The 982,159-nt window shown below is 42.4% G+C and overlaps 1 protein-coding gene across 1 annotated transcript; it reads right to left on the bottom strand.

Annotated features, from left to right (window-relative positions):
• Positions 1-8,002: 8,002 nt before the first annotated feature.
• On the bottom strand, positions 8,003-855,001 carry FSTL4 (follistatin like 4). The gene is made up of 15 exons (XM_066591052.1): positions 854,945-855,001; positions 704,784-704,817; positions 520,547-520,795; positions 325,458-325,648; positions 289,379-289,499; positions 130,770-130,936; positions 81,033-81,153; positions 58,554-58,715; positions 56,655-56,789; positions 55,455-55,481; positions 53,763-53,881; positions 27,046-27,195; positions 25,606-25,713; positions 10,208-10,317; positions 8,003-8,731 (listed from the first exon to the last, which is right to left on the bottom strand). The coding sequence occupies exons 1-15, from the start codon at positions 854,999-855,001 to the stop codon at positions 8,029-8,031; spliced, it is 2,454 nt and encodes an 817-aa protein (XP_066447149.1). The 3' UTR covers positions 8,003-8,028.
• Positions 855,002-982,159: the final 127,158 nt, after the last annotated feature.

The raw sequence follows: 982,159 nt of genomic DNA, 5'->3' as shown, positions 1-982,159 counted from the left end.
ACCAGGCGATGGTAACAAGTCCTCTAATTGAGAAAGAGCACTCCAAGTTTGCAGGCTTTAGGGCACAATTACATGAGTGCAAGCGGATGCTGTTATCCCTCGCATTTTACAACTAACTACCAGGATGAATCTGCAAGTTCAGATGCATCCCGGCAATTAGCACTATTGCACAAGCATTAGTAGTGCAAGCAATAACTTCTCATTATTCCGAACTTATGTGCACCATTACAAGCTGGTAATAGTCCAAAACATTGTCATTTACATGTAATGGCGCTCTTAAGACTGACAAAAAAATATATACTAAAGCATGCAAACTTCCAGTGCTGTCTTTTAATTAATAGGAAATCTATTATAGCAGGGATATACTGTGATAGATACTGCAGGGGGTAGAAGCGCAGAATAATTCATTCAGTCATACTTCTTCTGTAAATGTCCATTGCCTTTACTTTTCGGTTTCAGTGCAGAAAGTTTTATTGTCTGTGTGAAATATTTAGCATTTTCAGGTATGCAGAGTAAAAACACAGGTAAATACTGTACACTTTCCAATTTATATTTCTGGCTTCCTGTAAAAAAAATTCTTAACACACATTGCTCACCTTTGAACAAAAAATTAAAATTTACAGTTTCATACAGAATTAATCTTCATAAGAAGCTGAGTAAATTTGCAAATACATTGCTTTATTTGTACTTGATCTTCTTCTGATCCTGAGTTATAGCATGTATTACAGAGCTGAATTCATAATTCTGCAGCTGAGCTGAAATCTTCCAGCATTCTTTGCTGACTTGGTATTGGCATAGAGCATAGTCTGGTGATTTCTGTTCTAGGTTTGTTGTCTTTAAGCTAGCCATTCAGTTGTTCGTCCTACAGCTATGTCATCCAACTTCACCATAGACATGCATGCTCAGACAAGAGTACATGTTAATTTTAATAGGGATTGGGGTCTGACAGGGGCTTATCTCCTCTGGGAATAAAAGATCAGGCATATTGAAAGCCAACATGTCTGGTCCTTCTTTCCACCAACATCAGCCACTATGAAGAGAGGGGAGGGGGAATGAACTAGTCATTTGTGCCAACTTATTCTGCAGTGCTAATTTTTGTTTATTACCCTCTGGTTACTCATTTTACCGACCTCAGATAGCTGAGTCAACCTTGAGCCAGCTACCTGAACCAATGAGATTGAACTTGCAACCTTCAGGTTGTAAGTGAGAGCTTAGGACTGCATTCTGCTGCCTTAACACTCTGCGCCACACGAGGCCCATTATGAGATCTCGTTATACATTAGATTGGCAGGTTCGGCAGATGTTATGTAATTCTTATAAGCTTTATGGCAGGCACTATACAGTAATGAGATGCGGAAAAAAATAACTGTTCCATTGCCTTATGGGAGCACAGCTAAGATGTTTAGATGCTGACAAGCCTGTGGACTATGGCCTTTTATAATGTATTTACAAAGTAACTCAAATGTGTATATCTGTATATAAACTGTAAAACTCTGGATTATCTTTAAAAAGGCAATATATTGTATTTTGCAATGTTAACTTGTATCACACAATGTAAATTAAAATAGACACCAAACAGTATTATGTAACAAAGCCATTACAGGAAGTGAGTTATTTTACAGATGCATATCTTCCCAACAAAACACATGGAAACATTACATTGTTGAATATTGAAATGAAATTGAAGTGAAGCTCCACCTTTGAAGCCATTTTGAGATATATATATATATATATATATATCAAATAAATAGTGATAAACTTACAGCTGGAATCACTACTTTGAGCTGTTTGAGTAATACAAATTCAGGGCTATACAGGTACCTTCAAAACCCTTTCCTCCCTTGTAGGTCTGACATGGCTGTTTATGGCAATCTTTATTTACAGTCTTTTCTCAGATTGCTGCCTACCATAAACTTTATTTTTTGTGCTGTTGGCTAATCTGCAAGGCAGTTGTGATGGGAAGTTGAAATTTACTGCTGCCTTAACCTATATTATATGAACATGTCTGAAGGGAGCAATTTCTAGATTATAAAACTATATAAGGGAATTTATTTTTATGTAGTTTCATATACAGTGCTGAAAAGAATTAAGGGAACACTTAAATCACACTTTGGAACTTGATGAAAAATTGTGTAATTAGTTGAGAATGAAATTGCATATCAATGCTTGATGTAAACTAAAATCATCAACCAACTGAGTGCTGGATTCCAAATGACCTATAAAATCAATGTGTGTACATTTCCTTACAACAACTCATAATGTGATTTAGTAGAGTGTTTGGCCTCCACGTGCCTGTATGCACGTCCGACAATGTCTGGCTATGCTCCTGATGAGATGGTGGGTGGTGTCCTGGGGATCGCCTCCTAGACCTGGATCAAGGCATCAATGAGTTCCTGGACAGTTTGTAATGCTACTTGGCAGCGTTGCAGGCATAGGCACTGATGCAAAATATCGCAGAGGTTCTCTATTGGATTCAGATCTGGAGAACGCAAGGACTATTACTAGTTAATGGCATCAATGCCTTCTTCATAAAGAATTTGCTTACCAACCTTAACAACATGAGACTGGGCATTGTCCTTCACAGGAGGAACCCAGAGCCCATTGCACAAGCATAAGGTATGACAATGGCTCTGAGTATTTCACGTTGGTGCTTAACATCAGTATGGGTAATATTGGCTATCACATAGTGGTTTGTATGACCTATCAAGGTTATGCCTCCTCAGACCATTACTGACTCACCGCCAAACTGGTTATGCTGGATGATGTTGCAGGCATCATAACACTCACCACTGTATCCTCAAACTCTTTCATTTCTGTTACTTGTGCTTAGTGTGACCCTGCTCTCTTCTGTGAACAGAAAAGGGCGCCAATGACAGACCTGCCAATTCTTGTGTTCTATGGCGAATGCCAATCAAGCTGCACAGTGCTGGGCTGTGATCACAGGTCCCACTACAGAATGTCATGACCTCATGCCACTCCCATAGAGTCTGTTTCTTGACAGTTTGGTTAGAAACATACAGATCACTAACCCTCTGGAGGTCATTTTGTAGGGCTCTGGCAGTGTGCCTCCTGGTCATCCTAAAACAAAGGAGCACTAACTGGTTCATATTCTGCATTGATACCCTTCTACAGCCCTATCTAGTTCTCCTTGTGTAACAGCCCATGTCCTACTATCTTCTGAATGCTCTTGTTACAGTGCTGGGAGACACAGCAAACTTTCTTGTGATGGCACATATGGATGCACCCTCCTGGAGAAGCAGGGCTGCCTTTGCAATCTGATTGGGCCAATGCCACCTCATGTTATCAGTAGGAACAAATACAGTAGTAAAAAGCAAAACTAGAGAGGAATCAATCAGGAAGGATAAGGAGAGAGTAATTTTCTGTGGCCACCACCTGCAAAACCATTTTATTTTGGGGGGAAATTAATTCACAATCGCTTCTGCTTCCTAGCTAGATAGATTTCTATTCATGAAGGTTAAGTAACTTGGGGTTATGCTTTGATGTTTAAGTGTTCCCTTCATTTTTGAGCAGTGTATGTTCTGTAGGTCTCATATGTAAAAAAAAAAAGCTTAAAAACATCCTTTAAGGAGAAAAAATGCAAACCAGTTTAAAGTAGTTGCAAAACATGAAAAACCATACTCACCTTTCCTGATCTCTGGTGCTCTCATTCTGCGGTCCCTGATCCCTTGCTGATCCTCAATTCCTGCTACAGTGAGCCAGCAATGTTATCACCTACACCAGGGTCATGTGACCCTTGCAGCCAATAAATGGCTCACTTCAGCTGGTGATTTATTGTAGCAGTCACATGTCCTGTTGTTGGGATGTCATCTTGTATTGCAGCGGGAAGTGAAGACCAGCAGGAAACCAAACAGCAGCAGAAGGGAGAGACCAGAGCTCAAGTGAGGTGAGAAAAGGTTTTTATGTTTTGCCACTACTCTGAGCCAGTTTGACTTTTTTGTTTAAATCAGCAGATAACCTCTTTCTTCTTTCTTTTAGATCTTATCCCAGTTTTGACCCAGTTTTTCACATGCACAACTGCTGATAGCGCTAGTTAGAGCAAGGGAAGAAGGGTGTAAATGTAACCTCTATGGATGGTTACAGAGTTTGTAACACTCATAAAATAATGTTTGATGTAAGTTCTCTGGTGGCAGGACTTCACGTTCAAGTGCTTTCTTCTCCATCCAATGAGCTTCTCAACTGTTCTGATAGAAAGTCATAGTGTCCAACCAGGAGACCACTACAGCTACCAGCTGTGGAGCAGCTCGCTAGACAACGAGGAGAGTATTTGAATGAGGAATCCCACCTTCAGAGAATTTGCAACACCATCAAAATTCACGTTCTTAGTGCGGGGGACCCGGAAATCATCCATAAACTTACATTTACACCCGTCTTCCCTGGCCCTAACTAGTGCTCTCAGAAATAGTGCATCTACAAAAGTGGTGGCAGAATCCCTTTAAGAATATGCTTTCTGCTCTCAAAGCTTTACTCTTCTGAATGACAACAGATACTGAAAAAGCCTGTATACAATGGTTGTCAGTCATTGGTGAAGGGAATGGAAAGAAATATGTACTACTCCTCTAATGAATACTGAGAAATTCATCTTATGAATTTGCTTAATTGACGAGCAGAATAGTATCCCCTTTACTCTGCCCCTCTCTTACCAGTCATGGCAGACACTGTGTAATCCTGTATAAAAGGATCATCAGTCCTTGGTGAGGGGGATTCAGAGTAGAAGTCCGCTATAGTGATGAGGAGAACAGTTTTCCCCATCACTGACCTCTTCCGCTTCTCCCTTGCTGAATGATGGCAGCTATTGTATAAACTTGTGAGCAATGGCAGCAATCAGCTATTGATGATGGGGCGCGATGAAGCACGGAGAAGCTTGGATAAATATTTTTTCACATGAGCCTCCTGTATTCCTTTTTTGAGCTATTACGCAATATTTGTTTTTGTGCTGATTGGCATAATAGCTCAATGGATCTGTAAACCCAACCCTAAGGCGGTTCTAAAGGTGGAGGTTCACTTTAAAGAATACTGTCAATAAATAAAAAAAGCAGTGCTTACTATCATGTGTAACACTTGATTGAACTTTGGCGCTCTACATCTTTAATACATTGCACCATTTATTTGTTGCTGACTGTTGTAAGTGGAAATGTCCTATACTGTCTCCTGATTGTCTCTCTCCATATTCAGAATATTTGTAGCTTGGCTTTTACACCTATTAAAGGGCCACTCTGGCGAAAACACGTTTATCCATTCCTGGACTCCTTACCTGATTGCCTATCACACTCTGGAGTTCTGCTTTGTGTATTCCAGTCACTTTGTTGCAATGCAGTCTCCTATCTTATCAGGCACCATCTTAAAAGTGAGATTTTTTTCCTTTCAGTTTCACATCAATCGAATGATGCATTAGCACATAATTGTCTAAGGTTATACTATTCTACTTGCTGGTGGAGAAGAGTTTAATTATCATTACCTTCTGTATTTAGCTATATAAGCTACAGACCATAATTTTACAGTCAGGATTATGAGCTGTGATCTCCTCTATTACAGCTGTATGACAGGAGCTGTTTGATCATCATCAGTAACTGTGATAGGAGTATCTATGTCCCTTTCTAGGCAGTTTATATAGTAAATAAATGTAACAACATCCCACAAACTGAGAATCTGACTAGAAAATGAATCCATAACCCCAAGAAGATCTGAACTGGTCAGAATTGAGATCACATGACTGTCTGAGGAGGAAGAGGCTGGGAGTTTCAGATGGAAATAAATAACTAACCAAGGTAACACTAGCCCACTTATACTATATATACTGGGGTAATAGCTGCATAGGGAATGAATAAAAAAAATCCCCAGAGTGGCCCTTTTACTGAAATAGTAGCTATGAAATAGTGTGTATTCCATAGGAAAACAGATTACAGCAGACATAGGGGAGGCAGAGTGTAACACTTGCACTTAGTAGTTACAGCATGATTTTCATTGTGTGCCCTTATTAAACTTTTTACTATTCCAAGTGACACTGTGGCTTACATATCGTCATCCTATTTCATAATAATGTAACATGAGTGAATACAGATATTTGCAATGCATTAAATGTGCCTAAATAATGTGATGTGATAGTTACAGCCCTTTCTACCTTGAACCATACGGCCACACTACTACATATAATGTTTGCTTTTACTCTAGCAAGTAACACCCTTCCAAGTATGATAATGTGATACAGTTACACAATCCTGTCCAAAAGTTGCAGTAGGATAAATACTAGACTTCATGTATAAAAGCTATTGAAGACAAAAAGTGGGGCAGTTACCCATGGCAGGTTTAGTCTTTGATTTTTCTCTTGAAGAACGCTGAGCTCTTATTGCTAAGGGCAACATCTCCACTTTTTCTACACTAATACTAACATGAGGTCTATTCTGTTCATATAATATTGTTTTAGGACAAAAGTTTCCTTGTCATATTACAACAATTGTTTGACTACAGGGAAATAACTGTAAGCCTTGCCTAATAATGAATTGATATACAGTACAGTAATAGATAATCAATGGCAAGTAATGTGTAGACAAATATAACTGCAATTTCTTCTAATAGCAATCTATTTGTGTAAAAAACAGTACATACAAAAAATAGAGGAATAGTCCAAATAAACCAATCAGATTTAAGCTTTCATTTAATTAAAGGGGTTGTTTGGTTACTGGACAACATCCATTTAATAAGGGCCTCTGTTGTTAAATAATAAATTAAGCAAAATTTACCTCTCTGCCGCCAGGATCCCGACATTTGTTGTGACAGCTACATCACAGGAAGTCACGGTACACGATAGAGAGGCCAGAAGCACTCCATATGTAGCCACCACCGTGCGGAAGATAATAAAGCAGCTGGTGCCAGCAATCCAAAATGACCGTCGACTCACCAGTCACCAACATGCAATCCAATGAATATAACCAGGTGCTGCACTCAGGAACTCGAAACCATTCAATGTCTCATAGAAAGAAAGTCCATCAGGTTTATTGTAATTCCATAATAAAATGAGACGTTTCGACACAAATTGTCTTTGTCAAGCATATGTCAAGATATGCTGGACAAAGACAATTTGTGTTGAAATGTCGCATTTTATTATGGAGTTACAATAAACCTGATGGAATTTCTTTCTATAAGACATTGAACGGTTTTTAGTTTCTGAGTGCCGCACCTGGTTATATTCATTGGGTCACAGGAAGTCACGTGACTACTGCAGCCTATCAGATGCTGCGGCACCATCGCTCTTTCTTCTAACATTATTATGCTGCAACCTTTGATTGGCTGAATTGGTCACCTGACTTCCTGTGACGTTAGCGGTCACAACAAATGCCAGGACCAGAATGGGTCTGCAGTACTGGATCCTGGTAGCAGCAGAGAGGTAACTACTGCTTAGTTTATTACTTTACTACAGGGGGCCCTATCAAAGAGATGTTGCCCAGTAACCAGACAACCCCTTTAAATTCTGGTTAAAAAATGGAAGGTGAACTTTGATTGGTTGGTGGGGAAAATTACTCTACTTTTTTTTAATTACAGTAGTTTTCATACATGAGGCTCAACCACATTTCTCCTTCTAGGAAAATCCATGTAGTTGTCATTGTGTACAACAGTTTTAATATTGAAAGGAACATTAGTTCTTTGCATAAGTTGATGTATTTCAGTTTAGTTCTAGCTATAGGCTAACCTAAAATAATCCAAAGAAAAATGCAACTAATACATGAATCAGTTCTACAATAAGTGTCAACCCATTATTCAAAATAGTTGTGTATGTGATATAGTTTATTATTTTTTTAAACAACCAAAGGCAAAAGAAATACTTAAAAATAATACTAAAAAAATCCTCCTATTAGAAGTTACTATAAAACTTGCAAGCTGTACACCAGTGTTGCACCATGAAGCTCATACAGGATTTTTCTTCAGTGTAAAAATATACAAGTTTGCTGCTCCCATAGACAGCAGAAAGTTCCAATTGCTAGTCATTTCGTGGAGACTTGATGTCTTGTTATTTCATACTTCTCCTACCCATACCACTGTGTTTCCCCGTCTGATTCCTGAGACCTCACAATGTAGAATACTTTGCCTCCCATTGATTAGAAACAGAGAATCCTTTGCTGGTGTTAAAATATACTGTCCAAATAGGCCACTGCCTTTTATTATTCTATTTTTCTCATTCCAGGGCCAGTCATTTTGTGCTACTGGGTCTTTTAGATTCTTCAGCATGTCCACCCTTCCTGAGGACAGTTCTAAAAAGAGAACATCAGTTTGTAGATGTGATGTAGCATAGATATAATATTGATTGCTCTCTGTGAAAGATGATTCAAAAGTCACATCAGATATTTGTAAGTTTGTTTGTAGATCATAAATCAATTTAATTTCACCTTGGAAAGTAATTGTTTGGACTCTGATTCGACCATTTACTTCATCTGTGCTGACCAAATAATGTCCATCTGAGGAAATGTAGGGTGTCCCGGTGACATCACCATTTGGGCCAATGACTGTGTCTGTAACACTATCAATTATTATTTGAGGTAACACAGTTAATGAATTATTTGTTTTGCATTGTACAAAATAGTAGCCACCAAGATGGGAATAAACCATGTTTTTTGGGATACAGCTGGAATTTTTGAAGCCGATGATCTTTATTTGAGTCACAGTTTCAAGGTCAATTTTATGAATTGAAGATCCAGATTTATTGAAGATGAAACCAAATCTGAAAAAAGGAATAATAGATGTTAATAGATAATAGATGTTAATGATAAGGGTTTTGTGCAATTTATTTTAATTAATAGATTTTTTTGTAGACCATCCCCATGAGTGCTCATGCACATGGCTGTGCTATAATAGGGCTCCATAGGCTTTGAGAGCAGAACATCTCTCCAACGTACAGGCTCAGTGCAGTGCTGTCCGTCTAGGATCTATACCAGTGTACATGAGCTCTTATCCCTTCATCATGTATGGATTAGGTCAAAAGCAGAAACATGGCTTGCCCTTTCAGTTTCAACCTGGCCAATGTGACCAGGAAGATGCAGTTGTCTGGGGCTGTGTGCAAAACGAAAGGTCTCTGGGTCCAACTTTTCAGTAAAACTGCACAGTGCAGGTGATATTTCTTGTGTATAGAACAAAACAAAAATAAGGAGAGTTCACATAAAATGCTAATGAAACTTCAAATATGTAAAAATTAGTTGCTGCTCACAAGGCAGAAGGTAGACTAACTAGTTCTTCCAGGCACTGGCTTAATTATATGGGATGCAGGGGATGTGGTTGCACCTGGGCCCAGTAGCCTTAGGGGGCCCATAAGGCCTCTCCTCTCCATATAGGGAGCCCAGTACTATGAATAAAGCATTATAGTTACAGGTATTGCATTAGGGCCCAGGAGCTTCAAGTTACGCCTCTGCGTTCAGGGGTTAAGAGAAGTTGGGGGTCCCCAAGATAAACTTTTGCACCAGGCCCATTAACCTTTAGCTATGCCCCTGTTCTTGGATATGTCCAGAAGTAGTTCCCTTCACATGCGTGGGTATAGTTCATTGATATAGAAAAATAGCAATGAGTAGATACGCTAAAATCTTTAAAATTTAAAATACTGAAATGTTTTTGTGTGTGTGTACATACCTGATTTAGCCTATGATTATTGGCTCAATACAGACTCAAAGCATCAAATGCATGGTGAAAAAAAGTTGGAATTTACACACTAGAGCCTCGTAGTATTTATATAATGCTTGCTGTGTATAATGGGACTTTGTACAGAGTTTGTAATGTGGGCACAATTTCTCACAACGTGTAACATTTATTACTGTGTTGCTGGAAAGAAGAAATAGGCTGAAGCACACAATGTATTACCCCACCTAAGGCTTCAATACGTCTGCACGCTCTGTAACAGATCCTGACCCTGGATCCACAAACCGATCAGCCAAAACTAGAAAGTTGAGCAGCAGACGGGTGCAAGTAACATCATCTTCTTTATTATCTCCACATAGTGACAACGTGCTGGACAACGTTTCGTTTCAGCAAGATGGCGCCATGTTGCTGAAACGAAACGTTGTCACTATGTGGAGATAATAAAGAAGATGATGTTACTTGGACCCGTCTGCTGCTCAACTTTCTAGTTATTACTGTGTTGCTGATTTACTGGATAGCTACCTGCTATAGGTATGAATTAAGTCATGATTTAGATTAAACCACTCCTTACCGAATGTGGTTAATAATAAGATTGGTTGGAGGAATAAACAAATCATCTACATCTTCAAAGTCTGTGCGGATAATGTTATGACTTTCTCCTGTACTTGCTTCAGACATAACCTGAAATAGAAAATATTGGGGCGTATATATAAAAAAAGCAGAATAAAAGTGGTAAAATAATATTTTTCAAAACAATTTGTTATAATATAGAAACAAGTGCACGCTTAATAGCAAAGCATATTCCAGTTACAACTTTTCTAGTGCAGGTTGGACATGGAAAAAGTGACCTTACACCTTTCTATCACTTCTGTACAAGATTTCATAAATAATTCTTGATCTTTTTTGGTGCACTCTCTTTACTGTTAGGCATTAACATAGGTTAAATAGTCACTGACTTTTCAACAAATGTGTGCTTATGCGATAGCCAATGAGATACCTAGCAAATTCTCCTATTGCCGTGGCAAAATTAAAATATTTGGGGCTAAACCTAACTATAACTGGATGAATTGGAATTTTTTGTTATCGAAATGCTAAAAAAAGAAATCACAAAACACCTGTGCAGTCAAAAAGCTCTCTACACTCCTTAATGAATTCCCTGAGGGGGTCTAATTCCGAAAATGGGGTCAGTTCTTGGAGGTTTTAAATGTAATGGTAGCTTAGGGGCACTGAAGATATATGACATCTGAAAATTATTCCAGGTAAATCTGCAGTCCCAAAGCTAAATAGCTCTCCTTCCTTTCTGAGCCTGGCCATGTGCCCAAACAGCAGTTTACATCCATATATTGGGCATTTCTAAAAACTGCAGAATCCAGGTAATAAATTCAGATTTTTATTTCTCTGCTTACTCATGCTGTCTCATTGATAATATTGTTTTAAATTAAAAATCTGCAAAAAATTGAACTTTTCTAATTTATGATGCACTTTTCTTTAATTCCTGTGAAACATCTAAAGGTTTAATAAACTTCTTAAATGCCATTTTGAGTATTTCAAGTGTGCAATTAAGGGGTTTTCTGATACACAGGCTCTTAAAATCCATGCCAGAACTGAGTTGGTTCTTTAAAAAAATTAGCTTTTGAAATTTGCTAGTAAATGTGAAAACTTACTGCTGAACTTATACAAAATGACACTTAACCCTTTCCAATCCACTGTCGGGGCTGTCCCGACATCATTATTTTCCTCTATAGCTCCGATGTCGGGACAGACCCGACATGCTATTTCTGCACTGCCTCCTCCCCCGCTCTGCTCCCGGAGGCCACCCGACACACTTACATGAATAGGTGAGCTGGAAACAGCACTGAACAGCGCTCCAGTCTTCATTTACTTAAAGCCAGATGTTCCTTCTCCTCTGCCCTGCTGCCCTGTATTCTCCAACAATACAGGAGGGGAGAAAGAACATGAGTGCAGTCAGTAAATGAAGAGCCCAGTGGTAATCAGTGCTGATAGTGAATGGCCGAATGTGCTTCCCTCCCCCGCTCTGCTGCGGAGGACACCCAACACACTTTTATGTCAGTAAGTGAGCTGGACAGCGCTCCATTCTTCATTTACTGAATGCCCCCCCTGTTTATAGCTCACTTACTGACATAAAAGTGTGTCGGGTGTCCTCCGGCAGCAGAGAGGGGGAGGGAAGCACATTCGGCCATTCACTATCAGCACTGATTACCACTGGGCTCTTCATTTACTGACTGCACTCATGTTCTTTCTCCCCTCCTGTATTGTCGGAGAATACAGGGCAGCAGGGCAGAGGAGAAGGAACATCTGGCTTTAAGTAAATGAAGACTGGAGCGCTGTTCAGTGCTGTTTCCAGCTCACTTACTCACATAATAGTGAGCAAAAGAAATGAGAAAGGGGGAAGGACAGGAACCACCTTTTACTGTGAAACAAGTCCCAAGTCAAAATAAATAAAAACATTTTAATTTATATAAAAGTGCTAATAAAATCATTAGGTTAATTTATTTGTGTGGTTTTCTATGTTATTGTTCCAAGTAATCCACCAACCTCTTTCCCGCACAAAATAAATTGGAGCTGGGGAAAATGCACGTGGCAAAAAAATTGGATTGGAAAGGGTTAAAACATGATTGTAATATTAAGTAGGTTTATGGTACATGTTAATTATTAACTATTTTGTGGTGTGGTGTCTTGCAAGGAGAAAAACTCAAAGTGGGAAAATTGCTAATTTTCCAAATTTTCAGTAAATTTAGATTTTTTTAAATTAATAAAGACAAAATGTATTCGATAAAATTTACCACTAACATAAACTACAATGTGCAACAAAAAAATCTCAGAATCTCAGTGATAAGTAAAAGCATTAAAAAGTTATTACCACATAAAGTGACAGATGTCAGATTTGAAAAAAAAGCCTTGATCCTTAAGGCCAAAATAGGTCATGTCCTTAAGGGGTTAATAAAAGTTTGATTTGCTGCACTAAACTGCGTCTGTCCCCGTCTGTCTCTGCTGTGCCATCATCCACCATTCCACCTGCACTTTACAAATACTCTTAGCTCAGAGTATTTATATGTACTGCAGGGGGCACACATTCCTCTGGGCTGCCAATAGGCACTAGCCTTCTGTAGCTATTGGTAAATTGAGCTCTAGGCATATGGTGAAATCAACATTGTGTTTTGCAAGATGGGGGGGGGGGGATTCAGTCTTTTGTGGAGAATATAGGAAAGTATGCGGAGAAAAACTAGGACTGTTGCATGAGCTATAGACAGAGAAAATGAAAGTGGAAGTGATGAACGATGATAATAACTGCAGGCAAATACATAGCAGCCATGTTCCAGCTATGACAGCTATCTTCCGCTGACGGCCGCTATGTTTTTGCCCGTGAGCCACCATTGATATTGCTGATTGCATTTCATGACCTTTTCTGATCTGCATCTTGAAATCCACTGCTCAGCTCTTCGAAAAAGAAACCTCGCCTCAATACGAGTCACTTGCTGATGTAAATAATAAAGTTATAATCATTGTTTATCACTTCCATTCCCAATTCTTCAGTTTGTGGTTTGCGCCAGAGTCCTAGTTTTTTTCCACATACTCTTCTATGTCTAATGTGCACAAGTGTCACTAGGCTGGCAGCATCCTTCTGCATCATCTTTGTATGATACCGTGTATCTGTGCCATTCCTGTTTTCAGGAAGTGTATCATTTTTCCTTAAGGAGAGCAACTAGAAGGTGTGTGAAGAGTCTTATAAGGCCATCCATGCTCCTCTGGGAAATATGCAAATGAATAGATAGAACAAAACCTCTGCAGCACCACCTATTAGAAGGCAATATTCCTGTAAACCAATGTTAGACTTTTTAGACAAGCCTTATAATAATGACTAGGGATTGTAAGCCAAGCCAGAATCCATATGCAGACAACTGTGTCAGGCTTTTTTACCCTCATCAGTATGCAGTAGGTTTCTGGCTTGGCTAGTGAGAGGCCTGAGATGTGGGTCAGGAAGGGTATCGTTTCTTCTTAAGGAGAGCACCTAGAAGGTGTGTGGGGAGACTTATAAGGCCATCCATGCTCCTTTGTGAAATCTACAAATGGGAAGATGGAACACTACCTCTGCCCACCTACGTTTTTATTATATAGTTCTGTGGAGTATGTAGGTGTTATCATATATGATTTTTCATCTGGCATACATTCACTAGTAAGTAATTGAGTGGGTACAAATGTTGAATACTTAAGCGGTGCAGATGCAGTAGCTAAGGGGACTTGATTGGTTAGAAGACACAAAGATACATTCAGGGCTATACTATCAATATCTCTCAGGTAGGAGTTCTCTGGGGAGTGGTAACATCTAACAGCATGGTGCCTCTTGCACCAAAAAGAGGATGAGCACCTCTGATCTTAATGTTCCTTGATGTCTCTGTTCATGTTTTTTCTGTACAAACCGAACACCTTTTCTTTTTTTTTTACTCTAAATAATCAATTTGCAGTAGCTTAACAAACTGTGTGAAGTAGCCTTAACAATTTTCAAAGGGAATGTCTCTTTCATTTTCAGTAATAAAAGAAAAACTGTTTCTGCATATTTTAAAGTAACATAAATTAACTATATTTAATAACAAATATATCTCCTGTGTAATAACAGCAGAGTAGCTGTGTAAATGATAGCAAATGACTTACATGGAAAGGCTTTCTGCATATAATCCCCTTAGATAGGAATACAAATTATTTAATGCTCAGTTTCTACTTTGTAATAACTTGTTCATTTGTTTGTATGTTCAGTAAATTAGGAAGATCCACTTTTATTGTTATTCATATATATGCTGAAATTAGAGTCATTTGCTTAGATAAAGAATATGAATTTATCAATTTCTGAAAAGCCAGCATGAATCTTGTATTTTAAATTAAGTGTTATGTTTTAGCAAGTGAAATAGAAAGCAATATGCATAAGGCAATCTCTGTGGTGTCTGCTGCACCAGCTTTCTTAAATACAAATTCCTTATTGCATTGCACTCATTCATCTAATAGCTCCCCCTTCGTGGAGGAAGATATATTGCTAGTAAAGAAAGTTTCAAGCTACTAGAAATATTTGTGAAAGCTGCTATAGCATACTCATATATGGAGAAAGCTATATTTTAGCAGTGTATATGATGAGTAGATGCACACAAATTACTATTACAATAATAGCAAAATTACATATTTTTTAGTTTTTCCACTTTTGCACAAAAACCCGTCACTTTTGTTTAACTTTTATATTTTTCCACTGATGGAGCTCAGTGAGGTTTTGTTTTTTCTATGATGAGCTGTAGCTTGTATTGGTACCATATTGGGGTATACAGCTTTTTGGATCAATTTTATTGTGTTTTTTTGAGAGGCAAAATGAAGAAAATAAGTATTTTGGCTCCGTTTTTTTAGGTTTGTCTGTTTTCCAGCTTTTGCTGTGTAGGATAAATAGTGTGTTCAATTTACTGTGTAAGTGCAATTATACCAAATATATATATTTTTTTATACAATGAAGGGAAATGGAACGCAAAAAGGGGATCTTTTTATTACTATTCTTTACTTTTGTTTTTATTATTCTTATATTTTTTAATTACAAGTTTATGCCCCTGTTGGGGACTTGAAACATAAATGCTCTGATCGCTCTAAGTGCATTGCAGTACTGCTTACAGAAGCGATCACAGGCCATGGCAGGCCTGGATGCTATTGTCTGGCATCCAGTTGCTATGGCAACCTGTTGTCCCTCTGCAATTACATGATGGAGGGCTAATGACACCACAGAGGGAGAGAGCTCCCTATGTGAACCCTTTACATGATGCAATCTACATTGATCAGAGCATGTAAGGGGATAACGGAGGGGATCCACATTCTCACTGAACTTCGCTCTTACAGCGGGAGGTAAGCTGTCAGTCAAAGCTGGCTTCCGCTATATATATATATATATATATCACCTCTCCGCCGCTGTGCAGCTCCGGCGCATCTTCTCCCTGGCTGCTGCCACTGCTCTGAAGAACTTTTGGCTGGCCAGGGATTTAAAAATCCCTGCCTCCTGAAAGGGCTGTGTCTGCCTCTGATTGGCTAAGCGCTGTGGCCAATCATGTAGTGGTCAGCTGTCAATGAATGGCTGAGCCCTGCCTGTGATTGGCTGAGCACTCAGCCAATCAGAAACAGCCCTTTTAGAAGGCGAGGATGTCCTATCTTTTGCAGGTGTGACTATTTTGTGCCTGTAAAAGACGGAGATGTGAACACACCATAGAGAACCAATGGTTCTATCAGATGAGGTATTTTTGCGCACATTGGCGTGCAAAGAAACCTTGGCTGACTTCGCCTTTAATCTGAAGGCACCTGTACAGCATAAACTTACAAGGCTTAGCTACAATAAATAGCGAACAAATGAAGCATGCTCATATTTGTCTTAGTTTATTCCGCATACAGACATAACATGTACGGGTTCTTGCGTTGTATTATTTTGCCACACATAATGTCTGCATGATGGCGTTACACCACAGTTGCTATCTACTCCATTAACATTACTTCTGCTACATTTGTAAAACATTTAACTAGGAATTCTAGCATTAGCGGCATAGTACTTTAACCTTCACTGGAAGCATTACTCGTGGTTCATTACAGCTAGATTAGATTGCTTTAATTAGTAGCTGACAACCTTGTATAGCATAAATGCTTTTGCCAATTGAGAACATTTTGTGTAATATCTATAAAGACAGTATATTAAATGTTACATATTTTCTGTTGATTAGTTCTTCACTGGTTGCTCTTGGTTCATTAGATACCATGGGTGGCCCAGAAAGGCTCAGTCCATCTGTTTGTGAAAGCAAGTATGACCCAACAGCTTATCTCTATGATGGAGGTCAGGCAAAAATAACTACTGTACTGCTCCTTAATAGTAGTCAGATGCTGCACTTATGAATTCGCAGATCATATTTTCTCACTTCACTTGTTAGGATTAACACTAGCCGCACCATGGGGGCATCCTAGATTAGAAAGTACAGCACATAGCTGTTGCCAAGGGCTAAGTCAACGTTTTAAGTGCATTTAAGTTGAGAGCTCAGCTTTTAATATCAGTAAAAAGAACATAAACAGAACAACAATAATGGATGTTAGAGGGTCACTGTATAAGGAAGTCAGAAAATGTACTTGCTATTGTTGGGGATTGTCAGTAAGGTTGTATTATATAGTATTTAGAACTGTTACTTTCTGATAGGATCATGCAAATGACTAATGTTAGAATTTGATTGGTGAAAACAGTCAAAGGTTCAGACATTAATTATACGGTTGAAAAGCAAAGCCTTTATACATGAACGGCAGATAAACAAAGACGGGCATTGATGACAAAATAGCTTGCATGAACAGCACTTACACACTATGGGTGGAATTTATTAAGATTGGTGTTTCATACCCTTAATATGATCTCTGCTGGGGTAAGATGTGCCTAATGTACAAAGAGGTGCTCTTCACTTCATACATTATTCACAACTCTGGCTATCTTTGCGCCTAAATAGAAATTGGTGCATCTTGTCTCCACCAGTAGAGAGGAGGGAGTAATGCTTGAGCTATACGGTACGCCCACATCTTGCGATTGGCTACCTTCAGCGTGTAACACCCAACAGTGGACAGGGACACAGACAGCGGTGCCGGCTTCAGGTCTGCTGGCGGACGGTACAGGAAATACCAGCAGTGATGGGTGGGCGGCCGCAGAGAGTGACAGCGGGGGACTGCAGCGGAGCTTATAACCGAAATGCAGGTGACTTTGGTGCCTGCTTCAGCGGTGGAGGTTCCATCCATCCTGCCATTTAACTGTGGCCACGACTTCAGCAGTGGAGGACTATGGAAGCTTGCAGCTAAGATGGGAGGGGGGAAATGACAATGCCAGACCTGGGACGGGAGAAGGTATAGTGGCAGCGCAGTGACAGTAGTAATGAGAGGACATGCTGCTAGACTAGGGGGGAAAGTTAAATCAGGGTCGGAATCGCATATGGCAGCCTGTCGGTGGGAGTATGACAGTGGGGCTAGGGCCGAGGATTTTAATCTGGCTGCCGGGGGAACAATTATAGTGTCTCCAAGAGCACAAATGGCAGGCCGCCATGCCTACAGTGACAGCACCCCTAGGATATCAGCAACCAATCGCAATCTGTGGGCATTCCGTATAGATGAAGCAGGACAAACCAATTACTCCACCCGCACTTTTAGTGGAGACAAGATGCACCAGTACCATAGAAATATATGTCAGACATGATGTAGAGTAGAATCCTGATATAATTTATATCAGTATCCGGCATAAATTATACTTAAATCTGTCTTCTCATGAGAGTGGGACGAGCTGGCATAAATTTAAAAAGCTGCAATTGTTTAGCACAAGTTTTTTTTACACCAGTTTTGGCATAATCATTTCCCTCCTTTGACTGCAGTGTCTGTGTATTTGTTATCAAGGAAATAATTACAGTGGGCACAGAGGTTACAGTCACACACAAGCCCTGTTTGCTTTACCCCATATTTTGTACAGAGGCTGCTACTATGAATGACACAAAATAACTGATGGCCCTGTTACAGATTTTGCTTTAGAGCCGGAAGCTTGAAGTTACCCCTCTGAATGGTATACTATTTTACAGTGTTAATCACATTTTTGATAAAGGCATCAACAATACACTTTCAATATCTGTTGGCTGACAGCTACTCCTCCTTTTCGGTCCCCCTCTCCTGGCTTATCTCCTTTGAAAGCAAGGCATCCTGATTCTCCCTTCCTCCCAATATATGTTGGACAAATCTTAAGTCCTATTTACACACAATGATGATGGCTCACAATTCGCTCAAAAGACAGTTTGAGTGACAGTTTTGAGCGATCCTTTTGCATAGCTACTAATGGGCACTAACGCTCATTAGTAGCTTATTAGCTTAATTTGCCTGTAAATGAAGCTACTGTCGCCGTATGCAGATAGCAGCAAGTGGTCTGTTATCTGCATACAGCTCCATTGTTCTCCCACAGGACAGCAGCTGAAAACAGTGTTATCAGCGCTCCAGCGAAGAATCAGCTGGCGGGCCGATTTTTATGCTGAATGTTGAACTATTGAATCCCTGTGGGTCAGAGATACAACCAAGAGGGTGCGCTGGCCTGTATGAACACTATCTTAGTAAGGTCTACCACAGCTGCCCATCGTGACACACTTACATATCATTGATAAGTGTGCCATTGAAAACGGCCTGCGCCCTAGAGAGTCCAACTAAGTAAAGATCCAATGCAGTAATACAGATCTAACTGCTGGGCAATCATATGGTGTAATCAAGCAAAAAGCAACTGAGAATACACTGAATAAAATCCAGTGATCCCACAGTAGCATCCCTGTGTGCAGTAAACTATACACCTACAATAATCATTATTTATTCACACACACCTTTGTTGAGTACGAATTCCTCAGCTGTGAGTCATTGTCTACCAGCAGCAGCCATTGCTTTTAGAAATCAATGAATTAAAGGGGTTGTACCAGGATCATATGTTTTCCCCTATAGAAGATAACTGACTGTTGGGGATCTTACCAACTGAGACCCCTACGATCCTGAGAACGGAGGATCCGTGTCCTTCGTTCTCCTCGCTGCAGGCTTACTGCACCCCCTGCAATAAAGAGGACACTGAATGGAGCACTGGTCATGCAAGCTCGCTGATGCTCCATTCACTTTCAATGGGACTGTAGAGATGCTCAAGTGGCAAGCGCTCGAGTATTTCCATGAGTTCCATTGAAATGAATGTAATACCGAATGCACATGCTCGACTAGTGCTCCATTCAGTCTAATGCCACTGCTGGAGGAAAAATGACTCCGCAGTGACAGCTAAAGTTCTCAAGATTGACAGGGGTCTTAGCGGTAAAGCAACAACTGATCAGTAAGTTATCCCCTATAACCTGTGTATCTCATACTACCCCTTTAACTAGCCTATCTTCTTTTGCTCCTCCCAGTGCTTTCAGTTGCATGCTACTAGTTCTACTGCTTCTGAAGACCTTCACTTGCACACCTCTGATCCTTCATTAGAGGTAAGGGCTCACCCTGTGTCTCTGAAAATGCATATGCAGGTCTATGGTATACACATTTGTCCTCATTCACTTTTGGCTAGACTATTGAAACTCGCTGCTGATCGCCCTCCCCGGCACCAAACTCTCCCCTCTCCAATCCAACCTGAATGTGGTAGCCAGGCTTATCTTCCTGTCCAGCCGCTACTTGGATGCCTCTGCCCTGTGCCAGTCACTGCACTGGCTACCCATCAATTATAGAATTCAATTGAAACTCAATACCTTTATCCACAAACCACTCCACAGCACCGCGTCACCCTACAATGCCTCCCTCATCTTAATCCACCACACAGTCCGCACCCTCTGCTCCCCTAAGAAAATCAGATTAAGTGCCCTTTTAATTTGAACCTCTCATTCCCGCCTCCAAGACTTCTTCAGAGCAGCACCAGTCCTCTGAAATGCGCTACCCCAAACTATTCGAGGATTCCCCCACACACAAAATTTCAGGCGTGCTCTAAAAACACACCTCGTCAGGGAGGCATACCATATCTCCTAAACCAAACCCCTCTGTACTCTGCCTGATAACATGCTCCCTGTCCTACTGACTGCAATCTCTGTTAGCCACAATCAACCGGCACCTGCAGTCATACCGATTCAGCCACTATACGGCCCAATTTGACCATTGTCCATTTGTATAGCACCCCACACTCTCTACCTCGCCATACCCTGCCCATCTCCAGCCCCTTTACCTTCTATACCACCCCACTATCTGTAGTATGTAAGCTCGTTGGAGCGGGACCCTCACCCCTACTGTTTCCATCAACTGATTACTACATGTAACAGTGGTTTTTGTATCTTTATTTTTGTATCGGTTCTCCCCCTGTTTTATAAGCAGTGCGCAATAGGTTAGCGCTATATAAATAAAGATTTTTCTTCTTCTTCTTATCTTTGCATAGCATTTTTTTCAGAGGAGGAAAGTCATGACATTTTTGCAGTTGGCCCACCAACATTTCAAAAGACCCTGCTGCAACTACTATACTATATGGTCTACATGAATTGCAAGAATAACTTGTTGGGTAAAAAAAAAATCTCAAAAAAGTGTGTGTGAAGGAATCATATTAATCGGGTTGTCGAGGATTAGAAAAGGGGATTTGCTTTTATCAAGAAAAAGCATCACATCTGCCCGTGGGTTTGTCTGGTATTGCAGATTTATTTGAATGGGAATGAGCTGCAATAGCAGTTACAGCCCAAGAACAGCCAACCACCATTTCTGGAATAAAGGCAAATATTATTTTCTAATCCTTGACAACTCTTTTTAGAATACATTTCTATAACATGTCTATTTTTTCTTAAGATCTGGGATTTCTAGGCTTATTAGAAAACATGTGGAGACAGTTGTCAAGAAAAATTATCAGATTGGAGAGGCCCTTTAAATTTTGTAATCAAACAGCTATTGTTTTAAAGTGCAATCCCTGTGGATATGGAGTTTTATGCCTACATTCAACAATTTGAAATTGTGTGTTAGAAGTCAGGAGCACAGCATGTAAATTCTATTATACTTCTATTAAGGGATATCAAGAAATGTTTTGTAGAATGAATTATTTTTCCTTTGTCTTTCAGTCCTATACTCTAAGCTCCAACTCTGCAGCAAATTTGTTTTCTATTTGCAGCTAACTTCAATATGGTGTATTTTATGTGATTTTCAGAACAAATTAAGTGCATCTACAAAATAACACGTTTTAAGGCCATAAAATAAAATGTTTGCAGTTCGCATGGAAAATCACAGTCTGGCATCTCACTTCTCCGTTTAGAAACGGAGTTTATGTTGTTCAAGGCAAAGATGAAGAATGTGTGAAGTGAACAGATTTCAATGTTCAGTTTATGGCTTACAATGATTAGAAAATATAATTATTATTATTACAATTAATATTTTAAATATTTAGCATTAGAAGACATTAACAGGGCCAATATAAATATCATCAGCATACTGAAAGATTTTCACTTGTTTGTGTTCTTGATAATACAGTTATATAAACATGGCAAACGTATAAAGCAGATACGAGGCTCGGCTCATCTTGCCACTGTTTGTTTTTACACAATGCAAAGAAGAATATGGTGTTATCCATTTTTTATTATATTTTAACAGATTCAGTGTTATTAGTTTAAGACCCAGAAATCCCAGCCAAATTCCATTCCTGAGATCCATTGTCATTCTACGATACCCATTTACAAAGATGCCCTTTCAGAGAGATCCCTGTCATCTCATTGGCCTATACAACAGGACAGAAAAAGCCCATGACACGTGTATGGCCCATATAACAAAAACTGATGAACATCTGATGCAAACTATTATTGTAGCCACACAAATACCAATAAATACTGATAAAGTGGATACATAGAAAAGTTCAATGGATATATAGTTTGAGTAAACCGTGTAAGTCTGAAGGATGTTCAAATGTTCTCCATTCATATAAAAAAAGTCAGACTGCAGTTTGTATTACTTTTAAGAGACTCCTACTTTTATCTAAGCTTATAGGCTAAAAGTAGGTGACCTATAGAGTCTGAGGATATAAGTGTTATGCTTACCTTCCCTGCTGTTCCTCTGGTCTTAGCACTGGAACACGCCACTCAGTGCATTGAGTAGCACTGGTAAGTAGTCCGTCTGTCCTAATTTCATAATGGGCAGCCGTTGGTCTTCAATGCATTGAGCGGCTTCCAGCGCTGAGACCGGAGGAACAAGAGGGAAGTTAAGTATAAAATTTACATCACTAGACTCAGTGGGTCACCTACATTTAGCCCATAAGCTTAACTTATATGGATAAAAGGAGGAGACAGAGTGTCTTTAACACAATTGAAAGTTTTGAGTTAAAGAGACTTCCAACTATTGTAAATCATTGTGATTGGCCGGGTGATAAAATTGTCTGCAAATTGTTAGCATTATTACCTTTCAGCCCTGGGCTTGTAGGTTCAAATCCCATCAAGGATAACATCTGCATGGACTTTGAAAAACTTGATCCAGATGTTGCCCTTTATCAGATTTGAACCTACACCTCCTGCACTCCAGAGGAGAAGGACAACAACAATAATAAACGCAAAGAGAACATAAAAAACCCATCCAGATATTGCCCTTGGACAGATTTCAACCCACAACCCAGGACTGCAAGGCAGCAGTGCTAAAAACTGAGCTACCACACTTCTTTCTTCTTCCTTCTCCCTTCTACAGATGAGGAGAACATATATAAGAATAATAAACACAAAGAGAGCATACAAAAGTTCATGCAGATGTTTATCCATAATCAGCTATGAACCTAGAACCCCAGCACTACAAAGCAACAGTACTAGCCAATGAGCCATCAAGCCTCTTCCTTCTTCTTCTCTTGACAAGGAGGAAAATAAGATCTTATTCTCCTTTATCTCCTTCTTCCCCTCCTCCTCCTGCTACTTCTTCTTATATTTCACTTTCTTCTTCTTCTCCTCTGGTGGAGGAGAAGGAGGAATAGGAAGAAGGAGAAGGAAGAATGATCAGTAGTAAGAATGAACAAGGGGAAGAACAAGCAGGTTGGCTCAGTCATTAGCACTCTTGCCTTGCAGTGCTCAGGCCCTAGGTTCAAATCTGTCCAAAGAAAACATCTGCATGGACTTCTCTCTTTATTTCTCAGTCTCCTCCTCCTCCTCCTCCTCCTCCTCCTCCTCCTCCTCCTCCAGAAAAGGAATACCAAGCATAGTGGCTCAGTTAGTGCTGCTGCCTTGCATTACTTGAATTCCATGCTCAAATTTGTCCAAGGACAACATCTGGATGGGGTTTTAATGTTCTCTTTGTGTTTATTCTTGCTGCTGTTCTTCTACTTCTCTGGAACAGAAGGAACGCATGTGGTGCCTCAGTTGTTGCACAGACTACTCACTTTGTATTTCTCAGTTTCCTCCTTCAGAAGAGGAAGACCAAGCATGGTGGCTCAGTTGTTAGTGCTGCTGCCTAGCAGTGCTGAAGTTCAGGATCCTAATGTGTCCAAGGGCAACATCTGGATCAGGTTTTTATGTTTTCTTTGTGTTTATTCTTGTTGCTACCCTTCTTCTCTAGAGAAGAATAGACATGTATGGTGGCTATTCTCCTCCTCCTCTGAAGCGGAGATGATGCTTGCGGTGGCTCAGTTGTTAGCACTGTTGCCTTGCAGAGCTAGAGCTCAAGGTTAAAATCTGTCCAAGGATAACATCTGGGTGCAGTTTTAATGTTCGCTTTGTGTTTAGTGTAGTCCCATAGCTACACAGATAGGCTGGTTTCAGATGAGCATATGGTCATACATCTGTAATATGGATCCTTATTATTGACGTGTTACAGATTTCATTACCATATACCATCACTATTTCATCACTATTTGCCTTCCTATATTTTATTTTCTAATGGGCAAATACTGATTAGTTTTTTTACCCAATAGAAAAAAATTGCAATATGGAGGCAAATATGCAAACTATAGGTTTGAAAACAATGTTAAGTTAGATAGGTGTTTAATCGCGTGTAAAAAAGATCGCACTGTGCGTGTAAAAAAAACTGTGTGACCATGTTCATTGCCACCCATATGTTCTAACTTTTGTAGGTGCGAATTTTATGCGCGTGTAAATTTCGGACATGTGACCGCTGCCATTGAAAAACATTGCTTCGATATAGATGTGGATGGCAAACGCAAGTAACACGCGCACATAAAAACGCACATCTGACTGATTAATAAAATAAGTTATTTTCTGATAACACATTCCACTTAAAGGGGTTGTCCCGCGGCAGCAAGTGGGTCTATACACTTCTGTATGGCCATATTAATGCACTTTGTAATGTACATTGTGCATTAATTATGAGCCATACAGAAGTTATTCACTAACCTGTTCCGTTGCTAGCGTCCTCGTCTCCATGGTGCCGTCTAATTTTCAGCGTCTAATCGCTAGATTAGACGCGCTTGCACAGTCAGGTCTTCTCCTTTTGTGAATGGGGCCGCTCGTGCCGGAGAGCGGCTCCTCGTAGCTCCGCCCCGTCACGTGCCGATTCCAGCCAATCAGGAGGCTGGAATCGGCAATGGACCGCACAGAAGCCCTGCGGTCCACCGAGGGAGAAGATCCCGGCGGCCATCTTCAGCAGGTAAGTAAGAAGTCACCGGAGCGCGGGGATTAAGGGAAGCACTGTGCGGTTTTCTTGTTTAACCCCTGCATCGGGTTTGTCTCGCGCCGAACGGGGGGGCAATTGAAAAAAAAAAAAACCCGTTTCGGCGCGGGACAACCCCTTTAAGCTTTATTTAATTTAGGCTGTTCCTACATGCGTTTTTTTCGCGCTTAGTCTGGGGTTCCAGAGCCTTGAATAAAACCGGAAGGACATCATTATAATTCAAAGGAATCCATCAGGATTTACTTTGATTAATTCAAAAACAGATCCATGATAGTTCTATGATGAATGGAAACATGGTGCTAATGGGAACACATCTGAAGAAAAGAGTTGGTATTAGTACAGATTAAGACAACTACAAAAGAGAAAAAAGGCCAGTGCTCAATTCATATACAAACAGGAAGAAAGATGTTTAATGGTTTTAGACACTGACATAACTATAGGGGATGCGGTTGGACCTGGGCCCAGGAGCCTTAGGGTTCCCAAAAGGCCTATCTTCTCCATATAGGGAGCCCAGTACTATGAATAAAGCATTATAGTTGGGGACCCTGTTACAGGTTTTACATTGGGGCCCAGGAGCTTCAAGTTACACTTCTGCGTTTAGGGGTTAAGAGAAGTTGGGAGGCCCCAAGATAAACTTTTGCACCCAGGCCCATGAGCCCTTAGCTACGCCCCTGGTTTTAGATACTTTGTGGCATAGTTGTGATGCTTACTGAACATCTGAAAAAAGAAGTATTCATTAACAACATATAACAATTTACAGCAATTAATAATGATGAAATATTTGCCATTTTATGTTCCTATAAATCTACATACCTGTAATGATGGATGTGATTTATTTATATCTCCCCAGCTAAGAATCCAAACTTGGTCATGGGATTTGTCATAAAGTAATTTTGCTGGATATGGATCAACCTGTATTGTCTTAAAAAAGGGCAGAAATCATAATTACAAGAATATAGTTAAATGTATTACCTTCAAGAATTTCTTAAATGTGACTGGGGCATATCCTACAAAAGCACCAATGTACAATGAAAAAAAAGGGAATGAGGCAATAAATCCTGACCCCAAACATGAATCTTTCCAGCATAACAAGACTGCTCTTAAGTATAGGGAATCCCAAGGGAGCAATTAAAGTACAGGGGGCGGACAAAAATATGGAAGCACCATACAAAATGTGTGGGATTTTAATAATTAGCACTGAGCTGCCCTTTTGACCCCTGCTTCGCTGAGAGCCTCACTGCCAAATTTGTGTTTACTAAACCTCTTGCCCTGCTCTGGGGGGTTTTGGGAGCCAGCTGGTAACAGCAGCTGAGTGGCTCAAACCCCTGACCAATAGAATCTTATTGCTCGGGTGGATGTTCACTTCTGCCCGGCAGCATCTGTATTATATTACCTCCTCTTAAAATCAGTCTCTACATGTCTTACTAAAATATGATTCAGAATTCCATATAATTTAAGGCCTGCATAAGGCTCCCATATTTTTGTCCAGCCCCTGTAAATATCAGTAAGGAAAATTCCCTGTGATAATAATGCAGCAATATAAGAAAATACAGTAATAATCCGCATTCATTATTCAGTTAACACTTGTTTTTGTCTGAAACAGTACAGGTTAAAAAGTCCCATCTAAAATTGTGCCAAATTTATAACATTATATAAAAGAAAAGAGTTAAGAAAAGTCAGCATAGTGAAACTGTATATGTACTTCTAGGTTTATGTATATAAGGGAAATGATAAAAAAGATGCAAATTAGTTAAGCAAATGTGCATTTGCTCCTCAAAGTCATAAAAAGAAATGTAGACAATTTAAAATGCCCTGGTTTTATCTAGACATGTTAGTCTTTTAATTAGGTGCAATTCTTAACAACTCAGTGCGACAATTTAATTGTTGCAAAATACATCATTATTATTAATAAATATGGGGCAATGTTCTTTACAACAGAATTGGACAATTCAAAATACATACATTGGACCTATGGTCAGACCAGTCTACAGAAAGTTTGGCCTTGTTGCCTATAATTACCAATTACAACTCAGTTTCATAAACACTGTGGAAAAATGAAAGCTGCCATCTTGCTTGGATGCTATTGGCAACAAGGCCAGTGTTTAGGTATGACACTTTTGATAAATAAGGCCATATGTTCTACTAAAACCTCCTAAGATTATCCTGTCTAGTCTCAGAAATTTACTCATGCTGTCATCATGGATGCTGCTCTGCAGTCAAACTTAAAATATTCATCATATTATGTACTAGTACCTGCTTAACCTTCTGCATCTGGATGTCAATTATTAAAACTCTGTTCTGGTTTGGCTGGGAGATATATATGTATTTGTCCCTCACATTGATGGCTGAAGACCATAAACACAATTGATTGGGATCTTCTTCACTTTCTTGACACATCTCTTCCTAAGTAAAAAAAATAGAGTGAGAAATGTTATAAAAAGTTTCACTGTGGTCTTCTTTTGACGACTGACACAATAAAAAATGTATTGTACATAAGAGCTTAGTCTATATCATAGTGACATGGCAGAGAAGGTCATTTGTGAACATTAAGCTGCTTTTAGAGTTGGAGATTAGGTCTCACTAATGATACTTTCCCTAAGTATTGTAAAACAGCTAGTGTCTGTTGACTGGACTGCAGAGTTAAGTCCCATTTGCACACAACGATTATCGCTTAAAATTTGTTCAAACGATGGCATATGAGCGATAATCATTGTGTGTAAATTCTACTATCGTTTACTCTTTGGCTGAACGATGATTTTAAGATGAGCTTAAAATCCATCTTTCAGCCGGAGAGTAGATGACACAGACCGCATGCTGTGTTCTCCACAGGCTGTCAGAGATTCCATTGTATTCCATTGTATTCAATTGTGGCCACCTTGTCACTTTAATCACTTTACTACAGACATCCGTCCTTTCATGATTGAAGCTTATATGGAAATTGGACAGGATACCCTGAAGAGCAGCGCAAATTGAAGTGAGCAAGTTTTCCATAGATCAGTTTCATTGTTAATCTACATTAGAATAGGAAAACTGAGAAATCTGAATGGTTTTGATAATTATTCACGGGGGTGATTGTCATAAGGGCCAGTTACATGGGACAATTATCCTGCAAAATGCAAAAATGAGTGATAATCGCTGCGTCTAAATACAAAGCCTTCATGTACTATTTGTTCACTTTTCATTTGTCACTTACTTTCAACCTGCATAAAAATCATTGCTGTTTGGCTCACTTCTCGCTGCATCTAAATAGAAGTGAACACCTGCCTGAGCAACAAGATTCCATTAGTTAGGGGTTTCCATATTTTTGTCCACCCCCTGTAGAATGTGAAGCACTGAGCAAGAATTTACAGAGAAGTGAGCAATTTTCAGCCTGAGCAATGTTCTGCATGAGTGCGAACAACTAGGGCTGACGTCACCAGCTCGTGCAGAACATCAAGCTGACAGTCGTCCAATACAAATGGGGCATTATTTATGCTAGATAAGCTGAGGTAGAATGTCAAGAATCATTCTGATGACAAGGTGGTATACAGTCATGCAAATTGCAGCCAAATACCACACTGATTCCAACTAATGTGTCTGAATGCACAATTTGTCATCCTTTAGCATGCATGGATTATAACAGCAGACAAGCCTTTGAGTGCCATTGTTGTCTATGGCAAAGAGAAAAGCAAGACTTCAGTGGGTAAAAGAGTGCAAAAATTAAGATCCTGCTTTGGCTGGTCTAGCATGACTATGATGATCACCATCACTGATGATTATTCGTAATCATGGACTGCTAGCTGTCTGACTGGCCTTACTTCAAACCAGTTTACAGTGGGAACACTGACCCCCAGAGCACCATAAATCTCATCCTGACAGAGCTGTCACCTCGGCAGGCCAGAATGGGAGAACAAGAAGGTGATAATCAGTTCCAAACAATCTGAAAGCCTTTCTCCCTGCATCACAAAGAATCTAGATGGCGACACTTCCTCACCTCCTATGCCAGAACACAAAGCCAAACAGTCTGAGAAAACGTAATTAATATTTCCTTATCTGCAACCTGATAACCCTGCCCGGCTCTTTGAACATCTCTAAATTATTGAAAGGATGAGAGGATCACAACAGGGAACATCTTCTTATGCTACTGGAGACCAGGTACACTCTCTAAACAATACTGAAACTAAGGACCCTTTTATATGGCATGTCCTGTCCTGTGCAGATGCCCGAAAAGTTGTCCCAGCAATGATCATTGCTGTGCTTTTACACAGGAACAATCATTGCTCAGTGAATGGAGGCAAAGTGGACTAGGGATCATTGTGGCCCGCCACTCACCATTCACAGTAAGAAGACAAACATTCATAGATGTTTACTCAGGTCATTCAGTTTTTATGAATACTTCAGAGTAAATAACACCCCTGATACTACAATCAGTAACCTATGGTGCAACGGTAAAGCTTCTATAAGAGGTTGTTCTGCACAATTAGCAGCCTAAGATAAAAAAAGCTAAACTTTTAAAAACTAAGTCTATTATTGATAAAATAACCTCCTTAGAACACATTTATAAAAATAATTAATCACAATACATTTGTAGCAAACTCAAAAAACTTATGTTATGACCTATATCACTTATACCAGCATAAACATGATTATCACCTAAGGTAAGCTAAAGCCAAGGCAAAAAAGCAGTAGTTATTCTAGCAAGTAAGCTGAAAGACAAAACCTGGAAACGAAAAATTCTGAATATAATTTTTCAAAAAGTAATATACTTTACAACTCTCCAAAGATTGCAAACATGTTTGCAGAATACTAGGCCCTTTAAATAATTTAAACAAGGCTATTAACACCGATCAGCCCACTATGGAATTAATTAACACATTTTAACTAGAGATGAGCGAACGCGTTCGTCCGAGCTTGATATTCGTGCAAATATTAGGGTGTTCGGGATGTTCGTTATTCGTAACGAACACCATGCGGTGTTCTGGTTAATTTAACTTTCTTCCCTGAGACGTTAGCGCTTTTTTTTGGCCAATATAAAGACAGGGAAGGCATTACAACTTCCCCCTGCAACGTTTAAGCCCTATACCACCCCCCTGCTGTGAGTGGCTGGGGAGATAAGGTGTCACCCGAGTATTGAAATCTGCCCCTCCCGCGGCTCGCTATGGATGCATTCTGACATGAGTTTAGGGAAAGCGCTATCGTGTTGGAGCTGCTATAGGGAGAGTGTTAGGAGTATTTTAGGTGTCAACGGTCCTTCTTAGGGCCATAAATCTTCTCTATATGCGCTCAATGGGGCCGGCGGCAGCAGCGCTGACCCCATTGAGAACATATAGAAGAGAAATCCTTCTTCTCTGGCACAGCTGTAACAGCTGTAGCAGAGAAGAACGATGTTTGCCCATTGAATTCAATGGAGCCAGCAATACAGCATGTTCCACTGAATGCAATGGGCTGCCGGCGATCGCAGGATGAATGGTCGGAAAGGGGTTAAATATATAACCCCTTTCCTGCAATTCATCCAGAAATGTGTTACACTAAAAATATATACCGGCGTATAAGGCGACCGGGCGTATAAGACGACCCCCCAACTGTCACCTTATACGCCGGCAATACAGTGGAGCAAAGAATAAAAAGCATTACTCGCTTTTTCAGATGATCTGCGGCGCTCCTGCAGGCTGTCGCTCCTTCCTGGTTCCCGGCAGACTATTCCTTTCTGCACGAAAGGCTTGAAATCCCCGCCTCCAGAAACACAGCCAATCACAGCCAATGACAATGATGTCATTGAATGGCTGTGATTGGCTGTGTTTCTGGAGGCGGGGATTTCAAGCCAATCGCAGCCATTCAATGACATCATTGTCATTGGCTGTGATTGGCTGTGTTTCTGGAGGCGGGGATTTCAAGCCTTTCGTGCAGAAAGGAATACTCTGCCGTGGATTAGGAGGGAGCGACAGCCTGCAGGAGCGCCGCAGATCATCTGAAAAAGTGAGTAATGCTTTTTATTCTTTGCTCCACTGTATTACCGGCGTATAAGGTGACAGTTGGGGGGGCGTCTTATACGCCCGGTCGCCTTATACGCCGGTATATATTTTTAGTGTAACACATTTCTGGATGAATTGCAGGAAAGGGGTTATATATTTAACCCCTTTCCGACCATTCATCCTGCGATCGCGGGCAGCCCATTGCATTCAGTGGAACCTGTTGTTTTGCTGGCTCCATTGAATTCAATGGGCAAACATCGTTCTTCTCTGCTACAGCTGTTACAGCTGTGGCAGAGGAGAACGATCTTTATGCTGACAGTGGGGGGGGGGGCACTCTTGCCGCTATTGTGGCTTAATAGTGGGACCTGTGAACTTGAGATGCAGCCCACCATGTAGCCCCTCGCCTGCCCTATCCGTCACTGTGTCATTCCCATCACTTTCCTGAATTGCCCAGATTTTCACACATGAAAACCTTAGCGAGCATCGGCGAAATACAAAAATGTTCTGGTCGCCCATTGACTTCAATGGGGTTCGTTGTTCGAAACGAACCCTCGAGCATCACGGGAAGTTCGTTCCGAATAACGAACACCCGAACATTTTGGTGTTCGCTCATCTCTAATTTTAACCTGTATTGTCTTGCCCAAATTATCCAACAATCATATTTCTAAGTAATCCCATTACACCCATTGAAAATTCAAAGATCATTGGTTCTTTAAAACATAATCTATCACCTGGCTCTGGTGGACTCATTAATGAATATTACAAAATCTTTGTTAGCATCCTGATGGCAGCATTTGTCTCCATTATGGATTCAGAGGCCATTCACCAAGACATGCATTAATAATTACACCCCCTAAATCAGGAAAACCACAGGACAAGTCTAGTAATCTCTTGCCCATATATTAAAAACAAATTGAAAATTATTTTCTAAATTACTGCCCAACAAAATAGCAATTATTATCCTGAACCTAGTTGGACTTGACCGGAGAAGGACCAAAAAGAGTTATCGACTTTATCTACAGAGCTATGGCGAATTGAATGCCTTCTCTGGTTCTATCCTCTGATGTGGAGAAGGCATTTGACCAGGTACATTGGGAATATCTACATGCTGTTTTAACAAAATTTGATTTCTCTGGGAATATCTCCAGATCTGTAATCATTCGATATACCTCACCATCCGTGAAAGTATATGCATCTGGGCTTCTTTCCAATTTCTTTTTCATTAATAATGCCACAAGCCAGGGGTGTCTGTTATCACTTGTGCTTTCTATAGAACCCCTATTAAAATTTATTAGGACTAGAGATGAGCGAGCGTACTCGCTAAGGCAAACTACTCGAGCGAGTAGTGCCTTAAGCGAGTACCTGCCCGCTCGTCTCAAAAGATTCGGGTGCCGGAGGGGGGGGGGGAGTGTCGGAGGAGAGCGGGGAGGAATGGGGGGGAGATCTCTTTCTCAATTTCTCCCCCCCCGTGCCTCCCTGCTCACTCCCGCAACTCACCGCTCTCCCCCACCGGCACCCGAATCTTTAGAGACGAGCGGGCAGGTATTTGCATAAGGCACTACTCGCTCGAGTAGTTTGCCTTAGCGAGTATGCTCGCTCATCTCTAATTAGGACACATTTTTCCATATCAGGTATCAAAATTAAAAATGCAGAACATAAAATTGGTCTTTTCAATGATTATATAATCCTGGCTCTTAGTAACCCCTTACAATCTTTACTGCAGGTTATGAATGCATTAGAGTTATTCAGTAAAGTTTTTTTATTACAAACCTAACATGACAAAGTGTCAAGTGTTAAACATGGGCCCCCTCTACGACATCTATGATATCTTACCTTCCAAATACTCCTTTATTTGGAACAATAATTCCATAGTTTACTTAGGCATAAATCTAACAAACCTTACTTCCAACCTACTGCCAATGAAAGTATATCTTGAGAAAATTAAAAAGGACTTAGAACTCATGAAACAACATGAAAATTTCTGGTTAGGTCGAATTGCATCAGTTAAGATAATGATTGTCCTAAAAATCCTGTATTTGTTTTGCAACCCGCCTATCCCTTTTCCCATTAAATATCTGAAAAAATTTCTAACCACCATACGAAAATTTATTTGGGGAGATAAGCAACCCGTCTTCAGGCTGATATATTATCTCAAAGGGTAGATTGTGCTGCCCCTTTATAGTAGAATATTTTACAGTCAGAATCTTGGATGAAATGCGTTTCTTGTGGTTTAACGATAAATCAAAACTTTGGGTCTCGATAGAAAGAAAAACACCTACTTAAATCTTCCATTTCATCCTTCTTATTTGTTACATCTTTCTCAGGGAAACCAGCAGAGAATATCTTCCCTACAACTAGAGCATGCTTAGATGCCTGGCAACTTCTCACTGTACAAAAAGCCTGTGCTAAATTTCTTTTTATCCCATGTCCCCCTGGAAACTCTGGAATTATGCATTTCTGAAAAAACATAGTTCTTGGTTGGTTTTAGGACTGACCCATATAAGAGATTTATGTGATAATGATGGCTTATCTCAATTCAATTAGATAGGCAAAAATATATCACATTCTTATAAATGAATTCTTTAAGTATCTTCAAATAAGACATGTCATGTCAAAATGGATTGTGCCTGTGTTATGCTTTTTATCAAAACTCTGTAATCTGTTATATAATCCATCTTTACAGATAAAGGGTTTATTCACAAGTTATCACATTCTGCTTTAATTGAATTCCAATTCTTTACCTCCGTTACTACAGAAATGGGAAAATAATTAGGAAATATCAATATCTTTTAATCAGTGACTAGAATCCTTTTTTTCTAATCCCCAAATTATCTAAGTGTTCAAATCATTTAGAGGTTTTTAGGAAAATTCTATAGAGATGGTATTTTACCCCCATAGAATTGTAAGAATGTACCCAAACATATTATATACATGTTGGCTGTGTCATGAATGCAGACATGAAACATATCTGGTGGGACTGCAAAGTGATTTCAACCAATTGGGTAGCAATTGGACATTTTTTTATCCCAATTATTTGGCTACACAATCATATCTGGAAATATTCTTCTAAGAGCATAAAAGTATAATTACTAGAGATGAGCGAGCACCAAAATGCTCGGGTGCTCGTTACTCGGGACGAAATTATCGCGATGCTCGAGGGTTCGTTTCGAGTAACGAACCCCATTGAAGTCAATGGGCGACCAGAGCATTTTTGTATTTCGCCGATGCTCGCTAAGGTTTTCATGTGTGAAAATCTGGGCAATTCAAGAAAGTGATGGGAACGACACAGCAACGGATAGGGCAGGCGAGGGGCTACATGTTGGGCTGCATCTCAAGTTCACAGGTCCCACTATTAAGCCACAATAGCGGCAAGAGTGGGTGCCCCCCCCTCCCAACAACTTTTACTTCTGAAAAGCCCTCATTAGCATGGCATACCTTTGCTAAGCACCACACTACCTCCAACAAAGCACAATCACTGCCTGCATGACACTCCACTGCCACTTCTCCTGGCTTACATGCTGCCCAACCGCCCCCCCCTCCCCCCCACAGCGCACACCAAAGTGTCCCTGCGCAGCCTTCAGCTGCCCTCATGCCACGCCACACTCATGTCTATTTAGAAGTGCGTCTGCCATGAGGAGGAACCGCAGGCACACACTGCAGAGGGTTGGCATGGCTAGGCAGCGACCCTCTTTAAAAGGGGCGGGGCGATAGCCCACAATGCTGTACAGAAGCAATGAGAAATATAATCCTGTGCCACCGCCATCAGGAGCTGCACACTTGGGCATAGCAATGGGGAACCTATGTGCCACACACTATTCATTCTGTCAAGGTGTCTGCATGCCCCAGTCAGACCGCGGTTTTTAATTCATAGACACAGGCAGGTACAACTCCCTATTGTGAAGTCCCTGTGGACCGACAGCATGGGTGGCTCCCTGGAACCCACCGGCGGTACATAAAAATATCCCATTGCAGTGCCCATCACAGCTGAGGTAGTAATGTCATGTTTAATGCAGGTGGGCTTCGGCCCACACTGCATGCCCCAGTCAGACTGGGGTTCTTTACAAGTGGAAACAGATGCATTTATAATTCCCTGTGGACCCACAGCAGGGGTGGGTGCCAGGAAGCCACCAGCGGTACATAGAAATATCCCATTGCATTGCCCAACACAGCTGAGGTAGTAATGTCGTGCTTAATGCAGGTGGGCTTCGGCCCACACTGCATGCCCCAGTCTGACTGGGGTTCTTTACAAGTGGAAACAGATGCATTTATAATTCCCTGTGGACCCACAGCAGGGGTGGGTGCCAGGAAGCCACCGGCGGTACATAGAAATATCCCATTGCATTGCCCAACACAGCTGAGGTAGTAATGTCGTGCTTAATGCAGGTGGGCTTCGGCCCACACTGCATGCCCCAGTCTGACTGGGGTTCTTTACAAGTGGAAACAGATGCATTTATAATTCCCTGTGGACCCACAGCAGGGGTGGGTGCCAGGAAGCCACCGGCGGTACATAGAAATATCCCATTGCATTGCCCAACACAGCTGAGGTAGTAATGTTGTGCTTAATACAGGTGGGCTTCGGCCCACACTGCATGCCCCAGTCAGACTGGGGTTCTTTACAAGTGGACAGATGTAGGTTAAACTCCGTGTGCACCTACAGCATGGGTGGCTCCCTGGAACCCACCGGCGATACACAAAAATATCCCATTGCATTGCCCAACACAGCTGAGGTAGTAATGTCGTGCTTAATGCAGGTGGGCTTCGGCCCACACTGCATGCCCCAGTCTGACTGGGGTTCTTTACAAGTGGAAACAGATGCATTTATAATTCCCTGTGGACCCACAGCAGGGGTGGGTGCCAGGAAGCCACCGGCGGTACATAGAAATATCCCATTGCATTGCCCAACACAGCTGAGGTAGTAATGTCGTGCTTAATGCAGGTGGGCTTCGGCCCACACTGCATGCCCCAGTCTGACTGGGGTTCTTTACAAGTGGAAACAGATGCATTTATAATTCCCTGTGGACCCACAGCAGGGGTGGGTGCCAGGAAGCCACCGGCGGTACATAGAAATATCCCATTGCATTGCCCAACACAGCTGAGGTAGTAATGTTGTGCTTAATACAGGTGGGCTTCGGCCCACACTGCATGCCCCAGTCAGACTGGGGTTCTTTACAAGTGGATAGATGTAGGATAAACTCCGTGTGCACCTACAGCATGGGTGGCTCCCTGGAACCCACCGTCGGTACATAAAAATATTCCATTGCATTGCCCAACACAGCTGAGGTAGTAATGTCGTGCTTAATGCAGGTGGGCTAAAAATTCATTTGATTACACTGTAGGCGAGGGCCCACAAAAATTGCTGTATCAACAGTACTAATGTACATCCCAAAAATTGGCCATGGCCAACCAAGAGGGCAGGTGAAACCCATTAATCGCTTTGGTTAATGTGGCTTAAGTGGTAACTAGGCCTGGAGGCAGCCCAGTTTAACGAAAAATTTGTTCAAGTTAAAGTTTCAACGCTTTTAAGAGCATTGAAACATATAAAAATTGTTTAGAAAAATTATATGAGTGAGCCTTGTGGCCCTAAGAAAAATTGCCCGTTCAGCGTGATTACGTGAGGTTTCAGGAGGAGGAGCAGGAGGAGGAGGAGGAATATTAGACACAGATTGATGAAGCAGAAATGTCCCCGTTTTGGATGGTGAGAGAGAACATAGCTTCCATCCGCGGGTGCAGCCTACGTATTGCTTACGTATCGCTGCTGTCCGCTGGTGGAAAAGAGAAGTCTGGGGAAATCCAGGCTTTGTTCATCTTGATGAGTGTAAGCCTGTCGGCACTGTCGGTTGACAGGTGGGTACGCTTATCTGTGATGATTCCCCCAGCCACACTAAACACACTCTCTGACAAGACGCTAGCCGCAGGACAAGCAAGCACCTCCAGGGCATACAGTGCGAGTTCAGGCCACGTGTCCAGCTTCGACACCCAGTAGTTGTAGGTGGCAGAGGCGTCACGGAGGACGGTCGTGCGATCGGCTACGTACTCCCTCACCATCCTTTTACAGTGCTCCCGCCGACTCAGCCTTGACTGGGGAGCGGTGACACAGTCTTGCTGGGGAGCCATAAAGCTGGCAAAGGCCTTGGAGAATGTTCCCCTGCCTGCGCTGTACATGCTGCCTGATCTCTGCGCCTCCCCTGCTACCTGGCCCTCGGAACTGCGCCTTCTGCCACTAGCGCTGTCGGATGGGAAGTTTACCATCAGCTTGTCCACCAGCGCCCTGTGGTATAGCATCATTCTCGAACCCCTTTCCTCTTCGGGAATGAGCATGCAAAGGCTCTCCTTATACCGTGGATCGAGCAGTGTGTACACCAAGTAATCTGTAGTGGCCAGAATGCGTGTAACGCGAGGGTCACGAGAAAGGCATCCTAACATGAAGTCAGCCATGTGTGCCAGGGTACCTGTAGGCAACACATGGCTGTCTTCACTAGGAAGATCACTTTCAGGATCCTCCTCCTCCTCCTCTTCCTCCTCCTCAGGCCATACACGCTGAAAGGATGACAGCCCAGCAGCATGTGTACCCTCACCAGTGGGCCAAGCTGTCTCTTCCCCCTCCTCCTCATCCTCCTCAAGCTCCTCCTCCTCCTCCTCAACGCGCTGAGATATAGACAGGCGGGTGCTCTGACTATCCAGCGACATACTGTCTTCCCCCGGCTCTGTTTCCGAGCGCAAAGCGTCTGCCTTTATGCTTTGCAGGGAACTTCTCAAGATGCATAGCAGAGGAATGGTGACGCTAATGATTGCAGCATCGCCGCTCACCACCTGGGTAGACTCCTCAAATTTTCCATGGACCTGGCAGATGGCTTCCAACCAGGGCCACTCTTCTGTAAATAATTGAGGAGGCTGACATCCACTGCGCCGCGCAAGTTGGAGTTGGTATTCCACTATAGCTCTACGCTGCTCATAGAGTCTGGCCAACATGTGGAGCGTAGAGTTCCACTGTGTGGGCACGTCGCACAGCAGTCGGTGCACTGGCAGATTAAACCTATGTTGCAGTGTCCGCAGGGTGGCAGCGTGCGTGTGGGATTTGCGGAAATGTGCGCAGAGCTGGCGCACCTTTCCGAGCAGGTATGACAAGTGGGGGTAGCTTTTCAGAAAGCGCTGAACCACCAAATTAAAGACATGGGCCAGGCATGGCACGTGCGTGAGGCTGCCGAGCTGCAGAGCCGCCACCAGCTTACGGCCGTTGTCACACACGACCATGCCCGGTTGGAGGCTCAGCGGCGCAAGCCAGTGGTCGGTCTGCTCTGTCAGACCCTGCAGCAGTTCGTGGGCCGTGTGCCTCTTCTCTCCTAAGCTGAGTAGTTTCAGCACGGCCTGCTGACGCTTGCCCACCGCTGTGCTGCCACGCCGCGTGACACCGACTGCTGCCGACGTGCTGCTGACACATCTTGATTGCGAAACAGAGGTTGCGTTGGAGGAGGAGGAGGAGGAAGGTGCTTTAGTGGAGGAAGCATACACCGCCGCAGATACCACCACCGAGCTGTGGCCTGCAATTCTGGGGGTGGGTAGGACGTGAGCGGTCCCAGGCTCTGACTCTGTCCCAGCCTCCACTAAATTCACCCAATGTGCCGTCAGGGAGATATAGTGGCCCTGCCCGCCTGTGCTTGTCCACGTGTCCGTTGTTAAGTGGACCTTGGCAGTAACCGCGTTGGTGAGGGCGCGTACAATGTTGCGGGAGACGTGGTCGTGCAGGGCTGGGACGGCACATCGGGAAAAGTAGTGGCGACTGGGAACCGAGTAGCGCGGGGCCGCCGCCGCCATCATGCGTTTGAAAGCCTCCGTTTCCACAAGCCTATACGGCAGCATCTCTAGGCTGATCAATTTTGCAATGTGCACGTTTAACGCTTGAGCGTGTGGGTGCGTGGCGGCGTACTTGCGCTTGCGCTCAAACTGTGGCACTAGCGACGTCTGGACGCTGCGCTGAGAGACATTGCTGGATGGGGCCGAGGACAGCGGAGGTGAGGGTGTGGGTGCAGGCCAGGAGACGGTAGTGCCTGTGTCCTCAGAGGGGGGTTGGATCTCAGTGGCAGGTTGGGGCACAGGGGGAGAGGCAGTGGTGCAAACCGGAGGCGGTGAACGGGCATCGTCCCACCTTGTGGGGCGCTTGGCCATCATATGCCTGCGCATGCTGTTGGTGGTGCCTCCCCAGCTGATCTTGGCGCGACAAAGGTTGCACACCACTGTTCGTCGGTCGTCAGGCGTCTCTGTGAAAAACTGCCAGACCTTAGAGCACCTTGACCTGTGCAGGGTGGCATGGCGCGAGGGGGCGCTTTGGGAAACAGTTGGTGGATTATTCGGTCTGGCCCTGCCTCTACCCCTGGCCACCGCACTGGCTCGGCCTGTGCCCACACCCTCACTTGGCCCTCTGCGTCCTCGGCCGCGTCCACATCCTCTAGGCCTACCCCTACCCCTCAGCATGCTGTATTAGCAGTGATTTGATTTCCCAGGCAGGAAAGAAATTGGCGCAAGGCTGCACTCAACCGTAGCTGGTTGCGTCTGATTTTTTTACGTTCTCCACGCAGCACACACGTACCCAGAGCCCTTAGGACTGACAGAGGCAGGGCAAATATACTTTCTTCCCTTTTGTTTAAAAGGATAGGCCCACTGCGTCTATTCACTGAATAATAAGTTTAATAACTGTGTTGCGGCCCTGCAAAAGTGTCACAGAACTTTACTGTTGCAGAGTTACTAACTGTGGCAGAGCAGGTATTTCCCAGGCAGGAAAGAAATTGGCGCAAGGCTGCACTCAACCGTAGCTGGTTGCGTCTGATTTTTTTACATTCTCCACGCAGCACACACGTACCCAGAGCCCTTAGGACTGACACAGGCAGGGCAAATATACTTTCTTCCCTTTTGTTTAAAAGGATAGGCCCACTGCGTCTATTCACTGAATAATAAGTTTAATAACTGTGTTGCGGCCCTGCAAAACTGTCACAGAACTTTACTGTTGCAGAGTTACTAACTGTGGCAGAGCAGGTATTTCCCAGGCAGGAAAGAAATTGGCGCAAGGCTGCACTCAACCGTAGCTGGTTGCGTCTGATTTTTTTACGTTCTCCACGCAGCACGCACGTACCCAGAGCCCTTAGGACTGACAGAGGCAGGGCAAATATACTTTCTTCCCTTTTGTTTAAAAGGATAGGCCCACTGCGTCTATTCACTGAATAATAAGTTTAATAACTGTGTTGCGGCCCTGCAAAACTGTCACAGAACTTTACTGTTGCAGAGTTACTAACTGTGGCAGAGCAGGTATTTCCCAGGCAGGAAAGAAATTGGCGCAAGGCTGCACTCAACCGTAGCTGGTTGCGTCTGATTTTTTTACGTTCTCCACGCAGCACGCACGTACCCAGAGCCCTTAGGACTGACAGAGGCAGGGCAAATATACTTTCTTCCCTTTTGTTTAAAAGGATAGGCCCACTGCGTCTATTCACTGAATAATAAGTTTAATAACTGTGTTGCGGCCCTGCAAAACTGTCACAGAACTTTACTGTTGCAGAGTTACTAACTGTGGCAGAGCAGGTATTTCCCAGGCAGGAAAGAAATTGGCGCAAGGCTGCACTCAACCGTAGCTGGTTGCGTCTGATTTTTTTACGTTCTCCACGCAGCACACACGTACCCAGAGCCCTTAGGACTGACAGAGGCAGGGCAAATATACTTTCTTCCCTTTTGTTTAAAAGGATAGGCCCACTGCGTCTATTCACTGAATAATAAGTTTAATAACTGTGTTGCGGCCCTGCAAAAGTGTCACAGAACTTTACTGTTGCAGAGTTACTAACTGTGGCAGAGCAGGTATTTCCCAGGCAGGAAAGAAATTGGCGCAAGGCTGCACTCAACCGTAGCTGGTTGCGTCTGATTTTTTTACGTTCTCCACGCAGCACACACGTACCCAGAGCCCTTAGGACTGACACAGGCAGGCCAAATAGAATTTTTTCCCTGCTTTTTACAAGGAACACCCACACTGCGTCTATTCAATGAATAATGTATGTCTTCTGGCCCTGCCTACACAATTCTATCCCTGTAGTATTAATGCCGGGTGCAATGCTCTGCACAGCCGGTTTTGAGAAAAAAAAGAAATATGCAACACTGCTAACAGCAGCCTGGACAGTACTGCACACGGATAGATGTGGCCCTAGAAAGGACCGTTGGGGTTCTTGAAGCCTACACTAACTCCTAACACTCTCCCTGCCTAATCCCCACTTCTGTCCCTATTGCAGGGCGCAATGCTCTGCAGATCCAATTTTGGAAAAAAAAAAAAAATACAGTGCTAACACAGTACTGCACACTAGTAGATGTGGCCCTAAGAAGGGCCGTTGGGGTTCTTGAAGCCTACACTAACTCCTAACGCTCTCCCTACAGCAGCTCCAGCACGATAGTACTTTCCCTCAGCTAACTCACAAGGCATGTGTGGCGAGCCGCGGGAGGGGCCGATTTTTATACTCGGGTGACATCTGATCTTTCCAGCCACTCACAGCAGGGGGGTGGTATAGGGCTTGAACGTCACAGGGGGAAGTTGTAATGCCTTCCCTGTCTTTCAATTCGCCAGAAAAGCGCGCTAACGTCTCAGAGAGGAAACTGAAAGTAACCGGAACACCGCGTGGTACTCGTTATGAGTAACGAGCATCCCGAACACCCTAATATTCGCATGAATATCAAGCTCGGACGAGTACGTTCGCTCATCTCTAATAATTACCGATGCAATTATTGCCACCAGATCTAAAATAAAAAAATGTTGAAAAGATCCTGATCCCGGCTCTATCAGGAATTATAAGCAGTATTAATGATAATCGCTTATTGGAAAAAACTATTGTTTCTAGTCTTAATAAGCTTCTACAAAAATTCTACAATTCGTGGAATATATAGTTAATTTCTCTTTATTAGAAAATTCTTTGCTTTTAAACATGAGAGATTATTTTCTAAGTTTGCCTTTTCAACATTTTTGTCATCCTTTACAGTTGTTTTTTTTTCTTATGGGATATTTTTTTTTACATTTATGGAAATTATTTTAACCCCTTCAGGACATGTCCCTTTTTCAGTTTTGTTTTTATTCCCACTTTTAAAAAATCATAACTCTTTTATTTCTCCATCAACATAAATGTCTGAGGGCTTGTTTCTTGCAGGATTAGTTGCATCTTCAATGGTATTATTTAATGTACTATATAATGTACTGAAAAAATGTTTATAAAATTCTAGTGTGGAGTGAAATGAAAAAAAAGGAATTTCATCATGTTGGGGGAGGGAAGGGTAGGTGTCTTTTTTGTATGGTTTATACACTGCAGCAAAAATGACATAATACCTTTATTCTGTGTGTTAGAACGATTACAAATTTATATAGTTTTTTTGCTGTACAAGTAAATATCTTAAGTATCTTTGGAAAATAATAACATTACTTTCTGCCACCATCATGTGACAGCCATAACTTTTTAATTTTTCCATCAATGTGCAAGGGCTCATTTTTTGCAGGATGTCCTGTAGTTTCAATTTGAACCATTTTGGGGTACATAGGACTTTTTGATCGCTTTTTATTAAATTATTCTTGGAAATGTTCACACTGCAAGGTAAATAATGCATTACTTTGATAGGCCTCCTGCACACGGGCGGAAATTCCGTGGCGGGATTTCCCGCAGAATTTCCGCCCGTGCCCGCTGCCATAGGATTGCATTAGATAATGCAATCCTATGCAGACAGCTGCGATTTGACCATGTGAAAACTCGCGAGGTAAACAAATGGCGGCATGTCCTATTTCTGTGTGAGCCTTGCAGAGGCCTGCGCAGAAATGTCACTGGTGACGCGCCGGCTTTGCAATGCGCATGTGTGGCTGTGCGCCAGCCGGCACATTGCAGTGCAGAGAGAGTAGACGCCGGACGGTTGAGTATAAGATGAATACCGGGGCACGGGTCGCATCCCGCTGCGAGAATTCTCGCACTGGGATCTGACCTGGCTGTCTGCAGGCGGCCATAAATTGGACTTTTATGGGCACAGCAATACAAATTATGTTTTTGTGTTTTGTTATTTAGATTTTTTTATTATGACTATGGCAAAAAGATTTTTAAACTTTTATTACCTTTTATTTAATTAATAAAACTTTTTAAAACTGAATTTTACATTTTTTTTGTCTCCACGGGGACAAAAACGTCTGATAGTTTGATTGCTTTTGCAGTATGATGTAATACCATAGTATTACATTATACCGTGATCTGACAGGCAGTCTATCAAGCCATGCCATTGCAGATTGATAGGCAATCTGCAATGCAGCCCTGGGGGCTTGCAGAAAGCCCACAGCTGCGATGGACCCAGCTGGCACCCCACAATTTCATCACCGGGGACTTTTCTGCACTCCCAAACATCAATTGTGGCATTTGAATCAGTGGCACTGCTGATCGGAGTTGTTGTAGGCAGTAGTCAGCTGTAAGAAAAAGGCAACACCCGCATTTTATGGAGTGGGATCAACCTCTGATCACCCTCCATCCAAAACCCAAACCTCCATGACGTAAATGTATGTCTTGGAGCGTTAAGTGTGATATACATTGTAACTTTGTCTGCACCTATACACATTCTCTTTTTAAATACTTTGAATCTGCTCTCAAAAATGTTCTAAAAACTTAATGTTCAAAATAAAAGTGCAGATATTGGATCACTGGACAGTGGAGAAACATCACCTAATTAGCTGAATGCAGATTTCTATTACACCATGGTAATGGGACGGTCAAAATTTAGCACAAGCAGCATTAATCATTGAAGCCTTCCTGTCAGATGTCGACACTTAAGGCTGGTGGAGGTGGAGGAATGGTGTGCGGAATGTAGCAGTGCACCCGCATTGTAATCAGCTGCAGTTTGCTTGACTGCACACCACCTTTTAGACAGAATGATTCTTGACATTCCTCTCTTACCCCTTTTATCAATGAGTTGTTTGAGTTTACACGATCCACTTTCGCTGGATGTTTTTCCTTAATAACGCCATTCTTAGTGTGCTCTTGACACTATTGCACAAGAAAACCCATGGTTGGCAGTTTCTAAAATACTGGCCTTGTCTAGTCTAGCATTGGTTACCATGTCTTGTTTGAAGTCACTCAGATTGCTTCATTCTCCCATTCTAATGTGAAGTCACAATGAAACTGATCCACAAAAAACATGTTCACTTTATGCTGCACTTCACAGTCACGAGGGCACTTCAACTATAAAACAGCACATTACTATAATAAAAATGCCATAATATATATATACACACATATATATTGTAGCAGGGTGAGAGGAGAAGTCAGGGATGGGAGGAACCAGGTGGAGCTCAGGCACCTGCTAGATGTAAAAGGAGTCAGTCTGCAGAGCAGGAGTTGGTGTGTGTGTGTGTCTGAGAGCTTCAGACATGTGCACTGTGTGGAAGACTAAAACAGGAGTTTGTCTTCCCAGGAGGCTGATGAGATCCCTGTCCCTGCTACTACTGACTAGAGGAACTACTCACAAGTCTACTAAGTGGTTGCTACCAAAGAGGCTCCACTTCAAGTTGGTAAAAGCTGTCTGAAACAGAAGTACCACTATTATGTTGCTTAGTGCTATGGATAAAAAGGACATTCAGATGTTCATACTACTTACTGCATTGAACTTGATGGACTTTTGATTTCTTCCACTTTTACTGGGATACCAGCTGTTTATGTTATAACCTCTCGTGTGAATTAACCAACACAAACAGACTTTGATGTTTGCTTGGTGCTTAAACCCCCTGGAGCGTCACTATATATATATATACTAGCTGATATACCCGGCTTCGCCCGAGTTAATTTGGTACTGGTGTTTATCTGGTGTTCACACGGAAAAGCTTATGAAGTCGTGGTTACTTTAGAGATACTGAGGAAAAAAAATATGTTCACCATTTTGCATAGTTCTCTGCGTTACCCAGGAAATACCACGGGGAGGCAACCATGTGACGTTTCCTTTATATAAAATGACATCAGGAAGTGAGAGAATTAGATTACATACATAACATTTGGACACTAATTCTTTTGCGCTTAGAATTGAATAATCGAGTTGGGACTCATTAGCGTTTCCTATTTATGACATAATCAATGCTTGTGCCAAATTTCACGTTTCTATCACACCGGAAAGTGAAAAAAATTACGTTCCGCACGTAAAAGTTTGACGCCAATTCTTTTGCGCTAGAATTGAATAATCGAGTTGGGACCCATTAGCGTTTCCTATTTATGGCATAATCAATGCTCGTGCCAAATTTCCCGTTTCTATGACACCGGAAAGTGAAAAAATTACATTCCGCACGTAAAATTTTGACGCCAATTCTTTTGCGCATAGAATTGAATAATGGAGTTGGGACCCATTAGCTTTTCTTATTTATGACATAATCAATGCTCGTGCCAAATTTCATGTTTCTATGACACCGGAAAGGTAAGAAATTACATTCCGTACGTAAAATTTGGATGCTAATTCTTTTGCGCATAGAATTGAATAATCGAGTTGGGACCCATTAGCTTTTCCTATTTATGACATAATCAATGCTCATGCCAAATTTCCTGTTTCTATGACACTGGAAAGTGAGAAAATTAGATTCCGTACGTAAAATTTGGACGCTAATTCTTTTGCGCATAGAATTGAATAATGGAGTTGGGACCCATTAACTTTTCCTATTTGTGACATAATCAATGCTCCTGCCAAATTTCGAGTTTCTATAACACCGGGAAGTGATGGAATTAGATTCCGTACGTAAAATTTGGACGCTAATTCTTTTGTGCATAGAATTGAATAATCAAGTTGGGACCCATTAGCTTTTCCTATTTATGACATAATCAATGCTCATGCCAAATTTCCTGTTTCTATGACACCGGAAAGTGAGAAAATTAGATTCCGTACGTAAAATTTGGACGCTAATTCTTTTGCGCATAGAATTGAATAATCGAGTTGGGACCTATGAACTTTTCCTATTTATGACATAATCAATGCTCGTGCCAAATTTCCTGTTTCTATGACACCGCAAAGTGAGAAAATTAGATTCCGTACGTAAAATTTGGATGCTAATTCTTTTGCGCATAGATTTGAATAATCGAGTTGGGACCCATTAGCTTTTCCTATTTATGTCATAATTAGAGATGAGCGAACACCAAAATGTTCGGGTGTTCGTTATTCGGAACGAACTTCCCGCGATGTTCGAGGGTTCGTTTCGAACAACGAACCCCATTGAAGTCAATGGGCGACCAGAGCATTTTTGTATTTCGCCGATGCTCGCTAAGGTTTTCATGTGTGAAAATCTGGGCAATTCAAGAAAGTGATGGGAATGACACAGAAACGGATAGGGCAGGCGAGGGGCTACATGTTGGGCTGCATCTCAAGTTCACAGGTCCCACTATTAAGCCACAATACCGGCAAGAGTGGGCCCCCCCACCCTCCCAACAACTTTTACTTCTGAAAAGCCCTCATTAGCATGGCATACCTTTGCTAAGCACCACACTAGCTACAACAAAGCACAATCACTGCCTGGATGACACTCCGCTGCCACTTCTCCTGGGTTACATGCTGACCAACCGCCTCCCCTCCCCCCCACAGCGCACACCAAAGTGTCCCTGCGCAGCCTTCAGCTGCCCTCATGCCACGCCACACTCATGTCTATTTAGAAGTGCGTCTGCCATGAGGAGGAACCGCAGGCACACACTGCAGAGGGTTGGCACGGCTAGGCAGCGACCCTCTTTAAAAGGGGCGGGGCGATAGCCCACAATGCTGTACAGAAGCAATGAGAAATATAATCCTGTGCCACTGCCATCAGGAGCTGCACACGTGGGCATAGCAATGGGGAACCTATGTGCCACACACTATGCATTCTGTCAAGGTGTCTGCATGCCCCAGTCAGACCACGGTTTTTTATAAATAGTCACAGGCAGGTACAACTCCGCAATGGGAATTCCGTGTGCACCCACAGCATGGATGGCTCCCTGGAACCCACCGGCTGTACATAAATGTATCCCATTGCAGTGCCCATCACAGCTGAGGTAACGTCCGATTAAATGCAGGTGGGCTTCGGCCCACACTGCATGCCCCAGTCAGACTGGGGTTCTTTAGAAGTGGACACATGCAGTTACAACTCCGTGCGGACCGACAGCATGGGTGGGTGCCAGGAAGCCACCGGGGGTACATAAATATATCCCATTGCATTGCCCATCACAGCTGAGGTAATGTCATGTTTAATGCAGGTGGGCTTCGGCCCACACTACATGCCCCAGTCAGACTGGGGTTCTTTAGAAGTGGACACATGCAGTTACAACTCCCTGTGGACCCACAGCATGGGTGGCTCCCTGGAACCCACCGGCTGTACATAAATGTATCCCATTGCAGTGCGCATCACAGCTGAGGTAACGTCCGATTAAATGCAGGTGGGCTTCGGCCCACACTGCATGCCCCAGTCAGACTGGGGTTCTTTAGAAGTGGACACATGTAGGTTAAACTCCCTGTGGACCCACTGCCTGGGTGGGTGCCAGGAAGTCACCGGCGGTACATAGAAATATCCCATTGCATTGCCCAACACAGCTGAGGTAGTAATGTCGTGCGTAATACAGGTGGGCTTCGGCCCACACTGCATGCCCCAGTCAGGGGTTCTTTAGAAGTGTACAGATGTATTAAAAACTCCGTGTGCACCTACAGCATGGGTGGCTCCCTGGAACCCACCGGCGGTACACAAAAATATCCCATTGCATTGCCCAACACAGCTGAGGTAACGTCAGCTGTAATGCAGGTGGGCTAAAAATTAATTTGATTACACTGTAGGCGAGGGCCCACAAAAATTGCTGTATCAACAGTACTAATGTACATCCCAAAAATTGGCCATGGCCAGCCAAGAGGGCAGGTGAAACCCATTAATCGCTTTGGTTAATGTGGCTTAAGTGGTAACTAGGCCTGGAGGCAGCCCAGTGTAACGAAAAATTGGTTCAAGTTAAAGTTCCAACGCTTTTAAGCGCATTGAAACTTATAAAAATTGTTCAGAAAAATTATTTGAGTGAGCCTTGTGGCCCTAAGAAAAATTGCCCGTTCAGCGTGATTACGTGAGGTTTCAGGAGGAGGAGCAGGAGGAGGAGGAGGAATATTAGACACAGATTGATGAAGCAGAAATGTCCCCGTTTTGGATGGTGAGAGAGAACATAGCTTCCATCCGCGGGTGCAGCCTACGTATTGCTTACGTATCGCTGCTGTCCGCTGGTGGAGAACAGAAGTCTGGGGAAATCCAGCCTTTGTTCATCTTGATGAGAGTTAGCCTGTCGGCACTGTCGGTTGACAAGCGGCTACGCTTATCTGTGATGATTCCCCCAGCCGCACTAAACACCCTCTCCGACAAGACGCTAGCCGCAGGACAAGCAAGCACCTCCAGGGCATACAGCGCTAGTTCAGGCCACGTGTCCAGCTTCGACACCCAGTAGTTGTAGGGGGCAGAGGCGTCACCAAGGATGGTCGTGCGATCCGCTACGTACTCCCTCACCATCCTTTTACAGTGCTCCCGCCGACTCAGCCGTGACTGGGGAGCGGTGACACAGTCTTGGTGGGGAGCCATAAAGCTGGCCAGGCCCTTAAAGACTGTTGCACTGCCTGGGATGTACATGCTGCTCGATCTACGCACATCCCCTGCTACCTTGCCCTCGGTACTGCGCCTTCTGCCACTAGCGCTGTCGGCTGGGAATTTTACCATCAGCTTGTTCGCAAGGGTCCTGTGGTATAGCAACACTCTCGAACCCCTTTCCTCTTCGGGAATCAGAGTGGGCAGGTTCTCCTTATACCGTGGATCGAGCAGTGTGTACACCCAGTAATCCGTCGTGGCCAGAATGCGTGCAACGCGAGGGTCACGAGAAAGGCATCCTAACATGTAGTCAGCCATGTGTGCCAGGGTACCTGTACGCAACACATGGCTGTCCTCACTAGGAAGATCACTTTCAGGATCCTCCTCCTCCTCCTCCTCCTCCTCCTCAGGCCATACACGCTGAAAGGATGACAGGCAATCAGCCGGTGTACCGTCAGCAGCGGCCCAAGCTGTCTCTTCCCCCTCCTCCTCATGCTCCTCCTCCTCCTCCTGTACGCGCTGAGAAATAGACAGGAGGGTGCCCTGACTATCCAGCGGCATACTGTCTTCCCCCGCCCCCGTTTCCGAGCGCAAAGCAGCTGCCTTTATGGTTTGCAGGGAATTTCTCAAGATGCATAGCAGAGGAATGGTGACGCTAATGATTGTAGCATCGCCGCTCACCACCTGGGTAGACTCCTCAAAATTACCAAGGACATGGCAGATGTCTGCCAACCAGGCCCACTCTTCTGAAAGGAATTGAGGAGGCTGACTCCCACTGCGCCGCCCATGTTGGAGTTGGTATTCGACTATAGCTCTACGTTGTTCATAGAGCCTGGCCAACATGTGGAGCGTAGAGTTCCACCGTGTGGGCACGTCGCACAGCAGTCGGTGCACTGGCAGCTTAAAGTGATGTTGCAGGGTGCGCAGGGTGGCAGCGTCCGTGTGGGACTTGCGGAAATGTGCGCAGAGCCGGCGCGCCTTTACGAGCAGGTCTGACAAGCGTGGGTAGCTTTTCAGAAAGCGCTGAACCACCAAATTAAAGACGTGGGCCAGGCATGGCACGTGCGTGAGGCTGCCGAGCTGCAGAGCCGCCACCAGGTTACGGCCGTTGTCACACACGACCATGCCCGGTTGGAGGCTCAGCGGCGCAAGCCAGCGGTCGGTCTGCTGTGTCAGACCCTGCAGCAGTTCGTGGGTCGTGTGCCTCTTATCGCCTAAGCTGAGTAGTTTCAGCACGGCCTGCTGACGCTTGCCCACCGCTGTGCTGCCACACCGCGCGACACCGACTGCTGGCGACATGCTGCTGCTAACACATCTTGATTGCGAGACAGAGGAGGAGGAGGAGGAGGAGGAGGAGGGTGCTTTAGTGGAGGAAGCATACACCTCCGCAGATACCACCACCGAGCTGGGGCCCGCAATTCTGGGGGTGGGTAGGACATGAGCGGTCCCAGGCTCTGACTCTGTCCCAGCCTCCACTAAATTCACCCAATGTGCCGTCAGGGAGATGTAGTGGCCCTGCCCGCCTGTGCTTGTCCACGTGTCGGTAGTTAAGTGGACCGTGGCAGTAACCGCGTTGGTGAGGGCTCGTACAATGTTGCGGGAGACGTGGTCGTGCAGGGCTGGGACGGCACATCGGGAAAAGTAGTGGCGACTGGGAACTGAGTAGCGCGGGGCCGCCGCCTCCATGATACTTTTGAAGGACTCCGTTTCCACAACCCTATACGGCAGCATCTCAAGGCTGATGAATTTTGCGATGCGGACGGTTAACGTTTGAGCGTGCGGGTGCGTGGCGGCGTACTTGCGCTTGCGCTCCAACAGTTGCGCAAGCGACGGCTGGACGGTGCGCTGAACTACACTGCTGGATGGGGCCGAGGACAGCGGAGGTGAGGGTGTGGGTGCAGGCCAGGAGATGGTAGTGCCTGTGTCCTGAGAGGGGGGTTGCATCTCAGTGGCAGGTTGGGGCACAGGGGGAGAGGCAGGGGTGCAAACCGGAGGCGCTGAACGGCCTTCGTCCCACCTTGCGGGGTGCTTGGCAATCATATGTCTGCGCATGGTGGTGGTGGTGAGGCTGTTGGTGTTGGCTCCCCGGCTGAGCTTTGCGCGACAAAGGTTGCACACCACTGTTTGTCGGTCGTCAGGCGTCTCTGTGAAAAACTGCCAGACCTTAGAGCACCTCGGCCTCTGCAGGGTGGCATGGCGCGAGGGGGCGCTTTGGGAAACACTTGGTGGATTATTCGGTCTGGCCCTGCCTCTACCCCTGGCCACCGCACTGCCTCTTGCAACCTGCCCTGCTGATGCCCTTGACTCCCCCTCTGAAGACCTGTCCTCCTGAGTAAGCGTTGCACACCAGGTGGGGTCATCGTCCTGCTGCTCTTCCTCCGAATCCTCTGTGCGCTGCTCCCTCGGACGTACTGCCCTTACTACTACCTCACTGCAAGACAACTGTGTCTGATCGTCATCGTCCTCCTCACCCACAGAAAGTTGTTGAGACAGTTGGCGGAAGTCCCCAGCCTCTTCCCCCGGACCCCGGGAACTTTCGAATGGTTGGGCATCAGTGACGATAAACTCCTCTGGTGGGAGAGGAACCGCTGCTGCCCAATCTAAGCAGGGGCCCGAGAACAGTTCCTGGGAGTGTTCCCGCTCCTGAGCAGGTGTCATTGTAGTGGAGTGAGGAGGCTGGGAGGAAGGAGGAGCAGCAGACAGAGAATTCGGATTTGCAGCAGTGGACGGCGCAGAACTGCGGGTAGACGATAGGTTGCTCGAAGCACTTTCTGCCATCCAGGACAGGACCTGCTCACACTGCTCATTTTCTAATAACCGTCTCCCGCGTGGACCCATTAATTGGGCGATGAATGTGGGGACACCAGAAACGTGCCTCTCTCCTAATCGCGCAGCAGTCGGCTGCGACACACCTGGATCAGGAGCTCGGCCTGTGCCCACACCCTGACTTGGCCCTCCGCGTCCTCGGCCGCGTCCACGTCCTCTAGGTCTACCCCTACCCCTCAGCATGCTGTATTACCAGTGATTTGATTTCACAGGCAGCTAATAAATTGGCGCAAGACTGCAGGCCAAATATAATTTTTTCCCTTTTTTGAAAACGAAAGGCCCCACTGCCTCTAGTGAATGTATAATCTAAGTTTAATAACTGTGCTGTTTTCCTGCTAATGTGTCACAGAACGTGAGGGTAGCAGAGTTATTAACTGTGGCAGAGCAGGTATTTTTTTTCCCAATTAAGGAAAGCAAATGGCAAAGCCAGGAGTAAAACGTAGCTGGGTGCGTCTGATTTTTACAGGTTGCACACGCAGCCGACACGTGTCCACCGGCGTTAGGACGGACAGAGGCAGGACAAATAGAATTGTTTTCCGTTTTTTTGCACCAAAAGGCAGCACTGCGTATATTCAATGAATAATAACTGTGTTGTGGCCCTGCCTATACAATTCTTTCCCTGCAGTATCAATGGAGGGTGCAATGCTCTGCAGAGGCGATTTTGAGAAGCAAAAAAAAATGCAGCACAGCTAACAGCAGCCTGGACAGTACTGCACACGGTTAAATATGGCCCTAGAAAGGACCGTTGAGGTTCTTGAAGGCTACACTCACTCCTAACACTCTCCCTGCCTATGCAGCACTTCTGTCCCTAATGCCGGGTGCAACGCTCTGCAGAGCCGATTTTGAGAAAAAAAAATTTGCCACTGCTAACAGCAGCCAACACACAGCTATCAGTGGCCCTAATAAGGACCTTTGGGGGGTCTTGAAGCCTACACTAACTACCAATTCTTTCCCTACAGCAGCTCCGGTACAAACAGCACTGTCCCTCATCTAACTCACACGGCATCTGAGGCGAACCGCGGGAGGGGCCGACTTTTATGTTCGGGTGACACCTGATCTTCCCAGCCACTCACAGCAGGGGGGTGGTATAGGGCTTGAACGTCACAGGGGGAAGTTGTAATGCCTTCCCTGTCTTTCAATTGGCCAGAAAAGCGCGCTAACGTCTCAGGGAAGGAAGTGAAAGTAACCAGAACACCGCATGGTGTTCGTTACGAATAACGAACATCCCGAACACCCTAATATTCGCACGAATATCAAGCTCGGAAGAACACGTTCGCTCATCTCTAGTCATAATCAATGCTTGTGCCAAATTTTAAGTTTCTGAGGCATTAGGAAGTGACAGATTTAGATTATGTACGTAAAATTTCGACGCCAATTCTTTTGCACTAGAATTGAATAATCGAGTTGGGATCCAATTACTTTTCCTATTTTGGAGATAATCTATGCTCGTGCCAAAATTCATGTTTCTACGTTATCGGGAAGTTGGAGAACTTTTGGCGAGTCAGTCAGTCAGTGAGTCAGTGAGGGCTTTCAGCTTTATATATATATAGATATATATAATGTGTAAAATGGCCACCTTATGTATTACATACACACATGGACATTGCACACACCTTGGCTCTCTGCAGACTTTCTCCACCTCCCTCTTTTGTATGTCCTGACAGAGCTGCTGCCTGTATTACATTGCAGCACCAAAGAAGCTCTGGCAGTGATGACTTAAGATAGCATAGACAGGAGATGTGGCAGGAAGCAGGATTTCCACTTATCCTCATCCTGCATTCTCTCCACATCCACCATACTGTACCTAACTGCACCCTGGGTGAATGCCCTTACCACATCCTTTAGGTAGTACCTTACTTAGGGAGACAAACAGGACATACTGGGACATGCAAACATCATCAATACTATTTAGGGCCCATTTACACTTAACGATTATCACTCAAAATTCGTTCAAACAACTGAAAATGAGCAATAATCGTTACATGTAAACGCTACCATTGTGCACTTTTCTCTGAGCGAAGGTGAACTTAAAATTCATCATTCAGCCACAAAGAGATGAATTATCTCGCAATACACCGCATGCTGTGTTCTCCACGGAAGGCGGGAGATTACATTGTATTCTGCCAGGGGCTGCGTGAAGAACAATACAGCTGTTTGCACAGCAGGGCATGTAATTAGTCACATGCTGAGCTCCTGGATGCCCATTTACATGCAAATGAAGATGATAACGTGTTAATGGACATAATTGTCCATTAACACTTTATGCAAAAAGATGGCGAAAACTTTCAATCTTTCAGTCTATTGAAAGATTATCTTTGCCTGTAAATGGGCCTTAAGTCATGACCAATGAAGACCCTATGAATGGTTGTGGCTGAATAAATCGTATAGTACAGGATGTCATAAACCTTCCATTCTCAATCCTTCATGAAAATAATAAAGAATATAGCACCAGCAAAAGAACACAAGAGGTCAAGTCATCCAGTCAACCCTGATGAATAATTGACAGACCTGGGGATATTTAATGTATTAGAATATTGATAACATTGTATACAAGTTTAACTCTTATGTAAGACTTTAACAAAGCTTTTAAAAAATTAATTGAAACATACATAGTTTGTAAGTATCCTCTCGCTGGGTTTGATCTGTCTTCGAATCTCACATTCTCGTGGTTGAATTATTGTGATTCCATCATCAGAAAAGACATAAAACATGTTCCCCACACTCAAACCTATAGGGAAATCAAAAGAAAACAGAAGCAGAATTATAAATCTAAGTCTTTTTTCTCCATCCAATGGAGCTCAATAACACACCAGGAAAGTGCAACATTATTTATTAGTTTGAAATCAGAGGAACATTAATCCAGCAAAAAGCTTGTGTATGACATGCAAGAACACAATGCAGTGTGATAGCGGAAACGTTTCAATTGACACAGATTAAATAATGGTTGGCTTTGTCACTTCATTCAGTAAGAGTAATATTACTTGATATTATATTTATTGTTCTCTATTATTCTGTTATTTCTTTTTCCTAAATTGCCAGTAGGTGACCTTACCAATATGTTGTGTTGAATTCTGAGCTTTAAAATAGAATATTTTATAAGCTTTTCCACACAATACAGCTATGTAAATTTTGAGCTGATGGCATTTTCCCTTACACAACATATACTATATGAGATTGAGTCACTGTTAGTAGTAGTAGGATATTATAGGTGATCAGTATTGGACACAGTTCATTTTAAAATATTTATTAATGAGCTTGTAGATGAATTGTACAGTAAAATAACATTTTTTGCAAGTGATGTTAAATTGTTCAAAGGAGTAAAAACAAAATATTACTTTATACTTTTACAAAGGTATCTATATGAGTTGGAGACTTGAGCAGAAAAGTGAAGGATGAGGTTTAACATTAATACATGTAAGGTTATGCACATAGGAAGGAAAATATATGTCATCATTACATACTAAATGGAAAACCACTGGGTAAAATGGACCTGGAGATTTTTAGTTAACTATAAACTTAATTGGAGCAACCAGTGTCAGGCAGCTGCTTCCAAGACAAATAGGATGCAAAAAAGAGGATTAGGGGCTACATGACGAGAACATTCTATGCCACCTATTGGAAGGCAGCATTCCTGCAAGTCAATGTTACACTAGTCTAGCTGCTGTCCTTAAGATGAAACCATACCCTTCCCGACCTATATCATAGTCCTCTCACTAGCCAAGCTAGAAATCTACTGCAAACCAATGAAGGACAATCACCCCAAAACAGGTGCATGTTTATGTTTTCTGGCTTTGGCTTACAATTCCTAGTCATTGTTACAAGGCTTGTTTAAAAAGGTCTAACATTGACTTGCAGGAATGCTGTCTTCCAATAGGTGGCACTGCAGAGTCATTGTTCCATCTTCTCATTTGCATACTTCCTAGAGGAGCATGGATGGCTTTACAAGTTTCCTCACACACCTTCTAGGTGATTCCCTTAAGGAGAAACGATACCCTTCTTATCCTCCAGCCCATAATAATAATGAATTGAGATGACTCTGTCCCAGTCTAGCCTACTAAGTTGGAAAGTGATAAGTAGAAAACAGGAAATATCAAGCTATTGTGTATGCTCCATTAGCTGTTGTAAATCGTTTTTACCTACTTCTTTTTTTTTTTTTACAAATTCCTTTCCGGATATGGAACTTAAAAAAAAAAAATATGTAGAATAAAACTCAGATTTGAATAATATGTGATTTTCTGATGATGTATTGCTTTAATTGAAACAGATTTACAAAGTATAAAACTGTGCTGCTGGTACATTACCTTCTTCTCTCCACAGAATGTTTGCCACTGTCATGATGATCATAAATGAATCCAGGTACGAAAGAAAGAAACGATAAAAAGGAGTTAAAATGTACAGTCCCCCCATAGAACAATTAGTGAATGGTTTAAAATTTACTAACAAATACCAAACATTAAAATGTGTGTCTTTGATATTCTAAATATTTAGCAGTAATTTATTCAGCATTCAAAAGGATAAAAAAGACAAAAAAGTAACTTAAAAGCATGAATCGGAAAGCAAAAAAGTGAACGGAAAGGTGAAATAGTCAAGAGATTACTGTTCTTGTTTTATCTGCCAGGCTAATGATTTAAAGTCTATGTTTGACAAGCTAATGAAGACATAAAATTGTCATGTCTTTATCGTTCTCACTGCTTTAAAATAATTGAATTGGTGATTTTCTGCTATTTAAGTCGAAGGTGACACCCTCCTGTCATCCTGCGTGATCATTAACATCTGATCAACTGAGCATCATCTCTCATTGCTGTCATTTGTTTTGTAAGACAAACCTCGTATCACCGCTCATCAAAGTTGGAGGCAGTAACGGATAACATTAGGAAAGTTAAAATTGCATCTGTTGATGGATTTCCATTACAGGCTAACATCGGGTCAAATTGGCTAATGAACTTGACAAATTGAGTACATTAGACAACTCTGATTTAAGCAAGCTCTCAAAAACATTAACAGACAAGACGACTTGATTAAATATTCCAGAGTCTATCACAACTTGCCTACGAAGACCTACACTATTCAGGCAGCAATTATGCTTCATCAATCTAGTTCAGGTATGACAATAAAGGTCACTTAAAACCACAAGCTATGCTGGTGAGCAATTCTTTCTGCTAGTGACAATACATCACATACACATAGCCAAGGACATCGCTGTAGAATTCTTTCCCTGTTCCTATACAAAGTTTTTTAAGGTAAGACTAGGGGCAGAGAGGTCCCCCACGAGTGCAAAAAGTTGTTCAAGGATAATAAGAATGGGAATAACTGTTTTATTGCATTGAATTCTGTTCACAACGACTGTAGGCCAAATTCACTTTTCTACCACATCTCAGTATGAGAAACTAGTTTATATTGTAGGAGAAATTCTCTGAATTGCTTTCTAAAGGAATTTACTGTGTGCTATGAAGTTTAAGAAGTATATATGAGATTGTGATTTGGAAATGTACAATGCTTACGGGTTTTTCTGGCTGAATCTTCAATGAAAAGCGAGGATATGTCTTCATCCACACCAACTTCATTCTTTGCAATGCATGTATAGGCCCCAGTGTCTTCATAACGGACACTAGAAATATGAAGTTCACTTCCGTTGGCTGTAATAAAGACAGTTGAGCTGTTTGTTCTATGGTCTGCTGAGTTAGTAGTCATTCTAATATGGAATAACCATCTTTTAGCAGTAGGCATGATTAATTACAGTGCTGAATTATGTACCGTTAGTAACAATGGCAAATTGGATACAGGAATTTAAACCATACTGAATATACCCAACATATGCAATCCATGTAGTATGTTTCTGTGTATCACTATGATACACTCAATAACTCAATGTGCAAATAAAACTGCAGAGCCTTGGCCTGAATCCTGCTTGCACTAACGCTAGCCCTTACGTTTTGCAAAACGGAGTTTCAGTAGGGCTCATATAAAGAAGTTTGCCAGCACCACTTGAAAGAGTCACATCAAACATATGCGCCAAATATTAGTAACTGTATGTCTCACAATTACCGGTATATGCTTTTTGACTCCCATTTAAAAAGTTTGCTGCTACTTATCTGTATTGAAAACTTTGTCAACAACACTTTACTATACAGTTGAGACTATGGGATGCCAGTGTATGCTTGACATATGTTTGGCTATTAAAATCTTTGGCTACATCAGCATATATGTCCTGAGAATGTCTCAGTGGATATGCCAACTGTTGGCCACAAACATCTTGTAAACTTGGCTTTATATGGGCATATTTGTGCGCGTAAATTGATTTCAAGGGATTTGCTCACATGCACATATTTTTCCTGTGCATTTTTGTGTCTCAAGAAAACCCTAGCATGCTCTATTGTCATGTACATTTGTGCACCAAAGGTCACCAAAAAAGCCAATGACTAATTAGCCATTGCAATTGGTGCATGTTTTTTTGCCGAGTGCAAATGCATATGCCTTGTGCATGAAAAAATACAGTTGAATACGCCAATGCAGGCGCAAAAAAAAGTAACATTTGTTCTGGAAAAATGCTGCAGTCATGTGAATCTAGCCTTAGAAATGTTGATTTCCTGAAAAAAAGGACATTGAGCAGTATATCATGACATTAAAGCCAGATTTACACAAGCCTATTTACGCACGCATGAGCTGAGTATTTTTGGGGAACGAACTATGTTTTTTGCATGTGCATCTGCGTATTTTACAGTACTTTTAGGGCTTAGGCACACGGGCGCCCGTGTTACTGCAGGAAGGAGGCGGCCGCACTTCAGGAGGGACGTCTCTCTGCAGCGCCGGAAGAAAGAACATGTGACCGGCTTCATTGCGGGGAGTCATCAGTCCTGAAGTATGGCCGTCTTCTTCCTGCAGTAATGGCTCAGTCACATGGGCGCACCGGCGCCCGTGTGGCTACGCCCATACTGTGTGCAAGGTATGTGTTTTTGCACGTAGCAAAAAAATATGCATTGATTGAAATAGCCAATTAGTCTAATGAGTTCTAAATGTGTTCTTTTTCCTGCGCAATTACGCAGTGTTTCACGCATCGCAGAGCGTATTGTGCACTTTTATTGACTTCTATGGGGACTTTTGTTAAGCAAATGTGCAGGTAAGTAGAGCATGATGCACGTGTGAATTTGGTCTAACCACTTACATGACGGAATGTTTGATTTAGCAGTAGCAGAATATAGGCATCTGGCATACAACATGAGGAATGTACTGTGGATCCCAATGACTAAAATCTTTATGGACATTCTTCAGATGCCCTTATTTAAGTGCCCAACTGGTGAGAGATATTTAATTTAAATCACTGGATACATTTTGTAGATTATTGTTTAAAGATCATGTCCCCCTTGGATTTCTAACACTAATTAGTCAGCAAAAACACTTACCAATTAATGTGAGTTGCTTGGATAATTTTGGCATTATATCAATGCCATTTTTCAGCCACGTTATTTTTGGGTTAGGAATACCCTCGGCATGACACTTCAAGCTGGCAGACACGCCAGGTTCCTGAGCCTGGGTCTCTGGATACACTCTTATTACAGGAGGAACTAAAGAGGAAAGAAAAAGGTTGTCAAAAGTGTATCACAGAGTAAAATGTTGGTTAATGTATTTCACTTATATCTAAAAAACCAAACAAGCACAGTAGTAATATTGGACGGTAGATGCAGTAAAATCAAATTGCAATATTTGCAATAGAATAATATAAAGAAATAGAAAATTAATAAACAAACTACTCATTTCCATGTTGTCCAGTTATTGACTCATAAAACTGTAACATGCGTAAGTAACCAAGGCTCTGTTCACATTTCCGTCATGACGTCAACGGCCTGGGTTCCGTTAGAAGTGCTGCAAGAAAATTGCACAGTATGCTGCACTATTTTTTCTAGTAAAATGCCGCTGGTGTTCTATGCACTCACATTATCTCCAATCTCTAGTGGTGCCTGCTGCTTGATCCTTTGCATGGCTTCCATCAAATGCCGTTGGTTTCTGTCATTTGATGGATCCAGCATGCCATTTTTTTCCCCATTCTTCTGTTCTAACCCTTTTACACAGATGATTGTTGGGTGAAGAGGCACCTGGCGGTTGTCCCAGTATGATAATCGCTCCTGTGCTTTTAGTGCTCCTGTGCCTCTGGCCTCCATTCAAAGTAACAGGTCACTGTTCATAGATGAACAACTGCCTGTTTACACCGGCTGATTGTTGTTCAGTTGTTATGCCTGCAGAAACCGAGGAACGAACAGTAGGCGAATGACTTATTGTTCATCATTCAGTCCCATGAGAACCTGAATGATTATTATCCCATGTACAAGGACTCCAACAGTACAGAACAGAAATGTGAAATTTGCAAAGGCATGAAAATTTTAAAAGACACAACATGTGATTCCTATCATTTAGTCCCAGCGGTCCCAGCACCTCAGTTTTGATATGCCACAGAGCCTCACAATGTGGCAACTTCTTATACCTATCTTTACCAACAGATGGTATAAATATGGGACTCAAATCTGCAATATACGTCAAAGAGTCAATTTCATAATTTACCTTCTTGATATGAGCAATCCATTATGATGCCCCTTTACCTGTTGTCAAGGAAATTATGAAATATTCACAAACTTGTTTAAATAAGGGACATAAAATCTTCCCTATATAGAAGCATTTACATGGACAAAAGATTGCATACACAAGCTCAGAACAACATGTGAGGAGTTCTTTCACCACATGGCCGAATGAACAACACAATTCTGGGATGTATTAACAGAAGCATAGAGTCTAGATTATATGAGGTAAGTATCCCCCTCTACCAGAGGTGCAACTTGAAGCTTCTGGGCCCCAATGCAAAATCTTTAATAGGGCCCCCAACTAATGATTTAGTCATAGTACTAGGCTCCCTATATGGAAAAAAGAAACCTTATGGGCCCTCTAAAGATTGTGGGCCTAGGTGCAACTGCGTGCCCTGCATCCCCTATAGTTACGCTCCTGCCCTCTATTCTTCCTTGGTCAGACATGTTCTGGAATACTGTGTCCACTTCTGGGCACCCTAATTTAAAAAAGACATAGAAAAAATGGAACAAGTTCAGAGAAGAGTTACCAAGATGGTGAGCGGTCTGCAAAACTTGTCCTATGAGGAACGGTTAAAGGATCTGGGAATGTTTAGCTTGCAAAAAAGAAGGCTGAGAGGAGACTTAATAGCTGTCTACAAATATCTGAAGGGTTGTCACAGTGCAGAGGGATCAGCCCTATTCTCATTTGTACAAGGAAAGACTAGAAGCAATGGGATGAAACTGAAAAGGAGGAGACACAGATTAGATATTAGACAGTGAGGGTGATCAATGAATGGAACAGGTTGCCACAGAAGGTGATGAGTTCTCCTTCAATAGAAGTGGTCAAACAGAGGCTGGACAAATATCTGTCTGGGATGATTTATTGAATCCCGTATTGAGCAGGGGACCTGCGATGACCCTGGAGGTCCCTTCCAACTCTACCATTCTATGAATCCACCTGAAGTATACAATCGGTAAGCATCTAATTACAGATTGAACACTGTTTACATTTGCAATTACCCACTGGGATCCATTCAGACAGCAAGTTCCTACGTTTTCTTCTTTATACCTTCCCCTCACTTCTGAAAACATATGTGAAAAACTTCTAAGGAAAACCATGAGCATATAGATTGTACTCTCTTTAAGATCCTGATCCACCTTAAAGGGGTTGTCTCGAGGAAGCAGTGAAATTTTTTTTTTGCCCAGTCCCCCTTATTAAGTTACTAATCACCCATGTAAATGACTTTTCTAGCCAGTTTCTACTTACAGTTCCAGTGTTTCAGCAACTTATAAAAAGTTTCCCCAAGATGGCCGCCGGCTCTTTTCCCGTCGCTTGCTGTAGCCCGACGTGCGCGCTCCCGAGACGCTACCAGCTGTGTCTCCCTGACAACCAGACGCCCCGCAGCCGCCGACCGGACCCACCGCGGCCGCCAACCGGCCCCCGGGATTGAATGCGGCCGACCAGTCACCTACCGCCAGGCAGCAGGTAACCGGCGCTAGGCCCCGGCTCCCCCGCGCTAGCCCCTGGCTCCCCAGCGCTACGCCCCGGCTCCCCAGCGCTACGCCCCCACAGCGGTAGGCCCCGGGGCCACAGCGGCAGTCCGTCACACGTCACCCCCGTCAGTCCGTCACCCATCACTTACCTGGGCGGCTGGGCTGGGCGGCTCTGCTGGGCGGCTGGGCGGCTCTGCTGGGTGGCTGGGCGGCTCTGCACCTTCCTCTAAGAGAGGATGGTAGCAGAATGGCCGCTCCAGCGCACTCCCGAGAAGATACAGCTCGTCTGCGCATGCGCAGAAGAGCTGTAGCGGCGAGCACACTGAAGCGGCTCGTGCTCAGAGCAGAAGACCGGACTGCGCAAGCGCGTCTAAAAAAGCAAGCCGCCAGCGAATTTAGACGGAACCATGGAGACGAGGACGCTAGCAACGGAGCAGGTAAGTGAATAACTTCTGTATGGCTCATATTTAATGCACGATGTATATTACAAAGTGCATTAATATGGCCATACAGAAGTGTATAACCCCACTTGATTTCGCGAGACAACCCCTTTAACTATATGCCAAATGTTTCTTATGGCATTTCTCATGTCTTCTACAATGGGACTATATTGAGATGAGAATACAAACCTTCTATTATCTCTTTTCCTATAACTCTCAAACAAAATTATTTTTCTACAGTTGTTTAAGAATAGGCTGCCCGAATGGACCCCAGGGAATAATTATGTCATGTTTTTTATGATTTTCATGTTTTTGCACCTTCTAACTTTTTAATTTTATGCTTATAATATATTAAATTGTATGTTAATTGGAGTTGCAGGCGGATTTAAGCATCATCACACTGTCTCCCATTAGACTTTAGGAAAGTATTAGTGGATTCAGAATGGGCCATCAGCAGGTCATGTAGTTTTGCCTGCCATCATTATGTCTGCTGTTTGAACACTGACGATACGGAATAAAGGAGTGTGTTTTATCCCTGATCTGGTGAAGTGCTGTAGGCTTTTTTTTATACATTGCTGGGACTTTGGGTGATTATCCCTGACAGAGCAGTGCCTAAGGAGGGATTCTGGATGTAGCATCCAGCTTATCACCCCATACGTAGTGGTTTTTAAGCAGTGCCAGTTTCTTCCCTTTTTTTGCTGGTTGTTTCTTGTATTTTTTAATGTGCAACTTTTTATATTCCCAGTGTAAAACTGGATTGTTAGTCTCTTCAGTTGTGGTGATTTTTTTTAGATAAGTACAGCTAGACATAGGTATAAGTGATGTGTATGTCTAGACGCTTTGTTGTGCACCCCTGCTTGGGCCAGACTTTTAGGTATAAATGTATATTTTATGCATTTTTGAATTGGAAAAAAAAATATCACACTTTGATGCAAAATTGCATGAAGGTGCCTAATATAAAATGCTGAGTTGCATTTTAACAACGTGTTTTTTGGTAATACATGTGGTTATGAGGGGTTTGGTATGAATTTTTATGTTATGATTTAGGTTTTATTTGATCCTGTCAAAACATGTAGAATACTTTTAGTATAAGGTATTTTAATACAGTACATACATTTTGCTTAGTGTAGCAGAAACACAGTAATAATTATCTAGCAGCCTGAAATTAACAAATTGATTTATAGTCATGTTCTAGTCCTGAAAGTAAAACAGTTATTTTTTCAAGGAATGATTAAAAGTCTGGGAAATACATGGTCTGCATGCTACTGCGTATAGTATATATTCAGCACATTTCTACTAATTAATGAATGGGTTCTGTTAACTCAAAAAAAAGAATATGGCAATATCCTTTTCATTATAATATATGTACCAAATGGAATTAAAATGCTAAAGTAATTATATATCGAAGGAATAATAGTAAACATGACTGGCATCGTGATAACACAAATTACAGCATTGTAGTATATTGTGATTGAATGCTCACTAACTTTTCAAACAACTTCTGCTTATATGATAGCAAATGTGATAACTAGCAAAATGGACATTTTACCTTATTTACCTAGAATGATGTTTTGGTGCTGCAAAAAAAAATCACTCTAAATTACTGGCCACAAGGGGTCTCTCTTCCTCATAACTTGATGTCTATAACCTATTGTCAAGTGATGTTATTTCTTGTTACTATAGTTATTTCTTGTTACTATAATTGGCAGGGGAGAGAACTAGAAGTGCAAGAAAAGTGTCACTAATTTAATTGAAACCTATGAGAGCAGAGGGGAGGGTTAGAAGGAGGAAGAGGAAGAGACATGCACAGGCATGCTGTTAGAGCTAATAGTGATTGATTTACTACTATTTCACATCTACACTGCTCAGTACTGCTGTACTCTGTCCTGCATGATAATGTATGACTGCGGGTGTTACAGAAGCTCGCAGAGCAGAATCTTCAGCTCTCTGTGCACAGTGTATAGAAGATATCAGGCTCCTCCCAACACTTTTGAGAGAACTGAGAATCAGATATACAGCCTCCAGGGTGGAAAATGTGGAAAAATGCAGGACACAAGTCATATAATGACCAGAAACAGTGTTGCTCCTCATGTACACATTTAGCAGCTTATTCCGAAAAGTTATGTTTTAGGTTGTCAGAAAGTGCTAAATGTCAAGTTCACAGTTGCTGGAAGCATTGCATGGCCCATGTAAGACTTGCTGCTCTCCTTAATGTAACTATGTTGCTGGAAAATGATTTTTGAGTGGAGGTGGAAAAATGAAAAGAGAAAAGGGCTGCTGGTTAAAGAAAAGCATAGGACAACATGTTTGGAGCTTGCTAAACAGCATGTGTCAGATTCCCCCAACACATGGAAGAAGGTTCTCCGGTCAGATGAAACTAAGATTGAACTTTCTGGCCATTATGGGGAACACTGTGTGATGTAAAGCCAACACTTCTCACCATCTCCAGAACACCCTTCCCACAGTGAAGTATGGTGGTGGCAGCATCATGCCTTGGGATGCTTTTCATCGGCAGGCACTGGAAAACTGGTCAGGATTAAGGGATGGAGCTTCACCCTGCAGCAGGACAATGACCCTAGGCATACTGCTATCACTCCACTGGACTGGTTTAAGAGGAATCATTTCAATGGCTTAGAACAGTCTAGTCAAAATCCAGACCTCAGTGCAATTGAGAATCTGTGGCAGCATTTGAAGACTGCTGGGCACCAAACTTGAAAGAATTGGAACAGTTTTGCCTGGAAGCATGGGCAAAAATCCTATCCTCTAGATGTGCTAAACTCATATAGACATATCTCAAGAGGCTTGCATCTGCAATTGCCGAAAAAGGTGGGTCCACAAGGCATTGACTTTCAGAAGGTGAATACTTAGACACATTACAATTTCGTTATTCGTCTTAATTATTATTTGTGTCACAGTAAAAAAAATATTCTGCACCTTCGAGTGTTCTGTAAATCAAATAGTACAACCCCTCCACCCATATCCATTGTCATTCCAGGTTATAACATAACAAAACCAGGGCTCAGAGCTCTCTTTTTCCGTTAGGCGTTCCAAATTTGCTGCTTCTCTTCATATAGTAGGGTGTTAGATGAGAGAACTCTGCCTGCAGCTGCTGTTAAGGGGTTTTTACAAGCTTATGGAATTTGGATTTATTATTCAGTTCAATGGAAGCTAAATAAATTTGTCTTTGGTAAGCTCCCCCTAGTGAAGTCAGAATTTTATCATGTGATTTTATCATTTTTGCTCTGTATTATGATATGCAGCTCAAGACTATTGAGATATATTATGGAATTAATCAGCACTGGACTGGAAACTGAGACAGTTGGAGGAAATCTCTTCACGTGGCTCCAAGTTAGGATTTTCTTTGATGATACATCTGCACATAAATACCAAAATCCTAAAACCAAGTACAATAAACTTTATTCACATCCGATAGTTCAGAAATTCTAATAATTTGGAACTTGTTTCCCGAACAAAATTGCAAGAAGATATGGACCATCACAATATGGAGAGCAGAAAACTAAGCAGAAATACCAATAATGATGAGACTCCCTTGACTAAAAGACACAATAACAATAGTATATTTTATGTTAACATATTATTTTGGCTTTTAGACTTTATGCAGTTTTCTATGATGCTCAATGAACTAGAACATTAGATACTCTAGAAGCTGCATCTGCCTACAGTCCAGATTTCCATAAGTCTGTCCTGTTTACCAGACATCAATTTGGGCTTTTATATTCTGGTATAAAGGGGTATTTCCATGTAGGGAGTTTAGTATAGCTGTGAAAATTATTTTTATGGCAACAAAAACAATTTCTATTAACAAATAGTAGCTCTGTTCCCCAGAGGCAGAAAATAATACATATGCTACTTAGTGTTGATAAAAACATCATATATACAAGTCCTAATATACACTCATCGTCAAAAAAAATCTCCTATAAGGAGTTGTTGGAATGGAATTAAATTGTCTCTGTGTGATTGTAACACTGATATAAGTAAGTGATTACAATATCAGAGCAAAAGGAGAATTTATATGGAAAATTGAGCACTTGAAGGGGGGCTCAAATACTCTTTTGGGCCTCCTCTAGCTTGGATAAAAGATATGATACAGGTGGGCTTGGAGACATACAGGTTCTGTATGGTATCCTGCGGCATATCACTCCACATTGGCTGTAACTGAGCCTCTAGATTGTGCAAACCCTTAGGCTGTTGAAGTTGGCATCCCAGACCGTCCCATGCATGTTCTATTGGAGATAAATCTGGCTACCTGGCAGGACTTGGAAGTGTGGCAATGTTGTGGAGGCATTCCTTTGACAACCTTATGTGTGCATCTGAGCATTATCCTGCTGCCTCTTGGAAGCCGCCATGAGAGGAACACATGTGGCTGCGATTGTCCTGAACATATCACTGAGCTGTCATTGTCCGTAGTACCACTACTAGGGGTGACCGACTGTTGTATGCGATAGCCCCCCAGACCATCACACCAGCAATAAGGGCAGTGTGTAACTCCACAACAAAGACAGGATTCAGGCGCTCATCCCTAAGTCTCCAGACATGAACATGTCCATTGTCATTGCCCAAAGTAAATCTGGATTCATCACTGAAGACCACCTGGTTCCACTCCATAGCACTCCAGTTTCATCAATGATGAAACCACTGCAAACAGAGACAATAGTGGATATCAAAAGCACTGCACATAATAGGTTTCCTGAGACCAAATGTCCTTCGGCCAAGCACCTGGATATGGTTCAGACAGACACAGGAGCCTGTTCCGATGGTGCCACCTGTCTCTGAATGGCAGACAATGAAATAGTTGGAACTGCTCATGCATATCAGACAATCAGATGATCCTTTCTACTGGTGGTCTGTTGAGGGTGTCCTGAGCCGGGTCACCTTGTGTGCCCCCATCCACTGGTCCCAACACCTCCTAACAGTCTGGTCAGAACACCGCAGGTGGTGGGCAGTTCGTCGATATGACCAACGAGCTTCTCGCATTCCAGTAATGACCCCTCTCAAACTCTGTTAACTGTGTAAAAGCTCTTCAATCGTATTGTAGAGGTGTCTCGTGGTCTACAAGCTCTGCACAAGTGGAAAAATAGGTCACTGCTCACAAGCCTTTTTATAGGCCAAGGTTGGAACCACTTTTAGGACCCCAGGTGCCAAAACCATTCATCTATATCATGCCACAACTCTAATCATTTGCATATTTGCCGGAAATGTAACCGCATACCGAGTTTGGCAGCAAAATGACAACTGCTAGCTGTGTCCTGCGCCGCTGTGAAGATCCCTGGTAATAAAGAAAGTACAATAAAATGTGCAAAACTGCACATGATAGCATGACCTTCACAGTGCAAAACGTTGCACTATCACAAGCATTTTTGCGCATACGCCCATCTGAAGCTGCCCTTAGGTTAGAATATGCAGAGAATAAAATCCATTGATTTCAATAGGTTTATTAACACGCGTGTATTTTTCCTGTGCATTTCAGTTGTGCGAAAATAAACGCAGCATGCTCTATTTTCCTGTGCAATTACGCACCAGAGGTCCCCATAGAAGTCAATGTGCAGTGTGTAAATTTGCTCGCAATGCTCAAGGGGATGCGTGATACGCTGCGTAATTCAACTGGAAAAATACCACATCTGGAACTCACAAGACTACTTAGCCATCTCAATCAGTGCATCTTTGTTTGCCATACTCAAATCAACGAGCCTTATGGGGGCAAAATGTACAGTAAAATGCGCGCGTAAAAAAGCAATGCTCAGTGAGCAACAAAGTTGCACTGAGGCGCGCGCAAATGCTTGTGTGAAGAAGGCCTTAGTATGTAAAATAAAGTATTAAGCTGTCTTGATTCTTGTGTAGGAAATCTCCGCATACATCCATATGTTATCCCATGATTGGTTTCTGGGAAATCGTCTTATTTTGATGCGAAAAAAATAATTTCTCTCAGCAGGAAATGATTTCACAGCTTATTGAACATGGTATGTTTCATATATTAACTACTCAGCATATGTCTACCATTGCAGTATGACTTTTATATGGCATTCAATTTAATATGCCGGCAATTAGCTACTAGTTGGACATTTGTTAGACTTTCTACAACATATTGAAGCATGTTATATGGCTATAAAATTACCTTTATATTTAGATTGTATAGTGAGACCATCTGTAGAGTTAATTCAGGAATTCCAAAGGCGTTTGATTCTTTATGCGTTTTTATTTGCACAATAGAAATCTAATTCAGATGCTGAGAAGCGTGACATTGGGGGCAAAAACTATGGTGCTTGGGTATCTACTGCAGCCTAAAGAAGAACATCAGGGTGATTGATAAAATGGGGGCAGTGTTTGTAATGAGATGTAAATTAGATGTGTATACAGTACCTCCATAGCAGCCAGTGATCCGGGTTCATATAATAATGAGTTATTTCACAAGGTATTTACATTGTGTATTTACACGATGGGCATTGCATTTGCGCACGCTTGCATGTGTTTTACTGTATTTTTTTAACACAAGTCAGGTGCATTTGTATGCTCAAAAAAACACACAAGCATGTGATTGCAATGGGCAATTAGGGCCGCTTTCACATCTGCGCTAGAATCTCCGTTTGGAGGTCCCGTCACAGATACGGCACAAAATACCAGAAGAGAAAACGCTGCAGGACTTTTTTGTCTGGCAAAATGCTGGACAGCTGTGCAGAAATCAAATGGGTCCATTCAAATTGGGTTCATTCGGTGCTATTTGATTCTATCATAGGATGGATCCATTTGGCCAAGGGATTCCCCTTTTTTGCTCCCCAAACAAAGAAGGAAAATGGAAATACCCCCCACCGCCCCCCACAGATGTGAAAGCAGCCTTAGTTAATTAGTTAAATATGTGTAATTTTCGTGCACAAATGCACAGGAGAGTAGAGCATAAGGGCTTATTCCGACGTGTGCATATTGGTTGGGTTTTCATGCCCAGCCGATGTACCCTGTCTCTCTCTGCAGGGGGAGGAGGCTGGACGGGCTGGGAGCAGTGCACTGAGCTCCCCCCCTCTCTGCCCCCTCTCTGCCCCTCACCACTATTTGCAATGGGAGGGGTCGGGACGGGAGTGGAACTTAGCTCCACCCCCGTCCCGACCCTTCCATTGCAAACAGTGGTGAGAGTCGGAGAGGCGATGGGAGCTCAGTGCACTGCTCCCGCCCTCCTCCCCCTGCAGAGAGGGACAGCGTATATCAGCCAGGCGTGAAAACCCAACCTATATACGCACGTTGGACTAAGCTCTGAGGAGTAGTCATTTTGCAAACGAAATGCTCATGCAAAATACACTCATGTGAACTCATTGAAATCAATGGGTTCTATTCACTGTGTATTGCGTGCGCAAATTTTGTGCGTGTAAAATGCTGTGCAAAACTGCCTGCGTGTCACAGGCCAAAGGAACCTTCCACACGGGATGGAATTAGCCTGTGCAGACATTTCTGCATCACAATGTTAGGGTGCTTTCAGATGGCCGTATGCACAACTACCCTCGCCTGTACGGAGTGTAGTCGCACATGAACAATGTTTATTATTGCCTTGCCAGCCGTTCAAACTGTGCGTCATAGCGCAGCAGTTTGAAAATAATTGTGGGAAGATAGGTTCTGCCCGATCTTTCCGGCATGTAGTTAATACTTCGTGTGGGAAAGACAGGGCAAGTCCTATGTTTCCTTGCCCGTACAATTAATGAGCGAGAATCCCGAAAATGAAAATGAAATCACTGAAATCCATTAAAATCAGTTGTTTCATTTTGTTCCGTTATGCGGCCGTGATTATCATGGCCGCACAATAGGATAAAAACACGCTCACGTGTTTAAGCCTTTATTCACCTGCTAACATTTTCAAATCTTTACTTCAAAATCGCAGGATAAAATTCCGCAGCAGAAAAGGTTTCTGCTGCATAATTAAGGACATATTGCATAACTGTTTTTGTGGATTTATAACAGAGAAAATGTAATTCTGCAATTAAAGTCTGCAAAAAAAAAAAAAAAACGCAAGACATTCCACAAGATGTTCAATAGGGCGCATTCTGAAGTTAAAAACGCAATAAAATCTGCACTAATTGACAAAATCAACATCTGCGCTGCGTCATGCGGACAATTCCTTCCCCTGTGATAAGTCGCTAAGACTATACAGGAATAGTAAATCACTATCAAGTCATCTCAGACCTTATGCATTAGGCACAGCCGCTTGCACAAAACCTGAAGGTGGCGCACAGGGTCCTGGGAGACTACAGAACTGCAGAAAGTGAGCCCAATAAGCTGCACACTATGGAAAAGAAAGAGTTAAAATAGCATACTAATAAAGGTCAACAAGTCTGATTACTGTCTGCAGGGTGGGGTATTTTTTAAACTCAATCATTGGCAGAGAATATAGATTAGAGGGAACATTGGCTGTAGGCGCTCTGTAACATATTGCGAATCTGGCACCATGTTATTGACATCTCCTGTCCTCAGAGCATACCTCCATAGTGCAGCATCTGATGGGATATCTAATTATTTTTCTATCATTTATACAAACTCCAAAAGAAAAATAACTACTGGATTAAATTTTAGACAACGTTTGTTTTACCTGTGGCTGTGAGGTGTTTTTCATGTAAAAACTCCCTGCATCACTTCTGGAGAAATTGCGATTCTCGGGTGCTTGTTTCACACGCGTCACAGTATAGGCAATTGTTTTTCATTAATTTCAATGTGAAACAACACATCGCACGGCATGCAATGTGTTTGACTGTCCCATTAAACACAACGGGCGATGTGTTCTGAGGAACGTGAAAAAACAGGACATGCAGCATCATTGTGATGAAAAAAAAACACTCGTGTATAACTCCATTCAAAAGAATGGTGTTCATATACTTGCACGTTTTGCGCTGTAAATGTAGCCTTAAACATATGTTTTTTTTACATTTTTAGTATTTTGGGGCTTTTCATGCTAGATTTCACTAGCAAAGTAATTTAATCATGTAGAATTAGTAAACATACTGTTCCTAAAATACATGTTATATATTTTACAGAATATACACCCAATATACAAATTACTTGTAGCTTAAGAATTGGAACAATTTGGGGCAGTGAAGCAGACATCTGCATTCGGTAGATCACAGCCGGCGCTCGATAAACTAATCACAGCCTTTCAGTGATGTCATTCATTGAATGGCTGTGAATGATCGAGCGCCGGCTGTGATTGGCTGGCGCTCAATCCAATCACAGCGCTTACTTACACAGTGCTGATGGCGGGGGAATTCAAAGCTGAGCAGGAAGATTGCAAGCAGCTTGCCGCACTGCCAGGGAGACCATCACAGCGGGGACACAGACGCCGGCTGGGAGGTGAGTATTGCAGGGTTTTCTTTTTGTTTTTTTTTAACCTCATTTGAGTATAAGCCGAGGGGGGCTTTTTCAGCATAATAAAATAAGCTGAAAAACTCGGCTTATACTCGAGTATATATGGTAAGTCCATTCAGTTCAGCCTATTACCTCCCAATAGTGATCCAGAGGAAGGCCAAAAAAAACCCCCAATGAGGCAGAAGCCAATTTTCCCCATTTAGGGAAATTCCTCTCTTTTTCTCCAGGATGGACTGAGGAAAAGCATCACTCAGGAATATTTGGAGGCTGAGCCTCACTTTATGTACAATTTCACAAGTAGTTGAAATTATGAATATTTTTTAAAGACCCTGAAATCATGCAGTTCTACAGAGATCACTTTTCTGCAGTCATCTTACTACCATCAGAGGTGGACTAAAAGTTGATAGCCAGGGGTTTAGTGGAGCAAAGAGCAGTAGAGTTCCGACCCGTCATTTTTTTGGGGCACTTTTTGTGTAAGTTGTGCTGCTTTTGGCCCATTTAGAATTGGAAAATAAAATTCTATTTTGCATCCAATGGATTATAATAACTAAATGAATAATGAGAATGCCTAGTACTGACCAGATAACATTATTAACACACTATTTTCAAAGTTTGAAATAAATATGCTGAGATGTCTGAAGTTGTGGCAAACGTAAATAAGCATGCCAATAAAATATGTGTGACAATGCTACTTCTGCAGATAATGAGAGTGTGACACGTGTTTTGGAATCAACATCAGATCCAGAAACAGAAAATTCAAGTACGTGTACAACAGACCATAATAATATTACAGTACTCACTAAGATGGACAATAGCTCAGAGTTCAGCATATATTGGCCAAGACAGTCTAAGATTCAGAATACTGATTCTCCACAGGTTTGTTCTGCAAATGAGTGATGGAATAATGCCTTCAAAGCACCACCTATTGGAAGGTAGCTACAGTATGAGTTAAATATCTGACCTTTCAACAAGCCTTTTAACATCACTAGCGATGTAACAAACCAGAATATCATGTACATATAGCTATTTCTGAGTTCTTTCTCCTTATTAATGCACAATAGTAACAAGCTCTTCATAATCCTATTGTACACTGACGAGGGGTAAGAGCCCTGAAAAAGCTGTTTGTACATCTCTAGTCATATTGCACGATCTGCTAGAAAGTCGGATCTTGACTAGTAAGGAGTGGCCCACAAAGAACTGATAGGGATCCATAGTAAAAACTTAAATGACCCCCAATTATGGTATCTGACTTTGCCCCCGAGCACGGGAGGGCCTGGTGTTTGTTTCCTGTTCCATAACCTCTAAAATGACTCTGCTGGACCAATTCTCCAGCCCCTTGGAGGAATATCCTCTTTGGAGGAAGGATCCACATATGTTCCTATTACCTAGTAGAAAAAGTATAGGTACAATCGGAGCTGGGGCTCTGATTGTTCCAGTCCTCACCTGCATAGTTTTTGCAAGGGATGACCTACTGTATAAGACTCTTACATCCTCATGGTGTGCAGGGTGCTCTCCAAAAGAAGAAACATTGCACCCTCTTCCCCCTGGACTCACAATTTAGCTTATAAGAACAATGGCTAAAGCATAAAGAAAATCACAACTAGCTAATTTGTACAAGTAAGGATGTTTACTTAGGTTGTAAAGAAGGTAGCGCAAGTTTTTATAAAAGGTAGGTCTTCATAAATTCCAGGGGCTGTCTTTCAGCAACAAGTGGATTAAAATCAAAGATAAGATCCAACAACTAAAATCTTTATGAACCAAAATTAGTGTATCAATCGTTATCTGCACACATTAAAGAAATCTTAAAAGAGGAACAGGAGGAAACCTTAGAAAACCCTAACATCAAGACATCAAGACAAACTTCAGCACATATAGAGAAGACTAATAACACGTTTAATTCTGTCTATTACGTGGCCACAAATATTCGTCCTTTCTTGGCTATTTAGTTCAATTGCAAATGATAAATGGTGTTGGTACGGGCTTAACTTAAACTCACATCACAGCGTTAAAGAACTAATTAAACATATTGCAAGGGATTTTTAAAAAGAGACTCAATGCTTTTGAAGACTATCAATGTTGATGATAATTTGTTACATTTCATAAACAAAACATTTTACATTTTATGCGGTCCAAAATTATTGTCCTTTTTTGGATTTGCTTTTTGAAAAAATAAAAACAATTACTGATTGACTTCTACATAGTTACATAAATAGAGGACGTGTCTGAGAACAAACCTTGTTCCTCCTATGCTTAAGCTATATGAAACCAATATGCTTACAGTGACACTGGAATACTTAACTGGTGCTCCAGCACCACAGCATATGACAGGTGACGTTCCATAAACCAGTCATATGGACTTCTAATGTAGAAGTCCCCGGCAGGTTTATGGGATGATGTCTCCGTCGAGCAGAGGTTATATGGGTAAACAACCAGGTGACTACTGCAGCTCAAAGTAAATAGACTGGAGGACTGGAGAGCGCGGCCGGGGAGCAGCTGAGAAGTAAGTAGTATGTTTTTCTCTTTATTGCCCATTTTGTCTCCCCACTGCCACAAATGATTGCTAGCTTGGGAAACCCCTTTATAAAGGTTGTAAAAACATTTAGGTCCTTTAAATTTAACCTTTTTAGATTAGTTATAACCCTCAATATTATTAGTTATTAGATAAGCATCTGATACGCTTCAATTCCTATGGGCTATGAAAAGATGAGCTGGAAAAAGTGTGGATTTTCAGAATTCTTGTGAGAAAAGCTAAAACAAATCATATTGTTTAAATCAACAATAGGAAGCTGGTAGTTCATTACATAAAGTGAGGAAATTAACCCAATAAACCATTTAATGCTTTATTGACTGCCTACAATTGATCTCCTAAAAGTGCAAAAAAGTTAAAATTAAAAAATAATTTCTGATTCTCTGAGTGTTTAATGGCAAGAGTGGCCTCAAATAGTTGTGCCTTTTACTAACGAGGAAAACTGACCTGATCAAATATATACATATATAAGCACTTTTACTTCTATTTTCACCTGTATTTTCTTTTAGGGTTGTTTTACATGAGCGTATATCGGCCCGCCATTTTTACAGTCAGCCGATATACGCTGTGATCTGATGCATTGGATTCCAATGCATCAGATCACATGGCAATATCCCCTTGACGTAAAAGCGCCCGGTCGCCCAAAATAGCGCTGGGCGTTTTTATGTCAGGCCCAAAAGATAGTCCTGGAACTACCTTTTGGCCAGAATACGTTGGCCGCTGCATGGAAGCTCATGTCAGCGGACGGAGCAGGGAGGGAGTTTAGCAGCGTGGCTGCTAAACTCCCTTCCTCTGCTCTCCTCCCCACTTGCTCTTTGCAATGGGAGGGGGTGGGACAGGGGCAGAGCTAAGCACTGCCCCGTCCCACCTCCTCCCATTGCTGGCTGTGGACAAGGGTGGACATTGTGGACATTGCTGGCTGGCTCCGCCCCTCCCCAACCTTTATTCCCAGCCAGCAATTGGAGGAGGCGGGACAGGGCAGTGCTTAGCTCTGCCACTCCCACCCCCTCCCATTGCAAAGAGAGAGCGGGGAGGAGAGCAACGGTAAGCCTGCGAGGGGGAGGGAGGGGAAAGGGGCGATGGCATGGCAGCCTCGGCGTATATGCACTGGGGCCCATGCCATGTTAACGGGTGCACAAACGTTAGATTTAATAATAAGCCCTACCCTGTTTTTTATGCGTGGAAGGGGGGGGTTGAAATATAAGTCCTACTCTGAAAATAAGCCACAGCTACACTACATGAAAAATAAAAGCAGTACTCACCTAGCAGGCACCATCAAGGTCCCTCCTGCTGGTCTCTGACGCTCTGGCAGACTTCCATGCAGATCCAGCACTGACAGAACATCCCTAGCTAGTAACAGGGTTTTTAAACTCTGCCTCCAGTAAGCAATTGCTCTGATTGGTTTTCGAGTGCCGGCTCTGATTGGCTGAGCCTCGGTGCTCGAGAACCAATTAGAGCAAACGCTTGCTGGAGACGGGATTTTCAAATACAGTTACCAGCAAGCGATGCTCTTTCAGCACTGAGGACTGCACGGAAGCCTGCCAGAGCGCCGGAGTCCAGCGGGGGGGGGGGGGGGCTCGAACAGCGCCTGCTAAGTCAGTATAAGACACCCCCTGAAAATAAGACCCTGTGCCTCTTTTGGGGCAAAAATTTATATAAGACAGGGTCTTATATTAATCACACAGGAGAAAAAGAGAGCCAAGAGACGAAAGTATTCAACATGAGGGAAGGAAATACAGCAATAGGGTATAATGTACACTTCATATGCCCCCTATACTGCATTTTGTATACGGGGCATATGGCTGCATTTCAGGGACGCATGGGACCTTCTTTATATGGGAGCCATAGGGCTGCACTGGGGGGGTGGGTAATGTATGTAAGCAACATGTGAAAGGCTTTTATATTAGGTCAGCTAACTATAGCTGTATAAGGACGTATGGTTGTGGCCTTATCTGCACTCTGTAGCTGCTACTCTTAGGCCGCATGCACACGGGCGGGTCGGATACCGCATGCGAGAGCCAGCAGCAGAATCTGGCCCTGTGCCCAGCCACCATCCCCGCATACAAGTATTTTCTTCTTCTTTTCTGTACTGCGGATGGTCTGCAGGGCTTGCCGTCAGACATGTGCAGTACAGTTTTCTTTTGTTAAATGATTCTTGCTTTTTCCGCGGTATCCGGATTGGCCGCGGGTCAGACAGCTTCCATTGACTTCAATTGAAGCCACCCGTGCGAAATCCGCAGGAAAATGGAGCATGCTGCGATTTTTCATCCAGGAGCTGGCTTCACACGAGCATAAGTATAATTGTGCACACCTTAACTCAACTTTTTAGCGTTACAAATGAGGCCTTTTTGAGTGAATATCAGCGTATTTCACTCTATTTTATATGCCCACAAGGCATGTGCAGTTGCACATGGCAAACAAACGCACTGAAAGAAAGACCTAATTAATTCCAGATGTGTTCTTTTTCCAGCGTAATTACGCAGTGTTTCACGCATCTCCTTGCGTCTTCCATGAACCCATTGACCTCTATGGGGACCTTTGGTGCACAAATATGCAGAAAGGTAAAGCATGCTCTATCTTTTTGCACAGCCGAAAATGCGCACACTAAATATGCACCTGTGAAGAAAGCCACTGAAATCAATGGGTTCTATTCACCACATATTGCGCGCATAAATACTTCGTGTGAAGGAACCGTAAAACTAAGTACCAATCTACTTATATCTTTTTGGTTTGTATTGTGTTGTCTGCAGATAGGCCAGCATGTTCTCTTGATCAGGTTAACTTTAAATATATTTCATTATTATTTTATTTCTTCCCTTAATGAGGATTACTAATTCTCATGACATTTATAGTAGGAAACACAATAGCCTTGAATATGCACTATTTCATATATACTGTAAGAAAAGGGCATAGCTAAAGGAGAATTGCCTTATCATCACAGCAGACATGTGATAAAGACCTGGCTTCCATGATATAAATTTATGGTGATGTGTTTATAGTCGTTCATTAAATAAGCCACTTTCTCATTTATAAGTGCTTAATTAGCTGGAAGGGACATGCATATTTGATTCTTGATTAGAGTTTGTGTGTAAATACCATTTAGAAATTCAATGATTATCATAACAAGGCTATCAGATTTTATTATTGTAAACCCAGGTCTATGTCTTCTAAGACATATTACTGCTTTTCTCCCTGATTATATTCTACACAATCACATGAGTAAAGTCAAATTTCATATGGTTGATTGCTCTTGAATAACCAGCAAACACTAATGCCTAACAGCACAGTCATGCAAAGAATTTGACAGTGAATAAATGCTTTCATTAATATAGCACCTTCATATTACACAGCACTTAACATCACATGATATTGGGTTCCATCCCCATTGGGGCTCACAATCTATAGTCACCAATGTGTATGGAAGGAAACCTACACAAACATGGGGAGAACATACAAACTCCATGCAGATGTTGTCTTTGGTTGAGTGTGAACCCAGCACCCGAAGGCAACAGTGCTAACCACTAAGCCACCATTCTGCCATGTAGTCCCTCAACATACAATATTAATTTGTTCCAGGACTGTCATTGTATGTAGAAAATATTGTAAGTTAAAACCATAACTCCATGGAAAACTAGTAATTGTCCCCAAACCCTCCAAAATGTCAGCCAAAAGTAATGCAAAATGTAGTTGATAGAAAATTAAACCAATAACTAATATAAATAAAGCAAGTCCTTATATCTAAAAGTCAGAAAATACTGCTGGAAGCTGCAAATAACTTTCTATGTTCAGGACAGGAGCTTCTTAATGGTCCTATATAGTATGCAGCGCACCAGAACAATAAAAGGGGGCCGCCATCACCTGGTGTCCAAAGTAGCTACTTATCTTAGCTACTTAAGAGCTGAACAGGACATGTAGTGCTGTACTGTAGAGAGGCGCTACTAGGAAGCCAATTAGTGCATGCTCTTGAGTAATATGAGGGTTTAATCAGTGAAATTCCCATGCTGATTGGCTAGATTTTCCAGCAGTTCACACGTCATGGATCTGGCTGGTCTGTGGCATTGCATATTGAGCCTGGCTTCAAGTTAAGATGGCCCAGAGAAAAGCATTGTATTTCAAAAATATTCTATTGGGAGACCATTGTTACGTGAGAGATCTCTGTATATGTATACTTACCAATATTTGCATCCCAATTAGTAGAGACCCTTAAAACTTTCCACAATCATCACTTTAATGCAAATTTGTACACATCCCATAATTTTTTAAATCTAGTTTGCAGGACACAATATTTTGAAAAGTATGTAGCAATTTGTAAATGATTTCCATTACAAATAGAAAACCCCAGGGGTAGCTGTTTGGATCTTGAAGAGTTAGGGCCCAGTTCTAATTGTCTCACTGTAATGAAACATTGGCAAACAAGGAAGAGAATATACAACCAGAAAGTCATACTACCGCTTTTTGTTTTACAAGGGGTAGGAGTGGTGAAAAAGTAGTGCCTGGCTCTTCTGATAAGTTCACATATACAACGACCAAGAGGTATACAGGCATTGATATTGATACACATTCGATAAAAATGGCTACTTTAAACATAATTATTATAAGAAAAGCACACACCCAGGATAGTAGCTAAAAGCTCCATGGCCCAGGAGTAATAGTTTGGCTTGGGGCTCATTGATTTGATGGCTGTTGGCTCTGGTCAACTCAAAGCTTTCCGCAGCATCATTGGGTCTCTGTTGCTAAAGTATGAAAAGATTAGGAGCTCCAAAACTCATCCAACACTCCCTACTGCACCAGTAAAAAATTAAAATAAGACCTCTATCTATCTATCTATCTATCTATCTATCTATCTATCTATCTATCTATCTATCTATCTATCTATCTATTTCACAGGGTCCATATCTCCAAGACAACTTTTAAAACACAGTGGGCTTAGTTAGATCCAGCAGTTTAACTCTAGGATACCTCAAAATATACAGTCAGACACCAGCTCTACACAGTGACAGTGATTCCATTGCATTACAGATTACTTTTCACAGCTTGTCTGTTAGGAGCACAAGCACATGACAGCTATCCCAATGACTATTGTTCCTGTGCTTTCACGCAGCAGTGGTAGTCATTCAGTGAATGGAGGCAGGGCATGCTGGAAACCTCTTCTGGCCTCTTGCCTCCATTCACTGTGAAGAGGCAGTAGTTTAAAGATGAGAGCGAGTCACTCACTAGTCATTTAGTTTCAGTGAGCCAAAACAAAGCGACTAGCAACTACTGAGCAATTTCTTGCTCTATACGTTGTGGGGCTGATAGCTATCCCATATAAAGCTGCCCTTACCTCTAGTGATCACAGTAAAATAATATTTATAGGGTCACACAATGTACCCAAACAAAACAGGTCTTGTGTTTCCTTGATGTTAAAGAGGGTAACAAAAAGAACTTACTTCACTGGAAGGGTTTGGATGGAACTTCAACTCCCCTGCAAAATCCAGGTCAGCAAAAGGTAGTACTTCATTTGAATTATTTCTAGGCAGTTATAGAACTTCTTATACTCATGTTTTTCACATCAAGTCTCTTTTTAAATATATTTTTAATTGTGATTACATATTTCATCAGATATTTACGTATTGGTGGATATAATATTATCTATAATAATTTCTATGTGATTTTTAACAGCTTTTTATTATTTATAAACTCAGCTCCTAGGTAAACACTTCTTCCTAATGACGGAGCTGACGCCACGACGTGAGGTACCTGACCGCCTCGTCATGCAAGCATCAGTTGGAGCGCGAGTGAGATGCGATGACGCGAGATGCCTGCCCACGTCATCACGCAAGCACAAGTGGGACGCATGACATCTCGCAGCGTCTACTTACTCTGCAGATCGAGTGCAGCACTACAATGAAGTATGTACTGGTAAGGATATATACGTTTTTGTCGTTTTTATATTAGGCTTGAGAAAGGGGTCCTGGGTACCCCGAAATGCATTGCCTGCTATTGTCTGTCACATCTTCTGATCGCTAAATAAATAATTGAAGTGAAGATTGGCTTTACCTACCTGTGACTACCTTTTTACCTACCTGTGAAGTAAGTCCTTTTTATTATCCTCCTTCATCAAGCAAGCGCAAGACCTGTTTTGTTTGGGTATATTGTGTGATTCTATATATATTATTTTACTGCTGAGGCATTTCATCCACGCACTGGTCCTTTGCTGCTCTCCTGGTTGTTTCCACCTTCACAGGATTCATCTAAGAGGATATAAATCTTGCCTGAACTGAAGGTGTGGATCCCTGTCATCCGACAGGCTCCACACCAGGTGAGTCCTTACATTTTTTTTCCTTTGATGCATATCTCCTCCTAGGTGCACTATTTTCCAGATCAGTATCCAACTCAATGTTATCCCTCAAGACCCAAAACATACAGCCTGCAGTCAGCTTTACCTATAGCCATACCTAAAGTATGCAGCCTGCAGTCATCTGCACCTGTAAGCCTGCAGTCATCTTCACCTGTTCCCATACCTAAACCATACAGCCTGCAGTCATCTGCACCTGTCCCCATACCTAAGCCATACAGCCTGCAATCATCTGTACCTGTGACGATTATCCATTCAGTTGCATCCGACCTTTGGCCACTTTATGGATCAATGTTCTCCACGCAATCCTGTCTTTCACCGATTCTTTCAGTTTCATGATTGACATCTTCGTGGTGGCCTTGATTGTACCTAGCTATCTCATTCTTTGCTGTCCTGATCTCCTTTTTCCACTGACTTTGCCAAGCATCAATACATCTGTACCTGTTCCCGATACCTGAACCATATAGCCTGTAGTCAGCGGCACCTGTTACCATACCGAAACCATACAGCCTGTAGTCATCTGCACCTGTTCCCATACCTAAACCATACAGCCTGCAGTCATCTGCACCTGTCCCCATACCTAAACCATACAGCCTGTAGTCATCTGCACCTGTTCCCATACCTAAACCATACAGCCTGCAGTCATATGCACCTGTCCCCATACCTAAACCATACAGCCTTTAGTCATCTACACCTGTACCCATACCTAAACCATACAGTTGTACATATATAATTATACACAGGAGATACCCAGGTTACAACAGTATGGCCCATATCACCCCTGTGCACCACAACTCTGGGCTGTTATCTGCACTATTGTTTTCACATCTTCCGGTTTTGGCCTCACGACTCCTCCACCAGCTCATTCTGCACTGAGAACATGGTGTTAGTGGAGGAGTCGGGTGCTTAGCAGCATCGTGAGATGACAGCTCAGAGTTGTGGTGCATGGGGATGTGCACTGGGAGGGCTTTCTCCTAAGTGCTGTGCTACAGTGGCAAGGGAGGTCTCTGGACCCCCTGGCTTAGGGGCCAGGTCACAACTGTGATCCCTTCGACCCTATTGCTATGCTACTGCGTGCGTGTACACACACACACAAATTGCTTATCACTTTTATCTAACATTTGCATTATTTTAACAGCAGTATTTGTGAATTGTCATACGTGCCATTTACTAACCATTCACCTGGAGGATGTGTGTCTGGTAGATATCATCGTAGCCATAAGCGTGGCATGTATAATTGCCCATATGTATGGTTGTTACCTTGGTGATGTACAGTGAATTATCTTCTCCAAAATCCTGAAAAAAACAAAGTAGTAAAATGTGAAAGGCGACAAAATTTGTTCCAAAAAGTGATAATTAACATGTGATACATATACATAGTAATAACACAGTACAAAGTCCTTAGTCTATGTTTCCACTTGGCACAAGTAGAGCATTTCTGTGGTGTGTTTGCAGCATTTTTAATATACTCAAAAACATTGCCTAAAAACTACATGCATTTTACCACAAAATGCTGCAGTTTTGCGATCGGGTTTTCAGCCAAGTGACTTCTACAAGTGAGGACTTATTCACATGGGCGATTTCAGTTGCGCTTGAGATTCTCGTGAGCGACCCACATTGCATATCACATGGACACCCCATCCGTGTGCTGTCTCATGTGAGATGACCAAAAAAAATTGGTTTGGTACCGTGTTAGCCAGTAGAGCACTGTGTGATTGTTCTCAGAGCGAGAAACCAAGTAATCTTGTAGATATGATACCTTTTAATGGCTAACAAAAATGCATGATGTTACAGCAAGCAAGCTTTCGAGGATATCTCACCCCCTTCAATAGCCTGACGAAGGGGGCGAGATATCCCCGAAAGCTTGCTTGCTGTAACATCATGCATTTTTGTTAGCCATTAAAAGGTATCATATCTACAAGATTACTTGGTTTCTCGCTCGGAGAACAATCACACAGTCTCATGTGAGACTCGCACAAAAGTAGGACATGCAATGATTTTTCAAACTTGAACTGTCAGCCCAAGTGAAAAATTGCTCATGTACATGAACCCAATAAAATGGGATTTGTAGGACTGGTGAAAGCATGGAGCCATTGATTGTAATTAGAGTTGAGAGAACATACTCTGCCGAGCTTGATGCTTGTTCGAGTATTAGCATACTCGATGGTGCTCGTTACTCAAAAGAGTAACTCGTTCGACCCCGCCCCAGTTTTTGGCTCCTCCCCACTGTGACATGCCTGTTTTGGCCCCGCCCCGCCACGGCAACGCAGCGCGCATCAATGGCAAATTTTTTGTCTGGCAGGCAGGGGGGAGAGAGAGAGAGAGAGAAATGAACCTAGGGAAAAAAAAAGCTTGGCACCTGGGTCCCACATACAAAAATGCTCGAGTCTCCCATTGTAGTCAATGGGGTTCGTTACTCGAGTAGAGCTCTCGAATTTTACGAGAAGCTCGACTCGAATAACGCGGACCCGAGCATTTGGGTGCTCGCTCATCTCTAATTATAATTAATAAGTCTGGTGGGACTATTGATTAATATGGTGGAAAGATGATGAGTTCAGTTTTCTCCATGTTGAGCTTTAGAAACCATGAAGAGAAGAAGGAAGATAGACAGTCTGAAATTCTGGATAGCAGAAAGGCAACATCTGGGCAAGATAAGTAGGTTTGGGTGTTATCGGCATAAAGATGGTTTTGAAAGCCAGATTTAATCTAAAAAAGACCCTCTGATGTTAAATAAAATATGTGAAATGTATTTGTCAATAGCTAACTTCACTGCTGATTTATCTGTACTTGAAGAGATAGGCTGGATTCTGCACTGTACTACTGCTTAATGTTCAAGACAATATCCCATTCCCTAGCCGCATTAAAAAGAATCTGTCACCTGAATATGTTGTATTATGTAAGGGCAACACAATTCCTTTACAGGTCTGTATCCCTAGCAGCCAAAACAGCCCAAAACGTTTGTACTAATTGTCTTATAGGAGTGTTGAATGAATACAGTATTGTCAAAGATATGGATCTGCTATATTCTCAAGGGCAGCACTCCAACCTGTGCTATTCTGTATTGACTGATATCCATTGGCCGAAGGGTGAGATGAAGGTGGGGGAAGCTCTTTGCATTCACACACTGAGACATAAGAAACTGACAGTAATGTAGTCTCAGATAGTCATTTGAAGCACTAATAAAACATATAATACAAATAAGGGATAAAATTATTTTTAAGTGTACTTTAAGTTAAGTGACACAAAGCTAGGAGGGATAGCTAACAGTAGAGAAGAAAGAGGATTCAAAAAGATCTAGACAAGCTTGAACAGTGGGCAGCAACTAACAGAATGGTATTTAACAGGAAGAAATGCAAAGTCCTACCTCTTGGCAAGAGAAATGAAAAAAGCACATACAGAATGGAAGGAATTGAGCTAAGCAGCAGCACATTTGAAAAAGACTCGGGTATACTAATAGATCACATACTGAACATGGGTCAACAGTGTGATGCAGCAGCAAATAAAGCAAACACAATTATGGGATGTATTAAGAGAAGCATATAGTCTAAAACATGTGAGGTAATTATCCCCCTCTACTTTTCCTTAGTCAGGCCTCATCTGAAATACTGTGTCCAGTTCTGGGCACCTCACTTTAAAAAAGGCATAGACAAGCTGGAACAAATTCACAGAAGAGCTACCAGGATGCCGAGCGGTCTGCAAACCATGTCCTATGAGGAATGGTTAAAGAATCTGGGAATGTTTAGCTTGCAAAAAAGAAGGATGAGAGGAGACTTAATAGCTGTCTACAAATATCTGAAGGGCTGTCACAGTGCAGAGGGATCAGCCCTATTCCCATTTGCACAAAGAAAGACTAGAAGTAATGGGATGAAACTGAAAGGGAAAAGACATAAATTAGATATTTAAAAAAACTTTCTGACAGTGAGGGTGATCAATGAGTGGAACAAGTTACCATGGGAGTAGGTGAGTTCTCCATCAATGGAAGTGTTCAAACAGAGGTTGGACAGATATCTGTCTGGGTTGATGTAGTGAATCCTGCATTGAGCAGTAGGTTGGACCCGATGACCCTGGAGGTCCTTTCGAACTCTACCATTCTATGATTCATACAATGATTTTTCTTGCTGCATTTCTCACTAAATTGTGAAAAACTGTGGTGTTGAGTCCATTATAATTTACATTAGATACACTATAAAGGATAATGTCAGACATCTATTTGGCTTTGGGCCACTTTCACAGGGCAGTATTTTTGTTAGTACCTTGCATTAGTAGTCAGTAGTTGTAAGCCAAATCTAGGAATATGACCTACAAAAGTGAAAACTTTAGTAGAAATATTTGCGTCTCTCATCAAAAAACTGGGAGGCCTTAGGCTGGGTTTATAAAACACATGCAAATTTTGGGGACACTGAGGGATCGTTCATATATATATATATATATATATATATATATATATATATATATATATATATATATATATATATATTTCATGGAACAGATAGCAAAACAGAAGTCAAAGGAAAGAAATTGAAACCATAGCTTTTGGTTTTAAAACTAGATGGACATTGTCTTCATTCAGCAAAATATACTATGTTACTATGTTACAACATGTTGTTAGTGCAAAAAAATAATGTTTGCTATGATATGCTTTTGGGGTCCAATTCTTAGTTAGAGGATAGGCCGAGCTGGGGAGAATAACTCTCACCACAACAACACTTAGGATTAAAATTATTTGTTTATTAATTGACAGGTAGCAGTTTATATTGGGGCACATGCTTCAATTACAATAATTCTAATCTATTATAATTCATTTATTACTATTGGTCAAAAGAAACAAACAATATGAGTATGCAAGATAAGGAATTTAACATCTAAAATGCCAGGCAAACGCACACAAGCACATAAATAATCATACATGATTAACTTCTTGGAACAGTATATCTAAACAATAAGACTTCCATTGTGGATCCATTGAAAAAATTGTTTTTTTTTTATTAGTTTGTTTCTGTTTCCTTCCATTTCAGACGTTTCTAATGGATATGTTTTGCATTCTTCTGTTTTGCTAGCCTTCTGTACATTCTTATTTAAAAACGCATCTGTTAAACATACATCAAAAACAGAACCAAACTGAAACTTTTGTTTCATCCCTCACTGACTAAAGTATAAAAATAATCCCAGAAACCTCCTTTCCATTTGATTTTAATTTTGAGATGTTAGTTTCAGTTGATTATTATGCAAATGGTTATTTTTTGTATGAGAATAATTCCTACAGGATAATGTATGCTAGTAAAGGTACCTTTACATAGTGCGACTATTAGACACATAAGCACCTGACAGCTGTTCCAGTGACAATCGCTCCTGTGCTCTTCACAGGAGCAAAAGTCTGTCAGATAATGGAGGCGAGCAGACATAGATCACTTCTGGATGTCCGCATGCATTCAAAGTAAAGAGGAAGAGAATAGGACTAAAATCTGGCAATGCAGGAGGCGCAACACTCCAGGTTAAAGCATGTAGGAAGTGACCAAAGGTGTGGAAAACTTCTCCTTTTATTTAATAAAATATGTGATTAGCATATAAAGACGCGTTTCGGGGATAACCCCTTCATCAGTTCAGCTGGTATTTAAAACATTCAAGCAATTTGAGGGTCAGCCAGACAGAAGAATGTCTCCTGTCCAGGCTGACCCTCACCACACAGGCAAAGAGGATCTCATTATTAACCTTTTTGGGACCCACAAATTGCTTGTATGTTTTAAACACTTGCTGAACTGATGAAGGGGCTATCCCCGAAACGCATCTTCATATGCTGATCACATATTTTATTAAATAGAAGGAGACCTTTGGTCAGTTCCTACATGTTTTAATCTGGAGTGTTGCGCCTTCTCCACTACCAGCTTTTAGTCCTATTAACTTGCTCTATTATGCCTACCCAGGTGGTGCGTCACCTGGTCAGGCATCACCTCCACCATTAAAGATATCATTCTACTCTTTCCCCCTTATATGTAGATTCATTCTTAACAATTAACACTACTGTATGGGTTTTGCTCCATCCCTCTCTCTTTTTTCCTCCTTGTCCGCAAAGTCTATCAAGGTATTTAAAGATTGAGAGACTCCTGTCTACAGTGAGCAAGAAGCCGCTTAGCAGTCACTCCATTTCAATGAGCTGAAACAGAATAAATAGCAACTAGTGAGCCTGTAAGGTGCTTTTACATGGGCCTGTAATTGCTCATTTGAGTATTTGTTCAGCTGACTACCTGCCCATGTAAAGGCACCTTAAGGATGGATTTACTATATGTAAAAAATTAATCACATAACCTGTCACCGGCACTGGCCCCCGAATCTTTAGAGACGGGGAATACTCGGCTAAGGCACTACTCGCTCGAGTAATGTGCCTTAGCGAGTATACTCACTCATCTCTAATTATAATAGATTAGACTTATTGTAATTGAAGCATGTGCCCCTATATAAACTGCTGCCTGTCAATCAATAAACAGATAACTTTGATCACGCTAAGTGTTGTTGTGGTGAGAGTTATTCTCCCGAGTTCAGTCTATCCTCTAACTAAGAATTGGACCCCAAAAGCATATCACAGCCAATATTATTTTTTTGCACTAACATTGTGGTGTAAAATACAATGTTAATGATAAATGGTTATGATAATAAGATTTTGTAATATGGCTGCTGTTTAACCCATTCATTCACTCTGAAGTATATGTACATTACAGAGGCTGCTGCACCTACCCAGTGAATGCTGGCTGTTTGAAGCAACTGACACCCACTGCAAACAACTATGACAAGAGCCAGTTAGTCATTAGCCAAGGGGTTCCCCTCTCTAGCTCCTCATCACCCTCTTCTCTAATGCAATTGCAGGGTGCTGATGGTTGCTATGGCAGCCCAGAGTCCATCCTCATTAAAGTCAATAGACACTGATGCAGACTGTAATATTCAAGTTGGCCTCTTAAGGACCTACAGTACAGTCAGAGACTATTGCCAATAGAAGAGAACAGGAGCCATTATATTCAATGAATTTACTGAGCTCAATAGGAATGTGCTGAAAACTGCTGGGAGGGTAGTAATCAGGGCGAGCACACATCTCTACAAAGCTCATGAGGAAGACATGCTTGAACTATATATCACCTGGGGCACTGCTGTCAGAAACATAAGAGACTGGTTTCTGACCAGCTAGTGTGCACACACTAATAGGGACAATAGCTTTATGGACTGTACAATCTCAAGGGCCTGATTACTCTGGACTCAGACAAGTTAAAGGAGTATCTCCTCAAAAAAACTGTTTCATACCATTTGGAGTTTTGGATAGTGCAACTCGTGGCCAATAAGTTGTGGACTTCCTCGGCAGTTTATAAGTTATTATAGTGAAATCTTTGATTTCCATGTCAACCTTTTTATGTGGGACATTTGCTTGCAAGAACCCAGTGTTAACGTGAAATGATTCCTGCATTTGGAATTAGACAGAGGTACCCGTAGCTGGTAGTCAGTATGCAGTTATCATTAGTTGTACTATTCGTTTGGTTTGCTGGTGTGAGCTCTGCCATTCTATCTGTCCTCAAGCAACTACTTTTTTATTTTTTTATCCCAAGTCTCTTTATTCAGTATCATAACCTAAAATAACCCAGGCATCTTAACTTCGACCCATTATAAAAGCACCTTAATTAATAAAATATATTGTTGACTGTATTTATATTTGTATTCTGTATGAATTACAGTATATTGTAAAATTGGTCAAGGGATTGCAAGTTCAAGTCTTATAGTGGGACTAAAAAAAGAATGTAAAATGAAGTTAAATAATATTTTTAAAAATTGTAAATATATTAATAGTTCAAAACACCTAATTTACTATTTTTTCTACAAAAAATCTAAGCAAATGAATAAACATAATTGCATAATAGCCCGAACTATTTAAGTATCACATTATTCATGCCGCATGGTGATTGTCGTCATAAAAACCCACACTAAATGTCAGAATTACGATTTTGTCACCTCGTCTTCCAAAAAAACTGAACAGAAAAGAGATAACATCATTTTTATCCCACCATGAATGCCATAAAAGCAAAACCCTTCAAAAAATGGTGCAATCGCATTATTTCACATTAAATTAGAAAATCACAGTTTTGCTCAGGCGATTTTTGAGCATCAGTGATGCTTTTTCCTGAGAAAAATCATGCATCACATTACTACTACTTGCAATTTTCTCACGCGATAGACAATAGGAGTTTCTAATGTAAAAAAACGCATTGCATGGCACGCACATTGCAAGTTTGTGTGTTGCGATAAAAAGGAGGCTCCATAGGGAGACATGGATGAATAAAAAAAAATTAAAAATAGCAAAAATGCTGAAAGATAGGGTATGCAGCGATTTCTCGCAACATGGCATGAGTGAAAACATTGCAGATGTGAATTAAACCATTGAAAAGCATGGGTTTCATAATTCTGAGTCTTCCCGCATTCTCGCATTGCTCGAAAATTGCGTGATTTTATCGCCAGTATGAAGGCAACCTAGTATAGCAAATAAAATGGTACAATTTTAATACAACAAGCCTACTTACAGCAGAATTAAAAAGTTATGGCTCATGAAATGCAAGAATGAAAAAAATGAAATAAAAAAACTGAAAATAGGCTGGAAGTTAAAGAGTTAAATGTTATGATAATAACAATGACAGTGATTTGATTGAAATAAATAGCAAGTCAGAGAATGATTGACTCCAATATTTTGCCCAATTTCACATAGTGATTATTCCTACAATCATGATCATTGTCTGTAAACTAAAGCTGACTATGGACATTAGATGAAATTAGATTTTGACGGCTGATTATCTGACATTAACTGGTCACATTCTTTCTGTAGAAACTGATTAACAACAGATAATCTGCTGAAATTTTGTCCTGCAGCTTTTTTGGTTTTTCATCCATTGATGAGCCATTGCCGGTCATTCACGATACAGAGTTTTTAAAAATTGTAGTTAAAATATTATCTTCTGCATCTGCGGTAATGTTGGTGTTAATATCATTCAGTAGTAGTGAAGATGACGGATTTGTTGTGCAGCTGAATGTAGATTAATATCTAATGTCAGTTTAAGATTTTATCTGATATAATGGGGCAGATTTACTAATATTGTCTAATTAGACTGTGCAAATTAATTAGACATCCTTAGGGCTCCCTCACATGGGCTGCAGAGCAGCTGAAAATCACTTAAACGAGAGGCAGCCATGACCAAGTCACAGCTGCTTCTCCCATTTGTACGCCCGTTCAGACTGTCTCCCGCTCTGCCAAACTGCCTCCCCCTCTCTGCCCCCTCACCTGCTGTCAGCAAGGGGACGGAGTGGGAACTAGTGTCGTGGCAGCTGGCAAGAGGCAGAGAGAGGGAGGGAGCCTATGCTAAACTCCTTCCTACCTCCCTTTTCCGGCAGCTCCCATAGGAGCCTATTGGACCGGGTAACATATTCTGGCCGGAAGATAGTTCCAGAACTTTCTTTTCTGGCCGTGTAAAAACAGACGACTGGAATGCGCACCGTAGATGCTATCTTTTTCAGTCAGCCATTTTTTATGCATCAGAAAATTGGCCATCTGAACTGATGCATTGGAATCCAGTGGTCGCATCAGGTTAGCGGCTGATATATGTTTGTGTGAATAAGCTCTTAGGGCTCTTTCACACAAGTGCATGCACTGAGGCTGAAAATCACATAAATGAAGAAAAGCCGCAATCAAATCCTAAGCTTAATTAGCATTTTATCGTACATCCCTCGGTCGGCATAAATCGTTGGAATGACTTCCAATGCCTAAATAGAGGCACCTGCAAACTTTTCCCTGTGTTGGATGCAGCTAAACTCCCTCCCCCTCCTTTTTTTAGCAGCTCCCATAGGAGTCTATGTGATCCACCAGCGTATATCAGTCGAAAGATAGGGCAAGACCCATCTTTTCCAGCAGCGTATACATTCTGTTGCCGATTTCGGATTCGTATGTGCTATTTTTTCTGGTGCAACGTTTTTATGCGACTAAAAATCGGTCATCTGAATGAATACATTGGAAGGCAATGCTTCAGATGGTGACGATTTTTAGCTGACATAAAAACTCTTGTGTGAATGGAGCCTTAAAATGCCACACATTTACCGCAGTGAATCTGCAAGATCATAAATCAGGTGCTTCTTTAGACTGTCCAGTCTATAGCCTTTTGTACATGGGTGATTTTGCATGCATTTTCATGCACACAAAATTGCTTGAGCAATCTGCTGACAATAGAACTCATTGATTTAATTTGGTTCCTTCACATTCAGTGTTTTTGCGTGCGCATTTCCATTGGGAGAAAAAATGCGACATATTCTATATTGTGTGCATCTGTGCACCCAAAGCACCGTTTGTGTACCCCATCTGCATGAAATAGTGCACATAACTGCGTAATTTTGCAGTGTTAATTGATAACACTAGTCACTACCTAGCCGGTTCAAAAACAGCATGGGAGTATCTGGGGCTGAGATGAACAAGCCCGGTGGCGCATAAAAGTAGAGTAAGCTGCGTGTATTAGCTTGTGAGAACACGTGATAGTGCTTTATTCAGTGCAATCCCGTCATGGTCTTGCGGGCGTATATACGCATACACTTGTGTGCAGGAGCTCCAAGGGCCCTTTTATGCGGAATGATATTATTCAGATTCTTGCTGAATTACAGTTACCTGAATGATACTGTTCAGTGTAGATGCTACAAATGACTGAACAACAAACAAATTAGTTCACTTATCATTCAGTTTCAGTAGGTACAAAACTCAAATGATGATCGGCCTCTGCAAACAGACAGTCGTTCATCTATGAAAGACTGTCTGTTTACTGTGAATGGAGGAGGGTGGGTGAAAGCAATTTCCAGCACGCTCCATCTCCATTCGCTCAGCAATCATCACACCTGTGGGAAGGCACAAGAGTGATTATCACTTGGACGACTGTTAAGGCCCATTTACACCAGCCGATGATTGCTAAAAAATTGTTAATGGCGATCGTTTTAATGATAATCGGTGTGTGTAAATGTGTGCCCATGATGCGCTTTTCGGTCACTGCTAGCTGATTGTTAAATTTAGTCTAACCTAAAAATCGTCCTTCACTCCTCTCAGCAGTGCTCCACGGGGATTGCTGATAGTATTGTTTCCCGTGGAGAACAAAGGATCTGAGCACAGAAAATAGCCCCCAGGCTATTAACTGCATTCAGCTAAGACTCCTTTTGCACACTTAATTGCTCTTAAGTAGCTACTTAATAGTTTATCCAAAATGATCGTTCAAAGCTGTCACTCAAACCGTCCTTTGAGCGATCTTTGAGCGATCATCTGCTGGTGTAAATGGGCCTTTAGGCACTCAAGTGCCTGACAATTTACCCATGTACAAGGACCCTAGCTTTATACCACCTATTAGTTAGCTTAGCTTATGGCAGATTTAGCGTCAAAATTTTGGTACAAATTTGAAGCAATTTTTTTGTGTATTTTTAGACCATGCTGACTTTTCTCAAAGCCATGCTCCTTTTCATGGACATTTTGAAAAAGTGTCCGAAAGTAGGTAAAACATATCATAAAGCTTCTTTCACATGAACGGATATCGTCTGTCCGTTTTCATGGCTGGCCGATATATGCTATGTTGGGGGTGAAAAAACTGGTGAACGGACGCACAAATCAAACATTTGTTCACCTGTTTATATGGCCTGATTAGGCCGGCGCAAATGCGCCGACCTCTTCAGGTCATCTTTCATTTCCCCTCCCCTTCCCCGTGGAGGCTCACCTCTCTTCCTCCCCGGTCGTTCTGTGCAATGGAAGGGGCGGGATGGGAGCTAAGCGGGCGCGGTATTGGCTTGGCCGGGCGTTTTTATGTCTCACAAATACGCCCATGTGATCTGATGCATTGGAATCCAATGCATGAAAACGTTCGGCCGATATGCATTAATGTGAAAAAAGCCTAAATGTGCAAGGCATGTAGGACGGTTTTCTACCTCAATTTGTGCAAGAAAACTGGTAAATTTTCAATAGTAATAGTATTGTGTGTCGGATTTGCGATGGAACCTCCAAATGAAGGTTTCAGCTCTGATGTGAACCTAGCCTTAGGGTGGCTTCACACCAGCGTGTTTTTGTGCGTGCATTAGCACGCACAAAAACATGCTTCTATTTGCAACAATGCATTCCCTATGGTATGTGCACATGTCCGTGCTTTACAGACATGTGCCTGCAAAGATAGGACATGCATACACCATAGGGAATTCACGCATTGTTTGCAATAGAAACGCGGCTGCTGCTGGCGGCTCCATTGAAAACAATGGTCTGCCAGCACCCCTGCATACTTTTTCAGGGAAGGTCTTTACATAAAAGCCTTTCCCTGAAAAAGAAAGATTTTAGTGTAAAAAAAATACTTACCCGTCCGCCGCTGCCGTGACCCCCGCGGAGAGGAAGAACACATCTGCCGCATGCTGCAGATCTTTCCTTCATCCCTGCTAGTAAAAAAGATTCCCTGCTGCTACATCTGTGACATATGCAGCAGAGGAATTCTTCAATTCCCTACCTCAGCTGTCACACACTTATGTACGCACAAAAACAGGCTCGTGTGAAGCCACCCTTATTCTATGTTTGCAAACATATACACTATTTTGAGCACAGTGAGGAATTTAAATACTATACACTGATTACCCATAATTTACATTGCAGTAAGTAAGACTAATATTGAGTGCTATGCTATGAATTTAAAGTTAAAGATGGCAATACATCAAAATACAAAGGAAAGCATTAAAAGAAAACTATAGATTTTTCTACTGTTATACAAAAAACTTTAAAAAATATACTTCAATTTATCATGACAATATGAAAATGCGGAGAAAAGTCCATGAGATAGAATCAGCAAGACAGACGAATATTCATTATTTATGATTAATTGTTGGCTTTGTAAGCCTAGCTCTCCTGTAATGACTATTAATTGGATGAGGGATGCTGACATGCATGTAGGGATATGGAGGAAACTTTTTAGAGAAGTGGAAAGATGCTCAATAAATCAAATACTATTTGCTGCATATATTGTCAATGCCCTTTCCTGTTCTGAAGTTTATCTGCTTAACAAATATACTTAAAACCTGTACCATAATACATCTATTAATATACAGGGTGGTCCAAAGCTATGGAGACACCTGTAAAAATGGAAAATGGTGGTTAGAAACACCATCCTATGTGTGGCATATTTGCTAGCAGGGAGGTGACAAATCTGTGAGGGGCGGTGTCCAACATAGTGGCTATTTTAAAAGCCATCATCTTGGAACCAAGTTGATATTTCCAAATGGGAAGGGATGACTGTGCCATATGTATCTGAAAGAAATCCAAACGTGTTTAAATGTAATGTGCGATATTTCCTGTCTGAGTTATTAACAATTTTCTCATTGTTACAGACACAGATATGGTGAGATTAACAAGCGAGGACAGGACAGAAATTGTGCTGATCTCTGGGGAGCACAGTACCCGAGTCATTGCAGCGGATTTCAATGGTCAGCACGCTAACAGACCGCACATCCGCCATGGCACAGCTAGAGAATTGCATGCTAAATTTCACCAAACAGGTTCTGTGTTGGACATGCCAAAAAGTGGACATATCAAAACTGCCATGGACAAAGCAACAATGGCCATCCTGGCGTCCTTCTGCAAGAGCCCACATTGTAGCACATGGCATTTGTCACAAGAGAGTGGGGTGAGTCAAACCATTGGGCTGATACTGACTGCCCATACAAGATCCAGTTGCTGCATCATCTCAATGAGGACGATCCTGATTGCCATGTTGAATTTGCAGAGTGGGTGCAACAGAATCCACATTTCACAGAGACAGTACTTTTTAGGGATGAAGTAAATGTAAATGGGAGGTGAAAAAACAAAGCCTTTGTTACTGGTCTGACACAAATCCATACTGGACTGATCCCTCCAAGATCGTTGGCAGAAAGTTGCATTGTAGTATAGTGGGTACGAAGATAGTGGGCCCATTCTTCACTGATTACCTTACTACTGCCAGGTATTTGCAATTGTTACATGATGAGGTGTTACTGCCCTGTGCAATGAAGATGGCACATTCCCAGTATTTTTCCAGCAGGATGATTCCCCCCACCACATTATGGATGCGATCTCCACGAGTTTTTAAATCAGCGGTTTTCAAGGAAATGGCCCAATGGAGTGACCCCTGTGATTTCGCCTCCTTGGAATTCTACCTGTGGGGGGATGTCAAGTCCAGAGTTTATAAAGTGAAAATCCAATGGTTGGCGTACATGCAACAGCGGATCCTGGACAACTGTGCTAGCCTTACTGCTGAAGTGTTGCTGTTAGTGAATTGTGAATGAAACAACGAGGAGCACAACAAACATATCCTGTAGTGGATCGTCATTGTGTTCCATGTTACTGAAAAATTGATAAGAACTTTGGCTGGAATAAAGCTACATGATATTTAAGCATTCCTGATCAATTTCCCTATCAGATACATATGTCACATGAACACCTTCCCGTTTGAAAATATTGACTTGGTTCCAAGATTACAGATTTCAAAATGGCCACCATGTTGGACACCACCCCTCACAGATTTGCTCTCTTCCCGTTAGCAGCATGCCACACACAGGATGGCATTTCCAACCACTGTTTTCTATTTATTCAGGTATCTCCATACCTTTATATTCAATATATAGAGATTTTCCTGTTGTTTTCATAGTTAGGACTATGTTGCTATCTAGCTACTGTTTCCTAGTATAGACTTGCTTAAATTTTAAGTGGATATTTGGGGTAGATTTAGGGTATATTCACATTTTTGGGATTTGTTACAGACATTTCTGGCACTGTCCCACACATTTGATTGCAAATGCTATAGGAAGAACTTTGTTGACATGTGTCGAACAGACTTTTAGTCACCAAAACTCCTGCAACAGATTTGTCTGGTGGATACACAGGGTGATTTGGCAAAAAATGCTGTGGCCAGTTAGCTAGACATTAATAGGGAAATATTAAATACACTGCAAATAGTTTTTTTTTCTACTTGTGCATAATATTGAGCTAATGTAAACCTATGTAACTGTTTAAATGGTTGTATTATTTCATGTTTGTGTTTTAAAAATGCAGTATGCCTTACTTTCGTCCGTTTTTTCCTCTGTATTCATTGGCATTATTTTCTATTTGGTGAATACGGATCTGCATTTACTGATTAGAAAATAAAACCAATGACAGCAAATATGGAGGCAAATACAGATAAAAGTATGATAAAATACTGATGATACACGGTTGTAAAGTCACCTCTAACACAACCATATTATGGATCTGTATTATGGATGTGTTACAATACGCTTGTGTAAAAATGCCCTAATAGTAAATAACCCAGTGTACTTCATATTAGACCAGTGTTTCCCAGCTCCAGCCCTCGAGGCACCTCAAACAGGTCATGTTTTCAGGATAGCCTACAGTAAGAACACCTGTGGCAATGTCTCATGCATTGACATTAATTACATCACTTGTGTAATATTAAGGAAATTCAAAAAACGTGACCTGTTGGGATTCCTTGAGGACTAGAGTCGGGAAACACTGCATTAGACCTAGCGGCACACGTTGAGGCATACTTTTCTCTGTAAATATGGGCAGGGCTGGGCAAGCTCGTGCAAGGCTGTGAGAAAAGAATGTTGTGAATACGGGCGTGGGTGGCGGTGTCGTACCTGTTGCTCCAGTTCATCCCACAAGTGCTCGATCGGATGAATGAATAGTTATTACAAAATGAGCAGCCTTTTTTATTTTACCCATTCCCTTCCCAGCATACCGTTCGGCAAACTCAGTATTTGCTGATTTACTGATTTTCTGCAGTGCCCAGACACTTTTGTCCATATACTAAAGAATGTTACCAACCATCAAGCATATGCATTTAAATATAGAAGAAGCATTAAAGCATATTCCTTGACAAAGTTGTGATCTTGCACTATGTTCATTTTATTTTTTATTGCTGATTGGATATTTTATTGGCTTTATGGTTCCACCACCTACTAGACTCTGAGTAGGATAGGTTGTGAAAAGACTGAAGCCCCATTTACACGCAAAGATGATCACTCAAAATTCGTTCAAAAGATAGGATGATTGACAGTTTGAGTGATCGTTTTACATAAGCTGCTAATGGGCACTAATGCCCATTAGTAGCTTATTAGCTTCATTTGCATGTAAATGAGCCCCCCTAAGCTGTATGCAGAGAACAGCACATGGTCTGTTTTCTGCATACAGCCCCTTTGTTCTGCTGTGGGACTGCAGTTGAAAACAATGCTATCAGTGCTCCCATGGAGAATCACAGCATTCGGTCCCTGCTATAAGCTGCCCGGCCAAGCAATGGATTTTAAACTAAACATAAAATCATTGTTCGGCGGAAAAGCAAACAATGATAGCATTCACATGCAATGATTATCACTCAAAAGACATCATTTGAGCGAATTTTGAGACATAATCATCCTATGTAAATGGGGCTTAAGCACATGTAGCTGGGGATGTTAGGTGGAGTGAGTGAGTCATCTTGGAAGAAGCGAGGATCTAAGGCCAGATCTTGGGCCCATGGGGAAAGCTGATGGACAAAGCTTGGTAAAGGACCTGTAATGAGGCCTTCTGATATCTTAAATGGAGATGAAATATGGAGGAGGTGTGATGGACACTTGGTCAGGGAGCTCCGTTGGGGAATTTCTCATGTTATTCCCATAATTTTGTATTGCAAATAAAATTGTTGAACTCCATCTGGATTGTCTGGGTGTGGTACAAAGGACCCTTGAATTGTACCCCATCACAGTATTTGCTGATTATAATTTAAAAATGTGACGGTCTGTGGTCCACGATAGGTTGTGGCATGGGAGTCTGTACACATAGATGGGCTGGCTGCACTATTCCTGTCTGTTGTACAGGTTAAAGTTTGTGTTTCTGTTGTCTGTCATTTCTTTAGGTGTTATTTTGGTTCGTTTGTCTTTATTCCCTCAATGGTTCCCCTGTAATTGATTTTGTTCTCTTGTGTCATACCTTGATTTTACCCTGGTGTTTGTGGAACTTTGTCTATCCTATTGCTTTACCTGATTTGTTATATAAGGCTGCTTTTGCGTGTGGTTGTTGCTGAATATTCTCTTAATCTTGTTGGAGTGAGGTCGTGTTTATTGGAGTTCTGCTGCTAACCCCTTAGTGACGGAGCTTTTTTGTTTTTTTCCATATTCGTTTTTTCCTCCCCCATTTTAAAAAATTGTAGCTCCTTTATTTATCCATTGACGTTGCTGTATGAGGGCTTGTTTTCTGTGGGACGAGTTGTATTTTTCAATGGTGCTATTTACTGTACCATATAATATACTGAAAAGCGTTAAAAAAATTCTAAGTGGAGAGAAATAGAAAAAAAACCCGACATTCCACTGTCTTTTAATGCATCCTGTTTCCACAGCGCACAAACTGCAACAAAAATGGCCTGATAACTTTATTCTAAGGTTCAGTACGATTATTACGATACCAAACTTATATAGTTTTTTGTTTTGCTGTACTACTTGTATTTTTTTTTTAAGATATTTAATATTTTAAAATTATTCTGTCTCCATTTACTGCACACAATAGCTATTTTATTTTTCTGTCAACATAGTTGAGTTAGGGCTCATTTTGTGCAGTACGTTCTTTCGTTTCAGTTGGTACCATTTTTGTGTAAAATTGACTTTTTGATCGCTTTTTATTACATTTTTTCTCGGAGATAAGGGGACCAAAAAAGTGCATTTCTGGCGTTCTTTTTTTTTTCGGACCACATTTACCGTGCAGGGTAAATAATGCATAACTTTGATATATCAGACTTTTACAGAAACTGCAATACCAAACACGTATTTTTGGTTTATTATTTTGATTTTTTTTATTGCAAATGAGGCAAAAGTTGTTTTTTTTTTTTAACTTTTATTACTTTTTTTGTAATAATTAGTAAAACTTTTTTGTTCTTAATTTTACACTTTCTTTCAGTACTCATAGAGGACTACAACCATCGATGCTTTGATCACTCCTGCAGTATGACGTAATGCTATAGCATTACGTCATACTGCTTTTTGACAGGCAGTCTATCAAGCCTCCTCACGGGGATGGCTTGATAGGCTGTCTGCTAAGGCAGCCCTGCGGCCTTTCAGAAGGCCCCTGGCTGCCTTGACACCTGCACGGCTCCCCTGATCTCACCACGGGGGTGGGGGGGTGGGGGGGTGGTACAGGACCCCCGAACATCGTTTGGGGGATTTAAATGCCGCTGTCAGAATTGACAGCAGCATTTAAAGGGTTAATAGCCATGATCGGCCATACGGCCGATCGCGGCTGTTGCCCATGGGTGTCAGCTGTAATAAACAGCTGCCGCCCGCACTGTATGAAGGGAGATAGCGGCGCTGTCTCCCTCCATACACGTCCTGCAATGGCAGGACATAAAAACATTATTGGGCCGTCACTAAGGGGCGAAACTAAGTGGTGTTTTTGTTATTTCATTCTGCTGTAATACAAAGTTGTGCTTTTGTTGTCCATTTGTGTTTTTTTCTTTTATGTACTAGAGTCAGTGGCCGAGGCACCAGACGTGGGGCTGCATTTATCGAGGTGATAACTTTAATTTTAAGCAGGGCTATTTTCTCCTAGAAGTCAGGTTGAGATTACCGCTTTTTTCTTTTGTTTTGATTAGATTGTACTTCACTCCATTTCACAGTCTGCCCCCTGTGTGAACACAACCGTACGTTCGTTCTGGACATGGTGCGTCTTACGTTTAGGGCAAACATGACAAAAGGAGTTTAAAAGTGCATACTTTGACTACATTTGACCTCCCTTACATTTGTGTATGTTATTTTTGTGGGATTTGAAAGTAAAGCATGCCATGCATTTTTATCCCTCAAAGAAAAAAGTACAGAAACATACATTTTTTTCTTACATTGCAATCAATGGAAAAGGCATGGAAATATGGAAACACAAGGCTGTATGTTTTCTACATTTAACTATGTATTTTTTGTTATCAAAGGGGAAAAAAAAGTATTTTGACTACAAAACTTTATTAAGAAAAAAGAGTTTACAGTGAAAAACGTACATATTTTTTAATTTAAGAATGGACACAAGTGTTCAGAAACATGACTGAAAATGAGCGATAATAGTTAAATGTAAACGCGCCATCATGCACTTTTCGTCTGATCGATTATTTTAAGGTGAACATAAAATCCATTGTTCAGACGCAGAGAGGTAAAGTGTCTCTCAATAGATCACATGCTGTGTTCTCCATGGGAGCCAGGAGATTACATTGTAACCTGCAAGCAACCCCAAGGAGAACAATGCAGCTGTGTGCACAGCTGGGCACGTGACTAATCACACACTGGGCTCTGTAAACAGCTCCTGATGGCCCTTTTATGTGCAAATGAAGATGATAAAGTGTTAATGGCAATTAGTAGCCATAAACACTTTATGCAAAAAGATCACTAAAACTTTAAATCTTTCAATCTTTGAAAGATTATCTTTACATGTGAATGGTCCTTAAGGCTCCAGGGCCTGATAGCAACTGCTACCTCTGCACCCCCTACTGTTATGCCCTTGGCTGTGCCTGAGCCTCTCTTTCTCTTCCCTTCCTGAAGTTGTGATTGGTTGCAGTGGCCAGTGAAGGAGGAGACTCCGTTTTCAGCTCTTTTCTCCTGCAAGTTGTAATTGTCCTTTGTCTACTTTGTGCTGCTGCAGCAGACAGATCAAGAGACACATTCCAGCTGTCAACCCAACTGTGCAGCTAAAGGGGAGCATTACACGTTAGGCCTCATGCATATGGCAGAGCCAAGGGGACTTTGTCTGCTGTTGTGCCAAACACCTCAATGGGGTCCCTATTACAAAACAGAGCCATAATAAGGCCATGTGTATAAGGCCTGAGTCTGATGTTCTTGTGAATCAATCTAGCCAAATCTTTTCATGAATGAGGGACCGGATGATGCATTTCTTGTGTTTTGTGGATATGCTTCTGATACTTTAATGATTAAAAAGGTTAATGATGAATATGATGACAAATGAATCTGTACAAACACATTCCTCACATAGTAGAATTATTCAGGTGAAGGCTTCAAAGACATTGTTTTCTGCTGCTGTAACACATGATTTGTCTGTTCTTATCTAATCATTTGGATCTACTTACAATTCTTCCAGGAGTGATTCATTTAAGAACAATAAAAATTAAATGAGTCACGAGCTTTTAAATCACATCTTATAACTGTTTTAATAATTAATTTTCAAAAGACAAGAACGATGTCATCTTCATTAGCATTTCACCATAATAATTCATGGCTGAACTTAAGCCCTGGAGAAAAGAATCGTTTCTCTAAATAAAAAATAATGCAGCACCATATTTCCAATATAATTAATGTCATAAAAAATCTTTTATTAAATCAAATGCATGTAATTATGCAGACTATTTTACTGTGGAAATATCAAAGTTTAATAAATAATTAATTATTATATTCTCTACAAAGTGCAAGGCGTCTCCATGTAAACTATTAATGATTCTCTCTTGGTTAAGCAAATTAAATCTGAATTGTTACATGTTTAATTTTCATTGTCTATTGTCATCTTAGGTAAAATTGAGTTAATCATCTGTCACTCAGCCTTATACCAGCCATCCAACATGTTTAGTAACTAATGTTTTATTGCCACATTGTGCATTGGAAACTGCTGGTATGAACCATTGATTTCTCTTTTCTCATAGAGTACACATTACAGTAGGTATACAGTAGGTGTAGCAATGCAAAATCAATAAGAGGGCCCACCAAATGTCTTTTGTATAACTGACCTTCTTTTGAGCTACCTCTGGCTCCAGGTTTAAAGAATGACTGCAGCCTCTGCACTACCTATAGTAATGCCTGGTTTTCCTGGTCATTTCTACTGAGCACGGTCATTGTATCTTGTTGAGTTATTCTGCGCACTAAGTCCCTGAACAAAGTCAGTCTATCCAGTCTATTGGTATTGCACCTTAAATCCCTGAACATGCTCAGTTAATCTAGCTGATCATGACTGAGCACGCTCAGTGCATCTTGTTGGGTCATTCACAGCTGGCTTTCACATTTTGTCATTACAGGATTAGCACTGCTACAGCACGACATGGCCTCTGACAGCCAGGGGGATGTCTGCTCTGGTAAGAAGGTGAATAGGAGCGCAGAGCAGACTAGACAGGTCCTGGTAGTGGGGGACAGACAAGGCAATCTGCCACAAAGACCGGGATCGTCGAACAATGTGTTGTCTTCCCGGCGCTTAAGTTCGACACATCGCAGTTCGAGTTGACAAGTTACTAGGAGGAAGTGGTGAGGATCCAGCAGTTATGGTACACATTGGCACCAATGATAAAGTTAGAGGTAGGTGGAAAATCTTTAAAAGCGATTTCAGGGAACTAGGATGTAAGCTCAGGACAAGGACCTCTAAAGTAGTATTTTCTAAAATACTACCTGTACGCTGTAACACACCATAAAGGCAGTGTGAGATTAGGGAGGTAAACAAGGGGCTCAAGAGTTGGTGTAGCAAAGAGAGGTTTGGGTTCCTGGAAAACTGGGGCAACTTTACTGTTGGCTACAGGTTCTACCTTAGGAATGGGCTGAATCTCAATGGGGAGGGTGCAGCAGTGCTGGGAGAAAAGATGGCTAGAAGGTTGGAAGAGTGTTTGAACTAGGGACTGGGGGAGAGGGCAATCACAGAGATAAAATTGAAGACAGTGACTTTGGACTAAGTAATGGAAATGGGGGTGGAGCAGTGGGAGGGGTTAGACAAGTTAGAACTGGCAGAATAGCTAATAGGGATACACTTAAAATAAAAATAACCCAAACCTTCTAAATTGCATGGGGACTAATCCTAGAAGTCTGACCAGTAAAGGTAATGAACTGGAAGAAATAATGTCTGAGGAAAATTACCACATAGTGGGAATAACAGAGACCTGATTGGATGAAAGCTGTGACTTGGCAGTGAACTTACAGGGTTACAGTCTGTTCCCAAGGGAACATAAAAAACAGAAAGGGGAAGGGTTTTGTCTTTATGTATAATCCTGTTTAACCCCTTAATGACGCGGACCCTTTTTCTTGTTCCATTTTCGTTTTTTCCTCCCCTCTTCAAAAAATCGTAACTCCTTTATTTATCCATTGACGTTGCTACATGAGGGCTTGTTTTTTGCGGGACGAGTTGTAGTTTTCAATGGTGCTATTTAAAGTAGCATATAATGTACTGAAAAACTTTTAAAAAATTCTAAGTGGAGTAAAATGAAAAGAAAAAACGACGTTCCGTCATCTTTCAGCGCGTCTTGTTTCTACGACGCACAAACTGCAACAAAAACAACATGATAACTTTATTTTATGGGTCACTATGATTGCTATGATATCAAATTTGTATAGGTTTTTTTACTGCACTACTTTTTTTTTATCATAGACATTTAATTTTTTCAATTATTTTCTGCGGTCATTTTTTGTGCGCAATAACTTTTTTATTTTACCGTAAACATGGTTGAGTGACAGCTCATTTTTTGCGGGATGTCCTGTAGTTTTCGATGGTACTAATGTGGAGTACATACAACTTTTTATTTATGGCTTTTTATTGCGTTTTTTCTTGAAGACAGGGTACGAAAAAAGTGCATTTCTGGCGTTCTTTATTTTTTTTTTTGGACGACGTTCACCGCGCAGGAAAAATAATGTGCTATTTTGATAGATTGAACTTTTACATATTATTACATATTTTTATTTTATGATTTATATTTTTTAATAATAGATATGGCAAAAGGGGCGGGTGATTTAAACTTTTATAACCTTTTCTTTTTTACAATTAATAAAACTTTATTGATATATTTTTTTTTTGCTTTACTTTAAAGTTCCCCTGGGGGACTATAACCAGCGATGCTTTGATTGCTCCTGCTATAGCATTAAGTCATACTGCTATTTGACAGGCAATCTATCAAGCCACCCCACAGGGATGGCTTGATAGGCAGTCTGCTAAGGCAGCCCTGGGGCCTTTCAGAAGGCCACCAGCTGCCATGACACCTGCACGGCTCCCCCGATCTCACCGTGGGGGGGCTGTATGGGATCCCTGAACATCTTTCGGGGGCTTTAAATGCCGCTGTCAGAAGTGACAGCGGCATTTAAAGGTTTAATAGCCGCGATCGGCCGAACAGCCAATTGCAGCTATTGACTGCGGGTGTCAGCTGTAAAAAACAGCCGACGCCCGTACTGCATGAAGAGAGGTTGCCCTGTGACCTCTCTTCATACATACCCCAACGCTCCATGACGTACCCTTATGTCCTGGAGCGGGAAGGGGTTAAAGCCCACGCAACGGGAGGATATAAGTGAGGGAGATGAAAGTGTGGAGTCTTTGCGAATAGAGATGCATGGAGGGAAAAACAATAATAAAATCCTCATAGGTGTTCTCTACAGGCCACCAAATACAACAGAAACCACTGAAAATCTATTACTGAGACAAATAGATGAATCAGCAAATTACAATAAGGTAATTAATATGGGAGACTTTAACTAATTGGATATAAACTGGGTAGCTAAAACCTGCAGATCTCATAAGGGCAGCAAGTTTCTGTGAATAACTAAAGATAATTACTAGAGATGAGCGAACGTGTTCGTCCGAGCTTGATATTCGTGCGAATATTAGGGTGTTCGGGATGTTCGTTATTCGTAACGAACACCATGCGGTGTTCTGGTTACTTTCACTTCCTTCCCTGAGACGTTTGCGCGCTTTTCTGGCCAATTGAAAGACAGGGAAGGCATTACAACTTCCCCCTGCGTCGTTCAAGCCCTATACCACCCCCCTGCTGTGAGTGGCTGGGGAGATCAGGTGTCCGCCTAATATAAAAGTCGGCCCCTCCCGCGGCTCGCCTCAGATGCCTGGTGAGTTAGATGAGGGACAGTGCTGTTTGTACCGGAGCTGCTGTAGGGAAAGAATTGGTAGTTAGTGTAGGCTTCAAGACCCCCAAAGGTCCTTATTAGGGCCACTGATAGCTGTGTGTTGGCTGCTGTTAGCAGTGGCAATTATTTTTTTTCTCAAAATCGCCTCTGCAGAGCGTTGCACCCGGCATTAGGGACAGAAGTGTTGGATAGGCAGGGAGAGTGTTAGGAGTGAGTGTAGCCTTCAAGAACCTCAACGGTCCTTTCTAGGGCCATATTTAACCGTGTGCAGTTCTGTGCTGGCTGCTGTTAGCTGTGCTGCATATTTTTTTTCTTCTCAAAATCGCCTCTGCAGAGCATTGCACCCTCCATTGATACTGCAGGGAAAGAATTGTATAGGCAGGGCCACAACACAGTTATTATTCATTGAATATACGCAGTGCGGCCTTTTGCTTGTAAAACAACTGAAAAAAATTGTATTTGTCCAGCCTCTGTCCGTCCTAAGGGCTGTGGACACGTGTGAGCTGCGTGTACAACGTTAAAAAATCAGACGCACCCAGCTACGCTTTACTGCTGGCTTCGCCATTTGCTTTCCTTAATTGGGAAAAAAATACCTGCTCTGCCAGAGTTATAATAACACTGCTACCCTCACGTTCTGTGACACATTAGCAGGGACACAGCACAGTTATTAAACTTCTCATGTTCATTGAATATACGCAGTGCTGCCTTTTGGTGGAAAAAAACTGAAAACAAATCTATTTGTCCAGCCTCTGTCCGTCCTAAGGGCTGTGGACACGTGTGAGCTGCGTGAACAACGTTGAAAAATCAGACGCACCCAGCTACGCTTTACTGCTGGCTTCGCCATTTGCTTTCCTTAATTGGGAAAAAAATACCTGCTCTGCCAGAGTTATAATAACTCTGCTACCCTCACGTTCTGTGACACATTAGCAGGGACACAGCACAGTTATTAAACTTAGATTATTCATTCACTAGAGGCAGTGGGGCCTTTCGTTTTCCAAAAAGGGAAAAAATTATATTTGGCCTGCAGTCTTGCGCCAATTTATTTCCTGCCTGTGAAATCAAATCACAGGTAATACAGCATGCTGAGGGGTAGGGGTAGGCCTAGAGGACGTGGACGCGGCCGAGGACGCGGAGGGCCAAGTCAGGGTGTGGGCACAGGCCGAGCTCCTGATCCCGGTGTGTCGCAGCCGACTGCTGCGCGATTAGGAGAGAGGCACGTTTCTGGCGTCCCCACATTCATCGCCCAATTAATGGGTCCACGCGGGAGACGGTTATTAGAAAATGAGCAGTGTGAGCAGGTCCTGTCCTGGATGGCAGAAAGTGCTTCGAGCAACCTATCGTCAACACGCAGTTCTGCGCCATCCACTGCTGCAAATCCGAATCCTCTGTCTGCTGCTCCTCCTTCCTCCCAGCCTCCTCACTCCACTACAATGACACCTGCTCAGGAGCGGGAACACTCCCAGGAACTGTTCTCGGGCCCCTGCTCAGATTGGGCAGCAGCGGTTCCTCTCCCACCAGAGGAGTTTATCATCACTGATGCCCAACCATTCGAAAGTTCCCGGGGTCCGGGGGAAGAGGCTGGGGACTTCCGCCAACTGTCTCAACAACTTTCTGTGGGTGAGGAGGACGATGACGATCAGACACAGTTGTCTTGCAGTGAGGTAGTAGTAAGGGCAGTAAGTCCGAGGGAGCAGCGCACAGAGGATTCGGAGGAAGAGCAGCAGGACGATGAGGTGACTGACCCCACCTGGTGTGCAACGCCTACACAGGACAGGTCTTCAGAGGGGGAGGCACGGGCAGCAGCAGGGCAGGTTGCAAGAGGCAGTGCGGTGGCCAGGGGTAGAGGCAGGGCCAGACCGAATAATCCACCAAGTGTTTCCCAAAGCGCCCCCTCGCGCCATGCCACCCTGCAGAGGCCGAGGTGCTCTAAGGTCTGGCAGTTTTTCACAGAGACGCCTGACGACCGACGAACAGTGGTGTGCAACCTTTGTTGCGCAAAGCTCAGCCGGGGAGCCAACACCAACAGCCTCACCACCACCACCATGCGCAGACATATGATGGCCAAGCACCCCACAAGGTGGGACGAAGGCCGTTCAGTGCCTCCGGTTTGCACCCCTGCCTCTCCCCCTGTGCCCCAACCTGCCACTGAGATGCAACCCCCCTCTCAGGACACAGGCACTACCGCCTCATGGCCTGCACCCACACCCTCATCTCCGCTGTCCTCGGCCCCATCCAGCAGTGTAGTTCAGCGCACCGTCCAGCCGTCGCTTGCGCAAGTGTTCGAGCGCAAGCGCAAGTACGCCGCCACGCACCCGCACGCTCAAACGTTTACCGTCCGCATAGCAAAATTCATCAGCCTTGAGATGCTGCCGTATAGGGTTGTGGAAACTGAGTCCTTCAAAAGTATCATGGAGGCGGCGGCCCCGCGCTACTCAGTTCCCAGTCGCCACTACTTTTCCCGATGTGCCGTCCCAGCCCTGCACGACCACGTCTCCCGCAACATTGTACGCGCCCTCACCAACGCGGTTACTGCCACGGTCCACTTAACTACGGACACGTGGACAAGCACAGGCGGGCAGGGCCACTACATCTCCCTGACGGCACATTGGGTGAATTTAGTGGAGGCTGGGACAGAGTCAGAGCCTGAGACCGCTCACGTCCTACCCACCCCCAGAATTGCGGGCCCCAGCTCGGTGCTGGTATCTGCGGAGGTGTATGCTTCCTCCACTAAAGCACCCTCCTCCTCCTCCTCCTCCTCTGTCTCGCAATCAAGATGTGTTAGCAGCAGCATGTCGCCAGCAGTCGGTGTCGCGCGGTGTGGCAGCACAGCGGTGGGCAAGCGTCAGCAGGCCGTGCTGAAACTACTCAGCTTAGGCGATAAGAGGCACACGGCCCACGAACTGCTGCAGGGTCTGACACAGCAGACCGACCGCTGGCTTGCACCGCTGAGCCTCCAACCGGGCATGGTCGTGTGTGACAACGGCCGTAACCTGGTGGCGGCTCTGCAGCTCGGCAGCCTCACGCACGTGCCATGCCTGGCCCACGTCTTTAATTTGGTGGTTCAGCGCTTTCTGAAAAGCTACCCACGCTTGTCAGACCTGCTCGTAAAGGCGCGCTGGCTCTGCGCACATTTCCGCAAGTCCCACACGGACGCTGCCACCCTGCGCACCCTGCAACATCACTTTAAGCTGCCAGTGCACCGACTGCTGTGCGACGTGCCCACACGGTGGAACTCTACGCTCCACATGTTGGCCAGGCTCTATGAACAACGTAGAGCTATAGTCGAATACCAACTCCAACATGGGCGGCGCAGTGGGAGTCAGCCTCCTCAATTCCTTTCAGAAGAGTGGGCCTGGTTGGCAGACATCTGCCATGTCCTTGGTAATTTTGAGGAGTCTACCCAGGTGGTGAGCGGCGATGCTACAATCATTAGCGTCACCATTCCTCTGCTATGCATCTTGAGAAATTCCCTGCAAACCATAAAGGCAGCTGCTTTGCGCTCGGAAACGGGGGCGGGGGAAGACAGTATGCCGCTGGATAGTCAGGGCACCCTCCTGTCTATTTCTCAGCGCGTACAGGAGGAGGAGGAGGAGCATGAGGAGGATGAAGAGGAGGGGGAAGAGACAGCTTGGCCCGCTGCTGACGGTACACCGGCTGATTGCCTGTCATCCTTTCAGCGTGTATGGCCTGAGGAGGAGGAGGATCCTGAAAGTGATCTTCCTAGTGAAGACAGCCATGTGTTGCGTACTGGTACCCTGGCACACATGGCTGACTTCATGTTAGGATGCCTTTCTCGTGACCCTCGCGTTGCACGCATTCTGGCCACAACGGATTACTGGGTGTACACACTGCTCGACCCACGCTATAAGGAGAACCTTCCCACTCTCATTCCCGAAGAGGAAAGGGGTTCGAGAGTGTTGCTATACCACAGGACCCTTGCGGACAAGCTGATGGTAAAATTCCCATCCGACAGCGCTAGTGGCAGAAGGCGCAGTACCGAGGGCAAGGTAGCAGGGGAGGTGCGGAGATCGAGCAGCATGTACATCCCAGGCAGTGCAACAGTCTTTAAGGGCCTGGCCAGCTTTATGGCTCCCCACCAAGACTGTGTCACCGCTCCCCAGTCAAGGCTGAGTCGGCGGGAGCACTGTAAAAGGATGGTGAGGGAGTACGTAGCCGATCGCACGACCATCCTCGGTGACGCCTCTGCCCCCTACAACTACTGGGTGTCGAAGCTGGACACGTGGCCTGAACTAGCGCTGTATGCCCTGGAGGTGCTTGCTTGTCCTGCGGCTAGCGTCTTGTCGGAGAGGGTGTTTAGTGCGGCTGGGGGAATCATCACAGATAAGCGTAGCCGCTTGTCAACCGACAGTGCCGACAGGCTAACACTCATCAAGATGAACAAAGGCTGGATTTCCCCAGACTTCTGTTCTCCACCAGCGGACAGCAGCGATACGTAAGCAATACGTAGGCTGCACCCGCGGATGGAAGCTACGTTCTCTCTCACCATCCAAAACGGGGACATTTCTGCTTCATCAATCTGTGTCTAATATTCCTCCTCCTCCTCCTCCTGCTACTCCTCCTGAAACCTCACGTAATCACGCTGAACGGGCAATTTTTCTTAGGGCCACAAGGCTCACTCAAATAATTTTTCTAAACAATTTTTAAAAGTTTCAATGCTCTTAAAAGCGTTGGAACTGTAACTTGAACCAATTTTTCATTACACTGGGCTGCCTCCAGGCCTAGTTACCACTTAAGCCACATTAACCAAAGCGATTAATGGGTTTCACCTGCCCTCTTGGCTGGCCATGGCCAATTTTTGGGATGTACATTAGTACTGTTGATACAGCAATTTTTGTGGGCCCTCGCCTACAGTGTAATCAAATAAATTTTTAGCCCACCTGCATTAAGCACGACATTACTACCTCAGCTGTGTTGGGCAATGCAATGGGATATTTTTGTGTACCGCCGGTGGGTTCCAGGGAGCCACCCATGCTGTAGGTGCACACGGAGTGTAACCTACATGTGTCCACTTGTAAAGAACCCCAGTCTTACTGGGGCATGCAGTGTGGGCCGAAGCCCACCTGTATTACGCACGACATTACTACCTCAGCTGTGTTGGGCAATGCAATGGGATATTTCTATGTACCGCCGGTGGCTTCCTGGCACCCACCCAGGCAGTGGGTCCACAGGGAGTGTAACCTACATGTGTCCACTTCTAAAGAACCCCAGTCAGACTGGGGCATGCAGTGTGGGCCGAAGCCCACCTGTATTACGCACGACATTACTACCTCAGCTGTGTTGGGCAATGCAATGGGATATTTCTATGTACCACCGGTGGCTTCCTGGCACCCACCCAGGCAGTGGGTCCACAGGGAGTGTAACCTACATGTGTCCACTTCTAAAGAACCCCAGTCAGACTGGGGCATGCAGTGTGGACCGAAGCCCACCTGTATTACGCACGACATTACTACCTCAGCTGTGTTGGGCAATGCAATGGGATATTTTTGTGTACCGCCGGTGGGTTCCAGGGAGCCACCCATGCTGTAGGTGCACACGGAGTGTAACCTACATGTGTCCACTTGTAAAGAACCCCAGTCTTACTGGGGCATGCAGTGTGGGCCGAAGCCCACCTGTATTACGCACGACATTACTACCTCAGCTGTGTTGGGCAATGCAATGGGATATTTCTATGTACCGCCGGTGGCTTCCTGGCACCCACCCAGGCAGTGGGTCCACAGGGAGTGTAACCTACATGTGTCCACTTCTAAAGAACCCCAGTCAGACTGGGGCATGCAGTGTGGGCCGAAGCCCACCTCTATTACGCACGACATTACTACCTCAGCTGTGTTGGGCAATGCAATGGGATATTTTTGTGTACCGCCGGTGGGTTCCAGGGAGCCACCCATGCTGTCGGTCGACAGGGAATTCACAATAGGGAGTTGTACCTGCCTGTGTCTATGAATTAAAAAGCCCGGTCTAACTGGGGCATGCAGACACCTTGACAGAATGAATAGTGTGTGGCACATAGGTTCCCCATTGCTATGCCCACGTGTGCAGCTCCTGATGGCGGTGGCACAGGATTCTATTTCTCATTGCTTCTGTACAGCATTGTGGGCTATCGCCCCGCCCCTTTTAAAGAGGGTCGCTGCCTAGCCGTGCCAACCCTCTGCAGTGTGTGCCTGCGGTTCCTCCTCATGGCAGACGCACTTCTAAATAGACATGAGGGTGGTGTGGCATGAGGGCAGCTGAAGGCTGCGCAGGGACACTTTGGTGTGCGCTGTGGTGGTGGTGGTGGGGTTGGGCAGCATGTAACCCAGGAGAAGTGGCAGTGGAGTGTCATGCAGGCAGTGATTGTGCTTTGTTGGAGGTAGTGTGGTGCTTAGCTAAGGTATGCATTGCTAATGAGGGCTTTTCAGAAGTAAAAGTTGTTAGGAGGGGGGGGGGGGGCACTCTTGCCGCTATTGTGGCTTAATAGTGGGACCTGTGAACTTGAGATGCAGCCCAACATGTAGCCCCTCGCCTGCCCTATCCGTTGCTGTGTCGTTCCCATCACTTTCTTGAATTGCCCAGATTTTCACACATGAAAACCTTAGCGAGCATCGGCGAAATACAAAAATGTTCTGGTCGCCCATTGACTTCAATGGGGTTCGTTGTTCGAAACGAACCCTCGAACATCGTGGGAAGTTCGTTCCGAATAACGAACACCCGAACATTTTGGTGTTCGCTCATCTCTAATAATTACCTTACCCAATTTGTTCAAGACCCAATTAGAGGAACAGCAATTTTTGGAGTTAATATTAACCAACAGACCTGGCAGAATAACAGGAGTGCAGCTGGGGGAACACCTGGGAAATAGTTACCACAAAATAATAAATTTTAACTTGTCTTTCAAGAGAGAGTTTTATAAAGGAGCTACAAAAATATTAAACTTTAGGAAAGCAAAATTCGGCCAGCTCAGAGATGTCCTTAACCTTATTGATTGAGACAATGTTCTCAGTAATAACAGTACAGACAATAAATGGGAAATGTTTAAAAACATCTTAAAAACCTACTGTGAGAGGTTCATACCTTACAGAAATAAAATGGTTAAGAGTAGGAGAAAACCAGTGTGGATCAACAGGGATATAAAGGGGGCAATAACCAGCAAAAAGAAAGCATTTAGACTACTAAAACAAGAAGGCTGTCTGTCCACGACCGCGACAGAATATCGCTAACGATATTCTGCCTCAGTGGAGAAGGGGAGAGCACAGTAAGGTCTCCGCAATGAACCTATCTAATTGATAGGCTCAGCGCGGAGAATCATGGCAAATTGCGGCATGCTGCGATTTTAATCAAGAAAGCAGAGAATCGCTATGATTCTCCACTCATGGATGACGGGCTGTGCTTTCCATAGTTATCCAATGGTAAGCGTGTCATGCGAGCTCCATGGGGGATTTATCGTTGTGGATCTCGCTATGACATCTTGCCTGTGGACAGGCCGCTGAAGGCAGCAGAGAAGCACTAAAAATCTATAAGGTAAAAAAATAAATTATGTCAAAAGCAGGTAAAAGCAGCAAAGGTGGAGACAGAGACTTACTGCCAAATAAAGTAAAACTAACCCTAAACTATTCTTCAATTATATAAATAGTAAAAAGATAAATATTGAAAGTATTAGCCCCTTAAAAAATAATGTAAGAAAAATTGCAGAGGCTGATGAGGAGAAAGTAAATCTATTAAATAATTTTTTCTCCAATGCATTTACAGAGGAAAATGAAATGTCAGATGGGATGCAGAGTGATAAAGTAAACTCTCCACTATATGTCACCAGTTTAAACAAGTTGCCATGCGCCAATGGCATACTCCCTTAGGTTCTAAGCGAATTAAGTAATGTGATAGACAGACTATTGTTTCTAATATTTAAGAACTCTATAGTGACGGGGTCTATTCCACTTAATTGGCGCATAGCCAATGTAGTGACTATATTCAAAAAGGGCTCAAAAAGTGAACCTGCAACCTACAGGCTGGTAACTCTTACTTTTATTGCAGGTATAACGTTTAAAGCATTTCTAAAATACTCTATCCTGTAGTAAATCAAGGAAAATAGCTGTTTAACTCAATATTAGCGTGGGTTTATGAAGGATCGCTCTTGTTAAACCAATCTGATCAACTTCTATGAGGAGATAAGTTTTAGACTGGACCTGTGAGAGTCACTGGATCTTGTGTATCTGGAGTTTTCCAAAGTGTTTGATACTGTGCTGCATAAAAGGTTGGTATTCAAATGAGAATGCTTGGTCTGGGTGAGAATGTGTGTAGGTGGGTAAGTAATTGGCTCAGTGATAGAAAGCAGAGGGGGGTTATAAATGGTATATACTATGATTGGGTCACTTTTACTAGTGGGGTACCACAGGGGACACTACTGGCCCCAATTTTTTTAAATATATTTATTGATGACTTGGTAGAAGAAGAATTGCACAGTAAAATACCAATATTTGCAGATGATACAAAACTATGTTAAGTAATTAACACAAGAGAGGACAGAATGCGGTTGCAAATATGGATAAGTTGGGGGCTTGGGCAGAAAAGTGTCAATTGAGGATGAACACTGATAAATGTAAGGTTTTGCACATGGGTAGGGGAAATTCATGTCACCATTACACACTAAATAGGAAATCACTGGGCAAAACTGCCAAGGAAGAGGACTTGGGGAGTTTAGTTAACTGTAAGGTTAACTGGAGCAACCAGTGTCAGGCAGCTACTGCCAAGGCAAATAGGATCATGGGATGCATCCAAAGAGCTATAGGGGCACATGACAAGAACATTATTCTTCCTCTTCACAAGTCACTGGTCAGACCACACATGGAATATTGTGTACAGTTTTGGGCACCAGTACTCAAGAAGAACACAGAGTTTGAACGGGTTCAAAGGCGGGCAACTAAAGTAATAAATGGAATGGGTGGACTACAATACCGAGAGAGGCTATCAAAATTGCGGTTATTGACTTTAGAAAAAAGACAGCTGAGGGGCGATCTAATAACTATGTATAATATATCAGGGGACAATACAGGGATCTCTCCCATCATCTATTTATACCCATGACTGTGACTGAAACAAAGGGGCATCCTCTACATCTAGAGGAAAGAAGGTTTCTACACCAATATAGAAAGGGGTTATTTACTGTAAGAGCAGTAAGACTATGGAACTCTCTGCCTGAGGACGTGGTGATGGCGAACTCGATAAAAGAGTTTAAGAGGGGAGTAGATGCCTTTCTTGAGCATTACAATATTATATGTTAGGGTCAATAATTGCTTCAGAGTGATCAATGATCCAGGGAATGTTTTGATTGGCCAATTTAAATGGGGAAAATTGACTTCCACCACATTGTATCTTTTTTTTTGCCTTCCTCTGGATCAACATTGGGGAGGGAGAGGGTTATAGGCTGAACTGGATGGACATATGTCTTTTTTCAGCCTAACATACAATGTTACTATATCTAAGTATGTACTGCTTATGGCTCTTCATTGTAGTCTTAATCTGCCAGCCACCTTTTTAATAGGCATTTTTTTTTTTAAATTCTAATATCTAATATATTAATAAAGAATAAAGTTTTATCAGTGAATGGAGCTCCTGGAATCAGATTAGTATTTCTGGCACATTGTTAGTAAGATATGTAATTAAGGCTCTGTTTCAGCCAATTGAAATGTGTTTGACCTCCTAACTGTCATATTTCTGTATATCTCATCATAGAAGGGCAGCACATTGACTCTATGGTGAGCAATATTGACTTGCTGTGCAGAGGCCCTGGATTCAAGTCTGACTAAGGGCAAAATCTGCAGGGAGTTTATATGTTCTCCCCATGTTTGCATGGGTTTCCAACAGGAAAGGTTAAGTTGTATCAGTAAGTAGAGCTTCTAGAATCAGATTATTGTTTCTGGCAATTTGTTAGTAAATTATGCAACAGGCAGGCTCACCAGGGTCCATTATTTTTGCTATATATGTTATTCACATCTGACACCTGATTTCCGTCTACGCTTGGTTTGCAGTTTCCCCAAACCAATTCATTTTTCAGTATACAGCTCTCACTATTTATGAAATCATGAGGCAATTCAATGACTTGGACCCTAGGTTGAACTTTCCTTTCATTTCTTATTCAGCCTGCAAAATGTGGAGGATGCAATGATGTTTAGGTGTCTGTGTAATATCATGAAAGCCTGCAAATCATATTCAGTTGAAATTATCAGCCTGCTTATATGTCAACTATTTCATCTTCATTTTACCGGGAACACTAGGTCACTTGCTTACTCTACACATTAGCATGCATTTCCATTAAAATTATATTAGAACCAGGAGCACTTAACATTGGCGGCTTTGTCTTTGAAAATTCAACATCAGCAGCATCACCGTGAATAAACCTACGATTCCTAGCTTTACTTTTCCACAAAAAATATTTTTTTACAGTAAAAGACAGATAATGCTGAATTACTGCATATGAATATATCACTCTTGTAGCTTTTTACATATTTTCTTGTGAAATCCTGACTCTGAGAAAAATGTGTCCTGAAATGTCAATTTTTGAGTACACCTAAATGAAATCCTGTTCCTCATGATTTAAAAAGCTTGTTCCATAAAAAATAAATTCAACAGACAAAATAGCATTGAATTGATGAAAATCTAAATATTAGAGATGAGCGAACGTACTCGTCCGAGCTTGATACTCGTTCGAGTATTAGCGTGTTCGAGATGCTCGTTATTCGTAATGAGTACCACGCGATGTTCGGGTTACTTTCACTTTCCTCTCTGAGACGTTAGCGCGCTTTTCTGGCCAATAGAAAGACAGGGAAGGCATTACAACTTCCCCCTGCGACGTTCAAGCCCTATACCACCCCCCTGCAGTGAGTGGCTGGGGAGATCAGGTGTCACCCGAGTATAAAAATCGGCCCCTCCCGCGGCTCGCCTCAGATGCGTTGTGAGATAGCTGAGGGACAGTGTAGGCTTCAAGAACCCCAACGGTCCTTCTTAGGGCCACATCTAACCGTGTGCAGTAGTGTGGAGGCTGCTTTTAGCAGTGTTGCATATTTTTTTTTTTTTTGGTATATCGGCCGTGCAGAGCATTGCGCCCTGCAGTAATACTCCAGGGAGAGAATTGTGTAGGCAGGGCCAGAAGACATATATTATAGATTGAATATACGCAGTGGTCCTTTGGAAAAAAATCTTGAAAAAAAATCTATTTGGGCTGCCTGTTACTGTGCTCAGTGTTCTGGGTCCGTGTCTGCTGGGGGTAGTAGTTCTCCAGATAAATACGCAGCCAGCTAAGTGTTACAGCAGGCTTGCGCCAAATTATTTCCTGGCTGTGAAATCACCGGTCTGTTGCAGTTAATAACAGTGCAACACTGCAGTTCCGTGACACACACATCAGGGACAGAAGACATATATTATAGATTGAATATACGCAGTGGTCCTTTGGAAAAAAATCTTGAAAAAAAATCTATTTGGCCTGCCTGTCACTGTGCTCAGTGTTCTGGGTCCGTGTGTGCTGGGGGTAGTAGTTCTCCAAATAAATACACAGCCAGCTAAGTGTTACAGCAGGCTTGCGCCAAATTATTTCCTGGGGTTCCGTAAACGAAGTCAGCCTCCAACCACAGGCCAATAAGCGGCACATTTAATTACAGCGTTCTGTTTCTGCACTACTGCTAATACACCATGCTGAGGGGTAGGGGTAGGCCTATAGGACGTGGACGCGGGCGAGGACGCGGAGGTCCGAGTCAGGGTGTGGGCACAGGCCGAGCCACTGCGGTGGCCAGGGGTAGAGGCAGGGCCAGACCGAATAATCCTCTGGCAGACGCATTTATAAATAGACATGAGTGTGGCGTGGCATGAGGGCAGCTGAAGGCTGCACAGGGACAGTTTGGTGTGCGCTGTGGACACTGGGTCGTGCAGGGGGGGTTGGTCAGCATGTAACCCAGGAGAAGTGGCAGCGGAGTGTCATGCAGGCAGTGATTGTGCTTTGTTGGAGGTAGTGTGGTGCTTAGCTAAGGTATGCATTGCTAATGAGGGCTTTTCAGAAGTAAAAGTTGTTGGGGGGGGGGCCCACTCTTGCCGCTATTGTGGCTTAATAGTGGGACCTGTGAACTTGAGATGCAGCCCAACATGTAGCCCCTCGCCTGCCCTATCCGTTGCTGTGTCGTTCCCATCACTTTCTTGAATTGCCCCGATTTTCACAAATGAAAACCTTAGCGAGCATCGGCGATATACAAAAATGCTCGGGTCGCCCATTGACTTCAATGGGGTTCGTTATTCGAAACGAACCCTCGAGCATCGCGAAAAATTCGTCTCGAGTAACGAGCACCCGAGCATTTTGGTGCTCGCTCATCTCTACTAAATATGTAACTTTTGTATTAAATGCACTCCGTTAATAGCCATATGAGTGTTTAGGCTATTGTGAATAGAACAAAAGCTGAACAAACACCAATGGTGATGTACAATATTCAGACAATCTAGCTTGATAGGGAAGCTTGTTTAAGGCTAGGGTTCAGATTCATGGCTTCACCCATGAATTACATTGTGGGATTACCATTTCCTCTGACACATTCTTTAATCTATTCTCAACTTTGATGTTTTTATTTGTATCATTGCTTTATATATACATTATGATTATTTTTTACCCTTGTCTCACTTTCTGAATTATCATTTATTATATTTCTTGTGTTGCGTGAAGCCATATTATAAAATTATCAAGGCAGTCTTCATCCCCAAACTTTATTAATGAGTGCTTTTAACAGTAGTTGAGTTAACTCATACATGAATTAATGGTAAATAGATTATTCATTATTTTCTGTATTATTGCAACTTTTCTTTGGGCTTTTGTAATTTTGAGATAGTTTTAATTATGCTATGCTACAAATGGGACAAATTTTACCTTGATTTTGATAGCAGCATGCAGAAAGTTATCTTATCTTAACCAATTAAAAAGCCATTGTACTCTTATCCTAACACAACAAAACCCATTGTAAAGTTATTCAAAGTGTAAATTAACTACCCTGATAGCACAGGACACTGTTATATCAGATTGTGTTAGGAATCAGGCTAAAGAGTTAAGGCTCATTTACACGAAAGGACAATCTTTCAAAGAATTGAAAGATTGACAGTTCTAGCGATCAATTTGCATGAAGTACTAATGGGCACTAGCGATGAGCGAACGTACTCGTGCGAGCTTGATATTCGTGCGAATATCAGGGTGTTCGGGATGCTCGTTACTCGTAACGAGTACCACGCGGTGTTCCTGTTACTTTCAGTTTCCTCTCTGAGACGTTAGCGCGCTTTTCTGGCCAATTGAAAGACAGGGAAGGCATTACAACTTCCCCCTCTGACGTTCAAGCCCTATACCACCCCCCTGCTGTGAGTGGCTGGAAAGATCAGATGTCACCCGAGTATAAAAATCGGCCCCTCCCGCGGCTCGGCTCAGATGCCTTGTGAGTTAGCTGAGGGACAGTGGTATCGTGCTGGAGCTGCTGTAGGGAGAGCGTTAGGAGTTACTGTAGGCTTCAAGAACCCCAACGGTCCTTCTCAGGGCCACATCTAATAGTGTGCAGTACTGTGTTAGCACTGTAATTTTTTTTTCTCAAAATTGGATCTGCAGAGCATTGCGCCCTGCAATAGGGACAGAAGTGGTGGTTAGGCAGGGAGAGTGTTAGCAGTGAGTGTAGGCTTCAAGAACCCCAACGGTGCTTTCTAGGGCCACATCTATCCGTGTGCAGTACTGTCCAGGCTGCTGTTAGCAGTGTTGCATTTTTTTTTTTTAATCTCAAAACCGGCTGTGCAGACCATTGCACCCGGCATTAATACTACAGGGATAGAATTGTGTAGGCAGGGCCAGAAGACATACATTATTCATTGAATAGACGCAGTGTGGCTTGTCCTTTGAAAAACAAGGGAAAAAATTCTATTTCGCCTGCCTCTGACAGTCCTCAGGGCTCTGGGTACGTGTGTGCTGCGTGCAGAACGTTAAAAATAATCAGACGCAGCCAGCTACGTTTTACTGCAGGCTTGCGCCAATTTTTTTCCTGCATGGGAAATCCCTGATCTACTGTAGCGAATAACTTTGCATCACTGCAGTTCTCTGACACATTTGCAGGGCCACAACACAGTTATTAAACATAGTAGTATTCATTGAATACACGCAGTGTGGCTTGTCCTTTTGAAAAACAAGGGAAAAAATTCTATTTTGGCTGCAGGCTTGCGCCAATTTTTTTGCTGCATGGGAAATCCCTGATCTACTGTAGCGAATAACTTTGCATCACTGCAGTTCTCTGACACATTTGCAGGGCCACAACACAGTTATTAAACGTAGTAGTATTCATTGAATACACGCAGTGTGGCTTGTCCTTTTGAAAAACAAGGGAAAAAATTCTATTTTGGCTGCAGGCTTGCACCAATTTTTTTCCTGGCTTGGAAATCACTGGTAATACAGCATGCTGAGGGGTAGGGGTAGGCCTAGAGGACGTGGACGCGGCCGAGGACGCATAGGCCCAAGTGAGGGTGTGGGCACAGGCTGAGCTCCTGATCCAGGTGTGTCGCAGCCGACTGCTGCGCGATTAGGAGAGAAGCTCGTTTCTGGCGTCCCCACATTCATCGCCCAATTAATGGGTCCATGCGGGAGACCTTTATTAGAAAATGAGCAGTGTGAGCAGGTCCTGTCGTGGATGGCAGAAAGTGCTTCGAGCAAGCTATCATCCACCCAGAGTTCTGCGCCGTCCAGTGCTGCAAATCCGAATCCTCTGTCTGCTGCTCCTCCTTCCTCCCAGCCTCCTCACTCCACTACAATGACACATGCTCAGGAGCGGGAAGACTCCCAGGAACTATTCTCGGGCCCCTGCTCAGATTGGGCAGCAGTGGTTCCTCTCCCACCAGAGGAGTTTATCGTCACTGATGCACAACCATTGGAAAGTTCCCGGGGTCCGGGGGATGAGGCTGGGGACTTCCGGCAACTGTCTCAAGACCTTTCAGTGGGTGAGGAGGACGATGACGATGAGACACAGTTGTCTTGCAGTGAGGTAGTAGTAAGGGCAGTAAGTGCGAGGGAGGAGCGCACAGAGGATTCGGAGGAAGAGCAGCAGGACGATGAGGTGACTGACCCCACCTGGTGTGCAACGCCTACTTAGGACAGGTCTTCAGAGGGGGAGGCAAGGGCAGCAGCAGGGCAGGTTGCAAGAGGCAGTGCGGTGTCCAGGGGTAGAGGCAGGGCCAGACCGAATAATCCACCAACTGTTTCCCAAAGCGCACCCTCGCGCCATGCCACCCTGCAGAGGCCGAGGTGCTCTAAGGTCTGGCAGTTTTTCACAGAGACGCCTGACGACCGACGAACAGTGGTGTGCAACCTTTGTCGCGCCAAGATCAGCCGGGGAGCCACCACCAACAGCCTCACCACCACCAGCATGCGCAGACATATGATGGCCAAGCACCCCACAAGGTGGGACGAAGGCCGTTCACCGCCTCCGGTTTGCACCGCTGCCTCTCCCCCTGTGCCCCAACCTGCCACTGAGATCCAACCTCCCTCTCAGGACACAGGCACAACCGTCTCATGGCCTGCACCCACACCCTCACCTCCGCTGTCCTCGGCCCCATCCAGCAATGTCTCGCACCGCACAGTCCAGCCGTCGCTAGCGCAAGTGTTGGAGCGCAAGCGCAAGTACGCCACCACGCACCCGCACGCTCAATCGTTAACCGTCCACATAGCCAAATTTATCAGCCTTGAGATGCTGCCGTATAGGGTTGTGGAAACGGAGTCCTTCAAAGCTATGATGGCGGCGGCGGCCCCGCGCTACTCAGTTCCCAGTCGCCACTACTTTTCCCGATGTGCCGTCCCAGCCCTGCACGACCACGTCTCCCGCAACATTGTACGCGCCCTCACCAATGCGGTTAGTGGCAAGGTCCACTTAACTACGGACACGTGGACAAGCACAGGCGGGCAGGGCCACTACATCTCCCTGATGGCACATTGGGTGAATTTAGTGGAGGCTGGGACAGAGTCAGAGCCTGGGACCGCTCACGTCCTACCCTCCCCCAGAATTGCGGGCCCCAGCTCGGTGGTGGTATCTGCGGCGGTGTATGCTTCCTCCACTAAAGCACCCTCCTCCTCCTCCTCAACCTCTGTCTCGCAATCTAGATGTGTCAGCAGCAGCAGGACGTCGCCAGCAGTCGGTGTCGCGCGGCGTGGCAGCACAGCGGTGGGCAAGCGTCAGCAGGCCGTGCTGAAACTACTCAGCTTAGGAGATAGGAGGCACACGGCCCACGAACTGCTGCAGGGTCTGACAGAGCAGACCGACCGTTGGCTTGCGCCGCTGAGCCTCCAACCGGGCATGGTCGTGTGTGACAACGGCCGTAACCTGGTGGCGGCTCTGCAGCTCGGCAGCCTCACGCACGTGCCATGCCTGGTCTGACAAACGTGGGTAGCTTTTCAGAAAGTGCTGAACCACCAAATTAAAGACGTGGGTCTTTAATTTGGTGGTTCAGCGCTTTCTGAAAAGCTACCCACGTTTGTCAGACCTGCTCGTAAAGGTGCGCCGGCTCTGCGCACATTTCCGCAAGTCCCACACGGACGCTGCCACCCTGCGCACCCTGCAACATCGGTTTAATCTGCCAGTGCACCGACTGCTGTGCGACATGCCCACACGGTGGAACTCTACGCTCCACATGTTGGCTAGGCTCTATGAGCAGCGTAGAGCTATAGTGGAATACCAACTCCAACATGGGCGGCGCAGTGGGAGTCAGCCTCCTCAATTATTTTCAGAAGAGTGGGCCTGGTTGGCAGACATCTGCCAGGTCCTTCGAAACTTTGAGCAGTCTACCCAGGTGGTGAGCGGCGATGCTGCAATCATTAGCGTCACCATTCCTCTGCTATGCATCATGAGAAGTTCCCTGCAAACCATAAAGGCAGCCGCTTTGCGCTCGGAAACAGAGCCGGGGGAAGACAGTATGTCGCTGGATAGTCAGAGCACCCTCCTGTCTATAGCTCAGCGCGTTCAGGAGGAGGAGGAGGAGCATGAGGAGGATGAGGAGGAGGGGGAAGAGACAGCTTGGCCCACTACGGACGGTACCCATGCTGCTTGCCTGTCATCATTTCAGCGTTTATGGCCTGAGGAGGAGGAGGAGGAGGATCCTGAAAGTGATCTTCCTAGTGAAGACAGCCATGTGTTGCGTACAGGTACCCTGGCACACATGGCTGACTTCATGTTAGGATGCCTTTCTCGTGACCCTCGCGTTACACGCATTCTGGCCACTACGGATTACTGGGTGTACACACTGCTCGACCCACGCTATAAGGAGAACCTTCCCACTCTCATTCCCGAAGAGGAAAGGGGTTCGAGAGTGTTGCTATACCACAGGACCCTGGCGGACAAGCTGATGGTAAAATTCCCATCCAACAGCGCTAGTGGCAGAAGGCGCAGTTTCGAGGGCCAGGTAGCAGGGGAGGTGCGGAGATCGAGCAGCATGTACAGCCCAGGCAGTGCAACAGTCTTTAAGGGCCTGGACAGCTTTATGGCTCCCCAGCAAGACTGTGTCACCGCTCCCCAGTCAAGGCTGAGTCGGCGGGAGCACTGTAAAAGGATGGTGAGGGAGTACGTAGCCGATCGCACGACCATCCTCCGTGACGCCTCTGCCCCCTACAACTACTGGGTGTCGAAGCTGGACACGTGGCCTGAACTCGCGCTGTATGCCCTGGAGGTGCTTGCTTGTCCTGCGGCTAGCGTCTTGTCGGAGAGGGTGTTTAGTGCGGCTGGGGGAATCATCACAGATAAGCGTACCCGCCTGTCAACCGACAGTGCCGACAGGCTAACACTCATCAAGATGAACAAAGCCTGGATTTCCCCAGACTTCTCTTCTCCACCAGCGGACAGCAGCGATACGTAAGCAATACGTAGGCTGCACCCGCGGATGGAAGCTACGTTCTCTCTCACCATCCAAAACGGGGACATTTCTGCTTCATCAATATGTGTCTAATATTCCTCCTCCTCCTCCTGCTCCTCCTCCTGAAACCTCACGTAATCACGCTGAACGGGCAATTTTTCTTAGGGCCACAAGGCTCACTCATCTAATTTGTCTAAACAATTTTTATATGTTTCAATGCTCTTAAAAGCGTTGAAACTTTAACTTGAACCAATTTTTAGTTAAACTGGGCTGCCTCCAGGCCTAGTTACCACTTAAGCCACATTAACCAAAGCGATTAATGGGTTTCACCTGCCATCTTGGTTGGGCATGGTCAATTTTTACTGAGGTACATTAGTACTGTTGGTACACCAATGTTTTGGGGCCCTCACCTACAGTGTAATCATAGCAATTTGTATGTTCTTCACCTGCACTCATGGTACAGAAATGTGTGCGGGGTTGGCCTACACTTTAGCTACATAAATGTAACTTGGGCCTTGGCTATACTGCAGCTACTGAAATGGAACTAAGACTGCGCTCCCACTATACTGCTGCTTCGGAATTGTTCCTGGGGCCTGTGTAGGCTGCTACAATGACTTAAATGGAACTAAGACTATGCTCCTCCTATACTGCTGCTTCGGAATTGTTCCTGGGGCCTGTGTAGGCTGCTACAATGACTTAAATGGAACTAAGACTGTGCTCCCCCTATAATGCTGCTAGTGATATGTTAGTGGGGCCTGTCGCTAATGCTACGGCTGAAATGTTACTAATTCTGGGCTCTGCCTATACCGCTGCTAATGGTATGTCTCTGGGGTGTGGAAACAGAGGCTTCCCAAAGACATGATGGCGGCAAGGCCATTTCCCACCAACGCTGTTACTGTTAAGGTGCATATAACCACGGACACGTGGAGAGGACACGTAGTGCCTCCAAAACATCCCCCGCCACGGCCCACTTAATCCTGGCCACATTCCGAAAACAAACAAAATAAAACCGCGCTACTAGGTCCGCAGTCACCACCACATTACCACCAACGCGGTTACTGTTAAGGTACATATTACCAGTCTGACTGGGGCATGCAGTGTTGGCCGGAGCCCACCTGCATTAAGCATGACATTACTACCTCAGCTGTGTTGGGCAATGCAATGGGATATTTCTATGTACCGCCGGTGGGTTCCAGGGAGCCACCCATGCTGTGGGTCCACAGGGAATTATAAATGCATCTGTTTCCACTTGTAAAGAACCCCAGTCTGACTGGGGCATGCAGTGTGGGTCGAAGCCCACCTGCATTAAGCACGACATTACTACCTCAGCTGTGTTGGGCAATGCAATGGGATATTTCTATGTACCGCCGGTGGCTTCCTGGCACCCACCCATGCTGTGGGTCCACAGGGAATTATAAATGCATCTGTTTCCACTTGTAAAGAACCACAGTCAGACTGGGGCATGCAGTGTGGGCCAAAGCCCACCTGCATTAAGCACGACATTACTACCTCAGCTGTGTTGGGCAATGCAATGGGATATTTTTGTGTACCGCTGGTGGGTTCCAGGGAGCCACCCATGCTGTAGGTGCACACGGAGTTTAACCTACATGTGTCCACTTGTAAAGAACCCCAGTCTGACTGGGGCATGCAGTGTGGGCCGAAGCCCACCTGCATTAAGCACGACATTACTACCTCAGCTGTGTTGGGCAATGCAATGGGATATTTTTATGTACCGCCGGTGGGTTCCAGGGAGCCACCCATGCTGTGGGTCCACAGGGAATTATAAATGCATCTGTTTCCACTTCTAAAGAACCCCAGTCTGACTGGGGCATGCAGTGTGGGCTGAAGCCCACCTGCATTAAGCACGACATTACTACCTCAGCTGTGTTGGGCAATGCAATGGGATATTTTTATGTACCGCCGGTAGGTTCCAGGGAGCCACCCATGCTGTGGGTCCACAGGGAATTATAAATGCATCTGTTTCCACTTGTAAAGAACCCCAGTCTGACTGGGGCATGCAGTGTGGGCCGAAGCCCACCTGCATTAAGCACGACATTACTACCTCAGCTGTGTTGGGCAATGCAATGGGATATTTCTATGTACCGCCGGTGGCTTCCTGGCACCCACCCATGCTGTGGGTCCACAGGGAATTATAAATGCATCTGTTTCCACTTGTAAAGAACAACAGTCAGACTGGGGCATGCAGTGTGGGCCGAAGCCCACCTGCATTAAGCACGACATTACTACCTCAGCTGTGTTGGGCAATGCAATGGGATATTTTTGTGTATCGCCGGTGGGTTCCAGGGAGCCACCCATGCTGTCGGTCGACAGGGACTTCACAATAGGGAGTTGTACCTGCCTGTGTCTATGAATTAAAAAGCCCGGTCTGACTGGGGCATGCAGAGACACCTTGACAGAATGAATAGTGTGTGGCACATAGGTTCCCCATTGCTATGCCCACATGTGCAGCTCCTGATGGCGGTGGCACAGGATTCTATTTCTCATTGCTTCTGTACAGCATTGTGGGCTATCGCCCCGCCCCTTTTAAAGAGGGTCGCTGCCTAGCCGTGCCAACCCTCTGCAGTGTGTGCCTGCGGTTCCTCGTCATGGCAGACGCACTTCTAAATAGACATGAGGGTGGTGTGGCATGAGGGCAGCTGAAGGCTGCGCAGGGACACTTTGGTGTGCGCTGTGGGGGGCGGGGGGGGGGGGGCGGTTGGGCAGCATGTAACCCAGGAGAAGTGGCAGTGGAGTGTCATGCAGGCAGTGATTGTGCTTTGTTGGAGGTAGTGTGGTGCTTAGCAAAGGTATGCCATGCTAATGAGGCCTTTTCAGAAGTAAAAGTTTTTGGGAGGGGGGGGGCCCACTCTTGCCGCTATTGTGGCTTAATAGTGGGACCTGTGAACTTGAGATGCAGCCCAACATGTAGCCCCTCGCCTGCCCTATCCGTTGCTGTGTCGTTCCCATCACTTTCTTGAATTGCCCAGATTTTCACACAAGGAAACCTTAGCGAGCATCGGCGAAATACAAAAATGCTCGGGTCGCCCATTGACTTCAATGGGGTTCGTTACTCGAAACGAACCCTCGAGCATCGCGAAAAGTTCGTCCCGAGTAACGAGCACCCGAGCATTTTGGTGCTCGCTCATCTCTAATGGGCACTAATGCCCATTAGCACTTTCTCGGCTTTATTTGCATGCAAATGAGCCTCCAGCAGCTGTATGCAAAACTCAGCATGTGGTCTGGACTTTGCACTCAGCTGCATTGTCTTTGCAAGGGCTGGCATGGGCTGTCAGCTTAATACAATGTAATCAGAACACAGCGTGCGGTCTCTGCTATCTCTCTTCAGCTGAACAATGGATTTTATGCTCACCAAAATTTGTTTGAATAAATTTTGAGTGATAACCGTTGAGTGTAAATGGGGCTTAACCTATCTGTAACTTTTACTCCAGGGAGTGTAGTTATTGTAGTCATGCCAAATTTGTATAATTGTCTTATGTTTGTTCATTTGCATTAAAGAAACCTGAGTTTTAGTGGGAAAAAAGTGTTTTCAATTTTATTATTGAATTATAAAGGGACAACAATGGAAACTGTTGATCATATTTATTTATTTGTCCCACTAGTGATTTTTGTAATTTTAACATTTTCAGTTCATTTAACACCACTATAGATCAAATCATTGTCACCTATTAGTGAAAAACTTGGTGCTCACTCCATTACTGTTGGCCTTTGTTAGGCCTCCAGTTGTCATAACATCTCATGACCACCCCGCAAAGTTGTTGTGGGTACCATTGATGAGTTGCCAAAGATAATGCCTTCCTTTATTTAACAACCTTGGGAGATATGGTTTTAGAGGCTACAGCTGATCCCTACATGTACCTCACTATGTGGAAAGAGGTTAAAAGAATAAAAAACTAATGATGATAGCCAACATTATACTGGAAGATGAAATAATATAATGAGTTTTCTGGAGAATGTGTAGATTCATAGGCTTTACCACTGAGATGGTGACTATGAGATCTGAGTTGCTGTTACATTGCCATACAAATGTGTTAATGTGTTACAAATGAAAATATTCTGCTACCATTTTCTCAGATAAAATGCTTTTGAACTTCATATTTCACTTTCCTTTTTTTCTCATTTATTCCAAGCTAATTAATTGCAAATAAAACATCACTTAGCAGTCTGAAATGATGAAATGGAATCTGAAATGTTGATTTCTTCTCTCTTGTTCCCAGAGGAGGTGTAACACAGACATTTTGTGTGCAGGGACAGCTGTGGCAATGTGCAACATCATTTCCTTGAAGTTAAATTCTGCAATTAATTTCTTCTTGTATTTCCAATTAACTAAATTGCTAACCTTGTTGTGCAAAGTAGAAATGCAATTGTGTAACCGCTTCAGGCGACCTCAGGACGAAAATTGAGATAATTAAATTAACGGGCTGCAAAAGCCAATGCTTTTTAGTGGGCTGATCAGTGTTGTCAGTTTTTATATACCACAGAGAGCAAAAAAAATCCTCCTAATCAGAAGTGAATGCTCTAAGTCAGGTGGCCAATGGCAATGGGATTGAGTGATATAATGAATGAAAATGGATGAAAATCTAAATATTTAACTTTTATATTAAACACACTTTGTAAGTAGCCGTACAAGTGCTTAAGCTACTGTGAAGAAAATAGTAGCTAGACAAACACCCATAGCAATATACAATGCACAGAGAATCTGGCATTACAGGGAAGTTCATTAGAGGCTAGGGTTGCATAGTAAAGTGGCGCCACCCATGAGTTACATTGCAGGATTAACATTCAGCTACTTCAATTTTTTCCAATGTGGAAAAGAGTTGTAAGTAACCTTAAAATGATAGCAAAAATCAAACTATTTTGGAGTAGTTACAATTTTTGCATAGTTGAGAATCTGACTTGGTAGGGAAGTTCATTGAAGGCTAGGGTTGCATAGAAAAGTGTCACTACCCATGAGTTAGGGCTCCCACCCACTGGCGTTTTTTTTCTCCACTGCGCTGCGTGAGTAAGTGAAAACTCTTGCAGAGCAGTGCGAGAAAATCGCTGGGATATCGCTGCGACAGTCTTTTCAATGGGGCCAGCGGCAGCAGCGCTAGCCCCATTGAAAAGATATGGAGAATGCTGCGGACTTCTGCCACAGCTGTGACAGCAATAGCAATATCTTAGCTATTCATGAATGAATAGCTAAGAGCTATCTGTCATTGGCTGAGCGCTCAGCCAATAGCTAAGCAGTAGCTGCTATTGGCTGAGCCCTCAGCCAATCTGCACAGCCCTTTCAGGAGGCGGGGATTTTTAAATCCCCATCTGCTGAAAGAGCTCAGTAGCAGTGCCGGGGAGCCAGCCAGAGGACGCAACTGACAGCAGGAGAGGTGAGTAACATTTTTATTACTTTTTAACCACTTTTTTATGATTATCGGGGAAGGGCTTATATTTCAAGCCCTTCTTCGATAATCATTCTGCGGGGCTTGTCAGAAACCACTGCTTTCAATGGGATCGGCAGCAGTGCCGATCCCATTGAAAGCAATGGGATAGCATGCCGCTGACTTCTGCCAAAGCTGTGACAGCTGTCACAGCTGTGACAGAGGATTTCTTCATCCCAGCGGTCCCCACGGGGATGAAGGAAACTCCTGCCACAGCTGTGACAGCTGTCACAGCTGTGGCAGAAATCCGCGGCATTCTCCATATCTTTTCAATGGGGCTAACGCTGCTGCCGCTGGCCCCATTGAAAAGACTGGCGATGTTGCAGTGATATCCCAGCGATTTTGGGATATTTGCCTGTGTTTTTCTCGCACTGCGATGCGAGACTTTAACTTTAGAATCGCATTGCAGTGAATGGGAGCACTTACATTGCAGGATTACCATTCAGCTACTTCATTTTTTTCCAGTGTGCCAAAGAGTCATATGTAACCTTAAAATCATAGCAAAAATTGCATGGTTGGGAAACATTGATGTCCACTTGCAGTCATGCAATTTCACCCAAATTTCCCAATAATGCCATGTTCTGGTAGAGCCCTAGCCTAATTATGAACATCTTGACTCACTGGTTCCTGTTCTTGCAAATATGATTTTACTAAATTTGGATCTTCTCCATAACTCTATTTCAAATTAAACAGTGCAGCATTCAGACAGCATTGTATGTATGCTAAAGCCCCATTTACATGTAAATAGAGATGAGCGAGCATACTCGTCCGAGCTTGATGCTCGTTCGAGTATTAGGGTGCTCGAGATGCTCGTTACTCGAGACGAGCACCACGCGGTACTGATCTCGATTAAACGAGCACTGACCTTTGAATTCAATGGAGCCGACAATACAGCCGGCTCCATTGAAAGCAATGGGCTGCTGAAGAGCGCGGGATGAATTTTCGGGAAGGGCTTAAAAATATAAGCCCTTACCTGAAAATCATTCTAAAATGTGTAAAAAAAAAAAAAAAAATTATACTCACCTTTCCGCTGCAGCCGGAGTTCAGCCCCGTCTGGCCGGCAGTTCTCCTGAACTGCTGTGAGTAGTATTCAGCAGCCGGGGATTTAAAATCCCCGCCTGCTGAATGAGCTGCCTCTGATTGGTCACAGCCTCACCAATCAGAGGCAGCTCTCACTCACCCATTCATGAATTCATAAATGGGTGAGTGAGTGCTGCCTCTGATTGGCTCAGCACAGGGACCAATCAGGGGCAGCTCTCAGCTGAATGACAGCTGAGAGCTGCCCCTGATTGGTCCCTGCTGCTGAATACTACTCACAGCAGTTCAGGAGAACTGCCGGCCAGACGCGGCTGAACTCCGTCTGCAGTGGAAAGGTGAGTATAAATTTTCTTTTTTATTTTTACACATTTTAGGATGATTTTCAGGTAAAGGCTTATATTTTTAAGCCCTTCCCGAAAATTTATCCTGCACTCGCCGGCAGCCCATTGCTTCAATGGGCTAACATCGTTCTTCTCTGCTACAGCTGTTACAGCTGTGGCAGAGGAGAACGATCTTTATGCTGACAGTGCCGGGGGGGGGGGGGGGGGGTCTCACTCTTGCCACTATTGTGGCTTAATAGTGAGACTTCAGAGCCCGAAATGCAGCCCTCCATGTTGCTCCTTGCCTGCCCTATCCATTTTTGTGTTTTTTACATGACTTTGGTGATTTGCTAAGATTTTCACAAATGAAAACCTTAGCGGAGCACCAGTCATATACAAAAATGCTCGAGTCGCCCATTGACTTCAACAGGGTTCGTTACTCGAAACGAACTCTCAAGCATCACTGAAAGTTCGACTCAAGTAACGATCACTCAAACATTTTGGTGCTCGCTCATCTCTACATGTAAACACAATCTTTTGAACAATGGAAAGATTGACAGTTTTAGCGATCATTTTGAATAAAGTTTTAATAGACACTAGTGTCCAGTAACACTTTATTAGCTTCAATTGCATGTAAAAGGGCCAACGGGAGCTGTTTGCAGAGCACAGCATAAGGTCTGAGCTCTGCACACAGCTCCATTGTTCTTGCAGAATACAATGTAATTTCCAACTCCCGTGCAGAACACAGCGTGCGGTCCATGTTATCTTCTCTCCAGCTGAAGGATGGATTTTAAGTTCACCTTAAAATCATTAATCAGCTGAAAAGTAAACAATGGCAGCATTTACATGCAACAATGATTGCTCATATGCCATCGTTTAAATGAATTTTGAGCGATAATCATTGCATGTAAATGGACCCTTAACTCCATGTATGTTACTTTGATTGCGGAGATAATTATGTTTATTTAATTCTAATTCAGTGGTTATAGAAATATTGTAGCATGCTCACCTGAGCAATATAATTTTAGTACAATAGATACAATCATTTAGTGATAAAAGAAAATGATTTTGTATCAAGAAAGCTTTTCATTTTAGTATAAAAATATGACCAATATCCTGTAAACCATTTGCTGGAACATTGATGAGATCTAGCTTTGAATGAATGCATACCACTGCACATTGATCTGAAAGTTCAGTAGTTATGCTTAAACATTTTTGTCTTTTCCTAGCCATATATAGACCTACATATGCTCATTATTAGGGCTAAATGGCGATTTGCGTCATGCATTTGTTGTGAGGCTCAAGGGTTGTACTGCAGACAGAACATCAAAACATCTCAAACACCACACTATTATTACTTTGGAGATGGCTAAAACTCACATTGTTGCACTGATTCACTCTAATCTTGATTTTTGCAACTAATTGATCATGCCTGTGATTTCCCACAGGAGCGAGGATTGCTCAATGGAGGTAGGCAGAGCAGGCTGGAGATCCCTCGCGGCTGCTGCCTCCATTCACAGTAAACATAAATGAACAACAGTCTGTCTACATTGGCTGACTGTTGTTTGATTTGTATGCCTGCAGAAAATTATTGTTCATTGTTTAGTCGCTGCCAGCTTTTACACTGAACAATTATTGTTCAGAATCCAGCGATCCGGTAAGAATCTGAACTTGTTCAGTGAAAAAAGCCCCCAAGTCCTTGCAGAAAAAGAATGAGCAACTTTTTTTTTTTGCATTGAGTTTCCTTCTCATGCATTTAGAAAGCCTCCTACTTGGTTTGCAGTCTTTCCTACATTCAAGTTTCTGACTCATGGGCATTCTCAGCAGCAATCAGCTGGTCTTTCATGAAAAATGCACAAGGTCAGCTCTGCCTCCCCTCTCCTATTTCAGATGCTGTTTAGCATAACCACACACACTCAATGCTATACAGCTCTCTCCATCCTCTCTTTGAGTAGCTGCTAGTTCCCCCTCACTGCTGATAAGAGTAGAAAATTTACCCAGAGTGAATTACAGCCCCCTGTAATAGTAGTTCTCTCTGCCCTCTGTCCTCCTGATCTCCCCCATCATCCCTCAGCATTGTCATAAAGCCCTATGTAACTAGCTCAGTGGCAGTGAATGCATATTCACAACAGAAGAGAAAACTTGGGGAGGAGCTGTCAGTTTACTCTGATGGACAGAATTTGGTAAGATTTCAGTCTTTCAGTCTGTAGTGCCTTGGAAAACAATACAAGCATAGAATCAAAAAATCAGAAATTTTACTAAAAACCAATTGCAAAAAGTTCTCATTTCCAAAAACACATTGATTTAAAAAAAAAAAAGAGTACAAATGTGTACATAGCGTTTAAAGAATATTGTGACTTACATTAATATCTTCCAAATCTAAGAAGTTTAATATTACTCCATTTCGTCTCCAGATGATGGGAGGACGTAGTGTTCCATGAATTCCACAGGTTAGCACAGTACTTAATCCAACAGTTACAGTTGTCACACTGACCTCTTTATCCGGGTCAAGTGTGAGCTGGACAACCTCTGAAAAGAGAAAAGAGGGAACAAACATTTTAATATGAAGTTAAAGAATGAGCCATCATTTTTGGTGGAATAAGGAGAAAATAGAGTTATTTGAGATTGAGATAATAATTGTAAACATGTAGTATATGGACAACATTATGTGGACACATGGACTCCTCATATCATTGTGTCATATGAGTTGAACATCTCTTGGCAAAACCATTAACATCAAAATTTAGTTTGTCTTCTTCTTTTACTGCTACTATAGCATGGGCACTTCAAACCCAAATGTATATGCTAGACTACCATATGGTGATGTGGATTCAAGAAACTCAAATGTCATTGTTCTTAACTACACTCCAACTAACACTTGGCATTATGCATGGTGATCTCAGATTTTTGATCCATTCCTTGGCTATGGAGACACAATCTGTGAAAGTCCTGCCAGGATGCTCTGGTGTTGAGCTATTTTGAGTTTCAGATACATATTGGAACTCAACAGTGAATGCTGCAGCTGAGAACAGGCATTATATTACATTGCATGCATTATGACAGTGCTACACTGAACTTTCTAGAATGGTTGTATGCTTGTTTTTATGTGTCTATCAGCAATTGACTCATAGGATCGTAAACTTGGAAGGGAACTACCGTGTCATCTGGTCCAACTCCCTCCACAATGCAGGATTCACTAAATCATCCCAGATAGAGGTCTGTCTGGCCAGTGTTTGAAGACTTCCATTGAAGGAGGACTCATCCCGTGGTAACCTGTTCCACTCATTCATCACCCTCATTGTCAGAAAGATTTTTCTAATATGTAATTTGTGTCTCCTCCTTTTCAGTTTCATCCCATTGCTTCTAGTCTTTCCTTGTACCAATGAGAATAGGACTGATCCCTGTGCACTGTGACAACCCTTCAGATATTTGTAGACCGCTATTAAGTCTCCTCTCAGCCTTCTTTTTGCAAGCTAAACATTCTCAGATCCTTTAACCATTCCTCATAGGACATGGTTTGCAGACCACTCACCATCCTGGTAACTCTTCTCTGAACTTGTTTTAGTTTGTCAATTTTTTAAATCGGAGTTCCCAGAACTGAACACAGTATTCCAGATGGGGTCTGACCAAGAAAGAGTAGAGGGGAATAATTACCTCACATGATCTATACTATGCTTCTTGTAATACATCTCAGAATTGTGTTTTCCTTTTTTGCTGCTGTTTCACACTATTGACTCATGTTCAGTCTGTGATCTATTAGTATAACCTACTCTTTTTCACATATGCTGCTTAGCCTTATTCCTCCCATTCTGCATGTGCTTTTTCATTTTTGCCCAGATGTAGGACCTTGCATTTCTCCTTGCTAAATACCATTCTGTTACTGGCCCCCACTGGTCAAGCTTTTCTAGTTCTTTTTTGAATCCTTTCTTTCTCCTCTCTTGTGTTATTATTAGGGATGAGCAAGTATACTCGGTAAAGCACTACTCGCTCGAGTAATGTGCTTTAGCCGAGTATCTCCCTGCTCGTCCCTGAAGATTCGGGGGCCGACGCGGGGCGGGGAGCAGCGGGGGAGAGAGTGGAGGAACGGAGGGGAGATCTCTCTCTCCCTCTCTCCCGCCCGCTCTCCCCCGCTCCCCGCCGCGACTCACCTGTCAGCTGCGGCGGCTCCCGAATCTTCAGGGACGAGCGGGGAGATACTCGTCTAAGGCACATTACTCGAGCGAGTAGTGCTTTAGTGAGTATACTCGCTCATCCCTAGTTATTATCCTTCCTAGCTTTGTGTCATCTGAAAATTTGATGAGTTTCCGCTCATCTAGATAATTTATAAAAATGTTAAATATTCTTTCACTTGGATGTGCAGCCATTTATGACCACTCTTTGAGAACAATCGCTCAGCCAGTTGTGAATTCATCTAACATTTGCCTTGTTGATCCCATATTTGGTCATTTTTTCAATAGGAATGGAATTAGATACTTTGTCAAATACTTTACTAAAGTCATGATATACTATACCTACCTCATTTCCCTGATCATCCCAGTCTGTGATTCTGTCATAGAAGGAAATTAGATTAATCTTGCATAACCAATTTGTTACAAATCTCTTCTGCCTCTGGATAATTATCATGCAAGTACTTGCATATATGCTGTTTAATAATTTGTTCAAAGATCCTGGTATAGAAGTCAGGGTTCTTTCACACGAGTGTATATCGGCCGCCATTTTCACGGACAGCCAATATATGCTACGATGTGAGGATAAAAAACTTGTGAATGGGCGCACAAATCTAATGTCTGTGCACCCGTTCAGATGGCATAGGCCCCGGTGCATATACGCCGAGGCTGCCATGCCGTCGAGCCTTCCCCTTCCCTCCCTCTTGCCGGCTCACCTCCTCTCTCCTCCCCATTGGCTGATTGCAATGGGAGGGGGTGAGGTGGAGCTATGCACCACCCTGTCCCGCCTCCTCCAACTGCTGGCTGTGGACAGGGGGTGGGGAGGGGGTGGCACTTAGCTCTGCCCCCATCCCATCCCTTGTCCGCAGCCAGCAATAGGAGGAGGTGGGACAGGGTGGTGCTTAGCTCCACCCTATCCCGCCCCCTTCCATTGGAATTAGCCAGAGGGGAGAAGAGAAGAGGGAGGGAGTTTAGCAGTCACGCTGCTAAACTCCCTCCCACCTTTGTTCTCCAGCCACTGTCAATGGCTCCCATATGAGTCCATGCAGTGGCCGATGTATTCCGGCCCAAAAGATAGTTCCAGGATAGTCCCAACGTAAAAACGCTTTGCGCTATATTGGCCGGCCGGGTGCTTTTACGTTGCGGGAATACGGCCATGTGATCTGATGCATTCGAATCCAATGCATTGGCCATATATTGGCCGACTGGAGAACTGGCAAGCTGATATATGCTCATGTGCTCATTATTCCCCTTTTTAAGTTAGGGACAACATTTGCCCTTCTCCAATCTTCTGGGACTTCTTTTGTTCTCTCTGAGTTTTCAGACATTACAGTTAGTGGTTCAGCAATTACCACTCCTGCTTCCTTCAATATCCTAAGTTGTAATTCATCTGGATCTGAAGACTTGCATTCAATTAAGTTAGCTAAGTGTTCCCTCCCCATCTTTTTGTTCATACATACAATTAGTCTGACACTTGCCCTGCAATTTTTGTTAACTGCATTATATTCTACTTTATATGCCCCCTTCTTTCCATTTGATAAACATTTTTCCTTCCTTTTTAGCATGTGTTTAAGTTCTGTGTTCATCCATCCTGGTCTTTTTAAATGCTTCCCATTCTTCCCACAGTTGTTAACTATCCCTTCATTTAGGGATAGTGAACAACTGTGCATTGAGAATCTCATTTCGTTAAATTTCCCAGCCATCTTGGGCTTTTGCATTCTTAGGCCGCCTGCAGACGAGCGGAAATTCCGCGTCGGGATTTCCGCTGCTGGAAGCCTGCATAGGATTGCGTTAACAAACGCAGAGCCCCGCACAGAAACGTCACTCGCCCTCCGCCGGCTCCGGTCTGCGCATGCGTCGGCTGCCCGGCAGCCGGCACATGAAAGATCCGAAGCTGCGGGGCGCAGGTGAGTACGCGCTGCTCTCTGCAGGTGCTCAGGTTGGGTCCTGTGGCGAGAATTCTCGCAGCCGGATCCGACCCGGCCGTCTGCAGGCGGCCTTAATAACATCCAACCATTGGATCTTTACTACTCTCTTTCTGAGTCCATTCAAAATTTTCCTTTCTGAAATCTAACCTTGAAGTCTTGAGTCCTTTTAGGTCCTCCTCGTCTTGTTATCCATAATTCAAGAATAACATGATTACTGCCTCCACCATTTTCTCCCTGTTAGTAAAAATTAGGTCCGAAATAGCAGATCCCTTGTTTTCCATTCTAACTTTTAAAATAAAAAGTTGGCAGCAAGAGCGGATAAGAATTTGTTGGATCCATTACTTTTACCTGAGTGAGATTCCCAACAAATGTCTTGATAGCTAAAATCTCCCATGATCACTATGTTGTACTTTTTTGAGTACTTGGCCATCTGATGTAGAAAGACTTAATTCATATCTTCTGCTTGTCTAGATGGCCTATAGTAAATGCCTACAATAGTGTACTTTCTGTTGTTCTCCCCTTGTATTGTTACCTAAACAGTTTCTACAGAACTACCATTCTCTGAAGCTTGACTCTCTTTGGAGATGTAGCTTTCCTAACATACAATGCAGCACCTCCTCATCTTTTATTGGGTCTATTTCTTTTAAATAAGTTGTATCCTTCAAGCCTTGTATTCCAATCATGTTTATCATTCCACTATGTTTCCGTGATGCCTATGACATCTAATTTCTCTTCCTATGAAAGGAGCTCTGATTCTCTTTGTTTCCCATGCTCTGTGCATTTGTATAGAAAAATTTTAGTTTGTGATCGGTGTCTCTTACTCCTCTACTTTCCTTCTGATTTTTTTGTCTTTGTTCTTTCTTTTCACTGATTGCATATGTCTGAACATTTGAATCCCAAATGGAGGGAAATTCTGATCTTAATTTCCACCTCTTGTGTCCAGGAACATCCACTGAACTGCATAGAAATATCACTTTTATGAAAATACATACATTCCACCTCTATGTAATCCTATCTGGAGGAAAGTCCTGCTGAAACTGCACTGTAGGAAGGCATACAATGGCAATTAGCAGTGTAAATAGCAGAAGCTTTTGTGGAGGAAGGGGTATACTGCTTCATCTTGTAGTGTAGAAAGTCTTAGGCTACATCCACACCGAGCAGAATTTGCTATGGATTGTCTGCAACAAACCCCTAGTTCAAAATGGTTTGAATTTTGATGTTGAAGTTGGTTCAGATTTCAACCCCTCATTTGGAGAGGTGGAATCTTCATCATGTGAGAAAATTGATGTCATGTGAGACATCAAGTTAACAGTTTTTTTCTTAAGGAAAATAAAGCATACATGTTTGATATCAAGGACAAGTGAATATGGGTTATGGCATGCAATGGGTTACAGGTTCTTGCCGATTTATTTAAAACAGAATAGATTTTGCTGTAATAGCAGAGACAGGACTGTACTGCTTCAATGACATGTAAATTCACACTTTTACATCTGCTTAACATATTTCTTTTTCATCTTTAATCCTGTCTAGGGGTTTATTTTCTGCTAAATGAATGTTCAGCTGCCTCCTCAACGTTTCTTCTAATCACATCTTGCAAGGTGTTACATGTGGTGTTGATTTATCACAGGAATCTTCTTCCTAGTGTCATCTGCAGACTGCCAATGGCAATCATAATTTAACAATAAGACGTCTATAATTGAGGTCATTGGAGAGAGCAGGTATAAATGAGTACATACAGATCTAACCACATGGATTTTGAATGCTCTAGAAATACTTCTCTCTGCAGAGACACTTTTATACTGTAATTCTCAAGCCTGTCATTTTCTTGTCATTTCTGTTATGTTAGCTATAAGCATTTCTACGAATACTATTCAATAATTATCAATATGTCAAACTGACACTACCCTATAATTATATTCTTGAAGAATCCTGATAATGAAATATCATCCACATGCCTGCTGCTGTAATATCACCGAGCTTCCGTGTGTTAATGAGTTTTATGTTTAAGACAGATCCACATGCAGGATTTGGTTTTAGAAAGTTCAATACTTCTTGCAATAACCGGATGTACATTTAAAGGAAAGATGTGCAGGGTTCAAACAGTTCAGAAAAAAACAACACCCTCTTGATGTCTCGTTTATCCACATTCAGAAGACTTGATCTCTTGCAAGATTTTCAGCAACAAGTAACATAACTGATTGTCTTAGGCCCTTTAAGATTAGACGATTTATGGTTTGAACGAGCGAATGATGTCATTGTTAGCTCCTTCGCTCATGCACTCTGTTTATACAGGTAGATACATTGTTCAGAATCGTTCAGTCTTTCACATTGGCTGTATAAGTGAGTTGGAAGGACTGAACGAGCGCTGGTTAAATCAAATGATAAGTGAACGAGCCAACGATGATTTTTATGCCTGCATAAAATGAATCATAAGTGAAAAGAGAATGATTTTATCGTTCGTCATTCAGTCGTTGCTTCACAATTAGATGGCATCATTATCGTTCATTTTCACTCTTTTGAACAATTTTTTGAAAGATTATAATCATTCTGTCTAAAAGCACCCTCAGTCATCTCTTCTTTAGACAGAAAGATATGTTATGATGAATATTAACAAAAGGCTGATTATAAATGAAATGCTATATATGTATTCATATGAATACTGTATTATACCAGAATAGAGAGGACTGTAATTAAAGGACATTCATTATGTTGAAAATGGAGTCTCATGATGTAGAACCATGAATGGGTTCATGAATAGGTGAATGCTGCCTCTGATTGGCTGAGCACAGGGACCAATCAGAGGCAGCTCCCATGTGTCATTCAATAGCTGAGAGCTTCTTCTGATTGGTCACAGTGCTCAGCCAATCAGAGCCAGCCCTTTTAGCAAGTGGGGTTTTTAAATCCCCACCTGCAGAAAGCTCTTCATAGCAGGGCAGGAGAAGAGCCGGCTGGACGCGCCTAGGCCCCGGCAGCTGCAAAGAGGTGAGTATAGATTTTTTTTTTTTTTTTTACACATTTTTGGGATGCTTTTCATGGAAGGGCTTATATTTGAAGCCCTTCCCCAAAAATCACTGCAGGGCTTGCCGGCATCACATTGCTTTCAATGGAGCTGGCTATGTTGCCGGCTCCATTGAATTCAATGGGAGAATATCGCAATCCTCTGCCACAGCTGTGACAGCTGTGGCAGAGGATTTCTTCATCTGTGCAGGGAGTCATATTGTCACTGGACACTGTGACAATACTGTCACAATGTTCAGTGACAAAGGGACACCCTGCGGAGATGAAAAAATCCTCTGTCACAGCTGTAGCAGAGGATTGCGATGTTCTCTGTATGTTTATGGGGCTGCCGCTGCTGCCGCCAGCACCACTGACCACAGCTTAATGCTGTCACATCCAGGGGTTTCACATCCAAGGAATCCTCTGCTGCAGCTGTCACAGCAGCAGCAGGGGATAGCAGGCAGCGCTCTTTTTAAACAGAAAAACGCTGCTAGGTGCTTTTTTTCCTGCGTGCCGCCCACTTTGGTCACGCAAATTTTTGAACGCATCAATTATGCGCACAAAAATTTGCACGTCAAAACGCCCATGTGACTGAGCCCTGATGAATGTCATAAATGAAGAGATAAAAAACTGTGACGGAATCTCCATTTTTTAAAAATTCCCCTTCCCCCTCAAAATGTATAAAATATTAACAATACATTATATGTGCCCCAAAGTGGTAGCTTTAAAAGATACAACTCATCCTGGAAAAAGAAAGGCCTCATATGGCTTTGTTGATGAAAAACTAAAAATGTTATGGCTCCTGAAACGTAACAATGTACAAACAAAAAAAAATTGCCTGGTCTATAAAGGAGTCTACTGATATAATTATATATTGGTGTCAGTGAAGGGGGTGACACATATAAAATAATTAAATAAACACCTTCTTGCCCAGTGATGTCACCTGTGAAATGCCATCCAGCACCATGATCAATATGTTGTTTATATATAGCTTGGGGCATGGGGGCCCAAAACTATGAAAAAAAATAACTTCAAAAACTCTTCAAGGTGTAAAATAGGCCGGTCACTAATGGGTTAAAACGTGCCTGCCATTGGAAACAGAACAGTATCAGAGCATAGTTTGCATATTCAATACTCTATTAACCTTTTTGCTGGTATTTAATGTATTGCTAATCTGATAGACTGTTCTAGAAGTGGCAAGTGAATCTTCATTTACACACTAGAGTGATATTCCACTGAGATATGTCTCACTGTCCTTCATTAGCATGTTTAAGTACGCATTATATTTTTCATTTTTCAGATTATACTCCTTCACAAAGCATCGCTTGTTAATTCAACAGATCATAAAATAGTCTATACATAATGTATATTCCACAAACCCTTAGACCATAACACATCAGTAATAGAATGAGTGAGTGGTGCCTAAATGCTTCATCAAAGACTAAGGGTGGATTCACATAAGCTCGAGAATAAAACGCATTCACACTATCACTTTCACACGCACAAAAAAAGAACATGACACGCTCTATTTTGTACGTATTTGCGCATCTAATGCACCATAGGAGTCTACGGGGTGCGCAGATGAAATTACGCAGTTTCACGGGGAAATCAATAACACCGGGGGCTAATTAGGCTGCACAGCCTTTTCAATCATCGCATGGCAGACTTGTTCTTAGGCCTCCTTCCTACAAGCATAGACGCAGATATGCTCACGATAGCGCAACTTTTGAGCTGTGAAGGTCGTGCTATTGCACACATATGGGTGCTGCTAACTATAATTCCTGTGCTGCCAGGGACCGTTCACATCGTTGTAACATTTTTCTTAGCTAGTAGTGTTGCGCCCTCAGCCCACTTATTTTACCTCTCCTCGAAGTTAACAGTGGAGCCTGTGATATGTCTTCAATTCAATGTGTAGTCACAAAAACGTTATTACTTTGAGGGCTTAAACAGATGGGTGTGATTTTGTCCCATTATGCAACCTTGAGAATCAAGACTGCATAATGAGATGAAACGAAATCATTGATTTCAATGGTTTTATTTTCACCATCGGGATTTCCACGTGTTAATACTATGAGAGAGAAAGATAGAGCAGGACCTATCTTCCCACTTTTTTTTCAAACTAGCGCGGAGTTAGAATAGTTAAAAAAAAATGGTTCATGCACTTATAGGCTCTGTAGCGGCAAGGCCTCATTCACCCGAGCATTTTTACGTGGCTATTAATAAAACGTTGGCCAAAAATGCCGGCCATGTGAAGCATTGGATTCCAATGCATTTATTCACCTGTTTGATTTTTGGGCAAGTGAAAAAATTGCATGGTTAAAACGGCAAATCGGCGACCGATCTTTTGAGGAAAAATAAAGGAGGCTTTCTTACACTCCTATGAGAGCTGAAAAAAGGGAGGGGGAGAGAGTTTACCTGTGTCTGGCACTTGAAAAAGAAAACAACTAGCTCTATTTATTCATTAGAAGTAATTCAGAGGATTTCTGCCAACCAACGTCCATGTGAATGGACGAGAAAACGCAAATTAATCTCACGACCCGATCGTGGCTATTATTAATTGATGTGGTTATTTGGCCACAATGCGTGTGAATGAGGCCTTAGGGCTCCCACCCACTGGTGATATTTTCTTTCTTGCTCTGCGAGAGCACGAGAAAAATCTCGCATCACAGCGCAAGAAAGAGGCCGGTATAGAACCGGCATATTGCAAGTGGTTTCAATGGGGCTAGCGACAGCAGCGCTAGCCCCATTAAAAGCATAGGGAGAATAGCACGGACTTCTGCCACAGCTGTCACAGCTGTGGCAGAAGTCTGCAGCATTTTATTCTATTGCTTTCAATGGGATCAGCACTGCTGCCGATCCAATTAAAATCAATGGTTTTAGCCAAGCCCCGTAGAATCATTATCAAGGAAGGGCTTGAAATATAAGCCCTTCCCCGATAATCATCAATAAGTGTGTAAAAAAATAAAAAAATTTATTATTCACCTCTCCTGCGCTCAGCCGCGTCCTCCTGCTGGCTCCTCGGCACTGCTGTGAAGCTCTTTCAGCAGTCGGGGATTTAAAAGATATAGCTATTCAGGAATGAATAGCTAAGGGCTATGTGTGATTGGCTGAGCATTCAGCCAATAGCTAAGCAGTAGCTGCTATTGGCTAAGCCCTCAGCCAATCTGCACAGCTCTTTCAGGAGGCGGGGATTTTTAAATCCCTGACTGCTGAAAGAGCTTCATAGCAGTGCCGGAAAGCCAGCAGGAGGACGCGGCTAAGCGCAGGATAGGTGAGTAATAATTTTTTTTATTTTTTAACACACTTTTGGCAGATTATCAGGGAAGGGCTTATATTTCAAGCCCTTGCCCGACAATCATTCTGCGGGGCTTGTCAGAAAGCAGTGCTTTCAATGCTGATCCCATTGAAAGCAATGGGCTAGAATGCCGGGGACTTCTGCCACAGCTGTGACAGCTGTGGCAGAGGATTCCTTCATCCCCACGGTCCCCGTGGGGATGAAGGAAACTCCTGCCACAGCTGTCACAGCTGTGGCAGAAGTCCCCGGCCTTCTCCATATCTTTTTAATGGGGCTAGCGCTGCTGCCGCTGGCCCCATTGAAAAGACTGTCGATATGTCGGTGTGATGCCGATATCCTGGCCTCATGCCGATTTTTTTCTCGCACTGCGATGCGAGACTTTAACTTTAGAATCGCATCGCAGTGGAGAAAATATCACCAGTGGGTGGGAGCCCTTAAAGAACATTTTGAACTTTCCTACTTCCTGTGTTTCCATTGGATTCCAGACTGCTGTTGTTAATATATACTTTTTGTGCATGTTGCATCTAATTTATATTGAATCATCTATATCATTAGGGCAATAGCTACTTTTTATCATCTTAATATAACAAACAAACAAAAAACCTCCTATCGAGAGGCATTGTTCTTATTGGGGGACTAAGCCCCCTCATCCCCAGGAAATGTACTGCATCATAGTAATGTGATACATTAGTAGAGCCAGGAATGGCTAGATCTGATGTCCATGAAAAGGTATAAGACAGGTTAAGTCGTTAACAAGCTAACGAGCAGAGAGCTTGAAAGGAAGTGGCACAGACATCAAATAAATATGTCATAATTCTATTTTATCAAACCACCAATGCTACAAATCAATATGAAAGATTATATTGTAGACTGCGTTTTGTTGTGTTTTTTAATAAAATTCTTGAGTCTTTGAGGCTGGAATCACACATGTAGCTTTGTGGTTTCAAAAGGAATGGGAAATATAAAGAAAGGCCTTTTTACTGCTGGCATCAGCTAAAAAAACTGCATCAAACCTCTGTATGTGCTTCAGACTCTCTTTTTATTCAATGAGATGTTTTTCACTGTGAACCTGCCTGAGTATAAATTAACCTACTAGGCTTCCTTCACATTCACATTCTTGTAAAGCCTTTTACAATGTTTTTAAGAAATTCCAAGCTTTTTATGTTTTTCTTTTTTTTTTGCAAGCACTCTTAGGCCGTCTGCACATGACTGGATTTGCATTGCGGAATCCGGAGCGGGTGTCCGATCCTAGGTTCTGCAGCAAATCCCGCCCATAGAATGCTATGGAAAAGTGATTCTTCATGCACACAAGCGGAAATCAAATGTGATTTCTGCTCGGGGAGGAAAAATCGCAATATGCTCTATTTTTTAAGTCAATGGAAGCCATCCGACCCACTAGTGTGGAACTCTTGCTACCACCTGGGAGAACTGGGATTCTGACATGCGTGGACAGCCCTTAGACTGGCACCCTGGATGGACATGAGGTGATGGACTCTATGGGACTGGAATATGTTCATGCACACTGTGAAGATTGTGTTATGATTTCTGTTGATTGACCAAAATAAAGGACAGATTCACTAAGTTTGTACAAAACTTCTGACCTGGATATGGTTTACTGGCATGCGGCCATTCATCTGGTGGAGGAAAGATGGCGATCCGATGAGCTAAAAAGCCCTAAGTTTTCACAATACATATAATACATACATGTACACCATCATATGTACATATTATAAACACATCTATATATATAAAGGTAAAAGCCCTCACTCACTGATTGACTGACTCACTGACTGACTCACCACTAATTCTCTGTACAAACATGAAATTTGGCACGAATATTCTTTAGGTCCTAAATAGGAAAAGTAAAAGGGGTAACAACTTAATTATTTAATGCTAAGTGCAAAAGTAAGTGCTCCCTATGTAATGTACCTAATCTAATTCTCTAACTTCCCAATGTTGTACAAACTTGAAACTTGGCATGACCATTCTATATGTCCTAAATAGGAAAAGTAAAAGGGGTAACAACTCGATTATTCAATGCTATGTGCAAAAGTAAGTGCACCCCTATGTAATGAGCCTCCCCGCTGTTGTACAAACTTGAAAATTGGTAAACCATTCTAAATAGGAAAAGTAAAGGGGCCACAACTCGATTATCTGATGCTAAGTGCAAAAGTAAGTGCCCCCCTATGTAATGTACCAAATCTACTTCTCTAAATTCCCACTGTTGTAAAAACATGAAATTTGGTATGACCATTCTTTAGGTACTAAATAGGAAAAGTAAAGGGGTCACAACTTGATTATTCAATGTTAAGTGCAAAAGTAAGTGCACCCCTATGTAATGTAACTTCCCAGTGTCGTACAAGCGTGAAATTTGACACAAGCATTTTTTAGGTCTTACATAGGAAAAGTAAAGGGGTTGCAACATCAATATTCAATTCTAAGCGTGAAAAATATATATGAAAATTCCAGATACATGACAAAGTTCTTTTTCTCAGAAACCATAAAGCCTAGGGAAATGATTTGTATTCTGAGGAAAATATACCTTACCTCTATATGTATATTCTAAGGAGAATATAACTGACCTCTATGTGCATATACTGAGCATAATATAACTGACCTCTGTGTGTATATACTGAAAGGCTGTAAAGTACATAAGGAAGCATCCATGGACTGCAGGGATGGAGCATGCCTTTAAGGCTAAGAAGGGGCTGTAAGCTTCAGAAGTTCTTTTGGTGATATTGTAGAACTACTTGATGAAGTAAGAAGTATCATTTTGAAACTTTTCTTTGTTTTCTTTTCACATTTAAAATGAGTTATGTTTTTTTCCCTGCACTGAAAGGAATTATAAATTGTCCAGAAGTTAAATTTGAATAAAAATAGGCGTTACTTGTTATTAATGGTAAAAGGCTAGGAAAGTGGGAGGGGTGGCACATTCTGCAGAGGGACATCAGTACATGCAGTCTGGGGAGAATCTAATGCTTCTCTATGTGTATACATTTTTTATTCTTTGGTTCCTCTGAAGTAACCCCTACTTCATAAAATTTTCCGTGCGAACAACAGGTAAACAGGTAATCAGCTAGTACATTATATACTCATATACATATTATGTACACATATTACAAATAGTGATGAACAATTGGTGGAATAATCGGCTGTGTTGATATCAGGCCAAATTCATGAAAATCATTGTGAGTCAGGATGGCCGATTCCGACTCCCATTAAAATCAATGATGGTAAAAATCTGGTTCACTATTTTGCCCTCCAGAAGGTCCCCAATGCAACCAAAGCTCCCCAAATTGCATTAGAATACAGCCATACATCACTGCACTTCTCTCAAAAATTTGTAAAATATGTTACAGTGGTGTATTGGTCAGTCATAGCACAAGAGTGATAGTGAAAACAAAAGACAACCCACACAGGGTCTCTTAGATCAAAAATTGCACTAAAGAAGACAGCAGGTATGCTTTAAAAGTAATATACATTTTTCAAGGTGATATTCTGCAAGATGAAACACAACACTCGAGCATGGGCCTGCTTCACGAAACATCTGTAGAGCTATCACAAATTTGGCTATGTAAGAAATCAGGTGTGCTGCTTGTTTTAAAAGCAATATCATAAATTTTGCAAGGTGAACACAACACTCAAGCATGAGCCATCTCCAAGGAACAGCTGTATGGCTAATAAAAATGTTGCTATGCAAGATAGCAGGTGTGTTGCTTGTTTTAAAATCAATGTCAAAAAGTTTGCAGTTGAACAGAACAGCCAAGCACGGGCCTTCTCCCAATAAAAGCTGTATAGCTACAGCTGTTTTTTGTGCTTTTTTAAATTTTAATTTTGGAAGGAGGAAGAAGCATGATAGAAGCAGGAGAAGGATAACAGCACTATGCTCCACCTCTTCTAGACTTCCCCCTTCCTTCCCCCTTCTAGACTTGGTGCTGTTTTGGCAGCTTCATGCTTGTCCACCATGAGCTGCAGAGCTGCAATCCATTGCAGATGCATCCCTGTGGTCATGGGAAATGCTGTACTCAAGCTGCTTTACAATCTGTCCTTATAGTGTTGCATTTTGAGGTCCCTCTCCACTGCCAGAAAAAGATTTGTCATTTTGGATTTGGAGTGGGGATAAAGGAGGATGGACACCCAGTAATGATCTGATATTTTGATGTGGGCTATACAATGGCCCTTCTGCAAGCACTCTAGCATAAAAACACTCATATGCTTCAAAATGCCTAAGGGTGATGGCCCACATTCCTCAGGGTCAGGCCAAAGAGTGTTCTCCAATAGCTGGTCCTGTATTACCCCCCTCCTCTTCTTCCTCCTCTATACTTCTGCCATGGGTGGAGAAATGTGTTGGAGAAAATGCCCCATTTCTCGCTCTTTGGTGGCACTGCACTTTTGTATTTCTGTGATACCCTACTCCCTTCCTTGGCAGTGTGCTGTTACGCAACATCCACCTCTCCCCTCCTTACAAGATGCTATCATGACTCTCCCTATTTTTCCATGTTGGGTCAAGCACCTCATTATCTTACACCTCCTATTCCTTTTCATTTTCCTTCTCCTTCTGAGTGGCCTCTATGTCACAGTAAGCATTGGGACCTGGCACCTCTGTTTCAACATCTCCCTGAGTAAACAATACCTATAGAGGCCTGACCACACACAGACACTCTTTGGAGGAAAAAAATGGTTGAATATCAGTGCATTCAATGTCTTCATCTTCTTCCTTTGGTTGGTTTTTACTGTCCGGTTGACATCCCTGACACTGAATGATCAAACAGCAACTCAGACTGATCCATGAGGACTGCTTCAGAGGGTCTGGGGAATTTGACATGGGCTGATAAAGAGGGGGAATGCTAATGGCTGAATGATGCAGACTGACTGCTGTGTGCCTGTGAGGAAAAGGAGGTGGTGGTACTTGAGGCATGCTGTGTCATTCACTCTATGATCCGTTCTACATTCTGCAGATATAACACATGGGCAGAACCACTTCTAAGGAATGGCAATGGGCTCGCCTCGCCTCCTGCAAAATGTGGATCTGTTGCTTCAGTGGGAACCACTTGAAGTGCTAACATAGCCTGTCCTCTACCACCTCCACCACCACTACTGACGTATGTCCCCCTACCCCTTGCTTTCTTTGTTTCCTCTTTATTTATTGTATTTTTTATTGTTGTTTACTTCTTTGTGTAGTTTTATGAAACTTTTCGGGTAAATGATGTAGTTTGCAAAAAAAACACTGTTGGCTGTGTTAGGCCTGAAAATAATTCATAGTGGCTGGTCAACTTTGAATGATGCTTGATGCCACTGACACGCATTGTGTGTATTTGCTGTTTCCCTGTGTTTTTTTTTTATTGCTAAAAAAGCATTTCCAACTAAATAAGCCACAATCCCTGGGAGGCACGATATAATTGTGAGCTATCGCTGTTTGGTGCAGCATAATTGAATTCTCCAAACCCCACTGCTAGCTGCGTAAGGTCTGCAAATAACACAGGTCTGCAAAAAAAACTTTTTAAAAAAATGTTTTGATTTTGTTAAATCATCTTTATGTAGTTTTTTGCACAGATTTCAAAAATGACATGGGTTTTTTTCTATCACGTAAGGCTTGCCTACAAAATAAAGTTGAAGTATTTGGAAAAAACACAAAAAACAGAAAATTTTTAATTTGTTTTTATTATTTTAACATGAAGTAAAAGCAAAAAAAACACAACAATACCTAGCTAAAATAAGCATAATAGTGATACACATGTGTTGCGAAGTTATTATAAGTCTTTGTAAAAATGTTTTCTTTTTCCATCAGAGCTTCTTTTGGTGCTTTTTCGGCTGTGTTCTTGTGAATTTTCCCTTTTTAACATCCAACAGTAGTCTGCCATCATGTTGACATTCCATCGACCTTGGTATCTGCGCTCCATTTCTTTTAGATCTTGATGGAAACGTTCTCCTTGTTCCTCACTTACAGCCCCAAGATTTTCTGGAAAGTAGTCCAGATGTGAGTGAAGGAAATGGACTTTGACACTTATGTTGCAGCCCAAGATTTTGTAGTTTTGTAACAATTCAGCAACCATAGTTTTGTAGTTTGGGTCTTTTTTATTTCCAAGAAAGCCTGTTACAACAAGTTTAAATGAATTCCAGGCATTTTTTTCTTCCATTTCCATTTTAGTGACAAAGATTTCATCTTTTAAAAGTTTTCTTATGTCAGGCCCAACAAAGACTCCCTCTTTCAGTTTAGCATCTGATAGACCAGGAAACTGTTCACAAAGATACTTGAAACACTCTCCTTCTTTGTGTAATGCTTTCACAAACTGTTTCATTAGTCCCAATTTGATATGAAGTGGTGGAAGTAAGATCTTTTTAGGATCCACTAAACTTTGTCTTTCAACATTTTTAACTCCAGGAATAAGAGCCTTTCTGATTGGCCAGGTCTGCTTGCCATAGTGTTGCTTCCTGTCACAGTTATCCCATTCACAGAGGAAACATGGAAACTTTGTGTAACCACTTTGTTGACCTAGTAACATGAAAATAACTTTCAAACCCCCACAAATGGTCCATTTATGGTCAGAGTAGCTGAGCTTATTAAGAACAAACCCAAGATTTCCGTAGCATTCTTTCAAATGGACTGAGTGTCCAATAGGCACAGAAGCATATTGGTTACCATTGTGAAGAAGTACGGCTTTCAAACTCCTTTTTGACGAATCTATGAAAAGTCTCCATTCCTCTGGGTCATACGTTATGTTGAACATTTCCATGATTCCAGGTACATTGTTGCAGAAAACTAGTTCACCCTCTTGTGTAAAAAAAGGGACAAATTCCTTTTCTCTAAGTCGGTACCATGAAAATGAAACACCGGAGGCTAACATATGTCTTTCTTTAAGTCTAGACCCTAACACTTCCGCTGAATCCTTTGGTAGGCCTGGATCTCATACTAAATCGTTCAAGTCTGATTGAGAGAAAAGTTCAGGGTCATTGGTACCTGGATCATAGCTGTCATCATTATCGCTGCTACTATGTGACATTTGGTCTAAATCGTCTAAAATATTGTCCAGGGTATCCGGAGGTGAAGGAATAGGCAAGTCAGGTCCATGAGGAACAGGGCGAATAGCCGAACGTATGTTGGTTGGGTATGAAATGTCCTTCCTGTTTTTTAAATTGAAACCTTGCACTGAACAAGAACAAAAATAACAGTCATCACTGTGATTTTTAGGCTCTCTCCAAACCATGGGTACTCCAAAGCGAAATGATTTCTTCTTACCTTGAAACCATTGTCTCAGTTCTTCAACACACACAGAACACACTATATGGGGAGTCCAAGATTTATCTTGGTCCCCTAATTTCATACCAAAGTATGCAAAATACACCTTCTGAACAAAATTTGAAATGTTCCTTTGTTGCTTCTTGACGGTATAAGACCCACAAATATAACAGAAACAGTTAGGAGAGTTGACACATCTTCTAGTAGCCATTTCTTCTAAATACTGTATCACAAAACTGTTTGATGCGTACACCACAGTGGCTGGCTCCACAGTGAATCACTGACTGCAGTCAAGGTCACGCCTAGCAGACAGTTTAGATTCGTTGTCGTACACGTACCGAACCTGAAAAAACCCTGAAAATAAGAAAATTTCAGGTGAAATTTGTGACTTATCTAGGGGTGATGGAATGTTTTCCCTATTTTTACCGTAATCAGCACAAAAAATACTGTTAAACCCACTAATTAAATATGCTACAATTTTTTCATCGCAGACCAGTGTAATTCATAGTGGCCAAACTGGCAACTTTGAACTATGTCTGAGGTCACAAACTTTGAACTGTAATATTCCCCAGTTTTGCTGCTATATATATTGACAGCAGCAGAAATAATCCCCTTTCCCAATGTACAGACCACATTTCGTATAGGCATATAATTACGATGTAGCAACTTTTTCTGCTTCCTCCAATATAACCCCATTTAAGTTGTGCTTATGTTATGTAGGACTAGGTAAGTAGTAGGATACAAAGCAAAAATTTAAGAGAAACAGAGAATCACATAAAGTGGAAAATCAAAAATTAAAATCCAAATATGATGTATACAATTAACATAAACATGAAACACAGAATGCAATCACAAATTCATGCATCATAAAGGTAAACAGATTTCATAATAATAATAATACAGTCAATGGCGAATTCGCCCGGTTCATGTGCTTTTCTTGAGCTTTCATTTTGTATATGTTAAAAGGATGCCCTAGTAGCCTATGGGTAATGGAGGTCACTGTATAGCATTTGTCATAGGCATCCATCACCCATGGGCTGTGATAGCATCTATTAAATGTGGATGTCATAAAAAGTCCATTACATATACCTTTAGCCGATGCCTGTGAGGAATGCCATACATTGGCATTCATCACCCATAAGCTTCAATGTTAAAAAATGCATACTGTATGCTTTATGGTTTTTTTTAACCTCTTAATAGGTATGGCCTATTTTGGCCCAAAGGAAGCAATTGTTTTTGGAGGACTTTTATCTCAACTTTTCAGAAGCCTTAGCTTTTTTATTTTTCTGTCGATGTGGCCATATGAGAGCTTGTTTTTTTTTTGTATGGCGAACTGTGGTACCATTTTTGGGTGTATATAATGTATTGTAAAACTTTTTGAAATTTTTTTTAAAGAGCAGGGAGAGAAAACATCAGTTCTTTCATTGTGCTCTTTTTTTTTTTTACAGCATTAATTATGCAGCATCAGTGACATAGGGCATTTATGCAGGTCAGTATGATTACCGCTATACCAAAATTATTGTAATTTTTTTTACGTTTATTCACTTTTGCACAACAAAAATCCTTTATTTGGAAAATTGTTTTTATACATTGCTGCATTCAAAGTACCATAACTTTTTTATGTTTTCATGAACGGATCTGTGAAACTGTTTAGCATTAGAGATGAGCGAGCGTACTCGGAAAAGCACTACTCGCTCGAGTAATTTGCTTTATCCGAGTATCGCTGTGCTCGTCCCTGAAGATTCGGGTGCCGGCACGGAGCGGGGAGCTGCAGGGGAGGGCGGGGAGGAACGGAGGGGAGATCTTTCTCTCCCTCTCTCCCACCCGCTCTCCCCTGCTCCCCGCTGCGACTCACCTGTCAGCCGCAGCGGCACCTGAATCTTCAGGGACGAGCACAGCGATACTCGGATAAAGCAAATTACTCGAGCGAGTAGTGCTTTTCCGAGTACGCTCGCTCATCTCTATTTAGCATGTATGTCAGGAGCTTTCCTGGTATACACACTAAATGTTTAGTAAAAACAGGATGTGAATGGGGTCTGCAAGAGTGCAGTTTCTTCTTGGGGAGAGCACCTAGAAGAAATTTGAATATGCAAATGCGAGATTATACAATGCCCCAGCAGCACCACCTATTGGAAGGTAGCAAACAGGGACACCATAATGCCTCTGTAGCATCACCTGTTAGAGGATGGCTTAAAGGGGTTGTCTCGCGGCAGCAAGTGGGGTCATACACTTCTGTATGGCCATATTAATGCACTTTGTAATATACATCGTGCATTAATTATGAGCCATACAGAAGTTATTCACTTACCTGCTCTGTTGCTAGCGTCCCCGACGCCTTGGATCCGTCTAAATTCGCTGTCTTCTGGCATTTTTAGACGCGCTTGCGCAGTCCGGTCTTCTGCCTGGTGAATAGGGCCGCTCGTGCCGGAGAGCTGGTCCCGCGTCGTCATCGTAGCTCCGCCCCGTCACGTGTGCCGATTCCAGCCAATCAGGAGGCTGGAATCGGCAATGGACCGCACAGAGCCCACGGTGCACCATGGGAGAAGACCCGCGGTGCATCGTGGGTGAAGATCCCTGCAGCCATCTTGGAGAAGGAAGAAAGAAGTCATCGCAGAGCGGGGATTCGGGTAAGTAATATATATATATATTTTTTAACCCATCCCTTGGGTTTGTCTCGCGCCGAACGGGGGGCCTATTGAAAAAAAAAAAACCCGTTTCGGAGCGAGACAACCCCTTTAACTATAAGTCAGTGATGAACTTTTTAACAGGTCTTGCAACATGACTAAAAATAAAAGCCAAATAAGTCTTTTCCATAAAGAAAAGACACCCAGCTATGGACAGCTGTTTTTATGTGTAGAACATGGTTATGGTTGGCTGGGTGAGAGGCCTTTGATGCGGCTCTAAAGGTGTACTATTTCTCCTTGTGGAGAAAGTCGAGTTAGTGTGAGCAGACTTATAGGCCATGCAATGCTCCTCTTGGAAATAAGCTATGCAAATGGGATTTAGTACAATGTCTCTATAGCGCCACCTGTTGGATTCACTATAAGACAACGTCTGGCCTTTTAAGATAGTCCTCTACTAGGTGTCATCATTGTTAGTTTAAAAGTTGTGTAGTCCATTTACTTTTCTAAAAGTCTTATTAGGGAAGAAGCAGTTTTACACAATTCAGAAAGCAAACACAGTTGTTTAATAAAAATAAACATTTTTTAAGTTTGGAAAACAAGACAAAACGCTCTGCCTTCTCTTTTCCATAAATATTGAAATGTAGACATTCATACATTTTTTACTACATTTTAAATGAGAAAATAAGATAAAACGCTGCGAGTATCTGACAATGCAGAACTGCTTTCTGTCAAGCCAAAATATTGTACTAAGGTATTTCCGGAAAGCTTAATGACATACTACTAACAATCAATTGTATGATTAGCTGAAAACATATAACCGTCTGAAATATTGAACTAAGCTCGTTTCTTAGAAAGAGCAATGTTAACAATAAAATGATTTTGGAGGGAATGTTAATCACAGCTGTGTGTTTTCTTTTAATAAATAATTCAGGATATTTACATGTGTTATGATTTCCAACTTCCCAAAGCATGCTACTTAATTTAAAGCACATAATTAATTAATTCAAGGGTGTTAGTCCAGAATTTGTATTACGCCTACATCCTCATTTCGACAGCTTTTTAACTATTCCGTTTTATTGCATAGAGTTACAGAGAACATACAAACTCTGCAGATTTCATAAATCATGGTGCTATATGCTATATTTTAGAGAGGATTCTTTTAGAAAATGTTAGGCAATCATTTAAATAGCAAGTTTGTAATATGTTATTCCTGGATATTGGAGAGATAGCAATCTACATCTGAGTTAATATTCCCTGTGGCTTTCCAACCAGCCTATGATCAGTAGTAATTAAAGGAAATCTTGCTGTATAATATAGTATTAATTGATTGCCTTTTAGTTGGTGAGCACCAAAAGAAGAGGTGTGTCAGGAAAACACAATGTTTCCCTCTGACTCTCTCAGTTTAATGTAACACTTTAAAAAAATATTAAATATTAATTCTATACATACCATTCCCATACTAATTGCAACTCTATACAGTACGATGTGTTACAAATCGCTGAAATGCACTAAAATAGAACAGTTTTCAAAAAGTATGGTCTTTTTCAAACGCTCGTCTGTGAAGCCCTATTGAAATCAATGGAGGCTTAGTATAACGTTTCTAGTAGTCGCCATCTTACTTGGCTAGTTGCACACGAAAAAACAGCATCCAGGCGAGAAGTTTCATAGAACTCAGTAAATCAGTCCTTTTATTGTGGTAAATCAGCAACAATAATACAGTCTTCACTCTTTTGTTAATCATTACAATGTACACCACTGATATAACCTCTGTTTACCAAGCCACTAAATAACATAGACTTTAACCCACTGGCGTACATATAGGGGTGCTGGGGTCACGACTGCGACCCGGCCCCTAAGCCCCTGGAGGCACAGGGGGCTTACTTTCCACGACACTGACTGACCACAGTTACTTTCACTAAGGTCTCTGCGCAGGCAGGCAGCTTCTCCTGCACATCGGTGCTTCCTCCCGGACCTCCGCTCAGACTCCTCCCCCATCTGGTTCTCCAGCACTGAGATCATCAGAGGGGAGGAGTCTGAGCAGAGGTCCGGGAGGAAGCGCCGATGTGCAGGAGAAGCTGCCTGCCTGCAGAGAGACCATAGTGAAAGTAAGTGCAGTCTGTGAGGGGGAACGTCCTCCTGTGTGATGGGGGAGGAGAACGAGCAGTGTTCGGTATGATTAAGAGGGGGGGAGGGGGATCCTGTGTGATGGGGAGTGGGGTGAGCGAGGGGTGTTCTGTGTGATGGGAGTGGGGGGGAAACAAGAGGTGTTCTGTGTGATGGGGAGTGTGGGGTGGGGCGGGGGGGGGTCTGTGTGATGGGCGTGGGGGGAAACAAGAGGTGTTCTGTGTGATGGGGAGGGTGGGGTGGTACAGGGAGGGGTTCTGTGTGATGGGAGTAGGGGGGGAAACAAGAGGTGTTCTGTGTGATGGGGAGTGTGGGGTGGGACAGGGGGGAGGTTCTGTGTGATGGGAGTGGAGGGGAAACAAGGTGTTATGTGTGATGGGAGTGGGGGGGGGGGGGGAACAAGAGGTGATCTGTGTAATGGGGAGTGTGGGGGGAACAAGGGGTGTTCTGTGTGATGGGGAGTGTGGGGGTGGGGAACAAGAGGTGTTCTATGTGATTGGGAAACAAGGGGTGTTCTGTGTGATGTGGAGTGTGGGGGGAACAAGAGGTGTTCTGTGTGATTGGGACAGGGGGGGGTTCTGTGTGATGGGGAGTGTGGGGGGGAACAGGGGGTGTTCTGTGTGATGGGAGTGGGGGGGGGGGAAACAAGAGGTGATCTGTGTAATGGGGAGTGTGGGGGGAACAAGGGGTGTTCTGTGTGATGGGGAGTGTGGGGGTGGGGAACAAGAGGTGTTCTATGTGATTGGGAAACAAGGGGTGTTCTGTGTGATGTGGAGTGTGGGGGGAACAAGAGGTGTTCGGTGTGATTGGGAAATGAGGGGTGTTCTGTGTGATGGGGAGTGTGGAGGGGAACAAGGGGTGTTCTGTGTGATGGGGAGTGGGGGGGAACAAGAGGTGTTCTATGTGATTGGGAAACAAGGGGTGTAATGGGGAGTGTGGGGGGGAAGAAGGGGTGTTCTGTGTGATGGGGTGTCGGGGGGGAGAACAAGGGGCGTCCTGTGGAGTGGTTGAGAACGAGGAGTGATCTGTATGATGGGGAGTTGTGGGAGGAGAACGAGGAGCGTTCTGTGAGATAGTATCATTGTAATCATGCCGACCCACAGAAAAATGTATAATGCCATTTATGCTGCATGATTAGTGCCGTAACAAAATGGCAGAATTGATGTGTTTTCTCTCCTAGCCATCAAAAAAAGGGAATAAAAGTTTTACAATACATTTTATGTACACACAAAATATACCAATAAAAACTACCGTTTGCCACGCAGAAAACAAGCCCTCATACCGCCAAGTTGGTGGAAAAATATAAAAGTTATGGCTTTTGAAAAGTGGAGAAGTGAAACCTTAAAAAATCATTGCATCCTTATAGCCAAAATAAGCCGTGTCCTTAATGGGTTAAAGAGCAGAAGGAGGGAATTGTTAGCAGTGTTAGGAAACCATGTACTGTAGCTAAACATTTCTGTTTGGATTCTGCAGAGACTAATGGTAGCTGGAAAAAGCCCTAATGGTGGTCTGGGCCGGCTAGAGATGAAAACTGAAAGTGAACGTCACCAGCGATCATTGGAGGTAACTGCACGCTAATCACTATCAGTGAACCGGCAGCTAACTTCACTATTAGAGGTATGCTATAACTGAGCCACTGTATTGGTGACTAAGGGCTCAATGCCACAGCTGTAAGCCTACAACGTTGTGGGAGACCACCAGCATTTCACACATTTCCCAGCCATGCACGCTGCCGGCAGGGACTGCATATGGCTTTGTGTGTCACTGCGCCTGCACAGTGGGATTCTTTTTTTAATTCCTGACTCTGTTTAGAGTGACAATGCATATGGAAACAATGTATTGCATATGGGCAGCGTATCATACAAGTGTACAGGGCTCACGTTGCGTGGTACGCAGAGAAAGAGAGCATGCTGGGATTTATTTATTTTGCATATCTACACGCAGTCCATTGGCTTTCACTGACTCCGTTCACTGCGCAGCACGTGTGTGTGTGCAATGCATGCATAATACGTGGTGTAAACCCGGCCGTGGACATGAGCCCTAACATGTTATAAAAGTTAGCTTATGCTTTCTCTATTGTATATATTGTTATTATGCTATTATATATTGCTTATTATTATAAATTATTTTTTTCTTTCTTGGGGAAGCAAAGCATGCCTTGAGGCTTGTGTTCTGGATGTTTTAAGAATCTGCTAAAACCCCTGATTACTAATAATCCATTGATTAGTCATTAAAAAAAAAACCAGTAATGTAGCTAAAAGTGATATACAAGGAGTAGCCGTGAAAAGGAGTGGTGGTTGGACGGGTCTGGAAGGGGGCCCCAAGCTAAACTTTTGCACCTGGGCCCATGAGCCTCTAGCTACGCCCCTATTTTAACCCATCACATTTTTTGCCTGCATAAACTGAAGAATTATTGTTCGTCACTCAGTCGTTGGCTGTGTTTACACTGAACGATTATCATTCAGTTTTACATGGTCCAGCAAGTAACTGAACAATAATCGTTCCATGTAAAAGGCCCTAAGTTTACTTTAATTTTAATAGACAATTATATAAGCCAAAGAGATTCTAGGTAGCAAATAATGACAGGATAATATTAGCAGGACAGAGAAATGCGTGACATTGCGAAGGCATGGCACTTTTCCAGGACCCTGCTATCTTTCTTTTATTTTCTACTTGTTCTGGTTAAGCATACAAATTTAATGTGATTAATGCACTAAACAGCTAAAAGAAGTGCATTGTAATTCAGAGGATTTGTAATACCAAAAAGGAGAAAAGAAGACTTGTCTAAGGTTTTCTTGGAGTACATCGATGGTTTCGTATCCTTTGGGTAGACTATAAATGTTTCATGGGTAGAGGTCTGACCCATACTCATCTGCAGAATGAAGACCCTGTATCCAAGTTATTATTCACATAGACCAAAGGCTGGTTGATACATGCAGCTATGTCTGGTATGGCAGCTCATTCCTCTTTGTATTATTTTCCCAGAAAACACCTTTAACATTCATATTCAAAATTACTTCTAAACAGTAGCAGCCTACAGTATTTGCCATCAATTCCATCTTGGAGGAGATGACAAACAAAAATGTGGGTCAGAAGCGGTGTCATATCTCCTTAAGGAGTCCACCCAAAAAGTGTGTGGAGACATCCAGGGGGTGAGTGAGTCAGGGGATTGTATAGTTTCTCCCTAAGGAGAACACTCAGAAGGGATGTGGGGACACCTAAAAGATGAGTATGGAGACTTATAAGGCGATGCTAGCTCCTCTGCGAAATCTACTCACCCACTCACCCCCTAGGTGTCTCCACACACTTTTTAGGTGCTCGCCTTAAGGAGACACAACACCGCTTCTGACCCAGATCATGGACCCCTCACAGACTAAGCCAGAAGCCTGCTGCACACTGAGGAGGGGCAATCATCCCGAAACGGTCTGTCTGTGCATTGTCTTCTGGCTTGGTTTCATATTCTCAATCATTGTTAAGACTTGCTATAAGTCAGTTTGTATTGAAGGAATGCTACCATCCAAAAGATGGCGCTGTAGAGGTATTTTTCCATCTTATTTGAAAACAAAAATGTGTCATTCTATTTATTTTAATGATTGGAAAAACATCAGTTTTTTTATCATTCAAGTTAACCAACATTTTTCCGTCCGTCTTTTTGATAAGTTAAATCGATTAGAGTAAAATATGGTTAGCTATTTATATGACCCTTTTCATCTACTGTATAGACTATAAAAGTACAAAGCCTGGTCTCCTGGTTTCATGATGAGATTTGTGTGTTCTGGACAAGGAAACATTGTATAAATTATTTACTTGTCGGTTGTAAAAGATGTCCATCACCGTGATAGAAAATGACTAAATTCACATGGACATGACTGGTGCAGCAAAGCATGAAGCCATGAGTAAGCATGGAGCAGCTCATACAATTATCATAGCTTTACTATAAAGGTAGGATATTCAAACACATCTTCAATAACTAAATCACTGACTGCATAATCAATTAATGCTGTATATGGCATATTGTATTGATACCATAAATTAAAGTGACCTCCTGGTCTCTGGACAAAATTTGCCCAGGGACTGGAGAGGAGGGGCATAGTTATATTACCCAGGTGAAGCATTTTCAAGTTCTACTGCTAATCTTCCTATTCCTGGGGCTACTCTTCATACGTCCAAGGTGGTTGCATGATTATTAGACTACATGATGTACACTGAGCACTGGTGGTACATAGGTAGTCCAAGACACGCTCCTCTGATTGGCCAGAGTTGCTCATATGAGCAGCAGCAGTATCCAATCAGAAGGCAATATGTACTGTTGGACTAACAATACACAGCATGGATTGACTAGTGATAGGAGTACTGTGGCCATGTTAAGCATAGAAAAATGGGCCGCAGAAACAGTTGGGTTGATAGCAAAAGAGAGAAAAAGATCAGGTAATGCCTCTGGGCAAATTTGATGCCAGGGCTGGGAAGCCACTTTAACTGAATTGTTGAGGTTAATAATTGTATGAAATGCATAGAACTAGACGTTAGGCTCACGCACTGTGAAAGCTTGCAATAATGATTAGATAGCACATGCTCCAGATTTTAATTTCTGGAACAACAGCTAAGCCAAACATATCAATTTTTTTCTATTAGAGAATGGCTCTGTTAAATTACCTCTGATGGACTAAGGTACAATTTTCGTTGCTGGACTCATATTGAACATGACAGAAAAGAACTTACCATAAAAGTGGTAAAATACAGGGATGCAGTACATTACGGCCTCATTTGGGTGATTTATTCACCTACAAGTTGGAGGTCATACTGAGCCATAATATGGTAGTAAGTCTTCTGCCGATTGCACATAAATGGGTCGGATTTCACATGCGGGAACCCACAGCGGAATCCGACCCTATGGCCTGGCGGCATCCGCACGTGCCTGTAAAAATCTGTATTGCTAATGGACCCGCAGGCTCTCTGTCAGACATGCGCAGTACAGATTTTTTTTTTGCAAATCACTGGTTTCCCCGCACTGTTGCTAGGTGATGATGTGGGTACCCAAGCCAATCCAGAATTTACATTTCGGAGTGGTTGGGGGTCGGACAGCTTTCATTGACTTCCATAGAAGCCGTCCGTGCTGAATCCGGGCAAAAATAGAACTTGCTGCAATTAAATTTCCTCAAGAGGAAATCGCAATCGCTGTCCGCTCATTTGACAATTGTAGATTTCACAATTCAAATCCGGTCGTGTGCAGCCGGCCTTACAGATACTATAAGAAGAATGCAGCCCAGATGTCCACATAAAGCTTTTCAGAACACTGGGATCCCATTTTTGTGACCCACAACTGTTTCTTAAGCTTTGAAAACTCATATAAATGCACTTAGGTGATATAATGCAGCTATTTTTACAATTAGGAGCTGTAAACCCAAACCTGATTATAAAGACCTGATTATTGTTTTTTGATTATTATCTTTACACACCCTTTAATTGTGTATTAATTTTGCATTACAATTTGGCCTAACACTTTAATTAAAAGAAAAATGCTTTGCAGTGTAAGTAAGATTTTGCTGATAGATTGCATTTTTGAAAGCGACTTGTTAAGATTTGACGGCAGTTTTTAATGAATATATAATTTTAATTAATTTGAGTTCTGCTTTACTATCACCAAAACATGTTCAAACTATTGATTGCTCTCAGCTTGCTTTATAATTAGATTAACACTTTTTACAGATAAAATGTGGATGAAAACCTGCAAGGTTAAAGTATAATAACTGGTTCAGTTCAAGATGCATGCTGTCACCTAGAACTGGGGTAAGTTTTTCTGTATTAAAAATTGCTTATTCTTATGCACATGGACAAAAACTAAGAGTTTCAAGGGTTGTTATGACTAGATATAAGATAGCTTTTACAGATACTTAGGAATATTACTACTATTGCAGAATCACGGACAAACACGTCTTAGGCTGGATTCGCACGGGCAAGTTTTGCACTTGGTAACGTGTGTTTTTCACACAAATGCAAGATGTTTTTCATTCCATAATGCCTCGCATCACTTCTGCAAAATTGTGATTCTCAGGTGTGTGTTTCACGAGCATCAGAGGATCGCAAATGTTTTCCATTGATTTCAATGGGAAACATCAGATTGCACTTGCTTCCAAATCAAATGCCATACAATGTCTTTAAAGGTCCCATTGAAAACAATGCTGTTATGTTAAGTATAAGATAAGTTAACAAAAAGGATATGGGTTATTCTATGTGAACGTCCTTAAAGATGAGGATACATAAAGACTTGTAGTGCAACTTTCCAATTTTAACTATTGAGGTATGGTTGCAGTCTGCTAGAATGTGTGCTATGCAAAATATTCCTTTGCCACCATAGCATAATAGTTAAAATTGGAAATTTGCATACCATGCAGCCCAAGCCTTAGGCCTTGTTCACACGAGCGCTATTTGCGCGCATTAGAGGTGTGCACAGAATACATTTCTATAAAAATCAATGGTTTCCTTTAGAACCATTCAAATGAATACATTTTAGATGCGCAAAATCCTTTCACCTATGAAAGATAGGACATGCGACTGCAAGGTTGCATCTAAAGGTCCGTTGTGAGTGCACAGATAGGACCTGACCTCTCTTTGATACGTGCTTTCCATAGACTCCTATGGGAGCTGGAAAGCACGCACCTCGGATTGTGTGAACGGGCTCATTCAAATACCTGGAATTTAACACAATCTTTTTACACGCCTATAGTGTGCGCCCACAGCGCTTATGCGAATAAGCCCTGAAAAGGGAATTTCTGTAACTAAAATAGTTATGATCAATCTTCAGGACAGGTCATCAGTATCAGGTAGATAGGGAGAGTGTCTGCTCTAAACACCCCCATAAATCAATTGTTTGAGAGAACAGCAGCCTCTTTTCTGGGCTATGCTAAGACACATGGCCTCTGTCCAGCTCAGTTCCAATTAAGTGAATGGCAATTCAGCTGCAATACTAGGTACCACCACTAGAAGATGTATGGTGCTCTGCCTGGTATATAGTGAAGAGGCCGCATCACTCACCTAACTACCACAGCCTGTTCAAACAGCTAATCGGACGGGTGCCGGGACTCAGAGCCCATTGATGTGATATTAATGATCTATCCCAAGGGTAGGTTATTAATATTTCAGTCCTGGAAAACCACTTTAAAGTGATTATTTGCTATCAGACAGCACTTGTCAAAAAGAGTGTTAGAATATTTTCAAGTAAATAAGGAGGGCCTTGTGTCTAGGATTCTTCCTAAGCTATAATTGTTCTTGGTAGTGGTCATTTAGAAACTGGGCAACTTAGAAATTTCATAAACAAAAATGGTAATTTTAAAGGGTATAAATAATAATATGATTTTTATAAACATACATTAGTATTATTACAACAAGCACTGTGTAAATTACAAATAACCTGTGGCAGCGTGCTAGTCACAATTAGGGAGTGGAGCCAGGATGATGTCATGATGTTAACCCCATCCCACGTGATGAACAGACATTTGTGCTGCCTTATTTCTGTCACTATGGAAGGCTCTAGAGCTGTCGACTGTTGGGAATCCTTCAGTGGCCTCAGTGTACAATGTGCCCATCTTCCCAGTCCTGCTACAGCATCTACTCTGGTGTATGAACTAATTGGCCAACAGGGAGGTGCTTCCCTTAGCTGGCGATTGAATCATAATAGAATTGTTTTTTTCCCAGGTCCGCCTCTACATGGGTACCGGTCACTGTCCTGCCTGAGCTGTCGGTTGAGACAGTGGATGACTGTCAGCTAAGTACTTGTGGATATTTATTATGTATGGGGCTTATTCACTTTTACCTTATACTGTGTTATATACATTTTTCTTTCCTTTTGCATTAAGCATGTTCCCTATCCTTCATCTAGGGACAGACAAGGCCCCCTGGGGTCCTTATGTAGGGACACCTTTATCAGGTGATCACCCTGCTTTTAGGCAGGTCCTGTTACACCAAAGTTAGTTAGGGTTTAACAGTTACTTGGTCTTGTTTGTGTTTCCCATGTTTTTGTAATATAATACATGTCTACATCAAATCCATTGTGGACATTAATTACGCCTTGCTCTGACGTGTTGGTGGTCTCCATGGAGGGTGCCCTACATGCGCTCTGCATGAATGTAACATAAGCATGCCAATTTTATCTATAAATGTTAATATAAAAATTAATTCAACATTATTTAAAGGAAACATATCACCTATATGTTTTACTATTTAAAACCAGTTAGTGAGACATTTCCCATTTTTCTTATTGATCAATGTGAAAAAATAATACATTGTGATATTAAAAAAAATGTAAAAAATGTCACCCAAAAATTGTTTAAAAAATTTACATAAAAACTTGATACAATCGGTCATTTTCTGATCATACATTCCCTTTACATTTAATATCAATCTAATATTTAGTATTGGTTTCTAAATAAAATAATGTATAATTCTGCACATCTGCCCAATTTGGTGAATTTTGCTGACGGTTTTTCACAAAGAATGTCAGTAATTTTACGCATGGAATCTATTTCACTAAACAGTTTAGCAAAATATAATAATGAACTCAGATTCTCGTGCTGACTCTTTACTTTATATTTCCAATATAATCTTTAGAGCAATCTGTTTGTTGACTGTAGACTCAGACTTTGAAATGCTCAGCAGTTCAAACAGATCATGAAAGGTTAAATGAATCATAGGCTGGATGAATTGGAAGATTGTTTATGCTTAGTAAGACAAATATTGTTCCTTTTATCCAGAGCCTGTATTTTCTGCACACGTTGGGAACTGCACGCTATAAGTAAACCTTATTAGAAGAGCTCTTGGTGCTGGAGAGTGTTATGCTCTTTTAAAATGACCTATTAGTGCTATATAACCACATTCACCTCTCACTGAACCCTTCATTTAAAAATACCTAGCAGTTTCTCAATACCTTCAGGTGCTTGTCTTAGCTTTACTAAATAATCCATGGATACAAGTCCAGAAGATAATAGCTTTATCATGTAACTTATACCACGGAGCCTAGTTTGCAGTATATTACTCTTAGAACTATAATGCATGGGTTGGAAGCATGTGACCTTTTATTTTGCCTTCAATTCTTAGGAATGTAATGACTTTCATGACCTGTATAAAATGTGCTTGAGGCAACTAACATTCTTTGGAGCTATTCATTGACTTCTACTGCTTATATTTTACAGCTAAGTAGCAAATTACAGCAGATGATTATCGACGAACATCTGTCTATAGAATGCTGTTTTGTAAATGTTTTGGACTAATCATGTTTGAGTTGTATCGATTTAGCACAATGTTTTCGCAATTATAAAGTTTTTCTAAACTTATGTAACTTTTTGATTCAGTGCAGTCATGTCATGTGCCTTTATTATAATACTGTGTTTCCATTAGTCTGTGTTTTTATGCTATGTTTAAGAACAAAGTCTGTTTGAAATGCATAAGTGTTTATAGTAGATAACCTGTAACACACTTAAACAAACTAATAAAGAATCTTTGGATTTTATTTCTGAATTCTCAATCTGTGTGCTACAATATATTACTTTGGAGCCAGCAAGGTGTATCACATCCCAGGTAATCAGTAAAGGACTTGCAGAGATGATTATAGCCCCTCACCCTTCTTTCTATTACTTTAGTGGCCCACTCTTGAACTCACTCAAGCTCCGATATGACTTTTTTGAGCATCGGTGCCCAGAACTGTACACAACATTCAATGAGTGATCTGACCAGTGATTTGCAAAGAGAAAGAACAATGCTCTCATCCTGTGCCTCTAGACCTCTTTTGATGCACACAATTATACTATTTGCCTTATCAGCAGCTGCCTGACACTGGTTTCCCCAGTTAAGCCTACAGTTTACTAAAATACCAGTCATTTTCCATGTCAGTTTTACCTAGTGATTTCCTATTTAGTATTTCCCTTCCTAGAGTATATCACTAACCATACAATCATCAGAGTTAAACCTCATTTGCCATTTTTCTGCCCAAGGCTGTTACTTACTGAAATCCATTTCTAACAATATACTGTCCGTCCTCTTTTGTGTTATAGACACAGTTTTCTATCATCTGGAAACCATATTTTATTGTGCAATCCCTGTATGAGGTTGTTAATAAATATATGAAAGAGAATATGGACCAATAGCGACCCCTGTGGTACCCCACTAGCAATGGTGCCCTAGTTGGAGTATGTAGCATTAATAACCACCCTCTGCTTTCTGTCACTGAGATTGTTACTTAGCTACTTACACATATTTTCTCCTAGACAAAGCATTCTCACTTTATCTACTGTGGCACAATATCAAATGCTTTAGAAAAAACAAGATACACAGATATAGAAAAGTTTATCTTCACACTTAAACTGTGAAACAGAATGTTTTCTTGACTTCTGAATAATTTCTGTTGTGGTAAAGTGAGTTGTTGCAGCAAGCTATTAGGCTTAATTTTGCTACATCTGTACAACATCCAATGAATGTCCCGGTCTATTCTAAAACTTACTTCCTCATACAAGTTAATCATATTTGTTTTGCAGGATCAATCCTTCATGAAACTCCTGCTGATATGCAGTTATATGGTTTTTCATTGACATACTTCAGGATAGAATCTCTTAGAAACTCTTCAAACATTTTATCTACAATAAACGTTATAATAGTTTAGTTACAATAAAAACTTATGGTCTATTGTTTCTGGGTTTCCATAGAACAGACCCATCACCCTAGACTTTAAACCCTTATTACAGCCAACACCTGGTGGCAATAGCTGCAATCAGCCGCGCGGCTGATCAGCGCTACTAACCCTTTAAATGCGGCTGTCAATTCTGACAGTCGCATTAAAATCCATACGCCCCCCACCCCCCACCCCCACAATGAGATTTCTGGGAGCCTTGCAAGTGCCCTCTGGAAGGCCCCAGGGCTGCCTTAGCAGACTGCCAATCAAGCCAAGCCATGGGGCGGCTTGATAGACTGCCTGCCCGATCGTAGTATGATGTAATGCTATGACATTACATCATACTGCAGAAGCAATCAAAGCTGGTTGTTGTGCCCTGTGGGACAATAAAGTTTTACCAAATATTTAAAAAAAAGTAATAGAAGTTAAAAAAAAAAACCTTTTGCCATATTTATAATAAAAGAATCTAAATAATAAGGTCCCAGGACTGTCTTGGCAGTATGCCTATCAAGCCATCCCCATGGGGTGGCTTGATAGACTGTCTGTTGAATTGGAATATGATGTAATGCTATAGCATTATATTATGTTGCAGGAGCAATCAAAGCATCGCGAGTTGTGGTCCCCTAGGGGGCTAAAAGAAAATGTAAAAATATCCCACGAAAAATGAATCCTCGCATAACTATGTCGACATAAAAATAAAAAAGTTATTGCACGCAGAAGATGGTGCCAGAAAATTATATTAAAAAAATGAAATGTGTTTGAAAAAAAACAAAAGTAGTACAGCAAAAAGTATATATATATATATATATATATATATATATGAGTTTGGTATCATAGTAATTGTACTGACCCGAAGAATAAAATTATAATTTCATTTTTGTTGCAGTTCGTGCACCGAAGAAACAAGATGCACTGAAAAATGGTGGAATGTCATTTTTTTTTCATTTTACTCCACTTAGAATTTTATAAAAGTTTTTTAGTACATTAAATGGTAAAATTAAATGGTTCCATTGAAAAATACATCTTGTCCTGCAAAAAACAAGCCCTCATACAGCTACATTGATGGATAAATAAAGGAGTTACTTTTTTTTAAATAAGGGGGGGGGAGAAAAAACAAAAATGAAAAAAAAGGGCCGCATCATTAAAGGTTTAATATTAGAAATAATGGTTTATCTATCCCATTACCTATTTTACTTTTTTCAGTTTTCCTGGGTTATACTAGCAATATTTAATGGGGAGTTTACTTTATCACTCTGCATTTCACCTGACATTTCCTTTTCCTTTGTGAATACAGTAGCAAAAAAATATTTAAATTATTGATATGTGTTTAAAAATATGATGTGCACATCTCAAGAGCACTTATGTGTTTTAAATCCATCTAAATGTATTCACACAAAAAAATCTAAATGGTAAAATAAAATAAGATCAACTGACTCTCAAAGTACCCATTCAATGCTCTTAATATTGCATTCACAATATTTATTGGTGTCCACTGCCATACTTGACAAGGGTGCTGTAATATGGCCAAGAATATTGTTTGTGTTTTACAGGTATTTGCTGGGCTACCCAGCAATTACAGGTAGATTGTGATAGTTATACAGATCTGCTAATGCCTGTGTAATAGCACCCTCATAAATCCCAAAGATTGCTCATGAGGTAAACCCATTATCCATAAAATTCATCATCTGAAATTCATCGCATGTGATATACCCAACAATTTACAGCTAGTGATATGTCAGCAAATAATGAATGATGACAAATGTGTTTTTGAATTTCTATTTTTATACCCCATTCCTATTTATTACTGTATTTTTTCTTTTTGTTTTGCTAAATGCCAGTGAGCAATAATTGATATCAGAAAGATGTAATAAAACTTAAAAGAATGGGATATAAAAGTAGAAATAAAATGTAAATTAAAAACAAAATTCACCAATAAAGCAATTGTTAAGACATATACCCACTAAATAGTTAAGCAAAAACTCCTCAGTATAATTGATAAATGGGCCGTCACAATGTAATACTGTAAACACACCACTTAATCTTCTCAATTACATGAACCTGGCAATAAATGTCAATCAATAGGCAGCCAGAGACCATTCATGAAGCATAATTCATGGAATATGCTTCTTTTAAGGGCAGTATGGAGTTAATGTGCCAATGATTATACCATTCCCATATTTATAAAGCAATTTATAGCCATTTCTATTTCATAGAATAAGTAAATGTTAACATAAAATTCATCTTGTAGAGTCATCTAGGGAATAAGATGTTATGCTTAATGTTTTTAATCATGATCATTCATTTCACTTTCGAGCAGTGTGCCTCCATGACACTACTAGCAGAGTTTGCTGGCTTCTGAAAACTACGTCTTGATCTTGCACATAAACTTGCACACGCACCGTGGATAGCTGCTGGGACCTTTTGCGTAGGGCTCACTTACACGAATATATTTAGCATGTTATATACATATTTGTGAGTATTACTTGCATTAAAAATAAGTGAGCATGGGCTTCTTCACACGACCATGTCCAGTATCTGCATGGGTATTTGCACATGCAAAACTCAAAGAATAGAACCCATTGTTTTAATTGGTTCGCTCTCTGGAGTGTGTTTTGCATGCGCATTTTTTTTGTTTTGTGCAGCAAAGGCCCTTTAAAAGTCTATAGGAGGGAAAGCGTGAAACACTGTGCAAAATGTGAGAAAATAACACACCTGGATCTCATTAGGCTAAGCAGCCTTCAAATCCCCAGAAAGGGTGTATCACAAGTGTGTCTGAATTAGCCCTGTGTGCACAAAAAGTGCTACGATGAATTTTGGATAAATTGTTGCTTTATATATGCCCCGCTCATGTACTTCCATTATTGTATTTTATGGAGGAATCAGGTTTGGGGGTAAAAGGACCCTGATGCATTTATTTATAGCGTTATGATACACAAAGGTTTACAAATGCCTACATTTGTACTGACATACAGGTGAATCTACCTTTTTTAATTTTAATTTTATTAAATATTAAGGGTTGTTTTTAGTACATCTTTAGACTCGATTTCCTCATTTTTATAACCAAATACAAGAATGTACCCTTTCATCCTTTCATTTTATGTTTACAAGCTTATCCTGATTACATACAACCAAATATAGCCTACAATAAGTTATTAATATATCGATATAACATTTTTAATATAGAAGCTGGCCGCGTGGTGCAGAGTGCTAAGGCAACAGTTTCTGTTATGTATTCTGTTGTACTGCTGTACTTCTCGCCTACCTTTGTTTCCTCTTTCTGCATGTATTCTCTTTTTTATGCAGAACACTTATGAATTGAACATATTTGTGTCACTGTTACTTTTATATATTACTGTACCCTCCTAGCACAACTAGGAAGGGGTTTCTTTACTCAAAAGCATCTTTTATCACTGGCTCAAGATCCAAATAAAGAGAAGCCAGATTTACATATTCATGCCTTTGAAGTCTTGCTTCAACTGGGAAGTTTGCGCTGTCATCAGAGTTTTTATCACTTGTATCTGCCACTTGGAAATTGTCTCAATCTCTCTTTTTGCATGCTTATATATTCCTGTTTAAACTGTTAATAGAGGATTTACTGCAGCAGGCAGTTTGAATATTGATATGGAGATTCTGGTTATTGGTTCGATGAATTTTGAAGTGTTGCCCACTCCATAGTCAGAATTTGCAACTTTAAAGATTGTCATCAACTGCTGCTGGGACCTGTTGTTCTACAGATTTCCAGGAGCACATCTTCACAGGTGTGGGATAACTGAGCTGGGTGGGTGTGGATTTCTCCAGCCAGCCAATTCCTATTGGTCTGCTGCACATAAATACCAGCCCCTCTGGCTAGAGGATACTGGTATCCCAACACCCTAGTATGTGCTTTAATGCATGTTGTGTGTGTGAATAGTGATGCATTCTGTGGGTCTGTGCAGGTGGTCAGACTTGAGGTATGAACCATCCTCTTCTGTGTTGCATGCAATTCTTGGTGTGTTAGTAGGAACCTACCTGACAACAAGGACCCTTGCGGCAGGCTCGTGGGCTAAAATATGAACCAATACCTTGTACCATATCTATTCCATCTGTGTATGCATGCAGGTATGCCAGGTGAGTGTTTTGGGCATTTTTCAGTCATCCGCTGACTGTGGAGGAAGTCAGAGCCTGGAGCTGGTTCCCCTGTTTACCTGTCACTACATAAAGCTAAGTAAAGCAGTTTATATCTGTTTTATCTTGTTTTCTGTGTTACCTCTAGCCCACATAGAGTCAACTAGGGGCCAAGGTCAGATTCATCCTTGTCAGGACAGGTTACCAGTGTGTAGACAGGTTCCTTTCCTGGCTAAAGTTCATTAGGGAAAGTTTGATTCCTTGTGGTGGTTGTCTTTATTATTTTGTACTGTTTAGTGTGCAGTAGCATAGTGCTCAGGTTACGCCCTTCAAGGTGTGGTGGATTTCCTTTGCGGAATCCCGCCTTACTCAATTAGGAATGATCACACCCTTCCAGATTGATTGATCAAAGGTATCGGACAGTGCACTGTCTCCTAGAAATCACTTAGTCTGACCCAAGTTCAAAGAAAAAGTAACTTCCTGTTTATTCTTGGCGCGTAACAAGGCTTTATAAGGCACATCAAACACAGCCCTTTTGGGGCAGGCAAGAATTACATAAACACAATGTGTTGATTGATTATTGGATAAGCGTCTTCCTTCATCCGGTCATCTGGTATTGCCTGTCACGTGGTAGCACTCTGGAGAGTAGAATGGGCTGTCTCGCCCCACGTGTGTCAAAACCGATATGATTGGAGGCTATATCATGAATTAGTAATTGCATAGACCGCCCATGTTATTTGCGTCTGTTTCCAGTAAAATCGCTGGGGGATTTTTGTGGTAAACGAAAGCAGTAGTCCCTTCTCAGGTGCGGTTAGTCGTCTACTTTTTACTTCCATATTAATGCATGCAGCTGGACGGTCCGATATATTTATACATGTTGGTTACGTGCTAAATTCCATCTTTGTCAGCAGAGTTATGAAAAACAGATATTTCATATAAGCATTGCCTAATACTATTGTGTAATTGTGTAATTGTACGTACACTTCTATAGTTGAATCAAAACAGAGTTAAAGCATTTGAATTAACAATTTCCCCGTAAGGCCCCAAATCCCAATACACAAAGATTTATATATTGGGATTGCCACCACAAAGGTTACGCCCTTCACAGTATAGACTTAATAAAATTTAACGTTTAATAATAACTGTTTAAAAAACAAAAAACAACATAGGGCGCACCTAACATACAGAACATAGAACAAACAATCGACGTGTATGAAAGAAACTGAGAGATAATGTGCAATTCGTGTCCTAAAGAGGTTATCTCTCCGAACGAGCCGTGTAAGTTATATGAATGGCGCAATGGGGGTAAATACCATGCGAGTAAGATGCCTAATGTCCATACGAACGTGATGAACTGATATGTTAGTACTGTACAGGCGGCATAGGTTGCTACATTTCTAGGCGCTTACTGACATTCAGACAGAAATATGCGGCAGTAAATACGGCTTGTTCAATAATATAGGATAGTCAGGACTTCGGCCACTGTATGTGGAACAAAGTCGGATAAACTAAATTGTAACAATGTTCTCTACTAATCAAGAAGTTAAAGGGGTTGTCCCGCGAAACAAAGTTGGGGTATACACTTCTGTATGGCCATATTAATGCACTTTGTAATGTACATTGTGCATTAATTATGAGCCATACAGAAGTTATTCACTTACCTGTTCCGTTGCTGGCGTCCCCGTCTCCATGGTGCCGTCTAATTTTCAGCGTCTAATCGCCCGATTAGACGCGCTTGCGCAGTCCGGTCTTCTCCCTTCTGAATGGGGCCGCTCGTGCTGGAGAGCTGCTCCTCGTAGCTCCGCCCCGTCACGTGTGCCGATTCCAGCCAATCAGGAGGCTGGAATCGGCAATGGACCGCACAGAAGACCTGCGGTCCACCGAGGGTGAAGATCCCGGCGGCCATCTTCGCAAGGTAAGTAAGAAGTCACCGGAGCGCAGGGATTCGGGTAAGTACTATCCGGTTTTTTTTTTAAACCCCTGCATCGGGTTTGTCTCGCGCCGAACGGGGGGGCTATTGAAAAAAAAAAAAACGTTTCGGCGCGGGACAACTGCTTTAATATAGGTCTTCGACACGTTTCCCCGTATGATAAACGGTTCATCAGGAAGATTAGTATCAGTGAGAAGATGGATACAATGTCAATACGGCAGTTGGGGGTCAGTATTAATTACAAACTGGCCCCTTAGAGTGTACTCCTAGATATATAGAGGGAGTAGGTAAGATAGATAGAGTGTGGTGAGGAATCTTATCCTAGTGTTTCACATAGAACAGGTCTAAATGGTAGCGTGACCGTTTTGATTGCGAAACACTAGACAGTTGCTTCACCATCAGGTAGAGATGCAACTGAGTGAGGAAACTGGAGGGGACTGTAGAACAAGTAGTTCAAGTCGCCTCCAAAAGGGCTATAGAAAAATGAGCCCCAAAAGGGAAAGGGGTATATTTTTTGTCGCCTTTCCCCTAATGTTCCTCGCAAAGGGTAATTCCAAAAACCAGTAATATTTCAGATAGAATCGCGGCTTGCCAATTACTGCATTTTAATTGCTCTCTTACTTGTGCATAAGCTGTGACTATAAATAAAATGAGCCCCAATAGGGAGAAAGGGGGGTTATATTTTTGTCTCCCTTCCCCTACTATTCCTCACGGGGCATCATTACATATACTGGTAATGATTACGATGGACCAGCGGCTCGCCAAATTGCATCATAGATGCTGTGTGGCTTGTGCATAAACTATGGCTATAAGGTTACAGCGTAGTGAATGCTATAACGATTGCAGCTGCGCCTAGGCTTCTATATTGCATTCACTCCTTATGCTCTGGAGAAAGCAGCTGCTATACTGGCTAATAGCAATAGACCACTCCGTGCTCTAACTCCTCACAACAGAGTTTAACACTCATTCCTCAATTTCAAATGTCTCCCATGCACACAAAATAAAAAAAAAAGGTGCTCATAGTCCTGATGGTGCAGTGCTCAGGTTACGGATTCAGAACGTCCCATTCAGATGTGTCACTATAATAAAGTCAGTATTAGACTGATGTTAAATGAGTTTTCCTTAAAAAAAACACATTTGTCCATGGAAGTATGTAAATTAAATAAAAAATGGCTCTCCATCCTGGTCTTTACTACTTTGAACCTGGATAAAGCTGGCTGAAGTCCTGTGCCATTCATTTTAAACTTGTCTGCTCAGCCAATCATGAGCAGTGACTGCATCTGGATTTTTCGCAATGAGGATGGTCTGGACACCAGTATTCCCCATCTGAATGTTATGTGGACCCCCTCTCCCTTCCCCTTTGACAGGCAAGGCCTCCAGACATCTGATGTCATGTGTGTTGTCAGGTGAGTGATGACTGACATGGTTCCCTTAACGTCAGTTTGGTGTTTGATGCTCTTTTCCCTTGCTGTGAGGACACTTGCTCTAGCTTCTGTTTAATATCAGTAAGCATGGGTTTTCTAAGGTTTTCTAAGTGGGGTTTCAGTCTGTTTGTTGGTGTGAACAGCAATGTGTTCTGTGTCTATGTAGGTGACCAGGCATGAGGTGTGAACAGTTACTTGTTCAGAGTGAATATACCTTGTCTGTTGGTGCATGTAAATGGTGTCTTGTCTCTTACAATCTAAGGCGAGCCAGGCCCCTAGGCTCCGGCATGGGACCGTCACCGTACTCTAACAAGACAACTTAAAGCCAGGAGTCCTGCCTACAAGCAGGGTGATCGTCTCAATAGGGATGGCCCCATGATGGAACCTGGGGGCCTTGCTTGCTCTAGATGGCAAGAGACAGGACACCATTTTGTAAGCACCAACAGACAAAGAACATCCACCCTGAATAGGTAACTGTTCACACCTCATATCTGGACACCTACACAGACACTGAACACATCGCTGTTCACACCAAAAGAAATTCATTCATAGCGCAAATATATTGCATTGAGTTGCGCGCAATTGCATATATACATCAGCATGAAGGAGCCCTAGAAAGACTCAATAGACAGAAACGTGCAAGGCAATAGCATATTATGGTCTATGAAAATGCTGCATATTCACGGACTGAAATACGCATACGCCTATGTGACTGCACCCTTACACGAAGCAACATGCACTTTTTTGACCTTTAGGGTTTCTGCAGATGGGCGATTTTGCGCGTGTAAAATCACTTGCCAAAGCATAAAGAATAGAACCCATTAATTTTAATCGCTTGCCTCACACTCTGCCTTTTTGCGCTCAAATATATGCGAAAATTTATTTGACATGCCATCTTTTGTGAACACTTGCGCGCTCAAGGTATCATAGTAGTGTACTGTAGTGGGCAATTGCTCAACCTTTCTGCACAAAATTGTGCACTGACCGGGGACTAATTGGGCTGCCCAGCCAGTACAATCACAGCAGGGGTGTGAATAGGCCCCGCAGCATAGAATGTGCGGATATGTGCACAATAGCCCGTCAGAGCGTTCCCTTTACAGTGCTAATATGTCACGCTATCACGAGCCTATGTATGCCGACACTCGTCTGCAGGAGCCCTTATAGGAAGATAAGCTGCAAAAAAATACTTTCTTCCTGCTGCCTAAGTAACATGGAATCGTCTATACATATATATGATAACAAACATAGAAACAGACTTGATTTATGTTGAAAATGTACATACTATATTCCTATATACCATGAATCATAAGGAAATGTATTTGGAAGTCATCAGTTTTTGTGACAATCCCCAATCCCAGTGTAATGCAGAAAAGTTATCACCTTGCAGAACTCTCCGGGATGGCACAATGAGGTTTTATGATGTTACATTAGTGGTGCCTCAGAAGTGAAACCAGAAAACAATAAAATATTCTCATGCAATAGAGGATTTTATGTGCAGTTACAGTTCATTATCCATGCAATTTAACATGGCTGCACAGCATAGCAATGTGAGCATTTTCCAAATGATTTAGCAAGATGCATTAATGATATACTGAAGATGAGTGTTGACCCTATGTAATGGATGGTAAATTGACAATACTGAAGCACTCCATCTGCCTCATTCAGACTGACCAATCTCTTTAAATCACAGGGATTGTCATTTTTATGACGCAGAAAATTCTATTGAGGCCAGAGGACTGTGAAATGTCATATAAAAAGTATTAATGGAAAATAAAATAAAGCTGTAGTTGCATAAATTAACATTTTTGAAGAGGTCTTTCAGGCGGTGATACTATTTTGAATAAGACATAAACCAGATCTTGCTCAGGATGTTGATGATGACACCAATCATGATGATGGTGATGGTAGTAGTACCTTGATGAAAACCATTACAAATACTGATTTGAGGTTTATTTTTCGCAGATCAAAACAAGGTGATAAAATATATTTGGGCTGTAAATAGTGAACGATATTAATCCCTGCAGTGCTGGACAAAAGCAAGACTTGCTCTATTCTAAACCTTTACATTTCTATTCTCTCTTAAACCCTTTTTTTTTATGATGGAGGACACTTAGGCCTCATTCACACAAGCGTGAAATTCACGGTGAACTTACCCGCGCTGGAAAAAAAATTGCAGCTAAGTGCGTGAAAAATAGCATGAAATAGCCACAAGCTTAATTAGCGGTGAAATTGCCTAACCACACGATCCGGAGCTGCGTGTAGCTAAAAACGAGTGCTGCAACTCCAAGCGGAGAGAGGGAGATGAAGGAAAGCCCCAGGGGAACCCTCTTCTCTGCGGGGCTTCCCTTTATCTCAGCCGGGCTGGAGGGATATCCCCACTGCATGCTACTGGGGATTTCCTTATTCTCCCCTGCAGGGGAACCACTGCTGGGATGATGGGAAGCCCTGCAGGCTTTCCTTCACCTCTATTTCTCTCCACTGCGGGGAGAGAAAGGTTCCCCTGCAAAGGAACTCCTTCTCTCCCTGCTATGGGACAGCTGAGCAGCACATTTTAAATGTCGCTCTGTAAACTCCTGTTAGTCCCCTCATCTCCTTATGATGCTCCAATCCCCCAGAGAGGCTGTGTTGCTCACGGAACTAATCAGATTGTAACCATATATTAGTATGTTTAAAAAATGAAAAAAAATATCATTGCTTGCTATAGGCAAAACTTCCTATTCTGTAAAGTTCGCTCTAGGGTAGTTTTTCTAAATGATCTCTCGATACATTTAATGATTCTAGACTGTTCAAATACAAAGTCCACTTATAAGAAGCACTTTTTTATATATAATATAGAATATTATAGTTTCCATAAAAAAAGAGTATGGTTAAAATGAATTTCAAAATTGAATCATTTTTCTAGTGTACTGTATAGCTATTTCCTCCCAGGCTGTACCTTACTTTGAAATGAAAGGAAACTCTGTCTTTGGTCTCCCATGTGGAGCAGGTGTTTTTAGGATTTGTGAAGAAAGTCATGCAAATACCTTATGTTTTAAAGTGGCTATTCCACCAAAATCATTTATAACTTATCCACAAGATCATGAAGGATTAATTGCTGGGGATCTGGCTGAGGGGAACATCGTCAAGAGAATGGTGTACCTCAGAGGTGTAACTTGAAGCTCCTGGGCCCCAATGCAAAACCTGCAACAGGGTTCCCAACTATAATGCTTTATTCATAGTACTGGGCTCACTATATAGAGAATAGAGGCCTTTTGGGCGAGGATGCTACCGCATTCTCCGAATTCCCTATAGTTACGCCCATGCCCTGAGTGCTCTGCACATTGGTTAGCACGGCTCCATTCACTATCCATGGAGATAATCGAGTGCAGTGTTCAGTTATCTCTGTTGACCCCTTAGATGTAGATGGGGCAGTGGTCATGTATACATGCAACTGCTACATTTACTAAGCGGAACTTGGAGTTCACTATTGTCATGATCCTTGGGGGTTCTCAGTGAACGGCAGTGATCAATAATGTGCAATGGAATCACCCTAAAGGGCTTAAAGGTTACTATGGAAAAAAATTGAATATTGCACTGAAAATTGTGCAGAAAATACCATATGTGCAGACTTTTGGCCCAAATTTAGGTGCAATAGAACTAAGTATGCCCAATGGATGCTTACTGATTGGGCGAGGCTCCCAGATAATGGAGCTATTTTTTTGCTGTGCAACAGGAAAGCACAGGGAATACGTTTGCTGCTTGCGGAATGGACTGGCGCATCACAGAAAGAGGCAGCTGAAGTTCAGAGATAGCGAGGAATGGAGCTGCTTGGAGGGGGACAGCCACTGCTGTCTTGGAGGAACGAGAGGTTGCCCATTGCTGGAAGCACAAGAGGGAGCATCCATGCTACCACCCCAGCTTGGTGGGACCTGCTGGACTGTGACAACGAGCAAGGGGAGTTGTGGTAGAGTCAGGCTCCTCACCTCAAACCAGCATGGGTCAGTAGTAGCTGTGACTCCCACATCTGAAGCAGAGTAGGGAATTAAAAAAAAAAGTCACACTGCGGATGTCCGTGATGCGTTTCATATGCTGGCATACGTAGTGCCATACACAGTCTCTGACTGCTCTCTGTCGACAGAGTGTATGTCTGCGAAATGGGCACTTAGTGTGTAATAGCGACATGCATTTTCCCTGCCCATGTGCATAACCTAATATTTATCAGTTTTAAACAACATTTAACATTTTTTTTCCCGAGCCCCAACTTATCCTGATCCTCTTGCAACATTATGCTATCCTCTATTGCGTTAATTACTTTACATAGTTTGTATCATCTGCAAATATTGATATTTTATTGTGCAATCCTTCTACCAGGTAATTAATATATTAAATATATTAAAGAGAATAGGGCCCCTAACCAACCCAGTGGTACCCTATTAGTAACTGTGACCCAATCAGAGTATCGACCATTAATAACCACCCTTTGCTTTCTATCTTTAAGCCAGGGGATGTATGCTATCGGGAGTCCTGGTAATTTGTCCATTTTAATCTTTAAGGCGGCTCTGCACTTCTTCCTATGTTAAACTGCTGAACATATAGTGGAGAGTTTACTTTATCATTCTGCATTTCATCTGACATTTCATTTTCCTCTGTGAATACACTGGAGAAAAAGCTATTTAATAGATTTGCTTTCTTCTTATCACCCTCTACATTTTTTCCTACATTGTTTATATATTATTATATAAGGGTCAGCACGTGCAGTATTAAGCTTTTTGCTATTTAAATAATTGAAAAACAGTTTAGGGTTAGTTTTACTCTCCTTGGCAATAAGTCTCTCTGTCTTTGCTGCTTTTATCTGATTTTTACATAATTTCTTTTTGCCTTAGAGGTTTTTAGTGCTTCTTCGCTACTTTCTTCTTTAGTAGTTTAAACGCTTTCTTTTTGCTGTTTATTGCCCCCTTTACATTTTTATTAAGCTATTATTGAGGGGCTTCTCTGAGCTGTTTAGTATTTTTGTAGCTGGCCCATAAAACTCCCTATTGAAATACAAGTTGAAATGTTTTATATTGTGGTCGGTATTTTCCAGGTGCCCCCCAGTCTTCATCCCTGTTATTCTGTCAGGTCTGTCTGTTAATATTAAGTCCAATATGGCTGTCCCTCTAGTTCGGTTTTGTACAAGTTGGGTAAGGTAATTATCTTTAGTAATTGACAGAAACTTGTTACCTTTACGAGATCCGCAGGTTTCAGCTTCCCGTTTTTTTTCCGGCTAGTTAAGGTCCCCCATAATAATTATCTCATTGGGATTTGCTGATTCATCCTTTTGCTTCAGTAATAGATTTTCAGTAGCTTCTGTTATATTTGGCGGTCTATAGAAAAGTCCTATGAGGATTTTACAGTTATTTTTCCTTCCATGTATTTTTACCCACACAGATTCCACATGTTCATCTCCCTCACATATAACATCCTGTGATGTTGGCTTTAAACAGGATTTTACATTAATACAAACCTCTCCCCTTTCTGTTTTTTATGATCCCTTCTGAACAGACTGTAACCCTGTAGGCTTTCATCCAACCGGGTCTTCGTTATTCCCACTATGTTGTAGGTTTCTTCAGGCAATATTACTTCCAGTTTGTCTACTTTATTGGTCAGACTTCTAGCATCAGTTATTATTTTAAGAGTATCCCTATTAATTATTCAGCGAGTTCTAACTGTACTAACCCTTCCTGCTGATCCACCCCCATTTCCATTACTTAGTCCCAGGTCACTGTCTACACTATTTTCTCCTCTGTCTCTCTGATTGCCCTCCCCCAGTGCCTAGTTTAAAAACTCCTGTAACCTTCTATCCATCTTCTCTCCCAGCACAACTGCACCCTCCCCATTGACATGCAGCCCATCCATATGGTAGAATCTGTAGCCAACAACAAAGTCAGCCCAGTTCTCCAAGAACCCTAATCTCTCCTTCTCACACCAACTCTTAAGCTGCTTGTTTAACTCCCTAATATTCTGCTGCTTTTTTGGTGTGGCACGTGGTACAAGTAGTATTTCAGAACATACTACTTTGGAGGTCCTTGCCCTAAGCTTACATCCTAGTTCCCTGAAAAGGAGTTAATTTGGGGCTAATATGTAGTGTTTTACAGTGTATGCTCCTATCTCTCTTCTGATCGCACACTGACAGGGAAGCAAAGGCGAAAGGAGAGACATGCTGATACAGCGATGACATGTTGGGAAAGCTTGTTGCTTTCCCAGACAGTGCTGTGATTAGCTAGCACTAGTGACATCATCAGGACCTGAATCAAACAGGTCTTGATGATGGCTACCGAACCACATCTGTTAGCAACTGCCTGTTTGGGTGTTTTATTTGCTGTGGGTGTTCACAATTGCCAACTAACAACAGAACTTAAATTTACATTGCTACTGCACAGAGCCCTGGCAGCAGCGACATAAATTTACTGTAGGTGGTCGTGAAGTGGTTAAATATATAATGCATATTTTTGTTACTCCTTGTGCTGCCTCCGATTCTGAGTCATGCATTACAACATCATCACCCATAACAAATGTATCACCTATCTTGCGGAAAAGTGATAAATTTCTATGTTGGAATAACCACTTTAAGGCCTCAGTCACACAGGCGCATCGGCACCCGTACACCAGCGCCGATGCGCCCGTGTGACTGACACGAGCAGACGTACGTACCTGCAGACGGTCGTCTCTCTGCAGCGCTGGAGGAAAGAACATGTGACCGGCTCCATTGCCGGTCATGTGTTCTTTCCTCCAGCGCTGCAGTGAGATGTCCGTCTTTAGGTACGGCCGTCTCCTTCCTGCAGTCACACGGGCGCACCAGCGCCGCTGTACGGGTGCCGATGCGCCCGTGTGACTGAGGCCTAAGGGTCTATTTATTCTTCGCAAGTAGATTAATTGCAGATTCTTATGCAAAAATCCAGATGGGATTATTTCTGCAGAATGTGCACACATTTTTTACAAATTTCATTGAGATATATAAAATTCATTTCTTCTTCAAAAATGTTGTGCAGCAGCAATCTACCATGCTCTCAGAAAATCTATAGTTAACCAATAAAAGCTAAACTGCAGATTTTCTAATTAGCAGCATGCTTTTTATCTCTTGGATTTGCTGTGAAATTTTTTTGCGGATTTTACCCTTAGGCCTCTTTTACGTGACCGTATGCGTTTTTATGCTCAGCTGATCACGGCTCAAAATTGCATGAATGAAGAATAGCTGCGATCAAATCTTGATCTTAATTAGAATTTTCTTGTCAATTCACAGGGATGGCTGTGGTGTATCAGTGAAGAAATACGCTGCAGTGCGGAATTCCTCTGAGTGACCGCTAATGCTTAAATAGAGCCAGCTGTAATCTTTTCCCTCCATTGGACGCTACTAAACTCCCTCCCTCTACCTTTTTTTCTGTTCCCATGGCAGTCTATGGGAGCTTCCAGCGTATCTCATTAAAAGAAAGAGCAAGACCTATCTTTTGACGCTGCGTATCAAATCGCCGTTTTTAGTCGCAATGTGCTTTTTTTGTTGGCGCAATTTTTTGATGCGCCTGAAAATCACTCGTCTGAACACATTAATTCAATACTTCAGATGGTTGCAATTTTTGAAAGCCGCTACCATAGCTGCTTTTACAGGGTCATGTGAATAAGGCCTTAGCAATACAAATGTATCACATAACAATTTTGCTTCAGAGTTTGTAAGCCAGTCAGTCTGTCTGTTTCCCTTCCATTATTGTTACTTCCAGTATTTAGCAGCAGTAGCATGTAATAAAATTAATTAATTCATGAAGTGTACATCCACAAAGGGCAAATGCCACTGAAAAAAATCAATGCTACATGTAGATTTTGTCACAGATTTTGCTGTATATTTAGGCTGCCTGTCCACAGGCAATAGTCATAGTGTGATCCGCGTCGATAAATCGCCCGAGGATCATACAATGAAAAGCTTTCCATAGGCTAACTATGGAAAGCGCAGCCCGACATCCACGAGCGGAGAATCATAGCGATTCTACACTCGCAGGATTAAAATCGCGGCATGCACATGCACTCAGCCATCCACATGATGTAAAAGAAAATGTGATTCATCAGACCAGACTACCTTCTCCTATTGCTCTGTGGTCCGCATGTGATGCTTATGTGCCCACATAGGATCTTTCTTATAATCTTTAGAAAGCCAAATGTCCATTTATTTACTTGCATTTCAACTATAGACCTTTTTTTTCTAAAAAAAAACCTAGGGCTATATTCACTTCTGCACAAGAAGTTTCATTTGGAGCCTCTAGCGTAAATGTGATGTAGAATGGTGGGCAAAATAGCACAGCAAAATATTGGTGTGGAAGCTGGATGGACCCCATTACATTCAATGGAGCTTATCTGGTGCTGTTCAAGATTGGTATTTCTCAAGTCTGGCCCTTCCTGTTTTTTAGGTGTTCAGGACAGAGCCGAGCAGCAGATTGCATGCGTGCTGGTGTGAACCCAGCCGAAGCGTGTCAATAATAATGAAGCACAATAGAATATTCTGGTAGAAATATAATATATAACATCTTAAAAGTTGTGGATTTCTTTATTCTCTAACTTTCTCTGTTGGACAAATTTTCAACAAATCTAAGAATGGGAATAAATTCTAAGACTGTGAAAAGTATGAAAATAAACTACGCAGTTGAATTCAATCAGCTCTTAACTTGGACACTGTTAATGTTCTGAGGCCCAAATAAAGAATTGTTCATGTACAACATAAAGTCATCATAAATCTCAGAGTATTTATGGTCTCAATTTTGAATGTGCTACAAGATCTCATCTGTTCTGCACTAGTGCTTCAATCTAAGTATCAGAAAAGTTGTCAAAGCCCAGTGGCTTTCATGTCCCTCAACTCACTATATAGAATTGTTATTAATTCTTAAATAGCTTTCACTAACACAAAAGTTGGGGTTTCTTCCCAGAGAAAGCATTAACTTATACAAAAACATTTTGTGATTTACATAAATATCATTGTTCTTTCTGAACTGATAAATGACAGCATGTGCTAATATCTCTATATTGACCTATCAAACGGCAATTAAATCATCAATTAAAATTGGTTGCAAGGAGATTTTTTTATACATCTGAAGTAGCCAGTTTATCTTTTACATTAGTGGGGAAAAATCTCTTGTGACTCAATAAGCAACAATTAGATAAGATCCTTTTGAGAATGTCATTGCTGAAAAAATCTAATTGTGGCATCTAGAATAGTGATGAGTGATTACTGAAATAATTGGGTCAGGAGTAACGCGATCCCAATTCCCCTTAATGTCAATGTGAGTAAAAATCGCATTCACTAATTTTTGCTCTAGAAGGTCACTAATTATTAGTGCTGGTGGTGGATCTTCAATGAATGTGTTACAGTAAATAGCAGTTTTGCCCTGCGGTGCTAGGGTGAAATCTCATCAAGGACAACATCTGCATGGACTTTGAAAAACATCATGCAGATGTTGTTCTTGATCAGATTTGAACCTAGAACTCCAGCACGAGGAGTAGGAGTAGGAGGAGACAAAGATAACAAAACTTCTTTCAGATGTTGCCCTTAGTCAGATTTAAACCTAGAATTCCAGCATTTCTCCTCTGAAGAAGCAATAGCAAGTGTGGTGGCTGGTTGTTAGCACTGCGGTCAACTAACAAAGATAGGACATACGAGTGCAAACACCCGTTGGCTCCGTGGTGTGCGCAAAGATAGTGAGAAGGAAATATATATATATCCTTGTAGGTAGAAAAGAAAACACTGGAATATATACATTTATATAGATATAGTTATGTGCCTTTCTTTTTATATGTATACTAACTTTATTCTCATATGTACTAACTCTATGAAAAACTTAATACTTCGCCTTATATCAGATATGCCAAGATGCTTTGCAAGGCAAACAGAGAAAGAATGTCCAAAGAAACTGGATGAAGGTTAAAGTGAAGGAGAGAAGAGATATGGAGAATGCATGCTTAGCCGCTTTCTTAGAATTGAGTGGGTGATTCTTTGCACTGGAGTTAATTAAATACGTGATTTTCTGTACATAAGTCAGAGGCGCCATATCAAGATAACGACTGTTCAACTATGCATCTGAACTTTCACTGTCTCAGGCCGGAAATCCGGACTTCCCATATATGGTTATGCTGTGAATTTGAGCCAATGAGACTATTACTCATTTCTAGTTATGAGACCAAAGGGTATAAGATCCCATGTAATCTGTAATAAAGTGCGCAGCGCAGTCATGTCCCCGTGTGAGGAACTATACCAGACCTCCGTGTGGTGTTTTCTTCTTTACCGCCGGCAGTGGGGCAAGTGGGGTGGGCCTGATTGGTGTTGTACTTAGAAATTTCTCTGGCAAATGGTGCCGAAACCCGGGACGACAAAACCGGAGCCGTGTAGCCCTGTCCACCCGGATCCACGCCACGAAGAAGCCGTCCTGCTGCAAACCGAGCCTGATCAACTCACAGAACTCCAGGTAAGACCAGCATATATTTATGTTGTGTTTTACACTGCGAGTCTTGCAGCAGGAGGGACTATCTGTGTTTTGTGACCGGACGTGTTGGGTTAAGAGTTCTACACAGTAACTCGTGTGGGCTTCGGGTTTGCCGTCATAGACCACTGACCGTGATATGCGCACCAATCGCTCATCCAGAAACTAGTCTGTAGTCTATTTGTTGTTGAAGTCCGTAGTGTTTTAACGATAGTGAAGGTTGTTTGTTGTATCTGCAGAATTTTTTTCTCTTTCTTTTCATTTGGTCTCACAGAAGAAGGGACCCTCCGTTCTGGTTTATTTAGTTGTTGACGGTTTAGCTGAGAGGGATGCACTCTGTGAGATAGTTCTCACAGACGAAGGAACCCTCCGTTTGAGTTTATTTAGTTATTAATGGTTTAGCAGAGAGGGATACACTCTGTGAGATAGGTTCCACAGAAGAAGAGACCCTCGGTTTTAGTTTAGTTAAGTTGTTGATGGTTTAGCTGGGGAGAGGGATGCACTCTATGGGACTGGTTCTATAGAAGAAGATGCCTTCGGTTGTTTTGCCATATATAAGGGGCTGACAATTCGGGTCAGAAGGATGCACTCTATGGAGCGTGTTATTATTATTATTGTTGTTGTTGTTCTAAAATGCGTAAGATCTTATTAAAGAAGACAGAGCCCCTCAAGGGCTGCCGCCGTGCGGATCAATTGATGTAGGAGAGAAAAGGGTCACAATCTGTAAAATGTAAGAAAACTTATGAAAATGTGTAACAAGGACCCGCACGGTAGATTACAGCATGGTGTCTGGGAGGAGGTCTTTAGGACCAAGAAGCGTGCCTTGAAAGACCAAGGTTTGCTAGAAAGTGCTGGAGTGAGAAAGAGAGAGACAGTCAGAGAAAGTTAAGTATGTACACATTATTTGTTTAAAGGTGTATAATACTAGGTAGATATAGATGTATATATGTGTATATATATGTATATATATGTGTGCAAATGGTTAACTGAGCTTGCTTTTAGATGAGAAAGATTGTTTACATGAAGCTGCAGAGCTTGTGTTTAGTTTTCAAGGTCAAGCGATAACAAAGCAGAGAGAATGAAATAATGACCCTGGAAAATATCTTTGCTTGCTTAAATGGAATGAAAGCTTATAATGAATTTAATTAATTATACTGTCTTAGTAGGCAGGAAATATAGCAATTTCTAAGATATATTCTTACTTATACAGGGGTTGAAAATGAAAAACATGTTGCAAGGTCCCAGCATATGTGTTAATTATGAGTTCAAATGCAGGGAATAGTTAAACTAAAACAACTCTGTTCAGTTGGTTTTACAAAGGTGGGGGCTTTCAGACTTGACTCAAACTCAGGGTCACAGAAACTAAAATACTTCAGCGTTTAATACAGCATATAATAGCTTCGGTAGATAAGAAAGATAGAATGTCTCAGTCACTCAGCAAACTTTTTCACATAGTTTGTCAAAAATGGCGCTCATTCACAATCTCATCTCAATAGAATCATGTACTTTATAATATTATAGCACTCACCTCAATGTTTTTCAACTGGTGTATGTTTGTTTGTCAGACTTTTTTTGTCTGTGCGTCTGTGTGTGCTGGTGCACCTTCGGTGGGGGTGACGGAGCGGACTTGAGAGCATGGATGGATGAGAGTTAATGCCCAGTGCTCGGGCTGTGGTGAGTGTGGAATGTGTGATGCAGATATTGACTAGGGATGGAGGTCCCCCCCATGCATGGGACTTTGCTTGGTTGTGGTGTGGATGCTTAGACTGTACAGATGAAATGAAGTTCTGAAAAAAGACTCAAGCGACCAGTATCGAGGGGGTGGAGCTAGATGATGTAAAAGGATGTAATGTTTCATCCCTCTTGTCCACAAGGGAGGGGGTGAGAATCTTGAGCAGCTAGTAAAAGTTTTTTTTTGTTTTTTTTTTCTCTCTCAAATTTGAAAAGACATTGCAGGCAGGATCAGACTAATAATGAATTTGCTTAAAAGATATCACATTTCCAATATTAATAGATGTTTGTAGATTATTCTGCCCTGATGTAACTCATGTCTCTGTTATTGGTGCTAACATCTTACAGGCCTTATCTGCATCCATCAAATCTTTTTATAATGTTGTACTACTTAAACCCGGCTACTCTTCTTACAATTGAGTACCCTGGTTCAAAGGGGGGGAGGAGAAGGCATAGGTGATCTAGGTATTGCAAATCAGCCATTTTTAAAAAATTTTTTTTTTTTTTTTTGCAACAAGATTCTGATCTTTTTGAAATAAAATACCAGCATGATTGTCTAGCATTGATGCAACAAGAAAATTTAAGTTTTAAAAAATTACTGAAAGCCCTTGTTAACAATGCATATTTTGAGTTGTTTTTTATAGATGGTACCAGGGTGATTGACGACTCCACACTGGATATGCAGTGGTCACACAACAAGATGTCCTAAAAGCAGAATGCCTCCGCATGTTGCAGTACAAGAAGCGGAACTAAAAAGGCCATCACTGAGGCGTGTGGAGTGGCGAAAGGTAAGATGGCAACCCTTTACACTGACTCTCGGTATGCATTTGGCATAGCTCATGATTACGGCCCAACAGGGAAGGCCAGACAGTTTTTTACCTCAGCAGGACAGCCAATTAAGAATGATGCAACGGTGCAGATTCTCATGGAGGCCCTACTTCTACCTGACAAAGTAGAGAGCTCACACCAATTCCTACACCGGAGAAACAAGAGGCAATGCCATCACAGACCACACAGCAAAGGCAGCGGCCCTCAAGCCGTGGAAGAAAGAAGAAAAGAAGAATTTGATAAAAACTTTGGACTTTCATAAAAACTTGGACTTTGATAAAAACTTTGGACTTTGATAAAAACTTTGGACTTTGATAAAAACTTTGGACTTTGATATGCTAAAGACTTTACAGTTACAAGACAGCAAGGAAGACAAGGAAGAATGGACTAAAAAGGGACGGCATATGGTGAACAGTCAACAGCACTTGCCTACCACGATCCCTGTGCCCCATGATGGCCCAGCTGATGCACGGAAAGACGCACCTCTCAAAGCAGCAATGATGTCGACGCTTGAACGAGGACGGGTGGCTCCTGGGGTTTTCTGTAGCTGCTGCATCATTTGTCCAATTTTGCATGATCTTTGCCGTAAGCAACAGGGCAGAAGTAAATTTGCCACATAACACTTGCCTAGACCACTCTACCCATTTCAGGGATTGCAAATTGGCTACACTCAGCTCCTACTTGTTGGGAAGCATGAATATGTGCTTGTTGTTGTTGATTTCTTTTCAGGTCGGAGACCTACCCTGTTACCAAAGTAAATAAGCAGGTAACCGCACAGAAGCTCATGAATGAGGTAATCCGCAGATACGGGGCACCGGAAGTGATTGAGTCAAACAAAGCTACACACTTCACAGGTGAAATAATGCAATACATCATGTCTGCTTTGGGTGTATTTCAGGCTTTTCACACACCCTACCATCCACAGAGTAGTGGGAAAGTAGATACAAAAGGCAATGAAGAAAACGGGCAAATCTTGAATTGAGTGTCTTCCATTAGTTTTTCTTTTTCTCCGGAGGGTACATGCCACAGTGGCCGAGTTTGGGGAATGATTTTCTTGTTAATTTTGTCATAGGCCTCTCCAAGGAATTGTCAATAATGCATTCTGCAGTCTCTGCTTTTCTCCCAGGTCCTACAGATGAGTGTCACAATCTGAAACCAGGTGACAGGGTCGATGTGAAAGAGTTTGAGAGAGAAACCCTGTTTGAATGTCCCTACCAGATGTTGCTCACCACCCCAACTGCAGTCAAGCTCGAAAGAAAGTCCACTTGGATCCACACTTCGCACTGAAAAAACTAATGATCCTGTATATACTTTACATGCTATAATGTGGTACAATTCCTCTAACATACACCTTTGACTACTGTACACTAGCCCCCTGTTTCAGAACAAATTAATACAATCAAATGTGCAATATGAAGACTACACTGAGGGTGAGAATCCAACACCTCATCGTGCTAAGAGAGACGTTGACGCTCCAGGTGGTAACTTTGATCCACATGTATACATAGATGCAATAGGAGTGCCAAGGGGGGTGCCAGATGAATTTAATTCTAGAAAGCAGGTTTTGAGTCCTTATTTTCTATTGTCACTGTTAATAATAATGTAGATTGGATGAATTATATCTATTACAATCAGCAGAGGTTTGTAAACTACACCAGGGATGCTTTGAAAGGGTTAGCTGACCAGTTAGGGCCCACTGCATCCATGGCGTTCTAAAATAGAGTGGCCCTGGATATGATTTTAGCAGAATGAGGTGGGGTATGTAACTTCCTGTACGTGTATTATCCCTTTGATCAAAAAGAGTATGAGTAAGGGACTGGACAATGTGACACCAACATTTCCCTTGTTTGAAAAAGATGAAGAGCCAGTTCCGATAATGACAACCAGATACGTTACCAGAAGAATGGAGAGATGTACTAGTACTGCGCCGCCCCGATCTCCTAAGATGGACTGTCAGTGGAATTCCCATTTGCCTAGGGATAGTGCAGAAGACCTTAGGTTCCAGCGAGGGCGCACCCTGTGGGGTGTTAACTTGTACAGATAGAGGGTATGGATGCCCGGAAATAAGCCCAGGGAATCCATGGCCTCTTTCTGAGGTGAGGTAGGGATCCCCCCCTCTTAGGAGTAGGGACTTACGGGCAGTGGAGAAACCCTGACGCAAGGGAGAGGCGACCGAGGAAGAGTGCGAGGCCTGGTGCTTGATCTCCGTATTAAGCTTTTAGGGGGGGTTGAGAAGGAAATATATATATCCTTGTAGGTAGAAAAGAAAACACTGGAATATATACATTTATATAGATATAGTTATGTGCCTTTCTTTTTATATGTATACTAACTTTATTCTCATATGTACTAACTCTATGAAAAACTTAATACTTCGCCTTATATCAGATATGCCAAGATGCTTTGCAAGGCAAACAGAGAAAGAATGTCCAAAGAAACTGGATGAAGGTTAAAGTGAAGGAGAGAAGAGATATGGAGAATGCATGCTTAGCCGCTTTCTTAGAATTGAGTGGGTGATTCTTTGCACTGGAGTTAATTAAATACGTGATTTTCTGTACATAAGCCAGAGGCGCCATATCAAGATAACGACTGTTCAACTATGCATCTGAACTTTCACTGTCTCAGGCCGGAAATCCGGACTTCCCATATATGGTTATGCTGTGAATTTGAGCCAATGAGACTATTACTCATTTCTAGTTATGAGACCAAAGGGTATAAGATCCCATGTAATCTGTAATAAAGTGCGCAGCGCAGTCATGTCCCCGTGTGAGGAACTATACCAGACCTCCGTGTGGTGTTTTCTTCTTTACCGCCGGCAGCGGGGCAAGTGGGGTGGGCCTGATTGGTGTTGTACTTAGAATTACCCTGACAATAGGACATGTCCTATCTTTGCTGAGTGCTTTCTATAGGCTCCTATGGATTCCTTGAAAGCACGCATCACGCACCTCAGAGCATGTGAATGGGCTACTTCTAGTAGCATGAAGAAGCCCGTTCACGCGATCTCTTCAGCACTATAGCAGCAATCTCTTTGTGCAGCTAATAAAAATTACAAGTTGTCCCACAAAAAACACTCTTGCACAGCTGTGTTGACTGAAAAATAAAAATGCTTTGGTCTTGAAATGTGGCACCACACAAAAAATATTTTTTGTAAAAAAAAAGTGTTTATATTGTACAAAAGTATTAAAACATAGTAAAGCTTTCATAAATTTGGTGGTGTCATAATCGTAATGATTTGTATAATAAAGAAAGCCTAATATTTATACCGCACAGTGAATGCCATAGAAAGAATTCACAAAAAACAGTTGTGAAATAGCTTTTTTTCCATTGCCCACAGCAATAAAAAAAATAAAGTTTCTCAATATATGTGCCGGAAATTAGTTCCTATAGAACTCGCCCTGTACTAGATGGACATTGTCTTTATTCAGCCTAACATACTATGTAACGATGTTAAAATAAAAGGTGCCGTACAGCTACATTGATGAAAAATAAGAACATTATGGCCACTGAAACACAAAAGTGGTTACAATCTACTGTCTCATAAGGCAAAAATTAGTTGTCACTTATGGGTTAAAAATGCACTTAAAGGGGTTCTGTCAGAAAAAAAAATTCATACTCACCTGTGCCTAACGGGGCCGGTCTCCGGTAGGCTGCTGCTCCTCTTCTTTCCCTCCGGCAGCCGTCTGATCGCAGGGCATAAGCTGGCAAACTTCCAGCTTTCGCCCCTGCTCCAACCATACTGAGTGGCAATTCCTGCCACATGGGTCAGTGGTCGACGTGTCCTAAGTGACACGTCACCCACTGATTGGCCTGGCCGCACCTAACCTCTGCCGTCCTCGGAGAGTCAACAGCGATTGTGCATGCGTCCCTCTTCCCGGCGTGTTTACGCACTCGCCCTGCACTCTCCGACGACAGCAGAGGATAGACACGGCCAGGTCGACAAGAGCATGCATGCTCGTGCAGGAGCCACTGGAGCTGACCCCTAACACGCCAGGTAAACAGCAGAGGGAAGAACAACAACAGGATTAGGTGAGTTAGCTTTATTTTTTTCACTCTTTTCTTTTTACAGGTTACACTCTACAGGGATGCAGGGCAGGATGCAGGTTAGTATACATTTTTTTATTTTACTGACAGAACCCCTTTAGAGCAGCTGAGCTTCACATTGTTACGTCCACTTGATGAAGTAAAATGCCACACCTCCAAACGGATGCAAGTGTGTCCATTTTTAAAACTGCAAACACACTATAGTGTTGCATAACACCAATTGCACCTCCCCAGGCTATAATGAAAGAACCCCTGTCCCTTACTAACCCAGGAAAGTGGGGAACCCCTGCCTAAATGCGTGGTAATTGTCCTGATAAGGTTGGCCCCACTGTCTTCATCTGGGACCTAGCTATCCCTGATCAGGAACCTGGAGAGATGTACTAGACACGCATAGGACATGACACTGTTCACACACACTGAATACAAAACAGGACTACTCATAGAGCACATGTCTGTCCACCTGCACAGACATACCACACGTTACTGTTCACAGCAATATACCAGGTTACACATACCACATAGAACACAAAACAGGACTGCAGATAAAGCACATGTCTGGCCACCTGTACAGACATATCAAACACATCACTGTTCACACCAATACGCATGGTTGTGCATACAACATTTAACAGGAACCCCACCCAGAGCTCACATGTATACAGATGGTAAACCATAGTCAGTCAAAGTGTCCTCACACCAGGGGAATAGAATGTCAGCCACTATTCTGACATAGAGAACAGTGACAGGCATCACCCATCTGACACACACATAGGACATTAGATGTCTGGGGTCCACACCTGCCCAGGAGTAGGGAGAATCCTGCGGGCCACCTGCAGCTGTGTTGTCACCATACCACACACTACACAATGCACGAACTGCAGAATGCAAGGAGGGGAGGGACAGCAGGTGCCCAGACCGTCTTCAGGGGAGGAGAGAGGGACACTACAGACAAGCATGCAAACACCAGCTCAGAGTGGGATTAACAGTGAAGAACCAAAGCACTAAAATGACCAGCAATCTCTCCCAAGAGTTTGCTGGTATTTATCTGCAGCAGACAATGAGCATTGGCTGGTGGAAAATACTACACCCAGCCAGCTCAATTAACCCCTACCTGTGAAGGTGTGCACAAGGAAACCTGTAGAACCACAGGTCCAGATGCACAACCTTAACAAACATGAGACAAATTCAAAATCTATAGCAAAAAAGTGAAATTTTGAGGGTTTCCAATTTTAATGTGACTGTTGGGAGGTTAAGATGCTGAAGAAAGAATTCACTGTTGTATTGCTATAAAAATCGGTAGCATGTAGAGTGACCTTTGGGTTAAATCTGTTTCTCCATGTTTATCTTAATATATATCTATATTTATATTGCATATTCCAGAACAATATTAGGGGTTGTCATTTCCTTTTGTCACATCAGCCTTTGTCTACAATGGGACTTACAATCTAATTTACCCTCACCCACATACTCACAAGGTACACATAAGGTTTTAAAATGTGTCAAGAAACTCATATGGAGCATGCACAATCCATGACAATGTTGTTGAATTTGAACCCTGGAGCCCAATGTGTAAGGCAACAGTGCTAACCAATCGCTTACTGTGCTGATTCACTAAGACAAGTCACCTAACTAGCCCATGGAGGTGTTGGTAACTTAAAGGATCCCAATTATCTAAGCAGAAAGAAGGTTATGAAAAGTGACAGATCACCACCTAAAATCACCTAAACAAAATCACAAGCGAATGTAAAATGTCATATTGTAAAGACAAATATATTCAGTTGTTTATGAGTTCTAACAGTTTTTTCCCCTATCTTCCCTGTTTTCCAAAAATGACAACAGGCAATGGCTACCATTACACCTTGAACAGGTGTTTTAAAATGCATTTTCATGCAGTGATAAAGCCACAGTCCCTAAATTGCTGCATAAGCAGGCTGATTTGCATTTAGGGATCTCAAAAGCTTGGTAATAACTCCTATAAGAACTGTAATGGCAGCAATTTCAGATGTCACATCAAAAAGTGAAAAAAGCAGCACTCACCAGCTATCTTATAATTGGTTTCCTTTAATCCATGAATGCAAAAAACAATGGGGAGATACAGATACGTGCAACTGCTGCATGTGTCTGTCTCTCCTTGTTGTTTTTTGCATTCTTGGCTGGTGTTTGCACATATCTGTCTTTTCCCATATTTTTTGCATTCATGGCTATAGCACATGTTTGTCTCTCCCCATTGTTTTTTGCATTCATGGAAGATAACTAGTGCTGCTTTTTGCATTGACCCGATAAAATAACATAAAATGACAACATAAATGTTGTATCACCGAAATTAAACCTTGTTCCACCTTTTTCAGCCCATCAGAAAGCAAACCTCCATATTTACTCATGTCCCCCTATCCCCTCCTATACACCCCATCGTTACACTGTTTCACCGTCTTTTTCCCACCATCAGGTTCCCTTCAACCTGGTTTTCATCTTCCATCCCAAGTCAAAATAAACCCCAATCCTCCACCCCAGGTGGAGGATTACTCTTTTTCTGCTGTTATACATCAGCGCTATATGCTGGCTAAAGCCAGTACTGCATGAGGTGACACATTGGATAGGCTGCGACAGCAGAGAGGCTGGCTATATACAGTAAGAGTACCCGTATTGCCATCTTCCAACATCGGAGTTGTACAGCCTTATATTCTAATGTCTTTAGTAGAGATGAGCGAGCACCAAAATGCTCGGATGCTCGTTACTCAGGACGAAATTATCGCGATGCTCGAGGGTTCGTTTCGAATAACGAACCCCATTGAAGTCAATGGGCGACCCGAGCATTTTTGTATTTCGCCGATGCTCGCTAAGGTTTTCATGTGTGAAAATCTGAGCAATTCAAGAAAGTGATGGGAACGACACAGCAACGGATAGGGCAGGCGAGGGGCTACATGTTGGGCTGCATCTCAAGTTCACAGGTCCCACTATTAAGCCACAATAGCGGCAAGAGTGCCCCCCCCCTCCCAACAACTTTTACTTCTGAAAAGCCCTCATTAGCAATGCATACCTTAGCTAAGCACCACACTACCTCCAACAAAGCACAATCCCTGCCTGCATGACACTCCGCTGCCACTACTCCTGGGTTACATGCTGCCCAACCCCCCCCCCCCACAGCGCACACCAAAGTGTCCCTGCGCAGCGTTCAGCTGCCCTCATGCCACACCACCCTCATGTCTATTTATAAGTGCGTCTGCCATGAGGAGGAACGGCAGGCACACACTGCAGAGGGTTGGCACGGCTAGGCAGCGACCCTCTTTAAAAGGGGCGGGGCGATAGCCCACAATGCGGTACAGAAGCAATGAGAAATATAATCCTGTGCCACCGCCATCAGGAGCTGCACACGTGGGCATAGCAATCGGGAACCTATGTGCCACACACTATTCATTCTGTCAAGGTGTCTGCATGCCCCAGTCAGACCGTGGTTTTTAATTCATAGACACAGGCAGGTACAACTCCCTATTGTGAAGTCCCTGTGGACCGACAGCATGGGTGGCTCCCTGGAACCCACCGGCGGTACATAAAAATATCCCCTTGCATTGCCCAACACAGCTGAGGTAGTAATGTCGTGCTTAATACAGGTGGGCTTCGCCCCACACTGCATGCCCCAGTCAGACTGGGGTTCTTTAGAAGTGGAAACAGATGCATTTATAATTCCTTGTGGACCCATAGCATGGGTGGCTCCCTGGAACCCACCGGCGGTACATAAAAATATCCCATTGCATTGCCCAACACAGCTGAGGTAGTAATGTCGTGCTTAATACAGGTGGGCTTCGGCCCACACTGCATGCCCCAGTCTGACTGGGGTTCTTTAGAAGTGCAAACAGATGCATTTATAATTCTCTGTGGACCCACAGCATGGGTGGGTGCCAGGAAGCCACCGGCGGTACATAAAAATATCCCATTGCATTGCCCAACACAGCGGATGTAACGTCAGCTGTAATGCAGGTGGGCTAAAAATTCATTTGATTACACTGTAGGCGAGGGCCCACAAAAATTGCTGTATCAACAGTACTAATGTACATCAGAAAAATTGGCCATGGCCAACCAAGAGGGCAGGTGAAACCCATTAATCGCTTTGGTTAATGTGGCTTAAGTGGTAACTAGGCCTGGAGGCAGCCCAGTTTAACGAAAAATTGGTTCAAGTTAAAGTTTCAACGCTTTTAAGAGCATTGAAACATATAAAAAATTTAAAGAAAAATTATATGACTGAGCCTTGTGGCCCTAAGAAAAATTGCCCGTTCGGCGTCATTACGTGAGGTTTCAGGAGGAGGAGCAGGAGGAGGAGGAATATTATACACAGATTGATGAAGCAGAAATGTCCCCGTTTTGGATGGTGAGAGAGAACGATGCTTCCATCCGCGGGTGCAGCCTACGTATTGCTTAGGTATCGCTGCTGTCCGCTGGTGCAGAAGAGAAGTCTGGGGAAATCCAGGCTTTGTTCATCTTGATGAGTGTAAGCCTGTCGGCACTGTCGGTTGACAGGTGGGTACGCTTATCCGTGATGATTCCCCCAGCCACACTAAACACACTCTCTGACAAGACGCTAGCCGCAGGACAAGCAAGCACCTCCAGGGCATACAGCGCGAGTTCAGGCCACGTGTCCAGCTTCGACACCCAGTAGTTGTAGGTGGCAGAGGCGTCAGGGAGGACGGTCGTGCGATCGGCTACGTACTCCCTCACCATCCTTTTACAGTGCTCCCGCCGACTCAGCCTTGACTGGGGAGCGGTGACACAGTCTTGCTGGGGAGCCATAAAGCTGTCCAGGGCCTTAAAGACTGTTGTATTGCCTGTGCTGTACATGCTGCAAGATCTCCGCACCTCCCCTGCTACCTGGCCCTCGGAACTGCGCCTTCTGCCACTAGCGCTGTCGGATGGGAATTTTACCATCAGCTTGTCCGCCAGGGTCCTGTGGTATAGCAACACTCTCGAACCCCTTTCCTCTTCGGGAATGAGAGTGGAAAGGTTCTCCTTATACCGTGTGTTGAGCAGTGTGTACACCCAGTAATCCGTAGTGGCCAGAATGCGTGTAACGCGAGGGTCACGAGAAAGGCATCCTAACATGAAGTCAGCCATGTGTGCCAGGGTACCTGTATGCAACACATGGCTGTCTTCACTAGGAAGATCACTTTCAGGATCCTCCTCCTCCTCCTCAGGCCATACACGCTGAAAGGATGACAGGCAAGCAGCATGGGTACCGTCAGCAGTGGGCCAAGCTGTCTCTTCCCCCTCCTCCTCATCCTCCTCATGCTCCTCCTCCTCCTCCTGAACGCGCTGAGATATAGACAGGAGGGTGCTCTGACTATCCAGCGACATACTGTCTTCCCCCGACTCTGTTTCCGAGCGCAAAGCGTCTGCCTTTATGCTTTGCAGGGAACTTCTCAAGATGCATAGCAGAGGAATGGTGACGCTAATGATTGCAGCATCGCCGCTCACCACCTGGGTAGACTGCTCAAAGTTTCGAAGGACCTGGCAGATGTCTGCCAACCAGGCCCACTCTTCTGAAAATAATTGAGGAGGCTGACTCCCACTGCGCCGCCCATGTTGGAGTTGGTATTCCACTATAGCTCTACGCTGCTCATAGAGCCTGGCCAACATGTGGAGCGTAGAGTTCCACCGTGTGGGCATGTTGCACAGCAGTCGGTGCACTGGCAGATTAAACCGATGTTGCAGGGTCCGCAGGGTGGCAGCGTCCGTGTGGGACTTGCGGAAAAATGTGCGCAGAGCCGGCGCACCTTTACGAGCAGGTCTGACAAGCGTGGGTAGCTTTTCAGAAAGCGCTGAACCACCAAATTAAAGACGTGGGCCAGGCATGGCACGTGCGTGAGGCTGCCGAGCTGCAGAGCTGCCACCAGGTTACGGCCGTTGTCACACACGACCATGCCCGGTTGGAGGCTCAGCGGCGCAAGCCAGCGGTCGGTCTGCTCTGTCAGACCCTGCAGCAGTTCGTGGGCCGTGTGCCTCTTATCTTCTAAGCTGAGTAGTTTCAGCACGGCCTGCTGACGCTTGCCCACCGCTGTGCTGCCACGACGTGCGACACCGACTGCTGGCGACGCGCTGCTGCTGTTGACACATCTTGATTGCGAGACAGAGGTTGCGTTGGAGGAGGAGGAGGAGGGTGCTTTAGTGGAGGAAGCATACACCGCCGCAGATACCACCACCGAGCTGGGGCCCGCAATTCTGGGGGTGGATAGGACGTGAGCGGTCCCTGGCTCTGACTCTGTCCCAGCATCCACTAAATTCACCCAATGTGCCGTCAGGGAGATGTAGTGGCCCTGCCCGCCTGTGCTTGTCCACGTGTCCGTTGTTAAGTGGACCTTGGCAATAACCGCGTTGGTGAGGGCGCGTACAATGTTGCGGGAGACGTGGTCGTGCAGGGCTGGGACGGCACATCGGGAAAAGTAGTGGCGACTGGGAACTGAGTAGCGCGGGGCCGCCGCCGCCATCATACTTTTGAATGACTCCGTTTCCACAACCCTGTACGGCAGCATCTCAAGGCTGATAAATTTGGCTATGTGGACGGTTAACGCTTGAGCGTGCGGGTGCGTGGCGTCGTACTTGCGCTTGCGCTCATACACTTGCGCTAGCGACGGCTGGACGGTGGGGTGCGAGACATTGCTGGATTGGGCCGAGGACAGCGGAGGTGAGGGTGTGGGTGCAGGCCAGGAGACGGTAGTGCCTGTGTCCTCAGAGCGGGGTTGGATCTCAGTGGCAGGTTGGGGCACAGGGGGAGAGGCAGCGGTGCAAACCGGAGGCGGTGAACGGCCTTCGTCCCACCTTGTGGGGTGCTTGGCCATCATATGTCTGCGCATGCTGGTGGTGGTGAGGCTGTTGGTGGTGGCTCCCCGGCTGATCTTGGCGCCACAAAGGTTGCACACCACTGTTCGTCGGTCGTCAGGCGTCTCTGTGAAAAACTGCCAGACCTTAGAGCACCTTGGCCTCTGCAGGGTGGCATGGCGCGAGGGTGCGCTTTGGGAAACAATTGGTGGATTATTCGGTCTGGCCCTGCCTCTACCCCTGGCCACCGCACTGCCTCTTGCAACCTGCCCTGCTGCTGCCCTTGCCTCCCCCTCTGAAGACCTGTCCTGAGTAGGCGTTGCAAACCAGGTGGGGTCAGTCACCTCATCGTCCTGCTGCTCTTCCTCAGAATCCTCTGTGCGTTCCTCCCTCGGACTTACTGCCCTTACTACTACCTCAGTGATAGACAACTGTGTCTCATCGTCATCGTCCTCCTCACCCACTGAAAGGTCTTGAGACAGTTGCCGGAAGTCCCCAGCCTCATCCCCCGGGAACTTTCCAATGGTTGGGCATCAGTGACGATAAACTCCTCTGGTGGGAGAGGAACCACTGCTGCCCAATCTGAGCAGGGGCCCGAGAACAGTTCCTGGGAGTCTTCCCGCTCCTGAGCATGTGTCATTGTAGTGGAGTGAGGAGGCTGGGAGGAAGGAGGAGCAGCAGACAGAGGATTCGGATTTGCAGCACTGGACGGCGCAGAACTGTGGGTGGACGATAGGTTGCTCGAAGCACTTTCTGCCATCCACGACAGGACCTGCTCACACTGCTCATTTTCTAATAAAGGTCTCCCGCGTGGACCCATTAATTGTGCGATGAATGTGGGGACGCCAGAAACGTGCCTCTCTCCTAATCGCGCAGCAGTCGGCTGCGATACACCTGGATCAGGAGTTCGGCCTGTGCCCACACCCTCACTTGGCCCTCCGCGTCCTCGGCCGCGTCCACGTCCTCTAGGCCTACCCCTACCCCTCAGCATGCTGTATTACCAGTGATTTGATTTCCCAGGCAGGAAATAAATTGGCGCAAGCCTGCTGTTAAACGTAGCTGGCTGCGTATGATTTCTGTTTACGTTCTGCACCCACCACACACGTACCCAGAACGCTGAGGACTGTCAGAGGCAGGCCAAATAGAATGTTTCCCTTTTTTGGTTAAAGAAAAGGCCCACTGCGTATATTCAATCAATAATATATGTCTTCTGGCCCTGCAAATGTGTCACAGAACTGCAGGGTTGCAGAGTTATTAACTACAGCAGAGCGGTGATTTTTCCCAGGCAGGAAAGAAATTGGCGCAAGCCTGCTGTTAAACGTAGCTGGCTGCGTATGATTTCTGTTTACGTTCTGCACCCACCACACATGTACCCAGAACGCTGAGGACTGTCAGAGGCAGGCCAAATAGAATGTTTCCCTTTTTTGGTAAAGAAAAGGCCCACTGACTATATTCAATCAATAATATATGTCTTCTGGCCCTGCAAATGTGTCACAGAACTGCAGGGTTGCAGAGTTATTAACTACAGCAGAGCGGTGATTTTTTCCCAGGCAGGAAAGAAATTGGCGCAAGCCTGCTGTTAAACGTAGCTGGCTGCGTATGATTTCTGTTTACGTTCTGCACCCACCACACACGTACCCAGAACGCTGAGGACTGTCAGAGGCAGGCCAAATAGAATGTTTCCCTTTTTTGGTAAAGAAAAGGCCCACTGACTATATTCAATCAATAATATATGTCTTCTGGCCCTGCCTACACAATTCTGTCCCTGTAGTATTACTGCAGGGCGCAATGCTCTGCACAGCCGATTTAAAAAAAAATAAAAATGCAACACTGCTAACAGCAGCCTGCACAGTTCTGCACACGGTTAAATGTGGCCCTAAGAAGGACCGTTGGGGTTCTTGAAGCCTACACTCACTCCTAACACTCTCCCTGCCTACACAATTCTGTCCCTGTAGTATTACTGCAGGGCGCAATGCTCTGCACAGCCGATTTTGAAAAAAAAAAAAAGGGCAACACTGCTAACAGCAGCCTCCACACGGATAGATGTGGCCCTAAGAAGGACCGTTGGGGTTCTTGAAGCCTACACTCACTACTAACACTCTCCCTACAGCAGCTCCGGCACCAGCAGCACTGTCCCTCAGCTAACTCACAAGGCATCTGAGGCGAGCCGCGGGAGGGGCCGACTTTTATACTCGGGTGACATCTGATCTCCCCAGCCACTCACAGCAGGGGGGTGGTATAGGGCTTGAACGTCACAGGGGGAAGTTGTAATGCCTTCCCTGTCTTTCAATTGGCCAGAAAAGCGCGCTAACGTCTCAGAGAGGAAACTGAAAGTAACCCGAACATCGCGTGGTACTCGTTAAGAGTAACGAGCATCCCGAACACGCTAATATTCGCCCGAGCATCAAGCTCGGACGAGTACGTTCGCTCATATCTAGTCTTTAGATGTCAGACAGTGGATTGGAAAGGGTTAACTTTTTTCTTTGTTGGATTCAATTCTAAATGTTAAATATAAAAAACAAATATAATTACAAAATTGATTAACAGAGTGCATTATACAACTTGATACAAAAATTATATTTCAAAGATATATTTATTGCGGTGCTTATTTTTATCTAGTGCAGCTTTTAGCCTAAATTCCATTTTCAGACTACAAACTGTTATAAGTGGAAACTACAGCTAATTACGTTTTTACATAGGTGGGAAAAATGCATATCCATTATAAGAAGTAGAAGTCCTACATTCATCATAGCAGGAAACGATTTTGCTGGCAAAATCCACCTTCAGAGATTTGTCTATCACACCTGAAGCTTGCTTTGCATGGGGAAATAGAGTTGAATGACTCAAATATTGAATTTTTTGGAGAACTACAGTTATTCCATAATAATGTTATCTTTTTTTCAAGGTAATAAATTATATTCCAAATAATCAGCAATATAGGAAAATCATTTTAAAATAGATGTACTTGCCACTAAGCTTTCCAAGAAAATGATTTTACCCCAAGAAGAATTATCCCTTCTTAAGGGCCTGCTTGACAGAAAAAGCTGAATTAATGAGGAGGTGGTTATTCTAATTCAGAAACCATTTGTAAAGTGAATTTCACTGCTATTCTGAAAAGGAAAAAGTTTGTTACTGTGTAAGCCAGTAGAACAAAATGTGATTTTTCAAGAGAAGCAAAGTAATCTGGTAGATATAATTCCTTCTATTGGCTAGCAAAAAGAGCTAATAATACAGAAAGCTTTCAAATCTACTTAGAATACTTCATCAGCCAATAATATCTGAAGAAGCATATATACACATCAATATAAATTGGCACAGACATGGTGTGATTAATTTACACTCATATCAATAGCAGAACAGGAGGAGCAGAGGAGTAAATATTTAATTACTCCATTGATAGCAATGTAAAAGTTTTATGGTTTTTAAAATTGATTTTAGAGGGGAAACCAAACACCATATTTGTCAGACAGCCCACCCTGCCATAAAACCCTAAGAGTTACTCATGTCTGTGTTGAGAGTATCAAAGATGGTCAGGAATTTGTATCTGCATCCATGGTGGCTAGGATGGCACTATTGGGGTGTATTTCTCACCAGTGGTTTGAGGACACCCTCTACCCATTCTGAGATGAGGATTCCAACACCTAAGATGACTGGCCTTCCTGGATTGTCAGGTTTGTGCATTTTGGGATTGCTTATACTATATACTGCAATTACTGCATTCCAAAAATGACTGCAATACTTCATTATTGCAGTATATAGTGATTTTTGTGTTGCCTATGAAGCCCTGATAGGCTTGATAGGCACCTATACATGCCAGCCCTAGAAGTCTTCAGCAGGCTCTTGGCTCCCATGTTAGCCCATCTGCACCCTACAATCACTTTATGGGCAGTGCTGATGGGGTTCAGGAAAGGATCCTGGCCTCTCCAGATGACTTTTTAGATGCAAAGTCAGCTTTGACCGCAGCATCTAAACAGTTAACTTCCATGACTAAAGCCTACTTTGATAGCAGCAGTTGCTGGCATCTGTCAGAAACAGCTGATAGCCACCATTTATGAAGTGGACTCAGCTCCCAAACCCACTTCATACACCCATCATGACAGCATGATATAAATTTACATGATGTGGTGGTGAAGTGGTCAAAAGATATGCCAAACATTATTTTGCATTCTTCCTTTGAATTTTTCCACAACTACACTCAGTACTTCTGTATAATGTCCTCCATGCTGCTGCTTCTATGTATGTGTGAGAAAGATGCAGGACAGCAGGATCTCCTCTTCTCTCTGTGTGCTTTGTATGAGAGACAGCATAGCAATTAGCTGGAACTCTATCTCCTTACCTCATGTGTATGGATTTTATCAATGAATTCAAAGTGAGTTATCAGTATGGGAAGGGGAAGTAATGATTTTTCTGTAGTAAGTTTATATTGCAAAGTTTTTATCAATGCCTGTACTATTGATTTATACAAAGTAGTATATGGAGATAACAATGTATCAAATTTAAACTTGACTTTTAACACATAATGATGACTTTCTGTGCCACAGTTTGTTTATACTTTCAATTGCTTTACGATGGATTTTATTGTGTTAAGCTAAGAGAACAATAGTTTTTTTAATGGGTTAAGATAAAACAGCTTGTTGCAGGTTTCATTTATAACATTTTAGACAATATCCCTGTAATTATCTATAAAGTTTAATTCACATATAAATTGTGCATCACACTGCATTGTTTCATTTTAATTGTTTGGAATCAAGTGACAATCATAAATTACCTTGGTCATAAACTTCACAAATGACACAAATGTTGTTAGGGTTAGCGGGATATAAGTGTCAGTGAGGAAGTAGTGACCGCGATGGTCCTTCATTTTATGATTAAAACAATGATTGTCAACTTGAACACAATGACCAAGGCCACCAGCAAATCTGGCTGAACTGCCAAACTGATCTTTCTACATGAATTCTTCACTTGTTCAATCAGGGGGAGATAAGTGTCAGTGAGGAAGCAGTAGGGGTACATAATCTTCATTTTTTCAATCAGGGGGGAGATAATATTAGCTTGATCAAATAGTTCTCTTAATGTCATTACAAATGTGGTCCTCCTGAAATTTCCTTCAATTACTACATTCCAAAAATGACAGCTATGTGCCTACTCAGGTAATTCATTTAGATAAAGCTATAATTAATATGGAAAATGTATTAAAAATACTAATATATTAGCAGAAATGTGTATCAATTAGGTTATTCAGACACAGGGTGACCATTTGTATAGAATCTCTTGTGGGCTTTCTACATTCCTCCATCAAACAATAAGCCGGACCTGGATGTAATCTACTTACTTTGTCATCCCACTCTTTCCAGTAAGAAACTATTCTAAAATGTCCATTTTAAGACATCATTCTTTGCCATACCCCAGAATATGGCTTGGCATTATCATTAGTCACGGAATGCAAATGTTTGTAGAGAGTGAGTTTAAAGAATAGTTGATGAGAGATGACAGATGAGTAAAATGAAGGTTAGAGATGAAGGATGAGAGACACAATAATTAGAGGTGAAAGTCTGGTGATAGGTAGCAAATGATAAGTGACATTAGCAGACACAAGCGGTATGTGATAAAAGAAGTGTCATGAGAAGAAGGTGCTCAGATGCAAGGTTAAAGTAGTAGATACGTTTAAGACATGACAACAGTTGAAGATGATGTGTAATAGACGTGTACCACATCAAGCTTCAATTTTGAGCTGTATTTTTAAAAACTAACTCTACCATATTCTGGTATGTATTCTTGAAAAGTCAGCGTTGAACAACTTCTACTCCAGGGAAAACCTACAAGCCATTTTGTGTCTTCTCAAGACAGAAAGCTATGTAGAAATTTTGTCTTAATGTTAACATGTCAAGTTATGTGATATTATTCTCTCTGACTCTTATCTCATCTCTTCTATTTGATCCTTCAATTCCCTTCACTTTCCAGAGTCTCATCATCAAATCACAGAAGTTTGTGTCAGATGAAAAGTTTCTGTCTAACTAAAATGCTTATGACTATGTTACAGTTTTTGAAACAGTTGGGCCAATGAACACACTTAAACCTTTCCTAACAGCCATTTTTGGCAGTGACTTTTTATTTTTATCATCCCATCATCTGAACTATTTTATTTTTTCCATTGTTATAGCTATGTAAAGGCTAGTTTATTTTGCGGGGCAAGCTGTCATTTTTGAAGGAACTGTTTTGGGGTATATACCACTTATTGATTACTTTTAGAGATGAGCGAACGTACTCGGTTTGGGTGTTTTTGGACCTGAGCACCGCTTTTTCCGAGTAACTGACTACTCGGACGAAAAGATTCGGGGGCCGGGGGTGCGCAGGGGGTTGCAGAGGGGAGTGGGGGGGGGGGGGGAGAGAGAGAGCTCCCCCCTGTTCCCCACTGCTACCCCCCGCTTTTTGCCCGAGTAGTCAGTTACTCAGAAAAAGCGGTGCTCGGGTCCAAAAACACCCAAACCGAGTACGTTCGCTCATCTCTAATTACTTTTTATTCCAAAAGCAATGGGGCGAAAAACCACAATTCTATTATTGTGTTTTTAAAAATTTTGTTCTGCACTGCAACACTTACAAATTGAAATACAAAAATGATGATAGATGTACAGTTATCTGAGATGTTTTCGGATGTATGGGGTTCATCAGAGTCCAAATTTGTCAATCTGTCTACACATTCACTTACACACCAATATGAGGTTTATAGCATGGTGACCCAATTGTTAGTATAAATAAAGAATTAAATAAGTCAGCTCACCATCGTTTATACAGGAGGATACACACACACTTCAAGTCAAGAAATTGATGTGATGAGTAAATGCAAGGTCGGTTCTCAGGTAATGATATGCCATAAAAATGGTAGACTCCAGCATGGTTATGTCTGTGCAACACCTCTGTTATGATTAAGAACTCGAACTGAGTTAGAAACGTGTCAACTTGGTGTTTTTATGACTTGCATACCATGAGTATTTAATCGTGTTCATTAATATTGTTAAAAGAGTGGTACCAGAATATCCAATTATCCCCTACCCACTGAAACCCTTGTCAATCTAGAGGACAGGACTCTCGTGTCCTACTTTCTTGTCACTATGGGGTTCACTTTTCGTCCCGCAGCGACATTACTTTGAAGAGACATCCACTGATCAGCATGTTATTCCCTATCCCCTGGTGATGGGGTCAACCATTGTTATGACCTATCCAGTTGTAACTACTGTTGCCTTACAGGACTGAGGTCTTGGGTTCAAACCTCACTAACCACAACATGTGTACAACGTTTGTATGCTGTGCCCATTTTTGCAAGGGTTTTTCCAGGTACTCTTTTTTTCTCTAATGCTCCAGAAACAAACTATGAGGTTAACTGACTTCCTGTGAAATTGGCCTCGGTGTGTTTGTGCATATACCTAGGACACACAAATTAAATTGTGAGCCCCATTTGGAACAGGAATTTTATGTGAATATATGTACTACAATGATAATTATAATTAATGTGCATACATGTACTATAATAATAGTGTGAATCTATGTACAGCACTAAATATTATGTTGGCATTATATAAGCAATGGGAAATAAATTGATTAGCTTTAGAAAGAGGTTTGACTAAGGATTACAGAAGGCACTTTCATGTAATTTTCTATTTCCTTCTTTAGTTGATTGTAAGAATGAAAAGTGATTGTTACTGTCTTCATTTTATGTATGTCTTTTATGCTTTTCAATATTATATGACTTGATTGACACCGCACTAAGAAAATAAGATGTACTGGTAGATGGAACAATATACCACATTAAGTGAATGGATATGAAACCTACAATTTCAAGTTCAATTAAAAGCATATAATAAATTGCCAAATCATATCTTCCCATTGCTATAATTATAATTTTTAGATATTTATATCAAATACATAAAAGAAAATCATATCAGTTAAAGTTGAAAATTACAGAGATGCTATAGCCCCCAGGCGGAACCAACAATGTTCACTCCATCCTCTTTTTTGTAGTATACAGTTTATGTAATTCTGTTGGATGTGACTGCAAACCACTGCTTGTGAAATTGCAAATAGGCAAATTAGCATAAGCTCTAGACTAATTGTTTTTTCATGACTTGTTATGTCAATTGAAAATCCATTTAATGGATATAGACTATGTAATCATTATCAACAAAGTTGGCAAAGTCTACTGCATTTTAAAATATGCACTTTTAAAATATAAATTAGAATATTAACTGCAAGACTTTATGTGTTTCCTCAGGCTTAACAGTGCTCCATATGCTGTTTCAATAATTATGCCACTCCTTTTAACATTGACTGTGCCAAGCTTCACATTGGCAGAACAACAACAGTTATTTAGAACAACGTTGCTGTTATAAGATAACTTGTTTCAGATCAATTACAGATACAGTATTGTAAGTGAACCACTGTTATATGCCACCTGTGACAGGGACAGGTTTTAATCACATTATTTTGGCTAGCAATCAGGGCAATATGAAGAAATATATTCAAAAAGGTTGTGAAGGATTAGAGAAAAGTGTTTGGTTTTTTTCTAGAGACAATAGCATTCTTTTCTAGAATGAGCAGTGATTCCAAATGTAGCCCATTGACGAGAGTGCCACATTTTCCAGATGAAAACAGACCCTTCCTTCTAATCCTGGACAATGCCATTTAACAATACTTTGCACATGTTGATCTATACATGCATGAGCTATAAGCAGGGAGAATTTAGAATTGTATCAGTCATGGGTACTGCTGAAGAATACTGTGTGCTCTACTGAAAGATTCCGCAATGAAAATTTCTCATGAACGCCTATACACACACACATGGATAGCACATTGTGTGCTGTCCATGCCAGTATTAGCTTTGACAGTATCAAGCCATTGTGTCCTTTGACGGCCAGGTCTTCTTTTGCCACTTCTCTGTCCAAGCATTATAGATTTTTTTAGCGTCTCTGCTCGTATAACATGGCCAAAATACCTGTGTCTGAGTCTGGTCGCCTTGCCCTCCAGTGATGTATCGGGTCTTATACAAATCAGGACATCTCTGTTTGTTACTTATTAGAGATAACCGAGCACCAAAATGCTCGAGTGCTCGTTACTCGAGTCGAACTTTCAGTGATGCTCGAGAGTTCGTTTCGAGTAACGAACCCCATTGAAGTCAATGGGCGACTCGAGCATTTTTGTATATGACTGGTGCTCCGCTAAGGTTTTCATTTGTGAAAATCTTAGCAAATCACCAAAGTCATGTAAAAAACACAGAAATGGATAGGGCAGGCGAGGAGCAACATGCAGGGCTGCATATCGGGCTCCGAGGTCTCACTATTAAGCCACAATAGTGGCAAGAGTGAGACCCCCCCCTCCGCACTGTCAGCATAAAGATCATTCTCCTCTGCCACAGCTGTAACAGCTGTGGCAGAGAAGAACGATGTTAGCCCATTGAATTCAATGGAGCCGGCAATACAGCCGGCTCCATTGAAAGCAATGGGCTGCCGGCGAGCGCGGGATAAATTTTCGAGAAGGGCTTAAAAATATAAGCCCTTACCTGAAAATCCTCCTAAAATGTGTAAAAAAAAAAATGTATACTCACCTTGTCCCAGCAGCCGGAGTTCAGCCGCGTCTGGCCGGCAGTTCTCCTGAACTGCTTTCTGTAGTATTCAGCAGGTGGGGATTTAAAATCCCGCCTGCTGAATGGGCTGCCTCTGATTGGTCACAGCTCTCACCAATCAGAGGCAGCTCTAACTCACCCATTCATGAATTCATGAATGGGTGAGTGAGTGCTGCCTCTGATTGGCTCAGCGCAGGGACCAATCAGGGGCAGCTCTCAGCTGAATGACAGTGGTGAGGCTGTGACCAATCAGAGGCAGCTCATTCAGCAGGCGGAGATTTTAAATCCCCGGCTGCTGAATACTACTCACAGCAGTTCAGGAGAACTGCCGGCCGGCAGCGGCTGAACTCCGTCTGCTGGGACAAGGTGAGTATATATTTTTTTTTTACTTTTTACACATTTCTGGATGAATTTCAGGGAAGGGCTTATATTTTTAAGCCCTTCTCGAAAATTCATCCTGCGCTCGCCGGCAGCCCATTGCTTTCAATGGAGCCGGCTGTATTGCCTGCTCCATTGAATTCAATGGTCAGTGCTCGTTTAATTGAGACGAGTACCGCGTGGTGCTCGTCTCGAGTAACGAGCATCTCGAGCACCCTAATACTCGAACGAGCATCAAGCTCGGACGAGTATGCTCGCTCATCTCTATTACTTATGTATACAGTATACAAACGGTTAGGTTTTAGAACCACAATTCAAGTCCGGCAAACAATGTGAAATAGTCCAAAATATTAAAATGAAGTTAAAAACATAAAAAGTTTTGACCAGAAACACAATACCAGTCTGAATTTATAATTTTTTTTTAGGAAACACATCAAAGACAGCTGATTCTATATGACCAGTGGTGAAACAGACTGCATTTACAACATCCTTTAGGGAGGGTTTTGGATAGTTTTGCTTTTCAGGACAGAGCACATTGCTATCATAATTGCAAGAAAAAGGCAACTGATCAAAGAAGACAGACAGACAATTATAACCCATAGAAGTGTAGGTCTGTTCTACATAGAAATTGCTGAGAAAGCCAAGGTGGCAGTCTGTACAGTTTCCTATACCAGCAAAAGGCACTTGGAAATTGGAGGAAACTCTGACAAGAAGAGGTCTGGCAGACCAAAGGCCACTGCAAAGTCAGATTACAAGTTTTTGAGAGTCAACAGTTTGCCTGATTGGCACCTCACAGCACAACGCCTTCGAGAACAGCTTAATGTAGCAAAAAATAAACAAGTTTCCATTTCAACTGCAAAGAGAAGACTTCTATCTGCAGTTTTGAGAGGTAGAGTATCAGTAAGAAAGTCACTGTTAAGATTGCAAAGTAAAAAAAAGACTTGACTGGGCCAAGCAGTACCTTCAGTTGACTACTGAAGAGTGGAAGAAGGTCTTATGGACTAATTAATTAAAATTTGACACCTTTGGTACAGCGCACAGGGTTTTTGCATGCTGTTGAGTCGATGAAAGGTTGGACATCAATTTTCAAACATAGAGGAAGAAGCATAATTGTCTTGGGTTCTTTTGCTGAATCCAGAGTTGGCAACTTGCACAGGATTACTGGCACGCTACACAAATAGAGCTACCAGAGTATTCTGATGTGCCATGTAATATTCTCTGGTGTACGCCTACTCGGCTAGAGGTTCCTATTACAGCAAGACAATGATCTAAAACCCTACTTCTAGGTTAAGTCAGAATTACTTAAGAAGACAAGAGAAGCTGGTAGGCTTCAAAGAATGGAATGACCTGCACAGTGTCCAGACTTAAGCCACATTGAAACTGTTTGGGATAAACCTGATAGAATGGTGAAAACAAAGCAATCTACAAGTACAGCACATTTGTGGGATCTTCTGCAACAATTTTAGGGTGGCTTCAAATGTCTCTATGCACAACTACGATGATCACTACAGAGTGTAGTTGCACATGATCATGTTGTTCTTTTTTCTTGCCATTCAAACTCCATGCCGCAGCACAGCAGTTTGAAAAAAAAACGTGGGAAGATAGGTCTTGCTCTATCTTTCCCACACTTAGCATTAACTACATGCAGGAAAGATAGGGCAATTTCTATCTTTTCTCGGGCATAATATTCATGCCCGAGAAAAGAGCCAGTGAAAACGAAAGCATTGAAATCAATGGATTTGTTTCATGCCATTATGATTTTCACGGCTGCATAACGAAGCTAAAACACATTCGTCTGTTTAAGCCCTTAGGAAGAAATTTCTAAACAATATCTGAATGAGCTTGCAGAAAGAATGCCTCAATTGTGTAAAGCGGTCATATCAGCTAGAGATGGCTAATTCAAAGAGTCAAACATCTACATCTAATTTGGGGAAAAAAAGTTAAGGCTCACTTCCAATGGAAGAATGTCGGGCAAACGATGCCTGATTCTCGTCCCCGCATATACTCTGTTCCGTGCTGTTACACAAGAGCGAGTATCGCTGGCTCGCTCACAGAGAAGCCAGAAGGCAGCTGGGGCAGCTGGAGAAGATTTCACTCCTCGCTGCTGTTAACACTGAACGATCATCGTTCAGGATTTTAAGCTGCATAAAATCCTGAACGATGATCTTTCAGTGTAAACAGTAGCTGTTCAGTACTGAATGGCCGCTGTGTTAAGTGAATAAAGAGGGGCGGGTGAAAGCGAGGAGTGAAATCTTCTCCAGCCACCCGCCCCCCTGCTGAGTAAACCATGTAACAGCATGGGAGCGAGTATGTGCGGGGACACGTGATGGGCATCCTTTGCCTGACAGTCGTCCAGTGTAAATAGGCCTTTAATCCATTCTTATTCAATTTATCTTGTTTATTTGTTGAGTGGTTTATTTTCAAAGCATGTTTGCATAAACTACCAGTCAAAATTTTTAGAACACCTACATTTTTCCAGTTTTTATTGATGTTTACACAGTTTAATGTATCAAATATACTTTGAAATGAAAGCATAGCAGATGAAAGCATAAACAAGATAAATTCAATAGGAATGGATTAACTTTCACCAAATTAAATCTAGAATTCTGACTCTCCAAATTAGCCACCTTTAGCTGATATAATAGCTTTACACGATCAAGACATTCTTTCTACAACTGTATTAAGATATTGTCCAGACATACAATATACATTTATTTAACAACATTGTGTAAATTATGTATATTTTGTCTTTTATTAAATCTTGAGTATTAATAAGTACAGACTTCCCCTGTATTCAGCTTATAGAGCAGGGCATAGTTTCCTTTCACTGTGGCAGCTAATCTGTCTCCCTTCCTCACCACAGGTGCCCTCTCATCACCATCAGAGACTGGCATCTTTTTTTGTATTAACAAACAATATAAGAACTGCACCCACATCCTATAATGAGGCATACGTCACATGCCCAATATACAACAGGACTACAAAATCACTGACGTGTACTCATGTACGTCCTCCAGTGTGGTGTACATAATATGGTATACAAGGTGCCTTTTTAATGTGTAAATGAAACAGTGACTCTAGTCCAGGATTCAGACAGGCACTCAATGACAAAAAAGCTTGATACACCTGTGGCAAATCATTTCTCTGAATCAGACCACAGCATGACACATTTAAAGGTCTTAATACTCAAAGATCATTTTAAAAATGACAGGGTAAAGTCTATGAATTGAAACTGATGAGAACTTCGCAGTTATCGGTACAAGAACTAAATCTAACACCTGGTTTTATGATCCAGAACCATTACATAGACACTTGACACCACATCAGTGACTCCAGATCTGTGACCTCCTAAGTCATCACATTTTACCCCGCCATAGATACACAATCCTACCTTTTATTAATCCAGTTTATCTCAATGATGTTAAATCCTCAAGAATTAGGACAAATGAAATACAGTGAAAAGAGACACAGAAGATGGCTACTTGTTCACAAAATGGCTACGCTTAGGATAGAACATGGATTCATATTTATTTCACCAACAGTCTCCCCTTTTGTGGCTGTTTCATCATGTTACACAGCTCCTCCCCCATACCATCAATGACATGAGCTTTTCCCTCATGCCAAAAACTTGAGCCAACCACTAGGGAATGTGTTGCCTTACCTAACCAGGAAGATGGAGGTTCCTAGCAGCCATCCATAGTCCTCTGATTACACCCATTTTGGGTGGTCCTAACTCGCCCCTAAGGCCTCTATTCTAACCCTGGGTCTGAGAGCAGAGGATTCATATATGCCGCATACTGAGATAGATGATGAAGCATGATGCAACTTTTTAGCCGTATCTGATTTGGATTTCACCTAAATAATATAACCATAATTTTTCTTTTTAACAAAACATGAACTACACATTTGTGGCTTACCGGATCCGTGAACCAATTATTGTGTAAATACTAGATCAGGTATGCCCTGAATGTAACAGCTAAGAAATATACAATTTACCACTACACTACAAAGTATGCAGAAAAATACGCAAAACCCCAAAATACACTGAATCAGGAACCGGGAAATCAATCAAACTATCAATTAGGTTGAATTAACAAATACTGCAAAATTTCTTACATCTAACAGGTACTGTGTTGCTTCGAGTCAAATCTCAATGACCATGCATTGAAGGTCAAGTTTAAAGAAGCACTCACAGATTTTTTTTTTCTTTTCCTTGATTTGTAATGGACATCTGGTTTGTTATGGATGTTATCATAGCCTTCATTATGTTCCTATTGTTGTATTACATGACCACATGCAGCCTCTTTATGGTGGACCAGATGTTGGTTTCTCTATACATGCCTACGAGAAGCATGGAATAGAAAGACTGACATCAGTTCTGCTGTGAAGAAGCTCTTTGAGTCAGAAAGTGGGAAAACTAAAAGAACAAAACAGAGGCTGATAATTCAGGAGTAAAACAATTGCTTAGACTTTTAACTATATTCCTGATGTCCAGAACAAATAGAAGAAGAGATAAAAACAATTTCTGGGAGTCTTTAAGGATGAAACATTAACTAAATCAATAAGCAGCAAAGTTATTCAAGGGAGTTTGCATTTCCCACTGATTCATCTGAAGGGTCCAAGAACAACAATAAATTCACAGACAAAAAACCCTTGTATAATTTAAAAATATAACCTTCAGGGCTCTTACCCACTGGCAATAGGTTTTCTAGCAATGTAAGAGTGAGTAAAAATGCATGATTATGAAACCAAAGATTTTCAATGGTTTCATTCTAATTTGTGATATGCTCACTCAAGCCTCGCTGCAATACAAACAAGCTGCGATAATACCCATTGTTTTCAATCTGCCCACTAGCTCTGCCCCTCACTGCGATAGAAAAAAACTGTGATATCGCCCATTGTTTTCCTGGTAGCCTGCTAGCTCTGCCCCCTCTCTTTGCTAGAGAAGAACCACTATAAGAATCCATCCAGCTCCGCCCCTCTCTAGCCCCGCTCCCTCACCCCTATCATTTGGGAAACCCTGGGAAAGCCCTTTAGCCACGTCCCTATCTTACCAAATATGTAACTCCACCCCCCCTCTCTCTTTGCTATGGGATTCCAAGGCTATTGCGCGATCTTCTCCCATTGATTTCAAAATAAAGAAAAAGTGGCTTCTACCTCATGGGGTTTTTGTTTTCCTCTGGATTAACATTGCTGGATAATAGGGCAAACTGGATGGACATACGTCTTTTTTCAGCCTTACATACTATTATACTATATTATGGTGCTATTACACAGGGCGACTGTCTCAATGACTATCGCTCCTGTGCTTTCACAGTGGAGCAATCATTTAGTGAATGTAGGCAGAGTGGATGGAGATCTCTTCCAGCTGCTCATCTCCATTCACTGCAAACACGCAATCATTTATAGATAAACCACTGTCTGTTTACATGGGCTGATAGTCTCTTGGTTTTTAGGTGAACTAAAAACCAAAAGACTCTGACAAATGAACGATTTCTCGCTCATTGCCATATTGGTAGCCACATGCACATAGATCAACTATTGCCTAAATTCACTGTTTCCAGCAAATATTTATGTTATAATCTCCCCATGCAAAGGAACCTTTACTATAACAAATATCTAGGACAAATAATCTAAACATATCCAGAAGATAAAAGCCATAGTGCACAGAAGCAATACTGGTAGTGATGTAAAAGGTTTAATGCACTCAATGTTGTACCACGTTGACCGAAGGTAGAGACACAAGTTGTAGTTCTGTGACACATTTTTTATTGGCTGCGTAGATAGTGTGAATCAAGATCTCGAGACAGTCATGTCTCCTCCTCAGGCATTGTGTGTCACAGAGCTCCAATATACAGGCATTATCAACCTTGTATATCAGCTGTATGTAATCATATAATGTGATCTCACCATCCAACTGTTGCCACAGTATAGATGGAAGGTTTTAGTAACAGATCTTTAATGACTGCTGCACTCATGTGCTGTAACATCACATGGATGTCACATCATCATAGCTGATAAACAAAGATTACTGGCAGGGATTGGTGGCATGGGAATGAGACAGAATCACAAAGGTAAGTGCCGTATATTTCTGATTATAAGACATAGTTTTCAGCAAAATAAGATCTCACTAAAAAGCATCTGTGCTTTATCATTCAGACAGGGGGGTCTGGCAGATCCAGAGACCCCTGACGTCTGGCTTAAATATCTGGCAGTGCACTGCCTGATTGCTTTGAGAACTCTGCAGGCATACATACAGCGGCTGCACGGTCCTACCTTTCCCTGCTCAATCAGTGCTGAACAGAAGCAGTCTCTTCCAGCAGATAATGCTAAATGTCAGGGCTATAAATTACTATCATTCATATATCATCCCCGGGATGCAGGTCCTCCTCTGTACACACACAGACAGCAATAGCAAAGGTTAAAGGTCCTTCAGTAGCACCAGGACTATAGATGATGTCATAATGATCTGACCAGGAGCAGCTAGAAAGGGTCTACACTTGTTACCTGTGGCGATTTAGTGTTAATAAGATCAGTGTTTAATATGCAAGCTGCAGATGTGTGTGTGCAGGTAGCAAAGCTATATGAGCTATGTGTATGCATGCAGCAATGCAGTGTGTGTGCGTGCATATATGTAGCAGAGCAGTATGTGTGTACGCACATGTAGCAGAGCTGTATGTGTGTATGTAAATGCTGCAGATCTGTGTGTATGTAGCAGAGTTGCATATGTTGTAGAGAATTGTGCATTGTACGCCTGTGCAATGTATGTGCAGCAGTGCTGTGTATGTGTATAATGTGAACTTATGTGCTTGTACCATGGTTTTTATGGACACACTAGGTTTAATAGGAACTAATTGTCCACTGTTTTCTATACTGGAATATCAAAGTTAATGACGTTAGCCCCTCCACTTTGTTAGACCCCGGTGATGTTTACGTTAGTATGAAATATTTTTTCCTGTAGTTTAACTTTGGGGTGTGTCTTATAGTATTATACTTTGCTAAGAAGGCATTTATAAATTCTGGAAAACTTATTCAATAATCACTTTTAACTAAAACCCTATTTTTCAAGCAGTGATGTACTACATAAATAGTTATTGTGCTAACTGGCTTATCTCTGTTCTTTTATCAACAATAGTTGACTTTCAATTTCAATTATTTCATGCCTTGTTCCCTTTGCTTCACATCTTTCCTGATTTACTTTAATAGTATCCATGAATTTCTCTTAACATCTGTTTAATTAAAGTTTTAGTTTAATTTGAATCCCCTGCTGAGTCTTCCTGCCATGAGTGCTTCAAATCACTTTCAATGCATTCAAAGAACTTATTGCACAAAGAAAAGTGAATCATTAGATTGTTAGTTTTGACCTGAGAACAGAGAAGCTTTGTTATTAGAATTTGTAAATTTCCTGTGTTCTGCTCATAATTGAAATTCTATTTTATTTAGCCTTATCCACCTCTAGCAACACCAATTTATTCATGCATGGTGAAATACAATAACAGACTGTTTAGCGTTGAAAATCCCATGCATCTTACCACCACTGTCCAAATGATTAGTTTGATTATAAGTGACAGACAGAATAGCATTTGATTTTCACATTGAAGCTGGAGGAGTGTAAATATGTAGAATTGTCAGCTTTTTGATTACGGTAAGTAGTTTTGAAGTGACCTGCAGTGCAAGTCTTTAGTAGTTAACCTGGGGTCTAAAATGTTACAAATATTATGGATGCTGTACTTTTTTGTAATGTTTATAGAAATTGTATCCATAGGCATAACATAAAGGGTTTTCCCATTAATAACATTTATCCCCTATCCACAGATAGAGGATAAATGTTTGATCGTTGGGGACCCCGACTGATGATCAAAACTGGGGTCTGGAGTGACTTCGAATGAATGGAGAAGTGACAATTGCTCCATTCTCTTCTATAGGCCAGAGGGACATAAATACACTCTGCAACCTTCCTTCATCCCACTGAAGTAAATAGAGTGGTGGTCGCACATGGGCACCACTGCTCCATTCATATGGGCATTCGATGATAGGGAATATATATTATTATTTAGAAAACCCTTTAAAGCTCCTGGGTCTCAATGCGAAAATGAAAAGAGGATTCTATCATATCACTGATGTGGCCAAGTGGCCATTAAGTTCTCTCGAAATACCAGGGCTTAAATGTGGCCGGAACCCCTGAGATCCTATAGTTAGGTTCCTAGATGTATCTCCAATTCCCCAAGATAATTGTGAATATAAAATCTGAGCTTTGTAGTTAAGTGGAAGACCCATCCATGTTAGAAATGTTTAAATTTAGCACCTAACTGAAATGAAACATGAAAGGGGCACTATGTAGAAAATTCTTTGTCAGTGATTTTGCATTTCTGTAATTTTTTATTATTAGAATATAGATGAAATGATCAAATAAAGCAAAACACTTTCTCCTTATCTAATTTTACAAAATTATCATAACTGCATCATTATATCATTACTAGAGATGAGCGAGTACCAAAATGCTCGGGTGGTCGTTACTCGGGACGAAATTATCGCGATGCTCGAGGGTTCGTTTCGAATAACGAACCCCATTGAAGTCAATGGGTGACCCGAGCATTTTTGTATATCGCCGATGCTCGCTAAGGTTTTCATGTGTGAAAATCTGGGCAATTCAAGAAAGTGATGGGAACGACACAGCAACGGATAGGGCAGGCGAGGGGCTACATGTTGGGCTGCATCTCAAGTTCACAGGTCCCACTATTAAGCCACAATAGCGGCAAGAGTGGGCCCCCCCCCTCCCAACAATTTTTACTTCTGAAAAGCCCTCATTAGCAAAGCATACCTTAGCTAAGCACCACACTACCTCCAACAAAGCACAATCACTGCCTGCATGACACTCCGCTGCCACTTCTCCTGGGTTACATGCTGCCCAACCCCCCCTGCACGACCCAGTGTCCACAGCGCACACCAAACTGTCCCTGCCCAGCCTTCAGCTGCCCTCATGCCACACCACACTCATGTCTATTTATAAGTGCGTCTGCCACAGGAAAAGCAGGCACACACTGCAGAGGGTTGGCATGGCTAGGCAGCGACCCCCCCATAAAAGGGGCGGGCCGATAGTCCACAATGCTGTACAGAAGCAATGAGAAATCCAATCCTGTGCCACCTCCATCTGGAGCTGCACACGTGGGCATAGCAATGGGGAACCTATGTGCCACACACTATTCATTCTGTCAAGGTGTCTGCATGCCCCAGTCAGACCGGGCATTTTAATTCATAGACACAGGCAGGTACAACTCCCTATTGTGAAGTCCCTGTGGACCGACAGCATGGGTGGCTCCCTGGAACCCACCGGCGGTACATAAAAATATCCCATTGCATTGCCCAACACAGCTGAGGTAGTAATGTCGTGCTTAATGCAGGTGGGCTTCGGCCCACACTGCATGCCCCAGTCTGACTAGGGTTCTTTAGAAGTGGAAACAGATGCATTTATAATTCCCTGTGGACCCACAGCATGAGTGGGTGCCAGGAAGCCACCGGCGGTACATAAAAATATCCCATTGCATTGCCCAACACAGCTGAGGTAGTAATGTCGTGCTTAATACAGGTGGGCTTCGGCCCACACTGCATGCCCCAGTCAGACTGGGGTTCTTTAGAAGTGGAAACAGATGCATTTATAATTCCCTGTGGACCCACAGCATGGGTGGGTGCCAGGAAGCCACCGGCGGTACATAAAAATATCCCATTGCATTGCCCAACACAGCTGAGGTAGTAATGTCGTGCTTAATGCAGGTGGGCTTCGGCCCACACTGCATGCCCCAGTCTGACTGGGGTTCTTTAGAAGTGGAAACAGATGCATTTATAATTCCCTGTGGACCCACAGCATGGGTGGGTGCCAGGAAGCCACCGGCGGTACATAAAAATATCCCATTGCATTGCCCAACACAGCTGAGGTAGTAATGTCGTGCTTAATACAGGTGGGCTTCGGCCCACACTGCATGCCCTAGTCTGACTGGTAATATGTACCTTAACAGTAACATCGTTGGTGGTAATGCGGTGGTGACTGCGGACCTGGTAGCGCGGTTTAATGTAGTTGGTTTTCGGAATGTGGCCAGGATTAAGTGGGCCGTGGCGGGGGGATGGTGGTGGTGCTCTCTTGTTGTGTCGTTAAAGGTGAAATTCTTGGACTGCCACCAGACGGACCAATGCAAAGGTATTTGCCAAGAATGTTTTCATTGTTGGAGGAGGAGGGGGATGTTTTGGAGGCACTATGTGTCCTCTACACGTGTCCGTGGTTATATGCACCTTAACATTAACAGCGTTGGTGGGAAATGGCCTCGCCGCTATCATGTCTTTGTGAAGCCTCTGTTTCCACACCCCAGTGACATACCATTAGCAGCGGTATAGGCAAAGCCCAGAATTATTAACATTTCAGCGGTAGTATTAGGGACAGGCCCCACTAACATATCACTAGCAGCAGTATAGGGGGAGTGCAGTCTTAGTTCCATTTCAGTAATAGTAGCACTCAAGACAGGTCCCAGTAACATTCCCATTGCAGCAGTTTAGGGAGATAACAGTCTCTTTCACATTTCAGTAGCTGCAGTATAGACAAGGCCCCAGTTACATTTATGTAGCTAAAGTGTACGCCAACCCCACACACCTTTCTGTACCATGAGTGCAGGCGAAGAACATAGAAATTACTATGATTACACTGTAGGTGAGGGCCCAAAAAAATTGGTGTACCAACAGTACTAATGTACCTCAGAAAAAATTGGCCATGCCCAACCAAGATGGCAGGTGAAACCCATTAATCGCTTTGGTTAATGTGGCTTAAGTGGTAACTAGGCCTGGAGGCAGCCCAGTTGAACGAAAAATTGGTTCAAGTTAAAGTTTCAACGCTTTTAAGAGCATTGAAACGTATAAAAAATTTTAAGAAAAATTATATGAGTGAGCCTTGTGACCCTAAGAAAAATTGCCCGTTCGGCGTGATTACGTGAGGTTTCAGGAGGAGGAGCAGCAGGAGGAGGAGGAATATTATACAAAGATTGATGAAGCAGAAATGTCCCCGTTTTGGATGGTGAGAGAGAACGATGCTTCCATCCGCGGGTGCAGCCTACGTATTGTTTAGGTATGTCTGCTGGTGGAGAAGAAAAGTCTGGGGAAATCCAGGCTTTGTTCATCTTTATGAGTGTAAGCCTGTCGGCACTGTCGGTTGACAGGCGGGTACGCTTATCTGTGATGATTCCCCCAGCCGCACTAAACACCCTCTCTGACAAGACGCTAGCCGCAGGACAAGCAAGCACCTCCAGGGCATACAGCGCGAGTTCAGGCCACGTGTCCAGCTTCGACACCCAGTAGTTGTAGGGGGCAGAGGCGTCAGGGAGGACGGTCGTGCGATCGGCTACGTACTCCCTCACCATCCTTTTACAGTGCTCCCGCCGACTCAGCCTTGACTGGGGAGCGGTGACACAGTCTTGCTGGGGAGCCATAAAGCTGTCCAGGGCCTTAAAGACTGTTATACTGCCTGTGCTGTACATGCTGCTCGATCTCCGCACCTCCCCTGCTACCTGGCCCTCGGAACTGCGCCTTCTGCCACTAGCGCTGTCGGATGGGAATTTTACCATCAGCTTGTCCGCCAGGGTCCTGTGGTATAGCAACACTCTCAAACCCCTTTCCTCTTCGGGAATCAGAGTGGAAAGGTTCTCCTTATACCGTGGGTCGAGCAGTGTGTACACCCAGTAATCCGTAGTGGCCAGAATGCATGTAACGCGAGGGTCACGAGAAAGGCATCCTAACATGAAGTCAGCCATGTGTGCCAGGGTACCAGTACGCAACACATGGCTGTCTTCACTAGGAAGATCACTTTCAGGATCCTCCTCCTCCTCCTCCTCCTCAGGCCATACACGCTGAAAGGATGACAGGCAAGCAGCATGGGTACCGTCAGCAGTGGGCCAAGCTGTCTCTTCCCCCTCCTCCTCATCCTCCTCATGCTCCTCCTCCTCCTCCTGAACGCGCTGAGATATAGACAGGAGGGTGCTCTGACTATCCAGCGACATACTGTCTTTCCCCGGCTCTGTTTCCGAGCGCAAAGCGTCTGCCTTTATGCTTTGCAGGGAACTTCTCAAGATGCATAGCAGAGGAATGGTGACGCTAATGATTGCAGCATCGCCGCTCACCACCTGGGTAGACTGCCCAAAGTTTCGAAGGACCTGGCAGATGTCTGCCAACCAGGCCCACTCTTCTGAAAATAATTGAGGAGGCTGACTCCCACTGCGCCGCCCATGTTGGAGTTGGTATTCCACTATAGCTCTACGCTGCTCATAGAGCCTGGCCAACATGTGGAGCGTAGAGTTACACCGTGTGGGCACGTCGCACAGCAGTCGGTGCACTGGCAGATTAAACCGATGTTGCAGGGTCTGCAGGGTGGCAGCGTCCGTGTGGGACTTAGGGAAATGTGCGCAGAGCCGGCGCACCTTTACGAGCAGGTCTGACAAGCGTGGGTAGCTTTTCAGAAAGCGCTGAACCACCAAATTAAAGACGTGGGCCAGGCATGGCACGTGCGTGAGGCTGCCGAGCTGCAGAGCCGCCACCAGGTTACGGCCGTTGTCACACACGACCATGCCCGGTTGGAGGCTCAGCAGCGCAAGCCAGCGGTCGGTCTGCTCTGTCAGACCCTGCAGCAGTTCGTGGGCCATGTGCCTCTTATCTCCTAAGCTGAGTAGTTTCAGCACGGCCTGCTGACGCTTGCCCACCGCTGTGCTGCCACGACGCGCGACACCGACTGCTGGCGACGCGCTGCTGCTGACACATCTTGATTGCCAGACAGAGGTTGCGTTGGAGGAGGAGGAGGGTGCTTTAGTGGAGGAAGCATACACCGCCGCAGATACCACCACCGAGCTGGGGCCCGCAATTCTGGGGGTGGGTAGGACGTGAGCGGTCCCAGGCTCTGACTCTGTCCCAGCCTCCACTAAATTCACCCAATGTGCCGTCAGGGAGATGTAGTGTCCCTGCCCGCCTGTGCTTGTCCACGTGTCCGTTGTTAAGTGGACCTTGGCAGTAACCGCGTTGGTGAGGGCGCGTACAATGTTGCGGGAGACGTGGTCATGCAGGGCTGGGACGGCACATCGGGAAAAGTAGTGGCGACTGGGAACTGAGTAGCGCGGGGCCGCCGCCGCCATCATACTTTTGAAGGACTCCGTTTCCACAACCCTATACGGCAGCATCTCAAGGCTGATAAATTTGGCTATGTGGACGGTTAACGCTTGAGTGTGCGGGTGCGTGGCGGCGTACTTGCGCTTGCGCTCAAACACTTGCGCTAGCGACGGCTGGACGGTGCGGTATGAGACATTGCTGGATTGGGCCGAGGACAGCGGAGGTGAGGGTGTAGGTGCAGGCCAGGAGACGGTAGTGCCTGTGTCCTCAGAGCGGGGTTGCATCTCAGTGGCAGGTTGGGGCACAGGGGGAGAGGCAGCGGTGCAAACCGGAGGCGGTGAACGGCCTTCGTCCCACCTTGTGGGGTGCTTGGCCATCATATGTCTGCGCATGCTGGTGGTGGTGAGGCTGTTGGTGGTGGCTCCCCGGCTGATCTTGGCGCGACAAAGGTTGCACACCACTGTTCGTCGGTCGTCAGGCGTCTCTGTGAAAAACTGCCAGACCTTAGATCACCTTGGCCTCTGCAGGGTGGCATGGCGCGAGGGTGCGCTTTGGGAAACAGTTGGTGGATTATTCGGTCTGGCCCTGCCTCCAACCCTGGCCACCGCACTGCCTCTTGCAACCTGCCCTGCTGCTGCCCTTGCCTCCCCCTCTGAAGACCTGTCCTGATTGGCGTTGCAAACTAGGTGGGGTCAGTCACCTCATCGTCCTGCTGCTCTTCCTCAGAATCCTCTGTGCGCTCCTCCCTCGGACTTACTGCCCTTACTACTACCTCACCGATAGACAACTGTGTCTCATCGTCATCGTCCTCCTCACCCACTGAAAGGTCTTGAGACAGTTGCCTGAAGTCCCCAGCCTCATCCCCCGGACCCCGGGAACTTTCCAATGGTTGGGCATCAGTGACGATAAACTCCTCTGGTGGGAGAGGAACCACTGCTGCCCAATCTGAGCAGGGGCCCGAGAACAGTTCCTGGGAGTGTTCCCGCTCCTGAGCATGTGTCATTGTAGTGGAGTGAGGAGGCTGGGAGGAAGGAGGAGCAGCCGACAGAGGATTCGGATTTGCAGCAGTGGACGGCGCAGAACTGTGGGTGGACGATAGGTTGCTCGAAGCACTTTCTGCCATCCACGACAGGACCTGCTCACACTGCTCATTTTCTAATAAAGGTCTCCCGCGTGGACCCATTAATTGTGCGATGAATGTGGGGACGCCAGAAACGTGCCTCTCTCGTAATCGCGCAGCAGTCGGCTGCGATACACCTGGATCAGGAGTTCGGCCTGTGCCCACACCCTCACTTGGCCCTCCGCGTCCTCGGCCGCATCCACGTCCTCTAGGTCTACCCCTACCCCTCAGCATGCTGTATTACCAGTGATTTGATTTCCAAGGCAGGAAATAAATTGGCGCAAGCCTGCTGTTAAATGTAGCTGGCTGCGTATGATTTATTTACGTTCTGCACCCACCACACACGTACCCAGAACGCTGAGGACTGTCAGAGGCAGGCCAAATAGAATGTTTCCCTTTTTTTTTTTAAAGGGAAGGCCCACTGACTATATTCAATCAGATAAGAAATGTGTTCCACAGAACTGCAGTGTTATATAAAGTGCAGCAGAGCGGTGATTTTTCCCAGGCAGGAAAGAAATTGGCGCAAGCCTGCTGTTAAATGTAGCTGGCTGCGTATGATTTATTTACGTTCTGCACCCACCACACACGTACCCAGAACGCTGAGGACTGTCAGAGGCAGGCCAAATAGAATGTTTCCCTTTTTTTTTTAAAGGGAAGGCCCACTGACTATATTCAATCAGATAAGAAATGTGTTCCACAGAACTGCAGTGTTATATAAAGTGCAGCAGAGCGGTGATTTTTCCCAGGCAGGAAAGAAATTGGCGCAAGCCTGCTGTTAAACGTAGCTGGCTGCGTATGATTTATTTACGTTCTGCACCCACCACACACGTACCCAGAACGCTGAGGACTGTCAGAGGCAGGCCAAATAGAATGTTTCCCTTTTTTTTTTAAAGGGAAGGCCCACTGACTATATTCAATCAGATAAGAAATGTGTTCCACAGAACTGCAGTGTTATATAAAGTGCAGCAGAGCGGTGATTTTTCCCAGGCAGGAAAGAAATTGGCGCAAGCCTACTGTTAAACGTAGCTGGCTGCGTATGATTTATTTACGTTCTGCACCCACCACACACGTACCCAGAACGCTGAGGACTGTCAGAGGCAGGCCAAATAGAATGTTTCCCTTTTTTTTTAAAGAAAAGGCCCACTGACTATATTCAATCAATAATATATGTCTTCTGGCCCTGCCTACACAATTCTGTCCCTGTAGTATTACTGCAGGGCGCAATGCTCTGCACAGCCGATTTTGAAAATAAAAAAATATGCAACACTGCTAACAGCAGCCTGCACAGTACTGCACACGGTTAAATGTGGCCCTAAGAAGGACCGTTGGGGTTCTTGAAGCCTACACTCACTCCTAACACTCTCCCTGCCTAACCACCACTTCTGTCCCTGTATAATTACTGCAGGGCGCAATGCTCTGCACGGCCGATATACAAAAAAAAAAAAAATGTGCACCACTGCAAAAGGCAGCCTCCACAGTACTGCACACTGTTAGATGTGGCCCTAAGAAGGACCGTTGGGGTTCTTGAAGCCTACACTAACTCCTAACGCTCTCCCTACAGCAGCTCCGGCACCAGCAGCACTGTCCCTCAGCTATCTCACAAGGCATCTTTGGCGAGCCGCGGGAGGGGCCGACTTTTATACTCGGGTGACATCTGATCTCCCCAGCCACTCACAGCAGGGGGGTGGTATAGGGCTGGAACATCACAGGGGGAAGTTGTAATGCCTTCCCTGTCTTTCAATTGGCCAGAAAAGCGCGCTAACGTCTCAGACAGGAAACTGAAAGTAACCCGAACATCGCGTGGTACTCGTTAAGAGTAACGAGCATCCCGAACACGCTAATATTCGCCCGAGCATCAAGCTCGGACGAGTACGTTCGCTCATCTCTAATCATTACTAATCTTCACAACACTTATTGTACATTTTTGTCTGCAATGGTAAAAGTACAAACATAATCTTAATGTCCGTGCATATAATGACATAAAAGAGACATTGTGTCATTAAGGCCAGTTTTACACAGGCATATTTGCGGGTGTATTTGCACATATCAAATTTGTGCATGCAATATGCAGTGAGTAGAACACATTGATTTCAATGGGTTCTTTCATGTGTACGTCTGTTTTTCGTTGTGTGCAACTGCACTGACATCATGCAGTTTTTGCTAAGCCGTTGCTCATCGCTGTCTTTCAGCGTGCTGAAAGACAATGATGAGCCTTATCAGGGATTCACAGCGGGATACTGCTGATACTATTGTTTCAGCTGTATCCTGCTCCCTGATGACAGGCTGGGTATGAAGAACAGAGAGGTCCACCTTTGTTCTCCATACCCCGCACAGAGCGCTTGGCTGTATAACAGCTGGGCGCTCCGTGCTTTCTTCTTCACCCCGCTTGTCTTCTGCATCCTCCATTCGGAGCACCCGGCTGTATAACAGCCTGGTGCTGTGAGTGGAGAACAGCTGGATGCAGAAGACAAGCAGGGACACCCCACTTGTCTTCTGCACCCACCCTCCAAGCGCTTGGCTGTACAACAGCCGAGCGCTCGGAGCGGGGAACAGCTGGATGCAGAAGACAAGCGGGGACACCCCACTTGCCTTTTGCATTCTCTGCTCCGAGCGCTCGGCTGTATAGCAACCGGACACTCGGAGCGGGGAACAGCTGGATGCAGAAGACAAGTGGGGACAGCCTGCTTGTCTTCTGCATCCTTCGCTCCCAGTGCAAGGTGATCGCTCATCTTGAGCGATCATCTTGCGCTGTAAATGATACAACGATTATCACTCAAAAGACATCTCTTGAGCTATAATCGTTGTGTCTAAATGGACCTCAAAACAAAAGATTTAAGCATAAATCTTATCCATACAGACTTAAAGAATTTGTATAGCCTGGAGAAGAGGAGGAAAGAAAGAAAAGAGGAGACATGATCAAACTTTTAAATATGTTAAAGGTTTAAAAGCATAGTTTAGGAGGGAAAACTAAACACAAGAGGCATAGTTTTGTAAGGTTATAGTAAGATTTATGTTTAACCAATTATACTAAACAGGTGATAACGATCAGCATTTTCATATGTAGGTTCAAACAGTCATTAAATTAAACACAAACAGCTGTGTAGGAGGCTGGCTGAGGAACAGCCCAACACTGCTACAAAGGTGAAGCTGTGGAAGACAGTTTCATGTCACACATCTAACTCCATATCAAGACTGAGTACAACAAAGAGACAACAACAAGACACAAAGTAGTTAAACTACATCAGCAAGATCTCTCCCAGGCAAAGATTTCAAAGCAGACAGGGGTTTCAAAATGTGCTGTTCAAGCTGTTTTGAAGAAGCAAAAATAATTGGGCACCATTGAGGACCATAGACACATCATGCTTACTTCCCTTCTAAATTGGAAAATGTCCCCCTGTGTCATCAGCATAGAACTAGTAGAAACCAGTGAGACCAACCTATACTCATCTACTCTATGGAGAAGTCTAGGCAGAAGTGGTCTTCATAGAAGAATTGCTGCCAAAAAGCCATACCTTCAACTAGAAACAAGGCCAAGGGATTCAACTATGCATGAAAAAATAGGAACAGGGGGTTCAGAAAAATAGCAGCAGGTGCTTTGGACTAATGAGCCAAAATTGCAATTATCTGACTGTAGCAGAAGGCATTTTTTCACTAAAAATCTGGAGAGCAGTACAATAATGAGTGTACGCAGCCAACGATGAAGCTTGGCGGGGGTTCCATGCTAGTCTGGGGCAGCATTTTAGAAAACTGAGTTGGAGATTTGGTTAAGATTAAAAGAATGGAATGGCCCATACAGTCTCCAGATTTAAACCCCACTGACATTGTTTGGGATAAACTGGAGAATAAGGGCTCCCACCCACTTGCGATTGTGTTTTTTGTTAACGCGATTGTCAATGAGACTTTCTATTGTAAAAAACGCAACTGCGTTTTTGGTCCATTGCGTTGCGCTTTTAACATTAGAAAGTCCCATTGACAATCGCGTTAACAAAAAACGCAATCGCAAGTGGGTGGGAACCCTAACTCAAAGTGATTGTAGAAAGAATGGCTCGATTGTGTAAAGCTGTTATATCAGGAAGAGGCAGCTACTTTGAAGAGTCGAAAATCTAGATGTTATTTGGTGAAACAAACCTAATCCATTATTTTAATTCATCCTAGCTTGTTTATTTGTTCTATGCTTTCATTTCAAAGTATATTTGAGAAATTAAACTGTGTAAATATAATAAAAGTGAGAAAATTGAGGTGTCCTAAAAACTTTGACTGGTAGTGTGTATATATATATATATATATATATATATACTGTATATTGTAATTGTACTGACCCACATAATTAAATTGGCATGTTATTTAGAGATATTTCACATAGGCAACAGCGATATCGCTGCAAGAAAAAAGGCTGGGATTTTTTGGGGGGGACTTGCAATATAAGCCCTACCCTGGAAATAAGCCCTGGTTGCATTAGAAAAAAAACAAAGCAATACATTACCTAACAGGTGCTGTCTGCTCCTTCACACTTCTCCAGCAGTTCTGGCAAATTTGTCTGTAATCTTTAGCCAGCACTTCCTGGTCAGGGGGTTTAAAAAGCGATGGCTCTGATTGGTTCTCAAGCGTCCCAGGTCAACCAATCACTGCAGCGCTCAATGAACCAATCACAACCATCGCATTGAATGGCTGTGATTGGTTCGTTGAGTGCTGCAGTGATTGGCCTAGCCAAGGTGCTTGAGAACCAGTCACAGCCAGCAATTCCTAGAGGTGGGAATTTTGAACCCCCTCATCAGGAAGCACTGGCTGAAGACTACAAACAAGTGCTGCCAAACTGCCAGAGGAGAAGTGCTGCGAAGTGGACAGTACTTGTTAGATAATCTATTGTTTTTTTAATGTAGCAAGGGCTTATTTTAGGGAAAACAGTAAGAGTTACTACTGTGAAAGTTGCATTGTACAAAAAACATGATTTTGTGCGATGCGATACAACACAAAGGAAGGCTTTATAAGTAAACATGGGCTACAAAACATAGCAAATGGTGGCAATATTTAGCATGTCACAATTTTTTTTCTTGCAATGTAGCAGCCTACAAAACATTGCTGATGTGAAGGAACCCATTGGAAGGCATGGGCATCACATAAATGCAATTTGTAGGACTGTTGCATCATGAGAAAATTGCGATGCTGTATGGTGAACATTAGAGATGAGCGAGCACCCAAATGCTCGGGTCCGCGTTATTCAAGTCAAGCTTTTTGTAAAATTCGAGAGCTCTACTCGAGTAACGAACCCCATTGACTACAATGGGAGACTTGAGCATTTTTGTATGTGGGACGCTGGGTCCCGAGTTTTTTTTCTTTCTTGGTTCGTGTGTTCTCATCAAGCTCGGCAGAGTACGTTCGCTCAACTCTAGTGAACACGTCAAAAAATAGAATAAAAAGTGACAACAACAACATATTTATCCAAAAATGGTATCAATGAAAACTAAAGCTCATCCAACAAGAACCAAGCCCTAAAACAGCAATTTTGTCTGCACCTCCCAGAAAAAGTTCTACAATAGATTTTATGTACTAAAAATTGATGGTAATCAAAATACAACCTGTCCTGCTGAAGTAAGCCCTTACATGACCATAATGAAAAGGAAGACTAGATAGACTATGAATAGAGATGAGCGAACGCGTTCGTCCGAGCTTGATATTCGTGCGAATATTAGGGTGTTCGGGATGTTCGTTATTCGTAACGAACACCATGCGGTGTTCTGGTTAATTTAACTTTCTTCCCTGAGACGTTAGCGCTTTTTTTTGGCCAATATAAAGACAGGGAAGGCATTACAACTTCCCCCTGCAACGTTTAAGCCCTATACCACCCCCCTGCTGTGAGTGGCTGGGGAGATAAGGTGTCACCCGAGTACTGAAATCTGCCCCTCCCGCGGCTCGCTATGGATGCATTCTATATGCGCTCAATGGGGCCAGCGGCAGCAGCGCTGACCCCATTGAGAACATATAGAAGACAAATCCTTCTTCTCTGGCACAGCTGTAACAGCTGTAGCAGAGAAGAACGATGTTTGCCCATTGAATTCAATGGAGCGGCAATACAGCATGTTCCACTGAATGCAATGGGCTGCCGGCGATCGCAGGATGAATGGTCGGAAAGGGGTTAAATATATAACCCCTTTCCTGCAATTCATCCAGAAATGTGTTACACTAAAAATATATACCGGCGTATAAGGCGACGGGGCGTATAAGACGACCCCCCAACTGTCACCTTATACGCCGGTAATACAGTGGAGCAAAGAATAAAAATCATTACTTACGTTTTTAGATGATCTGCGGCGCTCCTGCAGGCTGTCACTCCCTCCTGGTCCACGGCAGAGTATTGCTTTCTCCATGAAAGACTTTAAATCCCTGCCTCCAGAAGCACACGTGCCTTCAGCCAATCACAGCCAATGACAATGATGTCATTGAATGGCTGTGATTGGCTGTGTTTCTGGAGGCGGGGATTTCAAGGCTTGAAATCCCCGCCTCCAGAAACACAGCCAATCACAGCCATTCAATGACATCATTGTCATTGGCTGTGATTGGCTGAAGGCACGTGTCTTTCTGGAGGCAGGGATTTAAAGCCTTTCATAGAGAAAGCTTGTCTGCCGTGGATTAGGAGGGAGTGACAGCCTGCAGGAGCGCCGCAGATCATCTAAAAACGTAAGTAATGATTTTTATTCTTTGCTCCACTGTATTACCGGCGTATAAGGTGACAGTTGGGGGGTCGTCTTATACGCCCCGTCGCCTTATACGCCGGTATATATTTTTAGTGTAACACATTTCTGGATGAATTGCAGGAAAGGGGTTATATATTTAACCCCTTTCCGACCATTCATCCTGCGATCGCCGGCAGCCCATTGCATTCAGTGGAACATGCTGTATTGCCGCTCCATTGAATTCAATGGGCAAACATCGTTCTTCTCTGCTACAGCTGTTACAGCTGTGCCAGAGGAGGACGATCTTTATGCTGACAGTGGGGGGGGGGGGGGCACTCTTGCCGCTATTGTGGCTTAATAGTGGGACCTGTGAACTTGAGATGCAGCCCACCATGTAGCCCCTCGCCTGCCCTATCCGTCACTGTGTCATTCCCATCACTTTCCTGAATTGCCCAGATTTTCACACATGAAAACCTTAGCGAGCATCGGCGAAATACAAAAATGTTCTGGTCGCCCATTGACTTCAATGGGGTTCGTTGTTCGAAACGAACCCTCGAGCATCACGGGAAGTTCGTTCCGAATAACGAACACCCGAACATTTTGGTGTTCGCTCATCTCTAACTATGAATCTTCTATGCTTCTGTGAAAGAGTAAAGAGGAACATAAAGAAAGAGAAGAAAAGAGATGAGAAGTGATGCAAAGAAAAGTGTGAAAGTAATAAAGAAGTTCTTTTTTGTCAATGCTGGATTTACCTTGTCTGATAGATTTATAACTATGAAGAGTTACTGCATTGGAAGAATGTTGACATAAATACTGGTTAGTACTGAATGATTCCCATTCAGCATAGTGGTTCACATCCTGTAGTGAATGGTATCTCTAACAAAATCATGTTCCTGTAAATGAGCATAAAAGGAGCCAAGACCAAAATAAAGATTCACAAAGTTCACTCCATCAGTTGCAACAAAAGTGTCTAATTCTGTACACAATAACTTTATATCATAAACGACCAACCTGACAATGTAAGATCAATAAAATTGTGCTGAGAGACAAGGTTACACTATTAAATTGTATTACAGTATAATGCTATATAGCGGAATACACTATCATATGTTAAAAAACAATAAAAAATAAAAGTTTAAAAGTCTAAATATTGAGCATTAAAGCAGGTGTTATGCAATTCATGTAAAGGTATTGTTAATATTACAATCTTTCTTTTTATTCTGCAGCTTTAGTTTAACTAAAAATCTATATGAAAAACGCCATTGTTTTACACTTTCATAAAGACTTTAGAGACACTTTGTGCTTTGTACCCAAATCCTTTAAGACCACCTTGGTTTAAAATAATTTGTATTGATTGTTGCAGTAAAAAACATTAGCGATTTCCCTGTAGAGTCAGTAATTTGTTTTTATAAAAGATAAAGGCAGAATTATATGTAGCATCTCTCTCAATTCCCATTTTTCAAAGCAGGCAGCTGTTGACACTCATTGAATAGTGTGATATAAATGTGCTACCAATAGGCTTGGGAGCTATTGTAGTTATATTCTCTGCCTTACTTCACCCTCACAGGTTTTGTAATGCACCTGCTTTCTGAACAGAAGTGAGAGAAGAAAGTGTTTTGTGATGTAATACCTTACAGATAGCTAAGGAAACTGTTTTTTAAATGCCATTGATTAAAGTATGTACAGTATTTCAAGAGAAAAGCATTGAGGGACAGTACAACTATTATTGAAGTCCAGCTGCATGGGTCATTGTTATCACTGCTGTGCTGAGTAGGGGCTGCTTTTAATATACTTTTCAGTATTAGTTCAATAAAATATTCTTCTATGAAATAATTCATTCACTATGCTATTATATGCTTCAGGGAAACTATGTCGTTTTTTTCCTTTTTAGACATTTTCACCTTGATTTCAATCAAATTAAAAGCTCCATAGCTTTAAAGTTTCTTTTGAGTGTTATTGGTTTTCATTTATTTAGCTTTGGCTTCTCTATTCATATTTTCTCCATTTAACAAAATTCTGGATTTTTTCACTGTGTCTCAACAACCATATAATTAAAAAACTGGTGAAAAAATAAGTGAAGCAAGGAATTTGCAATGGTTTGCAATGTGGACTATGGAATATTGTAAAATAGTTTTCCTTTGGATGGGCTGCCTCATGTAGACCTATGTACATCTTATGTGCTATTCTTGTTCATGAATACAGATAAGAATAGGACATTCAGTCATGCTCTTATGGTTAATGTCAAAGATTGGACAAGTGAATAACCTCATATGATATTATTGGGCCGTATGCTGCCTGTAGAATACACATTTTGTAGAGGGCATGCCTGGTATTGTAGTTCCATTTAATTAGATACAACTAAAGGTATCCTTATGTGGGGCAATCATCATAATAATTGCTGTAAATAGCTAATTTGGGTGAAAGTCATCCCATGTTTTAGCTGAACTGAAAACGAAAGTGACTATCAGCCTATTTAAACAGGCAGTCATTGATCTATGAATGACTGCCTATTTGCATTAAATGGAGACAAGCGTACGGAAGTGATCTCAGGACAACTCCTCTTCATTCACATAACAACTATCACTCATGTGATGGCTGCCGGGTGCTTTCCGCGCTTGACAGTCACGCGTTGTAAACCCAGTTTGAGCTGCAAAGAACTGTGGTAGCATACATGTTACTACAAAATGTACAAAGCTACACCAGATAAACAATGAATGGGATTTGTGGCTTAGTAGAGCACTACACCTCTCTCAGCTCATCAATGGGGGAACTTGAAGTTGAACTCCACAGATCTGATATTGATGGCCTATCCTAATGAAGACCCCATTAATAAACAACTCTAAAAATCAACAGAATCAGAGTTTCTGCAATATTTTAAAAGTTATTTTATCCCACACCCCCCAGCGTACCACTTAAAAATGCAGTTTTTTTCAATAGATTTTTTTTTAGAAATGTAACCTGCGTACTTGAATATTCTAACTCTGCTTCTAGCCATTACATTTTTCTCATGGTTGTGCACAGTGGGTCAGTCACAATTTCTTTAGGAGGAGTTGCTCTACTGTGAAGGAATTAGATTGCTGTATTGTAATGCTGTACATCTTGTACAAGGGACAGGAGGAGAGGCAGCCTGCAGGATCTCTCAGTGATATGCTATATGGCATGCTACTGATCATATGCTATCATCATATGATGTATGCATGGATTGCTGCTATGCAATGTCCCAGCCACAAGAAGTAGTAATGGCTTAAGCCATTATGATTCCGGTTAATAATCTGAAAGAAAAATGCGTTTTTTCAATGGAGTTTCTTTTTAAAACACTAAAACACATCTTCTGTATGACTGCTTGCAAACTTGAATCTCTGCTGAGCAACAGTAAATATTCCACAAATAAGGAATATAAGTGACAATAAAAAGAAAAAGTGAATGACCGTAACATTTTAAATCTTTTCATCTTCATAGAATCTTATTTCATTTTATAAACTTAGCATTGAGTGACTTCTGAAAAATATTGGGATAAAAGACGTGCATGTCATATGTGAATAGTTGAATAATATAATGTTATTTACTATCTCCTGGGGAAATTGCCACACCATGAAGATTTTGTCACAGCATTATGCAATTTCCAAGTTATGTTCAAAGAAACAAACTATGCAAATTGATACAGTTTCGAGTCAATCACATGATCTGGGAGCATGATAAAAGGGGAAAAATAGTCTATGAAGTTAACTTTGGAGATGTCGTCACACCCGTGGAAACTGCTTTGTATCGTTGATTAAGGAGCGAAGATACCATCAAGAGTCACTTCATCAAATGGGCAAGTTTATTCAAGGTTTCATCATAGGGCTACGTAATGACATATGGTCTTTGCATCATAAAGTGGCAGAAACTCAACAGGATGCCACTGTAGGTTGAATTTGTAGAGGGTGATCAGCAGAACGAACAGTCCATTGAGCATTGAGATAAATGTAACAATGCACATATCGAGTCATGCAGTAGCAGCTCCACAACCATAGCGTGCAGCATTCAGCACAGTATATGGACAGATCTCGATGCTCCAATATCGACGATGATAGTTTCTCAAATACTGTCTGAGGCAGGTTTGCGTCAAGTCATCTATTGCTAAGACTGCCCCTCACACAACACCATTGTTGTCAACGCTTGCAGTGGTGTCACTCCACAGCTTCTTGATGTGATGGATGGCACAGTGTGATATTCAGCAATGAATTGAGATTTTGTCTCAGCAATGATAATCATCAAGCTGATCAGTCTGCCATTTTGAAACACTACCTCGCTCATCAATATGTAGTCATTGTTTGGGGTGCTATCAGCATCAACAGCCGATCACCTCTAGTGTGCATCACGGCATATTGATAGAATACCGTTATGTTGATGAAATGCTGCAGCCTATCTTTAGGGTATACCAAACACTATTCTTCAGCAGAATAACACATAACCCCATGCAGCCGACATCTGAAGGCATGTTTGCAAGGTATTCAGGTTATTCCTTGGACAGAACAATCCCCTGATCTATTTCCAATCAAGATTCTATGGGACACGATTGAACATTGAGTTAATACTCTTACGCAGCCTTGTAATTAAGATAAACTGCAGACTATAGCCAATACCAAATGGTCAACACTATCCCATGACAGTGTTCAAGCACATTGCATTAATGACTATATCATCCACCACTTTGTCCCCAATAATGCATCAGGAAAAATGTGAGTGTATTTATTGGGTTGTTTCCATGCCTTTCATGAGCACTTGAAGTGAAGTGCTAGAACAATTATCTACCAAATTTACCAAATAAAGAACCACTTGTCTCATATATTTTAGTACATGAATATCTTTCCCAAAGGGTTGCTCCATCCTGCCAGACATTTTTGATCTCTCTCCTTTTACATTATTACCTGTCAATCATCATAGGTTGTATAATCACTTACTTGGCAGCACCCAAAATTTGATGCACTTCTTGTTTCTCACCACACGGAACTGCTCATCTAAAAAAAACTTTGCCACTGAATCACTGGATCCTTATTGTGATAGCTCCACTTCCCTCCTCCTTTTTTACCTTCACCGCTGTTCTAATTGACATTTGAAGAAATGAAAAACCAGGATCTATAAGGCAAAGATAGACCAAGTACTGCATAAGGGTGGCTTCGCATGAGCATGTTTTTGTGCATGCATACGCGCGCACAAAAACACGTGTCTATTAGTACCTACGCATTCCCTATGGTGTGTTCACATGTCCGTGCTTTACAGGCATGCGTCTGCAAAGATAGGACATGTGTGCACCATAGGGAATGCACGCATTGTCTTTAATGGAGCCGCAGCTGCTGCCAGCGCCCCATAATTGTTTTTCAGGGAAGAGCTTTAAATATAAGTTCTTCCCTGAAAAACAACAATTTTAGTGTAAAAAACAATATATATATATATATATATATATATATATATATATATACTGACCTGTCCACCGCTGCCATGTCCCACGCTGGGATGAAAAACACATCTGCCGCATGCGGCAGATGTGTTCTTTATCCCTGTGGGGAAAAAGAATTCCCTGCTGCACATGCCACATCTGTGACAGATGCAAAAAAGGAATTCTTCATCCCTGCAGGGAATAAAGAATTCCCTACCACAGCTGTCACAGATGACAGCTGTGGTAGAGGACCCAACTGCCAGCATCCTGTAATTGTTTTTCAGGGAAGGGCTTTAAATATAAGCCCTTCCCTGAAAAACAAGGAAAAGTGATGTTGAAAAAAAAATCATACTCACCTTCCTTCAGCTGCCAGGGCTCAGCAGAGTCCTCTCTGCACTGTTCCCGGCTCTGTAATGCAGTTCTTTCAGCAGCAGGGATTTAAAATCCCCACCTGCTGAAAGAGCTGCTTCTGATTGGCTGAGGCGCTCAGCTAATTACAGGCAGCTCTCACCTGTAAGTCATTCAGCGAGAGCTGCCTGTGTTTGGCTGAGGTGCTCAGCCAATCAGAAGCAGCTGTCAGTGATTTGCTGAGTACCTCAACCAATCACAGGCAGCTCACGCTAAATGAATGACAGGCCAGAGCTGCCTGTGATTGGCAGAAGCAGCTCTTTCAGCAGGTGGGGATTTTAAATACCCGCCTGCACAAAGAACAGCATTGCAGAGCTGAGAACAACACAGAGAGGACGTGGCTGAGCCCCGGCAGCTGAAGGAAGGTGAGTATATGTTTTTTGTTTAATTTTTAACACCACTTTGCTTCATTTTTTAGGAAAGGGCCTACATTTAAAGTCCTTCCCTGAAAAACAATTACAGGATGCCGACAGCTGGATACCCTCCATGTGACAGCTGTGGTAGGAAATTCTTTATTCCCTGCAGGGATGAATAATTCCTTTGCTGCATCTGTCACAGATGTGGCAGGTGCAGCAGGGAATTCTTTTTCCCCACGGGGATGCAAAAAACATCTGCCACATGTGGCAGATGTGTTCTTCATCCCAGCGGGGGACACAGCAGCAGCAGACAGGTAAGTATGTTTTGTTTTTTTTTACACTAAAATTGTTGTTTTTCAGGGAAGAGCTTATATTTAAAGCTCTTCCCTGAAAAACAATTACGGTGTGCTGGCAGACCGTTGTCTTCAATGGCTCCATTGAAGGTAATGTGTACCTGCATTCACGTGTGTTTTTGTGCGTACAGGGGGGCACACATATGAATGCACCTATGTACGCACACACACATGCTCGTGTGAAGCCACCCTAAAGCTTGGTCAGTCATATAGCTTCCATAATAGTGATAACTAGTGATTAGAGATGAGCGAGCGTACTCGGCCACGCCCCTTTTTCGCCCGAGCGCCGCGATTTTCGAGTACTTCCGTACTCGGGCGAAAAGATTCGGGGGGCGCCGTGGGTGAGTGGGGGGTTGCAGCGGGAAGTGGGGGGGAGAGGGAGAGAGAGAGGGCTCCCCCTTGTTCCCCGCTGCTACCCGCCGCGGCGCCACACCTCCCCCCGCCCCCCGGCGCCCCCCGAATCTTTTCACCCGAGTACTGAAGTACTCGAAAATAGCGGTACTCGATCGAGTAATTACTTGAAATGAGTACGTTCGCTCATCTCTACTAGTGATTAATATTTTCGAATAATATACAAAATATTGTCAGGGTAAAATATCGATTATGACGTTTTCTCAATTGTTAAAGAAGACAACAATTAAACGATATTTGCTGAGTGAAGCTAATTACAATAATTCATTAGGCAAATAAAAGTAAATACGTAATTTTTTATGTACTGGGAAAATTGAAATAATACATAAAAAACACAAAAATAAAAGCAAACAAATCACAAAGTATACTACTATATAAATACATATGTCAAATAGTTTCCTGAACCCCAAGTGTATGATGTAATAACATAACTACAACATATACACTGCTGACACAATGGAAACAAATTGTTCACTTGCATTGGAATTCCATTTATGTGAAGGATAAGCCGAGGTCTCTTCCCAAGAGAAGTAAGTAGGAAAAGGTCTTGAAGGTTCCCACATCTAAAATCTAGAATAATTACACCTATGCTAAAAATAAAGTTACTTATATAGTACAGTCCAGACTCATAGCAGAACTAAGGATCCATCCAGATAACTGCTGTAATGGCACAAGCTATTTTAGTGGCACATAGTGCTGAATTGAACTATCAGTTATGCCTGCCATCATTCATAATGGGTAATGTAAAAATACCAGAACTATTAGCATAAACTATTTTAATAGGGAACAATATCATAGCACACTTTCTATTGAAATGCCACAAACTATTAACCTTCTCTCATTCTCCATCAGGCACCCTAGCATCTCTCCTGACCCTCCTATCAATCGCACCTCTAGGAACCTCCAGTCTGTCCGCTGGCTCACATCCCAAACGCGCTTCATCCGGCAGTGCTCTAGGTGCGCCGAGCGGCTGTGGAGAAAGTCAAAGCTGCCAGCAGACTTCCTCCACTTCAAATTCATGCTTAAAACGTATAACCTAGCCCTTCACCATGCCAAACAAGTTTATTTCACCTCCCTTATCTCCCCACTATCCCACAACCCCAAACAACTCTTTGAGACCTTTCACTCCCTCCTCAGCCCCAAGGAACAGGCCCCTGCGACAGACCTGACTGCTGGAGAACTAGCTGCCTATTTCAAAGAAAAAATCGACCACATTCGAAAAGAAATCTCTGAAAGCTGCATGGTTAGCCCTGATCCCAGTTTCATCAGCACTGCACCCAGCACCTAGTCACTATCTACGCTAGAACCAACGACAGAGGAAGAAGTCTCCAGGCTCCTTTCCGCTGCCCGCCCCACCACCTGCGCTAGCGACCCTCTACCCTCTCACCTCCTCCGCTCCCTTTCCCCAGCTCTCATTACTCACCTTACCACAATCTGCAACCTCTCCCTAACCTCTGGCACTTTTCCCTCCTCATTCAAACACTCCATTATATCCCCTCTGCTTAAAAAACCAACCCTGGACCCGACTAATGCTGCCAACTACTGACCCGTCTCAAACCTCCCCTTTATCTCCAAATTACTGGAACGCCTGGTCTACTCCCGCCTTACTCGCTTTCTCTCTGACAACTCGCTCCTCGACCCCCTCCAGTCTGGTTTCCGCTCTCTACACTCGACCGAAACTGCCCTTACAAAAGTAACAAATGACCTGATGACTGCAAAGTCAAGAGGTGATTACTCCCTACTAATCCTCCTTGACCTGTCTGCTGCATTTGACACTGTCGACCATAATCTCCTTCTCACTATGCTCCGCTCTATTGGTCTAAAGGATACTGCTCTCTCCTGGTTCTCTTCCTACCTCTCTGACCGCTCTTTCAGTGTTTCCTTTGCTGGTTCTATCTCTGCTCCACTTCCTCTCGCTGTCGGGGAACCCCAGGGCTCGGTCCTTGGTCCCCTTCTTTTCTCTATCTATACTGCCCCAATTGGACAAACCATCCACAGATTTGGCCTCCAATACCATCTCTACGCTGATGACACCCAACTATACACCTCCTCTCGTGAGATCTCTGGACCATTCCTCCAAAATAGCACCGACTGTCTGTCCGCTGTCTCTAACACTATGTCCTCCCTTTTTCTCAAACTAAACCTCTCTAAAACTGACCTCCTTGTCTTTCCACCTTCTAACCGACCTCCCATCAACATCTCCATTCCAGTGTCTGGCACCATCATAACCCCCAGACGGCATGCCCGATGCCTTGGGGTCACACTGGACTCTGACCTCTCCTTTGCCCCCCATATCCAATCTCTGGCCCAAACATGCCACATGCACCTCAGAAATATTGCTAAAATACGTCCGTTCCTAACCACGGACACGCTAAAGACGCTCGTGGTTGCGCTCATCCACTCCCGGCTTGACTACTGCAACTCGCTACTCATTGGCCTCCCCCGCACTAGACTCGCTCCACTCCAATCCATACTAAATGCAGCAGCTAGACTCATTTTTCTATCCAGTCGTTATTCAGACGCCTCTGCATTATGCCAGTCGCTGCATTGACTGCCCATCCACTCCAGAACTAAATTTAAACTCCTCTACCTCACTCACAAAGCTCTGCATGGCGCTGCGCCACCATACATCGCCTCCCTACTGTCAGTATACCACCCAGCGCGCTCACTCCGATCGGCTAACACCCTCAGACTAAACACCCCTGTAATACGAACCTCTCATGCTCGCCTACAGGACTTCACCAGAGCAGCACCCATCCTCTGGAATGCTCTACCCCAAGGCATCCGGACAATTCCCGATGCACGAAATTTCAGACGTGCCTTAAAAACGCACCTCTTCAGGGAAGCATACCAAATCTCCTGACCTAATCCCTCGCCCCTCCCTATGGTGCTTCACCTTGTTTTGCCTTCTGATAAATGATCTGTACATAAAATTTCCTATTGCCTGTGTTCCCCAACCCCTGCACCTCCTGTACCACCCTCAACCCATTTGTGTCTAACCCAATGTATCTCACATTGTAATTGTTGCAATTGTTGTATTGTTTTGCATTTATCTATGCCTGAAAGCGCTGCGGAATAAGTTGGCGCTATACAAATAAAGATTATTATTATTAATTGCAGTATTTTACCATTAGTGGCTATGAGGGACAGAGTATATAAGGTTCTTAATAGAATTGTTCATCTTTGAACATCAAGTCATTTTAAAATGCTCACTGTACTTGCATAAAAATTGCATAAATCAATAGTACAGGCAATTATAAAAAACTTTGTAGTGTATCTTACCAGAGAAAAAAAAAGCTCCTTTCCTCCTTCCTTCTAAACTGTACAATCACTCTGAAATACTGCTGGAATCTGTCCTGAGTGATGAGCTGAACTATCAGTTCAATGAGCAGTCAGATTACATGCCACCCACAGAGCTCTATATGGATAGGAGAGGGGGAAGGGAGCAGGTGCGGAGTGAGAGAGAAGCATAGTGACACATAGAGTGAAGCTGTTGCAGCTAACAATAAGTGCTTGATTGTCTCAAAGCTACTAGAATCATATCTACACTGCTCAGGACTTCTACTATAATGTCTGCTTATCTGTATATGAGAAATAGTCGACTCGCCTGTCAGCGCTGTGGTGCTCGCTGTCCAGGGTGCTTACCATAGGCTCCTATGGGAGCTGTGGAAGCAGGCTGCCTGCACCATGGACGTGTGAACAGGCTGCTCAGTGGAGCTAAGGGCAGCTCGTTCACGTGCAGAATTTCCTGCATGTCAGCAGCGTGGTTTACACATTGCTTAGCAGCGTGTAAACCATGCTCATCTGACCATGGCGTTATGGGGAAAAAATGTTTTATTATTTTACTATGAGCTTTTTAAAAATAAACTGTATTAAACTTTAATAAAAGAGGTTGTCCGAGTTAAGGAAATCCCTGCTACCGGGTCCCCATGTGGTAAAATAAATCAGTGGTTCCGCATATCTCTCTGCTCCCCTGCTCATCCCCTGGCACTAGCTTTGGTCTCCCTGTGAAATTACTTTATAGACTACAGTGAGCTTGAGACCATCTACAGACAAGCTGCAGTAGCCAATGACAGTGCTCAGCAATCATGACTGAACACTGTCTTTGGTTGCTATGGCAGGTTTACAGGAGATGGGAGTCAGTGACAATGGATGAGCGTGGAGTGGAGAGAGCTGAGAAATCACTGATTTGTTATTTTAACACATGAGCTACTCAGTGACATGGGTTTTCTTAACTTGTACAACCCCTTTAATGTTTTTTTAGTCCCAATAGGGAACTTCACAATGTGATCTGCTCATTGCTTCCATAATACTTTTGTATAGCTAAGCATCATTGCCTGTCAGTGAAAGTAATGGACCCCCTATGAGGCGTATAGCCATAGCAGGCCTGTTAGACTTCCGGCTGCCATAACAACCATCACCACCCAGCCGATGGATAATAGTTGGAGCCCCCTCCCTCTGTCTAAACACCTAGATGCCACATATGCTGTTGACTGAGGAATCTTAAGGGTTAGTGGAGCCATGGCAAACTTTGGGGTATTTCATTGTGAACACTGCTGTACAGTAAGGCAGCTTCCATAGAACTCAGCAGCACTACCAGGCTGTGGCATACCGAAGCTTCAGCTGCCTTTTATAAACAGCGCTTCAGAGTTAAGCGAAGAACTCTCTGATGTTTAAAGTTGTTGAGCGATCCTCAAGAGGTCAATGCAGTACTTTAAAAGACTGAAAAATTAAATTAGTATAATATAAAAATAAATATATTGTACTGAATAAAAATAATTAAGAAGTAAAAAGCCTTCTATTTAGCAGCAAAAAATCCAAGTATTAGAATATTGTGTTCATTGCTGACAATAGAGTTAACTATAATTAGTAACTATGAAAAAATACAATTTCATTTGGGACCTCTCCTTGTACAAAACCATATTTTATTGTAATGAGTTGATCTCTTGAAGGTCTGTGAGCACATAGAGGAATATAAATAAGATTTCTCAGAGCCCTGCTAATCAGTATTCTAGAGCTGAGTTACTGTATATAGGGCTTTCCTTTGTGTATTCGCTTATAAGCACTGATACGTAGGAATACTTAACACTTCTAGTCTGATAGGAAATGGGATTTTTAAAATATATTTACTATGGTTGTACCTGATTCCAGCTGAATCTAAATGTTGAACTGGAAGTCATTTTAGGAGGAAGTTTAACCCCTTAAGGACAAAATAAATATTCTCAACATCCAATTAGATCTGCTTTTCGGAGTGCAATGTATTGATTATTGGTTTCAAAGGATGCAACAATTGATTTGGGATTTTCATCTCCCCTTTTCAAAAGCCATATTTTTTTAGATTTCTGTTACCATGGCCATATGAGGGCTTGTTTATTTGCGGGGCAAACTGTAGTTCTTATGGCTACCATTTTTTCAGGGCATGTAATGTATTGTAAAAGTTTTATACATTTTTTTAGAGGTCAGGGAGAGAAAATACACCAATGTGCCATTGTTTTTTTTTCCAATGTTAATCATGCAGCATAATACAATTATGACGACACCAAAAATATTATTGTTTTAGGTTTTTTCACAATTTTTTTTTCTTACAACGTTGCATTCAAAGTCCCATAACGTTTTCATTTTTCAATGGAAATATAATTTCAGACTGACAGCTACTGGGATTCCACATCCAGCTTTCTTCTGCCTTAGTTGTGTGGGAGCTTATTAGCTACAGACGCCGTACGTACAACATACAAGTGCTTTATGTCAGAACCAGCAACTCTAGGGGCCGCTGTGCCCACACCACCGGTCCTGCCATCCGGGTTACAGGAGTGCGGCGTAGGGGAGCCCCGGTTCTAGTGATCTCCTCGGGCCGCTGTAAAACTGGTCGCCGCCGGGTTGCCAGGGAGGCAGCAGGTGCTTCCCTATTTACTTGACTACCAAGCATGCTTCCCTGGTAACTGTCTGTTCAGCAAGGCTGGGGGCGTGTCCCCAGCACCTCCTTGATGGGCCCTGCTGCTATCAGGCTCCCCGTCCCAATCAGCTGCTGGGGCGGGAGCTCTGACAGCATTTAAATGTGTGTGTTTTCCTTCCAGCCCTTGCCAGTGTTAGTTTGGTTCTCCAGCTGCACCCGCGTTTATTTGACTGCTCTTGTGACCCCGGCTTTTCTGACTTCTGCTCTTGGACTTTGACTACGTTTTTGCCTTCCCCTCTGTACTGCGTACCCTCCTGTTGCCGACCTGGATTGTCTGACCACTCTACCGTTTGTTTGTCTTCCCGTGTCCCGCTTCCCTAGTGAGGGTAGGGACTGCCGCCCAGTTGTCACCCTGGGGGTTAGCCCAGGGGGGCAAGTAGGCAGGGACAGGGGTTGCGGGATTTCTCAGGGACCCCCATATCCCGGACACCGTCCTGACAGTAACACTGGCCGAAGGAAGGTCAGACCCTTGTATCCGCCCGGCAACTTTGAACCCCTTGAAGGAGGCCGTGGCGGCTTTAGCGAACCAGGTCCAAGTCCTTACGAACCTTGTCCAGGACCTAACCGCCCGCTTGCAGCTACAGGAACAAGTGGCGGCTGCTGGTCCCATGCAGCCCCCTTCCGCTCCAGGAACGATGTCAGAACCTCGAGCCACGCTTCCGGATTGCTTCTCTGGAGAAAGAGGTCAGTTTTTTGCATTTAGAGAGAGCTGCAAGCTCTACTTTGATCTCTGACCCCACTCCTCTGGTACTGAATACCAGAAAGTGTGAATTGTAATTACCCGCCTGAGGGGAGAGCCCCAAAATTGGGCCTTCTCATTACCAGCTGGCTCTCCCGCCCGACTATCCCTTGACGCCTTTTTTTCCGCCTTGGGTCAAATTTATGACGAACCCGACCGGGCCGACTACGCAGTCTCCAAGCTTCTGGCCCTGCGCCAGGGTTGCAAAATGGCGGACAACTACTGTTCCCAATTCCGCCAACATTGTACGGAATCCGGGTGGAATGATGCCGCCCTAAAAGACTTATTTTTGGCCGGCCTGTCTGAGGGTCTTAAGGACCTGCTCGTGGCCAGCCCAGAGCCAAGAACCCTGGAGCAAGCCATGTCGCTGGCTATTCGGGCCGACCGACGTTTCAGGGCCAGACATGCCAATCGGACCACTCTACTCCCCACGCCCACTTCTTCTACTGACCCAATTTTTTCACCTCCCACCACCGAGCCCATGGAGCTGGGAGCCATGAACCCCAAGCAACGACGGGAATATCGCATGAAGAAGAATCTCTGCTTCTACTGTGGGGAGCCAGGTCACCGCATTGCAACCTGCGCTAAGAAACCACGGCAGGAAAACTTCCGCTCCTAGGCAGTTGTCGGGAGGACTGTCTAGGAGCCAAGGTACTCCCTGTGTTGTCCAAAATGTTATTGCCCTGCACCCTAGAATTCCATTCTTTCCACCGTACTGGGCAAGCCATCGTTGATTCTGGGGCTGCTGCTAATTTCGTTAACTTTAATTTCGTTGCTCAACTGTCTGGGGTTTTGTTACGCTTAGAGACTCCGATTTTTGTTTCAGGAGTGGACTCCACTCCATTGCAGGCAGGGGTAGTTAATCTGGTTACCCCAGAGGTAAGGTTTACTATAGGAGCCCTACATGTTGAAACCTGCACATTTCTGTTGATGAGAGATTTGTCTGTGGACGTCGTCCTAGGTCTCCCCTGGCTCCGGGAGTACAATCCAGTAGTAAATTGGGACACGTTGGAACTGGTAGAGTGGGGTCCCCGCTGTGCCAACCACCTATGTCCGGTGGAGGTGGGGATCTCCACCTGCGAGGAGATTCCCCTACCAGATTACCTCTCCGAGTTCTTGGACGTTTTCTCCAGGCAATTATCTGAAGCCCTGCCCCCTCATAGGGAATGGGACTGTAAAATCAATTTGATTCCTGGGGCCAAACTTCCAAAGGGCCACATTTATAATGTTACGGTTCCAGAGAGAGAATCCATGAGGGACTATATCCAGGACAGCTTGGCCAAGGGGCACACCCGGCCCTCAGAATCCCTGGTGGGTGCCGGGTTTTTCTTTGTCGAGAAAAAGGATGGGGGTCTCCGGCCCTGTATTGACTATAGAGAGCTAAATAAAATCACAGTCAGAAACCGGTATGCTCTTCCGCTCATTCCTGACCTCCTCAACCAGGTCGCTGGTGCCCAATGGTTTTCTAAACTTGACCTCAGGGGAGCATACAACCTCATTCGCATTCGGGAGGGGGATGAGTGGAAAACCGCCTTCAATACGCCTCTCGGTCATTTTGAATACCTAGTAATGCCTTTTAGATTGTGTAACGCCCCCGCCATTTTTCAGGGGTACATGAATTCTGTGTTTCAGGATTTCATTCGGGTGTTTGTTGTTGTATATCTAGACGGCATTCTGATTTTTTCCTCCGACTTGCCGAGTCACCGTACTCGTGTTCAGACCGTGCTAGCTCGACTCAGACGTAACAAGCTGTTTGCTAAGCTCGAGAAATGTGTTTTCGGGGTACAAAAGATATCATTCTTAGGGTATATCACACGCCATGCGACTTCCAGATGGATCCTGGGAAGGTGAAAGCCATCACGGAGTGGGCCCGGCCAGGTACCTTGAAAGCTCTTTAACGCTTCCTCGGCTTCGCCAATTACTATCGCAAGTTCATTAAAGACTTTTCCGTGGTGGCTAAACCTCTAACGGACCTCACCAGAAAGGGAGCAGACAAGTACCTAGTCTTCTGATGCCCTTAGGGCCTTCGATACCCTAAAGGCGGCGTTCTCTTCAGCGCCTGTCCTAGTACAACCAGATTTGTCCTGCCCGTTTGTGGTGGAGGTAGATGCCTCAGAGTTTGGTGTGGGAGCAGTACTGTCCCAAGGTCCCTCCACACTCACTAACCTTAGACCGTGTGCCTATTTTTCTAGAAAGTTCTCTTCTACTGAACGGAACTACGACATAGGCAACCGGGAATTGCTGGCTATTAAGTGGGCTTTCGAGGAGTGGAGGCATTTTTTGGAAGGAGCTCGTCACCAGATCACGGTACTCACAGACCATAAAAACCTCACCTATTTAGATTCCGCTAAGAGGTTAAATGCTCGGCAAGCCCGCTGGGCCTTGTTTTACTCTCGGTTCAATTTTGTTGTTACCTATAGACCTGGCTCAAAGAATGTCAAGGCAGATGCCCTTCTCTAGGAGCTTTGGTTCCCCGGAACCTTCCGAGTCTGAGCCTGAGAGTATTCTCTCCCCTGGGGTGGTCCTCGCTGCTGTCTCCTCCGACGTTTCACCTCTCATACACGCCGCTCAACAATCCGCCCCTTAAGCCCTTCCAGAAGGCAAATTTTTTGTTCCGTTGTCACTGAGATTGAAAGTGTTAGAGGAGGCACATGCTTCAGTCCTAGCTGTTCACCCCGGTATCAGGGGTACTCTAGAGCTAGTATCCAGAGTCTATTGGTGGCCGCATATGGCCAGGGATGTACGGTTATTTGTGTCCGCGTGCCCAGTTTGCGCAAGGGGGAGGAATCTCAGGAGACGTCCTGAGGGTCCTCTTCTTCCCTTGCCCATTCCGTCCAGGCCATGGTCCCATTTGTCCATGGATTTTATTAATGATCTGCCATCCTCGCTGGAGAATACAGTCATTTGGGTCATAGTTGACCGTTTCTCTAAAATGTCACACTTCGTTCTGCTTTGCAAGTTGCCTAACGCCAAACTTCTGTCTGAAATGTTCATCAAGGAGATTGTTCGGCTACATGGGATCCCCGAGGATATTGTGTCAGATAGAGGGGTACAGTTCATCGCTCGCTTCTGGCGAGCTTTCTGTAAAAATTTTAATGTTAATTTGTCTTTTTCCTCCGCCTTCCATCCCGAGAGTAACGGACAAACGGAACGGATGAATCAAGAACTTATCCAGCACCTGCGACTTTTTGTCTCCGATAACCAGTTTCAGTGGGCCAACTACTTACTTCTCGCCGAGTTTGCTATTAACAACCATGTTAACTCATCGTCCCAATTGTCACCCTTTTTTTGTAACTATGGGTTCCATCCCTGGTTCTCACTTTCTACTCCTTTTGTCTTGAACAATACGGCCGCTGACATATCCTCTGAGGAACTGTGCACAGTTTGGGCCCAGGTTCATAAGAACCTTTAGGGTTCCCAAGAGAAACTGCGTAAATACTCTAAAAAAAGATGTACTATCTTGGCACCTTTTGTGGTCGGGGAGCAAGTTTTATTGTCGTCCAAGAAACTGGGACTTAAGGTTCCCTCCCTGAAACTTGCTCCTCAGTTCATTGGCCCATTTACTGTTTCGCAGGTTATCAACCCGGGGTCGTATAAGTTGTCACTTCCTGACTCCTGGAAGGTCCACAAGGTTTTTCATAAAAGCTTGCTTAAAAAGTACGTGACTCCAGTTCTACCCACCCTGAACCAGCCCCCTCCTTCTCTGGTACAGGGGGAACTGGAGTATGAAGTGGAAAGGCTTGTTGATGCCCGACGGGTTAGAGGTGTGTTACAATACCTGGTCCACTGGAGAGGGTTTGGCCCTGAGGATAGGACGTGGGTCCCTGCCAGGGATGTTCATGCGCCACGCCTAGTCCGATCGTTCCACAGGGCTTTCCCACTCAAGCCCGCTCCTGGCCATGGGAGTCCGGTGTCCCCCCGTAGAAGGGGGGGGGGTACTGTCAGAACCAGCAACTCTCGGGGCCGCCGTGCCCACACCACCGGTCCTGCCACCCGGGTTACAGGAGTGCGGCGTAGGGGAGCCCCGGTTCTAGTGATCTCCCCGGGCCGCTGTAAAACTGGTCGCCGCCGGGTTGCTAGGGGGACAGCAGGTGCTTCCCTATTTACTTGACTACCAAGCATGCTTCCCTGGTAACTGTCTGTTCAGTAAGGCTGGGGGCGTGTCCCCAGCACCTGCTTGATGGGCCCTGCTGCTGTCAGGCTCCCCGCCCCAATCAGCTGCTGGGGCGGGAGCCCTGACAGCATTTAAATGTGTGTGTTTTCCTTCCAGCCCTTGCCAGTGTTAGTTTGGTTCTCCAGCTGCACCCGCGTTTATATGACTGCTCTTGTGACCCCGGCTTTTCTGACTTCTGCTCTTGGACTTTGACTACGTTTTTGCCTTCCCCTCTGTACTGCGTACCCTCCTGTTGCCGACCCGGATTGTCTGACCACTCTATTGTTTGTTTGTCTTCAGTGTCTGTTTGTCTTCCCGTGTCCCGCTTCCCTAGTGAGAGTAGGAACCGCCGCCCAGTTGTCGCCCTGGGGGTTAGCCCAGGGGGACAAGTAGGCAGGGACAGAGGTTGCGGGATTTCTCAGGGACCCCCATATCCCGGACACCGTCCTGACACTTTACATATCCCTGACAACATTTCAGCACATAATACATGCATGAAAGTGTTTGCTAAAATCTATGCTTCTCGTGACTAATTGTTGAACCATTTGTCTACACTACAGTAAACCAAGCATCAGAACTCCTCTGTAGTATATGGAAGCCCTATCTGGAATATTGCCCTCTGAAACTTTATCTCCATATCACACATGATTTAAAATTTTACCAACTATAGGTCTTACATCAGTCCCTTGTAGCACCATAAAAATTGTAATAAACATAACACATTACACCATAGACATAAAAGATGATATCATCCTATTAACTGACTATGCAAGGCCTTGTACGAACTAAGACGCCATAACTAACACTGCCCAGTAGCAATAACTCTTTTGAGTAGTCCCATGTGGTTCAAGATGCCCCACCATGGCCAAGGCTTTTGTACCGAATCTGGGGGACAGTGTTCATGTATGATCCCTTGGGAATACTTTCAGCAGTCCTCTTTCAGTTCTCAGCATTGGCCCCTGGATGCCCTTCACTTCTACTTTAGAGCGGCTGCACACGAGTGGGTCAGATTCTGCGTGTGGAATTCGACCCTGTGCCCAGCTGACCCCGGCATGTACCTGTCTTCTTCTATCTTCTCTGTACTGCTGATGGTTCGCATGGTAAGCCGTCGGAGATGCACTATATAGATTTTTTTTTAAAATCTCTGCTTTTCCCGTGTCATCGCTTAGCGATGAAGCAGAGTCCGTGACGTTTCTGCAATGTCATTCCGCGGATTGGATGGCTTCAATTGGCTTCAATGTTCGGACAAAAATAGAACATGCAATTTTTCCACCGCAAGCAGAAAATCACCATTGATTTTCGCTCATGTAGAGGAAAAAGTAATTTTCAATTGCATTTTATGGGCAGTATTTGCTGCAGAATCAGAAGGCAGACGCCTGCTTCAGATTCCGCAATGCAAATCTGCCCGTATACAGGCGGCCTTAATTTGCGCAGCATCTGCTGCGTCGACCTTTACAGCATCTTCTATGCCTGTGCCTGCAGGTAATGACAGGAAAGAAGACTCTCTCTCCTTCTATGCGCCAAGGGGTTCTTGGTCCCAATGGTCTGGACGCTTCTGTACTTTCAGTGGACGCTCTTTTCTACGCCTGTACACTGGTTGCACCTCAATGCCTCTTTCTCCGGGCCGCTGGCAACTACCCAGCATGTGAGAACTGCCACTGAGCTCTTCAGTTTAACCCATTCCTCTTCTAAGATTTGTGTATGGAGATTGCTCAGCTGTGTGCTTTAGGCTATGTTACTATATCATGTTTATGTTGTATTTTTTTTATAGTAAATGTGGTTTAAATGGCTGACCCCAATAATTACTGTACTTGGCCATGTAGTGTATTCACTTTGATGAAAATATGTCTGAGCGTATTACCTTCTTGTTTTGCTGCGTGAAAACTGCTAATGTATTCTCAAATGCTAAATCCCATCTATGAACTTTAAAAACATTAAAATTGTCAAATGCGATATGTTCAGACAGCAAATCTGTTCTTGACCACAGAATTCACCTCTATCATGCTCAGTGCAAATTTCTCCTCTGGCTTTTCATAAAGTAGTTTTGATCTTATTGGATGGCTGTAGAATGCAAGAAATATTGATTTAAGCGATCTTTTTCATCTTTTTAGCTTGGAAGAATACAAAATATTTCGAAATTATGTTCTTTCAAGGGTGATGTCTGGAAGAGCAGCTGTAGCCAATGTTATCTCAGAGGTAGAGTTCAAATAATTGCACATAATGCATAATATGCTAAAACCGTTCACCAAAATAGAATTGTGGGTGACATCAGGATATGATAGCTGGTCTCATTAGCTGAATCCGTAAAGGTTACCGTAAAGATGAAAATAATTCCACTAATTTTGCTCTGCTATATTCATTGTCTGAATTGTCCTCCAGTGTTTTTGGTATAGAACACAAAAAAGAAAAAAAAAAAACACATGAAAACTGATGGAAGGAATAAAGCTCTGTTTATATGCATTGTAGCTTCTGTTTATAACAATGCAAACTGGATCTGTCACTCTGTGTCTATCCTTACATAGTAACATAGTAACTTACAACATATGTAAGGCCGAAAAGAGACATATGTCCATCCAGTTCAGCCTATTAACTCCCAATGTTGCCTTCCTCTTGACCCAACAAATAAATCCTGAGACATGTGGTGTGAGATGACCAATTTTTCAAAAAGCATGATTTCACGATACTCTGTCATGAGATGTGTCTATGTGTGGCCCCACAGTGGTTGGGATGTGCGTTACAGCCTGTCAACGGCTTAGCTAGCATGTTGCAATATTATATTGAATTTATTGCATAAGAAAATGGAGTTCTTCACCAAATGATATTGAAGTTAATGGTGGACACATCTATATAATGCAATTTGTCAAGTTCTGATGAGGTGTCCAGCCTTAATGATAAGGAAAATAGCACTGCATGCAGACCTATTTTTCCTATTAAATGTCAAATATCATGTCAGAGAGATGTACAATGATACCTCCAAAGCTGATGGAAACAGAGACTTAATTTTTACAAATCAAATGTATTCTGGGCAAAACTAATACCCATGGTATGCCTAGTAAAGGACCATATGAGGCTTTGTATGACTAAGGGCTGGTTGCAACAAACTTGCCATTGATTCAGGTTTAGTTAAACTGTGATCAGCTGTTGAACCTGGTTTAGGATTTGCAAGACCAAGTTCACTTGATCTGCAATGAAAGGTTGAACCTAGAAGAAATATATCACGCATGGTGATTGGTGACTCTGGTCAGGTGATCTTCCCAGCATTCATGATAATTATCCATTCAGTCGCATCTGACCCTCGGTCACTCCATGGATCAATGTTTTCCACACATTCCTGTCTTTCACCGCTTCTTTCAGTTCAGCGATTGACATGTTTGTGGTGGCCTTGATTGTATCACGCCATCTTGTACTTTGTGGTCCTGATCTTCTCTTTCCACAAAACTTGCCAAGCCTCAATACTGCTTCCAGTGAGTTAGCGCACATCACATGGCCAAAAAAAGAGAGACGTTGTTTCATGATTTTGCCCTCTAGTGATATTCTCGGTTTGATGCGATCTAATACTACCTTGTTCATTGTCCTGGCAGTCCAAGGTATCCATAGCATTCTCCTCCAGCACCATAGTTCAAATGCATCAATTTTCCTTCTGTCTGTTTTTCTGAGCGTCTAACTTTTGCAACCATATGTTGTTATGGGAAAGACGATTGCATTGACCAGTCTGGTTTTTGTTGCCATTCTAATATCCTTACTTTTCCAGATCTTTCCCATTCCTTGCATTGCATTCCTACCATGTTTAATCCGTCTCTTGATCTCAGGTCCAGATTGCCTGTTGCAATCGATTTTGGATCCGAGTAAGATGAAATCTTGGACCATCTCGACTTCGTTGTTAAATTTTATGTTTACTGTACTGTTGCCTACCATTGTCATGACTCTAATTTTCTTGCTTTTGAGATACAGTCTCATGCGTTCGCTTTCTTTTTGCACTCATTGGATAAGGTATTCCAGATCCCTTTCACTTTCCACAAGCAGGCTGGTGTCATCTGCATATTGAAGGTTGCTGACATTTCTGCCACCGATTTTGACTCCGATTTCTAATTCGTTTAAATTGCATCGCTTCATGATCGTTTCTGCGTACAGATTGAAAAGGACTGGTGATAGAATGCAGCCTTGCCGTACGCCTTTCTCTATTCTGAACCAATCCTTGTTTCCATAAGCTGTCCTGACTGTTGCTTCTTGGTTGTTGTAAAGCGACCCAGCATTCATAGCAATAGTAAAAACATAGCCGCTACCAGCAGCAAACTTGGGTGCGATCACCGCTTCAGAAAAGCATGTCAGGCCTTTGGCCTAGTCCAACATCTTGAAGTTCAACTAGTTTGATTCACCAAAATCTGGGGATCAAATTGAACCTCGATTTGAAGCAAGATCACAGGCTTGTTGGTGCAATGTCTTTCTACTTGATCTTACTATTGTTGATCACAGATCAAGACTTTGGTGCACCTAGCCGTAAGGGAGTCAAAAAACATGCGAGCCATGTTAATATGGAAATATGAAATGCCCTACAAACATTGTGCTGTTTGGTGGCATTTATTCTCACTTCTGGTGTGTTTTTAGGTCCATGACTTTTTCTTTTAAAACATGGAAATGGGAAGGTGGAACAATACCTTTTTTTAGTGCCACATATTACAAATCAATATCAGACTTTCTAATAAGTCTTGTAACAATGACTGGGAATTGTGAGCCAAAGCCAGAATGTTCTCTAGAAATAGAAGACATCCATACACAGGCAGCTGTTTTGGGGGTGATTGCCTCTCGTCAATGTGCAGCAAATTTCTGGCTTGGCTGGTGAGAGACCTATAGATGTGGGTTAGAAAGGATATCATTTATCCTTAGGGGGAGCAACTAGAAGGTGTAAGGAAGCTTATAAGACTCTACTGCACAACCTACTGGAAAACAGCATTCCTGCAAGTCAATGTCAGACTTTTTAACAAGCCTTGCAACAGTGACTGTGAATTGTTAGCTGCAAATGGGGAGATAATACCTCTACAGCTCCACCTATTACAAGGCAGCATTTAGCTTTGGCTCCCAATTACTATTTCTGTATTTCCCACAGGACCATGGATGGCCTTTCAAAACACAGCATGCTCTTTGTGTGGAATTCTTTTTAAGCAGTTTCACATAGGCTTCACTGCAGGGGGGAAATCAGCTGAAAAATGCTAAAAAATATCAATAATGTGTAGCTAAATAAAATAAGCAATTCCAAAACTGCTAGTAAAAATTGCATGAAAGTCATGTCATTTCTTTACATGTGCATGAAAGCCACCATGAAAAAGTGTATGTGAAGGACTCTTCTAATGTTATTACATATATGTAGATAGGATATAGAATAGCTTTACAACTGATAGATGTCTGACCTATAGAACGAAGGTAACTAGCACTCTTTTGTTCTGGGACCCATAAACAGGGTAAGGGGTAGTTGCCTAGGTCCCAATTGGTAGGTAAAGGTAAAGCTCCCTGGTGCAAGCACCGGGTCATGACTGATGCCTAGGGTGAAGTCACATCGTGACATTTTCTTGACAGACTATTTTTGCTAGGTAGTTTGCCATTGCCTTTCCCAGTCATTCTTTACCCCCTGGCAAGTTGGGTACTCATTTTAATGACCTCTGAAGGATTGGTCAACCTTGAGCAAGCTACCTGAACCATGTGAGGATTGAACCTACAACCTTCAGGTCATGAGCGAGAGCTTAGGACTGCATTTCTGCTGTCTTAACTCTCTGCCCCACACAAGGCTCTTAGGTAACAATTGAGGGGGCACAATTTATGGATTTTCTTTTTAAGTTCTTTCTTTCTGCCTTTACATTTTTTGCTAATCAGTGTTACTCTGTATTTATCCTTTAGGATACATTTTTCTAACTTATGCTTCAAACAATTTTCGGCACACAGTATTATGATACAGTGACTTTACATTGCTGTGTTTTGAAAGAATTTATACAGTTTCCTAAGTTTATTAATATTGACAATAGTTAAGCTAATTAAGCGCAGTGTGAAGCCTGCAGAGTATTTATTCATTTTGATTCAAAGGCAACATCACCATCTGAAGTCTGAATCTAAAATACATTATTGCTTGTTAAAATGTTTTATCCCTGCTAGAGAAAACCAGTCACAATGAAAAATGAGTGCTGTAAACTCCAGACCAGAACAGTTCATTTGAGAGGTAACTTTGTGAATTCCTAGTGCTGCAAGCTACACAGAAATTCCATTAGGATTAGTAAACATGCACACAACACTTGCATATTGATTCATTACTGCATATTAGAGGATATGAATGAGAAAATGGGAAATCTATATAAAAAAGCTCACATTCATCTGCTGATATAGTATCTCCTTGGTTGTTTGTCAAACTGAATGAATAGAAAGTCTAAAATCAGTAAACAGACACACAGGGATATTGGAGTTACTCTGTGCTTGAAGCCCTAAAGGCTCCATTACTTTTCAGATAATACAAAAAAGAAAACTTTAGACTTTCCTATTACACAAAGTAAAGGATTATTATTTATTCACAGTCTTCATCTCTGAGTTTAAAATACAATGCATTATATAGCTTTACAAACAATACAGTACTGGATATTGGCTTTTATGCTGTATGTAACTATGCAGTAAAACCTTTTAAAATGGTTATTTTATTAGGACAACTTTTGTCCATATGTCCTATTAAGGCTGATTTCACACGGGTGAGAAAATTGCGTGATTTTCCCGCAATGGGATAGTGAGTGAAAACACAGAATTATCAAACCAATGATTTTCAATGGTTTCATTCTCATTTACGCTGTTTTCACTCACACAATGTTGCTTAGAAAAAATCACAGCATGATCTATTTTCTTTTGATATCACCCATTGTTTTCAATGGGGCTGGCGGCACAAGTGCCGACCCTATTAAAAAAATGGGAAAGCTGGAAAGCTCCATAATCCTTTGCCATGACTGTGACAGCCGCGGCAGGGAAATCCCTTCAGCCGCGACTGGGAGAATCCCTTGAGCTGTGGTTGGGGAAATCCTTTTATCAGTAGCTGGGGGAATCTCTTCATTTCTGCATGAATGAAGGGAGTCCCCATCATGATGTGATGCTGTTTTTACATGAAAATGCCTTACGCCTTCGGGACTTCCACATGGTGGAAAGTGCAATATTGGGCCGTGAATCACAGCCTAATATCGCCACCGCCCATGTGAAACTAGCCTAAGGCGAATGGGGAATTTTCCATCTAAGGAAAGAGTTAAAACATATTAACGAGTCTTAATGAGTCTTAATAACAGCTGTAGCTGATGCAGAATTTGGAATTTTTTACTTTTTTTTATTCCAGAGTGATCAATTTAGGGACTTTCACATAGGATGGAATATTCCACAACAGTGTTGCAAAATATGCCGCCCCTGAATTCCGCACGAAAATACACACCGCTAACTGCAGATTTTGATTCTGTATTGCTGGTACTATTCTGCTATTTTCAATTCTGCATCAAAATCTGCACATTAGTGTTGCGGATATTGGTGCTGAATATTCCGCAAGAAGGCATATTCCACAACATCAGATTATGCTTGTTTGAAAGATCTTTTAGGGGGAACAGTGGGGGATGGATGAGCCTTGGAGTTCTACTGTGGATTTGCATACAGATCTGCACTCAGATTTAGCCCCAGTCAATTAGGCACATTTTTGCGCAGTCACCTGATGCAGTTATGCATGGAAACTACATCAACAATTGGCATGTCATTTCTTTTTATCCTCGTGGAAAAATATATAGCATTTCCATTGAATTCAACAGAAATTCAAATTGGTGCTGATTCGGATTTGGATTTCGGCACAGAATCTGCACTGGAATCCATGGTGAAAAAACTGCATTTGAATGGGACCATGAACTTCAGTATTTTTCTTAATCACTTTTGTGCAAATTTACTGATCACATAAACTTTGTACCTTATTGTTTTTGTCAATTTTCAAAGGTCATGAGATATTTATATACTGAAACATACAGTTTTTTTCTTGGTCTGTTTTTAATGTTTTTATTCTATCTTGTGTACAAGATTCTGGGACAACAGGAGATCAAGAGATTTATTTCTCAGCAGGCACCTGGATTTTAGAAACTTCAGTTAGAAAACAGCCTACACAACATCATTTGATAAAAGACTTGTGTCCATCTAGTTTAGCCTGTTATCCTGCAATTTTGATCCAGAGGCAAGCAAAGCCCCCACGAGACAACCCATTGAGTTCCATAGTAGAGTGTTGTGGTCATGCTCTCTGAACTGTAAAGAGGTCACTGCACAGGAAGGAAAAGATAAGAAGGAGATGGAAGATATGAACAACTGATCATTTTACACATGATGCATGCCCTTTAATAGTAAAATTGATCTTCTAGATCTTCTAAGCTGATAGCATACACATATTTCAAATAAATGTTTTTCCAGCACTATTATTATTAATATTGTTATAAGGCCTTGATTATGTATAATGAGCTAAGGGTGGGTTAACATCTGTGTTAGAACCCCTGGTCGGAAGTTCCATTGCAGATCCGGCAACAAAATGCCGGGCAACTGGCCGGAAAACAAATGGACCACATTATAGTCAATGGGGTCCATTTGGTGCTGTTTGGTTCCATCAACAGACGCGGGATTCCCCCTTCCTGCTTCCCGAATGGAACAGGAAAACTGAATCCCCGCTGCAAATGTGACACTGTGACACCATCCTAATAATCACTAAAAGGAGGACTATAGGAAACTATTTGCACCAATTTAATGGCATCTGAGTTCCTCATTTTGGAGCACACTATATTTGCATCAAAATTTGTGACATTTACCTTTTCTCCTCACTTTGAAAAGGGGGCAACACTTGGTGTGTGTGTGTGTGGGGGGGGGGGGGGGGGGGGGAGCGTGACCTTCTACAATCCATAATTTACACCAGAAATTGGCATAAATGTATGCTCATAGTGGGTGTAGTTTTCAGTTTGAAGTGCAAGTGCCTCTTAATATATTACATGTATCTTACTCCAGCGCACTGTTTATTAAGACTAGTGTATGAAATCTCTGTCTTAATTAATGTGCTGCCATATGCCTTGCTACACTTCGTCTGTACCATATTGGTTGAGATAAGCTCCACACAGTGTCCTGAAATGTCACACTGTTACATGCATGGGTGAATAAAGAACCATTTCTTGGACTGCATTAAGTGACATTTAGCTTTAAGAATTATTAGGGATGCTGTTTAGTGCAAAATGAATTTTGGTCTAACACTGAAAAACTCATCTTTAAAACCACTAGTGGAACCAATAGGGCAATAAAATAGAAGAAATTGGAAGTTTTATGCCTTCCTCTAGAACCACTGGTATAACTCTTACACTGTGGGTGAACCTACTTAAAAAAGGAATGCACAAATGATTGTGAAGCAAATTAGCCAAGTGACATCAATGTTCTTCTTGCTTTCTTGTTTAATAAAAACTTATGTATGTGGTAAATTAGCAACACGAAGCTCCACTGAAAAATAGATGACCTTGAACTCTACACTGTCCTAAACAGTCATTTCCTGGCAATGCTCGTTTATATATAAACTACCTCTTTATTTCTCATTTAATTTCATGGTGTGTACCCACTTTAAAGAGGGCTATATAAGCTTAAGACTAAAATTTATTGCAAAAGTTAAGACAATTTTAACAGGGACATAACTTCCCTGACTGTTGTGGCTTTGACATCCCTGCGAAGGGGATTTTGTTAGCTATGTGTTCAACACAAAACATGACTTATTTGGAAAGATAAATCAGCTTTTAGAACAATAGGCTGCAGTGGTCATAAACTGAAAGCTGAAAGTCATTGTCAACAATGTTAAAAAGTTCAGCCCGCTTTCTTATTTGTTGAGGTTCAATATATATAAAGATATCATTATTTTAAACTGCTCCGAATATTGCTATCATTGTTTGGCTCTTTTGATAAGGGTTTATTTTTCTAGTTTCCCTAATGTCCATGGGCTGTGTTTACTACTGCCATCCAGCCCTATTTAAAGGCCCCTTTACACGCAAAGATAATCTTTCAAATAATTGAAATATTGAAAGTTTTAGCAATTTTTTTGCATAAAGTGTTAATGGCTAGTAATGCCCATTAACAATTTATCATCTTAATTTGCATGTACAAGGGCCTCCAGGAGCTGTTTTCAGACCTCAGTGTGTGACTAATCACATGTCCAGCTGTGTGGACAGCTACATTGTTCTTCCTGCGGCTTCGGGCAGAATACAACATAATCTCCCAACTCCCGTGAAGAACACAGCATGTGGTCTGTTGAGAGATTCTTTCTCTCTCTGCAGCTGAATGATGGATTTTAAGTTCACCTTAAACTCATTGTTTAGACGAAATGTGCACGGTGGCAGTGTTTACACGTAACGATTATTGCTCATTTTCTGTCGTTTTAATGAATTTTGAGTGATAATTGTTACTTGTAAGTGGGGCTTAAGTGAATCGGGCTGAACTACAATACACAGCCTATGGAAAACAGAGGCACTACTAAAAGCATAACATAGTGTGTAAGGCTGAAGAAAAGACACATGTCCATCCAGTTCAGCGTATTACCTCCCCCCCATTGTTCATCTAGACCAAGGCAAAAATTCCTTCCTGACTCCAACCTGGCAATCAGAATAATCCCTGGATCAACAACCCTTCTGAAATAATCAGTGACTATAACATGTAAATTGTTACACTCAAGAAAGGCATCCAGGACCCTCTTGAACTCTTCTCATGAGTTCGCTATCACCACATCCTCAGGCAGAAACTATAGTTATGGCCTATGACAGTCACATGGTACCCTACTTGAGGATGGCACACATACAGTTTACAAAGCATCTCCAGCAGGTGGTCACCAACAGTCTCTATAACTCTATAGGCAGTTACTAGTAACAGGACAGTCTCTATCCTAGGTATGCAGTGCAGCTCACAGCGGGTGGTTGCAGGGCTTAGCAGACTGGCTTGGTCACAGTCTCGGGTCATCAAATTAGTCCAGGATATCTGGCTTTGCCCTACCCATAAACACTCTCTAGGCTTAAAAAAAGCATATACTTTTAGAATGAGCCATTACCCCTATAGGTCCAATCAGTACAGCAGTAAAGAGAAGGTTCACAGCAAAGATAGCTAAGTCAAAAACTTCTGCGCTGCATCTTAGTGTCACTACTCCCCTCAGCAGGCTCAGTTCCAACCACAGATTCTACCCATTACAGGCTTGCTCACACCATATGTGCCTTAGCTCAGCAGCACTCTACCCTTGCATTATCTAACTGGCTGATCATTGTGTGCTCAGATTGGTGGTTGCAATCTCAAATTGGCACATAGTTTACTGGTTACAGTCTCTGTGAAACTCACAGGGCAATTCACAACACTTAGTTGTGGCTTGGCACTAACTCTGTCTCTAGTCCCACTTACAGGTAGGAAAATAAGTCTTCCTTCTACTTTCAGTACAGGAACATGCTGGAAGTTGTTCAAGACCACTTTCGAGACACTTCTCTGGTAAAACAACTCTCATTCCCCAGCACCCCCAACAATGCAGCAGATATCTTAGGGGTCAAGATGCTGTAAGTGTTCCATAACTGCTCAGCAGGATCCACAGGGTTACTAGTATGTCTGTGATGAATGCTTGTAGGGCTCTTCTTTTCTCGCAGACTCTCCATGGTTCTTGGCTACACTGTTAGTCCTGTGCACTATTCACCTGCTTGGCTCACTGTCATTTTATTCTACCATATACACTCAGGTACACACTATAAAACTTTAGCTTTACATTCCATACAGCTGTCTTTACTCAGTTACACATGCCCTGGCTTCTGAAACACACCCCACTGGGGTAAGATGTGTGCAAGCATCATTCGGGCATAGACCTGAACTCCCTTATAGCACCAAAACACTCATAAATTATATAATCAGCTGCTTCCAGAATGCAACCCATGAGACACAGCACTATAGTAAATGCATGTTCTGCAGATATCACCCTTGACCTTAGCCAACTTGCGTGCCCACCACTACACCTTATCGACTTCAAGATACAGAAATTCAATTTATAGTACAATGCTTACAATAAATTACATATTAGTCATCACAAACATTTCTTTATGTAGTGCAACATCATATGACAATACATAGCACAACATAATATAATTCAACATGGCACAGCATAATGTGACTAATGTCACCAGTTAATTCACTGGAGGTTTCACGTCAAAGATACAGCTTGTTGGAAGGCGAGCAGTTATGTGCTTCAACAATACTTGTCAAGGCTCCCCTTAACACAATGTGACTTTTGAAAGTCTTGTACAGCCTCTCTGATGTCTACGTCCAGCAACATATGATAAAGGCTTGGGTGGAGATCTAAACTATTGCACTCCCCAGTCTATTTACAGGGTTTTCCCATTTATGAAGGTTAAATAGACCATGCTTAATGGGGTTATCCGGGGACTAAGCTGATCATTTCAGACTGATACAAGTCGCAGGGGGAAAATATAAAGACAAGCTTAGGGGTGTATGGCCATCTAGCCAAAAGTGATGCTATGTATGATGCTTTGTAACCTGTACTCCTGTTAGGTTATACTAATATCCGTATTAGTGACGTTACTTAGAAGGTATTGCTATGTTATAGCTAATAATATAGAGCATTTAGGTAATAGAAAGTGAAAAATCCAATTTCTGGCTCTTTAAGATTAAATTTTTATCTCTGTGTTTTTCATGAACTCCTTACGCTCTATTTACTCCATCTGCTCCATTGCATTTTGGTACTTGCTTCGACACCCATCAGTCCATGTCACCATAACCACATCTTCTGCAGTTACATTTAAATAATAAAGTTTTTGGGTGCATATGCTTTCATATGCATTAGAAAGATCTGACCTCCCTCCTTATTCGTCCCCAAATTCAAATGGATTACAGAAGGTGGAACAAGGTAAAAAAATTACTGAACTTTTAATTAGGAAAATAATGTTATCTGTTCCTGTATAGTGACAATATGCAGAAAGAAGAACAAATCTAAGGAGAGTTTAGCATTTCTTACCTAATGATACAAGTACTGTGTTTCCCCCAAAATAAGACCTACTCCAAAAATAAGACCTGGACTGTTTTTAAGGATTTTTGGGGAGGCTTGAAATATAAGCCCTAACTTGAAAATAAGCCCTAGTTACGTTTCATAAAAAGAGGCAGTAGGAATACATTACCAAGCAGGCTCAATCCAGATCCTTTCTTTTTGCTCTCCAGAGCATCGACGCGGTTCGCGCAGTCCTTGGCCATCCGCAAAGTATCACTTCCTGGTTATTTATACATAAATCCTGCTTCCACAAAGTGATGGCTGTCATTGGTTCTTCAATCGTTGCATTGATTGGCTGAGCAGCGTTCGAAGAACCAATCACAGGAATTGCTTCAAGGAAGGGGGATTTATGAATTGGCTGAGCCACCGCTTAGTCAATTCAAAAAACCTGCCTCCATGAAGCGATGGGTATGATTGGCTAAGCAGTGCTTGGAGGATCAATCACTGCTATCACTTTGTGGAGGCGGGATTAGTAATGTGGCTCAGCCAATTCATAAATCCCACCTCCACAATGCGATGGTTGTGATTGGTTCTTCGGGCACCACAGCTCAGCCAATTAATGCAGCGCTTCAAGAACCAATCGCAGCCATCGCTTAATGGAGGCAAAAATTATGAATCCTGTAACCAGAAAGGGATCCTGTGTGGATGGCTAAGGACTGCCGGAATTGCATCTGGTCTCTAGAGAGCAGCAGGGAGGACCTGGACTGAGCCTGCTTGGTAAATAAATTAAGACATTTCCCAAAAATAAGCCTAGCATCTCTTTTGCAGCAAGAATTAATAAAATACCATGTCTTATTTTTGGGGAAACATAATATGTTATTAAACATAGGATGAGTATATAGTAGGCATAAGCTGGCAATATATGGATGATTTTGAGCAGTTAAAACCCTCAATCGTAAGCTGTTATTTAGAACAAAAAGTAACATATTTTTAAAGTCTTCTCTGAGCTTTGGCACTGACCATTCCAGAATTTCCGACAAGTCTGTGTTACTAGGGTGCAGTGATGTGCTGTACTGGACTCATGACTTTAGCTTTAAAGTTAATGTATGTGTGGCACAGATGGCTTATCCCAGACATGAGTCAAGTATTAGACATCATCATTGCATCCTAGTAAGCAAAACAAAACAGGCAAAACACTATTTATGTTTCTAACTCACCTTGGTACATACTTCTTATTACAGAAACTTTCATTTTCTGAACTTTGTGGGTGAAGTATTAACTAATATATTTAAATGACTAATTTATCCAAGTTAAAGAAGAGAGTGTTCATGCATGAAACAAAAGTCTGCTGAGATTTATGATCCCCATTTATAGAAAGGTCTGCAGTGAGTTCACAGATAGGACAGATCCATAATTGCACTCATTACTTCAACTTAATTTGAGCATAAATTGTCAGAACCGCCATCATTTGGTATTGTTATTATAGCAGCATAATTTTTGATGCTTTGGTCTTCAGTATTTTCAAGAAACATGTAAATTCACATTTATATGCAGATAAAATGTGTTTGAGTGTTTTTGTTTAATTACCAGTAATCTCTATGGGGATTTTATATGCATTTCTAACACAGTACAACATTGCATTAGTGTGTAAGAGGTGATCAAAAAGTGAGGAAGGTGTTTTAAAACCATCCTAAGGCAATATCTATTAAGTTTTAGATTTACCTTAATCAGTTGTAAAATTCAAGATTGCACAATTATGTTATACACGTAGGGCTAAATTAAACGCAGAAGAAATCAACTATAATTTGTCTGTCTGTCTGTCTTAAATTTATTTCTGTCTTTAGTCCCATTTTTCATGTAAATGTTCTGTGAACAGGACCTCAGAATAAGCATAGTCTAGGAAATTTGCATAAAAAGGCCTTATTTGACTGCTATGGGGCATTTGTTGGGGGGGCAAGGGTGAAACTTATGTACTGCGATACAAGTCAACTTCCTCACTATGTGTTTTTTAGTAAAGCAGAATATTCTGTGAGTGAAAGGAACATCTCTCAACCATAATTCAGCGATCATAGGCATCTATTTACAGCATCTATATTATACCCATGGTGCCATGAAACAGGAGCTTGCATTTATAATATCTTTTACCTTTCTTGAATCATTCCTACTTGTAAAGGGAAATATTTAATATATATTATAATAATTTGGTGGCATTGAGCTCCTAGGACTGCTATCTTTCCTCTACCAGATGGAAGGCAGCACAGGACAGAGGAACATCCAGACCAGAATTTTATTAAAAACGTGTGTTTCTCAAATAACCATGTTTTATTCAGAGTAGAACATAGAATACATATCAGAATGTGAAAGGGAGTCATTTTTAAATTTCAGTTAAAAAAAATTAACTAATTTAGAAATTGATGGCAGCAACACATTTCAAAACAGTTGGGACAGAGCCATGTTTACCATTGTGTAGCTGTCCCTCTTCTTTTTACAACAGTCTGTAAACATCTGGGAAGTGAGGAGACCAATTACTAGACTTTTGGGAGAGGGATATTGTCCCATACTTGTCTGATGTAGGATTCTAGCTGCTCAACAGTCCTGGGTGTTTTCCAGATTTTTTGTTTTATAATGCACCAAATGTTTTCTGTTGGTGAAAGGTCTGGGCTGCAGGCAGGTCAGTTCAGCACCCGGACTCTTCTTCTGAAGCCATGCTGTTGTCATGGATGCAGTATGTGGTTTAGCATTGTCTTGCTGAAATATGCAAATTCTTCTCCGAAAGAGACGTTGTCTGGATGGGAGCATATGTTGTTCTAAAACCACTATATATTTTTGAGCATTGATGGTGCCTTTCAAGATATGTTAGCTGCCCATGCCTTAGATCATAATGCAAACACATACCATCACAGATGCAGGTTTTTGAACTGTGCTCTGATAATAAGCTGGATGAGCCCTCTTGTTTTATGTCCACAGGACACGGCCTCCATGGTTTCCAAAAAGAATTTCAAATTTTGATTCATTTGGCCGCAGAACATTTTTCCATTTTACCTCAATCCATTTTTAGGCCTTAGTCACACGGGCGTTTTTTCGCGTGATTTGCGGATCGCATGACGGATGCGCATCCACAAATCGCGTGACCGGGGCCAAAAAAATCGCCCGAAAAATCTGCTCCTAGCCGCGTTTCATTAGAGCCAATCAGGGGCAAGTCTGACTCACACCCCCTTCACACCCACTGCAGGCCGGCTGCTCTGAACTCCGTCTGCCGGGACCAGGTGAGTATATATATATTTTTTATTTTTACACTTTTCTGGATGAATTGCAGGGAAGGGCTTATATATTTAAGCCCTTCCCAACAATTCATCTTGCGCTCGCCGGCAGCCCATTGCTTTCAATGGAGCTGGCTGTATTGCCGGCTCCATTGAATTCAATGGGCAAACATCGTTCTTCTCTGCCACAGCTGTTACAGCTGTGGCAGAGAAGAATGCTTTGTCTTCTATATGTTCTCAATGGGGTCGGCGCTGCTGCTGCCGGCCCCATTGAGCGCATATAGAGAAGAGAACAGGAATCGCAGATCGCAGATAGGTGCGATCTGCGATTTCTGTTCTATAATGTATCGGACGAGCGCATAAAAAGCGCTCATGTGTCCGATACCATTGCAAAGCCGGACGCATGCACAAATTGCGCGAAAAAACGCCCATCTGACTAAGGCCTCAGAGAAGACGCCGACATTTTCAGATTGTGTTGATACATGGCTTCTTCTTTTTCATGATACAAAATTTACATTTGTGGATTGCATGGAGAACTGTGTTCACAGATAATGATTTCTGGAAGTATTCTGGAGACCATGCAGTTATTTTTATTACAGAATAATGCCTGTTTTTAATGCAGTTAAACACCTATATCTTGGACACAGGGGGACATCTAACTGTCAGTTCTTATGCTGAGCTTACAGGGCTGAAGTAGGTCTCTTTTAATAGGCCAAATGTTTTATAAAAATTATTATCATGGGAAGAATTCTAAATTTCCTTCAAGATAATTTAGAATAAAGCAAAAACAGCACTGGGTAATATGAATTAAAACACAGGGTACTTGCAACAAGGATCTTTACTAGAGATGAGCGAGTATACTCGGTAAAGGCAATTGCTCGAGTGAGCATTGCCTTTATCGAGTACCTGCCCGCTCGAGACGAAAGGTTCGGGTGCCGGCGCGGGGGAGTGGTGAGTAGCGGCTGTCAGCCGGAGGGAGCAGGGGGAAGAGAGGGAGAGAGAGATCTCCCCTCCGTTCCGCTCCGCTCTCCCCCGCAGCTCCCTGCCCTCCGCCGGCACCTGAACCTTTCATCTCGAGCGGGCAGGTACTCGCTAAAGGCAATGCTCGCTCGAGCAATTGCCTTTAGCGAGTATACTCGCTCATCTCTAATCTTTACCACACAGTTCCACCAAATATTCAAAGAATTGAATATTCTTTGAACTCCAAATATTTTTCAAGATAATAGTGATTTAATCAGATACAACTTTTAGAGAGATTTCTATGTTACATTACATCTTCTACATGTTAAACTATATTATTAGTAAATGCAGTCAATATCTAAATAATAGAACTATTATTAATAAAAAATGTTTAAGAGCAGTTTAAAGCATTTAAATATTATAAAAGGAAATGAAATGGTTATTTCTGTTTTTGACATTGCAAGAAATAAAATAAAATCTCTTCCTTTCACCAATAAATTCCATTTGGTTGCTACGCTAAACAGTAAAAGATTAGAAAGCTGAATCTGTGATAACAGTATTAGTTCTGGGTAGGCCACTCTGTGTTGTCTAGTGGAGGTCTCCACATACAGTTCTCAAATTATTATGGCACAAGTAATCTTTTTCATCCAGCATTCTTCTTCTAAAATCAATATCCTAAGGAATGTGAAGTTGTGAACTGTGAAGAATATAAAGAAGGCTCCACAGCTAAATTCTGCAGGGTGATAAAATGATTGCTCCATACATTAAAACCCAATTGAAAATGATGCCATTCTTTAAATTACCAGTCATTTCTGTCAGCATACAGTTAGTGTACTTGTATAGCTCCTTTATGAATGTTTTAGATATTAAGAATTAATTTCTTATTTTTTTCCCTATAAAAATAATTAAATAAAAGTTAAGGGGCATTTTTCTAATTTTCGAATTATGCCCCCTATTTCTCTGTTTTCGAATTGTAGTCACATGGAAATACTCTTTAAAGCGGACCAGTCAGCTCTTATGACGTTCCTATTTTAATAAATACTCCTATTCCTCATAAAATAACAATTTTGGAACATCTTTTCTTAGTGCTCTATGTTGCGATATTCCTTTGTTAATCCTTCAAGAAATTCATGAATAAATTGACAACTGGGTGCTACTGTTCCCTGTGACAAAAGGGTGTGCCCCAACACAGTCTGACTCTGTGAGTACTGATTGGACATTCTGTGCAGAGACACTCCCCCCCCCCCTCTTGTTAACATGCAGTTAGCATTTTATTAATAAAGTTCTAGGAGGAATAATAGAGGAACTGCACAATGGGGAATTGTAAAATAAACTTTCTTCCAGAATTCCAAATTTTTATAGGGGAGCTATGAAAATGCTAAACTTTAGGAAGGCAAAGTTTGATCGGCTCAGAGATGCCCTTAAGCTTATTGACTGGGACAATGTCCTCAAAAGTAAGAGTACAGACAATAAATGGGAAATGTTTAAAAGCATATTAAATACTTACTGTGAGCATTTCATACCTTATAGGAATAAAGAATAGCTGTTATCACATCATGGCCAAAATTTACGTTTTCTCACTCATTCGCAGGAGCTGCTGCGGCAGCGTGGTAAACCCTTCGTCGGCATAAATCCTCAGCTTGGCTTCTAAGGGTTAGTTAGAGCCAGACGTAATTTTTTCGTAGAGTTACACACTGCTAAACTACCTCCCCCTTCCTTTTTTTGCAGCTCTCATGGGAGTCTTTGGGAGCTGCCAGCGTATATCGGCCAAAACTTAGGTCAAGACCTATCTTTTCCGGCTGTGTCCAAAAATTGGTCACCGATGTCCTATAATTCCCAGTGCAACATTTTTACATGGCTAAAAATTGCTCATCTGAATGAATACATCGGAAACCAATGCTTCAGATGGTCACAATTTTTTTATCGCGGCTAAATTAGCCATATAAAAATACTTGTGTGAATAAGGCCTATGGCTTATATTAAGTAACTGTATAATTTGGCAAAAAGAGTGCCCATAACACTAGTGTGTAGCCCTAATATGAAATACTCAGCTTCAATTTGATATTTTACATGTTTACTTCTCCTACTAGCATTATATATCGCTGGAAACAGGTAGTTATAAATTAATGTGACTTCATAAAGAATTCTTGTAATTTCCTGTAAAGGAGTTCTGTGAGCTTTAGGGTATTTAGAAAGAAAACAGTCATACCTAAAAATGACAACCAAATTCTATCACTGTTTCTTGCTTATAGCCATTGGTCTGGTGAGATGACTAAGTCACAGTGACATTTTGTCGGTAGTTATAATATGTCCTGATGGAACCATTATATGATGTAGTCATATGACACAAATGAACAAAAATGTAATTGTGGCCTAATTGTTAATCTTTTCTGGTGGTTACTAGTGAAGAGTAATGCAAGAATTTCTATAGTTAGTATATTCAAAACTTTTATTTTGAAAGATATCCACATTTTTCAAACTCCTTTGGCAGTGGTAGACCTACAAATCAACTACTGCCCATCAGCAAAATAAAAATGCCATTGTAAGAAGCCTTTATTCTCTATGATGACGAGCAGCGACTGACATAATATGCTGCTACTAAGAGAGATCAAGACAGCTAATAAAACTTACTAATAACACTGGTTTACAGTAAAAAATCTTTCCGACTTGAAAATAGGTATTTCTGAATCATTTCATCATGGAAAAAATGAAAATGACATTGAAAACTTTGAGTTAGGCCTTGGCTCTGAGATGGGGCCCATTTAAATTATTCAGATCCACAAAGTTAGATGAGTGAAATCATTAAATATACAAAAGTATATATAGTAAAACAGTTGAATAACTAAAGTGTAAATCAGATACAGTAATGCTTAAATCTTAGAATGGATATGTATATATTACAATAAAAAAATGCAATAAAGTGATCTCTAACTTAATTTCGTAACTTTAGGTTAGAATCCAGGATGCCACATAATTATAAATCTCTTTTGAAAATTTTTGTTTCGTGTGTGGTGAGGTACTATTTTCTGCCCAGAAACATTGGATTCCTCCAATCATAAAGACTGCATATTACCAATATTTTGGTATCCAGTTAGGAGATCAAGAAAAGCACTTTGTTTAAAGTTAGGGTATCTATAAAATCATAGTTGGGCCTACTAAACAAAATATAATGTCACATTCATTTTCCTCAACCCAAAATTAGGGTAGTTTAGTTATTTTGAGAAAAGAACAAACTTTAAAGTGTATTTTTAGTATTTTGATTTGAGATTAGTATATCTTAACAAACAGAGCTAATAAACAAAATCTAATGTCATATTCATATTTCTCGACCCCAAATTAGGGTAATTTAACCATTAAAGGGGTTGTCCCGTGCCGAAACGTTTTTTTTTTTCTTTCAATAGCCCCCCCGTTCGGCGCGAGACAAACCCGATGCAGGGATTAAAAAAAAAAAGGGTAGTACTTACCCGAATCCCCGCGCTCCGGTGACTTCATACTTACCTTGCGAAGATGGCCGCCGGGATCTTCACCCTCGGTGGACCGCAGGGCTTCTGTGCGTTCCATTGCCGATTCCAGCCTCCTGATTGGCTGGAATCGGCACGTGACGGGGCGGAGCTACGAGGAGCCGCTCTCCGGCACGAGCGGCCCCATTCAGAAAAGAAGAAGACCGGACTGCGCAAGCGCGTCTAATCGGGCGATTAGACGCTGAAAATTAGACGGCACCATGGAGACGGGGACGCCAGCAACGGAACAGGTAAGTGAATAACTTCTGTATGGCTCATAATTAATGCACGATGTACATTACAAAGTGCATTAATATGGCCATACAGAAGTGTATAACCCCACTTTGTTTCGCGGGACAACCCCTTTAAGAGAATACAGACAACGTAAAATGGTGCGTTTAGTCTGCTGATGGCGCCTGTATTAAGCCAGCATAGTACTGAATTTCTCAAAGGCTCTATTGCCTAAATTCCTCCTGCTTGTAAAGCAAGATAATATGATAGTTGCAAATTACTGATGACAAAACTACAAAGGTTTAAGTGACTCCATTAAACAGTAACTCATACAGTGCTGCTGATGCACTTCTTGCACATGACAATAACCATGTTAAAAGGAATGAAGAGCGCCTGCGGAAAATGTAATGAGAATGGTCGATCCCATCTATCAATGTGTAAATATACTTAAGACTAAATATTGATCTGCTCCCTTTGTGTGTTTTATGTTTCCATATTTTTCCAGATCGTTGATGTGGTGGCATTAGTTAGGTGGAATCTGTTCCACGTATAATGTATTGTGACATGCCAGAGATACATCTATTGCCATGATTTAGAAAGTAGTTTATCTTAAAGATGCCATTTTCCCAGCTCTGCAATCACAGCAGCAAAGTTTCACTGCATGGTTTGCTGAGCAGCAATCATCCACAACTCACATTGAACTTCTGCTGAAACTGACATTTTATTTACACTGTGCTTACAGTATATAACAACAAAATGAGCAAACATTGTTTTTTCCCTGAGCAGAAGAGGGTCTATATGTCTTTTTAAGCAGTGCCCTTGGCTGCAATTCCAAAGTATTTTGATTTAGTTGGAATTTTTCCACCAGACTTTGAACTCCAGAGGACTATAAAATGCTGTGTTAAGTGTGCTGCGTTTACATGTTTCGTTCTTATTCAAACATAGACAAAATGAGCACATTCATTATCATTCATCAGTAACAAGGAAATTCCATTCCCTAAAATGCCATAAAAGATGTACGTCTGAATGAATTAGGTAAAAAGATACTTATTAGCATTTTAAATAACCTGATGTAAGTTGAGCATTCTGAGGTAAAGTACCATATGATTGCTCTTGTGTAAATAGTAATGGCATACCTCTATCTACCTACCAATCTGTCCCATGTCTAGCTACAGGGGCGTAACTATAGTGGGTGCAGAGGATGTGGATGTGCGGTACAAGGACTTATAATTTATTTCTTCTCTGTTATCAGCCCAGTTTTTTCTACTGTATACTAATTTGAGCCTTATTAGCTTCCTTCCCCTTGAAACATAGTTGTCTGCACAGGCAGTTTGCTTTGCTATGTATCTAATCTTTTCCTGTGTAATACTAGTTGTAGCTAAGATACACTGTGTAACCAGATGCCAGTAGCAGCAGTTGTAATTCACCCACTAATATCCTCTTCCTTTAGGGTGGCTTCTGACGATTGTGTATTTTGTACGTACATACACACGCACAAAAACACGCGTCTATTAGCCCCAATGCATTCCCTATGGTGTGTGCAAATGTATATGCTTTACAGGCGTGTGCCTGCAAAGATAGGACATGCGGGCACAATAGGGAATGCACGTGTTGCGTCCTAAGAACGTGCAACCTCAATAACATAAATCAAAGGCACAACTGTGCAAAAGGAAACAAAAACTAAAGGGGAATGCTCTCCCTATCGTTCCCTAACCCGGGAGGGGGCCCTGCCTCCTCGGCAGACCGACCGCGCTGACAAGTGCGAGCCTGCACTCGAACCTGGGCCACTGACCAGTCCCTCACTGGGGGCCCTAGCACAAAACAAAAGGAGAAACAAAACCAAACCAAACAGTAAAGAACTTAGCTTCAAATGAAGAGCTTCCACCACTCTGTGTTGCTCCGACGCTGTCCAACATAGGACTAAAGTGAATTGACCAGCACAGGAGTAACAGTTAGCACTGCTTAAATAGCAGCAGAGCTACTTAGCACCAGGTGGTGACTGACATTAATCTTGCAACCACCACACCTCTCAGCTCTAGGAGAGGTAGGAATGCTGCTAAACCCTGGTCTGGCCTGGAAGCAAGGTGGGAACCTCAGAATGGCTGCAACAGCACGCATTGTTTTCAATAGAGCCGTGCCTGCTGCTGGCGGCTCTGTTGAAAACAGTGGTCTACCTGCACCCCTGCATTCTTTTTCAGGGAAGGGCTTTATATATAAGCTCTTCCCTGTAAAAGAAAAATTTTAGTGTAAAAAAATAAGTAAATAAACTTACCCTCCGCTGCTGCCGTGTCCCCCGCAGGGATGAAGAACACATCTGCTGCATGCAGCAGATGTTTCCTTCATCCCCGCTAGAAAAGAGAATTCCCTGCTGCTACATCTGCCACATCTGTGACAGATGCAGCAGAGGATTCTTCAATGAAGTACACAGCAGTACATTGAGAGTTTATATATTGTGTTCTATTAACCTAATTTGTCACTTTATTGCATTTTCGGGGTCAGTCACATTACCCAACAGCCGTGCAACTGTGCCTCTTCCGCTGACATATGGTCCATAATATCGCTTCCTCCCCTTTTCGTGTCCTTTTACTTCCGGCTCAGAGCAGTGCAGTGTGGGCATTAATACACTTCACAATATTTTGAGGATGCACAGTAGTATGCTTCCAAAAGTCCCGTCGTCACTCCTTCTGTAGCACCAGTATTGCAGCAAGGGTAACATTTTCACTTTGAGCCGGAAAATCCTTTTAAAAAGTACAACAGTGCTGCAGCACAATACAGTGACAATAACAAAAATGATATTGCTAGGCTGGGGCTGATATAGGAAAATTAGATTGTCACTCCACTGGTGACAGGGACTGAGTGGTGTCAACCTCTATGCAGCGCTACAGATTATGTTGCCGATATACGAACAACTGGGAAAAAATTGAAGCATTAGTTCTCATAAAGTAGGCTCTTCTCTGATGTTCTCAACTATCTCCATATCATTAAGTGCCTCGAAGTAGTTAATTCTAAATACATTTTGGAAGGATTAATCTAAGCCTACAGACAAACGCATTCCGATTTCACTTACCTTGAAATATTTTCTAAGCAGATTTATTGTATAACATCCCAATTTCACTTAATGAGTTTTCTCAGCAATTTGTTCAAAACATGGATTTTCAATAGTACGTAGTAATTAGTTTGTTTTATCTCTTTTAAACCTAATATGTAAAAACATTAACATTTCTAGGCCTATATGTTTTGGAATCAATGTTGCTTGAAAAATCTCTATTACCTCTCCATTGACACTTATTGCATATCATTAAAATCTGTTTACATCCTATCAGTAGACATTTGTCATCTTGTCAGCAATAACATAATTGCATCCACATTTGTGATATCTCTCCACTCCAATAAGAAAGTGTGCTTAATAGACTTAGATCTAATTACAGTAAAGCTCAGTTTACATGCTCCAGTGTTGTGAAGATCTCACTGTACGGAGTACCGACATGCAAGGATTTTCAATGAGAAGCAAATGTTTATTATGAGTTATGAAAGCAGCAATTATTATTAGCCAAAAAAGTCAATATGGTTCATTTACATATATTGATTATAACCTTGATGCTCGTTCGAGTATTAGGGTGCTCGAGATGCTCGTTACTCGAGATGAGCACCACGCGGTACTCGTCTCAATTAAACGAGCACTGACCATTGAATTCAATGGAGCCAGCAATACAGCCGGCTCCATTGAAAGCAATGGGCTGCCAGCGATCGCGGGATGAATCGTCGGGAAGGGCTTAAATATATAAGCCCTTCCCTGCAATTCATCCAGAAATGTGTAAAAATAAAAAATAAATATACTCTCCTTGTCCCAGCAGAACGATGTTAGCCCATTGAATTCAATGCAGTCGGCAATACAGCCGGCTCCATTGAAAGCAATGGGCTGCTGGCGATCGCGGGATGAATTGTCGGGAAGGGCTTAAATATATAAGCCCTTCCCTGCAATTCATCCAGAAATGTGTAAAAATAAAAAATATATATATACTCACCTTGTCCCGGCAGATGGAGTTCAGCGCGGTTGGCCTGCAGTGGGTGTGAAGGGGGTGTGAGTCAGACCTGCCCCCTGATTGGATCAGCGCTGAGCCAATCAGAGGCAGATCTCACTCACACCCATTCCTGAATTCATGAATGGGTGAGTGAGTGTTGCCTCTGATTGGCTCAGCGCAGCTCTCAGCTGAATGACAGCAGTTCAGCACCACAGTGCAGGGGACAGCAGGAGAACACGCGGCTGTGCCCCAGCAGCTGAAGGGAGGTGAGTATCTATTTTTTTTGTTTTTTAAATCACTTTTAATTCATTTCCAGGGAATGGCTTATATGTAAAGTCCTTCCCTGAAAAAGAATTCAGGTGTGCCAGCGGACCATTGTCTTCAATGGAGTCGCTGGCAGCAACAGCGGCTCAATTGAAGAGAATGCCTGCATTTTTATTCTTTTTTACACTAAAATCTTTCTTTTTCAGGTAAGGGCTTATATTTTTAAGCCCTTCCCGAAAATTCATCCCGCGCTCACTGGCAGACCATTGCTTTCAATGGAGCCGGCTGTATTGCCGGCTCCATTGAATTCAATGGGCTAACATCGTTCTTCTCTTCCACAGCTGTTACAGCTGTGACAGAGGAGAATGATTGTTATGCTGACAGTGCGGGGGGGGGGGGGGAGGGGGTCTCACTCTTGCCACTAATGTGGCTTAATAGTGAGACCTCAGAGCCTGAAATGCAGCCCTGCATGTTGCTCCTCACCTGCCCTATCCATTTCTGTGTTTTTTACATGACTTTGGTGATTTGCTAAGATTTTCACAAATGAAAACCTTAGCGGAGCACCAGTCATATACAAAGATGCTCGAGTCGCCCATTGACTTCAATGGGGTTCGTTACTCGAAGCAAACTCTCGAGCATCACTGAAAGTTCGACTCGAGTAACGAGCACCCGAGCATGTTGGTGCTCGCTCATCTCTAGTCATCAACAGTTGATTGGTAGTGTTCCACCGCTCAGGTTCCCCGGCAATTAGCTATTTGCCACCCCGGCTATGAGTGTGGATAGCACTGGAAACAGAACATCGCAGCGGTCTAAATTGGCACTGCAAGCATAGCTCTTATTGAGCTCTGCCTGCAGTACCAACCTAGACTTCTAAAATATGTACATTAGTATCTACTACAAGCACTTTCCATAATGATCGCAGCCTGGCAAAGAGCTGATCATCAAAGTTCCCAAAAGACAGACCTCCGACGCTCAAATTTTGATGACCTATCCAGAGGATGTGTCCTCAATATTAGAAGTCCTAGACAACCCCTTTAAATACATTTCTGACAGTAAACCTCTCCTTGGGTTTTAAGGGAGTGTTTCAGTTGCAGTAAAACACTAATTCCATATATAATAATAAAAAATAAATGAAACGTTCTGCCATTTGTAATATAGTTTTAGTTTAGTGACAAGCTTTAATATTTACATCTAGAAGATGAAAATTTGTTCTTATTATGCGATGGACACACACGTGCACAGCTTGTTGCATTTACAGTACACTGCATTACAGCTTTGATATAAGAAGATGTGCATCTATGTAATCATCACACAAGATTTTCATTCCCTGGATGCAAAACAATAAAGCTCACCATTCTCTCTCAGCAAGCTATTGACTATAATGAGGTCTTCCTAGATTCCATTATGTCTTCCGGCTCCAGATTTTTTTTCATTCTTTATTTATAATTTTGTATAAAGGTATACATAAAACAAAAAAAAAGAAACTAGAAACAATCTCTCCATCAAAAATATTCAAAAGGTTACAAATACTACTTATAAAATAGGAATGAGGTTAACCTAGAAAGGAAAAAGAAACCAGACTATTCCTTCAGTAAAGACTGATCTATAAATAAAGGTTTACTCTAGATGTTTTCTGAAAGTCGGTTCATTTTTCTCATATTTCAGTGTATTGATCTGGCTTTCCATCTATCCTCCATCTCAATTTTTCAAAAGAGGCAAGCAAATTGACGTCTGCGAGCCATCCTTTAATAGTGAGAGTCTTCGGGTTTTTCCAGTATTTAGCAATAAAACCCCTTTCCCTGATAATTAGATGTAGTATTACTGACTGGTGAGGGTGGAATTAATGTGAAGAAGAAAAATTAAGGAGGACCAGCACAGTGGACAAGCAAAAGTCTAGTTGAAAGCAATCTCTTATAATGCCATTTATCTAATTCCAAAAGGGTTTTAGCTCTCCGCAATTAAAGAAGATATGTGATATATTTCCTAGTTCAGTGCCACACTTCAAGCAAACTGTTTATTCTGTGTAAAAGATCTGGAGTTTTATACCATCTTGATACTATTTTATAACTCATTTCCTGAGATCTATTTGATATAGACCAGGAATGAGTGTTTCTCAGTATTTCTTTAATTTGCAAAACGTCAAAACTCTTATCCAGTTCATTCTCTCATTTGGAGATGAAGGATGGACTGTCACCCTTATTTGTTAGGAAATTCTAGATAGCTGAAATCGTATGATGTAAAGTAGTGTATTTATTGATGGCTTGGGAAGTCACTGTTTGTGAAGATAGTATTCGGGTGAAGATAATTCCACTTGTCTCCAGGGGTAACTTTCTCATCTTTAAGAAAAGTTTCCACAAAAAGTTTGAAGTGGTGTTCAATCACTGAAATATATTCTTTGAGAAGTCTAACATCTTTTTGGGATTATGGGGAATGCAGGAGTTTGTTTTCCCATTTTTTGGGAGTATTTTACATCTTTTATATAGACCGAGTCAGATTCTTTTAGTGTATGCCAAGAAGGGATTTAAAATGAGTTTGAAGTTAATTCTATTATAGTTTGTAGCCCACAAATAAGATGTTAAACTAAGTTTCAAGTAAGCCTTCTTTAATTTAACCCATAATTTCCTAGGAGGTCTTGCATTTTAATCTATAATGTGGATTATATGTACTGCAACTCTGTAGTTTTCAAAATCTGGCAACTCAATACCACCACTTCTTTGTTGTCTGATTAAAGCCCAGTGCTTAATATGGCACCTTTTCCATTTACATGGGGAAAAACCAATAATCTTTCAAAGTTTTATGAAAAAGGAAAACAGAAGTTCTGTAGACAGAGTTTGAAATATGTAAAGTATTTTTGTCATATTGTTCCTACCAAGCCAAGAGATATTTAGCTCCTTTCTTTCTCTGACATCTGATTCTTTTTTGCTTGGTAAAGGCATAAAATTTAGTTTAAAGAGGTCTGAGTATTTCACCTATATTTTGACCTCTAGATACATAGTGTTCATGCTTACACAGGGAAAAGCGACCATCTAATATGTCTAAATTTAGTTGCAAAGGGACATTAATGTCACCTCATATTATTAGGAAAGCCTCCTTGGATTGATCTATTTTTTTCTAATGTCTTTCTATGTATTGAGCTGCCCAATGTTTGGAGTATAGCAGTTAGCGCTAGTGCATAGCTGACTATACATTTCTATCTATCTTTATTCATTTAGTCTGATTAAATTGTAAATTTGAAGGACAGCATAACATATCTCTGTTTTTTATTAAAGGATCTTGGTCCAAAGACTTGATGGACCCTTTCAATTCCTAGATCTGTGAGTACATTGAATGTTTGTGTCAGTGCTTGCACTCTCTGATAGCCCCCTCTTACGAATATTGTTTCTTCTTGACCTTTTTTCTAGGTCATCTAATTGTATTTTAACCATGAATGATTATTTTTGTTTTATATTATGGATCTTTGTCACTTTTTCTGAGTGTTAGACTATTTGGGTGCATGAATCTTCTAGTGGAGATTCCCTTGATAGCCACTGCTGCCGTGACACCAGATTTTAGCAGAAATCTACAATGGAGGCTCCGAATGGAAACTCCAAAGCAGACATAAGGAAGCACCAAATACTGTAAACCATGTACATGCCGCAGTTACTGGTTTAGAAAAGCTATTACTTGCATTTATGGCATAAGAAATGCTTTTAGGAAATATGTGATAGAATTTTGAATTCACATAACTGTAACAACCCTAATGATTGCAATTGCTAAGAATCCAGCATTATCATATACATGTAATTATGTGTAATTATTGTGAAAGATGGAAACATATAATTTGGTTTATTAATTGTAACTTTGCTTTAGTATGTTATTAAATGCAATGAATAAGAGTAAAATACAATCTCTGGGAATGTAATTAGCTGTGTTCTACATGCATTTTAATCAATATTGTGTCAGCTAAATATGTATGTATGCATATGACTGCCTGAGGTTTAACTAGAATAATATTATATACATATAGTAAATCCTACATGATTAGTACACCTGCAGGAATACAATCCTTTATGTCATTATGGCTTGGTTCACATTACATTTCTGCAGCCTATTGATCTTGTTTAAAAGACACCTTTTCTTCTAATCTTGGAAAAAAACAACAACTTTCATTAGGATGCAAAAACCTGTGAATAGCATCTTATATGGAGGAAAATTCCAATAATTCAGTACTCTTGGAAGTACAAGATGCCAGACCATTGAAAATGTACAATTAATCCCTTTCTGTCACAGTCTATGACTTTTTCGATTTGTTTACCTCTGCCTTCCAAGAGACATAATTTTTCTATTTTCCTGTTAACATAGCCACATGAGGCCTGTTTTTTTGTGGGATAACCATATACAGCAACATACAGTATAATGTATCAATAAGTCTTTTAAAAAAAGTCAGGAACAAGGGGAGCAAAATAGCAGTTCTATTTTTTGAGATTATTTTTTAGGTTTCATTTTTTACAGAGTTCACTGTAGGATAACAATGACATGTTATCTTTATATCTTTTTTCCAGCAACTTAGCTATATGCAGTCTTGTTTTATGTGGGAAGATTTGTAGTTTTTTTTGGTACCAGTTTGAGGTACATGTGACTTGGATTGCTTTTTATTGCTATTTTAGGGAGTCAATTAAAAGAAAAATAGCAATTCTGGCGTTAGTTTTTCAAATTATTTTTACGGTGTTCATCCTGTGCGATAAATAACAAAATATTTCCATTGTCTGATCATAACGAATGCAGTAATTTCTATTATGTGTGGGTTTTTTAAAATTTTCTTCGATAGTTTAGTCATTTGAAAAGAGTTTTGGTGTGAAACAATGCATATTTTTTTCAACTATTTTTTTTAAACTAATTCTTTTTTATGCTATTTTTTAGTCTCTCAAGGAGACTTGATAAGCGATACTAGGACAGTACATTGCATTATCTATGTAGTACATTCTACTAAGCCTACGACAGCAGCCTGTTAGACACCGCCGTAGGCGGGGTGTAATAGGTTGAGGTATATGGAAGACATGGAGGCCTTTGTCAGGCACCCTGTGATTGTGCAACGTGGTGCCAATGGCTGACAGAAAGGGCCCCCTCCCCTGTCATCTGCTTACATGCTGCAGTTATTATTGATTGTGGCATGTAAGATGTTAAGCTGACAGAATCTGGTGTTTCTATGCTACTGGCCATTATAGCAGGAGCCTGGCTGTCAGTGGTCAGCTAAGCCACTGCCTTAAAAATATGTATGTGCAAATTATAAGCCCATTAGTGAGGTCAGTAAAAAGGCATACTGGGGTTAAGGTCATAGTAAAGGATTGCTCTAAATCTATTCTTATGTCAACCCAGAAATATTAGGGGTCATTGAAACACAAATTCTCTTCCACCATAACCCCAGACACCAGATTCCCATTTGTAAATACGAACTCTAGACTATTATCTCCTCCAGTTGATGAACTAACAAGTTGTTTTAGTAATCTTTCTTCTTTAGTGATGCCTCTGTCAAACTTCCACTCCTATTTGTAAGTGTACTTGGGTCAGAAGGGGTAAAGCTTCTCCATATGGAGACCGCCTAGTAGGTATGAGGAGACTTTTAAAGTCATGCATGCTCTTTTGGGAAGTGTAGTATGGAAAGGAGAGATAAAACATGCCTGTAGGGCACCACCTATTAGAAGCTAGCACTCCTGAAAATCAATGTCTGACCTTTTAACATGGCTATGAATATAATCCAAAGCTTCTCCAAGAAAAATATAAGCTACTAAAGACAGCTATTTTAGGAAGGCTGTGCCTCATCAGTTTACAATAGCCCTACTGGATTACTGGGTGAGAGGAATATGACGTGGTTTGGAAGGGGTATAGTTTCTCCACTTCTGGGAAACATAAAATGCAAATGGAGGATTTGCAAGTGTGCAACCTTCTAGCTGGTGGCACTCTAGAGGCATTGTACCATCTTAATTTGCATACTAAGTTTCCCAGAGGAGCATACATGACCTTATAACTCTCTAACAAGCTTACAAATGATTTTTTATTAAATGTCTCCTCACATCTACTAGATGCTGTTCACAAGGTGAAAACTATCCACCTCTCAACTCACATTATAGGCCTGTCACGCAACACCCCATTTTGCACTTATAATAGGAAAAGAACCCTGAAACAGCTGCCTGCACATGATTATTTTTTTCCTTTTGGATATGTCTTTGGCTTAGATTTTTATTTTACAAGGCCTATTAAAAATTTGACTTACATGAGTGCTACCATCTATTATAATAGAAGGTAGCACTCATGAAGGTCAACTTTTTAACAGACCTAATTAGTGGTGGCTTAGACGCATTGCACCTTCTCCCTTTTGCATACTAAATTTAGTAGAGGAACATACATGGTCTGAGAAGTCCCTAACACAGTACCAAAGTTTTTCTTTTTTATGAGTCTCCTCTCACTTTCTATGTGTTCTCTACAAAGAAAAATCATTCCTCTCCTGACCCACATCATAGTCTTCTCATCCACTAAGCCAGTCGAAAATCTACTGTACACTGTTGTAAGGCAAAAACCCTAAAACAGTTGCCTCTACAAGATTACATTTTCCTTCTAGAGAAGACTCTGGCTTTGACTCTGGCATCTCCCAGAAATGTTACAAGGCTTTTTAAAAGGTCAGAAACTAAATTGTAGGAGTATTACCCTATACTAGGTAGCAACTTAGAGGCATTGTACCATCTCCCATTTATAAGCTAAGTGCTCTAACAATATTCCAAACAGCATCAGGCATGTTGAAGTAATCTATTAATAAAATATCTCTCTTTGTTGCCATTTGAGTAATTTTTGAAAACCAATATGTTATCATAATCCTTAGTTTGCAACAGAGGCCTATATATGACACTAATTCCCTCTTTCCTGTGCATTCAAACCCAGAGACTTTCTAGCTCCTTTTGTGTACTTTGAATCTACGTTGATTTAAACTATCCTTACTTTAAGTAGCTTCTCCACTGTTTCTTCTTTCTACCCGCATGCTGCGGGTGTTTTCCCGCACGCGTGATCCGCGCCCCATAGGGATGTATTGGACACCCGCGAGTAATTAAATACCTGCAGATGTCATTTTCCCTTGAGGCGCAGATTACGTGTGCGGGAAAACACCTGCAGCATGCTCCATTTTAGTGCGGGTCTCCCGCGGGGACGGTTATTGCAGCCTATGGAAGCTGTCTGGATCCTTGGCACACCTGCAGCTGAATTGCTGCTCTCTGGCGTGGGAGTGCGGGAGAGCAGGAGTTAAAAAAAGAAATAGAAGAGTGCACGGCGCATGCACGCGGCACGCTGCCGGCGTGCAGAGCACATCCGCCGGGCCGAAGAAAGAAGATCCAGCCGCGATGGAGGGCAGATCCGCAGCGTCCGGACAGGTAAGTAAATTCTTATTTTTAGGCCTCATGTCCGCGGGAAAGGAGGGACGCGCTGTGGGATTCTGCATGAAGAATCTGCAGTGGGCCTGATTTTTCCCATGGACATGAGGCCTTAAGCTCTGTCAATGGTAAAATAATACATTGTTTTAGTGTTTAATTGCATAAAAGTAGAAAACATAAAAAATATAAATTTAGTATTTTTGTAATCATACTGACCTACATAATGGAGTCAACATGTCACTTACGATATACTGCACAGTGAATGCCATAAAAACAACACCCAAAATACAAACCGAAAAGCAATGGAATAGCTGTTTTTTTTTCATTTACTACCCCCTAAAAAAAATCAATTTTTTACGCATTAAATATACCCCACCATGCTGCCATTAAAAATACTAATCATCGCACGAAACATAAACCCTCATATGACTACATCAACAGAAAACTAAAAAGCTATGGCCCTCTGAAGGCGGAGAAAAAAAAAATTGTCATGAATCCGAAGGTCAAAGTAGGCCATATTTTTAGGGTGCTCTATTATTTTGGCTTTCTTCTGAGATCCAATGCAATGTAAATAAGAAGTTGCAGTTGAGAGATAAAATATGCTCCAATTTTTGGCTCACAATACATGGATTACAAGTAATAAAATGCAATCTTTTCAAATTTTGAAAACAAAAGACACAGAATTCTGCAGAGATTTTAATAAAATGCCAATGGGAAAAAAACTCACAAGGAAATAACAATAAAAGAGAAGAGGAAAGAAACAAATTGCACAACACTTGCAGTGTCATAATAATTATCCCCCCAAAATGCCTTATGCTGCAGGGATACTTGTTGCCCCTTTTTCTGAGAATGTATTTTCATTTTGAAGTCTAAAGACAGAATTGCTCAAAGGAGATAGAAATCAATGGCAGTAAGCTAATAAATTATTTCCTGCTTTGTTCTGATAGCAGAAACTACATGAAAGACGACCACATGCCGAGATATAAAATGGCCAAGGGCATGCCATGGCACGTATAATGTCAATAGTTAATACTTATATATTTATATCTATACGTTCTGTTCTAAATGATCTCCTTGTGTCAGGGATACTAAAGATCTTCCTATAGTCAGTGTAGAATGCCTCTAGTTAAAATCTTTGATTATTACATTTAGGTGACTTTGCCCAAATGAAAATCAAGTTGTGCATTTGTTCAAAGTACATAATATCCATTAAGCAGAAGCCCTAGACGAAAACAGTGATCGGTTTCTACCTTAGCAGATGTTCTTCACTTTGAATACAACACAATAATTCCCACCGAAGATTTTCAGCCTGGAGGAAAGATACTGTTCACTTGAATTATTTCTACGCTATGATTCTTGCAAGACACATGTAATATATTTTGCAAGGTAATTAAATTTGTGTCCTGTTTTTATACCTAAGCAGATTGTTTGACTTCATATAAGGAAATTTTGCAGATGTCTGACAATATTAATACTAAGGACAGTAAAAAAATAATGTGTGCTTTTTGGGCATCTTTTATTAAACTATTTAATTATTTCTAAATCCAATATTTTTGATTCTTTTACCAAAAAGAGTTTAGAACACATAAATAATGTCAAGGAAAGGCACCTGCCCTAAGAGACAGCCAAAAAAGGAATTTGGGGCATGTCTCATAAGACTTACATTGAAATATGTACAATGAATAATCAATGAATTAGGAACACCTACTTACTCAATGGATCAGTCCACCTTAGTGGCGATCATGGCTTTAAGATATTATAGTCCTTAAAGTCCTGAACATCCTCCATTTTCAACTCAACCCTCACCAAAATGTGGATTTGTGTAATCCACGAGCACAAAATAGAATGCATGTTCTATTCTGCCAAGTATATACGCGAGATAAAGCCCATTGTTATCTGTTGTCGCGTATATACCCTCAGCCTGTACACAATTACATTGTGAATGGGTTGCAGATATATGCATCATTGCTAAACGATGGTTCAGGTAATATAAACAACACAAACAACAGGTGTAATGTGTGTATAGGGTATAGTGTTGCTATCTTTGCTTATGTAGGCCTCCAACAGTTCAACAAATCTGTCATTAAAACAACCTATGGTGGTGGTTCTACTCACTTTGCCTCCACTCATACAGCAAAGCTAGCATGTGAGTTACAGAAAACAGGAACTGTCAGCCTATTGTAATTATTTCAGTATCCAGTGTGAAAACTGAAATATTTCAAGATTTATTTTTATCAGCTACATGAATAGACACATAAAAATATACATAATATCTAATTTTCCCTTTAACAATATGTGATGTTAAATACTTTTAGATAAAAAAGAAAAAAATATTATAGAGGTGATAACTTTATTGGCTAGCCTGAAAAATTACCTTTACGAACTTTTGGAGCACAGAGACCCCTTTATCAGGCAATTTAACAAATGAAGAAATGAGAAAAATGCACAACATTTAAATGTCATATCAAGAGCTAAACATCATTAAGGTAAGCTAGAACAATGAAAGTGAGATTTCTTTATGTATGGAAGGGTAAAAAGTGCTGAGTTAGCAATTCAGAGATCAGTCTGAGGGCTTAGTCAGGCGGGCGTTTTTTCACGTGATTTGCGCATGCGCATGCGTCCGGCGATTTTATGAAACCATTGCTTTGCAATGGTATCGGACACATGAGCGCTTTTTATGCGCTCGTCCGATAAATTATAGAACAGAAATCGCAGATCGCACCTATCTGCGATCTGCGATTCCTGTTCTCTTCTCTATATGCAGCGCCGACCCCATTAAGAACATATAGTAGACAAATCATTCTCCTCTGCCACAGCTGTAACAGCTGTGGCAGAGAAGAATGATGTTTGCCATTGAATTCAATGGAGCCGGCAATACAGCCGACTCCATTGAAAGCAATGGGCTGCCGGCGAGCGTGGGATGAATTGTCGGGAAGGGCTTAAATATATGTGTGAAAATAAAAAAAATATATATACTTACCTTGTCCCGGCAGACGGAGTTCAGCGCGGCCGGCCGGCAGTTCTCCTGAACTGCTCTCTGTAGTATTCAGCATCCGGGGATTTAAAATCCCCACCTGCTGAATGAACTGCCTCTGATTGGTCACAGCCTGACCAATCAGAGGCAGCTCTCACTCACACCCATTCATGAATTCATGAATGGGTGAGTGCTGCCTCTGATTGGCTCAGCGCAGGGACCAATCAGGGGCAGCTCTCACTCACACCCATTCATGAATTTATGAATGGGTGTGAGTGAGAGCTGCCTCTGATTGGTCAGGCTGTATTGCCGGCTCCATTGAATTCAATGCGCTGGACAGCTCCGGCCCATTTCCATTGAAACGCGGCTAGGAGCAGTTTTTTCGGGCGATTTTTCGGCCCCGGTCACGCGATTTGCGGATGCGCATCCGTCATGCGATCCGCAAATCGCAGCAAAAAACGCCCGTTTGACTAAGGCCTGATAGTGTTAAAGTGTCCATATAATGAGTCATAGATCCAGGTGTTAAGGTCCTTTTACACGCAAAGATAATCTTTCAAAAGTCCAAAAGATTTAAAGATTTAGCGCTCTATTTGCATAAAGTGTTAATGGCGATTAACACTTTATCATCTTCATTTGCATGTAAAAGGACCTCCACAAGTTGTTTGCAGAGCCTAGGTTGTGTTTAAACTCACTCCTAGCTGTGCAAACAGCTGCCGACACATTCCATTGTTGATTGGCCATTTGGATGAAAATGAAGCGATAATCGTTGTGTGTAAAAGGGCCTTTAGATTCAATCCATGTGTCAGTGACTGGAAAGTTCTTAGTTTGAATTTTACATTTTTCACTATGTGTCATTTTTAAAATGACCTTTCAGTATTAAGTTCTTTACATCAGTTGGGCCTCATTCTACAGAGTAGAATGATTTAGACATGGATTCCACAGCAAAATCTGCATCGAAAGCTACATCATTTTAGCAATCTACTCATGCTATGAAAATCCATACTATAGTTTATATGAAGCAGATTATTCCGCACATGGATTCCGAAATCTGTGTTGCAGAAAAAAGAATTAATGTGTTACTTTTTGTCACAAAATCCATGTCAGGATGCCGCAAGTGGATTTGACCCATTGACAGGATCTATGGGGATCTACATCAAAATCCATGGCAAAACTTCAGGGCTCAAAGGGTTAAAGATTTACTTTCATTGTTTATCATTAAATGCATGTACTTGAAATAGATGGGTAGTGCTATAGGTAACAAAATCTCACCGCAATATGCTAACCTTTTCATGTGCAAACTAAAGGAGGAATATTTATTAACCTACATGATTAAATCGCTAAAATAACTCCATTATTTTGACTGGCAGACTTACTCTCAACCACTAACGCACTCTAATCCACTTCCTGGACATGACCATAGACATTAAAAAGAATATCGTACAACATCAATCTACCATAACCCTACAGGCCATGCAGTATGGCTATGTTGGAGCAGAATTCATCCACATCCAGTATATCTAAGATGAACAACATTAATCCACAACACATAGAGAAGTTCATAGTCTACAGTCAATTTCTGTGTTACATCCTGATTAGAGATGAACGAGTATACTCGCTAAGGGCAATTGCTCGACCGAGCATTGCCCTTAGCGAGTACCTGCCCGCTCAGGAGCAAAGATTCGTCTGCCGTCGGCGGGCAGGGAGTTGTGGGGTAGAGCGGGGAGGAACGGAGGGAAGATCTCTCTCTCCCTCTCTCCCCCCTGCTGACTGCCGCAACTCACCTGTCACCCGCGCCGGCTGTCGAACCTTTTCTCCTGAGCGGAGAGATACTCGCTAAGGACAATGCTCGATCGAGCAATTGTCCTTAGCGAGTATGCTCGCTCATCTCTAATCCTGATCAATTTAGGCAGTGAAGACTGAGAACAACATCTGTTATCTCTGAAGAATATATTCCTTCAACAGGGATGTCATCCACTGTTTATAGATGAACAGATCCACTGAGCTACAAGGATACCAAGGCCTTGGATTACAAGCAGAAGGAAGAGAGTAGCGGGGTGCCTCTAGTGGTCATATATAACCCCCAGGTGAACATTCTGAGGAAAATCACTGTTGATCTCCAACCCATACTCTACAAAAATAATAAAAAAGATTTCCAGATTTACCTCTCATCTCATACAAACAACTACCTAAGGAATCTCCTCATAAGAAGTGCCCTTTAATTATCACCAGAGACAGGCACTTTTCCTTGTAATAGCAAAAAATTTAGGACCTGTACCCATATCCAACCAACAGAAACAGTCCACATACTCAACACACAAGAGAACTATCAAGTCACTGACACGTTCTCATATATATCCTCCAATATTTTTTACATGACATTGCATAGCAAATTTTGTGGTGACCCTCATGAAAATAACACAATTGAGCCTAAACCTATGTGTTTTTGGAAAAAAAATTTAAGTTTTCATTTTCATGGCCCAATGTTAACAACAACCACCAAACACTTGTGGCGTCAAAACACTCACTACACCTCTTGATAAATTATTTGAAGGCTTTTGTTTCCGAAATAGGAGTTCCTCTTAGGGTAGTTCACTGTTTTAGGTATTTCAGGGGGTTACAAGAGTGACATAGCATCCAAAAATTATTCAACCGAGATCTGCTCTCCAAAAGCCAAATAGTGCTTCTTCCCTTCTGAGTCCACACATGTGCCCAAACAGCAGTTTACACCCACATATGGGAATTTACATACTCAGGAGAAATTAGGAAACAAATTGTGGGGTGATTTTTAACCTATTGCCCATTGTGAAAGTGAAAAATTTAGGGCCCAAACCACTTTTTTTTGAGAAATTGTAATTTTTCATTTTTGAAGCTCAAGTTTAAAACATCTGTAGGGTCAAAGCATTCAATATATGCCTTAATTAATTCTTCAATGAGTGTAGTTTCCAAAATAGGGTCCTTTGAGGAGTTTTTCTTCTCTCGATACCACGAGGCATTTGCAAACCTGAAAGCTGCCTGGAAAATGGCCCAATGAAGGCGAAGCCCGAAAATCCACAAGGTGCACCTTCTTAGGCTTGTGTTTGAGCCTTGTTACATACCAGGGCCATGTGTGGGATATTTCCTAAAACTGATTCAGGGTAATAAATATTGGGTTTTGTTTATCTGTTAACTCCTGCTGTGTTACAAAAAATAAAAAATAAATTGAAAATCTGCAAGAAAAATTAAAATTCCAAAGGTAATTTGCTTTAATTCATATGAAACGCCTAAAGAGTTAACTGAATTTGTAAATGCTATTTTGAAAACTTTGAGGGGTGCATGTTTTAAAATAGGGTGAATTATAGGGGTTTCGAATACATAGGTCTCTGAAAGTCATTTTAGAACTAAAAAGGACTCATAAGTCATGAGGTCATGAGGAATGTCGTATAGACTGAAATGCATAGGCCAAGGGTTTCATCTTCTGCTAGTCTAATTACCTGTATCCATGTGAATGTTTTATGTTATGGAGTTTTTATTCTGCATACAATAAAGAATGGACTTTTAATTTAACTGTTCTACTGAATCCTTCTTTTTTCTATGGACTACTTGGAGCTTTCTGAATCCTAAGCACAGTTGAGGTGAACAGACTCTGATTTTTTTCTGTCTTTAAATGTGTATTTTGACTTAGACTGACTCCTCGATTGACAGTTCATATCAACTGTTCCCATCTTCTCCATTGCTGATCTCGACTAGTATCTGGACCACACTATATCTGCCTGCTGTCTGCCTTGACCTTTGTCTAGTAGTCATATAATTTTTTCAAGTACTCTGCCTATCCTGACCTTGACTTTGTTTCATGTCCACATCTGTGCCTCCTTCTCCAGTTCCACATTATGGTTACCCTGACCACTTTGCGGCAGTTGTCACCAAACATTTAGACTACCACTGGGGTTATGGCCTTGGGGTCTCTGCATTGAATACCAGATCCAGATGGGGTTAAAGGGTGTAAATCAGGGGACCCCAGATGTTGCCCTCAGGAGCAGCACCAAGCTAAGTCTGTTTTTGCCTGGTTGGTCTGATACTAAATGTATCATATAAAGTGAGCCACTGTTATATTTGACATATCTGCAGATTGTTTGGTTTAAGTTTACACTGTTCAAATATGAGACAGGATTAGTATATCTGCTCCATTGTATTTATATCTACAAAGAAAAATGCATGAAAGAAATTCATAGGCTATTTTTTATTCTGTAAAAAACAAATATTCCTGTAAAATTGCTACTATGTGCCTACTCATGTTTTATACTGCAGGTCAGCTTTTTCAGATTGGATGCTTTATATATGCACGAACCCATTAGAAGCTCAACAGGAAGCCAATGTATGTAGTGATGATGTTCACTACATCAAGGAGAAAATGATTAAAACTACAATCAATCAAGTGAACCAATGTGTATTTGGTCAGACCTCCCATCAATCTGCAAGTGATGGCATATTGTAGTTTATTGTAGCGATATGCCATCACTTTATTTGGTGAAAACACCTTTAATGTTAAAATTTCTCAGTTACAAAACACAATTTTTTTTTATTGGAAAAATTGCATAACATATTTGTTGTAGTCAATGAAGCACATGTAGATATTCTTTTGGTATTCTCAAGCTTTTTCCTTGGTGCATCACAGGTTTGCAATATGGTCACGGGTGCCGTGTCTTCGCTGGAATCCTGCCCATGCATCAGGGAGTGCCGCTTCGACTACTGATCTTAGTCTTCCCTGTATAATTTTGAGAAGGATCTTGCTTGCATGCAGAAAGAGGGCTATTGTTTGGTAGTTGGAGCAATTTTGGAGAGTCGCCTTTCTTTGGTAGAGGCATTAAGACAGATCTTTTCCAGTCTTGTGGCCATTGTGTGGATGCCCATACTGCCTGGCACAGTGCTGTGATAGTTTTTACTGGTACTGACAGCAATAGCTCTGCTGGTATGTTATCTATGCCTGGCACTTTATTTTTGGCTAGCTGTTTCATCGGCATAATACTTCTGATTCCATAATGGAGGGTTTCAAGTCCACAAGCTACACCTCATGCAATGGCCCAGGTATGCGATTGTAGGCATCAATGCCTTTGACTGTGTCAACCATGACAAGCTATAGCACACCCTACAAGAGCTGGGCATATCAGCACATCTAGTCAAGCTGATAAAATCACGTTATACCAATCAAGAAGCCACTGTGAGATTACTGTATGGGGACACAGATTGGTTTGGGATTGGCAAAGGTGTCCGACAGGGCTGCATTTTATCACCATTCTTGTTTTACTTATCTGCAGAAGTGATCATGTGGAAAATGGACCTGGACAAATTGGAAATTGGGGTGAAAATAGGTGGCAGAAACATCAACAATCTTCGCTTTGCAGATGACACAACTCATCTTGCAGAAACAGAAGCAGGTCTGAAAAAGCTGATGTGTGAGATTTAAACTGAAAGTGAAAAAATGGGCCTCTATCGGAATTTAAAGAAGACTAAAATTATGCCACATTCAAATCAAAATTAATGAGGCCGTATAATGTGTGCGACACTTCATCTTCCTTGATTCAAAAATTGACCATGATGGAAAATCTATGCCAAAGATAAAATGTAGAATGGCATTGGGGCTAGGCACAATGCTAAAGACAGACAAAATCTCGAAAAGTAGGGATATCGGTATAGCCACTAAATGCAGGATAGTGCAAACCATAGTTTTCCCCATAGCCATGTATGAATGTGAAAGCTGGAATGCGAAAAAAGCTGAAGGAGGATTGATGCATTTGAGCTGTGGTGCTGGCAAAAGCTGCAGCGTTTACCCTGGATGGCAAGAGTAACAAACAGACAAGTCCTGAATCGTATACGATCTGATATATCACTGAAGGGCAAGATGACAAGGCCCATGTATTTTGGCCATGTAATGCAAGCAGAGTTGCTAGAAAAATTTATAATGCTTAGACAGATCAGTGGCAAAAGAAGACCTGGCCGCCAAAGGACACGATGGCCGATACTGTCAGAGCTGATACTGGCATGGATATCACACAACTGAAAGAAGCAGTGCAAAACCAAAAAACATGGAGGGAGCTCGCCTTTAGGGTCGCTGAGGGTTGTGAACGACTAAACTGCTAGCAACAACAACATCTTGTTGTTGCTCTCTTAGTGTTCTTGTGATTTCCTCATCCACCATTAGCTAGTGTCCAAGCTTACATATACTAAGTAGCTTGGTCCCACTGCCTTTTGTAGACAGGTGGTAGAGTAAGGGGGGAGGTTCACACGCAGTGGAAATTCCATGGTATTTACAGTATCAGCAAAGTGGACGAGATTTTGAAAATTGGATCCGCAACCTGGACAATCCTATGTGGAAATTGACTTGCGGTGCAGAATTCAATTCCACGGCATTTCAATTTTATCGCTATCTCCACTGTGGAATTCCCTATTAAACCTGCTTCAAAAGGCAAGTTTTTTCCACGGCTGATCTGCAGTAGAATGCCTGACTTCTGCTATTTTCTAAACCAGTCAATAAGAAATGCATCATTAGAAGCAACTAGTTCCCACTACTAATGGTTACATCACGTGGACATTTTGAGAGGGAATCAAAAGAACACCAGGGGGTGTGATAACAAGTATATATAATAGCAAAATCAAGGCATAAGAGCATTTCATTAAAAATGATTGCAACTGATAAATGTTTGCATGATCCAATAGAGAAATGCCATGTGCATCATTGGACAACCCTTTAAATGTTTACTAACTTTTGAAATATAAAAATTGGAATTTTTTAATAAGCATAATTAAAGTTCTGTATCAAAGAAATGGCTGAATAGCAGGCGTACTACATATCTAGTGGGCTACGGCATGTAGACTCTTGATTTTTGAATGATATATAAGTGTTTTACTGAAAACATCAGAGAATAAGGAATGCAATAATAGAGCAAGAGTGACTCAGGAAAACTGTTACATTCATAGGTATGAGGTACTGAACAAGAAACTACAGCTACTGCAATCAATGTTGGCTGAGCAAAGTGAAGTCTTCAATTTCTCAGTGACGTACAAATGAAATGTTAAGTGCATAATTAAACATAAAAATATAGTTTGGCATAAGGAACTAGGAGGTCAAAATAAGTCCAAATATCTGGTATCTTTCCCTGCCTAGTAATACATTGATTTTGCTTTTAGAAAAACAACTATAAGGCCTCAGTCAGGCGGGCGTTTTTTCGCCCGATTTGCGCATGCGCATGCGTCCGGCAATTTTTTAAAACCATTGCTTTGCAATGGTATCGGACACATGAGCGCTTTTTATGCGCTCGTCCGATAAATTATAGAACAGAAATCGCAGATCGCACCTATCTGCGATTCCTGTTCTCTTCTCTATATGCGCTCAATGGGGCCGGCGGCAGCAGCGCCGACCCCATGGAGAACATATAGAAGACAAATCATTCTTCTCTGCCACATCTGTAACAGCTGTGGCAGAGAAGAACGGTGTTTGCCCATTGAATCCAATGGAGCCGGCAATACAGCCGGCTCCATTGAAAGCAATGGGCTGCCGGCATGCGCGGGATGAATTGTCGGGAAGGGCTTAAATATATAAGCCCTTCCCTGCAATTCATCCAGAAATTTCTGGATGAATTGCAGGGAAGGGCTTATATATTTAAGCCCTTCCCGACAATTCATCCCACACTCGCCCGCAGCGCATTGCTTTCAATGGAGCCGGCTGTATTGCCGGCTCCATTGAATGCAATGCGCTGGACAGCTCCGGCCCGTTTCTAATGAAACGCGGCTAGGAGCAGATTTTCGGGCCCCGGTCACGCGATTTGCGGATGCGCATCCGTCATGCGATCCGCAAATCGCGCGAAAAAACGCCCGTCTGACTAAGGCCTAAGAGTGCATTTATTGTAAATGTGTATTTGCCATGTAATAACTTTTTAAGGCAAGAAGGGGTAGAGGTGGAGCTCATTTCTTTATAGGGTTAATATTCCTTATAAGAAATGGAATGATCTGCTACCTGTCCACTAAGGGCAACCATATGCATGGAGCCTAGTGTGTAGACTGGAAGGAAAAAGAAAAACTGTGGACTTGATTGAAAAGGAATGGAAGCTCAGTCTAGAGAATTCTCTGGCACACTTTATGAACCTTACAGTCATTTTTGAAGGGGAAGTATATCTGTGCATACACTTTTCTGAATCTGCTCTTAAACCTATTGGGTCCATTCAAGCAATGGCACAAGCACATAAATTCACATTATACACATCGACAGAACTGCTGCATGCACATTGTACATGTGAACAACACACAGAGCTCTGCAGCATACAAATACACACATACTGCTCTGCTACCTGCCCACACACACATGCAGCTGGCATGTTAAACACTGATCTTATTAACACTAAATGCCCACATACAAGTGTAGTAATACATGACCCCCTCTAGCTGCTCCTGCTCACTTGGTTATGACATCTAGGGTGTTGGAGCTACTGTCTCTCCTGTGTGTACAGAGGAGGGCTTACACCCCGAGGGGATATGTGAGTGATCTCCCGAGTTATCTGCTAGAGGGGTTCGGGCAGGGACAGGGAGGAGCGTGCAGCCATGGTCTAAATCATTGCAGAGTTCTTACAATGATCAGGCAGCACACTGCCGGTTCATTAAGGCAGAGGTCAGGGGTCTGTGGAACTATCAGACCCCCCTGCCTCTGGACGATAGGGCACAGACACTTTTCAGAAAGATTTTTTCTTGCTGAAAACTGTGCTTTCTAGTCAGAAAAATACAGTAGATTTTTGATCTAAAGAGCATCTTCTCTTTTTAACACATATATGTCCAGTGAGTATTTCATGTGCCAGGTAGTGTTGTGGTGGCAGCTTTTATGTAAAATTCTGTTGACAAAATCCCTAGAAGCAGACAATTAATACAAGTACAGCAAGTTCGTACCTACAGTACAAAAGTCAGAAAGAGCAACTTGAAACAATAAATCACTTTCTATGATGAACCAATTCCATACAAATCCATGAAAGTTACATTGCCGAGTTATGTGGCATGCAATCTTTGGCGGGTGACAGCACAGGAACGAAGGAGCGGGTGAGTATTAAAAAATACATCACTCGGCTCCCTTTAAATATTCATAATCTGGGCGTCTAAGAGTAAAGGCCAACACCATTTTTGAACCATGACCTATAAATATACTGGCCAATGGAATAGATTTCTATTGATAAAATCTTCTAAGCTATAATGATTATGTATGATTATAATTAAGGGCCAATTCACATGGGCAATTATAGCCAAGTAGACTATACACATGGGCATGTTTTCACATAAACTGTGAAAGAATCACAGCATGTTTTATTCTCGTTGGTATCACGGACCACAATCACACATACAATGTCCACTGCTTGCAGCTATCGGGCAGCAGATGGACGTGTGTCCGTGTGCTGCCCAATAGGAGGTGCACCTGAGAATCTCAGAGTGCAACTCACATGCACCCATACTAATGAGCCCTTACAACGAAGTGGTTATTTATGTGCCATCCTCAGCCAATAGATAAAACACAGATTCTCAGATACCACCATGCAAACAGAGCTGTGAATGTTCTCTTTCTGGGTATAAACAGTGCAAATAAACCCATGAAGCCTTTTATAGGACAATGGCTGGAAATGCAAAACCCCCAACACTACTGCTGAGCATTCAACCTTCTTGAGATATCCAAAAATTCTGTGCACATGTACTTGTATTCTACATTAACCAAGCCATATAAGCTGCTTGCCTTTATATTGCTTTCAGGAAACAGGGCAGTTTTTCTGTAGGCCATATTCACTGTGATATGCCAACTGATCATTGTTTGCCACGGAAGCTGGGCTGGCTAAAATACATTACTTAATATATACCCCAAGGTTGGTCATAGAATCTGCAGCACATGTTATCCCACAATTAAATAGTTTTTCTCAAAAGCCCAGGACCTTTGTAAATGGTGAAAACCGATTTCCCCATGCTTAATGAACTTGCTTAGCGCTTTCCATATATTTGGACACCTTTTCTCATGTTGGTGCAATGGACTTCCAACAACAAGCAGGGTGGTCCCGCTGCTTAGTCAACACAACCTCGGGAATGGAAGCACATTTTGAAAACTTTCAAAAAATTATTTTATTGGTCATTCTGCTTGTCATATAGCTGAGCAGCATGGCGTGAATACGATACGAAATTGAAAATTAAGTATATTTGCAAATATCAATGATTTCAGAGCCGTGAGCCGTGATTGAGATCTTGAGAATAATACATTTACATAAGTGCTTCATTATTATCCAAAGAACTTACGGAATGCAGTGTAAAGTTCTGGAAGAGTCAGATAGCCATCCATATTGTAGTCATCAAATCGAAGTAAATCTCCCACGCTGCAATCCAAAAAATGCTCATCCAGCTCTTCATTCCTTGTGTACTAGAGGGTATAGAAAATAAATTAAGTAAAATACTGTATGCAAATAGAATAAAAGTTGAAGCACTGTGTAACACTTATGATTATTCTGTAGACGAAAGGCAATGGAAATGAACAGAAAAAGTGGACAATGTCATTTAAAGGCCTATGACTTTTTAGTTTACTGTTAGGGTGTTACATTTTGCATTAGACTTCATAGAGGAATTTCAGCTTCTGTTAACATTAGTCAGTAAGCATTATGGTTCAATGGATTCTCTTTGCTTTAATTAGCATATATTTTTCTGTTCTTATTTGGTAAGCCTGCTAAGTACTTTTGTATTAAGAGAAGAGGGAAGTGTTGTGGTTAATGACAACTGGCTTTAAAAAATGATCTATTTTAAATCCCATTTCACTACAAAGAGGACAATTCAGATTAAATATTAAAATTATAATAAAATGTTGCTCAAGGCCCCATTGTATCCTTTGTCTAGGAAATGTAAGTAGGACTTTTAAAATTCAGCTATGCTGTGGTTTTTGCAGCCTTTTTCTTGCTGTAGTCTTGAATGGAAGTTTATAATATCCTATTTACACAGTGCAGTTTAAAACTGTTTGGTTTACAAGGGCAAATTGTGCTTTTTTTTAATTTATAGATTGACGCTATGTTCTCTACGTGAAAATAAAATGGGTTCATTCACACTTGTGATGTTTCCCTGCATGACCTAGCGTTGCGATGCCATGCATGAAAAAAAATCCTATTGTTTTTAATGGGGCCATCGGCAGCAGTAGCTTCGGTCCCATTGAAAACAATGGGAGAACACTGCGATCCCCTGCCGTAGCTGTGACAGTCGTGTCAGGGGATTCCTTCAGCTCCACAGAGATGCAACACTGTTTCCATGTGAAAATGCCTCACATCCACGGGTATTCACATGGCTTGCGAGGGTGATTTCGGGCTGTGATTCACAGCCTGATATCACCCTCACCAGTGTGAAGGAGCCATGACTCTCCCTAGTGGCACTTTTGGCTGAAGCACAACAGCGCCGCTAGACTTAATATAGGAACTTTGACCTGGCCTGACAGGTCACTCAATTTATCAAACTCAAATTTTATGATTTTACAGCGGCAGTGAGGATTTACCAAATCTAATGCCACCAAAATAATCCACCAAAGGTCAAGCAAAGGGGTCAAAGTATGGTGCAAGATGAAGCCTGTAGCCTTTTTATATTAGATCATTATTTGTTTTTAAAACACCACTAATTTCAAGGCACTGTACTAGAGATGAGCGAGCACCAAAATGCTCGGGTGCTCGTTACTCGGGACGAAATTACCGCGATGCTCGAGGGTTCGTTTCGAGTAACGAACCCCATTGAAGTCAATGGGCGACCCGAGCATTTTTGTATTTCGCCGATGCTCGCTAAGGTTTTCATGTGTGAAAATCTGGGCAATTCAAGAAAGTGATGGGAACGACACAGCAATGGACAGGGCAGGCGAGGGCCTACATGTTGGGCTGCATCTCAAGTTCACAGGTCCCACTATTAAGCCACAATAGCGGCAAGAGTGGGGCCCCCCCCCTAACAAAAACTTTTACTTCTGAAAAGCCCTCATTAGCAATGCATACCTTAGCTAAGCACCACACTACCTCCAACAAAGCACAATCACTGCCTGCATGACACTCCACTGCCACTTCTCCTGGCTTACATGCTGCCCAACCGCCCACCCCTCCCCCCCACAGCGCACACCAAAGTGTCCCTGCGCAGCCTTCAGCTGCCCTCATGCCACGCCACACTCATGTCTATTTAGAAGTGCGTCTGCCATGAGGAGGAACCGCAGGCACACACTGCAGAGGGTTGGCACGGCTAGGCAGCGACCCTCTTTAAAAGGGGCGGGGCGATAGCCCACAATGCTGTACAGAAGCAATGAGAAATATAATCCTGTGCCACCACCATCAGGAGCTGCACACGTGGGCATAGCAATGGGGAACCTATGTGCCACACACTATTCATTCTGTCAAGGTGTCTGCATGCCCCAGTCAGACCGCGGTTTTTAATTCATAGACACAGGCAGGTACAACTCCCTATTGTGAAGTCCCTGTGGACCGACAGCATGGGTGGCTCCCTGGAACCCACCGGCGGTACATAAAAATATCCCATTGCAGTGCCCATCACAGCTGAGGTAGTAATGTCATGTTTAATGCAGGTGGGCTTCGGCCCACACTGCATGCCCCAGTCAGACTGGGGTTCTTTATAAGTGGAAACAGATGCATTTATAATTCCCTGTGGACCCACAGCATGGGTGGGTGCCAGGAAGCCACCGGCGGTACATAGAAATATCCCATTGCATTGCCCAACACAGCTGAGGTAGTAATGTCGTGCTTAATACAGGTGGGCTTCGGCCCACACTGCATGCCCCAGTCAGACTGGGGTTCTTTACAAGTGGACAGATGTAGGTTAAACTCCGTGTGCACCTACAGCATGGGTGGCTCCCTGGAACCCACCGGCGATACACAAAAATATCCCATTGCATTGCCCAACACAGCGGATGTAACATCAGCTGTAATGCAGGTGGGCTAAAAATTCATTTGATTACACTGTAGGCGAGGGCCCACAAAAATTGCTGTATCAACAGTACTAATGTACATCAAAAAAATTGGCCATGGCCAACCAAGAGGGCAGGTGAAACCCATTAATCGCTTTGGTTAATGTGGCTTAAGTGGTAACTAGGCCTGGAGGCAGCCCAGTTTAACTTATTGCTTATTTATCGCTGCTGTCCGCTGGTGGAGAAGAGAAGTCTGGGGAAATCCAGGCTTTGTTCATCTTGATGAGTGTAAGCCTGTCGGCACTGTCGGTTGACAGGTGGGTACGCTTATCCGTGATGATTCCCCCAGCCACACTAAACACACTCTCTGACAAGACGCTAGCCGCAGGACAAGCAAGCACCTCCAGGGCATACAGCGCGAGTTCAGGCCACGTGTCCAGCTTCGACACCCAGTAGTTGTAGGGGGCAGAGGCGTCACGGAGGACGGTCGTGCGATCGGCTACGTACTCCCTCACCATCCTTTTACAGTGCTCCCGCCAACTCAGCCTTGACTGGGGAGCGGTGACACAGTCTTGCTGGGGAGCCATAATGCTGGCAAAGGCCTTGGATAATGTTCCCCTGCCTGCACTGTACATGCTGCCTGATCTCTGCGCCTCCCCTGCTACCTGGCCCTCGGAACTGCGCCTTCTGCCACTAGCGCTGTCGGATGGGAAGTTTACCATCAGTTTGTCCACCAGCGCCCTGTGGTATAGCATCATTCTCAAACCCCTTTCCTCTTCGGGAATGGGAGTGCAAAGACTCTCCTTATACCGTGGATCGAGCAGTGTGTACACCCAGTAATCCGTAGTGGCCAGAATGCGTGCAACGCGAGGGTCACGCGAAAGGCATCCTAACATGAAGTCAGCCATGTGTGCCAGGGTACCTGTACGCAACACATGGCTGTCTTCACTAGGAAGATCACTTTCAGGATCCTCCTCCTCCTCCTCTTCCTCCTCCTCAGGCCATACACGCTGAAAGGATGACAGCCCAGCAGCATCTGTACCCTCAGCAGTGGGCCAAGCTGTCTCTTCCCCCTCCTCCTCATCCTCCTCATGCTCCTCCTCCTCAACGCGCTGAGATATAGACAGGCGGGTGCTCTGACTATCCAGCGACATACTGTCTTCCCCCGGCTCTGTTTTCGAGCGCAAAGCGTCTGCCTTTATGCTTTGCAGGGAACTCCTCAAGATGCATAGCAGAGGAATGGTGACGCTAATGATTGCAGCATCGCCGCTCACCACCTGGGTAGACTCCTCAAATGTTCCAAGGGCCTGGCAGATGGCTGCCAACCAGGGCCACTCTTCTGTAAATAATTGAGGAGGCTGACTCCCACTGCGCCGCGCAAGTTGGAGTTGGTATTCCACTATAGCTCTACGCTGCTCATAGAGTCTGGCCAACATGTGGAGCGTAGAGTTCCACTGTGTGGGCACGTCGCACAGCAGTCGGTGCACTGGCAGATTAAACCTATGTTGCAGTGTCCGCAGGGTGGCAGCGTGCGTGTGGGATTTGCGGAAATGTGCGCAGAGCTGGCGCACCTTTCCGAGCAGGTATGACAAGTGGGGGTAGCTTTTCAGAAAGCGCTGAACCACCAAATTAAAGACATGGGCCAGGCATGGCACGTGCGTGAGGCTGCCGAGCTGCAGAGCCGCCACCAGCTTACGGCCGTTGTCACACACGACCATGCCCGGTTGGAGGCTCAGCGGCGCAAGCCAGCGGTCGGTCTGCTCTGTCAGACCCTGCAGCAGTTCGTGGGCCGTGTGCCTCTTCTCTCCTAAGCTGAGTAGTTTCAGTACGGCCTGCTGACGCTTGCCCACCGCTGTGCTGCCACGCCGCGTGACACCGACTGCTGGCGACGTGCTGCTGACACATCTTGATTGCGAGACAGAGGTTGCATTGGAGGAGGAGGAGGAGGAAGGTGCTTTAGTGGAGGAAGCATACACCGCCGCAGATACCACCACCGAGCTGTGGCCCGCAATTCTGGGGGTGGGTAGGACGTGAGCGGTCCCAGGCTCTGACTCTGTCCCAGCATCCACTAAATTCACCCAATGTGCCGTCAGGGAGATATAGTGGCACTGCCCGCCTGTGCTTGTCCACGTGTCCGTTGTTAAGTGGACCTTGGCAGTAACCGCGTTGGTGAGGGCGCGTACAATGTTGCGGGAGACGTGGTCGTGCAGGGCTGGGACGGCACATCGGGAAAAGTAGTGGTGACTGGGAACCGAGTAGCGCGGGGCAGCCGCCGCCATCATGCTTTTGAAAGCCTCCGTTTCCACAAGCCTATACGGCAGCATCTGTAGGCTGATCAATTTTGCAATGTGCACGTTTAACGCTTGAGCGTGCGGGTGCGTGGCGTCGTACTTGCGCTTGCGCTCAAACTGTGGCACTAGCGACGTCTGGACGCTGCGCTGAGAGCCATTGCTGGATGGGGCCGAGGACAGCGGAGGTGATGGTGTGGGTGCAGGCCAGGAGACGGTAGTGCCTGTGTCCTCAGAGGGGGGTTGGATCTCAGTGGCAGGTTGGGGCACAGGGGGAGAGGCAGTGGTGCAAACCGGAGGCGGTGAACGGGCATCGTCCCACCTTGTGGGGTGCTTGGCCATCATATGCCTGCGCATGCTGGTGGTGGTGCCTCCCCAGCTGATCTTGGCACGACAAAGGTTGCACACCACTGTTCGTCGGTCGTCAGGCGTCTCTGTGAAAAACTGCCACACCGTAGAGCACCTTGACCTGTGCAGGGTGGCATGGCGCGAGGGGGCGCTTTGGGAAACAGTTGATGGATTATTCGGTCTGGCCTTGCCTCTACCCCTGGCCACCGCACTGGCTCGGCCTGTGCCCACACCCTCACTTGGCCCTCCGCGTCCTCGGCCGCGTCCACATCCTCTAGGCCTACCCCTACCCCTCAGCATGCTGTATTACCAGTGATTTGATTTCCCAGGCAGGAAAGAAATTGGCGCAAGGCTGCACTCAACCGTAGCTGGTTGCGTCTGATTTTTTTACGTTCTCCACGCAGCACACACGTACCCAGAGCCCTTAGGACTGACACAGGCAGGCCAAATATAATTAATTCGCTTTTTTGCAAAGGGAGGGCCCCACTGCGGATATTCAATGAACAATACGTTTAATAACTGTGGTGTGGCCCTGAAAAAGTGTCACACAACTTTAGTGTAGCAGAGTTATTAACTCTGGCAGAGCAGGTATTTGCCAGTCAGGAAAGACAATGGCGCAAGCCTGCAGTAAACCGTAGCTGGTTGCGTTTGATTTTTGTACGTTCTCCACGCAGCACACACGTACACGGAGACCTTAGGACTGACACAGGCAGGCCAAATATAATTAATTCGCTTTTTTGCAAAGGGAGGGCCCCACTGCGGATATTCAATGAACAATACGTTTAATAACTGTGGTGTGGCCCTGAAAAAGTGTCACACAACTTTAGTGTAGCAGAGTTATTAACTCTGGCAGAGCAGGTATTTGCCAGTCAGGAAAGACAATGGCGCAAGCCTGCAGTAAACCGTAGCTGGTTGCGTTTGATTTTTGTACGTTCTCCACGCAGCACACACGTACACGGAGACCTTAGGACTGACACAGGCAGGCCAAATATAATTAATTCGCTTTTTTGCAAAGGGAGGGCCCCACTGCGGATATTCAATGAACAATACGTTTAATAACTGTGGTGTGGCCCTGAAAAAGTGTCACACAACTTTAGTGTAGCAGAGTTATTAACTCTGGCAAAGCAGGTATTTGCCAGTCAGGAAAGACAATGGCGCAAGCCTGCAGTAAACCGTAGCTGGTTGCGTTTGATTTTTGTACGTTCTCCACGCAGCACACACGTACACGGAGACCTTAGGACTGACACAGGCAGGCCAAATATAATTAATTCGCTTTTTTGCAAAGGGAGGGCCCCACTGCGGATATTCAATGAACAATACGTTTAATAACTGTGGTGTGGCCCTGAAAAAGTGTCACACAACTTTAGTGTAGCAGAGTTATTAACTCTGGCAGAGCAGGTATTTGCCAGTCAGGAAAGACAATGGCGCAAGCCTGCAGTAGCTGGTTGCGTTTGATTTTTGTACGTTCTCCACGCAGCACACACGTACACGGAGACCTTAGGACTGACACAGGCAGGCCAAATATAATTTTTTCGCAAATTTGCAAAGGGAGGGCCCCACTGCGGATATTCAATGAACAATAACTGTGTTTTGGCCCTGCCTACACAATTCTGTCCCTGTAGTATCAATGGAGGGTGCAATGCTCTGCACAGACGATTTTTTGAAAAAAAAAAATATGCAACACTGCTAACAGCAGCCAGCACAGTACTGCACACGGTTAAATTTGGCCCTAGAAAGGACTGTTGAGGTTCTTGAAGGCTACACTCACTCCTAACACTCTCCCTGCCTAAGCACCACTTCTGTCCCTAATACCGGGTGCAATGCTCTGCACTGCCGATTTTGAGAAAAAAAAAAAAAATTTCCACTGCTAACAGCAGCCTGCACACACGTAGATGTGGCCCTAAGAAGGACCGTTGGGGTTCTTGAAGGCTACACTCACTCCTAACACTCTCCCTGCCTAAGCACCACTTCTGTCCCTAATACCGGGTGCAATGCTCTGCACTGCCGATTTTGAGAAAAAAAAAAAAAATTTCCACTGCTAACAGCAGCCTGCACACACGTAGATGTGGCCCTAAGAAGGACCGTTGGGGTTCTTGAAGCCTACACTAACTCCTAACGCTCTCCCTACAGCAGCTCAGGCACCAGCAGCACTGTCCCTCACTAACTCACAAGACATCTGAGGCGAGCCGTGGGAGGGGCTGACTTTTATACTCGGGTGACATCTGATCGCCCCAGCCACTCACAGCAGGGGGGTGGTATAGGGCTTGAACGTCACAGGGGGAAGTTGTAATGCCTTCCCTGTCTTTCAATTGGCCAGAAAAGCGCGCTAACGTCTCAGAGAGGAAACTGAAAGTAACCGGAACACCGCGTGGTACTCGTTACGAGTAACGAGCATCCTGAACACCGTAATATTCGCACGAATATCAAGCTCGGACGAGTACGTTCACTCATCTCTACACTGTACAAATGAAGAGGAATTAAACTACATTGCAATACAACTAAGCTGCAAATACTATTACATTTATAACTACATTACATATATAAAACAAAAACAGTAAACAATCAACATCCACTAAATTACTAACAAAAGGATACAGAGGGAGAAAGTACCCTACCCTGAGAGCTTACATTGTATAAGCGACAGAAAGAGGGGCAGTAGGTGAGGTAGAAGCTGGTCCTGTTGTGGTGACAGCAGGGTTACTGTAGGTTGTAGGCTTGTCGAAGAGGTAGGTTTTTATGTTCCTTTTGAAGCTTTCCCAAGTGGTGTAGAGTCTAATGGGTTGAGGTAGCGAGTTCTAAAGTATAAGTGACACATGGGAGAAATCCTGGAGATGATTATGTGGGGAGCTCACTAGGGAAGAGCAGAGGAGGAGGTCTTGTGAAGCCTGCAGGTTATGTATGGGAAAGTATTGGGAGATTAGGTCAAAGATGTATGGAGCTGACATGTCGTGGATAGCTCTGTAAGTCATTGATAATAATTTAAACTGGATTCTATGGGTAATAGGCAGCCAGTGAAGGAATTGGCGGAGGGGAGAGGTAGGAGATTAATGGGGGGAAAGTTGGATAAGCGGGGCAGCAGAGTTGAGGATGGATTGGAGGGGCACAAGGACATTGGAAATTAAACCATAGAGGAGATGCAGTAGTCTAGACATGAGATAATGAATACAAGCACTACTGTTTTCATTAGTTTAGGAAAGTTCATATCCAAGAGATGTTTTTGAGCTGGATGTGGTAGAAGATGGCGAGGGCTTGTATGTGTGGTTTAAAGGAGAGGCAGAATCAATTGCAATACTGAGAGAGCGGACTTTATAAAACCAAAGAATGCCCTACAGGCTGTGGTTAGACCATAGGCTTATACCACAGCCCACTGAGTACAGAATATTCTTTTTTTTAACTAATCTTTCACTCCTGGCTTAGTTTATAATATTTTATATCAGTACAAATACTGATATAAAATATTAATCAAAATACTGCTGTGTGAATGTGTCTTAAGCAGAATTAATTATGTTGTGTTCCAAAAAAATCTTTTACATTTTTTTGTGGACAAAATTTTTGTGTTTCTTACTTTTGAGTTTTAGGTGCTGATTCCAAAGTTGTGCTGAGATATGGACTGTCGGGAACAGATATACAGACAATAACCTTAGCAACAGAATAAGGAAGTGCAGATACAGCTGCAATTAAATATACTTTAGAAATGTACTTATAAACATTAAATCCTGAATAGGGTAACATACAGTTATAAGCAGGACATAAGATCACTAGGAGGCAGATGTATAAGAACAGAGAACTCCCATAAGTGGCAGGAAAATATGGGAAGTTGTTGTTCTCCCTTGGAATATTCCGCAGTAATCAGCTGACATCGCAAGCTTCCAATTTCCTGCATAGCATTTTTCAATTGCCCATATGTCTTGGTAAAATCTTTCACCATGCTCATCTGATAAGTCACTGCATCTCTGCAGCAAAGAGTCATGGTGGAAGTGTATGAAATGTACACTTATTGTCAAAAAAAATCAAGCACCTAGAAGGAGTTGTCGTTTTGCTGCAAAACTCGGCATGCAGTTACATCTTAGGCAGATATGCAAATGAGTTGATGGAGTGATTACATTACATTAAAGCACTGCAGAATAAGTTGGTGCTATAGAAATAAAGATTATTATTAGAGATGAGCGAGCATACTCGTCCGAGCTTGATACTCGTTCGAGTATTAGGGTGTTCGAGATGCTCGTTACTCGTAACGAGTACCACACGGTGTTCGAGTTACTTTCACTTTCTTCCCTGAGAAATTTGCGCGCTTTTCTGGCCAATAGAAAGACAGGGAAGGCATTACAACTTCCCCCTGCAACGTTCAAGCCCTATACCACCCCCCTGCAGTGAGTGGCTGGCGAGATTAGGTGTCACCCGAGTATTGAAATCTGCCCCTCCCGCGGCTCGCCACAGATGCATTCTGAGATTAGTTCAGGGAAAGTGCTATCGTGTTGGAGCTGCTATAGGGAGAGTGTTAGGAGTATTTTAGGTTTCAAGAACCCCAACGGTCCTTCTTAAGGCCATAAATCTTCTCTATATGCGCTCAATGGGGCCGGCGGCAGCAGCGCCGACCCCATTGAGAACATATAGAAGACAAATCCTTCTTCTCTGCCACAGCTGTAACAGCTGTGGCAGAGAAGAACGATGTTTGCCCATTGAATTCAATGGAGCCAGCAATACAGCAGGTTCCACGGAAAGCAATGGGCTGCCGACGTGCACGGGGATGAATTGTCGGGAAGGGGTTAAATATATAAGCTGTTCCCTGCAATTCTTCCAGAAATGTGTTACAATAAAAATATATACCGGCGTATAAGGCGACGGGGCGTATAAGACGACCCCCCAACTGTCACCTTATACGCCGGGAATACAGTGGAGCAAAGAATAAAAATCATTACTTACTTCTTCTGACGTTCTGTGGCGCTCCTGCAGGCTGTTGCTCCCTCCTGGTTCCCGGCAGAGCATTGATTTCTCTACGAAGAGCTTTAAATCCCCGCCTCCAGAAACACACGTGCCTTCAGCCAATCACAGCCAATGACAATGATGTCATTGAATGGCTGTGATTGGCTGTGTTTCTGGAGGCGGGGATTTCAAGCCCTGCGTCCAGAAAGCAATACTCTGCCGTGGACCAGGAGGGAGCAACAGCCTGCAGGAGCGCCGCAGAACGTCAAAAGAAGTAAGTAATGATTTTTATTCTTTGCTCCACTGTATTGCCGGCATATAAGGTGACAGTTGGGGGGTCGTCTTATACGCCCCGTTGCCTTATACGCCGGTATATATTTTTATTGTAACACATTTCTGGATGAATTGCAGGGAACGGCTTATATATTTAACCCCTTCCCGACAATTCATCCCCGCGCTCTCCGGCAGCCCATTGCTTTCAGTGGAACCTGCTGTATTGCTGGCTCCATTGAATTCAATGGGCAAACATCGTTCTTCTCTGCCACAGCTGTTACAGCTATGGCAGAGGAGAACGATCTTTACGCTGACAGTGCGGGGGGGGGGGGCACTCTTGCCGCTATTGTGGCTTAATAGTGGGACAAGGGAACTTGAGATGCAGCCCACCATGTAGCCCCTCGCCTGCCCTATCTGTTGCTGTGTCGTTCCCATCACTTTCTTGAATTGCCCAGATTTTCACAAACGAAAACCTTAGCGAGCATCGGCGATATACAAAAATGCTCGGGTCGCCCATTGACTTCAATGGGGTTCGTTACTCGAAACGAACCCTCGAGCATTGCGAAAATTTCATCCCGAATAACGAGCACCCGAGCATTTTGGTGCTCGCTCATCTCTAATTATTATTATATTATTATTACACGAACAGTCTTGCCAATGTTCTCAGGGGCTACTTGCCTCTCATGGTAGGGCTTACAAGATGAATTTCCAGAAGGAGAATACTCAGCCGTACACAGTAAGGGTGTCACAAGAATGCCTCCACAATAGGACCATCTGGAATGCCAAGTTTGACACTCTACAAGTTTGCATGATCCAGATGCTCAGTTGCAGCAAATATCATATAGAACCTTCATGCCTGCTCCTATAACATCTTGCATCCAAGCTACAGTTTCTCCAATAGTGTACTACAGCCTCTTTTCAAGTGTTCAGTTTTCCGCAATAAATTCTCCTTTTGTTCTCATATTGTAATCACTTATATCAATGTTACAATCACACAGAGAAAGTTTCATTCCATTCTGACAACTCCTTCTAGATGTTTGATTTTGTTTAAGTGTACTTTGAGGAACATGTTGCATCCCAAATATTTGTATGATTTCAACATGTCGTTTACAATTAGAGATGAGCGAACGCGTTCGTCCGAGCTTGATATTCGTGCGAATATTAGGGTGTTCGGGATGTTCGTTATTCGTAACGAACACCATGCGGTGTTCTGGTTACTTTCACTTCCTTCCCTGAGACGTTTGCGCGCTTTTCTGGCCAATTGAAAGACAGGGAAGGCATTACAACTTCCCCCTGCAACGTTTAAGCCCTATACCACCCCCCTGCTGTGAGTGGCTGGGGAGATCAGGTGTTCGCCTAATATAAAAGTCGGCCCCTCCCGCGGCTCGCCTCAGATGCGGTGTGAGTTAGATGAGGGACAGTGCTGTTTATACCGGAGCTGCTGTAGGGAAAGAATTGGTAGTTAGTGTAGGCTTCAAGACCCCCCAAAGGTCCTTATTAGGGCCACTGATAGCTGTGTGTTGGCTGCTGTTAGCAGTGGCATTTTTTTTTTTCTCAAAATCGCCTCTGCAGACCGTTGCACCTGGCATTAGGGACAGAAGTGCTGCATAGGCAGGGAGAGTGTTAGGAGTGAGTGTAGCCTTCAAGAACCTCAACGGTCCTTTCTAGGGCCATATTTATCCGTGTGCAGTACTGTCCAGGCTGCTGTTGGCTGTGCTGCATTTTTTTTGGGCTTCTCAAAATCGCCTCTGCAGAGCATTCCACCCTCCATTGATACTGCAGGGAAAGAATTGTATAGGCAGGGCCACAACACAGTTATTATTCATAGAATATACGCAGTGCTGCCTTTTGGTGGGAAAAAACTGAAAACAAATCAATTTGTCCAGCCTCTGTCCGTCCTAACGCCTGTGGACACGTGTGAGCTGCGTGAAAAACATTGCTAAATCATACGCACCCAGCTACGCTTTACTGCTGGCTTCGCCATTTGCTTTCCTTAATTGGGAAAAAAAATACCTGCTCTGCCAGAGTTATAATAACTCTGCTACCCTCACGTTCTGTGACACATAAGCAGGGACACAGCACAGTTATTAAACTTCTCATGTTCATTGAATATACGCAGTGCTGCCTTTTGGTGGGAAAAAACTGAAAACAAATCTATTTGTCCAGCCTCTGTCCGTCCTTACGGGCAGTGGAGACGTGTGAGCTGCGTGAAGAACAGTGCTAAATCATACGCACCCAGCTACGCTTTACTGCTGGCTTCGCCATTTGCTTTCCTTAATTGGGAAAAAAAATACCTGCTCTGCCAGAGTTATAATAACTCTGCTACCCTCACGTTCTGTGACACATAAGCAGGGACACAGCACAGTTATTAAACTTCTCATGTTCATTGAATATACGCAGTGCTGCCTTTTGGTGGGAAAAAACTGAAAACAAATCTATTTGTCCAGCCTCTGTCCGTCCTTACGGGCGGTGGAGACGTGTGAGCTGCGTGAAGAACAGTGCTAAATCATACGCACCCAGCTACGCTTTACTGCTGGCTTCGCCATTTGCTTTCCTTAATTGGGAAAAAAAATACCTGCTCTGCCAGAGTTATAATAACTCTGCTACCCTCACGTTCTGTGACACATAAGCAGGGACACAGCACAGTTATTAAACTTCTCATGTTCATTGAATATACGCAGTGCTGCCTTTTGGTGGGAAAAAACTGAAAACAAATCTATTTGTCCAGCCTCTGTCCGTCCTTACGGGCGGTGGAGACGTGTGAGCTGCGTGAAGAACAGTGCTAAATCATACGCACCCAGCTACGCTTTACTGCTGGCTTCGCCATTTGCTTTCCTTAATTGGGAAAAAAAATACCTGCTCTGCCAGAGTTATAATAACTCTGCTACCCTCACGTTCTGTGACACATAAGCAGGGACACAGCACAGTTATTAAACTTCTCATGTTCATTGAATATACGCAGTGCTGCCTTTTGGTGGGAAAAAACTGAAAACAAATCTATTTGTCCAGCCTCTGTCCGTCCTTACGGGCGGTGGAGACGTGTGAGCTGCGTGAAGAACAGTGCTAAATCATACGCACCCAGCTACGCTTTACTGCTGGCTTCGCCATTTGCTTTCCTTAATTGGGAAAAAAAATACCTGCTCTGCCAGAGTTATAATAACTCTGCTACCCTCACGTTCAGTGACACATTAGCAGGGACACAGCACAGTTATTAAACTTAGATTATTCATTCACTAAAGGCAGTGGGGCCGTTCGTTTTCCAAAAAGTGCAAAAATAATATTTGGCCTGCAGTCTTGCGCCAATTTATTTCCTGCCTGTGAAATCAAATCACTGGTAATACAGCATGCTGAGGGGTAGGGGTAGGCCTAGAGGACGTGGACGCGGCCGAGGACGCGGAGGGCCAAGTCAGGGTGTGGGCACAGGCCGAGCTCCGGATCCCGGTGTGTCGCAGCCGACTGCTGCGCGATTAGGAGAGAGGCACGTTTCTGGCGTCCCCACATTCATCGCCCAATTAATGGGTCCACGCGGGAGACGGTTATTAGAAAATGAGCAGTGTGAGCAGGTCCTGTCCTGGATGGCAGAAAGTGCTTCGAGCAACCTATCGTCAACACGCAGTTCTGCGCCGTCCACTGCTGCAAATCCGAATCCTCTGTCTGCTGCTCCTCCTTCCTCCCAGCCTCCTCACTCCACTACAATGACACCTGTTCAGGAGCGGGAACACTCCCAGGAACTGTTCTCGGGCCCCTGCTCAGATTGGGCAGCAGCGGTTCCTCTCCCACCAGAGGAGTTTATAGTCACTGATGCCCAACCATTCGAAAGTTCCCGGGGTCCGGGGGATGAGGCTGGGGACTTCCGCCAACTGTCTCAACAACTTTCTGTGGGTGAGGAGGACGATGACGATCAGACACAGTTGTCTTGCAGTGAGGTAGTAGTAAGGGCAGTAAGTCCGAGGGAGCAGCGCACAGAGGATTCGGAGGAAGAGCAGCAGGACGATGAGGTGACTGACCCCACCTGGTGTGCAACGCTTACTCAGGAGGACAGGTCTTCAGAGGGGGAGTCAAGGGCATCAGCAGGGCAGGTTGCAAGAGGCAGTGCGGTGGCCAGGGGTAGAGGCAGGGCCAGACCGAATAATCCACCAAGTGTTTCCCAAAGCGCCCCCTCGCGCCATGCCACCCTGCAGAGGCCGAGGTGCTCTAAGGTCTGGCAGTTTTTCACAGAGACGCCTGACGACCGACGAACTGTGGTGTGCAACCTTTGTCGCGCAAAGCTCAGCCGGGGAGCCAACACCAACAGCCTCACCACCACCACCATTGCGCAGGCATATGATGGCCAAGCACCCCACAAGGTGGGACGAAGGCCGTTCACCGCCTCCGGTTTGCACCCCTGCCTCTCCCCCTGTGCCCCAACCTGCCACTGAGATGCAACCCCCCTCTCAGGACACAGGCACGACCGTCTCATGGCCTGCACCCACACCCTCACCTCCGCTGTCCTCGGCCCCATCCTCCAATGTCTCGCACCGCACAGTCCAGCCGTCGCTAGCGCAACTGTTGGAGCGCAAGCGCAAGTACGCCGCCACGCACCCGCACGCTCAAACGTTAACCGTCCGCATCGCAAAATTCATCAGCCTTGAGATGCTGCCGTATAGGGTTGTGGAAACGGAGTCCTTCAAAAGTATCATGGAGGCGGCGGCCCCGCGCTACTCAGTTCCCAGTCGCCACTACTTTTCCCGATGTGCCGTCCCAGCCCTGCACGACCACGTCTCCCGCAACATTGTACGCGCCCTCACCAACGCGGTTACTGCCACGGTCCACTTAACTACGGACACGTGGACAAGCACAGGCGGGCAGGGCCACTACATCTCCCTGACGGCACATTGGGTGAATTTAGTGGAGGCTGGGACAGAGTCAGAGCCTGGGACCGCTCACGTCCTACCCACCCCCAGAATTGCGGGCCCCAGCTCGGTGCTGGTATCTGCGGAGGTGTATGCTTCCTCCACTAAAGCACCCTCCTCCTCCTCCTCCTCCTCCTCCTCTGTCTCGCAATCAAGATGTGTTAGCAGCAGCATGTCGCCAGCAGTCGGTGTCGCGCGGTGTGGCAGCACAGCGGTGGGCAAGCGTCAGCAGGCCGTGCTGAAACTACTCAGCTTAGGCGATAAGAGGCACACGGCCCACGAACTGCTGCAGGGTCTGACACAGCAGACCGACCGCTGGCTTGCGCCGCTGAGCCTCCAACCGGGCATGGTCGTGTGTGACAACGGCCGTAACCTGGTGGCGGCTCTGCAGCTCGGCAGCCTCACGCACGTGCCATGCCTGGCCCACGTCTTTAATTTGGTGGTTCAGCGCTTTCTGAAAAGCTACCCACGCTTGTCAGACCTGCTCGTAAAGGCGCGCCGGCTCTGCGCACATTTCCGCAAGTCCCACACGGACGCTGCCACCCTGCGCACCCTGCAACATCACTTTAAGCTGCCAGTGCACCGACTGCTGTGCGACGTGCCCACACGGTGGAACTCTACGCTCCACATGTTGGCCAGGCTCTATGAACAACGTAGAGCTATAGTCGAATACCAACTCCAACATGGGCGGCGCAGTGGGAGTCAGCCTCCTCAATTCCTTTCAGAAGAGTGGGCCTGGTTGGCAGACATCTGCCATGTCCTTGGTAATTTTGAGGAGTCTACCCAGGTGGTGAGCGGCGATGCTACAATCATTAGCGTCACCATTCCTCTGCTATGCATCTTGAGAAATTCCCTGCAAACAATAAAGGCAGCTGCTTTGCGCTCGGAAACGGGGGCGGGGGAAGACAGTATGCCGCTGGATAGTCAGGGCACCCTCCTGTCTATTTCTCAGCGCGTACAGGAGGAGGAGGAGGAGCATGAGGAGGATGAGGAGGAGGGGGAAGAGACAGCTTGGGCCGCTGCTGACGGTACAACGGCTGATTGCCTGTCATCCTTTCAGCGTGTATGGCCTGAGGAGGAGGAGGAGGAGGAGGAGGATCCTGAAAGTGATCTTCCTAGTGAGGACAGCCATGTGTTGCGTACTGGTACCCTGGCACACATGGCTGACTTCATGTTAGGATGCCTTTCTCGTGACCCTCGCGTTGCACGCATTCTGGCCACGACGGATTACTGGGTGTACACACTGCTCGATCCACGGTATAAGGAGAACCTGCCCACTCTGATTCCCGAAGAGGAAAGGGGTTCGAGAGTGTTGCTATACCACAGGACCCTTGCGGACAAGCTGATGGTAAAATTCCCTGCCGACAGCGCTAGTGGCAGAAGGCGCAGTACCGAGGGCAAGGTAGCAGGGGATGTGCGTAGATCGAGCAGCATGTACATCCCAGGCAGTGCAACAGTCTTTAAGGGCCTGGCCAGCTTTATGGCTCCCCACCAAGACTGTGTCACCGCTCCCCAGTCACGGCTGAGTCAGCGGGAGCACTGTAAAAGGATGGTGAGGGAGTACGTAGCGGATCGCACGACCATCCTTGGTGACGCCTCTGCCCCCTACAACTACTGGGTGTCGAAGCTGGACACGTGGCCTGAACTCGCGCTGTATGCCCTGGAGGTGCTTGCTTGTCCTGCGGCTAGCGTCTTGTCGGAAAGGGTGTTTAGTGCGGCTGGGGGAATCATCACAGATAAGCGTAGCCGCTTGTCAACCGACAGTGCCGACAGGCTAACACTCATCAAGATGAACAAAGGCTGGATTTCCCCAGACTTCTGTTCTCCACCAGCGGACAGCAGCGATACGTAAGCAATACGTAGGCTGCACCCGCGGATGGAAGCTACGTTCTCTCTCACCATCCAAAACGGGGACATTTCTGCTTCATCAATCTGTGTCTAATATTCCTCCTCCTCCTCCTCCTGCTCCTCCTCCTGAAACCTCACGTAATCACGCTGAACGGGCAATTTTTCTTAGGGCCACAAGGCTCAGTCAAATAATTTTTCAGAACAATTTTTAAAAGTTTCAATGCGCTTAAAAGCATTGGAACTTTAACTTGAACCAATTTTTCGTTACACTGGGCTGCCTCCAGGCCTAGTTACCACTTAAGCCACATTAACCAAAGCGATTAATGTGTTTCACCTGCCCTCTTGGCTGGCCATGGCCAATTTTTGGGATGTACATTAGTACTGTTGATACAGCAATTTTTGTGGGCCCTCGCCTACAGTGTAATCAAATTAATTTTTAGCCCACCTGCATTACAGCTGACGTAACCTCAGCTGTGTTGGGCAATGCAATGGGATATTTTTATGTACCGCCGGTGGGTTCCAGGGAGCCACCCATGCTGTAGGTGCACACGGAGTTTTTAATACATCTGTACACTTCTAAAGAACCCCAGTCTGACTGGGGCATGCAGTGTGGGCCGAAGCCCACCTGTATTACGCACAACATTACTACCTCAGCTGTGTTGGGCAATGCAATGGGATATTTCTATGTACCGCCGGTGGCTTCCTGGCACCCACCCAGGCAGTGGGTCCACAGGGAATTATAAATGCATCTGTTTCCACTTATAAAGAAACCCAGTCTGACTGGGGCATGCAGTGTGGGCCGAAACCCACCTGCATTAACCCTTTCCAGTCCACTGTGTGACCTGTGAAGACATTAGGGTTTAAGGCTGTACAGCTCCGTTGTTGGTAGACGTCCGTCGGGGTTCTCTTACTGTATATTGCCAGCCTCTCTGCTGTCGGAGCCTATCCTACGTGTCAGCTCATGCAGTACTGGCTTTAGCCAGCATATAGCGCCGTTGTATAACGGCAGAAAAAGAGTAAGCCCCCTAGGAAAACCATATACAAATTGGATTGGAAAGGGTTAAGCACAACATTACTACCTCAGCTGTGTTGGGCAATGCAATGGGATATTTCTATGTACCGCCGGTGGCTTCCTGGCACCCACCCATGCTGTAGGTGCACACGGAGTTTTTACTACATCTGTACACTTATAAAGAACCCCAGTCAGACTGGGGCATGCAGTGTGGGCCGAAGCCCACCTGCATTAAGCACGACATTACTACCTCAGCTGTGTTGGGCAATGCAATGGGATATTTCTGTGTACCACCGGTGGGTTCCAGGGAGCCACCCATGCTGTGGGTCGACAGGGACTTCACAATAGGGAGTTGTACCTGCCTGTGTCTATGAATTAAAAAGCCCGGTCTGACTGGGGCATGCAGACACCTTGACAGAATGAATAGTGTGCGGCACATAGGTTCCCCATTGCTATGCCCACGTGTGCAGCTCCTGATGGCGGTGGCACAGGATTCTATTTCTCATTGCTTCTGTACAGCATTGTGGGCTATCGCTCCGCCACTTTTAAAGAGGGTCGCTGCCTAGCCGTGCCAACCTCTGCAGTGTGTGCCTGCGGTCCCTCGTCATGGCAGACGCAATTCTAAATAGACATGAGCGTGGTGTGGCATGAGGGCAGCTGAAGGCTGCCCAGGGACACTTTGGTGTGCGCTGTGGGGGGGAGGGGGGGCGGTTGGTCAGCATGTAACCCAGGAGAAGTGTCAGTGGAGTGTCATGCAGGCAGTGATTGTGCTTTGTTGGAGGTAGTGTGGTGCTTAGCAAAGGTATGCCATGCTAATGAGGGCTTTTCAGAAGTAAAAGTTGTTGGGAGGGGGGGGCCCACTCTTGCCGGTATTGTGGCTTAATAGTGGGACCTGTGAACTTGAGATGCAGCCCAACATGTAGCCCCTCGCCTGCCCTATCCGTCACTGTGTCATTCCCATCACTTTCTTGAATTGCCCAGATTTTCACACATGAAAACCTTAGCGAGCATCGGCAAAATACAAAAATGTTCTGGTCGCCCATTGACTTCAATGGGGTTCGTTGTTCGAAACGAACCCTCGAGCATCACGGGAAGTTCGTTCCGAATAACGAACACCCGAACATTTTGGTGTTCGCTCATCTCTATTTACAATCTGTTCAAAGTCGTTTGATCTTGTTTTTTCTAGAAATTTGTCTGTCACATTCTTGAATGCCAACCAGGCATATTTTTCTTTGGTCGTTAAGCATTCATTGAATCTATTGTAACGGTTCATTTCCCTGATCTGTGTACCAGTGAAAACACCCTGTCTTCACAGTGCCATTGTGAAGCAAGACTACTGTCAAACTGGTTTTTCAGGCAAAAGCCTCAACCTTGGACATCATAAGAGTGACCCAGAGCTGTCATGAAATCACTTACCGTATATTCCGGCGTATAAGACGACCCCCCAACTGTCACCTTATACGCCGGGAATACAGCGGAGCAAAAAAAAAAAAATCAGTACTCACCTCCCCCGGCGTTCTGCGGCGCTGCTGCAGGCTGTCGCTCCCTCCTGGTCCCCGGCAGAGCATTGCTTTCTGGACGCAGGGCCGTCAGCCAATCACAGCCATTCAATTACATCATTGAATGGCTGTGATTGGCTAAAACACACGTGCCTTCAGCCAATCAGTCATTCAATGATGTCATTGAATGGCTGTGATTGGCTGACAGCGTGTGTAAGCCAATCACAGTATTAGCTTTCTGGAGGCGGGGATTTCAAGCCCTGCATCCAGAAAGCAATGCTCTGTCGGAGACCAAGAGGGAGCGACAGCCTGCAGCAGCGCCGCAGAACGCCGGGGGAGGTGAGTAACGATTTTTTTTTTTGACAGTTTCTTTTTTTTTGTATTAGCGGTGTATAAGACGACCCCCGACTTCAGAGCAGATTTTTCGGGGTTCAAAAGTCGTCTTATACGCCGGTATATACGGTATTTTGTTACAAAAGTTAGGGTTAAAAAAGGTTAGGCCTATGGTTTTAATGGTCAAAATACTATAACAAAATGGTACAATTTTGAATACCCTACTTTTTATGATGTCTATAACTTTATTATCTTGCCTGACTGATAATTTTGGATGCCATATTTGGATTCAGCACTCTGTATATAGGTAAGAACACTGATTTTTACATAGGAAAATATACCAGTGTAAGGCCCAATGTCCACTGACGTTTATGATTTGCGGAAGATCCGCAAACCAAGCTACCCATTGGGAAACATGGGCATCTCAAAATGAAATAAAGCATGCAGATTTGATTTGCGGACCTTTTGATCCAGAAAAAAAATCACAGCATGCACCATTTCAGTGCGGATCCCACACGGACGGCTTCCATTGAAGTCAATGGAAGTCGTCTGATCCATGGCCCATCTGCAATTGAATTGTGGATGGGCCATGGATTTCACGGGAAAGCAGGAGTTTAAAAAAAATCCTTCACTAGGCATGCGCTGCGGCGTGCCGGTCAGTGCTTCCGCACACAGCCACAGGGAAGGAAATAGATGACCCAGACGGGTAAGTAGAAGACCCACAGTGTCCTTGGTCGCGGGCAGGGTCAGATTCCACTGTGGGCTCTCGCATGCAGAATCCGATCCACCAGTGGGCATGAGGCCTAACACAGTGTTATTGATCATTTATCCATGTAATTAATCATTCCATCAATTTGATGTTTTACAGGATAGACTATTTTTTTGTGTTTATTTTCATGCATCATGTTTTACTTATTTCACATACCTTTACACACTGTGTTGTACAATACATACATGTGACTTTATATTTGTCTTTTTTTATCCACCCCTAGTGCTTATTTATATTGTAATGTTGTTCAAATCTATGTATCCTTAAAATGTATTTATATTTGGGCAGTTGTTAATTTGGGAATATTCCCCATAGGAAATACCTGAATCATTGTTGACCCTTTCATTTGACGAGTACTATATTTTTTATATTCTTAATTGAATGTAATTATTTTCTAATAAAGGCTATTCATGTCTTATCTGCTTGTTATTTTGTAAAGGTTTACCCTTTAAGGAGAATGTTTATTGTTGTTATTTATTGAATAAAATCCCTAAATATATTCTTTCCAAAAGAATCTTTTTAGCTCATGTTTAAATAGTTTTGTAAATAAGAAACATTCAAACTGCACTTCATAAGCTGGTAAAATATTTTCAGAGGTATGAGAGATAAGCATTGACATTTCTTAAGAAATGAAGACATTGTGTTCTGTGTGCAAGTAGAGACTGAGTTAAAGGTCTAAACTACTCTGTAATCCATAGGGCTATCAGAATGTATCCAGAGTCACTGGGGCTGTAAAACATTGTTTTGTAAAAGTCTCACTGGAATAAAATGCTATTCAGTTGAAAGTGTTTCTCAGCAGAAACAGATAGGTGCGTGTAATGAAGCCTTTATCAAGATACAAAGCTAGAAACTGCATGTTAAACACAAGACTGGATGTAGAAAAGCGGGAATTATCCCTCCATTCACTGCGATGTTGCATTCCTACATTTTAAACACCCTGCAAGGGTTAGAATACCATTGAGTATTTGACTTTAGAGGTAAACATATTTGCTGAAAGTTGGCAAATGCATATATATATATATATATATATATATATATATATATTGACTTTTCTAAAATTCTTTGAGTTGTGTACATGGAGTCTATATAGAGGGCCAAGGGGATTTGGAGTCTCCATACTATGGAGCTACTGGTCTACATCAATTTTGACCACTACAAGATAGCATGAGAGTTTTATGTATTTTGATGTGCTGAATCCAAAAATCACATCCATTTCCTTCAGTCATGTCTGTTTTTTCTGCAAAATGCTGCTTACTAATAAACTGTTACAGTAAACACATAATGTGAGCGAAATTATAATTTATTGTTGTATTGGTATGTATGAGGTCTCTGGAATGTATATGGGATATCCTTCAAGAGCAAATGTTACACAGTGACTAAAATGTGTTGGCTAGAAAGATGTTCCAACCCCTTTTCTTCAACACACTAAGAAACTGGCTGAATTGATATAAACGCTCTTTTTGTGACTGCACATGCTGTTGTGGATTTTATCAGCATTCATTATTCAAATAATCTGGTCAACAGTATACATTGTAAAAGCCCAGCTTTAGCACTATCAGTAACATTATATATATATGTTTTTGTTGAATATGTCATCCAACACTCTAACAGTTCGTAGACGGTGCAGGAATGATTCTGATATATTCTCTTACATTTGTATTTGTTTTACAACACCAAAATAAAGGACAAATATATATGACTTTGTGCGTAAAGCTTATCACGCATATTTCGGGTTAAGCTGAGTGACCAGGAAAAACCTTTGGCACCACATAAAGTGTGCAGGACATGTGTTGAAAATCTTAGACAGTGGACTAAGCGTCAGAGAAAAAGTCTAAGCTTTGGAGTTCCAATGGTGTGGCGAAAACATCAAAACCATATTGATGACTGCTACTTCTGCATGGTAATTATTACAGGCATGAACACAAGGACAAAATCTTCCATCCGGTATCTGAATCTCTCTTCAGCTCTAAGATTGGCTGCTCACTGGTACGAAGTTCCTGTTCCTATCTACACTACTTTGGAAATTTCTGATGGCGATGAATGTTGTCATTCTAATTTTTCTAAAGTCATTGATGATGAAGATTTCATGGCATCAGAATTTGATGGCAGAATGTGGCAGCCATTCACTCAAGTTGAGTTGAATGATCTGGTTAGAGATCTTGATCTGCCAAAGACATCAGCAGAGTTACTTGGTTTGAGGCTAAGGGAAAAGAACCTGTTGGCTCCTGGTACCACATTAATGTATCGTAGAGAGAAAGATCTTCTGAAATATTTCCATTTGGATGAGGAGCTTGTATACTGCATTGACGTCAAAGGACTTATTGAGTCAATGGAATGTGATAGTTATTACCTGCAGAAGTGAGGCTTTTTATTGACAGTTCAAAGAGAATTCTAAAGTGTGTGTTGCTTCGCAATGACAATATATTAGCTTCCATTTCTATTGCTCACTCAGTTAATATGAGAGAAACATATGAATCCATGAGAACCATTCTTCCAAAAAATCAAATATAATCGTTTGTATGTGGCGACCTGAAAGTTATATCGATTCTTCTTAAGACAGCAAAATGGATACACAAAATTTACTTGCTTCTTGTGCTTTTGGGATAGCCGAGCAAAGGCAGAATATTATACAAGGACCTAATGATCAGCTAGAGAGAATTTTATGATTGGTGAAAACATATCAAGAATGAACCACTTGTTGATCCTCATAAAGTCTTGCTACCCCCCCCCCCCCCCACTGCTTATAAAATTGGGACTTATGAAACAGTTCGTTAGGGCTTTGGATTGAAATGGGAGTGCTTCAAGTACATCTGTACCAAATTTCATGCTCTTTCACATGAGAAGTTAAAAACTGGCATATTTAATGGCCTGCAAATAAGGCTTCTAATCAAAGACAGAGAAATCCTTAATACCATGAAAACCATAAAAACGGATGCCTGATCTGCTTTTGCTGATGTTGATAGAGATTTCCTTGGCAACATTAGGCCTGAAAATTATAACCGCATAGTTCAACATTTGTTTATTGCTTATCAAAGACTGGGAGTAAACATGAGTGTCAAATTGCATTTAATTCATAGCCACCTAAACTACTTCCCCTCAAACTTTCGATCTACCAAGTTTCCCTGAAAAGAAGACAGGGTTTTATATTAATTTCTGCTCCAAAATATTTCTTTTTTACATGTATAGCTGCCTGAACACTATTTAAACACCACACTAGGGCTTATTTTCAGAGTGGGTCTTGTTTTCAGGAAAACAGGGTATGAGTGAGGAACAAGGAGAACGCTTTCACCAAGGCATCAAAACCATGAAACATAGATATCAAGGTAGATAGAACACAAACATGATGGCAGACTACTGCTGGTGTTTACAGCATGACAATCCTGGACATAACTATTCCACAGCATCCAAAATGAGAAAATTTCTCCCAAACAATTAAAATTTACACAATTGTTGTTCTCTTGGTTAGACGAGAGACTCGTTTTTTGCTTGAAACAAATATATTACATGCTATTGCTTCTGCAGAACTCCTTATTATCCCTGATATTCGATTTTATAACCTCTAATCAGAAAGTTATTATTTGTGAAAAAAGTTGACGTATCGCATATTTTTGGAATACGTGGAATCAGCACCTTTCATTGGTTAGAATCAGCAAAAATACTTCAAATGCAGACCTGATAGCACACCTTTCTTGACAGACAATAACTAGGTATATGTCCCTCTAAAAAGTATGGCAGAAAATGTATGATGAAAATTGTTAAAAAAGGAAGATTGGCGGTTGACAACCCTCCACCCCCACTACACTGAATTACTGTCAACATGTGTGCCGTATGCAGATGAGAAGCTGGAGATAATAGTGCTAATAAATTGCAAATGTTACTATAGTACATAGCTGTTTAAAATTCCAATTATTAATCTGTTTGTTGTAACAAAGCCCATGTTTTGTAACAACATGGCTAATGAGCATCTGGTTAGACAAAGTTTGTTCAGCGCAAACTTATGTTTCTTAAACCTTTCATTTGGTAAACTACACATTTGTCAATAATTTGGCGTCTCCTCATGTTTACATCAGTTTTTATTAATTCCATTTCAGGTTTTCTCTGTCATACGGTAATTCATATTGATGTTTTCTTATTTTAACGAGTGTTTGAACACCATAGTTGTATATTGTGTATGGAGACGCCTGATTGTCTCTAGCTGTGCATTGGCATAATGTGAAAATATAATTCCAGGAAGACTCTGAAGCACAGCTGGGAACTTTGCACTATGTCACATTTTGTGAATTAAGTCTGTTTCGTTGGTGCCAGAATAGGAATTTTCACTGAAAGATCCGACATATATGCTACCATTCTCTATAACACATTTTCTAACACAAACATTTTATGCAGAATCAATTATATTGCTTAAAGTAAGCAACATAATTAAAAATAAAAGTCCCACCTTCCTAAACAATGTGCAGAAATATTGAATGTTATCCGACAAAAAGTACATCTAACAATGAGGCATTCTGAAAGCAAGGAGTAAATATGGTAAGACATTCATGAATAATATTAACAATGATGATGATGTCAATGATGATCATCCACCACTATCATCATCTTTATTACTTAGTTGCATGAAGTCTTATCCACTTACAGCAATAGAAACTTACAAAGAGACTACAGAATGTACTACATGTTCACACATTTCCCTTGATTGGTGGCAAGAACCATTTTGCCCACATTACATCTTTTCAGGTTCCTACATCTCAAGCCAGTAGTCGGCAAACTACAGAGCCGTAAAAAAGCTAACACAGCTTAACAAGAAAGACATACAGAATCAGTGAAGACAGAATTTAATGAAGGTGGTAGCAACAGATACAGTCCCTCATGACTCTGTGGAAAAATTTCAAGTTCTAGAAAACTGGGGAGGATTTTTTGACCATTGTGATCTATTAAGTCAAAACTCTTTAAAGAGCTACTCCAGCGAAAACACATTTTTCTATCCCTGCACCCCTCACCTGATTGCTTGTCACACTTTGGAGGTGTCCTCTGTGTATTGTAGACACTTCAATTCAGTGTAACCCCCTGTCTGATGCTTATTAAACACTATCTTGATGGTGAGATTTATTACATTCATTTTCAAGTCAATCCCATGATCCATCAGCACAGCACTAGCTAGAGGCTATAACATTTCTGCTGCTGAATGAACAGTAAACCTAACATAAAATAAAATAAATAAATCTTGTTATTTGTATAGTGCCAACTTATTCTGGAGCGCCTTTGAGTAATTTATGTATTACTCCCCACCAAGCTGGGTACACATTTTAGCTACTTGAACCATGTGGGGACTGAACCTGCAACCCTTCAGGTCATGAGTGAGAGCTTTCAACTGCATTCTAGCTGCCTTAGTACTATGCAGCGCACAAGGTTCTAACATTACCTTCTATATTCTTAAAACTACAGTATAAAGTCAGGAGGATGAGCTGTGATTTCCTCTATTATGAGGCCGCCTGCAGACGAGCGGGTCGGATCCGGCAGCGAGAATTCTCGCCGCGTGACCCGACCCGAGAGCCTGCAGGGATGAGCGCGTACTCACCCGCGCCTTGCGGCCCCGGCTCTTTCATGTGCCGGCTGCCGCGCAGCCGGCGCATGCGCAGACCGGAGCCGGCGGCCGGGTGAGTGCGAGCCCCGCACAAAAATAGGACATGCCGCGGTTTGTTTGCCACGCGAGATTTCGCGCGGCCAAACCGCGGCTGTCTGCATAGGAGTGCGTATTGTAATGCACTCCTATGCAAACTTTCAGTGGCGGAAATCCCGCGGGAAATACCGCCGCGGGATTTCCGCCCGTGTGCAGGCGGCCTAACTGTGTGACCTGTAATAGAAATATGTGTGACCCACTCTAGGCAGTTTCTGTTGTAGGTTCATGTAACAACATCACATAAACTGAGAATCTGATTAAAAACTGAGCACATAACACCCAGTAAATCTGAGCTGGTCAGAACTGAGATCACATGACCACCTAATGAGAAGGAGGCCAAGAGTTTCAGATGGAAAGGAATATTTAACCAAGGTACCACTAGCTTAGTTATATATACTAGGGGGATCTTGCTACATAGTGAATAAAAAAAAAATCACAAATGGCCCTTTGATTGGTGATCCCAACTCTCAGTCTGGGATTTCAAGTTGCCCAAATCTTTGTTCCAGTGGAATATAATCCTTATTAACATCTTAACACTGCAATAAATATGAATGCTTGCCCTAGCTCAGCTTGCGTGTTTATGATGGAGTCTGCTGAAATAGCTGATGGTCAAAAACTCTCTTACGTGCATGGATAATTAAATATTATACTTCCTATATTAACAAATTGTTATAAAAGCAGCAATTGCATGGTGTGCCTAGCTTCTATTCAGTGAGCAATATCTAGATTTATTCAGCTGGTTGCATTAACAGAGGAAACCTTTAAACTCCCACAGAGAATAATGTGACATAGTAATACATCATCTAACCCTCTCTCCCACCCTTTGACTTCTCTGTTCCTTAACCCTTCTTCTTCATCAAATACCTTTCCCTGCTCAGCAACTGAAATGTTTCTTATTGTGGAGTCAGTCATCTCATGTGTATAGCCAGCTTTAAATAGTAAAATCTCAGATACTTGCTGTTGCATATTATATTAGTAGACAATAGCATTGTCATTTGGGTTTAAATCCATGTGAGGAGTCACAGCTTGTTCTGAATTACAGAGTTTATTGGCTCTTGAAAACTCTATAGATATTGAAATGAACCAAAGATTTATATCTCGTTGTGTTTTTAGGACCTCATTTATGATACTATTTACAATTGTCTGTGCCAATTCAGGATTTACAGCATTCATGAGAGTTGTCAGTGAACTTTTCAACAGTAACTATGTCATCATCAGGAAGAACTCACTTGTCAACATGCTGATTGGTAAGTCTACTTTTAAAGTTTGCCTTTGGGACATCTGAAAGAATTACTGCAGTGTTGCCCAAGGAACATCTTGGAATGTTGTGAACACTTCAAATTCTTTGTGTAAGGAATCATAAAAAAAATATGAAAAGTCATACCTCTCTCTGCAACATATTCTTCCATGCCAAAGTAGAAGCGGCTTGAAAGAAACCTTCAAGTTGCAGATACTGCTGTCAGAATTCTGAACGAAAAAATAAAATGCTGTATGTGCCTTGTGCCGTTGGCTAAAATTAAGATGTCACATCTCACAACCTATGTAGCTCTACACTTTTTCAATAACAATAGTCAATATGTCTTTTGTAAACCATGAAGTAATTTCAGTTCAGCAGTCACGCATGAATGTTGAAAAGTATCTAACATTCTGTAGAGGCAGCTGTCTAAGTAATTAACATGCAAATTATATAGTAATCTTATATCTGCTAGTCCATTATCACCCTGATCCCGTACACACCATATTATCTGCACTTTATGTTGGCACTTTTCATTCCCTCCTCAACCCTAAAATATAGCACCCTATGATCTCAGTGCTGAAGATTATGTCAGCTTATTTTAAAGCAAAAATTACCAACATCTGGCAAAAAAATAACTTCCCAGTCCCCTGTTAGATTTGATTTCCTTTTCTCTAGCACCTCTTCTAATTCATTTTCATCATTCGACCCAACAACAGTAGAAGTCTCTAGGCTCCTCTCTTATTCTCACGCTGCTACCTACATTAGTGACCCTATTCCCTCTCACCTCTTCAGGTCTCTCTCGTCAGCTGTCAACGTTCATCTCACAACAAAATTCAACCTATCTCTTTCTTCTGGTATCTTTCTCTACTCTTTTATACATGCTGTCATATAGCCATTACTAAAGAAACTTTCTTGTCTCATCTTATGCTGCCTACTACTTACCCATCCCTGATCTACCCTCCTTCTCCAAACTCTTGGAACGTGTTGGTCTACTTGGTCTACTCTCACCTAATAAGCTATTTCTCCGATAACTTTCTTTTTGACTCCTTACAATCAGCTCTTACTAAACTGTGATATGATCACCTCATGGCTAAATTGAAAGGCAACTACTCTCTACTGATTCTTCTGGATTTCTCTAAGGCATTCAACACTGTAGATCATCAAATTCTCCTCAATATAGCTCCACCCTATTGGCCTTAAGGATACTGTGCTCTCCCGGTTTTCCTCCTACCTCTCCGACCACTTGTACAGTGTATCATTTGCCTGACTCTACTTTTTCTTCTCCTCCCCTTGCTTTTTGGGGTTTCTCAGGGTTCGGTCTTTGATTCTCTACTCTTTTTCATCTACATGCTGCCTATTGGACAAACTATCAGAAGTTTTGAGTTTCAATATTATCTCTACACTGACGACACCCAATTATATACTTCAACTCTCAACTTTTTTTTAAACCCCTTTGAAATCAATGGGGAAAAACTGTTCAGTTTGTTCCATTTTATTTCAGTTTCTTTCCCACAAAAACAGAGCAGAGAGATGGAAACCATAAACTGAGCCCTAACAAAGGTGTGAAAGGAACCTTAGAGCACCATAACTCAAGTTCTGATGGACTATGGAAAGTTCTAGTTTGATGTATTGGTAAAACAAGTGCAAACAAAATCCTTATTACAATATTTGAAATCAGACAAAACCCTTTTTTGCGGAGCTAGTTGAATATAATTGTTTGGGGTAGGGTACTTTTTGTAAAGGTCCATCTACCTGAGTCTAGCAAATCCAAGTCATGAGGTTTAATACATGGCATATAAGTATTTTAATTATATATAAATTATATGGTACAGTATTGGCAAAACAAGTTATGCATTTTCTTATAACACTACCTTTGGCATGGTCTGAGAACCATAACTTTTTAATTTTCCCATCAATAGAGCTCGGTGTGGTTTGTTTTTTGCAAAATGAGTTTTCATTTATACCATTTTGGGATACATAAGACTTTTTGAACGCTTATGAGCCATGATTAACAAAAATAACAATTTTTTACAGCATTCGTTGTGCCGGTTAACCCCTACATTACATGCACCATACATGTACAATGTACACCAAATGGCTGTGAAGGGAGCAGGTTCTAGAGCCAAGCCCATTCCATACACAGTGGGCGTTGGCTGCCTTTGACAGTCAAAACCAGCCAGCAACAGCTGTGATCAGTGTTCACGCTGATTGTGACTGTTAATACTTCAAATATCTGTCAATTTTGTCAGAGGCATTTAAATACCCCTGAACAGGGATCCTAATGATGACATCATGAAGTGCTGTTTGGTTGTCATGGAAGCCTGTGGTCTTCTGAAGGCCCCCAGGGGTGCGATGAATGATAATCAGAATACAGAATATTGCATTAGGGCTCAGTCACACGGGCGCATGGGCGCCCGTGTTACTGCAGCCAGCAGACGGCCGTACCTGAAGACGAACGTCTCTCTGCAGCGCCGGGAGGAAGAACATGTGACCGGCTTCATTGCCGGTCATGTGTTCTTTCATCAGCGCTGGAGAGAGACGGCCGTCTTCAGGTACGGCCGTCTTCTGTCAGTCACATAGGCGCATCGGCGCTGGTGTACGGGTGCAGATGCGCCCGTGTGACTGAGCCCTTATACTGCAATGCAGTATATCAACATAAGGTTTGATAGAATAGGCAAAAAGACATTGGGAGTGGATTAATAAAATCAGGAAGAGGAAAGGTTTTTGAATTTACAATTTGGGCATTTTTAGCCCGGTTGGGTTGAATATAGATTGGGAAGAAAATATATATTTTTACATGTGGTTTGTATTTTTATAGATGGAAAACCATTTTTATGATGCAAGTAGAATGGTTAGTTTCTTTCTGCTATGCGGAATATCCAGAGATTATATCATAGACTGATTTTTTATCAACAGAATTGATGCGTGAATGTTGATCGAACATTTTGTACCACATGACCATATATTTTATGAATGGGATGAATGTGTAATTTTTAATTGGCTAAATAGGACCATGTGATTAGGTTTCGGCTGCCTGTCCACGGGCGATAGTCATAGCGTGATCACGCTATTAAAAGCTTTCCATAGGCTAACTATGGAAAGTGCAGACCGACATCCACGAGTGGAGAATCATAGTGATTCTCTGCTCGCGGGATTAAAATCACAGCATGCTGCGTTTTGCCGTGATTCTCCCTGGTGAATCTATCTATTAGATAGGTTCATCGTGGAGACCTGTCAGTGCTCCCCCCTCCTCCCCCACGGTGGAATATTGCTAGCGATATTCCGTCACTGTCGGGGACAGGCAGCCTTAAACTTTTGAGCAGGCTATTTATTTTTTCTGTATTATATGTTGATAGATTTACATGGAATTTAAGTGAAATGTAGAAGTTTTAAATGGGTGAGATAATGTGTTGATTATTTTTATGTATTTTTAAATATTATATATAACTATTTAGGAATAATGTTGTGTAACCATCACTATGCCCTGGAAGAAGCCTGACGGCAATGCTAGTGGCATGATGATTGCTGCAAATTGCTATACATGCTTTTAAACTTGTGTATCTTTGCTAACGTATAATTGCTAGATTTATATTAACCCCTTAGTGACCAAGCCTGTTTGCGCCTTAATGACCAGGCCAAATTTTGTAAATCTGACATGTGTCACTTTAACATGGAATAACACCGTGAAGGTTTTGCATATCCAAGTGATTCTGACATTGTTTTTTCGCCACATGTTGTACTTCATATAGGCGGAAAAAATAGACCGATAGAATTTGTGTGTATTTATTAAAAGTGCCAAAATTGGGAAAAGTTTGAAAAAAATCGTAATTTCCAACTGCAATATCTCAAATATGTGCAAACAAAATATAGAAATTTTTGATAAGATATATATTTCCATCTGTTTACTTTATTCTGGGCGGACATTGGAAAAATGTTCATTTTTTTAACGATTTAGGAGACGTACAAATTTACCATTAATTATTAACATTTTGAGGAACACTTTATTTTCCCGCACCAAGCGAAGATTACAAAGGTTTATAGGTGTCAGAATGATAGATACCCCCACAAATGACCCCATTTTAAAAACGACACCCCTTAATGTATTCACTGAGGGGTGTCATGAGTATTTTGACCCCACAGTTTCTTTTCAGGAATTAATGCAATTTAGACAAGAAAAATAAAATTTCATATTTTTGCAAATACATAATTTTAAACACAGGATTTTTTTCTATAGTGCACATGAAAATGAGGATTTGCACCCCAAAATGGATACCCTCATTTGTCCTGTGTTCGGAAATATACTCATTGTGGCCCTAATCTTCTGTCCGCATACACAACGGGGCCCAAATCAAAAGGAGCAATCGGTGGCTTTTTGATCAGACATTTTGCTTGAAGGCATTTTAGTCCCCATTGCCCACTTGTAGACCCCTTGAGGGGCCAAAATGAAAGAAGACCCCACAAATGATGTCATTTTGGAAACTAGACCTCCTAACGAATTCATCTAGAGGTGTATTGCGTATTTTGACCACACAGTTTTTGAATGAATCGAAGCAAAGCAGAAGGAAAAAAATTACGATTTTTATTTTTTTAGCAATTATGTCATTTTAAAAATAGTTTTTTTTGTACAGCATATATATGAAAGAAGACTTTCACCCCCAAATGGATACCACTGTTTGTTCAGAAACATACCCATTGTGGCCCTAATCTTTCGTCCGTATACACAACGGGGCCCAAACCGAAAGGAGCAGCGGGAGGTTTTCAGAACAGACATTTTGCTTGAAGGTGTCTTAGGCCCCATTGCACACTTGTAGAGCCCTTAAGTGGTCAAAATGACAGAGAACCCCCACAAATGACCCCTTTTTAAAAAGTAGACCCCTTAACGAATTCATCTAGCAGTGCACTGCGTATTTTGACCCCACCATTTTTGAATGAGTCGAAGAAAAGCAGAAGGAAAAAATTATGATTTTTGCTTTTTTGGCAATCGTGTCATTTTAAAAATAGTTTTTTTGTACAGCATACATAGGAATGAAGACTTTCACCCCAAAATGGATACCCCCATTTGTCCCGTGTTCAGATATATACCCATTGTAGCCCTAATCTTCTGTCTGGATGCACAATGGGGCCCAAACTGAACACAGCATTAAACTTTAACTGTCTTTTAACTTTTACGTGATCGCCATTACTCATTGGATAATGGCAATCATGTGACCGAGGAACACTCACTGCAGCCCCCCTGTGACATCTCCAAGCTCTCAGCTACCTTTAGTAGCCAGGAGCAAGGAGATTTTAAATTTCCTCTTGCCGTCCCCAGTTCCTGCTCTTGTGTCCGCCATTTTGGCAACAGGCGCATGCGCCAAAGCCGGGGGAAAGTCCACAGATAAAGATCCGATCAGGGACATCGCCAGTGGCCTTGGTTAAGTAATTTCACCTCCTCTAAGGGATCGCATCACTGACGGGAGATGAAAATTTAGCTTTTTTTAACTTTTACGTGATCACCGTTATCCTTTGGATAACAGCGATCAAGTGACTGGGAACCACGTACCATGGCACCCTGTGAAATCTCCAGGCTCTTGGCTACATTAATTACTCCGCCAATCTGCGGCTTTTGCGCCTGTGTCGACGGACGTGTGCACAGAAGCCAGGGTAAAGTCTGCGGATAATTCCAGGGGCCTTAGGTACCTAATTTCATCCCCCCTCATGGATGTGATCCATGAGGGGAGATGAAACAAACTTTTTTCCTTTTTTTTTACACTTTTTAAAACTTTTTTAAACTTTTACATGATCGCTGTTATCCATTGGGTGGCAGCGATCATGTGACCAGGAACCACATACAGGGGCTCCCACTGACAGCTCCCTGCTCTCGGCTACTCATAATAGCTGGGAGCAGGGAGTTTTTAAATTTCCCAGACCTCCCAGCTCTCTGCGCATGCGCGTGACGTAATGCGCCTGGCGCGCATGGACAGATGCCAGCGGCAGGTCAGGGGAGAAAGAAGAAAACGCCAGACATCGTGGATGACAGGGGGTGAGTATTCTCAGCTTCCCTTATGGATCGGATCCATAAGGAGAGCTGAAACTTTAACTTTTTAAAACTTTTCATAGACTTTAACGCAATCGCTAGTATCCGGTGGATACCGGCAATTGCGTGACCAGGAGTGGGTTCCCGCAGCCCAGGATGACAGCTCCATGCTGTCAGCTACCTCCGGTAACTGGCAGCATGGAGCTGTCACGTCCAGAGCCTGCAGGGCATTCATTCCCAGAGGAAGCATGTTTTTACATCCTCTGGGAATTAAGCCCAGCATGCCAGGACGTAAAAAGGCAATGGGCTGGTCACAAAGGGGTCAAATGTTTCCAAAGATTACTGCACTAGATGTTTTTTCTTTTCGTGTAGTGTGGATACCATTTGAGGATTGGTGGTTATGAAACAAGGTCAACCACACCACTGATTGGAAACAAGTGTGGAAACATTGGTGAAGTGTTTTTGATGTGTTTTCTGCTGGTGGCTGTAAGAGAAGATTCTTTTGGATTTACTATCTCTTCAAATCTTGTTTAGAAAGGTGAGGCACATAGATTTGGTAATTACAATAAAATAAATGACAATAAGGGGAGTAATACCCTGTAGGTTTTAGTAAATGACCATTAACAAGATCGTACAAACTCAATTCCAAAAAAGTTGGGACATTGTGGAAAATGTATTTCATTTAAAACAACTCATTTGGAAATTAATGGCAGCAACACATCTCACAAAAGTTGGGACATGGATAACAAAAGGCAGGAAAAGTAAGTGCTTCCAGAAATCATTGGCTGCAATCCACAAATGCAAGTTAAGGCTGTATCATGCAAAGAAGAAGCCATATATCAACACAATCCAGAAACCCCATATCTTCTCTGGGACAAAGCTCATTTAAAATGGACTGAGGCAAAATGGAAAACTGTTTTGTGGTCAGATGAATCAACATTTGAAAGTCTTTCTGGAAATCACGAATGCTGCGGACCCAAGCGGAGAAAGGCCATACAGCTTGTTATCACCGTATAGTTCAGAAGCCTGCATCTCTGATGGTATGGGGTTGCATTAGTGCTTATGGCATGGGCAACTTACACATCTTGAAAGGCACTATCAGTGCTGAGCAGTATATAGAGGTTTTAGAACAACATATGCTTCCATTCAAACGTCTCTTTCAAGGAAGGCCTTGCATATTTCAGAAAGACAATGCTAACCCACATACTGCATCCATCATGACAACATGGCTTTGTAGAAGAAGAGTCCGGGTGCTGAACTAGCTGCCTGCAGTCCAGTCCTTTCACCAATAGAAAACATCTGCTGCATTATAAAACAAAAAATCTGGCAAAAAAGACCCAGGACTGTTTAGCAGCTAGAATCCTACATCAGACTGGAACAATATTCATCTCCTAAAACTCCAACAATTGGTCTCATCACTTCCCATATATTTACAGATTGTTATAATAAGAAGAGGGGATGCTAAAGAATGGTAGACATGGTCCTGTCCTAACTTTTGTGAGATGTGTTGCTGCCATCAAATTCTAATTGAGTTGTTTTTAATAAAATGAAAACATGCCTTACTTTCCCCTTCTGATATGTGTTCTATCATGAATAAAATATGGTTAAATGATATTTTCCAAATCATTGCATTCTTTATTTTCTTTACATTCCTTTACATTTTACATAGTGTGACAACTTTTTTGGAATTGGAATTGTATATAAAATGTATCTTGTTTGTTAGAATTTAGAGCACAATATTTAAGTGAAGCCTTTCAAGATGTCAAAACTGTTCTAGGCCAAAAATGCATGTTTTGCATATTTATAAATTAATTTAATAGAAACAGCAGGTACATAATCAAAATAGGCCTGTTCTCCTATGATTACAACATTTTCAGAAATCTCTAGCTTGAATCGCTGAGTTGGGAATTGAAGAACAAAAACAAGATAAAACAGAAAGCTTCTTTAGCTGTAGCCTGAATATTAAAATAATTTGTTGGGATACTGGTCATATTGTCTTGTATAATTTTAATGCAAAGTATGTTAGCAAAATATGTATATTCAGAGAGCATGGAGACTTTGAGACATATTAATCAATATACTTGGGGAAAAAAGGATGCACTTTTGATTGCAGAGCAGTTTAACATGTTCTTAGATACAATATTTCCACTCCCTTAGCATTTCAAAAAGTAGTATTCTCAATTTGAGGCATAAAGCTTCCTTTGTTTCTTTTGTTAGCAAGGTAATTGGAACCTGCTTTACTCACAAAAATTCTACTGTGTTATATTCAATTTACACATTGACTGAAAAAATTAATTAATTTCAGAATTTAATTTGTAACCAACTTTCTACCCACCTGATCCAGTTCATAGCTGTCTAGATGACCATCAATGTTTATATCCAAATAGTTAAACATATCTTCTACCAGTGCTCGTTTTTCAGAAATTTTATCCCCCGGAGGCCTACTTTTTGGCTTCTTCCGATTAGCCTGAAGATCAAGAAGTATGTTCTTGAGCCGGTTGTAGTCAGCCATAGTGCAGGTGTCCCCTAAAAGAGATAGGGACTTATTGAGTACTGAAATTAAACATTTTCATGCATTGCAATTCTAATATCAAATGGACCTGGTAGATTACAATAGTAAAATGCTTCTACTTCTGTGATGCTCCAGCTTTGATCTGTGTGAAGTATAGTTATGGCAAGCACTGAACTTTCGACACAGCACAGCTTTATAACACCATACTAGGTTAAGTTGCTCACTCAGGACAGTTATAGAGAAAATGAATATAAACAATAATGATGCAGAGGGAAGAAGACCCAAGTATGATCAGTAGACCCCACAATTTTGGCTATACTACACTTCTACACCTATTTAAAGTCTCTGGCCACAGGCACAATGGATTTAAAAGCTTAGTACACTTTTGCACTCTTTTTTAATCAATGTGTTTTTGTAAATGACATTTTGTAATTGGCTTTTATTTTTTTTAAAGTCTGATTTCTATGCCTGTATTGTTTTCCAGATCACTTTAGTGTAGAGGACGGAAATCCCTCCTCTAGCATGCTTGCCTTTTGTGAACATGCATTCACTGCCTTTCCACTGAGCTATTACAGATGGCAGTATGGCAGTGTCATGAAATGGTGGAGAAGATCAGGGGAACAGAAAGCAGAGCAGAGAAAGCTACTATTACAGAGGGCTGTAATTTACTCTGGGTGAATTTTGTGCTCTTATTAGCAGTGAGGGGAAACAAACCAGCAGACACTCAGAGAAAGGATGGATAGATAGCTCTATGGTATTGAGTGGGTGTGGTTATGCTACATAGCCTCTGAAAGACACAAGGGGAGAGGGAGCTGAACTTGTGTACTTTCATGAGCTCATCAGTGCTAGAAGCACCCACCCAGACAGAAAATTGAATGTAAGAGAGCCTACAAACCAACCATGAGGCTTTCTAAATCCATGAGAAGAAAAACTCAATTAAAAAAACAGATATGTGCATCATTTTTTCTGCCTGGACTTAGTAAGACATGTGTGTATTTATTTTTCATACACAGAGGTTTGCAAAGCCTTAAAACAAAACATTCATATATAGTGCATTACTCAGACAAATACATATAGTATTATGTAGGGTAAGTGAAACTACAGAGATTTGTCAGTTGTGATGTAATTGCTGTTATTTGTACCTAGTTATTTAAAAGCTTAGGCCCTATTGTGGATTAAACACCTAATATCCTATTATAATTGAGTGTCATTAAGGAGTATTGTTTAATCAATAATTAGTATGCATCACCACATTTCTGCAGAGGCATGACCAGGAACCCATGTTTTAACTAAGAATTAAATGCAATTCCCTAAATGAAATCACATTTTCAGGTATCAAAGCCTGATTAATATGTTTTTTTTTGCTTTGCTGTGAATAATTATCAGTAAACATAAGCTTTTTGAGTCAATCATTAGGCATTTTTATTATGTTTTTCAGACAGTAGCTATTGAATTTAATTTAAATAATATTGTGAAAATGAAAATATTTGCTCTGTCAATTTAGCACAATATATAGAGTTCAAAAGATGGGCTGATGTTGATATACAGGGTGAGAATAATTAAACTAGAGGTGTTTAGAGTCCTATGAAAAAACTATGGAGCAGAACCCAGTTAGAGTTGGTGTGTGTACTCCATGGCATACGAGGCTTAGATTTAAGAAAAAAAAAATAGTTTCAAATGTGGCCACCAGAGCAACATGTGGTGCTGTTAAAGTGTAAGATATAGGAGTATGCCACAATTAATGATTAGAACCATACATTGTGGTTTGGGACAGGATTATATTTTACTGAGTCTCCTGTGGTGCAGAGTGTTAGACCTGAAGGTTGCGAGTTGAATCCCCACTTGGTTCAGGTAGCTTAAGGTTGACTCAGCATTCCATCCTTCCACGGTTGGTAAAATGAGTACCCAGCTTTCTAAGGGGGGGGGGGGATGACTGGGGAAGGCAATGACAAACCACCCTGCAAAAATAGTCTGCCAAGAAAACATCACATTGTCAGTCATGACTCGGTGTTTGCATCAGGGGACTTTACCTTTACCTATATTTTCTGTATTTCCGTTCCATGATATGTCATGTTGAAAAAAGCAATAGATATGGTTCAATGGGGAACATTTACTAGTACTGTCTAAAAGTTAGGACAGTGCAAACTAAGACAGGCAGTCTTAAACTGCGCCAGAGTTATCACAGTTGAATGGTAAATATGTCAAATTTTAAAGCTACCTAGTCTTTTTATAGCACCTATTAGCTGTCTTAGTTTGGCACAATTTACCGCAATTTGGAACAATTTTGTTGCTATTTAGGTTGCAATTCATCCTTTCAGATGAGTATGAAAAAGTGTCTGGATGTGTAAAAAAAAAACATGTAGCGTATGTGGCGCAAAGCATGTAAGATAGCTTTGTTGCTGCATAACATCTTCACTATGCATGTTATATTTAAGAGCCCTTTAAAAGGCTGACCGTTTTTACCATCCTTTATCATTGGAAGGGTCATATAAAAATAAGATATGCTGTATTCTGCTGAGAATTCTAATAGTAAGTGTTCAGTGCTTCTGCAGTGTCACCACAACTTCCATGGTGCCCATTAAAATTAATGAACTGTTTGTGTAATATACAGATTGGTTGGGTTGTCCTGAGAAGCCGAATGACTTTGGGTCTGAGTACAACTGCTACCTTAGCACCTTCTTTAGCCATGTCCTTGAATTAGTTGCTAAAAATTGTACTTACCCAAGAAATTGTATTAAGACTGCTTATCTGTCCTTATTATATAGCCATTGTGAGTCTTAGGTAAGTGCTATATATCAGCTCATTTACAGTTCTGCATAGTGTTATTGTAAATGAGGTTAAAAATATATCATTTCTAGATGACATAAAATCACCATAACTCATAAAATAGAACATTTCTATTTAAACAGTAAAAAGAGATAAAACAAAGGACAATGGAGCTATAAAAGTGTGGCTTCAGCAGTACTTTGCTGCATAGGAACTTATTTAAAAATAATGTATTCCCCTTTTATACTGATATGGATAGGTTTATTAAAATCTAGTCATATATTCTCTATTTACTATTACAAAATGATCACAGAACTAAAGCCACCGATATTTGTTTTGTCTCTGGAACTATTATTATTCTTGATAAAAGAAAATCTTGCTTTCCGTCTCTGCAGTCTTCTCTGCAGATTACATTTAAGTCAATAGTGTTTTACTAAATGAGCCATGACATAGACAGTGACAGTAAGTATTTCATCTCAGTTGCAGTACTGTACACCTTAAATGACGTGTAAATGGATATATTGGTCACGGTACTATAAAAGTACAAAGACATGAATATCGTAGAAGTTGTAGCAGACTATCAACCTAGATAAAGTCTGATATCGGTATAGGAACTATATGGGCAATTTAAGACAGGTCGAAATACCACTATGTGCTGAAACAAAAACACAGAAATATTGACAGTTGCTTGCAGTAATCTGAGTATTAATATTGTTATGCCGCATTTTTATATAACCCAAAAATGTCAAGATACACAGAGCAATTATAAATAGGGGTCATGATGAGGATTAAGGACTTAATCCATGGAGGACTGAGAATCATCTGAATCCCTGGGCACTGCAAGTGGTGCTCTAGAAAAATTTATTTTTCCATCCCTGACCCCTCACCTGATTGCCTATTACTCTCTGGAGGTCTCCTCTGTGTATTCCAGCCACTTCCACACAGTAAAGCCTCTTTCCTGATACTTATCACGCACTAATCTGATGGTGAGATTTTTTTTTACTTTCACTTTCAAAGTAATCCCATGATGCATCAGCACAGCATTAGCCAGAGGCCATATCATTTCTGCCTACTGAGGGAACAGCCTAATTGTCATTACAAAAATATTTACCTAAGTTAGCTACAGTCAGGAAGATGAGCTGTGATCTCCTCTATTATAAATAAGTGACAGGAGCTGTGTGATCATTATGAGTAACTGTTACAAGAGTATCTATGTCCCATGTAATTGCATCACACAGACTGAGAAATTGACTAGAAGCTGTACACATAACCCCAAGTAAATCTGAGCTGCTCAGAATTGAGATCACATGACCATCGGAGGAGAAGCAAGTCAGGAGTATCTGATAGAAAGGAATAACCAATCAGGGTAACACTAGCTGTTTTATATATACTGTGGGGAATAGCTACATAATAAATGAAAAAAAAATCACCAGAAGGGCCCTGTAATAGACATAGGTCAGAATATTACATATGTGGAGTCTGTTATCTTGAAACATCAAAACTTCAGTGCAATAAACCCATTCAGAACTGAAATCTCAGAATGATCCATAGTTATTCAGCCACCCTGCAGCACTTTGCAGCCCCAATATTTTGGAATTTACTGATAGGGCTGAACTTTGGTGGGATCAGTTGACTATGTTATGTGTATGAGAGCCTCCTGGCTTTCATGTGGAAGTATTCGACATGTTGAATTTTACTCTTCTCTCCACAATGAAAATACATGCATGCTCTGACAATCATACAAGAACAGTTTCTGGGTCAGGCAGGAAGGATTGAAATTCCATATGCAAATAGGCATCTTTAAGGTGCATTTACACGGCAAGATGATCGCTCAAAATTTTCTCAAGCAGCAGTTTGAGTGACAGTTTTGAGCGATCACTTTGCATAAACTCTTAAATAGCTAGTTAGCTACTTAAGAGCTTATTATTGTGTAAATGAAGGCTCCCGCTGTATGCAGCAGACAGCGGGAGTGCTGTAATCTGCATACAGCTGCTTCGTTCTCAGGCAGCTGCTGTATGCAGAAGACAGCGGGAGTGCTGTCATCTGCATACAGCTGCTTTGCTCTCGGGCAGCTGCTGTATGCAGAAGAGAGCTGGAGCGCTGTCTTCTGCATACAGCTACTTTGTTCTCGGAGCTTTCAGCTGGTATCCAGCTGAGCGTTTACACTCAGCGAAAAGTCAACATGATTTTCATGCTGGTTAAAAGTAAGCGACTAGCAACCTGTAAACGAATAGTGTATGATGGCTGTACATTTAGATGAGATGATTATCGCACAAATTTGTTCATTTGAACAGATTTTGTACAATTATCGTCCTGTGTAAATGGCCCTTTACTCATCACCAGTCAGTGGGCAATGTCATCTTCTCCATTGTTTATGTCACTGTGTGCGGGCATTGAGAGACAAGCAGTTAGAAAGAACTGTGGGAATCTGTGCAGTTAGTAAATGATATAGAAGCAGGGTTCATAGTAAAATATAGATTTTATTTGTTGCCCGTATCCCCATTCTTCTTTATTTAGATTTTAAATGTTTAGTTATTCTTTTTTTCCCCCTTAGTTTATAGATTTTGGTCTCCATTTATATTTTGGTTAGTTTATTCAAAAGACCACATAAATAATGATCAATATGACACCCTAATGCTCTACATTCACACTGTAGTATAGGAGTACTATCTCATGCAGTAGATTTTGGTGCGGATTAACACAAAACTCTGCAGAATATTTTGCGCTGCTGGTCTTGGTGCTGGTCTGCACTAAATCTGTGTCAAAACCCAAAAAATACAAATTTTGACAAGGCTTTTGATGCAGATCTGCAGCAGACTTTTTTTTACATTTATTGTTGTTTTTTTAATTAGTATATGTATGCTAAAATAAAGTATGGAAATGAGTTCCTCATTTTGATTCAGACATTTTGATATATAATATGTACAGTTTTGGATTACAGGGCTCATACGGTGACAGTTTTGGTTGGCGTCGGCAGTGGGTCATTTTCTTTTTTATGTATATATTTTTATTTTATTCTGTAATTTTTTAAACTTATTTTTGTCACTATTATTTTTTAACATCTATGTACCCCATAATGTCATATAAGACCTCTGGGGTCATTCACATTGTCTTTTTTTTAAATTCATTTGACACTTTTCCACTGTAGCTGGGGCATCCATAAGAGCTCTTGTTGCAGGGGAAAAATCCCCCCGTAGTGACATCAGTCACTGGCAGAGCAGATCAGGGTGGCACCCGGGAGGTCACATGATCGCCGGGTTGCATAGTGGAAGAAACATTTCCACTTTCACTCCTTACCTGGGAAAGGGTAAGGAGTAAAAGTGGAAGTGTTTATTTTCCGGGAAAATGTGCGCATCACCCTTGGAAGCACCGAGAATCAGTGCTGCAGGTTTCTTCACACCACCTTCTGAACTGACTGAGTGTGACTGGATTGATGGTACAATATTTCATTTTGCCCAGGGTCAGATTTTATCTAAAGCCGGCAATGTTTAGAAGCAAAGCCCTTCATAAGAGCTGTGCACCTCTCAACTGCTCTGGTCTTTGCACTCATGCACTGCATTCATTCAGGTTCTAAACTATATATATATATTACACTACTTAGAAAGTCTTCTGCTCTGAATTATTTATTCCGCCTCTATTAATGTTTCATGTGCATTCAATGTTTCAGGTAAATAATATCGTGTAAATTGCTGGCTACGGAACAGATTCCTAAAACTGCCAAAAGTTAACTGGAAAATACAGTTTTGCAAATATATACAGACTATGTAGAGTCCACAGATAACTGTGATTGATATATATAATCTGTAAAACATATCCTGTACACACAAGTTGTGCCTATATTTATTTCTGTGTTAATGGTAGAAGCAAAATATTTTCAATAATCTAATTCTCTTTTGCTAATAAATGGAGATGCTCTGTCTTTTTTTGGATAGTCTTGTGTCTAGTTGTCATTGCTATTTTTATTTTCGCGTACATGCGTGTTCCAGTAATGTTTCTAGGCCTGGGCACTAAGGGCATGTGTCCTGGATATTTTTCTTGTTGCTTCTTTTGTCCTTACCTGGCACTAGCCATTTTTAATAATATGGGATACAATTCAAACTTAGCTAGCAATTAAGCAGCTATAGCTATTAGGTCAGGCTCGTTCCATTGCACTGTAAAATATCTGATGTCGGAGGCTCAGTGCTGAGGTCATTTACCTTGCTCGATGTACAGATACTGCTGTAGCCACACGCAAACGCTTTGCATGGAGACAGTGGGGAACAAGTGGCCCCGCTATCCCTACCCGGAGGGTCACGACACAAGCTGTCCCGGCTCGCGCAGTGGTATAAGTTCTAACACCAACTAGGAATGCGGTAATTTGAATGTTCATGTGACGCCAGTACCTCTTAGTGAAATGTTCTGGTGACAGCAAAATAAAAGAGTCCAGACCAGATCAGATAAATTAAGCCAAAGGTACACAATTTATTCAATTCTTGCAACAAACTTCCATAAACAGTTCCTGTTTTTTAAATCTTGAGGCACATGTACTTAACAGTTCTCTTAATCAATTCAGAATCATTTCTACTTGCTTCTACTCTCTTCCACATTGAACACGATACACCTGCCAGTCCCAGTTATCTGGGGAAGGGGAAGGTTGCTTCGGATGGTCATTACGAAAGGAAGATGGATCTGATGCAGGATTGCCTGACTCTGGTTTACACAGAGGCAAGTTACACTCGCGTTTAGAAAGTCTATCTTGTGTGACTCAGCATCCACGGGCCTGCCCTGACTATGACTTCTGTGTACAGGGTGGAAAAAGGCTTCACTTCTATTTCTGCTGCTGCTGACACACTTCTCTCACATTGACTTGCATCCCAAACTGTCCTTCCCCTCCTGAGCTCCGGTAACCTTCTTTATGTGGTGGCAGCTCTCTCTCTCTTTCTTTCTCTGCGTTCCCCCAAGGAGTCACCTCCCATGATCAAGTGGGGGAGGAATTGACCTTAACCTGGACGGCCTCATTGGAGCCTAAGTCCACTCCACATGTCTTTCTCTGCTGACTACATCTCTCCAATCTTCTCTCTCCAACAACTAACTTCACCCTCCTTGAGCCATGGCCACCTTAAACACATGTAAACACGTAACACTGAACAAGTTAGGGTGACAAAGGCATGGGCACACTAAAGTTTGGTAAAGCAAACACCAGATTTACGCACATAAACACATACAAGCAGTTCGACTGGGAAGACAAACAAGCAACGTGAAGGTTCTAACTCCTGGCTACTACAACACAAACCTCAGACTAAGTTGAAGCCCAGGTCATTAGGCAAGCATGGGATGAGCTAATAGCATATATATATATATATATATATATATATATATATATATATATATATATATATATATAAAAGGGAGAGTGTGAAGTGTACTAACCGCCTGAAGTGCCAGACCTTCCTGATGTAGACTTAAGCATGTTATTATGATGAGCTCCCTCACCATAAAACAAGCTTGTTATACTGTGGTGAGGTAAGAGATTATGGTAAACTGAAGGTTGGGAGCTATAACAGAAATCCTGTGCTGATCTCTCCAGGAGGTGGTCCATAGAAAGTGAACATATGCTGAGAAGAAGGTAGGGCAGTTGCCTTGCTTAGCAGAGACCTTGAGGTTAAGCGGATAGTGAACAAGCAGGTGATCATTAGCAGTCTGGTAGCTGATGGAAGCGTGCTGTGTGGGGAGTAGGCATACCAGCACTCGGAATGTGCAGTGTGCTGTATAGTAACAGCTTCAGCATAATGTCAGCCAATGTGGTGAGCTTTGGAGAATACACTGGAACTTTTGGAGTAGACAGCTCAGTTCTGTGCTCAAAACTAGGGTTGGGGTTTATTACTATAGGTCCTGGAAGGGATTAAAGAAGATCTCTGTACCATACTGGTAAGATAGTTTTGAAGGGGACTGGATTTTCTGCAGGCTTGAGGGTGCAATCCTGGTTTAGGTTAGACTGTATGGACCTGACAGTAGAAGGGATAGTGTTAGAGGAGTCCTGAGATATGAGGAGTACTACTGCAGAAACTGCACTATTGTCTGTCAGTGGGTGTTAGGATTCATGGTAATAAAATAGTAGCCTCTGAGAAGCAGGTGACTTGGAGGGGCTACTGACTAACTGTCTATGTGTAAGTAGGGGGCTTGACAGAAATGACTGATAAACCAATAGCCTTTGAAAATCAGTAGGCCTAGTATGACTGTTGCTTGACTATGTGTTAAAACAAGAATGGGGTGAAGACCTGTGATGTGTCCGTTCATGTGCCCTGTGGTGTGTTAGATTGATGGATGTGATTTGTGAACATGTGGAGAATGGTGTCCTTGAAATACATCATTGAAGGAACTGTTACTTGGAGATTAAACCCTTCATATCAGGGCTTGAATTTATGAGGGATTGATGCTTTTCATGTGGCAGGTGTGGTGATTTTGAAATGAAACAGTATGAGGTAATATAATCTTATTGCCCGGTTATGTCACCTGTCAGATGTCATGGAGCATGATGTGTATATTGATTTTAGATAGTTTAGTGCACAGGGGACCCAAATGTATATTTAAAAAAACTTGAAAAAAAACCTTTAAGTTTCAGCATGGAGTTGGTTAATGTGCAGGATTTGAATTATGTGCTACAAAGATTGGAAGTCAAAGATATATGGGTATAACACTCTGTATGGAAGAGTCATAACTGAAAAAGGCTTCATGTTGGCACGGGAAAGACGCGAATAACCTGCGATGTTAGCCATTGGATTTAAAGAAGTACTCTATGTTTTTCCATTTTGGGAAATCCATCACAACACCACTGACCTCTGCTGTGAACAATCCAGATCTGTAGCTCGTCCCCTCCAGACCATACATTCTGAACTTTTCTTCCAGCCTCCGGCAGATTTATGACAGCTGTCATAAAGCAAAACTGTCTTTCTTGCCCATAGCAATCAATTATAGTGCAGCTTTCATGACACAAAATGAAAACTGCTCTGGATTCCACACAGAGATATGGTGATGACTAGAGATGAGCGAGCGTACTCGGAAAAGCACTACTCGCTCGAGTAATTTGCTTTATCCGAGTATCGCTGTGCTTGTCCCTGAAGATTCGGGTGCTGCTGCGGCTGACAGGTGAGTCGCAGCGGGGAGCAGGGGAGAGCGGGTGGGAGAGAGGGAGAGAAAGATCTCCCCTCCGTTCCTCCCCGCTCTCCCCTGCAGCTCCCCGCTCCGTGCCGGCACCCGAATCTTCAGGGACGAGCACAGCGATACTCGGATAAAGCAAATTACTCGAGCGAGTAGTGCTTTTCCGAGTACGCTCGCTCATCTCTAGTGATGACCCTTCCCCCATAAAAAACTATGCTGATTCTGATTGCACCTGATCAGTACTATATTTTAGCTTAACTTGTCTGGCATAGCGATATTTTTCAGTTATGGTATCGTGGTTATATCCCGTCTTTGTATGGCATTATAATCTGTTGTATTGACAAATATATGTGCCTTTAATCAATCATTATATGGCAGCAATATTTGGTCATTATGCAGGAGTATTCGGCCGGGTTCACATCTTCGTTGGACCACCTCTTCAGAGGTTTTGTTGCAGATCCAGAATAAAATACCAAAAGAAAAAGCACTGCATGCAGTGCTTTTTCTTCTGTAAAATAGCGGGCAGTTGAGCGGAATTTGAACAAACTCAATTATAGTCAATGGGGTTTATTTGGCACAGTTCGGTCTCGTCATAATACGGACCACTCAGCCAAGGGATTCCCCTTTCCTTCTCCTCTGAACATAGAAGGAAAACAGAACTCCTGATGCAGATGTGAGAGCCGCCTTATTTAGTCGTTGGTGCATTATTTTGTCATAAAACATTGGTATTATATGGTTACTATATGACTATAATTTATGGTTGTGTTATACATATTTGCTTAGGATGAAGACCTGGACACATGCCCAACTTATGCACAACCTTCCTATTCCCCAGTTAACTGGCCCTTCAACATCGTCCAGATGACTTCAGAGTCCCTGGAGTGTGTGTATGACTGAGATAAGGAAATTTGGCCGTGAGCCCAATGGAGGACATGTAATCCTATGGAGCACTCTCAATATAGTTTCATACTACCAAATAAATATATAGATAGTAATTATAAGGATTATTATTATTCATACACTAAAACCCTCTGTTTGAAGCTCCAGAGTGTTATCGTAAGGAATTGCTGCTTTATTTCCCATCTTTGTGAAATCATCTCTACAGCGTGATGAACAGCTTTAGTGAAGTCCAGACCTTCGTGATTGAGCATATCCCTCATTGCGGATGTGAGACGCTAATGTGAGATGTTAAATCTAAATATATATAGCAAGCCACAGGAAGCAACACAAACTGCAGGAAAAGCTGCCAGGGTGATTTTTAACATTTACACACTTCAGCAACTTTAGAAATAGCTAAAATCCAATATCCATTACGAAGAATACAATAGGTAACAAAAATGAAGAGGTTTTCTCCATTCAGCAATCTAGAACAACATTGAATTCTTGCGTGAGCTGCAGTAGTGCAAACTTTCTGACTTAAAAATGCATTATGGGAGCTTTGAGCCCTCTCATGTTACTCATAAAACAAGGTGGATGGCAAAGCAAAAAAACACAATCTGAATGTTTCTGTAGCATAGATCTTTGGCTTCGATTTTACAGACTCAATGACTTCAATCATTGTAGATCACCCTTAAATGCAGCGATAGTATGGAAGGGATTTTAGAGGGATAAAAATACCATTTCATTTACTCCAAAGTGCTGGAATAAGCTTCTGATATGCTTATATTTAGAATGCTACTCTGTTTCTTCTCTGCCACTCCTCAAGTACCATACCACATCTGTGAACATGATGATGTATTGTCCATTGGGACTAGACGTCACATGAGCAGGATGGCCAGTCACAGCCAGCTATGTACTACAGGTCCGTGTGAAAGATTGCTTACCTGAATAGCCTCATAGGCTATAATTATAGATGAGCGAGTATACTCGCTAAAGGCAATTGCTCGAGCGAGCATTGCCTTTAGCGAGTATCTCCCCTGCTCGAGACTGCAGGTTTAGGTGCCGGCAGCGGGCACGGAGCTGCGGGGGAGAGCGGGGCGGAACGGAGGGGAGATCTCTCTCTCCCTCTCTCCCACCCCCCCCCCGCTCCCTCCTGCTGACAGCTGCTACTCACCGCTCCCCCGCACCGCCACCTGAACCTGCAGTCTCGAGCGGGGGAGATACTCGCTAAAGGCAATGCTCGCTCGAGCAATTGCCTTTAGCGAGTATACTCGCTCATCTCTAGCTATAATGCATCCATATACTGTCCGTGAAATCCACAGACAGCACACAGACTTATTATACGCTTGTATGAAGGCCCTACACTGACTTGTTCATAGTGCAAATGTGTTGCACAGAGTAGCGTGCAATTGCGCATATGGTCATGCAAGGTACCCTTAGTGCACACGCAAAAGACTGACTGTTATCAGAGGCATACAGGCATTTGTCTCTATATTGTTTACACAATATACAGAGTATAGCATACTATATAATGCTCAGTACCTGTTTTATGGAAGTTAGAAATATTCTACAATAAGGGGGCCTTCACACTGGCAAGAACATCGTACGATCTTCTCACGATGCAAGAGTGAGAATTCAAAATTTTAAACCAAGGATTTTCAATGGTTTCATTCTCATTTGCAATGTTTTCACTCCTGCCGTACTGCGTAATTGCAGTATGTCCTTCGTTTTTGCGATATCACCCAGTGTTTTCAATGGGGTCCACAGAAACAGCACCGGCTGCATTGAAAACAATGAGAGAGCATTGCGATCTCCTGCTGTGGCTGTGACAGCGACGCCAGGGGATTGCTTCATCCCGGTAAGGAATCCCTTCAGCCCTGCAGGAAATTCCTTTGGAAGCTGCGGGGAAATCCTTTCAGCAGCTGTGGGGGTAAAGGGATTCCCCACAGAGATGAAGGGATTCCCCTTAGTGATGTGAGGCTTTTTTCACATAAAAACGCCTCGCATCCAGGGGTTTCACATGGATTGGAGGGCGATATTGGGTCTTAACCAGGTTTAAGATTAAAAGACATTATGGGAGTTATTTCAGGATGAATTTTCACATTGTGTTTCTTAGGCCCCGCTCACATCTGCATGACAGGCTCTATTCCAAGCTTCTGTTAGAGATTTCAAGTACATTTGTGGAGATGTGTGATTACTGCTGAAATGATTGGACATAGGACTCCTGTTCTTGTGATTGGTGGGGGTCTGACTGCTGGGACACCTACTGATTAAATACTGCAGTTATCCTTCATCCTGTGAATTGGGGAAAACTTATTTTCATAGGACAACCCCTTTAAAAGTTCTGTTAAATTGTACACTACTGGTGCCTAAGCTTAGGATAAGCCATCTATAATAGATCAACAGGGGTCTGCACTCATAACACCTGATAATCTGCTGTTCACGAGGCCGATGTGTTTCTGCAAAGTCCCCATTGACGTGAATGAGACCTTGGCCTGTAATACCAAGCCTGGCCACTGTAGTGAGAATGGAGTTGTCAGCTTCCTGCAGAAATCAGCTCATTGCATGTGCACATGTGAACCCCAGTGATGGACCGCTTTCAATTAAGAATTCCTTGCCTAGCATAAGGATAGGTCATCAACTGGACAACCCCTTTATTTTAAAGCAACTGTGGATAGGCCCATGGATTTCTATGGTTGAAGTATCAGCTGCATGAGCTCTAAATGTAAAATCCATTCCTTGCTGAGCACTAAGGAGTATAATATATACGATTTTTATAGTTATTATATTACTTTTTAAAGAGGATCTGTAATTTCTACCTGACATTTATACTTAAGAAATCACTTTTATTTTCCATAAAATAGCACTTATTTACTTTTCATATAATTCTCGTTGTGTCGTTCCTTTGTTATTCCTCCTAAAAAATTTAAGATTGACAACTGATTGTTAACATTCCTCTGGTCTAAGAGACATTTCCCTACACACTCTGAAACTGGCAGCACTTAATGTAGGGACATCCCCACCTGATAGCTTCACACCTACCCTTTCTACTCCAGAGGAGAAGAGGAAGAGGAAAATCAAAGAGAACCCAAAAACACTACCCATATGTTGGCTTCTCCAGAGGAGGAGAAAATGGAGAGAAAAAAAGAATAATAAACACAAAGAGAAAATAAAAACTCCATACAGATGTGCATAATCAGTTGTGAATCTAAAACCCTGGTGCTACAAGGCAACATTGCTAGCCACTGAGCTACCAAGTTTCTTCCTTCCTCCTACTGCTTATTCTTCTCTGGAGGAGGCGAAGAAGGATAAGGAAAAGTAGAAGAAGATCTTCGTATTCTCCTTTATCTATTTCTTCCTTTTCTCCTCCTCCTTTTAACTCTACTCATTCTTCTACTTCACTTTCTTCTTCTCCTCCTTCCATGATAATGAAGACCGAGAAAAGGGAATAATGAGAAAAAAAGAACAAACATAGAGGCTTAGTCAAGAGCAGGGTTGCTTTGCAATGCTACGGTCCTAGGTTCAAATTCTTTCTGCATGGACTTCAATCGTTGTGCTTCTCCTCCTCCAGCAAAGTACCTTGTAGCACTGCAGTTCTATGTTCAAATCCGACCAAGGGCAACATTTGGATGGGCTTTTCATATCATCTGTGTGTTTATGTTTGGTATTACTATCCTTCTCCTCCTCTGGAACTCACCAGACAAGTGTGGTGGCTCATTTGTTAGTGCTGCTGCTTTGCAGTGTTGTGGTTGTAGGTTTAAATCTGACCAAGAGCAACATCTGGATTGAGTTTTTAAAAATCCTTGCAGATGTAATCCTCACAGAAAATTGAACCTAAGACCCCAACACTGAAAGGCAAGAGTGCTAACTACTGAGGCACATTCATGAAAGAAAACACACTACTGAAGTTAATTTTTCTTCTCTTTGATTTCAATGGGAGTTGGAATCGGCGGTCACGATTATTTTTTGAAAAGCAGGGTGGGTATTCCTGATTCAAATATTTCAAAAATCGCTCAACATATTGATAATGCTCAGTTGTCAATTTATTCATAAATTTCTAGAAAGAATAACTGAGGAACAGCACAACATAGTTATAAGAAAAGAGCTCTCGAATGGCTATTTAATGAGAAATACAACCATTTTCTAAAATATTCATATCAGGAGAAGTGATAGGTCCTGCTTAAGGGCGCCTACCCACTGGCGATTTTTTTTCCTGCAATGTTTTGCGTTTTTTCTCAAGAGCAATTAGTATAGAATGTGTTCTTGTCCATCTGGGTTTTTTTTCCGTTTCGTGGGGTTTTTTTCACATAGGAACTGTCAGTTGCATATGTGTCCTTATTTTTCTCTTAATGCACCTATGATTGTCAATGGAGGGCTGCAAAAAACGCGCAAAAATGCGCGAAAACGCCGCATTTTTCACGCGCGAAAATCGGCAGCGCAAGTGGGTAGGCGCCCTAAGTCTGGTTAATGACAGATTCACACCAACCACAGGTCTTGTTTCATGTTTATTTGTTGTTCTTTTCTAGTGAACTACTGTCTCACTGGAGTAACTTGATCGTCAGCATTGTAATAGCATTCTGAACAACTAAATAATAAACTAAACTGCCTGATGCATGGTATTACTGGTCATGTATTAATTTGTACCACTTGAAAACAAATGTATCTGTCAATCTCCAATCCAACCTATCTCCAGAGATAAGTAGCAAGTTATTAAAAGTGTTTTTTTTTGGTCTTTGACAGCAACGTCACAGTCTATGGGCCCAGGCCTACTGACTTTGGTGTATGATGGCTCTTTATTTCTTTATATGCCAACTGCGGTGTGTACAACAATATTCTTTTATTCCATAAAGGAAATTAATATTTCATCTGTACAAAGATTTACTTTCCTGCAGGGAATCAATACTTCTTATTGTTGTAATAATGCTCTTAGGCAAGCATTCTCAAGAAATGTGTTTTGTATGCTTTCTCTCACTTAAACACATATCCACCAGATTCAATATTACATCTCATGAGAGGCAAAACTTAAGCAACATTTTTTTTAAAAGCTAAACTTTATAAGGATGCATCATAAATTCAGTACTATAGTATTACAAAGTTAGGTTTATTTTACCATACTAATTGGAAATAATGTATGTATAATAAGGTTCCATGTGTAAATACACAATGCATAGACAGACAGATAGATAAACAAACAAATAGATAAAAGGCGTGCAGTGCATTAACCCATATAAAGCTCAATTCTGGTCTCGTGGTGGAAGTAGAGCCAGGATAACATCACAATGTCAGTCCCAGTCCATGTGACCATGACTTCAATGAAAGTGCCCTGTCATTTGGTTGCTGGATGCCAATTAGTACCGTCTTCCTTTCACCGCAAAAGGCACCTGGGGTGACGTCTCTCTGCAATCTCTCAGTGAGTTCAGAGTATAATGTGCACTTCTTCACAACCCTGTTACAACATCTTCTGTGGTGTAACATAGCATTAAAGGCTGAAAAAAGACATATGTCCATTTAGTGCAGCCTGTTAACCCCTACCCCCAGTGTTGATCCGGAGGAAGGCAAAAAAAACCCCAATGAGGTAGAAACCAATTTCCCTAATTTAAGGGAAAAAAAATTCTTCTCCACTCCAATTCTGGCAATTGGAATAATGCCTGGATCAACAACCCTTCTGAAGTATTCAGTGACTATAACATGTATTATTGTAACACTCAAGAAAAGTGTCCATGCCCTCTTTAACTCTTTTATCAAATTTGCCATCACCATATCCTTAGGCAGAGAATTCTATAGTCCCACTGCTCTTACAGTAAAGTACCCCCTTCTATGCTGGTGTAGTAACCTTCTTTCTTCTAGACATAGGTATTTAGTCTGCCCATTCCGTTTATTACTTTAGTTGCCCATGTTTGAGCCCGCTCAATCTCTGATATGTCCTTCTTGAGTACCGGTGCCCAAAACTGCACACAATTTTCCATGTGTGGTCTGACCAGTGATTTGTAAAGAGGAAGAATAATGTTCTTATCATGTGCTCCTATACTTCTTTTAATGTACCCCATGATCCTATTTGCCTTAGCAGCAGCTGCCTGACACTGGTTTCATCAGGTAAGTTTACAGTTAACTAAAATCCCCAAGTCCTTATCCATGTCAGTTTTGCCCTATGGCTTTCCATTTAGGCCTTAGTCAGACGGGCGTTTCTTCGCGCGATTTGCGCATGCGCATGCGTCAGGCGACTTTTTAAAACCATTGCTTTGCAATGGTATCGGACACATGAGTGCTTTTTATGCGCTCGTCCGATAAATTATAGAACAGAAATCGCAGATCGCACCTATCTGCGATCTGCGATTCCTGTTCTCTTCTCTATATGCACTCAATGGGGTCGGCGGCAGCAGCGCCGACCCCATTGAGAACATATAGAAGACAAATCATTCTTCTCTGCCACAGCTGTAACAGAACTTTGTTTGCCCATTGAATTTAATGGAGCCGGCAATACAGCAGGTTCCACTGAAAGCAATGGGCTGCCGGCGAGCGCAGGATGAATTGTCGGGAAGGGCTTAAATATATAAGCCCTTCCCTGCAATTCATCCAGAAATATGTAAAAATAAAAAAAAAATGTATACTCACCTTTCCGCTGCAGCCAGAGTTCAGCGGCGGTCACCGGCAGTTCTCCTGAACTGCTTCTCTATAGTATTCAGCAGCTGGGGCTTTAAAATCCCTGCCTGCTGAATGAGCTGCCTCTAATTGGTCACAGCCTGACCAATCAGAGGCAGATCTCACTCATACACCCATTCATGAATTCATGAATGGGTGAGTGACTGCTGCCTCTCATTGGCTCAGCGCAGGGACCAATCCAGTGGAACCAAACCCATCACTATAGAGTCGTCAATAGAGATGAGCGAATATACTCGTTTCGAGTAATTACTCGATCGAGCACCGAGATTTTTGAGTACTTCCGTACTCGGATGAAAAGATTCGGGGGGCGCCGGGGGGCAGCGTGGCGGAGCGGGGGGTAGCAGCGGGGAACAGGGGGCAGCTCTCTCTCTCTCCCTCTCCCCCCCACTCCCCGCTGCAACCCCCACTCACCCACGGCAACCCCCGAATCTTTTCACCCAAGTACGGAAGTACTCGAAAATCGCGGCGCTCGGGCGAAAAAGGGGCATGTCCGAGTAGGTTCGCTCATCTCTAGTCGTCAAGTATAAGAAACAATGGTCTGTCTTTCGCATTACTTTATTACTTTAGAACCTGGGGTGTATGCCATTGGGATCTAGTGATTTGTCTATTTTAATCTTTAAGGTGGCTCTGCACTTCTTCCTGGGTTAAACTGGTGACATTTAGTGGAGAGTTTACTTTACCACTCTGCATCTCATCTGACATTTCATTTTCTTCTGTGAATATATTGGAGAAAAAGCTGTTTAATAGATTTGCTTTCTCCGCATCACTCTCTACAATCTTTACTACATTATTTATTATGGGACAGAACTTTCAGCATTAATCTTTTAACTATTTATATAATTAAAGAACAGTTAAGGGTTAGTTTTACTCTCTTTGGTACTAAGTATCTCTGTCTCCACCTTTGCTGCTTTTATCTGCTTTTTACATAATTTATTTGTTTCCTCACAGGTCTTTAGTACTTATTTGTTGTCTTCTTGTTTTAGTAGTTTAAACTCTTTCTTCTTGTTGTTTATTGCCCCCTTTACATCTTTATTGAGCCCCATTGGTTTTCTCCTATTTCTAACCCTTTTATTTCTGTAAGGTATGAATGTTTCACAATAAGTATTTAAGATGTTTCAAACATTTCCAATTTTTTTGTCTGTACTGTTATTTTTGAGAACAAAGTCCCAGTAAATAAGTTTAAGGGCATCTCTGAGCTCATCGAACTTTGCCTTCCTAAGGTTTAGTATTTTTGTATCTCCCCTATAAAACTCTCTCTTGAAAGACAAGTGGAATTCTATTATATTATGTATGACAGAATACACTTCTGTTATTATGTCAGGTATGTTGGTTAATATTAAGTCCAAAATGGCCATCTCTTTAGTTGGGTGCTGAACAAATTGGGTAAGGTAATTATCTTTAGCTATTTACAAAAATGTGTTACCTTTAAGAGATCCACAGTTTCAGCTTCCCAGTTTATAACCATATAATTAAAGTTCCCCATGATAATTACTGACTTATGATTTGCGGCTTCATCTATTTGCCTCAGTAATAAATTTTTGGTGGCTTGTGTTATATTTGGTGGCCTATAGAAAACTCTGAGGTTTTTATTATTGTTTTTCCCTTCATGTATCTGTACCCATAGAGATTCCACCTGTTCATCTCTATTTATATCTTCCCATAGCATGAGCTTTAAACAGGATTTTACGTAAAGACAAACCCATCCCCTTTTATGGTTTTTACAACCCCTTCTGAACAAACTTGTTTCCCTCCCTAATCTTATGTTGCCTTTCTCTTGCACATGGTACAGGTAGAATTTCAGAAAATACTACTGTGGAGGCACTTGCCCAAAGCTTATATCATAATTCCCTTGAATTGTTTTTAAGCACCCTTCATCTACCTCTAACTTTGTCAATGGTGCCAATGTGTGCTATGAATGCTGGATACTCACTAGCCCCTCCCAGTAATCTGTCAACCCAATTCGCGATGTGTAGACACTGTTTGATGATCCCGGACTTTGTGGCAGATTGCCCTGTCTGTCCTCAGGTGCTTTGTTTTTTTAGCATAAACATATCACCTACTGATTATTTTGCAATGTCAATTCAGAGAACTTCTATACTAGCCCTTGTTTTTTTTCAAGTGTTAACAAACCAGACACCTAGAGATTTACAAAACGGCTTTTTATTTTGCACTGAAATTATGCACACCCACTTAATTAGACCTACTTTCAAAGGCCAATCCACATTTGCAGATTTTTTTTCCTTCACTAATGCACTCACCCTCCTATCAAACTATTGTCCACTTATCTTCACATGTAAATGCTACCAAACAGCACAATGAACAACTGAAATGCCCAGGTGCCACGTCCACTCCTAGCGATAATTGTTCGATTTAAGCACTTATCTTTAAAAGCAAAACCCTCGCTCACTTACGATCATTTGAACAAATTTTAAACAATAATCATTGCGTGTAAAAGGGCCTTAAGAATACAGCCACACAAGCTCACTTAATTTAGCTTTATGTAGCACTTATGCGTAACACTTCTGGTGGTCCTCTGTTTGCAAAGGACACAGGTAATTCCACAGATGTGATTTATCACAATGTATAAACTAAGAGATTACCATAAATTGATATAAACACAAATAGACAGATGCAAATAAAATAGGGAAAGATTCACTCATCAATTTCACTAATTCCAAATCATGCACTTAAGACACAGCACACTTTGGAATACAGCCACACACTCTCATTCAGCTTGCATACTCACTTATATTTGCTTTATATAGCACTTATTTGTAACACTTCTTCTCCTCCTCTGTTTAGACTGGCTGTCACAGAAGTGCTTTCCTTAGCCGGCTAATCAGCCATAAAGTTCATCTATTCCGAATCTGCCTCTACATGGGCGCTGGTTACTGTCCTGCCTATCTTTGGTGAGGCAGTGGATTACTGTCAGCTAAGTACCTGTGGGGTTTTTATTCTGTGTAGAGCTTATTAACTTCTATCAAATATTGTGTTATATACACTAAAAATGTTTCTAATCTTCCATCTGATGAGTAAAGATTATAACCATGTGACAGGAGCCTCTAATCATTAGCAGTAACTGTGGAAAGAGTATGGTTGAGACCAGAGGTAGTTGAAAGTAGGCAACCACCTAGACTTCCATCTTGCAACAGCAGGAAGGAGCACATTTTTATTGTAAATTCTTGCAGTGCTATCTAACAAGGTTCTCCCTCTTTAGACTGATGGAAGTACTCTTAAATCAACCACAGCTTCGATCAGTCTCATACTTGCCACCCCGTTTGGTGGCTTCTCTTTGATACAGGCAATTGAGATGATGTAATTACACCACTTGTATGATTCCACAGGTTCCTGGCTAGAAGAGGCCAAGGCAGTGAATAGGGAATGCCTTGGGAGTATGAGGGTTGTTAGTTAGATTAATTTATAATCAAGGTCCTATGGCTGCACAGTGGCACTTATTAATCACTGAGCGGGGCACAGTGGCACTTATTACTTTGGGTCACAGTTGCTTAATAATAACTGAGAGGTACATTCGTCCATGGTAATTATTCACCCTGCTTGTGGAAAGTGAAAGGGACCTGAAATACCCTATACAATGAGTGCAAAAGGAAAGAGAACGCATGGGACTGTATCTCAACAGCAAGAAAACGAAAGTCCTGACCACAGTAGGCAACATACAGTGAACATAAAAGTTAACAAATAAAAAGTCGAGACGGTCCAAGATTTCATCTTCCTTGGATAAAAATAGATTGCAATCGGCAATCTTGACCTGAGATCAAGAGACGGATCACACTTGGTAGGAATGCAATGCAAGGAATGGAAAAGATCTGGAAAGCAAAGATATTAGCATTGCAGCAAAAGCCAGACTGGTCAATGCAATCGTCTTTACCATAACGACGTATGGTTGTGAAAGTTGGGTGCTCAGGAAAACAGGCAGAAGAAAAATTGATGCGTTTGAACTATGGTGCTGGAGGGGAATTCTACAGATATTTCGAACTGAGATAACATCTAACAAGGTAGTGTTAGAGCGTGTCATACCAAAAATATCACTAGAGAGAAAAATCATCAAACAGCAGCTCTCTTTTCTTGGCCACGTGATGCATGCTAACTCACTGGAAACAGTACTGATGCTTGGCAAGGTCACTGGAAAGAGAAGGACGACAAAGAACAAGATGGCTAGATACAATCAAGGCCACCACGAACATGTCAATCATGAAATTTAAGGAAGCGGTGAAGACAGGAATGTGTGGAGATCATTGATCCATGGAGTGACCGAGGGTCGGATGTGACTAAATTGATAATCATCATCATCATCAAATATTCAGAGGAAATGTATACCACTATTAGGGCTCCCACCCACTGGCGATATTTTCTCCACTGCGATACGATTCTAAAGTTAAAGTCTCGCATCACAGTGTGAGAAAAAAATCGGCATGACGCCGACATATTGCCAGTCCTTTCAATGGGGCCAGCGGCAGCAGCGCTAGCCCCATTGAAAAGAGATGGAGACTGCCGGGACTTCTTCCACAGCTGTTACAGCTGTGACAGCTGTGGCAGGAGTTTCTTTCATCCCTGCGGGGACCGCGGGGATGAAGGAATCCTCTGCCACAGCTGTTACAGCTGTCACAACTGTGGCAGAAGTCCCCGGCATTCAATTCCATTGCTTTCAATGGGATCAGCACAGCTGCCGATCCCATTGAAAACACTGCTTTGGCAAGCCCCGTGGAATGATTATCGGAGAAGGGCTTGAAATATAAGCCCTTCCCCGATAATCTGCCAAAATAGCTAAGAGCTATGTGTGATTGGCTGAGCGCTCAGCCAATAGCTAAGCAGTAGCTGCTATTGGCTGAGCCCTCAGCCAATCTGCACAGCCCTTTCAGGAGGCGGGGATTTTTAAATCCCCGACTGCTGAAAGAGCTCAATAGCAGTGCTGGGGAGCCAGCAGGAGGACACGGCTGAGAGCAGGAGAGGTGAGTATAATTTAAAAAAAAAAAATTTCACACTTATTGATGATTATCGGGGAAGGGCTTATATTTCAAGCCCTTCCCCGATAATCATTCTGCGGGGCTTGGCTGAAACCATTGATTTCAATGGGATCGGCAGCAGTGCCGATCCCATTGAAAGCAATAGAATAGAATGCCAGGATGAAGGAAACTCCTGCCACAGCTGTCACAGCTGTGGCAGAAGTCTGCGGCATTCTCCCTATGCTTTTAATGGGACTAGCACTGCTGTCGCTAGCCCCATTGAAACCATTTGCGATATGCCAGTTCTATACCGGCCTCTTTCTTGCGCTGCGATGCGAGATTTTTCTCGTGCTCTCGCAGCGCAAGAAAGAAAATATCGCCAGTGAGTGGGAGCCCTTATTATATTGTCTTAATATTGGGGATAGGAATATGAGAAAGCAAAGAGCCATCAAAATCTGTATAGCAACCTCCAGGAGATGTCATTATGGCATCTGGGCCAGATAGAGAATGGAAGGAGAATGATCCCAATTAGAGATTACATCACTTGTGAGTCACTGAATGTTACTGCTTAGTCCGCCACGAAGGGCATCTGATGAGAGCTGCGTTCTCTTGTATAATCTGTAATGCAACAATCCTCTTGTATCAGTTAGTTTTAAATTGATTCAGGAAGGATGGGGTGCAATTTGCCTCTACTTATGGCACCAAAATACCTTGTTACAGCCCTGGATAGCAGTTTCTGTATCTCACTCTAAAGAGCTTGTGTGATAGGATCCATAACATAGGCATTATGCTGTCTGATAAAGCCAAGCAACTCCGAGAAGAAGAATTCCAGGAGTTTCAGAAAGAAAGTAAAAACTAAACAAGGTAATATTAGCTGACTTTTCTATATAGAGAGGCTAGCTACATAATGAATAAAAAAAAATCACCAGAGTGATTTTTTGAGATAGATGAGAGGTAAGAAAGCCACTTATCCTCAAAATAGACTAAATCTTTTCTCCAAATTACTTAGATTACATGACCAGTAATGAGATTATTTTTTCATCCTTATTCAGAAGAGCAGACTCTAATACTGAATAGAAACTAAAATAACTGTGATGAGTTTCTGCTTGCAGAACAGTGTGCCTCAAAATATCATTCTCCCACCCAATTATTTGTATTTGTGATACATAATGATAATACTTAAAGTTAGAAAGTGCTAAACTTCCTCGGTCAGTTGAAAATTTCAGTGGATCTAGCTTTATTCTTGTTTTTTTCCTCACCATAAAATATATCTTCTAATAGAATCAAAAGTGGAGAATAATTATAGGTAAAATTTAAAGATAGTAAAGAATTAAAAATATTCCATAATTAGGGTGGCTCTTGTCACTAAAGATTGGGAAACTCCAAGATCTTGCCTTGTCCTTAAGTTTTTAAACCTCTAGCAACCTCTTATTAATTTTATTTTTGTTTTTTTGTGCACTGGCCTGAGACTCCTCATTTTAAATTATTTAGAAATAGAAGTTATTTAAGAAAAAAAGAATCTATTCTTTTAGGAATCAGACCAGTGACTTTGCCTAGTATACCACTGATTCCCCTGCCCCAGTGAATAAATCTAGCAACCTCTTCTGATGCATGCACCATTTTACGGAGCTGCATTGGAAGCTTGGCACAAGGTTCTCATGCCAGTTACAGCCAACTGGTGACCTATAGATCATTATTTACAAGAAAAGCAGATAACTTTTTAAGATTTATTTTGATACTAGAGCGTTTGCTGTAGTTTTATAAATATCATCACCCTACCAAAAGAATAAACGGTTCTACTTAAAAGCAACAAAGTGTCATCAGTAGAGATGAGCGAGCACCAAAATGCTTGGGTGCTCGTTACTTGAGCCGAGCTTTTTTGTAATGCTCGGGAGCTCGTTTCGAGTAACAAACCCCATTAAAGTCAATGGGTGACACGATGCTCGGTAGCTTCCTGACTTGTTTTCAACGGAGCCGCCGGCACTGTCGTCCCTGGCTCTGTAGATCTCAGCTATCAGCAAAGTCTGGCTGAGCGCTTCAGCAAATCACAATCAGAGCTACCAGTAGGCTGGGATTTTAAATCCCCGCTTGCTGATAGCTGAGATCTACAGAGCCGGGGGCAGCCAGGAGAAGACGCAGCTGAGCCCGGCAGCCGAAGGGAGGTATGTAATTTTTTTTTTTTACATTTTGCTTTGTTTTTCAGGGAAAGGCTTATATTTAAAGCCCTTCCCTGAAAAACATTTTAGGGGTGCCAGCAGCAGGATCCTCCACCGCAGCTGTCATGTGTGACAAGTGCGGTAGGGAATCCTTTATTCCTCGCAGGGATTTATAATTCCTCTGCTGCATCTGTCACAGATGTGGCAGGTGCAGCAGGGAATTCGTTTTCCTTACGGGGATGCAGGAAACATCTGCCATACGTGGCAGATGTGTTCTGCATCCCCGCGGGGCAGGGCAGCGGCAGAGAAGTAAGGTTTTTTTATTATTATTTTTTTTTACACTAAAATCTTTCTTTTTCAGGGAAGAGCTTATATATAAAACCCTTCCCTGAAAAAGAATGCAGGGGGCTAGCAGAGCATTGTTTTCAATGGAGCCGCTGGCAGCAGCCGCGGCTCCATTGAAAACATGTGGGGAAATTTTTATCGAGCACCCTGTGGTACTTGTCTAGAGTAACGAGTATCTCGAGTAGGCTAATGCTCGAACGAGCTTCAAGCTCGGATGAGCATGCTCGCTCATCTCTAGTCATCAGCATATAGAATAAGTTTACATTATATAATAATTATTTAATTATCTGTAAACCTGTAGAAATTTATCTTGTCATGCAAGTATCTAGCTTCTTTTGAGAAGAACTTTACCTCTGACATTCTGTATACAAATATGAATAAAATAATAGCATTTCATTATAGCGATTTTGTTACCAGATTCATGAAGTATGACGGAGCTAAGCTCAGAGACATGGAGTTGGGTCTTGCCAGCTTTTCCCTGACCGCATCATGAAGACTGACAGCTATCTCCCCTTCTGTGTATAATGAGAGAAATGTCAATGCATGATGTGGGCGGGGAAGAGCTGGCAAGGCCTGACTCCATGACTCTCAGCTTAGCTCCAAGTCATACTTTATGAACCTGTTGATAGAATCTCTTTAAGGATCTTGGGTATCCTTCAGAATCTCTCCACGTGAATTTTTAATTGAAATGATGAAAGAGCTGCTATACAGTAGCATCTGTAATGAGTTTAGCCAGCGATTTTTTATTTTTTTTTACCCTTCTAGTAAGACCTCAGAATCGTGAAACTGTAGGAAATTGTGAGATTGCTCAAATAGCACTAAATTGCATTTGTCTTGGGTTTCAGAATATCATTTTTTATTTGTAGTGGAGGAATCCAATAAAAACGTATCCTCAGCTGACTGAACCTTGATGGCCAAAAACTCATAGCTAGATTTAGATTGCTTCTTCAGCACATTGATTTCTTTGAATAATAACCCTCTGCAAAATGTCTTAAAAGTGTTCCACACAAGGTCTGGTTCACCACAATCAATTAAAGAAAAAACTTTAATATCACTTATCCTTCCTTTAAATTGATAGCCTGTAGGGATGTATTTTTAATAAGCGAAGACCCCAAGACTAACAATATAAAATGATGATCAAAGAAGCTCCTGGGATTAAAAAAATACTTTTTAAACAAATGGCATAACCATTTCATTAGACAATATGAAGTCAATTCTAGATATGGTATTATTAGTTGAGGAGAAATATGAGATTGTTCTACCATCTCTATCATGCATCCAATTACCCCATTTCACAAATAAATTTGACCAAATTTGAACTACACAACTGAAACGCAGTGTTGCCAGAGGGCCATTTGTCTAAAGTCGCATTTATGATTCCGTTGAAATCTTCAACATTAAGAACTAGTCAAACCGGTTTATTGATTCCAAACTTTGGAATTTTTATATACAGTTGAAGATCAGAGCAGGGGGGCAAGTTAACTATGGATATAATGTACCTCATTCCTTCCAAAACGCTGTGCAGAGAATTGTACCTTCTCAACCTGCCAGCTAGATTGTCAAGGACTTAAGCCTTTATAAACTAGTATCAAAATTCCTCTCACATAATATGTTGAGTATCTTGAATGATAAAATAATCTAATCCAATTTTGTTAAAGAGTTTGAGAGCATCCTCAGTTAGATGACATTCTAGTAGACAAACACTTGCAGGAAGGTGCATGTTATTCACCCTAGAGAGCCCTCTTATATTCCAAGAAAGAATTATTATCGTAGCTTCAGAAAAAAACTCACAAAAGCATCTCTAAGCCAGCAAACCAACCTCCTTAACAACACATCATACACTGCCACTGCACAATAGAACCAATAGGTTTTTTTTCGATACAGTCCTTCCCACCTCACTAAACAATAGAAAGAAGAATTAATGTTCATTATAGCTTGATGATATATACTATAGAACCTAAAACATGATATATAAGGGAAAAAAAGGTTGAGCTTTTATAATTTTAACTTAGTTATCAAGAGCATGATGGCAATATGGACAATGCTTAGTTTTAGCATAGGTCTAACTAGTTTATAGCTTTTTAGAAAAAAGTAGTATATTCCAAATTAATGGATACAGATGTACCATCGCCATCCTTGAAGGATGATGCGCTACATTTGCACTGCAGACTGCCAGGCGCAACTATGCTAATTGCGTAGCATGGACACTGCCATTTAGGTTGAATAGCAGCCGTGCTGCGCAAATAGTGTAGCCGTGCTGAGCCATGACTCATTAGTGCAGTAACCCACTGGCGTGAGATGCGTTAGCGGTGTTACGTTGGTACATTGGCTTCAGGCTTAGAGTTTCAGTTGAATTATGTTTCGTTTGCTAAACATCATGTCATTCCATGTCTGGAATTTTCTTTATTTTTTTTAGCAGATGACTTTTCAAGAGCCTTAATCAATGCTTCTTAATCTAACACACTTTATTTTTTCTTGATAACTTTAAAACTTTTCTAAGTGAAATAACATCTGTTCTTCGCATATATACTGAAATAGAGAGCAGGCTAAGGACAAATTTATTTTTAATTACATGTAAAGGAAAGAATGTGTGACTGCATAAATCCACAAACAGGCAAAATGTTTGGTGACAAATGCAGCAGAATACAGATGTAGGCTCCAGTTTATTAAGCTTTTAACTCCTTAAGGACCAGGCTGTTTTGTACGTTAAGGACCGGACACTTTTTAGGGATTTTACCCATGTGATAGTTTTACTGCCCTATTTTTTTTTCCTTCAGCTACCAAACTTATTTTTGCTGCATTTTTACCATGACATATAGGGCTATTTTTTAATATCTTTTTCACTGACTTTTTTTCCCATTTTTCAAATTTACTGGGGGTAAAAAGCTAAAAAAATGATTTTTTTTAACATTGATAATTAGTGCTCATTGAGCACTGTGTACTCGGGGAAATAGAAGGCAGAAAGGGTTAAAAAAAACCCTCCTGCCTTCTCCTCCGGGTTATCAGCTGACAACCTGTCCTGGCTCTGATTGATTGCAAAGTCAGGAGGCTTAAATCCCCACTGTAATTTTACATACGGCTGGGCTTTAACCCCGGGACCAGGTGCCATAAATTTACTATGCCTGGTCCTACACGGGTTAATTTAAGATATGCAGATTTTCTTATATTTTCTTAAAAACAAATAATCATTGTAAAACACAATTTGAAACTGATAGCAAAATGCACAATAGCTAGAGAAAGAAAGAGTTTCTCAGTGGTGTGACCTATAGGTGACTAATATGTTATACACTAACTTATAGGAAATTTACAGTGTCACAGTGTTCAGTAATGATGGCACTCCCTGTGGGGAGTAAAGAATCCCCTGCCACAGCTGTTGCAAGTAGGAAAACAATTTTTTCCCTTCTTGCCTCCATGCGATCACAACTGTTTCTATACTGTATACATATATATATATATGTCTTGTATATACATTAAATAAATCTAGGGTATTGTAAGAAATAAATCCACCAATTGTAGAACAGCCGATAGTCTGTCACTAACATAGATTTTTCCATATATTAGTGACACGTCATGTTTACCAAGATTATGATGACTATAAATGTAGGTGAAGTTCTTATACGCTAAAGAGTTCATAATATTTATCTGCAAGCTGTATGGGAAAATGTTACCTTAAAATGCATGGATTCCTCAATTGCTTTGTACTGTACTATATAGAATCTTGCAGTTGAGATGTGATTTAATAGCTGTAGCCCAACTCCTACCAATTTCCTTTGCTTCACATCAAATCTTCCCATTCCCTAGCAAACAGACAGTGCAAGATAATAGTGACCTTAAGAAAATAATAAGAAAGTGCTGACTATTGGAAACTTGCTGATCCATTTTGGCCAAGCAAATGAGAAACGATGCACCTAACAATATACTGTAATTTTGCAATTTCTTTATCTGCACAGATAGCTGTATCTGGTGAGCTCAAATAGATGAAATTGCGCAAGTGATTTGTTTCATTGAGCTGTGTTTTGATTGTACTTTTCCGTTTACAGCCTAATTTGTGGAAGCAGATCTCATCAGCAGTTTAACCAAAGCATCATGTACTGTCATTTAAATTAACAGAACTGGAGGAGACCTTTTGTTAGAGAAATGCTATGTTTGTTCTGCAACCCTGATTCTATTGCTGTTAGTATACGGACCTTTCTATGACATTTGCAATCCTCTATTTTATACCTATTAGATGAAGGAAAATTGGTTAGATTCCTATGAGAGGTATCCAGTGCACAGTTTTTTTTTCTGGTTGACTGGCAATATATATCATACACTGCTGGGTAGCAGATATAATATTTGAAAACTTTAATAAATGTTAAAGCCCTCTGGCATTGGAGTTTCAATGATATTGATGTGTCCTTTGAAAATTTCGAACTACACTAACCATTTAGCTGGATGAAAAGTCAACAATTACTTTGTTTCTAATAGCACCAAGAGATATGTATAAAGTACTGACAATCAGGCTTAGTCTTCATTCACACTAGCATTTTTTCAACTGATCCCCTTTTATTAAAAATTTGAAATCAGAAGATGGAAGTGAAGTGGAAAGCATTCTGCTTATATCTGTTTTTCAGCATTTAAGTGGTGGTTCTTCAATGAATGTGGCTCAGTGATTAGATCTTTTGCCTTGCCATGATGGGGTCCTAGGCTCAAATCTTATCAAGGGCAAAAGAAACTTTGAAAATTCCATACAGCCAGCATCTTTGGTCAGATTTGAACCTACAACTTCAGCACAGCAAGGCAACAGTGCTAAGGACTGAGGAACCATGCACGTTCTTTCTTCTTTCTTCTCTGAAGGAGGAACAGGGCAAGAAACACAAAAAGAACATACAAAGTCCATGCAGATGTTGTATTAATTCAAATTTGAACCTAAGACCCCAAATTGGCAAAGCACCAGTTGTAAAGACTAAGCCACCATGCTTTTTCCTTCTTCCTTTTCCTTCTTCTTTCTCCTTCTTCACTATCCTCTTCCTATGTTTCTTTTTCTCCTCCAGAGTAGGAAGGAGCAAGAGGAGGAAGAAGGAAGAAGCTTGGTGGCTCAGTGGTTATCACTTTTGCCTTATAGCATTGCGGTTTCAGGTTCATATCTAACTATGAACAACATCCACATGGTGTTTATATGTTCTCATTGTGTTTATTCTTCTCAAGCATGATAGCTCAGTCATTAGCATTACTGCCTTGCAGCGTTGGAGTTGTAGGCTTAAATTTGACCAAGGGTTATGGTTGTATTGGCTTTTTATGTTCTCTTTGTGTTTATTCTTCCTCTTTCATTTCTCTGGCAATGACAGAATAAGTGTACTGGCTCGGGTATTAGCACAACTGCCTTGCAGTGCTGGAGTTGTAGGTTAAAATCTGACTAAGGGCGATGTCTCTATGGAGGTTTTCAAAGTTGATTTTGCCTTTGATTGGATTTGAACCTAGGACCCCAGCATTACAAGGTAACATTGCTAATTACAGAGTCTCAGTCACTGAAGAGGCATCACAATGCAGGAAACAGATAAAACCGGAAATGAAAAACCGATTGTCTTCAAGTTCCGTCTGCCTCAATTTACTACAATGCATGACGGAACAGCAAAATTGAAATGAAAATGGTACTAGGAAAAGTCACTACTTTCCTACATAGGCCACCTGCAGACGAGCGGGTCGGATCCGGTGGCGAGAATTCTTGCCGCGAGACCCGACCCGAGCGCCTGCAGAGACGAGCACGTACTCCCCCGCGCCCGGCGGTCCCGGCTCTTTCATGTGCCGGCTGCCGGGCAGCCAGCGCATGCGCAGACCGGAGCTGGCGGCCAGGTGAGTGACGTTTCTGTGCGAGGCTCTGCGAGCCCCGCACAAAAATAGGACGTGCCGCGGTTTGTTTGCCGCGTGAGATTTCGCGCGGCCAAACCGCGGCCATCTGCATAGGAGTGCGTATTGTAATGCACTCCTATGCAGGCTTTGAGTGGCGGAAATCCCGCGGGAAATCCCGCTGCGGGATTTCCGCCCGTGTGCAGGCGGCCTTATTATAGTTTTCAAATAAACTCAAAATATCTTAGGGAAGATAAATATTGCAAATTGCCCATGTGCAGTCATAAAGATTTGAGTATAAAAGGCTACACAGTTCTATTGGCTGACTACTATACATGTAATTTAGGAGCATCTTCAATTCAATCTGAAATTTGCATCAGAGTCATAATTTCATGCACAGTCTTTGTGCAACTTGGAGCCTGAGACTATGTTTGCTAGTCAGGGGTACACTAACAAAAGTCTATCTCTTATAATGATCCGTATTTGGTGCCTTCACGTTAACAAAAATGTAATAAAATGTATCACACAACATTGAAAAGTAACACTATAGATCTTTAAGATTGATTATAAAGGAAGGTGTAGCATGTATTGCAGTGGGAAAGAAATGGTTCTATGGAGTGCACAATGAATTTCAATACTTCAAGTTGGCAAACTTGAAGCTTTAAATGGCTACTCCAGCTAAAACACATTTTTCCACCCCTGCACCCCTCAACTGAATGTCTCTTATGTATAAAGCAGTCAATTCTATGGAGTGCAGCCTTCTGTCTGATACTTATTTGGTCTCGTTCAGATGAGCATGATTAACACGCTGTTACAACAACGTGTAAACCACGCTTCTATAACATCCAATAGGCTGCTACGGAAGTGCTCACACAGAGCTTTTTTTACCAGTGCAGAATCTGCACTGGTTAAAACTATAGAACCACAAGTGTCAACAAACCTGTCAGCTCCGTTCTGTGCTGCTGTCCATGGTGCTGACCATCACTCCTACGGGAGCCCGGGCAGCACACTGCCCGCAGCACAGATATATGAACGGGCAGCTCCGCGGGGCACAGAGCAGCTCGTTCACCGCAGATTTCCTGCATGCCAGCAGCGTGGTTTACACGCTGTTGTAACGGCGTGTAAACCACGCTCATCTGAACGAGGTCTCAGGCACCATCTCAATACTCAGATATATCCCTGCTCTCACTTTACCTTTTTCCTGCTATCAATCCCATGATGCCGTAACACAACATCACATGAGCAGCTAGAATCTGTACTGTCTCAGCCTACTGGGAGGACATTGTAATTATCACAACTCTGTATATTCCCCTGAATAAGCTATAAACCATAAGTATATAGTCAGAAAGCTAAATTATCATCTACTTAGGAACCTCTAATTATAAGCAGAAACTACGATAGGAGTTTCTCTGTCTCCCTTTAAAAAGCTTGTGTGATAGGGTATTATCGAATTATGCTAACTGAAAAACTCACATTTTGAGACAACATAAACCCCAGTATATCTCAGGTGATCAAATAGAGATCATATGACCCATGTGAGGAGATCTACTGGGTGTGTGTTCCAAATGGCAAAGGTTAGAGTATTTCTGTAGAGAGGCTAAAAAGGTGCTGCTAGTCCAGTTGTCTCCACTGTGTATAGCACCATAGGCACAACCCTTAATACAGAATGCTCATTGAGACCAGGAAATTGACCTGATTTCTCTTTTTTTGATTAGTAACCAGCACATTTGATGTGTTTTGGAGATGCAGCCCCTTCCTCAGAAATGGCTGGATGGAGGCTTATATCTTGGAAGAGTTCTTTAACACTGATAGCATTATTTGCACCAGTTTCAACAATTGCTTCAATTGACTCATATGCATATTCCTTGGCATCTTTCATTGATACCTTCCTTGTATGACTGCAGATCTCATGAGAGCCATGTTCTTTTGAGATTCTGCTCAAAGACAAATGTCATTACATTTTTCCTTTAGAATCTACTGGTATAATTCAGAATTCTTTGTTTCATTAATGATGACAAGCCGTCCTGGCCAAGATGTAGCAAAACAGGTCCAAATCATGATACTACTACCACCATGTTTCTTCAAATGGTATGAGGTTTTTATACTCTTCTTTCTCCAAACACATTGCTTCTCATGTAAGCCAAAAAGCTCCATGTTGGTGTCATCTTTCCACAAAACATTGTTCCAAAAGCCTTCAAGCTTGTCTAGGTGATCTTTAGCAAGCTACAGAGAGGCAGCTATGTGGGTATTGGATAGCAGTGCCTTTCTCCTTGCAATCCTACCATGCACAACATTGTTGTTCAGTGTCCTTCTGATGGTGGACTCACGAATATTAACATTACCCAATGTGAGAAACGCGTTTAGTTGCTTAGAGGTTAATTTGTTTTTTTTTGCGACTGTCACTGTGTGTCACTGTCAGAAAGTTTTTTTTAATATCTAATCTATGTCTCCTCCCTTTCAGTTTCATTCCATTGCTTCTGGTCTTTCCTTGTGCAAATGAGAATAGGGCTGATCCCTCTGCACTGTGACAGCCCTTCAGATATTTATAGACAACTATTAAAGGAGATGTCTCGAGGAAGCAGTTAATTTTTTTTTTTGCCCAGTCCCCCCCATTAAACACACATTACTAAGCCCCCCTGTAAATGACATTTCTAGCTGGTTCGTACTTACCGTTCCAGCGTTTCAGCAAGTTATAAAAGTTTCCTCAAGATGGCCGCCGGCTCTTTCCCAGTCGCTCGCTGCAGCCCGACGTGCGCGCTCCCGAGACGCCGCCAGCTGTGTCTCCATGGCAACCGGACGCATCGCAGCCGCCGACCAGACGCCCCGCAGCCGCCGACCAGACAGCAGGTAACCGGCGCTAGCCCCCGGCTCCCCAGCGCTAGTTCCCCCGGCGCAGCGACAGCCCCCCCGGCCTAGCGACAGCCCCCCCCATCGCAGCGACAGCCCCCCCGGCCTAGCGCTAGCTCCCCCGGCGCAGCGACAGCCCCCCCGGCCTAGCGACAGCCCCCCCCCATCGCAGCGACAGCCCCCCCGGCCTAGCGCTAGCTCCCCCGGCCTAGCGACAGCCCCCCCGGCCTAGCGACAGCCCCCCCCATCGCAGCGACAGCCCCCCCCGGCCTAGCGCTAGCTCCCCCGGCCTAGCGCTAGCTCCCCCGGCCTAGCGACAGCCCCCCCCATCGCAGCGACAGCCCCCCCGGCCTAGCGCTAGCTCCCCCGGCGCAGCGACAGCCCCCCCCGGCCTAGCGCTAGTTCCCCCGGCGCAGCGACAGCCCCCCCGGCGCAGCCCGGCGCAGCGGCAGCCCCCCCCCGGCCTAGCGACAGCCCCCCCGGCGCAGCCCGGCGCAGCGGCAGCCCCCCCCGGCGCAGCCCGGCGCAGCGGCAGCGCAGCCCGGCGCAGCGGCAGCCCCCCCCGACCCATCACTTACCTGGGAGGCTTCTCGGGGCTGCTGGGCTGGGCTGGTCTTCTCCGCTGGGCAGCTCCAGTTTCTGCACCTTCCTCTAACAGAGGATGGTGCAGAATGGCCGCTTCAGCGCGCTCCCGAGCAGTGACAGCTCGTCTGCGCATGCGCAGAAGAGCTGTAGCGGGGAGCACACTGAAGCGGCTCGTGCTGAATGGAGAAGACCGGACTGCGCAAGCGCGTCTAAAAAAGCAAGCTGCCGGCGAATTTAGACGGAACCATGGAGACGAGGACGCTAGCAACGGAGCAGGTAAGTGGAATAACTTCTGTATGGCTCATATTTAATGCACAATGTACATTACAAAGTGCATTAATATGGCCATACGGAAGTGTATAACCCCACTTGGTTTCGCGAGACCACCCCTTTAAGTCTCATCTCAGCCCTCTTTTTTGCAAGCTAAACATTCCCAGAGCCTTTAACCGTTCCTCATAGGACATGATTTGCAGACCACTCACCTTCTTGGTAACTTTTCTCCAAAGTTGCTCCAGTTTGTCTATGTCTTTTTTTAAAGTGGGGTGCCCAGAACTGGACACAGTATTCCAGATGAGGTCTGACTAAGGAAGAGTAGAGGGGGATAATTACCTCATGTGATCTAGACTCCATGCTTCTCTTAATACATCCCAGAATTGTGATTACTTTTTTGGCTGCTGAATCACATTGTTGACTCATGTTCAGTCTATGATGTATTAGTATACCCAAGTCTTTTTCACATGTGCTGCTGTTTAGCCCAATTTCTCCCATTCTGTATGTGCGTTTTTTCATTTTTCTTGCCCAGATGTAGGACTTTGCATTTCTGTTTGTTAAATACCATTCTTTTAATTGCCGCCCACTGTTCAAGCTTTTCTAGATCTTTTTGAATACTCTCTCTCTCTTTTCTAGTGTTAGCTATCCCTCCTAGCTTTGTGTCATCGGCAAATTCGATCAATTTACAATCAATTCCCTCCTCCAGATCATTTATAAAAATGTTGAACAACACTGGACCTAAAACAGAGCCTTGTGGTACCCCACTTGATACAGTCTTCCACTTGGATGTGCAGCCATTTATGACCACTCTTTGAGTATGATCACTCAGCCAGTTGTGAATCCACCTAACAGTTGCCTTGTCAATCTCATATTTGGTAATTGTTTCAATAAGTATGGTATGAAATACATTGTCAAATTCTTTACTAAAGTCAAGATATACTATATCCACTGCATTTACCTGACCAACCCAGTCAGTGATTCTGTCATAGAAGGAAATTAGATTTGTCTGGCATGACTTGTTTGTTACAAATTCATGCTGGCTCTGGTTAATTACTCCCTTTTTAATCAAGTACTTGCATACATGCTGTTTAATAATTTGTTCAAAGATCTTTCCCAGTATAGAAGTCAGGCTCACAGGTCTGTAGTTTTCTGGATCCACCTTCTTCCCTTTTCGAAGATAAGGACCACATTTGCCTTTTTCCAATCTTCTGGGACTTCTCCTGTTCTCCGGGTATTTTCAAAGATTATGGCAAGTGGTTCAGCAATTACCTCCGCTGCTTCCTTTAGTATGGGCTATGAAGCTTAGACTTTGATAGATCCCTGTTCTTTAAATAAAACAGGTTGCCCACTCATTCCTGATTGTCATCCTATTGATTGAAAACACGTGATTCTAATTTCACCTTCAAATTACCTGCTAATCCTAAAGGTTCATGTACTTTTGCCACTCACAGATATGTGATATTGGATAATTTTCTTCAATAAAACTCATTTGTTTGATTTGGTTCTCTTTATCCATCTTTAGGACTTGTGTGAAAATGTGATGTAGTTTTAGATAAAATATAAGCAGAAACATGGATAATTTTGAAAGGTTCACAAACTTTCAAGCACCACGGTATTCATTATTTAGAAACACTTTTTAATGTATATGTTTTAAGCAATTGTCAGCAGTAAAAAAAAAAAGTGCAGCACTTTCAAGTAATTTACTCATTACCCCCCACCAAGCCAGGTACTAATTATATCGAAGGATGGAAGGCTGAGTCAACCTTGAGCCGGCTACCTGAACCATGCAGGGATTGAACTCGCAACCTTCAGTTCATGAGCAAGAGCTTTGGACTGCATTTCTGCTGCCTTAGCACTCTGCGCCTCATGAGGGTCAAGCAATATTATTGTTGTCACGGAAAAACTGTTTGGTTGACAGATCAATGTATTACATTTCTGATCTTTTATTTAAAGTTGTTGTTCAAAGATCACAACACTTATATGCTTTATTAGCACCCACAAGCATCACATAATGGTCTCCTCCACTCAGTGATCAGCTGTTTTCTGCAGCGCTTCATTCTGAAAGGGGTTGTGCGTGGTGGTTGTGTCTCACCAAGATGGTGGGCTGTCTACAAACCATCTCCTATGAGGAACGGTTAAAGGATCTTGGAATGTTTAGCCTGCAAAAAAGAGGGCTGAGAGGAGACTTAATAGCTGTCTACGAATATCTGAAGGGCTGTCACAGTGTATTCTCGTTTGTACAAGGAAAGACTAGAAGCAATGGGATGAAACTGAAAGAGAGGAGACACAGATTACATATTAGAAAAACATTCTGACAGTGAGTGTGATCAATGAGTGGAACAGGTTGCCATGGGAGGTGGTGAGTTCTCCTTCAATGGAAGTTTTCAAACAGAGGCTGGACAGACATAATTTTCGGATGATTTAGTGAATCCTGCATTGAGCAGGGGGTCAGACCTGATGACCCTGGGGGATTCTTCCAACTCAACCATTGCATGATGGCACGACCTCTTTAAGTTAAGTCACATATTGCATAATTTGTAAGATTCCTACCCAGGTTTGAGCTTGACATGTTAAGGCAAAGGTAATTCACATAAGGCTGACATATTTCCAGACACTGAAAAAATGTGTCATGCAGTCTTCAGCCACTAGTAACCATAGTGTAAAAACCTTACCATAACAGCAAAGAGATGAAGCAAAAATGCTTTCCCCATAGACATGAGTAAGTATGTGCAGCCACTATGAAAGTAGTTAGTTTTCATTACTTACTTGAGTGTTCCTAAAGTGTATCCAGTAAGATAGGAGATACAAACAAATTCTAATGAAAGATATTACAAAATGCCATTACTGAAGCAGGCCTACATTTGTGCACTTATAAAAATGAATTTCATGTTCGGATTGTTTTTATGCAATGCAAAAGTCCACTCTATTAACAGCAGAAGGTATAAAGAGGCTACAATTTATATCATTTCACTTAGATACAGTGGCAACAAATCTGGATACTACTGGAATTACTTAACAATGCCAACAAATTGTACATGCTTTAGAAACGTTCTTTAAGACAGCATGGGCTTGCCTTGATGTTTTCCCTACAGCAACAGATCAATGTTACTTCTGAGATTCAACTGCATAATGAAAGCTGAAACATATTAGATTACCCAGTGTCAAGAAATGAGACTGCTGCCATTATACTAGTAAAATATTCTTTGATTTTAAGGTTGCTTAAGCAAGTAACAATATTTTCTGTGCGATAACTGGCACCCACAGGGCTGCCACTCACAATCTGCAGTCAAATTCTCTTATCTTTCATACAATTATGCCAAGTATTGACTGGATAAACATGACATGGAAGCTTTTAAAACTACTTAAAGCTGCCCACCTGCTTGGCCCATCCTAAAATAAAAAAAGAGGGCATACTCGCCTGTCTTGGAGGTCCGGGATGCAGCTTGGAGCCGCTGCCAGTATTGGCGGCGACTTCTGGGTTGATGGCCCTGCGGAAGTCAGGTGTCGTCTGCTGCCAATCAAGGGCCACAGCGTCACCGTACATGTTTACCAGGAGCATGTGCGGTGACGTATGTACAGTGAAGCTGTTACCTCTGTTCGGCCAAAACGGACACATGACTTCCACCGGGCTGTCAACCTGGAAGTCACCGCCGATACCGATGGTGGCTCTCAGCTGTGTCCCAGGGCCCCGCACAGGTGAGTATGCCCTCTTTTTTTATTTAAGGCATGCCTGAGCAGGTGGATGGGGTGTTGTTTTAATGACAAACCCCCTTTAAGTTTCTTTATAAGGGGTTCCTCTATTAAAATGGAATTCACATCTGGGTGGTTAACACCGCAGGCTTACATTCATTGCAGCTATGCATCAAATAAACGATCAATTATTTAACCCTTTCCAATCCACTGTCTGACGTCTAAAGACATTCTGATTGAAGGCTGTACAGCTTCCGATGTCGGAAGACATCCGGCAGGGTATTCTTACTGTAGACTACTTGCCGCTCTGTTGTCAGGGGCCTCTCCAGCATCTCCAATACCATAGTACTGGCTCTAGCCAGCAGGTGGCACCATTGTATAAGGGCAGAAAGAGAAAACCCCCTAGGAAACCCTGAATCCAAAATTGGATTGCAAAGGGTTAATGACATAGAAAAACAAAAGTTCATCCAGCTTCATAGCAAGCAAAATTATGGGAGACGATTAAAATCACATCTATAGACAAGCGCAACTAGTGTGTCTTGATCTATAGGACTTTAAAAACGACAGAAAAAAGTTAATAAGATTACAAAACAAAAATGACAAAAACACTTGCAACAAATGCCATAAAAACATACTTGCAATTCATGGAGTTATTATTTACAAACATTTAAAAATGTTGATAAAAATCGTGTATGTGACGGAGACCTGATAGTTTTCTTTAATTCGTACATTGCTTGCAGTTTTAAGCTCACTATGTCTGACTTGCATTAATCCATCCCAAATAATAGAAGGCTTACACCGGGCTGTTCATGTTCAGTTGAATTGAATTTCACGTAATGTTAGTATGCTTAGCCTGCAGGTGGTGCACTTTCGATAGAAAGCAATTTGCTGAAAAGAGCCTTATCAGTGCAGTGTGACATGTTTTACTAATTAAATTACACCACAGCATTGCACGCTAAATGTGCTGTGCCGAAAAGCAGACATTATTAAACACTGAGACTGGCAATGGCACGTATCAATATTTTCTATGCACATTGAAAAAAAATGTACTCCAGCTTGGTGAATCCTCCTTATGATAGACATATGTTTTATAATGAGTGGTATTAGTGTCTTCAGTCAGGGGAGGACACAGACTGCAGAGGGCCCCTGTGCAGTGTCAATTCTGTATGAATTTCTTTTTCTGGACCATGTGAATGACATTTGTTAAGATCTCATCGACATGACTTGCTGTGGATTTTCTGTGCAGAAATTGTGCAGCATTTAACGTACATGTGAATATAGCCTTAGGCCTGCTTCACACGAACGTCATTTTATCGCTCCGATAGCCACACTAAAAAATCCGGGCTATCGAAGCTTAAAATTGTGTGAATCAAGAATTTCACGATATTACATGACTGGCTGCAGCGTCCTAAAGTGCAGTAACACCGTAGCCCCGAAATCCATCGACAGCCAGAACAATGAAGGGAATATCGTATGGAGATTAAGGGATCCCCATGGTGATTCCCTTCTTTCCCGCAGTGATGCCCTTCCTCTCCGCAGGGATTCCCTTCATCCCCGCAGTAATGCAAGGCTGTTTTCACATGAAAACGCCTCACATCCACAGGGCTTTCATATGGTGGCAAGTACAATATTGGGCCGTGAATCATGGCCAGATATCACCCTCATTAGTTTGAAGAAGCCCTAAATGACATTAAATGCCTCACCTGTCATTGTTTAGCAGCGCTCGCCACTGCTAAACTCCCTTCCCCACCCTGTGCTGGCTGGTTCTATAGGAGTCTATGGAGTCTCCGACGCTTTGCTATCAAAAGATAGGAAGGTCCTATTTTTGGACGGTGTGAAATATTGGTGTAAACAAAGGAGCATATAAAAATAGGCGCAAAAAACCCCATTCATCTAAAATAACCCGTAGAAAACCATTGGTTCTTTTAGATGCCGTTTTTTTACTTGCTTATGTGAGTCAAAATGATGCTCATGTAAAAGAGGCCTTAGGCTGCAACGACTTTTCGTTCTACACCCTGTCTGTAGAATCTATACGGTCTTGCAGTCCGAAACATTGGAAACTATATCCAGGCATAAGCAGTCATTCCTAAAATGTTACTTTCCAGCATTTTAGCCATACAGTAAAGCATAGTTAGATATGCTATTCTGTCTTGCTAAAATTGCTGAAATGAGTAGAAAGCTACTAAAGGGGATACCAAAGCTTGTAGCTTTCACATCCATTTAAGTAATATCAGCTTATAGAGTCAACCAGGATTCCAGGAAACGAATTGAGAGCTGGTTTAAGAATTAATTTGTATTTATCAAGTACCTTCTTTCTCAATTTCTCATTCGGTATTGATTCTGTTTACGGTAATTTAGGCCTGTGTACTTTTTGTTGGCAAATGTATGACTTGGATATAGTTCAGTTCTCCTGTCATATTTATTTATATCATGTTTATCAACGATTTTACTATTTTTCCTCTCCTTATTGGATTATTTTACTATTTATAAACCTGTCCACTGTACTGAGTGCGCTATAGGGAGAGGCTACAGAAAGAGGGGTTGTACTAATCAGGGCAGTGGCTCCACTCAGGCCACAGCATAATAGGTGTATAATAGGGCCCTCCCTTTTTTTGCTTATTTTTTTAATGGCAATAATAAAAGTTGTTTGATCTTATAAAGGGTGTTCACCTTTGCTGGATTATATATTATTGCAGACCTAATGCCTACGTGAAGTATGAAAACTGAATGAAGAAATGGGTCAGATGCACAGATTGAGCAGCGGCCTCCTAGGTGGACAACAAAAGAATGCAGAGCCAGCTGAGTGTAAAAAACACAACCCTGGACTCAGCAGCACCTGTCCAATGAGCCTATAAATGCTGTTAATGGTGCTCATAAGACTTAACAGGTTCCCTTTAATACAGAATGCAAGAATGCCATACTTACTGCATTGGGGACAGTCAGAGTAATATCTGTATGGTATGAATGCTAAATGCAGCATGCACATGAAGCCTTGCTAACATTTTGGTTTTATTTGATAGGCTGCTAGTGGACATTTAAGCCATGGCCTATTTTAAAAAAATGTTATTTGGATAGAAATTATATTGAGAACAAACCGTTTACCATATATCCATAATACAGATTTGTCCATCCTTAGCGTTCAGCAAATTTTCTGGAGGACCCCAATTTTTCATTATACAAATTCAACACAATATTACTGTAAACTACAAACCTCAATAAACTGCAATTCACAGCACAACCACTGGGTGGCCGTGCATAGAAAAAAATATAACATATACATCTCCCAACAGAGTATCGTAAATCATGGTTTTTTTTTCAAAGCTGGTTAACTTAGGATATGTCGAGCTAAGAGAAAAGGTAGGGAAAGACACATCTGTATGTTGAGTTAGCAAATCATTTTATGTTGGCAGTCTAATAAAAAAAAGATAAGTCAAAACAGCACTATTAAAATTTCTAGCAGGGCTATCTGTTTTGATCTACCCCTGTGTTTTAGATTATCGTTGGGTTCCATGATCCAGCCTCTTTAAAGTTTTACATCATAGACAGACAACCTGACATTCATTTTACTGTTGAGTTTTCTGATGTTCCTGAGCCAACACGTATAAACAAGAAACTTATGACACTGTCTCTTTAGACCTTGAAAAACTGCAAATAGCATCCTGTCTGGTCTGCTAAATGCAATTATGTTTTTCTACCTTGTACATTCTCCAGTCTAATCATGAATAGATGTATGTGTGAAGTTGGGTAAATGTTTCTGAAGGAGAACATTGAGTAAAAGAGAAAGGTTAGAGTAACTGTAAGTCAGGGTAAAGCAAGGGGTAATGTCAATGACAATTTTTAAACACTTGATGGCCTTGAGGACACAGTGATATTTTTTGTGCTATTCTGGGGTACATATAATGTATTTAAATACTTTCAGTAATTTATTTTTTGGAGGATGGGAGGAAACAGCAATTTTTTTAGTTTATATATTTCTTTAGTTATAACTATGTTTTGCTGCTTTTTCACAATAAATTGCTTTTTATTCATGCGGCCGAGCGTGACGCTTTAACGCTCGTGAGAGGATTATGTATTTGTACGCTGAATGGAGCACTATCACGTCCTCTTGCAAGCGGATTCATGCTCCTCACTGTAATTTTTTCCACTGCCAGGCTCGTTCACATTGGTCCAGGACCCACCCGCACCATGTTTGAACAGGCAGGGCAGCCTAATTAGTAGGCTGGCCAACCTACTTAGTCCGGGGTGGAATCAATCTTCTCAGCAAAATCGGGCCATTCAGTGCACAATTTTGTGCATTCCCATGGACTCCTATTGAGCCTCAGCTCTGCAAATGCACACAGAAGTAGAGCATTTTGCATATTTTTTTGCCCAAAGGAAATAAAGGAACGCATTGAAACCAATGGATTCTTTTGGATGCAGTTTGGATGTGCAAAATTGCCCATGTGAAGGAGCCCTTAAGGTGCATCCACATGAGACATAGAAATCCCAAAAATAAAACTATAAAACAATGCTGTGCACGCAAGTATGCAATGCCCAATGCGCAAAAACATGGTGCTAATGCACGCGCAAATTCACAAACGCTTGTGTGACATAGGCCTAAGGTGCAAACAGGCTTTGATACTTAGGGGTTAAATAACCGTGGTTGAAGTTATCTCAAATATTAGCCATTGCAGTAAAGTGTCAGCTGTAATATAGCCCACACCCGCTGCGGTTGGTGTGGTTGCAGTTCCTATGCCAGCACCATCTCTGCCCAGCAGACTTGCAGCAGTGGGCCCTAACTACATAGAGCCAGAGTAGTAAATGCACTGCCTGTAGCACCAAATGGATAAAGATCTACGAACTGTCTGTGAGATTACACACTGTTAACACAGATGGAGACAATATTGATTTCAAGAAATACCATTTTCCAGGAAACAAAATATTTTCACTAGGCATCACATAGCCAGAACCCCGGGCATGACTAAATTCTGACTGATCCAATTTGTATTCACCTTAATAAATAGCAAACTGGTAATACAAGAGTCACATACAGTCTGGCTTGTTCATGCACTATAGGATGGCCATTCTCTTACTACACATTACTATATTTATCCTACAAGAACTGCTTAAGGAGAAATGTATTGCCAGCTGGAGCTTCCCGATATGATGACAACTGATTGCCTGGGATTGATGAAAATGGACCCGCAGGACTACTTCAGTCTTTAAACCCATACTTCAGTCTTTAAACAAAAACCTGTTCATTGCAACCCAAAAAACATAATTTATTTATTTTTTATTACACACGATTATTATTGGTTATCATTACAATTTAATTATTCATTTTCCTTTTCGGGAATGGGTTCTCTTAAGTATCAAAAATATATTTATAAAATATTCTATTTATTACTATGATAATTTATTGGTTTAAGTATTTATTAATCAGTTGTCAAGAGGGTCTATTTAATTACTTATACATTACTTGTTTTTATTAATGATGAATCATTGTTCTCGGTAATTCTTTGTATTCTAAATTAATAGTTACGTATACTGCAGAAGGGAATAGCTAGATGTATTAAACGATTGGTATAGCACATATGTTCCTGGCCCCTGGTTCGCAAGTCTACAAAAAACTGAACACTGTCTTATTGACAGAGTGTAATAAAGTTTATTCAGAACGTGGAACACTACGTGCGTTCAATGAAAGGAACACGCAAGGTACGCTCCTCACATGGGAGATTCCCCTCCCGCAGATGACGTCAGGCAGAGATACACGGCATCTTCTGCTAGTAAGTACATGTATATGTTAGTATATATATATATTTGTGTTGTGCGCTGTGTTTTGTTTTTTAAAACTTGAAAATGGCATTATGTGTTTTGCCGAAACGCGTTCCTTAAGAATTTACTTTTATTAGTAAAATGGTTATAGATAGAACCATACGTTCAGTCCTATTTCTGAACAGCACCGATACTTGTATCCACAAGAGCATGGAGTTCTCTTCCTTCTTAGCAGCTTCAGTCTATAAAGGGGTTATCATTAGAGATGAGCGAGCGTACTCGTCCGAGCTTGATACTCGTTCGAGTATTAGGGTGTTCGAGATGCTCGTTACTCGAGACGAGTACCACGAGGTGTTCGAGTCACTTTCATTTTCTTCCCTGAGAAATTTGCGCGCTTTTCTGGACAATAGAAAGACATGGAAGGCATTACAACTTCCTCCTGTGATGTTCCAGCCCTATACCACCCCCCTGCAGTGAGTGGCTGGCGAGATCAGGTGTCACCCGAGTATTAAAATCTGCCCGCCCGTGGCTCGCCACAGATGCATTCTGACAGAGATCAGGGACAGTGCTGCTGATGCCGGAGCTGCTATAGGGAGAGCGTTAGGAGTTATTTTAGGCTTCAAGAACCCCAACGGTCCTTCTTAGGCCATAGTCAGAAATCGTAGATCGCACCTATCTGCGATCTGCGATTCCTGTTCTTTTCTTTATATGCGCTCAATGGGGCCGGCAGCAGCAGCGCCGACCCCATTGAGAACATATAGAAGACAAATCATTCTTCTCTGCCACAGCTGTAACAGCTGTGGCAGAGAAGAATGATGTTTGCCCATTCAATTCAATGGAGCCGGCAATACAGCAGGTTCCACTGAAAGCAATCGGCTGCTGGCGTGCGCGGGATGAATTGTCGGGAAGGGCTTAAATATAGAAGCCCTTCCCTGCAATTCATCCAGAAATGTGTTAAAAAAAATATATATATATATACTTACCTTGTCCCGGCAGACGGAGTTCAGCCGCAGCGGCCTGCAGTGGGTGTGAAGGGGGTGTGAGTCAGACCTGCCTCTGATTGGCTCAGGCTGAGCCAATCAGGGGGCAGGTCTGACTCACACCCCCTTCACACCCACTGTAGGCCGCGCTGAACTCCTTCTGCCGGGACAAGGTAAGTATATATATTTTTTTTATTTTTACACATTTCTGGATGAATTGCAGGGAAGGGCTTCTATATTTAAGCCCTTCCCGACAATTCATCCCGCGCACGCCGGCAACCCATTGCTTTCAGTGGAACCGGCTATAAGCATGTAACCCAGGAGAAGTGGCAGCGGAGTGTCATGCAGGCAGTGATTGTGCTTTGTTGGAGGTAGTGTGGTGCTTAGCTAAGGTATGCATTGCTAATGAGGGTTTTTCAGAAGTAAAAATTATTGGGAGGGGGGGGGGCACTCTTGCCGCTATTGTGGCTTAATAGTGGGACCTGGGAACTTGAGATGCAGCCCAACATGTAGCCCCTCGCCTGCCCTATCCATTGCTGTGTCGTTCCCATCACTTTCTTGAATTGCCCAGATTTTCACAAATGAAAACCTTAGCGAGCATCGGCGATATACAAAAATGCTCGGGTCGCCCATTGACTTCAATGGGGTTCGTTACTCGAAACGAACCCTCGAGCATCGCGATAATTTCATCCCGAGTAACGAGCACCCGAGCATTTTGGTGCTCGCTCATCTCTAGTTATCATTATAAAACAACCCCTTTAATATGAATTCACCAATATAGTAATATTATAAGCATTGCTTCCCTTAATACAAGCAGCTTCTAGCTATCATCGGCCAGTGTAAATGGGCCTTAAGAGAAACCAAGTAATCTTGTAGATATCATAACTTTTAATGGCTAACAAAAATACATAAAGTTCATAAAGTTCATTGTTTAGTCCATTGCCTAGATCCAGACACAAAAATCTCATTTACAAGTTGTGTCATAGTTTCTACAGTCAAACTATTAGAGCTCTTAAAGGGGTTGTCTCGCGCCGAAACGGGTTTTTTTTTTTTCAATAGGCCCCCCGTTCGGCGCAAGACAAACCCAAAGGATGGGTTAAAAAAAAAAAAAAAAAAAAAAAAATATATATATATATATATATATATTACTTACCCGAATCCCCGCTCTGCGGCGACTTCTTTCTTCCTTCTCCAAGATGGCCGCCGGGATCTTCACCCACGATGCACTGCGGGTCTTCTCCCATGGTGCACCGTGGGCTCTGTGCGATCCATTGCCAATTCCAGCCTTCTGATTGGCTGGAATCGGCACACGTGTTGGGGCGGAGCTACGATGACGACGCGGGACCAGCTCTCCGGCACGAGGGGCCCCATTCACAAGGCAGAAGACCGGACTGCGCAAGCGCGTCTAAAAACGCCAGAAGACAGCGAATTTAGACGGATCCATGGCGACGGGGACGCTAGCAACGGAGCAGGTAAGTGAATAACTTCTGTATGGCTCATATTTAAAGGGGTTGTCCCGCGAAAGCAAGTGGGTCTATACACTTCTGTATGGCCATATTAATGCACTTTGTAATGTACATTGTGCATTAATTATGAGCCATACAGAAGTTATAAGAAGTTATTCACTTACCTGTTCCGTTGCTGGCGTCCTCGTCTCCATGGTGCCGTCTAATTTTCGGCGTCTAATCTCCAGATTAGACGCGCTTGCGCAGTCCAGGTCTTCTGCTTTTCTCAATGGGGCCGCTCGTGCAGGAGAGCGGCTCCGTGTAGCTCCGCCCCGTCACGTGCCGATTCCAGCCAATCAGGAGGCTGGAATCGGCAATGGACCGCACAGAAGCCCTGCGGTCCACCGAGGGAGAAGATCCCGGCGGCCATCTTCACCGGGTAAGTAAGAAGTCACCGGAGCGCGGGGATTCAGGTAAGCGCTGTGCGGTTTTTTTTTAAAGTCCCTGCATCGGGTTTGTCTCGCGCCGAACGGGGGGGCTGTTGAAAAAAAAAAAAAACGTTTTGGCGCGGGACAACCCCTTTAATGCACAATGTACATTACAAAGTGCATTAATATGGCCATACAGAAGTGTATAACCCCACTTACTGCCGTGAGACAACCCCTTTAAACATATTCCTTGGCTTACACTGATCCATATACACTAATCTGTACATAAGGGGCAAACTCTGCTGATTATTTTCAAAGTAGGAATCTAAGGCTTACATGCAGTTACATCCTCCCTCGATGAAGTGACCACTGAACTAAATTGCCTAGCTACAAGCCAATTTAATCGAGAAGCATTGGGGACTACCCATATAGTTTTCGAACTTTGAATTTTTCTCTTTGTAAGACAGAATCTCACCATGAAAATAGCTAATAAGTAAAATGCGTGCCCTGTATGTTGGTTATATTTTGAAAGCATTCTTTTATTCACTTTGGATGTTAGAAAGCTTGTTAAGTATAGGGTAGTTTTTTTCTAATTTTGATGGAAGTCAGTTAATTACTCACACTGATCATCTAGCTTGAGGAGATCTGATTTCCATTTAGCGAGTTTTTACAAGGGGTTTGCAGATACAGGTGAAAGGTTTAGCAAGGTCAACAATTCTAAGGAGTCCTTCAATTTTGTAATCTTCCAGTGACCAAGGAGGAGAATCAAGCTGTGCGTTGAAAGCATAACTTAAATAAGCTGTGCAAGATGCAAAAGTAGGAAAAACTGCTAAGGCTATGCAAACTTGTCCCAGGTACTTCAGGCTCTTGTCTGCCCAAAACTTACCCGCAGAGAGGTCAACTAAAAGTGGTGTGCCAAAGTGGCATATGTGGGAAATAGGGGTAGCCCACCTCAGTAAGAAGTGAGCCGCTATCCACACTTGAGTTACCACCTTCACATGGAGCAAACACTGTTTAGCTAAAGGTCGATAACGGTATAGAAAATTTGCCAAATTTTCATAAGAGCCCAGAAGTGCACCATAGAGAGCTGTCGCTGCATTGCAAAGCTCACAATACAGCCTTCGATTAACATAAACCAATTACCTGCTAGAAAATAACACCTCATATTAGATGCAGTAAATACTCTAAACTCTTTTGCACCTGCAGGGTTAACAAGCTATAGCAAGGTGATTCCCCTGCCAATAAAAAGAGCGAAGAATACTGTTAAGTGAGGCAGCATCTAGAAAAATTTGCTTAGTCCACTAGGAGAGCTTATCCTGCCCCTTGATGAAGAGCCAAAGTTTGCAGACCACTAATATGAATGTAGAAAGCATATGTGCTCCTCTTTACTATATCTTGCACTGGCACATACTTTTGTTGCTAGGTGATAACACTAAAAAAGTTAAACTATGAAAGATTTTACCATGACATTGACTAGCAGGAACTACATTTCCTATGTACATAAATGTGTACCCTTCTCTTTGCTATAATTTGGTTAAGAACTTCACATTCTCGTGAAACAAGTCCAATACAATATATGACATGCTAGCAAAATCTTTGAACCTTGCAACTCACATCACAACCAATGGTTGACCACAATAGGCAGATATCATACAGACCTTTTGTGACACTGTATAGAGAAATTACATTGTTTAGAAAAGCTGGTTATCTCCTAACACTCATATGATATTTGTACATATCCACCAAAGAGAAAAAGTAAGGAAGGAATTCCCCTATATTCAACCAGGCAATTCTCTGCACTGGTAGATCAAGCTTACATCCAGAAACAGCCATGCAAACCTTCTGTGAAGGGTGATCACAATAGTAGTCTCATGAGTGCTGCTGTAATATGCTGTAAGGCCGACAGAAGGAAGGCCTTTCTTTTCCCATGCACATAAAATATGATTAGCAAGATGTACAGTATGTGTCTCCTTTCACATTTGTTTGGTCAGGATATGTTGATATACCTTTCCCTCAACTGTATAAAATAAAGTATGCTGTACGGTATTATTTTCTTCTTCAATACTAGCTATTGGTAGCTACATGCATCTCTGTAGGCATACAGTTGCCTGGCACATGTGTTTGGTTAAACCTTTCATTTGGTCTCACAGAGCATAATATCCACTACATCTATTGCATTCAGGGTGCAGCACGTCTTTGTCTTTTTCTTTCGATGTGCCTCTATACTGTTCCACTCCATTGATTTTGTCACAGATATAATAAGCTTGTCATCTGGTGAACTTATTCTATTTATAGGTTTTTTTGCACAGGATTTATGGCATTTTATGGACATTTTCTACTTACTGTAGGAGTCACGTTTGCAAGCTTTGTTCACACTAATAGAATATAGGTATGATAGCTGCTTTCACTTCTTCTCTTTGCAGAATGAACAAATTTCAGAAGCTTAATTATTATGCTATCCAAGATGCCTTCTTACTGACCTCACTAATGGGCTTAAAACCTACACATACATGTAGATCTGTTTAAGGGGGTAGCTTGGCTGACTGCTGACAGCCAGGCTCCTGCTATAACCACCAGGAGAGGAGAAACATCAGATCCTGGCAGTTCAATACCTCACATGCCATGATCAATAGTAACTGCGGCATGTAAACAGATGTCACCCATCAGCTCCCCAATGTGCAATCGCAAGGTAACTCAGCCCATTGGACTCCACCTCCAGCAGAGACTAATAAGCTGCAGTCATAGGCTTAGCTGAATGCACTAAATAAGTAATGCAGTGTACTATCTTAGCGGTCAAACAATCACATCTTCAAATTCCCTTGAGGGACTAAAAAATACATATTTTAAAAAGTTGTGTGCAGTCTAAATAAAAAAATACACATTTTCTCCACAAAAATACCATTTTAAAAGGAAAAAAACTAAAATGTTTTTTTAATGCAACACATAATAGGTACTATCACATTTGTAATGACCCAGAAAGTGTAGTGATCTCACAAAGTGTAGCTGTAAAAATAAGTTTAAAAAATAAGGCCATTTTTCTTTTGCCCCCCAAAAAACATAATAAAAGGCAATCCAAAAATTATATATATATCCCAAAATAGCACCAAACTAAAACTAAACTCTTTCTACAAAAAACAAGACCTCGGAAGATCTGTTGCCGGAAGAATACAAATGCTATGCACATGGGCAGAGGAAACACATGTCACCATTACACACTAAGGCCTCCTGCACACGGGCAGAAATTCTGCGGCGGGATTTCCCGCAGAATTTCCGCCCGTGGAAGCTGCCATAGGATTGCGTTAGCAAACGCAATCCTAGGCAGTCGGCCGCTATTTGTCTGTGCGAAATCTTGCGCGGCAAACAAATTGCAGCATGCTCTATTTCTGTGCACAGAAATCTCACTCGCCGGCCACCGACTCTGGTCTGCGCATGCGCCGGCTACCCGGCAGCCGGCACATCAAACAGCCGGAGCCGTGGAAGCAGGTGAGTTTGGGGTTGGTCCCTGCAGGGGCGCGGGACGGGTCCCGCTGCGAGAATTCTCGCAGCCGGACCCGACCCAGCCATCTCAGGTGGGCTAAATGGGAAAGCACTGGGTAATACTGACATGGAAATGGATTTTAGTTAACTGTAAACTTAACTGGAGCAACCAGTGTCAGGCAGCTGCTGCCAAGGCAAGTAGGATCATGGGATGTATCAAAAGAGGTCTTGGGGCGCATGACAAAAACATTGTTTTTCCTCTTTACAAGTCATTGGTCTGACCACACATGGAATATTGTGTATAGTTTGGGGCACTGGTACTCAAGAAGGACATATCAGAGTTTGAGTGGGTACAAAGGCAGGCAACTGAAGTAAAAAATGGAATGGCTGAACTACAATACCCAGAGAGGTTATCAAAATTGGGAATATTTAGTCTAGAGAAAAAATGGCTGAGGGGCAACCTAATAACTACGTATAAATATATCAGGGGACAATACAGAGATCTCTTCCATAATCTTTTTATACCAGGACTGTGACTGTAACAAGGGGCACTCCTACATCTGGAGGAAAGAAGGTTTCCTCACCAACATAGAAGGAGGTTCTTTATTGTAAGAGCAGTGAGACTATTTCTCTGTCATGTGATCAGGGGTGGAGCTCAGAGCCCTGGTGACATATCACATGACGGTGACATCATCGCAGGTCCTGTACGCACACGGCTGCTGTCCAGCTCTGCTGGTTTAGGACCTGTGACCAACTCCAATCCCTTTCACTATATTATATTAGTAATTGTCGCATTGCACCACCAGAAACGTTGGTACTAGGCCTATAAAGGTTCAAAAGGGGCCTGGGCGTCTTTCTGAAGTGATACAATATTATATATTATAATTATTAATAACTCTAAAGGGGTTTGTAATCCAGGGATTATTGCGACTGCCAAATTGGAGTCAGGAAGAATTTTTTTCCCACAAATGGGGAAAATTGGCTTCTACCTCCTTGTTTTTTTTCCCTTTCTTTGGAACATAATAGGTTGAACTGGATGGACACGTCTTTTTTCGGCCTTATATACTATGTTAAAATGTTACTTGTAGTAAATAAATGTCAGGAAAATAATGAACCTATTTGAATAACCAAATTAAAAGACCCAGGCCGAAATCAAGGTATGTATAAGTACAAGAAAAAGGGCGAAACTACGCATTCTGATATTCTTTTATTGCAAAAGACTCATTTGAAAATGATGGAATAATTTGTTTCACAAATGAACTTGATTCTTCTGGCAGAGGAAGTATGAAGAAAGTGCAAAGAAATAGATTGTGGAGGAAAATGTGATAATATTGTATTTTGTGGGAAATGACTTTCTAAACATTTGCAATAAATCAAACCATCTTGTTTGGATTTCTTAACATGATAAAATAGCACTTGTTTGGTTTTGGAATTAAAGAAAATGGCAAAATAAATTCAGAGGCTGTTATATGGGCAGCGTGGAGGACATTGTAAGCTGGGTGACATTAAATCATCCTATGATACATTCCTAAAACAGAACATATCAAAGGGCCATTAAACTTAAATCAACCAAATAGGAGTAGAACTGTCCCACTGGTCGTAAATTTCTATGAATTGCTTAGATTTAGAAACAAATAATTAAAAGGTAACTTCGGTAATATTATGCAATGGAGAATGAAGTGTTTCTGCTTACATTCATATAACAGAATGTATCAAAGGACCAATGGACTTAAAATTACCACTAGTAATGAAATAAAACAGGTGTTGTATCTATTGAAGAAGTATCTCCTTTAAACATAGCTCATGCCATGATGCAATATAAGAGATTAAAAGCAATACAGATCAAATGCTGGTGTTGCAAAGCCTGATTAATGACAGATCTGCCAAATTCTATCAGGACTTGTATACCACTTCCGTTTCAAGTAAGGTGTTAGATAACTACTTATCAAAGATCCAATTTCAGACGTTCTTTGAGAGTGATAAAATACAACAGAAAAGTGATATCTCTTCTGAAGTGACAGAAATGGCAATTTTTTTTCCTTTCCAGAAAGACATCCCCAGGATTGGATGAGCTTCCCATAAAGGAACATAAGATATTACGATATATCTTCTTTCTTTTCCTGTAAGAGGCTCATTGTTATTGTAGAAACCACAATGACAAGACGTCGGCAAAGATTTTTTCAACATTATTCTACTTTTAACAACTTTCAGATTGTTTAGGTAGGGTTAACATATGTATATGTACACTATACACTGCACTGACACATGACAGCCTACCTGATAGTACAGTACATATCCTGCAGTTTTATTATACAGCATAGAGAGATAGGTATAACATCACTGAACATATGCGACCAATAGCTAGAACCCCTAATGACAAAGTCACATGTAGCAAGTAGAAATGTAGCAAATGAATGGATGTCTATGAAATGCATGAATATGCCAGGTTCACCAAAAGGCACTATAATAGATCATATTTCTGTTCTGGTGCATTGAGGGGGTCTCAAGCGGATGATCCCAATCTACCATGTTCATGGGACCTAACAGAGCATGTGGACAGGTGCTGTCATGGTGAGACAATACTTGTAATACAATATTAGAACTATGAAAAATATATAACCTGCTACCAGTACCTCTGACAAAACTCTAGCCAAATCACTGTGAGGCCTCGTTCACATGGGCGTGAAAATTGCGCAGAAGATAGCCGCACAAAAAAATAGTATGAGTTAACGAATTTCCGCAATCAAGTCCGGAGCCTCATTAGCATGAAAATTGTCGATTTACATAATCGGGGGCGGCGTGTTGCAGAAAAAATGCGCCGTTGAAGGAGAGATTTTTATTTCATCCGGGCAGCACAAAGCCTTCAACTCACTACATACACCCTTCTGACATTCTTTATCAGCTCTCCGCTACTAATCTGACTCCCCCCTCCCTCTGGCATGGTTTTACAAACTCCCTCTCCCTGCCAATGCCATTGTTTAGCAGAGTTAGCTAAACAATGGCATTGGATAATCTCCCTTCCCCTCCCCCCTTTTTTTCCCCCACCTGCCATAGGTCACTCCTGCACTTTGCGCACCAAAGATAGGTCAAGACCCATCTTTTTGCGTAGCAGGGAATTTCAGTTACTAATGTCCTATCTTTTGAGGTGCGCTTTTTTTGTGTCGCTAAAAATTGGTCTTTTGAACGTTTTTATAGGAAGCCATTGGTTCCATTAGTCGTGGTTTTTTTGTGTGCTTAGCTGCGCAAAATTTTCCATGTGAATGAGCCCTTACCGCGCCGATAATACACCAGTTTAGTAAATCAATAGAGATGAGCAAGCAAGCTTGGATAAGCCAGTTACTTAAGTGAGCCTCACTCTTCTCGGGTGACTGCATTCTTGTTCGAGCGTGCCCAGGGGGGAGCGGCAGGGGTGAGCGGAGGGCGATGAGGGGTAGTGGGGGGGAAGAGAGAGGGAGATTTCTCTCGCTCTCTCCCCCCCCCCCCCGCTACCCTCCGTTGTGTTCTAGGTTTCTTGGGATTTATCTTTGTACCTTCAGCTTTTAATTGGCAGTCATTACATGTATAATAACATATGTGTGCGTGCATACATTTATATGAACATATGTCATATAAGCAGACCTGATGGGGAAAAACTAATGTTATTTTCAGAATCTATGACCCCAAAATACATCCAAAGAGTTCTAACATCTCAGTCACCAAAAATTGTGTTTCCCAGTGTAATCGTTCAGATTCTCGCTGGATCATGGGGATCCGAATGATAACATTCCATATAAAAGCACCTTCAGGCCCCCTTCACAAAATGTCATTAGTTGTGTCCACATCATGCATAAACAACTTACCGGACACAACTGATATATGTGAGTTCAACCTTAGGGGTAACCCCCTGCCACTATGTACAGTACACTATATCAACTGTAGTTTAACTCTGTAATTTGTTTATTCCATAAGACTGTACATTGATGGTTAAAATGGGATTATGAGAAGAATATGTCAACCTGATTTTCTGAGCTTTCTTCAGCACTACTGTAACAGGCTGCAGTTCTGAAAAAGGTTCACACTCTAACCTTAATTTCTCCCAATTGCATAGGGGCTTTTTATCTTATGACATAAATATTTTGCGATGCAGTCAATCAAGTTGAACATGTATATCTGGCTGTCAGATAAATTAATTTAGAGCTGGGAAATACGTTACCACTACTAGCCAGCTTAATGTATCATCCTGTCATCGTGGCGACACTGGCTTTCCTTTATTAGCTTAATCCATTTTTCATTAGACTCCAGGATGACCCACGAACGCCGCACACAAAGTTTCACAAATTTAAGGTGATATAAGTGTAACAACCATCTGCATTTTATTATAATAAGTGATGTAGCACAAACTTTTCTCAAGGATTCCTCTTTTTATGGCAGTCTAAAACATCAAATATATAGTGGGTATTTGGTGGTGGACAAATTTGAGGTAGAGATTGGATGGTTGGTGCCCCCCTTGGCATCTAGCTCTCAGGGCACATCTCCTGCCAGCCCCCTATAGCTACTTTTGAGTAAAAGAAAATATAAAGGTTTCGTCTGTACAAGTAGTTAATTGTTATAATAAATCATTATCTGCAATTTGTAAATGTGTACAAGATTCCCACAGGTCATTTGAATGTATTCATTACAATGTGCTTACTTACAATAATAACTCTATAGTGGGTTATAGCAGTAAAGGAAATCTCTCACCACCATTATGCTGCCAGGCAGGTTAATGGCAGCCATATGTCTGGTTTATGTATCGGTGCAGTTGTTTGGAAGCAATATGCATTTTGTTATCAAAAGTCACAGATAGAGGACTACAGGAACTAGCCCTCGATGCTAATGAGCTGTAGCTAGCCCTGCCTGTCCTCCAGCCACTGATTGACAGCTGTCTCCCTATGCACAGCAATAGGGAGATAGCTGTCGATCAACAGTTAGTGGACAGGGTTTCCATGGATAACCACAGCTTATGAGCATTGCTGAATAGTGCTCTACGTGTGGCTGCCCTAATAAAATGTATGTTTCTACCTAAGTACTGCCCATATACATACAACAGGCATATTGCTGTAACCACAGTCTTTGATTTCGACAAGATACAGCTCAGAACACGCTTCTATAGGAACCAATAGGTTCCTATAGAAGCATTTACATGGACAATTGTTTAACATGCTGAATCAGCGCATCTTACAAGGATAGGACATGCAAATGCAAACTGGGCATGTGGGCTCTAAGGTGCGGGAAAGATAGGACATGTCCTATCTTTGCTATGAGCTTTCCATAGGTTCCTATAGGAGCCTTGAAAGCACGCACCTTGAACCTCGGATTGTGTGAACGGGCTACTTCCCATTGCTTGAAGTAGCCCATTCATGCAATCTTTTCAGGACTATAACAGCGCTGTTTTCTAGCTGCTTTGCATGAGCCCTAAATGTCATAATTATATAGGGTGAGACAAAAGTCTGAACACACCCTTTAACTGATGTGATAATGAGAAAATTCACTTCCAATTTGAGAAAGTATTAATTTTTTTTTTTTGGTGGTGGAGATGTCTTGGACAGCCATTTTGAACTCCTCCATATTGAATTTAGCTCAGGTTTTTCAAATGGGAAGAGGGTCATGCAATATCAGAAACAAACTGCAAGCGTCATATTTTGTCATATATTTTACTTGGTTGGGAGTTAAGCAAGGGCAAAGTTGGTAAATTGTGTCTGACAACTAGGTCCTTTTTCCATGGATGGATCACTTATCGGTGAGAAGCACCTCCAGATGTTACAGGTTACTGATACTCAACGAGAACAGTGAGTTCCCATGTTACTTTTAACAGGATGGATCACCTCCATGCTTCGCTGTGGCTGTATGCAGATGGCTGGATGTGCAACTCCCTGGCACTGGATTGGGTGTAGAGGATTGATTGAATTGCTGCTATGGTTGCCGGATTTATTGCCTTTGGACTTTCATCTCTGTAGCCATTTAAAGTCCTTTTTGTATGTAGAAAAAATATGCAATATAGTTCACCTGAAATGGCAAATCTTACAGTGCTGTGAAGAGATTTCACCAAATTAGAGATTAGTTAAGAGTAGACATATCTGTAGTTACCCACCGCATGGTGATATTATTCAGTCATGGTACAATATGATGGTATTATGTAACCATGGTATGGTGGTATTATTCAGTTACTATATGGTTTTTGTATAGGAAATGTGGAATTAAATTTACCCTTTCTTTCAATATCTAGATATAATGACTGTCTTATACTACTATATAAACATCTAATTGTCTGGGATGGTGTAGATTAATTAGGGCTAGTGATTCCTTGCAAAAATGTTGCACAATATAGATTGCCAACCCTCCAGTGGTGCACTGGTTAAACTGAGATTCTAATGATCCCATCATTTACCCTTCTCAGTAGATTAGAATTGCAGAAAGCAATGCATTAAAAGAATATTACTGCATAATAGTAAATTTATTCCAAATATTTCATACAAAGCTCTTATAAAGCATCACTAAAAGCAGATTGCGCGCTGTAGATGTGGGTGTTAGATAGCTATTTTTGTAATCATTAACTTCCATTTTCCTTATTAAGATGCTGTTCTGCCTCTTGCTTATCCCATCAGATCTATATTGAGAAATATTTTAAACGATATAGAGAACATAAAAAATAGACACTTCATTAATGGATTGTCATAACACCAGTCTGGGGCTGTCATTCATTAGTTTCAAGTGATAGGAAAATTGTGTCACACAAAGTGAAATTTGCTGAATGCTTCCTACTGGGAACAGATACTGCGTTTAGCGACATTTCTTCGCTAACAGTGGGGAAGATATGCACTAAATAACCTTAGGCCTGTTTAGAAAATAAGACTTATTGCATAGTTAGTTGTTCTTTCACAATCCATGTACATTTATCACATGCACTGGGAAAGTTCCTGGTACATACTGTAAAAGGAACGGTAGATCCCCATTTTAGTAGTTTTAGTAGATTCTGTCATGGGTCTGATTTTTTTACTGCATTTAATAGCGCAGGGTTCAGTCCTTTTCTGTGCAGGGGAATCCATTAAAATACATTTACTGAGCTATATACATTTTTTTTACAGTGGCAGACTATGGCCTCTTTCACATGAGTGTTGCGATCTTCAGCTGGCTGCACTGCGGCCAAAAATCGCACGAGTGGGGAAAAGATAAGGTAAGACCTATCTTTTCTGGCCACATCAAAACATCATTCTGCGTATATGGCCGTCAATGTCTTATCTTCGCCGGGTATTTTTATGCGGCTAGTATTCGACCATGTGAACGAATGCATTGGAATCCAAAACGTCACATGGGCATTATTTTTTTTATCGTGGCTAAAATTAGCCAGGTAAAAATGCTAGTGTGCATAAGGCCTAAGGCGTTTCTAGTAAATGTATACATCCAAGGTTACTATTATACCTCCTCCCAACAGAAACCTCAGATATGAAGAAGAGACCCAGTTTGAAAGAATCCTTATTATTGTGTACATGTAAGCATCATCAGTTTTATGTAGACTTTCTAATTTACTATAAATTTGGCTAAACTGTTGTACAGAACGAGCACTTTTACCTGTTTTGTAACCCTCATTAACGCATAGATTGTAAGCTCTTGTAATCAGGGTTCATACTCCTTTTGTTTAAATTATTTAACCCATTACTTAAGGACACAGTCTTTTTTGGCTTAACCCCTTAGTGACGAAGCCTGTTTGCGCCTTAGTGATGAAGCCAGATTTTGGAAATCTGACATGTGTCACTTTAACATATCATAACTCCGTAAAGGTTTTGCATATCCAAGTGATTCTGATATTGTTTTTTCGACACATATTTACTTCATTTAGGTGGTAAAAATAGATCAATAGCATTTATGTATATCTATTAAAAGTGCTAAAATTGGGAAAATCTTGAAAAAATATATATTTTTTCACATTTTCAACTATAATATCTCAAATATGTGCAAACATACTGTACACATTTTTGCTAAGATATATATTTCCATCTGTTTACTTTATTCTGGGTGCACATTTGAATTTTTTTTTTAACAATTTAGGAGACGCACAAATTTAACATTACTTATCAACATTTTGAGGAACACTTTGTTTTCCTAGACCAAGCCAAGATGGCAAAGGCTCATAGGAGCATTCCAGTTCAACTGTTTTTAACTTATGTTGGATAATGGCAATCACGTGACCAGGGACCGCTCACTGCGGCCCTCTGTCACAGATTTAAAATTTGTGATGGGAGATGAAGTTGTAACTTTTTTGATTTAGTAAATCGCCGTTATCCATTGAATAGCGGCAATCGCGTGACTGAGGACCACGTACCACGTCACCCCGTGAAATCTCCAGGCTCTCGTTTACATTTGGTAGACAGGAGCAGGGAGATTTTAAATTATCCAGGCAATGCTCGGCTTTTGCACAATCGTCCACCATTTTGGCGACGGTCGCGTGTGCAGAAGCCGGGGTAAAGTCTGCTGATAAATCCAGGGCCTTAGGTACATAATTTCATGCTCTCTCACGAATAAAATGTCTGCTGAAAATCGCAACCATCTGAAGCATTGGATTCCAATGGATTCATTCAGATGGCCACTTTTTAGCCACGTAAAAATATAACGGCTACAACATTATGGGACATTGCGGCCAATGTTTGATGCAACTGGAAAAGATAGCTTTTGCCCTATCTTTCAGCCACGATCAGCTGGCGGGAGTTATAGGCTTCTATGGGAGCTGCCGACAAAAGGGGGGAAGGGAATTTAGCAGCAGCTAGCACTGCTAAACCATGTCAGCTGGCTCTATTGAGCCATGCTGAAGATTTTTTGTAAGCCAAAGGAATTCCGGGTTGTGGGACCTATATGCCATACCCAGCCATTTGCCTGGGTGAAAAAATGCGAGATTTAGCCGTGACCTTTTCTGGCGCATGTGTTTTTCGCCGCGATGCGGCCGGCTGAAAAATACATCGCCTATGTGAAAGAGGCCTAAGATAGATGGCTATCCAGGGCTATATTACTGATTTAATACACAACTTGTTCAATTTAATACCAAAAAACTTCTGATATTTGTAGACAATGCAGTTCCAAAACTACATCTAGCCCTCAAATCTCCCCGGCTGACTCCTTAAATATTGGCATCTGGGAGATAGGTGAAGTACTGAATTGCCTACAGTGCCATTGATGAGGTAAATGGGAAAACATGTTGTGCCTTTAATATTTCTTTTTACCAATCATTGTTTCCCTGTATATAATATCAAGGGCAATAAAAATTGGTAGGAAAAGTTGCAACGAAGATCAATAAAGTTATTGACTGTCTATCGAACAGCTGTAAAACTAAACCAGGCATGTTCTGAATCCACCCCTCTTGGGCACCAACAGAGTTCATCCCACCCCTAATTGTTATTGTGTATCATTGACATAAGGTATCTCATTACATTGCACTGACCATTAGTATGGAACTAAATCACTGGCTGCTAACTGCAGGTTAAGAACCTAAGGGAAGGTCCTTGACTTTTGAGTCTGTTTGTTTGTTTTTATTCTTATTAGTAAATATTGTTTTTACTTATTAATAAACTGTCATGTAATTGGTAATTCAACAATGTTTTAACAACATCTTCAAGTGACTTTTCTATATAACACTATTATTCAATACTATTGTCTTTGAAGGTAGAAACCTAGATGAACAGCACACAATATGAATACTATTGATAATAGTATGATATCCAGTATATATTGGTAATAGCGGTTGTATCAAATAAATGATTTTAAGAAGCTTGCATCCAACTCTCTGCTTTCTTCTGTTCACCTGATTACTTCAGAGTCTGTTTTTCAACACTTGTACAATGTTTGCGGTTATTATTAGATGAGATGTCTGCACCTTTTACTGTTTGTCAGAACATATTTATCTCACTGTTAACAGTTATTGAAAGAATCCAGCTAGAGACACAATCCAGAATGTCTACCAAAAGTACATTTAAAGGCATAACAACACAGTTTATTTTGAGTAATTTAAATGTCATTAGGACTTGTCAGACCCAGAAGAGGTGATCTTGCCAAGAGGTCTGTTTTTTGTGACCTACATGTTTTCCCTGATGACATTTTAGCTTGAGGCACTAATTGATATGAACTTCAAGGAAACTCTGTTTCCAGTTTCACAGTGCATAGTTTCTCAATGTCAAATGCTGAGACTGTCTGGAGAAATAGGAAGGTGTTGCAACTAATCAATAACATTTTTACACCTGAACACATTTTTGAATGACGATAACCATTACACACTACAGACATTGTAATTCACTGTAGCAATTTAACACATCCTTAAATTGCCTAGACATATATGAAAGGTCATATGCATAATAGCAGAACATAATCTGTTTAACATATTCTATGTTTAGCTTATGCCCTAAGAGTTACCTAATGCATGATCAAAAGTTCTTTGACACTAGGAATCCTAATATACAGAAAATATGTGTAAATTCTCAAAACTTTGGGGTAGTCTTACTAATAATATGTAATAGCACGTGTATATTTAGCTTAGACAATCCAAATGTATCACAGTGGATCATGCTGGATGATAAACTTGGCACACCTTTAGACATTTTTGTCTACCACCTATTGGTTGGGTAGTTTGCACTAAAGCCTTCTGGGTACGGTGTCACAGTAAAGCCATGCACCCTTGTGAGTGAAACCACTTCCATTTTTTTGTTAAGTCACAGAGAGCAGCAGAAAGCATCTACATAAGAAATGTACTGCAAGGAATGAAAAACTGATGTTATTGTATGTATACTCAACTGGGGATAATTTACTATTTGATATGTGAGTGGATTATTTTTGTGATTGGTGTTTTCCTATTTGTCAATTCTATTTAGGCCAATTTAGTGGTGGTACTTCAGGCTTGAGAAAGAGCTAAGGGTCGAAACGTTGCCTGTTTTATTGGAACATAAAACAATAAAGATTTCTTTACTTTTTCTACACCGCTGATGCTGCCACTTCATTATTTTGTGTTGGACTTTGTTTGGAACTAAGGGTTCATGGTTCCTATCCTGTGGCTCTGCATTTGATCACCTCACCCAGTGTCTGAAGGATAAAAGCAACCGAGTTCTGCTGGACAGGATTACATTTTTTCAGCAATGTGTTTTAACTATGGACCATCTGAATCACTGGGTCTCAATGTATTCATTCAGATGAGTGACTTTGGCCCCGTGAAAAATGTGTGCAGCCAAAAATAGCACATTGGCAACTGTTTTCGGTTGTAGATTTTATATGCTGTGTCCAAAGATAGGTCTGGCTCTATCTTTGAACAAGATATGCTGGAAGCTCCCATCAACTCCTATTTGAGCTAAAAAAGGGAGGGGGGGAGTTTAGCTGCGTCCAACGCTGGCAAATAAGACAGCTGACTCTATTTAAGCATTAACAATCATGCCGAAGATTTCTGCTGAACGAGGGATTTCTGCGTTGCAACATATTTTTTCGCTGATACGTTGTGGCTTTTGTGTTAATGGCACAAAGATCGGGACTTTATCATGGCTATTCTTCATATATGCGATTTTACGGGGGGCACGAATGACCATAAGAACACATGAAAAATCCCTAAGGGAAACATTGATCATACTGAGAATGCCTAAAGTCATGGCGAAAGCATCGAAGTTGACAATTTATCTCTTTAAGGACACAGAAAAGTTTGAATTCTTGTTTTTTCATGCTTGTCTTTAAAAACATTTTTTTTTCTGTCAAAATAACCATATGAAGTCTTGTCTTTAGAGGGATGAGTTGCATTTTTAATGGCACTATTTAATGTACCATACAATATATTGAGAATAGAGATGAGCGAGCACCAAAATGCTCGGGTGCTCGTTATTCGAGTCGAACTTTCAGTGATGCTCGAGAGTTCGTTTCGAGTAACGAACCCCATTGAAGTCAATGGGTGACTCGAGCATTTTTGTATATCGCCGATGCTCGCTAAGGTTTTCATTTGTAAAAACCTGGGAAATTCAAGAAAGTGATGGGAATGACACAGAAACGGATAGGGCAGGCGAGGGGCTACATGTTGGGCTGCATCTCAAGTTCCCAGGTCCCACTATTAAGCCACAATAGTGGCAAGAGTGAGAACCCTCCCCCCCACACACACTGTCAGCATAAAGATCGTTCTCCTCTGCCACAGCTGTAACAGCTGTGGCAGGAAGAACGATGTTAGCCCATTGAATTCAATGGAGCCGGCAATACAGCTGGCTCCATTGAAAGCAATGGGCTGCCGGCGATCGCGGGATGAATTGTCGGGAAGGGGTTAAATATATAAGCCCTTCCCTGCAATTCATCCAGAAATGTGTAAAAATAAAAAATATATATATACTCACCTGGTCCCGGCAGACGGAGTTCAGCGCGGCCAGCGGCAGTCCTCCTGAACTGCTCTGAACAGCTGTGAGTAGTATTCAGCAGCCGGGGATTTAAAATCCCCGCCTGCTGAATGAGCTGCCTCTAATTGGTCACAGCCTGACCAATCAGAAGCAGATTCCACTTACACACCCATTCATGAATTTATGAATGGGTGAGTGACTGCAGCCTCTCATCTGATTGGTCCCGCTGAGCCAATCAGAGGGACCAATCAGATGAGAGGCAGCATACTGAATACTACTCACATACTGAATACTACTCACAGCTGTTCAGAGCAGTTCAGGAGGACTGCCGCTGGCCGCGCTGAACTCCGTCTGCCGGGACCAGGTGAGTATATATATATTTTTTATTTTTACACATTTCTGGATGAATTGCAGGGAAGGGCTTATATATTTAACCCCTTCCCGACAATTCATCCCGCGATCGCCGGCAGCCCATTGCTTTCAATGGAGCCAGCTGTATTGCCGGCTCCATTGAATTCAATGGGCTAACATCGTTCTGCCGGGACAAGGTGAGTATATATATATTTTTTTTTTTACACATTTCTGGATGACCCGCGATCGCCGGCAGCCATTGCTTTCAATGGAGCCGGCTGTATTGCCGGCTCCATTGAATTCAATGGTCAGTGCTCGTTTAATGGAGACGAGTACCGCGTGGTGCTCGTCTCGAGTAACGAGCATCTCGAGCACCCTAATACTCGAACGAGCATCAAGCTCGGATGAGTATGCTCGCTCATCTCTAATTGAGAAATGTCTAAAAAATATTTCTGGGTACAGTGGTAAAAAAAATACAGTTCTGCCATTGCTGTACTCAATTTTGGTGCACTATTATTTTTGCCAAGGCCAAAAAGCATTCAGTAAATATTTTTACAATATTTCTTTCTTTTGGATGCAATTCTATGAAAAGCCAGACAGCGTACAGAGAGCTTTCATTCTTAATTCTAACATTTCTGATAATTTGATCCTAGTTCCATCAAGATATCATTTTTTTAGTATTTTTTTAATTTGAAAAAATGTCCTTTAGATCCATTTCTATTCATGACTTCCGAATGATACAGCTATTACCAGAGTAAAAGCTAAACAACTGAGTATGTAAGTATGTATGAATACAAAATGCACGGACTGGAGTTTATATCGTTTTTTTATTGCCGTTCAAAAAGATGCAGTTTTACCTCTAATTTTCCAGCATTGTGCGTCTCTCAATGAAATTCTAAGGTGTCACAAAACCCATGCTCAGTGATTGAAGACTGCAAGGACTTTATGTTAGGTTCCATTAAAATGATGGGTGTATGTTACTCTGAGACAGTATTACATTGATTAATGGTATAATTATTTTAACCTGCCAGAGATTCTTGACAATATGTATTCTATCTTTTTCAATGGATGTTTTTAGTTACTTAGTTATCAGAATACAAATTTATTGCCCCAATATTTCTTACAATTGGCACATCGCTTCATTATGTCTGAAGCAAGAAAATATTACAGCTATCAAACGTTATGAGCATCTTTAAAATTGATATTCTGTACGAAAGTCAGTAGCATGAATATAAACCCTTACACATTTAGAATGCAATATAAAGGACAAGATATATTGTACTGTACATGCTTTTCCTAAACCTTTCAAAAATACTGTAAATTGTAGCACCGCTCGCAGCAATATGCAGTCTACATTTCCATTCAATATTACCCTAAAATAGTTTGATCATTCCACAAATTAAAGAGGTGAATGTTTATTATTGACATATGTCAGGGTGACTTATACTCCTGCTGCCATTGCTGATGGGAGTCGATCTATCTATACACTCATTCACATTCTCTCGTCTCAATATACACCAAAAACCAAAACAGTGCAAATTACAGCGTCTATAGTAAAAAAAGAATATAATGCATGCCATTTAACTAGAGAGAATCAACATGCTATTCAGGAAAAATCAGTCTAGTACACAGGGGAGAACAAAATTATCCCTGGCATTTTCAATACTTTAAAAAAATTTTTATTTATTTTTGAATACCAATATGGAATATTCTCTTCAGAAATTAAATGAATCAGCTCATTTATGTTTTTTTTGCCCTTGAGAGAAGGCTCAAACCCCTTTTGTATTAATATGTTTAAACTCATCTGGACCGAAGGGAGCCGTTTCTTCTATTTATAAAGTGCTTTCACCAGCGATGGATAAGTTACCTTATATCTAAAAACGGGAGATGGATGTGGGGGAAGACATTGGATTTAGGCCATGGGCATGTATGGCCCAACACATGGCTAAATTATGTATCAATACGTTGTCAATGGAAAGTCCTGCTTAAATGGTATATGGTGCCTGCTAGACTGTAGTGCATGTACCCTTGGGCTTTGCCTCTATGCTTTAGTGAAGATGCCCAATTGCTTATAGATTTTGAATTCATATTTATTACATGAGTTATTCGGTCCCTAGTCTTAATATTAAGAAAGATCAAGCACAAGCGCTATTAGATGCTTCTATCCCTGATGTCCCAGAAACCACGGAGAGGTTTACTTTATTTTTCTGGCTGCTAGATAGGCCCTTGTCAGGAGTTGGAAAATGTGTTCCTTTCCAGTAGAGGTTGTTAAGAATAAACTTGGATGGAAAAAGGCTAATGGTCAACTCACTAGCATGGCTGATGATACGTTACATAGGTTTGAGGTTGTTTGACACCGCTGAATATCATTAATGGGAATTTCCCAACTTAAGCCCTAATTCTCTTCCTTTCCATATCCTTGCATGTCTTGCCACTTTCTTTTGTGTCTTATATCATTCCAATGAAGTTGTTTACTTGTGCAGCACCTTTTCCCAAGGTTACTCCCTAATATCACATTGTTAATGCAACAGTTTAAGGGGTTTTCCATGGAAAATATTATTGATGTCCTATTCTCAGGATAGGTCATCAATAGTTGATCGTCTGGCGTCTGTTGCTTGGGACCCCGACCGATCAGCGGAGTGGTCACATGCTGTCTGCACCACAAATACACAGAGGTTGTAGCGGAAGCAGCGGAAGTGTCTACGCCAACCTCTGTGTTGTGGCCGGCGCTTGTGACTGCAGGCACAGCTCTCATTAAAGTCAATGCAAGCCATGCATGCAGTTACAAATGCCAGCCTCCACAAAGAGATCAGTGCGGAGACTTCCGCTGCTTCAGCCCCGACCTCTGCATATTTGCGGCGCAGACAGAATTCACCTACTGAACCTCGGTCAGGGTCCTAAGCAAAGGACCTTAGCCGATCGACTATTTATGGATCCTGAGGATAGGTCATCAATAATATTTTCCAAGGAAGACCCCTTCAATGAACTTGATGAAACTTTTTGAATGTTGCATCAAACAATTTCTAAAAGATGTACTATGAAATAATTTTATCCATGTTAGGAATCCCCCTTTAATAGTCATAGGTCACAATAGGAGGAAACAATTCAATGAAAGTCTAACCAATTCATGCATTATCTATCAGAAAATTGTTCTAAGGACCCATCAAGTACTGTACATCTGCGGTTTAAATTACAAGTCATAACATCAGTATAAGTTAATAGGTTATATATGAAACAATCACAAAATTTAAACCTTAAATATTATACAGTGGTTCCTTTTGTGACTGAATTGAGTTATCATGTAAGAATATAGGCCCACCAGACAAGGCTTTGTTTCTCTGGTGGGCCAGTAGGACCTTATAAATTATCCAATATACTTTAAAGGCTAATTTAGACACAACGGGAATCGTTTAAAATTCACTCAAAAGAAGCTTTTGAGTGATTCTCGTTCTGTCTAAATGCAGGGACTTCATGCAGTTTTTGTGCACGAGTCGTTGATCGCTGAATTCTTACTTGCTAGAATTGAGCGATCAGCTATTATTAGCGGAGCAGGCTGTTATTAGCCGGCTGCACTGGTAATATTCTCTGTGCCTGTGTCCTGCTGTGAATTCACAGCAGGGCACAAGCTATAATCACAGTGGATACTATGGCGAGAGATAGTGGCGGTGTCCTGCTGTGCCTGCATAGCTCTATTGTAGCTAATTAGCTACTATAAAGTATGCGAACATGATCGCTCAAAGCTGTCACTCAAACTATTGTTTGAGCGACTTTTGAGCGATCATCTGTCAGTGTAAATGACATACAGCAACACTAATATACTGTACATTGACTAAAATGTTCTATTGTTGGCCTTTTTCTTTTCACATAACTGTTAAGAATTGTTATTTTATCATCCACTGTGATAAAGGCTTTGAGCAGAATTCCCTGATCTAAGCAGCTACACAAAATAAAATATTGGCATGCCTTTGCCTTCTATTGTGTTCAGTTAACATTACTCTGTATACTAAAGCTTGTCCAGAGGCTGATCACCGAATGTTTATCCTTGTCATCGGTAGTTAATTATTCAAGATAAGCTGCCGGCTCCTCATCTTTACATCTCTCAGTGATAACACCTATACTCCAAATAATGAGCTAAAATTGCTGCTTCACTTAAGCTGCAAGCTATCCTAATAGACAAACCTGGCAATTATTTGCAATTGTAATTGATCTTAGAATATATTAATTTATGTCAAAAGCCATTAATAATTGAGACTTAAGATATTAAACTCAACTGCAAAAATGTAGTAGATTCAGTATTAGCATGGATTCTCCGTATTAGCTATGGATACAAACTGTTTGGTTCATTATTTAGCAATTACCACTGGGGCCTTTTTCAATGCATGTGAAAAATTACATGGTGCCAAAATTGTCAATAGCCCCAGGTGTTCCATTCAGAAGCTTTAATCAGGGATGAAAGTAATAAGGATCAACATCAACATGTGACGGTCATAGGAGACAACTTTAGAATTGATTCAACATTGAATGCTTCATGTGGCTCTTTATTGTATTTCATTGTTACACATTTTTGCTTAAATACACCAATTTACATTTTTTCTGATCACAATAATGTCAGGATATATCATACAGTACATGCAGATTACTGTCCTCCGAATCAGTGATATTAAGAAACTTGTGCACAGTGCAAGAAGGAAATATGCATAAAATTAAAGTACAGCATTAAAGTGCACAAATAGCTATTCCCTAATACAACGGAAGTAGCAGAAGTACTTTCTGTAACTATCGTATTCTTGTAGTAGCCTACAGGGTTGCAGAGAATTTCAGATTTCATAAACTTGCCTTGCAGACCCTTTAGCCAGCCTTAGGCTGTTTATAAGTAGTCTGCAGGCAGACTATCATCTGAATACAACTCTCTCTTCAGGGCATGCTTCAGGTAGTCATACTATCATTTATGTATTCAATTAGCATTAACATAACTCCAAGGAGGAGCTTCATTTTAATATATACAATCTGTGCTTAGGCACACAATACAGTTGTTCATTTATACATTCCCTTTCTTCAGGATCCTGTCCTGACTTTGCATAAAACAAAAGGTCTTATGCACAGGCCCCTGTAGGCATTACATGACTGTCCTAGTGTATTGTTTCAATTACCCATTATTTTTGCATAGTATATGCATTTGAAAGTGGTTTTCTCACCATTATAATCCCTTCTGAAATTAATCAAAGTTCTGGCTTGTGAAACTCTTGGTGTTCAGCTGGTTCATTTATGAAGTGGAAATGTATGAAATCAATGGCTGTCTGTGTAAAATATAGGCAGGCTAGGTCTACCAGGTGCATCTGATATTCAGCTGCTCCCAGCTCTGGCTCATAGAAGTTGTTCTGAGCAGGGGATCCCCTCCACTAATATGTTAAAGCGACCCTACGGGCCAGGTAAAACAAAGATGACAGCACTGCTTCTTTGACTGCCCGATGCACACTGTGCACAAGTAGGCCCCATTAGTCTAAGACACTACACTTGCTTTGCTTAACTAGTTCTGCCCACATAAGCAGTAATAGCCAGTCAGTTCAGCATTAGTGTCTTAGACTACCTATGTGCAGTAGTCAGAGAAGCAGTGTGCCCATCTTTGTTTCTCCAAGCTCGGAGGGTCGCTTTAATATATACTAATAGCATATCTCTAGTACTAGACATAGAAGAGGCTGCTTCAGTTTTACAAGTCCATGCTGCTAGCATTTCTTTGCCAGTACTTTACAAAGGAGCATAGGTTGTTTTGACAGACCATAAAATGCATTTACTCAGTTAACCAATATAATGTTTGACTTTAATGTTACATTTGCCTGCTTCCATTAGTCGTTAACATGGTACAGCAATATTCTATTTAGTGTCTGTGAAATGCCATCAAAATCTGTAGCCATTCTTCCTGATATATGTTGCATTACATTAACTGCTGTAGGAAAATTACAAGAAATGAAAAAAAAAGCCCTTTGTTAAGAAGAATGTAAGGTTTTTTTTCTTTATAAACTCTGAAGGCTTTTCTAAGTATGCTAGTTCCTGTATAGTACCAGTTGATATTCTTCATCTGGAACTGAAATAGCTTACTGGGATATAATGAACTTTGGTCCTTACATGAGATGTAAGGAGTCCAATATGCTCCCTAATGACAGCTAGACACTGGAAGTCAAAGAGTACTGCAGGGAATGTGACTTAAAATTGACTCTCTTTTATGATAGTACAGATCCTGTGGATATAACATAATAAAGAGCACTACACTCTCATCAGAAGTTGACTCCTCACTGAATTGCAGGGCAATTTACTCCAGAAAAAAGAAATAATTGCAAGGTCATCTTTAATAGCTGTAAAAGCAATTGATAAGCCAAAGTGCCATCCATAAAGATAGCAATGCACTTGTCATTTGAACACAAATTGAGTTAAAATATGTCATATATAATATCCCGATATTGATACAATAATATGCACTTTAAAAATGTAGTCTAGCCAAAGAGATTGCTAAGTAGTCAACAGAGTTCAAATATACAGGACTTTTATCTACTGTAGTTCAAAAGCAAGTTCTCCATCATAAAAATGAGCTGTAGTCCTCTGAGTAATTCAGTATATATTAGGGATTCTTTACTGGTTAAATAGGAACCGATACAAAGTTATTCAGTCATTGCCCTTACTTTGATATTGCATTACAGCATGTCAAATTTGTCGTCTTATAAATGACTGTTCTATTGCTGTGAAAATCAGCAGGCTTTTCATAAAGACTGGCATACACTGGATGACTCACAAACAGAATTGAGAACTATGAAGTACTTTTATTATTAATGTAGCGCACAGATTTAGTTTGACTTAATAAAATATACATTTAATACTGGACGTAGGTGAGCCGCTCAAATTATGTCAATGCTAGAGTTATTAATTCTCTCTTCCTAGCTTTTGCTAGATTCTCAGTATGGTAAGAAATTGGGAGGCTGGGATAGTTTGCATTGAGCAGGGCAGTTGGACCCGATGACCTTGGAGGTCCCTTCCAACTTTACCATTCTATGATTCTATATGGGAGGTGGTGAGTTCTCTTTCAATGAAAGTCTTCAAACAGAGGCTGGACAGACATCTGTCTGGGATGATTTAGTAGCCTGGACTGAGCAGGGGGTTGGACCCGATGACCCTGGAGGTTTCTTCCAACTCTACCATTCTATGGTTCTATATGGGAGGTGGTGAGTTTTCTTTCAATGGAAGTCTTCAAACAGAGGCTGGACAGACATCTGTCTGGGATGCTTTAGTAAATCCTGCATTGAGCAGGGGGTCGGACCTGATGACCCTGGAGGTCCCTTCCAACTCTACCATTCTATGATTCTATGAATAACAAAACCCACAGTTTGCATAATAGCTGTAACTACACAGCAGTTGAAAATATTTAATCAAAACCTATTGCAAAGCTGCTTCACTTTTAATTGTGCATGCATTGAGAAAATTCAAAAACCTGTGTAAGAAGATAGACGGAGTTGGCCAGACTATGTTCTGATCTGGACAGGTAACACAGGTGGTGTCTTTGGATATTATATAAGCATCTGCTGACTGTGACAAGTTTTCTTTAACTAGAAGTCACAATGATTCATGCATCGTTATTTGGTATCACAAAGAATAATTACTGTATGTCCAATATTACTTTGCATCTATCTGACAGCTTAGGGGGATTCTTAATGATATAAGATGACAGAAAGAAGATATATTGCAATGAGATATTGGTACGGGCAATCATTTATCAACTATATAAACAAATGATATGTAGCCTGGGAAAAACGCAATTTATCACATCATATTTTATTTTGCAAATAAAATTTTCTTTCCTCTTCTATTACAGCCTGAAAACATAAGCAAGTTAAATGTCGTGATATTGCTGCTGATATGGGCCTTTGTTCATGCTTTGCAGGTATACAGTACTGGCTTTCCTGAGTATTTTAGGTTTCACATCACATACTCTTATAATGATTTGGCAAGCACCAATGTTCACTGCCTCCCAGGGACATAAACATTTATCTAAATAATATTTTTTCAGATTCATACAAAGCAGAGAGAGGAACTATGGTATTTAGTCATCTGCTGTCTTGGTGTTAATAAATGATGGCATAGCCAGGCTCATTACATAAAATCTCCAAGAGTCCAGCCATCTATTTGACAAAGCACTAAATTTAAAATCTGTAATCCATCATCAAAGCACCTAGCGGTTTGTAAGCAGTATACTGGATCTTTTATGCTGTTCTATCTATCTATCTATCTATCTATCTATCTATCTATCTATCTATCTATCTATCTATCTATCTATCCATCTATCTATCCAATTATCTATCTATCTATCTATCTATCTATCTATCTATCTATCTATCTATCTATCTATCTATCTGTATCTTAGCTTTTGAATTCTGCATCTAATACATGTAAAAGTTTTACATATTTGGAATATTGAGCTCCACAATTAACCGTTATTGCATAAAGAACCACAGTTTAAATGCTCATTTTCCTTGTAGAAAAGGTTGCAGAATTACTGAGAGCCAATTAACCCCTTAAGGACCAGGCTGTTATGTACCTTAAGGACCAGACACATTTTAGCCATTTTACCCATGTGGTGGTTTAACTGCCCTTTTTTTTCCCTTCAGCTACCAAAATTATTTTTGCTGTATTTTCTTTTTCCGTGACATACATGGCTATTTTTTTACATCTTTTTCACTGACTTTTTTCTGGTTTTTAGTCTTTTTTGGTGGTAAAAAGCTAAAAAAAAATGATTTTTTGAACATTTATAGATGTTTTTTTAAATTAGTATATTTACGCTAAAATAAAGTATGGGAATGGGTTCCTCATTTTGTTTTTGATGTTTGATATATAATATGTATGGTTTTGAATTACAGGGTGCATACGGCGACGGTTTTGGTTGGCTTCAGCTTTTGGTATTTTTCTTTTTTATGTATAGATTTTTTTTATTCTGTAATTTTGCTTTACTTATTTATGTAATTTCTTTTTACTATCGTTGCCCCCTTGAAATCATATAAGACCTCTGGGGGACATTCACATGTTTTTGTTTTTTTTATTACACACTTTTCTACTGTAGCTGGAGCATCCTATAGGATCCGCAGTTACAGGAAAAAACATCCCCTGTAGTGACATTAGTCACTGGCAGAGCTGATCAGGACCTTCTAGAACCCTGCAGGGAATCCCAGCAGTCACGTGACTGCCGGCTCTCGTAGTGGCCTATACAATAGTTTGGCCTATTATCCTGTAACGTGACACAGCATACTGCCACTGCTCACCCTCTTTATCAGCTCTATCGTCTTGTCCTTCACTACACACCAAATCTCCTCCTCAGCTTGCTTCCAGTTTTCTGCCAATAGGACTCGTGTGTGCTCCTGCCCCATTCTTAAAAGGCCAGCACACTCCCCAATCTAGTTCCCCATTAATTACCAGCCACCCCTCCACTCATGAAGAATGCCTAAGCAATCAGTGTCATCAGCCATTGTAATAATGTCCCTATTAGTTGCGTATTCTAGTTCTGACCTCTGCTTGATTCCTGTCAAGACCATTCGGACTTCTGTGTTCCCTGACCTTGGCTCTGTTTATTAGACTTCATTATTGCTTGCTACCCTGACCATCTGCCTGGACCTTGTTAGTGCTAGTCTGCTAAGAGTCTTGACCTCTTGTAGAACACCAGTTGTGCAACTGTTCACACAATCAGACACTGCACCTTGGCTCAGTACAGCATCAGCGGACACGCAACCAGGACTATCTGCGTGAGTAGTGGCTTGGGGGGCCTGCAGCAAGAACTGTATCTCACTTGAAGGGGTCAGGAGTGAACACTGGGGTTGCCTCCTCAGATAGCACAAAGTCAAACTGGTGTGTGGCAAGATGGATCTATATCCATCTGCTTGACATAATGTTGATTCAAAGGAAGAAAAAACACCCCATGAGGTACAATATAAGCTTATTTTTCTCATTTTAGGGAAAAAAACGTCCTTCGCAACTCCATATCTTGCAGCCAGAATAAATTCCTGCATCAACAATACTTCTGATGTAAGCTGGTGACTATGATGTGTAATATTGTTGTACTCAGAAAAGGCATCTAGGCCCTTCTTGAACTCTTTACCCCATTTACCCCATTATCATATCCTCAGGAAGAGAGTTCCATAGTCTCACTGCTTTTACACTAAAGATCCTCTTTCTATATTGGTATAAACCCTTTGTTCTTGATGAAGAGGATGCCCTGTTATTACAGTCAAAGTCCTAAGAACTAAATAGATCATGGGATCTCTCTATTGACCCCTGATATATTTCTAGAGAGTTATTAGGTTGCCCCTTAGACATTTTTGTAAACTACATATCCATAATTTAGATAATCTCTCTGGCTATTGTACTCCACCCATTCAATTTATTACTTTAGTTGGCTGCCTTTAAACCCGCTCAAGCTGTGATATGTTCTTCTTGAATAAAACACCAATCATTCACTGCACACCTCAGGATTTCCAACCGGATGTTAGAGACTCAAAAGTCTATTGAATGTGCGCCAAAGTTTAGGAGTCAGAGCCACAGACCCCAAAGAAGTAGTCCAATAGAAACAGAAGAGATGGCAGCATTCCAGGCGTGTCCCATTACTGGCAATTTATTCCTCCATAAAACCGCAACGTTTTGACCCTCTCGGGGTCTTTGTCAAGCACAACTGTACACAATATTTCATGTGTGATCTGGCCAGTGATGTGTAAAGAGAAAGAGTAATGTTTTTGTCTTGTGCAACCATAACTTCTTTTGATGACCCGATTATTTTATTTGCCTTGGCAGCAGCTGCCTGACTCTGGTTGCCTCAGTTAAGTTTGAAATCACTATTATTATGATGACTGCAAAAAATGGTCAAATTCAAATCAAAATTGGCAACGAGGCCATAGAAAGTGTCCAAAACATTATCTTCTTTGGTTCAAAAATTGACCAGGATGGAGAATCTGTGTCAGAGATAAAACGTAGGATAGCATTGGAGCGAACAAAATCAGGAAAAGTGGGAATATCAGCATAGCAACTAAATTCAGGATAGTGCAAACCATTGTGTTCCCCATAGCCATGTATGGTTGTGAAAACTATACTGCAAAAAAAGCTGGTAGAAGGAGGATTGATGCGTTTAAGCTGTAGTGCTGGCAAAAACTGCTGCGTATACCCTGGACGGCGAGAGTAACAAACAGAGAAGTCCTGAATCCTATAAGACCCCTTATATTACTGGAGGGCAAGATGACCAGACTCACATATTTTAGCCATGTAATCTGAACAGACTTACTAGAAAAATCTATAATGCTTGGACAGATCAGTGGCAAAAAAAGACCTGGCCATCAAAGGACATGATGGCTGATAATGTCAAAGCTGATACTGGCATGGATATCACACAACTGAAAGAAGCAGTGCAAAACCGAAAAGGGTGGAGCAAGGGAGCCTTTAGGGTTACCGAGGGTTGTGAATGACTAAATGGCTAACAACAAGAACAACACAATCCCTCTACAAGATTATTAATAAATCTATGTTAAAAAGTCCCAATTATGACTCCTGTGGTACCCCACTAGTAACCGTGCCCCAATCAGAGTATATACCTTAATAATCACCCCCTGCTTTCTATCCCTGAGTCAGTTACTTACCCAATTACACACATTTACCCTGAGTCATATTGCGTCATTAGTAGAGATGAGCGAGCATACTCGTCCGAGCATGATGCTCGTTCGAGTATTAGGGTGCTCGAGATGCTCGTTACTCGAGACGAGCACCACGCGGTACTCATCTCGATTAAACAAGCACTGACCATTGAATTCAATGGAGCCGGCAATACAGCCGTCTCCATTGAAAGCAATGGGCTGCCGGCGAGTGCGGGATGAATTTTCGGGAAGGGCTTAAAAATATAAGCCCTTACCTGAAAATCATCCTAAAATGTGTAAAAAAAAAAAAAAATTTATACTCACCTTTCCGCTGCAGCCGGAGTTCAGCCGCATCTTGCCAGCAGTTCTCCTGAACTGCTGTGAGTAGTATTCAGCAGCCGGGGATTTAATATCCCCGCCTGCTGAATGAGCTGCCTCTGATTGGTCACAGCCTCACCAATCAGAGGCAGCTCTCACTCACACCCATTTATGAATTCATGAATGGGTGAGTGAGTGCTGCCTCTGATTGGCTCAGCGCTGAGCCAATCAGAGGCAGCAGTCACTCACCCATTCATGAATGGGTGTGAGTGAGAGCTGGCTCCATTGAATTCAATGGGCTAACATCGTTCTTCTCTGCCACAGCTGTTACAGTTGTGGCAGAGGAGAACGATCTTTATGCTGACAGTGCAGGGGGGGGGGGGGTCTCACTCTTGCCACTATTGTGTCTTAATAGTGAGACCTCGGAGCCCGAAATGCAGCCCTGCATGTTGCTCCTCGCCTGCCCTATCCATTTCTATGTTTTTTACATGACTTTGGTGATTTGCTAAGATTTTCAGAAATGAAAACCTTAGCGGAGCACCAGTCATATACAAAAATGCTCGAGTCGCCCATTGATTTCAATGGGGTTCGTTACTCGAAACGAACTCTCGAGCATCACTGAAAGTTCGACTCGAGTAACGAGCACTCGAGCATTTTGGTGCTCGCTCATCTCTAGTCATTAGCAATAAAATTACCACCATGTAATACAGCACCCTTTTACGGAGTAGAAGCCATTATTCTAGAGCAAAATACATGCACCTTACAACCTGGCATCCAGTTATGCCCTATAAACTTTATATGGGTCATATTACGCCTCCGTACAGCCTTGAGTAAGAAGGTTGAAGAGAGGTTGCACAGAACACTAGGATGGCCTTAATTAAAGCCCAAATTATCTTAAATCTTTTTCTTTCCTATTGAAACACATAATGCATTTATAGTATGTAAGATAAAGTATTCCAATGCAGTAAAAGCGCAATATCTCTTTCCTTGTAATGTTTGCATTTAACACTACTGTTATAATTGAGCCATATTAGATTTTAAATACAACATTTACATCTCACATAAAACACCAGTAAGGAAACTTATCTAGTCACCTTATCAGTTTCCTTTCACTATACAGAGAGCATATTGTGTAGCTAAAAGATTGCTATCTTGTCTCAATTTCTGACTTCTAAAAATGGGATAGGGAGGGGGGACTGAAAATAAACCAAGTAAATCACTATGATAACATGCTTTCTGATGGACTAGGCTTTCTATGTAATGCTTAGGAAAAGTTTTCTACTGTGGATAAAACACAAAGCACTTTAATACCTTCTGGATTGACCTAAGATGATGTTTAACTTAATGTTTGGTGCATTGGATTGCAAAGACAGAAGCTATTCGATTTGACCAGACATTTTGTAACTTTTATGTCTTTTTTCCTTTTATTTTCTCTTACTTTTCTTTGAAAGTCATTTGACTTAGCAATGTTTTTACAAATGATAATGGAATTTCTTCAAAATGTTCAAGGTCTTCCTTTCTCTAGTGTACTGTGTAAAATGTAAACCATAAAACATAAATTCCTTTCCTAGTAAATCTTTCTAAAAAAAATTTACTTGTCCCCACAAAATAATTGAATCTTCTAGTAGATCAGCAAGACAAACATTATATGTGTTTCCAACAATAAATGAAAGGGGAACCAGCCTTACAGTTGTTTTTTTTTCTTTTTCCTATTTCAGTAGTCAGTAAAAGGAAATATAACTTTAGTGACTGTAGGCCATTAGACAGTTTCATATTGACAAACATACTGTAGCAAATGATGTTATCGAGATAAAAACTGCTCAAGTAGTGACTCTGAATACTTTTTTATTCTGTGGTAGAAATGTCACTTAAAATTGTAGTCTGCTTCAAACAAATCCTCCATGTTAGAAGGGTCCATTGACCACTAGCGGTTCCCAATTGTCCCCTTGTTGGTATCCCCAGAGATATAATCTTTCAGAAAACCTGTCATAAGGTGATACCTTTCATCCTTCCGAGGTTGATAAAATGAGTAGCCAACTTGCTGAGGGGTAAAAGATGCCTGGGGAAGGCAATCGCAAACCACCCCACAGAAACAGTCTGCCAAGAGAATGTCAGGATGTGACATCACCCTAGGAGTCAGTAGAAAGGAATGAAATGGGGAACAGCACTACCAATATATATCCAGTTGCACTCACAGGCTTGAAGGGTGCACGATCCACAGCAAAGGTCTGGACCCCAAGACCGGAAGAAGCAGGAAATCCTTACAAGATGTGTTGAATCAGCACTCCAGGGGTTAATTATAAATAAAATAGCACTTTATTCCTTAATGGTAAAACATAGCTGCAACTTTTCGATCCTACACACACACGATCTTTGTCAAGAATAAAGCAGCATACCAACCCCCATAGTTAAATACCTCCACATAAAACACACAAAGCCAATCAAAAGTCTTAGGGTAGGTTCACACCCATCCCACAGAGGTAGTTATAGGGCCAGGAGTATGCAGTACAGCTGAAGAGTATACATCAAGAAATGGAAGCAGTAAGATGGCACCTTATAAAGTCTCAATTAACCAATAACCAATTAAATTTCACGTTAAGCCTATTGGAAGATGTGCTTTGTAAAAATGTGTTTACATATGACGGCAGTCTCTATAGGCAACAACGTGGGACGGCCATGGGGTCCAATATGGCCCCCAATTATGCCAATTTGTTTCTTGCACATGTGGAAGAATTGTTCATCTATACCTCCCCAGCCTGGACCTTTGTCCAGGCTTGGTGGAGGTATATCGATGACATATTTTTCATCTGGAGGGGCTCGGAGGATGATTTGAAAGCTTTCCACACTGAACTAAATACACTGTTGCCCTCGCTTAAATTCACCGTGACATACTCGCGTGAGGAGATACAATTTTTGGATGTCAGAGTACTTAAGCAGAATAATAAACTAATTACTGACATCTACCGTAAACCGACAGACAAAAACAACGTCTTGAAATACTCTAGTTTTCACCCTCCAGGCACTCTAAGGTCCCTTCCATGGAGCCAAATGCTCCGTGTGAGGAGAATCACTAATGATGAATTTTTTGAAACCAGACTGGAGGAGATGGCGGCTAGATTTTTGAATCGAGGATATCCATGCGAGTTGGTACAAGAGTACAAAGAAAGGGTAAGAGACAAATCGAGAGGAGACCTACTTTCTATTAAGAAACCTAAGAGGGGCTGTAGTCACATCCCTTTTGTAACTACCTTCTCGATGGTGAGTCCATCTGTCTCAAACATCTTGAGAAGACACTGGCATCTCCTGAAGATCAGTCACCCTGATATTCAGGAATTCCAAGAGCCTCCACTCATGTCATACTGAAGGGGACCTAACATACGAGACAAAGTAGTCTGCACCAATAGAGTGATTTCCCATAGTGTATCTGGTGCTCAGAATGCCCGTAGTCGGGGGTGTTTCTCCTGTATGGGTTGTGCATCTTGTGGGAATATGATTAAAGGAGAATTCTTTACACATCCTAGAACGGGACGAAAATACCGTATTAGGGGCCCAGTCTCGTGTCGCTCAACGTATGTCATTTACATGATCGTATGCCCGTGTGGGCTGATATACGTTGGGGAGACAACGATGGAGATGCGTCAGCGCATCTCCAAGCATAAAAGCACGGTCCGCACAAAAAACAAGGATGCTCCGGTATAGAAACATTTTGAAGAAGCTGGTCATACCGTGAGTCAGCTTCGTTACCGGATCATAGATGAGGTTCGTGACTCTCCTAGAGGGGGTGATCGAGAGGGGAGGTTAAAACTCCTCGAACTAAAATGGATCTATGAACTGAATTCTCTGGCACCTGAGGGCCTAAATTTAGAATTTAACTTGACACGGTATATATAAATTGGTCATGGACATCCTGTTTACTTTGGCTGATCTTTACTCATCCGTTACTCTTGAGAACGTTTGTTATAATCTTTGTACATTTCTCTAATGATCCTAACTATTCCCGTATGTATATATATGCTTCATGTTGCGCGTATGATACAGTATATAGGATGTTGTTAAATCTATTATGATGCTCATTTGAGCACTATGAAATCTCGGTATTTTGAATTGAATTTTATTAATTGTTTGTTTGCTTATCCATAGGTGGTGATGGGCAACCAGTACTATGCAACAGGCTGATCAAATTCCTTCTATATTTGATGATCTCTATGCCAAATTTGGTTATGCTGTTGAATAATATAAAAAATTTTTTTTGAGTAAACATATTAATAAATATACTTTGAGCAGCAATTATGGTGTAGCACATTAGTCTCTTTTGATAACAAATTTTATTTTTTTGTTGGGGGGATTATAAAGGACCATTTAATATGCAACGGGTTATGCTCCCTGGGATTGTTAGTTGATGCTTGTAGAAGATTATGCAATGTACATACATATATATGTACATAGCCTTATGGGTATATGTGTATGCATGTATATGTGCAGGCTTGCATGTCTCTTTCCTAGTATCATAGCTTAGTGCTTTGCATTTCAGCCCTGTATTGGGCTGATTTACCACAGGATGCAATGGGCTGTATTTCTGGTACTAGGTTGGAGTTTGAGTTATAGTGAATCCGCATAATGCTAGGGACGCATGCGTAATAGTGTCCTATTGCCGATATATGTGCATGTCTTATGCCCCACACTAACAAAGGGTTGCGCTACGTCACTGATGGTGACGTCAGCGGCGCATGCGCAGTAGCTCGTATGAGTTCACATGGGTAGATGTAAACTCCTCACAGTATGGCCGCTGCGCTACGTCATCAGCGCATGCGCAGTAGCTCCTTTGAGTCCTTATGGGCAAACGTCAGACTTCTCATAGTATGGCGACCACGCTGCGCCATTAGCGCATGCGCAGTTGACCTCATAGGCTCAGTGAGGGTATGGGCACCCCACTGATTGGCCAACGATGTGCGGCTGCGCTCTGCGGCAGAACGAACGCTAATACAAGCTCAGGTATGTATACCTATGTGTGCTTACACCTGTTTTTACTTTTGCCGCTCATTTCTTGATGTATACTCTTCAGCTGTACTGCATACTCCTGGCCCTATAACTACCTCTGTGGGATGGGTGTGAACCTACCCTAAGACTTTTGATTGGCTTTGTGTGTTTTATGTGGGGGTATTTAACTATGGGGGTTGGTATGCTGCTTTATGCTTGACAAAGATCCAGTGTGTGTAGGATCGAAAAGTTGCAGCTATGTTTTACCATTGAGGAATAAAGTGCTATTTTATTTATAATTAGCCCCTGGAGTGCTGATTCAACACATCTTGTAAGGATCACCCTAGGAGTCAGTCATGACTTGATGCTTGAACCAGGGGACTTTACCTTTACTCATTTACTAAAACTTTTATCAACTTTTTTTAGTACAAGTATGGAACTTGAGCATGCAATCCTCTGATTGATCATGTAGTACATTTCAGGGCTTTGTACTGCAGTGTATTATTCCTGTCAGTGTAATAGTGCACCTATTAATGGTAATAGTGTGCCTTTTAGTGGTTAATACATGTACAAAGATGGCCAGTCTAGGGCTTTTTTTAAGGCCCCACACAACCATGACAACCCATTGGTACCTAACGATTATAAAGCAATGGGGTAACAGAACTTCTTTCTTCCTTATAGCCATTTAGATGCCAGAGTAGATATTGAACAAGCATGTAAGAGGATTAAAGAGTTTTAAAGAGTCTGAATTGCCACAGGAAATCAGCTGTATGCTACAATTGATACTGATTGCTGATGGGATAGGCTCAGCTCCAGAACCTTTGTTAATATTGCCTCATACATGTATTGTGGGTTGCAGGATGCACTTCATCATAAATATGATAAATGTCAGAAATGGGCCAATGAAAAGTTACAGAAACGCTCCAATTATTTTGACTGCATTAGTTCTTATAAGTGAGTCTGTATGGCATTTGATGGTAATCCCATAGTGAACCAGCCATGCTATACTGAATTATCTCACTGACCTAGTATGCTCAAAGTAGTATAGACCTTATAAAACTTATTTGAACATATGGTAAAAAGCATGGCCTCAATGATTCCTGTAAAGTCAATCAAACAGCAATATTAATAAAGATACTGTGCTACTGCAAATACCAAGGTAACTATCTGCTATGAATGAAAAGTGAAAGTACATACCGGAAAAAAAGCTCCAACCTGAAAGATACAGGAGCTCAATAGGTTAGTGAAAAGCCACATACACTTACCAATCACAGTGCATGCTGTCAGATGCAGAGAAAGAAGCTACACAGTAGTGCAACAGAAGGAGGGCAGTCTGAGCCACTTGAGGGACACTGAATCCAAATTCCCACAGACAGACAGAAAGTAAGGTCTAGGATACACAGAGAAGTTTTGTAGTGCTGCTGATTGATTTTAACTATTGAGTGATAGCTGCATTCCACAAGATTGTATGCAACTACATGTATTCCTTGGGTCAGGTAGCCGGCTCAAGGTTGACTCAGCCTTCCATCCTTCCAAGGTCGGTCAAATGAGTACTGAGCCTTCTGGGGGTAAAGATGACTGGGGACGGCAATGGCAAACCACCCCGCAAAAACAGTCTGTCAAGAAAACGTCACAATGTGATGTCACCCTAGGAGTCAGTCATGACTCAGTGCTTGCACCAGAGACTTTATCTTTACCTTACATGTATTTCTGAAACCTACGTTCAATAGGCAAAATCAATCAGTAGCACCAGAAAAAGTCACAATGTAAACCAATCCTGAAGAGTACATGTATTGCTTATAGAGAAGACTACCCATGTGAGGTACAGACAAGAGACAACAGTTCAGAGATTAAAAGTCTCCTTCATCAGGGATGAAAACTTCGATGCCTTTCAAATACAATTTTGTTCTTAAATTGAGTATAGGTATATAGTATGCTTTGCATTAAAATACACTCCCTGACCTCAACCAACAATGGTTCAGGTTTGGTGATATCAATTTTATCCTTACATGTGATCTATATTAGAGATGAGCGAGCACCAAAATGCTCGGGTGCTCGTTACTCGGAACGAAATTCCCGCGATGCTCGAGGGTTCGTTTCGAGTAACGAACCCCATTGAAGTCAATGGGCGACCGGAGCATTTTTGTATTTCGCCGATGCTCGCTAAGGTTTTCATGTGTGAAAATCTGGGCAATTCAAGAAAGTGATGGGAACGACACAGTGATGGATAGGGCAGGCGAGGGGCTACATGGTGGGCTGCATCTCAAGTTCCCAGGTCCCACTATTAAGCCACAATAGCGGCAAGAGTGCCCCCCCACGCACTGTCAGCGTAAAGATCGTTCTCCTCTGCCATAGCTGTAACAGCTGTAGCAGAGAAGAACGATGTTTGCCCATTGAATTCAATGGAGCGGCAATACAGCCGCTCCATTGAAAGCAATGGGCTGTCGGCGTGCGCGGGGTGAATTGTCGGGAAGGGGTTAAATATATAACCCCTTCCCTGCAATTCATCCAGAAATGTGTAAAAATAAAAATATATACCGGCGTATAAGGCAACGGGGCGTATAAGACGACCCCCCAACTGTCACCTTATACGCCGGTAATATAGCGGAGCAAAGAATAAAAAGCATTACTTACTTCTTCAGACGATCTGCGGCGCTGCTGCAGGATGTCGCTCCCTCCTGGTCCACGGCAGACTATTGCTTTCTCTACGAAAGGCTTGAAATCCCCGCCTCCAGAACCACAGCCAATCACAGCCATTCAATGACATCATTGTCATTGGCTGTGATTGGCTGAAGGCACATGTCTTTCTGGAGGCAGGGATTTCAAGCCTTTCGTAGAGAAAGCAATAGTCTGCCGTGGACCAGGAGGGAGCGACATCCTGCAGCAGCGCCGCAGATCGTCTGAAGAAGTAAGTAATGCTTTTTATTCTTTGCTCCGCTATATTACCGGCGTATAAGGTGACAGTTGGGGGGTCGTCTTATACGCCCCGTCGCCTTATACGCCGGTATATATTTTTATTTTTACACATTTCTGGATGAATTGCAGGGAAGGGGTTATATATTTAACCCCTTCCCGACAATTCACCCCGCGCACGCCGGCAGCCCATTGCTTTCAATGGAGCGGCTGTATTGCCGCTCCATTGAATTCAATGGGCAAACATCGTTCTTCTCTGCCACAGCTGTTACAGCTGTGGCAGAAAAGAAGGATTTGTCTTCTATATGTTCTCAATGGGGTAGGCGCTGCTGCCGCCGGCCCCATTGAGCGCATATACAGAAGATTTATGGCCTTTAGAAGGACCGTTGGGGTTCTTGAAGCCTATAATAACTCCTAACACTCTCCCTATAGCAGCTCCAACACGATAGCACTTTCCCTGAACTAATGTCAGAATGCATCCGTAGCGAGCCGCGGGAGGGGCAGATTTCAATACTCGGGTGACACCTAATCTCGCCAGCCACTCACAGCAGGGGGGTGGTATAGGGCTTGAACGTTGCAGGGGGAAGTTGTAATGCCTTCCCTGTCTTTCTATTGGCCAGAAAAGCGCGCTAACGTCTCAGAGATACAAGTGAAAGTAACCCGAACACCGCGTGGTACTCGTTAAGAGTAACGAGCATCCCGAACACCCTAATATTCGCCCGAGCATCAAGCTCGGACGAGTACGTTCGCTCATCTCTAATCTATATGTGATAGTTGATGGGTGAAAATGTAGAATATATACACCTAGAACCAAATGAACATTTTAACACTGCACCCTGTCTGGAGAAATCACAAGTAAATACAGCCAAACAATTTGGTAACATAAACCATAGGATGAGTCAATGGTCTACTATGATGGAAATGAATCTTTTGTGTTTTTAATTTTAGTTTTGTTATTTAGATTTCAATCTGTATAAGCAAAATAATAGGTGTATTTGTTTGTTTTTAAGTATTGTAGTTTTTTTATTTGTAAAAAAGCGTCACTTGGGGCTCCCATATAGTAGCCATAAACTTCCTTACTACATTATAAGTATAGACAGGAGGATAGCAGGGGTTTTATATGTCAGCTGCAAGAAATGAGATTTAAATAACAGAAAATTTTCAGTCTCCAGGAAATAATGGAATATAACTTTTCCCATAGAGTGTCAGGGGAGATTATACATTTGTATCACAAATAATGTTACTATCCTGCTTTGTCTAGACCTTCAGTAACACAATAGAGCTGTCTGTCATTCACTCTGCCACTCTCTAATGAGAATGAGAAGGCTCTGCACACCACGTCACAGTCTATACTGCAATGCTGACCAGTTGAAGAAAATTTTTAGTTGAATAGAAAGTTAAAAAATATACAAAGCATCACTAATAAAGATGAGCGAACACCAAAATGTTCGGGTTCTCGTTATTCGAAACGAACTTCCCGCGATGTTCGGGTGTTCGTTTCGAATAACAAACCCCATTGAAGTCAATGGGCGACCGGAACATTTTTGTATTTCGCCGATGCTCGCTAAGGTTTTCATGTGTGAAAATCTTGGCAATTCAAGAAAATGATGGGAACGACACAGCAACGGATAGGGACGATGTTAGCCCATTGAATTCAGTGGAGCCGTCAATACAGCCGACTCCACTGAATGCAATGGGCTGCCGGCGATCGCGGGATGAATTGTCGGAAAGGGGTTAAATATATAAGCCCTTCCCTGCAATTCATCCAGAAATGTGTAAAAATAAAAAATATATATATACTCACCTGGTGCCCGCAGACGGAGTTCAGCGCGGCAGGCTGCAGTTCTCCTGAACTGCTCTGAACAGCTGTGAGTAGTATTCAGCAGCCGGGGATTTAAAATCCCCGCCTGCTGAATAAGATGCCTCTGATTGGTCACAGCCTGACCAATCAGAGGCCAGCCCTCACTCACACCCATTCATGAATTCATGAATGGGTGAGTGAGGGCTGCCTCTGATTGGCTCAGGGGCAGGAGAGCCTGTAGGGTGTAAAACAAATATAATATCAGTGACTAAATGTGTGTTTATTCCTCAGGAATAGTCAGACAGATTGAAAAAGTCTGTCATTCACCTGTCCCCTCCCACAAAATCCTAAACCTCAGTTGGGACTAAAGAGTAAAGCTTAAATATACATTTTTTTACTTAAAGGGGTTGTCCCGCGCCGAAACGTTTTTTTTTTTTTTTCAATAGCCCCCCCGTTTGGTGCGAGACAAACCCGATGCAGGGGTTAAAAAAAAAAAACCGGATAGCGCTTACCTGAATCCCCGCGCTCCGGTGACTTCTTACTTACCTTGTGAAGATGGCCGCCGGGATCTTCACCCTCGGTGGACCGCAGGTCTTCTGTGCGGTCCATTGCCGATTCCAGCCTCCTGATTGGCTGGAATCGGCACGTGACGGGGCGGAGCTACGAGGAGCCGCTCTCCGGCACGAGCGGCCCCATTCAGAAAAGAAGAAGACCGGACTGCGCAAGCGCGTCTAATCCGGCGATTAGACGCTGAAAATAAGACGGCACCATGGAGACGGGGACGCTAGCAACGGAACAGGTAAGTGAATAACTTCTGTATGGCTCATAATTAATGCACAATGTACATTACAAAGTGCATTAATATGGCCATACAGAAGTGTATAGACCCACTTGCTTTCGCGGGACAACCCCTTTAATAGTGCAGCTATGGCAAATAAATTGTCCTTTTTATGATGCATACACTCTATGCAGATTACAGTATTTTCAAATTGTCTGTGTATTACTTTCACAGACTGGTCCATGCCTCTTTCTTAGTACTAAATGTCACCCCTAATGATTAACATATACAGCCCCCTTCACGCTAGGAATGCTGTGCATTATATGTACTGCGAATGCACTACACATTATGGATTAGGAACTTGTGTGTAACATCAGAAAGGCCAGTGCTCACAGTAAGGAAGACACTGCCACTCTACATAATCCAAGATGTGCAATGCACTTGCTGTATATGGAACACATGATGTCTCCAGCGCAAGGGAGCTGGAGACAAGAATCATTAGCTATGGAGTGGGGTTTGGTAGGATGAAAGAGCTTGGACCAGTCTGTGAAAACAGAATGCCCTCTAGAAGGTTGTTGGTGAATTCAATAAAATGTACCCCTCTAATGAAGTTATTGTGTACTTTTATATATTTCTTATACAAATACTTTACATACACTTTTGTCATCAACTCTTATCTATAATTGTGATTGAAGTCATGTATTATGTACCTATATGACATACCTGCGTGCACTGTAACATTTCTTCAGAAAGGCTCATAGATCATGGAACTGGAGTGCTGCCTCTCTTCTCTTTAGTAGTACACTAGTCATTAGTATTATTTATAGTACCAGTGTTTCTGGTGGCATTATAATACAATATAGTGAATTACATCATCACATGTAAATCACTGAAGGACCTGTGATGATGGTTGGTGTTGGTAAAAATATTGAAGGACCTGTGATGATGTCACCGTCATGTGATCAGGGGTGGAGCATGTAACTCACTCAGTCACTCACGGACAAGTGGTCATTAGTACTTTGATTAAATGACTTTGGATCAATTTTTTTAAAATTTTAAACCAGTGATGCTATACATGTCCTTTCTTTCTATTGATCAGGCTGATTAGAGGCCTACAATAATCAAATCCATTGAGAGAAATTTCTGACAATCATACGTTACAATTCTTGAATAAAAAGTCACACATTTTTGTGCAAGTTGTTCTGCAGAGTTTGTGATATTTTAGCCATTCCACACCACCCTCATAACTTCCCAAGAGTGGGTGGAGTTTAGTGGGACAGGATGTGATGGATTGCAGTCTGAAATATTCACAATAATTTATCAAAGAAACTAGTGTAAATTATAGGAAAAATCTGCTCCAGTCCATTTCTAGTGTAAATTTCTTTAGGTTTACTAGTGTAAATCAGATAGCCCAAGATTAATTTGTCTCTTAACCTTTTAATACCACAGGAAATATGTTTACATCTTGGCAGCATGGTAGTTAATACAACAGGACATAAATGTACGCTCTTAACCCCTTACAAGCCGCAATAAATGTTCACAGAGAGATCATGTTCCCTCTGCGACATCATCAACCCTCTACGATGTAATTGCGGAGAGCCAATAGCCACAGCAAGCGGACACGATACACTGTTGTGCGGGCCTGCCATGACCTGTGATCGCTATTGTGAGCAGTAGTGCATTGCAGTTCAGAGGTACTAAAATGCAGTATCATAGGAATCAGAGCTTTTATGGTTCAAGTCCCCTACAGGAACACAAAAAGTGAAAAGAAATAATAAAAATAGTGTAAAAAATAACAAAAAAACCCTTATTGCCTAAAAAACAATTTTAGAACCCACATATTTGGTATTATCATATCCATATCAACCTGTACAATAAATTGAAAACGGTATTTATCCTGTAAAAAACATCTAAAAAACAAACACAAAGTGCTATTTTTTTCATTTTGCCTCCAAAAAAAACACAATAAACGTGATCAAAAGAGTTATATGTACCCCAGTATTGTACCAATAAAAACTACAGCTCATCATGCAAAAAACAAGCCCTCCTACAGCTCCATAAATTAAAAAATTATGGGACTTTGATAGCAGTGATGTAGAAAAAAAATTAATTCTAAAAAATAAATGCTGGTATCGTCATGATCCTACCAGCCCACAGAAAAAAATTATCATGTAATTTATGCCGCATAATTAGCCCCTTAACGATCATGGATGTAAGATTACGTCCTGCAGTGTCAGGGTATGTATAAAGGGAGATCGCACTGCCACCTCTCTCCATACAATGCCGGTGCCAGCTGTTTCTTACAGCTGACAAACTGCGGCAATAGCTCCGATAAGCTACGCAGCTCATCGGAGCTGGTAACCCCTTAAATTCTGACAGGGGCATTTAAATTTCCTGATCAATATTCAAGGGTCCTGTATGAGATTGCCGGGAGCTGTGTGGGTGTCATGGCAGCCGGGGGCCCGCTGAAAGGCCCCAGAGCTGTCTTGGCAAAATGCCTATGAAGCCATGCCTGATGTACTCCAGAATACCAACGGAAACTACAGGACGTCCGACACAAGATGAGATGTTGCACAACTTTGTCAACAAAAAAATAAAAAAGTTATAGTTGTCAAATGATGGCAGCAGAAAAGAATTTTAAAAAAATGTAATATCTTTCAAAAAAAATAAAGGTACTACAGCAAAAAAAAAAACCCTATATAAATTTGGGGACGTAGTATTCGTACTGACCCATAGAATAAAGTTATTTTGTTGTAGTGTGTATGCTGTAGAAACAAGACACACCCAAAGATGGCGTAATTTCATTTTTTTCCATTTCACTCCACTAAGGATTTTTAAAAAGTTATTTAGTACATTGTATGATACATTGTATAGCACCATTGAAAAAATGCAACTCATCTCACAAAAAACAAGCCTTGAGACAGCTATGATGAATAAGCAAAAGAGTTATGATTTTTTTAAAAGGGGGAGAAAAAAGCAAAAATTGAAAAAAAAGCACAGTCCTTAAGGGGTTAATATTGTGAAAAAAATTGAACAATTGATGTGTCTTCTCTCCATGCCGTCCAAAAAAATGGTACCAATAAAAACCCATATGGCCATGTCAACGGAAAAATAAAAAAAGTGATTGATTTTGAAAAGTGGAGATCAAAATTCGGCCCAAAAGTCCATATGGCCAAAATACGCTGTGTCCTTCAGGGTTTGATGTATTGCAGATTAATTCTTAACTCTTAAGATTAGGTTTTATTAAATTCCCCTATTTAAGTTTACCCTTTTTTTTACCATGTTAAAAAACAAGAAGATTGTGGTGAACGAGTCAAAGCAGTGAGGAGGAAAGCAACCAGTTTCTCCTACTTGAATGGCAACAGAAAATTATGTTGCTGGTAGTATGGGACATAGTTTCATAAGCAGAAGGGAAAGGCCTCAATCAGAGGAGAGTTTTTTCCGTGCGCAAATAGGCAAACAAAAAGATCGCACCTCGCGTGTGGAAAAAATCGTGTGACCAGAGGAATTCCAACTATTTAAATTAGCCCGTTCACATGATCACAGATGCGTGGTGCGTGTTTTCCAGCTCCCACAGAAGTCTATGGAAAGCACGCTCCAAAGATAGGACAGGTCCTATCTTTGCACGCACCACGGACCTTTAGATGCGAGTTGCACTAGAATGTCCTATCCTTGGCAGATGCAAGTATTTTGCACCTCTAAAAAACGTACATGTGAGCACTTTCATAGGAAAGCATTTGCTCTAATAGACACGATTGTTTTGCGCTCCTATTCATGCGTGAAAAACGCTTGTCAGACAGAGGCCTGAAAAAGAGTTTTTATATACCCTAAAAGTCACACCTTCATCAGCTTCAAGCCAAATTTCTGCAAATTAAGAAGATTTTTTTTTCTCTTTTTCATTTTTAGACAGTGTTCGAAGAAACACCAATTCAGAAAAAATAATGATAAAAATTACCAGTAGATACATCTTCCCAGAGAGTTTGTCAGACCACTGGATTTTTATGTTCCTGCAAGAAAGTTCTTGTAGAAATACAGCAGAGAACTTCTGAAATCTTTAATGTATGCAAGCACACAGCTGAGATATAGGGCTTATTCAAGACAGAGCAGTAAGGAAAGGATCCTTCTGAAGCCAGTTGTCTTACAGCCAAGCAGAGAATTATGAAGACGAAGAGTAGGAGGTGCATGGCTAATCTCCTGGGACACATGGACAAGATTTTTTTATATATAGTTTTATGTTAATTGCTATATTAGAGAAAAAGCAAAGGGAAGAAGCTTATGTGAAAATTTATTTTTTTAACCCTTTCCAATCGAATTTGTATCCTGGTTTTCCTAGGAGGCTTACTCTTTTTCTGCCGTTATACAACGGCGCTATATGCTGGCTAAAGCCAGTACTGCATGAGGTGACACGTTGGATAGGCTGCGACAGCAGAGTGGCTGGCAATATACAGTAAGAGAACCCCGACGGATGTCTTCCAACATCGGAGCTGTACAGCCTTAACTCATAATGTCTTCAGAGGTCAGACAGTGGATTGGAAAGGGTTAAACCTGTATTTTTTTTCTATCATTAGTGTTTTTCCTTAACCGTGTATGTAATTAAATGTTACTATAGGCATATTGGTTGGTAAAATGAGTTTAGTTGGTGTAATTATTACAGAAGATATACTGTGATGAACAAAGTTTTGACAAATAGTAAGGAATTTAACATTATTAAATGTAGAATCACTTTGGATCCACATTGTGAAGAATATTTTAGGATGTCAAGCTCCACTAGTTCTACAACTAGTGGACAAAATTTGGAGCTTTGATAAATTATATTGGCTCTCTATCACGAGAAGAAGTTAGATATCTAATATTAAACACTCTTTGTCATAAAAAATCCATAAAAAATGAGTAAGTGGCAGCATACAAAGGTGCAAAAATTGACTTTTATTCCACCATGCCAAAAACAGACGCTACGTTTCGACCGTAATGGTCTTTGTCAAGCTTGAACGATTGCAACAGCCACTTGGACTTGAAAAGATGCAACTGTCACTAGGGGACATGAACCACTGATCCCCAAGTCAATCCAAGGCATCAAATGAGTAAGTGGCAGCATACAAAGGTGCAAAAATTGGAAAAGTGACTTTTATTTCACTGTGCCAAAAACAGACGTTATGTTTCGACCGTAATGGTCTTTCTCAAGCTTGACAAAGACCATTATGGTCAAAACGTATCGTCTGTTTTTGGCATGGTGGAATGAAAGTCACTTTTCCAACTTTCGCATCTTTGTATGCTGCCACTTACTCATTTGATGCCTTGGATTGACTTGGGGATCAGCGGTTCATGTCCCCTAGTGGCTGTTGCATCTGCATCCAGAGAAACATTATACTGACATGAATGCATAAAGTAATGTCAATTATTTATGCACTTTCTCTCTCATTGGTCATTACTTACTAAAGAATCATTTCCACCAATCACTCCATGTTACGGACGAATTCCACCAAACCAGAGTGGGTTGCAGGCGAACATTTCTCACAAAAATGATGCAGTACTAAATGGTCACAGGCAGAAAGCCCAATTACTCACTTCTTTACTGAAGGCAATGTGCTTGACAGTTACAAACTGTACAGACTCTTCACGGTCAAACGATGCCTCACACAGGTGCACCTCTCTTGTGCGGTATCAGACCTTTCTGTAGTTGTGTCCGCAGTTTTATTATCTCACACATTGCTACCTGTGACCAGGTTTTTATTGTCTAAGAGTAAACAATGGCAGTTCTCATCTAACACCTTAAGGATTTGGTCTTTTTGGCATTAAGGACGCAGCAATTGTTTTCCTTTTTGCATTGACAGCTTTCAAAAGTCACAATTAAAAAAAAAAGGGAACAAAGCCATACGAGGCTCTATTTTTGCAGAATTCAAGTCACTTTACATAGGATGCCGTCATCCCACAGACTACCACTTCTGTGCTTTCAATAGTCATTAACAAAATTGAGGCAGAGGGCCCAGAGTTCTCGTCTGCCCAACCACTTCCATTCATTGCAATTATTCACAGTTTAATCAACTAAAAACCAAGAGACTCCGACAAGTGAGCGATTTCTCTCTCAGTGCCCTATTAGTGGCTGTGTGTACAATCAGATTGGTCCCTGCGCTGAGCCAATGAGAGGCAGCAGTCACTCACCCATTCATGAATTCATGAATGGGTGCGTGAGTGAGATCTGCCTCTGATTGGTCAGGCTGTGACCAATTAGAGGCAGCTCATTCAGCAGGTGGGGATTTTAAAGCCCCGGCTGCTCAATACTATAGAGAAGCAGTTCAGGAGAACTGCCAGCGGCCACCGCTGAACTCCGGCTGCAGCGGAAAGGTGAGTATACATTTTTTTTACATTTTTACACATTTCTGGATGAATTGCAGGGAAGGGCTTATATATTTAAGCCCTTCCCGACAATTCATCCTGCGCTCGCCGGCAGCCCATTGCTTTCAATGGAGCCAACTGTATTGCCGGCTCCATTGAATTCAATGGGCAAACATCGTTCTTCTCTGCCACAGCTGTTACAGCTGTGGCAGAGAAGAATGATTTGTCTTCTATATGTTCTCAATGGGGTCGGCGCTGCTGCCGCCGGCCCCATTGAGCGCATATAGAGAAGAGAACAGGAATCGCAGATCGCAGACAGGTGCGATCTGTGATTTCTGTTCTATAATTTATCGTACGAGCGCATAAAAAGCGCTCATGTGTCCGATACCATTGCAAAGCAATGGTTTTAAAAAATCGCCGGACGCATGCGCATGCGCAAATCGCGCGAAAAAACGCCCGTCTGACTAAGCCCTAAAAGAAAAATCGTATACAGAAATACAAAGGCAAGTGAAAACCTTACTTAAATCCAACTCTAGAAGGGAACTAAAAGTAAAACTTGGGGAGAGGAGCAACCACCTTTTCTAGACATTAGGTAGGGCAATAAAAAGGTCGGAGGAGCCAATCCCCTTTTTATTCATTTTGAATAAACTCATCTGTTACTTGTCTAAAGCATATGTATGTGTTGCTGTGCAAGAAATAATGCTTTAATTTATAATAAGGGTTATTGTGAATGCAGTGCTACCAATATTGTATCTTTTTATTGCTTCATTTATTTTTACATAGTAAAGTGTAAAGAGAAAATGGTAATTTTTTTGTGTATTTTTCCATATTTTTTTTTACATTTTATTACACTTTTTTCCTAGTAGAGGATATAGCCATGTGATTTCCCTCTGGTGGGGTCTAATAGGCTTCTGTAGATGGCAGAACCGAAAACCATTGTAAAGCCACCAACTGTTTAGAAAATATCAAGACCTAGTGATTACATAATGGGGGAGTGGCAGTGGGGTGACAAAGGAGTACCCCCCCTTTTGTTAACCACTTAGGTGTTGTGGTCAGCATTGACTGTGGCATCTAAGTTCTTATCCTGGGAGTTGCAGCATGAGCCCGACTATGTGTGGCAGCTGGACTCCAGCCATTGATGTCCAGAAAACAGTGGCAGAAGAAGGGAAATCACCATCATGTATATATCCATCAAAGAGAAAAATGTAACATGTTAGAGGTATATGTCAAAAACTGTGAAGGGATTAATTACTGTAAGCATCTTGAAAACTTTGAGGAATTCAAGCAAGAAAGTTGGATCACTTTTCACTGTCAAAAATTCGAATGCTTAAATGCCTGTGTTTGCTGGTAGGACCTGAAGCTTAAATTTCATCCCTCCAATCACATCACTCCACACACTTCCAAACTTGATTCTTTGCCATTTTAAGGTGATCCTCTTTAGGCTCACTTCTGGGTCCTACTAGCCTCTTTTAACAACTTTACAGGAGGACCTGTCACCATTCCTGACATATCTTTTAATAAATACTTGTATTCTTAAAGGGGTATTCCAGGCAGAGACTGACATTTTAAAATCTAAGGTACATCCTCACAATAAGTCATATGACCCTCCACCTGAAAAATATCTCCACTTCCTCTGAAGTCTTTTCTGCATTTGCTATTTCTTCCCCTGTCTATAACCTCCAACTTCCGGCTGCGAGCAATGCAGGATGGGAGGACAGGGAGGAAGCACTGCATTGCATATGCAGTTAAGAGTGCCATCTTCAGCAGGTTCTCTGGTACTCTCAGTGAGAGGCAGGTTGGTGCTGGTAAGTTGTAGGACCTGTGAGCTGTGGGCAAAGCTACAGTGCCGGCGGAGACACTAGCTTTTTGAATGCTGGAAGTTGTAGGCAATAGTCTACTGCTGTGTTTACTGTTGAAGCAATTCATGTATACACAATAGAAGATCAAAAACTGCATAGAACAAAAAAGCTGGTCCAAAGCAGCAGATAGAAAGTACAGGTTGCCGCTACTTAGCTGTACCTCCTACATTTTAGCATTTCAGAATTTCCATTCGGATCCTGGACAACCCCTTCAACCGCTTAGCACCACTGAATATACATCTATGACCAGGGTGTGTGGGGTTTATATGAAAAGTGATCGTGAGTGCTGGCTGTTTGTAATAGCAGACACCTGCCCTCAACAGCCGCGATTAGGATTAACAACTGTCGCTAATCAAAGCTGTTAACCCTCTAAATGCTCCAATCAATGTTCGGGGGTCCCGAATAGCCCCCCAAGATGGGATAGCAGGGTGCTGTTCAGTTTCCATGGCAGTCGAGGCCCTTCTGAAGGCCTCCATGGCTTCCATGAATAAATGCCTATCATAGCATACCTGTGGCATGCCTTCATAGACTGCCTATCAAATACGGTATAATGTAACATTGTGCTATTACATTATACTGTATGAGCGATCAAACGATTGAAAGTTCAAGTTTCCTATTGGGACACAAAAAGGTAAATAAATATAAGTAAAAAGAAAAAGTTTTATTACTTATTGGAAAAAATAAATAAACGTAAAAGTTAAAAAAAACTTTTCTTATATAAATACTAATAAATAAAAAAGCATATTTAGTACCACTAGATCCATAAAGTCCAATTTTTCAAAATAACATATTATTTATCGCGCACGGTAAACATTGTCAGAAAAAAAAACTGTACACAAGGCCAGATTTGTGCTTGTTTAAAGGGGTTCTGACACAAATAATGTTTTTATGCTTTAGCAGCCATTGTTCCCTGGTCTGCCTAATGGACCCAGGGAACCCATGGTTTAATGGCTGCTAAAGCATAAAAAGATAATACTTACCTTGTCTTCTGTTGTTGTTGACATCGGGGGGGTCATCTCCCGGCAGGCGCTGCTCCTCCTCTTCTGTCTGCACGAGCCGCGCCGCTCCGGGATCACGCGCATGCGCAGTGGAGAGGTGCCCTCCGACAGGAGTCAGGACGGGCTGCGTCTCCATTGCGCATGCGCAGCACTCCGGAGTTCAGCAGGACGGACGGGCCGCCCACAGCAAGCACTGCTTGTGACGTGCTTGCTGTGAGCGGCCCGTCCGTTCACCTCGGAAGTGCCTGATGGACAGACCAGAGCAGGAAGCGGTCTTTTTGACCGCTCATGCCCTGCTTTAAAGGCACAGAAGAAGATGCCGGCTGGATGGGACATGCCTGGCGATCGGGCCAGGCCAGGCAAGGTGAGTACAATTTTTTTTTTCATGTCAGAACCCCTTTAATCACCCTGTTTCCAATGAAAAATTTTATAAAAAGTTATCAAAAAGTTTCATGAACTCCAAAATGGTACCAATAGAAATTAAAGGACAGGAAAAGCAAAAAATGAGCACTAACATAACTATCTTGATGGAAAAATAAAAAAGTTAAAGCTGTCAGAAGATGGTGGCAGAACACTTTTCAAATATTTTCCAAAGATATCATGTTTTTTAAAAGCAGTGCAGGAAAAGTAAAGTTATATAAATTTAGTATCATTGTAATTGTACTGACCCCTGGAAGAAAGTTATCATGCAATTTTTGATGCAATATGTACGCTATGGAAACAAGACCCCTCCCCCCCAAAGATGGCAGAATTGCATTTTTTTCCCATTTCACTTCCATTTCTAAAAGTGTCTCAGTACATTACATGGTACATTAAATAGTGCCATTGAAAAATTAATCTGCTCCTGCTAAAAACAATCCCTCAGACAGCTATGTCAATATAAAAATAGTTATGATTTTTTGATAGTGAGGAGGAAGGCCAGTTTCAAACAAGTGTATTATCCCTATTGTGTTTTTTTTCTCAATAAAAATGATAATAAATATATTCAAAATGAGTAGAGGGTAACAAAACCTGCATTATACGATTGTATAGGCATTGTACAATACAACTGCATTTGTGATATTGAACTTTGCAAAACTTTACAGTAACAGGTGGGATAGGGGGGGGGGGGGGAGGGAGAGGGGGAGGGGGGAGTATCTGTAGATAATATGTCATCTAAGTATCTTATGCCTCTACTTGACCAGGAAGCTGTCTTTAAGCCAGAAATGAAATATTCTAGGACCTCTATAGAATTTTCTTATATGAGCAGCTGTTGAGTCATTCTCTCCCATGCTATCAAGGAAGACTGCATGAGAAGTAAAAGGCAGGGAGTGTAGATGGGATCTTAAGACTGGAGAAGCTGTTGTTAGAATTTTTGCGTACAGTAGGGAGGACAGGGATCAGGTTTCATTTATTTCCAGGAGAGGTCAGCTCTTTTTTGGTATCCCTATTGTGTTTTGAGTTTGAGTCACATGTCTCATGGTCAGGCCAGAATACCTATCCATATTACAGACTTATAAATATGGATGTAATTTGCTTTTCTGAATCTGACTTAGAATTGTATGAATATACTGACAACTGGGTGTTACCATTTCTTTTGTCAAAGGTATGTGTCCGTACACAGTCTAATACTATCAGCTTTGATTTGACAGAGTGTGTAAGGACATCCCCCAACTGGTAACACCCACTTGTCAATTGTGCATAACTTTCTAGGACTAATAACAAAGGAATGGCATAATGTAGAGTTCTAAGAAAACATCCTCCAGTTTTGAATCCATCTGTGGCAATACAAGCTTAAAGTCACATACATAGTATGCTACTGGTAACCTCCTTGACATTGAGTCTAAAACTAGATATCGAAATATTTATATTGAAGAAACCAAAAGCACTGGATGTGAAGCAATTTTGTTGATATAAGTTTAATGGATTGTCATTATGAGAAAACTGAAGAGAAAATGAGGCTCAGTTGATTTTAAGCATTGTTCAATGTACCTGTCTCACATAAGACAGTTAATTTCCACAGCCTAGAACATCATGTACAGTATTTCAATACTTGCTAATAATAGCTGCATGTTATTAAAGTGAAAGTTTTTTCATTCTGTTTGAATCATATTATTTCTACTGAACATCCCTCGGGGCTTTAGCTGTCAAAATAAAGGTGATTTAATATGGAGATGGAATGTAACAATTTGACAGAGTTGCTATTACTATATATTTTCATTTTCCCCTCCTTAATCTCTATTGTATTCATCATTTGCTGAAATTTTCAACCACTAATGGTTAAAAAGTTTTTACTAATGCAGAGCTATACTTCTCAAATATAATTCATAAAGGAGACGTGCCACAACTCAACAAGTTACGTTACTTTAAAGTGAAAGTCCACCCTTGACTAATCTTTTCCATCTAAATGGTCCAAATACTTTTTATAGAGCTTGAAGCTCTATTTTTCTGACACACAATTCCAAATATTCTGCGTAAGATCTATGATAAGACATTTTGTTCATAGAATCATAGAATGGTAGAGTTGGAAGCAACCTCCAGGGTCATCGGGTCCAACCCCCTGCTCAGTGCAGGATTCACTAAATCATCCCAGACAGTTGCCTTCAGCTCTCGCAAGGTAATCTTATCTTATTGGACAATAACTAAAGTTTAAAATATACAACTTATGAAAAATGTCACTTAGGGTGGGTTCACACGAGCGTGTTTTTGTGCGTACTTAGCTGCGTACATAACAGGTGTGAATACAGCTGCGTGCTTGTTGTCAATAGAGCCGCACCTGCTGCCATCGGTTCCATTGAAAACAATGCTCTGCTGGCACCCCTGCATTCTTTTTCAGGGAAGGGCTTTACATATAAGCCCTTCCCTGAAAAAGAAACATTTTAGTGTAAAAAAAAAAAAAGGAAAAAGAAACTTACCTCTCCGCCGCTACCATGTCCCACGAGGATGCAGAACACTTCACTGCATCCCTGCAAGGAAAAATAATTCCCTGCTGCACCTGCCACATCTGTGACAAATGCAGCGGAGGAATTCTAAATCCCTGCGGGGAATGAAGGATTCCCTACTGCAGCTGTCACACATGACAGCTGCAGTGGAGAATCCTGCTGCTGGCACCCCTGAAATTTTTTCAGGGAGGGGCTTTAAATGCAAGCCCTTTCCTGAAAAACAAAAAAAAGTGTTAAAAAAATACATACTCACCTCCCTTTGGCTGCCGGGCTCAGCCGCATCTCCTCCTGGCTGTCCCCGACTCTGTAGTTCTGAGCTATCAGCAACCGGGGATTTAAAATCCCCGCCTGCTGGTAGCTCTGATTGTGATTGGCTGAAGCACTTCAGCCAATCACAATCAGAGCTACCAGCAGGTGGGGATTTTAAATCCCCAGCTGCTGATAGCTTAAAACAGTAGTGCAGAGCCAGAGACAGCGGCAGAAGTCACCGCTGAGCCCCGGCAGGCATGAATGGCTTTTCAGGGAAGGGCTTGTGAATCCCTTCCCTGAAAAGCCAATTAAAAGTAGTGTAAAAAAAAAATTACTTACCTGTCCGCAGCTGCTGTGTCCCCCGCTGGGATGAAAAACACATCTGCATGCGACAGATGTTTCCTTCATCCCTGCTAGTTAAAAGAATTCCCTGCTGCTACATCTGCCATTGAATTCTTCAATTCTCTACCGCAGCTGTCACACATGTCAGCTGCGGTAGAGGATTCTGCTGCCGGCAATTGATTTCAGGGAAGGGCTTTGAATATAAGCCCTTCCCTGAAAATCAAGTAAAAGTGGTTTAAAAAACAAAAAAAATAGATACTCACCTCCCTTCAGCTGTGGGGGCACAGCTGTGTCTTCTCCTACTGTCCCCTGCACTAAAGTGCTGATCTATCAGAAGTCAGGGATTTAAAATCCCCGCCTGCTGAAAGAGCTGAATGTGATTGGCTGAGGTGCTCAGCCAATAACAGGCAGCTCTCCCCGAATGAATGACCTTAGCCAATCACATTCAGCTCTTTCAGCAGGCGGGGATTTTGAATCCCCGCCTGCTGATAGATCAGCACCACAGTGCAGGGGACAGCAGGAGAAGATGCTGCTGTGCTCTGGCAGCTGAAGGGAGGCAGATGTGTTCTTCATCCCCGCGGGGGACACAGCAGTGGCGGACAGGTAAGTAATTTTTTTTCTTTACACTAAGCTGAGCCCCGGCAGGTGAGTATTCAAATTTTTTTTTACACTACTTTTAATTGGCTTTTCAGAAAAGCTGTTGCCGGCTGCCGGGGCTCAGCGGCGACTTCTGCCGCTGTCCCCAACTCTGTAGCACTGCTGAGCTATCAGCAGCTGGGGATTTAAAATCCCCGCCTGCTGGTAGCACTGATTGTGATTGGCTGAACTGCTCAGCCAATCACAATCAGAGCTAACAGCAGGTGGGGATTTTAAATTCCCAGCTACTGATAGCTCAGTACTACAGAGCCCGGGACAGCGCCAGAAGTTGCGGCTGAGCCCCGACAGGTAAGTATAGATTTTTTTTTCACTCTATATTAAAAGGCTTTTCAGAGAAGGGCTTATGAAGCCCTTCCCTGAAAAGCCATTCACGGCTGCCGGGGCTCAGCGGTGACTTTTGCCGCTGTCCCCGGCTCTATAGTCCTCAGCTAGCAGCATGCAGGGATTTAAAATCCCCGCCTCCTGGTAGCTCTTATTGTGATTGGCTGAAGCCATTGACGGGGATGCTGGCAGCAGGATTCTCTACCTGACAGCTGCAGTTGAAAATTAAAGAATTGCCTTGCTGCATCTGCCACAGATGTGGCAGATGTAGCAGCAGGGAATTCTTTTAACTAGCGGGGGTGAAGGAAATATCTGGCGGAGAGGTAAATTTTTTTTTTTTGCATTAAAATGTTTCTTTTTCAGGTAAGAGCTTATATGTAAAGCCCTTCCCTGAAAAAGAATGCAGGGGGCCGGCAGAGCATTGTTTTTAGCACCTCAGCCAATCACATTCAGCTCTTTCAGCAGGCGGGGATTTTAAATCCCTAACTTCTGATAGATCAGCACTACAGTGCAGGGGACAGCAGGAGAAGACGCGGCTGTGCCCCAACAGCTGAAGGGAGGTGAGTATCTATTTTTTTTGTTATTTAAACCACTTTTACTTGATTTTCAGGGAAGGGCTTATATTCAAAGCCCTTCCCTGAAATTAATTGCCGGCAGCAGAATCCTCTACCGCAGCTGACATGTGTGACAGCTGCGGTAGAGAATTGAAGAATTCAATGGCAGATGTAGCAGCAGGGAATTCTTTTAACTAGCGGGGGTGAAGGAAATATCTGGCGGAGAGGTACATTTTTTTTTTTTTGCATTAAAATGTTTCTTTTTCAGGTAAGAGCTTATATGTAAAGCCCTTCCCTGAAAAAGAATGCAGGGGGCCGGCAGAGCATTGTTTTTAGCACCTCAGCCAATCACATTCAGCTCTTTCAGCAGGCGGGGATTTTAAATCCCTGACTTCTGATAGATCAGCACTACAGTGCAGGGGACAGCAGGAGAAGACGCGGCTGTGCCCCAACAGCTGAAGGGAGGTGAGTATCTATTTTTTTTGTTATTTAAACCACTTTTACTTGATTTTCAGGGAAGGGCTTATATTCAAAGCCCTTCCCTGAAATTAATTGCCGGCAGCAGAATCCTCTACCGCAGCTGACATGTGTGACAGCTGCGGTAGAGAATTGAAGAATTCAATGGCAGATGTAGCAGCAGGGAATTCTTTTAACTAGCGAGGGTGAAGGAAATATCTGGCGGAGAGGTACATTTTTTTTTTTTTTGCATTAAAATGTTTCTTTTTCAGGTAAGAGCTTATATGTAAAGCCCTTCCCTGAAAAAGAATGCAGGGGGCCGGCAGAGCATTGTTTTTAATGGAGCCGCCGTCCGCAGCCGCGGCTCCATTGACAAGCACGCAGCTGTGTTCACGTATGTTTTTGCTCGTATCTAGGTGCGGACATATGTAAGCACCTAAGTACGCACAAAAACACGCTCGTGTGAACGCACTCTAAAAAAAGAAAGTAAGAAAAGTTTAAATATAATATATAATTAAAAAAAATTAAATCATAAAAGAAAAATACATATTTGGTATCGCCTTGTCCGTAAAAGTCCAATCTATCAAAGTAGTGCATTATTTACTCAACACGGTGAACGTAGTCCGAAAAAAAAATAAAGAATGCCAGATATGCACTTTTTCAGTCAGCCTGTCTCCCAGAAAAAAAAAGTCATGTGTATTCCAAATTAGCACTAATGTAAAGTACAGGACATTCCAAAAAAATGAGCCCTTGCTTAACTATGTCGACGCAAAAATAAAAAAAGTGATTGCGAGTAGAAAATGCAGCAGAAAATAATTGAAAAAATTAAATGTCTTTGAAAAAAAGTACGACAGCAAAAAAAAAAGCTATACAAGTTTGGTATCGTAGTAATCGTACTGACTGAAGATGAGCGAACATACTCGGTAAGGGCGATTTCGCAATCGAGCACCGCGATTTTCGAGTACTTCACTACTCGGGTGAAAAGTACTCGGGTGCGCTGTGGGTGAGCGGGGGGTTGCAGCGGGGAGTGGGGGGTAGCAGCGGGGAACAGGGGGGAGCCCTCTCTCTCTCCCTCTCCCCCCAGCGCGGTCAGCGTGCGCCGCTCCGGCTTTGGCTCCGACGTCCCGGAGCTGTGACATCAGGGCTCTCCCGGCAATGTGGGGCGGCCAGTGTGCGGCAGCATGGGCGGGTCCGCCCATAGGGCACCGCCCGCACCCCTGCCTCCCTCTTGTATTGTGAGTGAGGGAGTTGGCTCCTCCCACTCTCTACCCATGGGCGGAGTTTTGCAATAATAAGACTGGCAGTGACCTGAGCTCACTGCCAGTTATTGGTTCGGTCTGCTTCTAGTTAGTCTGTCTGCAGCTAGTCTCAGCCAGCTCCTAATTAGTTAGTCAGACTCCTCCAGCTTGCCTGTAGCTCAGTCTTTGTCTGTAGGTCATTCCATCTGCCTTTCCTGTCGGCACTCTGTCCCCCGTCAGTTAGTTCCATCTAGGTAGTCGCCAAGTCCCTAGCCAGTGTAGGGACCGCCGCCCGGTTGTCCGCCTGGGGTTAGCCAGGTTGAGGCAAGTAGGGACCGTGGGGTGCGGTAAGTTCAGGGCACCCCATCTGGCGCTTGGGGGGCAGAGTGCCGTAACACTATATCGCTATGGGCAGTGAAGCTTGTCCCAGAAAATTTCCGAGCGTGCCACTCAAGGGATTAAACCTTTATATATATGCAAGATGTTCCAAATAATGTATACCTACTCCAATAGTGGTTATTTATGCCCTTTTTTAAAATTTTAATTCAATTATAGCAGCAACATATAGCAATATGCTATAACTAAAGATGTCAGTAGTTGTAGATCTCAGACATCCTTTGATGTCTGTATAAATTTAGTAAAGGTTTTATCTAGTAAAGCAGGCATTTTTCATATTGAAGTGTGTATACATTTTTTAGGTCAATATATATATATATATATATATATATATATATATATATATATATATATATATAATAAATAATACAATTAAGAAACACATAAAACTGTTCTTGAAATTTAATTGGTATCCAAAGTTGGAGGTAAACAATTTGATTGGTTCAATACTGTAGCGAAAAGTCCATAACAATTCTGTTCAGCTGTAGGTGAATAAACAAAACTATGATCCATGTATGCCAAAAAATGCATTCAATTCAAGGTTTTAGTTGTAGTTTTTTAAAATTACAATTTCTCTTTTTTTGTATATTTCTCATTATTTTACAAATTTGGCAAAACATTCTTGTTGTTGAAATCTTGTCCCTAAACTAGATGACATGTAAATGTTTCTACCTATTTAAACATCTACTGTCACTTGCATTCTTCTTATTGACAGTATCAAGTGTATGATTTCCACTAAGCCTTATGATAACACTAGCTGATATACCCGGCTTCGCCCGAGTTAATGTGGTTCTGGTGTTTATCTGGTGTTCACACGGAAAATCTTCTGAAGTCGTGGTTACTTTAGAGATACCGGAAAAACATATGTTCACCATTTTGCATAGTTCTCTGCGTTACCCAGGAAACACCACGGGGAGGTAACCATGCGACGTTTCCTTTATATAAAATGAAATCAGGAAGTGAGAGAATTAGATTACATACGTAAAATTTGGACACTAATTCTTTTGCGCTTAGAATTGAATAATCGAGTTGGGACCTATTAGCTTTTCCTATTCATGACATAATCAATGCTCGTGCCAAATTTCCCGTTTCTATGACACCGGAAAGTGAGAAAATTACATTCCGCACGTAAAATTTAGACGCTAATTCTTTTGCGCATAGAATTAAATAATGGAGTTGGGACCCATTAGCTTTTCCTATTTATGACATAATCAATGCTCGTGCCAAATTTCATGTTTCTATGACACCGGAAAGTGAGAAAATTAGATTCCGTATGTAAAATTTGGACGCTAATTCTTTTGCGCATAGAATTGAATAATCGAGTTGGGACCCATTAACGTTTCCTATTTATGACATATTCAATGCCCGTGCCAAATTTTAAGTTTCTATGACATTGGGAAGTGAGAGATTTAGATTATGTACGTTAAATTTTGACGCTAATTCTTTTGCGCTAGAATTGAATAATTGAGTTGGGACCCAATTACTTTTCCTATTTTGGAGATAATCTATGCTTGCTCCAAAATTCATGTTTCTACGACATCGGGAGGTTGGAGAACTTTTGGCGAGTCAGTCAGTCAGTCAGTCAGTCAGTCAGTGAGTCAGTCAGTCAGTGAGGGCTTTCGTCTTTATATATATAGATGTACCTATCAAAATATTAACCTGAAGATTGGTTCAATGTTATAGATTTGCCTGGCAGGCAGGATCATAAAAACATATATGCACCAAGAATCATTTACAGATACAGTTTCTTGTATCATAAGTAACTGGATAAAACTATACATTATCTAGAAAAGTCTTTATCAACAAAAGCATATCATAGCTTCAAAGATATACAAATATACATGAATCAAAGCCAATTTTTTGGTTTGAACTTAGAAGTATGAGGGTGGTTCTACACCTACATAGTAACATAGTATGATAGGCTGAATAAAGACAATGTCCATCTAGTTCAGCCTGCTTCAACCTCCCCCCCCCCCCCCATCCCCATCCAAAAAAAAGTAATCCCTGGATCGACATTTAAGATCATCAACCCCACTGGTTACTTAATGTCTATATCCGGTAATATCATAGCGTTCTAGAAAGACATGTAGTCCCTTCTTAAATTCCTCAATGGATTTTGCCATCACTACATCCTCAGGCAGAGAGTTGAACAGTTTCACCGCTCTTACAGTAAAGAACCCTCTTCTGTGCTAGTGATGAAACCTGCTTTCTTCTAGACGTAGAGGATGCCCTCTTGTTATCGTCACAGTCCTGGGTATAAACAGATCATGGGAGAGATCCTCCATTGGGGGAGCAGTAAGGGGGAATTCTTATGGCCGAACGTTTCCTTCTCTGGACGGAACCAAACAGCGCTAGACGGACCCATAATGAGGATCCACCCACTTTCCGCCCAGCTGTCCGACTTTTGAATGGCATTTTCAGCCGAAACTGTAATGGAACGTCCGGCCGGAGGTTCCGATGCAGATGTGAAACCAGCCTTACCTTTCCAAAGACCTCTACATGTGGAGGTAGAATGTCAACCCTTTTTGACACCATTTCACATTAGAAGTTATTTGTATGTTTGCCATATGTGCTGGGAAAGGTACCATTGTATATAGGGAAATTGAACCATAGACCCTAGTTTGCCCCCCTCTGAGTGGTTTCCATTTTTTTCTACATCGAATAGTGCAGAAGACTATGGCATTGCATGCAGAGACATCCAGTAAAAAAAATTACTGTGCAATATACTTTTTTTTTTACAATGGCAGCTGATTGGTTATAGATGTCACTATGTATATGTCGGAGGACTGTGTCATAAGCCCTTCTATTGGAAACCTCAGATTTACATAGAAAGCGCAAAGTGAATAGAGGCTAATATTGCATTGGCCATATTTATTGATCGGTGTATTAACTGGATTTTGGCAACATCAAGACTTAAAATTTCAATTAGTCAAATAAATGTCATGACAGACATAGGGTATGAACACAAGTCCTATAATGTTATCATAAGAAAATGAAGCCCACAGCAACACTTCAGGGTTGTAACATTCCAGGTAAATTGATACATTGTGTTCTATTAGGGGCAGGGTCTGCGTGGGAGGTGCATGATTCAGATTTAACGATTATGCACCTAAAAAGTTTTACCTGGATTGTTTTGCAAGTAAATGCTCTCGACTTAGTATTTCATATTTTCATCTAACTCATTAATTACAGTCAAAACCTAAAATCTGAATTCAAAATGTTGCTGTTGCTGCTTCTCTTCTTCTTTATGCATTCCATCCCATATTTTTCAGTTGTGTATTCACGATCAGCTTCAGGCTTGAATGCACCACTGGAAATTATTATTTGTAAAAATATAGTTTTATTATTCTTTGAGGATTTTATTCCTTGAATAATGGAGTACATGAATAGAATTTATTAGCCTGTTCAATTTCAGATGCTTAAGAGGTGGAGTGTTTATAGAAGGAAATAATCCTAGTGTGCCGCCAGATTACATGCTCATGTGTAAATGGGATAACACAGGAATCATGTCCTTTAAATGGACAGTCAAGTAAATTTATACATGTAATAGGTTGTATTTTAATGCTTGCATAGAAGTATTTATATATTCCAAATCTAAAAGAAATTGTCAGAGTTGTCTTGAAGTTTGTCTACAGGTCGGAGGGTCTGAATTAAAATGCTAAAACCACCAGTTAAAGTCAATGTGTCTCTTATTTTGGTCAGTTTCACACAAGCATATTTATGGAATTGCAGCCGTATTGTATCAGTATTTACAAAGACACTCCTGTGAATTTTTTTTCTGTAAGCAGCCCCCCTCCGGATATTTATATATGTTTATATGCCTCGTGTGGTGCAGAGTGTTAGGGCAGCAGAATGTAGTCCTAAGCTCTTGCTCACGACCTGAAGGTTCCGGATCGTGGTTCAGGTAGCCGGCTCAAGGTTGACTCAGCCTTCAATCCTTCCAAGGTTGGTAAAATGAGTACCCAGCTTGCTGGGGGGTAAGGATGACTGGGGAAGGCAATGGCAAATCACCCTACAAAAACAGTATGCCAAGAAAACATCATGATGTGATGTCATCCTAGGAGTTGGTCACGACTCGGTGCTTGCACCAGGGGACTTTACCTTTACATATATTTCTATATATATAATAAGCTAGTGTTACCTTGTTTAGTTATCCCTTTCTATCTGATAAATTCCCCGGCAGCGCTCAGGAAAAAGTACCTATCTCTAATTTGAGAAAGAGAGGATGACTCTACTTACTTGATGTAGAGTGGGAGGGGGATAGCCAATCAAGGTAGGAAGGAATTTTCTCATTTTCTCAATTGGTATCCATCTCTGGATCAACACTGTGCGATTGTAGTTTGAATTTGATGGACCTGGCTTTTTCAACCCCATGAACTATGTAACTACTTAAATATAGATTTGGAGCATTTTCTGATGAATATCTCCAATGAAAAGCTGCAATATATGCATAATGGCATATATTGCCAACATTCTAAATATTTTTTTAAAAAGTATACCACATGGGATCTTTTGGGATATGCAGGATGAATAGAATCCTTTTGATACATTCGGCACATGAGGTAGAAACTAATTTTCCTCATTTTACGGAAAAAAATTCCTTTCCAACTTCAAATCTGGCAGAATAAGGGCCCATTCATACAAGCATATTTTCTGTCCATATTACGTCCAGATTTTTGATTTGCATTGGTGTATTCAGACATTGCAGTACGTCCTATTTTGGTCCTTATTACGGACCTAAATCGTCCATGCAAGTCTATGGGAGTGTAAAAAAACACAGTAAAAATGGATGCAACATGTGTATTCACTGTGTTTTTTACACATGTTGCCAAAAGACAGTGGAAAAAAAAGGTAACAACGATTGTGTTTTCTTGCTTTTTTTTCGTTACATGTAAATGTAGTGAATATAGATGCAACAGGGATGCATACACACCAAAAATGCTCCAAAAAAACCACATAAACAGAGTGAAATTGGTTTCACATAGATCGAAACTGTGTATGCCCATGTGGAAGACCCCTAACTCAATGGATCAACAAACCTTCTGAAGTAATCTAGTGACCATAACTTGTAAAACCAATTACACATGAGTGTTACTTGTGTGAAACTGGCCTAATATTGCTCAAGAAAGGCATCCATGCCCATATTAATCTCTTCTAATGAATTCACTATAACCACTTCTTCAGGTAGAGACTTCTATCACTAGACCACATTTCGTTAGTAATCAATGTAGAAATCTAAGTAATTACATAAGGTTCATTTACTTTTTCTTGTAACTGCACATACATAGCAAACTCTGGCTACTCTAAAATGTACTTTTAATCTCAAGTAAGTGATTTATTTAGTTTAGCTTTTTTTAGAATCTCCATATAGTATTGATTGAGATGACAGCTTGCCAGTGAGATGTAACTTTGTGTTACAGGATACCAGCTTTGCATGAGAAGCAGGTGCTATGAATTGTCAATAGGCACTAAGGATACATAATGAGTTCAGAGACTTCAACACAATCACATATAATGTAATTTCTACTCCAGATGTTCTACATCTGTACACCTGTAGTAAGGCTACCACAGTTAAATATATATATTTCTACATTAGATGACTTTACAAAATTTCATTTGGTACTAAAGTGGTACAAGTGATATATACAGTTTGGCTGTGTCACCGGACACTTAAAGGGGTTGTCCCGCGCCGAAACGGGTTTTTTTTTTTTCAATAGCCCCCCCCGTTCGGCGCGAGACAAACCCGATGCAGGGGTTAAAAAAGAAAACCAGACAGTGCTTACCTGAATCCCCGCGCTCCGGTGACTTCTTACTTACCTGGTGAAGATGGCCGCCGGGATCTTCACCCTCGGTGGACCGCAGGTCTTCTGTGCGGTCCATTGCCGATTCCAGCCTCCTGATTGGCTGGAATCGGCACGTGACGGGGCGGAGCTACGAGGGGCCGCTCTCCGGCACGAGCGGCCCCATTCAGAAAAGAAGAAGACCGGACTGCGCAAGCGCGTCTAATCCGGCGATTAGACGCTGAAGATTAGACGGCACCATGGAGACGAGGACGCTAGCAACAGAACAGGTAAGTGAATAACTTCTGTATGGCTCATAATTAATGCACAATGTACATTACAAAGTGCATTAATATGGCCATACAGAAGTGTATAACCCCACTTGCTTTCGCGGGACAACCCCTTTAACAAGGCTTTCCGTAATCAATGCAAATTCAAACAATTCTTGTTTTTCTCTTTATGTTTCAAGTTCGGCTAATGCGATACAGGGCATTTTAAGTAGAAGCCTCTATGAAGTAGATTAGGAGTTAATACACAGTTCAGGGGTACTTTTTGCTGCAAGTCTATGGTCAGCTGTTGAAGCAACCATCTGGGCCTGGAGAATCAAAGAGGGCCAAACCACTTCTCTGACTACCTGATGGACAATCTACATAGCATTCAATGCTAGTCTAAGACTTTACATACTGATCTGACTGGCCAGAACTGCTTACATGGGTAGGATGGGTTAACCAAAGCAAGTGTAATGTCGTCGACAAATGATGCATACTAATGCACAGTATTCATCAGGTAGTCAGAGAAGATAGTGTGTCCGTCTTTGTTCTCTCCCTACTTCCCTTATGATATATAATCCGTATCTTCCTGGTTGAAAGTGACAGTTATACTTCCTGTATACTGGTTAGGTAGGTATGCTGTGACTGTTCTCTGGTGGTCTACTTAGGTTTTTTTTATCTTTCTATGCCTAGTAGTTCCAAGTCTGTCTGTTATCTTTTCTCTGTGTACTGCTGTTTATGTTGTGCTATGTGTTTGCACTTTTATTGTGGTCAAGATGGCAACTTTATTCGCAACTGTCAGGTACGGCCCAAAGACAAACAGTTGAGTAATCAACATGTCGCTTGGCTGGCTAAGTCCAAGTTAACCATCACAGCTGAGCTAATTACAGATTGTAACAACATATCTGCCGATGTTTATTTGGAGAGTGGGTCAGACATTAGTCCAATTATTTTGCAGTGCACACCGAAATCTGGCTTGAAGATGGATACACTCAGTAATCCAATTTCTGTTTCCACTATAGATTCGTCCCCATTATGCCTTAAGTTCATTGTTCTAGGAGTTAAGCAGTTTCATAAGAAAACTATTTCTTTGAATGTATGTAAGGATCTGCCTACTGATGTTATTCTAGGAATGACCTGGTTGAAAACTCATTACCCAATAGTCAACTGGGCTTCTGGTAATATTTCTGGTTGAGAAACTCAATGTTTAGTTAAATGTATCCCAATGTATACCTGTCTGAAAAAAGGGTCTATAAGGTTGCCATCACCTAGACCTAAGGATAAGGTGTCGTAGGGTTATGTGAGTTTATATATTTTTTTCTCCCAAAAGGAATTATTTTTTATTGACAGTGGGTGATACTGTAAACTCTGTTAAGTCTTTTCAGAGTAAAACTCCATTAAAACTTGGCTCTACGAGTCCAGAGGAACCTCTTCAGAGGAGCGTAATGTCACGTTGCCGCTGGTGTCATTTTCATCTGTGCCTCAGGATTAGGTCTAGGGTGACATTACTACATCAGCTTCAGACGGTCATGGCCAGCAAGCATGAACATCTCTCTATTGCTGTTTAGCTGAAGTATAAGCTGGTGATTGACAGCTCAGTCAACTAAACAGTAACCTTATTAATGATGATAGCAGCTGGCCAGTCAGCCAATCAGCTACTTCCCTCATGATGTATAACCAGTCTCTTTCTGGCTGAAAATGGCATTTATGTTTGCTGTATACTGACTGGTCAGGTCTGGTGTGCAGTGACTTTGACCTGTGCTAGTCTAGTTAGGTTTTTGTGTCCTTCTGTGCCTTGTAGTTCCATGCCTGTCTATTACCTTTTTCTCTATATAATGTTATTTACATTGTGTTTTGTATCCTGCCCTTTTGTTGTCCCTGGCCTGGTCCTCTGTTTTGATCACTTGGTTCCTCTCAGATCTTGGACCTTGCCATGTGTAAGAGAGCGCAGTCGACCTTTTCAGGGTGGGTGCTCTGCTTCATGGCAGGTCCAGTGAAAGGGGTTCAGTCCCTTATTTCATCTGCTCTCTCCCATCACCTGTCTGGTTCTCTATCTAGCAACCCTCAGTTCCTTGCATACAGGCCGTCCTGCTCTGGGTTACTTGCTTGCCCACGTTTTCTCTGCAATCTCAGACAGACATGACATTTCTGTAGCATAAAATCTGCTGTCGTATTTGACGTTGGTCCGCGTCATTTGAAAAGTTGAAATCTGTAATGAAAGTTTGCAGCATAAAATGACATGCTGCAGATTTAACATCCCATTCAATTTACATTGTGGTTAATTTACACTGTCTTTCTTCCATGGCACGTAGTGTCTTAGACTACTGATGCATACTAATGCACAGTGTGTATCAGGTAGTCAAAGAAGAGGTTCAGCCATCTTTGTTTGTCCAGACCCAGAGGGATATGTCTTTCACATTTTTTACTGGTCTCCACAGAATAGAAAATCATAGTCTACCATGCTATTAGATACTTTTTTTGCAGTCTATCGGCCAGACAGACGTTGACTATGCTTAGCGTGTAGGATAGGAACTTTCCCACCATATATGCTAAAGATAAACAAAAAATGGGATGTGAATGGGCCCTTATATGCAATAAATAGATTTAACTGTAATAAGGTATTAAAAGGTACCAATTCTCTATGCAGAACTCCAGATGGCTTGGAATATTCAAAATATTTGAGCTCTTCTCCAGAAGGAAGGAAGCCCTCTCACTAGTGTCACTTATAGATGACCACTAGAGATGAGCGAGCGTACTCGGAAAATCACTACTCGCTCGAGTAATTTGCTTTATCCGAGTATCGCTGTGCTCGTCCCTGAAGATTCGGGTGCCGGCACGGAGCGGGGAGCTGCAGGGGAGAGTGGGGAGGAACGGAGGTAAGATCTTTCTCTCCCTCTCTCCCGCCCGCTCTCCCCCGCTCCCCGCTGCGACTCACCTGTCAGCCGCAGCGGCACCCGAATCTTCAGGGACGAGCACAGGCGATACTCGGATAAAGCAAATTACTCGAGCAAGTAGTGCTTTTCCGAGTACGCTCGCTCATCTCTAATGACCACTGTATGTTTTAAGTCAATGGCTAAATTTTTGAAAATTCTATTACTTTGCCCAGGAACCATTAACTTAAATACTCCCAAATAGCTGGATTTTTGCAGGGAGAAGCAGTACCTTTTACTAGACTTTAAATATTTAATCTGCTAGATAATTCTAATATTTGTTTTGAATTTACTACTGTTACATGTCTTGAGGTATTGATATTTCCCTGCCCTTTAGGTCTAGACCTGTGTTTGTCAGAACACTTTCAATCAAATTGCAGTTGAAGTGGGATGCAAACTATGGCAATTTTTCTCTTGCCTAATTTAAATGTCATTGTTTTAAAAGTTACCTAATTTTTGATGAAGCTTTTAAGTGACCCGCCGGGCATGGACAAACAAAGATGGCTGCACCGCTTTTCTGACTACCTGATGCACACTGTGTATTAGTATGCATCAGTAGTCTAAGACATCACATGTTGCTCTGATGTCTGGGCAGCACGGGTTAATTAAAGCAGGTCTAGTGTCTTAGACTTCCAATGCATACTAATACACAGTGTACATCAGGTAGCCAGAAGACCTGGTGCAGCCATCTTTGTCCGCCAAGGCCTTGAGTGTTGCTTTAAACTAAGGTGCCCTAATTGACTGATATAATTGGACTCTGACTGTCTATGAGTATATGAAACATTGTACAGGGAATATATAATTCCACTGCTTACTACTGCCCTATATAACCTACTAATATAAATATTTTAGCACATATTATGTATATCTATAAATCATCTGACAACAATGTATTTTGCATTCTATACCAGTCAATGGTTTACAAGTTATAGAAAAATATAGTATATCAGATTTTTCTTATACAGCTCTCAGGCTTCCTATAGGGAAAATAGAATTACTGGAGTTTGAGATTAAACTATGAATCTGCTGGATGAAAGCACATTTTGTGCTGTTGAAAAGTAATCAGTAGTGTTTTCATGAGGATCACACAGAACATTATTACGTCAGTGCCTGATCGCAGTAGGATCTGCCCTAGGTGTCAGTACAAGTCTTTTGGTGCAAGCTAGAGTAAGACAGAAACAGAAAAAATGCAATGAAATAAACACACATTATGTCTACAAAGCAGAAGACGTTTTTTTTCACATTCTGGATCCTAAAAACAGTATAAGCAAAGTGATGCCTCTGTATAGTGAGGCCGGAGAGCCATTAAGTACCGTACGTTTAAAAAAACGGAATACATTACCTAGCAGGCTCGGTCCAGGTCCAGATCTCTCCCACTCCTCTTCATAGCTCTGGTGCATGCTTCACTGCAGTCTTTGGCACTCGTACAACATCACTTCCAATGACAGGATTCATAAATCCCGCCTCCAGGAAGCAATGGCTATGATTGGTTTATCGACCGCTGCTCAGCTGATCAATCCAGCGATGAATGAACCAATGCAATAGCTGTGATTCGTTCATCCAGCGCTGCATTGATTGCGGGAAAGTAGGGACCTGGACCGAGCCTGGAAATGGACTGAACCTGCTAGGTAAGTATAATAAAGCATCACCGGAAATAAGACCTAGTGCTACTTTTTGGGCAAAAATTTATATGAGACAGGGTCTTATTTTTTAGGGAAATTGGCTGTGATTGGTCAAAGCGCTCAGCCGATCAAAGGCAATAATTCCAGGAGGCGGGGATTTTTCAATGCCCGGACAGAAAAAAATGAAGAAGACTGCTGGGGGCCCTGTAAATATACACGCCAGAGCTGGACAGCACTACTAGGTGATGTATTTTTATTTTTTCCTGCAGCTAGGGCTTATTTTTGGGATAGGGCTTATATTTCAAGCCCCCCCCCCCCCTGAAAATCCCTGAGCGCTCAGCTAATCAGATGCAGCCCTCTCAGCAGGCAGGGATTTTAAATCTCTGCCTGCTGAAAGAACTTCATTACAGTGACGGGACCCAAGCTGCTAGACACGCCTGAGCCCCGGCTGTGGCGGAGAGGTGAGTATTTTAAAAAAAAATCTTTTACACCAAAAAGGAATTATTTTCAGAGAAGGACTTATATTTAAAGGCCTTCCCTGAAAATCACTGCAGGGGTTGCCGGCAGCCCATTCCTTTCAATGGGGCCCCATTAAAAGCAATGCTACATGGAACTGCATTCACGTGTATATGTGCACGTACATTGGTGCGTGGTTTCGTTCGCACCTATGTACGGTCATGCACATGCTCATGTGAATGCACCCTAATTTAGCAAGCTTCAGCACCTGAATAGAATTAGAGTGTAAATTGAGTTGAGATTTCTATCTGTATAGTTTACTTTTACATTTTAAGCTGTTTATAGTTTTATCCTGGTTATTACAATTTAGTGTATCTTCATAACAGCATAGGATGCATAGTTTAATTAGGCGTGACTAGCTTTCCTAACAGCATTTGGTCAAAAACAAAATCATGTTTTGCTAACTAAACATTATTTTCAGACTTTAACACTTTGATTCAGCAATCCCTGGGGGGAATATCATTGGTGTTTTCCTTAGGGCTCATGCACACAGGAATACCTTGTACACGGATCCTGTACAGTGGTGCACAAAGTACTTATGGGTTTGTACATGGCATGATTACTGCATCCCTAACGTTACTTGCGGTCCTTGAAGTGTGATAACATGGTGTCCATACTGATGACATGTCATGATAGCTAGCTAGTTAACTAGATAGATAGATAGATAGATAGATTGATTATAGTCTGCTCTCAGAAAATGTGCTGACCTCTCCTCTGTGCAGCAGAAGGCAACATTAAGCCATCATGGGTAAATGTGGTGAATTGAGTGGCTTTGACTGTGAACAGATTGTTGGTGCCCAAAGGTGTCCATCCAGTACTTCTGAAATAGTCAAACTTGTTGGTTGTTCAACAACCATAGTGTCAAGAGTGTACCAAGAGTAGACAGACATCTGACAGAAGATCACACATTGACAGGCCACATGTGCTTGATCCTACATCTGGTATCTCAGTAATGACCTGCCACAATTGACCAACTGACCCAGCAGTACAACGGTGGGGAAGTTAGACAAATTTCCACAATGAACATGCGGTGTACATTGTGCTGATTGGTGTTTAATAGATGAAGATCCAGGAAAGACATCAATGGACCTTGGATACATGGCAGAGGGTCATCTGAAGTCATGAGTCCCATTTCCTGCTAAATCATACAGATGGTTGGGTCCACATCTAGTCTATACAACATGAAGCCATATCCCATGGGTGCACCTTTAGGGTTCAACAGACCAGTAGCCGCATACCATGGTCTGGTGAGCATTTTACTGGCATAACCTAGGATCATTGGACATCATACCCCAATGCTTGAATGGTGAATACTACAGGTACCTGTTAGCTGACCATATGCACTACCACAGTGCTATCTTTCAACAGGACAACGCTCTATATTATTGAGCTTGGATCACTAGGGAGTGTTAGGGAGTAGGATTAGGACAATGAATTGCCCACACTGCCTTGGCCCCCAAACTCACCGGATTGTAACTCCATTGAACATGTTTGTGATATGCTGGAAAGAGTTGTGAGGTCTACTCCCACAGAGGACAGTGTTCACTGAGGGCAGCTTTGCTAAATTAGGCCCAAATTGTAGTTGTTGTTAAGGATATGTGAGACAAAATGGCTACCAATAAAGTCAGGAGAGCATTTTGTGTCCAGGATTTTTACATCTACCAGTCTGTGAATAGTGTGCAACATCATTTTTAAATGTTTGGAGAAGTTGAGCACACAATTTATAAGTGAAACTCCAATTGTAAAAGAAAAGGTTACATCTGTAAGCGATCATTCAGCCATCCACCAGTAATTGTGGAAACAGTGGAGCTTGTCTGTGCAAGTTTCACATGAAATCCTTAGAAATCCACCGTCAGAGCGAGCAGAGAATTGGATATCCCACAGCCAACTATGTGAAAGATTCTGTGCAAACATTGCGATTTTAGCCCTACTGATTACAATTGTTACAAAGCGAGGCAATGTTCTTTCTGTGAGAGTATTTAAACTCTAATGAACCTGCCTTCCACTATTCACACACAGTTAACAAATGTAATGTCAGAATCTGGGGAAGGGAGAGCCCAAATGTCTAAGTGGAGCATATGTGCGACTCCCCCAAAGTGAATGTGTTTTGTGCTATAGCCTTTAGAAAAGTGTACCGCCTCTTCTTTTTCCATGAGGAAACAATTACGGGGATTTCGTACCTGGACACGATGACAGTGACCTTCTACCTTGGCCTCCATATTGCCTTCTCTGAGGGAGGGTTAAAGAGTCTAATTGCACACCTTTACCACCCACTATGCATGATCTCCGAGTACGCATCCCAAAGGTCATTGCATCCGTCAATCAGGATACTCTAGAAGGCTCCATGTGTGTCGAGTGACAAAGTATGTGTGTTGAGTGTCACATTGGAAAACATTTTTGATGATGTACAACAAAACTTTTTGAGGTTTCTTTTTTGATTGATATCAAATTTATATATCTGAGTGTCATTAAACATGAGTTATGAGTATCTCAAATCGGAAAGATAATTTGTATTTGTACAGTATATATCAATAGAGATAAAGATATACAATTTTACCTTAAGTCCACGGATTTTAAATGCTAGAGGATTCACATGGTTGAAGTGTGCTGAAGGAGCTCATTGACCTAACAGCTGCAGCTTCTCAGGTTTGAATGGCAGTTTTACCCTCTCAGCTTTTCTTTATATGATCTCTGCTCTTTTTTTTTTTTTTTTTGCTTTGTTAAGCTAGTATATTTATCATCATCTATTTGTTGTTAAAATTGTATTAACCATATATCAGAAATGTGTTTTGAGACAAGGATAATTGTGTATGTATATATGTATGTGTATGCAGTGGGGCTTAGGGTTAAGAGTTTAATTCCTTCCGTGATGGAGCTCTTAACCCACAACACTCGTAACTCAAATCAATTTTCTCCTTTGAAATCAATGGAAAAGCCATTAATCCATTCCGGATCATGAAGCTCTCCCACTGATTCCAATCTGGATGGTGTTGCCCCATTGAAATCAATAGGATGCCAACACCCCCGCAGTGATTTTTGGGGAAGAGCTTTAAATATAAGCCCTTCCCTGAAAATCATCCCTAGCTGTAGTAAAAAAATTAAAAAATATATACTCACCTGTCTGTCGGGGCTCAGGCGCGTCTAGCCGCCTCTTGTTTTTCCCTGCACTGCTCTGAAGCTTTTAAGCAGGCTGGGATTAAAAATGCAGGGAGAACAAGCTGCGGCTATACGCTCCTAAGCTTCGGCAGCGGCAGACAGGTGAGTATATATATTTTTTACTACAGCTAGGGATGATTTTCAGGGAAGGGCTTATATTTAAAGTCCTTCCCCGAAAATCACTGCAGGGGTTGCTGGCAGGCCATTGCTTTCAATGGGCCCACCGACAGCAGCAGTGGCCCCATTGAGAGCAGGGCTCTTAACCCAAGTTTTTGCTCTTAAATCAGAGCAAAAATTCGGGAGAGAGCCTGCTCTCAAGTCAAAAAGCTTGTAAGCTGAGACACTCTTAACCCAAGGTATCACTGTATGTATATATATATATATATATATATATATATATATATATATATATATATACACAGTATATATCCCTGGATGAATCCTGCTATTTTCCATAATTATTTTTTATCTGCAAATGTGGATTTGTTCATAATTTTAATCTGATGGCCATCCCCAATGTAAATCCTTCTTACTACAGTCTTTCCCTTGTCAGCTAAATCTGCGGGCATGCACACTGCTTCTGGTCAAACTCGTCTTGCAACAATAATAATTGTACACTGACTGGCTTTCAGACTATGGATGTTTATAGGCTATTAAGCCATGAATCGTAATTAGAAGGGAGGTATATTCCTAGGTGCAAATGAATTAGCCAGTGGGACGGACGCACTTTTGTGATGCAACAAAAAGCCTCGAAAAGCCCTTGTTTTATTAAAAGCTATGAACACCATCACAGCTATTTTAAATTGTTTCAGTGCATCTGAAAAGAAAAAAAATTTACAAACCATTTTCAGGAAAATGTCCTATAATCTTGGGGCTGCAGCTCTGATACAGATTTATGAGTTTGTATGATAACGGGAAAACAAACAAGCATTGTATAATCTGATCCTGCGGTTATTCCAGCAGTCACTTAGATAGTTCTGTCTCATGTTTCTTGCTACCAATCATATTATATACTAGCATGAAAAGAAGAATAGATGGAAGGAAATAGAGGCATTGTTAGGGTCTTAAAAGGTCCGGGGCACATGACCCAGGGCATATACACTCCCTACTCATAGAAAAAAAAATACATATATAGCTATCTTTTAACAGTTTCTTAAAACATTGTTGCCACTAAACCAGGAGAAAACATTGTCAGCAAACAGTAATCACATGTTATCATTGAACGAAATACACTATAAGAGTCCAACATTACCAATACTACTATAAAAGGCCCTAATAGTACCGTCACACTATTAACGCTTCATAGTTACTTAAAAGGGTTCTGTCATTAAATAAAAATGGAAACTTACCTATTCCTTCTCTATCTTTCTGTTTACCAGATTTTCACCTCACCTATCTTGTCCTGGCTCCTGTAGTCTGGCCAAGGTAGGTTGGGTGGGGGGGGGGGGGGGGGGGTTATTCACCTCCAGCTGGCTGATTCCTCTTCCTCCTGTGAGGTTGCATACATTGCCAGCAGTCTTTTTCCTGCCCGCCAACGCGCGTTACATCGCAGTTCACAGGCCAGCAGAGGGAGTGATGATCTACTTCAGAGACTGGTCATGTGAGCTGTCTCGGCAATAGATTAGAATTCGTTCCTAGTCAATGAAGGCTACAGAATAGGGATGTGATCTTCACTGATCTGGCCAGAAGAAATATATGACCAATTCCAGTTTCATAACAAGCCAACCAGCATGCAGTGAGCTGACCCGGGGCACTGGAGAAGCTCAGAGATGAGAAGATGTGGTAAGAAGTCTGATGGGGGAGGTACAGGTGAGTAAAGAATTTTTTTTAATGACAAAACCCCTTTAAGTTTTCCACCATAGCATTACTGAACAAAAACTACTGGATAAGGGCTCAGTCACACGGGCACATCGTCGCCCGTGTTACTGCAGGAAGGAGACAGCCGTAACCTCACGATGGACGTCTCTCTTCAGCGCCAGGAGAAAAAAACATGTGACCGGCTTCATTGCCGGTTATGTATTCTTTCTTCAGCACTGCAGAGAGACGTCCGTCGTGAGGTACGGCCATCTTCCTCCTGCAGTGAGGGCTTAGTCACACGGGCGCATCAGCGCCTGTGTACGGGTGCCGATGCGCCCGTGTGACTGAGCCCTAAGGGCTCGGTCAGACAAGCATTTTTTTCACACATTTAAGTGTGTGAAAAAAACATAAGTAAAAAAAAGTTGCATGACTGAAGCGGCACACCTGTTTTTAAATTTGCACTTGTTGTGCGGTCACACGATGGCAAAATTAACACATTGTCACGGTGTTCAGTGACAAAGGGACTCCCCGCAGGGATGAAGAATTCGCCTGCCACAGCTGTCACAACTGTGGGATAGGAGCGCAATGTTCTCCCAATGCTTTTAATGGGGCCGCACTATACGTGCGAATTTTAGGTGTGTTTGCGAATCAATGTCTTTTTTTTACAGCTGCAAATTTTTTCATTTTTTGTAAAAAATGGACATGTGACTGCTTTCATTGGAAAGCATTGGTTCTAATAGATGCGAATCGCACACGTACATAACATGTGCACAAAAAAACGCTTGACCGAGCCCTATGGAACAATATTACTTACGATTAAGATTTCTTGTAGCCACGACTCATGTATCTTCACACAAACTTGCTGTCCCTGTTGCTCATTGGAATGCACCTCTCAGTGGCCCGCAATAGCAGTAGTGCCCCTTTTTGTTTCCCTAAAGTAATAAGTTCCCTTTCTGCACAGACAATAATGCTTCCTTTATGCCACCAAAGCTATAAGCATAATTTACATCCCACAATAATGCCCCTTTTATGCCTCTAAGGTAATAAACACCCATTTAAGGCCCATTTACACACAACAGTTATCCCTCAAAATTCGTTCAAGCAAATAAATTTGAGTAATAATTAATTTATTTGTTCATTTGTTAAAACAAATGTTGCGTTTAACTAAAATGGGCCCGAAGCCCAAACAATAATGCTTTCTTTTTGCCCCCAGAGGAATGAATTTCTTTTATGCACCCATAATAATGCCTACTTTTTGTTCCTACAACAATATGCCCTTTATGCCTCAACAATAATTGCTCCCTTTGAGCCCGTAAGCAATAAGCCTCCGGGTAAGTTTACACATTGCGGAACTGGTGTGGATTTTCTTCAGTGGATAATCTGCACCAAGATCTGTGTCAAAATATGCACCATTGCTGCAAATTCTAACACGGATTTTGGTGCAGATCTGCAGTAGACTCCACCCCTGCAATTGAAAGGGTAAAATTAATTACAAATCTGCATTAAAAACCATGTGAAAATCCACACTAAATGGAGTGGATTTTGACGCAGATTTTGGTGTGGACCCACACTAAAATCTGCAGCATAAAATATGCTGTGGATTTTGGTGCAGATCTGCACCAAAATACACTATGTATGAAAGTACCCTCATGCCAGCACTATAATGCCCCCTTTGTCCCTCTAAAGTAGTGAACCACCTCTATGCCCCCGCAGTACTGATGCCCCCATTATAGTTTCCTTTTTGTGCCCACAAAGCAGTTTGTAGTCAGCTATGCCTCCACATTGTTTCTCTGAGTCTCCATTTGTTGCTTTGTGCCCACTAACAGCACTGTTCACAGTTCATTAATGCCCGCTCTGACTCCTTAAAGATTGCCCAGTGCACAGCAGCATGTACATCTTCTATCTTCTTCCCTGCTTCCAGCACTCTGCTGACTTAGAATAGAAGGAACCAGAAAGTGGGAAACAGGGAAGAAACACACACCGTCATGCACTGTGCAATCTTTAATGGTGGTTTCACACGAGTGAGAGAAACGCGTGATTTTCGCGTTGTGCAAGAGTCAGTAAAAAAGTCAGATTACGAAACTAATGATTTACAAGGGTTTCCTTCCCATCTGCGATGTTTTCACTGATGTGATGTTGAGAAAACAAAAAATCAAAGCATGCTTTATCTTTCTGTGTTGTGCGATTTATTTTATCTCCCATGTTTCCCTATGGAGCCTCCGTTTTATTGCATCACAAAGCAACAAACTTGCTATTCGATATTAGAAAGTCCTATTGACTTTTTTGATTAAAAATATTGCATTTTTATCACACAATTTTATCGCGGGCAGCAGCAATGTAATGTGAGATTATCCTGAAAACAAAGCATTGCTGTCGCCCAAAAATCGCAGGCATAAAGATGCGATTTTGCCGCGATTTACTCACGCTCGCCCATGTGAAACTAGCCTAAGAAGTCAGAGTGAGCATTAATCAAATATGAAGAGTGGGTGGGATTCACTTACTGCACTTTGTGTACCAGTGACTGCAGGACCTTCTAATTACAGTGCAGTATGATGAAGCCACAGCTCAGAAGTTCAGGACAATGGGCTTTTGATCTGGGGCAGAAGCCCCAGTTGTAATACTTTAGCAACAGCCGTGGAAGGGAATATATACCAACAGCATTAGACTACCTGGATCTAACCTGGAGATGCATGGGTCAGCATAGGAGCTGTAGACAACTGCAATTCCAATTGAAAACTTTGCATATTTTTAAAAATTCTTAGATTCATTGGGGCAATGACAATCTGAAGGACTGTATATATTTTTTTTAGGCTTTGAAAAAACTTGCTCAAATATCACAAAAAAAAATTTGATGTCCACCATGGGACCCTTGCGATGAATAACTTGACCACATGTAAGCATCAAACCACCATAAAGTCGCCTGATACTGAGAAAAGAGCTTAGGCAGTACCAAAATTCATTTGTGTTTTAATATTTCTACCCCATCACATATATGTCCAATGAAAAATAAGCAGACAGGTCAATCAATGCAAAAAAATATTAGGGCTGACCAGCTCTTATACAACAGCTCAATGAAGACTAGGCCTCCCACTGCCTAACAAAAAGCCAGTCAATGAGAGATTCAGCCTCCCGAATCTCCAGGTGAACATTCGGGCTAAGAAATAACAATGGAAGGAGAAGACCAAGTTAGTCTGGCTAGGATCACAACATCATATAAAAGCAAGTTTCTAGGAGTAGTGATAAACTCTACCAGTTGTATATGGTGATATTTGACTGCATCTGGATATATTGCATTGTTCGCACCTTACTGGAAAATATATTGGAGTACAGTATGACATTATGAATATTTAATATAGATGAGCGACTATACTCGCTAAAGGCAATTGCTCGAGCGAGCACTGCCTTTAGCGAGTATCTCCCCCACTTGAGACTGCAGGTTCAGGTTCCAGCAGCGGGCACGGAGCTGCGGGGGAGAGCAGGGCGGAACGGAGGGGAGATCTCTTTCTCCCCCCCCCCCGCTCCCTCCTGCTGACAGCCGCTACTCACCGCTCCCCCGCTCCGGCACCCGAACCTGCAGTCTCGAGCGGGGGAGATACTCGCTAAAGGCAATGCTCGCTTGAGCAATTGCCTTTAGCGAGTATACTCACTCATCTCTAATATTTAATCAATTATCCAGCATATCTTGGTGGTTTGATACTACGAATTTGAATAAACCACGAGGACTCCGCTGTGGACTGTCATGTCTGTCCGAGTCTGTGTACAAAACGTGGGTAAGCAGGATGCGTAGAGAAGTCTGGACAATGCGCATGCAGGAAACTCAGGGTTGCTAGATGCAGGACCAGACAGGTGACGGAAGAGAACAGACAAGATGCAGGGCACAACGGAACCTGCTGAACCTCCCCGGCTGGACCGGCCACAAAACTGAGCATCCATCCTGAAAAGGATGACCCCATTGTCTTGCATGTGGCAAGGTCCAAAGTTAGAGAGGAATCAGGGGACTAGAACACTGGACCAGATTAGGGGCAATGAAAGGACTGGATGCAGAGCACAGGGCATAGACAAACAGAAAATTGAAAAGTAGATAACAGACGAGCATGTAAAGAGTTCGAGATTGCTGAGAGTCCTTACAGGGCCAGAATACTAGCAGTATAACCTGCACTTTCAGCTAAGAAAGTAGCTGATTGGCTTAATGGGCTGTCAATCCACACAGCCACCTCAGCTGCTAGCAACATTAATAAAGCTATTGATTAGCTGGCTGAGCTGTCAATCACTAACCAATACGTCAACTAAGGCTCTCTTTTAGCACAGTATAGGCACATGAAAAGATTGCAGCTATACTGCACTAAAGATCGCATGAATGGGTGATTTCCAGCTATTTTAGTTAGCTGTGAAATTACCCGTTCACACGATCGGAGGTGCGTGGTGCGTGATATCCAGCTCCCATAGGTCAGGCCCTATATTTTCTCGCAACACAGACCTTAGATGCGAGCTTTGCATTACATGTTTTTTTTTTTTGATTGGTGTGAGGATTTAACTCGTGTAAAATTCCTTCATGCACTGGCCTATAGGGGATGCAGGGGATGCAGTTGCAATCGGGCCCAGGAGCCTTAGGGGGCCCATAAGCCTCTCTTCTCCATATAGGGAGCCCAGTACTATGAATAAAGCATTATAGTTGGGGGCCCTGTTACAGGGTTTGCCTTGGGGTGCAGGAGCTTCAGGTTATGCCTCTGCCTTCATGTGAACGCTTCTATAGGAAACCATTGCTTCTAACAGACTCAATCTTTTCACGCACCTACAATGCACTAAAGCAGCGCTTGCGTGAACAGGGCCTAAACAGCAGAAGGCAGATGTTTATCCCTTGAGGAACAGGTCTGAGAGAAATATGTGTTCCAGGAGGAGCACCACGTGATCCATATTTGATGTTGTAGAGACATCATTTTGGACCCGATTCCATGACACAGCAGAAACCAGCGCCATTGTCACTGTGACGTGGACTTTTTTTTTTTTAACAATCTGTTTTTAATAACATATATGTAGAAGACAGATGAAAGGAACTGGAGCATAATAAAATAATATAAATAATTGAATTAAATATATACCTTAAAACCACCTTTAGTCATATTGTGGGTTCAGGAATGTTATGTTTTATTTAGATTGACAATTGATTCCTGAGGGTATAGGAAAAAACAGCACACTTGATATCACAGTCAGAAAGCATATAATGACGAAGCAAAACTAGGATCAAGTAACTGAGAATTCAGAATTAGAAAAAGAAAAATTAATAAATAATGAAGAAGTCCATTATGAGAAATACTAATGAGCAAAGAATTTAATTAATGCACATATTAAAATGTCAAGGTTAAGTCAACAGGACAAAAGGACAGGTTCTTGGAAATAATTCTAACAGAAATGGATCTAACAGCATAAAGAAAAATCAACACTTAGTAGAGAAAGGATGAAATTATAGAGAACCCCCTCAAATGTAATAATAGCTCTCGAAAGACAAAGTGTGAAATTGTTTAGGTTATAGACTTGCTTAGGGATTTTTATTTACCGTATATACCGGCGTATAAGGCGACGGGGCGTATAAGACGACCCCCCAACTGTCACCTTATACGCCGGTATTCAGTGGAGAAAAAAAAAAAAATTCATTACTCACCTCCCCCGGCGTTCTGTCGCGCTCCGGCAGGATGTCGCTCGCTCCGGCAGGCTGTCGCTCGCTCCTCGTCCCCAGCGCAGCATAGCTTTCTGAATGCGGGGCTTGAAATCCCCGCTTCCAGAAAGCTAATACACACGCCGGCAGCCATGACAGCATTGAATGGCTGTGATTGGCTGAAGGCGCACGTGTTAGCAATCACACTATTCAATGATGTCATTGAATAGTGTGATTGGCTGAAGCCACGTGCGCTTTAGCCAATCACAGCCATTCAATGATGTCATGGCTGCCGGCGTGTGTATTAGCTTTCTGGAAGCGGGGATTTCAAGCCCCGCATTCAGAAAGCTATGCTGCGCCGGGGACGAGGAGCGAGCGACAGCCTGCCGGAGCGAGCGACATCCTGCCGGAGCGCGACAGAACGCCGGGGCAGGTGAGTAATGAATTTTTTTTTTTTACACTTTTTTTTTTTTTGAATTACCGGCGTATAAGACGACCCCCGACTGCAGAGCAGATTTTTCGGGGTTCAAAAGTCGTCTTATACGCCGGTATATACGGTATTTCATAATATTCCGCAGCGCTGTACACAGATTGTTATCACTTGCATTGGCCCTTGTTTGCATGGAGGCTTACATTCTAAATTCACCAATATGTTTTTGGAGTGTCGGAAAGAACTCGGACTACCCAGAGGAAACCCACACAAACACAAGGATGCAGCTCACTGACTATTGTTCAAAATAGTTAACATGCATAAAACAGAAGCCATGAATAAGAATGATTACGAGTCAGAAAACAGAATATTTTAGAACATAATTAAGCTGTCCATACATTTTAGACAGACAGCTATCTCTCCCGTCACCCTATACACAAGCACACTCAATTTGGCTGAGCATGTATATGTACTGATACAAAGAGGGGAAAAAGCTGTGCCAGACACCCCTGCCTCTCTCACCCTCTGGAAGTGGCTTATCTCCAGGGAACAAAAGGATTGACCAGTTGAAATCCAACAGCCTGATTCTTCCCTCCTGTCATCTACTGTTGAGGGAGAGTCAGGAGGCTACCGTACACATTAGGTTATTAGCCTATCGCCTTGAAATTGGCCACTATAACTCACAAGACATTACTAATGCCGATAATGTCAGAATGACACCATAAATATCAGATGATCAGCTGATTCCACGGAAAGCCTAATTCACAAAGAGTTGAAACAACTGATAGTTGTCCTGTGTAATTCCACCCTTAGGGCTCGGTCACACGAGCATGTTTTACGTGCTGCTACAGCAGCATGTAAAACCATGATTCTATAGCAACCAATAGGTTGCTATGGAACCATCCACATGGAACCTTTTTAGAAGCGCAGAATCTGTGCATCTAAAAAAGAACAGACAGCGACTGCCTGTAAGATCGCAGGTAGGGTGTGACAAGGGCTCAGATACAGCGCGGCAAATGGAGGCAAAGCACACAGGTTGTAATAAATCTGGGATTTTTATAGACTGCAAGAAATTCAGTTTAGAAGAAGGTAACAAAGGCAATGTAACTACAAATATAACACATAGCCCATACACAGTGCAGATATAACACACAACCCATATGCAAATATAACACATAACCCATACACAGTGCAAATAACCCCCCTCTTGGCAAAGGCACTATTATGATCTGGCAGTAGCACCCTCTCCCCTTACTGTTCAGTTAGATGCAGCAGTCTTGTATTGAATACTGCTAGTAGTGTGATGCTTGTATAGGAAGAAAGTTCTGGAAAGCCACCACGTGTGTCCACCGATGATCAGAATGCTAGCACGTTGTACTTACAGTTGGGGGTACCCCTTTCTCATTGTCACAAGTGTAATGTCCTCACCAGAAGTTCCCAAAATGATCAGGCAGTGAATTCTGACGTTAGCACTTGCTCCAACACCAAGGTTAATGCAGGTAGGTGCCTCTGTTGATCCACAGTGAATGAAGGGTTAAGCTATTTTTCCTTTGCAGATCTTAGCACAGTCCAGCACTCTGTATCAGCAAACTTTAGTCTTTATATCTCTTGTCAGGCTTGTCTAGCTTTCTGAGTGTGCTGAAGATCTGGTCACTTGTTCCTCATGGGAAGTGTCTATCTCCAGCAGCCCAAGCTCAGCACAGCCCTGCAGAACACCACTCCCAAACTTCTTAGAACAGCACAAAAATAAAATGTTCCCCGAGCATGCTCAGTGTACTCTCTCTAGCAATGCTGGGAATTGTAGTTTACAGTACATCAGGGAACTATGCATACAGTTCAGGTTTTCTTGCATCTGTAGCCACTACTAAGGTGAGTCCCTTACATGCCGACTCACCTGTCAGCTCCGTGGTGCTGGCTGTCCAGGGTGCTTACCATAGGCTCCTATGGGAGCCATGGAAGCAGGCTACCTGCACCACAGACGTGTGAACAGGCTGCTTCGCGCAGCTAGGGGCAGCCAATTCATGCGCAGAATTCCCTGCATGTCAGCAGCATGGTTTACATGTCGCTTTGTAGTGTGTAAACCACACTCGTCTGACCGAGGCCTCAATGGGTAATGATGTCAATAATAACAATAACAAGAATAATATTCATAGAATCATGTGTAATATTTATCACTGGACACTTATGGAGAAAATGGATTTTATAATATATTCTCAAAAAGGTATGTTGTAAACAATTCTGTATATATGGGCTTAATAGTTTTTTGCATCAAGATCAGCTTACTAAATATGATACAACTAAACAGGCTGGCAAGCCAAATTACGTCAAAGGGGCTAAATTATGCTTCACCTTTTTTGGTAATGAGGTCACTCATTTACTTTCTAAGTCAGTATTACTTTGCTGACTTCTTTTAAGCCCTTAATGCCACAGGACATAAGTTTATCTCCTGGCACAGTCGTGATTAACACAACAGGTCATAAGCCCTCATATGACCGTGTTGGTGAAAAAATAAAAATAGTTATGGCTTTCAAAAAGTGGAGATGAAAATCGCACCAAAAATCATTGCATCTTCATATTAAAAATGTCCTTAAAGGGGTTGGGTCATAAAAAAAAAATCTATACTCACCTGTTCCTCCCCAGGCAGACTCCTTACCACATCTTTTCCTCGCTGATCTTCTCCAGTCTCCTGGGTTATCTCACCTCCAGCGATCCAGATCCTCTTCTTGTTATGAAGCGTGCATTCCTCGCATTCTTCCTCCTGTCGGTCAGTGAAGGTCACATCCCAGTGACTTAGCGTTCACTGGCTAGGAAAGAATGCTGATCTATTGCAGAGACAGTGGGCATGCGCAGTCTCTGCAATTGCTTCGCCCTTCTTTGCAGGCTGTGAACTAGTGACATAGCGTACATTGCAGGAAGGAGACTGTCTGTGAATGTACGTAACATCACAGGAAGCAGTAGAATCTAACAGCTTGAGGTAAGGTGAACCGAGGGAGTGCAGGAGACAGGAGGAGAACGGCAGGGAGAAAATGCAGTAAGTAGACTACCTGGGGAGGAATAGATGAGTAATTTTTTTTTTTTTTTAATGACAGAACCCCTTTAAGGCGTTTAAAAATACTGATGAGTTTATTCACCGTAGGAGCATAGACAAATCCTAAAATGTAACCTTTATTCAAAAAGATATCACAATCACATCGAGCTGATAATTAATCCAAGAACACTGTAATGCATTAAACATGTGACAGGCTAATTTAATTCCTGTCTCACGTGAAGAATCACAAATGTGGAAAAGGCGTGCCCTGTAGCACTCCTATTGTCACTCAAACCTTCAGTCAGACAGATAATCCCTGACTGTTTTATCCCTTAAACAGGACTCTCCTTCCCTGTATCTCCCATAGACAAGACCCTAGATACTCCTATTCATGCAGAAGCCTTTGTATATACCGTACGTAGGTCTTGAAATATCAATATCAAAGTAACTGTCTGATAAATGATACCCAACTGTCACTGTTCTGGCTCTTTTACTGGCTCTACAGCTTTAGCAGTATAACCTATGAGTTTAGACACAGCATGCCTTGCATGAATTTAGGAAAAGCAACTTAGATTTTTCAAAATATATATAATTCAGCAAACGTAGTATATAATTATGGTTGCGAGGACACTCCAGTAGCAGCAATGTCCTGCTCAGCTTTTAGATATAAGAAAATGTTTACAAATGTCAGAGATGAAAATTATTCTTCTGCCTAGTCTTTAACTAAAATGACATTAGTAAAAACAATTTTGACAGTAGATAGTCTTGTTTCAGGCATCGATCAAACCAACATATAATCCTCACCCACTCTCAAGTAAGAAAACATGGATTTATCTCTTGTTTTTGAAGAAATAGTTCTAAATTATTTAAAGTCTTTATTTTTTCACAACATTGTTGTAGATTTTTATTGATTTATATGTTTCTAACCATTTTAGCGGACCAATTTACAGCCTGCAGCCATTCAAGTACTCATAGATCACTTCAAGCTTCTAATCTTTTCAAACGAGAGGCAGAGATAAAGTCAAAAATCTAAAAAAACAAAACCTTCAATGTAATCAAGCAGCGTATGACATAAAGTTAGAGGATTCTGGCAGAACAGGCACTAATTCAGATAATTGGTCACAATAATGACAACTCTTACGAGCAGTTGTGTTTTCATAGGGTGGATTGATTAAGCTAGTGTTGGTAGATGTCTGTGCATGCTTGTACCTGCATATGTAATCGGTCATTAATTAGTAGTTCTACTATACTGTTTTGTTGACCAATCATTAGAAACAAATATAATTAATAAAAGAAAAACAGAAATACCACCTAATTACTGTACATGGTAATAACATATTTAGCTAAGGCTAAAAAAAGACATATTTCCATATATTATGATGCAATGTTGTTCCAGATGACAAAAAAAACATGAAGTAGGAGCTAATTTTCCTAATTTTGGGGAAAAATATCTTTCCTGACTCCAAATCTGGAATCAGAATAGTTCCTCAATCAACAACCCTTCAGAAGTAATCTAGTGACTATAACTCAAGAAAGTCATCCAGGTCTCTCTTCAACTCTTTTATTGAATTTGCCATAATAACATCCTCAGGCAGGGAGTTCCATAGTCTCACTGCTTTTACAGTAAAGAACTCCCTTCTATGTTGGTGTAGAAACCTTCTTTCCTCTAGATGTAGAGAGCGCCCCCTTGTTACAGTTACAGTCCTGGGTATAAATAGATGATGGGAGAGATCTTTGTATTGTCCCCTTAAATATTGATACATAGTTATTAGCTTGCTGCTAAGCCATCTTTTCTTAAATGAAATAACCCCAATTTTGATAACCTCTCTGGGTATTGTAGTCCGCCCATTCCCTTTATTACATAGTTCCCCTTGAACCCGCTAAGCGTCAGCCAATCAGAGGCAGCGCTTCTTGAAGGCAGGGATTTTTCAATCCCTGGCCAGAAGAGATGAAGAAGAATAGTGCTGGAGACCGGGGAGAAGATGTGGCAGGGCTGACAGCACTTCTAGGGTGATGTATACTGTTTTTTTTTTATTTTTTCCTGCAGCCAGTGCTCAGATTAGGGCTTTGACAGTAGGATTTCCTGCTGTCAAAGTTGCATCACACCATACGAAAATTGCATTTTTGTGCAATGCAATGAAACAGAGAGGAAGGCTCCATAGGGAAACATGGGCTACAAAACTTCACAAGTCGTGGGCATATCGCAGGACCCGCGGGGTTTGTGTCAGGATGTCACATGCTACAAAACATTGCATGTGTGAATTAACCCATAGGAACGCATGGGCTTCACATACATGCGATTTGTAGCATTGTAGCAACGCAACAAAATTGCACAACTTTGTCGCCCGTGTGAAGGAGGCCTTAATCCCAAACAGAGCCCCCAATGCAGATGTGAACATGCCCTAAGAATGCCACATACTAAAATGCCAACTTTAATAACTAAAAGTAAACATGTTGATCAGAATTACTAAAGTAGGACTATAAGGGTACAGAAAAACTGTTCCATGTAAAATCTACTTAAAAGACAAGGTGGCACTCACTCCAACTAGAGAAAAAATGTCCAGAGGTGTCAAGGCTTCTTCACTATAAGAACCATGGATTTGAAAAATAGCTTACCTCTGGAGCAGTTACAGTTAATGGCTTCCAAAAAGGCTTAGGAATTTACTTAAAACAAAATAATATTACCACTTCTGAAAATATATATACAGTATAGTTGAGAGTTAGAATCACAAGGGAAGTTTTTTCCCCTTTTGAGGCAGATGGGCTCATGTTTAGTGGAGGGAAACACAATTCTTGATTTGCCCACACCACTGCCTTCCATCCACATTCCCTTCCGTTGATTGAATTTGTGGACATTTCCTTTTTGAACCATATTAACTTTGTAGCAATGTAAAAAGCATGTTATCTTCACAGAAAAGAAAACATTAAAACATGTTATGAGCTGTGAAGCGGCAATGTAAACTATGTTATTATTTTTAAATAGCTTTTAAAGATATTTGAATGAAATCCGTGTAGTCACTGTTGGCTTAGCATATTCCAGACTTCATCTGGTTACTATCCAAGGCATTCTGCAGTGCGCTGTACTTATGAAAGGGTTTTACGTGTTGAGATCATTTCTCTGTGATTCTTGACTGCTGCTATCTATGTCTATATAGTCTATTTATCTCTGTGGGCAGGGGAAATATAGTTCTTTTTAAATGCTTTCATTAAAACGGTTTCCCCACATTACACCTTTATGCCATATCAACCTGTCTCAGTTATAGCTGTACTACCTCAGCCACTATTCAGCTTTGTGATTGGGAGACACAGGAACAGTTGAAGGAACACGCCTGGCTGTTTCCGTATGTCTTCATTCATTGCAATATACTGTATTATATAAGTCATAACTAGTTGTAGCCCTATAAACTAATCTTATGAGCTTAAGGTAGGTGACCTTTGTCCTGTGTAAATGGACCTTTAGTCCACGGTCTAAGTGTTGTACTTACCTTCCACATTGTTCCCCAGGTGTCAGCACTGAAAGTAGTCCGCCCATTGTAATTGTATAACGGGTGGACTACTTAGCAGCGGCGCTCAATGTACGGCAGCAGTGGCTTTCAGCACCCACATCAGTAAAAAAGCTGGGGAAGGTAAGCATAATACATCCTCAACTCAGCGGTTTACCTACTTTAGCCTATAAGCATAGCCTACAGGGCTAAAAGTAGGTGACAGAGTCTCTTTAAATGGTTGTACTGCCCAATGCATATAATTAATTATTCTTACTATCTCAACTATTATTTATGACACTTTCTATGCATTTAACAATCTATTTAAAAAACCTACTATGCCAACAAGAAGAAGAAACAAGAACGATGTTTCCTGTTTATGATATACAAACCATATAGTAAAGAAATCCAATGAGATTACTCACAACCTGGGCCACTGGATGTAATTGTGCTCCAATTACTTATGTTAAATGCAGAATGTGTGTGTGCAGCTGGTATTAATATTGGTGTATAATTTCTAGTTAGTAAAAGTGGTAATGAAAATGAGATAATGGTTGCCTAAAATAGCCATTTTTGGCCATAATAGACTATGAATACTTAAAAAAGTAACTCAAATGATCTTTCATGATGAATGATGGCAGACCATATACTGCCAAAAATCGGATCCATCCTATCCCACCCCTGCCTTGCCTTGGTTCCCCGGTGATGTTACAGACAGCTTCTCCTCTTCACAATGCCAGGCCACATGCACTGTCAGGGTGTCATTTCGATCTGGGTTGTGACATAGTGTACATACTATGACATAATGTATGTCACAACCCGATACATTGATCCCCTGACAATGCATGGGGTCCGGCAGGGAACAGCCACGCTGTGAAGAGGAGAAGCTGTCTGTATACAAGATGGCTTCTTCTTTTCACAGCACTGGTGGATGGAAGTAGGAGCAGTATATACAATAGATGTCAGCATAGGACATTTATTTTAAGCTGCTTAAAATCCTGAACGATGATCATTCAACATAAACAGCAGCCGTTCAGTACTGAAGGGTCGCTGCTTAAAGTGAATGGAGAGGGGCGGTGGAGAGCGAGGAATGAAATCTCCTCCAGTCGCGCCGCCTCCCCGCTGGCTGCTCTGTGAGCGATCCAGCGATACTCGTTCCTATGTAACAGCACGGGAACTAGTACATGCGGGGACGAGTGTCGGGCATCGTTTGTCCGACATTCGTCCAGTGTAAATGGGCCTTAAGACGGCATTACTACAATTGGTCATCATCTCCTCTGACCACACTATGGAAAGATGAGCATGTGGGACTATCTTGAAAAAATTGCTGAGGTGGACACAGAATAGAGATAGCAGGTGACTTTACTCAAACATCAGTCCTGGAATATCTGGGGATATATACATTTTGTATAGGGCGACTCTCACATGGGTGTTTGTAAAAACACTGCATTTTTTTAACACTGCATCTTACAGCATTGAGAATGTTTTACATTGTTTTTGTGAGTGTTTTCCTGCATTCTTACTGCATATTTTGTGCAGTAACAACACAAGCAAGGTAAGCTGATGACGTCACCATTTTCTTCCCTCATGGTGGCATGGTGCACAGCATTTTACAGCATTTTTAACAGTGCTTTTAATGCACCCCATTAATTTCAAAATTACCCGAAAATAGAACACACAGTGTTGGTTTTAGCGTGCGTTATAAACGCTGTGCTAAAACGCTTGTCTGAGAAGCCCCATTGAGAAGAATGTAGGCATAGTGCAACGTTTTTATCGGTTGTTAAAAATACCTGCTAGATTCTGTAAAAAAAGACCTGTGTAAGAGTGGCCTAAGTGTAAATATAAAAATATTTAATATGATGTACTGCATATAATTATCCTGTTTCCCCCAAAAATAAGCCATACCCCTAAAATAACTCCTACTCCTAAAATAAGCCATGCCCTGTTTTTTGTATTATAATACAAATCAAAACACATTCTTAATATATTCATAGCATCTAAATATCTCTGTAGTTATAAGAATTGTTACATTTCTCTATAATTTTACTGTGACATTTTGCTGAGTGTTATATTTACTCAATATAATTAATAAATGGACCCGCATGTAGCCTTACATTGATATGTGAAATTAGACCATGATAAAATAAACGTTTAGAACTTTAACTACATTTAGACTAAAATGGGTCAAGAAGACAAAAAATATGGAATCCGTTTCATGGAAAATACTGAGCACGTTTTTTTATTGTGTTAAAATGTGAAAAACTGGGTACACATTAACTTGAGTCATCTTTCCATCACTCAAAAGTGCGTAGAGGATTAAACTAATATAATAGGACATTTTCCATTTAAAAAAATGAAAGAGCAGCAAGAGTAAAAGTCAACTTACAAATTTATGACACAGTGAAAATCTGGCAAAAGACTGTCAAGTTTTAAAGGACATTTATAAGGTGTGCATATGTAAGCATATCTCTCTCCATCTCTGGTGGTTTCAACAAAAATGAAGTACGGCTGTGTAGTTTTATGGAAGGAAATGTGGTTCCAGAGGGTAAATTAAAATTCATAGAACTGTGAAAAAGTTGCCATTTGGCTCTAATTGTTCCCAGAAGACATGCTGTTTGATAGTATAGAATAGGCTTCCTCTACTTATTGTCCTTGTATCAACATTTTAGTTTCAAAACAATAGCTTTTTTTTGCCTTAGGTCTTTAGATGTTAAAAAATATAAATAAATTAAATCTGTGCCATGGACAATATGAAGTTTGTTGTGTATGAATATTTACTATACACTTTTGCATATTTTTAACACATTTGTGTTTTTCTGTTGCATTTTGCAATGTTTATGTAACATGAAATTACTTTATATAAAACATAGCTCATCAAAACACAAAAAAAGTATATTATTTATTTTTTTCTTTTTGGCCAGTTGTACACAGCTGTATTATGAATGCACTGACCAAAACTTGGAGCATCGCAGATGTGTGTGATGCTCTGGCCAGTAGACACACGTCCAGGCTGGGAAACTCCTCTATGGTATGGGCGCATGAATAATAAAATAATACATCTATAGACAGTAATGTTTGGAATCACAATCTGACTTTAGGCAATTCCCCATTAATATTCACCCCGTTATTCACTATTATAAGACATAAGGTTTATTACAATAATTGTAACACAACAAGTTATTAAAAGAAAGAGAACCAATCTGAACTCCGCCTTTGCCTTAGGGCCATAGTAAGTCATTTTAAATCATATACAGTGAACTGTAAGTGTGTGTGTTTGTGTGTGTATGAGTCTAATAATGTGTGAGAATAATTGTAATATGGTATCTAATCATCTTTAACTAATTGCTTCACAGTAAAAGGGAGACTGTAAAAAAAATCAGGGGAGTGTGGCTTTGGCATGGCGGTGTGACCAGGTGAGATCCTTGTGCTAAGTCAATTAACTTACCTTAATCTCCTGAAATAAATGTGACCATAGGGAAGTAGTATAAGAGATCTTTGGAGACATCAGATAATACTTCTATCTGACGATTTATTTAGCTCACAACCTGAGAAAACCAGTGGGAGCTTAGACTCAAACATGAATGACTCAGCATCTCTGTTCATCCCCCAGACAGGGACATGTTCACAGACAAGATCCCCTGTAGACTCCTGAACAAACATGCCTCTCTCTTTCTCTCATAGGCAGGAAGCAGTCACTTCAGGAATAGTTAAGTCTGGACCAGTTATTGCAGTGTCACAGAGCAAACTGCTATTCAAGGTGTTCCTACATCGCACCTCAGTATGCCCTCCTTTGCGAGTGATATAGTGTTCCAATATAGACACCACAAGGTACATTCAGCACATCTTCACTCCCTCTAGATTATACTGATACTAATGTTTCCATGGAGACGCCACAGGGCACACTCCGCTCATTTTTACTCCCTTTGGATCATACTCTTACGGCACTGTGGGAGATGGTACAGAAATTACCAATAAGATGAGATCTAGAAAATCAGCTCTCCCGTAAAGAAGAGAACCATACAAAAGCTCTGGAAGAAATAAACTTATTTCTGCAATCTACGACTAAAAGACTTGAACACAAAAGTGACTTTACTTCCTCAGAAATTACTGCTATCAGTAGAAGGATTAACATGCAGGCAACACAATTGCATGAATTTACTCTGCACTTAGATGATGTGGAAATCAGGGGAAGTAGACATGATATAAAACTGAGGGGCCTATTTGAAAATATTTCTGCAATGTGTTGTGTTTCTCTCTGGCATTTGCTGATGAGTGTCCAGGAGAGACAACACATAACAATACTTAGGTAGGAGCTCTTTGCTTCACTTGGTTTTCCTTCAGGTCTATCTATAGTTTATTTAGGGGACCATTAGTGTTTGTTTTCTTTTTTTATTCCTCTCTCTATTATGGGGTCCCCCCTTCTTACTTCTTCCCCCCCCCCTTCCTTCCTAATTTAATGAGAATGTACACTGTAACCATTGTATCACTCAACACACAAGGCTTCAACATACCAGAAGAGAGATATTCCCTCCTCCATCTCCTTTGGAAGAAATGTGTGCATGTAACCTTTCTTCAAGAGACTTATTTTCACACAGATAGCATACCTAAGTTTGCCCAATTCCCTGATGCCTATCATAATACATCTCCTGTTTCCAAATCTAAAGTAGTTTCAATCTTAGTGTCAAATGCTATACCATCAGAACATTTACAGACTGGGGTGGATTTCTTTTTGTTAAAGGGAAGTTGGCTAACTTCCTGTCCACCCTAACAGCAGTCTATCCACCGAACTTAGGTCAGGCTTCCTTCTTGGAAAAATCCCTGGTGGAGTTTAAAGAGGGCAACCTAATATTGGAGGGGGACTTTACTTTTCCTGCTGAGCTTCAGACAGATTCATCTCAAGGTCATGCTAGACTTCCTAGATCTACACACTATAGATTTTGTCAAATTTTACATGAATATCAATTAACAGACATTTATAGGATACTTAATCCCACAGTTAGAGATTACACATTTTACACAATACCGCATAACCTGTATTCCGGGATATATTACTTATTTTTATATCACTCACAGCTATCCCAGCTTCCGAATGCTTCAATAGATAATATCTTATTGTCCGACCATGCCCTTATCTCTTTAGACGTTAAATTGCTGATGGCTCGTCCTTTCAGAGGCCATTGGTGTCTAAATGAATCATTTTTACAACCTAACTGACCTCTACAGCCCTTACAGAATATTTTGAGTTCAATGTAATGTTAGATGTTACCCCTTTTCTACTTTTGAAACACATAAATGTTCCATCTGTGGGGTCTGTATTCAAATTGGCTCTAGAGTGAAGGAAGAATGGGTGACCACCATAACAGCATTATTGTATTGTATTCATGCTCTAGAGCAAAAACATATCATTGGATAGGAATAGAAGGCCTGAGCTAATTCAATTAAGAGAACAGGTTTGTTCTCTTTGTCTCACAAAAGCTAAAGTCTCTTTGATGAAATGTAAGATGAACTTTTTTGAATTTGGAAAACAAACCTGGTAAGCTTCTGGCTCATATGATCTGGAAGCAATAGGCATGTGCATTCATTCCGTATACCCTCTCTAACTGTGGTACTTAACTTCATCTCCCAAACCACACTGTAGAAGCATTTGGAGACTATTATAACTCTTTATACAATCTTCAGAAGCCCCTAACAGATTCTGAGAGAACAATCACTTGAGAAGCATTTATAATTATCTGATAACATCTGGAATGGGCCATTTTTCGGGAGAGTCTTTATCGGTACATGAATTACCCATTACTATGGAGTAGAGATGAACAAAAGAAAATCTCTCCGCTAGTAAAGATTCTATTTCTGGGTGTATATGAAATAGAACACTTCGGCAAAAGAATGTTCCAATGAAGATATATATTTTTTTACTATTACAAAAAGAATATAAAATAAAATAAAAAGTCTGACCAATAAGTCAGGTGTACAAATACTAGTGCAATGCGTTTCGGGGCTAGAACATGCCCCTTTATCAAGTACAGATCTTCTAGACAGAACGTTCTGATGTGTGGGACATTAGACTTTGAGGGAAGCCCATTATAACGTTACCAGACCCATCAACTTAATTTACCAAGCCACCAAAACTGAGGTCCCCGATAAAGCGTTCAATCAGGTTAATTTGGACTTTATATTTGAAACCCTAAAATATCTGGATCTAGGTAATAATATGCTAAGCTGGATACCAAGTCTCTATTCAAATCTGTCCACTTTGGTTAAAGTAAATGGTCATTTCTCTTTTGCTATTTTTAATTTCCAATGGAACATGTCAGAAATGTCCTTTATCACTTCCTATTTTTATTTTTTGCCTAGAACCATTTCTGTGCAGAATTCGTTCCCACCCGGACATTAGGGGTATATCAGTAGGTAGGGTTATGCATAGAATGGCAGCTTACACAGATGACCTTCTCTTACATCCTCATGGATCTCCCTCCCTAACCTTATGTTGGAGCTATTTCATTATGTCATGTGGTGCAGCGTGTTAAGGCAGCAGTATGCAATACTAAACTCTAGCAACAAAGGTTGCAGGTTCAATCCCTGCATGGTTTATGTAGCTGGCTTAAGGTTTACTCAGCCTTCCATCCTTCTGAGGTTGGTAAAATGATTACCAAGATTGCTGGGGGGTAAGAACTAAAATCACCCAAAAATGCTGCAAAATGAGTTCAAATAACAAGTCCCTCCCCCTTTCCAATTTAAAAATGTAACTATCCAAAATCTGAGGCACTGAATATTACATTACTAGTATCTGACTTGACCAGTGCTTCTTAATTTCATTGGTTTTGAAAAGCCATGAAATATTTAGGAACATTTCTGACCAATCAACTCTCACAACTGTATGTAGCAAACTTTATTCCTTTATTACAACTCCTCAAAAAGGACTTAGATTCCTGGACATGGGGTGTTGTTTTCGTAGCAGGGTAGATGTGGCATAGTTAAAATGAGCACACTTACCCGAATCTTATACTTTTTTCAAGCACTTCTAATCAACATTTCAAACTACTTTTTTCAGGTCTATTCATTCCATGATAAATAAGTTTATGTGGAAGAGTCAACTGCATGTATCGCTCATCGCATACTATTACACAAGAAGACAGGGGAGGAATAGGCTTACCAACCATAACTGATTATTGTTAAGCCTCCCATCTTCTAAGGATTGTTGATTGGTGCAGACATGGCGAAAATAATAAATTGATTATGGACATATAATCATTTGTTTTCATTCCTTTAAAAACACTACAGTGTGTTTTGTACTATACGACCTCAGAGGCAAAACTTCATCTGGCCATAGGCCCAACATTGAAGGTAGCATCTAGAATATTTTCTAGAGCAGATATCCCACAAACACCATCATCATTATATCATTAGGCAACCCAGTTTTTCACGCAGGGTTGGATGGCAACAATGGCCCATTCCATTCTTGGATTTTAGAAAATAAGTTTAGAGCTCTGAATTTTATTCAAGATGGGAGATGTGTATCTGAGTTATCCAAGTTTGTAATTTTATACTTCATTGCCTCCTCTGGCTGAGAATTTTGATCAAAAAAAGCCTGAGCTCAAATGTATGTGCTAAACTTCAGCTGTTATTCGACATGCTCTCTTTGAAATATGTAGATAACTAGTCTCACCAACAAATATGCGATCCAGCTTGGAGAGGGATTAAGGACTGGTCTTTTCTGAAGATCAGAAGGTTAGACTATATATAGTGACTCAAATCATCTATGCTAGTAATATACGGGAGGCAGGTTACAAGGTTTAATCTTGTTAGTATAGAGTACCTTCAATAATACATTATTTCATTCTATCCCATCTGTGTTGGGGATGCGGGTGAGAGGAGGACATGCTACTACAAATATTCTGAGACTATTCTTTGTTGGCCAACTTTTGGTCAGAGGAATGGCGCATAAATTCACAGTGCTTTCTATACCGGCCTTTTTCCTACTTCACCTTTGCGATACACCCCTATCTACATACAAATGCTCTATGGTTTGTCATTTAGTTAATGCTGTTAGAGTTTGTATACCAGTTTTTTTAGAAACAACTAATCCACCTACAGTACACCATTGACTTAAAAGGGTTTAGGAGATAATGATGATGGAAGATCACACTTCTATTAAAGATAACCATGAGGACACAGCCTCATTGGATATGTGTCTTCTGAATATAACTCTCTTTTGTTATAATAATATCTGTGAAGAGTCTAACAATAGCTGTAGTTGTTAAATAAATGTACTATTTTTTTACTTCTCTTTTCAATTTGCACCTGGGGAGCATTCTCTCTGCTTTCAATAGATCAGTTTAGATAACAGTATACAAGTGCTGCCAAATAAGATGGGGCTAAACATATAAAGATTATTCTTATTCTTATACAGTGCAGAATGTATTTTGGGGTTTCTTTACACTTGGCCACGATGCTGTGGATTTTCCACAAAGGTGGGGGGTCCACGGTAATCCTTAGTGGGAATGGGGTCAGTATATGCAGCATCAATATGGATTTTGGCTTAGGGTCAGCTGCATGTTCATGGCTAGTTTGGCAGGTGCAGCACTCCCCTCAGCTTTCGTTTCTTTGCGCTGTCAGCGTGACCTTTCTTTCAGTGTCCGGTGGCGTCTTGCGGGTGCCTCTGGCGAGGTGATGCCATTTCCTCACTACCTGGCCAGCGACACAGCGCTAACTGGAGGCTGCTTGGAAGGCTGTGCTGGTGCCATGGGGGGGGTTGATGAGTTGGGGAGCGCTGTGACTGCCGGGGTTGGTTGCAGGTTTTGGGCTGTGGCTCGTGTAAGTTTTGGCTCTTTTTCTTTCGCAATGGTGCTGCAGATTTTGCCATTTTCCAATGCATGTGAGAGTGCCCTTAATAATATATATCTTATAGGCATTTGCTTTGTAGAAAAAATAATGTAATGTTTTTCAACAAAATATCTATATGATTGTAAAATCCTTTATGAAAATTAAAAAAAAGATAGACTAAAAAAAAGCAACTCTGAAAATAGTCTTGAATAAAAATATTCTACTGTTTTGTGTGTACAGCTCCTATGGAGTTCTGTAGTTATGGACTAAGAACAAACTATCTGCAGCCTGACTATGTGGTCATGCTCAGTTCTATCCATCTCCAACTTTTTGCATACTGTAGGTTAACAAGAATTCGTAGACAGATGGAAGGAAGTATGACTGTGGCATCAAACTAGAGTTATCTTGTGATCTGTAACTATAAAAACATATAGGTATGCATCCACACACAATGGTAGGAAACTAATAGTCACTGTTCTTACTTTTTATTTTAGATGCATTGTAGCAATAGTAAATTAACTTTAGGGTAGAGATATAATACCCTTTAGAGCAAATCTGGCAGGTGAGCAGCTGCCATATATGAAATTAACCAGTATCTTTGAGGTACAGTTTGTATTAAAACTACTACAATCGCTCGAAACAAACTTAAACATCTTAGTTTGGTGCTCTGTCTATATAAGAAAAATTGTATGTTAAAAATTGATATTTAGTAAAGTTGCAAGAGCTTTCTCATTCCCTTAGTACTGAGTAGCAGAAAATAATCTAGAAGAGTATTTAGGACACCATTGGTAAATTTGAGTTCTATTTGTCTTTTCCTTCCCCCAGGTATTTATATGTAGGACAAATGCCTCAAGCACCTGCCCCCAGAGATAAAATTAACCTCAATAAGTGCCACCTGACTTAATATAACCTTGCACATCGAGAAGCCAAGGCATAAGTGGCCTTTAATTTAAGTTCTGTACAAATAGGGAGTGGCACATTTGCCAAGTGTCCTTGATAGTTTCAAATAGTTTTCTGGCAGGAGTCTGGGATACAGCATGTTACTGACACAGTTCTTATTACGTGCTAGTTACCAGCTATTATTTTTAGATATTTATAAGATTTGAGTATATCTGGTATCATTTGATGAATATTGTCAATATACAGTAATAAAACTAACATGACAAATCTCACATCTTTGTACACGTATTATTACATGTATTACTTCTATTGCTGTATAGAGACAAACCTGCTGCTACCTAGAAACTATCTGAAAACAGGTTGGCTGTTCCCAGTATGCCTTATTATTGCTTTATTTTATAATTACTACTATTTATGTGCTAGTTTTGTTTTTGTCCTATGTATTTCTTAAAGCACAATTCATTTCAGCTCAATATGTAAAAAAAATTAGATATAATATTTAATATATAGTATAAGTAATTACTAGAGATGAGCGAGCACCAAAATGCTCGGGTGCTCGTTACTTGAGTCGAACTTTCAGTGATGCTCGAGAGTTCGTTTCGAGTAACGAACCCCATTGAAGTCAATGGGCGACTCGAGCATTTTTGTATATCGCCGATTGCTCACTAAGGTTTTCATTTGTGAAAACCTGGGAAATTCAAGAAAGTGATGGGAACAACACAGAAACGGATAGGGCAGGCGAGGGGCTACATGTTGGGCTGCATCTCAAGTTCCCAGGTCCCACTATTAAGTCACAATAGTGGCAAGAGTGAGACCCCCCCCCCCGCACTGTCAGCATAAAGATCGTTCTCCTCTGCCACAGCTGTAACAGCTGTGGCAGAGAAGAACAATGTTAGCCCATTGAATTCAATGGAGCCGGCAATACAGCCGGCTCCCTTGAAAGCAATGGGCTGCCGGCGATCGTAGGATGAATTGTCGGGAAGGGCTTAAATATATAAGCCCTTCCCTGCAATTTATCCAGAAATGTGTAAAAATAAAAAAAAAATATATACTCACCTTGTCCCGGCAGACGGAGTTCAGCGCAGCCGGCGGCAGTCCTCCTGAACTGCTCTGAACAGCTGTGAGTAGTATTCAGCAGCCGGGGATTTAAAATCCCCGCCTGCTGAATGAGCTGCCTCTGATTGGTCACAGCCTGACCAATCAGAGGCAGATCTCACTCACACACCCATTCATGAATTTATGAATGGGTGAGTGACTGCTGCCTCTCATTGGCTCAGCGGGACCAATCAGATTGGTCCCTGTGCTGAGCCAATGATATATATCTGCCTCTGATATATATTTAAGCCCTTCCCGACAATTCATCCTGCGCTCGCCGGCAGCCCATTGCTTTCAATGGAGCCGGCTGTATTGCCAGCTCCATTGAATTCAATGGTCAGTGCTCGTTTAATCGAGACGAGTACCACGTGGTGCTCGTCTCGAGTAACGAGCATCTGGAGCACTCTAATACTCGAACGAGCATCAAGCTCGGACGAGTATGCTTGCTCATCTCTAGTCATTACTTTTAATATTTTCATGTCCATATGTTGTCTGTTTCCAACAGACTGCACATGGACAGTACATGGACCTATTACAGTCAATGAGCTATGTTTTTTTTTTACATGTCCTCTTCTGGTCCGATTTCTTGGACATCAGTAACCCATTCAAGTCAATGGGTGCGCTCAAAGGAAAAATGGAGTGCACGAGGATAATATCCACGTGTGCCCAGTTTTTCACGTATCATTATGTACCAGAAAAAAATTGTGCCTCTTTCTGGATGAGACATGGAATTAAAAATGAACACATAATTTGAATAAATTATCATTTGACAGTATCATACTAGTAGATAATTGCGCTACTTAAAAGGAAATTTATGGACACCCCAGATACCACCAAATATATCCTCTTGTGGGAAAAAGAACTACATTTTCAACTGTCTGTCCCTCCCCAGAATATGTGATATTATTAGAGATGAGCGAACGTGTTCGTCCGAACTTGATATCCGTGCGGATATTAGGGTGTTCGGGATGTTCGTTATTCGTAACGAACACCATGCGGTGTTCGGGTTACTTTCACTTCCTTCCCTGAGACGTTAGCGCGCTTTTCTGGCCAATTGAAAGACAGGGAAGGCATTACAACTTCCCCCTGCAACGTTTAAGCCCTATACCACCCCCCTGCTGTGAGTGGCTGGCGAGATCAGGTGTCCGCCTAATATAAAAGTCGGCCCCTCCCGCGGCTCGCCTCAGATGCCTTGTGAGTTAGATGAGGGACAGTGCTGTTTGTACCGGAGCTGCTGTAGGGAAAGAATTGGTAGTTAGTGTAGGCTTCAAGACCCCCAAAGGTCCTTATTAGGGCCAATGATAGCTGTGTGTTGGCTGCTGTTAGCAGTGGCAATTTTTTTTTTTCTCAAAATCGCCTCTGCAGAGCGTTGCACCCGGCATTAGGGACAGAAGTGTTGCATAGGCAGGGAGAGTGTTAGGAGTGAGTGTAGCCTTCAACGGTCCTTTCTAGGGCCATATTTAACCGTGTGCAGTACTGTGCTGGCTGCTGTTAGCTGTGCTGCATATTTTTTTTCCTTCTCAAAATCGCCTCTGCAGAGCATTGCACCCTCCATTGATACTGCAGGGAAAGAATTGTGTAGGCAGGGCCACAACACAGTTATTATTCATTGAATATATGCAGTGCGGCCTTTTGCTTGTAAAACAAGTGAAAAAAATTCTATTTGACCTGCCTCTGTCCGTCCTAAGGGCTGTGGACACGTGTCGGCTGCGTGTGCAACGTTTAAAAATCAGACGCACCCAGCTACGTTTTACTGCTGGCTTCGCCATTTGCTTTCCTTAATTTGGAAAAAAAATACCTGCTCTGCCAGAGTTATAATAACTCTGCTACCCTCAAGTTCTGTGCCACATTAGCAGGGCCACAGCACAGTTATTAAACTTCTCATGTTCATTGAATATACGCAGTGCTGCCTTTTGGTGGAAAAAAACTGAAAAAAATTGTATTTGTCCTGCCTCTGTCCGTCCTAAGGGCGGTGGACACGTGTCGGCTGCGTGTGCAACGTTTAAAAATCAGACGCACCCAGCTACGTTTTACTCCTGGCTTCGCCATTTGCTTTCCTTAATTGGGAAAAAAATACCTGCTCTGCCAGAGTTATAATAACTCTGCTACCCTCAAGTTCTGTGCCACATTAGCAGGGCCACAGCACAGTTATTAAACTTCTCATGTTCATTGAATATACGCAGTGCTGCCTTTTGGTGGAAAAAAACTGAAAAAAATTGTATTTGTCCTGCCTCTGTCCGTCCTAAGGGCGGTGGACACGTGTCGGCTGCGTGTGCAACGTTTAAAAATCAGACGCACCCAGCTACGTTTTACTCCTGGCTTCGCCATTTGCTTTCCTTAATTGGGAAAAAAATACCTGCTCTGCCAGAGTTATAATAACTCTGCTACCCTCAAGTTCTGTGCCACATTAGCAGGGCCACAGCACAGTTATTAAACTTAGATTATTCATTCACTAGAGGCAGTGGGGCCTTTCGTTTTCAAAAAAGGGAAAAAATTATATTTGGCCTGCAGTCTTGCGCCAATTTATTTCCTGCCTGTGAAATCAAATCACTAGTAATACAGCATGCTGAGGGGTAGGGGTAGGCCTAGAGGACGTGGACGCGGCCGAGGATGCGGAGGGCCAAGTCAGGGTGTGGGCACAGGCCAAACTCCTGATCCAGGTGTATCGCAGCCGACTGCGGCGCGATTAGTAGAGAGGCACGTTTCTGGCGTCCCGACAGTCATCGCACAATTCATGGGTCCACGCGGGAGACGGTTATTAGAAAATGAGCAGTGTGAGCAGGTCCTGTCCTGGATGGCAGAAAGTGCTTCGAGCAACCTATCGTCCAACCGCAGTTCTGCGCCGTCCACTGCTGCAAATCAGAATCCTCTGTCTGCTGCTCCTCCTTCCTCCCAGCCTCCTCACTCCACTCCAATGACACCTGCTCAGCTGCGTGAAGACTCCCAGGAACTGTTCTCTGGCCCCTGCTCAGATTGGGCAGCAGTGGTTCCTCTCCCAGCAGAGGAGTTTATCGTCACTGATGCCCAACCATTGCAAAGTTCCCGGGGTCCGGGGGATGAGGCTGGGGACTTCCGCAAACTGTCTCAAGAACTTTCTGTGGGTGAGCAGGACGATGACGATGAGACACAGTTGTCTTGCAGTCAGGTAGTAGTGAGGGCAGTAAGTGCGAGGGAGGAGCGCACAGAGGATTCGGAGGAAGAGCAGCAGGACGATGAGGTGACTGACCCCACCTGGTTTGCAACGCCTACTCAGGACAGGCCTTCAGAGGGGGAGGCAGGGGCAGCAGCAGGGCAGGTTGCAAGAGGCAGTGCGGTGTCCAGGGGTAGAGGCAGGGCCAGACCGAATAATCCACCAACTGTTTCCCAAAGCGCACCCTCGCGCCATGCCACCCTGCAGAGGCCGAGGTGCTCTAAGGTCTGGGAGTTTTTCACAGAGACGCCTGACGACCGACGAGCAGTGGTGTGCAACCTTTGTCGCGCAAAGCTCAGCCGGGGAGCCAACACCAACAGCCTCAGCACCACCAGCATGCGCAGACATATGATGGCCAAGCACCCCACAAGGTGGGACGAAGGCCGTTCACCACCTCCGGTTTGCACCGCTGCCTCTCCCCCTGTGCCCCAACCTGACACTGCTATCCAACCCCCCTCTCAGGACACAGGCACTACCGCCTCATGGCCTGCACCCACACCCTCACCTCCGCTGTCCTCGGCCCCATCCACCAGTGTAGTTCAGCGCACCGTCCAGCCGTCGCTTGCGCAAGTGTTTGAGCGCAAGCGCAAGTACGCCGCCACGCACCCGCACGCTCAAGCGTTAACCGTCCGCATAGCAAAATTCATCAGCCTTGAGATGCTGCCGTATAGGGTTGTGGAAACGGAGTCCTTCAAAAGTATCATGGAGGCGGCGGCCCCACGCTACTCAGTTCCCAGTCGCCACTACTTTTCCCGATGTGCCGTCCCAGCCCTGCACGACCACATCTCCCGCAACATTGTACGCGCCCTCACCAACGCGGTTACTGCCACGGTCCACTTAACAACGGACACGTGGACAAGCACAGGCGGGCAGGGCCACTACATCTCCCTGACGGCACATTGGGTGAATTTAGTGGAGGCTGGGACAGAGTCAGAGCCTGGGACCGCTCACGTCCTACCCACCCCCAGAATTGCGGGCACCAGCTCGGTGGTTGTATCTGCGGAGGTGTATGCTTCCTCCACTAAAGCACCCTCCTCCTCCTCCTCTGTCTCGCAATCAAGATGTGTTAGCAGCAGCATGTCGCCAGCAGTCGGTGTCGCGCGGTGTGGCAGCACAGCGGTGGGCAAGCGTCAGCAGGCCGTGCTGAAACTACTCAGCTTAGGCGATAAGAGGCACACAGCCCACGAATTGCTGCAGGGTCTGACAGAGCAGACCGACCGCTGGCTTGCGCCGCTGAGCCTCCAACCGGGCATGGTCGTGTGTGACAACGGCCGTAACCTGGTGGCGGCTCTGCAGCTCGGCAGCCTCACGCACGTGCCATGCCTGGCCCATGTCTTTAATTTGGTGGTTCAGCGCTTTCTGAAAAGCTACCCACGCTTGTCAGACCTGCTCGTAAAGGCGCGCCGGCTCTGCGCACATTTCCGCAAGTCCCACACGGACGCTGCCACCCTGCAACATCACTTTAAGCTGCCAGTGCACCGACTGCTGTGCGACGTGCCCACACAGTGGAACTCTACGCTCCACATGTTGGCCAGGCTCTATGAACAGCGTAGAGCAATAGTCGAACACCAACTCCAACATGGGCGGGGCAGTGGGAGTCAGCCTCCTCAATTCCTTTCAGAAGAGTGGGCCTGGTTGGCAGACATCTGCCATGTCCTTGGTAATTTTGAGCAGTCTACCCAGGTGGTGAGCGGCGATGCTGCAATCATTAGCGTCACCATTCCTCTGCTATGCATCTTGAGAAATTCCCTGCAAAGCATAAAGGCAGCTGCTTTGCGCTCGGAAACGGGGGCGGTGGAAGACAGTATGCCGCTGGATAGTCAGGGCACCCTCCTGTCTATTTCTCAGCGCGTACAGGAGGAGGAGGAGGAGCATGAGGAGGATGAGGAGGAGGGGGAAGAGACAGCTTGGCCCGCTGCTGACGGTACACCGGCTGATTGCCTGTCATCCTTTCAGCGTGTATGGCCTGAGGAGGAGGAGGAGGAGGAGGATCCTGAAAGTGATCTTCCTAGTGAAGACAGCCATGTGTTGCGTACTGGTACCCTGGCACACATGGCTGACTTCATGTTAGGATGCCTTTCTCATGACCCTCGCGTTGCACGCATTCTGGCCACAACGGATTACTGGGTGTACACACTGCTCGACCCACGCTATAAGGAGAACCTGCCCACTCTCATTCCCGAAGAGGAAAGGGGTTCGAGAGTGTTGCTATACCACAGGACCCTTGCGGACAAGCTGATGGTAAAATTCCCAGCCGACAGCGCTAGTGGCAGAAGGCGCAGTACCGAGGGCAAGGTAGCAGGGGAGGTGCGGAGATCGAGCAGCATGTACATCCCAGGCAGTGCAACAGTCTTTAAGGGCCTGGACAGCTTTATGGCTCCCCACCAAGACTGTGTCACCGCTCCCCAGTCAAGGCTGAGTCGGCGGGAGCACTGTAAAAGGATGGTGAGGGAGTACGTAGCCGATCGCACGACCGTCCTCCGTGACGCCTCTGCCACCTACAACTACTGGGTGTCGAAGCTGGACACATGGCCTGAACTAGCGCTGTATGCCCTGGAGGTGCTTGCTTGTCCTGCGGCTAGCGTCTTGTCGGAGAGGGTGTTTAGTGCGGCTGGGGGAATCATCACAGATAAGCGTACCCGCCTGTCAACCGACAGTGCCGACAGGCTAACACTCATCAAGATGAACAAAGGCTAGATTTCGCCAGACTTCTCTTCTCCACCAGCGGACAGCAGCGATACGTAAGCAATACGTAGGCTGCACCCGCGGATGGAAGCTTCGTTCTCTCTCACCATCCAAAACGGGGACATTTCTGCTTCATCAATCTGTGTCTAATATTCCTCCTCCTCCTCCTCCTCCTGCTACTCCTCCTGAAACCTCACGTAATCACGCTGAACGGGCAATTTTTCTTAGGGCCACAAGGCTCACTCAAATAATTTTTCTAAACAATTTTTAAAAGTTTCAATGCGCTTAAAAGCGTTGGAACTGTAACTTGAACCAATTTTTCGTTACACTGGGCTGCCTCCAGGCCTAGTTACCACTTAAGCCACATTAACCAAAGCGATTAATGGGTTTCACCTGCCCTCTTGGCTGGCCATGGCCAATTTTTGGGATGTACATTAGTACTGTTGATACAGCAATTTTTGTGGGCCCTCGCCTACAGTGTAATCAAATAAATTTTTAGCCCACCTGCATTAAGCATGACATTACTACCTCAGCTGTGTTGGGCAATGCAATGGGATATTTCTGTGTACCGCCGGTAGGTTCCAGGGAGCCACCCATGCTGTAGGTGCACACGGAGTGTAACCTACATGTGTCCACTTGTAAAGAACCCCAGTCTGACTGGGGCATGCAGTGTGGGCCGAAGCCCACCTGTATTACGCACGACATTACTACCTCAGCTGTGTTGGGCAATGCAATGGGATATTTTTGTGTACCGCCGGTGGGTTCCAGGGAGCCACCCATGCTGTCGGTCGACAGGGACTTCACAATAGGGAGTTGTACCTGCCTGTGTCTATGAATTAAAAAGCCCGGTCTAACTGGGGCATGCAGACACCTTGACAGAATGAATAGTGTGTGGCACATAGGTTCCCCATTGCTATGCCCACGTGTGCAGATCCTGATGGCGGTGGCACAGGATTCTATTTCTCATTGCTTCTGTACAGCATTGTGGGCTATCGCCCCGCCCCTTTTAAAGAGGGTCGCTGCCTAGCCGTGCCAACCCTGTGCAGTGTGTGCCTGCGGTCCCTCGTCATGGCAGACGCACTTATAAATAGACATGAGGGTGGTGTGGCATGAGGGCAGCTGAAGGCTGCGCAGGGACACTTTGGTGTGCGCTGTGGGGGGGAGGGGGAGCGGTTGGGCAGCATGTAACCCAGTAGAAGTGGCAGTGGAGTGTCATGCAGGCGGTGATTGTGCTTTGTTGGAGGTAGTGTGGTGCTTAGCAAAGGTATGCCATGCTAATGATGGCTTTTCAGAAGTAAAAGTTGTTGGGAGGGGGGGGGGGGCACTCTTGCCGGTATTCTGGCTTAATAGTGGGACCTGTGAACTTGAGATGCAGCCCAACATGTAGCCCCTCGCCTGCCCTATCCGTTGCTGTGTCGTTCCCATCACTTTCTTGAATTGCCCAGATTTTCACACATGAAAACCTTAGCGAGCATCGGCGAAATACAAAAATGTTCTGGTCGCCCATTGACTTCAATGGGGTTCGTTATTCGAAAAGAACCCTCGAACATCGCGGGAAGTTCGTTTCGAATAACGAACACCCGAACATTTTGGTGTTCGCTCATCTCTAGATATTATTTAATACCTCTTTAGATTATAGACCCTCAAAGTGTAACCTCGTAACCCACTTAATCTCTGCTGCAAAATCTTTGCTCCATACCATGTGGAAGCAGACAGAAGTACCTACCTATAACAAATGGGTGGCTAAGGTAAATAAAATTAGGAGACTTGAGGAACTAACAAGTTAGGCTAATAGAAGCCACGGAAAATTCTGAGTTACGTGTGACCCATGTCTAAACTGATCTAATCCTGTATAATCTTTTAGAAGTAATGGAAAAATGTTTTCTTGGACTTTGTTAAACGATCTCTAAAGGCCCATTTACACCAGCAGATGATAGCTCAAAGAACGCTCAAACGATAGTTTGAGTGACAACTTTGAGCAATCATTTTGCATAAAGTATTAAGGAGCTACTCAGCTACTTAAGTATCAATTAGGTGTGCAAATGAAGCCTTTACTGAATGCAGTTAATAGCCCGAGGGCTCTTATCTGCACTCAGATGTGTTGTTCTCCATGGGGAAACAATGCTATCAGCACTCCCCATGGAGAACTTCTGATGAGAGTGAAGGATGATTTTTAGGTTGACTTGAATTTAAGGATCAGCTAGCAGTGCTGATCGTTAAAAGTAGATGATGGACGCACATTTACACGCACCGATTATCGCTAAAACGATCGCTGATTAGCGATTTTTTAGTGATCATTGTCTGGTGTAAATGTGCCATATACGTGCAGTCATATGTAAATTATGCATATTGATTTATCAAGGTGTAGCCCGTTGTAGGATCTCCTTTCTAAAAAATTGAATCCTTTTTGTTCACACCATTGAGCCCTTCCTACGCCCTCCCCTACCCCTACTTCCCACTAAGAGCATTCTAGCATTTATTTTATAATATGCAAAAGGTTATGGTTAATGTATTGAGCATGCATTGATCTATGTTATATTACTGTAAATTTATTAAAAACAGAATTTATGATAAAAATGAAGTCATGCAACACAGATGAATGCAACATGAGCATACAGTATGTAAGGTTGCAAAAAACATATGCCAATCCATTTCATCCTATTATACTACAATGTTCTGATCCTGAGGAATGCAAAGAACCCCATGAGCTGGAGGCAAAGTTTTCTTATTTTGGGGGAAAAAATTCTGTCCATTCTGCTAACCCCATTCAGATGAATTGGATGTTCCTAGAAATTCCTGCATGTGAATATGACCTTAAATTGTTAATACACCATTCAAGATCCATAGCCTATTTAGTACAGCTACTGGCATGAAATTGTAACAAACTTTGTAACAAAGTTGAATATCATAAAAGTCTTTAAATATTAACTAGAGATGAGCGAACACGTTCGGCCCCGCCCCTTTTTCGCCCGAACACCGAACTTTGCGAACACTTCAGTGTTCGGGCGAAAAAGTTCGGGGGCCGCCGTGGCAGCGCGGGGGGGTGCGGCGGGGAGTGGGGGGGAGAGGGAGAGAGAGAGGGCTCCCCCCTGTTCCCCGCTACTGCCGCCCGCGCCGCCGCGCATCTCCCCGCCCCCCGGCGGCACCCGGACACTTACGCGCGAACACTGCAGTGTTCGGCAAAGCCGGTGTCCGGGTGCGGATGTGTCCGTAACGGACACGTTCGCTCATCACTAATATTAACCAATGAGCAAGCCACACCCACTTTTCTCAAAACTTTTGAAAAGTGGAGTGAGAAGTGTAACATCTTTTTGGCTCAAATCAATAGCCAATCTGTCTAAACTGATTTGTGCATTATAAAAAGGTGCAACTTATACCAGAATTCTGGCAGAACACCACTAATAAACATCCCATTTATGTCCTCACATGTACATGTACTGTACAACTGCCTATATGCCATATAGAAAGGTTGCCATGTCAACACTGCACCTGATATCATCAAAATGTCTCAGTAGAGATTTGGCATTTTAACTTGATGGGTTCAAAACATTGTAAGTACAGAATTAAAATATTATATCCTATTTTATGATTTTACTAAACACTAGGGAGGCAAACGTTGGGATTCTTTACTGTTGGACATTTCTCACTCAACTTTTCCAAAATATCTGGAAAAGTAATTTGAGTGGAGTAAGGTTTTTAGACAAATTTCAGGAATGCAAATTTATTTGTTACATTCGTTGCAATCTCACTTCAGTAGCTGGGTGGCATTACCAGTAACTCCACATATCTGGTCCAATTTATATTAGGGCTAATTTAACATAAGCATTTAATAATAATAACAATAATAATAATAATCTTTATTTGTATAGCACCAACTTATTCCGCAGCGCTTAATAAACTATGATAACTTTGATAAACTTGTTGCAAATAATGGCAACATGACCTCCAGAAAAACTGACTTTAAAAAATAATGCACATGGCAGAATTCTCCCTAAAGAGCTATTTTTAATTTTCTTCTGGCCTCTATTAACCCCTTAACGACCAGCCCATAGTGTTTTTACGTCCTCCCGAAGTGGGCTTTATTCTCTGAGGACATAAAAACGTGTCCTGCAGAGAATAAAGCCCCTCGGGCTGTGGACGTGACAGCTCCATGCTGTCAGTGTCCGCAGGTAGCCGACAGCATGGAGCTGTCATTCCGGGCTGTTCGGACCCCCCCCCCCCCCGGCATTGCGATCGGTGCTATCCAATGGATAGCGCCGATCGCAAAAAAGTAAATAAAACTGCAAAAAAAGTTAAAGATTCAGCTGCCCTGATGGATCGGATCCATCTGAGCAGCTGAAATTATTCACCGAGGTCCGCCGCAGGACTCCCCGCTGTCCCGATGCTCCGGGCGCTGTAGCCGTCCTTCTGCGCATGCACGCCAGGCGGCATTACGTCAGCCGCATGCGCAGAAGGCCCGGCGGCGCGGGAGACTTAAAATCTCCTGGCTCCCGGCTCCTGTAGGTAGCCGGGAGGCAGGAGATGTCAGCGGGGACCGCGGTGAGCGTTCCCTGGTACCGCGATCGTCATTATCCAATGGATAACGACGATCGCGGAAAAGTGAAAAAAAGTGTAAAAAAAGAAAAGTTTCACCTCCCCTCATGGATCGGATCCATGAGGGGAGGTGAAAATACTCACCTCAGGTCCGCCGATGTCCTCCGGCCGGTGTCGGGATCCCCGCTGGCTTCTGCGCATGCGTCGGCAAATTCAAAATCTCCCTGCACCCGGCTGTCACAGATAGCCGAGTGCAGGGAGATATGACTGGGGACCGCTGTATGCGGTTTCCAGTCACATGATCACCGTTATCCATCGGATAACGGTGATCATATAAAGTTAAAAAGTAAAAAAAAAAAAAAAAAAGTTAAAAGTTAAAAAAAAGTTTAAAAAGTTAAAGTTTCATCTCCCCTTACAGATCGTATCCATAAGGGGGGATGAAATTACGTACCCAAGGTCCCGGATTTGTTCCCTGATGGGATGTTGATCCGCGGACCTTACCCCAGCTTCGGCGCATGTGCCCGTCAGCATGATGGCGGACGCATGCGCAAAAGTGAAATATTGCCCAAGAAATGTAAAATCCCCCTGCTGCTGGCTACCAAAGGTAGCCAAGAGCCTGGAGATGTCACGGGGAGCCGCGGTATGCGGTTACTGGTCACGTGATCGCCCATATCCAATGCATAATGGCGATCACGTAAAAGTTCTTTAAAAAGTGGCAGTTTCATTTCCCCTCACCGATGCGATCGGTGAGGGGAGATGAAACATCTTCTCGGGGCTTCTGCATTTGAATCCAGATGCGATTATTCTTCATGGACCCTTCCGGCTGCTGCGCATGCGCCCGCCGGCAAAATGCCGGACACATTCGCAGGAGCCGGGGAGCCCAGGAAATTTTAAATCTCCTTGCTCTCCTTGCTCCCTTGCTGAGCGGTCCCTGGTCACGTGATAAAGTAGCGATCTAACATTAGGCCGGTCACACATGACCGGAGAGGAATTACAGGTTCTGCATGCGCTTGATCAGTGGTAATCCACGGATCAATCGCATGCATTGGATTACACAATCCCCCCCAATTAGCGGGTCGGAATTACGGAATCCACTCGCAGAAACAGAACACGGCATGCTATATTTTACCGCGGATATCCACGACCCAGAGCCCATTGTGCTCTATGACCGCGGATATACTCGCAGCCCATATGCAAATACATTGTGTACGGGCTGCGGGTACTCGGGTCATCTCTAAGCGACGGCGTGGGAAATGCAAACAAAAAAAAAGTACTCTGCATGACCGCCTGTGTGAGTAGGCTGTTATGCGCACTACATTACGCGGCCGTACGCAGGGTCACAGCCGGGCTCACAGATAAGACCCGCTGTGGGCCTCCGCAAGCGGATTCTGCATACGGCCGTGTGAGACAGCGTTATTCAGACCGCTACCTGTAATACGTAATTTACAAGAAGCCCTGGGAACGCTCGCCTTCATGCAGTTCCAGAAGCAGCTTGTTGAGCGCCTTCTCTGTGAGACCGCTGCACCGCAGCAAAATTACAAAGCCTCACAGAGCGCCACTTTTTACACCACATACCTGCCGCTGAGGTTACGAAATACCCCCCAAAATACATGGAGGAGGGGGGATACCAGGTTTTCTTGCCCCATGTGCCCATCCCAAGCAGCCTCCGTAATTACCCCTGTCTTCGGACATAAAACGCAGTTTATATTATTACCTTTATCTAATATTTAGGGAATGCCAAAAAATGGGGATGGTGGGGGGGATTATTTTTAGGAAGTCAATTTTTTTTCCGTATAAGTGGGCAATGGGGCCTGGAATTTATTCAGTTCTGCCCTGAAATCCAGCGAGCATTCCCTCCATTATGGGCCTAGCCATGTGTCCTGTAAGTAGATTAGGGCCACAAGGGGTATGTTTCTGAACACGGGACAAACGGGAGGATCCATTTTGGGGTGAACGTCTTCATTCCTATGTACACTGTACAAAAAAAGCCTGTTTTTAAATTGACACAATTGCCAAAAAAATGAAAATCATAATTTTTTCCTTCTGCTTGGCTTAGATTCATCCAAAAACTGTGAAGTCAAAAAAGTCATCGTACCCCTAGATAAATTCGTTAAGGGGTCTACTTTTCAAAATAGGGTCACTTGTGGGTGTTCTCCATCATTTTGGTCACTCAATGGCTCTACAAGTGGGCAGTGGGGACTAAATCTCCATCAAGCAAAATTTCTGTTCCGAAAGCCACCAGTTGCTCTTTTCATTTTGGGCCACATTGTGCATACAGACGTAATACTAGGGCCACAATGGGTATGTTTCTGAGCACGGGGCAAACAGGGGTATCCATTTTGGGGTGCAAGTCTTCATTCATATATGTGCGGTACAAAAAAAACTGCTTTTGAAATGACAGAATTACCGAAAAAATGAAAATCGTAATTTTTTTCCTTCGGCTTGGCTTAGATTCATTCAAAAACTGTGAAGTCAAAAAAGTCATCGTACCCCTAGATAAATTCGTTAAGGGGTCTACTTTTCAAAATGGGGTCACTTGTGGGAGTTCTACGTCGTTTTGGTCCCTCAATGGCTCTACAAGTGTGCAATAGGGCCTAAATCTCCTTCAAGCTAAATTTCTGTTCCGAAAGCCACCAGTTGCTCCTTTCATTTTGGGCCCCATTGTGCATCCAGACGTAAGACTAGGGCCACAATGGGTATGTTTCTGAGCACGGGACAAACAGGGGTATCCATTTTGGGGTGCAAGTCTTCATTCATATATGTGCGGTACAAAAAAAACTGCTTTTGAAATGACAGAATTACCGAAAAAATGAAAATCGTAATTTTTTTCCTTCGGCTTGGCTTAGATTCATTCAAAAACTGTGAAGTCAAAAAAGTCATCGTACCCCTAGATAAATTCGTTAAGGGGTCTACTTTTCAAAATTTGGTCACTTGTGGGCGTTCTCCATCGTTTTGGTCACTCAATGGGTCTACAAGTGTGGAATACGGCCTAAATCTTCTTCAAGCAAAATTTCTGTTCCGAAAGCCACCGGTTGCTCCTTTCATTTTGGGCCCCATTGTGCATCCAGACGTAAGATTAGGGCCACAATGGGTATGTTTCTGAGCACGGGACAAACAGGGGTATCCATTCTGGGGTGCAAATCCTAATTTTCATGTGTACTATAGAAAAAAGTCCTGTCTTTAAAATGACATATTTGCAAAAATATGAAATTTTAGTTTTTCTCTTCTAAATTGCATTGACTCCTAAAAAAAAACTGTGGGGTTAAAATACTCATGACACCCCTCATTGAATACCTTAAAGGGTGTAGTTTTTAAAATGGGGTCACTTGTGGGGGTATCTATCATTTTGATTCCTATGAGCCTTTCCAATCTTGGTTTGGTGTAAGAAAACAGTGTTCCTCAAAATGCTGAAAAGTAATGTTAAATTTGTACGTCTCCTAAATGGTTAAAAAAAAACGAAAGTTTTTCCAATGTGCGCCCAAAATAAAGTAAACGGGTGGAAATATAAATCTTAGCAAAAATGTCTATATTATGTTTGCACATATTTGAGATATTGCAGTTGGAAATGTGAAAAAATGTCAATTTTTTTAAAATTTTCCCAATTTTGGCGCTTTTAATAAATAAACACAAATTCTATTGGTCTTTTTTTTCTGCCTAGATGAAGTACAACATGTGGCGAAAAAACAATGTCAGAATCGCTTGGATATGCAAAACCTTTCTGGTGTTTTTCCATGCTAAAGTGACACGTGTCAGATTTGCAAAATTTGGCCTGGTCATTAAGGCGCAAACAGGCTTGGTCACTAAGGGGTTAAGGTATCATTTAAGTGTGAAAATATCATCTATAGCATAGAAACAGGAAAAGGCTAGCAATTAATTTTAAAATTGTTGATCATATCAGCATTTCATTTTATTGCTGTTCTTTGCAGCTAATGTTAATCCATAACTGGGAAGTTATTAATTACATATTAATGAGTTACAATTTACATATTTTAATTAAAAAGAACAAGAATATGTCTCAGCAAAAATGTTTATTTGCAAAACGGTTTCTTTTATCAGCCATTAAAACTTTTTAACAGCATCACATAGCAAAAGAAGCAAAAAAAAACCCACAAAATTTGGAAGATTAGTATCTGTTATATCACTTGCTTATTCTGCAAAATTATGTAAGAAAGATACAGGAATTCATTTCCAGCTTGACAATGATGACTCCCTCCAACTGTATATAATATAGTAATATGTGGTGAGGTAGTCACGTAATTAATGTATGCACTAGACCTTCATAGCCTTGTGGTGTAGGGTTTTCATGGGGCTGATGGGCTGCAATGCTCTGCTACGCTACCAGACTCCACTGTATTGACTGACAGTGGATATCATTTATCACTCATCTGTTAGCATGTTGTAAATGTTTGCTGTTAATAGCATGGGACCAAAAAGTACCTTGTACTAGTGGGGGAACTACTTATTGTGGCACTTGTATGCCACAACACAATGCCCTGAGGAGGTGATGGGAGAGTGGATATAAAGGTCAGTTCTTGATGTCACTGGATGGGCATGGTTTACCCCATGTGTACCCCATACCCCATATCTATCCTGCAAGTAACTAAGAAGAGTTTTACTGGAGAAGCTATGATGTAGATTATCTGGATTTTGTTGGAGGCCCAATATCAAGAGGTTTACCTCGAGGGGTCACCTAGCTAGGCCAGAAGAGTTTTACTGGAGAGGACAATAGACTGACCTGCTGTTTGGGCCACTTATTCTTTAGGACCTAAGCCGTGGAGGTGGATAGATTGTAGAATATAATATGGACTGTCTCTAAGGTGCTAGAGACTGAGTTTATTACTACTCTGTGTGTCAGTTTGGAGATGTAAGTCCAAAGGGTGTAATGTTGACAGCTAGGTCCAAACCTGATAGGAAGGGTTACTAGTAGCTACATAGGTGATGGTGGCTTTCTAGTCATGTACAGTAGGTAGGTATTTTCAGGCCTAATTATACCTGGTGGGTTGACCTGTATAAGTGTGGCCAACACCATTTAGCCAATCAGTATGGACTTGGCTTAAAAAAAATGTTGTTTTAAATATAAGATTCATTAATTTTTTTAAGTGCATATTGATCTTGGATTCTTTTTTTAAAGACATTTTTCCCATGTTAGCATGCGTAAAACCAAGTTATTGTAAGTGGATGTTATGGAAGAGAGTGGACCTATGTTGGGTATTGGTCGTTTTGCTGTTTAGTTCAATTGGATTAGAGAGACAGTTGCACCCAATTCAGTTGATGAAAATGAGTACCCAGCTTGCTTGGGGGGGGGGGGGGGGTGGGTAAAAGATGACTGGAGAAGGCAATGCCAACAGTCTGCCAAGAAAACGTCATGATTTGACGTCACCTTAAGAGTGTAATGTTGCAGAGGACTTTACCTACCATTAACTCTAAAGTACTGTTGGACAATTGTCAATTGTTGTTATAGGCAGTTTCATAGATCAACCCCATTAGGATGTTGGAGCATCTCAGTCTTGTTTTAATTATATATTGTGTACAAAAAGACTTCTCTTATTTGTGATGAATCCTAGCATTAGGGAAGACATAATGGGTTACGCAAATTCATTAGTTTTTTTTACAAATTGATGACAAATTATTTTAACTTTTATTGCTTCACCACAAAATGTAACCATTATACAAAGAAAACTCTCAGATAACAGATAAACTATATAGTAGATACTGTATAAGAACAAAATGAATATTTGCATCAGAAAAAATACAATTATTTAGAATGGCCTATGAAATAATGCTCATTACATGACATCGCTCGGATAATGAGGAGACTAGGATAGTAATTTGTCTACAGTTAGTAGACTTTCTTTGCTTCACACACAATCCAAAATGATGGCTTACACATTGCCCTGCTTTCCCCAGCAAACACAGATATATTAATTTAGTCAATTCTAAATGTATCAGCTGATACAATGTACAATATGAAATCAATCTAATTGTTCTACCAGTCGTTTGTCACACTTGGTTCTATAATATGCCTTACTTATATAATAAAGCATGCGAGAGTTCCTACTCCATTTGACAAATGCCCACTATGGGTATTGCTTCCATTATATGTGGAATGCCTATGAAAAATAATGAACACAGTATAATGGTTCTATTAAGGCGCTATGAAATTTATACCACACTCAGTCTAAACATATATTTAGCCTGGAAGCCATCACACTGCTGGGAATTTGTCTTTTCAGTTAAGATAAATCACATAGTTTAATCACATTTGAGCGCATCCAGTATTTTTTCATGAGCTTCACAGACATATCTCTTTAAAATGTGCAGTTTCCCTATTACAAAACAATGTTCAGTTTTCAAAATGCAGAAGCTTATTTATCAAACAAATCTAGGAATTATCAGTGTTTTGCATATCTCAAGTTTTACATATCAAATATTAATAACATTTTAGATTTTGTGAGATGCCATAATAATGATATTCTACAATTAATGCTGCAGACTTTATATATTTTAACAATAGTCTACAATACAGACTTACAAAGGATTTAAAGAGATTTTCTTCAATATGACAGTGATGTCCTTCTCTAGAGGTTGGGGCCTCACTAATTAGTAAAGTTCTAGGATCCCTGCAGTAGTGTTTTTGGCCATGCAGTTGTGTCTGGCGCTACAGTTCAGTTTTATACTCAGGACTATAGCACAGCTGTACCTGGGGATGGGGATAGATGGATGGTAATGCACATAAATGGTGGTCACGTATTATGTAGATCTCTGGTCGGATGTCCATTGTTTACATGGTTTAAGAAACCCTTTAAAATATTGCTGTTATGTTCATATATGGCTTATTTATGCAAAGCTACACAAGCATAAATGAGATGTTCTAAAAGGAGCACCTATTACGACCATGTAGGACTTCACTGCATTCAACCTGCATGGGGGCATACCTTATGTCCGATAAGGACGGCAAAGCACCAACCATGGAAACATGATACACACAGGTATATCAATACATGTAGACTTTATTAGAACAAATGAAGATAACAATACTTGGCATAATATAAACATCAAAGAGATATCTGACTCAGGTCTAATAGGAAAGGAGAGACCTGCCTACAAGTAGAGTAATCGTCGTCCCTGACGTGGGGCCATCCTGATAAGGACAGCCCCACGTCTGGAACATAGGGCGAACTTGTCTCTCATTTAGTTGGCATCAGGGGGCAGTTGCACAAATGTTACATATTATAAAACTAGAGAACAGAGATCAAGTTGTTACAATGGTCGAGCTTATAATAAGCAAGTCAGGATCAGGTAGTGCAGACAAGCCCCACACACCATAATAGGTAAGCCTGCAGGAAACAGGACACCAGAGAACAGACCAGAAGTCTGATAGGACACAGTTTAGACAGCATAGGGTTCAGGATTCTGACATAACCCATTGGATGGAATTAATACAGGATAGGGTTGAAATACCAATAGTCAGACATCACCCATCTAACGGGTTACAAACTTAAAGGGGTTGTCCCGCGCCGAAACGGGTTTTTTTTTTTTCAACCCCCCCCCCCCCCGTTCGGCGCGAGACAACCCCGATGCAGGGACTTAAAAAAAAAACCGCTCAGCGCTTACCTGAATCCCCGCGCTCCGGTGACTTCTATACTTACCGGTTGAAGATGGCCGCCGGGATCTTCTTCCTCCGTGGACCGCAGCTCTTCTGTGCGGTCCATTGCCGATTCCAGCCTCCTGATTGGCTGGAATCGGCACGTGACGGGGCGGAGCTACACGGAGCTACACGGAGCCCCATTGAGAAGATAAGAAGACCCGGACTGCGCAAGCGCGTCTAATTTGGCCATTCGACCATTTTAGACGGCGAGAATTAGACGGCAACCATGGAGACGAGGACGCCAGCAGCGGAGCAGGTAAGTGAAAAACTTTTTATAACTTCTGTATGGCTCATAATTAATGCACAATGTACATTACAAAGTGCATTAATATGGCCATACAGAAGTGTATAGACCCACTTGCTGCCGCGGGACAACCCCTTTAAACCTCTAACTGAATAGCTATGCAAGCAGTCAGGCATCACTCTCATGACTGTACTCAGAGACTAGACTCAAACACTATCAGTCAGACATCACCCTTCTGACTGTGTAGAGACACAAGCAGTAAGGCATCTCATCTATGACAGTATTCAGATATGGCTCAAACATAAGATAGCAGACAGAGATCTGACCAGCATGCAGACTAACACCAGAATGTAGTAAGAATGACCAGTGCTTTCTGGTAATAGGGGCTGGAATATATGTTCACAGACCCCTGTTAATTGGCTGGCCGGGCTAATCCACCCAATGGCCAGTCATATTAACACCTGCAGATTTGTACTCCTGCAACTGCATAGTACCACAATAACCAGGAGCACAAGCACACACACTGTCACAGCTGTTCTGTTTTAGAACTTATTTCTGTTTTTGCAGTTTACTTCCCTATAGGGATACTCCCATCTTGGTTATATATGGCATAGCTACAGGATATGCCATAAATGTCTGACAGATGTGTGTATTCCCTTTGAAACTTACACCTATTACCAGAATGGTGGTCTCCAGGTGGGCACAAGTATTGAAACAGCTGAAGTCAATGGGAGTTACAAGAACTGCATTGCCGCTGATTCCACAACCCAGGAGCTACCCCATAAACTCCTTCCAGCACTTGCTAATGAACTGCACAGCACCATACATATAAAATACTATGCTTGAGTAGTGCAATGATATTGTGATTACAGAGAGAGGGACAACTCTGATTGACAGGTATACTAACTGGAAAAGGAGAAACCCTAACCTCTTAACAGAATCCAACATATATGTACTTTGTCTGTGCACAGGGTTTATATGTGCGCGGGCTCCATACATTTTAGATGACAGCTTTCTTTGTTCTGGATTTTTGCCTATGAAGCCCTGTATGTGGCAGAGCTTAATAGGATGTCTGCAAAAATGCAATATGCTGCAATAGTGAAGAATTGCAAAGTATTGCAGTATATTGCAAAAGGGATCAAATGATTGCAAGTTGAAGTCCTCCTCTATGGCGACTAAAAAAATAGCAAAACTAAGTTTAAGATTTCAGTAATCGTTGCAGAAAAATAAAAATCTTAAATGTTTGAATCCCCCTTTTCCCATTTTGAATGTAAAGAAATGATAGCAAACAAAAAAAAGACTTATTTGGTATCACCACGTCGATAACAGCCTGAGCTATTAAATAATTTATTATTTATTGTGCAAGGTGAACACTGCCAGAAAAAAAGCTGTAACAGTGTCTTCCACTTACCATGTATCATTTGTTCTTGGCTATTTTTGCACCCTATACACATATACCCCTATCAGTATACTGTTAGTTAAAAGCAAGAGCAAAAGTGTTCATTTTATGGACAATTTTTTTAAAGGGGCTGGTCGCTTTATGTCTAATATTAACACGTGTGTAAAAGATGAGTATAAGCGATTTACTTACTGAGTATATGCAAATATACGTCTTAAAAGTTCTGTACCATTTTTATCCTGTGAAATCACCGCACTTCCTTGTCAACTAAGCTATTTGTCCAAACCACATGCCCTTCTTATTCCAAAAATGACTGCAAATAAACAGCCTTTTGATGAGACATATCCATCAGTCTCCTCCATTGAAACATACTGTGCTGCGGGCGATATCCCCACCTGCTGAATGAACTGCCTCTGATTGGTCAAAGCCTGACCAATCAGAGGCAGCTCTCACTCACACCCATTTAGGAATTCATGAATGGGTGTGAGTGAGAGCTGCCCCTGATTGATCCCTGCGCTGAGCCAATCAGAGGCAGCTCTCACTCACCCATTCATGAATTCATGAATGGGTGTGAGTGAGAGCTGCCTCTGATTGGTCAGGCTGTGACTAATCAGAGGCAGTTCATTCAGCAGGTGGGGATTTTTAATCCCCGGCTGCTGTATACTACAGAGAGCAGTTCAGGAAAACTGCCGGCCGGCCGCGCTGAACTCCGTCTGCCGGGACAAAGTGAGTATATATATATTTTTTTTTTTTACACATTTCTGGATGAATTGCAGGGAAGGGCTCATATATTTAAGCCCTTACCGACAATTCATCCCGCGCTCGCCGGCAGCCCATTGCTTTCAATGCAGCCGGCTGTATTGCCGGCTCCATTGAATTCAATGGGCAAACATCATTCTTCTCTGCCACAGCTGTAACAGCTGTGGCAGAGGAGAATGATTTGTCTACTATATGTTCTCAATGGGGTCAGCGCTGCTGCCGCCGGCCCCATTGAGCGCATATAGAGTAGAGAACAGGAATCACAGATCGCAGATAGGTGCGATCTGCGATTTCTGTTCTATAATTTATCGGACGAGCGCATAAAAAGCGCTCATGTGTCCGATACCATTGCAAAGCAATGGTTTTATAAAATCGCCGGACGCATGCGCATGTGCAAAACGCGCGAAAAAACGCCCGTCTGACTAAGCCCTTAGGTATTTACCTTAAAATAAATTGAGATGAATAATTATACAGTATGTATGCCAAAATGGTGGCTAAAAACACTTCTACTTTCACAAAAATAAAAGACTTCATAGAACTACACAAATGACACATTTAAAAGTCATGGCTGTCAAAATGCAGAAAAGCTAAAACAAAAAAGACTTTGCTTACTGAAGGTCAAATTGGCTGTGTTCTTCCATTCATGTGTTTGAGAAAATGTGCAGGAATATAACATTTAACATTCTGACAATCAGCACTGAGATAACAGCTGGTGAAGATCGCAATGATGGATCTATTTGGTAGAAGTCGATTCTGTTAGATTAGACATGTTTCATGGATTGCCCAACAGACTACTTCCAAGATATCACCATCGCTTCACACAGTTGGCGCTGTTTTTAAGAACCCCCTTACAAATGCCGGTTTTCTTTGATCTAACATTTAATATAACTATAATATCAGTTTTTCTATCTTGACCTAACAATGTTCATCATCACTCTAATGTCAAAACTCTTCTAGAAAATACTGTTAACGATCAAAATGTTTTAAGTAAATGTGATAAACTTACACTTATTTTTCAGGCTTTAAAACTAACCTTGACAGAAAGAACAAAATGCTGTCATTTATCATGAAGACAGCCGTTCATATTGTGGAAAATATGTATTTACACTGGTGCTTGAAAGTTTGGCAATTCTTAAGAATTTTCCATACTGCTGCTAAAATTTGACCTAAAACTATATCAGATTTTCATACAAGTCATAACAGTAGATAAACAGAAAAAAAAATGTAATTAATGAGTCAAAAAGATTAGTCATTTATTTATTGGGGAAAATGATCTAACATCACATGTCTGTGAGTGACAAAAGTATTTGAACATTTGCTTTCAACATCTAGTGTGACCCCCTGTTGCAGCAATAACTGTTGATTAGTCCTGCACATCTGCTTGGAGGAATATTAGCTCATTCCCCATACAAAACTACTTCACCTCTGATATATTAGTGGGTTTACTCCCATGAACTGCTCACTTCAGGTCCTTCGACAACATTTTTATAGAATCAAGGTCTAGACTTTACTTGGCCATTCTAAAACTGTAACTTTATCCTTCATTGGCCTATCTTTTGTAGAACGACTTGTGTGCTTTGGGTCGTTATCTTGCTGCATTCCCTATGTTCTCTTGAGATTCAGCTCATGGACAAATGTCCTGACAGTTTCCTTTAAAATTTGCTGGTATAATCCAGAATTCATTGTCCCATCAGTGATGGCAGGCCATCCTGGCCCAGATACAGCAGAACAGGCCAAACCATGAAACTACCATCACCATGATTCACAGATAGTAGGATGTTTTTATGCTTCCTTCAAACATAACGCTTCTCATTCAAGCCAAAAGTTTAAACTCTATTTTGGTCTCATTCATCTACAAAACCTTGCTCCAATAGCATTCTGGCTTGTCCAGGTGATATTTAGCAAACTGCAGAGAGGCAGAACTGTTCCTTTTGGAGAACAGAGCCTTTCTCATTGCAATCCTGCTATGCACACCATTGTTTCTCCTGATTATGGACTCATGAACATTAACATTAGCTAATGTGAGATAGGCCTTTAATTGCTTAGAGGTTACCTTGCATTGCTTTATGACTATTATATGCCTTGCTCTTGGTGTGATCTTTGTTGATCAATCACTCCTGAGGGCAGTAATAAAGGTCTTGAATTTCCTCTATTTCTACACAATCTGGGCTCATGGCCGGGGCTCATATGCTCTGCTGGCAAAAACCACATAGGGGCTGAGTATGGAACTGCACATACCCGGGAATCTGACATCACGAACATGCACAATGAGATTTTTTTGTTCTTAATTACCTGCTCTGTTCAGAGCTGGGATGAGTATCGAAATGCTGCCCATACGCAATGTATTGCACATGGGCTGTGTATCATACACACCCTGTAGAAGGGCTGTATATTATATGAAGAGAAATAGAGCATGTTGCAAATTATTTCTCTTGCTTATGGATACGCTGTGTCCACACACTGGTGTGCATTAAAAATGCAACACATGCATAATAGGTGGTGAAAAAACGTCCGTGGACTTGAACCCTCTGTTTGAGGCCTCAGTCAGACGACAGTTTTTTTGCCGCGATTTGCGGATGCGCATGCGATCTGCACATATATAGAACCATTGCTTTGCAATGGGATCGGTCACATGGCCGCTTTTTATGCGGATGTCCAATAAATTATAGGACACGAGGAATCGCAGATCGTGCCTATCTGCGTTCTGTGATTCCTTGTTTTCTATATATGCGCTCAATGGGGCCGGCGGCAGCAGCGCCGACCCCATTGAGAACATATACTATAAAGATCATTCTCCTCTACTACAGCTGTAACAGCTGTGGCAGAGAAGAATGATGTTTGCCCATTGAATTCAATGGAGCCGGCAATACAGCCGGCTCCACTAAAAGCAATGGGCTGCCGGCGAGCGCAGGATGAATTTTCGGGAAGGGCTTTAAAATATAAGCCGTTGCCTGAAAACCATCCAAAAATGTGTAAAAAAAAATTATACTCACCTTGTCCCTGCAGCTGGAGTTCAGCCGCGGCCGGCTGGCAGTTCTCCTGAACTGCTCTGTGTAGTATTCAGCAGGTGGGGATTTAAAATCTCGTCCTGCTGAATGGGCTGCCTCTGATTGGTCACAGCACTCATAAATCAGAGGCAGCTCTCACTCACTCATTCATGAATTCATGAATGGGTGAGTGAGTGAGTGCTGCCTCTGATTGGCTGAGCGCAAGGACCAATCAGGGGCAGCTCTCAGCTATTGAACACTGCTAGCTGCAGATTTTTCGGCGAATTGTCGGCGCGGTCACGCGATGGGCGGATGCCCATCCGTCATGCTATCCGCAAATCGTGGCAAAAAACGGTCGTCTGACCGAGGCCTGACTGTGGATTGGTGGAATCCAAAGTTTTTAAGACATGTATTTGTAAGCTTTCCCAACCTTTTGAAGTCCTCAGATATCTCTTGTGTTTGTGCCATGATATACACCTACACACATGTGTCGTGAAGATCAGACTTTAATAAATCGGTGTTCGTTAAATAAATTAGGTGGCCCACTTACACCTGATTGTCACAACATTGATTGAAAACAACAAAGGAGAAAAGCCACTTCCTTAAAAACACTTATTTTATTCTTCTTTAATTACAAAAATCTATAAAATTATAAATGATGGGTACCATGTGATACTATGTCAACACACTGAGCCTGAGCCCCTTCAAGCCACACTGGGGTAAATATTATCTACTAACAAGATGAATATAACGTTGTATTATATATTTTGGAATCTATTGATTGAAAACACCTGACTCTAATTTCACTTTTAAATTATCTGCTAATACTAAAGGTTCACATACTTTTGCCACTCACAGACATGATATTGGACCATTTTCCTCAATAAAGAAATTACCTAGTATAATATTTTTTGACGAGGTTTAATTTAGCTCTCTTTTTTCAAATTTTAGGACTTATGTCAAAATCCAATGTAGTTATAAATCAAATGTAAGTAGAAATACGGAAAATTCAAAAAAGTTTACAAACTGTTAAGCACCAGTGTATGATCATTACTGTATAATAAAAAAGAGAGAGGGCTCATTGGACTAATGGCTCAATGGACTAGTGGAATCTCATATGAATTCTCACCAGTAAAGGCTTAATATCATAATGTATGATGAAGTTCTTTCTTTTAGATGATGTAAGAATTATGCCAACAGTAATCTCTGTCTCTTCTTTCAATGCATTGAAGTTTTCGCACTGCCCATGTCAGGAGTGCTCCTACCCTATGAGCACCATAACTTAGTTTATGTTCCTCATAAACAATGACAGGCTTCTTTTAAGAGGAGTTGTGTTTGATTTGATGTGACTGCTATTGTTTCCCATTAAAGCAGGATTATATTTTTCTTATATGATTAGGCTTTTATCCCAAATGTGGCCATTAGTGGTGTAAAGATTGCAGCTCTGACTCAACATAGTCATGACCCTCTCTTTTCCCCTAATTTTTAAGGAGCACATCTCTTCACAGCAGCTTTGTGACCCGTTTAACTATATATTTTGTTCCCTATTGTACTTTTTGCAGACAAAATGGGCTTCAAGATTCTACTACTCAAAAGAAACCACTAAAATACTTTGGTACTCACAATTTTTATAGTAAATAGAATGCACAAAGGTCAAATGTAAAAGCTGCATCCATCCGTCTATACAGAAAGTACACTTCCAAATGTATTTTGTAGCATACTAGTTTTTGGCCATACCAAGTTTTCTTGAGTTAATGAAAAATATAAGAACAATAAGAGAGATTTTTGAAAAAAGTAGCAACGCAAGCAGCCTTGTAAACTACAGTAACCAAGTGTGTTGGACGATGCAGTCGGGAGTTGGAATTGAACCATATTTTGTTTGTATCATGAATGATTCCTTCATTTGGTTTAAAGTGTTATTTGTATACTTCTACTAAGTTCTGCCATTTTTAATGAAGTTTAAAATCTATGTTTATGGAAACCTGCAAGCTTGAATATGTTGTTCAAACTGCTGGCATCATGTTAGGAAGCAGGAGGAGCTGAGTAGGCTGATATATAGTTTTATGGGAAAAGATTCAGCAAAACTTGTAATTTATTCATTTATATATTCATTTATATGTCTGCACATTCTGAGCTGAACAGTTCAATGAGCAGAGCTATCAGTGATCAGAGCTATCTATATAAGTCTGTGCATAGAGAAATCACTGATAGGACCACCCACTGGACTTCTAATTCCAGAATGACCCTAGGATAATGTGAATAAAATACAAGTTATACTGAATCTTTTCCCACACAATTATTTATCAATCCTCTCAGCTACTCCTGCTTTATAACATGCTGGCTGCATTATAAACTGCATTTTCAATGTGACAGGTTCCCTTTAAATTGATATGCTATGATTTATGTCATTTTGCCTACATTATTATTCCTGCATTATCAGTATGTGATAGAGAATGGGTGATGAATAGAAGATGCATGATACATGTCATATTACCATATAAGTATAAGTTAGAAATAATAGTAATGGATATTCAACAGCAGCCTTTCTAACATATCTAAAACTGTTGCAGTCAAAGCCACTGTATACCGTAAAAATTATTTATATTAATATATAAGGTGAAAACCCAGTATCTCTGATTTATATGGCTTTCTAACATCCCTAGAGCCAGAATGTGTAGTGTTAGTTTTTGGCAGTGTATAACTTCTAAAGGTTTACAGTTATGTAATTTTTCGTAATTGACTATTTTGGAGTAAAAAAAACTTCACAATGGGTTGGGGGGGGGGGGGGGGGGGTTGTGTCTCCTTAAGGAGATCACCCCCAAAAATTGTGGAGACACCTAGGGGGTGAGTGGGTCGGGGGATGGTATAGTCTCTCCCCAAGGAGAGACTATACCATCTAAAAGGTGAGTAAGGAGACTTATAAGGCTATGCTATCCCCTCTGGGTAATATTCTTGTTTAATGGGAGGAGAAGCAGTATTTTATATAAAACAAAGATCATGAAAGACGTGTTTACATTTGCATGCTTGCTGATGATAATCAAATTAAATAAGTAACTACTGGCAATCTAAATTCACCTATTAGTATGTTTTTGGAGTGTGGAAGGAAACTCCAGCAAACACAGCTAGAACATACAAACTCTATGCAGATGCTGCCTGCCCTACTCTTCTATTGGAGAGTTTCATAGACAGGGTATTGAGGAGATAGACTATGCACATAACCTATTATCGATAGTGAGATGTTGTGTTATCAGGCTTCAGTTTTATTACTTTCAAACTTTATTACTTTGAAAAGCAGCCTAAAAAATGCTGTGATTTTGCAATAAACCCACTATATTTGAAAATGAAATCCAGGATACACAAAAATAATAGCAAAACACCATGAAAAAAGCTGTGTATAATAAAGATCATAACTTCCTGCTCACTGACAACTAACATCTGGAGACGGCATTTTCTCTCATAAAAATACCTAAAAAAGTTCAGAAGAAAGCTGTTGTCAAATTTAACAATCTTTCCCTCCAGATAATGAATGAATATAACATAATGTTTAAGAAAATCTAGAAGAAGAGAAGGATGAACCAACGATTTGGCTGAAATAAAAAGACAGTAAAAAAGAACCAGAGAGTTGAAATCCAATAAATAATGCCTAGTTTTGTGTTAACTCTGCTCAGCTGTATTATAACTATGGTAATTGGTAAGGGAACTGCCCTTATTGGTCATTATGGCCCAGAGGCCCAGACCTCTCTCCGGCTGTCCCTGGACAACTCAGAAATGTATTTATTCTGGAAACACTAGAATTATTATGTATTCTTGTGTATTTGTTCTAAGGTGACATTCTAGTTTAAATTAGTCTAATTATATGTAATACAGAAGATGAGCATTCAAATTTCATTATTAAATGCTACATAAAATAGATTTAAAAAAAAGCTGCAAAAGCAGCAGTGATGCCGCAGATGACATAACATTGTGCCTGCCTACTGTAAAAATTAAGTAACACATATCTGTACATTTATACAGTGGATAACGAGAGCTCTTAGCTTCAGATACAAAAACTATAGTCTATGGATAGAGAACTAACTAATTGAAAATGGGGAAAAATGTAAAAATCAGAAAGTAAAATAAAACTTTCTTCCTTCAAACATCTATAAGAATATTCGGTACATATTGTACTAGCTGTTCAGCTTTGCAAACTACACTTTCAGGTTTGACAGCTGCATAGCAAGGTCAGAAATTATCTGCAATTTGCAGTCTGATGGTTTAAAGTTGAGGAAGGATTTACAACATTTGTTAGTTGTTATGTGAGAAAAGTGTCAGCAGAAGCATGTAACTGACTCATAATGTAAAGCTATTATAGGCAGTCTGCTGTCTGTAGGTTGACTTTCCAACAGATCATGCTGTGCGTTCAAAAGTATTCTTCTGTCTGATACGTGTGTAAAGCTAAAGCATTACCTTGCTGCACACCGCTCACATACCATAACTACATACATTATACTGCAGGGGCAGGCACATTTTTAGAGACTTTTACGGCCAGTACAACTACTCCAAGAGACATTTTGGTTCTCTCTGTTTTAGTATTTTCTTATAGCCAGGTATAATATTTCGATAGACATCCCCAAACGTTATACAGTATATTAAGAGCAAATTTCTAGGTGCGCTATATTTGAAATAGTCCACTCCTTAGCTCCTCAGCTCCTTAAGCCCAACTGATGTAAACCCAATGATATTTCTGACTGACATGCAATTAATAGGTCTTATGCACTGTAAGCAAAGCTTAATTATTGAATTATATACAATTACTACTTGATATACCTGGCATCAACCGAGTTAATCTGGTACAGGTGTTCACCTGTTCACACAGAAAATTTTATGAAGTTGTTGTTACTTCAGAGGAACCAAGGAATAAAATATGTATACACATAGCAGAGCGTTAGATTCTTCTCAGATTGCATGTACTGATGTCCCTCTGCAGAATGTGCCACCATTCCCACTCTCTTCACTTTTTACCCTTAAAGGGAATGCCCCTTTTTATTCAAATTTAACCTCAGACTGGAGGTTGCAGCTCCTTCATAGCCGTAAAGGCATGCTTCAACCTTGCAGTCCATGGCTGCTTCCTTATGTACTTTACAGCCTTTCAGTATATGCACACAGAGGTCATTTAGGTTCTCCTCAGTATATACACACAGAGGTCAGTTAGATTCTACTCAGTATATACACATCGAGGTGAGGTAGATTCTCCTCTGTATATACACGTAGAGGTGAGGTAGATTCTCCTCAGTATATACAAGTAGAGGTGAAATAGATTCTCCTTAGTTTATACATGTAGAGTTGAGTTCGATTCTCCTCAGTATATACACATAGAGGTGAGGTAGATTCTTCTCTTTTTATACACATAGAGGTGAGGTAGATTCTCCTCAGTATATATACATAAAGGTAAGGTAGATTCTCCTTAGTATATACACATAGAAGTGAGGTAGATTCTCCTGAATATATACACATAGAGGTGAGGTAGATTCTCCTCAGACTGCTTGTACTGATGTTCCTCTGTAGAATGTGCCACCTCTCCCACTCTCCTCACGTTCTACCCTTAAAGGTAAGGCCACTTTTTATTCAAATTTATCCCCAGACTAGAGGTTACAGCCCCTTCTTAGCCTTAAAGGCATGTTCCATCCCCGCAGTCCATGTCCGCTTCCTTATGTACTTTACAGCCTTTAAAGTATATGCACAAAGAGGAGCATTATATTCTCCTCAGTATATGCAGACAGAAGTCAGTTAGATTCTCCTCAGCATATGCACACAGAAGTCAGTTATATTCTCCTCAGTATATACACACAGAGGTGAGGTAGATTCTCCTGAGTATATACACATAGAGGAGCATTAGATTCTGCTCAGTATATACACATAGAGTCAACATGGATTCTCCTTAGTATACAAATCATTTCCCTAGGCTTTATGGTTTCTGTGAAAATAACTATCTCATGTATCACAGATTTTCACACATTTTTTCACGCAAAGAATAGAAAATTGCTGTTGCAACCCCTTTACTTTTCCTATTTTGGACATAAAGAATGGTCATGGCAAATTTCACGTTTGTGCAGTACAGATGTGTGTTACTAGCTACATTACATAGGTGGACACTTACTTTGGTGCTTAGAATTGCATAATCAAGTTGTCACCCCTTTAATTTTCCTATTTAGGACCTAAAGGATGGTTTTGCCAAATTTCAAGTTTATACAACAACGGGAAGTTAGAGAATTAAATTGGGTACATTAAATAGGGGGTCACTTACTCTCGTGCTTAGAATTGAATAATCAAGTTCTGAGCCCTTTCTTTTTCTTATCTATGACCCAAAGAATGGTCATGCCAAATTTCAAGTTTGTAAGACACCGAGAAGTTAGAGAATTAGTGGCGAGTCAGTGAGTGAGTGAGTCAGTCAGTGAGGGCTTTTGCCTTTATACATATAGATGATTCATGAGATTATGTGATTCAGAAACAAATCTAAAAAAGAGAAGGTAGCATGTAGCACATAACTTACTTAAAGATGTTCTCCATTCAAGTATATTTGTTTGGACAATAATTGAAAAAAAAGACATTGCAGTGTGCAATTATGATCATTGCAGCCCCTTTTGCAGCTGTTTTAAAGTGATCCCCTGGTTCAAGGACAAAATGTTTCCTGGGATCAGAGGGGGCAATATTTTCCATGTTCCATTTTGCTGTAGATCCACTAGTTACTAGACCTTTCTTTGGTCATGCATTCGTAGTCTAAAACTGGAGAGCAACAGGTAATATTATTCCCTCTTCAATCACAGGACTAATTAAAACAACATTTAAGATGGCTAAAAATAGTTGGCAAAACTATAGCCCGAAGTAAACCTGCAGTATTTCTGTGTGGCAGTGTGAATATAAGCCCTATACGCGTTTATAAGTTGTATCTTCTGTCAAGTTACATCCAGTCATTGATATTTGTTTCCTCCTTGTTAAATTGACATCAGCAAAGGACCAATACAACATATTCCATGGAAGTTTGAGTTCTCCTGCAGAAGTACAGGAAAAAGTGTAGTAGCAGCCTTGAGAATTATGATTCATCAATAGAAAGATGACTCTGAAACCACTAATCAGCAAAATAATAGTATTTAACAGCAGATCAAATGACAATACCTAACAATAAGTTTGTAACAAGAGATACCTATGAACCTAAATATGCAAGAAACTGGATAATGAAATTAAATTTTAACCTTACAGGGTCCAAAGCAATTACACTAAACCAACAAGACCTTGGCCTACTTTTTCTATTTAGATTACAATCAGTCATTTCTGTATGGAATACTACACAGGCTATGGCATGTATCAATATATACCTGTAAGTAGAAGCTCAACAGTCTACCCTGGCTTGGGATTCGTTTCAACACTCCACTGAAATTGTGCGTAGGCTGCAGAGTTTTCTCTGGAATAATCCACTGAGTATCAAGGGTCTGTGCTTTTGGGGGTCTCTGAGGTGAATATTTAGTGAGATGTAATCCTGTTAAAGAGACTCGGTCACCTACTTTCAGCCCTATAAACTAAGATTTTGAGTTGAAAGTAGGTGACCCACTGAGTCTGGTGATGTAAGTGTTATACTTACCTCCCCTGTAGTTCTCCCGGGGTGAGCACTAAAAGCCGTGGCTCAATGCATTGAGGAGCGCTGCTAAGTAGTCCACCCATTATAAGATTAGAAGAGGATTGACTATTTAGTGCTCTGCTCAATGCGTTGAGCAGTGGCTTTCAGTGGTGACACCAGGGGAACAACAGGGGAGGTAAGTATAACATGTATATTAAGCCTATAAGCTTAGTTTATAGAGAGAAAAGTAGGTGACAGATTCCCTTTAAGGTACTGGGAATAGTTTCAAGCATGACCTATCAGTCACAATGTCTCTTAATACTTGGGGACTTGCTATTTAACCCTTTCCAATCCAATTTTGGATTCAGGGTTTCCTAAAAGGCTTTCTCTTTTTGCTGTTATACAACTGTGCCATCTGCTGGCTAAAGCCAGTGTGTGTGCACCAGAGAGGCTCCGACAGCACAGTGGCTGGCAATAGATCGTAAGAATACCCTGTCAGGCGTCTTCTAACATTGGAGCTGTACAAGCTTTAATCAGAATGTAGGAAGACATCAGACAGTCGATTGGAAAGGGTTAAAGGGGTTGTCCCGCGAAAGCAAGTGGGGGTATACACTTCTGTATGGCCATATTAATGCACTTTGTAATATACATTGTGCATTAATTATGAGCCATACAGAAGTTATTCACTTACCTGTTCCGTTGCTGGCGTCCTCGTCTCCATGGTGCCGTCTAATTTCAGCGTCTAATCTCCCGATTAGACGCGCTTGCGCAGTCCGGTCTTCTCCCTTCTGAATGGGGCCGCTCGTGCCGGAGAGCTGCTCCTCGTAGCTCCGCCCCGTCACGTGTGCCGATTCCAGCCAATCAGGAGGCTGGAATCGGCAATGGAACGCACAGAGCCCACGGTGCACCATGGGAGAAGACCTGCGGTCCACCGTGGGTGAAGATCCCGGCGGCCATCTTCGCAAGGTAAGTAAGAAGTCACCGGAGCGCGGGGATTCGGGTAAGTACTATCCGTTTTTTTTTTTTAAAGCCCTGCATCGGGTTTGTCTCGCGCCGAACGGGGGGGCTATTGAAAAAAAAAAAAAACCCGTTTCGGCGCGGGACAACCCCTTTAAGATTAGTGATGAGTACCTGCCCGCTCGAGACAAAAGGTTCGGGTGCCGGCGGCGGGCAGGGAGCTGCAGGGGAGAGCGGGGAGGGATGGAGGGGAGATCTCTCTCTCCCTCTCTACCCCCCGCTCCCCCCTGCTGACTGCCGCTACTCACCGCTTCCCCGCACCGGCACCCGAACCTTTTGTCTCGAACGGGCAGGTACTCGCTAAGGACAATGCTGGCTCGAGCAATTGCCCTTAGTAAGCATGCTTGCTCATCTCTAGTTAGGATCACAACTCATAAGCTGCCAAAAAGCTAAACTGCAGTCTCAGTAAACGGGTGGGTGAAATATAACTTTGTAGTGGTTATTTTCATTCAGGGTAATGGTGGTGGTATACAGACATTAAAGCCAGTCTGTGGCAATTAAATTTGGAGATCTTTGGCATGGCCACACATACAGGGTACCTCACTGTGACAAGGCTCCTGCTTCAGCTATCAGATCCTGCTCCTGTTCTTTCTTTGCGTCACACCGATGATTCTCCTACTGGTCAATCGGTCCTCTCCTCAAGGAAAAATCTATTTTTGAGACCTTCAGACTAAAGCCACAGGACCAGTCTTTAATCCAAAAAGCACAATCCCCACAGTAACAGTTAAGATCGCAGCTCGTCACTGTGGCCACAGCTGTGCTGTCTCAATCTCCAGGTAGCACTACCCTACAATCATTGCAGGTGGTAAAAGCAGAAGACGTTACTCTACTTGAGCATTGGTTCCGTCTCCTACATATACTCATGTGAGCCCAAGTTCTCATAGTGTCTAGGAAGCACTGAGAGGAATTGGTAGCTGAATGGTGGCTGTAAGATGTCATGGCATTCAGAAAGAATTGATTGCAAAGAAGATGCCACCTGTGATTCCTGGAGGTACCTGCACTATAATCACTATCACTTTATAGAGCTGGTATCTGACTATTATATGGTGCAGCAATATGTTGCTTGCCCTTATAGCACTGCCTGCAGAACTAGGCAGATTTATCATTCAAGGGTCTGACAAAGAAGGGCGGTACCTTGTTATGGTGGTCATTAAGTATTGCCACTTCTTTAAAAAGGAGAGGGAATAAATAAATATGAAAGGCTGCTACTTCTAATAATGTGCAGGAGGGCATATTGTACACCAGCATATATACTGATGTATCTTTTTTTTAAATTATTATGGGAATTTAATTTTCCCATAATATTTATTGCCCCAGAAAGGAATGCTATAGTTATTAGTATCTGTATACTAGTTCCGTATATTTACCATGTGTACACGTAAGGGAATATTTTGTTTACTTGGTAGTATATGAACAAAATACAAGACAAGTATTATTTGGCTACATGTACAATAAAAAGAAAATCATTGAAAATGGCCACAGTACAGAGTGAATGAGGTGATCTCTTTTAATATTATGTCATGGTTTGTTCAAAAACTTATTGAAGTATGACATTGTATCATTAGGTATGATACAGCTATTGCATGGCTGCTGATTCCTGAAACTAGAACTCATTTTCAATAGCAATTTGCGACATAAGATGAATACAAAACCAACTAACACACACAAGGTTAGAAAAAACAGTACACAGAAACAGAAGCAACATATTAATCAATAGTCTGGCATGGGAACTAACAGAATATTGCATATTTTACACTGTGGAAATGCATAAATGAATAAATATATCATTAAAACTGAAATGTTCATGCTTAGAGAATTCTATTAGCTGGATGATTGTCTTGTAACACACAGAGATGTTACTGCAACATCTGGATCAGAAGCACCTGCATTGGGTACCAAAGGCAGCCAAAGAAGAAGAATTTCAGACTGAATAGGGGAGAGGAAGTGTGGTGAAGTAGCAGAGTGTCCAGATGTTTGAATTACAGTTGCTGAAAGAGTTAAAATAATTCATCCACCACATACTATACTTATAGGCAATTTCAAATCTCAGCGTCACAGAAGAATTTGCGGCTTTTTGCATCATTGGAGAGTATAAGAAATCTGGAGCAGGGATAACACGGTGGCCTGGTGACCCCCTAACACCAATTTAGAGACCATAAAACTCTCACTCCCCTTATCAGTGGACTAATTAAGTATTTACTCCTCTACTCATCCTGTTCTGGTATTTTTTTAAGCCCAAATTAATCACATCATGTCTGTACCTTTTCATATGTATATATATATATATATAAATGCCTCTTCGGATCTATTTCATTTAGCCTGAGGAAGGACCCTTAATAGGTTTGAAAGCTCGCTACAACATCATGTATTTTTTTAGCCATTGAAAGGTATCATATCTACAGGATTACTTGGTTTCTTGAGAACAATCACATTCATCCACCAATAATTGCCTGCGGTATTCAGGGAGTAATATGAGAGTTGTGTCAAGAATAGGATGCCAGTCACTTACCGGTGTGGTGATACAGAGGCCGGGCCAGCAGGGAAACAAAGTAGCAACCCAAAAGTAATTCTGGCATTATAATGGAAGCTTTTGTCAAAGATAAAATACAGCAAAGGCACCTGGTGTAAGAAGTGATTGATACTGAGTAGAGATGAGCGAACGTGCTCGGCCACGCCCCTTTTTCGCCCGAATACCGCGAATTCCGAGTACTTCCGTACTCGGGTGAAAAAATTCGGGGGGCGCCGCGGCGGCACGGGGGGTAGCAGTGGGGAGTGGGGGGGAGAGGGAGAGAGAGAGGGCTCCCCCCTGTTCCCCGCAGCTCCCCCCCGCACCGCCACGCCTCTCCCCGCCCCCCGGCGCCCCCCGAATCCTTTCACCCGAGTACTGAAGTACTCGAAAATGGCGGTACTCGGGTGCGTAAGTACTCGAAACGAGTACGTTCGCTCATCTCTAATACTGAGTTTACTGTTAAATAGCCAAGCTGGAGCATATTAGAGTTGCAGCACATGGACTATTAATATCTATTTGCATTCCATATAAATAGTACCACATTATTGTGCATGCTGCACTGTCATACTTGCTACTGCATAATCTATAGTAAAGCAACAGTTGATTGCAACAACTTCTTCAATGATTTTGTAACACATTATGCTACATGCATCAAAGCCTAATGGGAAATAATTAGAGATGAGCGAACTTACTCGTCCGAGCTTGATATTCGTGCGAATATTACGGTGTTCGGGATGCTCGTTACTCGTAACCAGTACCACGCGGTGTTCTGGTTACTTTCACTTTCCTCTCTGAGACGTTAGCACGCTTTTCTGGCCAATTGAAAGACAGGGAAGGCATTACAACTTCCCCCTGTGACGTTCAAGCCCTATACCACCCCCCTGCTGTGAGTGGCTGGGGCGATCAGATGTCACCCGAGTATAAAAGTCGGCCCCTCCCGCGGCTCGCCACACATGCCTTGTGAGTTAGCTGAGGGAAAGTACTATCGTGCTGGTGCTGCTGTAGGGAGAGCGTTAGGAGTCAGTGTAGGCTTCAAGAACCCCAAAGGTCCTTCTTAGGGCCACATCTACCTGTGTGCAGACTGCTGCTAGCAGAGTTTTTTTTTTTTTTTTTCCCTCAAAATCGGCAGTGCAGAGCATTGCACCCGGTATTAGGGACAGAAGTGGTGCATAGGCAGGGAGAGTGTTAGGAGTGAGTGTAGCCTTCAAGAACCTCAACAGTCCTTTCTAGGGCCACATTTAACCGTGTGGAGTACTGTGCTGGCTGCTGTTAGCAGTGTTGCATTTTTTTTTTTTCTAAAAATCGTCTGTGCAGAGCATTGCACCCTCCATTGATACTACAGGGACAGAATTGTGTAGGCAGGGCCACAACACAGTTATTGTTCATTGAATATACGCAGTGGGTCCTTCCCTTTGCAAAAAAGCGAAAAGAAATTATATTTGGCCTGCCTGTGTCAGTCCTAAGGTCTCCGTGTACGTGTGTGCTGCGTGGAGAACGTACAAAAATCAAACGCAACCAGCTACGGTTTACTGCAGGCTTGCGCCATTGTCTTTCCTGACTGGCAAATACCTGCTCTGCTAGAGTTAATAACTCTGCTACACTATAGTTGTGTGACACTTTTTGAGGGCCACACCACAGATATTAAACTTCTTGTTCATTGAATATACACAGTGGGGCCCTCCCTTTGCAAAAAAGCGAATTCAATTAATTATATTTGGCCTGCCTGTGTCAGTCCTAAGGTCTCCCTGTACGTGTGTGCTGCGTGGAGAATGTACAAAAATCAAACGCAACCAGCTACGGTTTACTGCAGGCTTGCGCCATTGTCTTTCCTGACTGGCAAATACCTGCTCTGCTAGAGTTAATAACTCTGCTACACTATAGTTGTGTGACACTTTTTGAGGGCCACACCACAGATATTAAACTTCTTGTTCATTGAATATACGCAGTGGGGCCCTCCCTTTGCAAAAAAGCGAATTCAATTAATTATATTTGGCCTGCCTGTGTCAGTCCTAAGGTCTCCGTGTACATGTGTGCTGCGTGGAGAACGTACAAAAATCAAACGCAACCAGCTACGGTTTACTGCAGGCTTGCGCCATTGTCTTTCCTGACTGGCAAATACCTGCTCTGCTAGAGTTAATAACTCTGCTACACTATAGTTGTGTGACACTTTTTGAGGGCCACACCACAGATATTAAACTTCTTGTTCATTGAATATACGCAGTGGGGCCCTCCCTTTGCAAAAAAGCGAATTCAATTAATTATATTTGGCCTGCCTGTGTCAGTCCTAAGGTCTCCGTGTACGTGTGTGCTGCGTGGACAACGTACAAAAATCAGACGCAACCAGCTACGGTTGAGTGTAGCCTTGCGCCAATTTCTTTCCTGCCTGGGAAATCAAATCACTGGTAATACAGCATGCTGAGGGGTAGGGGTAGGCCTAGAGGATGTGGACGCGGCCGAGGACGCGGAGGGCCAAGTGAGGGTGTGGGCACAGGCCGAGCCAGTGCGGTGGCCAGGGGTAGAGGCAGGGCCAGACCGAATAATCCACCAACTGTTTCCCAAAGCGCCCCCTCGCGCCATGCCACCCTGCACAGGTCAAGGTGCTCTACGGTGTGGCAGTTTTTCACAGAGACGCCTGACGACCGACGAACAGTGGTGTGCAACCTTTGTCGTGCCAAGATCAGCTGGGGAGGCACCACCAACAGCATGCGCAGGCATATGATGGCCAAGCACCCCACAAGGTGGGACGATGCCCGTTCACCGCCTCCGGTTTGCACCACTGCCTCTCCCCCTGTGCCCCAACCTGCCACTGAGATCCAACACCCCTCTGAGGACACAGGCACTACCGTCTCCTGGCCTGCACCCACACCCTCACCTCCGCTGTCCTCGGCCCCATCCAGCAATGTCTCTCAGCGCAGCGTCCAGACGTCGCTAGTGCCACAGTTTGAGCGCAAGCGCAACTACGACGCCACGCACCCGCACGCTCAAGCGTTAAACGTGCACATTGCAAAATTGATCAGCCTAGAGATGCTGCCGTATAGGCTTGTGGAAACGGAGGCTTTCAAAAGCATGATGGCGGCGGCTGCCCCGCGCTACTCGGTTCCCAGTCGCCACTACTTTTCCCGATGTGCCGTCCCAGCCCTGCACGACCACGTCTCCCGCAACATTGTACGCGCCCTCACCAACGCGGTTACTGCCAAGGTCCACTTAACAACGGACACGTGGACAAGCACAGGCGGGCAGGGCCACTATATCTCCCTGACGGCACATTGGGTGAATTTAGTGGAGGCTGGGACCGAGTCAGAGCCTGGGACCGCTCACGTCCTACCCACCCCCAGAATTGCGGGCCACAGCTCGGTGGTGGTATCTGCGGCGGTGTATGCTTCCTCCACTAAAGCACCTTCCTCCTCCTCCTCCTCCAACGCAACCTCTGTCTCGCAATCAAGATGTGTCAGCAGCACGTCGCCAGCAGTCGGTGTCACGCGGCGTGGCAGCACAGCGGTGGGCAAGCGTCAGCAGGCCGTGCTGAAACTACTCAGCTTAGGAGAGAAGAGGCACACGGCCCACGAACTGCTGCAGGGTCTGACAGAGCAGACCGACCACTGGCTTGCGCCGCTGAGCCTCCAACCGGGCATGGTCGTGTGTGACAACGGCCGTAAGCTGGTGGCGGCTCTGCAGCTCGGCAGCCTCACGCACGTGCCATGCCTGGCCCATGTCTTTAATTTGGTGGTTCAGCGCTTTCTGAAAAGCTACCCCCACTTGTCATACCTGCTCGGAAAGGTGCGCCAGCTCTGCGCACATTTCCGCAAATTCCACACGCACGCTGCCACCCTGCGGACACTGCAACATAGGTTTAATCTGCCAGTGCACCGACTGCTGTGCGACGTGCCCACACAGTGGAACTCTACGCTCCACATGTTGGCCAGACTCTATGAGCAGCGTAGAGCTATAGTGGAATACCAACTCCAACTTGCGCGGCGCAGTGGGAGTCAGCCTCCTCAATTATTTACAGAAGAGTGGCCCTGGTTGGCAGCCATCTGCCAGGTCCTTGGAAAATTTGAGGAGTCTACCCAGGTGGTGAGCGGCGATGCTGCAATCATTAGCGTCACCATTCCTCTGCTATGCATCTTGAGAAGTTCTCTGCAAAGCATAAAGGCAGACGCTTTGCGCTCGGAAACAGAGCCGGGGGAAGACAGTATGTCGCTGGATAGTCAGAGCACCCGCCTGTCTATATCTCAGCGCGTTGAGGAGGAGGAGGAGGAGCATGAGGAGGATGAGGAGGAGGGGGAAGAGACAGCTTGGCCCACTGGTGAGGGTACACATGCTGCTGGGCTGTCATCCTTTCAGCGTGAATGGCCTGCGGAGGAGGAAGAGGAGGAGGAGGAGGATCCTGAAAGTGATCTTCCTAGTGAAGACAGCCATGTGTTGCGTACAGGTACCCTGGCACACATGGCTGACTTCATGTTAGGATGCCTTTCTCGTGACCCTCGCGTTACACGCATTCTGGCCACTACGGATTACTGGGTGTACACACTGCTCGACCCACGCTTTAAGGAGAACCTTCCCACTCTCATTCCTGAAGAGGAAAGGGGTTCGAGAGTGTTGCTATACCACAGGGCGCTGGTGGACAAACTGATGGTAAACTTCCCATCCGACAGCGCTAGTGGCAGAAGGCGCAGTTCCGAGGGCCAGGTAGCAGGGGAGGCGCAGAGATCAGGCAGCATGTACAGCGCAGGCAGGGGAACATTCTCCAAGGCCTTTGCCAGCTTTATGGCTCCCCAGCAAGACTGTGTCACCGCTCCCCAGTCAAGGCTGAGTCGGCGGGAGCACTGTAAAAGGATGGTGAGGGAGTACGTAGCCGATCGCACGACCGTCCTCCGTGACGCCTCTGCCCCCTACAACTACTGGGTGTCGAAGCTTGACACATGGCCTGAACTTGCGCTGTATGCCCTGGAGGTGCTTGCTTGTCCTGCGGCTAGCGTCTTGTCAGAGGGGGTGTTTAGTGTGGCTGGGGGAATCATCACGGATAAGCATACCCACCTGTCAAACGACAGTGCCGACAGGCTTACACTCATCAAGATGAACAAAGCCTGGATTTCCCCAGACTTCTCTTCTCCACCAGCGGACAGCAGCGATACCTAAGCAATACGTAGGCTGCACCCGCGGATGGAAGCTACGTTCTCTCTCACCATCCAAAACGGGGACATTTCTGCTTCATAAATCTGTGTCTAATATTCCTCCTCCTCCTCCTGCTCCTCCTCCTGAAACCTCACGTAATCACGCTGAACGGGCAATTTTTCTTAGGGCCACAAGGCTCACTAATAATTTTTCTAAACAATTTTTATATGTTTCAATGCTCTTAAAAGCGTTGAAACTTTAACTTGAACCAATTTTTCGTTAAACTGGGCTGCCTCCAGGCCTAGTTACCACTTAAGCCACATTAACCAAAGCGATTAATGGGTTTCACCTGCCATCTTGGTTGGGCATGGCCAATTTTTTGGATGTACATTAGTACTGTTGATACAGCAATTTTTGTGGGCCCTCGCCTACAGTGTAATCAAATGAATTTTTAGCCCACCTGCATTACAGCTGACGTTACATCCGCTGTGTTGGGCAATGCAATGGGATATTTTTGTGTATCGCCGGTGGGTTCCAGGGAGCCACCCATGCTGTAGGTGCACACAGAGTTTAACCTACATCTGTCCACTTGTAAAGAACCCCAGTCTGACTGGGGCATGCAGTGTGGGCCGAAGCCCACCTGCATTAAGCACGACATTACTACCTCAGCTGTGTTGGGCAATGCAATGGGATATTTCTATGTACCGCCGGTGGCTTTCTGGCACCCACCCATGCTGTGGGTCCACAGGGAATTATAAAAGCATCTGTGTCCACTTGTAAAGAACCCCAGTCTGACTGGGGCATGCAGTGTGGGCCGAAGCCCACCTGCATTAAGCACGACATTACTACCTCAGCTGTGTTGGGCAATGCAATGGGATATATTTATGTACCGCCGGTGGGTTCCAGGGAGCCACCCATGCTGTGGGTCCACAGGGACTTCACAATAGGGAGTTGTACCTGCCTGTGTCTATGAATTAAAAACCGCGGTCTGACTGGGGCATGCAGACACCTTGACAGAATGAATAGTGTGTGGCACATAGGTTCCCCATTGCTATGCCCACGTGTGCAGCTCCTGATGGCGGTGGCACAGGATTCTATTTCTCATTGCTTCTGTACAGCATTGTGGGCTATCGCCCCGCCACTTTTAAAGAGGGTCGCTGCCTAGCCGTGCCAACCTCTGCAGTGTGTGCCTGCGGTTCCTCCTCATGGCAGACGCACTTCTAAATAGACATGAGGGTGGTGAGGCATTACGGCAGCTGAAGGCTGCGCAGGGACAGTTTGGTGTGCGCTGTGGGGGGGAGGGGGGGCGGTTGGGCAGCATGTAAGCCAGGAGAAGTGGCAGTGGAGTGTCATGCAGGCAGTGATTGTGCTTTGTTGGAGGTAGTGTGGTGCTTAGCTAAGGTATGCCATGCTAATGAGGGCTTTTCAGAAGTAAAAGTTTTTGGGAGGGGGGGGGCCCACTCTTGCCGCTATTGTGGCTTAATAGTGGGACCTGTGAACTTGAGATGCAGCCCAACATGTAGCCCCTCGCCTGCCCTGTCCATTGCTGTGTCGTTCCCATCACTTTCTTGAATTGCCCAGATTTTCACACAAGGAAACCTTAGCGAGCATCGGCGAAATACAAAAATGCTCGGGTCGCCCATTGACTTCAATGGGGTTCGTTATTCGAAACGAACCCTCGAGCATCGCGAAAAGTTCGTTCCGAGTAACGAGCACCCGAGCATTTTGGTGCTTGCTCATCTCTAGAAATAATGCTTCCCACACATCAAAAAGTATCATCCATACTGATGCTCCCAAACCAGGTCAAATAATTATTTCTGTTTTAGAAGCAGAACCCATGTTTTTCAATTGGATGAGTTAAAAGGGTGGAAGATGTAGCAAAGAAAATCCAGACACCATTAGTTTACAGTTGTGTCACCTCAAATAATATCCAGCGATGTAACCTACATCCTTCTCTACTATGGGGGACACCTTACCCCGGCCCTGCAATCTAAAGCAGCCATTGGTAAATCAGGGGCCTTTCTATGTCTTGTTTTTTCTTAATAAAATAAGGGGTTTTCGAAGATATATTAAAAAGTGGCTACAGTTAGGGACTCTGATAAAATAACAAAAAAGTTATAGCCATTAGAGGCATAACTTGAAGCAGCTGGGCCCCAAATCTATAACAAGGCCCACCAAATATAATGCTACATACATAGTATTGGTAAGCTTGTATTGAGGAGAAAGACATTATGGGTCCTCTAAGGCCTTCATGGTTCAGGTGGAACTTTAGGTGCATTTTGTGCACCCATTATACTTATGCCCCTCTGATCCTCACCCATTTAAGGCCCCACCATTTCAGCAGCACTACTCTGTTTCCTCTTACTGAACTTTGTTTACTTAGCTGCAATGATTGTGTTCTTATACCCACATGTCCGCTGCAGCCAATAACTGGCCTGAGTGGTCTTGTGCCACACCAATGAGGCCAATGATTTATTTTAGCATTTATGTGAGTTTAGGGGCATGTTACTGCTATAGTCAAGTCATAAAGGACTGGGAGGAAATATGAGAGCCACAGTACTAGAGTGCTGGAAACTTAAATAGGCGAGCATTGTTATCAGAGTTCCTTCCTTTGGCAACTTTTTTGCATACCTCTGGACACCTCTTTTTTAACATAATAACAAGATAGCAAGGTGAACATACAACATTAATACACACTGGTAAAATAATGTATTTGCAAATTAGAACATGAAGTATTTTATGCTGCTCTCGTAAAAGAGTTTCTTACTAACACAGAAGAGCTATTGATGTCACCAACTAAGCATTCTCAGCATGGTATGTGGGCATGATTGCAAGGGGCTGATCCACTTCCACGCCCCCAATCTTGCACTCGTTACAAGATGGAGGATATATCACACCCTTAACACAGGCCTACATGCTGGCAACACTGACCATTTTATTATAAAGCAGGTCAGATGTCTAAGTTTTGGCAAAGTACCAGGGTGTGGACACTCACTGTGCTCCAGCAGTCAAGGTTAACACTCCTATCAGGAACTATACATACTTACAAAGCAAAAAGGACTGAACTTATTAAAGTTTAAAGCTTTAATTAGAAAAAGTGCAATGTTTATATAAAATTACAAGATAATATAAAAAGGACATACAGACAAGCAAAAATTATTACAAGAAATAAAAGGTAATACCTGAAGAAAATCAGACCTTTACTTATCATACTGGTTAAAATCCGGAAACAAGGAGACACTAAGAAGATATGCAGTCCTGTAGGTGAATGCAAACTCCTGGAGTCTCACAGGGTCTCTTGGCTTAGACTATACTTTTACCATGTTCCAGGCACACCCTCATAACCCTCCTCCTAACCATTGAATAGTGGTGGACTGTGTGCATGCAAGGTCACACACCTTGGCAAACATAATTCTTATGCTGACCATATTTCCCTGTATGAAGCTTTTAGGGTGAAAATATGACCAGCATGTTACAGTATATATTTTAACAACCTATGGATACCAAACAAGGGGGTCATATTTTACTAGGTCAAGCAGATATTGAGTTTTAGAGGTTCTTGGTGTCCTCTGATTTTGGCATTCAGAAAACAAGCAGTGCCTGAATTTCCCAGAGGAGAACCATATTTCTGGTTTTGTGCAGAAAATGAATTATGCAAGGAAATTTTAAATTATTATAATTTGAATGTACTATAAATACGTCTGTGCCAGCCTTCTGAGACTGGGGGCATTGTGGCTGCCTCATGAATATGTTGGTGCATCTTGACTCAAAAATTCTTTTCAGCATCATGGTTGGCATTTACATAACCATTGAGAGCATTTAAGCAGAGCTGGCCTACTATTTACAAAAACTGGTTTTAGGCAGAGGTTACTTTATCTGAAGTCAACCAGCTCACACAGGATTTGCACATCAAACTAGTAACGACAACCTGTCCGTCCGTGCGTAAGTGAGTGGGTTTGTGAGTGACTTACATGTTCTACCCCTGACCACTTGACAGTGATGTCATCAAAGGTCCTTCATCCCCAGTGAGGGAGTTACATGCTCTGCCCCTGATCACATGACGGTGACATCATCACAGATCCTGTACACACAGGGCTGCTGTCCGGCTAGGTGTTCGTTAGTATTCCATAGCAACTGAGGCTGCAGGGGGTTTGTAGTCCACCCGTAATCTGCACAAGAATGCAGAACCTTTAATGGTGTCACCATCATGTGATAGGGGGTGGAGCATGTAAGTCATTCACTCAGGATGAGCGTCACCATTATGTGATCAGGGGCGGAGTATGAGGGTGAAATGATCACAGGTCCTTCGTCTCCAGTGCTGTGCTACTTCTGATCCCTGTTGTATGGGATGAACAATGTATAGTGCAGAGCTGTGTGTATGATGTGCGTGTAGTACATCTGTGTAAACACTGGTACTATAATTTCCTAATAATTTTTTATTCTCATTATATGGTCAAAATGGAAAAATTAGACATCTTATAGCATAAATAATACTGATATTGTAGACATTCATAACAATCATTGTCTCTTTTCAGTCACTCTTTTAAATTCTCAGTCATTATTTACTCTTTCCTTTTCATCTCAGATTTCTAATGATAAGACATTGTTTAAGAGCCAGTATTATAGGATTAAGAGAGCTTGATCAGTAACAACTCAATGTAGAAAATAATCTGCAGACATTCTTGCTGCATTATCTATGGTTTCTATTGTTCTCACTAACTTTATGTCTCAGTGCTGCTGTACTGTAGTAGACCGTGTGATGCTGTGTTGATAGGCATTCATTACATTGGACCAGCTTGTGTAAAAGGACCTGGTTAGTTTTTTGAAGTTAAATGCAATTACTGTCGTTTTAGAAAAGCTTCTTTAATGATAATTCATAGCCATGAAAACTATTCAAACAGAAATCGGTGTTGTACTGACTTTTTTTTAAAGCGTAGCTTTGGGCAAAAGCAGGAAATTCAACTTTTTGACAGGGATATGGCGCTCTACATGCCCCTAAAATTTCATTAATCTGAACTACGCCATTCCAGACATCCCCAGGTCTTTTTATATGCTACATCTGTTGGCAGTTGAAGTGTTTAATATGCTGTGACTGATTCCAGAGCAAACCACAGTTTTTCCCATGTAACACTGGCCAAAGTCACTAGGTATAACAGTAACTGCCACAATGCAATATAAAGTTCCTCTCTTAACAGTGAAATCCATAGGGACTCTCCGCACTGGGTCAGCAACAATGACCATCCAAATATTGCCTTCTACATAAGGCTCCAAATAATGCCTGCTACAGGGACCCTCTTCAAACAGCGCATGCTACAGTGCCCTTGTTACAATCCACAGGAATACTAATTTTGTGTTCTGAGATCCTTTTCCTGCTTACCTCTGCACTCCAGAATTGTGCACTGTGCCAGGGATTGCAAACACTGCGCGGAGTTCTGCTTTCTAAAGGGCCTGGAATAATAATTGCATAGACCATCATTTTATATTAATGGCCTACACAATAGTGTTTAATAGGTGCTAGTGTTCTGCTAGGGTGTTATATTCTTGTTATCATTGCTACTCACTAGACTTGTATTTTTTACTGTGTTCTCTTGTCTAATACCTGCGCTGACATCTCTCTATCGACTGCTCCTGACTGTAAGCTGCCTGTTATGACCCTTACTCCATCTGATTATGCTGTCTGCCTGCTGTCCTTGTACCGCCACTTGGTGACATCAGTTCATCTACACATCAACTGTTGCTAATGGAGACTGCCCTAAGATCCCAGCATAGGGTTACCCTGTAGAAAGTGGGGCCTCATGTAGGCTTTATTGCAGCACATCACACATGTTCAGCACAGTGCCCTCCATGGTAAACCCCCAAATACCAAAACGTTATTCTAGTATTGCAGCTCAGCCACATTAAAACATTAGAGGGTTTTCTCATGACAATTATTTATCACCTTTTCATAAGATGGGTGATAAATGAATGATAGTGCAAGAGAGAGGTGATCATTTTCATTGGATAACCCTCGTAAGTGTATGTAAAAGTTTGCAAGAGTGATTCTGTTTCTGGAGAAAAGAAGGCAATTTTCTGTGATCTCATACAACATCTTTAAGTCAGATAACTCCCTGAGCGAAAGACTTGATTTGCTTATGAGAGTTATGGGTGAAGAACTCATGATCCCTTAGAATCCACTCTCAGCTTTAGCCCAAAGCCAAATCCGTTGGTGAATCAGTGGATCCACGCATCAAGTATGCCTCCTTACAGCACTTCATAAAAGTTCAATACAATGCTTTCCATAGTAATTCCTCCAATAGTTCCTGCAACAAAAAGACCTTTCCAGTGCTACAATAACCTCAGCAAAACATTACCTAGTATCGTGGCTTAACCATATTTAAGTATAATGAAGGGTTATACCACAAAAATCATTTATCATCTATCTATAGGATAGGTGATGATAAGTGATCAATAGAGATGAGCGAGCATACTCGTGCGAGCTTGATGCTCGTTTGAGTATTAGGGTGCTCGAGATGCTCGTTACTTGAGACAAGCACCACGCGGTACTCGTCTCGATTAAACGAGCACTGACCATTGAATTCAATGGAGCCGGCAATACAGCCGGCTCCATTGAAAGCAATGGGCTGCCGGCGAGCGCGGGATGAATTTTCGGGAAGGGCTTAAAAATATAAGCCCTTACCTGAAAATCATCCTAAAATGTGTAAAAAGTAAAAAAAAAATATACTCACCTTGTCCTGGCAGAACGATGTTAGCCCATTGAATTCAATGGAGCCGGCAATACAGCCGGCTCCATTGAAAGCAATGGGCTGCCGGCAAGTGCGGGATGAATTTTTGGGAAGGGCTTAAAAATATAAGCCCTTACCTGAAAATCATCCTAAAATGTGTAAAAAGTAAAAAAAAATATATACTCACTATTATTGTGGCTTAATAGTAAGACCTTGGAGCCCGAAATGCAGCCCTGCATGTTGCTCCTCGCCTGCCCTATCCATTTCTGTGTTTTTTACATGACTTTGGTGATTTGCTAAGATTTTCACAAATGAAAACCTTAGCGGAGCACCAGTCATATACAAAAATGCTCGAGTCGCCCATTGACTTCAATGGGGTTCGTTACTCGAAACGAACTCTCGAGCATCACTGAAAGTTCGACTTGAGTAACGAGCACTCGAGCATTTTGGTGCTCGCTCATCTCTAGTGATCAATCATGGTGGAAGGGATAATCTGACCACTAGGATGAGGTTATAAACGATCTTCATGCATTTACACATTTTACTGTATATAGAAGTGGCTAAGAGTGATGCTGTTTCTGGAAAAAAAGAAGACAATTTTTCCCGATCACATGCAAAATCTTTCAGTAAAATCATAAGTAAAAGGGTTGTCCAAGCACAAGGATTTTTTTTAAAAGCTGCTTCAAAAATGTTATAAAATAACAGCAAACTAATATTTACCTTGCCAATCCCTTGCCACTCTCATGCCGATGCATCCTTGGCCCCCTCCCCCTGTCTCTGTTCTTCCTGCTCTAGCAATGACATATTAATAAAATATGTGATCATTACAGCCAATCACTGGCAGCAGTGATGTCAAGACCTTACTATTGCAGCCATTCATTGTCATATGCCATGCTGACATGCTATGTCTACCAATATGACTACCATTACAGCTACTAAATCAAATTTACCAGTGCTGTATTACATAGATCCCCTACTTAGGGGTTTAGAAGACAGAATGATAACAAAAGTCAGATTGAGATTGGTCTGGGCTCCTGGGAAATTAATGCAATGGGCCACTAATCAATTCCAATTGATTAGTAGCCCATTTCTTTAATTATCATAGTAAAACACTTATGGTGAATCAACACACATAAAAAAATTGTTATCATAGTAAAACACTTAGGATGAATCAACGTAAGACTCTTAATTGGTATTTATGTAAATTTTTGCAGCCCATGGTTTTAACCTTTAATATATTAGATTCTGGGGCTGTGGGCTCTCAGTGGCCATGGACCTTGTGTTGGAATGGTCAACCCACCTCTAGTGATATCTTAAGTTTTAATAGTTTTAACTAGATGTTGTCACTTTTGAAAAATGAGCAAGACAGAAAAAGCTTAACAATGTGTTTTGCCATCTTGACAGATGACAGTTCAAGGGCTTTTTATATATGAGCATATGATAAATTCTATTTAACCCTTTTTGTTTTATGTATTAATTTGATTCTTGGTATTATTTGGCATCTCTATGGGTCTTTATTTTCCTATTAAATTTTGGAACTACTGCACATCTAATTTCCTGCACTAAGATATATATTTTTGGGGCAGCTTCAAAATACATTTTGCTCAATTACTGCTTGATTTTCAAATATATTTGAAAGTGATTTCAGATGCCAAGTAAGCAATTCTTCAGTTGAGATGCCAAGAAGCAAGAACAGAGTTTTAGAAAGGAACCAGAGGGCACTGCTCTCTAAAATCTCCTGAGGAAGAAAATTTGTTTGACAAGACTCTATTGATGCCAACACTTTTCTAAAGCTCCTAATTCTTCCAAAATCCAGATTTCAGTTAGCTATCAATATTTAAGCTTGCGGTTTGCTATGTTCACCAAAGTCAGCAATTACTATGGTTTTGCTATGTGAAGCATTACTTGAAATCAGTCACCACTTTGTATTTATATTCTAACATTAACTTAAAAGTGACAAACAAATGGTAGAAACACTATTTTACTGTATCATGAGAAAGTACTCGAAGGGTCTACATTGGCAATCTATGTGAATTGAGGAGCTCAGTGTAATAATGGCACATCCCAATTTTTGAGAAATAGTTTTTGAAATCAGTGTTCATGTAGTGCATGTATCTGAATTAACTTTTTTATTCTTAAAATAGAATGTACTCCTTTCTTCATAGAGAGCAGAATAGTACATTACCGATGATATCTCACTTTTGGCTGAGGAAGGGGAGGGGGGTTGAATCTACCATTGTTGCACTGAGCCCCTGAATTGACAAAGCAAGAAGGGATTATAGCTCTAATGAACTCGGCTTTCCTACTATTAGGTGACTTTTACCTTAAACCACATTGCAAGAAAGATACAAGAAAATTAGAGTTCTTAAATTTTAATTGTACAGCAATAAGGTCTTGGCTATTGATGACTTATCCTTAGAGTAGACTATAAATAGTTGATCAGTGGGAGTTTGCCTCTTGGTACCCCCAGTGATCAGCTGTTCTTTGGGTGGCTGTCAGTGTGTACAGAGCAGGGAGTACACAGCGCCATTAACATTGCAGTGGTCTAGGTTGTTAGTACTGGTACGGCTCCCACTGAAGTCAACGTGGACAGGTCGTCAATATTTAAGGCTGCATTCAGACGAATGTATATCGGCTCGGTTTTCACGCCGAGCCGATATACGTTGTCCTCGTGTGCAGGGGGGGGGGAGGCTGGAAGAGCCCAGGAGCAGGAACTGTGCTCCCGCCCCCTCTCTGCCTCCTCTCCGCCCCTCTGCACTATTTGCAATGGGGAGAGGCAGGCTGGGGGTGGGGCTAATTCGCGGGACGTAGCCCCACCCCCGACCCGCCTCTCCCCATTGCAAATAGTGCAGAGGGGCGAAGAGGAGGCAGAGAGGGAGCGGGAGCTCAGTTCCTGCTCCTGGCTCTTCCATCCTCCCCCCCCCCCCCACACATGAGGACAACGTATATCGGCTCGGCGTGAAAACCGAGCCGATATACGTTCGTCTGAATGCAGCCTTAAAGGTAGATCCTTTCATGTGCTATAAAAACTTGCTTCCTGTTAATAGGTATAAGTATTATTGAACTTTTCAAAGTTTAATAGAACTAAAGGCTCTAGAAATCAATGCTTCTCTAGATGTGTGCTGTTGCTTGCTGTTTGTTCCAGAGGAAAATCAAAGGCTCTCAATTAATAAGGTGGCATAATTTCAACACATGATCAATTAAGAGAACAATGTTACGTCTTTCAGCCCTGGACCAGCACCTTAATCATGTCAACATTATGGCACAACTCAGCCAGGTGAAAGATATTCCTATCTATGACTCTCATCCGGAACATGGATCTACTGCTCTGCATCTATTGATAGTGGCTTGATAAAGACCGGAAAGGTCGAAACGTGGCCTATATATCTATCTATGGAATAATAAAGGCTTCTTTATGCAGACAGCTGTCTGCATCATTTATGCTGCCATGCTTTATATTTTATACATCCTATCTATGACTCTGAGGGCTCTTTCACATGGGCGCTGCGCTTATTGGCCGCCTGAATCACAGTTGAAAATCGCATAAATGAGAGGCAGCAGCAACCAAGTTGTGGCTGCATCTCCTATTTTCTCGCCCATTCAGATGGCCAGGTGCAGTGTATATACGCTGCAGCCCGAAATACCGTTGACTGGGGGAAGAGAGTTCAGCTCTCATAAACTCCCACCCCCTCTCTGCCCCCTGACGGCTGATGGCAAGGGCAGGGGGCAGGACGGGGCAGGATCTTAGCTTAGCTAGTCATGCTAGACTCCCTACCCTCCCTCCCCAGCCTATGAGAGCCGCTGCTAAACTCCCTCCCCCTTCCCTTTCCTGACAGTTCCCATAGGCTGCTACAGGAGTCTAAAGGAGCGGTTGGTTTATTTCAGAAAAAGATAGGACAAGACCTATTTTTTCCATCTGGCGTAAAAGTGGCCAGCCGGAAAGTGCACCGTATGCGCTATCTTTTCCTGACGGACGATTTTATGCACCAGAAAATTGCCCATCTGAATAAATGCATTGGAATCCAATGCTTCAGATGGTTGTGATTTTCAGCTGGCATTTTATCATGGCAAAATCGCCGCGAAAAAATGCTTGTGTGAAACTAGCCTGAATGTTTCACTGGTTTACTAAGATATTTTTTCCTTAAAGGTACAGCTTTCTCCCTTTTTCCCCTTCACTTCTGCATGCAGCATGAAAGGTATAAGCTACACCATTTAGCATGCTTTTCAATCAATTTCTTTAGAATAGCATAGGGAAAACAGTGTATGCATGAAATTAATAAAACTATATTGCCTTCATATTAAATATATTCAGTTAGCATTTAAGTCACGTGAAAACAATGCAACAACCAACATTAGGGTCAAGTCTCTGTATTATTAATGGCAGGGCTGAGTCCTATACCTGCAATAATAATTTACTCAACATCTGTACCTTTTGTATCATATTATATATCATATTTAAGTATCAGTGAACAACAAATGTATCCAAAAAAGCATCTGATATCAATCTTCATTAAAGCAACTAATGACTTTCAAAAGTGGATGCCTGAAATGAACATAGCAGCGAGCATTGGAACTGATCTAAGCTCATTGTGGGTGGGTTGGGCTCATCAAACATGCATTTTGGTTTGATGTGACATCCAAAACAGGTTTTTGCTTAACTGCCAAATCAATTTTGTCAGAATTATTCAAGCAGTAGAATTATTATTCAAGCCATGTAATTAGTGTTCTAAAGAGTAATGATCAACAAGAGGGAGAAATATATTGTCTGCCCTTACTTTAAAGGTTTTTAGCCATAGAATATGCCATAAATGTCTCAAAGGTATGCTTACTCTGATCCCCATTCTGCAAGCCAAAGACAACTAGTGATTGCTATATCCAGAATGTGGCTAATTGTAGAGAAAGCAGCACATACAGTATGAGCTGTTTCTATAATTCCCATATCCCATATCCTTCCACTGATATAGTCCTATACACGCACAGCCACTTCTGCATTCACCCTTCTCTTGGATATGGCCATTGTTGGCTAGGAATCACCATTATTCTAATAAATGGGTCTCAGGGGTGAGATACCAATCTACCTCACATGTATGGCATATTTTGTAGATATCCTATAAATGTTTAAATAAGAAAACCCCTTAAACTTTGTCGCTAGTACTATACGTGCCAATATCTGTAATGTATAATATTAATATAAAAGGATATAATAGTATAATATATATGTGATATATAATATGCATACTATATACAGCATTAAATATATAACATTAATAAGACGTCTCCTTATAAAATATTTTAGTTAAATAAGAATCCCTTGCATCAGCTAATTTGGTTTCATTTTATCATTATGAATCTTTTATTGTCTTATATTATTACATTTCAGCTTATAATACTTTGAAATGTTAAAGAAAAACTTAAAGATAACCTACCATCAGTTTTTACATTGTAAACCACCTACATTAGTTAAAACAATGATGGCATGTGCATTCACAAAGTTACTTTGTTGGAAATTATATTGAAAGCATTCCTGTAAAATGCAGGTTTTATTTTTCCAGTGACATAAGCAAATTAAGGAGGATTGGGGCGGTGGGCAAGCCGGACCAACTCTGATGCCTTGTGTACCTACCCAAACACATTCATCTCTGTGCCAGTGACGTGGAGGCCACGCGGCCACAGTCTATACCTCATACATGCTCCATGACCTCCAGGACCAGGACATGCGCAGTTCGTTGTCCCTATTGTATATAGATTCCACAAATCCAACTATGCATGACCCAGAGTTCATAAGTGCTTACACAAGATTGAGACCATGTGCCGCTGATGCAGAGAATGTCTTCACATCACTGGCACAAAGAGGGCATATTTGGGGAGGTACACAAGGCATCAGAGTTGGTCCATCAGCCCCCCAAGTAGGGTCAGGCCCACCCACTGGACCAATTGCCTTTAATTTGCATGCAGCAAGAGAAAAATAAATCCCTGGACTTTACAAGTATGCTTTCCAACAAAGTAACTTTGCGTATACATGTGACATCATTTTTTAAATAGTGTGCCATCTTGTACTCCTGGGAATTGTAGTTTTATGGGTTCCAGGAACACATTTCTACAGGTGTGGGATGATTGAGCTGGCTTGGGGTGCATTGCTCCAGGCAGCCAATCACCATAAGCCTTCTACACATAAATACCAGCTGGTCATTTATTCATTATCTCATTCTCTCTCAGAACGCTGGTGCTTGGAGTCATGCATATTCTGCTTTGCTGTAAGCTGCATGCATGAGGTTCTGAGTAGGATTCCCTTGTTTGTTTGTTGGTGTGAACAGTGGCATATTCAGTGTCTATTTGTAGATGTTCAGGCATTTAGTGTGAACTACCCTATTCAGTGTGTGTGTTGTTTTTATCTCGTCTTGTGTACTGGTCTCTTACCATCTAGGGCGAGCCAGGCCCCTAGATTCCAGTATGAAGCCGTCCTTATTTGGATGATCGCCCAGCTTATAGACTCTCTTTTTGGGATTTAGTTGTCTTGTCAGAGTAGGGACTCAAAAGACAACAAGGACCCTTGACATGGGCTTGTGAGCTTGTGTATTTTGGCCAAAATATTAACCAATACCTCAAACATACTAATTCATTAGTTATTTCCATTTGTCTGGGTGTTGTGGTACATTAGTAAGTATTTTGGCATTTGTTGCCCATTGTTGTTGTTTGTATGCATGCTCCAGTTTATGTTTGATGTTAGTGTCTAGCATGTATGAAGGTTCCTTACTCACCTTTCTTCTCTCCAGCCCTTATTTGGGTTGTGTTTGTGTAGATTGTTGTTCACGTGGCCTGCACGGACGTAATGCAGTGTAGGTGATTTACCATGTAAAAAAACTGATGAAGGGTTCCCTTTAAGTTTTCAATATTTGAAACTTTAAATCTTACCTCATACAGTACATGATATGGTTGTTAAGACTTTGTTTTAGGTCAGTTCACTGACATGGTTGTAATGGCGCTAATTCCATGAAGACACCCTTAGTGCTTTAGCTCATGTTTCAGCATAAATCTTGGTAGATGCAGACTAGTGGGCAGAAATTATTATAGTACTCTCTGTTACCCATTCCTCAACTACTAGAAAGATCACTTCAAGTATAATTTTCTAACAGCATCCAGAATTTGTTCTCTGGAGATTCTGCTTATAAGGATCCATTGGTCCAGAAGATGACTTAATTTGTTGGTAAATGCGACACAACAGAGTAAAGTTTTACTTAAACTTTAAAATCACAAATCTATGGAATAAAACAAGTCCCACGTCTACTGAAGCTTGTAAAGCAGTGGAACATGTGCATTTTAGTTAGCAAATATCTATCAAACATCAATATGCATGTTGACCTACCTTTGAAAAAACAGTCTTTACTGTGCACAATGTATATTTTCTTTCCATGTAGGCAGGAAGTCCGATGAAGTTCACAATGGCTTTCATAAAATTTGCCATCAGATCCACAAACTGGCATATACCTAGGTTTGCATTTCTCCATACACACACACTCTGGAAGTCCAGACTCTAGATTAACAATGCATCTTTTCCCCTGTCCACAGTACTTCATTTCACACGGGGAAGAAATCTTTTCTTCTTTATCATTAACTGCAAAAAAAGAGGAGGAAACTGTCAAGACAATGTAGTGCGATAACCATAATGATCTGCTTCTCTTGTAAGATATGAGTTTATATATTGATTCAGAATTACTGTAATGACTTCTTCTTTTATATCAAATATAAATAAGCAATAATGTACTATATATTTAATTAAAAAATATTATGACTGCAGAATACATTATTGTCCAAAATACTAAAAGGTTCTAGTATAACAATACTGAGATATTATATTTTTTACACATTTTCACAGTAATCTAGAAAAAAATATGCTGCACTACCAATCCATGTAAGAATTGGTGAACATACTTGAAAAACATATATGGGGCCATGAAGGGGATTGGGAAAAATGTTATCTAAGGCAGGTACAGACATGACACTGTCACCCAAATTCTTGTAGAGTGAATGGCTACCACACTCAGATAGTATACAGACATATACTGGTGAAATTATGCCATAAGGACACTCTTTTGGCACATACTTGGCTAATGATAGCTATGATGTGCATGGTGCCTAACTGCAGCATGAAACTATTCAACTTTTCTCTTCCCTTATGCCCTCTGATCTCCAATGTTTCTTATTAGAACAGGATTATGCATTTAAAGATTGTTGCTGAATATGTCATTCAATATGCTTAGTTGTAGCGTGAATGTCTCCAACAGTTGGTTATACACAACAAAATTATTGAGCAAATACTTGGATAGCCAGATTAGATGAAATTTCCTAAAACGCCCCTCTAGCTACTGCTTTCAGATTATTACACTCCTTTGAAGCCAGTTTGTCTGGCACTAAGGTAACAACATACACAGAGCAATAAGAACTGCTGGAGGCATCACATTTTCCAGTTAAGTAACACAGCCGAACAATGATTTTGTTTCGGGCTCAAAATTAGTGTATTATTATATATTTCCATCTGCTGAATTCAAAAATCACAATAAAAATGATGACCAATTAACTCTTGCTTTGGAGATACAGTGAGTGACATGTTACTTTTTAGAGTTTATCTAATTTTTTGTGGGAATTTTTTTTTTTTGGGAGGGGGGGAGTTGTCACACCTCTCAACTGACATAACACAACGTTCTTCTTATGTTTGTAGGTTATAAACATAATAGATGTTACTATGACTGAGTTTCATATTGTTTCTGGTTTTCTTTTTTCAGAATTTCTGGTTTTGGAGTGCTTTTGAAGTGTAAAATTTGCTATACCAAAATGCCCCGCAAATGTGTAAATTTAGTGAATAATGTTTGTTACATTTCTGGTGAAATAACATTTTTGTCACAGAAATGCAGTCTGATGCCTCTTGTGAAGACTGCCTATCATCATTATTTTAGTATGAAGGTAGGGGACCAGGATAAGTCATGGGCTCCACATATATGTTGCAACTCTTGTTCAGTTAAACTACGAGAATGGCTGAACAATAAAAAACAATCTGTGGCTTTTGCTGTGCCTATGGTTTGGCAGGAGCCTACAAACCATACAGATGACTGCTATTTCTGCTTGACTCCGCCTATAAAGCCAGGATTGTCAATGAAGGAAACAGGAACAGTTCAATACCCTAATCTTCCATCTGCTATTTGACTTATTCCACATTCAGATAGTTTAGCAGTTCCTACTCCACCCCAAAAATATGAGCTTGAAGTAGAAAATGAAGAAAGTGTGGAAAAAGAAGAACCCAACAAGCCTTCCACATCCCATGACCCTGACTTTGAGGTAAAAGATGATACACCACACAGACTGATTCAAGCGGAATTGAGTGATCTCATTCGAGACCTTGACTTGTTAAAGAAGAAGGCGGAACTTCTAGGGTCAAGACTACAGCGATGGAATCTTCTCCAACGTGATGTCAAGGTCTCACAGTACAGAGGTTTTCAGAGGGATCTGCTTCTTTTTTTGAGAAGAAAAAGAATCTGGAAAGATTCCACCAGGATGTTTCTGTACTGGAACAAAGATATCAGGGCAGTTGGAATGAATCAATGCTTGCGGATTACTGCTGGTCTGTGTGTTGGGATGCTAATAATCAAATACTCTGCTATGTAATGCCTTAATAAATATTGTTAATTCAGAAACAAGCAGGAAATATGAATTCTCTTAAAGGGGATGTCATTTTTGATAAATTCCCTGAAATGCCATTATATTTAAAATGAGCAATTACACAGTTCTCTCTGAAAGCAATGGGCTGTCTGTGAATTGTATGAACTTGACTGAGAGATGCTCTTTAGTAGCTGTTCTGTCACTCTGACTAATAGAGGATGTCACACTGGGGACCTCCATCTATTAAAGGGGTTTTCCAAGAAAATACTATTGATGACATATATATCACCTTATTTATGTTACCTTTATTTGCATTCTCAGATAGGTCATCAATAGCTGATTGGCTGGGGTCCACCACTGGGGACCCCAGCCAATTAGCTGATCGGGTGCCTGCTGTCAGCACTGCTACACATAGGAGTATAGAGTGGAAGCTGCTGCTCTGACCCCTGTGTAGTGGCCAACACTTGTAACTGCACTCTGTGGTCTCATTAAAATCATTGGGAGCTGAACCTGCAGTTATAAGCGCTGGCCACTACACGGGGATTGGAAATGTAGTTTCCACTCCTGTGTGTACCAGTGCTAACTGCGGGCACCCGATCAGCTGTTCAGCCAGGGTCCTTAGCGGCAAATCCTAGCAAATCATCTACTGATAACCTATCCTGATGATAGATTATCGATAGCTTTTCCATGGAAAACCCCCTAACTTATGATTAATTAGAGTTAATGAAAACTGGTTTTTGAAAGCAATTTAAGAAGTATTTGTAATTCGTGGTGAAAAAAAATATTAGGGCTCTTTCACATGAGCATAGTTTTAACGCTCAAATAGCCAGGCTAAAACAGCACAGCTGTCTGAGCGTTAAATCGGAGGAATGAATAGCGGCCACCAGCTTGTCGCGGTTGCTATTAGCGAGAATGCCACTCTCCCTCCTTTTCCCCCCACCCCCTCCCTTTGCTTGCTGGCTCCCAAAGATGTCTATGGGAGTTGCCGGCGCTGTGCCATTAGCAGATAGGACATATCCTATCTTTTGGTATCAAAAAAAATCTTTTGGCGCACAGTTTTTTCGCTGCATCAAAAAATCGTTCATCTGAAAGAACCGATAGGAAACCATGGGTTCTTTAGATGCATCAAAACGACGTCCGTAATTCTTGCTTACTCATGACAGTCAAAGGCCTTATGTCACCAAACTGCCATGTGAACATGATGACTGGGGCAATTTTACCATAGCAATTTGTTTTCTATATCTGTTGTGTTAACACATGTTTCCATTCCAAAGTGGGTGTGATACATATGAATACTGTAAATTCTATATATGGCCCTAAAATATCATTCTGATTATTATTGCTAATAATAATGGACAATGCATCTATTATAGGGGAGCAGGCAGGTGATATACTGTAATACCTTCCGGTACCACAATCACTCTGTATAGTACCATTCTGCAATAAATAACCTGCTTTTTCATTCAATTCAGGTATCCTTCAAAAAACATCTGTTCATCGATAAAATTAAATACGCTCAATCTGGGCTCTTATGAGTTGCCGTTTATTTAATATCTATATTTACGGTTCACGCTAAATTGCTGTCGCACTTCAAACAAATAAACAAAGCTTTTCAAATTGGAAACATATGTGGTGGAAATATCTGAAAGGCTTCCAAAGACACTGTTGTGTTATAAAAGAAAATGACTGAATTGGACAGAAAACAGCTTGAAGAGATTCGGAGCGAAAATGATGATATTTTAAGCATTTGATATTTTGTAATGCTAAGCATATGCCAATTAAACTGAAAATGGTTTTTGAAGAAGCCGTGTCGGCTCTCCTGACAAACTGCACTGATGTAACTATTCTTTTCTGACAACTCTGCATTAGGCGCTTCCTCTATTATTCCTCCGAAACATTTATGACTAAATTGACAACTGGGAGTTACCATTCCTGTTGTTGATAGGGTGTGTTACTCTACAGTCGACAATGCCCAATATTTCATAGATTCCAAGAGGATTAACAAAGGGAATATACAACAGACATAACAGCAGACATAAAGGTCCTCTTTAACCCCTTTGCGTCACAGGATGTAAGTTTATGTCCTGGCTGGGGGGTACTTAACACAACAGGTTGCAAACAATAGGCACACTATTTATCCTTCACGGAAAAAAACGTTAAAAAACATAACTAAAAAATGGATGCAAATGCTTATTTTGTTCATTTTGCTTCCCCCCCAAAAACAATAAGGCTACCTGCACACGAATGGGTCAGATTCTGCATGTGGCAACCCGCAGCGTAATCTGACCCTGGTTTTTGATGTGAAAATGCTGCAAATTTTTCCTTTGCATGTATGAATGTTCGCTGTAAGGCCTTAGTCAGACGGGCGTTTTTTCGCACGATTTGTGGATCGCATGACGGATGCGCATCCGCAAATCGCGTGACCGGTGCGCGCAAGTCGCCCGCAAATCGCCCGAAAATCTGCTCCTAGCTGCGTTTCATTAGAAACGGGCCGGAGCTCTCCAGCGCATTGCATTCAATGGAGACGGCAATAGAGCCGGCTCCATTTAAAGCAATGCGCTGCGGGCGAGCCCGGGATGAATTGTCGGGAAGGGCTTAAATATATAAGCCCTTCCCTGCAATTCATCCTAAAATGTGTAAAAATAAAAAATATATATATATTCACCTTCTCCCGGCAGCCGGAGCTCCGCGCGGCCGTCCTGCAGTGGGTGTGAAGGGGGTGTGAGTCAGACCTGCCCCCTGATTGGCTCAGCGCTGAGCAAATCAGAGGCATGTCTCACTCACACCCATTCATGAATTCATGAATGGATGTGAGTCAGACCTGCCCCTGATTGGCTCAGCGCTGAGAGGCAGCAGTCACTCACCCATTCATGAATTCATGAATGGGTGTGTGAGTGAAACCTGCCTCTGATTGGTCAGGGCTGTGACCAATCAGAGGCAGATCATTCAGCAGGCGGGGATTTTAAAGCCCCGCCGGCTGAATAGTGCCGAGAAGCAGTTCAGGAGAACTGACAGCAGCCGCGGCTGGACTCCGGCTGCAGCGGAAAGGTGAGTATACAATTTTTTTTTATTTTAACACATTTCAGGATGAATTGCAGGGAAGGACTTATATATTTAAGCCCTTCCTGACAATTCACCCCGCGCACGCCGGCAGCCCATTGCTTTCAAAGGAGCGGCTGTATTGCCGGCTCCATTGAATTCAATGGGCAAACATCGTTCTTCTCTGCCACAGCTGTTACAGCTGTGGCAGAGAAGAATGATTTGTCTTCTATATGTTCTCAATGGGGTCGGCGCTGCTGCCGCCGGCCCCATTGAGCGCATATAGAGAAGAGAACAGGAATCGCAGATCGCAGATAGGTGCGATCTGCGATTTCTGTTCCATAATTTATCGGACGAGCGCATAAAAAGCGCTCATGTGTCCGATACCATTGCAAAGCAATGGTTTTATAAAATCGCCGGACGCATGCGCATGCGCAAATCGCGTCTAAAAACGCCCGTCTGACTAAGGCCTAAGAGTTTTTTGTGGTTATTAAAATACAACTTATCCAATGTGTTTCTGTTCCTCAACATTTTTTCATTATTTGAAACTTTAGAGTTTTACAATCTAAGAGCCAGCCATGTCCATACATAACGCTACAATATGCCTTTTATGAAAAAAATAATAAGATGAAAGTAAAAGGGAAAAAAGTCAAATATAAGTCGGCACTTATATATAGTACACCGAGAAGGGCTCACAAACTTCAAACAGCTGCGTGCAAGGTTAGATATATGGCTTTGCAATTTTATGTTTTGCACATGCTATGCACCAGTAGCTCCAAATGCATACTTGTAGTCATGCAGTGATGAAAAAGAATGAGTTCCATCATTCAATCCACTATGCTAAAATGAGGAATAAAATACATGTATATAGTAAGTAATATTGTGCTGTACTTCACAGTCCTCTAGTGCAGGAATATGTAGCTTTTTTCTTTGCACCACATCAATACCTTAGTGATTTGCTTCCAAGGTCAAAAACAAAAAATGAAGTTTATGTGCAGAGTTGGACTGAACTTATGGTGACCACATTGTGTCAGCTGACGTCATGGGCACATCTCCTGTGTTCGCATGTAGCACTGTGGCTTTATATTGGTGATCGAGAGTAGGGGGTGACAGATGAGGGGTGGATCTAACAGGCTACTTGTCACAGTGCTACATGTAATTCCCCTCACAGTGGCTGATTTTAGTGAGTCACTCCACTATCCAGACAGTCACACAAGATATAAACACTAGTGGGCAAAATTGTGAAACCTTTTTTTAAAAGTGCATTTTTAATGTTTGATGGCTCGTAATTTTTTGGTAATAATACCATAAAATTATATGTTGTTGGAAAGATAATTTACTTTATAATGTAATGAAACAAAGTTGGAATTCAAATCAAAGTTATAGCTAAATAACCAGAAAAAGCAAGCACAACATCCTCAGGTGGATATGAACGGTCTTTCATTGGCTGGAATGTAACCAATGAGCACAACTATTTGGAGAGCGAAGGAGGTCACAGTAGCATTCAGTTCTCATGGTCATGTATTGGAGATGACAGTAGAACATTGTATTTGTGTTGTGTGATTGCTATCAAGTTAGTCAAGAGGTTATTAAAATGAAGAAAAAAACAACTGAAAAAAGTCAACTGGTCACCCAGAAAGCAATGTAAAATAGTAATTTTGAATGAACAAAGCTACACTTATGACTTCACAATTAAAAAATGGTGGAAATGTCACCAAGGGAAGTATTTTGAAACGTTTGAAGAGGTATAAGAAGACTCAGTGACTGCAAAACCAGACTGAGGGCTCCTTCACACAAGCATATGCATTTTATGGTCACCCTCACACGCCGTTAAATCATGTGCATGAAGAAAAGCATGAGCTTAATTTGTGTTTTCTCATCCATTCACATGGCAAGGTGCGACATATTAGCAAAAAAATACACCACAGCCTGGAATTCCCTTGATTGGCATAAATCCTGGGATGACTTCTAATGCCTAAATAGAGGCACCTGTAAGCTCTCTCCTGCATTGGACGCTGCTACACTCTCTCCTCCACCCTTTTTTCCAGCTCCAATAGGAATCTATGGGAGTCACCAGCGTATATTGGTCGACAGATAGAGCAAGACCTATCTTTTCCGGTGTCGTAGAATTTTGGTCAAGTATGTGCTATTTTATTTTGGTGCAACTTTTTACATGGCTAAAAATCGGTCATTTGAAATACATTTGGAAGCCAATGCTTTAGATGGTCGCGATTTTTGGCAGACTTAAAAATGTGGCTGAATAGTTTGAAGAAGGTAAAAAAAAAGGTGCACAACAGCAGGTGGCGATAGAAGAACTAAAAGATTGTGACTGGCTAACAGAAGAAAATTATCTGAGTCTATAGAAAGTGAACTCTCAATGTGGTATGCAGTTGAGTGCAAGGACTGTTCGATGCAGAGTGAAAGAATTTGGTCTAAATGCTAAAATTCCATGAAAAAGTCATTTATATCCCTGCCCTTCCTTTCTGCTATCAGTAAGAGAAGCGAGCGGTATGCAGCTGGGTATATGATAGAAGCAACAGGATAGGCAGCTAGGTAAAGGAGTAACACTGACTCTGTACAGCAAAATGTTTTAATGAAGACTTTTTAGAAAGTTGCTTAATTTTGCAGTTAGGAAACAAATGAACAATAAAAAAAAAATCACTGCCGAGGTTTCCATAACCCTTGGAGTACATAGAAAAACAGAAAAAACTACTATTTCATATCATATCCGTTAATAATTCCAGTGAATGTCACAGACTGGCAAGTGATAGAAGATCTAGGTTTCTGAATGCCTGGTGTCAAGCAAATGTGAGCCAAATAAAGGGCGCTGCCAAAACAGGTGCAAGGTAGACTAATCTCAGAGATAGAGGTGAGGAATGAATCTGGCAAGAAAAATACCTTAAATAGGATGGCCTCCAAATCTGTAGCAGGAAACCTGCAAGTGTAAAATGGTTTCACTTGGGGCAAGGAGAGAGTGAAATCAAAGCTCAGTACAGCAGGGCTATTGGCTCAGGGATTGGAACAATGTGTATGGCTCATTGGTCTGCACTGCGTCTAAATCCATTAACATATTTTAGGCCTATTTGTTTTGGCTTTGCGAAATATAAAATAACTCAAGGGAAGCCTTTTGCAGCTTACCTTCTGCCTAGATCACAGGTGTTCTGGTGACTTTGAGCTTTGACTTAGGATAAAGATGCCATGTGTTCCACACTCACACTACCTACTTTTTTGCTTCTTCAAATTAGTATACAAATAATAAGTTTTAGATTTCACTGTTCCAAATGTATAATAGATAATTTTCCTTCAATCCATGTTTTAATGTATTGTTAATCAAAATTTTCACATAGCTCAAATAATTTTAAGTATTAATGTTATTGTCTTGACATTACATTTATGGAGTACTTCCAAATCTATCTATCTCCTATCTATCTATCTATCTATCTATCTATCTATCTATCTATCTATCTATATTCTATCTATCTATCTCCTATCTATCTATCTATCTCCTATCTATCTATCTCATATCTATCTATCTATCTATCTATCTATCTTCTATCTATCTATCTATCTATCTATCTATCTATCTATCTATCTATCACCAAACCTTTGAAGATCTTTATAATTCCAACAGTACCATTTTGGAAGATTTTTTTTCTAAATGTAAATTCCCACTAGGGGTCTTAAAGCTAAGATCAGTTGATCTATTGCATAATGCTCTGGAATACATAATACCATCGACAGGCACCAATTGCAGGCAATCTATTATACAGGCACCAATTGCAGGCGTGTGGGCTTTTTTTTTAGACCCCTAGCTTCTGTAGAAACTCATTGGCACCCCACAATCACATTTCGAGGTGCCATTGGGCCGAGAGAGGGAGTATTCTCTCTATCAATTCTCCTTTGAATGAGATTTCTCCAATTCTGACCCTTGCAGAAGGAACTTGACTGTTATTTACTTCAAGGCTTCACGAAGCTGTGTCGTGCGATCCTCCTCTTGTAAGTGTATGTCATGGGGCCTTTAGGCAAAGCAATCCATGAAGTTTATTCCTGAAGAGCAAGGTTATTAATGCTGCTGGGTTAATACTTTGTTAAATGCTGTTTGTTTCTGTTGGATTCCATACAGACCGTGGCATACGTATAGGGGTTGCAAAGATCACAATTGAGACTGGGGCATATAGTCCAGGAAAGCCATAAGACCCATGGAGCATAAGGACCTTCAGTGCCCAGAACATAAAGTCCTGATGCTATCCAGTTTTATGACATTGTGTAATGTGGTGCACACCATGTCTTTTGATGCTAAGCAGGGCTATGTGAACTGAGTATTGCATACTTGGGCTGTAAGTACACAGGCGATTTCAATGCATCAGTTCTGTGCATTGTGAGAAGGACTGAACTCTCACATGAATAGAGCCCATTATTTAACATGAGCTAAGTGTGATTGTTCTCAATAAAAGAAACCATGTAATCTTGTAGATATGATAACTTTCTCAGGCAGAACGGAACAGATCTAGAGATGTATTTATAAAAACATATACACATCATCACATGGGAGGGCACAAACATGGTGTGCTTAATTTGCACGTAGATAAATACCAGAGACAGAATAAGAGACAAGTTGTGATTAATAGCACTTAGATAAATATCAGAAAGGGATGAGCATAACAGTAAATAATTAGTCCAGTAACAAGGAATATGATAAGTTTTATGGTCTCTAAATTGATGTTAGGAGGTGAACAGAGCAGCATGTTAACTCCGCTCTGGGTTTCTCATATCTCATAATCTCCACTGATGTAAAAACCCTCCTCCGAGATTCATTCTATTTCTGATAGTATCAAAGGTGGTTAAAAATTTATATTCCAAAATTCTTCTGTGACGTTGGGACTTAAAATTGCCTTTAAGTATAATTACTTTCATATGTTGTATGTTATGTCCGTAATTGTGTCTTTCTCTCTTTAATCATGTGGCAATGCAATCTCATCCTGGCTTTCAGTTTTTGTCCTGTTTCCCCAACATAAAGACCCCAATGGGACGTTTACTACACATGATTAGGTACACAACATTAGCTGTGGAACATGTGAATGTTCCAGGGATCCTTTAGTTTGACTGTGTGTTGGGATTTTGTATTCTGTCCACGGTCAGTACATGTGAGCAGGTCTTGCAGCTCCTTACATTGCAAGGATGACATCTAACATATGAAAGTTATTATGCTTAAAGGCATTCTTAAGTCCCAATGTCACAGAAGAATTTGTGTTGACTACAACACAACCTTTCACATTCCTTGTCACTGGACTAATTAAGTATTTACTGTTATGCTCATCCCTTTCTAGCATTTAACTAAGAGCTAACAATCACAACCTGTCTGCGCCCTCTTATCCTGCTCTGGAATTTACTTTTAGTGTTACTTAATCACACTATGTTTGTGCCCTCCGATGTGATCATGTGTATATTTCTTTATATAAGATCTGTTCCATTATGCCTGAGAAAGAACCCTGAAAGCTCGCTATAACATCATGCATTTTTATCAGCCATTAAAAGGTATCATATCTTCAAGATTACGTGGTTTCTGTTACTGAGAACAAACTCACTGCTCTACTGGCTAACACGGTACTAAACTTTTTTCATTTTACATGAGCTGATACAAGCGATTTTTCTCTAGAAGCTACCAGTATAGTGCAAGAAATCAAAATCGCTGCATCTCCTATTTTGGGGGGATTCTGCTGTAAGAATCGCCCATTATTTCCTATGCGAGCCAAAAAAAACAGCATCGTATTTGTATGCGAATGCGAGTTCCATGTAAATATGTTGCGTTTTTTCTATTTTAACTATTGAAGGTACATGCACATTTTTCATCTGCGTGAAAAATTAATGCAATGCAAAGTACACATTTCTAATGCAGAATCACATTGCATAAGGGCTCTTACCCACAGCAATATCGCTGCATTTTTTTAACACAATTGTCAATGGGACTTTCTAATGTTAAAAACGCATCATGCAAAAATCGCAAAGCACAAACTTCTGATGCGTTTTAACATTAGAAAGTCCCATTGACAATTGATTTTAAAAAAACATAGCAATAAAAAAAAGCAAGTGGGTGGGAGCCCTTAGCCTCAAAATCAGTCTGATTTTCTCGAAACTGATATCACACTCACCCGTGTAAAAAGAGGCTTAGAGATTCATTCCCCCTAAACCAATGAACACTTATGGAGGTCCTGCTGACATTGCACTGCAGTACACATGGACAGCTGTTCTATAATGCAGCTATAGCACAGCTCTGTGGGCAGCAAGAATGAGGTCATCATAAGATACTTCTACCTTACCCACTTTCGTATATGTTGATACCCCACTCCTGTATTAGTCTATCGTTGTATTCACTTGATCAGCAATGTTTGTATCTATTTACAACAAAATAGCAAACCTAACTTTAGAGCACCCATGCGAGGCTATGGTACAACATTTTTAGTTAATACTATATAGAGATATAATGAGACCTGCTTATTGAAGATGCCACTACTACGTTTACAGAACTTATAAAATAGTTGCATGGGTACCCAAGACCATGTTGTTTTTCAGGTAAGCAGGTACTTTACATACACCCTGCAGTCTTCAGAGAGATGAAATAGTATTATATTATATATGTAGTATTATATTATATATGTAGGCTATCAAAATTGGGATTTTTCACCCTAGAGAAAAAACAGCGAAGGGGAGACCAAATAACTATGTATCAATACATTAGGTGACAATACAAAGATTTAAACCCAGGATTGGGGATGGTAACAAGAGGGATTGTCTGTGTCTAGAGAAAAGATGGTTACATCACCAACACAGAGGGGGGTTCTTTACAGTAAGAATGTGAAACTCTCTGCCTGAGGATGTAGTGATGGCAAAATCGATAGAGGAGTTTAAGAGGGGACTAGTCGTCTTCATACAGCACTATGACATTACAGGATATAGACATTAAACTGTCAGAATGTGTTGCTGATAGGGGGACCTTTCAACTGCTGGAATTGGGTCTGGAAGGAACCTTCTCTGAAGAGTGTTGATGCAGGGATTACTCTGACTGCCATTATAGAGTCAGGAAGGAATTTTTTTACCTTCCTCTGGATCAACACTGGGGTGAGGAAATAGTCTGAACTGGATGGACGTTTGTCTTTTTTTGGCTTGACATACTATGCTATTTAGTGCATGGCAGAGGTGATTCTAGCCTGTTTACAGCCCAAGTTTTTAAGTAAACTAGTGTCCCTTTTTCAAAGTGAAAATATGACTCAATTAAGGGTGTTTGCTGCCCTAGTCCTCTTAATAAATGCCTATTCAAAATGGCTTGATAGTGCCTCCCCACCATCTTAGAAGGGCTTTAAAATTAATGGTTCATGTGTACAAAGTCTGTTCTGTGGCACATAAAATTCCTAGGGCATTGTATTATTTCCAGAAGCGTAGCACTCCCCTATTCCTGTAATTCCCATATTCAGTGAGTAAAGCAGCAGTGCACATCAATGACACCACTGTCTGGGCTTACTGAAGCCATAGGAGTAAGGTAATGGCAAGATACATGGAAAGTCAGAATTCAAAGGTTTGGTATGAGGCCACAATTGTCTAGTCATACCCCTGCATATAGATTCAAAAGGAAAAAAATCTCCATACTCTGTATGAAAATAGAGGCCAACAGAGGTGCAATATTGGACCATAAACTTAGATTTGGCAGTGTGAATGAGATCTAACTCAAAATTAATCTCTGAATAACATTGTTATAGTCATTCGAAATTTCTGTTTGAACTTCGCTACTGCTAGTTGCTGGACAATATATTTTCTACACTAGCACTATATCATTAATGGCAATCAGCCATTCACTTTGCCACATCTCAGTAATTGTGATGTTTGTAACTAATATATGCTTATTATAGAATCCATTTTATGCAAGGAATATATAAAGGCTACGCATCGTTATTGGAAACAAATATGAAATGATTCATCTTTGTCTGATTTTTTAACATGACAAAAAATGGCATTTTAATAGGTGCATAGACTTTATATATCCACTGTATGCTCATATAATTCCAGAGCTGTGCCGTTATTCTAGGTGTATTGCCAATAGGGAGTTGGTGCTAGTCGAATTTGGGTAACTGGTGGGAAGTAGGCTGCTTTCTGTTGGGAACTAACTTAGAAAACAAGATATATGTAGTTTTGATCATGAGGAGACTAGATGTTTGAGTCTGCGTAGTTGTTTGTTATGGAGTGTATAACCTAAAATATTGGTTGCCTCATTGTCAAGGTAAATATATCGACAATAGTAATCAGACACATGACGATATACCATATACCACAACTTTGGTTGGGTTAGTGTGTCGACAAAGTTGTAAAATTTATGAAACCTGCCTGCTGCAACATACTGTTAGTTTTTGTGATTGGACTATTTTTGTGGTGATTGGATCTCAATATATTTGTATAATAGCAAATCACATGGAGACGTTGAGGCTATAACTATTAGGCTTTACAGCTATTTTCAGGCTGTTTGCAAAACGTTTCCTTCTTGCAAAGGTCCAATCAAGCATATACCTTTCTACGCGATGCAGAGAGATGTGTACAGTTATATGGGCATCCAGATATTCTACCTATGGATAAAGTACTGTTGTTATTTAATGGATTTCGACAAATAATGAAAAACACTGAACACTTACAAGAGCATCTAAGAACTACAAAAAGAACATTGACAGAAATAGGAGTACAAACTGTAATAGTGGGGAATGAAATGTATCTATAGCCAATAAATTAAAGCATGAGGTAGAATATCATTGGCGGGATATCTTTTCCGAATGGTCACCTTTTTTGAAACAGACCACAAATTTGTTGATCCATCCTATATTAATAATTATTGTTGTGTTATGCTTAATGACCTTAAGGAATTGTTATATTTTAGTTGAATTCCTAAAGTGCAACGGAAATCAATTCCAATTTGTTTACAAAATGTATTGTAAATAATCAAGAGTAGATTGTGATGTTTGTACGTAATATATGCTTATTATACAATGTATTTTGTATGTTCATATAATTTGCTATCACATTTTAGAGTTGTGCAAGTCTTGGTTGATTCCCTGATGGGGAGTAGGCCACTTCCTGTTGGGAACTAACTTAGAAAACAAGATATATGAAGTTTCAGTTGCCAGGAAATTACATGATTCAGTCTATATAAGTTGTTAGTTATGGAGTATAAAAACGAAGACCTCCTCTTTCATTGTCAGAATCTCATCTATGAGACCCCTTGAATAAGAAAAATCAATATTTTCCCATTTGAGACTCTGGCAATTGCTGAAGGGGCTTCCCAGCTGATGTTTAATTGCTGAATGCAGCTTACACAACTCAATCAGGGATGCATTTTTTGTATTATCCTTTGTATAATTTAAATTGCATATAAAGCAACAAAAAAAATCACTCCTATTGTATTAGGGTTGTTGATTCATGGTTTTATTTTGAATGGCAGATTTGAGGTCCGGAAAGATTTTTTTTCCCTAAAATGAAAAACATTAGCTTAGACCTAATGGGTCTTTTTACATTTCTTTTGATCAACATTGCAGGATAATAGGCAGAACTGGATTTTCTCAGCCTTACATACTGTATTTCTATGTAGCATATTAACAAGAAGCCATGTTTGGGCTTTAGCAACTTCAGCTTACACAAACAGGGTTTTATAAGTCCCTTAGAGATCTGGATGATTCTTCATGTCCCCAAATCTCTGGAGTTAAGGGGGTTAACTTACAACAGGTTTAACTAAGCAGAGTTGACACAGGTGGTCCCATTGAAGTGAATCAAGCAGTGGTGTGCATGTGCGGCCACCTGCTGTCATTCACATCAAGACTAAGTAGTGGCAGAGGTGTCTACATGATAGGGAAGACCTGTAATAAGACAACCCCTTTAAAGGAGTATTCCCAAATTAAACACATATCCTGAAACCCAGCCTTGTTCTATGTTTCCTTGGTTCTTCTAAATCCACTTCTTGTCTCCCTATTCTGGCTCTGCTCTGCTACTAATTAGGACTTCCTATATAAGCCTAGCCCTGCCACTCCTTTAGTTCATGATTATTATGTCCCACCATCTTGATCAAGCTCCTCTTCCTCCAGCTCCTCTACAAACATACCAATATCTACTGTGCTGACCTTTGGCTTCCATTGACTACGCTTCAGTCTCATCCGTTTGTACCGCATACTATGACTTCCTGATAATGACTTCCGGCTATTCTGGCTACTTTTCAGTGACTGGCTCAGTTAGTACACCTGTGGCTCCAATCCAGCATTGGTAAGACACGACAATCAGACAATTAAAACATACCCTGTGGATATGCCATCTCAAGATATCACCCAAGAAATTGTCCACATTCCATATGTTCTGTCTGTTGGGCGGTCCACCTCTGCCAGCGGTCTGGACTCTCTTTCCGCCTAGTTAACTAAAAAAATGCCTTGCTGAGTGATGTCTCCAGAATAGATTCCACCTTCAAAGCGCATGCTCTCTGACTCCCTCTCAGACCAGAATGTAATCACATGCATGTGCCGTCATCAGTGTGGCAAAGTTCTTTGAAGGTGGAATGCATAATGTCTACAGCGGGCAGAGCTGGAAACGTAACTCAGCTAGGAAGGAGTCATATTTCATTTGAATAGGCAGGGCGAGAGCCCGGTCCGCTGGCAGAAGTGGACCGCCCATCAGACAGTCCACAGCTTATTAGCATACAACGCACAAACAATTTAGTTGGCGATATTTCAAGATGGGAGCCAGATTTCAACAAAATAAAGGATGTGCCACACGTAAAAGTGTATTGCGTTACTAAGCGAAATGTTTTTAAGCATTTTGCTAAAAAATATTCAAATTTTAGAACAACGAAAACTTTTCTTTTAAAAGTTTGTCAAAGGTCCCACTAATATGTGTCAAATATAAATATGACTTGATGAGGGACACAACATCCTTGGAGGAGCTTCTACAATAAAGTCACTGGGTCATTTTTAGCTCCCAATATTAAATATAGAACTGGGATATATCTCACTAATTAAACGATCCCCTTGTCAACATTTGCTTCATGTTATTAAAGCTAAATGAATTCTCCACTCCTACAAGGATTATAAAAAAAACGGTAATGGAAGAGGTAATCAAGTGTAACAAGCGGCTAAGCGTTTGCAGTATTTATGAGGCCAACTACACTACAAGAAAAAGATATAATGCATTTAATTTAATAGTCATAAAGGAAGTCATTTCGCCAGGTTAGAAACTGATCATCAAGGCATTTTTCGGTACTAATGAATATTACAGAACAAGGCCATGACCTGTTATTTTTCTGTAATGACTTTGACAATCAGGGTTGGGATCTATTTGTCTTATTGCAAAAAGGTCTTTTAGCAAGTAAAAATTTTGAAAAATGTAAACACAAAAGTTTGTGTATTAAAGGGATTCTGTCACCAGGTTCAATCTGCCCAGACTACAGCAAAACGGAAAAATGAGAATGTATCCATTGAAATCAATGGGTTCTATTCTCTGCATATTGCATTCTCATTTATTATTAGAGCAGAAATGTAAGATACTGTAAAGTCTATAAATAAAGCATGTATCGAAGGGTTAATTGGTTTTCACATTCACTAAATTGAACATTATTTAGAATCCTCAAAGGACTACTCCGTGGATTTCTTTTTTTCATCCATTTCATGGCTATGCCCCAGTATACATAAGTGAGCTAGTATTACCTTGGTTAGTTATTTCTTTCTATCTGAAACTCCCAGCCTCATTTTCCTCAGATGGTCATGTGATCTTAAGGTCTCTTTCATATGGGATACAAAATCGTGTGATTTTCCGGCGATGTGATAGCGCTTCAAAATGCATGTTTGTGAAACCCATGCTTTCCAGTGGGTTCCTCTACAATAGCAATGTTTTAACTGATGCAATGTTGCAATAAAAACAAATCACGGCGTGCTCTATCTTTCTGTGATGTGCTACTTTCTGTAGCCCATGTTTCACTATGGAGGCTACTTGTTTTTTGCATCACATAGCACGAACTTGCGATTTTGGTGCATTGCAATTTTAACATTAGAAACTCCTATTGACTTTCGCAGGCAACAGCAATGCAATGCAAGATTGTTCTCAAGAAAAAGCACCGCTGACGCTATATAATTGCGGGAGCAAAGCTGTGATATCGCTGCAATTTTGTAGCGGTGATATCGCTGTCACCTATGTGTAAGAGGCCTTATTCTGGCTAACTCAGATTTGCTTAGGGTTATGTATTAATTTTCTATTAAAATTCTCAATCTGTGTGATGTTGTGACATTAACCTACCAGAGAAATTCCTATTACAGTTACTGATGATGATTAGATGCTCCTGTCACACAGTTATAATAGAGGAGATCACAGCTCATCCCCCTGAGTGTATACTTATAAATTTTGGAGTATGTGATGTGTGAAAGCTAACATCATTCCCAGCAGTGACTGAAATATGAGCTTCCATGGCTAAACCTAGTACATTTACTTTGCCTCAAAGGCAGCCACATTGATCCTCTGTGTATAAACCCTCCACTGTGTAGAATAAACAACAAGGAACTGTCTTTGATAGCTGATACCCACCCACAACAGCCACCATCAGCACTCTTCGCAGTTGTTAGCCCTTTAAATGCAAATGCTGTCGTTAATCTTGACTGCATTATTTCTAATACCCCAGTTGGAGTTAGGGGGTCTGGAGAGACCCCATGCGATGATATTACAGCGTGCTGTTCAATCGCAATGGCAGCTTGGGGTCTTTTGAAGGCCCTTAGGCCAGCCAGATTGCTTGATGGACTACCTGTCAGATCATGGTATTACATTATACTGCAGGAGCAAGCTATCGCAAGTTTAAGTCCCCTATGTAGACAAAAAATGTACAACTGATTTGTAAAAAGTGTTATTAAAAATGAAATGATAATAAAAGTTTTAAAACCAACCTTTTCCCATATTTAAATTAAAAAAAAAAAAAGCATATTTGGTATCATTGCATCCATAAGTCTAATCTATCAAAGTAACAGAGTATTTATCCCACATGGTGAATGTAGGCTGAAAAAGAAAATAGTGTCAGAATTGCATATCCAAGAAAAAATGTAGGCGATCAAAAAGATATATGTACTCCAACATGGTACCAATAGAAAGTACAGCATGCCCTGCAATAAGCAAGCCCTGACTCAACTATGTCAACAGGAAATTAAAAAGTTATGGCTGTCAGCAGATGGTGGTAGAAAGTAACTGTTATTTTTTTCCAAAGATCTCTTATTTTTTAAAAGTAGTACAGCAAAAAAAAAACGACATATCGTTTCGTCGCAATTGCGTTGACCCCCAGCATAAGGTTATTGAGTCATTTTTGCTACGATATATATGTATATCAAGTAGAAACAAGATCTACCCCCCCCCCACCACCCTTTCCCACCAAAAGGAGGTAGAATGTTTTTTTTCCATTTACCCCCAGTTGGATTTTTTTTTAAAGTTTTTCAGTACAGTATATGGTACATTAAAAAGTATGATAGAAAAATACAACTCAATACAACTCATCTGGAACAAACTAGCCCTCAGACAGCTAAGTTAATAGATAAATAATAGTTATGTTTTTTTTTTTTTTTTTTAAGTGGGATGGAAAAACCAAAAATGGAAAAAATGGCATGTTCCTAAGAAAAAATGCAGAATATCCTATTTTTTTAGCAAGATTGCAGAAAACCTGCCAATTGTTTGCTATGGGTGAGTTAAAAATCACATCACACTCATACGTACATGCGATTTTCATGCAAATGCAATTTTTACATTTTCCTTTTGCAAAAGAGAAGGAAGAACAAGCATGGTAGCTCAGTTATTAGCCCTGCTGCCTTACAGGTTCAAATCTGATTAATTTTGATGTATTTTATTGGCTTTTATGTTATGTTGTGTTTATTCTTCTTGCTCTTCTGTCTTGCTGGCACTGAAAGAACAAGTGTGGTGGCTCAGTCATTTGCACTGTTGCCTTGCAGCACTGGGGTACTAGGATCAACTCTGACCCAGGGTGATAGCTGTGTGAACCTCTTCAAAGTTTATGTTGCCCTTGATGAGCCACATTTATTGAAGAGGTACCACTGTGAAGTTTTAAATGCTGAAAAATAGAAATCTTACACATGCTTTCCGTTTCCTGATTTCCGTTTTAAATAAAACTGGATCATCAGTTGAAAAAATGTTAGAGTGAACATAGCCTAATAGATGCTGCTTACTTTTAGTACTACACCTTATTGTTTACTGCCTCTTCATTAAGAATTCATTTTCTAACAAATACTTATCAGTAAGTTTACTTATGAGCTGGCAAAGACTCTATAATTACCTGATTTGCATGTTGTGTCTTTGTTTAGCTCTACAATAAAATATGTTGCAGCTAGTTTAAACATTTGCCAAGATAACATGAAAGAGCTAGCTTCAAAGCATGAAGACAAATGTTCCTGTCCGGAGGAACGTGACAGTTAAGAATGGCTATACTTTCACTGGGAGGTTTTATTGTTTACTAATATGATTACCTTGTTTCAGGATTGCTCATTTTTAAATGTTGCAATTTCTATGTAATTTTTTTTTGTATTGATGAATGTATATGAAACGTAAAAGTCTTTATTTTTTATAGTGTGTTGTCAGAAAGTATTATTACAGTCAGACACAACAAGTGGTTATGAGTAGCAGCCAGGCTATTATTACAGTTTACCAACAAAAGGACTGTTGTGGTGGCTCACCTAAATCTCCCCCAAAATGTTTGTGCAGTCATGTGGGTGAGTTTCACATCTGCATTCAGAGGTTCCATCACAGATGCAGCTGCAAATCCTGGAAGAAAAAATGCTGCCTACAGCGCTTTTTCTTCCGTCCCAAAACCGGGTGACCCCATAGTCAATGGGGTTTGCCTGGCGCTGTTCAGTTCTAGACAAAGATGGAACTGTTCGGCCATGGGGATTCCCCTTTTCTGCTCCCCGAATGGAGAAGCAAAGCAGAATCCCCAACGCAAGCATGAAAGCACCCATAGTTTGAATTATCAGATCTGAAGTATATCTGAGAAGCTCTAAATACACCTGTGTGATTACACGGCCTGCTTAGATTGTCATATTCTGGTAGCAAGCAACATATTTGCCAACAGCACCAACGTTCCTAGGACTAGTAATTAAGGAAGATGTGATAAAACCTCCACAGTGCCACCTATTGGAAGCAGTATTCCTTCAAGCCAAAGTTAGACTTTTTATACACGCCTTGTAACAATTACTGGGAATTAATTCCCAGTTATTGTTATAAGGCTTGTATAAAGATTCTGACTTTGGCTCGAAAGAATGCTGCCTTCCAATAGGTGACACTGTGGAGGTTTTATCACATCTCCCTTATTTGCATATTACCCAGAGGAGCGTGCATGGCCATTTGAGTCTCCTCAGTCACCACCCAGGTGCTCTCCCTAGGGAGAAAAGAAAGCGTTTCTGACATAACAAATGCTTGACAAAGACCTTATCAAAGGTCGAAATGTTGCAGCTTTTTATGTTACAGGGAAATAAAGCTAAAGTTTTTATTGCATCAATCAAGACTTCATTTTCTCTACTATTGCTATGATAAGGCATTGCAGGACTTCTGTACTGCAATGCCTTATCTCTTGTAACAGCGATCATAGGCAATGGCAACCAGGACAGCCAGTATCTGGTGTTCTGTTGCCATGGCAACCTCTTGGCCATTTACGATTACATCGTGGGGATCCGATAATGTCACAGAGAGAGCTTCTTCCCTCCTTGAATCCTTTACATGCATACAATGTAGGGGGTTAACAGTGAGGATTGCTGTCCTTATGCACCCTCACAGTTGCAGTGGGAGGCTGGCTATGGGTAACAGCCAGCACCAGCTGTGGGAAGGCGCAGGCTCTAAGTTTACGTCCTGTAGTGTTAAGTAACCCACAGCCAGGATGTAAACTGATGCCATGTGGCGTTTAGAGGTTAAAGGGGTTGTGTGAGAAAAAAAAATAACTTCAGGGGTTCTGTGCTCCCTGTCCCCTCACTGCGGGTGAGGACTGGAGAGACTGGAGACTGAATGGATTTCTCTGGATCAATTTTGGGTTGAACTAAGCTGAAGTGGATAGACATATGCCTTTTTTCATCCCTACGTATTACATTACACTATATTTTTTCATAAACCTGTACATTTGCATTTCTGTTGTGTACAGATGTTTCCTTCCTATCTTTGCTCAGCATATGCTAATTAGAAACGTGAGAGGTCCAGATTTCATGATACTCTATCAGGAGATGTACAGTATATGTTATATTTGTTTGCAATGTGATCTGCAGCCTTTCAAGGGTTTTACTAGCATGTCACCATAATCCATTGAATTTGTACTAGAAATTTCAGTCCAAATATAAGTACAAGTTACACTGAATATTTCCCCATAAAACTATATATCAACCCGCTCAGCTCCTCCTGCTCTATAACACGATGCCTGCAGTTTGGACAGCGACTTCAACCTGACTGATTCCTTTTAAGAGGTTTTGTGAACTAACTAGAAATACAAACCAGAATATCCATGTACATGTAGGATTATTTCCCCTCATCAGTGTACAATAAAATATTGGTTTGCCATGAACGTGAGGCTGGGATCAGAAAAGGGATAATGTTTCTCCTTCCCAAGAGCACTGCTACAGTTGAGAGCACCGCAATCCTTTATTCCAAGGCCTATTAAAAGGTTGGATGCCGACTCACAGTGTAGCATCATTCCAATAGGTGGCCCTATGGAGGATTATTCCAAAAACACATTTGCATGACTTTTTACCAGGAAGTATTGCATGGGCTCTATAAGACTCCCTACATCTTTGTGATTCCATCTCTTGTGTTGCTCTCCACATGGAGAAACATTACCCCCAAAGGTTCATGCAAATTACCTCCCATCTAGATAACCAAAATCCTACTGTACACTGATGAGGGGAAATTAAACTGAAACAGCTGTATGTACATAGATATTCTGGTTTGGCTTATATACCTAGTCATGTTAGATGGCCTATTAAAAGGTCAGATATTGACTCATAAGGTATACACCATTCCAATAGGTGGCACTGTAGAGGATAATTCCATCACTCATTTGCATGGTCAATGGAGTTGCTACACCCTAGTCCTGGTAGTGGGCTATACAAGAAGGAATATTTCCCCCCACACACAAACACACATACACTGAAAAAAGTGTTGCAAAGAATTATAAAAGTTTATACTGCAACTTCTAAACACACTAGCTATAAATATTGTACTGAGCAAGCTATATAGAAGTTGCCTTTCTGTCAGCCAATTAACTCTTAATAAACTGAATATAAATGATTATACTGGGGCATATATATTCGAGTAACTGGCATTCTGTTCAATAAATCATCAGCATTGTGCTGGAGTTTACCTGTGCCTGTGCTATTCCATATATTTATATGCTGTTTCTTCCCAAAGATTGTAAGCATCGGAGATACCCCGAGAATAAGCTCCTTATGAAGTTAGACAAGTATCATGGAGTCTGCATGACTAAGCCTATTTTGAGGCTGCTTAATAAAGCATTAAATAAGCCCCATTGTTGCCTATTATTTTTATAACTCGCAGAATATACACCGACCATAACATTGCTCGAATGTCTTTTAGAGCTATGCATCAACAAAATTTGTGTTGCAGTCGGCAATAAATTGTTTTGGGGAGTGACTGTTGAATTTAATAGCCTAATTAGACTTGAAATGTTCATGTGTGCAGCCGCCTCAAATGAATTGTTCTGCTCATGTTTTACTTTCAACTATGATTATTTATTAAATGAGACAAATTATGTTTTTTGTACTTTCCTGAAAGTATATTAGCCTGAAAGTACTTTAAAAGAATGGGGTCAATTTGTTACAATGTGAGAATGGTAGAAATTTACAAAGAATCATAGGGATTTCTTGAAATTAGAACAAAAAGTGTGTAAGGGCTCATTCACACCGACATTAACCATTTCCGTTTCTCTGTTCCGTTTTTGGAGGGAAAAATAATTAAAATGGAATTAAGCATTTCCTTTTTTCTCCTCATTGATTTAAATGGATTTAAATGAATTGAAATCTTTTTCTTTGCTTCCGTTCGGCTTCATTTACATTTTTAAAACAGAACAAATAATGCAGTCTTTTCTGCTTTAAAAATTGAAATGAAAATTAAGTACAGCCCATGAGCTTGTAGAACCACCTTTCACAGCAATAATTCCAAGTAATTTTTTTTCTGTCTGACTTAGGGCTAATTCACAGGAGCATATATCGGCCACCATTTTCACGGCCAGATGATATACAGTACCATCTCAGCTGTCTTCCCTCTGCACTCCCCCTCACTGGCTCTCTGCTTCTCTTCTCCCCTCCGGCTGTTTGCAATGGGATGGGGCGGGATGGGGTGGAGCTAAGCTCTGCCCCCTCCTTGCCCCTTGTCCGCAGACAGCAACTGGAGGGAGCAGGGTGGAGCTTATCTTCCCGCCCCCTCCCATTGCAAACAGCCGGAGGGAAGGAGAGAGGCAGAGAACCCGTCAGGGGCAGGGAAAGGGGAATGCAGCCCAAATGGTAGTGTATATCAGGCTGCCGTGAAAACAGCGGCCGATATACGCTCCTGTGAATAAGCTCTTACAGAAAATGATGTTTTTTACAATATTCTGGAGGAATTTTGGCCCAGTCCTCTTAACAGCATTGCTTCAGTTCATTGAGGTTTCTTGGCAATGATTTATGCACAACTCTCTTAAGGTCCCACAACAGTATTTTAATTGAGTTTAGGTCTGAACTAGAGATGAGCAAGCATGCTCGTTTAAGGCTGATGCTCAAGCGACCATCGATCTTCTCGAGTAACCGATTACTTGTCCGAGCAAATGCGTGCGCGCGCGGGGGGGGGGGGGGGGGGCGGCAGTGGGGGTGAGCTGGGGGGAGCGGAGGGAAGAGAGAGATCTCTCTCACTCCCCCCCCCTCACTCCTCCCCCACGTACCTTGTATTTGCTCGGACGAGTAATCAGCCTTAAATGAGAGTGCTCACTCATCTTTAGTCTGGACTTTGACTAGGCCATTGCAACACCTTATTTTTTTCAGTTATTTTGATATAGATTTGTTGGTGTACTTGGGATCATTGTTCTTTTGTATGACCCAGTTTTGACTAAGCTGTAGCTTTTGGATAGATGGCCTCACATTTGACTATAGAATATTTTGCTATCAATGACTACAAGCTGCCCAGGTCCTATAGGTGCAAAACAAGCGCAAATCATCACCCCTCCCCACCGTGCTCGACAATTGGTATGAGGTGTTTGTACTAATATGCTGTGTTTGGTTTTCCCTAGACATGACACTGGGCAATATGGCCAAACATTTCCATTTGGTTTTCGTCTATCCAAAGGACATTGTTTCAGAAGTCATAGTGGTTTGTTCAAATGCAACTATGCAAACTTTCGCTATGTTTTTCTTTTTAGAAAGAAGTTTTCTTCTGACAACCCTTCCAAACAAGCCATAATTGTTAAGCCTTTTTCTAATTGTACTGCGATGAACTCAAATATTTAACATATTAACTGAGGCCTTTAGAGTCTGAAATGTAGCTCTTTTTTGCAATTTTTTGCAATTTTTCTGAGCACTGTAAAATGAGAGACTCCAAATTGTTTGGAAATTGCCTTAAAACCCTTCCCAGATTGATGGGCAACAACAATTGCTTCTCTAAGGTCATTGCTGATGTATTTCCTCATTATTGTTGTACAAACACATGCCTGAATGCTCCAGACCAGTAAATGGCGAAAGCTTCTGCAATACTTATGCTCTTAATTTCTATGGAAGCAGTAAGTGTATGCTTAATTTTTTTCACACACTGCTCTACTTTATGGCCTAGGTTCTGTTAAATAAACAATGACATAGCGTAATTTGTCACGTGCGGTTGCTCATTTGGGATCATATTAGCCTGATTTTAAAGGCCCTTTTACCTGGGATAACTGTGTAATAGCACCCAACAGCTGTTCTGCGTGATAATTGCTCCTGTGCTTTTACATAATGAATAGGGAGGGTGCCTGCAGGGTATTGTTCCACCCAACATGCCTCTATTCCCAGTAAGCAGGCAGTCGCTCATAGATGAACGATTGCCTGTTTAGGCCAAACGATGCAGTGGCAGGCCAACAACAATTTTTGGATCTGCATGATATATATACGATCGTTCTTTCACTGCACACATTTACACCAAACTATTATTGTTCAAACTGCTTGTTAGGTTAGGCCGTGTAAAAGAGAGTGTCTAATGATCAGATATTTTTTTATTATGTTCTGATACATAAAACTATGGAATTTAAAGAGGGTGTACTTTGCTTTTCTCATGACTGTATAACCAACATATATCATTCTCCTTTTCATTTTTAAAGCAAATTCCACCAAGGACTAAAGGAAGTAACCATTATTATGTACCCCCTATTTTGGCCATTTTCGTTTTTTCCTCCCCCCTTTTAAAAAATCCTAACCCCCTTATTTATCTATCAACATCGTTTTACAAGGGCTTGTTGTATTTTTCAATGGTGCTATTTAATGTACCATGTAATGCACTGAAAAACTTTAAAAAAATTCTAAGTAGAGTAAAATGAAATAAAAAATGACATTCTGCCATCTATCAGTGCATCTTGTTTCTATGGCACAAACTGCTACAAAAATGACTTTATTCTACGGGTCAGTATGATTACTACGATACCAAAGTTGTATGTTTTTTTTTTTGCTGTACTACTTTTAATTTTTTTTAATTATTTTCTGCCGCATCTTCTGTGTGCAATGGCTTTTTAATTCTTCTATTAATGTAGTAGTTTGAGGACTCATTTTTTGCAAGATATCCTGTAGTTGACGTTGGTACCATTTCAGAACACATGTTTTTGATCGCTTTTTATTGCATTTTTTCTGGGAGACAGGGTGACTGAAAAAATGCATTTCTATAATTCTTTTTTTTTACAGACAATGTTCACCGTGTGGGGTAAATATTGCACGACTTTGATAGATCGGACTTTTATGGACGTGGAAATAACAAATATGTATTTTTGTTTTATTATTTAGATTTTTTATTATAGATATGGCAAAAGGTAAGTGAGTTAAACTTTCATTACTTTATTTTTACAATTAGTAAAACTTTATTGATCTGATTTTTACTTTCTTTTTTAGCCCCCCTAGGGGACCACAACTAGCGATGCTTTGATCGCTCCTGCATTATGACGGAATGCCATAGCATTCGATCATACTGCAATCTGACGGGCGGTCTATCAAGCCACCCCACGGGAATGGCTTGATAGGCAGTCTGCTGAGACAGCCTTGGGACCTTTCAGGAGGACCTTGGCTGCCATGACACCCACACAGCTTTCTGCAATCTCATTGCAGGGAGGCCGTACGGGACCCACAAACATCGTACGGGGGATTTAAATGCCACTGTTAGAATTGACAGTGGCATTTAAGGCTTAATAGCCACGATCGGCCGCAGAGCTAATTGTAGCTATTGCCCACGGGTGTCAGCTGTAATAATCAGCTGACGCCAGCACTGTATGAAGAGAAGTTGCCTGACAATCTCTTTTCATATATACCCCGATGTTGCATGACGTAAATGTACGTCATATAGCAGGAAGGGGTTAATGTCATTTTGCTAAATTTTTTTACACTAAGTTTCAATACACATTTTCTTTACTTACAAATGAATATCTGAGCTTTGTGGTGACCATCAGATCAATACGTTGAACGATCTAATAATATGTTAAGTTGCCATGTGAACTAAAGGATTTAGTTTTTACACTGTTGCATAGCATTAAACTAATGCCCAAGCACTCAGTCTCACTACTAATGAGAATTGAGCTGTTCACATTCCCTCAGTGATGAAGGGTTATTACTGTATAATAGTGTATGCTATTATTTTTGGTTACAACTAAATACCATTGATTTCTTTATTATATCCTCCTGCCTTGTATCACCTTAAAATGAGCTCAGTTTCAATTTAGGATATTACCTTCACAACAAGAGATGAGCGATTCACCAGCCATCAAAATGTATTGTTAAATCAATGGAAATACTCATTTGTGTCATTGAGAAATTAATAACTACGGTAATTTTCTCAGCTCATATTTACTGCATTTGTATACTATTCACTAATGAACATCTAATATTTTAATCCTTATGAGCCAGGTTGATTAGTACAGCTATTATACTTTATGTATTCATCTTATTTCAAGCCTTTGCATGTATGTATTTCTATATGTATATAGCTACAGTTTAACCAGGGTAAAATATTGATTTCAGATGAGGGTAATATGTGTACTTTTTGCACACTTATTGCAGGTGAGTGTCTCATCCCAACCACAGGTCAACCAAACTGAATTAACAGTGATCTATGATGCTGTGACTTTTGGTGAGTAGACCCGCAGTCCGGCCAGGATACTCGTCCATAATACAAATGGCAAAATGCACCCATATTATACTCACTTGATGGCTTTACTTCTCATATTCTCATATTAGCAGCATCCACTGTAGGAGTATTGTCCCGGCTTTCAGCACAATGACAATAAAGCTCATCGGTGGGCAACACAGTGGATCATTTGCAACACGGTTGCCTTGCAGCACTGGGCAGGATTGCCAAACATCCAGAATTTCCTGAACAGTCCGTAAAAATAAGGCACTTTTCTCCAGAGTCCTTTAAAAAAAAATAGGTGTCATTTTTCTCTTAAGCCGCTTGCACACGACCTGATTTGCATTGGGGAATCCGTAGCAGGCATCCGCCTCCAGATTCCACAGCAAATACCTTCTATAGCATGCCATGGAAAAGCACTTTTTCCTGCACATGAGTGGAAATCAATTGCGATTTTCCGCTAATGGAGAACAAAATCGCAGCATGCTCTGTTTTAGCGCGGATTCCGTGCGGACGGCTTCCATTGCTAGGTGGTGACGCAGGGGAAAAATAGGGGTTTAAAAAAACAAAGACCTGTACTGTACATGTCCAACGGCTCACTGTGCAAAAGAGAAGATACAATGACAGGTACATGTGGATGCTGGCGGATTCCGCTGTGAGCTCCAGCATGTGGAATCCAACCCAGTTGTGTGCAGGCAGCCGTAGGCTGTTGGGACTGTAGAAGGTTATTATGACTGTAATTATCACCATTTTCTAGCTCATAGTAAATGCTGGTAATGAGTTCATATCAGCTTCTGACCTATAAACATGTATTGCTTATAATCTGTATCATGTGGTTTTCCAATTTATCCGTAAAAAATATTGTCTGTCCATGACTCTTGAATAAGTTGTCCAGAAAATACTAAAATTCAGGTTGACTGAGGTCCTAGATCCTAGATTCAAATCCATTTGAGGGCAACATCTGCATGGAGTTTGTATTTTCTCCCCATGTTTGCTTAGGTTGTTTCCTTCCACACTCTAAAAGCATACTAATAGGTGAATTTACATTGTGAGCCTCCATGGGGACAGGGCCAAATGTGAATGATGAGAAAATGACACCCAACCACGATTGGAAACAACTTTTATCGCAGCCTTTAACCATTTAGATGCTGTTGTCATTTCTTATAGTGATATTTAAATGGTCCAACAGAGGGAGAGGACTTCCCCTGTCTTCCAAACAGTCCTTTTCCCCTGCAACAAGATCACGGAGTGTTGTTTGGGTGCCTTGTGAAGGCCCCAGGGCTGCCATGTATTTCTGTCTATTACGAATGCCTGCAGAAATATCGTCCATTGTATAAGCAATCAAATGATCACTAGTTCCAGACTCTTATGGGGACTAAAAACGATAAAAATAAGTGAAATACAGTTTTGGTAATTAGTTACTACAAAAAATAACAAAAGTTAAAAAAAAATCATTTTCCCATTTTTATATAAAAATACATATTGGTGTTGCTGCATCTGTGAAACTCTGTTCAAATAAAATAATGCATTGTTTATCCAGCATGGTGTATTCCATAAGGAAAAGAAATGTCACTTTTTTGCTCACCCCATCTCCAAGAAAAAATGTACCGAAATGCAATCAAAAAATTGTATGTATGTATCTCAACATGGTACCAATAGAAATTACAAGTCATCCCACAAAAAAGTAGTTTTCACACAACACCAATCATGGGGGGAAAAAACTATGGTGGTCAGAAGATGGCAGCACAAAGTGGGATTTTTTAAAGATATTTAATTTTTTGCACAAGAAATACAGCATCAAATATACATTTTGCATTGCTGTGATTATACCGACCCACAGAATAAAGTTAACATGTGATTTTTGCCGCACAGCGTATGCCGTGAAAACATAAAGGTAAGTCCCCTGGTCCTCAGGTGACATCACATCGTGACGTTTTCCTGGAAGACTGTTTTTGTGGGGTGGTGTGCCATTGCCTTCCCCAGTCTGTGAAAACATAGCCTCACAGAAAATAGCACAATTATGTTTATTTTTAATTTCACTACACTTCGAAATTTTTCAAAGTTTTTCAGTATACTATATAGTATATATAGCCTTTGTAATCCAATTTGTATCCTGGTTTTCCTAGGGGGCTTACTCTTTTTCAACCGTTATACAAGGCACTATCTGCTGGCTAAGACCAGTACTGCATGAGGTGACACATTGGATAGGCTCCGGAAGCAGAGAGGCTGGCAATATACAGTAAGAGAACCCCGACGGACGTCTTCCAACATCAGAGCTGTACAGCCTTAAATCATAATGTCTTAAGACGTCAGACAGTAGATTGTGAAGGGTGAAAGGCACCATTAAAAAATACAACTTGTCCCATGGAAAACAAGCTATGTTAATGGAAAAACAAGCTATGATTCTTAAAAGCAGTAAGAAAAAAAATGAGAAGTAGCTCAGGATCTGTAACATTTTTGTACTTAATGCATTTTATTTATAAATCTATGGAACTATGAAAAAAATCTGAAATCTTTGGTCAGCTTTTTGAAGTTCTACATTCTTCTAAAGTTACTTAGCCAGACAGCAATATTTTAGGACGCCTCTGCTGTCCTTATCTAGAGCTGTAAAGTACCACTCTCTGTAATGGCCCAGTTCAGGCAAGTGACCTCTAAGTCTGGCCAAACATAAAGTTTTCACTTTCTGCCTAGAATTGTGGCAAACATTAATGACATGTTTCACAGCAAAATGAAATGTCATTAGTGCTGTCGTTAGAAGGCCAGTAGTGTCTGTAAGTACCATTTTTCTGTCACTCTGTGTAATACTGCCATTCATAAAAGTGACTTCTAATAAAATGGGAGTTATTTCTGGAATTATGGAATTACATTTTAGGCAGCTTAAATATTTTTCATATGTGAGATTTAAAAATACAAGCAAAAAAAAAAAAGTAATTGGTGGATTCTGTCACCTCATCTATGAATGTAAGAAAAACTGTGTTTGCTATTGTTAAACTCTAGTTGAATCATTGTTTGGCATACAATGACTTGTTTTGTACTTCTTGTATAGGATATTTGCTATGTGTGTAAATTTCCTATAATATGTTTAATATACTTTGTTTATATCAGTCTTACAAATTACACTTGCATGTGCCCGCTCCAGATGGCACTTCACATTGAATCAGGGAGATGTTTCATTTTCCTATTTATTTTCTCAGTTTCAACAACAGAATTGAAATCTCCTGAGAAATGAAACGTATGTACATCAGCAGTTTTATGCTGGAGACTTGGAGATCTTTCTTATGTTTTACTCTTGAAACAATAAAAGAACGTGACTGTGTTAAATTAAATGTCAACTATAAAACAAACACAACAGATTTTAAACTCAATTTCATGCATCAAATGCAAATATTCCACTTTTTTGGACTTTTTAGTCAAAAAACAGGCAGCAAATTTTTTGCAGAAATTTCTGCAACTGAAAGTCAGTCTTCCTGATCTGAATGCAATTGCTTCTGTACCGGGCATATGGTTTACTGCAAGCCCTAATGGGACAATTGCAAATATTTCTGCAACTCATCTGAAGAGTGTAAATTCACACCTACGCCACTTGTAGAATTTTAGCAGATTGTAGTATTTTGGTCAAAATCTTGCATCATTATTTGTAAGCCAAAACTAAAAAGGGGGTCCAAAACACAGAGGAGATGCAAATCTTTTCATTAGGGCTTATTCATAAGAACACATTTGCCAGGGTATTGTGTGTGCAAAATTTGCGTACGCAATATGCAGTGAATATAACCCATTGATTACAATAGGCTTGGTCACATGTGCATTTTTTGCGCACAGATTTCAGTCATGAAAAAAAAAAAGCAGCATGTTCTACTTTTGTGCATATCGTGCATAGAAATAGCACATATTAACCCTTTTACACTACATAATGTACATTTATGTCCTGGAGGTTAGGGGTTTGTATGTAGAGGAATTGGGGATTAGTCCTGCTCCATAAAATTCAGGTGCCAGCTGTTTCTAACAGCAGACACCCACCTGCATTAGCTCTGATATGCAGCGCCGCTCATCAGAGCTGTTAACCCTTTAAATGCTGGCAGTGGCCTTTAAATGCTGGTAGCAGCATTTAATTGCCCCGATTGATGTTCTGAGGTCCTGCACCGACCCCCTGCGATGAGATCTCGGATTGCCATGGCCTCAAGGCAGCTATTGTAGACTGCCTTTCAGGCAATGCCTGTGGCATGGCTTGATAGTTTGCCTACCAGATGGCAGTATAATGTAATGTTATGGCATTACATCATACTGTAGATGCGATCAAACCATCGCCATTTCCTGTTCCCTCTGGGGACTAGAAAAAAGTATAAAGCTTAAAGTTTGATTAATTATGAAAAAAATAAAAGGTAATAAACGTTAAAAAAAATCCCTCTTTTGCCATTTTTATAATGTATAATAAGTAATATAGATACCCAAGAACATATTTGGTATCGCTGCATTCATAATAGTCTGATCTATCAAAGTAAAGTATTAGTTAACCCACACGGTGAATGTTGTCAAAAAAAAAGATGAACAACGGCAGAATTATGCCTTTTTTGGTTACCCCGTCTCCAAGAAAAATTGTACTAAAAAGCAATTAAAAAGTCGTATGTACCAATAGAAACCAAAAAATGAGCTTTCACACAAATATGTTGATGGAAAAGTAAAAAGGCTATGGCTGTCAGAAGATGGCAGCAGAAAATAATTTTTAAAAATGTAATATTTTAGAAAAAACTAAAAGTAGTAAGCAGGAAGAAAATATCAATTTGGTATCGTAGTAGTCATACCAACCCATAAAATAAAGTTATCATGTCTTTTTGTTGCAGTGCTAAGGCCATAGAAACAAGACCCTGCCAAAGATTGCAGAATTTTGTTTTCTTTCCATTTCACGCCACTTGGATTTTTTTTTAAGTTTTTCAGTACAGTATATGCTACATCAGTGTTTCTCAACTCTAGACCTCAGAAACATCTAAGAACACATGTGGCAATGTCTGAGGCACCGACAATTACATCTACTGTGCAATACTGAGGAAATTCTGAAAACATGACCTGTTGGGGGTCCTTGAGGACCGGAGTTGGGAAACACTGTGTAACATTAAATAGTACCATTGAAAAATGCAACTTGTCCCGCCAAAAAAGCCTTCAGACATATACGTCAATGGATAAATAAAAAAGTTATGATTTTTCAAAAGGGGAGAGGAAAAAACAAAAATGGTTAAAAAAAAGGGCAGCGTCTTTAAGGGATTAAACTAATTAAACTTAAAAACACAACATCTTTCATGCTAGTATGCAGCGCGAATGCACACATAAACACACTTACTTCCATGCAAAGCCAGCCTCAGACTGGGGTCACATGCAGTTTTTTTCCCTATGTAAAGACTTCTGCACTTGGCTTATTTAATTTACATTTTTTGTCTTTCAAACGCAAAAAAAAACCTGTTGACCATATTTTATAACTCTTTTCATGCATTTTTATAATTATTAAATGTATTATATTTTTACCACTCTCTGTTTCTCTTTCTTTCACAAAACATTATGTAATTTTAGAGGGACATTTTGTTTCTTCCCAGCTGTAGTTTAGCTATTTTTATTAACACACACAAAGTACATGAAAACTGGGAAAAATGTTAAGGCCCTTTTACACTCAACTATTATTGCTCAAAATTCGCTCAAAAGCAAGTGATAATCATTGCGTGTAAATGTGCCATCTTTCACTTTTCTGCCAAACAATGATTTTATGTTCTGCATAAAATCCATTGTTCGTCAGAAGAGCTGATAGCAGGGACTTCACGCTGTGTTCTCCATGGGGAGTGCTGATAACATTTTGTCAGCTGTCAGCCTGCAGAACAAAGGGAATGTATTCAGAGAACAGGCTCACACGCATTAATAGGCTGCTAATTGGCATTAGTACCAATTAGTAATTTATGCAAAATGATTGCTCAAAAGCCATCTTTTGAGCCATCATCTTTGTGTGTAAAAAGGCCTAAAAATTCTTAAAATATCTTTAACTCCAGACAGAGTGAAATTACTACCGTAATAACACTTTAAGCAGCATTATATGCCCCCTTTCTTTTTGTTGTCTACATGTTATTGCCACTGTCACGCAATGCTAATGTTAAGAGAAGATATGGAACTGGACAAATTTATTAAGGGTCCTTTTATTTGAGCTGATTCTCATTGAATGTGCAAACAAGGGAGTGACATCACCGCTAACTAGTTCATAGAATCATAGAATGGTAGAGTTGGAAGAGACCTCCAGGGTCATCTGGTCCAACCCCATTATCAGTGCAGGATTCACTGATTTATCCCAGACAGATATTTAGATTTTCTGAACTTGCCCTACAGTTTCTGCAGACTGCATAATATTCATCTTTGGATATTTCCCCCTCTTTCCATTTGCTAAACATATTTTTATTCCTTAAACTTGTGTACAAGTACTGTGTTTATCCATCCTGGTCTCTTTAAATGCGTTTCATTCTTCCTTCTTTTAGAGATTGTTAACGATTGTGCTTTGAGAATCTCATTTCACAATATTTCCCAACTTTCTTAGACATTTCTGTCCTTAAGAACATCCAGACATTGGATTCTTCCTATCCTCTTTCTGAGTTCATTAAAATCTGCCTTTCTGAAATCCAAGCTTGAGGTCTGAGTCTTCTCAGGTCTTCCTCCTATTTTTTATCCAAAATTCAAGGATAACATGACCACTGCCCCCTAACATCCCAGCCACTCTTACTTCCTCAACAATTTCCTCCCTGTTTGTAAGAATTAGGTCCAAGATAGCAGATCCTCTTGTTTTCTCTTCGACCTTTTGGATGATAAAGTTGTCAGCAAGAGTGGATAAGAATGTGTTGGATCCATTACTTTTACTGAGAGAGATTCCCAACAAATCTCTGGATAGTTAAAATCTCCCATAATCACTATGTCATGTTTTTTTGGCCATCTGATGTAGAAAGAGTTCATCAATATCTTCTGCTTGTCCAGGCGACCTATAGTAAATGCCTACAATGGTGTCCTTTCTGTTGTTCTGTCCTTGTATTCTTACCCACACAGTTTCTACAGAACTACAATGCTCTGAAGCTTGTATCTCTGTGGAGATGAATGTTTTCCTACCATACAACGCAATACCTCCTCCCTTTTTTTAGGTCTGTTTCTTATAAATAAGTTGTTCACACTTGTGCAGCTTGTTTAGGCATGCAGGCACATCTTTGGCTCATTCAAACGAGAATTGTTCAGTTCCTGTATAGGCAAAACCAGGAACTGAACAATAGCTGATTAGACCAAACAATAAGCGGAGAAGCTAATGATGTTTTTTTGCCTGCATAAAATGCACCACGAATGAAAAGTGAATTTTTTTCACGCATTATAGCTTGCGTTTTTTTTCATGCGATCGTCAATGGGACTTTCTAATGTTAAAAACGCACCAACTTGCAAAGCGTTTTTAACATTCGAAAATCCCATTGACAATCGCGTGAAAAAAAGCAACAATATCGCGTGAAAAAAAGGCAGCTATAACGCATGAAAAAACCGCAAGTGTGCAGGAGCCCTAAGACTTTGTTCACACAAGCGTGGTTTTAGCACAGTATAGGAGTGTGAAAAAATTGCGGCTATATTACACTAAACATAGTGTGGACGGGTGATTTCCAGCTATTATGTCTCGAGCTTAATTAGCAGTGTAATTGCCCTTTTACACGACCGAGAGCTGTGTGTTGCATGTTATTCAGCTCCCATAAGAGTCTATGGAAACTCCAGCGCAGCATGCACCAAAAATAGGTCAGGAGGACCTATCTTTTCTCGCACCAAGGACCTTAGAGCATTTGCTGGCGGCTCCATTGAAAACAATGCTCTGCCGGCCCCCTGCATTCTTTTTCAGGGAAGGGCTTTACATATAAGCCCTTCCCTGAAAAAGAAACATTTTAGTGCAAAAAACCCCCAAAAACTTACCTCTCCGCCGCTGCCGTGTCCCCCACGGGCAAGAAGAACCCCCCGCCCACTAGTTAAAAGAATTCCCTGCTGCTACATCTGCCACATCTGTGGCAGATGCAGCAGAGGAATTCTTTAATTATCAACCGCAGCTGTCATGTATGACTGCTGCGGTAGAGAATCCTGCTGCTGGCATCCCCATTTATGACTTTTCAGGGAAGGGCTTCATAAGCCCTTCCCTGAAAAGCCATTTAAAAAAGTGTATAAAAAAATCAATACTCACCTCCGTTCAGCTGCCGGGGCTCAGCCGTGACTTCTGGCGCTGTCCCCGACTCTCATAAGCCCTTCCCTAAAATGCCAATTAAAAGTAGTGTAAAAAATAAATTACTTACCTGTCAGACACTGCTGTCTCCCCCACGGAGATAAAGAACACATCTGCATGCGGCAGATGTTCCCTTCATCCCCGCTAGTTAAAAGAATTCCCTGCTGCTACATCTGCCACATCTGTGGCAGATGCAGCGGAGGAATTCTTTAATTCTCTATGGCAGCTGTCACACATCTCAGCTGTGGTAGAGGATTCTGCTACCAACAATTGATTTCAGGGAAGGGCTTTGAATATAAGCCCTTCCCTGAAAATCAAGTAAGGCCTTAGTCACACGGGCGCATCGGCACCCGTACACCGGCGCCGATGCGCCCGTCTGACTGTCAGTGAGAAGACGGACGTACCTGCAGACGGCCGTCTCTCTGAAGCGCTGCTGAAAGAACACATGACCGGCAAAGGAGCCGGTCACATGTTCTTTCCTCCAGCAGGTACGTCCGTCTTCTCACTGACAGTCAGACGGGCGCATCGGCGCCGGTGTACGGGTGCCGATGCGCCCGTGTGACTAAGGCCTAACAGTGGTTTAAAAGACAAAAAAAAATAGATACTCACCTCCCTTCAGCTGCCGGGGCTCAGCCATGTCTTCTCCTGCTGTCCCCTGCACTGTGGTGCTGATTTATCAGCAGGTGGGGATTTAAAATCCCCACCTGCAGAAAGAGCTGAATGTGATTGGCTGCAGGGGACACAGCAGGGGCGGACAGGTAAGTAATTTTTTTTTTACACTAAAATTTCTCTTTTTCCGGGAAGAGCTTATATGTAAAGCCCTTCCCTGAAAAAGAATGCAGGGAGCCGGCAGAGCATTGTTTTCAATGGAGCTGCAGGCAGCAGCCATGGCTCCATTGAAAACAATGCATGCATTCCCTATGGTGCACGCATGTCCTATCTTTGCAGACACACACAAGTACGGACATGTGCACACACCATAGGGAATGCATTGTTGCAATAGAAGCGTGTTTTTATTCGTGCGTACGTACGCACAAAAACACGCTTGTGTGACCCCACCCTTAATCACAGAGCATTATATTTATTCAAGTACAGCACTATTGCTTTCAAGCCTCTTCAGCAACTGTGATGAACAATACTATAAGGCCAGAAATTTCCAGTCTTTTGAACTATTATTTTCTAGCTACGCTGTAGTATTTTTCCATGCTTGCAAATTACAGTGATAAAATGGATTCAAAACATTTTCAGTTTCCATAAATTTTATGTTGCACTTGTTAAAAGAATATTAATTTATTCTCTCAACAGTTTCAATAAAGACATAAAATAAAATAAACTGGTGCAGTCAATAAATGGACATGAAGTGTTTTGTGCCATTAAGAATTTCTGAAACTAGTAATAAATTGGAAACACTTCAATCAATTTTCTTCTCATTATTCGGAGTTCTTATAATCTTCGCTGAGTCTTTTTTAAGGTTTCTGTATTTTACAGGGTAGAAGGAAAATAACTTATTGTGAGCATTGTGGCCTTTGTAAATATTTAAACAGAAAGGAATGACGAGATGAAAATACTCTATCTATCTATCTCATATCTATCTATCTCATATCTATCTATCTATCTATCTATCTATCTATCTATCTATCTATCCAATATTTATCTATCTATCTCATATCTATCTATCTCATATCTATCTATCTATCTATCCAATATTTATCTATCTATCTCATATCTATCTATCTATCTATCTATCCCTTATCTATCTATCTCATATCTATCTATCCCTTATCTATCTATCTATCTATCTATCTATCTATCCAATATTTATAAAGAATTCTAAACCTTTGAGGTTAAACAGAGGATTTCACAACCCACAACTGCAGACAGATATATATTCAACTTCTATTTAGTACTGGGAAATGCTACACCAGGCTGGGATAAAAAATTAATAATCTCATACAAGACTCTAGGTGAAAACTAGGTGTTTCTGGATATACCAGTCAAAACGTCACATTCCATTGAGGCAGTAATGTAGAGTGATATAATTTGACATGACTGCTGCAACCTGCTGTGCTTTAGATCAACACACACGAAAACAATGTGAAGGGTAAAAAATGTGCCTTAAAATGTAAATAGAAAACAGGAACAAACCCCTGAGGGAATGACCAGTGCATCGCCAGGCCTTGGAGACAGCAGACTTTGAGGTTAAGAACAATCTCCCTCGCATTCTTCTATAGTGTCTTTACTTACATAGTCAGTGTAGCACTTGCTGGATGATCTTATCTGTCGGAATAGCTTTTTACTGCCGCATATCCCAAGAGATCCGAGTATAGTAAAAAAATTTATATCTTCGCCTTAGTAAATCTGTACTCAGCCGCTGCTCATTATTATGTATCATAATAAATGCTCAAATTAGAAAAGGGTAAAAGGGTTTAGCAACATTCTGGAATGAAAAAGTCAAAGTAATCCCTTGTCTGCTTTTAAGAACAAAGCTGTATATGTTACACAGTATAGTAGAAAATATGTAGATAACAATAGTATAGTGTACGATGTATGCACAACACAAGGGAACTCACTAAGTGTTCTAAATATGTAGATAACAATAGTATAGTGTACGATGTATGCACAACACAAGGGAACTCACTAAGTGTTCTAAATATGTTGAGATTCACTATTATAATTAGATTGAGGAAAATGTCTTTTGAATGGTTTTGTATATGCAAAAATATATTTCCATTCGCTGCTACTATGTAATAATATTTGCTGCAGTAAAAAACATAATTGTAAAATTTTATTTTACTAACCTTAATAAACCATTTTCCGATTATTCCAAGGGCAAATTACTTTACCGGAACGAACAGGGAAAATTGATGCCGTGTTATGCCTAGTTAACCTCTTGAAAACATAGCCATTTTTTGTGCTTTTGCCATTTCTGCTTTCTTCTCCCCACTTTCACAAAATCATAACTTTTTTTTTTTCCATTGATGTAGCTGTCTAAGGCCTTGTTTTTTGCAGTATGAGTTATCTGTACTAAAAACTTTTAACTCTTTCCAAGTAGAGTGAAATGAAAAAAAAGTATTCACACCATTTTTCTTTTGGGGGGGGGAGGAGGGTAACGGCCTACAAACTGTGGTAGAAGTGACATAATAACTTTATTCTGTATGTGAGTATTGAAAAATGAAATATCTTTTGTGCCACCTTTTTCTGACCACCATAACATTTTTATTTTTCCATTGATTGAGGCTGTGGTGAAGGCTTATTTTTTGTGGGTTCACTTATGGGTTCTGCTGGTACTATGTTGGGGTGCACATGACTTTTTGATTTCTTTTATTACATCTCTCGGAGATAGGGCTCAGTCACACGGGCGCATTGGCGCCCGTGATACTGCAGGTAGCAGACGGCCGTACCTGAAGACGGACGTCTCTCTGCAGCGCCGGAGGAAAGAACATGTGACCGGCTTCATTGCCCATGTCACCCATGTGACTGAGCCCATAGGATGACAAAAAATACAATTTGGACATTGTTTTTTTTTGTTATTTACAGTTATTTTACTTTTTTTTTTACCTATATTACTTATTTTTACTTATTTTTAGTCCCCAAATGGGGCTTGAACTTGTGTTTATTTGATCATTTATACAATTTACTGTAATACTTTATGCAGGCAATCTACTAAGACATGACATAGGCATGTCTTACTAGGTATAAATATAAGGTCCCCAGCTGCTATGACCCTCGAATGGCATCCTGCAATCTCATCACAGGAGAGTTATTTGAGACACTTAAATGTCTATCAGGTCTATTACGCAGCGTTTTGTCAGTTTGTGAGTTTGAATGACGTAACAGAATGTACACATTTCAGGTGGGTGTCATTTGGGCCCCTCCTCTGTATATGCGGTACGTCTGTCCATGAGTTTATTTGTCTAGTTGGCAGTTTCTGTATTCTGTCTGAGTTTCTGAGATCTTGTGTGAACTGGACATAACATTGCATAAAAGGCATAACAAGAAGCAGCAGAGAGGAGATGGTACAGCAAGCATAACAGGAAACAGCAGAGAGGAGATGGCATAGCAAGCATTACAAGAAGAGCAAGTATAGCAGGCGTAAGAGGAAGAAATAGATGGTATAACAGATATAAAAAGAAGAGGAAAAAAGGAGATGGTATAGCAGACATAACAGGAATATGAAAAAAGTAAAGGACTAAGAGACAATTTCTACTGTGGACTAGAATGTGGTTACCAGGACTGACCACATTCTAAAATATCTGGTGGTGATAATATATTTTAAAATATCACTTGTCTCTTGAGATGTAGTTAGTTTTTTGTTAAGCAATGGCCAATTTGTTGACCAATTCCAGTTTGCAGACAGGTCATTGAGTGCATATGAATTTCAAAGCCCTCCAACCTCTTGTCTTCTTATTGAGGAGGAAAAGCATTCTAGATTTTTTGCAAGGAAAATGTTTTTTCCTAATAATTCGAAAATCATACCCCAGGTCTGTCATTGGCCTACATTATCAGGACAAGAAAGCCGTCTGCTTAGAAATAGGTTTAGTATAATGGACATGGCTGGTTTTAGTGTTTATATCAGTATTGCTGGGACCTATTCAAAGAATAGAAATCAATTAGTAACAAAAAAGGATTAGAAGGAGATTTTCTACATAGTCCAACCAGTGTTGTTTGACAATATTTTAGACATTCTGGCCACTGACGCATTATTCTTTTCGCCAATATACTTCATCAACATACTTCACGCAAAATCATTTACCATATTTAGAAACTATGGATAAGCGAGTATACTCGCTAAGGGACTACTCGCTCGAGTAATGTGCCTTAGCCGAGTATCTCCCGGCTCGTCCCTAAAGATTCAGGGGCTGGCGCGGGGCGGGGAGCTGCGGGGGAGAGCAGGAAGGAATGGAGGGGAGATCTCTCTCTCGCTCTCTCCCGCCCGCTCTCCCCTGCTCCCCGCCGCAACTCACCTGTCAGCTGCGGCGGCCCCCGAATCTTTAGAGACGAGCAGGGAGATACTCGGCTAAGGCACATTACACGAGCGAGTAGTGCCTTAGCGAGTATACTCGCTCATCCCTATTAGAAACCGTCAAAATGGAAAGTGCCACTACTCCATATAGTAACATTCCTTAACTTGAGAGAAGTCTGATGTGCTTATTGAAAAAGCCATTTACCTGCATTAAACACCAAAAGGGACTTTATGTGCTGTTCATGGCTTAATGGCACTTTCCACCTCTAAAGGCTCATCATGTTCTGCTTCAGTAAAACTAGAGCTTAATGCATCTGGACATAAGCACAGTCGTTAGTCATTAACTATTTTTCCAAATAGCCCAGAGTAGCAGTACTGAGTATTTGGTACAAGTACTTGGTGTAATCCATGTTTAAAACTTCTTGCAAGTTATGATTAATTTAGCTTTTCTTATCCCCAAACAACTAAAATACTCGAATATAACCATAACATTTATTCTTGAATCAATGGCATGTATTAACTGCTTGTGCACAATCCTTATAATGCATGTATACTAGAGATGAGCGAGCACCAAAATGCTCGGGTGCTCGTTATTCGGGACGAACTTTTCGCGATGCTCGAGGGTTCGTTTCGAGTAACGAACCCCATTGAAGTCAATGGGCGACCCGAGCATTTTTGTATTTCGCCGATGCTCGCTAAGGTTTCCTTGTGTGAAAATCTGGGCAATTCAAGAAAGTGATGGGAACGACACAGCAACGGATAGGGCAGGCGAGGGGCTACATGTTGGGCTGCATCTCAAGTTCACAGGTCCCACTATTCAGCCACAATAGCGGCAAGAGTGGGCCCCCCCCCCCTCCCAAAAACTTTTACTTCTGAAAAGCCCTCATTAGCATGGCATACCTTAGCTAAGCACCACACTACCTCCAACAAAGCACAATTACTGCCTGCATGACACTCCACTGACACTTCTCCTAGGTTACATGCTGCCCAACCGCCCCCCCTCCCCCCCACAGCGCACACCAAAGTGTCCCTGCGCAGCCTTCAGCTGCCCTAATGCCTCACCACCCTCATGTCTATTTAGAAGTACGTCTGCCATGAGGAGGAACCGCAGGCACACACTGCAGAGGTTGGCACGGCTAGGCAGCGACCCTCTTTAAAAGTGGCGGGGCGATAGCCCACAATGCTGTACAGAAGCAATGAGAAATAGAATCCTGTGCCACCGCCATCAGGAGCTGCACACGTGGGCATAGCAATGGGGAACCTATGTGCCACACACTATTCATTCTGTCAAGGTGTCTGTATGCCCCAGTCAGACCGCGGTTTTTAATTCATAGACACAGGCAGGTACAACTCCCTATTGTGAAGTCCCTGTGGACCCACAGCATGGGTGGCTCCCTGGAACCCACCGGCGGTACATAAAAATATCCCATTGCATTGCCCAACACAGCTGAGGTAGTAATGTCGTGCTTAATGCAGGTGGGCTTCAGCCCACACTGCATGCCCCAGTCAGACTGGGGTTCTTTACAAGTGGAAACAGATGCATTTATAATTCCCTGTGGACCCACAGCATGGGTGGGTGCCAGGAAGCCACCGGCGGTACATAGAAATATCCCATTGCATTGCCCAACACAGCTGAGGTAGTAATGTCGTGCTTAATACAGGTGGGCTTCGGCCCACACTGCATGCCCCAGTCAGACTGGGGTTCTTTACAAGTGGACAGATGTAGGTTAAACTCCGTGTGCACCTACAGCATGGGTGGCTCCCTGGAACCCACCGGCGATACACAAAAATATCCCATTGCATTGCCCAACACAGCGGATGTAACATCAGCTGTAATGCAGGTGGGCTAAAAATTCATTTGATTACACTGTAGGCGAGGGCCCACAAAAATTGCTGTATCAACAGTACTAATGTACATCCAAAAAATTGGCCATGCCCAACCAAGATGGCAGGTGAAACCCATTAATCGCTTTGGTTAATGTGGCTTAAGTGGTAACTAGGCCTGGAAGCAGCCCAGTTTAACGAAAAATTGGTTCAAGTTAAAGTTTCAACGCTTTTAAGAGCATTGAAACATATAAAAATTGTTTAGAAAAATTATTAGTGAGCCTTGTGGCCCTAAGAAAAATTGCCCGTTCAGCGTGATTACGTGAGGTTTCAGGAGGAGGAGCAGGAGGAGGAGGAGGAATATTAGACACAGATTGATGAAGCAGAAATGTCCCCGTTTTGGATGGTGAGAGAGAACGTAGCTTCCATCCGCGGGTGCAGCCTACGTATTGCTTACGTATCGCTGCTGTCCGCTGGTGGAGAAGAGAAGTCTGGGGAAATCCAGGCTTTGTTCATCTTGATGAGTGTAAGCCTGTCGGCACTGTCGTTTGACAGGTGGGTATGCTTATCCGTGATGATTCCCCCAGCCACACTAAACACACTCTCTGACAAGACGCTAGCCGCAGGACAAGCAAGCACCTCCAGGGCATACAGCGCGAGTTCAGGCCACGTGTCCAGCTTCGACACCCAGTAGTTGTAGGGGGCAGAGGCGTCACGGAGGATGGTCGTGCGATCGGCTACGTACTTCCTCACCATCCTTTTACAGTGCTCCCGCCGACTCAGCCTTGACTGGGGAGCGGTGACACAGTCTTGCTGGGGAGCCATAAAGCTGGCAAAGGCCTTGGAGAATGTTCCCCTGCCTGCGCTGTACATGCTGCCTGATCTCTGCGCCTCCCCTGCTACCTGGCCCTCGGAACTGCGCCTTCTGCCACTAGCGCTGTCGGATGGGAAGTTTACCATCAGTTTGTCCACCAGCGCCCTGTGGTATAGCAACACTCTCAAACCCCTTTCCTCTTCGGGAATGAGAGTGGGAAGGTTCTCCTTATAGCGTGGGTCGAGCAGTGTGTACACCCAGTAATCCGTAGTGGCCAGAATGCGTGTAACGCGAGGGTCACGAGAAAGGCATCCTAACATGAAGTCAGCCATGTGTGCCAGGGTACCTGTACGCAACACATGGCTGTCTTCACTAGGAAGATCACTTTCAGGATCCTCCTCCTCCTCCTCTTCCTCCTCCTCAGGCCATACACGCTGAAAGGATGACAGCCCAGCAGCATGTGTACCCTCACCAGTGGACCAAGCTGTCTCTTCCCCCTCCTCCTCATCCTCCTCATGCTCCTCCTCCTCCTCCTCAACGCGCTGAGATATAGACAGGCGGGTGCTCTGACTATCCAGCGGCATACTGTCTTCCCCCGGCTCTGTTTCCGAGCGCAAAGCGTCTGCCTTTATGCTTTGCAGGGAAGTTCTCAAGATGCATAGCAGAGGAATGGTGACGCTAATGATTGCAGCATCGCCGCTCACCACTTGGGTAGACTCCTCAAATTTTCCAAGGACCTGGCAGATGGCTGCCAACCAGGGCCACTCTTCTGTAAATAATTGAGGAGGCTGACTCCCACTGCGCCGCGCAAGTTGGAGTTGGTATTCCACTATAGCTCTACGCTGCTCATAGAGTCTGGCCAACATGTGGAGCGTAGAGTTCCACTGTGTGGGCACGTCGCACAGCAGTCGGTGCACTGGCAGATTAAACCTATGTTGCAGTGTCCGCAGGGTGGCAGCGTGCGTGTGGGATTTGCGGAAATGTGCGCAGAGCTGGCGCACCTTTCCGAGCAGGTATGACAAGTGGGGGTAGCTTTTCAGAAAGCGCTGATCCACCAAATTAAAGACATGGGCCAGGCATGGCACGTGCGCGAGGCTGCCGAGCTGCAGAGACGCCACCAGCTTACGGCCGTTGTCACACACGACCATGCCCGGTTGGAGGCTCAGCGGCGCAAGCCAGTGGTCGGTCTGCTCTGTCAGACCCTGCAGCAGTTCGTGGGCCGTGTGCCTCTTCTCTCCTAAGCTGAGTAGTTTCAGCACGGCCTGCTGACGCTTGCCCACCGCTGTGCTGCCACGCCGCGTGACACCGACTGCTGGCGACGTGCTGCTGACACATCTTGATTGCGAGACAGAGGTTGCTTAGGGAAGACCCCACTGCGTATATTCAATGAACAAGAAGTTTAATATCTGTGGTGTGGCCCTCAAAAAGTGTCACACAAGTATAGTGTAGCAGAGTTATTAACTCTAGCAGAGCAGGTATTTGCCAGTCAGGAAAGACAATGGCGCTAGGCTGCAGTAAAGCGTAGCTGGTTGCGTCTGATTTTTGTACGTTGTACACGCAGCACACACGTACACGCAGACCTTAGGACTGACACAGGCAGGCCAAATATAATTTCTTTTCCTTTTTAGCTTAGGGAAGACCCCACTGCGTATATTCAATGAACAAGAAGTATAATATCTGTGGTGTGGCCCTCAAAAAGTGTCACACAAGTATAGTGTAGCAGAGTTATTAACTCTAGCAGAGCAGGTATTTGCCAGTCAGGAAAGACAATGGCGCTAGGCTTCAGTAAAGCGTAGCTGGTTGCGTCTGATTTTTGTACGTTGTACACGCAGCACACACGTACACGGAGACCTTAGGACTGACACAGGCAGGCCAAATATAATTTTTTTCCTTTTTAGCAAAGGGAAGACCCCACTGCGTGTATTCAATGAATAATAAATGTCTTCTGGCCCTGCCTACACAATTCTATCCCTGTAGTATTAATGCCGGGTGCAATGCTCTGCACAGCCGGTTTTGAGAAAAAAAAAAAAAATGCAACACTGCTAACAGCAGCCTGGACAGTACTGCACACGGATAGAAGTGGCCCTAGAAAGGACCGTTGGGGTTCTTGAAGCCTACACTAACTCCTAACACTCTCCCTGCCTAACCCCCACTTCTGTCCCTATTGCTGGGCGCAATGCTCTGCAGATCCAATTTTGGACAAAAAAAAAAAAAATACTGTGCTAACACAGTACTGCACACTAGTAGATGTGGCCCTGAGAAGGGCCGTTGGGGTTCTTGAAGCCTACACTGACTCCTAACGCTCTCCCTACAGCAGCACCAGCAGCAGCACTTTCCCTCAGCTAAGTCACAAGGCATGTGTGGCGAGCCGCGGGAGGGACCGATTTTTATACTCGGGTGACATCTGATCGCCCCAGCCACTCACAGCAGGGGGGTGGTATAGGGCTTGAACGTCACAGGGGGAAGTTGTAATGCCTTCCCTGTCTTTCAATTGGCCAGAAAAGCGCGCTAACGTCTCAGAGAGGAAACTGAAAGTAACCGGAACACCGCGTGGTACTCGTTACGAGTAACGAGCATCCCGAACACCCTAATATTCGCACGAATATCAAGCTCGGACGAGTACGTTCGCTCATCTCTAATGTATACACTTTTTTAATCCGAGGTAGATCCATCATCCTCTTAGCACTCGTACATTTAAAGTTTGGAGCCAAGGCTTAGTGAAATTCTCATTTTACTTGATGTTCGGCACAAAACATACACAAATCCTTCTGAAGCAAGGCAGCATTAGATACATCTATTTTATTTTTAAATTAGGGTGCAGAGCAAAATACCGCTCAATCTGCTTTAAATCACTGGCAGCAACACAGACTTGCTTTTATGTAATAATTGAAGCAGGGAGTGTAGGCACATATCTTAACCAGATAAAGTGAAAATGCATAAAGGAACATAGCTGAAGACATGATGTATGAGGTAATCTATTGGGACTAGACCTGAGGTTGGGCAGTCACCGATTGGAAATGATTTAACAATGTTATATTAATGTTATAAATAATGCAGCAAAGCCATAACTTTTTCCTACCATATTTAGCAGATATCGTAGATGAGGTTAGTTACAGGAGTCAGGTGATTTCGAAAAACAAAAATAGCAACAAACAAATATATGAAATCATCTAACAACTGTGCACATTTAAAAGGATCACTGCACAAGATGGATCAATAAAATGATAAAACTCAAAAAGTTTCCTCTAAACTTTTATCTTTGCTTTTATTTATGGGGCAATGTATTAAGACATCTAAAGCAGCAACTTCTCTGGCATAATGCATAATCCACAATCCTCCATCCTGCAAACTCCATTAGCGTTAGTGATGTACATCCGGTTTCTATGAAGGCTCAAGTATTTTTGACTGCAAGAATAGCACTGCAAACAGGACTCCTGAGTGTTGACCAAGGATTATAAAACATATGAACCTGTGTTAAACCTTTACCACACAGGTATCTATCATATTTTAGAAAAAAGTTTTGTATTTTTTGAGACTAATAGCTTGGCAACAGTAATTAGGATCTTCTAAGGATCTAGAAGTAATTACATTTTAAAAGGATTATTTTCTTTCTTTCTTATTGGAATTGAACACTACTGTGCTTGCTGGTATTGGGACTGCAAAATAATGACCACTGAAGTAACCAGTTTATATAGAAGAAAACTACAAATTACCATACACACTCGAGTATAAGACGAGTTTTTCAGCACATTTTTGTATGCTGAAAAAGCCCCCCTCGGCTTATACTCAAGTGAGGTAAAAAAAAACAAAAACAAAAAAACACAATACTCACCTCCCAGCCGGCGTCTGTGTCCTCGGTGTGATGGTCACCCCGGTGGTGCGGTAAGCTGCTTTGAATTCCCCCACCGTCAGCGCTGTGTAAGTAAGGACTGTGATTGGATCGAGTGCTGGTCAATCACAGCTGGCGCTCGATCATTCACAGCCATTCAGTGAATGACATCAATAACTGGCTGTGATTGGTTTATGGAGTACCAGCTGTGATTGGCTGGCGCTTGATCCAATCACAGTGCTTACTTGCTGACAGCGGGGAGAATTCTCAGGCAGCTAGCCACACCGCCGGGGAGACCTTCGCACCAGGGACACAGACGCCGCCTGGGAGGTGAGTATTGCGTTTTTTTTTTACCTAGTATATACTCGAGTATAGCTTTATGGTAAAACCTAAATACTAAATACTTTTATGTTAAAACCTAAATGCTGTATATACTCGGCTAATACTCGAGTATATACAGTTTATAGTTCTGTCATGTGAGAAAAAACAAAGAAGTAAAACTGAAAAAAATATATATTAATAAAAGAAATTCAGAAAATTATAAGCAAACATTAATATTTTTAAAAGCATATACACTCATTCTTAAAAAAATCCATTTCCCTAGAAGGAGTTGTCTAAATGGAATGAAACTTCCAAAACAGAAGAATAAGTTATTGCGGAAAACTGAGCACTCTGTTAGTCCACCTATAGCTGAGATGCAAGATACAGGTTCCATATGGTGTCCTGTAGCATATTGGTTCACATTTGCTGTAAATGAGCCTCTAGATCATGCAACCTTGATGCTAATAAAATTGGCATTCCAGAAGGTCCCATACATGTTCTATTGGTGATAAATCTGGGACCAGACAGAAGTGTGGCAATGTTGTGCAGGCATTCCTGTGACACCCTTGCTCTGTGCGGCTGACCATTCTCCTATTGGAAAATGCCTCTTGGAAGCCCTGTCATGAGAGACAACACATGTGACTGTCATATGCGATGGCCCCCAGACCATCACACCAGCCTGCGGGGCAGTGTGTTGCTCCAAAATAAATGCAGGAATTGAGGCACTCACCCCTAGGTCTCCAGACATGAACACAGCCATTGTCAGTGCCCAAACTAAACCTGGATTTATCACTAAAGACAACCCAGTTCTACTCTGTAGCAGTCTATTTTTGTCATTCATGATACCACTGCAAACGGAGGCGATGATGGTTTCAAAGACAATACATGTAATGGGTGCCATGAGACTAAATGTCCTTCAGACAAGCACCTAGAAATGGTACCGACAGACACATAATCCTATGATGATGGTACTACCTGTCTCTAGATGTCGAATAATGAAACAGTTGGAGCTGCTTTTGCTTGTTGGACAATCAGATGATTCTCTCTACTATTGATTTGTTGAGGGCATCTTGAGCCTGGTTGCCTTGTATGCATAACATAATGCCCTTTACCCAAGCTAAAGATGGCCCAACAGGGTACAAGAGTCTCCTTTCAAGTGCTCACTTTTCCACCATAAATTCTCCTTTTGCTCCGATATTGTAATCACTTAGGGTGGCTTCAGATGAGCGTGTATTTTGTGCGTGCATACACACGCACAAAAACACGTATCTATTAGCCCCAATGCATTCCCTATGATGTGTGCACATGTCCGTGCTTTACAGGCGTGTGCCTGCAAAGATAGGACATGCGTGCACCATAGTGAATGCACGCATTGTTTTCAATGAAGCCGCCTGCTGAAAGAGCTAAATGTGATTGGCTGAGGTGCTCAGCCAATCACTGGCAGCTCTCGTCTGTCATTCATTCGTCGGGAGCTGCCTGTGGTTGGCTGAGGTGCTCGGCCAATCACATTCAGCTCTTTCAGCAGGCGGGGATTTTAAATTGCCGCCTGCTGATAGATCAGCACTACAGAGCAGGGGACAGCAGGAGAAGATGCGGCTAAGCCCCAGCAGCTGAAGCAAGGTGAGCATCTATTTTTTTTGTTTTATACAGCATTTTTACAGCATTTTCAGGGAAGGGCTTATATTTAAAGCCCTTCCCTGAAATCAATTGACGGGGTGCCAGCAGCAGAATCCTCTACCATAGCTGTCACACATGACAGCTGCGGTAGAGAATTCAAGAATTCATCTGCTGCATCTGTCACAGATGTGGCAGATGTAGCAGCAGGGAATTCTTTTTACTAGTGGGGATGAAGGAAACATCTGCCGCATGCGGCAGATGTGTTTTTCATCTCCACGGGGGACATGGCAGCGGCGGACAGGTAAGTTTATATTTTATTTTTTTTTACACTAAAATTTTTGTTTTTCAAGGAAGGGCTTATATGTAAAGCCCTTCCCTGAAAAACAATGCAGGGGTGCCAGCAGACCATTGTTTTCAATGGAGCTTCTGGCAGCAGCCACGACTCCATTGAAAACAATGCATGGACCTGCATTCACGCGTGTTTTTGCACGTACATGGGTGCGCACTTATATACGCACCTATGTATGTACAAAAACACGCTACTGTGAAGCCACCCTTACTTATATCAACATTACAATCATACACGTCAACGCTACAATCACATAATCCAGGTACTTGATTTTTTTTACGATGATTGTATCTTGGATTATTTATTAACTGACCTCCTGTGGAAGGCAATAGAGATAATATATTCCCACTCCATGACCTATTGACTGATAAATTTAAAATTTGGAGTATCTTCCCTTGTTAGTAGCAGAGACGATCAATGTAATGAAAATGGTCATTCTTCCTAAATGTTTATATATGTTTGAACACTCTCCAGTACCAGCACTTAAGTCGTTCTTTTATCAATTCTATTCAGAGATGGCAGGGTTCATATGAGGGAATACCAGACCTATATTAAGTCTTAAAAAACTGCAAAGTTCCTATTTACCTATTACTTAGCAGGTCAAGTTAAGTATCTGATGATGTAGATACCAATTGGGTGCATTCCAAATTCCAAGGCATATTTGTTGCATTATCTCAACCCGAAGAATGCGTGACCAAAGCTAAAAATCGCACATAAATAGTACGTTGAAAGCAATGAGAGAGAACCACTATCCCCTGCTGTGGCTGTGACAGCTGCAGCAGGGGATTCCTTGGATGTGAAACCACTGTATGCTGTCACATCCAGGGGTTTCACCTCATTGTCAATGGGTGCAGCACGGCCCCATTAAAAACATAGGGAGAAGATGGTGCTACCCTGCCACTACTATGATAGCTGTGGCAGGGGATTCCTTCATCCCCATGGGGAGTCCCCTCATCACTGAACACTGTGAAAGCACTGTCACAGTGTTCAGTGATGTGGGGACTTCCCACAGGGATGAAGGAATCCCCTGCCACAGCTGTCACAGCAGTGATCTTCTCCCACTGCTGCTGTTGTCCCATTGAAAGCAATGGGATGAATACAACCCAGACATTGAATTTCAGGGGCAGAGGTGCTTGAAATATAAGCCCTACTCCGAAAATAAGCGATAGCTGCAGTAAAAAAAACACATCACCTAGAACCGCTGTCCGGCTCCGACGCCTCTTCTCCCCAGGTCCCCAACACTGTTTTTCTGGCCAGGGATTGAAAAATCCCAGCCTCCTAGAAGTGCCGCTTCTGATTGGCTCAGTGCTGTAACCAATCACAGCCATTCAATTTGCAGTTGCAGAAATAAATTTGAATCCTGTTGTACTACCCCCCTCCCTCATCCCTTTGTTCACCTCCCCTCCCCTCCTCCTTTCCTTCCCTTCCCATCCCCTCATCATTTTCTCCACCATCTAACTTTTCGTTTTTGTAGTTTTTATTGAAGCCAAGCATATTATTTATCACCTGGCACTGAGTATGACATTACAGATTTCCTATGGCACTAGAAATGTATTATGCTAATTTGATATGGAAATGTTTATTTCTTTGCTGCATAACAAGTTTGGGATTTTTTTTCACTAAAAAATATTGAACACTAAGTTTGAAGGGACTGAGTTTCATGAATGTATTATGGACCTTCAGATATGAGAAAACCCAGAGTTTATCCACCTATACCATTTGCCGGGTCTCGAATTTTGGCAGTGGCAAGGAGTATTCACCTTTTGCACTTGTTTGACAGTGATGTGTTCCTTTGCTTTGAGCAGACGCAGACAAGATATAAGTTGCTTTGTATATAGCTTTTTATAGTTATCTTCAATTGAGGCATGAAGTGGCTTGCTGGTTTCCACTCCTTAGACAGGAAATGTCTCAATACCGCCTTATTAGTATTGTTAGAACCCTGGGCCCACATAGTTAAATATCTGTGCTCTACATGTTTCTTCTTAATGCCAGGATTTCCCTGCCATCATTGCCAGTTAAAGTCAAATGGCAGGCTTTTATTCCATCTTGTATTGATGAGCAATGGAAATATGCTATTGAGTCGCATCAACATGTTTCAATGGCAGCCAATAATAAATTGATTCAAATGTATATCATACATCAAAGGTACTTGACCCCAGTGAGTTTATTTAAAATGGGTCAACTGTCTCATGAGTGCTGTTACAGATGTTAGAATTCTTATGCAGATTTTTGGCCTCTTTTTTGGGATTGTAATATCATGAGACAATTTTAGTTTTGAGGTTGTGGGAATCTTGTTGAAGAGTTTGGCATCTTCTATAGATTTGAACCCTGGAATATACCTCTTTGGCTAACTAGGCGAGGAGTTGTGGGGACATCATGACAGGGCTTTCTCAGAGAAGCTTTATTCCTAGCTAGAAAAACTATAGAACTATGGTTATCCTCTTTCAGAGCATAGTGTTTAAAAGCAGGAGGTGTCTCCAAAAGTTTTCCAAAGTATGACAAACATGGTAGGATTCGCCATTAACTCAAAACTCCGGCTTTGCACTCTCCATGGCTTTTTTTCTGATTCACTTCTCAATTTTTATATATTGGCTTGCAATGTTAATTTGCAGTGTTTGTATATTGGTTTGCAATGTTTGTTTTATTGCAATACCCTCTCAATATGATCTACTAGTCCGTTTATGACATATCTCAGTTCAATTTCTTTCCTATCAGTATGATTGTCACTGCTGTACCTTGGATGTGCAATATCTTACAGTTCATAACTCACATTAGGAGGGCACTTTTTTTGTTACTTTTATTGCTGAATATCCTTCAATAAAACAAGTTAAAAAAAAACCAAAACTATAGGTTTCAAAAAATTAAAATCAATGATTGTTGATTTTTAGTATATTTCAGTTTTTGAACTTATGCAAAAGCAAATAACAGTGCCTACCCACAAAACCTAGCCACATGTTTATGCACATGTTCCTTGGCCTGGCTTTTTCAGGGATTTACATAGGAAAGTTCATCGCATCTTTATATAAGTTTCATTGTGTTAGGTAAAATGGCTGGTACTTCTAATCAAAAGCAATATCAATGGTGCTAGGCTGTGAATTACTTATATCATTTTAATATGACAAAAAGTTATCATATGCTGATCATACTTAAAGCGGTATCTGCTAAGTTTTTTTTTTGTTCTCTAGAAGCCGAATATGTCAAAGAGAAAAGACGGTGCTGAACTTGTGCAGAACAGAGTCCATTGGGAACACACATAAAGGTTCATTGAAGGGACAAAACAGAATGCATTAAACCTCAATTAGATCACAGTACATAACAAAGTAGAACAGTTGCATTTTGCAGCCAAGTAGCACATTCATAAAGAGCAATGCATTCTTGCTACTGTATGTCTACATGACTAAAGAAACAAAGTATCATGATTTTCATTTTTACTTCAACCTTAAGATAATCTATAACATATTAATTTAATAAAATAAATGTAAACATCTTAGAACAAGTCTGGACACATAGCAAGAGCCTAGTAGACAAGCCACCTAAAGCACATTTTAGCAGAATTATGATACCTCAGTTTAAAGGAAAACTCTGCTGGTGAAAAGTTTGTCTTACAGACTTTTTGGTGCACTTTTGCTCTCCCCTTTGACAATTTTTTTTTTGGTACTGTTATACACAAACTGGCAAGAAAAGAGGGACCTAAAATAAATACACAAGGACAATGATAATTATCCATTCAATCACATCCGACCTTTGGTCACTTTATGAATCAATGTTCTCCACGCATTCCTGTCTTTCACCGTTTCTTTCAGTTCCACGATTGACATGTTTGTAGTGGCCTGAATTGTATCACGCCATCTTGTTCTTTGTGGTCCTGATCTTCTCTTTCCACTGACCCTACCAAGCATCAGTACTATTTCCAGTGCGTTAGCCCGCATCACATGTCCAAAAAAAGAGATTTTGCCCTCTAGTGATATTTTCAGCTTGACGCGATCTAACACTACCTTGTTCGTTGTCATGGCAGTCCAAGGTATCCGCAGCATTCTCTCCAGCACTATGGTTCGAACGCGTCAATTTTTATTCTGTCCATTTTCCTGAGCATCCAACTATCATAACCCTACGTCATTATGGGAAAGACGATTGCATTGACCAGTCTGGTGTTTTTTGCAATGCTAATATCCTTACTTTTCCAGATCTTTTCCATTCCTTACATTGCAATCCCACCAAGTGTAATCCGTCTCTTGGTCTCAGGTCCAGATTGCCAGTTGCAATCGATTTTGGATCCAAGGAAGATGAAATCTTGGACCGACATGACTTCTTTGTTATTCATTTTTATGTTCACTGTGCCATTGCCTACCATGGTCATGACTTTTGTTTTCTTGCTGTTGAGATACAGTCTCATGCATTCGCTTTCCTTTTGCACTCAATGGATAAGGCATCCCTGGTCCCTTTTACTTTCCACAAGCAGGGTGGAGTCATCTGCATATCGAAGGTTGTTGACATTTCTGCCACCGATTTTGACTTTGATTTCTAATTCGTTCAAATTGCATCGCCACGAGGACAATATCTGCATATAATTAATTAGGACTACGGTACAGTCATATAGTTCTCTAATTTTTAGTGCAATAAAAAAAATTGTGTCATACAGTGAATTCCTGCTGCTGCTATAGTCCAATGGCAAGGTAGACCATACTTCCGATTAGCCCCATATCAATGTCCCATTTGAGCAATATGAACCTGCACAGGGCTCCCTGTTTAGAAAGCAAAATAAAGGCGTTTATGGTGGTTTGAAGCAGAAGGAAACTTTTTTAAATCTGAATTTTTATTGGGTTCCTACTACATAATACTGATATTGTAAGAAAATGTAACAAAATATCTGCCCCCTAAAATCTGCATTTTTCTTTTCCTCGAAAGTCTATTCTAAGCCATTTTTAGCCAAAGATCTAGCCATTCTACCCTTTATGTGGAACAGGTTACTCTTCTTGTTTGTATAGCGAAGCCATACTATATTATTCATTTTTAATATGCCATCCTTAAGATTGAATGTGGGTGCCTTTTACTCTGGGAAGATCTTCACATATATCAGATTCTTTATTCCTTACACCAAAAGAGTACTATTGCAGAATCAGCTCTGCCTTATCTATAAATACATTCCTACTGCATGTGAGGTATTAGAGAAGCAGATGCAGGATCTTGGAACAGATTCACAGAGAATATCCATAAATATAAATCTTTCAAAATATGTAGAAATGAGATAATAGACTGTGTATAAAATCATATGACTATGGCTGAAAACACTGTAATAAGATCATTTTCTGTGTAGCAAAATAATCCCATAAGAGCAGAAGACCAACAAATAGGCACCAAGTGAAAATTTTCAAAATTTTTCCTTATTTCCCTTGTTATAAGCAAGTACTTAAAACAACGGTAAAACTTGCAATGTCAATTGTGTTAGCTGAAAGACGGTAATAACAGCCGCAATAAAATAGTCATAGCTATCTATACACCTCAGAAAGAATACAAAATAAAATGCAAATGTGAACATTGTCCTCAAATGTTCTCTCTGTGGGGATGTAAAAGTCAGGGTTATTTCATTGCTTTACTGGTCAGTGCAAAGAACAGTCCTGTGCATAAATACAAAACATGAGCTAAATAGAAATCACTCTTTACTGGATGTTGTTTATTCGGATATATCCGATTGGCTGTCAGTAAATTCCTCAAAAAAATACTAATTTGCATGCTTAGTACAACTTAGTTTGTATTTAAATCATCCGGGCCACATTGTTTCTAGCTCAAGATAGCTCGTCGCGGGGATATATTGTAGATAGTGCCATCAAAAGTCCTATTACCGATTAGAACTAATGCCTACGGACGTGTAAATGGGCCCTATCTAATATGCAAAACATTTTAGGGGTTTGGGTGGAAATCCACACAAACTTTTTTCAGTTTATGTAAATCTATACAAAAATACAAGTTGTGACTAAAAACATTTTCTTATGACTAGTAATAGTCAAACAAATATTAATGAATAGCATTAGGATGAAGTGAATTAGTGTTAATATCATGCCTAAGTTAGCTATGTAATAAAATCGCAACCATCTCTGCCCAAAATTGCGTGAATGGATGACTTTCCGCAAACAATGACATTCTAATGTTGAACGCAGCTAAACTCCCTCCCTCTTTTGGCAGCTCCAGATGAGTCTATAGAGGCTCCAGCATTTTTCGCTCCAAAGATAGGGCAATGCCTATATTTTTTGACAGCAGGAAATTTTGGTCGCTAATTCAGTCACTTATGTGCTATTTTTTTCAGTCCGCTTTTGTGCGCGGCTAAAAATCGTTTGTCTGAAGGAATACGTTGGAAACCATTGGTACTGATGGTCGTGATTTTATTGTGCGGCTATCTTAGCAATGCAAAAACTTGTGAATGAAGTGAAAGTTTTGAAAATGAACTACTGTGTGTGTTTGTGTGTGTGTGTGTGTGGTGGGGGTGGATCCCTTATATAAACTGATCTCTCCCTTAGGAAAAGGGTCTATCAATTCTTTATTCATAGTTTAAAAAACTCAAGATGAAAAGGTAACATAAAACACACAAGTTATAGTAAGAGGAAACTCACAAGCAATACTTCCAAAAAGCCAAATAAGAAGACATAATGTCTTCACTTTAGTCTGTGATGGAGGAATATAAAACACCACTAAGGCAATGACATGTACTCAATAACTTCAAACTATGCCTTATTGTTTAAAAACTCATTTTACATTCAACTCCAGAGATGAAGATATATAGCCTTGTGTTGTGGCTATGATGACTTGACATTAGATGTCACCAGGGATAGAGATGGCTATCACAATGAAGAAGAGAAATTGTCATGTCATGCCCAAGGAAAGAAATTTTATTTAAAATGTTTTGCTTGTTTAAATATTATTGTACGTATTATTCTTGATATGACTTATCTCCATCTAGACCTTTCAGAGTTTATTTACAACTAGAATTGAAATGATAGGGTTACAGATCAAGGGAGCATTATCTCTCCCTTTTTGTTTAATATGCCCTCATATTTTTGTCTTCCCTACTATAAATGACTGATTATCAGGTCTGTTACAAACTTATGCAATAAGGTGGACAACAATGTCCATCTATGGAGACATTGCTATTATATACAACACTACTTAGTAGGGTCAATCGAATAGTTTGCCATCCTTTTCTGTTAACACTAGAGCCATCGTGGGGACAGATCTGTCCCTTTTCAAATTTGTTCATCTCGCCATTTGTTTAATTTTTGATGCAGCTGCTTAGTTTTTTGTAACTTTTCATCATTTAGAGTCTACATCAATTTTCCAAAATATTTGGGTCAGTGGGTCAACCACCCCTAAAAAAATCCACTTTTACCTAGAATTATTTTGACAACACATTTGTGTCAGTGGTTGGAGATTGATGATGTCTGAAAAGATCCTGAAACATATTGTGACATGTACTGAATTAGAAGCACACCGTGTTTTAGAATGTAGCAAGTGGTCAATCATGATTGTGGAACTAGAAGAATTTCTAGGAATAATGTACATTAGGGGAACTATTGGTGCAAAGGGCCTGGAGTTAGATTCTCTGTGGTCTGACAAATGGGGAACTCCATTTGTCAAAGAGACTATGAGCCACAATAGATTTAGAGAAATTATGAAATTTTTGCGATTTGATGTTCAATCAACCAGATCTCAGTAAGTGACTGATGATAAGTTTGCCTTGATATCTGAAGTTTGGTATGATTTTATTTCCAATGCTCAATGTTGCTACATACCAGGTCCTTATATTACCATTGATGAGCAACTTTTTCCATCTAAATGTTGGTGTAGATTTACACAATTCATGGCATCCCAGTCAGATAAGTATGGCCAGAAATTTTGGATGGCTGTAGACAAAGATTCCAATTATCTAGTAAATGCATTCCCTTATCTTGGGAAGGACAAAACTAGGGTTGACCATGAGCGTCTTGGCGAGTTCGTTGTAAAGAAGTTGATGGGCCCTTACTTTGTAAAGGTAGGGATGCAACCTGATAATTTCTTCACATCTGTCACTATTGCTGAGTACTTAAAGCAGAAATCTACAAGTATGGTTGGCACTATGAATAGAGCTCGTAGGGAAGTACATGTAGTCATAAAGAAGGCAAAGGAAGCATTGTATAGTACAGTACTGCTAAAAAAGATGACATATAACTCACTGTATACCAAGGTAAACAAAATAAGAATGTCTTACTGCAAAGTACCATGCACCCGTACATCCAAATTGATGCAGGGGGGAAAAAAAGACCTGACGCTGTCAGTTATTATACCAGCAGTAAATATGGTGTAAAAACATAAAACACAAAAAAGTTCTTGTAAAACTGCAGTAATGTAAAAAATAGTGATGGGGACAGATGTGTCCCCTTGGTGGTTCTAGGGGGGTTGCGCCAAAAACTGGCGGTTCTGGTGTCAACCAGCTGGAAAAGTAAACATTTTTAAAATGTACATATATACAAAGATTCTCAGTTTATTTCCAACATCCTCATCCACCTTTTTGAGTCAATCTTTCAAATGACTTATTTAATTTCACAAGGGCAACATTAGAATACAAATGTCCAAAGGATCTCAGTTTATTTCCAATATCAAATATTCAACATCCATATCCTTGTGTTACCGTATTTAGTTTCCTATTTTTCATCATTTCCTCATTATATTATTAAAAAGTAACACAATTTTCCCCCTATTAGGCTATGTTCAGACGAGCGTATTTTCGCGCGAACATACGCGCGAAGAAAACTGCGTGCCTATTAAAACCATGGAGTTCCTATGAAGTGTTCACATGGCTGTGTTTTTACTGCGTGTGAAAACGCGCGCAACGAATAAAGGACATGCGTCTGTACTGCGCTGCTCTTAACATTGGCTCCTATGGGGCACGCTGCACGCGTGTCCGCTTGTGTGAACGACCCAATAGACAGCAATGTAATTTTTTTTTTTTTTTTATTGTAAAGCTAAATGCTTTTGTGTCTTTCCCTTGGCATAAAGCACTCCATGTTGTGTTCCGGATGTGTTTTGTTGTAAATACCAATAGACGATGTGCAGTCTGTTATATAAAGGAAGAAACTTAGTAATCAAAAGTTCACTGGGGCGCCAAAGAAATTGTGTGGCTCACAACTATCAATACTTAAAATACTGTCGCCGTGTATATTGGCTGGGATGTTGATACAGCTCAAGGTATGAAGCGCATCTACATGCGCTCCACACAGCCAAAATCACATTTGCTAACACGCATAAGTAAAGCACGGACCTTCGTTCACGCGCATTTTTGCACGCACTTTCAAACGCGCACTTGTACGCACGGATTAGCGCATACGCTCGTCTGAACGCACCCTTATTCTGTTTTATCTTTCAACAAAGAGCAACAAAGCAGTAGTGATTTCAGCTTACTGTAAATATACTGGTCTGTATTTTCTCCTTTATTTTTACCTGTTTATAAGACATTTTGATATTTATGGGAAAACAATACAAACTGGTGTTGAAATGGATATAGTCAAATATGTGCAGCAGAATATGTACAGGAGGGCTTGCTAACACAAACACATGAAAACTACATTTTCTCTTCCATTTTAAATGTAATTTGAAACGAGAATAGTTTCCAAGTGTTCCAAGGATTTTGTTTTTCTATCTGCTTGAATAAATCACAGTTTTTGGTTGAAAAGGTAAGGGAAAATGCAGCTGTCAGAAGAGAGCATGATTGATCCTAAATCCATCCATAACTTGCAGTTTTCACTACCCATTCCAAACCCTAGCACCTTGTTTGTTAATGCTGCATAGGCTCTTTTCACATAGTATGACCAATTCCCTTCTACTTAAGGACCACTTATCTCTATGATATAGTACAAATGCCATAGTAACAGGATGTAAGGCCAAAATAAGACATCTGTCAATTTACCTTCCAATGTTGATCCAGAGGAAGGGAGAAAAAAACTATTTTCCCCATTAAAGGAAAAAAATTCCTCCCTGACTCCAATCTGGCAATCGAAATAATCCCTGGATCAACAACCCTTCTAAAATTATTAATGACTATAACATATAATATTGTATCACCCTTGTGATAGATTAAGCATGAGATGCCATAACTTTACTGTATATTGCACATTAAACCTAATCAATCTAATAAAAAAGAGATTCTTGAACATGTATGCATTGCCTTTAGGTTAAGGTGTTTTCCATATATATCAATAAATTCATCCCAATAACCAATACATATGGTCATTTGTATATTAGAAGTAAGGTTTCTGTCTCAATTAAAATAATTTTAATGCTATTTCCCTTAAGGATGTCTTAGACTCTCTTTACACTACCATAACCATTCAAAGTGGATGTCAATGAATCTTGACAGATCCCATTTGCATATAAAATAATCCATCAGGTTTCTACTTGGGTTCCAGTATTTTGAAAAGCAAAAACAGAGGTACAGACTATGTTATTCTTGGTATCAAAAAGCTAATGAACATAGCATGAAAAACACCAATGTGAGCAGAGATATAATATGATGTCAGCTCTTACTATAAAGGCTTCGATAGACGAACGTATGCGCAAAAACACTCGCCATAACACAGTGTGTTTGCCCAGGAACAAGGTTTGAAGAGGGCAATGAATAGGCTTTTGCATGAGTGTCTTCGAATAGTATAGTAATTTTTGCCCTTGCAAGGCCAGTTCACACGTGCACATGATACTCCCTTTCTGTGGAATTGAATGCCTATTAAAAGCCTAATAAGAGCCAGATGTCTTATTTTTCCTGTGGGAGAGACACGCTCATGAGAAATCAATGGGTTCTTTTTGTCACATTTTGTGGACGTGATTTTCATGTGCGCAAAAACGTGTGCAAACACATTCATGTGTTTAAGTTTAATATTGGAGCCATTAAAAAAAATATTACTGCTTCAAGCTAAGTATATTTGGCAAAGTATCAATATGTAACCCAATTACTGGGGAGATACATTATATTCTTTTCATAATTATAATCCTTAATAGCTGGGCTTCTATGGCTATACAGTATGTGTAGTTTTGTTTTTTGTGTATTTCTTAAAAGCGTTTTACTCTGCAAATAATTTCACTATTAGATCGAATTTTTTAACAATTTTTCATTATCGTTTCGCTTTTTGAGTGACTGATTTCAACCTAACCCTGTTATTCATAAGAAATACATTACAGAAGATAACCTTTTATTTGCTCCTGTCATGACTCGGCATTATATCATTGTAAATATCGGCCTTGAAGTTAGTTGAGCACATCTAGCGTGAACTTGTCAGTCCTACATCCAATGGAGCAGCCAAGCTGAACAAAAAATAGCCTGGAGTCTTTGAAGCACAAGCTCCTTAATGGTTCAGATACAAGTTATATGGTCATAGTCTACATTATATTATGCATCCCTTGACTGCACACACTGAGATTATGACTCTTCACTGCACTCAGTGCACAGATGGGCACAAGGGAACACTAAAAGCAAATCCTGTCCCTGTGTATCATTCATAATTCAATAGAAATCAGGGTTAAAAAAAGTGCATGAGCAATTGACATAATTTATATGCCGCTTTTGGGAGAGTTGGCAGTCTCTTGCATCATAAAGTTTAAATAACGGTAGTTTAACACCAGATGTACCCGCAGCTGTCCTGAATGTAATACCATTAGCTCCATTACTGCACAAAGTAATACTTTTCCTACTCCAGTGTCTTCAGGAAAACATCACACCTGTCAGAGTCACTTCACTAACAGCTGACTTAATGTAAGATTTTACCAATGGCTTTTCAAAACCAATCAGTCAAATAGCCGGAAAAGGCTGGGAAAGCGGGGAAAGTTTTATGAAACAATTGACCAGAAAGATGTTGCATGTAAAATTAAATAGTTATCAAGGAGATGTGGTAGGGAATGGAATGGAGATAATAGACATTTAATTCAATGGTTGTGCTGGCTCCCTTAGAAATAGATTGGAAAGTATGAAAGGCTTCCGATCATTGTGATATAACTGTTCATTCTAGTGTTCTGATCCGATGGTTCAGGTGTTCAAATTTATTTCAAACTCTATACAATATAATTTAAAAACTGTAAATTTCATAAGCATTACAATTTGCAAAACATAATCTATCTATCTCATCCAATCAATCACATGAATATATAAAGGTATTAAATAAGAGACATCCCCACACTATGACGTGTATATACCGCACAGCGGGAAATAGTTAACAGAGTGGTGCACCCATGCTGGAACAGGGTTACCAAATCTATCTGGATAATTCTTATACTTGCATCTTACTATTTAAGTGCCTCTCTTCGAGAAGTCCTGTGACATGTGGCACTGTTGGGAAAAAAAATCTGAGACGTCTTCCTTAGGTCACTCCTTGGGCAAATACTCAAAAAGGACAAGAGTAGGGTATTATACAGTGGCAATGTGTGTATTAAGTTGAAGAGCAACAGAGAAGTCCTTATAATGAGAACAATGCATGACCATACCATCAACCCTATCCTGGTGTAGAAGCCCCAGACTTAAACTAAATCCTGTACTGGAAGGGATTTATAAAGTGCTAAAGTCATATAGCATGATGTAGAAATGAAGCATGGGTACAAGAAAGTGGCTGTGCACTTCATATTGATAGGGAAGAGTATTGTCTCTCCTTGTGAAGAGCTCCATGTAGATGTGAGGAAGCTTATAGGCCAAGCAATACTCCTCTTGGAAATTTGGTATGCAAATGGAAGATGCCTTTGTAACACCACCTATTGGAAGATAGTTTCCTTATAAGTCAATGTTCCAGGGAAGCATTGCATGGTTATAAATCTCCTCATGTCTACTTGAAGCTCTCCACAAAGGAGAAACAGTACCCTTCCCAACCCAGATCACAGAACTCTCACCCACCCAGCCAAAATCCTACTGTACACTGATGGGGAGCAAAAACCCAGAAACAGCATGTCTATACACAGTTATTTTTTCTTTCTGGAGAAGACTCTGGTTTTGCTTATACCCTTAGACTTGTTATAAGACCTGTTAGATTGTCAGGCATTGAAGCTAATGTCCATCTGGTGGATCTTATTTGCATACAGTATTACTGTGTGAACAAGGTTGAAATCATCTTAATCTAAGGCAGAACTACAGAGGAAGAATCCTGAGAGGTTTGAAAGCTAACTATAACATCACATATTTTTGTAAGTGATTAAAAAGTATCATATCCACAAGATTACTTGGTTTCTCTTACTGAGAACAATCATATAAAATTTGAGCATGGAATACAAATAAACTGGAACTACTTGTAAGCATTCTGATGAGTTGAGTCACCATTATTTTGTGTTCTCTTATCTAAGACTGCAAATCGAAGGTATGGTAATGCTAACTATACAGATTTTTGATGGGTTACAACTGTTGTAGTAGGCCTTGCTTTTTTGGATAATCTTTTTCTGTTAAAAGTATCACTTTATGATAAACTGCTAAGATTAGGTTAAACTGAGACAGAACCCAGCATCTATTCCAAGGGAAAGTAAGTATTACACAGTTCCTATTGAAAAGAATAGGTCATTTTGTGTAATGCATTGACCAATTCAGTACTCTATAGCCAGTATAGAAATTAGGGATCCTTAAATCCACCAGAGGAAAAGATTCTGAGAGTCCATTGTCCATTTATACTGGACAATTTTAAACGCGCCATAAATATAGCTGTTTTTAATGCACATATAGGACATATCCCTACTAAGGTCACAAATTATTTGTGAATTCATATGAAAAAACTCTTAATGGTAAGTATTTATCTCTGAGTCATTTCCAATTAGGGTATCTTTTGCTCGGTCTTTCATTTCTTATTGTTTCAGAGCCTTGGTCCAGACGGATGCAGTCAACAACATGAGATAATCTCTGTAGCTGCCTGTCCTGAACAGAGGAACGCGTCATCACCACTATTAACTCAATATTCGTAACAAGATATTTAAAAGAGACAAATTGGCCAATAACAAAAAAAACTGTTATTGAAAGAGAAGAGGGCCTTTTTCTTTTATGTTATTCATTTACTACCTATTATTCATGTGCAGTGTTATTAATGTTAAGCATGCAGGCAGATATGAAGAAATCTTCTACTCATTACAGCAAAATGTTATTATATTTATATATGAAATTGTCTATTTTATATTACAAAAGATATTTAATCCAATAATTTTCCCATTTCGTTTCTTGAGCTACGTAATATCATCCATATAATAAAACAGTTAAAACATTGGATCTTATAACAATAGGCAATAACATTTACTGTCCTGCAAGTGTGTCACCTTCCACAGAAAGGACTATTCTACAGATCATCCTTTTGATGGCCATTAATTTATTCTGGAGGTCATTCTGTGATCAGCGGAAATAATTAAACTTCTACTTGATCTATAAAATTGCTGGGTCAATCATTATGGCTATCTAAAAGATACTCACTTCTTTATCTTAATTTCTAACGAAGATCTTGCAGCTTAAATCAACTACTTTGTTGGTGACTTTCTTAGCATTGTGGACATGGCAAATATTACTAAACAAAGATAATTACAGAATGATTTCCTATGTAGCAAAATGTAATCTTTATATTTTTCTATTACTTTTGGTTCTGTATTGTCATACAGCCAGATTACTACATACTGTATTGTATGCTACTGCCAAACAGCTGTGGAAATGTTGCCAGACAGCTATAATAGCCATTTTGTAATTATACAGTTAAACCCAATACACAGTAATAATAATAATCATAATAATAGTAGCAATAATCTTTTTTTATATAGTAACATATTTCAGACCATTTTACAAATCTGAGGGTACATGTACAGAAAAAATTACAAGTACCAAATTAAAAATTCAAACTATTGGAGTAAGGGCCCAGCTCAGAAGAGTTTACAATTTATAAGGAAATAGGGGTGGTATAAAAGATGATTGTTTTTTATAATGGTCCAGCCATATTTTATACCATAAAGGGCAGTACACATAAAGCTGCATTAGACAGTCACCAGCGAGCACATGTATATACACAGATATGAAATGCATCTGGGTCCACAGAGCATGGAGATTACTGTTGGATAAATGGATCAAGTTCTGAGGAATAATGTAAGGGGTGGGTTAACTGAGAATTGCTAGTGCATGCTTAAAACTCTGGAAACTGGAAAGTAACCTGATTGTCTGGGGTAATGCATTCCAAAGAACTGGTGCAGTTCAAGAAAAGTTTTGAAAATACAAGTGAGTCGTTTGGATTATACAGAATATTAGTTTTAGATCATTGCAGAACGAAGAACATGGGTAGGATGATAGATAGAGTTATGGGGCAGTGCAGCACTGTGGAGAATTTTGTGGGTACTCTGCCTTGTCTATATGTCCTTTTTGTATTATTATTTTGTACTTTTTATAAGCATTGCAACTTTTTTTCATAAAGTATTAATCTTTACTATGTTCGGTCCTTGTTGCTCTATAAATACATCCATAGCCCAAATAAGAATGTAACTTTGACTGCTGGAGCACAAGGAGCGCTCATACACTGGTGCATTACCAAAGTTATTGGGGGGGAAACCAATCTTACATCAAAATAGTCAGTAATCGCAGAAAGTAATTTTGTGGTGTGTAGGACTGTGTTGGGTTTGAATTATGTTCTATCTTGAGTGCAGAATTGAGGGGATGGACATAAGTCAATTGCTGTGTTTGCATCCCCATCATGAGCTGTGATGGCATGGTTCATGACAAATTAGTGGCAGAGTCTTAGTGCTTGGTTTAAGTAATTCTTCTCTGTTCAAAAGGCCTGTGAATCTCCTTGTGAGGAGTACTTAAGCTTTGCCAGGACTAATTCAGTAATTTTTTTAGTAAGATATACTGTACTTTCAAACAGTTCTCTCCTCTTGTTTTTCTTTTCTATCCTTTATCTGGTAAGTCATTGAATAGATGGTGGCTACTTATCAGCACGTGCTGCTGTAAGGAGAACAGCCTCGATGTAACACAGCAATATAGTATGTAATTCTGAAAAAAGACATATGTCTATCCTATTGTATTGCAATGTTGATCCAGAGAAGACAACAAAACAACCAAGAGGAGGAAACCAATTTTCTCATTTTAGAGAAAGAAATTTATTTTAGACTCCAAATCTGGCAATCAGAATAATTCCCTTACTCAACAACCCTTCTGAAGTCATATAATGAGTATAACATGCAATATTGTTACACTCAAGAAAGGCATTCAGGCCCAACTTGAACTCTTTCACTGTGTTTACCATCACCAGTTCCATAGTCTCCTTGCTCTTACAGTACGGTGCGGCTGGACCGCTTCAAAGCCGTCACGGCTTAAACCGCGGCGGTTCTCCCGGCGGAAATCTCGCGGTTTTTGCTGCGGCCAAACCGCGAGATTTCCGACGAAAATACGCCCCGTGTGAACCCAGCCTTACAGTTACAGTTCTTGGTAAAAACAGATTTATTGGAGTGATCTTTGTATTTATACATAAATTAAATAACCCAAATTTTAATAAACTTTCTGCATATTGTAGTCTGCCCATTCCACTTATTAATTTAGTTGCCCACCTTTGAACTCACTCAAGCTCTAATCCTTATAGTCTAACCACAGAGTTTAAAATCATGATATGTAACTTTCCCCCATTAAAGGGGTTGTCCCGCGCCGAAACGGTTTTTTTTTTTTCAATAGCCCCCCCGTTCGGCGCGAGACAAACCCGATGCATGTTATAAAAAAAAAAAACGTCCAGTACTTACCCGAATCCCCGCGCTCCAGCGACTTCTTACTTACCTTAGTAAGATGGCCGCCGGGATCTTCACCCACGATGCACCGCGGGTCTTCTCCCATGGTGCACCGTGGGCTCTGTGCGCTCCATTGCCGATTCCAGCCTCCTGATTGGCTGGAATCGGCACATGTGACGGGGCGGAGCTACAAGGAGCAGCTCTCCGGCACGAGCGGCCCCATTCGGAAGGGAGAAGACCGGACTGCGCAAGCGCGTCTAATCGGGCGATTAGACGCTGAAATTAGACGGCACCATGGAGACGGGGACGCTAGCAACGGAACAGGTAAGTGAATAACTTCTGTATGGCTCATAATTAATGCACAATGTACATTACAAAGTGCATTAATATGGCCATACAGAAGTGTATAGACCCACTTGCTTTCGCGGGACAACCCCTTTAACACTATAGAAAATATCCAAACTTAATCCAATGTCAAAATATTCTGTTAGTATTTATATGGATAAATAGAACCAGCCAACACTTTTTTCCTTATGAAATAAGTACTGGAGGACATACATGTCCTTGAAACAATACCTGTATTTCAAGTGTGACACTTTCTTTTTTAAAAAATGTTATACTCATCCCATCAATGTCATATTTAACAACCTTTCAGAAATTATTAGGGCTGCAGTCGTCACAATACAAACACTTCAACAAGGACTTAACTTCTTGTTGACAAACCACCTGGTTGGAAGAGAGACAGTTTTCTTCCTTTTTGAAGAAGAGCTATTCTAGGGGCATTCTTTGCAAGTTCCCATTCACAGCTGTATCTCTTGAATGAGGACTAGTACACCACAAAGCTCCATCAAAGGCATCTCGGCTAGTACAGTAGCCTATGCTGATGAGGGGCAAAAGTCCTAAAAAAGTGGTCTACAAATAGGACTCTTTCTTTTGGAGAAAACTCTGGTTTCATTTACTATCCTTATTTACGATTCAAGTTTTATAAATGGATTGGACATTGACTTATCGGGTTGCTACCTCCAATAGGTGCCAGTAAAGAAACAATTTTATTCCTTAAGCCCTTAATCACACAGCCCTTTTTTCCATTTTCGTTTCTTCCTCCCCTGTTTTAAAAAGCCACCCCATGGGGATGGCTTGATAGATAGTCTGCTAAAGCAGCCCTTGGGCCTTGCAGCCGATTGCAGCTATTGCCCGCAGGTGTCAACTGTAATAAACAGCTGATGCCCGCGCTGTATGAAGAAAGGTTGCCCCGCGATCTCTCTTCATACATAGGTTGCTGATACAGGCCATCAAAAGGTGTATCGGTGGTCGTTAAGGGGTTAAAGAGGTTTACCCATTACTTCAAGTTGCTCCACATCCACTCTGTACTTTGTGGTTGTTGTTGACCAGGCCATGTGACTGCTGATGGCAATCACTGGCTATAGAAGGACACTACTGTGGTCAGTTGATTGGCTGCAGCAGCCATGTGCCCTGGTCAGCAGCAATCAGGAGCAATTGAAAATGAAATATAGACACACTCCTGAAATTGTGCTGAAAGCTAAATGTATTTAAGACTGAACAGTTTTATCATAATATATCTAAAAGTAGATACTGTATTATAAGAATGATGTGATGTAATTGCAGACACTCCCTTAAGTTAAAGAGGTCCTTAAGATTACAGAACAGAATTAGTTATTTCTGGTATTACAGCTCAACCCCATTTATTTAAACAGTGATGAGCTGCAATACCAGATACAACCCATGGACAACAATAGAACTGTTTCTGGAAACACAAAGCTTTTTCTTTTTTTAAATTCTGGACAACCCCTTTAAGTTTGTAAAAAGAAACATAGGAGGAAATAGTGAAAAGACTCCTAATTCTTTGGAGGAGGAAATAGTGAAAAGACTCCTAATTCTTTGGTGTCCTCAAACTGTTGGGTCTGTTTTAATATCATAGCAGTATTCAGCAATACACCTAAGGCTGAACAATAAAACGGTATTGTGGGTGAACAAATATCTTCCTGCAGCTATGAAAAGGTAAGGTAGTAAATCTAAGCATTTGCTATAAGAGATCAAAAATACTGCTTGACTTTGGTTCTCTCCTTTATAGCCTGAACAGGCAATTACATATCAAGATGGATTTATAGTAATGGAAAGGCTGTAATCATTGAGACCATTTTCCTTCTTCTGTTTTACTCATAAAAGCATATAGTGAAAGCAAGGCACTATTGTTGTATTGTTGACTAATTTAGACTCTATGTGTAAAGAACCTCTATATGATTGCAGTAAAGGCAAATTGTTGTTGGTTACCATTCCTGACTCTCTATAGTTGTTCATTGTTGTAATATATTGTACTGCATATAAAAGGAATCGTGCTGCTTGAAATGCCTTGAGATCTTGACAATATAGTGTGCCGTCCTATAACAGTGTCAAAAAGATATCAAATAACCATCACCCAATATATACTAATGATAGGTGTACAGTGCATAATGATCTATCTATCTATCTATCTATCTATCTATCTATCTATCTATCTATCTATCTCATATCTATCTATCTATCTATCTATCTACCTATCTATCTATCTATCTATATTCATATACATATAGCTTTAGGCAGGTGTTAAAAAAATCCTGCAAAGTAGGAATGCTTTTCAAAGTAGGTGTTAATAGTTCTCTGTCAAATAACAAAGTGAATGAACAAAAGAAAGATCTAAATCAAATAAATATTTGGTGTTACCACTAGAGATGAGCGAACACGTTCGGCCCCGCCCCTTTTTCGCCCGAACACCGAACTTTGCGAACACTTCAGTGTTCGGGCGAAAAAGTTCGGGGGCCGCCGTGGCAGCGCGGGGGGGTGCGGCGGGGAGTGGGGGGGAGAGGGAGAGAGAGAGGGCTCCCCCCTGTTCCCCGCTACTGCCGCCCGCGCCGCCGCGCATCTCCCCGCCCCCCGGCGGCACCCGGACACTTACGCGCGAACACTGCAGTGTTCGGCAAAGCCGGTGTCCGGGTGCGGATGTGTCCGTAACGGACACGTTCGCTCATCACTAGTTACCACCCTTTGCCTTCAAAACAGCATTAGTTCTTCTAGGTACACTTGCACACAGTTTTTGAAGGAACTAAGGTGGTGTTGTCAAACATCTTTGAGAGCTAACCACAGATTTTCTGTGGATGTCGGCTTACTCAGACCCTTCAGTCTCTTCATATAATCCCAAACAGACTTAATGATGTAGAGATCAGGGATCTGTGGGGGTCATAGCATGACTTCCAGGACTCATTGTTCTTCTTTACACTGAAAATAGTTGTTAATAATAATCTTTAGTTATATAGCGCTAACATATTCCGCAGCACTTACAAGACATAGGGAACAGAAACAAAAGCATGGTTATATGTAGTAGTCAATTAATGGAAACAGTAGGGGTGAGGGTCCTGCTCCAATGAGCTTACATACTACAAATAATGGGGTGATACAGAAGGTGAAGGGGCTGGAGAAGGTGAAGATAAAGAGTGTGGGATGCTATATGCACAGACAATGGTTAAATTGAGCCGTATAGTGGCTGAATCAGTATGACTGCAGGAGGCGGTTAATTGCAGCTTGCAGAGATTGCAGTCAGTAGGACAGTGGCGCTTAATCTGATTTTGTTAGTGGAGCAGAGGACACAAGCTGGGTGATGGATTGCGATGAGGGAAGCAATGTATGGTGGTGTAGTGCTGTGGAGAGCTTTGTGGATGAGGGTAACATAGCTTGTAACATAGTTTGTAAGGCTAAATGAAGACAATGTCCATCTAGTCCAGCCTATTTATCCTACTGTGTTGTTGATCCAGAGGAAGGCAAAAAACCCCAAGAGCAGAAGCCAATTAGCCCTTTTTGGGGAAAAAAAATTCCTTCCCGACTCCCTAATGGCAATCAGACTATTCCCTGGATCAACCGCTAATATTTCCTACCTGCCTGTATACCCAGATTAACAATTAACCTAAGATTTATATCCTGTAATATCCTTCCGCTGCAGAAAGACATCAAGTCCCCTTTTAAACTCCTCTATGGATTTTGCCATCACCACATCCTCAGGCAGAGAGTTCCACAGTCTAACTGCTCTTACAGTAAAGAACCCCTTTCTATGTTGGTGATGAAACCTGCTTTCCTCTAAACGTAGCAGATGCCCTCTCGCTACCGTCGCAGTCCTGGGTATAAATAGATCATGGGAGAGATCCTTGTATTGTCCCCTCATGTATTTATACATAGTTATTTGATCACCCCTTAGCCGTCTTTTTTCCAGAGTAAATAATTCCAATTTTGATAGCCTCTCTGGGTATTCCAGTCCCGTCATTCCATGTATTAGTTTAGTTGCCCGTCTTTGAACCCCCTCCAGTACTGTAATATCTTCGCTGAGCACCGGTGACCAGAACTGTGCGCAGTATTCCATATGGGGCCTGAGAAGTGCCTTATAAAGTGGAAGGATAATGTTCTCGTCCTTCGCCCCTATACCTCTTTTAATGCACCCCAAGACTTTATTAGCTTTTGCAGCAGCTGACTGGCATTGGTTACTCCAGTTTAGTCTACAGTCCACTAGTACCCCCAGGTCTTTTTCCATCTCACTTTTCCCTAGCAGTGCCCCATTTAGTGTATATTGGTGACATCCGTTTCTCCTGCCCACGTGCATAACCTTACATTTTTCAACATTAAACTTCATTTGTCATTTTCCTGCCCAAGACCCCAGCTTATCTAGGTCCGTTTGTAGCCGCACATTGTCCTCCGTTGCATTGATTATATATTGTATAATTTTGTGTCATCTGCAAATATTGATATTTTACTGTGCAGTTCTTCTATCAGGTCGTTGATAAATATATTAAACAGAATGGGGCCTAATACTGAACCTTGTGGCACACTGCTAGCGACTGTGGCCCAATCCGAATATGAACCATTTATTACCACCCTTTGCTTTCTGTCATTGAGCCAATTCTTTACCCAATTACACACATTTTCACCCAATCCGAGCTGCCTCATTTTGTATATTAGCCTATTATGCGGCACGGTGTCAAATGTTTTAGAGAAGTCCAGATGTACGAGACCAATAGACTCTCCCAGGTCCAGCCTAGTACTTACTTCATTATAGAAGCTGATCAGATTTGTCTGACATGATCGACCCTTCCTGAATCCATGCTGGTGAGGAGTTATTCCATTGTTTTTCTTGAGGTACTCTTCAATGGCGTCTCTCAGAAACCCCTCGAATATTTTTCCCGTTACTGAAGTGAGACTTACCGGCCTGTAGTTACCAGGCTCACTTTTGGTCCCATTTTTGTAAATTGGAACCACGTTGGCAATGCGCCTATCCAATGGTACAACCCCGGTCTTGATAGTATCCAGAAATATTAGATATAGCGGCCTAGCTATCTCATCACTTAGTTCCCTTAGTACCCTTGGGTGTATTCCATCTGAGCCTGGCGATTTATCGATTTTAATCTTCTTTAACCGATTTCGCACTTCCTCCTGCGTTAGGTATGAGATATTTTGTGAGGGGTTCATTTTATTCCCCTGCATCTCGTGTGGCATTTCCTTTTCGTTTGTGAATACGCTTGAAAAGAAACAATTCAATAGATTTGCCTTCCCTCCATCATCGTCAATGATTTCTCCTGCATTATTTGTTAAATGGCCAGTGCTCTCAGTGCAAATCCTTATGCTGTTAATATAGTTGAAGAATAGTTTCGGGTTGTTTTTGCTCTCTTTGGTGATCAGTCTTTCTGCCTCCTTTTTAGCAATTTTAATCTTATCTTTGCATATTTTGTTTTTTTCCCTGTACGATTTTAGTGCTTCTTCGCTGCCTTCTTGCTTTAGTAGTTTAAAAGCTTTCTTTTTTTCGTTTATTGCCCCTCTTACTGTCTTGTTGAGCCACATTGGTTTCCTTTTAATTAAGGTTCTTTTATTTTTAAAGGGAATGAACTGCTCACATGAGGTGATTAGGATCCTTTTAAACTTTTCCCATTTGTCCTCTATACTGATATTTTTGAGGATGTTGTCCCAATTAATGTTACCGATAGTAGTTCTAAGCTGATCAAATTTTGCTTTACTAAAATTTAGTTTATTTGTCGCTCCTTGATAAGGCTTCTTATTGAATGACAGCTGAAAGTTGATTATATTGTGGTCACTGTTCCCCAAGTGCCCCTCAACCTGTACCCCCATTATTCGGTCCGGTTTGTTAGTTAGTACTAGGTCCAGAGTGGCTTTCCCTCTCGTTGGTTCCTGCACAAGTTGGATAAGGTAGTTGTCTTTAATTGCTCTCAAGAACTTATCACCCCTGTGAGATTTGCAGGTTTCGTTTTCCCATATTATATCTGGATAATTAAAGTCCCCCATGATAATTACTTCATTGCAGTTTGACACTTCTTCTATCTGCCTTAATAGTAAGGTTTCAGTTTCTTCTGTTGCTTTTGGTGGTCTATAAAAAACCCCTATCAGGATTTTGTTATTTTTTTCTCCCTGTATTTCTACCCACAGAGATTCCACATGTTCATCTCCTACTCCCATATCTTCCTGTAGTCTCAGCATTAAGTACGATTTAATGTACAGACATACCCCTCCCCTTTTCTGGTTCCCACGGTCTCTTCTGAAGAGATTATAACCCTGTAAATTCGCTGTCCAATCGCACTTTTCATCAAGCCATCGGTGGTGAGTTTAAATTGAATTCTGTATTTGACAGGCAGCTAGTGTAGTGACTGGCACGGGGCAGAGGGATCCATGTAGCAGCCGGACAGAAAGATCAGCCTGGCTGCACATTCTGGATGGATTGGAGAGGGGAGAGTCTGATGCAGGGGAGGCAGATCAGCAGCGAGTTACAATAATCGGGCCGAGAGTAGATGAGGGCAACAGTGAGAAAAGAGTGCATTCTTGCAATGTTCTTGAGGTGCAGGTGACATCTTCAGGCATAAGATTGGATATAGGGGGTAAAGGACAGATCAGAGTCTACTATAACCCTAAGACAGCGGGTGTGCTGTCTAGGAGTTATGGTAGTGCCATGGAGATGTAAGGATGAGGTCAGTTAGCAGAGGGCAGAAAAACGAGTAGCTCAGTTTTTGAGAGGTCCAGTTGTAGGTAGAGAGAGGACATAGTGTTAGAGACAGCGGACAGACAGTTGGTGACATTCTGAAGGACTGGTGCTGTGATGTCACAGGAACAGATGTATAACTTGGTGTCGTCAGCATAGAGATGATACTGAAAGCCAAATCTCCTGATGGTTTGTCCAATAGGGGCTGTGTAGATAAGGAATAGGAGGGGACCAGGGACCAAGCGCTGGGGGACCCCAACAGCAATGGGAAGAGGAGAGGATGTAGAGCCTGCAAGGGATACACTGAATGAGTAGTCAGATAGGTAGGAGGAGAACCAGGAAAGAGCAGTGTCCTTTTGGTCGATGGAGCAATGCATATTAAGGAGGAATTTGTGGTCAACAGTGTCAGCACTGCAGAAAGGTTGAGGAGGATCAGTAGGGAGTAGTCACCTCTCAACTTGGCCATCAGGGGGTCAATTGACACTTTAGTCAGGGCAGTTTCTGTGGGGTGCGAGGGCAGAAGCCAGACTGTAGAGGGTCAAGAAGAGGGTTTTCTGAGAGATATCTTGTAAGGCCATTAACTTTATCTTTAGAGTTCTTATCCTGCTGTAGAATAAATTTGGAAGAAATCAGACGCCGTCTACTTTGCAGCATTTTTCCACATTTGCCTAAAACTTTACACAGTACTGTATGTGTGAATGTATTTACAATATGTACATATTGATGTATGTAATAATATCCCTTTAAATGTATAGCAAAAAAAAAACATAAAAAGCAAACTTTATTGTCAACACACTAATTAGAAACAGTAAAAAAATAATGATAGCATGTTATATAAGTCCTTTACCTATAGAGTTCCCTTAGACATGTCATTTTGTATATAACCTAAATGGCAAATATTGTACAAATATACATTTTTTGACCCTTGAACGTTTAAGATACATTTGTTTTCATTAATCAGATTTATATTTGACAACCTCAGAATATAATATCTACACTATATTATGCAACTAAATGGAGTCTTTTTATGACAAGAATTAGCAAATTTTGTTTTATGGAAACCAAACTGTTGGACCTACTAAATGCTTTCCAGCATTAAATTCTGAATCAAACAATTTGCTTAGCCATTCATAAAAAATTATAACTATGAAATGAAGTACCCATTTTAAAATTATACAGTTTCACAATTTCCCTCACGTATTTATAAATTAGCATATATAATTAATACATGCAGTGAAACTATTTTTTACATACAACTTACAACACTGGAATTTTCTAATGAGATTTTGCATTGCAAAATAAACCATTATAATACTTAAAATAACACTACAACTTACAATAAGAGAAGCGACAATGGTCTATAATTATAATTATACAGGGAAAAACTGACCTGATTTAATGGAGTGATGTAGATAAAGATTTGAAACTAAAGCAAAGGTATTCATTAGAGACGTGAAATTATTAATGGCTTTAATTGAATTCAGAAAGTGTACTGTATTTATTTCATTAAAAGAGAAAAAATACTTTGGGCTGGGAATACCAGTCTTGCATATGCTGAGTAATATTTTATTAAATTAACAAATTAATGAAAAATTATTCTGGGAATATTATACTACTTCAGTAAATTACATATAGCAAAAGGAACGTTTGAATTAGTTCTTTGCGGTGAACATTGCTGCCCTAGAAATGTTAGATTTTCAAATTTAAAAATTCATGTCCATCGTAGACTATATGATAGGCTAGTTTTATTATGCGGCAAGACATTTCTAAATTACACCATTATTATTATTAATATTATTATTATTTAATATGTATAGAAATCTGACTACAGTGTGTATATGATTCTACTGAGCAGGCAGCATTGAAAGATAGCTTGACAACATTTTTTATTGGCATGTCCTTTGTAGTAAGTAAGGATAGAGCCCTGCGTGGTGCAGAGTGTTAAGGCAGCAGAAATTCAGTCCTAAGCTCTCGCTCATGACCTGAAGGTTGCAAGTTTAATCACTGTGCAAGTAGCTAGCTCAAGGTTGACTCAGCCTTCCATCCTTCCAAGGCCGGTAAAATGAGCACCCAGCTTGCTGGTGGGTAAAAGATGATTGAGGAAGGCAATGGAAAACCACCCTGCAAAAACAGTCTGCCAAAACCTATTAGGATTGCCAGAGTTTTAGTAGGCCAGACCAAGTCTTTACCATTACTGTTAAATCTAAATCTTCTTCTATATTGAACATTAGCATGAGAATTAGTCACTGCATTTACTCATAAAATTCTCTATATTAAGATCAATTTGAAATGAGGTTTAAAAACAAGTGATTTATTTAGTTTTCTCATTTATAGAGCGCATGCAAACATAATTTCATAGTGATATACATTGGGGCATATTTGCTAACACTAAAGCACCGCCAAGTTATATTAATTTTCTAAGCAACACATGCTGTATTCATCAACACAGCACGCTACTGAAAAGTGGCAGTATTTTCTTGTAAATAAAGCACACTGTAATGTGACTATAAAACACTTGGCACAGTAATTGTTGTAAAAAACTATTCAGGGCATACTCAATTTGACATACAAACTGATTCTTCTCTATTCAATTGTGCCAGTAAACTCTTCACAGTAGTTGATGACTATTCTAAATTTTTCGAATGTTGCAGTTTACTCTTAAACATTCACTGAGGAAGTCCCAAAAATCTCAGAAGGAGATTTAAATAACTGCAGGCCTCTCTACGCTTAGATAAAGTCAGAGTTCACGGCTTTGCAATAAGAAAAAGGCTGGGTAAAAATATGATTCATGAAAAGTAACACAGATGAAAAAAACTGCTTTCCAGAGTAAAATCAATATTTGTTGCATAGTGGCAGATATCAGCTGCCTAAATCTATGCCATTGATAGTCAACAGATTCGAGTGAAAAGTAGAAGTCTTTAGTCAATACAGATCTCAATGTGTTTGGCATAAACAAGTGCAGCATTCAATTCTAAGAACATGCTACCATCTAGCAAACATCGTGTTGGTAGTATAAAGGCCCTTTTGCACTGGCCAATAATTTGGACGAATGTTGGTTTCCCTGATCACTACCTATGTAAAAAACCCAACTATCAGCTGATGAATGAGCAAACACTAGTTCATTATCCGATCACTTATTTTGTATAAACATAAAAAATGCTCAGTCATTGACGATACATCAAAGGGTACTTTTAGATGGGACAATTACCATTTAAAAAATCTTTGGATTGCTTCAATTTGAATGATAATCATTTAGTATAAACCCAGCCAATGACTGAACGATGAACAATAATTCATTTGCTTATCATTCTTCATTAATTTTATGCAAGCATGAAAATCATCGTTGGCTTGTTCGCTAATCATTCGGTTTAAACATCAGTCCTTCAGCCATTCTCATTCACTGGTACTGCGAACTGAATGACTGAATGACCCTGTTGGCGCCAATATATGTTGGCGTGTATGTGTCTCACACTGTTGGCACTTTATGTATAGGTATACTTTAAGAAATACTTAAGTATGTATCTTAAGTATACTTTAAATAAGTATTTTTTCTTGGCATAGCTGATCTATTCTGCATACTGCAGTCTCCTAGATATTTCTCCAAGCTGACTTTTCTGCAGTGTGCCAGTTTCTCTCCGTAGCTAATCACTTGGGTGGGCCAGCGATACTGTGCACTCCAGACGTAAAGGACACAGGGGTTTCTTCTGTAAGTTACATTGTCTAATATTAACTGCACTAGGTGTGTGACTGCCCTTTATAACCTCTGACCCCTCTCTATTGGTCAAACTCTAGCAGGGGGGCGGGAGGGCGGCTGTGTATAGATTTGTGCTTAGTCACTTTAAAACTATTAATCCTTAGGCCAAATTCACATGAGCATAAGCATATTTGCATACAATTTATGGCACATTTTTGCAGAAGGTGCAGTGCATTTTGCGCGTTCATTGACATATTTTACTGCACGCAACTTATTAAAAAGAGCAATTGGTGTAATTAGTTCAATATGTGTTCCTTCCCTGAGCAACTACACAGGAAAATAGAGCATGCTGTGCATTTTTTGCACAAACAAAATGCATGCGCAAAATACGCTTATGAGAATGAACACATTGCAATCAATGGCTTCTATTCACTGCATATTGCATGCACATGCTTTTTGTGTGCAAACATGCTCATGTGAAAAAGCCCTTAATGGTACTTTTGTAGTAGCTAAATAAGCAGCAACCACCCCCTGTAACACAAAACAGTGAACATACAGCATAAAACTTTATAAAACACCACCAGCAAAACATTACGAAGAATTAAATACAAGTGATGCACAATTGGTGGAACTAGATGCCTATTCAGGGTACCATAATAATTGTAAGGAGATGAACGATTGTAGTAACCGACATGCTGACTGTCATTGAGCACTTCTTATCACTGGCAGATTATCTGCCACTTAAAATCACCATAGCACTGCAAGGATTGTTTGCTGCCTCAGGACCTTCACAGTACTTGAACATTCAGAAGGAGAATATCTGGTCCCTTTACCATAAAATGAAATGTAATTGGGTTATTCAACAAGAAAATAATCCAAAGCACAAAAGCAAGGGACAATTACACAGGAGTAATAAAATTAATAATTTGCCTTGTAATTAACTCTTGCTTTTGTGCTTTGGATTATGGTGGCAAAATAAGCAAATTCATAGTGAATTCATTTTGATGCAACAATTTTACTAATATTTATAATTTAGAACCAAAATATAATTACAACAGAAAATGTCACTGATGATGTCATACATCACAGTGTGCTCATAACCATATTCCTGTATTATAGAGCGATATACATCAATAAAGAGAAAGGACTCAGAAAAATGTTTGACATTATACTAAATTCTACTTTGTATTCTCCTGTGATTAAATGTAAATGGGTAAGTAGGTTTCATAGGTGTGAACAAAATTCTGTAGCAACCTAATTAGATTTATTTCCTTGCTTATAATTTTAATATTATGAGTCTCTGAAACATTAAACTAGTTTTGTAGCACAGAACTGTATTCTATTCAAAGCAAATGGATTACATCTCCCATTAGCACAAAAAAGGGATTATACAACACAAGAGATGAAAAAGGAGAGAATCTGATTAGTACTGTGTATCTTAAACCTTATTTGACTGTTAGGCAGCATTACTTTGATTTCATTTTCATGAAATATCATTTATTATAAGATTGTTTCTAGTCAAAGGAATACAAACGTTTTGCCGTCATACTAAATTATTAACATGAGAAAGGAATCACATGTTACTAGAATCTTTAGAATTTGCATACATTAAGAAGAAGGGTCATATTAGTCCAGCAGAGTACCAGCAAGTCCAGCAAAAGACAACCGCATTTGAAGTTGGCTTTGTAGTCAATCACCAGCAACTATTACCTACTGTATTTCTTATGGGGGGATTCACAAATAAAAGCTTGTTAATGATACAATACAGTGGGGATAGATTGGAAACTTAAAATGGACCTGGGAAAAAAATTAAAAGGGGCCTCATATTGTAGGTGGGTTTGAATTGCTAGCAGAGGGGGCCAACAGAAGTACTACCTAATTCTTGTTTCTCTAGACCTAGATGAGCTGAGTGCAGTACACAATTGCATTAGCTCAGCTCTTAAAGGAAGCAAAAGGAGATGCTTTAATTAGAAGAGACACTGCAGCCACTTGGTGTTGACATAGTAGCTGGGTGACATAGTAGCTTGATGACATAGTAGCTTGGTGATGACATAGCAGCATTACCTCCATACTGCCTTCTGTAATAAAAGGTCCCCCACCAAAGCAGAGGAAGAGTGGGGTCTGTAGCAAGTACTCCATATTGCATCAACCCTAATTTAGCTGCAGTGAGGCCCCCGGGTCTGGGCATCTACCCAGGTGCAGTCACTAGCCCAAATTGTCTAGACAAGCTTATGACCTGATAGGCTTATTGGGATTTCCCCCTGTAGAGCCTAGGGCCACTCTGCCTCTGCAGTACAGTGTGACCTGACTGTCATGAAAACAACAAAGTATGCAATGCAATTAAATATGGATATGTATATAGAAGGAGGGTGAACCATCAGAATCATTCTATCTGGTGGATTAAAAAAAAACATTCCAGTACTATTTATGATGCTGTAATTGCTATTTGGCTTCGGGACAATTATATTTCTATTTTCAATATCTATAAGGTGTTTTATTCTCGAGCAAATGTAAAAACCTGAAGAAGGGCCACAATGTTCTACTGAATGTTTTTTTTTCTAGAATTTCTGGATCTCCAAACTATGTCAATAACACTTCAATCACATGAATTCTATTGATTAGTGGGGTCTATAGTAAGGTTAGACCTACCGGTACTATTTTATGACATGTATCACAGAAAGGGAAATATAAAAACAAACAAACACTGAAAACGGCCATATACTCACTGACCCAGGAGGGCAAACAAGTGCACCACCTCAACATGCAGGCAGCCAAAACGACCAAATGAGAAAGCCAATTACACCTGTGGAGGACACTGATGAGACAGCCACTCACACAACCTCCTATATGGAGGAGGGTGGCTGCTTTGTGTATACTCCTGCACAGAGTAGATACAAAGTGTCAGACCATCCTGATACATGTAGTCCACTATGCAGAATAGCAACCTATTAATGATGCCATAATAGTTCATCGGGCTTCCCTGCACCTTAAAAAGTTAACTACATTGGTACTGTCACCCTGGGCTCCCCCGGCGTTTAAAAGCTACACTGCGTGTGAATAATACATAATAAATGCGAGGTATTAGTTAGATTTTGGCCAAAATACTGGAGCTCACAAGACAATCGTCAAGGCTCCTCATGTTCTGTGAGTCCCAATGTGGTTCACTCGACTGTGCTGAGTATTAATGATGTTTCCAGAGAACTGGCTCATAATAGGTAATACTAAATATAATAAAAACAGAAGGAATTGTCCAACAAATGCTTAAAATAAGTGTACTTATTGTTTATAGTATCCAGTTTGTGTGGAACTAAAATAGAAGATAGGCTAGAAGAAACAAGGTTGCTTTTTGATAACATTTAAGATGCCACTAGTAACCATCTAAGAGAATACCCACAACTATATTAATTTTCACCTTTGTAAAGTACTCTCAAGAAATGCTCTTTTTTGTATGAAAACTTTTTGTCTACTATGCCTATTATTGTATGTAGAACAAGAAGCAAATTCTCGTTCATCATTCAGTAGGGGTTATGGATTTACAGTAAACAACAATCCTTCAGATTCCCTCCGGATGCGGGAATCTAAATAATTTATAGGCCCATGTAAAAGAGTCCTTACTCAAGAGTTAAAAATAATTGCTAGGCTTCTATTATACTCAGGGTTAAATCACTTTCCCTGCTTACGTTTCATTGTTTTTGTTTTAGTGTGCTTTCTTTGAGAATGTGGCCTTGAGTTCTAACCATGGCATGAAGCCCAGTGCAACATAGAGCACATCAGTATAACTACCTGTATAACCCCATGCCTGCATCCTTTCTTCCTTTTTACAGTATTTTATAACAATGTATGCATGTTTTTCTCTTTCACGTTATTTTATATTCTGATTGGTAGTCAACACCTGAGAGTCATTTGATTGGATCCATGTAAAACTACACTTTTCATTATCTTTATTATAAAATAAGGGTGGCTGGCTGTAGCTGATCTGGTTAGACTCCGTTTTATGCAGGCATGAATGTAGGGTTGCTCAAATCCTTATGCTTCTTCATGCAATCCCAGACTTGATGATGCTGAGATCAGGGTTCTGTGGGTGTCATATTATCACTTCCTAGATCTCTTGTTCTTCTCTACGCTGAAGGTAGTTCTTAATAATATTCCATATGTTAGCAGATAAGTGGCAGCGCATAGAGCACTGAGTATGGGGAATCGAAGAGACCCATGACCTAACTGGCTCTGTCAGTGGTGATGACTGCAGAACTGTAGGATGACGGTTGGATTACAGGATATTGGAAGATGACAATGAGATTGGATTGTGGGTACATTGGAAGAAGATGATGTGGGTTCATGGTGCAAAGGTTGGAAATATATATTTTGGCATAGGAAAAAAAGGGGCCGCCTATGGGAGGGGAGACACAGTCTAGTGCTGGAGGGAATGTTTTAGACTTTGCTGATTCAACTTTTAGCATTCCAGTGAATGTCTAGGAAATGTGTATAATAATTATTTCATACTTTGAAGTCTCATTTTGGGCATTCTATAGATTTCCTACGCATTCTATACAATGACTCATTTCACACATTACTTGTAACTACCCTCTAAATTTCAGTTATATCTGTTTGTTTAGTTACTTTATTTTAAAAGCAATGCAATTCAAACCAAATGAAGCTCTGCAAATAAAGAAAACGTTTATTTATGTATAAGAAAATATACATCTGCTAAAAACTAAGAGATTTCTTATATTAAAGCACAGCCTGTACTTTCATAATAGTCCAATTATCAGTGGACATATATCAAAACAGTCCAACTCGTCCAGCAAAAGTTTATTTAAAACTTTGCTGCATTCCCTTTTAGTAGAATGACTTCTAGTCCCGAAGGCATTGAGTTTACTAGTGCACTCTTTAGGGGTGGATGAATCCCAAATTTGCTAAATCTTCACCTTTATTACTTCCTTGATGCAGCATGGATTTTTAGGTAGCTCTCACGTCATCTTTCCCAACAAGGACTCAATTTGTGACAAATCAGGGCTGCTTGCACGCCAGGGAGATGTGGGAATCCCATTTTGAGCCAACCAGGCTTTATCTGACTTAAGTGTATGACAGGACACTACATCTTGTTGGAAAATGAATTCATCATTAGTTTGAAGCTTCAGAATAGAAAGCAAAAGATGTTCAACCAAACGTTTTTGGTACATAGGAGTATTGATAAGAGTAACTTGTAATAGTGTTTTACACATTATTTTATTTCAGGTTTATTATGGTTTATAACTGACTTGTAAAAGCAGTCAAAAACAGTAGCTACCAGTTCAGTGGGGGAGGCTTTAGCAAACGTATGTGTTGTGAAAGCTTGAGATAAGATAACTGCCAGCTTTAGCAAAAGTATTTGGTCACATGTGTAGCTTGAGATAATGTAACTGCCACGTCAATTGTAACTTTTTGAAGAATTTGATGATTATTGCTGATTTGGGGGAACCTAACCCCTCTGCCATATGATATATGCTAAAAGTAATGGGATAGCAGCATGTAAATTGATAACCTGTCTAAGTTATGAGGTGTTATTCTGTGAGTGAGGTGGAACACTGACCAGTGTGTTCATGGAAAGGTGACATGAATCATTGGAGTTCTAACAAGGCATGATAATGGGTGCCAGACAGATGGGACATTCCATTTCCAAAGTTGTGCAGGCAACATTCCTCAATTCTCAGTGTCATGTGAATATATCATTGAAGGTATTGCTGCCCACAGTGGACAGTGCAGTGGCTGCACATGGATGCTTAATGATTGCAACCAGTGCTATCTAGCTAGAATTGTCCGTGTAAACAGACCAGCAACTCTAGCAGAAATCACATTGACACTCAATGCAGAATGCCCCACACACATATCCTGCAGATCAGTGCAGCATTCTTTAGCTTCCATGGAATTTGGGAGCAGAAGACCCATCAGAGTGTCTCTGTTTACACCATGACACTGGACACAGCGCTGCATCTGGGGGCCTTAGGTTGCTTACTGGACACTAGAGAACTGGTAATGGGGTGTGGTCTAATGTGCCATAGTACCAATTGTATCAGGATTATGGTAGGGTTTGTGCGCGGTGTAGACCCATAAAGCCATGTATGCCAGTTGTCAATAAGGCAATGCGCGTGCAGACTAGGGTGATTCCATACTGGGGTGGGGTGCATTCTCCTGGCATGGGTTTGGTCCACTAGTCTGCCTATACATGTTATTGACTGATATTCACTATGTTTCACTGTTTAGTGACTATTTGCATGCCTTCATAAATTCCATGTTTCACCACTATGATGGGATATTCTCCCAGGATAAATCGCCATCAGGCTCAAGTTGTCGAGAATTGTTTCAAGGAGCATTCTAGAGTTATTACAAATAGCGTGGCTTGTATGTTTGCTGGTGGTGGGGAGTTACATGCACACCCGAGATATTGCACCTACAATGGTAGCTATCCAGGTAGCATGGCTCAACATCCCTCCAGAGGTCTTCCATCTACTTGTGTAATCGATAGCGTGTTGTTGCACCTTACCGGGCTAGAGGGGCTCCTACACACCATTAGTTTCTGTCCCATGACTTTTGGCATAGCAATATATATATATATATATATATATATATATATATATATATATATATACACATACACATATACATACACTGACATGCCAATATTATATATGTCACTGTGAGTGTGTGTGTATATATACATATATATATATATATATATATATATATATATATATATACTCCCAATGATATGTAATATTGCTCTATTTGTGATTAGCCTGCAAATGAGAAGCTGTTTTAGCGTAAAAGAGTCACACTTAGGTTCCATAGAATTCTACTATATTTCACAAAAAAAGTGATTTTGTGACAGTTTTATGATATTCTGCAGTGTATGTCTCCAATTTGCATAGTTATGTAAATGCCATCAGTTGCTATCAATTGAGGCAATGACCTGCATCAAAAATCATTGATATTTCCAAAACCACAATATGAAGGTGCTAATAAAAAGAACATAATGAGGATTAATACCTCCAAATTGTAAAAGTTCATTGTGAACTGTTGAACCTCACAAATTCTTGAACTTGCGCCAAGGTTAAACTTATTTAGCATTCACTACAGTATTTCACGCTTTTTTCCTAGTTAACACAGCATCGCAGAACTCTTCTCATTTCAGACAAAAGTACAACATTTTCCAGAGCTTCGGTTAATAAAGGGAAAGAACACATAAACATTTGCTAATTGGAGAGAGACAGCATGCCGGACACAGTGAAATAGTGGATGTACTTGCAGGCTGAGTCTTGCTTGTACAGAAGGAATCCTCCCCAGACTGTTGCTATAGGGGTTGGGAAGATGCAATCGAGTAAAATGGCTTTGTATGCTGCTACCTTAATATTATCCTTTATTGGAAATCAGGGACCTAGCTCAAACCTGAAACCCTGACATACAGCCTGAGGGTGCGTTCAGACGAGCGTGTTTTGGTGCGTACTTAGGTGCGTACATAAGTCCGCACCTAGGTACGAGCAAAAGCACGCGCAAACACAGCTGCGTGCTTGTTGTCAATGGAGCCGCGGCTGCTGCCGGCGGCTCCATTGAAAACAATGCTCTGCCGGTCCCCTGCATTCTTTTCCAGGGAAGGGCTTTACATATAAGCCCTTCCCTGAAAAGAAACATTTTAGTGCAAAACAAAAAAAGAATTTAAAAAAACTTACCTCTCCGCCGCTGCTGTGACCCCTGCGGGCATGAAGAACACATCTGCCGCATGCGGCAGATGTATCCTTCACCCCCGCTAGTTAAAAGAATTCCCTGCTGCTACATCTGCCACATCTGTGGCAGATGCAGCAAAAGGAATTCTTCAATTCTCAACCGCAGCTCTCACACATGACAGCTGCGGTAGAGAATCCTGCTGCCGGCATCCTGTCAATTGGTTTTCAGGGAAGGGCTTCATAAGCCCTTCCCTGAAAAGCCATTTAAAATAGTGCAAAAAAACCCCCAAAAAAACAATTCTCACCTCCCTTCAGCTGCCGGGGCTCAGCTGCGACTTCTGGCGCTGTCCCAGGCTCTGTAGTTCTGAGCTATCAGCAGCCGGGGATTTAAAATCCCCGCCTGCTGGTAGCTCTGATTGTGGTTGGCTGCATTGCTTCAGCCAATCACAATCAGAGCTACCAGCAGGAGGGGATTTTAAATCCCCAGCTGCTGATAGGTCAGCAGCGCTACAGAGTCGGGGACAGCGGCAGAAGTCCCCGCTGAGCCCTGGCAGCTGTTAGTGGCTTTGCAGGGAAGGGCTTCATAAGCCCTTCCCTGAAAAGCCTTTTAAAATAGTAAAAAAAAATAAAAAAAATAGATACCTCTCTTCAGCTGCCGGGGCACAGCCGCGTCTTCTCCTGCTGTTCCCTGCACTGTGTTGCTGAACTGCTGATCTATCAGCAGCCGGGGATTTAAAATCCCCGCCTGCTGAAAGAGCTGAATGTAATTGGCTGAGGTGCTCAGCCAATCACAGGCAGCTCTCACCTGTCATTCATTCGGGGAGAGCTGCCTGTGATTGGCTGAGCACCTCAGCCAATCACATTCAGCTCTTTCAGCAGGCGGGGATTTTAAATCCCCGCCTGCTGATAGATCAGCAGTTCAGCACCACAGTGCAGGGGACAGCAGGAGAAGACGCTTCTGTGCCCAGCAGCTGAAGGGAGGTGAGTATCTATTTTTTTTTTTTTTAAATCACTTTTAATTGATTTCCAGGGAAGGGCTTATATGTAAACCCCTTCTCTGAAAAACAATTCAGGTGTGCCATAGACCATTGTCTTCAATGGAGCTGCCGCCAGCAGCAGCGGCTCCATTGAAGTGAATGGCTGCATTTTTTTTTTTCACCAAAATTTTTCCTTTTCAGTTAAGAGCCTATATGTTAAGCGCTTCCCTGAAAAAGAATTCAGGTGTGCCAGCAGACCATTGTCTTCAATGGAGCCGCCGCCAGCAGCAGCGGCTCCATTGAAGTGAATGGCTGCATTTTTTTTTTTCACCAAAATTTTTCCTTTTCAGTTAAGAGCCTATATGTTAAGCTCTTCCCTGAAAAAGAATTTGGTGGTGCCAGCAGACCATTGTCTTCAATGGAGTCGCCGGCAGCAGAAGCGGCTCCATTGAGGAGAATGCCTGCATTTTTATTTTTTTTTACACTAAAATCTTTCTTTTTCAGGGAAGGGCTTATATGTAAAGTCCTTCCCTGAAAAGGAATGCAGGGAGCCAGCAGGTCATTGCTTTTTTAATGGAGCCGCCGGCCTCAGCCACGGCTCCATTGAAAACAATGCGTGCATTCCCTATGGTGCATGCATGTCCTATCTTTGCAGGCACGCACCTGCAAAGTACGGACATGTGCACACACCATAGGGAATGCAGTGTTGTAAATACAAGCGTGTTTTTGTGCGTGCGCACGCACCAAAACACGCTCGTCTGAACGCACCCTTAGGGCTACTACCCACTTGCATATTTTTAGCGCTGCGCTATTGCTGCATTTTTTAATGGGATTTTCTAATGTTAAAATCGCATCGCACAAAAATCGCAAGTTTGTGCTTTTGCAATTTTTGTGCGATATGATTTTAACATTAGAAAGTCCCATTGAAAAAAACGCAGCGATATCGCAGCATTAAAAAAAAACACTAGTCGTTAGAAGCCATTATCCCTGCTCCACCAAATTTTACAGCAGACACTATACATTCTGTAAGAAAGATTTTTTCAGGCATTTGCCAAACCCAAATTCATCCATCAGGCTCTCATATTGTGCAAATAAGAGAGATGGAACAATACCTCTGCAGTGCCATCTATTGGATGGCAGTATTTCTTCATATCAATGTCAGACCCTTTATACAGGTCTTTATAACAATGATTTGGAATAGGAAACCAAGCCAGAAAACCATACACAGACAGCTGTTTTGGAGTGTCGTGTTCAGGGTCTGTTTGCTCCTCCTCAGTGTGCAGTAGGTTTCTGGCTTAGTTGGTCAGAGGTCTGTAATGTGGGTCAATCTCTCCTTAAGTAGAGCACACCTTCACAGGTGTCGAATAATTGTGTTGGCTGGGTGTGGATTTCTCCAGCCAGACAATCTTCACTGGTCTGCTGCATATATATACCAGTCCCTCTGCAAGAAGAAGCTGGTATCCCTTCACTCTAGGGTTTGGGTTTCTTGCATGTCTGTCATGTATTGTGTGTGTGTATAGGTGTGAACAGTGTCGTGTTCAGTGTCTGTTTGCTCCTCCGCAGTGTGCATTAGGTTTCTGGCTTAGCTGGTCAGAGGCTTGTAATGTGGGTCAATCTCTGCTTAAGGAGGGCACCCAAAAAGGGTGTGGAGACACCTGTGGGGTGAGTGGGTTGGGAAAATGGCATCATCTCTCCCCAAGGAAAGCACCCAGAAGGGGTCTGAAAAGACACCTGAAAAGTGAGTGAGCAGACGTATATGACCATGCACGCTCCTCTGGGTAATTTATGCAAATAAGAAAGATGGAATAATACCTCTGCAGCACCACAGTTGACAGGGCAGATCTAGGGGATCAAAAAATTCACAAACTCATCTATCTATCTCATATTTATCTACCTACTTATCTCATATCTCTTCTACCTACCTATCTCATATCTATCTACCTACCTATCTCATATCTATCTATCTATCTATCTATCTATCTCATATCTACCTATCTCATATCTATCTATATATGTGTCTATCTCATATCTATCTATCTATCTATCTATCTCATATCTATCTATCTAATATCTATCTATCTATCTATCTAATATCTATCTATCTCATATCTATCTATCTATCTAATATCTCTCTCTCTTTTTTTATTTCATATCTATCTATCTCTAACTTATAAACAAGCAGACAAACAGATCGACATGTATTTTATAATAGTTACAGATAAAGCATTCTGCTACAGTTCTTTTTTCATAGAGTAGATCATATTGATGATCTCTTCTTGCGATGAGGAAAAAAAGCATTTTTTTCTAGTGCAGTAGTAGTGTTTGAAGTGGAATAACTCATGTTACATTATAAAGAAGTGCTTAATGGAATGCAAAATGTGTTCAAGCGATCATCCTGATGTAAGTGTACATCATGGAGCCTTAAGGCAAAGCTTTCTATAACATACATTTACATTGTGGTCCACCAAGAATTTAATATTAACATATTGTTTTTGTACATTTTATATATAAACCTGAATAAAAGTGGAAAATGTCCTTTACTTTACATTTATTTAGTGAGTTATCACATCTTATATGATACAGCCAACAATGGAATATGAAACTATGTATAGTAGTGATGTAAGTGGAACTCTTTTACATCCAGAAGGAAAATGGACAGGACACGGTTGAAAAAGAGAAAGCTCTTGCAGCTTATTTTGGAGCATTGTGGTTTGTACAGTATTAACACAATGTTGGAGAGAAATGAGATTTGCAATTTTACAGTGCTAATTGCCTATGCTAAACAACCTCAGAATCTGCCATTTTAGTCAAAGTACTGCATACAGTCTAATGGAAAAGATCTCTTTTATCAGGCTGTATGTGCATATGACTTTACAGTAACCACGTGGACAGATCACTGACAGCACTGGCTTCAAGCTTGGAGTTCCTATATCTTGATTCGAGCAATCAACAAGTGCAGTCACCCAAGTGAGAACACACCTGTTAGATTGTGCTGTTGGGACCTGTTGTTCTGCGGGTTTCCAGGAGCACACCTTCACAGGTGTGAAATAATTGTGCTGGCTGGGTGTGGATATCTCCAGCCAGCCAATCTTCATTGGTCTGCTGCATATATATACCAGCCCGTCTGCAGAGGAAGCTGGTATCCCTTTACTCTAGGGTTTGGGTTTCTTGCATGCCTGTTATGTGTTGTGTGTGTATAGGTGTGAACAGTGGCATGTTCAGTGTCTGTGCAGATGGATGAACATCAGGTGTGAACAGGCAAGTTCAGGGTATATGCGTGTAAACAGTGATGTGTTCTGTGGGTCTGCGCAGGTGTCCAGACATTTGGAATGAATAGTCGTTTTCTGTGTTGCATCCTATCCCTATGTTGGTGCGAACTGCGTCTTATGCTGCTTTGGTTCGTTTTCCACCCTGGGCAGTTGGGTTTACAGGTTCCAGTGGCTGGGCCATCCTTATCTGGACAATCACCCTGCTTGCAGGCAGGTTTCTTGTGGATGTTGTTTCGTTAGAGTAGGGACCCGCGAGACAATGAGGACCCATGCCATGGGCTTGCAGGCTTAAGTGTCTTTGCCAAGACATGAACTAAAACCTTGTACAGTTCCCAGTCATTATTATAAGCTTTGTATAAAGAGTCTAGTATTGGTTTGCAAGAATGCTGCCTTCCAGTAGAAGGCGCTGCAGAGATATTGCTCCATATTCCTTATTTGCAGAACATCGATATACAGTAGCCTGATAACTCTTAACTACTAACTATTTTTAAGGTGTTCATTGTCTTCATTGTCTTCATCCCCGTAGATAACTTTTTTTTCCCTGTCAAAATAGCCACATATGTGCTTCTTTTTGTGCAATTAGTCTTATTTTTCAATGTTACTATGAAATGCACCATATAATGTAATAACAAACTATTAAAATACAAATTTCAAGTGGGATATAATATAGCAAAAAAAAAAAAAAAAACAACAAATGTGTATTCTTGGAGAGGTTTTGCTTTTGCGGCATTCATGGCACAGTAGAAATTACATTTTAACCTCATTCTCTGAGTCAGAGTCAATGCCACTATGAGGATACTATGTTTAATGATTTATTTTAGGTTTTACTATAAAATATATTAAAAGCCCTTCCATTAAAAAAAAGCATTTTCTTATCATGTTCAGAGCTCCACGACTTTTTAAGTTTTCTGCTGATAAAGGTATGCAAAGGCACTTTTTTGTGAGGCGAATTGCAGTTTTTATTGCTACTATTTTTGCATGCATATGAGGTATTGATCATTTTTTAATTCAATTTTTATTCTAACATGGTGTAACCAAAAAATCCAATTCTGGCATTATGTTTTTGTTTTTTTTACAGTGTTTACAGTGTTTGGGATAAATAATGTGATTCCTTGATTGTTTGCATTTTTTTCATATGCAAATTGACAATTAAGTTTTGTTTTTTTATTGCTTAGATCACTTTGTAGGAAAAAGTGGGAAAGGTGTGAAATTGTAATATTTTTCAATTTTTATTCTTCTAAATTTTATTTCACTTACATTGTGCATTATTTTTTCTTCCCCTTAAGGAACTTGAACTTACAAATGTTTGATCACTTATACAGAATACTGGAATACTTCAGTATTGCAGTATATTGTAATTTTAACCATGACATATTAAGCTCTACCATAGGCAGCACTTAATATGGTTAAGTACACGGCAGTTCTGAGGATGTTCACTAGGCCCAGGGCTACCATGGCAACCATCGGCACTCCGCAATTGCATTACAGGGTGACTAATGATGAGTGAGGCCCCTTCTACAGGTGATAGTTTACATGCTGTGGCCAAGATTAACTATGCATGTGAGCTGTCAAACAACAATGAGCTAGTTCTGACCACAACTGTTTGTGGCAGGTTTCAGTTGTCAGAAACAGCGGCACTTGCCAGGCATACAGAGGGCTTGGCTCCTAAGCCTTTTTAATACCCAACCCACATCTTTTGTGATGTACATGTACGTCCTAGAGATGAAAGAAATTAATATAGCTTGTACCATTTTGCGTAAAAGGAGAACTGACTTGTCTATGTGAAATGCTGCTCTGTAAAGTAGTTCTTGATGTTTAGCTGTCAGATAAATAGTTACGCTTATAGTGTTTCACTTTTTACTTCAATCTAAACACTTAAAAATATTGGAAAATCACAGAATTTGGCATTCATCTCATTTCCGATCTTGGCTGAGATGTTTATCTATTAGACTTGGCAATATCAAACCACTTGTAGTTCTTTAGGAAGTAATGCAGAATGTAATCTCATCTATCATATCTTAATAGTGAGTTAGCTTTAATTTCGACTGCCTGATTCAAACAAATGTCCCTCATATTTATTATTCAATAATCAGAATTTTTTTTTTTGCCTTGAAATAGGCTTGTTAATGATGTAATTTGTAGCCACTCTATACTTTGAATCTGAAGGGACGAGCACAATTGTTTCTACATCCTTTTCATTTCTGAATTTATTCAATTGAACACAGTGTTTGAGTGGATGATGATGCCATATCATACTGTATATATCATAATGCACAAACAGAAAAAGCGTGCTCAGTAGAGTCACATGTGCATATTTATTGGATAAGTCAGGGTTGATAGCAGGGCTGCTAAATGAATGTCCATCTGTTAGTTTAATTAAAGGATTTAGGTGGTTCTGAAACCCCTAACTTGGTTGCTAGTAGAGATTTCTCTTCCCTATTACACATTTTAAATAGAATAACAGCATAAAGTAGATGTGTAAATCTCTCTATATAAAATAGGATGGATGTATGTGTGTATGTGCCACAATAACTCATGAAATCCTGAAGCAATTTCAACCAAACTCATCCCATGGGGACAAATTTGGTGGTGATAAGACAGCCCCACTACCCCTGGAGGTGGGGGGGATGCTGGAATTGCACTTGAGCACTTTATCTAACACAGACAACCTCCTTCTCATCATACTCTAATCTATTACACAGACGTCTCCCTCCTCAGATACTAATATATTACACAGACCTCCTGCTCTTCAGATATTATCTTACACAGAGTACCTCCTCCTTTGCTCCAACTACCACACAGCTTCCCACCAGCATTAAACGGGTTCTGACACGAATCAGATTTTTATGCTTTAGGAGCCATTGTTCCCTGGTCTGCCTAATAGACACAGGGAACCCACGATTAATGGCTGCTATAGCATAAAAATCTTACACTTACCTTTTTTCCTGTTGTTGTTGTCCTCCGGAGGTCATCTACTAGCAGGCTCTTCTTCTTCCTCCGACGAGCCTCCCCCCTCCGGGAATCCACGCATGCGCAGACGAGGGGTGCCCTCTGACAGGAGTCAGGATGGGCCGCCTCTACACTGCGCATGCGCAGCACTCGGGAGTTCAGCCAGGACAGACGGGCCGCCCACAGCAAGCACTGTTTGTGACGTGCTTGCTGTGGGCGGCCCATTCGTTCACCTCGGAAGTGGCTGACAAATCGAGCAGAGCAGGAAGCGGTCATTTTGACCAACCCTGCTCTGCTTCAAGAAGCCACAGAAGAGGATAGCGGATGGAGGGGACATGCCTGGCTATTGGTCCAGGCCAGGCAAGGTAAGTAAAAAATTTTTTTTTCATGTCACAACCCCTTTAAGCCACTATGTACCACACAGAAATGAGCCCAGCACCCACTGATATGAAAGCCGTCCAAAAGGAAATCTGTATTGCCCATAGTAACCAATCACAGTGCAGCTTTCATTTTACAACAGCAGTATAACAAGTGAAAGCTGAGCTGTGATTGGTTGCTATTGGAAACAAAAATTACAGGAGAAGTCGGTGAGTTTTTGATTTTTAATTACACCAGTATTACACAGACCTCCTGCTCCTCAGATAATAATATCTTACACAGACAACTTCCTTCTCCTCAAATACTAATATTACACAGACGACCTCCTCCTTATGCAGTAAAATATTACACAGACGACCTCCTCCTCATATACTAATATATTACATAGACGACCTCCTCCTCATATATTAATGTATTACACAGGTGACCTCTTCCTCCTCATATACTAATATTTTAAATTAGTACACACATATATATATACACTACCGTTCAAAAGTTTGTGGTCACATTGAAATGTCCTTATTTTTGAAGGAAAAGCACTGTACTTTTCAATGAAGATAACTTTAAACTAGTCCTAACTTTAAACAAATGCACTCTATACATTGCTAATGTGGTAAATGACTATTCTAGCTGCAAATGTCTGTTTTTTTGTGCAATATCTACAAAGGTGTATAGAGGCCCATTTCCAGCAACTATCACTCCAGTGTTCTAATGGTACAATGTGTTTGCTCATTGGCTCAGAAGGCTAATTGATGATTAGAAAACCCTTGTGCAATCATGTTCACACATCTGAAAACAGTCTAGCTCGTTACAGAAGCTACAAAACTGACCTTCCTGTGAGCAGATTGAGTTTCTGGAGCATCACATTTGTGGGGTCAATTAAACGCTCAAAATGGCCAGAAAAAGAGAACTTTCATCTGAAACTCGACAGTCTATTCTTGTTCTTAGAAATGAAGGCTATTCCATGCGAGAAATTGCTAAGAAATTGAAGATTTCCTACAACGGTGTGTACTACTCCCTTCAGAGGACAGCACAAACAGGCTCTAACCAGAGTAGAAAAAGAAGTGGGAGGCCGCGTTGCACAACTAAGCAAGAAGATAAGCACATTAGAGTCTCTAGTTTGAGAAACAGACGCCTCACAGGTACCCAACTGGCATCTTCATTAAATAGTACCCGCAAAACACCAGTGTCAACATCTACAGTGAAGAGGCGGCTGCGGGATTTTGGGCTTCAGGGCAGAGTGGCAAAGAAAAAGCCATATCTGAGACTGGCCAATAAAAGAAAAAGATTAAGATGGGCAAAAGAACACAGACATTGGACAGAGGAAGACTGGAAAAAAGTGTTGTGGACGAATGAATCCAAGTTTGAGGTGTTTGGATCACAAAGAAGAAGGTTTGTGAGACGCAGAACAAATGAAAAGATGCTGGAAGAATGCCTGACGCCATCTGTTAAGCATGGTGGAGGTAATGTGATGGTCTGGGGTTGCTTTGGTGCTGGTAAGGTGGGAGATTTGTACAGGGTAAAAGGGATTCTGAATAAGGAAGGCTATCACTCCATTTTGCAACGCCATGCCATACCCAGTGGACAGCGCTTGATTGGAACCAATTTCATCCTACAACAGGACAATGACCCTAAACACACCTCCAAATTGTGCAAGAACTATTTACAGCAGAAGCAGGCAGCTGGTATTCTATCGGTAATGGAGTGGCCAGCGCAGTCACCAGATCTGAACCCCATTGAGCTGTTGTGGGAGCAGCTTGACCGTATGGTACGCCAGAAGTGCCCATCCAACCAATCCAACTTGTGGGAGATGCTTCTAGAAGCGTGGGGTGCAATTTCACAAGCTTACCTCAACAAATTAACAGCTAGAATGTCAAAGGTGTGCAATGCTGTAATTGCTGCAAAAGGAGGATTCTTTGACGAAAGCAAAGTTTGATGTAAAAACAATGTTATTTCAAATACAAATCATTATTTCTAACCTTGTCAATGTCTTGACTCTATTTTCTATTCATTTCACAACGCATGGTGGTGAATAAGTGTGACTTTTCATGGAAAACACAAAATTGTTTGGGTGACCCCAAACTTTTGAACGGTAGTGTATATATATATACACACACATATACATATTTAAATTCTTTTTGTGTCTAAAAATAAAATACATGGGCAATGCCGGGTTATCAGCTAGTCTATATATATAAAATTGAATGTATGCGTGTCTGTGTGTGTGTTTGTCCTTTATGCGCTACTACACCATTCATCCGATCGCCATGAAACTTTGGGAAGTTGTTGAGTACACTCCTGGGAAGATTATAGGCATAGTACAAATATTCTATGATAAATGGCGCGCATGCGAGCGTCGCCGACAGTTACGCCCCCCCACGTAGATCGTTCAATTTCCATCGTTGCCACTAATTCTCTCACTTTCCGATGTCGCAGAAACAGGAAATTTGGCACGAGCATTGATTATGTCATAAATAGGAAAATCTAATGGGTCCCTACTCGATTATTCAATTGTAAGCGCCAAAGAATTAGCGTCCAAATTTTACGTACGGAATGTAATTTTCTCACATAGAAACTTGAAATTTGGCACGGGCATTGAATATGTCATAAATAGAAAACGCTAATGGGTCCCAACTCCATTATTCAATTCTATGCGCCAAAGAATTAGCGTCCAAATTTTACGTACGAATGTAATTTTCTCACATAGAAACATGAAATTTGGCAAGAGCATTGAATATGTCATAAATAGGAAAAGCTAATGGGTCCCAACTCGATTATTCGATTCTATGCGCAAAAGAATTAGCGTCCAAATTTTACGTACGGAATGTAATTTTCTCACATAGAAACTTGAAATTTGGCACGGGCATTGATTATGTCATAAATAGGAAAAGCTAATGGGTCCCAAGTCGATTATTCAATTCTATGCGCAAAAGAATTAGCGTCCAAATTTTACGTACGGAATGTCATTTTCTCACATAGAAACTTAAAAATTGGCACGGGCATTGATTATGCCATAAATAGGAAAAGTTAATGGGTCCCAAGTCGATTATTCAATTCTAAGCGCAAAACAATTAGCGTCCAAATTTTACGTACGGAATCTAATTCTCTCACTTCCTGATATATATAAATGAATGTATGTCTGTCTGTCTGTCCTTTATGCATTACTACACCATTCATCCAATTGCCATGAGACTTTGGGAAGTTGTTGAGTACACTCCTGGGAAGGTTTCTGGCATAGTACAACTATCCTATGATAGGTGCCACGCATACGAGCATCGTCGACAGTTATGCCCCCCAGACAAAGATCGTTTGATTTCCATCTCAAGCACGAAAGCAAAAGGCATTAGGAGCAACGGGATGAGTGTTCAACCAGAAAATGATGCATCCGCCGAACGTTTCGCAAGACAATTGCTGGATATTGAGAATGCTGAGGTAAAATGAAAGCTGTGCTGTGATTGGTTGCTATTTCTTATACTGCTGAGGTAACATGAAAGCTGTGCTGTGATTGGTGGCTACTTCTTATACTACTGAGGTTGCATGAAAGCTGTGCTGCGATTCGTTGTTATATATTATACCACTGAGGTAAAATGAAAGCTGCGCTGTGATTGGTTGCTATATATAATACCGCAGAGGAACATGAAAGCTGCGCTGTGATTGGTTGCTATTTTTTATATTGCTGAGGCAGAATAAAAGTTGTGCTGTGATTGGTTGTTATTTCTCTTACTGCTGAGGTAACATGAAAGCTGCGCTGTGATTGGTTGTTATATTTTATACTGCTAAGGTAACATGAAAGCTGCGCTGTGATTGGTTGTTATATATTATACCACTGAGGTAACATGAAAGCTGCTGTGATTGATTGTTATCTAGATATATAAAAACGAATGAATGTATGTCTGTCTGTCTTCGCAGCAACGCGCGACGGGTAAGCTAGTATGGAATAAAAGATAAACCAATGAAAACTTATATTTAGTAACTTATGTACTTAACTACAAATGATTTATTCGTTGTTGTTTTTTTTCCTCAACCAGATATAGCATACTCTGTATTACTGAATGACCTATGCTGTGTAAATACACATTTTATAATTTATTTAAGGCAATGGTAGTTGGTAGGGATGAGTTAGTTAGAGCGTATATTGGGTTAGTTAAAAGCTACGTATAATAACAAATGAGTAGTGGTGATTACAACATATAAAACACCAAAATATTAGACATTATATCTACAGTATGGCCTAACTCACGTTTGACTACAGTGAGTTCTAATCTCCTACTCCCATCATAACTAACACAACATGGCAAAGCTGTATCATTACAAAGTAGGGATGTTTTAACTGTTTCTTTATGATAGGATAGAGTTATGAATTTTATATTTTTTTTTAATCTATAGGACCATTGTTCGAGAAGAAAAACATTGCCAGTAATCTCCACTGTGACTTCCTCAGTATCAGTTTTGATAGCCCAGTTCATCTAAGTAAATAGAATGACGCAGAGTGAGATATTGTTATCATTATTTTTGTTACTGGCATTTAAGGTGTTATTTGCTATTAAACTTTAAGAGGCTGTCCCAAAATTTCCATCTTACAGCAGCAGGTCTATTAAATGAAACCCCCAATAATTAGCAGAAATGGAAATGCTGTATTACACATCTGCCACCCATTATAAAACATGGTCGTACAGTCGAACTCCTCTGAAGTATCAGCCACTCTCGTTTATGGCTAACATTCAAATGTCCTGATAGTGAGGACCACCCTTTTAAGCATGAGACTATCTCTACGTATTTCCGTATTTCTAGTGTGCAAAATGTAAATCCTGCTAATAAACCATCTACATTATTTAACCAAGGCTGAAATGTACTTTTCCACAGTGATTTCCATAGACATCCTAGGCAAAGCATATGAAGGTTTTTATTTATCCTGTGTCACATGCAAATTACCAGGGAGAGGTCCGATGGCCAGGCTGAACCATCTTTGGTGCCTATGTATCCCCCAGAAAGTGCCCCTCCATGCTGCATTGATGTACAGATATCCTTCATGTTATATCGCAGCGATAGAACTCTCATGTGAGCTGCGGGAACTTTGGAATCAGTGCATGCGCTGTACTGTCTGATGGATCTGCCCACAACAGAGACAGATGTACTGGACTTACGCCAGTCATGGAGCTTATGCAAGAGTTCCATCATCACTATGGTGATGGGAAGGGTATCTACATGTCCCTGCAGGATAGAGGGATGGTATTTTGTAAGAGCCAACAAAGGTGGTACAGCACGCCCACACTCAGGTAATTTGCATGCGATGTGGTAAGAAAAAACACCTTCATTGTACAAGTATGCTTTGCCTAGGATGTCTTAGGAAAAAATTGTCCCATTAACATTCCCGTTAAAAAAACCCAGCAATATCGCGTGAAAAAAGTGCAAGAAAAACGCAAGAGTGCAGGAGCCCTTAGAATGTAAATTGATTTCTAAATAAATCTTCCCTTCTAGTTGAATTAGGAACTCTGAGACATTTTTAATTATTATTTTTAGCCATCTCTGCAGTAGGAATGTTGATCTAGTTCTGTGTGATATTACATCTATCTTTAGTCATATTCCATAAGGGGTCATCTGTAACTGTTTTAATAACTCCCCAGGGCTGTAGTCTTCAGACATATAATTGGTTTCTATTTATGACAAAATCTATATTACACTGTAACCTATTTCATCATTGCAAGTCAGAATAAGGCAATTATCTCTGTTGCAGAGGAGATAAGTTGATTGTGTCAACTGAAATCTTTACTGGAGAGCAGTGATTTTAGGTGATAAATAAAGTACATTCCTGCATCGTGTACAGTATATACAATGTGGAATGCTAACTGACTTGGAGAACACAAGTTCTATTTGTAATGAATTATTTATGTTCAATTCCCTAAGAGAGATCTACTAGACTAAAATGATTGTAATTGCTTTGCAAATTAGCTTAGTACAGGACTTATTGATACATTTTACAAAGTATCAGTAAACCTACTTTGACATAAATGAGTATTTTCAGCACATAAATATAGACCTAAGCAATATTATGCATTCAGATTGGTTAACAGCAAAATTGAAAATCTAAAATCTTGAAATAGAATGAAAATAAAATCTGTAACCAGAGTCCACTGTTATATTAGAAGCTTGCTTACATACAATATGTATAGTATTGAAAAGGAAGAAAAAAACAGCTGCTAGAGGTTATAATCATATTTCAGTCTGTAAAAATGGACTATCAGTTATTTGTTCAACATTTCTTGCAATGATATTTGCATTGCGGAATCTGTAGCAGACGTCTGCCTCCGGATTCCGTAGCAAATATTGCCCATAGACATGCTATGGAAAATCGCTTTTCCATGTCCACGAGCAGAAATTAATTGCGATTTTCTGATTGCAGAGGGAAAATTGCAGCATGTCCTATTCTGGTGTGGATTCCACATGGACGGCTTCCATTGAAGTCAATGGAAGTCGTCCGATCTGTTGCCCTTCAGCAATGATATTGCGGAAGGGTCGTGAATTCCGCGTCATCGTCTAGCAATGGCATTTTCTGTACTGCGCATATGCATCGGTGCCCCAGCCGGCACATCTGCAAGACCAAAAAGAACCATCCAGACAGGTACGCAGCGGTCACTGGCCAGGCACAGGGTCGGATTCCGCTGCGGGATCCCACATGCGGAATCCGACCCGGTTGTGTGCATTAGGCCTCAGTCTAGCAGTTTATGGTTACATTGCTATATTTGTCAACAATTGATAGTTAACTAGATCTTTGTAGCTTTTTTTATCAACAATTTCTAATCTTACTATTATACTATAACTTATTGCTTAGTTGCTTCAATAAAAAATAATGGAAATATGCACAAAAGGTACAAAGTGAACTTGTTATGTAGCTAAAGTTGTAGTTCTCAACAAAGTCACTTCCAAAATTTACTTCATTAAGTCTCTGAGGATAATTTTTTGTCTGATAGTTTAATGGGCTGCCAACAGTGATTATAAATCCTGGGAGTAATATTGATCTCCCTCACAAAAGAAGTAGAAACAAGGAAACGTCAGGAACTTAGTCAGGAACAGTTAGTGCCATGTACTGAACAGAAGTAGACCCATAGAATTGTAGTGCTGGGTTTTACCACCTACGGCTTACATATGCAAAAGCCCATGGGAAGCTCTATTGAATAAATATATTGCGAATATTTCCCCAGACTCAAAGAAATAGCTCTTTTTTTACTTCCCAGCTACTAAACAAAACATCGATAATCAATATAGTAACATAGTAAGCTATGCTTAAAAAAAACATATGACCATCTAATTCAGCCTATTTCCCCCCCTTCCCGCCATGTGGATTCAGAGGAAGGCAAAAAACCTCATTGAGGTAGAAGCCAATTGTTCTCATTTAAGGAGAAAAGATTCCTTCCTCACTCCAAGTCTGGCAATCGAAATAATCTGTGGATCAACAACCCTTCTGAAGTACTTAGTGACTATAACATATAATGCTCAAGAAAAGGCATCCAGGCCACTCTTAAATTCTTTTATCTAATTTTCCATCACCACATCCTCAGGCAGAGAGTTCTATAGTTTCACTGCTCTTATAGTAGAGAACCCCTTCTATGTTGGTGTACTAACCTTTTTTTCCTCTAGACATAGAGAGCACCCCTTTGTTAGAGTCACATTCCTGGGTATAAATAGGTCATGGGGCAGATCTCTGTAGTGACCCTCAGCTGTCTTTTTTTCTAAACTTGATAACCACAATTTTGATAAATTTTCCGGGTATTGTAGTCTACGCATTCCATTTATTACTTTAGTTGCCCGCCTTTGAACCCCTTCAAGCTCTGATATGTACTTCTTGAGTACAGGTGCCCAAACTGTATACATTATTCCATGTGTTGTCTAACCAGTGGCATGTAAAGAGGAAGAACAATGTTCTGGTCATGTGCCCTTAGACCTCTTTGCCTTGGCAGCAGCTGTTTGACACTGGTTGATCCAGTTAAGTTTACAGTGAACTAAAATTCCCAAGTCCTTTTTCATGTCAGTTTGGAACATTAGTTTCCCATTTGCTTTGTAATGGTAACAGGTTTTTCCCTTATCCATGTGCATAACTTTACATTTATCAGTGTTAATCCTCATTTTCCACTTTTCTGCCCAAGCCCCTAATTTATCAAGATCCATTTGCAACTGTATACTGTCCTCTCTCGTGTAAATTACTTTACAGAGTTCTGCATCATCTGCAAATCTTGATATTTTACTGTGCAATCTTTCTACCAGGTTATTAATAAATACATTAAAAAGAATAGGACCCAATACTGCCCCCTGTGGTACCCTACTAATAATGGTGACTCAATCAGCATATGTACTATTAATAACCACCCTCTGATTTCTATCACTAAGCCAATTACTTACACACTTACATTCATTCCCACCAAGACCAAGCATCCTCATTTTATAAACCAACTTTTTATGTAACATAGAATGAAATGCTTTGGAGAAGTCCAGATGCACAACATCCAATAGCGCTCCTTGGTCCAGTCTAGAACTAACCTTCTCATAGAAGCTAATCATAGAAATTAACCTTAATAGTTCAAGATCAACATGAAGAATTTCTGAGAGTCTGGATCTCATTGGTGGACTATGTCTTACCTTCCCAAAATAACAGATCTTTAGTCTGCTTGTAAGCCACTTGAGGTAAAACTATAATGCCTTGTATTCTATGTCATTGTTTTTGACTCAACAAGAAAAGGTACCCCTCAACCCCCTCCTTACTTCCTCTCCTTCCCTTTTCCTACCTATTACAGAAGAACCAATCACAGCCATCGCCTTGGTTCATTGAGAACTGCACTGATTGGCTCAAACACAGTGCTCGAGAACCAATCAGGGCCATCACTTGCTAGAGGCGGGGTATACCAATCCTGCTACCAGCAAGCGATCTTCTATCGGTGACTGAGGATTGCAAGCAAGTGTGCTAGAGCTCTGGAGACCAGCAGGAGGCACCCGGATGGCATCTGCTAGGTAATGTATAGCATTTTTTTAATGTAGTGTAGCTAGGGCTTATTTTGGGGATGGGTTTAAATTTAAAGCTTCCCCTGCGTAAGTCTTATTTTCAGGGACACACAGTAGTTGTTTGCTTTATTGCTTTGCACATTGTTTTGATATACAGTATATTTACAATCTATTTAATTTATTGTTCTTGCTTCTCATTGTAACTCTCAAAATTTAAATAAAAACAAATGTAAAGAAGGCTGAAAAAAGACATTCATCCATCCAGTTCAGCCTATTATCTTTTAATGTTCATCTGAAAGAATGTGTTAGAAGCCAAATATCTTCATTTTAGGGGCAAAAAAAGTCTTCCCGACTCTGGCAATCATAACAATTCCCTGGATCAAAAACCCTTTTGAAGTACATAGTGACTATAACATGTAATATTGTTACACTCAAGAAAGGCATTTAGGCCGCTCTTTTACTCTTTTAGTGAGTTCATCATCTGTTGGGGATTGAACCTGGGACCTGCACTCTAGTCAGTGTCTCTCCCTATTGAGTCATCCAGCCTTCGATAATTCCCCCAACATGACTTTAGCCTTATTCTATGTTTCCTGTTAGTCTAGTTCCTGCCTCCCTGTCTTTGCCTGGCCCTGTCACTAATTGGGACTTCCTATTAAAGCCTGACCCTGCCTCAGATTCAAGTCTTGATCAATCTCTACTTCTGCCTGTTCCTCTGCTATTTAACTGAGACCTCCCGTTGCTGACCCCTGGCTTATCTTCTGACTATGCTACCTGCCTCCTACATCTGTACTGCAAACTAAGACCTCCCATTGCTGACTCCTGGCTCTTCCTTGACTACTCTCCAGACCAGCAGCTTCTACACCTGAGGATCCACCCTAGTGCCTGAAACCGCTACACCATCCCCACATCTTCAGGCAGAGCATTCCATAGTCTCACAGCTCTTACAGTAAAGAACCATCTTCTATATAGGTGTACTAACCTTCTTTTCTCAAAACTTGGAGGGCCCCCCCTTGCTACTGTCACAGTCCTGGGTATAAATAAATCATGGAAGAGATCACTGTATTGTCTCCTGATATACAGTGATGGATATATGGTACAATGGTGTAGCCGTTAGTGTTGCAGACCAGCCAAGAGTCATGTAACAGAAATTAAAACAGTAATGTAGAGAAGACATTAATGCAGTCAAGATAAACCAGAAGTCAGGTATTGGAGGGCGAGCAGGATTATTGGTGCAGTGAACAATTCAAGAAATTAGCCAGGGAAACAGGACATGAAAGTACAATTTCAAGTACCAGACCAAAACAAGGTAGAATCTTTTTACCGTTTCTGCACCTTTCTAGGTCATGCTTCTGTGCATGCTGTATCAGCCCCCTAGCACCAACCCTGACTGTTTCTAATTAGTTTGTCACATTTGTCATAATTGCACTCTTGAATCAACCTACAAATTCATTAGTCTGCTAGTACACAACGCGTTCCTTCCCAGCACAGTGTAGATGGAGAAACACTGATTGTGGCAGCTGTGCTCCTCAGTTCAAACAGAATAACGAGTACAGGTGCTGGCTGCAATCAGCAGAGCTCCACCTGCTTTTAGAGGCGGAGAAATGTTTTATTGTAATAGCAGCCTTATAGTTCTTAATTCCTATACTCTCCTTATGTAATATTCCAATAAACACAGATTATGCCAAATACGATTTCTTATTTATATGTACTTGCTGCTGCTTTTTGCAACACTGGACAACAATTTACAAAAAGAACACTGTGTGAATGGATACTGTGTTGATACATTGCTTGTATAATGTTAATAAGTGTTTAACAAGCTCTGGGTAATATAATGTTGCAGAGCTTTTGCAATATTTTGTTTCGGTCTCTGGGGAATGCAGAATATCAGTACACCCTGTTGGAAACTGGCACTATACAGTACAGAAAACAGCAAGATAAGATTTAGAACTTGTGATAAGGTTGTGATCTTGCAGAACCTTATTCTCTACACAGTGGAGATGACTCCAGGTACTTCAAATTTCCCTTCTGCCTTTCATTCTGTCCCCTATATGTAAGCATGACGAGAAGTTCTGGAGGGGAATTGAACTCGGCAGGACAATCACTACTTCTCAGCCATGGAAAGCAAACAGTACAAATCAATTTGACAGTGGCAAGCATTAAAAACAAGATGTCACTACATGTTTCCCTCTGCTCTTTTCTTTTCTGTGTACATTGCTTTTATTTACAGGATACACATCTAATAGTAATACATAATTTAGTCTGAAGACTCATTCTGAAGCAAATAATATGCACTGTACGTAGTACTGCATTGAGTGTTCTGTAAGGTGAAGGTGACTATGAGGTTGTAATTACAAGATGCGGAATTCACAAAGTAACTACATGTGGATTACCAACTAGAGCATGACAAGACACACAATTTACAATTTTCATGCTTCAATGCATTACTGTGACCTGTAAGTATATAGCTTACATGGGGATGTCTCGTCTTGCATAGAAAATAAGAAAGTAATTCTATGGTAAATTGTAGATTCAATCAATATAAGAAAATAGTCATCACTTTATGTAACACTAGTTTGGGAGCATCCCAATACTAACGTGCAAAGCTACCCTGGGAATTCAAAGTCCCTTCAGTCTTCCTGTGACCTATAATAGGGCTGCCACTTACTTTGCATTAGTTTTGAGTTAATTGACAAACTACAGGTTACTGAAAACAGCACTCTGTAGTTTACTAATGCACTGCTAATAAAAACACATGGAACTTGGGTTTTCAGGACTGCCTAGGAAAGAAAGGAGATTTAAAAAAATCATACCTTGTCCTGGGAAAGTTTTTTTTTATGCAACCTTTACATATTGAATTCTAAGTTTGATGTGATATGACAAGGAGGAGCCATGAGGGCAAGACGCCTTCTAAGGAAGAGAAGGAGACACCAAGAGACAAGCTTCTTATTAACTTTACTGGAATTTATAACACAGCATAAATCAGCCACACTAGGAAAGCCCTTAGACCTAATTCAGCCAATCTATTTCAACTTTCTGCAACTCTTGGCTTCATAGGGTGCAGTTAAAGGAAAACACGTAAGCTGTAAAACAACATTTTTTACCTGAAGGATAGGCATTTTACCTATCACAGGCACACAAGCAATGGTTCTCAGGGTTAGGGCTTAAGACACAACTCACTTCCACTTTATTAAAGGGGTTGTCCCGCGGCAGCAAGTGGGTCTATACACTTCTGTATGGCCATAATAATGCACTTTGTAATATACATTGTGCATTAATTATGAGCCATACAGAAGTTATAAAAAGTTTTTTACTTACCTGCTCCGTTGCTGGCGTCCTCGTCTCCATGGTGCCGACTAATTTTCGGCCTCCGATGGCCAAATTAGCCGCGCTTGCGCAGTCCGGGTCTTCTGCAGTCTTCTATGGAGCCGCTCGTGCCAGAGAGCGGCTCCGTGTAGCTCCGCCCCGTCACGTGCCGATTCCAGCCAATCAGGAGGCTGGAATCGGCAATGGACCGCACAGAAGAGCTGCGGTTCACGGAGACAGAGGATCCCGGCGGCCATCTTCAGCGGTAAGTATTGAAGTCACCGGAGCGCGGGGATTAAGGTAAGCGCTCCGGTAAACTTTCTTTACTTCCCTGCATCGGGGTTGTCTCTCGCCGAACGGGGGGGGGGGTTGAAAAAAAAAAAAACCCGTTTCGGCGCGGGACAACCCCTTTAAGCTCAGTGGTCTGGCAGAAGCTTACTGTACTTCATCGCCACTGTCTCACACCCTATGTAGTAACAGAACCAGTGTTTTTCTACTCTCCCACCATCTCAAATACCCTGATGGGCACATCATTAGTCTGACTGCTGTTCCTATATGTCTCTGGAAATCAAATAAAACTTGTGTGTATTCTAACATTATGATAGGAGTAGATACAATTACAGATGATACAATTACAAAATTAGACTACTCTCAGATTTGTTTGTAGTCTGTAGCCAAGAAGAGACATACTTACTCTTAGATCACAAGTGCAACAGCCTGATTTACAATGCAACTTCAACACATTTCTCCAGCCAGTCAATCCTCTTGGTCTGCTATTCATATATACCAGCTACTCTGCTAGAGGCTGCTGGGATTTCCTCTGTTTGTTCAGTGTAAAGAGTGTTATGTTCCTGCATGTCTATGCAGGGTACAGAACATGAGATGCAGACAGTCCTGTTAAGGGTTCATGATGTGCTGTGTTGTATGCAAATCCCTGTTGGTGTAAGCTGTGTTCAGTCCTGCTGTGTTTTGTTTGCCATCTAGGTCTAAGTAGGTCCTTAGGTTGCAACGTGTGGCTGTCCTTGTTGGGACAGTTGCCCCACATGCAGGCAGGTTTCAAGTAGAACTTGTTTTATTAGAGTAGGGACCCGCAAGACAACAAGGACCCTTGAAGTGGGCTCACCGGCTTAAGTATCTGGGCCAAAATTCGAACCAATACCTTGCATTGTATTTATTCACATCTGCTTATGCGTGCGGGTATGCTTGGTTGTGTTCTGGGTGTTTGTCAGTAGTGTGTTATGTCTGTCCTTGAGTCCAGTTTGTAGTTTCCGTCTGAGTTTCTGTGTTTTTGTGTGAACTGGATTTAGCACACTAAGTGAGAAGTTGCTTAGTTGTAGACAGTCGTTATGCGACTTCCACGAGTGGATTTAAAATCGCAGCATGTTCTATTTTTGTGTGGAATCTGCAGTCATTGAAGTCAATAGAAGCCATCCGACCCACAGCCCATCTGCAATTGACATCGTGGATAGGCCATGGGTACCCTCGTCATCACGTAATGATGGCATGGGAAAAACAAACATTTTTAAAAAAAATCGGTATTGTGCATGACCGACGGTATTCCACAATACAGAAAAGAGAAGGTACACGGGGTCGCCGGCCAGGGTCAGAGCTGGGTTCCACTGCGGGCTCCCGCATGCTGAACGTGGCTCGACTATGTGCAGCCAGCCTAAGTTAGGCTTGATAGATCTCTGCCATTTTTCAACATTATCACTGCATAACTATGTAACATTTATCCCAATAAAGATACAATTTTCAACCAGAGCCATGGAAAAGTGGTAATGGCAGGATTTGTTCACATCAGTGTTGGAGGCTCCGCTTGGAGCCTCTATTGCGAATTTCTATGAAAATCCCAAATGAAATAGTGCTATTTCTTCTGGGAAAATGCTGGACTGCATAACGACAACTGAATGAAACTCATTATAGTCAACAGGATCCATCTGGCCCCATTTGAGTCCGGCATGTGCCAGATCTGGCATTTCCATTTTTGCTGTTGTTCAGCTACTAGGACAGAGCAGAAAAATGGAATAAGAAAGCAATGTGAACAAGCCTTACTCATAGCAATAAATCAGGTTATCTTCTAAACTACCTTGTAGAATGAGATCTGTGGGACTCTCCTGTGAACCAAGTCTCTGAACTAATAATGTAACTTAACATTACAAAAGGCTTTTCACTTTTTGGTGTTATTGCACAAATAACCTTTTAGCCATAATTACTGATAAAAGTAGACATGTACTTGTTCTGTAAAGCTGGGCAGTAGACTCTCAGAATCATTTCCTCTGCTGGTCCCTAGGCATTTCTTTCTTCTTTTTCAGCTCTCACGGACAATGACTTTAGGGGCAAGCAAGAGAAATGTTTGTTTACATATTACATCTTTGTCGGTTGAAGTTGCTACTATGTACCTAGAGAACAGACTGCATTTCCCAGGAGGGCTTTATGGAAATTTGGGGATCACTTAGAACCTGGATAGTGGTTTCTGTAGAGCAACAGCAATAATTGTTACTTTTACAGGAGGTACATGGTAGCTGTATGAATTACCTTCGAGTGAATATTTTTCCAGTTTTTCCAATTATTAAAAATATTTGGAATTTACGAACTATACAGATATGCAGTATTAACCCCTTAAGGACATGGCCTATTTTGGGCATAAGGACGTAATGATTTGGGGGGGGGGGGATTTTCATCTCCACTTTTCAAACGCCACAACTTTTTTATTTTTCCGTCAACACATCCGTATGAGAGCTTGTTTTTTGCGTGACGAACTGTAGTTTTTATTGGTACCATCTTTGGGTACATAGACTAAATTGTAAAACTTTTAATCATTTTTTTATGATAGCAAGGAGAGAAAATACATCAATTATGCCATTCTTTTTTTCTTTTTACAACATTAATCTTGCAGCATAAATGACACAATACATTTTTTCTGCGGGTCGGTACGGTTACAATGATAGCAAAATTCTTTTTTTAGGCTTTTCCACTTTTACGCAAGAAAAGCCCTTTTTTGGAAATTATTTTTTCTAAATTGCTGCATTCAAAGTCCTATAACTTTTTTATTTTTCAGTGGATGAAGCTCTGTGAGGGCTTGGTTTTTTGTGATGTGCTGTAGTTTTTGAATCACACAGAAAAAAAAGGTCTCAGCAGCACAACCTGAAGTCCAATATATTGGGGAAGCCATGGAGGTGCACGTTCGGCTCAAGATCTGGATCACTTCAAATCCCTTAACATGAGACAGGTAAACTCTTCAAAGTAGCAGCACACAGATGGAGATCTTGAAAGCTTCTTTTAAATCACGTAGACATCTTTATTGAGACAGTTCCACCGGTTCCAGATAAATGCCAGGCGACATTTCAACTCTCAACACTGTCTTTGTCAACTACAGCACGGTCTTTGTGCTGTAGTTTTTAGCAGTACCAATTTGGGGTACATATGGCTTTTTTTATCACTTTTTATTGCCTTTTTTGGGAGGTAATGAGAAAAATAAGCATTTTGCCTCCGTTTTTTAGATTTTTCTTTAACACTTTTGGCTAAGCAGGATAAAAAGTATGTTGTTTGTTATATGAATTGTTGCAGATATGACCAAACCAAATATATGGGATTTTCATTTTTTTATACTAACAGTGGCAAAAGCACAAAAAAGTGTTTTTTTTTACATTTTTCTTGTTTTTACACTATTTTTCTCTTTTTTTTTACAATGCTTATGTCCATATAGGGGACTTGTATCATAACACCTATGATCATTATGATAAAGCATTACAAGACTTCTATACTGCAATGCCTTATCGCTATTAATAGCGATCACAGGTAATGACAATGCAAGATGCCAGTAGCTAGCGTCCTGTTGCCTTGGCAACCCCTTGGCCCTCTGTGATGATGTCACAGAGTGAGCGCCCCCCCTCTGCACACTCTCTACATGCCGCGATCTACATAGATTGTGGTATATAAGGAGTTAACTGTGGGGGTCACTGTCCTGATGCACCCCCACTGTTGCAGCGGGAGGCCAGCTATTGGTGACTGCTGGCTCCCACTGCCGGATAGCGTGGGATATCTTCTGATCTTACAATATCTCCAGGGTGTAAGTGTACGTCTTATTGTGTTAAGTATCCCTCTGCCAGGACGTAAACTTATGCCCTGTGGCAGGAAGGTGTTAAGAGACAAACCTCCACCTGCTGTCAAAGTCAGTAACATTAGCACATTAGCAAATGTTAACATTATGTGTTAATTATTGACCACATACTAACCAACAAAAAGGCTTTACAAATTCTGAGACATTTTTTCCCAGTAAATGAAATATATACAGCACTGTGTAAAAGTTTTAGGCAGATGCAGAAAAATTGTTGCAAATTAAGAGGTTTTTCCAAAATAGAAGATGTCTGATTGGCTCCAAATTTATTCTGCAGCAGGACAACAACCCCGAACATCTAGCTAAGGTCATGAAGAACCATCTGATGTTAAAGAAGAACAAGGAGTCCTGGAAGTGATGATATGGCCCCCACAGAACCCCGATCACAACATCATCCAGTCTGTCTGGGATTGCATGAAGAGACAGAAGGATTTGAGCAAGCAGACATCCACAGAAGATCTGTGCTTAGTTCTCCAAGATGTTTGAAAAACCTCCCTGCCAAGTTCCTTCAAAAACTTTGCACAAGTGTCCCTAGAAGAATTGATGCTGTTTTCAAGGCAAAGAGCGGTCACATCAAATAGTGACTCAATTTAGATTTCTCTTTAGTTCATTCACTTTGCATTTTAATAGACAAAAACTACTAACACTTCTCTTTTTGAAAGCATTCTTACTTTGCAGCATTTTTTTCAATAGTTACCTAAAACTTTTACACAGAACTATATTTATTTCAGTTTCTTCTTATCTCCAAAAATGAATTTACTCATGTACAATTATTTCATCCCACAGCCACAGGAAGGATTTTCTATGTATTCTAATGAGCCATTGTTTAAAATGCCAGAAAGCTATTGAAAAATATGTTGTATTTAATTTTAAAGCAAATATGACTGTAATATATTCATGTAAATCAGAAAATGTATTATTAAGTTGCTCACTTAGGAAATACTCCTGCGATGAGGTCCTTGGCCTGCTGTGTAATTTCTATGTACATTAGCCACAGTATCTTCTTTATTTATATTGAAGGCTCACATCACAGCTGTAGGTCCCACATGCTATGATTCTTACATAGCTCTTTAACAATTTGATTTTCTAGAAGCTGATTTTTTCCACACACTAGTTATTTCAAAGAATAATCCCCTGATGCTCATGCAAGCATATCATTTTCTGAAAAAGGTGGCTCTGTTAGGATTATGTAAGGTTTTATCATAGTTGTACTTCTGGTTTTTGATACAATAGATATTTGCTTTGAATTTAGAAGAAAAATGGATTTGAGAAAATATCATTCCACCAAAGAAATAAAACAATGTAAAAAAATCAATACTAAAGTTCTTATAAAATGTATTTATAATACTGGATGTACGCTGTTAGCGCTGTGAATAATGAGCAAGTAAATAATGCTTCTGTGAAAGAGGGTTGTATGAGTTCACACAATAATCCCTTTTCTCTTTTAGGCATCATGCACACAACAGAGTAATGCAGAGATACATGGTGTCCTGGAGAGGTAGGTACTTCATGTACTCAAGGGATGTTCCCGTTTAGAAGTAATACTCCTAGGGTAGTGGTATCAATGGAACAAACTACAATTTGTTTTCTCTGTGGGATTTCACATTGATCTGGAAGTGTACAAAGTTACAGTAGGGACCCATCAACGGTATAAGGGTAATGCACACATTGGGTATTAAAGGAGTTTTGTCATTAAAACAACATCCCCAGCTGGGTCCTGCCTAAAATAACAGACAAGGGTATGTTCACATCTCCTGGGGCCCCATGACCCAGCTGACATCTGACACTGGCATCAGAGGTGACTTCTAGATAGATGGGCTGCGCTGAAGCACATGACCACTTCGAGTAATCAGCATCATGTCCCCAAACTCCTGGCATCATGGCGGCCAGGATATGAGCGCTGATGCCATTAGCACCAATAGTGACACTTCAACCCACTGGCATAACTATAGAAAATGCAGGGGATGCAGTTGCACCCAAGCCCAGGAGCCTTATGGGGCCCATAAGGCCTCTCTTCTCCATATAGGGAGCCCAGTACTATGAATAAAGCATTATAGTTGGAGGCCCTGTTACAGGTTTTGCATTGGGACCCAGGAGCTTCAAGTTATGCCTCTGCTGAAACTTCTTATTGGTCACATGCTTCCTCCCAGCCGTCTATCCAGGATTCAATGCCAGAGCTGGCTGTGTCTCGAGGGGAGTATACGCATGTTTGTTATTTTAGGCAGGACCAGCTGGAAGGTGGGGTTTTGTGTTAATGAAAAATCTCCTATAAGAGGAAGTTTTTCCACATGGATTTGCATGTGGAAAACACAGCGTAATACAGTACTAAATCTCAACTGCACGCTGTACATAAATTGACCTACCATGCAGATTCTGAAATACACCAAATGTCAATTCTTTCTGCAGTGTTTCACCCTTTGCAAAGCTTATGCAAATCCACATTCGCTGCAAAGCTGCTGCAGACAATCAGCAGCAAAACCACCCTGAGTGCAGATACTCTATGATTCTGTACCACTCTAAGGGCAAAATCACATGGGAGCATGTGCTAATATGCTCACCGCTATGGAGCGTATTAGCGTATGAACTGGATTTTTTTTGACTATGCAAATTCGCGCTATTGCATGCGCGTTTTAAAAAAAAAGCATAGTTTTCCTATATGATAAAAAGGTAGAGTAAGTCCTATCTTTTCTCGCACGTAGTGTTATGTGCAAGAATCCTAATAATAAAAATTAAACCATTGAAACTAATGGTTTTGTTTCATCCCGTTATGCGAGCATGATTTTCACGACTGCATGATGAAACTTAAATATGCCCATCTGTTTTAGCCATGGAGTTATACTAGATGTGTGTGCAATTGATGGGCTGGAATCTCATTGTTAATATCTGTTCTGAGTATATTAATTAGGCTTGCCCAAGGTAGTAAACCTATTTAGGGTCACTTCACATGCAGGTTTTCGTTTTTCAGTTAAGGCTAGAAGTGTGTCCAGTATGAAGGAGAAGTGTAAACTATTTCTTAATATTTTCCATATCTTGAATCCACTTCTGTCTTTGGCTAAACAAAGCTGTTTGTGAAACCATCTAAATAGTGAAAGGTCATTTTCCTTGGAATGTATACATTTGACAGTTATTTGGAAACTTCAAGGTCGAACCCAACTGAAAGTAATTTTCTGGCATGTCATTTAAACATGTTAAAATATTACAATGTGGATCAAGGAGAATAAAGTTTCCCCTTGTGAAGAACAACAAGTTGATGTAGGGAGTCTTCTATACACCATGCATTGCTCCCTGGGAAAAAAGTATGTTCACCACAAGGACAAACTTTATTCCCCTAGACCCACATCAAAGGCTTCTCATCGAGCCAACCAGTACCCTACTTGCAGATAGGTGTATATTGTTCTGAAGTAGACTCTACTTTGGCTATGATCCGCAGTCATGTTGCAAGGCCTGTTGAAAAGATTGACCTTGACCTTCCAATAGATGGTGTCGTGGAAGTACTTTTTTATCTCCTATTTGCACACTTCTTGAAAGAAAGCTTTTTATTTCTACTCTCCTTGGCATCCTTCCCCACTAAATTTCCTACAAGCATTTTTATATTTCATGCAGAATAAGAGCAAACTGAAAACACATTTAAAGGTTAAAAGATTAATGATGTTGTTGTTGCATTATAAGGATGAGCAAGATTTCATATTGCAGAACATGTAGCTAATGGTAGGTAAAAATTTACTTACTAAGAGAAAATAATAAAGCATTCTATATAGTAGATGTATTTATCACAATTTGGGTCCATACAAATCTATATGGGTCTATACAAATATCAGTCATTCCTTTGCTATCACAGTAGCCATGACAATACAGCATTTATGAGGTTATTCCTATACAACACTAATAATCTATAATACAATAGCATACCAGAAAAACAGATGAATTATACACTGTCCTAAGAAATAACCCGATGACCATTTCATATGCACCTATTTTTCATGTGATTCTACTGTCCAACATCCACATACAGTGTGATAACAAGCAGAGAGTACAACATGTAAGCCAATGTCTGCACTATACAGTAGATGTTCCTTATGTTGCAATGGGGCCTATAGCTTCTATTCTTAGAAATGGTCTTGTGATGGCATCTTCTACAACCCATATAGTTACTCCATTGCATAACTCGTTGGTAATATTAATTCATATTGGTTTGTATCAATAGAATTTGTATCAACCTGTTTACATTAATGCTTAAAATGTATAAAACATACAATAATGTTAATAACTTATTGTTCCATTTTCAGAGCACATCACAAAGTGCATTAAATGTTCCTTTATAAAGAATTCAAATTAAAGGGAATTAATCAGGTGCTTTAAGCTGCCTGGGCTACAGGCAGCAGGGCATAGTGACAGACACTCTGATTTCAGTTGTCTGTCACTTATACTCATCGGTTCAGAGGTTTTGTAAATTTTACTTTTGAAACTTTGCAGTGCCAGGCTGAAGACGAAATCAATGAAGCTCATCCATATTCATACATGCATGCTCCCCTGTCCTTCTCCTCCCTCCACACAGATTGACAGGTTTCTCCCTGTTACTGCGCACAAAATCAGGAATGGGGAGGAGGGCACGAGAGAGTGCATTTATGAATATGCAAAAGCTTTATTGGATTCATTTCCAGTTTAGTGCTGAAAAGTTGTAAAAGTACATTTTGCAAAACCAGTAAACTGATCGGTATAAGTGACAGACCACTTAGATCAGCATGTTTATCATTATACAGTACTGCCTAGGCAGCTTTGGGACCTAACAGGTTCCCTTTAGGGTAAAGGCCCTTTTATGTGCAATAATTATTGTTCAATATTCGTTCAAATGACTGAAAGTGAGAGATAATCGCTACATATAAACGTGGGCAGTCATGCACTATTTGTTCACTTGTCATTAGCGGCTGGTTTTTAGCTGACATAAAAACCCCATGAAGCCTCTCAGAATTCATTCCATTTGAATGCAGTTCCTTCTGTCTTTTGAGTGATGGTTTTGTTCACCTTGCATGCATAATGAGTACATTGTTTACTCATGCTGGTTGAAGACAATGTACACATTGTGTATGCAAGGGAGAAGACAATCGAGACAATGGAATCTGCCAGCCAGATAATCTCTTGCCCAAAAACATGCCCAGCTGAGCCAGCAGCAGCTACTGAGTTTACTTTAGCCAGTGAGGGAAAATACAGATGATTAAGTGCAAGTAATTTTCTGCAAAAATGTTGCCAATTCATTCAGTCGTTAGGCCGTTTAAGCAATTATCTTTGCATATAAAAGGGCCTTTACAGCCATAGTGGGATGACAACCAAATGTCTAATCTACTCCAACTACATAGAACTTTATTTAGCATACAGTATAAAGTTAAACAATTGACATAAACTATAAATGTACCATCACTGCTCAAGGAATTTTAAATTAAATGAAGCTATATAAACACTTCTCGATTCTACGAGTTAGCAAGTAATCCCACATTTTGAGTTTGCTGTATGGAGCAGGATATGTCTCTTTTAATTTCTTTTGTGACTACTGAAACATTCCATTCACCTGGCTAGACAATCGTTACATCAAGAGGGAAATAGCAATAGTACATAGACGCCAGTAATAAACCTCCATTTTATGAGGCCCTTTGGAGACTTTACTTGTATTACAGTGCGCAGATCTGTTATCTCCAGTACACCAGGAACATTGGAGACGTCGAAAACGTACAGAAAAGAGTAACCACTATCACATAAACAGATGAAGGTGTCAAGTTGATGTGATGTAGAAGGATCAGAGGTTCTTGATAATGTTGTCTTAGTATAGATAGAACAAAGAAACGCCAAGCCAAAACGTATTTATTGCTCCATCATTTTCAAAGTCACTTGGCTGGCAAGCAAAACATATTCTGTGTATAATACTATATCTCCTAGTTGATTGGTGGTATTGAGAGTTATGCTCACAAATTAGATATAGTTTGAGATGCATTTCAAACATTTGAGCTTTTAATTCAATTGTACATTTGTAAGAATTGAAGCAGTACATGGGGGAGCAAATTTTAAAGTGAGCAGATAGTCTTGTTACTTTTCCTTACCTAGTGGTTTGCAGTATTGTTCCTTTGGAGATTCATTGATTTAAATAGCCATACTGCATAAACAGCACCAACAGGGGAATTATAAAGAATAGATAAAGACACTGTCAATAAGGGATGCCCAGCCAATAATATCACTAGTGGTGGCCTTTTCTAAGCTACCCAGCTGTTTTCTGTTATAAGCCACGGGATAGCAGTACATAAGGGAGCAATTTCTACAGTGGGGGAGTAGTTTTGTTACTTATTCCGAAACGCCCCCACATTTTCCCTTCACTCCCCTTTTAGTGTGATCAAACTGACATGACGCTGAACACAGCTTAAACTTGCTCCTCCCCTGATTCTGGACCATCAGTGATCTTGAGATAGTCAGACCCAAGGTTCAAGCACAGGGCTACCCTTATCAGGGTGATCGCCTTGCTAGTAGGTAGAGGTTTACCATTCCCTCTGTAGTCAAGGATTAGTCTCCCTTTCCCTGGCAACAGTCTCTCTGTTCAATGAGTCAGCTGCCAACCACTTCAGGACTGGTCTAGGCTTGGTTACTTGGTCCAGTGGATCCACAATCTGTAATCCATAACACTAAGTTGTAGGCTTTTTCAGGAGAGATCAAACAAATGTTGTCTTTGTCAGTCAACCTGTCGTTTTTCTAACCTTTTCATTGAAAAAATGCATTTTTTTCTCCTAAAAAAATAAAACTGACATATAATAATAAAATGACACTCATAGAAGTCCTTATCATAGATAGAATAAACAACCAGAATCAACAGCGCTAGTACTATTTCATAATACCAGTAGGAAAACGTATTTTGAAAGCACTCTTAGCTCGCAGCATTTTTTTCACACCTGCCTAAAAGTTTTGTACAATACTGTATCTGTATGACACCTTATATATAAGTCATAATCTAGTCTGATGTGATTAGGGATTTCTGTACAGTTGGCACTATATAAGCAAGGGAAATGAACACTGATAATACCTTCGAAGTTATACAACAACACAGATTTCTGTCTTTTTCTATAATTGTGTTTGGGTCATTGTATCACATTTGGAAATGTAGGTTGAGCTAATTTATGGATAAAGACGTTAGTGTAATAATGTATATGTGTTAATAGAAATCAGTTTACCTAGGTTGTTTAGAACTGTAGAAGTAGTCCTTCTGATAAATCCTGTTTATGTTTGTTAACTAACTACATCACTGTAATTTATAGATATTTGTTGCCTTGACCATAGAGCTAAATATATATCAAGACACTCTTCTACAGTCAAGGCCTCTTTCTTGGACGTTTCTTTTGCAGTAATTAATTAAATAGGTTCTATTAATTTTTTTCTTCACAGCAGAAATTAATTTTATACATTTCAAGACCATACAGAAAGTAGGGGAGCTCACTCTCCAAATTGGTCAATAGCCACAAGCTGAGTGCACTAGGGCGATCCTATAGCATCCAGCATAAGAAAAGTCAATCAAGGAAACAAAAAGACCAGGTCTCAAAGTTTATTTTAGTAAAATACTATTAAACATTTATTTGTACATGTATGTTGGCATATATCTGCATACATGGGGAATTATTTGTTAATATTATCTTTAAAGGCTTCACTTTGGGCCCCCTAGCAGACCATCTTGGCTGATCTTTTATCCACTCCATTTTATCTAATTACACTATTTTATTTCATTTGTATTGCTTTTACTTTTATTGTTCCTGTTTTATGATATTTAAAGGGGTTACCTGAGTTGTAATATCTCAGTTTAACCCCTTCCCCATGAAGTAACATAAGTACTACTGATATACTTACCTCTCCCTGCTCCTGCTGTGTCCCATGCCGATGCTAGATCTACCAACCAATCTTCGAGCTCTGTTATTGGCTGTAGTCTCTGTTAAGTTCCAAAAACTGCATAATTGCAGTATGGTGGCTCAGTAGTTAGCATTGTTGCCTTGCAGTGCTGGGGTCCTATGTTTAAAATCTCTACCAAGGAAAACATCTGCATGGATTTTGTATACTCTCCACATTTTTGTGTGGGTTTTCTTAGGGTCCTCTGGCTTCCCTCCACACTCCAAAAACATTAATAGGGAACTTAGACTGTGAGCCTCAATGGGAACATCAAGTGATGCACAGTTCTGCAAAATAAGTACGCGCTGTAAAAATGTGCAAAAGAAATACATGCAGATGTAGAATTGCCACTTTGGAGCTACTCATGAAGACAAAAGTCACAAGTTTTGACAAAGACCCTGTTTGTGCAAAAACATTGCAACTTTTTGATTTTCCTTAACATATGCCACCTTTTAAAAATGGATGTGGCTTGTTGGGAGGGGGTATAGTTGCCTTTGCACTACAGTTTTAAGTATACTTTATGCCACAAACTGCTGTAAATTATCCCAAAAATCTCCAGCTCTTAGCTGGTGTAGATTTTGTTTTAGGATACATATGGCCCAAAAGGCGCCTGTTGTATCAAAAGTTATGTGCATTCTTCATACAACAGGCTAATTTTGAGCCTGCAGGAATTATGTTAAAATGCCAGTCTTAATAAATTCCCCCTTAATAAATTCTCAGCAGTGATCCTAAGTTATAATACAGTATATATCCAGAGTCTTAACAAATAAACTATTTGGAGTATATGTCTCAGGATCTTCAATATTACCTGCTACATTTATTTTTGATGATTCCTAGGCTTAACCTTCTTTACATGCAGTTAAGGTTTAGGGTGTCAGCAATATTGATTTCCACTGAAAGCCAAATAAGAGGAAAAGTTTCTGACTTTAGCATGTTCAGTTTTATATCTTCATAGCAGTAAAGTTTAAAACCAGTTCTTAATCTTTTTTAAGACACGAGACATTATTAGTAAGAAGTAGAAACAAAATCTCTGAGAATGATTAGATGTAACATTCTTCTAAAAGATCTACCACACTGATGCTTAATTTATTTAGTGTGGCTAGTAATAATAATGAATTTCATGCTATAAGCACTGCTCTTGCTTCTTAACAGAATGAATGCTTAATTTGCATAAACGCAAAGCATGTGATTTTAATGTCACAATAAGTGGTCTAACTTTTGGTGTTAAATATATTCTAGAGATGAGCGAGCACCCAAATGCTCGGGTCCTAGTTACTCGAGTCGAGCATTTCGTAAAATTCGAGACCTCTACTCGAGTAATGAACCCCATTGACTACAATGGGAAACTCGAGCATTTTTGTATGTGGGCCGGCGGGTTCAGAGCTTTTTTTTTTGCTCGTGTTCTCTCTCTCTCTCCCAGCCAGCCAGCCAAAGAATTTGCCATTGACATGCGGTGCAGGGATGGGCAAAAACTTACAAGTCACAGCGGGGAGGGGCCAAAACCTGGGCAGGGTCGAACACGGCGGGATGCTCACTCGAGTAGTGAGCACTATCGAGTATGCTAATACTCGAATGAGCATCAAGCTCGGAAAAGTACATTCGCTCAACTCTAATATATTCCCATTTCTACTCCTTTAAATCCATAAATCCCACATGAAGATCAGACTGGCAGACTTCTGCTACAGACGGCGAGTTTAGAGGATTTTCTAAATGTTCTAATACATAATATTAAAGGGGTATTCCAAGACCAAAATCAAATTTCAAAATAGTCATAAATGATCTCACAGTGCTATAGTAAATCCATTAATTACCTTTCCTCTGCCTTTTCTGCTCTACTCTTTATTCTGTAGCATCTACTGTGGTTTGCTGTTGTTTATATCGGTACTTCCTGTTCACTGTCTTCCTGTGCTTCTCCACTACATCTCCCAGAAACCCCTGGGCTGCATCTCTGCCTGTTCACTCTGTATGTTTCCCCCTCACAGCTCATGAATACTAAATCCCACATACTAAACCAATGATGATCATTTAGCTGCTCTCATTGTTGTACAAAGCTGTATTAGAAGAGGTAGAGCCCGTTTCACTGTTACCAGCTATAGAAGAGGTAGAGGGTCTATCACTGTCACCAACTATAGAAGAAGTAGAGGCTCTATCACTGTCACTAGCTATAGAAGAGGTGGAGCCTGTATCACTGCCACCAGCTGTAGAAGAGATAGAGGCTGTATCACTGTCACTAGCTATAAAAGAGGTAGAGCCTGTAACACTGTCACCAGCTGTAGCAGAGGCAGAGCCTGCATCACTGTCACCAGCTATAGAAGAAGTAGAGCCTGTGTCACTGCCACCAGCTGTAGAAGAGGTAGAGCCTGTATCACTGTCATCAGCTATAGAAGAGGTAGAGCCTGTATCACTGTCACCAGCCATAGAAGTGGTAGAGCCTGTATCATTGTCACTAGCTATAGAAGGGGTACAGCCTGTATCACTGTCACCAGCTATAGAAGAGTTAGAGAGCCTGTATCACTGTCACCAGCTATAGAAGACATACAGCCTGTATCACTGTCACCAGCTCTAAAAGAAGCTGAGCCTGTACACTGCCTTAGCTATAGAAGAGGTAGAGCCTATATCACTTTTACCAGCTATAAAAGACGTAGAGCCTGTATCACTGTCACCAGCTATAGAAGAATTAGAGAGCCTGTATCACTGTCACCAGCTATAGAAGACGTACAGCCTGTATCACTCTCACCATCTATAGAAGAAGCAGAGCCTGTATCACTGTCATTAGCTATAGAAGAGGTAGAGCCTGTATCATTGCCTTGATAAAGACTCACCTAGTCGAAACATCGCCATTTTTATGGAGCAATAAACCTCTTTTTTGCTTATTACACCACTGATGCTGCCACTTTATTGCTGCTAACAGAACATACCTGGGGCTGAAGGTCCACAGCCCCACAGGTGGCTTTGCATTTTTCCTCACTGGAACCTCTGCACGTGCTGTGCATTACTAAGGAGTGCTACGGGACTTTCTCTATACGATATTGATGTCACCAGCTATAGAAGAAGTAGAGCCTGTATCATCACTATCACCAGCTATAGCAGAGGTAGAGCCTGTAATTACTGTCACCAGCTATAGCTGCAACCGTGATCTACTTTCCTACAAGAGAACAATCTTAGTGTGCAGTGCAGCATCATCCTACGAAATGTTGAGCCCTCTGCACTTTGATATTTATAACAGTTGCAGTCTTTTTGGCAGTTTCTTCTCCTTCTACAACTAACTTTATCTGTTAGTGCATTTTCCTTTTAAGAGAGACTGAAAAAACGTCTTTCTCTTTTATCTTCTTATCAAACCATCAGAATTTCTCATTTTCATCAATGTAACCAACTGCCTGCTGCTCCTGTGTGCTCCACATTTGCTGCTCTCATACAAAATGCTAAAAGATTGTTTCATTTGTCCCCTTTTGTCCCCAGGACAAGTCATCAATAGATGACCATCAGGGAATGCCACTCTGTATCCCTACCATATATATGTTTGTGTACACAGTGTAAAAACAAAAATAAATTTAAATATATATTCAAAAAGCTGTTTTGGGGCCAAATAAATACATACACAGTGTCAGCTGTAAATCACCCATACAGTGTGATACACAATATTAGTACAGTAGGTTTCACCCAGGATTTGATATACATGTCGAAAGCTGCATTCTCAGCTTCTACATTATCCATCCAACCCATATTACATAGACACACATGCACAATGTCAGTTGCAATTCACCCTGACTGTGCAATACACATCTTTACCTTCCAGAAACTTGACAAGTGAATACCAATGCTGTGGAATAAGATGTATACTATACATACACACGATCCAGACATGTAACCTTCATTGCTCATGTACCCATCGTTATTCATTTTGTCCATGAATAAAAAATGAGCTCCTATAAATAGGTAACATTCTACTGCTCTGATAAGGCTATCCAAAGCATGACAGCCATCAGAGCAGTAACAGCTCGAGGGAGAAGGCTGCGGTGCCGGACTGTGTTAGTGAGCATGCAGTACCCTCCTCTGAGGTTACAACTGTGCCTGCTCATAACTCAGGGTGATCTGCTCCTGACTGCCTGCTCATAAATATTCATATGGCTTAGACAGAATGAACAAGACAGGAAGCTAGGAGCCTTGGACCATGGTCAGCACATCAGAGAAAGTCTCCAAATCGGGACAGCAGGGGTCATATGACATACTAATTGAAGCACAAGGAATCATCTAAGGTAAACAAAAGGCATTGTTGAATGCTTTACTGAAGCAAGCTGTGGTAAAAGGTTAGAAGTTTGTAAAGTTTATCTATCTATCTTCTGTCCAGTGCTGTGTAGCAAAGCAACAAACAGATTCAGAAACTGGGAATAGAGACAGACTGAATGATGTGTAGAACAAATGAGGTTTCTGGGTCCCCAGATGTCCAAGACACGACAGTTTATGGTGGTGGAAATGGAGGTGAAACATTGGATCTTTCTCTGATCTGCCTCGACAGGACCTGCCAATGAAGTTGAGCACCCATCCCGAAAAGGGCAACACCACATTTTCAATCTAAATTGATTCCCTATATGTCCCTATGTGTAGTATAGAGGAGAGGGAATATATGAGGAAAGGGTGGGACAAAATAGACAAGTAAGCCGAAGATAGAGTTCGGGAGTGACAAAAATGAATACCTGGGAGGAAAGCAGACAGAAGTAGTCTAAAGTCCAGAAAAGAAAGGGATTGTAACACTCAGAAGCACATAGACAAAACACACTTAACCACAGAGCAGGACTAGTATACTAATGTATTACCAGCATCCTCTGCAATGGCAGGTCATCATCCTCTGCAAAGGCAGGCCGGAATAAATTCCCTAAGCAAGTCACTGATAGGCTGACTTGCTTAGGGAATGATAGACAGCTTAGCCAGCCTATCAGCCATACAAGCAAAAGGAGATGTTGCTCCCTTGGCATCCATTGCCAAATGAAGTGTTGTCTTGGAAGTGAGGTTGAACACTGGCCAATGTGGCATCATCAGAGTTCAAACTAGGCATGACAGTGGGAGCCACACATTCCATTTCTGAAGTTGTGCATTCATTTAACATTCCTCAGTCCACCTTATCACATGTGTACCAGGAATACGTCATAGAAAGCATGATTGCGACTAGTGGTGTCTGGCTAAAATTGTCTGTGGGAACAGACAAGCGACTTACACACATATCCCATAGGTCAGTGCCGCATTCTTTAGCTTCTATAGGATATAGGAGCAGAACACCCACCAGAGTGCCTCTATTAACACCATGACACCAGACACAGCACCTCACTTGGGCTCATAAGGTTGCTAACTGGATCCTCTAGGACTAACAACCTGTGGTGTGGTCCAATGAGTCATGTTACCAATTGTTTTGGGCTGATGGTAGAGTTTATGTGTGGCACAGACCCCATGAAGCTATGGGCCATAGTTATCAACAAGGCACTGTGCAAGCTGATTGTGGGTCCCTACTGATGTGTAGTATTTTGTTATGGCATGCGTTGGGTCCACTGGCCTGCCTAAACATGACATTGATTGGTACCCGCTATATTTCACTGAATGGTGACCATTTGCAGCCCTTCATGTACCCACACAATGATGAGATATTCCATTAGGATAACACACTGTGCCATTGCTCGCAAGTTGTCTAAAATTTGTTCAAGGAGCATTCTGGAGAGTTCCTAAGGATAGTGTGGCCTGCACATTCGCCTGGCATAAGCCCGAGTGAGTATTTATGTAATGTAGTGGAGAGGTCCATTCACACCCGAGATCCTGCATCTACAAATAGCTGTGGGTGGCTTTCCAGGCAACATGGCTCAACATCCATACACTTGTGGAATTGATGCCACGTGGAGTTGCTGCAATATTTCTGACTAGAGGGTTCCCATAATATGAATTCCTATCCCATAACTTTTAGCACATCAGTATATATCACAGTGTATATGACTTTTAGCATATGTGCTAAGAGTCATATATATTTATTTATCGATATGCTAAAATCACAAAGTACTCTGCCATAGGTAGATTCAGGTGACAAAGTATGTGTTATGTTAGGTACTGTTAGGGTTAGGCACTGCTTTACATTTCGTTTTTTCTTCCGTCAGAGGTGTACATCAGGAGTATTCTCTCACGTCCAGATCAATCTCTAGCTTAATTAGCTGAGAAATTACCCGTTCACACAATCGGTAGGTGCGTGGTGCGTGTTATCCAGCTCCCATAGGAGTCTATGGAAACTCCTGCGCAGGTCCTATCTTTTCTCGCATCATGGACCTTAAATGCGAGCTTCGCAGTCGCATGTCCTATCTTTGTTAGATGCGATTATTTTGCGCGTCTAAAATTCCTTCATGCGAACGTTTCCATTGGAAACCATTGTTTCTATTAGAAGTGATCTTTTCACGCACCAATAATGCGCTAAGACTACGCTCATGTGAACAAGCCCTTATACAGAAAATGTGAACAACGCAACAATTTCTCACTCGACAAGCCAGCAATGAATCTGCCTATATAAATAGAGTGCCTGAGTGAACCTGTTTACTTATTTAATTAAGAAATCGGAGGGTCTACACAGACACTTAGTAGTCCTCCCATTCGTTGCATTCCCCTATGTAGTCAATGCATTCAGCAGCGGGTTGACCAAGGGCATGGCAGGTCAGCTACTTTGTGCATATAAACTTAGCTTATAGAGCTCAAAGTAGCTCACAGGTTCCCTTTTTGCAAATATTAATATAAAAGTACAGAAAAATATAGTTATTAATGTATAAGCACTGAAAATATATAGTTTATGTTATGCTGCATATATCTAGATGATGCCAGAAATATGAGGAATTTTTGCTGGTTGCTTCATGATCTTAGATGAATCCCGCAGCATTACATAATGTAACATAAAATATTCTAGCAACAGAATTTTTAAAACTGACATCTGGAGATAAAAATTCCAAACTAATTCCTTTGCATGCATTACCTTTTATGACCGTCATCCTTTTCAGTTTTCTAAAGAAGATATCAGTTTCGAGGCTGCTATGTCTAAAATTAGATTGTGCTTCGAAAAGTAGCATAAAAATAACTGCTCCCTCTCCAGCAATAAGATTATTAAACATTTCCATTATTGATTGTGATATGGACAGAAGTGGACAGGCGATAGCTCATGAGAAATATTCACGTTAAGGGCTTATTCACATGAGCGATTTTCAAATCTAGGTGCTATCTGTATTTACAATGGACTGCAAACAATCATCGCACTCCGCCATTACATTCAATGGGGCTATGCAGAATTATTTCTTTTTTTACACAGACTGCAATAAAAATGTTAGCATTTTCTTATATTCTGAACCAACCTCTCGGAAAACAGCCATCCAATCAAGTCAATGGGTGCGCAAAATATGGAGCACACACAGAGAACACCCTTGTGTACTCTGTTTTTCACTAATCATAAACTGCCATTTAGATACAACGATTATCGCTCAGAATTCGCTCAAAAGCCATCTTTTGAGTGTTAATCGTTGTGTCTAACAGCGCGGCCATCATGCAGTTTTTGTTAACGATGAGCCTTATCAGGACCATGTGCTGCGTTCTCAGCGGGATACCGCTGATACTATTATTTCAACTGGTAATCCACTCAGAGAACATAGCAGGAGTATGCAGAAGACAGCGCTCCTGCTGTCTTCTGTATACCCTGCTCGGAGCGCTCAGCTGTATACCAGCTGAACACTCCGGAACACCGCAGCTGTAGACAGAAGACTGTGCTCCAGCTGTCTTCTGCATACAGCAGGAACCTTTATTAACGCACTAAAAAGCTCTTAAGTAACTAATTAGCTACTAAAGAGCTTATGCAAAGTGAACGCTCAAAACTGTCACTCAAACTGCCATTTGATCAAATTCGAGCGATCATCTTGCCGTGTAAATGCACACAATGATTATCGCTCAAAAGATTGCTTTTGAGCGAATTTCGAGTGATATTCTTGTGTCTAAATGGGCCTTAGGCAATTCTAGAAAGATATCAGACCAACTACAGTTTATTTATGTGAAAAATAAAAGGATGACACACATCACACATGGATTTAAAAAATGGACACACGCAATTCATATCCGGACATACCACGCATCAAAATTGGACATGTTTGTGTTAGTATGGCCTAACAGGAGGAGAAAAGATGCCAAAACCCATGGGTAAGGCTTATTTATTTTAATACTAGATTACATGGAAATGACCGATGGATTTGTTGCCTTTGAAAGTTTTTCAGAGTTCATTCGGTAAGTGCAATGGCACATTCCTAACTGAGTTAAGCATGAGCAGAGCTTGGCATTATGCATGCATATTGTCTTTCTTCAATTATCTCCTTCCTTAACAAACTTATTTATAGCTCTCACTAAAAGGGAAATGTTAATCTTGTATAGTGATGATGGGAATCTGTGTATTCTGCTCATTCTGTATTCATCTCACAGTCTAGAAGATACTCGGTCACCATCTCTTTGTACCCCTATCTGGGGGCAGCACAAGGTAGAGACAGTCACACTGATTACAGTGATAAGTCTGCTGTGTGGATCTGTGCAGTAGTTTGAGAAACTTGCCTTTTATCAGTAGCAGCACATGTACAGAAGACTACTTGAAGTAGTCCTGGATATTGATGAGCTGCAGCTAGCCACACCCACCTCACCCTTCAGCCACTGATTGACTGCTGTCTGCCTATTACTGGCCATAAAGAGAGCTGCCAATCAGTGACTGGAGGTGGGTGGGTGTGGCCTGCCTGCAGCTCATGAATATGCAGGAGTAGTTCTGTGTCTGGCTGCTAGTAATAAAATGTGAACTTCTCAAATTACTGCACAGATCTATACAGCAGATATATCACTAGCCAGTATGACAGGCGCTACCTTAGGCCTTGTTCACACAAGTGCTGCTTTCATGCACTAGAGGCGCATGAAAAGAGCATTTCTATAAGAACCAATAGTTTCCTATAGAAGCATACATATAAAGGAATTTTAGACACGCAAAATGCTTACACCAATCAAAGATAGGACATGCGTGTGCAATGCTCACATCTAAGGTCCGTGGTGCTGGAAAAGATAGGACCTGACCTATGTTTTGTGCGAGTTTCCATAGACTCCTATGGGAGCAGGAGTTTACATCAGCAACAGGAGGCAGTAGGGACTCCCTCCACCTCTCTTCTCAAGGGACTTCCCTATAGTGGCGAGAGAAAGGGGGCAGGATTACAGGGCTTCCCCTGGGAGCATGGGAGGGGAGGGCGGGGCTAGAGGGATCCACCCTATGTTCCATTTTTGTGCGTATTGCACAGAAACATAGCACATAGTAAACTAATTTAACTCGAATGCCCATTAAAATTAATGGAAGCATGTTTGCTTCCTTGTTTATTTGTGTGTGCAAATTTGCATGACATCTATGCAAAAAAATAAAGTGCTACTTCACACAACCGTGTTTGTGCAAGTATTTCCACGTGCAAAATCTGCGCGCGCTAAACACAGAGAATAGAACCAATTGAATTTAATGGGTTAGTTTCCAGAAGCATGTTTTGCGCATGCATTTTGCTCGTGTGGAAAAAAGTATGACCTGGTCTATTTTCCTGCACTCTGTGCAGCAAAGGTCCCACAGAAGTTTATGTAAGGTGCACCAATATGCAAGGTGAAGAGTAAAACACTGTGCAAAACACGTGGAAAAGAACACATCTGGACCTCACTAGGCTAATTAGTATTTGAATCCATGGAAAGGATGTGTCACGGACATGAACTGACCTTGCATGCGCAAAAAGTACAGTAATTTGTGCAGACAGGTGCGCAAATGTACCTCATCCAGCCTTGTTCATGCGCAAAGAAGCTGCACTGCGGCGAGCCTTTTTGTACTTAAAGGGGTTGTCCCGCGCCGAAACGTTTTTGTTTTTTTTCAATAGCCCCCCCGTTCGGCGCGAGACAAACCCGATGCAGGCATAAAAAAAACAAACCGTCCAGTACTTACCCGAATCCCCGCGCTCCGGCGACTTCTGACTTACCTTGTGAATATGGCCGCCGGAATCTTCACCCTCAGTGGACCGCAGGTCTTCTGTGCGGTCCATTGCCGATTCCAGCCTCCTGATTGGCTGGAATCGGCACGTGACGGGGCGGAGCTACGAGGAGCCGCTCTCCGGCACGAGCGGCCCCATTCAGAAAAGAAGAAGACCGGACTGCGCAAGCGCGTCTAATCCGGCGATTAGACGCTGAAAATTAGATGGCACCATGGAGACGAGGACGCTAGCAACAGAACAGGTAAGTGGAATAACTTCTGTATGGCTCATAATTAATGCACAATGTACATTACAAAGTGCATTAATATGGCCATACAGAAGTGTATACCCCCACTTTGTTTCGTGGGATAACCCCTTTAAGCTCTAAAACATGAACTGCCATGCGTAATAGTGCAATGACAATTGCGCAAATATGTAGAACAAATTTCTGCATAAATGTACTCTTGTCCATGTGAAGCCAACCTTAGGGCGGCCCACATGCATTTGCGTGAGCAATTTTTGTCCCCATGGGAGCAAAACACTGCGCATACCTGCAAACACTGGCACTTCATAAGGCTAATTAGTAGAGATGAGCGAGCGTACTCGGAAAAGCGCTACTCGCTCGAGTAATTTGCTTTATCCGAGTATCGCTGTGCTCGTCCCTGAAGATTCGGGTGCCGCTGCGGCTGACAGGTGAGGCCTTAGTCAGACGGGCGTTTTTTCGCGCGATTTGCGCATCGCATGACAGATGCGCATCCGCAAATCGCATGACCGGTGCACGCAAGTCGCCCGCAAATCGCCCGAAAATCTGCTCCTAGCCGCGTTTCATTAGAAACGGGCCGGAGCTGTCCAGCGCATTGCATTCAATGGAGACGGCAATAGAGCCGGCTCCATTTAAAGCAATGCGCTGCGGGCGAGCCCGGGATGAATTGTCGGGAAGGGCTTAAATATATAAGCCCTTCCCTGCAATTCATCCTAAAATGTGTAAAAATAAAAAATATATATATATTCACCTTCTCCCGGCAGCCGGAGCTCTGCGCGGCCGTCCTGCAGTGGGTGTGAAGGGGGTGTGAGTCAGACCTGCCCCCTGATTGGCTCAGCGCTGAGCCAATCAGAGGCATGTCTCACTCACACCCATTCATGAATTCATGAATGGATGTGAGTCAGACCTGCCCCTGATTGGCTCAGCGCTGAGAGGCAGCAGTCACACACCCATTCATGAATTCATGAATGGGTGTGTGAGTGAAACCTGCCTCTGATTGGTCAGGGCTGTGACCAATCAGAGGCAGATCATTCAGCAGGCGGGGATTTTAAAGCCCCGCCGGCTGAATAGTTCTGAGAAGCAGTTCAGGAGAACTGACAGCGGCCGCGGCTGGACTCCGGCTGCAGCGGAAAGGTGAGTATACAATTTTTTTTTATTTTAACACATTTTAGGATGAATTGCAGGGAAGGGCTTATATATTTAAGCCCTTCCCGACAATTCACCCCGCGCACGCCGGCAGCCCATTGCTTTCAATGGAGCGGCTGTATTGCCGGCTCCATTGAATTCAATGGGCAAACATCGTTCTTCTCTGTCACAGCTGTTACAGCTGTGGCAGAGAAGAATGATTTGTCTTCTATATGTTCTCAATGGGGTCGGCGCTGCTGCCGCCGGCCCCATTGAGCGCATATAGAGAAGAGAACAGGAATCGCAGATCGCAGATAGGTGCGATCTGCGATTTCTGTTCTATAATTTATCGGACGAGTGCATAAAAAGCGCTCATGTGTCCGATACCATTGCAAAGCAATGGTTTTATAAAATCGCCGGACGCATGCGCAAATTGCGGCTAAAAACGCCGTCTGACTAAGGCCTCAGTCGCAGCGAGGAGCAGGGGAGAGCGGGCGGGAGAGAGGGAGAGAAAGATCTCCCCTCCGTTCCTCCCCGCTCTCCCCTGCAGCTCCCCGCTCCGTGCCGGCACCCGAATCTTCAGGGACGAGCACAGCGATACTCGGATAAAGCAAATTACTCGAGCGAGTAGTGCTTTTCCGAGTACGCTCGCTCATCTCTACTAATTAGCTTTTTAAATCATGGCGGAGGTGATTCCGCCGCCCTTGTGAATGAGTGGTGTTCAGATAAGTAGTTGTGCAGGCACAAGTGTAAAAAACACTTCAATGCCCAAATACGTTGTGCAGGAGCGATCATTTTTGCGCTTACGACCGTGTGCAGCTTCCTTAGCCACTACAAATATTGCATGATAGTTGGAAGATACATTGTGAGGAAGTTTATAAACATCATGAGAAAACAAAACTTTTTTCCTTTATTTTTACTTTTTTTTAGAAAATTGCAAAAAAGTTAGTTTTTTGATATTAGTATTTTTCCTTCTCAGCTGTGATACTTTTTCATAAATACGATACCATTGTGCAGTTAAATCAAGGAAGATTCAGAGTGTTTATACATTAAAAATTCCGTGGGGCCTCAATTTAAACAAATGACTAAATTGAGTTGTTACAATGTGTAGTAACAGCAATAGTATCTGTTTATTGTGAGAAGGTCATAATAACAGGAAATTGGTTTTAGTCATTTCTCTGCATATATATATGAAAGTAAACTGCCTCTAGCAAACGTTATCAAATTGGATTTTGTGGGTGAATGGTACAAGCCCAATAATGCGGTGAGCAAACAATTTACTTAAATGGTAATGGACTTGTAATTAGATTATAATTACGTTGGTCAACATTTGTGTAAATATTTCTATGTAATTTTGCTAGTATTTTGGCTTCAAATCAAATTGTGAAGCAATAGTTTAAGATAAGAGCAACAGTTTATATTTATTACACACAAATGCAGAGTTTGCAAATACCGGATCAGCATTTAAAATGGCTTAATTATAGTTTTACCTTTTTCCTCCATACAAAACATTTTAGCAGTTTTTTTTATTCACTGAATTGTCTTTAGTTGCAAAGTAGATACAGAATTTAATGTAAGAGATGTGGATGAAGCATTTAAAATGAATGTGACAATTTAATTAAAGTGAATATCCTTCTCTTAAGGGTTCTTGCACACAAGCGGATATATGTCGACAGTGTTTTTACGCCTGCTCCGTATAAGCGCCTGAATGGATGTTTTTCCGCGATCACGGCTAGCATTTTCTCGTCCATTTACACGACCGCAAGCATCGTTTTTTGCCAAAAAATACACCGCACCCCGGAAATCCCTCAGTATGCCAAAATCCTCAGGATGCCTTCCAGTATCTATATAGAGGCACATGTAAGCTTTTTGCAGAGTTGGATACTGCAAAAATGCCTCCCCCTCCATTCTCTTTCCCTGCTCCCATAGGAGTCTGTAGGACCCGCTGGTGTATATTGGCCAAAAAAATAGTTCCAGAACTATCTTTGGGCTGCGCGCATATGCGCTGACCGTGTATATGTTTCATGCTGCCAGCGTATTCATGCGCCGTAAATACGCCCGTGTAAACGGCTGCATTGGAAACTAATGCTTCACATGGGTACCGTATATGCACCTGGGCGTGAAAACGCGGCGTCTGTGCGCTCGTAGGAATGAAGCCTAAGGCTGGTTTCAGACAAGTGTACTGTAACATTTCCGTAATATGGACCCATATTATAGACAAATAACATTTTAGCCGTATGTCATCAGTATTTCATCACTATTTGACCAGTATTTGGTTTTGTATATTTTATTACTGGGCAAATACTGATCAAATAGAAAATAATAACACTACAGAGGCAAATAAGGGAGATGGAACAATACCTCTGCAGCGCCACCTATTGGATGGTAGCATTCCTTCAAATCAATGCTTGACCCTTTATACAGGTCCTTGTAACAATCATTGGGACTTATTTGCATATATTTCCTAGAGGAGCAAGCATAGCTTTATAAGTCTCCTCACTCACCTTCTTGGTGCTCTCCTTAAGGAGTGATGTTACCCCTCCCAACCCATGTCATAGCCCTCTCACTAGCCAAGCCAGGATTCTACTGCACACTGATAAGGGGCAAAAACAGCTGCCTGTGTATGGATTCTGCTTGGTTTTCAATTCTCAATCATTGTTTCAAAGACCTGTATTAAGGGTTGGACATTAATTTGCAGGAATTCTGCCATCCAATAGGTGGCGCTGCAAAGGTATTGTTCTATCTTCTTTATTTGCATATTACCCAGAGAAGCATGCATAGCTATACGTTTCCTCACTCACTTTCTGGTTGCTCTCCTTAAGGAGAGATGATACCCCTCCCAATACAGAGGCAAACTTATAGTATACTTGATAAAGTCGCCTCAGAGCACTGAAACGCGTTGTATCTGTACTTTTACCCTGACATTGTTAGGGTAGTGGATAAGAACGTGCTTTTTAATCCACATTTTGGTGTTTGTTTGTTCCTTTTTTATTATGTATGCCCCCCTGTTGGAGAAATAAATAACCTAATTTTGAATAAGTCAAGAGCGCAATTTTTTTTTATACTGCATAGGCAGTTTATTTTTCTTCTAACCATCACCCATCCACACATCTGTGACCAATCTGAGGCAGCACTCAGCTATTGAATGACAGCTGAGAGCTTCCTCTGATTACCCACAGTGCTCAGTCAATCAGAGGCAACCCTCTCAGCAGGCAGGGATTTTAAATCCCCGCCTGCTGAAAGCACTTCAGATCAGTGCAAGGAGAAGACCCGGCTGGATGCGCCGGAGCCCGGGCAGCTGCAGAAAGGTAACTATTTTTTTCACATTTTAGGGATGATTTTCAGGGAAGGGCTTATATTTAAAGCCCTTCCCAGAAAAACACTGCAGGCCTTGCTGGCAGCCCATTGCTTTCAATGAAGCACCGGCTCCATTGAATTCAATGAGAGAACATCGCACTCCTCTGCCACAGTTGTCACAGCTGTGGCAGAGGATTTCTTCATCTCCGCGAAGAGTCCCCTTGTCACTGGACACTGTGACAATGCTGTTACAGTGTTCAGTGTCAAAGAACTACCCGCAGACATGAAGAAATCGACTGCCACAGCTGTAACAGATGTTCTTTATATGTCAATGGGGCCGCCGCTGCTGCCGCCAGCCCCATTGACATAGGGTGAAACCCCTGAATGTGACTGCATCCAGAGGTTTCACATCCAAGGAATCCCTTGCTGCAGCTGTCACAGCCACAGCAGGGGATAATGGGCATTGCACTTTATGTGCGCAAAAACACAGCCAAGGGCCTTTTTTATCAGCGTGATGCCCACTTCGGTCACACAAATTTTTTTAGGCTTACCTTTTTGTGCACATAAATTTGCACATAAAAGCGCCCTTCTGACTGAGCCCTAAAAGAGTATCTTCACTTTTATCTTCTAAGAGCTTCCATTCTGTCAGCCATTTTTGGCTCTTTCCGGTAGCTGAAGACAGCTTCATATGGCCCATATAGTGCTAAAGAAAAAAAAAAAAATATATATATATATTGCCGGAAGCAGCCGAAAATGGCCAATAGAGCAGAAGCTCTGGGAAGGTGAAAGTGCAGGTACTCTTTAAGTATAAACAGCACACAGGGAGCTTATAAATTCTCCATAATGGTGGTTGAAGGCAGACAAAATATTATCCTTTTACTCTATTACAAGTGGAATCTGGAGCTCAGAATTAGAAAAAAGGAGCTCTGACCATTATTAAAAATTATTAAGAATTAAGTGGCGACGCTACTATAAGACATGTTGCAGGTTCAAGTGTAAACTTTCAATTTAAGGTTAGTGCCACGTTGAAACACTTAAGAAAGCCAATGCCTTAATATGCTTTATGTGGGAATACATTGCTGTTAAAGGGGCATTCCCATCCCAGCTTTTCATAGCCTAGCTGGGAATCTGCGGGTATAGTTACCGGCCACTCAGCTGGCAACTATGAAATAATTTGAGTGCTCCAGCCCAGCACTGTTTGTGTAGCTCCCATCTAAGTAATGCATGGGAGCTGTGGAAACAACGTAGCACAGCACGCTGTTTCCATAACTTGCGATGGGCTGTTTCTAACCGGTGGTTGGAAATGGAGGGACAGGTTTTCCCAGCTCGGCCATAAAAATCAGAGATTGGAATACCACTTTAATTTGTATACAGGCAATGGTGGATCAGATCTGAACCATCACAACAAAAATACTGAAGGAGCTATACATGATTTTTAATAAGTCTGTGTTCTATTGAAAGCCAGTTATGCGAAACTGAATAAACAACACATACAGTCACTAATTATTTTTATATGTTCTGTGATTAATAATTAAATCAAATAAGCATTAACCCATAAAACATCTGACCAGTGCTGCATAATCCATATTCTAAGAAACCAGAAGGGTGCCTTCAAGCATGACTCTAGCCTTCGACTAGTCATGAAACATGAGTTTATTATTGGCAGACAGAAGGATCCAACAGAAATTACTCTGCCTCATTGCAAAACTCAACCAATCCACATTGAGAGTTCTACCAATAATAATACAGCCTAAATAAAGTTTATGTCCACTATTCTGTTTTTGTATATACAATTCCATCCTGATTAATTATATCTCTGCAGTGGGCTACCTCTTCCTAAGTAGGTAGCCATTCAGTATTAAGCCCCCTCTTGCTGTGGTCCATATATATATATATATATATATATATATATATATATATATATATATATGTACACCATGTAATACTATATCCCCCTTGCAGTGTCTGATACGGGCAAAATGTCTGAGTTGGGAGCTGGATCTATAGCACAAAGCCATGGCTGTTGAACAGGGCTCTCTATGTAGTGCCAATCCAGGCCACTGCAATATTGACAGTGCTATCTGCTTCCAGAAATGTCTGCACTGACAGCGGGCCCAATGAACAGCTGATCAGCGGGGATACCAAGAGGTGGACTTCTGTCACTCTACAATTAATGACCATTCCTGAGGATAGGCCATCAATAGTAAGAGTCAAGGTCATCAAAAGTAAGACAAGGCCTTTAAAGATATTATATAAAAGTACATGACTAACACTGGTACCTATATTTGGGCAATACTTTAATTATACTAATTACCATAGACAAGACTTTTGCACAATGCATTTGCTTGCTCGGTTAACACAAGCCGATGTTTTGAAGCCTGTCACCTTCACATACTCTTCATTTTCTTCTATACACTTCAAAAGTATTCCTAATGAATATCAGAATGAGGCCATTACAACTGTAACATGTGGCAAAAAGCTCAAAATCACCCTCATTAGTGTATTAAAAGGTTGAGAGACATGAGATGTCCAATTACTTATTGATAAAGAACTTCATGTTGATTTCTCTCAGTGCACAAAACTTGAAAGGATATAATCCTCTAAAGCTTGACAAAATATATTTCTTTGCGGAGAAATAATTGAAGAGGCGTAAAATGTTAAAAATATAATGTTTTATTTATTTATTTTGTGCAGCATATTATCTATTATAGCTACAAGTAGGCTATTGTCTACTGAGCTGGTGAGCCTGCTTTTAAAGAAAATATATCACCCGTATTTTTCGTACTAATTAATCAGCAGTTTAGCATCAGGCTGCGCCTGAGAGTAAGTCCAGGCTTTGAGAAGATGTTTAGGGCCAAAAGCTGAACCATTATGTCTATATTAGCCATATTATAAGAGTTGTCATATATAAGTATCGTGACAACTTGGGGGTTGTTAGCTCATCAGATCACCATTTTTCCTCCACGAGATGGATAGTCGCACACCAGTAAACCATGTCCAGGCCAGAAGTTTGGTACAAAGTTAACAAATCCTTCCCTGTTAGACTCAGTAGCAGCTTGGTCTCCACTGGACTTCTCTGGGACCTCCTCCAGGGACCCTCTTAGGGAACTTTACCAGGGGACATTGAGATCAGGAGGTCTGAAGTTTTTTTTCTCCTCCAGACACACCCATACAAGTGTTTTCTTACTAATTAGCAAACTAAACCCTTTATCTCTTGGACAGTTTGGTATGATCTCACACCCCCTAGTATCAACTTTTGGCTCTTCATTATCACAGTATATATTTTTTTCTGGGGGGGGGGGGGGGGGGGGGGCAAATCCTGAGTTTTGCTATGGGGCCCCATGAGTTTCCCCCCCCCCCCCTTGCTTCTTCTCTCAGCTCAGTCTCTTCATAGATCCCTATCATGCTGTGATTTGGGGTCAGTAGGCCTACAGTCAGGCTGGGAAACGCATATGTTAAATGCTTCCTTAATACGCTCATCTGAAACTGGCCATATAGAGAAGAAATACAGGTTCTTGTTCAGGTGCTCTATTTATGTACTGCACTTGTGTTTATGTTATGAGCTTGATTTTGATACTGTATTTATGTACTGAGTGTGGTTCTGGTGCTGTATTCATGGTATGAGCTAGATCCTGGTACTGTGTTTTTGTTATAAGCTTGGTTCTGGTATTGCATCTATGTACTGAGCTTTGTTTGGGGGCTGCTTTTATGTTAGAAGCTTGGTTGGGATGATATATTCATGTTCTGAGCTGGGTTCTGGGGCTGTAATTAGCAAACTAAACCCTTTATCTCTTGGACAGTTTGGTATGATCTCACACCCCCTAGTATCAACTTTTGGCTCTTTACTTTACTTTACTCTCCAAAATGTACTAAGGTTAGTTTTGCTTCTGTATTTATGCAGCTGATATTGTAGATCTATGGAGAAAGGCTCTCCAGATATTGGCAAGCTAGAAACTTCTGCTCTTTGCTCATGATAGAGGTTTAGTTTATATGTTATGTGGCACTGAGAATTTGGCTAACTTGAGAGACAGTATCTCTGAATCCTGAAAAAGTTAAAAACTTCTCTTCTGTGTAGAAAGAGCCATCTCAAGCACTTGTTTGAGTGCTGTCACTGTGCATTAACTGAATGGCAGGCTCAATAGAAAGTCTATGAGCCAGCCTTCAGCTAGCAGGCAGCGACCGTGCTCAGAAAAGCACTTCAGCTGGATCATCCTATACATTTTAAGGCTTGTTCGCATTACTATTGTGGGTTCTGTTTTCCTGCTTATTTATGGGAACAGAATGAAAGAAATTCATCGGCTGAGCGGATATGATGGAATCGAACCGACTGCATTGACTATAATGAGGCCCGTTAAGTTTCTGTCAGGCATTCTACAGAACAAATTAGCGCTGCACTGAGTGTTATTTTGTGCTATATTTTAACGGACCTCAGCAACAGAGGCTCCAGATGGAACCTTCAGATTGGGGAGGGGGAGCATCAAACTGAATCTTTGTCGCGGGTGCAGGAAAACCTAGCTATGCTCTTGCTCTACGAACACCCAGCTGTCAATTTATTTATTAATATAAAGGAGGAAAACAGAGGAAGCACACAAGACGAATTTATGTACAAAGCTGCTGCAGCATTGTTTTTTTTATGAATAATGCAAGTTTTTAATAAAACAGACTGGTCCTCTTTAAATTTCAGCAGCAAATCATCACTTTAATGTATTAATTTACTGTATTATTCTGTGCAGTCAGAGGTCAGCACTGGGGAATTCTGTCAGTAAGAAGCAATCTTTGATTGATCTCTTCTGTCAGTACTGGGAATCTAGGACTGTCTCACTGAATACTAAACTCTTATTTGCCATGTGGTTGCAGAGTCAGGCCCCGCACAAAAGAGGTCCATGCGTAGTATGCGGCTCCCCAAATACACTGCAGCAATTTCATATACAAAATACTGGGATGATATCACCCAGACTGGGGCGCCCAAAAGAAGTACCCAAAACCATATACAGTATGGTAAAAAGTGTCCACTCCCACATCTCTCATCTCTGCTGTGGACTTTATTTTAAAAACTAGACTGACAACATGAGAGAAAGTTTCAGCCTACAGTCGTCACAACTCCTCTACACAACAGCTTAATGCTCTTCCTCCATAAACTGCTCCACCATTACCAATTAAGTTTTCCACCATACTCTCCAAATCACATCTTACTACCTGTACCCTTGAACCTAATCCCATCCAATCTCATAGCCTACCTAAGCATTGTGTTTATCCCATCTCTACCACCTAGCACTGACCACTGATGTTTTCCTTTCTACTTTTAAACTTCTGTCTTTTAAGAAACCCTCACAACCATCCTCAAAAAACCACCCTTTTACCATCCTCACTGTTCAGTTATCACATAATCTCATTACTCCTGTGTTCCTCAAACGTATTTCCACCTTGAACTATCTTCCTATCTGTCATCCAACTTGCTTTTCAACTGGCTACAATGTGGTTTCTAAGCCTACCACTCTACTGAAAATTGTGTTAACCAAAGTCACTAATGACTTTGCTAACTGCTAAAGCCTTGCAAAATTGCTTTGTGCTCATTCTTCTAGACATTTCCTTTGTCTCCAATATAGTCGATCATCCCCTCCTGTCAGAAACTCTTTTATCCATTGGCATCACACACTTGGCCCTCTCCTGAATCTCCTTTCACCTTGCCAACCAAACATTTAGCGTCTCCCACTCGCACACAATCTCTTCCTCTTTCCATCTCTCTGTTCGTGTCCCTTAAGGCTCTGTTACAAGTCTTCTTTTCTTAATCTATACCTCTGGCCTTGGACAGCTTATGGAATCCTGAGGTTATGTTCATAATCTGGATTTTTAGTGTGGATTTGACATGGAAACCATGCGGATTCTGTATCAAATTTCTGGCAAATTTGCGCCTCCAGAGTGTATCATTCTTTTTAATGAAATTCCAGTAGAAGGAGGACAGCGCCTTGATGGAGGCAAACACTGGGCTAAAGTGGTTATAAATAAAATAGTCAGAATCCTAGCAAAATCTCTTTTCACTCCAACAGAAGATCCATGGGTGGAGAGCAGCAAACAAGGAAAGAAGGTTCCCCCAATTGTTTGCAAAGTGGGGTCAAAGAAATAAGGAAAATATCAATACAGCAGCCATATAATCATACTGCAGGTCATGTAAGACGTCTGAGTGACGTCACACTTCCGCCTCCCCGTCCCAGCTGACAGAACATCAGATTGGGGATCACTTCAAGTGAGCCCTACATGATTATGCATTATAAAAGTATGTACCATCTATACCTTTGAATGCTTGATAAGGGCGTATGGTCACACCAAAATGCGCTGCATTGTACCCTTCCAGCTGTTTGTCTTGGAAATAAAGATTGCTTGGAAACCTTTTCCTGGATCATCAACAGATCATTTGGACTGGAGGGAGGGTGCCTGTCTCACCTTACAGCCAGAGAAGACCTCCCCCTTTTCCAAGTAAGTGACAACGATTTCTCTTTTACTTTTACCGCATGAGCGCAAAAGGGTCTTTTCTAATTATTTTTCATTCTTTTTTAATGGGAATCCTCATCAAAGTCTATAGAGTGTGGACTTTTTCACCATGTAGATTTAAATTTTAGATCTGCGTATGGGGAAAAAAAGCTGTGACATCAATTATTTACATAGATTCCATGTGGCATTTGTGTTGTGGATTCTGTGCACAGATTTGCAGGTTCAAAAGGATTAAATACACCTGCAGATTTGCAGTATACAGAAAGGTAAAACCATGGCAGAAATACGAAGCTTAGAAACAGATTTCTACTATGAATTTACAGGCAGAATCCGCACAGAAGAATCTGATACAAATTCCGCCATGTGAACATACCCTAAGGCTTTTAGCACTTTTGTTGATGACATTCAAGTCTACCTCTCAGGCCCATTGTTACTTCACTGTTGTCCAGAGTTCCAGAGTGCCTATCAGCTATGTCCTCATCCTCTCATTTTCTAAAATCCAATATAGAAGAAACAAATTCTTCATCTTTATATATGCATATATACTCAGTATATAAAGGCTTTTTCCCATTGCACATTCTTCAGGTTCTGACAACTGCCCATAAGTATGGAGCTAGACAAACAGTTAATAAACAACCTTTATCTCCAAAATTGCTATAATTTTTTCCCATGAAGATGTGGCTTTGTTTTCTTGTTCTACCATACTCTATTGATCTGGCCGTTACACAGATAAATGTGTTGGTGAAAGACAACATCTAAGGAGAATTAATAAGGAAAGGAAAAAATAATGTTGAGAGAAAGAATAGAATGTATCACTTTTATGGCTGCTTATTGTCTTAGACATTCCATTTTAATGCCCCTTTCCTATTTCTCGATTATATTTTAAGTAAAGCAAACACATACGTCCTTTCTCCCTTTGGCAACTGCTGCCCACACTGTTTCGAATTCAGAATAATTTTATGTTAATGGAAGAACTTATCTTTCTGTTCTATATACTGAAAATAAAATGCATGACATTATTAACTATGAAGGGTTTCAGAAAATGAAAGTTACATTGTCCTTGACAGTGGCCTACACGATTCCTCTGGGTACGGAAGCATTTATCAAGGCAGACACGGATATATACCGTGCGATTTCTTATATTAAAAAAAAAATGTATAGACAGTGGAAGTTCATATCTCTTTTCTTACAGTCCTAACGTGTTTTTTTACAGCAGCCCATTCCCATGTAATTAAATATCTCCTAGCACTTTTACTCCCATCACCCGTATTTAAAGATCATTACACACTGTAATGGCTGCATACATTTATTTATTACGTTGCTCAGTTCTGCATTAGTCTGATGATTCAATCTATTCACATTACAACCTGCTGTCTTGGAAGTGATTTAGACTGACTATAGAAATATCAAGTGAAATAAGCCACATCTTTAATGTACAAGACATTGACGCAGCCCCCTGGCTTAATAAGAATTTGTAAATGTGATTCTTTAATTGCTCAATTTGTAGATAAAACAGTACAATTAATATTTGAAGGTTATTAAAGTAGTTTTAGAAATTTGGCAAATGAGCAGAAATTATTATTTTATATTGAAAATTAAATGTGATTTATATGAACTTATACTTATGTAGCTTATAAGGCTGCCAATTTTTCGAAATTATATAATAAAGCATTGACTCTCATCACGTTTCTATTGTTACTGTGGCTGCCACATTATATATACTAAAGATACAGTATTTCTTACAGTTGTCGTTAGCCGTTTGGTCATTCACGACCCTCGGCGATCCTAGAGGTGAGCTCCCTCCAAGTTTTTTGCTTTTCCGCTGCTTCTTTCAGTTGTGTGATATCCATGCCAGTATCAGCTCTGACAGTATCGGCCATCGTGTTTTTTGGCGGCCAGGTCTTCTTTTGCCACTGATCTGCATCAGCGCCCGTGTTACTGCAGGAAGGAGACGGACGTACCTGAAGACGGCCGGCTCTCTGCAGCGCCGGAGGAAAGAACATGTGACGGGCTTCATTGCCGGTCATGTGTTCTTTCATCAGCGCTGGAGAGAGACGGTCGTCTTCAAGTACGGCCGTCTTCTAACTGTCAGTCACACGGGCACATCAGCGCCGGTGTACGGATGCCGATGCGCCCGTGTAACTGAGCCCTGAGTCTTGTTGTCTTGCCCTTCAGTGATATATTGGGTCTTATAATATTTCTTACAGTAGCTTACTAATAATAATAAGACTCTATGGAATAGGATTTCTAATTCCAGTATTGCAATATGTTTTATATAAGGAAAACATTGAAGTGCAATTCAAGTTGTCCATGTACAGTACATATCTCATATCTATACAGTGGTAGACAAGCGAAATGTGAAGATCGTGCAGGTGTATAGGGGCTCTTGTAAGTAAAGGAGCCAGAAGTCACCTTATATAAAAATCATATCCTTCGGTTTACTAGATATCATCAGAGGTATACCTATAAGAGGTGCAGAGGTAATAGTCATATCCAGGCACTGCACCCTGAGCGGGACCAGATGCTGCAATGCCATATAAGAAGACACCATTATTATACATAGCACATGGTGAAGGTGGGAGGGTCCAGCTACATATTTTGCATTGACGCCCAGGAACTGCAAGTTACACTTCTGAATTTCATATGGGGAACTGTGTAGATAATTTACTTGCTTACATGCACTTTTATACAGTTTCCCATACTGGTAAAGATTTTCTCTAGAGATTAGCTCCATGGTGAGTTGATGTCGTTCAACAAATTAGCTGTTGGACAACAATGGGCCGAAATATTTGCACATGAGCACCAAAGAGAAATGCTTTTGTCTAAGGCTGATTTAGACACAATGGTTTTTGCTCAAAATTCACACAAAGATTTCTTTTGAGCAAGAATCATTGTGTCTAACTGCACTGACATTGTGCAGTTTTCATTAAGGAATCGCTGATCCTTCTCTTTCAGCATGCTGAAAGAGAATGATCAGCCTTATCAGGAATTCACAGCAGGATACTATTGTTTCAGCTGTATCCTGCTCCCTGAACACAGGCCGGGTATGAAGAATACAACACTCCAGCTGTGTTCTTCATACTCCACTCAGAGTGCTCGGCTGTATAACAGCCAGGCACTCTGAGCAGAGAACAGCTGGCTGCAGAACACAAGCGACCCTGCTGTCTTCTGCATCCTCCGCTCAGAGCGCAAAGTGATCGCTCAACATTTGAGCGATCACCTTGTGCTTAAAGGCACACAAAGTGACATCTTTTGATAATTATTGTATCGAAACCAGGCTGCAACCACGATCTACAATGTATGACATCTACTGTTTGACCAAGAATTGACAATAAAGAATATTGTGTTTAGTATTCTTTAAAAAAAATAATAGTAAAACAAAAATCCCTATTGGTTTTATGGTTTATTTTTTGTGAAAATCCTCAAAGACTTTTTCCAGGATGTCCTCATCAATACATCCTTGAATTCACTAGGATCTTTTAGTTATTCGTTAGTACATCTATCCTAAAAAAGAACCAGGACTTTTTTTTGCTAATGGTTATCTTTTGATCTCTGCAGCACATATCAATATGCCAAACTAGCCCTTCTGCAGTGTAATGGGTAACTGCTCAAACTTCCCAAGCATGAAGACCTATTGGCATTGGCTCAGCTATATTTGCCCATGCTTAACAAAACTGCCCATATGGGTATTCAATGGAACCTTCAAATGAATAATTGAAGAGCTTGTTCCCAAAACAAGGTCAGTCCAAAAGTGCTGAAAATGAGTTATATACACAAAAGCTTTGCTTGTAGGCTACTCTATCATATGGAAGAAAGAATCATTTTGAAACTGAATTCCCTGTGGCAGAGTAAAGACCACGTTATCTTCATGAAAACAAGTTCAGTCACATTGCGATGAAATAACAGGTACTATGTTCATTGGTTCTCAATAATAATTACACATTACTATTATTATAAAACAAGCTTAGTATACACAGCACTGACAACTGATTGATGAGCTGTGAGGCTAACGAGAGGGGGTAAAAATGGATTATTTGGCTTTGAATAATGATTGCATTTTATCTTCACATGAAATGAAGAATCTGCTCGAAAACATGTTCAGTCCATGGATTTGCCTTGCTCTGTGTGAGACTGAAACTTTTAGCACTCATTAATGTACACTAAACAAAGTCAGGATTTTGTATTTCCAGTCTACAGAGATCTGTGTAATATGTAGAACACCTACAACAAGTGCACAGAACATAAGCAAATCTGTTGTTACAGTTATTTTGCTCTCTTGAAAACTTTGCAAAATGGACTGAACTGATTTTGGGAATGATTTAATTATAATTTCAGAGAATTTCAGAAATTGATTGGTAACTATATTGATACACTGTTATCAGTAGAATTTAAATCTAGAGAGCAAGCAGAGAGGTACCTTTGAAATCAATGGGAGTTGCGCCTGCAATTACAAGCATCCGCCACCAAGCAGCGGCTTCCACTTCGACCTCCGTGAATCCCAACACTGACAGCGGCTGCTACCTGGAAGACCCCCTTAAGATGGCCACACACATTAGATAGTTGATGTTTTAACAACCATTGAACAAACAAATTGTGAATCAATGATCGTTCTGCAGTTGCAACCGTACACATTTTAGTCCATATTGGCTGTTATAGTCATTCAACCTGGCCAAACAATTATAACAACACTGAATAAGGCTAAACAATCTTTCTGGGAAAGGTCTTTCAGATGAAGATCATTCATTAAAGTAAACATCTTTGGTAAGAATGCAGGAACTTTCCTCAAACTTTCAAACAAAAATGTCGCACGGCCAACTTCTTTCCATAAAATGACCGTCTGTTATCAGTCAGCTTAAATGATCGGTGATTGTTAAATTTCACACAATGAATGATCGTTTTGGTTGAAATAATCAATTTTCATCAGCTTTGATGTAATGTGTATGGCAATCTTCATTTACTGGGTATATAGCGCAGAATGGTGTCTGCAACGTCTTGAATGCAGCATGGTTAGCTCCATACAGGACAGTCTTATAACAGTGATGTAATACAGAATAGATAAACTTGTGTAGCGACTATGCTGCATAGTTATCATTAGGATTTTCACAATTATTTTCACAGTACACTTTTGAACTACGTGCAAAGCTCCATTCACATTTATGTTATATTTTGATGGAACAGAAAACCAATCAAAATTCTGGCATACAGGATCTGTCAAAAAGCGGAAATCACTGGCACCTTTCGGAATCCATTGACTATAATGTGTATAAAAAAAACAGTACAGCTGTTTAGTTTTCTGGCATTTATGATGAAAACCATGATGGAGTAAATTAATAGAAGTGTGAATACAGCCTAAGACGCGGTCCGTGTCTTTATTTGTGCTTCTCAACTAATACAAAATTAAAAAGAAATAAAAAGAACTACAACTGTGTTAAGGGTCATTACAGAATTTATGTAAAAAGTATTATCACAATGTGTACAATATTAATCCATTTCTGTTTACAAGATTTAAGAAGCATTTCTGAATTGAAGCCAGCTATAATCTGCCAAACAATTTTTCCAAAGTATTTCAGGCAAGACATAAAACACTAAAATTACTAAAGCAAAAAGGCAACATTAAACATTCATTAAAGGACAAGAAAAACAGTCCACAGTTTATACATATTCCTTTAATTCATATTTTAATTGCTACCAAACTGAACATTGCCCAATTTTGGTCCGGTAGCTCTATTCCATCTATTTCTGGCATTATAAACTCAGTTAATAAAAATAGCTGGTTGAGTATATGAGCGCCTATACCTTAAATAGAGAAAATAAATGTAAGAGGGATTGGGATACTCGGTTGCAGAGTACTTATAGTTTTTGCCAACCTCCGCACCATCTTAACTCATTACAAAAGTTTGTTATACTGACTAAGTTTTTTAATGTTTCCAACTTTAGGTTTCTGCTGCCCTTAAAGGAGATGTCTCGAGGAAGCAGTTAAATTTTTTTTTTGCCCAGTCCCCCCCATTAAACATACATTACTAAGCCCCCCTGTAAATGACATTTCTAGCTGGTTCGTACTTACCGTTCCAGCAACTTATATAAGTTTCCTCAAGATGGCCGCCGGCTCTTTCCCCGTCGCTCGCTGCAGCCCGACGTGCGCGCTCCCGAGACGCCGCCAGCTGTGTCTCCATGGCAACCGGACGCATCGCAGCCGCCGACCAGACGCCCCGCAGCCGCCGACCAGACAGCAGGTAACCGGCGCTAGCCCCCGGCTCCCCAGCGCTAGACTCTCAGCCCAGGTGAAGGCCCCGGAGCCCAGCACTAGGTTCCGGAGCCCAGCGCTAGTTCCCCCGGCCTAGCGGCAGCCCCCCCCGGCCTAGCGCTAGTTCCCCCATCGCAGCGGCAGCCCCCCCCGGCCTAGCGACAGCCCCCCCCCGGCCTAGCGCTAGTTCCCCATCGCAGCGGCAGCCCCCCCCGGCCTAGCGACAGCCCCCCCCGGCCTAGCGCTAGTTCCCCCATCGCAGCGGCAGCCCCCCCCGGCCTAGCGACAGCCCCCCCCCGGCGCAGCGACAGCCCCCCCGGGCGCAGCGACAGCCCCCCCCCGGCGCCCGGCGCGACGCGGCGCATGCGCAGAAGAGCTGTAGCGGGGAGCACACTGAAGCGGCTCGTGCTGAGAGGAGAAGACCGGACTGCGCAAGCGCGTCTAAAAAAGCAAGCTGCCAGCGAATTTAGACGGAACCATGGAGACGAGGACGCTAGCAACGGAGCAGGTAAGTGGAATAACTTCTGTATGGCTCATATTTAATGCACAATGTACATTACAAAGTGCATTAATATGGCCATACGGAAGTATATAACCCCACTTGGTTTCGCGAGACCACCCCTTTAATATTTTTTTTTGTCTGTTGATGTGATGTTATTGTTTCTTATGCAGCTACTTAGACACAATTCTTGTTTGTGATTTTACCTTTCTTACAATCCATGATTATATCTTTGTAATGCATAATGTTATTTTACAAATGTTTGTGATAAAAAACCTTTTCAATACAAATCTAATGTTTATATTCAAAAAAGTAACTACTGTAAAATAGTTTAAAAAAAGGAAAAACCAGAAGACAAAACAACATTAGTTAATGCTAATGGGCATAATATTAGCTGCCAGATTATATCCTATATTTAAACCAAAAAAAATGTTGTATTGCTTTTTAAAAATGTTAAAAATAGTTTTGCTGCTCATGATTGGATCAGCCAAACCTGATTTTTAGGAGGATGAATTGGAGAAGGTGGTGACACCTCTTGAATGAATGTGGGTCAGTGGTTAGTACTTCTGCAATCTTAGGCCTTAGTCAGACGGGCGTTTTTTTGCGCAATTTGCGCATGCGATTCGCGCATATATAGAACCAATGGTTCGCTATGGTATCGGTCACATGTCCGCTTTTTATGCGGATATGCGATAAATCATAGGACACGACGAATCGCAGATCGCGCCTATCTGCGTTCTGTGTTTAATGTGCGCACCAAAATCATTTACTGCAGCTAGCTGCGTTTTTTCGCTGATGAGCACGCCGCACTGTACTGCCGTCATCTGGCGAGTGCATAGTCTTCTAGGATGTGAGAACTTGAATGAAATGGCAAAGGCTGACAAGGTGCTCGTAATATGAAGGCAGTCTAAGTTTCATGCGCATTTTGAGGCGCACGGCGATTTTACTCCGGTCAAAAGGGCGTTTTGCTGCGACGATTAACGTGGCTAGGTGCAGATTTTTCCCGCGATTTTTTGCCCCCGGTCACGCGATATGCGCATGCGCATCCGTCATGCGACCCGCAAATCGCGTGAAAAAACGCCCGTGTGACTAAGGCCTTAGGCCTTAGCCTTAGCCTCAGCGCTGAGCCAATCAGAGGCAGGTCTGACTCACACCCCCTTCACACCCACTGCAGGCCGGCCGGGCTGAACTCCGTCTGCCGGGACAAGGTGAGTATATATATTTTTTTTATTTTTACACATTTCTGGATGAATTGCAGGGAAGGGCTTATATATTTAAGCCCTTCCTGACAATTCATCCCGCGATCGCCGGTAGCCCATTGCTTTCAATGGAGCCGGCTGTATTGCCGGCTCTATTGAATTCAATGGGCAAACATCGTTCTTCTCTGCCACAACTGTTACAGCTGTGGCAGAGAAGAATGATTTGTCTTCTATATGTTCTCAATGGGGTCGGCGCTGCTGCCGCCGGCCCCATTGAGCGCATATACAGAAGAGAACAGGAATCGCAGATCGCAGATAGGTGTGATCTGCGATTTCTGTTCTATAATTTATCGGACGAGCGCATAAAAAGCGCTCATGTGTCCGATACCATTGCAAAGCAATGGTTTTATAAAATTTCCGGACGCATGCGCATGCGCAAATCGCCCGTCTGACTAAGGCCTTAGGGTCACATCTCATCAAGGACAATATCTGCATGGAACTTGAAAAGATCCATACAGTTGTTGTCCATGGTCAGATTTTAACCTAGAACTCCAGCACTGCAACGCAGAAGTGCTAACAACCGAGCCCCCACACTTGTTCTTTCTTCTTCAGAGGAGCAGAAAAACAAGTAGAAAAGCACAAACAGAACATAAAAAGGTTGTCTTTTGTTAGATTTGAACCAAGAACTCCAGCACTGCGGGACAACATTGCTACCAAACAAGCCACCAACTTCTTCCTTCTGCAGAGGCAAGCACAACATACAAACTCCATGCAGATGTTGTCCCAAGTCAGATGGGAACTTAGAACTTCAGCGTTACAAGACAACAGTCCTGGTCACTAAGCCACTAAGTGAGAAAGAGGGGGAGGAAGTGGAGGAAGAGGAGGTGGAATAGAAGAAAGTGGAAGAGAAGTAACATATCAGAACTTGAGCTGGTTCAAAGATGGGCAACTAAATTAATAAATAGAATGGGTGGACTGCAAAACCACGAGAGAATATTAAAATTGGGGTTATTTAGCTTAAAAAAAGACAGCTATGGGACAACCTAATAACTATATAAATATATCAGGGGTAATACAGAAATCTTTTCCATAAACTTTTTTTTTTACCAAGGACTGTGACTGCAACAAGGGGCATTTGAGGCTATGGCACTCTCTGCCTGAGGATGTGGTAATGGAGAACTCACTTAAAGAGTTCAAGAGGGCCTGAATGTCTTTGTTTAGTGTAACAACATTACACGTTATAGTGAGTAGATTACTTCAGAAGGATTGTTCATTCCGGGACTTATTCTATAGCTAGACTTGGAGTTTCTACCTTATAGGTTTTTTTACCTCCCTCTGGAACAATATTGCAGAAAATAGGCTGAACTAGATGGATATATGTCTTGTTCGGCCTTACACACTATGTTGGATTAACTTTAGAGAACTTTTGATCGACACATCATTCCGATCAACTTCACCTTCATTAGAGTAAAGTAACAGTAGAATACATGTATGTCTAGATTACACAAGCTGTTGCTAGATGCAGGTGGATGTTTCCTTCAGTCATGGAGGAATAGTTTTACAGCCCATTGTTGATAGACTTACTAAATATTTATAGGAAATATGCTTAAATAAATGCAGTGTGTAAATACTGTAAAAGGTGCAATGCATATTAATGTCTTTACGTCTACAGTCCTACATGTATTTTTACATTTATTTTTACTTTACGAACTGCTAGTGGTCTGGAAAATTGTGAATCTGACATCATTCTAGTCCTGTGGATTATATTTTAGTTTGCATTTTAAAAATATGTTTAAATACTAAACAATCCCATTGATTTCAAACCTCACTAAGTTTAAAAACAAGGTCTTGCTCCTAATCCATGACACAAAATATTCCATTTAACTGTTCAAATATGGTTGTGTTTGAGCTGAAATAAAACAAATCGGTAAAGCAAATTGTCTCAATGTTTGACGTTTATCATCCTGGGCCTAGTTTTAAACCATTTTGCAATTGGAATCACACAGTTCAATTACGCCTGGAAAGTTTTATTTCATCTAAATTTACAATAGCAGCAAATATAGAAAATGTTGACTTCTTAAATGTTGGCTTTTCTTTTAAGAGAACATTTCTGGCAAATAATTAATTTTGCTATATATCAGTGAATTAGAAATTAGACCAGTATCCAGTTTAATAATGGTCTTTTTTACATTTTTACATATGATGGCATATTAAAGTACTTTAAGGTAGTATTAATTAATATATTGCAATATTATTTAGGTCTAATATAGCAGTATTATTTATATACTATTAAATAGTACTCATGGGCATTATTTGTTCATGGTATAGTTATAATATTTAGACAATGTAAAGTGAAAGTATTTGGTTACTATTTGAGGATATTTTTTGGGCATTATGTGGTGGCATTATTTATGTAAGGTAAGTTCAAATCTCATCAAGAGCAGCATCTGCACAAAGTGACACAGTTGTTAGTACTGCTGCCTTGCCTTGCAGTACTGGAGTTCTAACTTGCAATCTGTTCAAGAGCAACATCTGGATGGAGGTTTTTATGCAGATTTTGTCCTTGATGGGATTTGAACCTAGGATCACATGCACTGAAAGGTAATAGTACTAGTCACTGAGACACGCACACATCTTTTTTTCTTTCTTTATTGGAAATTCAATTTTTTCACAATGTGAGCCAATCTGCTGTTGCAAAAATCAGCCCGATTTTATCGTCCGGCCAAACGCGATGAACAGCACTAACGACCATAATGTAATACATTTTCAAGTGTCTTTCAATAGGTTGTCTTGTCGGGGAACTACAAAAATACTAAACTTCAGGAAGGCTTAGTGATGCCCTTAAGCTCACTGACTGGGACAATGTCCTCAGAAATAATAGTACAGAGAATAAATGGGAATTTTTAAAAACATTTTAAAACTCACTGTGAGCAGTTCATATCTTACAGGAAGAGAAGGATAAAAAATATGAGAAAACCAATGTAATAAGCAACAAAAATAGGGCATTTAAAGTACTTAAACAACCAATATATAAGGAAAGAAAATTATGTAAATCTATTAGACAGCATTTCCACGACACTGGATCGCTTGGTTTCCCTGATGAATATATTCAAAGACGAAACACAGAGGATTTTATTGCATAACAATCTGGATGCAGTAGTGTCACTGGTTTCATCATTTTAGATTTTTTTTGTATAGTATTTCAGATACAGTGACGTCATTGTTTTAATTGCATTCAATGTTATTATCGACCAGTGCTGAACAAATTTTTGTTGATATTTCAGTTCCTCTCCTTTTACTATATATAGGGTTTAATAGGAACAATTAGGGTTAGGTTCCTGATGGGGTTTCCTTTTCAGAGTGGCTGCTCTGTGATCCATCATAGCATATTATATAGAGTTTATCAGGGATTGATATTGTTCCCTGTGTTTTAAAATGAAATATTCAAGGCAATGATGTAATGGCCAAATAGTTTTTCTCTGTGATTTATTCTACAGTGACGGGGTCTGTTCCATTGGATTGGCGTATAACAAATGTGGTGCCAATATTCAAAAAGGGATCATAAGTAGAGATGAGCGAGCACCAAAATGCTCGGGTGCTCGTTACTCGGGACGAACTTTTCGCGATGCTCGAGGGTTCGTTTCGAGTAACGAACCCCATTGAAGTCAATGGGCGACCCGAGCATTTTTGTATTTCGCCGATGCTCGCTAAGGTTTCCTTGTGTGAAAATCTGGGCAATTCAAGAAAGTGATGGGAACGACACAGCAACGGATAGGGCAGGCGAGGGGCTACATGTTGGGCTGCATCTCAAGTTCACAGGTCCCACTATTAAGCCACAATAGCGGCAAGAGTGGGCCCCCCCCCTCCCAAAAACTTTTACTTCTGAAAAGGCCTCATTAGCATGGCATACCTTTGCTAAGCACCACACTACCTCCAACAAAGCACAATCACTGCCTGCATGACACTCCACTGCCACTTCTCCTGGGTTACATGCTGCCCAACCGCCCCCCATCCCCCCCATAGCGCACACCAAAGTGTCCCTGCGCAGCCTTCAGCTGCCCTCATGCCACACCACCCTCATGTCTATTTAGAAGTGCGTCTGCCATGAGGAGGAACTGCAGGCACACACTGCAGAGGGTTGGCACGGCTAGGCAGCGACCCTCTTTAAAAGGGGCGGGGCGATAGCCCACAATCCTGTACAGAAGCAATGAGAAATCCAATCCTGTGCCACCTCCATCTGGAGCTGCACACGTGGGCATAGCAATGGGGAACCTATGTGCCACACACTATTCATTCTGTCAAGGTGTCTCTGCATGCCCCAGTCAGACCGGGCTTTTTAATTCATAGACACAGGCATGTCCAACTCCCTATTGTGAAGTCCCTGTCGACCGACAGCATGGGTGGCTCCCTGGAACCCACCGGCGATACACAAAAATATCCCATTGCATTGCCCAACACAGCTGAGGTAGTAATGTCGTGCTTAATGCAGGTGGGCTTCGGCCCACACTGCATGCCCCAGTCAGACTGGGGTTCTTTACAAGTGGACACATGTAGGTTAAACTCCGTGTGCACCTACAGCATGGGTGGCTCCCTGGAACCCACCGGCGATACACAAAAATATCCCATTGCATTGCCCAACACAGCTGAGGTAGTAATGTCGTGCTTAATGCAGGTGGGCTTCGGCCCACACTGCATGCCCCAGTCTGACTGGGGTTCTTTACAAGTGGAAACGGATGCATTTATAATTCCCTGTGGACCCACAGCATGGGTGGGTGCCAGGAAGCCAACGGCGGTACATAGAAATATCCCATTGCATTGCCCAACACAGCTGAGGTAGTAATGTCGTGCTTAATGCAGGTGGGCTCCGGCCAACACTGCATGCCCCAGTCAGACTGGTAATATGTACCTTAACAGTAACCGCGTTGGTGGTAATGTGGTGGTGACTGTGGACCTAGTAGCGCGGTTTTATTTTGTTGGTTTTCGGAATGTGGCCAGGATTAAGTGGGCCGTGGCGGGGGATGTTTTGGAGGCACTACGTGTCCTCTCCACGTGTCCGTGGTTATATGCACCTTAACAATAACAGCGTTGGTAGGAAATGGCCTCGCCGCCATCATGTCTTTGGGAAGCCTCTGTTTCCACACCCCAGAGACATACCATTAGCAGCGGTATAGGCAGAGCCCAGAATTAGTAACATTTCAGCCGTAGCATTAGCGACAGGCCCCACTAACATATCACTAGCAGCATTATAGGGGGAGCACAGTTTTAGTTCCATTTAAGTCATTGTAGCAGCCTACACAGGCCCCAGGAACAATTCCGAAGCAGCAGTATAGGAGGAGCATAGTCTTAGTTCCATTTAAGTCATTGTAGAAGCCTACACAGGCCCCAGGAACAATTCCGAAGCAGCAGTATAGTGGGAGCGCAGTCTTAGTTCCATTTCAGTAGCTGCAGTATAGCCAAGGCCCAAGGTACATTTATGTAGCTAAAGTGTAGGCCAACCCCGCACACACTTCTGTACCATGAGTGCAGGCGAAGAACATACAAATTGCTATGATTACACTGTAGGTGAGGGCCCCAAAACATTGGTGTACCAACAGTACTAATGTACCTCAGTAAAAACTGGCCATGCCCAACCAAGATGGCAGGTGAAACCCATTAATCGCTTTGGTTAATGTGGTTTAAGTGGTAACTAGGCCTGGAGGCAGCCCAGTTTAACTAAAAATTGGTTCAAGTTAAAGTTTCAACGCTTTTAAGAGCATTGAAACATATAAAAATTGTTTAGACAAATTAGATGAGTGAGCCTTGTGGCCCTAAGAAAAATTGCCCGTTCAGCGTGATTACGTGAGGTTTCAGGAGGAGGAGCAGGAGAAGGAGGAGGAATATTAGACACAGATTGATGAAGCAGAAATGTCCCCGTTTTGGATGGTGAGAGAGAACGTAGCTTCCATCCGCGGGTGCAGCCTACGTATTGCTTACATATCGCTGCTGTCCGCTGGTGGAGAAGAGAAGTCTGGGGAAATCCAGGCTTTGTTCATCTTGATGAGTGTTAGCCTGTCGGCACTATCGGTTGACAGGCGGGTACGCTTATCTGTGATGATTCCCCCAGCCGCACTAAACACCCTTTCCGACAAGACGCTAGCCGCAGGACAAGCAAGCACCTCCAGGGCATACAGCGCTAGTTCAGGCCACGTGTCCAGCTTCGACACCCAGTAGTTGTAGGTGGCAGAGGCGTCACGGAGGACGGTCGTGCGATCGGCTACGTACTCCCTCACCATCCTTTTACAGTGCTCCCGCCGACTCAGCCTTGACTGGGGAGCGGTGACACAGTCTTGCTGGGGAGCCATAAAGCTGTCCAGGCCCTTAATGACTGTTGCACTGCCTGGGCTGTACATGCTGCTCGATCTCCGCACCTCCCCTGCTACCTGGCCCTCGGAACTGCGCCTTCTGCCACTAGCGCTGTCGGATGGGAATTTTACCATCAGCTTGTCCGCCAGGGTCCTGTGGTATAGCAACACTCTCGAACCCCTTTCCTCTTCGGGAATGAGAGTGGGAAGGTTCTCCTTATAGCGTGGGTCGAGCAGTGTGTACACCCAGTAATCCGTAGTGGCCAGAATGCGTGTAACGCGAGGGTCACGAGAAAGGCATCCTAACATGAAGTCAGCCATGTGTGCCAGGGTACCTGTACGCAACACATGGCTGTCCGCACTAGGAAGATCACTTTCAGGATCCTCCTCCTCCTCCTCCTCCTCCTCCTCAGGCCATAAACGCTGAAATGATAACAGGCAAGCAGCATGGGTACCGTCAGCAGTGGGCCAAGCTGTCTCTTCCCCCTCCTCCTCATCCTCCTCATGCTCCTCCTCCTCCTCCTGAACGCGCTGAGATATAGACAGGAGGGTGCTCTGACTATCCAGCGACATACTGTCTTCCCCCGGCTCTGTTTCCGAGCGCAAAGCGGCTGCCTTTATGGTTTGCAGGGAACTTCTCAAGATGCATAGCAGAGGAATGGTGACGCTAATGATTGCAGCATCGCCGCTCACCACCTGGGTAGACTGCTCAAAGTTTCGAAGGACCTGGCAGATGTCTGCCAACCAGGCCCACTCTTCTGAAAATAATTGAGGAGGCTGACTCCCACTGCGCCGCCCATGTTGGAGTTGGTATTCCACTATAGCTCTATGCTGCTCATAGAGCCTAGCCAACATGTGGAGCGTAGAGTTCCACCGTGTGGGCACATCGCACAGCAGTCGGTGCACTGGCAGATTAAACCGATGTTGCAGGGTGCGCAGGGTGGCAGCGTCCGTGTGGGACTTGCGGAAATGTGCGCAGAGCCGGCGCACCTTTACGAGCAGGTCTGACAAGCGTGGGTAGCTTTTCAGAAAGCGCTGAACCACCAAATTAAAGACGTGGGCCAGGCATGGCACGTGCGTGAGGCTGCCGAGCTGCAGAGCCGCCACCAGGTTACGGTCGTTGTCACACACGACCATGCCCGGTTGGAGGCTCAGCGGCGCAAGCCAACGGTCGGTCTGCTCTGTCAGACCCTGCAGCAGTTCGTGGGCCGTGTGCCTCCTATCTCCTAAGCTGAGTAGTTTCAGCACGGCCTGCTGACGCTTGCCCACCGCTGTGCTGCCACGCCGCGCGACACCGACTGCTGGCGACGTCCTGCTGCTGCTGACACATCTAGATTGCGAGACAGAGGTTGAGGAGGAGGAGGAGGAGGAGGGTGCTTTAGTGGAGGAAGCATACACTGCCGCAGATACCACCACCGAGCTGGGGCCCGCAATTCTGGGGGTGGGTAGGACGTGAGCGGTCCCAGACTCTGACTCTGTCCCAGCCTCCACTAAATTAACCCAATGTGCCGTCAGGGAGATGTAGTGGCCCTGCCCGCCTGTGCTTGTCCACGTGTCCGTAGTTAAGTGGACCTTGCCACTAACCGCATTGGTGAGGGCGCGTACAATGTTGCGGGAGACGTGGTCGTGCAGGGCTGGGACGGCACATCGGGAAAAGTAGTGGCGACTGGGAACTGAGTAGCGCGGGGCCGCCGCCGCCATCATAGCTTTGAAAGCCTCCGTTTCCACAACCCTATACGGCAGCATCTCAAGGCTGATAAATTTGGCTATGTTGACGGTTAACGATTGAGCGTGCGGGTGCGTGGCGGCGTACTTGCGCTTGCGCTCCAACACTTGCGCTAGCGACGGCTGGACTGTGCGGTGCGAGACATTGGTGGATGGGGCCGAGGACAGCGGAGGTGAGGGTGTGGGTGCAGGCCAGGAGACAGTAGTGCCTGTGTCCTGATGGCCTTCGTCCCACCTTGTGGGGTGCTTGGCCATCATATGTCTGCGCATGCTGGTGGTGGTGAGGCTGTTGGTGGTGGCTCCCCGGATGATCTTGGCGCAACAAAGGTTGCACACCACTGTTCGTCGGTCGTCAGGCGTCTCTGTGAAAAACTGCCAGACCTTAGAGCACCTCGGCCTCTGCAGGTTGGCATGGCGCGAGGGTGCGCTTTGGGAAACAGTTGGTGGATTATTCGGTCTGGCCCTGCCTCTACCCCTGGACACCGCACTGCCTCTTGCAACCTGCCCTGCTGCTGCCCTTGCCTCCCCCTCTGAAGACCTGTCCTGAGTAGGCGTTGCACACCAGGTGGGGTCAGTCACCTCATCGTCCTGCTGCTCTTCCTCCGAATCCTCTGTGCGCTCCTCCCTCGCACTTACTGCCCTTACTACTACCTCACTGCAAGACAACTGTGTCTCATCGTCATCGTCCTCCTCACCCACTGAAAGGTCTTGAGACAGTTGCCGGAAGTCCCCAGCCTCATCCCCCGGACCCCGGGACCTTTCCAATGGTTGTGCATCAGTGACGATAAACTCCTCTGGTGGGAGAGGAACCACTGCTGCCCAATCTGAGCAGGGGCCCGAGAACAGTTCCTGGGAGTGTTCCCGCTCCTGAGCATGTGTCATTGTAGTGGAATGAGGAGGCTGGGAGGAAGGAGCAGCAGACAGAGGATTCGGATTTGCAGCACTGGACGGCGTAGAACTGTGGGTGGACGATAGGTTGCTCGAAGCACTTTCTGCCATCCACGACAGGACCTGCTCACACTGCTTATTTTCTAATAAAGGTCTCCCGCGTGGACCCATTAATTGGGCGATGAATGTGGGGACGCCAGAAACGTGCCTCTCTCCTAATCGCGCAGCAGTCGGCTGCGACACACCTGGATCAGGAGCTCGGCCTGTGCCCACACCCTCACTTGGGCCTACGCGTCCTCGGCCGCGTCCACGTCCTCTAGGCCTACCCCTACCCCTCAGCATGCTGTATTACCAGTGATTTCCAAGCCAGGAAAGAAATTGGCGCAAGCCTGCAGCCAAAATAGAATTTTTTCCCTTGTTTTTCAAAGGACAAGCCACACTGCGTGTATTCAATGAATACAACTAAGTGTAATAACTGTGTTGTGGCCCTGCAAATGTGTCAGAGAACTGCAGTGATGCAAAGTTATTCGCTACAGCAGATCAGGGATTTCCCATGCAGGAAAAAAATTGGCGCAAGCCTGCAGCCAAAATAGAATTTTTTCCCTTGTTTTTCAAAAGGACAAGCCACACTGCGTGTATTCAATGAATACTACTAAGTTTAATAACTGTGTTGTGGCCCTGCAAATGTGTCAGAGAACTGCAGTGATGCAAAGTTATTCGCTACAGCAGATCAGGGATTTCCCATGCAGGAAAAAAATTGGCGCAAGCCTGCAGCCAAAATAGAATTTTTTCCCTTGTTTTTCAAAAGGACAAGCCACACTGCGTGTATTCAATGAAAACTACTAAGTTTAATAACTGTGTTGTGGCCCTGCAAATGTGTCAGAGAACTGCAGTGATGCAAAGTTATTCGCTACAGCAGATCAGGGATTTCCCATGCAGGAAAAAAATTGGCGCAAGCCTGCAGTAAAACGTAGCTGGCTGCGTCTGATTTTTTTTAACGTTCTGCACGCAGCACACACGTACCCAGAGCCCTGAGGACTGTCAGAGGCAGGCGAAATAGAATTTTTTCCCTTGTTTTTCAAAAGGACAAGCCACACTGCGTGTATTCAATGAATACTACTAAGTTTAATAACTGTGTTGTGGCCCTGCAAATGTGTCAGAGAACTGCAGTGATGCAAAGTTATTCGCTACAGCAGATCAGGGATTTCCCATGCAGGAAAAAAATTGGCGCAAGCCTGCAGCCAAAATAGAATTTTTTCCCTTGTTTTTCAAAAGGACAAGCCACACTGCGTGTATTCAATGAATACTACTAAGTTTAATAACTGTGTTGTGGCCCTGCAAATGTGTCAGAGAACTGCAGTGATGCAAAGTTATTCGCTACAGTAGATCAGGGATTTCCCATGCAGGAAAAAAATTGGCGCAAGCCTGCAGTAAAACGTAGCTGGCTGCGTCTGATTTTTTTTAACGTTCTGCACGCAGCACACACGTACCCAGAGCCCTGAGGACTGTCAGAGGCAGGCGAAATAGAATTTTTTCCCTTGTTTTTCAAAGGACAAGCCACACTGCGTGTATTCAATGAATAATGTATGTCTTCTGGCCCTGCCTACACAATTCTATCCCTGTAGTATTAATGCCGGGTGCAATGGTCTGCACAGCCGGTTTTGAGAAAAAAAAAAAAATGCAACACTGCTAACAGCAGCCTGGACAGTACTGCACACGGATAGATGTGGCCCTAGAAAGGACCATTGGGGTTCTTGAAGCCTACACTCACTGCTAACACTCTCCCTGCCTAACCACCACTTCTGTCCCTATTGTAGGGCGCAATGCTCTGCAGATCCAATTTTGAAAAAAAATTAAAAATTACAGTGCTAACACAGTACTGCACACTATTAGATGTGGCCCTGAGAAGGACCATTGGGGTTCTTGAAGCCTACACTAACTCCTAACGCTCTCCCTACAGCAGCTCCAGCACGATACCACTGTCCCTCAGCTAACTCACAAGGCATCTGAGCCGAGCCGCGGGAGGGGCCGATTTTTATACTCGGGTGACATCTGATCGCCCCAGCCACTCACAGCAGGGGGGTGGTCACAGGGGGAAGTTGTAATGCCTTTTCTGTCTTTCAATTGGCCAGAAAAGCGCGCTAACGTCTCAGAGAGGAAACTGAAAGTAACCGGAACACCGCGTGGTACTCGTTACGAGTAACGAGCATCCCGAACACCCTGATATTCGCACGAATATCAAGCTCGGACGAGTACGTTCGCTCATCTCTACTAGATATTCAAGATGGAATTCTGTCCATTTGAAATTAGATGAAGAATTGAGTTTCTTTGCCTTATCTGTGGGAAAGGTTATGTTAAGTATTTAGATTTGGAAAGGTTTACCTTGAAATTCGATATAGAGCTATATAAATGAAGAGTGTTAAGTTTCACAAGACTCTGTTCTGGGCTGGATAACATAAATGGGATGTCACCCGCAAAAGCTATAGATTTGAGTAAAAGGTTGTTTACTTCTATGCCTTTTATGTCTTTGTCCTGCCTGACCATTTGGAGAAGTATTTCTAAGGAGAAGATAAAAAGGGCAGGGGACTATTGGTAGCCTTGGTGTGTGCCACTGGTAATTTTGAAGGGGCACGAAAATATATTGTTAACTTTGATTTTGGTGTGAGAGTATGAGTATAATGAGAATATTCTTTGGATTAGACAGGCGGGGAAGTTGAATTTGTTTAGAACTGCTTTGCAGCCCATTCTAGCAAACGCTTTCTCAGCATCAATTACTAATAAAATAAATGGGGATTTATTTTCTGGGCAAACCTTATAACATGTAGTAGACACAAGGAATTATCTCTCCCCTCTGTTCTTTATCTTTAATATCTATGTACAGTAAATCATGTACAGTACCCCTAAAAATTGTACTTTTTCATATATCAATATATACATTGGCTGAAGTACTCCTGGCTAAGTATATGAGCATGTTAACACTGGCATCAGCTTTATAGTAGCTGTGATAAAAAATGAGATGTTCATTTGATATGATGGAAAACATTGTGTCACGCAGGTACTAAAGTATAAAACTATTCCAAGTCCATTAGCATGAGCTGAAAATTGTAGTGCTGCAGGCAGTCATGAGAACCATTTCAAGCTTATTAAGCCATAACACAAAATGATTTTTTTCTAACAGGCAAAATATTGGCCAATCAACTATTTAGAATTGGACATGAATTTGGCTCAGTTTGTCTTCAAAATGTAAAACCTATATTTAGAAATTTATTGGCGCATTAGAAAGATTCTGTAAGGTTGGAATTAATAAACCCAACAATATAGTAACATAGTATTTTACAATGTGTCCATTCAGTTTGGCCTATTAGCTCCCTCTTCCCCATGCTGATCCAGGGTATTATAACATGATGCAGGGATTTATAACATGAAACATTGTTACAGGCCCCTCTTGTAGTTTAATGAGTTCTCCGTTACCACATCCTCAGGCAGAGAGTTCCATAGATTTACTGCTCTTACAGTAGAGAACCCTCTTTTATGTTTGGGTAGAAACCTTCTTAACCTTCTTTCCTCTAGACATAGAGGATGCCCCCTGTTACAGTCACAGTCCTGGGTATATATAGATCATGGGAGAGATCTCTGTATTGCCCCCTGATATATTTATACATAGTTATTAGGTCACCCCTCAGTAATCTTTTTCTAAACTAAATAATCCCAATTATGATAATCTCTCTGGGTATTGTAGTCCACCAATTACATTTATTACTTTAGTTTTGCCCACCTTTGTGTCCGCTCAAGCTCTAATATGTCCTCTTTGAGTACCAATGCCCCAAATTGTACACAATATTCCATGTGTGGTCTCACCAGTGATTTGTAAAGACGAAATGCTATGTTCTAGTCATGTAAACCCAGACCTCTTTTAATGTGCCCCATGATCCTATTTGCCTTGGTAGCAGCTGCCTGACACTGGTTGCTCAAATTAGGTTTACAGTTAACTAAAATCCCTAAGTCCTTTTCCAGGTCAGTTTTGCCACATTTTCCTATTTAGTGTGTAATGGTGACATGTATTTCCTCTGCTCATGTGCATAACCTTACATTTATCAGTGTTTAACCTCATTTGCCACTTTTCAGCCCAAGGCCCCTGTTCATCCACATTTATTTGCAACTGTATTATGTCCTGTTGTGTGTTAATTACTTAGTTTTGAATTATCTGCAAATATTGGTATTTTACTGTGTAATCCTTCTTCCAGGTCATAAATATATCAAAAAGAATAGGGCCCACTACTGCCCCACTGTGGTAGTAATGGTGACCCAATTAGAGTATGCACCATTAATAACCACCCTCTGCTTTCTTTCACTGAGCCAATACCTACCCACTTACACACAAGACAAAGAGCAAGCCTTCTCATTTTCTATACCAACCTTCTATATGAAGTAGTATGGAAAGACCATACAAAGTGCACGCCTTAAAGGGGTTGTCCCGCGGCAAAACATAATTATTTTTTTTACACAGACCCCCAGTTAGTCCACAGTAATGCCCCATCCATGTGTTATTTTTTTTTTTTTTAATTCCTCTTACCTGGATCCCCGTTCTGCAGCTTTGAAGATTCTTCTTTCAAAGATGGCGCCGCTGGTCTTTTCCCACGGTGCACCGCGGGTCTTCTCCCATGGTGCACCGTGGATGTTCTTCTCCAGTCTGCGTTCCACTGCCGATTACAGCCACCTTATTGGCTGATTGGCACCACGTGACGGAGGTGGAGCTACGCGATGACACGGAGAAGAGGGAGGAGCCAGGACACAGCTCGTGAGCCCCGGACCATCAAGAATAGGATTCCTCTGTGAGCAAGCGTGACTGTTCGTGCGACCAGAGAAGAAATTTGATCGTCGCCATGGAGACGGGGACGCCAGCACTGGAGGGGGCAAGTGTATAACTTCTGTATGGCCAATATTTAATGCACGATGTATATTACAAAGTGTATTAATATGGCCATACAGAAGTGCTTAACCCCACTTGCTTTTGTGGGACAACCCCTTTAAGTTACAAGGGATTGTAAATCATATTTCAATCAGACATGTAGAGACTGATTTTAATAATAATATGACACAGATGCTGAAATGAACATTTTTTGCCCGAACAACAAGGTTCCATTGGTCAGGGGTTCTAGGCACTCAGCTACTGTTACCAGCTAGCTTGCAAAATGACCCAGAGCAAAGGAGTATTTGGAAGCTGCATGTCGCCACTGCAATACTAGTGTCTTCTTATACAGAGATACAGCAGGCTATGTTTAAATGCTTCATGAAATCTGGCAATACATAGGACTGTGATGTCAGATTTTATTATGCTAATATTGAAATTATTTACTTTTTACTTAATTAAATAATCCAGTATTTAGAACTACCAAAACTATTGTGATACATTGTTCTCAAGAGACTGTAAGAATATATCTAAATAGTTTCACTATAAAGTGCCTAAACAGTACCATGATACACTAAAATAGCTCTAGCTCATCAAGCCCTGGACTCCCCAAAACCTCTGAAGGTGTCATATAGTATGTGGCACCAAGTTGTTAGTAGCAGATTCCTTGAATCTTGAGAGATGGGGCCTACATGGATTGGACTTGTTTTTACAGCATATCTCACAGATGTGAGGCAGGGACTATTACCCTACTAAAAGAAGCCACTGTCATTATGGAATGCTGTTGAGATAAAGAGGTGTACTTGGTCTGCAACAATGTTAGGTAGATGGCAAATGTCAAAGTAACATCCACATGAATGCCAAGACCCAAGCTTTCCCAAGTAGAACATTGCCCAGAGCATTATACTCTCTCCAACGGCTTCCCTTCTTGTCATAGTGTATCTTGGTGTCACCTTTTGCCAGCTAAGTAAAGCACATGCACCAGACCATGTGCATCATATTAAATAAAATGTAATTCATCCAATTAGACCACCTTCTTATATTGCTCCATTGTCCGGTTCTGATGTTTGTGTCATTTTGGTAATGCTCTGAACTACTTGTTTAGTCATAACAATTTAGCTCTTGTCAAAGTGACTCAGATCCTTTTACTTATCTATTTTTCCTGCTTTCAACACATCATTTGCAAGAATTGACTGTTTACCTGCTGCCCAGTATATCCCACTCCTTGACAGGTGCAATTGTCACAAAATAACCATTGTTGTTCAATTTATCTGTTATTGATTTTAATGTTAAGGTTGTATTCTGTATACAATCACTCTCTGTCAGAAATATGTGAAAAGTATGTAACTTCTCATCCCTTTACACAAAGGTCTCCATGTAGATGGGAGCCACTCTGCACACTGAACAAACAAAACACAGCCTTTGTGTAACCACCCCATGTTACAAAGGTGTAGAAGCATTTTGTTGTATTTTGCATACAAACAAAAGGTACTGTGATGCTTGAAGGTTTGTGAACCTTTCAGAATTTCCTATATTTCCACTTATATTTTACCTAAAACTACATCAGATTAGTCCTAAAAATACATTAAGAGAACCAAATCAAACAAATGAGTCAAAAATATTAGACTTGGTCGTTTGCTGAGGAAAATGATCCAATATCACACGTATGTGAGTTGCAAAAGTATGTGAATCTTTAGGGTTAGCAGATAATTGAAGGTGAATTTAAATTCAGCTGTTTTCAATAAATGGGATGATCTTCACTACATTTGCTTGTGGAAGTGTATCATAGCATGAGCAAAGGAGATTTCTAAAGACCTCAAAAGAAGAGTTATTTATGCTCATCAAGCTGGAAAGGGTTACAAAACCATCTTTAAAGAGTTTGGACTCCATCAATCAGACAGATTGTGTACAAATGGAGGAAGTTCAAGACCATTATACCACTTTCCAGGAATGGTCGACCAACAAAGATCACACCAAGAGTAAGGCATATAATAGTCCATGACGTCACAAAATAACCTAAGGTAACCTGTAAACAACTAATGGCTTTTCGTAGCAAATGTTAATGCTCATAAGTCTACCATCAGGAGGACACTGAACAACAATGGTGTGCATGGCAAGATTGCAAAGAGAAAGTCACTGCTCCTCAAAAAGAACATTACTGCCCCTCTTCAGTTTGCTAAAGAACACCTGGATAAGCCAGAAGGCTATTGGAATAATGTTTTTGTGGAGAGATGAGAACAAAATAGTCAAAGTCCTACTGAAGCTGTTTTGTAATGAGGAATGGTCTAAAATTCTTCCAAGCGGATGTACAAGACTAATCAACAATTACTGGAAATGTTTATATGTAGTTATTGCTGCACAAGTGGTCACACCAGATACTGAAAGCAGTTTTGTTATGCATTGTCTTATGAAGAGGCCTAAGTAGTCTTGAAAGTTTGCTGCAACATCTTTTCTTTTTCTTAGCCATTAAAAGGTATATCTACAAGGTTATTTTGTTTCTCTTACTGAGAGCAATAACATTTAGTACCGCTAGGAAAAAATGGAGTTGTCTATAAAGAAGGAATAAATAATAAAAGTTTAACAAAATCGAATTAGAGCATCACTAAACACAGATACACTTAATGTTGACAGACATACTGTAAATACCTATTGGAATATACAGTAGCAAAACATTAGCAAGCTGTTGATGCCAGTGAGTAAATTAAGAGTGACTGCTTATGATATTCAGCAGGGTTAAAGAAGAAATGAGTCAATTATACTTTACATAAAGCCAGCTGGCACAAAGCAGTGTTGCTGCAAACATTATTTCTAGTGCCGATGGATTAAATTCAAAAGTGCAACTTCATCTGTTGATTAAAAAAGCTGTTGTTTCACATTCTTAATTTAGAACTTCATTTAGAAACCGTTAATTCTCCTGACAGTAATATGTGGAACATCAAGAAGGACTCTTACAGTAACTAAATAGTTTTTCCTACTGCTATTTTTGATACTATATATTACCTTAAATTACAGTACAAATAATGTGGAAATACAGTTGTTTTTTGCACATGTGACAAATCATTTAGTTTTGATACAGTATGTATGCAACACCTTAGAGTCTAGTGGGCATTATCCAAAAACTAGAATTTATCATAATTACCGCAAATTTAAAGTCTATTCAGACTGCTTTGGCAGCATATGTTTAGTGCCTAGAAAGCTCTTGGCGCATCTACCAGAAGTATCCATAGGACCCATCGATACAGAATATTCTAGAAAAGTGTTCTTTAAACATACATTTGGAAGGTATACACATATAGGCTTTTTCCCTTTTAATATGGGAGCCTATGGGTGGGTTTTTTTTTACTGTATGCTTATACTGTGACATACTTTAGAGGCCTATGTCAAGGACCTGTATATTGGAAATATTTTGTGATGTATATAAGTGTATAACTAAGGACTCAGGGGCCAGGGGGAAAATTTCACCTCCCCCACTCTCCATCTGTACTCATACCCAGAGGTGTAACTTGAAGATTCAGGCCCCAATGCAAAATCTGTAACAGGGCCCCCCAACTATAATGCTTTATTCATACTACTAGGCTCCTTATATGAAGAAGATAAGCCTTATGGGCCCCCTAAGAGTCCTGGGCCCGGGTGCAACCACATCCTCTGTATCCCTATAGTTAAACCCCTGGATGTATACCTCTGACATGCTGTGTTCTGGAAACACAGAGTGAAGTGACCTTAACATACACCTGTGTAATAGTTTTGAAAAATAGGCACACATCTGGTAAATTTTGAATAGTTTTTGTAGACAGAATCCTGTCCATTCAGACATTACTGTAGTGTTCAAGAGTCTATGGCCAAAAGACTCCCAGAACCTCTTGGTCAACTAGGGCGCTCCTTAAAGTTTAAGTAAAGGGCCTACAAACAAAAAGAAGTGCAATTGATAAGTGTTCATCAAAACTTACTATAAAACCATATGAAGTGTATCATGGCTATATTTGTTGATACCAGACCTATAAGCTTTAATGCCCAGGAGCCCTGGCTCCCTTGTACTATCATGAATGTGTCATTTAAATGTTTACCACTGTCTTTTAAGGGGACTGTATTTCCATTTGAGCCATACAATCCTATTCCTTTTCTTTAGTGATAAATTATGTTACTTGAACCTCAGTGTCAGTTGTGTTGAAGAACGTTGTTTCCATTTATAATCATTTATTGGTTTTCAAAATGAAATCTTTTTTCATTTATTGCTTCTTTCTACCTCATCTTTTCCTATTTGTGTTATCAGTTCTCTATATACTCTCTGTGTACAAACAGCCTGAAATATATAAAATATTAAAGATTAGATGCCTCAATTTTGCTGCTATCATATGTGCCGAGCTGTATGCTGAGTTGTAGATAGTAAACAGAAGTGATTTATTCAAATACAACAGAACCCAATCTTATCAACAATTGCTGTATGGCAGTGAAGAAGAAACACCTTAACAAAGGCCCCCAAGAAGAAAGAGTTATATGCTGTTTCTATCCCCTTTTTTAAAACTATTCCTTCAAGTTAATGTCAACTCTTTAAATCCATTTTTATATCTTATATTATTTCATAGAATTTGGAGAATATTTTTATGAAGATATGTAATTCAATTGTATGAACATAAAGGAAATTTGTAGCCCTAATGCATATACTTTACTAATAATGTCAATACTGAAACTATCTTCCATAACCTCCAAAGGTCCATCTGGCCGTGGCTGCTTTTTTAAAATTGAGTTTATATGGTTTTATGGGAATAACAAGAGAACATGGTAAAACAGGGTCACACCAAGGCCTGTGAACATTGCAAATTAACAGAAAGGGAAAAAAAAAACAAAAAAGGAAGATGAGTGATATATAACTTAAGATACTATAGCAATCTTCTCCCTGAGGCTAGCAACCATACCATATAGAAACAACATAAATGGAACCTAAGCTAAAGAGAGAATAAAGTGTTGGATATCATGGTTACAGGTATGTCTGTAGTGGGGAGCTTATGTGTGGACTGGAGTTCAAATTCTGACGTCAATGACTCTCACAGAAGTTGAACAGAAGATGGTTCATAAATTCCCATTATTTTCCAACTTCTGAGATCTGAAGGTTAAGGATTTTTGCAACAGGCAAGAAAAAATGGTGGAGATCATAAATTGTGAGATGGAACAATGACTCAAGACTTCCAAGCTCAGAAGGTTATCAGAAGACAAGCACACATTCTGCTTGTCTTCTGATAAGCTTTTGAGTTTGGAAGACTTCTGAGTCATATGGCCAGTAAAACATTTGCAGTGTCTAAGATTCAAATTTTTGTCCTAAAAGCAGAGAAGAATTCTAGACTTAGAATTGATCAAGATGCAAGTAAAAGATCTTAGAAGGTTATAATAAGTTAGCATAATCATCCAAAAAGTGTAAACCATGTGATATTCCCACCACAAATATAAGCAAGATCCCCGGTTCTGCATCCTCTCTAGCATAAGCCCAAATAGGATTGGTACATTTTAGTGAGTTACAACAGTACTACTGACGAGCAGTTATCTGGAACATTTCCTAATGGGTGGTAGATCTGCCAATTCACCTCATCCAATGAACATATTTAACTGGAAAAGAGCCAAAAATGCAATACCTGATGAGGTGCAGAGCAGGCACAATCTCCGCTAAGCAGGCACAATCGCCATAAGGCCGGCACAATGGTCATAGAACCTAACAATATGCAGCAAAACCAGATTGGGGAGGAGCGACTGCATGCAACTAAATGCATCATAAATCTAATCAGGCAGGCATTTATAAGAGAATGCAGTCTCTGGCTTTTTATGTGAGAGGCAGCATCCATGTCAAAAATGTGGAAACTTGACCAAAGGTGTTAAAATTGGATTAGACAACAGGCAGAGAAGTGGGATTGGGAAATTGTTCCAATCTAAATTCCTGATATTTTAGGGTTAGCTTGAATGGAAGCTGAAAAGGGCACGATGATAAAGGCAAACATGATCTGGGAAAAGAGAAGACCCTTACAAGTCAAACTAGTAACACTAAAGTGATCAGACAGAAAACATACACGGGAAGAAGGCCCAGCAGAAATGCAGCTGTGAATATAATCAGCTGCACGGACCCCACTTGCCTTGCGTGCAAACATAATTTTGCCTAGTGCTGATGGGTATTATATTAAAAAAACTATACAGTGGTGCCTTGGGTTAAGAGTTTATTTGTTCCATGATGGAGCTCTTAACCAAAAACACTCTTATCTCAAAACCAGTTTCACAATTGAAATGAATGGAAAAGCCATTAATCCGTTCCGGATCGCAAAGCTCTCCCATTGATTTCAATGGGGATAGCGTTGCCCCATTGAAAGCAAAAGGATGCCGGCATCCCTGCAGTGATTTTCAGGGAAGGGCTTTAAATATAAGCCCTTCCCTGAAATCATCCCTAGCTGTAGTAAAAAAATTTAAAAAATATATACTCACCTGTCTGCCACAGCCCAGATGAGTCTAGCCACCACTTGTTCTCCCTGCACTACTCTGAAGCTTTTCAGCAGGCGGGGATTAAAAATGCAGGGAGAACAAGCAGTGGCTAGACACGCCTGAGCCCCGGCAGCAGCGGACAGGTGAATATATATTTTTTACTACAGCTAGGGATGATTTTCAGGGAAGGGCTTATATTGAAAGCCCTTTCCTGAAAATCACTGCAAGGGTTGCCGGCAGGCCATTTCTTTCAATGGGCCCACCGGCAGCAGTGGCGGCCCCATTGAGAGCAAGGCTCTTAACCCAAGTTTTTGCTCTTAAATCAGAGCAAAAATTCAGGAGAGATCCTGCTTTCAAGTCAAAAGGCTTGTAAGCAGAGGCACTCTTAACCCAAGGTATCACTGTATTTAGGAATCATGACATATAACTAGAGATGCTCGAGTCCGTGTTATTCAATTCTAGCTTTTCGTAAAATTTGAGAGCTCTACTTGAGTAACGAACCCCATTGACTACAATGGGAGACTCGAGCATTTTTGTATGCGGGACGCCGGGTGCCGAGCTATTTTTTTTCTACGTTCGTCTCTCTCTCTCTTTCTGTCTCCTTCCTACCAGACAAAAAATTTGCCAATGACGCACGCTGCGTCGTGGCGGGGAGGAGCCAAAAACTGGGGCGGGGCCGAACACGGCTTGATGCTCATTCAAGTAACAAGCACAATTGAGTACGCTAATACTCGAACGAGCATCAAGCTCGGCAGAGTATGTTCGCTCAACTCTATATATAACATTATCCACGGGATAGAGGATAACTATGGGATTTGTAGGGGTCTGACTGCTGAGACTTAAATCAATCATGAGAACAGCTCCCTTCACTTCAATGGCACTATCAGAGATAACTGAGTGCAATAAGGCAAGCGCTTTAATTGTTCTATGTAGGTAAATTTCCCTTTAAAAATCTGGCTGAGTAACTACCTATGAGGAACAGTAATAGCAGTATTGCTTGTTGTCTCTTTTCAAAGACTCGGCAGATTTTTTTAAACAAAATGTGAGAATCTGGGCAGTTTTTAATTCTTTCACGTTGAAATTTTCTGTAAAACTGATTAGTGTCCATATATCAGCCAAAGGCTCTTCATCTGTGTAGTTGTGTGCATGATTTACATTAAGCATAATCCATTCCATCTGAACAATACCCCCCAATTAATTTCTACAAACACATGCCAGAGGTTCAAGTGGTTATTTGGAGAAGATAAAGTGCATGCTTGTATTTTCTTCCAAGAACAAAGAGAACATCTCTTTTCTTATTCTAATTTTAAAATATGATATGAAGGATTAGCTAAGTAGCCGAGAAATACAACAGAAACAAATTCATATTTCTTTCATATGTCATTACATTGGATACAAATGTTAAACTATTTCATGTGTTCTCTCCACTATTATCTAAAACAAACCAACTACTTATCATTTTAAAGCGTATGGAAATATATTACACCTTTTTCGCAGGATCTGCTTCTTGATAACAAAGCCAATTGATTTTGTTCCATAATACAGCAATGCACTTTACTAAAGGAAATAAATTATGTGTGTGAAGAAAGAACAGAAGAATAAAACCTAACAACACATCTGCATAATGGCTTATTTGCACTGCCATATTTTCAGTTTGTGTGCTGTCCGTGTTTGTAACTGACTACACACGGGCAGCATGTAGACCCATTAGGCTCAATGGAGCTAATTACACATGCACTTTTTTGACATGGACTGATGGCTCTGTAAAAAAATCGTAGTATGTCCTATTGTGATTCCGAAGATAGGACATGCACTATGCACTGTCCACACAGATTGGGTAGCGCACCAACGGGTCTCCATGTGCCGTCCAATGCAAGGTGTGCAGGAGATACTCAAAAGCAAATTTTTAAATAACTTTCATTCATATCAGTGATTCTTCCTGGCAATGCCTGGCAAAAATGATAGAATCAACACAATTAGATGATGTATATCCAGTTATTATACCTTGTAGTAAATGCACATATAACAGCTATGAATCAAGCAATGTTGGTGTAATAACTTAAGATTTTGATTTTAATCAAATAAATTAATTAAGGGTTCTTTCACATGCAGAATAGGCGCACAAAAAAGTCATGGCTAACTGCTCGAAAAATAGCATGAACGGACAATTTCCAGCTATCAAGTCCCAAGCTTTATTAGCGGTGAAATTGCCCATTCAAATGAACAGGAGTTGCTCGTTGTGTGTTATCCAGCTCCTATAGGAGTCTACGGAGATTCCTGCGCATCACGCACCAAAGATAGGTCAGGTCCTATCTTTCATGTAGCACGGACCTTAGATGCGGGCATTGCAGTCACGCATGTCCTATCTTCGCAAGGTGCGATTTTTTTTTGCGCATCTAGAATTTCTTCATCTGGACATTTCTATAGGAAACCATTGGTTCTAATAGATGCAATTTTTTCATGCGCCTATTCGGCACGAAAACTACACCCTAAAAAGAGCCCTAAATTGAATTATTTTAGTTTAAAGAATTTTCTGCTACAAAACTATTGATGATCTATTTTCAGGATGGTTCTACATTTAGCACCCCCACCAATAAGCAGATGTGAAGACTCAACATGCTGCCCATAGTGTAGTGGCCCAGAATGGAATTGAAGCTCTCTCCTACTCACTGCAATATAGCAATCGGTAATTTGTTTTTTCAGCAAATTGCGCCACAGTAGTTTTTCTTTGGGATTGAACAAGATGGGCTAATCTTTTCAAACACATTTTAATGAGCCTTAGTTGCCTATTGTATGACCCTGCACCAGTTCAACGTTGTTCTTCCTTGAAACACTTTAGGAAGGTAGTGATCAGCACATACTGGAAACACTCCATAATACCTGCTGATTTGGAGATGCTTTGATCCAATTATCAATTTGGTCCTTGTCTAAATAGCTCAGATTCTTAAGCTTGCCCATTATCCTGCTTACAAGACATCTAGTTATCAAATTCAAAACTGACTGTTCACCTGCTGCCTGATGTATCCTACTCTTTCATAGGTGCCATTGTACCAAGATTCTATACACAATTCTACTAAATTCAACTGGACAGCTGAGTAAAGGCCCACTTAGACACAACGATTATCGCTCAAAATTCGCTCAAAAGCCATCTTTTGAGCGATAATCGTTGAGTGTAACTGCACTGACATGGTGCAGTTTTCGTTAAGACGTCACTCATCGTTGTCTTGCAGCGTGCTGAAAGACAGCAGTGAGCCTTATCAGGGATTCACAGCGGGATACAGCTGATACTATTGTTCAGTTGTATTCTGCTCCCTGATGACAGGCTCGGTATGAAGAACAGAGCAGTCCAGCTCTGTTCATCATACCCCACTCGGAGTGCTTGGCTGTATAACAGCTAGGGGCTCCGTGCAGAAAGAATCTGGATGCAGAAGACAAACGGGGAAACTCCACTTGTCTTCTGCATCCTCCGCTCAGAGCGCTCAGCTGTATAACAGCCGGGCACTTGGAGCAGGGAACAGCTGAATGCAGAAGAAAACAAGCAGGGACACCCCACCTGTCTTCTGCATCCTCCGTTTGCAGCGCAAGGGGATTGCTAAATGCTTGAGCGATCATCTTGCGCTGTAAATGACACAACGATTATCGCTCAAAAGTCACTCAAGACATCTTTTGAGCAATAACTGTTGTGTCTAAATGGGCCTTAAGACTCAAAATAGTATTTTTTTCCATTTGTTAAAGGGGTTGTCTCGCGAAATCAAGTGGGGTTATACACTTCGGTATGGCCATATTAATGCACTTTGTAATGTACATTGTGCATTAATTATGAGCCATACAGAAGTTATTCACTTACCTGCTCCGTTGCTAGCGTCCTCGTCTCCATGGTTCCGTCTAAATTCGCTGGCAGCTTGCTTTTTTAGACGCGCTTGCGCAGTTCGGTCTTCTGCTCTCAGCACGAGCCGCTTCAGCCTGCTAGCCGCTACAGCTCTTCTGCGCATGCGCAGAAGAGCTGTCACTTCTCGGGAGCGTGCTGGAGCGGCCATTCTGTACCATCCTCTCTTAGAGAGGGGTGCAGTAACTTGAGCCGCCCAGCTGTCCCGAGAAGCCGCCGAGCCGCCCAGCTGTCCCGAGAAGCCACCCAGCTGTCCCGAGAAGCCGCCCAGCCGCCCAGCTGTCCCGAGAAGCCGCCCAGCCGTCCAGCTGTCCCGAGAAGCCGCCCTGCCGCCCAGGTAAGTGATGGATCGGGGGTGATGTGTCACTAACAGGCGTGGGCCCCTCCGGGTGTCCTAGCGCTGGGCTCTGGAGCCTAGCGCTGGGCTCCGGGGCCTAGCGCTGGGCTCTGGGGCCTAGCGCTGGGCTCCGGGGCCTGCCGCTGTGGCCTGGGACCTTCACCTATCTTGAGGGGACTGCCGCTGGGCCGAGGGGACTGCCGCTGGGCCGAGGGGCCTTCGTCTGTTGTCAGGGTCTAGCGCGGGGGAGCCGGGGTCTAGCACGGGGGGGCAGGTCTAGCGCGGGGGGGCGGGTCTAGCGCGGGGGAGCCGGGGTCTAGCGCCGGTTACCTGCTGCCTGGCGGTGGGTGACTGTGTGCCGTGGTCGGCCGCGTTCAATTCCGGGGTCCGGTCGGCAGCTGCGGGGCGTCTGGTTGTCAGGGAGACACAGCTGGTAGCGTCTCGGGAGCGCACACGTCGGGCTACAGCAAGCGACGGGAAAAGAGCCGGCGGCCATCTTGGGAAAATTTTTATAAGTTGCTGAAACGCTGGAACTGTAAGTACAAACCAGCTAGAAAAGTCATTTACAGGGGGGCTTAGTAATGTATGCTTAATTAGGGGGACTGGGCAAAAAAAAAAATTCACTGCTTCCTCGAGACAACCCCTTTAATGCTTAGTGAGGCCTCCTTTGATCCTAATGACATTGGATACTCCTTGTGCATACTTTCTACTAACATCTGACACACTTTAGCTGCTATTTACCTCTATTCATCCTGCAATGTTTGGCAAATTCTCTCATGATGCATTGCCCCATTTACAATGGTGCAAGAAGCTTCATAGTTAGACAGTTGAGCAATGGAAGAATGTTCTATGGAGTGACAAATCATGCTACTTCATTTTCAAATCAGATGGATGTACCGGAATGTGAATGATGCCTGGGGAGGGCCTTTTATCTGAGTGTGTGATGCCAACAGTTAAGTATGGCAAAGGTCTGGGGATGTTAAACGTGGTACAGTCTTGGTCTGTTGATTGTACTGGCAAGAACCATGAACATGAAAGTGTACCTTGACATTCTAAGCAATATCGTACAGCTGACAATGTGGCAAAACTCTGGGAATGGTCATCAACACACATTGGTTTGAGGATATAGGTCTTCCATGATTAAAATGGCCCATACAGAGTCTCAACTTGAACACTACTGAACATCTCTGGGATCAACTAGAACATTGGGTCAGGAAATATGAATAGAATCCAACATCTTTGAGAGAAATTCCAAACAATTTCAGGATACCAGCTGAAGTGTATCAGACATCAGTAGAAAGTATTCCCAGGAGAGTATCCAATGTCATTAGGGCCAAAGGAAGCCCTACGAAGTATCAAAGCAGGACCCACTAAGTTTTAGCATATATAAATAAATACTACCTTTGATTCTTATAATTGGTAGGATTAAAAAAGGATATATATATATATATATATATATATATATATATATATATATATATATATATATATATATATAATTATACCAGATGTAAGAATAACAGGTAATATATATATATATATATATATATATATATATATATATATATACATACACACACGCACATACTTATTATATAGACTGAATAAATGTCTATTTGTCATTACTGTAGCTTGGTGAGATTGTGCTTGACTATCATTTTGACTTAAATAATGTCACATCTGTCTCCTTGAATATGTGGTACTATAGATGATTTGCAGCTTTCCTGCTCAGATGAGAGGGATTGTGCTGGCTGGACGTGTGTGTGTCTCCAGTCAGCCAATCACTCCAGGTCAATACACATAAAAGCTGTCTCTCCAGGTGTTGGTGTGGTCAGCTTTCTCTGTTCTCATTCTGTGTGTGTGGTGTGAGCAGGTTCTGTGTTTGATTGCTGCAAGAAAGGTTTGTGTCTTGTGGTTTTGTTTGGTTGTGTCCCGGACTCCTGGTTAGTGTAGGGACTAGCGGTATAGCCAGGAACCATGAAGTAGCCCGCTAGATTCAATATTTTGATCAAAATGTCAACTAATACCTGGCATTTATAGCATTGGCATTAGCTACTAGTGTTTGCATTTTGGCTGCTGTATAGTGTGATTATGGCTCTGTGTGCCTTCTTACTCCAGTTGTCCCTGTCAGTAGTGGCATGTGTGTGTCCTAGGCTGGGTTCGAGGGTTCCAAGGAGCAGCAAGGGCCCAGATCTGAAGACCACTGGGCTGCCCTTTATTGGGGCGATATCCACGATCAGGTAGGTCTGTGTCACTTACCCTAGTAGAAGATAGTGAGAGGTGCTAATTTGTGGTAGTTCCCCTGGTGTTCCCTATCCTTCTGGGTCAGATTCGTGTGGACCAGGTGTTTACTTGCCCACACGAACATAACAGATCACAGTCAGACCACACTTTATTAGCAATCAATGCAGAAAACCAAATCGTTCCATAGGGTTCATTTTTTTCTATTTCTAGTATATATGCAAATATCATGGTTGCAGCAAGTAAACTTTCCATTTGAAAGGTTATCCCTTGATGCACCGAATAATAATGAACATTACTGAGAATATAATAATTATATTCCGAATAAAAATTGTGACTATACAGCATTAGTACAAACAATGTATGAATGATCTAGGACGCTACAGAACATTTGCCCCTTGTTAGAAGGTCTTCACTATTAAAAAGAATGATAGAACACGATGAGGCTATTAGGTTATGTTTTCACTCGGTTTCAAACATTTGTTCTTTAGCTTATCTTAGGCATCATAATGAATAATATATTGTAAAATTAGTATTTTAAGATTGACCATGCTTATTATAACGATTAAAACATAATTTGCAGGACACAATTATTATGCATTGTAAAAAAGCTAATACTGCATAGTGTGAAGTCATAAAATAAGCAGTCACTTTTATTCATTGCTTTTTATAATTCATACTACATTGACTTTTAAAGCTTGATAAAATATTTTTTGGAGATTCATTAAAAAAAAAAAGTTTTGTTCCATAAAGTCAAATTATCATGAGCTAGCACAATCATTAGCACCCTCCATGGAGTGCTGCTGTGGAATGAATAGGATAAAGCATATTTCAATTAGCAGCTCGGAGCTGGCATTAATTACTGTGATTTCTGGTGCTGAGGTAATCTCTTCACCTTCCTCTGTATGAAGGGAAAGTTAATAGAATTTGAACAAACAGGGAAATGTCTTTTAATGGTCATTTAATTCTGTAAGTGGCAGTTAGCTTTGTTAAGAAATATGTTTTTTTTGTTTCTCAGAATATTCACGCATGTTTCTGCAAAAGGAAAATAATTATTTAGCGTAAATGAAGCCACACCAAAGAGTTATTCATGCACATTATACAGATGCAAGACGGACGGAAAAAGATTAACAGATTATAACGCTAATGTAATGAATGAACCCAATCTATGGGTGCGTCTTGCAGAAATGTTCCGCATGTATAAAAGGGCCTTTAAGGACACGGCCTATTTTGGCCATAAAAATGAGACAATTTTTTTAGAGATTTTTATCTCCACTTTTCAAAAGCCATAACTTTTTTATTTTTCCACTGTCATGGCCGTATGAGGGCTTGATTTTTGCACTATAAATGACATGATAATTCTTTTTTGTGGACTGGTATGATTATGACAATGGCAAAATTATTAATCTATCTTTAGGCTTTTCCACTTTTGCACAATTAAACTTTTCAAAATTATCTTTTTTTACGTCATTGTACTCAAAGTCCCATAACTTTTTTTTATTTTTCCATTGACAGAGCTCTGTGAGGACTTGCTTTTTTGCGTGATGAGCTGAGGTTTTTATTGGTTTAACTTTGGCTTCTTTGATCACTTTTCTTGTGTTTTTTTTTGAAAGCCAAAATGAACAATATAAGGATTTTCTCTCCGTTTTCTAGATCTTTTCTCTTTGCGTTGCAGAATAAATAAAAAAAAAAAAACTTTGATACAAAACGGGGAAAGTTGGCAACCCATTGGCCCTCCACAAGTACATTATGGAGTTCCGATTATGTCACAAAGGGAGTGTGTGTGATTTCAATCGATTGTGGCATGTATGGGATTTAGAGTGCGGATCAATGTTTTATCAGGGACAGCCGGCTCCCACTACGGGGTGGAGCAGGCTCACTTCTGAGACAGTGCCATCCACAGGATATAAATTTATGTCCTGTTGCATTAAGTACCATGTGCCACTATGTAAATATATGTCCTGTAGCGATAAGGGATTAAAATTGCAGCTTAATCTGCTGCTACAGATTTTCACTCTAGTACTTGCATGTATTCATGAAGATTTTGGTGCTAAATGTTCTGCATCTTTAGGTATGTTTTGCAGAAATATTCTGCAAGCCTGAAAGGTTCCTTAAGGCTGCTTTCACACACTGCATAAAATTTACGATGTGAATTTGCACTAAAATTCTGCTTTCATATGCTCATCTGAAACCTGAAAAAAAAGTATTTTGATCTAAAACGCTACATATGAAACCCCTCTATAACAATATTTAAAAACAAGAGTGTGGAACTGCCCATGATAGACTAATACATAGCAGAGGAGACAATGAGCTGGTAAGTTCTATTCATTATACAGTACATTCAGCATAACAATTAAAACAAATTTAAATAGATTTGACAGATAATTTACAGAAGTGCAGACTAACCCTTTCAAGAGTATTAAAATATACAGATGGCAAAGTGCATCCTGTATAGTGACAAAAGTGTCAACTGATACCGCTCAAGGCTGTCCCTTCCCCATCATACATTTTGACAGATGTAGGAATTTGAAATGCATAGCTATGTACTTGAAATCAATTACCTCTTTCATTCATACTGTTCTGTCATTAATTGTTTAAAATAATCTTTCACAGGAATTTTTAATTATGGGAATGCTATAAAAGATGACATTTGTATTATTATTACTATGCTACTTCTTTGACACTAATGGTGATGTTTTACCAGTTGGTTCATGTGCTGGAAAGTGAAGCTATTATGTGACGGGCTTATAAGTTCTATAACTTACAAGTTAACGCAAAACAGCTCATTGTTATAAATTGATCCCCATGACAAAATAGCAATGGGGATTCCAGCCAGCATTGGATAAATCTTGGCTCCCTTGGTTATTTTCTGTACACCAATAATAAATGTTTTAATTTTGTTCTCTACTGAGCAGTAACCAAGATTACAGATACAGTTGCAATCAACATTATTCAACCCCAATTGCAAATTAGATTGATTTGCCAAATTTACACATTTTCAGCTGTTTGCAAAAGAAGCCAAACAAACAAGAACAATTTGAATAGCTTAATACAACTTAAATAAAAAGCGGTTTCTCCAAATTCAACACAAAATGCCACTTTTAAGGATTACTGCAGATTCAAAATTATTCAACCCCCTGAATAGAATGCCTCATAAAAGCAAACATTTGCAAATCAGGTGTTGCCTGAAGCAGACCTGATGCAATTAATCATTAGTTGCATCAGGTGAGCTTGAGACAGAACGCATTAAATATTTGGACTTACTAGGACTTATATGTTAGGAATATAGCTAACTCAAGAGAGTGAGACAAAAAATTAAAAGAAGAGCTCATTGCCTTCCAAAGACAAAGCGAAAGATACCAAAAGAGAACAAAGGCATTGTGTGCTTCTAGAGGTAGAGTTGAAAGCATAGTTTGCAAGTTCAAAGTTAAAGTAACACCAGCTACTATACTTGAATGTGGCAGAAAGATGAATCTTTCATCGGCTGCCATCAGATTGCTGAGGAGGCAGGAGGTCAAAAACCCTCAACTGAATTCAAAAGAGCTTCAGCAAGATATGGTGGCAGCAAGCACTGAGGTCTCCATTTACACAGTAAGGCACATACTAAACACTGAAAGTCTTCATGCTGAAACTCTAAGATGTACACCTCTGTTGACCCAAAAGCACAGGAAAAGTCAATATGCTCAAAGTCATATAATTAAGTCACAGACATGTTGGGATTCTGTTCTGTGAAGCAATGAGACAAGACTGGAACATCTCTGCCTATGCATCAGTGGCAGGTTTGGAGGAAGAAAAGGGATGCATAAGAATCAGCATGAAGCTGCTTTATTGCTTATAGCACTAGAAACCTGCAGTGTATGAAGGGCAAGATGGATTGAATGAAGTATCAGGAAATCCCAGGGAAAAATGTCATGCCTTCTGTGACAAAGCTGAAACTTCTGCATCATTGGACCTTCCAACAGGATAATGATCCCAAGTATACTTCACAGTCCACCAGGACTTAGTTGCAAAGCACGTTCTGGAAGATTCTGAAGTCACCATCATAGCTGCCTGAAAGTCTTTGGTGGAATTTAAAGATGGCGGTTGTATCTTGATAAGTCCCAAAAATATTAATGAACAGGAGGCCATTGCCCATGAGGAATGTACTAAGGTTCCTCAGAAACTCTGGCAGAATTTAGTGTTTGGTGTTGCATCATGTTTGCAGAAGGTTATAGCAGCAAAAGAGTGCTCTATTAAGTTCTAAAGACCCTTGTCAAGAAGGGGTTGAATAATTCTGAGACTGCAGCAGCCATTAAAAGTGACATTTTATATTGTATTTGAAGAAACCACTTGTTTTTTAGTTATATTGAGCTATTTGAATTGTTCTTGTTTAATTATAATTTTTTTGCAAACAACTGAAAGTTTGTAAATTCTGCAAATAGACCTAATTTGCCATTGCTGTCAAATAATTTTGGTTGCAACTATATAATTGTATCCTTCTGTACCTTTCCTCTTGGCTGGATATGTTCAGATGTGTGTCACGAGATAGCCTGCTTTTCAATATGATTTTGTGATATTCGGTCATGTGATTTCTATCCTTTATGTGTCTATTGTGGTTACCAGTGTTTGTGTTATGGACTGAAGAATTCAAGAATATTGTTAGCATGTTGCAATATTGTTTTGTATTGGTCTCATGAGAAATAGCAATCTTTAACCAAATTGGGGATAAGGTAAGAGTGGGCACATCTGTATGCCCATAAGCAATACATTGTTGCCTTTTTATGGTAAATATTGTAATAGCAAACAACAAAAATGGTTAAAAATATCCAAATTCACTGGAAATGTACTTAAGATATTAAAATAATTAACAAGATGCTGCATTTATTAACCTGTTTAATTGAATTTCCCTCTCAAAGAGACAAATGGCGTAGGACTATGTGCCACCAAATAACATCTGCTCGAGAAAATCAAAATTAATGATAAACAGAATGGCTTCTTTTAATGACTGACTTTGATCCAGCTGTATACCGCCGTAAAAATGCTATTACAGACCGCTACCAATTAAAAATAGTATTGAAAGTGAAGCAGAGATTGTTGTGGAATTAAACTTTAGTACTTTTGTTTAAAGCTTAACACTTCTCATGTCGTAGAAAAAAAAACTTTGCTGCATACAGTTAGAGACTTAAAAGAAGCAACTTAAATATGCCATAGACATCCACAGAGGATTTTTATATTCATTGGGAACGTTGCTAAAGTGTTCACTTAAGTTGTTAAAACTGAACATTTTAGTGGGCATCTAGGAAAGAGAAAACCATTTAATTTTATATTTACTGGTGTTATTCTGTATACCCAAACAATTTAGAAAAGAGCGAGAAATTGTGTTTTTATTGTGTAGCTGAAATTGTCTTTTGCTATCGTATAACATAGTATTAGTAATCCTTCGGTAATGCTAAACTAGACAGCAATGCAGCCAGTGATGATCGGTATTCTAAATATCAGCAAATCCGTTTTCACATATAAAACAAAAGAAATATCTTAATGGAATTTTTAGAGAGATATCAACTATCATGTACTTTCCAATAATTGCTTGAAGGAATAGAATGAAATATAATTTCTGACAAGATAAATGCAATCTGTATACGAGGCAGTTAACTAATATCCATTGAAATAATTTTTTTGTAATAAAATACTCAGAGATAGTTTATTCTCATGAACACTAAAACATAGTCATTTACCTAACACAACAGAAATCAAGAAATAGTTCACAAGAGGAGCTCTTTAGAACCCTCGGGATTCTTGAACTTTTTCTTAGTCCTAGTGGTGTTGTGTTACTCCGAGCATTGTGAATTCCCTTCAGTCTTCACAATCGATCTCATGTGGGAAGGTTGATTCAGAACCTCCAATGGTTGCTGTCAGCCTATTATCTTAAGGGTTTATTTACACAAGCGTATATCGGCCAGTGTTTTCACGGCCGTCCGATATACACTACCATCTGAAGCACTGGATTCCAATGCATCAGATCACACAGGCGTATTCCCGCGCTTTTATGCCGGGAAGGAAGGATAGTCCTGGAGCTATCTTACTGGCCTGACTATGGCCGCTGCCATAGACTCCTATGGGAGCCAATGACAGCGGCCGGAGAAGGGAGGCGGGAGGGAGTTTAGCAGTGTGACTGCTAAACTCCCTCCCCTTCTCTTCTCTTCTCCACCCCTTGCTGCTGTTTGCAATGGAAGGGGGTGGGGCTGGGGTCGAGCTAACCCCTGCCCCCCTATTGCTGGCTGTGAACAGGGGGTGGGAACTTAGCTCTACCCCCATTCCACCCCCCTCCCATTGCAAACAACTGGAGGGGGGGGAGAGAGGAGGTGAGCCGGCAAGAGGGAGGGATGAGGGAGACAGCTTAGCAGAGCTAAGCTGTCTTCCCCCACCAGATGGCATATATGCTGAGCCCGTGCATCACATGGTAACGTATATTGGCCGGCTGTGAAAACGCCAGATGATATACGCTCATGTGAATAAGCCCCAAGGCTGTGTGTTCTGTAAAGCCATTGATTGGTTCATAGTCATTGATAGTCATGGAATAGGTGTTGATTGAAAAGTAGTCAGCACAGGCACCATTTTTGAACAGTGTGGCATATGTATTTTATCATACTAAATATGCTGCCATGTGGAACATGAAAAAAAATACTTTGCTGTCTGTGAAAGTCTGAAGTTGATATTTGCAATTTTTTTTAAATAGTAATCTAAAAAAGTATCAGTTCTTTTAAGATAGACAAGGCAATTTAGGATAAGTCAGACATTGTGGGGATTTCAAGAGAGACTGGTCAGCCTGTTCGCATGAAGTAGCATTGGCAGATATGCCCAGCAGAAGTGTTGCTTTTCTCTCTATCGTAACTTTGCAACCATTTTTGGTTGCATGCCTTTCAATGCCCGTGTTTTACTGAGGATGGCCTGCGTGGACGTCGATCTAGAATCCACAATCCAAATCTGCCCATAGGAGCCCCGCCTTATGTAGAGTTATGGTGCTCCATAGTTACTTATTATAAGAAAAGCCTTTCTATAGTCTGGTACTGCAGACACGGCATCTGCCTTCTGTCTCCTATGTGCTAGAGGTTAGGAAGAGAAATTTATACAGGGAAAGAACTATAATATGGCTGCAGGATCAAATTACACCTAGGGCATTATAGGGGCTGTATGCAAAACAAATTCAGTAGTGGACATAGACTTCAATATACTCTAATGTGTACTATAAGACGTGTACTTATAAACCTCACTGTAAAGAATTTGATCCAAAGGTAAACAAGACTTTCGTGTGTATAAAAAGAGAGAGAAAAATCAGTTATTCTAGTGTAATATTGCCGCTCTATAAATCCCTTCTAAGGCCATACGACTACATGGAATTCAGTTTTGGGCTCCATATTCTGTAAAAAGCAGAAAAGTTTAACTTGTGCTAACTTTCTACAAAAATTATCTTATCTTAACACAATAAAAGCCATTTTCTTAATGCATGAAGTGTCAAGTTAAACTTTAGGACTTTACAACTGTAGGAGAGCTGGAGAGAGTCCATTGGTGGGCGACTACATTATTAAATGGGCTAGGTGGTTTCTTATAATGAGAGGCTATAAAAAATGAGCTTGTTCAATTTGGAAAAGAGACGTATTGCAGGTAATCTGCAAAAAACTGATACATGATTTATACTTCCCAATGACTGTACAAAGGATCAGGGGACATTCATTACTTTTGGAGTAATGGCTATTTAGGCACCTACATAGGAAAGGGTTCTTTACTGTTTGAGTAGTCAAACTATGGGACGCCCTACCCCAAGAGGCAGTGGCAGTAATTAAAAAAGGACTAGATGCCTAATTAATGAGTAATGGCATTGAGAGTCATAATTATCTTACAAATTATTATCTATAATGTATCAGAAAAGGTTGAACTTGATGAACCTGTGTTTTTTTTCCAACCTATGAAACAAATATAGAACTATCATCCTTTGTGCTATGTATGTTCTGATTAATTCTTAATAATAACACAAAAAAAGGAAGAGCTCATAATCTGTTTTCTGTAAGTCATCATTTACTGGGAAGGGAAAATGGTCCTCTAATCTTAAGTCTTCACAATAGAACAGGGATAGATCAAATAACCAAGCAAGTCATTGTTCATTAGCATTTTAGCAGGATTACGTTTATTATTGGTGCTTCTTGCTGAAAGATAGTACTTAGAGCATGAATGAGTGACGAGATAACATAAGAAAATGATATGTATAATTTGCATACTGCATTAAATACATTAGCTCTCTTTGCTTTAGCTCCAAAAGGCCTAACCACATTCACAGATTAAGTATTACGCATTCAATACAAAAGAAAATATCAGCTTATAGTAAAATGATTTGCAGCAGATTTTAAATGCTATAATACATTCATTAGAAGTCAGAGAAATCTAATAACAAAACTAAAGGATGAAAAAAGAGAACTGAATCTACTCCCATGACACGAGATCCAGATGATGAAATGAAGAAGATGATGAATAAAGAAATTCTAAGGTGCTGCCAGCCCAGAGACTGCTACAGTTACCCAACTGGGTGTGATGAGATGGAGAAAGAAAAACCAAAAGGCTCGGGCTGATTAGTGCAACCCTAGAAACCAGATGACACTAGAGGCCAGGAAGTAAAACCTGACTCCTCTTTATTGAACATAAAACCAGAATATTACACATTTTGGGGACCCAGCCCCTTCTTCAGAATTTCAAAATAAACAATGGATGGTACGAGAACAATTATTTATGGAAAATTAATATATAAATATGAAAAATATTTTAAATCTGCACATGATAGATAACGCTAAAAGGATAGAGGCTAGTGAAAACTGATATAGCTAATGACATGAGATCACAAAGAGATTAGAAAAGTCCAAACAAAGTTCTTTATTTAAAATGGAAATAATTCATAACTAATAAAACAAGCTAAAAATCAGAGAATTAAATCTGTCAGGTAAATAAGGTAATGTATCAACCCATAAAACATAAATAATAATACATAGAGCCATAAATGCAAAAAACTGTATAGATAAAAGGAAGCATGATTCATAATAAATAAATAGATGTCAATGGGAGATGATGATCGCTATTCCATATAATAAAAAAGAATATAACAATACTTATGAAACCTGATAGATCATGGTGCTGTAATTAGATGGAGGCATAAATATGAAAAACGGTGTAATGATGGTTCTTATTACATGATACACTGAGAGGAATTATTTTGTGACTGACTGAATAGATGGCTAAGTCATGATGACCTAAAGAATTGGTAATTCATAATAATACAGTAAGGGACGGTATAAAAGTTGGAATAAATTGACAGCATAATTTGCTAAGGCTCATGCATTATCACAAAGAAAAGACAGGTAAAAGATGGAAATGTATATGTAAATAAAACTAATTGGGTGCCAAGCATAGGAATGGGTTAAAAAGGCTAGTGGAACACAGTGCCTATATAATCAACTGCATGAAAAGTTGTAACACTTTGATTGGATATGGTGGGTGGTATACAATGAAAGGGGCCATAGGGTAGATTGAATGTAGATGCTGAAGAGAATCATGCTTACTGGTGGCCTGGGCACATTCAGATGGAGAGGATGTGGCAGTTGGCTATTGCCTGCTTGGGAGGAATTTAAAGAATGGAATGGTATGTGTAGGACGGATGTGCTTCTTCCATGGACCCACAGGTTGGGATATCTCTTTAGGGCACATGTGCACTGTGATAAGGGAAACCCAGCTGTAGAGGAGGGAAGGGGAGATACAGCACGTGTGCTGATGGTGAACAGAAAATCATAGCAAGCATTATAAAGGCGGGATTCTGCGGCAGGAAAGACGTGGGTAAGGATCAAGCAGGATGGCAAGGGAAGGATGGATAAACTTGAAAGCTGAAAGGTGGGGTAGTAATGGTTAAAAAAGCAATACTGGAGGATGGATGAAAAAATAGATGGAATAGATATACTAAGGTGGTGAGGAAAAATTAATAAAAAATGAAAGTGGAATATATAAAACACAACAAAACAAAAGCTTTGTTTATTAGCCATTAGGCTACTTTCTGAGATTCTCTTTCATACAGCAAAATTGTGTAAATTATTGTGAAAATTATTTATACCACTTAATGATAGTTCAGGGTCTTACACTGTTCGTTATGTACCAGAAGACAAGTGTCCAGTGCTTTTTGTGGTTCATTTAGAATCTAGCACAACTAGTGGTTAGGAGTGGTATTACAAGCAAAAGTCGAAATGGTTCTGCTGTTAGATATTGTCATTACTGTAGCAGTGATCTTGCTGTAGCAACCATTCAAGCTGTCAACAAAAATTAAAATGAAGCAGTCCAGAATCTTGTTAGCATTGCTATAGCTATGTTGTAAAGTTTATAATGGCTTCACACAACCATAATGCTGACAATTTTGACCTTTATAATGCCACCTATTCCACTCCTCTGGTTCCAATGAACTAAACTTAGATCTGCTTAAAGTTTTATAGTACTCAAAGTTCTGGAGAATTATGGGTATTGTGCACTAAAATTTGGTTGCATTATGGCTGTTTGCATGGTAGTTACACTCACAAATACTATTCCATTAAAACATTAAATATTTCTGAAAAACAAAACATATACAATAACATCTTGTAAGGCTGCTCTCACACGTGTTCGCAAAACACTGTGTTCAAAATTGTGGCAATTTACCACAATTTTGAGTGGCGTTTTTGAACGCATGTGAAAGCGTTTGACAGCGGTTCTTAACGCACCCCATCATTGTAATGGGTGATGATATGCATTCAGAAGTGCTAAAACGCACGAAAATAGAGTAGAAAATGCTAGAAAATCATGGTGTTAGAAACGCCGCGTTCGAATGCTGGTCTGCGAAGCCCCATTAAAATCAATGGGAGCATTGTACCATGATTAGTGTGGCATTTAAAATTCCCTGATTTTCAAGCGTTTCCTGCTCTCTTTTTTCAGCCTCCTACTATGTGTCACTATTCTGCATATTATAAGCTCAGCAGGATAAAATTAAAAAAAATGTAGTAGAAATTAATTTCTAGGCCTTAGATGGAATTCTAGGAATGTTTACAAGCTATATGAACAGCACTCATTACAAAATGGACTTTTATGGATCAACAGTAGGGATGAGCGAGTATACTCGCTAAAGCACTACTCGCTCGAATGATGTGCTTTAGACGAGTATCTCCCTGCTCGTCCTTACAGATTCGGGGGCTGCCGCAGCTGACAGGTGAGTCGCGGCGAGGAGCAGGGGAGAGCGGGCGGGAGAGAGGGAGAGAGACATCTCCCCTCCGTTCCTCCCCACTCTCCCCCGCAGCTCCCCGCCCCGCTCCGGCCCCCGAATCTTCAGGGACGAGCAGGGAAATACTCGTCTAAAGCACATTACTCGAGCGAGTAGTGCTTTAGCGAGTATACTCGCTCATCCCTAATCAACAGTTACAATCAAATGAGGCCAGGTTTTATATTTACAGGGATTATCTAAATAAATAGCAAATATGAGATTTTTCCATTTTTATTGTCTTTCATTTGCTAAACTGACATACAATATACTCTAAAGGCAATTTTAGATACTTGTACTGCATTTTCTGGAGACACTTTTTGAAGCATATACACAAAATTGCCTACCTTGTCTTCGTGTCAGTTGAAAGTGCTTATGTACCTATAGGGTTAAAGAGAAAAAAGGAAATTCAGAAATGTGTTTGCCAATCCTTTGCCAAATTTTTATAAATGCAAGTATGATATTCACTCATTGTAAAAAAAAATCAGGCATCTAGCAGGAGTTGTGGAAAACAAATGACACTTTCTCTGTGTGATTGTAATGTTGATGTAAGTGATTACAATATCAGAGCAAAAGGAGAATTTATTACGGAAAACCGGACAATTGAAAGGAGGCTCTAGTGACCTGTTGTATTGCCTCTAGCTTGGATACAAGATGTGATACAGACAGCATGGAGGCTCTAGTACCCTGTTGTATCGCCTCTAGCTTGGATACAAGATGGGATACTGGCAGGCATGGAGGCTCTAGTACTCTGTTGTACCGCCTCTAGCTTGGATACAAGATGTGATACAGACAGCATGGAGGCTCTAGTACCCTGTTGTACCGCCTCTAGCTTGGATACAAGATGTGATACAGACAGCATGGAGGCTCTAGTACCCTGTTGTCCCACCTCTAGCTTGGATACAAGATGGGATACTGGCAGGCATGGAGGCTCTAGTACTCTGTTGTACCGCCTCTAGCTTGGATACAAGATGTGATACAGACAGCATGGAGGCTCTAGTACCCTGTTGTACCACCTCTAGCTTGGATGCAAGATGTGATACAGGCAGGCATGGAGGCTCTAGTACGCTGCTGTACTGACTCTAGTATGGATACAAGAAGTGATATAGGTGGACATGGAGGCTCTAGTACCCTGTTGTACCAACCTCTAGCTTGGATGCAAGATGTGATACAGGCGGGCATGGAGGCATATAGGTTCCATAAGGTATACTGCAGCGTATCACTACACATTTGTGGAAACTGAGCATCTAGATTGTGCAAACTCGTAAGATGTTGAAGTTGGTTTCCCATATGGTCCCATACATCTTCTATTGGTAATAAATCTGACAACCAGGCAGGTCACAGAAGTGTGGAGACATTCCTGTGACACCCTTGTGTGTATTATCCTGCTGGAAAATGCCACTTGGAAGCGGCCATGTCCAGTTTAGTTGTTCACCACACCACTGCAAATGGAGGTGATACTGAGTGTCAAAGGCAATACACATAATGGTCCCAATGAGACCAAATGTCCTTCAGCTAAGCACCTGGTAATATGTCTGGCAGTCACAGGGGCCTGAAACAAGGGTGCCACCTATCTCTGGATGGCAGACAATAAATCAACTGGAGCCACTTGTTGTTTTCAGACAATAAGACAATCCTCTCTACTAGTGATCTGTTGAGGGTGTCTTAAGCCCAGACACCTTGTGTGTATGCACTCATGCATCCACTGGTCCCAACTGGTCAGAGCAGACAGGATGGCCAAGGTGTCGATACGACCATCCACCATCTCACATTCCAATAATGCGCTCACTCTTAAACTCTGTTACCTTGGTGAAATCTCTTTGATTGCAATGTAGAGGCATATCTAGTGATCAATAAGTTCTACACTCTAGCAGAAAAAAAGATCTACTGCACACAAGTAGCTTCTAAGAGCCTTTTTATAGGCTAGGGGTGTAATCACTTTTAGGGCCTCAGGTGACAAGTTTGTTCATCTAATAACGCCACAACTTTAATCATTTGCATATCTATCTGAGATGTGACTGCATGCCGAGTTTTGCGGCAAAACAACAATTCCTTCTATGGGGCTTGATTTCTTTTTACAAAAAGTTCATATGGCCAATTTAAAAAGACTTTGAATCATTCCGTACATCAGCAGTATTATCAGGAGTTTAGAAGTAGAAATATTTAAAACAAATGAGAAAAGAAAATGTAAAACTCTATTGAAAAATAGATATAATGCACCAAAGGTTATGAAATAAGGACAATTTAATGAATGCGCCATACTTACTTTGGCAGGATCGGTTAATATCTAATTTCATCACCTATCTGATTTTTGTGTCAGCTGCTATTGATGGAGTTGTCAATGTTAATATTAAACCCTCATTACTTTCAATCTGCATTTCAATTAAACTGCTAATGCAGTTGAAATATTTTCTTTTCAGACTGTGACACTTTATTTTGACAACTAACTGCAAGATCTCACAGTTGAGGTTGAAGAAATTGTCTGAGTTGCCTTCAGCAAGTAGTAATTGCATCTATCAAGGTTGAACTGTAGTGCTAAATCTAAAGACTTACTTAAAGGGGTTGTCCCGAGGCAGCAAGTGGGTCTATACACTTCTGTATGGCCATAATAATGCACTTTGTAATATACATTGTGCATTAATTATGAGCCATACAGAAGTTATAAAAAGTTTTTTACTTACCTGCTCCGTTGTTAGCGTCCTCGTCTCCATGGTGCCGACTAATTTTTGGCCTCCGATGGCCAAATTAGCCGCGCTTGCGCAGTCCGGGTCTTCTTGCTGTCTTCTATGGAGCCGCTCGTGCCAGAGAGCGGCTCCGTGTAGCTCCGCCCCGTCACGTGCCGATTCCAGCCAATCAGGAGGCTGGAATTGGCAGTGGACCGCACAGAAGAGCTGCGGTCCACGGAGCAAGAGGTTCCCGGCGGCCATCTTCACAGGTAAGTATAGAAGTCACCGGAGCGCGGGGATCAAGGTAAGCGCTCCGGTAAGCTGTCTGTACGTCCCTGCATCGGGGTTGTCTCGCGCCGAACGGGGGGGGGGTTGAAAAAAAAAAAAACCCGTTTCGGCACGGGACAACCCCTTTAATGTAAAGTCTTCATGTTGGGAGCCAACGTATGCTTAATTAGCAACAGACATCCATCAGATTATGAGCTGCATTCATTTCTCAATTTTGACAGTTATGGGACTAGATCAATTGTCTCACTAGTTTGAAGGCATATCACAATGCCATTAAGGTCTCATGCACTAAGTTACACGCCCATTCATTTCTGTAGAGTTTATCATGTGTGTCTGCTAGCAGTGTTTGTATATATGTAATACTCTGTATTTTTGAGTCTAAATAGTCCATCTTGCTGTGATATTTCAACATGAGGATTCTATTTTCTAGATAGGTCCATTGAACAGGATTTGTATTCATCTGCAACCCCTGAACCAATCCATTTTCCATCAGGCAAATCCAATAGAAATTGAGGATTTCATGTGGAAGTGGATGTCAAGAAAAAAATGCCAAAAACAGTTAAATCCTTCCAGTTTATGCATTACAGCACTGGCATAACTATAGGGGATGCGGTTACACCCGGGCCCAAGAGTCTTTCAGGGTCCATAAGGCGTCTTTTCTCCATATAGGGAGCCCAGTACTATGAATAAAGCATTATAGTTGGGGGCCTTGTTACAGGTTTGGCATTGAAGTCCAGGAGCTTCAAGTCACGCCTCTGCGTTAAAGGGGTTACGAGAAGTTGGGGGGCCCCAAGATAAACTTTTGCATCCGCGCCAATGAGCCTACAGCTACGCCCACAGGGTCTTACTTCATAACACAATTTCCTATTTGACCTTCAGTAAAAAATAAAACACATACATTCCTATGTGTCTGTGGTTGAATGCCACCAAAGTCATCTCCTGTCTCTAGTGGCTGGTGCTACACTAACGTCTGGCTCTAGAAGTTGTCCCAGTCTTATATTATTCTAATCCCTTACTATTTCATCTTGATTCTGAACTATTGAGCAGACCCAATTTAACGGAAACATCACCTGGACAATTTTCCTTTACAAAGGAGAATTTATTGTTTTTCTCTTACATCATAGTAACATAATATGTAAGGCTGAAAAAAGATATGTATGATCAAATAGTTTAGATGACTATTCTGCAGAGTTCATCATAGGAAGACAAAAAAACATGAGGTAGAAGTCCATTTTCCTCATTTTAGGGAAAAAAAATTCTTACTCACTCCAAATTTGGCAATCAGAATAACGCATGGCATCAACAACCCTTCTGAAGTAATCAGTGACTATAACATGTAATATCGTTACACTCAAGAAAGGCCATCTTGAACTCCTTTAACAATTTCGACATCACCACATCCCCAGGCAGAGTTCCACAGTCTCACTGATGTTATTAAAAAAAAACCTTTTAAGTTTCCATATCATCCTGAGTATACATTGCCTGTGGAGGGCTGACCATTGCATTGACCCCCCTTATCTTACCCTTCGGAGGAAAAGAATGGTTTGACATAAGTGCATTAAGTGTTTTCTCCCTCTGGTTGTTTGGACTGCCCAGATGACATCCATGACACTGAATCATAAAACAGATCCTTAGACTGATCCATGTGGACTGCTTTGCAGTATATGGGGGATTTGAAGTAAAGGGGATGCTTATGGCCAACTGTTGCAGATTGCCTGCTGTATGCCTGCAATTGGGAGAAAAAGGAGGTTTTGATACTTGAGGCATGCTGTGTCATCCACTTTACAACCTGTTCTGCATGTTGCTGATGTGAGGCACAGGCAGAACTACTTCTAAGGATTGGCAGTGGGTTTGCCTCGCCTTCTATAGAACATGGAGCTGTTGCTTCAGTAGAAGCTGCTGAAAGAGCCAACTCGGCCCATCCTCTACCACCTCCACCAACACTGACATGTTCCCTACCCCTTGCTTTCTTCATGTTTCCCTTTTATTTATTTAGTTTTTTGGGGGGTTCACTTTTTAGTGTTGTGTGATGTAAATAATTTGAAGTGGCCAGACTGGAGACTTTGAACGATGTCTGAGGCTGCTGACATGCACTGTGTGCATTTGCTGGTTCCCTGTTTGTTTTTTTGTATTATATTAACAAAACCAGCACCACCAACTAAATACGCCACAATCCATGGGAGGCATTATATTTGAGAATAGCAGGTCACAGAGTATAGCTTGTATATTTGTGCACATAATTGAGTTCCCCAAACACCACTGCTAGCTGCGTAAGGTCTGCAAATAATATGTAGGGGCTGTACTGGCTACTTCGAATGACATCTGAGGCCACAAACAGAGAACTGAAATATTCCTCATGCCAGAGTGTATTAGAAATATATCCTCTCCCAATGTCCCAAGCACGTTTCGTATAGGCATATGAACATGATGCAGCTCTATCCAACCGAACCCTTTTTAAGTTCTCTGCTGATATACAAGCTTCCACACCAGCAGCAATATATCCACTGTAGAATATCTGTTCCCATTACCAACAGACCACATGTTATATAGACATATAATCGTGATGCAGCTTCTCTGTCCTGTGCTCAACTGTAAAACTATTACTCTGTTCTATATAGCTAAGTCATGTGATGCAGACATCCAATGAAACTGCTGTCCATATGCAACATTTGGTGACATCTGCAAGGTGCTCTGTCTGCTGATGAGATGCACAGTGACCCCCTGCAGCAGGCATTATGGGAAATTAGACTTTCTTCCAATTTTTCCCAAAAATCAGTTTGGACTAACCCGATTCGATTTTGCATAAAGCAGAACGATTTTATTGCCCAGCCGATCAAGATGAGCAATATTAAAAAGAACATGGGGAGACACATTGAATGAGCCGCCTCTTTGGCAATAGCCAATTCCATATGGTGATGTCAAGTGCATGTCTGCTGACAGAACGGTCTGTTGTAATATTTCTTTATAAGTGTTGAGTGTAGACACAAAAAAGATGGATGCAAATATCAGAAACATTTATTTTAGGTTTTACTTCTATACTTGCTTACTTCTATAGACCATAATGAACAATTTCAATGAAAAATGCAAAAAAAAACCCCATAAATAAGGCAAGGCAAATGTCTTACCACATGTATGCACAGAGGACAATATGCAGAATGACCTTCAGCTCCATACAACAGCAGAAGGTAATAATACAAAGCATGAATGCAATTAGGGTAATGTTGTTAGTTTCTTTTCTTTTCCTTTGTCTTTCACACCATGATAATGAGGCAGAAAGGGAAAGATGTATAGATATAGCATGCGGTCAAACAGCACAGATGCCCATTGCTGACAGTGCTGAAGCTTAACTGCATCATATGGGTATAGCACTTATTACAGCTGTCTAATGTGAGCACAGCAGTATCCCAGCTGCATTACCTGAGAGGAGACAGTGTGCAGCTGTTTAATCATATGCGAACAACAAAGACACAGCAGCCCAACCCATGTGAAAGCGGAATGATGCAATTAATATAGGAAAGGCATATTGGAAAGATTGCTCTTCTGTTTAACTGTTAATCATTTTTATTTAGCAAGCTATAATATATACACACACACACATATATATATATATATATATATATATATATATATACATATATATATCGCTGGTAAGCATGTCACAATAGTGTTCTGCTGTCAGGACATTTAGGGCCCTTGTCCACGGGTGTGATTTCAATCACGCCGTCTGAAGCTTTCCATAGCGTTGCTATGGAAAGTGCCGGCCCCATGTCCACGGGCAGAGAACCATTGCGATTCTCCGCTTGCGGCCGGCAATTTGCAGCATGCTGCAAATCGCTGTGATTCTCCACGGTCAGCCTATCTGTCAGATAGGCTGAGAGCAGAGACCCGTCTAACGGCTTCTGCTCCCGGGCAGCGGATCTGCAGTGGGATACTGCAATGCCTGTGGACAGTGGGCCTTAGGGTATGGCCACATGTAAATGATGCGGCCTTTGTTGCAGATTTAGGGCTTCTTCAGGGCGGCTTCAGACTGGTGAATGCACAAATATGCTTGCCTTAGCGCAATGCATTTGTGCAGTAAATGAGATTGATTTGCGCGTGTATCGGCGCATACTATAGTACAAGGCCGGATCAGGGGCCATAAGGGGAGGCCTTACATGACAGGGTGACTAGGGATCAGGAGTAGAGCAAAGGGTTAAGGCAGAGTTAGGTGGAAAAGAGGGGAATTGGGGATGAAAAAGAGGGAAGAGAGGGATTGGTGGAAATAGTGATATAGTAATTAGGGGGAAGGAGATTATATAAGTGGGGCTTTTAAACGGGAGTCCCATTTTAGGGAGAAGAAATGCAAAAAAGAGTCCTGCCCACCGTCCCCTTTTAGAGAGGATTGAGAGCTGGTAAATTCATTACAGGACGGTTAGAGATACAGTATGTTTATAGGAAATATGTTTTTTTTTACTGTTGTAGCACCCTGTGGCGGGTCCTTGGAGGCAGATTTTAATATTAGGTGAAGGGAGTTTTGTGGCTACGGCCATTGGGGGGGAGGGGCTAGTGGTGTCTCCACAGTGTGTGTACAGTTGGAGGCAAGGTTTGGTTTGTGGCTCCAAGGATCTCCTATCCATATATAAAAGTGGTTGATATGTTTGGTTATTTGTTTAAATAAAATGGCTGCTGTGGCCAAAAAATCCAAAAATAATCTGGTCTCTGTGTATTTATTGGTGGGGATACAGAGATATGGTGGGATGGGTCACAGCGGATGTACTAGCATCCCCGGGTCATGTACCTTTTTGCCCCCCTTATCTGATTTAAAAGGCTATTTAGTCTAATTAGGTCCAGATGTGTTTTCTCTTTCACGGAATAGCGCATGTTCTTACATTTTGCGCACGCATTAGCGCACCTACCACAGACTTCCATTTGGACTATTATTGTGCAAATATGCAGAAAAATAGAGCAGGTTCAATTATTTTCACCATTTCCAAAAGGAAATGGGAACGAACCCACTGAAATCAATGGGTACCTATTCTTTCTGCTTTGCATACACAATTTTTGAACGTGTAAATACATTCATCTAAAACTGCCCTTAGATGAACGTATTTGCACATGTTTTTGTTTTTTCTAAAATAGATGCGCAAAATCCGCAGAGAATAGGACCCATTGATGTCAACGGGTTCATTTTCTTTAACGTTTTTTTGCGCGCATTTCATGTGCCTGCAAAACAATTAAACCAGCTCTATCTTTCTGCATATTTGCCCCATAGAAGTTTATGGGAGGTACCCAAATGTGCACGCAGAACACAAGGAGATATGCAAAAGCGAAGTAAAAAGAACACATTCTGGAACTCATTAGGCTAAATAGCTTTTTAAATCAAGTTAGGTGGTGTCACGCATGCATGTGAACAGGGCCTACGTGTTCAAAAACATCCAGTACTATGTGCAGACATGCATACAAATCAACCTTGTTTTGGTACCTATGCAGTATCATCTATGCTGCACTTATGGGAGCCCTATGACTCTGTGATTGTTTTTTTAAATGGGCAATATTTGTGAATAGGCAATGAATAGCCAAGTTAGTACATCATTTACATATTTGTGTAGCAAATGCAAATAAGGGAGATGGAACAATACCTCTGCAGCACTACCTATTGGATGGCAGCATTTCTTCAAATCAATGTCAGACCCTTTATACAGGTCTTTATAACAATGATTGGGAATAGGAAGCCAATCCAGAAAACCATACACAGACAGCTGTTTCGGGTGTTTGCCCCCCATCGGCGTGCAGTAGGTTTCTAGCTTGGCTGGTGAGAGGCCTGTGATGTGGGTCAAGAGGGGTGTTGTCTCTCCTTAAGGAGAGCACCCAAAAAGTCTCACCTAGGGGGTGAGTGGGTTGGGGGATGGCATCGTCTCTCCCCAAGGAGTGCACCCAAAAGTGGTGTGAGAAGACACCTGAGAGGTGAGTGAGGACACTTATACGGCCATGCATGCTCCTCTGGGTAAGGAAGATGGAATTGTATTGCAAACTTAACAGCATTTTATACAGATTAGGAACAATTTCCTGGAACTCTTTTTACAAAGATCACAAATTTCCATAATGATCCATGTGCCCCAGAAAACTTGTTCACATAACTCAGAAGAAGTGATGACGTATATAGAAATGCAAGTAGAACATATACAGTATAAGCGATATATTTTTCATCCCCATGTATATTATATGATAGAATTATTGAGGGCAGAGCATTCTCTTGTAGTGACATTTCACTTTCACCTTCTGTGTTGTATATTTTTATATATACTTTGTAGAGAACGCATTGAAGATTATTGCTGATAATAATCTGATCATTTAACCTTTGTACCTAGATATAATTTTGTCAGCTGCATACAGAATTGATTGGACATTGGGAGTAACGACATTGCTACAGCTCACTGACCATAATGAGTAAATGAGTGTTTGAAGTATATAGGCAAAGGTGAAATATTATTTGTCAGCAAAATCATTGTATGCACCGTAGCATTCTCAATCTTTCTTCTTACTACAGATCTCCAGCTACAAGCAATTGCTTCAATAAATACCCTCAATACATAAATCGCAATTCAATAGATAAAATAGTCATTTTCAAAACCAATAAATGTATGGCTTGTAGAGTGCGTTATTAGATGAACAGTTTCAGGAGTGTTTTATTAATATATTCTTGTAGGGGTCTTAGCTTTTATTCTCTAATATGGAGCCAGAAATACCCTGCTAATGCTGCACATGCTGCTTTGTTAAATGTTCACCACACTTAGGGACAATTTGTGTTAAAGGGGTTGTCCCGCGCCGAAACGGGTTTTTTTTTTTTTCAACCCCCCCCGTTCGGCGCGAGACAACCCCGATGCAGGGACCTAAAGAAAAATCCGCACAGCGCTTACCTGAATCCCCGCGCTCCGGTGACTTCTTACTTACCGGCTGAAGATGGCCGCCGGCATCTTCTCCCTCCGTGGACCGCAGGGCTTCTGTGCGGTCCATTGCCGATTCCAGCCTCCTGATTGGCTGGAATCGGCACGTGACGGGGCGGAGCTACACGGAGCTACACGGAGCCCCATTGAGAACAGAAGAAGACCTGGACTGCTCAAGCGCGGCTAATTTGGCCATTAGACGGCGAAAATTAGTCGGCTCCATGGGAACGAGGACGCTAGCAACGGAGCAGGTAAGTGAAAAACTTCTTATAACTTCTGTATGGCTCATAATTAATGCACAATGTACATTACAAAGTGCATTAATATGGCCATACAGAAGTGTATAGACCCACTTGCTGCCGCGGGACAACCCCTTTAATGTGATAGCCAATGTGACAACGAAGAAAAGTTAAAATCATTGTATTTACCTAAAATTATGTTCTTGTTCTGAAAAAAAAATACTCTGAAATGCAGGCCACTGAGGGTCTCCCTTCTCTCTAATTTGCTGTCCACAGTCATTTGTCAAGTGAAATCCATCTCTAATCACACAGACACCAAAACAGAACACAGAATGTGGAAGGGGGGCATCTCATGCTGTCCATTTAGGTCTATAGAGAGAGCAAATTGAGGAAGCTGTAGTGTGAGCGAGTCTCGCAGAGATGTGGCTGCTGTACCTATTACTCATTTACTATATTAAAGGGGTTTTCCAGGGAGAATACTATTGATGACCTATCCTCAGGATAGGTCATCTGTAGCTGATCAGTTGGGGTCCGTCACTCCAGACCCCAACTGATCAGCTGAGTGGGTTCATGCTGTCAGTACTGCAACTGCAGAAAGGTTGGAATGGAAGTCTCTACGCCAACCTCTGTGTAGTGCCTAGAACTTGTAACTGCAGGCACAACTCTAATTGAAATCAATGCGAGCTGTGTCTGCACTTACAAGCGATGGCCACTACACAGAGTTTGGCGCGGAGACTTCCACTGCTTCTGCTCCAACCTCTGTGTATTTTTCTTGGCTCTGACAGCATTCATCAGCTCATCTGATCAGTCAGGGTCCGGACCCCTGCTGATCAACTATTGATGTTCTATCCTGAGGATAGGTCTTCAATAGTATTTTCCCTGGAAAACCTGTTTAAAGCTATTGAAATCACATCTACACTGTTGAGTACTGCTGCACACTGTACTCCATGATGTTGTTATTTTTGTGTGGATGTAATAGAGAGTTAGAGAGCAGAATCTGCTATTTTCTCTATGTGAAGTCTATGGGAGTTATCATAGTAGCCAATATCCTCCTATCAGCTTAGGGAAGACTGAAAATTAGAGATACAGTCTGCATATTAGAAAATTCTTAAAAATGCTACATACAAGTCACATAATAGCCAGTAATAATGTTATTCCTCATGTACTTACATGGCAGCTTATTTTTAAAAATCATCTCAAAGTGTGGGCACACTTTAAAAAAAAACCAAAAAACATTTATATATATTTTTTTATATATAAAAATATATATTACATTTCTAATGCTAAGTATTACGTAGTTGAATGTTAGGCACCTTGAGTCTAGAATGTAGTTATATTTGACAAATATTGTGTTTTCATCTAAAACGTCTTTCATACCATAATGCCTCACAATATTGCATTTATACACTAGAAGGAGCTCTATTTTACTTTATCTAGACCAAATAAAATTCACAAGTAGAAAACAAATTGGTGTATTCACCCAGTTGAACTTCCCTGTACTTTATTTTCAGTAAACAGACATAAGCAGTGGTTTAAGATGTGGAGAAAGTGATGGCTGTTTCGTATGACTTCAACCTTCATCTAGCCTCCATAACTTCATGGCATTAACACACCATGAAGTTAGCAGTTAAAGGGGTATTGCTATCTCGGGAATCCTGTTTCAATGCGTTTGAATTTGCAAAACAATTAATTCACCCATACAATGTTTATTTCCAAAATGCTCCGTTCTCCAGATATGGTAGATATTGATTCCTCTATTCTCTGCTTGTTTATTGCTTGTTGCCAGGGAAACAGACTACCTCCTCCATGGAAAGAAAAAGCAGAGGAGGCTTTTGCATTTCTTTCATCTAAATCTGATAGTTGGGATCTCAGTAACACGTGTGTACTAGCTTTTAGCCCGGCCACCACCTATTACTGTGCTCAGTAATTTCTTACAATAGAAGACATGGTCTGTTACCTTGACAATGAGCAGTAAACAACCAGAGGGCAGAGGAATCAATAGCTACAATATCTGGAGAACGGAGCATTTTGGAAATAAACATCTTATGGGTGAGTGCATTGTTTTTTGATTTTTGAACACATTGAAATAGGATTCCCAAGATAGGAACTTGTAGTCTGGAGATGACTCTTTGACTTCTACTGGAGAATATTCTAGCCGTATTTTGTGACCTTTGCAGAAGTCACTGTGCAGCGGGGAGGATGTAAGCTGTGACCATCACTTATTGTGAATGGTGTGATCCTATGTTAACTATATATAGATGTTACCTTTCATTGTAATCCTGCCTGTGATGAAAATGAGCTGACTGCTGAAAAATGATATATTCGGAATAGTGAATAACAGCCCTAGTCCTTTCATTATGTGTGCTTGCCTATATAATCCGTGGGATGCATGCAGCAACGGATTTGTGAAGGAACATCGAGAAAATGGATAGGAAAATAAGCTTAAGAGTCCCATCACCGGATTCAGCCCTTCAGCTCTTATGTTCTCATAATTTTAGTTTATGGGGCTTGTAGGAGCTGACAGACTGCCTTTAACCTAAAAGCTTGATTTAAACAATAGGTCATTTTCTGCATTTCCTTTAAGTTAGAAGCTTGTTGAAGAAACCTATCACCCTCACTATTACTGCTCAATTATTGTACTATTTTCTTAAAGGGGTTGTCCCGCGCCGAAACGGGTTTTTTTTTTTTTCAACCCCCCCCCGTTCGGCGCGAGACAACCCCGATGCAGGGACGTACAGACAGCTTACCGGAGCGCTTACCTTAATCCCCGCGCTCCGGTGACTTCTATACTTACCTGTGAAGATGGCCGCCGGGAACCTCTTGCTCCGTGGACCGCAGCTCTTCTGTGCGGTCCACTGCCGATTCCAGCCTCCTGATTGGCTGGAATCGGCACGTGACGGGGCGGAGCTACACGGAGCCGCTCTCTGGCACGAGCGGCTCCATAGAAGACTGCTGAAGACCCGGACTGCGCAAGCGCGGCTAATTTGGCCATCGGAGGCCAAAAATTAGTCGGCACCATGGAGACGAGGACGCCAGCAACGGAGCAGGTAAGTATAAAACTTTTTATAACTTCTGTATGGCTCATAATTAATGCACAATGTACATTACAAAGTGCATTATTATGGCCATACAGAAGTGTATAGACCCACTTGCTGCCTCGGGACAACCCCTTTAAGAGTTAGGGATGAGCGAGCGTACTCGGAAAAGCACTACTCGCTCGAGTAATTTGCTTTATCCGAGTATCGCTGTGCTCGTCCCTGAAGATTCGGGTGCTGGCACGGAGCGGGGAGCTGCAGGGGAGAGCGGGGAGGAACGGAGGGGAGATCTTTCTCTCCCTCTCTCCCGCCCGCTCTCCCCTGCTCCCCGCTGCAACTCACCTGTCAGCCGCAGCGGCACCTGAATCTTCAGGGACGAGCACAGCGATACTCGGATAAAGCAAATTACTCGAGCGAGTAGTGCTTTTCCGAGTACGCTCGCTCATCTCTATTAAGAGTATTATAGCAGTTGAGCTGCTATTGAATGATGCTAATGTTTGAAACACTCTCTTGTGATTCAACCATTAAATTACACAAAAAAATGAAAACTTTTGTAAAATTGAAGAAGACAAGAAAAAAATCCTCCTGCGCTCTTTTTTTGGGGCTTTTTGCGATCCAAAATAGGAACTTCCAGATCACCGAAATATACAATTAAGTATATTTTTATTCATACAATAAAATTATGTCAGTCTAGCAAGTCACCAACGCGGTTACTACCAAGGTCCACTTAACAACGGACACGTGGACAAGCACAGGCGGGCAGGGCCACTATATCTCCCTGACGGCACATTGGGTGAATTTAGTGGAGGCCTAGGACCGAGTCAGAGCCTGGGACCGATCACGTCCTACCCACCCCCAGAATTGCGGGCCCCAGCTCGGTGCGGGTATCTGCGGCGGTGTATGCTTCCTCCACTAAACCACCCTCCTCCTCCTCCTCCTCCTACGCAACCTCTGTCTCGCAATCAAGATGTGTCAGCAGCAGCACGTCGCCAGCAGTTGGTGTCGCGCGGTGTGGCAGCACAGCGGTGGCCAAGCGTCAGCAGGCCATGCTGAAACTACTCAGCTTAGGAGAGAAGAGGCACACGGCCCACGAACTGCTGCAGGGTCTGACAGAGCAGACCGACCGCTGGCTTTCGCCGCTGAGCCTCCAACCGGGCATGGTCGTGTGTGACAACGGCCGTAACCTGGTGGCGGCTCTGCAGCTCGGCAGCCTCACGCACGTGCCATGCCTGGCCCACGTCTTTAATTTGGTGGTTCAGCGCTTTCTGAAAAGCTACCCACGCTTGTCAGACCTGCTCAGAAAGGTGCGCCGGCTCAGCGCACATTTCCGCAAGTCCAACACGGATGCTGCCACCCTGCGCATCCTGCAACATCAGTTTAAACTGCCAGTGCACCGACTGCTGTGCGACATGCCCACATGGTGGAACTCTATGCTCCACATGTTGGGCCTGGTTGGCAGACATCTGCCAGGTCCTTGGAAACTTTGAGGAGTCTACCCAGATGGTGAGCGGCGATGCTGCAATCATTAGCGTCACCATTCCTCTGCTATGCCTCTTGAGAAGTTCCCTGCAAAGCATAAAGGCAGACGCTTTGCGCTTGGAAACGGAGGCGGGGGAAGACAGTATGTCGCTGGATAGTCAGAGCACCCTCCTGTCTATATCTCAGCGCGTCGAGGAGGAGGAGGAGGAGGAGGGGGAGGAGCATGAGGACGAGGGGGAAGAGACAGCTTGTCCCACTGCTGAGGGTACCCATGCTGCTTGCCTGTCATCCTTTCAGCGTGTATGGCCTGAGGAGGAGGAGGAGGAGGATCCTGAAAGTGATCTTCTTAGTGAGGACAGCCATGTGTTGCGTACAGGTACCCTGGCACACATGGCTGACTTCATGTTAGGATGCCTTTCTTGTGACCCTCGCGTTACACGCATTCTGGCCACTACGGATTACTGGGTGTACACACTGCTCGACCCACGGTATAAGGAGAACCTTTCCACTCTCATACCCGAAGAGGAAAGGGGTTCGAGAGTGATGCTATACCACAGGACCCTGGCGGACAAACTGATGGTAAAATTCCCATCCGACAGCGCTAGTGGCAGAAGGCGCAGTTCCGAGGGCCAGGTAGCAGGGGAGGCGCGGAGATCAGGCAGCATGTACAGCGCAGGCAGGGGAACACTCTCCAAGGCCTTTGACAGCTTTATGGCTCCCCAGCAAGACTGTGTCACCGCTCCCCAGTCAAGGCTGAGTCGGCGGAAGCACTGTAAAAGGATGGTGAGGGAGTACGTAGCCGATCGCACGACCGTCCTCCGTGACGCCTCTGCCCCCTACAACTACTGGGTGCCGAAGCTGGACACGTGGCCTGAACTCGCGCTGTATGCCCTGGAGGTGCTTGCTTGTCCTGCGGCTAGCGTCTTGTCAGAGAGGGTGTTTAGTGCGGCTGGGGGAATCATCACGGATAAGCGTAGCCGCCTGTCAACCGACAGTGCCGACAGGCTTACACTCATAAAGATGAACAAAGCCTGGATTTCCCCAGACTTCTCTTCTCCACCAGCGGACAGCAGCGATACCTAAACAATAGGTAGGCTGCACCCACAGATGGAAGTATCGTTCTCTATCACCATAAAAACCGGGGACCTTTTAGCTTCATCAATCTGTGTATTATATTTATCCTCCTCCTCCTGAAACCTCACGTAATCACGCCGAACGGGCAATTTTTCTGAGGCCCACAGGGCTCAGTCATATAACTTTTGTAAACAATGTTTATACGTTTCAATTCTCAATTCAATAAAGCGTTGAAACTTTTTATTTTTATTTTAACTGGGCCGCCTACAGGCCTAGTTACAAATTAAGCCACATTAACCAAAGCGATTAATGGGTTTCACCTGCCCTCTTGGTTGGGCATGGGCAATTTTTCTGAAGTACATTTGTACTGTTGGTACACCAATTTTTTCGGGCCCTCGCCTACATTTTAATCCTAGTAATTTTTAGCCCACCTGCATTAAAGCTGACGTTACCTCAGCTGTGCTGGGCACTGCAATGGGATATATTTATGTACCGCCGGTGGGTTCCAGGGAGCCACCCATGCTGTCGGTCCACACGGAGTTGTAACTGCATGTGTCCACTTCTAAAGAACCCCAGTCTGACTGGGGCATGCAGTGTGGGCCGAAGCCCACCTGCATTAAACCTGATGTTACCTCAGCGGTGATGGGCACTACAATGGGATATCTTTATGTACCGCCGGTGGCTTCCTGGGACCCACCCATGCTGTCGGTCCACACGGAGTTGTAACTGCATGTGTCCACTTCTAAAGAACCCCAGTCTGACTGGGGCATGCAGTGTGGGCCGAAGCCCACCTGCATTAAACCAGACGTTACCTCAGCTGTGCTGGGCACTGCAATGGGATTTATGTATGTACCGCCGGTGGGTTCCTGGGAGCCACCCATGCTGTCGGTCCACACGGAGTTGTAACTGCATGTGTCCACTTCTAAAGAACCCCAGTCTGACTGGGGCATGCAGTGTGGGCCGAAGCCCACCTGCATTAAACCTGACGTTACCTCAGCTGTGATGGGCACTGCAATGGGATTTATTTATGTACCGCCGGTGGGTTCCAGGGAGCCACCCATGCTGTGGGTCCGCAGGGACTTCACATTAGGGATTTGTACCTGCCAGTGTCTATGTATTAAAAACCCCGGTCAGACTGGGGCATGCACTGTGGGCCAAAAACCACCTGCATTAAACCTGACGTTACCTCAGCTGTGATGGACAATGCAATGGAATTTATTTATGTACAGCCGGTGGGTTCCAGGGAGCCACCCATGCTGTGGGTGCACACGGAATTCCCATTGCGGAGTTGTACCTGCCTGTGACTATTTATAAAAAACCCCGGTCTGACTGGGGCATGCAGACACCTTGACAGAATGAATAGTGTGTGGCACATGGGTTCCCCATTGCTATGCCCACGTGTGCAGCTCCTGATGGAGGTGGCACAGGATTATATTTCTCATTGCTTCTGTACAGTATTATGGGCTATCGCCCCACCCTTTTTAAAGAGGGTCGCTGCCTGGCTGTGCCAACCCTCTGCAGTGTGTGCCTGCGGTTCCTCCTCATGGCAGACGCGCTTATAAATAGACATGAGGGTGGTGTGGCATGAGGGCAGCTGAAGGCTGCGCAGGGACACTTTGGTGTGCGCTGAGGACACTGGGTCGTGCGCGCGCGCGGGGGGGGGGGGGGGTTGGGCAGCATGTAACCCAGGAGAAGTGGCAGCGGAGTGTCATGCAGGCAGTGATTGTGCTTTGTTGAAGGTAGTGTGGTGCTTAGCTAAGGTATGCAATGCTAATGAAGGTTTTTCAGAAGTAAAAATTGTTGGGAGGGGGGGGGGCACTCTTGCCGCTATTGTGGCTTAATAGTGGAACCTGGGAACTTGAGATGCAGCCCAACATGTAGCCCCTCGCCTGCCCTATCCGTTTCTGTGTCGTTCCCATCACTTTCTTGAATTGCCCAGATTTTCACAAATCGAAACCTTAGCGAGCATCGGCGATATACAAAAATGCTCGAATCGCCCATTGACTTCAATGGGGTTCGTTACTCGAAACGAACCCTCGAGCATCGCGAAAATTTCGTCTCGAGTAACGAGCACCTGAACATTTTGGTGCTCGCTCATCTCTAATCCATAACAGCTAAGCACATCTACCAGGTCCCCCTATAGTAGCTAGTATTTATTCAGTCACTGAACCTTTGTCCAAATACATAGACTGGTTATTACAGTATGTGCACTTATGTGTACTTCTTATTAAAAGGATACCAATGAGTTCTGTGTATGTCGGAGGATATGATTCAGTCTGAAGAATTTAAATGAGCTCATGAGGAAGGGGTCAATACCACACACTATGTAGGTCACTTAATATTTGGACTCAATCATGCACAGCCCAATATATATATATATATATATATATATATATATATATATATATACATATATAGATTAAAATAAAAAATATAAAAGATATATTAAAAAACAAAAGATGGTTTCACCAATAGAACCCTCGTAGTAATTACCAACATTGTAGGTATTTTAGTAAGGCCTCGTTCACACGAGCGACAAAGTTGCACGATTTTGTCGTGTTGCGTCAATGCGAAAAGTCATGTGTTTATTCAGCCCATGCTTTCTAATGGGCTAATTCACATGTGTGATATATGTTAGAGCGTGTGACACCCCGAAACAAAAATCTTGTGGGTCCGGCGATATGCACGTGACTCGTGAGGCTTTGTAGCCTATGTATCCCTATGGAGCCTTCCTCTCTGTTGCATCGCAATGCATGAAAATCCGATTTTCATGCAGTGCGATGCAACTTTGACAGTAGGAAATCCTACTGTCAAAAGCCCTAACCTAAGCCCTAGCTACAGTATACATCATCCCAACTGCATCTTCTCCCTGGGTCCCAGGCATTTCCTCTGGCCAGGGATTGAAAAATCCCTGCTTCCTGGAAGTGATGCCTCTGATTGGCTGACACTTAGCCAATCACAGCAGCGCTCAATGAACTAATCACAGCTATTCATCAAACACTGGCTCTGATTGGCTAAGCGTCAGCCAATCACAGCCAGCACTTGCAGGAGGCAGGGACTTTTCAATTCCCTGGCCAGAAGAGATGAAGTACAGGAAGAAGCTTCAGTGGGGCCCCGGACAGCGCTTCTAAGGCATGTATACATTTTTTAAAAGCTTTTCTGCAGCCATGGCTTATTTTTGGTGTAGGATTTATATTTCAACCCCCTTTCCCCGCCCGAAAATCCTTGCATGTGGTGCTACAAAGTCTCACAACTTTGTAGCCCTACAAAATTGCGGTTTCACTGTGAGAAACCGCTGCGATATTGCACGAACCAGCCGTGTGAACGAGGCCTAAACACCAAAATTAACTATATAAAACTACACCATGTTGATCCTGCTGGGAAAATAATTCACTCCAAAATGTGGAAAAGTTGTTGTTATATTAATATGTGCTCTATCAATTATTATATATATGTAGCACCACTAGATCAACGACTGTTACAGAGACATGCTATCACCCAAATAGTCAAATTCAAAACCAGACAGACACAATGTCCTCATCTTCTTTCACAAGTGACCAATCATAAAAAAACACTGAAAAATAAATCAACCTCAAAGTCCCAAAAAAAGGAGGTAGATCTTTACAAAATTTATTTACATAAAGAGAAATAAGAGGCAATAAATACCTCTATAAAAAACAAGGTAATATGCAACACGTTTTGGCGTCTCAAACGCCTTTGTCAAGCTTGTGTCAAAAAGCCACTGTGAACTCATCCTAGCAGCATGCTGGGGGCGCTGCGGCTGCGGGGCCAGCGGCCAAGCTGGGTACTCACTTTGCCGACCTTGGAAGGATGGAAGGCTAAGTGAACCTTGAGCGGTTACAGGACCAAGCAGGGATTGTACTCACAACCTTCAGGTTGTGAGCAAGAGCTTAGGACTGCATTTATGTTGCTTTAATGCTCTGCGCCACACAAGCGCACCAATTAGAGCTCAGCTTTCATTTTTGATGCTGGTCTGGAAAAATAAAAGCTACACTGAGATTGGGTGGACAACAAAGACAATTTTTTTTTAGAAAGTTTTGATAAATAAGGACAACTATACGTTAACCCCTTCGCACCCCATGATGTACATGAATGTTATGGGAGAGGAGGGGTTCCTGTAAAATGCCATAATTGTACGGGATATGTATGATGGTGCTGAAGAGCTAAGCCTGCATCAACCACAACAGGACCTGGCTGCAAGTGACAGCTGGAGTTCTGCTACAACAGCAGGGATCAGAGAGAACACCAATCCCTACCATTTACCCCCTAACATGCCACCACCAATATTGATCGTGGCATGTACATACAGAATTAATAGAGGACGGGATCTTCTTGTAACTCTATTAGCTTTCCTTTTTTTAAACCGAACAAATAGCGCTGCAGACTATGTTATTTGTTTCATTTTAAAAAAACTTTTACTTCGCATGCTGTTTTATAAAAAATCCCATTGAATTCAATGGTGGTAAAAATTGAACGCTTTAATTCCATTTGAATTCCGTCTCTCTCTGCTCCAAAAATGGAACAAAGAGATGGAAATCCTGAACAGAGGATAAACGCTGGTGGGAAAAGAGCATATTTAGAGCTAATTGTCGAGCCCTAACTGGACCTGAAAGTTCAGCCCGGCAATTAGATCTAAATCATAAAGGCCAAGGGTGGATGCTAATCAGTCATGTACTAGCATCCGAACGCCAATATGATCAACATGAAGATCATCTCTATATTTACACTATTTACCATATTGCATAATTTGACTTTCTCAATAGAAAGGTGAACACTTGTTACTTCTTGTCACGTCTCCTTCATATGTAAGCTAGTGAACTACAAACGGGACTCATGAGCAGACATGACACAATGACTGAGAAAAACCCAAAACACTTAACTAGGACACCTGTATGCACAGATGGAATTGCTACTTTACATATGAGGTATTGTTTCATATTTTGGCCAATATACTTTAGCCCACAAGTCCACAACAAAGGTCCTACTTGTCTCATGGATCCCTACTCTAGCAAGACAACTACCCCATGAGTCCTGCCTGCAAGCGGGGCAATCGTTTATGGGTTTCACCTGCCCTCTCGGTTGATAAATTTTTCATAGGTACAATTGTACTCTTGGTACACTAATTTTTGGGGCCCACGCCTACACTCTTATCCAACTAATTTTTCCAGCCTTCGCCTACGCTCATGGTATCCCAATGTTTCAGAAGTTGGCCTATACTATAACTACAGAAATTTTACTGGGGTCTGCCTGCCTATACTTCTGCTACAAGAAAGTTACAGGGGTCTTCCTATACTGCTGCCACAAGGATGTTACTGGGGTCTGCCTATACTGCTGCCATGTTAATTTTACAGGGGTTTGCCTATACTGCTGCCACGATAATTTTACAGGGGTTTACCTATACTGCTGCCACAAGGATGTTACTGGGGTCTGCCAATACTGCTGCAACGTTAATGTTAATGGGGTCTGCGTATACTTCTGCTACAAAAATGGTACTGGGGTCTGCCTATGCTTCTGCTACATAAATGTTACAGGGGTCTGCTTATACAGCGGCGACAGACATGTTACTGGGGTCTGCCTTTACTTCTACAGAAATGGTATTGGGGTCTGCCTATACTGCTGCTACAAAAATGTTACAGGGGTCTGCATATACTGCTGCTACACAAATGTTACAGGGGTCTGCCAATACTGCTGCTACATAAATGTTACAGGGGTCTGCCTATACTTCTGCTAATGAAATGTTACTGGGGTCTGTCTATACTGTTACTACAGAAATGTTACTGGGGTCTCCCTTGACTTCTGCCACATAACTGTTACTGGGTTCAGCTTATACCTTTGCTACAGGAATATTACAGGGGTCTGTGTATACTATGGGTGCACTGAGTCTTCCCATCGTGGTGTTCTACCTATCTGGCCCAAAAAACAACCCAGACTGACTAGGGCATGGCGTGTGGGCCGCAGCCAACATGTATTTCCTCTCACGTAACTGCAGCTATCCGGGGCACTGCAATGGGATTGCTTCCTGTACCGTCTGTGTGTTCCTGCTTGCCACCCATGCTGCGGGTGCACACAAACTTGCCATAGCGGAGTTGTACCTGCCTGGCACTTTAAAAAAAAAAAACAGAATGTCTTGGGCATGGCGTGTGGGCCGCAGCCAACATGTATTTCCTCGCACGTAACCGCAGCTATCCGGGGCACTGCAATGGGATTTCTTTCTGTACCGTCTGTGTGTTCCTGCCTGCCACCCATACTGTGGGTGCACACAGACTTGCCATAGCGAAGTTGTACCTGCCTGGCACTTTAAAAAAAAACCAGAATGTCTAGGGCATGACGTGTGGGCCAAAGCCAACATGTATTTTCTATCACGTAACCTCAGCTATCCGGGGCACTGCAATGGGATTTCTTTTTGCACCGTCTGTGGGTTCCTGCTGGGCCACCCATGCTGTGGGTGCACACAGACTTCCCATTGAGGTGTTTTACCTGTCTGTCCCCAAAACACTGACAGACTTGAGTAGGGTGCAGAGTGCAGATGGTTTACCCCTTGCATTGTCGATGAGGTATCCGACACCCAAACAGAATGAGTAGTGTGTGTACACATGGAGTCCCCATTGCTATGTCACTTGCAGCACCTTGGGCCACTCAGGGTGTTTGCTGGGACAGAAGCTGACCCAGGGCCCACTCACATACTTCCCACACCAAGTATTGCTGCATTGTAGAGATGTGTAGAAGTGCTGGGCTGGCAGCGGAGTCCCCTTTATGCCCACGTTTGCAGCTCCTGACGGAGGTGGCAAAGGATTGGAATGAAGATGGAATGTCAATCTATTATCAATTTTCAACAGCATTGTGGGCTATCGCCCACACTTTTAAAGAGGGTCGCTGCCTGGCCCTGCCAACCCTCTGCAGTGTGTGCCTCCGGTTCCTCCTCATGGCAGACGCACTTATAAATAGACATGAGGGTGGTGTGGCTATGAGGCCAGCGTGTGGCATGAGGGCAGCTGAGGGCTGTGCAGGGGCAATTTTGTGTGCGCTGCGGACGCAGGGTCGTGCGGGGGTGTTGGTCAGCATGTAACCCAGGAGAAGAGGCAGCGGTGTGTCCCGCAGGCAGTGATTGTGCTTGGTTGGAGGTAGTGTGGTGCTTAGCTAAGGTGTGCCTTGCTAATGAGGGTTTGTCCAAAGTAAAAATTGTTAGGGGGGGGGGGGCACTCTTGCCGCTATTGTGGCTTAATAGTGAGACCTGGGAACCTGAGATGCAGCCCTGCATGTTGCCCCTCGTCTGCCCTATCCGTTTCTGTGTCGTTTCCATCACTTTCGTAGGTTTTGCAGATTTGCACAAATGAAAACCTTAGCGAGCATCGGTGATATACAAAAATGCTCGAGTCGCCCATTGACTTCAATGGGGTTCGTTACTCGAAATGAACCCTCAAGCATCGCGGAAAGCTCGACTCGTGCAACGAGCACCCGAGCATTTTGGTGCTCGCTCGTCTCTTAAAACGATCCAATCAGAACAGGACACAGGTCACACCAACACACAAGGGAATGCATACCACATGGAACAGGACTGTTCACACCACATGTCTGACACCTAGCACAGACACATAGAACAGGTCACTGTTCACACCAATACACCCTGAACAGGACTGTTCAACGCAGCCCAGCCACCTGCACAGACATGCAGAACACGTCACTGTTCACACTTCCAGAATAACATGCATGAATGCAAACACAAGGGTACTATGAGGGGAATGAGGAAACCAGCAGCCTTATACCAGAGCGGCTGATATTTATGTGCAGCAGACCGGTGGTGATTGGCTGGTTGGAGAATTCCACACCCAACCACGTCATGCATCGCACATTTGTAGCAGTGTAGTCTTGGAAAGCCATAGAACTAAAGGTCCCAGGAGCAAAATCTGACACTTCTGCTTGTAAAATGGACAGACTTGGACAAATTAATAGTGAAGAGGATAGGTTTTTCCAACGAACCTCTGACCTAAGAAAATATTAGATTCCGAAAGGCTGTCTGAAACAGATGTTATACATGATAATGCAGAAAGCATTCAAACTGAATCATTATGATTCTTAACACTGCAAGAAAAAACACCAAGAAAGTGATAAAAGGGATATGAATCTTTTTCTTCTAATTCAGTCCTCTGGCATTCATATTAAAATCTGTCATTTATAAAAAAAATTGGCACATAGTAGAAAGTGATCTCAATTTGAAAGAAATTGCCATTTGTAAATCACTTATCTCGTTTTGGTGTGTTCTGAGAGATAATTTTGAATGTAACTACAGTAAATATTTGTAGGAATCTAGGATCCTTACAATAGAAGGTATAACTTATGATGTCAGACACTTTATTTTTGCAAAATCGACTATGTTGTTTATGTTATCTTTTGCTCTTACAACCATTTTTATATCGGCTCATTTTTTTTAAACCACTTATCTAACCCCACCCATTACTCTGGCAAATCTGGGTTTGGCGGCATGCAGCAGCTTTCAGAGGTAGAAGCCAGCATCTCTGGTTCTTGCAGACGGAGTCTTCCAGCGGCTCGGACGCAGTGGAGGGATGAGAGTGGCATCATCCAGTGCTGAAGTAGAGGGGACATTATATATATATATACATATATATATATATATATATATATAATGGGGAGGGGGTGCTGAGGGTAGATGCATCATGAGACTGCATTAGCTGCAGTGGTTCATGCAAACTGGAACTTCAGCAGGCCATTCAGGATAGCTGGACAACCCCTGTAATTCAGTACAATCTGGCTGGATCCGCCAATCTACTCTCCACCGTGTGTTACTTGGGTTGTATCTAGACCTGGATTTGTGAATAGCAAATACAGGGTACAAATTACAAGATAACTTGAAATGCTCTTCCTGTATTTTTTGACTATTGGGATATGTTCACATCTGCAGTTTTCTGCTATGGGTTCCGTCCTAGGAGCAGAAAAATTGAAAAAAATGCATCATGTAAAATCTCCATTGATTTCAATGGGTCTTTTTTTCTTCTCAGTTCACTATAGTTCGCATTTGTTCTGCTTGACTTCCAGCTTTTTCATGGAGAAAAAAAGACAGACCTGCAGGTCATTTTTTCCATGTAAAATAGCAGAAACCAAATAGAATGGAGCTTTACTTTTTAACATTACTGCCAATGGGGGATGGACTTAAATATTCTGTTAACTATAATGGGTTTCTTTATTTTACAGGGAAACACAGTTCATAATGGGTTTTTTTCCGCCATTTATGATGGACCCCATGAATGGAACAGAGCCTTATTCTGTTATACTCTGATAATGTTTGACTTGGTTAGAGGCTACAGTCTGTTACATTCATTTTACATATACTGTATGACACCATTACATGATCCTCTGATGTGATCCTAATGTGACTAAACATCCCTGTGAACTTACGTCATTCATATCACAAAATGCATCCACACCTTGCTGCAGTGTTAACACTTAATGCTCAAGGAAAGGCATAGTCATGCATATTGTATGTAAAGAGTAGCTTTGGTTGTCTTTAGGTGTTTTGCTAAAGTGTTGGGTAAAAGCATTAGGAGAAAAACTGCTATTGGCCAATTTAAACGTAAAGCATGGAAGCAATAGAAATGAACTGTGAATGGTGCAGCCCACAAATGTAGCAAACGTTGGGTTGACATTTAACACATTATTATTTTAACTACAATATACTATAATGCTGTAAGTTGAGATATTACAATGTGCCATCTATGTTAACAATTGCTCTCTGTGGACAAAGGCTATATACTGTCTGATGCCTGTTTGATAGCCTTCATCCCTTATGAAGATTATAGACTGCATACTAGGGAAAATCATCTCCCATATACTGCAAACACAGATGAAACTCTATGCCAGACAGTTGTATACGATGCCCTTATATCATGCATTGCCCATTGACACATATAGTTACACAGTAATTATAAAATACATGCAGTAGTTCCATCAGGTTCAACCAGTGGAATGAACAGGTATTTTTGAATTTGTTCTATGCAAGTTCAAGTGTAGGAAATTTGATGTCAGCGAGATCCCTGAGCAATACACAGTCAAGGTTAGGAACAGGTTTGACTTGCTCAGGTAGGAAAGGACTCAAATGAACTGTGGGCACAGCTAAAGGGAAATATCACTGAAATCACTCAAGAACACATGCCATACAAGAAGATAGTTTGCAGTAGGAGCTGGCTAATTGCAACCAGCCTTCAGGTTGCTAATATAAGGGGAGAGGCTCCTGAAGCTAAAAAAGAAAGTGAGAAGGTGGGACTTCACCTGAACATCAAAAAGACAAAGATCATGACCACTGCCAACCAGGAAGTCCACATAAAGGTCAAATACAAGGAATTCTAAGCGGTTAATAGTTTGGTATTTCTTGGGTCCCTCATCAACCATAGTGGCAACTCGGCAGGTGAGATAAAGCGTCAATTAGCACTGGGGCGTACGGCCATGGTGAGCATGGATCCAGTATGGAAGTACAAGAATTTCTCAGTCACTATCAAACAAAGGTTAATCACAGCCATCGTCTTCCAGATTGCAACATATTGCTGTGAGACATGGACATTGAGGATAGCAGACAGAAAAAAAATTGACAATTTCGAGCTGTGGTGTTAGAGAAAACTTCTATAAATCCCCCAGACAGCTAGGGTCACCACTAAAGCTGTCCTGGACCATATCAACACAGAGGTGCCCCTAGAAGGCAAGCTCTTGACACAGAGACTGACTTACCTTGGAGATGTGATGAGGGTGAATTCCCTCAAAAAAAGAGATGCTACTTGGAATGGTCAGTGGTAAAAGTAAACAAGGAAGACAAAAGACTTGTTGGCTATGCACCATTAAGAAACACATGGGAATGTACATTAAGTAATTTAAAGCAGCCAAGGTGATTGGCCTACAGAGTATCCAATGGTCAGACATGACTGAATCGATAGAATTGAGCTTAAAACTGTTCCAGAAGAACCTAACCAGGAACCATTTAGAATATGAATTACTGACCACAGCTCTCTGGATATAATCCTTGAGCCCGTTTTCAATCCAGTTACAAACCATACTTTTTAAATGAATAGACTTTAGTTAATACATAGTCAAATATTCCTATGTCCACATGTAGTCCGTTAACCCCTTCCCTCCCCATCACATAAGGGTACGTCATGGGAGCGGGGTACTTCCTGGAAAATAATGTACCCTTACATCATAGGGATAGCGCGAGATCATTACAGATCTTGCGCTATCCGTCAGCGTGCCTGTTTTGGCCCCTCCCTGCCACGAGTGCGTCAATGGCAAATTTTTTGTCTGGCAGGCAAGGGAGAGAGAGAGAGAGAGAGAGAGAGACGAACCAAGAAAAAAAAAAGCTCGGGACCCGGTGTCCCACATACGAAAATGCTCGAGTCTGTTACTCGAGTAGAGCTCTCGAATTTTACGAAAAGCTCGACTTGAATAACGTGGACCCGAGCATTTGGGTGCTCGCTAGAGATGAGCGAACGTACTCGTCCGAGCTTGATATTCGTGCGAATATTAGGGTGTTCGGGATGCTCGTTACTCGTAACGAGTACCACGCGGTGTTCCGGTTACTTTCAGTTTCTTCTCTGAGACGTTAGCGCGCTTTTCTGGCCAATTGAAAGACAGGGAAGGCATTACAACTTCCCCCTGTGACGTTCAAGCCCTATACCACCCCCCTGCTGTGAGTAGCTGGGGCGATCAGATGTCACCCGAGTATAAAAATCGGCCCCTCCCGCGGCTCGGCTCAGATGCCTTGTGAGTTAGCTGAGGGACAGTGATGCTGGTGCCGGAGCTGCTGTAGGGAGAGCGTTAGGAGTTAGTGTAGGCTTCAAGAACCCCAACGGTCCTTCTCAGGGCCACATCTAATAGTGTGCAGTACTGTGTTAGCACTGTATTTTTTTTTTTTTTTTCAAAATTGGATCTGCAGAGCATTGCGCCCTGCAATAGGGACAGAAGTGGTGGTTAGGCAGGGAGAGTGTTAGCAGTGAGTGTAGGCTTCAAGAACCCCAACGGTCCTTTCTAGGGCCACATCTATCCGTGTGCAGTACTGTCCAGGCTGCTGTTAGCAGTGTTGCATTTTTTTTTTTTTTCTCAAAACCGGCTGTGCAGACCATTGCACCCGGCGTTAATACTACAGGGATAGAATTGTGTAGGCAGGGCCAGAAGACATACATTATTCATTGAATAGACGCAGTGTGGCTTTTCCTTTGAAAAACAAGGGAAAAAATTCTATTTCGCCTGCCTCTGACAGTCCTCAGGGCTCTGGGTACGTGTGTGCTGCGTGCAGAACGTTAAAAAAAATCAGACGCAGCCAGCTACGTTTTACTGCAGGCTTGCGCCAATTTTTTTCCTGCATGGGAAATCCCTGATCTGCTGTAGCGAATAACTTTGCATCACTGCAGTTCTCTGACACATTTGCAGGGCCACAACACAGTTATTAAACTTAGTAGTATTCATTGAATACACGCAGTGTGGCTTGTCCTTTGAAAAACAAGGGAAAAAATTCTATTTTGGCTGCAGGCTTGCGCCAATTTCTTTCCTGCATGGGAAATCCCTGATCTGCTGGAGCGAATAACTTTGCATCACTGCAGTTCTCTGACACATTTGCAGGGCCACAACACAGTTATTAAACTTAGTAGTATTCATTGAATACACGCAGTGTGGCTTGTCCTTTGAAAAACAAGGGAAAAAATTCTATTTCGCCTGCCTCTGACAGTCCTCAGGGCTCTGGGTACGTGTGTGCTGCGTGCAGAACGTTAAAAAAAATCAGACGCAGCCAGCTACGTTTTACTGCAGGCTTGCGCCAATTTTTTTCCTGCATGGGAAATCCCTGATCTGCTGTAGCGAATAACTTTGCATCACTGCAGTTCTCTGACACATTTGCAGGGCCACAACACAGTTATTAAACTTAGTAGTATTCATTGAATACACGCAGTGTGGCTTGTCCTTTGAAAAACAAGGGAAAAAATTATATTTTGGCTGCAGGCTTGCGCCAATTTCTTTCCTGCGTGGGAAATCCCTGATCTGCTGGAGCGAATAACTTTGCATCACTGCAGTTCTCTGACACATTTGCAGGGCCACAACACAGTTAATAAACTTAGTAGTATTCATTGAATACACGCAGTGTGGCTTGTCCTTTGAAAAACAAGGGAAAAAATTCTATTTTGGCTGCAGGCTTGCACCAATTTCTTTCCTGGCTTGGAAATCACTGGTAATACAGCATGCTGAGGGGTAGGGGTAGGCCTAGAGGACGTGGACGCGGCCGAGGACGCGTAGGCCCAAGTGAGGGTGTGGGCACAGGCCGAGCTCCTGATCCAGGTGTGTCGCAGCCGACTGCTGCGCGATTAGGAGAGAGGCACGTTTCTGGCGTCCCCACATTCATCGCCCAATTAATGGGTCCACGCGGGAGACCTTTATTAGAAAATGAGCAGTGTGAGCAGGTCCTGTCGTGGATGGCAGAAAGTGCTTCGAGCAAGCTATCATCCACTCAGAGTTCTGCGCCGTCCAGTGCTGCAAATCCGAATCCTCTGTCTGCTGCTCCTCCTTCCTCCCAGCCTCCTCACTCCACTACAATGGCACATGCTCAGGAGCGGGAACACTCCCAGGAACTGTTCTCGGGCCCCTGCTCAGATTGGGCAGCAGTGGTTCTTCTCCCACCAGAGGAGTTTATCGTCACTGATGCACAACCATTGGAAAGTTCACGGGGTCCGGGGGATGAGGCTGGGGACTTCCGGCAACTGTCTCAAGACCTTTCAGTGGGTGAGGAGGACGATGACGATCAGACACAGTTGTCTTGCAGTGAGGTAGTAGTAAGGGCAGTAAGTGCGAGGGAGGAGCGCACAGAGGATTCGGAGGAAGAGCAGCAGAACGATGAGGTGACTGACCCCACCTGGTGTGCAACGCCTACTCAGGACAGGTCTTCAGAGGGGGAGGCAAGGGCAGCAGCAGGGCAGGTTGCAAGAGGCAGTGCGGTGTCCAGGGGTAGAGGCAGGGCCAGACCGAATAATCCACCAACTGTTTCCCAAAGCGCACCCTCGTGCGATGCCACCCTGCAGAGGCCGAGGTGCTCTAAGGTCTGGCAGTTTTTCACAGAGACGCCTGACGACCGACGAACAGTGGTGTGCAACCTTTGTCGCGCCAAGATCAGCCGGGGAGCCACCACCAACAGCCTCACCACCACCAGCATGCGCAGACATATGATGGCCAAGCACCCCACAAGGTGGGACGAAGGCCGTTCACCGCCTCTGGTTTGCACCGCTGCCTCTCCCCCTGTGCCCCAACCTGCCACTGAGATCCAACCCCCCTCTCAGGACACAGGCACTACCGTCTCCTGGCCTGCACCCACACCCTCACCTCCGCTGTCCTCGGCCCCATCCACCAATGTCTCGCACCGCACAGTCCAGCCGTCGCTAGCGCAAGTGTTGGAGCGCAAGCGCAAGTACGCCGCCACGCACCCGCACGCTCAATCGTTAACCGTCCACATAGCCAAATTTATCAGCCTTGAGATGCTACCGTATAGGGTTGTGGAAACGGAGGCTTTCAAAGCTATGATGGCGGCGGCGGCCCCGCGCTACTCAGTTCCCAGTCGCCACTACTTTTCCCGATGTGCCGTCCCAGCCCTGCACGACCACGTCTCCCGCAACATTGTACGAGCCCTCACCAATGCGGTTAGTGGCAAGGTCCACTTAACTACGGACATGTGGACAAGCACAGGCGGGCAGGGCCACTACATCTCCCTGACGGCACATTGGGTGAATTTAGTGGAGGCTGGGACAGAGTCAGAGCCTGGGACCGCTCACGTCCTACCCACCCCCAGAATTGCGGGCCCCAGCTCGGTGGTGGTATGTTTGGCGGTGTATGCTTCCTCCACTAAAGCACCCTCCTCCTCCTCCTCCTCCTCCTCAACCTCTGTCTCGCAATCTAGATGTGTCAGCAGCAGCAGGACGTCGCCAGCAGTCGGTGTCGCGCGGCGTGGCAGCACAGCGGTGGGCAAGCGTCAGCAGGCCGTGCTGAAACTACTCAGCTTAGGAGATAGGAGGCACACGGCCCACAAACTGCTGCAGGGTCTGACAGAGCAGACCGACCGTTGGCTTGCGCCGCTGAGCCTCCAACCGGGCATGGTCGTGTGTGACAACGGCCGTAACCTGGTGGCGGCTCTGCAGCTCGGCAGCCTCACGCACGTGCCATGCCTGGCCCACGTCTTTAATTTGGTGGTTCAGCGCTTTCTGAAAAGCTACCCACGCTTGTCAGACCTGCTCGTAAAGGTGCGCCGGCTCTGCGCACATTTCCGCAAGTCCCACACGGATGCTGCCACCCTGCGCACCCTGCAACATCGGTTTAATCTGCCAGTGCACCGACTGCTGTGCGACGTGCCCACACGGTGGAACTCTACGCTCCACATGTTGGCTAGGCTCTATGAGCAGCGTAGAGCTATAGTGGAATACCAACTCCAACATGGGCGGTGCAGTGGGAGTCAGCCTCCTCAATTCTTTTCAGAAGAGTGGGCCTGGTTGGCAGACATCTGCCAGGTCCTTCGAAACTTTGAGCAGTCTACCCAGGTGGTGAGCGGCGATGCTGCAATCATTAGCGTCACCATTCCTCTGCTATGCATCTTGAGAAGTTCCCTGCAAACCATAAAGGCAGCCGCTTTGCGCTCGGAAACAGAGCCGGGGGAAGACAGTATGTCGCTGGATAGTCAGAGCACCCTCCTGTCTATATCTCAGCGCGTTCAGGAGGAGGAGGAGGAGCATGAGGAGGATGAGGAGGAGGGGGAAGAGACAGCTTGGCCCACTGCTGATGGTACCCATGCTGCTTGCCTGTCATCATTTCAGCGTGTATGGCCTGAGGAGGAGGAGGAGGAGGAGGAGGAGGATCCTGAAAGTGATCTTCCTAGTGCGGACAGCCATGTGTTGCGTACAGGTACCCTGGCACACATGGCTGACTTCATGTTAGGATGCCTTTCTCGTGACCCTCGTGTTACACGCATTCTGGCCACTACGGATTACTGGGTGTACACACTGCTCGACCCACGCTATAAGGAGAACCTTCCCACTCTCATTCCCGAAGAGGAAAGGGGTTCGAGAGTGTTGCTATACCACAGGACCCTGGCGGACAAGCTGATGGTAAAATTCCCATCCGACAGCGCTAGTGGCAGAAGGCGCAGTTCCGAGGGCCAGGTAGCAGGGGAGGTGCGGAGATCGAGCAGCATGTACAGCACAGGCAGTGCAACAGTCTTTAAGGGCCTGGACAGCTTTATGGCTCCCCAGCAAGACTGTGTCACCGCTCCCCAGTCAAGGCTGAGTCGGCGGGAGCACTGTAAAAGGATGGTGAGGGAGTACGTAGCCGATCGCACGACCGTCCTCCGTGACGCCTCTGCCACCTACAACTACTGGGTGTCGAAGCTGGACACGTGGCCTGAACTAGCGCTGTATGCCCTGGAGGTGCTTGCTTGTCCTGCGGCTAGCGTCTTGTCGGAAAGGGTGTTTAGTGCGGCTGGGGGAATCATCACAGATAAGCGTACCCGCCTGTCAACCGACAGGCTAACACTCATCAAGATGAACAAAGCCTGGATTTCCGCAGACTTCTCTTCTCCACCAGCGGACAGCAGCGATACGTAAGCAATACGTAGGCTGCACCCACGGATGGAAGCTACGTTCTCTCTCACCATCCAAAACGGGGACATTTCTGCTTCATCAATCTGTGTCTAATATTCCTCCTCCTCCTCCTGCTCCTCCTCCTGAAACCTCACGTAATCACGCTGAACGGGCAATTTTTCTTAAGGCCACAAGGCTCACTCATCTAATTTGTCTAAACAATTTTTATATGTTTCAATGCTCTTAAAAGCGTTGAAACTTTAACTTGAACCAATTTTTAGTTAAACTGGGCTGCCTCCAGGCGTAGTTACCACTTAAGCCACATTAACCAAAGCGATTAATGGGTTTCACCTGCCATCTTGGTTGGCCATGGCCAATTTTTACTGAGGTACATTAGTACTGTTGGTACACCAATGTTTTGGGGCCCTCACCTACAGTGTAATCATAGCAATTTGTATGTTCTTCGCCTGCACTCATGGTACAGAAGTGTGTGTGGGGTTGGCCTACACTTTAGCTACATAAATGTAACTTGGGCCTTGGCTATACTGCAGCTACTGAAATGGAACTAAGACTGCGCTCCCACTATACTGCTGCTTCGGAATTGTTCCTGGGGCCTGTGTAGGCTGCTACAATGACTTAAATGGAACTAAGACTATGCTACTCCTATACTGCTGCTTCGGAATTGTTCCTGGGGCCTGTGTAGGCTGCTACAATGACTTAAATGGAACTAAGACTATGCTCCTCCTATACTGCTGCTTCGGAATTGTTCCTGGGGCCTGTGTAGGATGCTACAATGACTTAAATGGAACTAAGACTATGCTCCTCCTATACTGCTGCTTCGGAATTGTTCCTGGGGCCTGTGTAGGCTGCTACTATTACTGAAATGGAACGAAGACTGCGCTCCCACTATACTGCTGCTTCGGAATTGTTACTGGGGCCTGTGTAGGCTGCTACTATTACTGAAATGGAACTAAGACTGTGCTCCCCCTATAATGCTGCTAGTGATATGTTAGTGGGGCCTGTCGCTAATGCTACGGCTGAAATGTTACTAATTCTGGGCTCTGCCTATACAGCTGCTAATGGTATGTCTCTGGGGTGTGGAAACAGAGGCTTCTCAAAGACATGATGGCGGCGAGGCCATTTCCCACTAACGCTGTTACTGTTAAGGTGCATATAACCACGGACACGTGGAGAGGACACGTAGTGCCTCCAAAACATCCCCCGCCACGGCCCACTTAATCCTGGCCACATTCCGAAAACCAACAAAATAAAACCGCGCTACTAGGTCCGCAGTCACCACCACATTACCACCAACGCGGTTACTGTTAAGGTACATATTACCAGTCTGACTGGGGCATGCAGTGTTGGCCGGAGCCCACCTGCATTAAGCATGACATTACTACCTCAGCTGTGTTGGGCAATGCAATGGGATATTTCTATGTACCGCCGGTGGCTTCCTGGCACCCACCCATGCTGTGGGTCCACAGGGAATTATAAATGCATCTGTTTCCACTTGTAAAGAACCCCAGTCTGACTGGGGCATGCAGTGTGGGCCGAAGCCCACCTGCATTAAGCACGACATTACTACCTCAGCTGTGTTGGGCAATGCAATGGGATATTTTTGTGTATCGCCGGTGGGTTCCAGGGAGCCACCCATGCTGTAGGTGCACACGGAGTTTAACCTACATGTGTCCACTTGTAAAGAACCCCAGTCTGACTGGGGCATGCAGTGTGGGCCGAAGCCCACCTGCATTAAGCACGACATTACTACCTCAGCTGTGTTGGGCAATGCAATGGGATATTTCTATGTACCGCCGGTGGCTTCCTGGCACCCACCCATGCAGTGGGTCCACAGGGAATTATAAATGCATCCGTTTCCACTTGTAAAGAACCCCAGTCAGACTGGGGCATGCAGTGTGGGCCGAAGCCCACCTGCATTAAGCACGACATTACTACCTCAGCTGTGTTGGGCAATGCAATGGGATATTTTTGTGTACCGCCGGTGGGTTCCAGGGAGCCACCCATGCTGTCGGTCGACAGGGACTTCACAATAGGGAGTTGGACATGCCTGTGTCTATGAATTAAAAAGCCCGGTCTGACTGGGGCATGCAGAGACACCTTGACAGAATGAATAGTGTGTGGCACATAGGTTCCCCATTGCTATGCCCACGTGTGCAGCTCCTGATGGCGGTGGCACAGGATTCTATTTCTCATTGCTTCTGTACAGCATTGTGGGCTATCGCCCCGCCCCTATTAAAGAGGGTCGCTGCCTAGCCGTGCCAACCCTCTGCAGTGTGTGCCTGCGGTTCCTCCTCATGGCAGACGCACTTCTAAATAGACATGAGGGTGGTGTGGCATGAGGGCAGCTGAAGGCTGCGCAGGGACACTTTGGTGTGCACTGTGGGGGGGAGGGGGGGGGCGGTTGGGCAGCATGTAACCCAGGAGAAGTGGCAGTGGAATGTCATGCAGGCAGTGATTGTGCTTTGTTGGAGGTAGTGTGGTGCTTAGCAAAGGTATGCCATGCTAATGAGGGCTTTTCAGAAGTAAAAGTTTTTTGGGGGGGGGGGGCCCACTCTTGCCGCTATTGTGGCTTAATAGTGGGACCTGTGAACTTGAGATGCAGCCCAACATGTAGCCCCTCGCCTGCCCTATCCGTTGCTGTGTCGTTCCCATCACTTTCTTGAATTGCCCAGATTTTCACACAAGGAAACCTTAGCGAGCATCGGCGAAATACAAAAATGCTCGGGTCGCCCATTGACTTCAATGGGGTTCGTTACTCGAAACGAACCCTCGAGCATCGCGGAAAGTTCGTCCCGAGTAACGAGCACCCGAGCATTTTGGTGCTCGCTCATCTCTAGTGCTCGCTCATCTCTATAATTAACGCTTTAAAAAGTATATGGCAGAATTGATGTGTTTTCTCTCCCTACGATCATAAAAAAAACTAATAAAAGTTTTACAATATAGTCTATGTACCCAAAAATGGCACTGATAAAAAACTACATTTTGCCATGCAAAAAACAAGCTCTTAGACGGCCGCGTCAACGGAAAAATAAAAAAGTTATGGCTTTTGAAAAATGGAGATGAAAATCTACCAATAATTGTTTGGTCCTCAACGCCAAAATAGGCCTTGTCCTTAAGGGGTTAAACGACACTTAACGCTTTGCAATCCAATTTTGGATTCCAGGTATCCCAGGGGGCTTTCTCTGTCTGAAATTAAACAATGACGCCATCTGCTGGGTTGAGCCAGTACTGCGATATGGGACATGCTGGAGAGGCCCTCGACAATGGAGTGGCCAGTCATATACAGTAAGAATACCCTGCTGGACGTCTTCCGACATCAGAGCTGCACAGGCTTCAATCAGAATGTCTGAAGACATCAGACAGTGGATTGGAAGGGGTAAATATTTATCTACGCTTATATACCTTGAGCCCATTGTACAAAAGTATATCTCACAGCCAATATTCTCTTGCGAGATACTCTACTGTTGAATTGCATAGTCGTGGAAACACTGACATATATACTACCTAGATGTATACCAAAAGGATACCTGGCATACCTGAGGCCCATATTTTTCTACGCACATGCTATCATGTATGTTAGAATTATATCTCTGGGGTATATGGTGAGCAAGATGTGAACATAGACTTAACAGTAACTATGGGTAAAAACTGAAAATCCACCTGAATCTCAACATGTCCCACCTTTCTCTTTATTTTGTAGCTGAAGTCTGTTTTGGCTAAAACAACAAAGGAAAGGTGCAGGACTGACATGAGCCTCTTGTGAGGTAGCAAAGGCAATACTCCAACTACCAACAACTGTAGTTGGTTGTTGTCCTACAGTATTTCCTATTCTGCCTGCCAAGACTTTGGCCTGGCATAACATTGAATTTTCCGATGTTTCTCAGTGTTTTAAGTCTCTGATATAAAAAGTATATCATGACCTTTTTTTTACATGTAATTTATAGTAAATCTAAATATCTCTGTCCAGTGATGCTAGCCCTAGCATGTAATGAAATTCCTTCCTCTTGATAATAAGTATGTTCTGGTGTACTATTTCTGCTGCATAGACTGCCAGAGGCTTGCCTCTTACTCCCTGTCCTTGTCCTTTCCTTATCTTACCTCAAAGATGTAATTAATTTCATAGAAATACCAAACCAATGATATGCTCTAATCGTGGCAATGTCCTCTGTAAGTCTCCTCTACAAGAAAAAAAAAACATTTTTCAAATATTACATTTTGCTCTAATTTGCAGATGCACATGCTGCAGTAATAGCTAACCTAGATTTCTACCATTATTTACTAAGATTAAGTAGATAGCAATTTGTTCATATAAGTAATAACAAGATGTGCTATCTAGAGGTCTCATGCATATTAGAGTTTGGTGAGACTGGAAGATCATGCATGTGCATGAGGGCTTCCCAGCTTTCATTCAACAGATCATATCAGGGAATTTCAACACTCGATCCTTTTGTTTCTCCTGGAAATAAGCCACCACCAGAGCTGTCCGCTAGTGGCCTGATTTCCTTTGCCCATTGAACAACCTGGGCAGAAACAAGCATTCATGTGCATGGCAAGCTTGGATAAATTCATGAATGAGTGAGTGCTGCCTCTGATTGACTGAGCGCAGGGACCAATCAGAGGCAGCTCTCAGCTGTCATTCAATAGCCGAGAGCTGCCTCTGATTGGTCACAGTGCTCAGCCAATCAGAGGCAGCCCACTCAGCAGGTGGGGATTTTAAATCCTGAATACTACTCAGAGCAGTGCAGAAGAAGAGCCGGCTAGATACAACTGAGCCCCAGCAGCTGCAAAGAGGTGAGTATAGATTTTTATTTTTTTTTTTTACACATTTTTGAATTGATTTTCAGAGAAGGGCTTATATTTGAAGCCCTTCCCCAAAAATCACTGCAGCGCTTGCCGGCAGCCCATTGCTTTCAATGGAGCTGGCTGTATTGCCGGCTTCATTGAATTTAATGGGAGAACATCGTGCTCCTTTGCCATAGCTGTGACAGCTGTGGCAGGGGAGACCAATCTTCAGTGTATGTTTGTAATATACAGCCCAATGATGTGCCAAGTTTCATTTGTTTATACTGTGTTAAAGTTGAGTGTATATGTGTTTCTGTGATTCTGGTCCTTTAAGACAGCAGCCCCTGCAATGGGAATGTGATGCTGGAGGGACACACCCCTATGAGGTCAGCCTGCCTGTCTGCAGACCCAGTATGAGAAGGAATCAGGATGTGACGACACAGGGAGAGCAGCAGCCATCTTTGCAGAGAGAGAACCAAGTGTCTGTGCTCTATTGAGAGTGTGTGGAGATCTTAGAGGACTTTCCTGGGCAGCTAACCTGTGTGTAATTCAGTCCAGAGGCAGACAGAGTGTAAAGAGACAGTATGTTCAGTGGAGCCATGCTGAAAGGCCTGTGCCCAGTGGCTAACCAGTAATACTGACATTGTGGCTATGGACATTGCCGCCAAAGCTAAAGACTGGCAGTGCTGTTGAGTACCGGACGGTAACTGCATAACCCTGGCTTATATCACACTGCGGTGTATGGATTCTGCAGGACTGTCAGTGTGCTGAGCTACTTGCTGTTGGATCCCATTTCATCCATTTTGTTTTCCCACCTGCTGAGAAGGATCTTATTGCCTCGGATGTTGTGATAACCGTGAGGAGAGGACACTTCGCTATACAAGGAAGGGACGACATTGGGCCCCAACGCGCGCTTCTACAAACTGTAAGCAGTCCACCCGGAGCACTGGTAACAGGGGTGCGCACCCAAATGTGAAGTTAGAGTCAGTTAGGGATAGTTTGGGGGCTATTGTTCTTTCAGTGTCCGTGCTGTGGAGGTGGACATAGTAAACGTGGAATATATTGTGAAATCTAACTTGAATTGTTCCAACTATACTGTGTATTTTGCTTGTCATTATGCCTGTTCTTTTACTATTAACTTGCCTTTATTAACCTGTAGTAAATACATTTTTCTTAACTTGACCACCCCGTGGGCGTCCTTTCTGGTTGCGGAGACCAAACCACCTGCCTTGCTCTCGGTTCACAAATTGGCGTTAGTCGGCAGGATCCGCTTTCCAGAATGGACGGCAACGCACCAGTTAGAGGGGATGGTGCCAGAGGAGGAATGCCAGCAGGAGCTATAGTGAGACAGTTAGTTCAATTTGATGGCAATAATATATCTGTGAGTATGTGGGTGGAGCAGATAAGAATGGTACAGCGAATGTACCAGACAGCACCAGAAGTACTAGTAGAGCTAGCAATATTGACGTTACAAGGTGATGCTAAGACCACAGTGATATTAAGGCCATTCGATCAAAAGCAGACATTTGAGCAAGTGGTACAGATTCTAGAAACCATCTATGGAGAAACAGCATTGCTGGGATCCCTGCAGGCTCAATTCTTCCAGAGAGTGCAACAGGAGAATGAAAGTCTCCCGCAATATGCAAATGCCCTACAAGAACTGATCCGAGATATTCAAGGAAAGGAAAGAGGCTCCCCGACCTTCTGTAACCCTGATCGGACTCTCCGTGACCAGTTTGTTCTGGGGATCCGCGACGGCAGTTTGACTGTTGCTATGCAGGACTTTATACGACGAGAGACTAATGCTAAATTTCATGACGTGCAGGTAGAGGCCATCTCACGTGCCAATAGTATTGTCCCAAAGCCCCAGACCGCAGTTGGAGTCACTTTGTCGCAGGGGGCTAGCTCCAGCCTAGAAACAGTAGAAACAGTGCCAGCTAAATAAATTCTAACAATAATGCAGAAATTGCAAGAGCAAATGAAACGCTTGCAAACCTGTTGTGATGAAAACTCTATGAGAATTGCAGACTTCCAGAGAACTAGAGATGAAGGAGTGGGCCATCCACACCAAGAAGGTCAGAACCACCCACAACCCCGCTGGAGGGATGAGAACAGGACCTACCGAAGGGGTCCCAATAATTTAGTACAGCGCTCAGGAGAAACCGAAAGGGCTTACCGAAGGGGCCCAAATCGATGTCCAGAACGATGGGAAATACGCTGCTGGAGTGTGGACGGATGGGCCACGTTGCTGCCAGATGTCCAGACGAGCGACAAGCTTATGAGAGACTGTCGTTAAACTAAGGTCCCCTGCTGCTGTAGGGCACGGAGTAGGGGAGACTGAGAAGGAGATTATGTGGGGAAAATGCCCTGATGATGACCTAATTGCTGCAAGTCCTGTCATCCAAATGGAATTAGAAGGTATTCCGGTTATCGGGATGATTGACACGGGTTCTCAAGTAACAACTCTGAGTAGAGATTGTTATGAACGGTACTTCCGACAACATGTGAAATATGATCCCCATACATTCGTACGAGTGGTCGCAGCCAACCAGTTACCAGTCCCAGTAGAGGGAGTGACCTGGATGAATGTCCGGTTATGTGGTCAAGATCTAGGTAAGAAAGGCATTGTGGTGGTACAGGAGCTACATGAAGTAAAAACCCCTGTCATTTTGGGGATGAATGTGCTAAAAGAATTGGATCAGATCCTCTTTGAAAAGAAAGGTCATGGTTATTGGAAACAAACTACCACCCATCGGCCTACTCGAGCAGCGTTCCAGCGGCTGATCCGGATATGTGGCTTACAGGAAAGCTCAGATGCACAGCGTCCTCTGGCACTAATTTCTGTCCCTATGCATACAAAAGTTACACTGCCACCCCATCGGGAGATGATAGTGTCCATGCCTGTAGGCACCTGTCGGAAATTAGAAGGCATAGCTGTCTTGGTAGAACCACTGCCGGCAGCCGAAGGAGGTGTTGATACGCTAGTAGCCCATTCCTTGGCAATAGTTCGCAATGGTAGAGTACCACTCCGATGTGTAAACACCCAGGACTAGAGTGTAGATCTGACACCAGGAAGGATGCTGGCTAACATCTATGTAACTCCGGAAGAAGTAAAGGAAGTAACGCCAATGCATCTGAAGCCGGCTGAAAGAGATGAGTGGACCATAACCGTGTCTATGGGAGAAGATGAGGGTCCCTCCTCTGAATGGAATGGCTGTGCAATTCGAGAACAGATGAAGATGGAGACTTATTCGTGTTCTCCAAAACAGGTCCAGAAGATAGATGAGCTGTTGTGGGAAAACAGAGTCACTTTCACGCGTTATGCTGAAGATTTTGGATGTACAACTGGGGTCTGCCATGAGATTCCCACAGGAGACACCCCTCCAATTAGAGAGCGCTACTGACAAATTCCTCCACGGTTGTATCAGGAAGTGGAAGAACTGTTGACTAAGATGCTGCAAGGTGGGATCATCCGAGAAAGCCAAAGTCCCTGGGCAGCTCCAGTGGTGTTAGTAAAAAAAAAAGATGGGTCTCTTGGGTTTTGTGTAGACTATTGGAAGTTAAATGCCTGCACCGTGAGAGATTCCTACCCCTTACCTCGGATTGAGGAGTCCCTCTCGGCACTAGGGAGAGCTCAGTACTTCTCCTCACTAGATCTGGCTAGTGGGTATTGGCAGGTGCCGATGGCTGAGAAAGACAAGGAGAAGACAGCTTTCATCTTGCCCATGGGACTATATGAATTTAACCGGATGTCCTTCGGGCTGACAAATGCACCCGGAACGTTCCAGAGATTGATGGAGAAATGTCTCGGTGCCTTCAACTTTGAGTTCACTCTCATCTACTTGGATGACATTATAGTGTATTCTGCAACCTTTGAAGACCATCTCTACCAACTGGGTCAAGTATTTCGACGATTGCGGGAACACAGGCTCAAATTAAAACCCAGCAAATGTCGGTTGTTCCAATCTGCAATTGATTACTTGGGTCATCGCGTATCAGGAGAAGGGGTGAGACCGTCGAGGGACAAGATAGCGGCTATTCAGAATTGGCTGACACCAACTACCCTGCGAGAAGTGAGGGCCTTTCTTGGAGTAGCCGGTTACTATCGACGGTTTATTAAGGATTTTGCCAGGGTAGCAGCACCACTAAATGCCTTCCTACAGGGCACATCCGGTGGTCCGAAGAACCGGCCTGTGAAATGGGGAACTGAACAGGAAAAAGCCTTGCGGGAATTGAAGGATGCTCTGACAACGACCCCAATCTTGGCGTACGCTGATTACCACTTACCGTTCCAGCTATATACGGATGCGAGCCTGTATGGTCTCGGAGCAGTGCTTTCCCAGGTTCAGGATGGCAAGGAGCGGGTTATAGCATACGCCAGCCGGTCTTTGCGGGATTCTGAAAGAAATCCTGAGAATTATAGTTCATTTAAATTGGAGCTGTTGGCACTAGTATGGGCCATGACTGAGAAATTCTCTGAATACTTGACTGGGGCTGAAGTTTTAGTACTGACTGACAACAACCCATTAGCTCATCTGGAAAATGCCAAGCTTGGGGCTTTAGAGCAGAGGTGGATAGCCCGAATGTCTAAGTTCAATTATCACATTAAGTATCGGTCCAAGACAGAGAACCAGAATGCTGATGGACTTTCTAGGGTAACTACCCAGACCCCCACAGGAGATGTGGATCATGAGTTAGAGCATGTGGAGGTGCCTGACTTCAGCAGATTTTCACAGGCCTTGGCCACCGCTAATCAGTGTGAAATGGAAGGGACTGAAGTGGCTCCTTTCTTTGGTCCCTCAAGACAGGAATGGGCACAGATGCAGCAGGCCCATGAGGGGCTGGCACGGATGATCAAGTTTGTTGAGGAAGGCAAGAAGCCCTGTTGAGAGGAAAGAGAACAACTGACATGGGAGATATTATCGGTTCTGAGTCAGTGGGAGAAGTTGGAGATGAAAAATGGAGTTCTATGCCGAAAAGTTTATCTACCTTCTGAAATCGACGTTTGATACCAAATTGTGGTGCCTAGTGAACTGGCTCGCTCATTAACGATGGAGGCTCATAACAAGAATGGTCACTTTGGTCATGAGAAGACCTTTAGTTGGTTACAGCGTCTGATTTACTGCCATGGTCTCCGTCAAATGGTTGAAGAAGTATGCCGCAGCTGTCGAACTTGTGAGACCTATAAGGCAATGGAACAGAGGGCTCCCCTGCAAACCATAGTGACCCAGGAACCTTTGGAAATCGTCATGATAGACTATCTAATGGTGGGCCCATCCAACAGCGGGCATCAGTATTGCCTCGTAATGATGGACCACTTCACCAAATTTGCAGTGGTAACCGCCACCAAGGACCAGACAGCTGAGTCAGCAGCTCGGGCTCTGTGGCAAGATTTCATTCGAGTGTATGGGTGTCCTCAACGCATCCACTCCGATCAGGAAGCCTGCTTTGAGGGCCATGTAATGAGGGAAGTTCAACGTATCTATGGAATAAAGAAGTCGCACACAACTCCATACCATCTGCAAGGGAACGGGGCCTGTGAAAGATTCAACAGAACTCTGCTACAGATGCTGCGGACGCTGGAGGAAGACAAGAAGTTACAATGGCCTCAGTTCTTGTCTGAGAAGGTCTGGGCCTATAATAATCAGGTCCATTCTACAACGGGGTACTCCCCTTATACTCTCTTCTTTGGGCGGTCTGGGCGAAGTATGGGAGAATTACAGCTGACTGATGTGGATGGGTTCCCTCCAAGGGATCCAAACTCCTGGGTACGAGCACATCGGCAGACACTTAAGACGATCCATCGATTGGTGCGGCAGCATCTACGAGAACATTCTCATTCTGATAAGACCCCAGTGCAAGAAGCACCATTGCAGCCAGGCGACCTGGTTTTGGTGCATGTCAAGAAGCCCCAAGGGAAGCTGGAAAGCAGGTGGGAGGCTGTGCCATATTGTGTTGTTTGCCACAAGTATGCCAATGGGCCAGTGTACCAAGTCCAGAAGGAAGGAGCTGATTGTGTTCGAGTACTTCACAGAAATATGCTGCGCCTATGTCATTCTGAAGAAACAAATTGTACCAGAACTGCCAACATCAACGAGCTCCCACAGTCAGAGACTGGTGGTGTGGAATGGGCCTATGACGATGAGGATGATTGCTGGCCGATCCTTGCTCCTGAGGATGTTCCACCGGTGACTACTGAGCCTCCAACCTGTGCCCCCACTGGTGCGGAGTCTGTTATTACTTCTCAGCCCATGGCTGAAGTGCCCCAGAGTATTTCAGGGGTCCTCAGACGGACCACTAGGACAAATGCTGGCACCTCCCCTGTTCGGTATTTGCAGGATGAGTTTGTTTGGCCTGCCATACAACGGTACACTACCACTTTGCGCATAAAAGTACAACCCTCTGGATATTCAGTCATTGGCAGGGACTGCCAATCTTAAAGTGGGGAGAATATGTAATATACAGCCCAATGATGTGCCAAGTTTCATTTGTTTATACTGTGTTAAAGTTGAATGTATATAGGTTTCTGTGATTCTGGTCCTTTAAGACAGCAGCCCCTGCAATGGGAATGTGATGCTGGAGAGACACACCCCTATGAGGTCAGCCTGCCTGTCTGCAGACCCAGTATGAAAAGGAAGCAGGATGTGACGACACAGAGAGAGCAGCAGCCATCTTTGCAGAGAGAGAACCAAGTGTCTGTGCTGTATTGAGAGTGTGTGGAGATCTTAGAGGACTTTCCTGTGCAGCTAACCTGTGTGTAATTCAGTCCAGAGGCAGACAGAGTGTAAAGAGACAGTATGTTCAATGGAGCCATGCTGAAAGGACTGTGCCCAGTGGCTAACCAGTAATACTGACATTGTGGCTGTGGACATTGCCGCCAAAGCTAAAGACTGGCAGTGCTGTTGAGTACCGGACGGTAACTGCATAACCCTGGCTTATATCACACCGCGGTGTATGGATTCTGCAGGACTGTCAGTGTGCTGAGCTACTGGCTGTTGGATCCCATTTCACCCATTTGGTTTTCCCGCCTGCCGAGAAGGATCTTATTGCCTCGGATGTTGTGATAACCGTGAGGAGAGGACACTTCGCTATACAAGGAAGGGACGACATTGGGCCCCAACGCGCGCTTCTACAAACTGTAAGCAGTCCACCCGGACCACTGGTAAGAGGGGTGCGCACCCAAATGTGAAGTTAGGGTCAGTTAGCGATAGTTTTGGGACTATTGTTCTTTCAGTGTCCGTGTTGTGGAGGTGAACATAGTAAACGTGGAATATATTGTGAAATCTAACTTGAATTGTTCCAACTATACTGTGTATTTTGCTTGTCCTTATTCCTGTTCTTTTACTATTAACTTGCCTTTATTAACCTGTAGTAAATACATTTTTCTTAACTTGACCACCCCGTATGCGTCCTTTCTGGTTGCGGAGACCAAACCACCTGCCTTGCTCTCGGTTCACATGTTCTCAATGGGGTCAGTGCTGCTGCCGCTGGCCCCATTGAGCACAAGGTGAAACCCCTGGATGCAAAAGCATCGAGGGGTTTCACATACATAGAACATTGGTTTGCCGCAGTTACATGCGTTCTGTGAACCGGTGACCTATAATTTTTGCTGCATGCATTTTTCTACATCTAAGATTCGCACATGTGACCGCTGCTATTGAAAAGCATTGGTTCTATCTAGTGGGAATTTTTTAACATTAAAAACGCTCGTGTGACTGCACCCTTACAGGCAACGTCCAAATTTGAGGAACTTTATAATCAGGAGTGCATTGCCCTCTGACACACAAAAAGGAACTTATTCCTGTAAGTTTAAGAGCTGCAAGACTTGCTCACATGTAAGAACTGCAGAGAGGATACAAATCCCCAACACACAGCAGGACTATAAGATTCCTGGGACATTCACATGTTCCACATCCAATGTTGTGTACCTGATTCTGTGCACTTGATGTCCGATTTGGAGTCTTTATGTTGGAGAAACAGTACAAAAGCTTAAAATAAGGATGAGATCTCATTGCCATATAATTAAATAAAGAAAAAAAGACTGAATTACCTGTGGTGGAGCATTTTGGTTGCCAAGAACATAACAAAGAACATATGAAGGTTACTATATTAAAAGGCAACTTCAAATCTCAAACGTCACAGAAGCATTTTGGAGCACAAATGACCATCTTCGATACTCTCAACACAGGCTTAAATAATTCGAAAGGTTTTATGGCATGGTGGGCTGTCTGGTGCAGAGATAACACCTGATAATGCCTGATGACCCCTAACAACAGTTTAGAAACATAAAACCTTCATATGCTTGTCAGTGGACTAATTAAGTATTTACTCCTCTGCTCATCCTGTTCTGTTATTGTTTTAAGGGCGAATTAATCACTGCAATGGGGGACATTCATAAAATGTTTTACTCTGGTTTCTGTCTTAAAAAAGTCACACATTTTTGCACAAGCATTTGTGACTTTTCTTCTTCTTGGGTCGGACCGCCACTTTTTTGAAAAATGAGTGAAGTTGATCCTGGACTGACCCATTTTATGTATTATTTATGCCTGAAATAAAGCAGCTTTGTAAATGCCTAGTATGCTTAGTAAATTTCCTCCCATGTCTGTGTCCTTTTATGTGTATGTCACAACCTGATGCACTGTCAGGGTGTCAATGCATCAGGTCCAATAGTGAGCAGGCACGCTGTGAATAATAGAACAGCTTCTCCAGACACAGCACGTCACCGGAGACAGCAGCAGAAGCGAAAGGATTTATAGAACATCTACAATTTGAGGTGGTGGGACAGACACATTGGGGGCCACAAGAGAGTTGAGATTACATTAAATAAAATACAGTTATTAATAAAATGGAAATGTATATTGGCAACAACGTGTCAACAGCTGTTCTAGAGAGAATAGCAGCTGACACATCTGGATGGAGCTCCTTCTACTGCTATGCAGTGAGGTGAAGACAGATTTCTCAGCCCTGTCTCCACCTAGCTTTACAGCTGAAGAGGGGTTTTGTAAGTAAAATGTACAGAATAGACTGATACATCCAATTGCAAAATTGCTTAAAATCCCCTATTCTGCACATTAAAAAGTGTAGTTTCTCCTTAAATTTGTATCCCCTTATAATTGTATTTTGATGCATTATGATTACCTATGTCAGCTTATATTTCCCCTTGAAGAAAATACAGTAAATCGGGCATTTCTATATGTTCTAATACAATTTAACACATATAGATGTAACTCACACTTCTAATTCCACATAATATGAGGCATTATTTTACAGCAAGTGCAAGAAATTCAAGGTCAAGTATAAAGCCTGGTTTATTTTATTCCATTTCTAACTGATGAAATCATTGAAGTCATTTTTTTTCCTCCAAATGTGTTTCTACATGTATGCATCACTTCATTGCACAGCAGGATCATCCTCACTGGTTTATGAAGCATTTAGCAAAGGGAAGAAGACAAGTAAAATACTACAGTATATAAAAGTGGAAAAAGGAGTAAAAATCGTTTACGATTTAACAGAGAAAGCTTTTCATTTGGGGCTTAATTTATCCAGCAATTTTTTCTTTTTTACTTTCCAAAAGTAATGATGATTCACTCCTATATAATGATTTCATATGTAGGATAAAACGGTGAGCTAGTTTTACAGGCAGTAGGAAAATTCTGCTATTTTTTTTTAACTAAACTGTAAAATTACTTAGCTGTAAATACATTTTAATTCTTATAGATGCTAGGTGCTGAACAGCATCACTATCTATCTATCTATCTATCTATCTATCTATCTATCTATCTATCTATCTATCTATCTATCTATCTATCTATCTATCTCATATCTATCTATCTATCTATCTCCTATCCATCTATCTATCTATCTATCTATCTATCTATCTATCTATCTATCTATCTATCTATCTATCTATCTATCTATCCCTTATCTATCTATCCCTTATCTATCTATCTATCTATCTATCTATCTATCTATCTATCTATCTATCTATCTATCTATCTATCTGCCATAGCTTAAAACTTTAAAAATCTTTTCATTTTTTTTACACTTTAGAATGGGACCCCAGAGTCAATTTTACTGTCAGGGAACTGGGTTCCGGTACTGGTAACCCCTGTTCCTACCTACTTGCCCCCCTGGGCTAGGCCCCAGGGCGACAACTGGGCGACGGTCCCTATACTCTCTATGGAAGCGGGGCAAGAGGTCAGACTTACAAACAGATACAGAGACAAACAAACACAGAGGCAAGTCAGGAAGTACGGGTCAGCAACAGGAGAATACGTGGTACTAGGGATCAGATGAAGGTGAAGTCAGGGTCAGAAGCAATACGTCAAAACAGAGAATCAGGCAAGTGCAAAGGACGCGAGTATAGCAGGAGACCAAACTAACACTGGCAAATTCTGGAAGGAACAGAGGCATTTAAATGCTGTCAGAACCCCCATCTCAACAGCTGATTGGGGCGGAGAGCCTGACAGCAGCAACTCAATCACCAAGGCACTAGGGAAACCACCCCAGCCTAGCTGGAGAGAGTGAGACCAAGGACGCATGCCTGGTCATCATGATGAAGGAGACGCGGCACAGGGCGGCACCCGCTGCGTCCTTAGTAACCCGGTGGTGAATAGGATTCTGGTGGCCAGGGGAGGTCACCAGAACTAGGCCTCCCCTGCGCCACACCGCTGCAGTCCGGGTAATAGAGCCAGCGTTGTGGGCACGGCGGCCCCGCGAGCCGCCAGTCCTGACATTTACTGCTAGGCACCCCAATCTGACACTGGTTATTGCAATGGTACTCGACTAGGGCTACCAGCCTTTCTCTTCTGACAATCATGGCATGCACCCTGTCCCTCGCTCTAGTAGACCTTATGCTCTGGCATCTGCCTGGTTTCTATTGGCGGCCTGAAAAATACACAAATGCACATGCCTACAATCCTAAAAGGCCAGGGCACACCTTGAAAAGTCTTCCTCTGCCAATCATGAAGTACCCCTGGATATATCAGACATTCTCCTCCTATAGAGGGTGCCTGAGTTTGTGGTCGTTTGGCCCTTCTTAAGGTGCAATCCAGTGTGTTCTGATTTTCTCGTTCCTGACTTTTGCCAATCCTGACTTTGTTCCATTCTCTGTTGTTGACCTCAGCTTGTTACAATGACCATACTTCCTTCTGTCTGCTGTCTACTGTGGCCTTTGGTCTTTTTACCATGCTGATCCATTCTGTGTGTCATAACCTCCAGCTTATTCCTTGTCTTGAAGTGGTGCTGCCTGTCCTGACCCAGAATGTCTGACTACGCCTCTGTTCACATCCTCAGGTACTGCACCTTGGTCTATCATAGTGTCAGCTGCCACATTATAGGGACTACTTCCACAGTAACGGCCTAGGGATCCCACAGCAAACTTCACATCCTAACTAATAATTTTAAAGTGCAAAGACAAGGGTTTCTGCATCCTCTGATTCTGACAGTTACATTCTTCTGTTGTAACCCCCTACATAACTTCCCTTGTGTTTATCCTATCCTTTGGAATGCCATTAACAATCCTTCAAAACCCACCTATTCTCAACTAGCTATCCAAAGAAGAATGTGTTCAAATTTGAAGTCCGTAGATAACTGGCTATCACGTTATATACAGACTGTAATACATGCTGATTAATTCTATAATATGTATTTAGGAACTGGAAATTCATTTTTTTATAAAGGAGCTACAAATCTTCTTATATTTTTTGACATTGTCATAGAGTTGCAAAAATAAAACCCTGGCTACTTGCAATTGTCACAAGAGGGTCATGCTAAAGATGTTTCCTATAGAAATAAATGATAAATTGGTCTTCAAAAAGCTTATGTTACTTAGTGGTGTCTGTGCACCCTGCAGCAAAAAGCATGCTTACTTGGCAGAGTGTTTCTAAGAAAGAAAATTACTGCTAGAGGAGCAATTGCAGAATAGAGTTTTCTCGGTGCAGAGATCTGGAAGGGAAAGTGCATCGCACTGTTTCTGGCAGAGTGTAGCACTGAATGCATGAGAGGGGTGCACTTGAATGAGTCGAGCAAATATTATTCACTGGAGCAGCCCAAGAGTGATGCTGGAGTCCGAGGACGGTCCGACGCATCCTCATGGTGCTGGCACAGAGTGTGGATATTAGTGCATCATCCATAACAGAGCCATTGAGTGCATGAAGAGGTACAGTACAGTGGTCCTTCAACACTATGGGCAAGAGGAATTACAAGTCCTAGTACGGGCATCTGGTGTACTATTGAAGTGGTTTTAGTACAGTTTAGTTCCTATTAGTATTAAAATAAAAGAGACTTTTGCAAGCTATTAACCCCTTTGTGACATTCACTGTATACATATGGTGGACATGCACAGGGAGTGTATGGAGCTCAGGAGAAAATATATACTTTAAAATAAATCAAAATACTTGGTATGGCACATAGTATATGCTGAGCTACTATTTCTCTAAAAATATCAGTTTTCAGGTTTAGACCTTTTGGAAACCTACCATTTGTTTGAGTTGAAACGCATAAAAAGCATCCACAAAATGTTGAAATAAAGTTTTTCTGTTTCTAATTTCAACTTGCAGTGCTGGAGTTGCCCTCTTTATATGTGCCACAATACATATGTCTTGCATAAATATAATGCATAAGTATTGTGGCAAAAAAAAAGCTAATTGTTTTCCTTAATTTTTTAGTTTTTTTAGAGTAGTTAAACATAATAAAAACTACGTAAATTTCATATTACCATAATTGTTCTGACTTGCAGAATAAAGATAATATGTAATTTTTACTGCGAAGTGAATTTCATTCATTCCAGCTGTGAGTCCAGCTGATTATTCTGCCTACTTGATTTTCTGTAATGCGGATGACCACAGCAGCCCACCGCCAGTTATGTGCAGTACGTTTTTTTTTCTCCACTTTTTGTATTTTCCGTGCCATCGCTAATCAGTGACGCAGGTACCCGCAACCCATATGCTATATTAATTTGGTATGATCTGCATGTCGAACAGCCTCTATTGACGTCAATGCAGGATGTCTGCTTGTTGTCCGTGGTAAATAGAGTATGCTGTGATTTTTCTTCCACCCATTGAAAGTTCACACCTTTTGGTGCCTGCATTTTCTCGTGAATCCTCCATGCGAATGTCGATCATGGATTCCGCAATTAGAACCTGTTTGTGTGAGATATCCCTAAAGAAACTGTTGCCTGCGCGTTGTACCTATGTTTTTCGTTGCCATTCAACTTGTACCTTACAGCTGCAGGCAACCAGAATTTGCTCTATGGCTTTATGCAGGCAAGTAGGGGATTAAAAGTGGTCATACTCATGGGGTACTTATCTGCAGATCCAACTTATTTCATACCATCTGCTGATAATCCTATGTGAATGGCCCTCACAGACATAAGATTCTCATCAGATTTCATAAAATTTATCTGGATTTACCAATGGTCTGCAAATCAATATGTCATGCAACTCTACCGTAGGCAACTTTACTGATTCTACAATAAAGTACTGAGTAAAAATAATAGCAGGAAAATATATATAAACTATTATTTCCTTGAAATAACTGTATTCTATTTGATTACTTTTTGTTGCATGGCTGTTGTTTTCCAAAGTCATTTCACACTCATAAATGAAACAACTGGTATACAATTTAATAGGACCATGATCCACCCTTGTACTAACAGTTGGCAGTCATCAGTGTTGTAAAACACCAATCATTTCCATGTTTATTGCAAACTACCAGTGCTCCATATAAATTGGTTGAAATTTTCAGAGTGTAATAAAGGGTACATTAGTCTTCAACAAAACCATTCAACTGCTGTACACGTGAACCAACAATTCACAGACAAAACAGACGGGGTTAATTGTCCATCTGGTTCCGTCGTAGCCTAAACTGCAGGCAAAATGGTTTTTGTTTCAGCATATAAAATTCACAATTGTCCTGAAACTCAATAAATTGGTGGATGTTAAACATGTAACATAAACTTTCTTGCAATAGTCAATCTACTGAGCTGTCTAGTCAGTGCCAATAAAAGAACTTAATTACAAATTTGCATGCAGCTACTGACTCCCAAAATTAAAAGAAAACCATAATTATTTTTTTTTACAAATTGTGCAAGATTAAATGTTGTGTACAATTAAATATAATTGAATTTCACTGAAGCCTTTACCTCTATTCTTTGCAACTAAGGAAAAGTACTCGTAAATCAGTTGACTGTAAACCGAAGACAATATTGGAATGGCTTTATTAATTCACAATTAGTTTATAGATGTAATTCTTAGATTTTCCTGTACTTAACGTGTACCTTTAGTGACCCACTTAAAAGCCTGTTAGAATATGTACCTCAGTACTTAAATTAAAGTTGGAATTTTGTAATAAGAACTTGGAGCTCTGTACCATTTATTAGTATCATTAAAGTGACCCGCTGGGCCTGAACAAATCAAGATGGCCACTTCTTTGATTACCATTTGCAGACTGTGCACTAGTATGCATCATTAGTATAAGACATTGCTTGCGGATTTGATTGGTCAGGGCTGCCCATGGAAGCGGCACTGGCCAGACAGAGCAGCGTGTAGTATACATTATTTAGTCATACAAGCAGTGCAACCATCTTTGCTTGTCCAAGAACGGAGAGTCGCTTTTACTTGCATTCTTTACACGTCTATAATTTCAACGTGAGGCAGAGTGGGAGAAGACTTCAATTACAGCAGTCCGTTAGTTCTACTCTGTTGATGCCAATTACAGGATCAAATAGTTGGACAGAAATAAAAGGGGTGATGGCTAGAATAAATTGTGTATGTTATGCATACAATAAATTGGAAGATGTATATGTGTCTATAGAGAGAACTTACTACTGTGTTTCCCTGAAAATAAGACCTACTCCAATAATAAGCCATATCCTGCTTTTTGGAGATGGCTTGAAATATAAGCAAAACCCCAGAAAATAGGCCCTAGCTGCACTACATGAAAAAAAGCATTACTCATCTAGCAGGCACCCTTCGAGTCCCTCCCATTGGGCTGCAGCAGGCTTCTGTGCAATCCTCAATGACAACAGAGCATCTTTTGTTGGTGACAGGGCTTGAATACCCCGCCTCCAGCAAGCGATTGCTGTGATTAATTCAGGAGCACCATATCAGACAATCAGAATGACCTCATTGAATGGCTGTGATTGGTTCATCGAGCACCGGATTTGATTGGCTGAAGTGGTGCTCCTGAACCAATCAGAGCAATTGCTTGCTGGAGGCGGGGTATTCAAGCCCAGTCCCCAGCAAGAGATGCAAGAGAGCAAGAGATGCTCGGTCAGCATTGAGAACTGCTCTAAAGCCTGCCAGAGTGCCGCAGCCCAGTGAGAGGGACCCTAAACAGCGCTTGCTAGGTAAGTATAAGACACCTCACAAAAATAAGACCTTGTGCCTCTTTTGGGGCAAAAATTAATATAAGAAAGGGTCTTTTTTGGGGGGAAAAGGCGGTAGTTAAAGGTCCTGTGAATATAGTATCCCCTAAAGACTCGATCACTATTATGACGGCGGTGTACTATAGGGCAGAAAGGGAGGGGAAGAGTGGTAAGTATAATGTTACATAGCAGGCATGTAAGTAGAGTGACTATGACAAAGCTGAACCTCCTCTATATCTGTTATAGAAAATGATAACCTCTTCGTATTAATGAAATGGGAAGAATAAGTTTTGAAGGGAAAGGCTACAAATGAGTATTTTTCACTGGAAGTAAACTTTAAGCTAAACTATGATATTTTCTTTGTCATAAAGAAAAGCAAATTGTTGTTATGATTGGTAATATAAAAATCTAATGTTTCAGACCAAATTGGGAGAAAATATAACCGATGGATAGATGAATTTGATATTGCTGTGAAACATGTTAAAGTCCGATTACATAAATGCTTTTTATTTATATGCAACCATGGAAAATTCAGTTCTTTACTTAATGTATAACTTAAAAATGTTTTCTACTTCATTTCTCTCTCTGTATTCCCTCTTCCCTCTTTGTAGGTAACTGCTATCATTCATGCATCACTTGGGCGTCCATTGGTTTCAATGGGCACTGTTTCCTTGTGCATGCCAGATAAAGCCTCCAAGTGAGTTGCTTCTCACATGGGGACTTCCACAACACAGAGGGGTCATCCAAAGTTTTCCCTTTAAACTGTACTGAGGATATTTTTTAAAATTTTGTATTTCCATTTTCGTAACATTATTAAAGCAAAACAAAAAATGCAAACTCCCATCCACCCAAGCCTTCTTGCTTAACTTTGATGCACCAAGTCAGCATATGAAATCCACACCTTTTATGCAGTACATATCAATACAAATCAGTATTAAATAATTGATGTTCTTTCTTTGAGATATGAAGATGAATTTCGTCAGGAGCATTTAAATTTCCATCTGTATATGGAGAGTCACGTAAAGCAAAGAAAGCAAATATTCAAAAGTTAAATAGGAATACATTTATATAACTGGCAACTCGCCTGCACCATCTCAGATATGAAATATCCTATCTCTCATGAGAGTAATTGGGGCCAAATCAGGTGGACCACACACCTTCATATTTGTGTAGGGCACCTCTTTCATGTAAATCTTTTTCTCTATAGAGATGAGCCAGTTCAGTTTATCAATGAACTCTTGCTTTTTAGACGCGGATTCCTGTAATCAACGTTGGGCTATATGTTTTCTAGCTACATATAATATCCATGCTATTGCTACCTTTAAGGGTTCTGTAATTAGCAGAGCCTCTACATATCCAAGGATACAGACATATGGCGTTAAAAGGATTGTGGCATTATGCATCGAGTATACGAGGTCCACCACCCCCTTTCCAATGCTATTCAAGCTTAGAACATAAACACAACACCACCTTGCATCAATTACAAAACGGAGTGTCCCTTAATCCAATATTACTTAAAGACAGGTTTCCTATACACCTTGTGTATCATGTAGATGTAAGATAGATAACATACCTCACTTAATGATAAGTGTGGTTTTCTATCTAAAATTTCTTGCACTGTCCCTCTTCTATTGGGCCCAATACCCATTCCCACTTTTTTTTAGGGTCAGTGGATTTTTCTCTTGCATTTTAGTGAGTATCTATTGATATATTCTGGAAATGAGACCAGCGGAACATCCTGCATTTCCCAACAAATTAAATAATGACTCCTGAGTTATGGATAAGTCCACAAGAGATCCACTTTCCACTTCTTTATTAAATGCATGCCATAATTGAAAGTATTTATAGAATTGAGCTTGAGGGAGTTCATATTCCAACTACAAATCAAAGAACTCTTTGAGCTCTCCATCTTTATGCAAAATGCATGGAATACCTTTAAACTTCCATCTCCCATAACCCTACAGTTTAGCCAGTTCTGGTAACCAAAGTGTTTCCCAGATAGATGTAAACTGAATACAACCCCTAATATTGAACTGTGCTCATACTGTTTCCCAAATCTGATGTATCATGTACAAGTTAGGAAGTTATTTAATATTAACTTTAAATTTGTGTGCCTCTACTGCCTACATGAAGGAATCCATAGACAAGAACTGACTAATTAACGTTTTACTTGTCTATTTCCCAGACCCTAAGATATGGTAAACGAGTAATATCGAGTAGTAAGTCATTGGATCAGGAATTGCCAGCACTCCACTTTCCTTGCTATGCTGCAGAGTTTCTAACTTGAGACTAGCACTTTCATGTCACAAGATTAGGTCTCAATATCTGATTTATCTTATGAAAGAATATTCGTGGAATTCAAACAGGGGAATTGTGTAGAATATATAGTAGTTGAGGCATCCATATCAATTTAAGGAGGTTAGCTCGGCCCACTACTGACAATACGACCACTCAAACACAAGTGCTATTTACCGCAATTACTGTAGCGCTTTGAATGTTGTGGTAATCGTGGTATAATGCTCCCATTGATTTCAATGAGGCCTCGCAGACATGTACTTGAATGCAACGCGTTTCGGCTGGTGTGCCTTTCTCAAGCTCATAATTACATTACACAAAACAACACAGATATATACACTTACATACTCCATGCTCTTGCTACCAGAGAATGCAGTGTGTGACTCTCTGACATCATAACGGGAGGGGAATCCCGACGTGAAACATGTCACGGGATTTTCCGTAACATGGAGCGCAAGTAGCGTTCCAAATTTTCATCAAACTTTATTGCACTTATTCAATGAGACAAAGTGTCCGTAAGCAGTCGTACATGGGGAACTGAGGTACAAACCCCTGATAAATGTTTGATTAGAATAAAAACATATATATTGGTCCATCATTAATAAACTAAGTGTCTATAAATGAATAATTAAAATATTAAATACTTAAACTAATGTAGATATCTGTTAAATAATGAGAAAGAGCTATTGATAATAGAAAGTAAAAAATATAGTCTACACAGTTTTATCAGATTAATAAAATATTTTATTCATATATATATATATATATATATATATATATACATATATGATTTAAAGAAAAAAACAATAAAGTAATTAAAATATGCAAAATAGGTAATGAAACTAGCACATTAATATATCAGAAAAAATATTAAAACCACCTCATATTAGAATGATAAATATTTATTCGGAACTTTACATTTTTTCTAAAACTTCGTAAAGCATTAGGTGTCATGGTATTCAGTCTATAAATCCAAAACATTTCCTTATGCCGTAAGTTAATTGTGGAATTAAAGGATACATGTTCCAACAGAGTTACTTTCAAGTCGCGGCAATCAGAATCATGGTAATCGTTAAAATGTCTTGACACACTATGCAATTTCAAAATTCTTCTTAAAGAGGTTGTCCCGCGCCGAAACGTTTTTTTTTTTTTTCAACCCCCCCCCCCGTTCGGCGCGAGACAACCCCGATGCAGGGGTTAAAAAAGAACACCGCACAGCGCTTACCTGAATCCCTGCGCTCCGGTGACTTCTTACTTACCTGCTGAAGATGGCCGCCGGGATCTTCTCCCTCGGTGGACCGCAGGGCTTCTGTGCGGTCCATTGCCGATTCCAGCCTCCTGATTGGCTGGAATCGGCACGTGACGGGGCGGAGCTACACGGAGTCGGCATCCTGCACGAGCGGCCCCATTGAGAAAAGAAGAAGACCCGGACTGCGCAAGCGCGTCTAATTTGGCCATTAGACGCCGAAAATTAGACGGGCTCCATGGAAACGAGGACGCTAGCAACGGAGCAGGTAAGTGAAAAACTTCTTATAACTTCTGTATGGCTCATAATTAATGCACAATGTACATTACAAAGTGCATTAATATGGCCATACAGAAGTGTATAGACCCACTTGCTGCCGCGGGACAACCCCTTTAATATTGAGTCTGTCGCTATTGATATGTGTTTTCAATTTATTTTTAGTTCTTCCCATGTATTTTAAGCCACATGGGCACTCAATCAAGTTAATGACCCGTTACTTGATTGAGTGCCCATGTGGCTTAAAATACGTGGGAAGAACTTAAAATAAATTAAAAACACGTATCAATAGCCACAGACTCAATATTAAGAAGAATTTTAACTTACGGCATAATGAAATGTTTTGGTTTTATAGACTGAATACCAGAATTATTATCATAAGAATTTTATTATCATGGCATTTACCAACATTAAGTACCAGTGGAAATAAAACCCACCTATCAACATTATAAATAGTGGTGAGCGAACTCAACTGGTAGAATCCTGTTTTGGGTAAAACTTTGCTAAAAGTTGAGTTCAGCACAAACCTGAACTAATATTTTAGAAAAGCTCTACCCAAGACAGAGTTCATACCAATTCAGTTCCCTCGACACTAGTCCTGAACAATTGTGCATAACACTAAGAGCTAAACATGCCCTGTATAACACTCTCAGAGTTTTAGGGATTTTGATGAACTTCTGCTTCTGTTCAAACTAATTTGGACCAAAAGCTTGGCAATCTGGCCGAACTTTTAAGAAGTCCGCACATCACTAATTATAAATCTGATCTCGCTTGTTGAGACTCAGCAGCTCTACCCTCTGCCAAGCATCCGGAATTATGTGATTAATCATTTGATTATTGGGACTAATGGAGAATGCATCGTAGATGCTTACTATATTATGTACATGGCTCCCATTGAGCACAGTGTAGTTAGCAAACAGGGCAGAAGAGACAGATGGCAATAGGAAAGGATCAAATAATATATTAGCAAAACAATAAATTGCAATTAGGAAAAATCAATTACATTTCTTCAATTTAATGTTATTTTCATAGACATTATTCTTAGCTAATGTTCTGATAATTATATGCAGAGGAATTTCAGAATTGCTCTGCAGAACCATCATCCATGTACTGAAGTCTACATTCTGTTAATTGACTTCAAATTAGAGTCTGTAGTAAAATAACCTGTCTCCTGCTGACAGGCTGCAGCCCTGCAGGTTCTTATTTAAAAGTTCAAGCTGTTAGGGTGCATTCACACAGGCGAGAAAATTGTGAGAGTTTAGTGCATTGCGAGAAGCACAAAACTCACACGGAAATTCAATCTATTATTTGCAATAGATGTATTTACACAGGCAAATTTTCTGTCACAGCGATGTTGCGAGACGGGGAGATCACCACATGTTCTGTTTTCGTCCAAGTCACAAACGAGCATAGAACATGCAGATGTGCTGTCTTTCCACATCCCGCTGAACATGGAGACGGCCGCACTTCAGGATGGACGTCTCTCTGCAGCGCCGGAGGAAAGAACATGTGACCGGCTTCATTGCCGGTCATGGGTTCTTTCTTCTGCGCTGTGGGGAGTCATTCATCCTGAAAGATGGACGTCTTCTTCCTGCAGTAAGGGCACAAGGCACACACAAGCCAATGCGCCCGTGTGATTAAGGGCTTAGTCACAAGGGCTTAGTCACACGGGCGCATCAGCAGCCGTACACGGGCGCCGATGCACCCGTGTGACTATGCCCTTACTGCAGGAAGAAGATGGCCTCTTTCAGGACGGACGACTCCCCGCAGCGCAGAAGAAAGAACACATGACCGGCAATGAAACCGGTAACATGTTCTTTCCTCCGGCGCTGCAGAGAGACGTCCATTCTGAAGTGCGGCTGTCTCCTTCCTGCAGTAACACGGGCGCCGATGCTCCCGTGTGACTAAGCCCTTAAAGGAAACTTGAAAGAAAATACTCATAATGTTAAGACAGAAGTAGAAGCTTTGGAAAGGAGGAACTTAGTCTAAGATCATTAGTGGAACAAAACGGGGTAGGGGGATCAACAGAGTCTTGATGAAAGGGGTAGGGTGGTAGACAGAGACAGGGTGATGCAGCACTGCAGAGAGGTTTGTGGATGAGAGTGATAAGCTTAAATTGTCTTCTACAGTGTACAGGCAGGCAGTGCAGTGACTGGCACAGGGTGGGGGCATCGGTGTAGTGATTGGACAAAAATATGAGCATAAAGTAGCATAGTAGCATAAAGTTGCGATGAACGTTTCTGCGGCTTTTCGTGATGCCAATATTACATGAGTGCTTGTGGGGCAAGAAATTTCTGAACATTGTTTGTTATGCAAAGAGAAATTTTGTTGACCATCTATAGCAGAGGTTCAAGTGGATCATGTTTGTGCAAAGGCTCACACGTAGAATATTTGTAGGTTAGTCTTACAAGCTTAAAGATATAGACTAAAAAAACATGTGTTTTTGCAATATCAATAATACTTTGCCTGGCATGGCTGCAAGTCCCATCAGATTTACTATAATTTCTTCCAGAAACGGTAAATTATAGCTCAAACCTACACCAGCTCATAACTTGCATGGATTTCAACTTTGGCACAGTGATGGCGCAAAAGACACACCAAATGTATTAAGAGGACTTCTCTTTATACAGTACTAAAATCTAAAACGCCGGTCTAAATAAATATACCCCAATGTTTTCAGTTGTCATAGATAATCAAAAAATCCATAAATATCAATGCATAAAAACAAAAGAGTAAAGATATACTCATGTTGCAAGATATAGTCATGGCTATCAAATGATGCATTCATTGTTAACATTGCTTGCTGTTTTACGGGAAATGGTGCAAGATAAAAAAAAAAGTTCATATTACAAAGTGACTTCTTTTTATTATCTTCCAGATCGTATCTAATGAAAACCAAGTATGAGTCCCAGCAGAGCGAGAGAATAAAATATCCCCAACAGAAAGATACTGGTATGAATGAGGCATGAGTGCCCTTTCTCTATAATGTTGCAGAATATGCAGAAACAATATAAAATGTGAACTCAATGTAATCAATTATTCTTAAATGATAGTCATATACAATTATGAATTCTTCACTATTGGAAAACCTGGCTGAGTCCATGATTCTTCTATCTGCAGTAAAGTACTTGTGTCATTCCCAAGCATAGAAGTACCTTCCTGTTCTTACGTTCTTGGAATGTAATTAAATTAACTTTCAGTTTTTAAGTCCACAGATGTTGCTGTGGTTTATTGCAGGCCGTCTGTTGCTAATTGGTGAAAATGAATATTAAGACTGCATAGTATCCCCAATGAGTGCAATTTCTTTTCAGCAGATTGAGTCAGGTTTGTCTTGCATAAAATTAAAGTTTTGGGTTTTAGTAGTTTAAAGGTTGGATGGTTTCATTGAATTGTTCAGCATATTTTAGCATTTCCTTAACAATGTCTTTCTAGAAATTAGTATGGTTGAAGAGAAGTTATGTTCTGTCTTAGTCATCATATTATGCAATAACTATAATAAAAGAAATATGTTTGCAAAGCATTTAACTTGTGTCAAGACATATGACTGCTGATGATTGCCCCAAGTCCTCTACTGTAGACTTAGCTGACTGGGACTGCTGTTAATTTGTCTTTGATGCTAAATTATGCCACTTACAGTAATTCCACTACAATATGGCCTATTCATAGTGATTGTAACAGATGTAAATGTGGCTTTGTCTTCTGCTTGTTTACTATCAGTTTCTAGTAATGCTATAATAATCTAGGATGTACAATAGAAATGATTGGACCTTAGTACCAAACTTAGTATTTGTGCCCCCACTCCTCACCCCTTCACCAACATAGTGCTGAAGTCCTAACCTGTCCGGTTCTCTATGCTAATTTCAATGGTCTGTTACTTATACTGATTGGTTTAATGATTTTATCTTTGCAACTTTGCAGGGCTGTATTGGTGGACTGGAGATGGGTCCAATGAATCTAATGTATATTTATATACGCACTCTTTCCCCATCCCCCTCTTCTCTTCCCTCCAATTACTAATTGTCAGCTCACTGTGTTGCCAATCAGCATCTAGAGGGAAGAGGAGGATAGGGAAAGAGTGCATATATAAATATACATGAGCTTCATTGGACTCATTTCCAGTCCGACCCTCCAAAGCTTAAAAGAAAAGACTTGCAAAACTACTAAACCGATTGATGTAAATGACAGATCACCTACATCAGTGTATCTATCGCTATACTATGTTTCCCACAGCCCATATAACCTAGGGGTTCTGACAGACTCCCTTTAAGCCCCTCTTTTATTCTTACTTTTCTTCTAACGAAAGTAAGCCAGAGCTGAATTGTGGGAGGTGGGGGTTCAATGCAGGAAGCCACAATTATCAAGAGCTACTACTTGATTTAGGTGGAGCTCCTACACTGGCTAAGAGAAGCAGGGCTGTTTATGAGTGAGGAACTCAGATACTGACTTCCATGCAGGAGTGAGCCTGGTAGGAAGACTCAGGAGTTGGTATATCACAACACTGTCAACCGGTATTGATAGGGAGGACGTCAAAGCTTCTGAGTGGTCTAGCTCCATTGGAGGCATACTGATAATAATGGTCTATCAATTCTCGTCAAACTTTGCTTTCATTTTAACTTTATCATTGCAGCAAGAGTTTCATCCGACAAATCAGATAGGTAGCAAACTTCATATTTTCATATTCCAAGTACATTTCTCTCTTTATCAATACTGAAATGTGAAAATGAATTTCTGAATGTTGTGCATGCACTTGGTCTAAAACTCCTTACACTTGCTAAAAATAAAAAAATGTGATATTTAGTAAAGATTTTTTAAAGATTTATGTTTTTTAATGATTTATTTATTCTGTTAAATTGTAAATCTGCAGTAAACATAAAAAATAAAAAAGTAAAATAATAAAAAATAAGAGAGGTTGAAAAAAGAATAAGGATGAATGGCAGGGATGTAAGCATTGCACAAAAGGAGGGTCAGTATTATTTTTGAATATCCTCTTGTTATTTTGCTTTATGTATGTACAGTATGATATTGCATAGAAGGAGAAATGCAAAGGAAAGTAAATAATCACGGGGTGTCGCAAAAAAAATAACTTACAGATTAATTTGTGTTTTCTGGGCATAATCAAATGCCCACAAACTTCAATGAACTAAAGCAACATTGTGAAGAAGAAAATGGTTATTTCAATTTATTGCTGCTATGGGTGGTACTACAAGCTATTGATTCATGGTAACATAGTATGTTAGGCTGAAAGAAGACAATGTTCATCCAGTTCAGTCTGTTTCCACCCCCTTTGTTGATCTAGAGGAAGGCAAAAAAACTCCAATGAGGCAGAAGCCAATTTAACCCTTTTTTGAGGGAAAAAATCCTTTCTGACTCCATAATGGCAGTCAGAATAATACCTGGATAAAGATTTGAAAAGTTGCTACCACTTAAATTTTCACATACTGCTTCTGTATTTTGACCTAGTTTTTGTTAAATAAACAATGACACAATGTAATTCATCATATGCTAATCAGTGATTGTTTTTAGCTTATTTTAAGAACTTCCAGATATATATTTTTTATTCTGTCCTGATAAGTAAACCTATGTAATTCAGAAAAGGCTGTGCTTAGTTTTTCTCACAACCGTGTATGTTTATCTTAATCACATGTGCTAACTTCAACTCGTGTTCTGTCCACCAACACAGTGTGAAATCATATTTTAAGTTCTTTTGACCCAAGCCCCCATGCAGCTGATTGAGTTGCAATGCTAAAGAAAGTTCAACATTTTAAATCATTATTTCTTTTTTTCTTCTAAGGGTAAGGAAATAAGAAGCCTTAGGGGTCTGTGAGATGTTCTTGCAGCACACTGAGAATTAGCATGAAATGACACTAATAAGAATTAAATGTTGTAACAGAATTATTGTCTACTTGAAGATTTTTAGCAGATAACCGTACTCAACACCTCAGGCTACACACAGCTGTAATGAATTTACATACACAAATGTTGAATATATTTCATCTTTTATTGAATATATCTGTTAAACTTGAAAATAAGATACCAGATTACAGTGTGTGTATGTACCTCCTCAAAACGGTTTTATCACATTCTATTCAACTGGGCAATCTAGAGCACAAAACCATATAACCGATTGATGGAATATGGATATCTATCTATCTATCTATCTAATCAGTAACAAAAATAATTATTAAGTGGATGTGACAAAACTCTATACTACTATGTTATCACACTTTCTATACCACTTTGTCCACTGGGAAGGTAAACGATGCCATGGATTATCAAAAACACAGTACTCTCTCCATTCGGTCATTAGGAGCTATACTAATGAAACACCAGGGACTGAAAACTAACATTTCTCTTTGTGAAAAAGAATCAATTACAGGGTGATATCATGGCTAGGTTATTATGACATGAACCAATTTAGTTGTAAATGATGGAAAAAAATGATGCTCGTATCAACATTCTACTTTCTTGGCTTTTGCAGTCCACAATTACATCCATAGTAAGTAATCGGAAATATTTTTTCCAACCAAATGTCATTTTTCAGCCATATTAACTATGTAACAATGGATGACTTGTATTGTGTTTAAGTTGAAGAAAGACTTCAAATATGAGATCCTATCAATCCACAGTATAGAAACATACATAGATATTATTGAATAAAAATGTTTAATTTCCAGGGCTAAGTGCGTTGTTGGTGAACTGTTATGGAATATACTCGTGTACCACATCACAGACAAGCAAAGTCCCTCTACGTACTATTGGTGGACTGGGGACTGGGTTCTTATTTATTTATTTTTGTTTGTTTTGTGATACTTAATGAGACATATTACTAAATAGATGAAAATAGCAAGGGTGTATTAAAAACTAGATTGAACAATAATACGAATAATACAATAATATACTATACTAATACAATAGTATACAAATAATACACTAATAAGTGTAATGTGATCCCAAGTACAGTTTAAAGAAACATATACATACTACAAAGAGCTCAAATAACTAGTGTTGCTCATCGTGATCGGCCCACAATTAAAATCAAGTTGATCAGTCGGATTATCAACCCAATTTTTGGGGAAAATTGTGGCAAAATTATCTTTCCCATAATGCACGCAGAACCAGTATGCAGCCAATCAGTAGGCAGGGCATCTTGATGATGTCATTAAATATAAGCAGCACTTTCATTGGACACCTGCATCACTGTGACAGCTGTGGCAGGGGATTCTTGACTCCCCGTGTTCAGTGACAAGATGACTCCCCGCGGGAATATTAAAGAGCAGCACAGACCTATACGTGCACGCATGTCCTATGTTTTGCAGGTGCGTACGTTTGCACGCATGTAAAACACGGACATGTGAACACACCATGGGGAACCAATGGTTCTAAATAGATGCGTGGTTTTTTTTGCACACCTTTATACGAATACGGACACGCTCATCTGAATGCCCCCTAATAGATGTGCCGCTTTCCGTTAGGATATGAAAAGATGTCTGCTGGTTCCCTGTGACATAGTTGTGCTAGCAGCGGGAAGTGAGCAGAGTTGGTGTAGGGATTAGGGGAATAATGCCACAGTCAATAGTAACTGTGGAATCTAAGGACTCTGAAAGAGCCATGGGCTTCTCTAGTAGCTGAGTATCTGCTTAAGGTCTCCAGGACTGTCAGAGGCATCTGCCTTTTAGCCCATGCCACAGGTGCCATATGTATACAAAACAGTCCTTGGCATTAACCCCTTAGTGACCACGCTATCGTCTTTTTATGTCCTGCAGTTGTATGATGTGTATGGAGTATTAAATATATAAGTAGCACAGCAAATCAAAAAACCTATACAAGTTTGGCATCGTAGTAATCATTCTGACCAATAGAATAAAGTTAGCATGTCATTTTTGTTGCAGTTTGTGCGCCGTAGAAACAAGATGCACTGAAAGATGGCTGAATGTTGTTTTTTTTCCATTTCTCTCCACTTAAAATTTTTTTAAAGTTTTCAGTATATTATATGGTACATGAAATAGTACTATGGAAAAATACAACTTGTTCCGCAAAAAACAATCCCTCATACAGCTACGTCGATGGATAAATAAAGGAGTTATGATTTTTTAAAAGGGTAGAAGAAAAAAATGAAAATGGAAAAAAGCAAAAAAGTCTGGTCACCAAGGGGTTAAAAAAACACAAAGGGGCATAGTTGCTGTTTTTTTCAATTATCTACCCACTAAAAATTTTGAAAAGTTTATGTACCTCAATATGGTGCCAACAAAAAGTACAATGCATCCTGCAAGAAAACAATTACCCTTACAACTTTATCGATGGAGAAATAAAAGTTATAGCATTTAGAATGAGACACTGAAAAATGAAAACACTTGGTCCTGAAAGCTCAGGTCCTTAAGGAGTTAAAAAGCCATGTTTTTACTGCCTCCATTGTTTCTGAATTTCAGAATTTGTTCTATTCAATGGGTACGAGACTTCCAGCAGTAGAGATGTGACATAAGGCACCACTAAGTAAAAGCAGAGCTCGTACAGCTGATGTGCATGAGTAGCTCTTTAGTACCTGAAAACAAGGAATATGAAAGTATTCAGCCTTCCTAAGAGCTACAGTAACTGGCACAGGTGTTTCATGTCTCTTTGTAATCCATTGTACATGTACGATTTTGATTTTCATTTTCTGGTTAGCTGCATGACCATATTCAGATCAGATCATTGCACAACAGTATACCCATGAGAACAAGCCTTTATTTGAAATACAACATTTGAAAGCCATATAATAGACAGATGCGTCCACCCTTACCTTTCTTCAAATTTCATTTAGAGTTTCCGTTTCTTACAATGGAAATTCAATACATTATTGTGATATGCTAGTATAAGCCTCAATAGGCTGCAATGGATAAGTAATTGAAGCACTTAAAGGGGTATTCCAGAACTTTGCCAACACTACAGACAAAAACAAACCATGCATGATTAAAAATTTCTCAATGTGCTTCCTGTACATGCACACTGCCGATCCGCATGCTCGACTGCCCACCATGTGACCTAAACCCAATGCAGTATCACCGCTTCCACAGGTGTGATGAACGTGGACTGGATGCAGTTTTCTTCTAGTCCTATTTGTGGCCTCTCACTTCCAGCTGCTTGAGTCTTCATTAGATGAATGGGCGGACAGCAAAGGAAATTGCCATAAGTCTGAAGTAAGCACAGTCCCACCATCTGAAGGTAGAACTGCACATGTTCACTCTGGAAGCAACAGCAATACAAGTGCTAAAGATGATGAGTAACACAATGACAGACACTGAAATGAGGTAATAGGAAGTGTAGTAGTGCAGTACACAGAAGGGCCTGTAGAGGGCCAGAGACAGGACTTCTGGTGCAAGGGTTAACCAAGGGGTGGAGCAGGAACCAGATAAAAGCCAGTTCCTGCCAAAGACAAGAGAGAGAGAGAGGGCCAGCGCAGTATAGGGAGGTGCTGCAGGCTGGTGGCCTAAAAAGGCAAGAGTCCAACAGGGATGACGCCCCTGGACTCACCCAAGCAGAGCGGAGGCTGGTGGCCTGGAAAGGCAAGAGTCCGACAGGGACGACACCCCTGGACTCCCACCCATGCAACTTCAAGAGCTACAAATAAAAATAACGGAAGGTGACAGTGTGCAGACAGCATTGTCTGAGCAGGTGAGCAGGCTGCAGGTAAAGCTGGAAGCTCAGATTGAAAAGTCTCAGAGGCTGGTGCAAGAAGAGACGCAGCAGAGGCTTGGTCTTAGTGCACACCTGAAGATAATGCAAGATGAGAGAGATGTGTTCCTTAAGCAGTTAGAGGAAGATGCAGAAGCTAAGAGAAACCTGTCAAAGCAGATTGCCACACTTCAGGCTGAGGTGTCTGACCTAAATTATAGACTGAAGAAGAGTGCTGTGTGCTTGGATTCTGCGGAAGAACAGAAAAGAGAAATACAAGAGAAGTTAGAAGCTACAAGGCAGAAGTATGAAGAGAAGACAGCTGCCGGTGATAAGCTTGAGAAGGTTAAAGTACATCTTCAGCAAGAGATAGAAGATGCTTCTGTGAAGCTTGGTCTCCAAAAGGAGCTTGTGTCCTAACTAAGAAAGACACAGCAAATATGTGAACGGCAGCTTACAGAGGAGAAAATCAGGTCTGCAAGATATGTCACTGAATGTGAACGTGCTGAAGAGAAGGTCTGTATGAAAGAGACCGAAGTGTTAACTTTAACACCCACCCTGAAAATGTCAGGGCCAAAGGGGCTGTTCCAAAAGTTTGCCAAGAATTCAAGCATGAAGATGAAACGCTGGGTCACGGTTGAAGAGCAAGACAGTAAAATCCTAAAAGAAGTGGAAGCAATAAATCAGCTGTTTTGTCTTCAAACTGATGTCTATGATGAACTTGAGAAGTTTACAGTCAGTCTTCAGCAGGAAGTAGAAGACATTGGTGTGGAGCTTGGTTACCATTGTCAGATGGTATCCAACTGGGAGAAGAAACAAAAGATGTGTGAACAGTGGCTTACTGAGGGAAAGTCGGTATTCCCTAAAGTTGCAAAAGAAAGGCGTAACAAGTGGGTGCGCACTGAAATGCAAGACTGGATTAGCACCAAGACAGATATTGAAAAGAGAACCCTGAAACGGGAAAAGCTAAAAGGTGTGTTCCAACGACCGGTGGAAGAAATGGAGATCCTGTTGGAGAGTATTAAGAAAGAGACTGAAGCGCTAACCTTGAAGCGTCCCCTGAAGGTGGTGTCAGAAGAAAAAATGGTATTGCAAAAGTCCGCTAAGAAGTTAAATGCAAAGGTGAAGCTCTGGAAGTCAAAGAGTCATATTGCTGAAAGGAAGGTTCAGAGACTAGAAAGGTCTAGGGCCCAGTTCAGACAAGTGGAAAAAAAGAAGACCCTGTTGAATTCTAAAAAGGAGATAAAAATTGTGAACAGTATTGTGAAAGTGACAGCAGAGCTACAGATAGAGGGTGAGCAATCCTCTGAAGTACAAGAGGCCAAGGAGAAGGCAGAAAGTGAGACTACTGAAGCTGAGAAGGTTTCAGAAGTGGCAGCGGAAATCTGGGAAGAACTGCAGCAAGAGTATAATGACCTCAAAAAGCAAACCCAGAAGGTGAAGAAACAGGTGGTCCAGATGATAGAAGGTGATCACAGGGATGCTGGCTCCAAGGACCAACTCATCAGTGAACTAGATACTACCAAGCAAAAGTCAGATTCAGAGGTAAAGGAACTTTGAAGAATGCTAATGGTTCTAACCAAGGACAACACTGTACTAAGAGAAGAAATGGAATTGTTACAAAATGAGGAAAAATGATAATTATAAACCTGAATAAGTTGAAAAATGAAGTGGAGACTATAATCCATAGCAAGGCCATGCTGGAGCATAAGCTGCAAGAGGAATTGGAAGAATACAGAGATAAGGTTCTTAAACTAGAAGAAACTTTCAGAATGTAGGCTCAGTTTGAAAGTCTTAACAAGCCGTTCCGCACTGAAATGGAGGACTTGGTTAGCTCCAAGGATGATGGCGAAAAGACGGTACAGGAACTAGAAAAGTCTACTAAAGCCGTGGAACAGCAAGTAGAAGAATTGAAGGTTCAGGTAGAGAAACCTGACGATAAGTTACAAGCCACAGAGGATACGAAGTTGCACTTGGAAGTCAACTTGCAAGCTGTGAGGGCACGGTCTGACAGAAATCTGCAAGGTTGTGATGAGCCAAGTGAAGACAAGAAGAGAGAACTTGCCAGACAAGGAAAACTAGAAAGAGACCCCTGAGTCGGGAGCTTTGACCCTGGAGGGCCAAGAAGAAATGTTGATACGGCCTACGGCCTATATCAAAGGGGGGGGGGGGGAGAATGTAGTAGTGCAGTACACAGAAGGGCCTGTAGAGGGCCAGAGACAGGACTTCTGGTGCGAGGGTTAACCAAGGGGTGGAGCAGGAACCAGATAAAAGCCAGTTCCTGCCAAAGACAAGAGAGAGAGGGCCAGAGCAGCATAGGGAGGTGCTGCAGGCTGGTGGCCTAAAAAGGCAAGAGTCCGACAGGGATAACGCCCTTGGACTCACCCAAGCAGAGCGGAGGCTGGTGGCCTGGAAACGCAAGAGTCCGACAGGGATGACGCCCCTGGACTCCCACCCAAGTTGGGGTGCTTACTGACACGATGTGATGTGCTGTGCTGTGACATGCTGTGGAATAAACGCTGGCAGGAGCCAGACAAAGAGATACGCTATTCCTGAGTTGCGTTTACCCGTGTGGTTCGCCATTTCTGGTATGAGAGGTCAGCGATCCCGAGGCGAGGGCAGCCAGTCTGCTACAGAAGATATATCATGACATAAATACCTGATTTAGCCAGTTTTCATACTTTGATTGAACCCTTGGGAAACTACTTGAACAAAATCATAATTCAAATCGATAACAAAATTCAAGCTAAGGTAACGGTGGACATATCTGTATACAGATGAGTCCTGCCTTAAGATCTCCCTTACCTAGATATATCTCAAGTTGTGTCATGTGAAATAACATGTTAAAAGCATTTTTATGTCCATCAAATGCCTCTGAGAGATATCATTTGTAGAGTTGGGTCGAAAGAAGAGGATGGGTGGAGTAAGCCTACAGTGATATCTGATTGTGAAGACTATGATAAAGCTATAAGATATAGTCAATCTGCATGGGGAAGTCCTGCCAGCCAGATGTATGTCTCACAGATAGTGAGCATGAGATGATGTGCAGATGAAAGAAGAAAAAAGTCTAGCTCACAGCACAAATTTCCAAGTAAAGATGTTTTTGAAAATGGATGGAAGATCAACTCTTCTTTTCTGAAAAGTCATAGACAGAATAAAACCAGGCAAAAATGCATTCGAGGTGAAAAGCCCCAGTCAAGCTGGAATAAGGAAACCAGTGTCTCATGAAATACTAGCTAAGCTCGGGCAAGAGGTTAGGCACCAATTTGGGACATCCAGAAGTGTGCATTCAACCATGTGTAAGCATGTAACACTGGTGCCCTTAATCCAGCCTGACTGTAGAACAGGTTATTCACCTCTTGATTCTCTACTCATTGTCAAAAATATCTTAAATTGTAAAGTTGTGCCATATGCCAGACTCTTCTCGTCTTTTATCTGCACAAAGAATTCTTATAGAATCACATGTTTAAAAAAATATGCTTAACAGAAAGAATGTTTGATCTATACGTTTTTTTTTACTGAAGGGCTATGACGCAAGCCTCCAAAGAATGCCATCTATCGGCCAACTATCTCTCATACTAGGGGCGTAACTATAGGGGATGCGGTTGTGTTCGGGCCCAGAAGCCTCAGGGGGCCCATAAGGCCTCTCTTCTCTATCTATTAAGCCTGGTATTATGAATAAGACATTATAGTCGGGGGCCCTGTTACATATTTTGCATTGGGGCCCAGAAGCTTCAAGTTACGCCTATGTCTCATAGAGTCCCATGTTTAAAAAAAAAAATTAGTTTCACATAAACTTTCTTTTTAACTGGATGGCACAAGAATGTATTGATTTTGTATTATGAGAAATTGAAACTCTTAAAGAAAATGAGAATAAGGGCTCATTCACACAGGTGTATGCAGTTTCAGTCCATCAAATATGCTGTGTATTTCGTTCTTCTTGCATTTTTCCTGTGCACGTATTCACTGTGTTTTTCACGCGCATAAAGAATGTATGAAGGCACCATAGATTTCATGCACTTCATGCACCGTCACTGTGTATTTACAATATCACATTGACTTTAATGGGCAATTTTGGCCCATTATACATACCAAAAAAATGGGAAAAATGCATTGCAGAATACCCCAATGCAAATTAATGGGATTTATGCTTTCCGTATTACACGTGTAATAAGGAGCGCAAATACGCCTGAGTGAATGAGGCCTTTGGGGGGACACATCTGCATATTCATATAAAGCAAATTTACTCTATGGATGCTTACTTTATTTTTACATTTATGAAGAGTGCTTTCAAATTCCGTGCTTTATTTCTGTAAAGTCATTAGGCTCTATATATATATATATATATATATATATATATATGCCATAAAAGCATTTATTCATTACATTTAAGATTTTAGGAGAAAACCAAAGAACATGTTTTCAACTGGTCATAAGTAGAACTACTACATTTACAATGGCATCAGTGTGAATTTCTATCATATTTAAAAATACTTGAACAGAAAGGGATCTATTATAACAGGGCAAACTATCTAACCTCCAAGTTCCTAGACATTATGTGAGTCCATGGAACATACCATTGTAAAATGATTCTTATTGGTGTTAAAACATAATTTTTTAGGTTTCTGTAGAGACAATATTTTATCTTTCTTTTTATCCTCAATATAACATCTTGTCATCTTAAGGTCCTGCATTCACTGAACATTAATTACTTACTGTATCTTTATAGTGGGGTGGTAGAAGATCTCTTTTCTGATAGAAAGTACAAAATAACCTATATAGGCAATAATTTAAAGGGGCTGTCCAATTGTAATTGATAGCTTATCCTCAGGATAAATTAAAATAGTAGATCAGTAGGAGATCCGTGTAGATCGCCTGTTCACCAGGCTGATGTGCTTCACTGAGCTGATATCTGCAGGACGCAGATAGCTCCGTTCTTACTGCAGTGGCCGGCCTTGGCATTGCAGGCCAAGGTTCCAATGAGTGGTCTACAATACCAAACCTGGCCACTGCAGTAGGAACAAAGATGTCTGCTTCCTGTAGAAATCAGCTCAGTGCAGAAGTGCACTGGCCTGGCCAATAGTTGATCGGCAGAAGTCCTGGGCAATAGAACCCCACCTATTTACTACTGACGTCTTATCCTGACGAAAGGCCTTTAGTAGTTTATAACTGGATAACCCCTTTAAATGAAAAAATACTGTCTGCTTTTAGCTATCATAAGTAGAGCCCCAATTGTACATTGTGTGATTAATGAGTTTGGTGCACAAACACTATGCAGTAAGCACATGGACAATTACCAGTGGTAGTGAAATGACGCTGGGTTTTGGGATTTGGAGCTCCAAAGCAGAAAACTAGAGCTTTCAGTAGAGTAACTTAAGTGGTACTATTAACTTCAGATGCTTAAATTAGGCTTGGCATTTCACAGACTTTGCCAATGCAAGGTGTCCTGATGTCATTGATCCTACTTTAGAAACCAAGGAAAGTCTTGAATTGCTCAGAAGCATGTAAGCATGCTCTTCAATCAACTTAGTGACAGTTTGATGTCATAGCATATTAAGATTATATTTTTGGCAGCACATTAGACTGCACATAAGGCTGTTGATGTCGTATGAAATCTAGTTAAACATAGCAATGAAAGCACTGATGTAGAAATCTGTCAAATACCATGCCAGTGGATGTTCCCCAGTAATAAATTGTGATAAGTGACCTTTTGAAGATACCTCAGGATACTGAGTCATTATATATGGATGCAACACCCATATGGAAATGATTCATGAGTTTGCTCGTATGAAAACCAAGCATATGAATACTATTGACTAGCAGAGACGTAAATATAAAGGATGTGGATGTTGCAATCTCACCTAGGCCCTAGATCCTGATGGGACCCAAAAGATCCATCTGTCCAATATGACACTTATACTGTTAATGACACATCATAGGGACCCTTTACAGATTTTACTTTGGGGTCCAAGATCTTAAAGTTATACCTATTTTGCATAAGACAAAATAAACAGAAAAGCAGATGTACTTAACATTCAGTTGAGTGTGATCGTTCTCAGTAAGCGAAACCAAATAATCTTGTAGATATGATACCTTTTAATGGCTAATAAAAATACGTAATGTTATAGTGAGCTTTCGGATCTTCTATGGACCCTTCCTCAGGCTTAATGAAACTCATTAAGCTTGAGGAAGGGCCCACAGAAGATTCTGAGGAAAGGTCCATAGAAAATCTAAAAGCTTGCTATAACATCATGTATTATTGTTACCCATTATAAGGTATCATATCTACAAGATTACTTGGTTTTTCTTACTGAAAACAATCACACTTTGCTCTACTGGCTAACACGGTACCAAACCTTTTTTTTTGAACAGTCAGTTCAAACACGTATGCGTAGAAGCTCGAGAGTATGCTTCACATGCGTATGGACAGAGTAAAACAGCATTATTCATGTTCTGGACCGTAAAATGCACCTATATTGAAGTCTAGCTTTATATGACTAAATTGTTGGAATTTTATAGTGCACTAAAAGCATAATTTGATATATGCATATTAAAGCACAGAGGGAAATGAGAAACCTCAATAAAAATGAACTTTTCAAGGTGAATTACTGTGTGCCACATAGGCTTTATGGGTTCTTCCTCTGTGTGCTGCCATGTTCAACATTGTGCATTTTTCTTCTGTCATATTTTCATGACGTAATTTATGACTGCCTTCTACATGGGCTATTAGATAACTGGATCATTTAAATCTAAAACTTTCATGTAAAATTGAATTTTGCTATCAATGCTGAACATCTGGTGCTAGAGTGCTACTGGTTTGGTTGCCTCTCAAGATAGTTGCTTAATATATTAGCATGAATTATGAATAAAACATAAATATAGCATGTCCTTTGTGGAGCCATAAAATTAAAGACCTTTGCGTAGCTGAAGGCAAAGATGTTGCTTAAAAAGAAATGTATTATTGGACACATTTCATTTTAATCTACACATTTTATGTTGTCTATAATAAGCTTTAATATGCCTTTTGATGCCAGTGCATACAGAAGCTTTATTTGTAGTCTTAAATTCATTGTTCCGCTTTTCGGGTAAATTATAACCTGCTTACATACTGCAATTTTAGTCTTTAAATTATTTTAGATATACAATATGTATCTTACACCCCATATCCGTCACACTTGACCCCAAGATAGAGCTTTGAATGGGAAATACTGTGTATATTCTTATAGGATAGTCACATGACCAGTACCAGATTAACTACATCTTAGAAGCAGGTAGGTACAGATTACATGGTATGGCACCTTAGATTTTCATCCATCAAGTAGGCAACACCTTAAAAGTTTTTTTCCACTAATAACATTAATTACCTATTCACAGGATAGCCGATAAAAGTATGATCACTGGAAGTCAGACTGCTGGGACATAGCGGTCCCCGAGGCCATCTAGTGAGTGGAGCATTGGCATATATGCGTGGCCACTTTTCCACCGTCTATGGAATTATTTGAGCAAAGCGATTGGCTATCTCCATCAGTCCCAAAGAGGTGATTGAAGCTGTGGTCTTGGAATCGCTAACTTCATCACTCCTTGGGGTCCCAGTTCCCAAGTAAGAGAGTCAGAGCAGAGTCAGATCACCTAACTTGTGGACAGGTGATAAATGTATTTAGGGGGAAAAGCCCTTTAAGTCATATACTTTATGGTTTAAGAGGTTTTAGAAAGAAAATAAAGCAGAACATTGTACAGCACTTCTCCTATTTAGTCCCTCTGCAGCCTTGACCTTGTTCCTTCTTGCCTTGTGTGCCATATTGATCCATTTGATACAATTTGCCACATTTTTGGTGATGCAAAACACTTTGCAAGAAAGGAATCCATAATATTTTTGTGGCAAATCCACATCAAATTAATGTAAAGGTGGTTTCACATCTGTGGCAGGGATTCCCCTTTCCTGCTCTGTTCAGGGAGCGGGGAAGGGGAATCCCCATGGCTGAACGGGTCCATCTCTCGGCGTACCATCCAAAAGCTTTCCCCCAGGTTTTGGATGGAAGAAAAAGTGCTGCATCCAGTGCTGTTACTTACAGTATTTGCAGCCGGAGGTTCCGCCACAGATGTGAAACTGGCATATTTTGTGGCAGATTTGTTTCTGCTAGCTTTTTATGCCATATGTGACTCAAATTCACCCTTACGGTGACTAGGCAGGGAGCATATACGTTTTCACAGCACTGTATTATTACATGGTAAATATAATGGCCTATTAATCAAAGTTTTACAATGTACTTAAATATTTTTTTCTGGTTGTTTCTGAAAAAGCCGGGAGACATGTTATGTTCCCAACATCAATAAAGTAAAATTACCTTCAAATCACTGTGAATAGAATCATTAGTGTCAGATCTCCAGCAACCATTTTAAAGTGTCAGATTTCCAATAGGAAATTGCAGTTTATTCTTTAACTCATCAATGTTTTCTCCTTTAATGGCATAACAATGACAGAGATGACAGACTGTGTAAGAAGTGAACCATACATTTCACAGGCAGCGGAAATATATACTGTGGTAAGATTCTTTTTCTTCCGTGAAAGCAAGGCGACACTAAATGCAGCAATTGTAATATTAGAGGCAATAAAGCACAGTAATACAAGGCCGGAGTGTTGTTGTTTTTATTTTGACATGTTGAGTGTTTTTATTTTGTCTTTTTGCTAATAAATTTCTATTTTTCATTCAAACTATTTGGGCTGTTATGGTACTCATTTATCAAAACTGGCTAGCACAAAAAAAATTGCAATGCTGCCCATAGCTATCCATCACAGCGTAAATTCCATTCTTTTTAATAGCAGTTTAAGATATGTAAAATGAGTTCTGATTGGTTGCTACAGGCAACATGCTGGTTTTTCTGAAAAAAACAGTTTTGATAAATATTAAAAGACCACAAGGTAGGTACCGTGTTTCCACTGTCTTAAATTCTTTTTGACCCAAAAGAGGCACAGTGTCTTATTCTCGGGGGGTGTCTTATAATACTCACCACCGACAGAGCAGTTCTTCCTGGTAGTGGGGCTTGAATACCCCGCTTCCAGCAAGCTAATGCTCTGATTGGTTTATTGAGCGCCGCGTCAGACAATGAAAGCCGGAGATTGATTAACCAATCAGTTAAGTGCGAGGACCCAAACGCCGGCTGTTATGTGAGTATTGTTTTTTTCTTTTTACATGTAGTATAGCTAGGGCATTATTTCGGAGAAGGGCTTATATTTCAAGCTTATTATCGGGGAAACACAGTAGCATCACTGGATAATGACTACAACTTTTAGGTAATGTTCACATTACTGTGGAGTATCCACGGTGGATATTCCTCAGCAAATCTGTGCCAAAGTCCACCTCATTTGAAGAAGTTGAATCAGCACCACAAATCCACTGCTATAAGTGCCAGCTGCGTATCCAAAATCCGCACCACAGGTTGGTTTTTTACATGGATTTTGTGCGAATTTTTTCCACTGTGTGTGGATGAGAATTTGAAAAGGTTCTGTGTGGTTTGCATTACCTGATGTGTGTGAACAGCAGCATGTTCTGTTAGGTCCATGCAGGTAGCCAGACATGTGGTGTATGAACCGTCTTGTTCTGTGTATAGGTGTGAACAGTTATGTGTCTTGTGTTTGGTGCATCTCTCCTGGTTCCTAATCAGGGATAACCAGGTCCGAGATGAAGATAGCGGGGCTGTACTCATTAGGGCGCCTACACCGCTTTTAGGCAGAGGTACCTCACTTCCCCTGATTAGAAAGGCACAGGTTTCCTGCCATCTTTGCATAGAGTGGTGTAATTTGTCCTAGCAATACTATATGAGTTGTTGTAGTTTTATCAGGATGCCACCCCTTACGTCTGTGTCATGATTAGTGTGCCACACGGACGTAACACCCATTGATGAACCCGATAGGTTCATTCTCACATCTTTTTTGAGGTTGTTGGTTTCATGGATGCAAAAAATCAGGACCTGTCCTATCTTGTGTGTGTGTGCGCACCAAAGAGCCCCATAGAGGTCTATGGGCAATTTAAGTTATTTAGTTCAATATGTGCTATTTCTGTGCACAAGTTCGCACAACAATATAGAATACTGTGTATTTTTGCGTAAACAAAAAGCACACGCAAAATATGCTTATGTGAATGAACCCATGGAAATCAATGGGTTCTATTCACAGCATGGAACATAGGTTGAGTGAGCATGTGTAAGATTACGTCTAGGTGCTTATTCTAATATATGCAGACACAATGGATACAAGAACTCATGCGCACTGGAGTATCACTCTTTACACCCACCACATAGAGCCATAATATACTACCTACAGAGGTTTATGGGGCCATACTGTACCTCTTCCAATTTCCAATGCAATACCCATGGGGTCAAGGACTTTTCAGAAAATGTTAACAGAAATTTGGTTGCTATTGCTAACTTCTTTGTGCTACTTGTTATAAACTCAAAAGAACAGTTGAATTCTTTAGAAATCATTGGAAATTATGCATATAACAAATGACTTAAACCACATGGAAGCATCTACATGCAACTTGGATGGTACAACAGTTTTAGCAGATCAATAAATAAAATGCCATCAATGTGAATAAGGCCTCTCAGCCTGCTTCATAGTTAGTTTTCCAATCCAACATTATTTTTTCAATCTTCCAAATATCATACCTTATTAGAGCACTGTATCTAAATACACAGTTTATTCTAATATAGAGGACTGAATATATCCTCATATTCCTTTCTTTTAGCATGCAGTATAAAAGTTGCTATTCTGTTTAGTGAGGCTTGCTCTATATTACTTTACTGCTAATATACTGTACTGATCATTATGGTGAGTGTGCTCTAGTGTCTTCTAAACAGCTTACTATGAGTTGGCTGCGAATAGATGGTTGCCCTACAGCTATGACATTCGTATGGAGTACCATCACAAATTAAATACCCATATCTAGTGTGATGACTCCTGTGATGCTACAGATCATTATGCTAGAAGTTTAGTATTTTGATGTCCTTCAAGAATGCAGAAATTTCTTTGCTCAAACCAAAACAAAAAGACAATACCCTACCAGTTACATGGAAATGAGACAATAAGATTTATAATATACCTAAAAGAAGAATTTATCTAATTTTGCTGTGAAATATTCGGAAACAGAATTTCTAAATATGTGGAATTTTCGTATTTTGCTGCTTGAATGAGGAATGTATGATGTATTCATGATCATCTATTCACTATCAAGGACTGAAAGGTTTAGAGCGGCTGAATCTTGTTATTTTAAAATTTACACTCTACAACATACATTGGAAGCAATTACTGGGAAGTAATGTTCAATCTTCATCATGAATTACAAATTCCAGCCATGAACAGGATATAATCTGAAATAAACTGATAAGCATTGCCACTACTGGCTGCTTGATTTAACACTTTAATACTTTTTCATTTGTAGCATATTTTCAAACATTAGAGCTTCCTAGACTAGACTATCTATGCCATTGTTTCCCCACCAAAGATCTCTAAAAGCCCGATGCTCATTGGCACCTTTTCAGGGATTCCCCAAAAGACAGTATCTAAAAAAACTGCCACTTTAGGTTATAGGGACACTGTCATCCACTTTGAGACCCATAAGCTACATTATGGGGTTTAAAGGTAAGGGGAACAGGGAGTCCGGTAAACTGTGTTTCATACTCACTGGGTGCTCCATTTCTCTGCTGTGTCTTCTATGTGCCAATCTCCTAATCATCTTGCTGGCAGGTGTGTATGTAGAATTTCATGAGCATACGAGTGGAAAATCCAGTGAGTATAGGGGCACATAATGAGAACATTGCTCTTCCTCTTTACACATCACTCAACAGACCACACATGGAATATTATGTACGGTTTTAGGCACTCAAGAAGGACATATTAGAGCTTGAGTGGGTTAAAAGCTGGGCAACTAAACTAATAAATTGAATGGGGAAACTACAATACCCAGAGAGGTTATCAAAATTGGGATTATTTGGTTTAGGAAAAAGATAGTTGTGAGACGACCTAATAATTATGTATAAATATATCAGGGGACAATACAGAGATTACTCCCATGATCTGTTTATACCCAAAACTATGACAGTAACAAGGGGGCGCCCTGTGTATCTAGATGAAAGAAGGTTTCTACACCAACATAGAATGGGCCAACTTTTGGATATTCTGTAGGCCAGATCTCTCCATGCTTCTCTATTCTCTACAGCTGCTTTCAATTACCTAATGTCCACTCCCGTGTCCTTCTTAATGTCCCATCTCTGTTTCCTTTTACTACTGACCATTCCAAGTAGCATCTCTTTTTGCAGCAAATTTGCCCTCACCACATGTCCAAAATAAGTCAGTCGCTGTCTTGTGATCTTGTCTTCTAAGTGCTATGACCTGGTGACCTCCCCTGTAAAAACTTCTATGAATCTGATTCAACATGCTTTAAATATGGTACTCGACAGTGGGACAATTCAAGCTGAGCAGCCTCAATAACACTATTGGGGAAGAGTGAAGGAGAACCCAAAATAATTAGGACAATGGATATGATGATGAGGAAAACCCGCTGTTAAGAGGGGAAACTTGCTATCAGGGCTGGAACCCATGACCCCCTGCACTCCATTCGGCAGATTTCTTCACTAGGCCATGCAGGACTTGAACAGCTTCTCTGCTGAAAACTATCCATGCTCCTGTTTTTCCAGTCTTGGCACCACCCTGTTCCTGATTAGGACACACTATAAAACCTGGCCTTTTCCCTCCTTCCAGTGCATGACTATTGTGCTCCACAAGCCTTAATCTAGCTCCACTGCTGCCTGCTCCTCTGTTATGTAAACTGAGACATCCTGATACCGTCTTCTGACTTCACTTCTGACAACGCTACCATTCTCCCATTTTACTATTTGTACCACGACACAAGATCTCCTGTTGCTGATCCCTGGATCTAACCTGACTACTCTCCAGACCTGCAGCTGCTACATCTTAGGCTTCAACTTAGTGCCTGAATGTTACATTCGCAAAGGAGCCCAATTGCTTATGTAGTCCATGGTGAAATTGGTCACCTGAGCTGCAAATAAAAGTTTTTAATACAGTAATACTTAAAAAAATAAATTACCTTTAAAAAAAGAAAAAAATTGCTTTTTCACTATCTTTTACCGCCATTCCTTTTTTATTTTTCCATTTGATAGGGCTGTGTGAGGACCCTTTTTTGTGGGGCAACCTGTACTTTTTATTGGCATTGTTTTGGGGAACATAACACGTTTAAATCTCTTTCTTGGAGACAGAGTGACCAAAAAAGCGCAATTCTGCCATATTGTTTTTTTCTGACAGCGTGGAATTTCTAATTTAATATTTTAATAAATTGGACCTTTATGAATATAGCAATATTCATTTTCAGATTATTTCATTTTTTTTTTAAAGCAACGATTCGGAAAAGGGCTTTTTTAACTTTTTTATTTTCATATTAATTAAAAAACTGTACTTATGTTTTTACCTTTTTTATTACTCACCTGAACGTGTTATCATTTGATCGCTTATACAGTATAATGCGATACTAAGGTATCGCATTATACCATGTTTTAACAAGCTGCCTATTAAGGATGTGCCCTCACCACATCTTAATAGGAAAAAATACATGGTAGCTCTGGAAGTCTTCAGAAAGTCCCAGTTTAACATTACACGTGGACAGCACCCCCTCCTTCTTATTGGGCCTTCCTGAACATTAAAATCCTGATCGATCAGGGCATTTAATTGCCACTGTCAGAACTGATGGCAACATATAAAGGGTTAACAGTTGCAATCAGCGTCCCAGATCCCAGAAGCTCCAGAGCTGGGGCAACACAGACAGCTGCAGAATATCAAAGACCTCAGTAGTCCACTGCTAAAGTCTTTGATTAGCTGTAACAGTCTGTAATGTCCTGCAGACATGCTAACTGCAGGATGTAAACAGACCAGTTATGCAGATACAGTGAGTGGAGCTGCAGTGGTCCAGAATAGTTAACAATATATTTTTTTTTTCAACAAGGCCAGCCATTTTTTAAAAGCTCTCAGAAAAGATCTTTTATTTATTTTATTTTTTTATAAAATATTTTATTTAAAGGAAGTCTGTTCCCTAAATTTTGGAATAGTAGCCCAATATACTGTTAAATGTGCACCACGATAAAGAATCCAGTGTTCTTGTTCAAATGTGTTCCCATGCGAACATATTGGCCAGAAAGGTTATTGTGTGCACCTTTTCTCGCCTCCAGCCCTGCCCACTAGAGACGTGCACCCTAATGTCCTTGCACCACACTGATTGGGCGCATGTGCAGTGACTTGATTTTGGCTGGATTGACGTCATACCCATGCGCTAATAAAGTGAGGTACAAGCAGATTATAGTTGGTATGCATCACGTCCCCAGCAGGCAGAGTTGGAGGCATCAGAGAGAAAGGGGCAGTTTTAGTGGAATAGGCATGGAGAGAGCCCAGACCACTGACCGAGGTGGACTGCCCATTGGAGTTTTAGTGGAATAGTCAGGGAGAGAGCCCGGACCACTGACCGTGGTAGACTGGCCTTTGGATGGTCCTCGTCTAATTAGTATAAATCCTCGTTCACACAAGTACGTTCTGCACAAATTAGCGACGCATGAAAAAAAATCACAGCTATAGTGCTGTAAGAGTTTGTGTTAATGGGCTACTTCTAACTACTTGAAGTAGCCCGTTCACACAATCACAGGTGCAAGCTGCATGCTTTCAAAGCTCCCATAGGAGCCTATGGAAAGTATGCAGCAAAGATAGGACATGTGATATCTTCACATTTGAAAAACATAAAGGTAACCCTGGATTCTTTATCACTGTACACATTTAACAGTGTATTGGTTTACTATTCCAAAATTTAGATAACAGAATTGCTTTAAAGGGATATTCCCATCCTAATGAAAAACAGCATTTTGTTAGGAAATGTGGTCATTTTAAGATCATTGGTACTTCTGGCCCTTCTGTTATTTCCTGGTACAGCGGCGCTCTTGATGACATTTACATGAAAGGAACTGTGTTGTAGTGCTCTGCACTGTGAGTACACTAGAGCACCACAATACATGGACAACCTGTGAAGGCGTAGCAGTGTTTTACCTTGCAGGGTGGAGGGCGTCACTTCTAATGATAGGATATAAATGGAGTAAACCTCATTTATAAAATTGAGACCACAACAGCCAATCAGATTACTGCTTTTAAATTCAAAATTATTGATTGTCATGGGTTCTGATGCTACATTTTGTCTAGTTTACAACAGATCTTGGCATGGCAGTTATTATGTAATATTTAAATAAATTACTGCAATTAAATATATTTATTTTTCTGCTTTGGAAAAAAAAATAATAATATTTAGTCAATTTAAGCCTTTAACCCCTCAATGCCCCAGGGTGTTTATTTATGTCCTGGGCTTGCACGATTTCTATGGAGCAGGAGCGGTAGCCGATTAACAGCTGGCATCTGCCAGCAACAACCACAATCAGAACTCACATTGATGGTGGCTGCTAACTTTTTAAAATCCCGCCGTCAGTTCTGACAGCGGGATTTAAATGTCCTGATTTATGTTTGTGGATTCTAAATGGCTCCCTGTTGAAAAGATCACAAGATGCTATTAGATTGCCATTGCAGCCTGGGGCTTTCTGAAGGCCTCCCGGGCTGCCATTACTGACTGCCTATCAAGTCGTACTTGTTGCACGTCTTGATGGACAGCCTGTCAGAATGCAGTATAATATAATATTATGGTATTACATTATACTGTATGAGCGATCAAATGATCGCAAGTTCAAGTCCCCTATGAGGACTAAAAAAATAACAAAATATCCTAAGATATATATTTTTTAAGAGCACTATAGACAAACAACTATATAAATCTGGTATTATCATGATCATACTGACAGAATAAAGTTATCATATCATTTTGCAAAAAACTTTACATCATGAAAAGTAGAGCCCCCCAAAATGGCAGAATTGTGTTTTTTTCAAACATTTTTTAAAGTTTTTCAATACATTATATGGTGCATTAAATAGTATCATTGATAAATGCAACTCAATCCCAAAGAAACCAAATGTTTTTTGTACTATATTTTTACTTTTAAAAAGTCAACAAACATTTAAAAAACAGCTTTCAGTTGCCATATTCTGAAACTATAACTTTTTTATTTCTCCATTTTAATGGGGCTGTGTAGGAGCTTAATTGTTGAAGGGTGCCTATGCCTAACCCACCCTTACACCACCAATGTCCACTCCCCTGTATGTTTAAGGTGGGTGGCTGTTATGGGGTTAAAATCATTTGGTGCCAACTGTAATAACATTCATACATTGAGTAATATGATATGAATTGCAGAAAGTAAAAGAAGCACTTCATGAATACTGAAACTGGAATTGTAATTTTTTTTCAGCAGCAGTTCACTTCTGTTTAATAATGGATATAAAAAAATCATTTATAACAGTCAGATAAAGCTCTTCCATAGAAAGATTTTGCCCCCTCAGGGTCTGCTATAGACTTTAATATCATGTGCAGAAGAAGCAGCTGAAATTGCTGTCCAGCTAACCATATTTGTACATTTTTGTGTACATATAATCTTTACAACTATTAGGGCGCTGTTACACGAGTGTATTTTTGTGTGTGCAAAAAGCCCGCTTGCAAAACACGAAGAATAGAACCCATTGATTTCAATGGGTTCATTCTCTTTTAATTTTTTTGCCCGCGTGGTTCACGGGGGCACAATATATTTGTTCCTGCTCTATGTTGTGCATATTTATGCACTAAAGAGGACAGTAGAGGTCTATGGGAAGTATGCAAATACGCACATTTGTACATGTGGGTATGTGCAAAACGTTGCACAAATCCGTTGCAAGCATGCACACAAATTAGACTCAATCTATCTGTAAAAAGTTGCGCAGGAGCGTATCTTGTAATATGCTCGTGTGACAGCGCCCTCAAGCTGCCTTAAGACGAGCAGTAAATGCTGCAGAATTTTTGCTTATGGAAATTGCTGTGGAAATTCCATAGCATTTAAAGCACAACACAACATGAGAGTTGACAAATTTCCTTCACACATCTCAGATTTCTTCTACTGCAGAAAAGCTTGAAATTTGAAATAGCTGTGGTTTTTCAAATCCGCAGTATGTCTATTTCTGTTGCAGAAACCGATACAGATTTACTCCATGAAGACCAATAGGAAACATAAATTATGCACCAAAATTCACAAGTAGGGTTTTAATATGGACTTTAACGCATTTCTGCTGCAGAAATGCACTGAATCTGCTTGAAAATCTATGTTTGTTCATGTTTGAAAACAAAAAGCTTGCCATCATGAACTCCATGCAGGAACTATCACTTGTCACATCCGATCAGGCTGTGGGGACATCGATCTACACGGATGCAACCCAAACTCCATTGCAATGACCCTGCCCCAAGGTCGCATCACGTCCAGGATAAACGCAAGGTTGTGTTCACATAAGGAGAGAGAACGTGCATATCCAACAACACAAACACCATATAACAAAAGCAATCTGTACTGTAATGCTACAACAAATAAATCGGAATTGCGTGCAAACAAACAACAAATACCCAAGCACTTACCAAATATGAATTTAAAGTATTAGCTAGTAATTTTGCCAAGACACTTAAGCTCACAAGCCCACAACAAGGGTCCTCATTCTCTCGTGAGTCCCTAATCTAACAAGACAACTGAAACCCAGGAGTCCTGCCTACAAGTAGGACAACCCTACGATGGAACCTAGGGGCCTGGCTCACCATAGATGGAATACAACATTAACGCTGGACAAGACACTGTTCACATGCGCAAACATCAAGGGAGATCCACCCTGAACAGGTAACTGTTTCCACCTCAAGTCTGGTCACCTACACAGACACTGAACAAGTCACTGTTCACACCAATAAACAGAAAAGAAAACCCAATAAGAAGTCATGCATACTGATATTAAACAAAAGCTAGAGCAAGTGTCCTCACACCAAGGGGAAAGAGCGTTATACACCAAACTGATGTAAAGTGAACCATGTCAGGAATCACCAACCTGACAACACATTATATCAGACGTCTGGTGTGTCAAAGGGGGATTGAGAGGAAGTCCGTATAACGTGTAGACGGGGAATACAGGTGTCCAGACCATCCTCAGGGAAGATGAGAGAAACATTTCAAACTAACACCAAGCTCTGAGTGGGAATGAGATAAAGGATAAATAAATGACCAGCACCCTCTAGTGAGAGGGGCTGGTATTTGTGTGCAGCAGACCAATGGTGATTGGCTGGCTGGAAAACTCCAAACTATCAGCCAGCTAAATCAATCACACATGTGGAAGTGTGCTCCTGGAAACACAACAGAACTACAGGTCCCGGGAGCACAATATGACAATAGTAGGTCAGTGGGAGTTTGCCACCAGGGACCCCTACTGGTCAGCTGTTCTATGGGCCAATATCTTTGTGCACTGACCTGATTTCTGCAGGAAGCAGAGAGATCCATTCTCACTGCAGTGGTCAGGCTTGGTGTTACAGGCTGAGAAGGAAAACACACTGCCATAGGCACAACTGCGCTTGGCAGAATGGAGCATAGCTGCGCCTGAACCAGGGAAGTTTCTTCTCCTTCACCGGCAGTTAAAACTCCATGTCAGAGTGCAGAAGTTTGAAAAAAGAGGAGAAGATAGAACAGGTCTTATCTTTTCTCGGCCATAGTATTCACAACCGCAAAATTCCCACCAGTAAAATGAATCCACTGAATTTCTATTGAGATCAGTGGTTTTATTTTATCCCATTATTCGGCCATAATTATCATGACAGTATAAGGGGAGAAAACCGCGCTTGTCTGAATCCCCCCTAAATTCTCATAGACTGTAATCCCAAATTTAATCTACAAACGGATTTCCCAATGCAGATACAACACCCCAGAGGGGTGACCCTGGGCACCTGGCTAACATGAAGAGCTGGAAGGGATAAGTGCTGACGTGTCACGGTGGCACTTACCAGCCTCTGGTCCCTGAGGGATGACACATAGCCAAGGCCAGAGCAGAATCACAGGCCAGCTTGGACACCCCTATGATAGGAAATGCCAATAGAGAGGATAGGGGGGATTAGTAATACTTATCACTCGTAACGGCACCGTTCCCACACACAGGTATTCTAATGTGGCAGAGAAATGAACACAGAGACTTGTGTGTAGTACCTCAGATACCCAGGAACGGTTAGGGCCCGGTATAACTTTTACTGAGTATAATTTGTATAACAGGTAATGCAGGTACAAGTAACTTTAAACAGTAACAGGCTATAGCTCAGAGGTAGGGAGGATACACTGGATGAATACGGCCCTACAGTCCACGTTATCTGTATGTCACCGGGCCCTGGATTGGGAGCACTCCAGAGGGGGAAGGAGGGTAGGGGTCACTCCGCATTCTCTCTGGCAGACAATTACAATAGAAAGCTTTGACAATAAACACCCCGCATGGCAAACACGTGGGTGTCACATTAAAGTACCTCTATGCAGTGATCTCGACTATGGATGGCCGCACAGGAAAAGCCTGTAGTGTGAACGGGTACCTGTTTAGGAAACTTCTGTAGGGCTCTCTCTCTGCTGAAGCGACTCACTCCCCTCACATCCACACTCCAAATGCTACAGGATATCGCTCGTCTTCCTCCATCTTCACCTACATGGAAGCTGAAGGTGCTTCCATGCGGCTCTGTGTTAGCACTATGTAGGAACTCCTGAAGATGCCCCCCCCCCTTCCTGCTCTCAAACTCTCCCATTTATAACTTTACTTATATCATATGACAAAGCAAACTGATACATCTACATGCAGGCAATGATTTTATTACTGTTAACTTCTCAAGTGCCGCAGCTGTGCAACACACACACTGGATATGACAGGACAACCTTTGCACAGTGCATCTACATAAGACAAAACATGTATGACATTTATGGAGGGGACCAGGGTGGTGTTCTGGGCCACTACACAGAAGTAACACTTCATCTGTATGTAGAAAATAAATCTGTGCTGTATGTATTATGGCAGAGATTTCTATTTAAATGAATTGTACATTTTTTGAAATTCATTTTGACACAGATTTGACGTGGAATCCATACAGAATTGTGCAGATTCCACTTAAAACCCATAGCAAAATCTGAGTTGCTCTGAATAGTGTTGTTCATCTTGATTCGCCAGTTGATAAAATCACCCTGATTTTCGAAAATCAAAATTCCCGCAATGCCTGCTGCAGAGCATGCAGCCAATCAGCAGCGAGGGTGCCTTGCTGGTGTCACCAAATGTGTCCTCTATCTTGCATATGGGCGTCAGTTTCATTGGAAGCACTGGTATACTGCTAGTGGTCGCAATTATGGCCTGGCCCCTTAGCGAGCTGGAGGCACGGGCCAGCTCTGGGTGATGCTCAGGGAGGGTAGGGGAAGCCGACGGACAATTTCATGATGAAGGCTCTCTCGGCGCATGGTCCTCCTATCACTGAGAAATTGCAGTTTGATTCATCACAACTGCAGTCTATCACTGCACTGCCGGCTGTATAATTAATCTGGCTAGTGATGGCTAATAGTGAGGAGGGGAGCAGACCATGCAGTGTAACCAGGTATGTACTATGTGGCCAGGCTGTGCATAGAGTGGCCTGCAGGGGGCAGTAACCAGGCCTTCTGTGTGCTGAAGCTGTGCTAATCAGAAGGGACAGCTATCCCGGTATGTCTGGAGGAGTTAAAATCTCCAGACACATTCAATTCCTTGCTGCAAGCTGGAGCTGGAAAGCTCTAAGCCAGAGCTGCTGCTAAGAGAGCAAAGCTCAATGCCAGAGCAGTGATGCTGCCAGTAGCCAGAGCTAGGACAGGCTTTGAGAAGGAACTAAAGCTACTCCCCGAGAAGATGTGGTACATGTAGTGCTGTGGTATGTGTAGTGGTGCTAGGCCATGGTGTAGTAGTTAATGAGGACCTACTGTTGAGTTAGCGCCTTGATGGGCAAGTGTTTATTGTTTTAATAGCACCAAGTGTATGTGCTACCAGTATCTGATGTGTTTGCACTGGATTTCCTTGCTATCACTGAAAAGTCAATCAAATACAGTTTTCAGATTATTCGGATTTTTACATGGACTGAGTGTGCCACTGTGTCATTGCCGACCCCCATCCCCCATGCAGACATTGCCACAACTGTATATACTCATATGTATAGCTGGTATAAGTTATACTGCATAACGTATACCAGCTGTACATATATAATTATATACAGGAGATGCATCGCCCTGTATGTAGTGATATGGAGCATGCTGGTATAACCTGGGCATGTCCTGTATCTTATCATATATGTACAACTGGTATAAGTTATACATCTCCTTGTATGTAGTGATATAAACCATGCTTGTATAACCTGAGTATCTTCTGTATCTTATCCTAGCACAATTTACACACAATTAAAAAACGCATCAAAAACCTGCATGCAGTTTTAAAAAAAAATGCATGTATCATTTAAAACTACATGCACTTTTTAATAGCGCATGCAGTTTCTTAAAAACATATGACGTTTTTGGATACAGTATGCAATTTTTTAAATGTGTATTTTAATTGTGTTTCAAAAATGCAAAAAAAAAAAACATGAATACAACCTAAGGGCGCCCACCCACTGGCGTTTGCGATTTCCGTGCGTGAAAAACGCAGCGTTTTCGGCGCGTTTTCCGCGCGTTTTTCGCGGCGTTTTCGCGGCTTTTTCGCGCCATTTCCATTGACATTCATGGGTGCATTAAGAGAAAAATAAGGACACATATGCAACTGACAGTTCCTATGTTAAAAATCGCAACGGACCAAAAAAAAAACGCCAGTGGACAGGAACACATGTTATCTCTATGCCTGTGCAGGAAAAACGCAAAACGCAAACGCAGGTAAAAAAAACGCCAGTGGGTGGGCGCCCTAAGGGTGGCTTCACACGAGCGTGTTTTTGTGCGTACATACGCGTGTATGAAAGTCTGTGTATTGCCTTCAATTGAGCCGCGGCTGCTGCCAGGGACTCCATTGAAGGCAATGGTCTGCCGGCACCCCTGAATTGTTTTTCAGGGAAGGGCTTTACATATAAGCCCTTTGCTGAAAAACAAGAATTTTAGTGTAAAAAAAAAATAAAAAATTAGAAACTTACATGTTCGCCGCTGCCATGTCCCTGCTCCCTGCGAGGAAAAAGAATTCCCTGCTGCACCTGCCACATCTGTGACAGATGCAGCAAAGGAATTCTTTATCCCTGCGGGAAATAAAGAATTCCCTACCACAGCTGTCACAGATGACAGCTGCGGTAGGGGATCCAGCTGCCAGTATCCTGTAATTGTTTTTCAGGGAAGGGCTTTAAATATAAGCCCTTTCCTAGAAAGCAAGAAAAAAATGGTGATTACAATAAAAAAAAAGAATACTCACCTTTCTTCAGCTGCCGGGCCCAGCCGCGTCCAGCCGGCTCTTTTCCCTGTACTGCTCTCAGTAGTATTCAGCAGGCGGGGAGTCTAAATCCTCGCCTGCTGAATTGGCTGCCTCTGATTGGCTGAGCACTGTGACCAATCAAAGGCAGCTCTCAGCTATTTTACACACCTGTAAAACACAGACATGTTCACACACCATAGGGAATGCATTGATCTAAATAGAAGCGTGTTTTTGTGTGCATGTATGCATGCACAAAAACACGCTGGTGTGAAGCCACCCTAAGGGGCTACAAGCAAATTTTCACATAGTTCAGAAAATGAGTCATTTTTGGAAAGCTTTTGCCAAGGGGCCAAATCATGTATGCAAATTCATTTTGCAGCTGTTTACAGCACGGTTTAGGTATGGGTACGGGTACAGGTAAGGGGAGATTGGAGCTAAACATTTGCACCTGGGCCCCTGAGCTTTTAGCTATGCTCCTGATTGGAAGCCTGCATTACATGACCTAACCATATGTAACATAAGTACAGTGTAACCAGTGGTCATTTTGCAGTTGAACACAGCCCTGAGAAACTGCATTACATTTATATGCTTATATAACACGTGATCAGTTGTTATGGCCAAATATTCTATAGATAATATGCTGCTGAGAGAGTCATGATAGCAGCTCACAAGGGGGAAAAAAGAGGCGGACATTGCTGGGCAGCACCATGCTAAGACAGGGTGTAGGGTGCCGCAGACAAACATAAGGGCTGTACCATCACCATCAGCTACTACTAGTTGCAGCAGCACCAACATCAGATCTGATGCCAGGTCTGCTCACAGTAATTGTGCAGCCTGGGCATTCTTTGAAATCACATGATTACAGAAGAGCAGTCAGCTATAAGATCTGTGGTAAGTGTTTAAAATGTGGCAAGAACAACCTCAAGACAACAGCCACATGAACTCCCACCACCTGCTGTCTTGGAAAGCCCACCTGGGCCAGAAGGCAAAGAGTCAGCTTCATCCTATTCCGTCTTCTTCCAACTCCCTCTCTGTTCATGCAGTAACCTCTGAGTACAGAGAGGAGGCAGTAACCTCTAAATACAGAGAAGCAGTTTTGTGTAGGGTAGAAGCATGCCTACTTCAGGCTTCTCCTCCACAATTGATGACTGGGTTGGAGGCTTTAGAGTCAGGAGTGGGAAACAGAGAGAAGAAGTAGAACCTCCATCATCACCACCACCGACATTGACATCTACCCAATACTCCAGTGCATCCCGGGTCAGCAGCCAGCCCTCCACCCCCAGCTATGGGAACGTAAAAAACCCACCCCAACCATCCATGAGCACAGAGCCTGAATGCAAGCATTACACAGCTGCTTGCAATTGAAATACTGCCTTTCAGGCTAGTGGATACTGATGCCTTCCACGAGTTGCTTTGTGCTAACCTACAGTACAAGATGTCCAGCCGCCATTTCTTTACCCAAAAGGACTTCCCTGGCCTGCACCACCATGTGAGTGATTATGTGTCCTTGGTGTTGAAGAATGCTGTCAGTGACAGGGTGCAGCTGACCACAAAAACGTCATCCAGCAAGCATGGCCAGGAGCATTACATATCCTTAACAGCACACTGGGTTAGTGTCCTGTAGGTGGGACATGAAACGAAAGTGGTGGTCTATGTTTCATGATACTTCCAAGTCTTGTGGGACAATCGTCCTAGTCTGTCCCCTCCACACCCCCATCCTGCTCCTCCTTCTCCCTCCACCACTTCACACCACCTTTCAACACCTTCGATATCGGCACAGATATCCATGTGTAACAAAACCCAGACTCCATACAGCGGTGCACGTGGTAAACACCAAAATGCTGTCCTAAAACTCATATGTCTCGGGAATTGCAGACATGCAGCTGAAGAGCTGTTGAAGGCTCTGCAGGCCCAAGCTGACATGTGACTGACCCCACACAATCTGAAGCCAGGCAAGGTCTTGTGCGACAATGGGGCCAACCTGCTGGCAGCCCTTCGCCTCGGCAATCTCACACATATACCTTGCCTGGCCCATGTGATGAACCTGGTAGCGCAGTGCTTCCTAAACAATTACCCAAGTTTACATCTGAAAAAGACCAGGAAGCTGTATTCAGACTTTTGGTATTCACACCCAGCAGGCCTCTTATCTGCCAGAAGTGCAGTGACAGTTTGGGCTACTAAACTGTGACTACACAATGGAATTCCACATTGCATTTGTTGCAGAGACTAAGCCAACAGCAGAGAGCAATCATGGAGTGCCAGATGGTATACGCCATTGGTAGACGATGTATAGCGGTCGGTTACTTGATAACTGTGGAGTGGCTGCAAATCAAAGACATATGTGCTATTTTAGCCTGCTTTGAGGAATAGACCAAAATGGGCGAAATTTAACAGAGGTGTGGCATAGTTTTTTCAGCCAATAGCAGCCTGCAAAAAAAGCACAAGGTAGGATTGACAGTCACAGGCAGCACTTATCCATGATTGTGCAAGGGTATGTCAGCTCTTGCGTGGCTGGACTCAGACATGCCGTTGGTACCCTTTGACTTATGGATGTCTAAGCTGGACACATGACCAGTGCTTGCCCAACATGCTTTAGAGGTGCTTGCCTGCCCCGCAGCCAGTGTGCTATCAGAAAGAGTACAGCACAGCTTGGGGTGTGATAACTGACAGACACATCTGCTTATCCACATACAATATGAATCACCTTACATTTATAAAAATGAACCAGGCATGGATTTTGCCTGACTTATGCACCCCTATGGCAGAGTCTACTGATTAGTTAGCACACTGGCAGTTTGTACTGTCATATCTATTCTCCCATGAGTGAGCATAGATTTATATCAAAGATCACGCTGTGGCCTCCAGGTACTATTGCTAGTGGTGATAGCAGTGCTTTCCCTTTCCTCCTTCCCCCAAATGAAGTATATATACAGCTTCCATGAGGAACACATTCTTCCCTCAAGATGCTATTGCTGCCGATGGTGGTGCTGTCTTCCTTGGCACAATTTTTGATCTAATAGACCCCATGTGGGCCTTCTTTTGTTTTCAGTGACACCCCTCTGCTACGACCGACCCCTACATCACTGTACACTATTTTGACCACTTTTTTGGAGGAGCACAGTGTTCCCCAGATGTATAGTGGTATTCCCATTAAATTTTGGGGTCTTTGGCTGCATTGGGCTCCTTTTGAAGGACAAATTAGTGAACCCAATATTTACTCCCATTGACTTCAATAGGAGTCAGAATCAACTGTCCCAATCCACAATGATTTCCATGAAATCCGCCCAATGGCAACCCAAACCAATTATTCCACTAATGGCTCATCACTAGCCTTGTACCATTGCTAAAATATGTCATAGCTTCTCAGTCTATTTTTATATAATGTAATTCCCAGTTTTCAAAACATTCAATTCTGCAACGTTGACAGTGTCATGCAAAATGTGAAAAGAAATGTCTTCAATAAAGATTAGCTAATCCTAAAAAAAAATGTTCTGCGTCATTGATTCTCTAAAATACAAATTATTGCAACTGCCTGGGAATTTCTAAACTGGTGAATGAATTCTACCATATTTAATCTCCATGTTAACAATAAGGTGAATTGTGCAGTTGTTTTACTTTACATGAAGGGACTGTCCTCTCTGGACAATCCCATTATGCTATAAAGATTTTTTTATTATGAGGTTATCACAGTGTGCTTCACTACCGAGACCCCCCAGTGATTATCTGTAATGTGTGGGGAAACTTGACAATAAGCCCCTCTAAAGAAAAGAAGCTTTACACAGTGCTCATTGAAATCAATAGGCTTCTCTCTGTCGGGTTCTGCACAGTAAAAGATGTTCTTTGAAGCTACTATACTCTCTTCTCAGGCTAAAAAGACCAATTTACACGAGCAGGTAATCTTTCAGATTCAAACAGTTACAAGTGAGCTCACACAATACTTGGTTAATATAAATGGTGGCATTGACTGAATAACTAGCAAGGAAACACTCGCTGATCGTGTGAAGAATCATTTTTGCGAGATGCTGAGGAATGTATCAGGCTTTTTACATGATAACCATATGCATTTGATTTACTGTAATCACTGTTATAGAATTGTACTGGTGATACATGCTGAGGCAAATAAGGAAGATGGAATAATACCTCTGCAGCGCCACCTATTGGATGGCAGCATTCCTGCAAGTCAATGTCTGACCCTTTTTTACAGGTCTTAACAAGGTTTGGAATTGAAAACCAAGCCAGAACCCATACACAGACAGCTGTTTCGGGGTGTTTGCCCCTCATCAGTGTGCAGTAGGATCCTGGCTTGGCTGGTGAGAGGACTATGATGTGAGTCGGGCGGGGTATCATCTCTCCTTGAAGGGAGCAGCAAGAAGGTGAGTGAGGAGACTTATAAGGCCATGTATGCACCTCTGGGTAATATGCAAATAAGGAAGATGGAACAATACCTCTGCAGCGCCACCTATTGGATGGCAGTGTTCCTGCAAATCAATGTCCAACCCTTTATACAGATCTTAACAAAGATTGGAATTGAAAACCAAGCCAGAATCTTAATGCACACGTATAAGGGGCAAACACCCCAAAATAGCTGCATGTGTATAGCTTCTGGCTTGGTTTTCTATTAACAATCTTTGTTAAGACCTGTATAAAGCGTCGGACATTGATTTGCAGGAACGCTGCCATCCATTAGGTGGAGCTGAAGATGTATTATTTCATCTTCCTTATTTACATATTACCCAGAGGAGCATGCATGGCCTTATAAGTCTTCTCACTCACATTCTAGGTGTTCTCCTCAAGGAAAGACTATACTCCTCCCGACACCGAGGCATTAATGCTAAAATGGGCCACATTGGGAACACTATTAGTCTGAGAGGCCACACTGGGGGAAATTTTATTACCAGAGACCACATTAGGAGCACTAATGCTATAACGGGCCACAGTGGGGCACTATTTCAATAAGCGTCCACAGTGGGGGCACTATTTCTATAAGCGGCCACAGTTGAGACACAATTAGTATGTGTGGGCACTATTATTACTATTAAATGTGTTGTCCAAGTTATTTTCATTTTTAAATTCCTGCTCCCCATTCCTTAAATTAATAAAACATACTATACTCACCTTTCCTGAGCTCCCACAGCTCCAGCGCCAAAGCTCTGTTCTACTGTGTGATGCTGTGTTTACAGGCTGTAGTCAGACTCTTTATGGAATGCCACAGGCTGCTAATACCAATCACAGACCTAAGTTTTCAACTACTGAGGTCTGTGATTGGCTACTGCAGCCTGCGATGTCCCAAATACAGACTGACTGCAGTCTATAAGCACAGTATCACAGGGAAAAACAGGGGCACAGTGATAGTGCTGCAGAGGTGAGCAGAGAATATTTTATTATTTTTAGGCTTAGAATGCACTATTTAAGAAAAAAATTATAATGCAGACAACCCCTTTAATAATTATTTTCTTTAATTATAATAAGCAACTGTATGAAAGTATTATTTAGTCATGGTATGGTAGTGTTATCTTATCCAGCCATGGTTTGGTGATGTTACCTAGTCCCAGCACCATAGTATTACTTATTCACGATATATCGGTCATAAACGGTCGTAATGTGATGGTTACAACCAGTCATGGTATGGCAATATTATCTAGTCACACTATGGTGGTAATATGGAGAGTGGGGGTGGGCACCAAGGCCTATTAGCTTGTAGCTATACCCCTAGGTCAGTCCATCCGGGCACAAGTAAAGAGCATGTAGTATGTACTGTAGAGAGGAGCTAGTAGACAGCCAATATATGCATACTCTTAAGTGGTACGGGTCTACAGATCTGTATTTTCTGTGATATAGCATTCTGAGTGTGATTTCAAGTTGCATTAGTCAAGGAAAGACCATTTTATATTGCTAATATTGTATCCTAAGGACATTGTTATTTGAGGGACCACTGTAATTATCTAAAAGGGGTTGTCCAAGTTAAGTAAACCCCGGTCCATCTTGCCTTAAAATAAAGAAAATCAGCAGTTACTCACCTCTTCCCACTCCCTTGTTCATCCTCCACCACCGACTCTGGTCTTCGTTGTGACATCACTTTAGACGCTGAGCCCATCTACAAATAAGCTGCTGCAGTCAATGACAGCGCTCGGTGATCATAGTTGCGCACTGTCATTGGCTGCTACAGCAGATTTATGGGACATCACAGCTGCCTGTAAACAGACAGTGGAGACCAGAGCCATCAGCAGGGCATGAATAGGGCAGTGGCAAGAGGTGAGTAACTGCTTTTTTTAAATTCTAAGGCAGTGGTCTCCATAACTTGGACAACAAGCTGTTTGGGTATCCTGTCCCATCTCTGTTTATAGTCCTGTGCGATAACATTTTCTACTTATGTCACAGAACAATGCAGTGGTGTTACTTTGATTGGCACATCCCTGCAATATAGTATATTAGGTTGAAAAAAACATATATTCATCCAGTTCAGCCTATTATCCTGAAATGTTGATCAAGAGGAAGGCAAAAACACCATGAGGGCTCAGTCACACGGGCGCATCGGCACCCGTACACCAGTGCAGATGCGCCCGTGTGACTGACAGTTAGAAGACAGCTGTACCTGAAGACGGACGTCTTTCTGCAGCGCTGGTGAAAGAACACATGACCGGCAATGAAGCCGGTCACATGTTCTTTCCTCCAGCACTGCAGAGAGACGTCCGTCTTCAGGTACGGCCGTCTGCTACCTGCAGTAACATGGGCGCCGATGCACCCGTGTGACTGAGCCCTAAGGTGTAAGTCAATTTTCCTCATGTCAGGTAGAGCCCTCCCTGCTGGCACGCAGAGCCGTCAGCCGCTCACCACGTTAGTGAATACCTGCAGGGGCCACGGCTCCCCTGCACGTATTCACTAAGCAGCGCTGCTAGCTGCGCTGATCCCAGCGCACACTGTGATGTCAATGTGCAGCTGGGATCCTCCTCCCCCTTCCTAAGACGTATCTTACTTGGTTTCGCGAGAGCAGGGGAAGGAGGCGTCTGGCAGAAATATTAACTTTCCACACCACTTCTGCCCTATTCAGCAATTCCAGCAACCTGATTGGTCATTTGGTGAATCAGTCAACCCAAATAACCAATCAGGTTGCCGAAATTGCTGAATAGTGCAGAAGTGGTGTGGAAAAAGTTAATACGTGTGCTGAGCAGAGGAGGAGCAACACTTCCACGAGGAGGAGTGGGTAAGTATGTTGGTCTCGGGGGGGGGGGGCGCTGTGGGGTGTCACTGTGCTACTAGGGGACCGCTGTGGGGTGTGACTATGCTACTGAGGGGCTGCTGTGGGATGTCACTTTGCTATTTAGGGGCCGCTGTGGGGTGTCACTGTGCTACTGGGGGCCACTGCGAGGGGTCACTGTGCTACGGGGGGCCACTGCAGTGGATCTCTGTGCTACTGGGGGGCAGCTTCGGGGGTTTGGGTGCTACTGGGGGGCAGCTGCGGGGGGTCATTGTGCTACTGGGGGGCTGCTGCAGGGGGGGGTCACTGTGCTACTGGGGAGCCACTGCGGGGGGGGGGGCAGTCACTGTGCTACTGGGGGCAGCTGCGAGGGGTCACTGTGCTACTGGGGGAGTGCTGCGGGGGGTCACTATGCTACTGGGGGGCCGCTGTGGGGTGTCACTGTGATACTGTGGGGACGCTGTGGGGGGTCACTGTGCTACTGGGGGGGGGGGGCTGCTGCAGAGTGTCACTGTGCTACTGGGGGGCCGCTGCCACTATCACCACTAGGAGGGGGTCACTATTATACTGGGGGACGCTTTGGGTTGTCACTATTATTGCTGGGGCCGCTGGGGGGGTCACTATTATTGCTGGAGCCGCTGGGGGAGGGTCACTATTATTGCTTGGGCCATGGGGGGGATCACTATTATCTCTGGGATATGTTTACATGTGGCGGAAATGGGCAGGGCTGTTTCAAAATAGACAGCGTGCAGATTTGAATGGTTTTTTGAATGCGGAAATGCTCCACAGAAATTTCCGCTGAGGACATTCTGCAGTATTTCCGCATCCTAAAAGCAGTCAAAATCTGCACGTTGTCTATTTTGAAGAGTCCCTGTTCTTCTAAACGATGGGGGTAAAAATCATACGTTGTGATAAGCTCCCCCCCCCCCTGATATGTTGGCACTTTCCAGTAAATAAGTGGGTTTTGGGTTGCAGTTTGGGCACTTGGTCTCTAAAAGGTTTGCCATCACTGTTCTAGACGTAGAGGATGCCCCCTTGTTACAGTATTCAGTGTAAATAGTTCATGGGAGAGATCTTTGGATTTACCCTTAACCCATTCCCGCTGCAGGGCGTAAGTTTACGTCCTGGGAGCGGGGTACTTCCCGCAACAGGGCGTAAACTTACGTCCTGGAGATAGCGCGGGATCACATATGATCCAGCGCTATCCCGCAGCGGGAGCCGGCTGTCAGTCACAGCCGGCGTCTCGCTGCAGCAGCGGGGGGGCATCGGAGATGCGCCCGCCACTTTTAACCCCTTCCCTGCCGCGATCTAAGTAGATCGCGGCAGGGGAAGAGTTCACAGCGGGAGCGCGGCTCCCTCTGTGTCTCCGGCCGGAACTCGCGATGTCATCGCGAGAGCCCGGCCTGTCACCATGGCAACAGGATGCCAGACACTGGCGTCCTGTATTGCCTATGCCTGAGATCGCTGTATGAGCGATAAGGCATGGGAGAGCAGTAGCTCTGCCATGCCTTATGACAGCGATCATCAGGGCAGTGATTAAAGTCCCTCAGAGGGACACAAACAATGTAAAAAAAAGAAAGATTTAAAAAATGAATTTAAAAAAATGTAAAAAAAAAGAGTAAAAAAACAATTTTTTATGTTTTTTCTCAGATTAGCATAAAAAAAGGTTAAAAAAAAATAAAACCCCACATATTTGGTATTGTCGCGTCCGTAACGATGCGTACAATAAGTTGCACATGCTTTTGACTGTGCACCGAAAAAAACGCTAAAAAAAAAGCTAAAAAACTGAGGCAAAATGCTCATTTTTGGCATTTTGCCTCACTAAAAACGCAATAAAAGTGATCAAAAAAGTCGTATGTACGCCAAAATGGTACCAATAAAATCTACAGCTCGTCTCGCAAAAAATAAGCCCTCATAGAGCTCTGTACATCAAAAAATAAAAAAGTTACGTGACTTTGAATGCAGCAATTTAGAATAGAAAAAAGATTTCCAAAAAAAGGGTTTTTATTGCAGAAAAGTGGGAAAACCTAAAAAAAATGTTAGAATTTTGGTATCGTTGTAACCGTACCGGTCTGCAGAAAAAATGGAAAGTCTCATTTATGCTGCATGATTAACGCTGTAAAAAAAAAATAAAAAAATCTATGGCAGAATTGATGCGTTTTCTCTCTCTGCTATCATTAAAAAAAAAAAAAAAATTTACAATATAGTCTATGTACCCAAAATTGGCATCGATAAAAACTACAGTTCGCCACGCAAAAAACAAGCCCTTATACGGCCGCGTCCACGGAAAAATAAAAAAGTTATGGCTTTTGAAAAATGGAGATGGAAAAATACCAAAAAATCGCTTGGTCCTCAACGCCAAAATAGGCCATGTCATGAAGGGGTTAATATACTTAGACATAGTTACTATGTAGATATTACTATTATTATTTCTATTATTATTTTTACTGAAAACATCTATGAATCCAAAGGATTCATTTGCAGGAAGTATTGCAACTAAGAGCTTTATAAGCAAACAGAAAAAGCAAGTGTGAGAGTGTGTGAGTGTGTTGTGCTGTAAAGTGCATTGTCTTAAATGTATGACTTGAAATTAAGTGGAAAAGTATTTAGGTTCTGTAGCAAATACATGTGTGCATTGCTACCCTAGTGTACACATCTATGATACAATGTGGTAAATCCAAGCTTCATACAAACAGTAGTTGCAAGTGTTATATTTCTATATTAGTTGAAAAAAGTTATAGAAAAGCAAATGATTCTCCTTTTGAAAAGATCTGAGTGAAAACTATTGTATTGGACAGGTTTATGATATATGGCACAATAGAAATATATAGCACTTGGCAGAGGATTAAGAGTGGAAAAGCTGGGTCCCAGTCTTTCATCTGCTACATTTCGATATTGGAGAGAGTTTTTGCCATTATACAATATATCTGTACACTGCCATAGATTTACAGACAGATTTATCTTTATATGGATTTTTTGTTCTCTTCTACAAACACTTTTATGTTTTCAGTCAAAAGTCAAACTAAGAACTGACCTTAATACCACTGAGATGGATTAGCCCAAGTATGCTGAACAATTTACAGTATTTCATGGAAAAGCCATATTTAACCTGTGCTTTAACCTTTCCTTATAATTGTTCTCTAATGGGCATCAATTTAAATACTTTTTTAATACCAGTATGTCCCAGACAATTCAAGATGTAGAATAAATCATTCGTACACCAGAAATCTGAGTCTGCTAGAACCTAAATGTTTTGTGATTAGACATAAAAACAAGCTGGCCCAAATTATACACAGTACGACATCTAGTGTGACTGTTCATTGTGTTAGACAATTACCGTAATCAATGAACAGGGTTAGTTAATGAACATAGAATTCTTGCATTTAAAAAGTCACAAATTTTGGCACAACTTACAATTGCATTAACATGTGAAATTTTTAGGCATTTTCCATTTTCTTCATTGCTTTTTAACAAAGTGAATGAGGCTTGGTGGGGGGGGGGGGTGACCAAGTCCTATCAAATTCACTGTAACTTATGTCAGAAACTAGTGTAAATTATATCAGAAATCTATGGTATAATTTACCTGCCATAGATTTCAGGATGAGGTGCATGGGCGGTCCGAAATATGACAAGCGTATTAACAAGATTGCACCTGTTAATTTGTATGGTGCATTTTACTACGGCAGCAGTTATTTAAGACTAGAATTTAAGGTCTCTGTTATGGTGTGCCTTCTATATCAGGTAGTCTAACCAGAATGATGTTATTACCTAAGTCTGGTTCATGTGGCTATGACTTCAGCTCTGCTGTTTGCCTTTTACCAGCTTGGTGTATGAGTCTAGCTCTATGTTGTGTCAGATGGGTGTAGTCTGCTTGTTGGTGAGTCTAGACTCCATGTTCTGTTGGTGTTTACCTGGATTCAGATTGGAATTCATGTTTGGTGTTGTTTGTGCTCCTATGTCCATAGGTGTGTGGACACCTGAATCCCCTCCATCTTTAGGTGTGCAGACACCTGAATCACCTTCATCCCTTGGTATGTGGACACCTGGATCCCCTCTGTCCCTTAGTGTGTGGACACCTGGATCCCCTCCATCCCTTGGTGTGTGGATTCGTAAGTCCTCCCCATCCCTTGGTGTGTAGACACCTCGATCCCCTCCATCCCTTGGTGTGTGGATGCGTGAGTCCTCTCCATCCCTTGGTGTGTAGACACCTGGATCTCCTCCGACCCTTAGTGTGTGGACGCGAGTCCCCAACGTCCCTTGGTGTGTGGACATCTGGATCACCTCCATCCCTTGGTGTGTGGACGGGTGAGTCCCCTCCGTCCCTTGGTGTGTGGACACCTGGATCCCCTCTATCCCTTGGTGTGTGGACGTGTGAATCCCCTCCATCTTTAGGTGTGTGGACACCTGGATCCCCTCTATCCCTTGGTGTGTGGACACCTGCATCCCCTCTGCCCCTCGATGTGTGGACACCTGAATTCCCTCCACCCCTTGATGTGTGAACGTCTAAATCCCCTCCATTTTTAAGTGTGTGGACACCTGAATCCCCTCCGTCCCTTGGTGTGTGGACGCCTGATGATTTTACTTGTAGAAGTACACAACTTTATTTCTCATTACTATATCTTACTATTGTCTCTGGAAAAAGAGAGTTTTACTGTATACTGTACATAAAATGTATGATATGTTGGATCGTTTCCTTTTAATATCTGCTGAGAACAAAAACATTGCTCACATAAAATACATGTACCATCTATGATCATCTATAACAAATGTGTTTATATAACTTGAAAGAAGTTTGAGACTGCTGGATAATAACGCTTATAGGAGCTGTAATTGTGACCACAGTGGTGTTTTGATGGAAATGGTTCCTAACCCATTCATTTAAGTAAATTACTTCCCTTGATAACTGGGGATTCATAATTTTAATAATATATTTTTTAATATTTGTATTTTAAAGAGACTATCACCATGTTTTTGCAGTCCTCACTGAGAGCACCAAAAGGTAATGCCCATTTGTATTACTACAGCGTGTGTCCACGTGGGTTCAATGAAAAGCAATAATGTAAAACAAAAAGAAGCATTACCATAAAGAAGCGGTCAAAAAACAATGTCAAGCAACAAGAAAACAAAAACAAAAAGAAGCATTGGCATTTCAAGACAATGGAAATTGCCTTGCTATTTCATTCAAAATATGGTAGAATGGAGAATCAGCGTGTGTTTTCTTCCACCAGTATTCACACAAGTGGCCGGGTAACAAAGTCTGTTACGTGCCACACATTTTTCTGAGTATTTCGGTTTTTATGGAGCCCCAATGGGATTCGATACGCTGGTTGTGGGCAACTGTCAAAGGGTCGACAAAATTTTCAGAACGATTCACCATTTGGTGAGTGTAAGGCCTAATGCCCACGGACAGATTTCTGCCGCGTTTCACTCGGTGGAAATCCGTGGCGTTATCCAGCAGCTATTAGGTTCTATTAAACTTAATAGCTTTTTGCCTTGCAATGTTCACGCTGTGGAATTCCACTGCGAAATTCTGAAGCAAGAAAGAAATTATGGCATATTTTATTTGCCGCGGAAAAACACGCAGCCAGCTTCCATTGTAGTCAATGAGCACAGCCGAAGCATCGCGTGATTACACGTCACCACCAGTGCGTCATGCGCTGCACTGCGCATGCGTGCTGGCTCGCCGGATGGGAGTCTTGCGGCGGATTCGGAGAGGTGAGTATGGGGTCTCTGTGGAGCGCCATGTTGGACTCGGCTGCCGTTTTCCGCTAGCAGAGTCTGACACGGCCGTGGGCAGGGGGCCTAATCAGAACTGGGCCACATGCATATGTTTCTATAAGCTTTCCACTGGTCTGCGTAGCTGATTCTTCCGTAGCGATCATAGCACAAAATTCGAACCTACATGGATCAACAGCCATGATTTGACCAGTCCAAATGATCTGAAAATAGTTTTTGTTGCCTCTAGCAACCAATCACAGCTGAGCTCTCATTTTACCATGGTAACTCCAACAATGAAAACTGTGCTGCGATCGGTTGCTAGATCACTTCCGTTGCTAGGGGCAACAAGGACAGTTTTCATAAGTCATAGCTGACCTCTCATTTTACCACAGACATGTGGAGACATGCTGTAGTAATACCGTGCGCATCACACTGATTACAGTGATATATGTCTGTTATGTATATATGTGCAGTAATTTGGGATAAACTTGCATTTAATTAGTAGCAGCCAGACACAGAACTAGTCCTGCATATTCATGAGCTACAGCCTAGCCATGCCCACCCTGCCCTCCAGCCAATGATCAGCAGCTCTCCTTACTATACTCCTATTACTATGGCCAGTAATAGGCAGAAAGCAGTCAATCAGTGGCTGGAGTTGGGGTGGGTGTGGCCACCCTGTAGCCAATGAATATCTACGACTACTTCAAGTAGTCCTCTATGCATGTGCTGCTACTGATAAAGTTTCTCTAAAACTACTGCACAGATCCACACAGCAGACTTATCACTGTAATCAGTGTGACTGTCACTGTTTGTGCTGCCCTCAGATAGGGGTACAAAAAAATGGTGACAGAGTCTCTTTTTTTGTTTGCTGTAAAGTACCCATTAATTTATTTTTAAATAAATGCTTCCCACTTCTAGAGCTTTATTAACTGCAGTGTTAGACTCATATCAGTACGCTACATTGTATGCAGTAAGAAATGTATACTTTATTTACATTTTGTTCCACTAAATTAAAAAATACTAAAGAACGCTCAGTAAATATGCAACAGAAAAGAGGGTCCTGACCTTTAGAGCTTACTATTTTTGTAGTGAGTAATGTCTACAATATCCTCTATAACAGTAGGCCTTGCTGTTTCTACTGGCATGGCAATTTAATTAGAGTTGGTATCTGGGGACTGGGAGAGAACACTGTGTGACACTACATTTGTCAACATAATTAATTTTATCTTGAGTGCATGGTAGGCAATATCAAATCTTTTTTAATCTAAGGAAGAATTCCTGGTTCAGAATCTCAGGTTTAAGACCTGTAGGGAGAAGCAGTGGACTTCTACTTATCCCTCTGAGATTTTGCAAGTGTTCTAGTTATAAGTAGATCAAAGCAGAAATAAAAACCAGCTTACAACAAAAGCATGCATTCAGAAAACAGGCACATAGAGAACATGTAGAGAACGGGTATGTAACTTAGAAATGCAGATCCATGCTTGCCAATGAAAGTGGACAATATTTAACTATCACTGAAATAAAACATAACCTTTATAGGTACCATAAATACGAACATCTTATCCACAGCGATTCACAGCATAGAAAATTTCAATCAAAATAAGATAAGAATGTGCTGGACCATAGATTCAGCGAAGGAGGACCAACTGTCAAAAATTCTTAGGACTATGGTCCTCTTCTTTGTCTCAATCTATCCTGCAGGTCCTATTTTTATTCTGATAGGTGATCACGCAACTGCCCCAAGGCTGCAATATTGACCCTCAAACCCTGACATTTCTTCCGACAAATTTCAAATTTATTATCAGTGATGCTGGGTAGGTAATCTAGTTAAAAAGGAAGTTAAGTAGCTGACTGGGCATATAGACTGTCAGCATGAGTGTAGCACCTGGGAAATGCCTGTGTATTTAAGGAGAATACTCCTTCCCTGACTAGGGGCTTAACATCTTTCATTATCTTTGGTAGCAATATAGTGCCTTATTCTTGCCTTCTGTCCAATCGTCAATTAGCCAAGGGACATGGCACATTACTATCGTATCCTGTCTATTAAATGAAGGGTAGTGAGTTGTCTGGTTTTTTAAACAATGCTCCATCAAATTGCATACATATTTGGCCTAACTTGTAACAAATTATAGCCCATATGTATTTGAGTTATCGTGTTGGAAGAGACTGTTGCACATCCCATGGACAGCAAGAATCATCAACAAATAAGTCCTGTATCGCATCAAGCTAAAGACTTTGCTAGAAGCCATGATCACCAAACTATCCTACTTTGGCCATGTCATGCACAGCAATTCACTTGAGAAAGCACTTATCGTAGGAACGCTCAATGGAAGGAGAAGAAAAGGCCGCTCAAAACCTTGTTGGCTTAACACTGTCAAATCTGACATCAACACGAGTCGCTATGAGCTCAAGGAAGCAGTAATCAATTGATCTGTATGGAGGTGAATGATTCACAGGATGACTGAAAATCAATCACAATTGGATAGCACATTGGATAGAATTGGTAAGTCCTCTGGTACCGTTAAGTAATGCTCAACCACACGGAGTACTCCTTGGCCAAATTCGTAACAAATTATAGTCCAGATGACATAATGCAACTGATTAGGTGTGATTAAAGTAATGATATCCCACTGATGTTACACAAAATATCACTGCTATGTAGATAGTATATCTCTCTGATATTCTGTAGTGTTGTCGCACAATGCTGATGTAATAGATGAAATATCTTCTACAATACTGGGATAAATACACATTTTTCTTTTTAGGAAACCAGGATATTTTACTTGCTGGAGCTTGTGTAGTGTTTCCCCAGTTGAGGAGCACAACTCGTAACAATAAGTTGTTATTTTGCTGGAACTTGTAATTATCCTTTGAGGGACACTAGTACTGCATTATAGTCATTCAATATGGTAAGTAATACTTAAATGAAAAGATGTCTAAAAATATTAGAAGACTCACATGGAAGTATGAAATAATAAAATGTGGCAAATGTCCCTTTATTTGGCGGTAACAACTGTTATCATACAAAGATGGGCAAGGACTTTAAGAAAAATGTACATATTTCATTAAAGGTAATTCCTGTCGGTATGCCTTTACAATTGGCCATTGCTAACAATGTGATGTCCAAACAGTGTGTCAGGCAGACAGATGATTTTCTGCCTTGCAACACACTGGTTTGGCTGTGGACTAACTGAGGTGGCAGCTCCTGGGGGAACCCCGGCTTTCACACATAATCTCTCCAAGTGGGATACTGGCTTTGCTGTAGGGTCTTCAAGCATTATATGAACAGATAATCCTAGTTGTGTGGCTGCTGATGCTGCCTTGGGTCATCATGCGGTACCTGAAGGTCTGAACAGGAACGTAGTGGGGAGACAGGCTGGAGTCAGGACTAGTAGCACAAGTGCGTAAATGAGATCCTGACTTTAGGTCAGGGCAGGCAGCAGACAAAGCAGAGTCCAAAATATAGAGACGAGGTCAGGTAGCACAAAAGACAGAGTAGTCAGAACTAGCATGGGTCAAAACCAGAAACACACAAACAAGGGCTTTGTCCCAATGGGAGGATACTAATTTCTTAGGCATCCACCCTAGGGTATGGGTGTCTCATAAAAGAGGTGCAGAAACAGGATTGGAGCAGGACATGTTAGGGATTGCACACTAGCCCTTTAAGAAAGAGGGTGGAAGTATTTACGAGCCCTATGTGTAGAGAGGAGAAAGGCAGTCATGGACACAGCATGGTGAGCAGTGCATGGAGGATTATGGCACCCACTGAAAGGTGAGCTGGAGGAATGGCAGCGCGCCATGACACAATGACTTTATTTTGATACTTCTTTTCCTTACTGTTGTGCCATCTGTCTGTGTCCTCATTAACCACATTCCCCCAGACACTTATTGGCACTATTTCTATGCCTCTGTTTTCTGACTTAACCCTACCATGCTTTAGAATTTTGGATACATGGGATTCAAAGTGCAAAGTGGGCACAATAAGAAAATCATGCAGTGTAGGATTAAAGGGATATTCAGCTTTTCTTGGTTTCATTTCTTTGTTTCATTAATGTATAGAGTGCATACATATTCCACAGTACTGTACACAGATTGTGATCAGTTACATTGGGTTCACAATCAAAAGTATCCAACTCCCATTGCAAATTAGGTTTATTATTTACAAATTTTCAGCTGTTTGCACAAAAAGAAGCAATCAAGCAAAAACAATTTAAGGGGAACCTGTCATAATGTTTGAGTTCCATCAACTATGCTATGGGGCACAAAGGGGATGCAACGTGGAATCCAGGGAGCTGTGTTTGATACTCACTGTAGGTATCTAGGTCCCCATGAAGTTGTCATGTGCACGCAACAGGACTCTTTTCAGAGAGATGAATGGGAGAGCCTGCACATATTGGCAGCTGAAAAGAGTCACATTGTGCATGCCCAACTTCACGGGGATACAGCACTGGAACTGGGTGCCTAGTGAGTATCAAAGACAGCTCCCCTGTCTCCGCATTCCATCACCTTTGAGCCCTATAATGAGGTTTATGGGATGACAACAACTAATATAACAAAGTGGTTTCTCTAAATTCAACACAAAATGGCACTTTTATCTATCTATATATATAAAATTGAATGTATGTCTGTCTGTGTGTGTGTCTGTCTGTCTGTCTGTTTGTCCTTTATGCGCTACTACACCATTCATCCGATCGCCATGAAACTTTGGGAAGTTGTTGAGTACACTCCTGGGAAGATTATAGGCATAGTACAACTATCCTATGATAAATGGCGCGCGTGCGAGCATCGTCGACAGTTACGCCCCCCCACGTAGATCGTTCGATTTCCATCATTGCCACTAATTCACTCACTTCCCGATATTGTAGAAACATGAAATTTGCCACGAGCATTGATTATGTCATAAATAGGAAAAAATAATGTATCCCGACTCGATTATTCAATTTTAAGCGCGAAAGAATTAGCGTCCAAATTTTACGTATGGAATCTAATTTTCTCGCTTCCCAATGTCATAGAAACTTGAAATTTGGCACAAGCATTGATTATGTCATAAATAGGAAAATTTAATGGGTCCCAGCTCGATTATTCAATTCTAAGCGCCAAAGAATTAGCGTCCAAATTTTACATACGGAATCTAATTTTCTCACCACCCAATGTCATAGAAACTTGAAATTTGGCACGAGCATTGATTATGTCATAAATAGGAAAAGTTAATAGGTCCCAACTCGATTATTCAATTCTAAGCGCCGAAGAATTAGCGTCCAAATTTTACGTACGGAATCTAATTCTCTCACTTCCCAATGTAATAGAAACTTGAAATTTGGCACGAGCATTGATTATGTCATAAATAGGAAAAGTTAATGGGTCCCAGCTCGATTATTTAATTCTAAGCGCCAAAGAATTAGCGTCCAAATTTTACGTACGGAATCTAATTCTCTCACTTCCCAATGTCATAAAAACGTGAAATTTGGCACGAGCATTGATTATGTCATAAATAGGAAAAGCTAAGGGGTCCCAACTCAATTATTCAATTCTATGCGCAAAAGAATTAGCATCCAAATTTTACGTACGGAATCTAATTCTCTCACTTCCTGATGTCATCTATGTATATCAAAATGAATGTATGTCTGTCTGTTTGTCCTTTATGCATTACTATACCATTCATCCAATTGCCATGAAACTTTGGGAAGTTGTTGAGTACAATCCTGGGAAAATTACTGGCATAGTACATCTATCCTACGACAGGTGGCACACGTGCGAGCATCGTCGACAGTTATGCCCCCCAGACAAAGATCGTTTGATTTCCATCTCAAGCACGAAAGCAAAAGGCATTACGAGCAACGGAATGCGTGTTAAACTACAAAATGATGCATCTGCCGAACGTTTCGCAAGACAATTACTGGATATTGAGAATGCTGAGGTAAAATGAAAGCTGTGCTGTGATTGGTTGCTATATATTATACTGCTGAGGTAACATGAAAGCTGTGCTGTGATTGGTTGCTATATATTCTACTGCTGAGGCAACATGAAAGCTGTGCTGTGATTGGTTGCTACTTCTTATACTACCGAGGTTACATGAAAGCTGTGCTGTGATTGGTTGCTATATATTATACCGCTGAGGTAAAATGAATGCTGCTCTGTGATTGGTTGCTATTTTTTATATTGCTGAGGCAGAATAAAAGTTGCGCTGTGATTGGTTGTTATTTCTCTTACTGCTGAGGTAACATGAAAGCTGCGCTGTGATTGGTTGTTATATATTATACTGCTGAGGTAACATGAAAGCTGCGCTGTGATTGGGTGTTATATATTATAAAGCTGAGGTAACATGTACGCTGCGCTGCGATTGGTTGTTATATATTATACCACGAGGTAACATGAAAGATGCGCTGTGATTGGTTGTTATATATTATACCGCTGAGGTAATTTGAAAGCTGCGCTGTGATTGGTTGTTATCTAGATATATAAAAACGAATGTATGTATGTATGTCTGTCTGTCTTCGCAGCAACGCCCGATGGGTAAGCTAGTATAATATATAATGAATAATGCAGTCGCAGAATTATTCAACCTCTGCAGACTTCACTATATGTTCCATTTAAAAAGTAAATCTAATGGAACGGTAGCATGCTGAAAGGTTTACATTTTTTTGAAAACCCATTGAAATCAAAAGGGAAAAAAACAGAACCATTTAATTCCATTTATAAATTCTTCTCTTTGCTCCAAAAACAACAGAGAGATGGAAAGCCTAAACGCTGATGTGAACGAGCACTTAGTCAGTCATATCTAAACTTGCTTGATAAAGGGGATCACTCTGTGCCCCCTCAAAATCTACTTTCTCTGGTTAGCCAATAGCGCCATCACTCCTATAATACTATTGTCTTTCGTGACACAAAAGTATTCTACATCTCCTAAAATTGCAAAATACTAGATTATAGACACACAGGGAATTGTGCTTTTAGTGTTCATTTTGAGCATTTAAAACCCATGTTTGCTAAGTATTCTACATTGCCTAAAACTCCTATTTGATGTGGTTTAAAAATGTTTAATGTAGCTTACAATCTCTTGGGGCTCCTTATGAGTTCAGAGAAGCTTTGCTCTTGAAGTAAAAAGCGCATTAAGTTTTTTAGCAAGATTTTGATAATGACACTAGTTTGCAATTAAATATACTGCATATAAAAGTAAATAATGCTAAGCCTGGCCATTGATTCATACATGCATTACTGTAAATATCTAATTACTTAAATAATGTTTTGATTTACAGACATTTGCTCATCATTTTTATTGAAACTTTGCATTAAAATAGTCTCTAATAACTAATAACCCTACAGACTTTTAAAAAGACCGTAAAGACTTTATTAATTATTTATTATGTACAGAAAGATTACCTTAATCGGGTTGCTGACATGAAATGTATTCTAATGAGCATATTCAGCTGCTTCTCTTTCCTCACTGAGCCATTTTGACAAAGCAAGAAGTACATAAAGAATTGTATGCCATATTTCAGTATTTTTCTTTAAATACGTTATAGAGTGTGAGATGGGAAATTGCGCTAAATGGAGGTTCCATTGAATTTCATGGCTATGATACAAATGAAACATGCAAGCATGTATTTCTTTCCAGCACTATATATGTAGCCTTGCTCCCCTTAGTGCAGCACCTCTGCCTGAAAACAAGCTGTCTTTACAAACAATGGAAATGTTGCATAACTTCCGTTGCCTGAATCGGAGCGGGAATTCCACAGCATTAGGGCTCCTTCAATGGGGCGTATTTTTCATCAGTGAACCAAAATACGGAAGAAATGCAAATCTTTCCATTACACTTTCTCTCTGTACGTTCCACTTCTGGTTTTGGCTCACAAAGTACTGATGAAAAATATGCCCGTGTCTAGGAGCCCTCAGGGCAACTACGCTCACCACTACGGAGCGTAGTTGAGCTTGAGCGGGTTTTTTTTCTTCTCAGAGTATTCAAATTTTGCGCAAGAGATTGAATAAAACAGTCGTAAGATAGGTCCTTCCATTGCGGAATGCCCACAGCGATTATGCTATGTGTGAAGATGCCCAACAGGTAAAGTGGGGAGTTAAAACCTTTCAACAGCTTTGCTTCAACTGACATGGCAGAGGTCCTTAAAGGTCCAAGTTGACCAATGGCTTCACAAACACAACATTGCATGAATTTTTACCAGGTTTTTCCTTTTGACAAACGAGACCCATTTCCCTACAAAATAGTGGCTAAAATCTAACTGGTCAACCCCACTATTCTTCTACGCTCTGCTTCTTTATTCGTGAACTCTGATGGCTCAATGCTTCATATTTGAAAATTTATATTGTAAAGACCTGTGATACATTAATCTTTCTTCAATAACTAAAAAGGTAAATAACTTGGGGACCGCCATACCATTTGTATAGAAGTTAAACTGTCCAATTGAAATAATAATTAGCCAGCAATTCAACAGTCCTACAGCATCACTAACAGCATTCTACAATATGCACTCTGTGCAAAGGTAAAACATTACATGTGATTGTTCCGAGCAAATAATAGGTCTGTTGCCAGGACTTTTGTAGAATTGGTATGTTACCAACAATTTACGCCAACTGATTTTACATTTGCCTGTAACTAGGAGAAGGAATCAGGCTGTTTCATTGCAGTCTCTCTGGTAGCCAAATCATTTTCTTACATCAAAGACCAGATAATCGCTGGAATTGAAGATAACACGGCAAGTTTTAATTTGTAATGATTTCCTTTAAAAGAATGCCATCCTCTCTCTGTTGCTTGGAAAAGGTTCTCTTTGATATTCATCCTTTACATACAATGATTACTCTATAATAGTGTCATTATTTTCGAAACGTGAAAAATTATCATAATAACTTTACTTTCTTTTAAAAATTTGAGTAAATACATTATGATATGATATAATAAAACATAAGATATAGCATTTTATTATATTTCATATATATATATACATATATTCTTAATATTTTAAGTCAAATTAAAGAATTCCAGATGCATAATTAGCTTTCAGTCACATTTTACATTTTAGAGATTACCATAGTCTACATGAAAAATTAAGTCTGTAAATACATTGTTTTTCTTACTTTGTACTATTACAACTTGTAATTAGTTTAGAGCTGAATGTAAAGGTCCTTTTACATGCAACGAGTATCGCTCAAAATTTGTCCAAACGCCGAAAATGAGCGATAATTGGGGGCATTGTGCACTTTTCGTTCGAACAATGGATTTTGGTTTACTTAAAATCCATTGTTCAGCCACTGAAAGACTGAGCAAATGCATTTCATTTAAATGTATTTTGCTTATCTTTCAATAGACTCCAGGATGTTCTCCTTGAGGCATGTTTACACTAGAACAATGGAATGTGCTGGCAGCTGTTTACACAGCTAAGAGTGTGAATAAACACACACTGGGCTCTGCAAACAACTCCTGCAGGACCTTTTGCATCCAAATGAAGATGATAAAGTGTTCATGGCATGCATAAATATGCTTACTGCAACAGAGCATATTTGTGCATGAACTAAGTTTGGAAATGGCCCTAAATAGGCTGATATGTGCATCCCATTGCATATTACTGTAATTTTTGTGCTCGAAATGCCAGTTCACACACAATCTTGTTATGCCCTTTCCATGGAATAGAATGTCAATTTAATGCCTTTCTTCTTTGCCCTCTGTTGTACGCAGGGTTTATCTCTCCCCCTCCTCTGCTATAGACTTCTATAGCAGCTTTCTGCATAACATGGCCAAAGACAGGGCTGGTCCTATCTTTTCTTACACACATAACTTGTTTGGGAGAAAATCTGCTCATGAGAACCAACCCATTGAAATCAATGGCTTCGCTTCATCACATTTTACGGGTGTGAGTTTCACGTGCAAAAAAACTCCACAAACACAATAGTCTGTTTAAGCCCTAAGTGTGCCAGTTGCTAATGGAAACAGTGTAAAACTTTATCAACAATATACTCTGAAGTGCCAGGTTTAGAGACTATACTTCCCAAAATGTGTAAGTCAAGGCTGCAACATATGAAAGCCCTACACACACTGGAAGATTGGATTCAGAATTGTGGGTCACAATCGTTTTATTAGTTTTTCATTAATGCAAAGAAGACCCTTAAAAGTCTATACGGGATCATAACATTGATATGAATAAATAGGAGACTATTACGGAAATTCCAGATATAGCATATGTTGACCAATGAAAAGTAGCCAGGAGGCATCTAAAGAGAGTCAACACCTATCATGAGATATCTGATAATAGTCCAATTCACATATAAGAATATGATAGGATAACTTTAATAGTGGTCCCCCAGAAAACCTCAAATAAAACTAAACAATACAGATACACAAGGGGGAAGGGTTGATGAGATGAGGAGACAAGGAAGAGGCCAAAGGAAGAGCTCATCACAGCCATTGGTGAAAATTACAAGCTGTATGTGACTAGACTTAGAGCAAGGGAGGGGATGAGGTATAAGCAGATTGGCTTTGAATTACAGAGGAAAGCAGGTCCCAGATGGAAGAGTTCCACAACCACATGGCCAAGGAACATTGGTACCATAAGCACCAAGTTTTCTCTAAATACTCTGCACAGCCTGTGAGAATTGCAGCCAGTTGCTTGTGGATTCAAAATTTTGAACCGAAGATTCCACTAAGAATATTGTCCTATATAATTATCTGTCTATATCTGCTCCCTTGTCTATGTTAACATTAGGCGGACCAAAATACCATGTATATCTCTGATAGCTTTCTTAACCTCATCTAATAGAATACTGCTGCTTGTAAATATAGAAGTTTTTTATTTTATCATATTTTCATTGTTCCTAAAATATTACACTTTATTGTGTAAACCTTATTAAAGTAACCTGACAATCCTGAAATCTCTAGTGGTGGAATCATCCTGTTCAAATACTGTAACTTTAGGCCAGACCTCATCTGAAATTGTACTGTTCTACTGTGGAATGACATTTTTTTCTGTAATTTCAATTTTGCCATAATTGTGTTAGTCCTTTATTGGTGGGGATCCCCGAATGAAAAAAGCGCAGGTTGGGTAGTGCAGACACCACAGGTCAGGCAAGTGCACTGCCTTCTATGCATAGGAGATAACTTGTTGAAATTGGAATCTCTTGTATGAAAAGGACAAAAGTATTAGAGAAATGATACTGACACCTGAAGGGTTCCAAAGTGCGTCCTCCTTTGTCAGACTGTTGTGACAGGCCCAGACTGGACCACACAGTCCTCAGTCCATGCTCCTAGCAGCTGATGGCTGCTGCACAGCCTTTCTCTCTCTGGCTGACAGCCAACTTTCCCCCTGAATTTGGCAGGAACTAATCCTTTTATTTTACTTCCTGCCATACCCACAGGTGTTTTCTCTCCTTTCAGGTTTCAGAATGCCTGTCTACAGCCCCTACAGGCCATTCTGTGTACTACCCTTCTACAATACTTTAAAAAAGCAAAACACACGTACATTGATATCTTCCTCTTCGTACGTGTGGATCTGACCCCTCAGACCCCACCAATTAGCAAATTGAAATGTTGGGGAACTCTGGAGAGCCTTAACTATTTATCCAGACACAAAGGCTTATTCTCACATATGTCTATACCTGGTACTGCAGCATAGACCCATTTACTTAATATAGAGTATAATAAGACACCATAAGCCTGGATTGATACGTGCAGTTTTGCGATGGTTTGTAGAGCAGATTTCTTAATTTTTTAAGCTAAAAACATTAGTGGATATATAATGAGATATATATCTTTCCTTAATACCTTTCCTTGTCTTTGGATCTACAGTACTCCTAGTTTTAGCTCATGAAACTGGTGAAAATCTACCACAAAAACTGCATGTGTGATTCCAGCCTAAATCACATAGAACAGAAATTAATCACCTATTTTTTTAAAAAGAATTCAGGAGCACAGCAAGTTTTAAAGCTTATAAAATAAACATAGTTTAGTATAATAATAGGTGGTTTATTGTAATTGATTTGTTTGCATCCAGTTTTCCCTTCTGTGCCCATTGTTAAAGTATAGCTCTATATATTCAGTTATAAATTCCTTCCTAACCTACGTCTTCCTGCTAAACGTAGTTGTGTTTTTGTGATGTCTGAAACCTTTCTAGATGATCTTTTGCCACTGTCTGAAAGCATTACAAGCTTGACTGTCAGAGTATATAGCTTGACATTTAGCAGCCATCCCCTGTCATTTTAATTAAGCAGAATAATTTCGCTATGGCACGGACCAGTGATCTCCTTGTGGTGTTTTAGCCATTTTAAATGTTAATTGAATATTCCCATTTGTTTGTAAACTACTGCTGAGAACATGTGCTGTGAAGTGTGCTCTTTTTTTCTGCTATCCCGCTCATATTAAAGACAAGCAACAATAAAAAGGAAATGTTTGTTTGTATTTAGTGGCTTGATTTCCTTAGTGCAGAGGAAATCGCTTTACAATTCTACAAGAAAATAGATCAGCAAAAAGTAACATTACATGATGTTATCAGATTCCATCCACTCAACGTTAGAAAGCTGATTATGTGTTTTCAATTCAGGGTCTTATTCCTTATTTCACATACTAAACCGTTTAAACACTTGACAGCAGATTTGTGCAAATACAAGCAATCTTCTGCCTATCTTCAGTGAATTATAGCGCATGTGACCTGAATAAACAAACAACTTATCACAACTGTGTGATTGAAAGTTCAACCCTGTCATTTATTTTTTTTTCCCTAGGAATACTATATCTAAGCATTACCCTAGCTATATAATTACTTGTAAGATTTATTTTATTCATTTATATAGTACATATATTTTTCCGCAGCACTGTACATAGAATGCCATCACTTAGATTGGGCCTTGCCCCCATGGGGGATCATAATCTAAACTCATCTATTCACCTGCTTTTGGGTTGTGGCATGCAAACAAGGGGAGAATATACAAACTCCATGCAGGTGTTGCTTTTGGCCAGACTTAAACCCAGGACTGCAAGGTAACAGTTTTAGCCACTGTGGTGGAAATAGTATAGAAAGAGTATAACAACAAGTGGCTTTAGAGAAATATTTTATTGGAATTAGTTTTTAAGCACATATGGGCAATAGAGACATGTTTATTAATGTAGAATAAAAGAAAGCAGTTCCTGTTCCTCCTTCGTTCTTTACACTGCAGCTCTGTCTGATCAGATAATCAAACGTCAATGCATTGGTTCAATTTGTCACATGTAGTAAAAGTAGTAGGAAAAAACAGAGGTGACAAATTCTGTAGATTACCATATGATCAACATGATGGACAGATACATTGGATATTTATTCTCCAATGCAGGTGGCTATAACGAACTGCAACAAGGAACAGTGGAAATGGCAAGTATGTACTGCCCGAACCACCCAAACTGGACCATTGCCTCAAACGGACAACCTGACCCAAAAATGGACACCCCACTGCAGTAGAGAAGCCAAGAATTGGTCTAAGATGAACTGGCAAGACCAACCATTGTACACCAATCCACAGGGAACTTGGGTACAAAACAATGGAACCAAACATTAAACAGAGCTGCTGAGTACAGGTCCATTGAGCACTTCAGAAACAGGGTATAGAACACACTGGCGCAGAGTTTTAGCCAGTATACTGGATGTATAACCGCCATGCTTAGTACAAAGGAGCGGTTTAAATGTCTTTACCAAAAAACTGACAGTCTGATTGGACTAACAGACAGCCTAGCCAGCCTATCAGTACTGGAACTGAAGGGAGATGTTATTCCCTCGGTTTCCAGAGCAAAATGACACTGTGCATATGCCACCCAGCATGTCATATGGTCCGAGCATGACATTGTGAGGTTTCCCGAGACCAGAGCCCGCAACTTGGAAGTCACGGCACTGTTGGCGCCATGACACCATTATGTAAAAATAAAATGGCTATTCCCTGCAAGCAAGAAGATCCACTTTAAAGGAAATGTGTAATTCAAAAATGAGTCTGACCTACTGTATAAATGAAATTTTAATGTTAAACATATTTTAAGAATAGTTTTACATTTTCAATGTCACAATCTGTATTTTAAGAAAATCCCCAAATCCAGCAGTTTTCACACCATCCACTAAGCCAAATAATAGGCTGACACTTCCTGTTCTACAGAGAACAATTTTCAGCAGGCATCTCATAATCCAGGCAGGACTACAATAATACCTACATATAGATAACACGGGATCCCCTATTCATAATAAGTGATCATCATAGTTTACCTCCTCCCTCTCCCTGCATAATGACCTCTGCACATGTCATAGAGTATGTCTAGATTATTTTCCCATAGAAGTCAATGGCCGCCCTCCTGTCAATTGTGGCTATGTCATATGAGCCTGCTGTAAAACGTATCTCTAAATGCTGTTATCTGAGTCTCAGGCAAGATGATATTCCCAATAGTTATGTACAGAAAATAGAATAAAGCAAAGATTCCAATCATAAGACTAAACTGTTTAGAAAAATGGATTCGGTTTCATAATCTGGTTTTAAGTGGTAAACAATATAGGTGATACACTCACTTTAAGGACTGAACACTTTTGCTTCATAAATACAAAATTAAACAATCTTCTAAAAAGACTTCATTAAAAATTTCCATCCAGTTTGTTGCTGTAAAGTGTGTATAACTCCTTCACAAAGCTGGCTGTTCTATTGAATGTGACATAGATCTGACAGCACAATATTCCTGGCTGTGGCAGGGTATGTATGTTTGTAGGCGATCACACACTCATTGATCAAACTGATCACCAAGTTGGTTTTTAGGGCATACCAACTTCTATCTTATAGAATCGTAGAATGGTATAGTTGGAAGGGACCTCCAGGGTCATCAGGTCTAACCCCCTGCATAATGTAGGATACTTTGCCTTCATCTGAATTAAAAAGAATAAGGTAACTTATATTTTGTTCTAGTTTCTCCATGTCACCCTTCCACTGAACAAATTTATATGTTTATATCCATTAATATTTTACGTTTTGCAAAACCTAGTTGTAGCCCCCCCTTTGGTAACCTTCATGAGCCCATGGAATTTGTGAGGTTTTTGATTTGTTAAATACCATATATAATACACGATGCCAAAATCGTGGTCAAAGATGTGGCAGAAGGACATTGATTGAGGGAGAAGAAGTATTGATTCAGACATTTATTTTAATGGGTATTTTTTAAGTCAGAAAGGAATTTCACCCAGAATTTGGGACAATTGGCTTCCGCCTTACAGAAGTTGTTTGCTTTCCTCTGGATGAACAATGCAGCATTATCAAGTATGTAATTAGTGAGTTCATTCACTATACAGCTTACATTTTAGAACAAGGCATAAGTTCTCAGATGGGTTTAAATTGACTGAAATCATTAATGGGTCATCATGAAATCTTTTCTTATCAGCAGAAAACTTTAAGTACTAGAGACTTAAAATTAAATCAAACTATCTTTTAATTTGAACCCAATTTCTCTTCCTTGTTTAACTGTAGTATGTGCATGACGATGACCGACACTCATCCCCGCACATACTCGCTCTCGTGCTGCTGCACGGGAGCTAGTATTGCTCGCTCACAGCGGGGCGGCTGCAGGAGATTTCTCTCCTCAAGCTCCCCCGCCCCTTTCCGTTGACTTAACGTAGCGGCTGTTCAATACTGAACGGCTGTTATTAACACTGAACGTTCATTGCTCAGCTCATCGTCTATCGTTTATGCTGCATAAATGATAGATGATGAGCTGAACAATCATTGTTTAGTGTAAATAACAGCCGTTCAGTATTGAACGGCTGCTATGTTAAAGGGGTTGTCCCGCGAAACAAAGTTGGGGTATACACTTCTGTATGGCCATATTAATGCACTTTGTAATGTACATTGTGCATTAATTATGAGCCATACAGAAGTTATTCACTTACCTGTTCCGTTGCTAGCATCTTCGTCTCCATGGTGCCGTCTAATTTTCAGTGTCTAATCGCCGGATTAGACGCGCTTGCGCAGTCCGGTCTTCTTCTTTTCTGAATGGGGCCGCTCGTGCCGGAGAGCGGCTCCTCGTAGCTCCGCCCCGTGCTGATTCCAGCCAATCAGGAGGCTGGAATCGGCAATGGACCGCACAGAAGCCCTGCGGTCCACCGAGGGTGAAGATCCCGGCGGCCATCTTCACCAGGTAAGTAAGAAGTCTCCGGAGCGCGGGGATTCAGGTAAGCACTGTCCGGTTTTCTTTTTTAACCTCTGCATCGGGTTTGTCTCGCGCCGAACGGGGGGCTATTGAAAAAAAAAAAACCCGTTTCGGCGAGGGACAACCCCTTTAAGTCAATGGAGAGGGGTGGGGGAGAGCGAGGAGTGAAAACTCCTGCAGACCCCCCCCCCCCTCCTCTGCTGGCCGCTCTGAGCGGGCCAGCGATGCTAGCTCCTGTGCAACAGCACGGGAGCGAGTGTATGCGGGGATGAGTGTCGGGCATCATTTGCCTGACATTTGTCCTGTCTACATGGGCCTTAAAACTGGCATCATTTGCTTTATCAGCTATAGACATGTATTTGAAAAGTTAGTTTTAGGCTTTTTCTTTGTCCAATCCTGAAGTTTTACACAGCGATTGCTATTAGGCAAGTTTGTGCTCTGCTTTGTTGATCTTAACAATGCCTCTCAGCAATTAACACCTTATACCAGTTTTTTTGTGATCCACCTGCCCTGCTACACACTGTTTACACTGTGGCTTATATTTTGAGGCAACACTTGGGAAACCCAGGTTTTCACCTGTGACCTCTCCAGTCAGGATTCAGTTTTTGCTGCAGGGTCCTCAAGGTGTTACTGGCAGAAATAGTCCAAAGACAAGCTGAGGTTGGGGTAAGGCTTGATAAAGGCTGCTTTTAAGCCGAAACGCATCGCATACCTTGAATAAACCGTCACTTTGGAATCTTTGAGAACGTCTCTATCATCTGTCTGTATTACATGTCATCTGGGATTAAGGGGTGCCACGGACCAGGCACCCCTACAAAGTAAGTCATCCTTTCTTTCCATATCACTGGAGCATCAGGGTTTTTTTCCTTGTTGTCTAGCACTTTATGTCAGGGAGCAGGAATGCGAGTGAGCCTTATGGGCTGAATCTAGATAATGTGCAGCCAGAAGGACATGTTGGGGATGAGGATGATGCCTGAACATACCCATTGGCAGGTGAGAGGGGGTGGCTGCGGTGGCCTGGCACAATACTGTTATTAGCAAAGGATTTGAATGTGTGGTAATCACTTTCAATTGTGCGACTACAATATGTAAATAAGAGTTATAAAGAGGAAAGGTGGTGATATAACTTTGAAATAAGTGAGACTGGCTAAAATTTAGCTGCTGCCAAAAGGCACATTTTGCTGAAAGCTATTCTTCCTAATCTTTCAGCTTGGATATACATGCATGTTTATTTAAAACAGCAAAGGACACATCCCGAGGGTGGTTTATTCCTGGCTTTATTAAACAATTCTTATTCACTCTTAATCTAATGTCAGGAAAAGTCAAGAGGCCACCATACACATTAGATTGTCAACAATGTCATCAGAGACAAACCCCTTCAAAATACAGCCTCCAGGGCAATCATCTCTAAATCCCACTTCCAACACTCCTATCAAACAATTGGTATTTTGGCTAGCCAAGCAGTAGAAATGTAGATACATTCAGATGCATTGGCATACATTCAGATCAAAGGCCGTCTCTGTAGTATAGAGCATCCCATCTGTTCTGGTTTATAGATATTGGTCTTGTTTGTGGGGAACCCCCCATGATGTCCGTATTCCCTAATAAGGGCATATGGATAAGAGTTGTCTTCCTGAGACAAGACAACCCCATTAATCTAATGTGTGTGCACAGCTGGAGATAAATTTGAACACATTCTTTGTTCTTCAATAAATCGTATTTAAACTGTTAAACCTTTTAATTTGATGACATAGTTAATAGTTACTTAAAGAGAAAAAGACAAAGGTCCATCCAGTTCAACCTTTCTCGGATAAATGATATATCATCCACTGCTATATTATTTATAACCTTCAATGTGATTTAACACTAGGTAGGCATCTTGCTCATTATTGAAAGATGTCCTAATATTTCCCATTACTTTCTCTTAGACTGGGGTAGTCCATAGCTTGACTATTCAAATGAAAAAGAAGTCTTTAAAGTATTTGTCTTTTCTCCACATGTAAATATTTTTTCCTGGTCCTTTATTTGGAGTTAATGTATTATATTTAAAGAGGTTGTCCGACTTCTAGTTGTTTTGCTGCAGGAAGCACAGTGGCTGGGTTAATACTACAGGCCAAATTCCATTCATTTAACAGGACTATGTCTGCAGTATCAACCCAGGCCTCTCTCTCTCTCTCTCTCTCTCTCTCTCTCTCTCTCTCTCTCTCTCTCTCTCTCTCTCTCTCTCTCTCTCTCTCTCTCTCTCTCTCTCTCCTAAAAGACCAGCTCCCCCAACTGGTTTTACCAGGACTCTGGCATCTTCAGGGGTATAGCTCCTAAAGGGACCCAACTAAGGGTTTCAACTTATGGCAAAGACTGTGGTGGGATCAATATATGGAGCTGTCTGATTCCTGCAGCAAAACAGATGGAAGTGGGACAACTCCTTTAAGTTCTTGTTAAAAGATGTCATCTTTCTCAAAATGTTCTACAAATCCAAAATATTCCAAGGTGTGGCGAAAGATGTTAAACAAATCTAAAAAACAAAAAGCATATGTACATTGGCCACCTCGATGGAAGTCATCCATCAGACATCCATTGACATTCAGCACCCATAGAATCCCATATTAAAAAACTAAAAAACAATACATTTAACATATACGCTTATTTAATGGATGGTGTACGATTACAATAAATTAGTATCATGAAAAATTGTGTAACTTAAAAGGGTTGGGTGGTTTCAAATTAAAATTTCTTACCCTCAGGGCAGGGGTTTAAGATGAAAAAATAAAGTAAACTTACTGTCTTCACCTTCCCTAGGGCACTGCTAACTGGCTTCGCTGCCCCATTCCCATCCTCAACTGCTGGAAGTCAGGTGAGCATTGTTACCAATCAGAGGCCACAGCACGAACCTCCTGAACTCCTGGCATCATGGCGCCCAGGATGTGAGTCCTTATGCCAGGAGTTTGAAAGATAATGCTGTGGCCCTTAATGGTCATAATAGTCACCTGACTTTTGAAGGCGGAGGATGGGAACAGGGCAGTGGAAGATAGGGACTGGGCAGTGGAGGATAGGGACAGGGCAGCGGAGCCAGTAAGAGGTGCCCTGAGGGAGGATATAGACAGGTGAGTGTGCTTTATCTTTGTATTTTAACTCATGCCAGCCAGTAAAAACGTTTAACTTTTGCCAGTAACTAAACTGAAGACATGGACTGCATCAAACAAGTCTACTCCCACTGAGTATGTAAGAACAGCATACTGACTGAGGCTATAGAGATTAACAATACCCCAGCTAGGCTATTCAGTCCATTCATTAGGATGGACAGAAAACTGAGATTAAATAAAAGATCTGATGTTTTCAAGCTGGTAGGTAAAACATTACAAGACTGTTACAAGAAAATGGAGCATCTTTTTTTTAATGACACCCCTGTGACCTTTTTTCAGTCATTGTTAGAACATCAAAACAGAACAAATGTTACTGCAAATGTGATTTTAAAAGGAGTTGAGCATTGTCATGGAGACGCCACAAATTAAACACATCAATCAAAACTTTTCAAGCACTTCATTTATCACTAACTGTTCCTTGAATCCAATGGTAAATTGTTATGTAATAAAGCCATAATCCTTATGGAATAGAATTAGGAAGAGCATACATGAGTAAAAACAATGTTATTACGACTGTCTATAGATGTAAATCAAAATTGGGTTATAATTCAAACTAGACGGTGGAGGTCCAGTGCTTAGATGCAAAGGGCAGCAGCCAACTGCTGAAAGATATCTTTTAGGGAGGGGATGGAGCAAACAGCTACTGCGTTGGCAGCCGCAAGGGGTATTGAATATGTGAGCACCTAAGTGGTTTTCTTTGGCACTGTGGCCCACTGGTCTCTTCTGACTCTTCCAGCTCAATGGTAGAGAAGGCTCTGCTGAGCCACCTCTCAGCAGTCTCTTGAGAGGAGAAGGAGGAGTATTGCTGGCTAGTTCCACCTGAGCTCCTTTATTGGCTGTTTCTTGGTGCTCTAACTTCCAGCAGCGGGCAGCAGCCTCTGCAAGGCATACAAACTCTGCTGAAGAAGTAATTCAGGTAAACCAAACCAGTCCAGGAGATCTGGATTTGATTGGGGGTGGGTATAGGGTGGGGGTTGTATGGCAAGCAAGATCTTTGAGTTTGATATGGCAGGGCATATGTTATGATGAGGAAGCTCTTCATTCAACAGGAGGGGCATATGGTATAGCACAGAGGCTCTGGATTTGATAATGGGCATATATTATAGCTTCAGGGCCATACTTGCCATTAGGCACCAAAGGGAAGCTGTTAGAATGGCAGTATTTAGGGGAAAGCACTTGGATATTTGTAGCTATTTTGACAATAGCTTTCAAATTCAGAAGGTCCCAAGATGTGGGAGAAGGGTATTTTGGGCTGGTGCTAAGCAGCAGTAGGAGCAATGTCTGTACAGTGGCGTAGCTATAGAGGTTGCTGTGGTCGCAAGTAAGACCAAGCTCCTAAGTCATAGGGGCCCATAAGACTTCCTTGCCACACTAATGCTCACTGAGCGCACAGTTTAATGATCATCTCCACTTGACCTGCTCAGACTCCTTTGCTAGGATGTTTTGACTGGAGAAAATCAAGAAAATGGAGGAGTCTGAGCTAGCCCTACTCGCTCGAGTAATGTGCTCATCTCTAATAGTTGATCAGCTGGGGTGTGTTACTCGGGACCCTGACCAGTCAGCTTAGTTGGCGCAAGCTGTCAGCACCACAAATACAGAGGTCACTGCTGAAGTCTACGCTACAACCTCCCTCTAGTGGCTGGTGCTTGTAACTGCAGGCATGGCTCTCACTGAAATCAATGGGAGATATGCCTGCAGTTACAAGCACCGGCCACTATATGGAGGACAGTACAGAGGCTTCCACTTTGACCTCTGTGTATTTGGAGCGAAAGTCTCTGCGCCAACCTCCCATGTAGTGGCCAGCGCATGTAACTGCAGGCACAGCTCTCACTGAAATCAATGGGAGCTGTGCCTGCAGTTAGAAGCGCCGGTCACTACACAGAGGTCGGCGTGGAGGCTTCCACTGCTTTAGCTCCGACCTCATGTGCCGGCTCAGCTGATCAGTCAGGCTCCTGAGTGATGGAGCCCAGCCGATCAACTATTGATGACCTATCCTAAGGATAGGTCATCAATAGTATTTCCCTGGAAAACCCCTTTAAGCTTACAGTTAACTAAAATCCCCAAGTACTTTTCCATCTCAGTTTTGCCGAAGGGTTTCCTTTTTATTATCCAATGGGGACATGTATTTCCTCTGCTCATGTGCATTACTGTATATTTACCAGTGTTAAATCTCATTTGCAACTTTTTGGTTCAACACCTCAACTTATCGAGATCCTCTTGTAAACAAATATTGTCCTTCTTGTGTTACTTTCCATATTTTTATGTCATCTGTACTTAGTGATATTTTACTGTACAATCCTTCTTTGAGGTTAACTATAGTATAACTATATATAACTGTATAGTATAAGTCTTTTAGTTTCAAATCAGTACTGAGCAACAGAATGGAATCATGAAGTGTGGGCCATTTATTGTAACACCAACATGCATTTACTGCTGTGAGACCAGTTCAAACAAACCTAGATAAATTATTTTACAAAAAAAGGATTTCATTGGAGTAGATGAATGTATACTATGTAGAGTTTGGCCAGGCTTCTGATCATATCAAATTAAATCTGATTCAAGTAAATGGAGTGAACTTTAATACAGTCACAACCCATGAGTAAGATGAAAAACAAAAAGCCCTTTTTTCTCATCCTGAATGGCTCCTGTAATAGTCTCCAGTACATTGTCATTTTAACCCCATCTGTTTCTCTCAATTTCTGCTATATTTTACATGCAAAAGCTAAATCAACGGTAAATGTTCCTGAGCAGGTGCATAAACTATTTAATGAAGCAATCTACATATATAATCAATCATTTCACTGCATGTATTCTTTATCCAAAAACGCAATTTGTTATGAATAGCCTAATTTTAATTTAAATACATTAAGAATGCAAACTACAAATAATAAATATGTTTGCCTCACCGGATACTGTAACATGGCACACAATTGATCATTTTGAAAGTTTTTTTTTGGTCTTGAAATGATTTCACTTTTGTTGTGTTGCATTTGCTGGAAATATATATACTTTAACAAAATTGATATCTGTCATTTAAAATATGATATCACTTTCATTTGATAATGCACTAAATTTTAAAATAGTCATTGAGTTCTTATTTCCATGGCCAGAAATGGTCATCTTCGGACTTTAACAAGGTCTCTACTTTCTTGATGATTTGTGTCCGTTTTTTCTTCGACCTTACATCACATCAGTTTCATCTCCACAAATGCTGATCTCCTACTAAATTTTCTTGTCAGACTCATCATTAGCACTGACCTAATTATTACGACTTAACAAGGTAAGTATCTGTAGCAACACTCTTGATGAGCTAGTCTACCAAATATACTACACTATGCTCATTTTATATATTTCAAAAGGTTTGAGTTCCATGCTCTGGTCAGGTCATTTAATAATTATCCTTCTTTCCATCCTTTGATAGTTGGGAAGTAATAACGTTGGGATCTCCTACAAATGTATGCATACAGACTGTAAAGTTTAATACCTCTTCGCACAGGTTTCTTTTCTGAAAACCCATTATATCATCAAAGCTGGTTTAGGGACATTTAAAAGAGGATACTCATCAAGCTGTAGATCCCTGTGCACTCCTATGTTTTGTGATTTGTTCTTGTTTCAAGAACACAAGATGTCCTTTATTTTCAGCTAATAGTTTCTGATAATTATTAGAGATGAGCGAGCACCAAAATGCTCGGGTGCTCGTTACTAGGGACGAAATTATCGCGATGCTCGAGGGTTCGTTTCGAGTAACGAACCCCATTGAAGTCAATGGGCGACCCGAGCATTTTTGTATATCGCCGATGCTCGCTAAGGTTTTCATTTGTGAAAATCTGGGCAATTCAAGAAAGTGATGAGAACAACACAGCAACAGATAGGGCAGGCGAGGGGCTACATGTTGGGCTGCATCTCAAGTTCCCAGGTCCCACTATTAAGCCACAATAGTGGCAAGAGTGCCCCCCCCCCTCCCAACAACTTTTACTTCTGAAAAGCCCTCATTAGCAATGCATACCTTAGCTAAGCACCACACTACCTCCAACAAAGCACAATCACTGCCTGCATGACACTCCGCTGCCACTTCTCCTGGGTTACATGCTGCCCAACCCCCCCCCCCCCCCCGCACGACCCAGTGTCCACAGCGCACACCAAAGTGTCCCTGCGCAGCCTTCAGCTGCACTCATGCCACACGCTGGCCTCATAGCCACACCACCCTCATGTCTATTTATAAGTGCGTCTGCCATGAGGAGGAACCGCAGGCACACACTGCAGAGGGTTGGCACGGCTAGGCAGCGACCCTCTTTAAAAGGGGCGGGGCGATAGCCCAGAATGCTGTACAGAAGCAATGAGAAATATAATCCTGTGCCACCGCCATCAGGAGCTGTACACGTGGGCATAGCAATGGGGAACCTATGTGCCACACACTATTCATTCTGTCAAGGTGTCTGCATGCCCCAGTCAGACCGCGGTTTTTTATAAATAGTCACAGGCAGGTACAACTCCGCAATGGGAATTCCGTGTGCACCCACAGCATGGGTGGCTCCCTGGAACCCACCGGCTGTACATAAATGTATCCCATTGCAGTGCCCATCACAGCTGAGGTAACGTCCGATTAAATGCAGGTGGGCTTCGGCCCACACTGCATGCCCCAGTCAGACTGGGGTTCTATAGAAGTGGACACATGCAGTTATAACTCCCTGTGGACCCACAGCATTGGTGGGTGCCAGGAAGCAACCGGCGGTACATAAATATATCCCATTGCATTGCCCATCACAGCTGATGTAACGTCAGCTTTAATGCAGGTGGACAAAAAATTAATTGGATTACACTGTAGGCGAGGGCCCCAAAAAATTGGTGTACCAACAGTACTAATGTACGTCAGAAAAATTGCCTATGCCCAACCAAGAGGGCAGGTGAAACCCATTAATCGCTTTGGTTAATGTGGCTTAATTTGTAACTAGGCCTGGAGGCAGCCCAGTTAAAATAAAAATTGGTTCAGGTGAAACTTTAATGCTTTAATGAGCATTGAAACGTATATAAATTTTTTACAAAAATTATATGACTGAGCCTTGTGGGCCTAAGAAAAATTGCCCGTTCGGCGTGATTACATGAGGTTTCAGGAGGAGGAGCAGGAGGAGGAGGATGAATAGAATACACAGATTGATGAAGCAAAAAGGTCCCCGTTTTTGATGGTGATAGAGAACGATGCTTCCATCCGCGGTGCAGCCTACGTATTGCTTAGGTATCGCTGCTGTCCGCTGGTGGAAAAGAGAAGTCTGGGGAAATCCAGGCTTTGTTCATCTTGATGAGTGTTAGCCTGTCGGCACTGTCGGTTGACAGGCGGGTACGCTTATCCGTGATGATTCCCCCAGCCGCACTAAACACACTCTCTGACAAGACGCTAGCCGCAGGACAAGCAAGCACCTCCAGGGCATACAGCGCGAGTTCAGGCCACGTGTCCAGCTTCGACACCCAGTAGTTGTAGGGGGCAGAGGCGTCACCGAGGACGGTCGTGTGATCGGCTACGTACTCCCTCACCATCCTTTTACAGTGCTCCCGCCAACTCAGCCTTGACTGGGGAGCGGTGACACAGTCTTGCTGGGGAGCCATATAGCTGGCAAAGGCCTTCGAGAATGTTCCCCTGCCTGCGCTGTACATGCTGCCTGATCTCTGCGCCTCCCCTGCTACCTGGCCCTCGGAACTGCACCTTCTGCCACTAGCGCTGTCGGATGGGAATGTTACCATCAGTTTGTCCGCCAGGGTCCTGTGGTATAGCATCACTCTCGAACCCCTTTCCTCTTCAGGTATGAGAGTGGAAAGGTTCTCCTTATACCGTGGGTCGAGCAGTGTGTACACCCAGTAATCCGTAGTGGCCAGAATGCGTGTAACGCGAGGGTCACGAGAAAGGCATCCTAACATGAAGTCAGCCATGTGTGCCAGGGTACCTGTACGCAACACATGGCTGTCCTCACTAGGAAGATCACTTTCAGGATCCTCCTCCTCCTCCTCAGGCCATACACGCTGAAAGGATGACAGGCAAGCAGCATGGGTACCCTCAGCAGTGGGCCAAGCTGTCTCTTCCTCCTCCTCCTCATGCTCCTCCCCCTCCTCCTCATCGTGCTGAGATATAGACATGAGGGTGCTCTGACTATCCAGGGACATACTGTCTTCCCCCGCCTCCGTTTCCAAGCGCAAAGCGTCTGCCTTTATGCTTTGCAGGGAACTTCTCAAGAGGCATAGCAGAGGAATGGGGACGCTAATGATTGCAGCATCCCCGCTCACCATCTGGGTAGACTCCTCAAAGTTTCCAAGGACCTGGCAGATGGCTGCCAACCAGGCCCACTCTTCTGTAAAGAATTGAGGAGGCTGACTCCCACTACGCCGCCCATGTTGGAGTTGGTATTCCACTATAGCTCTACGCTGCTCATAGAGTCTGGCCAACATGTGGAGCATAGAGTTCCACCGTGTGGGCACGTCGCACAGCAGTCGGTGCACTGGCAGATTAAACCGATGTTGCAGGGTCCGCAGGGTGGCAGCGTCCGTCTTGGACTAGCGGAAATGTGCGCTGACCCGGCGCACCTTTCCGAGCAGGTATGACAAGTGTGGGTAGCTTTTCAGAAACCGCTGAACCACCAAATTAAAGACATGGGCCAGGCATGGCACGTGCGTGAGGCTGCCGACCTGCAGAGCCGCCACAAGGTTACGGCCGTTGTCACACACGACCATGCCCGGTTGGAGGCTCAGCGGCGAAACCAGCGGTCGGTCTGCTCTGTCAGAATCTGCAGCAGTTTGTGGGCCATGTGCCTCTTCTCTCCTAAGCTGAGTAGTTTCAGCACGGCCTGCTGACGCTTGCCCACCGCTGTGCTGCCACGCCGCGCGACACCGACTGCTGGCGACGTGCTGCTGCTGCTGACACATCTTGATTGCGAGACAGAGGTTGCGTTGGAGGAGGAGGAGGGTGGTTTAGTGGAGGAAGCATACATCGCCGCAGATACCAGCACCGAGCTGGGGCCCGCAATTCTGGGGGTGGGTAGGACGTGAGCGGTCCCAGGCTCTGACTCTGTCCCAGCCTCCACTAAATTCACCCAATGTGCCGTCAGGGAGATATAGTGGCCTTGCTCGCCTGTGCTTGTCCACGTGTCCGTTGTTAATTGGACCTTGGCAGTAACCGTGTTGGTGAGGGCGCGTACAATGTTGTGGGAGACGTGGTCATGCAGGGCTGGGACGGCACATCGGGAAAAGTAGTGGCGACTGGGAACCGAGTAGCGCGGGGCCGCCGCCGCCATCATGCTTTTGAAAGCCTCCGTTTCCACAAGCCTATACGGCAGCATCTCCAGGCTGATCAATTTGGCTATGTGCACGTTTAACGCTTGAGCGTGCGGGTGCGTGGCGGCGTACTTGCGCTTGCGCTCAAACAGTTGCGCTAGCGACGTCTGGACGCTGCGCTGAGAGACATTGCTGGATGGGGCCGAGGACAGCGGAGGTGAGGGTGTGGGTGCAGGCCGGTAGGCACTCGTGCCTGTGTCCTGAGAGGGGGGTTGGATCTCAGTGGCAGGTTGGGGCACAGGGGGAGAGGCAGTGGTGCAAACCGGAGGCGGTGAACGGCCTTCGTCCCACCTTGTGGGGTGCTTGGCCATCATATGCCTGCGCATGCTGGTGGTGGTGGCTCCCCAGCTGATCTTGGCGCGACAAAGGTTGCACACCACTGTTCGTCGGTTGTCAGGCGTCTCTGTGAAAAGCTGCCACACCTTAGAGCACCTTGGCCTCTGCAGGGTGGCATGGCGCGAGGGGGCGCTTTGGGAAACAGTTGGTGGATTATTCGGTCTGGCCCTGCCTCTACCCCTGGCCACTGCACTGGCTCGGCCTGTGCCCACACCCTGACTTGGGCCTCCGTGTCCTCGCCCGCGTCCACGTCCTCTAGGCCTACCCCTACCCCTCAGCATGCTGTATTACCAGTAGTGCAGAAACAGAACGCTGTAATTAAATGTGCCGCTTATTGGCTTGTGGTTGGAGACTGACTTCGCTTATGGAACGCACAGCAGAGGCAGGAAAGAATTTTGCGCAAGCCTGCTGTAACACTTAGCTGGCTGCGTATGAATTAGGACAACTACTGCCAGCAGAGACCCAGTACACTTGTGGACAGGAATACAGCGGTGATGTAAGAGGCAACACAGAGGCAGGAAAGAATTTTGTGCAAGCCTGCTGTAACACTTAGCTGGCTGCATATGAATTAGGACAACTACCCCCAGCAGAGACCCAGTACACTTGTGGACAGGAATACAGCGGTGATGTAAAAGGCAACACAGAGGCAGGAAAGAATTTTGCGCAAGCCTGCTGTAACACTTAGCTGGCTGCGTATGAATTAGGACAACTACCCCCAGCAGAGACCCAGTACACTTGTGGACAGGAATACAGCGGTGATGTAAGAGGCAACACAGAGGCAGGAAATAATTTTGCGCAAGCCTGCTGTAACACTTAGCTGGCTGCGTATGAATTAGGACAACTACCCCCAGCAGAGACCCAGTACACTTGTGGACAGGAATACAGCGGTGATGTAAGAGGCAACACAGAGGCAGGAAAGAATTTTGCGCAACCCTGCTGTAACACTTAGCTGACTGCGTATGAATTAGGACAACTACCCCCAGCAGAGACCCAGTACACTGAGGACGGTCACAGGCAGCCCAAATAGATTTTTTTTCCCAAATGTTTTTGGAAAGGCCCACTGCCTATATACACTAAATATGTCTTCTGTCCCTGCCTCACCACTACTGGCCCTGGACAATGTAAAATTACTGCAGGACGCAATGCTCTGCACGGCCAATATACAAAAAAAAAAAAAAATGTGCAACACTGCAAAAAGCAGCCTCCACACTACTGCACACGGTTAGATGTGGCCCTAAGAAGGACCGTTGGGGTTCTTGAAGCCTAAAATAACTCCTAACGCTCTCCCAATAGCAGCTCCGGCACCAGCAGCACTGTCCCTGAACTATGTCAGAATGCATCTGTGGCGAGCCGCGGGAGGGGCCGATTTATATACTCGGGTGACACCTGATCTCGCCAGCCACTCACTGCAGTGGGGTGGTATAGGGCTTGAACGTCGCAGGGGGAAGTTGTAATGCCTTCCCTGTCTTTCTATTGGCCAGAAAAGCGCGCTAACGTCTCAGAGATGAAAGTGAAAGTAACTCGAACATCGCGTGGTACTTGTCACGAGTAACGAGCATCTCGAACACGCTAATACTCGAACGAGTATCAAGCTCGGACGAGTACGCTCGCTCATCTCTAATAATTATCTCAATAAAAATACCTTTTTAATATTTTTAAACTCATACTAAGGATTATTATTTACATTGGGCCTCGTACACATGATCTAACATCATCTCATAATTGCTTCATAATTCCTAGCAGAAATCTGAGACTGAGCCTTGGTTCTACATTTGAAGATGCCACAATTCCACATGTAATATAATTTGTAATAATATTATAATAATATGCATCACTCTGATCAACACTGACAGTCCACCATCAGGGCTGTCGGCTCCTATATTATTTTCTGACAATGTGTTTAGCAGTATGGTTTTCATTGACAATTCTAGGTAGAACCTTTTTCTGCTGCTTTTATTTTTACTACCAATCCATATCCTCTGATATGTTCGTTTTTGACACCAGGTTGGCTTTCATTAGCAACCTGTGCCAATTGCCTCCTTATTCTAGGAATATTTGGCAAGCCATCTGACTAGTTACCACATTACATCTCAGAGTGCACTTTTATTTGTCTGATAGGCAGTGTAGGTCTTGTGAGTGTAGTGACCTATTAATGGTTGGAACATCTAAATTCCACCGGCCCCACTGTATAATGATTACTGACATTAGGCTTCTGATGAACTAGGGTACTCCTAGGAAAACGTGTTGAGTCAATTTATTTTATTACCAGCTACTTGAGTGTTCTAAAAGTAACAGATCTGCTTGAATTATAGATCCTGATTCCTGAGTCATCAGAAGAAACTAGGAACTGTGAGAACTAACCCTGAACTTTAATTGGGAAATATCCTGTCAGAATCAACTTTAAACCTTGACTGGGAATCATTGTCTTAATGCCCATTTACACGGGACGAATGTCAGGCAAATGATGCCCGACACTTGCCCCTGTGTGTACTCGCTCCCGTGCTGCTGCACAGGAGCGAGTATTGCTGGCTCTCTAACAGAGCAGCCAGCAGAGGGTTTGGGCGGCTGGAGGAGATTTCACTCCTCCCTCTCCCCCGCCCCTCTCCATTCACTTAAAGGGGTTGTCCCGCGAAACAAAGTTGGGGTATACACTTCTGTATGGCCATATTAATGCACTTTGTAATGTACATTGTGCATTAATTATGAGCCATACAGAAGTTATTCACTTACCTGTTCCGTTGCTGGCGTCCCCGTCTACATGGTGCCGTCTAATTTTCAGCGTCTAATCGCCCGATTAGACGCGCTTGCGCAGTCCGGTCTTCTCCGTGTTGAATGGGGCTGCTCGTGCTGGAGAGCTGCTCCTCGTAGCTCCGCCCCGTCACGTGTGCCGATTCCAGCCAATCAGGAGGCTAGAATCGGCAATGGACCGCACAGAAGACCTGCGGTCCACCGAGGGTGAAGATACCGGCGGCCATCTTCGCAAGGTAGGTAAGAAGTCACCGGAGCGCGGGGATTCGGGTAAGTACTATCCGTTTTTTTTTTTCAACACATGCATCGGGTTTGTCTCGCGCCGAACGGGGGGGCTATTGAAACAAAAAAAACCCCGTTTCGGCGCGGGACAACCCCTTTAACAGTGCTTCTGTACCAAATGGCTGCTGTTTATACTGAACGATCGTCATTCAGGATTTTATGCTGCTTAAAATGCTGAATGTATTAAGCAAATGGAGTGGGGGGGAAGAGTGAGGAGTGAAATCTCCTACAGTCGCCCATCTCCCTGCTGAGCGAGCCATCAATAACTCACTCTCGTGCAGCAGCATGGAATCAAGTACACAAAGAGTTGAGTATGGGGCATCGTTTGCCCAGCAGTCGTCCTGTTTAAATGGGCCTTTAGTCTTTCATTTGGTCTACAGTTAAGTAACAATCTTTAGTTTTCACCTATGTGTGATTACTTTGACTTGGGAGTGGGTTTTTTTAGCTTTTCGTTAAACATCTAAGGTAACAGCCTAATTTTAATTCTGGTCAGAGTGGAGGGTTTGGCTCCACTCACAATTCAAGGAGATTGTTCCTATTACACTTTAACCCCTCTTCTTTACATGATTGGAAGCATGTGAATTAGATCTTTTCTTAGAGGGGAAAAAAATATATAATTGGCTCCAAGCTGTGGGTTGTTTGTGCGCATTCTGTTGCCTTTGTCTTGTCTGTCCCGTATACCTTACATTATACCTTATTTATAAAATTATTGTCTTACGCATTTTTTCTGTGAAGGGCTTTTGTCAGTTAGATACCCCCTCTAACCTGGTGACTAACATAATATCTAAGGCTGAAATGTGGCACAAGCCCATCTAGTTCACCATATTATCTTACAATGCTGATCCACAGAAAGGGGAAAAAAATGAGGTGGAAGCCATTTTTCCTCATTTTATGGAAAAGAAATCCCGTTCCGACTACAAATATGGCAGTGACCCTTCTGAAATATATGTGTGACTACAACATGTAATATTATTACACTCAAGAAAGGCATCCAGGCTCCTCTTGAACTCTTTTAGTTCAGGTAGAGAGTTACACAGTTTCACTGCTCTTACAGTAAAGAACTCCTGTGCTAAATTGGTGCACAAAGGATTTCCTGATGTGTAGTCCATATCAAGAATTGTCGTGTGAATTATTTTTTTTCTATATCACAGATTTCAAATCAGGGCACATAAAAATCTACTTAGTACGATCTAAGGCACAGATTCTCAATGAACTCAGTGAGATGCTAAAATGATGCTGATTTCTATGTAGATTTGAGCACGGAATCTGCCTGTATAAATATACTGCATTGGCACATCTTACATTATCCATTGAAACGAAAATCTAGCAGACTAGGAGAATGTATACCTAAGGCCTCCAGCTCGCTAGTGTTTCTTCATTCATGTGTAGTACATTAAAACATGCACCATATGGACCCATATTATTCTATGTGCATAAAAAACTCATCACATCTCTATTCTGATGTGATTCACATACAAAACTCACCCATTAAAGTCAATGGAGATAGAAAAAAAACAGCACATGGATGGCACCCCTGTGCTGTTCATGCGCTATCTGTTTAATTAAAAGGATGGAGAGAAAAAGAATTGAGCCTCTTTCAGGTTAGTTTTTTGCTGTACATAAAAACTGGATGGCACAGGGAGTAAAAAACAGACACAAAGACCAGATAAGAACGTAATACATAGGTCACACAGAGGAAAAAAATTAGTTTTTTTCTGGATGTAACATGGACCTTTTTATAACCCAAGTGTGTACCTGGTGCTAGAGTCCTGAAAAAACTCATTTAGGTGATAACCATACCATTTTTTAAATTTGTTTTAATTACCAGCATTGTGCCAATCTGTTGTTGTAAAGCAGGGCATCTCAAGACTTAACCATTTAAGTCTCACCAACTAGAACTTATTGACAATAGAGGGCTCACTAGTGTAAATATGTTTGCAAATCAACCTCGTTCGTAGAGCAAATATGTTGTGCTAAAGCTTGTGCATTTGTGCATATGTTCTTGTGAAGGAGCCCTAAATTAAGATAAAAAATCAAGAAATCCTCCCTATATTGTTAGAGATATGCAAGTCTAACTTCAAATGGACAAAAGCTATTCAAGGAGCTATTAAAGAAGTACATGCCAGAGGATGAACTAGAAATAGATATGTGAGCCAGTGCTGATGTATGAACCAAAAAAGCTTCCAAATAAATTACTTATCTTTTGTCCAATGGAAACCAGGTTAGAAGGGTTACACATTACAAAGTTACAAGGTCACACGTGCGCATTAAAGATCAGGCTTTTAAATGAGATTTCTTTGAGGGTGGTTTCTCAGGGGCGCATAGAATTGTTTTCAATGGGCTCATTCTCATCTTCACTTTTCGCTCGTGCAAAGAAAAAAAGAAAGCATGCTCTGTTTTATTGGGCATGTGGAGTCTCCCAATGGGAGTCTATGGCGGGGTGCGCAAATGCTCACCCGATATTTGTGCAATTTCGCAGGGAACAAAACACACAGGGGACGAATTTGGCTAAATAGCCCTTTAACTCGGGGAGTGAAAAGTACAGTAAAATGCACAGAAACATGCGCGATAGCACGATCGTCATGGCGCAAAAACATATTGCGTGCGTTTTGCGTATACGCTCATGGGAAGCTGCCCTGAGAAAGGTTTACATGTTGTATGTTTTCCTTTTTATCGATAAGGCTACATTCACATGGGCATGAATCTCATACAAGTTTTGTGAGTTACAAAACACAAAACTAGTAGGAATATGTGCTCCAGTCGTACACATCAGAGATTCTTTCTCCCCTCACAGCGATGCTGAAAGTAAAAAAGAAAAAATTGCTGCTTGTCTTATTTTTTCATGTCCCTCAGAACGCATTGCCCATTGTTTTCAATGGGATAGTCAAACGCATCGCATGCTGTGCAATGTGATGTTTCCCACTGAAATTAATGGGAAACACTTGCCGATTCTCCAACATGTGTGAAACAAGTGCAGGAGGATCAGAATTTCACAGAAGTGATGCGAGACGTTTTTGGATGAAAACACCTCACATCCGCGGGTAAAACGCACGTTGACAAACACAATAATTGGGCTGCGTTTCTCGACCCAATATCGCGCTCGTCCCCGTGAAGGAAGGTAAGGGTGGGATTTTTTACAGTTTCTCTTTGCTTATAAAACTAAAAATAATACTAAAATAAATATTATGGTATAGAACTCACATCACTTCTTCCCCTTTAATTTGTAAGTAATCTACATTCATTAGAAATTACAGTAATCAGATCTCTTCTACATTATTTTAGACTGAGTTTTACACCAGGAACATCTTTATTCATGTGATGGTAATTATATCAAAGCATTTCAGAAGTCTCAGCTGTGCTCAGCATTTCAGTGCTCTCAAGATCAAAAGGTTCACATCACTAGCTGCGATAGTATTAGTTTTACCTTATGTGTATGTGAAAGATATCATTTAGCAACTGTTCTTAAAACATGCCTTATGATATCATGCTAATATGCATAAATTAATTATAATATGCAACATATTCAATAATATTTTTGCTTGATGTAGCTAAATCTGCAGACCTAATGCTTTGCTTCAGTTCCCAGCTATAGTTTCTCCCGTCTCCTGGTGGATCATAGATGAGTATTTACATGCAGGATGTTATCATTATCGCCTATATAATCCTGGCTTCAGACTCTGTACTCCCATTGTCAGTGTTTTGATAGCTCACTATATTTATAAACAAACATTACAGACGTAGCAAAGTTAAGATAAGTTATTGCAGCAAGTTATTGCAGTTGAGTTAAACTTTGCTAAATCTGTAGTGACAATCTCTAATGCTTTAACAGGACAGAACTAACAGCTTTAATGCAATGATATAAAACATGAGACTCGAACGCTGGAGATGCTTAAAGAGGACCTATCACCTCACCTACCAATTTCATTGTACAACTCCATAAAGTCTACCAAAATAAAAGTTTTTCTAACTAGGTTCCATTAAAAAAAAGCTCCATGCTCCAACTTGAATGCAATAATTCTTAGCCAGGCACTTCTAGGGTTCTAACGAGACATCAAACAGTCTCAGAATGTCACAGGTTGGGGTCGGGCGGTGCAAGGGTCAGGATACAATGCAGCAGATAGACCAACCAAAGTATTTATGGAAAAGATATGAAAATATGAAAGTAAATAAATTGAGTTTTCACTTTAGGCCTCATGTCCATGGCAAAAATGGAATTTTAAAAACCACGCGGATCACCCGCACGTGCGATCCATGGCCATAGGGAATCATTGGGCACCCACAGTTAATTATATACCTGCGGATGTCATTTTTCCCTGGCGTGTTGATCGCACATGCGGGAAAACAACCGCAGCATGCTCCATTTTTGTGTCTTTTCCCCACACGGACGGCTCCCGCGGCTTCCATTGAAGCCAATGGAAGCCATCCGGATCTGCGGTACAGACGCAGCTGTCACTGCGTCCATGCCATGAGACCGCGGGGAATCAGGAGTTTACTTTTTTTTTTAAAAGGACGGTACGGCACATGCGCGCAGCATGCAGCCGATGTCCCAAGCACATCCGCTGTGCAGAAGAAAGAAGATCCGGCCTGCACGGAGGAGAGCCCCGCAGCGTCCGGACAGGTAAGTATATTGTATTTTCTGGCCTCATGTCTATGGGCCGGGTGGAATCCGCTGCATAATTCTGCAAGGGAAAACCATGCGGACCCGTGGACATGAGGCCTTAGTGTCTCTAAACATGATATGTGATTAACTGTAACATAGTGATGCTTCCTGAACAATATCAATAATACTTTGCTAACATGTTCTGTAATCTGTATTTCCATGAGACTATACTGATAACAGTTTCTGCTTTGGCTGAGACTCATACACTCCTGGAGCTGTCTTTCTATTTTCTCCTTGCAAAATATGTCAGTCCAGAAATAAGGAGCTAGAGCAACCAAGAATTATCTTTAACAGTCCGATTTCCCTAACACAATCAGCGGACCCTGCAGCAGGCCTGTTAAATATTAGTTAACTCTCTCTTTCTGTGCACACACTTGGAGTCTTTGTTAGTGGCTGGTCTCACTTACAGTTCCTTGTGCTGGTCGTCTCAGCTTCCCCTGGCCAATGTGAATCTGTTAGGCAAGTGGATGTGGATCCACCTCTTCAAACACATGTTTGGCTTTGGGCTAACTGAGGAAGCAGCAACTGGGAAACCAAGGTTTTCACATTTGACTCCTCAAAGTGGGATACCAACTTTGCTCTGAGTTTTCCCAGCTATTACACATACAGATTGTGCTGGTAATACAGCTGCTGTTACTGCACTGGACCGAGGCGTGGTAACTGAAGGTCTGAACAGAAGCGTACTAGAAAGACAGTCTTGTGTCAAGGCTAGCAAAAGAGGTACATAAACAAGGTCCAGGCTGTAGGTCAATGCAGGCAACAAGCTATAGCAGTCCTAAATACAGAGTCGATTAGGGTATTTCATACTCGCTCAAGGGATTAATGGTAAGAAATAATGTACAGTATTAACTAGGGAGGGGCAGATCTCTCTTATAACTTGCAGTAGGGCAGACCTCCTCCCTTAGGACCCAAGATAACTGTTGAAAAACCTCAGCAGCTTGCAGTAGTAAATTTTTCTTTATTACACATATAGGTAGTGAAGGGTTAACAGCAATGCATTTCGGTGTAGATAGTACGCCTTTCTCAAGATTACTGCCATATAGACAAATACAACTTTTTATACCATACATAATATTAAAACAATAAGGCTCTCCAGAATGGGGATTGAGTGTACCACCCCCCGGCAGCTTGGTACCATGTAACATGGGGAGGATGCAATCTCTGCCCCATGACCATTAACCCCTTGAGCATGTATGAAATACCCTAATCTATTTCTTACCCCCATTTGTTGCTTTTTTTTCTCCTTTTTACATGCTGCTCTCCATGTTTGTGGATTCTATGCAGGGTTAAAAGGAACTTTCCATAAGGTTTTATTCCTGAAAATACACCACTTTCATCGTCTCGAGATGCTGTCCTCCTTTGGTTTTATATCAAATACAGAGTTGAGGTCAGGGAGCACAAAAGTCATTATAGACTATAATCAGGCAAGGGTCAGAACCAGGAATGCATACAAACTGAGGCTTTGTCACAATGGCTAATGAGACCAATAGCTTAGGCCTCCACGCTTGGACGTGGATACCTAATATAGGTGGTGCAGAGACAGTATTAGGGTGTGAAAACCGGCCATTTAAGAGAAGTGGTGGCAATGCATGGGAGATCTATGAACATAGACCTGGGAGCGAGAAGAGGAGTCAGAGTGGTTGACAGTGACGCCCAACTGCAGCCACAGCAGTAGCTGAGTGGGGTGGGCAGCGTCTGCATCTGTCCACTCCCTCTGTTTCCTGCCATTGGCCTTGCGCCCTCACCAACTCAAAGGTTGTTGCTTTCCTGGTTCTTCCTGGTCCTAGGTGCACAAACAACAGCACTCAGATCTGTCCTACTCTCTTACAATACAGCTACAAGGTCAGGTTCCAAAGATAATGCTACTTGTACTACTGTAAGGCCTCATGCACATGGGCACACATGGATTCCATGTGGGAAATCCCGCATGGAATCCGCCCATTGCCTGCGAATCTGCATATCTGTCAGATGCTTTCTTCTGTATGCGGATGCACAGTACAGATTCCCCCGCACCATTGCCTAGGCGATGATGCAGATTTGAGACGCTTCTGCAATGCGAATTGCAGAAATGCCGCTGGTGGGACGGCTTCCGTTGATTTAAATGGAAACCGTCCCTGCGTATCCGCTCAAAAAATACAGCATGCTGTCTTTTGTTTTCGGCACATAGCGGCCGCAAATAAAATCTGCTGGTGTGCATGGAGAGAGGGATCTTCACACACATCAATGGGAATATTGAGCAGCGGATTGCCCGCACCTGCTGACAAGTGGGGAATCCGCTGCTCAATTTACCCTATGTGCATGAGGCCTTAGGGCTAATGCCCATGGACGGATTATCACTGCGGAATTCGCTGTAAGACACACGCGAATTCCGCAGCAATGTCCGTTCACAGACATGCTATAGTAAACGATTCTTCCATGCCAACGAGTGGAAATCAACCAGCGATTTTTCGCTTGCGGTGGGGAGAATCGCAGCATGTTCTATGCTATGCAGAAAATCGTGTGGACAGCTTCCACTGCAGTCAGTGGAAGCCATCTATCCAGCAATACTCCCGCTGTTAGCACAGCAGAAGTACCGCGAGAATCCGCGTCACCGCCGGCACGTCATGTTCTGCACTACACATGTGTGCTGGCTCCCCGGGTGAGACGCTCGCGACAGATCCAGAGAGGTGAGTTTTCTGGGGGGCGCCAGGTCTGATTCCACTGCGATATTTTGCAGACGGAATCTGACCGGGCCGCGGACATGAGCCCTTACAGAGCAGTGGACTAGGACCTTAATGCTGCATCTATTTTGGGCCTAATGTTTTAAAGATAAATGCAATTATAATTAGCTTTTGGAGAATTTTGCCAGTACATTTTATCTTGGATGGTGTCATCTTGGGTTCTGTACAGAACTGAAAAATATTCATAATGCAAGTTTAAGGGGGATGTTTACTACAACATTTGTTTGCAATTATACTGGACTGTTTATAGATCAAGCTGTGTTTCATTACTGATGAAAGACTAACAAAAGTAATATGTAGGGCAAACATACAGCTGGCAGAATGCTGTATCCAACAGCCGGGGACTCAGCCACCAGCAGTCATTTTTCATTTTAGCATTAACTACTGACTCAACATTTATGCATTGTTTGTTTTTGCCTCACTCTGAATATATTTAAAACGCTTTATATTCAGTGCAATTTTAAAAGCAATTCCATCAGGATTCTTATTTTAGAGCACTTTTAGTGTGCACATATAAAATCCCCATGCACAAAAACATATTTCAGAAATTATTAGCAAAGATAAAATACATAATTTTGTATAGTATATCTTTTTACTCTATCTTTGTTCATAGTAATTAAGATTAAAGATCAAGTATTTTTTGGGCTGTAGCATTTTATAGAGTAGTTAGCATACAACAGGAAAATATTAAATTTGAACTTTGGCCTAGTTGGGGACTATTCAATTAATTCTGCTGTCTGGGATAGAAGGAGCCTGGGTGCTTCTGACAGATACAGGATCAGAATCCCATGACGTGTTTATAGATGCAAGTTTCACGTTGAAATTAATGGTCACATCTTAAAAAGTCCTTTACTTAAATGACTTCAGTAAAAAATAATGCCCATATCACTAGCTCTAAATTACTGTAAATGCCTAGCAAAGTCAATCTTTAGTAACATATATAACACGACTGAACACAGGAAGTAGGGACAGGTGATGAATTATGCTGATCATAGAAGTCTATGGAGGGAAGAAGGGAAGGTTGATGAGGAGGAGGGGAGATTAGGACACACACAGAATAGTGAGTTATTTACTTTCTTACAGCTACTGAAATCACATCTACACTGCTCAGTATGTTTGCATACTGTCCTGCATAATTTATGTGTTATTCATGTGTGTGTGTTTTCTACATCAATATCCTCCCACCAGCTCAAGGAAAAACAAAAACTAGTTATACAAAACACAGAGGGAAAAAATTATTTAAAATGCATGAAATGAGCCATAAAAATCCCAAGAAATAGTTTTATTCCTCATGTACAAATATATGGCAGCTTATTCTGAAAAGTCACCTGAAATGTTACTATAGGTATGCTTTAACCAAATTTAAACTAAGTTAAAGTTACATTCATCTGTAGCTCTGCCTTGTCTTGATCCCCATTGACCAACTCCCCATTATTGAGAGGTGTTACCTGCTCTAAACCCTATACTTAACTTATGATTTTGGAAACACATCTCTATCTATAAACCACAGGATAAGGGACAACATGCTAGTCATGGGGGCTGCGGTGATTGGACTCCCACTGATACCAAGAATGAGGGTCCAGAGCATTCAGAAATTAATGCAACGAGACCATAGAAGTATGTGGGAGTAGAAATAATAGAAATCTAACCTTGTACATATCATTTCTTGAGAAAACTGGATGTAAGTGGGGGGATTGTGTAGAAGACGCTGTTATAGAAACTGAATAATTATCTGTTTCTTTGTTATAATAGAAATACTCAGAATACACAGCGTACCAAGAGTCCACAAGCCACTGAAGGCCACCCAGACAGAACAGCAGCTACAAACAAACAAAAGAACTGAAACAACATCACTTCACTAATCAAAAACAACATTATAGCTACACTAGAAACATTGATAAACTACTGAAGGAAATAATAGATTAAAGTGATTATCCAGTCTCGTGTTAAGAAACTTCTGTACTTGCCTAATGAAAAGTTATATAACTACATCATATATGTGTTTCAATTCCTCCCCACACAATTAAAGAAAGAAAGACTGAATTACCTGTGGCGGAGCATTTTTCTAGTCACAGACAAAACATACGTAGAACATATGAAAGTTACTATACTAAAAGGTAATTTCAAATCTTAACGTCACAGAGGAATTTGGGAGTCCAAGTTTAGAACCATCTTTGACACTCTCAAAAAAGGATTGAATCTCAGAAGGGGCTTATGCATCTGTGGAGAATATGAGAAATTTGGAGCAAAGATAACATGCTGGCCTGGTATTCCCTTGACACCAATTTAGGGACAATGAAACTTTCACATCCCTTTTTTCGCTAGAACATCATGTATTTTTGTTAGCCAATAAAAGGTATCATATCTACAAGATTACTTGGTTTCTTTCACTCTACTGGCTAACACAGTAACAAACATTTTTCATTAGACTAAGACACTAAACCTGCTGTTACCATACGGTGGTTGCTGGTCCTCTCAGGGTGGTGGTGTGCAGGGTCCCGCGGTCGGGCACGTCCCCCCGGCATGTGGTCCGGCTGCCGGGGGCATGGGTGCCAGGCCAGCGTGGGCGCCGTGGTGCAAGTGGCACGCAGTGCCATGCGTGCGCGCACCTGTGAGTGCAGCTGCCGTGCAAAAGCTCCCTTTTTAGTATGTTCTGTTGGGAGTTGTCTGTCTCCCTCTCTCTGCCCCAGGGCGGAGGCTTTTGTTTAAAGGTCAGGAAGATACTTGCAATCACTGCCAGTTATTGGTTTCCCTCAGTGTGCTAGCTAGTCTTCCTCTGTTGGTCTCCTGCCTCTGTTAGCTTGTCTGCTATTCTTTGCTGTTATCAGACAGGTTTTTTCCATCTGCCTCTGCTCTGCTTAGCATTGTTCATGTTGGTAATTCCATCTGCCTTTCCTGTCAGTATTCTACCCTTCCCATCTAGGTATGCCAGTGTCCCTTTTGCGGTCCCTAGTCAGAATAGGGACCGCCGCCCAGTTGCCCGTCTGGGGTTAGCCAGGAGTGGAGGCAAGCAGGCAGGGGTTGTGGGTGAGATCTAAGGCCCCCAGGCTGGCATATCAAGGGTAGTATACCATAACACCTGCTTTGATTACCCAATGCTCCCATATTAGCAGTGCTGGCTAGTCAGATCAGCATGTATTGTCTTATACTATTAATATATTTTATGCACATTGTGCATCAGGTAGTTGGAGAGGTGATCCAGCGATCTTCATTTCTCCAAGTCCAGAGGGTCGCTTTAACTACTGGAATAGAGAATTTTGAGTTTATAAGCAGTTTTCCATATCTGAACTATTGATAAATAGGTAATCAGTAGTTGGATAGCTTATCAGTAGTTAAAGGAGGTGTTCATATGTGAACTACTGATGACCTATCCTGAGGAGCGGTCATCAGTAGTTGATCAATGAGGGTCTGGTCTGCTGCCTTGCACCCTGACTGATCAGCTGATTGCTGAACCACTCTGTCAGTGCAGGGAGTCAATTTGTTACAAGAAACACACAATTCTGTTCTCTCTGTAGTGGCCTAGCTTGGTATTACAATCAAAGTTCCCACTCATATAAACTTTGTCTACAATACCAATCAGTGCCATACAGAGAGAACAGAGCTGTGTGTTTCCTGTAACACATTGGATCCATACACTGACAAAATGGCTTGGAAAACCGCTGATCAGCTGGGGTGTAGAGCATAGACGCCCACTGATCAACTAGTGATGACCTATCCTGACAATTTTCGAGGAACTTCATCTCCACTTTTCAAAAGCCATAACTTTTTTATTTTTCATCAACAAAGCTGTTTGAGGGCATTCAAAGACCCAAATCTTTTTTTATTTTTCCATGAATGAAGCTGTCTGAGGGCTCTTTTTTGGGTGAAGAGCTGAAGTTTTAATTGGAACCTTTTGGGGTACATATGACTTTTTTGATCACTTTTATGTGGCAGGCAAAATGATTTTAAAAAAAGCATTTTGCTCAGTTTTTTTTTGCTTTTTTTAAGTGTGCGGGGTAAAAAACTGTATTCAATTTATTGCATTTATGGCACAGATTGTTACAGATATGGTGATAATAAACATGCTTTTTTAAATTATTTTTTTCAAATAAAAAAAGCAAAAGGTTCTCAAATAGAGATGAGCGAACGTTCTCGTTTCGAGTAATTACTCGATCGAGCACCACGATTTTTGAGTACTTCCGTACTCGGGTGAAAAGATTCGGGGGCGCCGGAGGTGGGGGGAGGTGTGGCGGAGCGGGGGTAGCAGCGGGGAAAAGGGGGGAGCCCTCTCTCTCTCCCTCTCCCCCCCACTCCCCGCTGCAACCCCCCACTCACCCACGGCACCCCCCGAATATTTTCGCCCGAGTACGGAAGTACTCAAAAATCGCGGCGCTCGGGCAAAAAGGGGCATGGCCAAGTATGCTTGCTCATCTCTATTCTCAAACTGTTTTTTTATTTTTTTAAATGTATTTTTTACTTTTTTAAATCCTTTCGTATGTCTGTGTAGAGGAATTATTGACCCTATGATCCTATGATTACCCAGTTAATACACTGCAGTGCCAGGGCAACCCATCAGCCTTTCACGACTGGTTGGCGGTCGGCTAAATATGTCGCGGAGGAAGCTCTCTCTGTTAACTTTTTACATGCCAAGTTCAACATTGATCGCAGCCTGTAAATGGTAAACAGGGAGGATCGATATTCTCTCCATTACCTTCTGTGGCAGTAGGACCCTGGCTATCAGTCACACCCGTCTCCCAATGGAGATAGCATAGGCTCAGCTCCTGAGCATACGCCATTCATATGTCATACATGTACATCATGGGGTGGGAAGAGATTAAATAGTGGATTCTGACTACAGTTTCCTTTGTAGTCAGGCTCAGGAGAAGCTACACTTAAACTCTCTCAGTACACCGACTGTTCTCTCTTGTTCGTGTTCCTTTCTCAAAAGTCACACAAAAGGAGATATTACCTAAAAAGTGGTAAGAGGGGATGAGAAGAGGTGTCTGTCCAAGCGAGAATCAACTTACACAACAGGGACTAGTTGGCAAGTTATGTTATATGCCACAATGCAGATGGATGTAATGAGACAGTGATCATACAGTAGGAGGGAGGGAGTATCTCACTGGGAGACAAGACTGCCAAGTAAAAGCTGCAATAACCTATGCAATGATACTGCTGATGAAAAGAGTTCCTACTTAGAAATTCGCTTTAAAGTAAATGTGCAGTTTTACACGCAATCTTCGGATAGATTATTCAGTATTATGCAAAAGCAGGTGTGGAAAAAATACTGCAAAGTAAGAGTGCTTTCAGAACGAGAAATGTTAATAGCTTTTTCTTGTCAATTAACAAAATGCAAAGCGAATGAACAAAAGAGAAATCTACATCAAATCAAATGTAATATTTAATTTCAAAGCACGGTTATGAAGTAAGAAGTCTTCTTATATCTACTTTATCACACATTATGTCCTTGAATTAAAATCTAGAAATGTATAAACGAGATATATAAGAAGATATACTAAGAAATAATCACTATCCCCCCCAAAATCTTTTTTTTTTCAGTCCTAATTTATAGTAGCACAATTATGTTATCGGTCTATCACAATTCCCTGGGCTCCATCTCACACATGCAGTACCCATTATCTCAATGATAAAGCTCTCAGATTGCACTGAATTATACATATCTATTACCAGGATCTGCAATTTAAACAGATTCAGCATACAGGTAAACTGTAAGGCCGTCTTCACACACAACGTGAATGCTGAGGAATGTCTGCATTTCTAAAACCCCTCCTTTACATGGAGGGGGAAAACATTCTGTGTTTTTGGAAATATTGCAGAAAAATCTGTAGCATGCCTATTCATGATGCAAATCTATGCTGCATATTTCAAACCTTGAAATACAAGGGTTAAAATCTGCAGCAGATCTGCAACAAAAAATCCCACGCCATTTAGGTGCAGAATCGGCAACTATGGCTTTGTGGCATATTTGTTGCTGGTCCGGCAGGGCATAAAAGAACAGTAAAGGAGCGTGGTTACACTCGCTAGGACGTGATAGTGCTCCATACAGAGGGCAATCACGTCCTCCTCTTGTGAGCTTGTGAATGCGTATATTCGTGGCCTAAGGGAGAAACTCAGACTGATATCGCGCTTGTAAAATTGTGATTCTGTAAGTGAGCATGATACGTTTTGCATGTATGTATTTTCAAGTGTTTCCAATAGTCTTTAATGATAAAATTAGCATTTTTTAAAAAAAAAGATCCCATAGGAAATAATGTTATTAACAATTCTGTTATTAACATGAGCAAATTACGCTTATAATGCTTTGCGATGCAACTCATATGTGAAACTCCCCTGTGTCAATACACCCTTAAGGCTCCTTAAGAAAGTTACCGTATATACTGGCGTATAAGACGACTTTTGAACCCCGAAAAATCTGCTATGAAGTCGGGGGTCGTCTTATACGCCGGTAATACAAAAAAAAGAAAGTGTCAAAAAAAAAAATCATTACTCACCTCCCCCGGCGTTCTGCGGCGCTGCTGCAGGCTGTCGCTCCCTCCTGGTCCCCGGCAGAGCATTGCTTTCTGGATGGAGGGCTTGAAATCCCCGCCTCCAGAAAGCTAATACTGTGATTGGCTAACAGATGCTGTCAGCCAATCACAGCCATTCAATGACATCATTGAATGACTGTGATTGGCTGAAGGCGCACGTGTGTTAGCCAATCACAGCCATTCAATGATGTCATTGAACGGCTGTGATTGGCTGAAGGCACGTGTGTTTTAGCCAATCACAGCCATTCAATGATGACATTGAATGGCTGTGATTGGCTGACGGCCCTGCGTCCAGAAAGCAATGCTCTGCCGGGGACCAGGAGGGAGCGACAGCCTGCAGCAGCGCCGCAGAACGCCGGGGAAGGTGAGTAATGATTTTTTTTTTTGCTCCACTGTATTCCCGGCGTATAAGGTGACAGTTGGGGGGTCGCCTTATACGCCCCGTCGCCTTATACGCTGGAATATACGGTATATGCATTTTGATACACGCCTCAGTGCAACATATTTGAACTATGTTCCAGGCGTATTTTACTGTGTTCGCGGCAAATGAACACGCCCTGATTTAAATGGCTATTTGTCCTAATAAGCTTCAGAGGGGTTCTTTTTTTTTTATAGAATTGGGCAGGGTCTTGCGCATCTATGCGTGTATTGTGCGCATTTGCACACCTCCCATATGCTTCCATGGGGACCTTTGGTGTGCAAATGTGCAAAAAAATAGAGTTGGTCATATTGTTTTGCATGTGCGAGAAATGCATGTGCAATAAAAAGGAAAAATAAATAAATCTTGTATAGTGCCAACTTATTCCACAGCACTTTCAGGTAATTTATGACCCCCCCACCAAACTGGGTACTCATTTTACTGACCTCAGAAGGATGATTCAACCTTGAGTCGGCTACCTGAACTAAGTGAGGATTAAACCCACAACCTTTAGGTCATGAGCGAGAGCTTAGGACTGCATTTCTGCTGCCATAACGCTCTGTGCCACACGAGGCTCACTAAAAGGAAATCGGAATTAACCCATTGAAATCAATGAGTTATACTCCCTGTGTATTGCACACGCAAATTTTGTGTGCGCAAATACGTGCTCAATACTCCCATATTAAGGAGCTCTTGGGGTGCTGCTACACAGTCTTAGTACTTCCAACTTAAAACAATGGCAAGTCAAGGGATAGCACGACAATTAGCAGTGGATTGCGAACAAGTCGATAATGCTTATAATAGCACCCTACCTCTAAATTGTAATTTACTGCCTCTTCACAAAGCCAATGCTATTAAAATGCATGTTAAATAATTTAGAATATCATTTTCACACATAGACAAACACATAGTTTATTTCCAAGATATCACAGCTTTGCCTTTACGTCAGTTAATATTCTAACAGGATCACAAAGATTAGACATGACCTTTCCAGAGCCTTGTAGTTTATGCCTAGCTCATTTATAACAAATTGTCAGCCTATACATCACCCGGATTTCTCAATGCAATTCATACCGAATCCATTTTAATAGGGGATATAGCACAAATAATGCATGCAACAGCGACATTGCCTAATTTAAAGAAACACATGCTTTACCCAGATTTCTTTGAATAGTAAAATGAATTATAAAGCGCAAGTAACACGCAAACAGCATTCGATATACAATGAATGTGGACGTTATGTATGCCTAGATGTAGAAGAGCTGAATTTGCCAATAAAACAGTCTATTTTCTACAATGTCATATCACAGCTAACATACATAGGACAGTGTAATATTAGAAAGAAATCGCTAAATGACATGCTCAGCTCTGCTGTGTTATCAACTTACCTTTGCTGCACATAACTTGTAGCATATTGGGGCAGAATTATTAATCCTGCCTAATAGACAGTGTAAATTTAGACCGCGAAGTCTAGAAATACGCCAAATTTATCACAGTGGCTAATGCTGTAAAGTCTTTAAGAATTATGCATTTGGTGCATCTCTAGTTGCCAACTTTATATCACCTATTGGTTGGCTTAGTTTGCAAATGATTTTGTGATTAGTTTGACATTTTGGCACATGTTGTCAGATTTAAGTCATTTGTTTCATAAATAGGTCAAAAACTTGATGTGACATTTTGGGTCGCAGTGAGATAAATTGTGAAGCATTTTTCAGCAATGTCTAGGCACAATCCCATTAGTAAATTTTCCCCCACTAAGTATTCTGTTGCTGATCTTGGCAGCCTGTATTCTATTGTGCTTCAGTAATGGCTATTCAAATCTAGTGGTAGGTACAGTATATGATGACCTTGGTCTGTTTATGTCTTGGGAAAGTAATGGTAGAGTAGGTGATAATCTGCTGGAGGGTCTTGTAGAGATGGAATGGAATTTCACTGTCCTCACAGCTGTGCAGTTATTAGTGGACCATTCCTTTTGTTGGTTAAGGAGTCATAATTAATAATATTACATTAGGGAATGACTAATTAGGCAATCAGCTGTATTCTCATTTGCACAAGGAAAGACTAGAAGCAATGGGATGAAACTAAAAGGGAGGAGACACAGATTAGATATTAGAAAAAACTTTCTGACAGAGAGAGTGATCAATGAGTGGAACAGGTTACCACAGGAGGTGGTGAGTTCTCCTTCAATGGAAGTGTTCAAACAGAGGCTGGACAAATATCTGTCTGGGATGATTTAGTGATCTTGCATTGAGCAGTGGGTTGGTCCTGATGACCCTGGAGGTCCCTTCCAACTCTATGATTCTATGATTAAATTGTATACTGTATTTTTAAAACTGGCTTTAAAGCAAACCTCACTTTACATTTTTCTGACAGTAAATAATAGGCTATGAAACCTAATATATAATTTTTCCTCATGCAACAGAGCTGCAAAATATACAATAGTGGACTAAAAATTGTAGCTTTTGGTCTGTGGCGCAACTACAACATCATCCATTTGTGTATAACTGTATTATGGACTATTTGGGTAAAGATCGGGAAATATCATTGATTAAAGAGTTCCTCTAGCATTATCAAGTGATAGTAAATGCAAACATTAATTCTACCCATGTTTTAATGTGTGTAAGCAGCTTTTTCCATTATCACCTGACAGCTCGGCTAGATGACAGTTAGTGGTCCAACCGGCACTGAATACATATGAATAATGCATTTATAGCTTTGTCGCAACAGCATATCTTTGGAACACGAAGGGCTGAGTGCAGACTCATCAAACTTGATTTCAACAATCAGTGTGAATAATTGAACTCACTAATTAAAAGAATGTTTCCAAACATTCTCTTACCTACACCTTTTACAGTAACAATACACAGAGTAACTAAAACTACTATCTTTAGCTTATTCTTTCTTTTTAGCAGTTTTTATTAAAGTTCTTGTGAAGTAATGTCAGTAGAATCACATCTGTTTTGTCATTCCACGTAAAACACAAACAACAATTCCAGAAAGAGGAAAATAGCATTTGGACACTTGTATCCGTGCGACATTCTATTTGAATGTTATCTTCAGCCTACTGTTAGAGTCTAAATGGCATTTCACTTTTTCTTCTAATGTAAGGTATAAGCAATTTAAAGACTTTTTGCACTATATCTTTTACTTGATTCAAGCTGCTTTTAATAGAAAATGTCTATTGATGTCCTACCGCTATCCCTATTCATCTCTGCAACTGAAGACCAGTTGCTAGGAAAATCCATGTTCAGCTGCAGAACTGAATGAGGCAACAGACTATGGGGATAGCTCCTCGTCTGTGCATGTACCCATCAATAGTAGTTCAGACACAGGTCTCTGGGTTTTATATGAATAAAAAACTTTATTTTCACCACCTGTCACATCTTGAACTAGCATTTGTCTTATGCTCTTGCCCAGCAACCACTTGCTGATTCCACCCACTTTTCGCAAACACAAAGTGCATTTAGCTGCTTATCTCTAACTTCCCAGTTTCCCCGAGTACCTGGTGCTCTGTATCTCCATACAATACCCAATGCATGGAGATACAGAGTGTTGGATACTCAGGAAGTCAGAGGAGATACAGAGCACTGGGTTTTCGGAGAACCAGGAAGTCAGAGAAGATACAAAGCTTTGGGGACACGAGGGGCCAGGAAGTCAAAGAAGATACAGAGCACTGGGTATTCGGAGAACCAGGAAGTTAGAAAAGATACAAAGCTTTGGGGCACGAGGGGTCAGGAAGTCAAAAAAGATACTGAACACCAGATATTTGGGGAAGCAGGAAGTCAGAGAAGATACAAAGCATTGGGTACATGGGGGCCGGGAAGTCAGAGGAGATACAGAGCACCGCGTATCCGGAGAACCAGAAAGTCAGAAAAGATACAAAGCAAAGGCTATTCAGGGAGCCAGGAAGTCAGAGTAGATACAAAGCATCGGGTACACAGGGGGCTGGGAAGTCAGAAAAGATACAAAGAATCGGGTAAACAGGGGGCCACGAAGTCAGAGAAGATACGGAGCACTGGGTATTTGGGGAGCCAGGAGGTCAGGGAAGACACAAAGCTTTGGGGACACAGGGGGCCAGGAAGCTAGAAAAGATGCAAAGCATTGGGCACACAGGGGTCTGGGAAGTCAGAGAAGATACAAAGCACCGCTTTCATGGGGGAGCGGAAGTCAGAGGATATAGAGAGCACCAGGTACTCAGGGAACTGGGAAACCAGAGAGAAACAGCTGAATGCATTTTGTGAAAGTGAACATAAGACAAGTGCTAGCTCAGGAAGTGGCAGGTGCAAAAATAAAGTTTTTACACATAAACATCCTAGAGACCTGTGCCTGAACTACTGTAGGCACAGGAGAGAAGCCATCCCCATAGTCTGCTGCTGCATTAGGCTTCCTAGCAATGGGTCTTTAGATGCAAAGCTGAATAGGGATAGGGGCAGCACATCAACAGATATTTTGTATTAAAAGCAGCTTGAATCAAGTAAAAAAATCTATTGCAAAAAGTCTTTAAATGGCAGTAGAAAAATTGTAATGACAGTCACACATTAAGCTTAAACATACAATTAACTATACAACCAATTATTAAAACAAGCGGCATTGGTCATGAATCTGATATATCATTTTAAATGCTTCATTTCTAATAATACTAATGACATTATAAAGTTGTAATATATAATGTAATCCACTTCAGATTTGTGCTTTTTACTTGTTCCTCTTTTGGTAAATAACCTGACATTATTCTCTGTCAGGTAAATGTCACTATAGCCTTGTCAAGTATCACAAATTCTTTTCTAAACATGATCCGCTGTCAACATGAATTAATCAACTGTCTGCCTGACAATATCTTTCAAAACTCAGGTTTGCTGCACTCAGAAAAAACAGCAGTTCTATAAACAGAAAATAACGAAGACGTGTTATATGAACGCATGGGAAGAAGAATATTTCAATACATCATTTACCTCCAGTTGTAACCTCCCCGTAGCGGAATTTAACTTTCTGCTCCCATCTGAATCCATCCATCCCCATGTGGCCGACAGAAAGACCCTGAGCAGCAGCAAAAACAGCCACAAGCGTCTTGACTTCATTACAGGCAGCCTGCTGAGAACAAATATAGAATCATAAGACCTCATCATTTTAAAAGTGCACTAAACAGATCATATACTACAAACTCAATCCGCCTCTCTTCTCCAGGTCATCTGTAACACCTCCCAGCTATGTAGTCAATTTGATAGGCTTGATGGCTTATACTGAAGTATGTTTGAAAAGACATGCTTCCAGCAAATGGAACTAGAACAAAGTCATGCCCCTGTTTCATTATTGGACTTTATTGACTTTTGACTTTGTCACCTCCCAAAGCCTGAAGTAACGGATAAGTAGAAAACAAATGTGAACCTCTAATTCTATTCTCGACTAGAAGACCATGTACTTATGCCAAAAGCTATGAAAACATGATAATGTATATTCTTTGTTTTCTTAACAGAGAGATTTAAAAACGTCAGATATTGTAAGTTGTTATATATAAGGCAATGATAAGAAAAAATATCATCAAGTCCAATATGTAACTCAGCTTCTCCTAACACTTATAATAGAAAACATAGCTCTCAGTTGCTCCAATGGGAAATAATAAAAGGGGCTTCAAAAAGGTTGTAATATAAAAACAACACTACAAGGGGGTTCTTTACTGTAAGGGCAGTGAGACTATCGAACTTTCTACTTGAGGACGTGGTAATGGCAAATTCAATATAAGCGTTTAAGAGGGGTCTGGACGCCTTTTTTGAGTGAAACAATATTATATGCTATAGTCATCAATAGCTTCAGAAGGGTTGGTGATCCAGGGATTATTCCGATTATGAGATTGGAGTCAGGAAGAAATTCTTTCCCTTTAAATGCTTAAATGTGGAAAATTGGCCTCTACCTTATTATAGCTTTTTTGCCTTCCTCTGGATCATGATTGGGGCTGATAAGGGGGGGGGGGTGAATAAGCTAAACGGGATGAACATGTGTCTTTTTTCAGCCTTACATACTATGTTACTACTTGACTGCTCTCTGCCCCAGCAGAGTGCTGTACGTCCATGGTCTTGCACCAGTGTCTCTTTATATATAGCTTGCAGTGGCATTTTGTACTGCTGGTGACTGCTGCAGCTAATCAGTGGCCAGAGCAGTCATGTGATGTACTCCAAGCATGAGGACTCCTAACACTGAACCACCGTGGTGTCAGCAGTAGGAGCACATGTCTACTGTGAACACTGATAGGCTGCAGTGGTTACATGGTTTCCACATGTAAAGAAAGACTGCGAGAACAGTGGGAACTGCAGTGCTGGAATCCTGGGACAGAAAGTAGGTAAGTAGTGTTTTTTGCTGAACATTCTTAACCCCTGAGCGTCTGTCAATACACATTTTTGGAGCAGTCACCAAGAGGTATAATTCTGATGCCTATGCAGTGCTACACCAGAAGCTGATATGGTGTAGTGGGATCTTAGCTGTCTAATAACAGCCGGACATCTGCTCCAAAGGCCAGGATAACAGAACCCTCTGAGCCCTGCTCTTTTACCTATTAGATACTATGGTCAATGCTGGATGCTACATCTAATTGGTTTGCAGATTGAGGAAGCTTCCTCTGTATGCCATTGCCCTTTGTAATATGAACACAGTTTGCTACAGCAGCTGGAATCCTAACAATGGCCTATTGGTTCACCCCCTTTAGAGGCCCTGCCAGAGGCAGGCATACTATACTACAATACAGAAGGCTTGCAGTGTAATAAATACTTACTGTAACTGAAACTCAAGTCCCCTAGTGGTACTATAATAAAAAGTGAAACATTTTAAAACACATGTTAAATTTTGAAAGAATAAAAAGCTCGAAAAAACGTTGCCCCCTTGTTATGTAAAATAAAGGATATCACCACTTTTGTAACAACCCAAACTAAGAAGTTATAATATATTTATTATTTAATTTGCATGTGAAATGCTATGAAAAAACAATGCCAAACTTGGAATAAAAAAATCACAATAAAAAATGATCAAAATATCATATAAACCACAAAATGGAACCAATAAAAATTAAAGGTCATCCTGTTAAAATCAAGCCCTAACATAGCTGTGTCACCAAAGCAATAAAACGTTATGCATCTTTAAATGCAGCAACAAGCACAAAAATACATTTATTAAGGCCTAATGCCCACAGATGGAATTTTGCTGCGTTTCACGCGGCCTAAATCCGAGGCGGTATCACGCAGCTATTAGGTTCTATTGAACCTAACAGCTTTCTGCCTTTTAATTTCCGCATCGAGAAAGAAATCGCGCCATGTTCTAATTGCCGTGGAAAAACGCGTGGCCGGCTTCTGTTGTAGTCAATAAAAGCCATCCATCACGTGATACTTCCGCTGTGAGCACAGTGGAAGTATTGCCTGATTACGCGTCAGAACTCACCGCTGGCCGCGTCATTGCCCATCACCGGAACGTCATGCGCACCAAATCGCACGGGACTCGCGCGGCTGATCTAGAGAGGTGAGTATGGGTTCTTTGTGGGGCACCATGATTCCGCTGCGATATTCTGCTGGCGGAGTCGGCCACGGCCGTGAGCATGAGGCCTAAGTGTTTCTATCGAGCACAACAAACTACTGTATATAAATTTGGTATCACCATATTCATAATGATCACACAATGAAAGTTATAAAAAAGCTAAATAGCAATGTTAACATTGAAGTTTTGTTTGTCAATCTCGTCTCCAAAAAATGCAATAAGGCCTCAGTCAGACGAGCGTCGCTAAGCAACGTGTAAACAACACTGCTGACATGCTGAAAATGATCACGTGAACGGTCTGCCTCCGTGAAGCAGCCCGGTCACATGATCTGTGGTGCGGGCTGTGTGCTTCCACAGCTCCCATAGGAGCCTATGCGAGTCAGCAGTCGCTGTCCTAGCTTTGTTAGAAGCACAGTTTCTACGCTTCAACAAAGCGTCCAAGTGAGCGTCTCCATAGCAACTCATTGGTTGCTATAGCAGCGCTCTTCTCGCGTAGCAGTGCGAGAACAATGCTTGTCTAACTGAGCCCTAAAAAGCAATTAAAAATGTCATATGTACTCCACAATATCAATAAAAATTACAGATCAGCCTGAAAAACTTTTTTTTAATAGAAAGGGGTTTTTCTTGTGCAAAAGTAGTAAAACATAAAAATTATACATTTTGTATTGACCCAGAGAACAAATTTATCATGTTATTTATACTACATGATGAGCGCCGTAAGAACAGAGCCCCATAAACAATGACTGAATTTGTTATAAGAGGTATACAATATTTTATACATATCCCAAATGGTGCCAGTAAAGGATGTAACATCCCACAAACAGCAAGCCATTGTATGGCTAGATCTCAAATGAAAATGATGCATTGAAAAAAATGAGGAAAAAAGTTTGATGTTCAAAGTCCGGAACACGTGTGGTATTAAATAATTAACAGCACAGTATGCTTGCTGGTTGTAGATAACGCATGGAAGTTGCTGAATACTAATATTTAATATCATTTTTTGACTGGTCCCTAGCCAGGGCCAAGGAAGATGAGATACTCAAAAGGCCCACCACACCTGGGTTGCAACCAAAGCAACTGCTGGCTTCTGTCCATTCTTCTGTGCTGCTGTGGACCATCAGGAGATACAATTCTCACCAGCCTGCCCGACTAGTAGTTACTGGCAAGGTAGCACCAGTCACCATGTATAAATTAACCCTACGCCTCTTTGGATCTGTGTTGTGTTTATTAATCCCCTTCTTTTTACTGACTTGCCTATCTACCTTCAGCGGCCAGCGTACAATGTCTATATAGCCCAACACTCACTACAGTCAGAGGGTGCCAAGATCACAGTGCGACTTGCACAGATTAGTCTGTAGTCAAAGTTTAAATAAAAGGGCACTGTCTCTCTTAGGACCGCTCACTCTGGCTTGCATCCAGGGGCGTAACTATAGAGGATGCAGGGGTTGCACACCGGCCCAGGAGCCTTAGGGGGCCCATAAGGCCTCTCATCCATATAGGGAGCCCAGTACAATGAATAAAACATTATAGTTGGGGGCCCTGTTATAGGTTTTGCATTGGGGCCCAGGAGCTTCAAGTTACGCCTCTGCTTGCATCTACAGTAATACTGTAGTATTATTGTAGACAGTCAAACTTTACCTCCACAGTGACCACTTTAACTTAAAATAAATAAAATGTAAATTGCATGAAAACATTCAATATTTGAATTCTGAGCTTTGCATAGCAGTAGGGATATTCTTTGTTAATTGGGCATCAGGGGCGTAGCAATAGGGGTCGAAATTGCGACTGGGCCCATAAGCTAAAGCTGGCACAAGGGCCGGCCTCAACAGTTACATTGCTGGGCTTCACTCCAGAGGTATGGCAGGTATTTTATTCTCTTTTATAGCTTATGACTTGGAGTGAATGTAATAAACAATGGTGCGTAAGCTTTCCGTAGACTAAACTTCACTGCTTGGAAGGCTTACATGATCATACAAATAACAGGCAATTATATGCTGCCTTCTCTTAGTCACTACAAAGGGACCCTGAACTGTCTGTCAGTGAATGGGTTACAGGATGTAATTTACAGAAGCTGATTCTATCCACCATCATTCCACTATGATTCTTCTATTTATTTTCTCATGAAAACTAAATACCTTACTATAAGCATTAGTAAGCATTAACCCTATTATTACTGAAGGTAATAGACTATGTGGTTGTGTGTGTGTGTTAATGCAGGAGGGGAGACTGAATTTTTTCACCTGGGTTCATGAACCTGTAGCTACGCCTATGTTGGGCATAATTTCCAAAAGCCCTTTTGGATAATCTCACTTTAACTTTCACCAGTAAGGGCTTAAACACATGAGAATGTTTGTGTCCCGTTTTACGGCCGTGAAAATCACAGCCACAAAATGGAACGAAACAAAACCATTGATTTTGATGGTTTTGTTTTCACTAGCAGGAATCTCATGAAATAGGGTGGCTTCACACGAGCGTGTGCATACGCGCGCACAAAACACGCGTCTATTTGAACTAATGCATTCCCTATGGTGTGATCACATGTTTGTGTTTTACAGGCGTGCGCCTGTAAAGATAGGACATGCGTGCACCATTGGGAATGCACGCATTGCCTTCAATGGAGCAGCGGCTGCTGCCAGTGGCTCCATTGAAGGCAATGGTCTGCCTGCACCCCTAATTGTTTTTCAGGGAAGGGCTTTACATATAAGCCCTTCCCTGAAAAACAACCATTTTAGTGTAAAAAAAAAAAAATATATATATATATTTATATACACTTACTTGTCAACTGCTGCTGTGTCCCCCACGGGGAATAAAGAATTCCCTGCTGCATCTGTCACAGGCGCTCAGCCAATCACAGACAGCTCTCGTCTGTCATTTATTCAGCGAGAGCTGCCTGTGATTGGCTGAGCGCCTCAGCCAATCAGAAGCAGCTCTTTCAGCAGGCGGGGATTTTAATTCCCCGCCTGCTGAAAGAACTGCATTGCAGAGAGGAAGCAGCTAAGCTCCGATAGCTGAAGGAAGGTGAGTATGTGTTTTGTTTTTTTTTACACTAGTTTACCTTGTTTTTCAGGGAAGGGCTTATATTTAAAGCCCTTTCCTTAAAAACAATTATGGGGTGCCAGCAGACCACTGCCTTCAATGGAGCTGCTGGCAGCAGCCGCGGCTCCATTGAAGGCAATGAGCACCTGCATACACGTGGGTTTTTGAGCGTGCAGGGGTGCGCACATATGTACGCACCTATGTACGCACAAACACACGCTCATTTGAAGCCACCCTTAATACTACATGCAAGGAAAAATAGGACTTGCCCTATCTTTCACGCATGTGGTTTTTTCTGTGTGCGAGAAAGATAGGGCAGGACCAATCTTCCCACTTTATTTTCAAACTCATGTTCAATAGTGTGCAGATTGAATAATCAAAAAGAAAAATAACACTGGTTATTAGTCCAGGAGCCCATGTGTTTAAGCCCTAAACTTGTTTTAAAGAATTTGGACCAAACAGGCTACTGGGCAAACAATCTCTCGCTACCTGAGATCTCACTCAGTCCCCTCTGTCCTAGCTATAGTTTTTTCCAGGGCTTAAGGTCTCACACAGCTGACATGAACTTGTCTTCTGACAGGTCTAAAGGTCTCACATATTCCACCCTGTTTTTCAGTACTGACATCTCCCACAATCCACAGAGACCTCACAGAGCTGAGTCCTCTCATGGCTGAAGACCAAATAGTCTCACTACGAGGTACCACTCTGGCATCAAAGTTCCCCAGGGTCTTGTTGACCAATGACTATTCATCTCATGTAGTCTCACCACACTCTCCCTCTGTGGCTGAACTAGATGGACATATGCATTTAATAAAATAAAAAATAAATCTTGTTATTTGTATTGCGTCAACTTATTCTACAACGCTTTCAAGTAATTTTATTTATTACCCACCACCAAGCTGGGTACTCATTTTACCAACCTCGGAAGGCTGAGTCATTCTTGAGCCGGCTACCTGAATCATGATTGAACTTGCAACCTTCAGGTCATGAGCGAGAGCTTAGGAGTACATTTCTGCTGCCTTAGCAGTCTGCACCACACAGGGCTCTGATTTATTTCAGCCTTACACACTATGATACTATATTGTGTTACTAAAATACTGTCCTTTATATACTCCCTTCTACCTGCTTCTACCAGCATTGTGATGCTGTGTTTTGGTATTACAATGCGCACACCTATTTTAGGGACAGCTCCTTCTGTGCCAATACTGATGCTGGCACCTCCTCCTATATATTCTATTGGCCTGCCAGTATAGCTATCATTGGGCAAAAAGGTGCCCAGATAGTGCAGGCCACAACACACAATACAGTGCATCATATTATTCACAATCATTTATAGCATGTTTAATACATCAAAATAACAGACATGTCAACTCACCCGGTTTTACAGGGAGTCCCCCTATCTTCAGCATCCCTCACCCAGTCAACCTTTGACATACAATTTTCACCCTGTTGCCAGGGACAGATGCTGAAATTGGAGTGCAGGCACCATTATCTATGGGTTTGACCCAAAAATAGTGACCTTTATATCTCCCCTCTTCACTTCCAACTCTTGTTTGGCTATGGGCAGATCTTGCTACAATAGTTTTCGGGTGCTATTTCACATTTGTAGAGCCCTTATGTACCAACACAGTGGAAACCACTTGATGCGACCCCATGTCGGAACTATACTCAAAATATCCATCTAGTGGTGTAGTGACCACTTGGAACCCACAGATGTTTTCCAGAAATTAATTAGCAGCAGATGTTGCAGAGTGCAAACTGCAATTTTTCTATAGACACGCCATTGTGCACAATATGTTGTGCCAAGCTTGTGCCACCTTAGACATATATATAACATTAATTTAAGGCTTAATATATCAGGGACTCATCTGGGTAAATCGGGAACAAAACTGGTCACTGGCCTGAATCCATGGGCTGTTTTAGCATTCTGGAAGCATGTTTTTTTTCTCCTCCTGATGGGAGCCTTAACTTTTTAATTTTGCCATCAATGTAGCCATATGAGGGATTGTTTTTTGCAAGATGCATTGTATTTTTCAATACCACCATATAAGGGTATATATGATGTCCCGAAAATGTATTTTGGGAGGGAAGGGGGTGGAATGAACCATATAAGAAGACCAATTCTGCAATTTCTGGGGGATTTTGTTGTTACCGTGTTTAAATTGCATGTTAACTTTATTCTGCAAGGTCGATATGATTACAGCAATACCAAATTTATATCTCGGAGATCTTCTACTACTTTTGCACAATAAAAATGCTATTTAAGAGAGAAAAACACTTTTTTCGCGTTGCTGTGTTAAGAGTCTTAGCATTTTTTCATTTCTGATACTGAAGCTGTTTGAGGGCCTGTTCTTTGTGGTACGAGCTTCTAATTTCATTGATAACATTTTTGGTTTTTATGATATTTTGATGATTTTTTTTGTCAAGACGATTATGATGATAAAAAGTGAATACAGTTTTCATGTTGTACTACTTTTGTACAATGGAATCCCTTTTGGTTTTTTTTGTGTCACCACATTCAGAGAACCACAATGTTTTGGTTTTTTTTATCGGCAGAGCAATGTTTTGCCTTGCTTTCTGAGCGACGAGCTGTTGTTTTTATCAATAGTATTTTGGGATAGATATTGTATGACATTTTTATCACTTTCTATTACACATTTTGTGAGCTGAGATGACACAAAAACAGCAATTCTGTCATTGTTGTTTCTATTACATTTGCTATGTCATTCAGCATGCAGTATAAATGACATGTTAACTGCGGCTCAGTACAATTACAGACATACCAAATTTATATAGTTTTTCAACTTTTTCACAATGCTAACCTTTACAAATTTTTTTTATATTGCCATATTCTAAGAGCGATAGCTTTTCCATTTTTCCAGTAATAGAACTATATGAGGGTTTGTCTTTTCAGGGACGAGTTTTTATTGGTATTATTTTGGGATATATATGACATTTTATTTCATTTATAGGAGGCAAACTGAAAAAGCAGCAATTCTGTCATTTTTTACAGCACTCACTGTGTGAGATAAATAAGGTTTTTACATAGTTTTGTCATTTCAGATGCAGCGATACCAATTTTGTAGTTTTGTATTTTAATTTGTTTTCCCAATAATAAACAAGTTAAAAACAGAAATTGGTGATTTTTGTTTTGCTTTTGCTTTGAATTTTTCATTTGAAACTCATTTTTTTACTTCTTTTTAAATCTCAGTCCAAATGATGGTGTTCAGATAATAAATGATTCACATCATGCTCAGCAATTATGACAAGATTTTATTTTTAAGCTTGTTTGAGTGATCACTGCTATTTTCATCCATTTTTCAAATACAGATAATGACACAGATATTATATAAATGTAAAATATGCATCTTTATTGCAGATCCCTTTTTTCAGTTTGCATTGGTTTCTGTAAGGAGATTGTTGTAGGCTACAAATTCTTTATGAAAATGTGGCCATAAAATATTTGGATGTGTACAATGCTCCACTAACTAACATATGAGTGCACTGTTACCATAGACTATACATAATACTTGGGAGATAGCTTACAGATTTTGCATTGGGGCCAGGAATTTTCAATTTATGCTTCTGATAAGGGGTATTTAAATACATGGTATTTCATTCATATTAAATGCCATAAAAATGCTTAAACGTGCTAAGCTTTGAAGGTTGACATTACTGAAAATAGGATTTAAGTAGACTTTTAGGTAAACTGAATGTTGGTTCATTGAACTTTACCTTTGTAAGTTAATTTTGTAAACTATTTCTGCTCATCACTCTGCTACCATTACTGCAATAGAGTTAAAGAAAAATATCTTTCCAGGATATACAATAAAAGGCTTCTTTCACACGAGCACATACACGGCGGGTTTTTACGCCTGGGTGTATATACGCGCTCATGACAGGCATTGATATTCAATGCACTCATTCACACGGGCTAATATACAGCACGCAAATACGCCAGCAGCGTGAAAAATAGAACATATACGCAGCTGGATGTCATTCACTAAGTGGCTGTGATTGGCTCAATCCAATCACAGAGCTCGCTTTGCTGGAGGCGGGGTAATTAAAGCCCCGTTACAAGAAAGCAGAGATGTCAGAACGGAGGACACTGCAGTTCGCCGCAGCGCCGCCAGAGTCCATCACGAGGCTCTGGGATGCCGCGGACCAGGTGAGTATAAGCCACCCCCCGAAAATAAGACACTGTGCCTCTTTTGGGTCAACAATTAATATAAGATAGTGTCTTATTTTCAAGGAAAACACGGTATATGTATCTATTCACATGTCCATATTTTTTGTGGTTATTTTTAAAAAAGCATCTAATTTTCAGTTTTTGCCCCCACATTGGTATTATTTTATATTTTAGGCAAATATGGACCAGTATTTGTCCAGTAGAAAATAAAGCCAATGACATTAAATATGGAGGCAATTGCTGATGACATACGGTTGTTATGTTATCTGAAACACATCCATATTATGGACATGTTACAATATGCTCGTCAGAAACTGGTCTAACAGAGATTCTATCATCTGGTAGCGAAGTCTATTGAAGAAATTATAACTCCCTTTGTTTCTTATACAAATAAGACCCATATTACTTTTACGAACTGTGTTGACATTTTAATCTCTATTCGTTTTAATGGACACATGTGGAATATTCATATATAGGATATTTTTTACACAACAAAACTCTTTCTAAAGGCTCATTCACATCAACAATTTTTAGTTCACTATGGGGCAGGAAAAATGCACCTAATGACTGAACTGAATCATTGTATGATGGAACCGAATGGAACAGAAAGAAGCCTATTGACTATGGGAGCTGTTTAGTTTTCAACTGGACTTTTGACATTTTACAGGAAAAAAAAGTGTAGCGTGCTGCTGTATTTTGTCCTTTCTGTTACGTATTTGGATGTGGAACCACTGTGCGCTCCTCCGAGAAGGGGAAACCACCTGGAAGGACTGACAGCTGACCCACAGACTGGATGCTCACTCCTCAACGCTTAGCTTGGTACGAGGCTGAGACTGGGACTGAGATAGCCCTGAGCTGGAATGGGGTAATGAAGTCCCTGACTAACAGAGCGGAGTAATCATCCTTATAAGGATGGCCCCAAGCTGGATCCTGGGTGCTAAATAACCCTGTCAAGGCCCTAACTGGAACAGAACGTACTAAGCAGAAACAGGAACCAAGAATGGGAGCAAGAACAGAAGATCTGGGTGAAGCACAGGTAGCTTACAGCTACAGCAGACTTGAGATCAGTTATCATAGAGATAATGCAGGAGCAGCAGCCACAAGCTGTCATAGAAGAACAACAACTCGGAAGCACTGGATACCAGATCTGAGGGAACTATATAGTGGAGTGATTGACAAACAGCCTCCAGCTGGGTGCATGAATCAGGAGCTGTTAACTCCGGTGATGCTGGAGCAAAATAAATACAAACTTGGATAACAGACAGGGCAGAGCAGCAGACCTGTCTGCTATACCTAACACTTTCTTTAACAGAATTCAGCAACAGAGGTTTCAAATGTGAATTTGCCCTTAAATCTGCTTAAACCATACACATCACTTTGGCCATTAGTGACCCAAATTTTATTATCTGATATTGCAGCCCTGAGTTATGGCCATACACTATGGCTACAGTACAACATCTGCAGTATGCTGCACTTCAAGCTTTAAACAGTGCCAATTTGGGTTGTATAATACAGTGTCAAATGTTACCAATGTATTAGACACACAAGGTACAACCAGTGGCAGAAACTCAGGTGATATCTAAATATTAACATATCTTCCATATAAAGGAGCTTGCCTTAAATCTGTATACTAAACATGGAAAAGAGAAGGAAAGGGGCAGTCAGATGAAATGTTAATATTAATTGTATTGATATAATTCCTAAAACCAGTTGTCTGATGGAGCTAATAGACATAAAAACTGCATCTTGATTCTGCCAAAATTGGCTAGATCAGGTGAAAACAGTGAAATGTCAAAGCCTGTGAAATGTCTATAGACACTTTTATACAGTAGTTTGTAGAGAGGAAACGTAATCTACACAAGATACCAAGTTTAATCACCTCTAATGTGGATTTGTGAACTGCTAATTATAAAGATTTATGTATGCCTTCTTAAGTAAATCTGAAGATTCAGAGGGAATCTTAGCAGCCCAACAAATTTAGTATAATTTATGCCAGAAACTAGTGTAAATTATAGCACAAATCTATGTCAGTTTATACCTGGTGTAAATTTGATTTTGTAACACATGAACTGCAAAAGACATGCGCCTCGTTATAAATTTGGCGCATCCTACTTCAGCAGTCTTCAGAATGACATATAAAACACCGGTCTTAATAATGTTGTATAACTCATGAAAGGCAGCCATAATGATTAATAATCGGACCTTTAATTACTAATTTTAATAAATTATATTTACATCTCTGGTTTTAAAGCAATCATGTTTTTATTGGTTAGGGTCATCATTGGACCTGAAATGTATATTTTTTCTTGATCATTTCTGGACAATGATGATATGATGACAATAGCTTGTGATAATTTCCCACATGGAGAAATAGTTGCCATTTTCCCATAGTTATCTAGGAATCTATGCCCATTTACCAATGATCTTCCTAGCAGGGTAAATATAGGAACTGGGAACACAGTCTATGGCCAGCTTAGTTTATCTGAGATACAATGTTTCACATCTTTATTTTAAATGATAAATTGCTTCTGATTGCATTTTCACTTCTGTTCCTGTAACCAGATGTAATGATTATCTGGTTGTATATGAACCATCAAGCGCTAACAATTAAGTATATTCACTTTCAACATGCTTAATTAGAACTTGCAGTACTTCTTCCTATGAGCTCCCAGAAGTATACAAGTATTTCCTTGTGTTTGTCTAATCACATTTCTTAATTTTAAATAGAATCTTGTTTGCTTTATCCTTAAGCAAATAAAACCTTATCGCAGAGGTCAAGATATGAACAAAGAGAAGCATAATGTAATACACTGCCCAATGTAAATGCTATAAGAGGTCATTACAGTTTATGGAGAAAGAAAAGTATAAGAAATCTTATAAGATTATACAATGTCTAACTATGAAAAGTGAACACCAATCTTGACTTTTTTAACACAACTGTAAGGCTCAGTTCTCATTTGTGGTGTTAGTTTCTATAAATGTTGCAGAGATTCTAACAGAAACCTTTTTTAAAGTTCTCATTGAAGTCAATGGAATATAGTAGAATTCTGATTTGGCATAGCTGTCATGGCGCCATTTGGAACTAAAGCCATGATGCTACAGTAGACAAAGCTGATCAAAGGATGAGATTGGTGAATGCCTTGCACAAATTTTATCTTGCTGTACAATACACCATTCAATTTTAGTGCAAGTCAAGCATATTAGTGTTAGCGGCTATACTTATTGTATAATGTGTTTGCTTTGTAAAGTCACTACACAACTTGTTTATTTATTTTAAGTTCTTTATTTATTTGTCTTTCAAGTTACGAATACAATTCAACAATGTCCATTGCAACATCAAAATGCAAGTTTTATATTTTTATATGCTTGTCCCTATCTACCGCAGTAAAACTCATTTGAGGTAATTCATCCTTTTGAAGTTTTATCTTATGGAATTCATAAGTGTAGACAGCTGAATAAACAATTACACACATGAGATACTTATGACATCATTGTTGACCCCATACTTCACATTCTCTTCCACAAAATGACCTCTAAGTGTCGGTGTGTACAAACTACATGCCTTGGATCCATGAAACTATCCTAATAAATATTTGGAAACTTCAAAACTATTTGAACTCCATTGACTTATATGTGCAATTATTAGAATTTAAAATCCAACTCTATATTGACTGTATTTTTTACTACGTTTATAAACAATTGCATGTAGTTTATTGGAAAAACCGTACCCATCATGATCTCTTACAATAACATATGAAAATGACTGACTTGAATAAAGCATGTATATGTTACAGTATGTTAATATGAGAACGATACCTTTAAGGATGTAGTGCACAAAGAATGCGTCATATCACAGGTTAGTCGTGTTTCATGAATATGCAGTAAGAGCCTTTGCGCAAAGACATATGGAAGCTTTGCATTCCTCCCTGTCATTCTCTTGTTTAATTAGAGCTGTTATCCATTTATTTTTTTTACTATTTGACAGCTGTGTACTGCTGTTCCGTTTCTAGTCTTTGTAAAGTGAATCTGCTTATTTAACACTACAGAGCGCTGATCCCTTGAAGTGTGACAGCAGAAGAAAAGCTACTATTTCACTCCTTTTTCTGCCTTTGATGAACTTTTTTAAAGTTCCTTTTGTAGCATCATAACCAGTACAAGAGTATAAAGCTAGAATCACACTTGAGGCGACACCTAGAGGTCACTTTGAGAATACAATCTAATTATCAATGCCATCAGCACCTTGGACAATACCAACATTAGAGGTGTGCTGATCTAGGGCATTTGGCTTATAAGTTAAATGCACAGGTGTGTTACACTTAGTGCACAATTTTTTTTTAAACATATATGGTACACATAAATTGCATTAGCCTATTAATAAAATACAGAATATAGCTGACTAAATATTGTTATTATTTTTTATTTTCAAGTATGTAGAAAATAGACAGACAGAACAAAGGAAATCGAATTACTAGATTTTGCACTATCCCGTGTGAACAAAAGATGCTAATACTCCTTATTGCAGCCAAACACAGTAGCATATAAAAAGTATATACAGTACGTGCACTAGACTGCAAAATTGCTCTCCTTCTAGGTAGTAATGATACAGTTCCAATATAGTCAGAGTAGATGTCAACATCTTGTGCACAGGTAAATGCAGGTGCCTTGAAATAACCACATATTCAATATATCCATCTCTAAAGCCAGGTTATAATTTGCCTGTCTAAGGTACATCAGTGAAAGAACCTCGGAGCTCATCTTTTTGCCTGACACTCCTCCATGATAATCTTACTCTGCTTTGTTAGTGATATCGCTTGTTAATTTGTTTTCTGAAATGTTTCACTGCTAATATGTGACATCCAGTTAGGGATCAATGCTGGTCAATATATCTGATAATCCATCTTGTGCTATTTTATTAAACTGCAGAATAAGGCTTTTGGATAAATGACCTTAAAGTAGGGTTATTGTGGAGTGGGTGTGGGCAGCACTTTATACTGAAGGGGGAGAAAAAAACTTCACATAGTGTTAACCTTCTCTAATGTTGGAAGCCATTTTTGCAATACTTAATGAAAGTTTATATACTGCACTTTTTAAAACTTTATAAATGTATGCACATACAGTATAAAATACACAATTTACCCTACTGCTGGAAATTTTGAACAAAACTAAGGCATATTGTATAGTAATCCAATTGCTCAGCAATATGCAGTAGACAGTACTGTACATGTGCAGCACTGTCTATATGGATAGTGGATGAGTGAAGTGGCTAGATAGAGAATGCATAGTAATTATTGCTCCTAAAGTTTGTAATACTCAGTATTTTGAGTACATTCAGATTAGAAAATTAAAATCAGATGTCAAACACATAGGGATATATTGAGGCTTGCCATGCTGTATACTCTGTACACATTACATAATATCTACTCTGTACACATACTACTTTGATAACATTTTTTCTCTCTCTCTATAAAAACCATGTTAGAACTGTAGATAGCATCAGGCTAATGTTTGAAGCATAGTCACATCCTCCAATTTTCAATAAATGTAATATTTGCACACCCATTGAGAAAAGCCACATTTCACTAATATAGATATCTGCTTAATTTCTTGGGATGTATTAGAAAAGACTTAGCTCCCTGTAGCTTCCTATCCTAACTCTGAAGAGAGGTGACTAGAATCTAATGTTGCAAAATGCAAACTGCCAAGATCAATAGCTTTACATGTACCCTGCATTAGAAGGCACTTAGAATCTGAAGCAAACTAGAGGCTCAATGCTATCAGCAGCCACATAAGGCATTCAGCTGGACGCTGCGGATTCTTTCATAGTGGTCCAGTGAGAGAGACAGCTGGAGATCTCATTCATTTAATCTCAGCCTACTAATGAAGGAGCAAAGCAGCATTGCCAGGGAGCCCTGCGAGCATACATCCTCATCATATCCCTTACCCTGCATTTCACAGCAGCTCTAGCAGAGGCTTGCCTTGCAATTGCTGACTCCCCATCTCCTATACTGTACATGCATTCTGCCTGCACACATTGTATATCAATAATGACAATGTTACAGTTGGGTGAACCTACAGATTTAGCACTTTAGCAGAAGAACATCCTTTGTTCTAATGCAAGATTTAAAAAAAAATCTAGAATGCACTTACCTGTGTGCTGTACCACAGAGAACCAGAAGAGAAAGCAAGAGTAAAAGATGTAAAGCCACTGCAGGGAGAACTATATACTTAGTTGGAATAAAATCTCACAGAAGAGAAGAAAATCTGCTGAATGTGGGTTATTTATTTATTTATCTCACAGCTGATGAAGAACAGAGTGTGCCAAGAAGAAGGAATCTTAGTCACAATCCAAAGCATAAGAGCTCTAAGTGCTGCTTGCTATTGCCTGCCCTATTTCTGCTGTCAGGATGTAAGCTCCTTCACGTCACAGTGCCATCTGCATATTCCACCCAATAGCTGCTACCTGTGTGCTCAATGCAGGATGAGTACAAGGATGCTGCTGGCTCTATGAGCAGATGACTGCATGTAGTAGAGTAGGGTGTGAGCATTGCTGCATATTGTCACATGCAATGAGATTTCATTTGTAAAGAATCCTTTAAAAGGTACAATGCAAGAATAAATCCTAGTTGAGACACTGCAGTTATTTTAGAGGTGGTGTGACCTTACTCCTTGATGGTGTATGCATGAGTTTAGTTCTACTTAGTTATGATGTTATGCTTTAGGATGATTACAATGTTACTAAACAATGAATGGTGTTTTGTAAATACAGTCATTTTGCAAGGATGCAATCTAAGCACTATAAACTCTGTTTCTGTGCAGTCATTAAAGTGAAGCTCGGTTTATATTTCGGGATTTCACAAATATGCCCTATGTTGGGGGGTTATAATAATCAGAATTTCAAGGCTTGTTACTTTTTCCCAGCTGCTTATTTCTCAGTGCAGCAACCTATATTCTGTTGCAGGGTACTGCAGAGCATAGGTAATGAATCTGGAATTCTGCATAAAAGTTATTATGCGACTGTTCCTGCTTGTAAAAGGAGAATTACAGACAATTTTGGAGAATTGCTATTTATAACATTCCTCAATATATATTTTAAAACTACACAGATGTACAGTAAGTGAGACCGCAACTGTGTGCAACAGTCATCTCTTGTCATCATAAATGATAAATTATCATGCTAGAACTGAATATTGGAGTGGCAGAAACTGAACGGCATGGCATCAAGCAACTGTGGCTTAATTGTTTATTATAGTCACACACAGTTCTATTTACACAACAATGCATAAATGATAATGCAGGTGTATCATGTAAATTACTGTAAAGCCATTTCCTATTATTAACCTTCATTCACATCTGCTTTGTGATCTGTCAAGATTCCTGCCATTTGCAACATTATTCTAACCATCAAAACCCTAATGAACTCTATTTTAAGCCCTAGGGGCCCATCAAGCAGCATTTTGATCAGTCTGACACAATGTCATGACTTCAATTATGAATGGAAAACATGATTCAGATGTGAACAGAGCCTAATAGGTAAAGCGTGTATGGTAGCTACAGGGTGCTGCTTAAAGAGTAGCTGTGTTTTCAATTATTGTTTAATGCAAATAGTGGTTTTAAATATATTCTTTCAATTTATTTAGTTAGTCAATTCCAGATGGTTTTAATAGCAAATAACTTTTCAAAGTCTGCCCCTATCCTATTTAGCTATGCAGCTGAAGACATGTTGCTAAGGAAACTCCATCTTTAGCTGCATAGCTGAATACAGTTATTGACAAGGGGCAACAGCTGGTCTTCATTTCCTATAGTCTTAGTATTATGACACACATATGTTAATATAAATTTTGTCTTAATGTTGCTGCCTTAAGGCCCTTTTTACACACTACAATTATTGCTGAAACAACCGCATGATTGGACGGACTTGTGCAGATTAAAGGTTTCAATCATTGCATTTTCCTCCACAAGTTGTTTGCTCAGTTGGGCTTGTGTATATGCAATGGTTATCAAACTTATCATATGCCAAGCTAAGCAAACATCTGCCCTGGCAGATTCCATTGTTCTCCTAGTAGCAGAGTAAACACTGTACTAATTGAGTATGCAAAGCAAAACAAAGCCATCACTAAAGCTCCATTTAGATGGGGCAAATGTTGGGCAAATGATGCCTGACACTCATCCCTGTGTGTCCTCGTCCCTGTGTGTCCTCGCTCTCGCGCTGTCGCATAGGAGCTAGTAATGCTGGCTCACCCCCGCCCCTCTCCATTAACTTAAGATAGCGGCCGTTCAGTACTGAACGGCTGCTATTTACACTGAGTTTACAGCATAAACAATAGACAATGAGCTGATCACTGTAAATAGCAGCTGTTTAGTATTAAACTGCCGCTATGTTAGGTCAATGGAGCAGGGCAGGGGAGTGTGGGGAGGGAAATCTCCTCCAGCCTCCCCGCTGTGAGCCAGTGATACTAGCTCGCATGCAGCAGCACGGGAGCTAGTATGTGTGGGGATGAGTGTCGGTCATCGTTTGCCCGACATTTGTCCCATCTAAATGTAGCTTAAGCCACTGGAAAGACTGAATGAACTGCATTCAAATCGAATGAATTTCCAGCGATCAAATGATGGTTTTTATCTTGGCTTAAAAACCTTGGTTAACTATATTGAACGAATAGTGCACAACTGCCCGAGTTTACACGTAACGATTATTTCTCAATTTCGTCCATTTGAACGAATTTTGAGCGATAATGGTTATGTCCAAAAGGGCCTTTATATATCCATAATAACTTTATTTCTTTTGCTATCTTATTCTGCATCTAGCTGGCCGTGTTGAAGAGGATCTTTCCTCTTTAGCTGCATTCAACTTCTCTTCATATCCAATCCACTATCTCAATGCACTGTATCTCAATACTGCACCTGTGGCACTGAGGCACATGCATGAGTTCTCAGCAGAGAGGAGGCAGGCTGTAGGGAGAAGATAAAGGTAACTTTTCCTAATGAGTAACAGATCTCTGCCGCACAGTTGACCAGATAACATAGGAGAGGATATAAAGATATTATGGACATGAGCATTTATACAAAACGTATGTTTACAGATGTGTGACATTGAAGGCAATAAAGGGCAGCTGTCCCCCAATATCAGTAGCTGTATTTATCTATGGTGCTTAGGAAAGAGTTGTTTTACCAACGAGCCTTCAATTGCATAGCTAAATATGATAGAAAATGTCTCTTCAAAGCTTATATCTATTAAAAGTATCAACAATTGTCTAATTAAATAAATTGGAAAGAAAAACTTGAATAGCCTATTTATGTTAAACAATGGAGTTGCAATTGCTCTTGAAATGTATACTAGTGACAGTGGTTGTATTTTCATGGACTAGAGATGTTCCTCCTATTGAAATATTGCACAGTTGTGGAATATGAAACAAGTAACCAGAGCCAAGGTTTTGTAATAACTGGTACAAATACAATACAGTTCTCTTGCAAGAGTGATTAATATGCTTCCAGTAGCTTACAGATTAAGCATTAAGTTGCCCGACAGGTACAGAATTTTAAAAATATGAATATTATAGAGGAGAATTTGTTACGCTGGTCCTAATAGGATTCTCATAGGCTCAAGATTTGCCTCACAAGATGCACCAAATGGATGATGTAGCAGCACTAACACATGCTACTTAGTGTTAATGAGTCACGGCATTGCTAATTGTGTAGCAAAGCTGCTGTTCAATGTGAATGGCAGGGGTCGCACTACACGAATAGCATAACGCTGCTTACAGGCACTGCTTACAGCAAATGTATCACACCATCCTTCAAGGATGGCACTGCTACATCTGTATGAAAGGTCCTCAACTCTTCATAAATTATGCACATCTTGGGCTGTCCATGCATCTAAAAACTAAAAATGTAAACCAGCTATGAGCTCAAATAGATTTCTGGTATAGTGTACAGAAAGTAGAATTACTCATATGCAAAGTATATTTGATGAACAGACGAACACGTGAACATGGAATGCAAATCTAAGCAAGTGTATGTCAAGTGTCTTCAGTATTTAAAAGTCAGCAAATACTTATTTGCTGCACTGCAGCGTTACAGAGTAATCATATTCACACCATTATAGAAGTAAAGGAAAAATGGCAAAAAGTTCCTGCGCTCTTGGTGTGTGAGTGGACAAAAGGACAAAAAGGAAAACTTTTAATTTACTTCAGTGAGGAGTCCGTAAGCACCAGCGGGCCTCCACAAATATCCAGGCTCTCTTTTTATTAAAAGTCATGGATTGGACAGATCTTTTGGAAGAGTGGGAACAACTCCAGATTTCTTTATTCCATAAAACAGGACAACGCAAGCTTCACATGGAATGCATGCAATACTTTTCAGAGGTCTTACGACCAAAAAAGCTTCCTTTTTCAAGCATATAACATAGTAGGATGTGTTAACAGTATGATAGGGCAAGAGACCGGAAGTGCAAGTGTGCATTCATGCTGGCGGTGAAACATACGCGGGTTCATGTGCTCAAAAGCATGCGTTTCATGGGGTAAAATAACCACTTAGCCGTGGCTGCGTGACCGCATATAAGAAGTAGTGTATGTTGCATGATCACAGCCTCACATACACATGCCTCGCCACTGCATATGTCAGCAGGCTTTATATGGGTACATGCATATCTATGTATACAAACATGCTTAAAAAAGGGCATAGCATTAACATAAACAAAAACTATTAAAATAGCTATAATATACTTCAAATTATATAAATCATATAGGCTAAGAGGAGAGAGAGTAAATCGTATAGAAGTGAAGGAGAAATGGATGTAGGGATGCTCAATGCTCAGCGTTCTTGGCTTGTTAAGCTTTTCTTGGGAGTCAGCGGAGTAGTGGTTTCCATCTGAATATCATTTTCCTGTAATACTAGAAGTGCAATTAAGCACTATAATATTTCACTCCAGTTTCTGTCATAAATTATACATAAATCTGTTGGCTTGGGGCAACTACACTCTCTGCCAACAGGTCATGCCACATTGTCTTATAAGTGGTGCAAGCTGCGTAGATAAGTTGCAACATTTTTGTGCAAACAAGCCTTGTGGTAAAATTGGTGACTTTTTTTTTACACTAAATTTCATTTGATAAATCCCCCCAATAATGTCTGGAGAAAACTGTCTGTCTAGGTGGATAACCAGATTTCACTTATGCCTTAAGTGCGTAACTAACTGCATAAGGAAAAGGGACATAAAATGCAGCCAACTCAATTGTTTTCTATTAATTTTCATTATAAAGAAAAACAACACAGCTGGCTCTGTCATAAAAGCCTCTGCAAAGCCCTCTATCATCTATCCTGTTGTGTTCATAAAAATAGGGACAGATAAGAGTAGAAATACTTGTGTGCATGGAGCCTAGAGTAATTACAATTAAGGAATGACATCCCTGCTGTTTGTTGGTTGGTAACTCAATAGGTATTGAATGTCCAAATCCTGTACAACAATACAAAGATCTACATTTCTTAGCAGTGAAGCCATTAATGATAAATGATCAATGGCTAGGCCACCAACTGTCATAATAAGATGCAACATTGCAGAAGACACATGCCTAAATAGTTAACAACTGCTATTTGAGAACTGTAAGGGGAAGTCTTCCAGGATAAGATAGATAAGTACAAAGAAATAATATCAGTTGGACCTGGAGGGGGAGTATATTTATTTTGATTATGAGAATTGGTTATAAAGAAGCATTATTTACAAATAAAGATACATTACCAGAGTAATAATGATACTTTATTGAGAGCAAGCCAATTTCCGATAGGAAATTAAGGGCAGGCGAAGCTAGTGGGCAGAAGAAATGGGAGAGATAGCATGAGAAAACCCAGTTGGAAGATGTAATTAATAAGTAAGCATATACAAGACTCAAATTATACTGTTCAGAGCTTTGTCAGCCATGACATAGACAATCATCAAGAAATCAGAAATACAGGTAGCATGAAACCGTATGATCAGTCCAAGGCAGGGCAAAATTTCAAAGTCCCACAAATGACCACATCTTAAAAACAACACCCTTTAATGTATTCACTGGGGGGAGGGGAGGGGGGCAGGAGTATTTTGACCCCACAGTTTATTCAGGAGTTAATGCAATTCGGAGGAGAAAAAATAAAATCTCATATTTTTGCAAATATGTCATTTTAAAGTCAGTTTTTTTTATATAGTTCACATGAAAATGAGAATTTACACCCCAAAATGGATAGCCCTGCTTGTCCTGTATTTAGAAACATACCCACTATGGCTCTAATCTTATGTTTGTATGCACAGCGGGGCCTAAACCAAAAGGAGCAGCCGGTGGCTTTCAGAACAAAACTTTTGCTTGAAGGTATTTTAGGCCCCATAGCACACTGGTAGAGCCCTTGAGCAGCCAAAACGATATAGAACCCCCCACAAATGACCCCATTTTGAAAACTAGACCTCTTAACGAATTTATCTAGGGGTGTAATAAGTATTTTCGCCCACAGTTATTGAATGAATCTAAGCAAAGCAGAAGGAAAAATTATGAAAAATTACGATTTTCATTTTTTTGGTAATTGTGTTATTTTAAAAACAGTTTTTTTGTACAGCACACATATAAATGAAGATATGCACCCCAAAATAGATACCTCTGTTTGTCCTGTGTTCAGAGACATACCCATTGGGGCCCTAATGTTATGTATATATGCACAACGGGGCCCAAAATGAAAGGAGTAGCTGGTGACTTCCAGAGCAGACATTTAGCTTGAAGGTAATTTCGGACCCATTGCCCACTTTTAGAGCCCTTGAGCCACCAAAACGATGGAGAACCCTCACAAATGACGCCATTTTGAAAACTAGACCCCTTAATATATTTATATAAAAGTGTACTACGTATCTTGACCCCACAGTTTTTGAATTAATCTAAGCAAAGCAGAAGGAAAGAATTACAATTTTCATTTTTTGCCAATTGTCTCATTTTAAAAACAGTTTTTTTCGTACAGCACACATATGAATGAAGACGTTCATGCCAAAGTGGATACCCCTGTTTGTCCTGTGTTTAGAAACATACCTATTGTAGCCCTAATCTTATGTGTGTATGCACAACGGGGCCCAAACTTAAAGGAGCAGCCAGTGGCTTTCAGAACAGACATTTTGTTTGAAGGTGTTTTAGGCCCCATTGCACACTTGTAAAGCCCTTAAGCTGCCAAAACAATGGCAAACCCCCACAAATGACCCCATTTTGAAAACTAGACCCCTTAACGAATTTATCTAGGGGTGTACTGTGTATTTTGGCCCCACAGTTATTGAATGAATCTAAGCAAAGCAGAAGGAAGAAATTACGATTTTCTTCTCTTGGCAATTGTGTCATTTTGAAAACTGTTTTTTTTCTATAGCACAAATGTGAATGAAGATTTTCACCCAAAAATGGATCCCCCTGTTTATCTCGTGTTCACAAACATACCCCTTGTGGCCCTAATCTACTTCTAGGACACATGGCTAGGCCTATAATGGAGGGAACACCCATTGGATTTCAGGGCACAACTGAATAAATTTCAGGGCCCATTGCTCACTTATGCAGAAAAAAATTGACTTCCTAAAAATAATCCCATTCCCATTTTTTGGCATTCCCCAAATCTTAGATAAAAGTAATAATGTAAACTGTGTGGTATGTCCGAAGACCGGTGTAATTAGGGGGTCCTGGTTGGGATGGGCACATGAGGTAATTAAATCAGGTATCCCTCCTCCTCTCATGCTTGTTTTGACCTCAGTGGCAAGGATGAGGTGTAGAAAGTGGCGCTCTGTGAGGCTTTGTAATCTTGAGGTGCGGTGGTCTCATACAGAAGGCATTCAACAAGCTGCTCCTGGAACTGCAGGAAGGCGAGTGTTCCCGGGGTTTCTTGTAAATTGCATAAACAGGTAGCGATCTGAATAATGCCGGGCTCACACGGATCCCAGCTGTGAGCACGGTTGTGGCCCTGCGTATGGCCACATAATGTACTGTGCATAACTGCATACTCACAGATGCGGTCATGCGCAGTACACCTTTTCTTGTTTATATTTCCCCCGCTGTCACTCAGCGATGACATGCTGTGTTCTGTTTTATGTGAGTGGATTACATAATTCCAACCCACTAACATGAGCGGAATTGTGTATTCCAATGCATTTGATTGATCCGTGTATTACCCCAGATCAAACACATGCAATTTCTATCCGGTCGTGTGAGACCGGCCTAAGGTAGATAGCTACCTTTTTATCACGTTACCATGGACCGCTCAACAAAGGCACCACAAGGCTCCAGGCTCTTGGTGACCGTTGGTAGCTCCCTGACTCCCTGGCTCCTACGCATGTGTCCGGCATTTTTCCGGCAGGGGCATGCGCAGGAGTCTGGAAAGGTCCATGGAGGATGATTGCATTGGTGTTCAAATGCAGAGGCCTCCAGTAAGAAGTTTCATCTCCTCTCACTGATCGCATCGGTGAGGGGAGATGAAACTTTAACTTATTAAAAAACCTTTATGTGATCACCATTATCCATTGAATAATGGTGATCACGTGACCAGGAACCACATACCGCGGGCCCCTGTGACATCACCAGGCTCTTGGGTACCTTTGGTAGTCAGGAGCAGGAAGATTTAAAATTTCCTGGGCAATCCTTGACTTTTTGTGCATGTGTCTGCCATTATGCTGATAGGCGCATGCGCCGAAGCCTGGGTAAGATCCATGGATAAAGATCGCATTGGGGACAAATCTGGGGACCTTGGGTATGTAATTTCATCTCCCCTCCTGGATACTATCCGTAAGGGGAGATGCAATTTTAACTTTTTAAGCTCTTTTTTTTAAATTTTACATGATCATTGTTAACTGGTGGATAACAGTGATCATATGACCGAGAACTGCATACAGCAGTCTCCGGTGACATCTCTCTGCACTCGGCTATCTTTGACAGCCAGGTGCAGGGGAATTTTAAATTTGCTGGGCTCTCCGGCCTTCTGCGCATTAGCGCCAGATCGGCGCATGTGTAGAAGCCCACAGCAGGTCCCAATCACTGGGGGACATCACGGAGGACAGGGGTAAGAATTTTTATTTCCCCTCATGGATCGGATCCATTAGAGGAGATGAAATTTTAACTTTTTTAAACTTTTTTTTTTCACTTTTCCCTGATTACCGTTATACATTGGATAATGGTGATCATGGGCCCGGGGACCGCTTACTGCAGGTCGCGGTGACATCTCCTGCCTCCCGGCTACCTTCAGGAGCCGGGAGCCAGGAGATTTCAAATTTGACAGGGCTCTCTGCCTTCTGCGCATATGACTGATGTAATGACGCCTGAAGCGCATTCGCAGAAGGCCAGTGTCAGTCCTAGAGGACCAGATCACCACGGGACAGCATGGAAAACTTAGGTGAGTAATCTCAGCTGCACCAATGAAACTGATTCATGAGGGCAGCTGAATCTTTGACTTTTAAAAAACTTTTTTGCACTTTAATGCGATTGGCGCTATCCTTTGGATTGCGCCCATTGCATTGCCGGGGGGACTCCCCACGGCCCCTCCATGTTGTCAACTACCTCTGGGCACCAACAGCATGGAGCTGTGACGTTTATAGCCCACAAGGCTTTAATCCCTGCAGAATGCATGTTTTTACGTCCTCAGGGATTAAAGCCCACTTAACTAGGAAGTAAAAACACTATGGGCTGGTCACCAAGGGGTTAATATTTGGGAATGAGCACCCAGTACTGACATTGATGAAAATGGAACTCAGTGCCAATAAACAAGAACATAAAAAAGAAGCAGACCAAGAGCATACCCTTCTGTCTCATGGTTTAGAGGGCTCTTATCTTGTATATACACCATTGTCCATTCTGGAATCAATGTCCTCAGAAGATTGCACTATAACTCCACCAGGAGACACATCTTCCATTGCTTTCCTGCATACTACCTCATTACAGAATGATTCTTCATACTGTAGAATTCCATTGCTAGATTGTATTCAAGACTACAAACTAAAAGACAACTCTCAGCATAGGTAGTTTGAATGTCTTCCAGAGTGGATTCGATACGCTTGCCCAACTTGCTGGGGGGAATATTGTAGTAACATATTAGGAACCGTCTAAGGTTTCTTCCTTTTGTAATGGATGTATATGCCAGTTTGACAATATCTTAACAGATATGAACCATATCAACCAGACAAATCTGAAATGAGTACAAATAGCATAGAACACTAGAACTATTTCTCTTTTTTTTCAACATTAGTTTTTTTTATTGAAAGCAAGTTTAAATGGTATATAATACAATAGCATATACTCAGGTATAAAACGTACAATGATATAAACATACAGATACAATGTTTATGCAGAATTAACACGTACATGCAGCATATGATTTATATATTTATATACAGCTATTCCTTAGTGAAACATTTTATTATGTTGCAATGTGCTTCGTTATGTTCCACGTAATCTACCTGACCTTCGTTTTCTCAAACAATATAAGCATGAAAATGATAGGTAAAACGATCAAAACTATAAGAACTAAAAGAACTAGGCATCCTTGCTTTACTAATTGGTATAATTGAAGTACTGTCAATGATCTGTAAATTTTAACCCATGCATCCCATGACTCTAAATACTTTTTTTTGAATTAGTACAAAAAGCTTACCATTTTTCAAAAATACAGTGTCCGGCTAGTCTGTTCTTGAACTCTTCTATTGCAGGGGGTGTGGACGTTTTCCAGTGCTTGGCTATAATTGTTTTTGCCATCATTAGAGTGTGACCTGTCAAATATCTGTGTGACTGTGGACATGTATCAAGGCCTATCAAAAGCACAGCCCTTTTGGGATCTTTAAGAATATATCTATGTAACATACAGTTAAGCAGAACATATATTTCATTCCAAAAACTTTTTATCTTTGAACAGGACCAAAATATGTGCAGTAAGGACACCTTCTGACCACACTTTCTCCAGCATTCACCATTTCCACTTCTCATTCTGCTAGTGATTAGTTGGGGAGAATAACACCAGCTCAATTGTATTTTTAATTGTGATTCTAGAATAGCCATGCCTCGAGTGGACTGCACTGCTGATTTACATGATTTTTCCCATTCGTCTATAGAGGACTCCTCTCCCAGTTCCCTTTCCCAGTTTAACATATGAGATTTTTTCGACAGCTTCTGATTTCCTTTCAATATATCATAAAAGTGTCGGGTAGACACTAGAAGTATTGCTGTTACAAGTTTGTTAAATAAAAGTAATCACATAGGACTGTTCAAGTTTTGATTTCACTAAGTGGAAAGCAGACTTAACCCCTTAATGACATGGCCTATTTTGGCGTTGAGGACCAAGCGATTTTTTGGTATTTTTCCATCTCCATTTTTCAAAAGCCATAACTTTTTTATTTTTCCGTGGACGCGGCCGTATAAGGGCTTGTTTTTTGCGTGGCGAGCTGTAGTTTTTATCGGTGCCACTTTTGGGTACATAGACAATATCGTAAAATTTTTTTATTTTTTTTTTATGATAACAGGGAGAGAAAACGCATCAATTCTGCCATAGATTTCTTTTTCTTTTTTTTACAGCGTTAATCATGCAGCATAAATGACACACTAAATGTTTTCTGCGGGTCGGTACGGTAACAACGATACCAAAATTGTTATATTTTTTTTTAGGTTTTTACACTTTTTTGCAATAAAACCCCCTTTTTTTTTGGAAATCTTTTTTTTCCTCTATAGCTGCATTCAAAGTCCTGTAACTTTTTAATTTTTCTATGTACGGAGCTCTATGAGGGCTTATTTTTTGCGAGACGAGCTGTAGTTTTTATTGGTACCATTTTGGGGAATGTGTGGCTTTTTTGATCACTTTTATTGCATTTTTTGTGAGGCAAAATGCTAAAAATTAGCATTTTGCCTCTGTTTTTTAGCGTTGTTTTTTACGCTTTTTATCGTACAAAATAAAAAGTGTGTTCAACTTTTTGTACACGTCGTTACGGACGCGTCAATACCAAATATGTGGGTTTTTAATTTTTTTTCCCTTTTTTTATGCTAATATTAGAAAAAGCATAAAAAAAGGGGGTTTTTTTACATTTTTTTTACATTTTTCTTTTTTTTACACTTCTTTTCTTTTTTTTATACTATTTGAGTCCCTCTGAGGGACTTACAACACTGTGCCTATGATCGCTGTCATAAGGCATGGCAGAGCTACTGCTCTGCCATGCCTTATCGCTTATACAGCGATTATAGGCACAGGCAATACAGGACGCCAGTGTCTGGCGTCCTGTTGCCATGGCGACAGGCCGGGCTCTCGCGATGACATCGCGAGTTCCGGCCGGAGACACAGAGGGAGCGCGATCCCTCTGTGAACTCTTTCCCTGCCGCGATCTACTTAGATCGCGGCAGGGAAGGGGTTAACAGCGGGGGGCGCATCTCCGATGCCCCCCCGCTGTTGCAGCGGGACGCCGGCTGTGACTGACAGCCGGCTCCCGCTGCGGGATAGCGCTGGATCTTATGTGATCCCGCGCTATCCCCAGGACGTACCTGTACGTCCTGTTGCGGGAAGTACCAGGCTGCCAGGACGTACCGGTACGTCCTGGAGCGGGAAGGGGTTAATCTTTAATGGCAATGAAAATTTATTTTTCCATCTCTGCCCCCCTCACCTGATTGCTTGTCATACTCTGGAGGTGGCTTCTGTGTATTGCATCTAGAGATGAGCGAACGTACTCGTCCGAGCTTGATACTCGTTCGAGTATTAGCGTGTTCGAGATTAAAGTAGTGAAAGTAACTCGAACATCGCATGGTACTCGTCACGAGTAACGAGCACCACGCGATGTTCAAGTTACTTTCACTTTCATCTCTGAGACGTTAGCACGCTTTTCTGGCCAATAGAAAGACAGGGAAGGCATTACAACTTCCCCCTGCGACGTTCAAGCCCTATACCACCCCCCTGCAGTGAGTGGCTGGCGAGATCAGGTGTCACCCGAGTATAAAAATCGGCCCCTCCCGCGGCTCGCCACACATGCGTTCTGACATACTTTAGGGAAAGTGCTGTCTTGGTGGAGTTGCTATAGGGAGAGCGTTAGGAGCATTTTAGGCTTCAAGAACCCCAACGGTCCTTCTTAGGGCCACATCTAACCGTGTGCAGTACTGTGGAGGCTGCTTTTTGCAGTGTTGCACATTTTTTTTTTTTGTATATCGGCCGTGCAGAGCATTGCGCCCTGCAGTAATACTCCAGGGCCAGAAGTGGTGGTTAGGCAGGGACAGAAGACATATATTGTGAGGCAGGGACAGAAGACATATTTATTGAATATAGGCAGTGGGCCTTAGCAAAAACATTTGGGGAAAAAAAATCTATTTGGGCTGCCTGTGACTGTCCTCAGTGTTCTGGGTCTGTGCTGGGTGTAGTTGTCCTCCTAATTCATACGCAGCCAGCTAAGTGTTACAGCAGGCTTGCGCAAAATTATTTCCTGGCTCTGTGTTGGCTGTTAAATCACCGCTGTATTCCAGTCCACAGTGCAACACTCTGCAGTTATTTGACATACTCCAGGGCCAGTAGCGGTGACGCAGAGAGAGAAGAGATATATTTATTGAATATAGGCAGTGGGCCTTTGCAAAAACATTTGGGAAAAAAAATCTATTTGGGCTGCCTGTGACTGTCCTCAGTGTTCTGGGTCTGTGCTGGGTGTGGTAGTCCTCCTAATTCATACGCAGCCAGCTAAGTGTTACAGCAGGCTTGCGCAAAATTATTTCCTGGCGTTCCGTAAGCGAAGTCAGCCTCCAACCACAGGCCAATAAGCGGCACATTTAATTACAGCGTTCTGTTTCTGCACTACTGGTAATACACCATGCTGAGGGGTAGGGGTAGGCCTATAGGACGTGGACGCGGGCGAGGACGCGGAGGCCCAAGTCATGGTGTGAGCACAGGCCGAGCCAGTGCGGTGGCCAGGGGTAGAGGCAGGGCCAGACCGAATAATCCACCAACTGTTTCCCAAAGCGCCCCCTCGCGCCATGCCACCCTGCAGAGGTCAAGGTGCTCTACTGTGTGGCAGTTTTTCACAGAGACGCCTGACGACCGACGAACAGTGGTGTGCAACCTTTGTCGCGCCAAGATCAGCTGGGGAGCCACCACCACCAGCATGCGCAGGCATATGATGGCCAAGCACCCCACAAGGTGGGACAAAGGCCGTTCACCGCCTCCGGTTTGCACCACTGCCTCTCCCCCTGTGCCCCAACCTGCCACTGAGATCCAACCCCCCTCTCAGGACGCAGGCACTACCGTCTCCTGGCCTGCACCCACACCCTCACCTCCGCTGTCCTCGGCCCCATCCAGCAATGTCTCTCAGCGCAGCGTCCAGACGTCGCTAGCGCCACTGTTTGAGCGCGAGCGCAAGTACGCCGCCACGCACCCGCACGCTCAAGCGTTAAACGTGCATATAGCCAAATTGATCAGCCTGGAGATGCTGCTGTATAGGCTTGTGGAAACGGAGGCTTTCAAAAGCATGATGGCGGCGGCGGCCCCGCGCTACTCGGTTCCCAGTTGCCGCTACTTTTCCCGATGTGCCGTCCCAGCCCTGCACGACCACGTCTCCCGCAACATTGTACGCGCCCTCACCAACGCGGTTACTGCCAAGGTCCACTTAACAACAGACACGTGGACAAGCACAGGTGGGCAGGGCCACTATATCTCCCTGACGGCACATTGGGTGAATTTAGTGGAGGCTGGGGCAGAGTCAGAGCCTGGGACCGCTCACGTCCTACCCACCCCCCAGAATTGCGTGCCCCAGCTCGGTGGTGGTATCTGCGGCGGTGTATGCTTCCTCCGCTAAACCACCCTCCTCCTCCTCCTCCTACGCAACCTCTGTCTCGCAATCAAGATGTGTCAGCAGCAGCAGCACGTCGCCAGCAGTCGGTGTCGCGCGGCACGGCAGCACAGCGGTGGGCAAGCGTCAGCAGGCCGTGCTGAAACTACTCAGCTTAGGAGAGAAGAGGCACACGGCCCACGAACTGCTGCAGGGTCTGACAGAGCAGACCGACCACTGGCTTGCGCCGCTGAACCTCCAACCGGGCATGGTCGTGTGTGACAACGGCCGTAATCTGGTGGAGGCTCTGCAGCTCGGCACCCTCAAGCACGTGCCATGCCTGGCCCATGTCTTTAATTTGGTGGTTCAGCGCTTTCTGAAAAGCTACCCACACTTGTCATACCTGCTCGGAAAGGTGCGCCGGGTCAGCACACATTTCCGCAACTCCAAGACGGATGCTGCCACACTGCGGACCCTACAACATCGGTTTCATCTGCCAGTGCACCGATTGCTGTGCGACATGCCCACACAGTGGAACTCTACGCTCCACATGTTGGCCAGGCTCTATGAGCAGCGTAGAGCTATTGCGGAATACCAACTCCAACATGGGCGGCGTAGTGGGAGTCAGCCTCCTCAATTATTTACAGAAGAGTGGGCCTGGTTGGCAGACATCTGCCAGGTCCTTGGAAACTTTGAGGAGTCTACCCAGATGCTGAGCGGGGATGCTGCAATCATTAGCGTCACCATTCCTCTGCTATGCCTCTTGAGAAGATCCCTGCAAAGCATAAAGGCAGACGCTTTGCACTCGGAAACGGAGGCGGGGGAAGACAGTATGTCGCTGGATAGTCAGAGCACCCTCATGTCTATATCTCAGCACGTTGAGGAGGAGGGGGAGGGGGAGGAGCATGAGGAGGAGGGGGAAGAGACAGCTTGGCCCACTGCTGAGGGTACACATGCTGCTTGCCTGTCATCCTTTCAGCGTGTATGGCCAGAGGAGGAGGAGGAGGGGGAGGAGCATGAGGAGGAGGGGGAAGAGACAGCTTGGCCCACTGCTGAGGGTACACATGCTGCTTGCCTGTCATCCTTTCAGCGTGTATGGCCAGAGGAGGAGGAGGAGGAGGAGGAGGAGGATCCTGAAAGTGATCTTCCTAGTGAGGACAGACATGTGTTGCGTACAGGTACCCTGGCACACATGGCTGACTTCATGTTAGGATGCCTTTCTTGTGACCCTCGCGTTACACGCATTCTGGCCACTACGGATTACTGGGTGTACACACTGCTCGACCCACGGTATAAGGAGAACCTTTCCACTCTCATTCCCGAAGAAGAAAGGGGTTCGAGAATGATGCTATACCACAGGGCGCTGGTGGACAAACTGATGGTAAACTACCCATCCGACAGCGCTAGTGGCCGAAGGCGCAGTTCCGAGGGCCAGGTAGCAGGGGAGGCGCAGAGATCAGGCAGCATGTACAGCGCAGGCAGGGGACCATTATCCAAGGCCTTTGCCAGCTTTCTGGCTCCCCAGCAAGACTGTGTCACCGGTCTCCAGTCAAGGCTGAGTTGGCGGGAGCACTGTAAAAGGATGGTGAGGGAGTACGTAGCCGATCGCATGACCGTCCTCGGTGACGCCTCTGCCCCCTACAACTACTGGGTGTCGAAGTTGGACACGTGGCCTGAACTCGCGCTGTATGCCCTGGAGGTGCTTGCTTGTCCTGCGGCTAGCGTCTTGTCAGAGAGTGTGTTTAGTGTGGCTGGGGGAATCATCACGGATAAGCGTACCCACCTGTCAACTGACAGTGCCGACAGGCTTACACTCATCAAGATGAACAAAGCCTGGATTTCCCCAGACTTCTCTTCTTCACCAGCGGACAGCAGCGATACCTAAGCAATACGTAGGCTGCACCCGCGGATGGAAGCATCGTTCTCTATCACCATCAAAAACGGGGACCTTTTTGCTTCATTAATCTGTGTATAATATTCCTCCTCCTCCTCCTGCTCCTCCTCCTGAAAACTCACATAATCACGCCGAACGGGCAAGTTTTCTTAGGCCCACAAGGCTCAGTCATATAATTTTTGTAAACAATTTTTATACGTTTCAATGCTCATTAAAGCGTTGAAACTTTCACCTCAACCAATTTTTATTTTAACTGGGCTGCCTCCAGGCCTAGTTACCAATTAAGCCACATTAACCAAAGCGATTAATGGGTTTCACCTGCCCTCTTGGTTGGGCATGGGCAATTTTTACATTAGTACTGTTGGTACACCAATTTTTGGGGGCCCTCGCCTACAGTGTAATCAAATTAATTTTTAGCCCACCTGCATTACAGCTGACGTTACATCAGCTGTGTTGGGCACTGCAATGGGATATATTTATGTACCGCCGGTGGGTTCCAGGGAGCCACCCATGCCGTGGGTCCACAGGGAGTTGTAACTGCATGTGTCCACTTCTAAAGAACCCCAGTCTGACTGGGGCATGCAGTGTGGGCCGAAGCCCACCTGCATTAAGCACGACATTACCTCAGCTGTGTTGGGCACTGCAATGGGATATATTTATGTACCGCCGGTGGGTTCCAGGGAGCCACCCATGCCGTGGGTTCACAGGGAGTTGTAACTGCATGTGTCCACTTCTAAAGAACCCCAGTCTGACTGGGGCATGTAGTGTGGGCCGAAGCCCACCTGCATTAAGCACGACATTACCTCAGCTGTGTTGGGCACTGCAATGGAATATATTTATGTACCGCTGGTGGCTTCCTGGCACCCACCCATGCCGTGGGTTCACAGGGAGTTGTAACTGCATGTGTCCACTTCTAAAGAACCCCAGTCTGACTGGGGCATGTAGTGTGGGCCGAAGCCCACCTGCATTAAGCACGACATTACCTCAGCTGTGATGGGCAATGCAATGGGATACATTTATGTACCGCCGGTGGGTTCCAGGGAGCCACCCAGGCTCTGGGTGCACACGGAATTCCCATTGCGGAGTTGTACCTGCCTGTGACTATTTATAAAAAACCGCGGTCTGACTGGGGCATGCAGACACCTTGACAGAATGAATAGTGTGTGGCACATAGGTTCCCCATTGCTATGCCCACGTGTGCAGCTCCTGATGGTGGTGGCACAGGATTATATTTCTCATTGCTTCTGTACAGCATTGTGGGCTATCGCCCCACCCCTTTTAAAGAGGGTCGCTGCCTAGCCGTGCCAACCCTCTGCAGTGTGTGCCTGCGGTTCCTCCTCATGGCAGACGCACTTATAAATAGACATGAGTGTGGCGTGGCATGAGGGCAGCTGAAGGCTCCGCAGGGACAATTTGGTGTGCGCTGTGGACACTGGGTCATGCAGGGGGGGGGGGTTGGGCAGCATGTAACCCAGGAGAAGTGGCAGCGGAGTGTCATGCAGGCAGTGATTGTGCTTTGTTGGAGGTAGTGTGGTGCTTAGCTAAGGTATGCATTGCTAATGAGGGCTTTTCAGAAGTAAAAATTGTTGGGAGGGGGAGGCCCACTCTTGCCGCTATTGTGGCTTAATAGTGGGACCTGGGAACTTGAGATGCAGCCCAACATGTAGCCCCTCGCCTGCCCTATCCGTTGCTGTGTCGTTCCCATCACTTTCTTGAATTGCCCAGATTTTCACAAATGAAAACCTTAGCGAGCATCGGCGATATACAAAAATGCTCGGGTCGCCCATTGACTTCAATGGGGTTTGTTACTCGAAACGAACCCTCGAGCATCGCGATAATTTCGTCCCGAGTAACGAGCACCCAAGCATTTTGGTGCTCGCTCATCTCTAATTGCATCCACTTCCATGCAGTGCAGCCTCCTATCTGATGCATATGAGGCACCATCTTTAGAGGGAGATTTTCACTTTTACTTTTAAATCTATCCCATGATACATAAGCACAGCATTAGCTGAGGCTACACCCATCTGCCTGCTAGTGGGATAGTTTAATCATGATTAAATTCTATATTCACTTCAATAAACTACAGGCCATAAGTTTTCAGTCAGGAGGATGAGTTATGATCTTCTCTTTTATAACTGTGTGACATCATGAGTAACTGTGCTAGAACTGCCTGTATTCCCCACTGGATAATTTCTGTGGTAGTATTCATGCAATAGCAATACTTAGTGAAAGTCTGCTTTGGATCAATTCCTTTTTTATGTATATATTTTTATTCTGTGATTTTTTAAAACTTATTTTTGGAACAATTTTTTTACCATCTATGACCCCCACCTCTGGGGGTCATTCACATGGTCTTTTTTATTTCTTATTTCTCACTTTTACACTGTAGCCTTTGGCATTCATATGAGCACCAGTTACAAGGAAAAGCATCCCCTTGTAGTGACAATATTCACTAACAGAGCTGATCAGGGTCTGTTAGGACACTGCAGCTCTGCTGTAACAGGGGACACCTGGTGGTTACATGATTGCATAGTTATACTTCCACTTTCAATTTTTAGTACATAGCGCTCATTAAGTACATAGCGCTCATGTACAAAAAACACTTCTCCCTTCTCCTCTGGGTCCTCATCTGTGTCTGACAGCTGATAACCTGACCTGCTCCTGCTTGATTGCACGAGCAGAAACTTTAATCCTGTGCCATATTTCTGCTTTCGTCAGGGATTAAAGCCCAGGACCTAGCACTGTATATTTACTGCGCTTCCACTTTAAGGGGATAAGATGCCTTTTACAAGAAACTATAATTTTTATTCTAAATGTCAGAGCTACCAAAAAGCATGATCGTGTGTCTATAGTCCAAGAGTCACTCCCAACGGATTATGATATTGCGTATGATATTGTTTATGGTTAGTGCCCTCACCCTGCAAGACACAATACGGAATGCGGCTTTTGCCAATGTCACATTAGCAGATGTCTTCGCTAATATGCAGACTTGTGTACAGAAGCGCCTGGATGCAACATATGTTCTAAGCTGACTTTGGTTTACAACATACCAGGTAAATACATTGCAATTTTCATAGGGAGCCATGCAAAAATTATAAAGTTATTGAGGAATGGATTAAGTTATTGGATTTCCTAGTGAGAGAATCACCCTGTACATGTTGTTTAATGGGACATTCTGGTTGGATGAAGGTATTCCCTATCTATGGGATAGGAAATAACTAGCTAATCAGTGGAGGTCAGACTCCTAGAACATCCATTGATTCCAAGAATGGGGTTCTGCTCAATCCCTGAATGGATGGAGCAGAGTTTACACATGCATACCCTTGCTCCATTTATTTCATCGACAACATCAGAAATTGCCAAGTTCAATTGCTCAACAATTTCTGTCTTTGTTATTGAAATGAATGGAGTGGAGGCGTGCCTGTGTTACCAATGCTACATTCATTTGTGAACTGACCAGACCACTGTTCTCAGGATCAATTGGAGACCCTGCAGTCTGCCCCCAATGGATAGGGGATACCTTCATCCAACTGAAATAGCCCTTTAAATAACAGTATTAACCCTTTCCAATCCACTGTCTGACGTCTAAAGACATTATTTAAGGCTATACAGCTCAGATGTTGGAAGACGTCCGTCGGGGTTCTCTTACTGTATATTGCCAGTCTCTCTGCTGTCGGAGCCTATCCAACGTGTCACCTCATGCAGTACTGGCTTTAGCCAGCATATAGTGCCGTTGTATAACAGCAGAAGAGTAAGCCTCCTAGGAAAACCAGAATACAAATTGGATTGGAAAGGTTTAAAGAGGTTTTCTGGGTCAAAAAGAAGTCAAAAGGACTTAAAATAAATAAATATTGAATACTCACCTATCCTGGTGGCTGCCCGTTTAGCTCTGCTGCCCACGGAATGGAACCCAGAAGAAGCAGCAGAAGTTCAAATGGTGTTCATTGTGCACGTGACCGCTCAACCACTCACTGGCTTCAGTGGTGATTTCTTCATGGCCGCTGTGAGTGGTCATGTGCACAATGAACAGCATGTGGGTACTGGGACTGTAGCACCGGACGGGGATCTGCAGTCATAAGTGTGTATTCAATTTGTATTGATTTTAAGCCCTTTTAACTTTTTTCAAGTCCTGGAAAACCCCTTTAAGTGTCGTTACACTATCTTAAAAAGCTTTTCACTTTGTCAAAAACGAATGATAATTGGATTATCAAATTTGATTAATATAGAAATAAATGCATTTATTCCTTTCACTCAGGATGAAGCAGCCACTATTAGCCTTATTTATTTGCTGAAACAAGCCATATCAGTTCATAGCTTTTAAAGTGTCAAATTGGAAGCTAATGTAGTTTGCATGAAAAAGAAAAAAAAAGAAAAGGTTTAACATAATATTTTATGAATCCATGCTAGGGGTTCACTGCAATGGCTCTATAGGTGGCTTGCATTAAATGGAATGTCTGACCAGATTAATGCTTTCCTCAGTACAATCATAGTGTAAAATGCGGCATGACTGCTAGGGATTGATGCATTTGCTCTGTGGAGAAATGTGAATTAGCATTTACAGACTTGATTGATGTTTGCAGCTAACTACCTGTCAGATTTTTTAATGGCAAAACTTGCCTCATAATTCATACATTACCTTACTTGGTGCGACTGTGTACAAGTCTTACCTCCCGAAGCCCTGATAAATGTGAGGGAGCATGTTGCAGACTAACCTGCTTAAATATCATCCTACAATGCATTGAGCACGCTGGAAGCCAGAGAATAATCTATAGCTATGAACTCAATCACTAAACCCATCAGCATATCTGAATGAGTATAGCAAAGGGATCTTTTTCATTTTCATTTAACTAAAACACACATAAGGCAAAATTAGCTTATAAAATTTGCACATATGCGATTTTTTCCTAAACCCATATTTCCAAAAAGGAGATATGGCTTGTCAAGAGTGGGCATGGCCGCCCAGGTCCAACACACTTATGTATAATTTATGCCAGAATCTTGCATAAAATTTTACTAGACATCTAGTGCATCATGTGCCAATGAGGATCATTCTACTGCGTTTTCCTGAAAATAAGACCCTGATTTTCAGGGGCTGGGAGGGGCTTTACATATAAGCCCTACTCTGAAAATAAGCACTAGCTACACTACATAAAAAAAGAGCAATACTCACCTAGCAAGCGCCGTCTAGGTCCCTCCCGCTGGTCCCTGGCGTTCCGGCAGGCTTCTGTGTAGTCCTCCATGCCGACAGAACATCGCTTGCTGGTAACGGAGCTTGTAAACCCCGTCTCCAGCAAGTGATTGCTTTGATTGGTTCTCGAGCACTGCGGCTCACCCAATCAGAGCCAGTCCTCGATCAACCAACCATAGCATTGCATTGAATGGCTGTAATTGGTTCACCAAGCACCTGAGTCGGGTCACTCAAGAACCCCGTTACCAGCAAGCGATGCTCTGAGGACTACACAGAAGGCTGCTGAAGCGCCAGGGACCAGCGGGAAGGACCCAGATAGCACTTGCTAGGTGAGTATAAGACACCCCCAAAAATAAGACCCTGTGCCTCTTTTGGGGCAAATATTAATATAAGGGTCTTATTTTCAGGTTAACACTGTATGACTGACATTTGAAACACCAGTCCTAATAAATTCCCCCTTCGATGTATATTAGTATGTACCTGCACACACAAAGCTTTCATGTGTACAAGCTTCATGATGTTCCGATGAACGTCAATCATTCTCTGCTATACCGTACCGTAAGTCCGCCAAGACATGTGTTAAAGTGAAGGTCAATTATATTTTCCAAATCAGAGGAATTGAAAAGCTGACAACACCGTTGTATTGATTTACTAATAAGGAATATATCTTACCAACTGTATATTCAGCTTTTTTTTTCTCAAAAGCAGCAGTTCTAGGAAATTCTCATGTGTCTCCTGGCTTTGTTCATGATGTTTGATTTTTGTGAGATTCATAGGAAATCTGAGAACATAGATACTATCCAGTTTTTCATTCAAATGCTCTGCTTTGTACTATAGGACTAGTTTCTAGATCATTTTAAAATGGTACAACATAATGACTTAGCGATAAAATAAACAGCATCTGAAGAGCAAAAAATCTTCCTACTTATCGTCATGTTTATTTTATTAGTTGTTTTTATGTATTGTTAACGTTTTAGATATTTCCATAAAATGGAAATATATTTTTAGACGTTATATTAAAAAGAATCAATTCTTGCATTTAATACTACTTGATTTTATTATATTCTAGCCTTATGGTATAGTATGTTCATGAGGATCTATAAAAGTATGCTCCATTTCAATAATTCTGTATATGAACTACATGGCAAAGAGCAGCATAAGGTTCTGCATTCATAGTAGTACAGGGCTGTTGTATAGTTTATAGAAATAGGACTTTCTATTTATGTTTTGTAAACATTACAAAGCTGATATAGTGTACATGTGGTGTAGTGAAAAATGCAGCACAGGCACTCGTACCATTTAGTGTTTAGGTTGTGTGGTCTGTAATTGCTTTGGGTCTAAAAACTTTATTTTTACAGTGGACTTAAGGGCTTATTCCCCCATCCGTATATCGGCCTGGTTTTCATGCTCCTCGTCACTGTTTACAATGGGAGTGGCAGGACAGGGCTGAGCTAAATTCCGCCCCGCCCCCTCCCATTGCAAATAGTGGTGAAGGGTGGAGAGGGGGCGGGAGCTCAGTGCACTGCTCCCAGCCCAGCCCATCTACTCCCCCTGCAGAAAGGGACACCATATATCGGCCTGGCGTGAAAACTTGGCCGATATACGGACTTGTGAATAAGCCCTAAAGCTTACTGTATACGCTCCTTGTAAAAAAAAAATCAAGCGTCTAGAAGGAGTTGTCTGTTGTTTTGTTGCAAAATGTGGATGATATGGAGGCAAGTTTGTTGTGGATAAAAGTTTGCATGATGTGGAGGCTGAGTTACAGCAAATATATATATAACATTTGGTGTCTTCCAATTAATATTTAAAAAATGTGTTTAGTGTAAAAAGATATTTTTCTTTCAATTTACTAACTGCTATTTTTACTTATTTATTTTATCCCATAAAGTAATTTCCTTTCATTGATCTTTTCTTCACTTTGTGATATGAAGGAATACACAGTACATATATTTTAGTATATTACTACATGTAAACACACTGTCAATATAGGGACTGCTTGAAGGAAGTCTGTCAGCTGTTTTGATTATACAAATCTGCTGAAAATACTAGGTAGGGGAAGGAGAGAGCTTTACAGAACATGCTGAACTGGATGGACTGCTTGACAAAATAATATGAATAGCTACCCTGTTTGCCTGAAAATGAGACCTACCCCAAGAATAAATTTTCAGGATTTTGGAGGATGCTTGAAATATATGCCCTACTCTAAAAATACACCCACGTTACAGTTAATAAAAAAGTCAGTTTAAATAGAGTCCAGACAGCTATAGAAAAGTAAAAGCTTGTGGAGCCAAAATTAATATAAGACCCTGTCTTATTTTCAGTGAAACAGGGTAGATGGTTCATGACTTTTTTATTAACAACATGCAGAACCACCTTTTCAGTTAATTCAACCTGAGTTGGATTTAGAATAGACTCATACAAGCGCTGGTGTCTAATGGAATACTAGACCTCTGGTCATGCAATAGTTGTTAAAACCCTGGTGGAAATGTTGGTGGGTGATCACATCACTTTTGTTTCCAAAACAGACCAGAGGAGTTCAATGATGTTCAGGTCTAGCGACTGTGCTGGTCATGGAAGATGCCAAACCTCATGTTCATGATCCTGAAACCACAGTTGGACATAATAAGCTGCATGGGTAGGGGAATCCTCATCCTGGAAAATTGCATCTCCATCAGGAAACAAACACCCTTGGGTGAACCTGATCAACCAAAATGTCAGTATAGTCGTTGGCAGTCACTTTCCCTTTTAAAGATATGATGGGTCCTGCAGAAACCCATGAGATGGCTGCACAAACCATGACAGCTCCACCACCATGCTTGACAATAAGAAGCAAACGTGCAGTGACAAGCTTCATTTGACATTCGCCGCGCATAAACAGATCCTGTGGTGTGAAATACTGCAAAGGAGGATTCGTCAGACCAAACCATGCGTTTCTAGTTACCAGCAGATCAGAGTGAATGCTATCATAATTTTTTTAACCATACTTTTGGACGATGGTTTTGCTGACAGATGCTCCAACTAGCATGTTTTCTCTGCAAGAGCAACATTTCACACAATCCCCAACACAATACGTCCTATGCAGATCAACTTCTGCTTTACTGTAGATCTTCATATACGCTACACATTAGTAGCAAACAGGTTTCACATGCGCATTATTACTGCATGCATTGCCAAGAGTATTATCAATCCTACGGTTTCCATTATTTTGATACCCCCCCCCCCCCCTATGTTACAGTGTTAATATGTTACCTGTGATAACGGTATTAGTGGCAGCATCACTGCAAAAAAAAACATTAATCCTAGTGTGAGCTGCCACTGCAAGAGCCTCAGAGGCAATCCCTCTCCATGAAGTTTTTGTCAGTCTCTGTACTGCGCTGTTCCACAGCTCCTCTACTCTGTTCTAGGTGATGGCTGTATCAGTTTCATGATTGAATGCTACAACCATCACTTATCAATAGGGAGAACCTGTGTAGATCTGGTATTATTATATGGTGACCACATTACTTAGAGGTACATTAGAACTGAGCCGCTATATTTAACTCTGACGTATTAAAAGTTGTTTTATGGATACGCTATCTCCCATGTATATATTATTTGATATGCTGTGTATAGTGCAACTATCTACTGTATAACAAAAAATATTAACATGCTATATGTTAGCAAATTTTTATATACTGCATGGCATGCTACATTGGGAGTATTTCTAATAGCTTTAAAATTAGGAATACATTTTTTTAGATATAGTATGGTGGTATATATTTATATACTATATGGTTGAATTGTTGTATACTGGCAGATATTTATGCAGGTAGTTTTATATATACTGTATTATATTATAAAAAATAAAAAATATTTATGCATTGAAAAACAAAACTACTTACCGTATTTTCTGGCGTATTAGACGACTGGGCGTATAAAGATGACCCCCAACTGTCGACTTATATGCCGGGAATACGCTGTAGAAAAAAAATCAATACTCAACTCCCACGGCGCTGCTGCAGGCTGTCGCTCCCTACTCCGTGCTGGCAGAGCATTGCTGTCTGGATGCAGGACTTGAATGCCCCGCCTCCAGAAAGCTAATGCTCTGATTGGCTAACTCAGCGGGGCGTCAGCCAATGAAAGCCGACACTGGGTTAACCAATCACAACCATTCAATGACATCATCACTCACGCTGCTAAACTCCCTCCCATCTCCCTTCTCTGGCAGCTAGCATAGGCTCCCATAGGAATCTGTGCAGCTGTCGGCATCTGCGTGAAAGTGCACTGTTGGGCGCTTTCACGCACTGATGCATTGTAAGTCAATGCATCAGAGGGGCAGCGTATATTGGCTGGGTGTGAAAACCCGGTTGATATATGCCCCTGTGAATAAGCCCTAAGGCCTCGGTCACACGACCGTTTTTTGGTCCGATCAGCAGACGCGCTTGCGATCTGCAGATCTATAGACCAAATGCATCCCAATGGAATTGGTCACATGTCCGCTTTTTATGCGGATGTGCAATCAATTATTATAGGACATAACGATTCGCAGAACGCGCCTATCTGCGTTCTGCGCATCGCTGTGTTCTATTATGCGCTCAATGGGGCCGGCGGCAGCAGCGCCGACCCCATTGAGAAGATATACTAAAGATCGTTCTCTGAGAGCTGAGTGCTGCCTCTGATTGGTCCCTGCGCTCAGCCAATCAGAGGCAGCACTCACTCACCCATTCATGAATTCATGAATGGGTGAGTGAGAGCTGCCTCTGATTGGTGAGGGCTGTGACCAATCAGAGGCGGCTCATTCAGCAGGCATGGATTTTAAATCCCCAGCTGCTGAATACTACACAGAGCAGTTCAGAAGAACTGCCGGCCAGACGCGGCTGAACTCCGGCTGCTGGGAAAAGGTAAGTATACATTTTTTTTTAATTTTTACACATTTTTAGGATGATTTTCAGGGAAGGGCTTATATTTTTAAGCCCTTCCCGAAAATTCATCCCGCGCTCGCCGGCAGCCCATTGTTTTCAATGGAGCCAGCTGTATTGCCGGCTCCATTGAATTCAATGGACGAACATCGTTCTCTTCTGCCACAGCTGTGGCACAGCTGTGGCAGAGGATAGCGGGCAGTGTGGGGCGGTTTCACTGAAAACGCTGCTAGGTGCAGCTTTTTCAGCAAATTGTCGGCCCCGGTCACGCGATTTGCGGATGCACATCCGTTATGCGATCCGCAAATTGCGGGAAAAAACGCCCGTGTGACCGAGGCCTCGGCTGAAAAAAGAACATGTGTCCATCCAGTTCAGCCTATTACTCCCCCTATGAGGTGGAAGCCAATTTTTCTCATTTAGGGCGCCCACCCACTGGCGCTTGCGATTCTCGCGCGTTTTTTGCCGCGTTTTCGCGGCTTTTCCATTAATTTCCATTGACTTTCATGGGTGCATTAGGAGAAAAATAAGGACACATATGCAACTGACAGTTCCTATGTTAAAAAACGCAACGCAACGCAAAACGCCAGTGGACAGGAGTACATTCAATTCTAATTGCTCTGCAGGAAAAACGCAAAACGCAAAGAAAAAAAAATCGCCAGTGGGTGGGCGCCCTTAAGGGGAAAAAATCCTTCCTAACTTCAATATATTGTATAGAGAAATTACTTTTATACTGCACTGCAGAAATGACATGTGTACTATATAACATAATTATTTATACAGCGTGTGATAAAATTATATAAAGGGTATCTCTTTGCCCAAGGGCTAACATGAACCTGGAGCTAGCTTTGGATCAGAGCTTTCTCTAACTTCTAATGTAGGAGTGGGAGAACTCATATGACTGGAAGCTATATTTAGGGGTGAATTGCAAAGTGGCCCTGCAAGAAAACTACAAGGTAGCCTAATGTTGTGGGTACACCCGAACCAAAAGGAATTCAAATAAGCTCTTTTTCCAGAAAGAAGGAAGGCTGTCTTTTTTGTATCGGCTTTTGGAAGATAGGTATCTTTTACACTGAACAATTATTGCTCAGATACTCGCTGGATTGTAGGAGTCTGAACGATCATTGATCAGTGTAAAAGTTGCCAGCAACTGAATAATAATTCATTCGTCATTCAGTTTCTGCAAGCATCAAAATCAATCAATAATTGGCTTTTATTCATCTATGAACAACTGCTTGTTTAGTTTCAATGAAGACAGGCAGCCTGAAACAGCCTGCCTTCATTGAAATTGCTCCACCTCCATTCACTGTGTCAAAGCACAGGAGCAATTATCTCTGGGACGCCTGTCAGGTGCTTAAGTGGGGGAAAGTTACCTTTTTAAGCTCATATCAAGGTAACTTTGTGGTGTATTGTAATTTTTGCTGAAGGAGAATATGACGTAGGCTCCAGCGTACCTGTCTAGCATCTTCTTCTCTGTACTGTTGATGTGCCGTCCTGCGTTCCAGCACGCATGCATAGTACAGAGGACACTGCGCCGTCGCAAATGGCCGCAGCACGGACGGCTTCCATTAACTTCAATGGAAGCTGGCCGTGCATAGCCCACACAAAATCGCAGCATGCTGCAATTTTTTCTTTACGAGCGGAAGATCGCAATCGATTTCTGCTGTTATGGGAATAATTCCTATTCCAGAAGATTTCACTGATCTGCTCCAGATTGGTGATAATGAGAAGCTTCATGCATGAATATATTTATTTGAACTGACGGATGTTATCCGTCAGCCCTGAATACTCTTCTGATTTATTCAAAGGAAGTACAATACAAATATAATTTTTTTTTTCAAATCAAAGATTTTTATTCATTTTTCAAACATTACATTCGATATGCAGCTATAGTTCACAATGATATAGGAAATTAGTATGGCATCCATTGTAAATCTTTCGATAATAATAGCTATACATGTAGGAACATAACGCTGAACAATAATCCTTACGCACATAAAATTGGTCGTGCTTCACTGTACTTTGGTTTTGTTTGTATGAGTCGACCTTAATAAACATATAGAACATTTTGAAATGGGGGGAGGGTGGGGGGGGGGGGTAAATGGAAGGGAAGGATGAGGAGGGGGGGGTGGTTGTGTGGGGACGGGCGGGGGGAGGGGTGAGGGGGGCAGGGATGGTGTTATTTCAGATTCCATCTTCCACTCTATCCTCCTCCAACTCTCCGTTCTCTGATCAGGGCCCTACTATCACACTCTCGTCCAAGGTCACTCACAATCTCACCCAAATGAAATCTATTGAGATAAGCACTGGTGCTGAATAGAATAATATTCATATGATATGGTAGTGGCACAAGGTCCTCCCCTCCTTTTGTGTTATCATCCCAGGTAACGCCAGGGGCTCCACATTTGCACAAATCCATCATGATCGCCTTTGGACCAACTCGAGAGTTCCTCCAAATTATAAATCATGTCCACTTTTTCTTTCCATTGTGATAATGTGGGGGGATTTTCTGAAGCCATAGTAGAGGGATCAGAGCTTTTGCTGCGTCTATTAAGAGCGCAATCAGTTTATTTTTAATTGGGTGAAAATTTGCAGACGGCCTCCAAAGGAAGACAATGTCAGCTGTAAGCTCTAGGTTTAGGGAGAGTCTTTGTAGAGCCTTCTCCACCTCTTTCCAGAAAGGCACGATGACTGGGCATTCCCACCAGATGTGTAAGTAGGAACCTATGCAAGAGTCGCATCTCCAGCACTTATTATGGGGGGCTAATTTATATGCATGTAGCCACTGCGCGGTTTTATACCATATTACTAACAGCTTATAATGGCTTTCTTGTAATAAGATGCAAGGAGAGAGGCCAAAAGCTGTTTTCATAATGACCTGGGTTTCCTCTGGGGAAAGTGATATGTTTAATTCGCTTTCCCACAAAATTAGGAAAGCTGTTTTTGTAGGGATAGCTGGAGAGATGAAGCGTCTTTTTATGTTTGCTAGTTTCCTTTGTCCCAGTGCTATCTCACCCAGGGCCCCTTCAATTGTTGTCCTAGGTCTAGTTGACCTGAAAGTTTTCAGAAACTTCTCAAGGGTTTTGATACCATGAGCTTTTTGTAGGACGGAAAAAGTATGTTGGAGAAGGAGGATCTGTAATACTTCAGGGGGATTTTTATGTGCTTGGGCCTGGAGATCTCCTAATGAAATTCCATTGAATTTTTTCCAAATACTAGTAGTTGTCAGGTCATAAGGAGTGTCCATTAACTTACATATTGCGCGTAGGGGCATTGCTGGTGATGGGCTCGGGGCTAAGAAATTCTTAAGTTCGCCCCAGGTCTCGCAGAGTCCACGGAGAAGAGGTTCAAATTTGCACTTCTTGGACCTAAACTTGGGGGGGAATCATAGATCTTCCACCAAGGATTCTCCATACGTTCTCTCAGCCAATAGAGATAATGTCGGGTCCCTTATGGGCTGGATAAGTTCCATCCAATAATTTAGTTGCACCGCTTTGTGAAAGTCTTCAATACACGGTAGGTCCATTCCGCCTTCATGTCTCTTTTTTATCATTAAGCCATATGCAAAACGTGCACTCTTATGCCGCCATACATAATCCATGAAGGCTCTCCTGAGGGCTTTGAAAAAGGTTCTTGGGAGGGAAATTGGAAACATGCAAAGTTTGTATAGGATTGTCGGGAGTATATAGGATTTTTGAATATTTTTCTTGCCAAACCACGAAATGGTAGTTAGGTCATAAGAGTGGAGCATATCCTTGACTTTGGCTATCAGGGCGTGGAAGTTATGCATATAGAGATCCTCAGGTCTTTTGGTAAGTTTAATACCAAGATAATCTATGTGGGAGTTGGACCAAGTGAAGGGTGAGCTGGACTTTAGGAGGCCATATTTTGAGTCTGGAATAGAAATATTCAGGATTGTGGATTTCGAAAAATTAACTTTAAAATTTGATAGAGCGCCGAATTCCTCCAGAAGTAGGACTAGTCTAGGGTTTCCATTTTCGGGTTCAGTGATGATGAACATAATGTCGTCTGCGAATGCTGCGGCGGATATGAAGTGGGATCCTATTTTAAGACCATTTACATCTGGATCTTGCCTTACTCTCTGGAGGAAAGGTTCTAGTGCGAGGATAAAGAGGGAGGGGGAGAGTGGGCATCCCTGACGGGTTCCATTGCGTATATCGAATGGGGGAGATAGTATTTCAATAATTTCCAGTCTTGCATACGGTTTGGAATATAGTGAAAAAATTGGCGTAATGAAGGGAGAGGGCAAATTAAACCGCCTGAGGGCTGCTTCCAGATAAGTCCAGCTCAACCTATCAAACGTCTTTTCGGCGTCCGTCCCCAAAAAAGCCAAAGGGATGTTTCGGGATTGGGCATATCTTGCTATATGTAGTAGTCGAAGACAATTGTCCCTACCCTCTCTTCCCTTGACGAATCCTGATTGCTCCCTATTAATCAACATGGGTATAAGATCTTCTAGCCGTTTGGCCAAAAGCTTGGCCCAGATTTTAACGTCTAGATTTATTAACGAAATAGGCCTAGAGCTGCCACATAGTTCAGGGCTTTTTCCCTCCTTATGTAGCAGCGTGATGTGCGCTTCCAATGATTGTTTAGGAAGGGATTTTCCCTGTAAAAGGGCATTGCATAGGTCTCTTAGGCGGGGAATCAGTATTTCTTTGAAGGATTTATAATAGGCTACAGATAGGCCATCTGGGCCGGGACTTTCCCCCGTCAGGCAGAACTAGAGCACGCTCTCTATTTCAGCATCAGTGACCGGGGCCATTAGATTGTTAGCTTCCATTTCATCTAATTTAGGAAGATTAAAAGTGTTTAGGTAATTGTCTAATTCGACTTTTGTTTTTTGTGGGGTAGGATTTTCCCCTCCACCATATAAATCATACAGTTCTGCGTAGAATTTCTGGAATTCATTAGCTATTTCTGCAGTAGAGGATATTACTTTACCTGCTTTTGTCTTTATTGCTGAGATATGATTTCTCACGCAGGTTTTTTTTGATTAGGGCAGTCATAAACCTGCTACCTTTATTGCCGTGTGCGTAAACTGTATATTTAAAGAATAATCGTTTTTTGTTGAATCTAGATTCTAAGCAATTTTTGAGTTCGCGTCTTAGGGCTATTAATTCCTCTAAGTTATTTTTAGATTGGGAAATTTTTACCGTTTGTTCCAGTTTCACTCTTTGGTTGAGCTTATTGTCGATTTCTTTCTGTTGTTGTTTTTTCACCTTCGTCCCTAGTGCTATTAGGAGACCTCTTGAGAAAGCCTTATGGGCTTCCCATATAATGGGTATTTCTGTGTCGTCTTTTGTGTTTAATTGAAAATATTCATCTATTAGCTCGGACAGCCGTGTCCTCTCCTCTACTGAGTCTAATAGTGACTCATTTACCCCCCCCCTTCCATTCTTTTGGAACTATTCCGCCAAAGTTAATATCTATGTGAAGTGGAGCGTGGTCTGAGATGGTCATTGCACCTATATGAGCTTTTTCCACCTGCGATAAAAGGGTATAAGATACGAATAAATAATCGAGCCTCTGATAAGAGGAGTGGACAGAGGAGAAGAACGTAAAATCCTTGGAGGTTGGGTGCAAACACCTCCATGCGTCAGTGACCTCCAGGTTCTGGAGAGCTCGATTTATAGTCTTAAGTTTCCTCTACGAGACCTGGGAGCAACCTGTTGAGGTGTCCCCCCTACAACTATCTGGCCTACGGCAAATTGTTTTAAAATCTCAAATTGTTTCACTAACCAGGGGACTTGATCAGAATTAGGGGCGTATAAGTTTGCGAACGTTACCTTCACATTGTTTATCGTGCCTTTCAGGAAGAGAACCCTCCCTTTCCCGTCTGCATATTGAGCTTTGTATTTGAAGAAGATGGACTTGTGGAAAAGGATGGAGACCCCTTTTGAGGCTGATGTAGGGTGTGGATTATGGTACTCGTGCCGTAAAAGCCTCCCGGGGAGTGTCATATGGTTATTACCCTTAAAATGAGTTTCTTGGAGAAAAAGGACCCTTGTATCATACCTTTTTAGTAGCAATGATAGGTTGTGCCTCTTGAGAGGTGAATTCAGACCCCGGGCATTGAATGTGGTGATGCGAGTGGTTTCCATTTCGAACCTTGAGGATCTAATGTAAAGATGGACTCCGTTCTTCGCTTAAAACTCTGAAAGTAAAAAATTAGAGTGAAATTTCACTATGTTCAAGATTATCAGAGGGGTAGTCCTAACGGATTTCTTTTAGGAGTAGTGGAGAGGGGTGAAAGGGGGGAGAAAAGGGAAAAGGACAACATGAAAGGAAGTTAGACAAAGGTTGGGTAACGGGAAGGGAAATAACTAGCAAAAGTATTATACGTTACTCTCGTTAGGTTTCTTTCCCGTGAGAGTATGTATACGCAAGTGTGGGGCGGATAAGAGAAATACAACACTCTCGACTGTACGTTATCTCTCAACTGAACTTTAGCCTGATTGGTACAGGCACCACAGGGGTCAAGTTTAGCTGTTCCTGCTTAAAGGGAGCAAGAGAACTGAAGATTATTTAGTTAACTACGGTAAAAGGCATGTGACCTTACATAAACACATTAAACTAACTAGGTAATGTGTCCATCTGTGGACTGTCCTGTTGAACAGATTACCACTTCGGTGGCCAACTGGAAGGAACGTCCAGCTGGTCAAGATTGGTTAGGAGTAGAGATGAGCGAATGTACTCGTCCGAGCTTGATACTCGTTCGGGTATTAGCGTATTCGAGATGCTCGTTACTCGTGACGAGTACCACGCGATGTTCGAGTTACTTTCACTTTCATCTCTGAGACGTTAGCGCGCTTTTCTGGCCAATAGAAAGACAGGGAAGGCATTACAACTTCCCCTTGCGACGTTCAAGCCCTATACCACCCCCCTGCAGTGAGTGGCTGACGAGATCAGGTGTCACCCGAGTATAAAAATCGGCCCCTCCCGCGGCTCGCCACAGATTTATTCTGACATAGATGAGGGAAAGTGCTGTTGGTGGAGCTGCTATAGGGAGAGTGTTAGGAGTATTTTAGGCTTCAAGAACCCCAACGGCCCTTCTTAGGGCCACATCTAACCATGTGCAGTAGTGTGGAGGCTGCTTTTTGCAGTGTTGCACTTTTTTTTTTTTTTTGTATATCGGCCGTGCAGAGCATTGCGCCCTGCAGTAATTATACATACTTCAGGGCCAGTAGTAGTGGTGAGGCAGGGACAGAAGACATATATTTATTGAATATAGGCAGTGGGCCTTTCCAAAAACATTTGGGAAAAAAAAATCTTTTTGGGCTGCCTGTGACTGTCCTCAGTGTACTGTGTCTGTGCTGGGTGTAGTTGTCCTCCTAATTCATATGCAGCCAGCTAAGTGTTACAGCAGGCTTGCGCAAAATTATTTCCTGGCTCTGTGTTGGCTGTTACATCACCGCTGTATTCCTGTCCACAGTGCAACAGTCTGCAGTTATTTTACATACTCCAGGGCCAGTAGTGGTGAGGCAGGGACAGAAGACATATATTTATTGAATATAGGCAGTGGGCCTTTCCAAAAACATTTGGGAAAAAAAATCTATTTGGGCTGCCTGTGACTGTCCTCAGTGTACTGGGTCTGTGCTGGGTGTAGTTGTCCTCCTAATTCATACGCAGCCAGCTAAGTGTTACAGCAGGCTTGCACAAAATTATTTCCTGGCTCTTCTGTGCGTTCTGTAAGCGAAGTCAGCCTCCAACCACAGGCCAATAAGTGGCACATTTAATTACAGCGTTCTGTTTCTGCACTACTGGTAATACAGCATGCTGAGGGGTAGGGGTAGGCCTAGAGGACATAGACGCGGGCGAGGACGCGGAGGCCCAAGTCAGGGTGTGGGCACAGGCCGAGCCAGTGCGGTGGCCAGGGGTAGAGGCAGGGCCAGACCGAATAATCCACCAACTGGTTCCCAAAGCGCCCCCTCGCGCCATGCCACCCTGCAGAGGTCAAGGTGCTCTATGGTGTGGCAGTTTTTCACAGAGACGCCTGACGACCGACGAACAGTGGTGTGCAACCTTTGTCGCGCCAAGATCAGCTGGGGAGCCACCACCACCAGCATGCGCAGGCATATGATGGCCAAGCACCCCACAAGGTGGGACGAAGGCCGTTCACCGCCTCCGGTTTGCACCACTGCCTCTCCCCCTGTGCCCCAACCTGCCACTGAGATCCAACCCCCCTCTGAGGACACAGGCAGTACTGTCTCCTGGCCTGCACCCACACCCTCACCTCCGCTGTCCTCGGCCCCATCCAGCAATGTCTCTTAGCGCAGCGTCCAGACGTCGCTAGCGCCACTGTTTGAGCGCAAGCGCAAGTACGCCGCCACGCACCCGCACGCTCAAGCGTTAAACGTGCACATTGCCAAATTGATCAGCCTGGAGATGTTGCCGTATAGGCTTGTGGAAACGGAGGCTTTCAAAAGCATGATGGCGGCGGCGGCCCCCGCGCTACTCGGTTCCCAGTTGCCACTACTTTTCCCGATGTGCTGTCCCAGCCCTGCACGACCACGTCTCCCGCAACATTGTACGCGCCCTCACCAACGCGGTTACTGGCAAGGTCCACTTAACAATGGACACGTGGACAAGCACAGGCGGGCAGGGCCACTATATCTCCCTGACGGCACATTTGGTGAATTTAGTGGAGGCTGGGACAGAGTCAGAGCCTGGAACCGCTCACGTCCTACCCACCCCCAGAATTGCGGGCCCCAGCTCGGTGCTGTTATCTGCGGCGGTGTATGCTTCCTCCACTAAACCACCCTCCTCCTCCTACGCAACCTCTGTCTCGCAATCAAGATGTGTCAGCAGCAGCAGCACGTCGCCAGCAGTCGGTGTCGCGCGGCGTGGCAGCACAGCGGTGGGCAAGCGTCAGCAGGCCGTGCTGAAACTACTCAGCTTAGGAGAGAAGAGGCACACGGCCCACGAACTGCTGCAGGGTCTGACAGAGCAGACCGACCACTGGCTTGCGCCGCTGAGCCTCCAACCGGGCATGGTCGTGTGTGACAACGGCCGTAACCTGGTGGCGGCTCTACAGCTCGGCAGCCTCACGCACGTGCCATGCCTGGCCCATGTCTTTATTTGGTGGTTCAGCGCTTTCTGAAAAGCTACCCACATTTGTCATACCTGCTTGGAAAGGTGCGCCGGGTCAGCGCACATTTCCGCAACTCCAAGACGGACGCTGCCACCCTGTGGACCCTGCAACATCGGTTTAATCTGCCAGTGCACCGACTGCTGTGCGACGTGCCCACACAGTGGAACTCTACGCTCCACATGTTGGCCAGGCTCTATGAGCAGCGTAGAGCTATAGTGGAATACCAACTCCAACATGGGCGGCGTAGTGGGAGTCAGCCTCCTCAATTCTTTACAGAAGAGTGGGACTGGTTGGCAGACATCTGCCAGGTCCTTGGAAACTTTGAAGAGTCTACCCAGATGGTGAGCGGGGATGCTGCAATCATTAGCGTCACCATTCCTCTGCTATGCCTCTTGAGAAGTTCCCTGCAAAGCATAAAGGCAGATGCTTTGCACTCGGAAACGGAGGCGTGGGAAGACAGTATGTCGCTGGATAGTCAGAGCACCCTCATGTCTATATCTCAGCGCGTTGAGGAGGAGGAGAAGGGGGAGGAGCATGAGGAGGAGGGGGAAGAGACAGCTTGGCCCACTGCTGAGGGTACACATGCTGCTTGCCTGTCATCCTTTCAGCGTGTAAGGCCGGAGGAGGAGGATCCTGAAAGTGATCTTCCTAGTGAGGACAGCCATGTGTTGCGTACAGGTACCCTGGCACACATGGCTGACTTCTTGTTAGGATGCCTTTCTCGTGACCCTCGCGTTACACGCATTCTGGCCACTACGGATTACTGGGTGTACACACTGCTCGACCCACGGTATAAGGAGAACCTTTCCACTCTCATTCCCGAAGAGGAAAGGGGTTCCAGAATGATGCTATACCACAGGGCGCTGGTGGACAAACTGATGGTAAACTTTCCATCCGACAGCGCTAGTGGCAGAAGGCGCAGTTCCGAGGGCCAGGTAGCAGGGGAGGCGCAGAGATGAGGCAGCATGTACAGCGCAGGCAGGGGAACATTCTCCAAAGCCTTTGCCAGCTTTATGGCTCCCCAGCAAGACTGTGTTACCGCTCCCCAGTCAAGGCTGAGTTGGCGGGAGCACTGTAAAAGGATGGTGAGGGAGTACGTAGCCGATCGCACGACCATCCTCGGTGACGCCTCTGCCCCCTACAACTACTGGGTGTCGAAGCTGGACACGTGGCCTAAACTCGCGCTGTATGCCCTGGAGGTGCTTGCTTGTCCTGCGGCTAGCGTCTTGTCAGAGAGGGTGTTTAGTGCGGCTGGGGGAATCACCACAGATAAGCATACCCGCCTGTCAACTGACAGTGCCGACAGGCTTACACTCATCAAGATGAACAAAGCCTGGATTTCCCCAGACTTCTCTTCTTCACCAGTGGACAGCAGCGATACCTAAGCAATACGTAGGCTGCACCCGCGGATGGAAGCATCGTTCTCTATCACCATCAAAAATGGGGACATTTTTGCTTTATCAATCTGTGTATAATATTCCTCCTCCTCCTCCTCCTGAAACCTCACATAATCACGCCGAACGGGCAATTTTTCTTAGGCCCACAAGGCTCAGTCATATAATTTTTCTAAACAATTTTTATACGTTTCAATGCTCATTAAAGCGTTGAAACTTTCACCTGAACCAATTTTTATTTTAACTGGGCTGCCTCCAGGCCTAGTTACCAATTAAGCCACATTAACCAAAGCGATTAATGGGTTTCACCTGCCCTCTTGGTTGGGCATGGGCAATTTTTCTGAGGTACATTAGTACTGTTGGTACACCAATTTTTTGGGGCCCTCGCCTACAGTGTAATCCAATTAATTTTTTGCCCACCTGCATTACAGCTGACGTTACATCAGCTGTGTTGGGCACTGCAATGGGATATATTTATGTACCGCCGGTGGGTTCCAGGGAGCCACCCATGCCGTGGGTCCACACAGAGTTGTAACTACATGTGTCCACTTCTAAAGAACCCCAGTCTGACTGGGGCATGCAGTGTGGGCCGAAGCCCACCTGCATTTAATCGGACGTTACCTCAGCTGTGATGGGCACTGCAATGGGATACATTAATGTACAGCCGGTGGGTTCCAGGGAGCCACCCATGCTGTGGGTGCACACGGAATTCCCATTGCGGAGTTGTACCTGCCTGTGACTATTTATAAAAAACCGGGGTCTGACTGGGGCATGCAGACACCTTGACAGAATGAATAGTGTATGGCACATAGGTTCCCCATTGCTATGCCCACGTGTGCAGCTCCTGATGGCGGTGGCACAGGATTATATTTCTCATTGCTTCTGTACAGCATTGTGGGCTATCGCCCTGCCCCTTTTAAAGAGGGTCGCTGCCTAGCCGTGCCAATCCTCTGCAGTGTGTGCCTGCGGTTCCTCCTCATGGCAGACGCACTTATAAATAAACATGAGTGTGGCGTGGCATGAGGGCAGCTGAAGGCTGCGCAGGGACAATTTGGTGTGCGCTGTGGACACTGGGTCATGCAGGGGGGGGGGGGGGGTTGGGCAGCATGTAACCCAGGAGAAGTGGCAGTGGAGTGTCATGCAGGCAGTGATTGTGCTTTGTTGGAGGTATTGGGGTGCTTAGCTAAGGTATGCATTGCTAATGAGGGCTTTTCAGAAGTAAAAGTTGTTGGGGGGGGGGCCCACTCTTGCCGCTATTGTGGCTTAATAGTGGGACCTGGGAACTTGAGATGCAGCCCAACATGTAGCCCCTCGTCTGCCCTATCCGTTGCTGTGTCGTTCCCATCACTTTCTTGAATTGCCCCGATTTTCACAAATGGAAACCTTAGCGAGCATCAGCGATATACAAAAATGCTCGAGTCGCCCATTGACTTCAATAGGGTTCGTTACTCGAAACGAACCCTCAAGCATCGCGATAATTTCGTCCCGAGTAACGAGCACCCGAGCATTTTGGAACTTGAGATGCAGCCCAACATGTAGCCCCTCGTCTGCCCTATCCGTTGCTGTGTCGTTCCCATCACTTTCTTGAATTGCCCCGATTTTCACAAATGGAAACCTTAGCGAGCATCGGCGATATACAAAAATGCTCGAGTCGCCCATTGACTTCAATAGGGTTCGTTACTCGAAACGAACCCTCGAGCATCGCGATAATTTCGTCCCGAGTAACGAGCACCCGAGCATTTTGGTGCTCGCTCATCTCTAGTTAGGAGGGAAAATCAGCGTCCAGAGTTTCAGGTGTTGCTTAGTATGGCTTCCTCTCTGCTCTTCTTCTTTTTGTTCTTTGGTGATTTCTGACCAGTTGCCACATCTCCGGTGTGGGCAGCTGCGTGAAATTTGGTAGATCTGGCAAGTGTAACCAGCAGGGTAAGTCAATTGGTTCGATTCCTAAGTGGTGCCAGCAGCTCTGTAGGTCATCTGGTGAGCGGATATTGAACTGTTTGCCTTTATAGCTGAAACCCAGGCCAAAGGGGAACAGCCAAGCATATTTTATATTTTTTGATTTTAAGGCATCAAGCAGTGGGCGCAATACCCGTTTTTTTTTATCAGTGTAGAGGGGGCCAGGTCTTGATAGATTTGAATGGCGGCACCTCCATATTGTATATCTTGGGAGTTTCTCGCTGCCCTCAGAACTGCCAGCGCATCTGGGAAAGACAATAATTTGCAAATTATGTCCCTGGGAGGTTCGGTATTAGATGGAGCTGGTCTCACCGCTCTGTGAATTCATTTAATGACAATAGAAGTCACTCTGTCTGCTCTTAGTAATGAGGTAAAGATCTCCATAGCTACTTTATCGAGAGCTTCTGTGGCCCAAGACTCAGGAAGTCCTTTCATACACACATTATTGCGTCTATTGCAATATTTTAAGTCCTCTTGTAATATAAGAACTCTGTTTAATTGGCCATGTTGATCTTTCAGAGCTTGCGACAATTCTAGGGAGTGGGTTGTAATAGAAGATGTGGAGGATTCTAAATCATCTATCCTCCTCCCCATGCTTCTGACTTCCTCCTTTATTTCATTGAGATCCGCCATTACAGGGCTTAGGGCAGATGAAAGTAACTCCTTCATGAAGCCCCTTGAAACTCTCTCACCATCCTCCCCATCAGATGAGTCCTCCAACTCTCTGTCAGCCACGAGCGCTGCTGCAGTCTGCTGGGACGGCGCCATCTTGCCTGCTGCATGAGGAGAGTGAGCGGTCTGGTCCTTCAGGAATCTCTGTAAGTCTGATTGTCATCTGACCGGGCGAGGGGTTCCCTGGAGGTCTCCCCCCTTTTCTCTACCTGTCTTGACCATTTTCTTTTCAAGATCGCTGCTGAAAAGGGCCCAGAAGTGCGCAATTGTAACAGAGCTCTGTATTCAAGCGGCCATTACACTCTGCGGTCAGGCTCCACCCCCACAATACAAATATAATTGACCATAACGCACCAATGTCATAACAACTCATGATTGGCCTAGTATGTAATGACGCTAATGATTAACATATGTTTACGCCCCAGGTGTATGTCGCTATGTGAGCATGTAATTCCTATATACCCAAGTAGCACAGACTTTATTAATATTCCTATCTGGACCGAAAGAATGTAGTCAGAGATAAGAAGTTCCTCCCCTTGATAGCTAGCGCTGGGAAGAGGGGTTAGCCTCAACATTGTACTTGTACATACCAGGGTATAATATTGAGCTCAATCATTTAACTGCTAGCTATTTCCTATGAAGGTGGATATATGAATATATATGTATCCCTAGGCTGATATAGGAAACACATTTATATTATTATTACTACAACACTGCTCATGGGCAGGAAATCGCGTTTTGACATTGCATGCTATTAATTGGATTTGCATGCGAAGTCCGGAGGCGGAATCCCCCTTCGGACTCCGCAATGCAAATCCATCCACGGACGGGGTCCTTAAATGATACTTTTATTTGGTTGTTTCAACAATTCATCAGGTTTTCATTATTAAATGCATTATTGTCACATGTAATTCAGTAAAAACTGTATGTTTCGTGTTTCCCTGTGTGTCATGTGTTATTAGTGCAATCATGAGGAGGTATATTTATTTTGGAGAGAGACTTACACACTTAGTCAGAAGGTTTTTAGTTTTGTATCTATAACCTGCTGTGAATCATTTGGGTTTAAGATCACAAGTTCTGAAATCATTGCAAGCATCATATACAAAAAGTCTACACGCTGTTTTCTGTTTTCACTCAAATTGCTTTTATTGTTGATATTTTGGTGTTAGAACACTCCTGATGAGCTCGTACTTAAAAACATACAGTAAAAGGCTACACGGTTTTTTCTTTGTTTGTTTTTATTTTTGGAATATGTAAGATTATATATTTTGGTATTTACTAACAAGTATTAACAATGTTATTAACAAACATTCTTATTTTCAAAATGTACCCATCCTTTTGATTATGTTTTGCAAATATTAACAAAAAGGATAGGTACTTAATAGAGATGAGCGAACGTACTCGTCCAAGCTTGATACTCATTCGAGTATTAGCGTGTTCGAAATGCTCGTTACTAGAGGCGAGCACCACGCGATGTTCGAGTTACTTTCACTTTCATCTCTGAGACGTTAGCGCGCTTTTCTGGCCAATAGAAAGACAGGGAAGGCATTACAACTTCCCCCTGTGACGTTCAAGCCCTATACCACCCCCCTGCAGTGTGTGGCTGGCGAGATCAGGTGTCACCCGAGTATATAAATCGGCCCCTCCCGCGGCTCGCCACGGATGCATTCTGACAGAGATCAGGGAAAGTGCTGCTTATGCCGGAGCTGCTATAGGGAGAGCGTTAGGAGTGATTTTAGGCTTCAAGAACCCCAACAGTCCTTCTTAGGGCCACATCTGACCGTGTGCAGTACTGTTGAGGATGCTTTTAGCAGTGTTGCACAATTTTTTTTTTTGTATATCGGGCGTGCAGTGCATTGCGTCCTCAGTCTGCAGTTATTATACAGAGTATAGGGCCAGTACTGGTGAGGCAGGGAAAGAGATATACAGGCTATATAGGCAGTGGGCTTTTTCAAAAAAATTGGGGAAAAATACTATATTTGGGCTGCCTGTGACCGTCTTCAGTTTACTGCGTGTCTCCTGGGGGTAGTAGTCCTAATTAATACGCAACTAAGCATTACAGCAGGCTTGCGCAAAATTGTTTCCTGGCTCTGCTGTCTCCGTTACATCACCGCCGTCATCCCGGCAGAGGGAATCAGTATATATAATATTATACGCTGCCTACAGTATCTGTCTGCTGGGGGTAGTAGTCCTAATTAATACGCAGCTAAGCGTTACAGCAGGCTTGCGCAAAATTGCTTCCTGGCTCTGCTGTCTCCGTTACATCACCGCCATCATCCCGCCAGAGGGAAACAATATACATAATATTATACGCTGCCTACAGTATCTGTCTGCTGGGGGTAGTAGTCCTAATTAATACGCAGCTAAGCGTTTCAGCAGGCTTGCGCAAAATTGTTTCCTGGCTCTGCTGTCTCCGTTACATCACCGCCGTCATCCCGCCAGAGGGAAACAGTATACATAATATTATACGATGCCTACAGTATCTGTCTGCTGTATCAGCTCAGCATTTTAAAGAAATAGAAGCAAAATACTTAAAGCCTACTACTGGCCTTTGGTCACTTGACTGCTTCTGCGCTGTGAATTCCACTAGCTCAGTCATACGCACCTACGTCTCACTACAGGCGTGCGCAAAATTGTTTCCTGGCTCTGCTGTGCGTTCCGTAAGGGAAGTCAGCCTCCAACCACAGGCTAATAAGCAGCACATTTAATTACAGCGTTCTGTTTCTGCACTACTGGTTATACAGCATGCTGAGGGGTAGGGGTAGGCCTAGAGGACGTGGACGCGGGTGAGGACGCGGAGGCCCAAGTCAGGGTGTGGGCACAGGCCGAGCTCCTGATCCAGGTGTATCGCAGCCGACTGCTGCGGGATTAGGAGAGAGGCACATTTCTGGCGTCCCCAGATTAATCGCACAATTAATGGGTCCACGCGGTAGACCTTTATTAGAAAATGAGCAGTGTGAGCAGGTCCTGTCGTGGATGGCAGAAAGTGCATCCAGCAATCTATCGACCACCCAGAGTTCTACGCCATCCACTGCTGCAACTCTGAATCCTCTGGCTGCTGCTCCTCCTTCCTCCCAGCCTCCTCACTCCATTACAATGACACATTCTGAGGAGCAGGCAGACTCCCAGGAACTGTTCTCGAGCCCCTGCCCAGAATGGGCAGCAATGGTTCCTATCCCACCGGAGGAGTTTGTCGTGACCGATGCCCAACCTTTGGAAAGTTCCCGGGGTCCGGGGGATGAGGCTGGAGACTTCCGGCAACTGTCTCAAGAGCTTTCAGTGGGTGAGGAGGACGATGACGATGAGACACAGTTGTCTATCACTCAGGTAGTAGTAATTGGAGTTAGTCCAAGGGAGGAGCGCACAGAGGATTCGGAGGAAGAGCAGCAGGACTATGAGGTGACTGACCCCACCTGGTTTGCTATGCCTACTGAGGACAGGTCTCAGAGGGAGAGGCAAGTGCAGCAGCAGGGCAGGTTGGAAGAGGCAGTGCGGTGGCCAGGGGTAGAGGCAGGGCCAGACTGAATAATCCACCAACTGTTTCCCAAAGCGCCCCCTCGCGCCATTCCACCCTGCAGAGGCCGAGGTGCTCAAAGGTCTGGCAGTTTTTCAATGAGAGTGCAGACGACCGACGAACAGTGGTGTGCAACCTTTGTCGCGCCAAGATAAGCCGGGGAGCCACCACCACCAGCCTCACCACCACCAGCATGCGCAGACATATGATGGCCAAACACCCCACAAGGTGGGACGAAGGCCGTTCAGCGCCTCTGGTTTGCACCGCTGCCTCTCCCCCTGTGCCCCAACCTGCCACTGAGATCCAACCCCCCTCTCAGGACAGAGGCACTACCGTCTCCTGGCCTGCACCCACAACCTCAACTCCGCGGACCTCGGCCCCATCCACCAATGTCTCTCAGCACACTGTCCAGCCGTCGCTAGCGCAAGTGTTGGAGCGCAAGCGCAAGTACGCCGCCACGCACCCGCACGCTCAAGCGTTAAACGTGCACATAGCCAAATTTATCAGCCTGGAGATGCTGCCGTATAGGGTTGTGGAAACGGAGGCTTTCAAAGGTATGATGGCGGCGGCGGCCCCGTGCTACTCAGTTCCCAGTCGCCACTACTTTTCCCGATGTGCCGTCCCAGCCCTGCACGGCCACGTCTCCCGCAACATTGTACGCACCCTCACCAACGCGGTTACTGCCAAGGTCCACTTAACAACGGACACGTGGACAAGCACAGGCGGGCAGGGCCACTATATCTCCATGACGGCACATTGGGTTAATTTAGTGGAGGCTGAGACAGAGTCAGAGCCTGGGACCGCTCACGTCCTACCCACCCCCAGAATTGCGGGCGCCAGCTCGGTGGTGGTATCTGCGGCGGTATATGCTTCCTCCACTAAATCACCCTCCTCCTCCTCCTCCTACGCAACCTCTGTCTCGCAATCAAGATGTGTCAGCAGCAGCACGTCGCCAGCAGTCGGTGTCGCGCGGCACGGCAGCACAGCGGTGGGCAAGCATCAGCAGGCCGTGCTGAAACTACTCAGCTTAGGAGAGAAGAGGCACACGGCCCACGAACTGCTGCAGAGTCTGACAGAGCAGACCGACCGCTGGCTTGCGCCGCTGAGCCTCCAACCGGGCATGGTCTTGTGTGACAACGGCTGTAACCTGGTGGCGGCTCTGCAGCTCGGCAGCCTCACGCACGTGCCATGCCTGGTCCACGTCTTTAATTTGGTGGTTCAGTGCTTTCTGAAAAGCTACCCACGCTTGTCAGACCTGCTCGGAAAGGTGCGCCGGCTCTGCACACATTTCCGCAAGTCCCACACGGACGCTGCCACCCTGCGCACCCTGTGCACCCTGCAACATCGGTTTCATCTGCCAGTGCACCGACTGCTGTGCGACGTGCCCACACGGTGGAACTCTACGCTCCACATGTTGGCCAGGCTCTATGAGCAGCGTAGAGCTATAGTGGAATACCAACTCCAACATGGGCGGCGCAGTGGGAGTCAGCCTCCTCAATTCTTTACAGAAGAGTGGGCCTGGTTGGCCGACATCTGCCAGGTCCTTGGAAACTTTGAGGAGTCTACCCAGATGGTGAGCGGCGATGCTGCAATCATTAGCATCACCATTCCTCTGCTATGCCTCTTGAGAAGTTCCATGCAAAGCATAAAGGCAGACGCTTTGCGCTCGGAAACAGAGGCGGGGGAAGACAGTATGTCGCTGGATAGTCAGAGCACCCTCCTGTCTATATCTCAGCGCGTTGAGGAGGAGGAGGAGGAGGAGCATGAGGAGGATGAGGAGGAGGGGGAAGAGACAGCTTGGCCCACTGCTGAGGGTACCCATGCTGCTTGCCTGTCATCCTTTCAGCGTGTATGGCCTGAGGAGGAGGAGGATCCTGAAAGTGATCTTCCTTGTGAGGACAACCATGTGTTGAGTACAGGTACCCTGGCACACATGGCTGACTTCATGTTAGGATGCCTTTCTCGTGACCCTCGTGTTACACGCATTCTGGCCACTACGGATTACTGGGTGTACACACTGCTCGACCCATGGTATAAGGAGAACCTTTCCACTCTGATACCCGAAGAGGAAAGGGGTTTGAGAGTGATGCTATACCACAGGACCTTGGCGGACAAACTGATGGTAAAATTCCCATCCGACAGCACTAGTGGCCGAAGGCGCAGTTCCGAGGGCCAGGTAGCAGGGGAGGCGCGGAGATCAGGCAGCATGTACAGCACAGGCAGGGGAACACTCTCTAAGGCCTTTGACAGCTTTCTGGCTCCCCAGCAAGACTGTGTCACCGCTCCCCAGTCAAGGCTGAGTCGGCGGGAGCACTGTAAAAGGATGGTGAGGGAGTACGTAGCCGATCGCACGACCGTCCTCCATGACGCCTCTGCCCCCTACAACTACTGGGTGTCGAAGCTGGACACGTGGCCTGAACTCGCGCTGTATGCCCTGGAGGTGCTTGCTTGTCCTGCGGCTAGCGTCTTGTCAGAGAGGGTGTTTAGTGCGGCTGGGGGAATCATCACAGATAAGCGTACCCGCCTGTCAACCGACAGTGCCGACAGGCTTACACTCATCAAGATGAACAAAGCCTGGATTTCCCCAGACTTCTCTTCTCCACCAGCGGACAGCAGCGATACCTAAGCAATACGTAGGCTGCACCCGCGGATGGAAGCATTGTTCTCTATCACCATCGAAACCGTGGACCTTTTAGCTTCATCAATCTGTGTATAATATTCATCCTCCTGCTCCTCCTCCTGAAACCTCATGTAATCACGCCGAACTGGCAATTTTTCTTAGGCCCACAAGGCTCAGTCATATAATTTTTGTAAACAATTTTTATACGTTTCAATGCTCATTAAAGCGTTGAAACTTGCACCTGAACCAATTTTTATTTTAACTGGGCTGCCTCCAGGACTAGTTACAAATTAAGTCACATTAACCAAAGCGATTAATGGGTTTCACCTGCCCTCTTGGTTGGGCATGGGCAATTTTTCTGACGTACATTAGTACTGTTGGTACACCAATTTTTTGGGGCCCTCGCCTACAGTGTAATCCAATAAATTTTTTGCCCACCTGCATTAAAGCTGACGTTACATCAGCTGTGCTGGGCACTGCAATAGGATATAGTTATGTACCGCCGGTGGCTTCCTGGCACCCACCCATGCTGTCGGTCCACACGGAGTTGTAACTGCATGTGTCCACTTCTAAAAAACCCCAGTCTGACTGGGGTATGCAGTGTGGGCCGAAGCCCACCTGCATTAAACATGACATTACCTCAGCTGTGATGGGCAATGCAATGGGATATATTTATGTACCGCCGGTGGGTTCCAGGGAGCCACCCATGCTGTCGGTCCACGCGGAGTTATAACTGCATGTGTCCACTTCTAAAGAACCTCAGTCTGACTGGGGCATGCAGTGTGGGCCGAAGCCCACCTACATTAAACATGACATTACCTCAGCTGTGCTGGGCACTGCAATGGGATATATTTATGTACCGTCGGTGGGTTCCAGGGAGCCACCCATGCTGTCGGTCCACACGGAGTTGTAACTGCATGTGTCCACTTGTAAAGAACCCCAGTCTGACTGGGGCATACAGTGTGGGCCGAAGCCCACCTGCATTAAACATGATATTACCTCAGCTGTGATGGACAATGCAATGGGATATCTTTATGTACAGCCGGTGGGTTCCAGGGAGCCACCCATGCTGTCGGTCCACACGGAATTGTAACTGCATGTGTCTACTTCTAAAGAACCCCAGTCTGACTGGGGCATGCAGTGTGGGCCGAAGCCCACCTGCATTAAACATGACATTACCTCAGCTGTGCTGGGCAATGCAATGGGATTTATTTATGTACCGCCTGTGGCTTCCTGGGACCCTCCCATGCTGTCGGTCCACACGGACTTCACAATAGGGAGTTGTACCTGCCTGTGTCTACTTATAAAGAACCCCAGTCTGATTGGGGCATGCAGTGTGGGCCGAAGCCCACCTGCATTAAACATGACATTACGTCAGCTGTGATGTGCAATGCAATAGGCTATATTTATGTACCGTCGGTGGGTTGGAGGGAGCCACCCATGCTGTCGGTCCACACGGAGTTGTAACTGCATGTGTCCACTTCTAAAGAACCCCAGTCTAACTGGGGCATGCAGTGTGGGCCGAAGCCCACCTCATTAAACATGACATTACCTCAGCTGTGCTGGGCAATGCAATGGGATTTATTTATGTACCGCCTATGGCTTCCTGGGACCCTCCCATGCTGTCGGTCCACACGGACTTCACAATAGGGAGTTGTACCTGCCTGTGTCTACTTATAAAGAACCCCAGTCTGATTGGGGCATGCAGTGTGGGCCGAAGCCCACCTGCATTAAACATGACATTACGTCAGCTGTGATGTGCAATGCAATAGGCTATATTTATGTACCGTCGGTGGGTTCCAGGGAGCCACCCATGCTGTCGGTCCACACGGAGTTGTAACTGCATGTGTCCACTTCTAAAGAACCCCAGTCTAACTGGGGCATGCAGTGTGGGCCGAAGCCCACCTCATTAAACATGACATTACCTCAGCTGTGCTGGGCAATGCAATGGGATTTATTTATGTACCGCCTATGGCTTCCTGGGACCCTCCCATGCTGTCGGTCCACACGGACTTCACAATAGGGAGTTGTACCTGCCTGTGTCTACTTATAAAGAACCCCAGTCTGATTGGGGCATGCAGTGTGGGCCGAAGCCCACCTGCATTAAACATGACATTACGTCAGCTGTGATGTGCAATGCAATAGGCTATATTTATGTACCGTCGGTGGGTTCCAGGGAGCCACCCATGCTGTCGGTCCACACGGAGTTGTAACTGCATGTGTCCACTTCTAAAGAACCCCAGTCTAACTGGGGCATGCAGTGTGGGCCGAAGCCCACCTCATTAAACATGACATTACCTCAGCTGTGCGGGGCAATGCAATGGGATTTATTTATGTACCGCCTATGGCTTCCTGGGACCCTCCCATGCTGTCGGTCCACACAGACTTCGCAATAGGGAGTTGTACCTGCCTGTGTCTACTTATAAAGAACCCCAGTCTGATTGGGGCATGCAGTGTGGGCCGAAGCCCACCTGCATTAAACATGACATTACGTCAGCTGTGATGTGCAATGCAATAGGCTATATTTATGTACCGTCGGTGGGTTCCAGGGAGCCACCCATGCTGTCGGTCCACACGGAGTTGTAACTGCATGTGTCCACTTCTAAAGAACCCCAGTCTAACTGGGGCATGCAGTGTGGGCCGAAGCCCACCTCATTAAACATGACATTACCTCAGCTGTGCGGGGCAATGCAATGGGATTTATTTATGTACCGCCTATGGCTTCCTGGGACCCTCCCATGCTGTCGGTCCACACGGACTTCACAATAGGGAGTTGTACCTGCCTGTGTCTACTTATAAAGAACCCCAGTCTGACTGGGGCATGCAGTGTGGGCCGAAGCCCACCTGCATTAAACATGACATTACCTCAGCTGTGATGGGCAATGCAATGGGATATATTTATGTACCGCCGGTGGCTTCCTGGCACCCACCCATGCTGTCGGTCCACAGGGACTTCACAATAGGGAGTTGTACCTGCCTGTGTCTATGAATTAAAAACCCCGGTCAGCTGTCCAGGGCACTGCAATGGGATACATTTATGTACAGCCGGTGGGTTCCAGGGAGTCACCCATGCTGTGGGTGCACACGGAATTCCCATTGCGGAGTTGTACCTGCCTGTGACTATTTATAAAAAAACGCGGTCTGACTGGGGCATGCAGACACCTTGACAGAATGAATAGTGTGTGGCACATAGGTTCCCCATTGCTATGCCCACGTGTGCAGCTCTTGATGGCGGTGGCACAGGATTATATTTCTCATTGCTTCTGTACAGCATTGTGGGCTATCGCCCCGCCCCTTTTAAAGAGGGTCGCTGCCTAGCCGTGCCAACCCTCTGCAGTGTGTGCCTGCGGTTCCTCCTCATGGCAGACGCACTTATAAATAGACATGAGGGTGGTGTGGCATGAGTGCAGCTGAAGGCTGCGCAGGGACAGTTTGGTGTGTGCTGTGGACACTGGGTCGTGCGGGGGGGGGGGGGGGGTTGGGCAGCGTGTAACCCAGGAGAAGTGGCAGCGGAGTGTCATGCAGGCAGTGATTGTGCTTTGTTGGAGGTAGTGTGGTGCTTAGCTAAGGTATGCATTGCTAATGAGAGCTTTTCAGAAGTAAAAATTGTTGGGGGGGGGGGGGCACTCTTGCCGCTATTGTGGCTTAATAGTGGGACCTGGGAACTTGAGATGCAGCCCAACATGTAGCCCCTCGCCTGCCCTATCCGTTGCTGTGTCGTTCCCATCACTTTCTTGAATTGCCCAGATTTTCACAAATGGAAACCTTAGCGAGCATCGGCGATATACAAAAATGCTTGGGTCGCCCATTGACTTCAATGGGGTTCGTTACTCGAAACGAACCCTCGAGCATCGCGAAAATTTCGTCCCGAGTAACGAGCACCCGAGCATTTTGGTGCTCGCTCATCTCTAGTACTTAATTAACAGAAAAAGCAAGAGATTTTTTAATGATTATCACACCTTGAAGAAATTATTTTACTAATTAAAATATATAGCCTAGTAGTCTTCTTTTTCTCAGATTTGTTTGCTATATCCTATTTCATTGCTTTAAGGACATGGCCAGTTTTTGTTCCTAGTTTCTTTTACATGTTTTCATCCTCGACTTTCAAAAATCATAACTTTTCCACCAGGATAGCAATATGAGGGCTTTATTTTTTGCAAGACGAGTTATATTATTTCTTGATACCATTCAATTTACCATAAAAAATACCAAAACACATTTTATTCAATATTTTTGAGAAAAAAAGGCACAATTTTAGCAATGTGTTTTTTTTCCTATAGCATTCACTATGTTGAGTAAACAGTGTGGTGTTTTAATATTTCAGACATGATGGTATCAAATATTTTGTTTTATTGTTTTGTTTTTCCTAAGATGAAAACTAAGGGCTTTTACCCACTAGTTTTTTTAACGCTGTTATATCACTGTGTTTTTTTTACTGCAAATGTCAATGGAACTTTTTAATGTTAAAATCTAGAGATGAGCGAGCACCAAAATGCTCGGGTGCTGGTTGCTCGAGTCAAATTTTCCGCGATGCTCGAGGGTTCGTTTCGAGTAACGAACCCCATTGAAGTCAATGGGCGACTCGAGCATTTTTGTATATCGCCGATGCTCTCTAAGGTTTTCATTGGTGAAAATCTGCAAAACCCAAGAAAGTGCTGGAAACGACACAGAAACGGACAGGGCAGGCGAGGGGCAACATTCTGGGCTGCATTTCAGGTTCCCAGGTCCCACTATTAAGTCACAATAACGGCAAGAGTGGACCCCCCCCTAACAATTTTTACTTTGGACAAACCCTCATTAGTAAGCCACACCTTAGCTAAGCACCACACTACCTCCAACTAAGCACAAGCACTGCCTGCGGGACACACCGCTACCTCTTCTCCTGGATTACATGCTGCCCAACCCCCCCGCACGACCCTGCATCCACAGCGCACACCAAAGTGTCCCTGCGCAGCCTTCACCTGCCCTCATGCCACACGCTGGCCTCATAGCCACACCACCCTCATGTCTATTTATAAGTGCGTCTGCCATGAGGAGGAACCGCAGGCACACACTGTAGAGGGTTGGCAGGGCCAGGCAGCGACTCTCTATAAAAGGGGCGGGGCGATAGCCCACAATGCTGTACAGAAGCAATGAGAAATCCAATCCTGTGCCACCTCCATCAGGAGCTGCAAATGTGAGCATAGCAATGGGGAATCCATGTGCCACACAGTATTCATTCTGTCAAGGTGTCGCATAGCTCAATCCACACTGCAAGGGGAAAGCCGTCTGTGCTCTGCCCCCTACCCAAGTCAGTCAGTGTCTTTGTGCCAGACAGGTCAAACACCGCGATAGGAACTAAGTTTGCACCAACAGCATAGGTGGTTCCTAGGAAACCCAAGACATGAACAAAAAATTGCAGACTTGCACCGCGCCCACGACATAGGCCTCGGCCCACAGCTTCAGCAATCCTAGGCAGGAAGCGGACTGTCACTGCACCCAGGACATAGGCCTCTGCACAAACCCTCAGCAATCGCGGGCCTACAGCGGACTCCAATGCTAGCGTAGCTGTGCACGCTTCATTAGCGCTGTATTGCTCCTCCAGTTTGTCCCAATGCAGTGCCCCGGATAGCTGAGCTAACGTGAGATAAAGTACAGGTTGGCTTCGGCCCACACTCCGTGCCCTAGTCAGTCTGGCCTTTTTTCATAGTCACAGGCAGGTACAACTCCGCAATGGGAATTCCATGTGCACCCACAGCATGGGTGGCTCCCTGGAAGCCACCGGCGGTACATAAATATATCCCATTGCACTGCCCAGCACAGCAGAGCTAACGTCAGATTAAATGCAGGTGGGCTTCAGCCCACACTGCATGCCCCAGTCAGACTGGGGTTCTTTATAAGTAGACACAGGCAGGTACCACTCCATGTGGACCAACAGCATGGGTGGGTCCCAGGAAGCCACCGGCCGTACATAAATAAACCCCATTGCATTGCCCAGCACAGCTGAGGTAACGTCAGATTAAATGCAGGTGGGCTTCGGCCCACACTGCATGCCCCAGCCTGACCGGGTTTTTAATACATAGACACAGGCAGGTACAAATCTCCTATGTGAAGTCCCTGTGGACTGACAGCATGTGTGGCTCCCTGGAACCCACCGGCGGTACATAAATCTACCCAATTGCAGTGCCCTGGACAGCAGAGCTAACAACAGATTAAATGCAGGTGGGCTTCGGCCCACACTGCAAGCCCCAGTCAGACTGGGGTTCTTTATAAGTAGACACATGCAGTTACAACTCCGTGTGGACCGACAGCATAGGTGAGTCCCAGGAAGCCACCGGCGGTACATAAATAAATCCCATTGCACTGCCCAGCACAGCAGAGCTAACGACAGATTAAATGCAGGTGGGATTCGACCCACACTGCATGCCCCAGTCAGACTGGGGTTCTTTATAAGTAGACACATGCAGTTTAGAGATGAGCGAGCACCAAAATGCTCGGGTGCTCGTTACTCGGGACGAACTTTTCGCGATGCTCGAGGATTCGTTTCGAGTAACGAACCCCATTGAAGTCAATGGGCGACCCGAGCATTTTTGTATTTCGCCGATGCTCGCTAAGGTTTCCTTGTGTGAAAATCTGGGCAATTCAAGAAAGTGATGGGAACGACACAGCAACGGATAGGGCAGACGAGGGGCTACATGTTGGGCTGCATCTCAAGTTCACAGGTCCAACTATTAAGCCACAATAGCGGCAAAGAGTGGGGCCCCCCCTCTCCCAAAAACTTTTCCTTCTGAAAAGCCCTCATTAGCATGGCATACCTTAGCTAAGCACCACACTACCTCCAACAAAGCACAATCACTGCCTGCATGACACTCCACTCCCACTTCTCCTGGGTTACATGCTGCCCAACCGCCCCCCCCTCCCCCCCACAGCGCACACCAAACTGTCCCTGCGCAGCCTTCAGCTGCCCTCATGCCACACCACCCTCATGTCTATTTAGAAGTGCGTCTGCCATGACGAGGAACCGCAGGCACACACTGCAGAGGTTGGCATGGCTAGGCAGCGACCCTCTTTAAAAAGGGGGGGGGGCGATAGCCCACAATGCTGTACAGAAGCAATGAGAAATAGAATCCTGTGCCACCGCCATCAGGAGCTGCACACGTGGGCATAGCAATGGGGAACCTATGTGCCACAAACTATTCATTCTGTCAAGGTGTCTCTGCATGCCCCAGTCAGACCGGGCTTTTTAATTCATAGACACAGGCAGGTACAACTCCCTATTGTGAAGTCCCTGTCGACCGACAGCATGGGTGGCTCCCTGGAACCCACCGGCGATACACAAAAATATCCCATTGCATTGCCCAACACAGCTGAGGTAGTAATGTCGTGCTTAATGCAGGTGGGCTTCGGCCCACACTGCATGCCCCAGTCAGACTGGGGTTCTTTACAAGTGGAAACAGATGCATTTATAATTCCTTGTGGACCCACAGCATGGGTGGGTGCCAGGAAGCCACCGGCGGTACATAGAAATATCCCATTGCATTGCCCAACACAGCTGAGGTAGTAATGTCGTGCTTAATGCAGGTGGGCTTCGGCCCACACTGCATGCCCCAGTCTGACTGGGGTTGTTTACAAGTGGAAACAGATGCATTTATAATTCCCTGTGGACCCACAGCATGGGTGGGTGCCAGGAAGCCACCGGCGGTACATAGAAATATCCCATTGCATTGCCCAACACAGCTGAGGTAGTAATGTCGTGCTTAATGCAGGTGGGCTTCGGCCCACACTGCATGCCCCAGTCAAACTGGGGTTCTTTACAAGTGGAAACAGATGCATTTATAATTCCCTGTGGACCCACAGCATGGGTGGCTCCCTGGAACCCACCGGCGGTACATAGAAATATCCCATTGCATTGCCCAACACAGCTGAGGTAGTAATGTCGTGCTTAATGCAGGTGGGCTTCGGCCCACACTGCATGCCCCAGTCAGACTGGGGTTCTTTACAAGTGGACACATGTAGGTTAAACTCCGTGTGCACCTACAGCATGGGTGGCTCCCTGGAACCCACCGGCGATACACAAAAATATCCCATTGCATTGCCCAACACAGCTGAGGTAGTAATGTCGTGCTTAATGCAGGTGGGCTTCGGCCCACACTGCATGCCCCAGTCAGACTGGGGTTCTTTACAAGTGGAAACAGATGCATTTATAATTCCCTGTGGACCCACAGCATGAGTGGGTGCCAGGAAGCCACCGGCGGTACATAGAAATATCCCATTGCATTGCCCAACACAGCTGAGGTAGTAATGTCGTGCTTAATGCAGATGGGCTTCGGCCCACACTGCATGCCCCAGTCAGACTGGGGTTCTTTACAAGTGGACACATGTAGGTTAATCTCCGTGTGCACCTACAGCATGGGTGGCTCCCTGGAACCCACCGGCGGTACATAAAAATATCCCATTGCATTGCCCAACACAGCGGATGTAACGTCAGCTTTAATACAGGTGGGCTAAAAATTCATTTGATTACACTGTAGGCGAGGGCCCACAAAAATTGCTGTATCAACAGTACTAATGTACATCCAAAAAATTGGCCATGGCCAACCAAGAGGGCAGGTGAAACCCATTAATCGCTTTGGTTAATGTGGCTTAAGTGGTAACTAGGCCTGGAGGCAGCCCAGTTTAACTAAAAATTGGTTCAAGTTAAAGTTTCAACGCTTTTAAGAGCATTGAAACATATAAAAATTGTTTAGAAAAATTATATGAGTGAGCCTTGTGGCCCTAAGAAAAATTGCCCGTTCGGCGTGATTACGTGAGGTTTCAGGAGGAGGAGCAGGAGGAGGAGGAATATTATACACAGATTGATGAAGCAGAAATGTCCCCGTTTTGGATGGTGAGAGAGAACGATCCTTCCATCCGCGGGTGCAGCCTACGTATTGCTTAGGTATCGCTGCTGTCCGCTGGTGGAGAAGAGAAGTCTGGGGAAATCCAGGCTTTGTTCATCTTGATGAGTGTAAGCCTGTCGGCACTGTCGGTTGACAGGTGGGTACGCTTATCCGTGATGATTCCCCCAGCCACACTAAACACACTCTCTGACAAGACGCTAGCCGCAGGACAAGCAAGCACCTCCAGGGCATACAGCGCGATTTCAGGCCACGTGTCCAGCTTCGACACCCAGTAGTTGTAGGGGCAGAGGCGTCACGGAGGACGGTCGTGCGATCGGCTACGTACTCCCTCACCATCCTTTTACAGTGCTCCCGCCGACTCAGCCTTGACTGGGGAGCGGTGACTCAGTCTTGCTGGGGAGCCATAAAGCTGGCAAAGGCCTTGGAGAATGTTCCCCTGCCTGCGCTGTACATGCTGCCTGATCTCTGCGCCTCCCCTGCTACCTGGCCCTCGGAACTGCGCCTTCTGCCACTAGCGCTGTCGGATGGGAAGTTTACCATCAGTTTGTCCACCAGCGCCCTGTGGTATAGCATCATTCTCGAACCCCTTTCCTCTTCGGGAATGAGAGTGCAAAGGCTCTCCTTATAGCGTGGGTCGAGCAGTGTGTACACCCAGTAATCCGTAGTGGCCAGAATGCGTGTAACGCGAGGGTCACGAGAAAGGCATCCTAACATGAAGTCAGCCATGTGTGCCAGGGTACCTGTACGCAACACATGGCTGTCTTCACTAGGAAGATCACTTTCAGGATCCTCCTCCTCCTCCTCTTCCTCCTCCTCAGGCCATACACGCTGAAAGGATGACAGGCAAGCAGCATGGGTACCGTCAGCAGTGGGCCAAGCTGTCTCTTCCCCCTCCTCCTCATCCTCCTCATTCTCCTCCTCCTCCTCCTCCTGAACGCGCTGAGATATAGACAGGAGGGTGCTCTGACTATCCAGTGACATACTGTCTTCCCCCGGCTCTGTTTCCGAGCGCAAAGCGTCTGCCTTTATGCTTTGCAGGGAACTTCTCAAGATGCATAGCAGAGGAATGGTGACGCTAATGATTGCAGCATCGCCGCTCACCACCTGGGTAGACTCCTCAAATTTTCCAAGGACCTGGCAGATGGCTGCCAACCAGGGCCACTCTTCTGTAAATAATTGAGTAGGCTGACTCCCACTGCGCCGCGCAAGTTGGAGTTGGTATTCCACTATAGCTCTACGCTGCTCATAGAGTCTGGCCAACATGTGGAGCGTAGAGTTCCACTGTGTGGGCACGTCGCACAGCAGTCGGTGCACTGGCAGATTAAACCTATGTTGCAGTGTCCGCAGGGTGGCAGCGTGCGTGTGGGATTTGCGGAAATGTGCGCAGAGCTGGCGCACCTTTCCGAGCAGGTATGACAAGTGGGGGTAGCTTTTCAGAAAGCGCTGAACCACCAAATTAAAGACATGGGCCAGGCATGGCACGTGCGTGAGGCTGCCGAGCTGCAGAGCCGCCACCAGGTTACGGCCGTTGTCACACACGATCATGCCCGGTTGGAGGCTCAGCGGCGCAAGCCAGTGGTCGGTCTGCTCTGTCAGACCCTGCAGCAGTTCGTGGGCCGTGTGCCTCTTCTCTCCTAAGCTGAGTAGTTTCAGCACGGCCTGCTGACGCTTGCCCACCGCTGTGCTGCCACGCCGCGTGACACCGACTGCTGGCGACGTGCTGCTGACACATCTTGATTGCGAGACAGAGGTTGCGTTGGAGGAGGAGGAGGAGGAAGGTGCTTTAGTGGAGGAAGCATACACCGCCGCAGATACCACCACCGAGCTGTGGCCCGCAATTCTGGGGGTGGGTAGGACGTGAGCGGTCCCAGGCTCTGACTCTGTCCCAGCCTCCACTAAATTCACCCAATGTGCCGTCAGGGAGATATAGTGGCCCTGCCCGCCTGTGCTTGTCCACGTGTCCGTTGTTAAGTGGACCTTGGCAGTAACCGCGTTGGTGAGGGCGCGTACAATGTTGCGGGAGACGTGGTCGTGCAGGCCTGGGACGGCACATCGGGAAAAGTAGTGGCGACTGGGAGCCGAGTAGCGCGGGGCAGCCGCCGCCATCATGCTTTTGAAAGCCTCCGTTTCCACAAGCCTATACGGCAGCATATCTAGGCTGATCAATTTTGCAATGTGCACGGTTAACGCTTGAGCGTGCGGGTGCGTGGCGTCGTACTTGCGCTTGCGCTCAAACTGTGGCACTAGCGACGTCTGGACGCTACGCTGAGAGACATTGCTGGATGGGGCCGAGGACAGTGGAGGTGATGGTGTGGGTGCAGGCCAGGAGATGGTAGTGCCTGTGTCCTCAGAGGGGGGTTGGATCTCAGTGGCAGGTTGGGGAACAGGGGGAGAGGCAGTGGTGCAAACCGGAGGCGGTGAACGGGCATCGTCCCACCTTGTGGGGTGCTTGGCCATCATATGCCTGCGCATGCTGTTGGTGGTGCCTCCCCAGCTGATCTTGGCGTGACAAAGGTTGCACACCACAGTTCGTCGGTCGTCAGGCGTCTCTGTGAAAAACTGCCACACCGTAGAGCACCTTGACCTGTGCAGGGTGGCATGGCGCAAAGGGGGCGCTTTGGGAAACAGTTGGTGGATTATTCGGTCTGGCCCTGCCTCTACCCCTGGACACCGCACTGGCTCGGCCTGTGCCCACACCCTCACTTGGCCCTCCGCGTCCTCGGCCGCGTCCACGTCCTCTAGGCCTACCCCTACCCCTCAGCATGCTGTATTAGCAGTGATTTGATTTCACAGGCAGGAAAGAAATTGGCGCAAGCCTGCAGGCCAAATATAATTTTTTAACTTTTTTTAAAAAGGAAAGGCCCACTGCCTCTAGTGAATGAATAATAAGTTTAATAACTGTGTTGCGGCCCTGCAAAAGTGTCACAGAACTTTACTGTTGCAGAGTTATTAACTGTGGCAGAGCAGGTATTTCCCAGGCAGGAAAGAAATTGGCACAAGGCTGCACTCAACCGTAGCTGGTTGCGTCTGATTTTTTTACGTTCTCCACGCAGCACACACGTACCCAGAGCCCTTAGGACTGACAGAGGCAGGGCAAATACACTTTCTTCCCTTTTGTTTAAAAGGATAGGCCCACTGCGTCTATTCACTGAATAATAAGTTTAATAACTGACACTGTGTTGCGGCCCTGCAAAAGTGTCACAGAACTTTACTGTTGCAGAGTTATTAACTGTGGCAGAGCAGGTATTTCCCAGGCAGGAAAGAAATTGGCGCAAGGCTGCACTCAACCGTAGCTGGTTGCGTCTGATTTTTTTACGTTCTCCACGCAGCACACACGTACCCAGAGCCCTTAGGACTGACAGAGGCAGGGCAAATATACTTTCTTCCCTTTTGTTTAAAAGGATAGGCCCACTGCGTCTATTCACTGAATAATAAGTTTAATAACTGACACTGTGTTGCGGCCCTGCAAAAGTGTCACAGAACTTTACTGTTGCAGAGTTATTAACTGTGGCAGAGCAGGTATTTCCCAGGCAGGAAAGAAATTGGCGCAAGGCTGCACTCAACCGTAGCTGGTTGCGTCTGATTTTTTTACGTTCTCCACGCAGCACACACGTACCCAGAGCGCTTAGGACTGACAGAGGCAGGGCAAATATACTTTCTTCCCTTTTGTTAAAAAAGAAAAGGCCCACTGCGTCTATTCAATGACTAATATAACTGTGTTGCGGCCCTGCAAAAGTGTCACAGAACTTTACTGTTGCAGAGTTATTAACTGTGGCAGAGCAGGTATTTCCCAGGCAGGAAAGAAATTGGCGCAAGGCTGCACTCAACCGTAGCTGGTTGCGTCTGATTTTTTTACGTTCTCCACGCAGCACACACGTACCCAGAGCCCTTAGGACTGACAGAGGCAGGGCAAATATACTTTCTTCCCTTTTGTTAAAAAAGAAAAGGCCCACTGCGTCTATTCAATGACTAATAACTGTGTTGTGGCCCTGCCTACACAATTCTGTGCCTGTAGTATCAATGGAGGGTGCAATGCTCTGCACCGCCGATTTTGAGAAAAAAAAAAAAAAAGCAACACAGCTAACAGCAGCCTGCACAGTACTCCACACAGTTAAATGTGGCCCTGGAAAGGACCGTTGAGGTTCTTGAAGGCTACACTCACTCCTAACACTCTCCCTGCCTAAGCACCACTTCTGTCCCTAATACCGGGTGCAATGCTCTGCACTGCCGATTTTGAGAAGAAAAAAAAATTAGCAACACAGCTAACAGCAGCCTGCACAGTACTCCACACAGTTAAATGTGGCCCTAGAAAGGACCGTTGAGGTTCTTGAAGGCTACACTCACTCCTAACACTCTCCCTGCCTAAGCACCACTTCTGTCCCTAATACCGGGTGCAATGCTCTGCACTGCCGATTTTGAGAAGAAAAAAAAAATTTCTCCACTGCTAACAGCAGCCTGCACACACGTAGATGTGGCCCTAAGAAGGACCGTTGGGGTTCTTGAAGCCTACACTCACTACAAACACTCTCCCTACAGCAACTCCAATAGAACAGCACTTTCCCTCAGCTAACTCACAAGACATCTGAGGCGAGCCGCGGGAGGGGCCGACTTTTATACTCGGGTGACATCTGATCGCCCCAGCCACTCACAGCAGGGGGGTGGTATAGGGCTTGAACGTCACAGGGGGAAGTTGTAATGCCTTCCCTGTCTTTCAATTGGCCAGAAAAGCGCGCTAACGTCTCAGAGAGGAAACTGAAAGTAACCGGAACACCGCGTGGTACTCGTTACGAGTAACGAGCATCCGAACACCGTAATATTCGCACGAATATCAAGCTCGGACGAGTACGTTCGCTCATCTCTAATGCAGTTACAACTCTGTGTGGACCGACAGCATGGGTGGGTCACAGGAAGCCACCGGCGGTACCTAAATAAATCCCATTGCATTGCCCAGCACAGCTGAGGTAATGTCAGATTAAATGCAGGTGGGCTTTGGCCCACACTGCATGCCCCAGCCTGGCCTGGGTTTTTAATGCATAGACACAGGCAGGTGCAAATCCCCTATGTGAAGTCCTGTGGACCGACAGCATGGGTGGCTCCCTGGAACCCACCGGCGGTACATAAATGTATCCCATTGCAGTGCCCTGGACAGCAGAGCTAACGACAGATTAAATGCAGGTGGGATTCGTCCCACACTGCAAGCCCCAGTCAGACTGGGGTTCTTTATAAGTAGACACATGCAGTTACTACTCCGTGTGGACCGACAGCATGGGTGGGTCCCAGGAAGCCACCGGCGGTACATAAATAAATCCTATTGCAGTGCACAGCACAGCAGAGCTAACGACAGATTAAATGCAGGTGGGATTAGGCCCACACTGCAAGCCCCAGTCAGACTGGAGTTCTTAATAAGTAGACACATGCAGTTACAACTCCGTGTGGACCGACAGCATGGGTGGGTCCCAAGAAGCCACCGGCGGTACATAAATAAATCCCATTGCAGTGCCCAGCACAGCTGAGGTAACGTCAGATTAAATGCAGGTGGGCTTCGGCCCACACTGCATGCCCCAGTCTGACCGGGGTTTTTAATACATAGACACAGGCAGGTACAAATCCCTAATGTGAAGTCCCTGTGGACCCACAGCATGGAAGGCTCCCTGGAACCCACCGGCGGTACATAAATAGATCCCATTGCAGTGCCCTGGACTGCAGAGCTAACGACAGATTAAATGCAGGTGGGATTCGGGCCCCCCTCAAGCCCCAGTCAGACTGGTGTTCTTTATAAGTAGACACATGCAGTTACAACTCCGTGTGGACTGACAGCATGGGTGGGTCCCAGGAAGCCACCGGTGGTACATAAATAAATCCCATTGCAGTGCCCAGCACAGCTGAGGTAACGTCAGATTAAATGCAGGTGGGCTTCGGCCCACACTGCATGCCCCAGTCTGACCGGGGTTTTTAATACATAGACACAGGCAGGTACAAATCCCTAATATGAAGTCCCTGTGGAGCCACAGCATGGGTGGCTCCCTGGAACCCACCGGCGGTACATAAATAGATCCCATTGGAGTGCCCTGGACAGCAGAGCTAACGTCAGGTTAAATACAGGTAGGCTTCGCCCAAGAATGCTTTCATTGTTGAAGGAGAAGGACGGGGATGTTTTTGAGGCAGTACGTGTCCTGTCCCCGTGTCCGTGGTTATATGCACCTTACCAGTAACTGCGTTGGTGGGATAGTGGTCGCGACTGTGGACCTATTAGCGCGGTTTTATTCAGTTTGTTTTCGGAATGTAGCCAGGATTAAGTGGGCCGTGGTGGGGGGCTTTCTTATTGTGTCGTTTCAGGGGAAATTCTTGGACTGCCGCCAGACGGACCACTGTGAAAGCATTTGCCAAGAATGTTTTCATTGTTGGAGGAGGAGGACGGGGATGTTTTTGAGGCAGTACGTGTCCTGTCCCCGTGTCCGTGGTTATATGCACCTTACCAGTGACCACGTCGCTGAAAAGTTGTCGCGCCTGGGGAACCTAGTAGCGCGGCCTCGCCACCAACAGGTCTTTGGGAAGCCTCCGTTTCCACTACCCTGTAACATTGCAGTATAGGCAGAGCCGAGAATTAGTAACATTTCAGCGGTAAGAGTATGCACAAACCCCTGTAACATTTCATTGGCAGCAGTGGCGACAGACCCTAGTAACATTTCATTTGCAGCAGTATACACAGACCCCAGTAACATTTCAGTAGTATCTGTATAGACAGACCCAAGTAACTGTTCAGTAGTATGAGTCTAGACAGACCCCAGTAACATTTCAGTTCCAGCAGTATTGACAGACCCCAGTAACATTTCAGTAGTATCAGTTGCGACATGCCCCAGTCACATTTCAGTTCCAGCAGTGCAGACAGACCCCAGTAACAGTAACGTTGAAGCAGTATGGGCAAAGCAGCAGATAAACATTTCCCTGGCAGCAGTGTAGGGAGACCAAAGTATTTGTAACATTTCAGTAGTAGCAGTATAGTCAGACTCCAGTAACAGTAACGTTGAAGCAGTATGGGCAGAGCCCACTATTAGTTACATTTCTGTTATAGCAGTATAGACCTGCCCCAGTAACATTTCCGTCGAAGCATTATGGGCAGAGCCCAGTATTAGTAAAATTACAGTAGTAACAGTATACACCAACCAAGGTAACATTTCAGGAGCAGAAGTATCGGCAGACCGAAGTAACATTTCTGTTGCTGAAGTATAGTCAGACCCCTGTAGCATTACTGTGGCAGATGTATAGGTAGGCAGAACAGAGTTACATTTCTGTAGCAAAAGTGTAGGCCAACCCCAGACACAGTGGTGTAGCATGAGTGCAGGCGAAGCCCATAAAAAGTACTTAGATTACATTGTAGGCGAGAGCCCGAAAAATTGGTGTACCGACAGTACAAATGTACCCCAAAAAAATTGCCCATACCCAACCCAGAGGGCAGGTGAAACCCATTAATCGCTTAGCGTACTGTCTGTGGCTTAATTTTTAACTAGGCCTGGAGGCAGCCCAGTCAAAATAAAAATTGGTTCAGGTGGAAGTTTCAATGCTTTAATGAGAATTGAAACAGATAAATATTATTTAGAAAAGTTATATGAGCCTTTTGGCCTACAGAAAAATTGCCCATTTGCGGTGATTACGAGGGGTTTCAGGAGGAGGAGCCGGAGGAGGAGGACGAATATCATACACAGATTGACAAAGGTCTTTAGGTAGCGCTGCTGTCCGCTGGTGGAGAAGAGAAGTCTGGGGAAATCCAAGCTTTGTTCATCTTTATGATTGTAAGCCTGTCGGCGCTGTCCGTTGACAGGCGGGTATGCTTGTCCGTGATGATTCTCCCAGCTGCACTAAACACCCTCTCTGACAAGACGGTGGCCACAGGGCAAGCCAACACCTCCAGGGCATACAGCACGAGTTCGGGCCACGTGTCCAGCTTTGACACCCAGTAGTTGTACGGAGCAGAGGCGTCACGGAGGACGGTGGTACGATCGGCTACGTACTCCCTCACCATCTTCTTACAGTGCTCCCTCCAACTCAACCTTGACTGGGAAGGTGTGAGACAGTCTTGCTGGGGAGCCTTAAGCTGGCAAAGGCCTTGGAGAGTGTTCCCCTGCCTGCGCTGAACATGCAGCCTGATCTCCGCGCCTCCCCTTCTACTTGTCCCTCGGAACTGCGCCTTCTGCCACTAGCGCTGTCATATGGGAAGTTTACCATCAGTTTGTCCACCAGGGCCCTGTGGTATTGCATCACTCTCAAACCCTTTTCGTCTTCGGGAATGAGAGAGGAAAGGTTATCCTTATACCGTGGGTCAACCAGTGTGTACACCCAGTAATCCGTAGTGGCCAGTATGCGTCTAACGCGAGGGTCACGAGAAAGGCATGCTAACATAAAGTTAGCCATGTGTTCCAGGGTACCTGTACGCAACATATGGCTGTCCTCACTAGGAAGATCACTTTGAGTATCTTCCTCCTCCTCCTCCTCCTCAGGCCATACACGCTGAATGGATGAGAGGCAAGCAGCATGGGTACCCCCTGCAGGGGGCCCAACTGTCTCTTCCTCCTGAGGCTCCTCCCCCTCCTCATCCTCCTCCCCCTACTCCTCCTCCTCCATGCGCTGAGATATAGACATGAGGGTGCTCTGACTATCCAGCGACATACTGTCTTCCCCCGCCTCCGTTTCCGCCGGCAAAGCATCAGCCTTTATGCTTTTCAGGGAACTTCTCAACAGGCATAGCAGGGGAATGGTGACGCTAATGATTGCAGCATCGCCGTTCCCCATCAGGGTGGACTCCTCAAAGTTTCCGAGAACCTGGCAGATATCTGCCATCCAGGCCCACTCCTCTGTAAAAAATTGAGGGGGCTGACTCCCACTTCACCGCCCATGTTGGAGTTAGTATTCCACTGTAGCTCTACGCTGCTTATACAGCCGGGACAACATGTGAAGCGTAGAGTTCCACCGTGTGGGCACGTCGCAAAGCAGTCGGTGAACTGGCAAATTAAACCGATGATGCAGGGTGCGCAGGGTGGCAGCGTCCGTGTTGGACTTGCGGAAATGTGCGCTGACCCGGCGCACTTTGCCGAGGAGGTCTGACAAGTGTGGGTAGCCTTTCAGAAACCGCTGAACCACCAAATTAGAAACGTGGGCCAGGCATGGCACATGCGTGAGGCTGCCGAGCTGCAGAGCCGCCACCAGGTTACGGCCGTTGTCACACACGACCATGCCCGGTTGGAGGCTCAGTGGTGAAAGCCAGCGGTCGGTCTGCTCTGTCAGACCGTGCAACAGTTCGTGGGCCATGTGCCTCTTCTCTCCTAAGCTGAGTAGTTTCAGCACGGCCTGCTAACGCTTGCCCACCGCTGTGCTGCCGTGCCGCGCGACACCGACTGCTGGCGATGTGCTGCTGCTGACAAGTCTTGATTGCGAGGTAGAGGTTGCGTTGGAGGAGGAGGGTGGTTTAGTGGAGGTGGCATACACCGCCGCAGATACCAGCACCGATCTGGGGCCCGCAATTCTGGGGGTGGGTAGTACATGAGCGGTCCCAGGCTCTGACTCTGTCCCAGCCTCCACTAAATTCACCCAATGTGCCGTCAGGGAGATATAGTGGCCCTGCCCGCCTGTGCTTGTCCACGTGTCCGTTGTTAAGTGGACCTTGGCAGTAACCGAGTTGGTGAGGGCGCGTACGATGTTGCGTGAGACGTGGTCGTGCAGGGCTGGGACGACACACCGTGAAAAATAGTGGCGACCGGGGACAGAGTAGCGCTGGGCTGCCGCCGCCATCATGTTTTTGAGCGCCTCAGTTTCCACCAGCCTGTAGGGGAGCATCTCCAGGCTGATCAATTTGGCTATGGGGACATTTAAAGCTTGAGCGTGCAGGTGCGTGGCGGCGTATTTGCGCTTTCGCTCCAACGATTCTCTTAGTGACAGCTGGATGCTGCGCTGAGAGACATTGCTGGATGGGGCCGAGGACAGCGGAGGTGAGGGTGTGGGTCCAGACCAGGAGACGGTTGTGCCTGTGTCGTGAGAGGTGGGTTGGATCTCAGTGGCAGGTTGGGACCCAGGGGGAGAGGCAGTGGCGCAAGCTGGAGGCGGTGAACGGCCTTTGTCCCACCTTGTGGGGTGTTTGGCCATCATATGCCTGCGCATACTGGTGGTGGCTCCCCGGCTGATCTTGGCGCCACAAAGGTTGCACACCACTGTTCGTCGGTCGTCCGCCCTCTCAGTGAAAAACTGCCACACCTTAGAGCACCTTCGCCTCTGCACGGTGGCTTGGCGCGAGGGGGTGCTTTGGGAAACAGCTGGTGGATTATTCACTCTTGCCCTGCCTCTACCCCTGGCCACCGCACTGCCTCTTCCAACCTGTCCTGCGGCTGCAATTGCCTCCCCCTCTGAAGACCTGTCCTCAGTTGGCTTAGCAACCCAGGTGGGGTCAGTCACCTCATCGTCCAGCGACCCTTCCTCCGAATCCTCTGTGTGCTCCTTCCTCGGACTTACTGCCCTCACTACTACCTCACTGATAGACAACTGTGTCTCATCGTCATCATCCTCCTCACCTACTGAAAGCTCTTGAGACAGTTGCCGGAAGTCCCCAGCCTCATCACCCGGACCCTGGGAACTTTCCAAAGGTTGGGCATTGGTCACGACAAACTCCTCTGGTGGGAGAGGAACCATTGTTGCCAAATCTGGGCAGGGCCCAAGAACAGTTCCTGGGAGTCTGCCTGCTCCTCAGAATGTGTCATTTTCATGGAGTGAGGAGGCTGGGAGGAAGGAGGAGCAGCAGCCAGAGGATTCAGAGTTGCAGCAGTGGACAGCGTAGAAGACTGGGTGGTCGATAGATTGCTGGATGCACTTTCTGCCATCCACGGCAGGACCTGCTCACACTGCTCATTTTTTAATAAAGGTCTACGACGTGGACCCAAAAATTGTGATATGAAGCTGGGGACCGCAGAAACTGCCCTCTCTCCTACTCCCGCAGCAGTCAGCTGCGATTCAACTGGACCAGGAACTCGTCCTTTGCCCACACCCTCACTTGAGACTCTGCATCCTCGACCGCGACCACGTCCACGTCCTCTGCCCTTACCTCTACCCCTCAGCATGCTGGATTAAGAATCGAGCAGAGACAGAGCGGTGTAAAAATGTTTGTGAATTATTGCCGCGCAGTTGGTGGCTGCCAGGGGTAATATAACGCTAAATGAAGCCAGAGATAAATTATAAGTAGAGATGAGCGAACGCGTTCGTCCGAGCTTGATATTCGTGCGAATATTAGGGTGTTCGGGATGTTCGTTATTCGTAACGAACACCATGCGGTGTTCTGGTTACTTTCACTTCCTTCCCTGAGACGTTTGCGCGCTTTTCTGGCCAATTGAAAGACAGGGAAGGCATTACAACTTCCCCCTGCGTCGTTTAAGCCCTATACCACCCCCCTGCTGTGAGTGGCTGGCGAGATCAGGTGTCCGCCTAATATAAAAGTCGGCCCCTCCCGCGGCTCGCCTCAGATGCCTGGTGAGTTAGATGAGGGACAGTGCTGCTGGTACCGAAGCTGCTGTAGGGAAAGAATTGGTAGTTAGTGTAGGCTTCAAGACCCCCAAAGGTCCTTATTAGGGCCACTGATAGCTGTGTGTTGGCTGCTGTTAGCAGTGGCAATTTTTTTTTCTTCTCAAAATCGCCTCTGCAGAGCGTTGCACCCGGCATTAGGGACAGAAGTGTTGCATAGGCAGGGAGAGTGTTAGGAGTGAGTGTAGCCTTCAAGAACCTCAACGGTCCTTTCTAGGGCCATATTTAACCGTGTGCAGTACTGTGCTGGCTGCTGTTAGCTGTGCTGCATATTTTTTTTCTTCTCAAAATCGCCTCTGCAGAGCATTGCACCCTCCATTGATACTGCAGGGAAAGAATTGTATAGGCAGGGCCACAACACAGTTATTATTCATTGAATATACGCAGTGCTGCCTTTTGGTGTAAAAAAACTGAAAACAAATCTATTTGTCCAGCCTCTGTCCGTCCTAAGGGCGGTGGACACGTGTGAGCTGCGTGTACAACGTTAAAAAATCAGACGCACCCAGCTACGCTTTACTGCTGGCTTCGCCATTTGCTTTCCTTAATTGGGAAAAAAATACCTGCTCTGCCAGAGTTATAATAACTCTGCTACCCTCACGTTCTGTGACACATTAGCAGGGACACAGCACAGTTATTAAACTTCTCATGTTCATTGAATATACGCAGTGCTGCCTTTTGGTTGAAAAAAACTGAAAACAAATCTATTTGTCCAGCCTCTGTCCGTCCTAAGGGCTGTGGACACGTGTGAGCTGCGTGTACAACGTTAAAAAATCAGACGCACCCAGCTACGCTTTACTGCTGGCTTCGCCATTTGCTTTCCTTAATTGGGAAAAAAATACCTGCTCTGCCAGAGTTATAATAACTCTGCTACCCTCACGTTCTGTGACACATTAGCAGGGACACAGCACAGTTATTAAACTTCTCATGTTCATTGAATATACGCAGTGCTGCCTTTTGGTGGAAAAAAACTGAAAACAAATCTATTTGTCCAGCCTCTGTCCGTCCTAAGGGCTGTGGACACGTGTGAGCTGCGTGTACAACGTTAAAAAATCAGACGCACCCAGCTACGCTTTACTGCTGGCTTCGCCATTTGCTTTCCTTAATTGGGAAAAAAATACCTGCTCTGCCAGAGTTATAATAACTCTGCTACCCTCACGTTCTGTGACACATTAGCAGGGACACAGCACAGTTATTAAACTTCTCATGTTCATTGAATATACGCAGTGCTGCCTTTTGGTTGAAAAAAACTGAAAACAAATCTATTTGTCCAGCCTCTGTCCGTCCTAAGGGCTGTGGACACGTGTGAGCTGCGTGTACAACGTTAAAAAATCAGACGCACCCAGCTACGCTTTACTGCTGGCTTCGCCATTTGCTTTCCTTAATTGGGAAAAAAATACCTGCTCTGCCAGAGTTATAATAACTCTGCTACCCTCACGTTCTGTGACACATTAGCAGGGACACAGCACAGTTATTAAACTTCTCATGTTCATTGAATATACGCAGTGCTGCCTTTTGGTTGAAAAAAACTGAAAACAAATCTATTTGTCCAGCCTCTGTCCGTCCTAAGGGCTGTGGACACGTGTGAGCTGCGTGTACAACGTTAAAAAATCAGACGCACCCAGCTACGCTTTACTGCTGGCTTCGCCATTTGCTTTCCTTAATTGGGAAAAAAATACCTGCTCTGCCAGAGTTATAATAACTCTGCTACCCTCACGTTCTGTGACACATTAGCAGGGACACAGCACAGTTATTAAACTTAGATTATTCATTCACTAGAGGCAGTGGGGCCTTTCGTTTTCCAAAAAGGGAAAAAATTATATTTGGCCTGCAGTCTTGCGCCAATTTATTTCCTGCCTGTGAAATCAAATCACTGGTAATACAGCATGCTGAGGGGTAGGGGTAGGCCTAGAGGACGTGGACGCGGGCGAGGACGCGGACGCCCAAGTCAGGGTGTGGGCACAGGCCGAGCTCCTGATCCAGGTGTGTCGCAGCCGACTGCTGCGCGATTAGGAGAGAGGCACGTTTCTGGCGTCCCCACATTCATCGCCCAATTAATGGGTCCACGCGGGAGACGGTTATTAGAAAATGAGCAGTGTGAGCAGGTCCTGTCCTGGATGGCAGAAAGTGCTTCGAGCAACCTATCGTCAACACGCAGTTCTGCGCCGTCCACTGCTGCAAATCCGAATCCTCTGTCTGCTGCTCCTCCTTCCTCCCAGCCTCCTCACTCCACTACAATGACACCTGCTCAGGAGCGGGAACACTCCCAGGAACTGTTCTCGGGCCCCTGCTTAGATTGGGCAGCAGCGGTTCCTCTCCCACCAGAGGAGTTTATCGTCACTGATGCCCAACCATTGGAAAGTTCCCGGGGTCCGGGGGATGAGGCTGGGGACTTCCGCCAACTGTCTCAACAACTTTCTGTGGGTGAGGAGGACGATGACGATCAGACACAGTTGTCTTGCAGTGAGGTAGTAGTAAGGGCAGTAAGTCCGAGGGAGCAGCGCACAGAGGATTCGGAGGAAGAGCAGCAGGACGATGAGGTGACTGACCCCACCTGGTGTGCAACGCTTACTCAGGAGGACAGGTCTTCAGAGGGGGAGTCAAGGGCATCAGCAGGGCAGGTTGGAAGAGGCAGTGCGGTGGCCAGGGGTAGAGGCAGGGCCAGACCGAATAATCCACCAAGTGTTTCCCAAAGCGCCCCCTCGCGCCATGCCACCCTGCAGAGGCCGAGGTGCTCTAAGGTCTGGCAGTTTTTCACAGAGACGCCTGACGACCGACGAACAGTGGTGTGCAACCTTTGTCGCGCAAAGCTCAGCCGGGGAGCCAACACCAACAGCCTCACCACCACCACCATGCGCAGACATATGATGGCCAAGCACCCCACAAGGTGGGACGAAGGCTGTTCAGCGCCTCCGGTTTGCACCCCTGCCTCTCCCCCTGTGCCCCAACCTGCCACTGAGATGCAACCCCCCTCTCAGGACACAGGCACTACCGCCTCATGGCCTGCACCCACACCCTCATCTCCGCTGTCCTCGGCCCCATCCAGCAGTGTAGTTCAGCGCACCGTCCAGCCGTCGCTTGCGCAAGTGTTCGAGCGCAAGCGCAAGTACGCCGCCACGCACCCGCACGCTCAAACGTTAACCGTCCGCATAGCAAAATTCATCAGCCTTGAGATGCTGCCGTATAGGGTTGTGGAAACTGAGTCCTTCAAAAGTATCATGGAGGCGGCGGCCCCGCGCTACTCAGTTCCCAGTCGCCACTACTTTTCCCGATGTGCCGTCCCAGCCCTGCACGACCACGTCTCCCGCAACATTGTACGCGCCCTCACCAACGCGGTTACTGCCACGGTCCACTTAACTACGGACACGTGGACAAGCACAGGCGGGCAGGGCCACTACATCTCCCTGACGGCACATTGGGTGAATTTAGTGGAGGCTGGGACAGAGTCAGAGCCTGGGACCGCTCACGTCCTACCCACCCCCAGAATTGCGGGCCCCAGCTCGGTGCTGGTATCTGCGGAGGTGTATGCTTCCTCCACTAAAGCACCCTCCTCCTCCTCCTCCTCCTCTGTCTCGCAATCAAGATGTGTTAGCAGCAGCATGTCGCCAGCAGTCGGTGTCGCGCGGTGTGGCAGCACAGCGGTGGGCAAGCGTCAGCAGGCCGTGCTGAAACTACTCAGCTTAGGCGATAAGAGGCACACGGCCCACGAACTGCTGCAGGGTCTGACACAGCAGACCGACCGCTGGCTTGCGCCGCTGAGCCTCCAACCGGGCATGGTTGTGTGTGACAACGGCCGTAACCTGGTGGCGGCTCTGCAGCTCGGCAGCCTCACGCACGTGCCATGCCTGGCCCACGTCTTTAATTTGGTGGTTCAGCGCTTTCTGAAAAGCTACCCACGCTTGTCAGACCTGCTCGTAAAGGCGCGCCGGCTCTGCACACATTTCCGCAAGTCCCACACGGATGCTGCCACCCTGCGCACCCTGCAACATCACTTTAAGCTGCCAGTGCACCGACTGCTGTGCGACGTGCCCACACGGTGGAACTCTACGCTCCACATGTTGGCCAGGCTCTATGAACAGCGTAGAGCTATAGTCGAATACCAACTCCAACATGGGCGGCGCAGTGGGAGTCAGCCTCCTCAATTCCTTTCAGAAGAGTGGGCCTGGTTGGCAGACATCTGCCATGTCCTTGGTAATTTTGAGGAGTCTACCCAGGTGGTGAGCGGCGATGCTACAATCATTAGCGTCACCATTCCTCTGCTATGCATCTTGAGAAATTCCCTGCAAACCATAAAGGCAGCTGCTTTGCGCTCGGAAACGGGGGCGGTGGAAGACAGTATGCCGCTGAATAGTCAGGGCACCCTCCTGTCTATTTCTCAGCGCGTACAGGAGGAGGAGGAGGAGGAGCATGAGGAGGATGAGGAGGAGGAGGGGGAAGAGACAGCTTGGCCCGCTGCTGACGGTACACCGGCTGATTGCCTGTCATCCTTCCAGCGTGTATGGCCTGAGGAGGAGGAGGAGGAGGAGGATCCTGAAAGTGATCTTCCTAGTGAAGACAGCCATGTGTTGCGTACTGGTACCCTGGCACACATGGCTGACTTCATGTTAGGATGCCTTTCTCGTGACCCTCGCGTTGCACGCATTCTGGCCACAACGGATTACTGGGTGTACACACTGCTCGACCTACGCTATAAGGAGAACCTGCCCGCTCTCATTCCCGAAGAGGAAAGGGGTTCGAGAGTGTTGCTATACCACAGGACCCTTGCGGACAAGCTGATGGTAAAATTCCCAGCCGACAGCGCTGGTGGCAGAAGGCGCAGTACCGAGGGCAAGGTAGCAGGGGAGGTGCGGAGATCGAGCAGCATGTACATCCCAGGCAGTGCAACAGTCTTTAAGGGCCTGGACAGCTTTATGGCTCCCCACCAAGACTGTGTCACCGCTCCCCAGTCAAGGCTGAGTCGGCGGGAGCACTGTAAAAGGATGGTGAGGTAGTACGTAGCCGATCGCACGACCGTCCTCCGTGACGCCTCTGCCACCTACAACTACTGGGTGTCGAAGCTGGACACATGGCCTGAACTAGCGCTGTATGCCCTGGAGGTGCTTGCTTGTCCTTCGGCTAGCGTGTTGTCGGAGAGGGTGTTTAGTGCGGCTGGGGGAATCATCACAGATAAGCGTACCCGCCTGTCAACCGACAGTGCCGACAGGCTAACACTCATCAAGATGAACAAAGCCTGGATTTCCCCAGACTTCTCTTCTCCACCAGCGGACAGCAGCGATACGTAAGCAATACGTAGGCTGCACCCGCGGATGGTAGCTACGTTCTCTCTCACCATCCAAAACGGGGACATTTCTGCTTCATCAATCTGTGTCTAATATTCCTCCTCCTCCTCCTCCTCCTGCTACTCCTCCTGAAACCTCACGTAATCACGCTGAACGGGCAATTTTTCTTAGGGCCACAAGGCTCACTCAAATAATTTTTCTAAACAATTTTTAAAAGTTTCAATGCTCTTAAAAGCGTTGGAACTGTAACTTGAACCAATTTTTCGTTACACTGGGCTGCCTCCAGGCCTAGTTACCACTTAAGCCACATTAACCAAAGCGATTAATGGGTTTCACCTGCCCTCTTGGCTGGCCATGGCCAATTTTTGGGATGTACATTAGTACTGTTGATACAGAAATTTTTGTGGGCCCTCGCCTACAGTGTAATCAAATAAATTTTTAGCCCACCTGCATTAAGCACGACATTACTACCTCAGCTGTGTTGGGCAATGCAATGGGATATTTCTATGTACCGCCGGTGGGTTCCAGGGAGCCACCCATGCTGTAGGTGCACACGGAGTGTAACCTACATGTGTCCACTTGTAAAGAACCCCAGTCTGACTGGGGCATGCAGTGTGGGCCGAAGCCCACCTGTATTACGCACGACATTACTACCTCAGCTGTGTTGGGCAATGCAATGGGATATTTCTATGTACCGCCGGTGGCTTCCTGGCACCCACCCAGGCAGTGGGTCCACAGGGAGTGTAACCTACATGTGTCCACTTCTAAAGAACCCCAGTCAGACTGGGGCATGCAGTGTGGGCCGAAGCCCACCTGTATTACGCACGACATTACTACCTCAGCTGTGTTGGGCAATGCAATGGGATATTTCTATGTACCGCCGGTGGGTTCCAGGGAGCCACCCATGCTGTAGGTGCACACGGAGTGTAACCTACATGTGTCCACTTGTAAAGAACCCCAGTCTGACTGGGGCATGCAGTGTGGGCCGAAGCCCACCTGTATTACGCACGACATTACTACCTCAGCTGTGTTGGGCAATGCAATGGGATATTTCTATGTACCGCCGGTGGCTTCCTGGCACCCACCCAGGCAGTGGGTCCACAGGGAGTGTAACCTACATGTGTCCACTTCTAAGGGCTCATGTCCACGGGCAAAATATGATTTAAGATCCGCAGCGGATCTCCCGCATGCGGATCCGCATCCCATAGGGATGCATTGACCACCCGCGGGTAGATAAATACCCGCGGATCGTCAATAAAAGGGATTTTAAAAAAAATGGAGCATGGAAAAATCCGGACCATGCTCCATTTTCGTGCGGGTCTCCCGCGGGGACGGCTCCCGCGGGCTTCTATTGAAGCCTATGGAAGCCGTCCGGATCCGCGGGAGACCTAAAATAGGAATTTAAAGTATTTACCATCCGGCGCGGGCGGGGAAGGTCAGCTGTTCCTCACGGCCGCATCTTCCTTGCTTCGGCTCGGCGGATGTGCCCGGCGCATGCGCGCGGCACGTCGGCGACGTGCCGGCGACGTGCCGCCGGCGTCAGGAATTCATCCGCCGGCCGAAAATGAAGATCCGGCCGTGAGGAACAGCTGATCTTCTCCGCCCGCGCCGGATAGGTAAATGCTTTTAAATTCTTATTTTCGGCGCTCATGTCCGCGGGGCAGGAGGGACCCGCTGCAGATTCTACATGGAGAATCTGCAGCGGATCTGATTTTCCCCGTGGACATGAGGCCTTAAGAACCCCAGTCAGACTGGGGCATGCAGTGTGGGCCGAAGCCCACCTGTATTACGCACGACATTACTACCTCAGCTGTGTTGGGCAATGCAATGGGATATTTCTATGTACCGCCGGTGGGTTCCAGGGAGCCACCCATGCTGTAGGTGCACACGGAGTGTAACCTACATGTGTCCACTTGTAAAGAACCCCAGTCTGACTGGGGCATGCAGTGTGGGCCGAAGCCCACCTGTATTACGCACGACATTACTACCTCAGCTGTGTTGGGCAATGCAATGGGATATTTCTATGTACCGCCGGTGGCTTCCTGGCACCCACCCAGGCAGTGGGTCCACAGGGAGTGTAACCTACATGTGTCCACTTCTAAAGAACCCCAGTCAGACTGGGGCATGCAGTGTGGGCCGAAGCCCACCTGTATTACGCACGACATTACTACCTCAGCTGTGTTGGGCAATGCAATGGGATATTTCTATGTACCGCCGGTGGGTTCCAGGGAGCCACCCATGCTGTAGGTGCACACGGAGTGTAACCTACATGTGTCCACTTGTAAAGAACCCCAGTCTGACTGGGGCATGCAGTGTGGGCCGAAGCCCACCTGTATTACGCACGACATTACTACCTCAGCTGTGTTGGGCAATGCAATGGGATATTTCTATGTACCGCCGGTGGCTTCCTGGCACCCACCCAGGCAGTGGGTCCACAGGGAGTGTAACCTACATGTGTCCACTTCTAAAGAACCCCAGTCAGACTGGGGCATGCAGTGTGGGCCGAAGCCCACCTGTATTACGCACGACATTACTACCTCAGCTGTGTTGGGCAATGCAATGGGATATTTCTATGTACCGCCGGTGGGTTCCAGGGAGCCACCCATGCTGTAGGTGCACACGGAGTGTAACCTACATGTGTCCACTTGTAAAGAACCCCAGTCTGACTGGGGCATGCAGTGTGGGCCGAAGCCCACCTGTATTACGCACGACATTACTACCTCAGCTGTGTTGGGCAATGCAATGGGATATTTCTATGTACCGCCGGTGGCTTCCTGGCACCCACCCAGGCAGTGGGTCCACAGGGAGTGTAACCTACATGTGTCCACTTCTAAAGAACCCCAGTCAGACTGGGGCATGCAGTGTGGGCCGAAGCCCACCTCTATTACGCACGACATTACTACCTCAGCTGTGTTGGGCAATGCAATGGGATATTTTTGTGTACCGCCGGTGGGTTCCAGGGAGCCACCCATGCTGTCGGTCGACAGGGACTTCACAATAGGGAGTTGTACCTGCCTGTGTCTATGAATTAAAAAGCCCGGTCTAACTGGGGCATGCAGACACCTTGACAGAATGAATAGTGTGTGGCACATAGGTTCCCCATTGCTATGCCCATGTGTGCAGCTCCTGATGGCGGTGGCACAGGATTCTATTTCTCATTGCTTCTGTACAGCATTGTGGGCTATCGCCCCGCCCCTTTTAAAGAGGGTCGCTGCCTAGCCGTGCCAACCCTGTGCAGTGTGTGCCTGCGGCCCCTCGTCATGGCAGACGCACTTCTAAATAGACATGAGGGTGGTGTGGCATGAGGGCAGCTGAAGGCTGCGCAGGGACACTTTGGTGTGCGCTGTGGGGGGGGAGGGGGGGGGGGCGGTTGGGCAGCATGTAACCCAGTAGAAGTGGCAGTGGAGTGTCATGCAGGCGGTGATTGTGCTTTGTTGGAGGTAGTGTGGTGCTTAGCAAAGGTATGCCATGCTAATGATGGCTTTTCAGAAGTAAAAGTTGTTGGGAGGGGGGGGGGCCCACTCTTGCCGGTATTCTGGCTTAATAGTGGGACCTATGAACTTGAGATGCAGCCCAACATGTAGCCCCTCGTCTGCCCTATCCATTGCTGTGTCGTTCCCATCACTTTCTTGAATTGCCCAGATTTTCACACATGAAAACCTTAGCGAGCATCGGCGAAATACAAAAATGTTCTGGTCGCCCATTGACTTCAATGGGGTTCGTTGTTCGAAACGAACCCTCGAACATCGCGGGAAGTTCGTTCCGAATAACGAACACCCGAACATTTTGGTGTTCGCTCATCTCTAATTATAAGGAGGGCTGCACTTAGGCCTAGCTGTGAACTATGCAGTTTGGATGGACGTGAAGTCCCACAGGCCACGCAGGCAAATGCACTGGCTCTCCGGTAGCCGTAATAAAGGAATTTTTAAAAAAATATCCTTATTTTTCTATGCAATGCAGGCTGAGGCTATGCAGTGTGTATTGCACTTTCAATCTATGGGCGTTGGGCAGACCGTAAACTTCTGAGACAGCACAGGTATAACACAGAGCGTTGTAGAAAATGTGTGGTTTCTCGGCGTATATTTAGAGGCAGAATGCAGTGAGGCAACCTAAAGTGCGGACAGAAATATGTTTAAATGAAGGCTGCACGCAGGCCTATCTGTGAACTATGCAGTTTGGATGGACGTGAAGTCCCACAGGCCACGCAGGCAAATGCACTGGCTCTCCGGTAGCCGTAAAAAGGAATTTTTTTTTAAATCTCCTTATTTTTCTATGCAATGAAGGCTGAGGCTAGGCAATGTGTATTGCACTTTCAATCTATGGGCGTCGGGCAGACCGTGAACTTCTGAGACAGCACGCGTATAACACAGAGCGTTGTAGAAAATGTGTGGTTTCTTGGCGTACACTTAGAGGCAGACTGCAGTGAGGCTACGCGAAGTGCGGACAGAAATATGTTTAAATGAAGGCTGCACGCAGGCTCTGCTGTGCAATAAAGAGGTACTACAACTCCCAGCAACCACGGAGTTAAATGCATACGGTCACAGGTTGACCTAAGAAGAACCGTTGGAGTTCTTGTAGACAGGATTCTACAGTACCACTGTCCCTGCCTGACCAATATTGCTCCTATACTCAAGTACAGACTGCAGCCTGAGAACGCTACAGCCTGCACGCCCGATATACATAAAAAAAAAATTGTGCAAAAGGGCTCACAGCAGCCACTACAGGTACTACAACTCCCAGCAACCACTGAGTTAAATGCACACGGTCACAGGTTGCCCTAAGAAGAACCGTTGGGGTACTTGTAGACAGGATTCTACACTACCACTGTCCCTGCCTGACCAATACTGCCCCTATACTCAAGTACAGACTGCAGCCTGAGAACGCTACAGCCTGCACGCCCGATATACATTAAAAAAAAATTGTGCAAAAGGGCTCACAGCAGCCACTACAGGTACTACAACTCCCAGCAACCACTGAGTTAAATGCACACGGTCACAGGTTGCCCTAAGAAGAACCGTTGGGGTACTTGTAGACAGGATTCTACACTACCACTGTCCCTGCCTGACCAATACTGCCCCTATACTCAAGTACAGACTGCAGCCTGAGAACGCTACAGCCTGCACGCCCGATATACATTAAAAAAAAATTGTGCAAAAGGGCTCACAGCAGCCACTACAGGTACTACAACTCCCAGCAACCACTGAGTTAAATGCACACGGTCACAGGTTGCCCTAAGAAGAACCGTTGGGGTACTTGTAGACAGGATTCTACACTACCACTGTCCCTGCCTGACCAATACTGCCCCTATACTCAAGTACAGACTGCAGCCTGAGAACGCTACAGCCTGCACGCCCAATATAGATTTAAAAAAATTGTGCAAAACTGCTCACAGCAACCACAACAGTAATGCACTAGGTGAGCTGTGGCCCTAAGAAGCACTGTTGTGGTTCTTGAAGACGCTAACACTGTCCCTATAGCAGCAGCAGCATCAGCAGCAGCATCAGCAGCAGCACTGTCCCTGATCTCTCTTAGCGTGTGTCTGTGGTGAGCCGCGGGCGGGGCTGATTTAAATACTCGGGGGTCACTTGATCTCGCCAGCCACTCACTGCAGGGGGGTGGGATAGGGCTGGAACGTCACAGGAGGATGTTGTAATGCCTTCCCTGTGTTTCTATTGGCCAGAAAAGGGCGCACATTTCTCAGAGGAGGAAATGTAATGGAGTCGAGTGCCGCGTGGTGCTCGTCTCAAGTAACGAGCATCTCGAACACCCTAATGCTCGAACGAGTATCAAGCTCGGACGAATGCGCTCGCTCATCTCTATTAACCCCTTAGTGACCAAGCCTGTTTGCGCCTTAATGACCAGACCAAATTTTGGAAATCTGACATGTGTCACTTTGACATAGCATAACTCCGTAAAGATTTTTCTTATCCAGGTGATTCTGACATTGTTTTTTGCCACATGTTGTACTTCATTTAGGTGGTGAAAATAGAATAGATAGAATTTGTGTATATTTATTAAAAGCGCCAAAATTGGGAAAATTTTGAAAACAATTTCATTTTTTCACATTTTCAACTGCGATATCTCAAATATGTGCAAACATACTGTACAAATTCTTGATAAGATATATATTTCCATCTGTTTACTTTATTCTGGGCGCAGATTAGAAAAAGTTCAGTTTTTTTTTAACCATTTAGGAGACGTGCAAATTTAACATTGATTTTCAGCATTTTGAGGAACACTTTATTTTCCGGCACCAAACCAAGATTACAAAGGCTCATAGGTGTCAGAATGATAGATAACTCCACAAATGACCCCATTTTAAAAACTACACCCCTTAATGTATTCACTGAGGGGGGTCGTGAGTATTTTTACCTCACAGATTTTTTTCAGGAATTACTGCAATTTAGAGGAGAAAAAATAAAATTTCATGTTTTTGCAAATATGCTATTTAAAAGATTGGATTTTTTTTCTATAATGCACATGAAAATGCGTATTTGCACGCAAAATGGATCCCCCAGTTGTCCTGTGTTCAGAAACATGCCCACTGTTGCCCTAATCTTCTGTCCATATGCACAACGGGGCCCAAACCGAAAAGAGCAGACGGTGACGTTCAGAAGTCATTTTGCTTGAAGGCGATTTCAGCTCCATTGCCCAATTGTAGAGCCCTTGATGTACCAAAACGATATAGAACCCTCACAAATGACCCCATTTTGAAAACTAGACCCCTTAACGAATTTATCTAGGGGTGTGCTGCGCATTTTGACCCCACGGTTTTTGAATGAATCTAAGCAAAGCAGAAGGAAAAAATTAAGATTTTCATTTTTTTGGCCATCATGTCACTTTTAAACCCGTTTTTTTTGTACAGCACACATAGGGATGAAGACTTTCACCCCAAAATAGATCCCCCTGTTTGTCCCGTGTTCAGAAACATACCCATTGTGGCCCTAAAATTATGTCCGTATTCACAACGGGGCCCAAAACAAAAGGAGCAACCGGTGGCTTTTAGAACAGACATTTTGCGTGAAGGCGTTTTAGGTCCCATTGCCCACTTGTAGAACCCTTGAGCGGCCAAAACGACAGAGGACCCCCACAAATGACCCCATTTTGAAAACTAGACCACTTAACGCATACACATAGGGGTGTACTGTATATTTTAACCCCACAGTTTTTGAATGAATCTGAGCAAAGCAGAAGGAAAAAATAACGATTTTAATTTTTTTGGCAGTTGTGTCATTTTAAAAACACTTTTTTTGTACAGCGTACATAAGAATGAAAAAGTTCACCCCAAAATGGATACCCCCTTTTGTCCCATTTTCAGAGACATACCCATTGTGGCCTTAATATTATGTCTGTATGCACAACGGGGCTCAAAAGGAAAGGCGCATCAAATTTCAACTGTGTCTTAAATTTTACGTAATCGCCATTATCTATTGGATAACGGCGATCACGTGACCGGGGACCGCTCACTGCAGCCCTCGGTCACTGCTCCAGGCTCTTGGCTACATTTAGTAGCCAGGAGCAAGGAGACTTTGAATTTCCAGGGCCCTCAACAGCTTTTGCGCTTGCGTCCGCCATTTTGCTAATGGGCACATGCGCCAAAGTTGGGGAAAGGTCCATGGATAAAGATCCCGTCGGGGGACATCGCCGGAGGTCTTAGGTAAGTAATTTCACCTCCCGTCACGAATCGGATCTGTGATTGGAGGTGAAATTTTCACTTTTTTTACTTTTATGTGATCCCCGTTTTCAATTGGAAAACGGAGATCACGTGACCAGGAACCGCGTTTTGCGGGCCCCAGTGAAATCTCCAGGCTTTCGGCTATATTTGGTAGCCAGGAGCAGGGAGATTTTAAATTACCCTGGCAATCTGCGCCTTTTGCACATGCGTCCGCCATCTTGGCGGCGGGTGCGTGCGCAGAAGCCGTGGTGAAGTCCACGGATAAATGCGGTGCCTTAGGTACGTTATTTCATCTCCCCTCACGGATATGATCTGTGAGGGGAGATGAAACTTAAACTTTTTTTTCTTTTTTTAAAAACTTTTTTAAAACTTTTTTTTACTTTACATGATCGCTGTTATTCATTGGATAGCAGCGATCATGTGACCGGGAACCGCACACAGTGGCTCCCGGTGACATCCCTCTGCTCTCGGCTACACATGGGAGCCGGGAGCAGAAGGATTTTTAAATTACCTGGGCCACGCGCGCCTTCTGAGCGCGCGCCCGACGCATGACGTCTGGCGTGCATGCGCAGAAGGCGCCGACGGGACCTGGAGGCTGGGACACCGTCGATCATCGGGGCGAAGGCGGGTGAGTACTTTCAGCTGCCCCGATGGATCCGATCCACCGGGGCAGCTGAATCTTTAACTTTTTAAAACTTTTTATTAACTTTTATATGATCGCCGGCATTCATGTGACCGTGGAGGGGATCCGCGGCCCAGAATGGCAGCTCCAGGTTGCCGGCTACCTCCGGGAGCCGGCAGCATGGAGCTGTCACGTCCTCAGCTTGCAGGGCCTTAATCCCTGCAGGAAACGTATTTCTACGTCCTCAGGCCGGTCGTTAAGGTGTTAAAATCGCATCGCACAAAAATCGCAAGTTTGCACTTCTGTGATTTTTGTGCAATGCAATTTTAACATTAGAAAGTTCCATTGACAGTTGCAGTAAAAAAAAAGAGAGCGATATTGCAGCGTTAAAAAAATGCTAGTGGGTAAAAGCCCTAAGAGAGAAATTTTTAATTTTTATTTCTTTTATTTTTTTTGTAACATTTAAACACATTTTTACTTTTACCTTAAGGCCTCATATCCACAGGGAAAATCAGGTCCATGGAGAATCCGTAGCGGGTCCCTCCTGCCCCACAGACATGAGCGCTTAAAATAAGAATTAACTTACCCGCAGCGGACATGGTAGATCTTCTCTTCCTCACGGCCGGATCTTCTTTCTTTGGCCGGTGGATGTACTCGGCACGGCGGCTGCGTGCCGCGCGCATGCGCCGTGCACATCCGCCCAGCCGAAGAAAGAAGATCCGGCCCTGAAGAAGAGAAGAACTGCCCGGTCCGCTGCGGGTAAGTTATTCTTATTTTAGGTCTCCGGGAGGGTTCCATAGGCTTCAATAGAAGCCTGCGGGAGCCGTCCCCGCAGGAGACCCGCACGAAAATGGAGCACGTTACGTTTTTTTTATGCTCCATTTTTTTAAAATTCCCTTTTATTGACCATCCGCGGGTATTTATCTACCCGCGGGTGGTCAATGCATCCCTATGGGATGCGGATCCGCATGCGGGTGATCCGCTGCGGATTTTAAATCCTATTTTAGTCCGTGGACATGAGGCCTAAGTCCTCATAGGACTTGGACTCGCAATCATCTGATTGCTTGTACAATCTATTACAATACACCGGTAATGTTTTATAGTGTATATATATATATATATATATATATATATATATACACATATATATATATATATATACACATATATATACATATATATATATATATATATATATATATATTTATATATATATATATATATATATATATATGTATATATATATATATATGTGTATATATATATATATATATATATATATATATATATATATATATATATATATATGCTATAAAACATTACCGGTGTATTGTAATAGATTGTACAAGCAATCAGATGATTGCGAGTCCAAGTCCTATAGTGGCCCTGACTTCTGAATCACCCCATATATATATATATATATATATATATATTTATTTATATATATATATATATATATATATATATATATATATATATATATATATATATATATATATATATATATATATATATGGGGTGATTCAGAAGTCAGGGCCACTATACTCAAATCAATAATCCCTAATCCTTTTTCCATTAAAGTTTCTTAGACTGAATACACGATGGGTGCCATCAAGTTGGCCAACACGCAACACGATAGTGCCAAAATGTTTTTTCGCACACATGTAAATGTTCAACAAAGGTTCCTATTCTGAACTCTTTTTGTGTGGAAGGTATTCCAGGTGGACATGACTTTTGATTCACTCTGTGATACTCACATATAATGTACTAATATATTTAGCTCATTCCATCTTTACATTTTTTTTTTTTGTTTACTATACCCATGTAGGGCTCAGCCACACAAGCAATTCTTTGACGCATGTATAGGTGCGATTTTAAATCGCATCTATATAGAACCAATGGTTTCCAAAGGTAGCAGTCACATGGGCGATTTTTTACATGCGCTTACAATTTGCATCTCCAAAAAATAGAGCATATGGGTGTCAATGGACGCGGTCGCACGATTTTCTCATGCGCAAAGTGTGATTTTTTTTTTTCACACGCCTACACATACAAGTAAAAATCGCTTGTGTGACTGAACCCTTATATACATCCTAAATATTTTTTTTGTGACATCATTGAGCTTCCATTTTTTTTGGAATAAGAAAGGGATCAAGCAAACAAAAAATGCTACTGCTGTAACTGCTATATGAGTTGCCTTCCAGTAATTCATTTATCCTGATCTCTTTATTACATCTGAAATATTTTAACATAAGTCATGTTGTTAAGTAAAGAATAGACTGCTTTGACAAAAGTAACTTTATAATTTGCAATACATTGCACAAAAGAGCTAAAAAAGTGTGATAGAACATCGCTATTCACAAGATGTTATGGGAAAAAAATCAATACTGCAGTCCTGTTTTAATATAACAAACTCAATCATACATAATTTTAACATTGTGGGGGATAGTTCTCAAGTTGTTGCTCATGTTGTTAAAACAGAGGCAAAATATTTAATAATAAAAGAACAACATGTATGTTTTCAAGAAAAGATGTGCAGAACTTTCTATCCTGGAAGTAGTAATAATCTTCAATGCAGGTCCCCCTCGCAGATTCCGCAATTCAAATTTGCCCATGGACATGAGGCCAGTTGTGTTTTAACAGTTTGTCTACCAATTGTAAATTATAGATGTTGGAAACAAAATCAGTTTAACGATCTGTATTATTACAGAAAAGTCAAAAATAATTTTATTTTAATGGGCGTAATACTTGTCTGTGTGCCGTCCATGTGTGCAACTGACTGGACCTAAACTCATTAGTCAGTAAGGCTATTCAGTCCTGTTCTGGTCTAATTTCTTAGATCTCAGGTGACACTCATTTACGTCAATAAGTACACAAGGAAAAAAATTAAGTACTCTGTTTTTCACTGTTTAATACTTAGCCACATTAGATAAAAATCAGGCCTCCTGTTTTTTTTTATTTTGCATGAATGAAAAATGGATGATACACAGATAAAGCAAGGATGTAAAAAAGAGTCATGCAATGCATATGGATGTCACACAGACATAAACACGAATTCCAATCCGTCATTGCAGAACAAAATCTGATTTAATCTGAATTAGGTCTATAGATATTGGGGGGAAAGTTCTGCTCAAGTTGTTGCATACTTTTTGAAGACAGTTAAAATACTTAATAAGAGAACAACAAAAATATGTTTCTTAGAAAATATGTGTAGTACTTTCCTGGAACAAGTATATGTACTTGAATTCTAAATACATTAATGTATTTGCTAAGTGTAAATGAAAATGGTATAATATTCTCAGATTCCATTCATGTAACATGGCTTCTCTCTCCTGAAAGGTAAATACTTCATGCATTTCTTGCAGTTTAATGATTAGATAACAAATACCATCAGCAAAAATTGTATTTTAGACTATATCCTAACAACTTTAGATTTAGTTGCCTCAATATTTCAGTATTTCCCTGGTCTGATCAAAATTAGGCCAGTTTCACATGAACGTGTTATGGGGGGCAATACTTAGAAAAATGTTCGGTTGTCAGCAGCACTCACGCTCTCACACAGCTAGAAAAGCTTACTAGTGCACGCCTTTAAACAGGGGACTGGATCCAAATAGTCCCATATCAACCAGAGTATATACAATGAAAGGCAGCACTCCTTGCAGCGATAAAGTAGAAAAAGATACAACCTTTATTCAGTCCATGGTCTAAAAAAGCCCCAGCAACGTTTCAACCCCGATGTGGGTCTTTGTCAAGCTGACTGCTCACGAACAAGACACCTCAATAAAAATACATAAACACACCCCCCATCACCACAGTGACCAATAAAACAATAGGAGTAATTACTGATAGGTATAGAGATAGTATACTTTTTTCCTGTGCGAGGATGGAAAAATGTGTTACCCTTAATTAAGCTATTGCAGCAAGAGCATCCCATGCAAGCAAAATTACCCATTTTTGGTGTTGTAAGGGTCTGTTGATCACCCATCCCTTCTCTAACCTGGGCACTCACTAGCTTGTCCCTCAGATTAGGTCCACGTTTATAGACCATGAGAGGTACCTGTGAAAATTCAATAACATGTGAACAATTTTTTTGGAGGATAGGCCAATACCGCTTAATAATTCCAGCTAAGGATAATTTAAATAGGATCCCTTTCATTTCCACATTTGGACCCTTGAGCAAACGGATAGCCGGAATATATGTCCCAGCCACATATAATGCTCTGAGTTTCGGTCAGTAGATCCGGGGTCGGGCCAGGACACTTGTGATAATAATAATCTTTATTTGTATAGTGCCAACTTATTTTGCAGGACTTTTGAGGCACATGGGGAACACAAACAATACAAAATCTAGAGAAATTACAAGAGTTATATGTGGTATTCAATTATTTGGAAACAAAGGGGGTAGGGTGATACAGAAGGTGCAGGGATAGGAAGGGAAGCAAAGGGGAACACAGCAATGCAACAATAACATGTGATATGCAGTTTTTAGGACACAAATGGGGTGGGGGTAGTACAGGAGGTATAGGGTAGGATGTTACATGATAGGAAAAAGTGGAAAGCCATAGGGAGGGGCAAGGGGCATATTGCGGGGGTGTGGGACTAGATCAGGAGGTTTGGTATGCTATTTTGAATAGGTGGGTCTTTAAGGCGCGTCAGAAGTTCTGTACTGTGCATCCGGAATGTTTGGGCCAGAAATTGGATATGGGGGGGGGGGGGGGGGGGTAAAGGAGAGGTCCAAATCCAGTGTGATCCCAGGGTAGTGGGCATGCTGTCTGGGGGTTATGATGCTGCCAGATACTGATATTGAGATGTTGGAGGGAGGTCGGCTGGTTGATGGCAGTTGGCAGCGTCAATCGGGTCAAGGGTCTGTTTCTTTAGCAGAAGAGATATGATGGAGTGTTTGAATGATGAGGGGAAATGTCAGGGAGAGGTTGAAGATGGTGGTGAGGTGAGTAATGACTGCTGGGGAAAGGGTCCAGAGGAGACAGAGGGAAGAGGGTCTCTAGCACAGGTGGTTGGGCAGGCAGCAGAATTCAGTCTGGAGACTTCTTCCTCTGTCATTGGTTCTCGTATAGATAGTGAGTGAGTGATGGATGCAGTGCTGAAGAGACTGGGATCAGAGATTTCTTTGCGGATGTTTTCGATATTGTCCTTGAAGTGGCTAGCTCTCCAGCACTGAGATCCCTCACGGGGCCTGTTCTTTGGGCTTGAGGAGGGAGTGGAAGGTATTGAAGAGTTGTTTGGGGTTGTGGGATAGTAAGGGCATGAGGGAGATTAAATAAACTTGTTTGGCATGGTGGAGAGAGAGAGAGGTTGTATGTTTTGACCATAAATTTAAAGGGGGTGAAGCCTGCGGGCTTTTTGAATTTGCACAACAGGCGTTAAGCACACCTAGAGCATCGCAAGATGAAACACGTTTGGGGCATGAGCCATGGTTGTCATGGTCTGTGGTGGGTGGCTTGGGTCAGGGGGGTGCCGGTTCATCCAGGGCACATCTGAGAGGGGTGGAGTAGTGTTCAGCAGCCAGGTTGGGGCATGAGAGGAGAGAGATGGGAGACAGGGAAGACTGTAAGGTCTCAGCAAACTGCTGGGTGTGGATGGTTTGGAGATACCTAGAGGTGCGATAGGTGGGAGGGTCTGGGGAGATGTTAGGGTGCCTAATGGAAAAGGAGAGGAGATTGTGGTCAGAGAGTGGAAGGGGGGAGTTAGTGAAGTGGAAAAGCAGAGCAGAGGCATAGGAAAATTAGGTTGAGAGTGTTGTCATCTCTGTGAGTGGGGTAGTGTGAGAGTTGTGATTGGCCAAGGGAAGAGGTGAGCGTTAAAAGCTTGGAGGCAGATGGGTAGATGGGGTTGTTAGTGGGGATGTTTAAGTCACTGAAGATAAGGATAGGGAGTTTGCAAGATATGAAATGGGAGAGCCAGGTGGCGAAATTGTCCAGAAACAGGCAAGTGGGATCCGAGGGCTGGTAGATGACTGCGACACGTAGGGACAGTGGACAGAAGAGTCGTATGGTATGGACTTCAAACAATGAGAAATTGAGGGAGGGGGCCAGTTGGATGACCAGGAAGGTGCAATTTGGTGAGAGGAGAACACCTACTTGATCTAGGAGTGTGGGAGAAATGCAGGCCATCAAATCACAATGCGGAGGGGGAGGCTGAATTGAACTACTATATCCACGTCTCAGTAAAGGCGAGCAGGTTGTGATGAAGAGGTCATAGATGATTGGGAGTTTGTTGCAAACGGATTGAGAATTCCAAAGAGTTCAATTAAACGGGAGGGGGAGCACGTGGGCTAATGGTCTTGGGGGGTGTTTTGCTGTGATTGGGGGGAGGTTTTGGCAGGGAGCAGTGTGGGGTGGGCCGCGGTTGGGAGAGATGTCCCCCGCAGATAAAAGTAGTGGGGTAGCTAGGGGGATTGGGGAATTTGTGAGGGTAGCTATGGTGTTTCTTGGCAGTGGTAAGAGAGGGATGGAAGCATTTTAGGAAGGTGAGGAGTGTGTGAGAGCTGTGCATGGGTGAGGAGAGCAGGGAGGGGCTGATGTGGATGGAATGTGTTGGGGCTGGGTATTGGAAGAAAGTGTTAAGGGTTGAAGTTAGAATAGCAGTGGTAGTTAGTGCAAAGACAGGTGTTAATGTGCAGACAGTGGGTGAATGTGGAGTTTACTCTGTCTCCTGCCCTGTCGAACTGAGCTGTTTAACTGCATAATTTGACTGCATAAGACACGTGATCCAGGACACTTATTACTGGACACCCATAGGTGCCAGCCACATGTGTGCCAATGAGGCTACCACTAGATATATAGATCAAGCTACAAGGCTACAGCTGGGAGTGGCTAGTTAAATTACTCTAGTTAACCAGGTGAGCCTATCCTTGCAAGGCTAGTGAACAGAAAGAGCGGGTGATGAAGAGGTTTATTTTGATAAACAAAATGTGCTCAGCAACACTAAAATGAGACAAAATTGCATAAATGTGCCTGTAAAACTGTTCATTTGTATGAAACTGGCCTTAACCCCTTAGGCATATTTTGTGCCTTAATAACCAAACAATTTTCTTAGTTTTTTCATGGTGGTACTGAAAGTGCCATAGCCTTTTTGGTTTTTCATTGACAAAGCTATTTGATGGTTTGCTTTTTGCAGGACAAGATGTATTTTTTAATTGCACAACTTTGGAATACATATAAGATCTTGTAAAAATTCTATTAACTTTTTTATTTTTTGGTAGGTGGGGGTAGCAATTCTAGAATAGTTGTTTTAGTTTTTTCTATTTTTTATGGTTTTAAATGCGTGGCATAAGTTACCTTTTCCCTTCATTCAGCGGGTCCATACCATTACAGCGATACCAAATTTATCAACTTCTTTTTTTACTACTTTTACACGATAAAAACACTTTTTTAAAGAAATAAAAATAGAATTTGCTATTAAGTAAGATATTCTGACTGTTTTTGTAGCATAGCCATTTAATCCAAGTCTCCAGATATCTATCCAGATTCTCATCTCGGAGGCATCTAGTTTTTTCATAGCTGCTCATGGTATCCAGCTCATTGTACCACTCTTGAATGACGGGGGGATCTGTACCTTTCCAATGTCTGGGAATTAATACTTTGGCGGCGTTTATGAGGAATGGAAGCAAGTTTGTCTTTCCCATGTTGCCATTAGCTGGATTCAAATTTAATAGTAGTAGTTTTGGGGTGATAGTAATTTTGGTTCCTAAAATAGAAGTGATCCAAGTTTGCAAGTCATACCAAAAGGGTTGAAGTAAAGGGCGGGAGAACCAAATATGTATATATGTGCCTTTTGCTTTGAGACATCGCCAACAGAGTGAAGAATAGTTTTCATCTATTTTGTTAAGAAGTTCGGGGGTTTTGTACCATCTTGATATGATCTTGATCTTGATATGTTCCTGAAAGCGCATGGATACTAATCACAAACCACTCTCTCGATTGTAAGGAAAAGGGGGAGGAAGGAGGGGGGAAAAAAAAAAGAGGGAATTTTTGCTACCTGACTACATTCAGCATAGATATACTTTCTATTACAATTTAAATATTGTATGCCATTTGGATAATTAAACAGAATCGTCCACTTTTAATTTGTTATTCTAATAATGCTCTGCATGTTCGCAGAGAAACTGTTTCTGGTTTTTCTTTCCCACATGCTTTCCGGGTTTCAAACCGGATAAGTGGATTTCCCTTTTTTCTTTCTGTACCCACCCCAAAAATTATAAATAAAGAATTTATACAAAAAAAAATAGAATTTGCATCGCCACATTCCAAGGCCCATACCTTTTTTATTTTCCCAACTATGGACTTATGTCACATCTTATTTTTTGTGGGAAGAGTTCTAGTTTTTATTGATACAATTTTCAGGAACATGCAACTTTTTGATTGCTTTTTATTAAACTTATAAAATAGTTATGACATTTTTAAAATTATTTTTTTTGTCATTTACTGTGTGGCAAAAATACTACCGGAGGCAGAGTATAACAGACTGAGATATGTGGCAGACACGAAGGCCTTGGTCAGGCCTCCTGCTGTCATGGTACCCAACTGATTGCATCCTCTCCCTGCCACCGGCTTACATGCTGTGATTGCTATTGATGACAGCATGAATGGGGTTAAATGGTCAGGAACGGAGGTTTCTCTACTCCCAGCCATTACACTAGGAGCCAGGCTGTCAGTATACAGATGACGAACTGACTTCCTCCTTCTAGATTGCAGGCTCTGGAGCTTTAAACCCATGCCATACATTAACAGGTTTAAAGCCTAGCACCAAGTGTCATTTATTTATGGCACTTGCTCGCTAAAGGATTAAAAAGGATAAAATCCTCTTCCTTTTAAATCATTAGTTAAAGTGTTTAAGAACTAGTTAATCAATTAGAATTATTCCTGCGTGTTCAATTATCCTTGTGCATCATTTCTACGTTGTAAGAATGTCAAGTAGTCCCTCTGTTGCGGTCCAGCAGATTAGAAAATGGGTTGGTTTGTTCTTCTGCACTTTTACCATGAGCTGCCTCTCACCCTCTCTTGTTTCCTGGTCGTTAGTGTGTATCAGTGCTGATGCAAGGCTCAGACTACTACATGTCCTGCTGTGAAATAAGTCTGATGAAACCAACATGTATCTTATATAACACTAGCCTACCCGTCGCGCGTTGCTGCGAAGACAGACAGACATACATTCATTCGTTTTTATATATCTAGATAACAACCAATCACAGCGCAGCTTTCATGTTACCTCAGTGGTATAATATATAACAACCAATCACAGCGCAGCTTTCATGTTACCTTAGCAGTATAAAATATAACAACCGATCACAGCGCAGCTTTCATGTTACCTCAGCAGTAAGAGAAATAACAACCAATCACAGCGCAACTTTTATTCTGCCTCAGCAATATAAAAAATAGCAACCAATCACAGTGCAGCTTTCATGTTACCTCTGCGGTATTATATATAGCAACCAATCACAGCGCAACTTTCATGTTACCTCAGTGGTATAATATATAACAACGAATCGCAGCACAGCTTTCATGCAACCTCAGTAGTATAAAAAGTAGCCACTACAGATGAGCGAACGTACTCGGATAGGCACTACTCGTCCGAGTAATGTGCCTTATCCGAGTACCTCCCCGCTCGTGCTGAAAGATTCGGGACGCGCTGCGGAGCGGGGAGCTGCAGGGGAGAGCGGGGAGGAACGGAGGGGAGATCTTTCTCTCCTTCTCTCTCGCCCGCTCTGCCCAGCTCCCCGCCGCAACTCACCTGTCAGCAGCGGAGCGCCCCGAATCTTTCAGCACGAGTAGAGCGGTACTCGGATAAGGCACATTACTCGGACGAGTAGTGCCTATCCGAGTACGTTCGCTCATCTCTAGTAGTCACCAATCACAGCACAGCTTTCATGCTACCTCAGCAGTATAAGAAATAGCAACCAATCACAGCGCAGCATTCATTTTACCTCAGCATTCTCAATATCCAGCAATTGTCTTGCGAAACGTTCGGCGGATGCATCATTTTCTGGTTGAACACTCATCCTGTTGCTCGTAATGCCTTTTGCTTTCGTGCTTGAGATGGAAATCAAACGATCTTTGTCTGGGGGGCATAACTGTCGACGATGCTCGCACGCGCGCCACCTATCGTAGGATAGTTGTACTATGCCAGTAACCTTCCCAGGAGTGTACTCAACAACCTCTCAAAGTCTCGTGGCAATTGGATGAATGGTGTAGTAATGCATAAAGAACAGACAGACAGACAGACATTCATTTATATATATCAGGAAGTGAGAGAATTAGATTCCGTACGTAAAATTTGGACGCTAATTGTTTTGCGCTTAGAATTGAATAATCGACTTGGGACCCATTAGCTTTTCCTATTTATGACATATTCAATGCCCGTGCCAAATTTAATGTTTCTATGTGAGAAAATTACATTCCGTACGTAAAATTTGGACGCTAATTCTTTTGCGCATAGAATTGAATAATCGAGTTGGGACCCATTAGCGTTTCCTATTTATGACATAATCAATGCCCGTGCCAAATTTCAAGTTTCTATGTGAGAAAATTACATTCCGTACGTAAAATTTGGACGCTAATTCTTTTGCACATAGAATTGAATAATCGAGTTGGAACCCATTAGCTTTTCCTATTTATGGCATATTCAATGCCCGTGCCAAATTTAATGTTTCTATGTGAGAAAATTTATCGTAGCATAAATGTACTATGCCTATAATCTTCCCAGGAGTGTACTCAACAACTTCCCAAAGTTTCATGGCGATCGGATGAATGGTGTAGTAGCGTATAAAGGACAAACAGACAGACAGACACGCACGCAGACAGACACGCATACATTCAATTTTATATATATAGAAGAGAAGTGTTAGAGCAAAAACACATGGAGCTATGAAGCGTATTAGCGCATGACCTTTTTTTTAAAATCGGATTATTCAAACTCCGCACTAGTATGTGGGGTTTGAAAAAAGATGTAGGAAGGTTCTGCCCTATTAGTAATAACACGTGGGAATCCCACTTGTGGAAGCCAATTGTTTTGTCTCGTCCCATTATGCAGCCGTGATTTACATGGCTGCATAACGAGGATAAAGCATTCCCATTTGTTTAAGCCCTTAAAACTATGTATAATATAGATAAATTTACATATTAGTTCTTGTTATCAGTGCTGATACAAGCTGACAGGGATTGAGAGTAAGGGCTGCTTCACACGGACGTATTTGTGCATTTTTGTAATAATCTGTGAAAAGGAGAGTGCCCAGGGATGTCAATAGGCATGTGCCACAATGTTTTATGCACCCATGAACTTCAATGTGGTAATGTCATCTGAGAGATTGAACAAGAATATGACATGCTATATTTTTTTCACATAGACCATCAACCTGTGTAAAGTAAGGCATGTCTGTGTAGCCCTTTTGACTGCAATGGGTCCGTGTTGTTTGAATATACAGTCTATTGCTCACACGGACGGCACACAGACAACATAGCAGTACAGGTTTTGCCCATTTGAAAATAATACCAACTAATACAAGTATGGGTGCAAATATATGTGTGAACTCCCCCTTACACTTGATGTGTCCTAAACGTCTGTATGCAGTACTGTGTAAAAGTTTGAGGCGGGTGTGGAAAAAATGCAGCAAAGGAAGATTTGTTTTTCAAAAGAAGTAGGCGCCTGACCCCAAATTTATTCTACACTAAGACGACAACCCCAAACATACCGCCAGTGTCATGAACAAAGAGTCCTGGAAGTAATGATATGCCCCGACATAGCCCTGATCTCAACATCGAATCTGTCTGAGATTACATGAAAATAGGGAAGATGGAACATGCTCCATTTTTCTTATTTGCATAAATTACTCAGAGGAGCATGCATGGCCGTATAAATCTTCTCACGTACTTCTTAGGTGTCTTCTCACACCCCTTCTGGGTGCTCTCCTTGGGGAGAGACGATGCCATCCCTCGATCCACTCACCCCCAAGGTGTCTCCACACATGTTTTGGGTGCTCTCCTTAAAGAGAGACCACACCCCTCTTGACCCAGAGCACACAAATACGCATAAAATAGAGGAGCTCTGATTTTATTGCTCCATATCATTGAATGGTTGTGATTGGTTCATCAAGTGCAGGGTCTGATTGGCTGAGCCAGTGCTCGAGGAACTAATCACAGCAATCTCTTGCTGGAAGTGGGGTATTTAAACCCCGTTACCAGCAAAGGATGCTCTGTCAGTGCTGACAAGTGCCCGGAAGCCTGTCTGGAGCTCCGGATAGCAGCGGGAGGGACCTGGCTGGTGCCTGGTATGTGAGTACTGCTTTTTTTTTTAGGTAGTGTAGCTAGGGCTTGTGTTTAGCAGTGTCAAAAATGCGGTACCAAGTTGTGCCGCATTTTCAGCAGTGCTGAAACCGCTGCCCATTCATATCAATGGGAGACACATAGCAAAAATAGAACATATATCGCTTTCAAAGTGCAGTATTGAAAATGCTATGTTTTGACGCTTGTGCGAGCAGCCCCATTGGAATGAATGGGAGCGTTGTACGGCGTTTAGCACAGCACGGAAAAGGCAGCACTAAACGCTGTACAAAAACACACTCATGTGAGGGCGGCCTAAGTGTGTGCAAATAGTGGACACAAATATTTAGTGTGGCCACGGAGGAAGCTCAATTACTTTGTGTGGAGGACACAGATGGTGTGCAATTACTTGGTGGAGGGGCCAAAGAGGTGGCAAAGTTACCTAATAGGGGAGCACAGGGGTGATATAATTACTTTGTAGGGGGCACAAATAGGCTAGAATTACTTTATAGGGCCACTATTATTTTGTCAGAGGCAACAGGGGATATTATTCTGTTGTGGAAGAGAGAGAAAAAAGGGTGAATTATTACTATTTGGGGAATATAGGGATGTTACTCTGGAAGGCATTATTATTGGGCACTATTGTTATTACTATTATTAGGCAGAAATGAGCATAGGACATACTTTTATTCATTGGGCACTATATGTGACAGTGGTATTTTCAAGGGCACAATATGGAGAGGTGCTTCAAAATCATTGGAACAGAAGACATCTGCATACCAAAGTCTGCAAAGATAAGTAATGACTGGGAGAAGTCATCATGGTGAACGAAGAAGAAAAGGAGGATGACTCCACTCAGATAAGTTCTGCAGTCAGCCATATGGCTAAAGTGATGGGTTGACACTTTTTGTTTGCGAAAGAGAAACTCCCAGTATTCCCTTATCATTGTTATGATTATTAATGGGGTTGTCCAGTTGTAAACTAGTGATAGCCTGTCCTTAGGGTAGGCCATCAATAGTATATCAGTGAGAGTCTGCCATTCAATACCCTTACCAATTAGTTATTTTCCAGGACAGTGTGTTAGTGTACTGAGATGATTTTTGCAGGAAGCAGACAGCTTTGTTCTAACTGTAGTGACCACATTTGTTATTACAGGCAAAGCTTCCATTGAAGTGAATGCGAACTTGGACTGCAATACCAAGCCTCATCAAAGGAGTGGGAACAGAGCTGTTCTCTTCCTGCAGAAATGGGCTCAGTGGTTGAACACATTGGCCCACCAAAACCTGATGAGCAGGCGTCCTTGAAAGGAGATCCCTGCTGAACTGCTGTTGATATATATTCTAAATGCAGGTCATCAGTACTTTGCAACTAGGTATGTTCACATGGTGGAATTAACTGCATATTTTTTGCAACAAATTCTGACTCTAAAAACTGCTTTAAAATCCATGGCTTTCTGTGGTAGTTTTTTGCGCAGATCTGCACATAGATTTAGCCTTCTCAACGGGCAAAATCCTTGTGCAACTTTCCGATGCAGAAAGGACATTTCAATGTCAAGAAATTACTTGTCATTTCTTGATGCGGAAACGCTTGTTCCCACATCGGACATCTGCGCACAGATTTTGCCCATTAACAAGGCTAAATCTGTGAGTGGCAAAATCTGCATATTTTGAAGCTATTTTAGGAGGTGGAAAATTGCACAGCAAATGCTGCCATGTTAACATGCCCCTGAGGTTATACTGGGAGTTGTAGTTTCACACATTACAAACTCATATGCCAGTGGTTAACCTGACTTTGCAATTGCTCTCTCTACTATGCTTGTTACTATGTGCAATTTTTCTTGCACACGTATTTCATGCAATTCGTGTGAGTGGCAATATGGCAGCCTATGGGAGATTGCTACAGTGTATTATGCATGTAGAACGTGCGTGCGTAATACACTGTCGGCGCGGCTTTACATAGAGTTAGTGTACTTAATGTACTTAGTCGAGAAAAAATAAGAAAAGTTATGATGTAAAGATTGTGGAAAGGCAAAAAGTCTGTGATTTCATTAGAAAAAGCACAAGGTCCTAAGGGGAATTAAGTTAAAGGGTTATTTGAGATTTATACTGTTGACCTATCCCCAGGATAGGCCTTTAGTATCTGATCAGTGGTGGGTCTGACTCCAGGCACTCCCACCAATCACCTGTTTGAAGAAGCTGCAGTACTCATGAGTGCTGTGGCCTCTTTAGTGATTACTAGAGATGAGCGAGCACCAAAATGCTCGGGTGCTCGTTACTCGGGACGAAGTTATCGCGATGCTCGAGGGTTCGTTTCGAATAACAAACCCCATTGAAGTCAATGGGCAACCCGAGCATTTTTGTATTTCGCCGATGCTCGCTAAGGTTTTCATGTGTGAAAATCTGGGCAATTCAAGAAAGTGATGGGAACGACACAGCAATGGATAGGGCAGGCGAGGGGCTACATGTTGGGCTGCATCTCAAGTTCACAGGTCCCACTATTAAGCCACAATAGCGGCAAGAGTGGGCCCCCCCCCCCTCCCAAAAACTTTTACTTCTGAAAAGCCCTCATTAGCATGGCATACCTTTGCTAAGCACCACACTACCTCCAACAAAGCACAATCACTGCCTGCATGACACTCCACTGCCACTTCTCCTGGGTTACATGCTGCCCAACCGCCCCCCCTCCCCCCCACAGCGCACACCAAAGTGTCCCTGCGCAGCCTTCAGCTGCCCTCATGCCACACCACCCTCATGTCTATTTAGAAGTGCGTCTGCCATGACGAGGAACCGCAGGCACACACTGCAGAGGGTTGGCACAGCTAGGCAGCGACCCTCTTTAAAAGGGGCGGGGCGATAGCCCACAATGCTGTACAGAAGCAATGAGAAATAGAATCCTGTGCCACCGCCATCAGGAGCTGCACACGTGGGCATAGCAATGGGGAACCTATGTGCCACACACTATTCATTCTGTCAAGGTGTCTCTGCATGCCCCAGTCAGACCGGGCTTTTTAATTCATAGACACAGGCAGGTACAACTCCCTATTGTGAAGTCCCTGTCGACCGACAGCATGGGTGGCTCCCTGGAACCCACCGGCGATACAAAAAAAATCCCATTGCATTGCCCAACACAGCTGAGGTAGTAATGTCGTGCTTAATGCAGGTGGGCTTCGGCCCACACTGCATGCCCCAGTCAGACTGGGGTTCTTTACAAGTGGACACATGTAGGTTAAACTCCGTGTGCACCTACAGCATGGGTGGCTCCCTGGAACCCACCGGCGGTACACAAAAATATCCCATTGCATTGCCCAACACAGCTGAGGTAGTAATGTCGTGCTTAATGCAGGTGGGCTTCGGCCCACACTGCATGCCCCAGTCAGACTGGGGTTCTTTACAAGTGGAATCAGATGCATTTATAATTCCCTGTGGACCCACAGCATGGGTGGGTGCCAGGAAGCCACCGGCGGTACATAGAAATATCCCATTGCATTGCCCAACACAGCTGAGGTAGTAATGTCGTGCTTAATGCAGGTGGGCTTCGGCCCACACTGCATGCCCCAGTCAGACTGGGGTTCTTTACAAGTGGAAACAGATGCATTTATAATTCCCTGTGGACCCACAGCATGGGTGTGTGCCAGGAAGCCACCGGCGGTACATAGAAATATCCCATTGCATTGCCCAACACAGCTGAGGTAGTAATGTCGTGCTTAATGCAGGTGGGCTTCGGCCCACACTGCATGCCCCAGTCAGACTGGGGTTCTTTACAAGTGGACACATGTAGGTTAAACTCCGTGTGCACCTACAGCATGGGTGGCTCCCTGGAACCCACCGGCGGTACACAAAAATATCCCATTGCATTGCCCAACACAGCTGAGGTAGTAATGTCGTGCTTAATGCAGGTGGGCTTCGGCCCACACTGCATGCCCCAGTCAGACTGGGGTTCTTTACAAGTGGAAACAGATGCATTTATAATTCCCTGTGGACCCACAGCATGGGTGGGTGCCAGGAAGCCACCGGCGGTACACAGAAATATCACATTGCATTGCCCAACACAGCGGATGTAACGTCAGCTGTAATGCAGGTGGGCTAAAAATTCATTTGATTACACTGTAGGCGAGGGCCCACAAAAATTGCTGTATCAACAGTACTAATGTACATCAAAAAAATTGGCCATGGCCAACCAAGAGGGCAGGTGAAACCCATTAATCGCTTTGGTTAATGTGGCTTAAGTGGTAACTAGGCCTGGAGGCAGCCCAGTTTAACTAAAAATTGGTTCAAGTTAAAGTTTCAACGCTTTTAAGAGCATTGAAACATATAAAAATTATTTAGAAAAATTATGAGTGAGCCTTGTGGTCCTAAGAAAAATTGCCCGTTCAGCGTGATTACGTGAGGTTTCAGGAGGAGGAGCAGGAGGAGGAGGAGGAATATTAGACACAGATTGATGAAGCAGAAATGTCCCCGTTTTGGATGGTGAGAGAGAACGTAGCTTCCATCCGCGGGTGCAGCCTACGTATTGCTTACGTATCGCTGCTGTCCGCTGGTGGAGAAGAGAAGTTTGGGGAAATCCAGGCTTTGTTCATCTTGATGAGTGTTAGCCTGTCGGCACTGTCGGTTGACAGGCGGGTACGCTTATCTGTGATGATTCCCCCAGCCGCACTAAACACCCTTTCCGACAAGACGCTAGCCGCAGGACAAGCAAGCACCTCCAGGGCATACAGCGCTAGTTCAGGCCACGTGTCCAGCTTCGACACCCAGTAGTTGTAGGGGGCAGAGGCGTCACCGAGGACGGTCGTGCGATCGGCTACGTACTCCCTCACCATCCTTTTACAGTGCTCCCGCCGACTCAGCCTTGACTGGGGAGCGGTGACACAGTCTTGCTGGGGAGCCAGAAAGCTGGCCAGGCCCTTAAAGACTGTTGCACTGCCTGGGTTGTACATGCTGCTCGATCTACGCACCTCCCCTGCTACCTGGCCCTCAGAACTGCGCCTTCTGCCACTACCGCTGTCGGATGGGAATTTTACCATCAGCTTGTCCGCCAGGGTCCTGTGGTATAGCAACACTCTCGAACCCCTTTCCTCTTCGGGAATGAGACTGGGAAGGTTCTCCTTATAGCGTGGGTCGAGCAGTGTGTACACCCAGTAGTCTGTAGTGGCCAGAATGCGTTGAATGCGAGGGTCACGAGAAAGGCATCCTAACATGTAGTCAGCCATGTGTGCCAGGGTACCTGTACGCAACACATGGCTGTCCGCAATAGGAAGATCACTTTCAGGATCCTCCTCCTCCTCCTCAGGCCATACACGCTGAAATGATGACAGGCAAGCAGCATGGGTACCGTCAGCAGTGGGCCAAGCTGTCTCTTCCCCCTCCTCCTCATCCTCCTCATGCTCCTCCTCCTCCTCCTGAACACGCTGAGATATAGACAGGAGGGTGCTCTGACTATCCAGCGACATACTGTCTTCCCCCGGCTCGGTTTCCGAGCGCAAAGCGTCTGCCTTTATGCTTTGCAGGGAACTTCTCAAGATGCATAGCAGAGGAATGGTGACGCTAATGATTGCAGCATCGCCGCTCACCACCTGGGTAGACTGCTCAAAGTTTCGAAGGACCTGGCAGATGTCTGCCAACCAGGCCCACTCTTCTGAAAAGAATTGAGGAGGCTGACTCCCACTGCGCCGCCCATGTTAGAGTTGGTATTCCACTATAGCTCTACGCTGCTCATAGAGCCTAGCCAACATGTGGAGCGTAGAGTTCCACCGTGTGGGCACGTCGCACAGCAGTCGGTGCACTGGCAGATTAAAGCGATGTTGCAGGGTGCGCAGGGTGGCAGCGTCCGTGTGGGACTTGCGGAAATGTGCGCAGAGCCGGCGCACCTTTACGAGCAGGTCTGACAAGCGTGGGTAGCTTTTCAGAAAGCGCTGAAACACCAAATTAAAGACGTGGGCCAGGCATGGCACGTGCGTGAGGCTGCCGAGCTGCAGAGCCGCCACCAGGTTACGGCCGTTGTCACACACGACCATGCCCGGTAGGAGGCTCAGCGGCGCAAGCCAACGGTCGGTCTGCTCTGTCAGACCCTGCAGCAGTTCGTGGGCCGTGTGCCTCCTATCTCCTAAGCTGAGTAGTTTCAGCACGGCCTGCTGACGCTTGCCCACCGCTGTGCTGCCACGCCGCGCGACACGGACTGTTGGCGACGTCCTGCTGCTGCTGACACATCTAGATTGCGAGACAGAGGTTGAGGAGGAGGAGGAGGGTGCTTTAGTGGAAGAAGCATACACCGCCGAACATACCACCACCGAGCTGGGGCCCGCAATTCTGGGGGTGGGTAGGACGTGAGCGGTCCCAGGCTCTGACTCTGTCCCAGCCTCCACTAAATTCACCCAATGTGCCGTCAGGGAGATATAGTGGCCCTGCCCGCCTGTGCTTGTCCACGTGTCCGTTGTTAAGTGGACCTTGGCAGTAACCGAGTTGGTGAGGGCGCGTACAATGTTGCGGGAGACGTGGTCGTGCAGGGCTGGGACGGCACATCGGGAAAAGTAGTGGCGACTGGGAACTGAGTAGCGCGGGGCCGCCGCCGCCATCATAGCTTTGAAGGACTCCGTTTCCACAACCCTATACGGCAGCATCTCAAGGCTGATAAATTTGGCTATGTGGACGGTTAACGATTGAGCGTGCGGGTGCGTGGCGGCGTACTTGCGCTTGCGCTCCAACACTTGCTCTAGCGACGGCTGGACTGTGCGGTGCGAGACATTGCTGGATGGGGCCGAGGACAGCGGAGGTGAGGGTGTGGGTGCAGGCCAGGAGACGGTAGTGCCTGTCTCCTGAGAGGGGGGTTGGATCTCAGTGTCAGGTTGGGGCACAGGGGGAGAGGCAGCGGTGCAAACCGGAGGCGCTGAATAGCCTTCGTCCCACCTTGTGGGGTGCTTGGCCATCATATGTCTGCGCATGCTGGTGGTGGTGAGGCTGGTGGTGGTGGCTCCCCGGCTGATCTTGGTGCGACAAAGGTTGCACACCACTGTTCGTCGGTCGGCTGCACTCTCAGTGAAAAACTGCCAGACCTTAGAGCACCTCGGCCTCTGCAGGGTGGCATGGCGCGAGGGGGCGCTTTGGGAAACACTTGGTGGATTATTCGGTCTGGCCCTGCCTCTACCCCTGGCCACCGCACTGCCTCTTGCAACCTGCCCTGCTGCTGCCCGTGCCTCCCCCTCTGAAGACCCGTCCTGTGTAGGCGTTGCACACCAGGTGGGGTCAGTCACCTCATCGTCCTGCTGCTCTTCCTCCGAATCCTCTGTGCGCTGCTCCCTCGGACTTACTGCCCTTACTACAACCTCACTGCAAGACAACTGTGTCTCATCGTCATTGTCCTCCTCACCCACTGAAAGGTCTTGAGACAGTTGCCGGAAGTCCCCAGCCTCATCCCCCGGACCCCGGGAACTTTCCAATGGTTGGGCATCAGTGACGATAAACTCCTCTGGTGGTAGAGGAACCACTGCTGCCCAATCTGAGCAGGGGCCCGAGAAAAGTTCCTGGGAGTGTTCCCGCTCCTGAGCATGTGTCATTGTAGTGGAGTGAGGAGGCTGGGAGGAAGGAGGAGCAACAGACAGAGGATTCGGATTAGCAGCAGTGGACGGCGCAGAACTGTGGCTGGACGATAGGTTGCTCGAAGCACTTTCTGCCATCCAGGACAGGACCTGCTCACACTGCTCATTTTCTAATAAAGGTCTCCCGTGTGGACCCATTAATTGGGCGATGAATGTGGGGACGACAGAAACGTGCCTCTCTCCTAATCGCGCAGCAGTCGGCTGCGACACACCTGGATCAGGAGCTCGGCCTGTGCCCACACCCTCACTTGGCCCTCCGCGTCCTCGGCCGCGTCCACGTCCTCTAGGCCAACCCCTACCCCTCAGCATGCTGTATTACCAGTGATTTGATTTCCCAGGCAGGAAAGAAATTTGCGCAAGGCTGCACTCAACCGTAGCTGGTTGCGTCTGATTTTTTTACGTTCTCCACGCAGCACACACGTACCCAGAGCCCTTAGGACTGACACAGGCAGGGCAAATATACTTTCTTCCCTTTTGTTTAAAAGGATAGGCCCACTGCGTCTATTCACTGAATAATAATTTTAATAACTGTGTTGCGGCCCTGCAAAACTGTCACAGAACTTTACTGTTGCAGAGTTACTAACTGCGGCAGAGCAGGTATTTCCCAGGCAGGAAAGAAATTGGCGCAAGGCTGCACTCAACCGTAGCTGGTTGCGTCTGATTTTTTTGCGTTCTCCACGCAGCACACACGTACCCAGAGCCCTTAGGACTGACACAGGCAGGCCAAATAGAATTTTTTCCCTGCTTTTTACAAGGAACACCCACACTGCGTCTATTCAATGAATAATGTATGTCTTCTGGCCCTGCCTACACAATTCTATCCCTGTAGTATTAATGCTGGGTGCAATGCTCTGCACAGCCGGTTTTGAGAAGAAAAAAAAAATATGCAACACTGCTAACAGCAGCCTGGACAGTACTGCACACGGATAGATGTGGCCCTAGAAAGGACCGTTGGGGTTCTTGAAGCCTACACTAACTCCTAACACTCTCCCTGCCTAACCCCCACTTCTGTCCCTATTGCAGGGCGCAATGCTCTGCAGATCCAATTTTGGAAAAAAATAAAAATAAATACTGTGCTAACACAGTACTGCACACTAGTAGATGTGGCCCTAAGAAGGGCCGTTGGGGTTCTTGAAGCCTACACTAACTCCTAACGCTCTCCCTACAGCAGCTCCAGCACGATAGTACTTTCCCTCAGCTAAGTCACAAGGCATGTGTGGCGAGCCGCGGGAGGGGCCGATTTTTATACTCGGGTGACATCTGATCTTTCCAGCCACTCACAGCAGGGGGGTGGTATAGGGCTTGAACGTCACAGGGGGAAGTTGTAATGCCTTCCCTGTCTTTCAATTGGCCAGAAAAGCGTGCTAACGTCTCAGAGAGGAAACTGAAAGTAACCGGAACACCGCGTGGTACTCGTTATGAGTAACGAGCATCCCGAACACCCTAATATTCGCACGAATATCAAGCTCGGACGAGTACGTTCGCTCATCTCTAGTGTTTACATTTTTCTGGTGAGCTGCAGTTCTGAGTATTGCAGTGTTGTCCCATTCACTTTAATTAGAAAACTCGGCAATACTCAGAACGGACACTACTAAAAGTACAGACTTCATTTGTCAGCAAGTGCTCTTCATCTATTGATTTGCAGTAATTATACTTTCCACATGCATAATACTGTAAAGATGTATTTTAAAATCATTAAATTCAGAGATGCACCTTAAATAGCACTTTAGCTTAGCATGTGTCTCTCCCCATCTTTATATGCCCATTTCATGCTGTGTTGCACAAACCTGTGTCAAGTGTTTTATCTTATAACTACAATATAATCTTTTAGTCTCATGTAGTAATCTGTCTGCATTATCACAGGTCTAAGCATAAATCACACATATAACAGTCAGCTAATTGACCTATATCATGGAGAACGTTTTCTAGTTGAATAACAAGAATAACAAAATAAGTCAAAATGCCTCATTCGATTTTCTTTAGCTATTTTAACCTTTGAAAATGTCACATGATTCATAAGTGGGGCAGTCACATTGGAAAATTGTAAAAAATGATGTATTGTGGCTAGTTGTCATCTCCGTAGACATACACTTCACTGAAGAGAAAAACAAGATTAAGGGGATGTATGTTATTCTGCTCCAAAAATATCCAAGAGAGCTCATATGACGTTAGTATTATAAATGCTCAGTTTTGGTGCTTATACGTGTGACCTGGCAAATTACCCCTCAGGCATAAACATTCATGAGTGGAGGTTGGTAAATCAAAGAAATGAGAGATGTCTAATATTATAGAAAATATACTAGTATTAGTTACACAAAATAGAAACATTTTAAATACATAATATATTAGTTGAGGTTCATAGGGGCATTCATCTGTGAAAACTTTAAAGGAGCCCTAAGTTATAGACAACTTAGACTCATCTGTTAGGTTGTGTTAGTTCCATCATTTCTATAATATACTTACATTAAAAATTGGGATAATTTACTGTGAAGATAACTTTTTTAAGTGGCTGCCACTAGGAATCTCCATTCTAGCTTCTTTGCAATCCACTCTGTCATTAGATACAGAACTTCTGTAGTAACAAAGACACAGGCACCTTTCCTTAGCAAGAGAGTGAGGGGCTATCTTCACAGGTAGCTCCCATGCACTCAGAGGCTGCAGGCTGATAGATCTGCAGACCCTGTTATAAAGATCCACAAAGTCTCTGCCTTTCCTGTTGTTACAGCATCTGTGTCTGTGTGCACATTATAGTGGGTTTACTAATAATTTGGCCAAAATGTCTCTGAATTCCTGAATCATCCTGGAAAAGCAGAGTAGCAGACATTCCGATATTGTGTCCCTGCTGGTTGAACCAGAAACTATGCAATGCAGCATGGGAAGTAAGGGCAAGGAAGTGAAGAACAGTGAACTACTGTCAGAATTGTAGGCTTGCAACACGCCCCCTTCCTGAAAATGGATTGCAAACAGCAGAACAGAAGAAAAATGGGGAAAGCACCTGAAAATCAGAACTTACAGACATGAAACAGGGTGCAACAGAAGCAAATGAAAGGGTAAGGAGAACCTGTTATGTTTTAGAAAACTTGTTGGAAACTCAAACACGCTTTAATTTTAAAAGGTTTTAAAGGCCACTTTCCATCTCCTAGATATATGGTTATTGCTATTTCCCTTAGAGTATTCAATAGGAATAATATTGCTGCAGAAAACTAAATTACTGCAAGCAATTTAGTAGACAAAAGCTGAATTTGAAAATTCACATAAACAAGTTACATTTATTAAGGGAAATGGAATAGTAGTAGAGTTAGGTTTGCAGTTAACATTTCATTGATAAAGTTTGTATTCACTTTTAAAAGTTCAGTTTAGGTGTAGAATCACTTTAGTGACTACATTAGGAAACTAGATAATAAGCAGATTCCTAATACAGTATTTATTCTAGAATATGTATCTGCCGAAGAAGAGTCATCTGAAAACCTTGCAGGGTTACAGTAATTCAAAATCTATTCCAATGTGTTGCAAACGACATTAAGGCTGGGGTCACACAGGGCGGATTTGCTGCGATTTTGCCGCGGATTGCCGTTGCATATCCGCACTGCGGCAAAACCGCTGCGTTTGCAGTGCAATGCAGCACAAATGAGATTTGCCAAAAAGCTGTTCTCACAGGACGGATTTTTTCCGCACAGCCGCAGTGCGGAAATGCAACTGCGTCGTGGTTTTAAAAGATGCAGCATGTTCATTCTTTGGTCGTTTCCGCAGCGCTTTTTTGTCCATAGACCTCTATGGATGCAGCCAAAACCGCACCAAATACGCGACAAATACGCGACAAAAGTAAAAAAGCGCTGCGGAAAAAAACGCTTGCGGATTTTTCCGCACGAAAATCCGCAGCAAAATCCGCAAGCCCAAATTAACCTTTGAAGCGGTTTTGCCGCAGAAGCAGTTCTTCTGCGTCAAAACCGCAACGGAAAAACCGCAGCAAAACCGCAACAAATCCGCCCTGTGTGACCCTAGCCTAAAGTTGTCTGGGAAATAGCATTGAGCGATTATTGAAATAATCTGGTTAAACGAGACTCCCAATTCCGACTCCAATTAAAATCAATTGGAGTAAAAATTGGGTTCTTTAATTTGGCCACCAAAATGGCTCTTGAACAGCAGTGGAAGTGGTGATGGCGACAGCCCAGTGGTCAGCACTTTTCCCCTGCAGTAGTGGGGCCCTAGGCTCAAATCCTCATAAAGGTCAGATAGAAACCTAGAACCCCAGCACTGCAAGGCAGCAGTGCTAAGTCAACACACCTGTCCTTTCTTGTCCAAGCAGAAAGCTGATATTTTGGTGATTTTTCCGAAAAATTGGATTGGATTATCCGATGTAGCAAAAATCAGTCAGATTTAACACTCAGTTGACAACGACAAACAACACTACAGGGGAATGCAGACTGAATATTGCTCTTTTTGGTTATAAAATGTAGAGCATTACCAAAACCGAGTTATGGTGATAATGCTGTTTTTAATGTAACCATGCCATTACTGTCAAGTATGAATGGAGCTTAATGGGAGGGTTCTAAGCATTTATGGAAATGCATACTTAATTATTATTTTTGAGTTAATAAAGTTATTACACATTACATTTAGACATTTTTAAAGATTGTTATCACTTTCGTCACCCTTTTTAATAGAATGTTCACTTGAACTTTGGAATTGCATTCTTTAATGCTATCTGTTTTTATAATCCTTAGACTTTGGCAGTATTAATGATCATACTTCTGTTGCAGTGCCTCTTCTTTTCATTTGTAACTCTGACATATTAGTGATCAAACACGGGCAAAATGGTCCTATTTTAGTTGGTGAGATGCAGTTGAGGAAGTTTAGTTTCAATGAGAGTGGAATTGCTATATTTCATGAAATAGTTGTTTGCTTGGATGATTTCAAAACAGCTGACATTAGTAGAAGGATGTGGGGGATGATTACATGTTGAAGTCTGTGCAGAAATGCATATTTCTCATTGACAAATCTCCAAATATTATTCAAGACACCATGTACTGTAATAAAAAAAACACAATTGCGCCTCTGTGAGATTTGCTTTTATAGAGTTCATGGTGCAGTAAAAATGACATTCTCTTTATTCTAAGGATCAATTAAAGTGATACCAAATGCATATTTTTTTCTGCATTACTACTTGAAAAAATAAACAAAAATTATTAAATTGCTTTCATTGGCATATACTAAGACTAATCACAAAAAACAAAGAGTCAGACATGCACTGCTTGCAAGAATTAGGAAAAATGATATTTTTTATTAACATGCATGCTCCAAACATATTTAAAAAATATTTAAAATGGCTTACAAGACGAGCCACTGCATAACACTTAGAGTGGTTTCACACGAGCGTGTGCGTACATAGGTGCGCACCCCTGTACGCGAAAAAACACGCATGTACGAAAGTCCATGCATTGCCTTCAATGTAGCCGCGGCTGCTGCCGGCGGCTCCATTGAAGGCAATGGTCTGCGCCGGCACCCGGTAATTGTTTTTCAGGCAAGGGCTTTAAATATAAGCTCTTCCCTGAAAAGCAACAATTTTAGTGTAAAAAAAAAATAAAATCTTACCTGTCCGCCGCTGCCGTGTCTCCGCAGGAATGAAGAACACATCCTTCAGCCCACGAGGGAAAAGAATTCCCTGCTGCACCTGCCACATCTGTGACAGATGCAGCAAAGAAATTCTTCATCCTGCGGGAAATAAAGAATTCCCTACCACAGCTGTCAAAGATGACAGCTGCAGTAGGGGATCCAGCTGCTGGCATCCTGCAATTGTTTTTCAGGGAAGGACTTTAACCCCTTCCCGCTTCAGGATGTACATTTACGTCCTGAAGCATCAGGGTATGTAGGAAGAGAGGGGCGACTTCACTTCATACAGCGCGGGCGTCAGCTGTTTATTACAGCTGACACCCGCGGGCAATAGCCGCGATCGGCCGATCGCGGCTATTAACCCTTTAAATGCCACTGTCAGTTCTGACAGCGGCATTTAAATCCCCCGAACGACGTTCGGGGGTCCCGCACGGCCCCCTGCGGTAAGATCGGGGGAGCCGTGTAGGTGTCATAATAGCCTGCCTGTCAAATTGCAGTATGACGTAATGCTGTAGCATTACGTCATACTGCAGGAGCGATCAAAGCATCGCATATTGTAGTCCCCCAGGGGGACTTGAATGTAAAGTAAAAAAAAGATCAATAAAGTTTTTTGTAAAAAAAAAAAAAGTTATAAAAGTTTAAATCACCCCCCCTTTTGCCATATCTATAATTAAAAAATGTAAATAATAAAATAAAGATACATATCTGGTATCGCTGCATCCGTAAAAGTCCGATCTATCAAAGTAGCACAATATTTACCCCGCATGGTGAACGTCGCCCGAAAAAAAAAAAAAGAACGCCAGAAATGCACTTTTTCCGTCACCCTGTCTCCCAGAAAAAACGCAATAAACAGCGATCAAAAAGTCATATGTATTCCAAATACTAAGGGAAACTACAGGACATCCCACACAAAAAATACAAGTTTGGTATTGTAGCAATCGTACTGATCCATAGAATAAAGTTATCATGTCGTTGTTGTTGCAGTTTGTGCGCCGTAGAAACAAGATGCACTGAAAGATGGCGGAATGTCGGGTTTTTTTTTCATTTTACTCCACTTAGAATTTTTTAAAAGTTTTTTAGTACATTATATGGTACTTTAAGTAGCACCATTGAAAAATACAAATCGTCCCGCAAAAAACAAGCTCTCAAACAGCAACATCGATGGATAAATAAAGGAGTTTTTTTAAAAGGGGGAGAAAAAAACGAAAATGGAAAAAAAGGGCCGCGTCATGAAGGGGTTAAATAAAAGCCCTTCCATGAAACATTAGGAAAAGTGGTGTAAAAAATAATAAACACCACATACTCACCTTCCTTCAGTTGCCGGAGCTCAGCGGCGTCCTCTCAGAACTGTCTCCATCTCTCCAATGCAGCCGGGGACACACGGATGTGCACACGGATTTGCTCTTCCTCCCTGCTGGGACACGGCAGCCGCGGACAGGTAATTTTTTTTTTACACTGAAATTCTCATTTTTCAGGGAAGAGCTTATATTTAAAGCTCTTCTCTGAAAAACAATTACGGGGCGTCGGCAGACAATTGTCTTCAATGGAGCCGCTGGCAGCAGCCGCGGCTCCATTGAAGACACTGCGTGCATTCCCTATGGTGCACGCATTTCCTACCTTTGTGTGCACACATGCCTGTAAAGCACGGACATGTGCACGCACCATAGGGAATGCATTAGTTCTAATGGAAGCGTGTTTTTGTGCGTGTGTATGCATGCACAAAAACACGCTCGTGTGAAGCCACCCTTAAGGGTGCATATCAATAAGAAACCAGTCACACCTATTCTGGATTCCCTAAAAGGAACATTTATAGACCAATGGTTAGAGATCCCATGTTGGGGATTTTTCTACTTGTACCTTTTTCCCGTTTTTTTTATTTTATTAAGAGTAATGTGTACAAAAAGTAAATAAAAAAAATTAGTTTTTTAGTTTTAAAATGATTATATTTACATTGAAATAAAGTATGGGAATGGGTTTGCGATTTTTTTTTGGACATTTTAATATATAATTGATGCAATCTTAGGATTACAGGACGGATACAGAAATGTTTTAGGTAGGCATCAGCAGTGAGTCATTTTCTGTTTTTAATATATTCTGCACCTTTTTTAAACAGTTTTTTGTAACTTTTTTTAACATCTGCCTCACATGACGTCATATAAGAGGACGTTCAACCTTTTTTTTTTATTTCATGCTTTTCCACTGTAACTAGAGCATACATAGAAGCCCCAGCAACAGAGGAAAGCATGGGCTTAAAGTGACAGTAGTCATTGTCAGAGCTGGTCAGGAGTCTGGTATGACCCTTCAGCTCTGACATACTAGGAGACACCGCCAATCTCCATTGCCGGGTCCCATGCAGGGAACGTCATTACCACTCTCTCTTTTCTCTACATAGTTCTCATTGAGCGCTATGTAGTCTGCAAAAGAGAAGGCCGAAGTGGTTAAAAACTGCTACTGTCTACTCTTTCAGTCCTCAGATGTGTCTGAGAACTCAACCTGCAGATTGCAGGAGCTTTAATCCTATGCCATTTATTCACTTTTGCCTGGGATTAAAGCCCAGGACCAAGCACTGTATATTCAATTCATATCAATTATGCATATTTTATTGATGTAAAGTTGAAATTTGATGACCATTCCTTAGGTTCTAAATAGAAAAAGTAAAGGGGTCACAACTCGATTATTCAAAGCTAATTGCAAAAGTAAGTGCACCACTATGTAATTTACCTAATCTAATTCTCTAACTTCCTGGTGTTGTACAAAGTTTAAATTTGGCACGAGCATTCCTTAGGTCCTAAATAGGAAAAGTATAGGGGTCACAACTAGAGATGAGCGAGCGTACTCGTCCGAGCTTGATACTCGTTCGAGTATTAGGGTGTTCGAGATGCTTGTTACTCGAGACGAGTACCACGCGATGTTCGAGTTACTTTCACTTTCATCTCTGAGACGGTAGCGCACTTTTCTGGCCAATAGAAAGACAGGGAAGGCATTACAACTTCCCCCCTGCGACGTTCAAGCCCTATACCACCCCCCTGCGGTGAGTGGCTGGCGAGATCAGGTGTCACCCGAGTATTAAAATCTGCCCGCCCGCAGCTCGCCACAGATGCATTCTGACATAGCTCAGGGAAAGTGCTGTTGATGTCGGAGCTGCTATAGGGAGAGCGTTAGGAGTGATTTTAGGCTTCAAGAACCCCAACGGTCCTTCTTAGGCCATAGAAATCGCAGATCGCACCTATCTGCGATCTGCGATTCCTGTTCTCTTCTCTATATGCGCTCAATGGGGCCGGCGGCAGCAGCGCCGACCCCATTGAGAACATATAGAAGACAAATCATTCTTCTCTGCCACAGCTGTAACAGCTGTGGCAGAGAAGAACGATGTTTGCCCATTGAATTCAATGGAGCCGGCAATACAGCAGGTTCCACTGAAAGCAATGGGCTGCCGGCGTGCGCGGGATGAATTGTCGGGAAGGGCTTAAATATATAAGCCCTTCCCTGCAATTCATCCAGAAATGTGTTAAAATAAAAATATATATATATATACTTACCTTGTCACGGCAGACGGAGTTCAGCCGCGGCGGCCGGCAGTGGGTGTGAAGGGGGTGTGAGTCAGACTCAGCGCTGAGCCAATCAGGGGGCAGGTCTGACTCACACCCCCTTCACACCCACTGTCAAGCCCTGCGTCCAGAAAGCAATGCTCTGCCGGGGACCAGGAGGGAGCGACATCCTGCAGCAGCGCCGCAGAACGCCGGGGGAAGTGAGTAATGATTTTTATTTTTTGCTCCGCTGTATTCCCGGCGTATAAGGTGACAGTTGGGGGGTCGTCTTCTACGCCCCGTCGCCTTATACGCCGGTATATACGGTATATTTTTTTTATTTTTACACATTTTTGGATGAATTGCAGGGAAGGGCTTCTATATTTAAGCCCTTCCCGACAATTCATCCCGCGCACGCCGGCAGCCCATTGCTTTCAGTGGAACCTGCTGTATTGCCGGCTCCATTGAATTCAATGGGCTAACATCATTCTTCTCTGCCACAGCTGTTACTGCTGTGGCAGAGGAGAACGAACTTTATGCTGACAGTGCGGGGGGGGGGGGGCACTCTTGCCGCTATTGTGGCTTAATAGTGGGATCTGGGAACTTGAGATGCAGCCCAACGTGGAGCCCCTCGCCTGCCCTATCCGTTGCTGTGTCGTTCCCATCGCTTTCTTGAAGCATCGGCGATATACAAAAATGCTCGGGTCGCCCATTGACTTCAATGGGGTTCGTTACTCGAAACGAACCCTCGAGCATCGTGATAATTTTGTCCCGAGTAACGAGCACCCGAGCATTTTGGTGCTCGCTCATCTCTAGTCACAACTCGATTATTCAGTGCTAAGTTCAAAAGTCAGTGCACCAATATGTAATGTACCTGATCTTACTTCCCGGTGTCATACAAACATTTCATTTGACACGACCATTCTTTAGATCCTAAACAGGAAAAGTAAAGGGGTCACAACTCGAATATTCAATGCTAATTGCAAAAGTAAGTGCACCCCGTGTAATGTACCTAATCTAATTCTCTAACTTTACGGTGTTGTACTAATATGAAATTTGGCACAACAATTCTTTAGGTTCTAAATAGGAAAAATAAAGGGGTCACAACTAGAGATGAGCGAGCACCAAAATGCTCGGGTGCTCGTTACTCGGAACGAAATTCCCGCGATGCTCGAGGGTTCGTTTTGAGTAACGAACCCCATTGAAGTCAATGGGCGACCCGAGCATTTTTGTATTTCGCCGATGCTCGCTAAGGTTTTCATGTGTGAAAATCTGGGCAATTCTACAAAGTGATGGGAACGACACAGTGACGGATAGGGCAGGCGAGGGGCTACATGGTGGGCTGCATCTCAAGTTCCTAGGTCCCACTATTAAGCCACAATAGCGGCAAGAGTGGCCCCCCCCCCCCCCCGCACTGTCAGCGTAAAGATCGTTCTCCTCTGCCATAGCTGTAACAGCTGTAGCAGAGAAGAATGATGTTTGCCCATTGAATTCAATGGAGCGGCAATACAGCCGCTCCATTGAAAGCAATGGGCTGCCGGCGTGCGCGGGGTGAATTGTCGGGAAGGGGTTAAATATATAACCCCTTCCCTGCAATTCATCCAGAAATGTGTAAAAATAAAAATATATACCGGCGTATAAGGCGACGGGGCGTATAAGACGACCCCCCAACTGTCACCTTATAGGCCGGCAATACAGTGGAGCAAAGAATAAAAAGCATTACTTACTTCTTCAGACGATCTGCGGCGCTCCTGCAGGCTGTCACTCCCTCCTTGTGTTTGCAGGCTCTTGCTCCCTCCTGGTTCCCGGCAGACTATTGCTTTCTCTACGAAAGGCTTGAAATCCCCGCCTCCAGAACCACAGCCAATCACAGCCATTCAATGACATCATTGTCATTGGCTGTGATTGGCTGAAGGCACATGTGTTTCTGGAGGCAGGGATTTAAAGCCTATCGTAGAGAAACCAATAGTCTGCCGGGAACCAGGAGGGAGCAAGAGCCTGCAAACACCAGGAGGGAGTGACAGCCTGCAGGAGCGCCGCAGATCGTCTGAAGAAGTAAGTAATGCTTTTTATTCTTTGCTCCACTGTATTGCCGGCGTATAAGGTGACAGTTGGGGGGTCGTCTTACACGCCCCGTCGCCTTATACGCCGGTATATATTTTTATTTTTACACATTTCTGGATGAATTGCAGGGAAGGGGTTATATATTTAACCCCTTCCCGACAATTCACCCAGCGCACGCCGGCAGCCCATTGCTTTCAATGGAGCGGCTGTATTGCCGCTCCATTGAATTCAATGGGCAAACATCGTTCTTCTCTGTCACAGCTGTTACAGCTGTGGCAGAAAAGAAGGATTTGTCTTCTATATGTTCTCAATGGGGTCGGCGCTGCTGTCGCCGGCCCCATTGAGCGCATATACAGAAGATTTATGG

The sequence above is a fragment of the Eleutherodactylus coqui genome, chromosome 2 (genome assembly GCF_035609145.1).
Source record: "Eleutherodactylus coqui strain aEleCoq1 chromosome 2, aEleCoq1.hap1, whole genome shotgun sequence".
Taxonomy (NCBI): domain Eukaryota; kingdom Metazoa; phylum Chordata; class Amphibia; order Anura; family Eleutherodactylidae; genus Eleutherodactylus; species Eleutherodactylus coqui.
Note: the sequence above shows the minus strand (reverse complement) of the source record. Positions and strands in the feature narration are given on the sequence as shown.

Bases quoted from the DNA above. Each gene is read 5' to 3' on its own strand.
- FSTL4 (XM_066591052.1), bottom strand. From the start codon at position 855,001: ATGGATTCAGATGGGAGCAGAAAGTTAAATTCCGCTACGGGGAGGTTA. The intron at 53,882-55,454 runs GTAATGTACCAG...ATTTCCCTATAG, and splicing joins CATTCTGTGGAGAGAAGAAG to GTTTGAGTGTGGGGAACATG. The intron at 8,732-10,207 runs GTAAGGAGTGGT...TCCTTTTTTCAG, and splicing joins CTTATTATTAACCACATTCG to ATTTGGTTTCATCTTCAATA.